The sequence below is a fragment of the Ovis canadensis genome, chromosome 25 (genome assembly GCF_042477335.2).
Source record: "Ovis canadensis isolate MfBH-ARS-UI-01 breed Bighorn chromosome 25, ARS-UI_OviCan_v2, whole genome shotgun sequence".
Classification (NCBI taxonomy): Eukaryota; Metazoa; Chordata; class Mammalia; order Artiodactyla; family Bovidae; genus Ovis; species Ovis canadensis.
In genome coordinates, this window is record NC_091269.1 from 27305998 (window position 1) to 28459430 (window position 1153433).

General features: G+C 39.5%; 2 protein-coding genes and 2 pseudogenes across 2 annotated transcripts; 1 reads left to right on the forward strand and 3 right to left on the reverse strand.

Annotated features, from left to right (window-relative positions):
• The first annotated feature begins 111510 nt into the window (after positions 1–111510).
• RYR2 (ryanodine receptor 2) lies at positions 111511–921417 on the forward strand. Its single transcript, XM_069571617.1, has 105 exons — positions 111511–111909; positions 338941–339060; positions 407098–407202; positions 441787–441807; positions 448154–448168; positions 460144–460218; positions 463025–463103; positions 465995–466107; positions 473506–473605; positions 474297–474393; positions 495358–495432; positions 501493–501649; positions 516979–517143; positions 520492–520613; positions 532429–532612; positions 535705–535840; positions 550501–550596; positions 570575–570693; positions 571024–571157; positions 572577–572818; positions 576925–577117; positions 578212–578428; positions 580110–580214; positions 586012–586115; positions 600056–600139; positions 616018–616177; positions 620123–620270; positions 637335–637543; positions 639624–639798; positions 657132–657340; positions 657981–658333; positions 659970–660084; positions 662356–662516; positions 664548–664707; positions 665230–665316; positions 668708–668934; positions 671016–671820; positions 675012–675212; positions 680897–681002; positions 682419–682562; positions 685086–685359; positions 690154–690268; positions 691925–692057; positions 692256–692359; positions 695343–695478; positions 696019–696205; positions 697948–698053; positions 701114–701234; positions 706611–706780; positions 707999–708219; positions 709428–709518; positions 711364–711504; positions 712971–713134; positions 715384–715462; positions 722341–722430; positions 723179–723316; positions 731508–731585; positions 733280–733355; positions 737815–737938; positions 738466–738581; positions 741879–741943; positions 744339–744460; positions 752579–752628; positions 763592–763652; positions 765265–765503; positions 766998–767079; positions 771556–771686; positions 775742–776062; positions 777665–777905; positions 778973–779060; positions 781144–781236; positions 789258–789428; positions 790496–790555; positions 793251–793385; positions 796929–796973; positions 797708–797820; positions 800076–800172; positions 801966–802069; positions 803716–803767; positions 813056–813109; positions 827873–827972; positions 829199–829278; positions 833444–833520; positions 834374–834447; positions 844152–844232; positions 845343–845431; positions 846816–846944; positions 854407–854511; positions 857341–857422; positions 859980–861277; positions 862085–862152; positions 865343–865490; positions 869110–869196; positions 869969–870187; positions 871670–871800; positions 873528–873570; positions 876230–876363; positions 880213–880273; positions 881850–881996; positions 884611–884745; positions 904278–904434; positions 905852–905916; positions 907973–908073; positions 910058–910109; positions 920077–921417. The coding sequence occupies exons 1-105, from the start codon at positions 111862–111864 to the stop codon at positions 920170–920172; spliced, it is 14913 nt and encodes a 4970-aa protein (XP_069427718.1). The 5' UTR covers positions 111511–111861; the 3' UTR covers positions 920173–921417.
• Positions 341150–343294, reverse strand: LOC138430445 (kinesin-like protein KIF11 pseudogene; annotated as a pseudogene).
• A 14542-nt stretch (positions 921418–935959) lies between the features above and the next one.
• On the reverse strand, positions 935960–937649 carry LOC138429968 (eukaryotic initiation factor 4A-II pseudogene; annotated as a pseudogene).
• A 70575-nt stretch (positions 937650–1008224) lies between these two features.
• On the reverse strand, positions 1008225–1015445 carry ZP4 (zona pellucida glycoprotein 4). The gene is made up of 12 exons (XM_069572520.1): positions 1015265–1015445; positions 1014866–1014987; positions 1014685–1014787; positions 1013444–1013590; positions 1012498–1012685; positions 1011912–1012009; positions 1010746–1010876; positions 1010377–1010566; positions 1010157–1010304; positions 1009774–1009849; positions 1008536–1008652; positions 1008225–1008328 (listed from the first exon to the last, which is right to left on the reverse strand). Exons 1-12 carry the CDS (start codon positions 1015443–1015445, stop codon positions 1008225–1008227), a joined length of 1605 nt encoding a protein of 534 aa, XP_069428621.1.
• Between the last annotated feature and the right edge of the window lie 137988 nt (positions 1015446–1153433).

The window sequence follows — 1153433 nt, forward strand, 5'->3', positions numbered from 1 at the left end:
GCCAGGCAGAGAAAGACAAATACTGCATGATATTGCTTACTGCTGCTGCTGCTGCCGCTGCTGCGGCTAAGTCGCTTCAGTCGTGTCCAACTGTGTGACCCCATAGACGGCAGCCCACCAGGCTCCCCTGTCCCTGGGATTCTCCGGGCAAGAACACTGGAGTAGGTTGCCATTTCCTTCTCCAATGCATGAAAGTGAAAAGTGAAAGTGAAGTCACTCAGTCTAGCGGAATGTTAAAAAAGAAAAAAAAAAAAAAAAGATCAGGCTCATAGCAACAGAGTAGAATGGTGGTACCCAGGGGCTCAGAAGTGGGGGAAATGGGGATAAATTGTAATTGTCAATTATACCTCAATAAAACTGAAGTAAATTGACTTTTGTTAATAAAATACACATTTCTCACTGTTGGAGAAAGCAGTTGCAAATATGGAAAGGAGGCATGATCATCGCCAAAGCTGGCACTCTCTGGTATCTCTTTTTAATCTGAATTTTTAAAAAAATCCCAACATTTGGAAACATTTAGGATAAATGAGAATTCATTGTAAAATTAATCAGAATCTCAATAGTTACATCTTTGGATATACTCTGATTCTTACTTAGAATTATTCTAAAACCATAACCCATGTATCTAGTAGATTTTGCTTTGCTTTAGAATTTTCAAAGAAAATGTCTTTAAAAAATTCTTTCCAGTGAAAAGGAACAGTGATTTTCAAAATGTATGCACAAAACAAGAGGAATTTTCTGTCAGAAGTAGGCAGTCCTCGGAGCAGCCAGAATTGTCTGGTGTTTCCACTTTAAGCCTCTTAGCTACATTTCTGTTTCTGTAGAGCAAGAGCAGATCCCAGAAAAGTAATTTTTCTTCCTTTGTAGAAACTTCTTTATCTGGCAGAAAATGGTAACTCATCAAACCTGCAGTAGAAGGCAACTCTTCACCTCTCAGTCAATATGATCAACATTAAGCATCCATCAAATGAAGGATTGGGAGTGATAACCTTAAAAAATCCTGCTAGGCAACTAGTTATTGATTCTCTGTTCAGCCTGATGGATGAATGTGCAAAGGCAACAAGTGATTGGAGAAAACACAAGCCTGCCTGCCTGCCTGCCTGCATTGGGCTGGTTCAGGCAGGAATTCTGGCCAGAAAGCTTCATCTCCGGTTTTACCAAAAACATAATTCCTTCATCCTGATTCATCAGAATTCAATTCTAGCAGGATATCTACTCTTCCTTGCCTTGCCTTTGGATTTTCAGAAAAGCCCAGGGAACAATTTACAATAAAACATAATTACTTTTAGCCTGGCTGTTTATATGCTTCAGACTATTTGAAGGATGAAGTTTGTGATTTATACCAAGAAAAAAAAAATTGGCATGTTTAATAGTATGAAGAGGCTTGGCAAAAGGGCTTAATTTATTTTTGAGATTAAATTCTTTTCAGGGGCTTTAGAAACATTGATTCATATGAAAATAATAAATGTGCTAATTACAGCTTGTTTCACCTCATTAAGGCAATACCACAAGACCTCTCATCTTCATGGGTGAAAATGATTATAGCTCTTGTGCAAAGACTCCTGGGGTCAATCAGCTGTCATCAGGCTGCGCTACTCTTGACCAGAATCAGAGAGTTAGCGACCTTTCTGGCAGCGTCCTTCTCCCCTCTCCACAGGTGTTCAGTGCCCTTAGGTCTTCTGCAGTAACATTTCTACAGCTCTCCTTGCCCAGTTACCTTAAGAAGGATCGTGTATTAAGTCGGGTTTTATTACAGCACTTGTAACTTTCTGTTACAATGATTTATTCAGGATTCGATTCTTACTAGACTATAACTTCTAGTCAATAAATCTTCATTGAATAAATTAATGTGTGATTGATGAAAGTTATAAATTGACCAACATCGGGACTTCCCTGGTGGTCCAGTGGTTAAGAATATGCCTTGCAATGCAGTTGACATGGGTTCAATCCCTGGTTGGGGAACTAAGATCCCACATGCTGCAACTAAGCCTGCACACCATGACTACTGAGCCCGGGTGCTCAGTAGTCCATGTGCCACAACTCAAGATGCCGCGCACTGCAAACTAAGACCCAACACAGCCAAATAAATATAACTATTTATTTTAAATGACCAGTACTGTTTCACCCATTTCAAAGTAATTAAAATGTAATGAACTAGATCGTAAGCTCCTGATGGACAAAAAATAGATCTTACTGAAGTTGGGTTCTGGAGGAAAACACAATGGCTGGCACAAAATGGTTGCCAAAAGATAATAAAGAGAAAAATGATGACAATCTCTTAACCTCAAAAGAGCAAGCTCTGATGGGAGAGTTCTGAACTTGGACAAGAACAGATTTGGATGAGAGTCTTTCCAGGTACCACCTGGAGTTACACGTCTCCCGCTGGGATCCCCCAAAGGGGAATTACCTGTGTGAATAAATCCCTTTGACTCAGATCCAGCCAAACTACAGCAAACAGCTGCCCAACAGTCCTGAACTGGCTGTCACTGGACGTGTCCAGGGAGAGTCGAGATGTGTCGAAGCCACTGGCCCAGGGTCCCTCCATTCAGAGGATTATGTGAGCGTGAAGGCTCCATGGGTCATGTTCTCATTTACTGCATTATTCACAGACTGACAACAAAGGACTCTCATTATCATCCAATGAGGGTTCAGCATTACCAAAGAAGCAATAAGAATGTTTTCCAGCTCAGAGCATGTAATTCTTATCACAGCAGAGTGGGACACCCAAGCACATTAATCAATTCCTATCTTAATTAGTCAGTGTCTGCTGAAAACCTTGAAATTGAAAAGAGACATGTAACAGAAGTTATATAACAAGCCTCCAGCTGCAGCCTGTCCCCTGCCGGCCCCTGAAAATCCTTTTAGTAACTGTATTCTGATGGTTCACCTCTCCTGTCTCCGAAACTGTGAACAGAGAGATGAAGGTAAATAGTTAACAAGAAAACATCTCAAAGCCTCTCCTCCTGCTCAAGGATGTGATTTAACTGAGTGTTGTATATTTACTTGAGTTGACTGAAAGAGAGGAAAAGACACTCATCTGGCACCAGGCAAATCAGCCGCCAGAGTATCGAGAGATGTGATCATTTTACAAAGCAGTCCGGCTGGTTTACACTGTGAGCTCAGGAAAAAAAAAAATTTTTTTTTCCTCTCCTCTTCATTTCAAAGTTTTGGAAATGGAAGTAAACTTCATGACTCACTCTTGTTCCTGTTGAATGCTGACATGGAGATGAAGGAATAAAGGGATAAATACAGAAACAGGTGATAAAGGAAAATCAGAAGACTGATGTCTTGTGGGTGAGGCAAAGGAATTAGTCCTCCTGTCTTCCCGCCTTTGTAAACTTCATGCTTTGACAGCAGGCATGAAGTCTTCCTCAAAACCTTAAGACTTAGCAACACATCGGGAAGATTTGGGGAAGGGGCTTTGTGTGCAGAGAGGAACAGTGTTCGCGTTAAGAATATTTCAAATTCTGACATTTGTACTTCATCAGCAAGAAGAAATTTGCTTATGTGATTGTGAAAATACCGTAGGAGGCACCCCATGGAGTGGGGTGTGGGAAACGCATGCCACAGGAGCAAGAGAGCAAGGAGAGTACAAGCTAATGAAGACAAACGACGAAGGAAGAGGAGTTTGTGCAGAAGGGGGAGAGGAGCGGGAACAGACACGGATGCAATTCCTTTTCTCTCTCTGCCTCTGAATGCTCAGCGACCTTCACTGGAAGCGCTATACCCACCCCCCCGAACCCCACCCATCCCTGCACCAACAGATGCCCCTCCAAGGTCAGGCCCCAATCCTGCCCCCCTTTTCTCTCACACCCACATCTCATCCATCGATCTCGTTGCTCAAAACCCTTCAGTGACTTCTCTCCTTGAGAATCAGGTCTAAACCCCGTGTGACTTGGGCCCTGGGTGCTTGTCTGTCCTCATCTCCCACTGTGCCCCCAGCCTCCTGCTTGCCCTCCTGGTCCCCCAGCCTCCTCCTGGTCCTGCTCGCCCCTGCCGAAATGTTCTCCACATAGAGTCCTATGACGCACTCCCCAGCATGATTCAGGTCCCTGTTCAAATGTCCTCGCTTAGAGAGACGTTACTGACTGTCTCATAAAAGGGCAGCTCCTCTCTCCTCCACCCCATCACCACCTAGCCTGCTAACCAGGTTTCGGCTAACACACATTGCTACCTGATATTCTAGTCCACGTAGGTTCAGTCTGTCTCCTGTACTAGAGCATCAGCTACCCAAGGGCAAGGATGCTTTGCCTGCTGTCGTGCCTTCCACACCTCCATCGTATCGGACACCCGACCAGTGTCCCACCCATGCATTTTGAGTGGATGTGTAAATGGGTCACTGCAGTGTGCACGGCTGCTTCTCTTTTCCTTGGGTTTTGTGTCTGAACATCTGCGTGCCGCTCTCTCCCCTCTCATGCCCCACACGGTGCCTCCCACTTGGGGAAGTCCAAACGCCCAGGAAGAAAAGCACCTGTTGCCTTAGGGGCTCCTTCTGTGTGTCAGCCGCTGAGAATGGCCTTTTGAACTGTTAGCAGTTGCTTAATAATTACTTGGTTAATGAACCTGTCTGCTGCTGCTCAGTCACCCAGTTGTGACTCTAGTGACCCTTCGGTCTGCAGCCCGCCAGGCTCCTCTGTCCATAGGATTTCCCAGGTAAGAACACTGGTGTGGGTTGCCATTTCCTTCTCGGGGATCTTCCTGACCAAGGGATCGAACCTTCATCCCCTGCATTGCAGGCAGATTCTTTACCACTGAGCGGTTGGGGAAGCCTGTGACCATGTCTACTGGCTGCTGGGTGAGATTGGGTGATGGGCAGCTAGTTCTTGGGGCTGCATGAAGGGAAAAGCTTCTATTAAGAGCTGTGATACCCAGGACTCCTGAAGACCCGTCACACTGTTCACTTTGGTTTCGAATCTAAAGAACCGTTTCTTTACAGTGAACATTTCATAGTTAAAGACTCGCCTCCTCAACCTAAAAAGGCTTTGGGTTGGTTGGTTTCCTCTTGCGAGGGGTTTCCTCCTCCCAGGTAGGAACAGTACCAGCTGGATGGTGTCCAGGTTCACAGGGGAGCCTCCCCATCTGGCACACCCCGGCTCAGGATTCAGTAGCCCTTCACCACTCTGCACATTTCAGTTTCAGCCCTGACAGTTTCTCGCTGACAAACCAGTCCCTTGCCTGAGACTCTAATGTGGCCGATAGACCAGGAAGGGCCTTGGTTGATTGGACAGTGGACGGTGGAGTGGCAGCCGGTCTGGGGAGCTGATATTGACTTTCATTAGCACTCCTCCAGGCTGTGAAACCCCGTGACTTGAAGCTAGTGACACCAAAATGCTTTGAGAATCTTCAAATCCATCCAATCCCTTCTTGAAAGCACAAGAGGGGCCACTGTAACCATCCCCGGTATGTGTGTTCTGAAGTTGTTTTATTGAAATGGTGACCTTGGTGCTGAACGGTCCCTCTCTATCATTCCCACAGTCCCCAAGTCCTCTGATCATGAGACATTTTGTGTACACACTGGAGAATTTATACTCACAATACAACTTGGTGGTGTGGGGGCGGGGAAAAATAATTAAACGTCCATCCCAGCTTGTTGATCATTTGCTTTTGCCCAGTGCCTCTTGACTAAAAATGCTCATACTCTCAGATATATTTTCTCCCCCCTTCTTTCTCGAAGATAATATATGGAGCAGGTGAGGGGTACATGCCTCTTGTGTGGTGGGGAGGGTTTTGGGGGTGCTTAGCAGTGCTCTCTTCTTTGAGGGGTGATGTTTCTTATCCATCTGGGAGCTGCTGTTGTCTGCGGCTGAAATTTAACTTGTGAATTGGTCTCTATCTGGTTAGAGCCCAGTCTGGACATATCCCTTCTGAAGCTTGGCTATGCTTCCCGCTGGCCTGGGCATCGAGATAACCTTTCAGAGCCTCCTCATCCCTGCTATTGGGACCTCCTCTGCTCACCCCTCTCCCTACAGATGCTGTCAGCCGTGGGGGTCTCGTATATTGAAGAAGAATAAAATATACTACCCCAAATGTGTCTCTTTGGCATAAAGATTAACTTGAGCTGGTTTTTGTTTGTTTCTTTTTTGGCCACACTGTGTGGCTTGTACTGACTAGGTTCTTAGTTTGACCACCAGGAATCGGACCCAGACCCTGGGCAGTGAGATTATAGAGTCCCAACCACCAGACCACCAGGGAATTCCTGAGCTGTTTGTTTTTAAGGAACAGCAGGCATAGGAAAATCTCTGCAAATGAAAACTTACCTTTTTGGTGGTGGTGTTCAGTCGCTAAGTTGTGTCCAAATCTTTGCGACCCTTTTAGGAAGAGATGTTTGTATTTCTAAGGGACATCTCCATTTGTAAGATTGTACCGGGAAGAGAAGAATGACCCAGTATCTGGAAACTCTCATCAGTGGAGATGACAGCGCGTAACCTGCATTAACTTCCATAGCCCAGTTTACCGTGCTCTGCTTGATAACCTCCCATAACCGGCACCCCCTGATCTGTACCCCCAGTATCTCCTTGCATCTTTAACTGGAGATGATATTTAAGCTGCTTGGTTTGGGCCATTTCAGGGAGGTATCCAGCAAACCTGTTACTAAGCTTCCATTTGTTTTGCTCCTGCTAATCTGTCTTTTTATTACGGGGACATAGCCTGGAACCTAGGAGGGTAGGTTTATTTTTCCTCCCCTACAGCATACCTCACTAGAAGCGGGGAAAGCCCAGACAACAGGTGCCCGAGGCCTGCTCACCTGACCATCCTGAGTGGCAAGTCTGCCTGACTGTGGTAGCAGACAGTCTGGTCCAGGGAGGCCTCTTGCTGGGCCTTCTTCTGGAGCCCCAGACCAGAAGAGCAGAGGAGCATCCCTTTCTTCTTCCACTGGCCCTTCACAGCGGAAAGAAGGGATCGTCTTTTTCCCTTCCTTTGTCATTGTTTCAGTTTGCTGGTTTGCCGTAACAAAGCCCCGCAAACTGAGTAGCTGAAACAACGGAACATCCATTGCCTCCCACTTCTGGGGGCTAGAATAAGTCCGAGACCAAGCTGTTGGCAGAAGCAGTTCTTTTTGAGAGCTGTGGGGGAAGGGTCTGTCCTCAGCCTGTCTCCTTGGCTTATAGATAACCATCTTCATGCTCCTATGGCCTCGTAGAGCTGTCTGCACAGCTTTCCTTCTATAAAAGGACACCAGTCATGTGAGATTGGGTGGCTTAGATGGTAAACAATCTGCCCGTTATACAGGACATCTGGGTTCAATCCCTGGGTGTGGAGGATCCCCCATAGCAGGGAATTGCTACTCACTCCTGTATTCTTGCATGGGAAATCCCAAGGACAGGGGAGCCTGGTGGGCTGCAGTCTATGGGGTTGGAAAGAGTGGGACATGACTGAGCTGCTCACACATACACGTTAGATCAGGGTTCACCCTGTTACCTCATTTTAACATGATTACCTCTGCAAAGATCTTATTTCTAAATAAGATCACATTCTGAGTTATAAACGGGTTTAAGGGCTTCAAAACCTGAATTTGGAGGGGGTACAAAATTCAACTTACAATGGTCATATTCTGCTTCTACCAGAGAGGAATGCAGGTTCTCAAGTTATTCCTACCCAGTAACTGTTATGGACGAATGGATTTGTCTTTTCTTCATTAGACGGATGACTCTATTATCCAAGTCATCCAGGCTTGATGGTTAATATGCCAGTGGATGAGAGGAAGGTATTTTTAAAATTCTTTATTAAAGCTATAGCCTAGTTGCAACACCATTGCCTTAGTAGTTAATCCTACTTTACATGTCAAAAGCTGAATATTAACTAAGTCTTTCTCTCTGCACTTTTTTCTGTGGCATTGTTCATCTTCCCCCAAACATTTCCTTCTTCCAATTTGTGCCTGGATGCTCTGGACCCGCTGGGAGAAGGCCATGCAATTAGAAAGGTAAGAGAACAACCGTTGCCAAGTTTTAAAGCATTATCTCTATTGCAAGAAACTGATGGCTGATGGCAGTCATCTTTGAAAAGAAGACAATCATTTTGCTCTTTCATTTGCCAGGCTGATTTTTATGAGTATTTACTAAAATCCATAGATCTTGGTTTGGGCTTCCCTGATGGCTCAGTGGGTAAAGGATCTTCCTACCAATGCAGGAGACACAGGAGATGCAGGTTTGATCCCTGGGTTGGGAAGATCCCCTGGAGAAAAGGTGACAACCTACTCCAGTATTCTTGCTTGGAAAATCCCATGGACAGAGGAGCTATAGTCCAAAGGGTTCCAAAGAGTTGGACACAACTGAGCAACTAAGCACACACACACACAGATCTTTGTTTACAATAATATTAATTGAAGAGAGAATCTGATATTCAGGATGGAGAGAGGTAGCTATGAAATCAGAAAAAAAAAAAGTAATTTGAGGGAGGAATCGATTGAGGGAGTTAAAGAAATAAGCTCAGCTTAAGACAAAACTTTAAAAGCAAATAGAGACCAAAGATGAGGTGGTTGGATATCTTTCCTTACCATTTTCTCCCCTGCATCCCCACTTCCTCAATTCTCTCTTCTTTCCTCCCTGCCGCTTCTCTCAGTTTGATTTTCCTTCTACAGAGCCTTTCTTCAGGCCCTAGAACCAAGGATGGAAATGATTAGTACTTAGATGAACTACCTATGAGTTAAAAGTGGTTGTTTTTTTTTTAATGCATCAATGCAGAGAGCTAACCAAAATTTGCATTGCTTTTTGTTTTCATTTTAATTTTAAAAATAAGATGGCACCATCAGAAGAAAGCTTTTGTTCATATTCCTACTACTTTAAAACACCTAATTTCATTTTTCTGCAACACCCTCCTGGCATGCCCGTCTGCAGAAAAATTGCTGTAAAATAGTCAGGTTGGGCCACATACCAGATATATTTTCCAATTCTTTCACTTAACAGAATATCACAAATATTTCCATTGTGATATCTTAATAATCACAACTGACATGCCATAACATCATAGTAAATCATAATCATTGTTTAATATTTGCATAATGTCACAACACACTGATTTCTCTTAATTAACCATTTTTCTTTGTGGCAAAATTTGACAATATCCAGTTCTGCAGTTTAACAACAACAATCATTGAACATCCTGGCTCTTTTTCTCACTGAATTGGTGGTTTTAGGGCACATTCCTTGCAGTGCTATTCTGGGGTCAATGATTAAAAACACTTGCATGCCTTTTGATATGTATTTTACATCGCGTATTTAATTGGAAAATGAATGCTGAGTTTTCCAAATTGCCACACAAATCAGCTTTCTGGTTTTAAAATATATATTGGCTATTCTGTATTATGTTCATACTATGTAAATGTATACTTCTGTGTACAGATAAGCCAAATTTATCAGTCTTCTTATAAAGAGTGTATTCTTAGCAGTGGGGAGCTATAATATTATGCATGAGGGCAGGATTCCTATTCTCCTCCATCCCCTTTCAGTTCCTGGGACACTCTCAGCCTACTGAGAACACCAGTGAACGCACCTCGCTGGGTTCTGGTTGCAGGGAAAGAGAGGTGGTGCACTAACGTCTTTTTCCGGAATATTCCTGTAGGCGGAAGGAGTAGGAAGTGTTGTCAAGGCCTGAGAACCAGGACCCAGCTGCTTCTCAGAGCTCTGTAAGAAGTGGGGAGGTTGCCTTGTGGGCTGCTGTCTCTCCTCTTTCAGGTGAAGCCACAATTTAAATATCTCTGGAGGAGCAGAGATTTGATTTCCTCACTGTAGCCTGCTGCCAACTCTCAGCAGCTGGCAGGGCTGCCAGCGAATGCGTCCAGAGATGGATTTAAAAGAGAAGGAAGACGGAAATGGCTCTTTCTTGCCGGCCTGCCTGCCTTTCTTTTTTATCTTTCTTTCCTTTCTGAAACATTAAAAAAAAAAAAAATCCGAACATTATGCTTCAGAACAAGATGTGTAGATTTATAAGGAGCAAAGATCAAGTTCCAGCTTCCAGGCCCCTCCCTGGAGCTACATATTGGCAGCCTGCTCTCTCCCAGCCTCTACCAACTAAGATTAACTTAACCTGGAAGCCGGAGTAGGAGCCAGGGAGGGATGGAGGCAGGGGCTGGCCTCACAGGATGGCATCTGTTTTCTAATCAGCTGTGGAAGGAAAATTCTGTTGTTCATCCTGAAGTGGTAGGTGGTGAGTCTGGGCTTGGCTTGAGGCTAGGCTTGGCTCTGTTAAAGAAGTGGCCATGTCTTTTTTAAACAATTCTTTTCCCTTACAGTTTATCACAGGGTATTGGTATATGGCTCCCTGCGCTATACAGTAAGACCTCATTGTTTATCCATCCTGTGTATAACAGTGTTCATCTGCTAACCCCAACCTCCTAATCTTTGCCTCCCACCTCCTGCTCCCCCTTGGCAACCACGAGTCTGTTCTCTGTGTATGTGAGTCTGTTCCGCAGATGCGTTCATTTGGGTCATGTTTTAGATTCCGCATATAGATGGTTTCATATGATGCTTGTCTTTCTCTTTCTGACTTTTTCGCTTTGGATGATAATCTCTAGGTCCCTCTGTGTTGCTACGCGGCATTATTTCACCCTTTTCATGGCTGAGTAATCGGCCATTATGTATACAGACCACATCTCCTTTGTTGATGGACCCTTAGGTGGTCTCCATGTCTTGGCTATTGTGACTAGTGTAGCTATGATCATAGGGGGACATGAAATAAAGCTATTACAAATAAAACCTTTGAAAACAAACACAATTTTTTAAAAAATAAAGGACGGTGTCATATCCCTAAAGCTGGTGATTATGAAATAAGAACATGTAGCTTTGAAAAGAGACTATTTGGATGTCTTGAACACAGAAACAATTTTGCAAAAGCAACAGATTCTTTATTGGGAACTTTGGAAGTCAGGACGCGAGGGAAGAATGCCTGAGGGAAAAAGTGTGAAGTGTACTTGGGAGTGAAGTCGCTCAGTCGTGTCCGACTTTTTGCGACCCCATGGACTGTAGCCTACCAGGCTCTTCTGTCCATGGGATTTTCCAGGCAATAGTACTGGAGTGGATTGCCATTTCCTTCTCCAGGGGATCTTCCCGACCCAGGGATCAAACCCGGGTCTCTCGCATTGTAGACAGACGCTTTACCGTCTGAGCCACCAAGTGTACTTGTATATCTAGCCAAATAATCATTTAAAAGTCAGAGCAAAATAAAGATGTTTTAAGTCACATGAAGCCTTTGAGAAGTTATCACCCATATTTTCCACTGAAAAAACTACTAGAGGTTGTGTTCCTGTTAGAAGATGGAAGAACGCAGCAACAGCAAGGGTCATGCAAGAGGTAACGGTGAGAAACAGCAAGTGAAGTGTACTCTTGCTTGAAAAACAGCCTTTTATTAGAAACATGGGCCTAAATTTGCAGATAATATTCAACGTACAGTGTCGAGATGAAGGAAGTGGGGCTTAAAAGTCTGTGTGCATGAGGGAGATAAGAAATGTGTTACAGATCCTGGTTTATGCTGGGGGAACCTGTTGGACCACATGAAATTACCAGTTTTGGTAAATTAAAAATGTCCCAATACTGGCAGTTTCACGTGGTTCAGCTGAGTCGATACTGCTTTACTCTGTAGATGAAAAGATTAGAAAAGTAATGGATGACTTTCAAATCAACAGAGGGAGAGATGAGAGGATTTCACAGAGAAGGAAACAAAGATGTCTAAGTTGCTTTCGATGGAACCCTGGCCCAGGTCCCACGTGAGACCTCCAAGTCCCACATTCCCACTGGAACTTTTGCCTTTGGTGCCAAGAAGCACCCCCTGGAGTCATATGGACCCTGATGTTTCTTGTTTGGCAACCAGAAATGTGTGAGTGGTGCGGACTGAGGAGCTGGTCATACACGCTGACCTCGGGTTCCCTCCCCTCTGCTGTCCAAGGGGCAGAAGCTCAGATCTGCAGGGGAGGCAAAATGGAATCTTTGGTTACAGACCATCCCCCTGGCCCCACAGACAAAGGGCTGGAGCTTCTTGTGGGAGGAGTTGGACTGTCAGCCCTCCATCTTGTGCTCTCAGCTGCTCTGAACAGGCAGAAACAGCCCTGGTTTGGGCAGAAGTGGCCCTCCACCCCCACCTCCCACCCGAACCAAGAAAGGCCAAATGGAGATCAGGGTGGGGCCTGGAGAAGAGAGGTCTGGGCAGGCCCCGAGGAGGCCTTTGCTGGAGACCTAAGGTGCTCCAGGGGGCTCACTCCGTGTGCACGAGCAAGGGGGTTCTGCAGAAAAACAGAACCAGTATGAGATATAGATTGGGGGTGGGGTGGGGTTGGAGAGAGAGAGAGAAGGCGACTTTAAGGAATTGGTTTACAAGCTTATGGAGGTTGTCAAGTCTGAAATCTTCAGGGTGGGCGGGGAGGCTGGAGACCCAGGGAAGACTTGCTATAGCTCGAAGACAGTCTGGAAGCAGGATTCCTTCCTATTTGGGGCCCCTCGTTCTCTTTCTTGAGGCTGTCAACTGACTGAATGGCCCACCCACATTATAAGTGGGAATCTGATTAACTCAGTGTCTACTGATTTAAATGTAAATCTCAGCTAAAAAAGATTCCTTCACGGGGCATCACAACAGATGACCGAATATCTTGGTACTGCGACTCAGCCAGGTTGATTCATAAAATTAACCATCACCTTATGGTTGGTTCCAGTTCATCAGGGGAGAGGTCACATAAACATTTCCCATGCTCCTTGTGACTCCAAGGCTGCAGAAAGCAGCAAGGTGAGAATCAAAGCTTGCAAGTCATGCTCTTGAGATCTTACATGAGAACCTGAGTACCAAGAGTGCCTGACTCTGCCTCCCACCTCCTTCCCACCCTCCCTGCCTTTTCTGATAGAACACAGCAAATGTCCTTTAACCACACAGGTTTTAGGAGGTAGCCACCAGGAGGTGGCTCAAATGGTAAAGAATCTGCCTGCAGTGCAGGAGACCCAGGTTTTATCCCTGAGTCAAGAAGATCCCCTGGAGAAGGGCACCACAACCCACTCCAGTGTTCTTGCCAGGAGAATCCCATGGACAGAGGAGCCTGGCAGGCTGTAGTCTATGAGGTTGCAAAGAGTCAGATGTGACTGAGCAACTAGCACTTTCACACTTTGCGATGCACAAAGTCCACAGGATTTGGAGACCTCGCTTTAAATTCCACGTCTTACGACCTTGAGTAAGTGACCGAATCTCTCAAAGAATCAGGTTATTAAAAATAAATGGTGAGGTTTAGTAAGATAATATGGGTGGTCCCTGGAACAAAATAGGCAATCAACAAGTGCCAGGTCTTCCACTTATCTGCAAGGAAGGCTAGGAGAGCTCTCCGGGGCCCAGTGGTGGGTCCATGAAAATTATTTGGCTGTATCAAGGAAAAAGTTAACACACAGAATTGTTAATTCAGGTGATGTAAATATTGGTCTTTGGGGATGAACAAAATTTCTTTGGAGATTTTCTTTTCGATGGTCTATCCCTGTCTCCATGGAAAAGGCGTAGCTCTGGGATGTGTATACTGGACAGCAGAAAGACTTTGAATGGAGACGCCTAGGTTTATGGGCGAACTTTGCCTTGACTGGCAGTGCGGCCTCAGCTAAGGAGTTTCACCTTTTGGGAACATCTGTGGGCCATTATCTTTAACTTCCTCTCCAGATGTAATATACCACAATGCTACAAATAACTGTTCACATACTAAAATAAACACTGAAGCATGTCATCTGATGGTTGGCATCAAGCCGTGTGTAGGTGACAGCTGTAATGCAATGTGACTCAGCAATAGGACTGCATGGTCTGCAGCTACAATATTAATTATTCCTGAGAGCAGATGCGGATTATTAATGAGTTCTGCCTCTTGCGTGCAAGTGTGCTAAATTGCTTCAGTCATGTCCAACTCTTTGCGACCCTGTGGACTGTAGCCCCCCAGGCTCCTCTGTCCATGGGATTCTCCAGGCAAGAATCCTGGATTGGATTGCCATGCCCTCCTCCAGGGGATCTTCCCCACCCAGGGATCAAACCCGCAGGTTCTTTACCACTAGTGCCACCTGGGGAGCCCCATTTGGCCTCTCAGTGCTCTTTTTTGTGTGTGTGTGTATTGGTGCTTCCTTCTTCCCGTATCTCCTTTTAGTCTGTATATAGTCTAAATCCTATTGACATAAAGTATGCATTTTGAATTTTTTTTAGAAATTTCAGCTTCTTTGGAAATCCTAAATTCTCCAACTTTTTTTTTTAATCTTTCAGAATAATCCCTGGCTCTCCCGCAACCACCCCGCACCACATAACTCACCAAGAATTCCTTTCAATAATGCCATTTTGAATTTGAAATCACCAACTCAACATTATGAAGAAGAGGATATTTTCCCTCAGGGGGATACCAAGCACCTAATCTTATTTTGTAAGAGTTTAACATTCTCGCGTATTTATTTGAGTTCCCCTCTGCTTCTGAAGTAGCCAGGACTCAGCCTGGCCTTCCTGTGGTTTGGGCAGGCTCCATCTGGCAATTCCAGGTTGAGACAGGTGGTGTGAGAGAAGGACATGCCCAGGGTTTGAAGGAGCAACTCCTCCCCTAGGCCAGTGCTGCTCATGTGCTGTGATTCAACGACACAATCCCCAGGCCACAGAGTGACAGGTAAATCCACGGGTAAGTGGGCCATCGACTCACAGCTGAATCTTTTTCTTTTTTTCCAAACTCTGGTCTCTCTAAAACACACTGAAAGTTGCAAAGGGTTGGACATGACTGAGCAACTAACACTTTCACACCTGGTGATGCACAAAGTCTGCAGGATTTGAAGAGCTGAGCACCTCCAGTTTATACCTTGATTCTGACTAACTCTGTGGCCTTGAGGATCACAGCCAACTTCTCTGGACATTCATTTTCTTGTGTGCAAGTGAGAACAATGGACTAAATCGGGGCAAGATTTGGTGCACATCACTAACTGCCCAACTCACACAAGGAGCAGACATGACTAATCAACTGTAGCACTGCCGACACTCAAGTAAGCCATTATTAATTGATTGGAGTCAGCACATAAAAGGGCATCCATTTGTTATGCCTGCACAAAATAATGTCTAAGGTTCTCAGTTTGTTTACAATAAAAAAATGTGGAATAGGTTGCCAATGGGCCAGACTTCCCTCTGCCTAGAATTAGGAAAGTCCTACTTGAACCAGGGGAATGGGTAAAATGACCTTAAAATTTCCCAACATATCTATAATCGTGTAGCAATCAAACTCAAGTAAGTCAACATTATGGTTAAAGTTTGCTATTCAGTGACACTGTAATACAAAGATAAATGACAGCCTCTGGCCTCAAGAAACTAAAAATCAACCAGAGGAAGCAGATAGAAAGGGAAGGCAGAATGAGCTGAGGGTAAATAGCAATCAAAGCAACATGTGGGAACCAAGATTCTAAAAATCATCTCTTCCCCCATTTTCAATACTTTAAGGACAAAAATCTCACTCGTATTCATTTGTACTCATTGTAATGTAATCCTCTCAACATCTCTGTGAGGAAGTGTTTCTAATTATTGCAGTTTTTCAGGATGAGGAAACTGACTCCGTGAGATTTTTTTAAATTCCTGATTTACACACCTAGTTAGTAGCAAATTAGGACTAAAACCCAAGTACTCGGGCTTCAGGAGGGAATTTCAAAGGGATTAGGGTCAATGTCACAGAGAGTAGACCCCTGGCTTGGAAAATGAGAATGATTTTAATGGGCAAAAAAGACAGAAAGGGGAACAGAGCCAGCCCTGGGCAGAGTCACGGGAGGACACCGGGGCTCTGGGACCATGACTTCACAAGCTCCTGTCCCATGACCAGCATGCCCTACCAGGTGCAGGGCCCCTGGCTTTAGCAGAGGCTCAATAAATGTTGGTTTTAAATAGGGTTGGTGGGATGAATTATAAGGTGATGGGGTTGAGGGCAAATCTGGAGACAGATTTTGCAGGACTTAGGATGCAGAGCTACTGAGTATTGACCAGGGACCCAGTCCTGTGGGGTTCTGGGAAGACCTGTCACATGGCTGACCTTATTTCTGGATGCTGACTCAGCTGTAATATGATGAAGGCAGATAGGGCAGGAGGCTCATAGAGTAGTTTGGGATCGGAGGAAAGGAGGAGACTCCAAAAAGGACACTTGGGGACCTGAGGAAAGGATGCAAGCTTGTGGTATGTGTGTGTGTGCGGGCAAACTGAAGATGACCCCAGTTTGTAATCTGGGTGATAGGGAAGATGGGGTGGGCAGGACACACACACACACACACACACACTCATGCACACATACACTCACTGATCTGACACTAAACCGTTTACCACCCTAGTGGAACACGTTTTAAGGCAATGAGATCTGATTCTGCAATAGCCTGGCTCATCAGATTCACAAACCGAAAGTGAATCTAGCCAAATACCACCCCTAGAGTTTGAGTCATTGAAGCAGATAACAGTGGGTAGGTCCATACAGAGACACAACCAGGGGTTAACGACAACTGGGCATTCCCTTCTAGAAGCTGCAGACCATTGCCTTTGATTCAATGATCTCAAGCAGCACATTTCCAAAGCAGTCAGGGAAATCTGCCTGAACACACAGCCAATGCCAGGAAGCATTGAAACAGTACAGAGATAAAGGTAATGTAATAAGCTGTCAGAATCCACCTCGGCAGCAGAGAAAGCCTGTGAGCTAAGCAGCTCCGTGTCCAGTTACCATGGCTGGGTCCAAGTGCTTGCCCTGCTGCTGCTGCTGCTAAGTCACGTCAGTCGTGTCCGACTCTGTATGACCCCATAGATGGCAGCCCACCAGGCTTCCATTCCTGGGATTCTCCAGGCAAGAATATGGAGTGGGTTGCCATTTCCTTCTCCAGTGCATGAAAGTGAAAAGTAAAAGCGAAGTTGCTCCGTCATGTCCAACTCTTCGCGACCCCATGGACTGCAGCCCACCAGGCTCCTCCGTCCATGGGATTTCCCAGGCAAGAGTACTGGAGTGGGGTGCCATTGCCCTCTCTGTGCTTGTCCTGGGAGGGTGACAATAGAGTTAGCTTCCCTGGAACTGATTCCCTCTGAATCAGAGATTCCCTCCATCTCTGTCGAGACGCTCAGACAGGTATGATTCGGGCATCAAGTGCTGGCTCCCCCCACTTACTAGCCGTGAGAGTTTAGCGAGTCCTTCAAGCTCAGAGCTTCAACTGCTTCTTTCATAACACAGAGATGTTAAGGAAAATTCCTCCTAGGTTGTTGGAGGATGATGTGATTGCACGGTTGGCACAGTGCCTGGCACCCAGTTAGGACAAAAAACCCACGAGCTGTGGTTAGATTACCAGACTGATTCGCAGTTCACATGTGGATATGTTGACCACATGCCTTAGATCTCAGACAATTTTCAGGGAGATTTTTATCCATCAGATTTTGGTTTATTTATAATAGATTCTGGCAGGAATCTTAGAGAATGAATCCAGAATATAATGCATGTGTCTCTATTTGTATTTCTTATACAAAGCAAGTCTTTGCATTGGCAGTGAATACATAGCACACATGGAAGTGCAATGGTTGAAGAGCAAGCCCCAACGAGCAGGAGGTGGGCAGTTTTCAAGCCAGCTGCTGCAGCCGCGCGGGTGGTTGTGACAAGCACAGGACACTCTGTGGGTGGACACAGGTCTTGTAAGTCAAGAGATTTTTCCTGTAGCCTTCAGGCTACAATTCATTGCCAACAAGATCCGGGGCAGGGAGGGAAAGGGAGACGGAGAAAAAGAGGGGAAGGGAGAGGAGGAGAAAGATTGATTTTACCCCGCTGGGGAGAGAAGTTTGCAGTACAAACACTGAAGATGACCATCAGTTCAGCTCAGTTCAGTCGCTCAGCCGTGTCCGACTCTTGGCGACCCCATGTATCACAGCACTCCAGGCCTCCCTGTCCATCACCAACTCCCGGAGTTCACTCAGACTCACGTCCATCGAGTCAGTGATGCCATCCAGCCATCTCATCCTCGGTCGTCCCCTTCTCCTCCTGGCCCCAATCCCTCCCAGCATCAGAGTCTTTTCCAAAGAGTCAACTCTTCACATGAGGTGGCCAAAATACTGGAGCTTCAGCTTTAGCATCATTCCTTCCCCAGGACTGATCTCCTTTAGAATGACCATGAACCTTCTTAAACTCCGCGATTTTGGTCAAAATTTGCAGCAAATAAGAGCAGATACAGCCAGAGCTACGGATGTGCTGTTGATAGAAATTCGAGATTTAGCATAAAGACATGCACCTGTTGACTGGGCTCTGTCACTGGGCTCTTCCTGGCCGCCAGCTCCACCGTAACAGGTTTGGGTTCTTCCGCACCGGCCGCCAGAGGGCGCTAGTTAACCCAGGAGGTTAGATCCTTGTCCGGCAGCCCCTAAGGGGCTCTACAGAGATCCGTCCTCTCGCTTTCTGAGTTCCCTGCTACCAGTTTTCTTCCGGTTTCTCAGCGGGAAAGGGAGTCGGCTCCTAAGCCCAGCCGGGTTGATCAGGTCCCTGAGCTCTTCCACCAGTTTCGGGCAGCTCCTGTTCCGTGGGGTCTGCACACTGCTCCCAGGAGTCCTGCAGCTGTTCTGCACCAAACTTCGTGGCTTCTCACCCTGGCCCTCCAGTGGCAGTGAGACGCTCTGCGGCTGCTGGCCGCCTCTTTCTAGACCCTCCTCTGTTGACTGTGGCCTTGAGCATGATTCCTGCTTAGCTACCCCGCTGGACGCAGTCACTGCAGCTTCGGGCCCTCCTAGAGGAGGAGGTGCCCGCGTTCAGGTCAGTGCTCCTTCCTCACCGCGGAAACCCCCTGTGCGCTTCCGAGTTACAGACCCCAAGTCTGAGAATTCTCTACAATTTATGTATCAGCTCATACACAGATAAGGCTTCCCAGGTAGTTCAGCGGTAAAGAATCCGCCTACCAACGCAGGAGACACGGAAGAGTCGTGTGCTATCCCTGAATCAGGAAGATCCCCTGGAGGGGGAAATGGCAACCCCCCAACCCCGACCCCCCGACCCCCTCCCCCCAGTATTCTTGCCGGCAGAATCCCATGGACGGAGGAGCCTGACAGACCACAGTCCATGCGGTTTGCATAGAGTCGGACACAACTGAACACGCCAACACAGAAAAACACCGGGGCCTCTCTCAGGACCAGGGATGTAACTTGTGAGGCCCAGGGCAAGGTGAAAGGGTGGGGTTCCTTGCTCAAAAATTAAAAATAATTTCAAGATAGAATAGAGTAGGAAACAAGCACTGGGCCCTTCTGAGCCAGCCCTGGCCTCCCTGAAGGAGGAGGACAAAGCCTCATCCAGGGGCTGAATCAGAACTGTATCCAAAACCACAGCACACGGCGACCGCCTGTTCTTTAGCGTTGAGTGTTGTGTGTGTGTGTCTGTGACTGTACACTTAAACGATTAGTTTATTAAAAGGTATGCTAAAGGACCTTGCCCTTAGTAACTAGCTTTGTTGCTGTGACTGGAAGCCCCGTGTTGAAGAACCTCTTCAGATTATTGTCACAGTGAAGGGCCTACATTGGGTGGCTCTGAACACAGTTGTGACTGAATTTCTGTTGCGGGCGGGCTGGCTGAGTAGCCACCCTAATTCTTGACCAACACAGGAGGAAACTGGCCAGATGGGTGGCCAGGTCACTGATGATCTTCAAGCTGTAATTTGAAGGATATTTGGAGTAAGTCCTTGAATGTGCTCTGAATTAATCCAGATCTCACTTTGGCAAGAAATAAAGCAGGGTCATATTGACTCAATCAGCAGATATTCCTCTCATCCAGGGAATATTTCTCAGGCAAGAATACTGGAGTGGGTTGCCATTCCCTTCTCCAGGAGACCTTCCTGACCCAGGGATAGATATTAGGTATTCAGTTCAGTTCAGTCGCTCAGTCATGTCTGACTCTTTGTGACCCCATGAATCGTAGCACGCCAGGCCTCCCTGTCCATCACCATCTCCCGGAGTTCACTCAGACTCACGTCCATCGAGTCAGTGATGCCATCCAGCCATCTCATCCTCTGTCGTCCCCTTCTCCTCCCGCCCCCAATCCCTCCCAGCATCAGAGTCTTTTCCAATGAGTCAACTCTTTACATGAGGTGGCCAAAGTGCTGGAGCTTCAGCTTTAGCATCATTCCTTCCAAAGAAATCCCAGGGCTGATCTCCTTCAGAATGGACTGGTTGGATCTCCTTGCAGTCCAAGGGAGTCTCAAGAGTCTTCTCCAACACCACAGTTCAAAAGCATCAATTCTTCAGCGCTCAGCTTTCATCGCAGTCCAACGCTCACATCCATACATGATCATACAAGGACTAAAATGAATGTTGCTAAACCAACTTGGGTCCTCCTACCCGTTGTGTGTGCTAAGTTGCCTCGGTCGTGTTTGACTCTTTGCTACCCCACGGACTGTAGCCCACCTGGCTCCTCTGTCTGTGGGCTTCTCCAGACAAGAATACTGGCATGAGTTGCCATGCCCTTCTCCAGGAGATCTTCCCGACCCAGGAATTGAATCCGCGTCTCTTGCATCTGCCTGCATTGGTGGGCAGATTCTTTACCACTAGCACTACCCGGGAAGCCCTCTCACCTGTGCAGTAAAGCCAATTTACTGACACTGGTTGTAGTGTAGGAAAGAGCAGCATTTACTCCAGGGCACCAAGCAAGGAGTACAGAGTAGCTAGTGCTCAAAAGGCCGGAACTCCCTGATGGACTCCAGGCGAGAGTTTTTAAAGGGAAGATGAGGGAGACTGCACAGGGAGTGCTTGTGCACAGTTCTCTGCTTGGTTGGCGAGGTCACAGGGTGCTGTCACCGAGGTTAATATCATCAATCCTAAGGCTCCAGGAGCCTGGGGGCTATGAGCTCATGGTCATCATGTAGTTAATTTCTTCCATCGGATGAGGATTTTAATATCTGTAAATCAAATCGGGAATGTGTATCAGACATTGTTATCTATGTCCTTCAGGGAAGAACTAAAGATTCTGTGATTCTGCTATATGGCTGATCGATTACTTAACTTGTTACCAGTTCTCCTGGCCCAATGCCACCTTTTGATACTATTACTACATGCTCATATTCTTCCAGTCCTCAAATCCTGAGCCAGCCTTTTGTGGCTAAGGGGAGGTCTGGGACACAAAAGCTTTTCTACAAACAAGAGGCAGGAGAAGGGGTCTGCCCTTAGAAGGACCTATAGGGTGCTGCTTGGTTACAGAAGGTATAAGACATAGCCTCGTCTCTCAGGGTGGCGCAGCTGCACCTCAGCAGGCTGCAATGCAAACCTGATGGGGTGGAGGGTGGTCTGTCTCTTTGTTCCTAGGAAAGTGCAGATCACACACCTGGGGGGTGGGTAGAGAGGGAGGGTGAGCCGTACACTGTGGGGGAGCCAGTGAGATGTACAGGGTCAGATGCAGCAAACTTGGGAAGACAAAGATGTTTGTCTTTAGCAGGACTCAATGGTATTATGTTTGCATCTAAGCTCTGGGGTGACGCTTTATCTTTCCCTCCCTCCAGTCCAAGACATCAGCCTCCCACCTGCTCAACTCCCTTATTCCTTTGGGAATCTTCTCCAGACCTTCTCTTCTGAGGAAGACCCTATTTCCCTTTTCCACTCCAAACCTCAATGAGTTGGCAAAGAGAAGAGAGTTGGATAAACTAATTTAGGGATTTAAAAAAAATGTATTTTACTGAAGTATAGTTGATTGACAATGTTGTATTAATTTCTGCTGTACAGCAAAGTGACTCAGTTATATATATGTATTCTTTTTGATATTCTTTTCCACAATGGAAAAGGATATTTAATGTAGTTCCACGTGCTGTACAGTCGAATCATGCTGTTATCCATCCTTCATGTAGCAGTTTGCATCTGCTAATCCCAAACTCTCAATCCATCCCCCTCCCCGACCACCTCTCCCCCTTGGCAACCAGAAGTCTATTCTCTATGTCTGTGAGTCTGTTTCTGTGGATAAACTAATTTACATTAAGGACTGTATTCATTTGCTAGGGCTGCCGTAATAAAATACCACAGATGGAGTGACTTAAACAGCAGAGATTTATTTTTGCATAGCTCTGGGGGCGGGAAGTCCAAGATCAAGGTGCAGATAGGGTAGGCTCCTGAGGCCTCTCTCCTAGGCTTGGGGATGGCCACCCTCTGGCAGCCTTTTCATGCTGTCTTTGTTCATGCACATCCCTGGCATCTTTCTGTATCTCCAAATGTCCTCTTCTTACAGGGACACCAGTCAGATTGGATAGCGCCCGCCCACATGGCCTCATTTAACGTTCATTACCTCCCTGAAAGCCCGTTCTTGAAACACCGTCATATCCTGAGGTTCTGGGAGTTAGAGCTTCAGCATATGCATTTGGAGGGACACAATTCAGTCCATAACAGAGTTAATGAGAAAGGATCTTCACCCCCTAAAATTCCTTGCATTTGTAAAGAGGACACAGAAGGAGGGAACCCTGTAAAGGAAAGGACAGAATGAAGGATGGTAGATTTCAGCATCTCAGGACCAGTTGGGTGCTTGGGGGGAGGGTTGGGTTTTTGGCTGGGAATCTTCCTGGCACCCTTCACAGACCAACATATAGGCAGCCACCTGCTCTGCCCACGAACACGGCTGGTGCTGGGCAGACAGACCACATTTCATTTTCTTCCCGGATTCCAAAGAAATCTACCGGTCTCACCTCCCTGCCTCTAAGGAACACCAGTATATTTTAAAATAGTTCATCGAATGGCAGCTGTTTCAGTTCTGCCTGGAGAACTGAGCCACCATCCTCACCAACTGTTGAGTGTTACAGAGAGAGACACGATGTGGCCCCGGGGAGGTAAGGGTGCCGGAGTGTTCTCCAGGGCAGGGCCCAGCCTAAAACAGCTGCTCCTCCTCAGAGTCAGAACCCCTCCTGCGCCTCAGCTGTGGCATGCTGTGGAGATAAATTGCTGCTAGGTGCATGTGGGGAAGAGAGAAAGAAAGGGGATTTTGAACTTTTATGTGGAAAGAGCAGGGTTCCTGCTGTGGGGCATTCAGAGGCTGAGTGCTGGGAGATGGGATATAGAACTGTAGGCAGAAAACAGCCAACTGAGCCCAGCAGGGACCAGTTCCCTTCGGGGGAGGAACTCCACCTGTCCCCCTTGGAGACTGGACTTCCTCAGACGCTCTCTGTGACTCATCCTCGTGCCTGGAAAGGACAGAAGCCTTTCATTATCCTCTTGTTTGTAGAAAATGGGTCTGTGTGTTTAGCAACTGTAAGCACTAGAATTCAGAGACCCACTGGAGCTTTTAAAAACACAATACTTGACAAACACAGAATCATCTTCTCTGGAAAATCAGAGAGGATTTCCTTCACTCTTGCTGATCCGAGAGGAATGCCCTTTCATATCTAGATACACATCCAGGCTGCTAATTTTGGGCATTAAAAAAAAAAAAAACAAAAATGGATGAAGCCTTTTGCTTCAGCCTCTGTCCTTGTCCACGGAACAGGATGCTCACCACACAACCAGGCCATCATAAGAAGGATTCTTTCTTCTCAGTTTTCTTCTTCTTCTTCTCTCTTTTTTTTTTTTAACAGTAGAAGAATATTTAATTACATTGAAGTAGCCATAGTATATTTTCATGTTTAAAATATTAGATTATAAAACAATTCTTATAGTATAATCCTTTTTGAAAAAAAATTACCTTGTTTTTGACATTAAAAAAATTTTTCACTGGAGTATAGTTGCGAAGAACTGACTCATTGGAAAAGACCCTGATGCTGGGAAAGATTGAAGGTGGGAGGAGGGAAGGGGATGACAGAGGATGAGATGGTTGGATGGCATCACTGACTGGATGGACATGAGTTTTAGTAAGCTCTGGGAATTGTGATGGACAGGGAAGCCTGGCATGCTGCAGTCCATGGGGTCACAAAGAATTGGACGTGACTGAGCGACTGAACTGAACTGATAGTTGCTTTATGATGTTGTGCTAGTTTGTGCAGTACAGAAAAGTGGATCAGCTATATGTATACATCTATCCCCTCTTTTTTAGATTTCTTCTTTGTTTTCATACAGTTCTCAAGCTATCGTCCAAAGCCTGTGGTTTGTTTGTTTACATTTATCACATGCCAGCAGCCTGCTAGGTGATGGCCCAGAATCCTTAACTGACTGCATGCAGCCTCTGCCAGTAGGATTCTCCGGCTGAATTCCCCACTCACACAAAACCTGGAGCAGCGCCTCTCCATCTGCCAGCAGTGGCAACCAGAACTGCTGCAGAAAGCTTGAAGTTCAGAGACGGCCGGGCTTCAGACAGCCAGAGAGATGACGAAGTTAGATTTTTCCCTAAGAAGGATTTTTAGTCATTTGCCTGAGACATTTCCATTGCTGTGTCAAGCTACAGCTATCTGTAACAAAGGAAGTAGATAAAAGGTGCATTCTTAGAAATGAAAGAGATTTCCACCTTCAGTAAAGAGGAATAGGAAATAAGAATAGAGGGACTTCCCTGGTTTGTCCAGTGGTTTAGAATTCACCTTTCAGTGCAGGGGATGCAGGTTCAATTCCTGGTCAGGGAACTAAGATCCCACATACCACAGGGTGACTCAGCTTGCATGCCTCAACTAAGACCCAGTGCAGCCAAACATATAATTTTTTTAAAAAAGGAATATGTATATAGAAAAGGTCCTGAAGGGAAAGAAAGATTCTATTGCCTAAATTAAAGAAAGAAAAGATCTCCTGATGGCTTGGGTTGAAAGAGGAAGGAAATGGTGAGGACGAGATGGAAAAGGCAGTGTTCTACAGTGCCTGGGTAGGCTGCGTTATGTCGTGGCAACAATCCCAGGGTTTCAGTGGCTTCAAACCGTACAGGTTTCCTATGTGTGTGAAGTGTTCCTCACAGATCGACACCAAGCTCTGCCTCTGTGATCACCTGGAAACAGGGCTGGTGGAGGCTCTACATTGGCACTGAGAAAAGGAAACAAGAACGTATGTTGAATTTATCCTTAAGAAAAGAGACGTTCACATGTCATTTCCAAGGCAAGGCACCTGCTCACATCTGACTTCCAAGGGACAGGGAAGTACAACCCTACCGTGCTTGGAAGGAGAGCCAGAAATTCTGGTGAAGAGCACTATTGACTCCCACAGCAAACACCCCAGACTGAGAGAAGGATAGGAGGGAGACGTGGGTGACTCTGATGACTGGGGGGTGGGGGTGGACTTTGGATGGGGGCTAAAATCCTGGGGTCAATATAGCCTTGCTCCTGTAGGCTATTGCACAGCCATAGAATTTTGTTTTGTTTTTGTTTTTTTGACTGAGCTGGCTTTCTCTAGTTGCGGCATATGGGGGCTTCTCTGTGGAGCATGGGCTTAGTAATTGCAGTTCAGTTCAGTTGCTCAGTCGTGTCCAACTCTTTGTGACCCCATGGACTGCAGCACGCCAGGCCTCCCTGTCCATCACCAACTCCTGGGGTTTACTCAAACCTATGTCCATTGAGTCGATGATGCCATCCAACCATCTCATCCTCTGTTGTCCCCTTCTCCCACCTTCAGTCTTTCCTAGCATCAAGGTCTTTTCAAATGAGTCAGTTCTTTGCATCAGGTGGCCAAAGTATTGGAGTTTCAGCTTCAGCATCAGTCCTTCCAATGAATATTCAGGACTGATCTCCTAAAGGATGGACTGTTGGATCTCCTTGCAGTCCAAGGGACTCTCAAGAGTCTTCTCCAACACCACAGTTCAGAAGCATCAATTCTTCAGCACTCAGCTTTCTTTCTAGTCCAGCTCTCACATCCATACATGACTTTAAAACCATAGCCTTGACTAGACGGACTTTTGTTGGCAAAGTAATGTCTCTGCTTTTTAATATGCTGTCTAGTGTGGTCATAACTTTTCTTCCAAGTTTGGGGCTTAATTGCCCCAAATCATGTGGGATCTTAATTCACTTACCAGGGATCAGATCCATGTCCCCTGCATTGGAAGGTGAATTCTTAACTACTGGACCATCAGGGAAGCCCCATGCCATAGAAATTCTCTCTCTCTCTCTCTCTCTCACACACACACACACACACAGAGCTATGGATTCTCATCAGCTAGGTAATATCTCTTCAAGCATTACTTTTGCAACGTTCCTTCTGTCTTTCCTATCTGGGACAAAAGCTTGACTATGTTAGAACTTTTCACCATGTCCTTTTTGTTTTTTATTTCTTGTATTCTCTTTTTGTCTGGTTTTCATTCTAAGTATACATTTTTTGGCCTGGTTTTACTTTATAAATTCTCTCTTTTTTTTTATGTTGAATCTGATGTTAAACCCATCCAATATGGTGTTAATCTCAGTCATAGTAGTTTTCCATTTTAGAATTTATATTTGGTTCATCTTTTATAGTTTTGAATCATGATTTCCACTTAATCATCAGAATTCTTAATCCTGTCTTTTACACTCTTAAATATATTTATCATGGTTACTTTAACATTTGTATCTGCTTCATTAAACGGACCTGTTGCAGGTCAGTTTCTGCTTTTCCCTTTATTGTGGGTCGTGCTATATCCTCCTACATGGTTAATTACATATATATGTGTGTGTGTATATATATATAAGATAGCTTTGATTTATTAAATTACATGTTTCACACGCACATTATATTTCTGCTTCTATACAACAGTGTACTTACCACCAAAAATTTAGTTTCCATCCATCACCATACCATCTAATTATGTTTTAATAAGTGCCAGATATTATACATGAAAATATAGAGAGCTAATTTGGGACTTTTAATGCTGTTATAGCCTTCCAGAGAGGATGTACTGCTTCTGGCAGGCATCTAAATTACAAACACTCATAATTCCAGATTGCCTTAATTGAATCACGGATTTAAATTATTTGAAGCTGACCTTCAGATCTTGTGAAGCCTGGTCTCTTGGTTCACACTTATTCCCAAAGTAACTAATAGCTCAGGATATTTCCTAGACCCCTCCTCCTCAGCAGTCTCTGAAGCCCATAGTGTTTTCCCCTTTCTTTCTTTCTTTCTTAAAAACTATTCATAAAGTAGCAGTGTATGTTTTAAGGAAGAAACATAAAAAGACTGATTTGTTGATACATCCTGCTCATCGCTGTGGGTTAAATTTTATTAAATTTTTTATTATTTTTTAATTGAATGAAGGAAGCCTATAATTTCTTTTAATTTTATTTTTTAATTAAAGTATCATTGATTTACAATGTCGTGTTAGTTTCCGGTGTACAGCAAAGTGATTCAGTTATCCGTATCTGTATCTATATCTATCCTTTTTCAGATTCTTTTTCCTTGTAGATTATTGCAAAATATTGAGTATAGTTCCTTGGGCAATAGAGTAGGTCCTTGTTGTTTATCTGTTTTATATACAGTAGTCTGTATATGCTGAGCCCAAACTCCTGATTTATCCCTCTTCCCTTTCCCCTTTGGTAACCGTAGGTTGGTTTTCTGTCTGAGTCTACCTCTGGTTTGTAAATAGGTTCTTTCATATCATTGTTTTTAAAGATTCCGCGTGTAAGTGATATCATTTGAGATTTGTCTTTCTCTGTCTAACTTCACTTAGTATGATACTCTCTAGGTCCTATCTGTGTAGCTGCAAATGGTGTTATTTCATTCTTTTTGTGGTCGACTAATATTTCATTTATATGTATGGACCACATCTTCTTTATCCATTCATCTGTTGATGGAAATTGAGGTTGTTTCCATGTCTTGGCTACTCAAATAGTGTTGCAATGAACAACGGCATGTATCTAAAAGAATAACAGTATTGTAAAGTAATTAACCTCCAATTAAAATAAATAAACTTATATTAAAAAATAAAATAGAAGGAATATTATTTTAAAAAAAGAATATACTCTTAAGTGATCTTTAGTTTCTCGGTATGTGAACTCTGCTCAGCTTGTCAGGCGCTCAGCTTCCACGTTCTGAATTCTTGTATGCCTCTGAGAAACAGTGGTCCCAGATGCCAGACTCATCTATAGCCACTTTTCCCTCTTAGACCTGCAGTTCTAAGCCTTGGTAGCTTTTTGCTGCTTCCACAGAGATGCAGTTCTATCTTTACCAGTCTTTGCAGTTGCTCTCAGGGGAAGAGCCATTTCCAGAAGTGTGAATCCAGGAAGAGACATTGGGACTGAGACCTGAGTGGGAAAGTTATCAAAATCTTAGGGAAGAATGTCCACGGTAGGGGAAATAAAATATCTTGTGGTGAGTGAACACGTGATAAGGAGCAGCCAGGCCGTGGTGGATGGCCACGAGTGGCCACGGATGAGACAGAGGGTGGCAAGGATGCAGGGCCAGAGTGGGAGCTGCTGGAGGTGTGGGAAAGAGCATGGATCTCGTCTTAGAGAAGAGTCACAGGGAAGTGGACACAGAGCACCGTATGCATTTGTTGAGCTGGTCCCTTCATGGAGCTCTCATTGTAGAGAGGGTCATGGACTGTGTTCAGGTCACAGGAGCTTGAAACAAATGATCCAGAGGGCCTGCTTGTAGATCTGAAAACTAACCAAGATTCCTAAGTTTTTGGTGTATCCATAAACCAGACAGCTTACCTGCATCAGAGCCTATTGATACTACAGAGCAGCTCAGCAAATGGAAACAAACTTAAGAATGTCGTTCATCTGCAAACGGTAGATGGCCGTCAGCTGGCTGCTTTCCCACTCTCCTCCTGTCTTCTCCGCCTTCTTCCTCTCCAGTGCCTACTGTGTTCATGCCATTGAGTGTGCCATTCAGAGTCCCCACCGTGTCCAGGCCTTCCAGGAAGCCCAAGCCAAGACTCCCTTGCCCTGAGTACTGTGAGCCCCCTTTACTTATGGACCTCTGCCTTGAAAGCTAGTAAATATACACTGAATAAATGAGTGAGTGAATATCTGTACAAAGTAATTCACAAAAAACCTACTAGACTGTATGCTCTGGAGGGAATGTCTTTACCCTAATGAATTTATCATTCCTAGGTGGCTCAGTGGTAAAGAACCCACCTGCCAATACGGGAGACTCAGGTTCAATCCTTGGGGTTGGGAAGATTCCTCGGAGAAGGCAATGGCAACCCACTCTAGTATTCTTGCCTGGGAAATCCCATGGACACAGGAGCCTGGTGGGCTATAGTCCAGGGGGTTGCAAAGAGTTGGACACAACTGAGCGACTTAGCACAAGCGCAAGATGACGTATGAAAGCTAATTTTGAGCAGGACTTCAAATTGTTTGTCTTTTTCTCAGGAATCTTTCAGGGCCTGTTCTCAGCACAAAACCATTAAGTTATTTTAACTTCTTCTGCCTCCCCCTCCCCCCACCCCCAGCACCGTTTGAAAGTGGCTCAATGCCTCCCAAAGCTCGAGAAACAAAGGTCACTACTTCTGGGGAGAGGCTTTGGTGTGGGAAGGTAGGCACTAAAACATTCAAAATTGGGAATCAGGTCTCCAGGAACACAAGGGGCTCACACATTGCATTCAGCTCATAGCAGCTTGAAATCAATGATCCGAAAGTCCTAGAGTGAAGACCTTCAAGACTCCTCAGTTTTAGGCTTATCCACAAACCAAGCAGCTTAATTGCATCCAAACATATGGATACACAGAGCAGCAGAAGCCACACCTGGCAGGCCAGACATCAAAAAACCCACCTCCTTGGCTTGCACCCCTAAGGTCCTGCTGATGTTTATCAGGTGATGTTCAGCAGGGCCGATCTTTTACATACTTGAGATCTCCCTTTCATACAGTCAGAGCAATGGGTCTAAATACAGGAACAGATATTTGCAGAATGAGAAGAAGAAAAAAAGGAAAGTATCTTTTTTTTATTAGAAGATAATTACTTTACAATATTGTGATGGTTTTTGCCTACGTCAACATGAATTGGCATTAGGTATACATATGTCCCCTCCCTCTTGAACCCCCCTCCCACCTCCATCTCCACCCCACCCCTTTAAGTTGTTATAGGGCACTGACTGGGTTCCCTGCATCATACATCGAACTCCCATTTGCTATCTGTTTTCTTATGATGGTGTATATGTTTCAGTGCTATTCTCTCATATCATCCCACCCTCTCCTTATCCCACTGTGTCCAAAATGTCTGTGTCTCCTTTTTAATTAACATTTTCTCAAATGGAGTTTTCTAACAATGCATCCTTTAGGCATATCCCACCTAAAGTGAAAAGTTTCTGCGCTTGCAAATCCAAATTCAGCAGATAATGCAACCCATCCATCTGAGGGGTCCAGTGTGCCTTGCCATGCTGAGCTGGGGGTTCCCCTTTTCATGATGACGTGCCCTCAACATGCCCACACGTGCAGCCCGCTGTTCTCTCAAAGTGCTCACTCATTCGCACACCAGTGCCCTTTGTCGAAGACTTTCCTCCTGTTTCGTTTTTCCCTGTGACATGTTAGGTGAGCTGGGCAGCATGCTGACCATGTCATTCCAGATTTACCAGGAATGTCTCAACACTGAGCCCTTTGACAAGGGAATTGAGTGGCAGAAATTTTCAAGGACAGCAGCTCTGGGCTCCAGAAACGGTGCTGCTTTTCATCCCCATGGCTCCAACTCAGGCAGTGAAGATCCCAGATGGCAGAAGAACACGAGGCCCTCCTGGGCGCATTCTTAAATCGAATTCTAGCCTCTAGAGTAAACGCAGGCGCTGCACAGGAAGCGCCTGCAGACAGACGTCTTATATCTGTGAGGCTGAGGCTCTTCAGACTGACTGCCTTTCTTCACAGGATGGAAAGGTGAGCGATGTCTCGTGGGGAACAAGTGGACAGTGAGAGGCAAACTGACTTACTCAAGATCGCTTTACACGTTAGTGCCCAATATTTCTGGAAAAACCGGACTTCCTATTCCCCAGGGTCAAGATATGCAAACCTGCTGTCAGCTAGCACTTAAGGGAGCTGATTCATCAGTTCATTCAACAGTTTGTGTGTTGGGGGAGGGGAATCAACTAGACCATCAGGGAGGAAAGTGTAATGGGAAAGGTTACATCCGCTCAGGGCTGAGCCCTGTAGCACTTAGAGTTTAAAGGACTTACCGGGGAAGAGAAAGCCACAGGGTGACTGCAAGTATACTGGATTCCTATTGCACCCTACTGCAGACATGGTGTTGACAATAATACACAGTTAGGCTCTTTCGGTTCTGGAGGTGGAAAGTCTCAAATCAGTGTCACTGGGCTTAAACCATACTGTCTGCTGGATCGCACTCCTTGGGTGGTGAGGCTCTAGGGGAAAACTGTTTCCTTGTTTTTTTTAGCTCCTAGAGCTGCACTCCTTGGCTCGTGGTCCTTTTTTCCATCTTTGAGGTTAGCGGTGTAGTGTCTTGCTGAGCTGTGACTTCACCATATTCTTCAGTAGTCATATCCCCTTTTCCTTCCCTCCCATAAGGATACTTGTGATTACATTTAGGGCTCACTTAGCTAATCCAGGAAAATCTCCTCTATCTCAAGATCCCTAACTTAATCACACCCACGAAGTCACTTTTGCCACATAAAGTGACATACTCAGAGTCTGGGGATTAGGACACAGATATATTTGGGAGGCTATTTTCAGCTTACCACTTACTGTCACCAACAAAGTAACACCCCAGGAGAACATCACAGAAGCTGAAAGAATAGTTTTTTAAGAAGCAGAAGGGGTCCTCTGAGTGTGGAGCTGCTGTGAGACTAAATAAGATGGGAGCAGAAAAGTTTTCCATTGCTCTAGCATGAAAGAGACTCTTGGTGATTTTTGGTAGCCTCCTTGACCTGGATTTTGGCAATGATATTTATGTATGGGACACCAAAGCAAAGGCAACCAAAACAAAAATAAGCAAGTGGGACTACATCAGATGAAAAAGCTTCTGTACAGCAGAGGAAACCATCAACAAAACGGAATGGCGGTCTATGGATGAGAGAGAATACTTGCAAACCACATATCCATTAAGGGGCTAATATGCAAAATATACAAGGACTCATACAACTCAATAGAAAAAAAAATCAGATTTGAAAATGGGTAGAGAAACTGAGCAGACTTTTTTTTCCAAAGAAGACATGCAAATGGCCAATAGGTCCATGAGAAAGATGCTCAACATCACTAATCATCAGGGAAATGCAAATCAAAGCCACAGTGGGATATCATCTCTCACCTCGTAGAATGGCTACCATTAAGGAAACAAGAGATGAATGTTGATGAGGATGTGAAGAAAAGGGAATCGCTGTGCACTGTTAGTGCAAGTAAATCATCCACTATGGAAAGCAGTATAAAACTAATTTTTCAAAATATTAAAAAGAGAACTACTATACGATCCAGCAATCCCAATTCTGGTGCGTATCCAAAAGAAATGAAAATAGAATATTGAAGAGATATCGTCACTCTCATGTTTATCCCAGCACTGCTCACAATAGCCAAAATACACAAATAACCCAAGTATCTATCAGTGGATGAGTGGATAAAGAAAACGTGATATGTATATGTATGAAGGGGCTTCCCTGGTGGCTCAGACAGTGAAGAATCTGCCTGCAATGCAGGAGACCTGGGTTTGATTCCTGGGTCAGGAAATCCCCTGGAGAAGGGAATAGCTAACCTCTCCAGTATTCTTGCCTGGAGAATTCCATGGACAGAGGAGCCTGTTGGGCTACAGTTCATGGGGTTGCAAAGAGTCAGACACTACTGAGTGACTAACATTGTCACTTTCACTTATATATACATACATACACATATATATATATATGCAACTAATTCATTGTTTTGAGTACTTCTTATTCATTTGCTTATTTTTCTAAGTACTTTTAGTAATCCAATCTCGTAGTCCATGGCAGTTATCTAAATCTCCTCTTAAAAGCATTTACCCACATCAGACAGTCTGTCTGTGTGTTCTCCTTGAATGAGTCCCTGCTGTAGGCATCTTTCAGTTTGGGTAGGCTGATCAGCTACATGAACCATCATTCTGAGGATCCTATTGACCTTCCTCCCCTTGGGGCTCCTCGTATCCCATGCTTGGTTTTCTCCATCCTCTTTCTTGAGCCATGCCCTTGTTTTCCATTGTATTTCTTTTGGTTGGTCTATTGCCTTTTTAAAAACGTGGCTGCCTTGGGTCTTGGCTGCAGCACGCAGCATCTTCCTTGTCGCACGCGGATCTTTTGCTGTGGTGCATGCGCTCTAGTTGTGGCCTGGGGGTCGGTAGTTGAGGCACGTAGGCTTCGTTGCTCTGAGGCATGTGGAATCTTAGTTCCCTGACCAAGGATTGAACCTGAGTCCCCTGCATTGGAAGGCAGATTCTTAATCACTGGACCACCAGGGGAATCCCTATTGCCTTGTTTTGATAGAACCTATCCTCCGAGAGGATCTGCCTGAGAAAAGATGAATGCGGGTTTATGACATTGTATGTTACATTTTGAACATATTTATTTATTTATGCGTTTGGCCTCACTGGGCCTTAGTTGCAGCACAAAGGATCTTCCGTCTTCGGTGATGCATGTGGGATCTTTAATGACAGCATGCAGACCCTTAGTTGTGTCGTGCGGGATAGAGTTCCCGGACCAGGGTTCAAACCTGGACCCCCTGCATGGGGAGCTTGGAGTCTTAGCCACTGGACCACCAGGGAAGTTCCTATGATATTATAAATTACTGTAGTGGTATAATGTCTGGATATTACAGGGCAAGCCGACCACCCCAGCCCAAACTTCCTCTTCTTCAAAGATACCGTGATCATTCCTGGCACTTCATTTTCTCATAAGTTTCCATTCTTTCATTTATTAGTCAATAAATATTTATGAAACAGCTGTTCTTCAGGGACTTCTCTAGGCTCTGGATGCAGCAAAGAAGACAGACACATTTCCTGCTTTAATGGGGGTTAAGTCAAATGGAGAAGACAGACAATGAACAAACACTGATATATAAAATTATAAGATGATGTCATTTTAAAAGTGAAGCAGCATTGAGGGATTCAGAGTGACAGGGATTAGATGGAGTGTTATTTTGCATAGGAAAGCTTCTCTGGGGGTGGGCAGTGCTAGAGCAGAAATCCAGATGAAGCAGTGGGACCAGCCTTGTGAAGATGTGAGAATGCCTGGGGGAAAGAACCTACATGCCGAGGGCTCTGAGATTCCAGGAACAGACAGAAGGCCAAGAGAGTTACTAAGACGGAAAGAACTAGGAGATGGGGTCAAAAAGAGAGGCCGGGCAGGTCGCAGAGGACCAGGTGGGGTATCTGGGGTGCAGTGTGCATCCAATGGGGCTTTAGGCCTGGAAGGACACTTTTGATTTTTAATTTAATTCTTTATTTTGAAATAACTTTAGGTTTACAGAAGAGTTGTATAGAGCAGAGAGAAGTCCTGTCTACTCTGGTGCCACTCTCCAGCCCAGCTTTGCTCCCGCATTTGGGTGATTTAGGAAGCATGCAGCGGCTACTGTGGGGTTAGGGCACAGTGACCCAGGGGATAGCTCCACGTAAGAACCTCTGCTAAACACAGGTCGGGATCTGCTGGTAGATCTCAAGCTCTCCCTGCCTCCTGCGGATTTTTCGTTTGTACAAATTCCCGACAGGAAGGGGCAGCGTCCTCTCCGGTCTGATTTGCTCTGGGAATTTATCGTCAGAACTCTCTTCCTGCAGCCCCAGGATGTCAAGATTTCAGAAAAGGGAAAGTTCCTTCTCACAGACCATCAGGAGTTTCACAGTAGTAGAGCTATGTTGTTCTACTGTGCAGTTTTTCTCTCCTGGGCCCAGTGCCTCCCTGGAATTCTGGACACTCTCCCATCCTTCTTTCCTCCCTTCCTTCTCCTCTCCCCTCCCCTCCTATCCTCCTCTCTCCCATTTTTCCTTCCTTCCCTCTTTCCCTCCCAGCTTCCCTCCCTCCCTACCTGGGATTCACATGCTCAGTGAGAAGGTAGGAGGACTCAGCGAGTTAATGGCTAGACTAGCTGGCCCACCTGGATGGTAAGCCAGGCCCATCTGTGGCCCCCTGGTGTGGAGTGTTCACAGTGATGAAAAGAGGATTTCATCATCTGGTACCCCTCCACAGCTCACAGCTCACATCTGTTGAGCTCTTTGCTTTCCTGGCTTTTGTCAGTCGGTTACACTCTTTGAGGGTTCCCTTTTCCTCATTCTGGCATAAGAGGAGGAAGCAACAAAAGCTGGGAGAAGGGAACCCTATATTCCACAAACATAGCATCATGAAGATGAAGTGATGGGAAGATAGACACACCCTGGGGCAGAGTTCCTTGTAGGGGAGGAAACATTGTTTAGCAAACCTGCCTAAACCATTTGGCCTGTGAAATGACAGCTCTCAGAGTATGACTTGAGTAGAATAAGAGAGAGAGAAAGACACTTTGAAAGTCTCTGAATAGAAGGTACACATTACTATTCAGAAAATAGATAAACAAGAAGGATCTACTATACAGGAACTTTACTCAGTATTTTGTAATGACCTATATAGGAAAGGAATCTGAAAAAGAATATGTGTGTGTGTGTGTGTGTGTGTGTGTGTGTGTGTGTGGAACTGAATCACTTTGCTGTACACCTGAAACTAACACAGCATTATAAAATTAACTGTATTTCAGTAGGAAAAAATCTAATTTCAGGAATGAAATTGTGTCATTTGCAGAGATGCGGATGAACCTAGAGACTGTCATGCAGAATAAGTCAGAAAGACAAAACAAGTATTGCACATTCATGCACATAGGTGGAATCTGGAAAAATGGAACTGATGAACCTATTTGCAAAGCGGAAATAGAGACACAGATGTAGGGAACACATATATGGACACCAAGGGGAGAAAGGAGGTGATGGGATGAACTGGGAGACTGAGATTGACATATGTACACTATTGACACTATGTATGAAATAGGTAACTAATGAGAACCTGCTGGATGGCACAGAGAGCTCTACTCCATGCTCTGTGGTGCAAAGAGGGGATATATGTATAGGTGTAGCTGAATCACTTTGCTATACAGCAGAAACTAGCACAACATTGTAAAGTAACCTAGACTCCAATTAAAACTTTTTTTCAGAGTGCTAGTGGGAGGTGTTTCAGACGGGATATAGAAGGTCTGAAGAGAAGACGGGGCCCAGAAATATGGCAGAATGCTGGACCCTGGGTAGAAAAGGCCACAAATGGTGGGAAGAGCTAAGGAGCTCTGAAGAAAGGGGTCTAAAATTCTACTCTCAATTATCTGGTGCCATGGATTACAATGCAAACCAGGTCCTAGCCCCCTGTACCTCAACCAGATCTACTGCGCACGGTTATCCTGTGCAAATGGTATCTGTTGCAAATTAAGGAAAGGAACTGCTTTTGCTGTCTGCTTCCTTTGCGAAGCTCTTCACATGGACCCTTCCTGGTTATAAGGAAGAAAGGGAAGGGTTAGGGCACACTGGTTTGCATTAAGCCCCATCCTCTCATCTCCATATTATTTTCCCCATATTCATTTCAAGAGCTTTATATTTATATGAAGGAAAGACATACCAGCTCAAGTTGCCATTATTCTTTATATCATTAGGTAGGGAAAGAATGAAAGGTCTATCAATGAGTATAAAATTAGCTTTCTGATCTCCTAGTAGGATCTGCCAAAAAGCTCCAGTGAGGAAGAAGGGCTTAGAATTTAGTAAAGATGTTCCCATCAGGGAAAAAAGCCAGTTAGATATGAGAAGTGAGGGGACAGCCACTGGGTTCCAGGGAATAAAAATGAGAAATGAATTTTGAGCTGTTTCATAAGGCTGTTAGCTTAGGCCTAGGATAACTTGGCATTTTTAGAAAAAAATACCTGAGAAGAGAATCAATGGCAGAGTAGATGTAGGTGGTACCGGCAGAGGAGCTCCCATCACTGGAGAGATCAAAGACAGACTCCAAAAGGTTAGGATGTTTGGTGATCACTGGGCAGGAAATAACAAGAAAGGATGAAACCAGGAAAACTAATTTAATTGTAAATTTTGTACAGAATGCATTAGTGCTTCAAAGATCACTGAGTAGAGATGTGGGCAGGATGTTGATAAATTAATAAATGAGGAAGGTTTTGCACAGACTTTGCATCATAGCACAAGCACCTAAACTCCTGGAGATCTTCCTTGATCATGCTGGGTTGGAGAGGGAAGAGCTGGTGGGATTAAATTCTTAGAGAATTTGGAACCAAGGTGAGATGGAGTTACCTTCCTAACATGCATGCATTCGCTGACTCAATAGAAAAGCCTTCCCCTTTGCAGGGAGGAGGAGCTATTCCTGACTTCCTGATACATGGGGTCCTCTGGGAATGAGGTATGCTACCTTAAGATCCCTGGGAAGAGACTGTTGCTTTTCTTCGCATTTCCCTGGAATTTCCTGCAGCCATGGAGGTAGGGACAATGGCAGGAGAGGAGGGGAAACCTAATGACAGCAACCTGTCTGTAAGCATCCCTAGATGCAGCAGGAAAGGGTTTGCTTCACAATAGTTAGGTCCAAGAAAAGGCACCTAGGTTTATTTTTTTTTTAATTACTTTTAGGTTTAGCTCCAAGTCCTGTTTATCAGGCTTGTGAATAATTCAATCTCAATTGTGTGTTTGGAGGGCAAGAAAGATTGTGGGGGAGTTCACCACTTTCTAAAATCATTCAGGAGTTCTTGAGGGTTAAGGCGTATGCTTCCCAGGACATTGAAAGGAAGATTGTGTAAGTTTCCTGTAGCTGCTGTTACAAATTAACACACACTTCCTGGCTTAAGAAGAAAAGCACAGTTTTCTTCACAGTTCTTGTAACTGGAAGTCCTAAAACAAAGTTGTCAGCAGGACTGTGTTTCCTCTGAAGGCTCTAAGGGAGAGTTCTTTCTTGCCTCTTCCAGCTTCTGATGGCTGTTGGCATTCCTTGACATGTAGCGTCACTCCGGTCTCTACCTCCATCTTTTTATCACCTTCTCCTCTGTATCTTCTCTTTTCTGTCTTCTCTATTTCTCTTATAAGCATTCTTGGGTTGGCATTTAGGTCTCACCATGGTGATGGAGAAGGCAATGGCATCCCACTCCAGTACTCTTGCCTGGAAAATCCATGGACGGAGGAACCTGGTAGGCTGCAGTCCATGGGGTCGCTAAGAGTCGGACACGACTGAGCGACTTCACTTTCACTTTTCACTTTCATGCATTGGAGAAGGAAATGGCAACCCACTCCAGTGTTCTTGCCTGGAGAATCCCAGAGACGGGGAATCCTGGTGGGCTGCCATCTATGGGGTCGCACAGAGTCGGACATGACTGAAGCGACTTAGCAATAGCAGCATGGTGATGGACAGGGAGGCCAGGGAGGCCTGGTGTGCTGCTATTCATGGGGTTGCAAAGAGTTGGACACGACTGAGTGACTGAACTGAACTGAACTGACGATAGTCTCAGATTATCTCCCCATCTCAAGATCCTTAACCACATTAGCAAGGATCCTCTTTCCAATTAAGGTAACATTCACAGGCTCCAAGGATTTAACCGGGATGTCTTTTGGAGAGCCATTTTTCAGCCCACCACAAGGACCTTCTGCTTTTTAGTCCTGTTTTGCACTGTTGAGATGCAACACTGTGCCAGAGGGCATGTCCTTTTCAAAGCTTGCACACAGAGCTCTCCTAAGCCTTTGTTTTAGTATCCTGTCATTCCAGATCCCTGATACTTAAGAAAACTCCACTCTCGCTCCCCTATTCAGTCTCAGAGATCTTTCTGCAGAGCCTAGTTTCTCCACTGCAAGCCCTGTCTCCATTCTCCACTGTTTATTCCTCCAAAAGAACCAGACTCCCAAACAGACTGACCCTGACCCTTTCTGGCCACAGAAAACAACTTGGAGAGCTTGTTTGGCTTACTCGGGTCAGCCAAGAACTATATGAGCTGAGAAGTGATAGAAAAAGACTGAACTATAGAAAGACTGAAAGACCCTGCCATGTGCTAGCCTATTGATCGTTGAAGGTGCTGGAAAACAAGCCAGCATGGATGACAGTTATGTAGGATGGATGAATTGGGATAATGACAGGAAGATAGTAATGATGATGACAACAATAATAGCAATAATAACAGCACCTACCAGATATTGACTATTAATTATTACTATACACTATGCTAAATATTTCTGCAAGCTTGTCCTTGGTTCATCATCAGAACTTCTCATTTTTACAGAAGAGAAAAGACTCAGAAAGACTGAGTAATTTACTCAAGGTTGCTCAATTAATAAGGCAGAACAAAGCTTGGCACTAAGATTTGTGTCTTTCCATAGACTGTACTTATTGGCTAATTATGAAGAATATTGGTTTCCTATGAAAGCCACTGTTTTGTTTAGCATGTATAGCTGACTGATCCAAATATATTCCTCACTGTCTTGATAGGTTCCAGGAACCTGGGAAGCCCTTTAATGATGTGATAATGGGTACAACTCATCCAGTATTCCCACTGAAGCTCTGAACTTACTGCTTTTTTTCATCCTGAGTGTTTAAGCTCCTCTAAGGCAAACAATAGGAAAAGAAGTACATCAAGGCTGTATCTTGTCACCCTGCTTATTTAACTTATATGCAGAGGACATCATGAGAAACGCTGGGCTGGAAGAAGCACAAGCTGGAATCAAGATTGCCGGGAGAAATATCAATAACCTCAGATATGCAGATGATACCACCCTTATGGCAGAAACTGAAGAGGAACTAAAAAGCCTCTTGATGAAAGTGAAAGAGGAGAGTGAAAAAGTTGGCTTAAAGCTCAACATTCAGAAAACTAAGATCATGGCATCCAGTCCCATCACTTCATGGGAAATAGATGGGGAAACAGTGGAAACAGTGACAGACTTTATTTTTTTGGGCTCCAAAATCACTGCAGATGGTGACTGCAGCCATGAAATTAAAAGACGCTTACTCCTTGGAAGGAAAGTTATGACCAACCTAGACAGCATATTAAAAAGCAGAGACATTACTTTGCTGACTAAGGTCCATCTAGTCAAGGCTATGGTTTTTCCAGTGGTCATGTATGGATGCGAGAGTTGGACTGTGAAGAAAGCTGAGCGCTGAAGAATTGATGCTTTGGAACTGTGGTGTTGGAGAAGACTCTTGAGAGTCCCTTGGACTGCAAGGAGATCCAACCAGTCCATTCTGAAGGAGATCAGCCCTGGGTGTTCTTTGGAAGGAATGATGCTAAAGCTGAAGCTCCAGTACTTTGGCCACCTCATGCGAAGAGTTGACTCAGTAGAAAAGACTCTGCTGCTGGGAGAGATTGAGGGCAGGAGGAGAAGGGGACAACAGAGGATGAGATGGCTGGATGGCAACCGACTCGATGGATGTGAGTCTGAGTGAACTCTGGGAGTTGGTGATGGACAGGGAGGCCTGGCGTGCTGCGATTCATGGGGTCACAAAGAGTCGGACATGATTAGCGACTGAACTGAACTGAAGGCAAACAATGAAATTCCACAAATCATTAAGGAAAGTAGAAGCCCACATCTTCAAAGCTATAAAACGCTATTGGCTCTGCAAGCATCACTTTTTCTTATCTACTGATACACTCCCTTACTAGGGAGTGTAGAGGGCTTCCCAAGTGGCACTAATGGTAAAGAACCTGACAGCCAAGGCAGGAGACACAGGAAACATGGGTTTGATCCTGGGTTGGGAAGGTGCCCTGGAGGAGGGTATGGCAGCCCACTCCAGTATTCTTGCCTGGAGAATCCCATGGACAGAGGAGCCTGGCTGTTCATAGCATCATGAAGATTTGAACATGACTGAAGGGATTTAGCATGCATGCATGCACAAGGGAGTATGAAAGTCTTCATATATAAGAATAAAATAATGCTGCTAAGACTAATACTAATAAATAACATTTATTGGGAAATGACTTACTGGCGTCCTATGGTTGAGGTCCTGGAATGTAACTTTGTCTTGTTTCCAGATCTGCCTCTGACCCACTCGAGAGCTTAGTCGCTCAGTCATGTCTGACTCTTTGTGACCCCATGGACTGTGGCCTGCCAGGCTCCTCTGTCCCTGGGGATTCTCCAGGCAAGAATGCTGGAGGGGGTTGCCATACCCTCCTCAAGGAGATCTTTCCAACCCAGGGATTGAACCCAGGTCTCCAGCATTGCAGGTGGATTCTTTACCATCTGAGCTGCCAGGGAAGCATATGACAGAGCTGAGTTCTGGGCTCTTACTAGCTTTGGTTGTCAGAAAAGCCTTCTAGTCTATGGGCATACTACCCTGAATGTGCCCAATCTCATCTGATCTCAGAAGCTAAGCACAGTTGGGCCTGGTTAGTACTTAGTACGCGGGTGGGAGAAAAGGCTTCTATTACAGCGTAAAGGAAGGAAATGAGGAACCCAAGTGGCCTCAGGCCTAAGTACTGTGAGCCTGGAAATTTTAGACTGTTAGATTTAAAGCCTCTCAGAATATGGTATCGTTTTTTTTTGTTTAATCCATTCTTAATTTCTCATTTTAAAGATAAATGCTTTTTATGTGGATTTATGATTTAGACAGAAATGGGAGAGACCAAATTTGGGTGTTTTCGTTTTTATAAATTGAAGTAAAGTTGCTTTACAGTGTTGTGTTAGTTTCTACTGTACAGCCAAGTGAATCAGCCATATGCATACATATATCCCCTCTTTTTCAGATTTCCTTCCCATTTAGATCACCAGAGAGCATGGAGTAGAGTCCCCCGTGCTGTACAGTAGGTTCTCATTACTTATCTATTTTATACACAGTATCAGTAGTGTGTATATGTCGATCCTAATCTTCCATTTCCTCCCGTCACCGCCTCTTACCACCTTGGTATCCATATGTTTGTTCTCCACGTCTGTCTCTGTTTGTGCATTGCCGATAAGTTCATCTATACCACTCTTCTAGATTCCATGTATTAGTATATGCATTAATATGCGATACTTGTTTTTCCCTTTCTGATTTACTTCACTCTGTATGACAGTCCATCCACATCTCTGCAAATGGCGCAATGTCATTATGTTTGTTTTTTATTTATTTTATTTTAGTTTTTGGCTGCGTCATCGTGCAAGGCTTGCTCTAGTTGTGGTGCGTGGCCTTCTCGTTGTGGCAGCTTCTCTTGTTGCAGAGCACAGGCCCTAGGCACTCGGGCTCAGTGGCCACGGCATGCGGGCTCTAGGCTGAGCGGGCTTCAGTAGGCGCGGCTCACAGACTCAGTGGTTGGGGTGCGCAAGGTTAGTTGCTCCACAGCACATGGAATCTTCCTGGACCAGGGATCAAACCTGTGTCTCCTGCATTGGCAGGTGGATTCTTATACACTGAGAGCCAGCAGGGAAGTCCCCCCCCACCTCTCTCTCTCTCTCTCTCTCTCTCTCTCTCTCTCTCTCTCTATATATATATATATATATATATATATATATATATATATATATATATATATATATAAAGCAAGATTCCTGTGTCTGAAAGTCATACAGTGGAAGAGTTTAAGGCCCTTTAGAGAGCCCTGGCCCCATTCTCCCATCTGATGATTGAATGCCCTCCCTTTTAGGACTAAAGTGGAGAATAATGTCAATCTGTTAGATCAGTTTCATATTTTTAAGAGATCAATGAGAGTGAATCATCTCCCAGTTCATATTTGTTTCAAAAATTATAAGGATAATTTTGGGTAGGAGACAAGTTTAAGCAAAACTGCAATGGATCAGTGACAAAATAGAGATGATGTCAGATTGCTAAAAAGAAAAAAATTGCAAAGGAGTGTGATCCTGCTCTCATTTTTTAATGTGAGAATCATTGTAAGTGTGAGTGCCTATTTGCAAAGCGTGGAGGAACCTACATTGAATGTCAACACGGCTTTACAATTGCTCAGTGGTGGAAGGATGGTTGTTTTTATTTTTCTTTCTCTGTTTTCCAAATTTTCTCAAATAAACATGTACACTTACTAAGTGCTTCTAACATGGACAGGGACAGTAAGAGACACAGAAAATAAGTAAGTGGCTCTCTCTTCTGGGGTGCTTCCCATTCCCACTCAGATGCTCTGACCTCACTCAGAAACCTATAAAGGTGGAGGTATTTTGGGAAAACCCACTTATTGGAATTAGGTGTTGACTGTTCAAGTTGCAGAGACCCCTTGGGTGATCCTGTTGGTTGTAACTGAATCTCCATCTCCCACACCTCATTAAGCCATCTGCAAATGCTTCGGTCTCTACATTAAAAAAAATCCCCAATCCCATCTCTTATCACCTATGGTAATTTAGGCATCACTTCTCTGGACTACACAGCAGTCTCCTACTCGGTCTGCCTGCGTCTGCTTTCACGCCTTCATTTTGTTGACCACAGGTGTAAAGCAGGCCAAGTGAGCCTCTGAAGATGGAAGTTAGATCACTTCTTTCTCTTGCTCAGAAACCTCCAGGGGTCCTCGCCAAGTCCTGCAAGACCCTAGTGTTCACTCTGACGCTATCTCCTCCTCATTTCCGCCTACACCCTCCTCTTCTGCCCTCCTTGTTTTCTTCAGAGCCCCTGGGATGCTCCTATCTTTGTGCTTGTCTTTTTCTACCTCAAAATATATTCCTCTAAATACCCACCTCTCAGAAAGAGAAAAATAAATATCTCATATTGTGGCGGATATGTGGAATCTAGAAAAATAGAACAGTAAACCTATTTGTTTTCTAAATAGGAAAAGAAGTACATCAAGGCTGTATATTGTCACCTTGCTTATTTAACTTCTATGCAGAGTACATCATGAGAAACACTGGGCTGGAAGAAGCACAAGCTGAAATCAAGATTTCCAGGGGAAATATCAATAACCTCAGATATGCAGATGACACCAGCCTTATGGCAGAAAGTGAAGAGGACCTAAAAAGCCTCTTGATGAAAGTGAAAGAGGAGAGTGAAAAAGTTCACTTCAAGCTCAACATTCAGAAAACGAAGATCATGGCATCTGGTCCTATCACTTCATGGGAAATAGATGGGGAAACAGTGGAAGCAGTGACAGACTTTATTTTTGGGGGCTCCAAAGTCACTGCAGATGGTAACTGCCACCATGAAATTAAAAGACGCTTACTCCTTGGAAGGAAAGTTACGGCCAACCTAGATAGAATATTAAAAAGCAGAGACATGACTTTGCCAACAAAGATCCATCTAGTCAAGGCTATAGTTTTTCCAGTGGTCATGTATGGATGTTAGAGTTGGACTATAAAGAAAGCTGAGCGCTGAAGAATTGATGATTTTGAACTGTGTTGTTGGAGAAGACTCTTGAGAGTCCCTTGGACTGCAAGGAGATCCAACCAGTCCATCCTAAAGGAGATCAGTCCTGGGTGTTCATTGGAAGGACTGATGCTGAAGCTGAAATTCCAATACTTTGGCCACCTCATGCGAAGAGTTGACTCATTGGAAAAGACCCTGATGCTGGGAGGGATTGGGGGCAGGAGGAGAAGGGGACAACAGAGGACAGGATGGCTGGATGGCATTGCTGACTCCGTGGACATGAGTTTGGGTAAACTCCGGGAGTTGGTGATGGACAGGGAGGCCTGGAGTGCCGTGATTCATGGGGTCGTAAAGAGTCGGACACAATTGAGCGACTGAACTGAACTGTACTGACACCTATTTGTAGGGGAGGAACAGAGCTGCAGATGTAGGGACTGGATGTGTGGGCACGGGGGTATAAATTGGGAGACTGGGACTGAAGCATGTGCGTTGTCATGTGTAAAGCAGACAGCTAGTGGGAAGCTGCTGTCTAGCACGCCACTTGGTGCTCTGTGATGACCTAGAAGGGTGGAATAGGGCTAGGTGGGAGGGAGGGACAAGAGGGATACTTGTGTATACTTATAGCTAAGTCACTTTGTTGTACAACATTGTAAAGCAACTATTTGTTGCTGTTTAGTTGCTGAGTCATGTCCAACTTTTTTGTGACCCCATGGACTCTAGCCTGACAGGCTTCTCTGTCCATGGGATTTTCCAGGCCAGAATACTGGAGTGGGTTGCCATTTCTTTCTCCAGGGGATCTTCCCAATCCAAGGATCATTGAACCCGCATCTCCTGCATTGGCAGGCGGTTTCTTTACCACTGAGCCACCAGGAAAGCCCCTATAAAAAAGCTAATACATTTAAATGTAAAAAAAACCCCAAAACCTACCTCTTTTATCCTTTTTACATGTCCTCCTATGTCACTTCTAAGAGAAGCTATGCCAGACCTTCCACCCTCTCTCCCTTCTTTGTTCTGTTTCTCTTCAGAACATATATTTCTTTTGCGCCTAAAACAGTGCTCAATACATCTTGATGATTAAAAAAATGAATGAATAATTAATATATAATATATGCACTATTAATGCTCAGATGCATCAAAGTTGTGCTTTATGTTTCCTCAGAGGAAAACCAATATGTACTTATTTTCCATCATAAAAAGCAGTGTGAAATAAAGTAATTACTGAGCCTTTCCATCCCAGGGACAAGTTTTACCTAGATGACCTAGAAAATTGAGATCAAACTATATTTTGACCCAAATATAACAAGAACTGCTTCAATTTTCTTCCTCATTTCATCTGTGACAGCCACGCCCTACTTTTCCAAGATAAATTAGTTTTCAGCAAAATGCAGTCATGGATCACTGGCCTAACTAATGATAAATAAACGACGTTTCCATTTTATCTCTTTTTGAGATGAAGCCTTAGATTTATTCTCATAGCTGTTCATGTACTTCAACTGAATGTATATACCCCAAATTATTTAAGCAGAGAGTTTTTTAAGTCTTGAGTAATCCTATTCATATGTTAAAATCTTTGTCTAACTATCCAAAGAGCTCCTAGTTATTTGTTTATCCATTGTATATGTGACTGAGATCTGCCTCTTCTCTATTTTGAGGGTATTTTTCTCACTTGTGTTTGAAAAGATGGAGTTTGTTCATAGAAATTTCTGTTCTAGATATTAAAAAAAAAAAACACCAATGACTTTGGATAAGAAAATAGATTAATTGAGGCATATCCACACAATGGAATGTCATACCACAGAGAAATAGCTGAACTCCAGCCACATGCCACAGCTTGAGAGACGCTTAGCTATGTGATGTTAATTAACCAGGAAAATTAAAAAGCATATTGATTATATACTTATATATATACATAAATAGGATAAAGCAAAAGAGAAGTGAAGGGTAGGAATGATAAATACAAATTCAAGGTGTTAACTGCCTGTAGAAGGCAAGCCGGAAAGTGAGATGATAACAGGTAAGCACACAGATAGGTGTGTATCACTGGTACATTTTTTTGTTTTTTTTTAATTTTTAACTCTTGGGTGAGATTGGCTTAGCAGTGTTTGTTATGTAATGTAACTAAGTAACACAAGTAGAAAGGACTAGTAAGGACCCAGGGTAATTTCATGTCATGAGCCAAGGAGTATACTTAGCACAGTTCCATGAACTTACGGTACAGCATTGTACAAAGCAGGTTACACTGAATGTTTTTATGAGCGTGGAGACAAAATATCCAGCCTCATCAAGAAAATAAGAGTTGCATTGGGGGGTAGCATCCAGTCATTCAGCAGATAGAGGGGTGTGCAGTAGCATTCCAGGTGGAGGCCTTTCTCCTCCTCAGAGTTTCCCGTCTAGCCCCAAGCTCCCCTTAACTCCCTCTTCGCCCAGCTCTGTTCTCTGTCCTTGCTCCTCAGGGCCCGTGGTGGCAGACCTCCCAGTCCGCTGCTTGTCCTCAGTGTCCACAGTTCACTCACTCCTCATATCACCGTTTTATTTCCCTGCAGCCACTTACTTCTGAGTTCCCGTATGACTTTGGTTTTGCCTCAGAGCTTTATTAATTATTGTAGTTTTCAGAGTAACCCACAATCAAGCAAAGTAGGTAAAAGCAAGAAGGCAAGGAACTAAGCTTGCTGGCCAAGACCCCCTCAGCCTGATCATGTTTCTCACCTTGTGCCTTTGGGTAAGAGAAGATCTGATTTTTTTTTTTTTCTCAACAAATTGAACATAACAAGGAATGTGGATATTGGCAGTTCCAGAGATGGTGAGTGCACTGGTTCAACCAAATCAGGACCCTGGATCAGCCCCTCTGTGTTGCTTTTGGCTCTCCCTTTCTGTGCCAGAAGATAGCTGCAGTGCCCAGCACCAGAGCCTCACTTGGCAACACCTGAGCTGGAAGGAGGAGAAGTGTGTTTCCCCCTAAAAGCTCCCTTCTTATGTCAGTGAGGAATATCCCATCAGAGAGACTGGCCACCATTCCCTGCAATGCTTCACTTCTGGTGTCATAAGTGTGACTCAGCTCACATGCTTGTCTCAAACCAGCAAAGAAGTGACAAGGTTTCCAGGACTCCTTTAAATCAGTCATGATCATTCCTGGGTACCAGACAGAAAGCCACCTGCTGCCTGAACACAACTGGGATTCAGTGAGCAAGGACGGAGCCTGGCATGGATGCTGGGAGGGCAAAAAACACCCTCTGCTGCCCGAGGGCTCTTGTGTACTTCACAGTTGGCATCATAGTGGTAACAATGCTCTGTGTCTCATAGCACTTCACAGTTTGCAAAGCATTCACATACCTGGTTTCATGCGATTCTGGCCCAACCAGGAGAGATGCAGGCGTCTCTCTGAAAGGGATGTGACAGAAAAGGAGACTGAGGGTGCTGAGTGGTGAGTGATTCCCTTGTGCTCTTACAGCTTCTCAGAGCTGGAAATCAAGCAGGTGTTTCTCACACGAATGTCCAATATCTTCCCAGCCCATTTCAGGGTAACTGGCAACTCATAGAAAGAACTGGACTGTAAGTTCTGTATGAATTTCCTCTACAGGCCAGTGGCCCGTGTGCTCCCAGCAGATATAGAGTGATGGGTGGTTTGACTGAGTGCAGGTGCAGTTGTGGTGAAGGAGTAGGTGGCAAGGCAAAGTTTTTACATAGACGCGTCTTGTGCAGAGTAAGCGATGCCCACGCAGAGGATGATAGCCCGTAACAGAGGAGCAGATGGAGGTTGCAGTTGTGTGAAGCCTGCATCCAGCCCACATGAAATCCAAGAGCTTCAAAAGGCGTCTGGGCAGTCCAACTCTCTGTCAGATTCAGCTGCTCAACAGGATCCAGCTCCTGGTTTACACTTAATGATTTAAACCCAATAAGATTTGGGTGATGGCTCTATCATGGCAAGTAGAGGGGAAGCAGTGGAAACAGTGACAGACTTTATTTTGGGGGGGCTCCAAAATCACTGCAGATGGTGACTGCAACCATGAAATTTAAAGATGCTTACTCCTTGAAAGAAAAGGTATGACCAACCTAGACAGCTTATTAAAAAAGAGAGATGTTACTTTGCCAACAAAGGTCTGTTTAGTCAAAGCTATGGTTTTTCCAGTAGTCATGTATGGATGTGAGAGTTGGACTATAAAGAAAGCTGAGCACAGAAGAATTGATGAACTGTGGTGCTGAAGACTCTTGAGAGTCCCTTGGACTGCAAGGAGATCCAACCAGTCCATCCTAAAGGAGATCAGTCCTGACTATTCATTGGAAGGACTGATGCTGAAGCTGAAACTCCAATACTTTGGCCCCCTGATACAAAGAACAGACTCATTGGAAAAGACCCTGGTGCTGGGAAAGATTGAAGGTGGGAGAAGAAGGGGATGACAGAGGATGAGATGGTTGGATGGCATCACCGACTCAATGGACATGAGTTTGACTAAACTCTGGGAGTTGGTGATGGAGAGTGAGGCCTGGTGTGCTGCAAATCATGGGATTGCAAAGAGTCAGACATGACCGAGTGACTGAATGACTGACAGATGGCTTTAAGGAAGTACTTGGGAACACATAAACCAGGAAAGCCTTAGGTGACTTTAAAACAGAGGATTGAAGGCAGTGAGAGCTCCCAGGATGTACAACCTACAAATGTCTTGTTATCACTTCCCATCTGGTCCTCAGACCTGGTCTTCACCCCTAGGAATCAGCTGGAAAACTATCTGATAATGCACCCAGGCATTGCTAGTGACAGTCTACAGTGGAAAATTCTTTTTCATGTCAAGAAGCATAAAAATCTTAAAGTCATTTCAACCATGGACCCCACTCATTAGACTTCATAGAAAGGAAATAACTCAAGTAAAAGAAAGAAGCTATAGGTCTGGTGATAGCTGCTGTTTTATTACTCATGTGGGAGTGAAGAGTTGGAAGCCCCCTGAATGTTCAGCAGCAGGAAATAGCCACATTATCTACTCAACGGGATCTAAGCATCTGTTAAAAAGTATAACCATAAAGATGATGATTCATTTAAAAATATTTATTGAATGCCTACAATATGCCAAGCACTATTTTAGACAGTGAAACAGTGAGCAAAACAGACCGAATACCTGCTTCTACACAGTTTATCCTCTAGTATGTGTGGTGAAGGGGAGCTGAAGCAACAAGAAAAAAGGTGATGATTCAGAATCAAGTGAAAAAATGCAGAAGAGAAAAATGATATGCATAATGGTATTCTTCCTACTGTATAGCACAGGAAACTCTACTCAATATTCTGTAATGGCTTATATGGGAAAAGAATCTAAAAAAGAGTGGATATATATATATATGTGTGTGTGTATATGTGTGTGTGTGTGTGTGTATAACTGATTCACAATGCTGCACCGCAGAAGCTACCACATCATTGTAAATCAACTCTACTCCAATAAAAATGTAAAAAGTATGATTCTTGCTATGCCATGCATTCAATTCTATGAACAACAATGGAAGGAGGCAAGAAATAAAGCTGACGGGATAACGCAGTTGTGAACATTTCTTTCCTTCGTTGCTGTTCCAGTGTTTTTAGTATAATATTTTTTAAAAATCAAAATGGGGACAAAAATCATCTGATACTTTTAGCATTTGCACTCCCATATTTCAAAAGAAAGGTGTCTAACTTTGTAGAGGTCAAAGAAAAAATATAACAAGAACATGTTTGAGGAAGGAAGAAAAGAGAGAGCAGGAGGGAGAGAAAAGAGAGAGGGAGCTTTTATACTTTTTTCTGGCTTTAATCAGAACGCACCTTTGCTTCACCCTTGTCCTTTGAGGCTCCCAGTCCATGACACTGAAGGGAAAGATCTGAAATATCATTCTGACTTAAATTCTGATTTGTTTGAATCAATATAAACCCTGAATATTCTTTAGAAGGTCTGAGGCTGAAGCTGCAGCTCCAGTACTTTGGCCACCTGATGCAAAGAGCTGACTCATTGGAAAAGACCCTAATGGTGGGAAGGATCGAGGGCAAGAGGAGAAGGGAGCAGCAGGGGTTGAGATGGTTAGATAGCATCGCAGACTCAGTGGACATGAGTTTGAGCAAATTCCAGGAGATAGTGGAGGACAGAGGAGCCTGGTGCAGTTCATGGGGTCAGAGTTGGACCTGACTTAGCAACTGAACAACAACCACCGTAGTGAACTCGTGAAGTCCAGTAAAAGCAAGGTTTCCAAGCAACTGTAAACTTAGCCAGCATTTTGTGATGATTTGCAACCAAATTTGGTCATGACCTTTAAGTTGCAAGTGTAACCCTAACTATGGAAGTTGTGTTTGTTTTCACGAGTTCCTCTTGTCCTAGCCTCAGCCATTCAGCCACCTTGGCACAGATGACCCTAGGTAGACTTGACCGTTGGTCTTGGATGGATGGCTGTGATGTGTGTTTCTTTAAAATAGATAATTTTTTAATTTAAAAAAATTTTATGGGAATATGGTTGATTTACAATGTTGTGTTAGTTTCTGCTGTGCAGCAATGTGAATGAATAATTTATATGTGTGTGTGTGTGTGTGTGAAAGTGAAAGTCACTCAGTCATGTCTGACTCTTTGGGACCCCATGGACAGACAACAGAGGATGAGATGGTTGGATAGCATCACCAACTAGAGGGACATGAATCTGAGCAAGCTCTGGGAGCTGGTGATGGACAGGGAAGCCTGGTGTGCTGCAGTCCATGGGCTTGCAAAGAGTCAGACATGACTGAGCGACTGAACTGGACTATACAGTCCATGGAATTCTCCAGGCCAGAATCCTGGAGTGGGTAGCCTTTCCCTTCTCCAGAGGATCTTTTCAACCCAGGGATCGAACTCAGGTCTCCTGCACTGCAGGCGGATTCTTTACCAGCTGAGCCACCAGGGAAGCCCAAGAATACTGGAATGGGTAGCCTATCCCTTCTCCAGCAGCTCTTCCCGACCCAGGAATCAAACCTGGGTCTCCTGCATTGCAGGCGGATTCTTTACCAGCTGAGCGACAGCTGGGAAGCCCCGTGTGTGTGTGTGTGTGTGTGTGTGTGTGTGTGTGTGTGTGTGTGTGTATACATATATATGCCTATATATGCAGGCTTCCCTGATAGCTCAGTTGGTAAAGAATCCCGCACCTGCAATGCGGGAGACCTGGGTTTGATCCCTGGGTTGGGAAGATCCTCTGGAGAAGGGAAAGGCTACCCACTCCAGTATTGTGGCCTGGAGAGTCTCAAAGAGTCAGACACGATTATATATATGTATATTCATACATATATATTGAGTTGGCCAAAATGTTCATTTGGATTTTTCCATTATGGATAGAATACACATATATACATATATATAATATTCTCTTTTAGACTATTTTTTATTATGTGTTATTGCAAGATATTGAGTATAGTTTCCTGTGCTATAAGTAGGTCCTTGTTGGTTATCGAACATGTTTTATATGTACTTTATATGTATGTATGTTTTATATGTACTAGTATGTATATGTTAGGGATTTGGGATTAAAATATCTTTTTGATTGTTTTCTAGATCTGGCAGTTGTCTGTTCCAGGTTTTAGGCATTTTGGGTCAGAAGAGAATCCAGAACTCTTTGGGTAAAGGTAAGACTCTGAAGTCCCTTTCCCGCTACTCAGCTTCTATCATCTGCTTCTTATATATATTTCAGCTACTTAGAATTGCACCTGCTGATTCACCTGCTAGGTCATTTGTCTTCAAGGTCCTGCCTGCACTTCTCTGTGGCATCGTCCTGGACTGCTGAACAGCTGCTATTTCCAAGCAGGCTGCATTTCTGTGAGCTGCAAGATGGTCCTTGCAGGTAGCTGGTGCAGGAATTTTCAGCTTGCCAAATGCTGAAGCTAAAAATATACATGTGCATGTGTGTGCGTGTGCGTGTGTGTGTATTTTATGATCATTCTCTGTCATTATGAGCAGGAAAAAGTGACAAGGGGATATATGCTGCTGAGAACTGCTGCACCATTATCACCATCAAATAATATTTATTAAGCAGCTTCTATGTGGCTGATGCGGAGGGCTTGCAGGTTCCCGTGAGATGAAGACTGGGCTTTTCTTTTCTTCCTCTCCTTGCATCCAGCCTCCCACATTGCTTCCCCTATACCAGATCTTGACTTAAGGACTTTGTTTTTGCTTCTGTCCTGGGAGTTGAACAGCCAGTGTTTTGAAGGGGAAAAGAAGTGCTGTGGTCACAAAGGGGTGGCTTTTCATCCTCATGAAGCTGCTCTCCTCCTCGGAAGTGACTCAGATCCAGGAGCACCTGAGACTGGGACTTGAGCCCACAATTTCTGACTTATGAGGGGCCTTGAACCTGTTGTATTTTTTTGGCTGTGCCAGGTCTTTGTTGTGGCATGCAGGATCTTTGACCTTCGTTGCTGCATTTGGTATCTAGTTTTCTGACTAGGGATCGAACCTGGGCCCCCTGCATTGGGAGCACGGAGTCAGCCACTGGATCATCAGGGAAATCCACAACCCACTGTCTCTTAATTAAAACCACTTGCTTGGTATCAGCTCTTAACTGAAGCTAAGGTTCCTTTGTCTCAATGCAGAAAGAATTCAGCATGAGGCAAAGTGGCAGGTGAAGAATGAGTTTATTAGCATAGGATGCTTGTGAGAGATACAAACAGGCAGGCAAGGTAGTGCATCCCTGAGAACAAAGAGGGCTATGTTTTTATAATCAAAGAAACACTGTGAGGGGGAGAAGGCCACCTTCTTCCTCATTTTTAGGTAGACATTAAGGCTTACATCAATAGCTCCTCCTTTAACTCCATATGGTCTTTCTGGAACTGTTAGATGCTATTTAAATCATATGTATATTAGCAAAAGGGTGATTGATGCTTTTGAACTGTGGTGTTGGAGAAGACTCTTGAGAGTCCCTTGGACTGCAAGGAGATCCTAAAAGAGATCAGGCCTGAATAGTTATTGGAAGGACTGATGCGGAAGCTGAAACTCCAATATTTTGGCCACTTGATGCAAAGAGCTGACTCATTTGAAAAGACCCTGATGCTGGAAAAGATTGAAGGCAGGAGGAGAAGGGGATGACAGAGGATGAGATGATTGGATGACATCACCGATTCAATGGACATGAGTTTGAGTAAGCTTTGGAAGTTAGTGATGGACAGGATAGCCTTGTGTGCTGTAGTCCATGGGGTTGCAAAGAGTCGTACATGACTGAGCGACTGAACTGAACTGATGACATGTACTAACATATGGTAATTCATCTCAGGTTTCAGTATACTGTCCTTTTTCACTTTCACAGTTTCTTTCGCTGTTCACCTGTATTGAAATGCTACTCTTCGAGGACCATTAACTCTCTGACTTCATGTAACAAGATTCAGATCCCAGATTTATTGTCTGTTTTTTAACTATCAGGACTTGTGGCTTGAGTGTGTCGACACTTGGATCCACCTTCAGGGTAGACTAGATTGTTGCTAGGTTACTGGATTCTTTTCTTGAGGGGTCATTAGCTTAGGACAGTCTCCCAAACTCCCTTAAAATTCCGTTACTCTCTTTAATCTCCTAGTGGGATTTCAAAACTAACTAATTATCCTACCCTACCCCTATCACTCAAGCTTTTTCAAAGAGCAGGAGAAGGTAGGTGTTAAGCCTAAGGAGGCCCCGAAGGGAATATTGTCCTTTCTCATGGGGAGGAGATTAAATACAAGGAGAGGGTTTCTGCTTTGAAAAATGTCCTGGAAACTCCTTCCAATGAAACACTGTGATAGAGCTGGAGATGCATCACCAGGACCCCACTTGAGGAAGGATTTTGGTTGTAGTCACTAGGGGTTTGTGGGCAGACAATCTGAGCCCCAAGAGAACTGCCTCGACCAGGGTCATAGCCTTCCTACGTGGCTCACCTCTAGTGAAGTTTTAGGGTACAGATAGAAAGATATGACCAGTTTGGATCCACATGGGAAAAGGACTAGGTCCCAAAGAGGCCATAAGGTCTTCCCAGCGTCTTGCAGCTCCTAGCTCCCCAGCAGGAACTTACTGATTACATGTGGCACTGTGTTCTGAGAGTGTCTGACCAAGGAGGTCTGGACATATCATTAGATAAGGTAGGCTTTGGTGACAAAAGTAGATTGAAGAGAGTTAAGGAGATGGTTACTGGAACATGAGACCATGGAAGAAAAAGAGATGGGCAAACAACAAGGATACCACTCAGTTTATACCATCAGAAGAAATCATCCCAGTAAAAAAAATCATACTCCTTGCCAGTTCCCAGACCTGACCAGATCTTGGATCTGAAACCCGTTAGCTGAAAGAGAATCTGCATCTTCAAAAGGAAGGACCCAGAACATCATGACAGAGGTACATGGCACATCCAACCCGTAGGGAGTGATCAAGGGGAAAATGCCAGACATTTCAATAAATGACTGTTGGACATGGAGCCCTACTTGGCATTTGTGATGGATTAGATGTTTGTCCCCACACCCCCACCCCTGAGTCTATATGTTGAAATCCTAAACCCGAATATGATGGTGTTGGAAGACTTTGAGAGGTAATTCAGGTTATATGAGGTCATGAGGTAGGGGACTAGTGTTCTTATAAGAAGAGACTCCAGGGTGCGTGTCCTCTCTCTGCCGTGTGAAGACATAGCCAGAAGGTGGCTGTCTGCAAGCCAGGAAGAGAGCCTTCACCAGAACCCAACCATGCTGACACCTTGATTTTGGACTTCCAGTCCCCAGAACAAAGGGAAATTTGTTTTTCTATTGGTTAAGCCACCAGTCTGTGTTACTTTGTTATGGCAGCCCCAGAAAGCTAAGACAGCACTGATACTCAAAGACCTAAGCGGTCATCATGGGCCCCCTGTTTGAGTGAGGGCATATGGGAGTTCAGTTCAGTTCAGTCGCTCAGTCGTGTCCGACTCTTTCTGGCCCCATGAATCGCAGCACGCCAGGCTTCCCTATCCATCACCATCTCCCGGAGTTCACTCAGACTCACGTCCATCGAGTCAGTGATGCCATCCAGCCATCTCATCCTCTGTCGTCCCCTTCTCCTCCTGCCCCCAATCCCTCCCAGCATCAGAGTCTTTTCCAATGAGTCAACTCTTCACATGAGGTGGCCAAAGTACTGGAGTTAGGTGATAATATTAAATTGATTTGTAAGAGGTCTCTTTTTTATTATAGATACCAGTCCTCAGATTATTATATATAACAGGGAGATTTCCCTAGTTTGTTGTTTGTCTCAGTTTAAAAAAATTTTATTTGTTTTTCCAGTTAATATTGTTTAATTTTTATATTGTCAAATTATGATTTTTCTTTTTTTCTTTTTATACCAAGATTACATCTCCATCTACATATCTGGAGATGATAAAAATATCCATCCATATTTTCTTTAATTGTTTAACTTTAGAGCTTGTTTGATGTTTTGTAGGATTTTCAGTGTGAGCTTTTTAAAAATTTATTTATTTTTATTTCAGCTTAGAGTTTTATTTTTTCCTCCAAATTTTTGCCAGTTGTCAAAACATGTATCTGAAAAATAATTTTTCTTAAAATCTATAGCTTTAAAAAAGAGATTCTCCAGCTGCTTTGGAAAAGAGTCTGGCAGTTCTTCATATGATTAAACATAGAGTTACTTTATGACCCAGCAATTCTACTCTTAGGCATATACCCAAAAGAAATTAGAACATGTCCACAGAAAAACTTGTGCACAAGTGTTCACAGCAATATTATTCATAATAGCCAAAAGGTAGAAACAACCCAAGGGCTTCTTGTTAGCTCAGCTGGTAAAGACTCTGCCTGCAATGCAGCAGACCCCGGTTTGACTCCTGGGTTAGGAAGATCCCCTGGAGAAGGGAGAGGCTACCCACTCCAATATTCTTTGGTTTCCCTGGTGGCTCAGACAGTAAAGAATCTGCCTGCAATGACTTCTTGTTAGCTCAGCTGGTAAAGACTCTGCCTGCAATGCAGCAGACCCCGGTTTGACTCCTGGGTTAGGAAGATCCCCTGGAGAAGGGAGAGGCTACCCACTCCAATATTCTTTGGTTTCCCTGGTGGCTCAGACAGTAAAGAATCTGCCTGCAATGAGAGAGACCTGGGTTTGTTGGGAAGATTCCCTGGAGAGGGCATGGCAACCCACTCCAATATGCTTGTCTGGAGAATCCCCATGGACAGAGGAACCTGGCAGGCTGCAGTCCATGGGGCTGCAAAGAATTGGACACGACTGAGCAATTAAGCACAGCACAGCACCAAAACAACCCAAATGTCTATCAGCAGACAGGAGGATAAACGAAATGTGGCTAGCCATACAATGGAATAACATTTGGTCTTAGAATAGAAATGAAGTCCTTATACAGGCTGCATCATGATCTTGGAAAAGTTGTGCTAAGTGAAATAAGCCAGCCACAGTGCACATGTTATATGATTCTATCCATGTGAAAGTCCAGAATAGGGAAATCTATAGGGACAGAAAGTAGGTTAATGGTTGCCCGAGGCTGGGGTGGGGTGGAGTAGGAGGGATAGGAAAATGGCAGCTGTAGGGTTTATTTTTGAGGTGATGGAAATGTTCTAATATTGACTGTGGTGATGGTTGTATAACTGTGAATGTACTAAAAACCATTGAATTGTATTGATACCCTTAAAATGTATGAATTGCATGGTGTATGAATTCTATCTCAGTGGAGTTATTTTAAAAAGTAAAGGCAAGAAAATTTAGATATAGACAGCTTACAGAACTAAAAAAAAAGAGAGAGAGAGAGCGAGAGAAAGAGGACTTCTGCTAAAATTGAGACATAGCTCTGATCTTGAGCGAAATAAGCAGGTATGGGACAGAGGGACTTATTCCTCCAGGTGGGCATCAAGCACTGTCTAAAGGTGATCTGATTATATTGTTGGATGAATGCTGTCATTTACTGGCATCCTGGATGACACAGGGCAGTAAGATTCACTGTGAGAGAGAAAGAAAGGAAATCTTCTGCTAGACTCACCAAATCAATGACAAAAAGGAACAAATATCTGCTTTCACAGCTGGATGACCTCTGCAAAACAGGCTGAACAGATTTCCAACAGGCCAGCCTAAGAAACAGATTTTTCTGGGCATCATGTGTCTCTACTGCTTTCCCTTCTCACTTCTTAAAGGTCACTGGAGGTTATTTTATAGAAATGAGTGGTATTTTCTTGAGAGACACAATAATAAGGAAAGCAGAGATCCTTAGTTATGAAGTTGGCTCTGCCACCAAAAAGCTTCAGATTCTTAGGAAAATTCTTAGTTAAGATTTTTGGTTTTCCTTATCTAAAAGTGGAGAGGATAGGACCATGTGGTATCCTAGCCCCTTTTGGCAATGATATTCTCTTCTGTTTTATGAAGCACCAGAGAATATTTTTGGAGAAGGCAACGGCACCCCAATCCAATACTCTTGCCTGGAAAACCCCATGGACGGAGGAGCCTGGTGGGCTGCAGTTCATGGAGTCGCAGAGTCGGACACAACTGAAGTGACTTAGTAGTAGTAGTAGAGAATATTTTTGTCTGATGTCGGCTCTCAGGCTGAAATACTTGTGCGTGGTGCCCTACCCTGTAGTCTACAGTCATATTGTAAGACTGTGTTGAGCGTTATCTGTCAAAAAGGTCCTTCCGGCTTTGTCCTCATGTAAAGCCAAGAGCAGTGAGTTGTCACATTCTGTTGTCCCAGCATTTAAACTTTGATCTTAGGACTCTGGATCCCACTCCAACGTTTCCTAAAGAGCTGTTGTCAGAATTACTGAAGTTCTCATAATTTTCAATAGCATTCTAGTAGTTATTATTGTCTTTTCAGCAACATTTTATGCCATCACACCTCAGTTCATCTTGAAGCTTTTCCATTCAGTGGCTTTATGATGCTTTTTGCCTTCTATTATCCTGCTTATTCTGGGTCACTCCTTTTCAGTCTCCATGGATCCCTCTGAATTCTTCTGTCCATAAAAGTACACATTCCTCAAATTTTGCCCTCGGCCTATATCTCTCCCTTCCCCGTTGACTCCTAAGGAGATGATTCGCTTATTGTGACTCCAGCTCTTACCTGTGTGTCTCTCTCTCCCAGAACCCATCTCTACCTGTGACCACTTTTCTGAATTTCTAGTGGCTTTCTAAGTATCTTCACCCAAATGTCTTATCAATACATTGAATTCAACATATTCAAAATGGGCATCATCAATATCCCCCAAAGCGGTTCTGTTTTCTAACCAGTGTTCTTCAGGCACTAAGTTTCAAAACTTTGAAGGCATCTATCAATTACCCTTGATAGCTCACTTCCCTTCAAGCTCCACATCCAATCTGGCCGCTACAGCATCTTGGCAAACTTCTCAACTTCTGGGCCTTCCGCAGATCCGCTCAGCTGTGTGCTTGTACTTCTCATCCCTTTTCCCCCCACATGCCCATGGGTGGGAGGCATTATTCTTGCTATATATAGTTAGTTTCTCTGGTGCTGGTCTAGATTCTGTCCCATCAGCCTTTAACAGACTTTTTCCACCACTTCCTCCATCTGAGTCCTTTCTTCGGCCGGTCTTCAGACTTTCTGTCAGTATTGTAACATCCTTCAAAGCTATGGAGAAAGAGTTGCTAACGTTATCTTCATCAACATTTTCTTCTCATTAAGTGAAAATGAAAGGAAAGTGAAGTCGCTCAGTCGTGTCCGACTCTTTGCGACCCCATGGACTGTAACCTACCAGGCTCCTCTGTCCATGGGATTTTCCAGGCAATAGCACTAGAGTGGATTGCCATTTCCTTCTCCAGTGGATCTTCCTGACCCAGGGATCGAACTCAGGTCTCCCGCATTGTAGACAGACGCTTTACCGTCTGAGCCACCAGAGAAGTCCCTTCTTCTCATTAATTTACTTTTAATTCAGATGTAATTCACATGCTATAACATTCACCTTTTAAAAGCATACAGTTTAGTGGTTTTTTACTACTTTCACAGGGTTGTGCAACAATCATCCCTATCTAATTCCAGAATATTTTCATTACCCTGAAAGAAATGTCATACCCTTCAGAGGTCACTCCCTATTCTTTTCCTTACCCAGTTCCTGGTGAGCACTAATCTACTTTCTGTCCCCATGGATTTGCCTCTTCTGGACATTTCATGTAAATATAGTGATGCACTCCATAGTCCTTTGTGACCGGCTTCAAATTCACTTAGCATAATGTTGCCAAGGTTCATCCAATGTTGTAGTGTGTATCAGGATTTCATTTCTATTTTATGGCCTACTCATATTCCATTGTTTGAATATACCATATTTTGTTTACTTATCTGTTCATTGATAGACATTTGGGTTGTTTCCATCTTTTGGATATTATGAATAATGCCGCTATAAATATTCACATAGAAGTGTTTGTCTGAAGTGTTTTTAGTTCTCTTGGGTATATACCTAATATGGAAGTGGAATTGTTGGGTTTATGTTCAACTTTTTGAGGAACTTTCTGCTGTTTTTCAAAGTGGTTGTGCCATTTTATATCCCTACAATCACTGTATGAGGGGTCCAATTTCTCTGCCTCCTTGGTAACACTTATTATTGTCTTTTTTTTATTCTGGACATCTTAATGAGTATAAAGTGGGATGTTATTGGGGTTTTGATTCACATTTCCCTAATGACTAATGATACTGAGTATGTTTTCATGTGTTTATTAGCCATTTTTATGTCTTTGGAAAAATGTCTAAGTTCTTTGTCCATTTTTATGTCTTTGGAAAAATGTTTATTTAAATTCTTTGTCCATTTTTTCTTTTTTAAAGTTTAAAATCTTAAACCTGATTTTCCTTTTTCTTTTCGTGAATTGACATATAATTTGACATTTAGCTTTATATTAGTTTCAATATAATTATTCACTATTATACAATGTGATAGAAAATGATTACCACAATAGGTCTAGTTGATATCCATCGTGATACATAGTTACATTTTTTTCTTTTGTGATGAGAACTTTTAAGGCCTACTCCCTTAGCAACTTTTAAATGTACGATACAGTATTACCAACTATGTCACAATGCAGTACATAACATCCCCAGGACTTATTTCTTTTTAGCTGGAAGTTTGTACCTTTTGACCACCCTCAGCCGTTTCACCCCTCCCTCACTCCCTACCTCTGACAACCACCAATCTATTCTCTGTATCTATGAGTTCAGGTTTTTGTTTTTTTGGATTCTACATGAAATGAGATAATACAGCATATGTCTTTCTCTGTCTGACTTATTTCATTTAGCATAATGCCCTCATTGTCCATCCATGTTGTTGCAAATGACAAGATTTGATCTTTTATGGCTGAATGAGATTCTTCTCTCTGTGTGTATCTCACATTTTCTTTATCCATTCACCCATCAGCGGCCATTCAGGTTGCTTCCATGTCTCAGCTATTGTATATAATGCCACAATGAATGTTGGAGTGCATACATCTTTTTGAGTTAGTGTTTTTATATCCTTTGGAGAGATACCCAGAAACTGGATTGCTGACTTATACGGTAGAGAAACAAAATTGCTGAATCATATAATAGTTCTATTTTTAATTTCTTCGGGAGCCTCCACGTTGCTTTTCATGGTGGCTGCACCGATTTACCTTCCCACCAACAGTGCAGAAATTTCCCCTGTTGTCAACATCCTTGCCAACCCTTGCTATTTCTTATCTTTTTGATAATAGCCATTCTAACAGGTGAGAGGGGATATCTCACTGTGGTTCTGATTTGTATTTTCCTGATGATTATTGATATTACTTTTTCATGTACCTGTTGGTCATCTGTATGCTTCCTTAGAAAAATGTCTATTCAAATCCTCTCATCATTTTTTAATCAGATTGTTTGGATTTTTGCTATTTGGCTATAAGAGTTCTTACTGTATTATGGATTTAACCTTTCATCAAATATATGGTTTGCAAATAAGAAATAAAATATCACTAATATCTTTAAAACCCTTATGACTCATTACCCTCTTCTATACACTCTACTCTTTCCCCAGGCTATTTTACTTTAAAATTTTTATGAATATTATTTTTATGTTTCTAATTTCTTAGCAGTATCACTTCAAAACTTTATTTCAGTTGTATCATATGTTTTCTTAAACAAGTTGATATTTAGTTGGTGATGGACAGGGAGGCCTGGCATGCTGCGATCCATGGGGTTGCAAAGAGTTGGACACGACTTAGCGACTGAACTGAACTGATTTTCATTTAATCTTATGCTTATAAAATTCATCCATGGTAGTATGTTTAGTTCATTTATTTTTACTGCTGTCTGTTATTTCACTATGGAAACATACCACAATACATTTATCCATTCTTCTGATTTGCCTCCTCCAAGTACCTCTCCACACTACTGCTAGAGAGTTCTTTGTAAAGCGTGAAAGTGAAATGAAAGTCGCTTAGTCACGTCCACCTCTTTGCGACCGCATGGACTGTAGTCTGCCAGGCTCCTCTGTCAATGGAATTCTCCAGGCCAGAATACTGGAGTGGGTAGCCATACCCTTCTCCAGGGGATCTTCCCAACCCAGGTATTGAATCCAGGTCTTCCACATTGCAGGCAGATTCTTTACCCTTTGAGCCACCAGGGGAGCCCAAGAATACTGGAATGGGTAGCCTATCCCTTCTCTGGGGATATTCCCGACTCAGGAATCGAACTGGGGTCTCCTGCATTGCAAGCAGATTCTTTACCAGCTGAGCTACCAGGGAAGCCCCTTGTAAGTGTAAATTCACTCAAATCATTTCTCTGTTTAAAATCCTTTAGTGTCCTCTCTTTGTCATCAGGGGAAAAAAAGGTCAAACTTTTTTATATAGGGTATAAAATTCCCTGTGATCTGCTTCCTCGTTACCTCTTCTGGCTCATCTCTTTGTCTAGCTGCTTTCAGGATTTCCCCTTATCTATCAGCAGCTCGAAATGCCCAATGTATATTTGTGTGTATGTGTATTTTATTTATACTTCCTGAGTTCTCTGAGTTTCTTGAAGTCATAGTTTGTTGTTTTTTCATTACTGGAAAACTGGCGTTCACTGTGTTTAAATTTCTCTTCCACCTCTTTCTCTGTATTCTTTTCTCCCTGAGACTCCAGTTTCTAATGTTTTAGACAATTTGATATTGTCCAACTGTTCTTGGATAGCCTCTTCTTTTCCCCCCTCAACTCTATTTTCTCTTTTTGTTTCATTTTTTAAAAATATAAATGCAAATTCATTAATTTTCTCCTTTCTTCTGTGTTTGATTTGCTAATAAATTCATCAAAGAAACTCTTCATATCTGATGTCGTGTTTTCCATTGTTAACATTTCCATTTGATTTTTAAAATATAGTTTCTATCTTTCTGCTTAAATTTCCAGTATGTTTATGCCTTGTTCCATCTTTTCTACTAGATCCTTTAACATATTAATCAGTCACTTTAAATTCCCTGTCTATGAGTTACAATATCTGGGTCATCTCTGAGTCTGATTCTACTGATTGCTTTGTCTCCTAGCAATGTTTTATTTCCTCTTTGCTTTACTGTGTGTCTTATAATCTGTTATTGAATGATAGGCTTCATGTATGAACAGGAGAAGGGCTTCCCTGGTGGCTCAGATGGTGAAGAATCTGCTTGCAGTGCGGGAGGCCTGGGTTCAGTCCCTGGGTCAGGAAGATCCCTGGAGAAGGGAATGGGAACCCACTCCAGTATTCGTGCCTGGAGAATCCCATGGACAGAGGAGCCTGGCGGGCTACAGTTCATGGGGTTGCAAAGAGTTGGACACGACTGAGTGACCAATGCACACCCTGTCCCCAAGAAGCAGACGGGTTTCTTTTTCCTCTTCCTCAGCAGAGCTAGGAGGAGAGGGGAGGTCTGTTGCTGCTTTCCCACAACTTAAGGCTTTTATTGCACAAGAGAACGTCTTGGGAAGCAGGTGGTGTTTTGTGCCTGTCCTCTAGAAGCTGCATTCACCTGCCACATCTGTGCTAAAGAGGGGAGCTCACCCAGGTCCTCTGGGTGCCTGTCAGTTCCAGTCACTTGTGAACCATGAGTGGAGTGGAGACTCATGGAAAAGTCTTGGGATGCACGCAAACTTTCTGTGTACCTGGAGCTGCTGTTGCTGCTACTGCTGCTGCTAAGTTGCTTCAGTCGTGTCTGACTCTGTGCGACCCCACAGACGGCAGTCCACCAGGCTCCCCCGTCCCTGGGATTCTCCAGGCAAGAACACTGGAGTGGGTTGCCGTTTCCTTCTCCAATGCATGAAAGTGAAAAGTGAAAGTGAAGTCGCTTGGTCGTGTCCAACTCTTAGGGACCCTATGGTCTGCAGCCTACCAGGCTCCTCCGTCCATGGGATTTTCCAGGCAAGCTACAAGTTCTAAACTGAGGGACTAGCTGCATGTGGCCTTTAGGGATTTGTTCACTTTCTAGCTACTTTCTTGTTACCCACTTCTGACTCAGTCTCTTTCCTCATGTGCTCCTTCAATGGTGAGAGTGACTGTCCCAGCTGTCCTTGGAAGGGCTTGTGACTCTTTGAGGAATTCAGTGCCTTTGTTTGCCTTGAAATCTTTTCTCTCTGCTGTGTTCAAGACAAGTTATGGTTTTGTAGACTGTCTAACCTTTTCTCATTATTAGGATAGGAGCGGCATTGTCTTGGGGCTTTCTTTGCACAATGTAAATGGAAGTGGGACTCCCATTTAGTCTTGCTGCTTACCTGCTGGATTTTTCAGGCACTGAATTTGTAAACTTTTGAAACAAAACCATGTATAGTTTTCCTGTTTGGTGACAAACTCTATTCTTGTGAGCACTATTAAATCTTGTTTGTAAATATGGTGACTTTCTCTTAATATTTGCCCTGTGTCAGAAGGACACATGCCCTTAGATTGTACTTTCATTATTAAATATGTGATCATGTCCTCTACTTTCAAATATCTGGAATGAGGTTCAGAAATGCATCCTTCACTGGTAACAGTGGATTCAGCTGAAAGCAGAAAAATCTAGGATGAGATCAAAGGGACACTGGTATTTTCTGACTTTTACAGAGCCATCTGTTTCTTTTCATTCAGAAACAAAAAAACAATTTATGTCACTTTAAGCACTTAAGTATTAAATATGAAATGGAAAAAAAGACCCTGCCTTTTGCTCTGCATCCTAAGTGCTATAACAAACAGAACATTCTATGATGCTAAGGCAATGCCAGTCCATTCCCTCTGTGGAGAATGTCCTGCCCAGCACTCTCTTGCCTTGATTTTTGTAATTTTATAAAAAAATTCTTTTTTACAACATAATTTAAAAGCAATTATTTTAAAAGACTTACTGCCAAACACAGAGGTTTCCTTTTCCTTCTTTCCTAGAGGATAATGCTTTCAACTCTTTCAGATGACTCTTTGGGTATGTGACTTCATAACATTGTTAGATGGCAACTTCTTGATTTTTCAGTTTTAGATAATATCAATTAATATTCTTTTATGGAAGATAAGGACTTATCTCTTTTTCACCCTTTCCTCCACGACAGACATCCACCTATTTGGTTCCTCTACCCCACTTCTAAAACTATCTACTTATAAACTTTGGTCAGATCAATATTTAGAGTTTACTTTAATGTGACCTTTTAAATGCGACTCCAAGCTGAGCCATGAAGTAAATGGTAATGATTTAAACTTTCCTCTAAAATAGTTTGCTTTCCTTAGAGTAAATGAAAAGTGAAGGTGAAAGTGTTAGCTGTTCAGGAGTGTGCCACTCTTTGGCACCCCATGGACTGTAGCCCCAGCATGCTCCTCTGTCCATGGAATCTTCCAGGCACAAGTGCTGGCATGAGTAACCATTCCCTTCTCCAGGGAATCTTCCTGATCCGGTGATCAAACTTGGGTCTTCTGCATTGAAGGCAGATTCTTTACCATGTGAGCCACCAGGGAAGCCCAAGAGAAGGCAGATTCTTTACCATGTGAGCCACTAGGGAAGCCCCAGAGTAAATAATCCTCTTGTTTTCTTAGTTCCTGTCTCTAGTCCAATACTAATCATTAATGTAACCCTGCTGCTGCTAAGTCGCTTCAGTCGTGTCCGACTCTGTGTGACCCCATAGATGGCAGCCCACCAGGCTCCTCCGCCCATGGGATTTTCCAGGCAAGAGTGCTGGAGTGGGGTGCCACTGCCTTCCCTAAACTGTGCCAGATATCTCAGTTCTTTTCAACATATTTAGATGCAGTATGTATTATATCAATTCCATCTTCTTTCTGATGTGCTCCGGTCTGGACTGACTGGCTCTATTCCATGCCTGGTGACTAGTTGGACTTGCTTGAATCTTGCTTCACTATCCAACAACCTGTTGAATTCCCTGTTTCCCATGTCTTTTTATTTTTTGGTTTATTTCAGTATGGTGGTGAAACACAAAATCAAATAGTGTCCTCAAATTGATGCTCTCAGGGTTTATGCCAGATAAATTTCTAAGACTTTGTTCATTGAAATATGTCTTTTTTTTACCCTGTTATCTGACTGATCACTTGACTTGATATCATGTTCTATGTGGGGAATAATATTCCTTTCACATTTTTAAGACAGTTTGACATTGTCTTTAGTTTCTGGTGCCATTTTGATTTCTGTGCCATTTTTTTTTTTTGTCCTTGGCATCCTGAAATGTTATATTTATTATCTTTGGTCAGTCAGTCAGTTCAGTTGCTCAGTTTTTGTGACTTTTTGTGACCCCATGGACTGCAGCACACCAGGCTTCCCTGTCTTTCATCAAGTCTTGGAGTTTGCTCAAACTCATGTCCACTGAGTCAGTGACACCATCCAACCATCTCATCCTCTGTCATCCCCTTCCCCTCTTGCCTTCAATCTTTCCCAGCATCAGGAGGCCAAAGTATTGGAGCTTCAGCTTCAGCATCAGTCCTTCCAATGAATATTCAGGACTGATCTCTTTTAGGATGGACTGGTTGGATCTCCTTGCAGTCCATGGGATTCTCAATAGTCTTCTCCAACACCACAGTTCAAAAGCATCAATTCTCCAGTGCTTTCTTTATGGTCCAACTTTATTATCCTTGGTACTTCCTTTCAAATGGAAATTCATATCCTTCAGTTCGGAAAAATTATATTACTTTGTTCATAATTTCTTCCTTTTCCCCTCCTCTCTCCTTCTGTGACTGCTATTTGGGTGGTAGACTTTCTAAATTGAGATTTCAGATTTCTTATCATTTCTCTCCTGTAATCCCTCTCTTTTTCTTTCTGCTTCACTTTCTGAAAGACTGCCTCAACTTTATCTCTCACTGCTTCTGCTCAGTTCCTCATTTTTGCTCTCATATTTTTAATTTCCAAGAGTTCTTTTTTATTATCTGCTTGTTCCTTTTTGAGAACATTTTGTTTTTGTTTTATGGAAGCAATTATCTTCTCTCTCTGTTGACATTAAAGAAAAATTGTTAAAGTTTATTCCCCTCATATAGTCTTTGTTTCTTTCAAGTTCTCTTCTGTTTCCTTTGAGTTCTTTTCTGCTATCTTTAGAATGTTTGGTTTCTTGCACCTATTCTAGAGGCTTTTATCAAATATCCAGTGACTCTTGGTTGTTCACATTGAAGAATGGAGTACTAAGAAGACCACTGACAGCTCTAGGTTTGTCGGTGGGGCTTGTGAAATTGTGGGATTCACCGTAGGGAATGCACCTGGCGGTTTCATTGAGAAATTCTGTTAAGCATGTCTTACAGAGATCCTCAAGGATCTTCCAGTCTTCTTCTTCCAGTATCCTGAGAACTGATTTGGGAAAGAGAGCTGGGAATCTCAGCAACTATTAATAAATGCTCACCTAAATTCCCTTGCTTTCAGTATGGTGCTCTCACACATGGCTGGACCTGGATTTGCCAGTCTAGAGACCTTCTTCAGAGAAAAGGGTTTAGTTTTTCCCTAAGGTGGGGAGTTGGGACTAGATCTCAGGCTCTTCTTGGTAAGCGATTTGGTGCCATTCTGTTTAGATCTACTTCACGCCCTATGGCCCCCTCACATCCCTGTCTTCTGGAGGTACCCAGTGACACTAGCTCCTGAGCCTTTGAGGATGCTCTGATGTTAACTGGATGCTTTTAACTTTCTTCACTACTGGTTTAAGGCCCAGCTTTCTTAGGTCTTCTGTGTAGTTACACCACCCTTCCAACAGCCTTCCAGCTACCTCTCTTCTCCCACCTTTTAATGGGAGTTTTTACCTTCAACATTCCCCTCCTATCACTGTAGAGAACAAAGGTAAATGTGTAGGTTCACACTTCACACCAGTCAGAATGGCTGCGATCCAAAAATCTACAAGCAATAAATGCCGGAGAGGGTGTGGAGAAAAGGGAACCCTCCTATACTGTTGGTGGGAATGCAAACTAGTACAGCCACTATGGAGAACAGTGTGGAGATTCCTTAAAAAATTGCAAATAGAACTACCTTATGACCCAGCAATCCCACTGCTGGGCATACACACCGAGGAAACCAGAATTGAAAGAGACACATGTACCCCAATGTTCATCGCAGCACTGTTTATAATAGCCAGGACATGGAAACAACCTAGATGTCCATCAGCAGATGAATGGATAAGAAAGCTGTGGTACATATACACAATGGAGTATTACTCAGCCGTTAAAAAGAATTCATTTGAATCAGTTCTGATGAGATGGATGAAACTGGAGCCGATTATACAGAGTGAAGTAAGCCAGAAAGAAAAACACCAATACAGTATACTAACACATATATATGGAATTTAGAAAGATGGCAATGACGACCCTGTATGCAAGACAGGAAAAAAGACACAGCTGTGTATAACGGACTTTTGGACTCAGAGGGAGAGGGAGAGGGTGGGATGATTTGGGAGAATGGCATTCTAACATGTATACTATCATGTAAGAATTGAATTGCCAGTCTATGTCTGACGCAGGATACAGCATGTTTGGGGCTGGTGCATGGGGATGACCCACAGAGATGTTATGGGGAGGGAGGTGGGAGGGGGGTTCATGTTTGGGGACACATGTAAGAATTAAAGATTTTAAAATTAAAAAAAAATAAAGTGATGAAAAAAAATAAATAAATAAAAATAAAAAGCAAAATTTAACTGAGAAAAAAAAATGTGTAGGTTCAAACTGCCATCTTTTTTTAAAAAAAGTAGATGTACAGTTGATTTACAATGTGTTCATTTCTGCCGTACAGTTATACATATGCATACATTCTTTTATCAATTGTTTTCCATTATGATTAATCACAGGGTATTGAGTAGTTTCCTGTGCTATACATAGGTTTTGTTGTTCAGTTGCTAAGTTATGTCTGCCTCTTTGCAGCCCCATGGACTGCAGCACGCCAGGCTCCTCTGTCCTCCACTATCTCCCAGAGTTTGCTAATTCACGTCCATTGAGTCAGTCCTTGTTGTTTATCTATTCTATATATAATAGTTTGCATCTGCTGATCCCAACCTCCTAATCCTTTTCTCCCACCTCCTCCTCCTTGGCAACCACAAGTCTGCTCTGGGAGTCTGTTTCTGCTCTGTAGATAAGTTCATCTGTGTCATGTTTTAGATTCCACATATAAGTGGCATCATGTTATTTGTCTTTCTCTTTCTGACTTACACTAATATAATACTTCACTTCGCATAATGTACTTAGTATAATCATCTCTAAGTCCATCCATATCGCTGCAAATGGCATTATTCATTCTTTTTAATGGCTGAGTGATATTCCAGTGTGTCTATGCACTATATCTTCTTTATCCACTCATCTGCTGATGGACATTTAGGTTGCTTCCATGCTTTGACTATTGTGAACAGTGCTGCTGTGAACACTGGGGTTCATGGATCTTTTTGAATTATACTTTTCACCAGATATATGCCCAGGAGTGGGATTGCTGGATCATATGGCAACTCTATTTTTAAATTCTTGAGTAACCTCCATACTGTTGCCCGTATTGGTTGCACCAATTTACATTCCCACCAACAGTGTAGGAGGGTTCTGTTTTCTGCACACTCTCTCCAGCAATATTATTTGTAGATTTTAAAATCAAACTACCATCTTGTCACAAAGTCTCCAGCCACCTGTCTTTGCTTGGGTGACGTCCACCAGTTCATCGCTCGAGCCTTCTCAGATTCTTCTCCATACCCCCTCTCTGCCCTTCTGGGCCGTGTGCTTCTGTAGTTTCTCCTCTGACATCACAGAGAAGTCCGAGGTAGGGACTTGTCCCTTGTGGGACAGTCCTGATGGCCTTTCTCCTGGAAGGTGAGACAGGTGTCCAGGCTGGAGCCCAGTGCATTTGGTCATCATGGAGCCTCTAGTAGGATGAAGGTCATGGTTCTCTCTTGTAGGATGAACAAGCTCCCAGAACAGACGCATAGGTGTTTCGGGGTCATCAGTCTCCTCTGGCGCTGCTCCAGATTCCTCAAGGTGCTCTGAGGAGTGAGTGTGCTGGGGACACCGGACAGATGGGGAGTCACCTATCACTCATCGTAGCTTGTGATGAGGCCGTTGTAGGCAGAGGTTTGGGGGTGGAATATTATGAAAGGCCCAGCAGTGAGAAACCGTCTGTGACCCTCAGATGTCCTTGCATCCTCCTGACTGTCTTTCTGGCCAAGTCAGCCACCCTACTCTGATGACCCCATGCCCAGCTTCCCTGAATGGAGAGGCAGAGCGGCCAGTGTCGGGAGTGCCTGGCCCCTCTTGTGGCCGTCACCTGCTCTGCGTCTTCTGTCACTCTCCCCTGCTGACAGCACTGTGCTCACAAGCTCTTACAAAGCTGACGAGGAGAGAAGAGCTTCTTCGCCCTTGGACATGGAGGCAGCACCTCTGTGGGGCGGCCTCTGTGCCTCCCTGGCTGCGACCCTTGTGATAAGTCACTGTCCTCATTTCTCCCATGGACCTCAGGATGGCTGGCATCCCGTGGCACTCGGTGACCTCATATGGCATGAGCAGGGGAACAGGGTCCATCATGCTGGGTTCTTTCTAACTTCGGCGCTGAACTTTCGCCATCAGAACACTTTGCAGAAAAAAATAATTTTCCCCAAACTCACGGGGAAGAAAACACTGCTGGTTCAATAAAAAAGCCTCAGAGTGTGTGTTAGTCACTCAGTTGTGTCCAATTCTTTGTGACCCCGTGGACTGTAGCCCACCAGGCTCCTCTGTTCATGGGATTCTCCAGGCAAGAATACTGGAGTGGGTTGTCATTCCCTTCTCCAGGGGATCTTCCCAACCCAGGGATTGAACCTGGGTCTTCTGCATTGCAGTTGGACTCTTTACTGTCTGGGCCACCAGGGAAGCCTCAGAAGTCACCTTCAATAGAGCAGCAAGACTGAACCCTAATGTAAACTCTGGATTCTGAGTGGTACTGATGGGCCAGTGTAGATCTACCCCCTGAACAAATGTCCCGCCCTTGCAGGGGGATTGTTGACAAGTAGGGGAGGGGCAGTTGTGCATGTGTGGGGGCAGGGGTCATATGGGAAAACTCTGCACCTTCTTTGCAATTTTGTTGTGAATCTGAGCGGCTGGGCTTCTTTTCTCCCCAGACCAAACCCAATCAATAAAATTGTGAAGTTTGTTGTGAAAATTGTGAAAGTTGTTGTGAATTTTGTTGTTTAAAAAAAGTAAAATCTGCATTTTCCAAAGCACGGTCAATTCCCAAAGCAGGATTTAAAAACAGTTTAATTTATAAGACTAAATAAGGCTACCTGACTCCGTGCCTAGAAAACTCAAATGGCTCAGAAGAGTTTTGTCATTATTACCTCATTGGTGAGTGAATTAGCCCAGACTGGCCATGGACGTGCCCTGCCACCCAGAGTGCCCAGAACTGCAGGCTTGGAGCAGCCCCAGGGCACCCTGGCCCGACTCCGCCTCCCGGGCTCTCCTGGTGACCACCACCGAGCAGGAATCCAGGCCTGTTGTTCTGTTTACTCCCGAGGCCCAGAGGATACCAGTGTGCCCAGGGGGCCAAGCGGAAACCAGGCAGTGGGTGAGCCTGGGATAGCTTTTTTCTATTCCCCCTTGGGGCTTTTCTTCAAACAAAAAGGAGCTGCCACGTGTCACCCACCTCCTCATGGGCTTTGTGAGGCTGGAGGGCTTCCTGATCCTGACTGGTAGGGTCAGAGCTTATCCTGAGGGGTGGGTCTCAACCAAGCTCTGCCACTCACCCCGTGGTGCCGGTGAGAACATCCCTGAAACTCAGAACACCCGTTTCCCTCTCTGCGCAGTTAGGGGGCCTTGAGGGGCCTTCTAGCTCCAAATATTCTGTAGTTCTCATGGCTCTCTGGCCATCCGGGGGTAATGCACACTCTATCTTGCCTTTTATTGGCAGGAGCCAAGACAATTTTATTGATTAGGTTTGGTCTGGGGAGAAAAGAAGCCCAGCCGCTCAGATTCTCCTCATTAATGTTTCATGTTCCCCAGGCAGCCATCCCTCCCACAAGGGAGGAGGCCGGCAGCCAACTCTCTGAGGCTTTTGAGCATCAGTTATCAGTAGAGCTCCCCTGTCTACTGGTCCCAGGGTCCCAGGGGTGTCTGGAGTGGGGACACAGGGGTCCCTCTGTGTTCTCAGAGATGGTGTGGCTGAGAGGAACTGGGGAGGGAGGTGGTGGTGGAGGAGGGACCTGGAGGTGGTGGGAGGGGGAGGGACAATGTCTGGAATAGTTGAATTGCCACTGACTTTCCTGAGATGAAGCCCCACCCACCTTCCTAGGCTCAGGGGTGATGGTCTTTTCCCAACAGAGAACTTCTGAGGCCCCAGGTGGCCCAAGGCTTCCTCTGAGTAGCAAAAGGCCTCCTTGCCCCTTGAATTCCTATTGGTTTCCTTCACTAGGCAGAGCTGCCTAGTTTTAACCTTTCCAGATCGTCACTGGAGATAGTGATGTGCGTCAGTGTTTGCTATAATCAGATTGTTTTCCCTTATTGGGAAGTTATGTGGGTCTTGTGCCCGGGGCTAGGGAGGATGCGGTTGGCAGGGGGCACACCTGTGCTGGTGCCCACCCCACACTCTTCAGGTGTTGTCAAAGCACCAGTCTCCCTGTCGTGACAATGCAGGCGTTGAATTCCCCACCCTAGGCTGTGAACTTTAAAGAGAGAAATCGGCATTATTTGGTTCCCAGGATCTCCTCCAGAGCCTGGCACACAGAAGTGGCCATTAAATAGTTGTCCAAAGGGTGGGAAATGAAGGAAGGTAAATTTGAGCCTTGCTGGTAACTTCCCTGAGGGTGCTGAGCTCCAACGTGTGGACTGAATTGTTACAGCTCATAGAAGTTGATTCTATAGGACTGTGGCATCTGAGCATAGGGAAAGGGGAACGGGGGAGCCAAATGATGGTCCTTCCACATATGAACTGCCCTGAGCTCCATTTCTGGCCTTTTGACTGTAACTGGGAAAGACCATAGTGGACTTCAAAATGATCTTCTTTTGAAGAAGATCAGCTAGTACAATTCCCTCATTTTCTCAAATAATCAGGCCCAGAGAAAATAATTTATCAAGTTCCCCACTGGTAAGGGCCCCAACTAACTGCTTTCGAGGAATCCTGCTTTGCAATCCTATTTTCCTTTTACCTTCTTACCCCGACTCCCTGTTGACTTGCTTCTTTAGAGAATAGAAATGATATGGACTTTAAAGACTAGACATTGAAAGACAAATGTAGTGAGTGGGTAGTTGGGAAAATACGTAAGGACTCGCTTCAGAATGCAAGTACTCACCTTTGTGTCTTCTACTGGATCCAGGTGGGCCTTACAGCTGAAATTTTTCTCTATAGGACAAAGGAGACATATGTCTATATTCCTGTACTCCTCATTTCTTTCTCTTATGCTTCTGAATTCCTGGAAAGTTTTTGTTTGACTGCTTTGTTAAGTTTGTTATATTCATTTTTCCCCCCGTTTTTTGAAAATTTATTTTTTATCAAAGTATAGTTGAATTACAATGTTGTGTTAATTTCTGCTGTACATGTGTACGTATTCTTTTCCATTACGGTTTATCCCAGGTGTTGAATCTCATTCTCTGTGCTATGCAGTAGGACCTTGTTGTTTATCTGTTCTGTGTGTACCAGTCTGCCCCTGCTAATCTCGAATTTCCAATCCATCCCTTCCCTAGCTCCTTCCCCTTTGGCAACCGCAAGTCTATACTCTCATGCTTTGCTTTTGGGGAAACAAAGTAAGCTAGTCCTCTCTCTCTCTTTTTTCTCCATGCTTCCCCAGACTGGGTCTCTGCTCTCCAGGGGAAGTCTGGCCCTTGAGCTACATCCTTCCCGTCTTCCTCTGATCACCAGTGAGGAGGAGAAAGATGAGGAGAGGGAAGAGAGGAGAGAGAAGAAAACCAAGCCCCATCCACTGCCACCATATGAGCAGGCCAGGCTGCCAGGCCGTGTGGCTCCTGGGAACACCGTTATTGTTGGGAAGATGTGTGGAGCCCCCGGGAGGTGTGCAGTAACAGCCTCAAGCTCTGGACTGGCCTGGGGTTAAGAACAATGGAGCAAAGGGTAGTCTTTAGCTGTAAAGTGCCACCTTCCACAGACACCCACCAAATTGCCCTCCTTTTTCTCCTTCCGTGATGGACTGGTGGAGACTTCATTATGAGCTCCATCTGGAGACAGCACTCTCAGAAATAGCAGAGCTTCTCCCTATTCAGGCATTTAGGATCTATGACAACTTGAGAGATGAGCTCTCAAGGGAGTCTGGGGATCTGACTGCCTGATGCTTAGGCCACAGGAAGGGACTGAGGCTCCTTGTGCTTTATACAGTAGTTGCCTTGTGTGGCTCTCAGCCTTTAGGTAGCGATGCTCTCAGCTGGCAAGGTCTGTGGTGCTCGCCTGGGCCTCTGTGACTCCCACTGGCATTTCCAGAGCCAAGGTGGTGGCTGGACCAGCCCTTCTTTGTGGTTCTTAGTATAATTGCAGGACGCCCCTCAGCAACCATCATGGAACTTCGAGGACCAAGATCTGTTACTCACAGGCTATGGAAGGTACACAGCATACCCAGGACCCCCATAGTGAGGTCACAGGCAGAGAGAAAGAGCATGGACCTTGGGTCTGTCTTTGTCAGGATCCAAGGGTGGATGTCCAGGGTTAAAGGAGTGCACTCTTTATTGGCGAATTTAAGGCCCAAGAGTGGGAATGAGGATGCGGGCAGGGAGAAGTGGGCCCCCTATTAAGTATCTGGGTTCCCAGGGTTTTCTGAGAGGGGGCTTCTTGGCCTAACACCCCCTCTGATGGTTTGGCTGGGAGCTGTGTTCCACAGCTGGCAGGGTGTTTATTTGAAGCGATGTCTTTGGGAAGGGGTGCCTCTACAATCAGTGTCTTAATGTCAGGCACTTAAACTATAATCAAAAAGCTTAATATCAGGCAGTTACACTACTATTCAAAGCTGCGCTGCATCGGAGATCTAACAGGAGCAGTAATGTGCTCGGTGGCTTTTTGTGATAGAGAGGACGCTTGAGAGGGCCTGCAGGGAGGGAAGAAGGGAAGTTGGGGGAGGAGAGCCAGGGCTCTATGAAAGCCTCCTATCTGCCTGTCTGGGGCTCCCCTCTTCCAAGGATAGACTGAGGCCTTATGGGGGAAGCCTCTGATGGCCTCCAAGCAGAGCCACAAAGGGGAGCATGGAGGCAGCTCTGAGAGTTTCCCACTCACCGCCCCCTTCTGGGCTGGAGGATGAATTAGCTGTGTTTTTCACCCACACAGGATGGTTGGCCTCAGTTTCTACTCTTTAATCTCTTGACAGTTCATAAATGTTCCTTTCTCTCTTGCAGCTCTGGAATGACATACCATTCTTTAAGGAATGTCAAATCACTTTACCCAAAAGAATATTTCTCATCATTTTGACACATATAAGCTCCCATGTATAATTTTTTGGCTATGCCTTCTGACCAGATATTAGTAATATTCTGAAGTGAAAGGCATGCAAGAGAGTTGTTACCACTGAGATGCTAAATATGTATAAACACTTTAGAATCCAGTGATTTTTGTCAGGCTTCTGGGAAGTCTTGCCTCTTGCTTTTGCAACATAACTGAAGGATGAATCTGAAATTATGCATGAATGCCCCAACTAGCACACTGAGTTTATTTTATCCTCATTTTTAATGCTATTAAATCCTCTTATCATGGAGACTCTAATTTATTTTACTGAACAGACTTGTTAGTCTTCTCTTTAGTTCAAATCTTTATTTCATGGCTTTTAAAATATATATTTCAGTTCAGTTCAGTTCAGTCACTCAGTCATCTCTGACTCTTTGTGACCCCATGAGCCATAGTATGCCAGGCCTCCCTGTCCATCACCAACTCCCAGAGTTCTCCCAAACCCATGTCCATCAAGTCAGTGATGCCATCCAACCATCTCATCCTCTGTGGTCCCCTTCTCCTCCTGCTCTCAATCTTTCCCAGCATCAAGGTCTTTTCCAATGAGTCAGCTCTTCGCATCAGGTGGCCAAAGTATTGGAGTTTCAGCCTCAACATCAGTCCTTCCACTGAACACCCAGGACTGATCTCCCTTAGGATGGACTGGTTGGATGTCCTTGCAGTCCAAGGGACTCTCAAGAGTCTTCTCCAACACCACAGTTCAAAAGCATCAATTCTTCTGTGCTCAGCTTTCTTTATAGTCCAACTCTCACATCCATACATGACTACTGGAAAGCCCATAGCCTTGACTAGACAGACCTTTGTTGGCAAAGTAATGTCTCTGCTTTTGAATATGCTATCTAGGTTGGTCATAACTTTCCTTCCAAGGAGTAAGTGTCTTTTAATTTCATGGCTGCAGTGATTTTGGAGCCCCTCAAAATAAAGTCTGACACTGTTTCCACTGTTTCCCCATCTATTTGCAGTGCTAAAAAATAAAATACAACACACCATATTTCACACACAGAATGCTGGTTAATTCAGCTCTGAAACAGAATAGAATGGTATCCCATGTTCAGCTCCACCCCAGGGCCTGCTGATAAAACATTCCGTGTATATTTGTTGAGTAATTAAATAAATAAACGAATAAGTTAATGTATACAATGATGGTGATATAAAACATTAGATAAGTCACTTAATTATGATATGTACTTTTAACTGTATTTTTGTGCTCTAGGGTGAGGCGGGGACTTTTGTCTGATTCATTCACAGGTTTATGCAGAGTGCCTAGAAGACACTCAGTAAACACTGCTTGAACAACTTATGAATCTGGGGCTATCACCACAGGTTACATCCACCTCATCTAAGCTAGATTATTCTTTTTAAAAAGATTCTTTTTTTTAAGATTCTTTTTTTATTGAGGTATAGTTGATTTACAATGGTGTGTTACTTACAATGGTGTGTTAGGTATACAGCAAAGTGATTTAGTTATACAGACAAATAATAGTTTGCACCTGCTAATCAGGCAGAGGAACCAGAGGTCAAATTGCCAACATCCGCTGGATCATGGAAAAAGCAAGAGAGTTCCAGAAAAACATCTATTTCTGCTTTATTGACTATGCCAAAGCCTTTGACTGTGTGGATCACAATAAACTGTGGGAAATTCTGAAAGAGATGGGAATACCAGACCACCTGACCTGCCTCTTAAGAAACCTGTATGCAGGTCAGGAAGCAACAGTTAGAACTGGACATGGAACAACAGACTGGTTCCAAATAGGGAAAGGAGTACATCAAGGCTGTATATTGTCACTCTGCTTATTTAGCTTATATGCAAGGTACATCATGAGAAACTCTGGGCTAGAGGAAGCACAAGGTGGAATCAAGATTGCTGGGAGAAATATCAATAACCTCAGATATGCAGATGACACCACCCTTATGGCAGAAAGTGAAGAACTAAAGAGCCTCTTGATGAAAGTGAAAGAACAGAGTGAAAAAGTTGGCTTAAAGCTCAACATTCAGAAAACTAAGATCATGGCATCCGCTCCCATCAGTTCATGGCAAACAGATGGGGAAACAGTGGAAACAGTGGCTGACTTTATTTTTCTGGGCTCTGAAATCACTGCAGATGGTGATTGCAGCCATGAAATTAAAAGACACTTACTCCTTGGAAGGAAAGTTATGACCAACCTAGATAGCATATTCAAAAGCAGAGACATTACTTTGCCAACAAAGGTCCGTCTAGTCAAGGGTATGGTTTTTCCAGTAGTCATGTATGGATATGAGAGTTGGACTATAAAGAAAGCTGAGCACAGAAGAATAGATGTGTTTGACCTGTGGTGTTGGAGAAGACTCTTGAGAGTCCCTTGGACTGCAAGGACATCCAACCAGTCCATCCTAAAAGAGATCAGTCCTGAGCATTCAGTGGAGGGACTGATGTTGAGGCTGAAACTCCAATACTTTGGCCACCTGATGTGGAGAGCTGACTCATTTGAAAAGACCCTGATGCTGGGAAAGATTGAGGGTAGGATGAGAAGGGGACAACAGAGGATGAGATGGTTGGATGGCATCACCAACACAATGGACATGGGTTTGGGTGGACTCCAGCAGTTGGTGATGGACAGGGAGGCCTGGTGTGCTGAGGTTCATGGTGTTGCAAAGAGTTGGACACGACTGAAGCAACCGAACTGAACTGAATCCCAAACTCCCAGTCTTTCCTACCCTGCCTCTCTTGGCAGCTACAAGTGTATTAGTCCATTTCTATTTCGTAGACAAGTTTATTTGTGTCCTGTTTTAGATTCCGCATGTAAGTGATATGATATGGTATTTCTTTTTCTCTTTCTGACTGACTTCACTTAGTATTATAATCTCTAGGTCCATCTCGGTTGCTGCAAATGGCATTATTCCATTTTTTTAAATAACTTAAAATTTTTTATTTTAAATTGTGATAAAATACACATAACATAAAGTTTAACATCTTGACCATTTTAAATTGTACAGTTCAGCATTAAGTATATTCACATTGCTGTGTAGTTTATTTATTTGCTCAACTTTTTATTTTATATTAGAGTATAGCCAATGAACAGTACTGTGGTGGTTTCAGGGCTTCCCAGGTGGAGCCAGTGGTAAAGAATTCACCTGCCAATGCTGGAGACAAAAAGAGATGTGAGTTTGATCCCTGGGTTGGAAAGACCACCTGGAGAAGAGCAGGGCAACCCACTCCATTATTTCTTGCCTGGAGAATTCCATGGACAGAGGAGCCTGGCGATCTATAGTCTACGGGGTTGCCAAGAGTCAGACAAGAATGAAGTGACTTAGCACGTGACAGTTCCAGGTGCACACACGAGTGACTCAGTCATACATATACGTGTATCCATTCTCCCCCAAACTCCCCTCCCATTCAGTCTGCCACATAACACTGAGCAGAGCTCTCTGTGCTATACAGTAGGGCCTTGTTGGTTATCCCTTTTAAATATAAGAGTGTGTTCATATTGATCTGAAACTCCCTAACTATTCCTTCCCCCCACCTTTTCCCCCTGGTAACCAGAGTTTCATAATCAAAGTCTGTGCATCTGTTTCTCTTTGGTAAACAAGTTCATTTGTATCCTGTGTCGTATGATATCTCTCATTCTCTGCCTGACTTACTTCAATCATTATGACAGTCTCTAGGTCCATTCATGTTGCTGCAAATGGCATTATTTTATTATTTTTTAGTGGCTGAGTAATATTCCATTGTGTATATGTGTGACGTCTTCCTTAAACATTCATTTGTCAATGGACATATAGGTTGCTTCCATGTCTTGGCTATTGTAAATGGTTCAGCCAGACAATTTTTAAATCTATACCTTTGGTCACAAAGGGAGTTGGGAGAAATATTTTAAATGTGTTCAAGTATGAGAACAGATTGCTCACTCTTCCTTGCTCACTTTATACAACTGTAGGCTGCCCATGGGAGCCCTTGTTGGGCATGTGTGAAAGGCAGTATGTGTGTGTGTGTGTGTGTGTGTGTGTGTGTATAGTTGTTAGGAACTCTTCTAGATCATCTGTGATTTATTTGTTTTAAAGTTTCTCACTTTGGATTTCTCACTTTTTGATTCCTCAGTCCCAAGGGACTCTCAAGAATCTTCTCAACACTACATTTCAAAAGCATCCATTCTTTGGCACTCCGCCTTCTTTATGGTCAACTCTCACATCCACACATGACTACTAGAAAAATCATAACTTTGACAAGATGGAACTTTGTTGGCAAAATAATGTCTCTGCTTTTTAATATGGTGTCTAGGTTGGTTATAGCTTTTCTTCCAAGGAGCAAGCGTCTGTTAATTTCATGGCTGCGGTCTCCATCTGCAGTGATTTTGGAGCCCCCCAAAATAAAGTCTGTCACTGTTTCCATTGTCTCCCCATCTATTTGCTATGAAGTGATGGAACTGGATGCCATGATCTTTGTTTTTTGAATATTGAGTTTTAAGCCAATTTTTTCACTCTGTTCTTTCACTTTCATCAAGAGGCTCTTTAGTTCTTCACTTTCTGCCATAAGGGTGGTGTCATCTGCATATCTGAGGTTATTGATATTTTTCCTGGCAATCTTGATTCCGGCGTGTGCTTCATCCAGGCTGGCATTTCACATAATATACTCTGCATAGAGGTGAAATAAGCAAGGTGACAATATATATCCTTGACATACTCCTTTGCCAATTTGGAACCAGTCTGTTGTTCCATGGCCAGTTCTAACTGTTGCTTCTTGACCTGCGTACAGATTCTCAGGAGGCAGGTCAGGTGGTCTGGTATCCTCATCTCTTTAAGAATTTAATCTCTTAATATCTTAAGCCAAAGGTAGAAGCAACCCAGGTGTCCATCGATGGATGCATGGTTAAATAAATGTTGTATATATACAATGGAATTAAAAGATGCTTACTCCTTGGAAGAAAAGTTATGACCAACCTAGATAGCATATTCAAAAGCAGAGACATTACTTTGCCGACTAAGGTCCATCTAGTCAAGGCTATGGTTTTTCCAGTGGTCATGCATGGGTGTGAGAGTCGGACTGTGAAGAAGGCTGAGTGCTAAAGAATTGATGCTTTTGAACTGTGGTGTTGGAGAAGACTCTTGAGAGTCCCTTGGACTACAAGGAGATCCAACCAGTCCATTCTGAAGGAGATCAGCCCTGGGTATTCTTTGGAAGGAATGATGCTAAAGCTGAAACTCCAGTACTTTGGCCACCTCATGCGAAGAGTTGACTCATTGGAAAAGACTTTGATGCTGGGAGGGATTAGGGGCAGGAGGAGAAGGGGATGACAGAGGATGAGATGGCTGGATGGCATCACTGACTCGATGAACGTGAGTCTGAGTGAACTCCGGGAGTTGGTGATGGACAGGGAGGCCTTGCGTGCTGCGATTCATGGGGTCACAAAGAGTTGGACACGACTGAGTGACTGAACTGAACTGAACTGAACTGAACTGAAAAAGGAAGGAAATTTTGACACAGGCTACATCATGGATGAACCTTGAGAACATTATGCTAAGTGAAATAAGCCAGACACAAAAGTACAAATATCGTATGATTCTGCTTTTATGAGGTACCCAGAATAGTCAAATTCATCCAGACAGAAAGCTGAATGGTGGTTTCCAGGGACTGGAGGAGGAGCTGGAATGGGGAGTTAGTGTTCAATGGATATATTCCCTAAACGTAAAGGTTTAGGAAGATGAAAAATTTCTGATGATTGGTGGTGATTGTTGCACGACACTGAATGTATGCTCTGCCAGTGAGCCATGCACTTAAAAATGGTTAAAATGGCAAATTTTGTGTTATATATATTTTAGCACAGTAAAAATCCACTCACCTCTATCCATTTTGGTTCTGTGGTTCAGCTCATGACCTTCCCCTGGTTTGGGGTCCTTTTTTGGTTAAATTCCAGGCATGAATCTCAACCTGTGATCACTCTGTCTCAGGTGTGAATGGCAATCTCAAGGAGTGCTAAGAAGTCCAGTGACCCTGAATCCATCATACTGGACAGGCTGTGTGCTGGGGGTTCAATCCAGAGTCCCAGGTGAACTTTCTCGCCACTGTCACCAAAGCACTGGACAGATGATGGAAGCCGTCTCAGATCAGGCCACCTGCCAACTGAGGACTACCAAGAGACCTTAGTCATTGCCAGGTGGAACGGGAGACTGTCTGACAGAGCCCTGCTGGAATTCCTGACCGACAAGACTGTGAAATATAAATTACATGGTGGTTGTTTAATTGAGCTACTAGGTTTGGGGTTCCTTTGCTATCTTTGTACTTGGTTTGTTCTTGTTTGTCTAGTTCTTTGAATTGTTGGAGTTTTTCTTTTTTCTTAGTATAGGCATTTATCATTATACAACTCCTTCTTGGCACTGCTTTTGCTCTATCCCATAAGTTTTGGTATGTTATGTTTCCATTATTGTTTCAAGATTCTCTTTTAATTTCATCTTTGACCCATTAGTTGTTTGGGAGAGTGTTGTTTAATCTCCAAATATGTGAAAAATTTCCAATTTTCCTTCTATGATTGATTTCCAGTTTCATACCATTGTGTTTGGTTGGAAATGATACTTGTGATTTCAGTCTTCTTAAATTTGCCAAATCTTGTCTTGTGACCTATCATATGCTCTATCCTAGAGAGTGGTCTGTGGGTACCTGGGATGGATATGTCTTCTGCCACTGTTAGATGGAGTGATCTGTATGTGTGTTAGGTTCATTTCATCTAAAGTATAGTTCAAATCCAGTGTTTTCATATTGATATCCTGTCTGTGAATGCTGGTTCTCATCCTGGGTGTTCAGCAGTGCAGGCTAGTGTCAGGAGTCAAGTTAGGAGCATGCAGGTATACAGCCTGAGGGACTGTCTGCAGGTAAGTCAAGGGACAGGACACTGGCCTGGATTTGGGCCTGTGGAAGTTGCAGGGCCCTGGCTATCATTGTGCCCTCCTCTGGCCGCACAATCTCCCCACCAGCATGTACATAGTAGTGAAGGCCAGAAATGGGCAGAGTGGGCTTGATGTGTGTAGGAGTGCAGATGGGGGAGCTAGTTATAGATGAGCCCAGTGGTGTAGGCTAATGATAGGGAAAGGGGTCAAATCCTGGCCCATACATGCTTTGTAGGCCTTGGCTCCCAGAGTACCTTTCTGTGGTAAAATCTTGGCATCAGTGCACACAGGGCCTTGGAGATTGTGCCAAGTGTCAGGTGCGCTAGTGTGCAGTGGAGGAAGTGGGACTGCAGGGGCGCTCGGCTGGCATCTTGCCCTTCCGCAGGTCCAAGCTGGCTGCTGGTGCACATGGTCTTCGTGGAGGCTGGGGTGGGCTTAGGGGTGGGCACAGAGGGACTCAGGCAGCTGACATTAGTGGGTATGAATACCTATGGCCCCAAACCAGTGAAATCTGCAGCTGGTTGCTGGTTTCCCTGGAGGCAGAAGCTGCTGGGGTCCTCTGCAGAGCAGATAACTGGGAACTCTGGTCACTTTTTCTTTGGAATTGATCCTGGTGATGCTCTTCTTCCTTGTTCCTAGCCATCTCTCTGCATCTCAGCTGGGCCAGTCTGGGTGGGGTGAACTCAAAGTGAGACGTTTGGGCTGTGCCCCTGAACGCTGGGGAAACTAGTCACTCACCCTACTCTGGGAACTCTTTGTAACTGGGAGCTCCCTCTTGGCACAAGCAATGCTGGCTTGGAGGATGAGATGATGCAGTAAAAGGTAGCTTCTTCCTTCTCTTCTTGTGTGGTTACTCTCAGGCTTTTTGTTCCTTTGTGTTGCTTGCTGAGGTTCCTTAAGTGGACTCCAGAGCTCTCTCAGAGGTGCTTGCATTTGTGGATGGCTGTCTAATTTTTGACTGGAATCTCCTACTCCACCATCTAGGAGGTGTCACCCCTGCCCCATCACCTCTTGATTTTGGAGACTTGATGGAGCTGTCTCCCTGGCATCCAAGTCAGTCTTCTTTAATGCAAGTTCCAGACTGTACCTTCCTCTCCTCTCTCTCTCTCTTTCTTTTCTGTTCAAATATTCCATATTCCAGAATCTGTCAACAGTTCTACTTCACTGATAGCTAACTCTCCCCATTTGTTGTACTGTTTTGTTTTTCTTCCATTTTTGTCACTTTCTTTTGCTCTCCAGGGAGTGGGATTTGGGAGCGAAGGACAGTAGTTTTTCCATTCCATTTGTTTTCCATCCTGAAACTAAAACCACAAATTCACTTTTGAATATTGTCTTGGTTTAACTCAAGGGCCAGCATATGAGAGCTATTTTTCTGATTTGGTTGATGTTTTCAGCATTTTATTCAGGTACCCACCTAGGAGAGGTTGCAAGATTCATAGAAGCAGAAAACAATTAGGAACATGGATTATGGTGATTGTACTATTAAGATATTGCTGCAAATAGGAAGGAATAAATATCTTATTAGAATATGTATTCAATGTACACATATAGCTTTGAGTCTATGTAAATAATTAGGTGACTTGTACATTTGCTTATGTATAGTCCTCCAGCATGTAAATATTACGAAAGCAGGGATTTTTGTCTTTTTTATTCATTATCCTATCCCCAGTGCCTATTAGAAACTAGGTGCTCAATCAACATTCATTAAGTGAACGAATGAGTAAATTTTACACACACACACACACACACACACACACACGCACACACACTCTCTACTTCTGGCTTATTGCTAAAAGGTGGTCTGTGTAGAGAAACCCAAATCTGTTAGTATACATGGCCTTGGATAGGCTTTTCATCTCCTAGCCAAGTCATAATTACATACTGTTGTAAAGGGCATTGTTGCTCCATTCTTTGGAACGTTGTCTTCATTTTTACCTGATTTATTGTTCAAGTTGATTCTCCCTTTCCATACCATGTGCTGGCTTTCAATTTTATGAAGAGGTTGGAAAATGAATTTTAAGAATGCTAGTGAATTTTTGAAATTTAGAAAAATGCACTGAATTTTTCTTTGTACAGTTCTTAATGCTTTAGGATCCTCACGGCAATTTAACAATCATTATTTAAGCTGATATAAAAAGTTATGTAGATTTTTTGGATGTATTTAAGACATATGTAATACAATAATTACTGGTGTTAGTAATACCAGTTTGTGTGCAGCACCCAATATTGGTTAAGCATGATATGATTAATTCTTTGTTAGTTCACTTTAGGTCATTCCTCTCAGGAAAACACGTGACCATGTATTGTTAATCTGCATAGCATTCTTGGGAACTAAACACTGTAGCCTGATGGTAATAAATGTCTCAGATAGTAAATGATTTGCCGTAAAAGTAGAGGGCTAAAAATTCGGGAAAATGGAAGATTATAGTGCAAATATTATGAACTGCTATGACAATCCTGGAATTTCAAGCCCATCCATTTTGTCAAGCAACTATGTTTGTCTTTTCTTTGACTTTCGTTCTTTTTTCAAGGCAAGGTTGAGCTAGACTGTTCTTTTAACCCCTCAAGGAGTGAGTCTCAGCTTCTTTGAGGCCACAGCACACACACTGGGTTTTAAACTCCACAGTGGTCTGGGACTCCTTCAACACTAAGAGAACAGAAGAAAATGTGAAAGTGACTTTAGTTTTTGAATCCCCTCCTGAACTCCACAGCACTGAAGGGGTTAGAGAAATCACCTTCTCAGGGCTTAAGCTGCTGAGCAAAAGATGAAACTTAACTGGAAATGATACAGGGAGAGAGCAAAAGCAGGATGAGCAGGAAGGTGCTAGGGGCGTGCCGCTGCTCCCCTTAGTTTCCCTAACGCCTCTTAGCATGGTACCTTTGCATTCCCTCTCTCCACTGCCTCCCTCTTTCCAATAACAAGAAAGGGAAATTGGGACAGAAGAGCTACTGAGGGTTGAGATACCAAAGTACAGGAGGCAGCAGGGAAGGCTTGGTTCTTATTTTTCTCTATTTTTTAAACTGGAGTATAATTGCTTTACAATGTTATGTTAGTTTCTGGACATATGACGAAATGAATCAGCTATGTGTATACATATATCCCCTCCCTCCTGTTGGCCCCACCCCGCATCCCACCCCTCTAGGTCGTCACAGAGCACCGAGCTGAGCTCCGTGCGCCCTACCACAGGTTCCTACTAGCTGTTTCACACGCAGCAGCGCACATGTCAGCTCTGATCTCCCAGCTCATCCCCCTTCTCCCCAACACACACAGTGTCCACGTGTCTGTTTCTTTATGTCTGCGTCTCTATTCCTGCCCTGGAACTAGGTTCATCTGTACTGTTTTTTCTCACTCCAATTATTCACTACTGTCTCTCTCTGCTGTCTTTATGTGTCTTTTTCTTTTTCCCACACTGCCAGCTTCTGCGAGTACAAGCCCAGAGGCTCTTTAACATAGCATTAACAATCTAGTCGTTGGAAGTCAGTTTGTCTATGCAAAATAGGTCTGTGAGGTAAACAGGATGCTCACTCTCTAGCTACCTGAGGACTAGTCAGGGAAGGGAGAAATGCCACAAATGGCAATCAGCATTCATTGAGTGGCTGGCTTTATCCTGCAGGTAAGTAGCAGAATTAGACTGAGCAACTTGACTTTGTCCATAGGAGGCTAGAGAAGACCTTGTTGAGATTAGGAATCCACAGGCAAAGTGATAAGGCTACAAATAGAAAGGGCTTCACACGTAGTTATTGTTGCCACTGCCCAGAGAAGAGTCTCAGCACATTAGCAGTGGGGCTGTGGCTGAAGTGTTGGCATATATTGTTCGTGTTCCCCAAAATGGTGTCTTCTAGAGTCAGAAAAAAAAATGTCTGTCTAAAATGAAGCATAGAGAAATGAAATTACAACCAAAAGGACAGCAGCCTGTTCATCAGCATACCAAATAAAACATTGTCTGATTCTATGTCGAAATGTGTTTTAACTTCCCATTATTATTTTTAAAATATTTATTTATTTGGCTGCACTGGGTCTTAGCTGTGGCACGGGGGATCTTTAGCTGTGAACGCTTAGTTGCAGCATGTGGGATCTAGTTCTGGGACCAGGGATTGAACCCTGGCCCGCTGCATTGGGAGCACAGAGTCTTAGCTGCTGGACCACCAGGGAAGTCCCTGCAATTATTTTTAAAACAATTTCTCACATCATCTGACAACAGTCCTATAAAGCAGGAGGGAAATTATTCCCACCCTCATTTGTCCAGTAGATCTCTGTGAAAGGCCCTGCCCAGGTCGCCTGACAACTATCTCCATCTTTGGGACTAAGGACCACCTGCTCACCCAGGCTCATTTAAATTTCATGCCTGCCATTTCTCCAAATCATCTATCAGTGTGGAACCTCATCACAAATGGTCTTACTGGGCGCCTCTGGACCTTTGGTTTTAATTTCGTGACACCGACTAGATGCTAAGTCACTTGAAGGAAAGGACCAACCTCCTCTTCTTCCCTTGTTTACTCTGAATTGTGCTGTGATGAAGGCTTAACACATTTTAACTGACTTGTCCAAAGCAGGAGACCAGAACTCAGGCCTCCAGTTCTCTTTCCACAAAGCCACTGTTCTAGAAGAGACAGCACGTACGTCCCCATACTGTGATATTTTCTTTGTTTAACCAGACAATGTGACAATTCTATTAGTCAAGGAGAATCATTCGACTCTCAAGGAAACTAGTTTGACTTCAGCTGTTCTTATAACCAATTTGACCACATTTGGAAAAAGAGATTATTTGCATTCAAAATCACTTCTTACATTAATACTTACAAGATATCTGAGGCTTTTTTTATTTTTTGAAAAAGAGACTGACAAATGGAAACTTTTTCTCTGGTTCCGACTGTGATTAAAAGTCATCTAAATGTTAATATTGTCTGCTTTCTAGATACAATCATCTGAAAGTTGAGGTAATCTGGTCTGGTTTCATTTATCAATCATGCTTTCGTTTTAGTCTCTGTGGAATAATTTTGAATATTTGTGGAGTCACAGAGGTCCATACTTAGCTGTTGGGTATATAAATAGAACACTATCTTGAAAATACTTTGAACTGAGTGACTAATCCAAGAGAGAGGTGAAACAGCCTCAGGCAGTGACAAGCTTCCTCATCTCGTTGCCCCCCACTTTTCTTTCGCCCAGTCTCCTACAGCTGGGCCCTGGACCATTCTCCTGAAGGCCCACCACAGCTTCTATTTCTCAACTAATCCACACCCGAGGCAGGAAGGTGTGCCTAGTTCTGTGCTTCTTGAGTCACAGCACAATTCAGAATGAAGGTGGTGAGAGGAGGTCCTGAGTGACAGCAGGGCCCCTGGGGGAAACCAGGCCGCTTCCTTCAGTAGTAACTACTCCCTGGACTCACCCCTTTCCCTCCCGATATTGGAGAATTCTCTGGAGTAGATTTTGGCTCACCCTACCCAGGCCATGTTCTCTGCCCTCTGGATGAGGTGTTTGTTATAGTTGTTGGGACCTAGTAAATCCCAGGATAATTGGTTAGAGCCAGGCATCCCATTGAATGGTTCCCAACCGATGACTGAACAAACTCATGAGGTAAGAACTTCCCTCTCCTTTTCACATTTGCAAAATCAAGGTCAGTAAGTATAGGTACTTGGCAAGGATCTATAACAAAGTAAGTAAAAGTTGAAATTCAAATCCAGGGCCACATGGAGCCAAGCCAATACTGTGAACTATTGGGTTGGCCAAAAAGTTCATTCAGGTTTTTCTATAAGATGTTATGGAAAAATTCAAATGGCCTTTATGGTCAACCCAATATTAAGATGTGTTGACTTCCTTGAGGAGTTTTGGATTTTCTTTCCTTTCTAACACTCCTTTTTTTTCTTTTAAGATTCAAGAGTTAAAATGTGTGGGTCATATAAGCATGAGTTTATTTGCCTTATTTGCATTGTATCTTGGCCAGGGTAGGGTAGAGATTTTGTTTGTTTGATTGCTTTTGTTTTTTTAATATTTCCAAAGCCTTTGGTTCAGTGCTGTGCACAGTTGGTCCACAGTAGTGGCTGACGAAATACTGATGGAGCCATGTTTCATAAACACAGAGGTAGCAGAGATAATGGAACCCAGCTCAGACTCTGCCCCAGACCCTGGTCCCATGGGCAAAATCACGTCCTTGACAGCTCATCGGTATCTGTGGACGTGGCCATGCCTGTACCTATTGCATACAAACAGTGGTTCAACCAACAACTGCCCTTCCTAGGCAGACGTTTAGCCCTATGTAAACATTTCTTTTTTAGAACTGGCTCTTAATTCCTGCATCCCTTGGTTTATCGCTAGTTTCCTGAAAAAATAGTCTGTCAAGATTTCTCTCATCACAGGATGATGACTCAGGCCAGGGATCCGGGCCATTTTCTGGGCAGTAGCTGGACTTCTGGCCCCATCCTGTTAGGACCCGAGCCAGCACGCCACAGCGAGGGGCTCCTTCTCCCTCCCCGCCAGCCATGCCAGCCCTTCTGCTCCTTTCTTCCTGCCCACTCTTGCCTCTGTGGTTGCCAGAGTAACTATGAAAATATTACTCCACATGCTCTAGGAACAAAATGTCAGGGCACTTTACTATTGTTTTAATTTAAAAACTTAAGTGTTTAATATAACTCCAGCCTGGAAGAAATTCTCTTGCTGGCAGACAGGAGAGCTATAAATGCAGTATGAAGGGCTCAGGAGTAGCAAAGGGACTCAGGCTGGTTAAGAGAGCCTAAACCTCTGTCTAGCAATGGCATTGTCTCAGCTTCTCCCTTGTTTCTCTCTCCGCTTTTATTCCTTCCTTTAAACTGATTTTGCTTATTGTATTGTTTCTCTCACTCTCCCCTCCTCCCCTACATTTTTTGCTCATTAGTTATACCTCCATCTTATTATTATTACTTTTTGTATACTGATTAATTTTTGCTCTAGGATCGAGAAGATACATCTTTAATTTATCACAGTTCAAACCTTCAAATGCCTGCCTGCTAAGTTGCTTCAGTCGTGTCTGCCTCTTTGCAACCCATGGACTGTAGCTTGCCATGCTCCTCTGTCCTTGGGATTCTCTAGCCAAGAGTACTGGAGTGGGTTGCTGTGCCCTCTTCCAGGGGATCTTCCTGACCCAGAGATTAAACACACAATCTTTCACGTCTCCTGTATTGGCAGGCAGGTTCTTTACCACTAGCACCACCTGGGAAGCCCAAACCATCAAAATAGCATCCTAGCATTTGGCACTTAGGATAAGAACCATGTAGCAGTAACTTCCATCCTTCCCTCCCCCACCCAGCCTCTAGTCATCCTTTATTTTTGTCAAACATTTTATATCACATTGTAATATATTATAAACTCCACAATAGCTTGTTCTTAGTTTTGGTTTAAATGGCCGACTATCACTTAAAGCAATTTAAAAAGGAGAAAAATAAGAAAAGATGTTTTTTATTACACAAAAAATCAGATCATGTTACTTCGTTGCTTGAGACCTTTCAACTGTTTCCTTTTGCCCTTGGAATTAAATCCAAATCCAACATGTCTCACAACTTAAATCTAATTACGGGAAGGGAACATGTTTCAGTATCTAGTTCCAGGCCCATTTCATGTGGTTCTCAAGACACGGTAGCTAGTTTCATTATTAACTTAATTTCTCTCTGTGTAATTTATATGCCCCAAAGAGGAGTAATTAACCTAAATGAGTACCTAGCAAAAAAAAAAAAAAAAAAACACAAAAAACACAAAAAAACAAAAAAACTCCCTTCCTTCTTCCCTTTTATTATTCTTTTCTGTTTTCCCACCCCGACCCCTTTTCTGTTATCTTCCAGAAAAAGACAAACAAATGAAAAAAAATCACTCTGCCACCTGTTTATGTCGGATTTTTGTTGAAAAAATATGATCTTTTGGACTTTGATGTATCTCATTTGTCTTGTGTTTTTAATAAGGTGCTTTGGAAAAGGTAGAGATTTTCTGCAAGTCATTTGCTCTTTTGTTCCCCAAGGCTGCTTTCTTCACCGTCAGTGCTGTGTTTTCTGGTGGGAGGGATTGGTTTGTTCCTGTCTTCAGAACACTGAATTTAATTGTCTTGTGATTGCTGTTGTGCAGAGCTACTCAGTACCCGTTTCTCTTACCAGTTCAGTGAACAGCCCAGTATCTTTCCTTGTGGGCTCTGAAATGATTGCTTCTTATCCCAAACCTCATCTACCCCTGCTCTAGAGGAGGCGGTCCGCCAGTCCATGTGTGGGCTATTGAAGTTCCCCATTGATACTTACTGACCTGGTTTGCCTTTCCCCAGGGTTTCTCCTGTTCAGTCTGGAGGTTGCACTCCTGGGGTTTGGTTTACCCCTCACGGTGCTCTGACTCTGCCCCTGTCCTCTGTCTGTCCAGCCTTTCCACTTACCCACTGAATTTTAAGAGCACAAACATCTTTACCCTGGATGACCTGATCCTCCTTCCAAACAGCACCCCGCCCCCGATAATACCCATTCCAGGACAGTTCTTTGTTTCCTTGATCACTCATTTGCTCCTTCTTTCAGTCAATGTCTGTTGACTTCCTCCTATGTGCCAAGTCTTGGGGGAACTGGGATCCTTCGAGTACAAAGAAGTAGATACCTCTCAATAACCTGCTGGCCTTTCAGGGGTTATCACTGGTGTTCTAACTTGATTCTGCCTCTTCTAACTATGAGAACAGGGCTAGGTCCCCACGTCTCCTGTTACTGATGATGCTATGTGGTAAGGGTCTAATCCTCAATGGTTTTGCAACTCTCACGTCAGTCTGTGTATTGGTCCTGCTTGGTCTGTTTGGACTGCTGGTTTCCCCCAATACTTTCTGCCCACTGGGACCTAGGCTACTTAATCAGCACATTTTATTAATAGCAAACACTTTGTTCTCCCAGAAACTCAGATAGAGATTACATATAGGGTAGAGAAAAGATTCCTCATGCCATTTCAGAATTTCTACTTAAAGGCTTCAATTCTGTATTATTGTTTGACAATTTGTCCCCTTTATCTCCTCTGTTCTCTCTCTCTCTCGACTCAACATTTTCTTTGTTGAAGTATAGTTGACTTATGATGCTGTGTTAATTTCTGCTGTATGGCAAAGTGATTCAGTTATACATTGCATGCGTAAGTGTTCAGTCACTCAGCACTAGCCAACTCTTTGCGACCCTATGGACTGTAGCCGGCCAGGCTCCTCTGTCCATGGGATTCTCCAGACAAGAATATTGGAACGGGTTGCCATTTTCTTCTCCAGGGGTCTTCCTAATCCAGGGATCAAACCTGTGTCTCCTGCATCTTCTGCACTGGCAGGTGGATTCCACTGAACCACGAGGGAAGCTATACATACATAAATATTATATAATATATATGTACATATATATTATGTGTATATAATATACGTGTGCATATATATTATATATATATATACATTCTTTTTTAGATTATTTTCCATTATTGTTTATCACAGGATATTGGATACAGTTCTTTGCGCTATTCAGTAGGACCTTGTTGTTTATCTCTCTCTTTGTAAAACGATTTTGAACAAGATGCCTAATCTTTGAGTCAAAGTTTTATCTTTCCTATTTTCTTTTTTAAATTTATTTTATTAATTTTATTTTTGTTGTTTTCTTTTTTATTTTTTCTTTTTAAATTTTTATTTTTAATTGAAGGATTTAATTTATTTTATTCTAATTGAAGGAGAAATATCAATAACCTCAGATATGCAGATGACACCACCCTTATGGCAGAAACTGAAGAGGAACTAAAAAGCCTCCTGATGAAAGTGAATGTAGAGAGTGAAAAAGTTGGCTTAAAGCTCAACATTCAGAAAACAAAGATCATGGCATCTGGTCCCATCACTTCATGGGAAACAGTGGAAACAATGTCAGACTTTATTTTCTTGGGCTCCAAAATCACTGCAGATGGTGACTGCAGCCATGAAATTAAAAGACACTTACTCCTTGGAAGAAAAGTATGACCAACCTAGATAGCATATTCAAAAACAGAGACATTACTTTACCAACAAAGGTCCATCTAGTCAAGGCTATGGTTTTTCCAGTGGTCATGTATGGATGTGAGAGTTGGACTGTGAAGAAAGCTGAGCACCGAAGAGTTGATGCTTTTGAACTGTGGTGTTGGAGAAGACTCTTGAGAGTCCCTTGGACTGCAAGGAGATCCAACCAGTCCATTCTGAAGGAGATCAGCCCTGGGATTTCTTTGGAAGGAATGATGCTGAAGCTGAAACTCCAGTACTTTGGCCACCTCATGCGAAGAGTTGACTCATTGGAAAAGACTCTGATGCTGGGAGGGATTGGGGGCAGGAGGAAAACGGGATGACAGAGGATGAGATGGCTGGATGGCATCACTGACTTGAATGGATGCGAGTCTGAGTGAACTCCGGGAGATGGTGATGGACAAGGAGGCCTGGTGTGCTGCAGTTCATGGGGTCACAAAGAGTTGGACACGACTGAGCGACTGAACTGAACTGAACTGAATGGAAGGATAGTTGCTTTATAATATTGTGTTGATTTCTGCCATACATCAATATGAATCAGCCATAGGTATACCTGTGCCCCCTCTCTCTTGAATTTCCCTCTCATTTCCCACCCCATCCCACTCCTTTATGTTGTCACAGAGCACCAAATTTGAGCTTTCTCCATCACAGAGCAAATTCCCACTGGCTATCTATTTTACATATGGTAATGTATGTGTTTAAGTTGTATTCTCTCAAATCATTTCACGATTTCTCTCCTATTTTCTATCTCTGTATTTGTTCTAGGAAATCTCATTTTCACTTGCAACATTTCTATTGAAATTTTAATTTATGTTAACATTTTTAATTTGTAAGAACTGGTTTTTTTTTGTTGTTGTTGTTATTCTCTTCCTTTATTCTTTTCTTTGTCAAGTGTGGATAATGATACTGGAGCTAGAATTTCTAAGAACTCTTACTTGTTTTCTTGTTATTATTATTTTTTTTTTTGCAGAAGTGCCTGTTCTTGTTTTAGGGGTGCAACATTTTTATCTCTTGTGTGATGTTTATTGTTGCTGTTATTGTCATTATTTAGCTTAATTTTGCACCCTGTATTTTCTTTCATTTTCGAAGTCTTTTTTTTTTTTGCTGTTTATTCCAGTTGTGGCTTTGCTAAAATATCTACTTATCCATAGCTTTGAATTCTTATTTAGGATTAAGAGATTGGATAATTTAGGGGCCATGCTCAAGTTTCTGTGACACAGAGGCCCCAAAACTTCAATTGCCTAAATAAAATAGAAATTGTCTGTCTCATAGGCAGACTGGAAGTGAGTGGTTCCAGCTGATTGATGGCTCTTCTCTTCTTTGGCATTAGAGTCCAGCCAAAGGTGATGGTGGCAGTTATTGCCAAGGACTGGGGGTGGTGCAGTGGAGAGAGGAGACAGAGAACGGAGAGGATCAACACATAAACAGAAGTTCTAACAGAAGAGAGAGGAGAGAACGAGTGGGGTTGGTAGCAACTGGAAGCATCGGTAGGGAGATTATCAGCACAGCCAGCCAGCTGGAGTCTCAGGCAGAGCTCCCATGCTCGAGTAGAGCCTGAAAAACGTGAGGCACAATATCAGTCTAGAAAGAGACAAGGAAGGGTCAGAATCGAATTCAGAAGCAGGCCCCAAGCTGCTGAGCCCAGAATGACCCAGAACCTTAGTGACTGGAGGTTTGCTCCAGACTGCGAAGCCATAGCTGCCAAGTGCTTCTTGTCTTAGGCTTGTGATGGACTGGATGTTTGCTTTCCTCTCCAAGTTCATGTGCTGAAATCCTAAGCCTCAATGTGATGGCATTAGGAGGAGGGTCCTTTAAGAGATGATTAAGTCATGAGGGTGGGGCCCTCTTGGATGGGATTAGTGCCCTTTAAAGAGACCCCAGAGAGCTTCCTCTTTCTTTCCACCATTTGAAAACACAGTGAGAAGGCAGCCATCTGCAAACCAGGAAGAGGGCACTTAGAGATATGGGATCTGCTGGTACCTTGGCCTTGAACTTCCAGCATCCATAACTGTGAGAAACAAGTGTTTGTTGTTTAAGCACCTCATCTATGGTGTTTTTGTGATAGCAGCCTGAACCAACTAAGACAGATTGATTTAGGGAAGCAGTGAAAGGACCAGCATCCATTTGGGGTTAAATGATTCCTACTATGAGGCTGTAGTTCCCTAAATAATAAGCTGTTTTTGCTGCTGCTGATTGTTGGAAACAAGGATTTTTTTTTCTATCTAAAGATATTTTACACTAAACAGATTAAGATTGATGAGCAAATAATTAAAATGCATTTTTAGGATATGCAAATTGGATTACTATAGACCGAAAAAGAAATAAAAATTGAAGCCATAGCAAGAAGACTGGACATTTTTGCATATGCTTTATTAAGAACAAAAGAGTAATTTCCATACTTGGAAACAGAAGAATGTAAAATGAAAACAAATTGACTAAGCAAAATACTTTCTAGTACATGGAATATAAATGAGAATCTTACAGGAATGAAAGTGAGGTGGTTTACCAGGAGAAACATGTGAAAGGAGAAAACTAAAGCAAAGTTCCTACAGGAAAATTGAAAGACTAAATATCTTAGTAATGAGATATATAAACAAAAGTATTTTTACTTATTAGGTAAATTGCATGGAATTCTCCAGGCCAGAATACTGGAGTGGGTAGTCATTTCCTTCTCTAGGGTATCTTCCCAACCCAGGTATTGAACCCAGGTCTCCCCCATTGCAGGCAGATTCTTTACCAGCTGAGCCATGAAGGAAGCCCAAGAGTACTGGAGTGGGTGGCCTATCCCTTCTCCAGCAGATCTTCCCGACCCAGGAACTGAACCAGCATCTCCTTGCAGGTGGATTCTTTACCAACTGAGCTATCAGGGAAGTCCCTTCACAATTAGTTAATTTCTATTTATTTCTTAATTTTTGGCCATGTGGCATGTGGGATCTTAGTTCCCCAACCAGGGATCAAACCCAGGAACCCTGCATCAGAAATCAGAGTCTTAACCACTGGACCATCCAGAAAGTCCCAATTTATTAGGTAAAATTATAAATGATACCTATAGGACAGAAGTATTAAAAAAGAACCCTATCACCTTATCTATCCATCTATGTTTCTGTATTGGAATAGTACTATGTGGTTTTACTTTGGAGGTATAAATTGAATCTAAAGTAAGGAAAAAATCTGAGTCATGTGTATTCACAAGTTTGGTTATTTACAGTTTAAAGTACTGAGTAAGCATTGGTTCCATGTTAAAGAATCTGCAGAGGAGAAGTTTGGACATTAACAAAAATAATGTCACATGTTTATGAAAAGAATAATCTAGATGTCTTTAGACTGATAAATATAGCCTCCCTAAATGGAAAGAGGGTGGAAGAAAATAATTGTGAAACTATTTTATAAATATTTTAATAAGAGCAATAGTAAACAGCATGGCTTTGTAAAGAACAAATCCTGTCAAACTAAAATTATCTTCTCCTATGACACAATGACAAGTCTGTTGGGTTGAGGGAGAGGGAATAGATATTAGTTATCATGACTTCAGCAAGGATTCTGATTTCTGCTTGGGAAGAAAATACATAAGATAATTTCAGGTAGTGATAACTAGCTGCAAAGGAAATAAAGGAGAAGAATGAGGAAAGATGTGATGGGGGTGATGGCGGGTACCTTAGAAATGGTAATCAAGGGGATTCTTGAAGAAGATGCTTGAGCTGAGATCTGAATAGTGGTGAGTAGCCAGTCATGTATCAATCCGGGAGAGAATGCCCCATAGGAGGGAGCAGCTAGTGGGAGACCTTGGCCTCTCTGATGGGTAGAGAAGGCTAGTGGGGTTGAAATGCACTGAATAAAGAGGAGGGTAAGTATGATGAGAGGAGACAGAAAGGACAGAGAATGCTCGACCCTGAGCATATGTGACAAAGGGTATGGATTTTCTTTATGGGTAAAGGGAAGAGGGCTGAGGGCTTTGGGGGCAGGGGAATGACAGTCCAATTTTTGTTTGTTAAAAGATTCCATGGCCGTGGTACAGGGTGGAGCAGAGTGAGCAAGAGGGGAAGCAGAGAGGCTGTTGACATAGAGGAGAGGGGGGAGACTTGGCCAAAGATGACTCCAGTGGGCATTGTTAGGAGCACCAAATCTGGAATATCTTTAGAAGTAGGACTTGGCAATGGATAAGATGTGGAGAATAAGGAAAAAGAGTTGATCCAAGGATGATGTGTGGGTCTTTGGGGACCGATCAACTGAGAACCATAAACTGAAGTGGGAGAAGTCTTAAGAAGGACAAGTTTGGGAAAGAAATTTGGGAGTTGTCTGCATGGGAGACACTGAATCTGATAGCCTGCTATCCATCCACATGGAGGGATTGAGTAGTTGTGTGTGCTTAGTTGCTCAATAGCATCTGACTCTTTGTGACCCCAAGGACTGTAGACTGCCAGGCTCCTCTGTCTATGGGATTTTCTAGGCAAGACTATTAGAGCAGGTTGCAATTTCCTATTCCAGGGGATCTTCCCAACCCAGGGATCGAACCTGCAGGCCTTTGCATCTCCTGCATTGGCAGGCAGATTCTTTACCACCGTGTCACCTAATTGATTAGGTAGTTGAATTATAATTTAAGAATTTAGGCAGAGAGGTTGGCATTGGAGAGAAACCAGTGAGAAATCACAGCACAGAGACGATATTGAGATGACTTCCTTGGAATCCTCACAATTTCTCAGAGCAGTAGTTATAAATAGAACTGTAGATAAGTGGCAGGTATGTTGTGGTCCAGGTGTGACAGGCATGTGTATAGAACCCAGAGTCCAGGATGGACAAGAGCAATGAGGAGAACAGATTACATCAATTAAGAGGGATCCCAGGGCCAATCTCTGTCTCTTTAGCATAACCTTACCAGATTTAGCAAGTAAAAATATTGCATGGGACATAAGTTATACTAACAAATTTACTCTTTGTTTATCTAAAATTCATATTTCATCAGAGGGCCTATATTTTGTCTGATAACCCTACTTCAACATCTGCAAAAAATCGAAAACCTCCATTTATCTTTCTTTTTTCTCTATTCCATATGCCCCACAATTGTGGTTCTAAATTTAGCATGTTGGGTTATAATTGTTTTAAACCCCTTTTTCCTTTTAAGCTTTGTGTGCTTCCTGAAGGCAAGGCTGTGTATCATATATCTTTGTACAACTGTTATGTTGAAAGGCCAGAGCTGACTAGAAACCCATGGAAAGCAACTTTATTCTTTTTTCTCACTCTCTTTCAAACTATTTAAAGGCTTGCTTTGGGCCTGTTTCCATGAATGAAATCTTGACCCTGTAATTTAGAGGACTCTGCTGTCCCTTTCAGTTGCAGGAGAGAGTTGGTTCAATGCTAGAATGCGTAGTCCGGTGTGACCGTCATGACTTTCAACATCGTTAAAAGTTTCCTCTCTCCAGGATCATGGAGGCAGCTGGCTGAGAAGCCTCAAGCTGATGGACCATGAGGTTAGCTTCTCATTTCTCTAATCCAGTCCTCTCCTCCACTCCCCTTCTCCCCACAGGCAGCCTCTCCCCCTCCAGGCTGGAAGGATGGAGCTGAGTTAAAGGACACTCTCTCCTCCCCTCCCCACGCTCCCCCAATCTCTGGCCTCTTTGTGCTGGGCGGGAAGCCCTGTTGGTCAGGCTCCTTTATTTTATTTTAGTTTTATTTTTTTGTTGAAGTATAGTTAATTTTGAGCTTTCCTGGTGGCTCAGATGGTAAAGAATCTGCCTGCAGTGTGGGAGACCAGAATTCGAGCCCTGGCTCAGGAAGATCCCCTGGAGAAGGGCATGGCAACCGACTCCAGTGTTCTTGCTTGGAGAATCCCCATGGACAGTGGAGCCTGGCAGGCTACAGTCCATGGGGTCGCAAAGAGTTGTGCACGGCTGACCCACGAAGCACATACATAGTTAATTTACAATTTCATGTTAGTTCAGGTGTACCGCACAGTGACTGAGTTACATGTATTACAATCTATTCTTTTTTCGGGTTCTTTTTCCTTATAGGTTATTACAAAATACTGAGTATAGTTCCCTGTTTTACATAGTAGGTCCTTATTGATTATCTAGTTTATATATGCTGCCGTTGCTGCTAAGTCACTTCAGTCGTGTCCGACTCTGTGCGACCCAGACGGCAGCTCACCAGGCTCCCCCGTCCCTGGGATTCTCCAGGCAAGAACACTGGAGTAGGTTGCCATTTCCTTCTCCAATGCGCGAAAGTGAAGTCGCTCAGTCATGTCTGACTCTTGGCCACCCCATGGGCTGCAGCCCACCAGGCTCCTCTGTCCATGGGATTTTCCAGGCAAGTGTACTGGAGTGGGTTGCCATGGCCTTTTCTGAGTTTATACATACTAGTGTGTATATGTTAATCCCAAACTCCTCATTTATTCTTTCCCTGCCTCTTCCCCTTTGTAACCATAAGTTTGTTGTTTTCTATGTCTGTGAATCTACTTCTGCTTTGTAAATAAATTCATTTGTATCCTTTAAAAAAATAGGTCCTACATATAAGTGATATAACACAATATTTCTCTGTCTGGCTTACTTCATTTTGTGTGATAATATCTAGATCTATCCATGTTGCTGAAAATGGCATAATTTCATTCTTTTTGTGGCTGAGTAATATTCCACTGTGTAAACAACAACAACTATATATGTATATTTATATGGTGGTGGTGGCTTAGTCACTAAGTTGTTTCTGACTCTTGCGACCTCATGGACTATAGCCTTCAAGGCTCCTCTGTCCATACGATTATCCAGGAAAGAATACTGGAGTGGCTTGCCATTTCCTTCTCCAGGGGATCTTCCTGCTCCAGGAATTGAACCAGGGTCTCCTGCATCACAGGCAGATTCTTTACCGACTGAGCGACAAGAGAAACCCACAGTTTCTGAGCTTAGTTGTTAAGTCGTCTCTGACTCTGCAACCCCGTGGACTGCAGCCCTCCAGGCATTTCTGTCTATTGGGATTCTCCAGGCAAGAATATTGGAGTCGGTTGCCATGCCCTCCTCCAGGGGATCTTCCTAACCCAGGGATCGAACTCTGGTCTCCCACATTGTAGGCAGATTCTTTACTGTCTGAACCACCAAGGAAGCCTATTTTCTCCAAATACATGCCCAGGAATGCAATTGCAGGATCGTATGGTAACTCTATTTTCAGTTTTTTAAGGAACCTCCGTGCAGTTTTCCATGGTGGCTGTGCCAGCTTTCATTCCCACCAGCAGAGTCGAAAGATTCCTTTTTCTCCATACCCTCCCCGGCATTTACTGTTTGTAGCCGTTTTGATGATGGCCACTGTGACTCGGGAGAGGTGATACCTCATTGTAGTGTGATTTGCATTTCTCCAGGCTCCTTTAATACAGGATGCTAAGTTGCAGGAAAACAGACCTGTGGTCTGTAGGTAGGCAGTTACCTGCTTGTGTGGCTGGGTCTCCCCCGGGGAAAGTCTCTCACTGCCTTTCTCAGGCAGGAATCAGACAGGAATCTCCAGGGATCCTATTTCACACCTTCTGAGCAGTACCTTCTAGCCTCTGGCTTGAGATGAGAGGAATGCCCTTGTCTTTCCTCCCTGCCTCTCTTCCCCCAGACTGGGTGGGTAGGTTCAGAAATAGGACAGCCCTCCAGTTTTCTCCAAAGAAACTGTCTCTTAGCTCCTTAAACCTCTGCCCTTTTATATCCTTTAGGACTAAGGGCTTCAAAATCAGTTTCCAGCACCTTCCTCTGCAATTCTTATGTAAATGTTCTAGAATTTCGCTTGAAATGTGGGAGTCTTTGCCACTTCTTTTGTTGGTTTTGGCTCTGGTGCCTTAGTGGAAGCTGAGACAAAAAAGTATCATCTTCCCATGTTTCGTTTTATTTGTGTTTTTAGCACCTAGCTCAGTGCCTGGTATATGGTAGACACTTGATAACAGGTTTTTGAGCAATTTAATTATAAACAAGAAACTACAGTAAGGTTTTTCCTATGCTCCTTAATCATGAGGATCACTGTTCTTCCTATACCTACCCCCTCTACAAACCTGGATGATACCTCTTCATTATTCAGTTTACAAGCCATTCCTTACTTATTGTCCTTGTTGGTTTGTCTCCTCAACACCCTCCATCCTAAGTACCTGACGCAGCATGGAGTAAGCTCCAGGAAGGCTGGCTCTGCCTGGTTCACTCTGTGTTCTGAGGAGAGAGCCCAGTGCCAGGCAGTAAGGAATCATGAATGAATGCATGGTGGGTGAGTGAATGACTGAGCCAGTGAATGGGTGGGTTGGCACCAGAGTACCAGCTGTAAAGGGCTTCCCTCATGGCTCAGTTGGTGAAGAATCTGCCTGCAATGCAGGAGACCAGGGTTTGATCCCTGGGTTGGGAAGATCCCCTGGAGAAGGGAAAGGCTACCCACTCCAGTATTCTGGCCTGGAGAGTTCCATGGACTGGATGGTCCACGGGGTCGCAAAGAGTCAGACACAGCTGAGCAACTTGCACTAACCATTTATAGAACCTCCTAGGTTGGGCTTCAGGGGTGGGTCTGAATGGCCTTCAGCTCTCATTAGATCACACTTATATCAAAGGGAGGTGCCTTTTCTGGCAACTTCACCCTTCATGGCTGAATTAAGCTCCTGTTAGGAACTTCCCTAGTGGTCCAGTGACTGAAACTCTGTGCTCCCAATGCAGAGTTTGATCTGTGGTTGGGAAACTAAGATCTCACGTGCCACAAGGTGTGAAAAGAAAAACAAGCTCCTTTTACTGGGTCAGTATAGCTGCTACCTGAAGTATAAATGTAGAATTGTGCCCAAGTATCACATCACAGGGGCTGGCAAATCATTTTGGTCATGATGTACCTAGCTCCTTTTCTTAAACTCACATTCTTTAGTCCATCAACTTTAGAAATTTCACTGTGTTCATGATATCCAGTGACAAAATAAAAAATATCTGCTTGTATCATAACACCGTATTTAATATGTATCCAGTTAAGCCCTGTAGAAGTCAGTATTAAAATGCTCCTGAATTTTACACTCTTCCAAAAGTATTACGATGTTGGATGTGTGTGTAACCTACTCTTTTCTCACCAACACTCCCACCCCAGACAAGCGGATCTCTTATGTTCAGATCAAATTGAAGCTAGAATATGGTATTGCTGCTGCTGCTCTTGCTAAGTCACTTCAGTCATGTCCGACTCCGTGTGACCCCACCAGGCTTCCCCGTCCCTGGGATTCTCCAGGCAAGAACACTGGAGTGGGTTGCCATTTCCTTCTCCAATGCATGAAAGTGAAAAGTGAAAGTGAAGTCACTCAGTCATGTCCAACTCTTAGAGACCGCATGGACTGCAGCCCACCAGCCTCCTCCGTCCATGGGATTTTTCAGGCAAGAGTCCTGGAGTGGGGTGCAACTTGTGGTTAAAAAAATATCCAATACATTATATGTAAAATACATTCAGTAGGTGTGACAGGAAAAATATGAATAAACTGGTGATGAAAACAGGGAAAAGTCTATTTTAGTAAATTCCAGAAGCTTTTTTAGGCTTTTGAGAATTACCTAAAGTAATTTCTATTTGAGGGATTAAGCAAATGATGACCTGATTTGATGACATAAAATGTATTTCTTTTCTTAAGGAATTGTAGACATTTTTGAGACCACTCTCTTAACCATAAAATTGTAACATTATGTACATATGTCATATGAAAAGACAATTGTATGAAAAAGTGAAAGTCACTCATTGGTGTTCAACTCTTTGTGACCACATGGACCATACAGTCCATGGAATTCTTCAGGCCAGAATACTGGAGTGGGTAGCCTTTCCCTTCTCCAGGAAATCTTCCCAATCCAGGGATCCAACCCTGGTCTCCCACATTGTGGGCAGATTCTTTATCAGCTGAGCTACAAGGGAAGCCCAAGAAGACTAGAGTGGGTAGCCTATCTATCCTTTTCTAGCAGATCTTCCTGACCTAGTAGTCGAGCCAGGGTCTCCTGCATTGCAGGAGGATTCTTTGTATGGAGGTTGAGGCCAAATCTGCTGGTGGCCTGCTCAATATTCACTTTCTTTTTTTTTTTTTTCTTACCAACAGAACCCTGATTGTCTTGAGGACTGCAATGTAACCAGCTAAAACATGTATTTCATAGCATCTCTTATAAAGAGAGGTAAGTAAATTCTGGCCAATGAGATAGAAGTCAAGATTTTTGGTGTGCATCCCAGGAAAGCTTCTAAATGGTAGACTGATTCATATGGCTTTTGGCCTATTGTACCCTCATTCCCATCTTGAACTTGGACCTGATGGCTGGTACTAAACAGCCATTTTGCAGCAATGAGGCTTTATTTTATGAACTAAGGATGATTGAGCTAAAGGATAGGAGGATGGCACATTAATAAAACTGTGGAGTTGCTGTACCAGTTTTGGACTGCCTGATTTTAGAGAGTGTTACACAAGAGAAATTCCTATGTTGTTTAAGGTCTTTCTTTTTAGGTCTTTATTACTTGTAGCTAAAAAAAAATTTAAAAGATAATGGAAAAGGGAAAGTTTGGGGAAAGTTAGTGCATTTGTGTCAGAGATGAAAACTTTCCAGAGAAACTCTTTATACTACTAATAAGACAAATTCTTATTTTCGAAGTTGTTTCACTAAGCATACCATCTGATTGATTTTTGAGAACATAGATAATTTAAGTTTTAAATTTAGCAATTCTAAATGTAAATTACATACACAGGCACTCTCAATTTAATGAGTGAGTCCATATTCTAGGTACTGTGCTCACAGTTTATATGCATTATCTCCTTTAATGTTCATAGCAATCTTATGAGGTATTGTCCTCATCTGATACATGGAGAAATAGAGGATTAGACAGTCAGGTAACTTCATAGTAAATGGTAAAGAAGGGTTTATTTAGCTTCAAAGCATACATTTATGCCCTATTTCCTGGGACAGGAACAGTGCATAGGTCTGTTTGTTTTGGCCGTTTACCAAGGGCAGTATAACAAGGAATAAATATAATCCATCCAGTTGGACTTCCTAGAAGAGCTCAGCAGATAAAGAGAATTGATACTCAGACAGAAGATTCCAATAGCCAGAAATTTGAGATGTGTAGAGGAGGGACATTCAGGGTAAATGTTAAAATGGATACTCACCTGATCTTGTTCAAAGCAGACACTAAACCCTTTTCCTGAAAAGAAGTGATGGCTCTTCCCACTTGGAATGAGGCAGGATATGTATTGTGTTCACTGCCTCCCTGACTTCCTTGCCCACCATCTTCCCGCTCCCTTCCTCTGCCCATAACACTGCCCTTCCTGCTGTTCTCTGAACATGCCATCTGACCTCACAGATCTTTCATATACCAGTCCCTCTACGTGGAATGCACTTCCTCTAGATCTCATGAGGCTCATTCCCTCGCTTGATTGAAGTCTCTACTGCCATGAGGCGAAGCTTCATCAGAGATGCTTTCCTTGACTATTATTTCTGTAAAATTCTCCCTTTCACTACTTTCGATTCCCTTACCCTGCCTTACATCTCTTCAGAGCACCAAAAGCACTTGATGTATAGATTTATTTGTATGTATCTACCTCCTCCCCCAGAATAAGCCCAGTGAGTATGGGGCCTGTGCTTTATTCATTAGGACATAGTAGGTGCTATGTAGGTGCCTGGTACATAGTAGGTGCTCAATAAATATTTGCCAATGGACTGAATGAATGAATGAAGAGTCAGTTCAAAGAACCTACTATTGTCCTGTGTTATTACATGAAAACCTAGAAGGCATTAGAAGGATGAGTTGTACTCTCGAATAGACTCTGTATTCATAGGCTTTGGGTTTACTTCTGTTTTGTGAGCAGTTAATAAATGATGTCCATGCAGACGAAGTGATAGATGGAAGAATGAACGGTGTTTTAAGATAGACTCTTCTTAAAAGGAAAGTGAAACTGGAAAGTCGTGTGGAAATGGTTGCAGTGGGACTTCCCTGGTGGCCTAGTGGTTAAGGATTCACCTTCCAGTGCAGGAGATGTGGGTTTGATTCCTTGTCGGGGAACTAAGCCCGCATGTGGCAACTACTGAGCCCCATGCTCTAGGACCTATGCCACCACTAGAGAAGCCCATGTGCTCTATCAAAGAACCCACGTGCCACAGCTAAGACCCGACACAGCCAAATAAATAAGTACTTTTAAAAATGGTAGCACTAACTAGTAGCCACTTTGCATCTAAGAAGGAATTGATTCTTAATTACTACCTAGGAAGAATGAGCATGATAAGCAGATACACTATGTCTGCCTCCAGGTGCTTGTTAGTGGATTTGGGAGGATACATAACTATAATCCTGGGCGATGCAGGATGAAGGGCTGTGTTTCACCAGAGAGAGTTACAGTCTCTAGCCAGAGTAATCCAAAGCCCAGAAGTAGGTTTTGAATTACTCCTTGGAGGATGGAACAGATATTAACAGGATTTTCTGGCCCCAGTGGCAGAAGAAACAGCATAAGAAAAAGCATGGTTGATTAATGCGCACATTTTATCTGGGAATCAGTAGTTTGGTTTGGAGCCAAAAAGAGGGAGATACTTGGAAATAAATATTGAAAAGGTTTGTAGGAGGCTGTATCTCAGTGGGTCTCAAATGCCAAACTGAGGGGTTTGAATGTAATATGGTAGGTGTCTGGGAGCCATTCTTCAGTGGCTCCAGTTCCAAGCCAGGAAGTGACAAGATGGAAACGTTGTTATAGGAGGTTATCTCCATGGGAGTCTGGACGATGACTCAGCAGTAAAAGACAAAACCCAGGAAGACTGGTTGCAAAGTTGGTGAAATAATTTGGGATATAAAGACAAGAATCAGGAAGACATCTTTTTACCCATAAGAGATGTTGGGTGGTAAATGTGAGGAAGTACCTTAGTTTGCTTGAATGGCCTTAATAAAACCCCATAGACTGCATAGTTTAAACAATAGAAAATTATTTCTCTCAGTTCTAGAGGCTGAGAAGTCCAAGATTAAGGTGTTTGAAAGTAGGTCATTCTGAGTCCTCTTCTTTTGGCTTGTAGAAGGTTGCCACCTCCCTGTGTAATTGTATGACCTTTAATTTATATATTATTTCTCCCCCTTTTCTTATAAGAGCACTGATCCCATCATGGGGGCCCCACGCTGATGACCTGTCTAAACTTAATTACTTCCCAAAGGTCCCACCTCCAAATAGCATCACTTGGGGGCTAGGCTTAAATGTATAGATTTAATGTATGGCTTAAATGTATGGACATATACACATTTAGCCCATACTAGGTGGGGGCATCAAAGAGGATGATTAGGTTTTGGATCCGAGTTATGGTACAAGACAAATAGTCAAACCAGGAGGAAGATCTGCTCTTGGGGAGTATGCAGTAGTCACAGTGACCTACTTGTGAAGCCACTGAGGTGATTTGGGTTAGGAATGTCTTTAGGGTGGCCACACCTCCTCAGGAGCACTTCTTTCAATAGAGAAGGTGATTGATTAGTAAACTTTCTGTCATGTAGGGTCAGCCTTCACTATTGTCATCCATATTCAGTTCAATCCTGACCCTGGATATCAGAATACTGATTATAGTTTGGAAGTTCATAATTTTTCGATCATAATCTTAAACTCAGTCTAGGGAGCGGATGAGATGGTGATGAATAACTTCCAAATGTTCAAAAACAGATTTCCCCTAAATATCCAAACTATGGAGAAGGTCATGAGTTGGATTTTATTTCTGAGCATATAGTAATCCTTGTCTCCTCGAGAATTTACTCGGCACTCCAAGAGCTAGCAGGACCCTTAACGTTGGCTGGAAACCAGCAATAAATCTCCTGGGACTGCCAGAGCCTTTTTCAGTTCCTGCTAGTCTAGACTCTTCTTTGTTTTCTACCCTGGGATCTGGGAGGAGTATCAAACCAAACAGTGATAAAGAGCTCGGGTTTGGCATCCTCAGACCCCTGCATTGTGATTTTGGTCAGGGTACTTAACTTTCGTAAATCTTGGCCTCCTTTTCTCTAAAATGATGTTGCTGATGAAAAGAAACGATAAAAATAAAATGCCTGGAGTGCAGTAGTCATTGATCTTTATCATCACCATCACCATCATTATCTTTGATGTCACTCCCAGCTCTGTTGCCCCCAGAGGCCAGCTTGCGATGAGTACCTGGTGTCTACTGGTGTTTATTTTCTAGTTCAGGTACACATGGGGACTATAGTATTTTAGAATACATAGAATAAAGATGTAAATAAAGGGGCCATTTTCTGAAATTTTGGTCTGTTAAACTCTGAAAGGAGATTAGAAGAAATGCTATGAGACCTTTTCTGGAAATATTGAAACTGGAAATCTGAGTTAATGCAGAAAGGGCTAAACCTTAAGGTGAGAGGCCCTCTCCAACCCTAAATTTATAACGACCTACTGAAATCCCAGAGACTTTCACTTCCACATTAAGGTCTTTAATTTTTATGATCTTAAGGAAAGAAGTTGAATTGAAATAATACTGAGTATCTTAGCTGATTTTAATAGAAACCTTGAAGAAATTAATTTTCTAATGCCTCTATACATCACCAGCGAGCTTTGTTAAATTGGAAGGCAAAATGAAAAATTTACATTTGTTTCAGTTTTTTCTCCTTTAAGGATGTTTAGAGTTCTGCCAAGTGAACAGTGAGCTGTGCTGGCTCATTCTTAATTAGGTGACTGTAGGGAAAAAAAGAACGTAATTAAAAAAATAAAAAGAAATATGGTTTTCTCCCCTTCTCTTATAGGACATAAAATGGGTCATAGAGAAAAACACTCCCTAAATTTGGACTACAAATATGGAAACATTAGCCTCTAAACTGTGTTATATTATAATTAATAAAGACCTGAAATGGAGTGTTATGGGAAACACAACATCAGTTCCAATAAAGCAATTCTAAGATAATAAATTTCAGTAGCAAAAAGCAAAATAGACTACTACATGTAATACGCATTTTTAAAAAAGAAATATTTTATAAAAATTACAAATCTCATAGACATCAAGTATTGGACACTTATGAATGTTCTACATAAACAAGATATTTTTTCTATTTTATGAACCAGAGTTCTGTGTCTGTGAAAATGTATACTAGCTAATCTCTTGTAACTTAAGTCTGTAATAAGAATTAAAGACATGGAACATAAACGTTAAGCTGTATCTGAATTATATTTATTTCCACTTACAAAACAGAGACTCAGACTTAGAAAATGAACTTATCGTTACCAGAGGGAAGGGATAGTTAGGGACTTTGGGAAAGTCATGTACACACTACTATATTTAAAATGGAAAACCAACAAAGACCTATTGTATAACACATGGAACTCTGCTCATTGTTATGTGCCAGCCTGGATGGGAGGAGGACTTGGGATACATGTGCATGTATGGCTACTTGTGTGTATGTATGTACATGTATGTAATGGATACATGTATATGTATGACTGAGTCTCTTCCTGTTCACCTGAAACTACCGTAACATTGTTAATTGTCTATACTCCAAAACAAAATGTTAAAAAAAGTTATACTTAAAATTGAGATTAGTTCTCATGCTATCATTCCATGACCTTTTCCATCAAAAAATTTTTTTCTTGCTCCAATTGATCAGAAGAAACTAGAAAATTATACACAAACGAAACCAACCAGGACAGTCAAATTTTAACAATACTGTAAGTAAAAATTTCCCATAGTTTTTAACAGCTTTAGTAGTTTTCTCCTAAAAATTATTTCTATTTTTATGATTATCAAATATATTAAAAAAAATCAGAGTATCCCAAATAATATTAAACACATATACTCACCACCACTTGGGTGCTATGTTTGCTTCAGTTTTCCTTAAAAATAAATATGGATCTCTCTCAAACATGTATTTATATACTTAATGGAGGATTAGAGGCCCATAAACCTTACAGTATTCTATTTTTGTGCTTTACAGTTCACAAAAATGTTGTTTATTTATTTATGTATTTTTTCAGTTCAGTTCAGTTGCTCATTTGTGTCCGACTCTTTGTGACCACATGGACTGCAGCATGCCAAACCTCGCTGTCCATCACCAACTCCTGGAGTTTACCCAAACTCATGTCCATTGAGTCGGTGATGCCATCCAAACATCTCATCCTCTGTCGTCCCCTTCTCCTCCTGCCCTCAATCTTTCCCAGCATCACAGTCTTTTCCAAAGAGTCAGTTCTTCACATCAGGTGGCCAAAGTATTGGAGTTTCAGCTTCAACATCAGTCCTTCCAATGAATGCCCAGCATTGATCTCCTTAAGGATGGACTGGTTGGATCTCCTTGCAGTCCAAGGGACTCTCAAGAGTCTTCTCCAACACCACAGTTCAAAAGCATCAATTCTTTGGTGCTCAGCTTTCTATATAGTCCAACTCTCACATCCATACATGACCACTGGAAAAACCATACCCTTGACTAGACGGACCTTTGTTGGCAAAGTAATGTCTCTGCTTTTTAATATGCTGTCTAGGTTGGTCATAACTTTTCTTCCAAGGAGTAAGCGTCTTTTAATTTCACGGCTGCAGTCACCATCTACAGTGATTTTGGAGCCCCCCAAAATAAAGTCTGCTACTGTTTCCACTGTTTCCCCACCTATTTCCCATGAAGTGATGGGACCAGATGCCATGATCTTCGTTTTCTGAATGTTGAGCTTTAAGCCAACTTTTTCACTCTCCTCTTTCACTTTCATCAAGAGGCTCTTTAGTTCCTCTTCACTTTCTGCCATAAGGGTGGTGTCATCTGCATATCTGAGGTTATTGATATTTTTCCCAACAATCTTGATTTCCAGGTTGTGCTTCTTCCAGCCCAGCGTTTCTCATGATGTACTCTGCATATAAGTTAAATAAGCAGGGTGACAAGATACAGCCTTGATGTACTCCTTTTCCTATTTGGAACCCGTCTGTTGTTCTATGTGCAGTTCTAACTGTTGCTTCCTGACCTCCATATAGATTTCTCAAGAGGCAGGTCTTCAGAGAGAATGAATTTTTTATTGAAGGATAATTGCTTTATAGAATTTTGCTGTTTTCTGTCAAACCTCAACATGAATCGGCCATAGGTGTACATATATCCCCTCTGTTTTGAACCTCTCTCCCATCTCCCTCCCCATCCCACCCCTCTAGGGTTGATATAGAGCCTGAACCATACAGCAAATTCCCATTGGCTATCTATTCTATTTTACATATGGTGAGTTTCCATGTCACTCTTTCCATGCATTTCACCCTCTCCCCATGTCCATAAGTCTGTTCTCTATGTCTGTTTCTCCATTGTTGTCCTGTAAATAAACTCTTCAGAACCATTTTTCTAGATTCCATATATATGCATTAGAATACGGTATTTATCTTTCTCTTTCTGATTCACTTCACTCTGTATAACAGGTTCTAGGTTCATCCACCTCACTAGAAACTGACTTAAATGTGTTCCTTTTTATGGCTGAGTAATATTTCACTGTGCGTATGCACCACAACTTCTTTTTTTTATTTTTTTAATTTAATTTTATTTTTTTACTTTACAATATTGTATTGGTTTTGCCATACATTGACATGAATCCACCCCGGTGTACCACAACTTCTTTATCCATTTATCTGTCGATGGACATCTAGGTTGTTTCCATGTTCTAGCTATTGTAAATAGTGCTGCAGTGAACAATGGGATATGTGTTTCTCTTTCAAATGTTCCGTTTTATAACCATCCTCTTCTCAATTTCTGCTGAAGACTTTATATGGTGAATGATAATCATTGGGTACTTGGGCCATTTAGCATTATATATCACTTATGTTGAGAGAAGTAGTGAAATACTAAATATAGCTCTTGTTAGCAAAGTTTACAGCCTAGTTAAAATGCCAAAATGAAAACCTGGTGAGTTAGAGTTTTTCTAGTATTTTACTGAACATATGTATAGAAGGGACATAAACTATGGATGTTTGTTTTAAGAAACTGTCTATGCATAGCTTTGCATAAAATACTTGGGAAAGGGTTATTTGATACGTCAACAATTTGGAAGATCAAACTATTCAGCATAAAGTGAAGAGCCAATTTCAGAATAAAGCCATTTGTCATGGAGAACTTTATCTTTTGTGAGATTCCCTGATTGTTTATTTAGTGGTTCCTAGGAAGGAAAGTTATGTCCAACCTAGATAGCATATTCACAAGCAGAGACATTGCTTTGCCAACAAAGGTCCATCTAGTCAAGGCTGTGGTTTTTCCAGTGGTCATGTAGGGATGTGACAGTTGGACTGTGAAGAAAGCTGAGTGCCAAAGAATTGATGCTTTTGAACTGTGGTGTTGAAGACTCTTGAGAGTCCCTTGGACTGCAAGGAGATTCAACCAGTCCATCCTAAAGGAGATCAGTCCTGGGTGTTCATTGGAAGAACTGATGTTGAAGCTGAAACTCCAATACTTTGGCCACCTCATGCGAAGAGTTGACTCATTTGAAAAGACCCTGGAGCTGGGAAAGATTGGGGGCAGGAGGAGAACGGGACGTTAGAGGATGAGATGGCTGGATGGTATCACCTACTCTCAATGGACATGAGTTTGGGTGAACTCCAGGAGTTGGTGATGGACAGGGAGGCCTGGTGTGCTGCAATTCATGGGCTAGCAAAGAGTTGGACACGACTGAGTGACTGAGTGGAACTGAACTGAGGTGTGAAAATCATGTAAATTATGTTTTAAGAATTGGTTAGTCTTTGGGACTTTCCTGACGGTCCAGTGGTTGGGACTTTGCCTTCTAATGCAGAGGTGTGTGTTCAATCCCTGGTGGGGTAGCTAGGATCTCACATGCCTCTGGGTGGAAAAACCACAACATAAACAACAGAAACAGTATTGTAACAAATTCAATGAAGACTTCAAAAATGGCCCACATTAAAAAAAATCTTAAAAAAAAAGAAAGAATTGGCTAGTCATTATGGGTCCATATACAAAAATATGTCAAGAACTTCGGTAATATGATTAGTATCATAAAATAGAGCAGAGCATTGCTAATCTCACCAAGAGATAAGCATATTTTAAGCATATTCTTTATGTTATTCATTCTACTGGAAATATGTAAAACTGGCTCAGTAAGTATAAAGTTCATGAAAGCTGAAAATAGCATATAAGGTGCATAGAATCTACTATGCAGATTTTAGTAACCAGTTATATGCTACAATGTAGGTCAACTGATGACAAACCTTCACCTGACAGCGTCTGAATCTTTGGAGGATTGACATTTGCAGTCTTTGGTTTGTATATACTTAAAGTATCGTAAATGAAGGAATCGTGCACTAGGAACAAGAGATAAGTGCTTTCCTGTCCAAATTCTCTCAGACCCTGCGTTTTCTTACAGCAATTTTGTTAAACGGCAATTTGGTGGGTAATTGCACGGAGGATTGCGGGAACTACATATTGATACTTGTGGTGAAATGCTCGACTTTCTTCAGAAGTAAATGGCTGTATAGTGAGGACAGAGAGTACCATATTCCGAATTTAGACGGCCTCAATGATTCATACTGATATCTCATAGCTTATCGCAATCCATAGTTAAGCACTTCTAATAGAGTGTAAACTCCGGTCTGTTTATTCTCCAGTATCTGGCACAGGGACTCACCATGTATTTGTTGAATGAGTTTGTTACAGTTCTATGTACCGTGCATTTTGTGTGTCTGATCTGTGAGGAGCATGGTGCGCCGACACTAGATCCTAATGAATTCTCATGATGATCGGGGAACAGAGCTAATCTAAGTTTAAAATCACCTTTACTTGGAGGTGATCCACTCCGGGCATCCGGGTGAAAGATGATTCTTGCCTGAGACCTGAAGTGCCGCGGAAAGTACTGTGGGAGTCCCTTCCGCTCCCGCAGGAGAAGCAATCGTGAGAGCTGGTTTAAGGTCAGAAGCCGCAGGTGCAGGAGCCCAGGGAAACAAGAAGGGCGCCGCGGGAAGGTTGCGCGCCCATCGGCTGCGCTCCGGCTCCGATACCCGGAGCGGCCAGTAAGCGGCGCTGGGCCTCGGATTTGGTGGCCCCGAGGAGCGGGCTGCGGATTACCTGCAGCAGAGGGGAGCCGGCGAGCTCCTCCCCGCCCGTCCGCCCCCACTCCCCGCCCCCACCGCGGCACTCACCCGGGCTCCGCCAGCTCAGCGCACTCGCTCGGAGGAGCCGGGGCCGAGCAGTCCGCCTGCGGCAGGCGGGGCGCGCGAAGCCAGCGCGGCGGGGCTGCGGGGCCGCTTGCCCGCGTCCTCCGGGCCGGGTCGCCCTCCTCCCGCACAGTGCGGCGCAGGGAGGCTCCCGCCTCCGCCGCCCCCGCCCGCCGGCCTCCTCCTCCGCTCTGCAGGCGGGGACCGCCTGGCGCTCGGCACCCAGCAGCCTCGGACCCCTCCCGCCCCCGGCTCCCGGCAGCAGAAACAGCAGCAGCAGCAGACAGAGCGAGGGACCGCCGCCGCCAGCGACGCCGGGCTCCGCGGGGTTCGGGGGCCGGCCCCTGCGAGAAGGAGCAGAGCCATGGCCGATGGGGGCGAGGGCGAAGATGAGATCCAGTTCCTGCGAACTGTAAGCGCCGCGCGTCTCGGGTTCCCCGGAGGGGGGGCGGCTAGAGGGAGCCGGGGCATCCACTGGCCGGCTCCCGGCAGTGGGACGCGCGGGCGCGTAGGGGGCTGCCTCTGGCGGTGCGGGAGGAGGCGGGCAACTCCCGGGGGGCGCAAGTGTGCGTGCCGGGGCGAGGGAAGGGAGGGTGCGTGTCTGTGCGCCCGTGTGTAAAGCCCGGAGACCGAGCGTGGCCGGAGCGCGAAGAGCGGCCGGCGGCGCACCGGCTTGGTCCCGGGGCGCTGAGATCGGGAGCCCCGGAGCAGCGGGAGTCTGGAGACTCGGGGGCTGCCGATCCGGCCTGACCGGTCGGCGAGGCTGGGACCTTCGGGGCAGCCGGGGCACAGTGCAGACGGAGTGCGCGGTGCGGAGCGGGGACCAGCGGGGACGCGGTTGTTGCCCGGAATCCCGCCGCGGCGCGGTTTCTCGGCTTTCGCGTTAGACCCGCGCGCAGTCACGCAACCCGGGGATTCGCGCAGTTGGCGTTGCCGGGGTCGGGGAGGCGGGTGCAGGACGTGCCCCGAGACTGCCCCCAAGCCGAGGTGCTGCTCAGGGGAGAGAGCGTCGTCTCCGTGGACCTCGCGGTGCCTGGGTTTGGGCCGTTGGTGGTGCTGAGACTGCTCGCAGAACGTGGAAGGGATGGGAAGTGAGTGTCTGTGCACGCGCACGCGGGGGCGGCAGGGACCTCGCGAACGCGTCGTTCTCTAAATGTTGGCTTATTGAACGCTGAGTGCAGCAAAGTGTGTGTGTGTGTGCGCGCGTGTGTGTAAGGGCAGGGAGGCTGCCTGGAATTTCCACACTGAGTGGCAGCAGGGAAAGGTTGGCTTCGCACTAATACAGTTTTTTCTCCTTAAGTACCCCTTGGCACTGCTCCTTCCTGTCGCCGATTTGTTCGAACGCTGCAGATACTTCCCTGGCTGAGGCTTTGGTCCCCTCGAAGCTGGGACTGGAGAGCCCCTTGGCAAAAGAAAATGTAACTTCTGGTTAAGAATCGCCGTGTTAGCGTTTACAGCATCCTCTCGGTCTTTCCTTTCCCTGCACTTGCCTCCTCCTCTCCGAAGGATATTCCCTTCCAGGATTCCCTCCACCTCCCATCCCCCCCGCCAAAGACTGCAGCTTCTCGTGTCTCTTCTTTCCCCAACAGTGAAAAAGCTGTCGGTGCCCACTTGCAATTACCCCACAGTCACAGACAATTAGAGCGAGACTTAGGTTTTGAAATATTAACCAGATAGCAACTTTTAGGTGCGAAAAGAGCCTAGATGATGTATTTGGGTCCCGAACGAGTGAAAACAGTACATTTGTTCAAGAGCATTCTAAGTGGCCTGTTTTTCCATTTAGCTCTTCTATTTTTTTTTTTTTTTTGCACTCAATTTTGCTTGGGGGTAGGGGCTTTAGAAAGAATAAAATCCAGGGTACACTTCAGATTGGCCAGTGATTTGATCTAATAGCTGCGAGTCATGCACCATTACATATGCTGTTGGTGGTACTACTGCTCCACCACCCAGCTCTAAAGAACCAGTTCAGGAAAACCTTGCTCATCAGGAGTATTTTAAGCCTACTAGTAAGACAGTTTACCTTTATTTATTTATTTATTTTTTAGTGAAAAACGATATCGTTTTCTAATAACTAATAAAAAGCCACATGAAAAGATGTTTCTCAGTACTGTGAAAGCTTTTGTTTGGGTGGGTAAAATATTTAGTTGCTGTGTAATCTCTCAATTCAATTTTTTTTCATACTCTATAGGGTTAAAATTAGCTAGAAAATTTTGGAAGGCTCTGTGCACTCAAGGGCTTCCTGCAGGCTTAAATGTTAGCGGAGCTCATGGAGGTGGTGTTATCAGAATACTTAATGGGGACCGAGGTAATGTGCTTGCTGATGGGCTTCTGTACATATAAAGTAATGTTAAGTCTGTGCCCCTGGACAGCTGCCTGTCAGCCCCAGCGACACCTTTGATAAGTGGGTCGTGGGTAGAGATCTGGCAGTCCTAGGCTGGGATTTTTCTTTTAATAAAACATCCGTAGGCTGTTGTGCTGATGATAAATGACCTTGAAGGAGGTAGCTTGATGGAGCAGGGGAATTTTTTTGGTGTGGTGTGGCATGAACATCTAAAAGGAAAACATGCCTTTCCCTCTAAATTTTAGTTTTAATACAGAAACTCTCAAACCCTTTATCACTCCTCTGTCTGCCCTTGCTCCTTTCTGTTTTATTCACTTAATCCGATAATGTTGTTGGTTCAGAAATGTTAATGGAATTAGGAATGGAGAGAATGTAGTTCTTACCTTTTTTTGGGAGGCGGAGCATTTTTTTCTCTGTTTTTTTGGTAGCCCAGGGAGTATTAACAACCTGCACACCTACATAAAATGGTTACAGATTATGGATAACTGTCCTGCTTTAAAAAAAAAAAGTCAAACTGTTAGTCATTAAAAGGCCATAATGGTGAATTTGACCAGACATATAGTATATTCTTGGAGAAGGCAATGGCACCCCACTCCAGTATTCTTGCCTGGACAATCCCATGGATGGAGGAGCCTGGTAGACTGTAGCCCATGGGGTCGCTAAGAGTTGGACACGACTGAGTGACTTCACTTTCACTTTTCACTTTTATGCCTTGGAGAAGGAAATGGCAACCCACTCCAGTTTTCCTGCCTGGAGAGTCCCAGGGACCGGGGAGCCTGGTGGGCTTCCGTCTATGGGGTCGCACAGAGTCGGATACGACTGAAGCAGCAGCAGCAGCAGCAGCAGCATCATCGAATATTCTGAGTAGAGCACCTTGAATATTTTCTTGGGTTTTTATTCAAGCACTGCAGTGCATTGTTGAGTCTTCGGCATCTTTGTGTCCACAGAAAGATTTTCTTCTTCCATCATCTTCTTGCAGAGGTTTATGATCACTGTAAAAGAAGCAAAAGTGAAGCCTTGAATGGATTCCGTCCCTGAGTTATGTCTGCTGCTGTTAATTAATCAGTTAATTAATTCTTCATTTGTAAAGGGGAGTTTTGTCACTGTTTAGCCCCTGTTGGTCTCTCTCCTAGCTCTTTTCCGTTATGCAGTTGTGAGTTTGCTAATATTCCTTTTAAACGCTTACACAGATGAAAGATTATCATCCATTCAGTGGCTTTCCCACCAGCTAGAAGCAAGCCTCCTCTGATGTGTTTATCTGTGAGAGAAATTAAGAATATACATGTAAATGCTGAACGTGCTGGACACTTAGAAGAATCCTATCGTGAAATACACCTTCAGCCCATAATGGATTTTATTCACTGTCATTTCCACACACAACCATGATTTGGGATGTGTTGTTTATTTTATTTTAAAAATATCCTTAGCTTACCAGAATAGCGATGATGGAATCCCTTAACTGTAAGCAAACAGTGATGTACAACACCAGAGTTGATTTTTCCCAAGTACTTCGCTTTTCTTTCATTTTGTGTAAGCACAGAGGAGTTATCTGGGGGTGTGCTGTGGCTTGTAGTTTTGCATTTATGCAAAGGTTGAGACTTCAGACTTAATCCAGGTTGCAGAAGTTCTTCTGGTAGGGATGTGTCTTCCTTTGCAGAATGAAATATTCACCATAGGTTTCTTCTCAGTGCTTCCATATCTGGCTTGCTGTTGATAGGAAGCTTCCCAGAAAGGATTCAGCAATTAATGGTGAAAGAAAGTGAAAGTCGCTCAGTCGTGTCCGACTCTGTGACTGCATGGACTGTGTAGTCCAGGGCATTCTCCAGGCCACAGTACTGGAGTGGGTAGCCTTTCCCTCCTCCAGGAGATCTTCCCAACCCAGGGATCAAACCCAGGTCTCCCGCATTGCAGGTGGATTCTTTACCAGCTGAGCCACAGGAGTGATTATAAGGTGTAATTGCCAGTGGAACACAGGGAAATAGATCAGACTGGAATGTGTAGCCCCAGTTTGTAGAGGTCCAGGCAGGTTAATTGTACAAAGTCAGCTACTCAGTGGTGTGGAACCAAGACTAAAACTCAGATCTTAGGTGGATGTCTTTTCCAGGAGAGAAAGCCTGCTTTATCAGCTGCTGAAGCGTGTTTTTGGTTTATAGCAAACAGGAGACACAGTCAGTTTTCTTGGCTATGGGAATGTCACAGAGTACAAACAAGATTCTGGGTGAGCACTTTTTGCTCCCTTGATAATGAAGGCATGAGGAGCTATCAGTAGATATGCACTGTGGTATTTTCTTTTTTTTCCCAAGGAACTGTTGGGAAGCCGACCCAGGCTTATTTTTTTCGCTTGTTTTTCTTAATCTAGAAATTGGTGTGTGCACATTGGCAGGAAGGGCAGGATCTGAAACACTTAGGGCACTAATTTACTTGACATTCCATCTTGTTTGTCCTTTGGCTTTAGATAAGTGTTTTTATCAAGGCTGAATTGCCAGAGAAAGGATTACAACTTCCGGGTGACTGTGCTTCTGTAAATAGCCCTTGGGGAAGAGGGAGTGATGACAAGGCACACATTTGTCTCCTGAAACTCTGACATTATGGAGATTTTTTTAATTGAAAAAAAATTTGTTGAACACCTTCTATGTGCATGGCATGATGCTGGGTGTTAAGGATTCAACGTAAGGAAAACAAGTGGTCTGCAATTATAATTGCAAAGCAAAGATTTAGAGGCTGGCATGGAACAATTAGATGGAAAAAGCAGATGTAGAAACGCTGAGATACTTGGGTAGGAAGAGACCGTTGGAAAACATTACCCTGTCTTCCCCTGTGTCTCTTTCCCCTGAATTATGCAGATAAAGAAAAGCTCAGAGAGGTGAAATGGTTTGGAGTGACTGTCTTGGTTCAGGCCCCTATAATAGAATACCACGGACTGGGTGGTTTAAACAACACACATTTGTTTCTTATGGGTCTGGAGTTTGGTGGAGCCAAGATTAAAGTGCCAGCAGATCTAGTCTGTGGTGAGGACTCTCTTCCTGGTTTGAGATGTCTGTCTTCTTGTTGTATCCTCATATAGCTGAGAGAAAAATCATCTCTCTTATGTTTCTTCTATTTATTTATTGTTAAACATTGGAAAAGACTCTGATGCTGGGAGGGATTGGGGGCAGGAGGAGAAGGGGACGACAGAGGATGAGATGGCTGGATGGCATCACTCACTCGATGGACATGAGTCTGAGTGAACTCCGGGAGTTGGTGATGGACAGGGAGGCCTGGCGTGCTGCGATTCATGGGGTTGCAAAGAGTCAGGGACTGAACTGAACGGAAACATTTTATATTAGAGTTTAGCAGATTCACAGTATTGTGATGGGTTCAGGTGCACACCAAAGTGACTCAGCCATACATACACATGTATCCTCTCTCCCAAACTCCTCTCACATCCAGGCTGCCATATAACATTGAGCACAGTTTCCCCGTGCTATACTGGTTGATTATCCACTTAAAATACAGCAGTGTGTACATGCTGATCCCCAACTCCCTAATTATCCTTTCCCCTCATCCTTTCCCTCCTGGTAACCATAACTTCATTCTCCAAGTCTGTGAGTCTGTTGTTTCTTATAAGGGCACTAACACCATTAACAAGGGTTCCACCCTCTCCTACTTCCTGATACTGTCCCCTTGGGAGTTAGGATTTCAACACAGGAGACTTGGGGGTATGCAAACATTCAGCCCATAACAGCAGCATTAGAGTAATGCAAAGGGTGTGAAAATCTCTGAAGAATCGCTCATAATTCTGGATTATTAGCATAGCCTTCTTTGTACAGGAGATCTAAGTCCACCTGTTCCATTTTTTACTTATCGTCACCTTCACAGGGTTCATTGTCTAAATCTGGCCTCTTGTCCTAGCTGCTGACAAGGACATTTCTTTCTTCCTTCCTAAAGTTGCAATCCCGCTTGTGTCCCAGATCTCAGTACAGTACTTGGTCGCTGGTCCACGATGCGAATCTTGCCTGCATTCCATCCTTTCTCTGCCTCCCTCTCCACGTGTTCCCTCTGGTTAATCTTGAATCAGGCTAAGTTCTTCTGTCTTAAAATTCCTTTGTTTGACCCTAGCCTCCTTTCACCGCTCAACTCCTTAAGATGTGGTCTCCACCCACTGCTTGTCTCCACCACTCCAGGTAATTGTTAGCTCACTTCTGTTAAAATCACTTGAGTAGATGATATGACGGTAACCTCCTCTGTGCCAAATCTGAATGTTCCCCCAACCCGTGTTCATGGAGACCTCACCAACTCTACTAACCTAGCTCTCCTTTGGGAAGCTCCTCTGTCTGCCTCTGGAGCTAGGATACGTTTTAAGTTATTTTTGTACATTTCCTGTCACACTTTTTTGGGTTCTTTTCACTTTGTCTACTCCAAATCGTCCCCAAAGATGCCGTCCTATTTCTAGTTCTCACTCTTCTGCCTTCGTGAGCTTATCTGTGCCTCACCGTCTGGGATCCTTGGAGGAATAGAGTTTGAAAAGCATAACGGTGGCTTCATCCAGCTCTGGGAAGCGGAGGAATGACACGAACTTTCCCAATGCTGTTTCTTTGCATAGAAGCAACCCTCCCAGATCTGCTGGCCTTTGCACTCTCGTCTCCAGCTGCCTGCAGCCTGTTTAACTCCCCTCCTGCCCTGTGCACAGCATCCTGAGTATGTGTGCATTCTCTCGCCCAGTGGCTCTCCTTCCCTGTGGCTGTGCACTGGCCAGTGGGTCTGGCTGAAACATACCGGTGTGCTCCTAATCTCCAGAAAAGCACCTGAATCCACCAGGACCTAGTTTAGGGACTCAGGAAAGTTTCTAAAAGTTTTCCTTAGAACCTAAAGGTACTAAGTGCATCAGTTCAGTTCCTTTTGTTCCTCTCATTCTTGACTTGTCTTCACCGCCTGTCACTGTCTCCCTGGCCGCCTGGCTCAGGTTTAGGTTTCTTTCACACCCCGGCACTTGTGCTAGCCCTCATCATTCCCCCTTTCCCAGCCACTGCAGCTCACCTTGAATCCTCCTGCCGTTGCGGCCCCTTAACCCCCTGTGTTCCTGCCACCACTCCTTGCTTCTGAATTCCTGGCACACACAGTCTGACTTCTCTCGTCGAATCTGAATAATCTGATTCTTGACACCTTACTTGGGTTCCCCATCATGCAAGGTCTCACCCTTGTGAGGAAATAAAGAGAGCAAAGTGACCGAGACAAGTGAACGGAGCAAGAAAGGGCATAATGGAAGGACTAAGTGAGTCTGAGTGATAGGGGCTGCCCAGGAGAGACCCTGGGCTCATTTCCCAATCTGTTCTTCAAATGACAAGCTTCTAGATGGTGAGGTGATTTCCTGGGCATCACAGGGGCATCCAGTGGAGAGATGTTACCCATTTACTTTCGTCTTTATTAATTATGGGAAGAATGTTGGGATGGGGACTTAGCCAGTAAGTGATTGGATAACCTTGGGATTGGAGAGGGTCCCATAAAAATTCTTTCGGGAACTGAAAAATGGGGAATTGTTTACCTCTGAGCGGCTCGTTGTCTTGTTAAGAGTCCTGGGGTCAGCCAGACTCGAACCATTTAGAAGAATGAGTGTAATAAAACCTTGCCCTGGGACTGGACATCACATTTTTTTTTTCACAATATCATCCATTGTCATTTATTTGTAATAAGCAGTCAAACAAATGCATTAGATTCAGAATCTGGAAGCTGAAGGATAGTTTCTTCTATATATTTTTTCCCTTATGCTTTCAACAAATATATATTTTGTACCTATGATGCGCTATATATAACAAGCACATCAGCTATTATTGTGGATTAAAAAAAATTTCATATGAGCATTGGCTGCTTAGAAGTTCATAGACAAATAAAGGGCCCTTTAGTGCAAGCAGAGAACATCATATGTTAATAATACATTCTGTGAACAAATATTGGACATGCATACTTTGGGTGATTCTGGGGGTCCCTGGGTATTTTCGCCTTTGTGGATCATAGCATCAGCAACTAAACTCGTAGTGATGTCTCGCTCTCCAGCCTCTCAGCTTTGAAGCACTTTTCTGGTTTCCCTTTTTTCTCTTGGGCTGGTGAAGAATTGACCCATATTTCTGGGGTTTCCTAAACAGTATAGATAGGTGGCCTCAAAGCCCAGATTAAAAAGCTGCTCTTCGTGCTTCCAGTGGCCCAGTAAGAGTCCTACAATGATGTTACTTCTGGAAATCGAAACTTGAAGTTTTCATGTTGCTGACTTGGGGTGTTCAGGGGACTGGCACAGAGTTGCCTCCATGCCCATTATCCAAGCAGAGTTCTGTCCACAGAGCAGGAACCACTGACACGTGTGCCCAGATGAGACCTCCACTAGGCGACGATGCCTGGTACCTCCTGTCCCCAGGCAGTGATCAGTATTTGCCAGTTTCCTGAAGAAGACCTTAACTCTCGCTGGGGAGCCAAGGCGGACACAGAGCACAGTGAGGGGAACCCTAGAAAGTACCGTCGGAGCTCAGAGAGTGATGGGCCTTGCTGGGTTTGGAGAGGGTTGAGGCAGGACTTACCTCCTAGGTGCTGTGAGCACTCCTTGTCCACAGGGATAAGCACTTCCTAGTGTGGTCGGAGAGCGGGGGACACAGGTTCAGAATCCTCATCCGCCTGGGAGGAGGAACAAACCTTTGTTGTCTATTTATTGATATTTGTTCTCCTACGGCAAGCACTTTTATTTTTCCCCTTAAAGGAGTTTGTGATCTTAAAAACTTTGTTTTTGCGCGTTGGTTCCACGTCTAATGCTATTGCAAGTTTTTTTTTTTGAAGGTTGTTTTTGTGAACTTTGTTGCTTTTTAAAATTACTTTGTATTGAAATATAGTTGCTTTACAGTGCTGTGTTAGTTCTACTGTATATCGAAGTGAATTAGCTAGACATATACATATATCCCTTCTGTTTTGGATTTCCTTCCCATTTAGGTCACCACGGAGCACTGAGTAGAGTTCTCTGAGCTGTACAGTAGGTTCTCATTAAGTATCTATTTTATGTGGTGGTGGTGGTTTAGTTGCTAAGTTGTGTCTGAATGTTTGTGACCCCATGGCTCCTCTGTTCATGGGATTTCCCAGACTAGAATACTGGAGTGGGTTGCCATTTCCTTCTTCAGGGGCTCTGCTCGACACAGCGGTTGAACTCAAGTCCTCTGCTTGGCAGGTGGGTTCTTTACCACTGAGGCACCTGGGAAGCCCAAAAGCCCAATCTATTTTATACATAGTATCAGAGTATATATATATCCTAATACATATATATCAATATGAAATGATATATATATATATAAATCCTAATATATTCATATATCCTAGTGTATATATACATAATATATATATATATCAACCCTAATCTCCCAGTTTATTTCCCCCTGGATTTAGAATCAGACTCATATAGTTTGCGTGAACTCATGAGTTTCACTCATTTTTAATACACAGCCAAAGCCACAAAGTAAAAGGTATTTTTGAGAGCACAAAGAAAAAGAGATAAGAAAAAAGACAAAAATCCAGGAAAAAAAAATCAAATCATTGATGTTGAGTAAATTGGGCCATTGTTAAATAGGTACTGAATGTCACGCTGAGCTTCTAGTCATTAAAAGTTGTGCTCACTTGTTTTCCACAGTGGATTTATGGTGATCAAGATATGACCTCTTTTAAATTTTACTAAAGTCTGTGTTTATTTTACACACACAAAGACATTTTCATGAGGAAATTTTGGTCACACACACGAAAGAAAGATAGTACTCCATATTTCTTTTTACCAAATTTTGATCATAAAGTACTTCAGGGACATGTACAATTATGATCCCCTCGGGTAGAAGACAGTCGTTTTAGAGAAGAACAGCACGTTGAAGGATGATTAGGGTACTTAAAAACGTTAGCAGGGACAGATCCTCGCCCACACTCACTGAATTGAATCCTCAGCGCTCTTTTATCTCTCTCCTTGTTATCATATAGAATATTCCCTCCATCCCCTCTGGTCCTGGACACATCTGACATGATTTGTCTTTTAAGACGGTGCCCGTTGTTGGGAGTTATGATCGGCTTACAAGTTCTGGCTTGTAGGTTCAGTGACGTGTCAGGAGAACATTTCCTCTTGAGTCACAGACGACTGAAGAGCTGGAATGAGTTGTTTCTGATTGATGGCTGTCAAAGAAGCTTAAAGCCTTCAGTTCTGCTGCTGTCTTCTCTGTGACGGTAAAGGGGACCATCATCTCCTGAAGACGGGGTATTATTACTGAGTTTAAAAGTCTCGCTGCTGCTTCAGACAAGTGCATCGCTCAGGAAAGCCTGCAAACAGCAGCCCAGCTTGAGTCCTTCTCATGCAAAAGAAGATGAATGAACTGGGAAAGGAGAAGCAGTAGCTGTGGTCCCATCCCTTTCTGCTCCAGTGTTCTGTCTTGTCTGTGGTTTTTACCCTGTGAGGCTGCTTTAGGATCCATCCCTCTGTCTGTCTATCTGTTTGAGGCACAGTTCACAAATACCATTTTATTAGTTTCAGACGTGCAACATAATGATAGTGATATCTGTATAGATTGCAAAATGGCCAGCATGTTTGGTTGAACATCTGTCACCACATGTAAAGATTTTATATTTTTTTCTGTGATAGGATCTTTCCTGTGGTAGGAACATTTTTGCACTCATTTCACATGCTAGCAAGGTAATCTCGAAATCCTTCAAGCTAGGTTTCAATAGCATGTGAACTGAGAATTTCCAGATATACAAGCTGGATTTAGAAAAGGCAGAGGAATCAGAGATCAAATTGCCAACATCCGCTGGATCATAGAAAAGGCAAGGGAATTCCAGAAAAACATCTATTTCTGCTTCATTGACTATGCTCAATCCTTTGACTGTGTGGATCACAACAAACTGGAAAATTCTTAAAGAGATGGGAATGCCAGATCATTTTACCTGCCTTCTAAGAAACCTGTCTACAGGTGAAGAAGCAACAGTTAGAACTGGGCATGGAACAAAAGACTAGTTCAGAATTTGGAAAGTAGTATGTAAAGGCTGTGTATCATTACCCTGCTTATTTAACTTATATGCAGAGTACATTATGTGAAATGTCAGGCTGTATGACTCACAAGCTGGAATCAAGATTGCTGGAGAAATATCAACAACCTCAGATATGCAGATGATACCACTCTTAATGGCAGAAAGTGAAGAGGAGCTAAAGAGCCTCTTGATGAGAATGAAAGAGGAGAGTGAAAAAGCTGGCTTAAAACTCAACATTAAAAACACTAAGATCATGGCATCCAGTCCCATCACTTAATGGCAGATAGATAGGGAAAAAGTGTAAACAGTGACAGATTTTATCTTCTTGGACTCCATTATCACTATGGACAGTGACTGCAGCCAGGAAATGAAAAGATGCTTGCTCCTGGAAAGAAAAGCTACAACAAAGCTAGATAGTGTTTAAATAGCAAAGATGTCACTTCGCCAACAAAGATCCATTTACTCAAAGCTGTTGTTTTTCCAGTAGTCATGTATGGATGTGAGAGCTGGACCATAAAGAAGGCTGCGTGCTAAAGAACTGATGCTTTTGAACTGTGGTGCTGGAGAAGACTCTTAAGGGTTCCTTGGACTGCAAGGAGGTCAAACCAGTTAATCTTGAAAGAAATGAACCCTGAATATTCATTGAAAGGACTGACGTCGAAGCTGAAGCTCCAAGACTTTGGCCACTGACTCATTGGAAAAGACCATGATGCTGGGAAAGATTGAAGGCAGGAGGAGAAGGGGGTGACTGAGGATGAGATGGTTGGATGGCATCACCAACTCAATGGACAGGTTTGAGCAAATTCCAGGAAATCGTGAAGGACAGGAAAGCCTGGTGTGCTACAGTCCATTGGGGTCGCAGACAGACATGACTGAACAACAGCAACAGGTACTTTTAAGATCTTCTGTCTTAGCAACTTCCGCACACACAATACAGTAATATCATACTGACTGTAATCACCATGCCTTACATAATATTCCTGTGTTAGTTGCTCGGTCGTGTCCAACTCTCAGCAACCCCATGGACTGTAGCCCGCCAAGGCTCCTCTGCCCGTGGAATTCTCCAGGCAAGAGTACTGGAGTGGGTTGCCATTTCCTTCTCCAGGGGATCTTCCTGACCCAGGGATTGAACCCGGGTATCCTGCATTGCAGACAGATGCTTTACCGTCTGAGCTACTAGGGAAGCCCCTAGTATTATATTCCTAGGACTTATTTATTTTATAACTAAAATCAAGGAGTTTTGTACCTTTTGACTTCCTTCATCCATTTTGCCGCCGCCCCCCCCCCCCCCCTCCCTAGCAACCACCAATTTGTTCTCTGTGAGTCTGGTGGTTTTGTTTTTAGTTTCCCATTATAAGTGAGATTGTACAGTATTGTCTTTGTCTGACTTGTTTCACTTAGCTTAATACCCTCATGGTCCACTTGTATTGTTGCAGATGGCAAGATTTCATTCTTTTTTATGGCTGAATGATACTTCCTTGTGTGTGTATTTGATTCATTCATAGAAATACTCAGAAGTGGGATTTTGGATCATACAGTAGTTCTTTCTATTTTAAGTTTTTTGAGGATTCTCAGTACTGTTTTCCATAGTGGCTGAACCAGTTTATATTCCCACCAACATCACACAAGAGTTTTCTTTTCCTTGTATCTTTACCAACACTAATTATTTCTTGTCTTTTTGAGAAAAGCCATTCTAATGGGGTTATGTGATAGTTCTTTTTTTTTTTTTTTTTGCCATTGTACATATCTTCCTTGTTGATTTAGCTCACTGTGGTTTTGAGTAATCTTTTCTTTGAGTTCATTTTGAAATATTTTTGGAGTACCTTCTGTGTACCAGGGGCCGTTCTGTGTGCTAGAACTCTAATATATCTGAGCTTGTTCCTGAGTTTCTTTTTTTAAAGATTATTGTATTAAAGTATAGTTGATTTACAGTGTTGTATTAATTTCTGCTGTATAGCAGAGCGACTCAGTTATATATACATACATTCTTTTTCATATTCTTTTCCATTGTGATTTATCACAGGATATTGAATACAGTCCCCTGCGCTATACAGTGGGGCCTCATTGTTTATCCTTCCTGTGTGTAATACTTTGCATCTGCTAATCCCCAGCTCCCAGTCCATCCCTTCTCTCCCCCTTGGCCTGAGTCTCTTACGTTTGGTGGGTTGGATGGGGAATCAGGAGAGAGGAAATGTTCTACTACAAAGTAGGCATGAGACAGAGCTGGTGTGGGAGACGATGCTGAGGAAGCAAGGGTCCACGTCTGTAATGAAGGTGGTCTAAGTCTTCATGGAGGAGACAGCATTTACAGTCACACAGTTTTCAGATTGAAAAGGAGCATTGGTCTAACTCCGTGATTTGTAGTGATGGAACATGAAAGTAATCTTTGGCTACCATTTATTTGGCTCAGGATTGCCACCATGCATCTGACTCCCAGAGCAATTCATTTAGTCCATAAAGCAGTTAATTGCTGTTGTACAGATCAAGAAACTGAGCTGTAGGTAGTGAAATGACTTACTTCAGGTCAGTTCATGAGTAAGCGATGCTGGTGGTGAGCCCAAGGTCTTTCTGATGCCAAAACCCTTTTCTTTCCTTTCCTCCTTCCTTCCTCCCTTCCAGTAGTCAGGGAACACTGTGAAAGGCTAAATTTGGCCAATAATGAAAAGAATCGTGGGTGCCCTGTTCTCCATCAGTCCCTCATTTGAGTTATCTTTACCTTTCATTCAACTTTGAGCTATTTTACAACTCTTAAGTTGTAGAAAACTGATGGTAATGGTTCCTGGATCTTGGATTCTTGTTCAGAGAAAATGCAGATTGTATTTGGTGGCATGCAGGTGTGGATACTGAGCAGTTTTGCACTCAGCAAGCAAATTCATTTCAGGTTTCCTGATGGATGCATATATTCGTATGTTCTTTGGATTTTCCTTTGAACGTGTGGTAATGTCACACTGGTGCTTTCATTTAATTATGAATTCAGTAAAATTTTAAACATATGTGTGTTTCTGTTTGAGTGCTGCTTTTCCCAGGAAAAAATTATCTTTCATGTCACTCATATACCCTTTAAAGATGGATAGGATTTTGGTGAATTAGTCTGGGCAGGTGGGCAGACAGGATCCCGGGGGAGAAGGGATGTAAGTAGAGGCAGTGGGTTGGTACTGTCTGTTTTCTCATCCTTGGTGCTTTTTTTCACTCGTCTCTGACCTGCTTTGTGTCCAGGAGGCGCTTGTTTCTGCTGAGTGCCAGGGAGCTCTCATCACTTCTGCTCATTGCTTCAGATGGAGGCCTGGTACCAGCTTCCCACTGTGGCTGGTCGCTGGGTATCTCTCCCTCTCTGTTGGGCTCCAGTACCCTCCATGCTCACTCTTTGATCTCTTCATTCAGTGCCTTTTAAAGAAGCCCTTTGAGATTGCTGTTTCTTTTCTTGGCAGGATTCTGATGGAAACAGCCGGAAATACGTGGGGCCATGTTTGGGAAAGAGATGATGTGAGAGTGTGGGCTGGGCTAATCCCTGAAGGGTGGGAACTTGAGACCACCAGGGACAGGGATTTATGCTGAATTTATAAGGTAAGAAAGGCTCTTGAAGTTATTATTATTATTTTTTCTCCTCTCTCATGAGAGAAATGGGTCAGAGCTGTCTGTTAGGAAGATTAATGTGGCAGCAATTTATAAAATAAATTGGGATATAGCAAGATCAGAGAGAGACCAGAGCTAAGAAGCCTATTAAGAACAGTCACCACGTACTCAGTGCAAGATAATTCAGCCTGAATTTGTGTGGTGGTTGTGGGAATGAAAAAGAGGGGGAAGACTTAAGAGATGCTGTCCTGGAGAAAGGGTGTACAGGGTTGAGTGGTAACGAATTCAATGTGAGGAGAAGCAAGAGATAGGGATGAGCCTGGGACTCAAACAGACATGGTCCAAGTGGACGTCTTAGGGGAAGGTGGTGGGTTGGTTTGAGACATCCTGATTTTAAGGTATGTTTTGGTTCGATTTGCATCCCTCTCCAAATGTTTCAATAGGAGTCTTAGCCCTCAGGACCGCAGAATGTGGTCTTACGTGGAGACAGGGTCTTTACAGAGGTAGGGAAGCTAAAATGAGGTCATAAGGGTGGGCTTTGGGGCTTCCCAGGTAGTGGTGAAGAATCTGCCTGCTAATGCAGGAGACACAGGAGACGCAGGTTCAATCCTTGGGTCAGGAAGATCCCCTAGAGGAAGAAATGGCAACCTGCTCCAGTATTCTTGCCTGGAGAATCCCATGGAGCCTCGTGGGCTACAGTCCATGGTTTCACGAAGAGTTGGACATGGCTGAGCATGCACAGCTGCAAGGGTAGGCTCTACTCCAGTATGACCTGGTGTCTTTATAAAAAAGGGGAAATTTGGGCTCAGACACGTGCAGAGGGAAGCTGATGTGAAGGTATACAGGGAGCAGACCGCGGGAAGACAGGTGCACTGGAGCGATGCCTCTCTGAGCTGGGGGACGCCGAGGGCCGCCAGCAGCCAGGAGGGAGGCCGGGAACGGGTGCTCCCTCACAGCCTCGCCGAGACCTAAGATTTGGATACCGCTGGTATGATAGCAAAGCCACGGAAACGGATGGGTTCTCAGACAAGGAGGGCGTGGGAAGCAGAGTTAGAAGACACAGGTAGATATCACCGATAGATGAGGAGGACGAGGAGGAGAGGTGGTAGCTTGAAGGGGAAGCAAGGTTGACAGAAAGCTACTGATTATTCCTGCCCCCTTTTTTTTCCTTACGGGAGAGCCCGTAATCTATTGATGGTATCAGTGGAGCAACAGCCTAGATACGGGTCAGGCTGGAGACTGCCCCACCCTCCACCTGCTGCCATAATTGTGCACACAAGTACATGGACACATCCTCTCTTTTAGCAGAGAATTACTTACTACTTTGCCTCGTTTGAGCGCACACACTATCTTCATTTGGTTTTAGGTTAGCTTTACAAGCTTTCCTTTTCTGCTGGGAACCTTGCAGTAAGCAATTAAACTTAGAGCTTCATTGATCCTAAGCTGGGCGTGTTTTGTTTGGATGTTGCATGGGGCTGGTGATTAAATAATCCAGCCTAGCATATCCATTAGGACGAGTGGGAGAAGTTCATCTCGCTAGCGGCTTTATTTATTTTTTTTCCATAGCTACTGATTCAAAAAGATTGCAGGGTATATGTACATTTTTACAAATAATTTTCAGCAAATGGAATATGCTAGAATGGTTTTCTGACAGCTCAGATCAGGGGAACATGTCAAAATATCTTAGAAGACAAAATGGTTCTTCTGGTAACAACTGCCCTTGGCTCTCCTACTGTGTTACATGGTTTAGCTGGCTATGTCAATTTCAGTAAGTTTTCAGAGAATTAAGCAATTTACATTTTTCTGAGATATTTTAATTCCCATAAAGCTTACATGTTAATTTAATTGGCAGCACACCACAGATACAATTTATAGCTTGCAAAGATCTGTTTTGAAAAAAAAATTTGAGCAGTAAGTATATATAGCATTTCAGTGTGCAAATCCCAGTGGGTTTCATACTTAACATCAGTGATATAAAAGTAAAAGCTTTCAACAGAGGTCTGCACTTAACAACAAAGAATTGTCTTAATCTCTTCAGGGCCTCAATCATTGCTCACAACAAGGTCTGAAAAGAAAACTCCTTTTGAGATGATGGTTGTTATAGGATCTTCTCAACTAGCCAAACTGCATGCTGACCATGTATCACACACATAATTAAGATAAAGACACATCACCTTTGCCTCTATCAAGTTAGATACAGCACATCTTACCTTTTCTAGTGGTGGTGGTAGTGGCAAAGAACCCTCCTGCCAACGCAGGAGATGTAAGAGACGTGGGTTCGATTCCTGGGTTGGGGAGATCCCCTGCAGGAGGGCGTGGCGACCCTCTCCAGTATTCTTGCCTGGAGAATACCACAGACAGAGGAACCTGGTGGGCTATGACCACAGGATCGCACAGAGCTGGACACAGCTGAAGCAGCTTAGCACACTGCAGCACACACAGGTACGTGATGTATAGTAAAATAAAAGTCAATGTCGCTCAGTCGTGCCCGACTCTGCAAACCCGTGGACTGTAGCCTACCAGGTTCCTCTGTCCATGGGATTTTCCAGGCAAGAATACTGGAATGGGTTGCCATTTCCTTCTCCAGGAGATCTTCCCAACCCAGGGATCGAACCCAGGGATCGAACCCAGGTCTCCTGCATTGTAGGCAGACGGTTTACCGTCTGAGCCGCCGGGGAAGACCCAAGTGGTGTATATGTGTCTGCCAAGTGTTAGTTAAATTCACATGGTCTGTACTTTTTTAAGAACGTTCTTCAACCAGTAATGCACTAGGTGAAGTGTTCAGTCATGCTATCTGTTTCTTGGTCTTGCCCAGCTAGGCCCAGGACTGCCAGGATTTGCTGGGCTTGGGAGATCCTCAGAGTTTAAAGGTCAAGGACTCTACCTTTCACTCTTCTCCGTGCCAGAATTAAATGTTAGAATGGGCTCTCACTCAGACTTACCCAATCACACCTGTCCAGCTCTGCCTCCTTTCCTAGAGAAGGAAACTACTCTTGTGCAAATATAAAAGAGGATTTTGGAAATTAATGGAAGGAAAAGAGGTGTTGGGCCGTATAATCTAGAGACTTCTTCCTCTCTACCTCTGGGACTCTATCGTCTTTTTTCCTGGTTCTGCTGCTTCCAGATCCTGGTCGAAAGAAGGGGAGATGAGGGTGGTAATAGTCAGGCACAAATTAGAAGATGGTGAGACAGCTTCCCAACATTTTCATTGTAGGATGATAACAGTACTGTGTCTGCTGTTAGTAGAACATCTTCCAGTTTTGGTCCTGCCAAGGACTTTTTCAACAGAACAACATTTTGAGAATTTCACTTGGTTGGCAGAACAAGAAATCGAGCATAAGATCTCACAAACGGAAGTACGGCTCTGGAGAGGCCTCCAGCAAAGCCATGAATGTTGGTAGAGAATGGTACCGACGATTCAGTACAGGACGCCGGCTTCATGCAGGCACACAGTAGGGACAGAGCAGGGCCATCCCGTGTCTGTTTCTCTATACATGTGAGCAGTCTGAAGCCCAGAGTTTTGTAAGAGGGGGTGGTGTGTATGTAGGCAAGCTGGATGACTGAGGATAAACTCAGGATACAGAAATGGATTTTCAGATCTTAGCATTAGTGATGGTTTATGCTGTTGCCTTCTGATATGAATAATGGAGCAAACTAAAGTCTGACCAAAAGAGCCTGCTAAATAAATCAAAGGGAAGGATTTGCAGATCTTTGCGTAAAAGAGAAAATGAATAATGGCACCCTCTTCCGCTTGTTCAGACCATCAGAGTCAAGAACTCTGCTTAATTTAGCGGGACAACTTCCAAAGAAGGGCCTGGTACTGTGGATAAATGGAGTCTAGTTTTAAGGTTAGATAAATTCAGCCAATTTTTATGGGTAGGGGAAAATGATTGCTCAAGTCTTTTTGATAAGATTCTTCTGTGTCATGAACTGAAATATCACAAGTGTAGCAGTTTTTCATGTGGGTGAGGAAGAGAGAAAAGTTACTGTAAATTATAGGAGACAGAGGCTATATTTTTTGAGGTAGGTGATGAATTAAGTGTTCAGGCTCTCATTTTTTATTTAACTACATTTTTATTTAATTGATTTGTGGTTTCTCCAGTTCATTATGAAGGCTATAAATATTGGATTGACCATATGTTAAACTGATGTTTTCATTGAATGGGAATATTATGAATGTATTGGATGGGCCCGCAATATGTATGCATGTTCCTGCATTTACCAACGACGGATTAATATTTACTACCTCCTGTGTGTTAAGTATTTGTGAGGGGCTAAGCTTATCTTAAACCTTTCTTCTTTTGTATTTTTTTATCTCAGTTGCCAGCAGCACTTTATTTTTTCTTTTCACCATCCTGTTCTGTAGCTTCCTTGCTCCCTTTTGCCCAGATGGGGCTTCCTAGGTGGTGCTCCTGGATTGGTGGGTGGGTTATTTACCACTAGTGCCACTGCTGAATTTTCCAAATTTGCTGATACATTTAGTGCAGCACTGCCATAGCATCCCCTTTTAGGATTGGAAAAAGCTCAGCTGGAATTCCGTCACCTCCACTAGCTTTGTTTGTAGTGATGCTTCCTAAGGCCCGCTTGACTTCACACTCCAGGATGTCTGGCTCTAGGTGAGTGACCACACCATCGTGGTTATCCTGGTCACTAAGCCCTTTTTGTATAGTTCTCCGGTGTATTCTTGCCACCTTTTCTAAATCTCTTCTGCTTCTCTTAGGTCCTTACTGTTCCTGTCCTTCATTGTGCCCATCCTTGCATGAAATGTTCCCTTGATCCCTCCAATTTTCTTGAAGAGATCTCTAGTTTTTCTGATTCTGTTGTTTTCCTCTAGTTCTTTGCATTATTCATTTAAGAAGGCCTTCTTGTGTCTCCTTGCTTTTCTCTGGAACTCTGCATTCTGTTGGGTATATCTTTCCCTTTCTCCCTTGCTTTTCACTTCTCTTCTTTCCTCAGCTATTTGTTAAGCCTCCTCAGAAAACCACTTTACTTTCTTACATTTCTTTTTCTTTGGGATGGTTTTGGTCACCACCTTCTATACAATGTTATGAACCTCTGTCCATAGTTTTTCAGGCTGTCTATCATATCTAGTCCCTTGAATGTATTCGTCACGTCCACTGTATAATCATAGTGAAGTGAAGTGAAAGTCACTCAGTGGTGTCCAACTCTTTGCAACCCCATGAACTATACAGTCCATGGAATTCTCCAGGCCAGAATACTGGTGTGGGTAGCCTTTCCCTTCTCCATGGGATCTTCCTAGCCCAGGGATCAAACCCAGGTCTCCCGCATTGTGGGCAGATTCTTTACCAGCTGAGGCACCAGGGAAGCCCAAGGATACTGGAGTGGGTAGCCTAGCCCTTCTCTAGCAGATCTTGCCAACTCAGTAATCGAACTGGGGTCTCTTGCATTGCAGGCAGACTCTTTACTGACTGAGCTATCAGGGAAGCCTGTATAATCATAAAGAGTTTGATTTAGGTCATACCTGAATGTCTGAATGATTTTCCCTACTTTCTTCAATTTAAGCCTGAATTTGCAATAAGGAGCTCATGATCTGAGCCACAGTCAGCTCCTGGTCTTGTTTTTGCTGACTGTATAGAGCTTCTCCATCTTTGGCTGTAAAGAATATAATCAATCTGATTTCAGTGTTGACCATCTGGTGATGTCCATGTGTACAGTCATCTCTTGTGTTGTGTGCTCTCTTAACAAAACTCTTCCTTAGCCTTTGCCCTGCTTCATTTTGTCCTCCAAGGCAAAACTTGCTGTTCACTCCAGGTATCTCTTCCTACTTTTGCAGCATTGAGCGATGACAATTATGAGCCAGCATCAGATGCATCTCACAGACACAGTATTAAGCCAAAGAAAACAACCACAAAAGAGCATATATGATATCATCCTACTTATATAAACTAAAAACAGGCGGAACAGATCTATTTTGCTAGAAGTCAGAATATTGGTACCTTTGGAGATGCAGGTACTTACTGTGCAGGAGTCTGAGGGAGGCTTCTAGGTCTGATCTGAGTGGTGGTAACACACGTGTGTTCACATTGCAGAAGTTCTGCAAGCTGTACTTTTCAGATATACGTACCTTACTGTACATGAATGTTTTATACTACGCTTTAATTTTAAAAGTTTTTTTTTAATGTACTTAACTTTAATAGGAAAAAAGAGTCTATGAGAGGCAAATTAAGTCTTAGGAAGAGCTACTAGCAGACAGGACTATGTGTTATATATCTGATTATGTCTGTGGAGTCAAGTAGAATGATCATGCTTCAGTGCTAAGTCCCTTCAGTCGTGTCCAACTCTTTGTGACCCCATGGACCGTAGCCCGCCAGGCACCTCTGTCCGTGGGATTCTCCAGGCAAGGATACTGGAGTGGGTTGCCATTTTCTCCTCCAGGGGAGCTTCTCTACCAGGTGATCAAACCCACATCTCTTATGTGAAATGTCAGGCTGTATAATCACAAGCTAGAATCAAGATTTCCAGGAGAAATATCCACAACCTCAGACACCCAGATGATACCACTCCAATGCAGAAAGTGCAGAGGAACTAAAGAGCCCTTTGATGAGAGTAAAGAGAGTAAAAAAGCTGGCTTAAAATTAAACATTCTAAAAACTAAGATCATGGCATCTGGTCCCATCATTTCATGGCAAGTAGCAGGGGAAAAAGTGGAAATAGTGGCAGATTTTATTTTCTTGGGCTCCAAAATCACTGCAGATGGTGACTGTAGCCATGAAATTAAAAGATGCTTGCTCCTTGAAAGGAAGCTATGACAAACCTGGACAGCATATTAAATAGCAAAGATATCACTTTGGTGACAAAGATCCATGTATGTCAAAGCTGTGGTTTTTCCAGTGGACCATAAAGAAGGCTGAGTACTGAAGAATTGATGCATTTGAATTGTGGGGCTGGAGAAGACTCTTGAGAGTCCCTTGGACTATAAGGAGATCAAACCAGTCAATCCTAAAGGAAATCAATCCAAATATTCATTGGAAGGACTGATGCTAAAACTCCAATGCTTTGGCCACCTGTTGTAAAGAGTCAGCTCACTGGAAAAGACTCTGATGCTAGGAAGGATTGAAGGCAAAAGAAGGGGGTGGCAGAGAAGGAGATGGTTAAATAGCATCACTGACTCAATAAACATGAGTTTTAGAAAACTCCAGGAGATAATGAAAGAGAGGGATACCTAGTGTGCTGCAGCCCACGGGGTTGCAAAGAGGCATGGCTTAGCTGCTCAACAGCAAGAGCAACAATAACAATGCCGCAGTTTGTGGATGGACATTGAGTTGTTTGCCGCTTTCTCTATTAGGAATAAAACTGGTATTGGTATTCTCAAATATTAAATAGTTAGATGAACCCATTAAATATAGGCATGCGTACTTTCTAGTTGGTGTACACCTGTGAGTGAAATTGCTGACTAGAGTATACATATGTTCAAGCTTTTTAAAACCATTAAAAAAAATTGAAGCAGTTAATTTACAATGTTGTATTAGCTTCAGATATTCAGAATGGTGATTCATTTATACATATATGTGTATATGTATATCTGTTCTTTTTCAGATTCTTTCCATTATAGGTTAGTACAAGATATTGAACCCTGTGCTATACAGTAGGTCCTTGTTGTTTTTCTGTTTTATATATGAAAAGTGAAAGTGAAACTCGCTCAGTCCTGTGTGACTCTTTGCGACCCCATGGACTATACAGTCCATAGAATTCTCCAGGCAGGCCAGAATGCTGGAGTGGGTAGCTGTTCCCTTCTCCAGGAGATCTTCCCAACCCAGGGATCGAACCCAGGTCTCCTGCATTGCAGGTGGGTTCTTTACCAGCTGAGCCACCAGGGAAGCCCATTTTATCTCTGTGTGTTTATTCTTTAATTCTTCTAGGTCTTTGTTGATTGATTCTTGCATTTTCTCCATTTTGTTTTCAAGGTTTTTGATCATCTTTACTATCATTATTCTGAGTTCTGTTTTAGGTAGCTTGCCTATTTCCTCTTCATTTATTTGGACTTCTGTGTTTCTAGTTTGTTCCTTCATTTGTATAGTGTTTCTCTGCCTTTTCATCATTTTTTTTTTAAACTGAATGATATGGAGTTTTGGTCTTCCTTTGGTCTTCGTTTTAGTCTCCTTTTCCCAGGCTTCAAGGTTGAATTCTTTCTTCCTTTTGGTTTCTGCCCTCCTAAGTTTGGTCCAGTGGTTTGTGTAAGCTTCATATAGGGTGAGATTTGTGCTGAGTTTTTGTTGTTTGTTTTTCCTGTGATGGCCAAGGCTGAGTTAGGGGGTGATCCTGTCTGCTGATGGTTGGGTCTGTATTTTTGTTTCATTTGTTGTTTAGGTGAGGCATCCTGTACAGGGTGCTACTGGTGGTTGGGTGATGCTGGGTCTGGTATTCAAGTGGTTTCCTTTGTGTGAGTTCTCGCTATTTGATACTCCCTAGGGTCTTGGAGTCAGTGCTCCCACTCCAAAATCTCAGGGCTTGATTTCCTGTGTCACAAGGTAAGTTAGTGGAAGAGATGAAAATGGGCACCCAGCTCTCAATTTCCAGTCCGGTGATTGTTTTCACTGCACAGGTTCCCCTTAGAAGAGCCATTGATTCTCTGTATGTGGAATTTCAAAAAGTTGTATTCTTGGAAACAGAGTAGAATGGTGGCTGCCAGGGGCTAAATCACTTTTCCGAGCCTCTAAACCTGGAGCTCTAGGGTGCGAGGTGGAGACTTGGGGGAGCCCTCCTAGCCAGGTTGCCTGTAATTCGGGAAGCCTGTTTTATGTAAAGTGGTGTGTATATGTTAATCCCAAACTCCTAATTTATATACCCTTCCCATACTATCCCCTTTGGTAACCATAAGTTTGTTACTTTTTTTTAAAAAACAGTCACTATTCATTTAGATTTACCAGTATGTTACACTGGTTTGTACCTTCCATTCCTTCCTGCATTACCATGCTTACATGTCTGAAGAACTTTCTTAAGATTTCTTTTATCCTGAGTCTACTAACGATAAATCTGCTCAGTTTTTGTTTGAAAACATCTATTTCTCCTTGTTTGAGTATAGAATTGACAGTTGCTGGTGGTTTTTCTTTCAACTCTTCTGGGTTTCATTGTTTCTATTTGAGAGATCAGCTGTAAGTCTTATTTTTAAGTCTTTTTTTTAAAATTTGTTTAATGTTTTTTAATTTTTAAAGGAGATATTTTCATTCTTTTTATTCTGTTTGGGATTTGTGGCTTGATATTGTTCATCCCTTTTGGAAAATTCTTGGCCACTATTTATTCAAACACTTGCTTCTGTCTCGTCTTCTCTCTCTTCCACTTTTGGGACTCCAGTTTGTATTTTGCTCTTTTTATCCATGTCTTTTTTTGTATTCTCTTCTGTATTTTTCTCCTTTATCTCTGTGTGCTTCAATACGGAGATTCCTTCTCACCTTTCTACCAGTTCACAAATCTCTTCCGCTTTGTCCAGTTAGCTGGTGAACCCATCTACTGAATTCTTGAATTTTTAGTGTTCATTTTTTGGTAATAAAATTTGCAGTTGATTCATTTTCTAGATGCAGATTCTCTTGTGATATTCTTCGTGTTTTCATCACTTGGCCATACTTGTATGGGACTATTTCTGGGTTCTGTAATCTGCTCCATCATCTATTTTTCTGTTCACCAATACTACAGTCCTTTTTTTTTTCCAGTTTATTTTTTGGTGGCATGCAGGATCTTCCCTGACTAGGGATCAAACTTGTGCCCACTGTCTTGGACGCATAGAGCCTTAACCACTGGACCACCAGGTAATTTTCCTGCTGTTGTGGCCATGTGTTCCGGGAAACAAACTCACTCAGAAGGACCATGCAGATAGCGGAGTGCAGTGTATTACACTGGCGGGCCCAAGGCAGAGTCTCCTCTTAGCCAAGGACCCCGACCAGCATTTGTGAAAATCTTTTATACCCCATGTGTACGTGTCTGAACCCACCACTCCAAATTCCTTGAGACTTACATAAACCAAGGAAAACACAATCCCAGTAACCCTGTCATTCACATGCTATGTGCTCATGTGCTCAAACAGTCAAATAATTAGCCAATAATCAATAAACCCGAGATTACACTCCCATAGATACAGAAAAATTTATGGCCTGTCTGGAGGAAGGGGGGATTAGTGTATGTTTTCTCTTAGGCGATGAGTAACCTAGATACGATCTTCAAGGTTCCCCTGTCTGGAGGGGGTCTTATCCTTCTGTGGTTGTTTTCATAGGCACTAAACACAGAGCTCAGAGTCCATTGGAAAGGTGGCTGAGCATGATTAGCATGAACAGGCCTAAGATGGAGTCCAGGCCCTATGAGTTCCTTTTCACTACATGGTCTTGAACACTATAGCCACTTAACAAGTACTGAAATGTTTCCTCCCACCTTACTCCTCCTTTTCAGCATTGCTTTATCATTGTAGTTCCTTTGCCTCTCCATATGCATTTTAGAATAGTCTTGTCTATATTTACCAATATAGCTCACTGGGATTTTGAAAAGAACTGCATTAAACCTGTGTACGAATTTGGGGTGAATAGGCATCTTGACTATATTGGGTCTTCCAATCCATGACCCTTATACCAGGTGTTTTTGATTTGGCTTACTGGGCCATTATGAAGGTTCTTCCCGCCTGACTGACTTCTGTTTACATTCCATGTTTTACTCAGTGCATCGTGTTTCTTTATTTCCTTTAGCTGAGTTTTTTTTTAACTTGCAAGCATGTTAATTTCACATCCTTTCTCCTTAATGATGACCATGAACCTCCGTTGCCTTGTTTCACATACAGTTTGTGGTGTAATTGTTCACATCATACAACTAAGTCACTAACAAATTCAACACTCCATGGCTTAATCATTTTGATTTTTTTGGTTAAGAAATATATATATTTATAATATAGACACTTACATATTATATATATAAAACATACATGCTTATATATTATATAAATATATGTTTGTATATATGTGTATTATATATATTTATATATATATGGGGCTGTATATGGGGCTATATATGGGGCTTTATATGTGGCTTCCCTCATAGCTCAGTTGACAAATCATCTGCCTGCAATGCAGGAAACCCGGGTTCAATTCCTGGGTCAGGAAGATCCCTTGGAGAAGGAAATGGCAACCCATGCCAGTATTCTTGCCTGGAGAATCCCATGGACAGAGGAGCCTGACAGGCTACAGTCCATGGGATCGCAAGAGTCGGACATGACTTAGTGACTAAACCACCACCATATTTATATAATACATAAACATATTATATATATTTATATATAATGGCTCAGTCCAGGTGGCTCAGCAGTAAAGAATCCACCTGTCAATGCAGAAGCCCCAGGAGATGCAGATTCAATCCCTGGGGCAGGAAGATCTCCTGGAGGAGGATATGGCAACCCACTCTAGTATTTGCTTGGAAAATTCCATTTATATATAATATATGTTCTTAATAGATATACAATATAACATATTATATATATGCTATTATTATATATAACATATTAGTTATATAACATTATAAATATATATATTTCTTAACCAAAAATTTCAAAGTTTTGGATAAAGTAAGGCATAAAATGTTGAATTGAATTTGTTATATATAACAAGTTCGAAAAAGATCTCTTCACAGTACTTGGCTTTCTTTCTGGGGCCATTTTTCTCATTTCTCAGGGAAACAAAATTTCTTCTTCTTTCTCTTTTTTATTGCTTCTTGAAAATCAGCATATACAGTATGGTGATTACAGCAAAACCACACTGACAGAGACTGGGTGACTGACTGGGTCTCACTTACCAATCAGCAAAATTTGTGTCTTGACAAAAATACTAGTTTTATACGTCGTGAACCTTTAACATGGCTTCAGAACAGTTAAATTGCTGTTGTTTCACATGTGCTGTTGAAACTTTTATTATGATGGATAAAATGTTGGCTGTCCTTCTGTCCTCTGCCAATGTAGCCAATTGCATAAACAGTTTCTCTGTTTTTGCTGTTGGTTGGATGTTCTCTACTCTTAGGGATTAAAAAAAGGCTTCCCATTTGTTAATTTGGTGTCATCTACCCTATAATCCTTGGAGAAGGCAATGGCACCCCACTCCAGTACTCTTGCCTGGAAAATCCCATGGATGGAGGAGCCTGGAAGGCTGAAGTCCATGGGGTCACTGAGGGTTGGGCATGACTGAGTGACTTCACTTTCATGCATTGTAGAAGGAAATGGCAACCCACTCCAGTGTTCTTGCCTGGAGAATCCCAGGGGTGGCGGAGCCTGGTGGGCTGCCACCTATGGGGTCGCACAGAGTCGGACACGACTGAAGCGACTTAGCAGCAGCAGCAGCAACCCTATATTCCTATCATAACTACATTTGCTCTGACTTTTGCAAAAATGGGCTTGGGTATGGGAATTTCTGTAGGCAAGTTCTTATCTGTTATGACTGAAGCCAATATTTAAATGAATTCTTATTCACCCAAATACTCTGTGCATAAGTGGCTTCTCTGATTCTGTTTTCTGGCTTTTGATGTATAGAATGAACTTCCTATTACTGTTAATAGAATCTCTTTGTGCTGTGACCTTTTACTGACATTTTCTTCTAACCTGCTCCTAGGTGAGCCAGTTGAAGAAAAAATATACACAATGGAGACACCTCTCATACCTTACCTCTTAAAATTTAGTGTTACAGGCACTTTAGGAGAATGATCTTTTTCTGAAAAGAGCTTATTAAAATAAGAAAAATGTAATGATGGATGAGAGAAAATGGCTTCTTAGGATGTATGAACTTGAGCTGTGGTTTTTTATTTTTAATGGAGTGTTGGTTAATGTATTCTTGGTTCTAGAAAAAGCCATGTAATAAATTGCAGTCTATCCCAGTTATGCATCTTTTCCTGATAATCTGGTTGTATTCTGTGATGATAAAGAGAAAGCAGGAGGAAGCATGAAGAGAACCACTCAAATATTTAGCAATGCAATTTAAAGAGAGTGATTTTAACAGGGTGATTTTAAAATGTGTATTAATATATAAATTTAACTTTTTAGCAATTTATTTACTTAAAATGATTTTTTTTGATGTGGTCCATTTTAAAGTCTTTATTAAATTTGTTACAATATTGCTCCTGTTTTATTTATTTATTTTGGCTGCAAGACATGTTAGCTCGCTGACCAAGGATCGAACCTGCACTCTCTGTGTTGGAAGGTGAAGTCTTAACCACTGGACCACCAGGGAAGTCCTTGAGGATTTAATAATTTAAAAATTTATTTGCATCTAGTGTATGTAATACATTTCAAAATAAGAGCAACAACTTGGACATTTATAGCTTGTATGATGGGTACAGAGCGCACTTTTGTACTGGACTTAATTATTAATGTCTGTCATCCAAATGGCTAAAGTAGTCCAAAGAGATCAGGAATGTTTATATAATATTTAACTTACGAGAGAAATATTTCTCAAAGAAGATCATCGATGATGCTTTTTACCAGTCAATACTTTTGACTTTCACCGTTTTGTAAAAACCTAAGTGAAGTACTGAATTATCAGGACTGAATGGTTTCCTTCAATGTTTTGGCAAGGTCCATTTTTTAAATTCTAACTAGTGTCAAGCAAGAATTTAGACTTTTAAAATGATGTTTTATTTTAAGAGTTATTTATTTCAGCTTATTTTATTAGGCCATATGTTTTCCTTTATGATTTTTCACTGGAATACTGGTTTCCCCTAACTATGCTTTTATTAGTAAGCTTTTCTTAAACATTTACATTCAACATTGAAACGAACATAGAGTATGGCATGATGTTAGTAAACATTTTCCTCTGTTCTCCTCACCCTAAATTTGTAATTGTTTTCCATTGCTTATCATATTATTATAAACTCATCACCCACAAAGAAGGAAAACGTGTTTGCATGATGAAGTCATTGTGGGATGATTTTACATACTTCTGTTTGCGTTGAACTTTTTACTTTTTCATTTTTTTGTTTTCTCCTGCACACTGTGTGGCCTGAAGCAGAATTGGCTGCACATTCTGTTCGTCCATCTGTCTGCGGGAAATCACACTAGGGGGGTGGAAGCTGTAGGAAATAGAGTCCCTGCCCTCAAGGACTCTGTGCTGTAGGGGCAGAGAGAAAACTGGCCGCCTAACAGTGGTGAGTGGGTGTAATCGATGCCAGGAGAGCTGTGCCACTTTCCGGGAATTCTCCTTCTCACCAGTCAGGGTGGGCTTCCTGGCATCTGAGATGGGAGAGGGGGTGTGAAAGAGACAGGTGAAGGGAGTCCTGGTGGGGTAGAGATAAGGAGGCATGAGGTTGTGACCAGGTAGCATCAGACATTAGTTTCCATCAGTGTGCTGACCAGCAAGAGTGGGAGTGAGTGCCGGTGGGCATGGTTAGAGATTTTCTGCAGCATCCTCTTTAAAGCTGCTTGCTATGTGCTCTGAATGTATTTGGAGAGTTGTATTTAATCTTAACAACTGATAGGGGTCTGACCTTTCCTTTCAGTATGTATCAGAGTGTTTTCCTTTATTTTTCTAAAGTCCTTAAAATTATTTATTTTGGCTGCACTGGGTCTTAGTTGTAGCATGCAAAGTCTTCGATTTTTGTTGGGTCACGGAGACTCTTAGTTGTGGCAGGTGGGATCTGGTTCCCTGACCAGGGCTTGAACCTGGCCCCCTGCCTTGAGAGGGTAGAGTCTCAGCCAGGGGACCACCAGGGAGTCCCTGTATCAGAGCATTTTAACACGAACGTATTTAAATATATTCACCATGTAGTGGAGCTGGTACTCCTGAAGACACGGAATGTTCACGTTCTACCTTCACTGAAGTTTTGGAAATGAGGGTAGAGGATTTACAAAGAAGAAGGTGGAAGAGTTAAAGGCTCAACCTGAATGTCATTTTAAGGGACCTGGGTTTCATCCTGGTGTATTTAATCAATTGGTTATTTAACATTCGTGGAATGTCTGGTTTGTGGTAAGTGTTGACAGTCCAAATATGGCTGATACTTTGGGCAAGTGAGTCAGATTGTTTTGGGTAGATTAGTCTCACTGCAACATAGAATGTGGGTGAAAGAATAGGCAAGGGCCAGCGAAGAATCTCAGAAAGAGAAGGGGCCTGTGGAGCACACGGGGCTGTATTTGAAATAATCATTATTTGGAGGGATTTGTGTCCTCCATGGTAGCCCTTCTCACCACACATGGGTTTTGAACACCTGAAACATGGCTCGTGGGAACTGAGATGTTTTGTGAGTATAAAATATATACCGGATCTCAAAGACTTAATGTGGCAGAAAGAATGTAAAATTATTTCATTAGTGGTTTTTCAATATTGATTACATGTTGAAATGATACTACTTTAAATGTCTTAGATGATATCAAATATATGGTTAAAATTAATTTCCGTTCTTCATTCCTCCCTCAGTGGACGTCTAGGCTGCTCCCATGTCCTGGCTATCGTAAATAGTGCTGCAGTGAGCTTTAGTATAAGTAAGAGTTAGTCGCTCAGTCGTGCCCGACTCTTTGTGACCCCATGGACTGCAGCCCACCAGACTCCTCTGTCCATGAGATTTTCCAGGCAAGGATGCTAGAGTGGGTTGCCATTTCCTTCTCCAGGGGATCTTCCCAACCCAGGGATCGAATCCGGGTCTGCTGCACTGCAGGCAGATTCTTTACCGACTGAGCTGGGTACGTTTATCTTTTTTTCTTAATGGAATGTTACTCAGCCATAAAAAGGAATGAAATGCCGTTTGGAGTGACATAGAGATACCTAGAGATTGTCATACTGAACAGAGTAAGCCTGATAGAGAAAGACAAATGTCATGTGATATCAGTTATATGTGGAATCTAAAAAGATGATGCAAATGAACCTGTTTACAAAACAGTCACAGATGTAGAAAATAAACTTAGAGTTACTGAGAGAGGAGAGGAAGGGATAAACGGGACATTGGGATTGACCTACGTGCACTGCTGTATATAAAATAGATAACTAATAAGAAGCTGCTCTATGGCACAGGGATCTCTCTTCAGTACTCTGCAACGACCTATACGGGAATAGCCTCTACAAAAGAGTAGATACATGTACTGATATACGTATAACTGATTCACTTTGCTGTATAGCAGAAACTAACACAACACTGTAAATCAATTATAGTTGAATAAAAATTTTAAAAATTAATTTATGTTAGAGTACTGTTGATTAACGATGTTGTATTAGTTTCAGGTATACAGCAAAGTGAATCAGCTATATATATATATCCCTCCCTTCTACCCTTCCCCCTTGGTAACCGTAAGTTCATTCTGTAAGTCTGTGAGTCTGTTTCTATTTTGTAAATAAGTTCATTTGTAACATTAAAAAAAATTTTTTTTGGATTCTGTATATATGTGATATGATATATTTTTCTTTCTCTGACTTAGTTCACTTAGTATGATAATCTCCAGATCTGGCTCCTTTTTTTCTATCTTTTAAAAAGCCTTTTTGCTTAAATATAGTTCATTGACAATGTTGTGTTAGTTTCAGGTATGCAGCAAACTGATTCAGGTATATATATATAAATTATTTTTTCAGATTCTGTTCCATTACTAAAAGCTATTGATATAGTTCCCTGTACTAGACAACAGGTCCTTGTTAGTTATCTATTTTATATATAATAGTGCATATATTTTAATCCCAAGCTCCTATTTGTCTCTTTCCCCCTTCCCCTCTTTGGTAACCATTCAGTGTGGCTACCAGACAACTTAAAATTATACACGTGACTTGTGTATAATTTATCAGACAGTGCTGCCCTAAACTGTGACAGTCGTCAGGAGGGCGAGGGAACGGTAGATGCTTAGGGAGGAAGGTGTGGTCGTGGAGGGAGACATGTCGAGGCTGCTTGACACGGAACCGACCTTGAACAGGAGTCACCATGACGTCATTTGTATTCATCCAGAGTCGCTTGCTTCTGTCTTTTTACAAAACCTGTATATGTAGTCTGCCCTTACCACAACCGCTGCCTACACAAATAGATTTATGGTGTGTGTTACAGTTGGTTTAATGAACGAGCCTTAAGTACAATGCGCATTCAAGTACCATCTCGGCTGTGACCAGTGTTAACCCGGGGCAGCCATCTTTTTGCCCTTGTAGAGTCTGACCTGTTCCTGGACATGTGAGAACAGCTTATCAGAGATGACTCAAACTGGAACTATGATTGTTATTATTGTTCCTGAGTTCAAGCTCCTTTTGCTCGCTGCACAGCAGGGCAGTAATCGGGAAATGAGGTGTTGAGGCAAGGACTAGTGGCTTGATTTGGAAAGCCAGCCCTTTGAGAGATGGCAGACTGCTGTCCTAGAGTACCGTCTTATCGGGGTCTGGATGCTAGTTTCATTTATAGAACAGATAGGGGGAGGAAGAGAGGAAGTGAAGTAAAAAAGCCATAGATTTTGCAAAATATCTCCTGATTTGGCCAGCATAGGGGAGGGGATGTGTTGATTTCTTCTTTCCTGCAGCCATTCACAACTGAACAAAGGCACTTCAGTTTCACCTTCAGGCAAAGGGGCAGGGTTCCCAGAGGCGAGCCTTTATGTGTGGTTATAATAACAAAAGCAAGGGAAAGCAAAGGTTAAAGTAAAAGAAACAGATCCAGTATGGAGTCAGATTTTATTCTTCCCTGTTGCATTATTGATAGAGGGACATCAGTGGGTGGAGGTGATTTGCAGGTCAGGATGATGTCATTGATTTTCAGGCTGATGTATGTGTAGGTAGAGATACTGATAAAGCTGGAATTGTAGGGCAGGTCTTAGCCCTGGGGTCAGAGCTGATGCTGCATTGGAGAGCCACGTTCATAGATTGGTGTTCAGTTCAGTTCAGTTCAGTCGCTCAGTCGCTCACTCTTTGCAACCCCACGAGCCGCAGCACGCCAGGCCTCCCTGGCCATCACCATCTCCCGGAGTTCACTCAGACTCACGTCCATCGAGTCCGTGATGCCATCCAGCCATCTCATCCTGGGTTGTCCCCTTCTCCTCCTGCCCCCAATCTCTCCCAGCATCAGAGTCTTTTCCAATGAGTCAGTTCTTCGCATGAGGTGTCCAAAGTATTGGAGCTTCAGCTTTAGCATCATTCCTTCCAAAGAAATCCCAGGGCTGATCTCCTTCAGAATGTATGGAAGTCTTATCATCATCATTAACCTAGAGACCTAAGAATCAACCCTGCTGATTTAGGTTTTGTGCTTGGATGGTAGTGCTGTGATTTTAAAATCTGAGGCTATATGCAAAATTTGGGAAAATGTGTTTCATAATTCTGCTTATTCACCCCTTCTGCTCCTGTATTTTTCTCTACCTTCGGAAAAGAGTCAAGTCAAGTATGAAATCCAGTTTATGGGAAAGGATGTCAGCAAAGGCCCTGAGCTATAGATGTGATGTATCGACCTTTGCTTTGGTCCAGGATGCCCACAGGTTTGTGCTCCTCAGTCCTCTTGTGTTGACACCCAAGGCCCATTCTTCAGGTTAGGACTGTAGATTATATTGTCTTCTCGTCTTTGTATTTGGAAATGTTAGCATGCGTGCATGCTAGGTCGCTTCAGTTGTGTCTGACTCTATGCGACCCTATGGACTGTAGCTCGCAAGGCTCCTCTGTCCATGGGGATTCTCCAGGCAAGAATACTGGAGTGGCTAGCCATTTCCTCCTCCAGGATATCTTCCTGACTCAGGGATCAAACCCATGTCTCTTATGTCTCCTGCATTGGCAGGTGGGTTCTTTACCACTGGTGCCACTGGGAAGCCTGGGACTGCAGATTCTAAAGGGACAATGTGGACCTGTGAGAGGTCCCTCCGTTTAAACATGCATATGTACATATACATATACATGTATACACACCCATAAAAAGGCTGAGCATTGAAGAATTGATGCTTGCTAACTGTGGTGTTGGAGAAGACTCTTGAGAGTCTCTTGGACTGCAAGGAGATCAAACCAGTTAATCCTGAAGGAAATCAACCCTGAATGTTCATTGAAAGGACTGATGCTGAAGTTGAAGCTCCAATACTTTGGCCACCTGATGTGAAGAGCCGACTCATTGGAAAAGACCCTGATGCTAGGAAAAATTGATGGTTGGATGGCATCACTGACTCAATGGACATGAGTTTGAACCATCTTTGGGAGATGGTGAAGGACAGGGAAGCCTGGTGTCCTGCAGTCCATGGGATCGAAAAGAGTTGGATATGACTGAGTGACTGAACAGCAACAAGCCATACATATATACACGCACATATGCTTGAGGTTGGTTGCTTAAACTTGGCCGCTAAATAAAATTCCTCATGACAGTGTAAAACTTTCTCAATTTATGTGCAAAATATATGTTACATGCATGTTGTACATATATAACGTATATGTCACTCACATCTTTCATTGTGAGACCCAGCCCCAATGACCCATCAGAACTGAAAGATATTTTTATTGGTTCTTATCAGGAATATTTTTATTTTCTTTTATTTGGTTGTTCCACGTAGCATGCAGTATCTTAGTTCCCCAATCAGGAATTGAACCCACCTCCCCTGAAGTGGATGCTTGGTCTTAATCACTGGACCACCTGGGAAGTCCTGTCTTAATAGGAATCTTGTACTTCCCAGAGGTTCCCATTATTTATGTTGTAGGAGATAGACATCCAAGAGCTAAAGATACAAAAGCTTTACTCATGGAAAATCACTAGCTTCTCACAGAGCAGCTTTTCCTCCCCATGGCTGCCACTGGTTAGTTCTTCCTTCTTTTAAACTCCAGCAGGTGCTATTTGGAAATACTCCCTGGAAGGCAGGAATTGTCAGGATCTTTGTTAAGGGAAGAATTAACAGCTCCAGGATCACTGTGAATTTTTAATGGAGACAAAGACGTCTTTAGAGGTGAAACTTCCAGTTCTGGTCACACACTGTTTGTATCTATGAAGTCACCATCTGGGATTTTGGTTTCATCTGATCAAGGTGCTGATAAGCATTAATCAATTGAAATAGTAGGTGACATCATTAAGACTTAGTAGGCATCAGGTCCTATTGTAAATCAGTGTTTTAGTTCTGAGTCCAAGCGTGGACTGCTCACCTCAAGACAGGCCAATAAATTGAGAGTTGTTGGGGCAAGGAATAGCCACTTTATTCAGAAAACCAGCAGATGGTAGACTTGTGTCCCAAAGAACCATCTTACCTAAGTTAGAGTTCAGACTTATTTTATACCAAAAGAGGAGGGGTGTGGTTGATTGCTCCAGACTTGGTGTGGGAATCCTTTGCTCCTGCAGCTGTTCACCTAGGTCAGGTCATGATGTTCCTGTATACTTCCAACAACACAAAGATTATTCTCTGTTCTGCAACCTAAAAATTTTTTTAAAATTTTCTATTGGGATATAGTTGATTAATTCAATCTTGTGTTAGTTCAGGTATACAGCAAAGTGTTTCAGTTATGCATATACATGAATCTATTCTTTTTAAAATTCTCCCATTTAGGTTATTACAGAATGTTGAACAGCATTCCCTGTGCTATACAATACATCCTTGTTGGTTATCTGTTTTAGATACAGTGGTGTGTACATGTCCATCCCAAACTCCCAACCTATCTTTGCAATTTTTAATCTTTATAAAGAATGAAAAAGTGTTATACTGTTAAAGGTCAGAGTCTTCAGAAATGCGCTGATGCGTATCTTTCAGGCTACAGGCAACATTCTTGTAGGCCAAGAGATGGAATACAAAGGTTAAAGTAAAAGAAACAGATCTCATATGGAGTCAGATTTGTTCTTCCCTGTTACATTTGTGTATTAAGTGATCTTCTCTTCACAGGACATGTGAAGTCTATACTGTTTTTTATCTTCATTTTGACTGAAGCACAAGGAGGCTAAATAACACTGCTCTTCATTTGGATTCAGAGCTTCAACATGTGCCAGAGCCTGTCTGCCAATAGCTACACTACTCTGCTTTAAAACAGAGATCTTTGGTAGGAGACATCAATGAACCTTCATGCTAAATATTTCTAGAGACCTGGAAATGAAATATTAGCATTTTTATTGTCAGTGCACCTCTGTTTTAATTTGGTGGTGCCACTTGCATGCACTGCCCCGTTATCTTGTGGAATTATTCTCCAAGCCAGGCTTCAGCAATATGTGAGCTGTGAACTTCCAGATGTTCAAGCTGGTTCTAGGAGAGGCAGAGGAACCAGAGATCAAATTGCCAGCATCCGCTGGATCATTGAAAAAGCAAGAGAGTTCCAGAAAAACATCTATTTCTGCTTTATTGACTATGCCAAAGCCTTTGACTGTGTGGATCACAATAAACTATGGAAAATTCTGAAAGAGATGGGAATACCAGACCACTTGATCTGCCTCTTGAGAAACCTATATGCAGGTCAGGAAGCAACACTTAGAACTGACTGTTTGGAACAACAGACTGGTTCCAAATAGGAAAAGGAGTAAGGCAAGGCTGTATCTTGTCACCCTGCTTATTTAACTTATCTGCAGAGTACATCATGAGAAACGCTGGGTAGGAAGAAGCACAAGCTGGAATCAAGATTGCTGGGAGAAATATCAATAACCTCAGATATGCAGATGATACCACCCTTATGGCAGAAAGTGAAGAGGAACTCAAAAGCCTCTTGATGAAAGTGAAAGAGGAGATTGAAAAAGTTGGCTTAAAGCTCAACATTCAGAAAACGAAGATCATGGCCTCTGGTCCCATCATTTCATGGGAAATAGATGGGGAAACAGTGGAAACAGTGTCAGACTTTATTTTTTTAGGCTCCAAAATCACTGCAGGTGGTGATTGCAGCCATGAAATTAAAAGACGCTTACTCCTTGGAAGGAAAGTTATGACCAACCTAGAGAGCATATTGAAAAGCAGAGACATTACTTTGCCAACAAAAGTTCGTCTAGTCAAGGCTATGGTTTCTCCAGTGGTCATGTATGGATGTGAGAGTTGGACTGTGAAGAAAGCTGAGCACTGAAGAATTGATGCTTTTGAACTATGGTGTTGGAGACGACTCTTGAGAGTCCCTTGGACTGCAAGGAGATCCAACCAAGTCCATTCTAAAGGAGGTCAGTCCTGGGTGTTCTTTGGAAGGACTGATGCTGAGGCTGAAACTCCTCATGCGAAGAGTTGACTCATTGGAAAAGACCCTGTTGCTGGGAGGGATTGGGGGCAGGAGGAGAAGGGGACAACAGAGGATGAGACGGCTGGATGGCATTACCGACTGGATGGACATGAGTTTGGGTGAACTCCGGGAGTTGGTGGTGGACAGGGAGGCCTGGGGTGCTGTGATTCATGAGATCACAAAGAGTCAGACATAACTGAGTGACTGAACTGAGCTGAATTAAGTGGGAAATGATGTTGGGAGAGGTAGGGATAGTTAGAGAGTTTTGGAATTGACATGTACACACTGTTGTATTTAAAATTGCTAACAAGGACCTAATGTATAGCACAGGAATGGTGCTTAATATTTTTGATTAACCTACATAGGAAAATAATTTGAAAAAGAATAGATTTACACATAGCCTTCTCTAATGGCTCACAGCAAAGTCTGCCTGCAGTGCGAGCAACCTGGGTTCAATCCCTGGGTAGGGAAGATCCCCTGGAGAAGGGAATGGCAACCCACTCCAGTATTCTTGCCTGGAAAATCCCATGGACAGAGGAGCCTGGCAGCCCCCAGTCCATGGGTCACAAAGAGTTGGACACGACTGAGCAACGTGTATAACTGATTCACTTTGCTGTACACCTGAAACTAACATAATGTTGTTATTTGAGTATGCTCCAATGTAAAATATAATAAAATTTTAGTCCTATCCCCCTCAAAAAACCCTAGTATTAAGTACTTCCAGTTAGGGGGAAAATTATATTGGTATTATACCAAAGAGATAAGTGCCATGTAAATTGCCCCTTGTGCAATCTTGTAGTGTTTCCAAGTTCGCAGTACCATAAGGTACCCCCAAGTGCTTGGGTAAACAGATGTGTGTGGGTTGTGTGCCTGTTAGTTTCTCGGTGAGTTTCTGCTATATGGAAAGACTGTCAGATTGGACTCTGCTATTGTTAAAGTTCATTATTTGAAGAATTTAATAGGGCAAGTTTGTGATACAATTGGCATGCGAAATAAATGTTTCCATCCACACTAGCAGTGTCAGATGACCTTAATTCTTGCTTCTTCTTGCAAGGGAGTTGCTGCTGCTGCTAAGTCGCTTCAGTCGTGTCCGACTCTGTGCGACCCCATAGACGGCAGCCCACCAGGCTCCCCTGTCCCTGGGATTCTCCAGGCAAGAACACTGGAGTGGGTTGCCAGGGAGAGAGGGTTACAAAAGCTTGAATAGCGTCTAGTTGTTTATGAAACGAAGGTTGGATGTTTCAACAATTTGCCAGAGGAAAATAACTACTTTGCATCTTTTCTTTATGCGTCTTTTTGGTGTGTGAATGTCCATAGTGGTGACTCAGATGGTAAAGAATCTGCCTGCCATGCAAGAGGCTGAGTTTGATCCTGGGGTCAGGAAGGTCCCCTGGAGAAAGGAATGGCTACCCACTCCAGTATTCTTGCCTGGAGAATCCCATGGACAGAAGAGCCTGGCGGGCTACAGTCCATGTGGTTGCAAACAGTCAAGCATGACTGAGCGACTAACACATAGTGACTTGTAGCCCACCCAGAATTATAGCCTGACAGTGGATGCTGCTATAGTATGGTACTATATAGCCCATTGTATTAGTTGAGTACCTACCTAGGCTAACTTTGTTGGACCTGCAAACAAATTGAAAGTTCATAACTTAAAGGTTCCTATGTAGGGGACTTACTCTCCAGTTTGCATCTGCCAATCCCAAATTCCCAGTCCATCCGCCGCCCCCCACCCTTGCCCTTGGCAACCACAAGTCTGCTCTCTCTGTCTGTGAGTGTGTGTTTTATGCTTACAGCGCATCTCAGTGTGGACCAGCCTCAAGTTCCCATAGGCACACAGGACGGGCCACACTGGATGGTGGGCTCTCAGCAGCGGTTGCCTCACTCCCCTCCCTGGCTTCCCTTGGCTTCCAGCGTTCTCCCACGGCGTGCATGTGGATACCCAAGAATCTGGTCCTCCGTCCTCCCCATCTTCCCACGCATCCTCCCGTTTGTTCACAGCCAGCCACCAGCTCACTGTGCTGAGGACTACCCGGCACCTCTTCACCAGTGCACCAGATGCCCCGTTATTTCCTCACTCCCAGCTTGTCCCCAGTCAGAGTCATCTGTAGGAAGCTGGCTTCTCTTTTTTTGTCCATGCTTCTTTAATTTTCCTGGCTTCTAATGTTGCCTTTAATTTTCTAAATCAGGAAGGGAGTCATGGTGCTGTGTAAGCCAGAAGCTGTGAATACTCAGAACCCAGGAGCTGAAAGTATGGTGAAAATTGAATGGCACTCACATGGGAAGGGCCAGGAGCTTTAACGATGCACATAATTCTTCCAGGCAGCAAGGTGACTGGGCGTATAGAGCTGTTGATGAACATGAAGGTGGTGGTTGCTTTTATTCACGGGCAGAGAAAGCCTTTCCAGGAACAAATGGAAAAGTTGGGGAGGGGGGTCCTTTAACCACCCCTAATTCCTCTTCCTGCTGCCAGGAGGGGTTGGAGCTCTGTTTTCATCCTCTCTCACCCCTCTTCTGTCCCTGGGAGCTGGTCTTGCAGTTTGGGGCGTCTTTGCTGTTCCCAGTTTTACTACTTGTGGGCTTGGCTTATAGTCAGGCAGTTCCTGAAGATATTCATCCCTTTTCAGTTCTTGGGAAATAAAATTAAATTAAGCTGATTTGGGGTCGTTATAAGGCGAAGTGAACTGCTGATTTCATCTGCTGCACCCAGGCAGAAAGTGTGAAAAGCGCCTGCCTGGAGGGGCAGGGCTGGCCGCCTCATGGCACTTCGCTTCTGTGAGCTCGGCATAGCCTGGTCACCGGAGCTGTGTCCCCAAAGGCTGAAAAAATAAAATGGTATAAAGCACAGAACTCACCTTACCTTCTTAGGGTCATTATGCTAAATTTTAAAAGTAGTTATTTCATTGGTTTATCTTTCCATAATAACCACTCAAGTGTGTTAATTGTCATTTACATTCAGTTTTAGCATGATTTGTGAAAATTGAAGTAAAATTTTAGTTCTGCAGGCTTAGGTAGTAAATAGCATCGAATTAATACCAATTTAAAATTAATCTCTAGGGCTATTAGGAGAGTGTTTACAGTGGCTCCCCGCTGTGCCCCTAACAGAACTATTTTATAAAACATTCAACCATCTTGACTGCAGGAAAGAAACTGGCTTTGTGGGGAAAATAAGGACTTTGAATTGAGAAATATCTGAGTTAAGTTTCTGGTTCCACTCTTGGAAACGTTGCTTTAGCCTCTGAGTCACTTCGCTTCTGCACAAAATGAAATCTACTTAGTAAGATTTGTTGTTGTTCAGTTGCTCAGTCATGTCTGACTCTTTGCAACTCCATGGACTGAAGCACGCCAGGCTTCCCTGTCCTTCGCCATCTCCCAGAGTTTGCTCAGACTCATGTCCATCGAGTCGGTGATGCCACCCAACTGTCTCATCCTCTGTCGCCCCCTTCTCCTCCTGCCTTCAGTCTTTCCCAGCATCAGGGTCTTTTCCAGTGAGTTGGCTTGTCGCAATTCTTAACTTGTTCAATAAATGTTAAGTATCTTCTCTTCTGTTTCTGGGAGCTGGGAAGGGGAGAAGGAAGCAAAGGAAAAGAACAGTAGCCTGAAGCCATGGGATATTCCACAGCTGTATTTTTGGAGTAGTGTCATTGTGTGTGTGCACGTTTTAAATCAGATTGCTTTCCTAATATCAGGAACCAAAAGCATTTGCAGTGAAATGCTCTGTTACTTAATTTCCGCTGCAGGACTCTATAAGGTTCCCAAGCTCTAGGGACTTGAGGAGAGAGATCACCAGGGGGAAGACCGCTGTCTGGAAATGGATAGGAAGACTCAACTTCTGATACGTTAAGATGCTTTGTTTCTTCCTGTGTTAGTTTGCTTGGGCTGCCGTAACAAAATACTACAGGTTGGATGTCTTAAACAACAGACACTTCTTTTCTCCCAGTTCTGGAGGTTAGAAGTCCAAGGTCAAGATATTGGGAGGTTTGGTTTCCCTAGAGGCCTCTCTGCTTGGCTTGTCGACGGCTGTCTGCTCACTGCCTCCTCAAGTGGTCTTTCCTCCGTGTGTGTGTCTATGTCCTACTTTTCTCTTCTTACAAGTACGTAGGTCACATTAGATGAAGGAGCCACCCTGATGACCTCATTTAACCTTAATTACTTCCTTAAGGATCTTGTCTCCAGATAATTTCACATTCTGAAGTCCAGGAGGGTTAGCACTTCAACATACGAATTTTGGAGAGGCCATTCAGTCCATAACACTTCCCACCTTAGCAACCGAGATTTTTAAACTTTTCTGTCATGGATTGTCCTTTCCTTCATTCCTGTTACCTCTGTCTTACTAAGATTTCTTGGTGGAAAAGGAAGGAGTGCTGACCTCAAGAGGGAGCTTAAGGCTGTTGGTTAGCTGATCCAAGCTAAGCCTTACTTAGGGGAATTTTATTTCCTGTCATATCACTGGTACCCTGTGCAGGGTGGTGATGATGGTGGGGTGGCATTGAGGTACTGGGGGGGCACATCACTTCATCTTGTGATGCTGGGAGTTTAGAGGCTTTGGGAGGAGAGGTCATGGGTGGTGTTATGGTTTGAGGTGTAAACATGTAGGGCCTTGATTCTGCAGCAGCAGTGAAACCAGGTTGTCTGGAAGCAGTGACAATTATGCCTTTTCGATTAAGATAGACTTGGTAATAATGCACAAGTTAATGCTGATCGTGGAAAAGTTTGACTTGCCTCTATTTTTGTGTTTATACCTAGAAAGCTCAAATTATAGTGTCTGTGGCTTGTTGTGGTATGTGAATTCTTTTCTTGTCAGGCTGCCTAGTATATTTTCATGGCCACTGGCCATGAAAACATTATTCTCAACTTGTACTTGAGAAAGATAGGAGGGCTGCTTTCACACTGCAGCTTGTATTCCCTGCAAGAAGAATGGCTTCAGGGAGAACCTTTTGCCAGATTTCTCGTCTTCCCTGACATGTTAACTTTTGCTTCCCAAATGGCGCCTGAACCAGCTGAGAAAAGAGAGCAGTGTACTGACCAGCCTTTCATCAGACTTGGTTTTTATCGAATGTATTGGCAGCAGCCTCTCTCTCACCCACTGTTCTGATAACAGCTTCAATCCCAGGTTTATGATCTGTGCTCATTTGGTTTTCCTCTGCTGCTTTGCAAGCCTGGTTACCTACCTGTGATGAATCACCTGATGTTATAGTCTAGTGACATCAGGATAAAAAAATGTAAATGTTTTTGTTTAAATGGAGAGGCACACTGTGAGAAGCGTAATGAGTAGTGATTCACTCTTCAAGTACCCTTTGTGGATGTAGATTTATTCCTAATCCCAGATGCGCCAGGATGCCTTTGTTCTTTTCAACCCCTGGAGATGTCAGTAAAGCAGAATTGGCATTCACGTATTTTGTCAGAGACCCAGCACACACAAGGGAAACTGAACTGCATCTCCCCGCATTCTCAGATTGGAGATGCTGGCAGGATTGATGTCTGTCTCCACATCGGGGTGGCCGTCTTGGGTTTCTCTTCTCATTTTCTTCCTCCCACAGTCGGCTTGGTTGTGTTTTACAAAGGAGCCTTAATGAAAGTTTGAGATTCTCATGTAGTTTATGAGGTTTTCTTAAAAATGTTTTTATTCGTGTGTAGTTGATTTAAAGTGTTCTGCTCCTTTCTGCTTGTTCTGCAAAGTGATTGAGTTATACATACACGCCTTTCTACTCTTTTAGATTCTTTTCCCCATAGGTCATTACAGAGTATTGAGTAGAGTTCCCTTTGCTATACAGTAGGTCCTTGTTGGGTATCTGTTTCATATAGAGTCGTGTGTACCTGTCAATGCCAGTCTCCCAGTTGAGCCCTCCTCACTTCCCCTCCCTCAGTAACCATTATTGTTTTCTACATCTGTGACTCTGCTTTGTAAATAAGTTCATTGTACCATTTTTTAAAGATCCCACATGTAAGTGATATCATATATTTGACCTTCTCTCTTTGATTTACTTCCTTCAGTATGACATTCTCTGGGTCCATCCATGTTCTGTTGTTATTGTTGCTTTGGTTGCTAAGTCGTGTCTTACTCTTTTCGACCCTATGGACTGTAGCCCTCCAGGCTCCTCTGCCCTTGGGATTTTCCAGAGAAGAATCCTGGAGTGGGTAGCCATTTCCTTCACCAGGGGATCTTCCCCACCTAGCGATCGAACCCACATCTCCTGTTTGACAGGCGGATTCTTTATCACTGAGCCACCTGGGAAGCCCCCATCCAGGTTTAGAGCACTTTAAAAAGACACTCTTCACCCCCTGTTTCTCTGTGCATGTTGGCTCAAGTCTTCTGTATATGTACTTGTATATGGTATATTCGGTATCTGTTGGCACCGGCTGAGAAGTATGTCCACCTTCAAGTTTAGAAATGCAGTGATGGCCATGTTTGCTCTTTCAGTTTTCCAGAGAATGCTAGAGATTGATGCAAGTAGATGGGAGACATGCTACTCACTGAGTTTATTCTTCCCAGCTGAAAGGTGCTTGGGAGGAGCCATGTCCAAAGCCTTGCCTGGCTTATGTGCCTGGCATGTGTGCAGTCCTTTGATATTTGGGCAAAATGCAGGTAGTTAGTGAGGTCCTCCTGGCCGCCATCTCACGCTTTTTGAGCATTGCTTCTAAGTCTCAATGCCTGATCAGGAGAGATAGGGAGCAGGTACCTGTCTTGTCCCTTCCTTCGTGAACTTTCCTTGCAAGAGTGGACCCTCTTCATAGGTTCCTTCAACAAATATGTCAGTAGATGTTGGATGGCTGCTGAAATAAATGCTTTTCACAACCTCTCACCCCAAACTCCTGTGCCATACAAGATAAAACCAAACTAAAACCCAAACCAGGGGCATCGTTGTTGTACCTGATTTTCTGAGGCTGTGAATCAGTGACTTATCATTCTTTCATGTTTTGGGGTTCCATTACTTGCAAAAGATGACACTAGGACCTCACAAATTAACCTGCACTGGTTTTAAGTTGTAGAAAATATTCAGGGGGTAAAGTAAGTTTTCTACGCGTCAAGTTAATTCTCTCCAGTCTTGAATCTGTGGTAGGTAATGTTTTTCTCATGGTACTTAGACATGTTTAGATTAAGCTGTCATATGATAATAAAGATAAGGCTCATATTATCTTACATTTGAAAGAGGTAACAGGACAGTGTTGTAAGACAGCTTTTCATTGAATTTCAGTTAAGTGTTTCTATTATTTATAAAGCCAGAATAACCCTTTCTTGCCTGAGTTTATACTATAACAGGAAAAGCCTTTTTTTTGCTCCTGTCTAGCCAGTAACCTCCGGAGAAGACAATGGCAACCCAGTCCAGTACTCTTGCCTAGAAAATCCCATGGACGGAGGCGCCTGGTAGGCGGCAGTCCATGGGGTCGCTAGGAGTTGGACACAACTAAAGCGACTTAGCAGAAGAAGCAGCAGCAGCAGCAGCAGCAGCCAGTAACCTCAGCTATGCAGATGACACCATCCTTATGGCAGAAAGTGAAGAGGAACTAAAAAGCCTCTTGATGAAAGTGAAAGAGGAGAATGAAAAAGTTGGCTTAAAGCACAACATTCAGAAAACGAAGATCATGGCATCTGGTCCCATCACTTCATGGGAAATAGATGCGGAAACAGTGGAAACAGTGTCAGACTTTAATTTTTGGGCTCCAGAATCACTGCAGATGGTGACTTTAGCCATTGAAATTAAAAGACGCTTACTCCTTGGAAGAAAAGTTATGACCAACCTAGATAGTATATTCAAAAGCAGAAACATTACTTTGCCAGCAAAGGTCCATCTGGTCAAGTCTATGGTTTTTCCAGTGGTCATGTATGGATGTGAGATTTGGACTGTGAAGAAAGCTGAGCACCAAAGAATTGATGCTTTGGAACTGTGTTGTTGGATAAGACTCTTGAGAGTCCCTTGGACTGCAGGGAGAATCAACCAGTCCATTCTAAAGGAGATCAGCCCTGGGTGTTCTTTGGAAGGACTGATGCTAAAGCTGAAACTCCAATACTTTGGCCACCTCATGCGAAGAGTTGACTCATTGGAAGAGACCCTGTTGCTGGGAGGGATTGGGGGCAGGAGGAGAAGGAGACAACAGAGGATGAGATGGCTCGATGGCATCACCAACTCGATGGACATGAGTTTGGGTGAACTCCAGGAGTTGGTGATGGACAGGGAGGCCTGGCGTGCTGCGATTCATGGGGTCTCAAAGAGTCGGACACAACTGAGCGAATGAACTGAACTGAACTGAACTGAGCCAACCAAACCTATGTGGATTCTATGAAGCTGAACTGCTCATCCTTGGGTTAGAGACAGCCCCACATGCCTGGAGAAGCACCCTCTTGTTTTGTGCCCTTTTTGCCAGCTGAGTCTTCCATTCCCAATCCGCACTAGTTCTTGCAAATGATAATTGCATATTGTCTTATTAAGAAATATAAAAAGGTGACTAGTCAATAGTTTAGTAAAATAATTAACATTATGCTGTATCTATTCCCATCGTATGCTCTCTGATATTCAAGTACCTAATGCAGATATGAAACTTCAGTTGGTGAGACTGTATAAAGAATTTGTAATTAATCCATAGTACTTTAGAAGGTTGTTCTTAATTAGGTAGCATATGGTAGACACAATAATGGCCTCCACCCCAAAATCCATGTCCTAATCTATGGAACCTGTGAATATTACCTTATAGACCAAGGGGATTTTGCAAATGTGATTAAGTTAAGGATTTTACAATAGGAAGATTATTGGGTTATTTGGGTGAGTCCAGTGTAATTGCCAGGTTCCTCGTAAGAGAGAAGCAGGAGGATCAGAGTTAGAGGAGGTGTGGTCATGGAGGCAGAAGCTGGGGAGAGAGATGAGAAGGTGCTGCGTTGCTGGCTTGGAAGACGGAGGAAGGGTCCGTGAGCCAGCAGATTCTCTGTTGGAGTCTTGAGAGGGAATGCAGCCCTGCCAGCCCATTTTCGACTTTCAACCTCCAGAATTGTAAGATAATAAATTTGCATTGTTTTAAGTGATGGTGTTTGTGGTGATTTGCTACAGAGACAATGAGAACCTATAGTTGGGTACAGAAGTAGGATATTGTGATAGGTATAGTCAATGCCACCTGCTTGAATGGCGGAGACTCTGTGTACCTTTGGTTAAAAAGGACTGTTTCCTCTGATCTTCAGGTGAAGTGCAGTTTGTGATCTGACTTTTAAATGTACTTTGGTTCTTGGCTAAGAGGATGGAAATATGGAGAGGGGATGGATTAAAAATGGAGATATGTTTTTGGTATATGTATTTTTTTTCCTTTTATTTTGTACTGTTTTTTTCCCTTGCCCTCTCTGGTCTTGATTTGACGTATGAATATAGCTGAAATGACAGCTGCTTGATTAAAATGTCCTGAAGCACCTTTATAATACTGATTTCCTGGGAAGGGAGTCCTATAGAAAAGATGGACCATTAAGATTTGTGTACTGGGATGTGGTCTGTCCATGTCTGAGTTGACAATGGTTTTAGTGTCATCCAGAAGCAGCATAGAGTGTTGTTAAGGTCAAATTAAGTAATATAAAAGTAAGTTGAAGTGTCTTTAGACAGAATCTAACTGGCCTTTTTGAAACCTTAAAAGCCCTGCAAATCAAAGAAGATTTTTTTCTTGAGAGAGAAGTTCTGCTGACTTCTCAGACTTTGCATTTCCTCATGTGCGTCTTTGTATATGTGATTGAAAGTGAAAGTGAAGTCTCTCAGTCGTGTCTGACTCTCTGCAACCCCATGGACTGTACCCTACCAGGCTCCTCTGTCCGTGGGATTTTCCAGGCAATAGTGCTGGAGTGGATTGCCATTTCCTTCTCCAGGGGATCTTCCCAAACCAAGGATTGAACCCTGGTCTCCCGCATTGTAGACAGACACTTTACCGTCTGAGCCACCAGGGAAGTATGCCATAGAAAATGTTACTCCATTTGAAATCACGTTCTTTAAAATATATATGTAAAAAAATTTTGTATATGCAAAGTATCATACAGACATAAAATAGTGTTATAATGATTTAAAAACCTAGTTCAAAACTCCCTTCCTTCACATTTTTGGATAAATCCCACTGTAAACAAATTGGACACTTCCCTCCATGTGGCTGTGGCAGAGTAGCAGTATATGGGTCTGTTCCAAGGTTCTGTGACTCTCTGTGCTGACTGGAATGTCCTTTATCTGAACTGTCCAGTACTGTGGCCACTAGCCTCCCGTGGTTATTAAGTCCGTAATATGTGGCAAATGCCACTGAAGACCTGCATTTTAAAATTTTATTTAACTTGAATTAATTTGAATTTAAATAGCTACATTAGGCTAGTGGCTACCACACTAGGCTGTGCTGTTCTCTAAGATAATTTGAGTAGAAATGATCCAACAGCTGAACTGGAGGCTCTTTAAGAAATTGTAGTGGTTTTGGATTAGATGTTAGTGTTAAGATGAATGCGAGTTTGCATGCCTAACCCACAGTGAGGCCAAACAATAGAGGCAGAGAAAGGTTTATTGCAGCAAGTGCATGGAGAACAGGTGGTTCATGTCCTTCCAAGCCCTGGACTCCCCAAAGGGTTTTAGCAAAGAACTTTTAAATGTAAAGTGAGGGAGAGGTGCGGTTGGTTGTTGCAAACATCTTGGTATGGCAATCCTTTGTTCTTGCAGCTATCCGTGTGGGCCTGGTCGTGATGTTCCTGTGAACCTTCAACAAGAGAAACGTTATTCTGTGTCCTGCAACTTTTAATCTCTGTGTGAATGGAAAAGTGTCATACCCTTAAAGGTCAAAGCCTTGAGAATGGGTTATCCTGTATGTTTCAAACTATAGGCAGCCTTCTTAGTGGGGATATGTGTGCATGCTCAGTGGTATCCAACTCTTTGAGACCCCATGGACTAGCCTGCCAGGCTCCTCTGTCCTTGGGATTTTCCAGGCAAGAATACTGGAGTGGATTGCTGTTTCCAGGGGATCTGCCTGACCCAGAGATCAAACCGGCATCTCCCACTTAGCAGGTGGATTCTTTGCCACTGCACCACCTGGGAAGCCCTGTAGGCAATATTCTTAACTTGTAGCAAAAGCAAGAGGATACAGAGGTTAAAGTGAAAGAAACAGGTCTAATATGGAGTCAGATTTGTTCTTTCCTGTTGCAGTCGGAGCCCATGATGCTGGTGCTCTGGGGAGGGAGCTAAGAAAAAACTGAGACTTTAAGACTTCAGAACATAAAAGGAGGGTATATGATTCATTCATGACATGGAGCTGCCTGGGCAGTCAGTCAGGAGAGAGATGAAGGATATGGGAGATCAAAAGCACTTCAGAGAGACATGATAGAGCGAGACATGATAGAGCGACCGCCCCAGGGAGCTTCTGTAGGGAGTCTGGGCTAACTCTGAGCTGGGCGTCGGTGACTGGGAAGAGAGCAGTGTCAGCCTTGAGGTCAGGGGTCATATAGAACCATCACCTTGCTTCACCAGGACCATGGACTCTGGGGGAGTGCTAAGTCTTGTACTGGAGGTGGAAGTGGAAATTAGCTTTGGGGTTTGGAGTGGGGAGTATGGGGGGCAGAGTGACTCTTAGAAATCAGAACTTCAAGACCAGCCAGAGTCTTGGCAGGCAGGGAATCCCAGTGGCCAGAGAGATGATTCAGATCTTTTGCTGGGCAACAGTGATCGTCATGACTTCCCTGAAAGTTGGATAATTTGCCTGTGATGGTTTTCTGCGATTCTCCTCCTCACCCCACTGCAGACTAGTTCAACGTGAAGTGTGTTGTACCAGGGTTGGGGCAGGGCAAGGTGTGAACATGGAAGCAGCGGGGAAAGCAGGAGTCCTGCATGTTTGCAGGGTGAGTCTGTGGACTCCAGGTAGAGATAGGGGTGAATGAGTCTTGGTCGACAGCGGGGAGGGCAGCTGGGGGAGCCTGTGTTTGGAGAGGCTGGTGGGACAGGGGAGCTGGGCAACCCCCTTCTGTGATTCTTCTGCTTCCACTTCTGTGGCTTTGCATGGAGAAGAATACAGCTGGCTTTACAGACAGGCTATTCCTGAAAGGGTGAATTGAATGACAAAAAACCAACATACAGCTGAAATGCACTTAGGAGGAAGCTTGCTACATACAGGAACCCCGTGGAAAGTTCTTTTGTTATTGCAAGTAATTGCCACCTAATACTGGTTCTGTGGGTGCTCAGCTGTACTGAGTTTGTGCTTTAACTTCTGTGTGATCTCTAAATGCTCTTGCACACTTTTTAAAGTGTATTCTGTATGTCACAGACCTACTAGGTAATAAATTCCTTATGAGCAAGGAATACAGGTAACTTTCCCTTTCTTGAGGACAGGTCGGGACAAACACAAGCCACACACAAATTATCTCACTTACAGGGACATCCTCACAATTAATTTCCCTCAACAGAAGAACTGAATCCTCTCTTTGACCACAGGGATTCCTTGCCTGTCAAGACTCTGGCTGCTCTTGAAGCTCCAGTTCCTAAGAGTCACTCTGTTGCTCCTACTGTTTCTTTTCTTTTTTTTTTAGCTTTATTTTTTTTTTAAATTTTAATTTTTACATTATTTTACTTTACAATACTGTATTGGTTCCTACTGTTTCTTGATAACACGCCTTGAATATAAAAGACTTAGTCCATCCCGGCTGCTATAACAGAACACTCCTGACTGGGTGGGTTGTAAACAACAGGAATTTGTTTCTCACAGTTTGGGAGGCTGATGAGTCCGTGATCAAGGCTCCTGCAGATTGTGGTGTCTGGTGAGGACCTGCTTCCTGATTCGTAGGTAGGGCCTTCTCACTGTGTTGTCACAGGGTGAGGGAACGTCTGAAGTCTCTTTTATAAGGGTGCTAATCCTAAGGACTGGTGCTGAAGGTGAAGCTCCAATACTTTCGCTACCTGATGCAAAAAGCCAGTTCACTGGAAAAGACTGATGCTGGGAAAGATTGAAGGCAAAAGGAGAAGGGGGTAGCAGAGGATGAGATGGTTAGATAGCATTACTGACTCAATGGACATAAATCTGAGCAAACTCTGGGAGATAGTGAGGGACAGGGAAGCCTGGCGTGCTGCAATGCATGGGGTGGCAAAGAGTCAGACATGACTTTGTGACTGTACAACAACAACAACAGCAACAACAACAACAACAACTCCCATTCATAGTGGCTCCACCCTCATGACTTGATCACCTCCACCTCCTAATACTATCACCTTTGGGGGTTAGGATTTTAAACTGAATTGAAGGGAATGCAGACATCAAACCATAGCAGTGAAGGTGCCCAGTACAGATTAATTAACAGAGTGACTTCATTCTATATCAAGCATCCTACAGTTTTAGAAATGCAGTATTTGTTTTTATCTTTCCAAACGGCAGTAGCACATAACGTCAGATGCCATGTACTGAGCTCTTCCTGGGTGCCTTGCAGTAAAACCCTATGACGTGCTGAGCATGGCATAGGGCTTAGGTTGCATGAACCTCAGACAACTTCCTGAGGTTAAATGTTATCCTAGTTTTATAGGTGAGACTTCGGAGAATCAGAGGGGTTAAGTACGTTCTTCAGATTCTAGTTGCAAATGAAAATGTTGGAAATACTGCCAACATTTCTCACTTTCCTAAATACCCTGCACCCCAAATTCTAGAGAAAGGATGGGGGAGGTGGAGTTCCCTTCAGACTTGTTTCACTCCACAGCCCTTGTTCTTCTTCCCCATCCTGTGGATTCACGGACTGGACAGGTGGTTTCAGTGGGCTGGCAGTGGAGAAAGGAAGCAGAGTGGTGGTCCAGCTTTCCTTAGTTTGAGAGCAGTCGAGTGGAGTGTGTCAGGGGCTCACTGTGGGGTGGGCAAGCTGAGGGCATTATGTAATGGGAGGTTTGGGGGGCAGGAGAGACCCCACTGTGAGGCTGGGGCTGAGAGAAGAAACAGACCCAGAAAGAGAACCATCACACATGGTCAAGATGGCAAGTGAGCTAGGGTTGCCACTGGAGCATGCCTTTAGGAGACTGCAGTGTTAGATACACCATACAGGCAGCGAGCCTCTTCTGCCAGTATGTATTTTTTAAAAATGTTTTAGAGACAATAAAGAGACAAGGGTGTATCAAGAGTATCTAAGATCTAGTTTACATATTTAATCATTTTGTCTTGTTAAGGGAAGCCAAGCCTTGGCTTCAGCTATGGAACTTGAATTATGTAAGTCAGAGTTGAACACTGCATAATTCTAGAATTTGGTCTCCCACTGAATACTGTAAATACTCTTAAGCTTGTACCACATACTTCCACAGCAGCTTCTGTGGAGCCGTGCAGCCCTCTTTCAACCTAGAAATTAAGGGTCCCTCTTTCTTCCACGCATGGAAGAGAAGTGTAACGTTTTACTAGGACCATGCCTGAAATCACTCTGTAGCCGAGATGTGTTATTGAAAATGAAAGGATTATTTATCATACTTTTAGCTGACAGCAGGACCACCGAAATCTTTCTCACTAAAAGGAAATGCCCAGTCTGCAAACTGTAGTGCAACCCGCTGGCTGGTAACTGGAGATCAAAGAGCTAACCTTTTGTGTTCTATCTGTGAACGCTTTGGGAAATTTTAACAACTCACCATGGCCCCACAGTGTTCTCAGCTGGGGAGAAGTTATATACCAAGGAGACCAATCAGAAAACAGGATGGGTATGAAATAGACATGAAACAAGCTACTCATTGCATGGTTTAGTCTGGCTCAGGCAGCAACTCAGGCAAGAGGAGTTAGCACAAGAGATAAGGGTGTCAGCTACATTTATATGGGGAAGTAGACTTGGGATTGACCTTGAACCCCGAGCATTGTGGGCAGGAGGGACAGCATGTGCCCGAGAAAACTAGGTTTCACATGAGTTGTTGTACTTAGAATAGTTTTCCTTTTTCATGCAGAGGTCTGTGTCTTCAAATAAATTATCATGAAGCATTGGACTTATAAACTGTCAACGGGAAAATGGTCAAGGTCATGGCTCCTGGAATCCTGAAAATTATTTTGTGTTTTCATAGACTTCCACAGTCTTGGATTTATGGGATGGAAGAATAAAAACCGAATTCGATAGTCTCTTCCTGCAACAGAAGGGACAGACCTTTTGGTTTATGACAGTAAGCAATGCCTGTTTCAAATACTTTCCATGAAGGAACAGTGCCCTTTGCTGTCCACTTGCCATGCTGGGAAGTCTCTCCCTGGACTTGTTTTGCTTGGGATTAAATCACATGGAACTCTTTTCTATCTCTGTCATTATACTTGAGATGCTCCTGCTTCTTCCCTGTCATTTGTTTTTTAAATTTATTTAATTGGAGGCTAATTACAATATTGTAGTGGTTTTTGCCATACATGACATGAATCAGCCATGGGTGAACATGTGTCATTTCTAAACTGTGAACCTTTTCTTCTTCTTCCTCTTTTTTTTTTTTTTAAACAGAAGTGAACACTTGGAGTTTATGGTTTCTTTCTGTGGGAATGGATTTTTTACAGCCTCTGAAACAAATATTTGAGACTACATTATTTTCAATTCTAATTCTCATTTCCCTGAGCAGCTTTGCCTTTGGCAAAGGAAGATATTTAATACGTTGGCATCTTATTTTTCTAACCATGTTTTGTAATGGTATCTGGGAGGAGTTTGACTTTTACGCTAGCTGTCTTACGATCTGTAACCTGCTTCAGAAAAAAAAAAAAAGGAAGATAGTTAACTGTAAAACAAAGGCTACTTAAGTCCCACTTAGCGACTTCCCTGGCTGTCTAGTTAGATGTCACCTTCTAGTGCAAGGGATGTGGGTTTGATCCCTGGTCAGGCAGCTCTAAGATTCCACATGCCTGGTAGCCAAAAAGCTGGAACATAAACAGCAGAAGCAATATTGTAACAGATTCAATAAAGACTTTAAAAATGTCCCACCTCAGGAAAATCCTTAAAAATAATGAAAAAAAGAGTTCACCTCTTGGCCAGGAGGTGATTGTTCCCCAGGAGCGCAGATGAGCTCTCCAGTTCGTTTGGAACTTGTCCTTTGTGACCTTGCCACTAGAGTGCAGTGTCTCATGCCCCCTTTAAATCTGCAGGCTGTGGTCCAGAAAGCCTTTCTCCTAAACTGTTGCATCAGAGGTCTTCCACCCAGAAGGAATTGGATGGAAGAGCTGTCCTGCAGTCTGCTGTGGGGTAGTGTCTCCAAGTGAAAGCTTTTCACGTGCCCTGTGACTTTATTCTATTTTAGTCCAGCCTGTTTGTTCAAAACTTTACTAAACTTGGGGCTGATGGCCTTCTTAAAATTGGATCCATTTTAGCTTGAATATATATTTTCTTTTCTTTCTCAACTTCTGGATGACTTGTATTCCAACCCGTATGATTCAAGTATTCCGGTGTATAAAGGATCCAAACTATGTCCCTTATGTAGATAAATAAATAGAGAGTGGAATTCTTTAGAGCTGCCAGATTGCCCTTTTCCATCAGTGCTAAACTCTGAAAAATGGTACAGGCCTGGAGTTGGGAAGAGGCTGAGCTTTTTGAGTTAAGGAATCTGGGAGAATCTGTCCTGTCTGGTTTCTTTGTTCTTGTGTATTAACTGTTAATAAGGAAATGAACCCCAGATGACAGGACTGACTTTCTCTTACTGGGTGACTGCTGAAATCTATTACATTATTTAAATCAGGTTAAAAAAGAAGGACTTATGTTTTGGGAGTCTGGCCTTTGGGTCTCTGGTATATTTACATAGATTTCTTCTTAATCCTTATTTCTGTTTTTCAGGGATCCTCATGACACTCTGGTATAAGAGTACAAAGGATAAGACAGAAGGAAATGTCTTTTTTTTTTTTTTTGGAAAATGTCTTTTATAATACAGTTAAAGCAACTTTAAATTCTTTTGGCAGGGAGGATATGGGTTTAAGTAAAATATTTTAGTTTACTCCTTCTGGAAATTTGCTTTTTTAAACCAACTGTGATAATATTCCATGTATGTCTAAGACCAGTGATGTTAATAGTCAGTAGTTGGGCTGCAGATGTGCAGAGGGACAAACCAAGATTTCCATTCTGTGATCTCCTGGCTGGTGGATGCCCCAGTTGTATTTGCCTTTAGATTGCATTGCTTTTTCTTTTTTTAAAAAAATTTTTTTTTTATTGTAGGATAATTGCTTTAAAGAATTTTGTTGTTTTCTCTCAAACCTCAACATGATTCAGCCATAGGTAGACACTTATCCCCTCCCTTTTGAACCTGCCTGCCATCTTCCTCCCCATCCCCACCTCCCCCCCCAGGTTGATACAGAGCCCTCTGTTTGAGTTTCCTGAGCCACACAGCAAATTCCCGTTGGCTCCCTATTTTACATATGGTAATGTAAGTTTCCATGTTACTCTTTCCATACGTCTCACCCTCTCCTTCCCTCTCCCCATGTCCATAAGTCTGTTCTCTATGTCTGTTTCTCCATTGTTGCCCTGTAAATAAGTTCTTCAGTACCATTTTACTAGATTCCATATATATGCATTAGAATACAATATTTATCTTTCTCTTTCTGACTCACTTTACTCTGTATAATAGGTTCTAGGTTCATCCACCTCATCAGAACTGACTCAAGTATGTTCCTTTTTATGGCTGAGTAGTATTCCATTGTGTATATGTACTGCAGCTTCTTTATCCATTCATCTATTGGACATCTAGGCTGCTCCCGTGTTCCAGCTATTGTAAACAGTGCTGCAGTGAACAATGGGATACATGTGTCTCTTTCAATTTTGGTTTCCTCAGGGTATATGCCTAGGAGTGGGATTGCTGGGTCATATGGTGGTTTTATTCCTAGTTTTTTAAGGAATCTCTATACCATGTTCCATAGTTGGTGTATCCATTTACATTCCCACCAACAGTGCAAGAGCTTTCCCTTTTCTCCACACCCTCTCCGGCATTTATTGTTTGTAGACTTTTTGATGATGGCCATTCTGACTGGTGTGAGGTGATACCTCATTGTAGTTTTGATTTGTATTTCTTTAATAATGAGCAATGTTGAGCTTCCTTTCATGTGTTTGTTAGCAATCTGTATGTCTTCGTTGGAGAAATGTCTGTTTAGGTCTTTTTCCCACTTTTTGATTGGGCTCTTTGTTTTTCTGGCATTGAGTTTTATGAGCTGCTTGTATATTTTAGAAATTAATCCTTTGTCAGTTGTTTCATTTGCTACTATTTCCTCCCATTCTGAGGGTTGTCTTTTCACCTTGCTTGTAGTTTCCTTTGCTGTGCAAAAACTTTTACGTTTAATCAGGGCCCACTTGTTTACTTCTGTTTTTAGTTCCATTACTCTAGGAGGTGGGTCATAGAGGATCTTGCTTTGATTTATGTCATCACGTGTTCTGCCTGTGTTTTCCTCTAAGAGTTTCATAGTTTCTGGTCTTCCATTTAGGTCTTTAATCCATTTTGAGTTTACCTTTGTGTATGGTGTTAGAAAGGGTTCTAATTTCATTCTTTTACATGTAGCTGTCCAGTTTTCCCAGCCCCATTTATTGAAGAGGCTGTCTTTGCCCCATTGTATATTCTTGCCTCCTTTGTCAAAAATAAGGTACCCATAGGTGCATGGGTTTATTTCTGGGCTTTCTATCTTGTTCCATTGGTCTTTTTTTTCTGTTTTTGTGCGAGTACCATACTGTCTTGATGACTGTAGCTTTGGAGTGTAATCTGAGGTCAGGAAGGTTGATTCCTCCAGCTCCATTCTTCTTTCTCAACACTGCTTTGGCTATTTGGGGTCTTCTGTGTTTCCATATGAATTGTGAAATTTTTGTTCTAGTTCTGTGAAAAATGCCATTGGTAATTTGGTAGAGATCCCATTGAATCTGTATAGTGCATTTGGTAGTATAGTCATTTTCAGAATATTGATTCTCCCTACCCAGGAACATGGACTGTCTCTCCATCTGTTTATGTCATTGATTTCTTTCACCAGGGTCTTATAATTCTCTGTGTACAGTTCTTCTGTTTCCTTAGGTAAGTTTATTCCTAGATATTTAATTCTTTTTGTTGCAACGGTGAATGGGACTGATTCCTTAGTTTCTCTTTCTGATTTTTCATTGTTAGCATATAGAAATGCAAGTGATTTCTGTGTATTAATTTTGTATCCTGTGACTTTGCTAAATTCACTGATTAGCTCTAGTAATTTTCTGATATTACCTTTAGGGTTTTCTATGTACAGTATCATGTCATCTACAGACAGTGGGAGTTTTACTTTTCTGATCTGGATTCATTTTGTTTCTTTTTCTTCTATGATTGCTGTAGCTAGGACTTCCAGAACTATGTTGAATACTAGTGGTGAAAGTGGACACCCTTGTCTTGTTCCTGATGTTAGGGGGAATGCTTTCAGTTTTTCACCACTGAGAATAATGTTTGCTGTAGGCTTATCATATATTGCCTTTACTATTTTGAGGGAGGTTCCTTCCATACACAGTTTTTGAAGAGATTTAATCATAAAAGGGGGCTGAATTTTGTCAAAGGCTTTTTTCTGCATCCATTGAAATGATCATATGATTTTTATCTTTCAAGTTATTAATATGGTATTTCACATTGATTGCTTTGCATATATTGAAGAATCCTTGCATTCCTGGAATAAACCCACCTTGATCATGGTGTATGAGCTTTTTGATGTATTGCTGAATTCTGTTTGCTAAAATTTTGTTGAGGATTTTTGCATCTATGTTCATCAGTGATATTGGCCTGCAGTTTTCTTTTTTTGTGTTGTCTTTGTCTGGTTTTGGTGTTAGCATGACGGTGGCCTCGTAGAATGAGTTTGGAAGTGTTCCTTCCTCTGCAATTTTATGAAAGAGTTCTAGAAGGATAGATATTAGCTCTTCTCTAAATGTTTGATGGAATTATCTTGTGAAGCCATCTAGTCCTGAGCTTTTGTTTTTTGGGAGATGTTTGATCACAGCTTCAATTTCAGTTTTTATAATTGGGTTGTTCATAATTTCTGTCTCTTCTTAGTTCAGTCTTGGAAGATTGACCTTATCTAAGAATCTGTCCATTTCTTCCAGGTTATCCACTGTATTGCCATGTAGTTGTTCATAACAGTCTCTTATCATCTTTTGTATTTCTGCACTGTCTGTTGTAACCTCTCCTTTTTCATTTCCAATTTTGTTGATTTGATTCTTCTCTCCTTTTTCTCTTGAGTCTGGCTAAATTTTGTCGAAATTGCCTGTCAATTTTATTTATCTTCTCAAAGAACCAATTCTTCCATTTCTTTTTCATTTATTTCTGCTCAGATCTTTATGATTTCTTTCCTTCTACGAATTTTGGGGGTTTTTTGTTCTTCTTTTTCCAGTTGTTTTAGGTGTAAAGTTAGGTTGTCTGTTCGATGTTTTTCTTGTTTCTTGAGGTAGGATTGTATTGCTGTAAACTTCCCTCTTAAAACTGCTTTGGCTGCATCCCATACGTTTTGAGTTGTTGTGATTTCATTGTCATTTGTTTCTAGAAACTTTTTGATTTCCCTTTTGATTTCTTCAGTAACCTGTTGGTTATTTAGAAGCATGTTGTTTAATCTCCACGTGTTTGTGTTTCTTACAGTTTTTTTTTGTAATTAATATCTAGTCTCATAGCATTGTGGTTGGAGAAGAGGCTTGATAGTATTTCAGTTTTCTTAAATTTACTGAGGTTTGATTTGTGACCCAAGATGTGGTCTATCCTGGAGAATGTTCTGTGTGCACTTGAGAAGAAGGTGTATGCTTCTGCATTTGGATGGAATGTCCTGAAGATATCGGTGAGAGCCATCTCATCTAATGTATCATTTAAGACTTGTGTTTCCTTATTAATTTTGTTTTGATGATCTGTCCATTGGTGTGAGTGGGGTGTAAAGTCTCCTACTGTTATTGTGTTACTGTCAGTTTCTCCTTTTATGTCTGTTAGTGTTTGTCTTATGTATTGAGGTGCTTCTATGTTGGGTGCATAGATATTTACAATTGCTAAGTCTTTCTCTTGGATTGATCCCTTGACCATTATGTAGTGTCCTTCCTTATCTCTTGTAATCTTCTGTATTTTAAGGTCTATTTTGTCTGATATGAGGATTGCTACTCCAGCTTTCCTTTGTTTCCCATTTGCATGGAATATATTTTTCCATCCTCTCACTTTCAGTCTATATGTATCTTTAGGTCTGAAGTGAGATTCTGATAGACAGCATATGGGTCTGGTTTTTGTATCCATTCAGCCAGCCTGTGTCTTTTGGTAGGAGCATTTAATCCATTTACATTTAAAGTAATTATTGATATGTATATGTTCCTATTACCAGTTTCTTTTTTTATTTTTTTAATTTTAAAATCTTTAATTCTTACATGCGTTCCCAAACATGAACACCCCTCCCACCTCCCTCCCCATAACATCTCTCTGGGTCATCCCCATGCACCAGCCCCAAGCATGCTGCACCCTGCGTCAGACATAGACTGGCGATTCAATTCTTACATGATAGTATACATGTTAGAATGCCATTCTCCCAAATCATCCCACCCTCTCCCTCTCCCTCTGAGTCCAAAAGTCCGTTATACACATCTGTGTCTTTTTTCCTGTCTTGCATACAGGGTCGTCATTGCCATCTTTCTAAATTCCATATATATGTGTTAGTATACTGTATTGGTGTTTTTCTTTCTGGCTTACTTGACTCTGTATAATCGGCTCCAGTTTCATCCATCTCATCAGAACTGATTCAAATGAATTCTTTTTAACGGCTGAGTAATACTCCATTGTGTATATGTACCACAGCTTTCTTATCCATTCATCATTTTCTTAATTGTTTGGGGTTGATTTGGTAGATCTTTTTTCTTCTCTTGTATTTCTTGACTATATAAATCCCATTAATATTTATTGTAAAGCTGGTTTAGTGTTACTGAATTCTGTTAACTTTTGCTTGTCTGAAAAGCTTTTTATTTCTCCATCAATTTTGAATGAGTTCCTTGCTGGATTCTATAATCTTGGTTGTAGATTTTTCCCTTTCAGTATTTTAAATATATCCTGCCAGTCCCCTCTGGCCTGCAGAGTTTCTGCTGAAAGATCAGCTGTTGAACCCTTGCATGGTACTTGTTGCTTCTCCCTTGCTGCGTTTAATATTCTTTCTTTGTGTTTAGTCTTTGTTAGTTTGATTATTATGTGTTTTGGTGTGTTTCTTCTTGGGTTTATCCTGTATGTGACTCTTGTGCCTCTTGAACTTGATTGACTGTTTCCTTTTCCATGTTGGTGAAATTTTCAACTATAATCTCTTCAAAAATTTTCTCATACTCTTTCTTTTTCTCTTCTTCTTCTGTCAGTTCAGTTCAGTCGCTCAGTCGTGTCCGACTCTTTGTGACCCCATGAATCGCAGCACGCCAGGCCTCCCTGTCCATCACCAACTCCCGGAGTTCACTCAGATTCATGTCCATCGAGTCAGTGATGCCATCCAGCCATCTCATCCTCTGTTGTCCCCTTCTCCTCCTGCCCCCAGTCCCTCCCAGCATCAGTCTTTTCCAATGAGTCAGCTCTTCGCATGAGGTGGCCAAAGTATTGGAGTTTCAGCTTTAGCATCATTCCTTCCAAAGAAATCCCAGGGCTGATCTTCAGAATGGACTGGTTGGATCTCCTTGCAGTCCAAGAGACTCTCAACAGTCTTCTCCGACACCGCAATTCAAAAGCATCAATTCTTCGGCACTCAGCCTTCTTCACAGTCCAACTCTCACATCCATACATAACCACAGGAAAAACCATAGCCTTGACTAGATGGACCTTAGTTGGCAAAGTCATGTCTCTGCTTTTGAATATGCTATCTAGGTTGGTCATAACTTTTCTTCCAAGGAGTAAGTGTCTTTTAATTTCATGGCTGCAGTCACCATCTGCAGTGATTTTGGAGCCCCCTCAAAATAAAGTCTGACACCGTTTCCACTGTTTCCCCATCTATTTCCCTGGGACCCCTATAATTCAAATGTTGGTGTGTTTGCTATTGTCCCAGAGGTCTCTGAGACTATCGTCAGTTGTTTTCATTCTTTTTACTTTATTCTGCTCTTAAGAAGTTACTTCCACCATTTAATCTTCCTGCTCACCGATTTGTTCTTCTTCAGATATTCTGCTATTGATTCCTTCTAGAGTATTTTTAATTTCAGTAACTGTGTTGTTTGTATGTTTGTTCTTTAATTCTTCTAGGTCTTTGATTCTTGCATTTTCTTCATTTTGTTTTCAAGCTTTTTAGTCATCTTTAGTATGATTATTCTGAATTGTTTTTCAGGTAGTTTGCCTATTTTCTCTTCATTTATTTGGACTTCTGTGTTTCTAGTTTGTTCCTTCACTTGTGTAGTATTTCTCTGCCTTTTCATTATTTTTTTTAACTAATGTGTCTCCTTTTGCCAGGCTTCAAGTTAATTCTTTCTTTCTTTTGGTTTCTGCCCTCCTAAGTTTAGTGGTTTAGTTTGGTTTCTGCCCTCCTGGTCTAGTGGTTTGTGTAAGCTTCATGTGGAGTGAGATTTGTGCTTTTTTTTTTGGTTTTTCTTTTGTTTGTTTGTTTCTTGTTTTTCTTCTCATGAAGTCTGAGTGAGGTAGTAATCCTGTCTGCTGATAATTGGGTTTGTATTTTTCTTTTGTTTGTTATTTAGATGGGGTGTCCTGCACAGCATGTTACTGGTGGTTGGGTAATGTTGGGTCTTGTATTCAAGTGGTTTTCTTTGTGTGAGTTCTCACTATTTGATACTCCCTAGGGTTAGTTATCAGAGAAGGCAATGGCACCCCACTCCAGTACTCTTGCCTGGAAAATCCCATGGATGGAGGAGCCTGGTAGGCTGCAGACCGTGGGGTCGCTAAGAGTCGGAAACGACTGAGCGACTTCACTTTCACTTTTCACTTTCATGCATTGGAGAAGGAAATGGCATCCCACTCCAGTGTTCTTGCCTGGAGAATCCCACGGACGGGGGAGCCTGGTGGGCTGCCATCTGTGGGGTCACACAGAGTTGGACACAACGGAAGTAACTTAGCAGCAGCAGAAGCAGCAGCAGGGTTAGTTATGGAGAAGGAAATGGCAACTTACTCCACTGTTCCTGCCTGGAGAATCCCAGGGATAGAAGATCCTGGTAGCCTACAGTCCATGGGGTCACAAAGAGTTGGACACGACTGAGCAGCTTTCTTTCACTTTCTTTCAGGGTTAGCTATCTGTAGTCTAGGGTCTTGGAGTCAGTGCTTCCACTCCAAAGCTCAGGGCTTGATCTCTTGGCATATCCCTGACAGGCTGATGGGGTCTGTCACAAGATCTGGTTGGTTGGTCATCTTTGCAGACACTGAGCTTCAAGTTCCTCATATTCCAACCATTGGCATGCGCTCTGCTTTCTCTGGTGTTGAGTATTCCTGTCTCTGCCTACAGCTCTGTTGGCAAAGTCTTTTTATGTCAAAGCTAGTCTGACTTGTCTTTTGAGAAGCTGGACTTCCTTCCTGTGATCCATCTGCAGTGCTTTTGATTGATGCACATTTGTGTGTCAGAGAAATGCCTTGGATCATGATCTGAATTTCCAGCGCACTTTGCTTTATTGTTTTCTGTCTTCAAATGTACACATTAAAATTGTACTTGAATATAAAAATCAAGATTGATTCTGATGATTTCTTTTACTTCCAGCTCATTTCCCACACAGTGGGAAGCAGTCAGCTCTTCAGGTATAAAAGGGGGATTTAAGACCTTCAAAATGTAGACAGTTTGGAAGAGAAATGCACTCGTGCTATCCGATTCTTGAACACAGAAGGGCCAGTGTGTGACTCAGTCTTGACTGAAAGAAGTTCGTGAGGCTTCGAGCAGCAGACCCTGCTAAATATTCATGCAGGACCCAAGGGAGTGTCTTCCCAAGACACGTCTTGGCCATCTCTGCTCCTGAATATCACAGTGCCCCGTTACATCTGAGGGCATAACATCTGAGGGCATAGGTCAGTATGCCCTGTTATATATGATGCCAAAGGTCAGTGTGCTCTGTTACATATGATGCCAAAATCAGTGTGCCTTGTTACATTTGATGCCAAAGGTCAATGTGCCCTGTAACATTCAATACCAAAGGTCAGCGTACCCCATACATACGATGCCAAAGGAATCCTGAGTTCCTCACCTGCTCGTACCCTGAGTCACATAGCCGCCACTCCCCCAATAAACTAATGGATTTTCAGAGTTTAAAAACATTTAAAAATAAGTTTAAAATTTACTTTGCTGTACCAGGTCTTAACTGTGGCATGCAAGATCTTTATTTATTTATTTATTTATTTGAAAAGACAATCTCTTTTATTATTTTTTTCTTTTTTATAGCTTTATTGAGATATACTTTGTATATCAGTACCATAAAATTTACCCATTTAAAGTTTATAGCTCAGTGGTTTTTAGTGTAGTCACATAGGTGTGCAACCATTGGCAGAATACAATTATATATTTTTTAATATAAATTTATTTATTTTAATTGGAGGCTAATTACTTTACAATATTGTATTGGTTTTGCCATACATCAACATGAATTCACCATGGGTGTACACGTGTTCCCCATCCTGAACCCCCCCTCCCACCTTCCTCCCTGTTCCATCCCTCTGGGTCATCCCAGTGCACCAGCCCCAAGCATCCTGTATCACACATCGAACCTGGACTGGTGATTTGTTTCTTACATGATATTATACATGTTTCAGTGCCATTCTCCCAAATCATCCCACCCTCTCCCTCTCCCACAGAGTCCAAAAGACTGTTCTATACATCTGTGTCTCTTTTGCTGTCTCGCATACAGGGTTATCGTTACCATCTTTCTAAATTCCACATATATGCATTAGTATACTGTATTAGTGTTTTTCTTTCTGGCTTACTTCACTCTGTATACTAGGTTCCAGTTTCATCCCCCTCATTAGAACTGATTCAAATGTATTCTTTTTAATGGCTGAGTAATACTCCATTGTGTATATGTACCACAGCTTTCTTATCCATTCATCTGCTGATGGACATCTAGGTTGTTTCCATGTCCTGGCTATTATAAACAGTGCTGCGATGAACATTGGGGTACACGTGTCTCTATCAATTCTGGTTTCCTTGGTGTGTATGCCCAGTAGTGGGATTGCTGGGTCATAAGGCAGTTCTATTTCCAGTTTTTTAAGGAATCGCCACACTATTCTCCATAGTGGCTGTACTAGTTTGCATTCCCACCAACAGTGTAAGAGGGTTCCCTTTTCTCCACGCCCTCTCCAGCATTTGTTGCTTGTGGACTTTTGGATCGCAGCCATTCTGACTGGCGTGAGATGGTACCTCGTTGTGGTTTTGATTTGCATTTCTCTGATCATGAGTGAGGCTGTGGTTCGATTTGCATGCGAGATCTTTAGATGTAGCACTCAAACTGTCAGTTGCAGCATGTGGGATCTGGTTCCCTGGCCAGGATTGAATCTGGACCCTCTGCATTGAGGGTACAGCGTCTTCACCACTGGACCACCAGGAAAGTCCCAGATGAATGGTCCTTAACAGTCATCTTTCACTGAGGAAATAATGTGACCATTAAGGAAAAAACCGCAGAAAATATGAGTGTAAGTATAATAGAAAACCAGAAAATACAATATCAATAAATTTACTATTTAGGTTTACTCAGGCACTCTGGTCAGCAGAATGGTTGTTTTCTTTGTGCTTCAGGTCCACAGACAGCCGGCCAGCCTCAGTGGTTTCAAGGTGAATCCAAGGACAGGGTGCAGATTTATAAGGATGAATTATTGGGCTTCCCTGGTGGCTCAGTAGGTAAAGAATTTGCCTGCAATGGAAGAGACCCGGGTTCAGTCCCTGAGTTGGGAAGATCCCCTAAAGAAGGAAGTGGCAACCCACTCCAGTATTCTTGCCCGGAAAATCTCCTGGACAGAGGAGCCTAGTGGGCTGCAGTCCATGGAGTCACAAAGAGTTGGACACAGCTGAGCACACACACATAAACTAAAAATCCTACTCTGTACTAGGAAATTGTTTAGTACCACATGCCCCAGGGTGGATCAGTGGAACCTTCTTTTGAAAAACATTTTGGTATTTATTTGGGAGGAAGACGCAAGGAAGGAAGTGGTGGATATTCAGTGCCAGTCCCTATTCTAAATACTTACCAACGTTCCCCCAAATATAAAGGAAGCACTCTTACTTTTTCCATTTTACAAATATGGAAACTGAGGCAGAGAGGAATTTTGAAACTTCCCCAGGCGAATCAGCCCATAAGAAGCAGAACTAGGGGGACTTCCCTCGTAGTCTGGTGACTAAGACTCTGCTCTTCCAGTTAAAGGGGTGAGGGTTCAGCCCTTGGTCAGGGAACATGCCGTGCGGGGAAGGCAAAAAAAAAAAGGCAGAACTGGGATGTGAACCCAAGCTCCCTGGCCTCAGAGCCATGCTTAGCCCTGGGAGACACCTGCCCCAGTTCTGCCCGCTCTCAGCCTTGGTTCTGGAGTGATAGGCACTGCCACCTTCGTACCTTCCTTCTTGCACTCTTCTGCCTGCCCTCACTCACCTCTTACATTAAAATAGGTTTGTTTCCATTCTTCTTGGGTCCCTGTTGGGACTAGTTAGAGCTTTTGAAGGAACACTTACGAAACACTAAGGGGTGAGAAGATGGTGTGCGTGTGTGCTGTCAGGTTCTTTGCGACCCCATGGACGCCTGCCACGCTCCTCTGTCCATGGGATCCTCTAGGCAAGAATACTGCAGTGGGTTGCCATGCCCTTTTCCAGGGGATCTTCCTGACCCAGGGATCGAACCCTTGTCTCTTATGTCTCCTGCATTGGCCGGTGATTTCTTTATCCCCAGTGCCGCCTGGGAAGCCTGGAAAGATGGTTTGAAAGTAGAAAAAAGAAGGTGGAAAAGCAGATAAGGAAATAGATCAAGTGAAAGAGCCTGAATTTCTTTCTTTCATCCTTAACATTACTCCTTGAGTATCTCCTACTGTGTCTGGGCGTCTGAGGAGTTTTGATTCAGAGTTGAAATGGGCAGTTGCTGAGTGAGCAGAAGCCAGGTCCAGAGAGGCTTATGTGTGCCTGCAATTCATGGGATTTTCAATTTAGCCACTGATTCTTTTTTTTTCCTTCTGTATGGGTTCCTCGAGGTCCCTCTGAGGTTATCCTGGCCCTGAAAACAGAGATCATTTCTCCTGTGGCTCTGTCAGTGCCCCCTTGCATCCTTTCTCTCCAGCCCTGAGAACTTCCTGCTTAGCCCAGGCTGATTCCATCTGCCCTGCTGGGTCTGTCCAGAAGTGATTGTTCAGATGGTTGGCCATCTCGCTTCCTAAGCTGATGTTGGGGGTCTCTCGGGGTGTGGTGTGATGGTGCTCCCTTGTGGGGTCCAAGAAGCTTTCCTTTTAGTGCTGCTAAGATTGAGATATCTCCTAAGGACCCAGTGGTCCAGCTGAGGGGCAGCTCTCCCTTTTAGCTGATGGGCAGAGCTGATGTGACTTCTGAGTCCCAGGTTCCATGAATCAGCAGTTTTGATGCTTGGCTCTGGCCGTTTTTATTTTCATAGACCATCCTTTTAATGCCTCCAGGGAAATTACCGACTAGATTCCAGCCAGGTGTTTATTTATTTATTTTTGGCTGTGCGGGGTCTTCACTGCTGCTCGAGCTTTTTGCTAGTTGTGAAGAGTGAGGACTGCTGTCTAGTTGTGCTGGGTTCTCTTGTTGCAGAGCCTGGGCTCCAGGGCAGGTGGGCCCAGCTGTGGCTTCCGGGCTCTAGAGCAGTGTGGTGGTGCACAGGTTTAGCTGTTCTGTGGCGTATAGTTTCTTTCCCGATCAGGGATCGAACCCGTGTCTCTTGCGTTGGCAGGTGGATTCTTTACCACTGAGCCACCAGGGAGGCCCCCAGCCTTTTTTTTTTTTTTTTTGGTACAGGTACAATAATATGTGGTCTTACTATTAGTAAGGGAAACTATCTCTTTAGATCAGTGATTATACAGAAAACAAATTTATCTGTAATGTATTTTTTATCCTTTTAGGTAATCAGTCAAATAATTTTTACTTTTTGAAGTTTATTTTATTGAAGTACAGTTGATTTACAATGCTATGTTAGTTTCTGCTGTACAAAGTGATTCAGTTATACATAGAGACATTCTTTCCTATTATGGTTGATCACAGGATATTGGATATAGTTCCTTGTGCTATACAGTAAGGACTTTATGTTTATCTATCCTTTATATAATTGTTTGCATCTGCTAACCCCCACAGTCAGGCAAATAACACTGAGCTCAAGAGGTCAGAGCAACCCCCATTCCCACCACACACATAGAGAGTGAGAATTCTTACTTGTATAATGTTTTCAATCTTATTTAAAATCAATGTGTGCAGAAGAGGGTAATTAATAGTATAAGGCAGTATCAAGTAAGTGCTAAATGGATCTCCAGACAGGTTTTGTAAATATTGCAAACCTTTATTTGTAGAAAAACAAAAACAGCAGGTGCCTCATTGTTAATTGAGTAATTATTGCCCCACTACCAAGGAAGCTCTTAAAGAATTAACACAATATGCACTTTTCATCTGTTTCTTTCTTTTTTTTTTTCCTGTTTTCAACTGTTTTGGTTTATCAGTCACTTAACATTTATGGAGATGTCTTCTAAGCTAAGGTGAAGAAAGACAAGGAAGACTGTTTCTACGTTTATGATTTCAATCTTGTTTAAAGTCTGTGTATTCATCAGAGGTGAGTTACTGAAATAAGGTGATATCAGACGAATCTCTCCTGACTGTGAGTGTTGTAGGAATTTTGAGGTCAAGGAGCTCTGGGCTGGCGGGGCGGGCTGGAGCTCTGGGCCTGAGATGAGGTCAAGGAGCTCTGGGCTGGAGGAGCTCTGGGCCTGAGATGAGCCTGTAAAGATGGACAGCAGGGGGAGAAGGGAGGCAGGTAGGGGGCAGGACAGGCAGGTGGGGAGAATGTCCGGAAGGAACAAGGGTTGGCAGAGGGACCAGATCACTCAGCCTGAGCGGAGGCTCTATTTAGGGGAGAGTGGTAGGTACTGCTTAGCCTGCAGAAGCACCCGGGAAGGTCAGAAGAGGTTTCTGTCCCCTGCCTCTCACCCTGCACATATGCACACATATGGTTAACCCTCTTCTTTCTGATTGGATTTATTTTTTCTGAAGTACAGTTGATTTACAATGTTAATTTCTGCTGAACAGCAAAGTGATTCAGTTATACATATACATTCTTTTTCATATTCTTTTCCATTATGGTTTATCACAGGATATTGAATACAGTTCCCTATGCTATACAGTGGGGCCTTGTTGTTTATCCATTTTCTGTATAATAGTTTGCATCTGCTAACCCCAGTCCCCAATCCATCCCTCTCCCTGCTCCTCTGGCCGCTGGCAAGCACAGATCCGTTCTCGGTTTCTGTTTCATAGATAGATTCATTTGTGCCCTGTTTTAGATTGCACATGTAAGTGATATATGATATTTGTCTTTCTCTGACTTATTTCACTTAAGATGATAATCTCTAAGTCCATCCATATTGCTGCAAATAACAGTATTTCATTTTTTATGGCTGAGTAGTATTGGAGAAGGCAATGGCAACCCACTCCAGTGTTTTGCCTGGAGCATCCCAGGGACGGGGGAGCCTGGTAGGCTGCCGTCTCTGGGGTCGCACAGAGTCGGACACGACTGAAGCGACTTAGCAGCAGCAAGTAGTATTCCACTGTGTGTGTGTATATCACATTTTTTAAAATCCATTCTGATGGACATTTACACTGTTTCTATATCTTGTCTATTGTTAATAGTAATGCTGCTCCCTAATGCAGGTACATTCAGGAGATTTACGCTTCCTGCACACATGGGAAAGTAGGTTAATATCACTGCCCATGACACGGGACCCATTTGACCACACCTGATTAGACTCTGACGGGGGCAGGAGCCGCAGATCAGAGCTAACTCAGGTGTCGGTACCAGGCTCTCCTAACTGCTGCTGTGTGGGCCTTGGCCATGAGCCGTGTTCTGGCCGATAGCTTCCTTTGGTTCCTGCCCACTTTTCAAGTCTGATTCTCCACTTCTCCCATTAAAATTCTGGGAGCGCCCATCAGCATTCCAACCCAGTGGTTTTCTGTTGTTTGTAACCATGAACTCTGACTGGCTCCCTTTGGTCTGGTTGTCTCTCTGTGGTCATCTAGGTGTTTCTTGCTTCCATCATCCTGGGCTGTGGTTCCTGAAGGTTTTTTTAATCTCCCGTGGCCATAACTGCACTCAAAAAACTATTTATTTATTTGGCTGCGTTGGGTCTTAGTTGCTCTGTGGCGTGTGGGATCTTAGTTCCCGACCAGGGATTGAACCTGCAACCCCTGCCTTGCGAGGCAGATTCTTAACCACTGAACCACCATGTCGGCCCCTCTGTGTGTTTCACCTGGACTAGGAAGGGACTCTCCTCTCTCCAGTCCATCTCCCACCCTCCTTTTTGTTATAGTAGTACCTGGAGGGACCAGCCAGTATCTGTCATCACTGGGAGGTGCCTGCTTCTGGCTCGGACCTGGGGGAGTCTGGCTGAGTCTCTCTTGCATCACTCTCAGTGATCGGTGGCTGCTTCTGAGGCCACCAGCTGTCCCTGCTCTCCGGGAACTCTGCCCCACACTCCAGACCCTTTCCTTCTTTCAGCCACCTGTGCCTTTTCTCACTTCCCAGAGCCTTTTCATCACAGCCCCTGGCAGCAAGGCCTCTTCCCTTGGGCACTGGTTACCTTAAGGGCCATTTTCCTGGAAATCTGTGCTATCCTCACTCCTGCCGCCTACCCCCTCCCACAAGACAAAGCATCTTCCCTGCCCTCCACCTCTTCACTGCCCCTTGCCTGTAATTCTCCAGCCCAGGGAGTTTAGCAGCGCCATTGTTTACACGTGCTGTGCCTTTTACAGTTTTGTGACTTTGAAAGTGCTGTTCCCTCTTCCTCCTTTCTTTGCCAGGCCGTCTCTCCTCTCTGATTCTTAACCACTGGACCACCAGCTTGGCCCCTCAGCGTGTCTCACATGGACTAGAAAGGAGCTCTCCTCTCTCCAGTCCGCCTTTCCAGGGAAGGCTGTGCACCTCTTCCCTGCAGCTTTGAGCACACGGCTGTCTCTGTACACGCTTCTGTCTCTGCCGAGAGCCCAGCATCCTTGTTGGTAGGGATGGAGTCGCCCCTTAACTGAGTTCTGAGTTTCTAAGCACAGTGCTTGGGCATGACAGGCCCTCTCTAGGTTTACTTTTGAAAGTGAAAGTGTTAGCTGCTCAGTCGTGTCCAAGTCTTTGCAACCCCATGGACTCTAGCCCACCAGGCTCCTCTGTCCATGGAATTCTCCAGGCAAGAATACTGGGTTGGGTAGCTGGTCCCTTCCCCAGGGGACCTTCCTGACCCAGGAATCGAACCTGGGTCTCCCATATTGCAGGCAGATTCAACATCTGAGCTACCAGGGAACCCCTTTCAGATGATGGATATTCGAACATACTGCTTCACGCGCAGGTGCTAATGATGTGAAGGTCTCACCATGCTCTCTCCTCCCTGCAGGCCCTCTCCTGAGGTTTGGGGATGATGCTGGCAAATTCAGGCATGCTGGCTGACTTTTGAGGTGGGGGTGGGAGGGCATTTTGATGCAGAAGCTCCTTCCGGAACCTTGCAAATAAGATCTCAAGTAATGGTGGCTGCCCTCTGCCTGCGCATCAGCCCTCCTCCCAACTGAAGAGTCTCTGTTCTGGCAAACACAGTTGGGTGAGGAGCAGGAGGCCGAGCCAGCCCAGCTGCCTTGGGCACTGTGTTCCAGGCACATTTCTAGTGTTTGTGTTGAACAGATCCTCTGCCTTCACAGAGCTCAGGTTGTGGTGAGGGCATGCGTGCTTGCTCAGTCGCTAAGTCATGTCTGACTCTTTGCGACCCCATGAGCTGTAGCCCACCAGGTTCCTCTGTCCATGGGATCTTCCAGGCAAGAACACTGGAGTGGGTTGCCATTTCCTTCTCCAGGGGATCTTCCCGACCCAGGGGTCGAACTCATGTCTCCTGTATTGGCAGGCAGATGCTTTACCACTGAGCCACCGGGGAAGCCCTGTGGTCGGGGAGACATAATAAAAAATCAACCTAGGGAGTGAATTGCATGGTATGTTAGAAGGTCCTCTGGGGAAAAAAAAGAGACGTAGAGCAGGATGAAGGGGTTGAAGAAGGGACCAGGGATGGTTTTAAAGGCAGTCGTTGGGGTGGGTCTTCTTTGGATGACGCCGTCTGAGCAGTCTTGAAGTGGGGAGGGGATCAGTGCAGGAGCCTCCAGGTGGAAGGAACAGCCTGTGTGAAGACCGGAGACAGAGCGTGCCTGGAGAGTTCCAGCAGGGTAGGACGGCGGGAGGAAGACAGAGGGGCTGGGGCAGAGGCAGCAAGAATTCGAGGGCTGTTAGAAGGACTTGCCTTCTTGCTAGCAGTGATCAGGGTGTTAGGCAGATGCAGGGTGTTAAGCAGAGGCGGTAACTTGCTCTTTTACCTTTAAAAAATGTATTTATTTATTTGGCTGCACCCGGTCTTGGTTGTGGCCCATGAGATCTTTGATCTGCATTGGGGCATGTGGGATCTAATTCCCTGACCAGGGATCAAACCCAGGCCCGCTGCATTGGGTGGGTGGAGTCTTAGCCACTGGACCTTCTGAACCCCCGGAGAAGCCCCTGTGCTTTCCCTAATCTTGCTTTATTCTTTGGGAGTCATCCTTGGAAAGCCTCTACTCCTTTGCCGGGCTGCTTAACCTTCAGATAAAATGTTCCAGTCCTGAGCTCATGGTCTCTGTAATTTCTCTGTAATTTTCTCCCATGGGTGTGATTAGAGCAAAACTTCTAGAAAGTGCTGCAAACCTCTGCAGAAATCCGCCCCCATAGACTCCAGTTTGGCGTCACAGGGAACACAATGCTAGAACATTCTTTCAGACAGTGTTTCCCTAAGTGTCCAGATAACAAGGGTCTCCTGGGCTCCTTGTGGAAGCACCGGGCTCTGATGTGGCCTCATGGAGCTGGCAAGTCGGGGCGTGAGCGGGGCGGCCATCTGCACCATTAGACACACCTGGGGCAGGTATCCCAAGAGGCCCAGGGAGCCTGGTCCTCATAGCCACCCAGGTTCTGAGCACACCAAGAAGAGAAACAGTGACTAGGGCAAAAGAGGTCAGAACGTCAGTTATTCCCTCCCAGAGGCTGGACTGTGAGGCATTCGTGGATGGAGGCTGACTTGTCTCAGAGCCTCGAGCTGACCCTTCCCTCGTGGCTGAGGCCCTGGAGCGTAGCAGAGCCTGCAGAAGCTCACCCCCAGAGGGAGCCGGGGAAGCCGGCCCCTGCCCACCCCGCCCCACGCCGCGCTGCCTGCAGTAGCTCTCCCGGTAGGTCACTTTCCCTGAGAAGCTGCATCCTTCCCCGGTAGCAGGGTGGTGAGGGGAGGACCTGGGGACACCAGGGCTGTGTATGGGGGCAGAAGCCCTCCTCCTGGTGAGCCGTCTCCCTGCAACACCTCAGGTGATAGGCATGGCCAGGAAAATCTGTGAAGCAGGTCTTAGGACTTTTGCAGTATTATCTCTTGTTGTCTGTGATTTCTTCTCTCTCTCTCTCTCTCTTTTTTTTTAAGCTGTACAGGAAAGTGAGTCAGCGATATGGACACATATATGAGTTCTTCATTGGAGTTCTTTCCTGTTTAGGTCATCACAGAGCGCTGAGGAGAGTTTCCTGTGCTCTCAGTGGATTCTCATTAGTTACCTATTTTATCCTTAGCATCAGTAGTGTATATAGGCCAGTCCCAATCTCCCAATTCACCGCCCCCCCCACCTTTCCACCTTGGTATCCGTACATTTATTCTCTACATCTATGTCTGTATTTCTCCTGTGCAGATCAGTTCATATGTACCATTTTTCTACCTGTATGTGTTAATATATGATGTTTTTCTCTTTCTGACTTACTGCTGTGTTTTGAGGGTGCTGGCTCCAGAGAGCATCTGGAGTGCGTGCCTGATGGTGATGGCAAGGATCTACTCACTGGTTTGTTTCTGTGGGGCCCACACTGGCGATTCAACTGTTGTACACAGGCCTGAGCAAGTGGCTTTAATTCTGAAATCAAACTAAAACTTTTATTCTGTGATCTCTTGCCTTTGAGGCTTACTTGCCAGAGTCTTGAACAGACCAATCTCTTGGGGTGTGTGGCCTGTGTGTGTGTTGTACAGCAAAATAACCAGTGGGAAAACCTAATTATATTATTTTGGAATAATTAGATTTTCAGGGGCTTCCCAGGGGGTAGCCCATGGGTAAAGAATCTGCCTGCCAGTGCAGGAGATATGGGTTCGATCCCTAGGTCAGGAAGATCTCCTGGGGTAGGAGATGGCAACCCACTCCAGTATTCTTGCCTAGGAAATCCCATAGACAGAGGAGCCTGGCGGGCTACAGTCTATGGGGTTGAAAAAGAGTTGGACATGACTGAGCTACTAAAAACAACAGCAAAGATTCTCAGGTTGCAAAGAAAGGTCTAGAGGAATGTCTGTGCACTTCTAATATATATATATATATATTTTAAATTGAAAACTATTTTTCTAAGCTGGCAAATTATGTGCAGTTAAATTCAGGCATAGATTTGCTTGGAGAGAAAATTGCCTTGAAACGAGTGATTTTGTTTTTGTGCCTTAATTTTTGTCTGTGATGGTAACTGTAGGTTTTAGAAAATTGAAAACCAGTAACTGATTATCTACTTTGAGACCCTAAAATCAGCCGAGACCCTGGGTCATGCAGAACGGCCTCCGTGCGGGCTTGTGGATGGGAGTGCCTGCAGCCGGCCGTGTGACGCCCTCTTTGCCTGCAGCGCCCTCTCAGCTGTAGGAGTGCCACTCGATTGATTTGGCAAAGTTAAAAAATCTGTGCTAAGGCAGGTGGGGGAAATACAGAAAGCTAGATGATTGCTGATCCAACTGCTGATATTTTCCAGGTAGGATGACCTCTGTAGGGCTTTTTGCTTTAACTGTCATCTCTGCTGTGCCGTTGTTACCGAAAGGTGTGGGATTCGGCTGTTTGTCACCCAAACGCCAATAAACAGGACAGATTGGTGGAAGGGAAAGTTTGCTTTATTTCAGATGCTGGTGACTGTGGAGGGGAGGGTGGACATCTGTTCGAAGGCTGACTCCTCCTGAGTGGCAGCCAGTGGGGCAAGAGCTTTTTTAGACAGAAGGAGGGGGCTGCATGCAGAAACAGCACAGTCAGTTCCTCCCTTCCCAGGTACGCTCTGCCCCTCAGATACCCTGTGTCATCTCAACTCCGTTCCTTTTTCTGGGGGCCTGTGTTCTGGAACCTTCTGTCATCTTCAAACTGGTCATCGGTGGTCTGACCAGCATCATCTTGATTGTTTTAGGTACAGTTAATCTTCAGTTCTAGGGTCTGATATTTCCCATTTCGGTGGGGCTAATTCATGGAATTGTGGCAGCTCATGTCCTGGGTACAGTCTGGTCATTATGTAGTTAATGTCTTCGTCCTGGTGGAGGTTTCAGTACCTATAGACAGCTCATGGGATCTGGCTCAGAATATTGCCTATAGCCCAAGCGAGAGAGAAAGAGCTAAAGGTCCTTGATTGTGCTAATGACTGCATCATTACTATTTGTCCCCTTTGACTGTTTTCCTTTGTTTCCACATTTCTCACTTCTCTGACTATACTTATTCTTTGACTAAAGTTTTCCACAGACAAAACGCAGGCTGAGAACATTGGAGGGGGGTGGGGGTGGGGGTGGGGCAAGGACCATAGGGTCCTGCTCTGTTTCACTGTGGTCACTGAGCACGTGACCTGGCTCTGAGAGCATTGCCTCCTGTAACAGGTTCCGATGTTCAGCCCCTAGACACACGTGGCCGACTGCGCCCTTTGTGCTACACTTGGAAAGTCTAATCCTCTGGCTGTGCTTTTCAACAGTAGAAATGTTGGACTGTGCTATGTCCTGTATTAATTTTCCTTCTAGAACTACAGAACCATAGAACTGCATGTTCTGTGCACTTGGCTTTCCTGGCTAATGGTTCTCAAATATAAGCCAGCCTCAGAATCCCCTGGAAGGCTTAGGAAAGCCCAGATTTCTGGGGCTGGGCCTGAGGAGTCTGGGGCTGGGCCTGAGGAGTCTCTACGAGTTCCCAGATGATGCTGATGCTGCTGGTCTGGCCATACATTGAAAACCGCTGCTCTCGGCAAAGTTAGCAAATTCAGTTCGTCTAGGTTAGCAGTTCCTAACTTCCGAGGTACACTCTGCTCCTCCATTACTCCGTGTCTCACAGCTCTGTTCCTTTTTCTGGGGGCCAGTGCTCTGGAACCTTCTGTTGGGGACTCCAGCTTTCAGCTTGATTTATTGGAACTGGGATGGCCAGTCAGCATCCACTAACACCTGCCTACTTTCTGCTGAGCCGCTGGCTGTGCTGCAGGGTCCTTCCATGTGTTATCTGCTCTTCATGCCCCCCCCCCCCCCAAGCTAGCTTGTGTAGCCTCCCTTCATGGAGACTCTGGAGTTAAATGACTTCAGCAAGGTCCAGTGTGATGATGGGTCTCAGGCGTTGGATGCAGAGCCCACTGTTTGTCCCTTTGCTGTGCAGTCCTTTACAGGAGCATTTGTGTCCTGGAGGCGGTTGCTTGGAGCCTGGGCGTGAGACGAAATAAATGCATGTCTGCTTGGTGAGGTTTCTGACACTGGTCAGGCTGCTGAGAGAGGGAAAGAAATCTGGTTAGCAGGACATTTGCAGCACTGTCCTTGTTGAATTAGTTATAGGCTGGCCCATGCCAATGGTTGTATTTTGCTTTCTTTTCTTTCTCTTGAGAGTTGCACAGGATGGAGGAGAGATCAATCTCTTTGCTTCTCAGAGGAAATGATAGTTCTATCCTCTCCTCTGCCAACTTCCCACAGAGAATTGGGTGTCCTAGGCAGTGACCCTTGCTTTGAGAATGTAGCCCAAGAGGTAGGTTTTGAGGGAACGTGGAGGTTTGAGGTCCTGGGTGTGAAGGGTGCTTCAGGGCAGGAAATGGAGCCAGAAGTGTCACATGGAGGAGACTGCCGCCCTTGGGATGCTCTCAGTGTTTTGGTCATTTTTGCCTTCTTGTTGGGAACCGTTCAGGGTAACAGAAAGCTTGTGATTTTGAGGCCAGATAAAGCTGCCTGCCTGCCTGCCTGCAGCCTGATTCTGCCATCGGAACTCTAGCATTGGCTCCTGGGAGAGCTGTCTGAGAGCCTGTAAAAACAAGATGATGAAATGTAATTTAGTCCACAGCGAGCGCCATGAAAGTGGGCACCGTGTCAGGAACCTTTGTGGCGTCCCCTTGTTGCACTGGCAGATGGACACGCAGTTGATGACTCTCTTGGAAGTGGGGTGACCCCCGGTGGATGATCAGGAGGTGATACACGGATGGAGGGGAGTCGGACCCCTGTGAGTCAATTCTTTCCAACTGTTCCCTTCTTTTTTCATTTAAGTGATTCCTTTTTAAAGTTTATTGACCTTTTCCATTAAAATTGTTTTTGCCCAGTCTGTGCCTTAGCCAGGGAGAACCCCAACTCTCCTTTTCTTTCTAAGCTACAACAACAACAACGAAATTGGCTCGTGGCTTACCCCTTCCAGGCAAACTTAGAGGATTAAATGAGTTGCTGTTTTCTTCCTTCGATGCAGGGCTCACCTTTCCAACCTCCATAGCATCCCAATTAGCTTCTCGTTGCTGGGGATCCAGGTGCCTTTATCTCTCAAGGAGGCGGCTATAAGCCTCTCAGGAGTGGGGGCTGTGATTCTTCCATGACACGCAGCTGACTTTAAAAATAACGACCGAGTTTCTGTCTCCTGTTTAGCTTATGGTTCATTGTGTAATTTGCTGTCATTCTTGGGTTTAGCAGGTGTTTTCTTAATCCCGTGTCTTGGTTGTTTGCTTTCTTATCCCTAAGTGCCCAACCTCACAAAGCCTTAGCATTATATAAATATTTATTAAATATCCTTCACAGACTCTTACCAGGGGCTGTATTCACACATCCCAGCAGAATGTGCTACCCCTTTTCTGTGTCCAAGACATAGTACTCTGCAGGAATCAAGAATAAATCCTTGATCTTTAGGTACTAATCAGTTCTGGGGTTCAGCTTTTATAAGCCTGGAAAGGGGCCTTTTCCCTTCCTCTTGCCTGTAGGGTGAACGAATGTGTCACCCAGCACCTCGCACAGTTCCTGGTCTGGAGAGGGCACTTCCTAAATGTTTGTGGAGTGACTTAAACTGCCACAGACTAGGGTAGAGAAGCTGTGTAGCACACTTGTGACAACAGAGAGAGGAACCAGAGTTTTGCAGGCAGAGGAATAGAGAGCTGGATGGTTGAATTCAGTAGACCAACAAATACCTGTTGGGTGATAAAGAGGTGAATTTCCATCGGTCAGTTTCAGCATCTCTGAGGGCATTATTTTTAAGATGGTGTAAGAGAATCCCAGGGATGGGGGAGCCTGGTGGGCTGTTGTCTCTGGGGTCGCACAGAATCGGACACGACTGAAGCGACTTAGCAGCAGCAGCAGCAGCAAGAGTGAATACTTCTTAAAGTTGTAATATTGATATGCTAGTTTGTGTGTGTGTGTGTGTGTGTGTGTGTGTGTGTGAGTCACTCAATTGTGTCCAACTCTTTGCAACCCCATGGACTGTAGCCCGCCAGGCTCCTCTGTCTATGGAATTCTCCAGGCAAGAACACTAGGGTGGGTTGCCATTTCCTTCTCCAGGGGATCTTTCTGAACCAGGGATCAGATCCACATCTTCTGAGTCTCCTGCCTTGGTGGGTGAGCCACCCGGGGAAGTCCTGATATGCTAGTTAACACTTTTATTGAAGTGAAATGAAAACTCAGCATGGGCCCTTAGCTCAGTCAGAACAGGTAGCCCTGGGCATAATGCCCGTTTGGGGTCTTTCTTACTCCAAATACACACACACAGCTTGCATCTTCCTCTCTGAGCTATTTGCCCAACTTACGCATGGTCAGCCAGGCATTTCTTTAAAAGGGATTCTTTGTTTTTTTATTTTTTTTTAAATTGAAGTATAGTTGATTTGCAGTGTTCTGTTTCTGGTGGGGAGCAGAGTGATTCCGTTATATACTTGTGTATACATGCTGGTTCTTTTTCATTAGAGGTTATCACAAGATGCTGAATATAGACAGTTCCCTGTGCTCCACGATAGGGCCTTGTTTATCTGGTTTGTGTATCGTAGTTTGTGTCTTCTAATCCCAGGCTCCTGATTTATCCCTCCTCCACCCCCTTTCCCCTTTGGTAATCATAATTTTGTCTTCTATGTCTGTAAGTCTGTTTATGTTTTACGAGTAAGTTCATTTGTCTCATTTTTTTAGATTCCACATGTAGTAGTAGTAGTGTTAGTCGCCCAGTCGTGGCCGACTCTTTGCGACCCCTGGACTTGTAGCCCGTCAGGCTCCTCTATCTGTGGGATTCTCCAGGCAGGAATACTGCTGTGGATTGTCATTCCCTCCTCCAGAGGATTTTCCCGACCCAGGGACTGCACCCAGGTCTCCTGCATTGCAGGCAGATTCTTACTGTCTGAACTGCAGGGAAGTCCTGTAAATGATACCAGGTGGTCTTTGTCTTTCTCGTCTGACTTCCTTTGCTTAGTATGATAATCTCTAGGTCCATCCATGTAGCTGCAAATGGCATTATTTTACTCTCTACTTGTTATTAACATTATTCAATTAGTTATGGTTAAATATTTAAAGGCACCTAAGTTCATTACTATTTTTGAAACTAATTCCTGTGTAAAAAGCGTGAAAATGAATTTGTTCTGACTAGTGGTAAAGAAGTTTGTTTCCAGTGTGAGTGTTACAGGCTGAGTTGTGTCTCCTCAAATTCGTATGTTGAAATGCTAACCTCAAAATTGCGTGTTTGGAGACAACGTGTCTAAAGAGGTAGTTATGCTAAAATGAGATTATGAGAGTTGGTGCCCATGTGAGAAGAGATGAAGATACAGGTGGAGGGAAGATGTGTGAAGACACAGGGTGGCGGAGGCCATGGGTAAGCCAAGGGGAGAGCCCTCCGAGGAAGCCAACTGTGACCTCCTCCAGCCTCCAGAGCTTGAGTAATTGCTGTGGTGTGAGCCAGCCAGCTGTAGGCCTTTGTTCCGGCTGCCCTGGGAAACCACGATGGCGGGTGCTTGTTGAAACACGCGTGTGCCTGCAGGGTCGTCTTGAGTCTCATCCTGATGCCCCCGGGTGGGCTAGTTGTGACAGGCCGGACCCCCTGTGTGCAGAGAGGGCCGTCCAGGGTCCAGTGAGTCCCTCTTTATCCGGACGGTCAGTGTGGGAGACCCACACACAGCTGATGAATGGAGGCGAATGCTGGATTGGGCCCTGTGGGCCTGGTGTTGTCCCTCTGTGCACGTTTCATGGGTTGAAGTCAGGGTGAGAGAAGGAATGTTCCTGAAATGAAGCCCTGCTGCCTTCTGCCACCAGGTCCCTGGATCCCTAAGGTCTGTTTCTTGGAACCGCATCTCCTCACTGGAGCTCACCTGTGATCACTTTTGCTCATATTTGGTACTTAGTTGACCTTCTATAGGTTAGTAAGTGATGTTACTTATTTATCCTAACATGTTGTAATAAAGGACAGAGCATCACCTTTTCCCCAAGAGTACAGGCAGATGCGTTAGGCCAAATATCCATATACTTGTTCTTAAAAGCAGAGGCCATGCTAGGGTAATGTTTATTTTTATGGTCTCTGAGTCCTGTCATCCCACTTTGCTTTGTGTGTGGGTGAGTTGCTTAGTCATGTCTGACTGTTTGCAACCCATGGACTGTAGCTCACCGGGCCCCTCTGTCCGTGGGATTCTCCAGGCAAGAATACTGGAGTGGGTGGCTATTCCCTTCTCCAGGAGATCTTCCCGACCTAGGGATCGAACCCAGATCTCCCATGTTGTGGGTAGATTCTTTACCGTCTGAGCCACTAGGGAATCCCTTGCTTTGTATCCTTCAACAAACTTATCGGCCTCCCTGACCTTTCGTTTCCTCATCTATAGAATGGTTTAATAAAAGTTTTTTCATCATAGCGACATTGGAAGGATTAATGAGGTCATTTCTTCATGGCCCATATCCTGTTGCCTGACATGTAGTAAGCCCTGTTCTTATATTATTTAAACACCTCATCATTAAGTACCCGAGGAATTATGGAGGTCAGGAATTGCACTTCGAATTCCAACAACACTGGATACTTAAATTGAAAATAGTAGCTGATTCATCTTTAAAATGCAAAGTTCTTATGAGTCTCACAAGAGGCAGTGCTTGTAAGGAGTTTAACACATGCATGGAATCTTGTCAGTGCTCATGAATGGTAAACATACAGCATCAAGGTGGGTCTGAGTTTGGTTTGGGTCCACCTCCTCCACTGAGTGACTCCATGACCTTAAGTAAGTCTCTGAAGCTCTTTAAGCCCCAGTTGACTCATTGGTAAAAGGTAAACAATGGCAGAACTTACCGCCTTAGGTTTGCTATGAAGCTCAGTGTGCTTTATACAGATTTGTGTTATTCCTGTTGTTGCCATTGTTGTTGTTTTCCATGATTGGTTTTCTAAAATATATAATGGCTGATGAGGGATGAGGCTTTCCAGAATGGAGTTCTGAGTGGCTGTGAGAACAGTCTGTGTGGCTCATCTGTGATCCCACTGATTGCCAGGTGACCTGGCTCTGTGTGCAGCTCTCTCTGCCCTCATGTCAGGCACACCCCTCCTGATGCTGTGGGCTGCAGCCAAGCCAGTGACCTTCCTAGACAGAAGGGCAAAGAAAAAGGAGGCGCTTCCTTCTCCTGTCGGAACACACACTATAGACTTAAACTGCTCTGTGTGTGTGTGTGTGTGTGTGTGTGTGCGCATAGTTAGGACACTGTAACACCTACAGGTGGTGTGTAGAAAGCATGGTACAGACTTGTAAATGTGGCAACAGAAAGAACGAATAGCTTAGAGAGGTGAGGCTGCTGCGGTTTGCAAAATGCAGACAAAGCCACAAGCACCATCTTTTGGGGTTTGTATTTAGGTCAAGGAGAAAAATGAAGAGCAATTATTCAGCTCCTGGTGAAACAGGAAGAAAGCAAGTGTTCTCGAGTATTAGCTTAGAGCCAAGTACTATGGCTGGCATTTTACAGAAATTCCCTCATTCAGAAATAATGCCATTTGCAACAACGTGGATGGACCTGGAGATGATCACGCTAAGTGAAGTAAGTCAGAGACAGATAAATACTGTGTATCGCATATATGTGGACTCAAAAAAAATGATACAGTTGAACTGATCTACACAACAGAAACAGACTCACAGACCTAGAGAACAGACTTATGGTTACCAGGGGGGAAATTGGAATTGACATGAACACACTGCTATGTTTAGAATAGATAGCCAAGCGAGACCTGTTGTGTAGCACACAAGGAAGTCTGCTCAATATTCTGTAATAACCTAAATGGGAAAATAATTTGGAAAAGAACAGATAAATGTATATGTATAACTAAATCACTTTGCTGCACACCTGAAACTAATACAACATTGTAAATCAATCATCAGTTCAATTCAGTCTCTCAGTCGTGTCTGACTCTTTGCGACCCTGTGAACTGCGGCACGCCAGGCCTCCCTGTCTATCACCAGCTCCCAGAGTTTGCTCAAACTCATGTCCATTGGGTCAGTGATGCCATCCAACCATCTCATGTTCTGTCGTCCGCTTCTCCTCTCACTTTCAATCTTTCCCAGCATCCGGGTCTTTTCAAATGAATCAGCTCTTCACATCCGGTGGCCAAAGTATTGAAGTTTCAGCTTCAACATCCGTCCTTCCAATGAATACCCAGGACTGATCTCCTTTAGGATGGACTGGTTGGACCTACTTGCAGTCCAAGGGACTCTCAAGAGTCTTCTCCAACACCACAGTTCAAAAGCATCAGTTCTTTGGCACTCAGCTCTCTTTATAGTGCAACTCTCACATCCATACATGACCACCGGAAAAACCATAGCCTTGACTAGATGGACCTTCGTTGGCAAAGTAATGTCTCTGCTTTTTAATATGCTGTCTAGGTTGCTCATAACTTTCCTTCCAAGGAGTAAGCATCTTTTAATTTCATGGCTGCAATCACCATCTGCAGTGATTTTGGAGCCCAAAAAAATAAAGTCAGCCACTGTTTCCACTGTTTTCCCATCTACTTGCCATGAAGTGATGGGTTTTCCGAATGTTGAGCTTTAAGCCAACTTTTTCACTCTCCTCTTTCACTTTCATCAAGGGACTCTTTAGTTCCTCTTCACTTTCTGCCGTAAGGGTGGTGTCATCTGCATATCTGAGGTTATTGATATTTCTCCTGGCGATCTTGATTCCAGCTTGTGCTTCATCCAGCCCAGCGTGTTTCATAGTGTACTCTGCATATACGGTAAATCAACTATACCCCGATATGAAGTAAAAATTAAAAAAATTCCTCCTTCAGTTTGAGTCACTGAAGGTAGAGAAAGCACATAACTCCCCTGCTGCTTCTGTTTTCTTGGTTCAGGAGAAGGCTGGAAAAGCTTACTTGTAAGAGATTTGAAGCCCAGGAAAAACAAGGTGAAAGTGAACTCCAAATGAGTCGGTTTCCTGATCTGAACAAATTAATTCCCAGGATTTTTCTAGTCTGTGTTGTGGTGATTGTTGAATCATTGTCCTTAGTCATTGAGGAGCTATAGAAAGAGGTGGCAGAGGACAGAGAACTGAGGCCCACAGACTTTAGATTTTAAACTTTAGTTTTAGTCTCAGATGAATTCTGGACTGTAAATCAGTGTTAACATAGATGTATATTCTATGAGAAGGGGAAGCGTCAATCACCAAAAGCCCATCATGAGTTCACTCCAACAAGCATGGTGGGTGAGCTTGTTGGGTTTGTAATTAGCATCATTACCTTGGGAAACTTTTGCTGAATGCTGTAGCGATGGGATGTATGGATTTGGACATGTTATACTTGACAAGGCCTTTTGGTACCCTTTTGGAAGAAAGGAGTGAGGTGTTGGAGAAAGGATGGGCTTCCCAGGTGGCTCAGGGGTAAAGAATCCACCTGCCAAGATGGAGAAGACGTGGGTTTGATCCCTGGAGAGGGAAATGGCAGCTCACTTCAGAATTCTTGTGTGGGAAATCCCATGGATAGAGGAGCCTGGTGGGCTACAGCACATAGGGTCCCAAAGAGTTGGACGAGACTTAGTGACTAAAGAATGACAACCACAGAAAGTATGTTGGACGATGGCTCGTTAACGTGGAGACAAAAGAAGTTTGTCAATGACTGTTTCCTGAAAGCAGTCACTGGCGCGTTGGTGACCCTCCAGGAGGAAGCCTGCCTTAGTCCCTTTGGGGGGTCAACATTTTCATCAGTGCCTTGAATGAGTTATTGATAAGCTGATCATTTTTATGAAAACTTCAGGATTCATTCATGTTAGCTGCCAGAAAAATGGGGTTGCAGTTGAAGGTCAGGGATGTTGATGTTGATGGTCATGATCCCAGTCAGGAGGGAAGAAATTGAGAGAAGAGTCATTTTAGCAGTGAAGTCCCTTCACATCAACTTTTTGCTGGTTTGCAACGATTGTTGGGTTTCTAAATACGGAAGGACTTAACAGGATTATGACCTTTCCTTTTCAAAAGATGAAAGCTGAAAGGGAACAAGCACACAAATGATGGCATATGTAGGGTGAGTAAAGGCTTATTCAGCAAATTCTGTGATCCTCATTAAATGGTAGGAGAAGCAGTTAGCTGACTTTTAGGCCAGCTGCCTGATACTTGATAGGGTTTGCAGAAGTAGCCATTTTTGTAACTGCAGCCAAGTTTGAGCTATTTGTGAATGTGCCATCACTATATCAAATAGTTTCTATTGCAAGTTAACAGGTTTTCTCTTTAAATGTTTTTTTTACAGTGAAAAGCTTATGTATGTAAAGGCTAAACTAAATTTTCTAGAGAGTCTGCAATCAAAAGACTTTTGTATCTTCCCAGAAGTTACTTAATGAACAAGTGTCAGTGTTGTGACAATTGTATATAATAGTGTAATTTGTGTGTGTATGTTTGTTTTCTACTAACCCATGTCTTTGATCCACTGTAGTACAGTGCTTCCAAACTTTTGGGGCTGTGACCCAAAGTGAGAGCAACATTTTGCATGGTGATTCAGTACACACACACACACACACACACACACTTTACAGAGAACTGACATGAACACTTGTGAAAAACTTTTCATATATTTTGCTGTATTTGATTCTATTGTTGTTTATAAATACTGATGGAGACCTTCTCTATTGATTTTTATCACTGTTTTTAAAGCCCTGGCCTAGCAGAGCCGCAGACCATATTTTAATGCTATAATCGTTCTTTCTTCCAAGGAGGAACTTGTATATAATCATCTCATAGTGTGTCATTATAATGATGTCAAGTGAAATACTTCTGGAGAGCAAGGATTTTACAGATGGAGAGCAGTTATGGTGAGTGTTGACTCATAGATGGGAAACAAGATGGAGTCTGGTCACTGGTTTATGGCCCATTTGTAATGAGTTGCCCTAAACCTCTCAGCCACCTTATGTCTGGAAATTCGGAGGAAATATTTACTACAGAGTCTGAGGGTTGAAGGGAGTCATAGAGGTCACCTGTTATAACTTCTCTCCCAGTTTAGGGCTCAGTTCTGTGGTATGTTCACAATAGCCCAGTCAACTTCTGCTTGATTACCTTCTGAGATGGGGAGTTCACGCCCTTAGGTTTCTATTGTAGCTGTAAGGAATGACCTCAGATTGAGGGACTTAAATTTGTTATCTTCAGTTCAGTTCAGTCGCTCAGTCGTGTCTGACTCTTTGTGACCCCATGAATCACAACACTCCAGGCCTCCTTGTCCATCACCAACTCCCGGAGTTCACTCAGACTCACGTCCATCGAGTCGGTGATGCCATCGAGCCATCTCATCCTCTGTCGTCCCCTTCTCCTCCTGCCCCCAATCCCTCCCAGCATCAGAGTCTTTTCCAATGAGTCAACTCTTCGCATGAGGTGGCCAAAGTACTGGAGTTTCAGCTTTAGCATCATTCCTTCCAAAGAAATCCCAGGGCTGATCTCCTTCAGAATGGACTGGTTGGATCTCCTTGCAGTCCAAGGGACCCTCAAGAGTCTTCTCCAACACCACAGTTCAACAGCATCAATTCTTCGGCGCTCAGCTTTCTTCACAGTCCAACTCTCACATCCATACATGACCACAGGAAAAACCATAGCCTTGACTAGACGCACCTTTGTTGGCAAAGTAATATCTCTGCTTTTGAATATGCTATCTAGGTTGGTCGTAACTTTCCTTCCAAAGAGTAAGTGTCTTTTAATTTCATGGCTGCAGTCACCATCTGCAGTGATTTTGGAGCCCAAAAAAATAAAGTCTGACACTGTTTCCACTGTTTCCCTATCTATTTGCCATGAAGTGGTGGGACCAGATACCATGATCTTCGTTTTCTGAATATTGAGCTTTAAGCCAACTTTTTCACTCTCCTCTTTCACTTTCATCAAGAGGCTTTTTAGTTCCTCTTCACTTTCTGCCATAAGGGTGGTGTCATCTGCATAGCTGAGGTTATTGATATTTCTCCCGGCAATCTTGATTCCAGCTTGTGTTTCTTCCAGCCCAGCATTTCTCATGATGTACTCTGCATAGACGTTAAATAAGCAGGGTGACAACATACAGCCTTGATGTACTCCTTTTCCCATTTGGAACCAGTCTGTTGTTCTATGTCCAGTTCTAACTGTTGCTTCCTGACCTGCATACAGGTTTCTCAAGAGGCAGGTCAGGTGGTCTGATATTCCCATCTCTCTCAGAATTTTCCATAGTTTATTGTGATCCACACAGTCAAAGGCTTTGGCATAGTCAATAAAGCAGAAACAGATGTTTTTTCTGGAACTCTCTTGTTTTTTTAAATGATCCAGTGGATGTTGGCAATTTGATCTCTGGTTCCTCTGCCTTTTCTAAAACTGGCTTGAACATCTGGAAGCTCATGGTTCATGTATTGCTAAAGTCTGGCTTGGAGAATTTTGAGCATTACTTTACTAGTGTGTGAGATGAGTGCAATTGTGTGGTAGTTTGAGCATTCTTTGGCATTGCCTTTGTTTGGGACTGAAATGAAAACTGACCTTTTCCAGTCCTGTGGCCACTGCTGAGTTTTCCAAATTTGCTGGCATATTGAGTGCAGCACTTTCACAGCATCATCTTTTAGGATTTGAAATAGCTCCACTGGAATTCCATCACCTCCACTAGCTTTGTTCGTAGTGATGCTTTCTAAGGCCCACTTGACTTCCCATTCCAGGATGTCTGGCTCTAGGTGAGTGATCACACCATCGTGATTATCTGGGTCATGAAGATCTTTTTTGTACATTTCTTCTGTTGTAATTTCATAGTTTGAACTGGGTCTCACTGAGCTAAAATCAAGGTGTTGGCAGTGCTGCCTGCCTGAATGCTATAGGAGAGAATCTGATTGAACGAATTTTAAGATCCCTTCTGGAAGTTTTTGCATTTTTCCCTTGGGCTATGGTTGACCAGCTCATCCAGGTCTGCCTGAGCCCTTCCAGGTTGCATTTATTTGTGTAGTTTTGGCTGTACCACGTGGCATGCAGGGTCTGATTTCTCTGACCAGGGATTGAGCCCAGGCCCCCTGCATTGGAAGTGCAGAGTCTGAGAGGTCCCCATGGACTGTCCACGTTTTAGCACTGAATGTCTCATGTCTAACATACCCAGTCCTGGGCAAACCAGGACAGTTATTCACCCTAGTTGTGGTATGTCTTGTGTATCTAATAAATGACATTTCTAATATTTCTCCCAAAGAATTTGGAGTAGCTATCAGTCCGAGACTCACATAAATTAACATTAATAAAATTTAAATAATGAATCAGAATCAAGCAGAGGAAGCAAATATCTAACCGCAAGCACAGATCTATTTTAGAGACACTTTGTTTTTGTTGGCTTTGAATTCTTAGAGGAATTTCTCATGGGACTTCATATAAGGACAGTGAGTAATGTAAACAATGTTCTTGGCAGTAGTTCTTCAGTAAGTGCAAAAATTTTTTCATGTGGCCCTTAAAAACCAAAGATAGGATATTCAGGTGTGCTGTAGCAGTGCTGGCTCTATGAGGTTCTTAGCTAATGAAATGCAATTAATAGTGTTGTCCTTATCAAGAATTACCCAGGGAATAAGCTCTGAGCACCAGAAGGAGTGGCTGTCTTGTCTCTTAGAAAAGTAGATCTCAGAGAACAAGAAACAGGCTCAAAGTTATAGGACAGACTATTAAAGATAGGCCCTCCTATTAAAGATAGTTAGTTAATGCCCTCAAAATGTACTTTAAATGACAGATGTAATAGCAGAATGGTGAAACACGGACAAGTGTCTGTTTTAAGTATGAATTTTTCTTTTTTTGGTTTGTATCAGTGCGTGCAAGGGGCTGTAATCATTTGAAGGACTGGTTGGAACTGGAGGATCTGCTTCTGCGTTGACTCACTCACACAGTACTAGTTGTTGAACTAGTTGAACTAGTGTGTTGAACTCACGCAGAACTAGTTGTTCTAGTGGAACTGGAAGACTGTAATTCCTCTTTACATGGGCCCCTGTATAGATTGCTTGAATAGGTCTTCATCACAAGGTGGGATGGCTTCCCCTAGAACATGGAACCATTCAGAGAGCAAGGCAGAAGCCACACTGTGGTTTCATGACATTGATAGCAACCTCATGAGAGATCTTGAGCCAGAACCACCAGCTCTGGTGTTTTAAGATTTCTGATCCACAGAGACTGTGCATTAAGTCATTTAGTTTGAGTTGATTTAATACACATCAATAGATAACTAATGCAGATGGGCATATCGGCAGACTGCACACTTCAGAGGAATCAAGAGGATTAGTAAACTTGAAGATAGGTCTGATAAAAGTCAAGCCAGAGCACAAAGAATGAAAACTATGGAGAAAGAGAAGAGAACAGCATATCTGAGATGGGTGGACACATATTTAACACATACAGGTGAACTCATAGAGGGGAAAGAGAGACAAAGATGCAAAAAAAAAAAAAAAAAAAAGCTTAAAAATAATGGGTAAGACCTTTCCAAAGGTAATGAAAGACAACAAACCACAAGTCCAAGGAGTTTAGAGAGCCTCAAGCAAAGTAAGTGCGTAGGAAAAGACACCTAGGCATGTAATAGTCAAACTGTTCAGAACCAAGGGTAAGGGGAAAGACTTCAGAGTGAACAGAAAAAGCAGAACTATTTCAACAGAGGAATAAGGGTAATAACAACATCTGCCTTCTCATAAACCAGCCAAGCCAGAAGACAGTGGAGTTATAACTTTAAAGTACTGAAAGAGCAAAAAACCACAAAGCCCCTGCCAACCCAGATGCTTTACCTAGATAGAATGTCTTTCGGAAATGAAGATGAAATTCAGACAGTTTCAGACAAAAGCTGATAAACCTCATTACCAACAGAGTGTAAGTTTAAATGAAGCTCATCAGGCAGATAGAAAATAATAACAGATGAGCATTTCAGTTTACACAGAAATCAAGAGTGCTGGAAATAGTAACTCTGTGGGTAAATAAAAACAGACATTTCCCTCTAATTTTTGCTCTCCTTGATCAATAGTTGGTTGTCTGAAGAAAAATAACAACAGTGTATTGTGGGGTTTGTAGCATGCATAGAAGTAAAATACGTGACACCGATAACACAAAGAACAGGCGGTTGCAGAGAGAAGTGTGCTGCCCCTTCTGTGAAGTGGAATGATTATAAGCATTCTCCTGTTTAAATCCATAGTATGTTTCTTTCATTTTGCTTACTGTCTCCTTCATTTATCCAATAGCCCCATGAGGCAGGATTCTTCTTTTTTTCTTTTACTGTTTTATTTTCTGCTGTGCCTTTAATGCCTTGTTGTTCATTTGCTCAGTCGTGTCCGACTCTTTGTGACCCCAAGGACTGCAGCACGCTAGACTTCCCTGTCCGTCACTGTCTGCCTGAGTTTGCTCAGACTCATGTCCATTGAGTTGGTGATGCCATCCAGCTATCTCATCCTCTGTTGCCCCCTTCTCCCCCTGCCCTCAATCTTTCCCAGCATCAGGGTATTTTCCAATGAGTCGGTTCTTCACATTAGGTGGCTGAAGTATTGGAGCTTCAGCATCAGTCCTTCCAGCAAATATCCAGGGTTGATTTCCTTTAGGATTGACTGGTTTGATCTCATTGCTGTCCAAGGGACTCGCAAGAATCTTCTCTAGCACCATAGTTCTGTGACTAGCCTGGCCTAAAATACATGCTTGAAAATATGACTGGATGAAAACGTGTGTGTGCATCTGTACTCAGTCGCTCAGTCATATCCGACTCTTTGTGACCCCATGGGCTGTAGCTCATCTGGCTCCTCTGTCCATGAGATTATCCCGGCAAGAATACTGGGGTGGGTTGTCATTTCCTCCTCCAGGGGATCTTCCTTTCCCAGGGATAAAGGGTACATCTCTTGTGTCTCCTGCATTGGCAGTCGGATTCTTTATTACTAGCACCACCTGGAAAACCAGAATGAAAACATAGATGATATTAATGAATCTGGAGATGAGAGGAGCAGCCTGGGCTGAAGATGTGCATTAGGGCATTAGGCTTGATGGAGAGCACTGAGGAAAAAAATATGAGAGGATGAACGGTGGAATCCTGGAGATGAAGAGGACCCAACAGACAGCTGGAGGAAAAGCAAGAGATTGTGGTGTGCTGAAAACCTACTGAAGAAAATCCTTCACAGAAGATGTCGCTGATGTTAGTCACATAGTTTGAGCCAGTTTTCCTATACTCTTCACATGCAATAACTAATTTCATCCTAAGAACAATTTCTGTGAGATATTATTATCACCTTCGTTTTAAGGGGGCCTTCCCTGGTGGCTCAATCAATAAAGAATCCACCTGCAGTGCAGGAGACCCGGGTTCAATCCCTGATTCGGGAAGTTCCCCTGGAGAAGGAAATGGCAGCCCACTCCAGTATTCGTGCCTGGGAAATCCCATGGATGGAGGAGCCTGGCAGACCAGACTGTAGTCCATAGGGTCACAAAGAGGTGCACTTGACTGAGCAACTACACCACCACCACCACCATGGGAATCATTTTAAGGATGAGAGATCAACTGATTTACCCAGAGTCGCCCAAGATGTAAGTGGGGGAGCCGAGATTTGAATTCAGGTGGGCTGGCTCCAGAGTCTAGACTCCTAACCACTTTGCCGTGCTATGAAGTAAAAGATGTGATTGAGAATTGGCTTTATCACTATGGAGCTTCTTCATGATCTTGACATGGGGTCATTTTCTGAACTATTTACAGTGGTACAAGAGCAGTGGAAGAAGCAGTGAGTGTGGACGACTCATAAAATTTGTCTCTAAAGGAAAGGAGAAGAATGGGTTGGTAACTGGATTGGGGAGCAGGATCGAGAGGATTTTAAGACAGAAGGAATCAAAGCGCTGCTGCTGCTAAGTCGCTTCAGTCGTGTCTGACTCTGTGCGACCCCAGAGACGGCAGCCCACCAGGCCCCCCCCCCCAACCCCGTCTCCCTGGAATTCTCCAGGCAAGAACACTGCAGTGGGCTGCCATTTCCTTCTCCAATGCATGAAAGTGAAAAGGGAAAGTGAAGTCGCTCAGTCGTGTCCGACTCGTAGCGACCCCATGGACTGCAGCCTACCGGGCTCCTCTGTCCATGGGATTTTCCAGGCAAGAGTACAGGAGTGGGGTGCCATTGCCTTCTCCAATCAAAGCACATACCTATGCTAATGTGAAGGGTCTAGAAGATAGGGAACACTTGCTGATGCAGGAGAGAGAGGAGTAATGTCATTGAATAGGACAAAGGAGGGGACAGGGCTGTGCGTTTCTAGCTGAGGGTTGATTTGCCGTAGCCAGGAGTGAGTACAAGTCATTTATATAAACTGGGGAGAAGGCAAGGGAATATGGACACAGATACAGCTAGGTGAGTGAGTGTGGTGGGAGCTTGTGTGGTTTTTCCCATTGCTTCTATTTTCTTAATGAAATAGATGGCCTTGTCTTCCATTGAGGGTAAGAGTTGGGAAGATGCTGGAGGTATAAAGAGAGAAGAAAAGGGAAATAGTCTAGGATGATGTGAGATTCAACAGGGACAAGTTCAGTGATTCCATCTGGTCCCACTTGGTGTTCCAGGTACATTTGGGCTGTTCCCAGGGATAACTTGTCAGGCAGGGAGAGGGAAGGTAGAGAGGACAGGGAAGTGAGCATATATACCAGGGAGGAGTGTGATCGTGGCTTATAGACGGAAGCTGGGTGATGAGCAGAGTGAGGATTTTGGAGGAGTGGGGATGGGCTTGAGAGACAGTGGGATGGAGGCAGGATCAGGGATTGTAGATGTCAAGGGTCACACAAGTCACAGAGTACTAGCAGGGCTGTAAGTGGGATGCTTAAAAGTGAGGTTCTGGAGGAATTATACTTAGTAAGGCCTAGGGGGTGACCCTTGGTCTGGAGGATGGAATCTAATGGAGAACAAGATCATTAGAAGGGAAGAAATTAAAAGTTTTAGAAATCAAAAGTTTTCTCAGGCATTATTCTGTGTGATTTAGACCATCGGTTTAGGATGTGTTTCCCAGTTACTTCTGTAACTTGAGATCTGATGTGCTCTGTGCTTAGTCACTCAGTCATGTCCGACTCTTTGTGAACCCATGGACTGTAGCCTACCAGGCTCCTCTGTCCCTGGGGATTCTCCAGGAAAGAAGAATACTGAGGTGGGTTACCATATCCTTTTCCAGGGCATCTTCCCGACCCAAGAATCGAACCGGGATCTCCTGCATTGCAATAACAATGCATGGACATGACTGAGTGACTTCACTTTCACTTTTCACTTTCATGCATTGGAGGAAATGGCAACCCACTCCAGTGTTCTTGCCTGGAGAATCCCAGGGACGGTGGAGCCTCGTGGGCTGCCGTCTGTGGGGTCGCACAGAGTCAGACACGACTGAAGCAACTTAGCAGCAGCAGCAACCATGCCCCTCCTTCACCTTTTCTAGAAAAGGGCTTTCTGAGAGTTTGGATATTTTAAGTTGAGCTGCCCGTCTCCCTTGCGAGGCCCTGCAGTAAACCTTTCTTTGCTCCGAACTCTGATGTTTTGGTATCAGTTGGCCTCACTGTGTGTTGGACACTTGGAGTTGAATTTCGGTGACAATATGCTAGTAAACAGTTGTAAAAAGTGCTGGGGCTTATTCTATGTACTCCACACTCATAAACTTCTTCAATCCTCAGGACATTCGGTGATAGCTTTGTTATCATCCCTCTTTCACAGATGGGGAAACTGAGTTATAGAGCTGAAAAAAGGCGAGGCCTGGGGCTCCAACCCAGGTAGTTTGGCTCTGAACACTTTGCCCTCCACTGTATTTCATCGCGGAATGACAAATGGAAATAATGAAGTCGAACTTGAAAAGTAGAGGCGGAGTTTGGAAAACAGAAAAGTTAGATCCCTTTTCCTTACCAAGTGAGCTGTTTGCAACATATTTAGTATGCACACTGTCCCTGGTAGATGACTCATGCTTTCAATGCCTTATGTAAGGTTACTCAGTTACATTTAGTGTATTTTCAGGTATCTCCAAGAAATCTTAGCAACAGCAGCCAAGGATGATGTCGCATCACTTCTCAGTTATCTTTGTGGTATAATACCACAGAGGAAAGTGAAAAAAAAAAAAACAAAACAAAAAACAGTTCCTTTAATAGAACTTCACCGGGAACCGAGGTTTCTCATTGCTCTCTGGCTGACCAATTCCAAAGGCGCTCTCTCAGCCAGGTTCGTTCTGCCGCTTGTATTTTACATTGAGTTTGGATTGACGGCTTATGGAGGATCCTCAGTTTTGATGGGTTTGTCTTTTGTACAGCTTTTGCTTTCAAAGCCTTTACCTGTATGGATACCTCTGGAGGATCTTTCGAAAAGTGAATGCAGGCTTTGGAGGTGACAGCGTGAGGCAGAGAGCGAGCAGAGCCTCTGCCCTGGAGGTGGGACCTGCAGCTGTACCAGCTTGAATGGCTTCTCCGTTTGGTCACTGGGTTCTGGGGGTGCTGGGGAAGCTTCCCTGGCAGAGGGTGGGCAGCAGGAACCCCATTCAGTTTGTGCTGCTGTGCTCCTCCTGGTTCTTGGGAAGGAGGGTTGCAAACAAACAACTTCCATAACTTGAACGTCCATGACAAACTACCCTTCTACCCCGACCCAAACCACCAGCTTTGCCAAGTGAATTTAATTAATGCTGTTTGATGCAGTGAAGTAGAAGCAATGCTCTGTGACGTGTCTAGAATGCAGTTGCCATGTAAAAAAAGTGATGTGGAGGGACTTCTCTGACGGTCTGCTGTGATGACTCTGCCCTTCTAGTGCAGAGGACATGGGTTCCATCCCCAGTCGGGGAACTAAGACCTGGCAGGGCCAAAAAAAAAAGTGATGTGGCCTGTGATGTGCTGTAACGCAGAGGTTCTTGGAAAAATATCTAGTGCAGGGCAGAGTTACATAAAGTGCTCAATACCCTTGAATTATTCCTGCTGTCATCCGTTTCCTGCCGTCACCTGGGCTGTGCGACAAGGTCCATGCTGATCAGGAGGGCCTCGGTGAGCTCCAGGGCCAGATCCAACCTTTCCCTCTTTCTAGCTCCCTTGCTTTTCCCTACCATCTGGGTTGTCAGACTCCCAAGAAGTTTGTAACGCACTCACTCTGCTTCCTCTGGCAGGTCCTGGGCAGGCCTGGCATCTTGCAGAGTGATGGTTATTTAGGATGTGTGCTCTATGCGTTGGATCTTTCTAGAGCAGGCTGTGTGTGGGAGGGAGAAATCCTGAGGGGAGGCAGAGGGTTTGCCTGTTCAAATATACTGCAGCGTGAAAGCCAAGTTACGGTTCTCAGTGCATCAGCGGTATAGTTTGGTGCCTAAAAAAGGATGCTGAGTAGAATATTCTAGACCTCTCTAGAATATTTTAGATCCCGCTGCTGCTAAGTCGCTTCAGTCGTGTTTGACTTTGTGCAACCCCATAGATGGCAGCCCACCAGGCTCCCCTGTCCCTGGGATTCTCCAGGCAAGAACACTGCAGTGGGTTGCCATTTCCTTCTCCAATGCATGCGTGCTTGCTAAGTCGCTTCAGTCGGGTCCTACTCTGTGTGACCCTATGGACAGCAGCCCACCAGGCTCCTCTGTCCACAGGATTCTCTAGGCAAGAATATTGGAGTGGGTTGCCATTTCCTTCTCCATTAGCTCCTGCCAGCCAGTGGTTTTAACCTAATGCTAACAGTCTGTACTAGGGACCTTACAAATTTTTACGTTGCTTCATAAATGACCAAGTAACAAAGTTTTGTGTGTATGTCCGGAGGGTCTTCATTATAACCTCTAGTTTCGTTTCCCCTAAAGAACAATTCTTCGCCAGTAGTAGGCATCTGACTGGGGAGTGTGGCCTCACTTCTGCCTGCCATTATTTTTAGCACCTTGTTGCCTATGTTTGTTTTGCTGGACTAACCTCTAGTTAGTTCTCAGCTCTGAAACAATTGACTAGAGAGCAGGCTCTGGGCAGCTACACGGTGTAAATAGTAAGGCTTTTAGTGGCTAATGTGAGATGTCCTTTCTGCTGCTAATGATTTCTCAAAGAAGAGAAAGAACAGGTGTGATCCTGGGGTTGTGCTCAGTTTAGAGTTGACAGATGTCAAAGAGTTTATGATCTTGCAGTTCACATCAGTTCAGTTGCTCAGTCGTGTCCGATTCTTTGTGACCCCAGGTACTGCAGCATGCCAGGCCTCCCTGTCCGTCACCAACTCCTGGAGTTCACCCAAACTCGTGTCTATCTAGTCAGTGATGCCATCCAGCCCTCTCATCCTCTGTTGTCCCCTTCTCCTCCTGCCCCCAATCCCTCCCAGCATCAGAGTCTTTTCCAGTTCACATAGTTTTCAGTAAATTGGCAACAAATAATATTTACCAGAGGGGAGTTTATTTGGAAAAATGGATTATTGTTTTAAAGCAATCTCTTTTTAGTATAAATTAAGATGTATATGTGGTCTCCAAATAAGGCTGAAGGATCAAAGGAAGATAATTTTCTCTTTTTAATTGTTAACTTTGAGTGAATTTTAAGGATTTTAAGCAGTTTCTTTTCTGAAGTAAAATCTCTAAATTACTGGGAAGTTTGCATGAGCAAAAATTTCTGTGTAAGTTTTTATTGTGAAGTATAAAGTCTGTTAGCAGTTAAATAAGTAGTGAACACTTGTTTAATCAATGCCTGAAATAGGACATTGTCGGGGCACTACAGAAACCCCTAAGTGTGCTATGCCCTTGCTGGATAACCACCTTCCTGACTTTGGTGGTGGTGGTTTAGTGGCTAAGCCATGTCTGACTCTTTGCAACCCTATGGACTGTGTCTCACCAGGCTCTTCTGTTCATGGGATTCCCAGGCAAGAATACTGGATTGAGTTGCTGTTTCCTTCTCCACTGGACTTTAGTGATAATCGTTTATTGCTTAACTTCCTAGTTTTACCACTTTTGTGTTAGGGTATGGTACAATATATCCCTGCTGCTGCTGCTAAGTCACTTCAGTCGTGTCCGACTCTGTGCAACCCCATAGACAGCAGCCCACCAGGCTCCCCCGTCCCTGGGATTCTCCAGACAAGAACACTGGAGTGGGTTGCCATTAAGTGAAAGTGAAGTCGCTCAGTCGTGTCTGACTCTTAGCGACCCCATGGACTGCAGCCCACCAGGCTCCTCCGTCCATGGGACTCTCCAGGCAAGAGTCCTGAAGTGGGGTGCGATTGCCTTCTCCAAATATATCCCTAAGGTGTTTTATTAATACTGCTGTTCTTATTCATCTAATTCTGATAGAAAGAGTAGGCAGTCTCAGAGATAAGACGTTGTTACGTCTCCATCCCAGTCTAGTTTTGCCACTTAGATATTTGTATGTAGAAATAAGCATATGAGCTTTGATTAGGTTAGTGGGCCCAGGTGGTGCAGTTGGTAAAGAATCGGCCTGCTCAGTGCAGGAGACGCAGGAGGCACGGGTTTGATCCCTGGGTCAGGAATAGCACCTGTTGGAAGAAATGGCAACCCACTCCACTACTCTTGCCTGGGAAATCCTGTGGACAGAGGAGCCTAGTGGATATGGTTCATGGTGTCACAAAGAGTCAGACATGACTGAGCATGTACACATGAATGGTTTCATAGTCCTTTTTAAAGATAAAGTTGTATATGAACCACATATAAAAATAATTTAGCATTATTTTAATAAGTTCATATTTATAAAATATACTCAGTATGAAATCAGTAAATGAGAACACATTAGCACATTGGCAATATTGGTGTGTTAAAATTTGTAATTTTGTATACGTATGGCTGATTCACGTTGAGGTTTGACAGAAAAGAACAAAATTTTTTAAAGCAATTATCCTTCAATAAAAAAACAACTTAAAAAATTGTAATTAGGAGATCCCCTATTTTGGATGTAATCTTATTTTAAAGGTGTATAAAAATTGAATATGCGGTAGCCAATAAACACATGAAAAGATACTCAGCACCCTTAATTATTAAGGAAATGCACATGAAAACCACAATGAGATACTGCTTCACACTCACTAGGTCAATCCTAGTAAAAAAGAGAAACGTGTTGATGAGGACAGGAGGAAATCAGAAGCCTTACACATGCTGGAGACAATGTAAGGTTATGAAGCTGTTGAAAACGGTTTAAACATAGACTTAACATACAACTCAGCAGTTATACTCCCAGCTGGATACACAAGAGAAATGAAAACTTACATCTACATGCAAACTTGTACACAAATGTTCAGAGCAGCACTATTCATAATAGCCAAAAAGTAGGAGCAGCCCAAGTATCCATGAGTTAATGGATGGATAAAATATGGCCTGTCCACACAGTGGAGGGTTATGTGGTTGTGAAACAGAATGAAGTGCTGAAGTGTACGACACTGTGGATGAACCTTGAGAATACATTGCTGAGTAAAAGAAGCTGGATGCGCAAGACCCTGTGTTGTTTGATTTCACATATATGAAAAGCCTACAGTAAGCACACCTGTAGAGATAGAAAGCAGATGAGTGGCTGCCAGGGCCTGAGGGTGATGGGACGTTTGAGCGGCAGCTACGGGGTACAGTATTCATTTTGGGGGGTGGTAAAAATATTCTGAAATGGAGTGTGGTGATGCTTGCCCAACTGTGAATAGACTTAAAGCCAGTCAGTTGTATACTTTAAATGTGAATTATATATGCCTAACGCTTAATGACCTTCTGTCTCACTTATCACTAGCAATTGTGTTTTCAAAATATTTCTGTTTATATTCCTTTTTTATAAATAAGAGCAAAAAGCACTAACATTTTCTAATAATTTCAACTGCTCTGATACTTCTTTGTAAGTATGGCAGCCTTGACAAGTAGAACTTGGTGGCAGGCATGCATGGCGTGGTGATGTTATAGCTCAAAACATGTGTACAGAGATGCTCCCAAGCTCACACTTGGGGAGGAAAAGGCTGTGTTTGTGTTTGAGTTAGGTTTGTTCAAAAGCTAGAGATAAGAAAAGTTACAGTGTACATTTGCTTGATTACAATATACATTTGAACGTGTATGTTTCTTTAATAAGAATTTTGATACGTTTGAAATTTACTAGGAAAAGAAATTAGAACCAAAAGTTCATAGAAGCCTGAAGCACTTTTGTAGAATGTAATTTATGAATCACTAGATTAGATCATATTTCACAACTTCCATACTTTATTATTTTAGTTTAAAGCTGCACATGAGTATTTATTTACTTTGATCCAAAAAAAATTTGATGGATTGATATGCGCCAGCTAAGTAGAATAAGAAGTTGTGCTTGACTATTTGCATAATTATACAGTGGAAGTGAGAAACATTTCAGGGACTAGATCTGATAGAGTGCCTGTTAAACTATGGACAGAGGTTCCTGACATTGTACAGGAGATAGGGATCAAGACCATCCCCAAGAAAAAGAAATGCAAAAAAGCAAAATGGTTGTCTGAGGAGGCCTTACAAATAGCTGTGAAAACAAGAAAAAGCAAAGGAGTAAAGGAAATATATACCTATTTGAGTGCAGAATTCCAAAGACTAGCAAGGAGAGATAAGAAAGCCTTCCTCAGTGATCAATGCAAAGAAATAGAGGGAAAGAACAGAATGGGAAAGACTAGAGATCTCTTTAAGAAAATTACAGATACCAAGGGAAAGATGGGCTCAGTAAAGGACAGAAATGGTATGGACCTAACAGAAGCAGAAGATATTAAGAAGAGGTGGCAAGAATAAACAGAAGAACTGTACAAAAAAGATCTTCACGACCCAGATAATCACGATGGTGTGATCACTCACCTAGAGCCAGACATCCTGGAATGTGAAGTCAAGTGGGCCTTAGAAAGCATCACTACGAACAAAACTAGTGGAGGTGATGGAATTCCAGTTGAGTTATTTCAAATCCTAAAAGATGATGCTGTGAAAGTGCTGCACTCAATATGCCAGCAAATTTGGAAAACTCAGCAGTGGCCACAGGACTGGAAAAGGTCAGTTTTCATTTCAGTCCCAAACAAAGGCAATGCCAGAGAACCCTCAGACTACCGCACAATTGCACTCATTTCACACACTGGCAAAGTAATGCTCAAAATTCTCCAAGCCAGGCTTCAGTAATACGTGAACCGTGAAAAGGCAGAGGAACCAGAGATCAAATTGCCAACATCCGCTGGATCATGGAAAAAGCAAGAGAGTTCCAGAAAAACATCTATTTCTGCTTTATTGACTATGCCAAAGCCTTTGACTGTGTGGATCACAATAAACTGTGGAAAATTCTGAAAGAGATGGGAATACCAGACCACCTGACCTGCCTCTTGAGAAACCTGTATGCAGGTCAGGAAGCAACAGTTAGAACTGGACATGGAACAGCAGACTGGTTCCAAATTGGGAAAGGAGTACGTCAAGGCTGTATATTATCATCCTGCTTATTTAACTTCTATGCAGAGTACATCATGGAAATGCTGGGCTGGAGGAAGCACAAGCTGGAATCAAGATTGCCAGAAGAAATGTTAATAACCTCAGATATGCAGATGACACCACCGTTATGGCAGAAAGTGAAGAGGAACTCAAAAGCCTCTTGATGAAAGTGAAAGATGAGAGTGAGAAAGTTGGCTTAAAGCTCAACATTTAGAAAACCAAGATTATGGTATCTGGTCCTATCACTTCATGGGAAATAGATGGGCAAACAGTGGAAACAGTAGCAGACTTTATTTTTTTCTGGGCTCCAAAATCACTGCAGATGGTGACTGCAGCCATGAAATTAAAAGATGCTTACTCCTTGGAAGGAAGGAAAGTTATGACCAACCTAGACAGCATATTGAAAAGCAGAGACATTACTTTGCCAACGAAAGTTCATCTAGTCAAGGCTATGGTTTTAAAGTCATGTATGGATGTGAATGTTGAACTATAAAGAAAGCTGAGCACTAAAGAATGGATGCTTTTGAACTGTGGTGTTGGAGAAGACTCTTGAGAGTCCCTTGGACTGCAAGGAGATCCAACCGGTCCATCCTAAAGGAGATCAGTCCTGAATGTTCATTGAAAGGACTGATGTTGAAGCTGAAACTCCAGTGCTTGAGCCACCTGATGCGGAGAACTGATTCATTTGAAAAGACCCTGATGCTGGGAAAGATTGAGGGCGGGAGGAGAAGGGTACGACAGAGGATGAGATGGTTGGATGGCATCACTGACTTGATCAATGGACATTGGTTTGAGTGGACTTCAGGAGTTGGTGATGTGTCCTCTCCTGTCGGGAGGCCTGGCGTGCTGTGGTTCATGGGGTCGCAAAGAGGTGGACATGACTGAGCGATTGACATGAACTGATATGCAAACTTTTAAAAGAAGCACATGCTGATTTATTATTAAGTCAGTTATCACAGATGAGGTTGTGATTAATTTTTTCCACAGTACTTTGTGAACCTGAACTCTCTCTCAGAAAACATACAACACTGATGTTCCATCTGAGGGTGTCTGACACACCCCAGCACAAAATCCAGTCACCCACAGGATTATTTATAGTCTTCTTATAGAGGAGCAGGCAGAGGAGGCTGTTAGAGATGGTCTTGTTCAGATTTTTTTCCCAAATAAATAGATTGAAAGTAGGCCCTCCTAGCTGGTGGAATTTCTTGTAGTATGTAGGATGATTTTAAAAATTTGAATTTAAGGTATATCTATATATCTCTCAATATGTATATTCAGTTCAGGTCAGTTGCTCAGTCGTGTCCGACTCTTTGCGACCGCATGTATATAGATATATTTAAATAGAAAGGTTTTGGAAACTGGTGTGTGCTGCTCTCCCCTGTAGAAATAGATTGCGAGATTTAAATTTCCTTCTGTTGATGGACATTTAGATTATTTTCTTTTAAAAAACTTCCTCTTACAAAACAGTTTTGCAGTGCACAATCTGGTTCATGTCTCTTTGTGCGCAGAATGAGAACATCTTGCAGACATGCTTAGTAATAAAGCATGCGCACATTTTTATTGCCTGATTATACCTTCTAGAATTTCTAGTACCATGGTGAATGACACAGTGTTGCTGAGAATCCTTGTCTTATTTTTTACTTGAAGGGGTATGAATTTCTGATCTTTCTCCATTAAGTAAGATGTTTGTTGTTGGTTTTTGATAGAATTCAGCAGGTAAAGGAAATTCTCTTATTCCTTGTTCAGTAAGATTTTTTTTTTTAGAAATTAGGAATGGTGGTAGAGTTTTGTGAAATACTTTTTAGTCAATTTTTTCTTAATCCAGTCCTCCAAGATGTTTCAGATGGAGGCATCCCCAATTCCCTACTGTCCCTAGATTTATGGGGTAGTCTGGTGACCTCTAGTGACTTAAATATACCCTTTATATCTTGCGGTCATCCTTGTGCTAAGTCTTTGAGACCCTGTGGACTGTAGCCCACCAGGCTCCTTTGTCCATGGAATTTCGCAGGCAAGAATACTGGAGTGGATTGCCATTTCCTCCTCCAGGGGATCTTACCAACCCAGGGATCGAACCCAGGTCTGCATTCTGTAGGCGGAATTCTTTACCTCTAGCACCGCCTGGAAAGCCCCCTTTATATCTTGCGGAAAGTATGAAAGTGTTAGTTGCTCCATTGTGTCTGATTCTTTGTAACCCCATGGACTGTAGCCCGCTAGGCTCCTCTGTCCGTGGGATTCTCCAGGCAAGAATACTGAAGTGGATAGCCATTCCTTCTCTAGGGGATCTTTCCGGCCCAGGGATCGAACCTGGGTCTCTCATGTTGCAGGTAGATTCTTTACTGTCTGAGCCACCAGGGAAGCCCTGAGCACTTGTGGAATTTGCCATCAGATCCTTCCTTACAGGAGGCCAATCAGATACACTCTTATCAAAGAAGCTCCTTCATGGGGATAGCTTCTTACAAGTTAGCTCCCCTAACCTCCCTGCATTGCATTGACTGATCCTCTGAGCCTTGTCCTTAGCCTATGGGCTTGTAGGATGGGCTAGCAACCTACAGGAGAGATGTGTGCCCCCGAGAGCTCCAAGCTCCCTTCTCCTTTCTGTTTCTTACCCTCTAGTGTAGTCAGACAATTATTCAGGTGTTTGTAAGAAACCAAAATGTTGGATGTGGACACACAGTGGAAGCTGTGTCTTTTGCAGTATTTCATGTCTCAATGCCATATTTTCTCCAAAAGAAAGCCACACAAGGCTGAACCATGCATTAGAAAAATGGCCTCATGCTCCATATATCTTCAGTTCAGTTCAGTTCAGTCGCTCAGTCGTGTCCGACTCTTTGCAACCCCATGAATCACAGCATGCCAGGCCTCCCTGTCCATCACCGACTCCCGGAGGAGTTCACTCAGGTGAATTTAAATAGTATTTCTGGGTGTGAACTCCAGGAAGAAAGCAATGTGGTAGGATTAAGAGTAATCCTCAGATTTCTCAGGTACTTCGTAGAGTGTGGAGGAAAGCACACTGTTGGGGATCCCACTGCCCTGTGATAACGGAGAGGAGCATGCTGATCTTTGCAGTAAAGAGGTTTCTCAACATGGGGGTCTTTGGTCTCATCTGTTCTGTTGTTACCGAGTCCAAGCTTGTGCTGCTCACCTGTCTTAACAGGCCAATAAATCGAGAGACAAGTTGCTGGGGCAAGGGATTGCAGCTTTATTCTGAAAGCCAGTAGACTGTTAAGATGAAGGACTCATGTCCCAAAGAAGGATCTTGCCTGAGTTAAAATTCAGAATCCTTTTGTACTTAAAGAGGAGGGCGTGAAGGCAAACATTTCCTGGTTCCTTTCTGCCCCTGGGGGGAATGTGTTAATTTCTTCCTCCCTGCAGTCATTCCCTGGTGGGCTTGGTCAGGAGGTTTCTTGGGAGCTCAACAAAGGTATTTTAGCTTAATGCTCATTACCTGGGAGGCCGGATTCGCAGAGATGGGCAATTATGTATAATTTAAGTTTCTAGGCTTAAATCCTGTTAGTGACTATAACTTGTAAGAGAATACAACTGAGCTCAAGGTCAGACACACAGAAGAGGCTCCCTGCTGACATTTTATCTTCTCCCTGTTTCCCTGGAAGCTGAGACTGGGGAGAGGATGTTATAGGCATTCTGCCTCTGCCACACATATGGGAACCAGTGGGACTGCTGATTTCTCTCTGCCTCTTCCTCTTACCAGCTCCTTGCGGGTGAAGACACCCACCAGCTCTAAATAGACTGAGACTGTGTTCCGGATTCTTTCTTCCTCGAAGAGGGATGGTTCCATAGCTCCTTGATGTGCTTAAATTTAACATTCACAGTTTGTCTTGGTGAATAACTCTCTAGGTCTGTGACAAGACATTTGTAAATCTGCTGAAGCACAAGAGTAACCACATTTCCCTATTGTTTTGTTGTTCTGATTTGATGGTTTGGAAATGGAAATCATTATCTAAAACATAAATCAGCTCATTAAGGTTTCCAGTGGCTTCTCACTGCATTTAGGATAAAACCCAAACTCCTTCACATGTGCTAAGGTAACCCCAGCCTCTGGGTCCTGCTTGTGTGTCTGATCTCATTTGGTTCTGCCTTGACTCACTACCTTTCTCTAAAGCTTACCTGTCTCAGCATGGGAGAGCTTTTGCTTCCTGATGTGGACTCCTGCAGCATTTCTTTGGGAGAGATTCCTTTAGTTACCATAGCTGCTTTGGCTGAAGAGCCAGTGGCTGTGAGTTTATGTCCCTGCCTGCTGCCTACACCCCCTGAAAACTATCCACTGTGTGGTCTTGAAAGACAGGACTCTGTTGAGGCAGAATGTACACTCCCAAGTTCCGCTGTGAAATCAGGGATGTTGGCTTACGTGGTCCCTTTGGTTGGCTTCCTCTACCCACCTCCCTGATCTCTGTTTTGCTGTTTACCACCTTACCAGCTTCCTGGGAGCATGTCCTTACTAATCCTCTTGCACATGACTCCTCCTTCTAGGATCTGCTCCATGGGAATTTGACCTAAGACCCAAATTCAATAACCCCTTGCCAAGCACTATCGGGGAAATAGAATTCACTCAAATCTGCTTTCAACCTAGAAATCCTTTGTACAAAGGAAACAGAGAACACAGTTTTACTATTTGAGTAAGCATTAAACCCAGGTATCTCAGTGGAGAAGAAGCCGCTTGTCCAAGGCAGGAGATGCAGGGTTTGATCTCCGGGTTGGGAACATCCTCTAGAGGAGGTGATGGCAACCCATCCAAGTTTTCTTGCCTGGAAAACTCTAAGGCCAGAGGATCTTGGCAGGCTACAGTCCATGGGGTCGCAAAGAGTTGGACATGACTTAGCAACTGAGCACGCATACAAGCATTAAACCAGAATGTGAAGAGCTTTATAGGCTATCTGCTAAGAGTTAGTAAGGACAAAGAAATCTCACCCTTTTATGTAGCCAAGTAGCCACAACCCACTGCAAACATGTGCTCAGAACAGACAGTAACTTGTCCTCAGGTGAGAAGATTTGAGGGCACCATTTATTACACATAGTTCGTCTTAAGCTCACCTGGTCGTTGGATTGACTGTCACTGTTAATTAATTGGTTTCATGCACTCAGGAAAAATCTTTTCTCTCTGTATGACAGGAGATCGTTTTGCCTCTGGGAGCAATTTTTTCTCCCTGTATGACAGGAGATCGTTTTGCATCTGGGAGCCGAGTGCAGCCCAGATAAGTGTGACTGCTACCCTCCCACAGAAACCGGGAGATGTTTCTTTTCCAAAGAGTTGGTTCTTAGGTCCTGAAGAAAGACTCCTGGCTCAGGAAGCTGGCAGAAGCCTTAGTTACCTTTAAAAGAATTTATATATGTTTCAAAGAGGCTAGAAAAACCCACAGTTACAAATTTTGCAAAGTAAATACTTGAAGAAAAAGGAAAGAGGACATCACTTCCCTTATTTTAACAGTGAAAATCAAACTTCTTATCCTTACTTATCATTTGCCTTTAAATCACGGTTCAGTCCTAGCTGCTCTAGACTCTTATCTTCATAGCTTTTGGAATGTAATATTTGATAGATACACAATAATGTATGTAACACATACCTAAGTTATAAAGTCTAGTAATAAAGTAAATATTTGTGTACCTGGTGTTCAGCTTGAGAACTAACCTTGAGTTCCCTCTATTTGACCCCCTGACTTCCTCCCAGAGGAATTTCTGTCTCTCCTGAATTTTCTGTTTATTATTTCCTTGCTTATACCGCATATGCACGTTTTCTTAACCAGTAGTTCTAAACTAAACTAATAGTTTAGCTCTGCTTAGTTTTGGACTTAAAAAAGGTGCACTATAGTCCTTTGGGACTAGCCTCTTCCAGTTTGCATTGTGTTTATTTTTCTTCTTTTGTTAAAATTTGCATCATCCTATTTATTTTTTATAGGTTTATTGAGGTATAGTTTATTTAAAATGTTGCATTAGTTTAGGTATACAGCAAAGTGAAACAGTTATATGTATATGTATACGTGTGCTGGTGGTGGTATAGTTGCTAAGTGAAGGTCCACTCTTGCGACCCCATGGAATGTAGCCCACCAGGCTCCTCGGTCCCTGGGATTTTCCAGGCAAGAATACTGGAGTTGGTTGCCATTCCCTTCTCCAGGGGATCTTCCAACCCAGAGATCGAATCCCAGTATCCTGCATTGGCAGGCAGATTCTTTATCACTGAGTCACCAGGGAAGCCTTGGACATATACACACATATATATGTCCATTCTTTATCAGATTCTTTCGCCACATATGTTGTTATAGAATATTGGGTAGCATTTCCTGTGGAATAGTGTAGGTCCTGTTCGTTATCTATTTTATGTATAGTAGTGTATATATGTTAATCCCAGTGTCCTAATTTATCAGTTTCCCCTACATTTCCCTTTGATAACCATAAGTTTGATTTTGAGATCTGTGAGTCTGTTTCTATTTTGTAAATAAATTCATTTGTATCATTTTTTCATTAGGCATTATGTTCCTAGGATTCACGTAGTGTTGCCTGCACCTGTGCACACTGATTTTTGCCAGTTGCTAATATTCCATTACATGTACTTAGAAGCATATACTTATTCACTCTCCTTCCTGTGGGTACACTGTCTTGTGATAGCCTGTGAACTTTCTTGGTCTGTCTCCTGGTGCCATATGCAGGCGTCTCTGGTGTATACCAGGAGTGGAATTGCTGGGTACCACATTTTATTTTCCTTACAGCACTCAAGCGTCTGAAAATATCTTATTTATCTGTGTGTTTCCATGCTGTCTGCCTCCTCCCCTCTTGCCGCAGTGTGAGCTCTACGAGCCCAGGCCTTTGGCTGCATCTCCCTTATATACACACTGTGTCTAGACCTGCTGTACATATGAACTCTGGTGACCCGAATCTGGCTTTTCTAAATAGACCAGAGAGCACTAGCTTTCCATTCTGGTGAAGGCAGTAAAGGAAAAAAAAAAAACAAACGAGGACACTAGGAAACGGATGGTTGCTAGTCTAAAGATAGGATTTTTAAGGAAGAAAGTATATGCCTCATCTGTATTTTTAAATGTGGGGTGTTTTGACTGTCGAGATCTATTATTAGCTAAAACTGAAGGGGTTTTCTTTTCCAGCTGCCACTGTGAGTAAACAAAAATCATGTTCAAAGCTTTGAATGTTTAGTAAACAAGGTAATGTCAGTATTGATGAGAATTTTCGAGTAAAATTTGCCAAGATCGGTATGCTGATAATAGATCATAACCGATTGAGGAGAGATTGGAGGTTAGCATCCATTTGGATAACAAATTTGATACGCAGTGTTGTCTTTGGTATAATGAAAATGCAATCAATTGTTGAATTTTTCGTAAAAAAGCCGTCTTTTTAGAATGAAGGAAAAAATATATCAGAGGGTAGAATTTGGAAATTTTAGGGAGATGTCCAAGTATGATTAAAAATCTAACGTCAAGGATTGCACTATTTTTAATCCCACATTTTAGTTTAATGTGACACCTCTAGGCTGTGTATTGTCTATTCAAAGAATACGCTGGTACTGGAAAGGGGCGCTGCTGAATTGAGTGTGTGGTTTGTGTCTTCAAGAATGTTGTTAAGTTGACATGGAGAGGAATGCATGGGAAAGTTCCAAGAATCACTGAGATGATTCTCCTGGGAACCCACTTCAACAAATATGTAGATAACATAGCATTCAGCATTCCCAGAGCCAACAATTCCCACTGTTTATAAGATGCGTTTCTTCTCATAGCAGTGTGCTGTATTGCTAGCTATTTTCATTGACAATCGAGACAGCTTAAATCCCTTTAAAAATGCTTTTTTTTTTTTTCTTTAGCTGGTTTCTGTTCACCAGTAAAAACACTTCTGAACCTTTCTGGGAGTTGGACTTGTTTGAATTGTCATTTTGCCAGTTTTTTCTTTCTCTTGGAGAATGTGTTAATCTATTTCCAGATCACATCTTAAGTAATCCCTTCATCTATTCTAGTAGTTTAATTTCTGAGTTTTAAAATACAGATATATCTTGTTAAATCTTTGAAAAAAGAGAATGATTTGGAGGCATACCTTCTCTTGGAGTTCTTTCCCCTTCAATTCTAGAATAATCACCTATTTATAATTAGTTTAGCATCAAACATAATCTTTTAAAATCTGAATTTGCCTTTCATTTTATACAAGCTTTAAAATTTGGGGGGCTGTAAATGCCCTTTTTTCTAGGATGGGGATGATTAATGCCTAAACAGAACTCATAGTAAGAAGTCTTTGGGGTCAACCAGAAACTTTAAAATGTGGATTTGCAGTTCCAGGAAAGTCTTTTTATGTAATAATATATTGTGCCAGAAAAGATGGATGACGTACTGAATTATATTTCTTTTTTGACTGAGAGATAAAAAGACTTATAGAGCATTTTAAATTTAGTGTAATAATTGAACAAACAGTGAACACCTTTTCGGTCTTGCTAATTTTGATAAATTTCTATATTCCTGTTTGAAAGGAAAGGAGTCTGCAGCTATTCTGGTAACACTAACAATACCCAACAAAGTACAGCATTACCAGGGCATGGAGACAGGGGTGGGACAGACACACAAATCACCGGTTTAGGGTGTTCTTTCTTGATTTTTTTCATTTTAAACTTTATTTCCTCATGAATCCATCTTCCTCTTGCTCAAACAATATCCATCTTACGCTTTCAACAGTTTGGATTTGTTTAGGAGCACTCATGGAATTTTGAGATTTCATTGCTGATCATGTTTTTACGTTTCAGTGTGAGTAGCTTCACTATGAGGTTTCTGCCCCTTACACAATAAATAGTGTAAAATGAGCTCCTGAATTAGGGGAGTAATTTCTTAATTTGTTGTATATCATCCTCATAGCACTCTGGTACATAGTCCTTGTGTCCTGAGTGTGTGGACATTTTGGAATCTTGGAACCTTGTGGCATCGGAGAATCAGTTTTACCCGAAGAGAGCAGGGACGTGTAGGTAGCTATTGCCAAGTCTACTTCTGTTGGGATAATGACCAAGCAAATGGCCAGTTTCAATATTTCCTTAAACACACTTCTGCCAGTTTCAATATTTCCTTAAATACACTTCTGCTCCTTTCCTTGGCCTTGACCTTGGCCTTCTTATATCACTCCTCTCTGGCTTTATTCAGGAGGACAGACTTATAGTTAGCAAGCCCTGTGGTTGGGTCACCTGAAAATTTGATGTAACAGGCTGGTTCTCTCCTGAACTTTACCATGTGCTGGGTCACACATGGATTGTAGTGGAGATGACGTGGGCATGTACATGGACTTTGGCTTAAGTGTCCAGAGTCTAATAATATTCAGTGGGACAGGTAGGTAATAAAAAATAGCTTTTCCTGTCTAAATTTCCTTTTTTTGGAAGATTGGTTTCCATTGAAATCTGTGTATGTGGTATGCTTATTGCAAGCCAGAGTTTATTGGAAAATGGATGGTCCATTTCTATCATGGAAGAGTGTATAAAAAAAAGAGCATTTTGAAGCCAACTGATTTGTGTTTGAATCCCGGTTCTGACTGTGTATTCTTGGACAGTTCACTGCGAACCTCCATTTCCTTACATAAACATGATCATTATGCCTACGTTGTAGGATTGTTACAAAGATAGAGATGGTGAATATAAAAAAGCCCAGTATGCAGTAAGTATTAAACGGTAGAAATTATTTTTATTATCATTGGAATTGCCTTATTCTGTAAGCACTAGATAAGGTTGCCTTATTTTTCAGAATTTGGAGATATCTAGTACCCTACTCAAATGTTGTACACTCTTTAAGTTTTTTAGTTTTTGTGTTTACTTCTGGCTCCAAGCTCTAGCTTCTTCCAGATCGACTTTTCCTTTAGAGTGAGCATATCAACTTGGAAGCATTGTTCAAAGCATTGGTGGTGGGTGTTCAGAGGATCAAACGTACTGTGAGATAGTACCTCCAAAATGAAGGCAATAATTGATACCACATGTGGTAGAGGACGCATTTTTTTTTTAGATCTGGGTAGTCTGTTTGAAAGATGCCACTTACGTTATTTTCTATGCTTGTCTGTATTCTTGAGATATTTGAAAATTGCAAGAAAATTTTAAAGGAACTGGTGTAGGAGCATATGAGAAGCACTTGAAATGGAGAGTTAGTTTACAAGGCTGTTTTGGCGAGATTTAGCTGTTAGGTCTCCCAAACCTACTTGCCAATGAAGTACTGTAAACAAAAAAATGACAGGCGGCTTAAGATTAATCATAGGCCGCTTTCTGAAATTGAGGGGAAGCGTGCAAGACAGAAGCAGAATAATATTGTTAGCTCTCATTACAAGGAACCTGAGGGTATTATTTGGAGAAGGCAATGGCACCCCACTCCAGCACTCTTGCCTGGAAAATCCCATGGATGGAGGAGCCTGGTAGGCTGCAATCCATGGGGTCGCAAAGAGTCCGAAATGACCGAGCGACTTCACTTTCACTTTTCACTTTCATGCATTGGAGAAGGAAAGGGCAACCCACTCCAGTGTTCTTGCCTGGAGAATCCCAGGGACTGCACAGCCTGGTGGGCTGCCGTCTGTGGGGTCGCACAGAGTCGGACACGGCTGAAGCGACTTAGCAGAGGGTATTGTTATTCTCCTGTGAGATAGAAATGAAGTGAAAGTTTTCCCCACCTCCCTTATAGAATACCACCATTTATGAACTGGTTTGACTTTTATTCTGACTTCTCCAGGAACTGAATTGGAACATCAAACTATTTCATGGCTGGCTTTAGATTATCATATTAGCTTGTTTTCATGTGAAAGGAAGCCCAGACAACCTCAGTGGTATCTTGAAATGGTGCCCTTCTGGGAACTTTTAGGTGAGAAAGCCAGATACCAGTGTCTCTAATGTAAGAGACATTGGCATTTTGATATGTACATTGGCCTGTTTTTCACTCAAGAAAGCTCATTTGTGGGACTTTGTGTTATGTAACAAATTTGAAGGCTCAGTTTACAACAAAAACTACTGTTATTCTACTCCCATGTCAAGAGTAGACCCAAGGGCGTCGCTTGGCCCTCAGGTTAGCAGTGTTAGTGATGCGCCCAGGTCATGGGCTGGAAGGGTCTTGGAAAGCCAGCCTCAGGATGGGGCTGGGACCAAGTCTTTCATGTTTGTATCCTGAGTGCTTAGCACAACATCAGCATGTGGACAGCCCCTGAGTATAGGTCAGGCAGGTAGGTATTTTCTTGTATTAGCAGTTGGAAAGTTTTTTCTTTTTTTTAAAACAACGTAGTCTAAACAGCTATCTTCTTTATTCTGTCAAAGAAAAACATTACCAGTAGAAAATGGAAATCAAATCTATGATACATTTTACAGATTTTCAATAAGAGATTTGGGGAATTTAAAAATGCAGGGATGAAACTCTTGAGTCTTTCAACTGGAGGATTCTGGAAATCCTCCTGGATTTCATGTCTGAAGGAATTAATACAAAATCCCATAGATTTTGGCTTCAAAGTGTTTAATTTTGCTTCTGATTGTCAGGGGTCTACTTAACTCCATATGCTGCTGGAAGAAGAGAATTCTAATTTTCTAACATGAGGGGCTAGGATTTAACTCAGTGGCTTTAGTTTTACACGATCTCTCTTTTAGATTAGAGGGTCATGATTTTGAAGGCAAGATTTTTGAAGCAAATAGGAATCATAGGAGAAAGTAGACTGGGTTGGTTAATTTTCATCTTGATTTTTACTTCTGATTTATTTTATTTTATTTTTTAAATTTACATTCAATTTTATTTATTTTTTTTAATTTTATTTTTACTTTATTTTACTTTACAATACTGTATTGGTTTTGCCATACATTGACATGAATCCACCACGGGTGTACATGCATTCCCAAACATGAACCCCCCCTCCCACCTCCCTCCCCATCTGATTAATTTTATATCTAGGAATATTGTGCTGTCAGGAAAATAGTTTTGGGGGCTATTGAATTTTGCATGAAGATTGTACTCTGCTTGATTTTAATTTTAAAATTGGCATACAAAAACGTTAATATTCAGATGCAATCCTGCAGTTGCCAGAACTGTCCAGGGACCAAAGCATGCTTCTTCTGAAAGGTATTATTACTTACTTAAAAACTGAGCATGTGCCTGTTCTAGTGATGGATATACCAGAGTGAAATAATTATCCTAAAAGAGGCAGCCACCCAAACTTTGGTGTTTTGACTCTCATGAAAATGACTTTCAGTAATACATACGACATCTCTCAAAATGCCCCTTGAATGATTGCTTCTACAGGTTATTTAGAAGTAACAAAGTAAATGGTGTTTCCTGTTACCACCAAGCTTTAGGCAGGATAATGGTAGGATTGTAGAGTTCAGTTAGAAAGACCTAAATTCTAGTTTTGTTACTTGAACTCTTTCTGTCTTTGCTTTCTTTTTTCATCTGCTAAGTGAAGATAGAAATTATAAAAAATTTCAAGGTGAAATTTAAAGAAATGCAGTGGGTGATATTCTGTGCAACATGCGTGATCTCTATCGCTATATTATTGTTGTGTGTAATAATAGAACGTCAAGTTGTTGATGAAGCTGGGTGGTCCTTATAATCCAAGCCCTTTAGGAAATGGAGGTGGGCTAGATGTGGAGGCAGTGATTTTTAATTACTGGGCCATGATATGGCCATTGATCCAGCACATAAGGTTTACTAAGGAATTTTATAGGACTTAAGGGCTTAAGTTTACTGAGCACTTTTATAGCGGTCACTGTGGTAGGTGTTGGATCATGTTTGCAATTCTGAAAGGTGATTTAGGGTATATGTAGAATGACTGGAATCAGAGTGAATAATTTAGGATCCTTTTGTGGAAGAAGGTCAGGACAAAAAAAAAGTAGACAGATATGAGAGATTATTTGGAGCAAGAATGGACAGAAGTTGGATGGTTAAGAATTTAATTGAAGACATGTTAGAGTGTTAGTTGCTCAGTCATATCTGACTCTTTGCAAACTCATGGAACGAAGCCCGTTAGGCTCCCCTGTTCATGGGATTCTCCAGGCAAGAATACTGGAGTGGGTTGCCATTTGCTTCTCCAGGAAGACATGGTAAGGAAGGGAAAATGAATCATGGATGAGATAAAGGTTTCTAGCACTGCTAAGTGGGTAAATGATGACTTTGTAAGTGGAGACAGGGCATATAGGTGGAAAGGAACAAGTTGGTAGGGGATTGGAAGAAAGACAGTGTTTTTCCTAAGAATTCTTTAATTGAAAACAATTGTTTTTTTTTTGTTGTTGTTGAAGCTTTGAGCCTTTGCTGCCCATCCATATTCTTACGGTTCAAATTAGGTGATCATATTTACGTGAATTAATTCTAGTGTGCCAATGCAATGCATTTGGAGTAATGAATTTACTGTTGAGTCAGTAGGCATGGAATAGTTATAGACCGACGGATGTGTATGCAGAGCGTTGCTTTATTATTTTTTTTTTTTTTGGTGATTCTGGAAAGTTATAAACCACAACTCAATAAATATCTTTTAGTTTTTCCAATAAGTTTGTAGATAATACGCAAAACCATTTTTTAGGCCATGGGTAGAAAATGAACATCATAAATATAGGTGAATCTTCTGTGAGTTGTTGCATATTTTTCATTTAAATAACCCCAAGGCTATGTTTGTGTTGGAAATAAAGAAGTAGTCTTCTACTATAGAAATACTGTTTCATCACTGGGCAAAGAGTGTTTTTGAAAAAACAGATGAAAATAATAATGCCTTTTAAAATATTCTTGTTTGAAAAATTTAAGAGACGTGATTGCTTGAAAAAATTTCTGTTCTACAGTATAGTAGATGTAATGGGTGGGTAACCTTGGGGAGATAAATACCATGTAAGAGAAGGATGAGTAGGAGTAAAAACTGCAGCCTGAGAGAGGGGCTTTCAGTGACACTGCTGTCCCAAGAGGATGTTGCTAATTTCTGATTATAGCCCTGAAAGGAAGCAGTCACAGGAAATGTGGATTACGAATTCTGCAGTGTTCTCTGCAAAAAAGATTCTGGCTTTCTCTTCAAGTTAGCTTTGTATTTCTGAACATTCCTAGCTGCGTTGTTGTTCCATTGTTACTTTACAATGATACAGGAGAGCTCACCCAGTAACAAGTGGGTGATTTTTTGCTTCTCTGAAGATCCATGAGCAAATTGTGGCTGGTGAGCAGCCTGAGATCTATTTAGACTTGCAGAGATTTGGTGATGAAGTTATCTAGCTCTTCCAGTATGATGTTATCCTCTGTGTGAGGCTGAAGATCTGTGGGCTAAGGAAAGTGAGTTGCAGCTTATTTTCAGTTTTTCCCCCAAGAGGAAAAAAATCGATGTTTCGTTATTGTGGAAGTTTTTAGAGTGTTTTAGTATACACGGCATGAGTCTACAACTGGGAAATATAGTGGATAGCTTTCTATGAAGCTGATTTTATTCTTTTTTTTATTTAGGATTTTTATTTTTTATTGATATAATTGGCATCCATTAGTTCCAGGTGTACCACAAGATTCAATATTTATATGTGTTGCAGAATCTTCACTGCTGCAAGTCGAGTTACCATCCATCATCATATATAGTTAGAGCATTTTTTTTTCTTGTGCTGAGAACTTTGAAGATTTACTATTATTAGCAACTGTCAAGTAGGAGTGCGGTATTGTTAACTACAGTCACCATGCATTACATAACATCTCCCTGCCTCTGGCAACTACCAATCTGTTGTCTGGGTCTATGAGCTTGGTTTTATTCAAATTTAAGCTTTTTTAGATTCTGCATTAAAGTTATTTACAGTTTTTGATTGGCCAGTGAGATACTTCGGAACTGCTTATCCTGTTTTCTGAAAATAATACAGTGTTTAAATGAAAGAACTTAGTAATGACCTGTGTGGATTTGAACCTTCTCCCTATCTCTAGAGAGATTTTATAGACTTCAGTACCTAATGTGCACAGTTTAAAGTATGTTATGCTTGTATGTGTTTTCCTAGACTTTGTTCTTACTGGTTTTCAGAGTAAAATCGAATACTTATCACTGTTCATGCTTTCCTGCTGCATTTTCTAAGTCTCAGGCGTCATGGTGGGAGATGGGGGAGCAGTTGGACTCCAAGTCTGAGTGGTCTTTATGCCTTTTGGGATTTACAGTCATCTCTCTTTTCTCAAACTAAATTCCCAGATTAAAAAAACTGGGGGGTGGGGGGGGGCTCAAATCAACATGTGAAAGAAATGAACAACCTTAATCAGACAGTGAAATACGAAATATATGAAACTAGAGAAAGGACATTAGGTTTGATTTTAGAATTTTATTGGAGGGGAAGAATAAATGGCTTGATGTGAAACTGAAGGTAGATATTTCTAGTTTTGTAGTGGAAGAACATTTATTAAATTGTTAATAACAATGTGTTCGTTGGGACTTCCCTGGTGGTCCACTGGCTAATAGTGTAAATGTTCTTGTAAATGTGCCTGTGGCTTATTTCTCCATGCTTTAGTGTTCCGTGCATGGCCAGCTGTTCTGTGATTTATGGAGTTCTAGATCTGGCTGTGACTTAGCAGCAGCAACAGCAGCAGCAGATCTGATCAGGCTGAATGTGAATGGTTGATACTGGGGCTACTCCTCCCCGCTGAGAGCAGAAGTTGAATTCCATGTCTCCAGGAGTTATATGAGATTACCATCACCACTGCATTGAGGAAAGGAGCACAGGCTTCATGTTTTCTTCTCCTTGGCCAGTCTCCTTGACATTTAACCAGCCATTTACTTACATGGTGTGCCTCTGTCTCTGAGGGCCTCTGAGTAATTTTCCTGGGCCGGAGGGTGAAATATCTGTTTCAAGGTGGGCCTTTACTGTCTCAGTTCAGTTCAGTTCAGTCGCTCAGTCGTGTCTGACTCTGTGCAACCCCATGAACCGCAGCACGCTAGGCCTCCCTGTCCATCACCAACTCCCGGAGTTCACTCAGACTCACGTCCATCGAGTCCGTGATGCCATCCAGCCATCTCATCCTCTGTCGCCCCCTTCTCCTCCTGCCCCCAATCCCTCCCAGCATCAGAGTCTTTTCCAATGAGTCAACTCTTCGCATGAGGTGGCTAAAGTACTGGAGTTTCAGCTTTAGCATCAGTCCCTCCAAAGAAATCCCAGGGCTGATCTCCTTCAGAATGGACTGGTTGGATCTTGCAGTCCAAGGGGCTCTCAAGAGTCTTCTCCAACACCACAGTTCAAAAGCATCGATTCTGCCTAACTCATGGGCTGCAGATGCCTGGGTAGATATTCAGGCCCTTCTGTGTTCGAGAGACCTGCCCCGGTCCTTTAGTCGTGGCTTGGGTCCTGAGTGCTCACAGCCTCCTATATATTCCCTTCCTTAGCCCTGATAGCATGTCACATAGTTCTTAAAATGTGTTCTGTGGCACCTTACATTGATAGTATTCTCCACAAAACCCATGATCAGAAAGTTCTGGAGTGGATGGTGTTGATAGTTGCATAGCATTGTGAATATACTTAAGGTCACTGAACTGTACACTGAAAAATAGTTAAAATGGTAAAATTTATGTTAATTATATTCTAACTGTAATAAATCAAAAATGTCTAGGAAGCACTCATATTCACCCCCTGATTTTACATTAAAGAATCTGAGAAATCTTAAAACCCTGTTTGACTTTCCTGACTCAGAGTTTGCAAAGCTGGGGCTTTAAAAAAGGCACAATTTCCTATTTAATGTCCAGCTAATTAATATTCTCTTGGATGTTAAATTGCAGTTGCCCACTTATTTCCACACTAAATGGTGATCTTGAAGGTGTGGAGAAGACCCCTCTGTAGTCCTAGAATAGAAGTCAGATTAAGTCTTTAGTAAAGAGGGGAAGGATTTGAAATCATATGAGTTAAAAAGGATCGACAGGATTTGAACACATAGTGTAAAGGAAAGGATGTTAATGAGAGAGAACAAGATGAATAAACATCTGGGATCAAGAGAGTATTTTACACATTTACTGTCGTTGTTCAATCACTGAGTTTTGCGTGACTCTTTACAACTCCATGAACTGCAGCACGCCAGTCTTCCCCGACCTTCATTATCTCCCAGAGTTTGCGCAAAATCATGTCTCTTGAGTCAGTGATGCTATCTAACCATCTCATCCTCAGCCATCCCCTTCTTTTGCCTTCAGACTTTCCCAGCATCAGGGTCTTTTCCAGTGAGTTGTCTCTTTGCATCAGGTGGCCAAAGTATTGGATCTTTAACGTCAGTTCTTCCAATGAATATTCAGAGTTTATTTATTTTAAGATTGACTGGTTTGATCTCTTTGCAGTCCAAGGGACTGTCAAGAGTCTTCTCTAGCACCACAATTCAAAAGCATCAGTTCTTTGGTCCTCAGCCTTCTTTATGGTCCAACTCTCACATCCATATGTGAAAAACCATAGCATTGACTCCAGGGCCCTTTGTTGACTTTATGCTTCCATGCAAGGGGCGCAGGTTCAATCCCTGGTTGAGAAACTAAGATCCCACATTCTGGGCAGCATGGCCAACAATAACAACAACAACAACAAAAGATTTAAATAATAGCCAGCTGTATGAGTAAATGGATGGATGAATGAATGAATAAGAAATAGATCTAATCCTGTGTGTCTAAGATGAGGCTGAGGAGCGCTGAAGAGTTTATATGACGTGCCTGGTGGTAGTCAGTCTTAGAAGACATGTGTTTTCCCTCAGACTTGATGTGATCTGGCAGAGAGCAGCATCCTATTTGTACATGGATAATCCAGGTTATTCATTGGTGGTAGAAAGTGTTGAGAAAAATGCAGGAAGAGAAATGAGAACTAATTCGTAGATTCTCATGTTGGGCCCAGGACAATGTGGTCTGAGGGCAGTGTACCTAGAAAGGAAAAGGTGATCCAGTGGACAGGAGAGTTGTGTTTAAAACGTGAAGATAGAGGTTCCGTATCAGTGCTTTGATGAGAACACTTACATTTTTGTGGCACTTATGATTCATTTCATTAAATACTTACTTGATTGTGTACTCAGCAAGGACTGGAAATCAGGGATGCAAAGAGCTTGTGGAGATAGATCCTTCTGGAAAATTTCAGTCTTACAGAGAAATAAAATATTGAAATCCAGGCCCATATCAATCACCATGAAATCCTCCCCTAATGAAAATAGAATCCTATGAAATTACTAATTTGCATTTGAAAACTTAACACTGATTGCTTCCTATGTGAGCATGAGTTTTATTTTCCCCTCTAGATTAAATATTTGAAGTCAGGGACCATGACTTACTAATGGAATGATAAATAAGACAGGTTAATAGAATAATGTTATAATCCCTGAAGTCTGTATCTGACAAACGCATATGATATAAACAGTGAAATCTTTGGATTACTTGTCCTGATACTGAAGAAGTAGACCTTAATACAGGTGTTGTTGTTTAGTTGCTAAGTTGTGACTGACTCTTTTGCCACTGACCCCATGCACTGTAACCTGCCAGGCTCCTCTGTCCATGGGATTTCCCAGGCAAGATACCAGAGTGGGTTTCCATTCCCTTCTCCAGGGCATCTTCCTGACCCAGGGCTCAAACCCATGTCTCTTGCATTGACAGACAGATTCTTTACTACTGAGCCACGTGGGAAGCGCTTAATACTGTCCAATTTAGAAAACAAGTATCTATTTCATTAATTTCATTAGAATCTGGAGTATACACATTAATTATATATTTTGAAAACAAAAGTTTGTCCATTTTTTGTTTTAGAGAAAATAGTTTTCAAATGTGTCAATCTAGTTCAACAAGTTTTTTATGGTCTTCCATTACATTTCTTCCTTATGTGTTTAATATTATTTCTAAATTAAGTTCTATTGGTCAATAATACCAAGTGATGCTCTTTTCTACTAGGTTACTCAGATTATGCCATCCTGGAAGACGTCAAAATTTAATGTTGTTTTTTGTTGTTGTTTGCTTCTGTCTCTGTGCTTGTTTTGGACTTGGAAGAAATGTTTGTGGATTTTTTTTTTTTAATTTTTTAATCAGAAGAGATGTTTGAGAATTTGGTTCTAATTGGATGTACATTCATTCCGCTTGTAATGGAGTTGTCCATTTTACTAATGTCTACTGACAGCTTCTCAGTGATCTTTATAGTTCTTTTCTAGGAAGGTGAAATTCTGCAGGCTCAAGGTGACGGGCTTAAACTTGAAGTCCCCCTACCCAATAGACGGTAAAGAAAGCGAAATGAGGAACTAAACATTGATTCTGAAAATTGATAAAAGAAGAAATTGCTCTTTGCAATTAAATTATAAACCATTGTAATTTGTACTTAATTATTTGTACATGTAGAACCATAGTAAGTTTCCATAAAGGGGTAATGCATTCCTAGATGTTAGACCTATGGTGGGATTTTGTTCAGTTTTACTCCCCTCTGCACTTGTTTCTTTACAGCCATTTAAAAAATCATGTAATTTAAACTTGCTTACTAGATAATTAAGTTATACATTGAATGGAGTACTGTGTTAGGCGATTCTTTTATTTATAGATTAGGAATCATTTGTTTGAACTGTGGGCTATACATGCAGATATTACTGTTAAAAAGAATCATGTAAGCATGGACTTCCCTGATAGCTCAGTTGGTAAAGAATCTGCCTGCAATGCAGGAGACCTGGATTTGATTCCCGGGTCAGAAAGATCTGCTGGAGAAGTGATAGGCTACCCACTCCAGTATTCTTGGGCTTCCCTTGTGGCTCAGCTGGTTAAAGAATCCACCCGCAATGCGGGAGACCTGGGTTCAGTCCCTGGGTTAGGAAGATAACCTGGAGAAGGGAAGGGCTACACACACCAGTATTCTGGCCTGGAGAATCCCATGGACTGGAGAAATCCATGGGGTCACAAAGAGTCGTACATGACTGAGTGACTTTCACTTTTCAAGCATCTGAAAAATCAAGTATGTCCAGAGGAAATTGTGGTTATAAAGTGTATTTGACCAGGACTTTGAAGTGAAGTGAAAGTCACTCAGTCCTTGTCCAGTTCTTTGTGCCCCCCCGCCCACCCATGGACTGTAGCCCACCAGGCTCCTCTGTCTATGGAGTTCTCCAAGCAAGAATACTGGAGTGGGATGCCATTTCTTTCTCCAGAGGATCTTTCTGACCCAGGGATGAACTTGGGTCTTCTGCATTGCAGGCAGTTTCTTTACCAGTTGAGTCACCAGGACTTTACTTTTGACTAAAAAAAACAAGATGAATTTGAGACATACTTTTCTAATGACAATCTCAAATAATTTCAATTACTTTTTAGATTTTTGTACCTTTCTCACTGTGTAAGATACTCCTATATGTGCTGTTAGCTAACAAATTTTTTGGAAAAAGAGAAGTAATCCTTGTATATAGTCTTGATAACTAGTTTAAATATAACTAAAGTAAGTATATCAGCTGGCAGTTTTTTTCAGTTTGTTGATCAATATATTATTTTTAATTAAAAAAATCCTGACTCTAATAATGTTCTCTGCTTGAATTTGAAGCAAAATATATAAATCATTAGATACCTCTTCCATGTCAATATCCACCAGAATATTTTAAATTGAGAAATTACAAATGGATATCTTCCTTTGCATACTATAGAAGTAGTTGTTTTGGATGACAGTAATACTCATTTCATATATTTATTCCTTCACTTTTTCATAGATACATATGAGTATCCTTGTTAAAGAGATTCTTTTTCTAATGTAAACATTTTGGATCTTAGGTGCTGATGATACAGTAACTAGGTTTCAAATGAAAGTCTGTTGGTTCCAAAAAGCCACATTCTTTCCACTCCAACAAAGATGGTAAATAGGTCTGTTCACTTGTGGAACGTCTATTATATGCCAAGATTTGTTTTTCTGCATTTTCCATAGGATAGTCCCCAGTGCCATATTATGTTTGGATTGTATTATGGACTGGTACAGAGTTTCCTTCTGGGGAGAGGAGGTTTGGAAGCAGGTTACCCGGCTTTTTACTCTCTTTGTGGAGCATTTGTGAGTCTAGCATTTCTAAGTGTATACTGTAAATTAATATAGAATCATCATACCGTCATGTAATTACCTAATTCACTCATCAAATCTTCACTGGACTTTTGTGTGTCGGGTTCAACTCTCCTTCCCCCGGTTGTCTCTGTCCCATGATCTTAACCTCTATCATCAAGAAGCTAAAAAAGATTGCTGCTGCTGCTGCTAAGTTGCTTCAGTCGTGTCCGACTCTGTGCGACCCCATAGACGGCAGCCCCCCAGGCTCCCCCGCCCCTGGGATTCTCCCCACATGGAGGTAAATAGAGACGTGATGACTAAAAGCCATTTTAAAGTTAACAAACATAAATAAACTCATCAAATACCTGACCAAAAGCATATTTAAACTTAGCAAGCATCAAGGCTGGCAGTTTCTGATTATTAGTTGCTATTGTTTTCTTTTAATGTTTGGATTGTATGAAAACGACTTGTTGAATGGTAGAATTTTGAGAAGAAATGAAATCACAAGTTTAGGAAAATTTGAGAATAACCATTCCCATACCCTGCAGCCATCCTCACAAATTTTGCCTTTGAAAACTCTTCCCTGAAAACCATTGGGGAGTTCAGGCTTTGAGCATGAGCTGCCTGTCCTCTCTGCTTGGCCCTTGCAATAAACCTTTCTCTTCTTCACATTCCCGTGTTTTGGTTTGTTTGATCTCACTGTGTTTTGGATACATGAACTCAGGTTTGACCACAGGGATTGGCAAACTGATCTTTCCTTTTGAAAACTTGAGACAACAGGAGGAAGCTGGAGACACCTCTTTTATTGCTCGAGGGTATGTTAGTTTACAAAGATTTGACTAGCTTTTATGAGCTCTAGAATTTGGCATATGAGATTTCCCTGGTGGCTCGGATGGTGAAGCGTCTGCCTACAATGCGGGAGACCTGGGTTCAATCCCTGGGTCGGGAAGATCTCCTGGAGAAGGAAATGGCAACCCACTCCAGTATTCTTGCCTGGAAAATCCCGTGGACGGTGGAACTTGGTAGGCTACAGTCCATGGGGTCCCAAAGAGTTGGATATGACTGAGCGACTTCACTTTCACTTTCAGGCCACTGTATATAAAACACAGACAAAATGGAGGAGGCAAGCTAAGGGGCAGAGGGACTGTCTCAGCCAATCTCCTACCCACCCAGATATTTTTTTCCCCTCTACATTGCAAGGCATGTGGGATCTTAGTTCCCTGACCAGGGATCTATCCAGCAGCTCTGGCAGAGGAAGCATGGAGTCTTAACCATTGGGCCACCAGGGAAGTCCCACCCAGGTTTTTGATGGAGGGAGGAGGAGATGAAGTCAGACTCTGTTTCTTGCCGGACCTGAAAAGTAATTTCATTCATGTTCTGGAGTGAATCAGATTCCCTGCCTCGAATTCAGAAAGCTCCCCAAAGCAAGAAGTCATACTCGAGTACTGATTTGTTAACTGATGCTGAGAAATGCTTTGTCAGCGGGGCTGGTTTTTGCAGTTGCTGGGCTGTAACCTTGGTGAGCCATGTTACTTATTTGTTCATCAAGCAGTATTTCTTGGCTCTTAGAGTACAGTATGGACAGGACACATGCTCTACGTTGTGCTGAGAGGGAGGTCGGGTGAGGGAGCATAGGCAGGCAAGAATAAGACCAGGAAAACTATAGATAATGATAGGAACAGAAGGTGACAGTGGGAAGCTGTGACAGCGAGTGGCCAGCTTGCTGGCTTACGTGGGCTGACAGGCCGAAGACTTGATAACTGTTAGCCAAAGGGCACTCGAGGAGCTTGGAATTCAGGCCCTCCTCCTCCCATGACTCTCTACCTTTTTAACATGAGCTTTTTTTGGTTAAACGTTTGTAAATGCAACCCAGTTCAGGCCAGAGCTCTCCGAGTTGATTTTGCTTGTCTTCGTTTACAATTTTGTTTCTGCTACTTGCTTTCTTTCCTTTCTTTTTGTTATTTTTTATTGAAGTGAAGTTGATTTAAAATATCATGTTTCAGGTGTATAGCACAGTGATTCATTTATACATATATATTGATGTTTTATGTCCTTATATGCCTATTTTTCAGGTTCTCTTCCCTTATAGGTTACTACAAAATACTAAGTAGAGTTCCCTATGCTATATAGTAGATCCTTGTTGGTTATCTGTTTTATGTATAGCAGTGTGTCTGTACTATACTCAGTCTCAAAAGACAGTCTTGTCCTTTTTCCAGAATCACTGGGGCCCTCTCTAGTTCCTTTCCATAGCCCATGTACCTGCTCTGATGGATTTAAAAATCCAGCCCCTTGTAGGAATGTGTTTCAGAGAAATGTTTGCAAAGTTCATGCTTTTAGATCTCATGTTATTTATTACTCATTTTGGTTTTTATGCCTGGAATGAGGGTGCTGATGGGGAAGGCAAAAGAGGCGGCAGTTCAAGTGATAGAGGGCTGAAAAATCAGTGACAGGAAAAAATGAAACAGATTTTCAAGAGACCCGCTTAAGAATTATTGACAAATTCATATGCAAATTCCTGCTGAACTCAAAAAGGATGAAATTTCTTCAAGTGAGTGAGAATCTGTTTGCTTTTGATTTGCTTCACTGAAAACACTGATTTGTGAAATACAAATTTTTGAGACTGGCAAAAATTGGGCCCTGGTTTTCCTAGCAGTGATAGTAGTAATGTTAGTTGCTCATGTCTGACTCTTTGTGACCCCACAGAGTGTAGCCTGCCAGGCTCCTCTGTCCATGGGATTCTCCAGGCAAGAATACTGGAGTGGATTGCCATTCCCTTCTCCAGAGGATCTTCCTGCCCCAGGTATCGAACCCAGTTCTCCTACATTGCAGGCAGATTCTTTACCATTTGAGCTACAGGGAAACCCGAAAGTGAAAGTGAAAGTGAAGTCACTCAGTCGTGTCCGACTCTTTGCGACCCCATGGACTGTAGCCTACCAGGCTCTTCTGTCCATGGGATTTTCCAGGCAATAGTACTGGAGTGGGTTGCCATTTCCTTCTCCAGGGGATCTTCCCGACCCAGGGATCGAACCCGGGTCACCCGCATTGTAGACAGACGCTTTACTGTCTGAGCCACCAGGGAAGTCCAGGGAAACCCTAAGGTTGGGGTAAATAATGACCTGCCTGTCCCTCCATTACACAATGTGTTGACTTCATTTTAAATGCTCTTCTTTCATTTGTTATTGGAACTTCAAAATGAAAAACTGTGATGGTGATCTTAGTGCTCTACCTACCACAGCAGGGCGAATATCTCTCTGAGTGTTATGGACGTGTGTTCCTATGGGGCTGGTTCCGTTAAGTTCAGTTGAATCTGGGAATTTTGCTTCTTGAGGACAGTTTTCTGTCATCTGACCTGAAGGTTTTGCTGGCTTCCCTCTGCTTCTCTGAAATTATTTGTGAGTAGCCTCCTGAAAATAATATTAGGCAGCACCAGCAATAAGAGAGATACTTTCTGCATGAATGTTTTTGGAGGCAGAAAGATAAGCCAATTAAACATTTTGTTTTCTGATGCATATGTAACATTTGTACACATGGATGATCTTTTTGAAATATGTGACTTGCTACTGTTTACAGTGATATTTAGACTGAAATCTCTCAGGGCTGGAGCGCAGATTTTCAAATTATTTGGAAAAACTTTTTTAGTAAGTAAAATTAGCCCTATGTTTTAAAATAAATGAATGTAACCATTCATTGTTGAAAAGCAGGTAAAATCTACAATATGTTGTGTTTTTTTTTTTAGACATGTTATGTCATTGAGTCATGGTATGAGTATTCAAGAAAACAAAATAATTCTCTGGCACACCTAAGTTTCATGTTGGCAACTGGATACAATAGAGCAATTGCAATTCTAGTTACAAATTGTACTGGCTTCCAGAAGGTCTCATTGAGCTCAGAGCACTTGCTGCCTCTCACACCAGTTTCAGTTCAGTTCAGTCTCTCAGTCAGGTCTAACTCTTTGACACCCCATGAACCACAGCACGCCAGGCCTCCCTGTCCATCACCAGCTCCTGGAGCCTACCCAAACCCATGTCCATTGAGTTGCTGATGTCATCCAACTATCTCATCTCTGTCACCCCCTTCTCCTCCTGCCCTCAGTCTTTCCCAGCATTGGGGTCTTTTCAAAGAGGTCAGCTCTCCGCATTAGGTGGCCAAGGTATTGGAGTTTCAGCTTTAGCATCAGTCCCTCCAGTGAACCCTCAGGACTGATCTCCTTTAGGATGGACTGGTTGAATCTCCTTGCAGTCAAAGGGACTCTCAAGAGTCTTCTCCAACACCACCGTTCAAAAGCGTCAATTCTTCAGTGCTCAGCTTTCTTTATAGTCCAACTCTCACATCCATACATGACCACTGGAAAAACCATAGCCTTGATTAGACGGACTTTGTTGGCAAAGTAATGTCTTTGCTTTTCAGTATGCTGTCTAGGTTGGTCATAACTTTCCTTCCAAGGAGCAAGCGTCTTTTAATTTTGTGGCTGCAATCACCATCTGCAGTGATTTTGGAGCCCAGAAAAATAAAGTCAGCCACTGTTTCCACTGTGTGCCCATCTATTTGCCATGAAGTGATGGAACTGGATGCCATGATCTTAGTTTTCTGAATGTTGAGCTTGAAGCCAACTTTTTCACTCTCCTTTCACTTTCATCAAGGGGCTCTTTAGTTCTTCACTTTGTGCCATAAGGGTGGTGTCATCTGCATATCTGAGGTTATTGATATTTCTCCTGGTGATCTTGATTCCAGCTTGTGCTTCTTCCAGCCAGCGTTTCTCATGATGTACTTTGCATAGAAGTTAAATAAGCAGAATGACAATATACAGCCTTGACGTACTCCTTTTCCTATTTGGAACCAGTCTGTTGTTTGATCCATGTCCAGTTCTAACTGTTGCTTCCTGACCTGCATATAGGTTTCTTAACAGGCAGGTTAGGTGGTCTGGTATTCCCATCTCTTTCAGAATTTTCCATAGTTTTTTGTGATCCACACAGTCAAAGGCTTTGGCATAGTCAGTAAAGCAGAAATAGATGTTTTTCTAGAACTTTCTTGCTTTTTTGATGATCCAGCAGATGTTGGCAATTTGATCTCTGGTTCCTCTGCCTTTTCTAAAACCAGCTTGAACATCAGGAAGTTCATGGTTCACATATTGCTGAAGCCTGTCTTGGAGAATTTTAAGCATTACTTTACCAGCATGTGAGATGAGTGCAATTGTGTGGTAGTTTGAGCATTCTTTGGCATTGCCTTTGTTTGGGATTGGAATGAAGACTGACCTTTTCCAGTCCTATGGCCACTGCTGAGTTTTCCAAATTTGCTGACGTGTTGAGTACCGCACTTTCACAGCATCATCTTTCAGGATTTGAAACAGCTCAACTGGAATTCCATCACCTCCACTAGCTTTGTTTGTAGTGATGCTTCCTAAGGCCCACTTGACTTCACATTCCAGGATGTCTGGCTCTAGGTGAGTGATGAAGATCTTTTTTGTACAGTTCTTCTGTATATTCTTGCCACCTCTTCTTAATATCTTCTGCTTCTGTTCAGTTCAGTCGCTCAGTCATGTCTGACTCTTTGCTATCCCATGAATGGCAGCACGCCAGGCCTCCCTGTCCATCACCATCTCCCAGAGTTCACTCAAACTCATGTCCGTCGAGTCAGTGATGCCATCCAGCCATCTCATCCTCTGTCGTCCCCTTCTCCTCCTGCCCCCAATCCCTCCCAGCATCACAGTCTTTTCCAATGAGTCAGCTCTTTGCATGAGGTGGCCAAAGTACTGGAGTTTCAGCTTTAGCATCATTCCTTCCAAAGAACACCCAGGACTGATCTCCTTTAGGATGGACTGGTTGGACCTCCTTGCAGTCCAAGGGACTCTCAAGAGTCTTCTCCAACACCGTGTTCAAAAGCATCAATTCTTCGGCACTCAGCCTTCTTCACAGTCCAACTCTCATATCCATACATGACTACTGGACAAACCATAGCCTTGACTAGATGGACCTTTGTTGGCAAAGTAATGTCTCTGCTTTTGAATATGCTATCTAGGGTGGTCATAACTTTGTTCCTACCATTTCTGTCCTTTATTGAGCCCATCTTTGCATGAAATGTTCCCTTGGTATCTCTAATTTTCTTTAAGAGATCTCTAGTCTTTCTCATTCTATTGTTTTCCTCTATTTCTATTGCCTCCACCAGTTTAGCGGCAAGGAAATAGAAGCATATGGGTGTACTTGTTAAGTTCTGGGGTTTCGGTTCAATCTCTGTACAGCACAACTTAACAAGAAAATCAGTAGTCACCAGAGAGTATGCTGCTGCTGCTGCTGCTAAGTCGCTTCAGTCGTGTCCGACTCTGTGCGACCCCATAGATGGCAGCCCACGAGGCTCCCCCTTCCCTGGGGTTCTCCAGGCACGAACACTGGAGTGGGTTGCCATTGCCTTCTCCATCCAGAGCGTATACTTGCCATTAAATTACCTTAGATGAGCGTACATGTTTTGTTTGGGTTTGAACAAAAATATGCTGAAGAATAATGAAACACCAGATATACTAACAGAACCCACCTCTTCACTGTGGCTTGGCTATTAACACTTAGCATTTAAGATCGTCTTCCAAATGTCATAACCAAAGCTCTTTGATTTCCACAGTTGTGCTTTGTTGAATATTTGATGAGGCAGACTACAGATAACTGCAGTGGCATTTTGGGTGATTCCCTGCTGGCAGCCGAGACGTCCGTCCCCTTGGCAATTTCCAGGGGTCGGCTCTCAATCTGGAGAGCAGAGAAGAGTGGCATGATAATTCCTGTCAGTGGGGAGGCACCAGAATGAGATGCGGACACTCAGAATTTCCTGCCTTCCGATAAAAATTCCATGAATGGTGGGAGTAGTGGTTCTCACATCAAACAATAAGGGTCCAGCTGTTCTTAGAAGAACAAAGACTATTCAGGAGTCTTGCCTCCAGTGAAGACTCAGCAATATTGCTGAGTAGTATTTGTGGCTGTGATGGTGGGGATTTTATTTTGTCTGTTATAATTTTTTACTTGATGGGTATGATAGCATGATCATTCTCGGTTATGTTGCAGGATTTGGAAGGGCATCATTATAGTTCTAGGACGTCATGAGCCCTTAGGGGAAAGTTGGGATTCTAGTTTAGGCAGATGTTTTCTGTTTTTAAATTAAACTTTATTGGAATATAGTTGCTTTACTAGGTTGTGTTAGTTGCTGCTGTACAGCAAAGTGAATCAGCTATTTGTGTCCATATATCCCTTCTTGTTTGGGTTTGCTTCCTGTTTAGGTCATCACGGAGCGCTGAGTGGACTTACCTGAGGTTTACACTGTATTCTCTTTAGTTGCCTATTTCATGCATAGCAGCAGTCCTATATTTGTGTCAGCCCCGCTTTCCCAATTCATCCCACCGCGCCTCCTTCCCCCTTGGTGTCCATACGTTTGTTCTCTGGGTCTGTGTCTCTCTTTCTGCTTTGCAAATAAGATCATTTTTGCTTTTCTTAAGCAGACAAACAAAAAAGCAAACAGCAATAAGAGTCCCTTCTTTTGCTGGATACCCAGTCAAAGGGAAACTGATTTATTGGGACCCTGATCTCAGGAGTCCAGTAGACCTGGTCCTTAGCACTGGCTGGAACCTATGGCTGCCACAGTGTGTCTTATAGATGGCCTTCCGTCTCACTCAGTTCACCTGTAAACACTCTATGTGGATCCCATATGGGCGTAGTAGGCCTGGCCAGCTGCCAAGCAGAGGGTGACTGCTGACCTCGCTCTGTGCCTGTAATGACCTTCTCTTCCTGGGCATTACTGGTTAGATGTTCTGTTTGGGACAAAGCTTTACGAAAAATGGGTTTGATCTGGGTGCAGAGGGAGAGACTGGTTTGAAAACGTCATAGCTGCATTTTTGGCCTCCTATTTTTTCCTGGGGGTCAATTATTTGAGGCCTATGAACTTTGGTGTTACATGTCTTCTCTTATCCTTGCCTGTTAAAAGTGGAGTCTGTTATTTCTTTAGAGACGGATTATCAACTTGATAGATTTCCAAGCCTTCTGCTCATCTGTGCCGTGTATTCTCGATCCTTTCTCTGAGAGAAACATCCGTTTCTTTGGAGAATGGAGATGAAGAACTGTGTGCGGCATAATACGTGAATTATAGTTTGGGGAAAATGTAAGGATGGGAGTAATTTTTTAGATTTCAGTGATCTGTTTTTCTTAGTTTTTTTTAACGCCACTGCACGAAACAGCAGAACTATCTGCCATTAGATATACCCAACTTTCAGATGTTAAATGCTCTACACTGGCTGTCCATTTAATTTGATGGTCAGAAGGAGTTTTGGGTTTTGATCTTTTAGGATGTTGACCTACATATACTAGGACTATTTAAGTCTGTTTTATTAAGTTCATTCCCATGGAGTGTATGGCATTGGAAACAATTTGGCTATTGATTTTTCTGTTTTTGTTTTATTCTTGGTAACCAACCCAAAAGAAAAGAATTGATTAAATGTTTCATTTGAGATATTTTATCCTATGACTTGCTTTTCTTCATCTTTGGCTTTTCCATAATAATAGGAAACTTTGACTAGCTTTGGTAGGCCATGGTGATTTCTTTTTTTTTCTTCTGATAGTGATCGAATGAGATGTCTGTGATTTCATAAAATATTAAATGGTTACTAAGTTGTAGTTACTGTGAACATGCATTCATCATTTCTAAATGTCATCTATTACTTAGAAATTGCTTTCCCCCACACACCAAGAGATCATCTTCTTTTTGTTTTGGCTTATGGTGTGAATAGGCTGGTGCACAATAATTGCTTTCTTGCCAGGTGAAATATGCTTCTAATTTCTTGCCCTGTTTTAAAAATAAATATGACGGGAATTTTACTTTCGTGTTTCTAAACATATAGCATAATTGGAATATTTTAAGCAATAAATGATAAAGCAAACAGATCTGTTTGGAGCCCTAGAAATAATTGTACCATTTGTACCTAACTAAGTTTTTGTTGTATGGATAATTCACATACTGGAGGAATGACACGTTGTTTAGTGAAACTTCTGAGAGTGGGTACTACTTAAGCTTGTATCTTTTATGAGCCCTTAGGCACCACATAAAACTTCATATCTAAAAACTCCTCTAAAATTAGCTATTCAATATTGACTTAGCTGTAGTTTGGACATGTTTTCCCTCCTCTATTCATTTCCTTGAGTGCTTATTGTGTAGAGTCATTATTCTAGGTGCTGGGGATTCAGTGGAGAACAAGATAAACATCCTTATCTCATGTACCTTGGACGATGGAGAGATACTGATAAAAGCAAGATAAGCAAGCAAGATGATTTCAGATAGGGATGTTGTTTTAAAGAAGAAAACAACCAGGCAGTAATGGGAAAGACAGCCATATGGTATTTGAGGGTCAGAGGGAGGGCATTTTAGGCAGGTTTGGTCTAAGTATTCTTTCTCTATGGATGTGCCACTTGGGTTGAGTCATGAAAGATGGAAAGGAGCCAGCTATGGACAGAACTAGGGAAGAGCCTTCCCCACAGAGAAGCAGCCAGGGCCAAGCTCTTAGGCAGGGGAGGCTTGGCAGGTTGGAGGGCATTATGGCAGGAGTGCAGCTGGTACATAAGGTGGAGGGAAGGGGGAGGCAGGGTTCATATGAGGACTCGAACCCGCATAGCACATCTCATCCGTCTCTGCCAGGTGGTCTGGGGGTGCCAATGACTCAGAAGACTGGTGGACTAATTATAAAATGAAACTGAAGAGAAATAATTTGGTCATGAAATATATATTTTGTTTCATTTCACCCTCATCACAAGCCTATGTGTTTTTTTAATGTTTAAAATAAATATTTGTTACAGTGCTTTGTAATGATACTAGAAAGAGATTAGGAACTAAAAGAGATTATTATCCTACGGATTGAGAAAGGCACATATATGACTTACGGTCACATGTTGAACTGGTGTGTTGTAGAGCTGGATGAAGATACAGCTGATGCAAAGCACAGTAGTACCTGCCTTAAAAGTCATTCTAGAAAACAGAATACTTGTAGGTATAAGTGTATGTGTAGGAGTTGCTGCTGCTGAGTCACTTCAGTCGTGTCCGACTCTGTGCGACCCCATGGACTGTAGCCTATCAGGCTCCTCTGTCCATGGGATTTTCCAGGCAAGATTGCTGGAGTGGATTACCATTTTCTTCTCCAGGGGATCTTCCCGACCCAGGACTCGAACCTGGGTCTCCCACATTGCAGGCAGACACTTTACCTTCTGAGCCACCAGGGAAGCTACGATACTAGAAAGAGATTAGGAACTAAGAGAGATTATTATGCTACAGATTGAGAAAGGCACATATATGACTTACGGTCACATGTTGAACTGCTGTGTTGTAGAGCTGGATGAAGATACAGCTGATGCAAAGCACAGTAGTACCTGCCTTAAAAGTCATTCTAGAAAACAGAATACTTGTAGGTGTAAGTGTAAGTGTAGGAGTTGCTGCTGCTAAGTCACTTCAGTCGTGTCCGACTCTGTGCGACCCCAGAGACGGCAGCCCACCAGGCTCCCCCGTCCCTGGGATTCTCCAGGCAAGAACACTGGAGTGGGTTGCCATTTCCTTCTCCAATGCATGAAAGTGAAAAGTGAAAGTGAAGTTGCTCAGTCATGTCTGACCCTCAGTGACGCCATGGACTGCAGCCTTCCAGGCTCCTCCGTCCATGGGATTTTCCAGGCAAGAGTACTGGAGTGGGGTGCCATTGCCTTCTCCGACCTGTAGGAGTAGGTGTGAGTATGTGTGTCGGTGTAGACGCAGGCTTCCCTGGTGGCTCAGAGGTTAAAGCGTCTGCCTGCAATGTAGGAGACATGGGTTTGATCCCTGGGTCTGGAAGATCCCCTGGAGAAGGAAATGGCAACCCACTCCAGTATTCTTGCCTGGAGAATCCCATGGACGGGGGAGCCTGGCGGGCTACAGTCCACGGAGTTGCAAAGAGTCGGACGCGACTGAGTGACTTCACTTCGCTTCACTTCAGACGTACTTGTAGATAAAGGTCTAGATGCAGGATGAGGAGTAGGTATAGATGTAGAAGGGAGAAAAGGTCTAGGTGAGAGTAAAAGTGTTAGTCCCTCAATGGTATCTGGCTCTTTGTGACCCCACGAACTGTAGCCTGCCAGGCTCCTCTCAATTCTCTAGGCACGAGTCCTGGAGGGGGTAGCCATTCCCTTCTCCAGGGATCTTCCCAACCCAGGGGTCGAACCTTCATTTCCTACATTGCAGGCAGATTCTTTACCGTCTGAGGCATCAACAAAGTGTAGGTATAGTTACATATGTAATTATATAGAGATGTGGGAGTAGACGGGGATATAGGATCAGGAGTAGGTACAGGTTTAGATGGAGAGGTAGACATCTAGGTTTAGAAGTAGTAGATTAGGAGCAGGTAAAGGAGTAGAAACTGGAGTAGGAGCAGTTGTTAAAATAGGAGTAGGAACTGAGGTAGGAGTATGAGTGGGTGTAGGACCTGGTGTAGGTGGAGGAGGAGTGTGCAGATGCATCACACCAGCAATTTTAATCTGTGTTCTAAGTAGTTCTAGGATTTCTGGGAGGTTTCTCGAGGGTGGTAGTTATGGTAAAGAGGAGAGAAAGGTCAAATAGGTGGACTTTCATTGAAAATAGGTCTTCCCATTAAAAAAAGAAAAGTTTTAAAATGTAATGCTTTACAATGTTAATTACAATATGAAATGTGGAATGAAGCACTTGCCAAAAAAGTGAAACCGATGATCACGTCTGTGGGTCATACAGTTTACAACCTACGAAGCCCGTACTGTGCTGACCGCCTGCAGAGAAAACATAGCGGTGATGTTAGTACCAGGATCAGGATGCCTGTGGTTTAGATTATCTCACTTGCATATACTCATTTCCTTTCTAGGCTTTAGAAAGTCATGGGTATTGATATTGTCATAGGTATTGACATAGGTATCGTATATTGATACATTGGCTAGTATTGAAATATTATCAGTTATTATCTAGGGAAGAGCAAAAGATTCCCCTGGAAGTTATTATTCAAAACTGGCTTTCATCAGAGCTTCTCTGATTATTCGGCGTAGGGGTTTAGGAAGGGTGGTTTAGATTCCTTTGCACTCGCCTTGTTTCTTCAGAAGCCTCTCTGTGCTGTCAGTGAGAAGTGTGCGTGTGCTTCCCAAACAGGTTGACTGTCGCAGAGCTCTGTGCAAACACATGTAGTTTCTTAGCTGTGGACTATCAGTGTTTTGACTCATGAGTTCTCTGCTTTGCTCCCAAGAGGTGAAAAACCTTTCATTTTTGTTTCCATCGTGTTCCCTGAACCAGACTCTGTCGGTGTTCACTTCAGTGTCTGCTAAATAGCAAGTTCTCTTGGCTGTGCCCTTGAACTTGTACTGCTTTCTTTGAGAAGAGAGTAGTAAGTTAATCAGAGTCTGGCTTAAATGCTCTCGCCACTGCTATTCGGACATAATTAAACCACTATTTTGGGCTTCCCTGTGGCTCAGATGATAAAGAATCTGTCTGCAATGCAGGAGTGAAAGTTGCTCAGTTGTGTCTGACTGCAACCCCATGGACTATACAGTCCATGGAATTTTCCAGGCCAGAGTACTGGAGTGGGTAGCCATTCCCTTCTTCAGAGGATGTTTGCAACCCAGGATTCGAACTCAGGTCTCCCACATTGTGGGCAGATTCTCTACCAATTGAGCCACCAGGGAGGCTCAAGAATACTGGAGTGGGTAGCCTATCCCTTCTCCAGTGGATCTTCCCGACCTGGGAATCAAATTGGGTCTCCTGCATTGCAGGCAGATTTTTTTACCAGCTGAGCTACCAGGGAAGCCCACAGTGCAGGAGAGTCCGGTTCAATTCCTGGGTGGGGAAGATCTTCTGGAGAAGGGAATGGCAAACCTCTCCAGTATTCTTCCTGGAGAATCCCATGGACAGAGGAGCCTGGAAGGCTACAGTCCACGGGGACACAAAGAGTCAGACATGACTGAGCGACTAACACTATACTACTGCTAAACCGCTGTTTCATTCTCCCCTTTAAGGAGCTCTTATTCCTCTTTAACCTAGTTCTTAATGTATGGTCATAATAGATGAATTTTATCAGTAGGTTCTCTCCCTAGACTTTGAATTTCATTTGCTGTTGGGTGTGTGAAGCTCCTTATGCTTCCCAGGTTTGGATTCAGACTAGCTTTTTATTCTTAACCTAATTGTCAGCAAGGGAGCAATGTGCCAACTAGTTACCACATGTGAGCGGCATTATTAAGAGGTCAGAGGTGAGATCCAGAAAATTAATGTCACCTAGTTCATAGACCTGGAGAAGGCAATGGCACCCCACTCCAGTACTCTTGCCTGGAAAATCCCATGGGTGGAGGAGCCTGGTAGGCTGCAGTCTGTGGGGTCGCTAAGAGTCAGAAATGACTGAGCGGCTTCACTTTCACTTTTCACTTTCATGCACTGGAGAAGGAAATGGCAATCCACTCCAGTGTTCTTGCCTGGAGAATCCCAGGGACGGGGGAGCCTGGTGGGCTGCCGTCTATGGGGTCGCACAGAGTCGGACACGACTGAAGCGACTTAGCAGCAGCAGCAGCAGCAGCATTTCATAGACCAGTGTGCAGAGGAAACAGAAGAGATGATAATTTACAAACTGTGTTCTTTTGTCTTCAGTACCTATTTAGTTTAAAGAGGAAAGCCAGTGCCCCAGTGAGTACCACATCCTCATAAAGCCAGTGGCAAAATATAATATTTGTATTAGGAGGTGTAAAAAGATATGTGAAAAGCAAGAAAATATTTTCAGAAATTTACCAAGTTTTCTTTTGCCCTCAGATGCTTCTGGCAAAACCAGTTTTATTTACCTATTTTCTTTAAGGAGTCTTTGTCCATAGAATGTTGGAGGAGGAAGTGCTGTCACCCTCTGGGGCGCCCATGGAAGTTCTTGAGGACCCCAGACTTTCCCCTTTCGGGAACAGTGGTTTGTATATGCCGTATCATATCCACAGAGTGGTGGGTGTTATATCCCCTGTAAGGTTGTTTGCTTATGTTCACGTGCTTGGGATATCATATGCCAGAAGGCTGAGAATATGAGCGCTTGGCTGGTATTCACCTGGTTAATCATATCAACTACTTCATCTTCACAGAAACATGTTAAGATTGTTATTACTACTAAGGTGTTATTGACCCGGCTTTTCAGATGAGGAAAGAAAGATGTGGAAAGGTTAATTGGGAACCAGGTGCGTTGCTATAGATTCAACTAATGACCCTTTGGCTAAGCAGCTCAGTGCATCCAGACAGGGTTAGATGCAACTCTGAAAATAAAAACGAAGCGCCTTAACAATTCTTGTGTGTGTTCTGCTTTGCAGCTGACTACTTCTGTCGGGCTTTGGGGCTGAAGACAATTGGTTGGAGGCCTGGCATGGTTGTTTATTAGCTCTGTGCCTTGGGAAAATTACTTAATCTGTCCAAATCTGAATTTCTTCATTTGTAAAACAAGGGCAGTCACAAAATAGAATCCGTCTCAGTGGGTTTTGGGAAGCGTTGCGGGAGATATGTGTAAAAATCATGCCAGTTCTCCCTGACTGTTAACTAGTGATATTGTGGTGGTTACTTCTTTTTAAAAAAATTTATTGAATATATTTGATTTAAAGTGTTGTTAATTTGTGCTATACAGCGAAATGATTCATACACACACACACACACACACACACACACATCCCTCTTCGTATTCTTTTCCATTATAGTTTATCATCGGGTATTGAATACAGTTCTCAGTGCTATACAGCAGGACCTTGTTGTTAATCCATTTTATATATAATAGTTTGCATCTGCTAATTGTGATGGTTACTTCTTTGAGAGGACCCACTGACCACCAGCTCAGAATTACAGGAGAGAGTAGCTAGGTCATGCAGTAGTGAGAGTGATTGGTCTCTTTTTCTGCATTTAAAATTTTCCAGATAGATAGGCTGGCTCATCCACACTGTAATACATGTCTATATAATGTGCAAAGGCAGTTTTTATGCATGATTTTTCCATTTCCTGTTTTGGCATTGAAAAATTGGCCAGAGTCATTCAAAGAGTGTTTGACCTTTGATGGTAAAAGATTAGTGTACTTAATTTTATTTAATTTAGAAGAGATAATTCCAAGGGTACTTGATTATGATATTACAAGAATTAAAAACATTTCATTTTTCTTCATTCACTCTAGTTTAATATTTAAACTAGGCATTAAATGAATTTAGAGAGTGGTGCATTTATAATAAATCTAAGTGCAGCTCAGAGTTTTCCTCAAGGATTTTTAACTTTTAATCTGTCCTCAGATTAGTGGCAATGGTAAAAAAAATTGTAGACAACCAGTATGGTCTTGTACCATCCAGCTGACTTTCCTTTTGTGAGCTAGTTTCTTGCCCAGCTCTAAGGTGCCATCTTTGGTCTCTGCCTCCCAAACTGGGCTCCCTTGGATTCTAGATGCTCCTACTCTCTCTAGATGATCTTTCCCATTGATGAACCTTGTCTCTTCCACTGCCCACCTGCCGCCCCCTACCCTTAACCTCAGCCTTCACTGACCCTATTGCCCTAGGGTTGCCCTTCCTCCCTGCAATACAGTATCTTCTGTGGTGGCACTCAAGACGGTCAGTTGCAATTATGTATTTAGTTGTTTTTTTCCCCTTGACTGAATCTGAAAATTTCCAGCCTCATCTTCTTTCTGATATACCTATTGCCTTTTCAAAGAGCAGTCTGCAGAGTGTGGGGAATACATTTAAATCATGCTAAGTATTTAGGAATACTTTCATAATGGAACTCTTTTGGACTCTGCTGTTATAAATACTCCAACAATGACCCAGGATCAGGATTCAGGATTATTTGTAAAAGATTTCAGTTACTAGTGAGGAAAGATGATCCATGTGATCAACTCCATATTTTAAAAACACTAAGTCACTGAGTTATGTAAGTTTGTGGATATCCAATGAAGGATAAAAAAGAAAAACACTTTGTTAATAAAGTTTTCTCTTTGCAGAAGTTCTTAACAGATATTTTTCTCCAGATTTTAACTGTCTTATCATGAGTCAGCCTTATGATTGCAAAGCCTCGGTCTTGTTAATAATGTATAACTTCAAATGAATCATGAGCTTATGCATAGCACTTGAGTATGCAAATTTTATAATACTCCTAATCTGAAGGCTCATATTTTTCTGTTTATTTAAAAGTGTTAGGTCTCATTTGCATTACATTTTATAGCTCTGTTATGTTCTATATAATCTCTACGTGTCACATTCAATCTAGTTTGTGTCCCCTGAGGGCACTTTAATTATATGATTTAGTTCTTGAGTTCTTTTATGTATTTTTCAGAAATAATTTCTTCTCGTTATTTTTCTTACAATGGATCTTAAAATAGCAAAAATGGTTACTCTGGAACCTGCTGTTATAGATGTCAGTTTTCTAGGAGATTTATTTTCTTTTTTGGCCTTTGTGACATTTGGTATTACTTTTAGAGTCTTATAACCTATAACCCCAGGGCTTCCCTTGTGGCTCAGCTGGTAAAGAATCCTCCTGCAATGCGGGAGACCTGGATTCGATCCTTGGGTTGGGAAGATCCCCTGGAGAAGGAAACGGCTACCTACTCCAGTATTCTGGCCTGGAGAATTCCATGGGGTTGCGAAGAGTTGGACACGACTGAGTGACTTTCACTTTCACTATAACTGCATATGTGACTTAACGTCCTTTCAGTCTGTGGCTCTCTGTACCTACATACTTACATACCCATGTGTTCATGTGTATGTGTGTGTCTGTAATCTATTTGAAAATTGATTGTGTTGTGCTTACTTTAGTGGAGGTCATTGAACTACTGATATGATTCCTTTGGTATGTTACTATGGCATATCTTATGTATGATTTTGAATGACTTTGAAACTAAACTTATCTCTGATTACCAGCAGAGTGTGCTAAGACAATCCCAGCCAGCACAGCCTCCGCTGAGTCCCAGGTTCATCCTGCATTCCTCATTTACAGACCGAAGGACCTGTAATAAGGTTCTTTCCTATACTGACTGCTATAATTTGGAAAACCCAGAGCAGGCCTTCTGCTTTCCCACCCCACAGCACTGGCATTGTCAGTCTCAAGCGCACTGTAGATGTGATGGGTTGAAAGTGAAAGTGAAGTCGCTCAGTCCTATCCAACTCTTTGCGACCCCAGGGACTGTAGCCTATCAGGCTCTTCCATCCATGGGATTTTCCAGGCAAGAGTGCTGGAGTGGATTGCCATTTCCTTCTCCAGGGGATCTTCCTGAGCCAGGAATCGAACCTGGGTCTCCCTCATTGCAGGCAGATGCCAGGGAAGCCCGACAGTTCGTTTGTAAATTATAATAATTTCCTGTTAACTCAGACAAACGGCCAGTGTTCTAGCACTCATATCCACATTGTGAAATTTTCTCAAATGGTTTTCTCTAGTTATAATTGACAATCATTCCTTCTTTACGTTAAAATGCACTATCAAATATAAACATCCGTAGTTATAAAATCACATAAAGTCATTGAAAGATTATTTTCTGGGGTTCTGTCACCTAGTTGCAGTGAGTATTGTTTCATATAAGGAAACCCTTGGTTTTGACTTGGAAATCTTGCTGATTAAAAAGGCCCAATTTTAGTATCATGGGTTTTGTTAGAACTACATGAACATTATTGTTTTCCTGAACTTGTGATTAAACTGTCAGTACTGTCTGTACCTTGTAAACTATGTGTTCTTTGAAAAGTAAACAGTCGTCAACACTGCAGGCGTTGAGCATTGCTTGGGATGGCAGTGAAAATATTGACACTTGATTTGATAGAGTTGATAGAAAATCCTTCATTTGCATGTTGGTGCTGTGTATATGGTGAATATGTTCTGTAACTTTGTATGGAAGCTTATTAGAAGGTTCAAAAGCACATAGTATTTCCAGAAAATTGTGTCCCTGAAACAAGTTGATAAGGGGCACAGGTACACGTGTCAGATGCTTACTTATGGGGGAGGAAATGATATATTGATATTTACTGAGATTATCAGTGCTTTTGCAGATAGAATGATTAGATCTTTTTGTAAATAAATAGATGGGTTGTCCTTCAAAATAGTACCTTCTTTTGAATCTCCCAGAGCATGGAAATTGGCTGTGGCTCTGACTGTATTTTTAAGCTCTCTTGCTGCCACTGTCCTTGCCTGGATCCTTCTGAATTGGTTGAAAAAGAAAAAAATGAAAGTATTAGTCGCTCAGTCATGTCTGACTTTTTGTGACCCCATGTCTGTAGCCCGTTAGTCTGCTCTGTCCATGGAATTCTCCAAGCAAGAATACTGGAGTGGGTAGCCATTCCCTTCTCCAGGGTTCTTCCTTACCCAGGGATCAAACACGGGCAGATCAGGCAGGTTCTTTACCATTTGAGCCCCCAGGAAAGCCCTTCATTATAAAGTCAGCTGTCTACTTTAGAATTGTTCTGTGATTTTAGGGTATGATACAACTTACATAGCAAATTTGATCTTAAAATTCTTTTCAAAGTTATTAAAATTCAGATACTTAGAGTCATGTTGCGGTTATGTAGATTATAAAAGCTAGGAATAAACCGAAAGTGTGTGAATACACTCCTCTGTGTAAGAAGCATTTTCAGCTTCACTAGTTCCCTGTGAGCATTTTCTTGATTGGAATTCCTAGGGTTACTGAGTGAGTCCACGTTCATTCTGCTTACTACATGACAGGCCAGTAAGTTGAGAAACAGGTCCTAAAGGCAAGGATCAGTGACTTTATTTGGAAAGCTAGAAGACTGAGAAATGATGGACTAACGTCCCAAAGAGCCATCTTCCCCAAGTTAGAATTCAGGCTTCTTTTGTACTAAAAGTAGAGGGGATATGGTTGTTCCAGACTTGTTGGTGTGGGAATCCTTTGTTCTTGCATCTGTCCACATAGGTCGAAATGTTCTGTAAACCTCCAACAAGACAAATGTTATCCTCTGTTCTCCAACTTTTTATCTCCATATAAATGGGAAACTGTTATGCCTTTAAAAGTCAGAGCCTTGAGATTGGGCTAGTCTGTATATTTCAGGCTGTAAGCAGCATTCTTAATTTGTATTAGAAGCAATAGAATACAAAGGTTAGAGTAAAAGAAACAGGTCTGATATGGAATCGGATTTGTTCTTCCCTATTACACTAGTTCTCAAGCAATAACCCTATCTTGAATTTTGAAAAGCCACATATGAGTTATTTGCTTTTTTTAATTTAAAAATGATTTCTCATGCTATAAATGTAATCTATTGAAACTTGCTATTTTCAGTTAACATTATGTTTCTGATTGATCCACATTGATGCTCATAACTATAGATTATTTATTTTCACAAGTGTATGGTATTCCATTTATAAGTATGTGAATATATATAGCAGTTTATTTATACAAACTGCTGCTGATGGAGATTGGATTTTCTTTTAAAAAAAGTAATAGTTCCTATGAACCATCTTGTATATGTCTTCTGATGTACAGGTGCAAGAATTTTTTAGGATTTATGCCTAGATGGGAAATTACTGGGTTGTAGGGTATGGACATATTCCTAAGATAATGGCAAGTTGTTTTCCAAAGTTTTCAAAGATATATATATATATATATATATATATATGTAATATTACACATATGTAATGTTTATATATTGGATGAATGTTTTCCAGGGTCACAAATGTACAATATGTTATATGACCAAGCCAAATTGTTTTCTAGTTTTACGATGTATACTCTTAGATGTAAGAATTCTACATGTCCAATATCATTGCCATATTTGATATCATCAGACATTAATTTTTGCCAATTATGGTTGTAAAATAAAATCTCACTATGGCCTTAATTAGCATTTCTCTGATTTCTGATGTGCTCAAGTATCTTTTCATATGATTATTGGCTATTTATCTTTCATCTTCTGGAAATACTTTGTGTATTCAGCTGTCATTTTCCTTATTTTCTTTATATTTTCAAGAGCCAATTCTTTGCCCATGACATGCTGGGAATATCTGTCTTCCTTCAATTATGACTTGTCTTTTCTACACTCTCTTTAGAGCACTGTGGTGAACAGGAACTCTAAATTCTTAGAGGAGGAAACTATGTCTATCATTTTTCGTTATATTTAGAACTTTTTTTTGTATTTCGTTTTAGAAATCCTTCTCTCCTCCAAGATTAAAAAAGATTATAAAAAATTTCCTTCTCAAAACTTTGAAGTTTTGCTTTCAACCTTTTAGGTTCTTGATAAGCATCAATTTTTATTGGTATGTGCTCTGGGGTTTCAGGTATATACCTCATTTTTTACTGTGTATGTACATTTGCATCCTATTTATCCAGTAGACTGTCTTTGCTCATTGCCAACGTCGTCACCGGCATGTTTCTGAGCTTTATTCTGTTAAGCGTCTCTATCCTGTTTCAACACTATCCTGCCTGAATTACAGTAGGTATTGTGATATGATATCTTCTAGGGCAGCCCATGTTCTTCTTGCTTTAAAAATATCTTGATGAGCAAATGTTATCTCTGCCCCATTGCAAGTCACAGAGGAACAGAAATAGTACTGGGATTTCTATGTCGCTTTCACTCATCCTTTGAAATATTTCCAGTAGTTAAGAGATATAAAGCTTATTGGACAAAGATTCACTTAAACTCTTCTCTGATGATGAGGTTAATCACATCGTGCATCGTGTTTAACCCAGTCTTTCTCACTGTATTTTTTTATAGGCAACTTTGAAGATTTTAGCAATACATTTAGAAGCTTGTATTAGAATCTCCTTGTAATACCTCAGAAATTCTGTAAATTTAGGAGACCAGAAATAACCTTCGGAAGCCCTGGAATTGGTCCCCCATAAGAGGGGAGGAGGGAGAAGCAGAGAGGAAGAGCCAATATTTATCAGAACTTACAGATTCTAACTTTTTAAAACTCTTTGTCATATGATTTCAGTTAAGTTCTAACATCTCAGTGATAGGATTATTCCTCTTGTCCTATAGCTGAGAAAACTGATTCAAGGAGGAAATAAATAATTTAGTGGAGGTCACATGGCTCCCAGATGTCTGATCAGGGCTCCACGCCTCGATGTCAAGAGCCCCCATAATTCCCACTCACACCAGCTGCCCCGACCACGATATGGGCTCTGAGACTGGGCATACAGACGGAGGTACTGAGAGGTAGGGCAGCTCTTCCTATTCACTGTGGGTCTCCTGATTCTCATGATCTCACAGAGCTCTGTGCTGGGACTGAATTCTGCTTGCTTGACCAAGAAGCAGCAGAAGAGAGTGAAGGGAATGTCCTTTTGTGTGCTGGAGGATAGGGCAAAGTGCCAGACTCCAGCTTTCTAACCAGGTTTCAGGTCTGGGACACTGCAGGTGATAGGGATTTGATTCTAGGCGGTCTGTTGATAGGGGATCCCGCTTACTGAGCCACATCCTTGGCATGGGTGAATGCTGCATTTCAGCCCCCTGATCTAGAAAGCAAGACTCTTACGGGGCTGAGAGGTGGGAATAGCACAGGTGTGTTTTTGGAGTGACAGTGGAAGATTCCAGACTGCCCACCCAGCCTCTTAGCCCTTGTCTGTTCCCCTCCTCTTTCAGTGGTAGACCCTGAACTCCTTTGTGTGGCCTGAGTTTTACTCTTTTTTTGTTTTAATTTTTGGACCTTGGTTTCTCTATTGATTGTCCTCTGGTAACTGACCTTTGCTATGTCATTTCTAATACAGAGCTTGACTTATGTCTTCTGGGGCTTACTTTTCCAACTCTTGATGTTTTAGTGCAACCCTTCTTTTTCTGCTTTGTCTTTCTGGTCAGATCAGATCACCACCATCATCGTCATCATCTGTCATGTCAGATGACGATAATGATGATAATAATAGTAATAATAAAAACCACCACCACATCAACAGTAATAGTAATAAGAAGTATTGCTGACCCACAGTAAGCAGATTCAGCCCTTGCTCTAAGATGCTTTTGTGACTTATTTCATCCAATCCTCACAATAGCTTGAGAGAGAGAGTCCAATGATTATTCCTGTGTTAAGTTCTTGAGTAACAAGGTCAAACTTGTTGGTGAGCAGGGGAGCCAAGATTTGAATTCAGGCTGGGAGCTCCGGAGGGCTTTTTCCCATCCAGGGAGTCCTCAAGAGACAGTCCAGGGATGTCAGAACTGCCAGGCTATGTCAGTGATTTGGTTTAGATAATGTGGCAGAACTGGGGACTGCCGGGGCTTGCGTTTGCGTAGTTGGCTCTGGTATGCCTCAACTAGGAACAGTGTGGTACAAAGGACCACCAAACCAGCCAGGCCCCCAGCCTCAGTGTTCTAGAAAAATAACCACTGCAGGATGGCTACTGAATGTAAGCATAGGTCTCATACATAGGCTGCCTGGATGCAGAGTAGATTCTATATGCAAAGCATTAAGAAACTGGATAATAAAGTTTTGAAAAAGAGAAGGGTTAGTGCAGTCCATGGGGTTGTTAAGAGTCAGACATGACTGAGCGACTTCATTTCAGTTTTCATTCAGAAGGACTAGAGTCAGGATCTTGCCAGCAAAGAGCAGTGGCTTCTTATCCCTGGAATTTGGTACACAGTAATTGTAGTTGGGTTGCTGGCATCTGTGGTCTGGCACTGCAGACTTGCCTTTTGAATTATGACACGTTTGGTACACCCAGCAGAGGTTATGTGGCTTAAACAAAAATAAAGCTCCCTGTTCTTCCCGATCCCTTCCCAAGAGTCACCTCCCTCTCCTGGAAACTGCTGCCATCTTGCTCTTAGTTTTTTTTTCATTCTCTTGCTTTCCTTTATTTTTTACTGGAAGAAGCACAAATATATTCCTAAACAATATATTTTTAGAGTTTTAAACTTCATAAAAATAGTATCATCTACTATATATATATATATATATATATATATTATTGGGTGATTTGATTATATTACATGCTGTGAACATATGTTATTATCTAACCTTTCTGGTTTCAGAGGTTGGATTCGGATGGGTATATTTGAGGGACCCACAAAGGCAGCCAGGAAGATTTGAAAAGTAGGCAGGGACCCAACATTTAGGCATTCTGGAGCAGCATAAGGAGTGTAAATTTTATTCTAAATCTAGTGACACTCCATCAAGGGGTGCTAAGTAGTGGCCCGATATGGAGGAATTTATAATGAATGACCTTAGTGTTATCTTTTATAATACGCTTATTATCTGAGGAAACAACCATGAAAACTGAGAGCTCTCTGTAGTATGATAAGTGAAAACATTAGTGGGTCAACCAGACTGCAGTTCAATTTACTGCACACAGATCCTGTTGAAGGCAAGTGGCTGTTCTTTGATGGAAAAATCCTGACTCTGGTGCTTCTGGATCAGTCCCCACATAACAAGTTGGCTGTTACAAGAATTACCGATTTGAACAATCACCACTAATTCTTCTCCTTTTCAAAAATACACCATCCTACTTTCAAAGAATCTACTTTGCATTTATCTGTCCTCTTGGTACATGAAATCCTAGACAATTCCTGTTTAAAAGTTTGGTGGAGGAAGAGAACCTGTGAACATGGTCTGGGAAAGATAAGTTAGAGGGAAAGCAACAGAACCAGGAAAGAAAAATTTAGAGGAGGGCGTATATATATACTCAGTTTATTAAGACAGCAACCAGCAGAATCGAATGAAGTCTGCTAGGTTTGGAACTATAAACAGACCTGTGGAGTTACCAGTTGGGAGGCCATAGGTGACTTTTGATGGCAGTTTTAGGAAAGACGTAGGAGTGAAAACCACCAAGTACCTAATGAAGGGACAGGTATTTAAATATTAACATGACATATTCAGATTAGGAGAAAAGAGAATTTCCAGATAGTGCAGGCAAGGGATGTACATAGAAACGTGCTGTGGAGACACTATTGGGGTTACCTTAGAAAGAAAGTAAAGTGTTACAGTTGAGATTTGGGCTGATGGAGAGACAGGGGGATGGACTTGGTGACCTTCCAGTGCTCTTCCTGAACTCGGATCCAGTATTATGTCTCATTTTTTATTCCCTTTGCTAAAATACCAGTGACATGGGGCAGGGGCGGAAGAGAAGGGGGAGAGTTTTTCTCTGTAAAAGAGGGTGGCTGGTACTAGTCAGATTTTCCCTGATCCCTTTGAGTTTGACAACTGAATATAAAGCTTCGTACTGCATACCAATTTTCTGGGGGAGTCAGTGATGAGAACTCTGAAACCCCAGATACTTAAGGAAGGAAGTTCTAGACACTGTACGATCTTGCTGCTAAATGGATCAGGGTGTGACAATCCTTTTCACATAATTTGTTGCTTTAGGAAGCAGCCTGTGTCATTTTCACCTTCTGGGAGTGCCTTGAAGAGGGTGTACTGGGAGTGGGGTGGTGGGGCATCAGGGATACTGCGGCAGACTGCCTGGCACGGTGCGTGTGGTCTCAACGGGCAACCTGCATCTCCAGAAAAAGCCTATGTTCCAGGACTCCATGGCTCTGAAGAAGGGTATTGGATGCAAAGGAGCAGGCAGGACTGGGCTGAGCAGGTGACTGATGGCTGATTCATCTTGCTGCAGTCTTGGAAGGGCATGAGGCTCCTCTTCTTTCTCCCAATTATGGGAGGGGAAGATGCCAACTCAGCTTTATCTACTCTAGATGATGCAAGTTTTCTCAAATTATGGAATACAATTTACAAGAAAAGAACAACTTTCCAGGAACCATTAATTTCAACAAGGATGCATTTTTTTTTTCTTAGAGGCTTACATAATTTATTTTTTGTTAAATTATAGGCATGGTTACAGAACAGTTAGTTTGTGACAAAAATAATACTTATGTAATCTGCTTTTATTTATAAAGTAGATAATGATTGACTTCAGCTATCTCTGAAGCGCCATTGGTGTTTGATGGTAGTCCGTAAGTGAACTTCGATGCTCACAATCTTATTTTTGTACTTTATTATTGTTTATCATTTGACACTGCCTTTGTTTCTCCAGACTTATACGTTTCTTTATGGTTTTTTTATTTTTAAATTTTGATTATTAAGTATGTAGAACCCACTTTATTCCCATTTGGAGAAGTCTTTATGCAAAGAAGTCCTGACCATCACTCTTTGACAGGTATAGTTGGCATAATATATTTAGATTTTGGCATATTTCTCCAAATTTACTTTAGTTAGGATTTGTGCCCTGTTATGGGCTGAATGTTTGCCTCCTACTCAAAATTCATGTGTCGAAACATTATCCCTAAGGGGATGGTGTTAGGAGGTGATTAGGTTATGAGGGTGGAGCCCTCATGAATGGGATTAGTGCCCTTATGAGGCCCCCTAAAGCTCCCTCTGCTCTCTGCCCTGTGAGGACACAGTGAGACGTCAGCAGTCTGTGACCTGAAGAGGGTTCTCATCAGAACTCTACTGTTACCTGACTTTGAACTTGCAGCCTGCAGACCCACTAGGAATAAATGTCTGCTGTTTACAGACCACTCAGTCTAGGGTTCTTTGTTATAGTAACTCAAATGGACCAACACATGCTCTATTTATCTAAACAGAGCTGGTTATCATACCCTAGAGCACTTCTTTACTCCACAGATCCCCCAATCACCAGCTTCTTCACCTGTGGTTCATCTTTAGGTTGGTACCCCTTGAATTCAGAAGAGGTCTCTCAGACCCTTTCTCAGTCCAAGAAGAAACAACACACCTCTGAGTCTTTACCATACATACTGAGGATCCAGCTATACCAAAGACACAGTTGCTTGCCTCCGTAACTCAGGGTCCAGCTGGGAAGGTGCATGATAGTGTATAACGTGAGTGGAATTTCACAGGCAGTGGTCAAGGTTCATCTTCCTGGGACAATTAGACTTCGGTAGATTACAAGGCTGCTGAAAGCTAAGAAGACATCAGCATTCAGCTCTTCTTTTCGCTGCTGCTTTGTACCACGGTCAGACACAGCAGAGCTTCTGATAGGTGTGTCCTGCGGTCTTCAGTTTGCCTGAAGTTTGTACAGCTTGGAAAACAGCAGTGCCTGCTCCTTTGGTGCCTGGTCAGAGGGTTTCATTGCCAGGATCGTCCTGGCAAAAATCTCTCTCTGGGTCTCAGGCTCTTGTTTTCTTAGGTTTCAGAGATCTATGTGCTGTAGCTCCAGCACCTCATGGGTTTGTAGCCTGGGAGCTGCTCCCCCCCTGGAAATTCAAAGCCCTCTTGTGGGTGAATCATGCATCTTGATTTCGCATCCTCATTTGGAGATGAGCGCTTGTCTTGCAGGTCTTGATCACTGTGAATTAGAAAAGCACTTTTTTCTATATTGCATTTCTCTGTATATAGTTTCCAGACATAATTTCTATCTGTGGCAAAGTCTTCCCATTAGCTCAGTTAGTACATTTAGAGCTATTTTAATGCAAGCATAGTCATGTTTGCCTCTTCTATAGCATACCTGGTTACATATGTAAAAACAAATGCATGGTTCTATGAGATCCTTATTATGTGATGGGAAATTTGGATCCCACTGTCAGACTGTTGCAGTGGCATCAATTTCAGTTTAGCTGAACCATGTGGAGTGTGAGGCTCTGAATATTGATGCTGTTTTGATTTTTTGACTTGTAAGGTATCTGCAATGTCCAGTGTTTGGTTAGATGCTCTGATTTATAGTTGTCTGATTTCAGCGTTATTACCGAGACTGAAGGCTATATTCCATTCCTTCTAACGTGGCAAGAGGAGCAGAGTAGGGCCCACTTGCATAATAGACCTGCATCACTGTGTTCTTTCGTTTCTGTTCCCAGAAATTGCATTGTCTTGATTTACTGATGAAAACAAAGGGGAAAGGCTTTTTTTTTTTTTTTTAAAGTAATGATTTTTCCTGTGGTTGTGTCGTCGAAACCTGCAATGAGTTTGCAGCCAAACATACTTTGTCAAATGACTGTAGAACTCCTAGGTTGTGCAGGACGCAGCCTGCTGCGAGGCCCCCAGAGAGCCCGGCTCTAATGGCCACCTTTGTGCCACTGCAGGGTTTTGAGGAGCTCTGAGGGGGACCCGGGGAAGGGAGCTCAGCTTTCCATCCACCTCCAAAAGCTAGAGCCAGAGCTCCCTGCAGCCTGCTGAAGTCTGGCTCCATGCTGAGTTCACAAAGTCAATCAGTGGGTCCTTCAGAGCCCCACCCTCTGAATTCAGATTAGAGTTGTAATAGAAATCCAGTGATAAGAACATCCTAGAGGCTTTCACTTTGACATTGCTCCCTTGGCAAGAGGCAGATGAAAAATTGCAAGTCTCCTATGGGATGAGAGATTTGGGGGATTATTTTAAGAACCCAAAGTCTTCTCCAGACTGTCTATGAAGGGTGGGATTTCTTGTGTTTGAATTTTTAGTTGTGATTTGCTTTTTAGTTGTCCTGCTCTTGAAAAATCTTAAAGCTCTTTGCTGTCTGTTGCGTTATGCATACGTCTGAAGAATCTTTTCTTTTCATACTTGAATTTAAATTCTCCCCTTTGCCAAGATCACTAAAGCTGTGTGGCTGAGACAGCAGTACTGGCTGTGTCTCATGGTCCCCAGTCCGTAAGCAGCTGATTTGAGGTGAGAAACCTGCCATCGATGGGACCCATCGACTGCTGCTCTTAATAAAGGGATGTCATGACATATGCCTGCTGTGATTTGTCTGTGCAAGGTTGCTAAGTGAGCTTGCTTCTGCTGTAAATATATTTCCCCAAAGATGGTTTTCTCCCATTTACTTAGAAATTTAGGTCAAAAAATGATACAAATGAACTTATTTACAAAACAAACAGACTCACAGATTAAGAGAGTGAATTTATGGTTATCAGAGGGGAGGGTTGTGAGGAAGGATAGATTGAGAGCTGGAAATTGACATGTAGACACTGTTATGTTTAAAATAGATAACCGATTAGGACCTACTATGTAGTACAGACAACTGTACTCAATACTGTGTAATAAGACAAAAGGGAAAAGAATTTGAAAAAGGCATCTATGTCTTTGCTGTACACTTGAAACTAATATAACATTGTTAATTGTACTCCAACATAAAAAGTTAAAAAAAAAAAAAGGGTGAGCGACTCGCACCTGGGTTAGGTATTGTAAGCTCTCTCTAATAAAAATGAGATATTCACATGGGACACTGTGCTTCAGTTTTTTAAAGCTCAGCATTGCTTTTTTGGCTGTTCATTGCTCTTTGATTTGGAAAAGATGGTATCCTTTGAGGATTTTATTCTCTAGTTTGGGTAAGTGTTCAGAGACGGTAAGGAGGTCGTGTAACATACAACACAACGCTCAGCAGTACACACTGGGAGTCACTTGGTTTTTGTCAGAGTGAGACCTCTCTAAGCCTTAGTACTTTACAGGAAATGGAGACAGTAATTCTCATCTAACTATTGGGATTATTAAATCAGAAAATACATGTAAAGCTCCTATCATAGCACATGGTATATATACTCACTAATTGTTAGCACTTATTATGTTATTTAAAATGAATTATTAGGTGATTGTTTTTTCTGGGGAGTCTAGTGTGGCAGTATTATTCTTTAGTCTCAATATCAACTGCCTTAGATTTTTTAAAGGTTTTATTTTGCATTTTGTTTTTTTCCATTTTTTTAAATTATGACAATGGAAATATAACATTAAAATTTCCATCTTCATCATTATTCAAAATATAGTTCAATAGCATTCGGTATATTCACATCGTCCTAACAGATCTCCAGGACTTTTTCATCTTACAAACCTGAAACCGCATGCCTTTTAAACGCTAATTCCTTCACCTCCTCCCACCTCCTTGGCTAACGTGTTTCGGCTTTCTGCTTTCATGGTTTTGCTGACATTCGGTATATGATGGAATCGCAGAGCATTTTGCTTTTTTGCGACTGACTTTATTTAGCGTAATGTTTTCCAGGCTTACCTAGGTTGTATCATGTGACAGGATTTACTTTTTCATGGCTGCATCATATGTATGTATGTATATATATCACATTGTATGTATATATACATTGTATGTATATATCACATTTTCTCTACTCATCCATCTTTGGGTGGATATTTGGGTTTCTTCCATCTCTCGTATTGTGAATAGTGCTGCAGTAAACATAGTGCAAATATCTCTTCAAGGTCCTGCTTTGGATTCTTTTGGGTAAATATCTAGAAGTGGGATTGCCAGATAGTATAGTAATTCTATTTTTAAATTTCTGAGGAACTTACATTTTTTTCTATAATGGCTGCACCACTTCACATTCCCACCAGCAGTGCACAAAGGTTCTAATTTCTCCATATATCCTTGCTGACACTTGTTATTTTGTTAATGACCATCTGCAGGGGTGTGATGTGGTACTTCATCTGGTTTTGATTTGTATTTGTTTTGTGGTATTGAGCATCTTTTCATCTTCTTTGGAGAACTGTTTATTTAAGTCTTTTGCCTGTTGTGAAAATTTTTATGTTGTTCGGTTGTAGAAATTCTTTATATATTCTGGATATTGTCCCCTTAACAGAGATATGATTTACAGATATTTTATCCCATTATATAGGTTGCCTTTCCATTCTATTGATTGTTTTCTTTGATGAGCAGAAGTTTTAAAATTTGATATAGTCCAGTTTATTTTTTTTCTTTGGTTGTCTGTGCTTTTGATGGCTCATTTAAGAAATCACTGCCAAATTCAGTGTCATGAAACTTTCATCTTATTTTCCTCTAGGAGGGTTTTAGTTTTAGGTCCTTGGTGTGGGTCTCTCATCCATGTTTATTGATGTATTCATAAAAACTTTTTATTGATATATAGGGGCATCCCTGGTGACTCAATGGTAAAGAATCCACCTGCAATGGAGGAGATGCAGGAGACGTGGGTTCAATTCCTGGGTTTGAAATATCCCCCGGAGGAGGAAATGGCAACCTGCTCCAGTATTCTTACCTGAAAAATCCCATGGAGAGAGGAACCTGATGGGCTGCAAAGTGGGGCGAAGAGTTGGACACAAAGGAGCAACTGAGGACACAGATGGTTCACAATATTGCCTTAGTTTCAGGTGCACAACATAGTGATTCAGTTCTTATTTTTGGCAAATTATATTCCGTTATGTTATTATAAGATGTTGGATATAATTCCCTGTGCTAAACTGAATCTTTGTTGCTTATCTCTTTCATATACAGTAGTTTGTATCTCTTAATCCCATACTCCTAATTTGTCCCTCCCTTTCTCCTTTTCTGTTTGGTAACCAGTAAGATTATTTTCTGTGTCTGTGAGTCTGTTTTGTATATTGATTCATTTGAATTACTTTTTAGCTATTTTTTAGTTAATTCTGTATATAGTATAAGGTAGAGGTCCAGCTTTGTTCTTTTGCAGGTGGTCACGTGGATATCCAGTTTTTCCAACACTGTTGTTGAAGGGACTATTTTTTTTTTCCTGTTGTGAACACTCTTATTCAAAATCATTTGACCATATACACAAAGGTTTTTTTTTTTTTTTCTAGACTTTGTTCTGTTTCATTGATCTGTATGTCTGTCTTTATTCCTGTATCATACCATCTTGATGCCCTTTGTATTGTAGTATGTTTTGAAATCACGAAATGCAAGGCCTACTCCTTTTTTGTTCTTTTTCAGAATTTTTCTCATTATTCAGGATCACTTGAGTTTCTATATGAATTTTAGGATATTCTTTTCTCTTTCTGCAAAGAATAACATTGAGATTTTGATAGGGCAAGCATTGAATCTTGACTGCCTTAGATTTTATCAGACACAACTGTTCACCAGTCTTAACAAAAAAATGAGCTCTTGGCTATAAAACATTTCTTTTGCTTCAGGGCAGCTTGTGTTGCCGTGTTTGTGTTCTGACCGAGGCCAGATTAAAGGAGCAGCACAATCAAACCCTTCAGTAAGCAAGTATTCTCCAGCTCTAACTGATGAAAAGATGATCTTAACCGCTTCTGATCTGATTTATTGGTAGACACAGGGAGCATTTAATTACACTTGCTGACAGATGTTAGCATTATGTGAGACATTCTCAGTTAACAGTTTCAAATAGCAAATGACTGATGGAAATTTCTTATAGAGGAAGAAATAGGTGATAGGATTTTTCTGTTGTTGTTGCCCTGTGGTTATTATTTGCTGAGTAATATCTGCTCTGTTTCTGAGTCAGATGCCTTAAGTGAGAATAAATGGACTTTGTGTATGCAAGTCCCTGATTAACTATGGCCATAGCTTTTGAATTTCTTCCATGGCCTTGTGCCAACACCACAGTGATAGAGATGAGGCAGGAGTTTCTGAAGAATATTCAGTTTGAAGAGACGAAACTTTGAGGAATGGGGTGAATTGTCTAAGGCCTGGTGGCTCCAGAGGGCAGAGGCAAAACTTGACTGAACAGAAACATTTAGTATATTGGTTAGTCATTCCAAATTCTGTGAACTCACTTATGTTACAGAAGCTGCACATTCAACTGCTCAGCTAATTAATTAGCCTTTGGACAGTGCTTTACATGGAAGTCTAAAGATCTTGGAAGACGCTTAAAATCTTAAAATTCAAGAAAGGGAGGAAGGCCAAGGGCAATTATTTTCAGCTAGAACAGAGCAATGAAATAAGGTAAGTAAAACTTACAAAAGCCAATTTTCTTGATTTTTTTATTTTGCTCCACTTTAGTGTGCCTTTTCAAATGAAGACTAACTGTACAAAAGAGAAACAGACTCCGAAAAGAAATTTAGGATTACCAGCAGGGGAAGGTGGCCCGGGAGTGTGTGTAGATAAATTAGGAGTTTGGGATTAACATATACCACTCCTATATAAAATAATTAACCAACAAGGACCTACTGTAGAGCACAGGAGACTCTACTCAGTACTCCATAATAACCTATATGGGAAAATAATCTGAAAGAATATATATGTATACATATATATATATATGTGTATATATATATATGACTAATCACTTTGCTGTACTCCTGAAACTAATACATTATAAATCAACTATATTCAGTATAAAATAAAAATTGAAAAGAATAGTCATTAATAGACATTAGTTATAATAGTAGTATAGATATTATATGTAATTAAATTATTTGATATTATTTAGAACCCAAACATAGTTGAAGCAGGCATTGTTCTGTATTGTCTCAAATCCGAAAATCTGTGCATAAGACAGTACCTGTTTGGAGTTTCTCCTAAAATTGCCTTTCTCTGCCTTTGAAAAGTGTCTTGCACATTTTTGAATGACTTCTTGTAACTAGTCACAGTGATAATGTTAACTGATTAAAATGATCAACCCTGAGGGAGTTCATTGCCCTCCACAGATCAGTAGCCTCATTTCCTTCAGCGCTAGGTATTGAATATTGCTTTACAGGGAAGAAGCTGTTGTAAATTGCCAGTGTATTTGGCTCTTACTTTTATGTATTTGTATTTGGTTCTTATTTTTCTAGAAATTCATAGAACTTTGAAGAAGTGAAATGTGTGTTTTCTTCTCATGTCAAAGCTGACAAATACTTTTAAAAAGCACAAAAAGCACTCTAAAACAAAATCATAGACATTAAGACTTTGATCAAAGTCAAGAAGAATGTATTTATTATCTCTCTATCACTTTTTTTCCCCCTCTCACTGTATTTCTGGCAGTTAAATGAAAAATTCTAATGAAGAGATTTTCTTTCTTTTGAGCCAAACATTATTTCATAACTGTTATGCCATCTTTAACTTCTCTTTTTTCCTCCAAACCTTTGAGCAAGCAGAATCCTTTTAATATCTCTGAGTACTTGCCATAGATTGGAGCACTCAAAAAGAAATTTTGCTTGGAAATGTCTTTCTTCCACATTCTCAAATACATTCTTTGCATAAATGCATTTAATTTCTTCTTCTCCTTCTCTTGACCTTGATGACACTGCTAGCAGCGTACAGATATGACTTGATAGTTTCTTGGCATCTGCCGCGTTCCCTTTCTTATCCCAGACACCAGCAGGGCTGGCCAAGAGGGACCTGGAATAGAGATCCAGAGAAGAAGGGTTTTGTGGCAGCGACAGTTCTTTCATGCACAAAGTCAAGATCATTAATGAGTAAACGATTCCTAATTCCTTTGAAACCCACCCACTGTGTGTCACACATGAATGAGACACAGAGCGCAAACTGCCAGTGTGCCAGTCCCTGAAATTACTGTACAGAAGAAGTCTGGAAGATGAAGTCTGTGTGGCGAATCCTGGAGAAGGGGAGGTATTTGGCAGAAACAGCAGGGTACCAGTGGGGTCTAGGGCATTAGGCAGGCAGGTGCTGAGGTTGGAGAGTTAAGGAAATGAATACCGACCATTCATGTAGACCCTACCCCTGCCCACACAGAAGCAGGACCACATTCTTCTTGTATATGGAATTAGGGAGAGTGAGCAGGACTCACAGTTGTTGGAGACAAAGATGAGAGAGCATCACTGCTACTCTCCCTCCACTTTTTTTTTTTTTATACTGTACCACAGCGTGTAAGAGATCTTGGTTCCCCAAATCAGGGATCAGACCTGTGCCCCTGCAGTGGAAGCACAGTCTTGACTCCTGGACCCCTGCTACTCCTTGAATCTGTCTAGGAGAGCCAGGAACTTGAAGCTTCTAGTTTCTAAACATCATCTTGTCCCCCTCTGATGCTTTCTTTGATATACTTGGAAGGCAGCTGAGGAGCATGGGGCTGGAATCATGTTTCCTCTGAGAATCCTCTGAACCCCAGTTTTTTCATAGCTAGAGGTCTTCTTGGTAAGCACATAATAAGATGGTGTTTGCACAAGTAAGTGCCTCATGCAGAGCTTGGTGCCTATCAAGTTATCTACATGTCTGAATTAAATCTGATTTGTGAATAAATATTTAAAAACTTCTCCCAACTCTTTGAACTCTTTTGAATGATTATTTAAGCTGCTAGGTTCATACATATAAACCTATTTTCTTGTTATTTTTCCAGTATGTTTATTTTTTACAATAAAGTTGAACGTTATACATTTTGAAAAATACAGAAGGCTGAATTTCAAACTCCAATGATTAAAATTTATTTGACTTAAAAATTAGGTCACCTAAAATTTTGGCACTTAGGAAGAACCAGTATTAGAATCTGATAGGTCTCCTTCAGTCTTTAATTAAGAAGTGGACTCTCGCCATTTATACATTTGTGTTTATGTACTGAGGCAGTGTGGAACAGTGATTAAAAATACCAGATGTGGCACTGGACAGATCTGTATTCTGGTTCCAAACTTGCTACTTGTAATTATGTAATCTTTAGTTAGCTATTTGATCTGTTTATGCTGTTTCCTCCCAGTGAAAGGGCATAATGTTGCCCGTTTCATTGTGTGAATGTGAGGAATAAATCAGGTAATACATGAGACCACAGGGCTTCATGTACTATCACAGAAGCGGTCATCAAGTGTTAACTCTGCTTCTTATTATTGAATTGTGAACATTAATGAAGAAACAGAAAGAATTCTTTGGGAGAAGTTCTCCATAATTTCAGTCTTAAGGTAGCTAGTTGTCTAGTAGTACTTCTTGTCTGGCACATTGTTTACTACGTTGGGTACCTAAAGGAATCTGTTCATTTCTTTTCCAATCTCAAGGCTACCCTTTCAAGGATATCAGAACAGTGCTTTCCTTCTTCATAATGCAAAGGTCATGATAAGCTAAGAAATGATTAATTTTAAGTGTAAAATAAATGGCAGCTTAAGGAACAACTGAGTATGTTATGATCTAAGAATACTTAGTAAAATGCAATTTCGGTAGATTTTAATGTTCTAATGTTTTTACTTGCATTTTAGCCATATTGAATACATTGACCAACACAAGGAAAAATGAAAAAAAAAATTATTTGGATAGCCTGGGTAGAATAATAACACATGGAAACATACTCATCTGACTTTATGATAATAATAATATTGCCTTATATTTTTAATTATATAGCTCATACCTTTCAAAATGTTGTCATACACATTACCTTTTAGATTTTCTACAAAATTCTACTAGTTAGCTAGATTAGAACAAGAAGACTTCATTTCTAATCCAGTAGGCTTTTAGTGAAACTATTATCTGTGATCATGCATGATAGCCTGTTTATCATTGGCTACTGGGACTTGTCTACATGGAGAAAAACTTCTGTCTTGAAAAACAAAGAAATATTTTCTGATTGTTGTTCAGTTACTCAGTCATGTCTGACTCTTTGCGACTCCATGGACTGCAGCATGCCAGGCTTCCCTGTCTTTCACTATCTTCCGGGACTTTGCTCAAACTCATGGCCACTGAGCCGATGATGCCATCCAACCAACTCATCCTCTGCTGCCCCCTTCTCCTTCTGCCCTAAATCTTTCCAAGCATCAGAGTCTTTCCAGTGGGTGGACTCTTTGCATAAGAGGCCAGAGTAATGGAATTTCAGTATCAGTCCTTCCAATGAATATTCAGGGTTGGTTTCCTGTAGGGTTGACTGTTTTGATCTCCTTGCAGTCCGAGGGACTCTTAAGAGTCTTCTCCAGCACCACAGTTCAAAAGCATCAATTCTTTGGCACTCAGCTGACTTTATCACCTGTACTTGAGTACTGGAAAAACAATAGCTTTGACTATATGGACCTTTGCAGGCAAAGTAATGTCTCTGCTTTTTAATATGTTCTCTAGGTTTGTCATAGCTTTTTTTCCAAGGAGTGAGTTTCTTTTAATTTCATGGCTTCAGTCACCGTCTGCAGTGATTTTGAAGCCAAAGAGAATAAAGTCTGTCACTGTTGCCATTTTTTTTTTCCCTATCTATTTGCCATGAAGTGATGGGAACAAAAGGTCTCCTCTTTTGCCTTCAATATACAGCCATGAAGTTCCCAATTTTGAACCAGTCTTTTGTTCCATATCTGGTTCTAACTGTTGTTTCTTGACCTGTGTACAGATTTCTCAGGAGGCAGGTCAGATGGTCTGGTATTCCCATCTCTTGAAGAATTTTCCACAGTGTGTTGTGATCCACACAGTCATGGCTCAGCTGGTAGAGAGTAGTTGCTAGTAAAGTAATGCTCAAAATTCTCCAAACCAGCCTTCAACAGTATGTGAACCGTGAACTTCCAGATGTTCAAGCTGGTTTTAGAAAAGGCAGAGGAACCAGAGATCAAATTGTCAACATTTGCTGGATCATTGAAAATGCAAGAGAGTTCCAGAAAAACATCTATTTCTGCTTTATTGACTATGCCAAAGCCTTTGATTGTGTGGATCACAATAAACTGTGGAAAATTCTGAGAGAGATGGGGATACCAGACCACCTGACTTGCCTCTTGAGAAACCTATATGCAGGTCAGGAAGCAACAGTTAGAACTGGACATGGAACAACAGACTGGTTCCAAACAGGAAAACGAGTGCGTCAAGGCTGTATATTGACACCCTGCTTATTTAACTTCTGTGCGGAGTACATCATGAGAAAAGCTGGGCTGGAAGAAGCACAAGCTGGAATCAAGATTGGCAATGAAAGTGAAAGAGGAGAGTGAAAAAGTTGGCTTAGAGCTCAACATTGAGAAAACAAAGATCATGGCATCCATTTCTATCACTTCATGGGAAATAGATGGGGAAACAGTGGAAACAGTGTCAGACTTTATTTTTTGGGGGGCTCCAAAATCACTGCAGATGGTGACTGCAGCCATGAAATTAAAAGATGCTTACTCCTTAGAAGGAAAGTTATGACCAACCTAGACAGCATATTAAAAAGCAGAGATATTACTTTGTCAACAAGGGTCCGTCTAGTCAAGGCTGTGGTTTTTCCAGTAGTCATGTATGGATGTGAGAATTGGACTGTAAAGAAAGCTGAATGCCAAAGAATTGATGCTTTTGAACTGTGGTATTGGAGAAGACTCTTGAGAGTCCCTTGGACTGCAAGTATATCCAACCAGTCCATCCTAAAGGAAATCAGTCCTGAGTATTCATTGGAAGGACTGATGTTGAAGCTGAAACTTCAGTACTTTGGCCACCTGATGTGAGGAGCTGATTCATTTGAAAAGACCCTGATGCTGTGAAGGATTGAAGGCAGGAGGAGAAGGGGCTGACAGAGGATGAGATGGTTGGATTGCATCACTGATTCAGTGGGCATGAGTTTGAATAAACTCCAGGAGTTGGTGATGGACAGGGAGGCATGGAGTGCTGCAGTCCATGGGGTTGCAGAGTTAGACACAATTGAACAACTGAACTGAATGAAGTAGATGTTTTTCTGGAATTCCCTTGCTTTTCCTATGGTCCAGTGAATGTTGGCAGTTGGATCTATGGTTCCTCTGCCTTTTCTAAATCCAGCCATTACAGCTGGAAGTTCTCGGTTCAGTTCAGTTGCTCAGTTGTGTCCGACTCTTTGTGACCCCATGGACTGCAGCACGCCAGGCTTCCCTGTCCATCATCAACTCCCAGAGCTTGCTCAAACTCATGTCCGTTGAATTGGTGATGCCATACATCCATCTCATCTTCTGACATCCCCTTCTCCTCCTGCCTTCTGTCTTTCCAAGCATCAGTGGCTTTTCCAGTGATTCAGTTCTTTCCATCAGGGGGCCAAAGTGTTGGAGTTTCAGTTTCAGCATCAGCCCTTCCAATGAATATTCAGGACTGATTTCCTTTAGGATGGACTGGTTGGGTCTCCTTGCTGTCCAAGGAACTCTCAAGAGTCTTCTCTAACACCACAGTTCAAAAGCATGAATTCTTCGGCACTCAGTTTTCTTTGTAGTCCAACTCTCACATCCATACATGACTCCTGGAAAAATGATAGCTTTGACTAGACGGACCTTTGTTGGCGAAGGAATGTCTCTGCTTTTTAATGTGCTGTCTAAGTTGCTCATAGCTTTTCTTCCAAGGAGCAAGAGTCTTAATTTATTGGCTGCAGTTGCCATCTCCAGTGATTTTGGAGCCCAAGAAAATAAAGTCTGCTGCTGTTTCCATTGTTTCCCCATCTATTTGCCATGAATTGATGGGACCAGATGCCATAATTTAGTTTTCTGAATGTTGAGTTTTAAGCCGACTTTTTCACTCTCCTCTTTCACTTTCATCAAGAGGCTGTTTAGTTCTTCTTCACTTTCTGCCTTAAGTGTGGTGTCGTCTGCATATCTGATGTTATTGATATTTCTCCCAGCAATATTAATTCCACCTTGTGCTTCATCCAGCCCAGCGTTTCACATAATGTACTCTGCATACTCTCTTGAAGCCTAGCTTGAAGGATTTTGAACATGACCTTGCTGGCATGTGAAATCAGTGCAGTTGTGCAGTAGATTGAACGTTCTTCAGCATTGCCCTTCTTTGGGATTGAAATGAAAACTGACCTCCTGTGGCTTCTGCTGAATTTTCCAATTTGCTGGCCTATTGAGTGTAGCACTTTAACAGCATCATCTTTTAGGATTTGAAAGAGCTCAGCTGTGATTCCAGCACCTCCAGTAGCTTCGTTCGTATTGATGCTTCCTAAAGTCCACTTGGCTTCACACTCTTGGATGCCTGGCTTTAGGTTAGTGATCACACCATCAGGGTTATTCGGGTTATTATTCTGCCACCTCTTCTTAATATCTTCTGCTTATGTTAGGTCCTTACTGTTTCCTAACATAATAAGATGGGTCCTTATTGTGCCCATTTTTGCATGAAATGTTCCCTTGATATCTCTAATTTTGTTGAAGAAGTCTTTAGTTTTTCCTGTTTTCTTGTTTTCCTCTTTCTCTTTGCTTTGTTTGCTTAAAAAGTCTTTCTTCCCTCTCCTTGCTCTTCTTTGGAACTCTGTCTTCAGATAGGTATATTTCTCCTTTGCCTTTTACTTCTTTTCTTTTCGCTAATAATTATTAAGTTAATAAAGTTTAATAAATGTAAACTTTACAAGTTTAATTTATTTAAATTACTAATTTGAAATTTAATTTGTTGAAAATAGTTCTTCTTGTTTACTTCTAAAAATTATTTCTCATTTTTATTTCTTTAAAATATTTCACCCATATCTAGCATGGGTTCTTTTTTTAGGAAAAGAGATTGGAGCTGCATTGAAAATATTTGGATCATGTTCTATATCACAATCACTTAAACACAGGTTGTAAGTTTTTTCTCTTTTTTGAAAGAAACTTTTATTGAGGTATAATTTACATAAAATTAAATGCCTCCATTTAAAAAAGTACACCCATGTGTTCTATCTGCAAATTTCTCTGTTTTTTAAACACTTTAAAAAATAATTTGAACATTTTTTTAGGTTTACCAAAAAACATGAAGAATGTTATAACAGTCATGTACTCACTATTCAGATTAAGAAGAAAACTTACAGATGTTGCTGACACTTCCTATGTGCTCCTCCTGGGTCTCGTTCCTTCCCTGCCTGCCCAGAGAGAATCTTTCTCCTTTGGATGTCTATCATTTTCCTGCATGCTTCCTTTCCATCCATACATAAGCAATAAATGATATTCTTCTGTATTTTTTAAAACATAAAATGATATATTTTGTTTTCTGTAACTTTGTTTCTTCAATATTGTTTTGAGATTTCTCTAGGTTGATTCAACAATTTATAGATTGTAAAATATTCCATTGTAATCATATTGCATATATATGCCACAGTTTATTAATTCATTCTCCTATCTTTATGTATTTATATTATTTTTAGGTGTTACTGTTTTTTTTTTTTTTGAGATACTGCTCTGGTTAGAATTCTTGCCCATGTCACTTTGAGCATATCTAGAGAAACTGTCTAGAGCTGTCTAGAGCATAAACTTGGTGTAGGAATTGCTAAGTCTGAGGGTTTATGTGTTTTCAGGTTTTCCAACTATGGCAAAGTACAGTTCTGAATGACTATTCCAATTAATTCTTTTGTCTGTAGTGAATGAGTTCCTGAGTCTCAATTGTTCGGATTATCAGACTTTGAGTTAAATTTTTTTTGTTTTTGCCAATCTAAAGGATACTGTGACAACATTTGAAAATTAAATTTTCTGATGATTAGGAGGCTTGACTATCTTTTTGTGTATTTATTGGACATTTGGGCTCCCTCTTCTGAGAATTACCTATATATGTTCTCCATCCCTTTATCATTGAGCTGTTTTCCTTGGTTCATTTTATACTGTGGATAGAATTTTTTTCTGTATGGTTGATGTTTCCTCCAGTCTTTCATTTGCTGTTTAATGTTATGATGTTTTGTTTTTTAAAACATTACAGGTTTATTTTTGGCTGTCAGGCCCTTCGTTGCAGTGCAGGCTTTCTTTAGTTGCAGCACGTGGGAGTCTGCTCCAGGCGTGGCGTGCAGGCTTCTCATTTTGTTGACTTCTCTTGTTGTGGAGCGTGGATCCTGGGCACCTGTGTGTTAGTTTTGGAATCTGGGCTCAGTTGCGGCTCCCAGGCTGTGGAGTGCAGGCTCAGTTGTTGTGGCACAAGGGTTTCGTTGCTCTCAGGCGTGTGGGAACTTCCTGGATGAGGGATCGAACCCATGTCTCCTGTATTGACAGGAAGATTCTTTACCACTGAGCCACCAGGGAGGCCCTATGATGTTTTCTGATACACAGGATTTTAAGATTTTCATAGAGTTGGAATTTTTAGCCTTTTCTTTTTATGGATGTTGTGCTTTTTCTTGTATTAAAGATATATATATATATATTTACTCTTGAAGTCATGTTTTTTTTTCACCTTCTTGTATTATCTTCTAAGTTTCTAAGTTTTGCTTTTCACAGTTGTGTATTTGATTCATCTGGAATTTTTCTTGCAAGTTTCTGTTTTCCATATTAATACTGATTTGTTGTTGTTCATCTTTACTGCAATTATTGTGTCAGCTTTGACATATTTCACATTTCTGATATACTTGTGGATTTCTTTTGGTCCTACCAAGGCTATCCCAGTTCTGTGCCATTATCATCAATGTCTTACCTCTGGCTTTATACTAAGTCTTGATAATAAGTCTTCTACTTTGGTCTTCATTTTAACATGTCTATAGCTTCTTTAGACACTTTGGATTTTTATGTAGATCTAAGAAGAATTAGCTCATCAAAGTCTGTGAGGTGTACTTGGTATTTTAATTGGAATGATCCTGAATTTATGAATTATTTCAGATAAGTTTATATCTTTAAAATATTGAGTCTTCCCACCTATGAATATGGTATCTCTCCCCATAAATTTTGCTTTCCATTAATATATATGTTCAAAGTTTTATAATTCTCTTCAGAAATGTGTAGATATCCTTTGTTACATGTATTTCAGTTTCAGTCAGTTTTACTCAGTCGTGTCTGACTCTTTGCGACCCCATGAACTACAGCACGCCAGGCCTCCCTGTCCATCACCAACTCCCGGAGTTTACCCAAACTCATGTCCATCGAGTCGGTGATGCCCTCCAGCTATCTCATCCTCTGTTGTTCCCTTCTCTTCCTGCCCTCAATCTTTCCCAGCTCCAGGGTCTTTTCAAATGAGTCAGCTCTTTGCATCAGGTGGCCAAAGTATTGGAGTTACAGCTTCAGCATCAGTCTTTCCAAAGAAATCCCAGGGTTGACCTCCTTCAGAATGGACTGGTTGGATCTCCTTGCAATCCAAGGGACTCTCAAGAGTCTTCTCCAACACCACAGTTCAAAAGCATCAATTCTTCGGCCCTCAGCCTTCTTCACAGTCCAACTCTCACATCCATACATGACCACTGGAAAAACCATAGCCTTGACTAGATGGACCTTTGTTGACAAAGTGATGTCTCTGCCTTTTAATAAGCTGTCTAGGTTGGTCATAATTTTCCTTCCAAGGAGTAAGCGTCTTTTAATTTCATGGCTGCAATCACCATCTGCAGTGGTTTTTGATCCCTCCAAATAAAGTCAGTTACATGTATTACCAGGTAGTTATATTTTTTCTTATTGTAGTAAATAAAACCTTTTTAGAATTTTCATGTTCTGTTTATTCTCAGTATGTGTGAAATAAATTGTTTTATATACTGATCTTATATTAGGCACTTTAGTGAACTCTCATTTAGATAAATTGACTAAAGTTTCTGTAGCCAATCATATTGTCTGTGAATATTGTCTTTTGTAATCTTCATACTTTTTTTTTTCTTTTTCTTGTCCCCTTGCAGAAGCTTAGATTTTTAGTACAGGGCTCATGAGGAGCATTGTAAATAGACATTAACAATGATGTTTGATAACATCTCAGATTAAGGAAGTTCCCATTCATCCTGACTTCGCTGTTTTTTAAATTGGTCTTGAATTTTATTAAATACACTTCTGCTTTTATTGCTCAATCATATTTTTCTTTCTCTGGATCTCTTTATATATCCCTTAATTATGTAATGAGCTAACAATACTGATGTAAAGACTCAGATGAAAAGGACTTGACTATTTTTATCTCAGTGAGGAAAGTGGGAAAACATAATATATCAAGCGAATTTCTAAAAGATGCATTTGTGTAGACCTGGACATGTGGCAACGTCTTGGAGTTGATGATGAGATGAAACGTAATGTCATCTTGTAGAAATGAGAATGACAAGGACTGAACAGAATGCTAGAATGGTCAATTTCTAGAATTGTAGCTGGGGGAACAGAAAGAGAAATAGTAATCCACTTCAGCTAAGAGGAAAATTAGATTTCTTGGAGCACTGCATAGCAGAATCTTACGACTTTTATGCAGTACTGCTCTAGAACTAGAGTTTGAGGGTAAAGTACAAGAACTGAAGTAGCTGTATTGATCTGAGGATGTGAGATGCAAGGTGGTTGCAGCAGAATGACAAGGGAAGTAGGGAATTACTGAGGGAACTGGGTTTAAAGTATAGTTGATTTGATCAATCATGGGTGAGTGGGGTTGCTGCTTAAAGAAGGAAAAGAAGTCAGGAACACTGTCTGATACATGTGGACAAATTTTTGGCAAAGAGGCAGTGGGAGAGAGAAGGAAGAAGATTGTCCAGTGGGGAAATTAGAGTATATGATTTCACAGGAGAATTGTATTGAGGTAATGACTTTCATTAGGTCATATATTAGGTCTAGGTTATGGCCATATATTTCAGAGTTTTTGATAGAATGGTTTCCAGAAAGTACTGCAGATGAGTCACTGCTCATCAAATTGCCTGCGAATGAAATGATCCACTTGTTCCTATCTGTAATAAATATATTTTTTATTACTATAAGACTATAGTTTGTGTGTTGAGTCTACAAAAGTGTTAGCATTTTTCTGTCATTATATGAATGTATTACCATCTGAACAGCATTGCATTTTCATGAAATGTGGTGTGCTTAATCCTTGCATTTTAAGGGAATCAGATTTTTGTTAATGCTTTTTTTTTTTTTTTAAGCCGTGCAGTACAGCTTGCAGGATCTTGGTTCCAGAACCAGGGATCTAACCCATACCCCTTGAGTGGAAGCACAGGGTGCTAACCACTGGGCCACCAGGAAACGTCTGGGAATTAGATTTTTAATGATATTTATTAAATATCTTTGAATATAACATTAACATTTTTTTGGGGGTGGAATCTTTTTCTTAGAATTCTCTGTTCTGTGCTGGTTTCTATCTCTGGCATTTATAAATAAGGAATAAATCTTCTGTTTTCTCAAATAGGCTCCCGCTCTGAGAAATATTGAAAAATGTGGCAAGAGCAGGTTTTTAGCTTGGAGGATTGATTGGTTCCTGTTGTTTTGGAATGGGCCAACGTCCAGAATTTATGTTGTAATCCACAATATTTAGGTCTTGGAAAACTGGAAAAAGGATTCCAAAAATTACTGTAGAAGTTATTTCTGGAAGTATATTTCCTGTTTTCTTTCTTTCTGAAGAAATGGTAGTTCATGTATGCCCTAAGAAAGTTTTCAAAAAATTGAAGGGTTATAGTCTAACCAAACAAGATTGACCAAGCTTTCTATATTTACACTAAGAATTTAATAAACTGAATTAAATGCCAGGTTTGTAAGGTAAAAAAAAAAATTGTCAGATTAATCCAATTAACTTGATGAGTGCAGACTTCATGCCTAGTAGGTTGCAAAGTTCTGCAGAGTTTATAAAAAGAAAGTCTGATGTGGTCTTTGCCTTCAAGGAAATTTTGCTTCCATAACTGAGGCAAGAAATTTTTGGCTTGAGAAATAATACAGAACAGCACAGGGTCGCACCAGTTCTAGGGTTCTCTCAACTCTGTGGATCATGAAAAAGAATTTCATGTCTACAATCATCTCTGATTCATGGAAAGGTGCAATATAAAATCCATAAAAATTCCATAATATATCAATAGCTATATCTATAATTAAATTTAAAATTATGCTAATGTGAATTTACTCCAGAAACTTTGTTAATGATCTGATTTTTGTTGACTGTCATAAATATTTCTTAAAGTCTTTTAAAATGAAATTACATGTTTTACTTTGGGGGGCTGCACCGTGTCTTCGTTGGAGCTTGAGGGCTTTCTTTTGTTGGGGTGTGGAGGGGCTGCTGTCCAGCAGTGGTGCCTGCGTTTCTCATCGTGGTAGCTTCTCTCGCTCCAGAGCACAGGCTCCAGGCACGTGGCCCTAGTTGTGGCTACAGGGCTCTGGTGTGCCGGCTCGCTGGCTGTGGGCCGCGGGCTCAGTCGCCCTGCAGCACGTGGAGCTTCCTGAAGTAGGGCTCAAACTCATGCCCTGCCTGGGCAAGTGGATTCTGAACCTCTAGGGAACAAGGGGCTTCTTCCAGGCAAGTCCTGTAATAAATATTTCTCTAGCACTTGGTCTGTACCTGTCTTAAGTGTTTTGCAACTGATAACTCCTTTATCTGGTTAGGAACCCTATGAAATAGGCCTGTGACTACAATATTTCTTTCAATGATAGGGAAACCAGAGAGGTTAAGTAATTTGCCCAGAGATACAGAGCTCATGTGTGGTAGAGTTAGGGTTTGAATCCTTGCAGTGTAGCATCACCGTGCCTCTTTATTTTCGGTTTATTCTGTTTTATTCTTTACCACCTATTCTCAGTGTTATCCTTTAATGAGTGAAGTAGAAATAGATACTCATCAGAAAATAAGATTTTGCAGATTTTTAGGGCATGACTTGTTCTGGGACATATTTTAAATATTTGTCAGTATGATATTTTGGGTTTATAACTTCTTCATCCCTCCTCTCCAAAAGAAGCTGGAAAGATACAAACTATAGAAAACAGCAGTTTTGTTATATAGTGTTAATATAATTTTGAGTTTTTCTTTCTCTGAATTTGGTTCAGAGGAACCTCACTTCTCCAATTATTGCTAAAGTTACACATTCTGTGACAACTTCTTTTAATCTTGATTCCCTGAATTGGTTGCAGTTTGGAATATGGTGATGTCAATCATTCAGGAATCTCACTCTCTGTGTGTCAACCATATAAGAGGGCTCAATGTAGGGTTCCCACCTCTGATCATTTTTCTTCCTTTTCCCCAGCCTTCCTGCTGCTAAGTCGCTTCATTTGTGCCCAACTCTGTGTGACCCCATAGACGGCAGCCTACCAGGCTCCCCCGTCCCTGGGATTCTCCAGGCAAGAACGCTGGAGTGGGTTGCCATTTCCTTCTACAGTGCATGAAGGTGAAAAGAGAAAGTGAAGTCGCTCAGTCATGCCCGGCTCTTAGCAACCCCATGGACTGCAGCCCACCAGGCTCCTCCGCCCATGGGATTTTCCAGGCAAGAGTACTGGAGTGGGGTGCCATTGCCCTCTCCACCCAGCCTTCCTACATGGAGTTTAATGATACAGGAGAGCATTTATGGAAAGATGTAATTTTAATGATAAGTAATATCAGAGTAGCATTTTCTTGAGTTGTGTGTTTCACATAAGCCTCTTTTAGCCAAGAATTCAAGTTGACTGGACCAAGACATGTGTGACCTGTGTCTGTCATTGTTCGTGTCACCAGGAACCAAAGGAAAGAAATCAGCCTGACTGGATGCCTGTTTACTTCTGTAGACTATTAGTGTCACTGTGAGGTCCTGACACTGCCCTTGCTGTTATTCAAGGTCTTGTTTCACTGGGAAAATCGGTCTTGACAGCTGTCCGTTATTTTTCCTAATAATTCTGGACAGATATGTTGATTTGTAGCTTCAGATGAGATGCACACTTGTCAGTTCAGACAAAAATAGCTTTGTGATTCTTGCTATGAAATCTCACTTGTTTTTCTGGCCGTTTAGAGGAAGATTACATGCAAACATGAGTAGGATGTCCTTTTCCTAAAAGCTGATGCATTAAAAATGAAGTAATTCTTAGTCTATAGGTTCCGTGTTTGTAATAATTTGGACCAGCCCCTTTATACACACTGAATTGGCAGCCTCCTGTCCCCCTGTCTCCAGACACCCTCACTGAGGTTTACAGGAAGGTCCAACTTGCCATGGGTAGTCCTCATTGCATGACAGACTCTGGCGGCTCTGGTGTCTAAATCCTCCCTAGGTTACATGATGACTGTGGTGCTAGGTTATGGGCAAGTGTTATAGTTGACCTGTTTGTGTTAACATTATCTACTAGGTGATGGGTGGGAAGATAGAGTATGTTCAAAGTTAGTGTGATAAACACCATTGGGTCTATCTGAATTATTTCATCATTATCTACTGATCTGTTGCATTTCCTGCTAGATGATTGACAGATCGGTTATCATAATTTGTCTGGATTTTCTAGGAGAGGGCAGCTCTGGATAAACTTGAGTGTAGGACACGGTGATAATAGAGAAGTTGGAGAGAGGAGTTGGGGCAGAAAAAAACCGTAGTGTAAGACCTAGAAGGTGGTACTGTCAACTATTATCAATTTCATCATACACAAGAAAAGTTTTTCATCCAAACATCATCTAAATCTTATATTTACTTATGAATTCTGAGTTAAATTTGTTCTCAAAGTAGACGTGTCTGATCTGATGGATCTGCTGTTTGTGTCTGATGACACTCTGCTCTCATATCTTTGTCACTCATTTCTATTTGCAACACTTTATCTCACCAGATTTTGCTTAGAAAAGACTTCAACAGATTTGATGATCACACAACCTGATAGTGCATTTCCTTTGCAAAGTATACACAGAGTGTCCTTTAAGCATAAGTATTCTTTAAAAAGTAACTTGTTAACTGGAAACTTTCACTGAATAGCACTCATTTAGAAATTTTGAAGATGGCTATCTACGCCTTTTTTTTTTAAATAGATTTTTTAAAACAGTGATATTTATTTGGCCAAGTGCGTGGCATGTTCCCTGGCTAGGGATCAAACCCGTGCCCCCTTCATTGGGAGTGCAGAGTCTTTAACCAGTGGGTCACCAGGTAGGTCCCTGACCATCTATATGTTTTGAATGTCATTCCTACTCAAAGGTTTTCTCTCAACTCTGATCTCTTAGCCCTGTGATGGGGAAATGTAGAGAAGGGAGCAGGCAGGTAGGCGAGGGGAGTAATACTGTGAGTGTGACACTTTTCTAAATGAGATTGTTACCATGGGAACAACTTTATAAAGCACCACAATGAACATTTTCTTGAAAGATAAAGTTTTCCGCAGTCCTTTGATCCTAATAGATCAGCTGTATTTTGCATGTGTGTTTAATTATAGCCCATGTAGGTGTAATAATAATAGACATTTGCATATGTTGACTTTTACAGGTAATGTTATGTCCTATTATATTTCTCATAATTTAAATATTAAGTAATATTGTTTCAAATAGATGTACCTTATTTTATGAAATTATTCCCTTCCTGTGAGTTATTTAGGTAGTGTCCATTCTTTTTCTGTTATAAATGAGGCACATTAGTTTATTCCAAAAACTCTTATTTGACCCATCAATTCACTGTTGGATGCTTTTCCTGGACATTGTATTTTCATGATAAAGCCAAATATTTGAAAGGTCAGTGTTGATGAATCCTGTAGAAATAGCTGTTAGGGTAAAAATTGTTTTTGTGAAGTAGTTTATGTTATTTCACCCAACTGAATGATTATCTTTTCAAAATTTTTCAAACATGAGCTCTCTATATATATAAATCCACCTTCTACTCTAGGATCCCAACACTCTAAAAGAGTCCCATCCTTTCCAGCTTTTGACATAATTACAGTTCTATTATAGAATATTACTTTTTTTTTCCTTATTTTTCACCTTGGATAGGCTCTTTGAACGCAGTAGAGTATTAGGTTTAGAACGATACAAAGATTCAGATTTGCTCAACGTGAGACCCATGTGGCCTTCACCAGCTTTACTGCCTGCGGTGAACTGATGTTAGGTTGACCAGTGAATACCGTGGGCAGAAGCTCATGCGTTAGGGCACCTTAGCTCTAGTGCATGCACTACTGGTGCACATGGGTGTGCATCTTTGCAATGACTGTCATCTTTTGGTATTACAGTATGTGTGACGTAGCTAATCGAGTCACAGTTCTCACTGGTAGCCCTTGAGCCAGTGACAAAACCAGGTGGCATCATTATGGAGTATGCTGACTCTACTGTTGGCTTACAGCAGTGATGATTTTGAATGTCCAAGACTATGATATCATGAGGAGCTCAGTGGTTTCCTTCTGTATGGGTGTTTGTGTGTGTTTTGCTCAGTTGAAACACAGTCTGTGTTCTATTACATAAAATGTGTTGAGATGCATATGTAATGTGATTTCTTTTGGAAAATGCTTGAATAATACAGTGGGTGGACTAGAAGTGCTGAGTAGTACTTGCTTCTTTAGATGCTACACACACACACACACACACACACGCACGCGCGCACACACACACACGCGCACACAGAGCATTTCGTTGAATGCACATGCTTTTGGAAATGCCATCATCTTAAATTTTTACTTTATATTACAAATGATCAAGTCTTTATAAATTCCATATATGTATGTGTTTACATATATTTAAGTTTTATTCTGATGCTCTAGTTTTCCTACTTATATATTTTTTTCTTTGGGAAATATGAATCGAAGTGAATTAAAAATACCAGAGAGGGGAGTGTGTTACACCTGAAACATCCTTAGGATTTCTGAAAGATTGCACTTCTTTTTTTCTTAATTTATAATGATATTTTTATTAGGAATGTGTTTAACATGGAGAAAATGTGTAGAGAAATATAAATATGTAAGGAAACAAAACCTACCTATAATTCTGCTATTCAGAGATAAACTGCTGTTAATATTTAATATATTTTATTTTTTCTCTGTTTTGTGTATATTCTTCTTTCCTTTTTAAAAATAAGTTTGGAATTATCTTACTTACATCATGCATATCCTATTCTTCTTCACTTTTTATCTCATATCACTTCTGTGCCAATAAGCTCTTTGTAAAAATGGTTTTTACCAAGACTGTGCCATATTTCAGTTAATAGTATGTTTTCCTTCTGAAATGTTGGGGATTCTCTATTGTATATCACAGAGTCTTGTTTGGGGCACTGTTTCCCCCTGTGTGCCCATCATTGAATTAAAAGAGCCCATCTTTCATCAGTAGTCTCTTTGTTTTTAAGTGATCCTAAAACTTTCCCTCGGATCTGGAGGTAAATTGGTTATGTGTAGCCTTTCCGATGTCCAGCATGAGTGGTTGACCTTGCCCTGAGTCAGCATTTCCCCCTGCTCCGCTGGTGCAGGCCTGCTCCTTGTTTTTCCCCCTGTCTTCATGATTATATTCTGTTCTGAGGTACATCAGCTTCCCCAGTCTCAGTTCCCCCTACCATTAGCATCCCTAAGTGTGACAGTTTTAGGAGAGTCTGTGCAGAGAGGTTCTGATGCCTGCTGAGGGCTGCTGGATGAAGGAAACTGCTCCACCACCTCTGAAAGCAGGCTCTGGGATCAGCAGTCCAGCCTGAGCAAGGCAGGACAAGGACTACCTGGACCAAGGTTCTGGATAATTCCTCAGAGGCTGAAAACGGTGTAGTTGATTTTCTTATCTTCCAGTGCTGTTCTCTTTGCAGCCTTTATGTGTTGTCCTAGATATTTCTGCTGGGAACTGTGGGAGAGCAAATGGAGATGGTTTTCATCCCACAGAGAAATCTACACGCTACTGAGGGAGCAGGTCTCATTCATTGCCATGTTTGAGTTTACCTGTGTACAGCTAAATCGATTTACTCTACATTGATGCTAGAGAGGCTACGAATTGGTTATGCTTTTTGAGTCATCCTTTTTAGCCAGATAATTTTGCGTTTGTACCTGTACTTTGGACATTTATTCAGCGTTAATTTTCAGGTGAGGAAATGAAACCTTTAACTTAAACTTGCCAGAGTTATCATAGCTAGTAAGTAGTACAGCTGGGATGAAAATCTGGTTTTCTCTCTACCGAGTCTGAGAGTTTTTCCGCCATTGTACCAACTCTTCTTTTTCTTTAAAAATTTATTTCTTTATTTGGCTGTGTCGAGTCTCACTGAGGTGCATGGGCTTCTCTCCAGCGGTGGTGCACACGTGGGATCTAAGTTCCCCAACCAGGGGTCAAACCCACACCCCCTGCACCGAAGGGTGGACTCCCAGCCCCTGGACCACCAGGGAAGTCACCATTGTGCCAATTTTTAAGTCAAAGGAATGAATTGTTTATTTTCCAGAAGACAGTTTCATTGCAGTGGATTTACTTTTTGCTTTATCATTTATCCATTTAACAGGCCTCTGAACCGCGGTTGCCCCACTTTTAAGAAATATCAACAACACCATGCCTAATTTACCTGAATGCCAAAGTGCTTTCCATGTGTACTGAATAATTGCATTGTGTGTTTAAAGATTATTCGTAGTGACTAACTCCCTTACTTTCACTCCATCTAGTGTGATTTATTACTCCTGAGGATGGTTGATAAGTAGGATCCACTTGAGGGAATTGTCACCTTTTATATGGAACATACTTAAGAGAAAATTGATGATGGAAACAAATGGAGTTAATTAGATGAGAGAAATCAAATAGATAAAATATTTGAAGTCAGATTTGCACAGAGCATCAAAGATATTTGCTAATGTTATGATAGTGCCATCTTAAATCTGTTTGGCAGATGACTAAGCATTTAAAAAATTGCAGACATCTGTCCTGTTATTGACTGTCTCTTGCAATGTATTTTGTTTCTTTTTTTTTTTTTTTTGAACAAAGAATGTTCTTTGGGGAAAAAAGCTCAGGAAATAGTAAAAACAATACAGGAAAAAATTAAGTTCAATTTATTTCTATAATATAGAGATGAATACCCCCATAATTCTTTTTTTATACTATAGATTTATAAAATACTTTTATAATACTAGAGGGTTACAAAAAGCAAGCTTTTGACCTGAGTGTAGCGGGTTTGTCTCCTTCCTAAAGGGAGCATATAAGAGGTGTTGGGGAAATGTAAAGTGAGCCCTAGAATCTTTCAGTACTTTTGGTCTGGGACAAACTGCCTTTGGTGTTTTTAATATCCCTTTAAATTAAAAAGCAGAAATATTACCTTGCCAACAAAGGTCCGTCTAGTTAAGGCTATGGTTTTTCCAGTGGTCATGTATGGATGTGAGAGTTGGACTGTGAAGAGAGCTGAGCGCCAAAGAATTGATGCTTTTGAACTGTGGTGTTGGAGAAGACTCTTGAGAGTCCCTTGGAATGCAGGGAGATCCAACCAGTCCATCCTAAAGGAGATCAGTCCTGGGTGTTCATTAGAAGGACTGATGCTGAAGCTGAAACTCCAATACTTTGGGCACCTCATGTGAAGAGTTGACTCATTGGAAAAGACTCTGATGCTAGGAGGGATTGGGGGCAGGAGGAGAAGGGGACGACCGAGGATGAGATGGTTGGATGGCATCACTGACTCGATGGACATGAGTTTGAGTGAACTCCGGGCGTTGGTGATGGACAGGGAGGCCTGGCGTGCTGCGATTCATGGGGTTGTAAAGAGTCGGACACGACTGAGCAACTGAACTGAAATTCCATTCTGCCAGTAAATATGATATGTCAATGAAATGTAAAAAAAAATTACTAATGAACATCTAAGAGTTCCCAATTTTTTACCATTATAAATAATATTACGGGGAAAATCCTTTTATATGCTCCTGTTTGAACATACTAAATTCTTAAGAAAAACGGCTAGAAATAACATTGCTAGACCAAAGACATGCACTTTTTAAAGTCTTTTGAAACATGTATGCCAAGGAGTTTGACATTAGAAATTTTACAAGGATTTGCAGTTTTTGAGCAGGAGAAAGAAAAGAGCCCAAGTGATGTGTTCTGCACGTTAGATGAAGTCAGCTCAGGGAAGGTGAGGGTGAAGATGGGTTAAGTTCCTTCTGTTCTGTAAACAAAACTGGTATCTTAGTGCTGGCACCCATCATACTTTCATCGGGCCCAGGAATTGAGCCAGCAATCCCAGGGTAAAGAAACCTTGAAAACAATTTTTTTTTTTTTCCTTTCCCAGAAGCATTTGAAAAACTTTCAGGAAGGAAATACGTAGCACTGGCAAGATTTGAGTGGAATACTGCTTTTTCCTTGTAAAGTGCATAGATAGCCTCTGGTTCATCAACCTTCAGTGTTCAGATCTGATTGGAATAGGCATCTATACTTCAGTGCTTAAAAAAGAACATCACTTAACGTATGACATACTAACTAATTAAAATTAAACTAACATCTCTATTATGTTACCATCTTACCAACTCTTCCCACTGGTACTTTCTTCAAGCTTACATTTTAGGCCCCTGTGTTTGTTGAGTCATTATTACTCTTATATTTATAAGACCTTTATTTTACCTCTCTGAACATATTTAATATTTTTGGTTGTATAATATTCAGAATTTGTTTCCATTTATTATGTAGAGATTTAACTGGAAGTTAAAAGTTAGATAGTGTTTCCCATTGACATTCTTTTTCCTTTAGGACTTCCATATTGTTGCCATTTAAAATCTTTTTCATGTGGAAATCAAAAGCTGATAGAGAAAATATAGTTGATTTTAAATTTGGAAAATGAAATAGCCAGGGCTCATCTTACTCTGAAACATATAGTCATTTTTGATAATTTGTAAGCTTGCAGGTTAGAAGCTTATTTGGTACAGAAAACCAATATATATATTAGAATATTTCAGAATGCTGTTTTTGTGAGTTCTAAGTCTTTAAATATGGATTAACGCTGATATGGCTCTCAAGATAGTTGAATCTCTTTCTCAGGAGCATGTATTTATTACTTATCGGTCTTTTTTTCTAAAAGTAAGGTGCTATAAATGAGGATTTCTGTTTACTGGTACTCCTGAAAACAGATGGAATACTTTTCTTCACATATTTATGTTGTCACATTTCCCCTTTGTATCAGCCAGTGTTGCATCTGCAGATTGAATAAACTTGGGTGGATCCACAGTTGTTTGAATGGGATGGATGCAGAACCCACTGATACAGAGTGTATCACACTCTGTAAGGCTGTGTAAGGGCCTTGAGCATCTGCAGATTTTGTTACCTGGGAGAGGGAGGGTTCTGGAATCCGTCTCTGTCAAGATACCAAGGGCTGACTGTATTTGCCTCCTAAGTGGGCATTTTTGATGTATAGTAATCATTGTAAACATATTAAATACTTTTATTATATTCATACACAGATGAAGACGGAAACTAGGTTTTGAAGGCTGGAAGATACGGGTTTCCTAGTTTTGTGACCCTGGGAAGTTGCTCTGTCTTCATCTTTAGAATGAGGATTATATTAGATGTACATGTAAACCATTTAGCTCAGTTCTTAGGATACTGCAGGTGCATTCCATGATAAAGAGCTTCTTTGTTAATTTATAGCAACAAACAGTTTGATGGGTTCATACTATTTCCTTGTAGTCTCATGTTGCCAAAGTGTCATATTTTAATGGAGTAACATTTTATTTTAACTTGAGGTATGATAACTTATAATGTTGTGTTAGTTAAGTGTACAATAAAGTAATTCCGTTTTACAAACATGTATATTCTTTCTCAGATTCTTTTCCCTTATAGGTTATTACAAGGTACTGAGTATAGTTCCGTGGGCTGCACAGTATGTTTTTGTTGTTTACCTATTTTATATACAGTAGTGTGTGTATGTTAATCCCAAACTCTTAATTTACCCACTCCAGCCCCACTCAGGTGTATCTCCCTTGGTAACCATAAGTTTGTTTTTTATGTCTGCGAGTCTGTTTCTGTTTCATAACTAAGCTTATGTGTTTAATTTGTAAAGATTCCACAAATATGGGATATCATATGGTATATGTCTTTGTCCAGTCTCTAGGTGTATCTGTGTTGGTGCATTATTATGGCGTTATTTCATCCTTTTTATGGCTAAGTAATATTTCACTGTGTACATGTACCATACCTTCTTTATCCATTCGCCTGTTGATGGGCATTTAGGTTGTTTCCATGTCTTGGCTATTGTAAACAGTGCTGCTGTGAACACTGAGAGGCATCTATCTTTTCACACTAGAGTTTTCTCTGGATATACGCCCAGGAGTGGGATTGCAGAATCATATAGTAATTATATTTTTAGTTTTTTAAGGAACTTCCATGCAGTTCTCCATAGTGGCTACATTGTAGAGTAACATTTTAGTAGGACTGAACTTTACAGATTGCTCCTTGAGAATCCCCTGAATATGTTCTAGTATATTCTAGTAATTATATTTTTAAGATTGTGTTAGGTCACAAACTTTAAGGAATTAAAAATTTGGACCTGTCATTGTGTCATATCATGATAGTATTATTGGCACTCCAGTTTGTGCAAGTTAATAACTAGTATTTCAAGTTAAATATAAATTAAAAGTATTTAACAAGTTATATCATCCTCAGTACAAATCCTGTAACAACACATGGGATGAACATTATTAGTCCAGTAAGATCATGCTTTAGAACATCTTGCCTTTAAATTCCCTTTTGATTTTTGAAGACTTTTTTGATTTATAGATGGAATTTAGATTCCATATGACATCTGAATTACTATGAATTCAGTCTTTTCCAAGTATACACCTGTTTCAGTAGGTACATTAAATGCAAATTTATCCTTGACTATTAGCTTTCAAAACAAAAATTTCTCTGCTTATTTCAAAAAATCAATAAAATAATAAAATATTTTAGGAATCTAAAATATAACCTAGAAAAATAAAGATTATAAACCTGGTGCTGGGGTTAAACTGATTATGTTTTAAAAACCTGTAATGAATTCAGTACATTACTCAGATACTGTAATTTGAAGCATTTACTCTAGGCTTCAGCATAGCGCACGCCCAGTGCTTGGTGGCCTAATGCCTTGTGCACAATGGGTATTTGCTTACTGTTTGTGGAAGTGGAGAACTCTGTCTTACCTCTGTCCTGCTCCTTCAGGGTACCTGAAATTCCCTACTGGATAGTACAGTATTTAGAGTTCTTACAGTGGGCTGGTGGAATAAGGCTTCTTGCACCTCTGTCCAAGGAGGCTCCTTACCCTGGGGGAGCCTTTCCCAATGGGGAACTTGATTGGCAATTCACTGAGCATCCTGAGCAGACAAGTGGCCTTAAAAAGGTCATCTTCAGTCCACACTGATGTGTCTTATATACTTGGTTTTACTTGTTTTTTTCTTTTAAAGAAATCTTTGGTGATCTTTTGCTCTCTTTCTCTGTTCTGTGTGTTGCTAGTTCCTGGTGACATTATAATAAAACTTTTTGGTAAAATTAGCACATATATATATATATATACATATGGAGAAGGCAATGGTAACCCTCTCCAGTACTCTTGCCTGGAAAATCCCATGGGCGGAGGAGCCTGGTAGGCTGCAGTCCATGGGGTCACGAAGAGTTGGACACGACTGAGCGACTTGACTTTCACTTTTCACTTTCATGCACTGGAGAAGGAAATGGTAACCCACTCCAGTGTTCTTGCCTGGAGAATCCCAGGGATGGGGGAGCCTGGTGGGCTGCCATCTATGGGGTTACACAGAGTCAGCCACAACTGAAGTGACTTGGCAGCAGTAGCAGCAGCAGCGTATATATAGGATGGATAAACAAAAGTCTGCTGTATAGCACAGGAAGCCCTATTAAGTATCCCGTGATAAAACATCATGGAAAAGAATATGAGAAAGAACACACACACACAGACATGTATCTATAACTGAATCACTTTGCTATACACCAGAAACTATCATAACATTGTAAATCAACTATACTTAAATAAAAACACAAACCTTTTCCCTTTTGGCGATTCAGGCTTCAGGTGACTTGTTGAGCTACTTGTCTTTTTGATGTTAAGAGTCAAAAAGATACATTTTTTAAGACAGTGGATGGAAAGTGAAATGTACCTTAAGTGATGGGAAGATTGAGTTTGGGATACTGACTAGTTATTACCAAGGGGGCAGTGGTTTAAAGTTGAGGTTTTGGTGTCAGTTGGCCTGGCTTTGAATCCTAGCTGCAGACTACATACTAACCATGCAACCCTGGCCTTGTTATTTCTCTGTGCCTCTGTTTTCTTCTCTGTCAAATGGGAATAATAAAAACACCGAGTTGATAGGATTGCACAGCATTGGTACTTAAGCAATGTTTGGCAACCCGCACCAGTATTCTTGCCTGGAAAATCTCATGTACAGAGGAGCCTGCTGGGCTACAATCCATAGGGTAGCAGAAAGTCAGACACAACTGAACGCCTGAGCATGCACGTATGATTAAATGGGAACAGGGACTGCTGACTGCCGTTCCCCTGTGCCCACTGGGGGAGACCTCTGTTCTCTCTGAGGCACCATGAGTACCTACTGAGGGAGAGAAGGGATTTTTACTTTGAGACTGGTAGTCTGCATACAGAGACTTAGCTGTGTTGGTTTGGCTCAGAGGGCTTGTTACTGTGGGGTTCAGAATGTGAAATAATAGTTAATGGGGGCAAGGTAATTAATGGCAGAATTTAAAATCACTTAGTGACTAATAACTTGGTCGCCTATGAAATCTGTATCTTGATATGCAGGGTGACTCTCCTATGAATATTTCTAAGCTATTTAGAAGCTGGTTGGATTTTTTTGTTACACCTTCATTTTTCATCTTTGTTCTTCCACTGAGGAAACATCAATAGGGTTTAATAATTCTCTGTCATCTCTGGAAAGATAAATAAGATTATAGATTATTAAGGGTTATTTTTCATTTTGATGGTGGATAAACAGTAAGAGGAACCCTTGCTGAATGAAGACTGTGATTTATTGATTATGATTACAGGATTAATAAGTAACCACTCAGACATTTCCCTGCTCATGGATTCTTTTCCAGCGCTACTATGGATAGATTCAGGAGGGCTGTTAACTAAGAGTATTTTTTGAGTATTGAGCACTTGCTGTCTCACATGAGCTTCTCCAAAAAGGCATTCTATGGGTGAGGAAGTGCAGGCTCGGGGAGGTTGAATAACTACCTAAGATGTTACAGATTTCACTTCCTACGTACAGTTTCTTTCTGCCATGGTTTGCAAATCAAGGCTTCTGATGCAACTGATGGCTTATTAAGAGAAATTTTTTTCTGCTTTAGTAAAATCTAGCCTTCTGCAGAAGCAATTCATGATGGTGCATTTGGTATTTGAGCCCTAGATTCAAAGGCTAGGTTATGGGGATGAAATTATATAATGTATATGAAGTATCTAGAAGGGACCAGTCACATAATGCTTTCTCTTCTCATGAACTCTGGGTGGGGTACCCACCATCCAGTGAAGTATAACCATGATGGAATAAACCAGGGCTTCAGAGAGACTTGAATCTGAATGGGGCGCTGTCTAACTTTGGGCAGGAGACCACTTGGGGTGCTTTTGGCTACAAGTAAGAGACTCTTATTTTCAAGTACCTTATACCAAAGGGAATTATTAAGTCAAATCCACAGATCAGGCCCATTGAGAGTTGGCTGATCCAAGTAGTCCATCTCTCATTTGTGATACTTGATGTTAGCCTATTGATTAACTTAGCAAGTCGACTGCAGGGTTGCTGGGCGTCATATCCGGATGTGACAATGACCAGAGGAAGAAAAAAGACCATTTCGTCTTGTGACCCTTTCCTGATAGAGCAGAACATTTTCCCAGAATCCTTTTCCCAAAGATATTTCTCTTAGATCTCTCCAACCAGAAAATGGTCCAGAGCCTGTTTCTGTAATAATTTCTGACAAGGAGAAAACAATCTCTGCACCTCAGAGTAGGGTGGCCCCTTGAGACTCTGCACAAAATGACATCTTGTAGAAAGGCAAAAGGAAGGAAGAGATGTTTATCTCCTTTCTCAGCTTTTATTTTCTCACGTATAAATAGGGGAGGACAGCACCTACCTCACATGGTTGTTAAATGAGCCAGGCACCAAAGGCCAGAATCAGAACAAGGACTCAGCGTGAGTGTGAAGAATCAGGAGACCAGGGCCATAAGTTCCAGTCGCTACTTATGCTTAGTTTCTTAAAGCTGTGCAATTTTAAACAATCTTGGAATCTCTATTTTCCATTTACTCAACAGTTACCTTTTGAGACCTGCCATGTGGAAAGCATTGTGCTGAGCAGCAGATCCAGGACATACCTGCCCCACATGTGTGTCTATGCTTATAACTGTGATTGCGTGCTGCATAGCATGTGTGACTGATTCTGTATATTGAACACCTGTTATGTCCCACACTGCACTGTTTATTCCATATGCTTTATCTTCAGTATTCATAATATCTTCTCCGAGCAGGTACTGTATAGTTGAAATGCATCTAGGAATGTCAAGTGAATATTATCAACAAGTAGTGGTTGGGGAAACCACCTCAGAGGACAAAACTATTCTCAGCATTTGAAAATAGTCCAGTGAATTAGTCTGCTTGTCTCTTTCATTCATCAACATTGGAGATATGCCTCCATGCTAACATCAATATCTTGCACATTTATATTCTTTAAACCCATTGCTTTACTGGAAAAATGTTCATTTATTATTATTTTGTTGAGTGAAAGACTTGAATGAAGGACTTGATTTGATGAAACAGTAAAACAGAAGCTCACCTTTGCTCACTTAAGATGTTTAGTTTATGAGATGTGCAAAAAGAAGGGTGATATATTTTTTTAAAGAAAATAGTAGTAGAAATAACAATGTGACTTAACTTTGCTTTGGTCATAGGCATGGCATTTCTTACACAGTATACTTTATAGGTATTAGGACGATGGGAGAAAATGTGATTGATTGATTTATTTGTAATCCAGGTTTTATTTTTAAGATAATTGTAGATTCAGAGGCAATTTTAACAAGTAATAGAGCTAGTCTGTACCAGAAAGATATGATTTAGAAAGAGAAGGGCATGGAAGATCCTGGGAAAATTCAGACCATCTCATACATTTTGCTGATAACACCTATATTGATTTAGGTATGTTACACAATCAATTGTTTAAAAAGAAAAATCTTTTACTGTACTTTTTGGAAGATACATCAGTTCAGTTCAGTTCAGTTCAGTTCAGTCGCTCAGTCGTATCTGACTCTTTGCGACTCCATGAGTTGTAGCACGCTTATGTAGAATCAGTAGCTGGTACTTTACCTGTTTCTTGATTTAAACACATATAAAGCATTTGTGTATTTAACAAGGAAAGAGATGCTTTTATGTGTTTTTCAAGTAGCTCATTGAAGTGACCTCTTCTGGGTGGTGGTCAAGTTCAGCACAGACATGGGTTTTCTTTTCCATGTCAGCGAGTCAGAACCTGCCATTTCAGCCTGGACCCTGGGGGGATGATGTGTTCCATTTTATAAATGACATTTTAATTGAGCGTTAGGCACCCTACTCATGGGTTTTTTTTTGTTTGTTATTTATTTTTTTTGGTAAGACAGATGCTTGAAATGTAAGCAACAGCTTGCTCCAGAGCAGACAGTGTGAGAGGTTTACAAATAACCATTGGTAGGAATCATAGAAAAGGGAGGCTAAGTAGCTACAGGCAAATGAGAAAAGGAAAGATATACTCATTTGAATGCAGAGTTCCAAAGAATAGCAAGGAGAGATAAGAAAGCCTCTCTCAGTGATCAGTTCAGTTCAGTCACTCAGTCATGTCCAACTCTTTGCAACCCCATGAAATGCAGCACGCCAGGCCTCCCTGTCCATAACCAACTCCCAGAGTCCACCCACCCATGTCCATTGAGTCGGTGATGCCATCCAACTATCTCATCCTCTGTCATCTCCTTGTCCTCCTGCCCCCAATCTTTCCGAGCATCAGGGTCTTTTCTAATGAGTCAGCTCTTCGCATGAGATGGCCAAAGTATTGGAGTTTCACCTTCAACATCAGTCCATCCAATGAACACCCAGGACTGATCTCCTTTAGGATGGACAGGTTGGATCTCCTTGCTGTCCAAAGGGCTCTCAAGAGTCTTCCCCAACACCACAGTTCAAAAGCATCAATTCTTTTGCACTCAGCTTTCTTTATAGTCCAACTCTCACTTCCATACATGACCACTGGAAAAACCATAGCCTTGACTAGATGGACCTTTGTTGCCAAAGTAATGTCTGTACTTTTTAATATGCTCTCTAGGTTGATCATAACTTTCCTTCCAAGGAGTAAGGGTCTTTTAATTTCATGGCTGCAATCACCATCTACAGTGATTTTGGAGCCCCCAAAAATAAAGTCAGCCATTGTTTCCACTATTTGCCATGAAGTGATGGGACTGGATGCCATGATCTTCGTTTTCTGAATGTTGAGCTTTAAGCCAACTTTTTCACTCTCCTCTTTCACTTTCATCAAGCGGCTCTTTTGTTCTTCTTCACTTTCTGCCATAAGGGTGGTGTCATTTGCATATATGAGTTTATTGATATTTCTCCCAGCAATCTTAATTACAGTTTAAGTTTCTTGCAGTCCAGCATTTCTCATGATGTAATCTTCATATAAGTTAAATAAGCAGGGTGACGAATATACAGCCTTGACGTACTCCTTTTCCTATTTGGAGCTAGTCTGTTGTTCCATGTCTGGTTCTAACTGTTGCTTCCTGACCTGCATATAGGTTTCTCAAGAGGCAGGTCAGGTGGTCTGGTATTCCCTTCTCTTTCAGAATTTTCCACAGTTTCTTGTGATCCACACAGTCAAAGGCTTTGGCATAGTCAATAAAACAGAAATAGATGTTTTTCTGGAACTTTCTTGCTTTTTCCATGATCCAGTGGATGTTGGCAATTTGATCTCTGGTCCCTCTGCCTTTTCTAAAACCAGCTTGAACATCAGGAAGTTCACGGTTCACGTATTGCTGAAGCCTGGCTTGGAGAATTTTGAGCATTCCTTTACTAGTGTGTGAGATGAGTGCAATTGTGTGGTAGTTTGAGCATTCTTTGGCATTTGATCTGTGATCAATGCAAAGAAATAGAGGAAAACAATATATTGGGAAAGACTAGAGATCTCTTCAAGAAAATTATAGATACCAAGGAAACATTCAAAGATGGGCACAATAAAGAACAGAAATGATATGGACCTTATAGAAGGAGTAGAAATGAAGAAAAGGTGGCAAGAATATACCGAAGAACTATACAAAAAAAGATCTTCATGACCCAGATAACCACGATGGTGTGATCACTCACCTAAAGCCAGACATCCTGGAATGTGAAGTCAAGTGGGCCTTAGGAAGCATCACTATGAACAAAGCTGGGGGAGGTGATGGAATTCCCGTTGAGCTATTTCAAATCCTGAAAGATGATGCTGTGAAAGTGCTGCACTCAATATGCCAGCAAATTTGGAAAACTCAGCAGTGACCACAGGACTGGAAAAGGTCAGCTTTCATTCCAATCCCGAAGAAAGACAGTGCCAAAGAGTGCTCAAACTACTGCACAATTGCACTCATCTCACATGCTAACAAATTAATGCTCAAAATTCTTGAAGCCAGGCTTCAGCAGTATGTGAATTGTGAACTTGCATATGTTCAAGTTGGATTTAGAAAAGACAGAGGAACCAAGATCAAATTGTCAACGTCCATTGGATCATTGAGAAAGCAAGAGAGTTTCAGAAAAACATCTATTTCTGCTTTATTGACTATGCCAAAGCCTTTGACTGTGTGGATCACAGCAAACTGGAAAATTCTTCAAGAGATGGGAATATGAGACCACCTTACCTGCCTCCTGAGAAATCTGCATGCAAGTCAGGAAGCAACAGTTAGAACCAGACATGGAACAACAGATTGGTTCCAAATCAGGAAAGGAGTACATCAAGGCTGTATATTGTCACCCCGATTATTTAACTTGATGTAGAGTACATTATGCGAAATGCTGCACTTGATGAAGCGCAAGCTGGAATCAAGATTACCAGGAGAAATATCAATAAACTCATATATGCAGATGACACCACCCTTATGGCAGAAAGTGAAGAGGAACAAAAGAGCCTTTTGATGAAAGTGAAGAAGGAGAGTGAAACTGTTGGCTTAAAGCTCAACATTCAGGAAACGAAGATCATGGCATCCAGTCCCATCACTTCATGGCAAATAGATAGGGAAACAGTTGAAACAGTGGCTGACTTTATTTTTTGGGCTCCAAAATCACTGCAGATAGTGAGTGCCACCATGAAGTTAAAAGATTCTTTCTCCATGGAAGAAAAGTTATGACCAAGCTAGACAGCATATTAAAAAGCAGAGATGTTACTTTGCCAACAAAGGTCCGTCTACTCAAGGCTATAGTTTTTACAGTAGTCATGTATGGATATGAGAACTGAACTATAAAGAAAGCTGAGCAGCAAAGAATTGATGCTTTTGAACTGTGGTATTGGAGAAGAATCTTGAGAGTCCCTTGGACCACAAGAAGATCCTATCAGTCTATCCTGAAGGAAATGAGTCCTGAATATTCATTGGAAGGACTGATGCTGAAACTGAAACTTCAGTACTTTGGCCACCTGATGTGGAACACTGACTCATTTGAAAACACCCTGATGCTGTGAGCGATTGAAGGTGAGAGGAGAAGGGGACGGCGGAGGATTAGATGGTTGGATGGCATCAATGACTTGATGGACATGGGTTTGAGTAAGCTCCGGGGGTTGGTGATGGACAGGGAGGCCTGACATGCTGCAGTCCATGGGTTTGCAGTGTCAGACATGACTGAGCAACTGAACTTAACTGAAGTAGCTACACGATGACCTGTGTGACTGTTTTATCCTGGGACGGTTACATTTGTGTGACATTTTGTGTCATTTTTCAGAATATATCAAAATGGAAGCTTAGGGCCAGTGGATTTGTTGGTGCAAAAATAATCCAGAGAGCTGCTGTAAATGTTACTGTTCTTGAAATATAGTCAAACTTCTTATTTTTTCTACCTGGAGTTCTTTCTTTTGGCTATATCTATCCTCTCTTTCCTCAGATATTTGGTAGTACTCTGCAAAGAAATGTTTTTCTTCTTCCTTGAGGTTTTCAGTCTATATTTAAAGTTTTAATGATACTTGTGATATATGTACTTGAAAGCAAATTATTGTTTTCAGGATAAATAAGAAGGTAGGCTTGTCTGTATTACTCTGGTCAACATTTTACTTAAGGTCTTCCTTTTTCACATATACAAGTTGGTTTATTTTTTATTTTATTTTTTTTTTTAGTTTTTTATTTTTTAAATTTTAAAATCTTTAATTCTTACATGCGTTCCCAAACATGAACCCCCCTCCCACCTCCCTCCCCATAACATCTCTCTGGGTCATCCCCATGCACCAGCCCCAAGCATGCTGCATCCTGCTTCAGACATAGACTGGCGATTCAATTCTTACATGATAGTATACATGTTAGAATGTCATTCTCCCAAATCATCCCACCCTCTCCCTCTCCCTCTGAGTCCAAAAGTCCGGACAAGTTGGTTTAAAAATGATACAGCTTTGCCATCTGAAGTTAGTTCCCTCAGATTTCCCTGCGGGCATTCAGGCCTGGTCCTAACTCTAAGCAGCTCAATTCCAGAAAAATAAATGACCCAATCAAAAAATGGGCCAAAGAACTAAACAGACTTTTCTCCAAAGAAGACATACAGATGGCTAACAAACACATGAAAAGATGCTCAACATTACTTATTATCAGAGAAATGCAAATCAAAACCACAATGAGGTACCATTTCACGCCAGTCAGAATGGCTGCTATCAAAAGTCTACAAGCAATAAATGCTGGAGAGAGTGTGGAGAAAAGGGAACCCTCTTACACTGTTGGTGGGAATGCAAACTAGTACAGCCACTATGGAGAACAGTGTGGCGATTCCTTGAAAAACTGGAAATAGAACTGCCATTCGACCCAGCAATCCCACTTGCTGGGTATACGCACCGAGGAAACCAGAATTGAAAGATACACGTGTATTCAATGTTCATCACAGCACTGTTTATAATAGCCAGGACATGGAAACAACCTAGATGTCCATCAGCAGACGAATGGATAAGAAAGCTGTGGTACATATACACAATGGAGTATTACTCAGCCATTAAAAAGAATACATTTGAATCAGTTCTAACGAGGTGGGTGAAACTGGAGCCTATTATACAGAGTGAAGTAAGCCAGAAAGAAAAACACCAATACAGTATACTAAGACATATATATGGAATTTAGAAAGATGGTGACAATAACACTGTACGTGAGACAGCAAAGAGACACAGATGTATAGAACAGTCTTTTGGACCCTGTGGGAGAGGGAGAGGGGGTGATGATTTGGGAGAATAACATTGAAAGATGTGTATTATCATATGTGAAACGAATCGCCAGTCTAGGTTTGATACATGAGTCAGGGTGCTCAGGGCTGGTGCACTGGGATGACCCAGAGGGATGGGATAGGGAGTTAGGTGGGAGGGGGGTTCAGGATGGGGAACACATGTACACCCGTGGTGGATTCATGTCAATGTATGGCCAAACCAATACGAAATTGTAAAGCAATAAGCCTCCAATTAAATAAATTTATATTAAAAAAAACCAAAATATATTTTAACCTAAAAATGATACAGGTTTGGTGAGAACTATAGTATAATAATAGATAAAAGTTAAGATAATGAAAAGATCTACAACGTTCAACATTTTGTTTATAGCACCGTTTGTCTACATTAGATGAGAATTTTAGAACCTCTGGCATGTGCCTTGTCTCATGAGGACAGAGTGGATTAACTTTTCCAAAAGTAACTCAAAACACTCTGTGCTTTTCTATAAATGGGATGTCTCTGTGCTGCCTATCTGCCTATCTTCCATCTGACCCTAGGTTTTGGGTGCTTGCTGCCAGAGCTAACTGACCCCTTACGATAACGTGTGTCCCAAAGCCCAGTGCTGGTGATTCATCTGAGCCCATTTACAGGGCTCTATGTCTCCTGCGTTCCTCAATAATGCTAAGCTAAGGCATAAAGTCCATTTTGCTTCCTAATATGATGAAAAGACTCTGAGAACCTAACTTTCTTCTCGGAGCTCATATTTTAGCTGCAGGCGTATTTGGTCAGTTAAGATGCCCTCTGGTGAGTCAAGTAACAAAATTTACTTTTCTCCTCCTATTTTCTTAAGGTACGTAGTAGAGAGAAGTAACTTGTCTCGGGTCATAAAAACCCTGAGCAAAGGATGTATGTGTGACTTTTCTTCTGTCTTCCAGAAAAGAATTGGCCACACCACAGATTTGCGCCTATCAGTCTATCATCAGGCAGATTCACCCACATCACAAATTTGGGTAGCAGCTGAGGAGCAGTTACTGACATGAAAAACAAGAGTAGACGCACAAGTAAACAAACACAGAAACGCAGGGAATTGTGTGTGTGTATCAAATGGTGTACTCTCACGGAATTTCCTCTTCTTGTTGTGGGTGTGTTTGTGTATGAAAGTCACTCAGTCATGTCTGACTCTTTGCAACCCCATGGATTGTAGCCCGCCAAGGTCCTCTGTCCATGCAATTCTCCAGGCAAGAATACTGGAGTGGGTTGCCATTTCCTCCGCCAGGGGATCTTCCTGGGTCTCCTGCATTGCAGGCAGATTCTTTACCATCTGAGCTACAAGAAAGCCTTCTTGTTGTAAGGCACAAGTGTTTTTTTAGTCGACAGCACTCACGGTAGACCAATTTGATTCTTTTTCCTACAACTTTTCCATTGGAGTTCATTTTTTTCTTGGAGTTCTACTACAAATATGAACTTGCAAAATGTGATCTATCCTATCGTGGATGAGTACTTCTTCTCAAGTCTTATCTTGTGATGAAAATAGTAATAGTGATAATGGTGAAAAAGAAATAAGAAAAATGGTAGTATCAGTAATAGCTAACATTTACTTAGCTTCTGTTCAGACATTGTTCTTTCTGTTCGCATATATTAGTAATCATAAGGATTGCTGTTGTTATCCCTATTTGACAGGTGAGGAAACTGAGGCCCAGAGAAGTTAAGAAATTTGCCCTCAGTTTAATAGTTGGCAAAGAGGGATTCAAATATGGCATTGAAGCTGTAGATATCTCACTGTTAACCACTCTGCCCGGCTTTCAGAGGTCCTAATGATTTCAGAACGTGTGCTTGTTGCATTATCAGTGAGAGCTTTGGTTTTCTTTGCACCTCCTCAGGTGGTTTCTGTGTTTGGGTCTCTGAGTACAGCCAGTCAGTAGCATCTGGTTGCTTGCCTCAGTTCCGCAGAATGTGGGAAACACAAGAGTAAAGCATATGAAAGCTTAAAATATAATATTAGTTCCTGATAGGGGACCCATCCTTGTGAGCCTTATGTTCCCAAGAAGAAGAAAAGGCAGAGCTGAGCCCAACATGCCTGCTTTTCCCCAAGTTTACCAGTCAGCGAGGTCAGGCCATCTCCTGGGGGTGGAAGGCTAGAGTGAGTGGTCAAGGAATGGTGAGAAAGGGCTGTCCTCTAATGTTAGAGATATGAGCTGATGAAGTCTGGAATCTAGCAAAAAATTAACATTACTGTTAGATCTGTGTCTCTATTTCTGCTTTGCAGATAAGATCATCTATACCTTTTTTTTTTCAGATTCTACATAGATGAATTAACATATGATATTTGTCTTCGTTTTTTGACTTACATCACTTAGTATGATAATCTCTAGGTCGTCTGTGTTGCTTCAAATAGTATTATTTCATTCTTTCTTATGGCTAAGCCTTATCATGTAAACTGAAGTGCCTCGGTGTACCTCCATGGGTTCCAAACCTAATCACCATTTCTTCATCCCACACACTGGGCAGATGAACTTGCTGGGTGTCACAGAACATTTTTCCTGGTTCCATCTCTCTTTGCTCATATATAAGAATAGTAGTCTAGCAAAATACCTTTCATTTTTATAGAGCTCTGCCTCTGCCTGGACAATGCAATCTTTAGTGTCATAATATATTTTGTTAATTTTATAGATAGACAAAATGTTGAAATGTCATATTTCTTTAAGGAAAATAACTGAAACTAGTCATAAAAAGCAACTGTCCTTTATTTATGCCAAATGAAAAACTGAATTGAATAAAATCAAACTTAAATTGTGGTTGGCATAAGCAGAGAGAAGGAAAATGTAACCTTAGTGATCAGTTCAAAACCTTTTAAAATAAATATTTCTGATATTATCCTTAATACAACTAGATTTATTTGAGAGTGTTAACTTAAACCTCTCCTCTATAAATCACAATTGTAGTTTTAGACTTATCAAATCATGTAACAGCAAATAGCTTTAGAAAAATACAATAAAAGCAGCACCCTATAGTCACTTGAAGTTAATAAAGAAGCCTCTCAGAATTAGACTTCTTTTTTCCAAATGGAGATATTTTTAAGGAATTGTCATTCAAAGTAGAGACATACTCAGCTTTTAAAAAGCAAGCTTATCTTTATACCAAATGTGGATTTAGTCCTACTCCTGATGGTTGGCTTAATATAAGTCAATTGTTTACTGAGATGTTTTTATTTTTTAAAAGCTGCTCCAAAAATTATGACTGATTTTAATTTAGGGCACACTTGGTTTTCTTTGTACACAAGTTAAACCTGTGGTAATTTTAAGATGATCTTGATTTTAGCATAATGATTGGGGATTATGAGATTTGTTTATGTGGCTGATAGAATTGATTTGTCTCTAATCAGCTTTATATTAAAAAAATCAAAGAATTGTGTATGTTGATCATTTTTAAAATCTGCTTTTCCCTGCTTATTTTTTAAGCCAGTTAAATGCCTTTCTGAACAGCAGTGGTTAAAGTGAATGGGTGCTTTTTAAAACTTCTTGAACAAATGTAATTCATGTTGATGAAATATTTGTGAGTTCATGCTGGAGAACCTGTTATTAGCACTAGGGAGTGCAAATGGTTAATTAATTAATATCATACCTTTTTGTTTTACCCATATAAATTTCCCCTGAGGCTGAGCTTTGTAGATCTCTACAGAATATAGTACGTGGTTATAAATGCAGAGAGTGGTTCTCCATGTCGCCCAGTGAAGGGTGATGTATGCGGCACTAGAAGAATGCACAGCCAAGCGGCACAGACCTAAATGTCCCACCTGAGGCTTGGGTCCATAGCATCGTAGTCATGGCCTAAGTGAGTAGTTACATGTCATTCAGGCTTTGCAGCTCCCACTAATCTTTTCTTCTTCAACTAAAAAAATATTTTCTTGGCTGTGCTGCACTACACGTGGGATCCTAGTTCTCTGACCCCTTGCGTTGGAAGCGAGGCGTCGTAACTACTGGACTGTGAAGGATATCCCCCTCCTGCCAGTCTTGTTCCCCCTGACTTCTTCAAAGGAACCACCATCAATACCTGTTTCTTTTGCCAAGGATCCAGGTGGAGTTGGACCAATTTCTTAGCATCTTTGGGATTCCTGTGGGTTAATGCTGTGATGAGGCCTGTTTACTGCAAGAGGTGCCAAACAAGATGTGGTCTAATTAATTTTAGGTAGCAACCTCTGTATTCCACATGACATCTTAGTCCATCTGGGCTGCCATAATAAAATAGCACAGACATTTATTTCTCATGATATTGGAGGCTGGAATTCTGAGATCAGTGTGCCGTGCCAGTGTAGTTGGATGAATTTCCTGGGGACACATCAGACCATACATAGTACATGAGAAAATTTGAAGAGGGGCAAAAAAGTTTTGAATGCTGGAATAATAGGAAATAATTTTTGGATGTATTTCAACACAGAAGACTTTTTTATTTATTGCATCATTCACAGTGTGTTTGGGATAAGCCATGCATCACTTTTTCTCTTATTTTCTTTACCTTTCATGGCAGGCTAGGATATTGAAGGAGAAAGAAGGAAACTTACAGAAGAGTGTGAAGATTGAAAAAAACACCACCTTGCAGCTAGGAAGGCACATGCGTTAAAAATAAATGCTCTGAGATTATTCTTATATTCCTCTGTGTGTGTGCATGTATATATGTTATTTGCTCAGTCGTGTCCAATTCTTTGCAGCCCCATGGACTGTAGCCCACCAGGCTCCTCTGTTCATTGAATTCTCCAGGCAGTACTGGAGTGGGCTGCCATTCTCTTCTCCAGGGGATCATCCCAACCCAGGGATCGAACTTTGGTCTCCTGCGTTGCAGGCAGATTCTTTACCAACTGAGCCACCAGGGAAGCCCTGTGACTATTCCTGTGAATACTGTAAATTACTGTTTGAATGTCTGGGCTCCAATTAATTTTAATACCCCAAATGTACTTAATTATGCTGTGAGAACATATTACTAGACTGGAACTTGGACTTTTTTAGAGGGTCACAGATGGCTTTATCCATCTTGAAATTCCCCCTTGTCTGAGTATAACTCTATTATCTTTTTGTACTTTTGGAGAAGTTTATGACACAAATGATTTTTGGTACAGAATGATAATTTTTTTCTTTTTTTTTCCTCTTGATCTTATTCAGTGATTTTGTATTAGTTACTGATGGAGTCTTTTTAGGTGAGTTTCTGTACTCTCCTTCCATTGGATAAATTTCTGATTAATCTTTACTTGCATTTTTATTCATGTTACATGTCTAGAACTTAGCATGTGGAAGCATTACTCAAGTGTGATGGCTGTTAGTCTTGCCGTTCCCAACTTGGTAGTTTTATATACTAAAATTTTTTTTTATAGACATTTTTCTTCATTTTTATTTTTTAAATTTATTTTTACTTTATTTTGCTTTAGGATTGGGAACTCATGTACACCTGTGGCGGATTCATGTCAGTGTATGGCAAAACCAATACAGTATTGTAAAGCAAAATATACTTAAATATTTTTTCTATACTATATATATTTTTTATTGAGTTGCAGTTAACTTATAATGTTGTGTTAGTTTCAGGTGAATAGCAAAGTTACTATGTTATACATATACTTTTGTATCTATTTTTTCTCAGATTCTTCTCCATTATAGATTATTATAAGATATTGAGCATAGTTCCCAGTGCTATATAGTAGGTCCTTGTTTTCCTACTGTTTATAGATAGTATTGCATAGATGTTAATCCCAAATTCCTAATTTATCTCTCTCACTCCATCTGCTATGGTAATTGTAAGTTTGTTTTCTGGGTTTGTTTCTATTTTGTGAATAAATTCATTTATATAATTTTTTAGATTCTGCATGTAAGTGATACTGTATGTTTATCTTCCTCTCCCTGATTTACTTACTGTGATACTCTCTAGGTCCCTCCATGCTGCTGCAAATGGCATTATTTCATTTTCTATGGCTAATATTCCATTATATATATACACACACACGCACACACACCCTGCATCTTATTTACATATATATTTTAGAGTGTACCTTGGAGTGATATGCCCTTTTAAGTGTAACCTGTTTAGAAATTTTGCAAATGCAAACTTCAGTTTAAATGTGTTAATAACTCTTTAAACCATTGACTGGTCTAACTGTAGGTAGGTGGGTTGATAAGCACATTACTGTTGTTTATTTGTTAAGTTGTGACTGACTCTCTTGCGACTCCATAGACTGTAGCCAGTCAGGCTCCTCTGTCCATGGGATTTCCCAGTCTAGAATACTGGAGTGCGTTGCCATTTCCTTCTCCAGGGGATCTTTCCGACTCAGGGATCAAACCTGTGTCTCCTGCGTTGGCAAGCAACACTAAACCACAGCAAGTTATTTCTTGAAATTGGAGTGAATATAGGGGACTCAGAGTTGAGGTAGATGTTCATCACTATCATGAAGAAGCTTAGTTTTGTGAATTTTTAAAAATGCTCAAGAATCTTGTTAATTTTTAAAGTAGCTTATGGATGCTGTGAAAAATATATCCTCTCTACTCTTAATGATAGAGGTGGTTGAAAGCACTACTTAGCCCTCCTTGAGATTCAGGGTCCACTTGGTATCTTCTTTGAAAGGTCTTGATTTAGAAGCCCATGGATACTGTCCACAATTCTGACTGATTGACAAGGATTAGATGTTACCATTAGATCTCTTTCCTCTACCCCAGTCCATATATGTTGACATTTCTCTTTGTATAGTATTTGCAAAAAGCAGAATTAATGGTTCTAGAGAGTTGTCATGTAAATACAAGGAGTTTTCCTACTTTTAGCCAAAGCCCCTGCCCGTTGTGTGGTAGTCACTATCTAGGCCTTCCTGACTCACCTTCTCCTGGTCAGTGATGGACATTTGTTCTTGATATGACATCAGACCTCCTGGGAGCAGTCCCCAAAGTGGAATTGGGAGCATCTGATAAGACCATATGGAGTCCATGCAGTTTATGATCTCGACATCAGCAGTCAGATTCTTTATCTTGCTTGGTTTTATGGCTTCTATCCGTTGTACGGCTGCTTCTCAAAGTGGTTCCTGGGTATTAACCCAGAATAACCTGAACTGGGGCACAGTTCATTCCAAGTAGAGATTGTGGAGTGAGCTACTTATGGTGTGGTTTTTTAAACAGTTGGAAAAGTTTGAGTTCAGCTACTGCAGTTGGAACATTGATGCTCCCCAAGCAGATGTGAAGATAACAAAGTTATGATTATTGATACCATCAAAGTAATAAGTGTCTAAGAGAATGAGAGACTGTTGAGCTATTTCCCCATCATCCTTTAAGGCTGGGCACCAGCTCTCTTAAGATAGTTTTTAGGGCAAAGGGTGGGGTATAGATGTGCCATTATTTACATGGGCACATGCTAACTTTTAGCGTGTCACATGTAGGTATGGTTGAGTGGGAATGTGAAATAAGCCTTGGTGTCCAACACACAGTTGCCTTTGTCCCAGTGTTATTTTGAATTCTGTGACTAGGAATTTTTCCAACCCTTCATTCATTCCAGCATGTTCTAAGGAACTACCATGAGCTCATGTGCACAAAGTTCTTCCCTCCCCTCCACAGCATCTTATCACACATCCGTTTTCAAAAATAACAACAACAATGAAACACCAAAAACCTCATTTACAAATTGGAGAGAGTTATTTCTAATGACAAAGGGATGACTATTATTACCCCTGATATGTACCTGCTGTGTTTCAGAGGTTTACTGTTTGCTGAGTTAGCTCACCTCCTGTTCTCTAGGGGTGTTATTGTGACGTAGGGGATCAGTGAATAGCATTGAAGTGTTCTCGTTTTGAACTCTTTTTACTTTATTATTATCATTTTTTTCCCTTTGGGAATTGACAAGAAGCAGCCAGGGATTTAGGAAAAATGCAAATGAGGCATGTGTTTAAGAGGTAGAACAGAGGCTGCTGCTGCTGCTGAGTCGCTTCAGTCGTGTCCGACCCTGTGTGACCCCATAGACAGCAGCCCACCAGGCTCCCCCGTCCCTGGGGTTCTCCAGGCAAGAACACTGCAGTGGGTTGCCATTTCCTTCTCCAATGCATGAAAGTGAAAAGTGAAAGTGAAGTCACACAGTCATGTCTGACTCTTAGCGACCCCACGGACTGCAGCCTACCAGGATCCTCCATCCACGGGATTTTCCAGGCAAGAGTACTGGAGTGGAGTGCCATTGCCTTCTCTGAACAGAGTCTAAGGAGCAATAATCAATCCACAGTTACATGATGAACTTTAACTTAGAGAAAGCCTTAAGAATCTGCAGATTTGTCCTGATAGTTTATTTTGTAGAGGAGGAAATTTAGATCTAGGAAAATTCAATGATCTAGCCAAGGTTGCATGCGTAGTGAATGGTAGAGAAAAGAAGTCTGAGGTTCTTTTCAGTATTAAAAGTAAGAAACAATACAATAATTAAGATAGCAGGCAGCAATTTTTTTTTATCCTTTGAGCAGTCAACAAGACAGAAAGAACTTAGATTAAGCTTAAGTAATTTAAGATCGTTTTAGTTGTAGAAAATGGAATGGAGTGCTTTGAGTTATTGTTTTGAGGAGATCTGCAGTCTAATATGTTTTTGTGTGGTCCTTTTCTAAAAGTAGGAGCCGAACGGTTGAAGGCCTGATGAGTATCCTTTTATCCTGTGGTTTTATGATGATCCTGTAGTTCAGAGAGGGAAAATACTGATATTCGAATATTGATGATTTTAATCTCTCTCTTGATCATCTGGTCTTGAACTTCTCCAGCAGGAGGAACTGTGGAACCATCGGCCAGAGGGGCTGTACCGGAGTTCTGTTATTTTGATTTGTAGCTGCCCTGGATGTGCGGGTTGATCACAGACCTGTGATTCACCAAAGATCTATAATAGATTTACAGCTGACCTTTGCAATTAACGTTCAGCTTTGTTATGAATTGGATAATGAGATATTCTCTAACTTATTGACCAGCATCTGTAAGTTGATTGGGAAAATAACAATAAAGGGATCTAAATCAATTAGGAAGGTGGGTCATCATCAACCTAATACACTTTTCCCAGTGAAGCTTCTCTTGCTTCCCCTTTCAACTAGACATATATAAATGCAAAAATTTTTAATGCAAACGATAGGGGAACTTTTACCCATACATGGAAATACATGTGTTTTTATTCTTTTGAAAAATGTTTCTGAGCATATCCAGTTGGGAGGTGCTCAGCATTCAGTGCTCATGCAGCAGTGCACTTGAACAAGGCTCTTAATTTTCTTTTCTTAGCTGGTGCTCTGCAGTGTAGTATATGTGTCATGAGAACATGTCACTTTTTCATCATGGGTGTACTCTGCATGAGTGCAAGGACTCTGAGGAATAATTCAGATTTAAATATTCCCAGCTTGGAGGGAGGGAGTTCGGATAAAAGGACATTTTTCTCTTTCTCTCTTAGGATTTTATCATTAGAGAAGATAATTTGCTTGCTCATTAAAGCTGCCATTAGTGCTTCAGCACACAAAAACGTCACAAGTTTCTGCCTCTTCCAGTCGTTGTTTTCACTTGGGGTTTAATTTTCTGGTATCATAAAAAGAATTTGAGTCCTGAATTTTTTAAGAAGCTTCGAGGTTCTGCTGCTAGTGTGAAGTCGCCATTGTCCTGTTACTGTGAAGTGTGGGCTTTCCTGGTGGCTCAGATGGTAAAGAAGCTCCCTGCAATGCTGGAGACCTGGGTTCAATCCCTGGGTTGGGAAAATCCCCTGGAGGAGGGCATGGCAACCCACTCCAGTATTCTTGCCTGGAGAATCCCATGGGCAGAGGAGTCTGGTGAACTACAGTCCATGGGGTCATGAAGAGTCAGACACGACTGAGCGACTAAACACCATAAGGGATTAAGAAGATAAATACCATGATGTCTTAAAGATGAATAGTGACCTCATGGAAATCACTTCAGCACAAGGTCCGCATGGAAATTTCCTACAGAAAATGACTTCCTTTCCTTGAAAAAGCTTTAAGTTTGAAGGGCTTCCAGTTTCACGTTCTAGTGTTGTCAGGGCGGTATTGGTTTACTCAGGTTCTGGGAGAAGCTCTTCTGGATGTATGTGCAGAAATCCCCCTCACACTGGTTCTAGTCAAAATACAGGAGGGATGTGTTGTTGACTCATGTTATTGAAAGGTTCAGGGTAGATTTAAACAAGTATAGCACTTTCCAGGGATTCAAATGATGCTGTTTTGAGGGATCGTCTTGTTTCTTGGGTCTGTTTTCTTCTTGGTTGGCTTTGTATGCAGACAGGTTTTTTCCACGAGGTGACCGCATGGTCACCAGCAGCTCCAGGCCCATATTCTACTAGCTTTGATTCTGGCAGATAGAGATGTCTCCTTCCTAAGAGTTCCATTGCTGGGATTGAATGTCACTGCACCAACTTGGGTCATGTCACTGGGAAGATGGAAGGTCCTGGTCATGTGTGTGCTCCCTGCCCCTCAGAGGGGAGAAAGGGCAGAATCAGCTGTACCCAAACCACCTGGACTGAGTGTCTGGGGCGAAGAAAGTCCCTCCGCAGACGAATATCAGCATCTCACCAGAAAAGCGGCAGTGATGACTGGGCTGTCCAAACAACAGATTGCCGCTCCCTTCTGCTAAAATGTTACCACCCGTTTACGCTCATGCATAAGGTGGTATTTAGAAAAAAATAATCTTTCCACATTTAGTGTTTCCAGTCTGATCTGACTAGTTCCAATAGAGACTCCCTTTCTCAAATCCATTTATAGCAAAGGCTTTTTAAAGTATGTCTCATAAAAACCAATAGATTCATGGTTTTATTGAAAATTAATTTTTAAAAATTTTAGTGAAGTACAATTGAGTTACAATGTGCTGATTTCTGCTGTACAGCAGAATGATTCAGCTGATATAGCTGAATATGTATATATATATGTATTCTTTTTCACATTGTTTCCATTATGGTTTGTCACAGGATATTGAATCTAGTCCCCTGTTCTATACATTAGGACCTTGTTGTTTATCCATTCTCTATATAATAGTTTGCACCTGTTAACCCCAAACTCCACATCCATCCCTTTCCTATCCCACTTTCTCTTGGCAACCACAAGTCTTTATGTGTGCGAGTCTGTTTCTTTTTCATAGATAAGTTCATTTGTATTGTATTTTAGATTCTGCATATAAGTGATATCACACAGTATTTGTCTGTATCTTTCAGACTTACTTTGCTTAGTATGATAACCTCTAGGTCCATGTTGCTGCAAACAGCATATTCTTTTGAATGGCTGAGTAGTATTCCACTGTATGTATGGACTACTTCTTCTTTATCCATTTATCTGTCCAGTGAGCATTTAGGTTGTTTCCATGTCTTGGCTTTTGTAAACAGTGCTGCTGTGAACATAGGGGTACATGCGTCTTTTTGAATAATAAACAGTGCTGCAGTGGATGTTGGGGTGCATGTATCTTACTGAATTACAGTTTTGTCTGGATATATGTCCAGGAATTAGTTTGCTGGATCATATATTCACTCAGTGTTTCCTGTTTTGTGAGCGCTTGTGAAAGATGACTTGTGTTTGTGTTATGATCAGCCGTTTGGTTCTGTTGGAATGTCTCGCTTTGGACTTCGGAGCTTGGTCAGGGCACAGCTCAGTATGAATTGAACAGCTCTAGAGACAGTTTCTACATAAGCTTGTGCAGGCAAACATGAACCTTTCACTAGAAATAGAATTCAGCTCTATTTCCTGATTTGTCAGGGTCCAAGAACAGTAAGGATGTAGGGTCAGCATGTGTAGGGGTAAGCTCATTTTCATTCAAACATCTAAATAGATGGAAATCACAGAGCTCTGAAAAATGTTTTCTACAAATTCGGGCTCAGGTTTGATGTCTGTTTTTGTTTCTTTTTTTAAGATTTTTTTTCTAATGTGGGACATTTTCAAAGTCTTTACTGAATTTGTTACAATATTGCTTCTGTTTTCTGTTTTGTGTTTTTGGCCTCCAGGCATGTGGGATCTTAGTTTCCCAAGAGGGGGATCAACCCACTGCTCTCCTGCCCTGGAAGGTGAAGTCTTAACCACTGGACCACCAGGGAAGTTGTGATTAAAGAGTCTTAAATAATGTATCAAAGTGGCAGGAGAAACTCAATAGAGATAATGTCGCAGAAGGGCAGTGCTGATTAGAGAAAATCTGCAGATGAAGTTTAATTGAGGATATCTCTGTCACTTCATAGACTCTTAAACAGGTTTATCAATCAGTACTTGTTGAACCTTTATTTGATTGCAGAAGTGTATCTAATGTGAAATGACCCTTTACCAAGAGTTTTTTTTTTAATATAACTTTATGTATTTTTGGTTGTGCTGGGTATCGGTTTATTTTATGTATTTATGAACTATGATTCATAATTTATCATAGTTCTGTAACCAGGTCTTTCCTGATTTTTCTGAGGTTGCTTTGTTGCTGAGAGGGCTTTTCTTTAGTTGAGCTAAGCAGGGGCTGCTCTCTACTTGCTCTGTGCGGGTTTCTCATTGCAGGCTTTCGGGTGTGCAGGCTTCAGTACTTGCAGCTCCTGAGCTCAGTAGTTGTGGCTCCCAGGCTCTAGAGCACAGGCTCAGCAGTGGTGGAGCATGGGCTTATTTGCTCCAAGGGATGTGGGATATCCCCAGATCAGGAATTGAACCCAAGTCTCCTTTGGCTATGACCAGTGCGTTCTCTTGGCAAAACTCTGCCCTGCTTCATTCCATATTCCAAGGCTAAATTTGCCTGTTACTCCAGGTGTTTCTTGACTTCCTACTTTTGCATTCCAGTCCCCTATAATGAAAAGAACATCTTTTTTGGGTGTTAGTTCTAAAAGGTCTTGCTTGTTCAACTTCAGCTTCTTCAGCGTTACTGGTTGGGGCATAGACTTGATGACTGTGACGTTGAATGGTTTGCCTTGGAAATGAACAGAAATCATTTTGTCGTTTTTGAGATTGCATCCAAGTACTGCATTTCAGACTCTTTTGTTGACCACGATGGCTACTCCATTTCTTCTGAGGGATTCCTGCCCACAGTAGTAGATATAATGGTCATCTGAGTTAAATTCACCCATTCCAGTCCATTTTAGTTCGCTGATTCCTAGAATGTCGACCTTCACTCTTGCCATCTCCTGTTTGACCACTTCCAATTTGCCTTGATTCATGGACCTGACATTCCAGGTTCCTATGCAGTATTGCTCTTTACAGCATCGGACCTTGCTTCTATCACCAGTCACATCCACAATGCAGACAGAGTACATCATGAGAAACTCTGTGCTGAAAGAAGCACAAGCTGGAATCAAGATTGCCGGGAGAAATATCAAGAACCTCATATATGCAGATGACACCACCTTTATGGCAGAAAGTGAAGAGGAACTCAAAAGCCTCTTGATGAAAGTGAAAGAGGAGAGTAAAAAAGTTGGCTTAAAGCTCAACATTCAGAAAACGAAGATCATGGCATCTGGTCCCATCACTTCATGGGAAATAGATGGGGAAACAGTGTCAGACTTTATTTTTGGGGCTCCAAAATCACTGCAGATGGTGACTGCAGCCATGAAATTAAAAGACACTTACTCCTTGGAAGAAAAGTTACGACCTACCTAGATAGCGTATTAAAAAGAGATATTACTTTGCCAACAAAGGTCCGTCTAGTCAAGGCTCTGGTTTTTCCAGTGGTCATATATGGATGTGAGAGTTGGACTGTGAAGAAGGCTGAGTGCCAAAGAATTGATGCTTTTGAACTATGGTGCTGGAGGAGACTCTTGAGAGTCCCTTGGACTGCAAGAAGATCCAACCAGTCCATCCTAAAGGAGACCAGTCCTGAGTGTTCATTGGAAGGACTGAGGCTGAGGCTGAAACTCCAATATTTTGGCCACCTCATGTGAAGAGTTGACTCATTGGAAAGACTCTGATGCTGGGAGGGATTGGGGGCAGGAGGAGAAGGGGATGACACAGGATGAGATGGCTGGATGGCATCACTGATTCGATGCACACAAGTCTGAGTGAACTCTGGGAGTTGGTGATGGACTTGGAGGCCTGGCGTGCTGTGATTCATGGGGTCCAAAGAGTCGGACACGACCGAGTGACTGAACTGAACTGAACTCCTTTGGCAGGCAGATTCTTGACCACTGAACCACCAGGGAATCCCTACCATAAATGTTTAGATCTGTTTTCTTTCTTTGTTTTACTGCTTTTTTTTCACTCTAGGTGACCCCCTCTATGCCAGCAGCATTATGGAATTGTCAGTCCTATTCAATTTTAGGCAGACATATTTGCTTTTTGAATACTGGCATTATTTCTGAAATCTTTGACTCCTCAAGTAATATTAATAACTTTTTACTCATTTTCAAAATACCTGAAACTTCCTCTATTTTCCTATTTTTTTGGTTTGGTCATTTGCAGCTTTTGTCTTTGTATTTGATTGGTTTTCCCTCAGAAATAGGAGTACACATGATGATTTTTACTTTTTAAGTGACATTTGCTTCTAACAGTTTGATTCTGTGATTCAGTGACCACTAGCTTAATTTATAAATTCAGCCTAGCAACTGTTATTTAGTTGCCAAGTTGTGTCTGACTCTTTGCGACCCCACGGACTGTAACTTGCCAGGCTCCTGCGTCCATGGGATTTCCCAGGCAAGAATACTGGAGTGGGTTGCCGTTTCCCTCTCCAATTTATAAATTCAACCAAGCAATGGATACTTTAAGACATTTGATAGTCAATTTTAGCGGGAGATAAATTGTTATCCTTGTTATTATTCTGGTTTTTTTTTTTGCAGGCCTGTGTGTTATTGTGCAAGTGATTATTGGTACTAGTTGAAAGATATCTTTTTGAATTTTATCTTGTCTAGGACTGGCATTTGCTTAATTGTTACGTGTATCTCCTTTTTATTTTAATTTGGAAGAAAACCACTTTCAATGATTCATAATTTTTCAGAGTTGTATAACCGTATCTTTTCTGATTTTTTCCTGAGGTTGTTTCAGAAGAAGGGAAAAGTGAAAGGCCTCAAAACTATTAAATAACTCAGGAAGAAGGAGCATTTGAGCTTCTTAAAAAAAGTTGTTTCTGTAAAATGAGCTTTTGAGCTGCAGCTCCGCTTTTCTTGTAATTCCCTTTGGCTATGGAGTTTCAAATTACACGGACTTTGATGTTCAGCTCACCACCCTCCCTCTCTGGCCCGTTCCTTGTGGATGGGCTCCTGTCGGGGATAATGTTTAATAAAAGACTTACGGTAACCACAGGGTGAAGGAAACTTTAGGAAGGAAGCCCACTCAGAGGTCATAGAAACTTTGAGATGCTGCTAGTAGTTTCTTTATGTTCAGCTGCACAAGAAACTTCTTTCCTGAGTTGCTCAGGTAAGGGGGCTCTGATGATTGCTGGATAAGCTGCCCCTAGCTGGCCATTGTAGATTAATCAGGAGTGCTCTGCACCCTGTTCAGTTCAGTTTACTTGCCCAGTCGTGTCTGACTCTTTGTGACCCCATGGGCGGCAGCATTCCAGGCTTCCCTGTCCACCACCAACTCCCGGAGCTTGCTCAAACCCATGTCCATCAAATCGGTGATGCCATCTAACCATCTCATCCTCTGTTGTCCCCTTCTCCTCCCTCCTTCAGTCTTTCTCAGCATCAGCATCTTTTCAAATGAGTCAGTTTTTTGCATCAGGTGGCCAAAGTACTGGGGCTTCGGCTTCAGCATCAGCATCAGTCCTTCCAATGAGTATTCAGGAGTGACCTCCTTTAGGATGGACAGGTTGGAGTCCAAGGGACTCTCAAGAGTCCTCCAACACCACAGTTCAAAAGCATCAGTTCTTCGGCACTCAGCTTTCTTCGCAGTCCAGCTGTCACATCCATACATGACTACTGGAAAAACCATAGCTTTGACTAGACGGACCTTTGTTGGCAAAATAATGTCTCTGCTTTTTAATATGCTGCCTAGGTTGGACATGGCTTTTCTTCCAAGGAGCAAGCATGTTTTAATTTCATGGCTACATTCACCATCTACAGTGATTTTTGGAGCCCCCCAAAATAAAGTCTGTCACTGTTTCCATTGTTTTCGCAAGTATTTGCCATGAAGTGATGGGACCAGATGCCATGATCTTAGTCTTTTGAATGTTGAATTTTAAGCCAGGGTTTTCACTCTCCTCTTTCACTTTCATCAAGAGGCTCTTTAAAGAGAAACATTCTGCAGAACAGCGACCCCTCCATGGGGTATTGTGGTAGCTGGAGAAAGGTGGATGGAACCTATGGCAGTGGAGGGGAAGGGGAGAAATGATTGTTTTGAAAGGGAAACCTGTTGCTGGTTATGTTAAAAGCAAAAATAGAAGATAGAGTCCAGGATATCTTAGATGGGTCTTTTAAACTTGAAATTTACCCTGTAATTGACATATGGAAAGAATAAGCCAAAAATTCAAATGTTTCCATGAAAGTGAAAGTGAAGTCACTCAGTCATGCCTGACTCTTAGCGATCCCATGGACTGAGCCTACCAGGCTCCTTTGTCCATGGTATTTTCTAGGCAAGAGTACTGGAGTGGGTTGCCATTGCCTTCTCCAGTTAAAATGTTTTCATAATACTTCCCAAATCTTTACTACAAATCCCAGCATTTTGGTTTTTTGTAGAATCTGATTAGAATCATGAAGGTGATACATAATTTGGAAAAATCCATTTATTCAGGTGTGTTTCAGTCAGTATTTGACTAAATCATCAATTTGCCAAGATATCTTTCACAAGAACTGGGATGATATTTTCTTTGTTTTTATTTCTCCTTATCAATAATCATCCAGAGAATCCCAGGCAGGATATTCTTTCTTTCTTTATTCTTAAAAAATGTAGTTTTTGCTTGTAATATAGTCATTACATCTTTTGCTAGAAAAGGATATTTTAATGTAACTGCATATTTGTTCTGAGAGGCATGTAAAGCAATGAAGGAATGAAGCCAGTTTTCAGGATAATAAAATTTAAGAAGATAGAGTTGTGACATTATTTTAACAGTGAGAAATTTCTAAAAAATCCAATTTGGATTTTTAAATTACATAAAAAGATGACAGTGAATATCCTCTTAGATAATTTTTTAAATCTGGAGATTTAACAAGTTGCTGAATTAAACATCCTTCATCAGATATCAGAAGCCAGTGGAATTTAAAGTGCCACTTTCTTTTTAGATGAAATTTTTGATGAGTACTTTTGGGAAGTTAATACTTTCTTTGTCCTAATCAGTGTTGTTTCTGCATTTCTTATAGTAAATACCTTTTTACATTTTCTTTTAAGTTTTGTGTTGCTTAGCACGAGTGTCTGTCAATTTTGGATGATACTGACCTAGTGCAAGGTTCTCAGGGGTGATAGATCTTGACTGGTTCGCCATGCTGCTAAAACATGTTATGACTTTTTTTGTGACTTCTGTTGCTAGTCCAAGTTACCAGATATGTGGATGTTAGTAATAGCCAACTATTATATGGTGCTTGGCAGTTTGCAAAGGACTCCATGTGTTTCATTTAATTAATCTTTATACTAATCCAATGATATAGGTAAGGGTAGTTTTTAATTTTTTTTTAATGAATGAGATACTTGAATCTCCTTGAGGTAGACTATTCCAAGGTTAAGCAGCTAGAAAACGAGGGAATTTCTCTTTTACTCTTGTTTGTTAGAGATTTTAAAAAATATTTTGTACCTTCTAATTCATCCACTCATCCATCAAACATTTGTTGAACATCTGTTATATTCTGGGTATGATTGCTGACACAAGTGTCACAAGAATGAAACATGGTCCTTGTGTCTGAGAAGTGTAGTCTAGGAAAAGAAAGATGTAAAGAGAAAGTGTGATGAATGTGAGGTCGTGGTCTCCATGAGGAATCCCATCTGTCAACGTCAAGATTTACAGAGGGCAATTTATACTTTGACCCTGTGTGCCTTTTTTTAGGTGACTGTAACAGCCTTTCCTAATGCGCCTCAAGTTGTACTGGGATGAAGCAAGCTGGGCAGAAAGCAGGGAAGAGCTCTAAAGAAATGTTGCATTAGAAGGTAGATTTAACAGACACACACTACTGTATATAATAGATAAACAACAAGGACCTCCTATAGAAAGGGTGCTATTTTCAATACCTTGGAATAGTCTACAATGGAGAAGAATCTGAAAAAGAATCTCTCTCTCTCTCTCTCTCTCTCTCTCTCTCTCCATATATATATATATATATATATATATATATATATATATATATATATAACTGAATCACTTTGCAGTACACCTGAAAAAATGTAAATCAACTATACTTCAATTTTAAAATTATGTATATAAACTATTGATTCTATGTATAAAATAGACAACTGATGAGAACATATTGTATAGCACAGGAAACTACTTAATGCACTGTTGTGCCCTAAGTGGAAGGCAAATCCAAAAGGGAGGGGCTATATGTATATACATGGGCTTACTGGGGACTCAGTGGTAAAGAATCTGCCTGCCAGACAAGAAACATGGGTTCGATCCCTGGATCGGGAAGATCCCCTGGAAAAGGAAATGTCAACCCACTCCAGTGTTCTTGCCTGGGAAATCCCATGGACAGAGGACTCCAGGCGGTCTCAAAAGAATCAGACCCAAGTTAGTAAACAACATATGTATACATGGAGCCAGTTCGTTTTGCTATGAAATAAAAGCCAACACAACATTGCAAAGCCACTATCCTGCAGTAAAAATAATCAAAAAAAAATTTTAAAGCTAGACTAAGGCATAGGAGGAGGAACAGCCTTGGCGACTCTCCCAGTATGACTTTTCCGGGTGTCTGTCTGCTTCTCTGCCGCTGGGTCTTGTTTTTACTGATGGTGCTGTACTCCACACTTACTCTAGTATCAGCTATCAATTAACTATTTGTACCCTCTTCTTAATGGACTCTGAGTGCTTTGAGGATACTTGTCCTAGCACTTTGGGAATTCTTGACCTACCATGTCCAGCTTGTGTCCACGACCATAGTGTATTTTATCCTCACTATTCAGCCAAGCATGCTGTCTTGCATTCCTCAAACTCTTGCTTTCAGCTGCTAATGACCTTATTTCCCTGAGAAAACTGAAGCCCTTGGAAGAGAACCTCTGCACCCTCCTGCCGCTGAGTCAGCCACCCTGCCAGGATCTCCACCTTCCCTCCTGCTTGAGGCCACTACCTCCTCCTGTGCTCTCGACCCCAGGTGGAGAGTCACTGACCCCACCTCTCCCTGAATTGCAAGCCTTTGTACTTTATTGGTTTTTTTCAGGATTATTCCTATCAGTATGATAATATATTTCTCAAACATATATCAAGAGCATCTTTCTTCTCATATATCTTCATGACTTGCTCTGTCACTTCATTCACACAAATGGCATTTTCCACGTGTAGCCATTTAAAATATCAATGCCCATCATTTCTTTGTCCTAGGCTGCTTTATTTTATATAATTTCCCCAACCTGTATATCTATATATTTGTGTGTTGTCTGTTTCTCCTATTATACCTCCCCAGGAGAGTTAAGAGTTTTGTCTGTGTTGATCACCAGTCTCCACAATGCTGAGAAGAATACCTGAAATATTACAGAAGCTCCCCAGTATTTCCCTTAACTCTATATTCCCCTCCAGTTACTGTATCATTTCTCTACCTCTTTTTAGCACAATTCAAGAGTTGTCTATTCCTGTTGGTCCATCTCCTCTCCTCTCATTTTCTTTTTAAAATTAAATTTTATTTTTTAATTGGAGTATAATTGGACAGAGGATGAGATGGCTGGATGGCATCACTGACTCCATGGACATGACTTTGAGCAAACTCGGGGAGATGGTGAAGGACAGGGAAGCCTGGTGTGCTGCAGTCCATGGGATCACAACGAATCGGACATGACTGGACAACAACAGTTGCTTTGCAATGTTGTGTTAGCTTCTGCTGTACAATGCAATGAACCAACCACATGTCCACATATGTCCCCTCCCTCTGGAACCTCCCACCTCCTCCCTCCTACTCATTTAGGTCATCCAGAGCATTGAGCTGAGCTCCCTGTGTGTTAGTCGCTCAGTCGTGTCCAACTCTTGGAGATTGCAGGGACTCTGTCTGGAGACTCATGGCTCCTCTGTCCATGAGATTCTCCAGGCAAGAATACTGGAGTGGGTTGCCATTTCCTTCTCCAGGGTTTTTTCTGACCTAGGGGTTGAACCCAGGTCTTGTGCATTGCAGGCGCATTCTTTACCATCTGAGCCACCAGGAGGTCCCTGTGCCATGCAGAAGATTTCCATTAGCTATCTGTTTTATACGTGATAGCGTGTGTGTGTGTGTGTGTGTGTGTGTGTGTGTCCGTCCTTCCTAGTCTCCTGATTCATCCCACTCTCCTCTCCCTCTTAGCACCGCCCCCCCCCCCCCCACCCCATACAGGCCCCGTGTCCCCTTATGCCCTGTGTCCACATGTCTGGTCTCTTTGTCTGCATCTCTTCATGCCCTGGAACTAGGTTAAATCCCCTCTATTCTGAATCTGACCCCACTGTTCCACTGCATCAACCTTTGGCAAGACCACCAATGAACACAACATTGCCAACCATTATGGTAATTCTAAGCCTTTTTCTCACTTGGCGTCTGCACAGTATTCTGCTTAGTTGACTGATTTTTCCTTTGTAACACATTTATTTCATTTGGCTCCTGATTTTCCTCCTCCCTTATAGCCCATTAACTATAATTCACTATAATTCTCCTTTATTGAGTTCTCTCATCTGAAATTCATAATATCAGTGTGCACCAGGGTCAGGATTCATCTTCAGGTTCTCTCATTATTACTTACCCATTCATTTCCCTTGACAAATATGATCATCTTTAAATACATTTTAATACTGGTGACTCCTGACTGCAGCCATGGTATCTTTCCTGAATTTGAGTTCTATCTCAGCTGCCTACTTGAGATCTCATTTAGATGAAAGTCATCAGAAACCTGATATGTCCAAACTTGCATTCACAAGCCCCTCCCCTGCTGAATATGCCTTTCCCCTAGTGTTCTGTCTTTCATGACCTGGTACCAACATTTAACCAGGTGTTCAGGCCTGAAACCTTAAAATCATTCTCTTCTCTATCTCCATGCTTAATCCTGTCAACTCTATTTTGAAGTTATATCCAGATTCTAACCACTTCCCAGCACTTACACAGGCAACACTCTTAATAGAAACCACCATCATCTTTTGTTTTGCTATAATGACAACCATTCAAATGGTATTTGTGCTGCCAACATGGCAGACAGAGTGATTCTTTTAAAGTGGAAATTAGTCATATCTCTCCTCTGCTTACAACCCTCCCTGGATACCATCTGATTGATTGATTAAGAAGTATTATTGATTTACAGTATTGTATTAGTTGCAGGTGTACAGCACAATGATTCTTTTTTGCATATTGTATTATCCCATTACTGATTGTTATAAGATATGGTGTATAATCCCCTGTACTGTGTAGTGAATCCTTGTTGCATATCCATTTGTGTATACTAGTTTTTAATCTGTGAATCCCATACTCCTAATCTGTCCTCTCTCTCTCTCTCCCTCTCTCTCTCTCTCTCTCCCTCTCTCTCTCTCTCTCTCTCTCTCTCTCTCTCTCTCTCTCTCTCTGTCTCGGTAACCATAGATTTGTTTTCTGTGTTGTATAGAGATTCATTTGTATTATTTATTTATGTTTTTAATTTTTATTTTTACGTTATTTTACTTTACAATACTGTATTGGTTTTGGCATACATTGACATGAATCCGCCACGGGTGTACATGAGCTCCCAAACATGAACCCCCCTCCCACTTCCCACCCCACATCATCCCTCTGGATCATCCCCGTGCACCAGCCCCAAGCATCCTGCATCGAACATAGACTGGCGATTCATTTCTTACATGATAGTATACATGTTTCAGTGCCATTAGATTCCACATGTAAGTTTATAGTATTTGTCCTTCTCTGTCAGACTTATTTCACTAAGCATAATTTTCTCTTGGTCCATCCATGTTGCTGCCAATGGCAGTATTTCATTCTTTTTTATGATTAATATGTTATTGTATATACGTACCACACATTCTTAAGCCAGTAGTCTATTGATGGGCATTTGGTTGTTTCCATGTCTTGGCTAATGCATAAGTGAGCAGTGGGGGTAAAGATATCTTTTTGAATTAGAGTTTTTGTTGGATATATACCCAGAAGTAGAATTGCTGGATCATATGGTAATTCTGTTTTTAATTTTTCAAGGAATCTTCATATTCTCACTTAGTTTAGTTCAGGCACTCAGTTGTGTCCGATTCTTTGCAACCCCATGAATCGCAGCACTCCAGGCCTCCCTGTCCATCACCATCTCCCGGAGTTCACTCAGACTCGCGTTCATCGAGTCAGTGATGCCATCCAGCCATCTCATCCTCTGTCGTCCCCTTCTCCTCCTGCCCCCAATCCCTCCCAGCATCAGAGTATTTTCCAATGAGTCAACTCTTCACATGAGGTGGCCAAAGTACTGGAGTTTCAGCCTCAGCATCATTCCTTCCAAAGAAATCCCAGGGTTGATCTCCTTTAGAATGGACTGGTTGGATCTCCTTGCAGTCCAAGGGACTCTCAAGAGTCTTCTCCAACACTACAGTTCAAAAGCATCAATTCTTCAGTGCTCAGCTTTCTTCACAGTCCAACTCTCACATCCATACATGACCACTGGAAAAACCATAGCCTTGACTAGATGGACCTTTGTTGGCAAAGTAATGTCTCTGCTTTTGAATATGCTATCTAGGTTGGCATAACTTTTCTTCCAAGGAGTAACCGTCTTTTAATTTCATGGCTGCGATTACCTTCTGCAGTGATTTTGGAGCCCCCCAAAATAAAGTCTGACACTGTTTCCACTGTTTCCCCATCTATTTCCCATGAAGTGATGGGATCAGATGCCATGATTTTAGTTTTCTGAATGTTGAGCTTCAAGCCAACTTTTTCACTCTCCTCTTTCCCTTTCATCAAGAGGCTTTTTAGTTCATCTTCACTTTCTGCCATAAGAGTGGTGTCATCTGCATATCTGAGGTTCTTGATATTTCTCCAATCCCAAAGAAAGGAAATGCCAAAGAATGCTCAAACTACCGCACATTTGCACTCATCTCACACGTGGCTCAGATGGTAAAGCGTCTGCCTGCAATGTGGGAGACCCGAGTTTGATTCCTGGGTTGGGAAGATCCCCTGGAGAAGGAAATGGCAATCCACTCCAGCACTCTTGCCTGGAAAATCCCATGGATGGAGGAGCCTGAAAGTCTACAGTCCATGGGGTCGCAAAGAGTCGGACCCGACTGAGCGACTTCACTCACTCACTCACACGCTAGTAAAGTAATGCTCAAAATTCTCCAAGCCAGGCTTCGGCAATACGTGAACCGTGAACTCCCTCATGTTCAAGCTGGTTTTCAAAAAGGCAGAGGAACCAGAGATCAAATTGCCAACATCCACTGGATCATGGAAAAAGCAAGAGAGTTCCAGAAAAACATCTATTTCTGCTTTATTGACTATGCCAAAGCCTTTGACTGTGTGGATCACAATAAACTGTGGACAATTCTGAAAGAGATGGAAATACCAGACCACCTGTCCTGCCTCTTGAGAAACCTATACGCAGGTCAGGAAGCAACAGTTAGAACTGGATGTGGAAGAACAGACTGTTTCCAAATAGAAAAGGAGTACGTCAAGGCTGTATGTTGTCACCCTGCTTATTTAACTTATATGCAGAGTACATCATGATAAATGCTGGGCTGGAAGAAGCACAAGCTGGAGTCAAGATTGCCGGGAGAAATATTAATAACTCTGACTTAGTAGTTGCACCAATTTCCCATTAACAGTGAATGAGGGTTTTCTTTCCTCCACATCCTCTCAAGCTTTTAATACTTGTAGAGCTTTTGACGATAGCCATTCTGGCCTATATAAGATGGTACCTCATTGCGGTTTTTTATTTCCATTTCTCTAATAATTAGCAATGTTGAGCATCTTATCATGTACTTGTTAGCTGCCTGTAAATCTTTGGAAAAATGGCTATTCAGGTCTTCTGCATATTTTCAGATTGGGTTGTTTGTTTTGTTGATGTTGAATTGTATAAATTGTTTGTATGTTTTGGTAGTAACCCCTTGTTGGTCTCATTGTTTGCAAACGTTTTCTCCCATTCCATAGGTTGTCTTTTCATTTTGTTGATGGTTTCTTTTGCTGTGCAAGAGCATTTAATTTTGATTAGGTCCCATCTGTTAATTTTTGCTTTTATTTCTTTTGCCGTGGGATACTGGTCTAAGAAAATATTGCCGTGGAATATATTAAAGAATGTTTCATTTATGTCCTCTTCTACGAGTTTTATGATGTCTTACATTTAGATCTTTAAACCAGTTTGAGTTTATTTTTGTATGTGGTACTGGGACAGTTATAGTATCATCCTTTTATATGTATCTGACCAGCAGCCTCACCACTACTTGTTGAAGACACTGTCTTTATATTGTATTCTTGTCTCCTTTGTCTTTGTAGATTGACTGTAGGTGTATGGTCTACTTCTGGGCTCTCTATTTCTGTTTCATAGTATATGTTGCTGTTTTTTCGTGTTAAAACCATGCTATTTTGATTACTGTTGCTTGCAGCATAGTCTGAAGTCAGGGAGGGTTATACCGCCAGAATTGTTCTTTATTTTCCCTCAGGATTACTGTGGTAATTCTCTTTTGTGATTCCGTATAAATTCTAGGATTATTTTCTGTGAAAAATGTTGGATAATGGTGATAAGGGTTGCATTAAATATATAGGTTGCTACTGTCATACTTGGACTAAACTCCAAAATCCTTCCCATGACCTACAAGCCCCGCTTGATCTAACTCGATTAATTTTCCGCCCTCGTTTCTTCTGTCGTCCCCACAGCCCTTTGCTCATCAGACCCTTTCCTCGTGCATGGGTTCTTCCCTCCCTGAAATATTCCACGTGTTCTTCCCCGAGTTTATTCTTTTTGGCCATGCTGCACGGCCTGGGGGGTCTTCGTTCCCAGACCAGGGATTGAACATATGCCTCCTGTAGTGGGCTTCCAGGGAAGTCTCTCCTGGGTTCATTTTGATCTCTGTTCATTGTTGTCTCACCAGAGTACGAATCTGACCAGCTTCTAATTTAATCCCCTTCGTTACTCTTGAACGTTTGACCTTGTCCTTTTGTATTGGCTTTTATCACTATCTGATATTAAATTTTATAAACCATTCTTTCACTTAGTTATGTCTTCCTGAGTGTAAGCCCCATGTGTTAAAACTGGTTCTGCTGTGTTCTGGTCATGTCGTGAATAAGCGAATTTACTGCTTAGAAAAAATAGGAATGATGAATTAATACTTACTAATCTTTTATATTCTGGCACCCTTTCTTGTGTACTTTGTAAATATTATATTCTTGATTAATTTAATCTCTTGCAGCAATCCTGTAAGGTAGGTGTTATCTCATTTTATAGATGAAGATACAGACAATCACTGTGACTTGTAAAAGGAAACCTGGAGATCAGGGATTTAAACTCTGAGTCTAGTCCAAAAGTAATACTGTCTGGGAATTCCCTCGTGGTCCAATGCTTAGGACTCGGTGCTTTCATGCCAAGGTCCTAGGGTGTTCAATTTCTGGTTAGGAAATTAAGATCCCACAAGCCACATGGCCTGGCAAAAACAAACAAACAAACAAGCCCAAAAAAGCTAAAGTAATGCTTTATACTTAATTCATATTATTTAGTATTCCAAGTGTTAAGGAATAGTTATGTATAGTGGACAAGTTAATCACATAACTTAGTTCTTATTATATAACTTATCATATTAACTTATTATTAATCATTATAAAGCTTATATAACATTATGCGACTTCCATCTAACAGATGAAAACACTGAAGACAGAATAATAAGTAAATCACCTAGGATCACAGCTAGAAGTGCTGAACATGGGCTTTAGATCCTGGGTTTCTGACTGGGCGCTAGTGGGCTCTTTTTGTACAGAGATTTCTGTAACAGGTACTTTGTGTGTCTCACTTTATTGGGGTAACTTTTATGTTTTTCATCCATTATATTTGAGCCTTTGTAAACTGGCGTTTGAGAGTTTAATACTAAGGTTTTCAAGGGATGGTCCTAATACTTGTATCAGGACTTTGCTTCATGTACAAAGTAACCTTTTGCTGATCTATGTTAATACCGGTGTCAAGCTGAGTGAAAACAACAGAAAAGCTGAAATTTGCTATTTTGCTTATGCTCACTTTCTAGAGTACAAATGTACAACCTGACTGTTATCAGAAACAGTTTAATGGTCAGTTATAATTTGTTGGTTCATTGATTCATTCCCAGGTTGGATAAAAGCCCTCAGTGGAAATACTTGCAAATTGCAAGAAAAGTTGAGGTAATTTACTGAAAGCATATAAAAATATGTATGTTTTGGTGCACTGGATGGTAATCTCCATTTGAATTAAAGAATTATAATTAGCAGGAAGAGAATTTAATAAGATTGCCAATGACAAAAGTAAATTGGAGGCTGAAACTGCAAACTCATTTCACTATGATTTTCAAAAGCAGTTCTATGAATCCATAAATACGTGTTACATCCATACATTCTAGGCTGTGAACCCTTGCACAGACATGTAAGTGGGGAGATACATATCAAAACATATTCCAGAAACAAGATTAAACAGTTTCTATGAGTAATATTTTCTCATACTCGGTATTGTTACTAAAAACTCTTTGATGTTTGTTCTTCTGTGGATGGTATAATTGTATATATATCCAGACCATTGTTAATTATTGTTTTGGTTAGTCTTAAAAATTTTTCCATGTTGCGCAGTACAGGAAAAATACACTTACTGGAGGTCATAGGCTTGCACATGTGAGAGCAAGGTAAAGTCTTTCTATATATGTAATCAAGAAAGTGTAGTGTCCTCAAGAGTCAGAAATTGCCTATCTTGAAACAGTTTTTGATGTATAGATTCAGATCTTGAAAATTGCCTCTGAAGTTACTTCTTCATGTTTTCAGCATTCTTCCTTAACAGTCTTTTCACTATCCATCCTTAAAATGTTGTGGTGATTTATATACAGTTGTTTTCTCTTCAGGACTTACCATGGTTTCTGTAATCCAAGTATGGCATGTATCTTTGAGAAGCTCTCCTGCTTTATCCCTCTGGTCTCTGCCATTCTGCTTAGAAGAGGAAGAGAAAGTGGACTTTGAATGTTCTAAAATATGCATGCAATCTCAACCAATATATTATGTATCGTATGCACATGTCCTGCTGCTGCTGCTGCTAAGTCGCTTCAGTCGTGTCCGACTCTGTGCAACCCCATAGATGGCAGCCCACCAGGCTCCCCCGTCCCTGGGATTCTCCAGGCAAGAACACTGGAGTGGGTTGCCATTGCCTTCTCCAATGCATGAAAGTGAAAAGTGAAAGGGATGTCGCTCAGTCGTGTCCGACTCTTCGCGACCTCATGGACTGCAGCCTACCAGGCTCCTCCGTCCATGGAATTTTCCAGGCAAGAGTACTGGAGTGGGGTGCCATATATTTATACTTAAGTGTGAGTCTTATCTGCTCTGTATAGCTACTGAATATTTGAAAGTAATATGAATAAGTACATTTAATTTTTCATAGAAGCATAACATCTCAGTAACACTTTGTACAATAGTTAAGACTTGCTGTGTGTTGCAGAATGACTCCTAAGGGGCCAGCGCATCTGGCGCTCCCTTTGGTCTCTTGATACTTTATGCTTGAGCATCTTCCTGGTGACAGGGAGACATTATTCAGTGCTCAGTTACTCTCCTGTCTCTCTGTGTGATGTCAATGCTCTAGGTACAAATAGGAGCACTCCTTTCTTTACTAGCTGTTTCTGTGGCTGTATTCCATGGAGGCAGGTGTGAGAAAGTCAGAATGACAGTCTCATACTCAGCACATATGTTCAGGTGAATTTTAACAAATTCAGCCTTATGTATGAGGTCATCTTCAAGTAGGACATTCAGATCAAATCTGGGCTGGGAACACAGGTGTAGATAGTATGCGTGTTATTTTTAAAGCCGAAAAAGTGGTAAGGATACCTTTCTGTTGATGTTATTGTTAGTCACGTTGCGTGTCAACCTTAATCTTTATCTCACATGAAACAATTACCAAGAGTGTCTGAAGTATGTTCAGCCTTTCAAGATATGATTTTTTTATTTGCATGTCAATTCGTATTACAAAGGTCAAATTAAATGCTTAATTTTTGTAACTGCTTCTGTTTTTGTGATTCTACCTTTATGACCTCATATGCTATCCAAATGATTTTAGACTCTTTATCATTTTAAAATTCCATTTACAAAAATATTTAGAATACTTCAGAAACTGATTTCAAGGATTTATAATGTAGGAACAAAGACATTATTTTTTACGTCATGATCTCTGGGAAACTGTTTTTCTTCTTACTTACTGTCTTATTAAAAAGTATAGTTTGCCATCTCTGTATCTTAGGTGATATTCATGAGGGCCGTTTCAGTGTTTTTTGTTTTTTTTTTCATATTTTGAAATAAAATTTCACTAGGGAATACATGGGGTCTATCATATTGTGATATTGAAGTGGCTTTTTCGCTTGGTCTTCCAGGTACATCAGTCCTGATCTACATCTGTTCTTCTGTAGTTGGAATCAGATTCTAGGATTGTGTCTGCATCCGAAATTATTTGTGCAGTATCTAGTTGTGCTGTTTAATAGACCAGCTTCTGTGCATGTGTGTGTGAGTGTGTGTGTGTGTAGATTTCCTGATGCTTCAGCAACTCTATGTGAGCTCTATGTGTGGAGGAAAGGGTGTGGTGGAAGGAGCAGTCACCCAGGTGGATAGAACTGTATCCCCTACAGTGTTTAGAATCACTTGAACACGGTGGTAGTAAAAATCCGGCCACCCCTGTGGGTGGTCTCATTACAGTTTGGAAGCTCCCTCTGCAGTGCCACCTCCTTTGCCTGCCACTGGGGCCGTGACCCGTTGCCAACTTGATGTACTGCAGCTCCTCTTTCCTAAGTTTTAAAATAACAAGGAAATGTGGGGCAGCTGTAATTGAAAAGAAAGATGCTCTGCTGAGTTCTAAGCCAACAACTTCATTTTATCAAGTATTTTAATGAGTTTCAAAGGATATGGCAGATATTAATACATTACAAGAGCCCAGAAAATAGGTATTTTTCCATCTCTAACGTGGAAGTTACCAAGGTCCCTTCCTCCTCTTTTGTGTATATTGATCTTTGTCTTCTACATTGCCTTTTTCTCCCCTTACCTGAAAACCCATTAAGTAGCACTACTTTGGATAGCCCTTTCTCAATCTAAAATTTAGTTATTGTCTAAATTTTAATAATGTACCAATGATACAGACAACCTTATTTCTCATCTCACCATTGCCGGCTGCTCCTCTTTTCAAAGAAATTTAGCTTGTTATTTTATGTAAACTTCTCGTGTGATTTTTTTTTAAATTTGGTTTTGTTTTTAACACAATTAACTCTGGATACATACAGTAACTATATTCACTATACCTATAGCCTCATTGTTAAAGCATTTGATAAAAAAGAACCAGGGAATTATACTAGGGTTAATTTCTGGGTAGGTTCCTAGCTAGACAGTTAGTGCGGTCATTTTGTATCATTGCAGGAGGATGTATAGCACAAAGGTTAGGAGTCTAACACAGAGTCAGGTGGACCCAGGTTTGAATTCTGCTCAGCCGCTTTTCTAGTAAACATGGGCAAATGATTTATTCTCACAAGGCCTGTTTTGCTCATCTGTAAAGTAGCCATAATAATGTCACCTACTCATACCAATAAACACAATATCAATCAGTTCAGTTCAGTCACTCAGTCATGTCCGACTCTTTGTGACCACATGGACTGCAGCATGCCAGGCCTCCCTGTCCATCAGCAACTCCCGGAGTTCACTCAAACTCATGTCCATCGAGTCGGTGATGCCATCCAGCCATCTCATCCTCTGTCGTCCCCTTTTCCTCCCACCATCAGTCTTTCCCAGCATCAGGGTCTTTTCAAATGAGTCTGTTCTTTGCATCAGGTGGCCAAAGTATTGGAGTTTCATCTTCAGTATTAATCCTTCCAGTGAACACCCAGGACTGATTTCCTTTAAGATGAACTGGTTGGATCTCCTTGCATTCCAAGGGACTCTCAAGAGTCTTCTTCAACACTACAGTTCAAAAGCATCAGTTCTTCAGTGCTCAGCTTTTTTCACAGTCCAACTCTCACAACCATACATGACCACTGGAAAAACCATAGCTTTGACTAAGATAGACCTTTGTTGGCAAAGTAATGTCTCTGCCTTTTAATATGCTGTCTAGGTTAGTCATAACTTTCCTTCCAAGGAGCAAGCGTCTTTTAATTTCATGGCTGTAGTCACCATCTGCAATGATTTTGAAGCCCAAGAAAATAAAGTCTGTCACTGTTTCCACTGTTTCCCCATCTATTTCCCAGGAAGTGCTGGGACCAGATGCCATGATCTTAGTTTTCTGAGTGTTGAATGTTAAGCCAACTTTTTCACTCTCTTCTGTTACTTCATCAAAAGGCTCTTTAGTTCTTCTTCGTTTTCCCCCATAAGGGTGGTGTCATCTGCATATCTGAGGTTATTAATATTTCTCCCCTAATCTTGATTCCAGCTTGTGCTTCTTCCAGTCCAGCATTTCTCCTGATGTACTCTGCATATATGTTAAATAAGCAGGGTGACAATATACAGCCTTGATGTACTCCTTTCCCTATTTGCAACCAGTCTGTAATTCCATGTCCAGTTCTAACTGTTGCTTCCTGGCCTGCATACAGATTTCTCAAGAGGCAGGTCTGATGGTCTGGTATTCCCATCTCTTTAAGTTAATCAATACTCAACTCATATATCTCTTCATATATTTATGTATTGTATTGTGACTGTATTGTGCCAGATGCTGTGCTCTGTGTTGGAAAGAAGTTAATGAACAGAACTGACATGGACCTTCCCTTAATGTGTCATTGAGAAAATGCATTGTTCTTAGAACAGAGGTGCTTAATAGCTGTTAGCTGCCCCTAGAGAGGAGGTAGTCCTAGCATATAATAAATGGCAACTCCCTTTTCTTTGAAAGACCTAGGAGTAATACATTTATTCTTTTACTCTTCAGATGTCCTTTATGAATATCTTCTATGCCTTGGGTTCTAGGGATGCGGTATGAACAAGGTAGACAGAGTCCCTTTCTTCATGGAATATATGGAAGACAGTGGGCCAGAAGACAGTTAAATAAAGAAGTTACAGAGTGTGATTCATGTTATATAGGAACGAGAAAGAGGCTGGGCAGGGTGATAAGGAGAGGAGAGGACTGTAAGTGAAGACATCTAGGATGGGAAAGAGCAGGCTTTGCCAAGGTCCTGAGGAAGAATATTTCTGGTAAAGGGAAAAACAAGCAAAAAATTTAAGATATAAAATAGCTTTCTGCATTGGAGAAACCAGAAGGTAATATATATATATCTGGATTGTGGCAAAGAAAGTGGGGGAAGTTGTGAGATACTGTAGAGATGGGAGAAAATAGGTTGTGCAGGGTCTAATGAACCATGAGAAAGGTCAGTTACATGGGGCCTGGTGTGATGGTGGGCCACGTGAAAGGAACATGGCCAGTGAGTAGAAGGAAATGATAAAAGATAGGGTATAACTGTCTGATTTCTTTTTAGTTTATTAATATTTTTGATTGAAGTTTAATTTAATGGCAATGTTGTAAAGCAAAGTGACTCACATAAACACTCTTTTCCATATTTATGGGTTATCACAGGATATTGAATATAGTCCTCTCTGGCATACAGTAGGACCTTGTTTTTATCCATTCTGTATACAGTAGTTTGCACCTGCTAATCCTGAACTCCCAATCCATCCCCCTACCCTGTCCCCCTTGGCAACCACAAATCTGTTCTGAGTCTGAGTCTGTTTCTGTTTCATAGACGTGTTCATTTGTGTCCTGTTTTACCTTCCATATATGTGATATATATTTGTCTTTCTTTTTCTGACTTCCAAAGTTGTCTGATTTTAATTACTTTGATTGGCAGTGCTACTTATGGAGATAAGGAACAATGGAAAATAGCAAAATTTTGAGGAAAAATTCACATTTTGTGCATATTAAATTCAAGCAGAATATAGACCTATTAAAATATGATCATTATTTGGGGCTCGTCATAAGAAAAAAAGGCTTATCTACATCATGTTTTATGTTTTTATTCGTTTCTATGACATTCAAGATAGGCATTTAAGACCTCTTTAGAATTTTTTCCAGCTTTTATTTTTGTTAAGTCTCAGTTGGCAGGAAGCTAAAGACTCTTGTCAGTAATAAGACTGCTACTGGCCTGTGGCAAGACCAGCAGAGTCTGACTTTGGCTTAGGTGGTTGGTAACAGTGAAACTATTAGAGAATACCAAAAGGTCTACGTAGAGATTATTGGTGACATAAATTTATCCTACCCTGATGCAGTTCTTAATTTAGGGTATTACAGGTGAAAGAGGTAAAGTTCCTTTCTGATGGAAGTGATATTTTCTACTAAACTGAGAATAGAAAGGCATTGATGAAATGTTTATTTGCTCAGAGGAAGCATTCTACCTTCTACCTGCTGTTTGGATAGATGCCTCTTGTGACTGTTGGAAATTGAGAGGTCTGATGTCTTGATCGTCTCTGATATTTGTATGTTTATCTCTGACTCCTTTCAAGACAATGTCCAGCTGACATTACCCGGACACATGGCTAATGCTGTCATCACAGGCTGTAAACTCTTATGTGACATTTTGTATATATGCTTTTGCTTAATAGTCATCAGCACAGAGCAATAGATTACTTCTGTAACTGTATTTTTTTCATGAGATAAAAAAAGATATTACTATGGTCTTACATTAAAAAAACACCTACACAACTCAAACACATACGGATACTAATGATATAGCCTCTAGTTTTCTCTCACCAGAAAATGGTGGTGGCTCACGAGACAGGCATGTACAGTAAAAGTGTGAAAGGTACATTTAATTTCTCTCTTTTAATTTGTATGGGAGAGAGATTCCCTTTTATCCTTTTGTCTTTTTCCAAAAACCATTGAATATGAAGGCTGGAAGGGACCTTGAAGGATATTCGGTTCATTTGCTAGTGAGGAACTGCAGACTGGACAGTCACATTGTAGTTCAGATGGGATCATATCATCGTAAATAAGAATATTGCTAAAAATAGATTTTTTCCTGAAGCTTCTCTAGTGTCAGTTCATGGGTCCCTTCTATGTTTCAGGAGTCTTTCATGGACCTTCTTGTTGTGCGTTACTGGGATATTACATCTTTCCTTTTGTCTTCAATGCCTTTAGTTTTATTGCAAAGCATCTCTTTTGTCTGGAAGTTTTGAACTAGTAACTTGTGGAATCTGGCATCCTTCAGTAGCATTTGATGTCATGGTTCCTATCTTTTTCGAAGACTTGTGACCGCTTCTATGAGTGTCCAGCTCTGCTTTGATCCTTGGTCACGGTGTGTGCCCCTGCATCTTGTGTTCAGTTCAGTTCAGTCGCTCAGTTGTGTCCGACTCTTTGCGACCCCATGAATCACAGCATGCCAGGCCTCCCTGTCCATCACCAAGTCCTGGAGTTCACTCACACTAACGTCCATCCAGTTGGTGATACCGTCCAGCCATTTCATCCTCTGTCGTCCCCTTCTCCTCCTGCCCCCAATCCCTCCCAGCATCAGAGTCTTTTTCAATGAGTCAGCTCTTTGCATGAGGTAGCCAAAGTATTGGAGTTTCAGCTTTAGATCAGTCCTTCCAATGAACACCCAGGACTGATCTCCTTTAGAATGGACTGGTTGGATCTCCTTGCAGTCCAAGGGACTCTCAAGAGTCTTCTCCAACACCGCATCTTGTGTTAGGCACCACAAAAGAGAGCTCTTCCAGTGCACATTGACTGTGGCCTCAGTTCTGAAATGCTTACCTCAGCTTATTCCTTGCAGATGTATCCATCTTATTGCTGACTTACTCTTCTTGCTTCTTTTGCTGAATTTAATAGTTAGCACCATTTTATTATTCATGATTTTGGTGCCATAATTAACATTCTCATACAAGCTTTCTCATATAAATAAAATTTTCTTATAGTGAATTTATCTAGGAATGGAACTTCCAGGTTAAAGGGTATTCCCATTTTCAACTTCTATGTCAAGTTGTTTTCTAAAGGTTTTTTTTTTTTTATATAAATAATTTACTTTCCTATTAGGAGGGCACAAAAGTTCCTATTTTTCCATGTTTTTGTCAACACTTAGTACTGTCAGACTTTTTTTTATTCCGCTCTGTAGAGTAGAATAGAGTAGAAAATAGATTTTATTTTGCTTTTATTCTCTATTTCTTCAATTGCTAGTACCTATATTTCTTGAACTACTAATACTCTAGTCACTTGTAACCTCTTTTCCAGTCACAGGACTGGAAAAGGTCAGTTTTTATTCCAATCCCAAAGAAAGGCAATGCCAAAGAATGCTTAAACTACTGCACAATTGCACTCATCTCACATGCTAGTAAAGTAATGCTCAAAATTCTCCAAGCCAGGCTTCAGCAATACATGAACTGTAAACTTGCAGATGTTCAAGCTGCTTTAGAAAAGGCAGAGGAACCAGAGATCAAATTGCCAACATCCGCTGGATTATGGAAAAAGCAAGAGAGTTCCAGAAAAACATCTATTTCTGCTTTATTGACTATGCCAAAGCCTTTGACTGTGTGGATCACAATAAACTGTGGAAAATTCTGAAAGAGATGGGAATACCAGACCACCTGACGTGCCTCTTGAGAAATCTGTATGCAGGTCAGGAAGCAAGAGTTAGAACTGGCCATGGAACAACAGACTGGTTCCAAATAGGAAAAGGAGTACGTCAAGGCTGTATATTGTCCCCCTGCTTATTTAACATATATGCAGAGTACATCCTGAGATACTCTGGAATGGAAGAAACACAAGCTGAAATCAAGATTGCAGGGAGAAATATCAATAACCTGAGATATGCAGATGATGCCACCCTGATGGCAGAAAGTGAAGAGGAGCTAAAAAGCCTCTTGATGAAGGTGAAAGAGGAGAATGAAAAAGTTGGCCTGAATCTCAACATTCAGAAAACAAAGATCATGGCATCTGGTCCCATCACTTCATGGGAAATAGTGGAAACAGTGTCAGACTTTATTTTTGGGGGCTCCAGAATCACTGCAGATGGTGATTGCAGCCATGAAATTAAAAGACGCTTACTCCTTGGAATGAAAGTTATGACCAACCTAGATAGCATATTCAAAAGCAGAGACATTACTTTTCTGACTAAGGTTCGTCTAGTCAGGGCTATGGTTGGATGTGAGAGTTGGACTGTGAAGAAGGCTGAGCGCCGAAGAATTGATGCTTTTGAACTGTGGTGCTGGAGAAGACTCTTGAGAGTCCCTTGGACTGCAAGGAGATCCAACCAATCCATTCTGAAGATCAGCCCTGGGATTTCTTTGGAAGGAATGATGCTAAAGCTGAAGCTCCAGTACTTTGGCCACCTCCTGCGAAGAGATGACTCATTGGAAAAGACTCTGATGCTGGGAGGGACTGGGGCCAGGAGGAGAAGGGGACGACAGAGGATGAGATGGCTGGATGGCATCACTGACTCAATGGAGGTGAGTCTGAGTGAACTCCGGGAGTTGGTGATGGACAGGGAGGCCTGGCGTGCTGCGATTCATGGGGTCACAAAGAGCTGGCCACGACTGAGTGACTGAACTGAACTGAACCTTTTTTCATGTGTTAATTCACCATTTATATTTTTTCTACTGTGAAACGCTCTTTATGCCTTTTTCCTATTATTTTATTTTCCTCAGTGATTTTAATACTTTCTTTATATATTCATTTATCTTATATATGTATTTCAAATATCTCCATAGTTTTTGGTTTTTCATTTTATTTTGTGGCTTTTATTGAACAGAAGTTCTTAATTTTAATGAAGGTGTATTTATCAGTCTTTTGTGTTGAGTCTTGCTTGAAAAATCCTTTCTAATTATAAGCTAATACCGATATTCGCTCATATTTTCTTCTAAAAGTCTTAAAATTTGCCTTTCACTATTTATAATCTTTGAACATTGGGGTTGATTTTTCATGTGTAATTTTAATTAAGAAATTACTTATTTATCTGTATTTCCATTCATTCTTGTCATATACTTACACATTTTGACATACAGTAGTTAAGGTGTATTTTTTTGTAGCCTGCATTTTTACTTGCATTCAAGGTATGCTCATTTACGTAAGTTGTGCACAAAGGTTGGTGCTTTGGCCAACACTTCTCTCATAATTGTTATATTAATGCAATTCACTCCTCTGTGTGGATTATCTGATTTCTATAAAGGTGTGTGCTCTGCCTGCAGGCTCTTTCATATTCATTGCATTTATAGGGTTTCTCTCTAGTGTGAAGGATCTGATGTTATTTAAGGACAGAATATGTATTAAAGACTTTTCCAGAGAAATGACATTCTTATATTTTTTTCACCAGTGTGAATTTGCTCATGTACTTAATAGGATGTGTGGTAACTGAAAGCTCTTCCACAGGGAACACATTCATAGAGTATCTTTTGTGAGTTTTTCAGTGTCTATAAAAGTTAAAGCTGTTTCTAAAGGCTCTTTCAAACTTACTCCATTTACAGGGTTTCTCTCCAGTGTGACAGTTGTATTTTTTCCAGTTGCACAATTGCACAATTTATTAAACAAAGCTTTCTGTTTTTTTTCTTTCATATAAGTTGTCAGCAGTTTTTTTCCAACTTCTACATTCAAAATATATTACGTTCCAATTGCTTTGTCTTTAGCAGGTTCTCAATAAACATAGGTGGCCTGCAGCTGGCATGGTTGTGATGTGTACAACTTGCCATTAACATCATTGAAGTAAATAGCACAGATACCCCAACTTAATGGCTCATTCATTTACCATGATTTATTCAGTATGAGTCATTGCATGAAGTACAGACTCCACTGCTGGCTCTTGAGTTTGTGAGTTCCTGCTAGATACCAGTTGCCTATTGTGATCCACGGCCAGTCACAGCACTTCTCTCAGAGGCTGTGGTGATCGGTCACTGCCCGTCTGTTCTTTGTTTCACACACAGACAGCAAGCGTGTTGTTGAATTCCCTCCTTGTCTGCCTGTGATCACGGCACAGGACATTTTACACAAATGGATGCATGGGGATTGCCTAACAAAGATGAAGGTCTGGTAGCGAAACAAAAGGTGGCGAAAATGAAATTCTGATTGAACATAGAGCTGCAGAGGCAACCTCTGGATGCAGGAGTGTGGCCGCTGTAGCTGCTTGAGAAAATACAGCCATCCAGCCAGAGAAGGGAGTGAAGGTGCGCTCACTGACACAGGGAGGGAAGCAGATGTGGCGAAAGGTTGAAGATGTCCCCGAGGAGGTGGCAGTGACAAGGCGTTCGCATTAGAGAGCCCTGTGATGCTTTACACGCTGAAAACGCTGGAAGATGTGGGATCGTGACCATTGGCCATGACATTTGAATAAACGTACGTTCCCGAGGGAAAGTTAGCATGAGAAGGATAAAGCAAGCACTGTTCAGACTACTCTTGATACGTGTTTTTCTGAAGAAATAAAACACTTTCCATTCTCCATGTTTCTAATGTGGTCAACTACAGCATGCTAAACCAGTATTATGCAGATGACACCACCCTTGTGGCAGAAAGTGAAGAGGAACTAAAAAGCCTCTTGATGAAAGGGAAAGAGGAGAGTGAAAAAGTTGGCTTGAAGCTCAACATTCAGAAAACGAAGATCATGGCATCTGGTCCCATCACTTCATGGGAAATAGATGAAGAAACAGTGGAAAGAGTGTCAGACTTTATTTTTCTGGGCTCCAAAATCACTGCAGATGGTGACTGCAGCCATGAAATTAAAAGACTCTTACTCCTTGGAAGGAAAGTTATGACCAACCTAGAGAGCATATTGAAAAGCAGAGACATTACTTTGCCAACAAAGGTCCGTCTAGTCAAGGCTATGATTTTTCCTGTGGTCATGTATGGATGTGAGAGTTGGACTGTGAAGAAAGCTGAGCACTGAAGAATTGATGCTTTTGAAGTGTGGTGTTGGAGAAGACTCTTGAGAGTCCCTTGGACTGCAAGGAGATCCAACCAGTCCATTCTGAAGGAGATCAGCCCTGGGATTTCTTTGGAAGGAATGATGCTAAAGCTGAAGCTCCAGTACTTTGGCCACCTCATGCGAAGAGTTGACTCATTGGAAAAGACCCCGATGCTGGGAGGGATTGGGGGCAGGAGGAGAAGGGGACGACAGAGGATGAGATGGCTGGATGGCATCACCGACTCGGTGGACGTGAGTCTGAGTGAACTCCAGGAGATGGTGATGGACAGGGAGGCCTGGCGTGCTGCAATTCATGGGGTCACAAAGAGTCGGGCACGACTGAGCGACTGAACTGAAACCAGTATTAGTTTTACTATTTTATTTTCTGTACTTTCATAACTGACACTAGGGAGAGTTTTAATGTTTGAATGAAAACTTTTAAAGATCAAGGAACAATTCATAAGTAATTCTCCCAGATATTGCTTTGCATGGTCATTTTTAGAGTCCTGTACTTATGTGCAAACTGAGGACTGCCTGCATTTTTAAAATGAATAAATGTAGACTCAGTGAGACCACAGATATGGACTGGTTTTCTTTGGATTCTTTTAGCTCATTTGTTCTGCTATCGACATATTTGCTGTAAGAAAACAAAATAGTATGGTTAACATTTTATTTGGCAGTAGGCTAGACGATGTAGACATGATGATGGAACAAAATAAATGAACTTGTGACTGCTTATCACAGCTTCTGGAACATAATACGCCCTAGATCAGTGCAAAGCATATCCAGGATTTGATCATTTGTCTCTGCCTCCACTGTTCCCACTGTGGTCTGAGTTGCCTTCATGTCTGCTGAATGGTTGCAGTGTTCTGTGAGGTCACCTTGCTTCTTCCTTGCCTCCCTGTAGGTTGCATTTAGTACATGGCACAGGCTCCCCAGTCCCTCAGAAAAAGCCAGAGGCTTTACTCTGGGCTCAGGGTTTGTATTGATCTGGACCCTCATCTCCCACCATCCTCCTGCTGGCTTACTCCAATCCATCTGCAGTGACATCACCCTGTTTTTTGGACGCGCCAGGTACACTTCTGCCCGAGAGACTTTCACAGGCCTTCCTGCTGCCTGGAATGCCCCTCCTGCAAGTACTCATCTGACTGATTCCTCTTCCCTGCTTCAAGTCTTTGCCCAAGTGAAGCCTAATAACTTTATTCACAATTTTAATCACCCTGACTGCAACGTCACTACGATCCCCTTGCTGCAGCTGCTGCTGCTAAGTCGCTTCAGTCGTGTCCGACTCTGTGCGATCCCCTTATCCTGTTCCATTTTTTCCCACAGACTTTTCACCTTTAACATAATTTGTGAACTTATTGTCTTTTTGTTTATTGTCTCTCTTCCCTGTCAGGAGGTAAGCCTAATAAGTTCAGAGTTCTTTGATTTATTTCACTAAATTTTCTCAAGGGCTTAGAACATTTCCTAGCATACATTATGTCGTCAGAAAATATTTCAGTTATGAATGTTTGAAAGAAGCTGTTGGTGGTGGTATTTGATAATTATTTTCCATCTTGTACCATTCCAGCAGACTTGGCAGCATTTGTTGTAGAAACCATGTCTTATTTACTCATTGTAAAATTGCCTGGAATGCAGTATTGTAGTGCAGGCTTCCCCCTGTAAATAATTGATCTCTACGCTTAAGAGCTGTAAGAAAGATCACAGGAAAAATACAGGAGCATTTAACATAAGGAATTCAATCCAACATATATTTATGAAGTATTTACTATGTGCAGTGGTATAAATTGAATGATGTTATGTTTCCCTCAGGTTTTAGCTAAGCTGTTTATTTTCATTGGATACCTGGTTTTCATGGCGTTTAATCTGACCTGCTTGACAGATAGCATTGGATACAATACCGATGGTGAACTTTTTGAGTTAGAGCTAACTGTGGCAAAATTATCAGGATGTAACTAAAGGAGAGGATCAGTTATGGAAGGTTTAAACCTGGATAGACATTTTGAAAGATAAGCCTAATCAGAGCCTAAGGGAAGTACTTGGTGTGATGAGGGACTTTTTAATGACCAGAGTTAGTAAGAGCATTTTTTGACTTTTCAAGAGTACAATATGCTTAGATAGCTTAGATTGTATATGGAAAGAGTTGTAGTCTAATTTTTATGGTGTTTATGTGGAAATAGGGGGGAAATGAAGGACTCAGTTGCTTTTTTTCAGTGATCCAATGTATACTTGTGATACCTTAAAATTTCTCATGAATGTGATAGGATCAGTGATTCTCCCCAATGATGCCCTATTTCCTCACACATGTAACTATGAAATCATTTAATGGGATCGTATAATGCTCACCTTAATTTGGGAAATTAAATAGTCTCTTACCTTGGCAGTTTTAGAAAGCAACTCCAGTTGTCAGCATTGCAGTTCATGTTTCTGAATAATCGTAAAGTGGATTATGATAAATAATCACTTATTGTATATATTTGCCAGGCACAGTGTTAGACACTGTATACTCTCATATTTACAGAAATGAATGCATAGTAACAATCAAGGAAACAGAAGGAAGGGAAGGCTACCCTCTGGAAGAGATGTTTGAATTGATATTTGAAAGATGATTGTCTTAGCTAGAGGGTCAAGAATGGGTTTAATGACAAGGATCATGTAGGAGCATAGGAATGAAGGTAGGTCGGTAGGAAGAAATGTTGGGCTTGCATAGACCATGCAGTGCAAAGCCTTTTAGGCTAGAGGTTGGTTTTGGTCTTTTTCCTTAGACCAGTGAGAAGCCAGTAAATGGTTGTAAGCCAGGAAACAGTATGGTTGGGCTGATGATGAGACTTCAAGGTGAAGCACTATTGTAAGGGAGTTTGCAGTGTGGAAAGCTGTTCTGAAGATTTTGAAGATGTCTAAGTAAGATCTGATTGTAGCTAAGGTGGTGAGAGAGTAATGGAGTCGAAAGATATCGATGGTGCAGATGTCATAGGACTTGGTGACTATATGCTGGATGTCTCTCTTACTTAAGCCCTGCTATTTATCTAATTGTTCATGAAGTTTCTTCTAAAAGATTTCTTTATTCACAATTCATTATTCAGAATCTTATAAAACAAGAGCAGTAATTTTGTTTCTTCATGTTTGTTTTGGGATTGGTGTAGGTTCAAGTATTTCTGGAAACAGCAAGATATTAGTATCTTCTAAGGCTAGTCATTCATGGTTGAGGAGTTAACAGACTTTGAAATTTTAAAAAGTGAAATAATAAAACAGAAGAACAATTCATTTTGTAGAATTTTTTCCTAAAATGTGATTTCTTGTGAATTGAATCAAAATCTGTTGCCCTAGGTGCTAGGAACTCAAAAAACAAAGTATACCAAAAGGTGGTGAGTATTGAAGGGCGATTTTAGTTTTTACAGGTTGAGGCACACCAGTGGCACATGCAACCAAAATAAGAACACAAGAAATGATAGTTAAGTTAGCAGTCTGGGCCCCAAGGCCTGGGTAGCAAAGACTGATTTAGAAGATGCTTTATGACCCCCAAAGTCATATTTACCCTTATTGTCTGTTACCTGAGCAGTGTTAACTGTCTGAATCCGATCAGTATCAGGCACTGTTTAATCTTTCTTTTTGGATAGATTTTGTGTGTGAGTTTGTGTACCAATATCATATGCACATATGTATGTGTCAACCACAGCCAGGTTTATTTATTGTACATTGGTTTTAATAATTAAAAATATAGCTACTTGTCAAAACTTTTCAAATGCATAGTCAGTAGGCTGTCAAACCTCAGTGGTTCTAGAGAAAAACCATGCATTGAGATGAATGATGGGTTAATTAAAGGGACTTTGAAGGTGTTTGTGAATTGGTCTTTGGTCCATCAATGCTCAGTATATTTTACTTTTTGTCAAAAAGGAACCCTTTGCTTACAGGGATTAAAATAGAAACAGCTCCCAGATAAACTGGAGAAAATCTTATTCTGTGTGTCAAGGTGGGTTCTATCCATCAGGGTGGGATTGTGGTTGAAAGTTGGAGTCACAGACTGTTTTGTTGGTGGGGTGGTGGAGCTCCCTGAATTCAATGTTATTTCATGACTAGGCACTTCATCACACAATGTTGAGGTACTAAATCGGAAGGAAACTGCAAGGTGAGCTGGTTTTACTGGTTTGATGGAGTAGTTCAGTACTTTGCTCCTTTCCCTTATATAAGCTGGTTTGTACCACATACTAATGAGCATCTCTACATGTGCTCATTTCTAGTTCTGTCCAAAATCCAAGATGTATTTTAACATTCTACTGTTACTGATTGCCTCTAAACTCCTATAAAAGGCTTATCACATCTTTTCTGGGATCAGTGTCCTTTCTGGGATCCATTCTGAATCTCCCTCACACTTCAGCACTTGTTAGAAGTGCAGAATCTACCCAAGACCCATGAGTGAGAGGAGGCATGGTAAAGATAGAGAAGTACGTCTTTAGATACCAGCAGTAGTAAAAGTCACCTGAGCCTTCAGAACTAATGTGCGGCCGAGGACTTTCAGATAAATTAGGTTTCATCACCAATTCTTGGAAATAAGTATGATCAGCCCTTTGTGAGTGACAGGTTACTTTGAGCCTCGTTTTCCTCAACTGTTTGTATGAATGATCAGTATATTGCTAGAATATTGGGAGGATTAAATTAATGCCAGGACTGGTATACGCTGTATTTTTGGTAAATGTGATGTGCCTTCTCTTCTTTTGGAGCTTACTGGGTAGCACTGTTCATTCTTACCTGCCCTGTACCTTGTTGTATTTTCTTACTCTCATTCCTAAAATGTCTTTAGTTAGTCCACTGCAGTAATTACTTACTAAGGGGTAGTTATTAAAGATTTCTGACTCCGTGGGCTCTTTGTTGAGGCTCACAGGCTTTTCTTCTTGCAGCGCCTGGGCTTCTTGAATTGTAGCACAGAGGCTTAGTTGCCTGTGACATGTGGGATCTTAGTTCTCCCACCAGGGATCAAACCTGTATCCCCTGCATTGGAAGGTGGATACTTAACCATTGGACCACCAGGGAAGACCCCTAACTGGTATTTAGATCACCTCTAGTATCCAAAGAAGTCTGTCTTACCCAAGAGTGTAGTTTCCACGTTGGAGTTCACTCCACAGAGGCAGTAAGACATGATAGCAAAGACATTGGGGATTTGGGAAGGCATTGAATGCATCAGCACAATTTAGCACTTTGTTATTAACACCATCTATTTGGCAAACACAATGTATCTTTGATCTTGCAGATTATATAAGCAACAAAGATACTTCATTATTTTTTATTACAGCTATGCTGAACATGAAGTAATCTTCAGATGTACTCATTATATGAAAACAAGGCTTTTTTTTTTAAAGCAATTGACTTTTGAAATGCAACAATTGAATGCTCACTGGAAATTAATGAGCACTGGGGGGATAGTTGGAAGGTAATTATTAAGAGATTGGACTTGGCTATGACCGATGCTATAAGCCAGCTATTAGGTACTGCTGCTACCATGCAGGAAATAAAGCAAGTACATGGCATTGATAAAGGTTTTTAAATTAGAGCTGTACTTTCCCAATGGATATAGCATTTTCCTGAGGTTAACCAAAAGTGCTTGTTTTCTGCTTTTAGATATTTGTCACATTACCTCTTCTCTGCCATTCTACCATGGGTCTTCAAGCGTGTACTCATATTCCCTTTTCACCTTGATTCTAATTAAAAGGGTTGATGAGTATCTTTGTTTGTTTTTACTTCCCTGTTAGGTATACTGTTTCTTTGAGATTGAAATATCAACGTATAAATGGTTAGACTTTTTAGGTATTTATCAGTTAGAACCTGTTAAATTGAGATATTTTGTTTAAAAATGATAATGCCATCTCCCATTTCTCGTTGATGTAGGGCCTTTTGTATGTCAGTCACTGCGTAAGTTTATCTCACTTCTCTCCTCGCTTTGTTGATGGCAGAACTGGAATAGGAACCCAGCTATTGCAAATTCTAAAGCCCATGCTTCTTGCTGTGCTCATACTGCCTGTACTGAGTCATCCTGTGGATCATCCTTCCCTTGTACAGTTTTCCCTCTGATTCTGTGAGCTTAATTGATTGGAAACCAAGTGTTGGATCTCAGAGGACTGAACTAACAAATCACCTCTCTGTACATTTTTAAGCAATCCAGGATTATTTCGCAGATGATCAAGTTGCCACAGATGAACTAAGATGATTTTTTTGGGTTGATTTGAACCTAGAAGCTCTGTTATTGACCTGTTTTCCTGAGTCAGTTTTGGAACAATGTGAGCCTGCTAGTAGGCTCTGTTCTGTTTTTGATGATACTTGATGTCCAAGGAATATGTCAGACCATTTCTTGATAATTTTGATGATTTAAAGCAGTGCGTAAGAACTCTGGCATAGAAATCCTGTATTTTACCATTTTCTATTCAGATTGCCTCTGTCGATTGCAGAAAGCTGTTAATTCTCTTCAATGGTAGTAACTTTTTCCAACTCCTGCCACCCGGTTATCTTTTTTTGGTAAATAAAAATGCTCTAGGACTTGATTGTGTGGATTTGGGAAGGACAGTTCTTAGATTCATTTTGCTCTGATTTTTAAAATGCACTAAAACAACAGTCTTCGAGATCTGATTTAGGCTGAGTCATGCTAAATTTCACTGTTTTCCTCTCTTTCTCCCTTTTGCAGGATGATGAAGTGGTCCTACAGTGTACCGCAACCATCCACAAAGAACAACAGAAACTGTGTTTGGCGGCAGAAGGATTTGGCAACAGACTTTGCTTCTTGGAGTCCACTTCGAATTCCAAGGTGAGATAAAGCCTTTCCAGGCCATTCAAACATTCAGGTTTTACTAGTAGCATTGAAGTTATTTATGGGCACACTTCTGTTTTCTGCGGAACACATCAACTAAAGGAAATTGAACAGTCTTTTCACTATCCATTAAGCCCATTTCAATTGATCCCCTAATCCATGTAAATAACTCAGATGCAGTTGTTAGCAGGAACAGACAGAGTCTTTTTGCTCCCATGCTATTTAAATCCCAGGGGATAAGTAAACATGTTAATAATTTCAGAAACAATAAGGGCTCTGAAGAAGAGCAGAGTGACAAGGTGGAGAGTGCTGAGGTAAGGATTCTCCCTTTTGCAAAGAATATGGAGGGAAGGGCATTCTGAGACAGGGACGTTTGAGCTGATTGAAGTGAGAAAGGGAGAAGTAGTAAGTTCCTGACCATTCTGGAAAGAGGGACCAGGCAATGCAAGGGCCCCTCATTAGGAATGTGCTTCCAGTCTCTTGAAGGAAGGACCAATAGGCACTGCAGCTCTGGTACCATGAATGGGGCCACTAGTTAGGGGAGGTGAAGGGCCTACCAGCCCTTGGTAGTATTGGATTGACCAAAAGGTTTGGGTTTTTATCTTCCCATCTTATGGGAAAACCCAGGCAAACTTATTGGCCAACCCCATAGTTGATACTCTTTCCTAGTAAGAAAGGAGGCCATTGGATCAGGTGAACAATGCAATTCTATGTAATATTTAAAAGATTGATTTGACTTTTTTGTGGATTCGAGCAGGGGTCACCAACTTCTGGTCTGCAGACCAGTCTGTGGCCTCTTAGGAAACTGGGCCTCACTGCAAGAGGTGAGTGGTGGGTGAGATAGCTAAGCTTCATCTCCCCCTCCCCATTGCCTGCATTACCACCTGAACCATCCCTGCCCCTTCGTTGGTGGAAAAATTGTCTTCCGTGAGACCGGTGCCTGGTGCCGAAAAGGTTGGGGACCATTGGATTAGAGAATGTGGAAAGATTAAGATTAAAAGCGTGGAGAGCAGTGGAAGGTGCCTCCAGAAGTTTGCAGGGCAACTGCTGGGTCTGCTGATAAGAAGCAATGATGGTGAGGAAACTTAGTGAGGGGTTGGGGAATATGCTTGGAGGATTTAGAGGGTGTGCTGATAGATCAGAATGTATAGAATAAAGGAAAGAGAGAAAAGGCAGATATCTCTGCAGTCAGGCAGTCAATCAGAAAACAGTTTATTAATCTTTGGGTAGCTCTTTTTAGATTACAGAGTCATTTGACATGCATGATCGCATCTGATTGTCACAATAAGGGTATGTTATGCATAGCTATTGCTGTTCTATTCACTGTACACTTGAGGGCATGGATGGCTGAGAGACGACAGGTATTAGACCAGAGGCTTCCTGTGACTTGATGCCACAGCATTGATAATGGCAAATTTTCACACTTAACACCTCAGTCTTTTGATTTGAATCTCTGATTCTTTTTTTTTTTTTAAGCACAGGCCCATGATTCTTTATTCCCTGGGTCTGCGACCCACATCTAATCAGCTTGAGTAACCGTAAACACTGCCAAAACGCCCAGAGTACTACTCCTATGGAAGCAGGCAATCACTGAGCATGAGAAGAGCCGGGTGGCGTCGCCTGCAGGGAGTTGTAGGCTGATGGTCTTGGGTGTTTGCACAACCTCCTTGAGAAGCCTGCGGGATGCTGAGCCACGTAGATTGAGCCTGCAACAGCTACTGCAGGACCGTGGTCGGAAAACGCAGATCTGCCCTTGCTTTCTTGTTTGGAATCATTTGGCGAGGACGAGTTCTCATCACTCAAAGGATAAATTCATAGTCCTAAAGTAACATTCATTGTCTTTTTCATCACGATTTAGTACCTGTGGTAGCCTTAACATTCCCTAATTATTCTTCAAGACAATTCTGGGTGCTTCCTCCGAGAAAGGGGCTTGCTTTGGACCTCTCTTTTCTGTGCTTCCACAGCACTATCTTCAGTTCAGTTCAGTCGCTCAGTCATGTCCGACTCTTTGCGACCCCATGAATCGCAGCACGCCAGGCCTCCCTGTCCATCACCAGTTCCCGGAGTTCACTCAAACTCATGTCCATCAAGTCGGTGATGCCATCCAGCCATCTGACGAAAAGGGGAAGAACATCCAGGTCGTGGCAAGACTCAGGTAGGGGGAGCTTGCAGGGTTCTGAGCCCTGGGCTTTGCTGCCGGGCTCCTTCCTGTGCAGTCCGAGGAGAGGGATTTTGTTTGCAGTTTTCTGAAGGAACCAGACCTTCCTGTTTCATAGCTTCCTGTGTTAATCACTTCCTGAAGTACAGTTTTACTTTTTGCTGCTAACGACTGTTCTTTCAATATCATGTTAGACATCTGAGAAACAAGTGTAGACACGTTTTCCGGAATCGATGTGAGAGATCCAAGTGCCGCTGCAGTAATAGTGTCTAATGCAGAGGCACTGGGCGTCAGCAGGGTACCGAACGAGGTCTCGTGAACTCCTAGCGTGGCCTTTTGTTTCATGTTGCCATCCTTAATTAATTCTTCCATATTATTAAACAGACTATTCGTTTTTGCCAAAAACGTCGTCTGCATTATGCTGATCAACTGCCTTCTTACAATCCAGTTTAGAATGGAGACCAAATACATCTTTTGTAGCTTCTTCCACTGTGTTAAGCAGCCTGTTGGCAGCATCATGATGTCTCTCCTCAGTAGTTTCCAAAGCCGCCGCCGAGGTGATACATTCTTCTTCAACAAGCTGTAATTTCATTTCCTGCAAATGTCTTTGAGTGGTTTCAAGTTCCTGTGTCTTACTTTGCAGGTCAGATTTGCGCTGGAGAAGTTCATTTTTACTATCCATAAACAATTCTGTAACCCTATTTAGCTCTTCCTCAACAGCAGCAATTTTGTCAACCAATTCTATAATTTCTTCCTCTTGAACAGTTAGTTTTCCACTCATAGCTCTAAAATTTTCTTCAGAAATGTACACTCCATTTTTTTTTTTCATGAGTTGCAGCAAGATCCTGTTTCAGACGCTGTATCTCTTCTGTGTATTCCTTAATCAGAACTTTCTTGGTGAGTTTCTGGTTACCCTCAGGCTTATTGAGTATGTTCTTTGCTCGATGAGCATATTCCAGTGGACTCCGAGTTTCCTCCAGGTTGAGAGATGCAGGAGAAACTCTTGCAATGATAGATGTTCGTGTACATCCTCCAAGAGAGTCCTGGAGGATTCTAGTCAGTTTAGATTCTCAATAAGGAGCATGAGGTGTTCTTTCCACAAGAGCAGTAATGGCCTTCCCAGAGTCAACAGGGGTGACTGATATTTCCAGCTTCCCGAGCTCTCTTGCCAACTGCTCCAGAACGGCCAATGTTCCTACTGCCTGCAAGATCAACCAAGTTCAACTTTCCAGTTTTAACAAGTGCCTCTCCATCAACTGTAGTTTCTTTCATATGTATTTTAACAGAGAAAACTGAGTGGGATCGACTAGAGTAGGCATTCATCAAAGTTGCTGCGGCTGTCCTTTTTGCTACCCCCTTCTCCAAAGTTTGATAGGCTTGATCCTTGTTGTGTACTGTAATTTCTTCTAAACCTTTGATTATCACTGCCCTCTTGTTACGGGGATCATCAAACATCTGCAGTCTGTCAGAAGCATTAGAAGACGGATTAAGGAGATCAAAGAGCTCTTCATTATAGATTTCCAATAGCGACACTTGTGCTGAAAATTCAGTACCATTATCAGTAAGTTTCTCAAAAATCTGATGAAGAGTACGTGGGATTATACCAGCCAAAGGATCCTGTTCCCAGGTATACTCTTCATTAGGGGAACTTTCACCTTCCATTGTAAAGGTTTTTCCAGGGCCGGTTTGGCCACATGCAAAAATAGTGCAATTATTGCCCATAATAAATTCATCCAGAATTGGACAAACACTACTTCAGGAAACGTCAATTTATTTAGTATTTGCTCCAAAAACCATATCAAAAGTGTATGTTTTCCTTGAGCTTTTGTCCTCCGGTCCTCCAGTTTGAACACTAACTTCCTTCCACACACGATCACATTCTACTACCGAATGGGCATTAGCTTTCTGCTCTGCGAAATTAAATGGTCTGCATCTCACCACCACCTGATGCTCCCCCCGCCCCCCCGCAGATGAACTCAGCTGAGACACCACGACCGCCCCCCAAGAAGCCAGCCACAGACCGGGGCTGCCCAGTCCCCTACCGGGCACTGGCGTGCACTCAGAAATTGCCATCGCCCAGGAACTGCACCAGCTCACGCCCCCCAAGAAGCCAGCCACAGACCGGGGTTGCCCAGTCCCCTACCGGGCACTGGCGTGCACTCAGAAATTGCCATCGCCCAGGAACTGCACCAGCTCAAGCCCCCCAGCCACAAACCTAGTCTCCGTTCCAAGCCCAGGAAACCTGAATCCCTGATTCTTAATGACATAGTACCCCTTTGGTTATTCTGTGAACAATGTCTATATATAATTTATTATAATAATTTAGTACCAAGTCATGTTTCCAATATTACAATGATGGGTGACATAACATTATGCATTTCATAGTCCTGCCTTGGTTTATTTTTAATTTGACAAATGTTTATTGAGCATTCTCTTTGTGAAAATTACTGTGCTAGATATCAGTTGTGAAAAATATTCTTCTATTCTAGAAAGCCTATCAAGAATTTAATATTTAGTACTTTCCCTGTGGTTGCTGGTATTTTGTAGTGGCTAGAACCAGGCAGGCCAGTTAGCTAGGTTTTGATTTTTCACTATACTGGCTGTCATTGCCTTGGTCTTTAAGAGCTGATTTCCAGTACTAAAAATGAATTCTTCCGATTCTCTAGCAGGTGTGTTATGTAGTAGTCAAGGCACTGAAATAGGCTAGGCATTCAGTTAATGTTGAGATCAATCAAGATGGAGTAGAAGGAGGTGGAGCTCACCTCTCCCGACAAGCACATCAAAAATACATTTACACGTGGAACATTTCTCACTGAAAACTAACTAGAAACTGGCTCAAAGGGTCCTGTACAACCAAGGATGAAAGAAGATCCACATGGAATCTTGTATGAAGGGAAGAGAAGTGATCAGGTTGAGACCTGTGCCTTTGGAAGGGGCTCAGAGGAAAAGAGAAACGATACAGGTGGAGATTTGTCCTGGGGAGTGAGCAGTTCCAGCCACATGTTGGGTGACCCAGCCCAGGGGTCTGGCACAGGGAACTTGAGCTCGTTTGCTGGTTGGAGAGCTGGTGGGACTCACTGCAGGGCTCTGGGAAGCCTGGATTTTGCTTGTGAGCTGTGGGCCTGCACTAGCTTGCTCCTAAAGCAGGGTGGAGAGGGCAGATTGAAAACTGTGGAGGTGGCTGCTTAGTTTCCCTCACCTTCTCTATTGCATGCCACAGCCTGAGCCCAGTGAACACTCCAGCCCTGCTTACTATTTGCTAATGATCAAATGTCAGAAACAGAAGACATAGAAACAATCCTCTCTAAAATTGCATCAAAACTTATAAAATACCCAGGAATAAACTAAGGAGGTAAAAGACCTTTGCAATGAAAACTATAAGAATTTGTTGAAGGAAATTGAAGGTGATACAAAGAAATATATTTCATTCATAAATTGGAAGAAATAATATTGGTAAATGTGTCTTCTACCTAAAGCAATCTACATGGCATCTGGTCCCATCACTTCATGGCAAATAGATGGGGAAACAATGGAAACAGTGACAGACTTTATTTTCTTGGGCTCCCAAATCACTGCAGATGGTGACTACAACTATGAAATTAAAAGACGCTTACTCCTTGGAAGGAAAGTTATGACCAACCTAGATATCATATTAAAAAGCAGAGACATTACTTTGCTCACAAAGGTCCATCTAGTCAAGGCTATGGTTTTTCCAGTAGTCATGTTGGACACGACTGAAGCGACTTAGCAACAGCAGCAGTAGCATGTATGGATGTGAGAGTTGGAGTATAAAGAAAGCTGAGTGCAACTCATCAAAAGTTGATGCTTTTGAACTGTGGTGTTGGAGAAGACTCTTGAGAGTCCCTTGGACTGAAAGGAGATCTAACCAGTCAATCCTAAAGGAAATCAGTCCTAAATATTCATTGGAAGGACTGATGCTGAAACTGAAACTTCAATGCTTTGGCCACGTGATGCTGGGAAAGATTGAAGGTAGGAGGAGAAGGGAATGACAGAGGATAAGATTGTTGGATGGCATCACTGTCTTAATGGACATGAATTTGACTAAACTCCAGGAGTTGGTGATAGACAGGGAGGCCTGGTGTGCTGCAGTCCATGGGAATCACAAAGAGTCGGACATGACTGAGCAACTAAATTGAATCCCTGTCACATACCCATGACATTTACCACAGAGCTAGAAAAAATAATCCTAAAATGTATATGGAAACACAAAGAGCCCTGAATTGCCAAAGCAGTTTTGAGAAAAAAGAATAAAGCTGGTGGTATTATGCTCCTGACTTCAGACTAGACTACAAAGCTTTAGTAATCAAAACAACGTGGTACTGGCATAAAAAGAAATACAGAGATCTACGGAACAGAATCAGAGAAGGCAATGGCAATCCACTCCAGTACTCTTGGCAGGCAAATCCCATGGACGGAGGAGCCTGGTAAGCTGCAGTCCATGGGGTTGCTAGCAGTCGGACATGACTGAGTGACTTCACTTTGACTTTTTACTTTCATGCATTGGAGAAGGAAATGGCAGCCCACTCCAGTGTTCTTGCCTGGAGAATCCCAGGGATGGGGGAGCCTGGTGGGCTGCTGTCTCTGGGGTCGCACAGAGTCAGACACGACCAAAGTGACTTAGCAGCAGCAATACCATCATGGAACAGAATAGAGAGCCCATAGATAAAGCCAGGCACCTACTGTCAAGCAGTCTATGACAAATGAGATAAGAATATACAATGGATTAAAAACAGTCTCTTCAATACGTGGTGCTGGGACTACTGGACAGTTACTTGTAAAAGAATGAGATTAGAATGTTTCCATACACCATATACAAACTACATTCAAAATGAATAAAAGAGCTAAATCTTAGACCTGAAGCCATAAAATCCTAGAAGTGAACATACGCAGAACATTCTATTTAATATACTCTGTTCAGTTCAGTCGCTCAGTCGTGTCCGACTCTTTGCGACCCCATGAATCGCAGCACGCCAGGCCTCCCTGTCCATCACCAACTCCTGGAGTTCACTCACAGCTATTTGTAAGGTCTCCCCAGACAGCCATTTTGCTTTCTTGCATTTGTTTTCCATGAGGATGGTTTTGATCCCTGTCTCCTGTACAATGTCACGAACCTCCGTCCATATTTCATCAGGCACTCTATCTATCAGATCTAGTCCCTTAAATCTATTTCTCACTTCCACTGTATAATCACAAGGGGTTTGATTTAGGTCATACCTGAATGGTCTAGTGGTTTTCCCTACTTTCTTCAATTTGAGTCTGAATTTGACAATAAGGAGCTCATGATCTGAGCCATAGTCAGCTCCCGGTCTTGTTTTGCTGACTGTATAGAGCTTCTCCATCTTTGGCTGCAAAGAATATAATCAATCTGATTTTGGTGTTGACTATCTGGTGATGTCCATGTGTAGAGTCTTCTCTTGTGTTGTTGGAAGAGGGTGTTTGCTATGACCAGTGCATTCTCTTTGCAAAACTCTATTAACCTTTGCCGTGCTTCATTCTGTACTCCAAGGCCAAATTTGCCTGTTACTCCAGGTGTTTCTTGACTTCCTACTTTTGCATTCCAGTCCCCTATAATGAAAAGGACATCTTTTTGGGGTGTTAGTTCCAAAAGGTCTTGTAGGCCTTCATAGAACCGTTTAACTTCAGTTTCTTCAGCGTTACTGGTTGGGGCATAGACTTGGATTACTGTGATATTGAACGGTTTGCCTTGGAAACGAACAGAGATCATTCTGTCGTTTTTGAGATTGCATCCAAGTACTGCATTTCAGACTCTTTTGTTGACCATGATGGCTACTCCATTTCCTCTAAGGGATCCCTGCCCACAGTAGTAGATGTAATGGTCATCTGAGTTAAATTCACCCATTCCAGTCCATTTTAGTTTGCTGATTCCTAGAATGTCAACGTTTACTCTTGCCATCTCTTGTTTGACCACTTCCAAATTGCCTTGATTCATGGACCTAACATTCCAGGTTCCTATGCAATATTGCTCTTTACAGCATCGGACCTTGCTTCTATCACCAGTCACATCCACAGCTGGGTATTGTTTTTGCTCTGGCTCCATCCCTTGTTTCTTTCTGGAGTTATTTCTCCACTGATCTCCAGTAGCATATTGGGCACCTACCAAGCTGGGGAGTTCCTCTTTCAGTATCCTATCATTTAGCTTTTTCATACTGTTTATGGGGTTCTCAAGGCAAGAATACTGAAGTGGTTTGCCATTCCCTTCTCCAGTGGACCACATTGTGTCAGACCTCTCCACCACGACCTGCCCATCTTGAGTGGCCCCACAGGTCATGGCTTAGTTTCATTGAGTTAGACAAGGCTGTGGTCCTAGTGTGATTAGACTGACTAGTTTTCTGTGAGTATGGTTTCAGTGTGTCTGCCCTCTGATGCCCTCTTGCAACACCTACCATCTTACTTGGGTTTCTCTTACCTTGGACGTGGGGAATCTCTTCACAGCTGCTCCAGCAAAGTGCAACCGCTGTTCCTTACCTTGGATGAGGGGTATCTCCTCACTGCCACCAAATATACTCTGTTAGTGTACCTGAAACAAGTATAATACTGTAATCACTGATACTTCAGCAAAAACTTGCACAGTTATGTACATCAAGGGCTACTTGGCTATTAGTTGTGACTGATGGCATAGTGCACTGGCCATTTCAGCCATTTTTTTGTTCTTGTTGTGCTCCCTTATTCTTTTTGGTTTATCTGAAAATTTGTGTTTAGGATGAGATACTGAAATTGTTTATCAAGCATAGACTAGCAATTGAAGTCTAGTAAACTGATCTGAACTTTTTTTTTTTTAAATATTTCTTACAGCATACATCCTCTTTTCTTTCCCCTGCTCAGGTTACTTGACAATTCCCTTCTATGTCAGTATTTTGCTTTTTTCATACTTCCATTTTACTTTGTTCTCACTAAATTGTATATCCTTGCTTTAGTTTTCCTGCTGGTGAAATACTGCTTGTCCTTCAAAGTCTATCTACAGCAGTCCCTCTTACGGACTGTTTTTCTCAAAGAATTTGTTTATGTTGCTATTATATTGTCAGTTGGGCTTAATTCTGTGTAATATCCACAGCACCTTCTCTCCCTGAAATTGTAAGTATGTATACTCCCAGCTACATGTAGCAGCTTCTGAATTCTCTGAGGACCCTGGGTATAGATCATTTATGTTCTTATTTCTTAGTACGAAGCAGAAGTAAGTGAGTTATAACATTTGATAGATTATTAAATTTGAAAGGGAACCACTAATCTTAGGACATACTTTTTATAAAATACACTTCTAATTTTCTATAATAACAGAGTCAAAGCTGTAGATTTCATTTCATGTTTAAACTATCGAACTTAGATACTGATATGTTTCATGCAGATGCATTTGAATTTGACAATCATTGGTAGAAAATGAGAGATTGCTTTTTTTTTATCCTCTCAAATTGGTTCTCCTGCATTTATTATAAAGGTTGGGAGAACAGAATTATTGTTAGCATTGAGTGGTCAGCCACTGTAAATTATGTATGTGTTCCTGGAAATGATCCCAGAAATATCTTAAGCTACAGAATCTTCTAATCAAATGCAAGACTGACTTTTTCAAAAGACTGTTTCAGTCTCCTAGGATACTTATTCAGGCTAATCTCTTCCTGAAAGAGAATGTTTCATAATTCCAGCATAGATTTCCTTGCAAAAAATGTAAATACATGTCTGATATGTTTAATTGGTTATTTGTAGTTCACAATTATGGATACTTACTGTGCACTCTTTATATGAAATACATTTTTGTTTCTGTATTTTAGTGATTTTCAGAGATACCCATCTTATTATTATTAAAAGTTTATGGAGAAAATAGAAGTTATTAAGGAGGCATAGTTGTTACTCTTTTTGAATCTCTCCATAAAAACAGACCTATGCTGATGGCAAAACATGAAACCCACAGACAATATAATATCTGAGAAAACCTAGGTGACAAGTTATCCCAAATCTGGTGTCAGTAAGTTAAGAGGAGGAAGTACAGGGAAGGCAACATGATTTCTGCCATCTTTGGAAACTGGTAACAAGTATTAACTAGAAATCATGGGGGGCTACCTGAAACTGGCAGCTAAAACTAGAAAGAAGCAAAGGAATTGTGCCATGGAGGGATGTTTCTAGAGCAATCTTGGCCTGTAGACTTGTGAAACTAACCAGTAAGGCTCTTCCAATGACTGAGTCCTCCTCTGAGGGAAAATCGTTGGGAATCCAGTTCAGATGGAGCAAGGTTGATGGCGCAAAGCATAGAGAAAGGCCAGGTTAAAGTAGTGCAGGGAGACAACCAAGAGATCTCATATCAAAAAGTCCTTGCTTTGACCAATGGGTGAAAACCGCGGAACAAGTTGCTCTAGGACCATGAAGTTACAAAAGCTGTGCTGTCCCACCCTCCTTTCCCCAGGATACAAGAAAGGTCGTTTCAATCTTTATCTGTTTATTTGTTGCCTGTAGACTTAATTCTTCTCCTTATTTGTCTCTTTGCTTTTTAACTATACATACACACACACATATATAGTTATATATATGAATATAATTATATAATCATACATAATTTGTATATAACCATGTATAATTTATAAGTAATCATGTATAATTTATATATACTATATAAGTGGAGCAATCTAATTACATTTATTTATATAATCATTTACAATTTTACTTTATGTAAATCAATGTAATTTTCTGCATCAGAGAGAGGATAAGGAACAGCATAATATCTATCCATCAGCCTTACAACTATTAAACCAGGAATTTATAAGAAATATGATTACTGTGCTAATGGTTCCAATGGATAAGGTAGATAGTCTGCAAGGACAGATGGGCAATGTAAGCAGAGAGGTGGAAATTCCAGGAAATGATGGAAAAGAAATGCTGGAGATCCAAGACATTGAAACCAAAATCAAGAATGCCTTTGATAGGCTTATGAATAAATGGGAATTTGCCGAGCAAACAATTTCTGAGCTTGAGGATACTTCAAAAGAAGCCTGCAAGACTGGTAACAAAAAGGAAAAATTACTGAAAGAAAAACCAAACAGAATAGAGTATCTAAGAACTATAGGGCAACTACAGAAGTTCTCTAGGATCATGAAGAAAGGAATAGAAGAAATATATGAAATAATAAAGACTGATGATTTAGGCAAATTAATGTCAGACAGCCACAGATACAGGAAGTTCAGAGAATAATAAGCAGAATAAATGAAAAACCCTTACATGTAGGTGTATCATTTTCAGTGTACAGAAAATTAAAAAGTCCAGAGAGATGCCAGATGTCCCTGTAGAGGAGCAAAGATAACATTACACTCAACTTCTCAAAACACCATTGGAAACAAGAAGAGACAGTAGTGAAGTATTTAGTGTTGAGGGAAAACAACAACACTCTACCAACCTAGAATTCAGTATCCTGCAAAACTACTCATCAAAAGTGAAGATTAGATAAAGAGTTTCTCAGACAAACAGAAATTCAGGGAGCTTTTTTTTGCCAGTAGACCTGCTTTGTAAGAAATGTTAAATAAGTTCTTTAGTAATCAGGAAAATATATAGGTCAGCAACTCAGATTTTTAGCAAGAAAGGAAGAGCAACAGAGAATGAATAAGTGAAAATAAAAAGTTTTATTTTTCTTGTTCTTAATTTCCCTAGCAGATCTTTGAAAATCATAAAAGCAATACTGTATCCAGATATATTTATATGCATTCATTCAATAACTTTCCAGACAGAAAGCATCGGGCCCAGTGGATTTATTCACTGGTGAATTCTATCAAACATTTAAGGAAGACATTATACTAATTCTTTATAATCTTCTTCAGTGATTGATGCAGAAGGAATATTTCCTAACTTATTTATGAGACCAACATGACACTTTCATATCAAAACATGATACAACATTAAAGAATATTGACCACATTTTAGCCCACAAAGAAAAGCTCAGTGAGTTCCAAAGAACAGCAGTAAAACAAACAGGACCTTTAAAAACAAAACTAAAAATTAAAGAAAAGCTCCCAAAGGGACTTTTATGTTCCTTCTACTTGAAAATTGCAAAGCACACTATTAAATAAATGTTAGGTCAAAGGAAAAATAAACTAAAATGGAAGAATTTCTTGAATATAGTAAAAATGAATACAGGGTATTTTAGAATGTGTAGGCATATCTAAGAGGTTACCAGGAGAAAACTTTTAGCTTCTAATGCATGTATTAATAAAAATTAAAAAGAAAATAAAATGAATTAAGCAAGCAGATAGAAACTAGAAGAGCAAAGTAAATAAGAAAAAGCAACAGGATAGGATTAATAAAGGTAAAAGTGAATTAATTTAAAATTGATTTCTTGAAAAAAATCAACAGAGAAAGTACAAACATTAAAACATTAGAGGTTATATTAAAAAATAAAAAACTAAAAAAAAACATTAGAGGTTGTATAAGGATATGAAAGGCGGAACAGTCAAAATTTTGTATAAATTTAGTAAATTAAATCCTAAAGGACCATTTGCTTAATTATATGCAACTAGATTTAGAAATCTTCATGAAATGAATCATTCTGTAGAAAAATTAAATACACTACAGAAAGCCTTAACAGACTAATTGTTATAAATAAAAGAATTTCCTGATAAAAAATACACCAGGATTAGATAAACCCCAATTTAACTATGCAGCTTAAATTATTCCAAAGATAGGGAAAGTGGGAAATTTTCAAATTTATTTTGTTAAGTAAGTATAACATGGATTCTAAAATCTTAAAAAATTATTTTGAAAAATTGTATAATAATTTTAAATATGAATATTGACACACAAATCCAAAGTAAAATGTTTTAACAGAAAACAGTGTTGCCTTAAGACATACATCATAACCAAGTGGAGTTTATTCCAGGAATTCAAGAATGGCTCAATACCAGAAACTCAATTAGTTTAGTTCTTCATATTTGTAGAGCTCAGGAGAAAAATCCTTTTGACATCTCTGAAAATAGGGAAAAATCACTTTACAAAACTTACAGTCTATTTTTCAAAAAATAATAAAATAAGAATTGTTGGATATCTCCTGAATATTTATTTTACAAACACACTCACACACTCACATATACTCACACACTTCAGTTCAAAACTCAGCACCTTATGTTTACAGGGGAGATGCTAGTGGTTTGAGGTGGATATAAGTTAAACACGCATCCCCAGTTTCAGTGTCCCTGCTATGCGTGTGTGGGCTGGAGGAACAGGCCAGTGTTATTAGGCATATAGAGTTAAGTCTGCATATTACATTTCTAGTTGCAGATGATTTGATGATATATCTGAGTCTCAAATAAATCAAGGGAAAAACTACCCAAAATGAATTTATGAGAGACATCTATAAAATAGTGGGTTATAAAAGCAGTGTATCCACAGCCTTCATATATTTAGACCAGTTATAGGGTCTAAACTTCCACATCTTCACTTCCGCTGAAGCTTCCACATCTATGGAATGATGCTTTTGTACACATGCATACACACATACAAACTTGAATTTATGTTAAGTTCCAAGGAGACCAATGATTGTCTTAGACCAGTCATTTATCAATAGTAATGAAGTGGTCCCTCAGAAAAGAAAATTTGTTAAAAAAAAACAACAGGATTCTTGTTTAATGATTTGTTGCTTCACACATTACTTTCTGGTGTTACTCGTTTTGTGGACTCAGGGCAGATACAGTAAGAGGATCTTTTAAGATTTATTTCAGCCCAGCACTCCAGTGGTTCTCTATTTCTATGACTGTTCTATATGTACTGTACCTATGAAATAACACTGTTGATTTTTCCCTACTGGTGGGTAGAACAGTATCAAGAATTCTGTCTCTTCCAATTTCTATGACATCACTATAATTAAAAGTATTTCTTCCCATAATGAAACATGATAGAGCAATGTTTTATCTTCACTGACTCTCATTTCAGAACATCATTCACAATGATAAATAATGCATTCGTGTATTAATGATGCATAATAGTTGCAATATTCCAGATGAAGTGTTCTCATGTGAGAATTTTTGAATAATAAAAATGTCAGTATATGATAAATGCTGGAGGATATGAGAAACATTCACCTTAAAAATCAAGTTTATGAAGCATAAATATCAGATACTTTTTAGTCTTTCCATAAAATGTATAGTAATAAAACATAATTATAGGAAAATAAATATTAACATTGTTGCTCTTTTATTCTGTTTTTCACTGTGATATTCACAGAATTTTGAGCAAAAGGGAGGTAAAAGACAGACCAGTTGTTTAGGATAGAGCATATAATAATAATATTATACATTTGTTTCTTAAAACCTTGTGTTTTAGTTATGTAATTATTTTTTTCCCAATACATTGGAGCAAAGCAAAATACATGGTAGGTGTGGCAGAAAGGAAATACCCTAATGATGTATGAATACCCAGTAAATAAAGAATAAGCGATTGCATAGTTAAAGTTCTCATAGAAGTTATAAGAAAATGTCTAATTTGCAGTAGACATTTGTCTACTGAATGTCTAATATTTTCAGTAGATAATTATATTGGCCAGAATGGAAGTGTTTCCTAAATTACAGTTTGTAAGCTGTGTGGAAATAATTTATTTTTTAAACGTACAATGATGCTGCTGCCAGTTAGGAAAGGGTGATGATTCACAAGGACAAGGATGACATAATTGAAATCCCCTAAGTAGGAAGCACTTTATGGACTATGTGAGTAATATAGCATCAATAAATTGTCGTAGAAACTAAAACTCATTCTTGGAATATTTTAAAGATTTTAAAGAATTCTCATTGTGGTCAGAGATGGGCTTCTGATCAGTGTTTCTTGAGATGAAATGAAACCTTCATAAAAACACTGAGATATTAGACTTAAAAACAATTGAATCAAAAATCTGGGAGAAATACCCACTAATTCTAAGACAGATGGAACCAGCTGGAGAAAAACCTACCTGGAGTTCACCTCTGACACGCACAGATTCACCGCAGAGGCTGCTCGCGGCAAGAGAGCCCAGTGTGAGCTTAATTCATTGTCAGTTTGTAAGGATGTAACTGGGTACATTTTTAAAAATTTATTTATTTTTTAATTGAAGGGTAAATGTTTTACAAAACTTTGTTGTTTTCTGTCAAACCTCAACATGAATCAGCAATAGGTATACATATATCCCCTCCCTTTTGAACTTCCCTCCCATCTCTCTCCCCATCCCACCTCTCTAGGTTGATATAGAGCCCCTGTTTCCTGAGCCATAAAGGAAATTCGTGTTGGTTATCTATTTTACATACAGTAATGTAAGTTTCCATGTAACTCTTTCCATACATCTCACCCTCTTCTCCCCATGTCTGTAAGTCTGTTCTTTATGTCTGTTTCTCCATTGCTGCCCTGTAAATAAATTCTTCAGTACTATTTTTTGTAGATTCTGTATATATGCATTAGAATACAATATTTATCTTTCTTCCTTACCTTACTCTGTATAATAGGTTCTAAGTTCATCCACCTCATCAGAACTGACTCAAATGCGTTCCCTTTTGTGGCTGGGGGCTTCTTTATCCATTCATCTGTCATGGACATCTAGGTTGCTTCCATGTTCCAGCTATTGTAAATAGTGCTGCAGTGAACAATGGGATACATGTGTCTCTTTCAATATTGGCTTCCTCAGGGTATATGCCTAGGAGTGGGATTGCTGGGTCATACGGTGGTTTTATCCCTAGTTTTTTAGGGAATTTCCATACCGTCTTCCATAATGGCTGTATCTATTTAGATTCCCACCAACAGTTCAAAGAGTTCCCTTTGCTCCACACCCTCTCCGGCATTTATTGTTTGTAGATTTTTTGATGCTAGTCGTTCTGACTGGTGTGAGGTGATAGCTCATTGTGGCTTTGATTTGCATTTCTCTGAGAATGAGCGATGTTGAGCATCTTTTCATGTGTCTGTTAGCCGTCTGTATGTCTTCTTTGGAGAAATGTCTGTGTAGATCTTTTTCCCACTTTTTGGTTGGACTTTGTTTTTTCTGGCATTGAGTTGTATGGGCTGTTTGTATATTTTGGAAATTAACCCTTTGTCAGTTGTTTCATTTGCTGTTATTTTCTCCCATTCTGAGGGTTGTCTTTTCACCTTGTTTGTAGTTTCCTTTGCTGTGCAAAACCTTAAAAGTTTAATCAGGGCCCACTTGTTTACTTTTGTTTTTATTTCCATTACTCTAGGAGGTGGGTCATGGAGGATCTTGCTTTGATTTATGTCACTGAGTGTTCTGCCTGTGTTTTCCTCTAAGTTAAGTTTCTGGTCTTCCATTTAGGTCTTTAATCCATTTTGAGTTTATCTTTGTGTATGGTGTTAGAAAATGTTCTAATTTCATTCTTTTACGTGTAGCTGTCCAGTTTTCCCAGCCCCATTTATTGAAGAGGATGTCTTTGCCCCATTGTATATTCTTGCCTCTTTTGTCAAAAATAAGGTACCCATAGGTGCATGGGTTTATTTCTGGGCTTTCTATCTTGTTCCATTGGTCTATATTTCTGTTTTTGTGCCAGTACCATACTGTCTTGATGACTGTAGCTTTGTCGTATAATCTGAAATCGGGAAGGATGATTCCTCCAGCTCCATTCTTCTTTCTCAAGACTGCTTTGGCTATTCAGGGTCTTTGGTGTTTCCATATGAATTGGAAAATTTTTTGTTCTAATTCTGTGAAAAATGCCATTTGATAGGGATTGCATGTTTGGTAGTATACTCATTTTCACAATATTGATTCTTCCTACCCAGGAACATGGAATATCTCTCATCTGTTTATGTCATCTTTCATCAGTGTTCTATAATTTTCTGTGTACAGTTATTTTGTCTTCTTGAAGTGAAGTGAAGTCGCTCAGTCGTGTCCGACTGTAGCCTACTGGGCTCCTCTGTCCATGGGATTCTCCAGGCAAGAATACTGGAGTGGGTTGCCATTTCCTTCTCCAGGGGAACTTCCCGACCCAGGGATCGAACCTGGGTCTCCCACATTGTAGGCAGACGCTTTACCATCTGAGCCGCAGGTTGTCTCCTTAGGTAAGTTTATTCCTAGATATTTAACTCTTTTTGTTGCAGTGGTGAATAGGATTGATTCCCTAATTTCTCTTTCTGATATTTCATTGTTAATATATAGAAATGCAGGTGATTTCTGTGTATTGATTTTCTCTCCTACGGTGAATTGCTAAATTCACTGATTAGCTCTAGTAACTTTCTGATACTATCTTTAGGGTTTTCTACGTACAGTTTCAGGTCATCTGCAAACAGTGAGAGCTTTACTTCCTTTCCAATCTGGATTCCTTCTATTTCCTTTTCTTCTCTGATTGCTGTAGCTAGGACTTCCAGAACTATGTTGAATACTAGTGGTGAAAGTGCACACCCTTGTCTTGTTCCTGATGTTAGGGGGAATGCTTTCTGTTTCTCACCATTGAGAATAATGTTTGCTGTAGGCTTATCATATATGGGCATTACTATGTTGAGGTAGGTTCCTTCTATGCCCCACCTTTTTTTAACTTTATCTTTTTTTTGCTGCTTCTTTTTTTTAAATATAAATTTATTTATTTTAATTGGAGGCTTATTACTTTACAATATTGTAGTGGTTCTGCCATACATTGACATGAATCCATCACAGGTGTACACGTGTTCTCCATCCTGAACCCCCCTCCCACTTACCTCCCCATCTCATCCCTCTGGATCGTCCCAGTGCACCAGCCCTGAGCACCCTGTCTCATGCATCAAACCTGGACTGGTGATTCATTTCACATATGATATTATACATGTTTCAATGTCATTCTCCCAAATCATACCACCCTCGCCCTCTCCCACAGAGTCCAAAAGACTGTTCTATACATCTGTGTCTCTTTTGCTGTCTCACAGATAGGGTTATCATTACCATCTTTCTAAATTCCATATATATTTGATAGTGTACTGTATTGGTGTTTTTCTTTCTGGCTTACTTGCTGCTTCTCCCTTGCTGCTTTAAATATTCTTTCTTTGTGTTTAGTCTTTGTTAGTTTAATTCGTATGTGTCTTGGCATATTTCTCCTAGGGGTTTATCCTGTATGGGACTCTTTGTGCCTCTTGGACTTGATTGGCTATTTTCTTTTCCATGTTGGGGGAATTTTCAACTATAATCTCTTCAAAAATTTTCTCCTACCTTTCTCTCTTCTTCTTTTGGGGCCTGTGTGATTTGAATGTTGGCATTTTTGATATTGTCCCAGAGGTCTTTGAGACTATCCTCAATTCTCTTCATTCTTTCTATTTTATTCTGCTCTTGAGAAGTTATTTATACCATTTTATCTTCCAGCTCACTGAATCATTCTTCTGCTTCAGATATTCTGCTATTGATTCCTTCTAGAGTATTTTTAATTTCAATAATTGTGTTGTTTGTCTCTGTATGTTTATTCTTTAATTCTTCTAGGTCTTTGTTAATTGATTCTTGCATTTTCTCCATTTTGTTTTCAAGGTTTTTGATTATCTTTACTATGATTATTCTGAATTCTTTTTCAGGTAGCTTGCCTATTTCCTCTTCATTTATTTGGACTTCTGTGTTCCCAGTTTGTTCTCTGATTTGTGTAGCATTTCTCTGCCTTTTCATTATTTTTTTTTAACTAATTATTTTTTAGGTCTCCTTTTCCCAGGCTTCAAGGTTGAGTTCTTTCTTCCTTTTGGTTTTTGCTCTCCTAAGTTTGATCCAGTAGTTTGTATAAGCTTCCTATAGGATGAGATTTTTGCTGAGTTTTTTGTTTGTTTGTTTGTTTGCTTGTTTTTCCCCTGATGGGCAAGGCTGAGTGAGGTGGTAATCCTGTCTGCTGATGATTGAGTTTGTATTTTTGTTTTGTTTGTTATTTAGATGAGGCGTCCTGCACAGGGTGCTACTGGTGGTTGGGTGATGCCAGGTGTTGTATTCACATGGTTTCCTTCTTGTGAGTTCTCACTATTTGATACTACCTAGAGTTAGTTATCCGGAGAAGGCAATGGCACCCCACTCCAGTACTTTTGCCTGGCAAATCCCATGGACAGAGGAACCTGTTAGGCTACAGTCCATGGGGTCGCTAAGAGTCGGACACGACTGAGCGACTTCTCTTTCACTTTTCACTTCCATGCGTTGGAGAAGGAAATGGCAACCCACTCCAGTGTTCTTGCCTGGAGAATCCCAGGGATGGGGGAGCCTGGTGGGCTGCTGTCTCTGGGGTCACACAGAGTCAGACACGACTGAAGTGACTTAGCAGCAGCAGCAGAGTTAGTTCTCTGGTAGTCTAGAGTCTTGGAGTCAGTGGTCCCACTCTAAAGGCTCAGGGCTTGATCTCTGGTCAGGAACAAAGATTCCACAAGTGTTCTGTTTTGGCATTAAATGATATTAAAACAAATTCCCGCAAACAAGAAAGCAAAGATGAACCCCAGACAAATGGCTGTTATGAAATCAGGCAAATAATAATTAAAATAATGGAATATACACATATATACCCATAAGCAAAATCAAAGCAGTCCAGCAAAAATAAGGTACAGTAGATTGACCCAGTGAACAAAGGAAATCAACATTTATATCTACCACTTAGATACAAAACTACCTAAAGCACAAACTGGAAAACAAGACTAAAGCAAGGTGCCAAGTGGGGAATAAAGCAATGAAAACAAAACTAACAAATATGTTCAGAAGAAAGGAAAGAAAGAAAAGAAAGAACAAATAGATATGTAAGGTTGAACAGATATAGTTAAAGAAGATTTATATAAATTAAAGATTAACCACAAGGGGAAAAGAACAGTAGGAAAGGCATACAAAGGCATTAATGTAGAAAAAATACAATAGGATTAAAAATTAAAAATTATAGAAAAGAGAAAAGAAGAAAATGGAAGGATGTAAAAAGGAAAAAGGAAAAAAAAAGGAAAACTCCACAGAACTGCAGAAGCCCAATGTAGAGGCAGAGTTTTATAACGACAATAAAAATTGTGACTGCATATACCCATATACGGCTTCCCTGGTGGCTCAGACAATAAAGCGTCTGCCTGCAATGCAGGAGACTCAGGTTTGATCCCTGGGTCGGGAAGATCCCCGGAGAAGGAAATGGCAACCCAGTCCAGTATCCTTGCCTGGAGAATCCCATGGACGGAGGAGCCTGGTAGGCTGCAGTCCACGGGGGTCGCAGAGTCGGACACGACTGAGCTACTTCACTTTCACACCCATATACATATACACTTATAGCAAAATTAAAACAGTCCCACAAAAATAAAGTACAATAGATTGACCCGGCATACAAAGGAAACCAAAAATTATATCTACCAGTTAAGAACAAAACTAACTGTAGCACAAACTGGAAAAGAAAACTAAAGCAAGGTGCCAAGTGGGGAATAAAGCAATAAAAACAAAACTAACATGTTTTGAGAGGAAAGGAAAGGAAGAATAGACATGCAAAGTTAGATGGAGGTACTTAAAAAAGATTTATATACATTACAGGTTAACTCCAAGGGGAAAAGAATAGTAGGAAAAGCAAACAAAGGAATAAATGTAGAAAAATAATAATAGGTTTAAAAATATGAGAATTAAAAAAAGAATGAAGAAAAAAAATGGAAGAAGAAAGAAAAAAAAGGAAACCTGCATGGAAGTGCAAAAGCCCTATGTAGAGGCAGAGGTTTATAACAGTAAAAAAGTGACTGAGAAAAAAGAAAAGCTCAAAAGCTTAATTAGATTTCATACTGCCAGTAAAATCGACAACTACAGTAGTGGTAGAGGGGGAGAAAAGAAAAAAAAAAGAAAATTTAAAAAATCCCAAAGAATCTATAGAATATTTCAAAACATAAGAATAATAAATATTTCTCTTGAGTCACTGCCGTCAGCGTCCTTCCCCTCACTGGGAGTCACGGTCCACCTCTCCTTCCTCGGATGCCCTCCAACACTGTACTAGTCTCTGGATTGGTCTCTGGACCTGCTGTGGGGGCAGCTCAGATTCTAATCTGGTTCTACTCTTGTGTGTTCTTACCTCCAGTGTCCACAGCTGTCAGAACTGGTGCGTTTTCTTTTGTGGGAGCTCTCAGTGTCCTTTTCTATATACCTTAGACACAGAGTCTGCCTAGTTGATTGTGTGGTTTTAATCTGCAGCTTGTATAGCTGGTGGGAAGGTTTTGGGTCTTCTTCCTTAGCCACACTGCCCCTGGGTTTCAATTGTGGGTTCATTTCCACCTCTGCATGTGGGTCGTCTACTAAGGTTTGCTCCTGAGGCTGCCCTGGAGGACTTGTGTTTGCCCCAGTGCGGGCCAGGTTTGGAGGTGGTGCAGCTGCTTGGGTTGCAGGGGTTCTGGCAGCACCCAGTACTCAGGGGAGTTGATAGCTAGGGCAGCATGAAATATAGTGCTTTAGAAGGGTTTGGCAATCAGTGTTGGCCAATATGCTCCATTATTCTTGCTTGGAGGACCCCACTGACACAGAAGCCTGGCAGGCCACCGTCCACAGGGTCACAAAGAGTTGGATGTGACCGAAGTGACCCTGCATGCATAGACCCAAGAGTTTTTTTTTCTTTTTTTGCCTGTGGCAGTTCTGAAGGTGGCACAGCTGCTTGGCTTGCAGGGATCCTGGCAGCACCAAGTGTGCAGGGACACAGACTGCCTCTGCCGCAGGAGTTGTGGCCCTCAGACTCTTTTTTCGAGTCTCTTGTAGCTGGTGATCAGAAGGTCTCTTTGGCCAGTCTTTCTCTATAGCTCTGCCCATTCAGGAACTTACAGGGTTCCCTTGCCTGGGATCGTTCTCTATTGTTAGGCGCGTCAGGCACATAGAGGAGCCACCTTGGCTGGGCTCCTGCTTTGTAGATCGGCACATCAGGCACTTAAAAGGGTACCCTGGGAGGTCCTGCCCTGTAGTTCAGTGCATCAGGTGTTTGATGGGCCAGCCTCCCTATTGTTCAGCTGCTGGTGCTGGCACGTCGGGAGAGAGAGGCTGTGGCGATGGCTCCACCCTCTGCGTGTGACTCAGCAGTATCACCTTGCCTCCATGGCTGCCTGGCTTTCCTCCACTGGCAGTTCCCACCACAGTCTCCTCCCTCACATCCCCGCATCCGTCTCTCTGCAGTCAATAGCAGCCCTCACCCTGGCATTGCTCCACAATCCCTAAACTCCAGCTCCCAGCTGCTTTGCCTTCTCGGGGACCTGCATACCCGTCTGGGCTATGTATGGCTGCGGCAAGGACTGTCTGATTCTTATTCCGTTTAGGCTGCCACAGATCACCTGTTTCACTCTCAGCCTTAAATGTTTCTCCTCTGACTCAGAATTGCCCCGATGTGGGGATTGGACCCCTGCTTCAGTTCCCCCACCCGCTGAGGGCAGGTCCAGTCCTACTAACACTCCTGTTTTCCCCTCTAGTCCCTTCATCCTACCGGTTTTGCGTGGGTCTATATATTCTTTTCCTCTGGTCAGGTACTCCTCTGCTCTCAGCTGGTGTTCTGCATGCACTTCTGTGTCTGAAGGTGTATTCCTGCTGGGTCCATGGGGAGAGATGTACTCCACCTCCACCTACTCCTCTGCCATCTCATTCTCTCTGTATCTGGGTATTTTAAGGGGAGGATGAGGGAATAGATAGGGGCAAATAGGGTGTCAATTGAGTAAGGAAAGTGAAGAATTGCAAAGGGTTTTTCAGTGTAAATACTGATTAGGCCTGCTGTGTCTGCTAGCTGGCAAGTACTGAAGGCAGGATTGCCTGCTTCCAGAGAGACTGGGAGACAGGGATGCCATCCTTCCTGATGATTGCATTTCGAAGGGATAGCTTCCAGGTACTTGAGAATCAATGTAGTCTTGAGCTGTTGAAGATACTAGTATATCTGAAAAGGACAGAAGAATGCTTCGTATTTGTAAGGTCTTTTAGTATATGCTTTAAGAAAGGGTGGTGGGGTCTATTGTCAGGTGTTGGCTAAAACAAGCTAAATACTTTTAGTAGCCCTGAGCTTTCTCGTGAAGGCCCTTTTAGGGGGTCTAGAGTGGCACTGAGCCGTTAGAAACTGTGTTTGAGACTTCGCTGGTAATCCAGTGGTCAGGACTCTGCATGCCCAGTGCAGGAATGTGAGTTTGGCGGGGGCAGGGATGAACAAAATCATCTTTGAGTCTTTGGTTTTTACAGGCCAAGGTTGAGGCCTAGTTGAAAAGAGGGTATAGAGGCGCCTGGGGAGAATTTGATCAAAGAGTGAGTCTTTGTCGTTTGTACGGATTTGTGTATTTAGACAGGCATAAACTTCCCTGGAGGTATCATCAGTCCAGCCCGATTGAGTTTACTAAAAGACAGCTTGCCTTTGAATATGCTCAGTTCTCTACCTGAAACATCCTTGCATAATTCTTCACCTAAAGGAAGCCTGCTCAGCCTTTAGGCAGCTCTCAAATATGTGAAGCTCTCTTGCATTTATTTGCATCCCCTCCTCTCTGAAAAGATATCTCTTTTTCTTTTCTCACTATCTTCCCTCCCTTCTTTCTCTCACTCTCCACCACCTCCTCCCCTCCCTCCCTCCCTTTCTCCTCCTCCTTTCTCTCTTATTCATGTATTCCTTCTACTGACCCTCTTGCTGCTAAATCATTTGGCCCTTTACTTTTTGAACCTGTTGATTAATAATCAGGAAAAAACCTGCAGAAGGAGGCAATATCCCATCCATCTTATATCTCAAGTTCATAATACATTTTTGCGGGAAGTAGATGGTTAATAAATGTTGGTTGATTTTTTTTTAACTGATTTTCCTTCTTTGGACTGATGACCTAATTACTACTGATGTTATCTATTTTGACAATGCACCAATTCATTTGGCTGTTTTTTTTTAATCCTATTTTACCTTCCAGTGAATGCATAGTCTTCCTGCTGCCAGAAATTAATGTTTAAGCGTATCTGAAAAGGCTCCCTACTATAGGATTTCAACTATATGACATTCTGGAAAAGGCAAAACTATGGAGACGGTGAGAGGATCAGTGGTTGCCGGGTGTTGTGGGGAGGATGGGTGAATACATGAAACAGAGAACCTGCAAGAAGAGGGAGCCCTTCAAGGGCTTTAGAGTGAGCTCTTATCTAACACTCCGGAAATGAGTTGTCTAAGGAGACACATGTGCTGACAAAGCAAGACACTTGATTGGGAAGGGACGCCCTGGCAGAGAGCAGCGGGGTAACGGACCTCAAGAACACTGCTCTGACACATAGCTTGTAGCTCTCAGTCTCAGATTTTATAGTAATGAGATGAGCTTCTGGGTTGTTTCTGGCCAGTCATCTTGCTTGGCCTAGATTTGGTCTGACTCAGGGCCTTCTTGTTGGCACGTGCATCTCTCAGCCAAGATGGATTGCAGCGTGAAGAGGTCTCGAGAGTTGGGAGGACATATTACAGGCTGACGTGTCCTCCCTCCGTTTGACCGTGCCCAAAGTTTTCGTTAATTTTTGGCAGCAGGACCATGTTTCTTACTGGGACCCCCTGTTGTGAGACAACTCCTGCACGTGGTTATCATCATGTTTGGCCAGGAAGGTGGTTTTGGTCAGTGGTTACCTTACAAAACTACTCTGTATGATGCTATAATGGTGGATACAAATCATTTGCCAAAACTCATAAAATGTACAGCACCGAGAGTGAAATCTACTGTGTGACTGTGGACTTCTAGTGATAAATTTAGCATTTCAGTATAGATTCACTGATTGTAACAAGTGTTGCCGCTCCTGTAGGGGAACCCACTACTTCTGTGTAACCTACTACTTCTTCAGTGGAACAAATAGAATAAAATCTGGGCTGGGTACCTGGTTGATTTCATCTGTATTTGTAATAATTTATCTTTTAGCTGGGTGTTGAAACATTTCTTGTTTATTGTAATACTTTTATATTATTTTGCATTTCTGAAGTTTCCATTAGAAAATAGCTTATGGAAGATTATTGTTGATTCATAGCCAGAACATTTTTAAAATGCTCAGTAAACACTCAAGTAATTAAACTGGGATTTGATGTCATGAATAATAATTTTTTGTCTTGTTAGATTTACATTTTCAAGGTTATGCCTTAGAAGCATGCAGCAGCAATTGCCTTACTGGAAATTACTGTAACTCATGGTTTAGTGTGGGAGTAAGACATTCAACTTGGTGAAGAGGAATATCAGTTCAGTCCAGTTCAGTCGCTCAGTCGCGTCCGACTCTTTGTGACCCCATGAATTGCAGCATGCCAGGCCTCCCTGTCCATCACCATCTCCCGGAGTTCACTCAGACTCACGTCCATCGAGTCGGTGATGCCATCCAGCCATCTCATCCTCTGTCATACCCTTCTCCTCCTGTCCCCAATCCATTCCAGCATCAGAGTCTTTTCCAATGAGTCAGCTCTTCACATGAGGTGGCCAAAGTACTGGAGCTTCAGCTTCAGCATCAGTCCTTCCAAAGAAATCCCAGAGCTGATCTCCTTCAGAATGGACTGGTTGGATCTCCTTGCAGTCCAAGGGACTCTCAAGAGTCTTCTCCAACACCACAGTTCAAAAGCATCAATTCTTCGATGCTCAGCCTTCTTCACAGTCCATCTCTCGCATCCATACATGACTACTGGAAAAACCATAGCCTTGACTAGATGGACCTTAATCGGCAAAGTAATGTCTCTGCTTTTGAATATGCTATCTAGGTTGGTCATGACTTTTCTTCCAAGGAGTAAGCGTCTTTTAATTTCATGGCTGCAGTCACCATCTGCAGTGATTTTGGAGCTCAGAAAAATAAAGTCTTAGGAGCAGAGGAAAAACTAAGGCTGTTTGTACTAGAGAACTATATTGCAACTATGAGAAATAACCAGCTGTGGTTTGGGCTCACTGTTTAGGCCGTTAGTAACTGAAGTACATAAGCCTCATTTTTCATAAAACATATGACCTACGTTGGATTTCAGGGTTCATCCAGTCTCCCATAATTAAGGAGATGCTGACTGTGCATTGCTTTCATTTCTAATTTTTCCAAAGTGTCTCAATATTTTTTTCAATGCCCTATTCCAGGAAGCTGCTGCCAATCAATTGCACCTGAAATGAAACTGATTTACCATCCTGGCTTAGTTAAGCTAAGTTACGCTTTTGTAAGAAAAAAATATGAACCCCCAAGCCTCAGTGGTTTAGTTCGTGTACATGTCCAACACTGGTTAGGAGTTCTACTCCAGTTGGTCACTTAGTAGCCCCAGGTAACTACCATTCCACCTCTAGAATGACTTTATTTACCATGGCAGGGAAGGAAAGAGTACAGAGGACTGACTTCCTGTTTTGAGGTTTTTTTTTTTTTAAAGAGACATACGTCAAGTCTGCTTACAGCTAATTGCTCACGGCTAATGAGCTGACCTTCCCAGGTGGCACTAGTGGTAAAGAACCCACCTGCCAATGCAGGAGACTTTAGAGACACAGACTCAGTCTCTGGGTCAGGAAGATCCCCTGGAGGAAGGCATGGCAACTCTCTCCAGTATTCTTGCCTGAAGAATCCTATAGACAGAGGAGTCTGGCGGGCTACAGTCCGTAGTTGCGAAGAGTTGGACACAACTGAAGTGACTTAGCACGCACGCATGTGGGGACAGGAAGTCAATCTTTATTTTCGCATCATAAGTGCTTTCTAGGGTCCAGTACATGATGTTTATGGATGTTTATAGGAAGGTCATCTTGCTCAGTGATTAAGAGATGCCAACGTAAACCCTGCAGGATAAGCCCACTTATTTGGAGGAAGAACCTGGAGATTAGTAGACCATGGCTATACAGAAAGCATAATTTTTAGAGGTACACAGAGGATAGTTCATCCCTAAGAAAGGAAGAAATAATACCTAAATGTGTTTGTGTTATCCTTCGGTTTGCTCTTTGGACAAACTCAGAAATGTACTAGTAGGTTCGTTTCTCATAAATATATACTTACCTACTATCTGAGATGCATTCTTAAGGTTTAAGTCTGTTTTCTAAAGGTAATTGGACACATTTGGAATGATTTTATAATGTGGTCAACTTCTGAGATATGGCTTTTTTTTTTTTTTGGTCTATTTTTTAAATATTTATTTATTTATTTTTTATTTTACTTTACAATACTGTATTGATTTTGCCATACATTGACATGAATCCACCATGGGTGTACATGAGTTCCCAATCCTGAACCCCCCTCCCACCTCTCTCCCCATATCACTGAGATATGCTTTTTAAAAAAAATATTGACATTATAAAATGTCATTTTGCATATTTAAAATGTAATATATTCCATTTCACTCAAGGAGTTGACTGCTTGCATTTAATGTCTCCTCTGCATTGAATGTCTCCTCTTTTTATTTCGGATAAAGTGAAATAGGTAATATGAATAAGCAATAAGTTAAATAGGTTAAAATCAGTAAATTAAGGTAGTGAGTTTACTAGTATTCAGTTTGATGGCTCTCCTTATGGATCTACCCATAAGAGATGATGAGCCCTATTTTCTAAAAATTTGTTTCATGAATCGCCAGTCCAGGTTCGATGCATGATACTGGATGCCTGGGGCTGGTGCACTGAGACGACCCAGAGGGATGGTACGGGGAGGGAGGAGGGAGGGAGGTTCAGGATGGGGAACACGTGTATACCTGTGGGCGGATGCATGTTGATGTATGGCAAAACCAACACAATATTGTAAAGTAATTAACCTCCAATTAAAATAAATTTATATTTTAAAAAATAAAAATTTGTTTCAAGTTTAATTTTTTTGTTCATTTTTGGTGTAGAGATATGCTCAAGTAATTTTTCCTCAGTACTGAATATATTATAGAATTGGCAGTTTTCAGACCTAGCTGAGTAAAATGATAGAGGCTTTTAGAAATAACTTTAATACATTTTCTTATTTAATATTTGATGATTAAAAAGTGAGTTGAATTAAAATATAAATATTATTTACCTTAGTTGGATGAAATTGATGGCTTATTAATGTTTAAAGCTAAAGCTTACTTTATTAAGGAGACTTCTAAGGCAGTGTTTGTTGATCTTGCTTTGGTGTGACGGCACATGGGTTGGCAGTATAGTATTTGTATTATAAATTCAACCAATGCAATAGAATATAATAAAACTTAAATATGGAGCCGCCTTTAACTTTCAAAAGAACTTTTAGGGCTTTAAGCTTATAGTAGCTTAAAGTGTCTATTATGAAGATGGAACATGACTAAACTATGAATTTGGAAGCACTATTGGATATTTAAATAAAATATTTTATTTGATTTATCAAATACATTTAAATATAGTATATGCAATTCTTATGCACGCACATATATGCATAAGCATACATGTCCAAGATGTGTAAGTTATTTAGAATCAGAAATGTTTAGCAGTTACACTTATTCCTTTTTATAATCCCTAATCCCAGGCTCACAAGTGGGCAACCATTGAATTATGTGTTGGAGATTTTAAGAAGGGTTGATTAACCTACAGCACAAAGTGTTTGTGAGAAGAGTTAGTGAAATAGTATTACAGAGTATAGGACTTTTCAGGTGGGGAGGAGGACTGGACATGGAAATGACATTAAAAAATGTTCTTCTAAAAATTGTACTTACAGTGTTTGGAATAAAAATGGAGGCCGAAAAGCCAGAAGAAGGGAGGGAGGATTACTTCTTAGAGTCATCTTGAGTATAATGCAATGAAAAGTCTTAATCTGCATTAGTACAAGAGGGTTGGGGTACAGAAAAATTGGAAAAAATAAACTATAGCAGATCTTGATGGTATCTTTCACATTGCTAGCAAAATTCACATGAAGTTGAAATTAAATTCCTTAAACTCAGAGAAACATAAAATATGATATTTTAGATAACATGAAGCAACATTGAAGTATGGGTTATTTGCATTTGAATTATTGAAAATGTCAAAATGTATTCTGTAGAATTCACACCAGGTAGAATTTGGAGGTACTATAATTTCTGGAACATTTTAAACATTGTGGTGTAATATGTTGATATTCTTTACTGCCAAGAATTTCCATGAAAATTGTCTAAAATGAATGTTTGCTTGAGATCTTTCAGTAAATGTGATAATTTTCTGTAAAAAGGAAAAATGTCAATGCCATGAAATTCATAGAATTTAATTGTGTTTAAATTCTTTAAATTCATTCCTTTGGTTAAGACTTTGTTGAGTGCCTACTTTGTGCTCAGCAATATCCGGAATCATGGTGATAGAGTGGGATTGAAATAGAGTTTCTCATCTTGTGATCTTTCATTCTGGTGGATGAAGACAAAAAATAAATAATTTAGTTAACAATCAGCAATAGCAGTGATATGTGCTATGGAAGATGACGTAGTGGTAATTGAGAGGATAGCTCTCTGAGATTGGTTTGATCATAGAAGGCCTCTCTGCTGAATAGCTAGACGAACCATGCTTTGGATGTAGGAGGAGGAGCAGTGTAGGCAGATGGATGAGATGGTTCAAGGACTCTAAGGTGAGAATGAGCATGGACTGTTCCAGGGACAGAAAGAGGCTAGTATGGTTTGAATCTAGCAGGTCAAGTGGGTAAGTGACATGAGAAAATGTCAGAGAGATAGGCAAGGACCAGATCATCATGGGCTTTGCAAGCTAGGGAATAAGATTTGGGTAAAGACAATAGGAGTCATTGGATTCAGAATCTTTATTGCATTGGGTTTGAGGTAAGGGGAAAAAAGGAATCAAAGATGTTTGTATTTGAGTATATTGTTGAGATGAGGAAGATTGGTGGAAGGCATAGAGAAAGGAAGACATTAATATTAAGAGTTTTATTTTGACTGTTGGATTTATGACATCAAGTAGAGGTGTCACATAAGCAGCTTAATGTCAGCCTGGAGTCCTAAGGAGAGATCATGTCTCATGACATATTAATAGATTTGGGAGTCATTGGGCTATATTATGATATTCAAAACCATGGGTTTGGGTGAAAATTCCCTGAGGGATTTGTGAATATAGAAGAAAGGGCTCTCATGTTGAGTAGATCAGAAAAGAATGGCTCAGCAAAGGAGATAGTTTTTCCGGTCTTCTAAGAATATAAAAATCTTTCTTGGAATCTTTTTCATCGAAACAAACTAGAATAGCTGTGAGTTTAATAGTGTACAAAGTCACAGAGGACTAAAATGTAAATACCATATACAGTTGAATTTTAGTGGTAGCTGTTTTATTGCTGGAGAAGTGAGTGATGAACATGAAAATAAAATCACACCTTTAGAAATTATTGAAGAAATGCACATATTTGGAAAAAGTAAAGAATGTGAAAGGAACAAAACAGTTGTCAAGAAATACAAATGATAAAATGAAAGATATAATTAATAGTCCTATTTCCTTTGTGGGAGAGGAAAGAGAAAGGAAACTAATAGAAAATTCTATACGGAAATAGAAATACTTGAGGGGGGAAGAACATTGATGTGCAAAGAAAAGAAGGGAAATTAATAAAAGAAGACAAACCCATGAGGCTGGTCCTTAGATTTAAAAACTGGAGGAGGGATGGAAGTAATCTTCGTGCTCTGCTCTAACAAACTGCAGGAACAGACATGGCGTAAACTTTTCAGTGTGTCTTAACACCAACTGATGACTTACATATAGGTTGAAACCACATGTTATTTTTAGAATAGCCTCCCTACAGAAAAGTAAGGTAAAGGGAGGCATTAGGTTGAAAGACGTGGGTGAACCCAGGAAAAATAAGTACTTCAAGCAATTTTAAAGCATTTTTAGGAGAATCATATCAGTTGGGAGTATATAATAATGGTTTGATTTAGAATAAGGTTAAAGCATGATAGTCACCCTTAAATATCAACAATAACTTTAATTTTGAAGTTCCTTAGTTTAAAAAAAGTATTCTGGAACTCATATTGAGAATTTCACTGTGAATTCCCAATATGAAACAAATATTTGTAATTAATTGGAAGCACTCAAATATAGGTTTAATAATTGTGTGCTAAGCTGCTTTAGTCATGTCTGACTGTTTGCAACCCTGTGGACTGCAGCCTGCCAGGCTCATCAGCACATGGGATTCTCCAGGCAAGAATACTGGAATGGGTAGCCATTTCCTCCACTAGGGGATCTTCCCAGCCCAGGGATCGAACCTGAATCTCTTTTGTCTCCTGCATTGGCAGGCATATTCTTTACTACTAGAGCCACCTGAGAAGCCCCAAGTTTAGTAATGCACACACACACACACACACACACACGTATATGTAAAACAGCGATGCTTCTGATGCCTTTGAATCATTTATCCTTCAGGAGCACGTTATCAGTTCAGTTCAGTCGCTTAGTCATGTCCGACTCTTTGCGACCCCATGAATTGCAGCACCCCAGGCCTCCCTGTCCATCACCAACTCCCGGAGTACACTCAGACACACGTCCATCGAGTCAGTGATGCCATCCAGCCATCTCATCCTCTGTCATCCTCTTTTCCTCCTGCCCCCAATCCCTCCCAGCATCAGACTCTTTTCCAATGAGTCAGCTCTTCGCATGAGGTGGCCAAAGTACTGGAGTTTCAGCTTTAGCCTCATTCCTTCCAAAGAAATCCCAGGGCTGATCTCCTTCAGAATGGACTGATTGGATCTCCTTGCAGTCCAAGGGACTCTCAAGAGTCTTCTCCAACACCACAGTTCAAAAGCATCAATTCTTCAGCGCTCAGCCTTCTTCACAGTCCAACTCTCACATCCGTACATGACCACAGGAAAAACCAAAGCCTTGACTAGATGGACCTTAGTTGGCAAAATAATGTCTCTGCTTTTCAATATACGTTATATTGAGCATGTTATGTCATTCCCTTAACCAATCAAATTCTTCTTTGTGGTCACCTGACCGTGGGCGCACACATCCATTCATCAGCTCTGCCCCCATCTGGATGCAGGCCCGGTGCTGCATACTGGTGCAGAAAGATAAAGGTGAGATTCCTGACCTCAGGAGCAGATGGTTCCCAACAGGGATTCTAATCATCCAGGGCTGACCTATGAGGACTCAAAATCTGTGGAAGTTGTAGCCACAGTTACAAATGCATACGTTTTTCATCAGGTTAATGATGAGGTCTGTGCCCAGGAAATACTAAGAGCCATTTGTTCTCGGCCTTACAGATGTAATATGTGACTGACTTGGTGACACGCTGTTATTTTAGGGTTTGTTTTTCAGTTCTTCTAATCTAAGGGAATCAGAATTCTTAGTCTTTGCTTGATTGGCTTCATTCTGTTTTCTTGAGGGCATCCATCAGCACCAATATAACAGCAACATAGCAGAGTGAATGATGATAATTTTCATATAGATAGAAGGAAAAATATTTTTCTAAGATTCACTTTTATCTTGTTTTTGTGTCATATTTGAGTGCCTCTGATAAATAATTCAGCATTTGCATAAATGCGCTCAGAGTTATACTGTTCATGGCGTTCTCAAGGCAAGAATACTGAAGTGGTTTGCCATTCCCTTCTCCAGTGGACCACATTTTGTCAGAACTCTCCACCATGACCCGTCCGTCTTGGGTGGCCCTACGTGGCATGGCTCATGGTTTCATTCAGTTGGACAAGGCAGTGGTCCGTGTGATCAGTTTGATTAGTTTTCTGTGATTGTGGTTTTCATTTCATTTCAGTGATTGGGGTTTTCATATAACCTTTACGGGTATAAATAAAACCTGAAAACCCCTTTAAAATTTGGGGGAAAAAAGATATTTCTTTTAGTCAAAATCATAAACACTTAAAGTACAGTTCTTAAAGTTTTGTTTTTTTATCATGTGCTCTTCATAGGTTTTTCTCTAAACTCTGAGTTGGTCTTAGCTTAAATTCTTAAAATATTGTCAACTTTTCTGTTTCCTCCTCTTTAGTCTGCTGGTGGAATTATAATCATTGGTTAGAATGTTTTTAACCTAATGTGGCTTTCAGAAGGTGATCTTTTGCTGAAGGAAAGAATCTGGGGATGAAACTTACCCTGAGGATGGAAGAAGAAAAGTGTAAGTTTTAAATCATGAAAGGTTAATAATAAACAGAAGGAATTCTACAAAATGAGATTATTAGTTTAGGGTGGATCTTTGAACATGTTGCTTCTTTTAGAATTCTGCGGTAGGAAATCCTCAGCATTGAAATGACATGATGTGGTGGCTTTCAGAACCAGAAAAGCTTTTCTGAGGCATCCCAGATACTTCCCCCACCTCTAATAGTTCACAGTCATAAACTAGTACTGGCTGAACCTAAGTATAGTATTCTTGAGTGGTGAGTTACCACATCTGCTAATAAAAAGTTTTATCCTTGATATGTTCTGCTAAGTTTTTATTGTGGGTTGTGAATGTTTAATGTCCTCCTAGGAGCTTTTAGGTGAATATGTTTTCACAGCACATGTGGTGCCGTTATGCAGTGAACCAGACTAATGGGTTTTAATTATGCTAAGGGCTGTGGAGCTGCTGACAAATTCATAATGTGTTTTAAATTGCTAGGATGGAAAGCACAAACCAAAGGTTTAGCCTGGAATAATGTTTGGAAAATAATTTCTTTGGCTGAGATGCCACCTCTCACATTTATTTTCTGGTCAAAGAGTACAGTTGACTTTTGGCATTCACATCTGCAAGGTTGGAGGAGAGGGTGTTGCCCTTGACTTTGGGAGACCTGGATTTTAGGTGAAGGTTTTCACTTCCTTTCTGTTTGGATTTGAGCAAGTCATCAAACAAGAAGCACTTCCTTTGCCTTGGCTATATTATGGGTAAGAGCTGTCACATAGGGGAGGCTCACTGAGGATTATTGAGAAATTATAATAAGGTGATGTATGGACAGTGAATATTTAAGCGATCTCTTCCCTATTTTGGCTTAGGAGAAGGCGTTTAACTAATAGAGAAATTGGGTTTCCTCTGCCTGATTGGCAATCTGGTTACTTCTGTTAATGTTTTTCCTGCTTGATTTTATTGTACTCTTCATTTTCTGCAAACTCTTAGTCTTTTAAACATGGCTGTCTGTGACGTTGGGGGGCATCAGTTGTACTTTCTTTTGTATCCCAGTTAACATGTACATATATGTTAATATTTGTCTGATCTCCTCTATTTCTAAAAATGAAAGTGAAAGTCACTGAGTTGCGTCTGACTCTTTGGGACCCCATGAGCTATAATGTCCATGGAATTCTCCAGGCCAGAATACTGGAGTGGGTAGCCTTTCCCTTCTCCAGGGGATCTTCCTTGCCCAGGAATCGAACCCAGGTCTCCCACATTGTAGGCAGACACTTTACCAGCTAAGCCACAAGGGAAGCCTAAGAATGCTGGAGTGGGTAACCTATCACTTCTCCAGCAGATCTTCCTGATACAGGAAACGAACTGGGGTTTCCTGCATTGCAGGCAGATTCTTTACCAACTGAGCTATCAGGGAATCCCTCTACTAAAAGTGAGTGAGGCTTAAATGCTACCCTTGTTGCTAACATATTGAGTGTAGCCCTGCTCCACTGTAATCGTTTCCATGATACTGTATGTTCACTGACTGTCATCAGTGAGTTGTTGGAAACTCACACAACATCTTCAATGTTGAGTTAGAAAAAGTGCTTCTCTCCTAATTTTTCTGATAATCCTCTTAACAGTTCATCATCAGAAAGTAGTTAGAGTGATGGGAGAGAATTAATTGATGCCAGAATTGATAAAGGACTTCCGCGGTGGCTCTGATGATAAAGAACCTGCCTGCAGTGTGGGAGACCTAGGGTCTATTCCTGGGTCAGGAAGATCCTTGGAGAACAGAATGGGAACCCGCCCTAGTATTCTTGCCTGGAGAATTCCAAAGATAGAGGAGCCTGGCAGGCTAAAGTCCACCGGGTTGAAAAGAGTCAGACATGACTGAGCGACTAACACTTTTACTTCAGAAGAGATACATGTGATTTTTCCACACTTTTGATAAAATAAACATTTATGAGCTTGCCGATGAGTTCCAGGTTTATTCTCTCAGTTCTAAAGACATCATGGAATGAGTGTTACCTGTTGAATTTTCTGCCTATCAGTCCAAGATATAACCAAGTCTTTGTAACTGTCTTATAAATAATGGAAACGAATTTAATGGAAAACTAGAGTTTCTGGCACATAGTAATTCAGTTCAGTTTAGTTGATTAATTGTGTCCAACTCTTTGCGACCCTATGGACTGCAGCGCACTAGGCTTGACTGTCCATCACCCACTCCCAGAGCTTATTCAAACTCATGTCCATCGAGTCGGTGATGCCATCCAACCATCTCCTCCTCTGTCGTCCCCTTTTGCTCCCACCTTCAGTCTTTCCCAGCATCAAGGTCTTTTCAAAGGAGTAGTCCTTCGCATCAGATGGCCAAAGTATTGGAGTGTCAGCTTCAGCATGAGTCCTTCCAATGAATATTCAGGACTGATTTCCTTTAGGATGGACTGGTTGGATCTCCTTGCAGTCCAAGGGACTCTCAAGAGTCTTCTCCGACACCACAGTTCAAAAGCATCAGTTCTTCGGTGCTCAGCTTTCTTTATAGTCCAACTCTCACATCCATACATGACTACTGGAAAAACCATAGCTTTTACTAGACGGACCTTTGAATATCAAAGTAATGTCTCTGCTTTTTAATATGCTGTCTAGGTTGGTCATAACTTTTCTTCCAAGGAGCAAGCGTCTTTTAATTTCATGGCTGCAGTCACCATCTGCAGTGATTTTGAAGTCCCCCAAAATAAAGTCTGTCACTGTTTCCATTGTTTCCCAATCTGTTTGCCATGAAGTAACTTCAATAGTGATTACTCACTAAATATTTGTGTAATTGAATTGATAAGAACTTCTGTTCCCCAAAGGAAATATGTAATGAACATTTAAATGTTATAGGAAATGAGAATGTTTCTTGTGAAACATGACTTTGATTTAAATATAAACTTTGTAGTGACCAGTCAATTACCATATGTTCTTTAAACACTGATTAAATTGAATACTTAACAGGGTTGTTTTTTGTTTTTTTCTTTTTTTTGCCACCCTGTGAGGTATGTGAACTCTTAGTTTTCCAACCAGGGGATGAACCTGTGCCCCTTGCATTGAGAGCACAGAGACTTTTTAAAAATTTTCATTCGTATTTGGCTGAATTGGGTCTTAGTTACAGCATGTGGGATCTTCATCATGTCATCCGCGATCTGTCATTGTGTCCTGAGGCATGTGAGATCTTAGCTCCCTGACCAGGTATCGAACTCTCACACCCTGCATTGGAAAGCAAAGTCATAACCACTGGACCTCTAGGGAAGTCCCAACATAACTTTTTAATATGATAGAAAATGGATCAGTGTGGCTACAGTTACAGTAAGGAATTAAAAAAAAAATACCTCCTTTAAGAGCTTCAGAAATATGGACCAAGGTGCATTTATTACACTAACAGATTCTAAGAGAGGCTTAGAATACCATTCTTAGTGTATTTACAGTGGTTAATTGTGTTTACAAGGCTCCCTTGGTTACACAGCTTGTTCCCCTGTTATAGGGTAGCCAGCTAGAGTCTCCTTCAGAATGTAGCTGCATTATATGTTGGTTGCAACAGGGTTAGGACATAACAGGAAGACTTTTAGACTAAGAGAATGGAATCTAACTTGATCAGGGGCACAGATGCTGAAGGCAGAAAGGTCTTCATTTACAATCCCAGCTCTGTCTTTTATGCGTAGTTTTCAATTATTTTTTGTTATAAACATCACTGCAGTGAATATCACATGCAACTATTAGCATCTCTGGGCAGTATTCATTTGTTTTCATGGAATAAATTCCTAGAAACAGAATTCCTAAGCTAAAGGCATACAGTTTTTTAGGGCTTTTGATAGTTAACTACCATATGACCCTCCAGGATAGTTTACAATCCTATGAGCTATGTTTCTGAGCATTCCTTTTTCCTATTCTCTCATCCCCTCCAAACATTTTTATTTAAAATATGAAGTATGCTAATCTGAAAGGCAGAAGTTCTCTGTTTTGCAAAATTGTACTTCTTTGATTACTGATCAGATAGACCATTTCTCATATTTATTGTCTTTGTGTGAATTTCCTGTTTATATCTATGGCCTTTTTTTCCTATTACAGTGTTTTTCTTTTTGGCGAATAGTTACCGTTTATACATACACTTACAGAAATACATGGGCTTCCTAGGTAGCTCAGTGGTAAAGAATCCACTTGCCAAACAGGAGACTCAGGTTTGATCCCTGGGTTGGGAAGATCCCCTGGAGAAGGAAATGTCAACCTACTCCAGTATTCCTGGCTGGACAATCCCATGGGGTTGCAAAGAGTTGGACATGACTTAGTGACTCAACGACAGGAGCATACACAAACACACACTACCATATACATATTAAAATTTTCAGTTTTCTTGCTAACATATTGCTTTGATTATAATTTTTTTTGTTATATTGAAGTTTATGACCCAGAGAGATGTTATGAGGAGGGAGGTGGGAGGGGGGTTCATGTTTGGGAACGCATGTAAGAATTAAAGATATTAAAATTAAAAAAATAAAAAACTAAAAAAAAAAGAGCATGCTAAAAACACACACACACACACACACAAATAAGTAATGGCATCTGGAAGTTTTGATGTAAGATTTAAAATCTGAGTTGATGTATTTGGTTGAATCTTTTGGTGACCCTGGATAGAATGAATGTATTTGTACATAAGATGGATGTGAATGTTTTGGTGTCAGATGCTAGGTTGTTGTAGGCACAATAATGGCCCCTGTGTATGTCCAGGTCAGTCCTCAGAACCTATGACTATTATGTAACATGGAAAAGGGGAATTAACTTAGCAAATGGAATTGATTGCTAATACATTTACATGTATTAGCTATTTCATGTTCAAGGTCAGGAGGCGGGGTGGTGAGGAGATAGCCCTTGTCCAAGGTAAGGAGCAGCAGTTGCGCTTTGCTGGAGCAGCCGTGAAGAGATACCCCACGTCCAAGGTAAGAGAAACCCAAGTAAGATGGTAGATGTTGCAAGAGGGCAGACACACTGAAACCATAATCACAGAAACTAGTAAATCTAATCACACTAGGACCACAGCCTTGTCTTAAAAAAAAAAAAAAGTATGTTTAGTAAACTATTTTTAATATTTCTGCCTTTAGGAAGGTCTTTAAGAATTCTTTCCTATCAGATAATTATAAAAATTTCTATGTGTTTTTTTTATGTTCTTAATCTTTAGGGAGTGAATTTTGGTATAAGACATGGAGATTTGAATTATGTATGTTTTCTGAATAAGTGGTATATTTACTTGGGGCACAATTCGAAAAATACAATGAGCATTTTCCTCCTACCCCTGATGAATGTGAATATCACTATATTAAATTTCCTAAGAGTTTAATTCTTATTTAATAACCATGCATTCTTTTGTTTGTAGTTGTACAAAAATGGTCGTGTGGTTATCCTTTAAAATTTGTTTTTAAAAGAAAAAACGTTTGGAGGAGTATGGATACATGTATATGTATGTCTGAGTCCCTTCACTGTTCACTTAAAATTGTCACAACATTGTTTATACATTGGTTATACCCCAATACAAAATAAAAAGTTTTTTTTTTTAAGCAGTGTGTATATGACCTGAAAACTTACTGCATTTGTGATACTACAGATACATAGGTGCCTATTCCTTACTTTTTCTTGCCTATCATATGACTTATGCTAGTCTTCACAAACACACTAAGTAGAGATTTTCCCCAGTTGACTGAAAAAAGTAAACAACCTAAAATTTGAGAAATACGTTGTATTCGGCAGATTTGCTGAGGACTTAAGCCCAGGGGGAAGCCTCTTATATAGCTCTGTGGGACTGTTATGAAGAGGTAAGGAAGGAGCCAGGATATATGGGAGTTCTTGCAACAAAAACCAAGTAGTTGGAACATCAAAAAATTACTGTTAAAGAAAAACCAGACATGTTAATGAATTTAGTGCTTTTCTATGTATAGGAAAATAAAAGAGTCTGAGCTCATTGGAATCTTTCTTTTGGTATTCACTTTAGATATTTAGGACCTATACTATCTTTTGCTTTTTTTTTTTTTTTTTTCCAATTTAAACCCCCTGTTTGTGCACCATCAGGGTTGTGTTGGTGGGTGGGGGTGACTGCAGGAGTTGATGTCTTTGTGTGTTTGTGTGGTATAGTTGCTTTACAATTGTGTTCGTTTTTGCTGAAGAGCAAATTGAATCACTTAATATGTATACACACACCCCCTCTTCCTTGGATTTCCTTACCATTTAGGTCACCACAGAGCATCAAGTAGAGTCCCCTGTGCTACACAGTAGGTTCTCACTGGGGTTATCTGTTTTATGCAGAGTATCAATTGTGTATATGTTTCATTCCCTATCTTCCAATCCCCGCTTTTTCCCCCTTGCTGTTCAAACATTTGTTCTCTATATCTTTGTCTCTATTTGTGCTTTGCAGATAAGCTTATCTGTACCAGTTTTGTAGATTCCACGTGTTGATATATTTATTTCTCTTTCTGATTTACTTTACTTCGTATGACAGTAGCTGATGTCTTGATGCAGCAACATCCTTTGTCTACTGATATGGCAGGTGACATTCTTTGTCTGCAAGTTTTAAAAACAGTTTTGGTGATTATTCAGATACATTTGGAATGCACTCTTTGTGGTTATCATCCTGCTAGGGAACATAGACTCACGAGGCCACATCTAAGTATCCTTTGTCTAAGTATATGTTCCTAGTTTTTAGAAAATAATCTCAACCACCATCAGCATGTTTTACTTTTTTTTGCATAAATTTTCTGTGATGGCTAAGAGATCTGTGTTTAGGGAAAATCTTGACTGCATAGGAAGCTAAGTTTGTGTGGCATAGGAGGGAGCAGATGACTGCTCTACTTCTCTCTCTACCCTGTCCCAGCTGTACTCTACAGCAGAATTCTTTCTGAGGACAATATAATCCTTTCATAATCAGTAAGTACAAATTGACTACTCAGATGACTCATACTTTAAAAAAATGCCATCTCCTCAGCTTTTGTTTTCTTTTTCTTTTAAAGACTGGGACTTTATTTTTTTTAATTATTTTTTTTTTCCTTTGGCCATGCCCCCCAGCATGTTGGATCTTAGTTCCCTTACCAGGGACTGAACTGCCTTAAAAGTCTCAACCACATTAGTGCCAGGGATGTCCCCATGTCCTCAGCTTTGACAGTGTTCATTCCTTACCTTGAAAAGTAGTACAGTGTTGAGAAAGGCATCCTGGACTAAAGGGCAGGAGGCCTAGACTTGCATCCAAGGTTTTCCCATTTTAGGCAAATTCCTTCACCTCCTGTATTTTTTTCAGTTCTGAAGTGGCAACAATAATTTCTTTTCCTCATCCATTTTAGTTGTTCTGAGCATCATATAAAGTATATAAAGAACACTGAAAATAGCTAACATGCTACACATATGTAAGTTACTGTTAAGAGAAAAATCTCCACTCTGATTGTCTTGAATCTCTGTGCATAAGCTCAGTGTGCAGAAGATGCGTAAAAAAAGTGCTGCCTGTTTTAAAGGCTACTTATTAATAGATGTTTCCATGGCCCCTTAAGTTTACTTGGTTATACTTTATGCCCTCTTCCATTTCTAGGTGTGGGGAACTTGGGATCAAGTTTCAAAATAAAAGTGATGAAGGTTTTCTCTTGGTTTATATTTATATATGTATATTATTCATTTATCTCTATATAGAGATATACATAGATACAGTGAAAAAGGAAAATAACATCAACCATTAAAGTGCTATGTATTTTATGGAAATGTATTTTACCAATTAAGTAAAAAGTGTAGACCATAGAAGGAAAACCCAAAAATATTATTTGGTTTGTTGCATACCAAAAGATGAAACATAGCATCTAGAAGTATCAGAATACATAGAATATTGCTGTAAATAAATATGAGAATGGCAACCAAAGAGAAAACAGATACATGTGAATAGGCATTTCACAGAAGAGGAAATACAGATGGGCCATTGTGATATAAAAACATCATCAACCCTCATTATTTGTGTATTTGTGGCTGTGCTGGGTCTTCATTGCTGTGTGACGTTTTCTGTAGTTGTGGTGACCTGGAGGCCACTCTGAGGTTGTGGCTCTTGGGCTTTTTACTGTGCTGACTCTCCTGCTGCAGAGCATGAACGCTAGGGCACGTGGGTTCAGTAGCTGCTGCGTGTGGGCTCAGTAGTTGCAGTTCCTGGGCTCCGGAACACAGGCTCAGTAGTGGTACCCACAGGCTTAGTTGCTCCGTGCGATGTGGGATCCTCCTGGACCAGCGATGGAACCTGTGTCTCCTGCATTGGCAGGCAGACTCTTTACCACCGGGTCACCATGAAAACCCTCAACCCTCATTATTAATTGGGAAAATGAAAATTAAAAGCACAATAATTGGATCATCTCACAGGGGCATATCATTGTTGGTGGGAATGTGGAGCATTAGGAATTTCCACTCACCTCTAGTAGGAATATATGCTAGAAAATTGGCTGTTAAATAAACTTGAAGATGTGTGTACACTGTAATTTAAAATATTCTTTCCTAGTGAGATTTTTTGCACACGTTCAGAAGGAAACACATACAAGAACATCTGTTGCAGTATTTTTGATAAGAAAAAAAAATGGAAAAGTTTTTATACATGGAGTACTCTACAGCAGTAAAAATGAGCTATAGTTATTTATATCAGCATAGATGATTCTCAATAATGTAATATTGTTCCACCAAGAAAAGTTACAGAAGAATATATACTTTGTTACAGATTACATAAAAGGCAAACCCTAGCAAATTTAAACAGTATATTTATAAATTTGTGATAATATTATAAACAATAGGAAGCAGATATTGAGTAGAGGGATATAGGGACCTTCAAAATTACTCATACTGTTGTGTTAATATTTTTAAGTTGCTTGATGATTCATGGGTGTTCATTTTATTTAAAACATGCATTTCTTTATATAATTTTGAGTATATGATACCTTTTTAATAAAACTGCTTGAGGCCCAGTCTGCAAACTTGGCTATAACCTAGAGAAAATGCTAGTAATAAATGAAAAGATTTCTCTTAATCTTTGCTGTATTAGTAAGCAAGAGAGCAACTATGTGGATAAGGAAATTAACAACTCAATCTGAGGAGAGAAACTTAAAATATTTGCTAAGACTGGAATATTGAATAGTCATACAGTAGCTAATGGGATTATTTTTATAATTATCTGATCATCTATTTACCATGCTAAGAATTAACCTAATGAAGTCTTGTGTCCTATCACAAAATGTAAATTTTGCTGTATCTGAATTTAAGGTAATATTTGTGCTTATTAAACATTCAGTTATATAATTTCACAGTTTTTTAATCCTCAGATTGGTCAGTGATTTAACAGTCAATTATGGTAATCTAACATTGGGCTTCTCTGATAGCTCAGTTGATAAAGAAACCGCCTGCAATGCAGGAGACCTGGGTTCGATCCCTGGGTTGGAGAAGGGAAAGACTACCCACTCCAGTATTCTGGCCTGGAGAATTCCATGGACTGTATAGTCCAAGGGGTTGCAAAGAGTTGGACACAATTGAGCGACTTTCACTATGACTAGACTATGCTGCTGCTAAGTCGCTTCAGTCGTGTCCGACTCTGTGCGACCCCATAGACGGCAGCCCACCAAGCTCCCCCGTCACTGGGATTTTCCAGGCAAGAACACTGGAGTGGGTTGCCATTGCCTTCTCCAGTGCATGAAAGTGAAAAGTGAAAGTGAAATCTCTCAGTCGTGTCTGACTCTTTGCGACCGCATGGACTGCAGCCCACCAGGCTCCTCCATCCATGGGATTTTCCAGGCAAGAGTACTGGAGTGGGGTGCCATTGCCTTCTATAACTAGATTATAATCTAGCATTGTTTTAAATATTTGTGTATGAAGAGTCTGTGAGCTCTTCCATCATTTAATCTTTTTACACTATCAAGTTCCATTTACTTGCATGTGAACCTGTTGAGGACATTTAAATGGATTTCTTTTGAAATTAATGAAAATGGAGGATAACTATTTAACATTGTTCTCTTGGTTATACTTCATTTGATTGACACCGAAAGTAATTATTTGCCCTTCTCTTTTATCTAATGCTTTGGGTTTTCTGTGTGGGTTTTTGTTTCCATGATTTAAATTGTTTCCATTGTATTAAAAACTGCAGAAACAGATCTGTTAAGGATGTGACCAAACCAAGCAAGTGGTGACTGTGACTGGCATTTAGAAAATGAACTTGAAGTCACTTTAAAATGATTTTACCCCTCTTGCTTGTTTCTTGTGAGGAACCCGAGGCATTTAGATTAAGTAACTTAATAAGAGTTGGTCCTTATATTGGTCAACTTAATACTGAAACTTTCATCATCATTTCTTTGGTATGCATTCTACAGTATTATAGGGCCTCATTACAATAAAAATATACAGTTTAATCAGTGGGAAGATAAATTTAACCCTTATGAGATGAAGAGTTACATCCCAACACTTTCAGTAACTTGTACCTAAGAAAATAGCAGTATGAGACATTCAGTTTCTTTAATATATTTTCCCTAACTTAAGATACCATTTTGTCCAGTGCAATTGAATCCAGACAGTATTTTCTTTTCTACCTTGAAAGCTTTAGAATCATAACATAATTACCATTTTTTAATATGCACATGATTATCATGATTATCCTAGATATTACACACTTTTCATCCTGAGGAGAATCTGAAGTTCGGAGAGTTTATGTGATTTATCCAGGATCACACAGTGCCTGGGGCTTCCGTTGTGGCTGAGATGGTAAAAAATCCACCTGCAGTGCCAGAGACCTGGGTTCAATCCCTGGGTTGAGAAGATCCCCTGGAGGAGGGCATGGCAATCCACTCCAGTATTCTTGTCTGGAGAATGCCCATGGACAGAGAAGCCTGGTGAGCTGCAGTCCATGGGGTTGTAAAGAGTCAGACATGACTGAAAGACTAAGCATAGCCCTGCACACACGGCTAAATAGCAAAGTCAGGATCCTACACACTTCTTTCTAACTACCATGTGATAAACTATCTTTGGCATGAACTAAGCATTTGACTGTAGTGAATTTATAGGTATTCTTAAAACACTGAAAAGCAACAGGGAATACTGGTCTTGATTTTCAAAGTATAATGGTGAAAAAGATATAGAAGGAAAACTTCTACAGTAAGTCTGAAATTACAGTCATAATACATTCATTATGATTTTATCCTCTATGTATATTTGTTGGTTTATTTGCTTATTGAACTTTTTCATGTGTCTTATTTATTAAATGCCTTTAAAATTTGTTCCTTATTTGTTAGTGTTCTATCAAATTTCATGACTCCTGATATATCCAGTGCTTTAACCAGAGTCTATTCCATTTCTGTGATATTGATACAGATCATGGAAATTATTATTCCCAGTACTAAATACACTTTATTACTATATAATATATATATATATGTAAGTTATTTTTAAGTTTTTAATAGTTACCTTAAGTATGACCTTTCAGTTTAACTGTACTGTCTACCCATTATTATTATTCTATTGTAGTCTACAAAATAACAAAATAGTAGACTCCTAATATTTCTTGTGGTAGTCTCCAATCTAAAGTGTTGGCTCTAGGGGTTAGGTATGGCAATTCAATGGAGTGTGGAAAGATAATGTAACATTTTCAATACTATTTTTAGCCAAAAACAGGAAAGAAAACAATGAAATTTCACTAATAATTATGGCACAATTTGTTCTCCTTCTGTTGGTTTCAATGCCATTTGGTTTCATATCATCATCATTTGTTGCCTAATGAATGCAAGGTATCCTGGAGATGAGTGGGCGTCCCACAGTTAAGATTTGTTTGATACATTATCTCATTATGTAACATTACTTTAGTTTATTAGATATCTATCTTATATAGCTTTATAGATGAATTGAGTTAATAAATATCAAGTGCTTAAAGAAGAGGGTAAGTATAGGCACTAGGTGAATGTTATTCTTACCATCATTATTATAAATCTTTTAGTTGTGCTTAAATTAGCTTGAAAAGTGGACAACTGGCATTAAGGTATTCTGCAGAGAGACACAAATTGAAAACTATGCTGGTAATGTTAAGTACAAATGAAAAAAAAATTAGAATAGCTGATATTTTTATTTCCATAAACTCTTTGCTAGCTGTGTTATGAGAGTGAAACAATGATAGTAATTAGCTCTGAAAAGAAAATGGCTCAAACCATTTAAATCTGTCAGGGATCTGTAGGGATTTACATTATTGTTAATTGCAAATCTTACTCTCTGGATCAGTTGTTCCTTTAATATAAGGTAATGAGAGTATGTCATCATCACAGTAAGATATTTAAGAACTAAGTATTTAGAACATGAAGTTTGAGTTTCATGACTTCAGATATCCCTGAAAAATATTTAGCAGCTTCTTATTTTGTCTTCTTTAATAATAAAAGACAAAACATCACATTTTGGGGGGAAAACACTTTGGCAAATCTTGGGTATATCAAGAATCTTGGGTAAATTCAGAGAATTAGCTCCTTACATGGGATTGATTCATACTGTCTTTCTTAGGCACACTATTGTAGCAAAGAAGTTGGAGCTACAATATAAATTCTTCACAATTCTTGAAAATGAGATGTGCACATCTCATTTATACTGTTTCTACTATACTTATACTATGGACAGTCTTCTTGTAATTTTGTTGCAGAGTATTTAATTTGAATTTACTTCATTTTAATGTTTATTTTTACAAAAATTTAACTGTTCTAGAATTGCAGTGACATAATCAGGAGCTTTTCATGACATAGTTCCCTTGGAGATATTTCCAAGGTGAAGATGACATTTTTACAATGAAAAAGTACCTGCTCTCTAAGTAATCTTACCATGGAGAGAACATTTTGAAAATGGATATTTGAATGTGTTTTTACATTGCATCAGTATGTGCCGAAAATGATCTAAATCTGTCAGGTATATAAGCTTTGACATACTGCTACTGCTAAGTCACTTCAGCATAAGCAGACTTTAAAAAATATGAATGTAAAATTTTCTAATTGTTTAAGGTAAAGTGAAATTAGAATCAGTTTGTTAAAAATATAAAAAAACATAATTAGTTTAAGAACTGGTTGACAGCAGGGAATATGGAGAGTTACTAGCTAAATTTCAACAAAAATCCTTTAATAATTGGTGGATTAGAATGAAAACCAGAAATCCTTTTTCATTTGGATCTGTGCATGTTTTTCCTGTTTTGAAAACCATTAAAACAAATTATTGGGAGAAACTGAACTTGAAAGCCAGCCTTTCATATTATTGTTTCACAGAATTTCTGTCATAAGATTTTAAAAATAAGGAAACATATTTGGTGATATTTTATTCATAACCCAAGAAAAAATTAATGTATTCTATTGCAGTTATAATAAAACAGATTTGTACTATAGAAAATGCTGTTTGTGTTATTAATTTTCATTTTTAATCTTTTATAACATGTATGAAAGATTTACACATTGCAATTAGGCATCCTTGAAAATAACGCTTTACTTAAGAAGTTGAATTTTTATACTGTCCTTTAAAAACCTGTTTCTAGCTAGAGGTTTAAAGTTATATAGGTAAAATGTGATACTAGCTTTATAGGTGATCAGACTGCTAATCTGAATTTGAGTACACTATGACAAATTAATTGCTAGTTTTATTGAATATGTGTACATGTGTTTGTGCTGAGTCACTTCTGTAGTGTCCATCTCTCTGTCACCTCATGGACTGTAGCCTGCCAGGCTCCTCTTTCCATGGGATTCTCCAGGGGAGAATACTGCCCGTCGGATTCTCCAGGCAAGAATACTGGAGTGGGTTGCATGCCCTCTTCCAGGGGATCTTTCCAACTCAGAGATTGAACCAGCAACTCCTGCAGCTCCTTCATTGCAGGGAATTCTTTAACCACTTAGCTACTGGGGAAGCCCTTTATTGAGTGTGTATCAATTCAATGTGAATTGTTTAAGTTGGTTAGTGTTACAGGTATAGCCTGTAAAAGTTTGGGCTATTCAATGCTTGAAGAAGGGAATGTTTTGCTGAACAGAGATGAAGGTTTTCCTGGAGTCCCTGGTACTTTATGTTGCTTGCTTTTCACTTATCATTATGATCTGGTGCTCTGTCATAAAGAAAGTGAAATTGGTTTCTGCAGGAAATGAGATCGGTCTAACAAAGATGCATTTCAGCAGACACCAACATTTAAGTAGGTCATTCATTCTTTAACCGCTTATGGGTATAAACATAAGCTGTGGTTAATGTGGATGAAATTAATGTAAACTGGGATTAGCTTGTAGAAAATAGATGGATGGTTATTTTGATGAGGTGATTTTATCATTAAGTCTCTTTACTGGGATTAAATCTGGCGTCAGACCTTCAAGTCTATTATGGTACTTGCCAAATAAAAGATTTAGAAGCCTGTAATTTTTATTAGTAAAGAATTTATTCCTGTAAAAGCCAATGAATCTTTCAGGTCAGTAACCTGCATGTGAGTGGATTGGGTATGTATCAATTTCACTTCATTTCCTACAATAAAGGATCCTGAAATAATGAAATTAAATTCTGTATAGATATTTTTGTTTGCTTAATATTCAATCCTATGAAGATATTTTTTCCAGTAAGCATAAATTTGAATTTTGGGGCCATCATAATATCAAAATGTTAGTTTTTGCATTATTTTAACATGTTTATCTTTGAGGAAACATACCTGTATTATTGAAAACTCATACCCTTCATTATTTAAAACTTATCAGTCAATATTTAAAAAGTAATTTAAAAATATTTCTAGGACATACATACAAATATTTTTTCACTGGTCTGTTTGCAATGAGATGGTACATGTACTATGTCACAGAATTGTTTTTCTTCAGTAGACATTTACATGAGGCACAGCCAGCACTATTTGTTGTTCAGTTGCTCCGTCTTGTCCGACTCTTTGTGATTCCATGGGCTGCAGCATGCCAGGCTTCCCTGCCCTTTACTGTCTCCTTGAGTTTGCTCAAACTCATGTCCATCGAGTCGATGATAGCATCCAACCATCTCATCCTCTGTCGCCCCCTTCTCTTCCTGCCCTCAATCTTTTCCAGCATCAGGGTCTTTTCCAGTGAGTCAGTTCTCATCAGGTGGCCAAAGTATTGGAGCTTCAGCATCAATCCTTCCAATGAATATTCAGTGTTGATTTCCTAATTTAGAATTGACTGAAAGTCCGAGGGACTTTCAGGAGTCTTCTCCAACACCACAGTTCGAAAGCATCAATTCTTCAGCACTCAGCCTTCTTTATGGTCCAACTCTCACATCCATACATGACTACTGGAAAAACCATAGCTAGATGGACCTTTGTTTGCAAAGTAATGTCTCTGTTGTTTAATACACTGTCTAGGTATGCTAGACAATATGCTTTGTCATAGCTTTCTTCCAAGGAGCAAGCATCTTTTAATTACATAGCTGCAGTCACCATCTGCATTAATTTTGGACCCCAAAGACGGTGGTCTGTCACTGTTTCCATCGTTTCCTCATCTATTTGCCATGAAGTGCTGAGACCAGATGCCATGATCTTCATTTCTTGAATGTTGAATTTTAAGCCAGCTTATTCACTCTCCTCTTTCACCTTCATCCAGAGGCTCTTTAGTTCCTTTTCGCTTGCTGCCATGAGGATGGTGTCGTTTGCTTATCCGAGGTTATTGGGATTTCTCCCAGCAATCTTGTTTCCAGCTTGTGCCTCATCCAGCCTGGCATTTTGCCTGATGTACTCTGCATATAAGTGAAATAATCAGGATGACCGCATACAGCACTGACGTACTCCTTTCTGAATTTTGAACCAGTTCGTTGTTCCATGTTTGGTTCTGACTGTTGCTTCTTCACCTGTGTATGGATTTCTCAAGAGGCAGGTAATATGGCCTGGTATTCCCATCTCTTTAAGACTATTAAGAATATTCAACAAAGCACATAAGAAGTAAGGTGTTATGGGCAGTAACAAAGTCTCATTAAGTTATGAAGTAGCATGAATGATATGTTGTATACAAATAGGTATAATACGTGGCAGTTTGGTTCGTCAGGAGATGCTTCATGGATGGGATTGTAGTTGAAGTTGGAGTTGAATTAGGAGTAGAAATTGGACAAAGGCCAAATAGGAAAATTAGATGTATTTGTGAAAAATAGAGAATTATCTAATTTAGTGTATTGTAGTAAGCATTTCAGAGAAGGCAATGGCAACCCACTCCAGTACTCTTGCCTGGAAAATCCCATGGATGGAGGAGCCTGGTAGGCTGCAGTCCATGGGGTCGCTAAGGGTCGGACATGACTGAGCAACTTCACTTTCACTTTTCACTTTCATGCACTGGAGAAGGAAATGGCAACCCACTCCAGTGTTGTTGCCTGGAGAATCCCAGGGACGGGGGAGCTTGGTGGGCTGCCGTCTATGGGGTCGCACAGAGTTGGACACGACTGAAGCGACTTAGCAGCAGCAGCAGTAAGCGTTTAGTGTAGGCTGGAAAATTAGGTTGGGTCCAAAATATGAATACCAGATAGGGAAGATAGGTCTTAATTTATTAGACAATGAGATTCCCTTCAGTTCAGTTCAGTTCAGTTCAGTCTCTCAGTCGTGTCCGACTCTTTGTGACCCCATGAATCGCAGCACTCCAGGCCTCCCTGTCCATCACCATCTCCCGGAGTTCACTCAGACTCACGTCCATCAAGTCGGTGATGCCATCCAGCCATCTCATCCTCTGTTGTCCCCTTCTCCTCCTGCCCCCAATCCCTCCTAGCATCAGAGTCTTTCTCAATGAGTCAACTCTTCGCGTGAGGTGGCCAAAGTACTGGAGTTTCAGCTTTAGCATCATTCCTTCCAAAGAAATCCCAGGGTTGATCTTCTTCAGAATGGACTGGTTGGATCTCCTTGCAGTCCAAAGGGCCCTCAAGAGTCTTCCCCAACACCACAGTTCAAAAGCATCATCAATTCTTCGGCGCTCAGCTTTCTTCACAGTCCAACTCTCACATCCATACATGACCACTGGAAAAACCATAGCCTTGAGATTCCCTTACCCCTAGCTTTATTGAGGTTGTAATTGACAAACATTGTAGATATTTGAGGTATAAAATGTGATGTTTTCATATATGTATATATATGTGAAATGTTACAACAATCAGGCTAGTTAACATATCCATCACTCACATGTTGCAATTGTTTTTTAGGTACTGAGAGCACTTAAGATTAACTGTCAGTAAATTTCAAGTATGCAATCTTATGAACTATTATATTATTAATATTATGAACTATCCTTACTATGCTGTGCATTAGATCTGCAGAATCATTCATTTTGGATAACTGCAACTTTGTACTCCTTGCCCAGCATCTCTTCTTTTCCTCTAACTCCCACCCCTTAGCAACAGCCATTCCACTTCTTTTATGACTTTGACTGTTTTTGATTCCACATATAAATGAGATTATGCAGTATTTGTCTTTCTAAGTCCAGTTTATTTCACTCAGCATAATTCCAGGTTCATTGATGTTGTTGTTTAATGTCAGTATTTCTTTTTATCTATTTTTTATTTTTTTAATATATATTTATTTTAATTGGAGGCTAATTACTTTACAATATTGTGTTGGTTTTTCCATACATCAAAGACTGAATGATTCCCATTCTATATAACACATTTTCTTTTTCTTTTTTTATTTTATTTTATTTTTTTAATTTTTATTTTTACTTTATTTTACTTTACAATACTGTATTGGTTTTGCCATACATTGACATGAATCCACCATGGATGTACATGTATTCCCAAACATGAACCCCCCTCCCACCTCCCTCCCCACAACATCCCTCTGGGTCATCCCTGTGCACCAGCCCCAAGCGTGCTGTATCCTGCATCAGACATAGACTGGCGATTCGATTCTTACATGATACTATACATGTTTCAATGCCATTCTCCCAAATCATCCCACCCTCTCCCTCTCCCCCTGAGTCCAAAAGTCCGCTATACACATCTGTGTCTTTTTGGCTGTCTTGCATGCAGGGTCATCATTGCTATCTTTCTAAATTCCATATATATGTGTTAGTATACTGTGTTGGGGTTTTTCTTTCTGGCTTACTTCACTCTGTATAATCAGCTCCAGTTTCATCCATCTCATCAGAACTGATTCAAATGTATTCTTTTTAACAGCTGAGTAATACTCCATTGTGCTTTTAAAATAAACAGGAGATGGTTGGATTCACACCTCACATTTTTTTTTTTAATATGCCTCCTTTGTTGTTCTTCTGTTTCTTAATTTTCTTTTGTTAATGGTTAGTGTGGCATTTGGAAAACTTTTTTTTTTAAGTTTATATCTTTTCAGCTGTGCTCTTAAGAGTTACTGTAGGGATTATAATATGCCTTATTTTAAATCATCATTGTAACTTCCAAGTCTACTTCAGATTAATACTAATTTAATCTCAGTAAAATATAGAAACTACTCTACATAGCTTCGTTCACTTTGTACTGTTATCATATATATGTCTATTTATTATATATGTACATATATATAAATGCATTACCTCACATAATTACTATTCTTTTTTTTATGAGAACATTTAAGATTTTCCCCTTTATCAACTTTAAGATATATAATATAGTTGTATTAACTGTGATTGCTGTGCTGTAGATTAGATCCTCAGAATTTACTCATCTTAAACTGGAAGCTTGTACTCTTTGCAAACATTTCCCCCTTTCCCCTGGTAATCACCACTCTAGTCTCTTTTCTGAGTCTCTGGCTTTTTAAAACATTCATATCATATACTACTTTTCTTTGTCTGATGTCTCATTTTGCACAACCACCTCAAACTCTATATTGCCATAAATGGCATTATTTCCTTCTTTCTCATGGCTGAATAATTCTCCATGGTTGGTGTGTGCGTGTATGCGTGTGTGTGTATAAATACACACATATATATGTATATGTGTATATATATGTGTGCATATATATTTATTTCACATCTGTCTCCATTTACCATTTATTCTTTGATAGACACTTAGATTGTTCCCTTATCTTGGCTACTTTAAAAAATGTTGCAGTAAACAGAGGACTGCAGAAATCTCTTTGAAGACTTTAGATCTATATCCAGAAGTAGAATTACTGGATTGTATGGTAGATTTATTTTTAATTTTTCTTTATACTGTGTTTCCATAGTAGTTACATCTGTTTAAGTTCCTACAAGAGTGTTAATGTGTTTCCTTTCCTCCAGCTGAGTGCTTGTTATTTCTTATCTTATTTTTTTATAATAACCATTTTAACCGGTGTGAGGTAATATCTCATTGTGGTTTTGATTTGCATTTTCCTGATAATTAGTGAGGTAGAACACTTTTTCTTATACCTGTTGGCCATTTGTTTGTGTTCTTTGGGAAAATGTCTGTTCACTTTCTCTGCCAGTTTTTAAACCAGATTGTTTGCTCTTGAGTCACATACATTCATTTTACATTTTGGGTATTTATCCCTTGCCAGAGATGTGATTTACCTTTTCATTTTGTTGGTGTTTGTATTTACTGTATAGACGCTTTTTGCTTTGATGTAGTACCACTTATTTAGTTGTTGCCTTTGCTTTTGGAGTCAAATTAAATAATATTGCCACACAAAATGTCAAGGAGCCCCCCTGCCCCCATACTCTTCTAGGAGTATTACACCTTCAGGTCTTACCTGCAAGTCTTTAAATGGTCTTGAGTTGATTTTTTAAAATTTTATTCATTTTTTCTTTTTTAAAAATTAATTAATTTATTTTTACTTTACAATATTGTATTGGCTCTGCCATACATTGACTTGAATCCGCCATGAGTGTACATGTATCCCCTATCCTGAACCCCCCTCCCACCTCCCTCCCCATCCCATCCCTCTGGGTCATCCCAGTGCACCAGCTCCAAACACCCTGTATCATGTGATTCATTTCACATATGATATTTTACATGTTTCAATGCCATTCTCCCATATCATCCCGTCCTGTCCCTCTCCCACAGAGTCCAAAAGACTGTTCAATACGTCTGTGTCTCTCTTGCTGTCTCGTATCCAGGGTTATCATTACCTTCTTTCTAAATTCCATATATATGCATTAGTATACTGTGTTGGTGTTTTTCTTTCTGGCTTACTTCACTCTGTATAATAGGCTCCAGTTTCATCCACCTCATTAGAACTGAGTTGATTTTTATGTGTGGTGTATAAGATAGTGGTGGTTCAGTTTCATTCTTTTACATGTGACCATACAATTTTCTTAGCACCACTTACTGAAGAGGTTATCCTTCCCTATTTTGTATTCTTGGCTTCAGTGCTGTAGATGAATTGACTATATGTGCATGGATTTATTTCTGGATTTCTGTAATGTTTTATTGGTCTGTGTGTCTTTTTCATGTTTTGAGTACTATAACTTTGTAATGTACTTTAAATTTAGGAAGCATGAAGCCTTCAGCTTTCTTCTTTTTCAGGATAACCTTGGCTATTTGAGATCTTCTGTGGTTATATATAAGTTTTAGGATTGTTTGTTCTATTTGTGTGAAAAATGGAATTGGAATTTTGACATTGCTTGTATTGAACCTGGAGATCACGTTAGGTAGTGTAGATATTTTTATAAGATACTTCTTCCAATCTTTGAGCCTAGAATATCTTTCTCTTTATTAGAAGAGTTTTGGTGTGCATTTTACTATTTTTGATGTATAATATTAGGTCACCTGCTTATAGAAAGAATTTTTCTTTTTCTTTTCGGCTTGAGTGCCTTTTATTTTTCTTTCCTTCTTGCTTTGGTTAGGACTTCCAGTATTATTATGAATAAAAGTGGTGAGAGTGGACATTCTTGTAAGGCAACTGTGGTAGCAATAAATTCTCCATAGTTTTTTATCTTATAATGTCTTCATTTTAATTAATGTTTGAAAAATTGTTTAGCTCTATATTTAATTTTGGGTTGACGACTTTTTTCTTTCAATTCTTTGAATAAGTCATCAACTGCCGTCTGTTCTCTCTTGATTCAAATGAGAAGTCAGCAATTAATCATATTGTGATGAGTAATTTTTTGTCTTGCTGCTTTAAATATTTCCTTTTTGTTTTTCTCTTTGACTTTCAGCAGTATGAATGTTTTTCATTAAATTTTGGCAGCTTTTGGCTTTTATTTATTCAAATATATTTTCTATTCTTTTATTTCTTTTCTATTCTGGGAGTCCCATTACATTTACATTGATATTATTCCATAGGGTTTTGAGGCTTAATTGTTTTTTCCCACTTTATACTTCCAGTTGAATAATTTTTGTTGAATGATCTTTAAGTTCACTGATGTTCACTTTTTCCTTTCATTTTATTTTTATTTAAAAAAAATTTTATTTTTACTTTATTTTACTTTACAATACTGTATTGGTTTTGCCATACATTGACATGAATCCTCCACGGGTGTACATGAGTTCCCAAACATGAATCCCCCTCTCACCTCCCACCCCATGTCATCTCTCTCGATCATCCCCGTGCACCAGCCCCAAGCATCCTGTATCCTGCATTGAACATAGACTGGCAATTCGTTTCTTACCTGATAGTATACATGTTTCAATGCCATTCTCCCAAATCATCCCACCCTCTCCCTCTCCCACAGAGTCCAAAAATCCTTTCTATACATCTGTGTCTCTTTTGCTGTCTCGCATATAGGGTTATCATTACCATCTATCTAAATTCCATATATATGTTTTAGTATACTGTACTGGTGTTTTTCTTTCTGGCTTACTTCACTCTGTATAATCGGCTCCAGTTTTATCCATCTCATTAGAACTGATTCAAATGTATTCTTTTTAATGGCTGAGTAATACTCCATTGTGTATATATACCACAGCTTTCTTATCCATTCATCTGCTGATGGACATCTAGGTTGTTTCCATGTCCTGGCTATTATAACTGTGCTCCGATGAACACTGGGGTACATGTGTCTCTTTCAATTCTGGTTTCCTCAGTGTGTATGCCCAGAAGTGGGATTGCTGGGTCATAAGGCAGTTCTATTTGCAATTTTTTAAGGAATCTCCACACTGTTCTCCATAGTGGCTGTAGTAGTTTGCATTCCCACCAACAGTGTAAGAGGGTTCCCTTTTCTCCACACCCTCTCCAGCATTTATTGCTTGCAGACTTTTGGATCACTGCCATTCTGACTGGTGTGAAGTGGTACCTCATTGTGGTCTGGATTTGCATTTCTCTAATAATGAGTGATGTTGAGCATGTTTTCATGTGTTTGTTAGCCATCTGTATGTCTTCTTTGGAGAAATGTCTATTTAGTTCTTTGGCCTATCTTTTAATTGGGTCGTTTATTTTTCTGGAATTGAGCTGCAGAAGTTGCTTGTATATTTTTGAGATTAGCTGTTTGTCGTTTGCTTCATTTGCTATTATTTTCTCCCATTCAGAAGGCTGTCTTTTCACCTTGCTTATATTTTCCTTTGTTGTGCAGAAGCTTTTAATTTTTATTAGATCCCATTTGTTTATTTTTGCTTTTATTTCCAATATTCTGGGAGGTGGGTCATAGAGGATCCTGCTGTGATTTATGTCGCAGAGTGTTTTGCCTATGTTCTCCTCTAGGAGTTTTAGAGTTTCTGGTCTTACATTTAGATCTTTAATCCATTTTGAGTTTATTTTTGAGTGGGGTGTTAGAAAGTGATCTAGTTTCATTCTTGTACAAGTGGTTGACCAGTTTTCCCAGCACCACTTGTTAAAGAGATTGTCTTTACATTGTATATTCTTGCCTCCTTTGTCAAAAATAAGGTGTCCATATGTGTGTGGATTTATCTCTAGGTTTTCTATTTTGTTCCTTTCATTTTAAATCTGATGCTGGGCCCCTCTAATATATTTATCATGTAAGTTATTATACTCAAATATAGAATTTCCATTTACTCCTATTTGTATAATTCATGTCTTTATTGAGCATTTCTATTCATTGATTCATTATTATCATACTTTATTTCTTAAAACAGTTTTTTTCCTTTCAGTTCTTTAAATATGTTACTGTTTAGTCACTAAGTTGCGTCCAACTCTTTGTGACTCCTTGGACTGTAGTCCACCAGGCAAGAATACTGGAGTGGGTTGTCATTTTCTTCTCCAGACTTTAAATATATTTATGTTTAAAGTTTTCTTTGAAGTCTTTATCTGCTAACTCCAGTATCAGGGGACACTCACTGACCATTTCTCTTGAATATTTTTTCTCTCAGTAACTATAGGTTACGCTTTCGCCTACATTTTTAAAAGAAGTTATGAGAATTTCTCCTTACAGCTGAGTGCAGATGATTTTAAAAAAATGTAGCTTATAAATCTTTTTATCCTTCCCAATTTCATCCTTGAACATAGAAAGTGTCACTAAAAAGTGTCATAAGTCAGCTTTCGTACGTCATATACACAGCTGCTCTAGTTATCATTCTTAAAGTATTATTTGTGTTACCAGTAGCCCACTTCTGGTCTAAATTATGTACTGGGGGGAATGGAATTTTTGATTACTCAAATTGTATTGGTATCCTTTTATCTTAAGCTACATGTTTGTAAATTACATGGATTAATAGGACTCTGCAGTATGTCCAGATCACCTAACATTATTTCAGGTTAGGTATCACAAGTACAGCTGAAGTATCTACTTAGTTTTTTAACTCTACTATATGCCTCTCTCATGTCAAGATTTTTCAACCAGAAAGTACTACATCACCCACTGACGTAATGCCTCATATCTTCAGACAACAAGGGAGTGACCCCTTTATCCGGATATACCCACAGGGCATCACCTAAGGAGGATAACTATTTTATTTTTTTTTAATTTTACTTTATTTTACTTTACAATAGTGTATTGGTTTTGCCATACATCAACATGAATCCACCATGGGTGTACATGAGTTCCCAATCCTGAACCCCCCTACCACCTCCCTCCCCGTACCATCTCTCTGGGTCATCCCTGTGCACCAGCTCCAAGCATCCTGTATCCTGCATCGGACCTAGACTGGTGATTTGTTTCTTACATGATATTATACATGTTTCAATGCCATTCTCCCAAATCATCCCACCCTCTCCCTCTCCCATAGAGTCCAAAAGTCTGTTCTATACATCTGTGTCTCTTTTGCTGTCTCGCATACAGGGTTATCATGACCATCTTTCTAAATTCCATATATATGTATTAATATACTATATTGGTGTTTAATTTTATGATGCTGTGTCAGTTTTAGGTGTACAGCAAAGTGATTCAGTTCCACACACACACACACACACACACACACACGTATTCTTTTTCAGTTTTGAGACTTCGAGTGATATTACTGGCTTGATTCCAGCTTAATTTGTTCAGACTGATACTGAGTAATTAAGTTAGCCCTTGCCATTTTAAATTAATTTAGATGAAATTATCCAGCACACTTTCACAGAATGAGATGCCTACAAAGAGTGAGATGGCTGTATGGTTATGCCTGAATAAATCTGCACTGTATTACATTGTTAATTAAATTTGAAGACATCATCTCATCACCTGCATTACTTGATGTGGAAGCCCTGATTATCATTTTCACTTCCCACCCTCCTCTGGCTTTTTTTAGTGCTCTAGCTAAATTAGAACCTGTTGATTTCCCTTAGCCACAAGTTAGTGTGAGTTGTTCCCTTTTCTTTAAGCAGATTATGAGATAAAGCAGTATGGATTTTGTGACAGAGGTCAAATGTCAGATGATTAGGTTGGCCAGGTTACAGTAAAAATTAATTTTTTTCCCAAAAATTTCAGAAATGAGCTAATAAATAGGTTCTACCCAAATCTCTCTCTCTTTATTTTTTATTTATTTATTTATTTTTTTGCAAATCTCTGCAGGAACATCTCTATGGATCATTGGAAATTTTCATTGGGGGAATCTGCCAAGTTTGATCATTGTCTGTGGCACACTGGGCTCTTGCAGGGAGTAAGGCTGAGATGTCACAGACTCTGATATCTGACAAATACTTAGGACATACATTATTTCTGCCATAATTATTTTTGTATACTTGCTATCATGACTCTGCCAATTATTTACTGTGTACATATGTAATATACATGTATGTATTTTGCTAATTCTTAAAAAAAAAGACTCTTGAATAGACGGAAACATTGCTCCAAAGTAATCTGTGGGTACTTCCACTGATTGATTTGTTTTTGTGGTTTCTTTCTTCATCCATTTGTTTAGCTGGTTACTCAGCTCTAAACTCTGAATTTAATGGTGAAGCTCCGTAGCTTTTTAACATCAGATTTCTCAAATTTGAGCCCAACTTCATGGAACGTCATTGACATATATGACTGGAAGTTATGTGCTTTACGTGTAAATTAGATAAGTGGGCCATTATCTAGAGTGTGGAGAGTTGCTTTATTAAGTTTTTATTGAGCTTGTGACAGATATAGGTTTGGCTTATCCGTGTTCGAAAGCAGGAGGCTGTATCCAATGAATCATTAGTAGCACATGTGAATTTTAATAGACTTTGCATATCATTTTGAGGCTTAATTCATAGCAGAAGTCTTTCCTCAGTTTCTCTTTGAATGGCTTGCTTTCAGAATGCCTTATATGTGGTTCTCACCAACAATGACTTCTACTTAAGATACGTGTGAACAGCAGTGATAAGAGAACAGACTCTGTATGATTTCAATACCCTCAGACCAACCATGAAATTTTGGCATCTTGCTTTATATCCCTGGTTATAGTTCCAGTGTTTCCTGGTTTGTAGTCTGTGGGAACTTAGAATTTATATCCTGCTGTTGTGTGAAAATTATATAAATCTTAATTGTGCTGAATAGGTTCATAGTGCTTTTCAGGTCTATATCCTTCTACTTTCTTCTCTATTCATTCTATTAATTTTTGAGAGTTTAATATTGAAACTCCAAAACCTTAATTTATCTATTTAAAAAATAATTGTAATATATAGTAAAACTATGTGTAGCTTTGTTCTGTATTTTACAAATCTCCTGTAAATGTGTTATCCTACTTCCATAATTTAAAACATTAAAAGATACATATGAACAGGATTGACCTAATACAACATTCCTGTTACAATATACATAAAGAGAGAACTCGTGCGGGGTGGAATGTCAAACTAGTATACCTTAAGATTTGCACTGTCGTATTTGAGTCAGCTGCATGTTAAAACAGTTAGAAAAATAAGATAGACTGGCATATCTGCTTAATATTATGTTTAATAAGATTATACTACAAAAGACGTATGCCATGGAGAAAATATGAACATTGAGCAAATCATATGAACCCCTATTAATTCACTAGGGATTTTCATAATTAACTGCTGAATTTGCAGGCTGTGACTCTTTCTCATGGTGATGTACTGTCAGTTAACCTGTTTTACCTGCTAATAGAACCTTTCCCGTGTGGACCTGTGTTCTTTGCAATGCTACTTGGAATGACTTGAGCTTTTCTGAAGGGATCCAAAGGCTTGAGACCTGTGGAAACCCAGACACATTAGTTTCATCTCTTATGGTCACATTTAACCTTGTCTTTGAAAAAGCTGATCTCTGAAAGAATTTATCCTGTGATTGAGACAGGGTACATATTTCCTTCTTTAAGCAAATATTCTGTTAATGTTGGGTGCAAAATGATGAAGAGAAAAAGAATATGACAAGGATGACTATCCAGAACTATGGACTCCCATGGAATGTGTGAAAGTCTGGCAATATTCACTTTCCTAGTCTGGGGAAATGTTGTGATTAGAATTTTGAAAACATAAAGTGGAAAATGTGAACTAAGATTTTCCTTATATCCAATTTGCTATTTATTTTCTACAGTATTCCATGTGTTAATAACTTAGTGGAATACAGCACCATAATTATATTAGAATTGTAGGATATGTAAACATTTTAGAGAATATTTTGCCCCATATGGAAGATGTAATTTTGCTTGGTTCTTGTCTTCAGATAGCAACTTAAACAACAGCAATGACAACTCTATTTTTTGGAGAAATTTGATATCTCCATAGTTGGTGGATGAGTTGGCCCTCAGTGGTTATTGTGTCTTGCCAAAGGCCACTCAGCAGATGGGTGGCTGAGAAAACACAAACCTGCATCAACTTCAGACCATCTGTTCCACTCCAGAGAATACTGTCTTCACATTTCTTGGTAGAAGATCAACTTTTGTCTTAATTTATATCTCTGTGTTTCTGAGTTTCCATTGTGAGATACATTTTTAATTAGGCTGAGAAAATGATTTTATTGACATTTTCTGTTTGCAGTGCATTGATTTTCTTATTTGCTTCAGAACTGTTCTTCGAAGCATAGTTGAGTATATTGCCACTTAGGGATGGGGAAGCTCAGGCTAGAATCCTTTGCCTGGTTATGCATGGAGTCAGAATCCATGTTCTTTGGTATGGTGCCCTGCCTATTTTCTTATACTATTAAACTATCAAAATTTAATACCTCATTAATTTTCAAAATGCATTTTGATATATCTCTGCATTACCAGTTATTTGGTGCATGACTTTGGTTAATTGTGTGACACAGAAAGGTAAATTTTGCTTGTTTTCATAATTAGAATCCTAAGATTATGGGGAAAAAAAAAACCAAAGTAAAGATCTGCCATTAGGGCTGTGACTACTGTGTGCCTGTCTAGACGTTTGCTTAATTTTCCAGAAAGAGGTAAAATTGTAGCTTGAGGTCAACTGAGCACTTTCTTTTGTAAGTCACTGTTTTAGGTTGGTCGTGCAGGGTGGGAGGGTGAAGGTCCAAGTTGAATAACAATGTTACATCATATTAAACTTGAACTAGTCTTTGAACCAGTCTTCAGGAGCAATATGGTTTATCTAGATTCTTTAGTGGTCATGAAGAACGAAGTAAACAGAGATCTAGTAACAGTGAAATTAAAAGACGCTTACTCCTTGGAAGAAAAGTTATGACCAACCTAGATAGCATATTCAAAAGCAGAGACATTACTTTGCTGACTAAGGTCCGTCTAGTCAAGGCTATGGTTTTTCCTGTGGTCATGTATGGATGCGAGAGTTGGATTGTGATGAAGGCTGAGCGTCGAAGAATTGGTGCTTTTGAACTGTGGTGTTGGAGAAGACTCTTGAGAGTCCCTTGGCCTGCAAGGAGATCCAACCAGTCCATTCTGAAGGAGATCAGCCCTGGGATTTCTTTGGAAGGAATGATGCTGAAGCTGAAACTCCAGTACTTTGGCCACCTCATGTGAAGAGTTGACTCATTGGAAAAGACTCTGATGCTGGGAGGGATTGGGGGCAGGAGGAGAAGGGGACAACAGAGGATGAGATGGCTGGATGGCATCATGGACTCGATGGATGTGAGTCTGAGTGAAGTCCGGGAGTTGGTGATGGACAGGGAGGCCTGGCGTGCTGTGATCCATGGGGTCGGAAAGAGTCGGACACGACTGAGCGACTGAACTGACCAGTGATCTTCAATACATATTAGTAAGTTAAAATATGTAATTGACATAAAGTGAGCCCATTAATGGATAAAGCCAATCTTTGTTGTTCAGTTGCTCAGTCATATCTTGACTGTTTGCAGCCCTGTGGACTGAAGCATGCCAGGCTTCCCTTCTGGAGTTTGCTCAAACTCATGTCCATTGATGCCATCCAACCATGTCATCCTTTCACGTCCCCTTCTCCTGCCTTCAGTCTTTCCCATCATCAAGGTATTTTCTAGAGAGTCAACTCTTCACAGCAGGTAGCCCAAGTATTGGAAATTCAGCATCAATCCTTCCAATGAATATTCAGGGTTGATTTCCTTTAGGATTGACTGGTTTGATCTCCTTGCTGCCCAAGAGAATTCTCAAGAGTCTTATATAGCACTGCAGTTCGAAAGCATCAATTTTTTGGCACTCAGCCTTCCTTATGGCCCAACTATCATATCCATACATGACTACTAGAAAAACCATAGCTTTGACCAAATGGACTTTTGTTGGCAAAGTAATATCTCTACTTTTTAATTTGCTCTCTAGATTTGTCATTACTTTTCTTAAAAGGAGCAAGCATCTTTTAATTTCATGGCTGCAGTCACCATCCACATTCATTTGGGAGCCCAATAAAATAAAGTCTGTCACTGTTTCCATTGTTTCCCCATCCATTTGCCATGAAGTGATGGGACCAAATGCCATGATCTTCATTTTTTGAATGCTGAATTTTAAGCCACCTTTTTTCAATCTCCTCTTTCATCTTCTTCATGAGACTCTTTAATTCCTCTCTGCTTTCTGCCATAAGAGTGGTGTCATCTGCCTGTCTAAAGTTATTGATATTTCTCCCTGCAATCTTGATTCCAGCTGTGCTTCATCCAGCTTGGCATTTTACCTGATGTCCTCTGCATATAAGTTAAATAAGCAGGGTGACAATGTACAGCCTTGACGTACTCTTTTCCCAACTTGGAACCAGTCCATTGTTGCATGTCCGGTTCTAACGGTTGCTTCTTTTTTTTTTTTTTTTTTTAACGGTTGCTTCTTGACCTGCATACAGGTTTCACAGGAAGCACGAAGGTGATCTGGTACTCACATCTCTTTAAGAATTTTATTTTTGTAAAAAAACCATTGTTTATTTGGCTGCATCAGTTACTAGTTTCTTAGTTACACTGTATGGGATCTTTGTTGTATTATAAGGGAGCTTTCATTGTGGTGCATGAACTCTCCTTATGGCACATGGGCTGTCTGGTTGTGGCACGTGGTCTCAGTAGTTGTGGCGCTGGTTCAGTTGCTCCGCAACATGTGGGATCTTTGATCCCCAATCAGGAATCGAACCTCCACCTCTTGTACAGCAAGGCAGATTCTCAACAACTGGGCACTGAGAAAGTCCCCCGTCTATCTACTTCTATGTGAACATACACTTGTATGTAAATGTATAGAAAACGGCTTGGAAAGATAACATCCAAAACCTCATCCAATTCCTATGTAGGAGGGAGTTTATGAACAATTAAGTTTGGAAAGAGAGAATTTAAAAAAAAAATTCCGTATTTGAATTTTCACCAAAAATGCTTTTATATTTGATTTTATTGTTTTCCATTGATGGACACCTGGACCTGGATATTTCACACTAAGGAAGAAAATCTAAGCAAAGGAATCAATGTATTTAAATGGAGTGGCTTTTTAGTATGCAATTTTTACATGGTGATAACAAGAGAGGCAGTCTACAGTGGCCTGTGCTCGTTGCTTTGGTCATGTCTGACTCTCTGAGACTCTGAACTGTATCCGGCCAGGCTCCTTTGACCGTGGGGGTCTCCAAGCAAGCATACTGGAGTGGGTTGCCATTCTCTTCTCCAGGAGATCTTCCTGACCCAGGGATAGAACTGGTGTTTCCTGTGTCTGCGGCATTGCAGGCACATTCTGTACCTGCTGAGCGACCTGGGAAGCCCCCTCCAATGGCTTATTTAGTTCCAAATTATTGGTTACGGTTAAGTCAAGGCAGTGACATGTTTCAATAGGCTTGTAATAAGTGAGTTAGGCAGATAACATCCATGGATGCCAGATGGTTTGATGTATACCTTCGTTAAAATCCTAATTGATTTTACATTCACTCACCAGTGCCAACAAAGCCAGATGCTCTGTTGTTGTTATTCTTGGAAATTGTTTTTCTCCCCTAAGAACATGTAATATTTGTCAGGTGGAGGAGAATGGGGACCAGTTTGTGTTTTAAAAAGAATAAAGGGTACACAGCTATACTGCTTGCTAGTTTGTTACTTTTGCCAAAGAACACCACTCCTGATTGAGTTGATCTTGTCTCTATGTGAAAAGCATTATGAGCCTACTGTCTGCCTACTTGGGGTTCTGGGCAGCCTAGATAGGCATTAAGAAAGGCTGAAGTGTATATTTTTCTCTGGTTTAATTTTGTATGATAAATAAGTGTAACGCTTAAGAGGCAGGGAGCTGTACAGACCGAGTGGTAGTTCTCCTTCATGGTCCCATGTGGTCTGTTTTGAAGCACCTAGAAGGTAAAGCATAAGTTGCAGAAGGGTTTATTTTATGATTTGGGAGCATACTCATTGAAAGGGCAAGTAAAGTTCTTTAAAATTGAAGTTCTAAAAATTAATTGTCTCAGTAATTAGACTTGAGTTAAAAAAAAAAAAAGACTAAGGAAAAGATGGTGACTTGCAAATGCTTGTGAATTGAAGTTCCCAGTACAGATATATTGACTGTTTTACTTTATCTCTTGTGCTGGATGTTAGGATTCATTTTGATTTGGGCCATTTAGTTGATCTTTAATTCATGGATGAGACCATTTATTTTCCTCTGACAATTTCATTTTGGGGAAGTGGTAAAAGGTCTTAATATAAATGCTCTAGTATGATTTAAAAACTTCAGGGTTATTTGAAGAAATATGCATCTAAATGAAGGAATATTTTTAGTAGTTTACTTGAAAAAGTATTCAAGTTTTGGTAATGATTCCTTTGTATTGCTCAAAATTTTCCTGTAAGGAAACACTTTTTGTTTCTACACTGCTCAGCCTTTCTGTTACAGTTGTGTGTTTTGATGGGGAGTTGTGGGGGGAGGCAGAGAGAGAGAGAGAAAGATGCTCCAACGCAAGAAAAGGCTAGAGTTTGTGAGAGAGAACTTCCTTTGCTGATTGTCTGTTCATTTATTCCTGTTAACTCTCACTATCTGTTACGAGCATGCCAGTCTAAAAATATGAATTTGGTGGGCAGGATTATTTTATTGCAAATTCATGTGATTTTCAAGTTTCTTTAAAATAAATGTAAGATATTTCAGTGATTCATACTTTAACATTTTGATTAAAGTGAAACAGGAAACAATTTAAATATACCCAAGATGTAAACTTTTCAATATGACCAGAAAGTGCCTCTTCTTGAAAATGCTGGAGCACTTTAGGTGTTATGAACAGGTGCATAGTTAATACTTTGTGTTTTCAAACACTATTTCTCTAAAGCAGAATTCACTTAAGAACCAATTTTAAGAAATGAGTGGTGCTTCATAAATGGGGAGAAATGACAGTATGCAAAACTAATGACGGTAGCTCACTTATTTTGTGTTCTTGTTGCGGTGTTGACCCTACGATAAGCTCTTTGCTTAGATTATCTCAATTATTTTTTCACAGCATCCGTATGAGGATGATAAAATTACTACCCCATTTCTCAGGGAAGGAAAGTAAAAATTATAAAAGTTAAGAGCTCTTAAGTAGTAAGGCCTAGATTTCAGCTTTGGTTGTCTGTTTATAGAATCCAGTCTTCTGACTATTATAATATACTGATTCTAAAGCAATTCATGAATATGTCTGAAATCAGTTCAGTGGTATGTTGGCAATGGCGCTTACAGATTTCTGAGAGCTGATTATTACATATTTAGCAAGTTTGTGAGCTGATTAGTAAACTTTGATACTTTGAAATCAGCCATCATTGGAGTATTTACACCACAGAAATGGGCAAATCAAGACTTTTTTTTTATGAGACATTAGTTCACCAGCACACCATTCCTTAACATAGTTCTCTATCAGTGCTATTTGTCAAAATGTAACTTCCCAACTCTGAGAGTTTAAGTGGATATGAATGGAATAAACAATCAGTTTTTTCCAGTAGCATTTGTTTTAGTGTGATAAGTTGTTATTAATATAGTTATAACTGAGAATATTAAATTTAAAAGACCTTATCCTGAATTTCAGGGTGGAAGAGGGTCTGTTTCCTAGCTTCCAAGTCTTTCATCTGAGGAATTTTGGAAAAAAAAGCCCTTGTCTAGCTGACTGCTGTCAATGGAAATAATCAGTAAACTGTCCATAATAGAAGTAGATAAGAGTTTTAGTTGAGTCACACTGAGGACTATAGCTTAGAAGCCATAGATTCAAGAAGCATCTGAACTGTCTTCTGCTAGACTACAAAGTAGGGGAGGCTTATATAGGCAAACCCCACAAAGTTACATAAGTTGTTTGTCAGTTATAATTGGATTGGCAAAACGTAAGGATGCCTGTTAAACCAGAATGGGGTAAGGGCTGAAATGGTTGAATAGTTACATGAGGAAACCATAAAGATGCAGCTGGCAGCTACTAATAGATCTTGTTTGACCATGACTGGTGACACCCTGAATCTGATACAGTTCAGAAAATTCAGGTCCTCAGTAGTACAGGAATGTGTCTGAAACCACAGCCACAGTGGCCAACTAGCCCCATTTTGACTGCCTGAACCACAGTTTTATATCTTGTCAGAACAAAAGACAAACACCAAATATGACAGGGGATACAACCCTTCCAGGTTTCTAAAGAGAATGATTAGCTCACACACAGCAAATCAGCATGAACCTTGGTGTCTGGGCCCCAAACTCATCACGGAAGGAGTACTAGCGTTAGGAATGTAGGAAGTGGGGACATTTATCTCTGTCTTCAAAATGGACATTTATCCTTATCTAAGCAATCTGGTAAATGCAATTTTTAAAAATGGTTAAAGCAGATGTACAGTGCCTGTTTAGTAGACCATAAGACAAGCCGTTCTGGTTAAAATAAAGTTCAAGCCAAATGTTGTATAAACCAGAATGACTTCCCCGTACCTCAGTGAGGAAAACTTCTCTCAGTTACTGTGGAGTATAAAAGCGGTGGCTGCACCCAGATTTGAGAGATTCTTTTGACTGAAATGAAAGGAAGTTGGGCTGGAAGGGAGGTGCGCAGAAACATGTGATAAAGGGTAGAGGCATTCAGAAAAGTTCATTCAAAAATAAAACATGGGTGCCAAGAAGGCTTGTGGGGTATGAGTAAACCTAGTGGTTATGTTTCTTTTTTCCATAAAATAGTTTAAACTCCTAGAACTGTAGTACTTAATCTTTCCTTGAAACCTTGAAGCATCATTCTCTGCTGATAAGGATATTTTTATTGGTAGTGATGCAATTTAACAAATACTTCAACAGTGTAAATTGTAATTTTGAGGCACTGAATCAGGTTATCAATTTATCCTCCTAATATTCTTTTTAGAAAGACATATTCTTGCTTGTGTTTCATGTTTAATATATTTATAATGTTCTTCTGTTAAGAAAAGGCTAGCTTGAACATCTTAATTGAACAGCTGCATTGCCGGCTGGATCCTGCTTGTCTGAAACAAAGGCCTGCATGGGTGATAACATATTTGTTCCTGATTGGGATAGTATTGTCTAACTTGGCAGTCACTTCCCACACTGTTTCGTTTGTCTCCTTGGTAGTTACTTTTTGGGAGTTTCAGATTTTATGGGGTTATTACTTGATTGAAGTGGAAGTTTATGGAAGGAAATAGAAAAAAAGAATGATTGACCAAATAAAGCAATACATACACACCAAATAAAAGTCAGACTATTGCGTACAGTGTTAGAAGCTAGATATGATATCCAACTTGAGTAAGACAGGGTAATTGTTATCTTTGTGGATAAGAAAAAGCCTATGTAAGCAAATATTTTATACCAATTCGTTTTTATATTTGCTCGTTGGAAGGACTGATGCTAAAGCTGAAACTCCAGTACTTTGGCCACCTCATGCAAAGAGTTGATCCGTTGGAAAAGACTCTGATGCTGGGAGGGATTGGGGGCAGGAGGAGAAGGGGACAACAGAGGATGAGATGGCTGGATGGCATCACGGACTCGATGGACATGAGTTTGAGTGAACTCCGGGAGTTGGTGATGGACAGGGAGGCCTGGTGTGCTGCGATTCATGGGGTCGCAAAGAGTCGGACATGACTGAGTGACTGAACTGAACTGAACTTCACTATTAAGTGAAGTGTTTTTCTGTCCTTTTAGTTTTTATCAACAAACTACTTGGTAAATTAGAAATGAATGCTTGAGAGTCAGAGAAGTCTGGCTTTTTGGTCCCAGCTTGAAAAATCTAGTAATTGTGACTTGGAAAAGTAATGTAACTTCTGTAGTTTCTTATCCACACAGTAACGTAGTGTTGTAGATGACCATGAGCATTATTGAGAAAACTTTGAGTGCAGTGCCTAATCCGAGTAGGCACTCCGTAAATGGTAGCTAGAGTTATCCACTAGTTAAAACACGGTTTAAGTGTGAGTGGTATAGAGATTATATTTCCATGATTTGGGAGCTCATGTCAGAGAACGGACAAGTATTCTTTCTTTCTGTGAAAGAAATTGAAGTATCATAAGGTAAGTTTGGGTCTGGATGACTGAAGTTGATGGCGATGGTGATGGTGACTTTCCCTCTTTCTGCACAGAATGTCCCTCCAGACCTCTCCATCTGCACCTTCGTCCTGGAGCAGTCCCTGTCTGTCCGGGCCCTGCAGGAGATGCTGGCTAACACTGTGGAAAAGTCTGAAGGGGCAAGTACTTAATTTCTGTAGGCTGGCAGTATTTTAAAGAAGTAAGCTATTATATAAATGCTTTCTTCACAGGTTTTGGAGATGTTCTTTTGACTGAAATAAGTCAATGCCTTTTAGTTCTGATTTTCTTAAGTTTGCCTTTCTGCTTTATCCAGGAGATCTGTTGATGTCTTAAATAACTTAAAAAAAAACCAAAAACACAAACCCACCCTCAGGGTAATCTGTGTCCTTGAACCTCATGCTTATTTCAGTAGTTAAAGCAGAATCTCTTTCTTTGGGCATTTCTGTGCTTTCTTACATTTTCAGAGCTGTTATTGTGACTCTTTCAATTAATTGATTTATGCATGGCTGTCATTAATCTTTATTTCATTCTCAAATGCCTCTAACCATGTGACTATGTTCTAAACTTCCTTATGGCAAGTGAAATTTCATGGCACTCATGTATTTGCAGTAACGAAATTATGGTGTTATAGCTTTAATCAGTTGTAATTTTGCAAAGAGCTAATCATTTTCTTCTGAAAATTGAGATTTTTATTCTGTTGCCAAATGCAGACATTTTTCTTTGAAAGCTTATTTGGTAATTTAAATTATGTTCCATTCTGTGTTGAGTGATTCTGGGCTACTACCCATTCTTAGCTAATTCATTAAATTTTAGAGTTAAGCAGGAGGGTGTTGGTCAAATTTTTGTTTCCTAGTTATGTGTTTGCTTGTTGCTATAATTACTGAAGTATATATTTTAATAAACTATACTATTTCCAGGAATGGAACTGAACATATTTATTTGCCATTACTGGTCCACGTGTTGCTGTTTTTGTTGTTAATCATTGCTGTGGTTTGGATAAGTAAAGAGATTAAAAAATAATAATAAACCATTTAACAGAAAATGAATGACAAATTCTGATGTGATATATTTTCATTAGCCTTGTAGTTTTTAAAATTTTAGTATCACTCAGTTTAGGACTTTAATTGCCTTGTGCATTAATTTTAAATTAATTTAAAATTTTAACACTATATCACATGTATGTATATATGGAAGAGATACTTTAGTGATTTTTATTTGATATTAGAGTAACAGCTTATTTTTTAAAAGATCCAACTATGTTATGCATATTTAATTTTTCAAGTACATTTTTGGTTACAATAGTTTGAAATTACAGTATTAAACTACATGAAATTTAAAAAGTTGTTTTTCTTTATATTAATGCAGTGCTTTTGGAGTAGGGTTGAATTAAAGCCTTTCTCAATTCAACTAGTTTTCTTTCTGCCTGGATAACCACCCCCTCTTGGATTTTAAACATCACTGAGGCATGCTGCTGCTGCTAAGTCGCTTCAGTCGTGTCCAACTCTGTGCGACCCCATAGATGGCAGCCCACCAGGCTCCCCCGTCCCTGGGATTCTCCAGGCAAGAACACTGGAGTGGGTTGCCATTTCCTTCTCCAATGCATGAAAGTGAAAAGTGAAAGTGAAGCCTCTCAGTCGTGTCTGACTCTCAGCGACCCCATGGACTGCAGCTTACCAGGCTCCTCTGATCATAGAATTTTCCAGACAAGAGTACTGGAGTGGGTTGCCATTGCCTTCTCCACTCACTGAGGCATATCTGCTTTGAAATTTCAATCTGGCTTTATGAAGGAACATTCTTTTCCTTTTGCACGAGCATCTAGAAAAGTGTGTATTGTCATTTCAGTTATCTTTGTAGATACGTGTGTATTGTCATTTCACTTATCTTTGTAGATACCAACTTATGATTAAATTACCATAAAATTTTCAGGTTGCTAAGCTGCTTTTTCTAAATTTAAACTCTTGATAAGAGGTTTTATCTCCCCAGAATCTGGGCAATGGATTAGGCAAACTCTCAAATTATCTGTGTATATAGAAAGTGTTGAAAATCCTGTTTTTGGACTTATTGAAGATACTTATTAGTTAGAATTTCTGTCCCCCAAATATATTTATTTAGCTTAATTTTGAGTTGTTCTCCTCTAGAAAGCTTCTGTCAGAGATAACATGATAATTTATGTGATATGTGGAACATCATTTATAAAGCCCAGTGTAGCTACCACTAGACATTAATTCTTAAATGATAAGTGAGAAAAAACAGCTTCAGAAAAGGAAAATATTTCATTGAGCCAAATCTCACTTTCAGACTAGGAAGAACCACTGTCCAGTGACTCAGAGGATGTTATATTTGGGGGAAAGAAAATGCTCTCTTAGACTACAGGAGAGTTTTGATTGTACCTGGGAGTGATGTTCGGGCTTCCCAGATGGCGCTAGTGGTAAAGAACCTGCCTGCCAATGCAGGAGATGCAAGAGTGATATTCAAAATATTTCATAACTAGTTTGGCACAGGCATCAATTATTCAGAGTGGAACTCAGCCAGAATGCTTGAGTCAAGGTTCTGGCAAGATTTGGGGGTTAATCTGAGCAATTTGGGGGTATTCTGGAGGAGTCATGGGCTGGACAGAATTAGGGAACAATAGGGACTTGGGGCTGAGGTTATTTACTAGGAGACCTAGTTTGCCACCTAACAACCGTCTTCATCATAATAGTGGAAACAGCAAAAGATCATATCTGATTACATGTCATCAGTGGATGCTGCTGGCACTCGTAGGAGTCAAGTCTTTGGACTCCATAGGTATCCATACCCTCTTTACTAGCCCCTCATGTGTCTTCCTTAAACTCATGAGAATCAATAGCAAATACTTTTGGCAAGCAAACTGTCATCTCTAACAATAAGTTATATGCAGTAGATTTGCTTATAAAGATCCACTTTGTCTTAGATGAAGTATGTCAGCAAGGAGATGCTAATTTTCTTGAAATCATTTCTTTTTTGTGATATGTTTATTTTTTAATTTTTTGAGCATCTGCTTTATTTTTTAATTGGAATGTGATTGCTTTCCAGTGTTGTGCAAGTTTTTGCTGTACAACAACGTGAATCAGCTCTAGGTATACATGTGTCCCCTCCTTGAGCCTTCCTCTCACTTCCCTGTGCCCACCGCACCCTCATCCTACCCCTCTAGGTCTCATGGAACCCCTTGTGCTATACAGCAGCTATCTGCTTTACACATGGTAGTGTGTATATGTCAGTGCTAGAGATCGTTTCTCTCCCTACACGTTGAAGAGTGTATCAAAAAGAATCTTGTGTATTACTTAATTCCCCCACTCTCTTATGATCAACTTTAAGAAGCCGTGTTTTTTAAAAAATAATTCTAAACTCCCTTATGTAATTCAATACTATTAATAATATTGATACTATTTATTATCCAGAAATGCACATAGCAATACAAACACACTTGATGATAATGAAAAAAAATTTCACTTAGATCATGCCTTTTCTTTTTTGTGGTTAAGCACCATTTGCCTTGTATTCTTTAGGTCGCACCAAATAGATGCATGTTTTTTATAAAGTTGCAGGGAATTTAATGGGAAATCCCCAACATCATTTGTGTCAAACAGATCATGAAGATTATTGATAGCAAAAACTGATGTGTAAGATGAAACAGGAAAAATATTACTAATTTAATGAAGTTTTGATTCCACGGAATTGATTATTGTGGCTTATTAGTAAAATAACTAGAATACAAAACGAAAGTGAAAGTTGCTCAGTCATGTCCGACTCTTTGTGACCCCAGGGATTTTATACAGTCCATGGAATTCTCTAGGCCAGAATACTGGAGTGGGTAGATGTTCCCTTCTCCAGGTGATCTTCCCAACTCGGGGTCGGAACTCAATTCCTCCCGCATTGTAGGCAGATTCTTGACTAGCTGAGCCACCAGGGAAGAGGGAGCTAGTAGTATAAGTAGCATAAGAAGCCTTCTGCAATATTTTATTAAAAGAGGTTTTCTAAAATATCTACTATTTAAAACAGTATGATTAAACTGATCCAGATCAGTTTGCTGCTGCTAAGTCACTTCAGTCATATCTGACTCTGAGCAACCCCATAGATGGCAGCCTACCAGGCTCCCCGTCCCTAGGATTTTCCAGGCAAGAACATTGGAGTGGGTTTTAATTATATGTAATTCCAGATCTCTTCAAGAAAATTAGAGATATCAAGGGAACATTTCATGCAAAGATGGGCTTGATAAAGCACAGGAATGGTATGGCCCTAACAGAAGCAGAAGATATTAACAAGAGTTGGCAAGAATACACGGAAGAACTGTGCAAAAAAGATCTTCACGACCCAGATAATCATGATGATGTGATCACTAATCTAGAGCCAGACATCTTGGAATGTGAAGTCAAGTGGGCCGTGGAAAGCATCACTATGAACAAAGCTAGTGGAGGTGATGGAATTCCAGTTGAGCTGTTTCAAATCCTGAAAGATGATGCTGTGAAAGTGCTGCACTCAATATGCCAGCACATTTGGAAAACTCAGCAGTGGCCACAGGACTGGAAAAGGTCAGTTTTCATTCCAGTTCCAAAGAAAGGCAATGCAAAAGAATGCTCAAACTACCACACAATTGCACTCATCTCACATGCTAGTAAAGTAATGCTTAAAATTCTCCAAGCCAGGTTTCAGCAATACATGAACCGTGAACTCCCTGATGTTCAAGCTGGTTTTAGAAAAGGCAGAGGAACCGGATATCAAATTGCCAACATCCTCTGGATCATGGATAAAGCAAGAGAGTTCCAGAAAAACATCTATTTCTGCTTTATTGACCATGCCAAAGCCTTTGACTGTGTGGATCACAAAAAACTATGGAAAATTCTGAGATTGGAATACCAGACCACCTGACCTGCCTCTTGAGAAACCTATATGCAGGTCAGGAAGCAACAGTTAGAACTGGACATGGAACAACAGACTGGTTCCAACTAGGAAGAGGAGTACGTCAAGGCTGTATATCGTCACCCTGGTTATTGAACTTCTATGCAGAGTACATCATGAGAAACGCTGGGCTGGAAGAAGCACAAGCTGGAATCAAGATTGCCGGGAGAAATATCAATAACCTCAGATATGCAGATGACACCACCCTTATGGCAGAAAGTGAAGAGAAGCTAAAAAGCCTCTTGATGAAAGTGAAAGAGGAGAGCAAAAAAGTTGGCTTAAAGCTCAGCATTCAGAAAACGAAGATCATGGCATCTGGTCCCATCACTTCGTGGGAAATAGATGGGGAAACAGTGGAAACAGTGTCAGACTTTATTTTTTGGGGCTCCCAAATCACTGCAGATGGTGACTGCAGCCATGAAATTAAAAGACGCTTACTCCTTGGAAGAAAAGTTATGACCAACCTAGATAGCATATTCAAAAGCAGAGACATTACTTTGCCAACTAAGGTCCGTCTAGTCAAGGCTATGATTTTTCCAGTGGAAAAGTATGGATGTGAGAGTTGGTCTGTGAAGAAGGCTGAGCACCGAAGAACTGATGCTTTTAAAGTGTGGTGCTGGAGAAGACTCTTGAGAGTCCCTTGGACTGTAAGGAGATCCAACCAGTCCATTCTGAAGGAGATCAGCCCTGGGATTTCTTTGGAAGGAATGATGCTAAAGCTGAAGCTCCAGTACTTTGGCCACCTCATGCGAAGAGTTGACTCATTGGAAAAGACTGTGATGCCTGGAGGGATTGGGGGCAGGAGGAGAAGGGGACGACTGAGGATGAGGTGGCTGGATGGCATCACGGACTCGATGGATGTGAGTCTGAGTGAACTCGGGAGATCATGATGGACAGGGAGGCCTGGCGTGCTGAGATTCATGGGGTCTCAAAGAGTCGCACACAATTGAGCGACTGAACTAACTAACTAACTATGTAATTCCATTGAACATAATTCATCTTTTTTTCTTATTTAAAGCATACCAGTAATAAACAAGCCAAGAGCTTTTTAGCTTTATCTGAATAGCTGCTCATATGGCCTTTAAAATCCTGAGAGTGGAGATGATACAAATAAAACAAGGAGAAAATGACTGCAGGATCAATGCCCATCCCTTTGGCCAAATTTTCTTGTATCCTCTGTATATGCGCTTCCTTGCTTCTGTTAATTTTTTGTTCCCTGCCCCCCAGGTTTTAGGTGGCTCTCGATCACGTCTGCTTCTGTATCCACCTCTGTCCATATCCTCTCATTCTTCAGATTTATGTTGCATATTATTGATATAGCGTGGGCTAAAAGCTAGGTTTTCTAGAATTTGAGAACTGGTTAAGAATACCAGTTGTGCCACATACTCACTCTGTGGCTTTAAGGAAGATCAGTCTTTATCATCAGGTTTATGCGTGCTGAGTCACTTCAGTTGTGTCCGACTCTGTGTGAACCCGTGGACTGTAGCCCGCCAGGCTCCTCTGTCCATGGGATTCTCCAGGCAAGAATACTGGAGTGGGCTGCCATGCCCTTCTCCAGGGGATCTTCCCCACCCAGGGATGGAACCTGCATCTCTTGCATCTCCTGCATTGGCAGGCAGGCTCTTTACCCCTAGTGCCACCTGGGAAACCCCAGTCATCAAGTTTAGTGAAAAATAGTATTTGAAAAAAAGAATTATCAATAAATTTCACAGATTGCAAAACCAAAGCCCTCTCTATTATGCCATGTCATTTCTCACTTTATATCTGTGCTTCTGTGAAATGGAGTCCTAAATTAAATTAGACATTAGAAAATAAAATTGAATGGAGAAAATGTTCATTGAAAATGCTTCTGAATTAATTCAGGTATAATGAAACCAATGGCCAAAAGCATAGGACCATCTAAATTATTAAATCTTATTAACTAGATCACACACACAAATAAGCAAAGAATATCACTGACTATATTTTAACCTATCTGTGGTATCATCAAACTGGCAGGATCACATGGCAGAACTGGCTGGCTGGGATACTGGAGGGAGATGGGGAGGGGTTCCTTAAATAGCCACAGTTGCAGAGAAGCAAATTGCCAAGGCCTGGAAAAGGCAGTCAGAGATTAGTAGCAGTTCAGTCAAAGGCATATACAGGTATGAGAAAAGGAATAAGTAAAACAATAAAAACAGCCACTGTTAAATGGATGCTAAATATTCGTTATATACTATCATTTGCTGCTGCTACTGCTGCTAAGTCTCTTCAGTCGTGTCCGACTCTGTGCGACCCCATAGACGGCAGCCCACCAGGCTCCCCCATCCCTGGGATTCTCCAGGCAAGAATACTGGAGTGGGTTGCAATCACTAAATCTGATGACTTTTTATGATTTTGAAATAATAATATGTGTCAGTGATAATATTTGCTTATTTTTGTGTGTGTTCTAATTAATAAACTTTAATAATTTAGATGATCCTATGCTTTTGGCCATTTGTTTCATTATACCTTAATTCAGAAGCATTTTCAATGAACTCTTTCTCCATTCAAGTTTATTTTTGTAATATCTAGTTTAACTTAGGATTCTGTTTCATAGAAACACAGATATGAATTGAGAAGTGAAACAGTATAGTGGAAAGGGCTTTTGTTTTGCAATCTGTGAAATTTATTGATTTTTTTTCAAATACTGTTTTTAATAGTTTCACTTGTTGACAATGCATTGCTTTTGTTTTAACATCATGAATATATGAAGTGACTTCCTTATATTAGTGTTTAGGAGGGTATATACAGAAATAACATTGACTGTCCTTTCTATCTTTTGGTTTAGCTGTTTCTAGGAGAATTGTCAGAGAAGGCACTGGCAACCCACTCCAGTACTCTTGCCTGAAGTATCCCAGGGATGAGGGGCTGCCGTCTATGGGGTCGCACAAAGTCGGACATGACTGAAGTGACTTAGCAGCAGCAGTAGCCGTATAAACATTAAAGCACCATAAATCAGTTTTTAAAAAATACATTTATCAAAAAATGAAGTACTAATTTCAGGCAAGTAGTTGCATTTAAGATCATTTTATATAAATGCAAGAGCAGAAGTTGAAGTTCAAGATGCGTGCTATATTCCGTAGTTATTAGGCATATAGATTATAGAGAAACTCTATGAGTTAAATTTCTGGTAGTCTTTGGAAAACTGCTTAAACTTTCTGTGCCTCTGTTTTCTCGTCTGTAAAAGTAGGGGTAAATAATGGTGTCCTCTCATTGTATTGTTGTGAGGATCTAATACATCATGAAGTGTATAGAACATTCATAGCACATAGGAAGCACACGACAGCTGTGTGGTTGCATGCACGAAAAGCCGCTTCAGTTATGTCCGACTCTCTGTGAGCTCATGGACTGTAGCCTGCCAGGCTCCTTTGTCCATAGCATTCTCCAGGCAAGAATACTGAAGTAAGTTGCCATGCCCTCCACCAGGGGAACTTCAAGAACCAGGTATTGAACCCGCCTCTCTTACGTCTCCTGCATGGGGAGGCTATTTCTTTACCAGTAGCGCCACCGGGGAAGCCTGGATCTTATATCTTATTGTTACTGTATTTGCTTTGGGAATGTAAATGTCCTCTCCAGACCAAATAAATATTTGGTCCAAATAATAAAAGCAAAGCAAACAGCAATTACCTGAGGGCTCCAGAGAGTTTAACAAAAGCAGGAAGATTCTGGAGAGAAGCCAGCCTTGGAAAATAGAATTGGGGCAGATTGGTTTTACATTTTTAAGGTTTTTAGCCTGAAGATTGTGGTCACTAAAACTTTGAAAGAACAAGCACAGTCTCTCCAAAGACAAAATTCAGGCCCTTTTGAAAGTCAAGGAGTAGTTCTAGAAAAGAGAAATCCAGAGAGAGGGAGACCCAAATTTTGGGCATAAACTCTGCCCAGCTTTCTGGCTGACGCTTAACCATCTGTATGGGGGACAGATGTCAATTCAGTTACCACTGCTAACGTTATTACTGCTCTGAGATCTGCACGGCCACCAAGCACTAAGCAGTTTGCAGTTTGAGTCCTACCAAGTGGATTGCTCATTAAAACAAATACATCAGTGTTCTTCAGCGGTGTATAGTAGAACCGCAACAATATAAAAGGACAGGACACAATTCACAATTGCTTAGGAAATGATCAAATGTGACCCAATCTCAAGGTAAATGACTACCAAGAACAACAGAGGGACAGACTTAGCAGATGAAGATTTAAAGCAGCTATTATGGCTATATTCAGTGAAATCAAGGAAAATATGTTTATTGTCAACAAAAGAATTAAAAAATCAACATATAAAAATGATTCAAGTAACAAAATGGAGTTTCTATAAAATGGAAAACTATGTTATGTGCAAAGTTTACTTAGTAAGTGAACTAGGATACAAGTTAGTCTCACTGGGAGTCTGAAGTCTATGCTTTTTAGCTATTTACTATGGAGTATTCATGTCATAAGAGGGGAGCAGTGGGAGAGCCTAAGGGGATATCAATACTAAACGTGGGAACAAGAGGAGGAGCACCCCATGGAAGGCTCTGGCAAGAAAGAGCCGGGACGATAATGGGAAAGCCAAGAGAAAATAGCTACAGAAGCCACATATATATTCGTTTCCCTGGTTGTTGTTAACAGATTATGCTCCAAGCCTGATGGATTAAAACACCATGAACTAATTATCTTCAGGTTCTTCAGATAAGAATTCTGAAAATTAGTCTCACTGGGCTAAATCAAGGTGTCAGCAGGACTCAATTAATTATGATAGCTCTAAGGAGGACTCTATTACACTTCATTGCCTTTTCTAGCTTCTATTCTTGGGTGGTGGCCCCTCTTTCATCTTCAAAGCCAGCAACATTACATATTCATAGCTTCTGTGTATTAGGATGCAGATGGCCTTGAGGTGCCACTATTTGCCCTTCTACATCATGGAAATAGAGTTTGAGTAAGATGTTGTTGATAAGATGAGATGAAAATCAGAGATATCTAGTTAAATAAGGGCTGAAAAGTGTGATTTCATAGGAGCCTGGCTTTCCTGCAAACCAATCAATATTAATGTCAGTCTATCCTATGTGTGTGTATATATACATGCACACACACACACACACACACACATGAATTAATAGGTTCACACACATTTTAAATTAAAGAGACTTTATTCTGTAAAGAGTTTTTAGTATTTATTTGTCATTCCAAAATTGGTGCTCAATATTTCTTTTGTATTTAAGTAGATTTTCGTACATGTTCAGTATATCTAAAAGGCTTATTTGTTCATGCTCTTGGGCATTTCGGCCAAGGATCAAAAATTAATAATACAATATTGTAAAGTAATTAACTTCCAATTAAAATAAATTTATATTTAAAGAATAATTAATGTTGTATCTATCCTGGTTGAGTTTTATTTTCATATTGATTATTTTTCAGTTTGCTTTCTCACTTATTAAAGTGAATTGGAGTAGTGTGAAGGAAAAAGGAAGCGTTGGCACATCTTGCTTGTGGTTCATATAAGATGGATGGTATTCTGAACATTATTAAAAATAAGTTACTCAGATGATTGGGCTAATGATTCACTGGATAGAAAAATGAAGTTTACTTAAACACTTGCTATTGTTCATCATTTCAAATATGTTACTGCTCTACATATTCTAAGTCTCCTTAAAACACTGACTCAAACAATTAGGATATGAAACTGTGATTATACTTTTAAATATTTTCAGGGCAGTAGAAATCTGCCTCTGAAGAGACAAAAGACTGAACAGGGCTCCTTTTTAATAAAGAAAAATAATAACCACACTCACAGTTTTTATTTTTGTGTCAGGAAGATGCCTTCTGAACTATGGTAAGGAATCAATAAATTTTATATATTGGTATTGCTCAAAGTCATTAGTCACACGTAAAGCACAAGCAGCAAAATAAAAAATAAACAAATGGGACTCCAACAAACTAAAAAGCTTCTGCACTGCAAAAGAAACAATTAACAAAATGAAAAGGCAGCCTATGGGATGGGAAACAATATTATGCAAACCATAGTATGTGATAAGGGGTTAATGTCCAAAATATATAACAAGCTCATGCAATTCCAAAATAACAAATAGCAATAGCGAAACCTCAAATAATCCAATCAAAATAGACAAAAGAACTGAATAGACATTTTCCCAAAGATGTGTGAAGGGCAAACAGGTACATGAAAAGATGCTCATCACCACTAGTCGTTAGTGAAATGCAAGTCAAACCCACACTGAGATATCATCTCATACCTTTTAAAATGGTCATCATCAAAAAGACAAAAGGTAACAAATGCTGATGAGGTTGCAGAGCAAAGGGAATCCTGTCCTCTCAGTGGGATTGTAAACTAGTAGAGCCACTATGGGAAACAGTATAGAGGATCCTCAGAAAGGAAAAATAGAACTACCACATGATCCACTGGATATGATCCAGAACCACCACATGATCCACTGGATATGATCCAGAACCACCACATGATCCACTGGATATGATCCGGAGCTATCACATGATCCACTGGATATGATCCAGAACTACCGCATGATCCACTGTATATGATCCAGGACCACTGCATGATCCACTGGATATGACCCAGAGCCACCGCATGATCTGCTGGATATGATCCAGAGCCACCACGTGATCCACTGGATATGATCCAGAGCCACCACGTGATCCACTGGATATGATCCAGAGCTATCACATGATCCACTGGATATGATCCAGAGCTACTACATGATCCACTGGATATGATCCAGAGCTACCACAGGATCCACTGGATATGATCCAGAACCACCACATGATCCGCTGGATATGATCCAGAGCTATCACATGATCCACTGGATATGATCCAGAGCTACCACATGATCCACTGGATATGATCCAGAACTACCGCATGATCCACTGGATATGATCCAGGACCACCGCATGATCCACTGGATATGACCCAGAGCCACCGCATGATCCGCTGGATATGATCCAGAGCCACCACGTGATCCACTGGATATGATCCAGAGCCACCGCGTGATCCACTGGATATGATCCAGAGCCACCGCGTGATCCACTGGATATGATCCAGAGCCACCGCGTGACCCACTGGATATGATCCAGAGCCACCGCGTGATCCACTGGATATGATCCAGAGCCACCGCGTGACCCACTGGATATGATCCAGAGCCACCGCGTGACCCACTGGATATGATCCAGAGCCACCGCGTGACCCACTGGATATGATCCAGAGCCACCGCGTGATCCACTGGATATGATCCAGAGCCACCGCGTGACCCACTGGATATGATCCAGAGCCACCGCGTGATCCACTGGATATGATCCAGAGCTACCGCGTGATCCACTGGATATGATCCAGAGCTACCGCATGATCCACTGGACATGATCCAGAGCTACCGCATGATCCACTGGATGTGATCCAGAACTACCACATGATCCAGCAATTTGGGGAATATATCCAAAGGAAATGAAAACATTAATGAGAAAAGATATCTGCAGCCCCATTTTCAGAGCAGCATTATGATAACCACAACAATCGAAACAACCATTGATGGATGAAATGGATAGAGAAATTGTGTTACCTGTGTACAGTGGAATACTGTTCAGCTATAAAAATGAGATTCTGCCATTTGAGACAACATGGATGGACCTTCAGGGTATTAGCTAAGTCCAACAGAGAAAGACAAATATGTATGATCTCATTTATTTGTGGAATCTGAAACAACAACAACAAAAAGAAACTCAGGACAAGAGATCAGCTTTGCGGTTATCAGAGGTGGAGAAGAGGGAAATTGGAGGAGGGGTCAAAATTACAAGCCTTCGATTCTAAGTAAGTACTAGGGATGTAATGTACATCATGGTGACTGTAGTTAACACTGCTATATGATATATAGGAAAAATGTTAAGAGATTAAATTGTAAGAGTTTTCATCTCAAGGAACAATGTTTTTTTTTTTCTTTTTTTTTGCATTCTCTTTTCATTTTATCTACTTAAGATGACGGATGCTATCTAAAATTATTGGGTCATCATTGTACAATATTTGTAAGTCAAATCATGCCCTACACCTTAAACTTATATCATGAGATTTATCAATTATAGCTCAATGAAACTAGGAAAAAGTGATGCCTTCCATGCATGCAATATAAAAGTACACTTAAATTTCAGCTTAAGTTTAAATTCCAGAGCCGTTTCCATCTTCTGGTTTCATAACAGTAATATAGAAGAGTGTAAACTGAAGATAGTTTCTTCATAGTCCATTTTTCCCTTGAAGATAATCACAGCTAATATTGGTTTATATCTGTCTAGAACATTATGTATAAAAAATTTTTCCATGGACTGTTGTATCATCTTTTATAATTTAATCATCTATGGTTAAAAATATCAGAGAAATGCTAATCAAAACTACAGTGAATTTCTCCTAAAACCAGTTAAAATGGTCATCAAAAAAAATCTACAAACAATAGATGTTAGAAATCGTATGGAGAAAGGGAACCCTCTTACACTGTTGGTAGGAATGTAGATTGGTATAGCCAATATGGAGAACAGTATGGAGGTTCCTTAAAAAATGAAAAATAGAGCTACCATGTATCCCATGCCTGGGCATATATCAGGAGAAAAAAAAAATCAAAAAGATACATGCACCCCAGGGTTTACTGCAGCACTATTTACAGTAGCCAAAATATGGAAGCAACCTAAATGTCCATCAACAGAAGATTGGAGAAAGAAGATGTTGTATATAAATACACAGTGGAATATTACTCAGCCATAAAACAGAATGTAATTATTCCATTTGCAGAGATGTGGATGGACCTAGAGACTGTCATACAGAGTGATGTCAGGAGAAATATCATATTGATACATTTATGTGGAATCTAGAAAAATGGTATAGATGAAAGTTGTTTGCAAAGCAGAAATAGAGACACAGACATAGAGAACACATGTATGGATGCCAAGGGTGGAAGGATGGGTGGAATTTGGAACCTGGCATTTGGAGACTGGAATTGACATATGTACAGTAATATGTATAGATTAGACAGCTAGTGAGAACCTGCTGTATGGCTCAGTGGACCTCAGCACTTTGTGGGGACCTGACTGGGAAGGAAACCCAAAAAAGAGGAAATACATGTATAAGTATAGCTGATGCACTTTGCTGTGCAGCAAAAACTAACAGAACATTGTAAAGCTATTATATTCCATTTAAAAGTATTAAGACACTAAAAAAGCAAGAGAATCCAGGCTTAACTGATGAGGGCTCTGGCACAGATTTTCGTGAGTTCTCTTGGCTCTGTTCTTTGCTTCTTAGATGAGTTTCTCTAGTTACAGCAGGGCTACAGCAATTTCAGGGATGATACCCAAATTCAGCATCATCCATAGGCACACAAAGCAGCTGACTTTCTTTGCTTTTGTTTATGAGACTAATGAGATTTTCCCAGAAGCGACTTGGTGGACTTCCCCTTATATCCATTGTCACATAGTCGTTGCCCAGATTGCTAACTAGCAAGAGGAAATGTGGCCAACACAACGGGCTTAGAGGGGAAAGAGGGAGAGAGGATACCTTTACAAAATCAGGGATTTTTTTGCAAGAAAGAGGAGGGTTATATATGTAAATGAATGTTGAGCAGACGTGGCGTTATCCTTAAGCCTTATTTCGAACGTTATTTATATTTGAGATCCTCCAGGTTCTTGAGCCAAACTAGGTGTAGCAAGTTGTCAGTAAATCCTTATCCAGAAAGAAAAGTCAAAGTCTGTGCTCAGTTGTTTCTATATCTGGGGAACGTTAAACCCTTGCTTACTTCTTCACCCAACTGATTCGTGTTGTATTTGTTCCACAAAAGTACGTTGAGATGCTATTGTGAATTCCAAGCTGGTAACGCAGGAATAAACAAGAATGCACCTTGTTCATGAGGAATTTAGTGATCTAATAGTGAAACGTAAAAGTAAATAATGATTGAACATGGGTGCAATATGCTTTGATAGTGAAGTCCAATGAGAGTCCAGAGGAGGAAAGTCTTAATTACTTACCCAGCACTACCTTCCCTGTATAAAGACACACATCCCTTCATAAATGGCTGAGGTCGTCTACAGGTTAAAAACAGTGAAAAACTTAACAGATTAGTCTGTTTATATTATAGACAAAATGATGTTACTAGCTATTTATATTGAAACTGAAATTCCCAATTAACTACTAATAACATTTTACTTTACGATGCTGTTCAGGAGCATCCCTGGTAAAATACTGCTTTGGGAATGGCTCTGTGATGCTAATAAATGAACCAACATGTTACTGACTAATGTGTTTTTTAAGCAGCATCTTGTCTAAAGCCTCTGTATATAACAATGCACCTGTTTTTCATCTGTGAAATTAGTGCAGTGATTTAGAAGGTGAACATGATTATAACTTCTTAAACGGCTTATAGCTAAAAATATTCACTGAGCAGAACTATTTGTCTATCACTTAGAAGAATGTGGACATTTGTCTATGTTTGAAATATATACCCTCTATTTGTAGACGCTTTGTTTTATTGTCTTTTTGTCTCTGAAAAGACAACTTTCTACTCAAGCAAAGCATACTACATATTTCTATGTGTTTGAATGATGTGGTTTCCAGAGATACCAGCACCAAACTCGATAAGGAGGTCAGTTTCGTCAGCATGTAATTGAATCACCATGCCAGATTTAGGCACTGTTTTAGATTATGACTCTTGAACGTATAGATTATTTTATTCTGTTAGTGTCATTCAATTTGAACATCTTCCTCAGATTTTTTGTATATAAAGTACAAATTTTTTCATGTGTAAATATTTGATATAGCAAGTGAATCAAGCAAGTATTTGTGATAGATGATTCTGAATTTACCAGTAATTTAAAGAGATTCATGACCTGTTGAACTAAATGGCTTGTAATTTTTATTCTCTTATACTTTATTTTCTTAAAAAATTGCAGTCTAATTTGACAGAATATATCCTTTTAAACTATTGTTTTATCAAATACTACTTCTCCTTACTTCCCCCATACCCTCACTAGCACCATTTCTTACCTCACTTGAGTTTTCTCCAAAGCATTTCTTTTCCTTCTGTCATATTAATATTGTGCATTTGTGGTTTTATTTTTTTGTATTTATTAATTTTCATTGGAGTATAGTTACTTTACAATGTTGTGTTAGTCTCTACAGTGCAGCTAAGTGAATACAGCTGTATGTCTATAGATTAGTTGTGACACGTGTTAACCTGACCTGGGCAGGCAAACAGGGATGCATGCTGTTTGCTTGCATATATACATGTATATAGCTGTATTCACTTAGCTGTGTGTGTATATATATACACATACCCTCTCTTTTGGTGATTATTCGGGTCATCACGAAGCACTGAGTAGAGTTCCCGGTCCTCTGCAGTAGGCTTTATCCAGTTCTCTATTAATAGTTTCTATATATAGTTTCTGTAGTGTGTATATGTCAGTCCCATCTCCCAGTTTATCCCCCCTCCATTCACCCTTGGTATTCATACATTTGTCTCTATTTCTTTTGCGATAAGATCATTTACACCATTTTTTTTTTTAGATTCCGTATTTCCGTGTTAATATACAGTATTTGTTTTTCTCTTTCTGACTTACTTCACTCTGTACAATAGTCTCTAGGTCCATCCATGTCTCTCCAGATGACTGGATTTTGTTCCCTTTCACAGTTGATAATATTCCATACGTACCACATCTTTTTCAGTCATTCGTCGATGGACATATAAGTTGTTCCCATGTCCTGCCTATTGTATATGGTGCTGCAGTGAACACTGGGGTGTGTATGTCTTTTTGATTTATGATTTTCTCTCGGTTATTTTTATTTTTAAATAAACTATCTCTGTTAGAGTGTAAATCCTATGAATGCAGAGCTTTTGATCTGTTGTGTTCACTGGTTTTAGCATGAACACCTAGGACAAAGCATGTAATGAATCAGATAGCCAGTAAATATTTGCTGACTTGAGGCACTGAAAAATAGATTTTAGAAACCTAAAAATTAAGGGGCTGAAAAGTGCCAACAATTTTGTGCCTACTGCTATGGTAGCAGTTTTGAACCTAAGTATAACATTGACTGTTAAGCACAGCTATTTTTCTCCTTGCCCTGCTCTACTCTGAGAGAAAAGAACTCTATTCAGAAGAGGAAGTGAGAGTAAACTTTGGGGGTTAGAACAGCATGCATCCGTGTTTGCCCGCCCAGGTCAGGTTAACACATGTCACAACTCAATTCCTGTTATCCCTCCTTCACTGTCCATAGTGCTCCAGTCCAGGTGAGAAATTATTTGGCCATCCCCTGTTGTGGTATCTTGATGAATCAGATAAAAATTACAAAGCTGTTCCCCAAGGGGGAAAAAAAAAAGTTAATTTCTACACATACAGAATCTTCCCTGTAATTTTGGATTTACGGACTTACGTGGAAATCAAGCAACTCTTTTGACTTGTAGCTGCATAGTGGCAGAATCTATACTTTTTTGCAACTAACCTCAGACCTGTGAGAGCAAAACAGAATCCAGGGGCTGTGTGTAACTTAGAGACCAGATGGACCATCTGGACAAGGAAAGGCCAATGTGGACAATGTGACCAGGTGTGACTTCTGAGATAACAGTGAAGCAGTTATCTCTTAAGACCCCAACAGAGCTCGGGTCGAGTTCTTTATGGGAATAGGAAACCTTGAAACTGTCCTTAGACCATTGACAGAGAACAGAGAGCAGCGTGCCAAAGGCACACAGAATGGGCTCTGCCTTGTAGGCAGCTGATGTCCGTGGTTTTGGAGGCAGTGAGCCTGGTGTGAGATAAGAAGAACCTACTGAAATCACTGCATGATCTGACATGAGAGAGAAGTGTCCCAGTGAGATCAGACAGTGCAAAGGAAGTGAGAAATCAGAGACAGATCACAGCAGAGACAATCAAAGAAGCAATTGTCAGCCACAAAATTTAATACTTCATTAGCTGGAGTTACTTGCATTTGTTTGTTCTATAGACTTATGAATAACTATGTTCCAAGTTCTGTGAACAGTAAATGGTTAGGTAGAGCCTAAAGAGCTAGGACTGTTTTTTCCAGAATAGGGCATAAGTGGAATCTGTGCCTTATAAACTATAAATGTTTGAGTGAGGAGGGTGAAGAAATAAAAATAAGATGCCAGAGAAAAGATAAAAACTGGGATTTTGTTTACACACCCATGGCCTGGAGACTGTTTTGTTTCTAATGGTATTAGTGTGTCTAACAATTATGAGTAGGAAAATGAGTGATATTATGTTGTTTATTCATGAGGTATAATCTCTATGCCTCCAGTATGGATTTGAGGTAAATGCTACATAGGTATTTAAATTCAGCAAATTTGTAGTTCGTTTCACCATAAAGAGTTTTTCGTTCCTTTGAAAATTGTTCAAGAATTGCTTAGGAAGAAACCTGTGAACAGGGGATTCAGCCAGTGATTAGATGACTCTGGTTGTGTTTTGTCAACACAACCAGATTATGGCTTCTTTTTAAGTATTTAACTTGCCTGTAACTGTTGAATGAACTGTTCCCTGAGCAGACTGTTCCTAATTTCATTAATTTAATTGTTGCCAAGTGAACACTCAGTTTTATGAGGGAATTTGAGGTTTTAGTTTCTCTCTCTGTCTAGCTTTAGTTATTGTTTTTTTCTTAAACTTTTAATTTTATATTGAAGTGTAGCAGATTAATAGTGTTGTGATAGTTTCAGGTAGCCAGCAAAGGGACTCAGCCATACGTACATGTGTATGTATCCACCCTCCCAGAAACTCCTCTCCCATCCAGGCTGCCACGTAACATTGAGCAGAGTTCCCTGTGCTGTACATTAGGCCCTTGTTGGTTATCCATTTTAAATGTAGCAATGTGTACATACAATCCCAACTGTATGTACACAAATTGTATGTATAATTTGTACAATCCCAAATTCCTTAACTATCCCTTCTCCTCATCCTTCTTCCCCTGCCCCATAACCATAAGTCTGTAAGTCTGTTCCTGTTTTGTAAATAAGTTCATTGGTATAATTTCCGTTTAGATTTTACATACAAAGGACATAAAGTGAATTTATCTTTTTCTGTATGATTTATTTCACTCAGTGTAACAATTTCTAGGTCCATCCATATTGCTGCAAATGGCATTATGTCATTCTTTTTGATAGCTAATATTCCACTGAATATATGTACCAGATCTTCTTTATCCATTAGCTAGTTTTTCATACTGTCCATTCTCTATCTAGGTTGGATTCACTCCCCTAAAAAGCTCTATTTCCCCCTGATACATTTCTCATATTCTTACCACACTTAATTCCTCAACCTGCAGTTCCGCATCTTTCAGAATTTTACCCTGTCCTTCTATGCTTATGTCCAAGAAAGTGTCTTCCTTTAATATATTCATAATCCTCCCAGCCAGAAGTAATATTTTACTCAGAGATCCATATCACTGGATTTAAAAATTTTTCTTCATTTCTCTCTCTCATAATTTGGTATACATTATATAATTTCTTTACATTAGGATATGTTTTTAATTTCTGAAAATGTTTTTATTTCACTTAATTTTTGAAAGCAATTTCAAATTTACAGAAAAGTGTTCGAAAATGTCCCATAGCCTTTTTCCTTCCCCACATCCCTTATTATTATAAAATCTTGCATTAATGTGGTACATTTGTTATAACTCACAAATATTACCACCCCAAGTTCATAGTTTACATTAGGGCCAATATTGACAAATCATTATTTAAATTTCAGTTTATATTACAGTTCACTCTTTGTACTGTACAATCTAAAAATTCTCACATGGACTTCACTGATGGTCCAGTGGTTAAGACTCTGCGCTAACAATGCACGGGATGAGATTTTGATCCCTGGTAAGGGAACTGAGATCCCACGTGCCATGCAGCATGGCCAAATTTTTTTTTAAGTTAATATATTATGCTTTGTATCCACTATTCCTTGTATGAGACAGAATAGTTTCACTAGTCTAAAAGTCCCCTGAACTTCACCTTTTCATGCCTTCCTCCCTTCTAACCACTGATCTTTTTTATTGGCTCCATAGTTTTATATTTTCCATAATGTTATATACTTAGAATCATTCAATATGCCACCTTTTCATTCTGGCTTCTTGCACATAGTGAGATGCATTTAATGTTTCTCTATGTCTTTCCTTAGCTCAAGAGCTCATTTCTTTTTATTACTGAGTTGGCATTACTGACTTAATGGACATGAGTTTGAGCAAGTTCTGGGAGATGGTGAGGAACAGGAAAGTCTAGTGTGCTGCAGTCCATTGGGTTGCAAAGATTTGGATACGACTGAGCAACTGAACAACAACAATATTCCATCACCTGGATATAGAGTAGCTTGTCTATCTATCTATTGAAGAACATTTTGATTGCTTCTGTTTTGGCAATTATGAATAAAGCTGCTATAAACTCATGTGTAGACTTTGATGTAGACATAAGCTTCCAGCTCCTTTGGGTTAATATGAAGGAAAGAGATTGCTGGATCATATGTTAAAATTGTGTTTATTTTTGTGAGACTGCCAAACTGCCTTTTCTAGAGTGTGTACCTTGTGGCATTCCAGCTAATAAGTTCCTATTGCTGCACCTCATCATCAGCATTTGGTGGTGTCAGTTTTGGATTTTGGCCATTCTCATAGTTGTGTAGTTGTAGCTTACTGTTGTTTTAATTTGAAAGCTCCTGATGACATATGTGCACCATCTTTTCATATACTTACATGCTCTCTGATATCTTTTTTGTGAAGTATCTATTGATGATACCTTTTGCCAAATTTTAAATTGGGTTATTTTCATACTGTTAAGTTTTTAAATTGAAATATAGTTGATTTACAATGTCATATTTCTACTGTGCAGCAAAGTGATTCAGTTATACATGTATGTACATGTGTGTGTGTGTGTGTGTGTGTGTGTGTGTGTGTATGGCTGTTCTGTAGTCACTGTGTCATGCCCAGCTGTTTTGTGACCCCATGAACTGTAGCCCGCCAGTTTCTTCTGTCCATGAGATTTTCCAGACAAGAATACTGAAGAGGGTTGTAGTTTCCTTCTCCAGGGGATCTTCCCAACTCAGTGATCTAACCCACATCTCCTGCTTAGCAGGCTGATTCTTTACCACTGAGCCACCAGGGATGCCTATATACCCACATGTGCATATACATGTGTTTCCTTTTCCATATTTTGTTCAATTATGGCTTATCACAGGATGTGAATGTAGTTTCCTGTGCTATAGAGTAGGACCTTGTTGTTTATCAGTTCTCTATATAATAGTTTGCATCTGCTAATCCCAAGCTTCGAATTCATCCTTCCCCATCCCCTCTTCCCCTTGGCAACCACAAGTCTGTTCTCTGTGTCTGTGAGTCTATTTTGTAGATAAGTTCATTAGTGTCATATTTTGAATTTCACATATAAGGGATATTATGTTTATCTTTCTGTTTGACTTCAGTTAGTATGATATTCTGTAGGTCCATCCATGCTGTTGCAAATGGCATTATTTCATTCTTTTTTGGGGTGAATAGTATTCTATTGTATATCATATTTTTGCATTTTAAGAGTTTTTTTTGTAGATTTTGAATACCAGAATTTTATAACATATATGTTTTGCAAAGTTTTTTTTTCCCACTTGTGAGTTGACTTTTCACTGGGCTGCCAGTGTCTTTCACAAGAAGATGATTTAATTTTAATGAAGTCCAGCTCAACAATTTTCCTTTCATGGATCATGCTTTTGTCATTATATCTATAAAAGTCATTACCAAACCCAAGGTCACCCAGATAGCCTCCCATGTTATCTTTTAGGAGTTTTATAGCTCATATATTATTTTAAGGCGGTGACCTGTTTAGAGCTCATTTTTGTGAAAGTCTTAAAATCCATATCTAGAATCTTTTTCTTTTCTTTTTTTTGTTCTTTCTTTTTTTTTGTATACAGATGTCAAGTTGTTCCAGCACTACTTGATGAAAAGACTGTCCTCTTTTCATTGAATTACCTTTGTGAAAGATGCATTGGTTCTATTTGTGTGGGTCTATTTCTATGCTGTCTGTTCTTTTCTATTGGTCCATTTGTCTGTTCTTTCATGAGTACCACACTGTCTTGACTACTGTAACTTTATAGCTAAGTCTTAACGTTGGGTAGTGTCAGTTCTCTTACTTTATTCTTCTCCTTCAATGTTGTTTTGGCTTTTCTGGGTCTTTTGTTTTCCCACAGAAGCTTTAGAGTAAGTTTCTGTCAGTATCCACAAAATAACTTGCTGATATTTTGATTGAGATTGCACTGAATTGTTTTGTTTAAATCATTGTATACCCTTTGTTGGAGAAGGCAATGGCACCCCACTCCAGTACCCTTGCCTGGAAGATCCCATGGATGGACGAGCCTGGAAGGCTGCAGTCTGTGGGGTCACTGAGGGTTGGACACGACTGAGCGACTTCAATTTTACTTTTCACTTTCATGCATTGGAGAAGGAAATGGCAACCCACTCCAGTGTTCTCGCCTGGAGAATCCCAGGGACGGGGGAGCCTGGTGGGCTGCCGTCTATGGGGTCGCACAGAGTCGAACACGACTGAAGTGACTTAGCAGCAGCATACCCTTTGTTATGCCCATCCCTTTTTAAAATAGTAAATGGATGTAGAATTTATTTAAGAGTTTATTATTATTCATAGCAGATTCATCCAGAGTTCATTTAAGATTACTGTTTAACTTGATTTTATTTCCCCCAGTGGCTAAGAAGAATGCTCATCATTTTTCATGACTGATGATTCCTTTCCTTATTTATTGTGATGTCATACATTAAGTTCATACATTCCCAGATGGGTTATTCTAAGCTGAATAATCTGTAACACATGTCTGTCTACTATTATACCAAACCAGTATTGATTTAATCACTGTATTTTAGGAACATTTTAATATTTAATAAGGTTAGTTTCTTCTCTTTTTCCCCTCACTAATTGTTCATATTCTTCTCAAATATTTATTTTCCCAGATGGATTTACTTGTGGTATTTAATCAAACTTAGTAATTCTGGTAAGAGCTTATGCAGAAGAGAATTACTGTATTTCCTTAGCACCCATCAGTTTGAATTTGTTAACATTAAACTTTATGAACACGCCCCATTTTAATATATTCTATGCTTGAAAATGGAGATATTGGTAGTTTTGAGTTAGAGAGTGTATATACTCAGAAAGCAATGTAAAGAGTATTACAGGAACTTTTCCTGTTCTAAAAGAGGAATAACTTAGGAAGCAGTAGGTCTTTGTCTTCTGTTACTCAGTTTAAATTTTAAAAGAAAAAAATTCAAACTTCCCAGTGAAAACTCTAAGTCTTTTCCTTACTAAGTTGAATATAATATTGTGGGAGATGGCCAAGTTTATTGTATAAGTCAGTTTCATTGTTTGATATTATTTGACAAAATAACATTCTGTTTAATACAAAAAGAAGAATAAAACCAAGAAATTGGGCTAAAGTATAATTCAGTGCATTATTGGACTTACTTGATGACTTCATTTGTTTAAATTTATGGTGAGTTTTTCTCCCAAATTGAAGGCAGGAAGAACTTGGTGGTCTTATGTTTAAGAATGAGATGGTATGAGTAATAAATTCTACTAAACATTTAAAGGAGAATTAATACCAATTCTTCTTAAACTCTTCAAAACAATAGAAGGTGAAGAAGAACTAAAGAACCTCTTGATGAAAATGAAAGAGGAGAGTGAAAAAGTTGGCTTAAAACTCAACATTCAGAAAATTAATATCATGGCACCTGGACCCATCACTTCATGGCAAATAGATTGGGAAATAGTGGAAACAGTAACAGACGTTATTTTCTTGGGCTCCAAAATCACTGCAGAAGGGGACTGCAGCCATGAAATTCAAAGATGCTTGCTCTTTGGAAGAAAAGTTGTGACCAACCTAGACAGCATATTAAAAAGCAGAGACATTACCTCGCCAACAAGGGTTCGTCTAGTCAAAGCTATGGTTTTTCCAGTAGTCACGTATGGATGTGAGAGTTGGGCTATGAAGAGTGCTGAGCACTGAAGAGTTGATGCTTTTGAAGTGTGGTGTTGGAGAAGCCTCTTGAGAGTCCCTTGGACAGCAAAGGGATCCAGCCAGTCCATTCTAAAGGAAATCAGTCCTCAATATTCATTGGAAGGACTGATGCTGAAGCTGAAACTCCAATACTCTGGCCACCTGATGCAAAGAACTGACTCATTTGAAAAGACCCAGATGCTGGGTAAGATTGAAGGTGGGAAGAGAAGAGGATGACAGAAGATGAGATGGTTGGATGGCATCACCGACTCAATGGACATGAGTTTGAGTAAACTCCAGGAGTTGGCAATGGACAGGGAGGCCTGCCTCACTGCAGTCCCTGGGTTCACGAAGAGTCGGACGCAACTGAACTGAAACAATAGAAGAGGAGAAATACTTCTAAACATAATCGTTGAGGCCAGCATTACCTGAAACCGAAACCAGACAAGAATACCACAAAAAAGAAAATTATAGGTCAATAATGGTCATAGCAAACACCCTCTTCCAACAACACAAGAGAAGACTCTACACATGGACATCACCAGATGGTCAACACCGAAATCAGATTGACTATATTCTATGCAGCCAAAGATGGAGAAGCTCTATACAGTCAACAAAAACAAGACCAGGAGCTGACTGTGGCTCAGATCATGAACTCCTTATTGACAAATTCAGACTTAAATTGAAGAAAGTAGGGAAAACTGCTAGACCATTCAGATATGACCCAAATCAAATCCCTTATGGTTATACAGTGGAAGTGAGAAATAGATTTAAGGGCCTAGATCTGATAGACAGGGTGCCTGATGAACTATGGAATGAGGTTCGTGACATTGTACAGGAGACAGGGATCGAGACCATCCCCATGGAAACCAAATGCAAAAAAAGCAAAATGGCTGTCTGGGGAGGACTTACAAATAGCTGTGAAAAGAAGAGAGGCGAAAGGCAAAGGAGAAAAGGAAAGATATAAGCATCTGAATGCAGAGTTCCAAAGAATAGCAAGAAGAGATAAGAAAGCCTTCTTCAGCGATAAATGCAAAGAAATAGAACAAAAAAACAGAATGGGAAAGACTAGAGATCTCTTCAAGAAAATTAGAGATGCCAAGGGAACATTTTATGCAAAGATGGGCTCAATAAAGGACAGAAATGGTCTGGACCTAACAGAAGCAGAAGATATTAAGAAGAGGTGGCAAGAATACACAGAAGAACTGTCCAAAAAAGATCTTCACGACCCAGATAATCATGATGATGCGATCACTAATCTAGAGCCAGACATCTTGGAATGTGAAGTCAAGTGGGCCTTAGAAAGCATCACTACGAACAAAGCTAGTGGAGGTGATGGAATTCCAGTTGAGCTGTTTATAATCCTGAAAGATGATGCTGTGAAAGTGCTGCACTCAATATACCAGCAAATTTGGAAAACTCAGCAGTGGCCACAGGACTGGAAAAGGTCAGTTTTCATTCCAATTCCAAAGAAAGGAAATGCAAAGGAATGCTCAAACTACCGCACAGTTGCACTCATCTCACACGCTAGTAAAGTAATGCACAAAAAATTCTCCAAGCCAGGCTTCAGCAATATGTAAACCGTGAACTCCCTGATGTTCAAGCTGGTTTTAGAAAAGACAGAGGAACCAGATATCAAATTGCCACCATCCACTGGATAATGGAAAAAGCAAGAGAGTTCCAGGAAAACATCTATTTCTGCTTTATTGACTATGCCAAAGCCTTTGACTGTGTGGATCACAAAAAACTTTGGAAAATTCTGAAAGAGATGGGAATACCAGGCCAGCTAACCTGCCTCTTGAGAAATCTGTATGCAGGTCAGGAAGCAACAGTTAGAACTGGACATGGAACAACAGACTGGGTCCAAATAGGAAAAGGACTACGTCAAGGCTGTATATTATCACCCTGCTTATTTAACTTATATGCAGAGTACATCATGAGAAACAGTGGATTGAAAGAAACACAAGCTGGAATCAAGATTGCCGGGAGAAATATCAATCACCTCAGATATGCAGATGACACCACCCTTATGGCAGAAAGTGAAGAGGAACTAAAAAGCCTCTTGATGAAAGTGAAAGAGGAGAGCAAAAAAGTTGGCTTAAAGTTCAACATTCAGAAAACGAAGATCATGGCATCCGGCCCCATCACTTCATGGGAGATAGATGGGGAAACAGTGGAAACAATGTCAGACTTAATTTTTTGGGCTCCAAAATCACTGCAGATGGTGATTGCAGCCATGAAATCAAAAGACGCTTACTCCTTGGAAGAAAAGTTATGACCAACCTAGATAGTATATTCAAAAGCAGAGACATTACTTTGCCGATTAAGGTCTGTCTATTCAAGGCTATGGTTTTTCCAGTGGTCATGTATGAATGTGAGAGTTGGACTGTGAAGAAGGCAGAGCGCCGAAGAATTCATGCTTTTGAACTGTGGTGTTGGAGAAGATTCTTGAGAGTCTCTTGGACTGCAAGGAGATTCAACCAGTCCATTCTGAAGGAGATCAACCCTGGGATTTCTTTGGAAGGAATGATGCTAGAGCTGAAACTCCAGTACTTTGGCCACCTCGTGGGAAGAGTTAACTCATTGGAAATGACTCTGATGCTGGGAGGGATTGAGGGCAGGAGGAGAAGGGGACGACCGAGGATGAGATGGCTGGATGGCATCACGGACTCAAAGGACGTGAGTCTGAGTGAACTCTGGGAGTTGGTGATGAACAGGGAGGCCTGGTGTGCTGCAATTCATGGGGTCGCAGAGAGTCGGACACGACTGAGTGACTTAACTGAACTGAACTGATCCTCTGATTAATATAGAGGAGAAAATTCTGCATAAAACTGAATTCAACAATACATTAAAAGGATCAATGCCATGACCAGCTGGGGTTTTTTCCAGTGATGTGAGGATGGTTTATCATTCACAAATTAGTCAATGTGATACACCTCATTAACAAGACAAAGGATAAAAATCATGACCGTCTTAACAGAGGCAGAAAGACCGTTTGACAAAATTCAACATCCATTTGTGACTGAAAAACTCTCCATAAAATGGGTGTAGCGGGAGCATAACTCAACTTATTAAAGGTTGTATCTCACAGGTCCACAGCTAACATTATACTCAACAGTGAAAAGCTGAAGCCTTTTTCTTTAAGATCAGGAACAAGACAAGGATACCCACTCTTCCCATGTCCATTCAACATAGTACTGAAAGTCTTAACCAGAGAAAAAGAAAGGTATGAAATTTGAAAGGAGGAATTAAAACTATCACACTTCACAGGTGATATGATGTTGTATAGAGAAATGAATTCAGTAAGCCTGCAGGTTAAAAAAAATCAATATACAAAAATTTGTTGCATTTCTCTACACTAAGAGAAACTATCAGAAAGAGAAATTAAAGAAACAGTGCCATTTACAATTGGATTAAAAAGAATAGGAATACATTTAACCACAGTGGTGAAGAGCCTTTACACTGAAAACTATGACATTGGTGAAAGAAATTGAATGAGAAACAAATAAATGGAAAGATATTCTGTGCTTATAGTAATGAAAACAGTATGGTATTAGCAAACAAAACAAAACAAAACAAAACAAAACAAAAAACACATAGATCAGTGGAACATAGCAGAGAGCCCAGAAATATACCCATACATAGATGGTCCATTGACTTATAACAAAGGTGCCAGTGTGAACAATGGGAAAAGGACAGTCTCTTCAAAATATGGTACTGAGAAAACTGGACAGAGTCTCCCAAAAGAATGAAAAGGGACTACTGTTTTATGCCATGCACAAAATCAATTGATAATGGTTAAAGACTTGAAGTTCTGTGACCTGAAACCATAAAACTTTTGCAAGAAAACACAGGCAGTAAGCTTCTTGACATCAGTGTTGGTAAAGGTTTTCTGGATTTAGTACCAAAAGCAAAGACCACAAAAGCAAAAATCAACAATTGAGACTGCATCAAACCTAAAAGCTTTCAGACCGAAAAGGAAATCATGAACAAATGAAAACGTAACCTATGGAATAGGAAATATTTGCAAATTACATCTCTGGTAAGGTGTTAATATCCAAATATATAAAGAACACATACAACTCAATAACAAAACGAAGCAATCTGATTAAACCATGGGCAGAGAATCTGAATAGATATTTTCCTAAAGACGTATAAAGGCCAAAGTGTACATAAAATGATGCTCAAGATCTCTAATCATCAGAGAAATGCAAATCAAAACTTTGGTGAAATCTAATTTTTTTACTGTTGGATGGATATAATAAAAAAAATCCAAGTGTTGACAAGTATGTGGAGAGAAGAGAATCCTTGAGCACTGTTGGTGGGAATGTAAATTCATGCATCCACTGCAGAAAACATTATGGAAGATCCTTGAAAAGCTACAATTGAACTATCGTATGATCCAGCAATTCCACTTCTGGGTATTTATCCAAAGGACGGGAAAATACTAACTTGGAAAGATATGTGTTCCCCATATTTATTACGGCATTATTTTCAGTAGCCAAGACGTGGAAACAACCTAAGTGAACACTAGTGGAGGAATTCATAAAGAAATTGTGGTATATGCACACTGTGGAATATTATACAGCCCCAAAGAAACAATATTTGACAACATGGATGGACCTTCAAGGGATTATGCTGGAACAAACGAAACAGAGAAAGATGAAAACTGTATAATTTCACTTTTGGATGGAATCAGAAAAACAAACGGAAAAACTGAACCTGTAGTTCCAGAGAACAGATTGGTGGTTGCAGGGGCAGGGTACTGGAAGAGGCAAAATGGGTGAAGGTGGTCAAAATATACAACCTTCCAGTTATAAAGTAGGTAATCCCTGGAAATATAATGTACAGCATGTTTGCTATAGTTAATGACACTGTATGCTATATTTAAAAGTTAAGATAGGAGATCCAAAAAGTTCTTTTTACAAGAAAAAAATTGTAATATGTGTGGTGATGGATATTAACTAGATTTATTATAATGATCATTTCACAATATATGCAAATATCAAATCATTCATTTAATATAAAGTTATGTCAATTATATCTCAGATTTAAAATATTAAAAAAATAAGTACTATTAAAATTCACATTATCATGAAGAAGTCCAGACCCAGATGGCTTCTCTGGTCAATTCTAAAAAATATTTGAGTGAGCAGTAATCTTAATCTTAACCTGTTTCAGAATCCTTCTCAACTAATTATAGGATGTCAACATAGCCATGGTCCTAAACCATGAGAAAGATCTTGCCAGAAAAAAGTTGTTATACGTTAATATTCATCAAAGTAATAGACTCAGAAATCCTCTGTGAAATACTAGGAAATCAAATTTATGGATATATAAAATCTATAGCATATTATAGCTAACATGGAATTCAAAAGTACTTAATGTATCCGCAAAACCGATTAATGTCTTTGACCATATTAAAAGATGAAAAGGGAAAGATTGTGTATTTTAATTGATAGCTTCAAAACATTTAAAACATAATTTGTTGCAAACTTAGTAAATTTGTAAGAAACTCTTTAACCTGATAGAAACTATAAAATGGAAAACCAGTGAAATATTGAATTATTTTAGTAGATTAAAGGAGTGATGGTAAGCACTTTTGGAATTAAAAAGTGTATTTAGCAAAGTTAGAACTCAGTATAAATTTTCAGCTGCCTTTTATATATTAGCAAAAATAACATAAAAATTTCAAAATGAGTTCACTTATCTTAGTATAATTCCACAGTATATGCCTCAGAATAATTATAATGAAAGATATGCAAACCTTTCTATAGAAAATTGAAAAACATTTTGAAGGAAACTAAAGATGACCTAAAATAAAGAGGAATATATGATGTTGGAAGGCAGTATATTATAAAGATGGCAGTTCTCTCTAAGTTTATCAGTTAACCAGTGCAATCAAAATCAAAATCCCAACAGGTTTTTTTTTTTTTTGTGTGTGTGTGTGTGTGTGTATGAAAATTTGTAAGTTTGTTCTCATGTTACAGGAAGTGAAGAGGGTCAATATTAACAAATATAATGTTGAAGAACAAAATTGGAGCCTTTGGCTACCAGATATCAAAAATTATTTTGATGGAATAGTGGTTACAACAGGAATAGAAAAATAGGCCAGAATAGAATAGAGTTCATCAGTACCTCTATAGGTTAGTAACTTAACTTATTACGGAGGTGGCAGTGCAGTGCAGTGGGCTCAAGAATTATCTTTTTGTTAAAGATAATCAGCTCAGTTGAATAGCTAAATGAAGGGAAAATGAATCTAAATTCTCTCCATAGTACCATATACTCCCCGAATCAATACCAAATAGATGGTAGGTCTCAGGTAAGAGTTAAGATAATAAATTGTCTCAAAAATAATGTAGAAGGGTCTTTTCAGGACAAAAAGGACCAGCAATGAAGGAAAAGATTCAGAAATTATGCCCAAACTAAGAATGTCTGTCCTCAGAGTTACCATTAAAAAATGGAAAAGACAGGACACAGATGTGGAGAGGATATTTGGAAAGTATCAACAGTTCTGACAAATCAGTAAGAACAAAAGCAGATCAACTAATGGCAAAAAATGGGTAAAAGACTTGAACAAATATTTTACAATGGAGATATTCCAGATTTCCAAAGCATATGAAAAAGTGCTTCATCATATGTCAGGGAAATGAGCTGAAAACTGTGATGAGATATCACATTCCCCAGAAGAGCTAAAATTGAAAAGACTAGTAATACCAAGTATTGGCAAGACGGGGAGCAAGTGAAACTAATATACTTCTGATGAGAATTAAATGCATGCCACCATTTTGGAAATCTCTTTGGCTGTATCAACTATAGCTAAACATTTATAAATCCATGATCAAGAAATTCCATTCTTGGTATATACCAATGGATATATATATATTCCTATATTCACCAAAATATATGTACGAGAATGTTCACCACAAAATTTTTTTGTAATAGCCCCAAGCAGGAAACAGCCCAAATGTTCAACTGTTCGGTGAGTCAAAGTCACTAAGTCATATCTGACTCTCTGCGACCCCATGAACTATACAGTGTATGGAATTGTCCAGGTCAGAATACTGGAGTGGGTAGCCATTCTCTTCTCCAGGGGATCTTCCCAACCCAGGAATAGTACCCAGGTCTCCTGCATTGCAGGCAGTTTCTTTAACAGCTGAGCCACAAGGGAAGCACAGTCAACTGTTGAATGGGTAAATAAATTATGACATATTCATATGGTGGCATATTATAAGCAGAGAAGATGAATTACTTACCAATACATGCAACACCATGGTGTATCTTAGAGACCTAGTGACAGCTGAAGAAGCTAGATGAGAGAACACAGGCTGTATTTCCAAATTAGAAAAATAATGAATGGTGATAGAATAGTAGTTACCTTTGGAGAGGGCGTGAAGGCAGTGTCTGGGTTGTAGGTTCTGTCCTACTATTAGATCTGGGTGATGATTACATGGGTTTGTTTATTTACTTGAAGTTTTATAAAGTTATGTATTTTGTGAAATAAAGTTTTATGAAGTTATATATTCAGGATTTATATATTTTTCTGAATTTGTTATATTTATTAAAAATGTGGGCCCTCCAAACTGTAATTTTACTTTAAAAAATTGAAATGACTTTATTGTCTTTTGAATCCTTGAACACACTACGCAAATTATTCATGTTCTTCTTCTCAATCTTAATAATAAACATGTGCAGTGGAGAATTATTTATAGGGTAGTTTTTTGTTTTACACGTGTGTCTATTTTTAAAAAGGGTAATGGATTGCAGGCATGTATTAAGTATTTCAAATACTTTTTCTTATGTTATGCCTTGATATTAAAAATGTTATATTCATGATGGATGTTTTATTGTTGTGTTGTAATTATCTAGGTGAACTTTAGGTGAAAAAGCAGACCTGCTGTTTGAATAACTGAAACTAAGTAAAATATTTGATATAATAAGAATCTCTAGGTTCATTTTATATTCTCTTATCTTGATGTTAACACATTATATTTAGGTGACACTTAACCATAAGAAATACCGGGTGAAAACTTCCAAATTAGATGGAGATTAAAAGTTTGAAGCAAAAGAGAAGCAGAAAAATGAGGTATCTTGGTACTGGCATACAGAGAAGTGCTTATGAGAATGCGACTTTGAAGTTAAAACCCCGATTTCAAGATCAAATCCAATCGTTTTTTTTCCAACAACTTTGTTGTTGTTGAGGAAAATTTGTAACACATTTGCATGTCATTTGTTTCCTCATATATAAAATGCAGGCAGTAAGATTACATGTAAAGTGTTTAGCTCAAAGTCTGGCACATAGTCATTTCTAACTATATGACCTATCGGTTTAATAATAATAACATGTTTTACCTTAAACAGTAAAATAAGTTAAGCAACTTGGAAGAAACAACCAAATTTGTTTTTGTAGATTATTGAATAGTTCGTATTTATGTACCCTAATTTATAATTTATATGTCCATTAAACATATATAAAATTATTGAAACATGCTAATTTTACCTATTGAATAAAATACGAATACAAAAATGGAGATGTCATGTGGCTGTTTCAGCTTTTGTATGATTCTATTATATTCTCATGTCCTTTTTGCTAAATCAAGCTGCTCCTTAAATGACTGTTTTAGTTTCTTTAATGGAAATTTTGTCTTTATTTGAAAATAAGATTGCTCATTTTTGGTCTTAAAATATGTAAGGCAGCTTTCTACAGATGGTAACATATTTATTTTCTCTAAATTAATGGAGTTGACACATTAAAAAAAATCCCACATACTTGGATAAAAAAATTATTGGAATATTCATTTATCTTATGTGCTTAATGGATTTGGTAATTGTTTAAACTACAAAATTGGTCCAGTTCATTGTGCGCTTTATATTTTCCTTCCTTGATGAGCTACATATAAATCATTGTTTTTCACTGTTAATAGGCATTTAATTAAATAGTTCTTATTAACATTCATAAATGTCATGAAATCTCTCTGCATCACTTATGCATAGTTACAACTTTTGCACTTTATCAGTCTTTTAACTCTGGATCATTTGTCTTGTCTTTTATGTTTAGCTGAAATTTCACCTCCAGCACATGCTGTTGCTATGCCTTTCTTTGGCTATTTGGATACTGAGTCTGTTATATTATTGCTAACTAATTCCTGCTTCTTAAGAGACTTTTTCTGTTTTATAATATAGATCTTTAAAGACCATTTATTACTAATAACTAGTAACTATGACTCTTGATTACAGGTTCTCTTTTTTCTAGAAAAATCCCACAGCACTTTATGCTGATGCAAATGTGTGTGTGTGTTTATGTTAAAACTGAGATGTGAAAATAATGATGGGATAATGCAGTGTCTTTGTTAATCACTGAAAAATATGACATATTCTATTTTCCTGGTAAACATGAAAGGGAAATCATTTCACATTTCCTTATTTTTCATGAAAGGAATAAATATAAGAATTTGTTCTTTTAAAGGTAGAAAAGTGAGTAATAATTACATTATACTTGTCATGATTAGATTGCTTTCCTGTGACTCAGGATGTAAAGAAATATATTCATTATTCTATTAGGTTTCATGCTTCAAATAAGGGCTTGAATTTTAGATAACAGCTAAATATCTTGAAAGTATATAGTGAAAACCAGGACTTTCCCTTCAGTAAAGTGTTCTTTCTTAAATGACAATGTATTCTTAAGTTCAGAGGTTGGGAGTAGGCTTAAAAGAGATTTTTCTGAAGATGAGGTAAATTACTGAAGAAGCCAGAATGCTCTGTTACAAGCAATCTGTTGAATTTATTGAATTTCACTGGGCCTTCAAAACAATCCTACCTGTATACTTAGGTTGATATTTTTATATCACTATATAACATTTAAAAATATTTAGTATGTATGCGAATATTATGCACATTTCCTTCTTGAAGCTTGTTTACTAAGGAATGGAGGTTCTTAGTTATGGCAAATATTCCTGCCTAGATAGTGTGAGCTTTTGACTCAATTAATGAATTTTCTAAGGAAAAAATTGCAAATAAACTTAAATGAATGAGGAGTTTGAAGCACACCTCAAGTTTCACTGATTACCAATCATATGTGCTAAAGAAGGGAGGTTGGTTATGAAAACTTAACCTTTAAGGTGAGAGTGTTGAGATTTTAAAATTCTGATGGATTGAGCAGGAGAAGGCAGTTTTTGTTAACATATGGCTTTGTGATTTGTTCTGTTTTACACTTTGGATATAATTATATTCACTTATTTTTTAAAGAGTCATAATGGTTATGAGACTAACATACATTCATTAATAAATATGTTTTAAGTAATATTTTGATGCAGTTTCAGAATTATTTGGCAGCGTATACCATTTGTTATATTGTAAATTTTTAATAAGAGTGGAAAGATTTGGCTAAGAGAAATTTTATTATATCAGAGATGTATAGTTAGATGCTGTGTTTCTAAATGGATCTTTTTTATTAAATAGATTCTTTTAGTTAGAGGAGAATAGTGGTTCCTGAATCAAAGGTTTGTAGGTTTGAGAATGTGATAAATGTTCACGTTTGCTTTTGAATATATTAGGTTATTTTTATTTTCATGTACCTGGTACATATTCAGCCCAATGCCTTTTGAAGTTCTGATAACTAAATTAATTGAATTTTTTTTTGTTTGTTTGAGATTAAATGCCATAAATTGAAAGTTTGAATACTGTTACCTGTCCTTCAGAATTGGAGATAGGTTTTGGTGCAGCGACTACATTTCAGTTTATTTAAGTGACACTAATTAAAACCTTGCTAGCTATTTATTTGTTTGCTTATTATTTATCTTGGCTTTTTCTTTCCACAGAAGGTTGATGTGGAAAAATGGGTATGTGTTTTCTAAGAGATTGTGATCTGAATGGCTGCATGTCTGCTGTTGCCTCTAATCTTTTTGTTTGGCTTCCTGGTGTGGCTGGTACTATTAGTATTTAAAGTAACTGCTATGTTGTAATTAATACATATTTTACCAGGCTTCAGTTGGAACTTTCTAAATTTCTAGTTTTATTTCTTCGAAAATGGGATCTATTCAAATATCCTCTATTACTAGGACATTCATTTCAGTTCAGTCACTCAGTCGTGTTTGACTCTTTTTGACCCCATGAACTGCAGCACCCCAGGTTTCCCTGTCCATCACCAACTCTACCTGAGCTTGCTCAAACTCACGTCCATCGAGTTGGTGATGCCGTCCAACCATCTCATCCTCTGTGAGTCCCTTCTCCTCCTGCCTTTAATCTTTGCGAGCATCCGGGTCTTTTCCAGTGAGTCTATTCTTCGCATCAAGTGGCTAAAGTATTGGAGTTTCAGCTTCAGCATCAGTCCTTCCAGTGAATATTCAGGACTGATCTCCTTAAGGATGGACTGGTTGGATCTCCTTGCTGTCCAAGGGACGCTCAAGAGTCTTCTCCAACACCACAGTTCAAAAGCATCAACTCTTCAGTGCTCAGCCCTCTTCATAGTCCAGCTCTTACAACCATACATGACTACTGGAAAAACCATAGCTTTGACTAGATGGACTTTTGTCTGAAAAGAAATGTCTCTTTGCTCTTTTTTCATTTATTTCAGCCCTTTATTTAAGGGACGTTTTGTTTATTAAATTTACCATTTCCTTGATGATGACACCCTTGTGTGGATTTTGGAGAACTACTAATTCAATGTTATAACTCTGGAAATAATTTTAATTCTTCATCTGTTTCTTCATAACTAGTCTTGTTATGAACTAATTTTGTTCAATCCTTTCCTTTTGAAATGTCTTCTCTTCTTTGCCTGTAGTTAAAATTCTGATCCAAATTTTTATCTTGGAAATGGAAGCCTGTTTCTTTCTAAGCACGTGTGTTTCACCTTTTTGTGCTCCTTCCCCAAGATCAGCCATCCTAAGATAAGTCCCTCTCTCATCTTTTTATCCCTTCACTTACATTCCAGTATTTCTTTGCTGTATCCAAACCAGTATTTCTTAAACCAACCACTCAAGCAACTTTAATTCCTTTGGAAATAGAGTGTGTAAATGAATAAAACCCCTTTTTACTATCATCTGGAAGTATTCCCATTTTTTCCTCTGTGTATTTGGTTGCTTTCTTTTTTTTTTTAATTTTATTTTTTATTTATTTATTTTTTTAATTTTAAAATCTTTAATTCTTACATGCGTTCCCAAACATGACCCCCCCTCCCACTTCCCTCCCCACAACATCTCTCTGGGTCATCCCCATGCACCAGCCCCAAGCATGCTGCACCCTACGTCAGACATGGACTGGCGATTCAATTCTTACATGATAGTATACATGTTAGAATTCCCATTCTCCCAAATCATCCCACCCTCTCCCTCTTGATCCTGCCTTGTTGTGTAGTTTTTCTCTCTCATTTTCATAATAATTTCTCATCTCAAAATTTATTCTTTGTATGTTTATTTGCAAACCTTTAAGTTAGTGGTTGCTTTCTAGTTCCCTGGTGAAGGAAATGGCAACCCACTCCAGTATTCTTGCCTGGAGAATCTCATGGAGGGAGGAGCCTGGGGGGCTACAGTCCCCGGGGTCACAAAGAGTCAGGCACGACTGAGCGACTGAACTTTCTAGTTACGAGAAAGTATTGGAGATAACACTGCTGACAGCCATGCCGCTTAGTTTTGCCAGTGAATCAGTTTGTAACTTACGTGTAGGTCTCAGTAAATGTCAGATTTGAGTTCTTTCTTTCTTTGAAAACCCACAGAGGTCAAATCGTATGCACTTGCTCTAGGAATTTTGAAAGTCTGCTGTCACAGGTAGAATGTGTTCCCTTTTTCTGTCACTTGAAGAATAACAGAAAACAGTTCAACCCTCTGCCTACCAGCCTGCTTCGGGGTTCCTTCTGCTGTCCGCTTGGGTTAAATTAAGAAGGGTTCCAGGGCCTTTCTCATAGATACTCCACAGCCGTTTCAAGTCAATTCTTTAGCACTCAGCTTTCTTTATAGTCCAACTCTCGCATCCATACATGACCACTGGAAAAACCATAGCCTTGACTAGATGGACCTTTGTTGGCAAAGCAAAGTCTCTGCTTTTTAATATGGTGTCTAGGTTTATCATATCTTCTTCCAAGGAGTAAGTGTCTTTCAATTTCATGGCTAAAGTCACCATCTGCAGCGATTTTGGAGCCCAAGAAACTAAAGTCTGTCACTGTTTCCCCATCTATTTGCCATGAAGTGATGGGACTGGATGCCATGGTCTTTGTTTTTTGAATGTTGAGTTTTAAGCCAACTTTTCCCTCTCCTCTTTCATCTTCATCAAGAGGCTCTTTAATTCCTCTTCACATTCTGCCATCAGGGTGGAATCATCTACATGTCTGAGGTTATTGATATTTCTCCTGGAAATCTTGATTCCAGCTTGTGCTTCATCCCGCCTGGCATTTCTATGTACTCTGCATAGAAGTTAAGGAAGCTGGGTGACAATATACAGCCTTGATGTACTCCTTTCCTAGCTTGGAACCAGTTCCATGTCCAGTTCTAACTGTTGCTTCATACAGATTTCTCTGTATGTTGCTGCATACAGATTTCTCTTGAGGCAGGTAAGGTGTTCTGGTATTCCCATCTTTTGAAGAATTTTCTGAAGTTCGTTATGATCTACACAGTTGAAGGCTTTGGTGTAGTCAATAAAGCAGAAATATATGTTTTTCTGGAACTCTCTTGCTTTTTTGGTGAGCCAACGGATATTGGCAATTTAATCGCTAGTTCCTCTGCCCTTTCTAAAACCAGCTTGAACATCTGGAAGTTCACAGTTCATGTACTGTTGAAGCCTGGCTTGGAGAATTTTGAGCATTACTTTGCTAGCGTGTGACATGAGTGCAATTGTGAGACAGTTTGAACTTTCCTTGGCATTGCCTTTCTTTGAGATTGAAATGAAAACTGACCTTTTCCAGTCCTGTGACCACCGCTGAGTTTTCCAAATTTGCTGGCATATTGAGTGCAGCACTTTCACAGCATCATCTTTCAGGATTTGAAATAGCTCAACTCAATTCCATCTTCTCCACTAGCTTTGTAATGATGCTTCCTAAGGCCCACTTAACTTCACATTCCAGGATATCTGGCTCTAGGTGAATGATTATCTGGGTCATGAAGATCTTTTTGTACAGTTCTTCTGTGTATTCTTGCCACCTCTTCTTAATATCTTCTGCTTCTGTTAGGTCCATACCATTTCTGTCCTTTATTGTACCCATCTTTGTATGAAATGTTCCCTTGGTAGCTCAAATTTTCTTGAAGAGATCTCCATACTAGTCTTTCCCATTCTGTTTATTTCCTCATTTCTTTGCACTGATCACTGAGGAATGCTTTCTTCTCTCTCCTTGCTGTTTTTTGGAACTTGGCATTCAGATGGGTGCATCTTTCCTTTTCTCCTTGCCTTTAGCTTCTCTTCTTTTCTCAGCTATTTGTAAGCCTTCCTCAGACAATCATTTGCCTTCTTGCTTTTCTTTTTCTTGGGGATGGTCTTCATCATTGCTTCCTCTACAATGTCATGAACCTCCATCCTTCAGGCACTCCTTTATCAGATTTAAGCCCTTGAATCTGTTTGTCAGTTCTGCTTTATATTCCTGTGTTAATTTTGTTGCTAATCCCTTACCTGTGTAATTTTTAAGAAGACACCTCAGTAAAGGTTCTTTTAAAACTTCTAAGAAAAGTCCTTATAGAGGTGTTAAGTTTTATAATCAGTTATCATCTCACAAAACTAAAATAAGAGTTAAAAAAATCCAGTGTTGAGGTGAAAGGCATAATTATGGTGGAAAAGCTTTGTACATCACTGTTTCTTTTTGTATCAGTAAGAGATTGAATATAATTATGCATTCTCTTGAACTCTGATAATTTGGTTGCAATTTTTAGAATAAAATATTGCTGTTTGATTTGTTTTTCTGCTTGTAATCATTGGCATATGCTAAGAAAACCCCTTAGGGCTTTTAGATCTATTAAATCAAGTTTCATAAGCTTATAGATCAAAGGCTCCTGCTTGTTTTTATCATCCATTAGACTCCCAGGGCAATATTTGTTTGAGTTAAAATGTAAGAATTGCTATTTCTTTTCCTGGTTTTTATGTTAATGTAGCATAATGGGAAGAGGGAATATGTCCCCATCTCTTGCTCACATTTGACTCTTCATATGACTTGTCCATTCTGGAGTAATTAAACTAAACCTGAGGCACTGAATTGCTGCCACTTGGAATTTTTACCCTGAAGAACTAAAATTTCCCTCTTTGTGTTTCTGTGTGAATTGATTTTCATCCTCAAATTTCTTCTAAGAGAGAAAGCACCATGCCTGGCCTCTGTCTTTACAGTTGTCCATCTCCATATGTTGTCTAATATTTTATTTCTTAAATAAGTACACTTACTGCATGCATGGAAACGATAATTCTTTTCACCTAAATCAGAGCTATTTGTTTCAGTATTATCATTCATGAGTTTTCTTTTTTTTCTCCTATCATTTTCAACTTGTAAGGAATTTTTATTTTGATTCTTTTTCTGTTGCTTTTTATCTTACTTATGCCACTGACATTGAGATTAAAATAATATATTTGTCCTTTATATTTTAATGTGTTTTACTTTCTTTCTTGCCCTGAATGATCCCTTTTGGATAGCTCATAAAGAAATAAGCCAAATGAACCAATAGATGATTTGTACAAAAAGTTAATGTCAGTAATGCCAGAAATAACCTTTCATGTTCTTATCTTTTGGAAATAATGTGTGTCTGTTACATCTGTTCTTCTTTCTCTTTGTATGATGACTATTTTAGCTTTTGCTTATTTACAGGGCTCATTTTTATTTACTCATTTATACAGATTACTCTCTTCCCTGGCTTGCTCATGCTGCCTTGACACACAGCTAAAAATTATGACGAGCAGACTTCAGAAACAATTCTGAAGTCGTTCAACCTAAATAACTGACAAAAACAAACTGAGACCATTTCTGAAAGAAATATCTCCAAAACTTAGATAAATTAAAAAACCAAAAATCTCATGAAGAAAGTATCTATTACAAACCGTGTTCTGTAACATGGTTTTGAAGTTTTTCCTTTGAATTAGGACTTAAAATGATTTTTTGTAATTCCTCAGTGATATTCTGTATCACTGGTGATCATTTGTAGGCATGTGATTAGTCAGTTTCAACATGGAAAATAAGTTCCAGGATATTATTTACCATGAATATTAACTACAAAAATGTAACTATACAGGCTGTGTTTTCTGAGATGAGAATGAAAGGGTTCTTTACAATTTTTCCTTAAAATTATAATACTGAAAATGAAAGAATCAATCATGATAGAATTGCCATTTAGTCATATACATATTACTCTGTTTGTATGTTTCAGGGAAGCAAGTGTGGTATTTAACATCTGTGTTAGAAAACTCTCCCTTGTTTTCTTTAAAACTAATGTGGATATGTGTGTGTTTTCCTCTGTAGGACTTACATGCTCCTGGCAACTAGATTTTGCCCTAAGTTGTCAAATACAATATTTTTTCTTCTTCACTCTTTATCATTTGTGTATCTCTCCCAGGAATAAGAAGTCAAAGAAACTTTATGAGTCTTAAGAAAAAGAAAGGAATATATGTACATGTTATATTTTGTAGATGAAAAAGGGCTGTTATAATATAAATCATTAGAGGTGGCTGAGTCAAGAGAAAAAGAAAAATTGCGTGACTTTATATGAATTTCACATATAATAATATGCAGTGCCTAAGGAATTGCTTTTGGTCATTTTTTGCATGAAATATGGGCATATTAATCACAGCATATTAATTGATTGTCTACTGTACCTATTTCTAATCCACTATTTTACTCAAGTTAGCTGAGTTGCTGTTTATATTACTGTATTTTTATGTAACAGATGAAAAAAAAATCTAGACCATGTTCAGAATATAATTTTAAGAGTATACCTTTTTTGAGATGCTTAGAAATGTTGTAAATTGAATCACGCATTAAAGTCAAACAGCATGTTTTCACGGAAAAAGAATGAACTAATCTAAAAACATTAAAAGAGTTTTGCTTGCTACAGCTTTTCTCTAGCATGTAGTTGATATTGAGTTTTGTTGTGATAACACAGTGGATATTTTTTGTTTATTATTCATGTTACTCCACTTACAACAATGTAGTCTTTATAAATTGACGGTTTTTAAATGTCTTTGAAATAATGTGTATTTAATATTTTCTCTTTTTTCCTTATGCCCCTACAGAAATTCATGATGAAGGTAAGACATTGGATCATCTCCTGTACGTGTATTACTTGTATGTTTAATGTTTGGTTGGTCACATTTGTTTAATTTTTAGATTTGTGGCTTTTTTCTTCACTTTTTCAAGTTTAAAAAAATTAAACCAAACTTTTGAACTTTAAATCTAAGTAAGTACATCCCACATTTAGATTTTTAAAAAATGGCATTTTATATCTTTGGGTCACATTGTGACATATTAGGTCTTACTTAGCCAATGTCAGGAATTTCTTCCATTGAAGCAGTTGTTTTTTCTACAGCTCTCCATTTAGAATTTTTACTGTGGGGGCTGTAGAGACTGTTACATGTTTATACACTATTGCATGAATGTAATAGGAAATTCATACACTGGAAAATTACAAGTGACACCAAGAAACTGCTAGTGAATTACTTACTCCAGGAGAAGTGAAGATAACTCAACCTCGTATTTATTTATTTATTTATTTATGGCTGTGCTGGGTCTTGGCTGCTACACGGGCTTTCTCTAGTTGCAGCGAGTGGGGCTACTCTCTAGCTGCAGTGCATGGACTTCTCATTGCAGTGGCTTCTGTTGTTGTAGAGCACAGGCTCTAGGGCACACGGATTTCAGTAGCTGTGGCATTGGGCTCAGTTACCGCTGGGCTCTGTAGTACAGGCTCTTGAGCACAGGCTCAGTAATTGGGGTGCATTGGCTAAGTTGCTCCGTGGCATGTGGGATCTTCACAGATCAAGGATGGACCTGATATCTCCTGGCCTGGCAGGCAGATTCTTTTCCACTGAACCACCAGGGGAGCCCCTCAGCTTCTTTTTATTCCTCTATCAAATTAGAAAAATGAAAACATTTTAAAAAGAGGCAAACTAAAATGGCAGAGTAAAATCCATGATCATGTCATTGAAGGACACATGTAGGGGAAAAAGTGGAACAGCAGAATGTTGTTGTTTGAGGCAAAATGTAGAAATGTTTTCATTTTTATATACCTACCACATTTCCCTATAACTTTAACAAAATTTATTTTTTATCCTAAAAGCTGAGGAACAATGTATAGAGAAGCTGTGTTCAGGTAATGAAGGCTTCATATATTTTGAGATGTTAAAAGAATATCACTTCAAAAGATGGAAACTCTGAAAAGTATGAAATTAAAATTCTGAACGTAGATTTAAATGGTTGCTTAGAAAAAAAGAAAACAAAGTATCCGTGTCTGTCTGTGGAGTTACATTCTTATTTAACAAAACTGTGAAGGGGGCATTCTGTTGACACATGGATCTATTCATTAGCCTTAAGATTTTAACAGTTTCAGTAGAATGACAGAGCAGAGTCTTTATTTGAAGTCCCTGTCAACAAGGACCCAAAACATATCCCAGAATTTCAAATAGTTCCGTCTATTATTTTTCAGCAAAAAATATTATTACCTTGCAAAGAGAAGAAATGAACTACTCAATGAAACATATCATGAAATGAAGGATTTGGTTGGAAAATGTCATCTATAGTGGGAAACATGAATATGTTCTCTCTTTGCAAATATTAATAAATAATAAATTTGGGTTTGATTTTTTTTTAATTAGCAGTTTTGCTCACTAAATCTGCATTTATTGTACTCATTTGATTAATACTATCTCACCCCTATCCAAATCTCTTGTCAGTTTCATATCTACGCTTCCTTGGAGGATGGTGAATGGGGTAGTTCCCTAAAGCATGTACCTCAAGTTCTTTCATGAGCAGATTCATACAAAAATCAATGCCAATAGAAAAATGATGTCCATTTATTTTAAACCAGGTGGCATACCTTAAATAATTTAGTTAGGCTGTGATTTCATTTAATTGCAAGGTCAGAAACTCAATGACTTATTTTTATACCTGCATTGAATCATCTAGAAAGGTTAGAATTTAACTGACTGAAGGCATATGCATTAACTATAGTAATTTAAGCCACTTATAAGGAAAAGGATGCTAAATTTTATTCAACTTTCAATTTTCAATCATGACTTGGCTTTGGGTTTCAGACCTGGACACACACTGTTAATAACTTCCTAAAACCAGCCAGATGCTTTCTTGAAACAGGAGCTATTTCTGCTGGTTGGCACAGAACAGTGATTAGTTAGTACTGTCCTGGTCCTGGTTCCTCTGCCTTTTCTACATCAAGCTTGAACATCTGGAAGTTCATGGTACATGTACTGTTGAAGCCTGTCTTGGAGAATTTTGAGCATTACTTTGCTAGCATGTGAGATGAGTGTAATTGTGCGGTAGTTTGAGCATTCTTCAGCATTGCCTTTGGGATTGGAATGAAAACTGACCTTTTCCAGTCCTGTGGCCACTGCCAAGTTTTCCAAATTTGCTGACATATTGAGTGCAGCACTTTCATAGCATCATCTTTTAGGATTTGAAATAGCTCAGCTTGAATTCCTTCACCTCCACTAGTTTTGTTCACAGTGATGCTTCCTAAGGCCCAGTTTGCACTCCAGGATGTCTGGCTCTAGGTGAGTGATCACACCATCATGGTTATCTGAGTGATGAAGATCTTTTTTGTATAGTTCTTCTGTGTATTCTTCCCACCTCTTCTTAATATCTTCTGCTTCTGTTAGGTCCATACCATTTCTGTCCTTTATTGTGCCCATCTTTGCATGAAATGCTCCCTTGGTGTCTCTAATTCTCTTGAAGAGATCTCTAGTGTTTCCCATTCTATTGTTTTCCTCTCTTTGCCATTAATCACTGAGGAAGGCTTTCTTATCTGTCTCCTTGCTGTTCTTTGGAACTCTGCATTCAAATGGGTATATCTTTTCTTTGCTCCTTTGCCTTTTGCTTCTCTTCATTGCATAGCATAGTTGATTGTAAGTCCTCCTCAGACAACCATTTTGGCTTTTTCATTTCTTGGGGATGGTCTTGATCACTGTCTCCTGTATAATGTTACCAACCTCTGTCCATAGTTCTTCAGGCACTCTGTCCATCAGATCTAATCCCTTGAATTTATTTGTCACTTCCAGTGTATATTCATAAGGGATTTGATTTAGGTCATACCTGAACGGTCTAGTGGTTTTCCTTGCTTTCTTCAATTTAAGTCTGAATTTGGCAATAAGGACTTCATTATCTGAGCGACAGTCAGTCCCTAGTCTTGTTTTTGCTGACTGTATAGAGCTTCTTCATCTTTGGCTGCAAATAGGAACCAGAGATTAAATTGCCAACATCTGTTGGATCATCAGAAAAGTAAGAGAGTTCCAGAAATACATCTACTTCTGCTTTATTGACTTCCCCAAAGCCTTTGACTGTGTTGATCACAACAAAACTGCGGAAAGTTTTTCAAGAGATGGGAATACAGACCATCTGATCTGCCTCCTGAGAAATCTGTATGCAGGTCAAGAAGCAACAGTTAGAACTGGACATGGAACAACAGACTAGTTTCACATTGGGAAAGTAGTACGTCAAAGCTGTCTATTGTCACCCTGCTTATTTAACTTATATGCAGACTACATCATGGGAAGTGCTGGATTGGATGAAGCTCAAACTGGAATCAAGACTGCTGGGAGAAATATCAATAACCTCAGATATGCAGATGATACCACCCTTATGGCAAAAGGCAAAGAACAACTAAAGAGCTTCTTGATGAAAGTGAAAGAGGAGAGTGAAAAAGTTGGCTTAAAACTCAACATTCAGAAAACTAAGATCATGGCATCTGGTCTCATCACTTCATGGCAAATAGACGGGGAAATGATGGAAACAGTGACAGACTTTCTTTTTTGGGAGGCTCCAAAATCACTGCAGATGCTGACTGCAGCCATAAAATTCAAAGACGCTTGCTCCTTGGAAGGAAAATTACGACCAACCTAGACAACATATTAAAAAGCAGAGACATTTCCTTGCCAACAAGGGTTCATCTAGTCTAAACTATGGGTTTTCTAGTAGTCATGTATGGATGTGAGAGTTGGACTATGAAGAGGGCTGAGTGCTGAAGAGTTGATGCTTTTGAACTGTGGTGTTGGAGAAGCCTCTTGAGAGTACCTTGGACAGCAAAGGGTTCCAACCAGTTCATCCTAAAGAAAATCAGTCCTCAATATTCATTGGAAGGACTGATATTGAAGCTGAAACTCTAATACTTTGGTCACCTGATGCGAAGAACTGACTCATTTGAAAAGACTTTGATGCTGGGAAGTGTTGAAGATCAGAGGAGAAGGGAATGATAGAGGATGAGATGGTTGTTGGATGGCATCACTGACTCAATGGAAATGAATTTGAGTAAACTCTGGGAGTTGGTGACAGACAGGGTAGCCTGGTGTGCTGCAGTCCATGCTTTGCAAAGAGTCAGACACTACTGAGCCACTGAAATGAACTGAACTGAATTGTCCTGGTCCTGGTCTCTTCCCTCTGGAGACTTTTCATTAAGTCACCATCACAAGCTGGCCATCTGCTGCTAAGTGGCTGTCTTGACAGTGGTCAACTGGCTTTGGCAGGCATATTGATTTTGCACTGAAGCCAGATTTCTCATTAATTATTATAATCATCCTGTGAATCTGTTATATGATTCATTATTGAAGATGGCAGGCATGTTTGCAAGTTTCAAGCTACAGGTAGACCAGATGCCAAGATCAGCAATTCTGTGCTGCTCCTGTCCAGTTAGTATTGTTCATGTTTGTATGAAACTTATTTTCAGGTTATGTATAGGCTTGCACATAGAGATACCTATTTTTCTCCCTGAAACCACTCTTTGCCCGACTATTATTATTTGTGTTTAAAGCCAAAACTTAAAAGTTTCTCTGCTTTAGTATCTGAGCGCTATGGAAGTGCTCTAAGGCAGATTTCTTTTTGTTGTTGTCAATTGTTTTAAACCTTGGTTGATGAAAGTGAAAGTGGAGAGTGAAAAAGTTGGCTTAAGGCTCAACATTCAGAAAACGAAGATCATGGCATCTGGTCCCATCACTTCATGGGAACTAGATTGGGAAACAGTGGAAGCAGTGTCAGACTTTATTTTTTAGATGGTGACTGCAGCCATGAAATTAAAAGATGCTTACTCCTTGGAAGAAAAGTTATGACCAACCTAGATAGCATATTCAAAAGCAGAGCCATTACTTTGCCAACTAAGGTCTGTCTATTCAAGGCTATGGTTTTTCCTGTGGTCATGTATGGATGTGAGAGTTGGACTATGAAGAAAGCTGAGTGCCGAAGAATTGATGCTTTTGCACTGTGGTGTTGGAGAAGACTCTTGAGAGGACTGCAAGGAGATCCAACCAGTCCATTCTGAAGGAGATCAACCCTGGGATTTCTTTGGAAGGAATGATGCTGAAGCTGAGACTCCAGTACTTTGGCCACCTCATGAGAAGAGTTGACTCATTGGAAAAGACTCTGATGCTGGGAGGGATTGGGGGCAGGAGGAGAAGGGGACGACAGAGGATGAGATAGCTGGATGGCAGCACTGACTCGATGGACGTGAGTCTGAGTGAACTCTGGGAGTTGGTGATGGACAGGGAGGCCTGGCGTGCTGAGATTCATGGGGTCACAAAGAGTCGGACACGACCGAGCGACTGAACTGAACTGAACTGCAGAGCTTAGTATTACCTAAGCAGTAAGCTCTTTTTAAGATCTCCTTGTGTTTCTTCTGAAATTGTGTTTTATAACAGTCAAGGGATATAGCAAAATTCTCCTGTAGAGTCTGATTTATTTTTTTTTAAAAAGACCTCTTGAATAACAAAAGCCTGAAATTGCGAGAAATGACCTAAACTGATTAGCACAGTATTTTTGTCCAGAAAATATTATTAAAATGAGGAACCTCAAAGTATACAGACGTTATATACTTAATAAGTTAAATTATTTTAAAACAGCAATTGCATTAGATGTGTTAATAAGCAACTATATGATACAAACATATTTTAATAAATATATAGTGGCTAACCTATACTTTAAGTTGGAAAAGAATCCACCTGCAATTCAGAAGACCCCGGTTTGATTCCCGAGTTGGGAAGATCCATTAGAGAAGAGACAGGCTACCCACTCCAGTATTCAAGGGCTTCCTTGGTGGCTCAGATGGTAAAGAATCTGCCTTCAATGAGGGAGACCTGGGTTTTCTCCCTGGTTTGGAAGATCTCCTGGAGGAGGGCATGGCAACCCACTCCAGTATACTTAACTAGAGAATCCCCATGAACAGAGGATCCTGACAGGCTACAGTTCCTTGGGGTCACAAAGACTTGAACATGACTGAGTTACTAAGCACAGCACAGTTGATACGTGCATATGAATATATGAAGTGCATAGCAAAGCTTTATAGAAAAAGGGGCACTCAATACTATTCTAATTAAATCTGCAGCCTTGTTCTTCATTTAGAAATACCTTGTTTTGGTCAAAAAGACAAATCAAAGTACCTTGACTGTGTAGTGTCATTAAACTTCAACTGGATCTGTAGCTCTGGAACATATGTATGATAGGAAAAGGTAAGGTCCTATCATGTAGTACAGATCAGACAAGGTAAATGACTTTTTCTTGGGCACAATAAATCAAATGTATTATAGAAAATCAAAGTACTCTCTAAACAGGTCCTCATTCTTAGTAGGAATATAATTTTGCAAAGTTGATTTTTCCCTTTCTCACTCAGGGCATGAAGTTGTTTTCATTTTATGATGAAACACTTTTTCTGATAATTTTAATGCCTTTTAATATCAGTTTTTAGATGGTTTGGAAGTGTTTTAAACATAATCTATAATTAAAGTTATTTTAAGAAATTAAATCCAGCAAATTTAGAAGGAAAAGAAAAGGAATCCAGATCAGAAAAGAAGTAAAGCTCTCACTGTTTTTAGATGACGTAATACTGTACATAGAAAACCTTAAAGATAGTGTTAGAAAATTACTAGAGCTAATCAGTGAATCTAGCAAAGTAGCAGTATACAAAAACAATATACAGAAATCACTTCCTTTTCTATATACTAACAATGGAAAAATCAGAAAAAGAAATTAAGAAATCAATCTCATTCACCATTGTAACACAAAGAATTAAATATCTAGGAATAAACTTACCTAAGGAGACAAAAGAACCATACAGAGAAAATTATATAAGACACTGATGAAAGAAATCAAAGACAACATAAACAGATGGAGAGATATTCCATGTTCCTGGGTAGGAAGAATTGGTGTTCTGAAAATGACTATACTACCAAACACAGTCTATAGATTCAATGCAATCCATATCAAATTACCAATGGCATTTTTCACAGCACTAGAACAAAAAATTCATAATTCATATGGAAACAGAAAAGACCCTGAATAGCCAAAGCAGTCTTGAGCAAGAAAAATGGAGCTGGAGGACTCAACCTTCCTGATTTCAGATTATACTATAAAGCTCTATAGTCATCAAGACAGTATGGTACTGGCATAAAAACAGAAATATAGACAAATGGGACAAGATAGAAAGCCCAGGAATAAACCCATGCACCTATGGGTACCTTATTTTTGAATAAGAAGGCAAGAATATACAATGGGGCAAAGACAGCCACTTCAATAAATGGTGCTGGGAAAACTGGACGGCTACATGTAAAAGAATGAAATGAGAACACTTCCTAACGCCATACAAAAAGATGAACTCAAAATGGTTAAAGACCTAAATGTAAGACCAGACACTATAAAACTCTTAGAGGAAAACATAGGCAGACCACTTGATGACGTAAATCAAAGGGAGATCCTCTATGACCTACCTCCTATAGTAATGGAAATAAAAACAAAAGTAAACAGGTGGGACTTGATTAAACTTAAAAGCTTTTGTATAGCAAAGGAAACTATAAGCAAGATGAAAAGACAATCCTCAGAACGGGAGAAAATAATGACAAATGAAACAACTGACAAATAATTAATTTCCAAAATATACAAGCAGTTCATACAACTCAATAGCAGGAAAGTAAACAACCCGATCAAAAAGTGGGAAAAAGACCTAAACAGACATTTCTCCAAAGAAGACATACAGAGGGCTAACAAACACATGAAAAGATGCTCAACATCACTCATTATTAGAGAAACGCAAATCAAAGCCACAATGAGATATCACCTCACACCAGTCAGAGTGGCCCTCATCAAAAAGTCTGCAAACAATAAATGCTGGAGAGGTTGTGGAGAAAAGGGAATGCTCTTGCACTGTTGGTGGAATGTAAATTGATAACATCCACTATGGAAGAGGATATGGTGGGAGATTCCATAGAAAACTAGGAATAAAACCACCCTATGACCCAGCAATCCCACTCCTAGGTATATACCCTGAGGAAACCAAAATTGAAAGAGACACATGTATCCCATTGTTCACTGCAGCACTGTTTACAATAGCTGGAACATGGGAGCAACCTAGATGTCCAGTAGAAGAATGGATAAAGAAGCTGCAGTTTATATACACAATGGAATATTACTCAGCCAGAGAAAGGAACACATTTGGGTCAGTTCTGATGAGGTGAATGAACACAGAACCTATTATACAGAGTGAAGTGAGTCTGAAAGAGAAAGATAAATATTGTATTCTAATGCACATTTATCGAATGTAGAAAAATGGTTCTGAATAATTTATTTACAGGGCAACAATGGAGAAACAGACATAGAGAATAGACTTATAGACATGGGGAGAGGGGAGGAGAGGGTGAGATGTATGGAAAGAGCAAGATGGAAACTTACATTACCATAAGTAAAAGAGATAGCCCAAGGGAATTCGCTGTATGTCTCAGGAAACTCAAATAGGAGCTCTGTATGAACCTAGAGGGGTGGGGTGGGGAGGGAGATGAGAGGGAGGTTCAAAAGGGTGGGGATATATGTATACCTATGGCTGATGAGATGAGATGGGCTGAGCTACTGAACTGATGGCTGATTCATGTTGAAGTTTGACAGAAAACAACAAAATTCTTTAAAGAAATTATCCTTCAATAAAAAAATAAATTTAAAGAAATTAATTGGAATAATAGGAAGGAGATATATTTTTAGTAAAAAAGGTGTAATGATACTGAATATTAAAGTGCTTTCTTCTGTACTTCTTGAAGTATGTTTAAGTCAGTATCTTCATCCTTAAAGATCTCTTTTCCCTATAGAAACAGGTAAAAACTCCTTAGTATAATGTTCTCTACTTCCCATGATCTTAACCTGATCTGTGACCCAGTCCTTTAATCACGTTGTCTCTTCCTTTCTTAATACCCTGTGGTTATTTTTTAAGGCACTTATCCTCACATGCCACCATGTATTGTGTTAAGAGCAGCAAGATAGCTCAGGGCAGGGAAAGCCTGTCTCTTTGGAGCACAAAGGGATTTGGGGGCAAGGTTAGAAAGGGCTGAGACAATGGAACAAAATAGAAAGCCCAGAGATAAATCCACACACATATGGACACCTTATCTTTGACAAAGGAGGCAAGAATATACAATGGAGTAAAGACAATCTCTTTAACAAGTGGTGCTGGGAAAACTGGTCAACCACTTGTAAAAGAATGAAACTAGATCACTTTCTAACACCGCACACAAAAATAAACTCAAAATGGATTAAAGATCTAAATGTAAGATCAGAAACTATAAAACTCCTAGAGGAGAACATAGGCAAAACACTCTCAGACATAAATCACAGCAGGATCCTCTATGATCCACCTCCCAGAATTCTGGAAATAAAAGCAAAAATAAACAAATGGGATCTAATTAAAATTAAAAGCTTCTGCACAACAAAGGAAAATATAAGCAAGCTGAAAAGACAGCCTTCTGAATGGGAGAAAATAATAGCAAATGAAGCAACTGACAAACAACTAATCTCAAAAATATACAAGCAAGTTATACAGCTCAATTCCAGAAAAATAAACGACCCAATCAAAAAATGGGCCAAAGAACTAAATAGACATTTCTCCAAAGAAGGCGTACGGATGGCTAACAAACACATGAAAAGATGCTCAACATCACTCATCATTAGAGAAATGCAAATCAAAACCACAATGAGGTACCACCTCACACCAGTCAGAATGGCTGCGATCCAAAAATCTGCAAGCAATAAATGCTGGAGAGGGTGTGGAGAAAAGGGAACCCTCCTACACTGTTGGTGGGAATGCAAACTAGTACAGCCACTATGGAGAACAGTGTGGAGATTCCTTAAAAAATTGCAAATAGAACTACCCTATGACCCAGCAATCCCACTGCTGGGCATACACACTGAGGAAACCAGAATTGAAAGAGACACATGTACCCCAGTGTTCATCGCAGCACTGTTTATAATAGCCAGGACATGGAAACAACCTAGATGTCCATCAGCAGATGAATGGATAAGAAAGCTGTGGTACATATACACAATGGAGTATTACTCAGCCGTAAAAAAGAATTCATTTGAATCAGTTCTGATGAGATGGATGAAACTGGAGCCGATTATACAGAGTGAAGTAAGCCAGAAAGAAAAACACCAACACATATATATGGAATTTAGGAAGATGGCAATGATGACCCTGTATGCAAGACAGGGAAAGAGACACAGATGTGTATAACGGACTTTTGGACTCAGAGGGAGAGGGAGAGGGTGGGATGATTTGGGAGAATGACATTCTAACATGTATACTATCATGTAAGAATTGAATCGCCAGTCTATGTCTGACACAGGATGCAGCATACTTGGGGCTGGTGCATGGGGATGACCCAGAGAGATGTTATGGGGAGGGAGGGGGGAGGGGGGTTCATCGCCAGTCTATGTCTGACGCAGGATGCAGCATACTTGGGGCTGGTGCATGGGGATGACCCAGAGAGATGTTATGGGGAGGGAGGGGGGAGGGGGGTTCATATTTGGGAATGCATGTAAGAATTAAAGATTTTAAAATTTAAAAAATAAAAAAATAAAAATAAAAAAATCAAAAAATCAAAAAAAAAAAAACAAACGAAAGGGCTGAGACTAAATGTCCTTGACGCTTGTGCTACTCAATGTTGTCCCCAAAACAATAGCACCTGCACCACTGGGAAATTTTTGAAATGCAGTGTCTCTGTATTTATCCCAGACCTACTGGAGCAGAATCTCAGGGACACACCAAGGGTTCTGTGTTTTCACAAGCTCTCCAGGTGATTTTTAAGCATGCTAGAATTTGAGAAGCACTCTTCTATCTCGCATGGGCTTCCCTGGTAGTTCAGATGGTGAAGAATCTGCCTGCAGTGCAGGTGACCTTGGTTTGATACCTGGGTTGGGAAGATCCCCTCGAGAAGGGAATGGCTAACTCATTCCAATATTCTTGCCTGGAGAATTACATGGACAGAGGAGCCTGGCAGGCTGCAATCGATGGGGGTCACAAAGAGTTGGACATGACTGAATGAGTGAGCACCCACTTTCTATCTCATATAAAGGAATTTGGATGTTTTTCTTAGAAACATTTGGAAGGTATGAAAGGTTTTTAAGCCTGAAGATTCATTTGATGATCTTTGTGTTTTAATCAGACTTAGTCATTGAAGAAATGCTTATTTAGTCCTTACTATGTACCAGGCATTTTGCAAGGTACCTGAAAGTACCACAGTCCCTATAAACATGGACCAGAGTATAATGGGAAATACAGATAATAAACAACTGGGAATCAGTAATTACAAATCATGATATTTTTGAACTCAGGTTCATTCTTTAAGAACTAATTAAACTGCTAGCTTCCCGCCACCCAGCTACTCCCGTGGTAGCTTTGTCCCAATTTAAGGATACTTTCCATAGCACTTTGCTCATCTGCGTGCATGCATGCTCAGTTATATCTGTCTCTTTGCAGCCTCATGGACTGTAGTCCACCAGACTCCTCTTTCCGTGGAATTTTCCAGGCAAGAATACAGGAGTGGATTGCCATTTCCTCCTCCGGGGAATCTTCCTGACCCAGAAATCAAACCCATTTCCCTTAAATCTCTCCTGCATTGGGAAGAGGATTCTCTACTACATTTGCACTAGCTCTTATTTTGTTCCCATTAAACTTTTCATGAGAATAAGAGAGCATTTTATACGCTTAGTTAAATTTACTCTTTTTTCTTTTCTTTGCGGACTCTTTCTTTGCTCTATGCAGACTGCTCAAGGTGGTGGCCACCGAACACTCCTCTACGGCCATGCAATACTGCTGCGGCATTCCTACAGTGGCATGGTGAGTGCATGCGTGGACTTCATCTCCCCTGTGGTCACGCTGATCTATTTGTGCATACAGGGCAAAGAAATATTTGGTAATCCCATTCCACTGATGGCTTTAATAAGCTTGAATTGTATGTGTTTTTTAAATATCTTTGAGCACTGTTTGTTTTCTCATTTATAATATGGTTAGCTTAGAGGACCTTTAAGGTCCTTCAGTTCTATCACTGTATGACTTCTGTCTTTGTATCTTATTTTGAAAGACTAGGTTTAGGAGGAGAGTTTCATTTTTGCCCCCATATCAGCTCCTTCTTACACCCCATTATCCATTTATCTACTGGGTTCCTCTCAGACACAGTTTACTCATTATCATTTATATATGTGTGTATATATATTCTTATAGGTATAAAGTATTATAAATTATATAAACATTCTCTTCAAAGCTTTATTAAGTTATACAAGCAATACATATTCATTCTGTAAGATTTGGAAATAACAGAAGAATGAAATCTTCATGATCACACCAATGACAGAAAATTCTTGGGAACTTTTAAAAAATTTCCATATTTTCTTAATTTTTTTGTATAATTGATATCTTGTTACATAACCAAATTTTATACAGGTTTTTTTTTTTAACGTATTGTCACAGTACAAGTACTATCTATGTTATTTAAATTTTTATCAGATTTATTTTAGTGACTACATGATAGTCTAGTACTTGGAGATATAAAATAATCACTACTTTTAAGAAGGAGATAATTCCCTAAATATGTAGACTGTTTCTGAGCAAAAGCTTAAGCATAGTCTCTATAGCTAAACCCCTCAAAACAGAAAAAGAATCATCAGTCTTCATCATCATGAATACTGATGTGAAAAATCTGGTTAATGGAATTGAGAAGTATAGGAAGAGAAGTATAGGAAAAGTATAGATATGATTTTCATGATGACTTAATAATATCATGATGGAAAAAATGTGATCATCTTAACAGGTACTGAAACAGGTTTTTAATAAAGTATCAATTCCTAATAAAAATCGATCATTTATGGTTAGTTCCTCAATGATGAGGAAAATATTTATGTTAAATCAATGGCCAACCTCATAGTTAATTGTCAAACACTAAGTCCATTCTTGACAAAACAAAAACAAACCCCAAGTATATGCTGTCTCACATTGCTCTGGAAATCTTGACTGACTTACTAAGATATGAAGTAAAATAAAGGAAAACACTTCAAGTGACTGGATATAAGACAGATGTATAAAAATAGCCTTTTTGCATATAGCATTGATACATTAAAACTTCATGGAAAGAATTTCACTTTCAGGAGCCATCAGAACACATAAAATAATAAATATGAGAGTCTGTTTTTAAATAACTACCCAACTTGTTTGGTAGATCTGGGTTCAGGCTTTCTTTCCTGTATGCTGTGCTGCTTTGGGTACCTTGCTGAACCTCTCTAAGCCTGTAAATGCATCTGAGTATTTTGCTCATTCAGTCATTAAATATTATCAGCACCGCTTGTGTGCTAGATGCTGTTCTGGGTGCTAGATAGAGTAAGAAGGACTAGTCTTTGCCATATAAAATTTAATTAACAGTTAGTTGAATAATTACAGTCTCTACCTAGCAGTTGCAGTGAACATTAAAGGAAGAGAGAATGTACATTAACAACTCCAGTGCCTGGTACTATAATATTATTTTAAAATATCACAGAACACTTTAATAGGATTCACTCTACATTTTTATCTGGGAAGTCAGTATTACAACATTGGTACTTTTTCTCAGATTAACATTGATATTTAAAAGGCCAGATCTAAAGTCTGTAAACCTCAGAGACCACAATGTCTTGAGATTAGACTACTACTCCTAACTAGCTAGGAATATGTTTGAGGACCTTTGAAGCATCTTTTCTATATCTTTGGGAGTCAGTGGTTTACAGTCAGTTAACAGATTTTCCTGATTCATTGAATTTACACCCTCATGGCACCAAATTCCACTTGACTTGTATCCCCAATCCATTTATCACCTGCCTCCTTACACTCAGACACCCGCTGAGCTGGGTGGACGCTTTTCCATTGTAGGGATTGTCTAGGCTCGCATTACTTGTCCAGTGATTCTGGGAAGTCTGGGCTGGCCTAATCCCCAGAGCTGTTCCTGAGTCCTGTTGGCAGGGTTCCTGTTCTTTCAGGTACTGCACTTGGTTGGGGTAGATGACAGTGTATCTTGAGCTCATACTAGATTCATCTCTGTGTTCTCAGTCTTGTAGCACTTAGTGCAGATTTTGAGGTTAGCGTGGGAGTAGGGGAGTTGGCCAGAAAAATGATCCTAAACTTTATGTCCAAGAATATCCAGTTAGGAAAACTTGAAGCAGGGAGAGGAGTCAGAGATGATGGTGTTGGGCAGAGTTGCATTCTTCCTGGGTAAACACACATAGGTGTACACGTGACAGTGCCTCACTGCAGTGAAGCAATATGCTATACACCGCAATCAATTCTAGATGAATTTTAAAGAGTTTAAAAATGTGAAAATAAAACTAGAAGATAGAAGTGAATAGTGTTCAAATTTCTGCTTGAAATAAAGATTTCTGACAGATCAGGTTGTTCTTTTGCTTATGATCATGAATATCACATAAAGAGAGATGTAGAGACATATCCCCAGTTACTCATCTTGTTTTGTCTACAGGACATATTTCTGCAATATTTTTCTGAGTGGGAAAAAAACCCCACATTTCCTCTAGAACATTGCTCCCAGTGAATGCTAAGTGCTCAGAATTAGACTTGGAAGGAACGGGATATGTTTAGTGACGACTACTGATTCTGTGTCTTTTAGTATCTGTGCTGCCTGTCCACCTCTCGGTCTTCAACTGATAAGCTGGCTTTTGATGTTGGCTTGCAAGAGGATACAACAGGTGAGCACCTTGGTCTGCGATGAAGCTTGTTCAGAAGAGCATGCCAGGAACTGGATTGGGAGACATCATGAGACCTGATGGAAGATATATTGGCTGAATGTTCTTAGGAACGGTTTCAGGATGAAACCAGTGACTAACTATGGAAAGGTTTTATTAGAAGGAGGAAATGTGCATTGTTTCTGTTGCTAGGTCATCCTAACAATTAGCTTGATTTGCAAACTAGACTTTAAAGTTTATTCTTTTGATGGAGTTGGGTAGGAAAACAGTCTTGCAACATGCTCTGCTGTCTGATAACCATATTAATGTGCACTGATTAGTTTGCAAAGTATTACTGCATATTTCTTTCTTTTATATTTCATCTTAAAAACATTTTTAAGTGTGCAAATACAACGTAATCAGTGTCAACATTCAACCAAAATGACAGAAAATGAAAATCTTCATTTCCTTGTCCATGGGTCATCATACTATATATATATATATTTATTTACATATATTAATATATTTGTCCTTTATGAAGACTCAAAATAGGAGAGTATAGATTTTATTGTGTTTTTCTTCTCAAGGCTTTGAAGACTTTACACTATATCCACCTCTGTATGAGATTTGATTCTTTTATTTTTCACAATGAGCATGTCTGCCTTTGGAATTAAAGATTAAGGACCAAGTAGAAAAAGAAATGGAAGGAAATAGATCAACCTGTATCAGGTTGTTGCTTTTATAGGTGACATGAAACTCACACCTGCCCTCCTTTTTGAAATACTTTCCCATACTCTATAAATGTGATGAATAACAAATGGATAAAATAAAGTTCTATTTACCAACCTAATTAAGTTTTTAATAGACAAACACATTACCTTATACAGGGAATTCTGAGAATCCCAGGCACCAAAAAGATAAATATATCCCTCTCATTTTTATTTAATTCTATATATTCTCAGCCATTCCTCTGTGTTTTAGCTAGTTTTTTTTTTCAGTTTTTTCACCATAATTTACTTCAGCACATAGTTATGTAAAAAAACTTCTTCAGTTCTCTCTCTCAAAACAAGTAAAACCATGTGCATGATCTATAACTTGTCTTCATTCACTGGTACTATTATGTAATAGTGAAACTCACCAAACAAGGCCATCTTTGTCTCTGTGCCCTAATTCCCTTATGCTACTTTATTTTCCCTGTAACTCTGTATTAATTGTGAATTACCAAACTATTTACTATATTTATTGTTTGTTGTGTGCCTGCCTCAATCAGAATGAAACTCATAAGGCAGATACATTGTTTCCCATATTTGTTAATATGTCTCCAGCTACTAAAGCAGTGGTTGACAAATAGCATGTGCTTTATCAATGTTTGAGTGAACGAATGAAAAACTTCCTACAACTCTAAAAATGTGAATTGAGTGAATGAAGATAAGGAATTCTGCAAGGTGACAGTCAAGTAAGGCTGGTTTATGTAAGAAAATATTGAGCAAATGCCTCCAAAATGCTAGTAGGAGCTGACAAAACCATAGTAAATCAAACATACAAATTCCCTGCTATTGTAGAATTTACGTTCTGGCATTTGGTAATTAGTTAAAAAAAAAAAAAGCTAAACATAAGTGTTATGGAGAAATAATAAAGTTGGAGGCACAGAGAAAGAGAGTGATAATTATTAGATGGGGCTTCCCAGGTAACACTAGTGGTAAAAAATCCCACCTCCCAGTGCAGGAGACGTAAGAGACATGGATTTGATCCCTAGCTCAGGAAGATCCCCAAGAGGAGAGCTTGGCTTACCCACACCAGTATTCTTGCCTGGAGAATCTTATGGACAGAGGAGCCTGATGGATTCCAGTTGATAGGGTCTCAAAGAGTCGGACACAACTGAAGCAACTTAGCACACAAGCACAAATGCATCACTAAAACTATTCACTTTTTGCAATAGAACGTATATTTAGGTTTGAAAGGAACCATGAACAGATTGAAGAATTGCCTGCTTACACTTAAATCCTTGATGATGGGACCGAAGAATGGACAACAGTTATATGGTTCATAAGGCTTATGCTTGACTTGTTCTAGAAGAAATTATTTAATTTGTGTTTACTCAGATAGCTTTATAATGTATCTTTTTAGAATGTATCCCAGACAATTCTGTAGGATTCTCTTTTATTTTACTTCTAAATTAATAGAAACTGCTATATTTTAAAATAAGGCACAGGGTAGTTAGTAAAACTTACGTGACAGTATTTGAACTCACTTTGAATCACTATCCACCCAAATTAGAAGCTTTTTAATTATCACAGTATAACTGTCACATAACAAAACCCCAAATCCTTTTGAAAATCAAGTGGTAAAAAACTGGATATAATTGGAAGGAGCCATGTGAGCTGCTTAGTGACATGTGATTGTCTAAGGAACGGAGTTGAATCAGTGTGGCTGGTGAATTTGGTCTTATGCTGGCATAAATAAATATCCTTTCAAAGGAGTTCTTGGTGGGCGAAAGAGACTCCATGCTTCCCCAAATGTCACAGATACTTGCTATGAGCAGACTCTTTGCATGTCACTGTGTCTCCCTCCCTTTCTTCCTTCTTCCTTTTACATTTTCACTGAAGCACAGTTGATTTGCAATGATGTGTTAGTTTCAGGTGTGGAGCACACTGAGTCATTTAAACGTATATTCACTCTTTTTTTAGATTCTAAAGCTAATTTGTCCTAATTCTTTTGATTTTTATGGTCTGTGAGGTGAATTTGCATTCTATTTCAAATTTCTAAAGTTTGTGGAAACAGGACAGTTTTATTTTCAGGAGACTAATTTTGAAGATTTATTTCATTTCTCTCTCTTATTTTGGAGTCACTGGCCAAGAACGTCAAGTTTTAAACTAAGGCACTTCTTTGTGTTTCCCTTGTCAATCATCCTGCAGGTGAAGCTTGTTGGTGGACCATCCATCCTGCCTCTAAGCAGCGCTCAGAAGGAGAAAAAGTGCGGGTTGGAGATGACCTCATCTTAGTGAGCGTGTCCTCTGAAAGGTACCTGGTAAGTGTGGAAAGTGAGATCGTGTACTTGGGAATCAGATAAGTGACAGGTCAATAAAATGATCCTTTAAAGCTGAGATTGCCAATTATCTAGGAAAATTGCTTAGAAACAAACCTGTATCTCTGTTTGGTCAGTTATAAGTAACTCCGTAAGTAAAGGGAATGATGTGACGTGTGGAAGTGAGGCTTAGCAGGATTATTTACTCAGACTTTCCTCATGCCCTGGATATGTATGTTCATGACATTGATAGAGCCTGTTCTTGGATTATTTTATCAATAGCATGTAAACACAATCCAATCAGGAATTTGAAATTCCACAAACGTTATTTTGTGCCCAAAGAGAAGGCTGTATTAATGAGGCTGTGATTACCTATTTTGATATTTATGAAAGCAAATTATTATAGGGGAAACACTTGTCATGCTAAGAAAGGAGAAATAAACAAGATGCAGTTTAATTCTCTCACTGACATTGCATTGTTCCAGAGGAAAAGGGCTGGAAATGAAAGATTAAAGAAAGAAGTTTATGTTTAATCAGAGGAGGTGTTTTTTAATTTTATTTTATTTTTGTGGTAAAGCCAATATCTATTTAATTTAACTTATTCAGTAAATTGTATTTTTGGTAAAAATAATCATATGCAGAAGTTCACAAAAGATTACACTGAGTGGAAGTATATAAGATATCCGGGCAAAATAGGTTTTATTTTAAAGTTGAGAAAGTGAACAAATATAAAATGGAGTATTACAAACTCTACATGAATATCACATAAAAAAATCCCAGACATCATAGTGGATGATGACTGAAACGAAAATCAGAAATAGAGCATTGTTGCAGTTACACTTTCTATCAGTTAGCATGAGTTTATTTCCACTTCCTTAAATCAAAATATTTGCATGCAATTTTGAATTAAGGAAGTAGTTGTTACCCCTTGGCTCTATGAGGCTCTTAATAGAGTGGGTCTTGTGGGTTAAGTTTTTGCTAACCGATACAATTAATTCCAATTTTCAAAACATTGCTAGGAGGAAGGGTGTAGGTTTACTTGATTTCGAGGGAAGAAGTAATGAGAAAGACCGGGAAGTGGTGAAACGAGGCCTCATGTAACTGACAAGAACTATTGAAGGAAGCAGCTAATAATGCAGAGCTAAAGGGAGACCTGGAGCATCGCTCTCCTTTTTTTTAACCAGTATAGGTGGAAACAGATGCCACGCACATTTCTAGGACAACGCAAGTGTGCCAGCTTGTATTGTGCCAGCTTGTATTGTGCCAGCTTGTATAAGCTTCTATTAAGCGCTTGCTGTGTGCCCGTGCTGTGTATGTGGTGGTGATGTAGTTTGATCAGGAGGCAGACATTTCGAAATGTCATTTTACTTGGAAACCAATAGCAGTAATAAAAATAATTCATGCTTGCATCTCAGTGTATAAATTCTACATCTATCTTGTTTCTATTTGTGCATAACTATGCATGTTTTTGCTGTACGACTTGTTCTTTCCACTACAGAGCAGAGTTTGAAAGGACGGCATCAGTATGCACAGAAGGAGTAGAAAATTCAGAATCTCACTGGGGCCAGGGCTTTCATGTGTCAATTCTACCACTAGTTCTTGAATCACATAGTTCCATGAATTCTGGCTTCCTCATTGCAAAATGGTGACTGACAGTTATCCCTAACATCACAGTTACTGTGATGAAGCAATGAGAGGATAATTTTGAACATTCTTGGAATTAAAGACCACCGTACAAACAATGGTAGTAATTGTAATGCATGAGGTTCCCCTCTGTTACCTTGGAAAATAAATGAGCTTCATGACTAATTACATTTACAGATCAAGCTACATTTTAGCCAGTTTATTTACATTCCTTTTCTGATAACCTTTTAAAATATATATATATATATATATATATGTTTTTGGGCCACACTGCCCTTCACATAGGATCTTAGTTCCCCAATCAGGAATTAAATCTGCACTCCTTGCATAGAAGGGTGGAGTCTCAACCACTGCACTTCCAGGATTGTTCCCCTGATAACCTTGAGAAAGATAAATATTGTTGAGCAACTGAACTGGACGGAACTGAATGCATATATACAGAATCTAGAAAGATGGTACTGAGTAATTTATTTGCAGGGGAGCAATGGAGAAACAGACATAGAAAACAGACTTATGGACTTGGGTAGAGGGGAGGAGAGGGTGAGATGTATGGAAAGAGTAACATGGAAACTTATATTACCATATGTAAAATGGATAGCCAAGTGGAATTTGCTGTATGGCTCAGGAAACTCGAACAGGAGCTCTGTATCAACCTAGAGGGGTGGGATGGGGAGGAAGATGGGAGGGAGGTTTAAGAAGGAGGGGATATAGGTATACCTATGGCTGATTCATGTTGAGGTTTGATAGAAAACAATAAAATTCTTTAAAGCAATTATCCTTCAATTAAAAAAATAGGTAAATTTAAAAAAAACACAAAACTACAGATAGTTGACCAAGCAGATTGTTAAAATTTCAGTTACTTTCATTTGGTGACGAAGTCAGTGATTTTAGTGATTATCTTTGTGGACCTCACATATAAGAATAGAAACCAGAGGAACAACCACATATTACACATGGTTTCTGCTCTTGAAAAAGTAGTGAAAAAACAGACTAAGCCCATGGAACTATAGGAGAATACCATTAAGACAGTAACTTAGTGTTCGAGTTTAGGTTACAGATGCTGAGGGATGTTTGAATGGATTTAGGCATAGTTAATTATTACCTTTCATTTCCAGGTGGGTGATTATAGTAAGAATATGAAGTCTTATGTTTATGGATTCTAGGACCACATGGTGCTTAGTTAGAAGGATCTGGAGCAAGTGAAGGGGTAAAAAGTGAGGCAACAAAAGTTGTTGGAATAAACAGTAGCGGTGGAATAATCCACATACTGAACGTGAATAACTGAAAATGGATTGCATATATTCTCACATATACACACTTGTTTGTTAGTACAGAGTCCAGTAAGCATGAGCTTGGGCCAATCACATAACCTCTTCAAACTCTGTTTCTTCATCTTCTGGATCCAGGTAATAGCTCCATTCACAGGGATATCAAGAGAATTGAATGCTTAATCCAGACATGGCTTTTAGCTCTATGACACTTCTAAAAATTGTTATCATTATTTACCTGGGAGATTTGTACCTAAAGTTAAAGGATCTTTAGATATTTAACCAGAAGAAGAGAAAGAGGGGAAGTAAGTAGTAAACAGACTCTGATGTAACAGTTGATTTTAAATAAAGATCTATTGTGTGTAAGCAAGAGTCATATGCTGAGAAGGTTCTGATATGGTTAAAAATTAGTTGAGAAATTTGACTGAAAACACAACTGGTATAACTAACTACTGAAAATAAATCTCATCTTGATTTTACACACTTTCATCAGCCCTTTTGGGGAAGGAAATGGCAACCCACTCCAGTATTCTTGCCTGGAGAATCCCATGGACAAAGGACCCTGGTGGGCTACAGTCCATGGGGTCGCAAAGAGTCAGACACATCTGAGCGACTAACACACACACTGAAAATAAACATTGCCAGTTGTGGATTTTTTTTTTTAAGTCATTGCTGTCAGTTGGCCTTTGATCTAATTTCCCTTCACTAACAGTTTTGTTAAGCTAAGGTTAAACTATCTAATTGTTTACTTGCTGCTCTAGTCAAGGTTACATCTGTTGGGATGGTAAATTGATTGAAACTGATTGAAGGACTGATTTTTCTCTCTCCTTGGATGGAAGAAGGCACTGTGCTGGACTCCTGGAGCCCCAGGCTTCTCCTGGGGTGCTCCACCTTCTGCTTGAAGGGTTGAACCTATTTACAGGATTTCCTAGGAATAAAGGATCTGATCTCCAGAAAAGATTGTAAACCCCTTATCCAAAATAATGTTTTTCCAAGCTTGCTGTTTCATATTTTAATATAAAAAATGATACCTTCATCCTCTTTTCAGGAATATCCAAGGTGGGGGTGGGGTGGGTGGGTTGGGTGGGGTGTGGAATTCTTTTTCTCCATTGGAATGATTTAATTTTTAAAAAAGAAGGCTTTAGCAAAGCAGCTTCAATTATAAGAGAATGATACAATTTAAAAGAGAGGAAACATGATCAAATAGCTATTACTGTGAATCTATTTCAAACTGAACAGAATAAAGCATGTAAAACAACTCTTACCTGTGTTAGAAAGAGATAAAATCACCCTGGTATGCACATGAATTTTCAACCCATGGATTGGATTGCTCTCATTTGAAACACTGATTTTTAAATAATTTTCTCTGTTACCTATAGCAACAGATTTTTTTTTAAATCCATGAAAATATTACCAAACAACTGTCTAAAAGTAAATTGGGAAAAGCAGAACCTCACAATCGAAAGACTGATGAAAAATGCTTAAAAGAAAGCTATTCTAAGGCTCATAAAAATTTCCTTCTCTCATACCAACCTCTTTATTTCTGATAAGAAATGCTAGGTGGTTTCTGTATAAATTACTGAGTTGTCTCAAGTTGCATAAAAATATTGATAGCTAGAAAAACAGCAATCACCTATTTTTTTTCCCCCTCTGTGGCACAGGTATTGAAAACATAGACTGTGTCTCTCATTTTTTATTTTTCTCAGAATTAAAAAAATGAAGTCTGAAGGGTGATATATCTTGTTTATTTGTGTTCCCTGTCGCTGGAGGATCATTTTTTCAGAGTGTCATGTCAGTAGGGCCCAAGTGCCTGGCCCTTAATGAGAGAGAAATAAATGAGTGAATGAAGGCCTCAGATAAAGGTTAATTTTGGATATTCTTAAAAATTTTTGTGCTTTGGACCTTTTGGGCAGTCAGATATTCCTTGTCTCATTAGCTTTTAAAATGCATACAATATATACACTGGATTACAAAGGAAACAGAAAGTATCAAAGTGGAGTCCAGACTGAGAACTCTGGGAGGGGATTTATAGTGTCTTCTCTAAGCCTGAGATTGTGTGCTTCTATCATACAAAGTCTTGTTACTCAAAGCATGCTTCTTGGATTAGTGGCCTTGGTTGCCCAACCCCCCACCTCCCCTGCACTGGTCCCACCTCATGAATTCAAATTTGTCTTTTTAATAAGATTTTTAATATGGACCATTTTAAATGTCTTTATTGATTTTGTTACAGTATTGCTTCTCTTTTGTTTTGCTTTTTTGGTCATGAGACATGTAGGATTGTAGCTCCCAGACCAGGAATCAAATCTGCAACCCCCTGCATTGGAAGGTGGAGTTTTAACCACTGAATTGCCAAGGAAATTCCCCACATCTTCCTTTTTTGGGCAAGCTCCTCAGATGATTCATGTGTCTGAGAACTCTTGAGTCACTAACATGCAAATCAGGGTGATAGAAGGGAGCAGATGACTCTCCCAAGTCCCTCCAGTGCCCTGAAGGGGGTGTACGTTGAGCAGTTACATGTTTCAGCCTAAGGCCAACTGTGCTTTCAACCTTGGACATCTGTTTTTGCTTTAAGGATAACTCATCTTGGTGTTAGTTCCTGAAACTGTTACTGCCTTGAATATTTAACATCACAGACCTGTGAATTCACAAACAGTGTGGTTCTTGTGCAGATTTACCTTTCTTGGTGAAGTGGCAAAATTAAACAGAGGCATCCAAAAGAGTTATGCCTAGAGAATATTTCTTTGAGAAGAGTGGACATTATTTAGATAACTTTAAATGGTGTAATATGATCTTAAGGACATTTTTTAAAAACTTTTTTCCAACAGGCTGAGGTTTTCCTATTTGTATGCTTATATTTATTGTGTATCTTGGGCTTCCCTAGTAGCTCAGACGGTAAGGAACATGCCTGCAATGGAGGAGACCCTAGTTCGATCCCTGGGTTGGGAAGATCCCTTGGAGAAGGGACTGTCTACCGACTCCGGTATTCTTGCCTAGAGAATTCTATGGACAGACCATTGAGTAACAAAGAGAGTCAGACAGAACTAAGCAATGAACACTTTGACTTTCAGGCTTAGAAATGATTTGAAAATTACATTGTGGTGCTCCTTCCTCTCTTGTTTTTTCATTGCAGTGGCTCCTTATTCCCAACAAGGTCCTTGATCTGGCACCTGCCCTGTCTGTAGGCACATGTCTCATTCTGTTTCTAAGTATATGCAGCTGGAATATGATTTCTTTGTGAACAGTTAAGAATTTTAACACATCAGAGAAGAAATTAATTCAGTAAAGGCATTTCAGCTGAAATGTTGCTTAAGAGTGACAGGTTCAGGTGAATAGGAGGGTGTGGGGTGAGGGGTAAGAGCATGTTATTGCTGAATCTGATGTATTCACTCTTAATCTTACTGACTGAAACAATTATTGTCTAGATAATTACATGCATGTCAAATGTCACAAATTTCCTTGGTTTTGTTTTTAAGAGAAAGGAAATGAAGTACCTACGTGTGCTGGTGACTTAGTGTATTTAATATAACTATTATATATATAATAAATATTTGTATACTTAGGCAGGAGAGACCTTTGGGTATTAAAAGGACCTGTGACATATATCAGTGTGACTTTTCATGCTGTGGCTGCTCTTTATGTAACTAGGAGAGTCAGATTTCTGAAAAAAGTTCTAGTGCAATTAAAGTCTTTCAAAGCTTAAGCTGCTGTCAAAATTGGAAAATGTTGCAGGAATATTGTAGGAATGTTGGTGATATTTACTCAGATGATTCTGAGAGAAGAGGTGGTTGTCCCAGCAGCAGCCAGGTAATGGTTAATGAAATAAGCAAGGCATTTGGTTATTCTCATAATTTTGTTTTTCTTTACTTATCATTTTGGAGTTTATCAATTATGGCTCTTAAAGATGTCAAATATGACCATCTTTTAATACATTTGATTTTAAGCAGGAACATCTGAAATTTGAAATGAATGAATTTTGAAGGACATTCACTGTCCTGATTTTTGATACCTATTAGGAAGTATTGCCATCTAAAGGCTATTATGTCAATTGTAGATAAAGTTTCCTAAAGGACCGTGTAAAACCAAGACATATCAGTCCTATAGATTTCACCTACTTCACTGTCAAAACACTGTCATGGTGTGAGATGTAAAAACTTAATTGTAGTTTTAATGATAAATGCCCTCTGTCTGTACAGTAGGCCTTTACAACAGAATAATCCATTTTCACAAATTAATTTTATTGCTTTGTATGTTTTCCAATTAGTGACTTGAGTTAGTAATGCTTAGAAGGAAGCTGAAAAATACCCAAAGTCAGATATAAACTCTTAGCTTTTATTCTACTAGTCTCTTCATTTTTCAGTGGCAGGATTGAAGCAGAGGTTCTCTGTGGACATTTCCAAATCTGCAGCGTGCAGTTAGGGTGGCCAGAAGCACTTGCCTGTTAAGATGCACCCAGAGCCTGTAGTGATGCCTCCTTTTGCCTCTACTGCAGCACTTGTCTTACGGTAACGGCAGCTTGCACGTGGATGCTGCTTTCCAGCAGACCCTCTGGAGTGTGGCGCCCATCAGCTCAGGAAGTGAAGCAGCCCAAGGTAAAGACTGCACTTCCATTAGGAGGCTGGTCCCTGATACAGAGTTGAGAGTCATCTTTGGAACTGTGATAATGAGCAAATAAATTAGAGCTGTTTGTGTCAAAATATTCTATAATGAAGATACTTGACATTTAAGAAAACTGATTTTAATTGCTACTTAAAAGTGAAGTTTGTGTTAAGATTTAGCTCTCCTTACTTTTATGCTATTGTCAACTTTAGTACTTTGAGTTGTAGCTTTCTAGGGGTTATTTTCTCTATGTTTTGGTCTCAGGGTATTGCTTGGTTAGGCTAACGTCAAGATTTCTCATCTTCCAGGGTGTGTGACTTAGTGCTGGATCACAGCAGTGCTTGGGCATTAGGGTTTTCTTGGGATGTATCAGTTTGTTCTGATTCTTCTCACTTACATAAGTTCAAATCTGAGCCTATTCAGGCTTGTATGTTTAGTGGAGGCTTTTATGAGGCTGAGGTCATGTATAGTAGTGGGAATATCACTGACTGTGGGACTTGGAAACCCAGGGCTCAGGGGTGGAAGGCAGGTGACCCCACCCATCTCTGCTATTTCAGTCCAGTACTTACTCCTTACCAGACATCTGTGTCTCTGTCTATGAAAATAGGAAATCAGATCAGATGATCTGTTCAGCTTTTGATATATGATGACAGTTCAAATGTGACTGCGTTTCGATCCTTCTAGGGTATCTGATTGGTGGTGACGTCCTCAGGTTGCTTCATGGACACTTGGATGAATGCCTCACTGTCCCCTCAGGAGAACACGGAGAAGAGCAGCGGAGGTTGGTACCTGGGCCCAGTGCTTTAAGCCTCGCATTTCCATGTTTTGATATAACTTTTATAAATTAAGGACATGTCTGTTCAGGCCATTTATGTAATAGAAAGTAGGCCACTATGGTTTGTCTGTCCACTGAGGTGATCCATTTGTTGATCTCCTCTGAAGTTTTTTCTCATATTAGGTTTTCACTGCCTGTCAGTAGAGTTGCTGAAAATTTTTGTATAATGAAAACATGGTTAGAAGCATTGAATACAAGAAATTGAGTGGGAAGAGTGAACACATTTAATTACGTAGGGCTTCATTAAATGTGCATTTTTTTTAACGAGTTTTCTTTAGTCTCAAATTCAGTTTCAAAGTCAGCATTCTCAAAGTGCCCAGAAGTTTGGGACCTTTTTATGTTACCTCCCATTGACTGATATGTGTGCTAAGTTGCTTCGGTCATGTCCTACTCTTTGCGATCTTATGGACTGTAGTCCACGAGGCTCCTCTGTCCATGGGATTCTCTAGGTAAGAATACTGGAGTGGGTTGCCATGCCCTCTTCCAGGGGATCTTCCTGACCCAGGGATCGAACCTACATCCCTTACGTCTCCTACATTGGCAGGTGGGCTGTTTACCACCAGTGCCACCTGACGTAAGTAAAAAATGTTAATCATTTCCCCTAATATTTTATGTGATTTTAACACTGCTCTTGTGTTAATATTATTTGGCACTGGGCCAAGATAGAAGTAGTCTGGATCACAGGAGAAAATGCACAAGTAATAAAAAACCATAAAAACATTTAGGGTGATTTGAATGTTTCATTTGCCTCACAAATTAATGAATGGATATGGTAGGATGCATAAGAGATGACTGTGAGAGAAGGCATGATCTGGGTGATTAATTTCATGGCTTTAAGTCTTTTGGTGGAGATTTCTAATAATATATGAATATTTAGAAATGAAAACATGTAGAAAATTAATAGCCATCATTTAAATAGCTGTTTAACTTTGGGAAAAATCCGTCTGAGACCTGGATACTGGTCTTAACCTCTCTTGCCAGACAGAGCTAGTTATGGTGAAGTGTGAAATGCAGAGCCTGGAAAAATTCCCCAAACTAAAAAGTGCTGCTTATAGTAGGCTTGGAAGAAGATGTTGATGGTGTTGATAAGGGTTTGTATGAAAATGAGAGGGACTTAAAAAAGCTGTTGTTTTGAGGGATTAATTCCAAAGAAAAATACGACCAGAAGTGTGTCCTGGAAATAGTAATTATTGTGGAGTGATGAGGGGCAGGATGGAAGGAGGATAGAAACTAGACAGGAGGTAGGAGTTGGATCAGCTTTTGAAGGCTCCTTCGTGCCATAATCATGGGCTGGCTCTTACTCTGAGTGAGTTGGGAAGGAGTGTGTGGGGATGAGCAGGGATAACATAGTCAATATCTTTGAAAAGTGTTGCTGTGATGAATAAGAGGACCTTAGACCAAAGCTAGAGAGATTGTGGTTTGGGGAAACCAATCCAATTAAATCAGAAGGCTGATATAGTCATTCATGTGAGAGAAAAGGAGAAGCTTAGCTTGGACAGTGGCCATTAGAATAGGATGGCCTGGTCCAGAGACATTTCAGGTCAGATTTAAGGATGGTTTAAGGATGAACTCAATGTGGTCGCTGAGAGAGTGTATCAGATTTAAGGATGAGCTGATGTCTCTGATTCAAAGGAAGAGAGATGATGTTAAAGATTGTAGGAGATATACAAATATGGTATGAAGGACTGAATGAGATTTTGGACACTGGTGAGTACAAAGGGTCGTGGGAAATAAAGGGACTATGGGAAATTGAAATTTTTGAATCTTTAACTTAGACAAGGCTTGAGTTGGATATGAATCACAAGTGCATGTAGGGTAGTTGAAGAAATGGAAGCCCTATATAGAGAGTAAGGAACTGTAATTAGAGGGGTATGTTGAGCAACTTGGGCATAGCTTTAAAAAGTATGCTAAGAGCAACCTAGATGTCCATCGACAGATGAATGGATAAAGAAGTTATGTTACATATATATAATGCAATTTTAGTCAGCCATAAAAAAGAATAGGGCTTCCCTGGTGGGTCAGATGGTAAAGCGTCTGCCTGCAGTGCGGGAGACCTGGGTTCGATCCCTGGGTTGGGAAGATCCCCTGGAGAAGGAAACGGCAACCCACTCCAGTACTCTTGCCTGGAAAATTCCATGGATGGAGGAGCCTGGTAGGCGACAGTCCATGGGGTCAAAAAGAGTCAGACACAACTGAGCAACTTTACTTTCTTTCTTTCTTTTCATAAAAAAGAATGAAATTACGCCATTTATAATGATGTGGATGAAGCTAGAGTCTGTCATACAGAATGAAGTAAGTCAGAAAGAGAAGACTGTTGTATGAGACTCCAGAAAAATGGTACTGATTAACCGATTTGCAGGGCAGGAATAGAGATGCAGACATAGAGAACGGACTTATGGATATAACGTGGGAGAAGGTGGGGAGAATTTAGAGAGTAGCATTAACATGTATATACTACAGTGTGTAAAAGAGATAGAGAGTGGGAAGCTGCTGTGTATATCAAAGGGAGCTCCGCCTGGTGCTCTGTGATGACCTAGAGTAGTGGAATGGGGAGGAGGGAGGGAGGCTCAAAAAGGAGGGAATATACGTATATTTATAGCTGATTCACATTGTTGTACAGCAGAAACCAACACAATATTTTAGGGCAATTATACTCCAATTAAAAAAATAAATGTTTTTGCAGTCTGCAAAACCTTGACATAGACAAACCAGGGAAGAGGCTGAGGATGGAGTCCTAGAGAAGGCTGACACTTAGAACATGGGCAGGCAAAGGAGAGTTGCTAGAAAGCCAGAATGGAAGTGGAGAACCAGGGAAGTTATGGAGTCCAAAGGAGGATTGTTGGTGTAGATGTGTTCGATGCTATGATGTAATCCTAGAAACTTAGGAGCAAAGAGACACTGCCATAGTCTTTGGAGTCTTAATTTCTGACTTGTTAAATCAAGCACTTAAGCCAAGTGATTTTTTGAGCCCTTCTACTGTTTGTACAGTCACTGTAGAGATTAGGGATGTAGAATTAGACAGACCTAGGAATGGGCCTCTCCTCTGCCCCTTAGTAGTTGTGTGACTCATGAAGATGACTAAATTTCTGTAAACATGATTTTTCTTCTCTATAAAATGCAGTTTAAATACTACCTGCTACTTCATGGGATGGTTGTGAAGATTCAACAAGAAAATGCACATAAAATCTTAATGCATATTAAGAGATCAACAAATGTATTATTGGTTTTGTTGTTACTGTTATCACTATTATTTAGAAGAACAGCATTTAGTCAGATATGGAAGCATAAAGAATGGTAGAGCATAGATTTTAGAGAAAGAGAAGCTAAACTATATCAAAGAAAATCCTCCGAACTGAATGTGGTAGGTATGTGGTGGAGAAGGACCCCTTTCTTGATCAGATTTAGAACCCAGGAATGGATGAGTGTAGTTTTTGTTTTAATTCTCATTTTCAAATGAGAATATTCAGCATCAGATACATCCTAGATTTCCTGGACTAAGCTCACTGGCAGTGACTTCAGTTTTCCACCTCTCTTGGATATTAGAGAATTTTTTTTTAAATTGCATTGCACGGTTATGTCAAACCCATGCCCCTGCAGTGAAAGCAGAGTTCTGACTCCTGGATCACCAGGAATTCCAGAGAATCTGTATGTTAAAGAGGTGTTTTATGAAACATGATACTTATAGAGCAGATTTCCTGCTAACTCATTTTTTGGGAGAAGGGAGTCCTTTATTTTTTTAATTATTATTTTATATTGGGATATAGTTGATTTACAATGTCGTGTTAGTTTTCAGGTATGGACCAAAGTGATTCAGTTGTACATATATATGTATCTATTCTTTTTCAGATTCTTTTCCCATGTAGGCTATTGCAGAGTATTGAGTAGAGTTCCCTATGCTATACAGTAGGTCCTTGTTGATTATTTTATATCGTGTGAGTGTTAATCTCAACCTTCTAATTTGTCCATCCCCCCCTCCACCTTTTCCATTTGGTAACCATAAGTTTATTTTGTGAGTCTGTTTCTGTTTTGTAAATAACTTCGATTGTATCATTTTTTTAGATTCCATATATAAGGGATGTCATATTAAATTTGTCTTTCTCTGCCTGACTTAGTTCACTTAGAATGAGAATGTCTCCTGCTAATTCTTTAGATTGTTAGTTATTAATCATTTCTGAGAGAACTTGGGGAAATGTCAAAGACATTTTGATGTTGTTCTGGGTCCAGTTTTCCATTGCATCCTTACTGAAGACTACTCCCCCACCCTGGTATTATTCTTTTTAAATTTCTTATTTAATTATAGTTGATGTACAGTGTTGTGCCAATCTTCCTGTAAGAATGTGACTTGGTTATATACATATAACTTTTTGTATACATATAAACATATTCTTTTCTATATTCTTTTCCATTATATTTTATAATAGGATATTCAATATAGTTTCCTATACAGTGTATACAGTAGGACCTTGTTGTTTATCCATTCTAAATGTACTTCCAGTATTATTCTTGATTTAATGTTGATTATTTCTGTGTCAAATTAATCTCAACATGCATTCAGATCAACATATTGCTCTCTTTAGGTAGTGATGTCAGTAAGAGCACATTTCTAATGCCCCTTGTACAGGATGTTTACATGGGTAAAATTAAATGAAAATGGATATCAAGTCATGAATTGAGGGAGAAAATAAGTCAGAAATAGGCCAGGAGCATGAAGGGTCTTGCTTAAGAAGGAGGGTTATCTAATATCTTGATTACACAGTGAAATTGAGTGATTACTTGCAAATAATGATAAAAGTAGTCCTTAAATTTTATGTTTACAGAGCGCTGTTTTTTTTCACATGTTTGTTTATAAATGTCTTTCTCTCCCTCTATCCTTACCATAAGTCAATTTCAATGTCTTACAGAATGAGGGGATGGCAAAGGAAAGCACAGCCAGGAGGCAACTGTTCTTTAATTGGTAGGACTCTGTATGAGAAACACATAGTAACAACCTAAAAAATATATTTTGATTCACTTTTTAAAAAGAAGTAAAAATTGACTTTTGACAGCAATGTGAGAGTTGGAGAAGTTCCAGGGTAATATGTAGACCTTTCTTTTAATTTATAACTCTTATAGCCAGGCTATACACAACTATATGTATGAAATATATGTATACACAGTATGAAAAGGCAAAAAGATATGACACTGAAAGATGAACTCCCCAAGTTGGTAGGTGCCTGATATGCTACTGGAGAAGAGTAGAGAAATAACTCCAGAAAGAATGAAGAGACAAAGCCAAAATGAAAACAACACCCAGTTGTGGATGTGACTGGTGATGGAAGTAAAGTCTGATGCTCTAAAGAACAATATTTCATAGGAACCTGGAATGTTAGGTCCATGAATCAAGGTAAATAGGAAGTGGTCAAACAAGAGATGGCAAGAGTAAACATCAACATTTTAGGAATTACTGAAATAAAATGGACCAGAATGGGCAAATTTAATTCAGATGACCATTATATCTACTACTATGTTCAAGAACCCCTTAGAAGAAATGGAGTAGCCCTCATAGTCAACAAAAGAGTCTGAAATGCAGTACTTGGGTGTAATCTCAAAAATGACAGAATGATCTCTGTTTGTTTCCAAGGCAAACTGTTCAATATCACAGTAGTCCAAGTCTATCCTGAAACCAGTAGGCTGAAGAAGCTGAAATTGAATGGTTCTATGAAGGCTTACAAGACCTTCTAGAACTAACACCAAAAAAAGATATCCTTTTCATCATAGGGGACTGGAATGAAAAAGGAAGTCAAGAGGTACCTGGAGTAACAGGCAAATTTGGCCTTGGAGTACAAAATGAAGCCGGTCAAAGGCTAACAGAATTTTGCCAAGAGAATGCACTGGTCATAGCAAACACCCTCTTCCAGCATCACAAGAAAAGACTCTACACATTGACATCACCAGATGGTCAATTCCGAATTCAGATTTGTTATATTCTTTGCAGCCAAAGATAAAGAAGCTTTATACAGTCAGCAAAAACAAGACTGGGAGCTGACTGTGGCTCAAATCATGAACTCCTTATTGCCAAACTCAGAATTAAATTGAAGAAAGTAGGGAAAATCACTAGACCATTCAGGTATGACCTAAATCAAACCCCTTATGATTATACAGTGGAGGTGACCAGTAGATTCAAGGGATTAGATCTGATGGACAGAGTAACTGAAGAACTATGGATGGAAGTTCGTGACATTGTATAGGAGGCAGTGATCAAGGCCATGCCCAAGAAAAATGCAAAAAAGACAAAATGGTTGTCTGAGCAGGACTTGCAAATAGCTGAGGAAAGAAAAGACACTAAAGGCGACAGAGAAAAGGAAAGATATACCCAATTGACTGCAGAGTTCCAAAGAACAGCAGGGGGAGATAAGAAAACCTTCCTCAGTGATCAATGCAAAGAAATAGAGGAAAACAACAGAATGGGAATGACTAGAGATCTCTTCAAGAAAATTAGAGATACCAAGGGAACAATTCATGCAAAGATGGGCATAATAAAGGACAGAAATGGTATGGACCTAACAGAAGCAGAAGATATTAAGAAGAAGTGGCAAGAATACACAGAAGAACTATACAAAAAAGATCATCATGACCCAGATAACTATGCTGGTGTGATCATTCACCTAGAGCCAGGCATCCTGGAATGCGAAGTCAAGTGGACCTTAGGAAGCATCACTACCAAGAAAGCTAGTGGAGGTGATGGAATTCCAGCTGAGCTGTTTCAAATCCTGAACGATGATGCTGTGAAAGTGCTGCACTCAATATGCCAGCAAATTTGGAGAACTCAGCAGTCGCCACAGGACTGGAAAAGGTAGTTTGCATTCCAGTTCCAAAGAAAGGCAATGCCAAAGAATGCTCAAATGACTGCACAATTGCACTCATCTCACACGCTAGCAAAGTAATGCTCAAAATTCTCCAAGCCAGGCTTCACCAGTACATGATTCTTGAACTTCCAGATGTTCAAGCTGGATCTAGAAAAGGCAGAGGAACCAGAGATCAAATTGGCAACATCTGCTGTATCGGACATGACTGAGCGACTTCAGTTTCACTCTTCACTTTCATGCTCTGGAGAAGGAAATGGCAACCCACTCCGGTGTTCTTGACTGGAGAATCCCAGGGACAGAGGAGCTTGGTGGGCTGCCGTCTATGGGGTTGCACAGAGTCGGACACGACTGAAGCGACTTAGCAGCAGCAGCTGTATCATCAAAAAAGCAAGAGATTTCCAGAAAAACATCTACTTCTGCTTTATTGATTACACCAAAAGCTTTCTGTGTATCACAACAGACTGTGGAAAATTCTGAAAGAGATGGGAATACCAGACCACTTTACTTGCCTTATGAGAAATGTATATGCAGGTCAAGCAGCGATAGTTAGAACCAGACATGGAACAATGGATTGGTTCCAAGTTGGGAAAGGAGTACAAGAAGGTTGTGTATTGTCATCCTGTTTATTTAACTTCTATGCAGACTACATCATAGGAAATGCTGGCCAGGATGAAACACAAGCTGGAATCAAGTCTGCTGGGAGAAATATCAATAACCTCAGATACACAAATGACACCACTGTTATGGGTGAAAGTGAAGAAGAACTAAAGAGCCTCTTGATGAAAGTGAAAGAGGAGAGTGAAAAGCTGGCTCAAAACTCAACATTCAAGAAACTAAGATCATTTTCACCCAGTCCCATCACTTCATGGCAGCTAGATGGGGAAACAATGTTAGCAGTGACAGACTTTATTGTTTTGAGCTCCAAGATCACTGCAGCTGGTTATTGCAGCCATGAAATTAAAAGACTGTTTCTCCTTGGAAAAAAGCTATGTCCAATCTAGAGAGCATGCTAAAAAGCAGTTACATTACTTTGCTGGCAAAAGTCTGTCTAGGCAAAGCTATTTTTCCAGTAGTCACGTGTGGATGTGAGAGTTGTACTATAAAGAGAGCTGAGCGGTGAAGAATTGATGCTTTTGAACTGTGGTGTTGGAGAAGACTCTTGAGAGTCCCTTGGACTGCGTGGAGATCCAACCAGTCCATCCTAAAGGAAATCAGTCCTGAATATTCATTGGAAGTACTGATGCTGAAGTTGAAACTCCAATACTTTGGCCACCTGATGTGAAGAACTGCCTCATTGGAAAAGACTCTGATGCTGGGAAAGATTGAAGTCAGGAGCAGAAGGGGCTGACAGAAGATGAGATGGTTGGATGGTATCACCAACTCAATGGACATGAGTTTGAGCAAGCTCTGGGAGTTGGTGATGGACAGTGAAGCCTGGCATGCTACGGTCCATGGGGTCACAAGAGTCGTACATGACTGAGCAATTGAACTGAACTGATACACAATTATATTCTGTTATTAAAGTTTAATAACTAAGGTCACATCTGGTTTGTTATGAGAAGTAGTTGAATTGATTAAGGAGATCACCGTAAATTACAGTTAGTTCTGAGCAATTTAAGACCATTTCTGGTTGTAAATCCTGGTTAGTAAATAAATTACTCTATCTGCTCATGCCTTGTTCCACTGACAGTTTTTGAATATACATAATACGACTCTTACTTGTAGCAATTTAAGATGCAATTCAGTGATGAGTACTGCAGTTCTAAATACTGATGCATTGATCTTTTTATTATCTTTACACTTTTTCAAGTATGTTGATTTCCATTGTTGTGTTAATTTCAGGGATACAGCACAGTGGTTCAGTTATACATATATATGTTCTTTTTCATACTCTTTTCCATTATGATTTATCGCAGCAATTTCAATATAGTTCCCTATACCAATGAATGGTATATAGTTCCCTATACCAATAGTATAGGGAACTATATTGAAATTGCTGTGATAAATCATAATGCATTAGGATCTTGTTGTTTACCCATCCTATATATAATAGTTTGCCTCTGCTAATCCCGAACTCCCAATCCTTCCATCTGTTACCCTCCCTGCCTTGGCAGTCACAAATCTGTTCTGTATCTGATGGATAAATCCTATTCACATTTAAATTTGTGTATGTATGTTGTTTACTGTGCATTCTCATGGGAGTTTTAATCAGAGTCCCAGAACGAAGAGCATATATTGTCCCATTCAATTAAGTGTAATTGAATTGGAGAATGAGGCTTAGCAAAGTTAAAATATATATATATATATAGTTTGTTTTTTTCCCCATGCTTCCTGTTCATGTTGCTTTTATGGATTGAATATTGACATGTTCGTAAAATAAAGCATCACTGTGGGTTTATTTTAAATTTCTTGAGAATTTTTCACAAAGATATATGGCTCTAAAACCACCAGTATCCAACTTGTCTGAACAACAATAAGAGTCATAAAAGTATCATCAATGAGAGTTGTGAGCAGTCAGGTAAAAGGGAGAAATGCAATGAAGATTAACTGTAGAATTGTAGTTTCTTAGTTCTTCAAACTCTTCAAATAGTAAGATAGAATAAATTAAGGATGAACAAGTTCTGGTGCTTGGCAAGAGATTTGTCAGATGCAACACAGTGTTTAATTATTGCTTTTAAAATAAGATTTCATTCTTGAGGCTTGAAAGTTGATTGCCAGTTTTTATTTCAAGCATGGAATCTTTTACATGAGGATATTTTCTATTGTAGATTCTGTCTCTGGATTTTACCTTATTTACTTCTGTCCATTTTTTATGTGAATATAAAATATCAACAAAAGCATTTCTCATTTCTTTTATGTGCACACACTTTTACTATTGGATTAAATATGCACTCTCTGAATTATGTCATACTTTTAAATGAATAAATTTTAAAAGGGATCAGTTAAGAGAATATTATTCAGAATTATTGTTTGGTATCTCTAATGTGCAAACCATTATTAGGGGAACTCTTTTTTGCAAAGTATTATTGATATGTTAAAACATGTTTTACCACATAGCTCAGAAGTAGTTTTATTCACTCAGTAAAAATTTGTGAAAAGACTGCCATGTTCTGGGTGTTGGGGTTATAATAGTACCTAAAAAGATACCAAGTCTCTTTTCTCAAGGAGTTTCCATCCTAGTGGGGATATTTGACAGTAAAAGCTTACAATGCTTGTCTATAAATGCACCCACATATACATGCATGCATAGATAAAGTACACCCAGTGATGTGTGTATGTCTTGGGGTTGAGGGGAGAGAGGGGGAGGGTCAGAGAGAGGTTGTCTTGTTTCCATCTTAGCAGGCATCACTGTTCGCGTGCAATACTTGCTCTGTCCTGTTGCTTTCAAATTCAGAACTGTTAAGTCATTGTTTCTGACAATGTCTGGAGATAAATGCTACATTTGCTTTCCAGAAGTGACTCAGCTGGCAAAAGCCTTGCTGTATGTATGCATGAGAATATTTTTACCTTCATGCCCCTTTTAATATTATGACCTAATGAGCTTTACTTGGTAAATAATTGATTAAGGCATGAGATGGGTCTGATCTAATGAATTAAATGTCTCTCTGGCTTAGCAGAAGATGCATGGTTTATATCTGAGTACACAATTGGATGACTAATATCCTACAGGGTATGTGTATGCCCTCAGTCACTACCTTGGAGCAAGCTTCCAAAGCGGCTCTGTTTTGCTCCAAAATGGTCAGGTTATCACACAAGAACTTTCCTTTCTTCTCTTCTCCTTCCTGTCCTGTGAGTACCTCTTTAGCCTCGGTCTGGAAATAAGATAGATTTGTCAAATAGTTTTACTGGAAGAGTAAGCACATGAAGAAGAGCTGTTCTTGATTCTTTGTCTCTTCTCCCTGGAAAGAACTTCAGTCTTTCAGCTAAACTTACCCTCCCTGCTGATTGCACAGAGCAACCTGATCTTGCTATGGCCTGTCATCCTTTAGGAGCCTGACTTGGTCTAGAGTGAAACTCAGTGAATGACTGAGCTAGAAGACAGTATTTACAAAAACACAGGCTTTGGTATTTCCCTGGTAGTCCAGAGGTTAAGACTTCGGCTTCGAATGCAGGGGACACGGGTTCTATCCCTTGTCAGGGGCTAAGATCCCACAGGCTGCAGGGCACCAAAAAAAATTTTTTTTTATAATTCTTTAAAATAATTAAAAATACAGACTTTGAAGGCAAAGGATTGAAAATATAAAAATTTGAGCCATTTGATTTCAGTAAAAATTAAAAAGCAGTTGAGGTGTTTTCACTGAACGTGAGTGAATTGCAAGAGACAATAGATTAAACATCAACACTGAGAAAAAAAGAGAAATCTCCCAGTTATTTTCTCAGTGAAAATTTAAGACCATTTTCACTGGCTCACATTTAGTTTTTTAACTTAATCCAAGTGTAAGCAATATCTTTCAGGAAGAAAAGACAAGCTTCCTCTTCTTGTTAGTTTCCATGACTTTGTGGTTGTATTTGATTCTGTATAGACCGAAAAGTAAAAGCGGCAGCATGTATTTTGTTATTTTCCTGCTCCAGTTGTATTTATATGATCCTTTTAATATGGAATCAGAGTGTAAGGATGTTATTGTTTTTAATCCACAGCAATTCATTTACATTTTATATAGATGTGTTATCTCAAAACATGACCTTTCTGCTTGTGAAACAACTTCAATAGAAATCTCACAAACCCCGCCCTGAGTAAATATGCAGTGCTTCTTTAAGTGCTCTATAGGCATATACTTCTTGATTTCTCTGTTAGATGAAGAGATTCTTGACAGCTTGCCTTAGCACCTGCCTGGGGCTGAGCTGATCAGGCAAACATTCTCTTAGGCGCATGCATAGTAGATGGGGTCCAAGCAGAAATTCTACTGAGGAAATATGTAATAATCTTTAAATCGTAGGTCTGTCTTTCAGTCACTTTAATTCAATTCATTTAATGTTTATTGAGGGCTTGTAGGTTCTAGGCATTTGGTGTGTGTGTGCTGACTGTAAAACAATGAGATTGTAGGAGATTGTGGAAAATATATCTTTTAAAAATTTTTTTCAGGCAAGGCTTTATTGGGGCCTCTGCTGTAGCAGGAGGGAACAAGATCAAGTATCAGTTTCCGTGTTTGCTTCATTGTGGGGGCGGGTGGGCGTCAGGCTTATTCCTTACACTGGGTGAGGGTAGAGGATATCCAGGGCTCAGGTCAAAAGAGGATAGCTTAGGTTGGAAAACATATTTTACTATTTTACCCACTGAGGAAGCTCAGGCAAGGAGGAATCTTTGTTGCCCTTGATTTTAAGGTGATACTTTTGTTAGCCTATAAGTTAATAAAACAAACTTTTCTTCCTAATAATTACTTTGAAACTGCCATTCAGATAGTGTCAGCTCTCAGGGGAAATTGTGTGTGAGTGATTTGCCTCAGTATCTAGGGTCTGGTAATACATTACTACACAGAACTTAATTTGGTTAAAGATGTGTTGGTGGTAGAATTGTCTTTAACTGCCCCAGATAAGTGCCCTGTGTCACATACTGTCCTTATTGGTGTGTGTGTTCATCTCTTCTGTTTAGTTTTCATCCAGGGTTGTATTATTCATTCTTTACCCCTTTTATATAGTTATGTATATATGGGAGTCTGCACACAAGTGCTGATGATCTTGTATTTGTGAAAGTAAAAAATGGAGAAAAAAAGGCATGCATTTCCTGTAGGTTGTTTAAGAACAGTGGGATGCCTGCATGGAGAACCACTCTGATTAACTCAGGAGGGCTTGACGCCCTCACTTGTATGATATTGGTGACTCCTAAAAGATTATTATCCACTTACAATTCCAGGAGGGGAAGAAATGCCATCATAACTTAACCAGCCTACCAACCTGAGTGAATAGAACACTATTTTGAGGACAGTGAGTCCCACATCCTTGGCTAAGAGGAAGCATCTGAACTTCACATCACTCTACAGGGAAGAATCCCTGTTCCTATAGCATGAATCTGAGGCTTAAAGGCAGTGATTAAAAAAAAATAGTGGGGTGGTTTGTGGGTGTTTTGACAATCTGATGTATCTTATAGCTGCTTCAGAGAAAATTCATATACTTGCCAACATGCAGAACTTTTGCCTGTGAGGTGATTTTTGTGATGTTATTTTATGTTTTCTCCTGGTACGTTTTCTATTATTTTTCCCCAATGAAGCAACTAGCAGTCCCAGTGCGCTTTTCTTCTCAGGGAAGATTTGAGAGTTGGCAGAAAGCTTAAGTTTTCTACAGGGTACTACCCTTCCTGACTTTTATTCCCTAAAGACTAAATCCAAAGAAGTCATTATGCTTAGTGTCTTATACACAAGGGAGAACAGGAAAAGAAGAGAAGAAGGAATTTTTCCCTAACTTAAGACACTCAGATGAAGCAAATGGATAACCATATGCCCACACCCGAAATGAACCACAGTCCAAACCTCACACTTTATATGAAATCTAATTAAAATGGATCATGGGCATAAATGTAAAATATAGGATATTTAGGAAAAAATCTTGTACATATTTTGTTAGATATATACCTAAGAAATGTACATTTTCTTTTTGGTTGATATATAAATGTCTTGTATTTTAATTTCAAATTCCTGTTGTTCATCACTGGTGTGTAAGAAGTCCAGTTTGTGCCTTAATTTTATATCCTACAGCTTTCCTATAATTGCTACTTAGTTCCAGGAGTTTTATTTTTGTTGTTGTTGATTCTCTAGAATTTTCTACGTAGACAATCATGTCACCTAATAACAAAAACAGTTTAAAATTTTCTTTTTCAATCCACATACTTTTTCTTTCCTTTTCTTCTCTTATTGCATTAGCTAGAATTTCTAGTACAGTGTTGAAAAGGAATGATAAGAAGGGAAATTCTTGCCTGATTCTTGATCTTAGGGGAAAAGCATCTAGTTTCTTACCATTAAGTAAGATGTTAATTGTAGGTAATCTTTATCAAGTTGAGGAAGTTGCCTTCTATTCCTAGTTGACAGAGTGTTCATTGTGAACGGATGTTGGATTCTCTCAAATTCCTTTTTCATTTGTTCATGTAACTGTATTGTTTTTTATTCTTTAGCCTGTGGCTGTGATGGATTGTATGAATATTTAATTATTTAAATTTATAAACTTGTGTGTAAAAAAGGGAGAAAAGCAATCATTTTTGCTACATACTTATATTAAAACAGTACATTTCTTTTGAGATAAATAAATAGTGGTAGTTCCTTGTGTCTTTTAAACTCTATTTTGTTAGCATAAAAAAATCATTTTTTAAAAGAAGTTAATTCTGTGGTCTGTCATTCATTTATTGAACATTAAGTTTGGAAAAATGAAGAATTCTGCTATTTGTTCTTACTGTCCTGCATTGTGGTAACTAAAATACAGAGATAATAACTTTTTTTGTCCCTACTAAATTCTACATAAACATATCATAAACATCTGAAATGGCAAGGCAAACTTCAGAAGTCAGTAAACTGCTTTTCTCTATTTTTAATTTGTGTAACTGATTCATTGTCAAAATTAAATGTGACTGAGTAAATTTCCTTTTATTATTTTTTTGTTCTTTTGTTGTTCAGGATTTGTTACACACTCCAGCCGCTATTAAGACAAAAATGAAACCAAAATGTGTTCAAAAATAGAACTCTAATAGCAACATTTCTTATCCCCATGCTTTAAGGTCATATGGTAAATGTTAAGAAAAAAGTTCAGTTGGAAGAAAAAAGGTGATGTCTGTGGTATTGCAGTAATAATTGACTATAAGCTGTTCAGTGTTAAAATAATGTACTAAATTTAGGGCTTCCCTGTGTTGAAGAAACAAAAGTAAATTGAAAACGACCTAACTGATGTTTTTGTAATTCAGTCAGAAGATAGTACTGTTGCTCATGCTTTACTGATCAAACAGAAATTTTTAGGGGGATACTTCAAGTGCTCTGAAACACTGTGATTTTATCCATCATTATCATGGAAAGAAGGAATCCCTTGCAATGTGGATATTAATTCCAGATTTAGAAATATAGATAGATAAATTGGATTTTCTTTCAGTTCTTGTGATGTTTAATTTTATATAGAAAATTCTGAAAGAGATAGGAATATCAGACCACCTGACCTGCCTCTTGAGAAATTTGTGTGCAGGTCAGGAAGCAACAGTTAGAACTGGACATGGAACAACAGACTGGTTCCAAATAGGAAAAGGATTATGTCAAGGCTGTATATTGTCACTGTGCTTATTTAACTTATATGCTGAGTACATCATGAGAAACGCTGAGCTAGATGAAGAACAAGCTGGAATCAAGATTGCCGGGAAAAATATCAATCACCTCAGATATGCAGATGACACCACTCTTATGGCAGAAAATATAAAAGAACTAAAGGGCCTCTTGATGAAAATGAAAGTGGAGAGTGGAAAAGTTGGCTTAAAGTTCAACATTCAGGAAACAAAGATCATGGCATCTGGTCCCATCACTTCATGGCAAATAGATGGAGAAACAGTGGAAACAATGGCAGACTTTATTTTGGGGGGCTCCAAAATCACTGCAGATGATGACTGCAGCCATGAAATTAAAAGACACTTATTCCTTGGAAGTTATGACCAACCTAGACAGCATATTAGAAAGCAAAGACATTACTTTGTTAACAAAGGTCCATCTAGTCAAGACTATGGTTTTTCCAGTGGCCATGTATGGATGTGAGAGTTGGACTATGAAGAAAGCTGAGCACTGAAGAATTGATGCTTTTGAACTGTCGTGTTGGAGAAGACTCTTGAGAGTCCCCTGGACTGCAAGAAGATCCAACTAGTCCATCCTAAAGGAAATCAATTCTGAGTGTTCATTGAAAGGACTGATGTTGAAGCTGAAACTCCAATACTTTGGCCACCTGATGTGAAGAGCTGACTCATTGGAAAAGACCCTGATGATGGTAAAGATTGAAGTCAGGAGGAGAAGAGGATGACAGAAGATGAGATGGTTTGATGGCATCACCGACTCAATGGACATGAGTTTGAATAAACTCCAGGAGTTGGTGATGGATGTGGAGGCCTGCTGTGCTGCAGTCCATGGTGTTGCAGAGTCAGACACGACTGAGCGACTGTACTGAACTGAATTTTATGTGTCAACTTAAGTGCATCATCAAGTACCTAAATATTTGATCAAACTATTTGATCAAATTATTCTGGGTGTTTCATGTGAGTGCTTTTAGATGAGTTTAACATTGAAATTTACAGAAGAGTAAAATTGCCTCCCTGGTGGCTCAGAGGTTAAAGCATCTGCCTGCAATGTGGGAGACTTGGTTCAATCCCTGGGTTGGGAAGATCCCTTGGAGAAGGAAATGGCAAACCACTCCAGTATTCTTGCCAGGGGAATCCCATGGACTGAGGAGTCTGGTGGACTACAGTCCACAGAGTCACAAAGAGTCGGACACAACTGAGCGACTTGACTCTACTTCTTCAAAATTGCCTTCCCTTATGTGGGTAGTCCTAATCTAATCAGGTAAAGACCTGAATAGAACAGAAAGGCTGACTCTTCATGAATCAGAGGGAACTCTTTCTGCTTACTGTCTTTGAGTTGAGACATTAATATTATCCTCCCTTTGAACTGAACTGAGATCTGAACCTGTGATCTTTGGACTAGGACTATGCCATTGGCTTTGCTGGTTCTCAGACATGGACTGGAACTTAAATCATCATCTCTTTGGGTCTACAGCATATCTTAAAACTTGTCAGCCTCCATAATTTCAAGAACAGTCTACTTATAGTAAACTCTTTATATAAAATTGTATGTATATATAGGTGCATATATATATATACACATACATATATGCATATGTATGTACATATGGGTGTGTGTGTGTGTGTATATGTGTGTGTATATATATATATATATATATATATATATATCGTTGTATTTCTCTGAGGAACCCTGACTAAAACAATTATGAGAACTTTAGACCTTGAATTTCATATAGGTGCCTCTCTCTGAGATTAAAATTAACAATAATACGGGTATGATCTTTTGGATTGGAGTCAGTAAACTCAACTTGTGGCTTAAATCTGGCCCACTACTTGTTTTTCTAAATAGAGTTTTATTGGGACATAGACCTGCACATAGACCTGTTCTGAAACACTGAATTTATCTATCATTATCTTGGAGAGGAAAATAGGAATCCCTTGCAATGTGGATATTAATTACAGATTGAGAAATATAGATAGATGAATTGAATTTTCTCTGAATTAGTTATAGTGATGTTTAATTTTATGTGTCAGCTTGTGTGGGTCACCAAGTACCCAAATATTTGATAAAACTATTTGATCAAATTATTCTGGGTGTTTCTAGTTTCTCTGCAGAAGGGAGGGGTCTCTTTAAGCCTTGAATCTTTTATTAACAATGTGTTTTATGATTCTGTGCTGAAGCCCGCTAATTGGAACTGTATATCCTGTAAAATTTTGGTATAAATACATGCTGATAAATGCCAAACTGTCAGGCTGTGAAATCTTTGTAAGGACATATGCTTTTATCCGTATGCTAATGCTAGATTTTTCTGGGGCTTAGACTCTGAAGATGAGCTATCCCGACTGTCAAAGTGCCTGCTTTTTGCTGAGAAATAAGTGGTTTGACATCTGAGATAGGCTTAAAGAGTATTCTATAGCTGAAAATACAAAAATATCTCAATACTTTCATTCAGTGAACAATATTATAACACTTTGAGAAGTGGAATTGATGACAGGAATAATTTGTCCTTATTAAAAGAATAACTTTAAAGGACTTCTTTGGGCAGTTTTATGTGATCAGCCTGAAATATGAGTTCGTTAATGAAGTTTGTTATATTGGAGGATAATGTTTTTTGTAGGCCATAATTTACAGCCTGAATCCTGGGATTTTTTAAAGTATTGTTGAACAAGGCACATATTGTTGGTTAACAGGTGTGCATATTTTAAGAATTCCTATTCAGTAAAATTTCAGTGACTTCTGATTTATGAAGTAGAAAACTCTTTAAAAATTTCATTACAAATAATATTGTCACATACTTTCTTTTTTCTCTGTAACTGTAACATTGTTTTGGTTCATTAGTTCAATAGAGTTAGTGAACAGAAAGCTGCACACTTGCTTTTGCATTCTCTAGTCTCTTCAGACAATTCTTTAGTTTGTTGGATTTCATTATTTCTTCAATAATTAAGGATTGTAGTGTTCAATCTCTAAAAGTTTACCTGTCCATCATAAATGTGTTATGAAGTTTTCTTTTATAAATTATGTTCTGGTTAGGGTATAATTTCTATTTCCTCTTTGACCTATAAGTAATTTAGAAGAGTTTCTTACTTTTCTGAATTGTTGTTTTCATCATGTTAGTATTTATTCCCGTTTTATTTGTTACGATCAGAAAATATGTGAGTAAAAAGCTACACTTAAAAAAATCTTATAAAATTTTCTTTATGGCCAAGTATGAGATCTTTGTTAAAAGTCTGGGAGAAACAAACACAATATTATAAAGCTATTATCCTCCAATTAGAAACAAATAAAAAAAATCTACGTTTGCGTGTATCTATCACTATGTACAATATACACTGTACACAAATGCACGTGAACATGTATGTATATTTTGTCACTCATTACTTTTCAAGTTTGTACCCAGAGATTCTAATTTAATGGTCTGAGAATTGTCTGGGGTTTTTAAAGATTTCCATGTGATTATAACATACAACCAATACTAAGAATCACTATCCGAATGAAATAATGACTTTAATCTAGTGATTCTCAGAGTGTGGACTGGCTGTACCAACATTGCCTGGGAACTTGTTAAAAATATGAATTATTGATCTTACTAAACTGGAAACTCTGTGGGCCCAGGAGTCTGTATGTTTTTATGTTTTTATTAGGTTATGATTGCTTTATACTGTTGTGTTAGTCTCTTCGGTACAGTGAAGTGAATCAGCAATCTGTATACACATAATCCCTTCCTTCTGAAGCATCCTGCCCACCTACCCCCATCCCACCCCTCTAGGTCATTACAGAGCACCAGTCTGAGCTTCTTGTGCTATACAGCAGCTTCCCACTTCCCACATCTAGTTTACACATGATAGTGTAGATAAAAAAGTGAAAGTGTTAGTTGCTTAGTCATGTCCAATTCTTTGGGACCCCGTGGATTGTAGCCCAGCAGCCTCCTCTGTCCATGGAATTCTCCCGGCAAGAATGCTAGAATGTATTGCCATTCCCTTCTCCAGGGGATCTTCCCAACCCAGGGGTCAAACCCGCTTCTCCTGCATTACAGGTGAATGCTCTGCTGTCTGAGCCACCAGGGAAGCCCATAGTGTATACATATCAGTACTAATTCTCTCCGTTTGCCCCACCCTCCTCTTCCCCTTGTATCCATGTGTCTGTTTTCTGTGTTGGTGTCAAATTCCTGCCCTGCAAATTGATTTATTGGTAACATTTTTCTAGAGTCCCGTATACCTGCCTTAATATACATATTGTTTTTCTGACTCACTTCACTCTGTGTGACAGACTCTAGGTCCCTCTACATCACTAAAAAATGACTCAATTTTGTTCCTTTATATCGCTGAGTAATATTCCTTTGTATATATGTACCACAACTTCCTTATCCATTCATTTTTTGATGGACATTTAGGTTGCTTCCCTCCAGCAATCTGTATTTTAAAAAACTTGAAAGATGATTCCAGTATTCACTAAAGATTGAGTACTACTGATATATAACAGTGTTTTGACATTACGAGTAATCTTGTCCCCAGAAGTCAGTTCATCTTATCTGGAAGCATTTTAGATTGTCACAACTTGGGTGATCTCATACAAGTTGTGACTCAAGTTGTGGGTTGCGACTTGGATGGCTTGTGTTTCTGTGTAGTTGATAGAGGCCAGGGATGTGTCAACTACCCTACAGTGCAGGCGATAGCCCCTCACAGCAGAGAATCACCCGGACCAAAATGTCAGTAGTGCTTCTGGGTAGAAACTGATGCAGATTGTAGTTTCCCAACTTTGGCTCCCTCTTACGACCAGCTGGGGATTCCAAATTTAGTTTAATTTGGCCAGTGTTAAGGGCAATATGTCAGAATTCTAAAAGCTATCCCCATGATTATATTCACAACCACAGTTGAAAATTCCTGCTGAGGACCCTGGTCATTGAGGTACCAAAAATTATTAAGTTCTAGTGGATGGGTCAGGGTGATCTTGAGTTAATTTTACTATAAAAAGTTAAAAAGTAGTCATTGTTACCTCCTGATGTGATGTAATAGGAAGGCAAACACCATTTTCTGAAGTGTTCTTGCCAAAATATCTCAATCTTAAACATGAGCAAGTTTCTAGATTTTTTAATCTGACTACCAACTTAGAGGCAGATGCTCAAAAAACATTGTGAAGGTGTCATCAGCAAAATCAGAAGGTAGAAAGTATTCCAGGACAAATGATAACTTTTTTTTCCCAACAAATAAATAGTAAGAAGGAAAAAAAAAATAGGAGAACTGTTCTTTGTTGTCATTTAGTTGCTAAGTCGTGTCTGACTCTTTGGTGACCCTGTGGACTGTAATCCACCTGGCTTCTCTGTCTGTGGGGTTTCCCAGCCATGAATAATAGAGTGGGTAGCCATTCCCTTCTCTAGGGGATCTTCCCGACACAGAGATCGAACTTGCATCTTCTGCTTGGCAGGTGGATTCTTTACCACCAAGCCACCTGGGAAGCTATAATATATTACACTCCAACAGCACTTAAACTCCGAACGGAGTACTTTTACAGACTTAAGTTTAATAGTGAAAGTATTCACTGGGAGAGAGAAAACAATGGCCAGGGTGAGGGAGAGAGGATGAATGGAATTACAGGGAGTAAATGGCAAAGAAATGTGTTTGAATCAATTGTTTATTCAGATCACTGTTATCACTGTTATTTATATTTCCAGCTATATTCTCTCCAACCAAAAAGTATAGCTTTTACTGTTTATCCAAAGCTTTCCCGTTTACTTTATTTCTTAATTGACTTGAAAAATAGAGTCTAAGAATACAACGTTAAAATCGGGCTTTTTATAGTCTTTTTTTTTTTTTTTTTAACAGAACTGTTCATTACGAAGGTGGTGCTGTATCGGTTCACGCACGTTCCCTGTGGCGACTAGAGACACTAAGAGTTGCGTAAGTAGAACTTCTGAATACCTCCCGATGGTTTGGGTACAAAAGATTGGGCTGGCCAAGATGTTCATTTCTGTAATGTCTTACGGAAACGGCCTCAATGAACTTTTTGGCCAACCCCATATATCTAGTGCTGTTGAACTTTTCTGCAAAATGGTCATGCTAACAAACAACACATAGATAAAACACTCTCATTTTTTACCTTCCCCCTGCATTTATTTACCTTTCACTAGCCTACATTCTGGAGAAGGTGATGGCATCCCACAGTAGTACTCTTGCCTGGAAAATCCCATGGATGGAGGAGCCTGATGGGCTGCAGTCCATGGGGTCGCAAAGAGTCAGACACGACTGAGCGACTTCACTTTCACTTTTCACTTTCATGCACTGGAGAAGGAAATGGCAACCCACTTCAGTGTTCTTGCCTGGAGAATCCCAGGGACGGGGGAGCCTGGTGGGCTGCCGTCTATGGGGTCGCACAGAGTTGGACACGACTGAAGTGACTTAGCAGCAGCAGCAGCAGCCTACATTCACCAGGTAGTAAGCAATGGTTTTATACCATCTGCTAATTTTTAGCCTCATTTGGTTTTGTGTTATCGATTCATCCCAGTCTGTGCCTCTCCTGGCAGGAAGAGCTCCCAGTGCAGAGTGATGTAAGGTTTGGAGTCAGGACAAATAGTTTGCAGGCCTGTCGCACATTTCAGATCCGGGCTTGATCTGAATCGCATTTCAGATTACATTTCACATTTCAGATTACAAAGGCATATGTAAAAAAGTGGAAACTTGAACCCGAATGAGGTGTGAGAGTCATCACTAGCAGTCACTATCTTTACTTAAAACTAGCTTGATAACTGAGTGAGAAATGTGAATTGAAAACAGACTCATTGTGTATTCATTATACAAATAATGATTATCTTTTTTTTTCTGATGACTTCAAAAAGCTGTCCAGAGATTGACTTTTAGTTACTCTAAGTAAATGCAATACTGATGATAAAGGTGTCATTTTGAACTATTTTAAATAGAATTTAAATATCGATCAAATTAAAAGAAAAGATTAGAAGGTCATTTTTGTCCAGAAATCAGTTTTCAATGTATTTGTTCCCTGTTATATTACACTTTAAAATTTTATTGATTTAGGGTGATAGACTTCCATGGATGTGTATGGGGAACTGTCTTATTATGGAATTGCTGTATTTTATTAACTTGATATTTTGAGGTTAATGATTAAAACAGTTCAGTGGTCTTCATGGTTTTTTTTTTTTTTTTTTTTGCTTATGTACTCTGTGTAATGATTTCAAATACTTTGTATTTCCTTGAACATTGCTAGGCTCAACATAGAATTTTTTTCATTTTCAGTTTAAATAAATGCATGGAATATAACTTACAGTGTATTGTAAGTAGTGATATTTTACAATAACATGGGTAAACTACACTCATAAAAATATCCCATTGAACTTGTGTGCTGCTGCAATTTAATACCCATCTTTATTTATTTAAAAATGCATGAACATGGTCTCTTTAACAGTGAAAAAACATGTTGTTCATCTTTCTCATTGAAATCATATTAGTTTACTCTCCCATGACAGAATTTTACCCCAAACAGATTTTTTATGATTGATTTTCTGCTCACACTCTCTACTCCTACTCAACAAAAATATGCATGTAAATTAAATTTATTTCTATATTTTCTTGCTGTAAGTATGCAACTTTTAAAAGTGCTCTATATTAACTGATAATACTGTTTCAATTAATTGATAATACTAAGTTTCTTTCTATATAAATTCACAGTTGGTCAAACCCACTGAAATATTAAAACTGATAAATCTTGAACTTAAAAGTAAAATTTTATGGACAGTGAATCTATTAATGGGATGGAAATAGAAGAGATGACTTATAAAGCAAAAGGAAGAAAGCTCGTAGCCTTTATGTGCTTCATAAATTATATAGAGAATCTAGGGAAAAGAATTCCAAATATATACATATATTTCTGTAATTTGCCTTGTGTATTATTAAAAATGACAGCTTAATTAGAGATGAAATAGCACCTTTATAAAACAGATTTCAATGTTTTTTCACATTTGTAGATCTACCTACCCTTCACAAATCATGTACTTAAATTATCGTGTTATCTTTTTTTTTTTTTTTGAGGAAGTCAGGTCCTAAATCTGTCTATCACTTATTTAAAAAAAAGGATAAGAGCTCCTGAAAGCCTGACAAAACTTCCTTTTCATTGTCAGCATGTTATTGATGAGCTCTAATTACAGAAATACTCTTGAAAATATCCCAATGGATTTCTTCATTGAAGTTTTTTTTTTTAAAGATTTGATTGCATCTTTGACCTCCTTTGGCATCACTGTAAATATATAAATTAGATTGCATTGAATTTGCATGTGTTCTTTTTATAGTGAGTGGTCACATTATTACTTTTCTTTTACTTTGAAAGTGATACTCAAATTTCTGTTCATGTGTATAACAGAACTATATTCCAAAGGTCAATGTTTATATTGTAATCTTTGGGATACCATATGGTTTTTTTCTCCAGTGAGGTGCCAAACTATATATTTGTTATAATTTATGTAGTCCAGTAATTATATATTTTATATTGCAATCTCTTACAAATAACATTAATTGTGTCAAAAGTTTTTCAGTATCATGAACTGTTTAATGAAGTAAGCTTTAATTTGGGGAGTCAGATGTAATAGAAAACACATTCCTGTATTATACCCCAATGCAAAGTTTAAGACTATTATACGTAGGATATATGTTGGCTTCTGTAATAGGAATGATCACTGCAATTATAAATACGCATTATGTATACTTACAATTCTACTTTTTTATGTTACAATGTTTTTAATAATTAATATCCTCATTCCTTTGAGGTATTTACAAGTAAATGTAGTTAATACATGGGGAACAGTTGTCTAATATGTTAACATAGGAAACTGGTTTATATAAGTACTTTATTTCAACTGTTTTCAGTTTTTGCTGAAATATTAGTTTCTTACTCTTGATTCTCCTGGCCTTGTCCTCTTTTCTTTTGGACCATGGACACATGAGATGAGCTAATTTGAGCACTTGTGAGCTAAAGAAAATGTGCTTAGACTTCACAATGACTGAGAATTGGACAAGTTCATTCCATTTCTAACAGAATTCCCTTGGTGGATTGAGAAGAGTGCTTATGTATATGAACCCTATTAGATTTGAGCCCAGATAGATTTGAACATGGGATCCAGAATACTCTCTAGAAGTTCTGGTGAAAAGTATGTATTTGGACATACTTATGGACTATTTGAAAATGAAGTTGTTTTCTCTGGTTAGAAGGAGTCATTATTTGATAAAATATTCAAATGCTCCTTGAAATAATAGAACGGTATTAAAAATAATTGCTTTTTTATAGCATCTGCAAACACTATACTTAATTTTATGAGGGGAATATACAAAGCTTTTCTATTACCAGAGTAGAAATGCTTTAACATGCTATTGTTGGTAAACAAAATTAAATTTCATTTTTAAGGCACTACTGTGTTATTATCTGGAGAAGGAAATGGCACCCCACTCCAGTGTTCTTGCCTGGAGAATCCCAGGGACGGGGGAGCCTGGTGGGCTGCTGTCTATAGGGTCGCACAGAGTTGGACACAACTGAAGCGACTTAGCAGCAGCAGTGTTATTATCAGGATTTATTGGTACACGGTTATTATTTTAGTAGGAGGACTTATCCAAAGTAATTATCTTTATAAACATTTCCATGTAAAACTTGAACTTATTACAGTATCATTCTAGTATTAATTTTCCAGGCTAATACTTCAGGTTAAGAAAAAATCCAGGTTAGGGAAACAGCATTCAGTTCAGTTCAGTCACTCAGTTGTGTCCGACTGTTTGTGACCCCATGAACCGCAGCATGCCAGGCCTCCCTGTCCATCACCAACTCCTGAAGTTTACCCAAATTCATGTCCATTGAGTCGGTGATGCCATCCAACCATCTCATCCTCTGTTGTCCCCTTCTCCTCCTGCCCTCAATCTCTCCCAGCATTAGGGTCTTTTCAGCTCTTCGCATGAGGTGGCCAAAGTATTGGAGTTTTAGCTTCAACATCAGTCTTTCCAGTTTCCTTTAGGATGGACTGGTTGGATCTCCTTGCAGTCCAAGGGACTCTCAAGAGTCTTCTCCAACACCACAGTTTAAAAACATCAATTCTTCGGTGCTCCACTTTCTTTATAGTGCAACAACAGCATAAAATTGACTTAAAGATAATTTGTTGAAACAAAATTGGCATTAATAAATCTACTGCAAATCTAAAAAAGATAAAAATAGTGTTCGTAATTTATAGAATCTTAAAGTTTTTAATGATTCTATATGAAAAGAAGTTGATTAATAAATCATATTGGAATCCTCTAGTCTTTCTTTTTATCTGTTTGATTCCTTTTGTAGTGGTAAGAGCTTCTACTGTAATTATCTTTTAAAAATTTATGCTTGTGTGTCTTGTGTTTCATTTTCTGTTTGCCTTTGGCATGTGAAGCTTCATGACATAGTGCATTCTTTTTAGAGTCTATCTTTCTCATTGTAAAGTAATCAACTGTATCCTTTCATGGGCTTCCCAGGTGGCTCAGTAGTAAAGAGCCTGCCTGCCAAGCAGGAGATGTGAGTTTGATCTCTGGCTCAGGAAGATTCCCTAGAGAAGGAAGTGACAACCCACTCCAGTAATCTTGCCTGGGAAATTCTATGGACAGAGGAGCCTGGCGGGTTACCGTCCGTGGGATCGCAAATGAGTTGGACATGACTTAATAACTCCACAATGACAATAATATCTCCTTTATACTTTTTGCCTTGAATTTTAATTTGTCTGATAGCAATTTTCCTATCATTATTTTCTCTCGGCTTTATGGGCATGGTGAATCTTTTTTATTTTTACTTTATTGGAAAAAAATGTATTTGATTTTTAGCGCATTTCTTATCATTGATAAGAGGCTGTCCTTACTTTGCACACTAGCATGATAACTGAAAGTTTCCATTATTGAAACCTTCTTTCCACTCTTTACCATAGTGAGGACAAGGTTCTCTTATGTATAGTTTTCAGTTAACACAGTTCTGTACAATGCGAGAATGGTCTGTATCTTCATTTTTCTTTTCTTCTCTATCTGAAATCCACTATTTTTAAAAGCAGATTTTGATGATCACAACTTTGCTTTCTATCTTTTTTTTATGGTGTATAATTCTTTTTTTTTAAATTTTAAAATCTTTAATTCTTACATGCGTTCCCAAACATGAACCCCCCTCCCACCTCCCTCCCCATAACATCTCTCTGGGTCATCCCCATGCACCAGCCCCAAGCATGCTGTATCCTGTGTCAGACATAGACAGGCAATTCGATTCTTTTTATCTTTTTTGTGCAGCTTTAGTTTGCATTTTCTGTGTTCTGCATGTAATTTTTCTCACGATTTTTTTCTCTTGACCCTATTCAAATTTAGTTTCTTCATTTGTTTCTTTTGTTCCTTGGTTTTTATTAACATCATTGCTCCATATTATTAAAATTTAAAGCATAGAATGGGGTTCCTTTTTTCAGATAAATATCTAATTCAGTTTGTATATATGAATTCCAGTTAACATAATTAGGCATTGACTCTAATACCACTTGCCTTCAAATCTGTTCAAATCCAAGAAAAAACCAGTCAATCCTAGTTTATGAGTGTTATAAGTCTAAGGTGTCATTTTAATCTCATAATGTCTTTATTTGTGACTGGTGATTAGAAATTAACTCAGAACACAAGTTTTAGTAATCTTAGTAGTGTTTGGTGTGGATAGTATTATATTTGATGTCAGAAGACCTTGAGATAAATTTTGCTTCTACTTATTATTATCTACATGACATTGAAGATTACCTATAACCATTGCAAATAACCATTTTGTTATTTGTGAAATAAAAATATACCACCATCATAAGGTTTTTGGAAACACTCAAGAAGACAGTATATGTAAAACCTCCTTGTTCATTGTCTGACGCATACATTTTAATTGTTGTTTCTCCTGTCATTGTGTTTGCTATTGGATCAAGTCTTAACATTTCTTGTTAGGTGGAGTGGAAGCCACATAAGGTGGGGACAACCTTTTCGACTACGCCATGTCACAACGGGAAAATACTTGAGTCTCATGGAAGACAAAAGCCTTCTACTCATGGACAAAGAAAAAGCTGATGTCAAATCAACTGCATTTACGTTCCGATCTTCCAAGGTAAGACAGAGATATAATTTTGGATTTCCCACTGCATTTCCTTTGGTGTTAGAAATACAAAGAAAAATGATACATGTTTTACACAAATTTCTAAATTCCCTTTTTCTCTTCTATTCATTCCTCTTCAGTCAAACCCATTTCCTAAACCACTGAAACCTGCCCAGGTGTTTCACTTGGTTTATCGTTCTTTGGTTATTTTCATGTAGCATATCCATCCGGCTCCTTTTAGTTTTCTTAGACATCGACAGTGCAGTAAGCACATACCTCTTGCTGCTGTTGCATAGCAGTGTGAGGGGCGCATCAGCAGAAGCTGTTCCTCACAGGCTCGCTTACACGTGCTCTTACATACAGACCTTTCTTCTTACGTCGCTGCATCCTGCGTAAGTGCGTGAGTGAAGTAGCTCGGTTGTATCCGATTCTTTGCGACCCCATGGACTGTAGCCCACCAGGCTTCTCCATCCATGGGATTGTCCAGGCAAGAGTGCTGGAGTGGGTTGCCATTTCCTTCTCCAGGCGATCTTCCCAACCCAGGGATCAAACCCGGGTCTCCTGCATTAAAACATCTAAGAATGTCCTTAGATCTTTCTTGAGAATTCCTCTGAAGTAGATGTTGAGTAGAATAGACAAAATAAGTGTACATCAAAGTCAGGTTGAAATGCTGGTGCACAGTTAGACTCTCTCAGTACCTGATATGTGTGTGTGTGTGTGAGCTGAGTCATGTCTGACTCTTTGTGGGCCTATAGACTGTAGCTGAGTCGTGTCTGACTTTTTGTGGCCTCAGAGACTGTACTCCACCAGGCTCCTTTGTCCATGGAAATCTCTAGGCAAGAATAATGGAGTGGATTGCCATTTCCTGCTTCAAGGGATCTTCTCAACCCAGGGATCAAACCTGTGTCTCTTATCTGGATCTCTTACATCTCCTGCATTGGCAGATGGGTTCTTTACCACTAGCGCCACCTAGGAAGCTGCAGTACCAGATAAGAGATTCCCAGCTCACCTGCTAACCATGCCTCAGCAAAACAGCACATGTCCTGAATAGTCAAGTGTCTCAGGAATAAGTGTCTCTGAAAATCACTTGTTCATTTGACACATGCCAAGTGTCTGTTGTGTGCCTTTTTAAGATAATTGTATATTTCTGTCCTTAATTTAATGATTATTGTGAAATTTGGGCATTGTGTCAGAAATGGTATTGAATTACTGGTTAGCTTTGTCCCAGAGATACATATGCCCAAGGTACAGATAAAGGTATGTTTGAACAAGACCAGAAGTAACTCTGAAAAGATAGTATCTGAGTTTACATCCCTAATGCCATGCTCTCAGGTCTCTTGCTTTGGAAGATAGAATGGTGGAAGATGCTTCCGATTTGATGAGTTCTCCCAAGTTTTCCAGGAACGACAGCCTGTGTAGGTCCCTATTCATTCTGGTGGAAACAGACAAGGCTGGTCAGTTCCAGTGGATAATCTGAGACAGGATCAGCATTTGTAGTTGTTATAGGGACCCATGGGGGAGCTCTGAAGCGGGGAGTACTTGGCTGGACTTCAGGTGGGCAGTTAGTTGCTCCTTGTTTCTATAGTTGGAAAGTGCAGTTGATCACATCGTAAAGAGACTTCGTGCCAGTGGGCGTCTTCCTCAAGACTTTAACCGCAGAGGTGGGAATTTACTAGTTTGTCCACTGATAATCCCTCAGTCCAGAAAGACAAAAAATTCACCTGCCAAAGACGATCAGTTATCTGATGGTGAAAGCCCATTTCAAGAAAAAAAGATGGCAGAAAATTGGAAAAGTGCAAAGAAATGCATGACATCCCAGCAAAATATAGCTTCTGAAATAAAATCTCAGAGAAGGGGAAAAATATGAACAGGCATATCACATTGAAATAACATTAGAAATTTTTTCAAGGCATGGCATTTAAAAAGGTAAATATATATCTAACAAAAACTGGAGGCGAAAGAGGAAAAGTAAAAGGTGCTCTGATTGCTTCTACTAAAACAGTGATAAGTCAAATAATATTTTCTAAAAGTTTCAAAATCAAGTAACAAAGAAGATATTTCTGAGTAAAAAGCCAAACCTTCAACTGTAATAAAATTTACTGAACTAAGGTAGTGGAAGAAAGGGAAGTCTGTAAAAGAAGGGAAATGGACATTTATTCACCCAGAATGTATGAGGGTTCACTTGATCTCAACTGGGGGTAGGGAAGATGCTGATAGTCCATGCCTTCCTAAATCTTGTTATGGGCACCGGGAAGCAGGGACCCCTTCTTCCCCTAAATCCTTCACCTTTTAAAGATGACAGTTGCTACCATTCATTGATTCTTGGTAAGTCTACAGTTTGAGCTGAGTATTTTCCGTAAGTGATCTCACTAGGAAACAGAATCCCCATTTTACAGATGGAAAAACTAAAGTCAGGAGAGATGAGTCACTTGCCTACCTTCTATGGATAATCACTTAGCTGGGTGTATAGAAGAGCTGGTAAACATGAGGTTATCTCTGCTCCAAACCACTGCCCAGGGTGGGTTTCAGTAACCAGGCCTGATCTCCAGGTCTGGAACCCTGGACTGGCTCGTCACTCATTCACCCTCAAGGCTGTCAGAGCTCCCCAGGACCTCATGTAGTGAAGCACCCTCCTACCCGCTCTACAGGCTCCCAGCCAGCTGCCTGACACTATTGTCTGATTGTGGTCTCCTCAGTTCCTGTTATTGCTGGAGAAATCTGACATTCATCTTTCTCTTTTCATTATTTCTGTAACAATCACATTCCTAAAGTCTTCAGAAATATTATTTTACTATAGAAAGCTGAATACCTCCACAATCTGTCTCTTTTCATTCTTTCTGCTATAACAGTCCTACTTCTCCAGGAGGTAAATGGATGCCTCTAGCTTTTTTAGGCTCCAGAATCACTGCAGATGGTGACTGCAGCCATGAAATTAAAAGACGCTTACTCCTTGGCAGGAAAGTTATGACCAACCTAGACCGCATATTAAAAAGCAGAGGCATTACTTTGTCAACAAAGGTCCGTCTAGAAGTCAAAGCTATGGTTTTTCCAGTGGTCATGTATGGATGTGAGATTTGAACTATGAAGAAAGCTGAGCACTGAAGAACTGATGCTTTTGAGCTGTGGTGTTGGAGAAGACTCTTGAGAGTCCCTTAGACTGCATGGAGATCCAACCAGTCCATCCTAAAGGAAATCAGTCCTGGGTGTTCATTGGAAGGAATGATGTTGAAGCTGCAACTCCAATACTTTGGCCACCTCATGCGAAGAGCTGACTCATTTGAAAGACCCTGATGCTTGGAAAGATTGAAGGTGGGAGAAGAAGGGGACAACAGAGGATAAGATGGTTGGATGGCATCACCAACTCAATGGACATGAGTTTGGGTAAACTCCAGGAGTTGGTGATGGACATGGAGACCTGGTGGGCTGCAGTCCATGGGGTTGCAAAGAGTTGGATGTGACTGAGGGACTGAACTGAACTGAACTGAGCAAAACAGGGGCTGGGTTATTCCAATGGAAATGCAAATACAAAACAGACACGTATATTTACATTTCAAAATGTCTTGCATACATGCCTCCATTGATCTAGCAACGTTCTATATAAGTGCATTTTAAATGAGAGGGGTTTTCTTAGAGAAATAAAACTGTGCATATTACCTTTATCATTCCTTGCCATGGCAAAAAAAAAATGTAGTAAAGACTCAAATGTCTAACAGATATTAATAGAGTTGGTAACTTAGTCACATTAACTATGAGAATATATTGACTTGGAAAGATATCCATCATAATAATGTTGAGTAAAAAAAAGCAAATTATAAAGCAATTTTAAAATCTTACTTTTTTTTTGTAACTGAAGAAAAAGACCTGAGTGTGTGTGTTTGTATATGATTATATGTTAGATGTGAAAAATCTGCACTAATCTTTTAATTTGGCTGCTTTAGAAAGATCAAAATGGAGTAGGCAGGAGAGAGAAGAAAGGATTGGGAGGTTGAGATTAGCAAATGTAAACTATTATGTAGAGAATGGATAAACAAGGTCTTATTGTACAACAGGGAACTATACTTAATATCTTGTGATAAACCATAATGGAAAAGAATTTGAGAAAAAGGTGCATATATATGCAACTGAATCATTTTGCTATACAGTGGGAATTAACACAACATTGTAAATCAACTATACTTTAATAAAATATAAAAAATAAACCTAAAAAACAGATCAAAATGGAAGATATATGAGAATATGAGTGCAAGGGGAACATTTTTATTTAGCTTTCAAGAAAATCTCTGTTTTGCCTGTTATGATAGCCATTTTTCCTTTGTAACAAAAAAATAAGTTAAAAAATTTTACCATTGCGCTGACATACTTGGACATATGCTTTGTGCACATTTTAAATTTCTTTCTTCATGGGGTGACCTCGAAGCAGAAATACTGACTCAAAAGCTATGAATATTTTTAAAATCTCGAAACAGTTCTCGCACAAGGCAATAGCTTTTGAAACATTTCCCCAGAAATATCTCTGCTTTTGTGCTCTCAGTGTTATAGTTTACATATGAAGAAGTTTTACTGACCAGATTCTTCCGTGGTCTCTGCTCAGAGGTTCTGTTTCTGGCTTTTGGTGATTTTATACTGTAATAGCTGACATTGAAAGCACAGAAAACTGGAATTTCAGTATTGCCTTTTAATGAACCGTTTGCATGCATATGTGCACGCTAAGTTGCTTCAGTCATGTTTGACTCTCTGCAGCCCTAGAACTGTAGCCTGTGAGGCTCCTCTGTCCATAGGATTCTCCAGGCAAGAATACTGGAGTTAGTTTCCAAGCCCTCCTCCAGGGGATCTTCCCAAGCCAGGGATCACACTGAGGTCTCTTAAGTATCCTGCACTGGCATGTGGGTTCTTTACCCCTAGAACCACATGGGAAACCCAATGAACTGTTTGATTTCTCTAAAACTGGTCTCCTATATGGAGCTCACATTCATTGAACCACTCTAATACACAGGTTGCTAATAATACACTATTAATTTGTGTATAACATGGTTGAGAGTCATGAAAACAGAGGTGAAATCAAGGAAAACATTTTAATTTATTTTATTGAAGTATAGTTGACTTAGTGTTATGTTGTTTTATGCTGTATGGGAAAATGATTCAGTTGTACATGTCATATACATTATTTTTCATATTCTTTTCCATTATGATTTATAGAATACAGTTCCTTGTGCTACACAGTAGGACTTTATTGTTTGTCCATCCTATGTATAATAGTTTGCACTTGCTAATCCCAAACTACCAATTCATCCCTCCCCTATCCCCTCCCCCTTGGCAACCACAAGTTTGTCTCTATGTCTATGAGTCTGTTTCTGTCCCATAAATAAGTTCATTTGTATCATATTTTAGATTCCACATGTAAGTAATATCATATGGCATTTTACTTTCTCTTTCTGACTTACTTCTATTAGTCTGATAATCTCTAGGGCCATCCATGTTGTTTCAAATGGCATTCATTGTTTTTATGGCTGAGTAGTATTCCATTGTGTATGTGTGTGTGTGTGTACATCTTTTTTATCTATTCAACTATTGAGGGACATTTGGGTTGTTCCCATATCTTGGCTATTGTGAACTCAATAGCACAATTTTCATAGTGCTGCTATGAAAATAAGAGTCCCTGTATCTTTTTGAATTAGAGTTTTTCTGGATAAATACGCAGAAGTGGGATTGCTGGATGGTATGGTGACTCTGGAGGCTTCTCTGGTGGCTCAGCAGTAAAGAATCCATCTGCAATGCAGGAGAGGCAGGTTTGATTCCTGGGTTGGGAAGATCCCTTAGAGGAGGGCACAGCAACCCACTCCAGTATTCCTGCCCGGAGAATCCCATGGACAGAGTAGCCTGGCAGGCTATAGTCCATAGGGTCTCAAAGAATCAGTTATATCTGAAGCAGTTGAGCACATGGAAACTCTATTTTTAATTTTTTGGGGAAATCTTATTTTTAAAATCACAGAATTTTTATTTTAAAATCATTGACATATAAGGTAATAAAGTGTTTTCTATGAAGTAAAGACAGTAACTCTATTATTTCTAAAATTACTTTGTTCTATTATATATAATGTGTAATCATTATAGAAGATTTTAAAAAGAAATAATGCAAAAATATGGGAGGGGTAAATTAAAATTGTGTACTATCCTTCACTCAGAAACAGCTATTGAGTGTATGTATTTCAGTCGTTAACAACTATATACATATCTTTCTACTAATAGGGCTAATTCTTAAAATTAAAAATTATTCATGATGAAAGGTGCAATTACATAATAAAAAAGCATTGAACTTAGAACTAACTAAAATAGAGTAAAAATACAGTTCATAATTATAGATGACATGTTTTTAAAATAAAATACTGTTTTTATACTGTTAACATTTTAGAGAAGATGATACAGGTAAACAATTTCTTTCATCCTTTTGTTAAGCATCATACTTGGTCATGGTCCCTGGCCTTTGAATAAATCGTCATGTTTTCTTAAAGATGTATCTCATTCTTGTTTTCCCTTAATGCCACTGACAAGCTGAAAATGCTTGCTATATTTTTACATATGTTTGCTATACTATATCCAGTGAAAATAATGAGTACTTATATTTCTGGAAGGCAAAGATATGTGTGTAAGATATTTCTTTGGTTCTTGGTGTACTTTGAGTATACAATTCATAAATGACTATTGGTTGACATAATTACTGTGTTGTAAGCCAAATTTTTATTCCTGGTGAAAAATTAGACCTTTTTTAGAACAGTTGAAAATGCCAACTTTTATCTTAGAATCAAGGGTATGGTTTTAGAAATTCTGAAGTGAAAATCACCCCTTAAGGACCCTTATTTTACATTAGCATTCCCTTACCTATGATTGTGTGAAACTGCTTTGAAAGTATATTCTTAAAACATATATATGTATGTTTTAAAATATATATATTTAAATATAGAAAATAAATATATATTTAAAATATATAAAAACATTTATATTTATATATAACATATATATATTTCTTAAAATACATATATTTTAAGAAAACATTAAGATCATTCTGGGTTTCCCTCATAGCTCAGTTGGTAAATAATCCACCTGTGATGCAGGAGACCCCAGTTCAATTCCTGGGTCAGGAACATCTCCTGGAGAAGGGGTAGGCTACCCACTCCAGTATTCTTGGACTTGTAAAAGAATCCACTTGTAATGTGGGAGACCTGGGTTCGATCCCTAGGTTGGGAACATCTCCTGGAGAAGGGAAGGGCTACCCACTCCACTATACTGGCCTGGAGAATTCCATGGACTGTATCATTTGTGGGGTCCCAAAGAGTTGGACATGACTGAGCGACTTTCACTTCACTTCACTTCAAGATCATTCTTACTTAAAATTTTGAGAACAGCTTTAAAAACCTGTTCTACCAGTTAATATAAGGAGCGATTTTTTAAACTGTCATTGGGATATCTTTGTACTAATGAGAATACTCACTAGCCATTCTCATAGCCAGGATTTGCAGAATAATCAACAATTGTTGATGATTGGATGTATTCAGAATAAACACAATAAAGCGAAAGACAATTTATAACATCACCGATTTTGTTCCCTTTTCCCCCTCAGCTTTAGGTCACCGATGTTGTCCTCTTTTCCCCTCAGCTTTAGGGAGATATAACTGACATTTACTAATGTGTGAAAATAAGATTTACAATGTGATGTTTTGATGCACAAATATATTGTGAAATCCTTGGTCTTTTTTTTAAAAGAAAGCATTTTATATCATGAAAAATTCCATTTGATTAATGCAGGTTTTCATAGACCTTTTCTTCACTTTCTCTCCTCCTAGAATTTTAAACCATTACATTAGGGTATTGAAATGTCAGTTTTAATCATAAGGTAGGTTGACAATTACCCATGTATTACACTACCCCCAAGATGTAATTTTTTTTTTTTAAGCTTAAAATGCCACTAAAATGTTCCTCTGTGGGTGATTTTATCCAGTCTTTTTCCTCTCATGAACCATGAATAGAAACCTTTGGCTATTGAAATGATGGAATACCAACCTCAAATAAGACTTCCAATGAGATTACAGGATTATGGAGCAAATTGTAAAAATAGAACAAAATATTTTTAGGACATAGTTTTAGCATGTTTTTATTTGACATTTTTATTCTTGGCTCAAAAAAATGTTTAATATGTTTTTAAATGTATAGACCCACACAATAAAAATAAGAGTCAAGCTAACAGTTTACAATGTGCCAAGTAATGTGCTAAGTCCTTTTATGTGTTTTCTTATTTAATTCTGCTGCTGCTGGTGCTGCTAAGTTGCTTCAGTCATGTCTGACTCTGTGCGACCCCATAGATAGCAGCCCACTGGGCTCCTCTGTCCTGGGATTCTCTAGGCAAGAACACTGGAGTGGGTTGCCATTTCCTTCTCCAGTGCATGAAAGTGAAAGTGAAGTTGCTCAGTCGTGCCCAACTCTTAGCAACCCCATGGACTGCAGCCCACCAGGCTCCTCCGTCCATGGAATTCTCCAGGCAAGAGTACTGGAGTGGGTGGCCATTGACTTCTCCATATTTAATCCTAGTTCAATGAAGCTTAGATACTGTTTTTAATCTTCATTATGTAGATGACTATATTTAGGCTTAGGTTAGTTAAGTGGCAGATCTAGACTCTGAACCTAAGTATTATTAATAGTAAATCTAAAGCCCCCTTTAATGATAAAACTTGTGATTTAATAGTAATGAATAGCAGATAAAAAGAAATGTTGCTCTTCTGTGATCACCTGCATATTATGGTTGCTTAGTGATTGATTAAATATCTAAAAATTAAAATCAAAATGGATAACTTGGGCTTTTTTGTTATCAAAATAGTTATATGATGTTTATCAATGCAGATGGATTTTTGCTTTTAATCAGGATTAAATTCAGAATAAACTCTTGCATTCAAGTGGTGTTTCTCAAAGGGTTTTGATAGTATAGTAGAAAGTAATGCCCACTATGGTTTTACAGAAGATAAGAGAAATTCTGTTTTAGTTTTTATGGTAACTTTAAATAGCATTAAGCCTGACAGTGAGCTTGGTGAAACCATCTGTGGTTAAGATGAGGTGTTTCACTAATTTGAAAGGATATATGCATTTTTGTGTTCATTGCAACATTGTTTACATTAACTAAGATTGGTTAGTGCCCATTGATAGGTGAATGGATAAAGAAGATATGGTATACATACAAATATATATGATGAAATGTTACTCATCCGAAAAAAGAAATCTCGCCATTTACAACAGTATGGATGGACACAGAGGGTATGCTGCTGAGTCAGAGAAAGACAAACACTGCATAATTTCACATATATATATATATATATATATATATATGTATGCAGAATTTAAAACACAAACCAATGAACAAGCATAACAAAACAGACACATAGATACAGAGAAGAAACACTATTGGTTGCCAGAAGGGAGAGAGACTAAAAGGTACAAACTTCCAGTTAGAAATCAATAAGTCATAGGAATGAAATGTTCAGCTTGGGGAATATAATTAATAATATTGTACTTTCTTAGATGACACATGGTAATTAGACATCATAGTAATGATTCTGTAATGTATAGCATTATGATTGAATCACTGTGTTGTATACCTGGAGCTAACATCATGTAGGCCAATTATACTTCAAGTTTAAAAATGGAGATGCTGGAAAGAAATGCAACAAGATGTTAATGATGGTTATGTCTGGAAGAGATGAGGACTATAGGTGATCTTTGATTTTTGATACCTTTAGGTATTTGTAGGTGTCTGCAATGAACAGATTTTGCTTGTAAAATTAGAAAGAAAACAATGCCCTTAAAAATGAAGTGAGAAAAGACAACAACAACAACAAAAATGAAAAAAAAAGATGAGGTATATCAGTCAGAGTTTAACCAGAGAGATAGTGCCAGAATGAGAGACATATATATGAAGGGATGTTTTATATGAACTTGCTTTCTGAGATTGGAAAGCTGGCCGAGGGGTCTATTAGTGCAAATGTCCTGAAGAGGAAGATTGTAAGCAGAATGGAATCGATGGGACTCACTGTAGTCTCTGTGCTTAAGGAAAGCCTAAATCCTCTTTTAAAGACTGCACCGCAGCACTGTTTATAATAGCCAGGACATGGAAACAACCTAGATGTCCATCAGCAGATGAATGGATAAGAAAGCTGTGGTACATATACACAATGGAGTATTACTCAGCCATTAAAAGGAATTTATTTGAATCAGTTCTGATGAGATGGATGAAACTGGAGCCGATTATACAGAGTGAAGTAAGCCAGAAAGAAAAACACCAATACAGTATACTAACACATATATATGGGATTTAGAAAGATGGCAATGATGACCCTGTATGCAGGACAGCAAAAGAGACACAGATGTGTAGAGCGGACTCTTGGACTCAGAGGAAGGAGAAGGTGGGATGATTTGGGAGAATGGCATTGAAACATGTACACTATCATGTAAGAAACAAATCGCCAGTCTATGTCTGATGCAGGAGACAGCATGCTTGGGGCTGGTGCACGGGGATGACCCAGAGAGATGTTATGGGGAGGGAGGTGGGAGGGGGGTTCATGTTTGGGAACGCATGTACACCCGTGGTAGATTCATGTCAATGTATGGCAAAACCAATACAGTATTGTAAAATAAAGTAAAAATTAAAATTAAAAAAAAAAATACCACACCAGATTAAGTATGACTCACCCTGGGAAGCCTCCCATTTTATTTGCTCCAGGTCACCTAAATAGAGACCCTGACTACATCTGCTGGGTCTTTTCCCCTTCGTGGTGTAACACAATCTAACCGCAGAAGTGATACCCCATCATGTTCATTGGTTCTGCCCACACTCCAGGGGAGGGAAAATATAGTACAAGATTTTAGAGGGCTTCTCCTAAGGCTGTGTCCTTGTTTCACTGTCCCCATGGAAGCTCCTCAAAGACCCTCTGTTATTGAATCAGGTGTGCTGCTCTTTGCTCACAAAATCAATAGCCACAAACATTGATAGAAAGGAAGGTTGTCTTGAATCAGAATAACTAGCCGTCTAGGGTTATGGTGGACTCAGCAACCCCCAAAATCACCTCTGAAGATTCTGCATGGCAGTGAAAGCTTTTAAAGGGAGACCAGGAAGTAATCTAGTGAATCATTGAGATAGGGAGTCAGAGTCTTGGCCATCCCCAACAGTGTGCAGGCTCATCGGCTTCTCGTGATCTTTCTTTAGATACTGGCTTGTTGACACAGTTTATTTGTGAGATTCCTGGAGAAGGAAATGGCACCCCACTCCAGTATTCTTGCCTGGAAAATCCCATGGATGGAAGAGCCTGGTAGGCTATAGTCCATGGGGTTGCAAAGAGTTGGACATGACTGAGCGCCTTCACTTTCTTTTTCTTGTTCACACAATTTATTTGTGAGATTTCCAAAGGGGAAGTTAGGGAAGTGATCTGGTCATCTGTTAATTACTTATTCATTTCTGCTTCTTTGATTTAGGGAAAGAACCAATAAGTTGCAAACTATTGTGTGATGAAAAGATTTGAAAGGTGAGCTAGGGCCAAAAATGAGTAGAGCATGGGGGTACCTGGTTTAAGGTTAGTGAAGACAATAGAGGGGCCTTCTACAAGCTGCTTACATCTCCCAATACAGGAAAAGTTTTAAGCCCTTCTCTCTACAAACCCACCTGCTGGAATTTTTCCTCATGAAGCTTCTGAACATCAGGACTAAGGTCAGCTGTGTGTTTTTTTTGCATTTGTGCCCTGGATGGGCTAAGCTTGACCTGGCCTGTCCATCTCAGCAATTTCTCTTAACCTGTAGTATTATTAGACTCATATTTCACAGTGACCAGCTATTCTTTGCCAAAATGTGCCCCTATATAGAAGCAAATAAATTAAGTTTTGACCTTTTAACTCTCATAACTTTAGCCACTATTTGTCTTAAGGAGAACTGGCTTGTACCAAAATACTCCATCATCTAAGGATGTAGGCCTTGTCTTCTTTCTCTCAGCCACTTGACAGAATAATTTGGGGACATTTAAGGAAAATTTCAGTTAATGCTAGAAGAATCTCTTTGAGAATGGCATACTAACATGTATACTATCATGTAAGAATTGAATCGCCAGTCTATGTCTGACACAGGGTGCAGCATGCTTGGGGCTGGTGCATGGGGATGACCCAGAGAGATGTTGTGGGGAGGGAAGTGGGAGGGGGGTTCATGATTGGGAACGCATGTAAGAATTAAAGATTTTAAAATTTAAAAAATAAAAAACTAAAAAAAAAATAACAGATTAAAAAAAAAAAAAGAATCTCTTTGACTACCTGGTCCATATAATTAAAACATAATGCTATTAGGACTAGCTTAAATCTCCTAATGAGTCTAATTTCCAATATTATGTCCAGTATATATAATTTAAGGAGAACAGTTGTTCAGACATAGTTGTGACTTGGTCATGAGTGAGATTGACATACCCAATGCCAAAACATCACTTTTTATTTTTCAGGCTGATCTTTTAAACTTCTGGAACCATATGAATATTCATTTGGAAATTAGATTTTCCAAGCATTCATGAGTAGGATTATTTGAATGCTGGGATTGGGGTTATTTTATTTTATTTTTCTGAAGAGTTTTTAGGCAGTGAATCTTGCTGAACTGAAGCTCCAGTTTCTTCTTTTTTTGGCAGTGGGCTGTTGCTCGTACAGTTTGTGCTCAGTTATTTTGGAGTCTAGCTGCTGCTATTTACTAGGCCTCCCCTGGGTGTGCATAGTATAATGGTTAACAAGAATTGGCAGATTGCATAAACAGATTTTGTGGCTACTTTTCTCATCCAGGATTTAGCTCGTCTAATTTTTTTGTCTGCTTGTGAGCCCAAAATTGTGTCCTTTGATACCTTAAGTATCAAATAAGGCAGCAGCTTTTCTTCTGCTTGAGCTCCAAGCAGATTGGACAGGGCAAGCCCCTAGGCAAAGGCTACATCTTACAGATCACTTGTCTTTATAGAGAAGTCTGCTGTTCACTTTCTGCTTTTGGTCTCTCTGAAATGCCTAACAACAGATTCTAAAAAATATTTTTTTTTCCAATTTTCTAACTGTTGTCTATGGGGTGATTAGCCTAACTAAACCACAATCATTTCCCAAAGCCAGAATAACTAAAAACAAAACTAAATATAGATGATTTATGTAATATATCAAAGTAACGCTAAAACTAAAGATCACTAATTTAGATATAGGTTAGCTAATACAGGGTTTTGGGAATCTGACTTCTCACCTAACTTGGACACTTTATTTCTGGTAAGACAGACTAGTTTTCTATTAGATGCTTTTATCAGCTGTCATGTTCTTAACATGGTGATGGGTCAGATCATCCAGATTATTTTTACCTGAATGTCTCCTAAACTTGAACTACAGAAAATGATAGGAAGTAAAAGAAGGAAAGGACATGACTGGCTTTTGTTCTTTTAAACAGCAAATAATCAGGTGTGTGGTTTTTTTTTTCCCCCCTCTAATGTCACTTTAGCAGTTCTTACTTGACTTGGGAATCAGAATAATTACAAAAACATGGTCATCATGAAGTTCTGAAATTAAAAGTTCTAATCCAGAGAGTGATGTGAAGCACTTCAGTAAAAAGCAAGCACAGCATACCTTTGCACTTAGTAGCTGCAGTTTTTCAAAGCCCAATCCGCAAGCCTATAAATAGACTAGAAGCCAATTTCCTGGGATAAAGGAAAAACAAAAAGCATGTTAGAAGCTCCTTGTTTTATTTTGAGGAGATAATTGCATTGTTAAATATTTTCCCTAGAATTTAAGTTTTCTATTTAGAGGATTGGTTTAAGTAGACTTGTAGTTTATCTGGTTTGATAGAATGAAATTGGAGTGGTTTATTATCTGTTTTATTGCATATTCTTAGCATAGTGTTTCAGGTTATTTGCATAATGGTTAAATCAACTTAACTTAAAATTGCATTCACTTTCTTATATGACCTTGAGCCTTTTTGCATTAAGAATCTAAACTCATTTAAGTTTTAATTTTCAATTGTTGACAGAGTGTCCATAATTATTTTGGAGTTGTTAATTATTAGTGTGGTGTAATAAACCCCCTCCAGTGTTCTTGCCTGGAGAATCCCAGGGACGGGGGAGCCTGGTGGGCTGCCGTATATGGGGTCACACAGAGTCGGACATGACTGAAGCAACTTAGCAGCAGCAGCAGCAGCAGCAGCAATAATGCCGTAAGAAATCAAAATTTCTGTTTCACTTGAATTGTTCCTTTTGGTGGTTTAACAGACATAAAATTGATTCCAACCTAATTTTCAGAAACATTTATATAACTAGTACTGATTTCAAACAATGCTCAGACAGCCAAAGAGATAGACAAAACTTAAATTTAACAAGAAAATTAGAACAAGAACAATAAGAAACCAGAAAAAAGATATTGTAACCGAAAGAATATTAGATTTTTTTCCTGTTATTTTAAGAATCATACAGAACTTCAAGATATAATGAGTTTTCGAAGACCAGAATGAAACATGGAAGGGAAAATTGAAGGAAGAAGCATTAGAACAAATAAGGATTGAAAGGAAATATTTAGTTGGTATCATAGGATTGATTGTTTCTTCCTAGCATAGGGAGCTCTGTAGTCCAAAAACTATATTAAAACTGAATTATATCCTTGATTAGTGTTTAAAAGAAATCATCATTATTCCTGACACCTTCATTAAAACAAAATTTATCATTACCATTATAAATAACAGATTCATGGTCAAAATCATAAAAGTTTATTAAAGTGTTTATTTTATCCCAGATACTGTGCTGAAAGTGTTGCATTCATTATCTCGTTTTTTCTGATACTATGGGGGAGGTTCTCTTGTTAACTTTATTTACAGATGAGAAAACAGAGGCTTAAAAGGTTTAATTAACTTATCCTAAGGCCTCAGAGGTACTAAGTGGCAGAGATTAGGCTCAAGATTGGATTTTCTGTCCGTCCAACCTATACTCTTTGTCATCAATCATAAAAATAATAATCTGGAAAGAATATGAAACCTAAATTATTGATTTTAAGGTCCCTAGTTTGGAGTTCGCCATGAAGCAATATAAAATTTTGTGTTATGGCTGAAATAATTTTCTACGCGTATGAATAATTCAGGAGTATGTTATTCATCTTTGCAATCTCCTACTCAGCTTCCAGTAGAGGTTGAACTGCTACAGTAGAACATTTGACCATTATTATTTCAGAGGGCTATATTTTTCAGGGAACGTGATTTACAACAAGGCAAAGTTCTTTTGATATTAAACCAGTATTTTTTAAAGCCTTTGCTTATCTCTTTTTTCCCTCTCTTAGGAAAAATTGGATGTAGGAGTGAGAAAAGAAGTTGATGGCATGGGAACCTCTGAAATAAAATATGGAGACTCGGTCTGTTATATACAGCATATCAGTACAGGCTTGTGGCTCACTTACCAGTCTGTGGATGTGAAATCGGTGAGAATGGGATCCATACAACGTAAGGTAAGAATGTACAAAAACACTGTGTATGGCAGTCATTCTTTTTTATTTATTTATTTATTTATTTATTTATTTTTTAGTTTTTTATTTTTTAAATTTTAAAATCTTTAATTCTTACATGCATTCCCAAACATGAACCCCCCTCCCACCTCCCTCCCCATAACATCTTTCTGGGTCATCCCCATGCACCAGCCCCAAGCATGCTGCATCCTGCGTCAGACATAGACTGGCGATTCAATTCACATGATAGTATACATGTTAGAATGTCATTCTCCCAAATCATCCCACCCTCTCCCTCTCCCTCTGAGTCCAAAAGTCCATTATACACATCTGTGTCTTTTTTGCTGTCTTGCATACAGGGTCGTCATTGCCATCTTCCTAAATTCCATATATATGTGTTAGTATACTGTATTGGTGTTTTTCTTTCTGGCTTACTTCACTCTGTATAATCGGCTCCAGTTTCATCCATCTCATCAGAACTGATTCAAATGAATTCTTTTTAACGGCTGAGTAATACTCCATTGTGTATGTGTACCACAGCTTTCTTATCCATTCATCTGCTGATGGACATCTAGGTTGTTTCCATGTCCTGGCTATTATAAACAGTGCTGCGATGAACATTGGGGTACATGTGTCTCTTTCAATTCTGGTTTCCTCGATGGCAGTCATTCTTAATGAGTAAAAAACACGAATCCAAGGCCAAAACAAGTAGCTACTCTCTCAGCCACTTGCTATGTTATTTGCATGCTAGAGGTCCAGTCCCACCCTGATAAACTCTCCTTTTTTTGTATGGTGAGCAGTTTTAGATGTTGCTTTGTTGTTGTTTAGTTGCTCAGTCCTGTTTGACTTTTTTCGACCCCATGAACTGTATGGCCTGCCAGGCTCCTCTGGACAGAATACTGAAGTGGGTTACCATTTCCTCCTCCAGTAGACCATGTTTTGGCAGAACTCTCCACTTCGATCCATCACTTTTGGGTGTCCCTGCACGGGGTGTGGCTCATAGCTTCATTGAGTTACATAGCCCCTTCGCCACAACAAGGCTGTGAACCATGAAAGGGTTGACATTTTAGTGTTTTTGTGTTTTTGGTTATCACACCCAAGTCACGTTTATCTCAACTTGCTGTCATTTCATATATTCTGGTTGTTCATCTCAGTATGACTTCTGATTGTGAATTTTCACTCCTCTTTCACTGAAGTTATGCCTTCTTGCATCCTGTAGACAATTAAACTAGTTTATATACTTAAATAATATTCTGCTATTTCATTTTTCTGACTTTAATAAAATTGGATATGATTGCTAAATTTTATCAGTTGAACGGAGATAAAAATCATGTTTTAGTGTTTTTTACTTTGTTGATAGATAAGTTAATAGACATCACAATATTTAAGAATCCTTATATTCATAGATTAAACCCAGTTTGGCCAAGTTTATTATTATTCTTAAATCTTATTGGTTTCTACTTTTATTTTATTTTAGAACTTACCTAGAATTGCCACATATATTCACTTGATAAATTTATGCATTAATTTTTCTTTGTTTATGGATATTGAAATTTGAAATTCATACAATTTTCAAAGTTTATAAAGTATTCTTTCCTTTGTCTTTTTTCAACCATTGGAAAATATAGACCATTCATAGGTGACAGACTGTGTAAAGACAGGCAGCAATCATTGTTCACTTACTAGTCTACTGTTAAAAGAGTATGTTATCTTTGAAGGTCCATCAGAGCTCACTTGTGAAATTGTCTAGTCCTATGATCTTTTAAATATTGGATCTTAAATTTCCTTTCCAATCTCTGTTAAATAAGTTGATATCATCAAATTTTCTACATTAAAGAGATTTCTTTTGATGATTTTTAAAATTTTCTAGAAAGTTATCCATGTCCTCTGGGCTAGTCAGTTATGTTCTTAAAAAAAAAAAATCGGAGGGGGGCATTAAGTCTCATACGGCATTGATTTATTATATTTTATACTTTTAATGTCTTTTGTATCTTATATCTTATTTCCTGTATTTATTTCTTTCTTTCAATTTTATCTTTGGCCTGCTTTGTGAGAGGTTAATCTCTTTCATTTATCTTCTCAAAAAATAAACATTTGGGGTTTATTCATCCTTACCTACTATATCATTTTCTTTCTGGTTCATTGAATTCTCTTTTTATCTTAATTAATTCCTCTTTTCAATTTTGTTTTTGTTTTTTTAGAGTCTTAAAATGAGTAATATATTGCTTCATTTGGTCATTTTTTTCTTTGTCAGTAAATGCATTTAAGGTTTGTGATTGACTTCGGGACTTCCCTGATGGTCCAGTGGTTAAGACTCACAGTTTTCACTGTAGGGGGCAAAGATACAATCTCTGGTAGAAGACATCACAATACTTAAGAATCCTTATATTCATAGACTAAACCCAGTTTGGTTTAGTCTAAGATCCTAGGTGTTCTGTGGAGTGGCAAAAAGAAAAAAACACTTTGAATAGAAAAAAAAAGACTTTGTATCTCTGTCTCATTGATTTTGGTATAGGGAAAATCCTCTCTATATTGCTTTTTAGATAGTTTGTGATATTAGTTCTAGTTGCTAATTTTTGTTCAGTTTATCTGGTTAAATGTTCTGAAGACATCTTGCTGTTGGTGTTGACTGAAGGGAGTTAGGCACAAATGGTTCTGTTTACATACAGTACACAAGACATCTTTGCTGTTGAAAGTCCTGAAGATGGGAAATACCTTGAAGAACAGGGACAGGAAGTGAGCACTAGGGGCGGTTTTAAGGTGCCATAACATTCTCTTTCTTGATTGGGTGTTACAGAGTTGTTGCACTTTTTAAAATTCATTCAGCTGTTCAATTATCTCTTTATGTTGTATATTCAGAAATATAAAGCCTAATAAAAGAAATAATACAATAAAATACATTTTTAAAAAGAACTGAGATACCTTAGAAGCATTGTTCAGTGCTTATAAATTAACCCTGCTATGTTCAGAATTACTGTATAACTGGTATCCCATGTAATGTTTCCCTTTGCTTCTTTGTTCAGAGTTTGTTTAGACTGTGGATGAATTATTGAATATAGATATGTGAAAGCACTCTAATATTTGGTTTTCAAATCAATACATTTATTGATTTGTGCTTTAAACAACAACTGATTCATGTTGAAAGCAACAGCTGAATAAATATATTGAAGGATGAATTTGTACAGGAACCTGTGCGTATCACTTTACCTGACCATGACTGCGTACAGCCTGTTTCACCTGTCTTTAGACTCTGTGTATTGTCATGGCTCACCTTTTTGAGTGCATACCTTATTAACACCCAGTTGAAAAAAGGATGTTGGGAGTAATGGAGCTATTTTTGTTTTCGTGCAGGCTATTATGCATCATGAAGGACACATGGATGATGGCCTAAATTTATCCAGATCTCAGCATGAAGAATCACGGACAGCACGTGTCATCCGGAGCACAGTCTTCCTTTTTAATAGATTTATTAGGTACATTTTCCTTCTTTGTTGTGGTTGCTTGATATTTTATTTCAATTTCAGATTACAAATAAACAATTCTAAAACATATTATGTTGGTAAATCTCATACAGTTTGGCAGTTCTGCCGAACACATTAGGAAATGCTAGTTAAATGATTTTGTGTTTTTCTTTTTTAAATTGGAATATAGTTGATTTGCAATGTGTTAGTGTCAGGTATATAGCCAAGTGACTTAGTTATACATATTCATATATCTGTGCTTTTTCGAATTCTGTTCCCTTATAGATTCTTATAGAGTGTTGAGTATATTTCCTTTAAATGATTTTTTAAGAAATGACTGTGGTTTTAGGAATTTTATAGGTAACTTATAATTGTTAGCTGTATGTGAGAATTATTCTATAACATACCCTTGTGCTAGCATTTTCACACTGAGGGTGGTACTGCCTAGATACTTTGTGAATTTTGAACTTATTTTTTTAAGTGATTCTTGTAATAAGTAAGTTTTCCCATGTAATAATGGAAACAATTGCATATCTACAAAACTAAGTCTAATTTGTGTCCAGAGTGTTTTCTGGGAACCTTATACCACTAAATACTCTGATTGGTGATAGGTATTATATCTCTTTTTACACTTGCCAATTTAAAGATGGGCAAAACTGATATATATGTGTATATGCTCTTCCCAAGTGGCACAGGTGGTAAAGAACCCGCCTGCTGATGCAGGAAACATAAGAGATACAGGTTCGTTCCCTGGATCAGAAGGATCCCTGGTGGAGGAAACGGCAAGTCATTCCAGTTTTTCCGTGGAGAATCCCCATGAACAGATGAGCCTGGAGGGCTATAGTCCATAGGATCGCACAGTCAGACATGACTGAAGCAACTGAACAGGCATGCATGCCTGTATATATTTATAGTATATACATATTTATTTGTTTAGTCACTCAGTCATGTCCAACTCTTGAAGACCCCATGGACTGCAGCCCACCAGGCTCCTCTGCCCATGGGATTTCCCAGGCAAGAATACTGGAGTGGGTTGCCGTTTCCTTCTCCACATATTTATTTATAATGATATTTAGTGTTTTAACAATTTGCACTAAAAAACCAATGAGTATATCTCATAATTTTTGGCCAAGTTTCTTCATTTATGTTTTCTTTGTGATTTGCCCTATTATTTGATAATATTTATATTATATTAGGCCATTATGAGCTTTTTCTATGTTAGAGATATTAATTTCCTATATACATTTTAAATATTTCCCCATTTTTTTGGTTTGGAAAAGATCTTAAAGTGCTTTTTCCATCATGGTTTGCTCAATAAATCATGTCTTGGTTTTACAGCATATAAAAGACCTTTACCACCTAAGATTATATGAATGTTAATTATTCTCTGCTTCTTTTATAAACCATTGCACTGTGTGTGCATTTCTGTGCATACTTTCATGAAATCAAAGCATGTGCACGGCTTTCAGCTTCATCATATCCCTAGTATTTATCTCAGTTCTCTGTCTCACATAAATCTTAACCCTTTTCAGATGGAGTAATGCTTGCTGAAGTAGGCATCATCAGATTCTTATTTTTTATAACAGCATTTTAACTGTGAAATTGTAACTTATTTAGGATCAATTCAACTTAGACGTTTTCCATCTTGTCCTTTCCATAGTTCTTCTTTAATACTGCCCAATCAGTTCTATTGAGGAAAATAACCATAAATCTTTAAAATAGCCTATTTTCTTTGTAGTCTGTCCATCAGTACTGATTTCTTCAACTATAGAAGTTTTTATTACAGTGTGACTTGTGTGGTGTTTTCAGAGGCACTGTTGAGATTGCATTTGGCAAGAAAGAGCTAGCTTAATAACAGAAAAAAATTATTTGTTTTAAAGTATATTTGGTCAGAAAGATACTGTATCAGTGTTTAGACTCAGTGTTGTGATGCTATGCCTTAAGTGATGTTTTCTATGTTGATCAAGATACGAAAATTCATCTTGGATGTGATTGACTTTCACACATTCGCTCTTTGCTCAAGAGTACTCATATTTTTTTTTTTAAAGAACCTGTGATTTGGAAGATTAATTTTAGAATCTTAATTCTTGCTTAATTGATTAGGGAACCAAACGTGTGAAATTTGGTTTCTGTGGTAAAAGTACTTACTAGGTATTTGCTGCTGCATAATAAAATTCAATTTTTATTTGGGTTATTTGAATGAAATTCATTCGTTAGACTTCTCTTGATAAAATAGGTTAGTTATATAACCCATATTTAACTTGAGATAGTTCTCTATATCCAAGGATTTTGCATCTATAGATTCAACCAACCATGGACCAAAAATATTAGGAAAAAATTCCAGAGTGTTTCAAAAAAGCAAAACTTGAATTTGAAGCATGGTGGCAACTATTTGCATAATATTATATTGTATTTATAACTATTTACATAGTATTATGTAGGTAATCTAGAAATGATTTAAAGTATACAGAAGAATATTAGTAGGTTGTATGAAAGTGAAATTTCACTTGTATGTGGGATCTTTTTTTTTTAAGATACAAGTATACTTAATATCCAAACAGAAATAGATCCATAGACATAGAAACAAACTCACGACTACCAAAAGTGAAAGAGGAGAGGAGCAATTAATTAGGAGTTTGGGATTAACAAAAACACACTACTGTATTTAAAATAAACAAGTCGGACCTACTGGAGAGTTGAGGGGACTATACTCAATATTTTTTAGTTATAATTATATGTGTGTGCACGCATGAGCACACATGCTCAGTTGCTTAGTCATACCCAACTCTTTGTGACCCCATGGACTGTAGCCCACTAGACTCCTCTGTCCATTGGAATCTCCAGTCAAGAATACTGAAGCGGGTAGCCATTTCCTTCTCTAGGGGAAGGAATGCAGGGATTGAACCTGGGCCTTCCCAATGCAGGTGGATTCTTATCTTCTGAGCCACCAGGAAACCCATACTATACCATTATTATATAAGTGACTTGAGCATAAATTTTGATATCTGAGGGAGATCCTGGAACTGGGGGAGGGATAATCAGTTAAAAAGATTATCTGATTCCCAGTCTGATCTGTAATCTTTCTTTTTTCTGCTTCCCTTCGGTTTAATGTCTCTTCTTTTTTTGCTTTCAGAAGATGAAGGCTGATATCATTAATTTGAGACCTTTCCTATGTCCTTTAGTGCTAAAATATCTGTCCTTAGTGTCCCCTGTCACTTTTTGTTGTGCTGTGTTTTCTTTTAATTGCTTCTTTGACCAATAGGTTGTTTAGTATTCAAATATTTGTGTTGTGCTTAGTTGCTCAGTCATGTCCAACTCTTTGCGACCCCATGGACTGTAGCCTGCCAGCCTCCTCTTTCCATGGGGATTCTCCAGGCAAGAATACTGAAGTGGGTTGCCATGCCCTCCTCTTCCACATATTTGGGATTTTCCAAAGATCCTTCTGTTACTGATTTCTAATTTAATATCTTTGAGGTCAGAAAACATGCTTAAAAGACTGAGTGCTTTTAAATTTATCCAGATGTGACTTATGGCCCAGGAAGTTCCAAAAAGCAAAACTTGAATTTGCTGCATGCTGGGAGCTATTTACATAGTATTTACATTGTAGTGTCTATCCTAAGTAATCTAGTGATGGTTTAGGTACAGTGGAGGGTGTGCATAGGTTGATGCAGAGGCAGGCATGACTACTCCAGTTCAACCTGAAAAAATTATATCCCTCACTGTCACTGAACCAGGAAGAGTGTTATAACTCAGTCTAAGAATGGATCCCTCTTTTGTTAGCTTTATAACCAAGATCATACAAATCAACTCAGTCACAAGTCCTTTCAGACATTTTCATAATGTTTGTTGTTAGTTGCTTTCTGAGGAAATGTTCAGTCTTGCTAAGTATTCTGTGTGTACTGGGAAATAAATGTTCCATGTGCCCATTTTCCTTTGATTGCGTAGAGTACTAACAAGGTCCATTTGATCTAGTTGGCTGATAATGTTGTTAAGATTGTCTGTTTCCCTACTGATTTTTAGTCTATGTTCTATTCATTATTGAGAGAAGGGTATTGAAATTTTGGACTATAACTGGATCTTTCTACTTCTTCCTAGAAGTTCTTTTTCTTCATGTATTTTGAAGCTCTGTTGTTAGATTCATAAAAATTTAGAATATAATAAACTGGCACCTTTATTATGAAATTACCTTTTTAAAATCCCTGATATTTGCTATGACATCAAATTCGTATGATGTTAATATGGAACTCCTGCTTTCTTGCTTTTCTTGGTGTTAGCGTATATTTTTTAAAGAACTTTTAACTAATTTGCATCTTTAAAGGGCATTTCTTTTATGCAGTATGTAGTTAGGTCTTGAATTATTATCCACTTTGACAATCACTTCCTTTTACCTGTAAAATTTAGTCCATTTATATTTATATGATTATTGATACATAGTTTTGCCTGCCATCTTATTATTCCTTTTGTATTTGTCCTATGTGGTCTTTGTCCCTTTTCCTTCTTTTCCTGCCTTCTTTTGTGTTGTTTGAATATTTTCTGCAATTCTATCTTAATCTTGTTTTTGTTGGCTTGTTAGTTATAATTTTTTGTCATTTTCATGGTTGCTTAAGATTTTTAGCATATGTCATTAACTTGTAATTTCAAGTTATTTCATCTCTATGAATAATGTAAGAACATTTCAATAGAGTACTTCTCTCCCAGTCTTTGTTATGTTTTTGTCATACATTTGGCTTTGATTGATATTATAAACCCCAAAATACATTTTTATAATTTTCATTTAAGGTTATATTTTTTAAAGAGATTTAAATACACAAAAAACACTAAACATTTTGTGCCCAGAGTTACCATTTCAGTTGTTTTTGTCTTCATTATTTTATTGAGGATTTGCATTTCCTTTCGGTAGTTTATCTTTAGTCTCAAAGTTCTTCTTTTTACATTTCTTATGGTGCAGGTCAGTTGGAGATGAGCACTTTTGGCCACTGTACTTATTTCTGAAATGTTCTTATTTTACCTTCATTTTAAGTGATTTTTTTCCCCCCTGGGTATAATATTGTCAGCTGAGTTTTTTTGGTTTGTTGATTTTTCTTTTTACTTATGATTATCTTTTATGCTTCATATATCTGGTCATTTTTGTTTAGTTGTCAGACATTGTAAATTTGTTGGATACTGTATATTTTTGTCTTCCTGTCAATGTTTTTGAGATTTTTCTGGGAGCCAGTTAAGTTACTCAGTCAACTTTGATTCTTCTGGAATGTGCTTTTTGAGTTTTGGGGGTGGGAGCAGAGCAGGGTTGAATCTAGGGCTAGTTAGTCTCTGCTACTGAAGCAAGCCTATCTGTATCCTCAACTTGGTGCCCCATGAGTTATGAGGACTTCTAGTCTGGCTGATGGAAGGAGGTTGACTTCAGAACCTGTGTAAGGGTTGACTACTGTCCCCTCTAATCATTTCGGGGGGGTCTGTTCCCTGCTGAAGGCAGTTTTCTCATGTGTACATGTTGATCAGTAGTCTGCTGAGTGTTTGAAAGGGATCCTCTTTAGTCCTCTAGAGTCCACTCTTGTAAAGCTATCTCCTCTCTGTGTCCTGCAAACTCTAGCACCCTAGGTATTCCCGACTCTCAGCAATGTCTCCTCAACTCAGTGAGTCTTCTGTGCCTCACTTGGGTTCCCTTACCTACCTACATCATAGCTTAGAAATTCTTCTAAGGCAAACTGGAACAATTGTACAGCTCACCTTGGTTGTTACCCTATCTATCCTTTGTATCTTGATGTTCAGTGTCTTGAAATGTGTTCTTCCCCAAATATTTTGTCTGGTATTTTTTGGGGGGTGGAGGGAGGGAGGAATTGTTTCAGAAGAGAGTAAATGCTGTCCCTGTTCACTTTATCTTGTCCAAAAGTAATTCACAAGTTGACACATGTAATTCTTACTTCAGGATGAGATTCCATGTTTCCTCTGGCAAATGTAGTCTAATCTTTTCTACTTCTGTATTTATATTTATTCTCTTCTTGATTTCTCACCTCAAGCCTATCACTAAGCTACTGTCTTTTCCTGAGTTACCCAGCATCTCCTTTGAAATCTCTCTCTCTACTGTGATCATGTAACGGGTGCCATGGATGAACATAATGAGTCTGTTTCCCTTTTTTTTACACTTCAGTTCAGTTCAGTAAAGTTGCTCAGTTGTGTCCGACTTTTTGCGACCCCCATAAATCGCAGCACGCCAGGCCTCCCTGTCCATCACCAACTCCCGGAGTTCACTCAGACTCGCGTCCATTGAATCAGTGATGCCATCCAGCCATCTCATCCTGGGTCGTCCCCTTTTCCTTCTGCCCCCAATCCCTCCCAGCATCAGAGTCTTTTCCAATGAGTCAACTCTTCGCACGAGGTGGCCAAAGTACTGGAGTTTCAGCTTTAGCATCATTCCTTCCAAAGAAATCCCAGGGCTGATCTCCTTCAGAATGGACCGGTTGGATCTCCTTGCAGTCCAAGGGACTCTCAGGAGTCTTCTCCAACACCACAGTTCAAAAGCATCAATTCTTCGGTGCTCAGCCTTCTTCACAGTCCAGCTCTCACATCCATACATGACCTAACCTTAGTTGTGTATTCATTTTTTTAAAAAAATTAAAATTTAATTTAGGTTTTTTCCCTCTTCTTTCTGGAATACTTACCTGCTGGTTATATTGTTCATCATGTCTATATATGTATATCTATATATAGAGATTTATTTATGTGCTTGTTAATATTACTGAATTATTTGAATTCCTGAATTTATATAGCTTTAATGTAGCCTGATATAATTTAATATGGCTTCTTTAATATCCCTTAGAAACTGAAAAATTTTACATGATTATAGAAATTGTAAAGGGTATGTTAAGTAACATAATTTGATCCTTCTATCACATTTATAAAATCACTAAAAATCCTCAATATCTGTACAATATTCAGATATTTTTCAAGGTAATTTTTTAGATATTCATTTTATTAATATAGATTCATATACTATTAAAAGCCTTATTTAAAATATGTAAACTCAGACCTTTTTTATTTCATAGAGTGAAAGTCAAATCTATTTTGTGTTTATACATTTGTGTTTTTCTAATGTAGTTTATTTTCTGTGATCATTCTGGTCTCTGTCACCAAGGTTAAGGTAGTGGTCGTGGAGTGTGTGTGAGGGTGGGTGTTTGCATTTGTTTCTATGAGAAGAAGGGGATGACAGAGGATGAGATGGCTGGATGGCATCACGGACTCAATGGACACGAATCTGAGTGAACTCCTGGAGTCGGTGATGGACAGGAAGGCCTGGCGTGCTGCGATTCATGGGGTTGCAAAGAGTCGGACACGACTGAGCGACTGAACTGAACTGATAGGGGAATGTATTTTATTCTTCTGGACTATTTTTTTTTAAGTGTATTAATTCCCCGTAGGTATATATTAGTAAATGTATTCTTGAAGTAAATGGGACAAGGGATAAATCTGTTTGTAATATGGTTTAATCTTCAAGTTATGAAATGTAGGGACAGAATTCATAAACTTTGATTTTTGTTTTGACATAATGTGATTCTACCACCTTTGGTTTCCCCTAGTTGTTGTTGTTGTTGTTGTTTTTTCATTCCTTTGTCCTTGATAAATTAAGATGAAAAACGTCCTTATATTGGATAGAAGTTCCAAAACTATGCATGATAAACAATTTTAAGAGTCTTGGACAGCATTTTCTGACAAGTTTCTCCTAGAAAGCAATTAAATGATTACATTTTTTGTAGCAGATATATTCAACCTAATAATCTAAAAACTGACATTTACTATTATTTCCCTTTAAGTTTGAAAATGTAGATATTATATTTGAGTTATTTTTGAATTTTATTTACATTTGTAGATGAGATTTAAATTTGACTTTGTTATATTTATCATTCAGCTAGAATTGGTGGGTTAAAATGTTTAAAACAGCAATATTTCATTGTATATAAGTGTTCATTTTAAAAAGGAAGAAAAAATTTTCTCCTGCCAAGTCATTTCTGTTGCTTTTTTTAGTGTAGAAAGAACTTACAGAGATAACAAGACAAGGTAATAGATGAATTTCATTGATGTATCTGATTTGGAAGTTCAGATAGAAACTTTAGGATAGTCATGCAGTTTAACTATTTCATCTGTTTACAAGGTTTAAGTCAAATATTCCAAAATTATTAGTAATATTTAGAGTAAATAACGATATATTTAAAATTATGTTTTTGAGCATCATAAGTTCAAATTTTTAATTTGAAACATTTTTTTCTTTTCTTTTTTCTTTTTTTAAGCTCATGATCTGAATCATAGTCAGTTCCAGATCTTGTTTTTACTGACTGTATAGAGCTTCTCCATCTTTGGTTACAAAGATGCTCCTTATTACAAAATTCAGGGTTAAATTGAAGAAAAGTAGGGAAAACTACTGGGCCATTCAGGTATGACCTAAATCAAATCCCTCATGATTATACAGTGGAGGTGATGGACAGACTCAAGGGATTAGATCTGGTAGACAGAGTGTCTGAAGAACTGTGAACAGGGGTTCTTAACCTTGTACAGGAGGCAGTGACCAAAATCATCTCAAGGAAAAAGAAACCCAAGAAGGCAAAGTGGTTGTCTGAGGAGGCTTCACAAATAGCTGAGCAATGAAGAGAAGCAAAAGAGAAGTAAGAAAAGGAAAGATATACCCATTTTAATGCAGAGTTCCAGAGGATAGCAAGAAGAGATAAGAAGTCCTTCTTAAGTGAACAGAACAAAGAAACAGGAAAACAATACAATGGGAAAGACTATCAAGGGAATATTTCATGCAAGGATGGGCACAATAAAGGACAATAATGGTAAGGAGCTAACAGAAGCAGAAGAGGTTAAGAAGAATTGGAAAAAATATACAGAAGAACTATACAAAGATCTTAATGACCCAGAAAACCACGCTGGTGTGGTCACTCAATTAGAGCCAGACATCCTGGATTGTGAAGTCAAGTGGGCCTTAGGAAGCATTGCTACTACCAAAGCTAGTGCAGGTGATGAAATTCTAGATGAGCTATTTAAAATCCTAAAGGATGATGCTATTAAAGTGCTGCATTCAACATGTCAGCAAATTTGGAAAACAGCAGTGGCCACAGGATTGGAAAAGGTCACTTTTAATTCCATTCCCAAAGAAAAGTAATGCCAAATGTTCAAACTACCATACGATTGCATTCATTTCACATGTTAGCTAGATTATACTCAAAATCCTTCAAGCAAGTCTTTAGCAGTACGTGAACTGAGAACTTCCAGATGTACAAACTGAGTTTCAAATAGGCAGAGGAACCAGAGATCAAATTGCCAACATTTGTTGTATCACTGAGAAAGCAAGGGAATTCCAGAAAAACATCTACTTCGGCTTCATTGACGTCGTTAAAGCCTTTGACTGTGTAAATCACAAAAAACTGGAAAATTCTTAAAGATATGAGTATCAGACCCCACCTTTCCTGTCTTCTGAGAAACCTATATATGGGTCAAGATACAACAGTTAGAAGTGGACATGAACTACTGACTGGTTCAAAACTGAGAAAACAGTACAACAAAGCTGTATGTTGTTACCTTGCTTATTTAATTTATATGCAGAGTACATCATGCGAAATGCTGGACTGGATGAATCACAAGCAGGACTCAAGACTGATGGGAGAAATAGCAACAACCTCAGATATGCAGATGATACCACTTTAATGGCAGAAAGTGAAGAGGGACAAAGAGCCCCTTGATGAGGGTGAAAGAGGAGAGTGAAAAAGCTGGCTTGAAACTCAGCATTCAAAAAACTTAAGATCAGACATCTGGTCCCATGACTTCATGGAAAATAGAAGGGGAAAAAGTTACAGTGGTGACATATTTTATTTTGGGGGGCTCCAAAATCACAGTGGACGGTGACTGTAGCTGTGACATTTGCTTCTTGGAAGGAAAGCAATGATAAACTTGGACAGAGGCATCACTTTGCCCACAAATGTCCATATAGTCATAGCTATGGTTTTTGCAGTAGTCATGTAAGGATGTGAGAGTTGGATTGTGAAGGATGAGTGCCAAAGAATTGATGCTTTCAAACTGTGATGCTGGAGAAGACTCTTGAGAGTCCCTTTTACTCCTAGGAGATCAAACCAGTCATTGCAAAAAGAAATCAACCCTAAATATTTATTGGAAGTATTGAAGGTAAAGCTGAAGCTTTAATACTTAGGCTGCCTAATGTGAAGAGCTGAATCATTGGCAAAGACCCTAATGATTGAAAAATTGAAGGCAAAAAGGAAAAAGGGGAGGCAGAGGATAAGATGGTTATATACCATCACTGACTAAATGGACATGAATTTGAGCAAACCATGGAAGATAGTGGTAATTCTGGGTGGCTTAGAGGGTCAAGAATCTGCCTGCCAATGTAGGAGACCCAGGTCGAAATCCTGGGTCAGAAGATCCCATGGAGACGGAAATGGCTACCCACCACAGTATATTCTTGCCTATAGCCTCCTATGGTCAGAGGAGCCTTGTAGGCTATAGTCCATGGGATTGCAAACAACTGGACATGACTTAGTGACTAACACTTTCACTTTGGGAGATAGTGGAGGACAGAGGAGCCAGGCGTACTATAGTCTGTGAGGTCACTAGGAGTCAGACATGACTTAGTGACCAACCAACAATTTTTTTTTTAAATATAAATTGCAGTACAGTCAGATAACTCAAAAGACATATTTCCTTGAAATAAAATATTGTCTTACAGTTTTGCTAATGCAGAGGGCAGGGAAGGAAGTGTAATATTTTTAGGTATCAAGTTTTGTCATGACCAATACGAATATTGCTATATCAACTATAGTATAGACACTCTCCCATTCTTTATGCTACCTGTTGGGTATTGTTTTACTAAGCATTTTATTTTGAAATACTCTTTATTTACAAACACTATTGTTTAAAATTCTTTTAAGATACACAGCTATGAGTTTTAAATTCAGCGTCTCAAAGCACAGCAAATTATCACATTTAAATTGCAGTCATATTTTTTTCAAAGTCTAGAAAATACAACTTGATGCTGTTTCTTATCCTACTTTTAAAATACATCTCTTTCAGACAATGGAAAAGCATGTTAATATTTTGTTTTCTGATTGAGTGACTTTTCTAATTTTTTATTGTGGGGATAAATTTTAAATTGGCAGAAATTAGGCAGGATGACAGTGAGTATTAGTGATGGGATAACAGTAAATAGTACCTATGCCAAAAATAAGTAAATTTCAGAATTAGAAACCTGGGAAATTGCATCTCAATACTTAAAGTATGTTGTGCTTTAAAATGAAAATCGACTGGTTTCTGATTATTTAGACTATGGTTTTGTAGGTCTCAGTTCTCCAGATCCTTTAGATTTTCTTCTGGATGAGTTTTTCTTGATACTGGTGCCTTTAACATAGCATTGTATATACTTGATAGAATATAACATTTCTAATTTAAAAATATTCATTATTTTTGTTTGAGAAAAACTAGGGCCTTTCTAGGGCTTTCCTGGTAGCTCAGATGGTAAAGAATCCACCTGCAATGTGGGAGACCTGGGTTTGATTCCTGGGTTGGAAAGATACCATGGAGGTGGACATGACAACCCATTCCAGTATTCTTGGTGAAGAATTCCATGGACAGAGGAGCCTGGCAGGCTACAGTCCATGGGGTCTCAAAAGAATCAGACATGACAGTAACTAAGCAGAGTACAAGGCCTTTCTTACTGTTCCTTTTACAGGCATATAGGGAGAGAAAGTAAAGCTTCAATCATCTACAGATTAAAAAGTAATAAAATTGTGGTTCACTGATATGGAGAAATATTTGTTATTTATTTTAGGGGCCTTGATGCTCTCAGCAAAAAGGTGAAGGCTTCCACAGTGGACTTACCTATAGAGTCTGTAAGTCTGAGTCTGCAGGACCTTATTGGCTACTTCCACCCACCAGATGAGCATTTAGAGCATGAAGATAAGCAGAACAGATTACGAGCTCTGAAGAATAGGCAGAATCTCTTCCAGGAAGAGGTGAGTTTCTACCAACACACATTTCTGCCGTCGTCTTGGGGAAACAATTCTTGGTGGGGACCTTCTCTATCTGTTTGACGATCTGCATATTGAGGTACATATGAACAGATGTGCTACTGTACAAGGGAAGAAGAGGATCAGGCCTTGGAGGAATGCTGCAATGGCTTTTATTTCTCTCTCAATAAGTATTAATTTTAAAAGATGCCCCTCTTCGCTCCTCTGGCAAAAGGCATTTTAATTTCACTGCCTGCTCAGCCTTCACTCTGGTCATTGTTGTGCTATAGTTTGCTTTATGGTCATCATATGAAAAGAGACTCTCAACGTGTCTAAATGAACACAGACTTTGGAAAGCATGGGGGTTTTCACACTGTTCAGCATGTTCATTGGGGCTCCTCGGAAATGCCTCAGGACTCACTGGAGCTTTGTACTGGGGATGGAAGCTGTCTGGGAGAGGGCCACCTGGGGAGGCCAGCTCTATGCTCCCTGCTCAGACAGAGCAATCCCTCTTTTTCTTTTTTGTATGTGTTCAGATGCTATATATGATTATATTTTATGGAAGTTCCACTGCTAAGCCATAATTTATAGGCAAGGAACAAAAGGACCATGTGATGTATCTAATGGTCCTAATGCTAATGTTAGAACTAGTATTTAAGGATTTCAGTGGGAGGGTGTCAGAGTTGAGCTGGCAGATCAGGCCAGATCAGCCTCTGTTCCCTGTCTTCTCAGTTTTCCCTGTACTAATGGACTATGTGGATTAGTGCATTTTTCTGAGTAAAAGTAACTAAGAAAAAAAAAAAAGATTAGTGGACATTACTGAGTTCCCATAGTCCCTAGGTCTATATTCTTCTAGTTTTAAAACTGTTTCCTAATTTTCCGTCAAAAGCCATTGAAACTGATCACTAATTTTTGAGAATTTTTTTCACTGTGTACAAAAGAAATAAACCACTTAGAGACCATAATGGCAAGAAAGCACAGGAAATGTCAAATAAACATATAATAGCAACATGGAATAGTTGCCTGGGATTATTTATTTTTGTACATGCCAAACTGCTGGGCATACCACACTTATTTTATATCTAGAAGAACTAGAATGAAATACTGAGATGTGAAAATTTAAAATATTGATTTGGATTAGTGGTTTTTTTTTTTTTCAGTTTCTCATATAACACACTCTGGATGGGAACCTAGAAGTGTTCTTAGGGCCATATTGCCTCTTAAATTCTTTGTGTGAAGTAAGTTAGTTTGCCAACTCCTTATAGCTTTTCCATTCATGTGCTTTGCCTCATTTTGACAATCTTGATCTAGAAATAATAATAAAAGTATAATTTGAAATGTAGATAACTTCTTACAAAGTTTCTAGAATGAATTTTTGATTTGCCTTAAATATCTTTCCATGAGCTTTCCTGTATTTAGTACATCTTCAATAGTTTACTATAAAAAAGTGATGATGGTGGTGGTGGTGGTGGTTGTGATTATTTCTCTCCTAAGAGTAAGGATCTCCTCTTATGCTTATAGAGGGGAGGAAAAAAATCATTTTCTTCTGTTCAACTTCATTGGTTGGGGCCCTGCAGGTTGTACCAACAAAAGATAGATGTACAAGTGAAGAACAAATAGAAAATTACTAATGTATGCACTGTGTGTGTACATGGAAGTACTTAGTAATGCTGCTGCTGCTGCTAAGTCGCTTCAGTCGTGTCCAACTCTGTGCGATCCCATAGACCGCAGCCCACCAGGCTCCCCCGTCCCTGGGATTCTCCAGGCAAGAACGCTGGAGTGGGTTGCCATTTCCTTCTCCAATGCATGAAAGTGAAAAGTGAAAGTCAAGTCGCTTAGTCGTATCCGACTCTTCGCGACCCCATGGACTGCAGCCTACCAGGCTCCTCAGCACTTAGTGATGAGTAACTCCAAATATCACCAACCAGAGTTCTTGGCCTTCCCATCAGTAGAAACTGATCAGAGGCCAAACGAGGAATTCAGGCAAGGCTTTATTGGGGTCCCTTCTGTGGCACAGGGAAAGGGAGAACAAGCAGCAGATCCCTTTGCTTGCTCACGCCATCAAGGAGGGGGACAACCTGATTCCTTACATGGGGCGAGGTAGCGTTGTGTCCAGGAGTCAGGTGGGAGGGTTGGCTTAGATGGTTTGCCCACCTCTTAAGGGATATTGCATGTCGGGAAGATGTGCAGCACCTTGATTTTGCTTCAGGCTCTTCAAAAGTGGCAGTTGAGTTTTTTGGTCTCTTCATATCTTTTGTCCAGAATTTGTCCTGTCTGTGCATGTAGGCAGTTATTTTTAGTCCCATACAGTTTCCTTGTATTTTGTTGTCTAGAAGAGGTGTGTCCAGGTGTAAGCAAGCATTGCGGCAAAGGGTCCCAGGTCCCAGCCTGTCTCACAAGAAGTGGTTAGAACTCAGGTTTATGTAGCATGCTAATTAAAAAAAAAAACAACACAACAATTAATTTGTAGAGAAGTGATAAGATGAAGGAAAGGAATTTTGAGCTTCTGGGAGCAGCAAATTGTCAGAAGGTAAATATAAGGTGGAAACTAATGGATAAATAATGATTAGTTTGATGTGTAGATTATTCTGTACAGGCTTTGGACTGATAGTAGACTGGCATTGTCTCAGACATCCTCCTGTCTTTCCTCGTGAAGTGGAGAAGGGTAGGAATTATTCATGTCTGATTTTTCTCAATGGCCTTCAGCCGCAATATTCCTTATGCTGAAGTGGCTTATTTTGGGGTGGCACTCTCTGAACCTCTTCACTCAGAGTAGAATGCTTTTTTGATGTGGTTAATCAACCTACTATTAAACCTTGCAATTTATTACAATAAGAAATACACATTTTATATTGTTCTGTTTCTATTTGAGAATAGCACTCAGAATTTAACAACCACTTGAATTATTTCAAGAACATTTTATTTCACATGCAAGTGTGTTTCTTCCTGTTCTTTGAATAAATGATCTCAATGTTCTTTATGATTAACAGACTTACTTTAAGCCATACTTAAAAAAAAATCAACTTAGCAATTTCTTTCTTTTCTTTTTTTGGCCTGTGAGCAGAATCATTCTGATGGTTATCTTTCTGCCTTTCCAGGGAATGATCAACCTTGTGCTCGAGTGTATAGACAGGCTGCATGTGTATAGCAGTGCTGCACACTTCGCTGATGTTGCTGGGAGAGAAGCAGGGGAATCTTGGAAATCGATTCTGAATTCTCTGTATGAGTTGCTGGGTAAGAAGTACGATTGGCTTTTCAAGGCAACTGAGTTTGTCTATTCAACGTGATCATGTAACAGTTACAGCAGCTTTATAACTTACTTCTTAATTGAGGCTTTTCATGTTTTATTATTGCACTAAAGTAAATGATGTTTAGTATTAATATTTAAATCTATTTCTGAGCATGAAAGATGGCCATAGCTGTAGATTTACCTTTGATTAAAAGAGGAGAGTCATCTAGGGTATAGTTTTTGAGTGAGGGGACTCTATAGGGATGCATATTAAATACTTCCTTTTTGATTCTGAAGTTAGTCCCACATGAGCCCATTTTCTCACCATTCCATCTTGTCAGGGATCTCCTTTAAGCTTGTGAAGATCTGTATTTGTACCTCCTAGGTGCTCTTGGCATACATTCAGCAAAAATTGCAGTAGTTTATGCTGTGTTCCTCTTGGCTCTTTACAGACATAATGTGGTTGGATGGCTTTAACATGGTGATTTATGTCACAGGCTTAGCATAACATATTATTCTTATCATATACTCTCACTTATTTTGGATACTATTGTTGTCATCTTCTCTCTCATAGTAATACTCTCTTCTTCCACTTCTTTATTTATGTTGTTTTTGCTTTTAAATGTGTCTAAGAAAATAAACTTTACTTGTAACTGTTGAGTATAGCAAGAAAGTTCCAGATCAGCTGATAGAAGGTCATAGCATCATGATTATTGCAGATACACCTTCCTTTTGGTTTCTTTATCAAAGATGGAGGAAACAAAGTTTTCTTTGTAGTTCCCTCTAGGTTGAAATGCTATATTCTATTATTTCACTCATTCTCTGAACACAGCATCACGCATCTCATACACTGGTAGCCTACACGTCTGGTGCATCGCTGGTGTTCAGTAGATATTTGAGATGTAAACCTCAAGATCATGTTGAGAACCTGGTATTGTAGGTTTCTGGTTAATTCCTAAGTTCCTCCTCTTCTCTCCACTGATATTTATTTCAGACTCCAGGAAGCCCTCACATAGTCAGCATTTTCATTGACTCTCTGATACTTGAAATACAACTTCTTATTCTAGAATAAGAAGAATATTTGAACATTCTTGAAATCCTCAAGCCCCATGGCTGGTCTGTCCCTTCCTGTTCCCCTGTGACCTCAGTCATTTTATCTCTAGTCTCTCAGTCCTACCTAGATCTTTATCTTTAATCCAGCACTGTCCTTTCAGACTGTTTAGAATTTTTTTATATCAGAGATTTGATATTCAGTAAATGTATACTTATTTGTAATATATGTTATACATTACATGTGCATATATATAGTATGTATTTCTTAAATATGTGCATTTATTTCCTTAATTCTTTGCATCCTTTTTGATTAAGGGAGGATTTAAGGGAGCTACATTGAATCCATTTAAGGGACTTAAAACTGACATAACTAGAACCCCCTAAAACTCACATCATAATGGAAAATAATAGCATGATAACAACATATGTAACTAAGATAGCGTACAATGATTTCAGGCAATGCATGCTTTGTGGCTTTCAAATTGATTTTTTCATGCAACAAGAGACATAAATTCTCAATATACTTTCTATTTGTACACACACAGACACACACACACTCACTCTTAACTGTAACATTTTCACACTGCTATTCCTGAGAGGGTTTTTGTTAATCTGCTACTCCTGTGTGTGGATATGTGTGTCGATCTGTGTGTATAATTAAGGAAGCTTTTCTGAAGCTATATATGCGTGCATGTATATGCTGCTGCTAAATCACTTCAGTCGTGTCCGACTCTGTGCGACCCCATAGACGGCAGCCCACTAGGCTCCTCTGTCCCTGGGATTCTCCAGGCAAGAATACTGGAGTGGGTTGCCATTTCCTTCTCCAATGCAAGAAAGTGAAAAGTGAAAGTGAAGATGCTCAGTCGTGTCCAACTCTTAGCGACCCCGTGGACTGCAGCCCACCAGGCTCCTCCATCCATGGGATTTTCCAGGCAAGAGTACTGGAGTGGGGTGCCATTGCCTTCTCCTATGCATGTGTGTATATATATAAATATAAATATAAATATAAATATAAATATATATAATTAAGAAGGATCTTCTGAATATATACATACACACACACACACACACACACATATGTATATATTCCTTTTCCCTTTTGCATATTTTCCCAAGTGTCTTGCCTCTTAATTCCTTATACAGTATCCTGAGGGGTCATCCTTGGTAACAGAGACTGTGTCCTGTTGGGGGAACGTGGAATACAGTGGGTGTGGGTTTCAGTAGAAGCTTCATTCATTCATCAGAGATTAATTGGATGCCTGCTATGGGAAACATTCTCATCTGGGAAGTGAGGTACAGTTGTGAGCAGCGTATATTCTCTGCTGTCATGAATCTTATGGTTGAGTAAGAGAGAGACAGATGGTGTAAATAGAAAGCTAGCCACAGTGCCGTGTAGTCACTGCATTTAATGCCTTGACCATCTCTACACGTTACTGTTAATCTTTGTTAGTGATTAGTAAGAGACTGATAAATTTGACTACATAAGAATGAAAACTTATAGGATAAATCATATCATTAAAAATAAACAGGTGGGAATTTTATAAAATATGCAGTCTATATGAAAGACAAAGGCTTAGTTTCTGTAATATAATTTTCATAAATCTATAAGAAAATATCATGTAACAGAAAAACAGACAACTAATATCAATGGATAGTTTATAGAACAATGAATAAAATAATAACAGATTTTCAACATGACAAATAAGGAAATGGAAATTAAAATAAGCAGAGATCATATTTTATTTATTAGATTGGCATAGACAAAATGGTACTACCCATCACTGGGGAAAATGTTGAGTAGGATCTGCTTGGTGGGAGTATAAATTGATGAAAATTTAAAAAACCAAGCAAGCCTCAGTCAGCAGTATATACAAAACTTTAAACGTGTATATCCTTTTACTCTCAGAATTTCCACTTTAAGAAATACAGTCTAGAGACATATTTCTACAAGTGTGGAAAGGATATCTATTGAAAAATTGTTTATAAATAGCATAAAATTGAAAACAATTTTTCTATCAACAGGGACTTGGTTATATAAGTAATAATATACCTATAGAGTATAAAACTGTGTTATCATTGAAAATTGAGATAAGTATACCATTTGAAAAATTGTGGGAAACAGGCTAGACTGCTGATCTTTTTAGTATGGCAAAGTAGGATATGATATTAAGTGAAAAAAAAGCAAGCTGCTTCCTGTATGTATAGTTGATTCCAATTACATACAATTAAAAATAGGTAGAGTAAGATACATTCATTTGTATACAGTGGATATTTCTGAAAGGATGCCCAGAAAACTGTTCGGTAGCTGCTCCTTGGGAGAGAGATCTTTTACTTGTCTCTGTGTAATAATAAACATGTTATTAATCTGTCCACATGTGTTATTCATTTGTTTTTGGCTGTGCTGGTTCTCCACTGCTGCGTGAACTTTAAATGATGGCAGCAAATGGGAGCTACTCTCTGGTTGGCTGTGAGAGGCCTTCTCATTGTGGCGACCTCTCCCACTGTGGGACACAGGCTTTGGGGCACAGGCTCAATAGTTGTGATGCACGGGCTCAGTTGCTCCATGTCATGTGGGATCCTTCTGGATCAGAAATTGATCCCATGTCTCCTGCACTGGCAGGCAGACTCTTTATCACTCAGGGAAGTGCTATATGTATTACTTTTATTGTTGAAAAAAATAGATTAACAGAAATGTACAATGCTAGATAATTGATAATGAAAGGAAAGTTACTTTATTCTTTCTAGTTGAGTTAAAAGAGAATATTTATGTCAGTGCATATAAATAGAATATTTCTCAGTGTACACATGGTTTAGTAATGGTTGTTTCAGGTGAATAGAATTATGAGATTTGTCACTTTGTTCAACTACTTTTTGTTCCCTTGACTACTCTTCATTTTCTGTTTTTATTATAGTGAACACTGGTTTCATGATCAGGAAAAAAATAGTGAATAAAATCTTATTTGACATAAGAACGATTTGATACCAAAAGTTTTTACTGAAGTTGATATAATCATATAATAGGTAGACATGTATATGTAAGTGTTTATTTTACATTGGCTGGAGAAGTCTCAGATTGTCAGCAGTACTTTGAGTTCAACAATATATTTATGTCGTTGTCCCTCTTTACCCTACTATCAGAAAGTTTGGTTCAACCATCAGCAACTTCAGCTTAATGAAGCCTCCTCCTCATTCTTGCAGAAAGGTAGACAGTAGAGTCTGTCATGTAGTTATATGTAAAATACACCTTTTCCTTCTTTTACTTCAGCAGTTTTATTTAGCATGGAGAGAAAAGGGAGATGGAGGGAATGATAATCTATAATGATTTAAAAAATTTGATGTGAATATATTTAATATGTGTTTTAGGTACAGAATAACAAAAGTAAATTTATGAGCTTGCCATCTGGTAAGACCTGGGGATCTTATAGACACCGATATTCATAGTTTGAAAAGCATCACTGGGACATGATTTCATACATCTTTTCTCGCATCCACACAGTTAATCTGCAGGAGGCTTGCAGGCCAGGAAAATTTTCTAAAGATGTCTTAAAAATGCTCTTTGGCAAACTCTCTGTGAATACTCATTTTATGAAAATTCAAAGTATAAAACAAACAGGGTAGACATCTTCTCTTCTAGGAAGGTGTAAGTTTCCAGTTTCTGAATCTTTAAAGACTGAGAAAGGATAGAGCAAGGTAAGATTTTTGCAAATCCAGATTATTTTCCCATTATCTTAGGGACACAGATTTTCCTAAATTCCCTAAAACACTGTGGGAAGGCAGTTAAGGGTAGTAAAGAAGGGCATTGGCTTTAGACACGCTCATACCAGATATTACCCTGACAATCGTATTTACAGTTTTTTCTCATCTTGTTCTCCAGGAAACCCTAAAAAGGCATTTCATTACCAAGACATATTCCTTTTTTTCCAACTTGGTAAAGATCTCATGGCTATGAAATGAAAGTCATTAATTTTGATGGGAATTCATTATCTAATCAAGCTTGTGAGATAGCTGTTTTCTTAATTTGCTTATATACTACCATGACCCTGCCCTTCTAAACTATCTAGACAGAATTTCAGCAAGAAAAGATTGTGGGGTTGGGGGCTGCATAGCTCAGGACCTGAGCATAGACTCAGGCATCAAAATTGTCTGGCTTTAAGTCTTGGCTCCACCGTGAGCTGTGTGTGTGTGAAGAGCTTTTCCTTCTCCTTTACAGGAAAGCTGGGGACTTCCCTGGTGGTCTGGTGATTAAGACTCCATGTTTCCAATGCAGGAGGTCTATCCCTGGTCAGGGACGTAATCCTACATCCTGCAACTAAAGATCTCACATGCCGCAGTGAAGACTGAAGATCCCATGTGCTGCAACAAAGATCTGGCACAGCCAATTAATTAATTAGTAGTATTAATTATTAATTAATTAGTTGATTTAAAATTAATTAATATTAAAATTATATAAGAAAGTTGCTGTTCTCACCCCTCAGGGTAGAGAGAGGGGAGAAGATAGCAAATTCCCCATCTCCAGCAATAAGGGTGCCCTTCTACCTCCACATGCAGGGAATGGAGGTGAATTTTTCTTGTGAGAGATTTATTTCCTGCTTTTAGGAAGACAGATGGGAGAATCAGAGTGTCCGTCTTGCTTTGGCCATTTCTTAAATAACTTTAATTCAAAATACTCAGTCTGCCGTGGAGGCACGTTTTGGCGCAGCCTGCTCTGGGCCCTCACAGACTACTCTCTTAAATTCTCCAACAACATTCTGATGGGTTTTTTGTTTGTTTGTTTATGGTTGACAAGACTTAAGAGCACCTGAACATTTTAAATATCCTTGTGGATTCTAGTTCTATTTCCTCCCCATTTGTCGATGCTGTTTAAGGCCTGTTCTCATAGAATTTCTAGGTTTTGAATGTAAATTCCAAGAAGGAATATAGTTTGGTTTTTTGTTGTGTCTCCAGCACCTAGAATAGTCCTTGATACAAAGCAGATAGTATTTATTGAATAATTTTTAAAAATTTATTATATTTTATTGAAGGATAATTGCCTTACAGAATTTTGTTGTTTAAAGTGAGCATTTCCTTGGAACTCTATAAATCTTAATCCATCTGTAATTTTCTGATTCTGTATTTTGAGAAATTATGAATTAGAGTTTAAAATACAAAAGCATGAGGACATGGGGGAGGATACTAACAAGCAATGCAGAATATTGTTAATCATGGTCTTTCAATACCTGCAAGTGTCACTTGTATTTCATATTCTGATTGAATAACAGTTTAAAGATTTGATGATTTTTGCTGTTCAGTCATGTCCAACTTTTTGTGGCCCCGTGGACTGCAACACATCAGGCTTCCCTGTTCTTCACCATCTCCCAGAGCTTGCTCAAACTCGTGTCCGTTGAGTCGGTGATGTCATCCAACCATCTCCTCCTATGTCATTCCCTTCTCCTCCTGCCTTTAATCTTTTCCAGCATCAAGGTCTTTTCTAATGAGTTGGCTCCTTATATCAGGTGGCCAAAGTATTGGAACTTCAGCTTCAGCATCAGTCCTTCCAATAAATATTCAGGACTGATTTCCTTTACCATTTATTGGTTTGATCTCCTTGTAGTCCATGGGACTCTCAAGAGTCTTCTCCAACACCACAGTTCGAAAGCATCAATTCTTCGGTGCTCAGCCTTCTTTATGATCCAACTCTCACATCCATACATAACTACTGGAAAAACCATAGCTTTAACTAGACTGACCTTTTTTGGCAAAGTAATGCCTCTGCCTTTGAATATGCTATCCAGGCTGGTCATAAGTTTTCTTTCAAGGAACAAGTGTCTTTTAATTTTGTGGCTGCGGTCACCATCTGCAGTGATTTTGGAGCCCCCCAAAATCTGTCACTGTTTCCGTTGTTTCTCTGTAAACTTCTTATTGATTTAGTCAACATCAGAAAAAATTCACTGAACATGCATGTCCTTTATGAAACTTAGTTCAAAGTGTGCTTATAGTATTTAAATTTTACTGTACTTAACCAGTGATCTTATTCCATAAGAGACTAAATACTATTTATTCCTTAAGAGACAACATACATTGTAAGTTTCAGAGAATACTTAAGGTTATAATAAGACAGAATGTCTAATCTAAAGGAGCTTAAAATGTGCTCAAAGAAAACCTGCAGACAATTGTATTATATTCACACTTTATTTAAACTTATATTTGCAGTGCCAACCATAGCACCTGATGCACTTATGTTAATATTTCTTAAATAAATGAGGAAGAGTAGTCTGATGGGTGAAAGGTTTTAACTTTCCTTCAGGCCAGTTAGCCAACAATGGCAGAGTATTTTAAGGTATAGCATGCATGTCTTGCTTTGAAGAAACAACATTTGTCTTGAGTTTGCTTGTTTCTGCACTTAGAAGCACCTTGTAAAGTTGCCATTGTTCTTTGCCCTTGAGAGTGGTTCTTTGGGCTTCCCTTGTGGCTCAGCTGGTAAAGAATCCTCCTGCAGTGCGGGAGACCTGGGTTTGATCTCTGGGTTGGGTAGATCCCCTGGGGAAGGGAAAGGCTACCCACTCTACTCCAGTATTCTGGCCTGGAGAATTCCCTGGGGTCGCAAAGAGTCAGACATGACTGAGCAACTTTCACTTTCACTATAGCATTAAACACATGTAAACCACTTTACACATCCACGTGCACACATAAACAATAGCAAATCCCTGCTATTGGACTTCAGCTGTGGCCTGATCCCTGAGGTTTAGTTGGCTTGATCCAAGTTCCAGCTTCATGAGCTGAGATGGGTTTAAGACTTGCCTTTGATATCTGTACATTTTGTGGGGGTTATTTGGTTACACTGTCTCCCACTTTCATGCTTCTTCCTTATTATCTAATGTTTCTCTGAGGTTACATAGTATCTTAGTGGCAGACTATCACATCCTCACTCATATAAACTTCCATTCTATTGAACAATTGTGAATCATTTATTTATATATTTATTTACAGAATTTATTGTGCCTTCAGAAAGTCCCTGTGCAGGATCATATCACAGGGCATGCCATTTTCCTCCTAACTTCATTCATCTCCCCTCCCCCATTTTATTTCTTATTTTTTGGCCACACATGGGGCACATGGGATCTTGGTTCTTCAACCAGGGATTGAAACCCTGCTCTCTGAAGTGGAAGTGCAGAGTCTTAACCACTGGACCACCAGGTCTATCCTTTCCCCCCTGTTTTAGAATAAGAAAATTTCCCCCTTTGACCCAGGGAGTCCCACACTTATCAATCAAGGTCTGTATCTATCCCAGGCACCTACCAGAATCTTTTTCTCAAAAAATCAGCTCTTACCGTCTAAGGAATATTCTAAAAAATAATATTCCTTAATTCTGTGTATATACTTACACCAAAATGGGCTCATATTCTCCATATCCTTATATAGCATTTGTTTCCACTGACTTCTATATTGTGGGCATCTTTTCTTGGCAGTAACTATAGCTGTCATCAGGCTTTAGTGGATGTATTCTACCCTACTGATGGGATGTGTCATCATTTATTTAGCCCACATTCAAGCTGTTTGCAAAGCTTTGCTATTATAAACAGTGTTACAATGAGTGTTCTTGCATTTCTCTGTATACTTTTTCATTACTTTAGAAACTCCCTTAACTGATTTCTTCAAGACTAACGTGCTGAATTATAGTAGATCACACTTTATCTGTAAAACATACTCTGCACATGCACACACATGTACACTTGCTTGGATAATGTGCCAGAGGCATTCTATTAGAGTTAAGTTTTTTTTTTTTTTTAATTAGAAGTACATCCATTTTCTGGGTCTATGGTGATCATCATATGTTTCACCTTTGACTTATTCTAGCATATTTCTCTCTCATTGGAGTAATGAACCCACAACAAACTGTGGGAAATTCTTAAAAAGATAGGAATACCAGACCACCTGACCTGCCTCCTGAGAAATCTGTATGCAGGTCAGGAAGCAACAGTTAGAACTGGACATGGAACAACAGACTGGTTCCAAATAGGAAAAGAAGTACATCAAGGCTGTATATTGCCACCCTGCTTATTTAACTTATATGCAGAGTACATCAAGAGACACACTGGGCTGGATGAAGCATAAGCTGGAATCAAGATTGCCGGGAGGAATCTCAATAACCTCAGAAATGCAGATGACACCACCCTTATAGCAGAAAGTGAAGAAGAACAGAAGAGCCTCTTGATGAAATTAAAGAGGAGAGTGAAAAAGTTGGGTTAAAACTCAACATTCAGAAAAACTAACATCATGGCATCTGGTCCCTTTACTTCATGGCAAATAGATGGGGAAACAGTGGAGACAGTGACAGACTTTATTTTTGGGGGCTTCAAAATCAGTGAAGATGGTGACTGCAATCATGAAATTCAAAGATGCTTGCTCCTTGGAAGAAAACTTATGACCAACCTAAACAGCATATTCGAAAGCAGAGACATTACTTTGCCAACAAAGGGCCATCTAGTCAAAGCTGTGGTTTTTCCAATAGATGTGAGTGTTGAACTATAAAGAAAGCTGAGCACTGAAGAATTGGTGCTTTTAAACTGTGGTGTTGGAGAAGACTCCTGAAAGTCCCTTGGACTGCAAGGAGATCAAACCTATCGTTGGTAAAGGAAATCAATCCTGAATCCTTCAATAACTGAAGCTGAAGTTCCAATACTTTGGCCACCTGATGCAAAGATCTGACTCATTTGAAGACCCTGATGCTGCTAAAGATTGAGGGTAGGAGGAGAAAGGGACGACAGAGGATGAGATGATTAAATGGCATCGCTGTCTTGATGGACATGACGTTGAGTAAACTCTGGGAATTGGTGATGGACAGGGAAGCCTGGCGTGCTGCAGTCCATGGGGTCGCAAAGAGCGACTGAAGTGAACTGAATGCATTGCTGATAGTGATTTATAAATTGCCTCCTTGTATAAGATTTGGGGATCTGTATTCATAACCAAGAGTTTCCTTTAGTTTTCTGATATGCATGCTCTCTTTATTAGGTGTAGATAGCAAAGTTATACTGTCTTGATAAAATGTATTAGAAGAGTTTTCTTAGTTTCTTTACTTTGGAACAGTTTAACATAGCAATGACTTGTTTCCTGAATTTAGAATAAATGTTTTTGACTTTAACATACTTTTCAATATTACTCATTTTTTGTTAATTCTATTTAGATTTTCTTGTTTGGTTCAGTTTTCATGAAAAAAATATTTAGAAGTCATCCTTTTTCCTAAATGTTTAAAAATTTCAGTACAGCAATAAGTGGCTGTGTATGATTCCTGTTCTTCTTAATTATGTCCTTTTTTTTTTTCTTGATTAAAGTTGTTGGCATTTAGCTTATATTTAAAGGGAGGGATCCTTAACAGTGTTGATCAGTCCTGTTTTTTCAGTTTATTACATAGATCTCTTCTACTATTTCTAATTTATTAATGTCTACTTTTATTGCTCTATTTCTTTTCTTTTTTCTGTTCTACTTATTTTTTATATTCTCTTTGAATATTTTGGAAGGAATGTTTAGTTAACATTTTTCACTCTGTTAATAGCAACTCTGCTCAGTCACTCAGTCACGTCAGAATCTTTGTGACCTCACGGACTGCAGCACGCCAGACCTCCCTGTCCACCATCAGCTCCTGGAGCTTACTCAAACTCATGTCCATCGAGTTGGTGATAGCATCTAATCCTCTGTCATCCCCTTCTCCTGCATTCAGTCTTTTCCAGCGTCAGGGTCTTTTCAAATGAGTCAGCTCTTCGCATCAGGTGGCCTAAAAGTATTGGAACTTCAGCTTCAGCATCAGTCCTTCCAATGAATATTCAGGACTGATTTCCTTTACTGTTGACTGGTTTGATCTCCTTGCAGTCCAAGGGACTCTCAAGAGTCTTCTCCAGCACCACAGTTCAAAAGCATCAATTCTTCAGTGCTCAGCTTTCTTTATAGTCCAACACTCACATCCATACATGACTACTGGAAAAACCATAGCTTTGACTAGATGGACTTTTGTTGGCAAAGTAGTGTCTCTGCTTTTTAATATACTGTCTAGATTGTTCATAAGTTTTCTTCCAAGGAGCAAGCGTCTTTGAATTTCATGACTACAGTCCCCATCTGCAGTGATTGTAGAGCCCCCCAAAATAAAGTTTGCCACTGTTTCCATTGTTTCCTCATCTATTTGTCATGAAGCTATGGGACCAGATGCCATGATCTTAGTTTTTTGAATGTTGAATTTTAAGCCAACTTTTTTAGTCTCCTGTTTCAATTTCATCAAGAGGCTCTTTAGTTCTTCGCTTTCTGTCATAAAGATGGTGTCATCTGCATATCTGAGGTTATTGATATTTCTCCCAGAAATCTTGATTCCAGCTTGTGCTCCATCCAGCCTGGCATTTCTCATGATGTACTCTGCATATAAGTTAAATTAGCAGGGTGACAATATACAAACTTGACATACTCCTTTCCTGATTTGGAACCAGTCTGTTGTTCCTATTCAGTTCTAAGTGTTGCTTCTTGACCTGCATACAGGTTTCTCAAGAGGCAGGTCAAGTGGTCTGGTATTCCCATCTCTTGAAGAATTTTCCACAGTTTGTTGTGATCCACACAGTCAAAGGCTTTGGCGTAGTCAGTGATGCAGAAGCAGATGTTTTTCTGGAACTCTCTTGCTTTTTTAATGATCCAGCCTATATTGGCAATTTGCTCTCTGGTTCCTCTGCCTTTTCTAAATCCAGCTTGAACATCTGGAGATTCACAGTTTGTGTACTGTTGAAGCCTGCCACGGAGAATTTTGAGCATTTCTTTGCTAGTGTTTGAGATGAGTGCAATTGTGCGGTAGTTTGAACATTCTTTTGAATTGCCTTTCTTTGGGATTGGAATGAAAACTGACTTTTTCCAGTCCTGCGGCCACTGCTGAGTTTTCCAAATTTGCTGGCATATTGAATGCATCACTTTCACAGCATCATCTTTTAGGATCTGAAATAGCTCCACTGGAATTCCATCACCTTCACTAGCTTTGTTCGTAGTGATGTTTCCTATGGCCCACATGACTTCACATTCAGGATGTCTGGCTTTAGGTGAGTGATCACACCAGCATGGTTATCTGGGTCAGGAAGATCTTTTTGATACAGTTCTTCTGTGTATTCTTGCCACCTCTTCTTAATATCTTCTGCTTCTGTGAGTCTGTACCATTTCTGTGCTTTATTGTGTCCCTCTTTGCATAAAAGGTTCCCTTGGTATCTCTAATTTTTTTGAAGAGATCTCTAGTGTTTCCCATTCAGTTGTTTTCCTCTATTTGTTTGCATTGATCACCGAGGAACTTTCTTATCTCTCCTTGCTATTCTTTGGAACTCTGCATTCAGATAGGTATATCTTTCCTTGTCTCCTTTGTCTTTAGCTTCTCTTCTTTTCTCAGCTATTTGTAAGGCCTCCTCAGACAATCATTCACTTTTTTGCATTTCTTTTTCTTACAATTAGAATGTTTATAAAAAATAAAAGAAAAACTTGAGTACAGTTTTGACCATCTACTTTTGGTTATGTAAGGCAGTGCCTATTTTTGATATTTGCTAGATTCTAAAATTATGGTATTGATTCCCTCATTGATTAAAAGTATTATTTTGGAAAAATTTTAAGCTTTTATGTAGGTTTTATTTTTGTTCCTGCTTTTCTTACTAATTTCAAGTTTTATGTTTGTTTTTTATTTCTGATTTTGGGCGGATCATTTTTGTTTCTGCTTTTCTACTAATTTCATTAACGTTGTTGTCTGATAGCATAGTTCATATACCATCTTCATTTGTAGTAACTTTAATGACATTTTTCTCAGTGGCTTACCGTATGATTTTCTTAAATATTCCATGGGTTATTAAGAGGGCTTATTTGTGCATTATTCGCTTTTTTTGTTGTTTTTTCTTTGCTGCAACATGTGGGGTCTTCCCTGTCCAGGGGTTGAACCCATGCCCCTTGTGTTGGGAGCACGGAGTTTCACCACTGGACCACTAGAGAAGTCCTAGTTTCTTCAAGAATTACCTTATCTCTCACTTTTGACCTCTAGAAAATTGTTGATATCTTTAATTTTAACAGCCTGAGACAGAATTAAAGGAGGGGTTAAATATTAAGCAAATGACACTTTATAAAGATTCAAACTCTTCACCATATACTTTCTGTCAGTTGCTATTGTTCTTGGTTAGGAAAAGATATTCTTACAGGCTAAAAGTGGAAGTCCCACTGAGCATGTCAGACTCCTTTACCACACCTCATCCTCAACACTCTTGTCCCTGGCACTTATCATTTTATGTGTATGCGTGTGTGTGTGTACCTGGTTACTGGCTCTTATTGGTTCCAGAGCTGGAGGAAAGCCTAAGTAATTGAATGCATTACCTTATAATATTTGTACAAATGTTATGTGGGCTCCATTCACAAAAGAGCTTTTCTTATGTAGTTGAACAAACCTAAGCCTTCTTGTCTTTTGTGTCATTATTGCTTTTCTTCCTCTCAGTCCAGGTAACAGCTTTTGGGAGGAAGAAAGAGGAAATATGAAGGTAGTGTTTTAGTTTCATTGAGCCCTGTTGCTCTTAACAAGGAGATGAACAGGTGGCATTCTCAAACTTCAGTTCTTTAAACTACCTCCTGGCACTACCAGATTTTAAAATTGTGATTTTTTTCCTTAAAGGAACATATTTTTCACATTAAATATATTATATAAAAATGTCATTTGCCATTTTTAAGCAGTTATACAGTTTCTGAACAATCTTATGGGCATAAGAGTAGAATTTACATAAAATATTTACCATATTTGCTTTGAAATAACTGAATGATTTAGAAACGTGAGTTTTAAATTGAGTATATCAGTTAGGTTGAAAGATATCATAAAGGTAACATAGGCATTTCAGATAAAATGGGTTCTTTGGTTCAAGAGGTGTTGAAAACACTACTAGGTTTAAAAAAAAAAAGGTTGAAATAGGTAACTTTACTGCAGAGATTAGTTTCTAGAATCTTTCATATGCATTGTGAATCTGTAAATGGAAAGAAGAGATACTGGGGCGGCGGGGAAGGTTTTCAAACTCATTAGCCATCTGCCCTCACACCCTGTTTTTTCCTATAACAATTTGCTGATGCATCTTTGTATGTTTGTTACACTTACCTGTTGTATCTCCTAGTATCTTGTGCTACATTTTCAGAAAAACTGATGTTCTCTTAATGTCTCTATTATACAGGTGAGAAAATTGAACTCTAGGGAAATTAAATGATATAGTCTCACAGCTAATTAAAAGCAATAAGCATTAGAACCCAAGTGAGGAAAATTCATGGGGTCGGACACGACTGAGCAAATGAACTGAACTGAACTGAACTGAGGAAAATCCCAGGACACTAGCTTTTCCGTTTCCCTTCATTATTACTTGAAATATGAAATGTTACTTTCTCAAAAATGTATTTCTCCTAATAAGCAGTGTTTTTGCAGTCCCCATTAATAAATATCAGTTCAATTTTATGTGTATATGATATATATGTGTGTGTGTGTATTTGTATGTGTTTTTGGTATAAAATTAATGTATTGTGTTTTTGATCCAATATTTGTGCCTACTATGGGCTTAATTTGGTTTCAAATTAGAAAATCACACAACTGTAAAATCTGCTTTTTCTTTTGCAGCGGCATTAATTAGAGGAAATCGTAAAAACTGTGCTCAATTTTCTGGCTCCCTTGACTGGTTAATCAGCCGACTGGAAAGACTGGAAGCTTCTTCTGGTATGTTTTCCAGTATCTCCTTTGTATGATATAATATTCCTTTGTTTCTATTTTATGTCCTTTAAGACATAAAAACAGATTCAATGCAATTTAAACGTTATCCTGTTACTAGGTTAAAATTTTTACTGATGGCTGAAATCATTGGTATTTTCATTAATTATTTCTGAAAAGCAATGTAAGAGTATCTTCTTCATTTACATTTATAAAAGAATGAAGTTCAGAAAGCCACTGAAGTGCCAGAATCCCCATTATTTTTCAAACCAGTTCTTCCTAATATACTATTGCATTGGTGGTTGAGTCATTAAGTGGTGTCCAACTCTTGTGACCCTGTGGACTCTAGCCTGCCAGGCTCCTCTGTCCATGTAATTCTCCAGGCAAGAATATTGGAGTGGGTTCCCATTTCCTTTTCCAACGTAGCACCTTACAATACTCTACAGATAAAAAGATCTGTTTGGGTGGAGTGTTTTTGTTTCTTAGTTTAAGTGAATTTAATTTGAAAAAATACATTGGTTTGGAATTCTCATTTTTAGTTTTTCTTTAAGTAATTATGTGGACAGATTTAGGGGAAAATGGTTTTCCAAATCCTATAGGAAAATAGTTTATTTTTTAATTTTTTAAATAATAGTATTTTTATTCAGAGTCAAATCATAAGATGTGATTATTGTTACTAAGTTGGAAGATACAAAAGCACAGAAATGTTGTTTCAAAGGTTAATCATGTTCCTATCAACCAGATATATTTACTGTTAGCATTTTAACCTGTGCTATTCCAAGTCTTCATTCCCTTTACTTTTTATTGAAATTTCTATAGAAAAGTTTGTAAGTATAAGTATGCAGATCAGTTCATTTTCACATATAGGATATATTTGTGTAACAACCTGTTACCAAACAGAATATTATCACCTATCAGAAACATACCCTGGAGCCTTCTTCCACTCATCCACTCCTCTGCTCCAGCACCTAAGTATTACTGTCATAGATTTATTCTGCCAATTTTTGAATGCTATGTAACTGAAATCATGCAGAGTAAATTTTTGTGTCTTGTTTTTTTCATTCAGTGTATTTGTGAGATTCAGTCACAGTAATTTATTTTAAAGGGATTTAGTAAATACAAATAAAAGTCTGCATCATTGTAAAATAGTTAAAGACCATAAAATCAGATATGTCTGTATCTAACAAGAATGCTACTTTTGTATTGATGTTGTGGAGATGTACCCATGCATTCTGTGGCACAGCAGTTTGTCTCAAGGACATGCCAAGCTGAGTCTATTGCTCCTACATCAGTTCACATAGTATTCCCTTAGTTGCTCTTCTCTAGTACTAATGCCTATTTCTGTTACTTATTTTTCCTCTCCATTGCCTATACTAGTGGTGAACTCCTTCAAGTCAGGGGCTCAGTTTTATTCATCTTTGTGTTCTTTGCATCCACCGTACTGTCTGGCACCTAGTAGGTACTTTATAGCATTTGTTGAATGAGTGATAAATGTTTAAATTCACTGAAGAAAATACTTATCAATACAGAAATAATGCCATGACTGTGCATGATAGAGACCCATTCAGGGACATGTTTGTTGGAATTGAATGACTATCGAGAGAGAAGTGCAGATGGTTGTGATCAAAGCAGTTTGGTTTTAAGTCAGAGAACAGAATTTCAGAGTTTAAGACTGAATAACTTAGAAATCTAATGTAAGAGAAATTTGAGTAACACTTGAGTTCTAAGGCATTGCTGGATCATTGGGTGACAAAAATAAAAAGGCAGATTGTTGAGAGTACAAAAAAGGTGTAATAATTATGAGACAAAGATTTTCAGGGTACCGCAGTGTGAGTGAGATGACTATGAATCAATATAGAATATATTCATTATGGAAAAACTGAATAGCTACTATGGGGAAGTGATCAGATAGTAGTAAGATGATGGCAGGGATTGCAAAAATGGATAAATTCTTGATTCAAAGCATCTAGAGTTGTAGGCAAGTTCCCGTGTATACAAAAAAGAGTATGCTGGTCTCTTTCACTGGCCCAGGGAGTATCTAGAAAGAGAAAGGAACAGAGCAACCTTCCGGATGAAGTATGGGTTCTATACGTTGCTTCACTTTTTTAAAATATGCACAGCAAAAAGAAAAAAAGCAAAAAAAAACTCAAAGGGAAAGAGCAGAAAGAGAAGGAAAAAACAAAGCAGAGCATCCTTTGACCTTGTTAACAAACAAAGCTTGGGTCCACTTGTCCTCCCACAGTAAAGCCAGTCTACTGACACTGGGTTGTGTTGAAGGAAAGTGCAGCATTTATTGCAGGATGCCAGGCTGGTGGAATGGGCAGCTCACACTCCAAAGCATGAGTGTGATGGCTTTCAGCGAAGCCATCAAAAAAAGTGGGGGTCGGAGCTGCAGGGTGCATGATCAGCTCGTGCACAGCTGTCAGATTGGTTGGCATCAAGGGGAAGTTTCCAGCATCATCAACCTTCTAGTTTAAAACAGGGTAGAGTCTGTGTGCTTGTGGTCTGCAGTTTTCATCTGGTTGGTGTCTGCTTCCTGTACAAACAACTTAAGAATGCATGTCAGGTCTTTATCTATATCTTTTGGGACCTGGGAGTTTGGTGATTCAGCCATGTGAAGGGTTTGTAGTCTAAAGTGTTACCAGTTTCCCAATTCAGTGCTATTCTTTTTTTAATTTTTACATCTTCACATTTCAGAATCATTAACTCTTTTATTAATGTTATTTTTTACTATGATAAAAGTCACATAATATACAGTTTTAACCATATTTTACTGTACAATTCAGTGGCATTAAGTTCATACAAATGGTGAAACTCTCACCATTATTCATCTCCCAAATTTTTCACCTTCCTAAGCTGAAATTCTGCCGCATTAAACACTTAGCTCCCCATCTCCCCTCTCCACCCCACCCCTAGCCTCTGGCTCCTGACATTTACCAATGTGCTTTTATGAATTTGACTCTTGCTGGTGAATCTATTACTGCAAAGCAGAAGTAGAGACACAGATGTAGAGAACAAATGTATGGACACCAAGCAGCTGTGCGGGGGATGGAGTGGAGATTGGGATTGACCTGTACACTTCATGTATGAAGTGGATGGCTGGTGAGGGTCTGCTGAATAGCAGAGGTGGAAAAAATACAATCTCTTTTTAGGACATATATTAAGTTAACCTTAAAAATGCATTCAAGTATACATTAGTTACAGACAAATACTACTTGATTCGTAATCATTAACTCTTTTAAGACTTAATGGATGCCTGAGAGACTAAAGCAAAGGCCTTTTTACTTCAGAGAACAGCGACACCGAGGCTGGTATATGGTTTCAAGCTCAGCCACACAGAGTCCACTGTTTAGTATTCAGTTCAGTCAGTTAAAGGCACAGATCTATTGGCTGCACATCCCTACCTGATATGATCATTTCCCAATCCAGCTGCTAGTAGCAGATATTTCCGCTTCAAATAGAAGCCTTGTGCTCAGAGAAGGCAGATTGAAAGTCAGGAGTAGGAAGGGTCCTTAGAGAATGCTTCCCCTCACATTCTCACTTTGGAGGAAGAAAATTGAGGCACAAAACCTTGAAATGACTGCTTTGAAATTCTAGAATTAACTTTATAGCCAAGATGAAAACCAGCTCCCTCATATCAGGCTTGAAATATTAATATGTTCACTATGCCTGATAGCCTCCTATTTTTTACGTATCTAAAATAATTTTCACAAAACAAGTTTCCCTACTGTAGAGAGTACAGTACAAGTTTCAGTAAATGCTTCCCTGCCCCCCCCCCCCCAGAGGAAGCAGAACGTTGCTCAGTTTTTAAAATAGACAGTAACAATAAGTCTCAGCATATATATGTGTGTGCTCACACAGAAATAATATAAATATATTTCAGTCATGCCGTATTGTTTACTGAGTGCTTCCACAAGCATCAGATTTTCTCTATCTGGGATTGCTGAACACACATGCTCTGCTGCTTGTCAGTCTCCCAACTGTGTTAGTAGCTTCTGTATCAGAGTATGAGCAGCAGAGCAGAGCTGGGGGTCTGACAGCTCTCAGTTGCCTTCAGGACAGGGCAGTGGACAAAACTCAAAATAAACTTGTGTGCAATTAAGTAGAAAGCTGTGAAGTCTTGAGAAGAGTCAGTAAGAGGATGTGTTAATGAAAAAAGCTTACCTTAGTTTATGTTCCACCAGAAGTAGACCTTGAGACAAGGATTGAAAGGCAAGTTTATTTGCAATTTGAGTGGACGTGAGACAGGTAGAGAGGGTATGTTGATAAAGCAAGTTACACCCATGGGTACTTGAAGCTTTTATTTTTCTGGTGTGAGGAGGAATTCTGCAAACACCTACATTAAAATTATCCCACCTGAGAGGCGAGGGAATTGGAGTATTTGTAACCAGTTTGTCTTCTGTAGTTGAGTGGTGCTCTCTCCTGAGGACGTTAACTGTAGGGCTGCTCTAGCTGCTGCTGGAGTCAGAGCAAACCTTAAAACAAAGAAATGCAGACTCTGGCAGTTGGAAGTCGGGCAGCGTTCACCAAATGGAGAAGGTGAGAGTCTGACCAGGGCAGCATCCACTACCCAGGCAACTGCTATTTCATTGTATGATAGAAATAGGCAGCTTTTTTCTTCTTTTTTTTTAATGTTCTGCATTATCTAAAGTTGACCAATGTCACCACTGCATAAAGCCTTATTAGACTGTCTAATCAGTTTATAAGAATATCCACTATGAATTTTTTTGGTGGGGTGTGGGGGAATAAATTAGACAATGTCACAAACTTCATGTGTGATTCTGTGCCTGGGCCAAATTTAATTGAAAAGACAAAAGATTTGTATAAAAAATACTGTTGATTGAGTTGATGTAATCCACTCAGGCTGGGTGTTCCTTTAGACTGTAGAATTTTTTTCAGTCCTTAAGATGCTTTTTCAGAAGGTGGTTAAGAACAATCAGCTGGTCAGGAGGCTGACTGTTTTTTTCTTATTTTTGATATAGTCACTTCCCCCAGATAGTTTTGCAGGGATCAAAGTGGGCTTCTTCTGGATTCCTGCTAATTCCTCCTATACTTAGCAAGTGCCGTGAATGGTGTTGCTTCTGGGTTTAAGCAGAATAAGGGGCTGAGAGTGGTCCTGAATTTCCAGAGCTTTGCACTAACATACAGTGCAGTTTTTGTTACCTGGAAACAGGACAATTTAAAGCGTCCAAAGATTTCACAGCTATTTCTTACAGAGCATAAACCAGTCATTTTTCAAAGGAAAAGCTTTGTAGCTACTGGAATAATTTGTCACAGAAGATTGTGTTTAGGAAAGTCCTCTACCTTAATATCTACTTAGGTATAATCAGTTGAGTTAGAAAGAATATGGGCTCACAGGATATTGTATGAGATCCAGTATTAGGGACATAGATATAACTAACCTTCTAAAGTGATACTAGCAATCCAAGCAGCACCAGTGATACCAGAGAAAGAGACCATCTTCTAGGAGATAGCCATAGAAAAGGTGTCTTTAGCTCTTGATTGAAAGCTTTTGATTTTGCAGAAAGTCACATATGTTAAACCCAGGAGATCATGTACCTGAACCATATAAGAAACACTGAATCAGAATCACGGTGATATTGGAGACCTTTTAAAGAAAATCTTCTATGATAGTTATTGGGGTCAATACATGTTTGACTCTGTAACACCACACGGTAATCATCTATTTGCATCCAGAGATTTCACCTAGAGCACATTACAGTGATTGATGTTTTTAATAATGATCTTGGGGTCATCAAGATATGTAAATGATGTTTAATGCTGATGGGTCACTAAATATAGGGGAACAAAAACTATATTTTTCAAAGATAGTCACTGTAAATGTTTGAAATCATGTTTTAGAAGTTAAAGATTACTAATTTGATAGTTAGCTAAGACTCTTGTCAAAAATTAGTAATTTTTGAATGACACTAAAATAATCAGTATACAGCCTACAGTATGTAGTAAAGCATTAAGTTGTAACTGGAAAGGAAAAAGAGGGAAGAGAATGGGGAGTCTGGATTTGGAGGGCTCCCTGTATTTTGAATGTGATAAATCCAAAAAGAATTCTCCCAAAGTCAAGTCCAAATGAACAAGAACATTATTTTCTGAATGCAAACATGATTCAAGTTGCTGGGTTATCCACAATCTTTATCCTATTTCAGAATGCCTTTCTACAAGCCCATGTATGGGACTGATGGCAAACTACTTTTCTAGAAAATAGTTCTTGAAACATAAATCTTCAACTGTCTCATATTTGAGAAAAATTACCACTTTGCCACTTAGAATTTATTTTATAATCATTTTCATACTTAACTGTTTAACCGCATAGCTTATTTCTAACAGTAGGCATTAAAGTGTGAAGGAAAACTGAAAGTGACTAGGCTGAGAGCATGCCTGGCTTTTAAAAAAAATTTTATTTATTTAATTGGGGTTTAATTAATTTACAATATTGTAGTGGTTTTTGCCATACATTGACATGAATCAGCCATGGGTGTACATGTTTCCCCACCCTGAACCCCTTTCCCACCTCCCTCCTCATCCCATCCCTCAGGGTTGTCCCAGTGCACAGTGTTTGAGTGCCCTGTTTCATGCATCGATCTTGGACTGGTCATCGATTTCACATATGGTAATATACATGTTTCAATGCTGTTTTCTCAAATCATCCTACTCTTGCCTTCTCCCACAGAGTCTAAAAGTCTGTTCTTTATATCTGTGTCTCTTTTGCTGCCTCACATATAGGGTCATTGTTATCATCTTTCTAAATTGCATATATATGCATTAATATACTATATTGGTGTTTTTCTTTCTGACTTACTTCACTCTGTATAATAGGCTCTAGTTTCATCCACCTCATTACAACTGATTCAAATGCATTCTTTCTAATAGCTGAGTAATATTCCATTCTGTATGTGAACCACAGCTTTCTTATCCATTTGTCTGCCAATGGACATCTGCTGTTGCTGTTGCTAAATCACTTTAGTGGTGTTCAACTCTGTGTGACCCCATAGACGGCAGCCCACCAGGCTCCACCGTCGCTGGGATTCTCCAGGCAAGAACATTGGAGTGGGTTGCCATTTCCTCCTTCTCCAATGCGTGAAAGTGAAAAGGGAAAGTGAAGTCGCTCAGTCGTGTCCGACTCTTAGCGACCCCATGGACTGCAGCCTACCAGGTTCCTCCGTCCATGGGATTTTCCAAGCAAGAGTACTGGAGTGGGTTGCTATTGCCTTCTCCGAATGGACATCTAGGTCACTTCCATGTCCTAGCTATTGTAAACAGTGCTGCGATGAACATTGGGGTACACGTGTCTCTTTCACTTCTGGTTTCCTCAGTGTGTATGCCCAGCAGTGGGATTGTTGGGTCATCATTGGAAGGATTGATGCTGAAGCTGAAACTCTTCTGGCCACCTCATGCAAAGAGTTGACTCATTGGAAAAGACCCTGATGCTGGGAGGGATTGGGGGCAGGAGGAGAAGGGGACGACAGAGGATGAGATGGCTGGATGGCATCACTGACTCGATGGACGTGAGTTTGAGTGAACTCTTGGAGTTGGTGATGGACAGGGAGGCCTGGTGTGCTGTGATTCATAAGGTCGCAAAGAGTCGGATACGACTTAGAAACTGAACTGAACTGAACTGAAGGGAGTTTTATTTCCAGTTTTTTAAGGAATCTCCACACTCTACTCCATAGTGGCTGTACTAGTTTGCATTCCCACCAACAGTGTTAGAGGGTTCCCATTTCTCCACACCCTCTCCAGCATTTTTTGTTTGTTGACTTTTAGATAGCAGCCATTCTGACTGGTATGAGATAGTACCTCATTGTGGTTTTGATTTGCATTTCTCTGACGGTGAGTGATGTTGAGCATCTTTTCATGTGTTTGTTAGCCATCTGTATGTCTTCTTTGGAGAAATGTCTGTTTAGTTCTTTGGCCCATTTTTTATTGGGTTGCTTATTTTTCTGGAATTGAGCTGCAGGAGTTGCTTGTATATTTTTGAGATTAATTCTTTGTCAGTTGCTTCATTTGCTATTATTTTCTCCCATTCTGAAGGCTGTCCTTTCACCTTGCTTATAGTTTCCTTCATTGTGCAAAAGCTTTTAAGTTTAATTAGGTCCCATTTGTTTATTTTCGCTTTTATTTCCATTACTCTGGGAGGTGGGTCATAGTGGATCCTGCTGTGATTTATGTCAGAGAGTGTTTTGCCTGTGTTTTCACCTAGGAGTTTTACAGTTTCTGGTTTTACATTTAGATCTTTAATCCATTTTGAGTTTATTTTTGTGTAAGATGTTAGAAAGTGTTCTAGTTTTACTCTTTTACAGATCACTGTTTGACCAGTTTTTCCAGCACCACTTTTTAAAGAGATTGTCTTTTCTCCATTGTATATTCTTGCCTCCTGTGTCAAAGATAAGGTGTCCATAGGTGTGTAGATTTATCTCTGGGCTTTCTATTTTGTTCCATTGAGCTATATTTCTGTCTTTGTGCCAATATCATACTGTCTTGATGACTGTAGCTTTGTAGTATATTCTGAAGTCAGGCAGGTCGATTCCTCCAGTTCCATTCTGCTTTCTCAGGATTGCTTCCTCTATTCGAGGCTTTTTGTATTTCCATACAGATTGTGGAATTATTTGTTCTAATTCTGTGAAAAATACCATTGGTGGCTTGATAGGGATTGCATTGAATCTATAGATTGTTTTGGGTACTTTACTCATTTTTACTATATTGAGTCTTTCGATTCATGGACATGGTATATTTCTCCATCTATTTGTGTCATCTTTGATTTCTTTCATCAGTGTGTTATAGTTTTCTATATATAGGTCTTTTGTTTCTTTAGGTAGATTTATTCCTAATTATTTTATTCTTTTTGTTGCAGTGGTGAATGGAATTGTTTCCTTAATTTCTCTTTCTGTTTTCTCATTGTTAGTTTATAGGAATGCAAGGGATTTCTGTGTGTTAATTTTATATCCTGCAACTTTACTATATTTATTGATTAGCTCTAGTAGTTTTATGGTGGAGTCTTTAGGGTTTTCTATGTAGAGGATCATGTGAGATCCTCTGTGTGAGGAATCTATGTGAGGATCCTCTATGTGAGATCTATGTGAGGAACAGTGAGAGTTTTACTTCTTTTTCAATCTGGATTCCTTTTAGTTATTTTTCTTCTCTGATTGCTGTGGCTAAAACTTCCAAAACTATGTTGAATAGTATTGTTGAGAATGGGCACCCTTGTCTTGTTCCTGACTTTAGGAGCTTTTATAGAAAGAAGGCTTTTGTATGCCAGGTCTTTACAGCTCAGAAAGGAGCATATGTACAGAAGTGGTCTCCCTAGCCTCTAACTAACCAGCCACCTAAAACTTTAGATGAGGAGCATGTGAAAGGGCAAATTCCCAAGGGCGGGTGGTCAGTTGGCACCTGTTATGGTCACTTCCCTGTCCTTGGAGGATTCTAGTACTCTCCTAAAATTATACTGGCTCCAGCCACCTGGGCTGCTGCTACCCATTTTTCAGCCAAGGGCAAGCAGTTGTCTTACAGCAGCCTTATATTAATACTTGTCCCACCTGTCCTCGGTGGCTGGTCTCCATCTAGGCTGCAGCTGCTATCTCCACCAAATCAAGAGAGCCTTTGTCTCCCAGGAGTTTTTTGGGAAGTTCCTAGAATTCAGGTTTCCATCCTGCCTCCTTAGAGTCTCCATAGTTGGTATGAAGATGGGAGTGTTCACTCCTTTTGCTGATTTTGTTTCTCCCTGCATGTAGTCTTTTAGGGTGGCATTCCACAAAATCCGGGCTTCCCAGGTGGCACAGTGGTAAAGAATCTGCCTGCCAATGCAGGAGACATAGGAGACATGGGTTCAGTCCCTGGATCTGGAAGTCCCCTTGGAGGAGGAAATGGCGGTATTCTTGCCTGGAGAATCCCATGGATGGAGGAGCCTGGTGGGCTACAGTCCAGGGGACCACAAAGAGTTGGACACAGCTGAACGACTGAGCACTCATCTACTCTACAGAATCCTGGTTAACTAGAGAAATGAAAGAGGAAATCTTTTCCTGGAATAGCTGGATAATCCAGGAAGGACTTACTTAATAAAAATTGCTTATTAAAAACAAAATCACAGTGATCTCTACATTTTACAGGATTGGTTTCTAGTTCTCTTGGATACTGAACTTCTGTCCCATTGCCATGGACAAAAATGAAGTTTCACCTTTTATTTTTAATTTTATTGAAGTATAGTTGATTTATACATGAGCTTTTCTGTGTTGCTGCTGATCAATGGGTTTTTATTTTTTCCTGAAATTTTCTTCTAATCAGAGTTGTACATTCAGCATTTCTCTACCTTTTCCTATTTTTTAAATTTTTATCCTCTGTTTAAAGTGAAACATAGTTTATAATGTTTCCTTACTGGTCCTTTTTATTTCACTTTATTTGTCTTTTATGTTATTTTGTTACAACCATAAAATATAACAATACTTGGATCCAAGCCCTGTTCTAAAAACTTGGCATGTATTATTTCTCACAACTGATCCCAAGGGCCTTCTGTGTTGATGTGGCTACCAGTCTGATTCTTTTCACTCCTCTCTGAAATAGACTGGTGAAAGTTCACCAGTGGCCTTGTGCCTGCTTGGCACAAGGTAAAATCTCCTGATTAGATTCCTCCTGGTAGGTAAAGTTAGACCAAATACAAGACTTCTACTCTGTGGCTTATTTCCAGTTTTTCCATGCAGACCCTCAACAAATTTGGTTCAATCCTGGAAAGCCCTCGGCATGAGCCATGATCAGAAAGTAGGACAGTTAAGTTTGATCCCAGATGGAGCTCTCATAGTTTTAGAAGCCAAGTAAGAAGCATGTAAGTCTCATGATAAAAAGCAAACTGTGAGGAGCATGTTCCCCCATCCCAGCACGTGGACGCTTCCAATATCATTAAGTTCTTTCCAGACACTTCGTTACATCCTCAAAGATTTTTCTTGCTCATGAGGATATAAACAATTCAGGAAGTTACAGCCATAAACATTTTAAGGCAAATGGTTCTGGGAGTAGGGTTTATAGCAAGATCGGGTAAAAGCCTTTCACACCTGATTCAAGGCTGGTTTTTGTGTGTGTGCGTTTGCCTGATATATAGGATTCACTCAGTTTTTTAGTTCCTTTAAAATGAAACTGTTCCGTATATACGTGTGGATGTAGTGTGTTCTTGGGAGGAGGTGAGTTCAGGATCTTCCAATGTCACTTTCAGTCTTTCAGTTCAGTCGCTCAGTCATGTCCGACTCTTTGCGACCCCATGGACTGCAGCACACCAGGCACGCCAACGTCACTACCTTGAACCAGAACCTTGAAATATTTTCTCCTTTAAAAGTTTTGTGTGCTCCTTTCATTGAGTGGACAAGATTTTGGAAGAGAAAAACAGTTGACCCTTGAACATCATGGGGCTCCCGGTTGCCGACTATCTGTGCTATTGAAAATCCACGTGCAACTTTACAATTGGCTCTGTATGTGCAGTTCCACATCCACAGATTACATCAGCCTTGGATCATGTACCACTGTAGTGCATATTTAGTGAACAAAATCCACATAGAAGTGGACTTGCCAGTTCAAACTGAGTTGTACATACTCCAGCAATAACTCGCACTAACATCCTGATGGGATAACTTCTGATATTTTTTGAAATATATGTATTATTATACCAATAAATATACTTTACATAGTTGTAATCCTAATATATATCCAGTTTTGTATCTACTCTTGAAAGTTTATATTATACATTTCTGTGTCATTATTAGAAACTTCACAAGTCATTTCTATAAAAGTCATTATGTTGCAGAAACCAGTACTCAAGAAACCAAGCACCACACTCAGAGAGTTGGAGAACTCAGGCAGACCCAGAGGAGTAACACTCCAAGCTCTGAGCCCTGAACAAAGGGGTTACAGAGTTTTTATAGACAGACTGTAGTGGGCAGCACTAGCTATTACTAGGCTGGTTTAAACTAAGGGGTCTTGTGTGCGCAGGAACAGTGGTCACGATGGGCAGGGGAATGCCTGACCTGGACAGGCATGATTAAGCAGGTTTGCAGGGGCTGGGCGGTTGCAAAGAGCAGGGCAAGGGTGAGTGAGATAAACTCCAGTTCCTAGGATTGCAAATCCTGACTTTGAGACTACATGACCTACGTGATCCAGACTTGGCAAGGGGCAAGGTGAGTTACAGAGGCAAAAGGAGGTAAAATTTTAACTATCCTTCTTCATTCCCTGCTCTTGATGCTTCTGTCACTTGTTGTATAAAGCATCATCTCATGTTTTGGTAGGATATTCAGAGCTCCCCTTCGTTTAGGGGGCTGTATTGAGCTATTACCATTTGTAACTTTATGGATTCAATCCGAGAGGTTGTGAACTGGGTAACTGCATTGAGAATACAGGGCCAAACAAGACTGCCACAAAGAACATGAAGAGAGGACTGGCTAAAGGGAGAAGTCACAGTGTTCAGCTCCAGATATTGTTCCAGTTACCCCAGGAGTTTGCTAGTTCCTGTCTCCTTTTTATGATCCATTGATATTTTGATAGCCGGATCCTCAAGCTTCCACCATGTGCTGACCAGCCAGCTGCTGGAGTGTGGCTGGAGCAAGGCTGTAGAATCCTTAAGCTTCTGTGGTGCATTGACTAGTCAGCTCCCAGAGCGACTAGAGCAGGGCTCAGCATCCTTCATGGGTGAGGGTCATTGTTTTTGGAACCAGCCCTTGAGGAGGTTTTGGGGGTCCTGAACTGCTTTCCAGGTGTCCTCATCACAGGAAGTCGCTGCCTTCTTGACTCTGGTGTGGTGGATCTGAGGGATGACATCTGTAACTTTATCAGCAGTAGGGGTTGTCAGGATGACTGTGTGAGGGCCTGTCCAATCTGGCTGAAGTATTTCCTTTTTCCCGTCTTTAACCATACCTCATCTCCTGGTTGATAGGGGGTGAACCCAGTTGCCCAGTGGAATGGGCAATATGGTGGAAGGCTTCTCCCAATGCCTGGAGGTGTTAGAACATCTCCAGGTCAGCTAGTTGTTGGTGGTCTCCCTTGAGCATTTTTAATCACTGGGGGTGGTCTCCCATATAAGATCTCAAAGGGAGAATAGCCTGAGGACCTTGGGGTTCATTTACGGAGGGCAGTGAGAGCCCACAGAATAAGACAGCTTGTTCTAGCACTGTCTAGGTGTTGGCTGGGGGATATTCTTGTCATACTAGTACTTGGAGAAACAAACTTATCAAGAAAGTTAAAGATATATTGCCCAAAGATTAATAGACCTAGGAAAGCTGCTGAGGTGCTAGCTAGGAGAACCAGTCCAGACATTGGTTTGCGATATTAGTGTTTCTCTAGGTATGAGAAGATGCAAGAATTTGGACTCATACAAATCTTTACCTGAAAACATCTGACTATCTGAGGGCCTGTTTTTCTGGATTTTCCCAGAGCACACAGTGCCTTATTTCTTGTCTCCACCCTGAACTCCTTTCAAGGGGGTGTTGAAGGTCAGCATCTTGTAGTGGTCATGACTTAATCTTTGTAGAGGTAGCTGGCAAGGGCTAACTTCCAGTCAGCAGGGCCCCTTTATAGCCACATATTTGACCATGTTTGGGGGCATTTCATGGTCATTGTGTCCTCTGGTGCTGGAAAGGCTCTTTCCCAGGTCTAACAAAGATTCCATTGACAGGCCACTCAATGTGTTGTCAGTAGACCAGGCCTTGTAAGTAGCAAAAGTCTCTGGATCGTACCTGTCTTACTAACCTCTTGGTCCAGGAAAATATTTCCTCTTGTTGCTTCTTCCCATATCTAGAGTTACATTATTATAATTATTGATCTCATATGGAATTGCATATCAGCATTTTATCAAAGGCTCAGTCACACATTTGGTAACATAAGATATAATCTCCTGAAACAAGCTACATAGAAAATAATATAGCTAGCAGTCATAAGTAAGTTCACAAGTAAGAATTTAAGTTAAGAACTTTTATTGAGTATAGCCCGGTATATCCCAGGTCATCTGTCTCCATTAAATGATTATAGCCAAGTGTTAATTTCCTGGTTGTACATCATGGAGCATCTGACCTTTATCCAAAGACTGAGATAAGCTTTAGAAACAATCTTAAGAGTGTTCTTTTTAATAACGTAATTAAACCTTTTAGCAATATAACATAACAAGAAACTATCTCACAAGTGAGTCTTAGTAAGCACAGACCTTAATTAACAAAACTAGAACTTAATATTTAGTGAAACATTTTTTTTTCTTTTTTTGAAGAACTCACTGTTGAGGGTATTAACAGTGTAGCCAGTTAAGGCTTTAACCCATCAACTAAAAATGAGGTCTGTCAGGGAGCTGGGAAAAGCCAAGCGGCTGTCTTGGATTTCCCATAGCCCTGGCTCTTTGATTTTCAGCTGTTGTTTATCCATTTTTAATTTCCTGATTTAAGAGCACACTATCGCCATGTTTTAAGGACATCAAGATAGCAAAAGTCTAACCATGTGGGGTTATTTTTTGTAGAAGCAGAATGAGCTTTGTCTACATGTACCATAATCTTAAATAATGTTTATTACTTTACCAAAGAAACAAAAAGACTTTAAAAACATATATATCACTTAAAGGCAAAGAAATTCATAATCTGTTATCGAAAGCTGTATTTTAAGAAAACTTTGTTCTCTAAACAGAAAGAAGACCAAATTCTAGTCTGGTACGAGCTTACAGTTAATAACAAAATTTGTTTATCTGTTTAATCTTAGAACGTCTTTTCCACAAATCTTGAAGAACTAGTAGTATTCTTCTAAAGGCATGAGAGTAAAACCATAGAAGGCATGTTTAGAATCTGATTCTATTGCAATTGACAAAGAAACCTGGTCATAACACTTTAATATGATAACTAGAATTATAAGTGACTATATTTTATCAGGGCACATCAGATCTATGAATTTCACATAATTTTAGAATATCTATATTAGTAACATCAACCGTACAGCATAACCTGAAAAGATTTTTCACCCCTTTAACAGTACTTCCCATGTAATTTAACATGTTCAGTGAACCCAGATAGCTTAATAGCTCTTTGGGATGTTCAGGGGCCCTCTAAAGCATCCCAAAGTTAGCTAGAAGTCAAGTTATTTAGGACGTTTTGTCGGTAAATACCAAAAGGGTTTATAACAGTCACGTAGGATCATATAAGTTACTGTGAAATAATAGTTATTTACTTAGCCAAAGTTAACAAAAGATTTCAAAGGTAAATATAGAACAGAGCAATTAAGAGGTAAAAAGACTTAAATCTATTATTAAAAGCATTCAACATCTGAAGAAAGTATGTCCTTTTAACAGAGAGAAAGGCCGAATTTAGGTTTTTGCACCAGCTTACTTTAAACTCATTTAGGTAAGCTTAATTAAATTTATTTTAAACTTGGTCAGTCCTAACCATGTACAAAACTTTTTCAGGGTTCACCTTCCACAAACCTTTTAATCATTTTCTGTAACAACCACCTGTAAGTCAGACCTACTTTCTTTTCCCTTAATAAAATGTAATTTTATTTTTTATATCTTCTTTATTAAAAACATACATCCTACTTTCTTATTAGATCAGCAAACAAACATTAATACTAATATTTAATATTGACTATTTCCCAATTCACTTGAATTTGAAATTTATTTAGGTTAATTTTTCTTGTATTTAGAATTGTTTGATTTGTAAGTGCTTACTTTTCTTTAGGCCAAGTAAATTAGAACTCATTTACAACTTCAACAATATTATCAGAAAAAAGACATATACCAAGACATACATAAACCCAGACAGACAGACAGAGATCTTACAGTTTTCTGTTTGAGATTTAAAATATCTCTTTGACACCCCCCCTCCTCCCCCCCGCCCCCCGCCACTTTATGTTCTAATTTGCCCAAGGGTGAGGTCTCAGGCAAAGCTGGCTGTGTATTTCAAGGACATGGAAAGGGTTAACTTCAAGCTTTTCCCTGGGCAGCTCTTTTTACAAGCTAGTTGTTTTTAACTGCATATGCAAGAAGAATTGGTTTTGCAGTTTCCAAAAAGAAAAAATTCTCTCACTCCATTCAGTTAGCAATCAGGCACTCACAATCATTCAGAGGTTATCACAATGCCTCCCTTCTCCTGAGTCCCCAGGTTTCCTTAACTGTTGCACCCTTCCTGGGAGCCCCAAGGAGGTTATCAGTCATGATGCCTCCCTTCCTCCTGAGTCCCCAGGTCTCCCTATCTGATGCTCCCTTCCTGTGAGCTCCAAGGAGGTGATCAGTCGTTGGGGTAGGTTCCTGCTTGGGAACTCACCTTATCCTGCTTGGACCCCAGGGCCTCACCTTATCCTGTGGCCATTCCTGGTGAGTTGGTCTGTCCCTCCACTGAGTCCAGTTGGGGCACAGCTGTTGGGAAAGACAGAACACTGGTCCAAAACAGACCCTGAATACCATCAGGCGGGGCGCCTCCTTGTTTGTCTCAGGGTTCCTTCACTCCAGCCAGGCCGAGCCACCAGTCGGGATGCTCAAGGGGCCAACGTGGTTGGAATCTCACTGGGGCCTCCAGAAATGTTGCAGAAACCAGTACTGGAGAAGCTAAGCACCACACTCGGAGAGTTGGAGAATTCAGGTTTATTACGCCGGCAGGCCCAGAGGAGTTTACAAGCTCTGAGCCTTGAACAAAGGGATTACGGAGTTTTTATAGACAGACTGTAGTGGGCAACACTAGTTGTTTTAAACTAACGGGTTTAAACTAAGGCTGGTTTAAGCTAAGTGGTTTTCGCACGTGCGGGAACAGTGGTCAAGATGGGGAGGGTGATGCCTGGCCTGGACAGGCATGATTAAGCAGGTTTGCAGGGGCTGGGCGATTGCAAAGAGCAGGACAAGGGTGAGTGAGAGAAACTCCAGTTCCTCCTATTGCAAGTCCCACTTTCTGAGACTACATGACCTACGTGATCCAGACTTTGCAAGGGGCAAGGTGAGTTACAGAGGCAAAAGGAGGTAAAATTTTAACTTTTCCTCTTCAATTAAATTTACAAAATAAAATCTTTGTCTTATTTGGGTGTTTTTTTTAAACACTGTGTAGCATGCTCATAATTCTTTCATTCAGATAATTCTGTTATAATCTACCAAGATTTCAAGTTTTTCTTTGAGAAGCTTACCATAAATTTTATGTGGTATTGCCATTCCTGGGTTTTATTCAGTGAATTTAAAATTTAAATGTTAAATCATCTTTAGTCAACTATTGCCATTATAATGTTAAGCATTGTTTCTCTTGTTTTTTACACAGGCTTTTGAGGCATATATCAGCATGGTTTATATAGACGCATAATGCTGTCAGTCTTGCTAGTGTTGGCTTTTTGAAAATTATTCTTTTGGTGTTTCTAATTTGTTTTCCTTTAGGAATTTCTTATTATATATATATATATATATATAAACAACAGTGTACCTGCATTTTATTCCAACAGTTGAAATTAAAAACTGTTTTCTTCCACTTTTTAAGAATCAGAGGTTTTGTCTTAAAAAATAATGACAACCTAGAAGTTGAGTTATGTTTTATTTTGTGGGAATTTGTAGGGCTTCAGGCCTGGGAGTAACTCTGAGAGAAGTGCTCCTAGGAAGCAAGGGGAGGAGCCAGGTTATATAAAAGTTTTACAATAAAGGGCAGGCAGTCTGAACATTAAAAGATTATTGTTAATTAAAGAAAACCAGATATACCAACTTAAGGAATTTACTGCTTTTCTATATATGGGAAGGTGCCAGAGTTTGGGCTAATGAAATCATTCCTTTGATATGTAACCTCACCTCTCTGGGTTTTTCACATCCTGAGCTCCTTTGGGGCTTACCTTAGGGAGTGGCTGCAGCCTGATGGCTGTTGTATCACAGATATTCTTCTCCTTCCTGAGTGCCCTTAGGGCTCACCAGCTCATCTTGGAGGGCTGGAATTGCTGATGACTGTGACATCCTTATTTATTGGTATGGCAGGAAAAATTTCATTTCTCAGTGGCAGTTAGTTCTTTTCCACTGTTTGCTTATTTGTTGGATCTGATATGGCTCCATTGGAAAAAAAAATTTTGATAAAAACTCAAAACTCTGAAAACCTATTAAAATAGGCTGAACATGAGAAAAATCAGAGATTTCTTTTCACATTGCTATTCTTGCATTTTTGATATGTGGTGTTCTTTCCAAAAATTTAGTCTTTAATCTTTTCTAATATACTTCTATATGTAAATGCTGTTGGCTTTCATGAATTTTTATTTACAGAAATAATTGATTTTTTAAAAAATCTTCCACCTGTTTTTTCTTAATAATTACGTTTGATATCAGAGATTGGCAAACTTTTTATGTAAAAGGCCAGATAGTAAATATTTTAGGCTTTGGGATCACAAGGCTTTGTTGCTGTAGCCACTCAACTCTGCCTTTTTAGTGCAAAGGCACCCTTTGTATTATTTGATATTTCTCATGCTTTGGAGACTATGAAACATTTTCCACTATAAACATCCAGGAGAGTGATTCAGCTCCATTGGTTAGGATGCACTGCTGTGGAGTCATACTTTTAGTGCCAAGAAGATTTGTCAATGAATGGCCGTGTATACACAGTACAACCTTATTTATAAATATAGGCAGCTGTGTGCTCTATAGTAATATGAAATAGGAAGAAAACAAAAAAAATCAGAATGACATATGACATCAGGATGACTAATCTATTAAAAATGCTTTTCCCTTTCTGTTATTTTAGTTTCTTTGTGCTTGGAATAAAGAAGTTTATTTTATTGCTTACTTTTTTAATAGCAGAGATAACTTCCATAACTTTATATAAAAATCTTCTTTAATTTATCCATTAGTCTATTGCACAATTATTTTCTAGTCTCTTTGATTTTCAACTGGCATGGATTTTTGGGATACAACAACAGATATTGAACCACACCATAAATTAATTTAACCTTTTGGGGTATTTTTTTTTTCACTGAATTTACATCTGTATATTTTGAAGAATTAAGTCATTGGTGAAGAAATTAGCATTAACAGCCCTTGTAATGGATTGGGGTTCAGATCAAGTGTCATTTGTGACAATTATAGTGAATTACTTCTATACAATTTGTACACCTGAGTACTTTACATTTCTGTTCTGAGAAAGTTATCTCCATTTGAAACGAATAAACCTTTCTACAAGGTTCCTTTGAGATCCTTCTTAGTACTAGGTAGCTCTCAGACAGTGATCACATGTTCTAAATGTTATGTTTAATTGCTGCAAATGAACTACATTTCACTGTTGACAAGGCAACCTTGCTTTGAAAGTATAAATACACATGGACACATTTAACTTTGCAATTTCACACTAAAATTTCTGATAATGAGATTTATTTCTTATTTCTGTTTTAAACCATAAGAAAATATATATTCTATTTTGTCCTCTCTGATGACTAATGCCCCAAAATATCACCATTCTTATTCAGGTTTTATATACAGTATTTTTCTTTTTGTGTAATCTTGTATAGTTCTCTTGTTCTGTAAACCAAGAAACAATCTCCAGAAGAATGTAATGATCTCCCTGGGTTAGATGCATTGGTGCAGAATTATGCTTTTAGCGTCTGAAATCTTCCTAAACTGGCCATAATCTACCCCTTCCATCTCCTACTGGCTTTGTACCTCAGGTACATCAGCTCTGCCCAGCATACAAGACTTCAGTCAGCCCATGTTTCCTATCTGGAAAATGGTCATGTATGAGTTCTCTGTGGCCCCGCTTAAATGTTACTTTCTTTCATTTCTCTATAGGCAGAGTTACCTGCTTACTTAGCTGAACACTGTATATTTGCCTTGTTCTCATTTGTTATCATATTTGGTTATCAGCCCTGCCTCCCAGACACCAGCTGTCCCTTATCACAGATATTCGGAGACAAACATATTGAGCACATAATTATACTACATTCAGTCAACACCTCAATAAACACATAGAGAAGAGGAAAGTCACTGATCATTGTACACTAGTTAATCATATTTTCCCCCTTTTCTTTATTTTCTGTTTAGGTATTCTTGAAGTTTTACACTGTGTGTTAGTAGAAAGTCCAGAAGCTCTAAATATTATTAAAGAAGGCCATATAAAATCCATTATCTCACTTTTAGACAAGCATGGAAGAAATCACAAGGTGAGTGAACCGTTTTATTGCCTGAAATGAATTCTGGAATAATTTCAAACATACTCTTTAAAAAGATAATTTTTGAAAGGTGTGTCATTTTCCATGCTTTTCACTTTTTAATTTCAATCAGATAATACTGTGTAGAGCTTATGCATAGCACCAGTGGGAGAATGGAGCAGTTCTCAGTTTGTGGACAATAAGTGGACACATTGTTGTCATGTTTAAAGTGACTGGGTCAGCGGCACCTGGAGAGAATGTGTTTCTGTTTGTGGAAATTACTGCTGATGCTTGAATCTGAAAAGGGAATGAGAGCCAGCTGAAAGGGATTTCACTTTTCAGGTTCTGGATGTCCTATGCTCTCTCTGTGTTTGCCATGGAGTAGCAGTCCGTTCTAACCAGCATCTCATCTGTGACAATCTTCTGCCAGGAAGAGACCTGTTATTGCAGACACGCCTTGTGAACCATGTGAGCAGGTAGGTTCAGATAGACCGTGTCACCAAATTGGTTGTATAACAAGAATTCAGATATCCAAAATACAATAAATTCCACAAATCAGTGAAACTACATTTCCAGTTAGATCTACTTTCCAAGGGGTCAGACATTTTTGGGGTACTCTGTGCCAGCCACAATGTCAGATTCTTTATAAGCATTCTACACTGTTTGTGTGTGCATGAAGTATTACTATTATCCATGTTTTATAAATTAAAATTTTTGAACTGAAAATGAGACTTGAGTCTAATTCCAAAGATTGAGCTCTTAACCACCATGTTATAATGCCTTCCATATGTAATAATGATAATATTGAATATAATTAAGAAGACATTATGTGTGATAGCAATGACTTTGATACACTTAGCATAGTGTTTAGCAGCTATCCAGGAAACACTTGCTACTTCACCATGTTTCAAACAAAAATGTGGGGTTTAGTATGTATTTCTCCTCTGTGTTTTTTTTTTAAACACAAATATATTGTGTGTGTATGTGTTTTTTTTTTAAGATTGATTTGAGACTTCCTTTATTGTTCCTTCTACACTAGACCTGTTGTTAATGAGTGGTGTTCCTGAGACTTTCTCTAATCCATAATGTTAATTTAGGGTTAGGATCCCTTCATAAAATGCAATTAAAATACAACTAACTAGAGACTCTTCACAGTGAAACATAGAGAATAACAAAGATGATTCCTCACTTTGGTTCCTTCACTCAAGGCTATGACTTGCATCAGCCTCAAACCCTCTATGACAAAAAAGCTTAGCTTAGGAAAATGTCTCTATGTCCTGCTGCTAAGGCGCGTCAGTCGTGTCCGACTCTGTGCGACCCCATAGACGGCAGCCCACCAGGCTCCCCCGTCCCTGGGATGCTCCAGGCAAGAACACTGGAGTGGGTTGCCATTTCCTTCTCCAATGCATAAAAGTGAAAAGTGAAAGTGAAGTTGCTCGTTAGTGCCGAACTCTTAGCACTCTATGTCCTGGATTAATAATAACTCTATTAATTCTGGGGCCTGATGCTACCCTGAGTGTCTCCCCTTAAATATGGTTTATGATGTAAAAATAGGTTGAAGAACAGTTAAGAAAAAATGTAGTAGACTGTTGAGTGATGTAACCAAATTTTCCCAAAAGCAAACATAAGTCACTGAACATTAACTGTAAGATTGGGTTGTTAGAGTAGACTTCAGTGATTGTTTCAATAATTTGTTGCACTTAAGGAAACATTGGGTTGCCCAAAAAAGTCAATAAGGTTTTTCGGTACAATGTTTTGGAAACCCAAACAAACTTCTTGGTCTATGGAATGCATGTTTGAGAAGCAGGACTAATTCAGGATAGCATGAGGTAATAAATTGAGACAATGAAAGGTTTATGTGGATTTTCTCACATGCTGTTCCCATCTCTTCAAAGCATGAGACCCAATATTTTTCTGGGTGTCAGTGAAGGATCTGCACAGTATAAGAAGTGGTATTATGAGTTGATGGTGGACCACACTGAGCCATTCGTGACTGCTGAAGCCACTCACCTGCGAGTGGGCTGGGCTTCCACAGAGGGGTACTCACCCTACCCTGGAGGGGGTGAAGAGTGGGGTGGAAATGGTGTCGGAGATGACCTCTTCTCCTACGGATTTGATGGCCTTCACCTCTGGTCAGGTGAGTACCGTCCATTTTCCTTCACAGTATTCTCGAAGGAAATTTTTTGCCCTTACTGTATATTTCCATAACCTATTTGTGTGGCTCATGTCAGATACATTGATTTCAAAAATGCAACACTACAGTGATGAAAGAGGTAAGTCAAAAGCAAAATTTCACTAGAGGAAAAAGAAGACTCTTACAATTATAGTACATCTCCAAAAGACTTCATTGTGTATGAATGATATATATCAGAAGTGGCATTCTGATTCACAAATTGAATGCAAAAACTTAAATGTTTCCTACTTGCTTTAGTTGGAATGCTTTAGTGCAACACTTCAGTTTCCACTATAAACAGGAACCAAAAAAAAAAAAAATCCTGGAAAATAATCATAATAAAAAGACTAAGTTTCATCTCTTGGTTGATAGTTTCATGTCTGGAATGGGTAAGTTATTAACTGTACTATGAGGAAACAGTCCAAAATCAAATGATGTGTTGTTTCAGAAGTGTGGAGCTGTTAAAAAATAAATGTATAGCTCATTTCACTAGCTAACAACCCTAACTCTTTAATGATTGAACATATATTAAAAATTAGTAATATATAAAAATATACTCTTTTTTGATTTATTAAAAAGATTTGATTGGCTCTGTTTAAAAGTTTAGCTTTTAGTTATATAGATACTAGATTTCATCTGGATTCTGCAGACTTATGCTTATATTCATAAAGCTGCATTTAGAATGAATCCAAACTGGTTTTATAACACATTTAACCTATAGAAGGGGGCTCCTGGGTGGCGCTAGTGGTAAAGACTGTTGCCAACACAGGAGACTTGAGAGACGCACATTCGATCCCTTGGTTGGGAAGGTCACCTGGGTAGGAAATGGCAACCTGCTCTAGTATTCTTGCCTGGAAAACTCTGTGGACAGAGGAGCTGGTTGGTGGACTACAGTCCATGGGATCACAGAGTTGGATGTGACTGAGAACACACACCTTCAGAAAATATGCAGAGGTTTCTTACATTACAAGAAGTTAAACTTTACCTCTTACGGGCAAATCAAATGATATTCATTTATTAATGCTGTATAAATCATAAATTATGAAAAGATATTTTAATTTAAATTTAATTAAAGCCTATAATCTGTGGTAAGGGGGTTTATAAATGAAAGCACTCTATATTTGTGTTGAACAGTAATGTTTACTAAATCTTCCCTTTATTCAGTGCCAACAGCTCAGCAGCCTGGAAGAGATGAGCTGTATTTCGGATATTTTGTCTAACTTGTGGGGCACTGGTTGGGGCCCAGGCTACATCTTATACACTGTCCACTGTGCTGGTCAGAAAGAGTCACAATGGTCTTTCCAAAATTTTTCTACTGACCAAAAAGGCAAAGAGCTCTAATTCAGAAGACCTGACAAGCGTGAAATAGAACTAAAGTCTGTTTAATAATACATTTCAACTGTTATCCTTTAGAGGTCATCCTCTTTCTGTACCTTCACACATCACTGCACACAAAATGGGTCTTCAGGTGGATGAATGAGACAGGTTCACTTGTTTTCTCATTACATAGAATTTAGGGGAAAACAAAACACGACTCTTTTTTTTTTTTCTTTTAATGCTGCCTTGCTTCTAATTTCAGCCATATAATGTCACTTCACTAAATGGCGAAGTTTGTATTTAGTTTGAAGCTTTTTCTATCAATACAAGGAAGAACCCAGAGCTTCTGGAATTGGACTGTGTCCAGTATGCCTTTTATGACTAAGTATCTGTTAAATAGAATGATAAGAGCAAACAAAAATACTCTGAGTCTATCACAGAAAGGAGGATAGGTTGTGGAATTTCAGGAGAAAGTCATCTTGAAACTTTAATTTATATCAAGAGAACATACTTGACTGTTTTTCCAAATGGCAAGAGAATATGTGCTCTACCATGCCTGTAGTTGATCGCTGTGTTCTCTTAAGCCACTGGGATTGCTTGTTAATTTTAGATTCATGATCAATAAAGGCAGATCTAAATGAATTGGCTTCTGACTGAGTTACCATGGTTAAATTCATTTTAAGTTGCATAATCTTCTCAGGTTCACTCTCCTTTTCCTTTTCTTTCTAATAGTTGAGGTAGAATTTAAAGTATTAAGGATCTGTGATTTCTGGGGCAGTGGGGGACACTTAGCTTTTTGTGATTGGAGAGTAGAGTTGTTCCTTGGTACCAGAGTTTGGTTCGTCAGCAAAAGTTTTGATCTCTGTTTTCGTTTCTTCTTCCCACCTTAAACTTTGCACGGCATTGCTGTGTTCCTCTTCACGGAATGATTCTGTTTCTAGCATCCGCATCTTCTGTATATTAGGGTCAATAGTGTGAAAAAAATCTCGGTGCTTTTGAAGAATTTAGGTATAACAGAATGAAGGAATGTCAGAGAATAGTATAGGGAAGAAAGGTAAGGATTCTCTCATAGGACCTGTGAAAAGCCCACTGCTATCTTCCTTTCTGGCTAATGTAGAAAATAGGGATGTAGTTCTCATGTTGATTTGATGCATCCATTAAGTCATAAATGCAGCTGGGAATGCTTCCTAGCAGATTGAGCAGTGTCAGTGCCACTGAAACCATGGGCTTAGGTTGGTTGCTAGTGATCTTTCCTCTCTAACCTAATTGTTTCAGGCATTACAAAACAGTTTACCATGGGGACTTTTAGCTAGTCTTTAGCATACTCATTCCTCAGACTGAACAATATGCTTGGATTATAGTAAATATCTGTTGACTGCTTCCCAGGTGGCTCAGTGGTAAGGAGTCTACCAGGTAATCTTGGAAAGATTACCTGGAGAGGAAAGGTCTACCCACTCTAATATTCTTGCCTGGGAAATCCCATGGACAGAGGAGCTTGGTGACTATAGTTCGTGGGCTTGCAAATGAGTCGGACATGACTTAATGACTAAACAGCAACAAATATCTGTATAACCGCATTATCAGCTACAGATCTTGATACAGACAGGAATACAGACCTTTGTCTGTGAGTTCTGTTGCTTTTTGCATGGTTTTCTTAAACAATTCCCTTTATTGTATCTAGGAAATTCTAGAGGGACCCCTTCATAATGAATTTACTACTTGCAAATTTGAATATTGGTAAGATTAAAAATCTACATATTTTATCATGTAGATCTGCCCTACTATTGGCATTTCAACATATTGTTGGTGAAAATCTGAACATGCTAGAAATTTTAAATAGGTGTTATAAAAAATTCAAAGCTGGCATCATCAAATCTATTTTTGTTTCTGCTCAAATTGAAAAATACTGTATGTTTACATTTGTGAGCATGTGTGTTTGGGAGAATCTTATCTTCTTGTTTTCTAGTTTGCCCATAGGACTCATAGGCCAAGAAGTTCTGACACAGTCAAGTGTAGATCATAGGTTGGCCAGGGCAAGAAATGACATTTATCCAGTATCATTTTCATGGCTCAACTTGTATCCTGCTGTTTCCTACTTAAGAAGCCAACCAAGGTCTTGTAGGAAATAAATTATAGAACAGAAACAAACCAATTGATGTGTATTGTCTCTCAACCATCAATGCACACATGATCATATTTTCTGTTTTCTTCAGTATCCTTTTATGTGTTTATTTTATAAAATAAAGGGAATTTAATCTTTGAGATGGGGGGCTGAAGTGAATACCTTCCATGTCTGAGACTCTGTTCTTGTATAACATTAATTTAATCATCATAACAACTCTGCAAGGCAATGGCATTTGGTTTACAAGAAATCAAGGCTTATAGAGGTTAAGTAATTTGCTGATGGTAAAGTAGATATCTGACTTCAAGTCTTTCCCTAGAGGTTTTCCCCTGACATCATTATGTTATCAACTCTAGGGTGATATCTGTATCAAATACCGTCCATCTGCATGCAAAGTTTTCTGCATATCAGAAGGTCCATTTTACGATAAAAGTAGCATTGTTCCTAGAAAAAGCAACAGTTTTTTTTTTTTTATTAAAGATCTGACATATAACGTGAATATGTATTCAAGATTTATTCTAGGCCAGTACTATTCATTGTCACTGCCTATTCAAATCTCTGACTTGATCTCTGACGATGATTTTCTCTGAGATAAAAAGACATCGTCCTCCTTAAATGTGTTTCCCCACAGGTTGTATTGCCCGGACTGTCAGCTCACCAAACCAGCATCTCTTGAGAACTGATGATGTCATCAGTTGCTGTTTAGATCTAAGTGCCCCAAGCATCTCCTTCCGAATTAATGGACAACCTGTTCAAGGCATGTTTGAGAATTTCAACATTGATGGCCTCTTCTTTCCAGTTGTCAGTTTCTCTGCAGGAATCAAGTTAGTATCGCTGTTTTTTGGTCTGTTTGCTTTCTCATTTCCCATTCTTTCACAGAAGACTCTGCACTGCCGTCACGCTTGCCCCACTAACCTGCTCTCCTGGGCATCCGTCTACAGGGCATTTTTGTCCTGTAGCAAAATGTTCCTTGAAGCAACAAGCAACCTGTTCCTTGAAGGTTGGAGATAAGATTAATTCGAGAGGGGAATCTCAGGAGGCTGAGTGCTTTGTCCATATATCCAGCCATTTAAATAACTCAGTCTAATATCTCTTACTCTATCCAGCATCCAGAAATATTTCCAGTCCACTCAAGTTCACTTTTTTCTTTACTAAGGGTAAATACACAATGTTGGATTAAAAATGTCACTAATTTTTTCATATTTATTTTCATTTTTCTTTTCATTATATTCTGGACTCTACTCCAAATCCCCTCATTTCTACAGAAATGACACATTTTTGGGTGATCAGGACAAGATGACTCCTTTACTTGTCACTTTCTACTTGTAATACTTGTAAATAATCTGCTTATGATTAGCTGGGTCAAGGTGGTTTTTTCTAACCCTTTGCTTTTTTGCTACTACCAGAAGGAAAGAGTAATTGAAATGATAATTCAGTATCAAGAAGTGTCATTTAAGTTCCCCTAAGAAATTTCACAGGGAAATTGAATGCTACAAAGTGACTGTTTTTTCTTTTTATCAGATCTCATCCAGCCCTGTAATTTTAAGTATTGATATATAGGTATTTAGATCAAGTCTATCTTCCTCTGTTGGTTATTTGGGCACCTTGAGGTATTAAATGACCAAATCCTACAGACAGGTATTTCTTTCACGTAGGAATATGGTGTATGTGCTTTTATTATTTCTCCAGAGAATGATAAGTTTTTGCTGAGCAATTAACATAATTTAATCAGGTTTTACTTTTATGATTAGAGGCTCTTAAACTCTCAGTTACTGACTTTATGATGGTTCTTAGGGGAAAAGATGTGACTTCTGACGAAGTTAATTTCATACTAAGAATATATTCCTTGAATTTTGTTGATTATGAGACTTTTCTGTATGCCAGCGCTATTACTTACCCTGACATGCATCCTTTTTAGAGTACGCTTTCTGCTTGGGGGGAGACATGGAGAATTTAAATTCCTTCCTCCACCTGGGTATGCTCCTTGTTATGAAGCTGTTCTGCCAAAAGAGAAGTTGAAAGTGGAGCACAGCCGAGAGTACAAGCAAGAAAGGACTTACACGCGGGACCTCCTGGGCCCCACGGTTTCCCTGACACAAGCTGCCTTCACACCAATCCCAGTGGACACCAGCCAGGTACCGGCTCATCAGCTGTGAATGCAGCGTTTGAATCACAGCCAGTCTACATGCAGTGGGTTTCAGACTCCTTGGACTGCACCCTATAGGAATGCATTTCACAGTCATACAGTTTATATGTATAAGTGAAGCAAGTTTCATAACATAATGCTTACCTTCACTGTCTCCACTTACTCACTCTGAGTCTGTTCTGTTTTTTCAGTGTTTTTAAGTCACTAAATTGATTTGATAATGTACAATTGGACCACAACCTAAGTCAATGCTTACTAATTTTAGAGTGTTTTTTACCTAAGGTAGTAGTGGAATTTTAAATTTCTTCTCCTTGCCTATATACAGTTGCCACTTTAAAAGTGATTTAACTGACTTTTATCTCAGGTAGAGATTGAGATCATAAACTCTAGAGTCAAAATGTCTTGGATCCAGTGCATGCTCTGAGACTTGAAAAAATTGCTCATCTCATTGATTGGAATGCTAAGATTCCAATGTATTATTATTATATATTATTATTATATATTGGATATATTATTCATGCTCTTCTCTTTCATAGATGTGAAATTATCCTGACACTGACACTGAATTAAATATTGTTTTATTTTGATGGTGAAGTAATTTCAGTCCAGTTGGTTAGATATTCATAATTTGTTCATTAGCTTTCAAAGATCAGAGGCATTGCTCCCGAAGCCTGATACAGAATTAAGAGCAGGCCTCAGACGCCTCTGTGGTTTAGTGCCTTGAAACGTATTTCCTCTCTCTCCCTGCCAGCTTTTTATATGATGCATAACATAAGCATGCTTTGTGCACGGCTCACATTCCGTGTGTGTTGCCGTTGCTGGAACAAGGCAGGGTGTATATGGTGCTTTCAGAGTTGAGCAGTAAGCATGATTAGAGGATGGAAACGGACTGGAACAGACAGTGGGATTCCATGGTGTCACTAGCATTTAGGATTTCCTGAGACCTGGATAATCTCTTGTTTCAAAGGGAAGGAGGCAATGCTGGCTTGCTCCCCATGGAAACTCCACCCCATCCATGGACTTTGTAGGCCGTTGCCTGCTCTCTGTGATGAGGGACTGATTGTGGGGCAATGTCTGTGCATCATCAGACATGCACAGCCAACCCCTCACCTTGAAAGTCATTTTGTGTTCTTTATGAAGAGGCCATTAAACTTCCCCTTTTTAATGGAAACATGTTCAGATTTTCCCCCCTGAGGCTTATATTTAGAAACCACTGAAAGTAACAGAGTTAAGCGATGATAAATCATTGCCATCAGATATTTCTAAACTCAGCAGATTATATTTTGGACACTGAATTGCCTTCCTCCTGGCCTGTGAATGCTGGCCAGGTTGGTTTAAGAACTCTGGAGTGATTTCTCTTTTTGAATAATGCGTATTCCAGTGATTATCTTACATCCATTAAGACTTTTAATGATAGCTGTCCTCAGTACTCCTCTGTTTTCTTTCTTTCTAAATTTTGTTCCTAAATTCCCCAAATTGACCTAATAATTATGTAGATACTTAGTTTTATAAATTTAGAATGGATTATCTGGAACCTAGTTGTATGATTACATTTTAATGGTTGAGGAGACGATTTTATTTAGTTCAATTCACAGTCACAACAGTTAACATTGTATTTTCTTGCATTTGTTTCTGATGTGTGTTTTCTTTTTCTCTTTTTTAAATTTTAGATTGTGTTGCCTCCCCACCTGGAGAGGATACGAGAAAAACTGGCAGAGAATATCCATGAGCTCTGGGTGATGAATAAAATTGAACTTGGCTGGCAGTATGGTCCGGTACATAATTTTGAAATTTATTCTCAGATTCTGTTAATATATCTTTCTGAAAATATTACTTCTTCTCACTCATCCTGCTGTATGGCGACATGAATTGATCTGATTGAGTTTTTTCACCCTAAGCTTTACTTTGTGTGCAGTTTTTCTTTATGAGAGAGAATGATGTTAGTGGTGGGGTCATTGAAGGATGGCTTAGTTGCCTAGACAATTGAAAAGTTATTAATATTCAGGTTGAAAGTTACATTTTTAAAATCAAAGTTAACATATACAGACAATAGGCATTGATTTCTAGGGACCTTAGGAAGAAATTTCATAAGAAACTGAAAGTGCAAACTGAAACTGGAAAGAAAGAAGGTAACTTACTCTCCTAACTGATGTTTCTTTTAGTCCCAGTTGTATTTAGTAGTATAAGTCCTCAGGGCAGAGATTCATAGTTGGTTTCATAAGTGGAAGACAGGCTGAGAAAGAATCATTGCATATATTTCCAAATGATTATTGTTTAGAGAACTTATAGTTTATCAATAAAATTTAGGTAAAACCAGAACAACTTCTGTGTAATACCGGTGTATTATATACCATTTTTTAGCAGGACTGTGGCAGAGCTTTCACTTTTATGATATTAATAGTCCGACTATCCCAAAGTTTATAACACTTATATTTGACTGAATATAGAAATGAATGTGTTCAGCCCAGTCATAATTTATTGCATTAAGCTTTGAATACTGACATTTAGTATTAGTGTTAGTAGTAATACCATGCTCGTTGTTGATTAGTTGCTAAGTCACATCTGACTCTTTACGACCCCATGGACTTGTACCCAGCCAGGCTCCTTTGTCCATAGGATTTCCCAGGCAAGAATACTGGAGTGGGATGCTATTTCCTTCTCCAGGGGATCTTCCTGACCCAGGGATCGAACTCGTGTTTCCTGCGTTGAAGGCAAATTTTTTACCACTGAGCCACCAGGGAATGCTATGCTACTTTATACTGATTCGTATGTTTATTTATTTAGAGCTTTGTCTTTTCACTTACAGGTAGTGGGGTAACCTTCCTAATAGCACCCTGGGCTGCGTGTTATTATTTCACATTTACCAGTGATGCCACTGCCGATTATTCAGATGCCTTGACAGCTGGTTACTGTGCTGCAACTGGGATCCAAATTCTCTAGCTTCTAGTCTAGAACTGTTTTTCACTATAAGACTTGCTGATGCATGATCAGAAATGGGATCCTTTCATTAATTCAGTGATAGTTAGACAGTTGTCAAATCAGCAAGCACTTAAAGTACCTTATTAAATATGTGGTTTTATGCAGTATTCTTTGACTTTTAAAAATTGAGGAAGTGAATGAGTGTGAAATAAGATATTTATCATTAATTAAAGTCAGTAAGAGGTGGGATATTGTGAAAGTATTCTTAGTCAATTGACAGAGGAAATACAGACAAAATTTACCATAAGATTCGAGATAGGGAAAGATTTGAATTATACACAAAATTCAGAGAAAGATAATTACAGGCTAGGATTTAAAAGATCTCATACAAACAAATAACTCCCCCCCCCCCATCAAAAAAAAGCATAGTAACAGGAATTGTTTAATAGTTTTACACTCAAAAAAGATGATTTCTATTGCAAGCTTCTATAGGTTGCCTAAATGATTGCATTCTACAATGAACTTCGTTATGTTTCTTCTTCTAAAAAAGGAGGAAATATAAGGTCTCATTATTATCTATTCTTGCAGTGAAATTCAGTTCATTTACACACTGTAGCTTTATTGCTACTAGTTTGCAGATGCTGAAAGGGAGCACAGTGCTTCTGAGCCAAACTGTGGCCAGTTACGCTTTACCTGGTCTGAGACTGATGACAGCAACATGGGGTTTTATGTGCCTCCAGTGGGGAGATTAAGCACTTAGTGTGTTGCTGTGGTGCTGGCACCTGGCACCTTTTCTGGGACAGAGAATAGACCAAATACTTGCTGAAAGAACGAAGTGGTTTTTTTCTTAGGTCTTACTCTGGACAAGCACAACCACAAGTATCCTATCATTATCAGTAATTTGGGAGAGTCTCAGACTGACACGTGAAGAGGTTTCACATGGTCCTTCCATCTCATACTTGACCTTGTGTCTTCTTTGATTTGGGCTCTCCTGAAACTCTCTTCCGATCAGTGTCTTTGATCCCTGACTTTATCAACTCTGTTATTCTAGACTTAGGTACACCTCTTACTGAGACCAATTCCATAAATTCTTTAACATTTTAAATGGTGTGTTCCAGTTTTTCTCTGAGTTAATATTTTAGAAGCTTTATTGAGATATAGTTCACATGCTGCACAATTCATCCGTTTAAGGAGTGCAGGCCCATGTCTGTTGTTACTGTTTTTCCCTGTCAGTTACCTTTTATTTTTTAATTTACTAATTTTAAATTGAAGGATAATTGATTTACAATATTATATTGCTTTCTGCCATACAGCAACATGAATCAGCCATAGGTATACATGTCCCCTTCCTCTTGACCCTCCTTCCTACCCCATCCCACCCCTCTAGGTTGTGACAAAGCACTGCTTTGAGCTCCCTGAATCATACAGTGAGTTCCCATTGCTGTTTTGCATGTGGGAGTGTGTATGTTTCCATGCTGCCCTCTCCATTCATCCCGTGCTCTCATACCCCCCTGCCCCGTGTCCACAAGTCTGTTCTCTATGTCTGCATCTCCATTGCTGCCCTGCAAATCGGTTTATCAGTACTGTCTTTCTTGATGCCGTATATATGCATTAATATACAATATTTGTCTTTCTGACTTCACTCTGTATAATAGGCTGTAGATTCATCCACCTCATTATAACTGACTCAAATGGGTTCCTTTTTATGGCTGAGTAATATTCCATTGTATAGCAACTGTGTTTTTCTTTGGAGTAGTTTGAACTCTTGAATAAATTGTGGATTTTTGTTTTTATTTTTTGCAAAGAAATTAGTTTCTTTGAATGTCTTTAGGGTATATTTCACTGGAGCATCATGCGAGAGCTCTATTTTTTTTAATTATTTTTTTATTGACGGATAATTGCTTTACAGAATTTTGTTGTTTTCTGTAAAACCTCAAAATGAATCAGCCATGGATATACGTATATCCCCTCCCTGTTGAACCTCCCTCCCCATCCCACACCTCTAGGTTGATATTGGGCCCTGTTTGAGTTTCCTGAGCCGTACAGCAAATTCCCATTGGCCATCTATTTTACATATGGTAATGTAAGTTTCCATGATACTCTTTCCATACATCTCACCCTCTCCTCCCCTCCCCCTGTCCATAATTCTGTTCTCTATGTCTGTTTCTCCATTGCTTCCCTGTAAATAAATTCTTCAGAACTATTTTTCTAGATTCCGTATATGTGTGTTAGAATACAATATTTCTCTTTCTCTTTCTCACTTACCTCACTCTGTATAATAGGTCCTAGGTTCATCCACCTCATCAGAACTGACTCAAGTCTGCTCCTTCTTATGGCTGAGTAATATCCCGTTGTGTATATGTACTGCAGCTTCTTTATCCATCCATCTGTCATGGACATCTAGGCTGCTCCCATGTTCCAGCTATTGTAAATAGCACTGCAGTGAACACTGGGATGAATGTGTCTCTTTCAGTTTTGGTTTCCTCAGGGTAGATGCCTAGGAGTGGGATTGCTGGGTCATAGGTGCTTTTATTCCTAGTTTTTAAAAGGAATCTCCATACTGTCCTCCATAGTGGCTGTATCAATTTACATTCCCACCAACAGTGCAAGAGCGTTCCCTTTTTTCTACACCCTCTCCAGCACTTATTGTTTGTAGACTTTATTGATGATGGCCATTCTGACCGGTATGAGGTAATATCTCATTGTAGTTTTGATTTGTATTTCCTCTAATAATGAGCGATGTTGAGCTTCTTTTCATGTGTTTGTTAGCCATCTGTATATCTTCCTTGGAGAAGTGTCTGTTCAGGTCTTTTTCCCGCTTTTTGATTGGGAGCTCTATTTTACTGAAAAACATCAGGCAGATCCATTCAAGCCTTCATCTGTCCCCTTTGCATTCTATTTGCCTAACCTTGTATTTGGTGCTGTGGTCCTCAAATTGAAAAGACCTTGTTTCAGTGAGTTTGCCTTTTTAAAGAGCTCCTGGTTTAGCTGAGTAATAGACAAACAAACAATTACAAACTAAGAACTATGATGGATATGCTAACTGTAAGCGAGGGAAATTTCCAGCTCTCCTGGTGAAATCAGGGCAGGCTTCCAGAGGGTGGTAAATATTTGGTCTGAGCTCTGCTGTTCCTGTGGAAGAGCAGTGAACCTGGAGGCAGGAAGAAGGTCAGGGAGAGGACTCGGGTGAGAGGTGGTGAGGTTCCCAGCTGTGTACTGGCAGGAGGAATGGAGAGATATGACCGCAGACGCTTTGAAGAAGTTCAAGTGTGGGAAGTGTTTAAGAGAAGGAAGGAAATCTGTATAGATTTCTTGTTTTAACTTGGACACCCAAGGGGATGATGGGGACAGTTACTCTGTGGTGTAGAGAGTAAGTGGAAATTATATAGATAGAGAGTAAATTGTCTTTGAACTTGGGCACATTCATTTTTATCTTTATATTTAGCATTTATTGTTTGGTTTTGTAACTCACGGCTTCATTTCCTCACTTACACCCTTAAGTAAATAAGCTATGTGCTCTTCGGTAAGTCCTGTTCATTTGCAATGATCAAGAAAGAAAAGAATAACTATCTTGTTTTTAACTTGTCAGCTCCTGAATACTTTAAAAAAATTCTTGCTCGTGTTTGCCTACTTTTTTATGTGACATTTATAAAACCTGGTAATTATTCCCAGGGAGTAATTTGTTCCCTGAGAGCATATGGCTGTGATTGAGGTGTCACCACGGCAGTAATGCTTGTGTAATTTAGGCCTCTAAGAAGACAAAAATCTAATTACTAATGCAAGGATATAGAACATCTTTCTCATTAATTCAGTCCTAAAATCTTGAATTTAGTTTATTCTGATTGCTAGCACTTTCAAGGATTAATATGAAAAGTATCTGTGGAATATTACCTGGCTTTGGTAAGGCACTGGAGTGACTTGTGAGAGCAGAAGTAACTTACATGGGATGAAATGAACAGCTGGAAGGAACTACCACCAAGAGTTTGTATCAATCAGTCATGATGTTAATTGATGTCTCTAATCTGTGTCTAAACATGTAACAATAACAACTGAGTTATTACTATACCTTCTTACCTAGAGTTTGTTTCAGTTTACAGAGCATTTGTTGCATGCCTGCCATGTGCCAAGCATATTCTTGGTGCTGAGAATACATTAAAAAAGAACAAAAGAGGCCAGTCCCTATTGCTTTGGTCTTACGTTCTTGTAGTTGCAGGAAGACAGACAACCCCATAAATAAGACCCTCCTCTGTTAGCCAGTGGTAACTGTTATGGAAAAAAAAAAATAGGTGAGTAGCAGATTGGCAGATTAGGAAGGTGGGCAGGACAAGACACATTGAGAAAGTAAGGTTGAAGCAAAGGCTGTAAGTTGCTGTGAGAGTGGGCATGGAGGTTTTAGGGCAGAGCAGATGTGAAAGCTGGCACTGACTGGGAATGGTGGCAAGGAGAAAATGTAAGGTAGCCCAGACAATGCCAGGTTTACCACTGACCCTGAGCATTAGCCATGCCTGAGGGATGACAGAGGCAGCCGTGCTGGGATGAAGGTCTCGGTTTCCCTTCTTGCTTCCCACTTCACTTTCCTCCATGCAGTTGGATAACCATCCCTAGTATATGATCTTAGAAACTGTTACATGCTGATTTCCTGTTCTGTTTCAGGTTAGAGACGACAATAAGAGACAACACCCGTGTCTGGTGGAGTTCTCCAAGCTGCCTGAACAGGAACGCAATTACAATTTACAGATGTCACTCGAGACCCTGAAGTGAGTTTCTTAAATTTCTCATTTTCCTCTCTGTATTCCCTGAAGGAAACAAGGTGTTGATATTACCATTTAATTTATTTTAGCTCCAGTTAGATTTTTTTCATAATGCATTGGTGGATTGAATCAGTATTTGTTTGGACTAGGCATTGAGCATGTTACTTTATGACTTCGTGTTCTATGTGTTTCCTAAAGGGTACTCTATGAATGTTTATGGGTATTTGGGAATATAAGGATTTTGCCATTGTATTCAGTACTTCTGAGATTGTCAGTCATAAATTATTACTGGCGTGTGACAAGATAAGTGAAGATACGAAAACAACTGTTTCAGAATTTTTATGCTAGTTAAGGTATTGCATTGAGCTTTGCATAAGGACACGCATTACTAGTGTTAGTAGTAATACCGTGTGCTACTTTATGCTAATTATTATATTTATTTATTTAGAGCTTTTTCTTTTCACTTACAGATATTGGGTTAATCTTCCTAATAGCACCCTGGGCTGTGTGTTATTATTTCAGATTTACCAGTGATGTCACAGCTGAGGATTCTCATGGAGTTGTCAAATGCCTTGACAGTTAGTTAGTAGCTGTACTAGAACAGGGATCCAGTTTCTCGAGCTTCTCATCTAGAACTGTTTTTTACTATAAGACTTGCTGATACGTGATCAGAAAACAGGATCCTTTCACTAACTGAGTAATGGTTAAACAGTTGTCAAATAGAGTGTATAGTTTTGTGCTTTTCCATCCTTGCTGAACTTGAAGAACTGGATTTGTTCCAGTAGATCACTTATCCTAATACCTGCTTATGTTAGGAATGAAACAATACTTTTTTTCCTATTTTTGTTTTGTTTCAGTTTTGTTAAGTATAAAGAGCTATTTCTACTGAAATTATTTTGCCAAAGATCTAGAACATAAATATTGTTTCAAGTTCTACGACTTCAGCCCAGGTATATACCTGCAAAATGATGCAGTGATTTTCATTATGAAAATAAATAAGTAAATAGGGCCTTGAGTTCAGGCTCTGCTGCTGCTGCTGCTAATAAGTTTCAGTCATGTCCGACTCTGTGCGACCCCACAGACGGCAGCCCACCAGGCTCCCCCGTCCCTGGAATTCTCCAGGCAAGAACACTGGAGTGGGTTGCCATTTCCTTCTCCAGTGCATGAAAGTGAAAAGTGAAAGGGAAGTCGCTCAGTCATGTCCGACTCTTCGCAGCCTCATGGACTGCAGCCCACCAAGCTCCTCCGTCCATGGAATTTTCCAGGCAAGAGTACTGAAGCGGGGTGCCATTTCCTTCTCTGGAGTTTAGGCTCTACTAGTAACTTAGAAGGGAAAGGAATGTATGAATACAAATCGAGTAAGTGGAGAAAGCACTGCAGGTAACTAATGACAAAGCTTTTCTGGAATAAGGACCGTGGAACACGTCACTGTGACCCTTGTGCCTCCTTTTCGCATCTCCTGTCTTCCTCTGTGGTCTTGATGTGAAGCTTGCACATTTAGCTTGGTAATTCATGACAGCCCGTTATTTATCCATCTCTTGAAACAAAATGCTTTTATTGAAAGTTCATGGCCTAAGATAATTTCATTAAATTTGTGGTACCTTCCCTGTAATTTTAACAATTGACAGCTAAGCCAGCTAGGCAAATCCTCGGTAGCTTGTCTGCATATTCACATTTGGCATGTTGGACCTTTGACTGCTACACGTAATCTAGAGTCATTCCTTTCAGTTCCTGGCGGCTGGTTTGATTAATCATGAGATTGCACATACCATGTTGCTGTTGCCAATGGTGAACGCTAATCAACTTTTTCAAGAACTCGCTCTTAATATTTACATGGTGTTATGATGAACTCATTTGACTTGTTTCTTTAAAATTTAAAATAGAGCTCCTATTCTCCAAAATTCAAACTATGCCCAATTTCAGTAATTTAAAGAAAGTTTAGTACTTTCTGTGTTTCTTTTATTCACTTGGTTAGTTACAGGCACTAGATAGACTGGGTAAGAACCAAGGAATCTAGATGATTGGATGGTTAGGATTTAAGGACTTGCTTCTCCAGAGGGAATCTTAGTATCTCTGAACCTTAGACTTTCTATTAATAGCATCAGTTTAAAATGAGGATCATAGTATATCTACTTCATGAAATTGTAGTAAAGATTTAATGACATACAACTGATAAAGCCTCTAGCACTATCATGTCTAACAGAAGAAGCACTCTATACAGTTTACATGTTTTTTCTTTTTTGTATATACTATGGGGGAGATTAGCAACTTGACTCATTAAATCCTGAGGAGTGCCAACTAACAAATAAGCAAACGATTATTCCAGAATATTCCTTATTTTGGATTTTTGGCGATTTCATGTGAATATGATTTTTTCCGGTTGTACTTTATGCGATTTTATCTTGTAAATTGTTGACAAAGACAGCTAACTTCCAGATTTGAATGGTCATCTGTATGTTGTACAGCACTGCAGAAATTCTGACATCCTCTTTCAAAGCAGCATTGTACCACCCTAGCCTAAGCTGCCTTTTTTTTAAAATTGAGGTATAATTGATGTACAATGTTGTATTAGTTTCAGGAGTACAGCACAGTGATTCAGTTATCTACACACACACACACACACACACACACACACAGTCTTTTTCAGATTTTTTTCCTTTATAGGTTACTATAAAATATTAAGTATAGTTCCCTGTGCTATAAGTAGGTCCTTATTGGTTATCTATTTTGTATGTATTAGTGTGATACATGAATCCCAACCTCCTAATTTATCCCTCCCCTGCTTTCCCCTTTGCTAACCGTAAGTTTGTTTTCCATGTCTGTGGGGCTGTTTCTCTGTGTCATATTTTATTTATTTATTTTTTTAATTTACTTAATATTTTACTTCTTTTTTTAAATTGTTTATTTTAAAACCTTTAATTCTTACATGCATTCCCAAACATGAACTCCCCTCCCACCTCCCTCCCCATAACATCTCTCTGGGTTATCCCCATGCACCAGCCCCAAGCATGCTGTCTCCTGCATCAGACATAGACTGGCGATTCAATTCTTACATGATAGTATACATGTTAGAATGCCATTCTCCCAAATCATCCCACCCTTTCCGTCTCCCTCTGAGTCCAAAAGTCCGTTATACACATCTGTGTCTTTTTTGCTGTCTTGCATACAGGGTCGTCATTGCCATCTTTCTAAATTCCATATATATGTGTTAGTATACTGTATTGGTGTTTTTCTTTCTGGCTTACTTCACTCTGTATAATCGGCTCCAGTTTCATCCATCTCATCAGAACTGATTCAAATGAATTCTTTTTAACGGCTGAGTAATACTCCATTGTGTATATGTACCACAGCTTTCTTATCCATTCATCTGCTGATGGACATCTAGGTTGTTTCCATGTCCTGGCTATTATAAACAGTGCTGCAAAATCTGCAAGCAATAAATGCTGGAGAGGGTGTGGAGAAAAGGGAACCCTCCTACACTGTTGGTAGGAATGCAAACTAGTACAGCCACTATGGAGAACAGTGTGGAGATTCCTTAAAAAATTGCAAATAGATCTGTGTCATATTTTAGATTCCACATATAAGTGATACCATAAGGTAGTTGTCTTTCTGACTTCTGTCACTTAGTGTGATAATCTCTAGGTCCGTCTGTGATGCTGCAAATAGCTTATTTCATCCTTCTTTTATTGCTGAGTAATTCTTCCATTGTGTAAGAGTGTGTGTGTGTGTGTGTGTGTGTGTGTGAGAGAGAGTATGTGTGTGTGTGTGTTTATCACATCTTCTCCATCCATTCATCTGTTGATGGACATTTAGGTTGCTTCCATGTCTTTAGCCTAAGCTACTGCTATGCCCCACCTGAAACTATAAAACTATCGTGACAGATACAGTTAAAATATTAACCTAGCTCTTCTCTTACCCATTCTGCCCTCTGTAGCCTGCTGAACTTTTTCCAAATATTTAGTTTATACCATTTTCCCTATTTGAATTCTTTTTTTTTTTTAGGTGCACATTGCTTTATTTAAAATGGATAACCAACAAAAACCTGTTGTATAGCACATAACTGTTCAATGTTATTTTTTTATTTGTTTTGATAGCTTTTTTTTTTAATTGTACTTTATGAATTCCTTCTTATTGCTCCTGAGATAAAGACAATACCCTAATTTGCTTAGTGGTCCTTCAAGGTCCTTCCCTTCCAGCCAGCATCATCTTATAGGAGGCTGCTTTTATTTTCCCTTGCTTGATATCACACTAGCCTTTGTTTTGCCTCTCTGCACGTTCCTTTCCCCTTTGTGTCCACTTTCTGTAATACTCTCCTCCAGGCCCTATTCTTATCCTTTAGATCTCACGTTACTTCAGGCAGCATTTGCTGAGCTTCTTGACTCAATAAAGCCCCCTTTGATGGGCACTCAGCCCTTTTGTATCTCTCAGCAGAGAATCTTTCTTTGTATAATCACAGGATGGCTGCTGTACTCCACCAGACCTATTATGTAAGTTTCTTTGTTTCTTAATTTTTTCTATTCATTCATTTACTTATTTGGCTGAGTCGGGTCTTAGTAGTTGCAGCATGCGCAATCTGTTGCAGCATGCAGATCTTTCATTGTGGTGTGAGGGCTCTGTAGTTACAGCATAAGGGCTTACTTGCTCTGAGGCATGTGGAATCTGAGTTCCCTGATCAGGACTCAAACTCCTGTCCCCTTGCATTGCAAGGCAGGTTTTTAACCACTGGATCGTCAGGGAAGTCCCAGACCTAAGTTTCTTGAGGGCAGGCATCTCCCTTGCATTTAGTCACCATCATTTGGACTTTACACAGAGCTCAGTAATATTTGTCAAATGAATGAAGCAACAAATAAGCAATAAAGCTCAGTCTCTAGGCAGGCTTTTACACAGCAGATGCTTATCATAGAAGCGGGGTGCCTTCTGTTCTCTCTGTGGCTTTGTGCCAGTCTGTCTCCTCTTGTCGGTGGCCTTATACTTGAAGTAATAAAATGCCACATGAACCTATTATTGCCACTTAATCTTATAGTCAAGATGTACTGAATGCATATGTAAGTTACTGTGGGAGACAGAGGAATCAGATGGTGAGCTGACCCCTAGCACGTCCTTTTCCACTTCCCCTACTCTGTTCCTGTCTATTAACCTCTGCACAAGCTTCACGGCTCACACTGCTCTCTCCCAATCTTCTGCAGACCTTAAAACCATTTAAAATGGGTAAAATGAACAGTATTAAGTCAAATAAAATTGTCTTAATAAAGATTACATAAAGACCATTACTTCGGGGCTTCTCTGGTGGCCTAGTGGCTGAAACTCCATGCTCCAGTGCAGGGGGCAAGGGTTTGATCCCTGGTCAGGGAACTAGATCCCACATGCCACAACTAAGACACGGCACGATGAAATTAATAATTGAAAAAAAAAAAAAGACCACCACTTCATGGGAAATAGATGGGGAAACAGTGGAAACAGTGTCAGACTTTATTTTGAGGGGCTCCAAAATCACTGCAGATGGTGACTGCAGCCATGAAATTAAAAGACGCTTACTCCTTGGAAGGAAAGTTATGACCAACCTAGACAGCGTATTCAAAAGCAGAGACATTACTTTGCCAACAAAGGTCTGTGTAGTCAAGGCTCTGGTTTTTCCAGTGGTCATGTATGGATGTGAGAGTTGGACTGTGAAGAAGGCTGAGCACCGAAGAATTGTGGTGTTGGAGAAGACTCTTGAGAGTCCCTTGGGCTGCAAGGAGATCTAACCAGTCCATTTTAAAGGAGATCACTCCTGGGTGTTCTTTGGAAGGACTGATGCTAAAGCCGAAGCTCCAGTACTTTGGACACCTCATGCGAAGAGTTGATTCACTGGAAAAGACTCTGGTGCTGGGAGGGATTGGGGGCAGGAGGAGCAGGGGACGACAGAGGATGAGATGGCTGGATGGCATCACTGACTCGATGGACGTGAGTCTGAGTGAACTCCTGGAGTTGGTGATGAACAGGGAGGCCTGATGTGCTGCAATTCATGGGGTTGCAAAGAGTCAGACACAACTGAGCGACTGAGCTGAACTGAACTGAAAGACCATCTATACGTTTTCCTTGGAGAAATGTCTATTTAGGTCTTCCACCCATTATTTGATTGGGCTGTTTGTTTCTTTGATATTGAACTTCATGAGCTGTTCATGCATTTTAAAGATTGATCCCTTTTTAGTTGCTTCATTTGCAAATATTTGCTCCCATTCTGAGGGTTGTCTTTTCAATTCATTTATGATTTTCTTTGCTGTGCAAAAGCTTTTAAGTTTAATGCTCTCTGGTGACCCAGATGGATCAAATGAATGGGGGTTATGTGGGCGGGAGATCGAAGAGGGAGGGGAAATATGTATACATATAGCTGATTCAGTTTGTTGTACAGCAGAAATTAACACAAGATTGTAAAGCAACTATACCCCCAATTTTTAAAAAAGATCATATAAAGACAAAAGAGTTCTTACTCAAAGAACTTGATGTGCTTAATAGTATTAAATAGATTTCTTAAAAGATTCATTGTTCTCATTCAAAAGTCTCCTTGAATTAGACATAAAGTGCTTAGATATAGTATCAAAAATATATGTAAAAGACAACAAAATCAATACTTTAGATCTCATTGAAAGTAGAATCTTTTGTACTACAAAAGAAACCATGTAGAAAATAAAGACATAGCGCACAGAGTGGGAGAAAATAGTTATAAATCATGTAAGTTTACGTTTGTTGAATTTGTGGTAAATCATACATATGCCAATAAAGAACTTGTACACAGAATATATAGGTAACTCTTACAACTACATAATAAGAATACATACAGCCCAGTTAAAAATGGGCAAAACATTTGAGAACATATTTTAATAAAGATATGTAAATGCCTAATACACACATGAAAAGATGCTCAACATCATTAGTCATTATGAAAATGCAAATTAAATCATAATGAGATACAACCACACATATTAGAATGCTGCTAAGTCACTTCAGTCGTGTCCGACTCGTGACCCCACAGACGGCAGCCCACCAGGCTCCCCCGGCCCTGGGATTCTCCAGGCGAGAACACTGGAGTGGGTTGCCATTTCCTTCTCCAGTGCATAAAAGTGAAAAGTGAAAGTGAAGTCACTCAGTCGTGTCTGACTCTTCGCGACCCCATGGACTGCAGCCTACCAGGCTCCTCTGTCCATGGGATTTTCCAGGCAAGAGTACTGGAGTGGGGTGCCATCTCCTTCTCTGACACATATTAGAATGGCCATATTCAAAGTGACAGATACACTCAGTATTGTTGTAAATGTAGAAAAACACTGAAATCTACATGTATTACAGGTGGGTATGTAAAATGGCCCTGCCACTCAGTGGTTTCTTAAAGGTTAAACATAAATTTATGATACAGCCTAGTGGGAGAAATATCAATAACTTCAGAAACGCAGATGACACCACCCTTATGGCAGAAAGTGAAGAGGAACTAAAGAGCCTCTTGATGAGGGTGAAAGAGGAGAGTGAAAAAGCTGGCTTAAAACTGAACATTCAGAAATCTAAGATTGTAGCATCTGGTCCCATCAGTTCATGGCAAATAGATGGGGAATCAGTGACAGACTAGGGGACAACAGAAGACAAGATGACGGGATGGCCTCACTGACTCAATGGACATGAGTTTGAGCAAGCCTTGGGAGATGGTGAAGGACAGGGAAGTCTGGTGTGCTGCAGTCCATGGGGTCACAAAGACTCGGGCATGACTGAGTGACTGAACAACTACAAAGCAATTCCCCTCCTACATACCGACACAAGAGAAATAAAACCCTATGTTGACACAAAGACTTGTACATGAACGTTCATCAAAGTGTGTGCATAGAATCATCATATATAACAGCCCCAAACTGGAAACTGCAAATTTCAATAAACTGAGGAATGGATAAACGAAATGTGATACAGTCATACAATGTAATACTGTTGAGTAATAAAAGGAAATATGCTACTAATATACACTACAACATGGATAAACCTGAAAGACGTTATGCTAAGTCAAAAGAGCCTGGCATGAAAGATTTAATATTATTCTATCTATATGAAATATTCAGAAAAGGAAATTCTGTAGAGACAGAAAACAGATTAATGATTGCTTGGAGTGGGAATGATGAATGACTGCAAACAGGCTTGGAGAATCTGATGGAGTCATGGTACTATTCTAAAACTGGATTGTAGTGATGGTCATTCAATGATAGTCATTACCCTTACTTAATGTATTAGGTAGGGCTCTCTATGTTCTAATCAGATTTCTTGGTAGGCATGCACTTGGAAGTTTAGTAACCTGGATTTGAGATAAATCTCAATATTATTGTCATCCTTGAGTTCCCTAAGAGCTGGTTTGGTATCCTGCTTGACCCTTTCATAGCCCTATATATTTGTCACCACAAGCAAGACACTGCCTTATAATTAACTTTTGTCTTAGTCCTCACTGGCCTATTAGTTCACCCCAGAACTTAGCATGAGACCTGGTACACAGTGGAATTCAAAAATACCTACCGAATAGATAAATGAATGGAAGATGATGGCAGAAAGCTTTCTGTTCCTTGGGCAGTGTTTGAACAAGCATAACCTGTGTTCTGAGTCACCCTTCTATTTTTCTCTTGCTAATCTATCTCATTTTAATTTGCACATTGTTTTTTTTAAATAATTTCATTTATTTATTTTTGGCTGTGCAGGGTCTTCGTTGTTGCATGGGCTTTCTCTAATTATGCTGTGTGGTCTTCTCATTGAGGTGGCTTCTCTTGTTGTGGAGCACAAACTCTAGGCACACAGGCTACAGTAGTCACGGTTCCTGGGCTCTAGAGCACAGGATTAATAGTTGTGGTCCACAGGCTTAGTTGCCCTGCAGCATGTGGGATCTCCCTGGATCAGGGATCAAACCCGTGCCTCCTGCATTAGCAGGCAGATTCTTTACCACTGAGCCACCAGGGAAGCCGCCTATTTGGCACATGTTTTAACTAAGTGTACAGCTTCAGTTAGTTCCTGCTCTTGCAGTTTTTAACAGTCAATCTCACTTTTGCCGTGTATAATCTAAAATTTAACTTAATAACAGGATATTTAAGTGTGTGTATCTATATCTATCTCCAGATTGTCACTTTTTTAAATGTTAAGGAGGGTAAGTATAAATGGATTTTAGATACTTGACCTTTCCTTTTGGAACTGACCAGATGTTAGAAATTGTCATCCAAAAAGTTTCTGCCATTGCATCTTATTCTATTGAAGTAGGTAGAACCACTCATTATCAGGAATACTAATGATTGTGGTTCTGCCTAAGTCTGGGGACTTTTAAGGGTGAACTCTAAACGTGAATGATGATGGTCTTTCTTGGGAAAATCAACAAAAGGTCATTCATTAAAGGGAGTAAAAAAACAATACGGAGTGTCTAAACAATGGAAAAATTGTTATTGGCAAGTTGGAATCCCAGTGTATTATGCAAAAAGGAGATTTTTCTGGACTGGAAAGTCCAGAAAAGGATTTAAAAGTATAAGGGGACTTAAGTATATCAGAAAAGTAGCATTTCAAATCAGTGGCAAACATGCATTGTTCATCTGTACCGTTTTTCTGGATTCCATATATGTGCATTAATATATGATATTTTTTTTTCTCTTTCTGACTTATGTCACTCTGTATGACAGTCTCTTGGTCCATCCACGTCTCTGCAAATGGCACAATCTCATTCCTTTTTTATGGCTGAGTAATTTCCCTGTGTATATATCACATCTTCTTTATCCATTCCTCTGTTGATGGACTTTTAGATTCCTCTTATGTCCTGGCTATTGTAAATAGCGCTGCAATGAACTTCGGGACGCATGTATCTTTTGGAATTAAGGTTTTCTCTGGGTATATGCCCAGGAGTGGGTTTGCTGGGTCATATGGAAGTTCTATTTTACTTTTTTAAGGAAACTTCCATACTGTTCTCCATAGTGGCCAAAATGAGAAGGAAATCCAATAAAGAGGGGTTATGCACATACATAGAGCTGATTCATTTTGCTGTATGGCAGGAGCTAACACGTAAAGCAACTATACTCCAATAAATTTTTTAAATGGATTATTCAGTAAATATATTATGGATAACTGAGTATCCATCTGGGAAATAAAGTTAAAGGCTTAATCTTAATACATATGGCCTCTCTGACCCTTGTTGTTTAAAAAGCACGGATATTTCCTTGAAACAATTTAACAAATGGGAGATCTCTTTCTGGTGGTGGTTCAGTAGCTCAGTCATGTTGGACTCTTTGTGACCCCATGAACTGTATGTAGCCTGCCAGGTTTCTCTGTCCATGAGATTTCCCAGGCAAGAATACTGGAGTGGGTTGCCATTTCCTTCTCCAGGAGATATTTTTGACCCAGGAATCGAACCCAGGTCTCCTGCATTGCAGGCAGATTCTTGCATTGCAGGTGGTTTCTTTACTAACTGAGCTACCAGGGAAGCCCAGTCTCCAAGTATTATATAATATTTGTAACTTATATCTTGTATATTTGAAGAGATTATAAACTGCAACAATAAAGCCCAAATCTAACAGAAAAGTGAACAAGGAATATTTTCATAGAAGAAAGGAAGTACAGATATCGGTGAAGCAGAGGAAAAAGGTGCTCAAATGCAATTGTATTAAGAAAATGCAAATTAAAACTATAAATGAAATCTCATTAGCATATTAATAGACAACTCTGCTGGAACAGGCATGGGAAATAGGCAGTGTCATCCTTTGCTAATGGGAATATAAATGATCACCAGATTTAAAGACATTTGGCAATATTTGTCAAACTCGGAAATGTATATCCCCTGTGACCCAGTAATTGCGTGTCTAGGAATTTATCCTACAGATGAAGGTTACATTTCAGTTTAGTTCAGTCGCTCAGTCATGTCCGACTCTTTGTGACCCCATGGACTGCAGCACGCCAGGTCTCCCTGTCCATCACCAACTCCCGGAGTCCACCCAAACCCGTGTCCATCGAGTTGGTGATGCCAGCCAACCATCTCATCTTCTGTCATCCCCTTCTCCTGCCCTCAATCTGTCCCAGCATCAGGGTCTTTTCAAATGAGTCAGTTCTTCGCATAAAGTTGCTAAAGTATTGGAGTTTCAGCTTCAGCATCAGTCCTTCCAATGAATATTCAGGACTGATTTCTTTTAAGATGGACTGGTTGGATCTCCTTGCAGTCCAAGGGACTCTTAAGAGTTTTCTTCAACACCGCAGTTCAAAAGCATCAGTTCTTTGGCGCTCATTTTTCTTTATTGAATCGGTGATGCCATCTGGCCATCTCGTCCTCAGTTGTCCCCTAATCTGTCACTGTTTCCACTGTTTCCCCATCTATTTGCCATGAAGTGATGAGACCAGATGCTATGATCTTAGTTTTTTGAATGTTGAGTTTTAAGCCAGCTTTTTCACTCTCATCTTTCACCCTCATCAAGAGGTTCTTTAGTTCCTCTTCACTTTCTGCCATAAGGGTGGTGTCATCTGCATATCTGAGATTATTGATATTTCTCCCGGCAATCTTGATTCCAGCTTGTGCTTCCTCCAGCCCAGCATTTCTCATGATGTACTCTGCATATAAATTGAATAAGCAGGGTGACAATATACAGCCTTGATGTACTCCTTTCCTGATTTGGAACCAGGCTGTTGGTCCATATCCAGTTCTAATTTGCTTCCTGACCTCCATACAGATTTCTCAAGAGGCAGGTCAGGTGGTCTGGTATTTCCATCTCTTGAAGAATTTTCCACAGTTTGTTTGTGATTGACACAGTCAAAGGCTTTGGCATAGTCAGTGATGCAGAAGTAGATGTTTTTCTGGAACTCTCTTGCTTTTACGATGATCAAATGGTTGTTGGCAATTTCATCTCTGATTCCTCTGCCTTTCCTAAATCCATCTTGAACATCTGGAAGTTCACAGTTTATTTACTGTTGAAGCCTGGCTTGGAGTATTTTGACCATTACTTTACTAGTGTGTGAAATGAGTGCAGTTGTCCAGTAGCTTCAGCATTCTTTGGCATTGCCTTTCTTTGGGATTGGAATGAAAACTGGCCTTTTCCAGTCCTGTGGCCACTGCTGAGTCTTCCAAATTTGCTGGCTTATTGAGTGCAGCACTTTTACAGCATCATCTTTTAGGATTTGAAATCGCTCAACTGGAATTCCATCACCTCCACTATCTTTGTTTGTAGTGATGCGTCCTAAGGCCCACTTCGCATTCCAGGATGGCTGGCTCTAGGTGAGTGATCACACCATTGTGATTATCTGGGTCATGAAGATCTTTTCTGTACAGTTCTTCTGTGTATTCTTGCCACCTCTTAATATCTTCTGCTTCTGTTAGGTTCCTACCATTTCTGTCCTTTATTGTGCCCATCTTTGCATGAAATGTTCCCTTCATATCTCTACTTTTCTTGAAGAGATCTCTAGTCTTTCCCATTCTATTGTGTTCCTCTATTTCTTTGCATTGATCACTGAGGAAGACTTTCTTCCTTGCTCTTCCTCCTTGCTCTTCTTTGGAGATCTGCATTTCACATGGGTATGTCTTTCCTCTTTTCCTTTGCCTTTTGCTTCTCTCTTTTCACAGCTATTTGTAAGGCCTCCTCAGACAACCATTTTCCTTTTTTGCATTTCTTTTTCTTGGGGATGTTGCTGATCCCTCCCTCCCATACAATGTGCACGAACCTCCTTCCATAGTTCTTCAGGTACTCTATCAGATCTAATCCCTTGAATCTATTTCTCACTTCCACTGTATAGTTGTAAGGGACTTGATTTAGGTCACACCTGAATGGTCTAGTGGTTTTCCTTACTTTCTTCAATTTAAGTCTGAGTTTGCCAATAAGAAGTTTATGATTCGAGCCACAGTCAGCTGTCATTCTTATTTTTGCTGACTGTATAGAGCTTCTCCATCTTTGGCTGCAAAGAATATAATCAATCTGATTTTGGTATTGACCATCTGGTGATGTCCATGTGTAGAGTCTTCTCTTGTGTTGTTGGAAGAGGTGTTTGCTATGAACAGTGCATTCTCTTGGCAAAACTCTATTATCCTTTGCCCTGCTTCGTTCTGTGCTACATTCTTGTAGGTTACAGTGTATATGTTCAATGTATGAGGTTATTCATTGCAGCATTGTTTGTAATAACAAAAATTGTGAACAGAAAATTGGGTTAAACACTGTGACATATCCAATAATGGAACACTTCAGAACTGTTGAAAAATAAACCAGCTGTATATGAAGGATAGTGATCAAAGTCATATTCTGTATCCAAGTTACATTGTGAAATCAAGATGGAAAATTGTGGAAAATTGTCTCTTACAGCTAACCATTGAGTAGAAGGAAGGCAAGAAAATGCACACACACACACACACACACACACACACACAAATCTGCTTTAGAATATGCATAGATTCTAGCAGGACAGCCAATAATTAGTAGCAACCAGTTCCTTTAGGGAAAGGAACAGAAGTTGCAGAGACAGGATTGGAGAAAGATTTTTCAATATTTTCCTTTTTTGTTTGTGAAACATTCACTTTTCAAATGTCCTACACATTACTGCATAGTAAGTAATTTACAACCACTCTAGTACTCTTGCCTGGAAAATCCTATGGATAGAGGAGCCTGGTAGGCTGCAGTCCATGGGGTCACTGAGAGTTGGACACGACTCAATGACTTCACTTTCATGCATTGGAGAAGGAAATGGCAACCCACTCCAGTGTTCTTGCCTGGAGAATCCCAGGGGCAGCGGAGCCTGGTGGGCTGCCATCTGTGGGGTCACACAGAGTCGGACACGACTGAAGCAACTTAGCAGCAGCAGCAGCAAGCTTTCCTTTTGCTTGAAAGCAAAAGACCTCTCTGCATTTAAGGTGGGCTGTTGTACCTCATTCCCAGCTGCTATTATATTGGTTTATTGTGGACATAGGGAAGGGAATATTGCAACTTATGTTTGGTTTTGTTTTCCAGGACGTTGTTGGCTTTAGGATGTCATGTGGGTATATCAGATGAACACGCTGAAGAAAAGGTGAAGAAAATGAAGCTGCCGAAGAAGTAAGTTGAATGTCTAAGCAATGTTAGATGGTCCATGCATTACTTTAGTGTTACTGCACCTGCATAACTCTCAATGGAATCCTAGATTCCTTGCTTACACATAAGCTATAAAATTCAGATTCAGAATGGAAACATGCTGCATTAATGTAGGGGCTTCATCGAATTTGTGGTGGTGGGGTGAGCTTCCATCACAGTGCCCAAAGGGGAAACAAAATATTTGGTAGTATGTTATGAGTAGGTTATTTTCCTTGTGTGTGTGTGAGCACATGTGTCCACATCCTTCTTGTGTGTGGTTTCCCACTTTTCATCAGAAAATGTATTGTTTTATTTATTTTCACAAAGAAAGTCGATTTTAGGAGGAGTTATGAAGTCAGTGTTACCACTGCCACTTTAAGATGAGAAAACTGAGCCATGAGGTGCTCTGGGAGCTATTTCGCCTACTGTACTGCAACCTCTGTGACCTTGTTTTAACTAAAACTTGAGCTTTCTTACCCCTTCCTAGGTATGATAAGGGAAGTTTTAGGGACTAAATAAGTTAAGTGCTTAATGAATTATAGCTGTTTCATTTTGTTACTTTTTTGTTAAATGTTCAAACCACTCTTTGGGGGCCTGTATGTTGTAAATAGCATGCCTGGAAGTTTGCCAAGTACTGTCATGGAGATGAAAACAAAGTACAGATGAGTGAATGAGTGCAAGTCGCTCAGTCGTGTCTGACTCTTTGCAACCCCATAGACTATACAGTCCATGGACTTCTCCAGGCCAGAATACTGAAGTGGGTAGCCTTTCCCTTCTCCAGGGGATATTCCCAACCCAGGAATCAAACCCAGGTCCCCCACAATGCAGGCGGGTTCTTTTCCAGCTGAGCCACAAGGGAAAACCAAGGTACACATAGCTATTCCATAATTTTCTTCCATCACCCCAGATAAACATAAAGTACAAATAGTGTGCTTGCTACGCAAATGCAAATTCTAGCAGATCCTTTAGGCCCACAAACATTTTTACTCAGGTCCTCCATTTTAAAAAAGGTATTAAAAACACATTGCACTAAGTTGTATAAAGTGTAGGACTAATTTTTGAGACCACAACCATATACAGTAAGTCCCGCATATATAAACCTTCAAGTTGCAAACTTTCAAAGGTGCAGATGTGCATCCAGTTCCAGCAAGGAACCAGAACCTGTGCCATCAAATGTCAGGCATTAGTGAAACTGCAGCATGCCCTCCCCCTTGTCTTCTGTTGCTGACAATTCAGCTCTGCTGTCTCCTGGCCCCTCTCCCTCCTCCAGTCAGTAATTCTTCTTGCCTGTTCACTCGATGCCAGCCCCTCTATGCCCACCATTGTACTGCTGTACTTTTCAAGGTACTGTGCATGCTTGATTGCTAAGTCGCTTCAGTCGTGTCCAACTCTTTATGACTCTATGAACCATGGCCTGCCGGGCTCCTCTGTCTATGGGATTCTCCAGGCAACAATACTGGAGTGGGTTACCATGCACTTCTCTGGGGGATCTTCCTGATCCAGGGATCAAACCTGTGTCTCGTGTCTCCTCTATTGGTACGCAGGTTCATTACCACTAGCACCACCTGGGAAGCCCTCAAGGTATGATACTGTAAGATTAAAAACCTTTTCTTTATTTTTGTGTTTGCTTTTCATGTATTATTTGTGTGAAAATATTATTACAGTACAGTACCATATAGTGATTGTGTTAATTAGATACCTGGGCTAAATTTTTTGGACTTACAAACTCACTCCTAATAGAACTCATTTGTATGTAGAGGGCAGATTGTATAAAAGGAAACAAACAGAAACACTGTAATTAAAGTATTCAGTGAATCAAGTGATGAATATAACAGATAGCATCTGTAGCAGAGCAGACCAAGTAGAAGAAAGAGTAAATGACCTGGAGGATAAGAATAAAGAAATAATGCAGTTACTAAAGGAGGGGACACTTAAGATTAAAAGAGTGATGAAGGCCTATAAAAACTATCATATTCTATCAGAAACACAAATATCTGAATAATTGGGTTTCAGGATAGGAGAGGGAGAAGGAGACAGGGAATTCATTTGAAGAAACTATATTTGAAAGCATCTCAGGCTTGGGGAAAGACTTGGACATACAAGTCCATAAAACTAGGATAATGCCCTATTCAGTTCAGTTCAGTCACTCAGTCATGTCTGACTCTTTGCGACCTCATGAATCGCAGCACGCCAGGCCTCCCTGTCTATCACCAATTCCCGGAGTTCACTCAGACTCACATCCATCGAGTCAGTGATGCCATCCAGCCATCTCATCCTTTGTCCTCCCCTTCTCTTCCTGCCCCCAATCCCTCCCAGCATCAGAGTCTTTTCCAATGAGTCATCTCTTTGCATGAGGTCGCCAAAGTACTGGAGTTTCAGCTGTAGCATCATTCCTTCCAAAGAAATCCCAAGTCTGATCTCCTTCAGAATGGATTGGTTGGATCTCCTTGCAGTCCAAGGGACTCTCAAGAGTTTTCTCCAACACCACAGTTCAAAAGCATCCATTCTTCGGCGCTCAGCTTTCTTCACAGTCCAACTCTCACATCCATACATGACCACAGGAAAAACCATAGCCTTGACTAGATGGACCTTAGTCGGCAAAGTAATGTCTCTGCTTTTGAATATGCTATCTAGGTTGGTCATAACTTTCTTCCAAGGAGTAAGTGTCTTTTAATATCAGGGCTGCAATCTTATCTCAATGTAAAAAGACCTTCTCCAAGATGCATTACAGTGAAACTGTCAAAAATCAATGTGAAAGAAATCATCCTACATAAAACTAGGGAGAAAGAAAGTAACCTACAAAGGGATCCCATTAAGCTATTAGTTAATTTCTCAACAGAAACTCTATGGGGCAAGAGAGGATGGAATGACATATTCAAAGTGTTGAGAAATAAAAATTGCCAGCCAAGAATACTTTATGCAACAAAGTTGCCTTACAGATATCAAGGAGACATAAAGCCTTTCCCAGGCAAAAGCTGAGGGAGTTCACCACCATTAGACGATGGCAACCCACTCCAGTACTCTTGCCTGGAAAATCCTACAGACGGAGGAGCCTGGTAGGCAGTCCATGGGGTTGCTAGGAGTTGGACACGACTGAGCAACTTCACTTTCACTTTTCACTTTCATGCATTGGAGAAGGAAATGGCAACCCACTCCAGTGTTCTTGCCTGGAGAATCCCAGGGATGGGGAAGCCTGGTGGGATGCCATCTATGGGCTCACGCAGAGTCGGACATGACTGAAGCAACTTAGCAGCAGCAGCAGCAGACCTGCCTTGCAGGAAATGTTGAAAGGAATTCTTCAAGCTGAAATGAAAAGATGCTGATCAGCAATAAGACAACATACAAAAATACACACTACACTGGTGTTAGACAAACAAAGACAGTCTGATGCAGAGAAATACTATGGTGGTGTATCAATCACTTCCCTGTAGTACAAAAGTTAAGAAAACAGTAAAAGAATTACGTGTGCTTAGTCTCTCAGTCTTGTCCGACTCTTGCAACCCCACAGACTGTAGTCTGCCAGGCTTCTCTGTCCATGGGATTCTCCAGGCCAGAATACTGGAGTGGGTTGCCATTTCCTGCTCCAGGGGATCTTCCTGACCCAGGGATCAAACCCAGGTCTCCTGCATTGCAGTCAGACTCTTTACCGACTGAGCTATAAGGGAAGCCTGTAAAAAGAATTATAGATACTATAAATATGAATCATTAATGAATGCAGGACATAAAAAGGAATAAATTGTATCATCAGTAATATAAAAGAGAGAAGAAAAAGTTGGATCCTTTATAGGTTTGCAAAGATGAGTTGCTATTAGCCTGAAAAGGACTATTTTATCTGCATGATATTTTATGTAATTTGCAAGGTTACCACAAGAGAAAAACCTAGAATGGATTCACAAAGACCAAGAAAGAGAAAACAAAGCATACCAGTACATGGAAAATAATTTATGAATGTTGACATAGACAGAAGGAAAAAGAAACAGTGGAAATATAAAGTAACCAGAGAGCAATTAATAAGATGGCATTAATATGCCTTTGCATGTCAATAATTACTCTAAATGTAAATGGCTTAATTTCACCATTCAAAAAGGATAGAGCAGTTGGATGGGTTTAAAAAAAGACCTAACTATACATTGCCTTCAAGAGATCCATTTCAGGTTTAAGAACACATGTAGATTCAAACTGTAGTTAGAATGATGTGCTTTATTCCCTTTTTGAAAATAGGCAATCTGAGTGTTAGTTTTCTTCCCTGATAATACAGATCATCTCTCTAAAAATCTGTGAGGACTTTTATAGAATATGTGATTCATTGTAGTTCTGTTTTCCTTCCTCTCCCTCTTTTTCCTCACCCTCCTCTCTGAACAAACCAGCAGGCAACTGAATATTACAGCATATGATTGTCTATTCCTAATTTTGTAAATCTTGTCACATTTGTTATAAAATGAAACTCTTGACCCACTGCAGAGTTTGATGAGCAGGGTTCAATTGCTGAAGGAATAAAGTAAAACACAACTGAAAAGGAACACATTCCCAAATATTGTGGTTGACAATGTCTACATCCCTGAGTAATTGAGAATTTTTTTAAATCTAAAAGTTTAAATGAAAATGCAGTTCTTATCTGAGTACCAATGCCTGTTATTCACACTTTTTGTTAGCACTTATCTGCTGTTAAGTCAACCCCAAATGTAGTAGGTCAGAACCTGGTTGCTTTATATATCACTGGGAAGTAAGAGATAGTGCTGAGTTATGGAAAAGTATATTAGAATTATTTGAGAAGTATTTAAGACTAGTGCTGAATTCCCTCCCTCCTGCACCACAGTCTTACCCTGATGCTGTAAAACCACTATAGTGATGTGAAGTTGAGGTGTAACTGGTATCTCTCAGGCATATTGGGGCAGATACAAGGTTAAAAATGATATTCTCAGTGTTCATATATGTGTATAAATTTTAAATGACTTTCAGAAATGAATGCTTAGATGGATCCAGAATATGCAGACCCATATTTATACAGTGCATATAGACACAAGCCCACACACAAAATTCACTGTCTATAAATATTTACCTAAATGAAAAATAGTGTTACAAATGCAGCTGGATTTTCTTTCCATAAGTATGAGGCACTGTGATTGGGAAGAAAGAAATATTTATATACTCTTTTTATTTGTAGTGAGTAGATTTCACAGACCGCAAATTTTAAAATGTGCCAACATGTAATGTTCTTCATTTGTTTTCATTGGACTTAATTTCCTATTTAAACCCAATGGGCCTTGCAGCCAGATTGCAGCTTGTTAGTGAAAACCTAGTCCTAGTCTGTTCAGTGCAAACTCAATTGAAATCACTGTTTTCTCTGTTTATTCTCACCTTAATGTTTTGATTTCAAAGGTCATCTTCTGAAAACAGTCTTTCTCTGCCTCCTTAAAATTGCAGCCTATTTAAAATTGTGCTTTCTCTCCTGTCCCCTTTTCTACTTGAATTTTTTCTGATAGTATTTAAAGATCGTCCAACATACTATTATATTATGTTTATTTTGCTTACTGCCTTAGTCCTCATCTAAACATAATTATCTATAAAAATAGATTGTTTATCCATATTATTCAATGTTGTATCATTAGTTCCCAGAACAGGACCTGACACATTCGAGTACAGGATAAGTATTTGTTGTTATGTTCGAATTCAAAGTTTACCCCCTTCTTACTCCCAGGGCTGTGTATCCTTGGGACATTCACCTGATGGGGAGGAAACACTGGGTCCTTGGGCATTCTCTTTTGAGTTTGCTGTCAGGAACTGAATTACATCAAAGAAAACCAGAGCCAGACAGAAGTTAAAGGCATAAAGACAAATTTTATTCCAGAACTATTACAATAGGGAAAGAGAAACCTCAGTAGTCATACACTGGGTTGGCCAAAAAATTCGGGTTTTTCCCTGAGATATTATGGAAAAACTCAAGTGAATTTTTGGCAAACCCAGTACAACAAAGACAAGTCGGAATTTGTAGACAGGAGCAGAGTTAGGGGTCAGTGGATGGAAAATTACTAAGAGGAAACATCGAGGAAAAGGGGGATTCTGGTAAAACAAAATTTGTAGGATTGTTGCTAATGGCAGATCAGAGGGATAGGATGTCAAAGGTGGGGGATGAGGAATGTGATCAGATATCATGAGTGGGGGATTTCCACCAGGCTGACCTAAGCAGGGGTCTTGCTAAGACTGGACTAAGCAAACAAGGTCAAATCCTACGATCAGAAAGAGGATTCAGAGGAGCTTGAGTCAGGTTTGGTTAAAGGAGATTCTTTATTTTTTGTCTGCATTTACCTCTTCTGACCTCTTACTGATTTTGGATGGCCTTTGCCTGCAGCGGCTTGAAGCAGTATTGTGGTTTCCCAGCCAGAGATTAAAGTCAGGTCTCAGTGGTGAGAGCACTGAATTCTAGCCACCAGACCGGTGACCAGTGTGACAGGTCCCTGACCCATCGGCTTTGTTGAAATGAATCCCCACAAACAGAAAGTAGTGAAACAAAGTGTTTATTAGGAGAAAAAAGGTACATGTGAATATACTCACGGGACAGATTCAGAGAGAGAGCTGTGCCCTCTGGGTAGTTTGAATCACTTTTATGGAACATTTCTTCTGGGTTTCCTCTAGACAGTCTTCTTGCTTTGCCTGGCTCTCGGTCTGTCTGTAGTATTTCTCAGGATCCTCCCGTGTGTGTGTGTGTGTGTGTACTCATCTCTTTGCCAGGATGGATTCTAGTGTGTGTGTGTGTGTGTGTGTGTGTGTGTGTGTGTACTCATCTCTTTGCCAGGATGGATTCTAGTGGGCAGGGTAACATCACTGACTATAGAGTGATAGCCCTTCCTTTTTGATCTCCAAGGAGCCCTTCTGTACATATATAGTCGGGAAGGTCTCCTTGACTTTGAGATTGAGGCAACTGTAGTCTCTTTATCTTTTATCTGGACAGGGCTCAACACCTCTAAATATCCTCCTGCTCTTGTCTTCATCTTGAAGTATCTGTCCACAGGGGACGAACTCCAGCTACTCAGCTTGGGGTCCATCTATCTCCTGCCTCATTTTGGGATGCATGTTTTCCCTACTGATCTTTGGACCACACACCGGATCTTTCCTCCTCATCTCTTTTGAGTCCTCCAGGTCCTTGCTGTGCTTTCACTGCTACTCAGGCCTCTTTCGGAGGTTGGAAACCTAGGAACACTGTCTTCGGCAACTTGAGGACTTCAGTCTCTTGGCAGAGGGAGGAGGGAAAGTTGCCTGGCAGCCTAGTCTTGGTTTGGTGCCAAATCTGTTCTCCTGAATCTGTGCTGCACAGGGGTGTGGGTGTGGGAGATTCTGGAAACTGGCCATTCTCCTGGGTCTAATCTGGTAGCTAAGCCAGAAGCTCCCTTGACTGTGGGATCTATCTGGTCTCCATCTGGGTAAGCGGGTGGAGAACGCTGAATTCCTTTAGTTCTCTCCTCCTCTAGGCTCTGAAACCTTCATCCAGCACATCAGGTCCTTTCTCTTTTAATATTCAAAAGTAGAGCTATTCATATCAGAAGGCCTTTCTCTGAATACTGTTGTCTCTGCTATGACTTTTCAAAGCCTAGTCTAAAAACCCAAAAGCCAAGCATGGCTTTTTTGGTCTTTCTTGAAATGATTGTCTCTTGGTTTGTTTCAAAGGGGATGTGGAATACAAGAAGAACTTGGAGTGAAGAAGGGGTTAAAGATGGTGGAGGCACAGGGCGTGTCATATTACGTGTTTATTTAAAAGCAAAATGGAGATTTCCCTGGTGGCCCAAGGGCTAAGCTCCGAGCTCCCAATTCAGGGAGCCTGGGTTCAATCCCTGGTCAGGGAAATAGATCCCACAGCAACTGAGACCCAGTGCAGCCAAATCAGTTCAGTTCAGTTGCTCAGTCGTGTCTGACTCTTTGCAACCCCACAGACTGCAGCACACCAGACTTCCCTGTCCATTACCACTCCCAGAGCTTGCTCAAACTCCGGTCCATAGAGTTGGTGATGTCATCCAACCGTCTCATCCTCTGTCCTCCCCTTCTTCTCCTGTCTTCAGTTGTTCCCAGCATCAGGGTCTTTTCCAATGAGTCAGTTCTTTGCATCATGTGGCCAAGGTATTGGAGCTTTGTTTCAGCATTAGTCCTTCCAATGAATATTCAGGGTTGATTTCCTTAAGGATTGACTAGCTTGATCTCCTTGCAGTCCAAGGGACTCTCAAGTCTTCTCCAACACCACAGTTCAAAAGAATCAATTCTTCAGCACACAGCCTTCTTTATGGTCCAGCTCTCACATCCATACATGACTACTGGAAAAACCATAGCTTTGACTAGATGGACCTTTGTAATGTCAAATGAAATGTCTAGTCAAAGCTATGGTTTTTAATATGCTTTTTAGTATGCTATCTAGGTTTGTCATAGCTTTTCTTCAAAGAATCAAGCTTCTTTTAATTTCATGGCTGCAGTCACCATCTGTATTGATTTTGGAGCCCAAGAAAATAAAGTCTGTCACTGTTTCCATTTAGTGGCAACCAAATAAATATGTAAATAAATTATTTTTTAGAATAGATGTAAAGAGAAGTGAAGTAGTAGAAGAAACAGATCGCTCCTAATTTCTCAACTGAGATTATTCTTCTGTATTTGTTTTCTGGAGAAGGTTTTTTTTTGTTTTTGTTTTTTTAAAAAATATTCTCAGTCTCCTTTCTTTGAGAATGTCAGCCCAGCACCATTTTTAGTAGCTGTACTTCTAGCAAAACTTGTTCTGAGTATCTGTGGTGTGCAGTCATCTGAGATTTTCCTATTTGTTCCAAGGTACTTGGAGGACTGATTTGGTTTTGAAATTTACAGCTAACATCCCCTGAACTTGGACATCATCTTTTCATGTTTACTGTGCATCTTTCACAACGTAATGACTTCCAAGCTTCATTTACTCTGATTCATACTGAACAAGTAAGCTTGAGAGGTGGGAGAGGCTGGAAAAAGAGAAAAGGCTTATCCTTAGTGTTTTTGTTATTCTGCCACGTATTTGTTGCACTACTTTAATTGGCCCTTGAGTGATATTATACTGAACACTTTAAAGGAAAAAAACTCATTTAGAATTCCTGCTTGGGGAAAAAGTGTGGATCAGGTGGGAATGAAGCACAGAACTGAATTGCTGCTTCATATGACCATTCACCCCTGGGGCCAAGTATTATCAGTTGTTTGTTTACATCTTTGATAATTCCATGCAGATGAAACTGGCAGTTTGTCAGTCTTCCCCCACCCCCCACCCTGGTCCCACTCACCAGGCAAAGAAGTTTTTAAAAAGAAATTTTGCTGTAAGGAAACTGATGCTCAGAGAGTTTATGTAACCTGTTAATCTCACTTAAAAAAAAATGTTTATTATATATTACATCCAATAAAACTAACAGCTAGTAACTACAAAAGAACTTTGATACTTTGAAAATGACCATATTGAATGTGTTTGTTTACTACCATATATATTCCTCATAACCTAATTTTGTAAAATGATTGATGGTACTGCGTCTTAGAGGATGAAAGTAAAGGAAGTTAAAAACTACAGCTACTAGACAAATACATGACAGAAGAAAGAGATCTATTGACTGATTCTGGCAGATTTGCCCTGAAAGCTTGAAAAGGTAGGATATATTACATAGATGTCTTTAATATGAGCTAAGTATGTTTTCAGTTCAGTTCAGTCACTCAGTCGTGTCCGACTCTTCGTGAACCCATGAATCGCAGCACACCAGGCCTCCCTGTCCATCACCAACTCCCGGAGTTTACTCAAACTCATGTCCATCGAGTCGGTGATGCCATCCAGCCATCTCATCCTCTGTCGCCCTGTTCTCCTGCCCCCAATTCCTCCCAGCATCAGGGTCTTTTCCAATGAGTCAACTCTTCACATGAGATAGCCAAAGTATTGGAGTTTCAGCTTTAGCAGCAGTCCTTCCAGTGAACATCCAGGACTGATCTCCTTTAGAAGGAGTGGTTGGACTCCTTGCAGTCCAAGGGACTCTCAAGAGTCTTCTATAACACCACAGTTCAAAAGCATCAATTCTTCAATGCTCAGCTTTCTTCACAGTCCAACTCTCACATCCATACATGACCACTGCAAAAACCATAGCCTTGACTAGACGGACCTTTGTTGGCAAAGTAATGTCTCTGCTTTTGAATATGCTATCTAGGTTAGTCATAACTTTCCTTCCAAGGAGTAAGCGTCTTTTAATTTCATGGCTGCAATCACCATCTGCAGTGATTTTGGAGCCCCCCAAAATAAAATCTGACACTGTTTCCACTGTTTCCTCATCTATTTCCCATGAACTGATGGGACCGGATGCCATGATCTTCGTTTTCTGAATGTTGAGCTTTAAGCCAACTTTTTCACTCCTCTTTCACTTTCATCAAGAGGCTTTTAGTTCCTCTTCACTTTCTGCCATAAGGGTGGTGTCATCTGCATATCTGAGGTTATTGATATTTCTCCCGGAAATCTTGATTCCAGCTTGTGCTTCTTCCAGCCCACCATTTATCATGATATACTCTGCATATAAGTTAAATAAGCAGGGTGACAATATGCAGCCTTGATGTACTCCTTTTCCTATTTGGAACCAGTCTGTTGTTCCATGTCCAGTTCTAACTGTTGCTTCTTGACCTACATATAGGTTTCTTGAGAGGCAGGTCAGGTGGTCTGGTATTTCCATCTCTTTCAGAATTTTCCACAGTTTATTGTGATCTACACAGTCAAAGGCTTTGGCATAGTCAATAAAGCAGAAATAGATGTTTTTCTGGAACTCTCTTGCTTTTTCAGTGATCCAGCGGATGTTGGCAATTTGATCTCTGGTTCCTCTGCCTTTTCTAAAACCAGCTTGAACATCTGGAAGTTCATGGTTCACGTATTGCTAAAGCCTGGCTTGGAGAATTTTGAGCATTACTTTACTAGCGCGTGAGATGAGTGCAATTGTGTGGTAGTTGGAGCATTCTTTGGCATTGCCTTTGTTTGGGATTGGAATGAAAACTGACCTTTTCCAGTCCTGTGGCCACTGCTGAGTTTTCCAAATGTGCTGGCATATTGAGTGCAGCACTTTCACAGCATCATCTTTCAGGATTTGAAATAGCTCAACTGGTATTCCATCACCTCCACTAGCTTTGCTCATAGTGATGCTTTCTAAGGCCCACTTGACTTCACATTCCAAGATGTCTGGCTCTAGGTGAGAGATCACACCATCAATTGATTATCTTGGTCATGAAGATCTTTTTTGTACAGTTCTTCTGTATATTCTTGCCAACTCTTGTTAATATCTTCTGCTTCTGTTAGGTCCATACCATTTCTGTCCTTCATCGAGGCCATCTTTGCATGAAATGTTCCCTTGGTATCTCTAATTTTCTTGAAGGGATCTCTAGTCTTTTACATTCTGTTCTTTTCCTCTATATCTTTGCCTTGATAGCTTATCTCTCCTTGCTATTCTTTGGAACTCTGCATTCAGATGCTTTTAGCTTTCCTTTTTTCCTTTGCTTTTCACTTCTCTTCTTTTCACAGCTATTTGTAAGGCCTCCTTAGACAGCCATTTTGCTTTTTTGCATTTCTTTTTCTTGGGGGTGGTCTTGATCCCTGTCTGCCGTACAGTGTCATGAAGCTCCATCCATAGTTCATCAGGCACTCTATCAGATCTAGGCCCTTAAATCTATTTCTCACTTCTACTATATAATCATAAGGGATTTGATTTAGGTCATACCAGAATGGTCTAGTGCTTTTCCCTACTTTCTTCAATTTCAGTCTGAATTTGGCAATAAGGAGTTCATGATCTGAGCCACAGTCAGCTCCCGGTCTTGTTTTTGCTGACTGTATAGAGCTTCTCTATCTTTGGCTGCAGAGAATATAATCAATCTGATTTTGGTGTTGACCATCTGGTGATGTCCATGTGTAGAGTCTTCTCTTGTGTTGCTGGAAGAGGGTGTTTGCTATGACCAGTGTGTTCTCTTGACAAAACTCTATTAGCCTTTGCCCTGCTTTATTCCGTACTCCAAGGCCAAATTTGCCTGTTACTGCAGGTGTTTCTTGACTTCCTACTTTTGCATTCCAGTCCCCTGTAATGAAAAGGACATCTTTTTAGGGTGTTAGTTCTAAAAGGTCTTGTAGGTCTTCATAGAACCATTCAACTTCAGCTTCTTCAGCATTACTGGTTGGGGCATAGGCTTGGCTTACTGTGAGATTGAATGGTTTGCCTTGGACAAACAGATCATTATTAGTGTAATTATTAATGACATGCCTTTTTCCTAGTATTTGGGCTACAAAATTCCATTTCCCAAGAATTGTAGCAATCTTTCCTTTATTTCTTTTAGGTTTCTGGAAATCAATCTGAAACTCTACTTGAAATCATTTAGCTTCCAAGATTGACTTCGATTGCATTTTATTCAAAAGCTTCATTCTTTGTCCTTTTCCAATCACAAAAGGAAAATAGTTTCTATTAGTAGTTGGGTGATCTCTATGTACCTAATTAGATTGTATTAATAAGATGAAATGGGCATGATTTGCTAATGTACACTTATGTACTTTTAAAAATCTCACTTTGGTATAGTGATTTTGATTCTTACTTTGTCATGTCCTGTGAATGATTTTGTAAATCATTATTGATGCTACTAATAAAAGCATTCATGATGTTACCATTTTTAACATACTGAGTTTAAAGTCTTAATTTCAAAGATATTTGTATTTATTTTTCACTGTAAAAATGAAGTACAGCAGTGTGGAAATAAGGTTCAGGTGAAGTGGGAATTAATAACTTTAATTTGAATGGGATTATTTGCCATTTTAAAGAACTACTTGAAACTTAAATTCATTCTTACACAAGACTATGAAGGGAAGCTGGCAGAATGAATTGTAGTCTGCTTCTGAAAATGAATGTGAACTAATTATTGGGTCATTTCAAATCAGTAGATGCAAATGAATCTCCATAGGCTTTCTTTGTGATTGCAAACTAAAGCAACTGTAATAGATATCCTATATAGTGAGAGAAAATTTAGAAAGTAAAGAGAAATGCTTATCTGGAATTATGGCATGTACATATAGTATATGTCATACTGCTCTACAGATGTACAGTAGAGTGTGTAGTTGAGTAGACTATGGTCTAGTAGAGCGTATCTGCGAGTTTTTATAGAAAATACCCTTCAAAAATTCCTCTCCCGTTGACATTGCTGACAAGTCTACTATTAGAATTTATCACAAAAGAAGTATCTTTCCTCTTTATAGAAAACACATATCACTCACTCAGGTGGCATAGGCTGTAATCAGTTCTTCACAGAGTACCTTCAAAGCTCGACCATGTCTGTTATAGCTAGGAGGGATCAGGACGATGGGAAAATTAGAGAAGAAAGAGAATTATGTGCTGGGTGATACTGGGGAAATTCAGGAGAGAGGGGTGAGCAACAGAAGTGGGAAGGGGCTGAGTACAAAAGACCAAGTTCTTTATCATTGCCCCCAACTCTTCTTCCAGCAAATAATGTTAAACTTGGAGATTAGATGATGCTGGGCTAGATCACCTCTTGGTACATTTGAAATATACTGAGTGCTTTCTTAAAATATTTTCCAAGTAAGAACTTGAATATAGACTGTGCTTACAGTTTACAGATTTGTCCTTTTAAACGTACAGATTCTATAAAAGGCAGTAATTTGTATGAGTGATTAAAAAGTCCCATGTGGCTTCTTTATAGAAAAATAAAATGTATTGTTAATTACCCAAACATGCAGAGTTCTGATCTAAAACAGAACAAAATTTCATGCCGATAAATTCAACTGTGAATGTAAATGAAGTGACATAAGGTAGTAATTAGCCACAACTTTTGCAATTGCCAGACCAATCTAATCTACTTAAACAAAACAAAATGTTCTTCAAGAGTTCTGCCTATAGATAAATCTTTTATACAATGCAAGATGTCTTATAATGAAGTAGAAGTTATTTAAGGTAAAGTCAACTTTATTCAACCTTGAACTGTTTATTTCTGTCATACACAGATTAAATCAGCAGATTTTTATTGAATATCTACCACATATCAGGCACTGTCTTAGGTTTTCTCCCTGATATTAAGGAGCTTCCCTTTTAATTTGGCTAACCATAAGCCAGAATGATTAGAAGAATAAAAATTATTTATAGTTTATGTTAGACCATTTTCTCATGTTGTGGACATTTTTTTTTAACTTAGTGTAATCATCTGGCAAATTTTCTTTACTTTGTTTGCACCAAAGGAGAATTTTTGAGATGAAGATGTGTATCTCTTTATATTCATTTTGTACATAAAGTGAGTCCTTGTGAAAACTCTAGATTGAAAGGCTGTTCTCTGCCAGGCACTCTTCTAAGCATAATGATAATTAGAAAAATTGATCAGAAGCAGATCCTGACCCGAAGGCATAGTTGATGGTAGGGGACAGAACAGTGACAGAGAATGAAACAGAACCAGCTGTACAGTAGGCTTTGTGCCAGTCTCTCTAATAGATGAGACAGATCTGTGTGTGTGTGTGTGTGTGTGTGTGTGTGTAGTGTAGCAGTCATATTGCCCTAATATATGTGTGTGTAAAATTTTATATTTTCTTTCTTTTTAAAATTTTATTTGTTTATTTATTTAGTTTTGGCTGCTTGGGCTGAAGGGCACATGGGCCTCAGTAGCTGGGGCTCGCAGGCTCTAAAGCATAGGCTCAGTAGCTGTGGCAAACGGGCTTAGTTGCCCTGCGATGTGTATGGTCCTCCCAGAACAGGGATGGAACCTGTATCTTGCATTGGCAGGCAGATTCTTAACCACTGGATCATGAGGGAAGTCTGAAAAATTTTATATTTTCAATTTTCTGTTTCTCCCCCCAAATTAAAAACTATGCTTGTCTTAATACCTTTCTTCTCTAGCTCAAAGTGTGGAAATAGCCTCTGGTAAGCATTCCCTAAAATCCAGGCCTTCGTCATATTTTAGATGATTACATGCCTGGTATTTTCTAGTCTCTATCTTATCTAGAGGCTTCCTAAAATTATGTAACTTGGAATGGCAATAGAAAAATAATGTATGAATGTGTTAGAAATCCCCTGTAGAATAATGGACAGCTTGTGTCTGAGAGGATACACAGATTTCTGAAATAAATATTGCATGAATATAAGATATAAATGTTGAAACCTGAGAACTTAACAGTAAGAGAAATTCATTAAATATTTTAATTACTGATACTTTGATTTATGCTATACCAAAGCATCAACTGTTTGGGACACAAATAATGATAAATACTTCCCAAATTTGAGAGACAGTTGTTGTTTCATTCCTGTTTTGGTGATGTAAAAATGAAAACATAAAGATCACATGGCTTTTCCACCTGATGAGTTTTTAGTTTAAGTGAAAGGGGTCCATGCTTGCTGACCGGGCACATCACCACGGGTCACCACTGTGGGCTGTGCGGTGCTTAGTCACTCAGTCATATCCGACTCTTTGCAACCCCATGGACTGTAGCCCTCCAGGTTCCACTGTTCATGGGGATTCTCCAGGCAAGAATACTGGAGTGGGTTGCCATGCCGTCCTCCAGGGAATCATGCCAACACAGGGATCGAACCCATGTCTCCCACATTGCAGGTGGATTCTTTACCATCTGAGCCACCAGGGAAGCCCAAGAACACTGGAGTGGGTAGCCTTTCCCTTCTGCAGGAGATCTTCCCAACCCAGGAATTGAACCGGCGTCTCCTGCATTGCAGGTGGATTCTTTACCAGCTGAGCTACCAGGGAAGCCCACTGTGGTCTATGGAACAATAAAAATTAGAAACAGTTGGAGTTAAAAGATTAATAGAGGAATTTATTAACCTTGATTTTTTTTGGACAGGCCTATTGTATATGTCTTTGGCTTTGCTTTGTAGTTACCAACTGACAAGTGGATACAAGCCTGCCCCAATGGACCTGAGCTTTATCAAACTCACCCCATCTCAGGAGGCTATGGTGGACAAGTTGGCGGAAAACGCTCATAACGTGTGGGCTCGGGATCGAATTCGACAGGGCTGGACCTACGGCATCCAACAGGTATGTGGGACCTTTGCTCTACAGCACATGCTCTGAGATTGACTTAAAGTGGGGACTATTATGATTTGTAACAGAAGAGATTAAATAATGACTATATTGAAACTTACATCATATAGATATCTTTAATGTACATATGCATTGAAACACTTGTTTATTGCTGGACTCAAGAAGTCAGACCTCCTCAAGTCTGGTTTTTATCATGAGGCACCCAGTGAATGTTTCCAGACCAATGATTTATAATGTGGTTTTATGACATTTCTCTGAGATTGTTTTTTGGACAAGTATGTAAAATATGATAATATCAAGATAAATTAATAATAAAAGAGGTCCGTAATTTCACATTTAATGCCTCAGATGAATTTCATAATCCAGATTTTTTGAATGGTGGTAAAATGAGGTTGTTCCATAGTGCCCTCAGCAGAGCAGCGGACTATGTATAAACTATTTTTTGTTCAGCAATGTAGACTCTTTAGCAGTGTAGCAGTGTAGCTTAGTTTCGGATAGGCAATGGCACCCCACTCCAGTACTCTTGCCTGGAAAATCCTATGGATGGAGGAGCCTGGAAGGCTGCAGTCCATGGGGTTGCTAAAAATTGCATATGACTGAGCGACTTCACTTTCACTTTTCACTTTCATGCATTGGAGAAGGGAATGGCAACCCACTCTAGTGTTCTTACCTGCAGAATCCCAGGGACAGCGGAGCCTGGTGGGCTGCCATTTATGGGGTCACACGACTGAAGTGATTTAACAGCAGTGTAGCTTAGTTTTTAAAAAAAAAATTCTTTTTCTAGATTTCAGAATCATGGATCTCTATTTTTTAAATTTTTTTAAAAATTTTATTTGTGGCTGCTCTGGGACTTTGCCGCCGTGCCTGGGCTTTCCATGCTTATGATGAGCGGGTGCTGTCCTCCAGTTTCAGTGTGCAAGCTTCTCACTGCAGTGACTTCTTTTGTTGTGGACTACTCTGCTCTAGAGGCGCAGACTCCAGCGGTTGTGATGTGCAGGCTTAGTTATCTTGTGGCATGTGGGATCTTCCCAGACCAGGGATCAAACCCATGTTCCCTGCACTGGCATGCACATTCTTATCCGCCGGCCCACCAGGCAAGTCCATGGATCTCTATTAATGGCCACACTCGTGAGAATAACTAACAGTCCCTGGGTCTGTATGGGGATAGCAAAACAGAGCAAACTTTAGCCTGTCTCTTAGTGACTGTGTGACCTTGGAGTGGCTACTTAAATTCTCTGTGCCACTGTTTCCTCACTAAATTATTGAATTTCAGGCAAGAACATTGGAGTGGGTTGCCATTTCCTTCTCCAGTGCATGAAAGTGAAAAGTGAAGTCACTCAGTCATGTCCGACCCTTCGCGACCCCCTGGACTGCAGCTTACCAGGCTCCTCCGCCCATGGGATTTTCCAGGCAAGAGTACTGGAGTGGGGTGCCATTGCCTTCTCTGGAGAAAGGCTTAGCACCTAACAAATAGTACAGAAAACTATTATTATTAAATGGCAGTCACTATGTCTAGAGTTTTATGTGTGTTTTCTTACAATGATTCCGTGAAGGATGAAAAATTTTTATTCGCCATTCACACATGTTACACAGGGAACTTGAAAGCAGTTTGTCCAGTGCTGCTCAGGTGGCAGAACCAGGCTGGGAATCAGTCCTTTTGCGTCCGGAGCTCAAATTCTCCTCCTCTTGTCACCGTGCTTCTTGGCAGCTCATGGTGGGCAGTACCTCTACTTAAAGCTTTTCAGGACTAAACTGGATTGTTACTTAACAGCAGGATAAAGACTAAATGTTGGTTTGATATTTCCAAAATTCTTCTTAGCCCACAACTTTTGTCATTTCACAGGCTAAAGAAAACTGCATAGCCTTGATTTACTTCATAAAATAAGCTATTCTTGTATTGAATTCAAGTTGGGGTGTGTGCGTGTGTGTGTGTGTGTGTCTGTGTCTGTGTGTGCGTGTGTTTGTGTGTGTGTGTGTGTGTGTGTGTGTGTGAGAACCTCAGCCATATGCCACAGGGGGATTGGGGGGTCCTCACTGTTTTTTTGCCAAAGGAGTACTCCCTTGCCTTGCAGACCACATGAGTCTGTGGGACAAACCAGGACCCCTCTGTTCTCCATCTCTTCCTTGTGCAGGTGGATCTTCCTTCTAAAAGCACTGAGTTCTGTCTGAGTTGGCCAAAGCTCTCTTTGGATCTTTCTCCACCCTTTCTCCCAGCTTCCACCCCATTCCCCACTGACAGAACACAGTTTTGTTGGGTTATCTGAATGAGCATTGTCTTTAATTTTTCATCACCCTCTGTTTAAAATAATCTGGTTCAGCATGGGATTGTAAACTCCTTGAGAGCAGGCGTTCGCTTGAATTTCTTCTGTGTTTGCAGCACACTAGATTTCAAGCACTCATGTGCATGGAAACCCCTGGAGCAGCTTCTTTGTATAATCAGATCCCCAGAACACCATGTCCAGAAAGTGTGATTCATCAGAGGCCTGTTAATTTTTCTCTAGGAAAAGCTGGGGGGCAGCAACCATTTTGAAAGGGAGGGGTGCTGGGTAATGTGGTGTAAAGCTGTTTATGGTGCTTATTTTTTGGGGGGTGGCTTTAGAGTGGCATTACCCAATAAGCAACCCAGATGACTTGAACCCTGGTCTAAATGGTCAGGTCTTCAGTATAAGGTATTTACTGCAGATTTTCTAGAGAAGGGGAAGAAGAAATTGAGAAATAGTTTTCCTTGTTTCTCCCCAGCCAGAACAAATGCTGTCCACCAAATAGCTTATATTTTTTGGAGAATGTTTGGGAATATATACAGCCTCCAAATTGCTCTTCATGCTAAGATAAATTGAGATTGAATATGCCTCCTGGTGGAGATGGCAATGGCACCCCACTCCAGTACTCTTGTCTGGAAAATCCCATGGATGGTGAAGCCTGGTGGGCTGCAGTCCATGGGGTCGCTAAAACTCGGACATGACTGAGCGACTTGACTTTCGCTTTTCACTTTCATGCATTGGAGAAGGAAATGGCAACCCACTCCAGTGTTCTTGCCTGGAGAATCCCAGGGACGGGGGAGCCTGGTAGGCTGCCGTCTATGGGGTTACACAGAATCGGACACGACTGAAGCGACTTAGCAGCAGCATGCCTCCTGGAATATGGAAAGTTTGATAAAATATGAAGCAGTGAATGAATGCAAAGAAGTAATTTCTTAAGTGTTAGAAAGACTTGCAGTCTTGGGGCATCTCCACTGCCCAGATTTTGTATTTACTCTTAAATTATGTATCCTTTTGTTAAGATGGTAAGATAGCCTGTCTTATTGCTTGGTCCCTGCCGTTTTAATCATGCTTTAAACTTGGAGCCTTTTATAAAAGACAAATTGTGAGGTTTACATTTCTTTTCATACTCCCGCTACTACCAGGTTCATCAGTTGATGGAGTCAGAATAATATTTTTTTAAGCTATTTATGGTCATGAGGTGGCCATCCACACACTGACTTTTCTCTGAGGAAGGGACAGCAGCCTTGTGTTGTACATTGACTTAAAAGTCAGAGAGATGATGGTTACTAATTAGGCTCTTTTTGTAACAAAGACCTGTCGGTCAACTTGGCAAGGAAATGGTAGGTTCTCTTAATTTAGCCCATTGCCTTTTGATCTTGACAGGTGGATGATGGTTATTGAGATCATTAAAGTTGGCTTCTGTTATTGCTGTTATTTTTACATTTTCTTTTCATGGAGAGAGCCTAATTTGCATTGATCAGTGACTCACTTGATAGATTCTTCATACTGGGAGTATTTCACTAACTCCTCCAACCTGGAAAGACAAAGGGAAAGTAGAAGGCACAGTATCTACCTTCAGACACTTTGTATTTTGATGTATTTGGTGGCTGTGCCATTTCCAAATACTGTTGCTTGTCCTTTGATGATCACATACCTTATTTTTTTTTCCTTCCTATAGGATGTAAAGAACAGAAGAAACCCTCGGCTTGTTCCCTATGCCCTTCTAGATGACCGAACTAAGAAATCCAATAAGGATAGCCTCCGTGAGGCTGTACGCACACTGCTGGGATATGGCTACAACCTGGAGGCACCTGATCAAGATCATGGTATTTCCATTTCACTTTCTTCTCCTCTCATTGCAAAACCACATTGTAAATTCTTTAAAGCCAAATGCATGAATAAAAGGGAGTGTGAGATGAGAGTCCTTTATTTGAAGTATGTGACTGAGGCCAGGAGTTTAGGGAACTTTTGTCCTGAAGGACACTTAAAGGACTAGGTCATCTCTCAGCAGAGGGACTCAAGACCTTGGTGATTCTGCAGAGGGGGAGAAATGAGTTTACCTTCTCGAAGAGTCTGAGGATACCGTTAATTCTGTGATTCTGATATTGTCCCTCAATCCCACTCACCTCACCAGCTCTCTTTCAGAAGAGCTGATTTTAGTTGTTGATGGGAGAACAGTAAGTCCTCTGCATGTGAATCCTTAAGTTGCGAACTTTCAAAGTTGCGAATGTGGGTTCACATGTCCAATCATGTCAGGCCCGAGTGACGCTGCAGCTTGCCCCCCGTCTCCTATTACTGACGATCCTTCGGCTCCAGCATTTCTACCTCCTCTCCCTCCCTGAGCAGTGACTTTTGTTGCCTGTTCGCTTGATGCCAACCCCTATATCCAGCCGTTGTACTGCACTATTGTAATTTTCAAAGTTCTGTAACGTAAGGGTAAAAATCTTTTCTTTATTTTTTGTGTTTATTTTTATGTATTATTTGTGTGAAAAGTATTCTAAACCTATTACAATACTATATAGCTGACTGTGTTACTTAAGCGCCTAGGCTAATTTTGTGGAACTTACGAACAAATTAAACTTGTCAAGATGTTTTCAGAATGGAGCTCATTCATATGTGGGGAACTTACTGTAAATCTAGGATGACGAGCTAGTGTTTTCTAAATCTTCATTATTTAGACTCTCGCATTTAGGCCATAGTAATTAATTAGTGCAATATTTTGCTTTAAGGAAAACACTCTAGAACAGACACTCAATAAATGTGTTGAATATATGGATTTTTAAAGGGTTTATGAAGAACACATTTCCTTTGAATAATACCTTTTAAGAATATGGCTTAAGATAGTCAACCCCTTAATCATTTGCCCCTGTGGTTTGAGTTGTGTTAATATCCATATTTTAAAATTGCCAAAAATGACATGAGTTGTATGTTTCATTGCAGTGCCTATATTTCTTGGTAGAAAAGTCTTAAGATCTAGGCCAAATATTCTCTAATGACTAATATTTTTAGTGTATTATCTCTGCATAGAAATTCAACCTTAAATAGTAATGATTGCTAATATTTATATAATGTTACTATGTGTAACAAGGGAATATTTATATATGGTTATCATGTGTCGTTGTTCAGTTGCCCAGGCATGTCCGACTCTCTGACTGCATGGACTGCCGCACACCAGGCCTCCCTGTCACTCACCCTCTCCCAGAGTTTGTCCAAGTTCAGTGGTGATGCCATCCAGCCATCTCATCCTCTGATGGCTCTTCTCCTTCTGCCCTCAATCTTTCCCAGTATCAGGGACTTTTCCAGAGAGTCAGCTGTTTGCATCAGGTGGCCAAAATACTGGAGCATCAGCTTCAGCATCAGTCTTTCCAATGAGTATTCAGGGTTGATTTCCCTTACAATTGACTGGTTTCATCTCCTTGTTGTCCAATGGATTCTCAGGAGTCTTCTCCAGCACCATATTTTGAAGGTGTCGATTCTTTGGCACTCTGCCTTTTTCATACTCCAGCTCTCAGAACTGTATGTGAACACTGGGAAGACCATAGCCTTGATTCTGTGGACTTTTGTTGGCAGGGTAATGTCTCTGCTTTACAACACACTGTCTACGTCTGTCATAGCTTTTCTGCCGAGAAGCAATCGTCTTCTGATTTCATGGCTGCAGTCCCATCCACAGTGGTTTTAGAGCCCAAGAAGAGGAAATCTGTCACTACTTCCACCTTTCCCCCTTTCCCCTCTATTTGCCATGAAGTGATGGGTCTGGATACCATCTTCTTAGTTTTCTTAATATTTAGTTTTAAGCCATCTCTTTCACTCTCCTCCTTCACCCTCATCTAGAGGCTCTTTAGTTCCTCTTCTCTTTCTACCATTAAAAGTATCATCTGCATATCTGAGGTTGTTGACATTTCTCCTAGCAATCTTGATTCCAGCTTGTTATTCATCCAGCTTGGTGTTTCACATGATGTACTCTGCATATAAGTTAAATAAGCAGGGTGATGATATATAGCCTTGATGTACTCCTTTTGCAATTTGGAACCAATCTGTTGTTCTATGTCCAGTTCTAACTGTTGCTTCTTGTCTTATGTACAGGCTTCTTAAGAGATAGGTAAGGTGGTCTGGTATTCCCGTTCTTTTAAGAATTTTCCAGTTTGCTATGATCCACCCAAAGGCTTTATTGTAGTTAATGAAGCAGAAGTAGAATTTTTTTGGAATTCCCTTGGTTATTTTATGGTTCAGCGGATGTTGGCAATTTGATCTCTGGTTCCTCTGCCTTTTCTCAATCCAGCTTATACATCTGGAAGTTCTCAGTTCATGAGCTTCTGAAACCTAGCCTGAAGGATTTTGAGCATGACCTTGTTAGCATGTGAAATAAGTTCAATTGTGTGGTAGTTTGAACATCCTTTGGCATTGCCTTTCTTTGCGATTGGAATGAAAACTGACCTTTTCCAGTCCCGTGGCCACTACTGAGTTTTCCAAATTTGCTGGCGTATTGAATGCAGCACTTTAACTGCACTGTCTTTTAGGATTTGAAATAGCTCAGCTGGAACTCCATCCTCCACTAGCTTTACTTGTAGTAATGCTTCTCTTAAGGCCCACTTGACCACACACTCCGAGATGTCTGGCTCTAGGTGAGTGACCACACCATTGTGGTTATCTAGATCATTACGACACTTTTTTTTTTACAGTTCTTCTGTGTATTCTTGCCACCTCTTCTTAATTTCTTCTGCTTCTGTTAGGTCCTTGCCGTTTCTGCCCTTTATTGTGGCCATCTTTGCATGAAATGTTCCCTTGGTATCTCCAGTTTTCTTGGAGAGATCTCTAGTCTTTCCCATTGTATTGTTTTTTCTCTATTTCTTTGCATTGTTCATTTAAGAAGGCTTTCTTATCTCTCCTTGCTATTCTCTGGAACTCTACATTCAGTTGGATCTTTCCCTTTTCCCTCTGCCTTTTTCTTCTCTTCTTTTCTCAACTATTTGTAAGGCCTCCTCAGACAACCGCTTTACCTTATTGCACTTCTTTTTCTTGGGGGTGGTTTTGGTCACCGTCTCCTGTACAGTGTTGCAATCTTCCATCCATAGTTCTTCAGGCACTCCATAACCCTTTGAATCTGTTTATCACCCCCATTGTATAATCATAAGGGATTTGATTTAGGTCATACCTGAATGGCCTAGTGCTTTCCCCTACTTTCTTCAATTTAAGTCTTAATTTTGCAATAAGGAGCTGATAATCTGAGCCAGTCAGCTCCGGTATAGAGCTGTTTTGACTAACTATAGACAGAACTTCCTCATTTTCAGTTGCAAAGAATGTAGTTAATCTGAGCAGTATTGACCATCTGGTGATGTCCATGTGTAGAGTTCTCTCTTTAGTTGTTGGAAGAGGATATTTGCTATGACCAGCATGTTTTTTTGGCAAAAAGATAAATTATTGTCATTTGTTGGTTATACTCTCAGACATTTATGTATATTCCCAATAGATTCAAGGAATTCTATTCAAGGGAATCCCAATCTATTCCCAATAATCGATTCAAGGGATTACAGAGTGCCTGAAGAACTATGGATGGGAGTGTGTAACACTGTACAGGAGGTGGTAACCAAAATCATCCTCAAGAAAAAGGAATGCAGTAAGGCAAAGTGGTTGTCTGAGGAAGACTTACAAATACCCACTCATGAATTATTATGAGTAAACTCTCATAATTGCAAGTGTCTTTGTCTTACATCTTTTTAGTGACTGTGGTATCCTATGGAGAACTTAAGTCATTAGTAATAGTGTTAAGAGCTTCTACTTTCAAAAATCTACAAACCTTTGTTTTTAATAGAAATTTATTTATTTTAATTGGAGGTTCATTACTTTACAATATAGTATTGTTTTTGCTATACATCAACATGAATCTGCCGCTGGTATACACGTGTTCCCCATCCTGAACCCCCCTCCTTCCTCCCTCCCCATACCATCCCTCTGGGTCGTCTCAGTGCACCAGCCCCAAGCATCCAGTATCATGCGTCGAACCTGGACTGGCAATTCATTTCTTACATGATAGTATACATGTTTCAATGCCATTCTCCCAAATCATCCCACCCTCACCCTCTCCCACAGAGTCTTAAAGTCTGTTCTATACATCTGTGTCTCTTTTGCTGTCTCGCATACAGGGTTATCATTACCATCTTTCTGAATTCCATATATATGTGTTAGTATACTGTATTGGTGTTTTTCTTTCTGGCTTACTTCACTCTGTATAATAGGTTCCAGTTTCATCCACCTCATTAGAACTGCTTCAAATGTATTCTTTCCAATGGCTGAGTAATACTCCATTGTGTATGTGTACCACAGCTTTCTTATCCATTCATCTGCTGATGGACATCTAGGTTGCTTCCATGTCCTGGCTATTATAAACAGTGCTGCAACGAACATTGGGGTACATGTGTCTCTTTAAATTCTGGTTTCCGCGGTGTGTATGCCCAGCAGTGGGACGACCTATTAAATTCACTCTTTAATGAACAGTTGGATATATTAAGGACACACATATTCATTAAGAATGCCTGTGATAGTATACCATTTTCCAGTATTTTCTATACTTTAAAAATATTTGATTCAACTACTCTATTAAGTATAAACCTAATATGCATACAACAGGTATCTGGCAAGTGTACAATAGTCATAGATGTTTTTGAGCCTCTTTCTAACTGTGTATTTTCTTACCTTTGTGTCTCCCTAGATAGTATTAGATAGGAGAGATGACAATCTATATCTTTTCTGCTGGAAAAATTTTATAATGATGATAGTAAAGGTCCAGTGAAAAAAAAATCATCCATGGTTTTAAAGCCTGACACAGCAACCACTTGATATCCTCCAATTTTATTTTTATTCCTTTCTACATGAATATTTATATTTTGGCTATCTAGACGCTTAGTAGTGTGTTCTCCACTTTCTTCCCCAACTCTGCTTTATTTTAAACATTTTTGGAATTTATTTACCCTACATTTGTATGTATTTCCTATACCATTACTTTTCTGATATTCATTGAAAATTATATAGAGCACTGCCAATGTTAAGCTGACTCAGTTCTTAAGTTACACATGACAGCCAGCTAATTAAAGAGAAAACAGTAAAGAAACAAACCCACTACAGCTCAGAGAAATGATTAATCGTGGCTGTAACAATAACTTTGAGTTTTCAAGGAATTAGTTAATTGCAGGCAGTATTCAGGGAGGAGAGTACATTTTACCCTATATAAGGAAACATGCAGTATATGCTAGAGAAAAATAATGATGATTATATTTATAGACATTAATAATTATGGGCATAAATTATGTCAGATACATCTGATACATTCATGTGTAGTGAGAACTATATTAAGGAGGATGCTGGATAAGATGTTGTTCTGATAACATACATATTTACATACATATTATTTACAAGTGTAATATAATCTTGCTTAACACATCAGTGAAGCAGTGTGTTAGTAAGTTATGCTTCCCTTTCTTGTGACTTATACGAATTTCAAGAAGGAAGAAAAGCAGCTTCAGTTCAGTTCAGTTCAGTCGGTCAGTCGTGTCTGACTCTGTGACCCCATGGACTGCAGCACGCCAGGCTTCCCTGTCCATCACCAGCTCCCAGAGCTTGCTCAGTCTCTTGTCCATCAAATCAGTGATGCCATCTTTGGGTTTCATCTTACTTTCATATTCCAGATCATCCTCATTTCCATTTGATTTTAATATGTAGTTATTGAACATCTACTATGCTTATATTCAACAATGAATGAAAAAGTTTTGCCCACAGGTAGATTTCATTATAGGCAGGGAAGGTAGACTAAATTTTTCACACTTTTGTGTGATGTAAGCATTAATCCCCAAGTATCCCAGCAGTGGTTTAACTGAGCTGTCAGAAAAATCTTAAAGAGATGTATTGGTTATCTACTGCTGTGTAACAAATCCCTCCCTAAAATTTAATGGCTTAAACCAACAAACATTTGTTGATCTCAAAGTTTCTATCTTTTAGGGATTTGTGAATGGATTCATTTGGCTTCCCAGATGACGCTAGTGGTAAAGAACTCACTTGCCAATGCAGGAGACACAAGAGGCATGGGTTTGATACCTGGGTTAGGAAGATCCCCTGGAGGTGGGCATGCAACCCACTCCAGTATTCTTGCCTGGAGAGTCCCATGGACAGGATCCTGGAAGGCTATAGTCCATAGGGTCACAAAGAGTCAGACGTGACTGAAGCGACTTAGCCCGCACACACAAGTGGATTAGTCAGGTGATTCTGGATCATGGTGGCTCAGATGGTAAAGCATCTGCCTACAATGCGGGAGACCCAGGTTCAATCCCTGGGTTGGGAAGATCCCCTGGAGGTGGGCATGGCAACCCACTCCAGTACTCTTGCCTGGAAAATCCCATGGACACAGGAGCATGGTAGGCTACAGTCCACGGGGTCACAAAGAGTCGGACACGACTGAGCGACTTCATTTCTGGATCATGGCCTCTCTTGAGGTTTGTGTCAAGTCCACCAGGGCTGCGGTCATCTGAAGACTTCAGTGGGGCTGAGGGGTTTGCTGCTAAGACAGTTCAATTGCATAATTGTTGATTAAAGGACTCAGATTTTCTCTGTGTATTGGCAAGAGATCCAAGTTCCTTGTCATGAAGACCTCCTCACAGAGATACTTCCTTCACGTAGCAGCTGGCTTCCCCCAGAGTGAGTAATCTAAGAGATAGTGCAAGAAAGAAGCCTCACTGCTCATTGCACTGACTTCTACCATATTCTGTTTGTTGGAAGTGAGTCACTCAATGCATCTCACACTTAAGCCCACAGTTTTTTAGAGAAGTGTGACAAAATATTTGGAGATGTGTTCTCAAACCATCTACTTAGAAGAATCAGTAGGAATCAGTCAGGTTCATTTGTTCAGACAGAGGAATAGTGTGTGAAGGCTTGGCAGTCCAGGAAAGACTGCACCTGGGAACTTTCAGTTGGTTTTGCATGGCTGAGTATCAAGTAGAGTTTGAGAAGTAGAAGGAAATGAAGGAGAGAAGGCAGAGACTGAAACAGAAGGTTTTTCTGCTTAAAGAATCACTCCATTTCTCTTTGGAGAATGGGCTGAATGTGGACAAACTGAAAGGTAGGGACAGCAGTGTGGTGTTGGTGAGGAGTGTTTTGACACTCCCGAACTTTTTCTGGCCTGAACTTAACCAGTACTGTGCATAGAAAGAATAGGACAGACTCATTTGACATTTGGAAATAGAATCAGTAGAAAGATGAAGGAGGTGTCTGGAATGGTTTTGGAACAGTCAGAGATGGGAAATTGGAGAGATTCTGAGTTTGGAATTTCATTTTGAGTTGTGTTTGAGACAACTATACACAGCAACCAAGACTCAGTTTACACACACACACACATACACGTTTGTGTGTGTGTGTGTGTGTGTGTGCAGCTGAGACTATTGCTAGAGAGAAAGAGAGGATTACATTTTTCCTTTTTTTAAATAGGAGAAATTTAGACATTTTTAAGAAGCGCTTTCTGGTTCTAAGAAAAAGAACCAGTGGAAAGGAGAGGTTGAAAATAAAGGAGAGGAACTTGATGAAGCATGATATGAAGATGATTAGGGGTGGGGAAATGAAATTTACAACACAGATAAAAGATTTGGCCTTACATAAGAAGAACACATGCACCGCTAAGCTTGATGGCGGAGCAGTCAGGATTTAAAAAATGCAGTAAACTATGTTACGGAAAATCAGGAAGAAGCTGGGGAAATTGTTACTGTTCATTGTTAGACTTTTCTGTTGAAATATTAAGTGAGGCTGTTTGCTAAGAGAGAAAAGTGAGAGAGTGACGCTGTGTGTTCAAGCCTTGGAGAGACCAATAAAGAGTTTCTGAATATAGAATTCTGGTTGAGTTTCCCTTCAGCACTGTGTATATTCATCCCGTTGCCTTCTGGTCGCCATGTTTTCAGATGAGACAGCAGCTGTTACTCGTATGAAGGGCCTTTGTATGTGATGTGCTGCTGCTTTCTTGGTGCTTCCAAGATCCTCTCTTTGTCTTTCAGTAGTTTGACTATGATGTGCATTGTGTGTTTCTTTGAGTTTATCTTGCTTGGATTTTGTTGAGCTTCTTGTATCTGTAAATTAATTTTATTCACCAAAGTTGGAACATGTTTTGTCAGTATTTAAGTATTCTTTCTGCCTCTTTCTCTCCTCTCCTGAGATTTTCATTATGTGTACATTGTTAGGCTTGCTGCATCTGGCAGGTCTGTAAGACTCTGCTTATTTTTCTTCTTCTTTTTTTTTCCCCCTGCTTTACATACTTAATAATCTCAGTGGATCTTTATTCAGATTCATTGATTCTTTCTTCTTCAAGCTCAAACCTGTTGTTTTGCCCCTCTAGAGAATTTTTAATTTCAGTCATTATAATTTTTAACTCCAGAGTCTATTTTTAAAGTAATTTCAGTCTCTATTTATAATCTCTATTTGGTAAGACATTTTTCTCATACTTGCCTTTAGTTCTTTAGACAAGGTTTCTTTTAATTTTTTGGATATATTTGAAATAGCTAGTTTAACATTTTTGTCTAAAAGTCCAGTATCTGGGATTCCTCAGTGACAGTTTCTATTGACTCTTCCCCTCCGTATATATAAAACATACTCTGCTATTTGCATGTCTCACTATTTTTGTTGAAAGTTGAACATTTTGAACAATAAAACGAGGCAGCTCTGGATTCTCCCTTCCTCCAGGATTTGTTACCATGTTTGTTGTAATTGTTGTCACAGTTGTTGTTACTTATTTGTTTAATGAATGTTCTTAACTTGTTCTGTAGAGTTTATTCTGTTTATCATGTGTGGCCACTGAAACCCATGGAACATACATAAGAAAGACTCATTTTCCATGTCTGAGTTCGTGTGTCTGAGTTCGCTGTTAGAGATCAAAATACTAAGTAGGGATTGGTGGTAGAAAGAGCATTCTTGCCAGAGGGGGAAGTGTACCTGATGTAATTGAATACAGAAAGAGATGAGGGAAAATTGATTATCAAGTTAGGCTAAGATACAGAGTGTAAGTGGGGAGAGAACAGCAATAGTTGGAAATAGAAGGATTAGGCTATAAAATATGGAATATTTTGAAAGCCCCAGCTAAGAAGTATGGTAAATTTGTATGAGAAATTCTAGCCTCAGAAAGTTTTAAAGCGAAAGTTTGATTTGTGGTTAGAGTGTTCAGTAGCAGTACTATGACGACAGTGGAAAGGAACAGATTGGAGGGGGAGAGTGCTTGGATAGAGAGACCAGTTGCGAGGCTTTTGGAAACATGTGATCTTCAGAAGGATGGTGAAAAATGGAAATGAAAAGATAGATGTGAGATGGTTTGTGGAATGAAGCAAAATGTCTGGTGATCACGAAGATAAGATTTAAAACTTCAGTTTGTAATTGGCTATACTGTTTCGCTGACATCAGAAAAATTAACAGCATTTTTTTTTAACTTTAAACTTTTTATTTTGTACTGGGTTATAGCCAGTTAACAATGTTGTGGTAGTTTCTGATGAACAGCAAAGAGACTCAACCATACATTTTCATGTATCCATTCTTCAAACTCCCCTCCCATGCAGGCTGCCACATAACATTGAGTAGAGTTCCATGTGCTATACAGTAGGTCCTTGTTGGTTATGCATTTTGAATATAGAGTATGTAGCTTACCTTAGGGCCTGATATTTTTGTTAAAATTGGATCTGTTGTTGTTAAGTCATGCAGCCGTGTTCATCTCTTTGCGACCCCAGGGACTGCAGCACACCAGGTCTCCCTGTCCCTCACCATCTCCCAAAGCTTGCCCAAGTTTATTACATCAGTGATGCCGTCCACTAATCTCATTCTCTGGCACCCTCTTCTCCTTCTGCCCTCAGTCTTTCTCAGCACCAGGGACTTGTTCAATGAGTTGGCTGTTTGCATCAGATGACCAGAATATTGGACCTTATGTAATTCATCAGGGTTATAATTTATTTTCTGTTAGTCAGTAGAATGCTGATTTATGTATTCCAGGATGAATATGAACTCAGTGTTGAAATTGTGCTATCTTTGGAGAATTGTCCTAAATAATATTTTAAGATATTTGGAAAAGTCATCTATGCTTATTCATTAAAAGGTTTTATAATTGCTTACTTATCAGTTCAGTTCAGTCGTTCAGTCGTGTCCGACTCTTTGTGACCCCATGAATTGCAGTGCGCCAGGCCTCCCTGTCCATCACCAGCTCCTGGAGTTCACTCAAATATCACTTTAGATCTAAAGGATTCTAGATAAGTGTAAAATTTTCAAGAGACTAGCCTGCCTTCCCGGAGAAGGCAATGGCATCCCACTCCAGTACTCTTGCCTGGAATATCCCATGGACAGAGGAGCCTGGTAGGCTGCAGTCCATGGGGTCATGAAGAGTCAGACATGACTGAGTGACTTCACTTTCCCTTTTCACTTTCAGGCGTTGGAGAAGGAAATGGCAACCCACTCCAGTGTTCTTGCCTGGAGAATCCCAGGGAAGGGGGAGCCTGGTGGGCTGCCGTCTCTGGGGTTGCACAGAGTCAGACACGACTGAATCGACTTAGCAGCAGCCTGCCTTCCAGCTTATTATAAATAACGGATACTTTTAATCTATAGTTAGATCTTGACTGCCCTCTAGTGGTAAGCGTCTCTTGGTGTATGGCTTAGATGCAGTGAGTGTAGCTATTGTAGGTCCTATTTGAATGGTCGTTGGTGTTTGCCTTCTTGATGGTAGGATCTCTGGGGTACAAGGAACACAGTATATTATCAGACCTTGCCCTTAATCTTAAAGTGGTTTTTAAAGGCCTAAATCCTGAATTTTTTCTTTGAGTAGCCCTGATAGAGTGCGATGGGAATTTATCCGCTGTTCAGTTTTTAAAATGTCAATTACTATTGCACTTATTATAACTGTATAAAAATCATTTATGTAACATACTTACATGAGCTAGACATATACAAATATAGAGTGTTTAAATTCAAGCAAAGAATAACAATTGCATGTTTGGAGAAAAGTTCTGTATTTTAACAGTGATGCTGCTGGTTACCTATTTGGCAGCGTTCCTGTGTCCAGGGCTCAAGAGAGTCTTTGTTCTTAGATTCAATTCAGCAGGTACTTATAGGGCCTACTTTTGTGTTCAGCTGCTTAATGTTTTAGGATATGCAACAGAAATTTGTTGCAGATTGCCTGGGTATTTTTTTTTTTTTAATGTCTGTGGATTCAGATTTCCACTTAGTGACTTTATCAAGAAACAGAATCCTGATCTGTTTCTTCTTTAAACCGTGATTGCAAGCTACTCTATAGTAATGTAAGAAAATTAGAATATAAACTGAGCCTCGTGGACATTTGGAGGAAAATCCGTGAAGCGCGCAAGTCCTTTGCATGATATCTATGAACAGCATGTTCACTTCAAGTTCAGTTGAATGCCATCAATGAGTGTAAGAATAGTGCACCAATTATGACCCAGAAATTCCACTCCTGATGTATATATCTGAAAGAATAAAAATAATAACTCAAAAAGATACAAGCACCCCAATGTTCCTAACAGCATTATTTACAGTAGCCCAGATGTGGAAGCAACTTAGGGGCTTCCCTTGTGGGTCAGCTGGTGAAGAATCTGCCTGCAGTGTGGAAGCAACTTAAGTGTCCCTGTTGACTCAGACGGTAAAGAATCTGCCTGCAGTGCAGGAGACCCAGGTTCAATCCCTGGGTTGGGAAGATCCCCTGGAGAAGGGATTGGCTACCCACTCCAGTATTCTTGGTAGAGAATTCCATGGACAGAAGGGCCTGGTGGGCTACAGTCCATGGGAGCACAAAGAGTCTGACAAGGCTGAGCAACTAAGTGTCCATCAACACATGAGTGGATAAAGAAGGTATGGTATAGACATGCAATGGTATATTACTCATAAAAAGAAGAAAATTTTAACATTTACAGCAACATGGATGCATTTGAAGGGCATTATACTAAGGGAAATGAGTCAGAAAGACATGCACTGTATGGTATCACATATGTGTGGATCGTAGTGAATTCTGGAGAACTCTTAAAGAAATGTGAGTAACAGAGTGCCTTACCTGTCTCCTGAGAAACCTCTCTGTGGGTCAAGAAGCAACAGTGAGAACTGGACATGGAACAACAGACTGGTTCCACACTGGGGAGGGAGTACAACAAGGGTGTAAGTTGTCACCCTGCTTATTTACCTTCTATGCAGAGTACATCATGCAAAATGCCAGGCTGGATGAATCACAAGCTGGAATCAAGACTGCAAGGAGAAATATCAATAACCTCAGATATGCAGATGACACCACCCTTACAGCAGAAAGTGAAGAAGAACTAAAGAGCCTCTTGATGAGGGTAGAATAGGAGAGTGAAAAAACTGACTTAAAACTCAGCATTCAAAAAACTAAAATCATGGCATCTGGTCCCATCACTTTATGGCAAGTAGAAAAGTGGAAGCAGTGACAGATTTTATTTTGTTGGGCTGCGGAATCTCTGTGGACAGTGACTACAGCCATGAAATCAAAAGACATTTGCTTCTTGGATGTCTGTGACAAACCTGGACAACATATTAAAAAGCAGAAATGTCACTTTGACAACAGAAGTTCAGAAAGTCAAAGCTATGATTTTTCCAGTTTAGTTCAGTTCAGTCACTCAGTCGTGTCCGACTCTTTGCGACCTCATGAATCGCAGCACGCCAGGCCTCCCTGTCTATCACCAGCTCCTGGAGTTCACTCAGACTCGCGTCCATCGAGTCAGTGATGCCATCCAGCCATCTCATCCTCTGTCGTCCCCTTGTCCTCCTGTCCCCAATCCCTCCCAGCATCAGAGTCTTTTCCAATGAGTCATCTCTTCTCATGAGGTGGCCAAAGTACTGGAGCTTCAGCTTTAGCATCATTCCTTCCAAAGAAATCCCAGGGCTGATCTCCTTCAGAATGGACTGGTTGGATCTCCTTGCCAGTCCAAGGGACTCTCAAGAGCCTTCTCCAACACCACAGTTCAAAAGCATCAATTCTTTGGCGCTCTGCCTTCTTCACAGTCCAACTCTCATATCCATACATGACTACTGGAAAAACCATAGCCTTGACTAGAAGGACCTTAGTCGGCAAAGTAATGTCTCTGCTTGATTTTTCCAATAGTCATGTGTTAATGTGAGAGTTGGACCATAAAGAAAGATGAGTGCCAAAGAATTGATGTTTTTGAACTGTGTTGCTGGAGATCCAACCAGTCCATCCTAAAGGAAATCAGCCCTAGCTGTTCATTAGAAGGACTGTTGCTAAAGCTGAAGTTCCGATACTTTGGCCACCTGATGCAAACAGTTGGGTCACCAGAAAAGACTCTGATGCTGGGAGAGATTGAAGGCAGAAGGACAAAGGGACAGCAGAGGATGAAATGCTTAGATGATGTTGTGTCACAAATTCAATAGACATGATTCTGAGCAAACTCCGGAGATATGGAGGACAGAGGAGCCTGGCGTACCATACACAGTCCATGGGGTCACAGAGTCGAACATAATTTAGCAACTGAACAACAGCAAATGTCTGGAATCTGAAAAAATAAAACAAAGTAGTGAATATATTTAAGAAAAAGAAATATGCTCACAGAAGTAGAGAGGAAAGTAGTAGTTACTAGTGGAAAGAGAGAAGGCGGGAGGAGCAAGGTGTAGGGGTAGGTGATTAAGAGGTACAGACTACTATGTATCAAATAAGGTACAATGATATTTTGCACAACACAGGTAATAGAGCCCATTTTTTATAATTATAAATGGGGTAAAACCTTTAAAATTGTGAATCACTGTCGTGCATATGTACAGTGTTGTACATCAACTATACTTCAATAAGAAAAAGAACAGTACAGCAGCTTGAGGTCAAGGAGAAAAATGCCAGGATGAACAAAGTCTTCATCATTGCCTCTTACTGACCCGGATCTTCTTTATAGTCCCTCTATTTTTATTACCGTTATTAGTAGGGAAGATTAATGATGAATCCTAATATCCAGAGAAATTTGCAGTAGGATTTTAAGGAAATTATGTAGTGGTTATATTTCTGTATCAGATTTCCCAATGTATTTGTACTTAAACTAATGTTAAAATTTATTTGGCTCTTTGAGCACATTTTGCATTTTGTGGAGTCTGATATCCTGGAAACTTAAAATAGGAAAAAGGACCCATGAATTTTTCAGTAATTTAGATTTCTAAAAAATGGAATATTCCATACTTAGGAAATTGGGAATTTAATCTGTTAGTCCACATGAGAATGTAATAAGTATGATTGTATTTACAAATGTCAGCATCACTAAAAATAAGGATAAATATGTTGAGGGCATTTTATTTTCCTGACACGTAATCTCCCAAGGTTCGTGTAGTTCCTTGATCGTATTCTGTACCTCTGTGACGCATTTCAGGAAGATTACAAGCATGACTTAAAGAAACAATGGATTGGTGTTCTGTTTTGGGGGAGACACTGACTGGAAATATGTCGTTTCCTATTTTTTTTTTTTTAGTACCATGACATTTAGAATTATCTCTGAATAGTAAATTTTCTTGTCCTTGAAAAGTTGTTTACTATTCAATCTTTCAAAAATCATTCAGTTTTTAAATAATAGATGTGAGAAATTTTTACCCTTTACCAACAAGGTAAAGGTGAAGGTTTTTCTCATTCAAGTCCCTTTCCACTCCTAACTTGAATGTATCAAAAGCAAACCTTTTCTTTTCAGAGAAGGTTGTACATGCTGTCTGCTCTATAGAGTAGTATAAATGCCTCATTTTTAAACTCAAAGCTATGGTTTTTCCAGTAATCATATATGGATGTGAAAGTTGGACTATAAAAAAAGCTGAGTGCAGAATTGATGCTTTTGAACTGTGGTGTTGGAGAAGACTCTTGAGAGTCCCTTGGACTGCAAAGAGATCCAGCTAGTCCTTTTCAAAGGACTGAATATTCATTGGAAGGACTGATGTTGAAGCTGAAACTCCAATCCTTTCGCCACCTGATGCAAAGAGCTGACTCATTTGAAAAGACTCTGATGCTGGGAAAGATTGAGGGCAGGAGGAGAAGGGGATGACAGAGGATGAGATGGCTGGATGGCATCACTGACTCAATGGACGTGAGTTTGGGTAAACTCCAGGATTTGGTGATGGACAGGGAGGTCTGATGTGCTGCAGTCCATGGGGTCTCAAAGAGTTGGACATGACTGAGCGACTGACCTGAATGCATCTATTTTTTCAGGAAGATATTTGAGTGTCTTGCATGATACGAGTGTGTGACTTTTGAGGCTTCACTGTTGGATACAGGAGATTTGCCTGGAGCAGACTAGGCTGTTAGGTGTGAGCACGTGTGTGTATGTACTTGAGGTGAAAAAACAAAATATTGTTTATTCAGAAATTTAACACAGCTTTTAAAAGGTTTATCAGATATAGTTCCTCTGTATCCCCTATAATCACATAATCAGCAAAAAGCAATAACTGATCCTTTCATTAAACCAGCCCCTATTATGGGCTAGAACCTCTTTAGTCCATTTTTCTTTTCTTCAATATAAGCTTAAATTGTTAAAGATGATCTAACTGTGTGTTAATTGGCAACCTTTAGAGCTTATCTTGAGTGTTTTTGTTTATTTAGCCATATCAATAGTTAAGTTCTTATTAAACTTTTATTAGTTATAAGGTCTTTCCTAACTTGAGAACAGGTGAGAACTAATATGTAGCTGGTATCTGCTAATTCCGTGTCAGCTGCTGGAGGAAGAGTGGAAAGAACACAGTTTGTGGCATTTGGCAGCTCCCAGATTCTGCTGTTTGTTAGTTGTGAGATGTAGGTCAAGTCACGTAAATTCCCTCCTCTGTATTTAACCCTGGTCTTCACAGAGCTGACCATACCCTTTGATATCTGTTCAGGGGACCGGTGTCCGCATGCATGTGAATTCCTAGAGGGTGACGATCTTAAAGCTATCCTGGCTCCAGGTTCCCTGGTCTGAAGTTTTTACTGGCACATCCATGTCATGTACATCTCATTTCCTACAGATGTTTTTTTTTTTCCCTTCACACAGCGCTAATCCTGATGTTGGACTTGACCCTTTGGTTGTTTCCTCAAATCTCTTAAACACAGCTTTGGTATGTGTAGCACATTACAGTGAGGGTGTAGATTAGGGGAAGACTTAATGCACTTAGCCATCCTGTCTGTGAAATTTATCAATGGTTACTGTTCTCTGTGAATGTTGATCTCTTTCTTCTTGTTTTCTCTTTCCTCCTCACTTCCTGGCTGATTCTTCCCTCTTTTCTCCAACCCATCTCTCTCTCTCTCTTTCTTTCTTTCTTTTTTAATCGAAGTATAATTGCTTTTCAATGTTGTGTTAGTTATGCTGAACAGTGAAGCCAGTAAGCTATATGTTTACATATGACACCCCCATCCCACCCCCTAGGTCATCACAGAGCATCGTGCTGACCTCCTTGTGCGATACAGCAGCTTCCCACTAGCTGCCAGTTTTATCCATAGTAGTGTGTATATATGGCAGTGTTACTCTCCTCATTCCTTCCAGCCTCCTCTTCTCCCACCATGCCCACCTCTTTTATTGTCTTCTGCCCATTCATGCCCTTACGTGCATCTCATTTGCCACTACCATTTTGCTTTCCATTACCAAATCACCAAGTGTTTGGTAAACTTTTTTCCAAAGGAAAAAAAAAATCTTAACATCATCTGCTCTTACAGAATTAGTGACATTTAACCACCAGTGCCTCCAAATGCAGGCCTTTTGTATACTTTGCACTTGACCCAGCTAGTTCCATCTGATATGAAAACACTTTGTTACATGTGAATCAAGATGAGAAGGTGTCATTAGCGTTGTTCCTGTAAGTTACGTGGTATCTGTCCTCCTCTTTCAATTTCCCATTCAGTGATCACCAGAACCCCTTTACATTCACAGCTGCCAGAGCTGAAGTGTGCAGCGGCACAGGAGAGAGGTTCCGCATCTTCCGTGCTGAGAAAACGTATGCTGTGAAGGCTGGAAGGTGGTATTTTGAATTTGAGGCGATCACTTCTGGAGACATGCGAGTTGGCTGGAGCAGGCCAGGGTGTCAACCTGATCAGGAGCTTGGCTCAGATGAACGTGCCTTTGCTTTTGATGGCTTCAAGGTGAGTGCGCTTTGCTGGGCGCCAGACACAGGAGTTTGTAGGTTCCTGCCTTTGTAGGCTACTGTGCACTAAAGCATCCGCGTGCTGTGAGCCCCACACTGCCTCCCCGCATCTCCACTCGTTTTCCTTTTGATGGTCCAGCTTCCCAGGTGGCTCTGGGGTAAAGAATCTGCCTGCCAATGAGAAGATGTGGGTTCAATCCCTGGGTTGGGAAGATCCCCTGGAGGAGAAAATGGGGACCCTTTCCTGTATCATTGGCTGGGCAACCCCATGTACAGAGGAGCCTGGCAGACTACAGTACTTGGGGTCACAAAGTGTCGAACACCAACTGAATACACACACACGTAATATTAATATTGTGCTTTCCTGAACCCAAACTCAGAATATAGTTTCTAGGAGAACTTCTGTCTGTAGTCTCAAAACGTTTTGAGACATTTTGAGACCTCTCACCCTGTGAAAATTCAAGACTATTCAAAGTTTAAGAAGTAAAATATTGTCTATCATATAAAAAGGGTGAATCATCCTCATCTATCAAAAGCATTAAAACTCTATATGCTAATGCAAAATATATCCATTTGACATAGCAAGTCCATTATCCTCAAGCAATAATTAATGATAGATATAAACATTTAATAGCCACAGTCATGCTGTTTGTTGTTTATAATCACCAAAAGTTTCCATTTTCAGTGTTATGAGTAATTTTAATTTTTTCAGTTTGATGAAAGCTGGTAAGTTTCTTCTTTTTTGGTACATTGTTTATTTGTACATTATATAAACATTGAATGTTTACTTTTTCTGTATAAAATATTTTAAAATTAAAAATATTTATATATGAACATAACCACACTAGAATAGTAATAGTCAGTTTTGGTTGATAAAATTATTGATATTTTATTCTTTTATCTTATTTTAATTTGCTAATTTTTTTTCAGTAAATTTATATTCCTTTGGAGGGAGCTTTTTTCCTAATTAAAGAAAAAAATTAAAATAAATCAGCAATTGTGAAGATATTTGACATTTGGGTAGCCAGGTGTGTGTCTAGGAAAGCCTTTTTGTACTAGAAATCAGTATTGTGTCTTCTAGGGCAACTGACCCACTTTGTTCTGAAATGTTACATTTCTTGAGTCCTATTTTCTATATCAGATAGATAGAAAAATTTAACACCTTTTGGTACCTAATTTGGTTAAATAAATTTTTAAAAAGTACAGTGTGTTATACTTCAGGAAAATCATTGTTTTGCATTGGTGAATATATTCTGTTATATATCAGTTTACAATGAAGATGATACATTAGGGAAAAACAAAAAGATTTATCTGATAAAATACTATAATTTTGTATCTGCAAATCATTGTAATATACTTACAGATTCAAAGGTCACATTTATCAAGACCATGTTTCAAATGTATTTATGAGATTTTGCCTGTGTTATAGATAAAGCAGTGTTGACATATATGTACATGATTTTTGGCTTATTATTTCAGTAAATATCTAAAGAATGTATTTAAGTTTGATTCAAACCCTTTCTATACTAAAATGCTTCAGTTTTCTATTTTGCTAAAATGTGAGTGCCACTGGTTCCAAGAAATGGAATTTTATTTTGAAAGAGTTGAAAATTAGAATGTCATTTTCAGTGATCAGTTCCCAGCTGATTCTCTGTTCATAATTCTCTGTATTTGGGGGAGTGGAGAAAAACAACTCATATCCTGGGAAGTGTTGGGGGAGTGGAGAAAAACAACTCATATCCTGGGAAGTGTTCATTGTAGTGAGAAAAATAAATTTCTAAAGACACAGTTTTTCCTTTAACAGAAAGGATATAGGGTTCGATTTTTTTAAAATAATAGACTCAAATCATGAAGTAGCACTTGAGTTTTTCTCAACATTCAACGACATATGATGTTAATGTCAAGGATTCAGAATCCCTGGGTACCTCCACATCACTTAGCGAGTTGCTGTAGACAGATGGGCTGACTGCATTTCTTCCCCCCACTACGTTAACACAAGGGCTGCTGTGAATCATGCCAGTCGCGGTGGGTGGGTACCGGTCTGGCTTTTTCTGTGACAGTGGCTCTTCTGTCTCCAGGCCCAGCGGTGGCACCAGGGCAATGAGCACTATGGGCGCTCCTGGCAAGCTGGCGATGTTGTGGGGTGTATGGTTGACATGACAGAACACACCATGATGTTCACACTGAATGGCGAAATCCTTCTTGATGATTCAGGTTCAGAACTGGCTTTCAAGGACTTTGATGTTGGTGATGGTAAGTGTACTGCGTCTTGTGTTGTGTTCACGTTGGGATACAGGGAAGCTCTTTGTTCTGATGCCTCTTTACCAAACATCTCAGTTTGAGGGTGAGCAAGCAAATGAGTTGCAGCTGTAAACCACAGTGGTGCCCATAAGGCTTATTAGATCCAAAAGCCTTGAAATAACTTAAGCAGAAACTCTCTCTGTACTTCGGAGCTAGGATTTTGCTAAGGCATAAATGGTTTTTATGAATGCGAGTAAGAAAATACAATGGCGGGCAAAGGATAGTTTTCCACACATATTAAATGTTCATTTAGAACTTCTCGGTTCAATCAGCTGCTTATAGCTTCTTTTCTTTCATTCATTTCAAAAAATATATCGAAAGCCTACTGCATATCAGGCCCTCTCTGGATTCTGAGATGACAGGAATGAAGCATTGTCTTACTGTTATGCAGACAATAGTTTAGCAGGGCAAGTTTGCACCTGCACAATTTCTATTCCGTGGATAAGTTCTAAAATAAAGAAATGCAGAAAATTCCATGGAAGCACAGTGCAGGGTAAAGATACCTCTGCCTGTGGGACTCTGAGATGACCTTGAAAAGCGTTGTAAGAGAAAGACAAAGCTGTTTGTGAAAGAAATGAGACGGTAGGTATTTTATAGGACAGTACTTCCAATGGGTGGCCACTGTCATAAAATGAGGTTCTTTGAATTTATATTAATTTAAATGAAATAAATTTAAAACTTGAGTTTCTTAATGGCGCTTGCTTCATTTCAAATGCTCAACAGGAGCCTATGGTTAGTGGTGCCCAATTGAGCAGGAGAGATACAGAACATTTAAATCATCAACAAGAATTCTATTGAATTGTGTTAATCTAGAGCATATAAACAAAATAACCTAACACTTTTTTTTTTTCAAAATGACTGAATATATCTTATTGGGGCTTTTCAGGTGATACTGGTTGTAAAGAACTTACCTGCCAATGCAGGAGATGTTAGAGATACAGATTTGATCCCTGGGTCTGGAAGGTCCCCTGGAGGAGGGCATGGCAACCTACTCCAGTGTTCTTGCCTGGAGAATCCCATGGACAGAGAAGCCTGGAGGGCTACAGTCCATGCAATCAAGAAGAGTTGGATATAACTGAGTAATTGTTACTTGACTATATTAATATATGTATATATAGTCTTGGATTTTAAGATGTACCTCAATCAATACTTTAAAAAGTCTATAAATTTCTCACCAACCCTAAAAGAACCTTAACCAGTTCATTATTTGCATGAAGTTCTATAGTTATTCATTAACTGAGCTTTTGAGCAGGTGTGCTGAGTCATGTCAGACTCTTTGTGACCCCAAGGATTGCAGCCTACCAGGCTCCTCTGTCCATGGGATTTCCCAGGCAAGAATAATGGAGCTTATTGCCATTCCCTCCTCAAGGGAATGTTCTTGGCCCAGGAATTGAATAGGTAAGCCCATATTTTTCAAGCAGGCATGACCCAGGGATTTGAGTAGGTGTGACCATAGATTTCAAACATAGATTTGTGAAAATAGTAGGAATTTTGCCTTTTTACAACTTGTTTTGAATACCTGTATCTCTGGATAGTGGATGAAACTGATGTTGAAAGTTTGGCCTCTGTACTGGTGCCAAATTGAACCTCAGAGACAGAGTTTGGGGTGAAGTAGAAAATAGCATTATTGCTTTGCAGGCAGAGGGGGGCCAGTGGGTTCCTGCCATCAGAAGGATTTGGTGAGGAGTTTAATAGTGATTGGTTCAAGGGTGGGGTTACTGAGATCAGGGTGTGTGTGCATAGGACAGCATTTCTTCAGTCTGATCTCAGGTAATCTGATGAGTATTTCTGGTTCCTTAATTCTGGAATGCAGAATGCTGGCATCCTCCGTTTGTGGGGGGTTTTGGTTCTCTGAAGAGTTTAAAGATATTTTTATGTGTATCTTTTGAGGTAGAACCTGGACCCTGTCCCAAGGCTGCACTATTGTTTCTTGGCTGTTCCTCTCTTGTTTCTATCCCTCCCTTTCCTAATTAGCGACTGTTCGAATCTGCCCTGTGGAACTTGGGGTAGTTCAAGGAGGCCACAGTCTATTTCCTACAAATAAGAAATAGGGGAGAAGGGAAGGATTCCGGCTCAGGAGCCCTACAGGGTGCTCCCATCCTTCCCTTTAACCTTCCATCACCTATCTCCCCTCCGCTGGTTTTGTTTCTGGGATATGAGTGTCAGCATATCACAGGGAAGGTGAGAGAGGGTGTGTTTTTCTGTGTAATGTCCATACTGCCCAGTACTGTAGTACTATATAGTACTATATAACCTGAGGTTTTATTTCTATAATTGTTGTTTTAAAATGCTTGCATATTATGCTTTTATTATTTTGAAGTTAAATTTTAAAAATGACTTTGTAAGTTTTGCATGTTTAATTTATACCACATAGATTCATAGAATGATGTTAGGATTATAAAGAGCTTTCTGATGAATTATCTTAAAATTCTGTGGTCCATTCATTGGATTATTATTGGATGTGTTAGAAAGTATCCTTTTGGTCTCCAAAGCAGGTGATAAGTTTTATTTAGCCATGACCGTTAACTGTTAACTTTATAAGGGCTAGTCATAATTTTAAACTTTCTGGATGCTTGGGGCTGGTGCACTGAGATGACCCAGAGGGATGGTATGGGGAGGGAGGAGAGAGGGGGGTTCAGGATGGGGAACACATGTATACCTGTGGCAGATTCATGTTGATGTATGGCAAAACCAATCCAATATTGTAAAGTAACTAACCTCCAATTAAAATAAATAAATTTAAAAAAATAAATAAACTTTCTGCCATTAAAAGGACTACAAAGCTTATCCATGCCTGTGACTTTCAAATCCTTTTTTTGGAAGTGGAATTTTCCCTTTCTCTTCCAGTTTACTTTACATAGGTGCTTCTTTTTTAAAAAATTGTCATTGGAGTATAGTTGATTTACAGTGTTGTGTTAGTTCCTGGTGTACAGCAAAATGAATCATACACCCACCCTTTTAAAAAATTCTTTTCCCATATGGGCCTTTACAAAGTGCACTCTACTCAATACATAGCTTCTGAAAAAACTACAATGGAACTGCTCTGGGTAAAAGTATAATATGAGGCCCTGAGTTGAGCTCTCTAACTTACCCATCACCATTGAGAGTGAGCCCTTGGGATGTCTACAGCTCAAAGGAGTATATTAAAAACACTTTTAATTTAGGTCAACCGGAATATGCTGTGGTTACTAAAGTATTAAAAAGGTTCATAAGTGCTCTTTTTCAGATTGTTATTATACCTAGCTTGTCTTTGTGTCTGTCCCGTGCTCGATTTGATGTTTTTAAAGATCCCATAATTCCTTTTTGTTTCTGCAGAAATAGCTTAGGCATATGTAAAGCAATCAAAAGGACTATGTAATAAAATGGACAGGAAGTTTTCTCTCTATAAAACATATACATATATGTACACAGACACATGCGTATGTACACTCTGCACATCCCTATCTGATCAGCTCAGTAGACAACACGGCTAAATATATTTTGATGTCTCTGCCTTTTGTATAGTTTACATAACTGAAATGATGTCTTGACCAGTATAAACTGTTTCTAGATAACATCAAAAGGAAAATTACAAAAATCTTTGAAAGACTGATGGGGTTATCCAGTTCAATCCAGGTGGAGATATAGCCATTCAGTTAGTTCGAGGTGAGGATCTGGTTATTTCATAAAGATGCAATTGAGGCTTCTCTAAAAGGCTACAGATCTCTTTCCCAAAGAGGAAATGCACTATCCCTCGGTGACCACAGACTTGACCTTAAAGCTTATATGTGATTTGAACAAAGAACTAATTGCTGAGATATACTGGCCTCTGGTAGAAGAACAAAATCTGTTAGTCTTTTAACTCCCCTCAAAGGACCAGGACTTACATGGTCAAGAGCAAGAGTGTTACAGAGCTGTAGTCCTGGAGTGGAGTTTTCAGACTTTAAAAGCTATTTCATCTATGTGGCAGATCCTCTTTTAGGATTCTTCCTTCTATTTGGATTGAAAAAAAACATCACTTCAGAGCATCTGTAGATAAAACGAAGAGATTAATTGAATCTTCATTTTTCAAAGAGTCCTCTGGCTTTAATGTCAACTAAGGAACAGCGCTGGCAAGTGCAATTGCTGTCCCTGGTAAGGTTTTCTGTGAGTTCTTCCTGGTCTCTTCTCACTGTTAGACTGACAAACATTCAGGATCCAGATTGGGAAGAGACCAGGGAAAGAGGTAGCAATACCCTCTATTGCAGACAGAATTCTAAGAGGGCCTCTTAGAGTCCTGCTCCCTGGTAGACATGCCTTGTATAATCCTCTCTTCTTGAGTGTGGGCAAAATCTGAATGTGATGAGGTATAGCTTTGTGATTAGGTTAGTAATCAGTTGACTTTAAGCTAACCAAGCAGAGATTAACCATATGAGCTCGACCTAATCAAGTCAGCCCTTAAAAGAGATTGGGTGCTTCTTGAAGTTGGAGAGATTCAAAGTATGAGATAAAATCTCCCAGACTTGAAGGAACAAACTGCTCTGATATGAGAGGGCCACATGGTAAAAATCTGAGAACAGCCCATGATTGCTAACTCACAAGAAAAAGGCGATCTTGATCGTACAACTACAGAGAATTGAATTACTTTAACAACCAAGGAGCTTGGAAGAGGACTCTGAGCTTCATATGAGAACACAGTCCAGTCAGTATCTTGATTACCTTCTTATGTCACTGACCAGAGAACCCCAATTATGCCATACCTAGACTTGCTGACCTATGGAACTGTGCTAAAAATCACTCAGTTGTGTCCAACTCTTTGCGACCCTATGGGCTGTAGCCCACCAGGCTCCTCTGTCCATAGGGATTCTCCAGGCAAGAATACTGGAGTGGGTTGCCATGCCCTCCTCCAGGGGATCTTCCCCACCCATGGATCGTGCCAGGTCTCCTACATTGCAAGTAGACTCTTTACCATCTGAGCCACCAGGAAGACCTATAGAACTAGGAAATGATAAATGGACATTATTTTAAACTGCTATTGGTTGTGATTTGTTTCACAGCAATGGAAAACAAATTAATTGACCAATACAGTTTTAGTTTCAGCTGAACCTATCAGAAGGCATCCTTGTCTGTTCAGAATAGAACAGGAATTTATGCTTGCTCACTGCTCCACCTCAAGCATGTCTCTTCATCAGGAATCTTTAGATATATTCCCCCTATCCATATGCAGTTAACTAATCAGGAGTTATTTTTATCACAAATTGTCTTTCTCATAACATAGAAGACGTTCTAACTTTTAGTCACGGAGGCCTGGTGGCCAATCAAACTAAGATGCATGCTATATAGCAGGGACCTGAAAGGAGTTCTGCTGACTCATCCAGAGTCTGTTTCATCTTACCAAAGCCAGAGTTTATTCCATATCAAACTTGGGACTAAAGTTTTTTTGTTTGTTTGTTGTTTAAGTGATAATTTTTATATGGAGCATTTCTTAATACACTTCCTCCAGAGACCAGTGGAAGTAATTCTTACCATAACAGACAAGAACAGGGCTAGTGGACAATAAATATATTGTTATATATCTTAACAACATTGTTCTTTTGATGCTTTACTAGCCAATATATTAATGTCTGAGCTGACATTCTCTATAGCAATAAGAAGTAGTTATGAAAATGGAAAGAAATCCCAAGTCAAGTATGGCACAGATATAAAGACAGGTAGATGTAAGAAAAATTTAAATATAGAATGTTTATAAACTCTTTTAGTACTTTAGTATATTCTTGTGCTAAAAAGTGTCTATTCCTGAACTGATTTTCAAACTTTTAATATGACAAGGAAAAGAAATTGGCAATGTTAAGAACTGGAATGAGAGGAACAGCAACCTGTATTTGCAGATAAAGTAATCGTTTGCAGGGAAAACCCTAAAGCAGGGGTCCCCAGCCCCTAGGCCGTGACTGTACCTGCCCACCACCTGGTAGGAACCAGGCCACACAGCAGGAACTGAGTGGCGGGGCGACCAAGCAAAGCTGCATCTGTCGTTCCCCGTGGTTCTCATCACTGCCTGAACCACCCTCTCCCTTTTCCACAATTTTTTGTGGAAAAATTGTTGTCCACAAAACTCGTCCCTGGTGGCAAAAAGGTTGGGGACCACTGCCCTAAAAAGAAGCTACAGATATTACTAGGAATAATTGGAATATTTAGCAAGCTATCATTTCTATACTAACAGAAAACCTGTGAAACTAAATAGAAAACTCCATTTACAGTAATATTAGGAGTTTTCAGGAGTCACTAGTCATCACTCTAATAAGGTGCACAGAACTTTAAAGAGAAGATCATTAAACTTTATTGAGAGATAAAATTTATTGTGAGATTAATCATATCTAATCAGCTGATCTTTGATAAGGATACCAAAAACACAGAGTCAGAAAAGATGTATCTTTTCTATAACCGGTGTTGGGATAATAGGATATTCATATGCAAAGAATGAAATTGGACCCTTATGTAATTCTGAACCATACGGAAAATGTTTCTGTGGTTGTGCACAACATGATTTTGAGCTATACACAGAAATCAACCCAAAATGGATTAAAGACTTCACCATAAGACTTGAAACTTTAACACTCTTAAGAGGAAAACATAAAGGAGATGCTTTTTGATAGTGGCTTGGCAATGATTTTTTTCAACAGGAACAGTCAACAAAAGGAAAAATAAAGAAGTGGAATTAAACTAAAAACTTTCTGTACAACAAAGGAAACTATTAACACAATGAAAAAGCAGCCTTTGGAATGGGAGAAAATATTTGCAAGTCACATATATGATAAAGGGTAATCCAAAATAAAGAATTCCTGCAGCTCATTAATAAAACCTCAAACCAACAAAAACCAAATAACCCATTTTAAGAATAAGCAAAGAAACTGACTAAATAGGAAGAGGTACTCTATGTTACTAATCACCAGGGAAGTACAAATCAAACCACAATGAGCTATCACCTTACATCTGCAAAAATATGTTAAAAAAAACCCTAAAGATAACAAATGTTGGTGAGAGTATGGGAAAAAGGAGTCCCTGGTACACTATTCGTGGGAATGAAAATTGGTGCAGCCGCTATGGAAAAGAGTATGGAGGTCCCTCAAAAAATTTAAAATATAATACCATGTGATCTAGCAATCCCACTTTGGGATATAGACCTGAAGGAATAGAAATTAGGATCTCAAAGAGATCCCTGCACTCCCACGTTATTATTATTCACAATAGCCGCATTATGCAATAGCCACAATAGCAGGATTATTCACAATAGCCACATTATGCAAACAGCCTAAATGCCTGTGGATAGATGAATGAGTAAAGAAAATGTCTGTGGTATTTTGCTATGGCAATTCTAGGAAACAAATACATGACCTCCCTCTATACTTACATCCCTAGTATCATTCTTAATTTACACTCAATGTGCAAGAGCTTCATGTTACCAGTAGTTTGAAGAGCTAATCATATCCTTAATTTAAAGCAAGGAAGAGAACTATTTAACATCTTGCCAGATGGTGAAAGAATAGTTATCTTGTTTAGAGATTACCTGCATTTTACAAAGTCGGCTATGAGTACGTATCGGTGTGAGTGTCTCATTACACTGCAGCTTTTTCAAGTTTGTCAGCTCTTCTGTTACTCACCGCTGGGCCCTCAGGTTTTATGCCTGTAATGATTATAATCAAATCCATAAAGGCTGCTTTTGATTCTGTATCTAACTCTTGAAAGGACAGTGAGCAAAACTCAATTCCTGGTGCTGATGGAATTCCTTTCCTTGGGAGAAAACAGAAAGAATAGTTTTAATAATTAAACTAGCTGCGTAGCTTTAGGCAGAAAGGACCGCTAAAGGAAAAGGGAGGAATAGCTTTCCATTATTGATTTTATTATGCTGCCTTAAAAAAAGAAAGAAAAAGAGTATAGAAAGTTAGCTATCTTACAATATTACTTTACCCTCATTTGAAGTACATACTGTTTGGTGGATATGTGTGACTCATCCAGTGTAGCTATCAACATGGTGTGAATTAAGGTTGAGTCTGTACTTTCCCAAATACCTACTGACTTTCTGGCTCCATCATAACATCTGTCCTTTCTGTAGCTAGTACCACCCTGTATAACCTCTTCTTGATGCGGAACTGGGACCCAGGTTCGCAACAGACCCGGGAAAGTAACATTTTGGGGAATCTCCCCACTTAAAAATAGGGCTTCCCTTGTAGCTCACCACTAAAGAACCCACCTGCAGTGCAAGAGATCCTGGTTTAATTCCTGGGTTGCAAAGATCCCCTAGAGAAAGGAAGGGCTACCCACTCCAGTATTCTTGGGCTTCCCTGGTGGCTCAGCTGGTAAAGAATCTGCCTGCAGTGTGGGAGACCTGCGTTCAACCCCTGGGTTGGGAAGATCCCCTGGAGAAGGGAATGGCTACCCACTCTAGTATTCTGGCCTGGAGAATTCCATGGACTGTATATCCATGAGGCCACAAAGAGTGGGATATGACTGAGCAACTTTCACTTCTTTTTTCACTTTCCACTTAAAAATAAGTACTTGTTGAAAGAAGGAAGAAGTTAGGACTATGAATCACTGCAGTTGGGCAATCCAAACAGCTAAGATAATGGAATGGGATACTAGATATTGTGAGTGTAGACATTTAGTTATAAAGTGGTAGACAAACTCTAAAGAATATGAAGATGTTGGAAACCAGAATAAACAGTCTCAGAAAGGGACACTATCCTAGAAACTCCCGGAATTTTTCCAGGAATAACTCTTAAAATATGTTGTACATCCATGGAATACTTTAAGAACTGAGGAGATTCTGGGACTTCCCTCGTGGTCCAGTGGTTAAGACTTTGCACTTCCAACACAGGGGACATGAGTTCAATCCCTGGTCAGAGAAGATCCCGTATGCCTTGTGGCCAAAAAATAAAATTTTTTAAATGTAAGATTTCTAATCTTTATAGCTACTTTTCATGTTATTATTTAATATGTATTTTGAGCCTGTGTGTATGTAATCTAAACATCATGTCATTTGGGGAAATTCATTGTGAAATGATTGATTAATTCAGTGAAAATCAAACTTAAACCTAAGCTGACCAGTTAATTGACAGTTAAATTTTATGTATTGATAAACAGAGGAAATCTCTACCTTACAGAGCATTTTGAGAATGAATAAAGTTGGTGGTATAAAATAACTTGTATACATACTAACCTCTGTGAAAATTGGCAGTTTTGCATATTGTGAATATAACTTGGAGGTACTGGAAGGAATTATATAGAAGTACAACACCAGAAGCTTATTATATGTAAATACAGTAGAACCAAACAGCAAGATCTAGGGTTTAAATTATACAGAAAAGGTCAAGGAGTCAGGATAAATGATGTCAAACCTTGTGTATATTAAACATTCTTTTTTTCTGGATTTGAACTGGTGGAGAGAATGGGAGGGTTTTATTTATTTTTTTAAGTTCATTCCATTTTTTCTGTAAGATGGTACCAAAAAACCCTGAACTTTTTTGTATATAATTTTACTATTTATTTATTTTTGGCTCTGCTGGGTCTTTGTTCCTGTGCAGGCCTTTCTCCAGTGGCAGCAAGTAGGGGCTACTCTCTAGTTGCAGTGTGCGGGCTTCTCATTGCGGTGGCTTCTTCTGCAGCAGAGCAGAGGCTAGGGTGCACGGGCTTGAGTAGTTAGGGCATGAGGGCTCAGTCGTTGTGACTCCCAGGCTCTACAGCTCAGGCGCATTAGTTGCAGCACACAGACTAAGTATTTCTGCGCCATGTGGGATCTCCCCAGATCAGGGATCAAACCGGTGTCTCTTGCATTGGCAGGTGGGTTTGTTACCACTGAGCCACCAGGGAAGCCCTGTGATGGCTTTCAAGGTCAAAAATAAAAATCCTGCTGAATCAAGAGCCAGGAAGAAGGTATGGGAATGCCCCTGTTGTGCCAGTATTGGTGTTACAATGTCCTGCACTAAAGATGCATTTGCTGGCATTGAAACATGTATACTGTCGTGTAAGAAACGAATCACCAGTCTATGTTCAATGCAGGATACAGGATGCTCGGGGCTGGTGCACGGGGATTATCCAGAGAGATGATATGGGGTGGGAGGTGGGATGGGGGGTTCATGTTTGGGAACTCATGTACACTCATGGCGGATTCATTTCAATGTATGGCAAAACCAATATAGTGTTGTAAAATAAAGTAAAAATAAAAATTAAAACAAAAAAAAAAGATGCATTTGCATCACAGGAAATTCCCTAAGACCTCACATAGCATGATTTCTTGATTCATTTTCAAAGCCAAAATGGAATAGAAGCAACAAATATCATGTCTGAAGTCCTGGCTTCTGGATCCAGTTCTGAAAAATAATACTTGCTATATGGTCTCGGCCGTATAGCCCTCTGTTTTCGTTTCCTTAAAAAAAAAAAAAAAAAGAAATGCTAATTGGAAATGGTCTTTTCATACCTCTTTCAAAGTTCTAAAGATCTCAGAAATCTAAGGCAAATAATTTTTGTTTTACATTCCCTATCAGCATTCTTGATTCATATTTTAGCATTCCATTTAAGTAACTATAGGACCTTAGACAGAATAATTTAACATCTTAGTTGTTTCCTCACCTTGAAAAATGGGGTTAATATTTAATAATAGATGGAAAGGTGCCTTATATAATCGGGCACATAGTAGACCATTAGTAAATGTTGCCCTTCCTTCTGATCAAATAATTCAGATTTAGGCATTAGTATAATATTAGCCATTTTTATCTGCTTTTGTCTGTTTAGTTTAGGTTATAAATGTGGATTTCTACCTGAATTTCAGAAATTCCAAAATCTGAAATTGTGTATTCTTAGGAAAAGCTGGTAGGCTTGATCTACTTTATATTCTTTTTTATTCTGGCTCCCACCACAGATTTTATACCCACGGCCCGCCCCCACACCCTTGTGACTGCCAATTTCTTTGCTGGACTTGCACGCTCCCAACATACCCCTCTGCTCAGGAGTGAGGTGGCTCTTCGAGGGAGAAAGTTAAAATTTGCTGAAGCCATCTGTCTTTCGTTGGAGGAAGCAATTTAGCCATAAGTTGTAGCTACTGTTTTAACAGATTTACCAATAGTTAGGGCGGGTCTGGCACAGGCCCAAGTAACCAACTGGACTGGTGTGTACTAATTTAAGACCCACTGCCAGGAAGAAAACTTCCTTTAGATACATCAGACTTTGTTATTTGCAGGATGTCAGTTAAGGTAACTGGAATAGAAGAGGGAGGGCACAGAGGAGAGGAAGGTAGGACTGATATTTTACCTGTTCTGAGGGAGGTGTGTGTGTGAATTTGTGGAAATCGGTTTCATTGGGTTGGAATATTTTTGAGTTCAGCTCACCTCAGTTATTAAAGAAATGAACTTCAACCGTCATGTTTTACTGTGGACAGTTATTAAGAGTGAGGTCATTTATCAACTTCTATAATTTATGGTAAAACATCCGTCTTGATAACTTTTATGACTTCCTGGCGTTATGTATATTGATAACTCTTTATTTACTTACTATCTGCCTTCTCCACATAAAGGTAAGATTTGGTAAGGCAGGGGCTCCTTTTTGTCCTGTTCACAACTATATCTCCAGTGCATAGAACAGTGGTTGGCATGTGGTCAGTATATATTACATATCTGCCAAATGGAGGGACTGGATACAGGGTTTGAATGTTGAAAACTCAGAGCAGGAGCTGGCAGACAGGCCTGAGGGCCACGTCCACCTGCCTCTAGTTTTTGCGAGTAAAGTTTTATTTAAACACACCCATGCCCCTTTGTTCACAGGCTATTTGCAGTTGCACTTTGCAACTCAGGCTTGTAATTTTGGCAGAGACTGTATGATCCGTGAAACCTAAAATCTCTACTCTTTGCGAATTTATAGGCCTGACTTAAAGTGTGGACTCTGAGATCTGGCACACCTGGGGTTCTTTTCTGACCACTTAGCTGTGATTTAAACTGAGATTGGAATCCAGTCACTGGGAAAAGATAATAATGATTCTTGTCTCAATGAATGATTGTTAATGGTCACTGAGATGAAGCGTTAGATAAACACTCAGAATTAGCTGCTGTTAGGGAGCCCTGTGCGGTAAGCATTTGTTTGCAGGACACTGGCCAAATGGAAGTGACCAAGGCCTGGCAATTGAAAAGTACCTGGAGTTTTTCTCCACTCTCTGTTTGCTCTGATACGATTGTCATCTAGTCATTCCTGCTGTAAGATGCTCATTTTAAAAACATAGTTTTTAGAAATAGCCACAACAGGAACGCTGTGCTATGTAGTGGCTAAGTCGTGTCTGACTCTCTGCGACCCCATGGACTGTAGCCGCCAGGCTCCTTCGTCTGTGGGATTTCCCAGGCATGAATACTGGGGTGGGTTGTCATTTCCTTCTCCAGGGCATCTTCATAGTTGCTACTGAAACTGCAGAGGTCAGAATACAATTTAATTTTTATTAGGTTCTACTTCATTTAAATTAAAAAGAGAAAGAAGTAGCATAATTTCTACTTGTGGATGTACTTTCACAAATATATTCCTCTAAAGGAGACCAAAATACTAAAGCAAAAAAAGAAAAAAATAAAACAACCTACTGCTATAAGCTGATGAAAAATTATTTTCATTTATCTTTCATAAGATTAATACATTTTTCAACATTTGTGAAACATAAAGGATTATAATAAAAATGGTTAAAAATTATGTTTCCACTACCCAGAGAGAAATTTGATTTTTAATGTGTTTTCTCCCACTTAAAAGTTGGAGGTGTAAAAATAATTTTCTTTTGCCACCTTAATTTGATAAATATTGTCCTAAGGCATAAAAACATTTTAAGCATAACTTTTGATATTTTTACTAATTTTGTATTTTAAGAAATGTCAGCCTTTTCGAGAAGTGCAAAAATATGTATATGCTTCACCCGAAATAACCCATTTTAAGTGTTGCCAGGTTAGTTTTATTTATCCCTACAGTTTTATTTTTGTGAGTCCTAAACATGATTTTTAGTGACTGTACCTATTTAATCTTGTGTGTGTGTCATAACTAGTCATTCTCTTATTATGGCTATTTAGTTTCTTTTACCTTTTTTTTTCCATTTAAAATTAGTTTAATGAACATACATGTCAAGTACTAATCATACAGGATATTGTTTTTAAAACCATAACCGTATTGCCTAGGTATTACAGAGGCAAAGATTAGAGCTTGGAGGATTTAAGTGACTTGCCAAGAAGCAGTCGAGCTGCAACTGGAATCCAGGTCTGTTGGATTCCAAACTCTGCTTTTAGTCCTTTCCTAGTACTGCCTGTCTGCCCTCTGCTAGATGGTAGGTCTTCTGCAAAACCTTCCTGACTTCATCTCTCTACTCTTCCTGTCTCTTGCCACTCCCTCTTTTTCAATGGGTCAGTAGGCTAGCTTGGCTTCACTTCTTCACTTGTCTCCCCATCATATTAGACTTTGATGGGTCTCATATTAGCTGGGTCTGTGTTAGTCACTTAACATTTCTGGTTTCTGGCACACAATAGCTGCTCAAAAAACTTGGATAAAGAAATGAATAGTTGAAAGTGTTTTTTTTTTTTTTTTGAAAAGTTACTGGAGTATAGTTGATTTACACATTGTGATAGTTTCAGGTATACAGCAAGATGATTCAGTTATACATATATTCACTCTTTTTCAGATTCTTCTCCCATATAGGTTATTAGAGAATACTGGGTACAGTTAGTAATGTATTACTAAATCACTCTTGATCACTCTTGTACTAGTATAATTTTGTTAGCAGGATTTCTGGTACTGAGCTCAGTGCAAACTCACTAGCATTGAGAATTTGAACTTCAATAACTTGAAGAGCATGTATTTGAACCACCTTATATCCCCATCATTCTGCCACATTTCTGTATCCCATTTTCTTAAATGAATATTTTTACATATACTATCACTTCTTTTCATAATAAAATATGTATTCATTTAAAAATTGTGTAACTGAGAGACATAAAAAGAGAAAAAAGTATTAAAACTTCCAAAATTCTGAAACTTTTTTGATTAAAAAAACCTTATTGTGTTTTTGCATCTTTAAAAGTAAGCCATGTGTTACCTCTTTCTTTATTGAAGTAATATTTACCATGACTATTTCCTAAATATTGATGAACCTTTGTAAAACAGATTTTCAAAAGTTAAGTAGTATACCATCTTAAGGAAAAGAAAAAAAAACATACTTATTGTCCAAACTATTCTAGGATTCTAAATATAGTGAACAGTCTAGGACATAAATCTTTGGACACAGCAATAAGTACTTGATTTTTTAGATGAAAACATCAGGCATACAAATGTTTACATACATATCAGACATACAGAAAAGCTCAGATATTAATAAATACCCAATATCTATACAGATATTTTTAGGTATTCAGTAACTTCACTTTTAGGGTAGTAACTCCATCTACACATAAAGTGATTAGAAAGAAAGAAATGTTAAGCATCAGAGCAGATATTTCTATCTTGATATCCCCTAGTTAGGTTTGCCAGTTTGTGCCCATGTAGTTTAACCTCTCTCAGATCTATTGTATTTATTCAGTTCTTTTTTGTTTTTTTTTTTTACTCCTCTGGGGACGCTTATTTCCTTGACTACATCATCAAGAACTGGCACAGCTACAGACACAGCTGTGTCTTTTTTAGTTTTAACTAGAAACTCATCATTCACACTTCCTTGAACCCAGCTGGATGTGTTCATGCTTCCTGGTTGGTAGCACTGTGATACAACCATTTATTTAAGTATATACTGATGATACACACTGGGTGAAATCCTTATGAATTATCAGATGTTATTTCTGTTGTCTTGTGCTGTTTGGAGAGTTATACATTGCTTTTGTGCTTGCTCAGTCATGTCCAACTCTTTGTGACCCTTTGGACTGTAGCCTGCCAGGCTCCTCTGTCCATGGGATTCTCCAGACAAGAATACTGGAGTGGGTTGCCATTTCCTCCTCCAGGGGATCTTTCTGACCCAGGGATCAAACTTGCATCTCCTGCGTTGGCAGGAAGATTCTTTACTACTAAGCAACCTGGGAAGCCCAATACAGTGCTTTCACTGACACTAATTTCAACAAGGAAAGGAGTGGACATCTTAATGGTAGGAATTTGGTATTTTGTTCATAGGATCCTCTGCTGCTTTGATCTACAAGTTAGAGTGTCTCATTTGTAGTCTACATCCCAATACTGACCTTGTTTATTGTGCTGGCTGTTTGAAATTTCATGTAAAGTATAGCAGAAAGAAATTCAGTTCAGTTTAGTCTCTGAGTCATGTCTAAATCTTTGTGACCCCATGGACTGCAGTACGCCAGGCCTCCCTGTGCATCACCAACTCTCAGAGTCCATCCAAACCTATGTCCATTGAGTCGGTGATGCCATCCAACCTTCTCATTCTCTGTTGTCCCCTTCTTCTCCTGCCCTCAATCTTCCCCAGGGTCTTTTCCAATGAGTCAAGTCTTCGCATCAGGTGGCCAAAGTATTGGAGTTTCAGCTTCAACATCAGTCCTTCCAATGAACACCCAGGACTGATCTCCTTTAGGATGGACTGTTTGAATCTCCTTGCAGTCCAAGGGACTCTCAAGAGTCTTCTCCAACACCACAGTTCAAAAGCATCAATTCTTCAGTGCTTAGCTTTCTTTATGTCCAACTCTCACATCCATACATGACTACTGGAAAAACTATAGCCTTGTTTACATACATATAGCCTTGACTAGATGGACCTTTGTTGGCAAAGTAATGTCTCTGCTTTTAAATATGCTGTCTAGGTTGGTCATAACTTTCCTTCCAAGGAGTAAAAATCTTTCAATTTCATGGCTGCAGTCACCATCTGCAGTGATTTTGGAGCCCCCCAAAATAAAGTCAGCCACTGTTTCCCCATCTATTTGCCATGAACTGATGGGACCGGATGCCATGATCTTCGTTTTCTGAATGTTGATCTTTAAGCCAACTTCTTCACTCTCCTCTTTCATTTTCATGAAGGGGCTCTTTAGTTCTTCGCCTTCTGCCATAAGGGTGGTGTCATCTGCATATATGAGGTTTTTAAAAGTACATAAATGCTGCATCTGCTGAAATACATCATCTCATCCCCTTACCAGGCAGTTAATTCTAAAGAATTTTAAAAATTAACATAATTAATGTGGTTTCCTTTCTTTCTTTAATAGTCAAAAGACTAACCCTGCCACACATTAAAATGTTTGTTTCTTCATTTCTCATTGCTGTTGCTTTTGATTTAGTTTCTTGTTAACTTTTAACTTTTTGATATCATATCTTATTTATGTTAATTGTGCATTACCCTTCTTAAGCTATACTGACAGTGATATTGAAGGGAATGGGACAGATGAACGAGTTTCAGCGGGATTTTAGCAACTGCTTCAAAATTTTTATTTATATGTATATTTTCGATGCTTAGATCTAGGAAACTCCAGGAAGGAAAACAGACAAAATTCTCTTCAAAGATCAAAAGCAGCTATCAGTGAATGAAAACCTTTAAAAATGTTGTCTCCAACCTTTTTTTTTTCTTTGCATTACATGTAAAGAAATCTATTAGTTGTGTTTTGTGTTTACACATTTCAGACTGTAGCAGCACAATTTGGCTCTTCTTTCTCACATTCCCTGTGCAAAAGAGTCCCCTGCACCTCAGAACTAGGAGACTGTGGGGTGGGGCCTTTGCTCACTACGATCCCTGGAGGACTTGGGGGATGCTTAGCCATTATCTCATTTTACAGAAGTTTAAGGTGAAAGAAGGCACTTACCTAGAGCCCACATTTACTGAATTACAATGCCAAGGGCAAATACTGGTCTTCTGATCATCACATTTAAGACCCTATGTGCGAGACAGCAAAAGAGACACAGATGTAAAGAACAGACTTTTAGACTCTGTGGGAGAAGGTGAGGATGGGATGGTTTGAGAGAATAGCATTGAAACATATATTTTATCATGTGTGAAATAGATCGCCAGTCCAGGTTTGATGCATGAGACAGGGCGCTCAGGACTGGTTCACTGGGATGACCCTGAGGGATGGGATGGGGAGGGAGGTGGGAGGAGAGTCAGGATAGGTAACACATGTACACCCATGGCTGATTCATGTGAAATGTATGGCAAAAACCACCACAATATTATAAAGTAATTAACCTCCAATTGAAAGAAAAAAAAAAGACTTAGTGTCCGTGGTTTCTTTACTCCGCTGTTGTTTTTGCCTTGGGGTAAGAGTTCTGGAGTGATACTTTTGGCAATTCCATACTGAAAGGATTTTATATGAATGATCCTAAAATTTTTGATATGTATTTTTTCCTCCTAGGATTCATACCTGTGTGTAGCCTGGGAGTGGCTCAAGTGGGCAGGCTGAACTTTGGAAAGGATGTCAGCACCTTGAAATATTTCACCATCTGTGGCTTACAAGAGGGCTATGAGCCATTTGCCGTTAACACAAATAGGGATATTACCATGTGGCTGAGCAAGAGGCTTCCTCAATTTCTCCAAGTTCCATCAAACCATGAACATATTGAGGTTTGCTTTTTCTTTAAAACTTGGGCCATTGGCCAAAACCAGGAGGGGAAGTTCCTACTTAGACAATTACTGTCACTTACTTAAAATGATGGTTCTAATGTGTTCCATTATAGGGGAATCTAAGGATAGAATTACCCTCTGGTTTTAGGTACTGTGTGAGAGGCTGATTAGACTGATTAACTATGGTTGAGCCTGGAACAACTTTGTGGTTAATTTGCATATAATTTATAGTTGTCCCTCTGCTTCTACGGATTCAACCAACCATGGATTATGTAATACCCATTGTAGTGTTTCCCCTTGAAAATATCCACATCTTAGTAGATCCAAGCAGTTCAGACCTTCATTGTTCAGGGTCAACTGTATGTAATTCTTTTTTTTTAATATATATATATATCGGCAGTGGCAGGCTCAATCTGAGTATATACAGTTGTAACGTGAATTTCCCAGATTGTCTTCTGAGTTAGAAGCAGAACTGTGAGCATATCCTTACACAGCCATCCCTATGTTTAATGATCTCATTTATAAAATTAAGCCACAAGTGGGCCATGTCTGGGGTTTTAAAAGTGTGATGCACCTTTAGGTTTTGGAATCAGAAGTCAACAGTGCTGAGCATTTGAATGATTGCTTCTTCATTTGCTAGGTGACCAGAATAGATGGCACCATAGACAGTTCCCCATGTTTAAAAGTCACTCAGAAGTCCTTTGGCTCTCAGAACAGCAGCACGGATATCATGTTTTATCGTCTGAGCATGCCCATCGAGTGTGCAGAGGTCTTCTCCAAGACTGCAGCTGGAGGGATCCCTGGCACCGGCCTCTTTGGGCCCAAGAATGATCTGGAGGATTATGATGTGGATTCAGACTTTGAGGTTCTCATGAAGACAGCTCACGGCCATCTGGTGCCAGATCGAGGAGACAAAGACAAAGAAGCTACAAAACCAGAATTTAATAACCACAAAGATTATGCTCAGGAAAAACCCTCTCGTCTGAAACAGAGGTCATTGATATATGCAAAATGATTTTTAAAGTTTTTGTAATTTTAATTTTTTAAATGATTTTAAATATATAGTTATTATGTGGGGTCACAGGAGAGGGCGGGAGAGGGTAAGGGATATCCAAAATCAATTTGTTCTAATTCTTCTTCCTTCTTTATGTACCAAGGATTCCACAGAAGAATAAAGCAGCCTGTTTGCCCTCTGATTTGTTAGCACTAACCATCTATCTCAAGAGTTACGTTTCCTATGACTTTTTTTTATTGTGGCAAAACTAAAATTTGCCATCATAACCATTTTTTAGTGTATAGTTCAGTAGTGCTAAGTGTATTCACATTGTTGTGAAACAGATCTCTGGAACATTTTTAGTTTGCAAAACTGAAACTCTACACCCATGTAACAGCATTCCCTTTCCAACCTATGCCAACCCCTGCTCATCTCCACTTTTTGTTTCTATGAATTTGGCTGCTTTAGATACCTCATGTAAATGAAGTCATACAGCATCTGTCTTTCTGTGACTGACTTATGTAGCATATTGTCCTCCAGGGTCATATGTGTTGCAGCATTTGTCAGAATTCACTTCCTTTTTAAGGCGGAACAATATTCCAGTGTGTGTATACGCACCACATTTTGTTTATGCATTCATCCACTGATGGCCATTTAGAGTGATTCCATCTCTTGGCTCTTGTGATTTATGCTGTTATGAACATGGATGTGCAAATAGCTTTTCATGACCCTACTTTCAGTTCCTTTGGATATGTACTCAAAAGTGGGATGCCTAGTGGTTCTGTATTTAAATTCTTGAGGAAAAAAAATTATCGTACTCCATAGTAGTCGTACCATTTTACAATTCCATCACCACTGCACAAGGGTCTCAGTTTCTCCATATCCTTGTCAACCATTGTTACTTTCTGGGTTTTTTGCTAGTAGCCATCCTAAAAGGTGTGAAGTGATATCTCATTGTGGATTTCATTTCCATGTCCCTGATGATTAGTGATGTGGAACACCTTTTTATATGCTTATTGGTCATTTGTATATCATGTTTAGAGAAATGTCTATTCAACTTCTTGGCCATTTTTTCTTTTTCTTTGATTGGGTGATTTGCTTTTTTGTTACTGATTTGTAGGAGTTCTTTATATATTCTAGATACTAAGCTATCTTCAGATATATGATTTGTAAGTACTTTCTCCCAAGAGTTAATTTTTAAGATGTTTCCACTTACAGCATTGGTTGAAGTATTCTATCTTTATATTCTAAATAGCATTTTTAGTATTTTATTTTAAATAGTATTTTTTAATGGAGAAGAAGGCAAATGGTTTTAGCATCCTTTCTTAACAATAAATGCGAATTTCTCTACCTCAGCACTATTGCCAGTGCTCTGGGTCATATAATTTTTTTTGGTAAGAGTCTGCCTGGTGCATTGATGAGTGGTTAGCAGTATCCCTGGCCTCCACCACTAGATGCAAGTGGCACACTCCCCCAGTTGTTACAACCCCAAATATCTCCAGATATTGTCTGATGCCCTCTTGGTGGTTAATCATACTGTTTGACACCCAGTCTACTAAGTTAGTTATATGTTTATGTTTGAGATAGGCAGCCCATTTTAAAGTTGCTTATTCCTAATCCTCTAATATATTTCAGGTTTTTGCTTCGAAGAACAAAGCCAGATTATAGCACCAGCCATTCTGCAAGACTCACTGAAGATGTCCTTGCAGATGAGAGGGATGACTATGATTACTTGATGCAAACGTCCACGGTATGAGGTTCCCACTTTCGTCATTTGTTTCTGTTTCCCAGTGATCACGCTTTGCATTTCAAACAGTTAACTTTGATTCAGATCGAACTCTGGTCTCCTGCATCATAGGCTGATTCTTTACCATCTGAGCCACCAGGGTAGCCCACTATTTTGCAAGTGTATTTTTAGAATAATTATTCACTTATATTTTAGGGACCAAAAAGTTGAAAGACATGTATTTTCTGAAGTGATTGTTGTTGTTTAGTCACTAAGTTCTGTCCGACTCTTTGTGACCCCATGGACTGCAGCACACCAGGTTTCCCCGTCCTTCACTATCTCCCTGAGTTTGCCCAGACTCATCTCCATTGTGTTGGGGATACTTTCTAACCATCTCATCCACCCTCTTCTCCTTTTACCTTCAATCTCTCCCAGCATCATGGTCTTATCCACTGAGGCGGCTCTTCACATCAGGTGGCCAAAGTATTGGAGCTTCAGCTTCACCACCAGTCCTTCCAATGAATATTCAGAGCTGATTACCTTTATGATTGACTGGTTTGATCTCCTTGCAGTCCAAGGGACTCTCAGAGTCTTCTCCCACATCGCAATCAAAGGCATCAGTTCTCTGATGCGCCACCAAAGTTCAGTCATAATTGAACTTATGGTCCGGCTCTCACATCTGTACATGACTACTGGAAAAACCATAACCTTGACTATATGGAACTCTGTTAGCAAAGTGATGTCTCTGCTTTTTAATATGCTGTCTAAGTTGGTCAAAGCTTTCCTTCCAAGGAGCAAGCATCTTTTAATTTCATGGCTGCAGTCCCCGTCTGCAGTGATTTTGGAGCCCAAGAAAATACAATCTTCCACCGTTTCCACCTTTTCCCTTTCTGTTTGCCTGAATGATGGGACTGGATGCCCTATATTATGCAAGCTGCTTGAGGAAAAATAGCACCTAAGGGCACCCTCAGTCCTGGTTTTGCTATCTTCTTTCTTGGCAACATTTTAATTTGCCACCTAAGTTTTCCAAGCACTTTGTGTAGTTTCCTTCATCTCAGTGATGTATCTATAAGACCATTTATCATACTTCGTTAGACATCAAGTTGTGCTGTCTGCCATTTAAAAATTTTAAAACACTCCTCATAAAACTCCAAATGGAAAAAAAATATATAGCTGTGTCCCTTGTAAAGTTCCCCGTGTTTGAACTTGACTTTCACATATTAGATCTGAACTATTTCAAAGTGATTTTAAAGGATGATTTTAAGCATCTTATGTTAGTGATAGCTAAGGGAAAGCATATTTAGGGTATAAAACAATATGAAACAAGTCTAAAACAGGTATGAAAACTCTAGAATAGATTAATGTTCTTGAATAAACTTGAAGAATTCAAAGCTTACCTGCCTAATGGACTGATGATTTTATTATGTAAACATTATATATAGATAGATATAGATATATAGATACACACACATACATACATATATGTATATACACATACATATATATCACCATACATTCATACTTGAAAGTATTTTTAATAAAAAGGTCCAGATCATCTTTGCTCAAGATAGTCTTTTCTCTTTTTCCCATTATTTCTGAAATAATTTCGGATCTCTGTTTCAAGACTTCTTATTTTGCCACATCAGTCCTTTGTGCCTATATTGTTTTTTTTCTTTTTATTGCTTTTTCTTTTTACCAAGTTATTTTTCCTTTTACTGCTTTAAGCTTTGAGTTTTGTTGCTGTTGTTATAGCCTAATTGAATATACTATTATTTTATTTTTTGTTGAAATATAGTTGATTTATAATGTATTAATTTCAGGTGTACAGCAAAGTGATCCAGTTGTACATATATATATTGTATTTTTCAGATTCCTTTCCATTACAGGTTATTGTAAGATAATATAATTTCCTGTGCTATACCGTAGGACCTTGTTTTTTTATGCATTCCGTGTATTAAAGCTTCTGTCTGTTAACCTCAACCTCCCAGCCCATCCCTCTCCCAACCCCTTCCCCATGGTAAGCCCCAGTCTGTTCTCTATGCCTGAGTTTCTGTTTTTGTTTCATGGGTAGGCTCATTTGTGTCATATTTTAGATTCCACATATAAGTGACATCATATTTTTCTTTTTCTGATTTATTTCACTTAGTATGATAATCTTTAGTCGCTTTGATGTTGCTGTAAATAGGTCAAATGATTTTAAATAAAGACATATCTTCTTAGGCAAGTTAAAGGCGTTGAAAGTCAAAGTTTTGTTTCTTTTTGCTTTGCCAATACTTGGTGTTGCTATCTCGACAGTACTATTACTCAGTGAGAATCTTTCCTGGACAAGAACCTGCCAATGTCTGGGTGGGCTGGATCACATCTGATTTCCATCAGTATGATACAGGCTTTGACTTGGACAGAGTTCGTACAGTGACCGTGACTCTGGGAGATGAAAAAGGAAAGGTGCACGAAAGGTTGGTTTTTCCTCCATTTTTTGTTACATAAATGATATCTGATAAAAATGTTGATAAACCTAGGCATCGTTTTTGCTTGAATTTTTATACCTAAAATAATATTCTATTTATAGGAACAGCATAACCAAACCATTAATGTCAGTATCCTTTTTGTTATTCAAACAAGCCAGTAAGGAATCTGAGTATTTTACAAGTGCAAAATCATATGAAGGAAGAGCATTGCATCTTTTGGGGGCACTAATCATATGTTCCTTCTGGCGGCACTGCACGTGACTAATGACTTGGGTTGCCGTTACTTAGCCTTCATTCCAGGAATTAAGAGACAGGTGAATGTGAGGCATTTAGCCTGTAGTCTGGTCTGTATCTTGGGAACTGGTTAGGTGGTGGGGAGAAAAAAGTGAAGACAGTGTGGGCTAGCGGATTAGACCAGATGGACGCATTTGAACTCCAACTGAGGAGCAGTGGATTCTTTCCTCAGCTTTGCCCTTGACTTGCTGTGTGGCTTTGGGTAAGTCAGTTACACTTTCTGTGCCATCCTTTCTCATTTGTAAAACAAACGAAACTCAAACCAAACCTTCAAAAAAGTGAAGAAGGCTATCTTCCTTGCAGAATAAGACAAGAGAAGACCTGGCCGGTTGCGTCTGCCCTTTGTGCCCATGCCTCCTCTCTGATCTGCTGTGATGGCTCTCATAGAAAGAGCCTCTCTTCCCCTAGAATATGACTTCTCTTTTCTACCTGTGTCATTATTTTTGGTGACCGGAAGCTCCCTCTCCTGCCTTCAGGTTGTAACACTTGAACTGCAGTGAACTTAGCACTGGAGACAGAGGACTTAGCAAAACATCCTCCAATGAAGAGTACTGTACATCAGTAGGGGGGCCCAAACTACCTTTTTCCAGGCATATTCTGATGGATATATATTGATTTTCATAGATGGGCACAATGAAAGGAGATAACTCAGAATAGGGATGTGATAACATCAGCACTCCCCAGACCTTTTTGGCACTTAAGGACCAGTTTCATGGAAGATAATTTTACCACGGGCCAGGGGTAGGGCATGGTTTGGGAATGATTCAAACACATAATGTTTACTTGTGCGTTTTATTTCTATTATTATTGCATCAGATCCACCTCAGATCACCAGGCCTTAGATCCCAGCGGTTGGGGACCCTTGTTATCTGATTGATGATTTTGGTGTAGGAAATACAGGCTAAGGAAGGTTGTTGAAACTTATGTAAAAAGGGCATAGAAACACAGCCAACTTTCGATTATTCAGAAGCTGACTTTATCTCGGCCTGTTTACTCTTTTCTTACTCCTTGTCTGTATTTGGCCTTTCTTCTAGCCTCATTCACACATGCACTGTGTAGTGGCAGAGAAAGAAAACAAAGTAAAACTCAAAGAATTTAAGTTTGCTACCAGCTCTGATAAAGGTTTTGGTGAGCTTGAAACTCAGGTGGGGTTTATTGTTAACATCATGGATCTGGTGCACATCCCAGTTTAAGTCTCTCTCTCATAACAGATCACCAGGAATTATCCAAGGGCTTAATTTTAGCCAAAGTTTACATCTGTTGAGTCATTGACGGCTCACGTAGAATTGGCCTAGGACTCTATAGTGTCTGGAAATGGATGCTTCTTATCTCAGAACAAGTGGTTTAAAATAAAAACTATGAGAAAGAAAATTACCAATTTGGATGATTATTACATACTTAAACTTTTTTGAACCTCAGAAAAAGGTCCAGTTTGGTTTGAGTTTTTGGAGGGAAGGTGCAGGTCAGTTCTTAACCTTGGTTCTTACCAGTTGACCTGTCTTCGTTAGGTGTGAAATTGAGAGACTGGAAGACCTGACTCAGAATGTCCACTGAAGTCGGTGGAATCGTGCTCAGAATCACAGAATCAGGCCCATTGTGCACCTGTCCCATTTCAGCATGAGCTTGTTGCTTGCACAGCATAACTTAGGTTTAGTCTGCCAGACTTCCATGCTTTCCACACTGTCTTTGCTTGTTCAAAGATAAATATGTCTTTTTGCAATTCAGCATCAAACGCAGCAATTGCTACATGGTGTGTGCGGGTGAGAGCCTGAGCCCGGGGCAAGGACGCAACAACAATGGCCTGGAGATTGGCTGCGTGGTGGATGCTGCCAGTGGGCTGCTCACCTTCACGGCCAACGGCAAGGAACTGAGCACCTATTATCAGGTGTGTGGTCAGGGATGACCTTGTGCCTCCAGAGACGAAACCTTTATCCTTGTTAGAGACGAAAACACAGTTTGCAATACCAGAATGTAAATTAGAAGTTGTGGGGTCTTCATGGTGGTCCAGTGATTGAGACTCCATGCTGCCAACACAGGGGCACAGGATTGATCTCTGGTTGGGAAACGAGGTTCCCACATGGCATGTGGTATGGCCAAAAAGATTTTTTAAAAAAGCAAATTAGAAATTAGAAAGACATGAGGACACAAATGACTTGATTCTATATTTTTACTTCTCTTTGAATAATAACCGTGCCACAAGTCCTTCAGAGTAAGCAGTATATTTCTCCAAAAATGTTCACACAGTCCTGAAATTAAATATTCCAAACAATTATTGAAAGAGAATATCCATATGAGAGGAAGGAGAAGTCTTTTTCTGTAAAAGTGTCCTCTAAGTGTTATGAAGAAAGTATATTTTCTTTGTGTTTCTTCCTTTATTAATATTATGAAATTTATTTGCTTATTTAAGGTGGAACCAAGCACAAAATTATTTCCTGCAGTTTTTGCACAAGCTACAAGTCCCAATGTTTTTCAGTTTGAGTTGGGAAGAATAAAGGTAAGAAAGACCCATTCCTGTTATTATATTTGGGTTATTTTCCATTAGGAAATAGCATTTACTTCTCCTTAAATGAATTCACCTCTTTATTAGTACTGATATTAATCATATAAATCACTCTCTAAGAAAAATGTTGCCATGTTTGAAAATTCTGGTCCCTAGGGCAACATCATTAATTAGAAAGGGTTTTCTTTGGTCATCATAAATAAATTATTCAATAAAACTAGGCTTACACAGAACAAATATGGCACATTATATACAAGTTAGTAATCACTGAACTCACAGGTGAGTTAGTGAAGGGGATTGAAAGGCTGGAAATGTGCTACATACTGGTAAGTGCTAGAAGAGTGGCAGGTATTGAGTACTCTGGAAATATAACTGAGAAAACAGCTAAGCAGGATGGTGTGGATCAGGTGCAGCTGAAAGAGAAGGTGACATTTAGGTTGATTTTTAACAGCTGAACAGCAGATCTTAAGGTGTGTTTCCTTGGAGAAGACATTCTATACAGAAGGTGAAAGAATAAAAAATTGAAGGCATGAAAAATGCTGCAGGTTAAGGAATTCAGTGTTTCTGTATCAAAGGATGCTTCTGGGATGTGGCCAGAGATTAATATGGATGGAAGATAGACCAAGTTCAAGTTGAAACAGCTTTAACTGCCACACTAAGAAGTTGGCATGTATTTCATAGACAGTGGCGATTCACTGGAAGTTTGAAAGAAGGGACTGAGTAAATCAAACCTGTTTTGGAAAAACATGTTGGTAGTAATATGGAAAACATCTGCTCTTATAAAAATGAGAGCAGGCAGTAATAATTAGATATCACAATTTGATTCTATCCATGTGGGAGAAGAATGATAAGATTAATGAAAGTCATAGAGAATGATACATGAGAAGATGTTTTAGGGGAGAAATTAATTGAGTTTGTCAATAAATTGGATTAATAGAGTTTGTTGATGAACTGGATTCAGCACTCAAGGAGAAATGGAGAAGTTTTTATTTATTTTTTTGTGGAGGGGGAGATGTTTCTTTTTTTAAAATTAAAGTATAGTTGATTTACAATGTTATGTTTCAAGTGTATAACGTATGACAGTGATTCCGTTATACATGTACATATTCTTTTTTGAGATTCTCTTTCTTTATAGGTTATCACAAAATATTGGGTACAGTTCCCTTGCTATGCAGTACATCATTATTAGTTATCTATTTTACATATAGTATTGGGTATATGTTAATCCCCAAAGGATTAATTTAAATAATTTTAGTTGGGCCAGATAATGGATACTAATACAACAAGCAGAAGAGCCTGTTGAAATTTGGAAAAAGGAATTTAGTTGAAATTTGCAGTTGCACACATTGAGATGCTGGGCACACCCCACAGTGAAATTGATAGACAACTTTACCGTGCGGGCTTGGTTACCTTGGACGTGTTCCTTAAACTGTGTGAACTCAGCTTCTGCTTTTGTAAAACGAGATTCCAGCTGCCATAGAAAAGCCAATATAATATGGACTAAAGGCATCTGTGACTTTGGTTAAGTAGGAGGGCTTTAGTGACCTTTCAAAAAATTTCAATAAAATGATGGAAGAAGCTATGTTATTTGGTTCAAGATTATTCAATTCATAGTATTCAAGTTTGAACATGAGGGAAAGGCAGCAAGTTTGGACAATTGAAAGAAAGTTAAAATTTGACAGAAAAATGGTAGTTTCTCAGAACCCAGACTCTAATATTGGTTTATTTGGCATTTTCCGTTTTTCGCTATAGATATCACATACTGGATGGATATGTCCAAAACGAGACTGTTGACCATCACTACCCGCCTCCTCCTGACCTGCCTAAGTCCTCCTGTCAGTTAATAACTCAGACCCCAAACCTTAGAGTCATCTTTGGCTTCCCTCCTTTGCATTCTGCATCCCAGTTCTATCCGCCAGCAAATCCTCCACTGCTGACCACCATGACCACCAGTCACCACACTTTTTCCATCAGCATCATTTCCCATCTGGATTTCTTCAGTAGCCTCTAATTCATCATCACCCATCTGTTTATCATAGAACAACCTGAGTGACTGTCATTATTTTAAAATGAAAATCAGATCATGTCACTTCACTGCTCAAAAATTCAGAGGTCTCATGAAGGTTCACAAGCTCTAAACCACCTGACATCCTATTGCCCTCTGACTTCATTTTCTCCTAATCTTTCCTCTTTCACTTCACTGCAGCCACACTGTCCTTTGACTCTTTCTCAGACTTGCCAGGCAGATTCCCTCCTTGGGTCCTTTGCATTCACAGATTCCTTTGCACAGAAGTTTCTTTCTCTACATATCTACATGATTCTTCTTTGGATTTTTCTTTAAATGTCTTCTCAGTGACACCTATTCTGATAATTCTGCGTATTATTGCTGTCCTGCATTATGACTCTCTCATCCTCATTCTTTTTTCCGCTCCATGACTTTTTTCCTAATAAACTATTTAATTGCTTATTTTGTTTGTTTTATAGCTCTAATAAAAAATAGAAGCTGTATGAGGGTAGGAAGTTTGTTTTGCTCACTGATACGTTCTCAGTGTCTGATACAAGTGCCTCGTTTCTCTTCTCCATTAGCAGAAGAGAACAGGAAAGTAGCTTGAGGATGAGGAAGTGTAAATAATGCAGTAGAGAAGGTTCTAGAGAAGAGGGAGAGACCAAAGGTAATGCAGAAAGATGAGTCCATTGTTTTGTTGGTCCGGAAGAGGCAGGCAGGGTGGTATCATGGTCAAAAATGAATCATTAAGCTTTGGCAAAGTAGAGACTTTTCTTTCCCTGAGACCAAAGTGCAGGAATTGGGATGGCTGAAGGTATGTATTGGAGGTGGAGGAAGGTGGAGAAAGAAGCTGTGTTGATTCATACCTGGTTAATTCTCTTTTCTTAGTTAGTAGCTATGTTTATCTGTTGAGCTGTCTCTGATATTTTGTTGGGTACTCAAACCTGGCAAACCTGATGATGAGTGAGGTGGTAAGTAGTTTAAGGATGAATGAGGCGGGTAACAAAGGACAGACAAGGAGAGAGGAAGAAAGCCAAGTGAACGCGACCCATCTTTCAGGACCTTTGGATGAAAGCAGCTAAAGCCTTGCCAGGTGTCCTGGGAACCTGGCTTTGTAAAGATGTAGAGCAGATACATGGTTATACTTGCTGCTCTTACATTCTCAGTGTATCACTTAGTATGGGGGAGAAAAGATCCTCAATTTTCTCTGCTGGTCCTTTCAGGAACAACTCAACCCAATTTGTTAGTTTTTGTATTGACTCTGCTCAACACACAGCGTATCTTTCATTCTCTCTTTCCTGCGCAGAACTCTAGTCATCACTTTTTTGACCCCAAGGAGTGTGTTATCCATTCATTCTTTTCTGCTTTCCCATTTCCTAGAATGTGATGCCTCTCTCAGCGGGATTATTCAAGAGTGAGCACAAAAATCCTGTACCACAGTGCCCCCCACGCCTCCATGTGCAGTTTCTCTCACATGTCCTGTGGAGCAGAATGCCCAACCAGTTCCTGAAGGTAGATGTCTCTCGAATAAGTGAACGCCAGGGCTGGCTGGTGCAGTGCGTGGAGCCTCTGCAGTTCATGTCTCTCCATATCCCAGAGGAGAACAGGTCAGGCCCAAACATCCCTTACTGTCTAATGGGGACCTATCAAATTAGACCCTGGCCCAGGAGCCAGGGGTGCTGCTGGGGAAACAAAATGGGCTTTATAAAATGCTAATACCATGTGGCAAGGCAGACATTATTTTGCACATTCCAATTTTCAGTCTATATCTCAACTCTTTGCTTACTGAAAGAAAATGATTCTATTACAGCTAAAGGTTTAATAGTCTGTGATTTAATAGTCTGTGATTTCTTTCCTCATTCTTGTTTTGCTGATGAGAAAACAGCAAGTAAAAATTCAGACAGGTACAGCCACCATCTGAGTTAAGGCAGCAGGGTGAGAGTATCACAGAATTGTAAGATAATAGAGAGGGAACCAGAGAAATCATTTCTAAGTGATTTCAGTAAGAACCTAGAGTGTAGATACTCTGTGTTGCTACAATGAATGGATTTATATATTTTATTCCTCAGCTAGGCTGAGGGGTGAGGTAACAGTCTTCTTGGGAGACTGAAGAGCCTAGCTAAGATGTGGGAATCCTCTACTACACTTTGAGGGAAGACATACTCAATCATACTCCATCATTTCCAAGAGCGAGGTGCTAGTAGCTGGGCTCAGCAGATACGTGGTTTCCTGGAAGCCTAGGTGGTACACGGGTAGGTGATTACTCTGTGAGTTAGAATGTGGGGTCTGGAATAAATCAGCAGCATCACATCATAGTGGCTTTTGACAGAATGCCTAGGACCTGAAAAGGACACGTACAGTGGATAAGTATGGACAGGATGACAGGGCATCTGAAGATAGTGACAAAGCCTAATGATAAAGAATCACAGATAATTGCTCATTATCTACTGTGTGCTAGGCTGGGTGCTGGGTGAATACTAATAAGCAAAGTATATAACAGCCCCTGTCCTGATGAGATTATATTACAGTCACACCAAGGGCACCTTTGGAGATGAATGAGTAGTTCCTTGATTGTGAATGTATCAAATTTCTACCTTTAATGCTATAGTGTTGTCCATGAACAATCTATGTAATTTAAATAGTTTTGAAAACTTAGTACCTCTAAAGAAATTATGTGCTTTTAAAATAGACTCTCTTCTAAAAGGAATGACTTGACTTTAGGCATATTCTGGCCATATGTTAAAAGTGTAATTGCCCTGAAAGGTCATGAGGCATGGCAGGAGCAAAATGATCTGATGTAAACTCAAGATTCCCAATAGAAACTTTCCTAAGTGAAAATGTAGTGTTTGTTTGATGAGCAGCACATACCTGGTGGAAATAGGGTGCCACTGGGATATGTTTGGGTCTGTGAGGGACACATAAGTAGGCAATTATGTCAAAAGAATTATCTCTCTGTCTCACCTACTGACTGGTGAAATTGACTGACTTGTGACTATTATTAGGCTAATAGCTGATCCTAAAGTCAGAGACAAGTCAGCCTAAGGCAGTCTTCTGGCTTCTTGAAGCTGGTTAGCCAAACTGGAAAAGGAGATTCCACATATTCCAAAGAGTGTTTAAATTCTGAGAGGAGGGGAGTCCCCAGGCTCAACTTGAGACCCAGATATCTATTAATAAAAGTGATACCCAGAATCTTGGGGTGACGGGACATGAAGAAAGCTCCAAGCACTATTTTCTACATAAAATTATATCTGGAAGAAAAATTTTTTAATATCTAGAATTGATTAAAAAAAAAACTGCGCTGTCATCAAACATACCATAAAAAACTAATTTTAAAAAATTCACTGTAGAGACTTCTTCAGTGATCCAGTGAAGTGAAGGGGCCACTTCATGGGGGGGCCAGTGAAGGGGTCACAGGTTATCTATCCATCCCTGGTCCGGGAGCTAAGATCCTGCCTGCCAGATGGTGCAGCCTAAAAAATAAATAAAAATAAAACAACAACCACACACACAAAAAAAAGCCATAAAAAGGAAGGGGATGCAGAAAATACAGGTAGATGTTTAAATAAACAGTTACACATGCTTATTTAAGTGTCTGTTTCTGTAACTTGTAAAACCTAGGAGATAGGCAGTCTTCTCCTCTGATGGAGAACCGTTTTCAGTGTCCATGCTTGACTTTTCCCGTCTCCAGATCTGTGGACATACTGGAACTGACAGAGCAGGAGGAACTGCTGAAATTCCACTACCACACTCTCCGGCTCTACTCGGCTGTCTGCGCGCTCGGGAACCACCGGGTGGCCCACGCCTTGTGCAGCCACGTGGACGAGCCGCAGCTGCTCTACGCCATCGAGAACAAGTACATGCCCGGCTTGCTGCGCGCCGGCTACTACGACCTGCTGATTGACATCCACCTCAGCTCCTACGCCACCGCCAGGCTCATGATGAACAACGAGTTCATCGTCCCCATGACCGAGGAGACGAAGAGCATCACCCTCTTCCCGGATGAGAAGAAAAAGCACGGGCTCCCGGGCATCGGCCTCAGCACCTCCCTCAGGCCGCGGATGCAGTTTTCCTCCCCGAGTTTTGTCAGCATTAATACCGAAGGTTATCAGTATAGCCCGGAGTTCCCACTGGACATCCTGAAGGCCAAGACCATACAGATGCTGACAGAAGCCGTGAAAGAGGGCAGCCTTCACGCCCGAGACCCCGTTGGGGGCACCACTGAGTTCCTCTTTGTGCCTCTCATCAAGCTGTTCTATACCCTGCTCATCATGGGTGTCTTCCACAACGAGGACTTGAAACACGTCTTGCAGTTGATTGAGCCTAGTGTGTTCAAGGAAGCCGCCAGCCCCGAGGAGGAGAGCGAGGTGGTGGAGAAGGAACCCTTTGTGGAAGACTCCAAGCTGGAAGGAGCCGCTGAAGAAGAAAACAAAGGGGGTAAGAGGCCCAAGGAGGGCCTGCTCCAAATGAAACTGCCAGAGCCAGTAAAATTGCAGGTAAACTGAGAAAAAAGATGGCAGTGAATTCACAACCTGTTAACAATGACCTTGGTCTCTTTCTCTGTGTGTATTTGTGTTTCTGGGTAATATTATATTTCTTCATAAACTTAACCAGCTTCTTGTTGTACTTGGGAACATGCCCATCTGATTTTCTGGCATTTGGAATGAAATCCATTAATTTTCTAATCAGGTCAATTGACCATAGTTAGTAAAAGATACATTTCAAGTTTTTATCAGGGCAAAATGTTCTTGGTCCAGTACAGGTCTGCCTGTCACACACATATGTGATGTGGCATGTCACTGTTTCTCTGAATGTGTGTATGTATATTGGTGTGTGTGTGTGCATGTGTGTGTCTGTCTCAAAGGAGCACAGGAGATGGGCTTTTGTCCTGCCAGTGTTACAGAGCCCCAGCTCATCTTCTTCCTGTATGACATTCCAGTAAATTGGGAGTTGAGGTGTTGGAATGAGGAATAGTGACTGTATTCAGAAAGTTCACAGGCAGAGAAGATGGTGCACTTGTGTTCCAAAGAACCATCTTGCCCAGGTTGGGATGTTAAGTTTCTTTTTTAGAACGAATAGGGAGAGATGTGGAGGTTAAGTAAAAAAGGTGTTAAGTTATAGCAAGTATTTCCTGTTTCTGGCCACATTAGGGAGACATGTGGGTGTGTTAGTCACTCAGTGATGTCCAACTCTTTGCGACCCCATGGACTGTGGCCCGACAAGCTCCTCGGTCCATGGGATTTTCCAGACAAGAAAACTGGAGTGGGTTGCCTTTCCCTTCTTCAGGGGATCTTCCTGACCCAGGGGTAGAACCTGCATCTCCTGCCTCGCAGACAGATTCTCTACTGTCTGAACCACCAGGGAAGCCCCATATTTGGCAGGGGATATGTTAATTTCTTCTTTCCTGCAGCCCTTCACAGATGGGCCTGGTCGGGATGTTTCCGGTGAGCAGAAACAAAGATATTTTAGCTTAATGTTCAGGCATGGGAGGCAAGGACCCTGAAGATGGGCTATTATGTACACTGTAAGCCTGGTATCCCTAACCCCCTGTGAGAAACTCAGTCACACAGCTGGAGGTGAGAGGCCAGCAAGCAAGCATAGCTTCATCTGTATTTGCAGCTGCTCTGAATCACTCACTTGCATTACTGCCTGAGCTTTGCCTCTTGCTGGATCAGTGGCGACATTAGATTCTCATATGAGTGCTTGAATCATCCCCAAACCACCATCCCTACCCCTATCCATGGGGAAACTGTCTTCCGCAAAGCTGGTCCCTGGTGCCAAAAGGGTTGGCACCTTTTACAATTAAGTTGTAGCAAGAACAACGGAGTGTAGAGGTTAAAGAAATGGATCCAATATGGAGTCAGATTTGTCTTTCCCTGTGGCACGTCTTCTTGTTCATTAGCAGCTTCCTTGTGTTTCTCCTTGTTTCTGCAGCTTCACTGGCGTTCTGTGTCACTGTTACACTGACATTCTGTTGGAATGCCTGAAACACAAGGCTTTCGTACCCCTTTCTGCCCAACCTCCACCCTTCCAACCTTAGGATACTCGTTCACCTGTAGGTGTGTCTATTCTCAAATGGCAAGATTTGACTTCCTATCTCTGTTTCTAAGGAAACAAAGACCGTACCTGCCTTTCTGCTCATCCAGGCGTCCGAAAGACTTGTTCCTAATGCTGCTTTGGTTCACTTCAGATGCTTCCATTAATATCAGTTTGATGCTTACATCCTTGACTCCCTTTTCTGCTCTTCCTTCTTCAGTCAGCATTGATTGACATCTTCCTCTGATCCAGGCACTGGGTGCTGGCTCAAGGAAGATCACTGTCCCTGGGAAAAATACATACTTATTTATGTATTTCTGTTAGAATATCTTATAATTAATCACATTAAATGCTTGGAAGGAAAAGAATGGATTTCTAGAAGAATGAAAATTTCAACTGGAATACTGTGAGAAAGGTGAGAGAACGCCTTTCTGAGGCCTTTTAAGCTGAGGTCAGGTTGATGAGCAGAAGTTCAGCACTTGCGAGGAAGGAGGGGAAGAGTGCTTTAGAAGCTTGTCATACAGGCTCTGAGGTGAGAAGAGACCAGTGTGGCTGCAGCTTGATGAGCTGAGGAGGGAGGGTGAGATAGGCAGAGGGCAGTTGATACAGAGTCTAGCTCTTTGCTAAAGCCAGCCATATGGTAAATTTTGAATTTTATTCTAAGTTCAATTAAAACCATTGAAGAATTTTAGCAGAATAAGTCTATTCTAAAAAATCTCAACATAGCTGCTGTGAGGAAGATTGATAAGGGAGTAACAGAGGGTGGTCCAGAGCCTACCTAGTCGAGAGGCTGACATGCAGGGTCAAGGCTGAAAAGACAGTGTTTCCACTGGAGTAGGACAAAGCAGGTGGAGAGAGGGGCTTAGGCCCTAGGGCTAGCTTAGAGGTAGCATTGACAGAAATGGCTATATTTAGGATGGTGGAATATGAGGATTTAAAGTCCTCCAACACTGCTGTGCATTTATATCACAGTTGGTATAAAGTATATTTAAATATTTCCCGAAAGTTGGGCTGGACATTCTCTGGAAGGCATGTTTCTATGATGCACTGTATCAGTTAAAAATCCTTTTGGCTTCTGGTAAGAAAATACCCAACTGACTATTTAATGAATAAGCAATGAACCACTTAGTTAACGTACATTCAGAGTCTGGAGGTAGACAGTTCTAGAATGAATGTAGTAGTTTAATGGTGTCATCAGGAACCTAGACCGTAATATCCTTCTGTGATCCGCAGTTTATGGTTTTTATCCTAAAGTGTGTTACCTCCTTCTTCCATCAGGGATAGTGCCATTAGCCAGTTTTTGAAAATAGGATATTCTAGTCTTTTGTTAACGGTGAAAGTGCTTTCCCAGAAGACCCCTTGCAAACTTTTCCTCATCTACCTCATTTGCTTTAGCCCCTCTAGCTGCAGAGGAGGATGGCCAGAAAGTGTTCATCGAAGGAACGTCAAAGGGTATTTGCCATTTGAGCTTAGACAAATTGCATTTCATCCCCTGGACTGAGCACACTGCTGTCTACATAAAATCAGGATTCTGTTAATAAAGGAGAAGAGTTGACAACTAAGTGTGTCTGTCACAAATTTTGATTTGATATATATTAACTATTCAAAATTTCAGAAATTAAACTTGGTGTCTTTTTAATCATCTCTTTAGATGTGCCTGCTACTTCAATACCTCTGTGACTGCCAGGTCCGGCACCGGATAGAAGCCATTGTGGCCTTTTCAGATGACTTTGTAGCCAAGCTTCAAGACAATCAACGATTCCGATATAATGAAGTTATGCAAGCCTTAAACATGTCAGCTGCACTCACAGCCAGGAAAACAAAGGAATTCAGATCCCCGCCTCAAGAACAGGTATAAGAATGAACGGGAAAGTCTTCCTTCCTTACTTTGGGTTTTAGTTCATTCGTATTTGACACGTTGCAGAATTTTACCAGAAGTTGCAAGTGTATTTTTTTTTTCTCCTGTTTTTCTTTACACTGGCTAAGTTCATTGTGTCAGTATTCATAGGTCTCACCAATAGAATCTACTTGGTTAGTTTAAACAAGTGAGAGACTTATTAAAAGGTATTAAGCATATTATGGACCCTTGCAGGAAGCCAGTGTGCCAGATTCTGAAGCTCTTCAAGTAGGAAAAGTATCCAAGCACAGGGCGGGGTCTTCGTTGGCTGGCACAGCACCACCCCAGCTAATAGGAACCCTTGACAGGTTCTAAGACTTAATACTCTTCATTTTCTGTCTCCTAGAAGAACCCCATGTCCCTGCCACCAGTCTTGCAGGAATATTGATCACCTCTTTGTGGGTCTTCCTCTGATTGCTCACCTCCAAACCCAGGTCTCCCTAAGGTGCAGCCAAGTCAGAAGCCTATGCCTAAATCCAAGAAAGAGCTATTCTAGGGCTGTGAGCTTTCTGGCATCTGCCTCAGGATGGGTCTTTGACTGTAACAAATTACCAAAATGTATTGTGTTGGTCAAAATGTTTACTTGGGTTTTTCCATAGGATGATACAGAAAAACCCAAATGAACTTTATGCTCAGCCAGTAGCTATGATGGTCAAAAGGGATAACTTATACAGATCTCGTCTTCAATATCTTACCTTGCTCTTTCCGTCTGTATCCAAGATAGCTCTGAATGGAGGTACTTAGGGAGTAATTGTAGAATTTATCTTTTTCTCATCAGAATGTAAAATCTTTGAGGGAAGGGACATGAAATTGTGTTTATTGCTGTAAATAACATTTATTGAGCAGAGAACAAATACAGCTTCTCCCAGAGTAACTCCATTTGTGAAAATACTATTGGGAAACTTCTGCTTTTGGAAAGATGGAATACCTCTGCCTATTCTTCCTTCTAAGTACAACTATACCCCTGGACATTACACAAAAGGAAACATAAGAAGACTATGAAAGACAGAGGAAAGACTGGCTCTGGAACTTGGGAGCTGAGGAATGACATGGTGGTGAGTGCCCTGGGGTTTTTTTTTTTGCCTCATCTATGACAAACTTGGAGCTAAAGAAGCCAACAACTCAGAAACACCAAGAAAAGCCTCAACAAATACCTTCTCTGTCTAGCCAAAGAACCAGAAAAACTGTTTTTCTGGCAAGAAAGAAAACTTTTAGGTAATGGCCATGCTACTCCAGCCGAAAACCACAGTAAACCTTGTGCCACACCCCCCACCCAAACCAGCAGACACTGAGTGGAGAGCTTGGACTTCTGCTTTCACCAGGTTGTACACAGGTGCTCCAGCTGGGGCCCTGAGGAGCTGAGACTTTATCCTGGTTGAGTGGTAATGAGGCATATGCCTTCCAAAGGGTCAATAAGGCCACAGAGGGAGGCGTATCAAGGCACTCTTCCCCTTCCAGCCAGGGTTGTGTAAGTTCAGGTTCACTGTTCCCAGCCTCACCCAGCAGAAATGAGGTCTCCTCTCTCCTTCAGGGAGGTCAAGTGGTGAAATGGACTTGTACTCCACCTAGCAGTAATGATATCAGAAGAAGTCAGAAGTTTACATAAGAAACAAAGTCTCCTGGTTTAGTTGCTAAGTCGTGTCCAACTCTTGTGATCCCATGGACTGTAGCCTGCTAGGCTCCTCTGTCCATGGGATTCTCCAGGCAAGAATACTGGAGTGGGTTTCCATTTCCCTCTCCAGAGTCTCATAGTGTACTACCAAAAATGTTCAGATTTCAGTTAAAAACCACTCATCACACCAAGATCCAGCAAACACTTGAAAGAAAAATGGCGATCAATAGAGACCAACTCTATGATGACAAAAATAAAAAAGTTTCAGCAAAAACAATAGAAGCTACAAAGAAGAACCAAATGGAAGTTCTGCAACTGAAAAATACAATGTCCGAATTAAAAATCATCAATAGATGGATTAAAAGGCACAATGGAGGGGAAAAAGAAAAAAAAATATTGAACTGAAGAGAGAATAGATGTTATTTAGCCCCCAAAATAGAAAATAACAGTGAAAAAATAGAGCCTGGGGTACCAGTGCCAATATAGCGAAAGGTCTAACATTTATGGCATTAGATTTCCAGAGGGATAGGAGAGAGTGAAATGAAAACATTCTTGAAAAAATAATGGTTGACAAGATTTCAAATTTGGCAAAAGGTATAGAGATTCAAGAAACTGAGTAAACTCCAAATGGGATACACCCCAAATCTAAGTCAAAGCATATTGTAGTCAAACTTGTGAACATGAAAGAGAAAAATCTTGGTAACACCAAGAAACAAATGAAACTTGGAAGGGAAAAACAAGTCAAGTGACAATGAGTTTCTCATCAGAAAATACAGAGGACAGAGGAAGTGGCACAGCGTTTTTCATGTGCTGAGAGAAAAGACCTGTCACCATAATTCTATATGCAATGAAAATATCCTTCAGAATTGAGGGGAAATCAAGATTTTCTCAAATGAAGGAAAACTACCAGAATTGGATTATCCTGAAAGAATACCTAAAGGGAGGTCCTTTAAACAGAAAGGAAATGACGAAAGAAGAAAATTTGAAAAATCAGGAAAGAAGAAAAAACAACAGACAGTGAAGGAAAGTTACAAGACTCAAAATAGCCTGGAGTTAAAACTCCCCTCCGGGTCCTCTCCACCGTCATGCAAAACAAAAACTCTCTCACCAGAAGGAAAAAATGGACATTAGGGTTGATTAAGCCTTGCTCTCCGCCGGTCCCAGCTGCTGGCTGATCTCCAGAATTCCTTGCCCCCGCCGTTTAAGAGAAAACTACTCTGAACAACCTTGGAGAAGAATGGGCCCCCTTAAGACAGTAGATTTCCACATATATGCCTATGTATACTTACCCTTTTCTTGGGTTAGTGCAGCAGCTCCCCAATCTGACTGCTGCCCCTTCTCGCCTCATTAAAGGTGATCTGTTCCTGTAAAGTGCTGGTCTTGTTCTTTTTCTGAACCTTGCCTTCTCTAACTCCCTTACCCTACAGAAAGTGTTAAAATAAGGGTAAATACAATTTTTTTCTCCTCTTGAGCCTTCTAAATTATGCTTGATGGGCAAAGCAAAAATGGTAACTCTGATATATTCTAAATGTATGCTTACTAAATATTTAAGGCAATTGTATTTTCAGTGGTGGTGAATAAGGGACATAAAGGAAGATAAAGTCTCTGTATTTCATTTAAACTGATAGAGTGTTAATACCAGTAGACTGAGATAAATTATGTATATATTAATATAATATCCTGTGTAACCACCAAAATAGCTATGCAAAGAGATACACTAAAAAATACCATGGACAGTTCAAAATAGGATCCTAAAAATAGTTCAGGGAACCCAAAGCACTTTGGAAAAATAAATGAAAGAAAACAAACAGAAAACAAGTAAAATGACAGACATATCAATAAATTCATGAGTATAAATAATTTAAATACACAAAGTAAGAGAGATTGACAGTGAATTTTAAAAGCTTGGCTTAACTATATGCTCTCTTTGAGAAATTCACTTAAAATGTAATGATATGTTGAAAGTAAAAAGGATGAAAAATATATGTTATAAAAAATTAAAAGAAAGTAAGATGACTGTATCAGAGCAAAGAAATTCATCACAGATAGAAACATTATATAAGAATAAGAGATCAATCCATCAAGAAGACAAATGTGTATGCACTAGGCAGCAGAGCTGCGAAATACGTGAAGTCAACATAGAATTGGAAGGAGAAATAGACAAATACAGGGTTGAGGTTGGAGGCTTTAACGCCTCTTTCTAAATATTTGAAAGACAAGATAGACAGAAGATCAGCAAGAATGCTAGTGTTATCACTATATAAATTTATATCTATATATTTATGGGACATTCCACCCAATAATAGAATACAGTTTATTTTGAAATGTCTGAAACATTTGCAAAGATAGATTATAGCCTGAGCCTTGAAACAACCTCAACAAATGGAGAAGAATTGATTTTTTTTATACAGAATGGTTTTTGACCATAAATCAAATTAGAATTAGTAACAGAAATATAACAGGCAAATCTCTGAACACTTGGAAACTAAACAGCACACTTAGTTCAAGGAACAAGTCTCAAGAAAAAAATAAAAAATACATTGAACTGAAAGAAAGTGATAATATGACATATCAAACTTTGTGGAAACAGCCAAAACTGTGTGAGAGGGAAATTTATTGCATTAAATACTTATATATAAAAGAGCAAAAGACTCAAAGTAATAATCTAAACTGCCATCACAAGAGTTTAGAAAAAGAACAACATAAGCCCAAAATAAGCGAAAAGAAGGCAGTGATATAGAACAGAGGAGAAATGAATGAAACTGCAAAGAGGACAATTAAAAACTCAATGAATCCAAAAGCTAGTTATTTTAAAAAATTAGTGAAACCAATAAAATTCTAAAGGAATTAGCAAGTAAAAAAGAAGACACAAATTACCAAATCAGAAATGAAGTGAGATATTGCTACAGACTACCGATGGCAAAAGGATAGTATGGGAATACATGTATGTATTATATATGTATGTAGTATGTATGCATACTGTATGATTCTGTTTGTATAATGTTCTTGAAATGCCAATAATAGAAATGGAGAACAGATTAGTGGTTGATAGGAATTAGGGATGAAGAGCAAGCAAGAGTGAAGAGGGTGTGGTTATAAAAGGGTTAACAGGAGGGCTCCTGAAGTGATGGACTTGTTCTCTCTTTTGACTGTATCAGAGCCAGTATCCTGGTTGTGATTCTGCACTACTGTTTTGCAAGATGTCACTATAGTGGGGTAACAGAGTAAAGAGTACATAGGATCTCTTTGTGTTATTTCTTATAATAGCATATGAATCTATAATTTTCTCAAAATAGTGTAACAAAAATTTTACATACATAAAACTCTAAAAGGAAAACTTACAATTGTTTCATAAAAGAAAATTATGGAACAGACTTTTCTTCCTTCATGAATTTAATACTATTATATCTAAAACAGAATAAATGGAAGAAAGTTTCTTACAGTTTGTTCAGTTAAACCATTAATATTAGAAAAGGCATAATGATCCATTATATAGCTCTTCAGTTATGTTTGGTTTTCCTTCTTTTTTTTTTAATTTTTATTTTTACTTTATTTTACTTTACAATACTGTATTGGTTTTGCCATACATTGACATGAATCCACCACGGGTGTACATGCGTTCCCTTTTCTGTATCTTTCTAACAAATAGTTCTTTAAAATAGTCAATAATGCATGGAAATTAGCTAGAAAAAAAATCTAGAAGGATAACAAAAATTTAAAAAGTAAATTTAGGTCATAATTGGTTTAAGAACACTAAATATACACAGGTCTAACATTTTGTGAAATTGAGAAAGAAGACTCAAAATAATATGACTATTTTAGCATGCTAAGCTTTGAATTATTTGATTGTGTTATTTGTTGGATTGAGTAATAGACAGTGATTTTTCATCTGTTGGGTACGAGTCCATGAATACTCAAAAGCAGAGTTTGAACACTTTTGATTTTTATAATTTTCTTTATTATGCTATTCCTAGATTCACTTTTCTTTTACTCTAGTTCTTCCTCTTGTTTTTTTCTAAACTTTCAGATCAATATGCTTCTCAATTTTAAGGATGACAAAAGTGAATGTCCATGTCCTGAAGAAATCCGAGACCAACTCTTGGATTTTCACGAAGATTTGATGACACACTGTGGTAGGGTCTTCCTGACCTATAACTCTTCCTGAATATATATTTTAGTACACATATATTGATACAAAAGTTCTGATGTGGAAAGTCTTGAGGGGTATAGAGATCAGAAAGGCATTAAGGCCAAGCAGAACATGACCAACATTCTTTTCTTGTTCTGTCTTCTTCCGTTAGTGACCCAGGGAATGGGGGCATGTAACCAGGTACTTTTGTCAAAGAGGGAAGTTTTAAGTTGATTTAGTCTTAAGAAGTTTGTTCATAGACTGTTATATTTCAACTGGTTAAGGGGTCCCTTTTAAGGATTGACACAGGAAATCTGGCAGGTTTGAAATTAATTAATGCCTAAAGAACTCCTTCGATAAGTTGTAGGTCAGTATCCCAAATCTATTAAGGCAATTATTTCCTCTTTTGGGGGCTTCTCAGATGACTCAGTGGTAAAGAATCTGCCTGCAATGTGAGAGACACAGATTTAGTCCCTGGGTCGGGAAGATCCCCTAGAGGAGGAAATGGCAACCCTCTCCAGTATTCTTGCCAGGATAATCTCATGGACAGAGGAGCCTGGCGGGCTATACAGTCCATGGGGTTACAAAGAGTGGGACCTGACTGAGCACATATGCCCCTCTTTTGATTCTAAGAACTTTAAAAATGGAATTGATTGGATGTTCTGAATCCAGTCAGTTGGTTTTTTCCTCTCTTTATGGGGTGATATGAATAAGTCTGTGTCTCGATGAAAGAAAACAAATTAGTCATATCTTAAATGGTATTTTATTTTAATGAAGACAGTAAAAGTATATTAATTCAGCTTATGAATGAGAACCACTAAATTACTGCCAGAAGGTTATACTATAAATAAATACACACACATATGCTATAAATAAAGGGATACTCTAAAATGGTAGAATTATTGCATCAGACATAAAATATTCCTTGGTTTTAGATATCTAACTAGATATGCACTCTCTGTCTCTCAAATTATTAAAATATCATTGATATTTTGGAAGGCAAGTAAGGAGGATAAAAAGCCAGCACGGTGTTTAGCGAGGGCAGAACCATAGGTCTAGACAGTGCCCAAGGTCAAGAGATGTCTAAGGTTAGCTTAAGTAGTAGAATGGATTTTAACTCCTAAAAGAGTATTTTTGCTCTCTGCTTGGCTTTATATTTTGTGCTAGCTGCTGATAGTTCCAGTCTCACAAAAACAGGGGGAAAGAGAAAGCAGAAAAAGAGAGCAATGAATGACTCTTACCTGTGAATGCTAGTGGAAAAGATCACTCAACTTGATTTCCTCAGATGTTTTAGGCATGGTAGCATTGCTTTAAGCTATGAGTGGAAAAAAATTGCAAAACCTGAGAATTCTTTCCCCTCAATGTATTTTTTAAACATTATTTGTTCTTTTCTTATTTCTCTTTGTCTTCTTCCTACTAGGAATTGAGCTGGATGAAGATAGGTCTCTGGACGGAAACAACGATTTAACTATTAGAGGACGCCTGCTGTCCTTGGTAGAAAAGGTGACATATCTGAAGAAGAAGCAAGCTGAAAAGCCAGTTGAGAGTGACTCCAAGAAGTCATGTAAGCTATGAAAGGGCACTGCCAAAATGACTCCACCACGACATTTATTCATTGTTTGAACAAATATCATACTAGATGAACCAGTGAGAAAATTGAATGTGCAACTTGCAAGAATCAGATTGTTAAGTAGATCCCCATAGCCACCAGAAGTAGCTAGCAGCATCAGACTATATTTGCAGGAACAGATTGAGAGATGGCAGTTTTGTAAGGATGGATGGGCTGTCCCTAGAGAAGGAAAGATTTAGGGGAACAGATGTATACCCATGGCTGATTCATGTCAATGTATGACAAAAACCACTACAATACTATAAAGTAATTAGCCTCCAATTAAAATAAATAAATTAAAAAAGGAATTGGATCAGAGTCTATCAAGAGAAATTATAAAATGAGTAATTTAGCCTTCATATCTAAATATTTGCTTCAAATATTCTTACATCAAGTTAAATAAACCTTTTTTTAAAGTTTAAATAGATATTGTCTGTAACTATATTTTGGTTTGGAAATATTTTCTAGAGCCTTATGCATTTCTGATTCATCCTGTGAAACCAAATAAAGCACATTGAGGCAACGGGTCTCTCAGACCTGCACACTCATCCAGAAAGGGTTCATGAAGTAGGTCTGTGAGATCAGCTGATTTACTGTCTCACTTCTGAGACTCCATTCATTTAAGAGGCGGTGTCAGTTTATTAACAGCTTTTATGGAAAAAAAAAAAAAACCATGTAAATTTTGTCTTTTTTCCCACTAACTTACAATGGAAACCTTTTATCCATATAATTATTTCCAAATTTATTTTTCAGTATCACAACCACATTTGAGTCAGGCCTTCAAAATCAGAGTTCAAAGTTTCTTATGAAGCATTTTCTGTTATTATCAGGTTTATGATTTTGACCTATTAACAATGGCTACATGGTTTTGAGATATGTAGAAGTATATTGGCATTTTATCTAAATTTTATATTTGGTTAAAATTGGTGAAAAGTAAAGTGTGTCTGACTCTTTGCAACCCTGTTTGGACTGTAGCCTGCCAGGCTTCTCTGTCCATGAAATTCTCCAGGCAAGAATGCTAGAGCAGGTAGCCATTTCCTTCTCCAGAGGATCTTCCTGACCTAGGGATCAAACCCGGGTCTCAGATGGTAATCTGAGCTCTGTGTGTGTGTGTGTGTATGTGTTTTCTTTAATAAGGCCTAGATTAAAACAGATTAGCAGCTTCTTTTGGAAATCAGCCAGTGTATTGATGATAAGAATTTAGTACCTATGTATGAATTAAGACTCTTGAGAGTCCCTTGGACAGTAAGGAGATCAAACCAGTCAATCTTGAAGGAAATCAACCCTGAATATTCATTGGAAGGTCTGATGCTGAATCTGAAGCTTCAATAATCTGGCCACCTGATGTGAACAGATGACTCATTGGAAAAGACCCTAATCTGGGAAAAATTAAAGGCAGAAAGAGAAAAGGGCAACAGAGGATGAGATGGCTGGATGGCATCACCATTTCACTGGACATGATCTTGGGCAAACTCCTGGGATGGTGAGGGACAGAGACACCTGGAATGCTGCAGCCTGTGAGGTTACGAAGAGTCGGACACATCTTGGTGACTGAACAACAACAACAGCATGAGTCAGTCACACCAACCCTACTTAGCTTTGATAATTTTACTATATATTTTAAGAGGTTTGAAATTCTGTTGCTTTTAAATGTGTTATTGCTGATCACACTGCAAGTAATCATCTATGTATGGAATAACTTTTCAACTTAATACAGCTTCACAGTCAAATCCTTTGAAGACACTTTAAGTGACAATTAGGGATACAAATTGAAGTAGAAATGTAATTGCATGAGGTCACTACTACTAAGTACTTCAATGAGGAGACAGTTGGATTAAAAAAGAAGCTCCTTGAATGACCATGACTGACCTTTATAAGGATATATGATGTCAGATCTTTTGGGAGGAAATGAATGAAACAAAGAAAATGAAAGTGATAAGACAGCCCATTGATTGCCCTATGGATTGCCAATAGTAGTTCTGGAAAAGCTGCTATGATTTTGGAATAGCTTAAATGCCTTAGTTATAAGAATAGTTTTTAAAGAAGATTTGTGTATTTTTATCCTTGCATGCCTGTTAACTCATCTTTATTGACATACTATCACTGATAATTGTTTAAAGAATATATTTTTTCAAAAATTATTCCTTTTCGATTCTTGTACAATTATAGATGCCAGTTTGGGTTATATCCTGGTGGCTCAGATGGTAGTGTCTGCCTACAATGTGGGAGACCTGGGTTTGATCCCTGGGTCGGGAAGATCCCCTGGAGAAGGAAATGGCAACCCACTCCAGTATTCTTGCCTGGAAAATCCCATGGACAGAGAAACGTGGTAGGCTACAGTTCATGGGGTTGTAAAGAGTCAGACATGACTGAGCGACTTCACTTTCACTTTTGGGTTATCTGAAATATGTTTGAAATGCCCATCTAATCTGCCTTATTATTTTCCTTTCTTAAGAAGTATCCATGATTACTTTGCAGCCACTCTTCAGCAGTTGATTTCTGAGACCATGGTCCGATGGGCTCAAGAGTCTGTAATTGAAGACCCTGAGTTGGTGAGGGCCATGTTTGTATTGCTCCATCGACAGTATGATGGCATTGGGGGTCTGGTACGGGCTCTGCCAAAGACCTACACTATAAATGGTGTTTCTGTGGAGGATACCATCAATCTGCTGGCATCTCTTGGTCAGATTCGTTCTCTGCTAAGTGTGAGAATGGGCAAAGAGGAAGAGAAACTTATGATTCGTGGATTAGGGTAAGTTGTTTAACTGTTGATATTATAACCTTTGACTTATACATGTCTTCTTTCTAATTGGTTATCCCAGTAGTAATACAGTGGGCACTTTAGCATAAATACACCATTTAGATTTTATGATCATGAGATTCTAGAGATTATGTTTTAAAGCTAAATAGGAAAACTGCTCGATAATAAAGCATGACTAATTTTACAGCTAGATGCCAAGGTGGCTGTGGTACATAACAAATGTCTTAGATTTGTTTTTTTTTATTAGTTTCTCAGTGATATCAAATCACATATAAACATACAGATTAATAAAAACGTATTAAAATCCATAGGGGTACAAATATTACCAGCAGGAGATAATAAAGAAGTTTCTCCATGTCTCCTGAGAAAATAATGGGGGATAAAACAACTATTCTGAAAATTCAACATCATAGGTTGTACTTTATGTAAGTTTCAGGGTTAACATTTTCTTTATTGAATTATAGTTGATTTACAAAGTTGTCTCAATTTCTGATATACAACAGTGATTCATATATATATATATATACACATATATATATATTCAGATATATCTATATATCTTCTATATATAGATATGTTTTTGTTATCTTTTTCATGTTTTTTTTCCTTTATGGTTTATCACAAAATATTGAATATAGTTCCCTGTGCTATACAATTGGACCTTTTTGTTTATCCATCCTATATGTAGCAGTTGACATCTGCTTGCCTTAGACAGGGATAGCATTTATGCCTCATGCATAGTCTAAGCATCGACTAGCTGAAAAAATACAAAACATAAAATTTGCCCTGAAGCTATGCTTTCTCAACTCAGTTCATGTGAACAGGAAAAGCCTCCATGCTACCAAAGATTAGCCCCCGGTCAGAAAGTGCAGAGCACCTAAGGAAACAGTCCACCATAGGCAGGTCTGCAGATACAGTGAAGAGTAGAGTTAGAACACCTCCCCCAAGAACTTCAAACCATAGAAAGCCAGAAAGAGAACACAAAGGTACTATATCTAAAATGTTTAAAAATGCCAAGAACCAAATGAAATCCTCAAAATGAGACACACAAAAAGTCCTTGAAAAATTGAAAAATATCCACAGAGAAGTTCTAGAAGTGAAAAATATAATAGTTGGCATTAAGAGCAGTGATTAATAAAAGTACCAAAAGTGTAGATAAATAAAACTGAAGAGAATTAATAAATAGAATCATAGATCTGAGGAGGTTAGTAATGCAGCACTGATGGAGAAGTTAAGAAACCTGGGGAATAGTATAAGATCCTTAATATGCCGAGTAGGATTTATGGAAAAGACAGAATAGATGACCTATAGCAGGAGAACTTGGAAGAGCTGTTGGCTTGAGTTTTTCAGAACTGATGACAAACATGAACTTACCTATTCCTAGAGCACAAAGTCGGACACGACTGAGTGACGTCACTTTCACTTTTCTGCATTGGAGAAGGAAATGGCAACCCACTCCAGTGTTCTTGCCTGGAGAATCCCAGGGACAGGGGAGCCTGGTGGGCTGCCGTCTATGGGGTCTCACAGAGTCGGACACGACTGAAGCAGCTTAGCAGCAGCAGCAGCAGAGTACAAATAGTTCCACATCCACAGCTGGATAGATTGTAGTGAAACTCCATAAAGCCAGTGATAAATGGAATATTTTGAAACCAAATTGAAAAGCCGAGACACTTGAAAAGAAACAATGTTTAGAATTCTCAACTGCAAAACTAGTGATCATAATTCAACAAAAGGTCACAAAGTTCTAACAGACCACAAAATAATAGATCTTTATTTAGAATGTGTTACTCAACTACAATTTTATCATCATAAGCTTGTGCTTCATGTGGATTTGAGTATTGGAGTTTATATTCCATATTCAAGAGTAAGGGCAAAACACAGAAATTTCAAAATGTTTATTTATAGTCCCTCATTGAAAGGCCTTCTAAAGGCTGTATGTATATATGAAAAAGAAAATGGAATTCAGAAGAGTGGGAGGTAATCTGTTTCAGGGAGTTTGTTACTGGCACATATATGCATATATGTAAGCAATCATTAACAAGCTTGCATGGTTTGGGAATCAGAAAATATGAGAGAGGGACTTCCCTGTGGTCCAGTGATTAAGACTTCACCTTCTAGTGCAGAGAGTGTGGATTCAATCCCTGCTTGGGGAGCTAATCCCACATGCCTCATGGCCAAAATCTAAAACATAAAACAGAAGTAATATTGTAATAAATTCAACAAAGACTTAAAAATGGTCCACATCAAAAAAAAAATCTTTAAAAAAGAAAATATAAGAGAATTAAAATAACCATAGAAAAATAAAAGCTTAAATTAAGCTATATGATATTCATAAGAAAGAAGTACCTAAATGTAAAGATGTAAAAATCTGGAATGTAGAATGCTGAAAAGTGATGCAAAAGACAAATACTTAGGCCCCTCACTACCAAAAAAGCTAATTTGGTTCTATGAATAACAGATAAAGAGATAATGATATCTAGTGACATAGGTAAAATAAAATACTACTAATGTGTGTGTGTGTTAGTCGCTCAGTCGTGTTGTGTGACACTGGACTGCAGCCTGCCAGGCTCCTCTGTCCATGGAATGCCCCAGGTAAGGATACTGGGAGTGGCTAGGCATTCCCTTCTCCAGGAATCTCCTGCACTGAAGGCAGATTCTTTACCATCCACAAGTAATCAATAAATAGGATTAAAAAACCTTGGAGCTGGCTCTTTGAAAAACAACTAAGGAAACAGAATAACCGATGTTTTCTCTGGCTAAAAAATTTATTCTGAGGGGGGAAGAAAAAAATATGGAAAGACACAAATTATGTGATATTTATGTACATTTTAAATTCAAAACATTATACTATATATTTCCTGTGGGAGTATTAAATATTTGAAATCATAAACTGGAGAGGTTATATTCCAGAAATCCTTATAATGATTGCATACTGAAAATCAGTGTACTTTTGGGACAAAGAGGCTGAAACAACATAAGCTAATTTTATGTTCTTTATTTATTACTGTCTGTGCATAAGCCTTTTTTGGGAATATTAGTGCTTAAATCTAACCTAAGGGAGCGTCTGGTGAGAAGTCTTCTTAATTAAATGAGAAAGAAAGCCTTCCAGGAAATGGAGAGCACTTTCTTCCTAAATGACCCTGTAACAGTAAGAGGTGCTATTAACATATACATCACTCAATAGGGATAAAACTCAAGATGATTATGAAACAAGATAAAATACTTTTTTTGTGGGAATAGAAAGATCCCAAAGTGACACATTTGATGAGTGACAGCCTGCCTGCTGGTGCTAGAATTAAAGATCCATTTAATTTACCTGGAACTAAAAGCAAACGAGATTTTTAAATTAGATACCTTCCAAAGTTAGGTCACGTAAAAGGATTTGAATTAACAGGAGGAGAAATCTCATGATTACATCTGTGGTTTGAGAGCTGACGTTCTCTTGGCAAATATGCTGCTATCATTTGTGAAGGGAAGGATGCCTTTACCTCGTTTGTCCTTGCATGAAATAGATCAGACCTATATCCCTGGGTTGCTTTCCAGGTGACACAGTGGTAAAGAATCTGCCTACCAGTGCAGGAGACACAGAGATGCTGGTTCAATCCCTGGGTCAGGAAGATCTGGAGTAGGAAACTGCAACCCACTCTAGTATCCCTGGCTGGAAAATTCCATGTACAGAGGAGCCTGGAGGGCTACAGTCTGTGGGGCTGCAGAGTCGGACACGACTGCGCAGCTGAACACACACACAATTAGCCCTGGGCCCCCAAGTCATTTTTCTGAATAGTGCTACCTAAAAGCTGTCTTTATAAGCACAACCTGAACAAAGTGACTAATACATTAAATGTGAAGAACTAAAACTAAAAGAAATTAATCATACTATTCCACTTTCTTGATATAGCCAGAATATGACTAAATGAATAGATGAATAACTCAGTTCAGGTAATCAGATTCAAAAGGAAAGCTTCAAGTTTCCTATCAGTTGTATGTAGTTTTCTTGCTTTGATTGTGACAGAAACATGTTTTATGAAAAAGACTCTTGCATGATTTGATATATGTAAAAATTAACTGAGCTCTCTTTTGCAATGATTGTTAAACATTAAGATCTTTAAAAATGCCTTTATATGCATATTATAATATATAATGCAATAATAATAAAACATTTTAGGTATCATTTCCTGCCATTTTTTAAAATTAAATGTCTCTTTTAATAAGTAGGATTACTTGTACCTGGACTTCAGTTTAGTTTGGTATCTCTTACAGAATACATCACCTTTAAAAGAATTTCACCAGAATAATAACATAAATGTAGCAGGAAATAACACCACTGTCCTTAAACATACAAATCATTAATATAGTTCTAAAAACAGTGTATATGAAAAGGAGAGATACTTATACAGCAATTATTTATATAGGAACTTTCATAAGAATGTAGGAATAACACTGCTTCATATTTCTGTACAAAATAAGGTTGAATTTGGATATCCATGGAATTAGGAATGATAAGTGTCCCAAACTCTGTCATATAAATGAATATTTACTTAATTAGTACATTTCTTGCAATTAAAAAGAATAAACAATTTATATAATATCTTTGGAAAACTTTCTGTATTTTTGAGGAAAGCCCAATTAGCCTTATTTACTTTTAAGGTTTGGTGATCATTTCTCTTACTTGTCCATTCGTCCCAATAATTATTTCCAAAATACTTATCATAATCTCAGATAAATTTTTTGTTTAAATTTTGCTATAACTCTTTGCTTCGCTTATCCTTGTGTTGTCCTTTCTAGGGATATCATGAACAATAAAGTGTTTTACCAGCATCCTAATCTCATGAGGGCGCTTGGGATGCACGAGACAGTGATGGAGGTCATGGTGAATGTCCTTGGAGGCGGAGAGTCCAAGGTAAAGGAAACCCTTTAATTCTTGGAATGCCATTTGCTACAACCTCCTAGAGTACATTCATTGTGTATTCTTGATGTGGATTTTGTAAACCCTCTTAGGACTGTTTTTTAAACAATCCCTTACAGATTGAGAGGTGGCTGTGCTTCTACCCCTGTGGGGGGTCACCCTGACAGGATCCACAGGTGATTGGTTCCAGGACCTTAGCGCAGATACCAAAATCCACAGATTCTCTGGTCCCTTAGGTTAAATGCTTAGTATTTGTGTAAAACCTATGTGCATTCTCTCATATACTCTGAATCATGTCTAGATCACTTATAATACCTAATATAAATGCTATCTAAATAGTTACTGGCACATAGCAAACTCAGGTTTTGCTTTTGAGAACATTCTATAATTTTTGCTTTTTGGTTGAATCTGCAGATGTGTAACCTGCAGATAAAGAGGTCTGACTGAAGTTTTTTCTTTGATATTGATAATTTGCTTGAAAAAGTGAACATGTTAGTCACTTAGTTGTATCTGACTCTTTGTGATCCCATGGGCTATAGCCCACCAGGCTTCTCTGTCCATGGAATTCTCCAGGCAAGAATACTGAGTGGTTGCCATTCCCTTTCCCAGGGGATCTCCTGACTCAGGGTTCAGACCCAGGGATCGAACCCAGGTCTCCTGCATTGCAGGCAGATTCTTCACCATCTGAGTCACCAGGGAAACCTGATAATTTGTCTAATGCCTTGTAACTTGCTATTTTCTATATTATTCTAATTTAGAAGATATTTAGAAACTATAACAGTTAATTGTATGCTAATTTTTATAATAAATACATTTCCATCACATTCAAAGTCCATAACAAAAACATGCTCTCCAGACCCAACCGTTTCCTTGATTCAGACAACAGTTGGTTCCACTGAATTCCTGAGTCCATATTTTTCATGTTCAGACTCTTGGTTAGACACACTTATAAAGATATTTGTAAAATATTCTGTTTAATAAGAACTTGGAGTCTTTGAGGATTATCCATGGTATACTAGAATAAGATCTAGATGTCAAGGGAGATATATTTGCTGGGGCCCAGCAGGCAGACCTTCCAGGAAGGGTGTTCATCACAGGAGACAAGTCATGTGTCTGTCAGGGAAGATCTGAACTCCTGGAATCTTAATACAACAACAACGCTGATGATAAGAACATCCTATTATGTGGTTCCAAATATTAAACTGGGTATTTTTTACAAAATGCCTCATGGAACTGTCCTTCCTTTGCCTAAAGTAAATATTATTATCCATGTTATTCCAATTTTGCAGAACAGAATCAGTGAGATTGTTTAATTTTCCAAGGAAGCGCAGCTAATAGTGGGCATCAAGAATCACAGTTGAGCCTGCCTGAACCCTAAAGTAGGCTCATGCTACCTTTACGTATAGGGCTGTAGATTAATTCCATATCAAACCACTGACAATAGTTAGGTTTCCTGTTAGTGCCAGGCTCGATTTTTGGTAGCTCTAGGACTAGGTGAGCCCTCATCTGGACATTCAGAGGTCTTCAGTACCTGAGGCTTGGTAGACATGGGCACACATGGATGCTCAATCTGATTGAGACCTCAACTTCAGAATTCACTATTAACAAAGATTCTTTACTTTCCCAGCTAACTAAACGCTCTTTATGTAGGAAATCACTTTTCCGAAGATGGTGGCCAACTGTTGCCGTTTTCTCTGTTACTTCTGTCGTATAAGTAGGCAGAATCAGAAAGCTATGTTTGATCATCTCAGTTATTTACTGGAAAACAGCAGTGTTGGTCTTGGTAAGTAAATGTATGACTTTCATTGAATCTTTAAGATAAAAGGGTTATGCAAACTGGATTTTAAAACTAAACTTTAAATTATTTTGGATAGGCACAATGTGCATTGTATTTAGAAATGAAATTCTATGGAAACCTTTATATGGGACTCAGAGTTCGAGTACAATTCAGGTTTTGTTCCATCTTTGCTTTAATTAACAGCCTCACCAGCTATGAGAGGTTCAACACCACTGGATGTGGCAGCAGCCTCGGTGATGGATAATAATGAACTAGCTTTAGCTTTGCGGGAGCCAGATCTGGAAAAGGTAGGCACAATCTCTGCCTGCTGTGCTTGTGTGAATTACAGTTGTTTATAGTTGTTTCTCAAGATATTTAGCTATAAATAGTTATAATTATATGTTGTTATAACTATAATATACTATGTATTATAAATATGTTACACTTATATGTAATAGACTTCCCTGGTGGCTCAGACAGTAAAGAATCTATCTGTGCTGCAGGAGACACGGGTTTGATTCCTGGGTTGGGAAGATTCCCTAGAAAAGGGAATAGCTCCCCACTCCAGTATTCTTGCCTGGAGAATTCTATGGACAGAGTAACCTGGTGGGCTAGAGTCCCTGGAGTTGCAAAGAGTCAGACACGATTGAATGACTAATATACTATGTTATTATATATAATACATACTATTATATGTAATATAATTTTAAGTTATAAAGAACAAGAAATTTAAGATACTTTTTCCAACACATGCATTTTTCTTTGGAAAGAGTATCAACTTTATATTCTTGGATGTTTATGTCCTTTCACAATAATTTGCTGTCACTTTTACTTTATGCATTTTTACTTTCTTAAAAGGTTGTTTTAACATCTCATGTATATAATTTATATCACACAAGTTTGCATATTACAGTGCAAGGTATTACTAGTATACTAAAGGCTATGTACTCTAATCATAGTAAGCCATATGTATGTTTACCAAAATATGGATAGATTTCCCCTATATTTTAATTGTAGTTACTTTCTAAATAAGTCTACCTGAGCCTCCCCTGCAGCCAGAGTGAGTCTCTTGAACGTTGCATGTTAATCTTCTGCCCAGAACCGTCTAGACTTTCTTTCTCACTTTGAGCAACAGTAAAAGGCATTTGAATAGCTCCTACCCTATCTGAATATCACGTATTGTCCGTCTTCATTTCTTGCCACTCTCCAGTTACCGTTGCTCCAGCCACACTGGTCCCCTTGCTGTGACTGGAACTTGCCGGCTCTGCACCTGCCCTAGGGCCTTGGTACTTGCTGTTCCCTCCATCTGTAGCACTCTTTCACCAGATGTCCTCGTGGCTCTTTTCCAGACATCCTTCCAGTCATTACTCCAAAGTCACCTTTCTACTCTTCCATGTCTGTGCTATAGTTTAAATATTTATGGCTTAAAGTTATATTTAAAATCTATATGTATTTTTCAAAATCGACTTCTTTGTATAACGTAAGGCCAGTGAGCACAGGGCTTTTTTTTTTTTTCTCTGTCACTCTCCACTTTTTTCCAGTCAGTGCATAGCTGTTGAAGGCATTAAAAAGTGGATTCTTCCTCAAATCCTTCTGATGTGCTAGTCAAGCATCATGTAGCTTTGCATCTCTGAATAACCTCTGGAACATTTTTTCCCATATATAATCTGAAATATTTCTATCTACACACTGATAAAATGGCTAGTATTTTTTTTTTTGAAGTAGACAGTGCTGAATGCTGAGTAGGCTTTGGAGCAACTGGAACGCTCATCTAGTGCTATTGGGATGAAAAATGGTTAGTCAGTTGGAAAGCAGTTTGGCATTATTTTTAATAAATTAAATATTCACTTATCATAAATATATGTGTAGCCTTTCCAGTACTAGGTATTTACTCAATAGAAATATAAACGTATGTCTCTACAAAGATGTGTACATGAATACTGATAATGATTTTACTCACCTGAGCCCAAAACTGGAGACAACTCAAATGTCCATCAGCTGGGAAAAAAACAAAACAAAACAAAACAAAACTGGGGTATTTCCATAAGTAGCAAAATGCCATGATTAGGCTCTAAAAAGGAGTGGATTGCTGACATGTACTCTAACAGAATGAATCTCAATCATTATTCTGAATGAAAGAAGCCAGACTCAGAAAGACCCACGTGTGTGACTGCATGTATCAGTGTCCTAGAACATGCAAACTAGTCTGTAGTGGCAGAAAACAGGTGATCAAGACCTAGACTTGTAGGGAGGGATGAACTGCAAAAAGCATGGGATCTGAGAAGTAATGGAAACACTCTGCATCTTGACTGTGGGTGTTCCTACAGATGGATAAATCTCTTAAAGCTCATTGAATTTATACTTTAAATAGATGAGTTTATTGTACATAAATTAAACCTCAATAAGGACGATTTAAAATATTTTTAGCTGTATTATGTGTTTATTTTTAAGACTGACTTCACTTGTGACTGAGCTGGATGTAGGTTTTTTGGTTTTTTTTGATAAGTTGCTTCTCTTACCATCTGCTTTAGGGATTTCTTTTTAAAACTGATTCTGTGATAAAATCTTGTAGAGGATCAATATTCACATAAGATGGAATATTTTAAAAGACCAAGCTAACCAGAAATTTTAATGTGTTACATTTAACAAAACAGAAAGATAGGGGGTGTTACCCCAAACTTTATAGATAGCAAACCCATGGCTCAGGACACTGGGCCATGATACATGGCTCATGATAGACCAAGTGCTAATGCAGGTCAGATTTGAACCTAAGGATATTTGACTCTAAGCTTCTCTAAGCTTTAGGTTTCTCTACCTCTCTAGGGTGTCCTCTCACACACACCCATCCCCCATTAAACTGATACTTTAGTTTGGGAGTAATTAACTTCTTTAAAACATCATTATATCTCAGGTAGAACTTTCAATATCTCAGATGATTCAGGTTTTATATTGGGCCAGAGATTATTAGGCATTTTTAAAGTTTATCAATATTACAACTCTTGTGGGTAAAAGTCTCTGATGATATGAAATTTAGGGATATTTTTCTTTCATGAAGTTGCTTTGTAAACATTTTTACTGTGACAGTACCTTGTTATGATTTGTCAGTATTTCTTGATTTCTATGGTTTTATTACAGAGAGTTCATGTAGATGGTCATGAGATTAAAATGAATGTGTTTCTGCAAGTGATTTTTAAACCATCCTTTGAGGATATGATTTACCATGTCCAGTGCAAGCATCTATATGAGTTCTCACCCCATGGGTGATGCTTATGCTTATCTTCTCTGTTCTAGGTGGTTCGATATTTGGCTGGTTGTGGACTGCAGAGTTGCCAGATGCTAGTGTCAAAGGGTTATCCAGACATTGGGTGGAATCCAGTTGAAGGAGAGAGATATCTTGACTTTCTCAGATTTGCTGTCTTCTGTAATGGTAGGATGAATCTCGCAGGGTCTTTTAAAAACATTATTTTAAAACTTAAAAAATAAAAAGGTATAAAATAATGAGGTATCCCAGCATTTTCATGAAGGAAGTAAATAGTAGTAAAGATACTGACTATTTTGTAATCATTAAGTTTTTTCACAGTAATCATTTATTTTAAAATATTTATTTTGATACATGCTAGGCTTTCATTATTAAATTAAAAAGTTTAGGCACTTAGATTTTTGCTGTTTATATCATTAGATTCTAATAATAGCTAGGATCTTCACTCCATGTAACAAATTAACAAAAATGAATAGTTTCTGTCTCCATCATGCTTTTCTTTACTTTGAAAATGTTAAATGAAAGAAAAGAGCTTTCCTGTGTTTTATGTACAGAACCGTAGTCATTTGGATTGGACTTTGGCTCTGCTCCTGCCTTATTTGATTTTAGTTATTTTTCTTCAAATGTAAATGAATTAGTATAACATTGTTTCCTCCGAACTTCCACGTAGTCAATGCTTCTTTTCTCCTGTTTCCCATTTGATCCCAGGGGAAAGCGTGGAGGAGAACGCAAATGTCGTGGTGAGATTGCTCATCCGGAGGCCTGAGTGTTTCGGTCCCGCCCTGAGGGGGGAAGGTGGGAATGGCCTGCTCTCAGCCATGGAAGAAGCCATAAAAATAGCTGAGGATCCCTCTAGAGATGGTCCCTCACCAACTACCGGATCCAGCAGGACCCCGTAGGTCAAATATACACTCTCTTAAAGTTCACCGATACTACCTGATCTTTAGTTTTACAAAATAAATTTTTGTTCTCTTAATTGTAGTATAATACTCCAGTACTCAGGATTTCTCCCCCTGAAAATCAAATGTGTTTTGGGAGAAGGGATGGAATTTGCTGCTGGAATAGGGTGAATGAACAAAGAGACATCAGGAATATTGTGTGGATTTAGTAAATAAGAAATTGAGATTGTGGAAGGAGATGTATTTTGTGAATTTTCTTAAGGCTCTATGGCTTAGTGAATTATTACAAAAGATGACAGATGAGCCTTTAAAGTTAGAGTTTACTGGGAGGATACCTGGAAAGAGTTTTCCTGATATTCGTAAGTGAGAAAGAGGCCTTTAGCAAGAGAATGGGGACTTAATTAAACTGGTGTATTGGCAAAGTAAAGAAAAGGGGATGTTGTCATTTTGAGGAATAAAGTGCTTTGTTTAGGTCTTGGTGATGATAATGGGAGGCAGTGACTAACTTACATTTCTCCATAGTATATGTTGTTAACTCACTTCCAGCAATAAGTTCACCCAGGCATGTTGCCCCTCCCCACCCCACCTTTTTTTTGCCACATCACATGACATTTGGGATCTTAGTTCCTCACCTGAAATCTAGAACCTGTCTCCCTGCAGGTGAGTGTGGAGTCTTCATGACTGGACCGCCAGGGAATTTCAGCTTCCTATTATTTTAATCTGTGGAGTTGAGTGTCCTGCTTGGGGGACATGTATCCATACTGCTAGCATGGTTGGTAGAGATATAACAGATAGGCTTAGTGGAGGAAAATTTCCAAGCAGAGAAGTTGTCTTGCAAATCCTGGTTTTCCCACTTAAAGTTCTGGGATAAGTGTTCCATTCACTCTAAGGCAAGTGTTCCAGGATGGGAGCACTCCAAAATCATGTTATGTATTTATCGGTTAGTTGTTGACCAACTAGGGATCCCTTAGTTTTTCTAGTAGTAGAATGTACATCAAGAGCTTGCTGGTCAAGTATCATGTGAGTGGGTGTGCACTTGAGAGCTTTGAAGACAGCCTTGGCAGGCCAGGAACAATATTGTCAACAAGTCTTCCTGTTACTCTGCAGATAGTTAAGTCCAGCTGAGGCAGCTGTCTGCCAGGCCTCCAAAGGGAAGAATGAGATGATCTTCCAGGGCCATCCAGATTTATCTCTCATCAATGAGATAATGAAATATTTATGTTTTTCATGTCATATTACTTGGGAGTGGGTGGTTGGGCAGAGTAGACAGAAAGGTAAGTAAATGAGATCACGTTTATGAAGTACTCTGGGAAAATCACTGTTCTGGGAGTCTTATAGGACAGATCTTTATCACCCTTTCTCTAGTTGTGTGTTGTATAGAAAATCAAATTTACCATTTCCATCCATCAGTTATTTTCTTTGTTAATATCCTGTTTGCCAGTGGAAGTAAGCAGAAACCATCAAATTAACAAGTCTACTTTTTCCTTTCAAAGGATGTTTAATATTAAAGCTCCCACACATGTGTTCTTGGTGATAGAATCTCAAATTGTATCTTTAACCCATTTTTTTCTTTTAGAAATGATAAGCTGTTTATTAAACATATATGTGAAAAGTGTCAGAGGAGGCAGAACTAATTACCATGCTGGTCCCTTTTGTTTGAAAAGTATGTAATAAGTCTGAAATGTTACTTTATTATCCTGTTTGCTTTTCTTTGTTTCTTTTGAAAAATCCATGAAAGTGATACAGAAGAGGAAGAGGATGATACCATCCACATGGGAAATGCCATCATGACCTTTTATGCAGCTTTGATTGACCTGTTAGGACGCTGTGCTCCTGAAATGCATGTAAGTGTCTTGGAGTCCAGGAACGAAAATCCTGGCTTATCTCTCTCTGTTAAAAGATCCGTCACTGACAAAGAATATAAAACATCCAAAACCAGTAATCGTCATGCTCCATTAAAAATAATAGCTGCAACATAATTGCTGAACAAGTGTTTATTTAGTTGGAAGTACCTTGGTTATAAAAATTAGTAATGAGATTTCAATATGATTCATTAATAGAATTGTCAGTTTCTAATGTATCTTTAAAACTCATATAAGACTTCCCACACTCTAAGAAGGAAAGAGCATATTTTTTCCTATATGATGTCCTTTCCTGTTTTAGTATATGCATAAAACACCGCTCCTCTCAAGAATTATTTCCTTGCTATATAGTATTTAGTCCTTTTGAAGGAGCTGCTATGAGCTGACCACTTTTTTAAGGGAAAGTGGGAATAGGAGCAGGTTAGGGGAAAGGAAAGAGCTATTGATGAGTGTTTTCATAAACTTTCTGACCAAAATGTAATTGAAGTTTGTGGAATGATTCTCTGTGGTACACTCTGATATTTCATACTTTTTTCTGTTTTTCCCCATTGTATTAATTTCAAAAATGCTAGCCAGGGTCCATGAAATTAGCTTCATGATCTGTTGATGGGTGGGAAACAACCAGAGTTTGTAGCAGATGGACCAGTGCTATGGAGGAAGGCAGATATACTTCTGACTGCTCTGAGCATGAAGCCAGAGTGCCTGTTAAAACACCTTTCTCCCTACCCTTCAAATGTTTGGTCTCAGGCGAGCTTTGTTTGTTTCTGTCTTTTTTCTCTCACACCCATAAGTTAAAACGTTCTTGCTTTCTGGATGTAATCTTTTGTTGTGAATAGAGAGGAATCTCAGGGTGAAGAAATATTAGAATGTTGGAAAACCTGGAGTCTGAATTTTTGTACGAACTTGCCGCCAGTGAGTTTTTCATTATAGTAAATGGGACTTGATTGTTAAAAAATTGTGTGTTGGGAGTGATTTCAGACAAAAACCTTTATGCTGACAATATGTGTTCTTTCCCTATTAAAGTAGATGATCAAAGGAATCACAAGAGAAATAATGCTAGTAAAGAGAAGATTCTTATTCTGCTATATTAAAGGGAAGAAAGACTAAATGACTTAATAAGGGGCTACTCTTGGCATTTCTGAAAGCTATTCATCTTCAGCAACCATTAATTGAGGGTTCTCCTAGGTGTTAGAAATTGTCTGTGTTTCACACCCTACAGTGAAGGAACAAATGACTCCCTGGCTCTGGAAGCATCCAGTCTGTTTCAGAGACTGGTTGAGACCTGTAACCATGACAGATCCACATTCTTCATAGGTATTTTATTAGCCAGTGGAGGTCTAACACAGTGGTCCCCAACCTTTTTGACACCAGGGATGGGTTTCGTGGAAGACAGTTTCTCCATGGATTGGGGAGAGAGGGATGGCTTGGAAATGATTCAGGTTCATTGCATTTATAGTACACTTTATTTCTATTATTATTACATTGTGATATATAAGGAAATAATTATACAACTCACCATAATGCAGAATCAGTGGGAGCCTTGATCTTGTTCTCCTGCAGCTAGACGGTCCCATCCTGGGGTCATGGGAGATGGTGACACCTAAAGTGAGTAATGAGGAGCAAGTGTAAATACAGGTGAAACTTCACTGGCTTGCCCCTCCTCTCACCTCCTGCCATGCAGCTCCGTTCCTAAAGGACCAGTAGAAGACTGGGGACCCCAGGTCTAACAGACCAGCTAGCATCCATGTTCATCGTCTTCCCCCATTAAAACCCATTCCTGGGAGAAATCAGTGTGGACCATAGGTACAGATACAGTTACATTTTCATCACAAAACAAGGAAGAGACTAAAGAAGTCATAAATATTCATATTTGTTCAGAGCCTAGAGATAATAATTTTTCCCTTTGTATGATTGCTCATTTCATGGATAGATATGTATATGTAATTTTGTGGGGTAAGCATTCATAGACTTATCAGGCTTAAAATACTGGGTTGGCCAAAAGGTTCATTTGGGTTTTTCTGTAAGATGGTATGGAAAAATCCATGAACTTTTTGGCTAATCCAGTGTTTTATACCCCAAAGAGGATAAAAGCTACTGTTCTGATGGATGTACCTGTTGGCCTAGACTGCAGTATATGACTCGTGTGTGTTGAAGTCAATGAAACTGGTGTGGGCAAGTAAATATCTGTCTGTAAGCCTGAAGTGGCAATTTCTGAGAGAGGTTCAACTTCATTATTTATTTTTAATTAAATTTTAAAAGTTAAAGTACAATTATTATATTAGTTTCACATGTGAAACATAGTAATTCAAGATTGTTACAGGTTACACTCTAAAGTTATAAAATACTGGCTATATTATCTTTGCTATATAATATATCCTTGTATCTTATTTATTTTATATATAACAATTTTATCTCTTAATTCCCTCATGCTCTCTTGCCCCTCCACCCTTCTCTCTTCCCATTGGTATCTGCTGTGGATACCAATCCACAATGATAGAGATCGCTATACAATCCACAGGTATAGACGCCTCTATAACTGTGGTCTCTTTCTGTTTTTGTTGTTTGTTCATTTGTGTTTTTCTTTTTTTTGGATTCCACATACAATGATAACATATAGTATTTGTATTTTTCTGTCTGACTCATTTCACTAAGGATAATATGGTCTAGAGTATCCAGGGTATATATAATATATAATAATACAATAATATATCTTATATATATATTATATATACACTACAGCTTTATCCATTCATCTGTGGATGGACACTTAGGTTGCTTCTATATCTATACCCTTATAAATAATGTTTCTGTAAACATTTGGGTACATATATCTCTTCAAATTGGTGTTTTTTGCTTTGGATATATACCCAGGAGTGAAATGGCTGGATCATAGAGTGGTTCTGTTATGGAAGAGATCTAATTTTGTGTGTAACTAACAAAAAATTATTTCAGACTTAGACTCCCATTCTTTCACTTTTTCAGATACAGTTAGAACATTGATTTCACACAATATTCCTCATTCCTTTGTTTTTCTGCCTGTAGTTGATTCATGCTGCCAAAGGAGAAGCCATCAGAATCAGGTCTATTTTGAGATCTCTGATTCCATTGGGAGATTTGGTGGGAGTAATCAGCATTGCTTTTCAGATGCCCACAATAGCCAAAGGTAAGGCAGTCTTCCATTATTTGTAATTCTGTAGGATATTGGATGGTGTGATGGGGGCTCAGATGGTAAAGAATCTGTCTGTAGTGCACGATACCTGGGTCCAGTCCCTGGGTTGGGAAGATCCCTGGAGGAGAGCATGGCAACCCACTCCCATATTCTTGCCTGGAGAATCCCCATGGACAGAGGAGCCTGGCGGGCTGCAGTCCACGACAGAGCACAGGACATTGGATGATGTGTTGTTTTCAATAACGTCATTAGTACTCATAATTTCTTTCCTTGCAGCGTAGTACAATTACATGTTTCTTTTAAAACATGAACCACAAAGTACATTATTCTATAAAATATTTTCTGTAGTCCTTGTTTTTAAACAGCTATGTTTCCAATGGGATTTTATTCTTTTTCATGTGACATTGCAGTTTCCAGAGAAGAGGAAATGGACACCTCACCTGTCTGTCTAAAATTTCTCCTGGAGTTCTTTGGTCCTCCATTCTTTACTGTCTTTCTTGACAGAAATACTTTAATTCACTCTTTTTGGTAGTTTTCATGGACACTTTCTTTCTGTTTTTTTAAAGATTTTTTTTTTTTTGATGTGGACCATTTTTCAAGTCTTTATTAAACTTCTTACAATATTGCTTCTGTTGTTTCTGTTTTGGGTTTTGGGCCATGAGACATACGGTATCTTAGCTCTCTGACCAGGGATCGAACCTGTACCCTCTGCATTGGAAGGTGAAGTCTTAACCACTGGACCACCAGGAAAGTCCTATTCATGGTCACTTTCTCATAATGCTTTTTTTTTTTTCCCCCTAAAACAATGGTCATAGCTTTTGACTTAGGGATTTAAAAATCCCCAGTGTGTTCAAAGAAGTAGTCTTTTTAAGACTAAGGAGAACATATTTTAAAAAGATTTCATTTTCCCTATTTTGACCCAACATTTATTATTTTTTTTTTACAACATGCCATTTTTGGTTTAGAAGCTGCTTAGGCAATGGCACCCTACTTCAGTATCCTTGCCTGGAAAATCCCATGGGCAGAGGAGCCTAGCAGGCTGCCGTCTGGGGTTGCTAAGAATCGGGCAAGACTGAGCGACTTCACTTTCACTTTTCACTTTCATGCATTAGAGAAGGAAATGGCAACCCACTCCAGTGTTCTTGCCTGGAGAATCCCAGGGACGGGGGAGCCTGGTGGGCTGCCATCTATGGGGTCGTACAGAGTCGGACACGACTGAAGCAGCTTCGCAGCAGCAGCAGCAGCAGCATGATTAGTTTACAACATTAATTCAAAAGCATACAAAATAAAATCAACAGACTCTGAATATAAATACCGAGAAACTATGGCTCCTCATGCCCCTGCCCGGGTCTAAGGAGAGGATGGGAGGGGGCAGCCCAGGAGGGATGGAGTGAGGGGATGGTAATAAGGGCCCAGTCCTCCCTCACACTGAGCCTCTGTCATGCCCCAGACCACAGCACAAATGGCACATGGTCTGGGCCAAAGGCCTAATTCCCTGTTGATATTATAATTCACTCTGCCTAATATAAGAAGATATAAGCAGTTACTGAAGGCACCTAAAAGATATGTTAGATCCAAATTATACTTTATTTTCCCTTATTCCAATTGAAGTTTTGTTCAGTTTTAAAGACTTTATCAGTTATCGTTACATATGTCATTTAAAAAAAGTGTTTATTTGTTTATTTGCCTGGGTCAGGTCTCAGTTGCAGGGTGCCTGGTCGCTGTTGCGTCGTGTGGGATCTTTCATTGCGATGCAGGGACTGTCTAGTTGTGACACATGGGCTCAATAGTTGTGATGTGCAGGCTTAGTTGCTCCACTGCATGTGCGATCCTAGTTCCTGGACCAGGAATTGAACCCACGTCCACTGTGTTGCAAGGCAGATTCATAACTACTAGACCACCAGAGAAGTCCATTTATATATTGCTTTTATAGCCAACCAGTCCATCCTAAAGGAAATCAGTCCTAGATACTCACTGGAAGGACTGATGTTGAAGATGAAACTCCAATACTTTGGCCACCTGTTGGGAGGAACAGACTCACTGGGAAAGACCCTGATGCTGGGAAAGATTGAAGGCAGGAGAAGAAGGGGATGACAGAGGATGAGATGGCTGGATGGTATCACCGACTCAATGGACACGGGTTTGAGTAAACTCTGGGAGTTGGTGATGGACAGGGATGCCTGGCATGCTGCGATTCATGGGGTCGCAAAGAGTTGGATATGACTAAGTGACTGAACTGAACAGAACTGATGAATTTTAGACTGAAAATTGGATTAGATGGACTATGGACTAAGGTTCATGACATTGTACAGGAGACAGGGATCAAGACCATCCCCATGGAAAAGAAATGCAAAAAAGCAAAATGGCTGTCTGGGGAGGCCTTACAAATAGCTGTGAAAAGAAGAAAAGTGAAACGCAAAGGAGAAAAGGAAAGATATAAGCATCTGAATGCAGAGTTCCAAAGAATAACAAGAAGAGATAGGAAAGCCTTCCTCAGTGATCAATGCAAAGAAATAGAGGAAAACAACAGAATGGAGAAGACTAGAGATCTCTTCAAGAAAACTAGAGATACCAAGGGAACATTTCATGCAAAGATGGGCTCGATAAAGGACAGAAATGGTATGGACCTAATAGAAGCAGAAGATATTAAGAAGAGGTGGCAAGAATACACAGAAGAACTGTGCAAAAAAGATCTTCATGACCCAGATAATCATGATGGTGTGATCACTCACCTAGAGCCAGACATCCTGGAATGTGAAGTCAAGTGGGCCTTAGAAAGCATCACTATGAGCAAAGCTGGTGTAGGTGATAGAATTCCAGTTGAGCTATTTCAAATCCTCAAAGATGATGCTGTGAAAGTGCAGCACTCAATATGCCAGCACATTTGGAAAGCTCAGCAGTGGCCACAGGACTGGAAAAGGTCAGTTTTCATTCCAATCCCAAAGAAAGGCAATGCCAAAGAGTGCTCAAACTACCGCACAATTGCACTCATCTCACACACTAGTAAAGTAATGCTCAAAATTCTCCAAGCCAGGCTTCAGCAATACGTGAACCGTGAACTTCCAGATGTTCAAGCTGGTTTTAGAAAAGGCAGAGGAACCAGAGATCAAATTGCCAACATGTGCTGGATCATCAAAAAAGCAAGAGAGTTCTAGAAAAACATCTATTTTTGCTTTATTGACCATGCCAAAGCCTTTGACTGTGTGGATCACAATAAACTGTGGAAAATTCTGAAAGAGATGGGAATACCAGACAACCTGACCTGCTTCTTGAAAAACCTATATGCAGGTCAGGAAGCAACAGTTAGAACTGGACATGGAACAACAGACTGGTTCCAAATAGGAAAAGGAGTATGTCAAGGCTGTATATTGTCCCCCTGCTTATTTAACTTATATGCAGAGTACATCATGAGAAACGCTGTGCTGGAAGAAGCACAAGCTGGAATCAAGATTGCCAGGAGAAATATCAATCACCTCAGATATGCAGATGACACCACCTTTATGGCAGAAAGTGAAGAGGAACTAAAAAGCCTCTTAATGAAATTGAAAGTGGAGAGTGAAAAAGTTGGCTTAAAGCTCAACATTCAGAAAACGAAGATCATGGCATCCGGTCCCATCAGTTCATGGGAAATAGATGGGGAAACAGTGTCAGACTTTATTTTGGGGGGCTCCAAAGTCACTGCAGATGGTGACTGCAGCCATCAATTAAAAGACGCTTACTCCTTGGAAGAAAAGTTATGACCAATCTAGATAGCATATTCAAAAGCAGAGACATTACTTTGCTGACTAAGGTCTGTCTAGTCAAGGCTATGGTTTTTCCAGTGGTCATGTATGGATGTGAGAGTTGGACTGTGTAGAAGGCTGAGTGCCGAAGAATTGATGCTTTTGAACTGTGGTGTTGGAGAAGAATCTTGAGAGTCCCTTGGACTGCAAGGAGATCCAACCAGTCCATTCTGAAGGAGATCAGCCCTGGGATTTCTTTGGAAGGAATGATGCTAAAGCTGAAACTCCAGTACTTTGGCCACCTCATACGAAGAGTTGACTGATTGGAAAAGGCTGTGATGCTGGGAGGGATTGGGGGCAGGAGGAGAAGGGGACAACAGAGGATGAGATGGCTGGATGGCATCACTGACTCTATGGACCTGAGTCTGAGTGAACTCCGGGAGTTGGTGATGGACAGGGAGGCCTGGAGTGCTGCGATTCATGGGGTCGCAAAGAGTCGGACACGACTGATCAACTGAACTGAACTAAACTGAAAGGAAGATAATAATACCGCCTTCATACTGCTCTTGTGAACATTTTATGAGATTGGGTCTGGAACATTCCTAACAGTAATTGACAACACCACAAATGTCAAGAGTTGTTATTACTGTATTAACAATTATAGGAAGGAAGGTATTGTTGTAAGGGCTGGAAATAATTTGGTATTAGCCTTCAATCCAAGTTTCTTTAAAACACCTTTTGTTCATTTTTATGATCAGATTCAGTCACTGAGTATGAATGAAAACAAATGTGACTTTGTTATTTCAGGTTGGTATGGTCATGTGTTATCTTTCTCAGGGGCCTGCTTTTTTTCAACATTTGCATCAGTGTTACAAATTCTGTGATAGAATTTGTGGACTCTTACAGTGTATTTCAGCAGCAATTTGACATATTTATCCCATCGTCAAACAGAAAACAAGTTTGTTCTCCAGTGTTTTAAATTGGCACATAATTCCCTAATTCTTCATTTCAGTGATCCCATCTATGAATCTATGGAGTTATACTAAGGAATTCACTCCACTATATAGGCATCACGTGTTGACTGTTGATAGAGAAAATAGTATGGCTCTCAAATATGTTTTAGATGTTATTAAATGCTATTATTATGAAACGTATTTCATTGGAAAGCCAAACTGGTTCATAGAGCTTTGTTCATTGTTTTATAATTCTTTAAGCCATATATATGTAAATGATGTAAATGTACCATGATTATCACATAGAGTACCTGAGTCTTACCAATGTTTTAAAGAGGCTCTTGCTTTGAAAAGACTGCAAACCTTCCTTTACATATTAGCTTTTAGGATGTTTACCCCGAGTTTTATAATTTGGATTATGGATGCCATTTGTTTCCTTCTCAGAATCTGGCATCATACTCTGTCCTAATCACATATACAATTAACAAATGGATGCTAAAATAGCATTTAAATGACCTTGGGTTTACAGTGCACTGCCATATCTGCTACTCTTGCTTGAATAAATTAGAAGAACAGAAAACCATTCAACTGATAGGTTTATTTACAACATGAACAGGCTGGAAAGTAGCCATTTGTAATCAATTTTCACGGATGGCGTGGCCATTAACAACAGTGTATCACCTTCTCTCTTTCAGATGGGAATGTGGTGGAGCCTGACATGTCTGCAGGGTTTTGCCCAGATCACAAGGCAGCCATGGTTTTGTTCCTTGACAGGGTCTATGGAATTGAGGTTCAGGATTTCCTCCTCCATCTTCTCGAGGTTGGCTTTCTGCCAGATCTCCGGGCTGCTGCTTCTTTAGACACGGTAATGATTTGAACAATGGCTTCTGCAACTTTAACCCTGCAGTCTCTGCTGTCTGATATTCTTTCACAGATATGGTCATTCATTCCTTCATTGCCCCCACATGGTTATCGAGTGCCAACTTTTTAGGGTAGCAGAGAGTAAATAGAAAATAAAATAAACTACATCCTCAAGGAATTTACTGAATAGTGGAGAAAAATGGACAACCTGAAGAGTACAGTAAGAATTCTGATCCCTGCAATGGAAGACAGTAAGAAGTTTATATAACCCTAATTAGGGAGGTCACCGTGGTTCCTGTTCAACTTCTAAGTCGACATAAATAGTTGTGCATCTCAGTAAAAGCCATTAAAGCATTAGAAAGGTCTAGTGAGCATTGTTAAGTCTTTCCAACTACAGTATCACCCTGGTGTATTCATTTTTTAATGTACATATAGATTAAAATCTATTTTGTGAGATCAGTAGCCCATGTCAGGAACCTGCCACCATCAGTGTAAATGTTCTACTATTTGAAACATCTTAAAAATAAGCTGGAATGCTAAATGTTAGTCTAGTAGTTGTAATAATACCTTGTTTTATTCTCAATTATATTTCTTGTTGATATCAGAGGAAATCAGATCCTGAGTTGGCAATAGCTCCCACGTGAAAACCGTGAGAGGAGAATCAGAAAAACGAAACTGAATTCTTTTTTCTTTTTTGCTTGTGTTCATGTGAATTTCTGAACCCAAGTATTATAGATGATAACATGGTAAGACAATCAACCTTTGATTGTTGATTCTGATCGACATGTGTATAAATACGATGAGTATAAATACGACATGAGTATAAAGTGTTTGAAATTTACTGTGAGAATAAACTCCTTTCTTTTGCCTCTCCTAGTACAGGGGGACTCTCCCACTCTTTGATATCATTAGCATCATCCTCTTTCACCCATCCTACCCTTGATATTTTATTATGGAACATGAACTTCTGTGGCTTTTTGAAGAGATAGATTATTATTTCATTCATTTTTATCTATTGATGAGCAATTGAAAATCTGTTGTTTTTAGTGGTAAATAAAAAGCATATGAACCACAGTTAAAGCTGTAACAGAGGAATCCATTTCCATATTACATACTTTTGTCAATTTCTGGATCATGAAATAACGTGTCAACATGTATGATCCCTTTGAAAGTTGTCTCCTGACCAACGCAAATGACAGTCTCCTCTCCAATTCCCTTCCAGGCTGCTTTGAGTGCTACAGACATGGCCCTGGCCCTCAATCGCTACCTGTGCACAGCCGTGTTACCCTTGTTAACAAGGTGTGCTCCTCTTTTTGCTGGCACTGAGCACCATGCTTCTCTCATTGACTCATTACTTCACACTGTGTACAGGCTTTCTAAGGGCTGCTCGCTTACCAAAGCTCAACGGGATTCCATAGAAGTGTGTTTACTCTCTATTTGTGGGTAAGTGGACCGTGAAATCGATTTCATGTTTCTTTAAATGAGAGAATTTACTCTTTGGTCCTTGACAAATTGTTATGAATGTTAGCAACAATTTTGGACCAAAAAATTAATTCATGTTAGTCATTGTCATGTACCGAGTTATGAATCTTACCAGAGCACTCTTGCTCCTGATCAAATTCAGGAGTGTTCCTCCAAGACTCTATAGGTATCTAGCCATTGAATATGGTGTTGGACCGATGATGCTGTTCTGGATGTTGGCGGGTGAGGTTGTTGTGTGGGGAATCCCTTTCTGTGTTAGTGTAGGATTAACCTTTCAACTGTGTGTAATGGTTTTAACTCCTCTTCTAGAATAGAAAAGAAAAAAAAAGAGACTTATTAAAGGTAAAAAAAAAAATCTAGTGATATAGTAATAATAGGAAAGTATGACCTATGTTTGACAGTGATGAAAATCAAGGGTCTTACTATGAAAACCAGAAACATGTGTCTTCTTTTGAAGTTCTGACAAGTGCAAGTGACAGTTTCTTAGACCCCTAACTAGGTTAATGGTTTCTTTCTAATAGACAGGAGCTCTTGGAGGTGAAAGCTTGCAGTCTATCCAGAACATTGGTGAAGGAAGGGTTTTCACTCACAATGGAATGAGTGTATGGGTGTAGGAGCCAGATGGGACTGAGAGAGGTTACAGATTAGTTCATAATCTTAGTTCCCCGACCCTACAATTCTGTGAAATGGAATCAAAACCTGTCTCACTGATTTTTTCAAAATATTAAATGAGGTGAAGCACTCGGGATTACCAGAATAATAAATGGTAACAGGGTGTTAGTTTTCTTTCCCTTCCTCCTCTGGCAAAATTTCTTAGTCTTTTTCTCTCCCTCTTGCTCCTCCACTCCCTCCTCTTTCTGCTTCTGATCTACTCACTGAGACCGTTCCCACTCATTGAAAAGAGAATAGAAGGGGCTGAAGAGGACATCTGCTGTAGCAAATGAAGGTTGATTTTCAGATCAGGGAGCTAGAGATGAGTTTGAAATATAACCTTTTATGAAATTACGTAACTCTCAGTTAATCTTTGAATTAGGAACACCTAAAATTAACATCATTTGAAGAGAAGTGTAGGTATAGGTTCTTGGGGTGTATAATCTGGTTTAATGAATTATCTACTTAGTTTAAACATTATTAGATATTCATGATTAAAATTAGCTTTGTTCCACCAGCCAATTGAGACCTTCTATGATGCAACACTTACTCAGAAGATTAGTATTTGATGTCCCATTATTAAATGAACATGCAAAGATGCCTCTTAAGGTAAGTACAGGAAATGTTTGTAGTTATTTGATTACTGGGTACTCTGACTTTGTTTCCTATTACAATATGTACATTTCTTAAATTCATCATGTTTAATATTGGATGCTGGAAAATTTCTTCCAGTTATTGAAATGGACATATAAGTTGTATTTGTGTGTACATCAACCTAAATAAACAAGTAATAAAAGGCCAGAGAAATCCTAAGATTGGTTTACTGTATGTCAGTGGAAATAGAAATCAGTGGAAAGAAAACAGGCCATAAGAAAAAGATGAGCCAATATATTCTTAAGCCAATATATTCTTATATACCATGGAAACATGGTAATAGGCCTGGCCTAAAGTATTAACAACCTCGAGGCGTTAAGAATAGACTTTAAAAACAACATTTTCTAAGTCTGTAATCAAATGAGTTTCCAAATATCATCTCATAAGGTTCAAAATAATCCTTATGTATATGCAGTTCTGGTTTACCACAGAGTATAGAAAATTCCTTGACATATTTGCTCCCCAGCTTGGTTATTCTGAACAGGAAATGATCAAGTCTCATTCTGTCTTATTGACTTGGAATATTTTCTTGTCGTTGAATATCCCAATCCAGACTGAGGATTAAGATGTTAGGTGTAGACTAATAAATGGTCTAGTGGCATGGTCTGTGCATGGAGGTCATTGTCCTGTAATGGACTTTTTATAGGTGACCACTCTGCTTTGCCACCTGGTAAGCATTATATTTTTTTCTCATGACCACACAGTAAAAGTGCTATACAAAGAGGTTTGAGATAAAAATGAGCCTCTATTTTTTGAGCTGCCATTTCACTAAACACACCTAGGTATTTAACAAAAACACTCTTTCTCTATGAAAATTAATTTTGGTTTAATAAACCTAGGGAAATTAATGAATTTTGTAAAGTAAGTTCTGCCTTGCTGAAAATCCCAGTTTTACCTGGGATAGTGCATGTCACATAGAATTTTCTTGATACGAATGAGCTAGAAGATACCTGAAAAAAGATACAGGATGACTTTATGTGATAAAACTCTTTTGTATTATAGATAGTTCTATGTTATTCCAAGCAAATTAGATCTCAATATTTCATCATTTGAGATTCCTAAATTGTGTGTTTGTGTGTCTTGTAACTGAGAAGGATACTAAGCGAGAAAAAATATGTCTACAGTAAGATATGCAGTTAGTTTTAATAAGAGTAACTCTTATCAGTTTAATTTCCTTGTTAGATATAGGTAAGAGTCCAAAATGTATAGTTGCTTTATAAAGATTATTTTATTAATTTGGCAATTAGTTGTGATTATTTCCTAGTATATTAATCACAAATACATTATCCAAAGAGTTACTAAATAATGGAATCATAAAGTGTAATGATTAAGGATAGGCAGAGAAGAAGCAAAAATATCCAGAGTTATTGTCCCCTGAGAATGCACATTTTAGGTGCTGTATCCTCTGGGTCACCCTGACATCAATCACTTTGTTAAATGCATGGATTCCAGGAGATAACAAGTCATAAAATTACAAGAAAATGATAGCAACTAAAGTAGATCTCAGTACACAGATAGCCCATAACCTCCTAAAGAATTCTTTTCGAGATAATTTGTGAAATTGGGTGTTTGGTCTTTATCGTGTAATCAGTGTTAAATCTTAAAGAAATATCCTATATAAGGTAATAGTATTTTCCAAACGAATTCATATGGAATTGAGTAGTTTCCTTTCACTTGGCCTTGTTACATGGCATTAGAATGCCATTGGGAGGAAATGGAAAAAACAAAACAAAAAAAAAAAAAAAAACAAACATTGAAGTATCTTTAGTTCAGTGCTCTTATAATTGTTTTCCTACCTAGCTGCTGACAAATCATTATGAAAGATGCTGGAAATATTACTGTCTGCCTGGAGGGTGGGGCAACTTTGGAGCTGCCTCAGAAGAAGAACTTCATTTATCAAGAAAGCTGTTCTGGGGCATCTTTGATGCCCTGTCTCAAAAGGTAATTTACCCTGTCTCAAAAGGTAATTTAATCTTTTGTGGATTTCTTTGTATCATAAAATAATTGAAAAACCATAGATTCTTGGTAAGAAAGTGTTCCTAGAAGAATAGTGAAATGCTGCCTTTACTTATCAAGACTTGACATAGTTTTGTTTTTTTCTCTTTATAACAAATGTTGAGAATGCAATTTATATTGACTTTTCATAATCATGATGGTAACATGCTTCTTGTAATTACAACACTGTTTGACTTGAAAATGGCTAAGCATTGTAGCAAATGATTCATATGGATTGATTAGTTTCTGGTATTTTTGGACTTATTTGGACTCAAACCCTCCCTCATCAGTCACCTCCCCAATCTTATAAAGCCTGAAGAAATCTTGTCAAATGTAAAAATGTTAAATATTAAAGCTCATAAAGTTATAATATTCCAGTAGCCTATTGACTTTTCACACTTTGCTGCTGTGGTGATTTAAGTGTCTGCATTCGCTCTCGCTTTATGTGCATGACATCCTCTAATACTTGCCATATTTGCAGTGAATGGTTTTGTACACTCTTCAGGAAACTGAAGCATAGTATTCAGTGAAAATCAGAACATGCTTGCTCTGCTCATGCTTAAATCGTTGATCAAAATCAGTTTGAATTCCCAGACAGACATTATCAGATGACTGGAATAGTATAACAGAAGTTTGCTACATAATAAAGGAAGTTTATCTGTGATAACATGTGGTAGCTACATCTGAATGCTTTTTCTTGTTGAATTGTGTTTGGGAAACTGAGTCCTTTTAAAACAATATGTAGAACGTATTTTTAGAAGAATTTGCAACTTTAAAAGTTAGACTTTGAGATAACTTTAAAATAATTATTATTTTTGATTTTTTAAAAAATCTGTAAATACAGTTTAACTATGTAACTAATATACTTTCCCTGGAGGTTTTGGTTATGCATTTTTCCTGTAAAAGTTCTTTCTCTGTTCAGAATTTTTTTTATACTTTGAAATACAAGGTATAAAATTAAAATTTCTTACTCTCTGGGTGTTATCCTTTGGGTGTTTTTTTATATATAATCTTTATAGTGTGGTACAACAATAATCTATAACTAGCTGTAATAAACTATAATTAATATAGTCCTCGACTGAAATCATTTTTATGTTGTGAAAGCATATTGTACACTTTGAATATTCAAGTTCACCTCACTTCACATATTGGAAAACAAACTTTTAGAGAAACAAATATTTTATTCGTTTTATGATACAACTTCAGTAAAAAGCTTTAGTTTCTCTTATGTTTGGTGGGATTTAAGGCCTTATTTTCCATTTTCTAGAAAAAGAATCTTTGGGGGGACTGAGTTAGCTGAAGGTAATTCAGATTTTCTCCTACAACATCCTATCAGTTACAGTGCTCATGTTGATCGCTTTTGCTACGTTGTAATGGGATATTTATTTCTTTGGTCCTCCATTTCTTCCCAGAAATATGAACAAGAACTTTTCAAACTGGCACTGCCTTGCCTGAGTGCAGTTGCGGGAGCTTTGCCTCCAGACTACATGGAGTCAAATTATGTCAGTATGATGGAAAAACAGTCATCAATGGATTCTGAAGGGAACTTTAATCCACAACCTGTTGATACCTCAAAGTATGGACTCTTTCTATTGCAGCAGATTTTTATTGTAAATGATGTGTGAAGTCTGAAATTGAATAAGGTACTAAAGTGAACTTTCTCTCATCCATGCCCCCTTTGAATTGGTATCCTTTTAATAGGGGTCCCTTTACGTGATGAAATGATAGTAGTAATAATAATGGTTACATGAATACCAGAAATAGATAAGATGTACCTTCTACGAGATATACTCTTAACATCACCAGGATTCTCTGTATGTAACCACATGGTTATATCTATAATCATGAGAATCAAGAAAGGATATCAGTTATCTTTTTAGTTGAAGTTCTACCCTAAATGTTAAATCAGTAATTGCAGTCAACCTCTGTGTAGGGTCTTTGACTGGGATGCTTCCAGCATGCAGGCAAGGCTATTTCTACAAGCAGTGGGGCATCACTCCATCATCACTACATCTCAGCCAGGCCTGGGGTTAGCAGTCAGTGTTCAGCCTCATAAAGTACAGCATGAGAGTGAAGGGAATATCAAATGAGAATAGCTCTGCAAAATTTAGCATGCAGTGAGGGTGCAGAGTGACAGTCTCAACTACAGATACAATGTTACCTAACATGAAAGTTCTTCCATGGACCTGGTTGCATAAATTGTTCTGCAGATCAGGTATTTGAGTATGTTAGGTGTTTGAGGTCTCAGCACTTTTGTTTTTGTTACCATCTTTAAATAGAATCATGGTTTTCCACTTGCAAAGAGGCTGCTCTTCATGCCACATTGTCTTATCCATTCTGTAGTCACTCAGCAAGATCAGTATTAGCAAGGTAGTCACTTGGTAGTTATCATCCACAGCATCTGAATTTGCTTGGGTGTTCAACTTTCAGGCCTCTTGTGTCCCCCCAGCTGGTTTAGCTTCCATAACCAGATCAAAATTTTGACCCAAGTGGTATGCCGTTAGTTTGATAATGCCTTAAATTTGCATGTTTGGTATTTGATGACAGTCCTGTGAGAAAAGACTCTACCCCCCAGTATTTGGCTTATGTGATTGATTGATCCTTTGTATCTCTTCTAAAGTAAGTAGACCAAAATGTCACATGTTCACATTCCTACATGGGTAAGTTTGTGGTTTGCTAATGTACAATGTAATCCAGAATTTTCAAATAACATCAGAACTGTGTCATGGCTTTGATGTTGATTAACTGAGTCCAATTAATGAGTAAATGCTGAGCATGTATATTAATTTACCTCAGTTTACCCCTTTGGGGGTAACAGATTAGGTTTGCATAGTGATATCAATAGTGTCTACATCTCTATGATTTTTACATACTGTTTTTTAAATATGTGTGTGTCATAAAGTTCCAATTACTAACTAATAACATACGAGAAAAGAACCATAAACCTCATTATATCAGGTTTTACTTATAATTCTATTCTCAAAGTTAACTGCATTAATAAGTTATTTTCATCAGTGAATGGAATTATGTACATACTTAGTTTTTCATTAATAGATATATGTGGTAGTACCAAGTCTTTCATTTACCATCAGACTTGGTTACCAACTGCATGGACTTCATGTCTGTTTGAGAGATTAAATATTTATTTAAACATGAATGAACTCAAGAAGAAATGTTATCAAAATCATAAAGCATGAATTGATTAAATACTTTTCCCTGGACACGACTGAGCGACTGAACTGAACTGAAGATAGTTCATATTTTAGAATTTATATATCGATCATTATTATTTAAACTCATTAACACATCACTGGTTGTATTCAATTAACTTAAAATTAATTTTAGTACATTTAAAAAATGTAACAGATCAGATTTCAGCAGACTTTTACCCATTTATAGTTGTTGCAGAAGAGATTAAAATCAAAAAAGAATAACTTCAAAGAACCAATGTGAGAGTAAAGTATGTCTTTAAGCTCGTTATCTAACTATATCTTTATTCAAATTAAAAAAAAATTGGTGCAATCTATTGTCCTTTTCTTGCATACATTTAAATTATTTTTCTCATACTATGTAAAATTTTTATTGTGTATAACTTATATTAAGATATAAAGTATGAATAAATATAAGATGAACAGATAGAACCTTATTCGCTTGACTTTTCTCATACTATTTCTACCATACGGAAAAGTAATACCTTGTTAAACCAATTTTTTAACAGTTTTGCATTGAATGAAATATGAACAGTCATAAGCTGTGGAATAAATTATGAATGATTCCCTGAAAATCCTATGAAAATCAGACCTCTTTTCTTTGTTTTTCTCATAGCATTACAATTCCTGAGAAGTTGGAATACTTCATTAACAAATATGCAGAACATGCACATGACAAGTGGTCAATGGATAAGGTAACAGTCAGAACATCACATTCTAAATCATTAATGAATGTGCCTAAGGACTGATTCTGGCTCACATATTTCTGACTATGCCAATTTTCTGCTTTCAAGTAAGAGCATTAGATTAGGAAAGAACATTTACTTATGACTTGTTAATATAATATTTAGCTCTACCACTGATGTACGTAGGATACACCTATGAATAAGAATATTTGTGTTCATAAAAAGCACAGTGTTAGGGAGAAAAGATGATGAAGGAGTAGGTGGATGTGGAGTACGTCTCTCCACGGATACATCAGGAATACACCTTCAAACACAGAAGCGCATAAAGAACACCAGCTGAGAGCAGACAGGAGTACTTGACCAGAGGAAAAGAATATATAGACCCACACAAACTCGAGATCAAGCCCTGAGCCTTTGGAGTGGGAGCACTGACTCCAGGACTCTCGACTGCCAGAGAAGTAGCACTGCTGCTGCTGCTGCTGCTAAGTCACTTCAGTCGTGTCCGACTCTGTGCGACCCCATAGACGGCAGCCCACTGGGCTCCCCCATCACTGGGATTCTCCAGGCAAGAACACTGGAGTGGGTTGCCATTTCCTTCTCCAGTGCATGAAAGTGAAAAGTGAAAGTGAAGTCGCTCAGTCATGCCCGACTCATAGTGACCCCATGGACTACAGCCTACCAGGCTCCTCTGCCCGTGGGATTTTCCAGGCAAGAGTACTGGAGTGGGTTTCCACTGCCTTCTCCGGAGAAGTAGCCCTGCTGCTGCTAAGTCACTTCAGTCGTGTCTGACTCTGTGCAACCCCACAGACGGCAGCCTACCAGGCTCTGCCATCCCTGGAATTCTCCAGGCAAGAACACTGGAGTGGGTTGCCATTTCCTTCTCCAGTGCATGAAAGTGAAAAGTGAAAGTGAAGTCGCTCAGTCGTGTCTGACTCAGCGACCCCATGGACTGCAGCCCACCAGGCTTCTCCATCCATGGCATTTTCCAGGCAAGAGTACCGGAGTGGGGTGCCATCGCCTTCTCCAGAAGTAGCCCTAGGGAGTATCAAATAGGGAAAACTCACACAAAGGAAACCCGCTTGAATACAAGACCTGGCATCACCCAACCACTATTAGCACCCTGTGTAGGACCCCTCATCTAAACAACAAACAAAACGTAAACCCAGTCATCAGCAGACAGGATTACCCCCTCACTCAGCCTTGCCCATCAGAGGAAAAACAAACAAACAAAAAATCAGCACAAATCTCACCCTAAGTGGCTTACACAAACCCTTGGAGCCACATTAGAAGGGCAGAAACAAAAAGGAAGAAAGAATTCAACCTTGAAGCCTGGGAAAAGGAGACCTCAAACACAATAAGTTAAAAGAAATAATGAAAAGTCAGAGAAATATTATACAAATGAAGGAACAAACTAGAAACACTGAAGTCGAAATAAATGAAGAGGAAATAGGCAAACTACCTGAAAAAGAATTCAGAATAATGATAGTAAAAATGATTTTAAAAAACCCTCAAAAACAAAATGGAGAAAATGCAAAAATCAATTAACAAAGACCCGGAAGAATTAAAAAATAAACATAGAGACAAACAACACAATTACTGAAATTAAAAATACTCTGGAAGGAATCAGTAGCAGAATATCTGAGGCAGAAGAACAAATCAGTGAGCTGGAAGATCAAATGGTGAAAATAGCTTCTGAATAGCAAAATAAAGTAGAAAGAATGAAAAGAACTGAGGACAGTCTCAGAAACCTCTGGGACAATATCAAACAATATCAAACACACCAATTATAGGGGTCACAAAAGATGAAGAGAAAAAGAAAGGGTATGAGAAAATTTTTGAAGAGATTATAGTTGAAAATATCCCCAACATGGAAAAGCAAACAGTCAAATCAAGTCCAAGAGGCACAAAGAGTCCCATACAGGATAAACACAAGGAGAAACATGCCAAGAGACATACAATCTAATCAAACTAACAGACTAAATGCAAAGAAAGAATATTAAAAGCAGCAAGGGAGAAGCAACAAGTAACATACAAGGGAAACCCCATACTCTTAACAACTGATCTTTCAGCAGAAACTCTGTAGGCCAGTAGGGAATGGCAGGAAGTATTAAAAGTATGGAAAGGGAAAAATCTACAGCCAAGATTACTGTACCTGGCAAGGATCTCATTCAGAATTGATGCAGGAATAAAAAGCTTTTCAGACAAGCAAAAGCTAAGAGAATTCAGTACCAGCAAACCAGCTTTACAACAAATGTTAGAGGGACTTATATAGTCAAGAAATACAAGAGAAGAAAAAAAGATCTACAAAATCACCCAAACAATTAAGAAAATGCCAATAGGGACATGTATATCAATAATTACTTTAAATGTAAATGGACTAAATGCTCCAACCAAAAGACACAGGCTAGCTGAATGGATACAAAATCAAGACCCATATAAATATATGCTGTCTACAAGAAACCCACTTCAGACCTAAAGACACATGTAGGCTGAAAGTGAGAGGATGGAAAAATATATTTCCTGCAAATGGGAAGCAAAAGAAAGCTGGAGTAGCAATCCTCATATCAGACAAAATAGACCTTAAAATAAAGACGATTACAAGAGATAAGGAAGGACACTACATAATGATCAAGGGATCAATCCAAGAGGAAGACATAATAATTGTAAATATTTATGAACCCAACATAGGAGCACCTCAATACATAAGGCAAATACTAACAGATGTAAAAGGAGAAATTGAGATTAACACAATAACAGTAGGAGACATTAACACCCCACTCACACCAATGGATAGAGCATCAAAACAGAAAATTAACAAGGAAACACAAGTCTTAAGTGATACATTAGATGAGATGGATCTCAGTGATATCTTCAGGACATTCCATCCAAATGCAGAAGAATACACCTTCTTCTCAAGTGCACATAGAACATTCTCCAGGATTAACCACATCTTGGGCCAGAAATCAAACCTCAGTAAATTTAAGAAGATTGAAGTTGTATCAAGCATCATCTCCAACCAAAACACTGTGAGACTAGTTACAAATTATAAGAAAAAAACTTGTAAGAGACACAAACAGCATGTTTCTAAATAACCAACAGGTTACTGAGGAAATCAAAGGGGAAATAAAAAAATTTCTAGAAACAAATGACAATGAAAACACAACTCAAAACCTATGGGATTCTGCAAAAGCAGTTCTAAGAGGGAGGTTTATAGCAGTACAATCCTACCTCAAGAAATAAGAAAAGCTTCAAATAGACAACCTAACTTTACGCCTAAAACAACTGGGAAAATAAGAACAAAAAAGCCCCCAAAATTAGTAGAAGGAAAGAAATCATAAAGATCAGGGCAGAAATAAATGGAAAAGAAATTAAAGTATACTGAAGATTAATAAAACTAAAAGCTGGTTCTTTGAGAAGAACCAAAGAAGAAGCCTTATCCAGACTCAACAAGAAAAGAAGAGAGAAGAAATAAGATCAACAAAATTAGAAATGAAAAAGGAGAGGTTATAACAGACAGTGTAGAAATATAAAGGATTTTAAGAGACTATTATGAACAACTATATGGCAATAAAATGGGTAACCTGGAAGAAATGGATAGATTCTTAGGAATGGTCAGTCTTCCAGGACTGAACCAAGAAGAAATCGAAATTATGAACAACCCAATTATAAGCACTGAAATGGAAGCTGTGATCAACAATCTCCCAAAGAGCAAAAGCCCGGGACCGGATGGCTTCACAGGATAATTCTATCAAACATGTAGAGAATAATAAGCTAATTCTATAAGCTAATGCTTATTCTTCTAAAACTCTTTCAAAAAATTATAGGGGAAGGAACACTTCCAAACTCATTCTACAAGGCCACCATCACTCTGATAACCAAAGCCAGACAAAGACAACACAAAAAAAGAAAACTATCAGTATCACTGATGAACATAGATGCAAAAATCCTCAACAAAATTTTTGCAAACAGAATTCAGCAACACATCAAAAAGCTCATACACCACGATCAAGTTGGGTTTATTCCAGGGATGCAGAGATTCTTCAATATATGCAAATCGGTCAGTGTGATACACCATATTGACAAATTGAAGATAAAAACCATATGATAATCTCAATAGATGCAGAAAAAAAGCCTTTGACAAAATTCAGCACCCATGTATAATGAAAACTTCAAAAAATGGGCATAGAAGGAACCTACCTCAACATAGTAAAGGCCATGTATGATAAGCCTACGGCAAACATTATTCTCAATGGTGAAAAACTGAAAGCATTTCCCCTAAGATCAAGGGTGTCCACTTTCACCACTATTATGCAAAATAGGTCTGGAAGTCAAGAAAAATGAAAGGAATCTAGATCAGAAAAGAAGTAAAGCTCTCACTGTTTGCAGATGACATGATTCTGTACATAGAAAACTCTAAAGAAAGTGAAGTAGCTCAGTCATGTCTGACTTTTTGCAACCCCATGGACTATAGCCTACCACACTCCTCCATCCATGGGATTCTCCAGGCAAGAGTACTAGAGTGGGTTGCCATTTCCTTTTCCAGAGGATCTTCTCAAGCCAGGGATCGAACCCAGGTCTCCCGCATTGTAGACAGACACTTTACCATCTGAGCCACCAGGGAAGCCAAGAGAAGAAGAAAATTCTAAAGATAGTATCAAAAAATTACTAGAGCTAATCAGTGAATTTAGCAAAGTTGCAGAATGAATACACAGAAATGACTTGCATTTCTATATACTAACAGTGAAAAATCAGAAGGAAAAATTAAGGAGTAAATCCCATTCACCATTGCAACAAAAAGAATTAAATATCTAGGAATAAACTTATGTAAGGAGACAAAAGAACTGTACACAGAAAAGTATAATAAAAGAAATCAAAGATGACATAAACAGATGGAGAGATATTCCATGTTCCTGGATAGGAAGAATAAATGCTGTGAAAATGACTATACTACCAAATGCACTCTACAGAGTCAATGCAATCCCTGTCAAATTACCAATGGTATTTTTCACAGAACTAGAACAAAAAATTTCAGAATTCATATGGAAACACAAAATACCCCAATAGCCAAAGCAGTGTTGAGAAAGAAGAATGGAGCTAGAAAAATCAACCTTCCTGATTTCCGATTATACTACAAAGCTACAGTCATCAAGACAATATGGTACTGGCACAAAACCAGAAATATAAACCAGTGGAACAAGATAGAAAGCCCAGAAGTCCATGCAGCTATGGGTACCTTATTTTTGGCAATAGAGGCAAGAATACAGTGGGGCAAAGACAGCCTTTTCAATAAATGGTGCTGGGAAAACTGGACAGCTACATGTAAACGAATAATATTAGAACACTCCTAACATCATACACCAAAATAAACTCGGGAAGACAAATTCAGTAAGACATAGTGACTCTGCATCCAGAAATCTTTTAAGAAAACTTTACGTTTTATGTGTAATTTTACATTACAAAAAGATCTTGAAAATTTTTAATCAGAATTTAGTAATTATTTGCATCTTCTAGTCTTCAGTTGCATCTCTTATCACTAAGTAGATCTTCAGTTCCCTTACAGGGCAAGATGGCATGTTTTATTTGTGTTGTTGATAAACAAGGAGCAACTCGAATGAGTTAACTAAGTAGTCCAATGTGTGACATAAGTCCTACGTACTTTTATGATATTTTTTTGGGAGGAAATATCATGCACAGTTGTCACATTTCAGTTGAGCCTAGTAAAACTTGAGAGAAGATGGTTAAAATAGGTTTGTCAGAGAAATTAAGTTGAGATGATGCAGGAATCTAAAATGAGGATATACTGCTTTGCTGAAGGGAAAATCAAACAGCAGTGGTTCCAAAAGATGCTTGTGTTATGTGGCAATTCAGTATTACCCAGTTTCAATCCTTGCCCTGGCCAACCAGTCCCTTCCTTCCTCTAAGAAACCCCATTTTTGTTTTTCTGTTTTTTGTTTTTTTTTAATTTTTATTTTTACTTTATTTTACTTTACAATACTGTATTGGTTTTGCCATACATTGACATGAATCCGCCATGTGGTGTACATGAGTTCCATGATTGGGAATTCATGTGCAGAAACCCCATTTTTGTTTTGTTAAGCATGTGACTTATCTTTGTTCAGTAATTTAACCATGGTAGTAGGTAAGTCAGTAAGAGTAAAGTATCTGCCCTATTTAAAGGTACTAAGCTGTTGGGGGGTGGTGATGGAGAGGAAGTTTACAGGAAAGCAGTCCTGAGCTGTTTCAGCTTAGTTACTCAGATTCCATAGACATACAGGGAAACAGTGAAGTGTGCCAAATTATATGGGCAAAAGCATGTGGGACAAATGTGTTGATAGGTCATTGAACATAGGAATAGCAAAACAAATAGCACTATTTAGGGAGGCTTCCAAATTAAACAGCTACTTCAGATTAAACTGAGTGTCTCACATACACATGTCACAGGTTAGGTCCTTAGTTAAACAGGATGAGCTAAAATGAATATCACATTGGCTGTGCAGCCTGTAGCTTCCTCCTAGGGGAGGGCGATTGATATAATTACAGATCTGTCTAAGGAAGGCTGGATGCTATTCATCTCTGTATAAAAAAAATGTGTTCCAGGAAATTCCCTGGTGGTGCAGTTGTTATGACTCACCACTTTCCCTGTAGAGGCTGCGGGAAAACAAACAAACAAAATTGGTCTGAGAAACAAACAAACAAAAAATTGTTCCGGGTGATTACTCAGAATAATATTGACTAGGATGAAAATCTTTATATTGACTTATACTGGATAAAAGTTCAAACCTTAATGCTTATCTTGGTTGATTTTAGATTTATCGAGTACATACTTAAACACATGCACACCTACACTCTGAAATTAATGCATGTAAAACCATTTTGATTTTTTTTAGTTGGCAAATGGATGGATTTATGGAGAAATATATTCAGACTCATCTAAAGTTCAACCATTAATGAAGCCATATAAACTATTATCTGAAAAGGTGACTTTTTTTTAAGTTTATGTAGCTTTAATTTTGGGGTGGAAGTTTTTGCTATGTAAATTTCTTATTAAAATGTTGTCTTTATGCATGCTATTTTTACCCTTTCTCAAAGGTCTCCTTTTTACATTTTTTTGTCGTCTTCTTCATAATCCCATTTTCTGTTAGTATTTAACTGGTTATTCTCCTTTCTATTTAATATTTTTCTGTATTTTAAAAAAATTTTATGCCTCATATTTTTAAGAACTTTAGAAAATATTCTTATCAATCTAAAGAGTCTTTTGTTGTTATAATGAAGTAATATATTTTAATATTTTTATTATTTATGTTTTCATGTGCTTTACTTCTTTTGGGGGAAAAGCAGTATCTTGACAAATGAACTGTAAAGGATTTTCTGGCTCTCTGCTTATAGAATAAGTCACTTCTCTGTTTATTCAGATTGTAGAAAAGCCATCAAGCACATGTCATATAATCTGGAACTTTTTCCTGATAGTGTTGCTGCTTTCTAGGGAAACTAAAGAAAATTAACCTCATGCTATAGTAAGCCAGGATCCCTCTTAGCAGCATTAGTCAAACTAGATTTCAACTCACACTCTGCTCTTCAGAATTTTTACTTTCCTTTTTAATTTTTAAATAAACAGTGCTAATCAAAAATGTTTAGGTGAAGATAGAATATTTCAGAACAAAGCATTCAATATTTTAAACTTTTATTTAGGTTCGTAATATGCTATCCTTTTTTTTTTTTTTCTAGGAAAAAGAAATTTATCGCTGGCCAATCAAAGAATCTTTAAAAACTATGCTGGCTTGGGGATGGAGAATTGAAAGGACCCGAGAGGGAGACAGCATGGCCCTTTATAACCGTACTCGTCGTATTTCTCAGACAAGTCAGGTAAATATCACGGTGATGTTTGTGTCACTTTAAAATAATTTGGGTATTTCATTTAATTATTGTGTTTTTCACAACAACTAATTTGAAAATTCTGAAGACTAATATAAAGTTCAGAAAGTCTACTTTTTCTTTAAGTATGCTTAGGCCTTGGAGTTTATCTGTCAGGTTGGACTTCTCCTGATGGTATATAAAGGAGTACCTGATGATAAAGTCTTGAAGGTATATTAATAAATGTATTCCTTACCTACAATTAGGTTGTCTATAGAGATTTTGTCTCCTTGCCAATAAGAATTGCAGGTTGGTTCTTAGGGGCTAGTGGAGTGGTCAGACAGTAGTGGTATGGATCTAAAACGTCCATGGATGTACTTGCAAAGGGAAGATACACAACTGGACAGGCAGAGCAGGCATGAAAGAGCACACTGTTAGTGGGCCAAGTCAAGGAAGTCAGTCAACTGAGCAGAGCATGGCTGTGGGGCTTCTGTGCTCAAGAGGGCACAGTAAGGACAGCCTTGACCTTGAGAACCTTTGTTGTTGTTCAGTTGCTAGGTTGTGTCCGACTCTTTGCAATCCCATGGACTGCACCATACCAGGCTTCCTTGTCCTTCACTATATTCCAGAGTTTGCTCAAAGTCATGTCCGTTGAGTCAGTGATGCCATCCAACCATCTTACCCTGTGTCTCCCACTTCTCCTCCTGCCCTCAATCTTTCTCAGCATCAGGGTCTTTCCCAGTGAGTCAGCTCTTTGCCTCAGGTGGCCAGAGTATTGGAGCTTCAGCTTCAGCATCAGTCCTTCCAGTGAATCTTCTGGGTTGATTTCCTTGCTATCCAGGGGACTTTCAAGAGTCTTCTCCAGCACCACATTGTGAGAGCATCAGTTCTTCGGTGCTCAACCTTCTTTATGGTCCAGCTGTCACATCCATACATGACTACTGGAAAAACCATAGCTTTGATTATATGGACCTTTGTTGGCAAAGTACCAAACACTTTGCCTTCTTGAATTTCTTTTTCTTTGGAATTTGGTCTGGGTTTTGGTCACTGCCTCCTGTAAAGTGTTATGAACCTCCCTCCATAGTTCTTTAGGCGCTCTGTCTATCAGATCTAATCCTTTGAATCTGTTTGTCACTTCTACTATATAATCATAAGGGATTTGATTTAGATGATACCTGAATGGCCTGAGTGATTTTCCCTACTTTCTTCAATTTAAGTCTGAATTTTTAAATAAGGTCTCATGATATGAGCCACAGTCAGCTCCAGGTCTTGTTTTTGTTGACTGTATAGAGCTTCTCCATCTTCTGCAAAGAATTTAATCAATCTTATTTTGGTATTGACCATCTGGTGATGTCCATGTGTAGAGCTGTCTCTTTGTTGTTGGAAGAGAACCTAGCCTTGACTAGATACCAGCTGGCTCTTTGATTTCTCCTAGGAGCTAAACCTGACCTTGTCCCTTTCAAACTGCTAGGGTCACTATATTTGGTTTAGCCAAAATATTGTGTTTTTTGTTGCCATTTATATGGATAACATTTTTGAAAAAAGGAAATGAAGACACTCAAAGCATGTGTTTCGCATGCTGCACATTTGCAATATACTGTTAAATAGATTTAAGTTCTGATTTGGGCCTACTCTGCTCAGTCACTCAGTCGTGTTCGACTGTTTCTGGCCCTGTGGAATGTAGCCCAGCAGACTCCTCTGCCCGTGCAATTTTCCAGGCAAGAATGCTGGAGTGGGGTGCCATTTCCAGCTCTAGGGGATCTTCCTGACCCAGGGATCGAACCTGGGTCTCTTTGTCTCCTGCATTGGCAGGCAGATTCTCCACAACTAGCACCATCTGGAAGCCAGGTGCATATTTTACATCAAATTATCTTAAGTGTCATGAACATAGAAGTTTGTAAAAGCATACTCTTCCTGTTACCGTGATTGCACATATTTCTAACTAAATTCCATTTTGTTTTAATCTGTTTAAGCAAATATTGAGCACAGACTGAGTCCTGGGCCATAGGAATATAAAGATATTAAAATCTGATTCTGTTCCAAAAGACTCACAAGCGTTAGAGACAGTCAGGTTAAACCTACTCCAATGATAAGATTTAGGCTAGTGATACATACAAGGTACTCAGAATGCAGAGAATGGAATTATCTGGGTTTTTCTTTTTTTTCCCTCTAAATTGTATAGGAAATAAGGAAATTATTACATAATGGAAGTGACGTGAAGCTTTGCCAGGAAACATAGATTCTTCCCCACTCTTGATAGCAAAAATTATGGGCTCTAAAAACTGGAGAAGGCAATGGCAACCCACTCCAGTACTCTTGCATGGAAAACCCCGTGGACGGAGGAGCCTGGTAGGCTGCAGTCCATGGGGTCGCTAAGAGTTGGGCACGACTTGAGCGACTTCCCTTTCACTTTTCACTTTCATGCATTGGAGAAGGAAATGGCAACCCACTCCAGTGTTCTTGCCTGGAGGATCCCTGGGACAGGGGAGCCTGGTGGGCTGCCGTCTATGGGGTCGCACAGAGTTGGACACGACTGAAGCGACTTAGCAGCAGCAGCAGCAATTTAAAACTGCATGTGTTGAAGGAGAGCATGCCCTTTGAAATAATAATGGTCCCAGTTCTGTGAGCCACTACTAAAGAGTAGAAATGGTAGAAGGGAGATAAGGAAAAAGACCTTCTCTTGGCCAGAAAAAACTGGGCCTCTATAGCATGCTGGAGCACAGCCCAGAGAAGGCAGGGGAGGGGCTGCAGCAGAATGAGGGGCACTCCATTCCCTTGTTGCTGCCTTTGCCAGATGCTTTCTCACCACTGCTGGCAGAGTGGGTAGGGCCGACTGCTAAGTAGCCTTTCCCTGTCCTATCTCTAGAATATTTCTCGAATACCAGCAAAGGAAGAGGAGCAAAGGGCCATTCTATGGTGTTAGCCATGCTCACCTGAAGATTAAAATAACTGATGGGTTGCATACTTTTGCAAACACCCCTGAAAAAGTAAAAAAAAAAAAAAAAAGGTAACTGATGATGAAACATAACAAGCTCCAAAATGGTTCTTGATCATGTTAGATATAAAATCTTACCCCAGATTTAAGAAACTTATTCTAAAACATTGAAAGTCATTACAGACTCTGTAAATTACAAGGTGTAAACTATAACCAATCCATTGTCAGAAAAGGATTACCTTTTTCTTTAACCCCAGGAAAATTCATTGTTTTGCTGAATTAAACTTTTCTCGAGAGTGCTAAAAAATGTTGTGTTTATTTTCTTTTCTCCTTACTTCCCCTTTAGCTCATAATGTAGTTTTCAGTGCCCATTAAGCCCTCAATAAATATGACTTTATATGATACTCATATAACCATCACTCAAGTCTTACTGATTTTCAGTGACATGTGTGATATATGACATGTATTATTAAACCCCCTGTGTCATTCTTAAATATTAGGAGGTGCCTATGATGGATGTATCAATTAAGAGGGACAGCCCTAGGGACATCCCAATCCTGGGACCTCCACTCTGTAGAAATAAACTGCTGGGTACATTACTTAGTCTATTTACCTCAGTAGATGGTAACGCATGATTACCATTATTATTTACATATTTTTAATGCCAAGAAGCATTTTTTCAAAGGTAAATAAAAGAGCTTGTTTGTGTTTGTGGTACTTTGACTTTTAGTAAAGAAAGAATATTTCTATCAGTGTCAGAAACAGAAAGCAGCAAATGCTGCAAATATATTTATAATCCTTGTCATTATTTTCACCCTAACATTATTGAAACATAATCCAATATAATTTGAAATGTTAAAATGGATTATCATTTCTTGATTACTAACCTTACAGTATTATCATCTTTTTCAGTTATCATCTTGCCAAACTTCTTAATGTCGTTCTTCTCTCCAGTGTTGATTTCCCTTGTGATTATATATTTTCTATTATGTGATAGGTACACTCTTGAATAAATTAAGGAACACTTTTGATGGTATCACTTTATATTAAGGACTATATTCTTGGATGAATTGAGATCACTTGTTGACATGATTCTGAGCCGGTACTCTTCATTTCCTTCTCCTGGGATTCAGCACTCTCTCTGCAAGGCAGAAGTGGCCTGTATTTAACTCGGCAAGATCTGGGTTTGAAATCCTGGCCTCGCCGTGGAGTAGATAGCTTTTTTATGAGCTTGGGCACACTGCTTAACCTTTCTATGCTGCAGTTTTCTCCTTTTAAAAATAAAACAGCAACGAGCGTCTAATTTACAAGGTTATTGTGAGGATTGCATCGTAATGCTTACAAATCACTTAAGAGTGTGGTGAGCATATATTGCAGTCAACAGTGGACCTTATTATGATCATTGTAAGCATGATTTCAGGAAATTTACTACTCAATTACAGTTTTATAATTTGCATATTAAGATAATTTGCATATTAAGGTAATATATGGGCATAGACAAAGCCAATAAACTTGATAGAATATTGAATACAGTGTATGCCTAAATGGAGAATCTATCAATAAAATATGACACAAATCAACTTATCTATTAAACAGAAACAGCTGTGCAAACATAGAGAATAGATTTGTGGTTGCCAAGGGGAAGGAGTGGGAAAGGGAAGGACTGCGAGTTTGCACTAACAGATGCAAGCTATTATACATAGAGGGGATGGATAAATAGCACAGTCCTACTGTACAGCACGGGGAACTGTACTCAGTATCCTGGGATAAGCTATAATGGAAAAGAATGTGAACAAAGAATATATATAAATGTGTGTGTGTAACTGAATCACTGCTGAACAGCAAAAATTAGTGCAACATTGTAAATCAACTCTAATAAAATAGAAAAGAATGAGTGTAACAATGCTGACAGAGTTAGAAGTGGGGAGATCTGATTTGAGGTGCTAAACTGGTGAAATTTGACGTAATAGTCACGTCAGCAGAGAAAGAGGACATTTTTGGCAATTTAAGGTGTATCCCACAGGTTCTTAATAGTTACTTTTTTACCCCCAATTTTATTTTCTTGTATCTAGTTTTTATCATGCATGTAGAATATACATTATTTAAACAAATTTTTAAAATATGCTTCTAACCTAAGAAGGAGAAGAAGATGGGTGAAATTTGTTACCTCAGTTCAGTTCAGTCACTCAGTCGTATCCGACTCTTTGTGACCCCATGGATTGCAGCATGCCAGGCCTCCCTGTCCATCAGCAACCCCTGGAGTTTACTCAAACTCGTGTCCATTGAATCGGTGATGCCATCCAATCATCTCATCCTCTGTCATCCCCTTCTCCTGCCTTCAATCTTTCCCAGCATCAGGGTCTTTTCAAGTGAGTCAGTTCTTCACATCAGGTGGTCAAGGTATTAGAGTTTCAGCTTCAGCACCCATCAGTCCTTCCAATGAATATTCAGGACTGATCTCCTTTAGGATGGACTGGTTGGATCTCCTTGCAGTCCAAGGGACTCTCAAGAGTCTTCTCCAGCACCACAGTTCAAAAGCATCAAATCTTCAGTGCTCAGCTTTCTTTAGAGTCCAGCTCTCACATCCATACATGACTATTGGAAAAACCATTGCTTTGACTAGACAGACCTTTGTTGGCAAAGTAATGTCTCTGCTTTTTAATATGCTATCTAGGTTGGTCATAACTTTTCTTCCAAGGAGCAAGTGTCTTTGAATTTCATGGCTGCAGTCACCATCTGCAGTGAGTTTGGAGCCCCTGAAAATAAAGTCTGTCACTGTTTCCGTTGTTTACCCATCTATTTGCCATGAAATGATGGGATTGGATGCCGTGATCTTAGTTTTCTGAATGTTGAGTTTTAAGCAAACGTTTCACTCTCCTCTTTCACTTTCATGAAGAGGCTCTTTAGTTCTTCGCTTTCTGCCATAAGTGTGGTGTCATCTGCATATCTGAGGTTATTGATATTTCTCCCGGCAGTCTTGATTCCAGCTTGTGCTTTGTTACCTATTTTGAACTAAAGTATAGGCTAAGATAGAGGAATGATTCATTCATTCTTTCAGTAGATATTTCCTGAGCACCTTCTATGTTCCATGCACTCGCCTAAGCTTTTCAGATAGTTCCCTGAACAAAATAGACAAACACCTCTGCTCTCATGGAGTTTCCTGCTTATGGGGAAAGTAAACAATAGATTTAAGTAAATTACATGTTATATCACAATATGATCAATATTATGGAAAGAGAAACCAGCGTGGAAAGGCAGATTGTGAGTGTAGAGGAGGGAGCTGAATAACCTGTGGGGATCAGTTGCAATTTTATATGGTGTTATCAGAATAGATTTCATGGAGAAGACAAATTGAATAGAGCTGGGAGAGTTAGACATATCCAGGGGAAGAATGTGACGAGTTATGCGCATGCTTTGAGGTGTGGGAGTGGCCTGACGTTTGTGAGAAACTACAAGGGATGCAATAAAGTTGGAGCTAGGGCCTAACAACAAGATGGGAGGAGAGGTCTCAGGAGCCAAATCAGGCAGGACACTGGGGGCCGTTGTAAGGTATTTGAGAAGTGCTTTGGAATCAGATATAATTAATTTAAAACCTTGATTCTTCTGTTTACTATTCACATGATGGTCATTAAAATTATTTAATTATTTTGAATCACTTTCTCATTTTAAAATGGCAAATAGCAATATCTCCTTTTCAAAGTTGTTCTAAAACTTCAATGAGGTAATCTATATGCTTTACATATAGCCATTCACATGGTGATTGTTATTTGTTGTTATTATTATTGCTAAGAAGACTAGAGTTAATTAAATTCTGAAAGGGTACGTATTCCAGGTAACTTGAGATTATAGAAGAGATTGGCCAGTCTTCTGATTTCTGCATATATAAAGAGGAGAAACAGGTGATGAAAACTTTTCAAAGAATCTCTCTCTGAATAAAGAGATGTCTACTTGCATTCTTTCAATCAGTCTCAATAATTCAATGTAAAACCAAGAGGATATACATTTCAGTTATATAAGCAACATGGTCTAAGAGGATATTAAATACTGAGAATTTTATTTTAGGAACAACTAACGTTATCGACATCAGCTGTATTTTATTCATTTATTCAACAAAAGTTTCAGAGAGTCTAATACTTTTTTATTAGTTGTAAGACATGTGATTGCTATATCTCAATATCTGTGAGATTGGCAATCATTTTATAATCCTAATTTTATGAAAGATGGCCTGTGCCAGACTCTGGGAATACTAAGACAAATATGACTTAGTCCAGGCCCGCAGATTTTTACTGTGCTGTGGAAAGGCTTAATAACACAGTAAATATTTTGGAAGTATATTTTTGACAACAGAGTAGAGAAGGAGTCAGAGAAGGGGGAGATAGAAGGCTGAAAGGAACTCCTTAGAAGAGGTTGTATACATCCCACAAAACAAAACAAAAACATTAAATATCTAAGTTAGAGCAAAGACAATGGATATGGAGGGAAGCGGTTGTATAGCAGAGATGTTTTTGTGGTAGAGGGAGAGAATTTTGTGGCTGATCCATAATAGCAGTTGAGGAGGAATAATCAGAGGTGGTTGCCATGGGTCTGGGCTGGGCTACCAGGTTGGATATGGATGCAAAATGAGGTTAGTACTGGGCGGGGTGGTAGCTACTACTACTACTAAGTCACTTCAGTCGTGTCCGACTCTGTGCGACCCCATAGATGGCAGCCCACCAGGCTCCTCCGTCCCTGGGATTCTCCAGCAAGGAGCAGATAATGCTTTTGATTTTAGATTTTGTGTTAGGCACAATTTTGGTTTCCAAAGATGATCCCCAGTCACCGTCCTCTTTGGAATGGTTGCTTTCCTGCGTCTTTGCTATTTGGCCTATAAAGACATTTATAAATACTGACCTATGATTAGCTAGTATTTGTGTGAGGAGAAGTAAATTTCACTACAACTGATAAGAATTTGTAAGAAACTCAAGAAATCAATTATCCTTTGACTTGGGTAATATTTCAGAATCGTGCATATCCTGAGCATTAACTCTCTGGAGTGGCAGACCCTAAGATGATGGGATGTATTATTCAACCAGAAATAATTCTCAGACACCCAAATATAATTTAATCTGCTAGATAACATTTGCAAAATCAGCTTGTTTAGCTACTAGCCCATTTTATCTGAGGAGATGGTACATTTGAGAATTTACTTACCTTACATTTTCAAAGTAACTCTTAAATCTCTCTCCACTGGGTTTTCTCATGAGATGTTATTTTTTGTAAATTATCTAGGTTTCTGTAGATGCCGCCCATGGGTACAGCCCACGAGCCATTGACATGAGCAATGTCACACTATCCAGAGATCTGCACGTAAGTACTCTTGAAAATACTCTGCAAATTTCATTTTTAAAAAGTATACATGCGTTTCCTGCATGTATTTTACAGCATGAATTATTCAATGTACTGATCATAGAGAAGGTCCATGGAATTTATTGATTATTTACTCTAAGCTTTTAATGCTGTGAAAGTTGATAGAACTTTTTCAGGGTGTTTTCTCCAAATAATATATTTTCTTTAAAGATCATATCTTTTTTTTAAAGCCCTAATATAATTATGTAATTATATAGAAGAAGAAGAAACTAAATCAGTAATTTATAATGCTCTACTCAAAGATCACTTTAATTACTCATGAAAAAATATGTGTTATAAGTCAGGGGTCTCCATCCTGTGGGATCTGATGCCTGATGATCAGAGGTGGAGCTGATATAATAATCATAGAAATAAAGTGCACAGTAAATGTATTGAGCTTAAATCATCCTGAACCCCCAGAGTCTATGGAAAAATTTCTTCCACGAAACCAGTCCCCGGTGCCAAAAAGGTTGGAGACTGCTGTTCAGTTCAGTTCAGTCGCTCAGTCGTGTCTGACTCTTTGGGACCCCATGAACTGCAGCACGCTAGGCCTCCCTGTCCATCACCAACTCCCGGAGTCCACCCAAACCCATGTCCATTGAATCAGTGATGCCGTCCTCATCCTCTGTCATCCCCTTCTCCTCCTGCCCTCAATCTTTCCCAGCATCAGGGTCTTTTCCAATGAGTCAGCTTTTCGCATCAGGTGGCCAAAGTATTGGAGTTTCAGCTTCAACATCAGTCCTTCCAATGAACACCCAGGACTGATCTCCTTTAGGATGGACTGGTTGGATCTCCTTGCAGTCCAAGGGACTCTCAAGAGTCTTCTCCATAAGTTGTTTATTTAACCGAACTGACAACATTTTGCTTGCTCCTGCCATGGTTCTCTTTTGTCAATAAGGAGCCTACTGTGAAATGCCTGATTTGAGTGAAAAGATAAAATTTGTTACCACGGGGCATAAGTTGACAGGTCAATATAATGATCACGCAATGATATTGGCATTGTTAGTATCATTCCAAGAGAAGTAAGTATATAAAGATAAAAATCTAAGATTATTAAATCTTGGGCTTCCCTTTTGTCATTTTCTGGTATGAATGTGTTAAAATGACATAGTAAACTTGTCTTAAGTGAAAGGAATCTTAGAGGTAATCTTCTCAAAGTCCAAAGGCCACAGAAAAAGTTAATGAGCCCCCGAGGTCTCTCACCTAGTTTGGGACAGACATTTATTCAGTCTGTTCATTGGATGTTCCCTGTGTTCACTGTTTATTCAGTAAGGTTTAATCATCTTGTAAAGCTTTAGAAATTGAAATAAGAACTTGTAAACAGACATATTTTTAAAGTCCATAGCTAGTTTGAGGTTTCATTATTAAATTAATAAAACACGTGTCTTTAAACATTTCAAAGAACAATAACCTTTCCCATCGATTCATCTCTGGCTATTTACTACTTTATAATTTCACAGATCATTAGAAACCTTTGAAATTTCAGGTTATAAATAAGAAATTATAAATAATTTTCTTTTAGATATATTTTAGCACTAACACTATAATTTATTCATTTAAAGCATGTTTGATATTACATATTGGAAACCAAAATTATCTTTTTCTAGTATCCTTTTAAAGTGTAACTTAGTTGCAAAATATTTTGTTTGTTTAAGGCTATGGCAGAAATGATGGCTGAAAACTACCATAATATATGGGCAAAGAAAAAGAAACTGGAACTAGAGGCCAAAGGTAATATTTTTAAAAATCCTTATTAAAAAATGACCAGAGGTTGAGTCCATGAACACACGATAAGGATAAAGTAGTCTTTTTGACACAAGAGCTCATTATATCTTTAGTTTATTAGAATGGTTCAAATATAGTTATAATAGTTTCAAGGTAGAAATGCTATTCCCTGATTTCCTTATTGCTAGTATATAGTTCCTCATGTCCCAGAATTTTGATGGCCCATCAAATGGTCTCTCTTGCTCATCTTAGCCCGTAGAAATCTTTATTTCTCATCCTTTTAATTAATTAGACCTCCTTGAATGACTTCCACCCTTGGCCTAAATGTTTCTCTTATTTCATTGTGTCTCCTGTCCTCAGCCTCGTTGTTTACTTCAGTCCAGTTGTATACTGTCTCTTACATGCTTTTGCTTGCCCTTTCCTGCTGTTTTTGTTGAATACTAAAATGACCTAATATTCCCTTAGTCATTTCTAAAATCTTTTCTTAATTTATTAAGAAAATTATATTTCTGAAAATAAGTATGTAATATTTGCATAAATCTTTTGTTCAGTTACATGCATCTTGTACTGATCATCTCTTTCATTGTTATTTATTCAGCATTAGATTATACACATGTTGTTTATATTTGTGTGTGTTCTCTTATTATCTTCTATGTGCATTTCTTTTCCCCAATGAAAATATAATTCAAGCTCAGGGCTGTAACTTTTATGATTTTTGTCATCCTTATTGTATAGTTCTGGATACCAGGAAGCTCTAGGAAAAAGTATGGAGGAAGATCATTTTGAAGAGTGAGAATATTTCATAAAGAAAGGAATAGATTTCATTGGAGGATAGTACCGGGTACTAAGCACTGGGAAACAGAATCACACAAATTAGAATTGGTCATAGGAATGAACAGAGAGAATTTCATATACCAAAATTGCCTCTTCCAGAATTTGGCTTAGGGCTAGGCCTATTTTTCTAGAAACATCTTATAAATGTTTGTAAAAATGAATGATCAGCTCTTTGGTTGACTGATGTATGAATAGATAGAAGGATGGATGGAGAGCAGAGTCACAGAGTCACAGTATTTTCACTTAGTAAAGTTCTTGTAGGGGCATTGTCCACATAACTAGTTAACAAAGTTAGTATTTGTTCCATGAGCAAATTACAGGATAAATTTATTCTATTCTAAGTATGTTTCCATCACTATGGTTTGATTATGATTAAAAGTAATTAATCAGACCATATGTAAAATAGATAGCTGGGCTTCCCTTGTGGCTCAGCTGGTAAAGAATCTGCCCTCAGATTCTTTGTGGAAGACCTGGGTTCAGTCCCTGCGTTGGGAAGATTCCCTGGAGAAGGGAAAGGCTACCCACTCCAGTATTCTGTCCTGGAGAATTCCATGGACTATATAGTCCATGAGGTCTCTAAAGTGGATTCTCCAGATTTCTTTAAAGTGAGTGTGTGTGTGTGTGTATGTGTGTATATGATTGAGAGAGAGATAATAAGGAAACAACTTGAAATACCCCTTTAGTCTTTCAGACACCGGGGCAATTAGGAAAATCAGTGTTGAAGCCGTCTACTTTTCTTTCGGCCCCATCCAGGGCCCTTTTTATCATCCCTACATCTATGCACAGAAGACGAATCCACTTTAGAGAAATCTGGAGAAAGTTTCCTCTTCCACTCTCCCAGGTTGTCTGTTCCTTAGTGCTTTCCCAACCTCCTTGAAGAATCTAGCAGAGTTTGGGGAAATCAGGCAGTTTAAGGAGTATATCATGAACAGAATAAAGGAGTGAAAGTCCAAGAAATTTTATCTATGCTCCCCAATTAGTGAAAAATGGAAACAGCTGGCATTCCTTTTTATTCTTTGTTTCCTACTAACACGTATTTTGGGCTCTGATGATCTGTCATGAAGTCAAGAAAATCAGAGGTATCAAGCAGTTTTGACCCTTTAGCATGAATGAATGCACTCGGCCGGTGCTGTATGTTTGAGGCAGAGTCCTAGAAATTACTAAACATCTATTCACCTCTCAAGTGTAGCTAGTTTCTTTACTTCCCTTCCATACAGTATCTGTTATAAATGGGCCAGATCAAGATAGTCCACTCCCTTTAGCTGAGTGGCACAGCAAAGGACATAATTTCAAGTCTGCTGGCTGACTTTAAAGTATCTGCCATATCTAAGGCCAAAGGTTCTTTGTGTCCTTGGTGGTGGTTTAGTTGCTAAGTTGTGTCCGACTCTTGCGACCCCATGGACTGCAGCCCACCAGGCTCCTCTTTCCATGGGATTCTCCAGGCAAGAATACTAGAGTGGGTTGCCATTTCCCTCTCCCGGGGATCTTTCTGACCCAGGGATTGAACCCCAGACTCCTGCATTGTAGGCAGATTCTTTACCAATTGAGCTGCAATGGAATCCCTTTGTGTCCTTAGAATTTTTAAAATTTAAGTTTTTTCTCTTTTTCCCTGTCTCTGTCTCTCTCTTTCTCTTTCTCCCTTCCCCCTACCTTTCCCAAAATGATCTGTTACTGTCTGATCCCTAAATCATCGGGGATTACAAATTAAGTTGTCAGTTTCCCTAGGAATAAAGAACTAGATTCAAAAATAGGTCATAACTGCAGGGTGATTAAATTAAATATTTGCTTTATAATTTTTTTCATAAAATATGCTAAAAGTCAGATTTGTTCTCAGCGGGCTTACTAATTTATTCCATATCCTTCTTGCTGGTCCCAAAATGTTTATTAGTGTTATCATATGACAGTTGTAGTCTATTGACAGTTATAATTGTATCAGACTGTAAAATAACTGATGGCTTCTTAATATGCTTAATATGCTTCATATCAGCACCTGACTGCCCCTTGCATTTGCGATCACATAGTGTCACCTAATGGTCAGAAGGTTCATTGTGTGATTACATTTCTCTAGATGGCACTCTCAGTCCAAGCAAGCTCTAGGAGAGCATGGCATATTTTCCTTTGTCCTTTTGTTTGCTTATTTCTTTTTTGAGGGCCAATTCAACATTTTTGATTGTTCTGGAACTCCTGACTTAACCCCATTGGACTCTTCATAGGCTTTATGTTTCATTGTAATTCAAACAAAATAGTCATTTCAGTTATTTTTATTCTGGAGTTTCCTTAGCAGTGATATTTCAAGGAATTTCAGCATCCCACATGAAATATATTCCTTTATGTGTTTGGTAAACTTTTAATCTGGGGCATACCAAGCTATTCTTTTTGCTGCTACTTTAATAGTGCTCCTTGTACCGGATCTTTACATCTGGATATGATCTTTTGAAATTTTTATAATTTTTGCAAATGTTTTTACAAAATTTATAATTTTATAAATGGTTTTCTCTTGGTCAGGATTTTTAAAATTTAAATGCTTCCCAGAATTTTTAAATCTAAAAGAATAATTTTAGTATTTATCTGAAGAGGTATGCTAGAAACTTAGATTCTTGCCAGAATTCTAAGTGAATCAATTACATGTGCTACTTCTATTAGATAATTAACAGCAATGAACTTGTACCTTAACAATCTGAGTTTTGTGTGTTTAGAAATATGACTGCAAAGTAGGCTCCGTGTGGCTCAGTGGCAGACTCTGCCTGCAATGAAGAAGACCCAGGTTTGATCCCTGGACCAGGAAGATCCCCTGAAGAAGGAAATGGCAACCCACTCCAGTATTCTTGCCTGGAGAATTCCATAGACAGTGGAGCCTGGAGGGCTGTAGTCCATGGGGCACAAAAGAGTCAGACTTTGTGACTAAACAACAACAAAGACAATAAAGTACTTTCTGATCTGGGAGGCATAGTGAAAATTACGTATTTAAGACAATTGTTTCTCTTTTCTCTGTGCATGAGAAAATGAAGCATTTTGCTTGAAACCTGCCTTGTAATTTTACTGGATCCAGCTGTGCAAATTTTAGTGCGTAGTACACTCTGCATCCAGAGTTCATTTGAGTAGGAAGGAAAGCACGGCCTCTTTTTCTTCCTTGTGTGACTGTAGATGTCTTTGGCACTTGATACTACAGTTGTCTTTATGTTCGTTTTAATTGCATCTTAGAAGGCATATGCATAGTCTTTCTTGAACAGGTTTCCTAAATTAATTGGAGCATTAAAGGCACTAAAGAGGAAAGATTCTTGGATGAGTCCTATGTATCCTATGTATAATTAGAGGATACCAGGAATTCTATAGTGAAAGTGAAAATTCTGTTGTGAAAGTAGTGAAAGTGTTAGTCGCTCAGTTATGTCTGACTCTTTGCAACCCTGTGGACTGTAGCCTGCCAGGCTCCTCTTGTCCTTTTTCAGCCAAGAGAACTGGAGTGGGTAGCCATTCCCTTCTCTAGGGGATTCTTCCCAGCCTAGGGATTGAACCTGGGTCTCCTGAATTGCAGGCAGATTCTTTACATCTCAACTACTAGGGAAGCCCAAATTCACCCATGTCTCATTTCAGATTATTTTCTAAATACTATGCTGTATTCTCGACATCTTAGGAGGTGGAAACCATCCCCTGCTGGTACCTTATGATACGCTGACGGCCAAAGAGAAAGCCAAGGATAGGGAAAAAGCACAGGACATCCTCAAGTTCCTGCAGATCAATGGCTATGCTGTGTCCAGGTAAAAGCACACCTACTCCAGTTACACATTCTTGTTATAAGACTGAAGATTCAAACAGCCCTGTCAGATTTAATGCTGAAAATGAGCTCTGTGGCCTCTTTAAATGTCAGAGCTACTATTTAGTGTGTTCAAAATATACATGTTGGAAACGTTAATGCCCTTAGCTGCCATATAATTGAGTTCCCTACACTTTTTATGTTAAGTCCCCATTCATCATTTAGGCAAAATCTCTAGGCAGAAATGACACTCTGTATTTTTAATTGCAAGATTTTATTGTGTAGTAATATTTATTAAGTACAGCTTCTTATCAGATGCAAAGTATTTTTTATAATTTATTTTTAGCTATAAAATACTAACTAACCTTGCAAATGTGTCTATATCTGTGTATAAATGTATATATTGCTATATGTAAAATGTTAAGATACCTCTCTGTATGTAGATATTTAACAAAATATATTTTGTTTTTACCTTGCCTTCTAATAGTCTTTTTAGATGTTGGTTTCCATTTTTTGTTTTTGCCATCCTAGAGGGTTCAAAGACCTGGAACTGGACACACCTTCTATTGAGAAACGATTTGCCTATAGTTTCCTTCAGCAACTCATTCGCTATGTAGACGAGGCCCATCAGTATATCCTGGAGTTTGGTAGGTACCATGGTCCTGTTACTAACAGCCCAGTTTTTGTTATGTTTGTTATTTACAACATCAGTATATAGAACAGCATAGACCACTGGGATGCTTATGGTCTGTTCCCTGATGGTGTGAACATTTTTATATCCATCCTAATACTAACTTGAGTCTAAAAGTCAATAGGAAAACTCATTTTTTTAAGGATGGGTAAATTTTGAGAACTTTAAAAAAATTCTAACATGCAATTCTTTTCTCCTTAAAATGTATATTGGCATTGATTTTTCATTTTGAAAGATACATTGGATGGACATCAAATTTTAAGGTACAGTTAAATCCTTCCTTATGAAATTAACTGCTCTGCTCTTTTAAAAAAAGGAACTAAAACTCTATGGATTCTCCAAATTTCTAGACAATGGAAAGCCCTCAAGTTTAGCCTTTGCAGGAACACACATTTATACTAGAGTATCAGCAATGCGGAATACTTTAGTATCCCCTTAGGGTGAAAGGAAAGACCTCTTCCCCATCTGGCTCAGTGACATTTAAATATAAAAAGAACTCCTTAATCTAAATCGTAGATTTGGATCAAATCATCAAGACAGCCTCCTCTCACTTCTCTTACGTGTGTTTGTCCTCAGCATTGCTGAATTAAAATTCAAGTTGTTAATGACTTACCCTGGTGTCAGATCCCCTACCAGCCACTGGTTGGTATTAGGTATTAAGAGTAGAGTTTTGTCCTTTTTGAAAAACTGTGTGCTCTGCTGGTGGTCATCTTATTTTCTTTTCCACTTTTCCACTTTTAAGGTTGTATTTCTGTTTTTATTTATTTTATTTTTTTAACCCACATTCTTTCGGTTTTCATCCCCTTTCCTTGGGGTCCATAGTCCTAGGTCTCATAGCAATACATCAGCAAAAGATCCCTCCTAACCAGGGGCTCTTTTTGCTGCTGTTATCTTAGGGTTTATGCTTAGTTTTCAGCACAGCATCAGATTAAAGTTTACAGAAATTTGACCCCTGATATTTTCTTGTTCCTGGGTCCACGGATCCCACATGTGATTAGAGATATTCAGTTTGAGCATCAGTCTCTTAGAGAACCTTCCTGTCTTTCAACCTGCCTCCTTATCTACGGTACAAATGCTATATTTTTGACCTCTTAACCAACTTTTTCATAAAGACCAATTATATAAACTAATCCATAATGTGCAGTCTCTTTGTATGTCATCCATCAGTATTTTTTAAAAATATGGTAGTCATCCTGACTAACAGCCAAATTACTCTCAATGATACTTCACCAAAGAACAAGTATGAGGCCATGGTGAATTTTTGAAGCTTTTATGCACAAACTTAAATGTTGACATTTCTAATCCACATTTAAGAGTATATGAATGAACAGCAATTCTGGCATCCAGCCTTCTTTTTGATCAGAGAAAGGGGAAGAGGGGAAAAAAGAGGGATCTTTTGGAGAAGGGAAAAAGAAAAGCAAACTTTTGTTTTGCCTCCCTATGGATAAAAGAAACAGAACTTTGAAGGATGAAATTTGTTTAGACTTTAATCATGCTATATTCAAGTTTCTGATGAAACATCCTAGGATAGTGTTTCTGTATAAGCAGTGGTGAGAAGCTTACTACAAGGCAAGTTCACCTACTTCACACATTTCTTTTTTTCTATTGGAGAAGGTCTTATAAACAGAATTCTGGGGAGAAACAAGGTCAGATTAGTATAGAGCCCAACAAAATTAGTTGTTTGTTTGTTTGTTTGTTTATAATTGCTGATGTTAGTCATTCGTTTTTCAGGTAACTGCAAAGCAAGTTATGTATAAGAACGCTGTTAGAGGATCAGACAGAGCTGAGATTATCTGTACAGTCATTTATTTTCCTTTTCCACCATTACTAAAAATCCCAAATTTTTATACCTCCTTTGATTTTTCACTTTATCGCCTTTGCAACACATCATTAATAAAGCCATTCTTAAACATAGACTCATGGTGCCGATAAGAATATGCGTGTGCCTTTTCTAATTTTTGTGTCATAGATCGTACTCCCTCCAAATCTTTTCACAGTTTCTGCGTAGGCATTTTTATTAAAATGTATAATTAATGGAAAACTATTTCCTATTTAATGCTTTGAAATATGGTAAGATTTAGATAGGTACAACATTCTGTCTGAATAACATTTATTTGAGAAGCCCCTTAGGCAGATCCAACCATTCTGCAAATGTTTGAGAGAGATTTAGTGCCAAGTTGATTTAAAAAATGAAATTCTTAAATGTTAAAAATACATAATTTTCTTTTACCTATTCACGGGAAGATCGTTGTCTCATTTTACAAAATATTACCTAGGTTATCTAAAACTTACGCCAAATATGTATCTTTAACAATTTAAAAGCCTATTTCCAATTGTTTTTATGTCTGTTTGCGAAAGAACTTTTTCAAGGAAAAGTCAGTTTGATTCTTATAAAATATGGAAGCTCTGCTTACAAATTTTAGTAAATCCCTATATCCAGTTCTGAAATTCTTAGCTCTCCAATCTGTTCTGCATATCATCATGATTATTATAGTTTATTAATACCTCTTCAGTACGCATGAAATCTCTTCTGTATGCATGAGGGAATGAGGAAAGGCCACCTTTTAAGCTAAATGCATTAGGTTAATCAGTTCTTAACCTTGAACTCATTTTCTATACCATGGGGAAACTTTGGGGACTTTTGCTTTGCTTACGGAGGTTATCTTTTGACCTTGGTGAACTTCTTTGTTCTTTAGCAGAATGTTAATTTTCCAACCTAGTATTATAACTGTAGTCCTCCCCCTCATCACAGGCACTGGCTTCCTGCAATTTTTCCATTGGTATATTAATATTAATAGCTTTAGCTTTGTCACACCAAGAAGTAACTATCTTTATTGGAGACTAGTGTTAAAATCTAAAGGGTTTTGTTCACTTACTTTCTACTCACTTTTCTTACCCCTGTGAGCTTCTTTCTCACTGAAAGAAAATGTGGGATTTTACTGCTAAAATGTGGACTTTTTACTTTATTCCAGTTTTCTCAGTACATGTTAATAAGATCTCAGAGTTATATCAGAAGTTTGTGATTGTAACCACATGTGTGGGCTGTCTCAAAAGCCTTTTTATTTTGACTTGGGTACATTTTTCATCTTTTTTTTTTTCCATTAATGACACTGCTGAGGTTAACCTTTCTCTCTTTGTGTTCAGTTTAGGAGGGTAACACATTTAGCAGTGTGTTCTAAACTTTGCGTTTTGGGTGAATATTTTGCAGTGTTTGAAGTGCAACATGTACCTAAAAAACTCTTCGTGTCTACAGATGGTGGCAGCAGAAGCAAAGGAGAACATTTCCCTTATGAACAAGAAATCAAGTTCTTTGCTAAAGTACAGTATACAATCTGTCTTGTTTTTCCTTCAATATGTTTGTTTACCAAATATATTCTTTAGATAGTCGCCTCTTTGCAGAATGCACTTGTCTACAAATATGAATTCTCTTCTAAGTAAATATTCTGTGGCACGAAAATAACTGCATGAATCATGTGGGATAAATTTGCTCCCAGCATCCTTGGTCATACTTAAAATAACTTGTTCTGCTCTCCATACGGTATTCCTCAAATGACTTTGTTCTCTATGAAGTTGGACTCAAGGTTCTCTTTTTCTGGCTTCATCATATGACGTAAAAGAGAAATAGCTACTTCCTAACATTTGAATATTGATCTGACTTTAAAATGTTAGATGCATATTTCTTCATTAAAGAGGAAAAGCCTGAGTTAATTTTTAATGATTATGTTATAACTTATAGAATCTTTATTGTAAAGCCCGAGTCCTACTCAGAAAAGGAAAACTGAAGCTCAGACAGGATCAGTTGTTCAGAGTTAGAGTATAGCCTATCATTTTTATTTATTCCACTTACTATGAATTCAGCAAAACTTTGCTTTGTGTCTGAAACATTCCTGACTCCCTTTCAGCCAGTACAGGAAAGAGATGAAGAGTTGCAGAGTCTCCACGTTGGGTCCATTCACTTACTCAGTGTTTACTGTGTGTCTGGTCTGTGTCATGCATTAGCCTACAAGGATGTAGATTCAGTGTCACAAAGACAGAGTTCCCTTGGGAAGCTTTCCTGTTTACAACATGTTTTAGTTAACCTGAAGACCTGATTATTTCTGTCAGGTTCCTTTCAAAGTACTTGTATGTGGTCATTTGTAAAATGGCATGTTATTTTGATTGATTAATATTTGGCTTCTATTATGTTTTCAGAATTGTATTCTTTATTATAAGGGAAATTTCTCTTGTCTGTTCTTTCCATTCAGTATAGCACCCAAAGTCTGTATCAGTCATCTGAAGTTTGTCTTAGGCTGCACATTGCTAGGTATCTATTCTCCTAGGGTGTAATCCTCCTTGATAACCAGTGATCAAGAAATGATGTATTCATGACCTCTAATGATGCATTTAGAATACATTCTTGTATACCATTGCCAGCGTGCTCAGCACTCCTAGTGATTTTGTTTGCGGATGCCTAAAGAGGCTTAATTTCTACTTACTCTGTGATTCATTCATTCACATATTTACTCAGCACCTACTATATGTCAGTCACTAAGTTCAGGCAAAGTCACAACTTTTTAGGCAGATCACTGGAAACTTGTGTATTCCTATTATTAAAAAATAATGAATATATTATTTAAAATATACCATGTAGGAAAAAACTAGATTTAGACTAGAGGCTAAATACTGATAATGCCTATTATTATCATCACCTTTTTCATTTATTTATTCAGTGACTATATATCTAGTGCTTGCTGCAGGCTTGCAGCAAAGTCCTAGGCACAAGTAAATCAGTGATAAATGAAACAGAGCAAGCAGGAGTCATAGAGGTCAAGAGAGGGGTTTAAACAATTCCCGAAATGTTTTTATCTCTCATGCACCTTATAGACTCTTAGGGAGACAGACTAATCCAAAATCATGCAAATAAAATATAAAATTGCAAATGATGTTAGAGGACCAGAGGATGTGGGGAGTTTGTGTTGTTGATAGGCCAGCAAAGGCTTACCTGGTGCAGTGCTACTGCGCTGAGGCCTGCGGGAGGGGTGGAGTGACTCCGGGTGTGGGAAGGTCATTTCAGACAGAGGGCGTGGCATGTATACAGCCTGTGAATGGGGGAGGAGGGGATTGGACAAAGGCCAGCAGGATTAGAGTGCAGAATTGAGAGGTAGGCTTTGATCAAGGCCAGGCATGAAGAACTTTGTAAATCGGTAAGTGGCGGTGTGGCTGAGTAAATCATTCACTGTCTTCATCTCAATTTATCTTCATCTCCATCTTCAACCTCAAAAACAGAGTTGATAACACCTACCATACAAAGTGGTCACTGGGACACATGAAATTATAGCATGTCAGATACAGTCCTCAGACATAGTAGAGATCCCATAGAAGGTCATCCTTGATTGCCTTTGAATCTTTTGGGCACAGAACTGCAGTGTGTGAAAATATTAAGACTATTTCATTTAGAGAAAGTATTGAGACTAATTTCAAACACTGAAAATTCAGTGTGTTTTTCAAAATGACACCCCACCCCGCCCTACCCCTGCGTCCCCCCTCCACACACACACATGCACGGACTGGAGAGAGCAGAGAGGGATAATCTGAATGGTGCTGACTGGCATGGCTGTGAATGTTGGGGACTCATTGCATGTGAACAGAGCTCTGGCTGCACCAAAGACTCAGCATGCATTGGTCCCCCAAAAGATTCCACTGTGTAGATCTGTTTTCTTTTCCTTTCTTTCAGGTCGTTCTTCCTTTAATTGATCAGTATTTCAAAAACCACCGTTTATACTTCTTATCTGCAGCAAGCAGACCTCTCTGTTCTGGAGGACATGCATCAAACAAAGAGAAAGAAATGGTGACTAGGTAAACAGCTATAAAAATAAAGACTATTGTTTAAGTGTATTTGCATTTGAGAAAGAGTATCTCAGGATCTTGAAGTAGGAGCATGCAGAGTGTTCACCCATCTTCCTTGGCCCTTGGGAATCAAATACTACAAAGATGATGGTTTAGGCAAGTTAATACATGTGTTCTAGGTATTGAATTTTCTTATATTTTACTGCTAAATATAATACTGAGTTGAGGGAATAAAATACACAGTTCAGAATCCACAAGTAGAGGCTAGAAATACATCAGTATATTAGTATTTTTGATAAATGATGCTCTTAACATTAGTTTCATTAAATTTTTTTCAAATCTAATATTTTTGCCAGCCTGTATTTTTCAGGAGGGCAAGATCTCATTTACAGTAATTATAATTTTAAATGAAAAAAATTGTGACCAATCCTGGAATAAAATGATGTAATCATATATACTTTCTGAGGTTTTCCATTCACACTACTCAAGCCACATCCTAGCAGTGCTTTCTCATTTATGTTTAAACCTAAGTATTCTTTAGATTTGTGATCTGCTGGCAATTTCAAGTCTGAGTCCTCAAAATTCTGCCAGAAGTTAGGATGCATGAGAATCAATTCCTGAGAAAGTCTGCCTCTGTGTTACATTGCTCAGGAGTCTCTACCAAGCTTTTAGATTGTACTGAATATAAATTTCTGTGAAAATGAGTACCCTGTATAAAGCAGAATACAGGGTTTCCTTGGACTTCACTTTCTTTTTATCTATCTATTGCTGTTTAGCAAAATTATCACAGGTTTAATGTTTTACAAGAATATGTGTTTATCTCACAGTGTCTGTGTATCTGTAAACAGTACCTTGCTTGGAAAACAAGCCTTTTTTTTTTTTTTTTTTAAGACATTTTAGAGCAGTTTTAGAGTCATAGCATGGACTTGACTTTAATAATGTGCCGAATGGCAGTGCAGTATCAGCCTATTGAATAGAATGAGATGAGATTGACTATAGCCTGCCACCAGAGGGTAAAGAATAAATAAGATTCCTTTGTTACATAACGCTGGGGGTGGAATTTTAAGCTCATCTCTTGAGTTTGTTTATTGTCTGTTTTACCAACCAGTAAGTAGCCAGTTATGTGATGTAGGATTGCAGCAACATTAAAAATGTTTCCAAACTTCTTCAAATAATAAGATTCTTGTAAAGTTGATAAAGATAACAGAGAATCCCACCCTGGTGGCTTACTTTGTTTCCACCAACTCTGTTACGGGAAGAAAAGAGAAGAAGAACTATCTTCCAGGATGCAGATTTCATCCCTTGCCCACTTGGGCCTGGCCTTCTTTCGGTCTTCTCTGGGAGAGAGAGGGACCCTTCCCGCCTCTTTTCATACGTGCACTTGTCCACGTCGCTGGCCCTACGTCCCCCTGTGGACACTTGAGTGCACACAGTAGCTGGAGAAATGCCAGTGCACCAAGTTCCCCTTAAACGCTGAAACCAAGGCAACCGTGCAGTCACCAAGCTCCTCTGGCCAGTGAGCCTTTTGTAACAGAAGCTTTGTTCTTACAGGTGGTGTTAATTTAATAACATTCATTACATAAGTCAACACAATATAATTAGAGAATATAGGGGGAAAAATGTGTGAATTCTGCTCTTTCCCCTCCCTTTTTGTGTTTTGTTATCACCATTTCAGTTTTAGTCTTACTCTGAGAATAATTCACTAGCTATAGAAGTAACTGATTTTCCTTTACCAAATATATCCCTCATATAATAAATCAGAAGAACAGCATGAATCTGTGCTAGCCTCCATTGATGTAGTTTGGGGTCCTTATAGTAATACTTCCCCAGTTTTTAATGATTTCATCTTCAAATTTTTCTTCACCTCTTGGAAAGAGGGTTGATAAGTTTTACTTCTCCAATGAGCACGTCCAAAAGGAGTATATGCCATTAAAATTCAAACACACAGAAATGAGAGACATAATAGGAAAAGTAACTGATTTCTTCACAGTACTCTTGTGCCAAACATAGGTTAAACTTAAGCTCAGAGAGAAAAAAAATCAGAGTGGAAAAATGAATAAGGTGATGATAAGCAAATTATGATACATGTTGTCCAGTCATTAAAATGATGGATATAAATATGTGACAACTTAGGGAAATTATTTAAAAAATAAAATACATGTTCAAATAGTATTGATCTGGATTTTTTTTTTAAACTAAATTTTTAGGTATAGAAAAGTAGTGGTAAGGGATAAATTTAATGTTAATGGTAGTTTTCTTTATGTAGTACATGTAGATTTTGTATTACTATTTTTATGTGTTTTCTAAGTTTTTAAAATGAAAAAAATCTTACCTTAATAATCATAAAACTATGTTTTAAAATAACCAACATCACTACCACATTAATGAAAACAAACAATTTGTTTGGCATGTTGAAGTGGAATCAGTGAAATTTATAAATCTGATTTTGTACCACTTCAGCTAAGTATTACCTTAGTGACTAAAATAAGTAAAAAAAAAAAAAGAAGAAGAAACTAGATAAAAAAAAACTGACCCTGCTACTGTGAACATACGAGCATAGCTTTATACATACAGTAAGCACTGTCATGATTTAATAGCTGTATGTAGCTGTAGTTGAGTGGGTCTAAGTTAACTTTTACACAATTAAAACCAAGTTGTTCCCATTAGTTGTTTGGATACCTTCTGGCACTAGAAATTATACATTGAGCATTTCTTGCTCTGCTATCCACAAAGATGTATTAGACGACAGTCTCTGTACCCCAGGAGTGTATATGGCAGTGGCTAAGGGTATGGGAATACAGACAGTTCCAATAGCAGAAAGCCAAGCAGTGCTATGGGATTCCAAATAAAGTAAGACTCCTTTGGATGGGTATGGATGGGCTTAGAGATGTATGGAAGTCATGACAGTCAAAGATGATCTTAGAAACATGCAGAGATTAAGAAAGGGGGATATTTTCTAGAAAACAACATAAAGAGTAGAAGCTGGGTCAGTTAGGGGAAATGGAGGTTATATAGATTCCTTGTGGAACACTGTTGGAGAAGGAAATGGCAACCCACTCTGGTATTCTTGCCTAGAGAATCCCGTAGACAGAGGACCCTGATGGGTTGCTGTCCATAGGGTCGCACAGAGTCGGACACGACTGAAGCAACTTAGCATGCGTGCATGCATTGGGGAAGGAAATGGCAACCCACTCCAGTATTCTTTTCTGGAGAATCCCAGGGACAGAGGAGCCTGGTGGGCTGCTGTCCATGGGGTCACACAGAGTCGGACATGACTGAGCAACTTCACTTTCACTTTTCACTTTCATGCATTGGAGAAGGAAATGGCAACCCACTCCAGTGTTCTTGCCTGGAGAATCCCAGGGATGGGGAGCCTGGTGGGCTGCTGTCTATGGGGTTGCACAGAGTTGGACTCAACTAAAGTGACTTAGCAGCAGCATGGAACACTGTAATTGATAGTAACTGCCAGAATAAAATTTGATTTTGCTTAAAAAAATTTTTTTAAAAAAATAATTCATGAGCACTAAGAAGACATTAATGCTTTTTAAATAGAAGAATTGAGAACAGCCTGGCAGCAAAGTGGCACTGATAAAGAATAACATGGCTAGGAGACCACAGCAGCCATTCAGAGCTATGACAAGGATGCAGGCTGTTGTAACAGAAGTGATGCCTCCAGTAGGTGGTGCTCCCCTTGGGTTTGTTCAGCAAGTGTTCTGAATGCCCACTGGGTACCAGATGCTATCCTAGGCCTGAGGACAAACACACAGGTACGAGGGCACAGTTCCTAGCTTTAATGGACTTAGAAGTACAGCTGAGTAGACACATATACATAGAGATGGTCCATATACTACGTTGTGATGAGTATCAGTGGAGCCAAATATAAAGTGCTGGGAATGCAGAGGAGACATTAATACAGAAAGAGGCTGGGTGTGAGAAACACAGGAGGAGGAAACCTGTGTGCCTCAGTAATGAGTCTTGTGGCAGGGAAACAAGAGAAGGCCCACGTGGGGCTGCAGTTTCTGTACTGAGTGGTTGGAACAATGCTGGTGTCACTAATGAAAGCAAGATACTTCAGAAGAACTAGTTTTGAGGAAACAATGGAAACAGTGACATTTTATTTGGGGGGGGAGCTTCAAACTCACTGCAGATGGTGACTGCAGCCATGAAATTCAAAGACACTTGTTCCTTGGAAGAAAAGCTATGACCAACCTAGACAGGATATTAAAAAGCAGAGACATTACTTTGCCAACAAAGGTCCATCTAGTCAAGGCTCTGGTTTTTCCAGTGGTCATGTATGGATGTGAGAGTTGGACTATAAGAAAGCTGAGTGCTGAAGAATTGATGCTTTTGAACTGTGGTGTTAGAGAAGACTCTTGAGAGTCTCTTGGATTGCAAGGAGATCCAGCCAGTCCATCGTAAAGGAAATCAGTGCTGAATATTCATTGGAAGGACTGATGCTGAAACTAAAACTCCGATACTTTGGCCACCTGATGCAAAAAGCTGACTCATTTGAAAAGACCCTGCTGCTGGGAAAAATTGACGGCAGGAGAAGAAGGGGATGATAGAGGATGAGATAGTTGGATGGCACCGACTCTATGGACATGAGTTTGGGTAAACTCCAGGAGTTGGTGATGGACAGGGAAGCCTGGCATGCTGCAGTCCATGGGGTCGCAGAGTCAGACATGACTAAGTGACTGAACTGAGGTGGCGCTAGCGGTAAGGAACCCGCCTGCCAAAGAAGGAGGTGTAAGAGGGATGGGTTCAGTCCCTAGATGGGGAAGATCCCCTGGAGGAGGAAATGGCACCCACTCCAGTGTTCTTGCCTGGAGAATCTCATGGACTGAGGAGCCTGGTGGGCTTCTGTCGATGGGGTTGCAAAGAGTCAGACATGAATGAAGCAACTTAGCACAGCACAACACAGTTTTGAGAAGAGGTTGAGTTTGGTTAAACCGGTGCTTCTGGAAGAAGTAGTAAGTGCTAACAGGTCATTTTAGCTGGAAGTGTACAGCAGGAAGTGAGAAACAGGTGTTTGGTATTGGAGAGATCAGGGCAAGAAATGACATGTTTGGGGACAATCTAGACCCATCTAATGCTTGAAGCTTAGAAAGCAAGAGGGAACCAAGGGAGAAGCACAGAGAAGCTGAAAAGGCTGAACACCAAAACGTGGAGAAGTGTTACACTTGGGGGGTTTTCAGAAGTGAATATTTGAAGAACAGAGAGAACAATTCATTAGCAAAGAAGTGGGAAATAATACTATAAAACAGAGACCAGAGTTTCACAGAGGTGAGTAATTAATGATGCCAAGTACTGTGGAGAGCTCTGCAGGATGAAGGCTGAAAAAGAGGTTATTAGATGAACTATTTGGAGGGTGTTGAGAACTTCAAGGAGAAGCCATGAGGGGTGGAAAGGACACTCACAAGGCAGAGAGTCAGGGAGGAAGCTGCAGATCATTTTGATTTCTTAAGTATGTTAGTAGTGAAAGGTGCAGGGAAAGGGAGTAACAGAATTATGGAAAGTGCTTTAAAGAAACTACTGGTTAGCACTGATAATAGACCTAGAGTTTGCACGGGAACTACACCCTGAAATGGGATAGCACAGAAGGGGAGAGAGATGATTTGTCTTTTTTGAGGACCTAGCTTTCCATTGGGTTTACCAAAGAGTTCATTCAGGTTTTCCCATCTATATGATGTGTCCTGGAAAACAAATGAACTTTTTGGCCAATGCAACATATATCTGTATGTCTCTCTGGTGACACATCTGTTACTAATTAGGAATAACTAGGGTTAACTAGGTTACTAGGAATGGAGGAGGGCATGGCAACCCACTCCAGTGTTCTTGCCTGGAGAATCCCCATGGACAGAGGAGCCTGGCAGACTTCAGTCCACAGGGTTGCAAAGAATTGGGCATGAGTGAGCAACTAACGACAGGGTTAGGAAACAGCTGATATCGTAAGAAGTCATTTTTCTGTGACAGATTCTCAGACATAAATGTGATCTGATGGGATGGGATACAGAGCAATTCTGTTTTCCATCATCACAAAACATCCCAGGTTTAGATTAATCAGGTTACAACATGATCCATGTATTACAAATTCAACATCATCTCAGAATGCTTCACCCTAATACTAGAGAGGGTGAGTAACAGGTAAAAGATACCGCTTAAAATAGAGTAGTTTCCAGTAATCCAAAGTGTATGCAATTCTAAGCTGTAAACACTCTCTTCAGATGGAGACATATCTTTGTGGGTTTGTTTTTGTTTTTTTTTTTTGCCGTGTGACTTGGCATATGGAGCCTTAGTTCCCCAACTAGGGATCAGACCCATGCCTCCTACAGTGGAAGCTTGGAGTCTTAACCACTGGACCGCAAGGGAAGTCCCAGAGACAGATCCTTATTGACTTAACACAGAGAAAGCTCAGTGAATGAGGATACCTGGAGAAAGGTGCTTTTGTTTTATTGTCTTTGTTCGTTTCAGTTAGAGCCTAAAGACAGATAATGCAGCTCAGTGGACTAAGGTTGAATCTTGTGTCTAATGTCTACTTGGCAAGATCATTGTTTAAAAAAAAAAAAAAAAGAGCACTGGTAAGAGATTTCCTAAGACTTCAAAGTCATTTAAGCACTTGTGGATGAATATTTTCTTGGAAAAGCCACCCTATTCCCTATATAATGACTTTTCACCAATAAACTATATCACATTGTTACTAAAGTGAGAAATAATGGGCAAAACTTACTGTGAAAGTGGTCAACATCAAAAAGGTGATTCTGTCTCCGTTTTCCCATTCTGCCATGAGCAGTTGCCAGCACTGGATTCCATGGCGTAGTCTATATCCCCAGTACTGAGCATGTATATCTGTACCCTAGTAGTGATGGCAAAGATGGCAAGAGAGGACAGGGCTGTCAGAACATACCATGCCTGGAAAAATCAGGCTGAGTGTAGGTGCTGCTATACAAGTGGATTTTCAAAATTAGAGCTTTGGCAAGTTCTAGCTATGGAACAGCTGTGTGTCTGAGAGTTCAGAAGAGTGTGGATAGATGTGAAAATGGCAGGTATAAGATGGGAGGTTAAGTGTCATGACAGATATTTGCAGATGGCCCCTGGTTGGGAGGGGACTTCTGTGAGCTTGGGTTGGGAGTGCTAAAGGAGCACCAGGTGTTAGAAAAGGCTTCTTGGAGTAAACATGTCCGGAGCTGAATCCTGAGGGATGTTTAAAGGGGTTGTAACATGGAAGTGAGATGTTCTTAAAAATAGGACCCAACAAGAAAGTCACCAGACTGCCTGGTGACAGACAAGACAGGACAAGACCAGGTGCTGCCCAGATTCTGGGTTCTGATGTGAGCATTAGTGCTCAACAATGCCATCATGCTGAGTGCTGGGCACCCTTATTTGGAGTCTTCTGTTGGTGAGCGCCAGGAAGCACACAAAGACCTGGGAACTCACTGTAGAGGAGATGTATTTTTGACTCATGCATTAGCATTCAAAGTCCTTTAAGTTATAGCAGTTCTAATGTTTTTCTTTGAGTGATTATAAATGGTTTAAATTCTCTTTCTAGTTCATTGTGTGAAATTCACTGGATGCTTTGGTATATGTGTATGGGGTAATGGTCAAGGTCTAGAAGAAGGAAAGTTCAAATGAGAAAACATACTAAAAGTAGCATTTTGTGTACAAAGCACCATACTTCCATTGTTAAATAAAGTCCACAACAACAACAACAACATTCTAGAATTTCAGTAGTACTTTGGTACAGATAAAATTACATTTTTTCCTTATGGTTTTCTGTAGTTATATTTTTGTGGGGTTTGTATAGATTGCTTTTATATTAATTAGCTTTGCTTTCGATTTTTTTTGGTTCCTTTACTTATAATATGTGCTTTTTTAACCGTGTTTGTTAAAGATATGCACTCAAAGACTCTTTATTTAATACCTTTACTCCACATTCTGCTCAGAGAATTGATTCTTTCTGCGTGACATCATGTTGCTTTTTTCCGGCTCATATATCAGCTGTTTATTTTTCTTTTTTTCTTCTTCTTTTTTTTTTTTTGGTTTTATTTCATTTGAATTTAATTTCTCCCTGTTTTTTCTACCTTCCCTTCCCCCTTTCCCTTTTCTCTTTTGTTTTTCTTTTGTCTTCAGCCTATTCTGCAAACTTGGAGTTCTTGTCAGGCATAGGATTTCACTATTTGGTAAGGAGACCCTTAAACAAATACTAGCATGGCCGTCACTTGGTTTTCTTTGCCACTTTGCACTGTGTTGTGAGCTGCTATGTTGCATGAATGCATGTTTGCATGGCTGCATGCATGGTCGTCATAGGCGAAGGTAAGGTCCTCAAGGTTGTTTATGAGTAGCATTACCGATAGTAAAATTGAAGACCGTGACTTTGTATACCAGTCCAAAGCACACTTGAAAGTCACAAACTTATATTATTAAAGATCAAATGAATGAAAACGGCAGTTCCTACCTTATTTTATTTCAGAGGGGTGAAGCGAAACTGGGCCTCTGAGTTTGTGTTTGGTTATCTCTGATAGATTAAATACCCATCCAAAGTTTTTAATTGCACTTACTTTTTCAGTGCTCTTGACTACAAATTTGCATGTTGACTGTATTCCAGACATTGGAACTTCGTAATAGAGACAGGCCTGGATTTGCCAAAAGCAACTTCTCTGGTACCTCCAAACCCCACAGTAGTCAGTTTTTGTTCATTTCTGAGAATTCATGTAGCTGAAGTTCATGTTCCCAAACACTGCTTCCCAATAGCCGTGCAGGGCAGTCACTCACTTTTCACAGACTCTCCTTGCAGTGGGGCTTTAAGACTCTATAGCAGTTGGCAGAGTTTATTTTTTACGCTTTCCTGCATCTGCTTTCATAAACTGCCAAGGCAGATTTTAGCCCAGGGCTCTCTAGATTTTGAGACAGTGTTGTGGTGACTTCAGTAAGAAAACATTGAGTGTGTTTAGAGATTTATAAGTCCTAGTCCATTCACCAAAAAAACCTAAGGATTATGTTACCTCTATAAAAGCCACAAAGGGTAAACTGAGAAATAGGTACACATACATATGTATATGTGTGTGTGTGTGTGTATATATATATATATATGCAAGTAATTTTTACATTCTTTACATTTTTTTGAGAAATGGTAGCTTCTGGATATGACTACTTAATGCTACATTTGGTTTCCAATATTATTATATCTAACGTTTGGGTACTCTTAAGATATGGTTCCCATAAATTGCTGAGGTTTTTGCATTAATGTTTCAGTTATCCAGAATTAATGGGGAAATTGCCTTCAGAATGATCTCCAGTTGACTGCCTTTTGTTTTGACTTCTCTTCAACTTAGAAAAACTTCCATGTAAATCATTCAGACAGAACTTTCATGTACTCTTTAACCTTCTCATAATAATTATGTATTCAAAAATTCTCCACCTGTCTTCAGAGAATACTGTCTAATTATATCTACCGCTGGTGGGGACCCCATAATACTTTCTATTGTTTATCTCTAGCTTCTTACATATTTTAACCTCTTGGTTTCCAATGTTACATTTTTCTATAACTTCACATTTTAAAGTTTTTGAGGTATTCCATATATACAGTGAAGTACACAAATCTTAAGAGCAGCATGATGACATAGCTTGATGGAATTTTACATGTATTTGCCCATTTTCTCAGTTCAAGGCATAGAACATTTTCAGCATTCCAGAAGCCTACCTCGTGCCATTTTGCAATTTATAACCCTCTGCAAAGGAACTATATTTAAACTAATCTAGTGGTCTACTAATGTAGACTTTCATTACCATGTATTAATTTTGCCTGTTGTTTAATCTTCTGTTTTCCCTTTGAATATATTAAGGGCTCAGTAATGGAAGATAAATACATACTGTAGCTTGTTGTAATAATCAGAGGAGAAGAACTGGATTTTAACATTCATTTCATCTGTGATTCTAATATTTCATCTAGGCATTGTATATTATATCTCTTTGCCTTTAAATATAACTATTTTTATTTTTAACAGGAATTTATTGGAGAACTACTGTGTGTCTTTATCTGGAAAGCATATTTTAATGTGCATTTTATTAATGTCGCATTATTTTTTCAAATTTGCTTTGGCATTTGCTTGTAAAACAATACAAAGGTTAAGAAGTCTTTATTATTCAACAATAATATAGTCTGTCAACATTTTAGCATGTTAGTTCTTAGACTTGTAAACTTTACGTATTATAGCTATAGCTTGGTTTTAGACATTAACATGATGTCCTGAAGAAAATAATGGACTTTGATCAGAAAACCTGTATGTAAGTCCCCTCTTTGTAACTGAACCAGTTGAATGATCTGGACAAGGGACTTAACTTCTCTTGAGCATTTTTTTTTTCATTTTGAAACTAGATGAAAATAACTACTAACTTTAGAGATCCATTGTATATATAAAATCTCATATGAGATGATGAATGTTAAAGTGCTTTGTAAACTGTAATCGTACCACTTTCAAGTCTAAGGTATTCTTAGTCTTATTTGAACAGCTATGAATCAAATTACATGCAGACTAAACTAGGGCAGTTAGCTATTTAAAGACCATGAAGTCTTTAAAATCTAGGCATATTCACATCAAAGCAGAAGTGGTATAATTCAAGTATTTACTTGAAAAAAATTAACTTTTGTTATCTTTTGGCCATATCATGGGGCATGCAGGATCTTTGTTACCCAACCAGGGATCAACCTGTGCCCCCTGCAGTGATAGCATGGAGTCTTAACCACTGAACTATCTGGGAAGTCCCAAGTATGGACCATTTGATGTATCAATTATACCATTGTGGATTTTCCTAAAGAAAAAGAGACCTAACAGCATATATACAGTGGTCTTTTGTATATGGACATGTTAATCTCTTACTTTTTTCTTTCACCCTATCTTTACATTATTTTTTTCTGTGTTCTGGGAGACACCAACTGATGATCAAAATGTTTTCCCTGTACTTAGTTCAAAAAATTGTTCATGGCCTAACTTAAGAATAAAGTGAGACAGAAGTTGAGTTTAACAAAGAAATACTTGGGCTTGTGTCAAGTAGCAAAAAATATAGAAAGAAATACATTAACCCGAAACATGTCAGGAAGGTGGGATTAGCATTAAAAAACACCAGGAGGCAAAACTCTTGTCATGAAGGTGGTAATTGCGGGGAGCTAAGTTTGATCAGCAATGGAATATTTATTCCAAGGTGGCTGCCAGATTATGATGATATCTCTAAAACTTCGTCTCTAGTTCAGGAATTTTTATGATGTATAAAGTAAGGATTCCCCAAATTTAAACTTCTATATTTGCTTTATCTTTTACCCACTTTAAAATATTTTCTATACATTGAAGCACACTAAGAATTAAAGAGATGAGTCATGTTTTTATGCCTCATATATGCTTTTGAAGGTGTTTAAACCACTTCATTTTATCTTAGAAAAAGGTAGGATTTTTAAAAAGGGGAACAAGCCATATTCCCAGCATAACAGTAGTTCTGGTATACCTGTAAAATACTTTATGGAAAAAATAGTAAGTACAATGGCATCTGTTTTATATACAGGGCTTCCCTGGTGGCTCAGTGGTAAAGAATCCCCCTGCCAAGGCAGGAGATGTGGGTTCAATACCTGGGTAGGGAAGATCCCTGGAGAAGAGAATGGCAGTCCACTCCTGTATTCTTTTCTGGGAAGTCCCATGGACAGAGGAGCCTGGCGGGCTGCAGTCCATAGGATCGCAAAGAGTTGCACACAATTTAGTGACTAAACAGCAATAGTTTTATATGTAGTCTTCCCTTTTGACTTCTGAAATGCTTGCTAGTAATTATAAGTTGGTGTATTTTGGAACAAATAAATTCTTGTACTTTGGAAAATCAGTTAGAACTGGCTAAGACCCAGGCAGGTTGACAAGGTATAAGGACCCCATGTGCCATTTTCAGGGACATATTGTTGACTAACGAAATACTGTTTTTAATGCCTCCATCTTCCCTCACTTATGCTAAGTGGAAATTCTGAATGTCTAACTGCCTAATTTTAAGGCAATTAGAGAGCAACTTCACTTTCACTTTTCACTTTCATGCATTGGAGAAGGAAATGGCAACCCACTCCAGTGTTCTTGCCTGAAGAATCCCAGGGACGGGGGAGCCTGGTGGGCCACCATCTATGGGGTCGCAGAGTTGGACACGACTGAAGCGACTTAGCAGCAGCAGCAGCAGCAGAGAATACTCAACTTCTCTATTATAGCCTATTTAAGGCTCTCAGTTATTTTTAGAGGAAGTGGAATCTGGTAACCATAACTCCAACAGGAATAGCAATGGTGATGCAGGACTTCTTAACGGCTTTCTTTTTCCATGTGGAAATAAATCAGATGCCTTAATGACATTTATTTTATGCATTCACAGTAAATATTTTCTGTGTGTGAGGCCTTCTCTCAGGCTCTGAGGATAGAAAAATGAAGATTTCTTTACCTCTTTACTACTCCCAACCTGAGCCAATCTACAGGTATCTTTCACCTGTACGCCTCTAAGAACATACTAACCCTGCTCTCTGAACTCCCTCCTGCCTTTCTAAACTGTGTTCCAGAACCATATCTCTTGCTTCCCCTCCAAAAAACAGGACAAAGCAAAAAATGATCTCAAAACTGAATATACTCTTGTGTAGCCAGTGGCTTCCCATTTCTCTAGAATTAAGATCAGAATTCTTAATCTGGCCATTTAATCTGGTCAGTGTTTCATACTCTGCCCCTTGTGTAGCCCTCCATCCCTGTTTCCCAGAGAATTCTTGCTTCTTCACGATGCCTCAGCTTAAGTGGTCTTCCCTCTGCTTCTTGAAAGTGTCATTTTCATATCTGCTCAGGCCATTTGCACCATCTGTGATTACTGTCTGTAATGGGATCCTATATATGCCCCTCTCCAGTCCCTCACACCTATAATGGGATGAACTACCCACCTTTCAGATTTCAACGTAAGTAGTATTCTCTCTGGAAATTCATAGCTGACCTCTTTGATTATACTATCTCTACTATTATAAATTCTCTTAGCTCTATGTACTTTTCCTTCATCTCACTGGTGAGTTACTAGATTAACTTCTCTCTCTGGTGCAAAACTCAGCTCTTTGAAGGCTTATTTTTGTATTCTCAGAGCCCAGGAGAAAGTCTGGGACATAGTGGCTCTTTTATAAATATCTTATGATGGAATGAATCAACCAACCAGGTCTTACCTTTAAGAAGACTACAGTCTAAAGAGTAGATAAGTAAGCAGATGCTTTTAGCAATGAGATAAGTGCTATCAGTTTGGAATTTTCTTACATTCACAAAGAGCCCAAACTTTAGATTTTTTTTCCCCTTGAGAATAAGAAAAATATAGTATCCACTTATCTCACAATGGGTGAGAATCACATTTTTAAAAAATTCTTAAAGCTTCCGCTTAGAGCACTTACATTGGAAAGGAAGTAACACTATAACTAATGACTCTTGAAACAACAAGATCATTAAACTCTACTAACAATGATCTATTCAGTTCAAGTAAGTATTCCAGAAGGTGGCACAAAATAGTTACCATTTAGAGGCTTTGTCTACTTTGCTGTTTTCTGCTGAGTTTTTAACACTTTAGCAAGATAGTGAATTAGCAAGACAGTTAGTCTAGAGAGTCCTAGGATTTATTGGAGAATTTCCAGCTTTGATGACAAACAGGTTTCTAGGAATACCTGGAGTAGAGCAAGCATTTTGCAGCATGATCAACATATTTCTTATCAGCAATATTTCTTCTGGTTGACCTCAATAACCCTAGAACTCAACATTTTCACATCCTTAATACAGCTCCAATATTAGCTTCAGGAATATTGGACAAGTATTATCACATGTTTAAATGAAACAACAGGTTTTGTTAAAATACTTGTTTTCTCCCTCTAGGTGAGTATGACTGATTTAAACTGGTGCCAAAATCTTAATATTGTTTTTAAAAGAGTTTTAATAGTAAATAGAGTAATACTGTGAATTCTATCCATTGGTATCTCTCTCTGATTAAAAAATTAGTGGGTTAAGTTTATGTTGATTCCCCTGTGACCCCCCTCACCCCAAACCCTGCTCATGTATTTAAATAAAGAGTTTTCTTGTATCAGGAGATATTAGGAAATGTTACAGTCATCCTTCCATATCCGCAGGCTCTGCATCTATGGTTTCAACCAATCAGGGATCAAAAATACTAAAAAAAAAAAATTCCAGAAGGTTCCCCAAAGTAGCACTTGAATTCACCATACCTCAACAAATTTGTGCATAACTTTTACATTATATTCTGTATTATTAATAATCTAGAGATGATTTAATGTATAAAGGAGGATGTGTATGCTATATGCAAATACTGTGCTATTTTATGCAAGGGACTCAAGCATCCTTGAATTTTGGTGTTGGGGGAGGGTCTTGGACCAGTCCCCTGCGGATACTGAGGAATGACTATTAATGTTTGTATTGTCCCTAAAAAGGCTCAGATTGTGTATGTGTTTGTTTAATAGGATTCTTTACCAGCTGAGCCACCGTACCTCTTTTTTTCACTTTTTATGAAAGGAACTGACCAGGGACAGATTGAAGTGCTCTGAAGCCTGGGGCACCTTGTTTCTAAAAAAAGTTTAAGGGAACATGTTTGGACCCCATATAATGAAATGAAAGTCGTTTGAAGCACTAAGAATCCCTGAGGATAGTGGCTCTGGGAGAACTGAGTATGTCATTATGCTAAGAATTTAATGGTTTAAATTAAAATTTAAAAGTAGCACAATCTGCTACTTTTTAAAAAGTTCTGTTTTCTATTGGAGTATAATTGGTTAACGATGTTGTACTGGTTTGATGTCTACAGCAAAGTAGATACAGATTCAGTCATATACGTGCATCTGTTCTTTTTAAAGTTATTTTCTCATTTAGGTTGTTAGAGAATATTAAGCAGAGTTCCCTGTGCTATAGAGTAGGTCCTTGTTGGTTATCTATTTTGAATACAGAGCAAGTTTCCTTTATACATTAGGAGACTCTTGCTTTTCTCATACATACTGTCCTAAAACTACAGAATCTTTCAGTCACATTAAGACCTTAAGGATCCTCTTGATGAAGAATGGTGGTTTAGTCACTAAGAGGGTAAATATCAGACTCAGACATTTCAATGAACATAATATCAGAAGATAGATAGATACTTCTTTCATTTCAAAATGCCACTCTGAGAGGATTTCCTGACTTTGAGCAAAAGAATAGCATGCATAATATGTGTTCTCAGTTGAACTGAAACTTTTCACCAAGTTAGAGACTCAGTAATTTTAATCTTTTCAATATCACAGACTTCAGAAGTAATGGAATCTTCAGCATGCTTCAGTTTCTACCTACTCATAATTTGGAGAGAAATTTTTACCTTTTAGCATAATTTTATATCATCTTATTAATTAAGATTTTTCTAAGGTTAATCATCTCTTCAGAGAAGATAGTATAATGAGATATTGTATCAGGAGCCATGTTAGGAAAGTAAAGAAGAATAAAAATTAGAATTAACTGTTGACTGTTTTCCTAAGAGAAAGTCGACATTCTGAGAATTCTCAGTATATCAATTTATAAAACAGCAGCAGTTACATGTATCAAATTTTGGATACCATTGAAAATTCCTGAACTATAGAAACTTTATATTTAAAACCACAAAACAGTTTGAGATTAAAATGCAAAAATGATATTTTGACTCTAACAGCTTTAGCTTTGTTATTATTATTATTTAGGGAGTTGTTTTATTTTATGAGCTGCTAACAATGTTTTCAAAAACCCTATGCTTGCTGTATGTTGTCATTAGATTCTATGAGCTGTAATTTTAATTTTGTACCTTTGTATCTTTGATGTTAACACACACACACATGCAAACACACGATCTTAAAGATAATAGGTAATCCGTAAGTATTGTCCTAAGTGTTTAGAAGTATGAGAGTTATGTTTGAAGACAGAGGAAGTAGCTTGAACTTTGAAAAAACACGAGTTCAAAGTATCAAACTTTTGGTTTTTATACTACTTAGAGCAGTTAAGAAATTGCATACAGTTAAGTACATGAAAATACAGCCATCACCCTAAAATTTTAACATCTCACTATGTTCTGAACTAGCCCTTCTGGTTCTTACTAATAGTGTAATTGACATTCCTGATGATGGTGATCTAGATCCCTTTCAGAAGGACAATATCCAGGTTGCTATTTTATTTAAAAGTCTTACTACATACTTTATCTCTTCACAATTAACCATTAGTTTAGGCATCTATACATGCCAGTGAAATTGATTCTTTTGGTTGGTCCATAACACTAAAGTTCAGTTAGTACTTTCTTTCATTCCTTAGGATCTTTTCCCCACCATTTTTTACAGAGGGCTGTTTCCATTTAAAGTTGTACTCTCTCTGATCTGGAGTGTGCGAAAATGTGTATTCTGCCTGAGCTTATAGTTTTGTGACTTTGATAATCACAGAAATCTCACATTCACCATACAAATGTTCACTTGACCCACAGAACTTGTCTAGCATCCCTTTGTCATCCCGCAGATACTAATTGAGCTCCTGCTATGTGTCAGGCACTAGTCTAGGTGCTGGGCTACATCAGGGCACAAAGCAAACGAACATCACACCTCACAAGCTTATACAAATAGAAGTTTAAAATGCCCTGAGCCTCGTTTTGTAAAAAGGCATTGCCAGGCTCAGTACAAAGTACAGATACTGATCATCTGTATAAAGGGTCAGTATAACTGTGAGTTTTAGGAAGAGTTAGAGGCCAGCCTCTCTGAATTGGTGCTGACTTTGGTTGCATGAGATTCATAGGCATCGCTTTGTATCCCCTCTCCCTCCCGGGCCTTCCCTCTGTCATTTTCTGTGCTCCATCCTCCTATTGTTTTTACCTCCAAACATTAGAGGTATTGGACCTTCCTGCTTCTGTATTTATGTTCATGCTAACATTTCGTTCAGCCCCGTGATTCAAATAAATGTCAATATACTTAGGAGACCCCGAATTACAGCTCCAACTTAGATCTCATTTCTGCACTCCGGGTTTTTGTATCAGTTGCCTATTCCATATCTCAAGCTGAGACTAATAGACCCATTGCACTTCACCTGTTGAAAGCAGAATACCCAACTCCCACCCCTCCCCTCCCCTTGCATTCTCTGACCCCCACCTTGTGCTCTCTGTACATCATTGAATCCTACCACCATTCACCCAACTGCTCAGACAATTGCTCACTGAAACAGTTGCAGAGTTATCCTTGTCTCCTTTCCCTCTCACCAACATGCAACACTTAAGCAAAAACTGAACATACATTCTTGATTGCGTCACCAATAATATCCTAGGCCAAATTTGCCATCTTCAATCTACTGGTTCTAGACTACTGCAAGGGCTTCCTAACTCACTTTTACTCTTGCCCTCCCAGAATTCGGCACACTGGAATTAATCTAGTGTTCAGAATGTCTTCCTATTGCACTTAAAAAAAGTCCAAAGTGCTTGCTCTGGTTGTGATACTCTGGAACCTGGTTCCCTTGTCTCCACCATATGTTCTCCTCCTTTCTCCTGAATTTGTCCACAGCAGCCATCTTGACTTACTTGCCAGGATCACTAGGTTCATTTTCTGCCCCAGAGCCATTGCACATCTGTTTGTACCACCTGGGCTCTTCTCCCATATATATGCGTGTTTTGTCCTTTCACTTCATTTAAATCTCTGCTCAAATGCCATCTTCTTGGGGAGGACCCAATGACCATTCCCCCTGTTACTCTATCCAGTTGCTCTAATCCCCATTCCCTGCTATATATACTTTTACCTTGGCTATATATTATGTAACATATTGATTTTTTTGGCTTAATAGTTCATTATGTGTCCCCCATTAAAATGCAAGTACCATAACTCTAGCTTATTACTAGAAGTTTAAGAGTACCTGGTATTTATCGTGTATTTATTGGGTGAATGAATAACTAAATGGTCCTACTTCTAAGGTCCATAGCAGAAGCCCTAGCACTGCCCCCAGTCAATAGACAGGGGCATGACAAATTCTGCCTTTCTGCTGATTTTGTCCTCATTATTATTGGAAGTTCTGAGAGTCAAAGCATGAGATTAATAGAACATTTACTGAAAGAACTCAAGAGTCTCAGCAATGAATACCTAATTTATTTTTTCGTATTTGTGTTATAGCACTAAACTGGAATGCCCACATACTAAGGAAAGTATTAATTTCCATGTATGTTTAATTCATTCATTTTAGGGTACCTTTGTGTATAAAGAATATAGTATACTCAAATGTTTTAAAACCTCACATTCAGATAAGAGTTGGTAACCTAAGGACCAGGAAATTATTGTATATATTACATGTAGGAAAGCATGAAATGAAGAAGTGATGAGTGTCAGACTATATTGTGAGTGGCCACTGTGTTACTTTGGATTCATATTGTCTTTATTGTATCCTTGTCATAAAATAAAATATATGTATTATATGATTCATATTTCTGTACTTACTGATGTACATTCCTATCAGAGTGGCTGAGTTTCATCTGATTTTTCAAGAGGAGTTGCCCCATTTTAGATATCTCATAAGTAATGTCTAACTTCTTCGGCCTCTGATACTTTCTTACATGATGGTTTGGTACTTCTTTTCCACCAAAGACCAACTACATTCAGGCATGTTCATGCGAATGCAGTTAAATTCAGGCAAAATAACTCATCTTAATGCAGTTGAATGCAAGAAGAAAGCAGACATACTTGGGGTAATTAAAAGGGAATTAAATTTATTAGACTTTAATTCACCTCATTTCACAGAGGATATCAGCTGACTTTAAAAGTTGACATACAGTATGATTTAAAAATAATGTGAACTGGTATTGGGAGGGGGATATGTTTGAAGAATCCAGTTAAAATTCTTTGGATGGTGCAGTGCTTTGAATGCTTCTTGAGTATGTCAGCTATTTGATGAAACATGCTTTATTGCTTTTCTACTTACATTTGCATAACCACTTTTAAGCAGAAAAACTGCATGATTTTAAACTTAATTATCAAAAAGTCCCTTGAATTGAGTTATCCTGATTGAGTTGTGCCTTGACTAATGTTTTGGAACACAAGCGTTAATAGAAAGAGGAACATTGAGAATTTCTCAGAGCAGTTTATACAGCTATTTGTTTCCTCTTTAGGGAATGATGCAACATCAATTGTCAACTGTCTTCATATTTTGGGTCAGACTTTGGATGCAAGGTAAATGGATATGTTTTTTATCTCAGTCAATGAGTGTAAAAATGATATATAGGAATCTGAAGAAAAAGCTAGTGTCTTCGCTGGAATTGTAATGAAGACTTCAGGTGAAAAAGAAAATATTTTATAAATTAATCATACAAGTAAGTAAGTGTTAGTCGCTCAGTCATGCCCAGCTCTTTGTGACCCCATGGACTGCAGCCCACCAGGCTCCTCTGTCCATGAGACTTTCCAGGCAACGATACTGGAGTGGGTCGCCATTTTCTTCTCCAAAGGATCTTTCTAACCCAGAGATCGAACCCAGGTCTCCTGCACTGCAGGCAGATTCTTTACCAACTGAGCTACAAGGGAAGCCCAATAATACAAGAGCATTATATTATTTTTATATATAATCAGATATAGATTGTTATTTAAATTTCAAGTAATTTCTGTAGTGGCTAGGTATATAATTGAGAGTTGCATTGGGACTGTATCTTGTGACATAAAAATAACGAGCTACAACTCTAGACAGCTTATTAACTTCAAAGCATGGTAGTGTACTCCATTTTGTTATAATATTTAGTTTTATAGGAAACAAGAGGGTTTTATTCTCATTTTACGGTTGAGTAAAGTGAAGTTCAAAATTCCATAATAAGTGTGGAAGTAGACCAATTTCCAAGTACATACACTTTCTACCCTGCCCTAATATCACCATGACCAGAAATCCAAATACAAAACCAATTTGGTTAGCTTGATTCAGCCTTTAAGCCATTCATTTAATTCATTAATTATCCAGGATATATCTAAATAAAAGTTCCTAGAAGTCTTCCACAGACAATATTCAGTGATACCTTGAATTATTCATTTTAACGTTTAAAATTTTATTTGAGATGTTTTGTATAATAAATGAAGAAAGAAGATACAGTTATGCACCTTGATTTTCTATGTGAAATAGTGGCTTTTAGCATGTCACTTTCATACAGAGTTCAATCTTCAGAGACTTATTTATAAAAAAACTGATTTTCTACTGTTAAAAGTAAAAAAAAAAGTCTGTATCAGTTGGTAACTTGGTTTAACTGCTATTAAATGTTTCTTTCACACCCATTGCCTCACAAAACAGTCTAGTTTTGTTGGATTTGAGATGAACTAAACTGGCTCAGGACCTAAGTTTTGTTAGTCATGAAATAAGTATTCTCAAAATTTGAGACGACAGTTGAAAAGCATAAATCATTCGAACTTTGGGAGCCATTTGGGATTTCCCTAAAAGTCCAGTGGTTGACTCAGAGCTCCCAACATAGAGGGCAGGTTTGGGGTTTGATCCCCGGTTGGGGGATTAAGGTTCCTCATTTGTACGGCCACAGGGAGGGTCGGGAGAGTAGGGAGGATGTTAAAAAAAAAAAAACAACCTACATTTTGCTTCAAGATCCTAATTAAGTTGACTTTAAAGGCATTTAGGAGATGTTATGCATCTATGGAGTGATATTACTATAACTTCAAGTATATAAGAAAAAAAATTATTTGAAAGTGGATTAAAAAAATTAAGTTGACTGAATATCGTCATGAACAAATAAACATGATGTAAAAGCATCACGTGCTCCTACCACAAGGTGTAAGTTGTCCCTTCTTTCCTCCCTAGGACTGTGATGAAGACTGGCCTGGAGAGTGTTAAAAGTGCGCTCAGAGCCTTCCTGGACAATGCCGCAGAGGATCTGGAGAAGACGATGGAGAATCTTAAGCAGGGCCAGTTCACCCACACCCGAAACCAACCCAAAGGTGTTACTCAGATTATCAATTATACCACGGTGGCACTGTTGCCAATGCTGTCATCATTATTTGAGCATATTGGCCAGCATCAATTTGGAGAAGATCTAATATGTATGTAAATCTATTATAGTTTCATTATCTAAATAGTACAATCAGAAATTGTAACAGCCACATCATAGAGATTACTCAAACACTGCTTACATTAATTTTTTTTTTTTTGGCAGAACACTTTAGGTTGACATTTGAGTTACAAAACCATTATTATAGAGATAGATCGTGAATTCACAGGAGGGACCAGTAAGGTAGTGGTTATAGATAGTCACTCCCACACTGTTGACATCCAAGTTCCAAATTTTACTCTTTCTATTGTCTTTTTCCATGGAAATTTTCTAATGCAGTTTCACCATAGGAAAGCATTAAGTGTGTTCAAATTATTTCTGAGTTGATGCAAATTGTTTCTGCAAGCTCTCCTACCGAAATGTGAAGACTGCTGAGACAAAGTCTGTGTCTAAATAATTGATCTACCAGGGTGGCTCAAATGTCTTTGGTTTATAGATTTCAGTCTGTTTTCATAGGGGATTTCATCTGCTGTTTTTCTCTGGAATTCTGTAGTTATTAAAGATATCCACAGAATGCCCAAGCTTGAGTGGAAAGAGAGCCACATGACCTAAGTTCCTTCCCCTTCTGCCTATATGAACATGAAGGAAGCTAAAAGCCCGAATCTAGCAGTCAAGTGGGTCTTGCCCACTGACCCACGCACTCAGACTCTCAAATGGTGTAGGTCTCCCAGGTAAAGTTCTGTAAAAACCATTGTGGCAATCAGAGAATGACACAAAGACTAGTTTCAAAATATTGACACCACTTGAACCAGTGGGACCATTACTTCCCATCCCATATTGACATAGAAACAAGTATGGGAGAGGATAATGATTTCTCCATTCATGATATGGTGTGGCCTCCAGAAAGTGGCAACAGAGTTGGCATTAGAAATCCAAGGTTCTTATATTTCTTTGCCTGTTGAACATGTTTATTGAATCAGAGATCATCTTAGAAGTTTTATTTTCTAGCTTTAGAAACTACAAGAGTAACTTTCTTATGCTTTGAATTGCAGGTTGTTTTAGAAATAAATGATACACCCCGTTCTCCAGCATTCACATTCTTGTTCATTTGAGAGTTAAAATAAAAGATACTGTCTTTATATACCTTTGAAACCTGAGTCAAAATGGACCTGTCCTCCGAGATATTCTTGTGCTTAGTTTTATTCTTGAAGAAATCCTTATTCTTATGCCTAAAGAAAAATGATTAATTGTTCCTGATAATATTCTGTCTGTATACTCAGAGCATGAGTCTTTAGAATGCTTTTAGCTCCTTCAAGAAAAGACTTTTATTTGAGAAAAAAGTTTTAAATGTAATTTAAATATAATTTTAAAATTTTGTATTTTAAAATATAATCATGAATTTAAACATAGTTTTATATGTTCTTATATTTTGTCAAATATTAAAATATTAGTATGTCTTTGATATAGAGTTTTGTTTTTAGCCTAAACTTTCTCAGGACAGTGTATTGATAACAAATGTTTTAAATGAAATTCTCTTTTTCCTTAGTGGAAGATGTACAGGTGTCATGTTATAGAATTCTGACTAGCTTGTATGCTTTGGGAACCAGCAAGAGTATTTATGTGGAAAGGTAAGATTTTAAGAGTTTTAACATCTTACTAATAGTTTTATTAGATGTTATAATTATTCATTTCAAGGGTTTCACTTTATAACTTTTTCCTTAGTTATAAACTAAACAACCAAATTGATGTGTTGAATTCCTTGGGAGAAATTAGCCAGTCTTTAAGCTAAATGCTAAATTTGATTGATATGATATTTATTGATATAATAAATGTCAATTTATGAATGAAAAATGTAAAGCAATAATGGTAAAGACCATATTTAATATAAAGTTTAAACTTAACAGCATTAATGAATCTTTTAAAGGACTGAATATGGGTAGTTATTAAACCAGTTTAATTTTTTCTTAAGTTCTCAAGTTCAAGAGGGGAAGATTTGCAGGGTCAGAGGATGTGGACAGATCAAGTAAGATAAGGTGTCCCCTGCTGCTGCTGCTGCTAAGTCACTTCAGTCGTGTCCCCACTGAATTAAAAAAAAGGGATCACTGGTAACTTTAGTTAAAAATTTATATGGAAGAGAGAAGAAAAAGAAGACTTTTTTTTACCAGTTAAAATAAATAAAAAGATATGCTGATAAAAGACCAATAAATGAAGTAAATAAAGGTATTCTGAGAGAGGAATATTGAGTAGATGTAAATTCTCTTCAAATTATCTCAATTATAATACAATTTCAAGTAGATATTTGCTTTTTTACTGAACTTGAAAAAATAATTCAGAAGTTCATTAGGAAGAATAAATGCATGAGACTAGCACATACAATTTTGAGAGACAAAAATAAAATAATAAATTGGTATGCACCAAAATAATAATTTGGTGACCTACCAAATATTAAAACTTTTTAAAAATGGTAAAGTTGCAATTACCAATATATAGGAAAGTAGATCAATGGAGAAAAATAATTGCTTTTTTTCTAAATATTTTTGAAGTTTTATCTGCATTTTAAGTTAATCTTTTTTAACTAATTTTTTGTGGCTATAAAATATATTTTATCCTAAGGAAGTAACATAATATATTGAGATGTTCCTTCATTTTTGACATATAGCCTCTTTTCTCTTTTCACTATCATAAATAATGCTAAATCTATGTTCACAGTTTTCTGTGTGTATTTATTTTCTTTCCTTTATCAGAATTTGGAGATCTGGGTTAAAAAGTATGCATATATTAAAGGTTTATGATACACATTTTACTATCTTTATAAGAACTGATTCACTTTATACTACAAAGTTTGCAAGAGGATTCTTACTTCCTCACATGTTTCTTATTTCTGATTATTCCTTTTCACTATTTATAAATTTAATAGTTAAAATGGGATATCATTTTTATTTTCAGATATATTTCTCTGATTACTTGATATGGGCTACTTTGTTATGTTTACTTTGCCATTTTTATTTATTTGATAAATTACCTTTTCTCATTTTTTGTCCATTTTTCTATTAGTTTATTGTCTTACTCATCAGTTTACCTTTCTTTTTATTAGTAATTAACCTCTTGTCTGTTATTTCTCCTGTTTTTATGATTTTTCACATTTTTATACCTTTATAGTGCTTATATATAAGATATAACGTACAGATAGTTTTTATGTCATGAGAGTTTTGAACTTTTATATAATCAAACCTACCAATTACATCATGTGTGTCTTCCTCTTATTTTCATGATTTAAAAAAGTTTGTACTATACCTTAACAACTAGAAATTAAAATATTTGCTCTCCTAGGTTTTTCATATTTTCATTTGTCTAGATTTACTTTTTAATTCTTTTGTTCATTCAGTAAATATTTATTAAATGTCAGATTCTGGGATGCAACAGTGAACAGATAGATCCCTGCTCTCAAAGAGCTTATGTCAAGTGGAAGAAACAGAACAGAACAAGTAAGCTGGTCAATGTTATAGTGGCAAGTTATTGTGTGTGAGGAGCACACAATACAGGGAATTACATGGGGTCATCAGGAATGTATTTTTTAAAACAAGGTTCTTTGGACTCAAAACTTTCTTTACTCAATAGGAAACAAATAGAAGGTAAGTCTAGGTTTGTGTCTAATAACTTTTGTTGTCTCAGTGAAGTATGATTGGAGTCTTTAGCCAAATCATGGTGGAAAACACACGCGTGAAAAGCTTGAGGAAGGCAATGTCCGAAATCATTTGTTGTTCTTCAGTTGCTAAGTTGTGTCTCTCTGCGACCCCATGGACTGCAGCACACCAGGCTTCTCTGTCCTTCACTACCTCGCGGAGTTTGCTCAAATTCATGTCCATTGAGTTGGTGATGGTGTCTAACCATCTAATCCTCTGTTGCCCTCTTTTGAAATGAGTATCTTAGGGCTAAGAAGAGAATTTACTAGAAATGCATCTGAATTTCATGTTTCTGTTTGGCGTTTGTTATGTAGAATTTAAATTCAATTTTTAAATCATCCATCATGTCTAACATAATGATTTATTAAATGTTTCTTTGATTCACTGATTTGAAATAAACTCAGCCATACACTAAATATGATAGGTTATATTTCTAGAATGTGTTCTAGAATATATATTTCTAGAATTCTGTTCTATTATTTGATTTTTTGAATGATAAGAGCAGTACCGTTTAGCCTAAATTATCAATATTTTGTAATCTATTTTAATATCTGGTAGTCAAAATTATCTTATACCTCAGCAGTTACTGTTATTATTTTTTGCTGTTCTTGCCTGGATATTTTTCTTGATAAAATTTGGATCATTCTCTTAGAGTCTAAAAAAAAAGTATATGTGCATTTTATTCAGTTAACTTCACAATCGTAAAGTGATTCTGGGAGAATATAAAAATAAAAATTTGAAGGTGAATAAAAGGTATTTTGAAAAAATGATGGTATACTAAAAAATGTAGTTGTTTTTATACAAATCATTTAAAGAAATGTTACTATTTCCAGAAAACAATACAAATGATCAAAATTAATCTGAGAATTATTATTTGAATTGGTATTTTGAAGTGAATCATTAAATAATTCAGAGGAATTATTAATGAAATAAAAGGACTAGCTCAATATCCCAGTGGCTCAGATGGTAAAAATTCTGCCAGCAATGCGGGAGACCAGTGTTCAATCCCTGGGTTGGGAAGATCCCTGGAGAAGGGAATGGCAACCCACTCCAGTATTCTTGCCTGGAGAATCCATGGACAGAGGAGCCTGGTGGACTACAGTCCATGGATGGGATTGCAAAGAGTCAGACACAACTGAACAACTACCGGTTTCACGCTTTGAATCAGATGTCAGGAAATAGAATACCTACCTTAGGGTCATACATGAAACATTTTAGGCTATTAACTTCTTAAAGTATGTCTCATTATTTTAAAACATTTATTGAACCCATATCGTATACCAGATATTTTGCAATTCTGTCCTCGTTTTTAGGTAAGGAAAGAAAAACTTGGAAACTATAAGTAGTTTTCTTGCAGTGAGTGACACAGCATTAGGAGTAAGATCAGGTCTTGGATCTGTATGAATAAAAGCCTGTGCTCTTTGTAACTTCTTGATGTCTTATTTTTAGTAATGCAATGTTATTAAATGTTTAAACTGAAGTTTACCTTATTCAGTTTCTTTCTGTGAAGGGATATTTTCTCCTAGCAGAGTACGTATCTAGTCGTTTTAATTAAAATATTAAATAATCAAGCATTATTTATTATTTCTTAGTAAGAAATTTAAAACTACCCAAGAGAATTATGTTATCTTGTTTTAACTCAATCCATTTTATTGACTTTTAAATTAAATATATATACAAAGTCGTTTAAAGAGTTCATAATTTGCTGAACTCTCATATTATTCTATATTTAATAAACATTTAAGGTGCCAGTAAAGCCTTGGATTAACTAGAAAACTTGGGGAGAGAGAGAATTTAAATATATCAGTGGCAGGAGAATTCTTAAATTGATCACAGTTTGATTCCCAAGGCACCTCCTTCTCTTGAAAATGATAAATCAGTTTTAAGTGTTATCAGTAGTCTTTAGCATCTAGTGTATCTTACTATTTCATAACTGAGTAATAACCTGAAGTTACTTATATAACCCTGAAATTAATTATATATGGCAAATTTTCAGAAAGTTATATGTGTGTTAGTATTAGTACTTTATTTTTTTAAATTTTTTTTATCAAAAGCCATTTATTCATATGGCAAGAATTGTTCCTTAGAGCACTGTGTTAACAAAGAAAGAAAAGGAAACCAAATGAAATGTCCAAACTGGTGGAGGCATTTACAAGTGTGTTTGTTGTTGTGGCTGTTATTTTTGGCTGTATTGTTTTTAACTTCTCTGTAGCTGACAGGTAATTTAGCTTTTAAAAAAATGGTAGGGAACTTGCTATGGAAAGCATATGATATTTTACAATATAGAGGTTGGATCCGAGGGGTAGTTTTTATCAGTAGCTCTATGATTGTCCTTCTTTTAGGTTGACTTTGCCAATTTTAATATAACTTCTTCAGTTATTCACTTAGAAGACTTTATAAATGTAAAGTTTCCATTTACAGGCAACGTTCTGCATTGGGAGAATGTCTGGCTGCTTTTGCTGGTGCCTTTCCTGTAGCATTTTTGGAAACTCACCTGGACAAGCACAATATTTACTCCATCTACAATACAAAGTCTTCGAGAGAGAGAGCAGGTAGCAAAGAAGCATGTTTGGTACTTGATATTTGAAGCTAAAAATGAGTGACATTTGTAGTATTTTACAACCATGATTTTTTAATGGGCTATTTTAATTTATTACCTCCAATGCTATTTGTTCTTAAGTCTTATTTGGAAGTTTTTGGAGTGTTGTATACTATCTCCATTGTTTTTCTGAAAGAAAATTAGTTTCTTTTAAATTAATGAACCACAGACAAGTTAACCCTCTTAATAATAAGACAGAATAATCAGCAGTATGGAAAAAATAGGTCACTCTAATTCAGTTATCTCTTATAGGCAGTCAGCACATGTACAAGATTCTTATTTGTTATGATTATGGATTCATTGGAGAAGGAAATGGCAGCCCACTTCAGTATTCTTGCCTGGAGAATCCTGTGGACAGAGGAGCCTGGGGGGCTGCTGTCCATGGGGTCGTACAGCGTCAGACACGACTGAAGTGGCTTGGCACGCATGGATGCATTGGAGAAGGAAATGGCAACCCACTCCAGTGTTCTTGCCTGGAGAATCCCTGGGATGGAGGAGCCAGGTGGGCTGTCATCTATGCGGTCACACAGAGTTGGACATGACTGAGGTGACGCAGCAGCAGCAGCAGCAGCAGCAGCATGGATTCATACTTTGCTTTTTTCTCAGTTCACTTGATAGATCCATCTTATTGGGACAGTTTTATTCCGTGTGATTTTTTCTAATAGTATTGTCCTCTAAGTCTGATAAACTATATTGTATATTAGTTGTTTTCCAAAAGCCTTGCAATCAGTCACTTCAGTCATTCAGTCATGTCCGACTCGTTGCGACCCCATGGACTACAGCACGCCAGGCCTCCCTGTCCATCACCAACTTCCAGAGCTTACTCAAACTCATGTCCACAGTTGGTGATGCCATCCGACCATCTCATCCTGTGTCATCCTCTTATCTTCCCACCTTCTATCTTTCCCAGCACCAGGGTCTTTTCCAGTGAGTCAGTTCTTCACATCAGGTGGCCAAAGTATTGGAGTTTCAGCTTCAGCATCAGTCCTTCCAATGAATATTCAGGACTGATCTCCTTTAGGATGGACTGGTTGGATCTCCTTGCAGTCCAAGGGACTCTCAAGAGTCTTCTTCAATACCATGGTTCAAAAGCATCAATTCTTTGTTACTTAGCTTGCTTTATAGTCCACCTCTCACATACATACGTGACTACTGGAAAAACCATAGCTATGAGTAGACAGACCTTTGTTGGTAATGTCTCTGCTTTTTAATAATGCTGTCTAGGTTAGTCATAACTTTTCTTCCAAGGAACAAGCGTCTTTTAATTCCATGGCTGCAGTCACCATCTGTAGTGATTTTGGAGCCCCCCCAAAAATAAAGTCAGTCACTGTTTCCACTGTTTCCCCATCTATTTGCCACGAAGTGATGGGACCAGATGCCATGATCTTAGTTTTCTCAATGCTGAGTTTTAAGCCAACTTTTTCCCTCTCCTCTTTCACTTTCATGAAGAGGCTTTTTAGTTCTTCTTCACTTTCTGCCATAAGGGTAGTGTCATCTGCAGATCTGAGGTTATTGATATTTCTCCCAGCAGTCTTGATTCCAGCTTGAGCCTCGTCCAGCCCAAAGTTTCTTATGACGTACTCTGCATAGAAGTTAAATAAGCAGGGTGACAGTATACAGCCTCGACGTATTCCTTTCCCTATTTTGAACCAGTCTGTTGTTCTATGTCCAGTTCCAACTTTGCTTCCTGATCTGCATACAGATTTCTCAAGAGGCAGGTCATGTGGTCTGGTATTCCCATCTTTCAGAATTTTCCAGTTTGTTGTGATCCACACAGTCAAAGGCTTTGGCATAGTCAATTAAACAGAAGTAGATGTTGAGCTCCCCAAACTTGGACAAGAATATTTGCTGTTCACAAATGCATACATCTCTGTTAATGAGATGTATGCATTTAATTAATGAGATCATTTAGTTAATGAGATCATTTTGTGTAATTCATGTTTGTATGGGAGTTACTGGTTATACTAATTTTATAGTGAATTTTTCAAGTAAGAATGCTTTTTAAAAGTTGAATAATTATAATTTACTTTACCTAGCTTGTAATTCTAATTTCATATCACAGAGAGGAAGTGAAAGGAAAATATGTTAACTATAACTTAGCAATATTTTTCTAGATAGTTGCACAATATATTTGTAAACAGTAAAACACAGTTAAATTTGTATTATTTTCTGTGTAAGCATGTCTTGTTAAGTTGTCTTATTAAGGATTTTTGATCCTTTAATATTTTTGCAATGAATCAAGAATGAAGCACATTGCTATTTCATTACAGATAAGCAAATACATAAAGCCAATAATTTACCTGCTTATTTTTATACTACATCATTTTCATAACAAAGCAAAGAAACTGCATTTAATGATTCTCCTTCATTCACTTTTTACTCAAGCCATTCAACATATGATTGTTGGTAGGTGGAGGAGACAGAATACAAAGATGAATATGACTTGGTTCCTTTCCTCTGGGAGGTTCTAGATGCATCAAGGGAGAGAAACTGATGAATATATGTGATAGAATTCACAATAAAGAACACTGGGGGTGTGAAAAAGCAGTTTGAGCTAAGAGCACCTGGGAAGACTTAGCAAAGTTGGTACAATATGAGCCTTGAAATTAGGGACACTGCAATGGTGGTACTTAGGGGAAACTTTTTAAGTACTTTGAGGTGGCGATAGCTTTCAAGGAAGAAAGAGAAAAGATGAGGTAAGTATTGGAAAAGCAAGAAGAGGTGAGGTAGGCTTTCCAGGTCAGGTAAGGAACGGGGACTGTACCAGTGCAACAGGACCCTTTCACTGGTTTTGAAAAGCGGAGTGACATGAGTAGGTTTGTATTGTGGAAGTCCATCATGACAGAAGTAAGAGAGGTGAAGCAGTGCGTGTCACCAAATAGAAAATGACTGTGGTAATTCAGAAGAGATCTGATTGGATAAGTCCCCTTGGATGAAGTTTGCAGTGCAGAGGTTATGAGAAATCCTTGAGATAGAAGCATCTCCTATAGGAGATGAAGGAGCCTCCCAGCCTAGAATTTCTCCCAGGTTTCTAGCCTGGGTGACTCACCAGACAACGTTGTCCTCACTGAGATACTACTAGTACAGGCTGAAGAGGTAGATTGGAGAGGAAAGGTGAAGTTTAAATTTAGACCTATTTACAGTTGGCTTTTTGACACATTCCTTATGAAGCACACACTCACACAAAACTTTAGGAAACGTGGGATTTAGAGTCAATTTGCCTGAATAGAATCTCATAGGAATGGCCAGAATTGCCTAGGCAAACATACAAGCTAAGAGAAGTGAGGTCAACACAAATCTCTAAAGAAAACCCACACATAAAAGTTCAGCAAGGTGAAAAGATTTAGTAAAAAGAGACTGGCAAAATTTAGAAAAGAGTCCAGAAAGACTGAATGCATTGAAGTTAAGGAAAGGGGGATTTTAGGAAAAGGGATTTTTGGTCAGTGATGTGAAGTTTTACTTTAGATAAGGATTTAAAAAATAAAATTGTTTAGTGGTAGAAAGCAGAGCATTCACATCTGTGGCTAGGAGTGCACCTGAAGAGTGAACAGTCTGGGAGAGACCTAAACATATCTACACGCTGCTAAGGAGAAGACAGTGGAGAAGGAGCTGAAAATGCAATCCTGAGCAAGGCATCTGCTGGAGTGTAGGCTTGACATTAGGTCACAGGTGGAACAGTGAACCTCAGAACTCCTTCCTCTGAAAAGGGGAATAGAGGTGAATGTGAAACCAGATGCATAAATCCTGGCTACATGAGAGCAGGCAGTTGGAGGGAGAGACATCTGATACTCATGTTTGCTCTGAAGTACAAGGGATGGTCATTTGCTGATCTTCAGGTGGTGGAATCGGGACTTGGGGGCAAAGAAAGTTTGAAATAGCTACCATGAAAAGAGGGAGTGGGTTTGAAGCTCAGCATGAAATGGTTGCTCATGTCTGTTATTAACAGTGGCCACGTGGCTTGCAGGTCACTTCTTTGACCGAACACGTGTCATTTGTATGTTTCTCTAGCTCTTAATTTGCCTACTAATGTGGAAGATGTTTGTCCAAATATACCGTCTTTGGAGAAGCTCATGGAAGAAATTGTGGACTTGGCTGAGTCCGGTATTCGCTACACACAGATGCCGCACGTGATGGAAGTTATCCTGCCCATGCTTTGTAGCTACATGTCTCGTTGGTGGGAGCATGGACCTGAGAATAATCCGGGAAGGGCTGAGATGTGCTGTACTGCTCTGAACTCAGAGCACATGAACACACTGCTGGGCAATATCCTGAAAATCATATATAATAACTTGGGTATTGATGAGGGAGCCTGGATGAAGAGGTTAGCAGGTAAGACTGAGAAGGAATGTGCCATTTACGTTTTGTTTTCAGAAAGGTTCGAAGTGCAGAAGACTAGAATCTTCCTCTCTCAGTCTTGATTAATATTTGCTTCTGTACTCAAAAATATTCTTATTTCTTTCATGCTGTTTGCTGTTCTCAAAAAAAAAAAAAACTAGGTTTAATCAGACATTGTTTAACTTTCCATATAGTTAGTACATTTAAGTTAGTAAACATTTTCTTAATTTGACCAATCTTGTGAAGATTAATCTTGCTAAGATTAATTATAACACAGCAATCAAGATTAATGATTCTGTAGACAGAGACAAAAATTTTGAACTCACTGGATTTCGAACTCACCCACTTTTAGTAATCTATCTTTGCAGGAGTCAGGGAGGATTGCACTATTTATATTTAGTAATTGGAAGCAATCTGAGTGACCAGGAACTAGAGAATGGTTAAATAGGTTTTGTATATCCATATTCCAGAATATTATGCTTTCTTTAAATGTTAAGATTTCAATATTTCATGACTTACAGAATATTTAGAATATCATGGAGGATTAAAAGAAGAGTTTTAAAAACTTGAATTAGGAAGTATAAAGTTGTTTATTGACAGAATTCCGCCCCCCCCCAAATATACCAATGTCTTATTAATTTGGATAGGGTGATTTTGGTTCATTTTTATTTCTCTTTTATACATTCCCCCAATGCATCTATATTACACTTACAGGAAAAAAAATTCATTTTAAAAAAGGCTTAAAAAACAAACTTATGATTACCAAATGGGAAAGGTTGCTGGGGTTCGGGGCGGGGTGGGGGGGATAGGAATAAATCAGGAGTTTGGGATTAACTTGTGCATACTACTATATATAAAATAGACACTCAATAAGTACCTACTATATAGCAGAGGGAACTCTACAGTATTCTGTAATAACCTATATAGGAAAGGAGTCTGATAAAGAATGGATATATGTATATGTATAGCTGAATCACTTTGCTGTATACCTGAAACTAATACAACATTGTAAATCAACTATACTCCAATAGAAGATAAAAATTAGATTTAAAAAATGGCCTAATCAAGCTTATAACTGTTGTTAACAGCTTCAACTATTATTATATAAAAAGGCAATATTATATGTAATCTAACTCTTCCTTTGGAACAAAGATGAGGATAGTTAAAGTGTAATGGCATAGTGGTTATGTAGTAGTAGGCATGTGGTCTCATAGGATTATTCAGTATCTCTTCTTTAAAAAAAAAAAAAAAAAGAGGGGCCCAGAGGACTTTTTCCATTGGGGGACTTTTCTTCTTTGTGGGAAAGTAATTGATTTCCAAAGTGAATGAATGTCTCTTTTTAATTCTCAGTTAGCTACCAATTTCTTTTTTGAAAACAAGGAAGCACATCAAATTCAATTCAGTAATCATTTTTGAGCAGCAGCTATGTAATTAGGTTTGGGACTAGAAAAGGGGCTGAGGCATGGGCTGAATTCTGAAGGAAGCCATGTGCTGGAGGAGAGGGAGGCTTAATCATGCTACAATTAAAATGACCATCTAATCCTCATTTAATGAATGTTTATGCAGAACAGCATATTAATGTCTTTCTTCAAACAGTGTTTTCCCAGCCTATTATAAATAAAGTGAAACCTCAGCTTTTGAAAACTCATTTCTTGCCATTAATGGAGAAGCTCAAGAAAAAGGCAGCGATGGTGGTATCAGAAGAGGACCATCTGAAATCTGAGGCCAGGGGAGATATGTCTGAAGCCGAACTTCTCATCCTAGATGAGTTCACCACCCTGGCCAGAGATCTCTATGCCTTCTATCCACTCCTGATTAGATTTGTGGACTATAACAGGTAGACCAGCAGTCCCCACCTTTTTGACACCAGGGACTGGTTTCATAGGAAATAATTTTTCCATGGACCGGGTTTGGGTTGAGGGTGATGGTTTTGGGATGATTCAAGCACATTACGTTTATTGTGTACTTTATTTCTATTACTGTTGCTTTGTGATATATAATGAAATAATTATGAAACTCACCATGATGCACAATCACTGGGAGCCTTGAGTTTGTTTTTCTGCAAATAAGGGGTACTTCCCATGGTGAAGAATCTGCCTGTTAATGCAGGAGACATGGATTTGATCCACGAGTTGGGAAGATCCCCTAGAAAAGGAAATGGCGAGTCACTCTGGTATTCTTGCCTGGGAAATCCCATGGACAGAGGATCCTGGTGGGCTACAGTCCATGGGGTCGCAAAAGAGTCAGACACAACTGAGTGACTAAACAACAACAACATGAAAGGAGAACACAACACAGATCTCTCGTATGTGCAGTTTACAGTCGAGTTCTAATGCCACTCATGCTGTGACAGGAGGCAGAGCTCAGGCGATAAAGAGAGTGATGCGGAACAGCTGTAAATACAGACGAATCTTTGCTCGCTTGCCTGCAGCTCACCTCCTCCTTTGCAGCCTGGTTCCTAACAGGCCATGGACTGGTAACAGTCCATGGATTGGGGACCCCTGAGGTAGAATGTTCAAAAGTGATTTAATGTCTGTAATTCAGTCATAACTTTACTGGGTTCATATGTCCCAGTGGAATTGCTTCATTCACTACTTAGCAATGAGATTTTGCATGAGGATTACATTACCAGATATTTGTAGATAAGTGAATTTCACCAAGCGAAAATTACAGTTGGAGATTCCATTCTGGAGCAGTCCATGTCTCACACCTGAAAGCTGGCAGTTTGTCAGTTACAGTGTTTAAATTATTTTAAAGGTTACAACTGTACACTGAACAATTTATGAGCTCTGTGAGCAAGCACAATTGCCCTCAGTTTACTTGGTTTCAAACGTTGAGAGGTGATTTTTTTTTTTTTAGTTAACTTTAAGAGTAACTGAGGCACCACTTTATTATATGATCCAGGGCAAAGTGGCTGAAAGAGCCTAACCAAGAAGCAGAAGATCTTTTCCGCATGGTTGCTGAGGTGTTTATCTACTGGTCAAAATCCCATGTAAGTAGAAAAAATACTGACAATGCTTACTGTTTCATATATGTTAAGGACTTAACAAAATTTAATCAATTTTCCAATCCCCTTAGTTAATACCTATTACAGTTTCTTAAGCTTATCTCATAAGTATCATTAAACTGGTGAGGAGAGAGACAAGGTTTCCCTGGGGAGTTTGAGGCAGTATAAGCCTTCTGTTGACTTTTTTAACTTATCCTCAGTCACAGAGATTTTTTTTTTTTTGGTTCCTACTAGGGTGTGATTTTTTTTTTTTCCAAATGAATTTTATTTTATTTTTATTTTTTTTTTAAATTTTAAAATCTTTAATTCTTACATGCGTTCCCAAACATGAACCCCCTTCCCACCTCCCTCCCCATAACATCTCTCTGGGTCATCCCCATGCACCAGCCCCAAGCATGCTGTATCCTGCATCAAACATAGACTGGCGATTCAATTCTTACATGATAGTATACATGTTAGAATGCCATTCTCCCAAATCATCCCATCCTCTCCCTCTCCCTCTGAGTCCAAAAGTCCGTTATACACATCTGTCACAGAGATTTTTAATTGCCCTGAGTTATCATACTGATTTATCATAATCAGTAGGTTTTTAGATGAATGCCCAATGATACTTTGAAGAATAAGAAAAAATCTGAATATGTGCTTTTGAATTTCATGAATATATTTAAAACACGAAACTGTTCAGTTGCTCAGTCGTGTCTGACTGTGACCCCATGGACTGCAGCACACCAGGCTTCCCTGTCCATCACCAACTCCCAGAGCTTACTCAAACTCATGTCCATAGAGTCAGTGATGCCATCCAACCATGTCATCCTCTGTTGTCCCCTTCTCCTCCTGCCTTCAATCTTTCCCAGCATCAGGGTCTTTTCCAATGAGTCAGTTCTTCACATCAGTTGGCCAAAGTATTGGAGTTTCAGCTTTGGCATTAGTCCTTCCAATGAATATTCAGGACTGATTTCCTTTAGGATGGACTGGTTGGATCTCCTTGTAGTCCAAGGGACTCTCAAGAGTCTTCTCCAACACCACAGTTCAAAAGCATCAATTCTTCGGCACTCGGCTTTTTTTTATAGTCCAACTCTCACATCCATACATGACTACTGGAAAACCATAGCTTGGACTAGATGGACCTTTGTTTGCAAAGTAATATCTCTGCTTTTTAATATGCTGTCTAAATTGGTCAAAGTTTGTTGTTTTTTTTTCCCCGAGGTACAAGCATCTTTTAATTTCATGGCTGCAGTCAACCTGCAGTGATTTTGGAGCCCCCCAAAATAACGTCTCATTATTTGTTTCCCCATATATATTCTAACCCAGATTTTTAAAAGTGAAACTATATAGGTATCCATAAGATTAATAGTAAAATTAGAATATTAATATGAGCTGTATGAAAATTGAGGCTTAGTCTATTCTCTGTCCTCAATAGAAATCTTTAATTACTTATCAATTATTAATATATGTAGATGCTTACTATGAAGTTGTTTTGTTCAGGTTATGCTTCTTTAAAAAAGAAGGACATACAGTTATATTGTTAGCCTCTCTTTTAAAACTCTGTGGTTTCTGCTTTTATTCTGTATTTGCTTTAACTACTACCAGTGCTTAATCACTTCACTTTGCTAGTGTTTTTGTGTCCCTAAATTGAAATTGAATAAAATAATGTTAGGGTACATGAAAAAGCAGTTAAAATATCTGACAGAAAGTTGTGTTATAGTTGTGCATGCCCTTAGTAAATCTGTGTTTATTCCAAAAGCAGCACATATGCTTTTCATCAGGTAGTTGGAGTTCGAGTATTCATTTTATCCCCTGGTAGCTGTGTGACTTGATTACTTAAATTTCCTAAATCTTAGTTTTCCCATCTTTAAAGCATTCATATTTCTATCTTAGTTCCCAAAATTGTTGTTCGCAGCCAGGCATCCTCACTGGATATTCAACAACTATTTGTTTCCTTTCTTTATGTCTTATATATTAAATTACTACTTATCTTGGTAGAAACTTTGGGGTCCTTTGTAATCTCTAATTATTTGAACTTTTTATCTCTGTGGTTTTAATTGAAACTTCCTTTGGAACTTCTCAGAATTTCAAAAGGGAGGAACAGAACTTCGTGGTGCAGAATGAAATCAATAATATGTCTTTCCTTATTATGGACACCAAATCAAAGATGTCAAAGGTATGACTATAATCCGTTTTATGTTCTAGAAAATGTTTGACTATAATGTTCATTAATTGAATAGGTTGATACTTTTTAGATCTTTTGAAGGTTTATACCTGGAATTTGATAGATTTGATAATATTGTTTGCTGACTAAACACACATCCACACAGATTTAAGGATACCTAGGACTTGTAAGAAGGCAATGGCAACCCACTCCAGTACTCTTGCCTGGGAAATCCCATGGATGGAGGAGCCTGGTAGGCTACAGTCCATGGGGTCGCGAAGAGTCGGACATGACTGAGCAACTTCACTTTCACTTTTCACTTTCTTGCACTGGAGAAGGAAATGGCAACCCACTCCAGTGTTCTTACCTGGAGAATCCCAGGGATGGGAGAGGCTGGTGGGCTGCCATCTGTGGGGTCACACAGAGTTGGACACGACTGACGTGACTTAGCAGCAGCAGCAGGACTTGTAATCAGGTGTGGTAAGATATATAAACATGGAAATGACTATCACGAAGGAAGAAGATTTTATTCACTGTTCCCTGGAAGCAGAAGGGTAAGTCATGAGGCAGAGGGAGGAAGGGGAAAATGTGAACAGGAACCTTTATTATGGTTTCTGTGGGAAGGAGCAGGCAACGTAGGGTAAGAAGGTTTAGAATTGGATGATTTGAATAATTTCAGCAGGCTCTGGGGTGTAGGGACTGTTCATAGTTGTCTGGTGCCTGGTCCTTGGTGATGAGTGCAGGTGGCCTGAGGTTCAGGTAAAGGAGGTGACTGGAGGACAAGGATTTTGGATTGACTGGTTTGTCTGTGAAAGATGTGCTTACAGGCAAGTAATTTTGTATCTCTAGGAATTGACTAGCTCTGAGAGGAGCAATCAAAGATAAGCAAGGCCCAAGATGTCAAAGCATCAGAATAATAAGGCATGCTTAATAGACATACACATTCATAAAATTGCCAGTCAGTATGATGTACATATAATTAGTCAATGATATATATTCATCAAGAATAAATATATGTACATATATACACCTCAAAATAATTAGCTGCATTGTTTAAGAAAGAACCACATGGAGAAATTCCAAATTCTCACACATGAAATGGAAATTTTTGCTTTCTCTATCACTCAAGTTGAGGACTGGCATGTGCACATAGTTGCTCAGTCATGTCCAGCTCTGCAGAGGACCTTTCAAAACACTGAAAAATATGTGCTTTTATTATTTGTATTACCACTAAATAAGAAGATGAATATATTACATGGGATAGCACACAAGGTATGCTAGTGAATGGTCAAATATGCAAAATAGTATGGCACTCTAGCCAAGGATATCAATCTCTACCAACTCAACAAATTACTGAAGAGAGATGCCTTGGTAGAAGGGAGATGGAACCCCACTGAACCCCACGAGTGCATCTAACTTGTTTCGCTGATGATCACTGGGAAAATAAAACAGCATCACCCAATACTCCAGTCCTGTTTAGAGTTGTAAATGCCATGTATTTGACACTACTAGACATGAACTTAAAACTAATGCTAGCTGAAGCTTTGTATCCCTTGTTGTCTGACTGCTATGGCCTATTATTTTGTGTGTCTATGTTATTGAAACTCTCAAAAACGATGATAAATTTTATTTTCTCTGGGAAGACAATAAGCCTGAAGAGTGAGGAGTTGCTCCTTTGGAAGATGGTGTACTAAGAGTATACATTTCACAGGGTATTTTGGACTGAAAACTGTTAGTGAATCACTTTGCTTTGTCATTATGTTGTCAGTTTAGACCAGTGTTAACAGAGGCATAGAGAGAGGCCATTAGAGGTCAGGGATTCTTCAGTATTTGCAAATCAATCAATGTGATACACCACATTAACAAATTGAAACATAAAAACATGATTATCTCAATAGAGGCAGAGAAATCCTTTGACAAAACTCAACATCCATTTATGATAAAAACCCTCCAGAAAGCAGGCCTAGAAGGAACATACCTCAGCATAATAAAAGCCATATCTGATAAACTCACAGCAAACATTATCCTCAATGGTGAAAAATTGAAAGCATTTCCCCCAAAGTCAGGAACAAGACAATGATGCCCACTCTCACCACTGCTATTCAAAATAGTTTTGGAAGTTTTAGCCACAGCAATCAAAGAAGAAAAAGAGATAAAAGGAATCCAGATTGGAAAAGAAGAAGTAAAACTCTTCCTGTTTGCAGATGACATGATCCTCTACATAGAAAACCCTAAACGCCCCACCAGAAAATTACTAGAGCTAATCAATGAGTGTAGTCAAGTTGCAGGATATAAAATTAACACACAGAAATCCCTTGCATTCCTATACACTAATGAGAAAAAAGAAAGAGAAATTAAGGAAACAATTTCATTCACCATTGCAATGAAAAGAATACAATACTTAGGAATAAAGTGAAGTTGCTCAGTTGTGTCTGACTCTTTGTAGCCCCATGGACTGTAGCCTACCAGGTTACACCATCCATCGGATTTTCCAGGCAAGAATACTGGAGTGGGTTGCCATTTCCTTCTCCAGGAGATCTTCCCTCCCCAGGGATTGAAGCTGATCTCCTGCATTGTAGGCAGACGCTTTACCATCTGAGCCACCAGGGGAGTCTCTATACTTAGGAATAAATCTACTAAAGAAACAGAAGACCTATACATAGAAAACTATAAAACACTGATGAAAGAAATCAAAGATGACACAGATAGATGGAGAAATGTACCATGTTCAAGGATTGGAAGAATCAATATAATGAAAATGAGGATACTACCCAAAGCAATCTATAGATTCAATGCAATCCCTATCCAGCTACTGACGGTATTTTTCAGAGAACTAGAACAAAGAATTTCACAATTTGTATGGAAATACAAAAAATCTCAAATAGCCAAAGCAATCTTGAGAAAGAAGAATGGAACTGGATCAACCTGCTTGGCTTCAGGCTATAATACAAAGCAACAGTCATGAAGACAGTATGGTACTGCTACAAAGAAAGAAACATAGATCAATGGAACAAAATAGAAAGCTCAGAGATAAATCCATGCACCTATAGACACCCTTATCTTTGATGAAGGAGGCAAGAATATACAATGAAGAAAAGTCAATCTCTTTAAAAAGTGGTGCTGGGAAAACTGGTCAACCACTTGTAAAAGAATCAAACTAGAACACTTTCTAACACCATACACAAAAATAAACTCAAATTGGATTAAAAATCTAAATGTAAGACCAGAAACTATAAAACTCGTAGAGGAAAACATATGCAAAACACTCTGACGTAAATCATAGCAGGATCTTCTATGACCCACCTCCCAGAGTAATGGAAAAAAAAGCAAAAATAAACAAATGGGACCTAATTAAACTTAAAAGCTTTTGCACAACGAAGGAAACTACAAGCAAGGTGAAAAGACAGCCTTCAGAATGGGAGAAATAATAGCAAATGAAGCAACTGACAAAGAATTAATCTAAAAATATACAAGCAATTCCTGCAGTTCAATTCCAGAAAAGTAAGTGACCCAATCAAAAAATGGGCCAAAGAACTAAACGGACATTTCTCCAAAGAAGACATACAGATGGCTAACAAACATATGAAAAGATGCTCAACATCACTCATTATCAGAGAAATGCAAATCAAAACCACAATGAAGTACCATCTCACGCTGGTCAGAATGGCTGCTATCAAAAAGTCTACAAACAATAAATGCTAGAGAGGGTATGGAAAAAAAGGAACCCTCTAACACTGTTGATGGGGACGCAAAACTAGTACAGCCACTATGGAGAACAGAGTGGAGATTCCTTAAAAACTGGAAATAGAACTGCCTTATGACCCAGCAATCCCACTGCTGGGCATACACACCGAGGAAACCAGAATTGAAAGAGACACATGTACCCCAATGTTTATTGCAGCACTGTTTACAATAGCCAGGACATGGAAGCAACCTAGATGTCCATTGGTAGACAAATGGATAAGAAAGAGGTGGTACATATACTCAATGGAGTATTACTCAGCCATTAAAAAGAATGCATTTGAATCAGTTCTAATGAGGTGGATGAAACTGGAGCCGATTATACAGAGTGAAGTAAGTCAGAAAGAAAAACACCAATACAGTATATTAATGCATATATATGGAATTTAGAAAGATGGTAACGATGACCTTATATGCAAGACAGCAAAAGAGATACAGAGATAAAGAACAGACTTTTGGACTCTGGGGGAGAAGGTGAAGGGGGGATGATTTGAGAGAATAGCATTGAAACATGTATATTATCATATGTGAAATAGATTGTCAGGAACTCCTTCTGAACAGAGATGGAGACCAATACAAACACCAACCAAGAGACAAATTGTCACATATCAAGTCTTCAGCTAGTCCCTCAAGCAGGGATAATCACTATGTATATGGAGTATCATTTCTAAAATTAGAAGTCTGTAAGTTGGCCAGCAGACCAATGTGGAGTAAGGTAATCTGGGATAGGGAAGCTTAGTTTGACCTAAAGCAAAATATCTGTAGCCTAGAGGGAGGCCAGTGTATAGAAAATTGGCCATAATACTTGGGTAGTTCTAGTTTTCTTATTTTTTGAGGAACCTCCATGCACTTCCACAGTGGTTGAACCAATTTGCATTCCCATTAATAGTGCACAAGGGTTCCCTTTCTTCCACTTTGTCACCAAAACTTGTATCTTTTGTCTTTTTGACGTATAATGTCACTTTTATACTTTGTATATCTAAAACTGTTTAAATCATCTATGATTTTATTTGTGTCTACTTTGGGAGAGTTGTAGGCCATTTCATTGGGGGAATATTAGAAAATTCTTCCCTTTTTCTTGGTCCTCTATTAAATTTTAGATCACTTTAGGTGAATTTGTTGGATCTATATTTGTGGTGGGTCTGAGAGAAAGATAGAAATACACACACACACAGATTTTTTTAAGATAGAGTTTGTTTATCCTAGTTTCCTCCTTAACTATGCTGTCGACAGAATAATCAATAAACAGTCTACTAATAGGAATAAACAAGAGTTTTATCAGAGCCAAACAGAACTGTAACCTGGGAGACACAGATTCAAGAAGCTCTTGTCAGAGGTATGTTCTGCCATACTGCAAAATGCAGGAGACTAATAAAGGCAAACACCAGAAAACTACTTAAGTTGTTTGTCAAAAATTATGATTGGAACTGGCAAGAAGTAAGTGTGCTTGTTAAGTAAGGATTGATTGGAATCTGAAATAGTTGCATAGTTACTAGAGGAGATCTTGAGACTATAAGGTTATAGCTGGAAGCTGCTAGCAGATCTTGTTTTGAGGGTGGCTGGTGGTGTCCTTGAGTCTGGTAGAGTTCAGAAAATTCAGGTTCTCAGTAATGCAGGATCATGCCTCCAACCACATTCACAGTGGCCACTGAGCTCCATTTTGGATGCTTGAATGATTGTTACTCTATTTTAATTTTTTAAATGTATTATTTTCTTTAGTGGTTAAAGCAGATGTGCAATGAGTGTTTGGTGGGTCACAAAACAGGCTGTTCTGGTTAGCGTAAAATTTCAGTTAAATAATGTATGACCCAAGAATGACTTCCCCAGATCTCAATATCTGAAATTTTCTTCCATCAGTACCTACATATTGACCATGTTATTGTGTATTCATGTCTGATTCAAATGTTAGGTAATGGATTGAAAATAAAATATGCACATTCATTAACTATAGCAGTTCTGTTCAAATTATTGAACAGCTCCTATGAGTCAGGCACAGTGCTTAGTTCTATATACAGAAAGGAACAAAATAGGTTTGACCAGTTCCCTAATGGAGCTCCAAAGTCTGGAGAGGAAACAGGCATTGAACAAGCAAAACCAACACATACAGATGTCCATGAGGATATTTGGTTTTGCATATATTTAATTTCTTCATACCAATAGTGGGCTATTATCAGCCATAGATGTCCAAAGATATATTAACTATTCTTTTCAGTTTACAGATTTTCTGTGGTATAGAAAACAAGATTACATAATAGTTGTGCATAGGTGGAATTAATTTTTCTGATATTTCTCAAAATTGAACAATGTAGAGTTGCCTTTAGGGTTGATTTAAATTATTTTTATTATAAGGTCACCTAAATATTTATAAATATCAAACCAAGTTTAAGTTCCATTTACTTATGCAACCATAAAGCTGAAAGAGCTTTAGAAGTTAAAATCAAAGAAAATTTCAACACCAATACAATGTAGGTTTTAATGTATTAATATTTAGTAATATTGTTTTTCTAAGACCGAATTACCAGTGTTGGGTTGAAATATGTTTGCATAATTCGTTTGCTTTTTAGGATGGTGGTTCCTCATATGGGTTGATTATTTTAATCACTGTGGCTATGTTTCCTTTTAGCAAAGAGCTAATTCAAAACCACTAATTCATTATTTTTCTAGATTAATAAATTTAAGAGTACAAATAACTATTCATGGTACTTTTTAAATGAAACTTAATGAGAATAATCTCTTACAAATTGGTACAGATGAAGGTGGGATCTGTGCAATAAGTGGGCTTCCCAAGTGGCGTTAGTGATAAAGAATCTGCCTGCCAATGCAAAAGATGTAAGAGACACAGGTTTGATCCCTGGACCAGAAAGATCCCTGGAGCAGGAAATGGCAACCCACTCCAGTATTCTTGCCTGGAGAATCCCCATGGACAGAGGAGCCTGGCGGGTTATAGTCTGCAGGGTCACAAAGAGTTGGACATGACTGAAGCTATAAGTACATCTCTTTGGAAAGGGAATGTGATTCTTATTACTATGGTTCAGATTTTATAGATTTGATATATATATATATATATATCAATATATGCTATATATGTAATGATATAATACATTATAATATATATGATATTATTAACATATCAACTACTGTCACTACATGATTTCAGTTGTTTCAAAACTTTCACTATGCAAAAAACTTCTTTCAGTATCATGTTGTGATATATTTTGCCTTCTTTTGGGGAAGACAAATCATTTGTATATTAAATTCTCTTCTGTTTTTTCTCAGCTCAAAACTAATACACCATATCATTATCATAAAAGTATCTTCAATGTTTGATTTGTTGCTACAAAGAAATTTAACATATACGAACAAAGGTATATGGGACAGTTTTAATTTTAGTCTTTGAATGTGCCCTCTAAATAGAAAAAAGGATCCTCACTACCCAGTGAAAATTAGACTCTGTAATTTGAGGTAACCCTAGCACAGACATGGTTTTCAACAGAATTACAAGGGAACTTAAGTATCATGGCTGGGCTCAGCTGTAAGCAAGTCATCCAGAGATAATCCTAAATATTTAAGTAACACTGATTAGTATATTATTAATATATCTCTTTCTGTTAGATGGGGATTAAGGCCTTGGGGAGACAAGTGTTCAGCCTATGTAAAAGGCAAATAAATGTTTGAGAGTTGTATATGTGCTGTGTGTGTGTGTGAGAGAGAGACAAAGCAAGCATTTGTCAAAGCAAAAACCATTTATTCTTACATTTTTTTCCTCTTAAGCATTGATAATTGTATACCACACAGTATCTGAAATTACCATGAAGTTTTCATACATCCATATGCCTCTCTAAAATCACAATGTGCAATTTCCTTCTGAAATTTTATAGACGAATTCCCTGTTGGTCCAGTGGTTAGGACTCCACGCTTCCACTGGCAGGGGCTTAGGTTCAGTCTCTGGCCAGGGAACTAATATTCTTCAAGCCATATGGTGTGGCCAGACTAAAAACAAAAACAAACCAACAAAATAATAACCCTTTTTTTTTTCTTAAAAAATATAGAAATGCCTACGAGGGAATTATAGTGACTTGGGAATCTGAGAAGTAGGACTTAAAATCAGCAAGAGATGCTGAAAAGAAAGAGAAGAGGTATTCTTAGTAGGATTTTTCAAAAACAGGGACCAGCAGAAAATGAGGAAGATGAACAGTCAGTTCATCTGTTAGATGAAACAGTCAGTTAGAAAAGGCTCATGAATCCTGAGACAAGAAATTGTTGCAGATTCCAATGTTTATCTTTGTTTCTAGGCAGCTGTTTCTGATCAGGAAAGGAAGAAAATGAAGCGCAAAGGGGACCGATATTCCATGCAGACATCTCTTATTGTGGCTGCTCTGAAGCGGTTACTGCCCATTGGGTTGAACATCTGTGCCCCTGGGGACCAGGAGCTCATTGCTCTGGCCAAAAATCGCTTTAGTCTGGTAAGGCTCCTGTTCCTCCCATTGGGAAAGATCATTTGACCTCCAGCTCCTCAGGCGTTTGGAATCCTTTGTCTCACTGTTCTGTGTCAGTGTTTCTTTTCATTGAAGGCTTTATTAACCAGTTTTTGTATACAGGCCCTAAGACTTAGACACAGAGATGGCCTAATATTTTTTTTGGAGGCTGTTTTTATTTCTAAATTATGTTAATCACCTCAAGGGTATATTCACACACCAAATGGAAAGATGGCAACAAGTCACTAGTAGTGGGGAGAAAAAATGGATTTCATATGAACTCCTATATCAAATTTGTGATGAGAGGTATCTGCAGATTTATGATGGGTATTTTTTCATAAATGCATAATGTGTTATGCTGATTGTGGGTGGATAAGATGTTGACTTTTAAATCAGTTTTTCTCCTTTGTGAGCATCAATATTGAAGTTCTCAAGATTTCTTGATGGCCTTCAACTTTCCTCTGTGGCTATACAGAGAGAATGCAGTTTTTTGAAAATAGGCATGCTATGTTATATACATGTAAAATAAAAGGTATATTCTCCCTCCCACACTGAGGAACCTCTCTATATATCCACAGTTTGAGGCCCTACTGTGAGCAAGTTGAGGGGAGGTTGGGGCCAAGGGGGCTACAGGGATGCAGGCCCACTGGGTGTTGCTTAATATTTGCTTCTCAGGGTATGCTCCTCATGATTACTGGACATTTGTAGATGTTATTGGCTAAAATGACTTCATGGAGATTTTAGAGAAAGCTGGAGACCTCCTTCTGTTTGAACCTAAAGGACTTTGCCTCTGTTCTGCTTCTAGTGACCTGGAAATTCAGTTGCATTAAATCTAGTGAACTTTCAGTGAAGTCCAGTTAGGTGATGGACTTGTTTCAGGTCCCAGCAATATCAAAGCACTACCTGAGCGATAATCCCCCAGATTTATGGCATGTATTGAATCCTATAAAGATGTTTGTTCAGACAATTTCAAAAGAAGTTGGAATTATTTCTATTCACTTGTGACTGTGGATGCACTGTAAGACTTCTTTTAGCTAACATTTATTTCTTGACAGAAAGACACTGAGGATGAAGTTCGAGATATAATCCGCAGTAATATTCACTTACAAGGCAAGGTAAGCCCAATATTCAAAAGGATACTTAGCACCTATAAACTATATAGTTAATCTCTCTTTAGAAGAAATATTACATATAATGTTACTTTAACAAGGTAGTAAAAATATATCATTTTAATAATTCATTATTCTGCTTGCAAATCCTTATGAATTAATGACTCTCAAGATAACAAATGATAAATTTCTAAAGTAGATCACCAAAGACTGTCAAACTTTGTAAAAAAAAACAAAAAAGATGGCACCAGTTGAAATAAAGGTTGGGAATTTCCTTCATACAGCTGAATTTGAGGACTTTTGTGACATGGAGACAGTTGTCTTTGAAAATTTGATATTTGACACCTAGTTCTCAGAAATGAAATAAGTTTAAGGGTCATTAGCACATAGGAGATAGTAAGAATTACTGTAGTAGGAAAGCCAGTGTACATTTAGAAGAGAAACATGAATGAATACCATTATAACATCTATTTTTTAACTGTGGGTTAAATGTTTGCTGTAAGTAGTTTTTGTAGTCAAGTATTTACCATTATTTGGAAATGCTTTCATAGTAGTGGATAAAGTATTCATTTGTTTGCTGCTGCTGCTGCTAAGCTGCTTCAGTCGTGTCCAACTCTGTGTGACCCCAGAGATGGCAGCCCACCAGGCTCCCCGATCCCTGGGATTCTCTAGGCAAGAACACTGGAGTGGGTTGCCATTTCCTTCTCCAATGCAAGTCGCTCATTGTTTACTGGACCAGTTATTTAATATGAAAAGTCTTGCAGTTAATTACTTTGATTCAACTATTTGCTTCTATTCAGATGTCCTTCCTGAGGATTTTTTAAATTATGAAAATGTCCAGATGTCAAAAAGGATTGATTATAGTATAGTGTGTCCCTTTCTGGGTATTAAAATGTTTATTTCCAAAGATCCAAACCATATTCATTTTTTTAACACTTCAGAATATAATGTGATAAAGGTGTGACGTGCTTTTACCATATTTGCAATGCACAGAAATTATTTAGGACAGATTTCATGTGCACATGTTTATGAAGTCCATCATTCATTTAATTTTAACTTTAACAGAGTAGGAGGTTAATTCCCATACAAGCATGATGTCTTTGCAGAAAAAATAAAAAAGATTTTGAACATTATTCAAAATATTCATAAAGCCTCCAGCTTAACCTCAAGTTTATACATGGGTGTTTGAGGAGATCATACGTCTCTGCAAGGATCTCAAGATTTCTAGGAAATTTGGGCCCATGCTTTGAGAACCATGGTCCCAAATAGAGACAGGAAATATTCAGTACCTCTTATATAGGTATTTATACCACTCTCAGGAAACAGCAAATAAAAAGTTATGTCTTGAATAAGCAGGAGGAAATCCTTCCATTATATTCTAGCGGTTACTTATAGGAATACTTTGGACAATGTATGCTGTATATTGTGGTATCAGGAAGAAAGAAGAGCTGAGAAGGATGAACATGTATAATTAGCATTTCATCTTGCAATGAATGAAGCCTGAAAGTAAAGACATAATGAATACTTATTCGTTGTGACATTTCATTATATACTTTTTATACTAAGGGTTGGGCCCCCATATATATGGACTTATAAGCAATGAGTTCTTTTGTTCTCAGCTCCTTCTTGAACACATTGTCTTAAAATTGTAGGACTGGTAATCCTAGGACAACAGGGGGTAATTTTATATTAAAAGAATAAAATCTGTAAGTCCAATAGTCTGCAAATGAAAGGAGTATATGAAGAAAAAGCATTTTGTTTTATCAAAGAACAAGTAGGTGTTGACAAGTCATTCAGTGTACGAAATTCTGTCTCCAACTAGATAAAAGTTTATTTTTTTGAAACATTCAGGCTCTGCTTTCTCTGGCTAGGAGTTGTAAAGCTTTGGATGTTGTTGATCTAATTCTGCTTCATTATTCTCCATCTCCCATGTTGAAAGGAAATATTTGATGGGAGAAGAAACATAAAAGTATTGCTTTGCTTGTTTTTAATGACATAGTTATTCTAAATTATTTCTTTGAAGTGATCTATCCCCGGAAAGATGCTTGTATTTGTCCATTTCTATGGTTTAAAATAATCTTTCTTAAAAAACCTTCAGAATTTGGTTATATCTTTAACTCAAGAAATTTGACAGTATTGAAAAGTAGAGTCCGTAGATTACTTTATCAGAATATGATTCGATATGCCTTCATTGATTTATATTCATTGGTATCTTAATTTCAGTGAGTCTAGGCTCTGTTGTTGAGTCCTTTTATTTATAGGACTCATATTTATAGGATCACATTTAATGTGATCCTATATCATTGCCTCTAAAGTAGATCTTTCACTGATTTGAGTGAAAGGAAAAGAAAAAAATAGCTTTTGCCTGTTTTCTTTCCCTGATGATCTTCAGTTCATCCTTAAATCCTAGTTGAAACTTCACTTGTTTAGAGAAATCTTCCCAACCACAACAGATTAGGTTAAGTCCCCAGAGTACCTTATATTTCTTCCTAGCAGCCCTGTACCATTGTAAACATTTATTTGATGTCTGTCTGTCTCACCAGATGACAGGTTTCATGAGTACAAGATACTTCTGTCTTGATCTCTGCATCACGTTTTCACCCCGTGCCTGTGCTTTATACGTAGCTATAGATTGACTCTTCAGAAGTGGGTGTTCCTCTCTTTCCTCTGTATTTTTTGAACGGTTTTCTTTTTCCTACAGTTGGAGGATCCTGCTATTAGATGGCAAATGGCTCTTTACAAAGACTTACCCAATAGGACAGAAGACACTTCAGATCCTGAGAAGACAGTGGAACGGGTCTTGGATATAGCAAATGTACTTTTTCATCTTGAACAGGTTAGCTTTTGTGTTGATTCAGTCACAGTTGCATTAACCTTGTAAGAATGTTTTTTTAAAGGACGTGTGCTAACTTGTGAGCCAAAAAGCATACGTGTTCAGCATGTTTGTTAAAAATAATCTGTGACTCGGGAGTGCTTAGGATATAATCAACACTATTTCCAAGCTTATAATTTTTGTAACCATCGATAGATAATGTATTGAGGGAGATCAAGACCTCTGTTTTATTGTCTTTTCCAAAATATTTCTAAAATTAAACAGATAATTAGGATTATATACTTAATTTTAAACCATTCTAACAAAAATTTCAGGAGTTACTCCTGACTTCAAACGTTTTTTACCTGTATTACTGCTCAAAGCAACATATTTGAGATACTGTCTTTCCCTGGTCTCATATTTGAATTTAAGGTCACTTGTTTAACCCTTCATTTTAATATTTTTGAGCTGATTTTTCTCAGGATCAGCAATACGTTACATTTAGAGAAGAGCAAAAAGGGAAATCCCATGGACAGAGGAGCCTGGTAGGCTGCAGACCATGGGGTTGCTAAGAGTCGGACACGACTGAGTGACTTCACTTTCACTTTTCACTTTCATACACTGGAGAAGGAAATGGCAACCCACTCCAGTGTTCTTGCCTGGAGAATCCCAGGGACGGTGGAGCCTGGTGGGCTGCCGAATCTGGGGTCGCACAGAGTTGGACATGACTGAAGCGATGCAGCAGCAGCAGCAGCAGCAGCAATGCGTTGATATTAAAACCATGTGAGAGTAATGTTTTAAGTCATTTTTCAGTTGTTTTCTATTTTAAACTACAAAGCTTACTGTGTGTCTTATTTTCTTATTTATTACCTTTGCTCAAGAATTCCCAAACCAATAATATCTGAAGTGTTATCAGTTGGTGGATTGTGTTTTTGTATAAGGAATCTTCTAGCTTACGTACAATATCTGTAACACAGACTTTCTCTGTTTCTCATGAGACCCATTCAACCAACCAACACCAGACTGAAGGTGTTTAGTGCAAACTCAAAAGTATACTGTCACTGGGTCTCCATGACAGTACCTGCCTGACATGGAGGGGCAGTTATTTTACATTAAACATAAAATAATAAAATGCCCTGTATCATCTCAGGATATTGTTATCTGAATGTTTTGTAGAACACATGGCTGCGGCTGCTGCTGCTGCTGCTGCTGCTGCTAAGTCGCTTCAGTTGTGTCCGACTCTGTGTGACCCCATAGATGGCAGCCCACCAGGCTCCCCCAGTTCCTGCAATAATAAATATATTTCTTTGGTTCCTATTTTATCTCATGATCTCCTATCTCTGCCCTAGCCAGTTAAATAACTAAAGATATCATCTAATGCAGTATCTGTTAATTTCCTTCTTGTTTACTGAAATCAAATAACTTCTCAAAAGCCATGCAATTTATCACTATACCTGATGAAATTAAGCTAGGATACTCTTATGCCATATGACTGTTAATATGTATTCACACTGTGTAACACTGTAATATTAATAACATAATATGATAATAGAATATTATTTAGGCAACTTTATTTCTTTATTAATATTAAATATTCAGTTCAGTTCAAGACTTATTTAATATTATTTAGACAATGTTTCCCTAAATATTGTCATGAAATATTAAATATAAATAATCATATATCAGCAGATGACAAGATCTGAAGTAATGAAATGTTAAGTGATATATAGGGTCATAGAGGATTCCCTGGTGGTCCAGTGGTTGAGACACTGTACTTCATTTGAAGGGGCACAGGTTCTGTTCCTGGTTGGGGAACCAGGATCCCACATGCCACGCAGCTTGACCAAAAATTTTTAGAAGTCGAAAAGCTAAAAGAAAGTCCTAGAATTGTATATCTGAAATGATAGGCGTATTAAAGAAGATTGTGCTACATATGCCTGTGCATGCTAAGTCGCTTCAGTTGTGTCTGACTCTTTGTGACCCTTTGGACTGTAGCCGGCCAGGCTTCTCTGTCCTTGGGATTCTCCAGGCAAGAATACTGGAGTGGGTAGCCATTCCCTTCTCCAGGGGATCTTCCTGACCCAGGGATCGAACCTGCATCTCTTGTCTCTCCTGCATTGGCAGGCGGGTTCTTTACCACTAGCATCACCAATTAAATGGCATTACTCTCTCATGAGTTTTTAATTCTTCCTGGTTTTCCTGCACATATCTAAGTTTGCTTGAATGACTTTTAGATACATTAAATGAAATTTATTGAACTCTAACTATGTTTTATTATAGTCTTATGTTATATATCATAAACACATGTGAAATAATGAATGATATTTGCACAGTAATGAGATTCACTTTACTGAGCAACTATCTACCCCATGAATATTGTGTGCACTACAGTGTGACAGCATTGTACTCTGCAGGTCCTGGGGCTTGACTTCTGTCGCTCAACTCAAGTGGCTGGTGCTCTAGGAGCAGATACAGACACATAGATAACTAAGTAATGGTTTAGATATGCTAGGATACAGAATTACTGAAGAGAGACTAAAAGGAACCCTGACTTTCTCTAGCTGTGATGAGGGTGATCCCTGTGTAAATCTTTAAGATGTGTGAATATCTAGGAAAAGGTAAGCAGGTCAGATTTTAATGGCCAAGTATTCTTCAAAGTGTCAAGAATATGAATAAAAGAACTCATGAATTATCAAAAAACAGAAAAGAGTGGGAAATATCTCTGTGCAGAATCCATTCCTTTCATCTCTCTATTCTTATGTTAATTTGTGAATCATAGAATAGTTTGCTAAGAATATTTTCACTTGCTAAACAATATTTTCACTTGCAAAAGCAGTGGGTGCACAGGAAAGACTTAATTTATCTCAAATGCCAGTGACCTATGCAAGTGACTTTTTGTGCTTTACGTCTGGTCATCTTTCTCAGAAGAGTGAGCTGTCTCTTTGGGATTTTCTAATGCTCAGACACGAGACAAGCTAACACATCAGCACAGCCAGACATTCAAACAGTTGCAAGACACAACTTGATGTTCACTTTTGGATCACAGATCTTACCAACATCTATTTGCTTCATTTATAGGAAAATTGACTGTTTAAGGTCTTTCCTTTGGGTATTAAAATGCTCTGCCAAATGGCAGCCTTCATGACAGTGGAGACCTTTTCTAGCACGTTCATCAGTGCTTAGGTACTTAATTATGTTTGTTGAGTGTTTCCCATGTTGATCACAATGCCTTATTCTCGGTGAATAGCATTATCCTTGATTCTGTTTTCACCTACACTGTCTTAACAATGTTTTGTTTTGCTTAACATAACCAAGAAGAAAACTGAACTAACTGGATAGTTATCAGAAAGTGTTTCTTGATCTTATAGAGGAAAGAGGATCACAGAAATAAGTGCTTTAAAATTACACAAATTGCTTTGTTAAAATTTCCAAACCACTGTTATCCAAACATTCTAAATGTTTTCTTCAGGCATTAGTATTACATTCATATTTTGACTCTTTACTGCAAAGGATAATGCCTTTAGTTTTACTTTTTTTTAGCTAACATAACATTTTTATTTCTTCCAGAAATCTACATGTATGCGCCGGAGATATTACAATCTGGGAAGTACAGTGTTCAATTGCCTAGAAATTACTAATGAATGTAGAATTCCATGTTGGGATTTTTTTCTCTCTAATACTTATGATTAATCTCTTCCTTGAAATTCCAAATGCCATTAGCTAAACACATAGCTTGCTTGCACCATTTACTGCAACTTATAAAGTCTTATTTGTCCCTATCTAACAAAATAATTATATAGTTTAACATTTTTGTAAAATTAAACTCTTTTACTCACTTCTACTAATGTGTTCACGAAGACTTGTCATCTTCTCTCCATCTTATTAAATATATTAAGAAACAGTAGACTGCGTTAGAATTTTCTTTAACTGCATCTATTTATATTTACTGTTGTAGCTCTTAGGATAAAATTAGTGAAAATGCATAAGCCAGGATAGGTTAATTTTTCTTTACTTATGTTTTGGCACCAAAACTGAATTTTAAAAAGGATGCAAAATTATTTCATATAGGATCGCTTCATATTTCTTTGGTTTTTAAAAAATGATATAGCTTCGAAAGTACACATTGTTGGGAAAATATGATGTTTTTTCTAAGGAAAATACATAACATCTGAAACTATTTCAAATGTAGCATTGGGTAACTTGAAGATATTGTCATAATAATTGTAAGATACTTTTGGAAAATTGAAAATCTAAAAGTTTTTAGCTAAAAGGTACAGCTGTTTAGTACTATGTTCCTGAAGATGTTTGGGGGGTTAAATACGTATATCTTTGTCTTTCTACCTCAGGTTGAGCATCCTCAGAGATCGAAAAAGGCCGTGTGGCACAAACTGCTCTCTAAGCAGAGGAAACGTGCCGTGGTTGCCTGCTTCCGGATGGCTCCTTTATATAATCTGCCGAGGTCAGAATTTCTTTAATGTTGGTAATAGATTAAAATTACTCTTCCTCTAAGATGTGATAGGAGGCTAACATATACCTTGACATGGTTATAGTAGTCCAAGGAAGGATGAAGGAGATTCATTGCCTCTTCTGTGTAACGCTTAACTTCATTTTTCCTTGTTGGTTATTCTCATTGGCCTGTAATGTCATTATTGAATAGAGTTTACTTTTTTATTGAAGTATAGTTGTGCTTTAGATGTACAGTAAAATGATTTATACATTTATCTTTTCTTTTTCAGATTTTTTTCCTATATAGGTTATGAAAGTATTGAGTAGATAGATGCTGTGCTATACAGTAGGTCCTTGCTGGTTATCTGTTTTCTATATAATAGCATATATATGTTGATTTCAGACTCCTAACTTATCCCTCCCCAGCCTTTCCCCTTTGGTAACTATAAGTTTGTTATCTGTTACTTTTACATAATTAGGAGGATCTGCTCACATATTTGAGGCAGGGCAGAGAAATCAGCTTCCCTAATAGCTCAGCTGGTAAAGAAGCTGCCTGCAATGCAGGAGACCCTGGTTCGATTCCTGGGTTGGGAAGTTCCTCTGGAGAAGGGATAGGCTATCCACTCCAGTATTCTTGGGCTTCCCTTGTGGCTCAGCTGGTAAAGAATCCACCTGCAATGCAGGAGACCTGGGTTCCATCCCGGGGTTGAGAAGATCCCCTGAAGAAGAGAAAGGCTACCCACTCCAGTATTCTGGCCTGGAGAATTCCATGGACTGTCTAGTCCATGGGGTTGCAAAGAATTGGACACAACTAAGCAACTTGCACTTTCAGAGTAAAAGGAACCAGTCTTTGGGGTCAGACTGCCTTGATTTGAATCCTGACCTCACAGCTTCTGAGTGCATGATTTTGGTCAAGGTTCTTTCCTGACTTTGTCGTAGTTTTCTCAACTGTACCATAAGGTTTGGCTCATAGAGTTGTTTAGATTATTTAATGGGTCGAGGTAGACAGAATGCTTAGAACTGAACATAACATAATGTTAATCATTGTTTGTTACTTTTGTGATTATTTCATCTTTGGGGAAAAGAATTGATAGGGAACTAACTTACGGGAATAATGCAGATGCATTACCCTCATGGTACCTCTTCAACTCACTTTATTGACTCAATGACATCCAGTTCCATCAACTAGCAAATCACAAGTTAGTTTCTACAATACAACAGAGTCTGCTATTCCACTTTCTCTGATATAACCCTATTCAAAATTGTATTCCTTATTCCAGTGGTTCTCAGACCTGGTACTTTAAGGAAATACACTCAGATTCATTTGAGGAATATCCAAGCCTCAACCTGTTGAATCAGAATATCAGGGCTTGGCATATGTACTGTGTAAAAGCTCCCCAGGGGATTCTGATGTACCAGTAGAGTTGAGCTTCTCTCTTGTACAAGAATTGATGGTGAGTTCTGGCCATTCCAGGTGCCTGGTCAGTTCTTCTCCCTGGATTTCAAGGCCCTTCATAAACAGAAGTTTATGTCTCTTGACTCCTTAGTCTTCCTTTCATACTGTTAATGTTGTAGCATTCCACTCTACAGTGGCACCATCTCATTTTAACACGTCTGGTATGCTCTTATGTTCCCTTATTGATGTGACTTTCTTAGAGTGGAACCTTAGCCATATATCGCATCAATTTCAAGATGAGTTTACTTATTCTTTTAGTCTTTACTGGTCTTCTTTATTTCATAGGCAACTATTTTCATCAGTATTCTAGGATTTAATCTTTGGATATATACGCCCATAAAGTTCCCTTAATACGTTTAGTTTTGTAATCCTCAGAGGCTGTATCTGATGTTAACAGGGAGACTGAATAATTCCTCTCTTGATGCTCACAACTGTTTATCCAGAGCCACTTTATGTCATAAGAGCTACCATGTAATGAGCATCTATTCAACATGTTTTATCTTCTTTATCTCAGTTTGAGTCTCATAAAACTGAAGCATAGATAGGGTTATCCTAGTTTTATAAATGAGAGAAGCTGACAAAGTTGGATATCTTGACCAATGTTACAAAACTTAGAAATAACTGAATCCAGGTCAGTGTGTGATCTGAGAAAGCTTTCTCTATCTACTGCAATGTCTTGCCTCTCCAGTCGAGATTGGAAAGTTTATTTCTATTTATTCTTTTAGTGTACAGATAATCCAGTGATTAAGTGCTACTGAGTGCCTTTTCAATTTATTTTTTAAAAAGCTCTTGAAATTATGCTTACCTTTTAGGCATCGGGCTGTCAATCTCTTTCTTCAGGGATATGAAAAGTCTTGGATTGAAACAGAAGAACATTACTTTGAAGATAAATTGATAGAAGACTTAGCGGTATGTTTTTACTGGGTTAAAAGATGAAAGTAGGTCTGGGCTTGGTGGAATAACATTGGTGTGAGCCATTTATCTTATAACATTAAAGAGGAAACATTATTGCAGCCTGTGGGGCTTAGGAAACTTTATTCCGAATTGTTACTGCCTGCAATGTTTAGGGAAAATTCGCTCTTCTTATTTCAGAGATCTCATCAACAGCTAGTAATTCAGAATTTAAGTAAAATTTGACTCTATTGTTCTTTTAAATTATTCCTCAAAGGAACTTCAAACACCACAGAACCAGGATAGAACTATCAAAGCTGAACCATAAAGAATGATTCACCAAAAATAAGTTGAGGCTTAACAAAAGCCAATGAAAAGTGGCTGGTTGTTAAACATATGCAGGGATTGGATGCAGGAAGAGCAGAAAGTCAAAGCAGATATAGAATAAACGGAGAAGTAGAATTTTTCATCCAACCATGCTGATAAGGAGGCTTGTGCTACTGAGAAAGCTTCACTCATGGGAGCCATTGTCTCAATTTATTTATAAGCTGTGGATCTATTTAAAAATTTGATCAAGAACCACCTTCTCAGGAAAATTTACAAGCATGTAGTTCCACTGCATTTTGTAGACTGAGAGGCTCCATAATCCCAAAGTTAAAACTTGGGCCTAAAGTTTTTTTTGAAAAAACACACAAACAATCAGGGAATGTAATGGACAAACTAATCTAATTCATAAAACCTTAACCCTGATTATTCCCATATATTTTATTTAGTTATTATTGTGATTGGAGTGTAGTTGATTTACACTGTTGTGTTAGTTTTTGCTGCACAATGATCCTATTTATTTTAAGTGAGTTTCATTTTTCTTTAGAATCAAACCGTTAGAATATTAGAATGTTTTAACCTTGCAGATTTACCATACTAGCTGCAACATTAAGCCTTAAATCCAAGAAAGAACATCACTTACATAGAAAGAATATCAGTTTGAATGTGTAAGTCTAATAGAGATACAAAATTCATTAGTCATTCAACAAACAGGATTAATTCATTCTCGAGTCAGTAAAAAATGCTTAATAATTTTCTTTATGGTAAATGTGCAATAAATGAAATTACTTTTTTTAAGTTTTAAAAGTGAAAATGAGAATAACATGTAAGTGGTTCAAATACTAACTCATTCAGCGTTCTTTACCTAGCTCTCTCTACATAGGCAACAGAAATATTTCATTTGATAAAACAGTTTGCCTTGCTAGGTGCACTAAATTTTTATACATGGAGTGACAGCATTTTATTGCAGTTTTTTTGTGTTTGAGATTTCCCTAGAGCTGCTGAAATCCATGGAGCAGTTCACTTTTCAGTTAGTTATGATGCTGCTTATGAGAATAGTATTCAGCATTTTTAAATGGTATAAATCATCCTTGCCCTTAGTGTTTTTTGTCCCATTATTCAACAACTTTTTAAATTAAAAATTTTTTTTTTGTTGTTTTTGTTTTATTTGGCTGTGCTGTGTGGCATGTGAGATCTTAGTTCCCTAACCGGGGATCAAACTCATGTCCCCTGTATTGGGAGTGCAGAGCCTTAACCACTGGACTACCATAGAAGTCCCAACTTTCTTCTTTAAAACTGTATACTTTTGCACTGATAATATAATACACATGTCCAGGTACAATGCATAAACATAGACACAGACATGCACCACAATAGGAAGAAAAAGGCTTTCTTTTTATTTGCTATTCCAAGCCTTCATAGAGCTCTTGGGTTTGAGTGAACATTTCACCTTAATGTGAAATTTTATGAATTTGACTTTTTTGTAGAAACCTGGAGCAGAACCTCCAGAAGAAGATGAAGGAACTAAGAGGGTTGATCCTCTTCATCAGCTGATCCTTCTGTTTAGTCGAACAGCTTTAACGGAGAAATGGTATGGTTGGGGAGTTCACAGGAGACCTAGGAGGAACAAACAGAAACCCATGTCTGAGTGTTATGTTCGTCACATGTTCATGTTTCAATTTCATCTTCTTCTTGAGAGGAGAGAAAATTGTTCAAAGTTGGTTGGGAAGATCCCCTGGAGAAGGAAACGGCTACCTATTCCAGTATTCTGGCCTGCAGAATTCCATGGACTACAGTCCATGGGGTTGCAAAGAGTTGGACATGACTGAACGAGTTTCATTTCACTTACTTCACAGGACCAGTCTGGTATACATGTATGAACCAACACTCGTTCAACTTCAGACTTTAATATTTACCTATCAAATATTAATATTTACCTAGCTCTAATTCTTTTAATAATATTGTAATTAGCTGGTTGAGTTGATTCTGAATCTTCTTATAATCTTCTCTTTATCACAAATGTCCTTTAGAAATTAAAACAAAAGAGCCCAAAGTAAATTTCAATACCAAATGTGTTGGAGACCACTGGTAACCCCAAATTTCCTGGATTGATTATCTCCAGTGTGCAGTGAGTGTTAGGAAACTTGAGGAGATGGCTAAGCCATCCCCTCGATGCAGAGTTTCTTTGAGATCTGTTTTAAAGGCCTTCTCCATTTTTCTTGGTTCTTGTTCTTTTGAATTCATTGAAACCACAGAGGGCAAAACCTCTATGGAATTAAATAAGAAATGCATTCATAGGCTTGATAATTAAAGTGTGCCAGCATGTGCCCATTATAGGGGCACGGCGTAGATTCATTCCGTAGATAAGACCTTGAAGAGGTTTCAGAACCCTCATCAGCTTCCCTGTCTTGGGAAAGAAAGCCAGCTTTGCCCTAGGCAAAGCAGGAAAAGAATTTAATTAAAAATCCCTGTTCACATGAGTCTTGATGAGTTCATCTGACCTCTGTGCATGTCATAATAATGTACATTTCTCCCTGTTAGCTAATGTGATCCATCTTTCTCTCACTATTTCTCTCTCTCTCTCTCTCTTATTATTTCCTAACTAACAAAACCATCTCATCCCTAAGCATAGAGCAGCTCCCTGTCTGGCATTGTCAGGTAATGAGGTATTTCTCATAAGTGGACTTTTCTGATGGCTGTAAGTTTAAAACTGCTAAGATAATTTTGCAAACATCAGGAATTTTTTGATGGAAGTCTTTCTTCAGTGAATTAGTGATTTTCATGCTTTTTCAAAAGAAGATAATAAATAGATTTTAACCTGTCTTAACTTTTAAGAATCTTTATGACCATAATATTTTTTCACTATGTAGTCATGTAATAATTTGGGGAGTCTTTCCAAAAAATGTCAGATATCACTTCTGCTGTCAAGATACCTGACATCATGTAAATTTTCTTGTTTCAATGTTTGTATTTTTAAGAAAATATTAATGTTACTACATTTGTGTGTAAATCAGTAAATTATTTATACACAAACATTTATTATATTATACTGTAAGGTAAGATGGGGCCAACTCTTGAGGAAGTCTAATATCTTTGCTTTCTGATTCTATGATGTTTTTGAATGATTGCTCTAAGTTTTGTGTTTGTTTCATTTAGAAAAAGACACACTTGTTGAAAGAAGGTTATTATATATAGTAACCTACTTAAAAACTGTTGTTTTTTTCTTATTTTTCATAGCAAACTGGAGGAAGATTTTTTATATATGGCTTATGCAGATATTATGGCAAAGGTAAATAAATGTCTTGATTTTAATGGTAAAATTTAAAAAATCTACATATTTCTCAATTAAAATAAAATATTGTTAAATTTTAGAAAACTTAAGGACATTAATCTCAACTTTTCACTTGTTGCTTGAATATCTGTTCTAACTTTTTTGACAGATAATCATTGTTTCTTCATTTAACATTTTATTTATGGGCATCTCACTAATTTTCCAAACATTCATTCATTCAACAAATATTAACTGGGCATGAAGATACTGGAGATAACATGGTGAATCAGAGAGAAATACACACATCCTGTCTTCTTAGAGTTCATCATCTGATGGAAAGGGCAAACTCTGAACAAATGATTACCCAAAAGATGCTGACAAGTTTAATGGTAGAGGAGCAATTAGGAGTATATGGAGCAGGCTGCATAGCACTGAGTTTTAAGGAAGTCCTTGACTGTTGAATGATGAGTTGACCATGCAAAAATAGTAATAGCTAAGTATTTACTGGGTGCTTATTTCATTTAATCTTAGAACAAGGAGATGAATGAGGCGATGAGTATAAAAAAGGAGTCAGGTTTCTCTGAGGCTTCTGACTTGGGCATCTGAGTTGACAGCAGTACCATATGCTAAGGTGGGGAGCACCAGAATCAGTGCAGGCCTAGAGTGAAGAGGCAAGATGGCAAATTAAATTTTCTACATGTTCATTAAAGAAGCCTGTGAGACATTTAAGCGGAAATGTCCAGTGTGTGGTAAGATAGTCATTTCTGACATTCTGGATCTCATGGAAGGCTTATAAATATAGCTTTGTTATTTGTCAGCATTAGAAGGAAACTGAAGCCACAGTAGTACATAATCTTGCTTAGGCAGAAAAGGAAGCATGAGAAGATCAGTCAGCATAGGACCAAGCCTTTAAAGACATGAATGCTTAAGAGATGGCTAGAACAAAAGGACTTCTCCCCGGAAAAATAGGAGAGAATCTTAAGTGTGAGCATACATAGGAACTGTTGAAATGTGTGGTCAACAAGGTCTTACTCTGCTGAGGGACTGAACATAAGGATTGAAGATTCCGCAGGATTTATTCCATGGACATCATGTGAGAATAATTGCAGAGAATTTTGAGGGAACATTGATGGTCCAAGTGTGTATTGTAGCGAAGTAGAGATTTCCATGTGAGTAGATGTGGCGTAAGTCTCTTTATTGAGAAGACTGAGAACGGGGTGAAAGATATAAGGTGATAAACATCTAGATGGAATTATAAGATAGAATTAGAGATTTCTGACTAAGTAAGTCAGAAAGAGAAAGGCAAATACTGTATGATATTGCTTATATATGGAATCTAAAATATGACACAGAGAACTTATCTATAAAACAGAAACAGATTCACAGACATAGTAAACAGACTTGTGGTTTTCAGGAAAGTGGAAGGGTGGATTGGGAGTTTGGGATAGTTGTATTAAGTCACTTGAGTCATGTCCAGCTCTTTGCGACCCTGTGGACTGTAGCCCGCCAAGCTCCTCTGTCCATGGGATGCTCCAGGCAAGAATACTGGAGTGGGCTGCCATGCCCTTCTCTAGGGGATCTTCCCTACCCAGGGATCGAATCCTTGTCTCTTACGTCTGCTGCACTGGCAGGCAAGTTCTTTACCACTAGCACCACCTGGGGAGCCATGTGTGTATAACTGAATCACTTTGCTATACACCAGAAACTAACACAACGTTGTAAGTCAACTATCCTTCAATAAGATAATTTTTTTAGAAACACTTGATTAAAAGATGAAAGAGGAAAGACATTTCCTTCTATGGAAGTTGGTACTGAGTATTGACTAGAAACTAAAATGGAACCCCCAGACAGTGTGCAAGGCCTCATTGATGTCGGCTTTTATGAATTTGGGCAGTACCAGTCTTCCTGGTTGTGTGGCTTTTCCCTAGCAGTTCCCAGAACCAAATGCAGAGTCAGAGAAGGCAAGAAGTTAGATTCGTCAAGGATGGCAATTTTTACCAGACTGTTGCTGAAGGACAGAGGATCATAGGGGTTTTTTCTGTCATTATGAGAGTGGCTGAGGCGTTCGATCTTGGATTCTGAATAAGACAAATAAGGAAATGAGACAAGAGGGAACTGATAAGTAAGGGGATTGTAAAGTAGTCCATGGATTGTTTTCCTTTCAGCTGAAGAAGCAATGAGCAAGAGGTCTGGAAAGGGAAAGGCTCCTGTTTTGAGAGTAGAAGATTCCTGATAACTTCAAATTCTTCCTTGTGATGGGAGAAGAGTCAGCCCCCACACTTGTCCTGGTTGCATCCTACAGTTAAATCTTATCTCTTTTGAGAAATGATGAAATATTTGTTGACGCTCACTTTTCTTCAAGATTTTCCCATCAAAATTAATCTCTTTCCATTTATTGTTTGATGTATCCCAGGAATGCCAGCTTTAATCACTTCATTCTTCTCTCAATCAGTTATCAAGATGTGTGCCCCTAGAAATTATTTGAACACACTGTGCAGGCCATGAGTTTACCTGTGGAGAGCACAGTGGGACTTTATTCTGGCTTATTCTGCCCTGGGATTCTATACAGTTACAAGAAATTATAAGAACTCACTAGTGTTTTGACAGCCAGGTTGCATTTTTTCTCTCATTGTGAGCTTGCCTTTTCACCTCAATTCCAGGTCATTTATGAATTTCTTCTGAGGTTCATCATACATATCTCTATTATGGCAGTTGTTGTAGGCTTTAGTTAAGTCATCTGTTCTCTTAATTGGAGCTGAACCACTGTGCAAGGCCAAAATAGTTTTAAAGTTCAGTTCTTTCATCCAGTGTTAAGTATCTCTTTACATTTATGTTACCCACAGACTTGGTAAGTGTGCTATCCCAGTGTCTCCCTAAGTTGCTAGTTTTGGTGATTCACACTAAACTATTGAGTTAGTAGTTTCAGGAGGCTGCCTTTCTTCACTTTGATAGCCAGCATCCCAGGAGGCTGAAAATTTCTCTTGGACATCATGGTTTCTCAGAATTTACTAGTGGTCCTTTTACATTCATGTATGATGATTTTTGACTTGAATTTGACACTTGAACTCTATTCAAAAGACTTATGTCATCCTGTCTTTCTTCAGTATTGTAGGACTTTATGACGGCAGCATTCACATCTTAATTGGTTTTTCTAAAATTTCAGTTTTCTTTTTTTTTTTTTAATTGAAGCCCAGAATTGGGTTAACTAGAACTCTGGATCCATGATACACTCCCATTATTGACTCCTTTTTTTTTTTAAATCCCTCTCTACCCCTCAGCACTGCATGGTATGTGAGATCTTAGTTCCCTGAATAGGGGTTGAACCCACGCCCCCTGCATTGGAAACACTAGAATACCAGGGAAGTTCCCATTATTGGTAGTTACTTAGCAATTTCTAATAATGTAGTAAATACCCATAAACTCCCTACTCACAAGAAAAGCTAAGACCTTGATAATTACCTACCTTAATTAAAATGGTTCTCTCTTTAACCCATACCCTGCCTCCCCATATGAGGAAATCAACATCTTATATCCCTTGTTCAAGATAACCTTGCTTTCCTTTGGGGGCTTCCATGGAGACTCAGACAGTAAAAAATTTACCTTCAATGTGGGAGATTCAGGTTTGACCCTTGGGTTGGGAAGATTCCCTGGAAAGGAAATGACTACCCATTCCAGTATTCTTGCCTGGAGAATTCCATGGACAGAGGAGCTTTACATAGTTTTCATTAGTTATATGGAGTTATTACTATATATATGATATATGTGTGCATTGTCAGTTACTCAGTTGTGTCTGACTCTTTGAGACCCTATGGACTGAAGCCCACCAGGCTGCTCTGTCCATGGGATTCTCCAGGCAAGAATACTGGAGTGAGTAGACATTTCCTCCTCCAAAGGATCTTCCCAACCCAGGGGCTGAACCCACATCTCCTGAGTCTCTGGCACTGGCAAGTAGATTCTTTATCCTTGAGCCACCTGAGAAAGCCCTATTACATGTAAACATGCATTATATATATATGTGTGCATATAAATATATATATATAATTATGTATTTTTAAAGATTTTAGTTGTTTTAACTTTTGAAAGGGCATGATGTGTACCACAGCTTTCTTATCCATTCATCTGCTGATGGAAGCAATCTACTAGGTTGCTTCCATGTTGATGTGTGGCAAAACCAATATAACATTGTAAAGTAAAATAATAATAATAATAATAAATTAAAAAAAGAAAACAAAAGGGCATGATGCTATGTATAAAGTTTGGGTACTTAATAGTTTTATAGTTTTACTGTTGTTTTCCAAGATACATCTATACTCTTATGTGTACTGGAGATCATTCGATTTGACTTATATTCCCTTGTGCAACTACACCATAGCTTATCCATTTACCTTTTTGTTTGTAACCTTTTCTGTTGAATCTCTTTTTTTTTTTGCTGATGTGAAAATGGGCTTGAAATGGCTATTCTTATTCACGTCCAAAAGCCATGGGTCATAGGCTGTATGAAGGTTAAATTTGAGATGCCCAACCATTTTCCAAAGTTACTGCCCCAAATTACATTCCTCCTTGCTACATGTAAGAGAGATTCTGGTGATACATATCTTCTCCAATATTTGATATTTTATGCTTTACTAATTTTTGTCAACCAGGTGGATGTGGCATGACATTTCATTGGGGTCTTAGTTTTCCTTTTTCTTGGGTAGGTCATTTTCACATTTAAAAATCACTTCTCTTTGGGGGTTAAGTCTGAAGCAATGAGTTAATGAGCAGTGAGGGTTAAGCTGATGAGGAGTTCTGCACTTTCTCTTACTATTACTACAGTTTCTGCACTAAGTCACAACTTAGTATTCCTTGTTCTCCTTCCTTTGGCTGCATGTTTAAAATTCATTTTAAATCTTTGTATTCTTCAAGCCACACTTTATTTTAAACCTTGGGGTAATGTGTGTGGTTTTTTTGAATCTTCCCAACACCCTCCTTCTATCATATATATCTCTTCTTGTGAACATTTTAGAACATTTCCAGTTCATCCGTGTTGGTTTGCTGTTACCCTTTCGTTTTCTCCTCATTGTGATCACTCATGCTTGATTCTCAGAATGTCTCTTTATATCCCATCATTCCTTCTAAACTGTCAAGCCGTTCTGTCCAAATGGAATGGTTTTACCAGTTTAAATAAGATAACCATGTAGAAGTATCTAGAATAATACCATCATAAAGTAAACACTCTTTTGAGTTTCTGGCTAACAAAAACTTTTTCTCTTCTTGCTCTTACTAATTTATTGAAAGGTACACATTAAGTTATACCCAGTGTTTCATTCTTCATTGGTTAAAATGATAAAATGCAATGGTTACTTCGTTATGAAATTTCTCTCTTCTGCCTCATCCAAATCCATCCAAAATGGATTTCAGTTTGAAATTCAACCTGAAAATTTCTTTTTGCATCCTCTGTCTTCTGAGGGGTGACATAATCAGCAAGGCAAGTGAAAAAGATATGCAATGTACTTGTTTTGCAGAATGAAATTTCCAGCAGATGGTGGTGGTGAGAAGTATCCCATGTAAACTTTATGCTTATGAATCCTCATTGCTAGTTTTGAGTTTTGCTCTAGATATCTGCATGGTCTGAAGAAGTATCCTCTACTTTGGTTCTAATTTTTTTCTTCAAATTCTCTGTGTCATGCTTCTGCCCCATTATGTATGGATTTTATTCACTTTTTTTCCTTTCTGGCATACAGTATCACTCTTCCTTGACTAGAAATGATCAGTTTGATCCAGAAAATTGAGTCCTGTATTTTAGGACCATCTAATACAACCTACTGTTTATCTAGCATTATCATATTACATGGATGTAATTTGCTGTTGAAAAACTTATCTCCTATACCTATAAATCTTTCAGTTTCTCTTAAGTACATTAAAAAGGGCTAGACATCTGCTATAGTTTTCTTGTGGCCCCAGCATTTCCCATGCCAATCAGTACAAGTTTAGCTAATGGATTTGTTGAATTCTATAGTTCAAGCTTAATAGATTTTTTTTAATTACAAGTTTTAACCTTTTTAGAAGCAAATCTCACTATATTTTCTTAAGAAAAAAAAAAAAAAGGATTGTTTTGAAATACCTGTCAGATAAGAGTCCCAAATTCCTGTATATAAGAGCAAACACATCTTTTACTGAATGCCAACTTCTCTAAATGTATTCTTCAACTCAAACCTAGTTCATACCCATTGTTTCTGAAGGTAACAAAATACATACAGGAGATGACGTGTTTGAGAAAAGGTACAACTTTATATCCTAAGAGACATTTTGTATTCATATTCTCATTTGCATAAATAGTATTCATGTTTGTTCAGTTCAGTTCAGTTGCTCAGTTGTGTCTAACTTTGTGACCCCATGGACTGCAGCATGCCAGGCCTCCCTGTCCATCACCAACTCCCGGAGTTTACTCAAACTCATGTCCATTGAGTCGGTGATGGCCATCCAACCATCTCACCCTCTGTCGTCCCCTTCTCCTCCCACCTTCTATCTTTCCCAGCATCAGGGTCTTTTCCAATGAGTAAGTTCTTCACATCTGGTGTTCAGAACTTCACATCAAAGTATTGGAGTTTCAGCCTCAGCATCAGTCCTTCCAATGAACATCCAGGACTGGTCTCCTTTAGGATGAACTGGTTGGATCTCCTTGCAGTCCAAGGGACTCTCAAGAGTCTTCTCCAACACCACAGTTCAAAAGCATCAATTCTTCGGTGCTCAGCTTTCTTTATAGTCCAGCTCTCACATCCACACATGACTACTGGAAAAACCATCGCTTTGAGTAGACAGACCTTTGTTGGTGAAGTAATGTCTCTGCTTTTTAATATGCTGTCTAGGTTGGTCATAGCTTTTCTTCCAAGGAGCAGGTGTTTTCTGATTTCATGGCTGCAGTCACTATCTGCAGTGATTTTGGAGCCCAGAAAAATAAAGTCTGTCACTGTTTCCGCTGTTTTCCCATCTATTTGCCATGAAGTAATGGGACCAGATGTCATGATCTTAGTTTTCTGAATGTTGAGTTTTAAGCCAACTTCTTCACTCTCCTCTTTCACTTTCATCAAGAGGCTCTTTAGTTCTTCTTTGCTTTCTGCCATAAGGGTGGTGTCATCTGCATATCTGAGGTTACTGATATTTCTCCCGGCACTCTTGATTCCAGCTTGTGCTTCATCCAGTCCAGCGTTTCTCATGATGTACTCTGCATATAGGTTAAATAAGCAGGGTGACAATATTCAGCCTTGACATACTCCTTTTCCTATTTGGAACCAGTCTGTTGTTCCATGTCCAGTTCTAACTGTTGCTTCCTGACCTGCATACAGATTTCTCAGGAGGCAGATTAAGTGGTCTGGTATTCCTATCTCTTGAAGAATTTTCCACAGTTTGCTGTGATCCACACAGTCAAAGACTTTGGCATAGTTAATAAAGCAGAGGTAAATGTTTTTCTGGAACTCTTTTGCTTTTTTGATGATCCAACAGATGTTGGCAATTTGATCTCTGATTCCTGTGCCTTTTCTAAATCCAGAGTGAACATCTGGAAGTTCACCGTTCAGGTACTGTTTGAAGCCTGGCTTGGAGAATTTTGAGCATTACTTTGCTAGCATGTGAGATGAGTGTAGTTGTGTAGTTTGAGCCTTCTTTGGCATTGCCTTTCTTTGGGATTAGAGTGAAAACTGACCTTTTCCAGTCCTGTGGCCGCTGCTGAGTTTTCCAAATTTGCTGGCATATTAGGTATAGCACTTTCACAGCATCATCTTTTAGGATTTGAAATAGTTCAACTGGAATTCCATCACCTCCACTAGCTTTGTTCATAGTGATGCTTCCTAAGGCTCATTTGTCTTCGTCGCATTCCAGGATGTCTGGCTCTAGGTGAGTGATCACACCATCATGATTATCTAGGTCGTGAAGATCTTTTTCATATAGTTCTTCTGTGTATTCTTGTAACATCTTCTTAATAGCTTCTGCTTCTGTTAGGTGCATACCATTTCTGTCCTTTATTGTGCCCATCTTTGGGCTTCCCTGGTGGCTCAGAGGTTAAAGTGTCTGCCCGCAATGCAGGAGACCTGGGTTCGATCCCTGGGTCAGGAAGATCCCCTGGAGAAGGAAATGGCAACCCACTCCAGTATTCTTGCCTGGAGAATCCCATGGACGGAGGAGCCTGGTGGGCTACAGTCCACGGGTAGGCAAAGAGTCAGACAGGACTGAGCGACTTCACTTTCACTTTGCATGAAAAGTTCCCAAATATCTCTAATTATCTTAAAGAGATCTCTAGTCCTTCCCATTCTATTGTTTTCCTCTATTTCTTTGCACTGATCACTGAGGAAAGCTTTCTTATCTCTCCTTGCTTTTCTTTGGAACTCTGCATTCAAATGCATATATCTGTCCTTTTTTCCTTTGCCTTTAGCTTCTCTTCTTTTCATAGCTATTTGTAAGTCCTTCTCAGACAACTGTTTTCCTTATTTGCATTTCTTTTTCTTGGGGGTGGTCTTGATCACTGCCTCCTGTACAGGGTTATGTTAAATCATGTGATCCTGTTAGGAATCTTGTTACTGTTTTTATTATTTCCACTTTAAATGTGAGAAAACAGAGACTCAGAAAGGTTAAGGAATTTGCCCTAGACTTTTGAATTGGGCACTCTGCATCCTCAGGGCATGTTCCTAACCACCTCACAGCTCTTCTTCCTTAGTAACCAGAACTCTCAGCTGTGGGAATGAATTAAGAATATATGCACAGCTCCTTTATTATTTCTGGAAAAATAAAATAATTCAATGGTCAGTTTTATAATTTTTCTGTAAAAGAAGGATATTGCTAGCAGTTGGAATTTTACTTCCTCCTATAGACCAAATATAACAAAACATGAATTTATCAAAAAAGAATAGATTGGAAGATTCACTTTAATTAATAGACACTGCTTTCTGTTAATTTTAATTCATAGCTATTAAATGTTTGTATTAACACATTGTAATGGAAGCATAAAAGAGGAGAAAACAGTGATCTTTTCTAAGGTTTGTAACTTGATTTCAACAAGGAAAATGCATGAATAAGTAGTATGTACAGTATGATACAGACCTCATAAATATCTCTATGATATATATAAAATTGGTAATTTAGTATTTGTGCAGTATAGTTTTCTTTTAGTTCACAAATTCATTGATCATGTCATGTAAGCTTATTACATATAATGAATATATTCAAATAATATTTGTGATTTATTATTCTGTGCTAATTCATTTATATTTTCTGTCTCAGCATATTCTTATCCTGTTGACCTTTTCTCAATTTTTTTTTTTTTACATGTATCAGAGTTGTCATGATGAGGAAGATGATGATGGGGAAGAGGAAGTGAAGAGTTTTGAAGTAAGATGGATCTTTCACTATTTGTCTTTTATCTATGTTGAAACATTGTTTCATAGCTTATAACTGACATTTATGTTTCTTGCTTCATGGCTTATTGCAGCTTATTGTGTCAAGGAACTGCATGTCAGAAGCTGGATGGACAAATTTGAGTCCTAACATTTGCTGAAGTTAAGGCCAAGGAACATAGACTAGTTAAAGAATTAAATAAAGCCCATATGTTCAGGATGAGTGTTCCTGAGAGCCCATGGAGATGAGGTTGCTTCACATTGTTCTCATCTCGGTGAAGGATGGGGTCTGAAATTTCCAGCAGACATGGGAGAAAAATATTTATGGAAGAGCAACCCAACATCAAGTTTCTAATTAAAGCCTTGGTTTGAATTTTTTTCTGAATCAATGAAGTCCGAAAGATTTGGCCTCTTTCGACTTCTGCCCAATTAGGTCACTCATTCCCTGTACATATGTAAATGGTGGCATACCGTTTGCTTGCATGAGGCAGGATTGCATATTCCTAGAATTATGTTCTATTATATGATTATTCCCTCAAACCTTCTCAGCTTTTAAATTTCCTTATAATTTGAAATATTGCTAAATATTCTTTAGCCAAAAGAAAGCAAATATTATTTCCCCTCTTGGCTTAGGCTGCACTTTTTTTTAATATATATATCTAAGAAAGACTAGCTGTTGCTAACTACCTCTATCCTTATTTATTGTTTTTTTTTTTAATTTTCAGAAAGAAATTAAATGAAATAGATTAGACTCTTTTTTTTTCTTTCCTGCTTTTAATTTACATGTCTGCTTTGAGCTGAAAGTTTGGAAATACATTAGTAGCCAGCTGTAAGTCTTTAATTAAAGTGGACCCACAAAAAACGTGTAGGTGAAGAGTAGATACTGAATAGGACCCCTTTCTGGAACAACTTAAAGAGAGCGTCCCTGTGGCATTGTGTCCCTGAAGTCATTGTGTAAAAAAAAAAAAAAGCCGGAACAGGCTAATTTGAGAATAACCCATGACTATTGCTGGCTGATAAAAAAAATCCCTTAAGATTCATTTCCTGGATAACACTATAATCTTTTCTAATGTATGTGTGTTCTAGTCTCCATAAGATAAGAAAGTGAGCTAAGTTAGAATGAGCTGTGAGCGGCAAGTCATACTATTTTTCTGAAGTGCACACCATATATACTCTATCGGTTGTCTTCCGAGCAATTGTTTATTGCGATTTTGCTTCTTGTCCTCATCCTTCCTTAAGGTCACAGGATCCCAACGCAGCAAGGTAAAACTATATATATGTGTGTATTTGTCTGGGTCTGAGTTTCAGTTTCTTGTGACATTTACCTTTGTTAGACCCAACATCTTGGATTCTTTTGTTTAAAAAAAAAAAGATCTTACAATCTTTGTACCAAGTTTGTAGCTCCAGTGCAATTGGTCTCTTCAGTATCCCTTCCTTGACATAAGTTTATTCTTCTTGCAATTTAAATGACTCATAATTTGACATTTTATCCTCCATGTTGCATTTGAACTGAGTACTGTGCTGAGATGAAAAAGTCTACCCTTTAGGTGATTAAATTTTAGCTGGTGACTTTTCATTGTTAACATTTCATGCCTTATCCCTCTTGAGAGTTTTTATACTGGTCTCATTTCTAGAAAAGAGATATGATATATGGTACAGCTGGTGGAATTAGAAATAATCTTCCTTTGTGCTAGAAATACCTTCAACTGGTAATTAGAGAGGATATTCCATGATTTCAGTGTTGATTTAGTATTTCTTATAGGGAAGAGCTAGATGACCTTTTCTATCTCTGAATATTCTGAAGAGCTAAGTGTGTGGAAAGTTTGCTAAGAGAAAATACTTTAGAATCACACAAATTTGCCTTTCATTTGAACCCTGTTAAGCTTACATTTTATTTTCGTAAGACTGTTTAGTCAGAAAATTGGTCATGCTGCTGCTGCTGCTGCTAAGTCGCATCAGTCGTGTCTAACTCTGTGCAACCCCATAGACGGCAGCCCAACAGGCTCCTCTGTGCCTGGGATTCTCCAGGCAAGAATACTGGAGTGGGTTGCCATTTCCTTCTCCAATGCATGAAAGTGAAAAGTGAAAATAAAGCCACTCAGTCTTGTCCCGACTCTTAGCGACCCCATGGACTGTAGCCTACCAGGCACCTCTGTCCTTGGGATTCTCCAGGCAAGAGTACTGGAGTGGGTTGCCATTGCCTTCTCCAAAAATCAGTCATAAACATCCCCAAAATAAAATGCCTATAATGACTTTAGTTAAAGAAAAGAAAAAAAAAAAACTTTTCTGAGTGTAGAGTATCCTTTTTTGCCTTCTATTTTATAAAGTAAACTATTGCTGTTAAAGTGAATTTAAAATGTCATAAAGAATCTACTTTTAAGAAACAAGTTATAATGTTTTTTACTCACATATTTGGAGAAATATATTTTTCTTATATCTTTTTAAAATTTGACTTCATGCAGATGCTACTAGATTTAGCTCCAATCAGATGGATATAATTTAATGGCATATAATATGCATAAAATTTATAAATTATAATTATCAGTAGGTATAATGAATATAATCCTGATTTGGTGGATTTTTATAGTTTTATCACTGATGAGCTCAGATAGAATTCCTGTGGCTTGTTGAGGGTTGGAAAATATGAAGGGACCTCCTAACATTCTCCAACGATTTGACTTCATTAGACACCATTGCAGTTCATGCCACAGAGTATATATTGACATCCATGGAATGGGGGTGGATAAGGAAGGTTGCGATAAGAAAGTGTTGCTGGTTAAGAAAACCATTTTACTCTGAAGAGGAATGTAGTTTCAGGAAGAACTAAAGGCAAATACAATTTGGTAAATAGGATCAAATTTGCTGACATTAGAAAGGTTCCCTATTCAGAAAAAAAAAAAGTATGGAAATAACTAGTAGTGGAATCTTAGCATTTAGAGTGTAGGATTCAGGTCATACTGAGAACAGGAAATCAGGAGACTGTGGAGCCCCACCTGGGAGAATGGGCTGCAGGCCATGGATTTAGGATGTTGGGAGAGAAGCTCACATGGTGGTGAAACCTGGTAATTAATCCCCCCAGAGGGGCTAGAGGCCACCAGATATGACTGTCTGAGCAGGAGAGGAGTTTAAAGTTACTAATGGTTGCCCTTTATTCATATACATAACACAATAGACAAGATTTGGAAACTTTCACTTCTTAACCAGTGCTTTACTCATTCTTCATGTAATTTTGTACTGTAACTAATCATTTATGCCTAATAGGTGTAACAATCTATTTGTAAAATATATACTATGTAAGTAAACAACCTGAACTCTTCCCAAGTTGAAAAAAGAGAACCATGGTTTTCAGAGAGTTGACAGAGTCAGCAACCTATGAAGATAATTTTGTCTGAAATTGACTCTCTGATACCAATAACACAACTGAAAAAATTTGGCCAGACAACTGAATTACTACTTTCTCTTTATAAATTTAGTAACGTACTAGACTTTGAGATGTCTGGTTGGCTAACATCATTTAGCTATAGTCTGATAGTGGAATTTTTCATCTAAGTTTTAATGAATTTGAAAGGTCATTTGGTAGTTTCAGTAATTCTTTAAACAAATTATATTAAATAAATTTGGGAATAACATAGTGTGTGTGATTATTGAATTTTATCCCAATAACTGGCTGATTATTAATATTTGCTGTACTTTCTACTTAAATTCTCTGTCTATAAAGATACTGAGAAGAAGAAAGAAGTAGATTAAAAAGGTAGCATTATAAGGAAAATTTCCATGAGGAATAAAGTAAACTAAATAAAGCTCAAGAAATATAGAAAACAAGGAGTAGAGGCTAAAGTGCCTGGTATTAGCCAGCCCTTTTCTTCTGTCACATGTGTGTTTTACTGATGAGATTCTGTTAAAACTTGCCTGATTTAAGTTGATAATTTAATTCCCAGCTTAATCTGTAATATATGTATATTTACTTACAACTACTTATTGAAAATTATATTGCATAATTAGTAGTTATATATTTATTTGACTTCAGGCTACTTTAATATTAAAACTATAAAAAGGATAGTTAAATCTTATAAAGAAGCCAGTATTAACTGAAAGGAAAGAAATGTTTTAGCAGTGACCCAGAGTGTAAATTACTACAGTCCAGTGCTTTTCTGGCCTTTGCATTTTTCATAAGCAAAACACATAATAATAAGAAATAAATCATAATGTTTCAAGTTAAGTAACTTTTCTGAGCATGACAGGTTTTTCTCACCCAGAACAACAAAAGCAGACCACATTTTTAAATTAAGATTTTTCAAAACATACAGAAACATTGTTCCAATGCTTACTTCTCCTAGTACCATTCTTTCAAATCTGAGGGTGCAGTGTTCAGTGATAATTCAATGAAAGCATTTCTGTGGAATGTTAAGTGCTGTAATATAGATTTATTACTTATGGAAAACCCTAAATTAATGACAGTGAAGCTTAAGTAATCTAGAGGAATGGACCATTAACTCGCTTTCTAGACCATCTTTCTCAAGTACAATATTAAGCAAGTTTCATCATGCTTTGGCAAATGCCCAATTTCTACTTCACAGATGAATTCTCTGGTGCGTCCCCGAGGTCCTATTATTCTGTACTATTGATTAAGGAGAATTCCTTCTGTCTTCAGCGCCAAATATGGCTGTGGCAGAGTTGATATTCTGTAATAAAAATTTAGATTAATCTGTGTTTCTCCCTGATGGGCCTCAGACATAACTAAAGTGACATCATACCCGCCCAATACTTAGAGCAATACCCAGCTCACATTCCAAAGAATGTTTGATTACATGTGGAGGGATCAATTTAAGTCTAAAATGTCTTAAGGACTGATGTTTCATAGCTAAACACCATGATAAAAACATTTTTTTTTTGGTAATGAATTGACTATAAGATGTTCCCTTTCCAATAGCTACTCATAATTTGATCTCTGAAGGGCTTATTTACTTCTGTTTATAAGAGCACAGTAATTTAAATTATAATAACTTCATGAATCTTAACCAAAGAGAAGCACTAAATATTTAAAAACTGAGATACATCTATGGTTATAAAACATGGAAATAATTATCTCTTTTATTAAGAAAATGTATACTTCTTTAGTTTCTTCCTCAGAAGCTCTGTGGGATCAACGTACGGACTCTAGCATGTTGAGTTGCTGTCATCCTGTTGAATGACTGAAGGGGAAGGGGGAGGGACTTTTCATGGCCAGTGTTCTCTAATGCTCATGCTTATTGTTGCAATCTGCCAACTCCATTTTTATATACTGAAATTGTTGATCTCAAGTAGCACCCTCCCATCTTAGCCCAGGCTCTGTAGAGAACAGAGCAGAGAGGTTATTTGCTAGCACTTTGTTGGAGTTGTTACTGTCTTAGGGAAGCAAGAGTGAGGAAAGAGAGGACTGATGCTTGGAGGCAGAGAGAGCACAGTAATGCATTCGTGAGCTGACTGGCTAACCACAGCAAACCAGCAGTGTAGCTGTTTGCCTGGTTGTGTTAGATGGCCCCGAAGAAGCCATATGCCTCATGGAATGGTACTGCCTGGGGAAAGGGGGGCACTTCTGGTCACCGGGTGTTAATTTGTTCATATATCTGCTGATATTAATCAGCTCTTCCAGAAGGCAGACCCCTGGGGAAACCAGAACCAACTTGGCTTCAGCCTCTTGAATGTCCAGGCACTGCTGTCTCTCCATTTCCATCAGTATGGGGTCTCCTTAGACAGTGGTCATGGTGCTAAGAGTTAGCTTTCATAACCAAATAACTGGTACAAACCGTCTCTAGGGCCACTGTACTTTAGAAGCAAGACATGTTGCTAAGACTTAGAGAGAAGGGGGTTTAGGGTAGGCTAGAGTACTGGTCCTGATACAAGGAAGATTCCCCCAAAGTACAGTCCTCCATATTGTATATAGTAATTTATACACACAAATGTGTGGCCCTAAATAGCATATGATATGTAGACAACACATATTCAAACATTAATTGTGCATCTGATTGTGCATTTGATATGCACAATAATTTGACTTCATGTGCTATTGTTTTTAAAAATAATCCCAGTTGAGACTGACATGTGTACACCGCTATATTTAAAATAGATAACCAACGAGGACCTACTATACAGCACAGGGAACTCTGCTCAATATTCTGTAATAACCTAAATGAAAAAAAGAATTTTAAAAAGAATAGGTAATGTATAACTGAATCACTTTGCTGTATACCTGAAACTAACACAACGTCATTAATCAACTATGCTCTAATATCAAATAAAAATAAAATAATAATAATAGTAATCTCAGTTGAAGCTTATGCTTGACCACATTATGTACAGGAAATGAGATACAGCAGAATCATTAAGAACATAGACACTTGAATGGACCGCCTGTGTTTGAATCCCAGTTCCACCTTATGGATATGTAATCTTAAGTCTCAATTTGCCTATCTGTAAAATGGAGCTAATTAGGTCTCTACTTCATAGGATTGTGACGAGGGTTAAATTAATTTATATACATATATGTATGTATCAGTTCAGTTCAGTTCAGTCACTCAGTCGTGTCCAACTCTTTGCAACCCCATGAATCGCAGCACGCCAGGCTTCCCTGTCCATCACCAACTCCCAGAGTTCACTCAGATTCACGTCCATCAAGTCAGTGATGCCATCCAGCCATCTCATCCTCTGTCGTCCCCTTCTCCTCCTGCCCCCAATTCCTCCCAGCATCAGAGTCATATATATTCCACTCAGAACATTGCATATCACATAGCAAGCTCTAAGTATTTGCTATTATCATTATATTTAATCAATTTCCCTTCTTTACTAAAATCAAGTCAGAGAAGTCCACAGAGGAAATTTTTCAGCATAGTAAGCACAGAACCTCACAAGGTAGGAAATCTGGGTTCTCACCTGGGTGCTAACCAGATGACCTTCAGCAGGTCATATTTGATTGCCCTGTACCTCAGCATTTTCATCTTTGGACTGAAAGCTTTGAGCTGTTTTCTCAGGAGTAATATCCACCTTTAAAACTGTCTGATTTGCTGGTTTTGCAGTTCTTTTCATTTTTCAGGACAATTTCAAAACTCTTATAGATTTCTAGGTGCATAAATAACAATTAGAAGCATGCAAATTTTAATTATTTTTCTTCTGATCTTTTTCTGAAGGAATGAAAAAGAAAAACTCCATTTTTTTTAGTGTAGGGATTTCACAATAAAAATGATTTATAGAAAATGTCTAGCTTCTGTACATGTATATGTATCTCTATCACTTCCTCGCTTGTTATTTAAAATACCACACAATTATACATAATACAGTTAGATAAAGGAAAAAAAATGTATTGGGAGATGGAAAGCATTTAGGGGTCTTCCAAGAATGTGAGTAATCCAGAAGTTCATGCCACAGTGTTGCTAATTTGCTGCAGGTTGTTAGTACTACTGATTCCAGGGTTTCTAGGAGTCAACATAAAACCATATAAATGTAAAAATTTGCTATATCAATAAAATACAGAGACAATCTTCTTGTTTCAGGAAAAAAAAGAATACCTGAAGCATTTTTCTTCCTGAGGATCTTTGTGGGAATAACAATGTGTGATATAATGAAAAAGGTCCTTGGTAATTCAGTAAATGTAATTATTTGAGAATTGATACAATAAAGTCCAGGTGTATAGATGCCATCATGATAGAGTTTTAGGTAGAATAAGCACCAGGTGTCTTGAAGAATGGAAGGTCTGTGAATCCTCAAGACAGTCTCAAGCTAAACAGGGAACACCTGGAAGGGAATTTGAGACTGTGTCAAGTACTTAAAGTGCAGCTAAGAGTTAGTCTGGGGTGGGATTAATAACCATTTGTGAAAACTTAGAATTGTAAATATTAGTACTTGAACTACTAGAATCAGGAGAGCTCAAAATCCAAATAATGAGTTGTTGTGATCATTCTATGATACAATTTCTTCTAACTGCTTCTTCTCTCTAATTATTCCAACCTCTGGCACCTTCTCATCTAACCATTCCTTCCCGTGATTGGAGGTCATATTGTTGTTCAGTTGCCAAGTTGTGTCCAACTCTTTGCGACCCCGTGGACTGCAGCATGCTAGGCTTCCCTGTCCTTCACCACCTCCCCAGATTTGCCCAAGTTCATGTCCATTGAATCAGTGATGCCATCCAACTATCTCATCCTCTGTCACCCTCTTCTCCTGCCTTCAGTCTTTCTCAACATCAGGGTCTTTTCCAATGAGTCAGCTGTTTGCATTTATGGGAAATCATAAATCACCTTATTGTCCTTATTCTCTCCTTTGTCAGACTATCTTAGTAGACTGCATAGGCACTTATTCTCTATAGTCAAGGCAGTATCCAGTGCTTTTAAGGCTTAAACAAACAAATAGGTAGATAAAGCCTGTTTTAAGTCAACATTGTACTCAGGACAAACTACATGCCCTCTAATGATAAATCAGCATAACATTGCTAATTTGATAACCTCTGATTTTAGAGTTACTCATTCTTTCCTTTCGTTTTGTACTTGGTTACTGGAGCTTTTTGTTGCATATTATAAATTTGTCAATAGGATCTTGATTTTAACTCAGCTGGGTTTATTGCTTTAGCATAGTAGTAAAAGTCACTCAGTCATGTCCAACTCTTTGTGACCCGATGGACTAGACAGTCCATGGAATTCTCCAGGCCAGAATACTGGAGTGGGTAGCCTTTCCCTTCTCCAGGATATCTTCCCAACCCAGGGATGAAATACAGGCCTTCTGCATTGTAGGCAGATTCTTTACCAGCTGAGCCACCAGGGAAGCCCAAGAATACTGGAGTGGGTAGCCTATCCCTTCTCCAGCCTTATCTTCCCAACCCAGGAATCCAACCGAGGTCTTCTGCATTGCAGGCAGATTCTTTACCAACTGAGCCCAGCATAGTATTCAGTTCAGTCGCTCAGTCGTGTCTGACTCTTAGTGACCCCATAGACTGCAGCACGCCAGGCTTCCCTGTCCATAACTAGCTCTCGGAGTTTACTCAAACTCATGTCCATTGAGTTGGTGATGCCATCCAACCATCTCATCCTCTGTCGTCCCCTTCTCTCGCCTTCAGTCTTTCCCAGCATCAGGGTCTTTTCAAATGAATCAGCTCTTCACATCAGGTGGCCAAAGTACTGGAGTTTCAGCTTCAACATCAGTCCTTCCAGTGAACATTCGGGACTGATTTCCTTTAGGATGGACTGGTTGGATCTCCTTGCAGTCCAAGGGACTCTCAAGAGTCTTCTCCAACACCACAGTTCAAAAGCATCAATTCTTCAGCACTCAGCTTTTTTTTATAGTCCAACTCTCACATCCATACATGACTACTGGAAAAACCATTGCTTTGAGTAGACAGACCTTTGTTGGTGAAGTAATGTCTCTGCTTTTTAACATGCTGTCTAGGTTGGTCATAACTTTTCTTCCAAGAAGCAAGTGTCTTTTTATTCCATGGCTGCAGCCACCATCTGTAGTGATTGTGGAGCCCAAAAAGATAAAGTCTGCCACTGTTTCCCCTGTTTCTCTATTTGCCATGAACTGATGGGACCAGGTGCCATGATCTTCGTTTTCTGAATGTTGAGTTTTAAGCCAACTTCTGCACTCTCCTCTTTCCCTTTCATCAAGAGACTCTTTCGTTCTTCACTTTCTGCCATAAGGGTGGTGTCATCTGCATATCTGAGGTTATTGATATTTCTCCTGGCAATCTTGATACCAGCTGTGCTTCATCCAGTCCAGCATTTCTCATGATGTACTCTGCATATAAGTTAAATAAGCAAGGTGACAATATACAGCCTTGACATACTCCTTTTCCTATTTGGAACCAGTCTGTTGTTCCATATCCAGTTCTAACTGTTGCTTCCTAACCTGCGTACAGATTTCTCAAGAGGCAGGTCCAGTGGTCTGATATTCCCATCTCTTTCAGAATTTTCTACAGTTTATTGCGATTCACACAGCCAGAGATTTTGGCATAGTCAATAAAGCAGCAGTAGTTGTTTTTCTGGAACTCTCTTGCTTTTTTAATGATCTAGCAGGTGTTGGCAATTTGATCTCTGGTTCCTCTGCCTTTTCTAAAGCCAGCTTGAACATCTGGAAGTTCACGGTAGTATTAATTAGTTCTAAATATGCCAAATCTAATGAAAATGATACTCTAACAAATGCAAGTATATCTGATACAGGAAGAAGTAAAACATAAAGTCTGACTTTCAGAGCTTCTAGCACATTATCTGAACTAAATTTTTCTGGTTTAGTGATTTTGTTGTCGCTGATCATATATTAGTAAATTTTTGGCATTTAAACAAAGTTTATTTTGGGTAAAGACACTTGTTTTAATTAAAGAGAACATTACAAACTTTTACCATCCTATTGAGAACAACTCTGGAAGATTATTGTACCATTTGATAGTTCAGCAACAAAGAGGATGTGTAGTACAGGGAAAAAATTAAGCTGCTAAATGAATTAAAAGCTGCAATTTGAGAATTATTCTTTTTGTGTGTGTGTATCATTCAACTTCATAGACCATGTGCTAAAAGGAAACTAAACTTTTCACATGTTACTAACTTAGTAGCTCTTCAGATGAAAGGAAATGTTTGTTAAGTTTCAGATTAATTTTGCATACTAAATGATATCACATTATTCAGTTCCATCATTCATTTATGCATTCTTGAACATCTTTAATGTGCAGGGAGCTACTGGCTATACAGTGTATGTGTACTGGTTCGTGTTGAATATAAAGAAGCAAGCAGTGATCCTTTTCCTCATGAAGCTTTACTTCTAGAAACCTCCATGTACATTTGGTTTTTTAAAAAGTTAAAATTTAAAAATTTGGGGAACCATCCATTGTTGAGTAAAATTATAATCTTATAAGTGTTTCCCTAGCACTGGCAGTCATCCATATATGAATATGGCTAATCCATAGTTTTGGAAGCTAGAATACAGAACAGAATTAGATGAATCTCTGGAAATGTGACTGTTATCTATCACTTTTGTTTTTTCATTAGTCTGAGTTGGCCTATTTATGTTGTAAACCAAACTGTTAGTACTATTTCACTGCCTTTCAATTTTGTCCTCTTAGTTATTTAATTAAATCTTCTGTATTTTGATGTTTTCTTCTTGAAATACTAAGTCTCAACATCACCTTGTAGATTGTGACTACATTTAAGATGCCAAATAAGATGATTTAGTATTGACTTGTACCAGTACTACATTATGGCTTTTTTAGAGAGGGTTCATCTCCTGGAAATTTCTCTTCACTTGTAATCAGCTTTCACATTCAGTTTAAGAGGAAAACATATGAAAACCTTTTCACCAGTTGCTGAAGACTTGAATATGCAACAAAATGCAAGCCAGTAGCATGCGTAGGCTATAGAATTGTTGTCCTCAAACTGTGATGTTCCAAATGTCCATGATATCAGGAGGGTCCTTCAGAAACAGTGTGAATTTCTTTGCTGTCATCATATTTTCATCTCTATTTTGGGGATAAACTGTTTTCTCCATCAAGAAACAAGGGACAGTATTATTTATTCTTATCTCAATATTTTTTCTCATATAAGGCAAATTTCTGAAGAATCAAATGGCTTTTTTTTTCTTCAGATCTTTCTCCTTACTTCCTTCCTCCCTCCCTCCCCTCCATCAAGTGCTAAAGACTTGAGCCACTCTTAGACAAAGTGGAGGATTATTAGCAATTTTATTACAGACTTCAGTTATATTAGAAGCAAATCATGATGTTGAATGCTTCCATTCAATGACTGTGATTTTATCATAGGTCTGAGATATGATCACCCTTGACCTTGAAAGACTCATATCAATCTTATTTAGGAAACAGATGATAATACTTGGTTGCTTTTGGTGATCAGCACTTTTCGCCTAAGGGAAACTTCAAATCGTAGAGCTGTTCCTGTTAATTTTTTTTTCCCCTTAACCTTTCTTTGTGACCTTGGAATAATTTAAAGACTGAAACTACAGGTTGAAGGTATAGTGCATGTATAACACCCTTAGGCAGTTCAAATGGAATTTGAAGTGGAAAGGGACAAGGAACCCTACTTTTTAAGGGTTCCTTGGAGATAGACCTTTTAAAAGTATCTTACTTGGGGAAATGCTATAGTAAATACTTGCTGTTTTCCCCAAGTAAGACACTTTTAAAAGATCTGTCTCCAGTATGCTTAGAAAAGCCAATCTGAAGTACATATAAAATGGAAGATTTTTTCCACATAGTCCATTATTTTATTGCATGAAAACTTTCTATTTTCCCTTTTAAAGTTTTTTTTTTTAATGTCGTGATCAAATTTCTAATGAGGAGATTAAATTATACATCCAGAGTTCAGTTCAGTTCAGTTGCTCAGTCATGTCCAACTCTTTGCGACCCCATGAGTGCAGCACTCCAGGCTTCCCTGTCCATCACCAACTCCTGGAGCTTTATATACCCAGAAGCAACCCTCAAAGGACAACAAAGTACAAAAATAAATAATATTAAAGACATTCTGAAGAGAGAGCTTCCAATTCAATCTAACAGTTCAGTTCAGTTCAGTCGCTTAGTCGTGTCCGACTCTTTGCGACCCCATGAATCGCAGCACACCTTCAAATGGTGGTCGATCCCTCTTTATGAAATAGTTTTCCCACTTCTAGGTCAGCATATCTTTTTTGCTCAACATTTTTTTTTCAAATGAGTCTCATCATCTCCCCCAAAGTATTATTATTGGATTTTATATATTATGTGAGAAAAATGAGTAATCTTTGCTCAGGGAGTTAAGTTTGTAAAGAAGGCCATTTGATACCTTGTCTTTCTTGGTGCTTGTGAGGTCTGTCCATCATGAGTGATTTCAGTTACTGAAGAGGATGTTGTGACTTTAGAATCTATTGTGCAAGTGGCCCTGGCAGATCTTTGAGTTGGTCTAGCTACTTTTGGAGCACCAATGGCCTGTTTTTTTTGTTACTGTGTTTGCTCAAGAATATACAGCATGCTGGCATCTGCCATCTTCTTGGATGTCTTGATGACTATCTATCTTTGTATGTTCTACTGAGTCGATAGAAGAATCACTCTTTCTAGCTCCCTTGCTTCTTTAGTTGATAAAAATTGTAGTGCAGTTCCTTAAGCCAATAATTTCTTATCATTGTTTTACGGGCAAAGTCTTTCACAAAGGGAAAACTGGGAAGTAAAAGTTCCATAAATAGCTCTGGCAATGGGAGGAAAGTCAAAGATTGTTGGGTCTAAAAGGAAGAATCAAATGTTGCTCACTAATTTTATAAAACACCTGAAGAGCAGACAAAAGGGTCTTCTTTCAGTTTTTCTCAAACTGTGTTGTAATGACAGTATGATTTTGTGTGTCTGTGTGGTTTTGTTTTCGTTTTGTTTTTGACTTCACAGGAAGAGGTTTAAACATGAAGGCAAACCTTTTAGATGTTAGCATGGCTACATATAAAGCAAAGCTGCCTTTTTTTTTTCTTTTCTCTGCTTCCATTTAGGCCTATCACATAATTTAAGAAAAAATAAAATTTAATCACAGGAGCTCTTATATAGTGTGAAAAAAACCCTGATCAATTTTGTTTTCGCAGCACGATATTATCAAAGATTTAAGAGACAAATTTGCCAGCCTCGGCGAGAACTCTCTGGTAACAGCATAAATGTCTGTGTTGGTTGCTTTTGATTTAAAGGTTTCTTTTTTTCATTTGTTTGAGCCCATTTCTTCCCCCCCTCCTTTTAGTTTACTTTCTTTTTCATATTCTGTAACTAGCAAGCCTTCATTTTTTAAACCTCTTCCATCTTCCAGTGTCTATTTTCCGTACTTTGGATGGAAAGTTTACGGCAGCAAAGCTGTCACTCTGGCTACTTCTGCTGCAGCTCTTCCTGCTCTTAGGTCATATATGTTTTGGCCGTTGTGTTTATGGACATGATACTAATTGACTGTTTCATGTCCCATTGACTAAGCTTCTCTACCACGCCATTTGATGGACGCGCTGTCATAGGGCTCTATGCAACTTTCATTCTGCAACTTATACTGCTTGGTTCCGTCTCAATTCTCCAGCGAACTGAATAGCTCAAGTGAATGATCCTACCAGTCTTGAACTTGCTGTGCCTTTATATTTTATTTTGATTTCCTTCTGTATATTTTCAGTGGTAGTTTGAGTAGAAAAGAATAATCTCCAGCCATTGCTCTAGCAGTACCATGCAGCATCGTTTGTTACCACCTGAGAATACAAAATATAAAGGCACATTGCTTCTTTTATTCTTTGGGGGGAACTGGGGAGATCTGTTATCATAAGTTCACTACTTAGTTGAAGCCTACCTTTTTATCCATATCAGCTTTCAATTTTGCTTAAACTCTAACATGTCCTCAGTTGATGTTTTTCTGTCACTCAGTGATAACTTGCAACTCAAGCCATTTGCTGAGCAGTATCAAGTTATGGCCATGACTTGGGAGATGATTAAAAACTGATGCACAAATGTATCATTCAGAAAGTGCAAGTGTAACGATGAAGTATAGTACTTCAAAAGTATGATACAGGCTTTGGACTAATCCAGTCATTAAAATTAAGAAAATTCATCCTGATAAACAAGTACCAAAAGTCTATCACAAGAAATATAAAGGGAAAAAATCAAGAGCTGACTATGTTAACATCTGTTGAATAACATTGTTGGTGTTGAAATGGTCCATAATGTTGTCATAGAGCCCATACATGAAGAGATGATGAAAATATGATTTATAGAAAACTACTCTGCTTAATGATAGTTGCAACATAAATGGTTGGGATTTGTGTTCAGGAAAAAGAAATGGAAAAGCAAAAGCTTCTATACCAACAAGCCAGGCTGCACGACCGCGGTGCTGCTGAGATGGTGCTGCAGACCATCAGTGCCAGCAAAGGTGAGGCTCATCACCTACCTTGGAAGGGTTGATTCTTCAGACTTTCCTGGGAGCTCCCTTATTTGTATTATACTGATTTATTTAGTCCCTGAATTTCATGTTTATGATGAAGTCGCTAACTCTCTTTGCCAGATCCAATGTTAATTATTTTCAATCAGAGTCTTACTGAAAGGTCTATTTTTTCTCCGTTCATTACATTTGGGAAATTATTTTGGGACACAATGCTAACAAACTGATCAGGTAAATCAGGGGTGGGCAAACACTTTCTGTGAGAGGCCAGGTAGTAAATATTTTCCGTTTTTCAAGCCATTGGGGTCTCAGGGGGAACTCTTCAACTCTGCCATACTGTCTGCCATCTAGAGACAATACATAAACAGTGTGGCCTTGTTTCAATAAAGTTTTATTTACAAAAATAGGTGCCAAGCAGGATGTGGCCCCAGGACCCTTGATATAAATGTTTAGATTTTCAAAGTGAGTCATTTTTAGCAGTTCAAGTGCTATTACATTTTTCAATAGCCGGCCAATTCAAGCTGCTTTTTCTTCCATTAGTAACATCTTCTTTATGAAAACTTTTTATTCTAATTTGAATGGAATGGAAAAGTAATAGTGGATATTAAACACTCCTCTCCAAATATAAGGATTGTTTCATTTCTAAGATAAGTGGAGGTGAATTACATTAAAAATAAAGCATAGTATGCTAAATTATAGACAACAAGTTGGATTTTAAATTTTGTCATTATTGCTTGAATAACTTAAAATTATGACTAGTCATCTTAATAAAGCAATACTACAAATACATGAAGATAAAAGTGATGAAATGGAAATCATAAAAGTTGTTCAAACATACTTGAGGGAGGAAGGAGAAAATTTTAAGTGGCTTATGTTCATTTCAATATTATTTTATTACACATGAATAGTTTTAAATGTTAATAATTTTAAGTATCAGTACTTCAAAATCATTTGTTTCTACCTGTTCTTTTTTTCTGTTTTCTCATGTAATTTCGGTTCGTGGACATATTACACAGAATTTAGTAAAAACATTGATGGCAAAATATGCACTATGACTCTTTAATTTTGTTTTGGTATATGAGTCAGTCTGTCCTTCTCCACCATGACACACATTTGTAGGAAGCTGATAAGGACTTTAAAAGTGCACACTTTGAGATATAACTGGTTAATGTAGCAATTGAAGAGATACAAGGAGCGCTATATTTTGTATTTTTAAGGTGAAACTGGACCCATGGTGGCTGCTACTTTGAAACTTGGAATTGCTATCTTAAATGGAGGAAACTCTACAGTACAGCAGGTATGTCATGAAGCCTTTCACATGATGTGCTTTTCAAGTAGATGGACCATATAGTCATCCTGTTGAACAATCATCCTAAAAGAACAATTGGTTGTACATTTGTTTCACTTTCTATGTAAAATATGTCTTTATTTTATGGTCTTCTCCTAGTATCCAGATATCTTCTAGTTAGCGCAATAAACACAGATTCTAGGTGCAACAATAGATAATATTTCTCTTTAGAAGTCTGAAGTCATGTCATATGGTGTTATTTGCAATGCTGCATTTCATGTGACTAAGTCAGCATAACGCAGCTGTTTGGTTTTAATAGTGAAATATAAATATCCTTACCTAGGCAGCCTAGTTTGGGAACACATCTTATAGTGTTATACCTCCTATAAATTGACTCTTGAGATTTTGTTAGTATGAAGCTGGCTCCTGGGTTAACATGTAAATAGGATGCACTGTTCAGAATTTTTTCTAGTTATAAATCTTTCCATTCCCCTAAAATAAGGTAAAATCACTTCCCAACCAAGTTTTATAACTATATTCAGTTTGAAAGTTAGACGTTATCAGGACTGGGGATTTGATAATGCAATGTCTCTATACAACTGAATGCAAAGATCTGTAAGTTTGTTAGAATAAGAGTATCTGAGTGACTTACTATAAATAATAAATGTGAGAGAGTGTGTGGAGAGAAAGGAACCCTCCTACACTGTTGGTAGGAAGGTAAATTGGTACAACCACTACGAAAAGTGTGTACAGTATGGAGGTTCTTCAGAGAACTAAAAATAGGATTAAGATAAAATCCAGCAATCCTACTCCTGGACATATATTCAGAACAAACTGTAATTGAAAAAGAAACATGTATTACTATGTTCATAGCAGCACAATTTACAATAGCTAAAACATGGAAACAACTTAAATGCCCCTTGGCATATGAATGGATAAATAAGAAGTGGTACGTATACACAGTGGAGTAATACTCAGCCATTAAAAAGAATGAAATATTGCCATGACACTCACATCAGCATGGATACAACTAGAGGTTTCCATAAGAAGTGGAGCACCTCAGAAAGAGAAAGACAAACACCATATTTCACTTATATATGAAATCTAAAATATTCCACAAACAGAGTGAAAACAGACTCACAGATGTAGAGACTTGTGGTTACCAAGGGGGAGGAGAGTAGGGGAGGAAATAGAAATTGGGATTAGAAGATGCAGTCTGCCGTATACAGAGTGGATAACCAACAACATCCTACTCTATAGCACAGGGAACTGTATTCACTATCCTGCAATAAACTGTAATGGAAAAGAATATAAAACAAAGGTATGTATATGTATAACTGGGTCTCTTTCCTATATAGCAAAAATTAATATAACACTGTAAATCAAGTTTACTTCACTAAAATATATATATATGTGTGTGTGTATATATATATATATATTTTTTTTTTAGTGACTTAGGGAAAAAAAACCAGGAACAGACTGACAAGCATGTACTGCATGACTCTGGGGGCACACCTGATGGTGTGGCTCTGAGCACAGAAAAGATTCTTATGCTCATTGAACACCAAAAATATAATATAAACTTCAGATTGTGTTATTCTAAAACTAAGACCTCTTATTTTTATATCTTGGCTTCTATATGAGAAAGAACAGTTGATGAACAGGGAACTAATAACTATTCTTTCTTGGCTAAGTATTAGTGAGGCAGGTTAAAGGGCTTCTCTCATTGAAGGAAAGGAAGGCTAGTGAGAACCTTAGAATGTTTGACTTCAAGTTGTTGTGAACCCCAGAATCACTAGGGTGGGAATCACTACAGTGGGGCAAAGCCATGAATATGCTCCAAGAAGACCTTGGAGTCTAAGAAAAGAAAAACAGAAGATTTTGATGGCCTCTTTTGGATTGGCTAAGTTTTGAACTAGGTGAAGTATTGAGGTGGCCAAAAAGTTCATTTGGGATTTTCTGTAATTTCTTATAGGAAAATATGAACAATACTTTTGGCCAAACTAGTAGTAGAAGAACTGAAAAATTCATCTTTACCTTGTTCTCAAATTGTGTGCTTTTTTACTGTAAATATAATCATACCATGTTATAATTGGACTGAAATCTCTGGCCTCTTCTTGGTGTAATGTTTATAAGTGCACGAAGTAAAATTACACAGGTTGACAAAAGAAATAAAGTATTTTGAAATGTGGTTATCAAAATGTTATGTAACAGGGGTTTTTTTAAGTTGTGTATTTCCTTATGAATTCATTAAGCAAAAGATCTAGTGCTTAGTCTAATAATTATTGAGAAGAAAAGATTACATACTTTTAAGTAGCTATAACAACTGTAATGTAATAGGAAAATATCCAAAATCTTTATAACAAAATCATAGCCATTATTAATCCTACTTGTGTTTGTTGCTTAGATTACGTGTTGAAAGGAATGCTAAATTTCAGTTAGAATTTAATAAAAATAAAAGTGAATTTTTTTCCTATCCAATTTACAGATTTTCTTTTTTGATTTCCATGGTAAAAGACTATATGACTTTTTTAAAATCTAAGGACAAATAAAGAAAACTTACCTAATCTCTCCACAATACTGATCAAGAAATAGTTTCCCTTAGCTTATGTATTACTTCAAAAGATCTTAATTATATATATATATATCTCCAGAATCCTTTGAGTCAAAAGGCGAGATGATGTGATAAATATCATGTAATAATTATAATTATTTATAAATAATTTATAATTTATAAATAATTATAAATATTTATAATTATATTATTACATGATAATTACATGATTAATAATTAAATGATATAATGATATCATGTAATAAATATACTCACTGTATGTATAGATCTTTTCATTTTCTCTCTAAACCTTCAGATATACCTTCCTTTGTCATATAAGCCATGTTCATTTTGTTTTAAAAGACCAATGATTAATAACTGCTTCATGTTAATTATACCAGTAAGTTATCACACACACACATACACCCCCAAAACAGCTATGTTGTTATGTGTCTGTATTTGTATGTATCTACGCATGTTTAGGTGTATCCATATGTGTGCAAACACACACACACACACACTACTCTTTGTGCGTGTGTATGCAGCCTTCACATATTTAGTTTTATATTACCTTTAACTCAATTTCTGGAAAAAGATTACTTACCACCATTTTAACTGCTTAGCTGAGCCCTGTCTAAATAGCAGTGATAGTAGGAATTGTTCCCCGCTATTTAAGATTCAGAGAAGAGCAGTGACTTTATTTTCTTAGTGTTTCTCTTATCATCTTGAATATACTTCTTATTTGAAACCTCCAGCACATCCTATTCACATTCGAAGTAGCTGTTTCCCTGTGGCATGTAACAATATACTCACAGCAATGCATTGCGTTAGTATCTTTTAATTTATATTTAGCCAATATGTTGACTACAGAATCTGAACATCATTCTGAGAACAGAGGAGAAAAATTAATAGTCAAATGATTCCCACCATTCCTTGAGTTTAGAGACCATGGTAATGGAAACTGAATTTCTGTCTTAGCAGCATACGGTAGTTAGAGCTCTTGGATGACTGCTTTTTAAGGAGCTCACTTTTTTTTTTTTATTAATCTGTTTATTTTAATTGGAGGCTAATTACTTTACAATATTGTGATTTTTGCCATACATCAACATGAATCAGTCATGGGTATACATGTGTCCCCCCATCCAGAACCCCCCTCCCACCGCCCTCCCCACCCCATCCCTCTGGGTTGTCCCAGAGCACCAGCTTTGAGTGCCCTGCGTCATGCATCAAACTTGCACTGGAGCTCACTTTTGTAGTGAAATCTGTGAGTAGCATTCAGATGGGCCTTCTTCCCAGTAAACTTGAACTGTCTGAATCTCCAAATACTTACAGAGTGACTTGAAGAGAACTAAGGGTACTGTTTTCCCCGATATTTATGCTGCTCCTGGTGTTTTGTAAGGCAGCTCCCTTGTTCTAAGCCATGGGTGTGTCCTGCTGCACAGGCACAGAAACGTGCAAGCCTCTTGATGTGACATGCGTGTCACTATTTCATGGTCATGTTTGTATGGACTGATATTTTGTTATCTTTATTTTAGCATAGAAAGAATGTTTTGTTGTTTCTTATTTAACAAAAAATAAGATTTATGTTCAGTGACCATGTGGTTTATCTATTTTCTGCAGAAAATGCTTGACTACCTCAAGGAGAAAAAGGACGTGGGCTTCTTTCAGAGCCTGGCTGGCCTGATGCAGTCATGCAGGTAAGCACCTGCTCTCCTTGCTTTAGTTCCACTCAGTGGTTGTATCTTCAAAAGTACTTGTTTTACATTACTGACAGTACTTATACACAGAAAATTTTTTTATTGAAATAACTTTTTAAATTTAATTTTTATTGGAGTATATAGTTGTTTTAGAATGTTGTGTTCACAGAAGATTTTTTAATGGTCAAGCACACTTTCAAGTGGGGCAAAAATGTGCAAGTGTCTTATATTCTATCTTGCTGTTAAATGTTAGTAATGTCTTCATTACTAACTTGTTCCATGTTAATAATGTTTTAAAATAGTCTTCCTTGTGCTTAAATAGGGACCTTGGAGAATTAATGTATATTCTCCATATTTGAAAATGAATACTATATGATTTTTGAAAACCATAAAATTCCATTTCATTTTATCTGTGAGCCTTGAGATCACGTCTCATCTTCCCTACAATGATCCTTAACCAACGAATTTATGATCATTTTGTAGTTTTTATAGTATTTAAAATCATTCAGATAGCATTTGACTAAAGAACCTGACACATACTTAATGTGAGAAGCTATTCCAACTGGAAAAACATGATTATGATAATTATATTTCAGTATGCCTGCTGACTCTGTAATGTTCTACCAAGTTGAAAGCCATTTATGCCATATACTTGACTTTCACATGGATCATTTCAGTGTGGTCCCTGGAGAGGTAGTCTGCTACAAAAAAAACACTATTGGTAGACATTGAGTCAGGGTGTGTTTTCAATGCATAATAACATTTGGTTCACACTTCATGATATACCTTTGCCCTTCTGAAGAAAGGAAAGGTTCTGTTAGTCCTCTAAATGTTTTTCTCCCTGTTACTGCAGCGTCCTCGACCTAAATGCATTTGAGCGGCAAAACAAAGCTGAAGGACTTGGGATGGTGACTGAGGAAGGATCAGGTACTGCTCACTTAAATTAAAAAGATCACCTGTCCCCACTTCTTCCCTGAAATTACCTTTCCAGTACAGAGAGACGTGAGGTTATCTAAATGGACACCGTGCTTATGTGACTCATTTAAAAGTTCATAGTTAGACACCCACGTAAGTCACATCCAAGACCCCAGACCTAACCTTCCATGTTGGTAATTGACTCCTTTTTATTCCAGACCCACTGTCTGTGACTTTTCCCCTAGCTGGGTAGTAGATAAAGAACCCTTATCAGAGAATTATATCTGAAATTATGAAGTGCATGGATGAGCCAAATTAGAAAATGTTTGACTTCCTTTGGCCATTTTAGCAAACTGTTAGGTTTCTAGATTCTGTCTCCTTAGGATAGTAATGCTTTCAGAGCCTTCAGGCCATCAGTATTCTTACTTCACTATCCCTTTTAGCTCAGTTGTTCTTCTATTTGATAAATCCGTATGTCTTTGCAAGTACAAATTGTTTAAGAAAATAAATTAAAAAGTAATTTTTGTGTTTAAATAATCTGATCATTTAATGTACATGTGCATAAAAATAACCCACATAATAGAGTTTTTCTATCTTTAAATAGATGTATAAACTAGAAAATTTAGCACACTGTGCATTTAAAGCAGAAATAATTGTTCCTTCACATTCATTTTGGTATCTATTAAGAAAAAAGTATCTTCTCTATTTTTGGTTTTGATTTGTTTTTATTATTTTGTGTTTGATTTTTAAATTATTTTAGTTTGAGTAAGGCCCCGTGTGTTTATCTGTTTTTGTTTGTTTTGTCTGGTTTGGAGTTGTCATCTTATCAATGTATTATTAGTTTTAGAACATTGGGTCTTCTAAAAAACTACGCTTACTGCAAAAAAAATAAATTTTCTCCCCTCTGCCGTTGGTAGTCTGCTTGCCTTTCTGAAATATTTTAGAATTAACAAATCTTTCTAATTATCTCTGTATATTTTTGTTCTCACAATAGGAAAAATAATTTAGTTGCATTTTTCTTCCTGTATTTTAAAGATGATCATTTATACATATTCTAATGCTGCTGCTTCTATATCACCTGTGTAATTTTATTTTCTGCTTGACATTTGAATGTAGAAGTTCAGACATCAAGTTAATACTTGATTATTATTGGTTATTTAATTGGGTTAGCTACCTTCAGGAAAAGTCACCAGCAGAATTCTGAACTTACTTAGATATTCTGAAAAGGAACATCAAGCTAAATATCTTCATTACTAACATTTGTGTCACCAGTTACCACTCCTGGCCTATTGGACCTGTCTGGAGAATTCAGAGCCACTACAAAGCCCACATCCCATTAACTGCATTGCCTTTAAGGTCTCACAGAAGTCCTAGGGTTTTTCCAGCTATAAAGTGCCTAAAAATGAGTCAGTTCTCTATGTAAAGTCTGACTTCCTTGTTTTGGAATTAGAAATCAATTTTATTTTCCCCTGCAGTTTTACCTAATGTACCAGAGGTTCTGAACATAATTCCATTCATCGTTCTGTCTCACTCTTTATATCAGCTCCCACAAAGAAATAGTGACCACACAGGTTCATTTTCCTGGCCTCCTAGACTTTTGTCTAACCAGATATGGATTGGAATAACACCTGTGAGTCCCAATTCAGAAATACCTTGATAAGAGCAGCCACCCTGATATAAGAATTAGTTCTATCTCTCAATATGAGATTGGTTTGGTTAGTTTATTCTTTTTAAAGATGCACACAAAAGTTATTGCCCAAATAGATTAACACGTTTATATTTTATTTCCTTACAAACAGCAAAACAAAAACAATGTCTCAACTTCTTTTCTTTTTCCCCATTTCCTTTCCTTTCAACAACTGTCCATGTATATTCTCCCTTCCTCAGTCATCACTCATGAGCGTGGTAATTATTAAAAATCAACTGCCTTTTCTTTATTTGCTCCTTTATTTGTTGTTAGCTTGATGTATAGTCTTGATAGTGACAGTTTTTGTGTGTTTTTCCTTTTCCAGATCATTTTAGCAAGTAGATTCTTTACTTTTCATCATTATGCATCCTTTTACTTTTAAAACTTATGTATCAAGCTTTCCTTTTTTTTTTTCTTTCCTATGAGGATGTGTAGTTATTAACATAGTAGACATAAAGGGGCAACAAGCATTTAAATGATGGTTTTGGATTTGTTCGGTTCTGTTCTTTCATTTAAAAGAAGTTCTGGTGGACCCAGTGTTTGCAACTATTGTGTAAATGATTGAATGTGTGCAATAGTTTCCCTGTGGCGTTTCTGTTTTGGACATACTGTGGCTTTATGGCTGCACCAAGTGGTGCATGGGAAAATCAAAGCTGATCCAGGGTGGGTGGTGAATGGTAGAGTCTCCTTTTAGCTATTGGACTCTTCCAGTACACTTCCAACTATTAAGAGATTTACAGTTTTTCTCTATGCCTTTGAAAATATCATATATTAAAAACCCTCTAACATGAAATGAACTTCCATTCTTGAGATCAAATTTAAAGAACACTAGTCACAGTAGCAAGTATTTACTCTTTAGGCTAGCATAATAACAAAGATGGCATTGATACTGTAAGGTAGTCTCTAAAAGGCATGACATATCATGGTGATAAAGAAGGGATGAGATTTTCTTGAACAGTATTTTGTGTGTCAGCACGGCTTCAGAGATTAGGTTGTGCTTTCTCAATACACACTGCTGCCTGCATCAAGAGGCCTGTTAGGAGAGAGTGCAATGACAACTCATTGGCTCTAATGATTACGATACTATTTCCCAGATTGAGAACACCTATACTGACTCTATCTTTGGCATACTTTAAAAATTTTGTTACGTGGCCATTCTTTTAAAGATTCTGCAACTGTTAAGAAAAGTATGTTCCCTTATAGGAGAAAGAACCTAGGTCATCCCTCTTGGAAAATGTAGAAAAGACTGAAAAATCTGAATCCCTTAGTGATCTCATTGCTTCAGAGCTTGAGGCTTACGCAGTATAAGCTCAGGACTGAGAAAATAATCTGATAGAGCCAAATCGCCATCCTAACCAATTGTCTTTATTAAGCTAAATCTGTTCCTGATGATGAAATGACCATAAATTATATCACTATGGAAAATGTGTTACTTAAATACATGAACTTTTTCATACCTATGACTTTCCCATGGTGTTTTCCCTGTTTTATAAATAGAGTGAGGCAAAGTGCGATTCTATGGCTTGTCCAGAGTCACACAGCAATGTGGCAGGATCAAGGCTAAAATGCAGGCATTCTTTCTCTCTTTAATTTGCCAATTCCACAAGCCAATCCCCTTTCCTTCCCATCTCTAGTAGTCTGGGGGACTTATTTTGTGTCCAATACATTGGCTTAGGTTAAAATTATTGGCTCCCTAATGTCTCCCTTCAAAGGAGCCCTTCTGTTGCCAACTTTTGAATCCACTGTTAAGTTTAAATACCACTTTTATGCTTTTTATGATTACACATGATATTCCCCATCTGAGTTGAGATAACATTAGGAAATACATGCTCCTTCAAGGTTTGTATATAGCTGTCCCTCGATATCCGTGAGAGATTGGTTCCAGGACCCTCTTCCTGCCCACAGATGCTCAAGTCCCTTATATAAAACGGCATAGCATGGTCATACCTCTGTTCCACAAATACAGGACAGCTGTGTAAGACTATCGGACTAATTGTTGATATTCCTTTTTCTATACTGTCATTGTCATGTAAGTTTGCCATGTATCCTTATCCCACCTTATTAAATTACCCTCATTTCTCTTGGGTTGGCAAAAAGTCCTACCTGGTTTTTCCATAAAATCTCACAGAAAAACCTGAAGGAACTTTTTGGCCCACTCAATACAAAAGTCTGGACTTGCCGCTTGTTAAAAAAAAAAAAATCTTCAGATGTGTTTAGATTTTGTGATGTGCTCAGTGTTGTCTTCTCTGTATATTTTTTAGTCCTATGTGTTTTATTTTACTATATGAATGAAGTTCAAAACCAAAAACTTCTATGAATTTTTGAAATTTCATTCCATCCTTGGATTTTTGATTTGTTTCTCCTCAGTAACATTTATCCTCATTACAAATTCATGATGAGCTTGAAAGTGCAATTTTTCTTCTTTCAAACATTTTCTTGGAATATAGTTGAAGACACTGCATTATATTTTTAATCATTTTGCAGGGATCCTTGACTTCATAAACAAGTTAAAATTTGGAAGCTGATCTGATTCCTCAGAAATTGTTTGATTTTCTAAAATGTTATATAAAACATTATTACATTTCCACCTGTATTTGGTAATGTGTTGCGTGGAGGTTCTTGCCTATATATTTATAGTGACCTCATGAAGTCTATGTGAAGTTGAGTGAAAAGGTTTCCTTTTAATTAATTAATCAAAAGGATAATTGTAGCAATATTTAAATATTGACCACCCTAATTTTTTTTAGTGTTTTTTGTGCTTAATTATTTATTGGCTATCTTCCACCCTAGATTGTCCCAAGGGTACTTCCCCACATGGAATCCAGTAGATCCTGGTATCCATCTGGATCCTAACTATATTACTGTCCCATTCCTGTGTAAATATTCTCTTCAAGGAAAGCCTATGGTTCATGGCACTAAATAGATTTTTTTTAAACATCCTTGCGTAGTTTTTAAACTTTGAAGCACTCATTTAAATTTGAGTGGCTATTACGTGCTAGGTACTGTCCTAGACATGGGATTTATATAGGAAATCCAGAGTATTGTGTAGAGAGACTTGTAAATAAGCAACTTCAGAGCAATGCCCTCTGTTTAAAAGAAAACTGAGCTGATACTTAGCTGCCAGAGCTGGGGGAAGTATATCATCATAGGTGTAACACACAGCCTGAAGTAGAAGTTTATCTGGTAGATAAGAAGGCAAAGAAAAGCATCCCAGTGAAAGAGATCCCCAGATGCCAAGTTTAAGGTACAAAGCATATGGGAGAACAGTAACCTGGTGTCATTGAAAAGAAATGAACTCACTAGAGGTTGGAAAGGTAGTTTGTGGGAGACCCTAAAGGACCTTCTTTACCCTGACAGGGAACTTGCGCTTTCTTTCTGAGACCTTGGAGAGCCATTATATAAGTAACACTTCTGTGATACTATGTTTGTGTGTTGATTCACTTGGAATCTAAATTCCCACATTCACTCTTCAAAATGCTTCCAGTAGAATCTACTAACTAAAATTCACAGATTCCTCGTTCTCAGTAGTGCTAGCATACCAAATAGACTATATATATATATATATATATATATATATATATATATATATTTCAGCTAAAAAAAAGGAAAAAAATGAAGAGAGAAGGCTATAAGAAAAACAATCTGAACTCATGTTTGAAAGCAAAAAATTTTTTTCTCCACTGCTAGCTTTTAATTTTATTATCCATATTATCTATTATCTAATTTATTTCATACAGTGGTCATTTTTATTATCTAGGAATGCATTTTATACATGGTATTAGGTTGTTACCTTAGTTTAAATAAATGCATTTAATCAAATTATAACTGATTATATTCACAACCCACTGGAATTACTTCAAGCCATTAAAACTTCACATTGATTCCTATTGTGCTTTGCATATTTCAAAGCAGTTGAACTTGTTTGAACCAATTTGATTCTCACAGCAGCCCTATGAATTATGGAAGTCAGGAGATTGTTAAGTCCCATATCAAAATAATGAAAAAAGAGTCAGAAAGGTGAATTGATTTTTCCAAAGCCACATGTCTAAAATATGGTTTTCCCTGGGTTCTAAAATTGAAAACAAGTTAGGAGTCCACAATTTAAGATAAACAATAGGCAAAATGATTGTCAGTCAAAGATTGATTACTGCTGTGAACTTTACGAAGTGGAGGAACTATGACACCCTGCATTTAGAGAGACCATACAGTATAGAAATTACCTGTTTGTTGCCTGACTGTGACCTTCTTGAGGTTAGGAATTGTGTCCATTAGTCTTTTTTATCCCCAGCATCTCACAAAGTGCCTAGCACACAGGGGTCATGTAATGAGTGTTTCTTGAAGTTTACTGAATTCAAGTCTTTTACTTGTTAATAGCTCTACGATAGTAGTCAAGTTACTTAATTTCTCAGTTGTTTCCCAAACCACAAAATGGGGTCATATCACCTCATTTTAGGATTATTGCAAACATGAAATGAAATGATGAGAAAATATGTCTAGCACAATGCCTAGCACACTATAGTCACTAACTAAATGCTAGCTATAAATCCAGTTTCAAGTTTTTTATTCTTGGGGAATTCCCTGGCGACCCAGTAGTTAGGACTCTGTGCTCCCACTACAGGGGGCAGGAGTTTGATCCCTGATCGGGGAATTAAGATCCCCAAAGCCACAAAACATGACCAAATGAATAAATCATAAATTTTTTATTCTTTACTATTTGAGTTGTAATATTATTTAAGCAACTATTTTTAGATCATTTAAGCAATGATACTAAACCTACACACATGGAATTAAATACCTAACTTTGCACTATTTAAAAGTATTTTTAGCCTTTATCCTTCAGTTTTTCCATATACAAAGTAAATACTTAAGTTCTCTAAAGATCTGTGATCAGAATGATTTCTCCCATGACAATGGGGCCTCTTGAGATCCACTTAACAGTAGATTTTAGGGAATTGTTCAATGCAGCCAGTCCCATGTTTCATACTACTCACTTTTTAATCTCCACATTATAGAGATATTGACATAGCAAGACCCTACAACACTGGAGATCTTAGTCTTCTGGAGTCTATTGATGCTTATGCAATTGTTTATATATTTAATAGTCTTTTTATTTATTTCACTAATTTTGGTAACAGTTATTGATAATTATTAACAATTAAATCTTTTCTCAAGCTAGGTCTGCAAATGTTGAGCTATATCTATGGACAGTCTAAGTAAAAACAACTTTGTTCTAATTGAACTTAAGCAAAACTTTGTGTACTTTTTTATTAATTGATAAACCATTTGGGAGTAGAAAAGCCTTTTAAAGTATTTTAATTTTATTAAATCTCTAAAAGAGGAATAACTTTTATTGGTAGCTTGAATAAATAAAGTCTACCTAATATTATTTTCAGATGAAAATTTATATTTTTTATAATATTTGGTCCGTTAAAATTAAGGCAACTTTTTGAAAATATAAACATTCTTAACACCTAAGTTCACGTAACTGTATTTATCACATGGGGATGTTGTTCCCATCTTTATTTAGTGTCATTGCCACTGTTCCTAATAATATTAACCTTTCTACAATTGATTAAAAAAAAAAAGGGTCAGATAGATTACGTAGAGCCAGTGAGGTATACAGTATACATTTTCCATTCATTTTATAGATGAGAAACCTAAAGTACAAGGAACAAACTCATCATCACAACAGTATTGAAATAACTTTCCCCTTTATTACAGAGTTAGACATGATAAGCCCTTTATAATTGAAAACAAAACCAAAGGAGTGCCCTTCACAATAGCTGCATTTGGCCATCATGCAGCTATTGCAAATAAGATATTGAAAATGTAAGAGCACTTTCAACTACATTTTACTCCATTTCGTTATTTCTTATTAACCTTAGTTTCCATCTTACAATGGAATTTCTTTTGCGCACATCCCGAAATAGACTGGTGCTCCTGTACCTTCTGCAGACATAAAGCCATCCTCCATCTTTGTTCCTGCACCACCTACAGGCAGCATGGGCAATGGCAGCATTTTAATCAGATAGGAATGTATTCATTAACCAGCAGTACCCTAGTCAATAACCTGGTACCGCCTGATGGCAAATGAAGGCTTGACCTGCCCCCTTTCCCCTCCCTTCTCTCTCTTGTTCTGCTGTGTGCAGCGTGTCCACCGTAAGTGAAGTCACTTGTGTGTGTTTTGGTGTACAGTCTAAAAGATACTGTGCATGCCAACAAAAAATAAAATGTTACGTTATAAATTACTGTGCATTGTACAGAGCATTTCTAGGTACACTGGTAGACTACACGTTAATTTATTTCAGCCTTAACTTTTCTGAATACTTTCTACCAGGGGTTACTTATTCCACATTGAAGTTATGAAGATTGATAGTATGTCCTTGGTTTTATTGATTCAATTTTCTGAAAATCGAAAAACAAAACATTTTAGATGGGTTCAACAAGGAAAAAGTCAATAAGTCTGTGTAACTAACTCATAATATTTTGATTTAAATATCATTTTAAAGTATCTTTATGAAATGATACAAAGTGTCATCAGTGAAGAGTTTCGTTTGTTTATTAGTCTAGACTGTTCCTTTTTTCCTATCCTGTCATGAATGTAAACACTGAGAAATGGGCTTATCAGCCATGTATTGAGATTCAAAACAACACACATTTAAACATTTAGATTTGCCATGTCACATTTATAGACATGGTGATCTTAGTTTGGTCACCAAATATCATATCTTGCAGGCTCATAGGGAAACCAGTACAGTGATTTTATGTACTTTTTTTAATGTTTATATTAGTTTTCAAAATGGTTTTGCTTCCTAACCCTCCCATTATATGAAGCCTCTCACTTTGAAAGTCACAGACTGCAGACTGGTAAGTCCATCACTTCTCTATCATTATGGTCATTCATAATTTCAGTTTTAGTAAACACATGATCATTGCATAGTTTTCTTTCCTAGCCCAAAGTATTTCCAGTCTGAAAAGTTGTTATTATTATTTTTTAAATACATGAGTATATTCATTCACTTGCCAAACAACATTTGTATGTTTTTTGTCATTTTGCTTTCCAAACAAATTGAGATTCCAGAGCATACACTCATAATGTTGACAGTGCTTTTTTCATGGACACTCTATGCTTTTAAACTCAGCTTTCATTTGTGTGGTGCTGGTTTTTTGTTTGTTTCCTTCTCTGTGTTTTTGCTTTCAGAGTAACTTGTGATCAAGGTACATTTATATTGAAATAGAGCTGAAATATCTGAGCCCTTTCCTAAGGCTTCATCCTGGCCCCCCACACATGTAGGTAGTGTTGAATGATGCAGAACACCTCCAATGGCTGAGATGTCCTCCTTTGCACGCTGCTCTGTTAGGGTTAGCTCTCTTAGCCAGAGTCAGCAAAGTCTTTCTTTTGGTTTGATATGTGGAGTTAGGTCCGCTTACCAGTTCTTCCTCCTCTGGAAGGAATGCTGCAACCAATGAGTGCTCTATTTGGACAAGCTCATGAGAGAATTCTTTGAAATGAGTTAAGAAACATTTTCTAGTCATTTGGAATTTTCACAGAAATCCCTTAATTAATATGTGAATACAAGAAACTTATAGCCCTGTTTTATGTATATACCGAACACATTTGTATTGAAACATTTGGTCAGACTCTAGGAACAAAGCAGATTTAACTTCCACATTTGTAAGAGATGCAGAGATCCTACACAAAAAGAAAGATAGAAAGGGGGGAAAAGTTCAAATCTCTATAAACCTCTTCAGGTTGTTTCTAAAATGTTGCCAAACCCATGCTGCTACTTTTAACAGAGAGAGATCTGAGTTTTTAAGAGTCAAATGTTCTTTTCTTACCAAGAAAAAGTGCATCTATCTGTCAAGCGCATGATCTTAAGAGCTTCAGATAGAAAAGTGGCTATGATTTGTGACTGTTTTTGGTTCAGACGATGCTAGATGAACATGCAAGTTTGATGGAGGTGGGGATACAAAGGGAGGTTGAGGCTAAAGTGGTTGATAACATTGGGTCCCTCTGGACTTCCTGCAGGAGAAAAGGTTCTGCAGGATGACGAATTCACCTGTGACCTCTTCCGCTTCTTGCAACTGCTTTGTGAGGGACACAACTCAGGTTTGTGAGACCCCAAACCATTCATGGTACCCAGCAATAAGCATTTTGAAGCCAGTAATTACAGGAGCCTCTGCTTTGCTAGTGATTTCACTTAATTCTTTTTTTCCCCCTCTAAATAAATCCTTTTAAGGTGTTGATATTCTAAAGAGAGATTTTTTTAGTGATAAAACTACGGTAATGCTGAATTTTCTAAAGGAATAATTAATACACTATTGCTTGAATGGCATTGCAGGCAGATTCTTTACCATCTGAGTCACCAGGGAGCCCATTTGAATAGCATATGGGTACAATCAATAATTTGAAAAGCAAAGCTCTAGAATAGCATTGGTTTGTACATTTTACACATATATGCTATTTTTTAATTAAAATTGACTTGCCTGAAGACAATTTTTAGGTTTTAAAAATGTAGTATGCATATTTGATATAAAGAAAATCTCAGGAAATTTTGTTTACAATGTAGACTTTCAAAACATGAATTTCATAATTCTTATTAGTTGTGCTCATGCTGGAGAAGACAGCTGATAGAAAGATTCAGATTGTGAAGAAAGATGTAGATTAAATACAATAAATAGCTGTGGAGACATATGTAGTTTTATTTCTTTTTTACCTCTTCTCTTTAACTGGGGGAAGCTACTTCACTATGTAACTTGCCATGGTGTATTTCCATTCGTTGTTTATGTATCGTATGTATTGAGCTTTCCATCAGACTTGTGCATCTGTGAAGGCAGCAGCTTTATTTTGATTTTTTTTTCTTTCCCCAACATTTAACACGGTATTGAAGAACAAGAGATTATGGAATAAATCATTTAATTACTCCACCCTACAGGATGGAAGTCCTTTTCAGTCATTCACATGCCCAGAGCTCTAGAGCAAGGAATCAGGAAACAGGTGAATTCTTAGGTGAAATTTAAATATTGATATTCTGTGAAGCACCTGGGTTTGTTTTTGACATGCTTACTTTTTATGGAATATATAAATAATTCAAACTATCAGATATAATACTACAGAAGCTGCAGTGATTTTGGTGTAGACATCATTTGCTCTTAGAATTATTCAAAGAATTCATTTTAAATTTTTGAATACACTTTAATAACATCTTTTTATCTGTAGATTTTCAAAATTATCTGAGAACTCAGACTGGCAATAATACAACTGTCAACATAATCATCTCTACTGTAGACTACCTTCTGAGAGTTCAGGTATGTTGCTTTATATTAGTAGCAATTAAAACGTTGGCTAGTTGGCATGATATGGCAGTTGTGAAACTGACATGGTATAATGTGTTTTGACTTATGAGGTCAAAACTTATTGAGGTATTTTGTCTTTGGTCGCAGTCTTTCCTCAGATATTAGACTGAAACTGCCACTGTTGTCTTTGCCTCTGATTCTGGCTCTTACTTTATTTTCTTTCTATAAGTGGGAATATTTTTTCCCTGCAGTTTTTAGCTGGATGACATTTTTAATTCCTTTTCAATTTGTAAAGCATGAACATGCTCTTTTCTTTCCTCTGTGGCTGATAAATAAATGGGAGAAGAATATTTGAAACATTACTGAAAATGGGAAAGAAAGGCTTTCAAACTACCTAACACACACTTAAATATAAGAGCCTAAGGTCAATTCTTTTCAGCTCTCCAAATGTCTGATGAAAAAATGCAGCCTAACACTCCATCACTTAAAAATATCTTCAATACTGTAGTAATGTTCTCCATGTTACTAGAACTGAATCTGAAGGTGTAGGTCTCTTAATAAAATTTTATACTTTTAATTTTCATTTCATTTAGAAGGAAATCAGGTGTAGTACTTTTAAAATCACAAGCTCTCTGTTTCTTGCTTAATCTTTGAATATGGAAAAGCACAACACTCTTACCTAAAACTAATGGAGAAAAGGCTAGTTCTGAAGCAAATATATCAAGAAGCTTTGCTGAAAATGTATCTGTAACTTTCAAAATAATATCTCAAGACCTGAATGTGATTTACACAGTAGCCCAAATTATATTATTCATTTAGGCAACTAAAATTCCTTTAAAATGTGAGCTATTGTTGAAAACCTCCTGTTTGGACAGATCGATCATATTTAGATGTTTATTTACAGTTGTTGTCAGTATTTATAAGGAATCTAACCAGTTTCTTCCAGGGCCTTAATACAAGTCAAGAACATTCTGAAATTCTCATTAAAGAAATGTTACTGGCTTTACTGGAGAAAAGGTAGACTAGACGTCTATATTCTATGATTTATCTAATTTCTGTGTTCACATAGTAATATTTAACTGCTCTATGGATAAATATGCATTAGTGTTATGAATCCTTATGTTTACGAATTTCAAAGTCATCAGAGACAAAAAGTCATTTTTAAAGCTAAGTTTTCTGCTTGTTTTCTCTCCAGATGTTATTTGTATCTAGGGAGGATTTGCTGTATTTTATGCTTAGGAAAACCATTGAGAATAGTATTTATTTCACAGATATTTTTGTTTGCTTCCAATCTGTTATTTAAAATGATTTCCTTTAAAGAGTCCAAAACTGGACAGGTCTTTGATAGTTTCTGAATGTGCCTTAATCCTAAATCCTATCATCTCATTTTTTTCAGGAATCAATTAGTGATTTCTATTGGTATTACTCTGGGAAAGATGTCATTGATGAGCAAGGACAAAGGAATTTCTCTAAAGCTATTCAAGTGGCAAAACAAGTCTTTAACACTCTTACAGAGTACATTCAGGTAAACTTCTAAACATTTCTGTTATTTGAAAAAGAACGAGAAAAAAGAGTCAACTGGTTAGCATTAAATTCCTTGGAAAAATGCAGCATGGCTATTTTCCTGCTCTCATCCACGTTTCCTAACGACCCCTTCTGTAGAATCTTAGCCAATGGGTCATTTAAAATGAGATGTAAAGTTATATGGAATGAACTTGCTTTACCACCGGCAGGATTGAGATATCTATCATAAGATACCAAGGCATGAACCATAAGGTTGAATGCATCATATCTCCAATACCTAGTGTATATAATAAGCACTCAGTAAATATTAACGAAGAAGGAGAGAGAAGTGAAGGAGAAAGGGCAGAACTTTAAACCACTTTTTATAGTATTCTTGTGAAAATGAGGAGGGAGTTTTTTAGAAACCTTATAAAAAGGGAAAGAGCATTTAAAAACTTCACTTTAATGTGTGTGTGTGTTGTCAACTGAAAAAAAAATATTGCACAATCTAAAAGTTGGAAGTTGTGTTTTATTTGGTGGACTTACTTAGGACTTAAACCCAGGAGCAGCCTCTCAGTTCTGGGCAACTGTTCTAAAAGGTAAGGGAGGAGCCAGGATATGTAGTTTTTTGCAATAAATAAATAAACTAGTCAGAACATCAAAAGATTACAATTAAAGAAAACCATTAAAATCTGAAGTTAGTGAATTTTGTGCTTTTCTATGTATGGGAAGATGCATGAGTCTGGTCTCCCTGAAATCATTCCTTTGATACGCACCTTAACTCTCAGGGCCTGGATCCTGCTTTTCTCCATCCTGAATCCCCTCAGGTACACCATTTGGGTGGCTGCAATGGTTGCTGGCTTGATGGCGACAGCATCCTTTGTTTAATTAAATGGCAGGCTGCATTCTCTGTCCATGCATTATGTGTGTGTATACATATATGTGTGTATATATGAATATATTATATAGTAATACAATGTGATAATTATAGGTAAAATTTTCAAGTCCCATGAATAATATACATTTTTTACATTGATTTGCTTTATATTCTTCTTGGGGTAGACTTCTAGTTTTGACCTGCAGATTCTTAAAAGAGTTTATAAAATGCTTCTTTCTTCAGCAAGCAAGACTTTGCCATTTTCTAGAAGACTTGTGTCCATGGCTAATATTGCTCTGACTCCATCACTGTGATTGAAGTGTCATGTACAAAAGTAAAATAGGAGGAAGAAACTTAGTTTGTTTTGTCAGACAAGACATAGTCTTAAGGGGGAAAGGGTTAAGTAAAAATAACAGACTGTGTCTCCAAAGCCTGGCATACTTGCAGGTATCTGTAGAATGAAAGAGAGAACTCTTCATGGCCAAGTGAAGCCACCAGGGCTGAGTGGTGCAGAGGAAAGATGGAAGCATGCTACTCCTTACCTCCCGTAGGTTCACTCTCTCCTCTGTATTCATACCTTGGAAGGATCTCACTTTTTCTCTTTTCTCCTTGGGCAGGGAAGAGGATTCTTATTTTAGCATTTCAAAATGGGAAAGCCACACTTGATAATTCTTATAACTTTTCTTTATTCAAACACAAGTGAAGTTTTAAATCCAGTCCAGACCATTCGGGTTCCTATTTCCTTATCTTCTTGGCTTCCATTATTGCCTTAATATTCTCATCAGTGTCTAGAAAGAGAGCAATATCACATTTGGTGTGAACTGTCCTGATTAAATAATAAGATTGATTGATCTTATTGATTGACATTCACAAGCAAGTGAATTTTATAGAAACAGCAAATGGCTTCTTAAAAGAACTAAAACATAAATGCCTTTTGAGCACCATAGCCTTGACTAGACGGACCTTTGTTGGCAAAGTAATGTCTCTGCTTTTGAATATGCTATCTAGGTTGGTCATAATTTTCCTTTCAAGGAGTAAGCATCTTTTAATTTCATGGCTGCAATCACCATCTGCAGTGATTTTGGAGCCCCAAAAAAATAAAGTCTGACACTTTTTTCACTGTTTCCCCATCTATTTCCCATGAAGTGATGGGACCAGATGCCATGATCTTCGTTTTCTGAATGTTGAGCTTTAAGCCAACTTTTTCACTCTCCACTTTCACTTTCATCAGGAGGCTTTTTAGTTCCTCTTCCCTTTCTGCCATAAGGGTGGTGTCATCTGCATATCTGAGGTTATTGATATTTCTCCCAGCAATCTTGATTCCAGCTTGTTGTTCCTCCAGCTCAGCGTTTCTCATGATGTACTCTGCATATAAGTTAAATAAGCAGGGTGACATACTCCTTTCCCAATTTGGAACAAGTCTGTTGTTCCATGTCCAGTTCTAACTGTTGCTTTCTGACCTGCGTACAGGTTTTTCAAGAGGCAGGTCAGGTGGTCTGGTATTCCCATCTCTTTCAGAATTTCCCACAGTTTTTTGTGATCCACACAGTCAAAGGCTTTGACATAGTCAATAAAGCAGAAATAGATGTTTTTCTGGAACTCTTTTGCTTTTTTGATGATCCAACAGATATTGACGATTTGATCTTTGGTTCCTCTGCCTTTTCGGAATCCAGCGTGAGCATCTGGAAATTCACAGTTTACATACTGTTGAAGCCTGGCTGCTTTGCTAGCGTGTGAGATGAGTGCAATTGAACATTCTTTGGCATTGCCTTTCTTTGGGATTCAAATGAAAACTGGCCTTTTCCAGTCCTGCAGTCACTGCTGAGTTTTCCAAATTTGCTGGCATATTGAGTGCAGCACTTTCACAGCATCATTTTTTAGGATTTAGCTCAGCTGGAATTCCATTACCTCCACTAGCTCTGTTCGCAGTGATGCTTCCTAAGGCCCACTTGACTTTGCATTCCAGGATGTCTGGCTCTAGGCGAGTGATCACGCCATCATGATAATCTGGGTCATGAAGATCTTTTTTGTATAGCTCTGTGTATTCTTGCCCCCTATTCTTAATATTTTCTGCTTCTGTTATGTCCATACCATTTCTGTCATTTATTGTGCCCATCTTTGCATGAAATATTCCCTTGGTATGTCTAATTTTCTTGAAAAGATCTCTAGTCTTCCCATTCTATTTTTTTCCTCTATTTCTTTGCACTGATCACTGAGGAAGGCTTTCTTATCTCTCCTTGCTATTCTTTGGAACTTGGAATTCAAATGGGTATGTCTTTCTTTTTTTCCTTTGCCTTTAGTTTCTCTTCTTTTCTAGCTGTTTGTAAGGCCTTGTCAACAACCATTTTGCCTTTTTGCATTTCTTTTTCTTGGGTATGGTTTTGATCACTGCCTCCTGGTACAATGTCACGAAACTCTATCCATAATTTTTCAGGCACTCTGTCTATCAGATCTAATCCCTTGAATCTATTTGTCACGTCCAATGTATAATCATAAGGGATTTGATTTAAGTCATACCTGAATGGTCTAGTGGTTTTCCCTACTTTCTTCGATTTAAGTCTGAATTCGGCAATAAGGAGATCATGACCTGAGCCACAATCAGCTCCCAGTCTGGTTTTTGCTGACTGTATAGAGCTTCTCCATCTTTGGCTGTGAAGAATAAGATCAGTCTGACTTTGGTATTGACCATCTGTTGATGTCCATGTGTAGAGTCTTCTCTTGTGTTGTTAGAAGAGGGTGTTTGCTATGACCAGTGCGTTCTCTTGGCAAAACTCTGTTATGTTTTGCCCTACTTCATTCTGTACTCCAAGGCCAAATTTGCCTGTTACTCCAGGTATTTATTGAGTTCCTACTTTTTCATTCCAGTCTCCTATAATGAAAAGGGTGTTAGTTCTAGAAGCTTTTGTAGGTCTTCATAGAACCATTCAACTTCAACTTCAGCTTCTTCAGCATTTTATATATATATACACATATGTGTATATATGTGCATGTGTATACATGTACACATGTACATATGCATACATGTACACGTGTGCATGTGTATATACCTGTTTATGCATATGTGTGCATGCATATAGACACATATATGTATGTATATATATACTCTTTCATATTCTTTTCCATTATGATTTAACACAGTATATTGAATATGGTGCCCTGTGCTATATATAGTAGGACCTTGTTGTTGATCCATTCTCTATATAATAGTAGCAAGGATTTTATGTTACGGGCACTGAATAAATGAGGGGGTCTGGTTTTCCATTGGTATGTCATTTTCATAGATACTGGGCATATAGCTCAAAGTCCACAGTCCGGCCCAAGATGGAGCCCTGCTTTCAAGATACAGCCTGTTCTGTTTCCTCCTTCAGGAAAGCCAGCTGACTGAGAAGATGTCAGACTAATTTCTCAAAGTAACCATCTTATTGTGGTCAGGTGACAGGTTCTTTTATAGAATCAGAGAGAGAGAAAGAAGCAATGAGGAACTGAAGTCAAAGGGCAGAACAGAGAGGGAGAGGCAGTGAGGAAGTAAAGAAAAAGGGTCTTCAGTCTTGGGCAACAACTCCAGGAAGGTTCAGCCTTTGAAAGGGATGTGCTGATCTCTTCCATTCAACTCTTTTCGAGTTGAACAAAGGCATTTTACTTTACTGTCAGGCAGAGGGTCAGGATCCTTTTCGGCAGGCTATTATGCATGATAGTAATAACAAAAGCAACAAAAAGCAAGTCAAAGAAACAGTTCCAGCATGGAGTCGGAATTGGCTTCCTCTCTACAGCAAGCGCACAGGGCACATGGCCGACAATGGACCGCAGTGAAATCCTGAGACACTGTAAAATCAGTTTGGCCAGGTACACTGAACGTGTTAACCTCTAAGTTAAGTGATTCCTTCTCCCCACCGTCTCTTCAGACTTGCTCCGTAGCCCATTTCTTTATCCCTCTTTGAATGGATCTTGTGCACCAGCCACTCTCAGATAAATACAATTCCTTCAGTCACTTTGTCACAAGAATTGTCTCACTTCAGTCATTGTACGGTGACACCATCCACTAAACTCTTACCCAATTTAAAACTCCCCGTCAGAGAAACACTTCCCCTCATGCCTGATTTTATGCTGGAAAGGCCTTGTGGGCTGAGCGTGGAGGGCAAGAAGTAGGCTCTGGGCTTCTCTGCCTTCTCTCCAAGGGGCATCTGTTCTTCCTCCTCCCGCTGCGAGCCAGCCTAGGCCTTCTCAGGGTTGGAACTGTGAAGAGGAAGAGTAAGGGGAGGGAGGTTTTCCTCCAGGCACGTGGAATTCAGGATTGCACTGTGGCCCGGCCACCCGGGTGGCATATTATATTCTTCCTCTGATGAGGGGGCTTGACTCTCCTACTGCTTCCAGTGCCTGGAAAGGTGTCTTTTCCCTTCCAGTTTCAAATTATTCCACAATCTCTGTTCATCTGGTGGCCCCCATCCACCTCTGAAAATCACATTACCCTTTCAGACAGTTTGCTTGGCAATATTTCAAAGTCCTTTTGGACAGAATAGCTCCCACTTAAGAAATCAATTTTTTGTTACTTTCCATCTTTTACACTTTCTAATAGCAAGCTGTTACCCAAAAACTAGGTTCTTCTCTTGATGGATGTTGAGCCAATAGATACAACCAAAGATTGGGGGAAGGAAGGATTTATTATTACTTGCAGCAAGTAAGGAGAACACTAGGGTTCTTTCCCAAAGCAGTGTCTCTCCAAACAGCAAAATTGGGAAAGTTTTAAGCTTAAGGGTACATGCACATTCATGAAGAGGCTTCAGCAGTGAAGAATTCAGAGGTTGACAGAGTTGACTGAAGTCAGGAGGGATGTCCTCATTCTGTCCCCCACCTGGGTGAAGGCCTTAGCTCTCACCAGCAAAACTCAAGGACTGTATCAGATTATGTACCTCCTTTGAGGAGGAACTGAAACTCTATTTTCACTGCACTATCATTTGACTGCCCTTTCTCTATTCCTGTGTTCCTTTGTTTCCCTAAGATCATTGATTACTGAGATCTCTCCAAGGGTAAGCATTGTGACCAGGCTGAGATCACAAAAATGGCTCAGGCCAAAATGGCGTCTCTTATATCAAAAAAGATATTCCTGGTTCTCTTTCTCTGGGGACCCCCTAACCTATGTGATTACAAAATGATATTGCTGCCCTACTTCAGAAGACAGAAGTCAAGCACTCCTGATGGCTCTCTTGAGGCCTCCTCTCTCTCTTGGTGTAAAGGAAGGCAAGGGTAGCCCTGTCCTCACCCACTGCTGTAGGCGTGGAGGTTGAAGAGCACTTTGCAAAGTCTGTCCCTTTTCAACTTCAAAATCTTTATGTCTTAAGGCTAGAAAGATCTATTTAGTTTCCTTTCGCAGGTACTGAATCTAGCGCCTTACTTGTGGAATATGAAGATATTTGGCACTTCCTGTCTTTGTTACTGAACCAAATTAGGGTCTGGTTGTCTGTGTGCAATAAAGCCAATCAGCTGACACCTGGTGCTGGTGAAGGAGAGTGCAGCATTTATTGCAGGCACCAAATAAGGAGTCTATGACAGCCAGAACTTAAAAGGCCTGAAGTCCCTGAAGGCTTTCTGGTAAAGGTTTAGAAAGATAGGATGAGGGAGGGGTCTTTTGGGGTGTGTGATCAGCTCATGGACAGGTTGAGAGAGGGGACTTGTGGGCTGTGTGATCAGCTTGTGGGCAGGTTGAGAGAGGGGCTTGAGGGGTGTGTGATCAACTCATGGACAGGTTGTGAGAGGGGGCTTGTGGGGTGTGTGATCAGCTGATGGATGTTCTTCTGATTGGCTAGTGGTGAGGTCATTGGGAGTCAACATTATCAACCTGTCTGGGTCCGCATGTTGGTGGGCAGTATACAGTTAACTTCACCCACCTGGTAGGAGTTTCAGTCTCTGCCAAACAGCTGAGAGGACATGGCTCAGAGTATTATCTGTTGTCCTTGAGAAGGAACTAAAGGTCTTTGACTTTGTTTAATGGCTGAAGTATTATTATTTTGTCTTGCCTGTTTTCCTTTCTGCATTTTTCCCCTTCTTTGATTAAATTTATTCTTTGACTAAAGTTTCCCTACAGACAAAAGGAAGGCCAAGGAAGGTGGAGATCTGTTTTGGGAGGGCCTCATAGGGTTCTTGGAGAAGGCAATGGCAGCCCACTCCAGTACTCTTGCCTGGAAAATCCCAGAGGAGCCTGGAAGGCTGTAGTCCATGGGGTCGCTAAGAGTCGGACACAACTGAGTGACTTCACTTTCACTTTTCACTTTCATGGCTTGGAGAAGGAAATGGCAACCCACTCCAGTGTTCTTGCCTGGAGAATCCCAGGGATGGGGGAGCCTGGTGGGCTGCCATCTATGGAGCTGCACAGAGTCGAACTTGACTGAAGCGACTTAGCAGCAGCAGCAGCAGCAGAGGGTCCTGCTCAGTTATATCTTTTATCCCCACCTCTAGGTCCTTAAGTGAAGCTTCCATTTTGACATCTTGTCAGTATCTTCAGTGCAGTCCTCTCTTCCAGTCACTTGTTGCTGAAGTAAAATCTATTATTGTAAAGTTTAATTTGGCAGTTAATTTATCAGGAATGACTGTTATTTGTCTGTTTCTGGCCCAGGGTCCTTGCACTGGAAACCAGCAGAGTTTGGCTCACAGCAGGCTCTGGGATGCTGTGGTGGGTTTTCTTCATGTATTTGCCCACATGCAGATGAAGCTGTCTCAGGTAAAGTCACTGTCCTCTGTCAGCCTAGGTGAGACACTGTACACTGTGATCATTGGCAAATTAAACACACTTTCCCATGTCAGAATATTATTTTTCTTAGATGACTTCTTTATACATCTTTTACATGACATTTTTTTAAAAATCCTTTTTTTAATAAAAGAATTTTATGCAAACTGACAATAGGTGGGAGCCATTATTCAAATTGGATAATAAAAGGTAAAGGAATTGACTATAGTGGAGAAATAAAACAGTATAGTTGCCAAACACTGTACATTTTACAGTCCTTCATAGACCCACATCTCAATGATTACTTGCTGGAATTTTTCTCATCCAGACATATAATTGGAAGAGGATTCGTAATATGCTCCAAATCCCTCGTTAAGGAGAGAGAGTTTTCTTATAGGGTCATAAACAAGCAGTTGTTCTCAAAAGATGACATTCACCAATTAACCGGACATTTAACTTCATGAAAGTCAAAGAGAAAAAAATAGCAGTACAGTTAGGCAAACGGTGAAGAAACAGATTTTTCACCATGCTTAATGTTAATCTGGGAGCACATCTTGGAAACATGAGCATGCTGTTTTCTCACCCCTGTATTGCATGTGGAGTCAGAGATACATGAATAGAAGAACTCTAAATATAAATCTTGAATAAATGTGTCCCTTTGATGTAGGGAATTTTACTGGGATGTCCTGAGACCTGACATACCTGTGGAGTGTGGATATCTGTCAGGTGTCAAGAGAGGAGAAAATGCTAGATTAAAAGTCAAAGGACCACCACTCCAGCCCCTACAATTTCATTCATGTGTCCATCTCCTCCTTGAGTCTCCTTGCCTGCAGCAAAGTGAGGAAACTCACACCTCCACCCTGCCCTCCAAGCTGGAAAATACTGTCAGATAGAACCAGGTGCAGGTTAAAGTGGCACGAACAGATTTAATCAGTGATAACTGTCACTGTAGGGAGAAAAATCTAGTGTGAGCTCAACTCAACTTGAACTTGTACAGAGATGATGGGAGGAGGAGGGGCGGATGATCAGGGCTCAGGGAAGAGAAAAACTATAAAAGGTTGGTCAGTGTAAACATGATGGGCCAGCTGTGTCTGCTAGTTGGCAAGTATTGACATTAGGATTCTACCTCCTGCAGAGCCTGGGAGACAGATTCTAGCATCCTCAGGTGTTGGCTGGAACAAATAATAAATTTTTTTGGCAGCCTTGAGTTTTCTCAGGCAAGCACCCTGAGAGGGCTTGGGGTCTTCCTAGTGAAGTAGCTTTGAGCTGTTAGAAACCATGGTTGTGTTTTGTTCTAGTCTTTTTTTCTTTTTTTTTTTTTAACTGAAGTATAGTTGATTTGCTGATGAGACAGTTAGATAGCATCACTGACTCAGTGGACTTGAATTTGAACAAACTCCTGGAGATAGTGAAGAATAAGGGAATCTGGCAGGCTACAGTCCATGGGGTCACAAAGAGTTGGACACAATTGAACAATAACAAATAGTTGATTTTCAGTGTTGTATCAATCTCTGCTATACAGTAGAATGGCTCAGTTATATACATATGGACATTCTTTCTTAATATTCTTTTTCATTATGCTTTATCACAAAATATTGAATATAGTTCCCTGTGCTACACAGTAGAATCTTGTTTATCCATCCTATAGTTTGCATCTGCTAATCCCATCTCCCAGTTGTTCAAGGCTTTATAAACCAAGATTAAAACCTACTTGGGAAGAGGGCCCAGAGGATTGGTCAAGGAGAGAATCTTTGTCAGTATCTAGTTATTGGTAACTTCTACCAAATAAGGAAATACAGTGATTGCTTTCATCTAATTGCTAGTGACATTTTAGTAAGTAAAGAAAATCAACATGAACCAGATTTATCACAAGAGAGTTCTTATTTGGATGTATTGCCATCATTTTGTCAACATCCAGTGCTACCTAGCAGTTGTTCATAGTTTGTAGACCTAGTTGAGGTACCAACTATTTAGAAAGAAATAAATCTCATCCTTCATACAGTGTTGAAATTTGGCTTCCTGTGTAGAAAAATTCATGTGAATAAAACATTACCTTGTGGGTGTGTATATATATATATATATATATATATATATATATGTACTTTTTTTGAAAAAAGTATAGTTGTAAAATAAAAAACTCTGATGATGCATGGGGTTATAATGTAGATATCAGTATTCCATGTTTTCAGGCACTGAATCTAAGCATAGTGATGTTTGTACACAACATATTTATATAAACTTTTTTTTTTCATGGTGATAAGTCAAAGACAAAAAAACCAGAAAATTTTAAACAGAGAAATATCCAAGAGCTTAAGTTGGTAAATAAGATACTGTGTGTACATTTTTTGGCCAGATTTATGTAGGGTAAGTTTATCTCACATCACTGTTATGCCTGTGTTTTCCAGAATAAGTTAATTTTTACAACGTGTATAGCATCTCAGTGTAGTAAGTTAGAAAGTAGAAAAGACAAGTCTAGTGTTTTCAAGGAGAAGAAAGACGCCCAGTGTTCAAAAGTACCTGAGTCTTGCCTACCTGACCCGAGGGTCTCCACCATTGCTTTAGCTCTTCCATACTCTTGTCAGATTTATTCATTGTCCTTACGAATACTTTAAAAAATATGAGTTGGAATCAATAGTAAGTACTCTTTCATTCTGAAGTGTGTATTTTTAATAAGCTGCAGATTTTTATTTGGCTTCTTTTTAGCTGTATAATGCTATAAAGTCTGCTATTGGTAAAAAGGTATTCTTTTGTGAGAATAAGTATGACATTCTTGCTGCTTAATTTTCTCATGTTATCTCAAATGCACTGTGTTAATACTTTCAGGACTCCAGTCAAATTGAGCTACTAAAAGAATTGATGGATCTTCAGAAGGACATGGTGGTCATGTTGCTGTCCATGTTGGAAGGTAGTTTTGATTTATATCTTCGAATCCCCTTTATTCTTTGAAGGATTCCGTATATGCTTGTTCTGGGAGTCAGCCTGCTGCAAAGGATAAAATATCAGTGCTGAAATGGGACAGATACCTCAGGCTTATTGCTGGCTTGATGACTCTTTTCTTTTTTTTTTTATTTTTATTTTTACTTTATTTTACTTTACAATACTGTATTGGTTTTGCCAAGTTAGTTTTTTGTTGTTGTTGTTTTGTTTTTTAATTAAAAAAAAAAGAAATCCTGCCAATCTTAGGTCACAAAGCTATGGAGCGAAACCAGTAGTACCTCATTTTATAGTGGTATTTTTCATTTCACAGTGATATCTTAAAGGGTATGCTCTTCAGAGAGTACCTTAACAAGGGTTTTGTTTGTTGTCATTTTGTTTGTAAGCAGTAAGGATTACAGATGTTTGGGGACACTCCAAATGCGTAAATTGCTGCTTTGAGCTGACTGCCTTATAGCTCCTGTGGGTCCTTACATTTCTGCAGGTGGAGAAGGCAGTAGAGAGCACCCCACCCACCACGGCTGGTGGCAGCCTAACTTCTACCCGCTACATGTCTCTTTCTTGGGTTTTCATTCTCTCTCTTTCCACCTCATTTTCCTTTGCTACTGTGTTTTCTTTCTATCTCAGGCAGTAAATATGGTGGGTAAGAGATTGGGTTCTGAGATCCGCCACCAGCACCCACCTATCCCTTTCTGACCCAGGCAGCGTGACCCTCCGTAACGTCTCCGTTTCTCACTTCCCTCCTCTGTGAGACGGAGCTCAGAACAGCTTCTGCGAGCATTCTGTGAAATCATGTGAATGCGACTAGAGCCACCATGTTTGCTATCTTGTTCCCTATCCTTTTTTTCTCAAGTCCTTCCTAATTCCTCTCTCTCACTTAGTCTGCCCTGCGTTAACTAACTAAGGTAGTAGACACGCCTTGCCCTAGGACTTTAAAGATGCAATGTTTGCTTGAAACCCTTAGTTGGCAGCCACTCTATATCCTCCAAGCACAGATCCTTTTCCCAGGACCTCAATTCAAGTTTTAGTCTAAACAGTAACAACACAGACATAATAACTGAAGGAATAACGAGTTAAAATTAACCTCGTTTAAGTACTTTTTCATCTGAATACCAGGTTTGTGAACTGGATAGTATCGTTATCACTCTTTTGCAAATAGTGCAGAGAGGCTAAGAAATCTGCCCAGGTTGCTGTGCCAGCAGATGGTGGGATCTGGATTCAAACCCCAACAGCATGGCGCCTGAGCCAATGCCTTTTTTGTTTGTTTGTTTGTTTGGCTGTGCTAGGTCTTCATTGCTGTGTATGAGCTTTCTCTAATTGGGGTGAGTGGGGGCAACTCTCGAGTTGAAGTGCTCAGGCTTCTCATTGTGGGGGCTTCTCTCTTTGCCGAGCATGGGCTCTAGGTGTACCACTTCGGTAGTTGTGGTCTATGGGCTTAGCTGCCCCGAGGCAGGTGGGATCTTCCTGGGCCAGGGATCAAACCCGTGTTCCCTTCATTAGCAGGCAGAATCTTAACCACTGGACTGCCAGGAAAGCCCTTGGGCCCATGCTCTTAACTCTGGTGTTTACTGCCTCACAGATGAACTCCAGAAACCCATCATCATGTATCTTTCTTCTGATGCCTGTGTTACATATCACATTCTGTTCAAGGATTGATGACTCTGTAATTTAGGGTAATATCTCATTTTCTCAGGCTTATTCATAATATGCCATTTTCTAGCTATAAACATTCTGAACCATGAAGAAATGTAAGGAGGTCTTTTACATTTTACATCAGAAAGAGCATCTAATTTGCCCTCAGTGGTTCTGTTTGAAGTCCTGGCCCTAGCTCTCAATAATCATGTTACAGCATGCACTTTAATTTAACTTTGCTAAACACAGTTTCCTCAATAGTAAAATCATAAATTAATAATAAAAAGTACCCATCTCACTGGTATTTTCAGGTCTGAACATGAAATTAGGTGTAATGTCTGTGAGCAGTGATTTTTCATCCCCAAAGGGCTATGCATACACTCATTTTTATTATTGATATGAGACTGGATTTCTGTTTCAGGCTTTAGGATAATATAAATATCTGCCTTTTTTCTTTTTTAAAAAAATCCTAAAGCATGTTGCTTCTAGGATCAATTAAAGGGAAAAAATGTCAGCCTTTCATCACATATTTTTTTACATGCATTAGTCCAGTTACTTTGTAAATATGCCTTTATATGTGTTCATGTAATCACTTTCTAAAATTAGAGTTTACAAGTAATTATCCATCTTTTCCTTCACACATTGGAAGAGAAAAGAGCTATCTTTGATTCAGATGTCATATAAGATTTATATTGTTATTTTCTCTATAGACACTTTTTTTAAAGACATTTTAAGATGTTTACTATTTACTTGCACAAGTTAGCAGCAACTTACACAGTTGGACCAGGGTACAACAACTATGCACACACACTCAACGTACATTGGTTTCTATCTGCCATAGACACTGGTTTCATTGGGAATGTTCATTTTGAGCCAATGCAATTCTTTATCCCCAGGCAATGTTGTTAATGGCACCATTGGCAAACAGATGGTGGATATGCTCGTGGAATCTTCCAACAACGTGGAGATGATTCTCAAGTTTTTTGACATGTTCTTAAAGCTCAAGGACTTGACGTCTTCTGATACTTTCAAAGAGTATGACCCCGATGGTAAGGGAGTTATTTCCAAGAGGGACTTTCACAAAGCCATGGAGAGCCATAAACACTACACCCAGTCCGAGACTGAGTTTCTCCTGTCCTGTGCAGAGACAGATGAAAATGAAACCCTGGACTATGAAGAATTTGTCAAACGGTTCCACGAGCCTGCCAAGGACATTGGCTTCAATGTGGCAGTGCTTCTGACAAACCTCTCTGAACACATGCCCAATGACACCCGGCTGCAGACTTTTCTGGAATTGGCCGAGAGTGTGCTCAATTACTTCCAGCCCTTCCTGGGCCGCATCGAGATCATGGGCAGTGCCAAGCGCATCGAGAGGGTTTATTTTGAAATCAGTGAGTCCAGCCGAACCCAGTGGGAGAAGCCCCAGGTCAAGGAATCCAAAAGGCAATTTATATTTGACGTGGTCAATGAAGGGGGAGAGAAAGAGAAGATGGAGCTCTTCGTGAACTTCTGCGAGGATACCATCTTTGAGATGCAGCTGGCGGCTCAGATATCAGAGTCAGATCTGAATGAGAGGTCAGCGAACAAAGAGGAGAGTGAGAAGGAGAAGCCGGAGGAGCAGGGTCCGAGGATGGGTTTCTTTTCCATCATGACGGTCAAGTCCGCCCTGTTTGCCCTCAGGTACAATATCTTGACCCTTATGCGGATGCTCAGCCTGAAAAGCTTGAAGAAGCAGGTGAAGAAGGTGAAGAAGATGACAGTGAAGGACATGATCACAGCCTTCTTTACATCCTACTGGAGTATTTTGATGAGCCTCCTGCACTTTGTAGCCAGCGTTTTCAGAGGCTTCTCTCGCATCATCGGCAGCCTCCTGCTGGGAGGAAGCCTGGTCGAAGGTGCAAAGAAGATCAAAGTGGCGGAGCTCTTGGCCAACATGCCAGACCCCACGCAAGATGAGGTTCGAGGAGACGGGGAGGAGGGGGAGAGGAAAACCCTGGAAGGGGCCCTGCCCTCTGAAGATCTGACGGACTTGAAGGAACTGACAGAGGAGAGTGACCTGCTTTCCGATATCTTTGGCTTGGACCTGAAGCGAGAAGGGGGGCAGTACAAACTGATTCCTCACAATCCCAATGCTGGCCTGAGTGACCTCATGAGCAACCCCGTCCCTATCCCAGAGGTGCAAGAAAAGTTCCAGGTAACTTACCTCCAGTCACAGCAGCTCTCTGGACTTCAGGTGGGCATGATAGGTGAACTTGACATCAGCTGTTTTGCTTGTGCCAGAGTGGTGTTCAGTAGATGACTTGACTTTCCAAAGAGTAATGGTTTTTTAGAAGGCAGAGCCAGCCAGCCTTTTGAAGGTCCTTTACAAATTATTTCATTGAACTGTGAAGGTACAAACTCTGGTACTCACTCTCAAGACATTAGGCAGTTGATCAATAATCATTCCATCCACAAGTATTTTATAAGGATTGGCCATGTGTCTAGTCCCCCTGGGTATCATACAGAATTAAAAGAAATGTAATATGTAATCATTGCTCTCAAGTTGCCTTAAAGAGTTTATTAGAAAGATAAACCGCTCATGAAAAAAATTAGAAAATCATTAAGTGGTAAGTAGCATAGGCCGCAGGCTGTTGATTATGTGAGAAAATGGAAAGCTCAGTATGGCTTGGAGTAGCTGGTTGAGACTGAAGAAGTGGGACTTACGTTGGTTTGGAGGATGAGTAAAATTTGAGTAGGTGAATGAGAGAAAGAAGATGGTTGTGAAATAAGTGGGAAGGAGCTTAGAAAGTTGGTGCTCCCTGCTGGCCTGGAAGGTGAGTGTGGGGAAGGGGCAATGCACGAACCAGCAGAAGGAAGGGCTCACGTGGCAGTTTTATCCCCTCGATTGAGGCAGGAGGGTATCATTTATAGGTTACAATTTGACACAGGGTCACAGAGCTTCCTGAACTCATTCAAAGGTGACGTGTTTTCTCGCTTCTCTTTTCCCATGGACTCATCCAAGGAACAGAAGGCAAACGAAGAAGAAAAGGAAGAAAAAGAAGAAAGCAAATCTGAACCCGAGAAAGCTGAGTATGTGTCATTTCTGTGCCCTTTCCTTTGTTTCACTGTTTTTCACTCATCCTCTCCCTCCGGGGACACTGTGGGGAGAATCTCAGGTTGCAAGGTGACACCTGTCATCTCAATGGAAGGCCCCATCCTCAGTGGGTGGGGATCAGTGTAAACACCTACCTGGGGGGATGTGGGTGGTATTCCTATCTCTTTCTGGTTCCATGAGGATTTTGTTTGTGTGTTTCTCAGCAGAAACAACTTTATAATTCCATGTGATGTTCTCTGCAAGATGACTGTTGTATTTTTTTTTTTAATTGAGCATCTATTCTGTCCTTGTAAAGAAGGGAGGGGACAGGCATTCTGAATGCCATTGCATAGACTCTTAGGGAGTGGTGGTCCTCAACGTACTGTCCCAGGGCCACCTGCTGAAAAACCACCTGACTGCTGCTCCTGCTGCTGCTGCTAAGTCGCTTCAGTCGTGTCCGACTCTGTGTGACCCCAGAGACGGCAGCCCACCAGGCTCCCCATCCCTGGGATTCTCCAGGCAAGAACACTGGAATGGGTTGCCATTTCCTTCTCCAGTGCATGAAAGTGAAAAGTGAAAGTGAAGTCGCTCAGTCAGGTCTGACTCTTAGCTACCCCATGGACTGCAGCCTACCAGGCTCCTCCGTCCATGGGATTTTCCAGGCAAGAGTACTGGAGTGGGTTGCCATTGCCTTCTCCAACATCAACCACCTGGAAAGTCTGTTAAAGACACAGTTTCCTGGGCCCCTGCACAGATACTGAGTCAGCAGGGCTGGTGTGGGGCCCGGGAAGCTTCATTTTCACCAACAGTCTTGGTGCTATCGAGAGCACAGTTATAAATGCATTACTAAGACATAAAGAGCTGGATATGAAACAATGAAAATGTGTAATTTCCCATAAAACTGGCTTCCTGTTAACAATGGAAACCTACATCATTCCCCCAGTTTGCACAGTTTTATATGCATATTTTTAAAAATTGGGGAAAGCGAATTTTTAACTGTATATAGTGCCACTATTCTCACATGGCACTTTATTTTTCTCCTCTGTTCTGTTATTTTCTTTGGCCTGTTTTCATTGTCTGTTTTTTCCCCCCTAGAGTAGACAAATGTTGGTTTAGAATTGTGTTAATAAAATTAAAATAATATTAAAGTGAATAATTCAGAAAGAATTCTTATTTCTAATATTTTCATGGGGAAACAGTTTTATTCAACTTTCTCACATGCATGCTTGACATTGCTAGAGTTAACCTCTTGAGTAATTTAACACTTTTGCAGGGAAAATCAAATTTTTAAATTTCCAAGATATTTGAGAAAATTTAGAAGCGTTTTAAGCCCTAACAGCTAGTCATTGTTAAGGACTGAACATTAAAATCAGAATTTAAAAACAAGGTATGTTGAAAAGTCACAGCCAAAAAAAGTCATCATCATTATTCTCTTTTCAGTTAAATATTTTATCATACATGTTGAAAGGAATATGCAATATATAGACACAAAGATACTTGAAGCCTGTAAAATTTTCTAACATATACAAAAGAGAGAAGGTTATAATGTACACCCATAAACCCATCACCTAGTTTTAATAGGGGCTTCCCTGGTAACTCAGCTGGTAAATACTCTGCCTGCAATGTAAGAGACGCTGGTTCAATTGCTGGGTTGCGAAGCTCCTCTGGAAAAGAGAATGGCTACCCACTCCAGTATTTTGGCCTGGAGAATTCCATGGACTATATAATTCCATGGCATCACAAAGTGTCGGACACAGCTGAGTGACTTTCACTTTCACTTTAGTTCTAATAATTATTATCATTTTGCTAACCTTGTTTCATGTAGGTTTTCTTCTGCCAACCATCCCTACAACACACACACACACACACATATACACACACACACACACACACTTTGGGGCCTTCTGTGGGACAAGTTGTTTTAAAGAGAATACTAGTCACCATGTCATTTCACCCGTAAGTACCTTGTATACATTACTAATTGCTAAAGACTGTTTAAAGAACCATATTTATCATTCTACTATTTACACTAAACAAAATTTGCAATTCTTTAAATACTGTCTGCTGCTGCTGCTGCTGCTGCTGCTAAGTCGCTTCAGTCGTGTCCAACTCTGTGCGACCCCATAGATGGCAGCCCACCAGGCTCCCCTGTCCCTGGGATTCTCCAGGCAAGAACACTGAAGTGGGTTGCCATTTCCTTCTCCAGTGGGTGAAAGTGAAAAGTGAAAGTGAAGTCGCTCAGTCGTGTCCTACTCTTAGCTACCCCATGGACTGCAGCCCACCAGGCTCTTCCATCCATGGGATTCTCCCGGCAAGAGGACTAGAGTAATAGCTGCTAAATATTTAAGCTTCAAGCTTCCTTCATTGTCTCAAAGGTGTATTTTTACCATTCGTTCGTTTGAATTAGGCCTCATATGAGGGTCACCGGTGTCTGTTCTTCACGGTCAGAGCCATTCATTATCACAGCTCTTGCACTGTTGGATCAGTTGTAAAAATGGCCACGTAAAGGACTATAACAATGAAACACAGACAAACGTAACAGAGCTTGACAGTCATTTCAGTGGCAACTCTTAAATGTTAAAAATAATGTTGGAAAAGCCTCATATGAGTTAAGTATGAGTCATATTATGTGGTTTACATGTATATGATTACATATGTACATAAATACATCTCGGTGAAGGCTTGGTATTTTGTACCTGGAGAGGTTTAGGTATCAAATTTCAGTGCTCCCAATTCCATTCTTGTCTGCAGAATTAACATATTGACATTCTCAACAACCAAATGCATATGCCTCTGATTTTAAATCCTAATAGCTAGTCAGTGTTAGAGACTGAACGTTAGAATTGAAAAATAAGGTATGTTGAAAGTCACAACCAAAAGAAAGTCTCCATTATTCCTTTTTCAGTTAACTGTTTCATTGTACACTTGGAAAGGAATATGCTGGGCAGAGATTCAAAGAAAATTAAAGCCTGTAAGATGTCCTATAGAGCTGAACTTCACAGAATTATCCATATATAGGAGGCTATGATAAGCCAGAAATTCTACCTCTAATTCTAAAATTAGAGGTTTCAGTTATTAAAACTGATACTGTGATTTAAATACTTGTATGTTTATATATTTTGGCATAAAACTTGTTCAGTTCTTTGGTGTCTGGATGGTTTATATTTCCCTCATTTGCGTTCATAGAGGAGAAGACGGAGAAAAAGAAGAAAAAGCCAAAGAAGACAAGGGTAAACAAAAACTGAGGCAGCTCCACACACACAGATACGGAGAGCCAGAAGTTCCTGAGTCAGCATTCTGGAAGAAAATCATAGCCTATCAACAGAAACTTCTAGTAAGATGTTTTAAAATGCATATTGTTTTTGATATATTGTAAGACCATAATCATTCGGGTGCAGTAAATATCCACTGACCTTCCCTCGGGTGGTAATCAGGGAACCAAGTCAGCCCTGAACGTATATTGTATTTGCCCATCTTAGTATTTATATGTTAAAATCAATGTCTTGGTCCATGGCTCCCTATTGTCAAACCCATAATCTCTGCACACATTCCCGTGACCTGAGACCATGTGATTTAGTGACTGCCAGCATCTTCCCAAAAGGACATTTTAAGGGTAAGTTAATTAACATACCCCAAGGCTCCCTCTTTGCAGGATGCTATGTAAGGCTCTGCAATACATGATAGCAAAACAAACCTTCTAGGGGACAAGCAGTTCATCTTGATGTTTCAGAGTGGGGGTAGTCAGTCTTTCTTGAATTGCCCTTTTATTAAGAATCCAGTTATAAAAATATTAATGCAGTGAGCCAACTCTCCAATGATAAGAAGATCTATTCAAAATTTTTCTTAAAATGGAAATAAGTAAAAAAGTGAAAGATGAGGGAGAAGATAGTTCTTTATGTAGTATCCTAAACATTTTTCAGAAATGTTCCTTTAGTTAATAAAATATCTGCTTAAATGTGGAAAACAAGGAAGATGTAGTTCTCTATTCCTATTCATACAGGATGGAATTGTTAAAAATTTTGTCTGAAAGACCCTTTATATGAGTATGTATGTATATGTGTATAAATATTATATATTTGTATCATAAATAGGAAAAGATTAGGAGATGAATGTCTCAAATAAACCTATATGAGGTACTGACCAAAAATGTCAGACCTAGAAATTAAGAACAGTACTCCATAATAAAGCCATTTGAAAGGCAAAATCATATTTAACCTTTGAGGAAAAAAAAGACCAAAAACTCATATAGTATAGAACTTCACCTATAAGGAAAATGGATTGTTCTCAGTCATGATATATTCTAACTGCTTGTACATAAATGGATATATATGACATATTTTAAATTTACAGATATACATTTTATTAATAGTTAGAACTATGTTTTCTTAAACTACAGTGCATGTTTCCTGCATTATTTAATACAGAGTAGACAGAATGCAAATGTTTCTGAGGCAACTCTGGATAATCCACGGTTTGGTTTGCTGTCACCGTAGCTATGGTGGCAGGTGTGGTCTGGCTAGGGTGTGAGGTTGTACAGGTGCTGTGATAAGCTGTAGCAGCCCCAGTGGGTTCCTGAAGACTTGGTGTAACTACAGTTGAACAAAGCAAGTAGTAGAGGTTTTTTCCCCCATCCTTCTGTCCCAGAGGTGCCTTCTTCCCTGTTTCTCTTTGCACCGTCACTTTCTTTGCTCACCTGTTTGCATGCACAAGCCTAATCATGGCCGCATCAGGTGCCACAGTGCCTCTCATGACGCCAGTCTTTGTGACCTCCCAGCTCAGATAACCAAAATTGCTAACCCAGCCCCTGTAACCCAGTCCCACCTTCTAAGGAGAACCAGTGTGACTGACCCAGTTTGGATGTGGTCCTATAAATGGTGGCAGAACAGTCAGGATCATATGTGGGGAGATGACACCATCCAAGTCGGGTGTGCCATGGAGAGGGATAACTAATGAAAGTGTCATTCTGATTTGGCCTTAGAATCCTAAAGCCCCTGATATATACAGATAGATGCTTTCTGGTCATCTCCCGGAGAAGGCGATGGTGCCCCACTCCAGTACTCTTGCCTGGAAAGTCCCATGGACAGAGGAGCCTGGTAGGCTGCAGTCCATGGGGTCGCTAGGAGTCAGACTCGACTGAGCGACTTCCCTTTCACTTTTCACTTTCACCCATTGGAGTAGGAAATGGCAACCCATTTCAGTGTTCTTGCCTGGAGAATCCCAGGGACAGGGGAGCCTGGTGGGCTGCCTTCTATGGGGTCGCACAGAGTCGGACATGACTGAAGTGACTTAGCAGCAGCAGCAGTCATCTCGCACTTAATATTAAAACAAATTCTTGGTATGTCCCAAAATCTTTTCACTTAAACCCACTTCTGCTCCAATAAGTGTTTTGTACTTTTCCCCCATAGCTCAATAAATGACACCAAGCATTTACTTACTCGCTCAGACCCCAGAATCCAGAAGTTTCCATCTCTTGAGTCCTTTCCTCTTTCCTACCTCAGATAAATCCAAGAATAATTCTCAGCTCTCTCTCTTTCAAATATATCCAGAATCTTCCCAGTTCCTACCATTTCCACAGTCACCGCTGGTTCAAACCACCACCATCAACATCCTCTTTCTGCATCCTGCAGTAACTTTCTAACTGGTCCCCTGCCTTCCATGCCTCCAGTCTACTCTGTACACAGTAGCTGGGATCATCTTTCCAAATCATTATCTGATTGCATCAAGCCCTCTTCAGCTCCTTCAAGAGCTTGCCATCTCATTTACAGTAAAGTAGTAATTCCAGTTATAATCATAAGATTAATGATTACCTTCCCCTATAGTAACTTATCTAATCCTCATAACAAACTTATGAGACAGATTTTGTTGTTATCCCCACTTTGGTGGTGGTGGTGGTGAAGTCGCTCAGTCGTGTCCGACTCTTTGCAACCCCGTGGACTGTAGCCTACCAGGCTCCTCCATCGATGGGATTTTCCAGGCAAGAATACTGGAGTGGGTTGCCATTTCCTTCTCCAGGGGATCTTCCCGACCCAGGGATTGAACCCAGGTCTCCCGCATTGGAGGCAGATGCTTTAAACTCTGAGCCACCAGGGATCCCCACTTTACAAGTAGGAAAAGTGATGCTTACAAGAGTGATTAAGTCTCTTGTCCACATCCTGCAGTGAGGAAGTGGTGGGGTCAGGCTTCATACCCAGGCAGTATGGTCCCAGCAATCAGATACTGAACCACTGCACTCTAAGGGGCAACACTTTTTCTTTTTCTAACATTTCTTTTGTGTTTATGGAGATACACCTTACAAGCAACAGTTAAGTCTACAGACTTCAATTGTACAGCTCAGCTGGATAAATGTTTACACACATAACATCTGTGTAGTGACCATTATCCACAGCACAAAGCACAGACTTTTTATCAAAGGCCTACAGAACGGTGTCCCCCTCTCACCTCTCTGACCTCATTCCTTCTCACTCTCTCTTCCTCTCACTATGGTACCTCCTCACTATCCATCAAACACACCAGCATCACTCAGAATTCAGGACCTTTGCCCTCCAAGCTCTTTCTATGACGTTCCCTTCCCGCACTGTTCACTTGATTATTGTCCTGTGGCATCTAGGCCTCAGCTCAAATAGTCACCTCCTAAGAGCCTTCCCTGACCACCCATCCAGATAGTACCCCCTTCTCTAAGTCCTTAGTCTGATGGATTTTTCTTCATAGCGTTTACCATTCCCGGAAATTAGGCTATTTTTTGTCTGTGAGTGTGCTTCTTTATATCTGTCTACTCTGTGATGGTTTAAGTTTTCTTATTCACTATTATGTTGACAGCACCAATCATGGGACTTAATAAATGGGAGGCCCTCAAGAAACAGTTTTTGGTAAATGTATGAATGCTTTATTTCTATCGCCTGCAAATTTCAAATCTCTTGATTCAATGACCTTTTGATAATTTTTTTCACCTTCAGAACTATTTTGCTCGCAACTTCTACAATATGAGAATGTTAGCCTTATTTGTCGCATTTGCGATCAATTTCATCTTGCTCTTTTATAAGGTACGTATGTCTTAGTCTTTTAATAACCAATATGAAACTACAAGTTGACTGAGTTGAATGTAATGATTTGACGGATCCACTAGTAAGCACATGAACACCTTTTCTGAAATGTATTTTGATGAAAGAGAAAACCTGAATCTCAGGCACATCGCTGACTGTCTAGGACAGCAAGACTAGATTAGCTCCTTCGCACTGAGAAATGCCCCCACTGAAGAATATGGGATTTTAGAGTGTTTGCCCCCAGTGCTTATAGCCTGATTTGGCTGGATATATCACATGTATGAACATGTCACATGTATCTTGGTATGGCGTACTTGTATTCCATTAAATGCTTTTGATCATTGAGAAGACAGCTTAGCCATCTAATTTTCCCCTACATGCATTTTAACCCTGGTAACTGGTTAGACTAGAGGGAATTTTTAAAATACGGTCATTGTTTGCCTTTTTTTTTTTTTCTATTGAATTTTAGTTGATTTATAATGTTGTCTAAGTTTCAGTTGTATGGCAAAGTGATTCATTTATGTGTGTGTGCCTACACATATATTTTCTTTCTTAGATTCTTTTTCATTATAGGTTATTATAAGATATTGAATACAGTTCCCTGTGCTGGGTTTTTGAAAAGCTATCCTTTCAGCCTATGCTTTTATTCTTTTCATCATGCAGTGGCTTCGCATCCAGCTCTTTGTTGATAAGGCAGAGTTTCCATTGTTTCTTGTTTACCCTCATCTCTTAGAGAAAATGAACTGACTGTTCTCTAAATGGTTTGAATCAGGTCTCCACTTCTTCTGTGGTTGAAGGAAAGGAACTACCCACTCGCAGTTCAAGTGAAAATGCCAGAGTTAGCAGCTTGGACAGCAGCTCGCCTAGAATCATTGCAGTGCACTATGTGCTGGAGGAGAGCAGTGGCTACATGGAGCCCACACTGCGGATATTAGCCATTCTGCACACCGTCATCTCTTTCTTCTGCATCATTGGATACTACTGCTTGAAAGTAAGATAGTAAGCCACTAAGGAACTTGTGCATGTTGTTCTGGGGCAGCAGATTCTGAGATGAAAACTGCAGACACATAGTTTATTAGGGACTGTTCCATCAATACCTGAGGGGCAAAGGGAAGAAGCAGCATGGGGAAGAGAGAACAGTGGGGCTACAGTACAGACCCAACAGGGCATGTCACAGCCTCTGTTCTGAGGTTGAGACACCCCTTCAGGGTGGTGCTGGGCTGGGGGCATTGGAGCCTGGCCTTTAGAGCTCTGTGTTGACCAGTCACTGGCTACAGGCTGCCCTGGGAAGGGGATGTGGCTGTCACATTGTAGTTTTTTGTTTTATTTTGTTTTCCCCACAGTAATTATCCACATATGGAAAATTTCACCTATATCTTGATAGCACAGCAGTGACCAACCCACTATGTACTAGCAATGTTCAATGTAGTAAAATTTCTAGAAATATATCATATTCAATCTCTAAGTTGTTTCAGTTATTCTGCTATTAGGCACATATTTCTCACCATCCTTGGCAGAAATGCTTCACAGTTTGTCGCACATCACCCAGGAAACAGTGTAGCTTCATTCCTAGACCCTTGTTGAAGAGAGTAGTGTAGCTTGGTGAACAGGACTCAAGGTTGTCTCTCCAAGTGCTCAGAGCTTCACAGTAACTTTGCAAACCTCTTTTATCTTTTCCTGACATGGCACTGTTATGCTGCAGGGCTTTTGCTTCACTGTTCCCTGCTTCTAATTGGGAAGCTTATACAAGACTTTTGAAAAGACTTTTGAAAAACTAGGGTCCAGAGTAAATTATTAGAATGTAACGTTTTCTTCAGAAACACCTCTACCTCCCTTTCCTTCCCTTGTTTTATGAGAGGGAAGGGGGATGTTCTTAGATACTTCCACAGTGTTTGCATCTTTTTTGCATCTGTGTCATGTGTTAACTCTGTGCATATGAAAAGAGTGTCAGTAAATTCTGGAGACATTTTGGCAAATTGACAAACATTTTTGCTGATGTTGAAATTAAAATTTATTTCAAAATAACATATAAGCATGCTGAGCATGCAGTTATTAAAGAGATTTTTCAAAGCTCTAAAATTTTTTTAAAGTATGCATTTTGGAACATTATAAGTGCTATCTTTTACTGCATCCATATATATATATATGTGTGTATATTATATGCAAAAGAAAAGAAATTTTGTATACTCTTTTTCTCAATATTTAAAATTTATTTCATTAATGCAAATTATCTATGAACCTCTCTATATTTAAAAGCATATGCATACATATACCTACACTATCTTCTGTTTTTCTGAAACCTCTAGATGCTTCTTTCTGCCTAAATATAGCTGGTTCATTTTCACTCATTTTTTACTTTCCTGGAAGTAACATGGGAAATATTTCTTTCCAAAAGCTGTTTTGTATAGATAGTGACCACAAGAGATCCCAGTTAATGTAAACTAATTTTAACATGTTTATTTTTCAAATGTAGGTCCCACTGGTTATTTTTAAGCGAGAAAAGGAAGTAGCTCGAAAATTGGAATTTGATGGGCTTTATATTACAGAACAGCCTTCAGAAGATGATATTAAAGGCCAGTGGGATAGACTCGTAATCAACACACAGTGAGTAAAGAATTAGATGAGACATTTCTGTGCTCAGAAAATTTCAGGACGTAAAATACGTTGCCAGAGTTCCTGCAGATTTGTCAAAAGTTTAGCAGAAGTGAATAATAGTTATATATTCAGCCAAGAAAACCAAATGACTGAGCTCCATCATCCTGTTAATGGATGCCATCAATTTTTGCCCTGTGTGTTCTGATTTCCTCCATCAAAAATGGCTTTAAGTCCATTTCCACAGCAGTAATGGAACTTAACGTCCATTACTCAGTGTTCAGGGAAGTGTGTACCCAACCTGCAGTGCAAGGTTATCTCACAGAAAAGCATAGAGGAAGCCAAAAGTATTCATTAAGGACAGGGTTGTAGCATTAAAGGCAAAAATATTGAATTTCACATGTTTAATCTGAGTTGGAAATTTTTAATTGGTATCATCCAGCAGTCTGGTATATACCTAGCTAAGCATTATGACATGTAAAATATGACAGTAAAAACAAGTGCTTGTTCTGTGTGCTAATTATTTAGCCTTACAAGATCAAAATGCAAATGACTAGCTGTTGCTTCAGATATAAATCCATCATTGAAGTCTAATATACACTATTAGAGGTATTAATGATACAATATTTTTTAGTAGTTTGTACTGCTTTAGTGAAATAAATTCTTTTTAATCGTAATTTTTTTTTTATTCTTAAAGAGTTATGATTTCTAGTAAGTTCAAATGGGGATGATTTATATGTGTGTTATTAACATTTGAAGGGCAGCCCTGTAGCTCAGACGGTAAAGAATCTGTCTGCAATACAGGAGACCCAGGTTCGATCCCTTGGTTGGGAATATCCTCTGGAGGAGGGAATGGCAACCCACTCCAGTATTCTTGCCTGGAGAATCCCATGGACAGAGGAGCCTGATGAGCCACAGTCCACGGGGTCGCAAAGAGTCAGACACGACTGAGCGACCAGCCATAGCACATAGCCATATAAACAGTTACTCTAAATGCTCAGTATTTTGTTTGAAAGTGAAGTCACTCAGTTGTGTCTGACTCTTTGCAACCCCGTGGACTGTAGCCACCAGGCTCCTCAGTCCATGGGATTCTCCAGGCAAGAATACTGGAGTGGGTTGCCATTTCCTTCTCCAGGGGATCTTCCCAACCCAGGGATTGAACCTGGGTCTCCCACATTGCAGGCAGACGCTTTAACCTCTGAGCTACCAGGGAAGCCCAATATTTTGTTTAGCAACTCTATTTACTAATACTAAATCCAATCAAGTATGTCCCCTTAGGTGAATTCTTAAGATGCCAGCATCATGTGATGATAATATGCTCAGTTTCCTTGAGTTTTCTCAAGGTGGGAATGAGTTTTTTTTTAAACTTCATAAAAGAAACAAGGACAGATTTTTAGATACTTTAATGTTTTAGGGACAATTGACAAAGAAATGTATATATTGACATATTGTACACAAATAAAAATATAACTCCTTATTAATAAACATGTTCATATTTTTATCCATAACAATATTAGTCCATATGTTTTGTGATTTACATGGATATATTAACATTTAAAATAATATTTAATATTCTTATAGAAAATTATGGAATAAGATGGGAAAAATACATTGTAATTTCTGTGGAAAAAACGTTTACATATTATTTTTAGTATTTTGTTTATTCCAAACAATATATTGTTATTTATCATTTTTTTAAATGATACTATGTTTTACTTCTGTGCTTTTGTATCTTTTAGGTCATTTCCCAACAACTACTGGGACAAATTTGTTAAAAGAAAGGTAATACTAATTAGAGCACTTTAAATTTTCTATTTTTTCCTAAAATGCAATTCAGATTTTAATTTGCTGTGGCTCATATGTAGAATGAGATATTGAGGTATGCTTTATCTGTCAATGTCATTTCAAAATGGAAATAGGATTGAATATGAGTTTCAAAAATTTCACAAGAAATCCATACTCTGCAGCTAAAAATTAAATAAGCATTGCTCATCCACCCATCCTCTGACTCAGATGATTAAACGTGCTCAGCCTGTACATTAAAAAGAACTAGTAAGAATTTTCTCTGAGATTGGGTGACTGACTGAAGGTTCTTTTCTGATAAGACAGCTAAGTTACCAGGGCTGGGATCTTCTCTTACAATAAAGAAGTAAAGTTGTATAACAACAGATGACTAAATTTTATTTACTTTATATAAACTTCAAAGACCTTTTTATTTTGATAGTTTTTTTTCTTCTGATGCACACTGCATCATAGGATGGTAAAAAGAAGACAGTTAAGACTGTCAGCTCTGATTTTGAGAGTCAAGCATTATCTATGCTCTTCCTACCACATATTATCAAATGTAGATCACTTTTTAAAGAAAATATAATAATGCATACACAGTACTTGTATATTGTAAAATACAGTCAACATTATTTTGCAGCTCCTCCTTATTCCTTGAATCCTCCAGTTGCCAAGCTGAATCAACTCATGCCATGTACCATAATGAGTTGTAGCTCTCATGTATATATATGGTCTGAGGTAGAATGGCCACAAATATCTGCTGAATGAAGTGATCTTTTCCCCCTTTGATTCCACCAGTTTAGGGGGACTCAGAGGGTGTTTGGTGATTAGCAGCTGCAAATTTTTTGTTACCAGTCTGAGGGGAGAAAGAGAGTTTGCCAAGAATTTAAATCAAGTACATCATTTCAAATGAAGTGCATTAAAGAAAACAGAACAACACAAAAAACCCTCAAGACTTTCTAGTTGGAAGGAGCAGAATGTGTGCTGATTTTTGTTTCGGTGCAAGTTTTTTGTCTCCTTGTGACCACAAAGCAGTAGCATTGCACTAATGAGTCATCCAAATTAGGCCAGAGCTTTGAAAGAATAATTTTTAAGTAATTTAAAATAGATGATTTGAATATTTTATTCATATTAATTATTTAACAGTATAAAGAAGCAACTTTAAGTTGTCTCCAAAGGAAATGATATATCTAGAGTCAAATAAGTAGACAAATTGTAATTGTGGCTAAGACTCTTCATGGTGTTCCTGCTCTGGGGTCCAATTTGTCCTCCTGGGTGAGAATATAACCCCTAAAGAACTCCCACTCAGATCAGTCCAGCCCCTTTTCAGTACTGGGAGAATAATGCCAAACAAATTGTTCTAATGAACCTGAATAGTATACATTCCTAGGATTTTAAACTACCATTGCTCTTTTATGTTTTATTTCACTTTACCTGTTTGTACACATTCCAAAAATGCTTCTTTTAATTTCCACTAATCCTTTCTTTCTTTCTATTTAGATATTTTTCCATCACCTACTCTAATCTTTTATTTAACATTCCCCCTCCTTTCTCTCTGGCTCCCAGTGCCTTTGTTTCTCCTGCATCCCTTTTCCTTGCTTTCTTACCCCTCTTTTGCTGCCAGTTCTGCTTCTGAACTTCTTTCATTACTTTTGCTGTTGTGCATTTCACTGATGTGAAGGATCCATTTTCACTGATGTGCAGGATCCTCATGGTATATAATCCCTAGGCCAAGCGTTGCTATATAAGAGACAGAAGTACTGAGCTCACAGGTGAGCTGTGAGCCCACGTCTAGGCATTGATTTAAAAATCCAGTACTTGGGCAAAGCTAGGCCAACGTGACAGGACTGAGGGGCAAGGAAATCAAGGGGGGTTGCTAAGAAGTGATTCTAGTGATGGATAAAACATCTATACTAGAATTAACTGAAGACCTGAGGATGGTGACGAGGTTTCAGGTCCAGGTGGAGACCACAGAGGGAATACCAGCATGTCGTGACCGTCCCAGTGGCGTGCTATGCTCTATGCAGGAGACCTTCGCTGAGTCAGCCTTGCCTGGATGCTTCCTCATCTGCTCTTTTGCCAGGCCTACCAACCCTGGGCATGTTACATTCTCTAAGATACAGTTTCTTTGTCTGCAGAGCAGGATGCTAATAAGAGCCCCATAATGGAAAACAAGTCAAAATTCTTAGCATAATTCCTGGCATAAAGTATGAATTTGGTAGAAGTTACCTTATTCCATTACCTCCCACCACCCGTTTACCCATTTCCTTCAGCCCATCTTCTATTTGCATGCCTTCCTCTTGCCTTGGAAATCATGTTCTTCAGCTAGGTATTATTTAAAATGCTTTAAGTAGACTTGCCTGGCAGTCCAGTGCTTAGACCCCACATTTCCAATGCAGGGGGTGCAAGTTCGATCCATGGTCGAGGAACTAAGATCCCACATGCGGTGCAGCATGCCCTCAATAAATAAATGCTGCTAAATTCACTTAGACCTTAATAGTATGATCATAGAACATGAGCTGTAAGTTAGATTTTTAAGTGGACTTGAAAGTAATACATATATTATGTATTAAAATCCTCTGATGTTTGTATGTGCGTACAGAGATGAGACTACTTAATGGTGGAGGTCTGTAAAATGCTTTTATTCTTGCCCCAGGTTATGGATAAATATGGAGAGTTCTATGGCCGAGACAGAATCAGCGAGTTACTTGGCATGGACAAAGCTGCCTTGGACTTCAGTGATGCCCGGGAAAAGAAGAAGCCAAAGAAAGACAGCTCCCTGTCAGCTGTGTGAGTGTTAATTCTGCTCTATTCAAGATGTAGGTAGAAAGGAGGAAAAATGAATACACTTCTAAATTTGTTCGTGCATTGATTTCCTTTCCTTCAATGTCAGAAGAACAGAGAGATGAGCGAAACAGTATATGCACAAAATCTGCTTTTGTACTTCTGACTCTGGAATCATTAGATTTAATCTATAACTTTTGAACATGTCTTTTTTTGTTATTTATATAAAGCAAGAAAAAAAAGATTTATGTTCTTAATTTGATTTGCCTTTTTACCCCTAAATGCCACTGAAGTCGAAGTCAGAGGTACAAAAATATAATATTTGACTATGTTTTCTTAAAGCTTCCTACTTGAAAAGAAGTTAATTTTCTTATTTTGGAAAAGGGAGTCATGTAAGCCTTTTATTAGAAATGTTCAAAGTTCGTATCCTTTTATTATAATTGTTATATTTTATTTAAATAGCAAAGACTTGGTACCATGTTATCATACTATTGCTTAGAAAGTTTACATTAAAATGAGGCACCCTTATATAGGATTTGCATGGAATGTTATGATATAACTAGGAGAATGTAAACTGGTTGACCTCACCAGAAACTGACTTTCACACACACGTGTAGTGTGAGTATATGTATATATACATCTATTTCTATTTTACAAATTTAATCAACTATAATCTGAAAATAAATGTAAAGCCCACATGCTTTTAAAAAGTAATTTCTTATTGTAGTCACAACAATTTTAGAAAAAAGCAGTGGTTACCGTCCCTTATTTAGGTGCATTTAAAGTGTCAGTCAACTCGGTATGTGATGATTTCTTTGAAAACATAAATATTTAAGGTTCTGTAGAGCAGTGTTAGATTGTCTTAGATAAATATTTTAGTTAGCATTAAAAAAGACACTTTGGCTGACCTATCTTTTTGGTCATTTTTTTTTTTTCCTCTCTGAAGCCTTGGTTAGAACTAGTTGAGTCTAAAAATAATGTGAACCCAGTTGAAAAGTAGTTCAATAAGCAAATATGTAACAGAAATTATGAACTTAAGTTTAAAGTATTATCTGGTACTTTAAGAAAACAAATACGTTTCCTAAAGACCAAATCACTATATATAAGAAGAAACACAGTTGATAACCTTTAGGCATTAAGACCTTTATGTTAGAATATCATGTGAAACAAGGACAGTGGTGAAAAGTATGCTGAGTTTCCCACCAACATTTTCAGATCCCTGATAAGCAAGGTAGGATTAAATAGTTTTACTGAATTATGCATTTTACATGGGCTTCCCTTGTGGCTCAGCTGGTAAAGAATGTGCCTGCAATGCAGGAGACCTGGGTTTGATCCCTGGGTTGGGAAGATCCCCTGGAGAAGGGAAAGGCTACCCACTCCAGTATTCTGGCCTAGAGAATTCCATGAACTATACAGTCCTTGGGGTCGCAGAGTCCGACATGACTGAGCAACTTTCACTTTCACTGAATTATGCATTTTACATGGTCATATTTGTGACTGGAAAATAAGTCTGAAAACAGAAAAGTTTAGACTACGTTTTACTATGAACAGTTATAAATTAGTGGAATTTTCCACTGTTTTACATAGTAAATATTTGCAGGTTTGACTGCTAGAAAAGTACCAAGAAACTAATGTGGATTTTATTAATACCATTAAATAGGGATAATAAAATTACGGTTTGCTAGTGAATAACACACATCACTAGGAAAAAATTTACATGTAGTGTTCCTTTATTAAAGTGTTTAAAAAGATGGAGCTTCAAAAGATGATCTGGTTTCTATATGAATATTATCTTAATGTGAACATTTGCATACAGGATGATTCATGTATCTGTGTGTGCATGTATTTATCAATCAAATATAGAGGGCTTGGTATGTGCACATTTGGGATTCCCTGGTGGCTCAGTGGTAAAGAATCCACCTGCTAATGCAGGAGACCTGGGTCCAATCCCTGGGTCAGGAAGATCCCCTGAAGAAGGAAGTGGCAACCTGCTCCAGAATTCTTGCCTGGGAAATTCCATGGACGGAGGAGCCTGGCGGGCTAGTCCGAGAGGTAGCAAAAGAGTTGGAAATGACTTAGCGACTAAACAACAGCATGCGCATTTAAATAGGTGGCCACCTGCCCTCCTGGGGTAGAATGGCCTCCAACAGCCAGACAGCCTGCATGCTTCTTCACTATGTCTTCATGGAGTGAGAGGGGCGCTTATGTCTCAGAGCGCTTGGGCTTCTAGTTTACCTCGGATCCAAGCCCTGTGGCTGGGGAGACCGTGACTGGTCTAGATCAGCTGTGCTCCATCCCTGAGGGTGGAGTCAGCTCTGCCCAAAGAGCATTCCTGCCACCATTAGTGAGAAGAGAGTACTGTGTACTACAAAATGCTTTTCATGCAGTTGGTAGGACTTGCTACCCTAAATAATGATAGGGATGGAAAAGAACTAATCATAAGAATAAATTTTTAAATCACGAAACTACCATGGGAAATTCAGACATCCTGATAAAACCATTATTTTATTTTGTATTGCTTTCATGGAATACAATTATACTCTCATGCAAACTGTCCCAGTGTGTTTGTTTGTTTATCTTTTCAAGAAAAAGTATTGATATATTGAAACCTGTTGTAAATATTCATGAAACTTTAAAAATGATTATTTAAAATAACAAAACTACAACTCAAAGACAGTTTTATTTCCTTAAAAGTAAAAGATTCTAGGCTAAAGTAAATTAAACCTTAACTCCAAGGGGAAAAACCTCCTATGAAATCAACTTAAAAAAAAAAAAAGAAATCAACTTTAGATGATAAACTATTTATCACTGCACTTATAACTTAAGATTGGCCTAATTAAAGAAATCATTAAAAAAGTAATTACAGACTAAAACAAACAGAAAAGACTAAAACATCATCTCTAGAGAAGCCCTTTTGAAAATAGCACTAAAAATTACATCTTATTATTATATCAATTCCTAGAATTATGAGAAGGCTAACAAAATTATAATTTCTAGCCCTATAAACCAATGCAAGTTCTGAAAAAAGAAAGCTGAAAAGTATATTTTAATACATGTCTATTTTATTCTGCGAAGATGAAAAATATTTATGTTGCCATTCATTCATTCAACATTATTCAATATTATATGATACACTGCCTGTATCATATAATGTGCTTGGTGATGGGGATTTTAGAGACTAGAGAGGTGTAAATACATGTACATGCACACACACCTACAGCTGCAAAACTGGGAAATGATTATGAAGGGAGGTGACTACGAAGTGCTGTGGGAACCAAGGCGGGGAAGGGTTAAATTCCTTTTTGGATAGAGAAGGATGTGAGAAGGGGCATTTCTGAAATCAAAAGGAAACAAAAACAGAACCAGTAAGCCCTTTCACTGGCAAAATCAGTACAGTTATAAAGTAAATGTGGATATTTATGCAGGTTTTTATTAATTAAACTAAAAATAATTCTGTTGGTATGCAATTACAAATGTTTAGCTAAAAGTTAGGGAGGAAAGTCTTGATATACCTATGTTGATTAATTTGTACAATTTTCAGGAATAGACATAAAGTGTTTATCTTACATTTAATGTAGAGAAAATAAAAGGTCAAAGAAAACTATTTTTAAATAATAGAAGATATAATGATGCTTTGTTTTGTTCTCTAAGATTCCTCTAAAAAAATCACAAAACTCTGGAATACATTGTCCAACGGAGCTCTCAACCTCTTCCCTGGGCGCCTGAACTAGAACTAATCTTCTGAGATGGTTGCCAGCCCTACCCCATCCCATGGGGAGTGAATGCCAGCAGGCTCTTGCAAGCCTGTGAGCTTTTGCTTCATGTACATATCTACAAATTCTTTTGTTTTTCCAGACTGAACTCTATTGATGTGAAGTATCAGATGTGGAAACTAGGAGTCGTTTTCACTGACAACGTAAGCTACCTTCAATACCACAAAGTAAAACGCACTCTGATTAGATGAGTTTGCTGGGCTTCAGCAGGTGGAAAGATGGCTGCTTAAGAAGGTTACTCAAATATCGGTTCATTTAATACTGACCATATCTGAGAAAAACCCAGAGAAATACATGATTCATCAGCCCATCTTTCATCCCATTTATTTCAATAGCTGAAAGATTAAAATGAAAATATATTTATACAAGAAAATGAAACATGAAAATTCATGTGTCTTTTCATTCAGGTTTTAGTTGAACAATGGCATTCTTCAAAATTTTTACAGATGTTAGAAACTTCTAAATAAGTTGTTTAAAGTTTTTCTTAACATTGATTGCAATCCATTTGTTTCTGCCAAGTTAAGTACATTATTGTGTTCTTTTTGTTGATGGATCTTCCTTTTATCAAAGAGCCTATGAGTTAAACTATAGGACCCACATATATATACAAATATTATGAAAAATATCACCCATGACTAAAAGCCACCAGCTGTCAAGGCAGACAATCACATTATAGTACCTCATTGGTTCAATAGCTTGACATTTTTGAATCTTAGAATTTTCAGTTTAAATAACTGTTACTGTCGATTGTTTTTAATGCTACTATTTGCTGCTGGGGAGTTGTGAGAGAGAATCTTGAAACATGTCTGAACACATTAAGTACAATTTTTTCTGTAGATCTCAGCTCATCCCCTCATTCTTGCTTCTTAATTTTTTTTGCCATCTTCTCACATCCACTCAGAAAGGAATGTAAGAATATCCCCTAAGGCCTTCTGCTGTTCTCTCTTCTGTGCTTTCTTCCTTGGACATCTCATTTAGTCTCAAAAAATCTCACTCCAGTCTTAGCACTGACTTTTAGAGTGAACCTTACTTCCATTCTCCTAAAGACCTGTGATACCCCTCTCCCGCGTACTCTTAACCTCTGTCTCCACCCCTGCCTCATCCAGTCATGGCCCAGAATCCTGGGTATCTTAGGGAACCCTCCAAAGAGCTCAAACTCATCCTGCAATATCTTTTGCCAACTGCTAGTACGGTGTCTTTCAGCTAACTTCTCATCTAACAGTGGAAGCAGCTTCCCTGAAAAAAAGAAGGTCACTCAGCTCAGCCACACATGGCAACATATAAGGATATTTTGGGTTGTCATGACTGGGAAAAGGGAATGCCGGTGGCAGCTGGGGAGTAGAGACCAGGAATGCTGCTTGCAAACCATCCTACAATGCACACGATGGCACCCGTGACAAAGAGTTAACTGGCCCAAACTATCAGTAGCGCTGAGGCTGATATAAGCTGCTCCTGAATAGTGAGTCAATTCATTTTTCTCTGTGGGAGGATAAATAAAAACAACCACTCTGGTATAAAGGAGAGAATGGGTGGCATTGAACTCTGCAGAATGAACTAAATAAAAATAAAATACACAAACTCATATAACTAATTGGAATTATATGAATATATAATCAAAAGATAAAGTCAATGGAGCATTTAGAATGAGATCAGAGTAGCTTTTGACAATAATATATATTCTATTTTCTGACATTCTTTTCTCTGATTTCATCTTAATAGTCCTTCCTCTACCTTGCCTGGTATATGACCATGTCCATTCTTGGACACTACAACAACTTTTTCTTTGCTGCTCATCTTCTGGACATTGCTATGGGATTCAAGACGTTAAGAACCATCTTGTCATCAGTAACTCACAATGGCAAACAGGTAAACGTTTATCTTTTCTTTCCCCTGCACAAACTGAAAAAGTTAACAAATATTCCAACAGAAGTAAAACCGAACCTCAAATGACAGTGTACAGTTTTAAAGCTTTTGTGGATAGAGGAGCTGTACTTTTTCTTCTGGAAACCATAAGGATTTGTAGTTTGAGAGTCCCCTAGACCTACGTTCAAGTCTTGGTTTGACTGATTTAGCTTTGTGACCCTGGATAAATTATTTACCATTCCTAAATCTCAACTCCCTCATTTTGAATGAAAACGACAAAAGTACCTACCATACCAGGGTTTTGTGAGAATTTAAAATAAAAACATAAATATGGAGGTCTTAGCACAGGCCCTGGCACAGTAAACTCTCAGGAAAAATAGTTATTGTTTTATTCCTAATATTTGCTTTTTTTGATACTGTGGGGAAACCAAAGTAAGCTGCAACATCCTAACACACTGGTTGCATTAGTAACAAAACAGATGCTGTATCTGTAATTTAATAGAGTATTTTAAACCGGATATTCTTGGGCTCTCTTCTCCACTTTTATATTAGGCAAAAAGAGTAATAATTTTCACACTTGACAAGGTCATGCTTGCTTAGAGGAAAGTTGGCTTAATTTCAGATAATCAGCTTATGTTCTAATGTTCACTTGTAACGTTAAAACTTTCATTATTAATAAACATCAATCATTCTCTATTTATCAAATGTCCACTGAGAGGTAACACATTCTATGTTATTTACTTGGAGTAAATGAGTTCTTCTTTTTCCAGAATTTTATAATCCAGCATATTTTAAAGTTGGTACCCTTCCTAAAACCTTGAACTATGTCCGTCCACAGTTAAATTCACATTATCATGACCTTCAGTTTTCTAAGTTTCAGCATACTGTTCTTATATATGTCACTCTAGTTTCTGAATATGAGTATGGTATGCACGGCACGGCATAAATCCAGTGACAAAAACTATACTGTGCTTATTCGTTGATCAGTTAGTAGATTACTTTTGAGCTCCAAGCATATTCAAAGAATTGGAGATGGTAAATCTGTGGAGTATTTTCACACAAAAAATCTAGCACTATTCTTAATTGCTAAACTTTTGCTTGTTTCTAAATTCCATTCCCTCTCTTCTTGAGGTATCACATTTCCATTTGCAGAGATATAGAGAGCTTAATCTTATAGTAAACATGTACAATTTACAGTAGCTTTGTACTTACTTGGTAGGAGTGAATTAAGCCCTCTATTAAGACATGTTTTTTTCCAGATAATTATAAAATGAATTTTAAAAGACTTAATATATGCCACCACAACATAAGGGGTATGTTGTAATCAGAGGAAGTTGACATAAAAAAAATAATGTATTTTAGTGTGTTTAGAATTTCTGTGATAGAACCAGAAAAGTATTTTCACCAGCTTGGTGGAAAGCACATTTAAAAAGTATACATGAAAGTGAAAGTGTTAGTTGCTCAGTCATGTCCGACTCTTTGCAACCCCACCAGGCTCCTCTCTCTGGAATTCTCCAGGCAAGAATACTGGAGTGAGTAGCCTTTCCCTTCTCCAGGGCATCTTCCCAAACCAGGGATTGAACCCGGGTCTCCCGCAGTACAGGCAGATTCTTTACCATCTGAGCCCCCAGGGTAGCCCCCAAAATATTCATATACAAATTATGTGTATATTCATATGTATACACATTCTGTAAAATGTGTTTATATATACATGCATATATATATATATAGTGTATAGTGTGGAATTAAAAATTACATACAGCTGAAAGAAGACCTTTCAAACTGTGAATTTTATTTATACAATGAGAAAATTAGCCTTTAATACCAAATAACTAACACTATTTTGAAGTGTGTTTCCCAGTACTTCCTTGGCAGTCCAGTGATTAAGACTCTGATCTTCCAATGCAGGGGCGTGGGTTCAATCCCTGTGGAAACTAAGATCCTACTATGTGGCACAGCCAAAAAAGTAAATATGTTATTAAAGGAGTCTTTCCCTTTGATCACTGCTTTATAGTAACAAAGCCAGACTTCTTCGTTTTATTTTTTTTATATTACATACTACTAACAGTTATGCATTTCCAGGTGTTAGAAGAAATTCCTGTTTTAATTTAGGATGTTATTGAAGGAAAATATGATTTACAACCCCTCTTACTATCATAACAAAAATGAGATAGTTTTTATTAGGCATGTAAATTATTTAAAGGGAATAGACCTTATGAAAAGAAAGTATTTAGTATAGTATCTACCACCAAATATTTAGATAATAGAAAAATGAATTAAGCTGGTTAATATTAATTATTAAATTAATCATTTTGAATAATTAAATTTTATTTAAATAAATATTAATTAATAATTATCCAAATTGAATTTGGATAGGAAACTAAATCAGCAATTACTCGTATTCCAGCGATAGTATGCATTTATTAGTCAATCAAGCAGTTAAGTTTTACATAAAGTAATCTGACAACTTGATAAAATAAACAGACCATGAAAATAGATTTCCCCACTGAGAGTATCAGTAAAGGATGATTATAAGGAGTGGATTCCGTTAGCTGTTAGTCAGTAAATCCACTGACTTGTATTTCTAATATATGTTCAATGTCACATTGCTTTCCAGCTCGTATTAACTGTTGGCTTATTGGCTGTTGTTGTATACCTATATACTGTCGTGGCATTCAATTTTTTCCGAAAATTCTACAATAAAAGTGAAGATGGCGATACACCAGACATGAAGTGTGATGACATGCTAACAGTGAGTTCACACTTTGATCTCATATGAATGAAAAAAGTTCTCCTGCTTATTCAATTCAAAGAATTGTGTGCTTATTCTTTAAGAGTGCATAATATAAAGTAGTGTACACAGCAAACAGCTGTGTGGCTTTTTAAAGGTTCTCATGTTTTGTGGAACATGAAGCATTTCTGCCAGCTTTGCACATCTGCATCAGCCTGATAATTAATAGAATATCAAGTAAAGTCCTTAGAACTGAAAGAATTAATGTAAACCCTTTCACCTGTGGTTCATATATTCTAGGACAGCAGGTAAAGTTATTTCCTTGTAGAACATGTTGAAAGCTTAGGTATTTGTTCACCTTAATGATGTTAGCTGAAATTACTGATGTCCAAAAATACTTTTTATATTGAGTATCCTGGCTTAAATTACTCCTACTCTTGATTTTAAAATCAACAGATGTTAAAGCTTTTGTATTGTTTTATCACTCTTTTGTAACCTGCATCTCAGATACTGGCAAATCAGAAATTACTGTACATGGGACCCTAGACTAGGAAGTATAAATTAGACAAAATATTAACCTTTACCTGGAAATAGATGAATCCTTAAATGAGCTCCACGTTGAGACACCTATACCACTGAGGTTGGTATCAGTTAAAGAGATAGATATAATGATGCTAAAATTACTCTAGGAAAAAACAAACATCTCAAGGGAATAATGAGAAAGAACTACTAACATTATAAAAGACTAGTTCAGTTCAGTAGCTCAGTCATGTCCGACTCTTTACAACCCATGAACCGCAGCATGCCAGGCCTCCCTGTCCATCACCAACTCCCAGAGTCCACCCAAATCCATGTCCATCGAGTCGGTGATGCCATCCAACCATCTCATCCTCTGTCTTCCCCTTCTCCTCCCACCTTCAATCTTTCCCAGCATCAGGGTCTTTTCAAATGAGTCAGCTCTTCGCATCAGGTGGCCAAAGTATTGGAGTTTCAGCTTCAGCATCAATCCTTCCGATGAACACCCAGGACTGATCTCCTTTAGGATGGACTGGTTGGATGTCCTTGCAGTCCAAGGGACTCTCAGGAGTCTTCCCCAACACCACAATTCAAAAGCATCAATTCTTTGGCACTCAGCTTTCTTCACAGTCCAACTCTCACATCCATACATGACCACTAGAAAAACCAAAGCCTTGACTAGATGGACCTTTGTTGGCAAAGTAATGTCTCTGCTTTTGAATATGTTATCTAGGTTGGTCTTAACTTTCCTTCCAAGGAGTAAGCATCTTTTAATTTCATGGCTGCAGTCACCATCTGCAGTGATTCTGGAGCCCTCTCAAAAAAAAGTCAGCCATTGTGTCCACTGTTTCCCCATCTATTTGCCATGAAGTGATGGGACTAGATGCCATGATCTTAGTTTTCTGAGTGTTGAGCTTTAAGCCAACTTTTTCACTCTCCTCTTTCACTTTCATCAAGAGGTTCTTTAGTTCTTCTTCACTTTCTGCCATAAGGGTGGTGTCATCTGCATATCTGAGGTTATTGATATTTCTCCCGGCAATCTTGATTCCAGCTTGTGCTTCTTCCAGTCCAGCGTTTCTCATGATGTACTCTGCATAGAAGTTAAATAAGCAGGGTGACAATATACAGCCTTGATGTACTCCTTTTCCTATTTGGAACCAGTCTGTTGTTCCATGTCCAGTTCTAACTGTTGCTTCCTGACCTGCATACAGGTTTCTCAAGAGGCAGGTCAGGTGCTCTGGTATTCCCATCTCTTGAAGAATGTTCCACAGTTTATTGTGATCCACACAATCAAAGGCTTTGGCATAGTCACAAAAGCAGAAATAGATGTTTCTCTGGAACTCTCTTGCTTTTTCGATGATCCAGCGGATGTTAGCAATTTAATCCAGTTCCTCTGCCTTTTCTAAAACCAGCTTGAACATCTGTAAGTTCACAGTTCACATATTGCTAAAGCCTGGCTTGGAGAATTTTAAGCATTACTTTACTAGTATGAAGACAATTTTCTTACTAGAGAATGACAGAACAATGGAATAGTCTAGAAATAGATTTAGATACACATGGAAATTAAAAGAATGATAAAAGGGGCTTTAGAAATTATAAAATGAAAAATAATTCAATAAATGGTAGAAGTAAGTACCATGGATATGCTTTTGGGGAAAAATTGATAAAAATGAATGCCAGCCAAATTCTTTACATCAAAATAAATCCCAAATGATATATCAGTAAATAAACTTCAATGCAAAAGAAAGAAAAAATGAATGAAAGTTAAAGCAGAATTTGACTTTTGAAATAATAACAATTTTTAAATGGGGAAAGGGGTTTGTATGACATAAAACCTAGGCCTCATGCAAGCATAGAAAATTACTTTAAGATTTTCCTTATAGTTGTTTCTTTCCAAAGGCAGATGACAAGCTAAGAAAAACACAACACTGTAACAAAGAGCCAGTTTCCTTCATTTATAAGGTCTTAATCACATCCAGAAGAAGAAAAACAAGCAAATTATATGACTAGATAATTCACTGTAAAATAAATTGGGGTTGTAAATATGGAAAGATGCTCAGCTCTATGAAAAGATTAAGAATGCAAATCAAAACAGTCAGTTGCCACCTGAAGACTGTTAATACCTAGAGTTATTGAACTGATTGAAAAACTGGCATCTTCATGAACACTGCTGCTGCTGCTAAGTCGCTTCAGTCGTGTCTGACTCTATGCGACCCCATAGACGGCAGCCCACCAGGCTCTGCCGTCCCTGGGATTCTCCAGGCAAGAACACTGGAGTGGGTTGCCATTTCCTTCTCCAATGCATGAAAGTGAAAAGTGAAAGTGAAGTCACTCAGTCGTGACCCCATGGATTGCAGCCCACCAGGCTCATCTGTCCATGGAATTTTCCAGACAAGAGTACTGGAGTGGGTTGCCATTGCCTTCTCCTAGTAGGAAGTTAAATTAACAATTTTAGAGAAATTTTATAATGACTATCAGATTTTCAAGTGTATTAATCTTTGACTTATACTTATGTCCCACTGGTATTAACTGATCTAATTTCATTCATAAATATGTCTCTGTATATCCAAGGATATTAGTTGCTGTCACAAATTGAAAATAATATAAATTATCATCTATAGGGTCCTAATTAAATATATTATGGTCGATCCATATAATGGAAAAGTATGTAGCTTTTTCAAATAATAGATAAGTTTGAATATGCTAATATGCAAAGACATACAAATTATACTTAAGTGGGGAAAAAAAGCAAGATCCTGAATGGTATTGTGATAGAATCCTAACATACAACATCACCCACTCACACAAATGTATATATTAGATATGTTGGACTATGTATATGATTTTTCTGGAAGGACACATAAGAATGTGTTAACAAGGGTTCTTACAGGAATTAGGGACACAGATAAAGGAGAGAGAAAACTTAGGTGCCTCAGTTCAGTTCAGTTGCTCAGTCGTGTCCAACTCTTTGTGACCCCATGAATCGCAGCATGCCAGGCCTCCCTGTCCATCACCAACTCCCGGAGTTCACTCAAACTCATGTCCCCAATCCCTCCCAGCATCAGAGTCTTTTCCAATCAGTCAACTCTTCGCATGAGGTGGCCAAAGTACTGGCTAGTCACTAGTAATAACCTTCACCAGAGTCACTAATACCTCCTTCCTGCTTCTTCACATCCCTACCCTGCCATTCCAAGCCCAGGGAGGAAAGTTCTTTAAAGATCCTACAACTCCTCTTCTGTGTGCTGCCTTTAAAACTACATTGTTGTCTGTATCCCATGACCCTGAAGACTCAGGGTAGTGGCTGACCAGAGGCAGGCAGGGAAGAGGAGGACTGATGAAGGCAACAAGACACAGAGGATAAGTATCAAGGGCAGGCATTTGTGCCTACACTGACCCAGGGGAGATTCATTAATATTCCAAGAGAAACACCACAGTGGTTCTAAATCTCAAAATTCACAAGCCTCGGGTCATAAAGTTTTTCTGGAGTCATTCAGTCCCAGCGGGTGTGATGCTCGGTGAACCCCTCAAGATTGATGGAAAGGAGGAATGGTTTCAGACGGGGATATGCAGTGGCCAGTGTCACAGAGTGGGAACAATATGTGACTTAGATTCCCCTCTCCCGCCACAGCAAGACCACCTCCCACCCCTGCTGCCAAATATCCTGGACTCTCCTTGTCACATCATGAGTCATATCTGACCCTATTCAAGTTGTGCTAATGGTGTCCTTGAAGTGAAGTCGCTCAGTCGTGTCCGACTCTTTGTAACCCCATGGGCTGTAGCCTACCAAGCTCCTCTGTCCATGGGATTTTCCAGGCAGTAGTACTGGAGTGGATCACCGTTTCCTTCTCCGGGGATCTTCCCGACCCAGGGATCGAACCCGGGTCTCTCACATTGTAGACAGAGACTTTACCGTCTGAGCCACCAGGGAAGTCAATGGTATCCTTAGATGACCACATTTTGAATTTTGCTCTCGGAATGAATTTCCACTGCTTTTGTAAATTTTGCCAATGGACTCATTATGAGAAGAATCCATGCATTATTTGAACAAGAGTTGGGTTAGGAAGACCACTGCCTTTATTTGACTGATTTTACCCAATGACATGACATAGGTATAAAGAAGGTAGAGGGGTTTGCCTCACCTGCAGATGAGGAAATAGGCTTGTTGATCTTTTCAACTATGGGCTTGGAACTGAGCTACAGCCAGGATTTTGTTCATTTTGAAGAATTTCTGTCCATATAGACTACCCCTGACCAACTCTGTTGTAGGTATTTCTGTCTCTACACATAACAGTAAACGTACCTTGCCTTTGACTGAGGCGAGGTTGGAGGCATCATAGTTTTCATCTTAGGTGTTTCTTTCTTACAGAAGAAAACTCAGTTCCAAGATACAAACCATACCTCAGTTCCTACCTGTCTTATAACTACATACTGCTTTCAATCAGTTGAACCAGACCAGAGTCTGAGTAGTTTTGCACACGTTCAAATCCAGCTGACTGGTCTTAATAACTATTGTGTCCGAGGCCACATTATCTAGAGTAGCCTTTCAGTTTTAGATCTGAAAAGTGAAAGTCGCTCAGTTGTGTCTGACTCTTTGCAACCCCATGGGCTGTAACCTGCCAGGCTCAGCTGTCCATGGGCTTCTCCAGGCAAGAATACTGCAGTGAGTAGCTGTTCCCTTCTCCAGGGACATTCCATTTTCCAGGGCCGTTGCCTTCTCTAGGGGATCTTCCCAACGCAGGAATCACACCAGGGGCTCCTGCATTACAGGTGAATTCTTTACCAGCTGAGCTAAGAGGGGAACTGTTTAGATCTGAAAACCCCTTTTAATTTGCCTCTTACAAATACCTGTGCAGGTATATTTTGAAGAAGCCAACAGCCGTAGAGTTTATTAAAAGTGGAGGCTTAGTAAAACCAAATACCTACAGAGTAGAAAGTAGTTGGATTTAATTATTGTAATTCCTCTAGAGAATCCTTTCTTTAGGCCTGTCTCCTTCGCATTTCTTTTTCAACGGGTAGAATCTAGCATTCTCATCTGAGATAGGTTTTCCTCACTCACATCCTGCTTTATTGCTGTCACCCTGAGTTTTCATCTCCTTTGTTGTTTCAGGTCCCTTCTTTGGGTCTCAAGGAACACTGCAGGTTTTCCCAAGGATTTAATTCACCCGTCAGTGTTTCATAACTTACAGCAGGTGGCACTGTGGCTGCAATTTTGCAGAGTTTAGTGACGATTCATACTTAAATTTTTTTCCTTCTTTCTTCCCTTCTTTATTTATTTATTTAGGATCATGGTGTTTTGATCCAGGGAATCTAATTAAACCAGGAGTAACCTGATAGAATTTGAACCTCTTTGCCATGAATGCAGGAGGAGAAAGTGAAAAGTAATCTAAAGTTTTAAATTCAGAGCAAAAAGCAGATTGTAGCTAGGGAGACTGACATGTCATATGTGAGGGCATTCATCACAAAAGAAGTGGTTTTCAGCCTCAAATGCCTAGAGGAATCACCAGGAAAAATCTTTGTAACTCCACAGATCTTCAAGACCAACCCCAGATCCCTTGAGTCAGAAACTGCAGGGAAGATATAAAGACCCATGTATTTTAGAAAAAGCTTTCAAGGTGGTTGAGATAAAAAGTATACTCCTAGGGAAGTAACCTGCTTAGATAATTGTTCTAAGTTACTTATTTTACCTTATCTTCTCAAGGAATAATTTGTTTTTCTCTAGAGTCAGTCTCTCATTTTCTCTCCTTATGTCTATTACTCATCCCTAGCCCTGCTTTTTTTTCTTTTTCCAAAATAAAGATCTTATAAGGATCTTTCTTGCATGTGTGTGTGTGTGGACGTGCTTAGTTGCTTGCTTCAGTGATGTCTGAGTCTGCAACCCTATGGACTGTAGCCTGCCAGGCTCCTCTCTCCTTGGGATCCTCTAGGCAAGAATACTGGAGTGGGTTGCCATGCCCTCCTCCAGGGCATCTTCCCCATCCAGGGATCAAGCCGCCAGTTCACTAGAAACTGCTACTCTTTCAGTGTTCCCTAAAGGCAACATAAACAATGATTAACCCCAGAATGTATCAGTTTAGGAGGTAGATCAAGGGGGAAAGTCACTGAACGTTAAATCTTGAGAATTAGCAACTGCGCCGGCCTGGTTTGTGTAGCACCAGACATCTTCCTTCCTCATTACTCAGATTTTCTGAAGTAGTAAATCTTTTTGCTGCCCAGCATTGCCCCTCCAGCTCCTATTATCAGGTTGAAGCTGATTCTCTGAGCAGGAAGGTAAATGAAAGAATTTCCCTTTTCAGGAGCAGAATGATAATCTGATAGCTGAAAGCCTGTCACCCCATATGAGTGGGTGATCACATTTCCTTCTATTCTACCACAGCAGCCATCTCTCTGATATTTCTGCTGATAACTTCTGATAATGAAGGAGAATGCTGGGAATATCTGTATCAAAATCCCATTGCTGAATTGTGCATTTTACTTGTTTTCCTATGAAGAACTTTGGTATCTTATTGAGTCTAACTGATCACATCCACAAAACTCTACCTGTCTTTTCACAAAATGGCCATATTTCATTTTAATGAAATATGGTAGAATTCCCTCCTTAAAATTCTTAGTGCGATTATAGAATGAAGGTGAGCAGTGAGATAAGGATACTGCTGGAGAGGCTGAAGAGTAATCTAAAAAGAAGAAGTTATTTACCTCAGTAATTTAGCCTCATCCCATGGTCTTGTTTTCAACTTCAATATCTAGAAAGTAAAAGTGGATCATTCGCCTGAAGACAGACTCACATTAACCAGACTTGTGAGTCAGACATATGAGTCAGGGTACTCACATTCCACTCATTAAGAGTTCAGATAACAAGCTGATAGTCTTTTTCCCATAGAAAAACTCTATTTGGGGAGCCAAATTGTAATCCAAAATCTTCATCAGCAGGAATTAGCTGATCTTGAAAGGTTGTTGTTGAACGAAAAGACGCCCCAGGATTCTTGGCCTCCGGAGGAGAATTCAATCTGGGGCCAGAGACGAGGCTTGATTGCTTAGAGCTTTTGTATAATAAAGTTTTATTAAACTATAAAGGAGATAGAGAAAGCTTCTGACATAGGCATCAGAAGGGGGCACAAAGAGTACCCCCCTGCTAGTCTTCAGCTGGATGTTATATAGTCACTAGCAGTCTGTTAATGAAAGAAAGGAATGTCTTAAAATTCAGAATGGCACCATGCCCCTCACCCATAAGATGTATTTTGGGATAATCTTGGCACCAGATGATTCATCCTGGGCCATAAAATGATTAACTTGAATCTTGTAGAAGGACAGATTACCATACAAATAGTTTTGTTTACATACATTAGGGAAACAATATCTGAGTATAACATACTGGTTTGTCAAGTAGGTTCTGAGCGATTGACTTGAAGACAGAGTTTGGCGTAAATGCATCGCACATTAGCATAACTTAAGACAAACATTTCCATAAGAAAAATGCATTGGTTATCTCAAGGTTTGAGAATAGTTAACTTCAGGTGAAACCAGGTGTCATTATGGCAACACGGTATTTTAATAGAAACCTCCTTTTAAATTTGTATAGAGGAGGAAAAAATATCGCTAGTTTCCTCCTGCCGCTTAAGAGAGAGAAAAATGTCTGACACTTGCAGGCTATTTCCTCCATTTGGAGACCCCTGGCCTTCCTGCCTGTTACCCTCTCAGTCTTAGTCACATACATGTCCAACAGGCAGGGCTTGGAGAGCTGGGACTCTAGGACCTGACTGGGGAACTGCAGTTGATCCACTGTTGACTCACAATAGGTATTAGTGTGAGAAGTTAAAGGGCCAGAATTGGACACAGAGAAGTGCCAGATGATAGGCAGGTAGATTGTCCAAACTGAGTCCCCAGCCCAAGGGGGAGGGATGCATTACAAACAAACCCAAGGATGGAAAAGCCAGAAATGGAGGACTGTACTAGTTCATTAAGTAAATAGTGAGCAGCTGCAATAATAATTGTGTTTCATGTGGCCACAGTTGAGCACATGTGAAGACAGACTTGGAGAAAAACATATAGCCCCCAGTTTTTCTCAATAAAGGCAAGAAATTCATATGGTAAAAATAATTCCGATAGTATGTAAGAGTATATAAGAGAAAATAAAACTTTCTCTTCCCACATATCCACTGTTAACAGTTTCAAGCACTGTTTTAGACAAATAGTTATAAGAAATTAATGTAGTATCCAAAGGTTTTTTAAAATTAATTTTTATTGAAGGATAATTGCTTTACAGAATTTTGCTGTTTTCCGTCAAACCTCAAGATGATTCAGCCGTAGGTATACATATATCTCCTCCCGTTTCAACCTTCCTCCCATCTCCCTCCCCACCTCACCCCTCTAGGTTGATACAGACCTCTGTCTGAGTTTCATGAGCCATACAGCAAATTCCTGTTGGCTATCTATTTTACATATGGTAATGTAAGTTTCCATGTTACTCTTTCCATACATCTCCTTCCCTCTCCCCATGTCCATAAGTCTGTTCTCGATGTCTGTTTCTCCATTGTTGCCCTGTAAATAAGTTCTTCAGTACCATTTTACTAGATTCCGTATATACACATTATAACACAATATTTATCTTTTTCTTTCTGACTTACTTCACTCTGTATAGTAGGTTCTAGGTTCATCCACTTCATTAGAACTGACGCAAATGCATTCCTTTTTATGGCTGAGTAATGTTCCATTGTGTATATGTACCACAACTTCTTTATCTGTTCATTGGTTGATGGACATCTAGGTTGTTTCCATGTTCCAGCTATTGTAAATAGTGCTGCAATGAACAATGGGATACATGTGTCTCTTTCAATTTTGGTTTCCTCAGGGTATATGCCTAGGATTGGGATTGCTGGGTCATATGGTGGTTTTATCCCTAGTTTTTTAAGGAATCTCCATACCATCTTCCATAGGGGCTGTATCAGTTTACATTCCCACCAACAGTGCAAGAGTGTTTCCTCTTCTCCACACTCTCTCCAGCATTTATTGTTTGTAGACTTTTTGATGATGGTCATTCTGACTGGTGTAAGGTAATATCTCATTGTAATTTGGATTTGCATTTCTCTAATAATGAGCAATGTTGAGCATCTTTTCATCTGTTTGTTAACCATCTGTATATCTTCTTTGGAGAAATGTCTTTTTAGGTCTTTTTCCCACTTTTTGATTGGGTTGTTTGCTTTTCTGGTATTGAGTTGTATGAGCTGCATGTATATTTTGGAAATTAATCCTTTGTCAGTTGTTTCATTTGCTATTATTTTCTCCCATTCTGAGGGTTGTCTTTTCACCTTGCTTAGAGTTTCCTTTGCTGTGAAAAAGCTTTTAAATTTAATCATCTCCCACTTGTTTACTTTTGTTTTTATTTCCATTAGTCTAGGAGGTGGGTCACAGAGGAGGTTGCTTTGATTTATGTCCTCGAGTGTTCTACCTATGTTTTCCTCCAAGAGTTTTATAGTTTCTGGTCTTCCATTTAGGTCTTTAATCCATTTTGAGTTTATCTTTGTGTATGGTGTTAGGAAGTGTTCTAATTTCATTCTTTTAGATGTAGCTGTCCAGTTTGCCCAGCACCATTTATTGAAGAGGCTGTCTTTGCCCCATTGTATATTCTTGCCTCCTTTGTCAAAAATAAGGTACCCATAGGTGCATGGGTTTATTTATGGGCTTTCTGTCTTGTTCCATTGGTCTATATTTCTGTTTTTGTGCCAATACCATACTGTCTTGATGACTGTAGCTTTGTAGTATAATCTGAAGTCAAGAAGGTCGATTCCTCCAGCTCCATTCTTCTTTCTCAGGGCTGCTTTGGCTGTTCAGGGTCTTTTGTGTTTCTATATGAATTGTGAAATATTTTGTTCTAGTTCGGTGAAAAATACCATTGGTAATTTGAAAGGGATTGCATTGAATCTGTAGATTTGGTTTGGTAGTATAGTCATTTTCATAATATTGATTCTTCCTACCCAGGAATATGGAATATCTTTCCATCTGTTTATGTCATCTTTGATGTGTACAGTTCTTTGGTGTCCTTGGGTAAATTTATTTGTAAATATTTAATTCTTTTAGTTGCAGTGGTGAATGGGATTGATTCCTTCATTTTTCCTTATGATTTTTCATTGTTAGTATATAGAAATATAAGTGATTCCTGTGTATTGATTTTGTATCCTGCAACTTTGCTAAATTCACTGATTAGTTCTAGTAATTTTCTGATACTATCTTTAGGGTTTTCTATGTACAGTATTATGTCATCTGCAAATAGTGAGAGCTTTACTTCTTTTCTGATCTGGAGTACTTTTATTTCTTTATCTTCTGATTACTGTAGCTAGGATTTCCAGAAATATGTTGAATAATAGTGGATTATTCAATAAAAGTGGATACCCTTGTCTCATTCCTAATCTTAGGAGGGATGCTTTCAGTTTTTCACCATTGAGAATAATGTTTGCTGTAGGCTCATCATATATGGCCATTACTATGTTGAGGTAGGTTCCTTCTATGCCCATTTTTTGAAGAGTTTTAGTCATAAATGGGTGCTGAATTTTGTCAAAGGCTTTTTTTGGCATCTGTTGAGATTATCATATGGTTTTTATCCTTCAATTTGTTAATATGCTTTATCACGTTGATTGATTTGTCTATATTGAAGAATCCTTGCATCCCTGGAATAAACCAGACTTGAACATGGTATATGAGCTTTTTGATGTGTTGCTGAATTCTGTTTGCTAAAATTTTGTTGAGGGTTTTTGCATCTGCGTTCATCAGTGATGCTGGCCTGTAGTTTTCTTTTTTTTTGTGTTGTCTTTGTCTGGTTTTGTTATCAGGGTGATGGTGGCCTCGTAGAATGAGTTTGGAAGTGTTCCTTCTTCTTCAATTTTTGAAAGAGTTTTAGAAGGATAGGCATTAGCTCTTCTCTGAATGTTTGATAGAATTCTCCTGAGAAGCTATCTGATCCTGGGCTTTTGTTTTTTGGGAGATTTTTTATCACACCTTCAATTTCAGTGCTTATAATTGGGTGTTCATAATTTCTATTTCTTCCTGGTTCAGTCTTAGAAATTGAACTTTTCTAAGAATCTGTCCATTTCTTCCAGGTTATACATTTTATTGTCATATAGTTGTTCATAATAGTTTCTTATAATCCTTTGTATTTCTGCATTGTCTGTTATAACCTCTCCTTTTTCATTTCTAACTGTTAATTTGATTCTTTTTTTCTTGATGAGTCTGGCTAAAGGTTTGTCAATTTTCTTTATCTTCTCAAAAAATAAGCTTTTAGTTTTATTAGTCTTTACTATTGTTTCTTTCATTTCTTTTTCATTTATGGCTGCTCAGACCTTTATGATTTCTTTCCTTCTACTAACTTTTGGGTTTTTCTTCTTCTTCCAGTTGTTTTAGGTGTAAAGTTAGGTTGTCTCTGATGTTTTTCTTGTTTCTTGAGGTAGGATTGTATTGCTATAAACTTTCCTCTTAAAACTACTTTTGCTGCATCCCATAGGTTTTGAGTTGTCATGTTTTCATTGTCATTTGTTTCTAGAAACTTTCTGATTTTCCTTTTGATTTCTTCAGTAACCTCTTGGTTATTTAGAAATGCATTGCTTAATCTCCATGTGTTTGTGTTTCTTACAGTTTTTTCTTGTAATTGATATCTAGTCTCATAGCGTTGTAGTCAGAGAAAATGCTTGATAGTATTTCAGTTTTCTTAAATTTACTGAGGTTTGATTTGTGACCCAAGATGTGGTCTATCCTGGAGAATGTTCTATGTGCACTTGAGAAGAAGGTGTATGCTTCTGCATTTGGATGGAATGTCCTGAAGATATCACTGAGATCCATCTCATCTAATGTATCATTCAAGACTTGTGTTTCCATATTAATTTTGTTTTGATGATCTGTCCATTGGTGTGAGTGGGGTGTTAATGTCTCCTACTGTTATTGTGTTACTGTCAGTTCTCCTTTTATGTCTGTTAATGTTTGTCTTATGTATTGAGGTGCTTCTATTATGTATTGAGGTGCATAGATATTTACAATTGTTATGTCTTCCTCTTGGATTGATCGCTTGATCATTATGTAGTGTCCTTCCTTATCTCTTATAATCTTCTTTATTTTAAGGTCTGTTTTGTCTGATATGAGGATTGATGCTCCAGCTTTCTTTTGCTTCCCATTTGCAGGGAATATGTTTTTCCATCCTCTTTCACTCTATATGTGTGTTTAGGTCTGAAGTGGGCTTCTTGTAAGCAGCATTTATGTGGGCCCTGATTTTCTATCTATCCAGCCAGTCTGTGTATTTTGGTTGGAGCATTTAGTCCACTTACATTTAAAGTAATTATTGATATACTTGTTCCTATTGCCATTTTCTTAATTGTTTGGGGTTGATTTTGTAGATCTTTTTTTCTTCTCTTGTATTTCTTGACTATATAAGTCCCTTTAACATTTGTTGTAAAGCTGGTTTTGTGGTACTGAATTCTCTTAACTTTTGCTTGTCTGAAAAGCTTTTTATTTCTGCATCAATTTTGAATGAGATCCTTGCCAGGGACAGTAATCTTGGCTGTAGATTTTTCCCTTTCAATACTTTAAATACATCCTGCCATTCCCTTCTGGCTTGCAGAGTTTCTGCTGAAAGATTAGCTGTTAAGCATATGGGGTTTCCCTTGTATGTTACTTGTTGCTTCTCCCTTGCCACTTTTAATATTCTTTCTTTGTGTTTAGTATTTGTTAGTTTGATTTGTATGTGTCTTGGTGTGTTTCTCCTTGGGTTTATCCTGTATGGGACTCTTTGTGCCTCTTGGACTTGATTGACTATTTCCTTTTCCATGTTGGGGAAAGTTTCAACTATAATCTCTTCAAAAATTTTCTCATACCCTTTCTTTTTCTCTTCTTCTTCTGCTGCTGCTGCTAAGTCGCTTCAGTCATGTCCGACTCTGTGCGACCCCATTGACGGCAGCCCACCAGGCTCCCCCGTCCCTGAGATTCTCCAGGCAAGAACACTGGAGTGAGTTGCCATTTCCTTCTCCAATGCATGATAGTGAAAAGTGCAAGTGAAGTCGCTCAGTCGTGTCCAAGTCCTAGCCACCCCATAGACTGCAGTCTACCAGGCTCCTTTGTACATGGGATTTTCCAGGCAAGAGTACTGGAGTGGGTTGCCATTGCTTTTCTTCTGGGACCCCTATAATTCGAATGTTGGTACATTTGATATGGTCCCAGAGGTCTCTGGTAGAAGGCAATGGCAACCCACTCCAGTACTCTTGCCTGGAAAATCCCATGGACAGAGGAGCCTGGTAGGCTACAGTCCATGGGGTCGCAAAGAGTTGGACACGACTGAGCGACTTCACTTTCACTTTTCAGTTTCTTGCATTGGAGAAGGAAATGGCAACCCACTCCAGTGTTCTTGCCTGAAGAATCTCAGGGACGGGTGAGCCTAGTGGGCTGCCATCTATGGGGTCGCACAGAGTTGGACATGACTGAAGCGACTTAGCAGCAGCAACAGCAGAGGTCTCTGAGACTGTCCTCAGTTCTTTTATTTTTACTTTATTCTGCTCTTCAAAAGTTATTTCCTCCATAAGTTATTTCCTCCATGTTATCTTCTAGCTAACTGATTCATTCTTCTGTTTCAGATATTCTGCTATTTATTCTTTCTAGAATATTTTTAATTTCAGTAATTGTGTTGTTTTTCTCTTTATGTTTATTCTTTAATTCTTCTAGATCTTTGTTGATTAAGTCTTGCATTTCTCCATTTTGTTTTCAAGGTTTTTGATCATCTTTACTATCATTATTCTGAATTCTTTTTCAGGTAGTTTGCCTATTTCCTCGTCATTTATTTGGACTTATGTGTTTCTAGTTTGTTACTTCATTTGTGTAGTATTTCTCTGCCTTTTCATTTTTTTTTTTAACTAATTTTGTTTGAGGTCTACTTTTCCAGACTTCAAGGAAAGTTGAATTGTTTCCTTGAAGAAGGTTGAATTCTTTCTTCCTTTTGGTTTCTGCCCTCCTAAGGTTGATCCAGTGGTTTGTGTAAGCTTCATATAGGGTGAGATTTTTGGTGATTTTTTGTTTATTTGTTTGTTTTTCCTCTGATGGGAAAGGCCGAGTGAGGTGGTAATCCTGTCTGCTGATGATTGAGTTTGTATTTTTGTTTGTTGTTTACATGAGGCATCCTGCACAGGGTGCTACTGGTGGTTGGGTGATGCCAGGTCCTGTATTCACGTGGTTTCCTTTGTGTGAGTTCTCACTATCTGATGCTCCCTGGGGTTAGTTCTCTGGCAGTCTAGGGTGTTGGAGTCAGTACTCCCACTGCAAATGCTCAAGGCTTGATCTCCGGTCAGGAACAAGATTCCACAAGTGGTTTGTTATGGCATTTAGTGAGATTAAAACAAATATCCAATTTGAGAAACCAAAGGTGAACCCCAGACAAATGGCAGTTACAAAATCAGGCAAATAATATTTAAAATAATGGAATATATACATATGCACCCATGAGCAAAGTCAAAATAGTACAACAAAAATAAAGTACAGTAGATTGACCCAGCAAACAATGGATATAAAAAATTATATTTACCAGTTAAGAACTAAAGCACAAACTGGAAAACTAAAGCATGGTGCTAAATGGGAAATAAAGCAATAAAAAGAGAACTAACAAATATGTTAAGAGGATAGGCAAGAAAGGAAAGAAAGAATAGAAATGCAAAGTTAAATAGAGGTAGAAAAAGAAGATTTATATATGTTAAAGATGAACCGCAGGGGGAAAAGAATAGTAGGAAAAGCAAACAAGGAATAAATGTAGAGAAAAATAATAGGTTTAAAAACTTAAAAAAAAAAAACAGGAAAACTCCACAGAACTGCAGAAGCCCAACATAGAGGCAGAGGTTTATAACAACAATAAAAAAGTGACTGAGAAAATAAAAGCTCAAAAAGCTTAATTGGATTTCTTAGTGCCAATAAAATCGACAACTACAACATATGGGGGACAAAAGGAAAATAAGAAATGAAAAAAAAAATCCAAAAGAATCCACAGAACAAATAAAAAACTTAGAATAATAAATGTTTTACTTGAGTCACTGTTGTCAGAGACCTTGACCTCACTGGGAGTCACAGTCCACCTCACCTCCCTAGGATGCCATCCCATACTGTGCTGATCTCTGCACCTGCTGTGGGGGCAGCTCAGATTCTTATCTGGTCCTACTCTTGTGTATTCTTGCCTCCAATGTCCACAGCTATCAGAACTAGTGTGTTTTCTTCTGTGGGAGCTCTCAATGGCCTTTTATATATTCCATGGACACAGAGTCTGCCTAGTTGATCTTGCGGATTTAATCTGCAGCTTGTGCAGCTGATGGGAAGGTTTTGGGTCTTCTTCCTTAGCCACACTGCCCCTGGGTTTCAATTGTGGTTTTATTTTTAACTCTACATGTGAGTCATCCACTGGGCTTTGCTCCTGAGGCTGCCCTGGAGGACATGGGTTTAGCCCTGTGAGGGCCAGGTGTGGAGGTGGTACAGCTGCTTGAGTTGCAGGGGTTCTGGCAGCACCAGGTACTCAGGAGGATTGGAAGCTAGGGCAGCAGGAAATATAGTGCTCTAGAAGGGTATGGCAACCAGAATTGGCCAATACGCTCCAGTAGTCTTGCCTGGAGAAGCCCCCTCCCTGACAGAGAAGCCTGGCAGGCCACAGTCTACAGGGTTGCAGAGTCAGACATGACCAAAGTGACCCTTCAAGCTTAGAGGCAAGACTTTTTTTGCCTGTGGCAGCTCTGCCCCAGTGAGAGTTGAGCGTGGAGGTGGTGCAGTTGCTTGGCTTGTGGGGACCCTGGGGGCACCAAGTGTGCAGGGACATGGACTGCCTCCCCTGCAGGAGTTATGATCCAATCAGTCTTTTTTGAGCCTCCTGTAGCTGGCAATCAGAAGGCCTCTTTGGCCAGTATCTCTGTAGCTCTGCCCATTCAGGTGCTTAGCGGGCTCCCTTGCCTGGGGTCCTTCTCTGTTGTTCGGCACATCAGCATATAGAGGGAGGCCCCCCGGCTGGGGTCCTGCTCTCTAGAATGGAGCATCAGGCACTTAAAGGGGCACCCTGGGTGGGGTCCTGCTCTGTAGTTCAGTGCATCAGGCAACGGATGGGCCAGCCTCTCTATTGTTCAGCTGCTGGTGCTGGCCTGTGGGGAGAGAGAGGCTATGGTGACAGTTCCACCCCTATGCATGACTCAGCAGTATCCCCTTGCTTCCATGGCTGCCTGGCTTTCCTCCACCGGCATTTCCTACCACAGTCTCCTCCTTCACATCCCCTCCATCCATCTCTCTGCAGTCAACAGCAGCCCTAACACTGGGGTTGCTCCAGAATCTCTAAACTCCACCTCCCAGCCTCCGCACCTTCCAGGGGACCAGTGTTCCTGTCCAGGGTATGTATGGCTGCAGCAAGGACTGTGTGAGTCTCATTCCATTTAGGCTGCCACAGATTAGTTGTTTCACTCTCAGCCTTAAATGTTTCTCCTCTGACTCAGACAGTTGCCCTGATATGGGGATTGGACCCCTGCTTCAGTTCCCCCACCCGCTGAGGGCAGGTCCAATCCTACTAACACTCCTGTTTTCCCCCCTAGTTCCTTCATCCTACTGAGTTTTGCATGGCTCTATATATTCTTTTCCACTGGTCAGATACTCCTCCTCTGCTCTCAGCTGGTGTTCTGCATGCACTTCTGTGTCTGAAGGTGTATTCCTGGTATCCGTGGAGATAGATGTACTCCACATCCACCTACTCCTCTGCCGTCTTGCTCTGTCTCCCCCACTTAATTACAGTTCCTTGTCTTGACAACCATATCAGTGCTCTTGTACTAACTGACCAGGGGTCCGTTATTTTGTGTTCTAAAACCTACAGTCCAATGAGGACTTTCTTTAATAACATCCCTGTTGGTGGATTTGGCCAGGCAAGCAACTTGACTGTGGAAAATACTGCCTTATTCCAAAAAGGCATTGAACATCCTTTTTAAAGAAGGTTAAAATTTGTCATGTAGATTTCAAAAATCATTGAAGAAGCTTCCTTCTTCTCTCTCTGGGTGATCCAGATTTTCAGTTATCTATTCATTATATACAGGACCACTACCATCAAGAATGCAAATTGTGTGTGTTCTTACATCAATATAGACTTGAGTTCTGAGTTTGAGCAAGCTCTAGGAGTTGAACAACAGGGAAGCCTGGTGTGCTGCAGTCCATGGGGTCACAAAGAGTCAGACACAGCTGAGCTACTGAACAACAGGAGAGCTCTTGACAGTTTAACCAAAATGAACAACGGACAGGACACTCGGAATCTGGAGAACGGTTGTTTTTGCAGGCCTTTCCTTTGCTGCACCAAAAAACAGTTCTTTCTTTTTATGCATGATTGACAATTATTCAGTGCAGTACATTTCTTTGAGGTACTTGATAGTTCCAAAACAACTTTGTTCAGCTTAGAAGAAATACATGTACATCTGAACACACAGCCAAGATGGCCTGGGCCTGTTTCTCACATCCAGGGCACATTCACCCACACTGAGGAGCCTCTTGGAGCATCTCCCCAAAGGCTTTTTTAAAGTGTCTTCAAATCTTACTTCCAGAGACTAATTCAGTAGGTGATACTAGGAATTCAGAATGTTTAAGCCTCTGGGAGATGTGGATGTGGAATTAAGTTTAGACACCACTGGTCTCACAGGCTGTCTGTATGAGCATTTTGGTGTTATCTTGTAATCTTTGCTTGAATTTGGTGCTCTGTAAAACTACTTGAGAATTTGAGGTATATCTGAGCTGTTCTCCAGGAAACAACTGACTAGTCATAGTTTTTCACTCTTCAGTCATCCCAAGTGAGTTTTAAGGGCCTATCACATGCTGAACATTGTTTAGGCACTGATGATAGAGGAATCTGCCTGCCAGTGCAGGAAATGCAAGAAACGTGGGTTTGATCCCTGGCTCAGGAAGATCCCCTGGAGAAGGAAATGGCAACCCACTCCAGTACTCTTGCCTGAGAAATCCCATGGTAGTGGAGCCTGGTGGGCTACAGTCCCCAGGGCCACAAAGAGTTGGGTACAACTGAGGGCTCATGCAAGATGACAAAGAAGCAACCCAAGAAATTCTTCTTATAATGGGACTAATTATAATAAAATGAGGTCATAAAACAGCAAATGAAAAATAAGTTGGAGATACGAGTCTGGGATTCAGGAAAGAGACCTGGGGTGTAAACAGAAAGATTTTATAATTACCACAGATGATGCTTAAGTATGAAACTAGAAAAGTTTCCTAAGGGAATGTCCTAAAAGAAAAAAAAAAGTCAGAGAACCCAATCCTGGGGATTAGTTTATGAAGAGATAGGGAGATGAAGAAGAAGTGGCCGACTGGTCTGAGAAGGAATGACCAGAAATATGAGGGGGGAGCCCCACAACCAAGAATTATCTGGTCTGAAATGTTAATAGTGATGAGGCTGAGAAACCCCACCCCAAAGCATTTTACTGCACCCTTTTTTCGGCAGTGGACATTTGCAGCAGTACATATTATTGGTTACTTTAAAATTTCAGCATGTTAATGATGAGCTGCTATTTCTTGCCTGCCTCTCTCATTTTTCCTTATTCTAGAAATTAAAGTTAAAAACCTTTTTGCATTATATTCCACATATGAGAGATGAGGGGATGATAAGTGTTAAGTCTGATTTTTTTCCTTGCTTTATTTCCAACATTCTATCCAGTTATACATTGGACTTTTACTTCCCCATTCCTTTGTCTGTTATGCTCAAAAAAAAAATTGAACAATGCAATTAAATATAGTTCTGTGCCCCCTAGTATGATCTTAATGCCAGATGCATTTCCTGCCAAGTGTGTCAGCAGGTGCTAAGCAGAGAATGCAGTACAGAGTTTTGTTTGAAAGACAGCAGAGTCAAGTGTTTGCATGACAATTACAAGTATTGACACAAAAAGAGATGATGTAGAAAGCAAAGATTCTCATCATTTCCAGAGTGAAGATTAGGAGCTAGAGAGAACCTTAGGTGTGTTGAGTATAAAAATGGGCAATGATCCTCCAGGAGGTGATACCATTCCTTTCTTTTCCAGTGCTATATGTTCCACATGTATGTTGGAGTACGTGCCGGAGGGGGTATCGGTGATGAAATTGAAGATCCGGCAGGTGATGAGTATGAGATATATCGAATCATCTTTGACATCACCTTCTTCTTTTTTGTGATTGTCATTCTCTTGGCCATAATACAAGGTAAGCCCACTGAAGGTCAAGAAGATCCAGGATCTGACTTACTTGTTGTTGAAGCTGACATTACAGATGGGGTCAGACTGTCAAGTGTTTCCTGGAAAAGCCAAATAGAACTTTTCCTTTCAGTGTTTCTTCACTGGAAATCTGTAGAAGGAAAAACAAAGAGTAGTGGACCTTGGTCTAGGGGTGGGGGAAGAGATGAATACAGGTTTCTTTGAACTCCTTTCAAATAACATAATGGAAAGAGCACTTTCCCGGGTCTGAGTTCCAGCCCTGCCACTGACATCCTTTACAACTAACGGTGGGCGAGCCATTTAACATCTTTGGGTCTATCACATGGAAATTACATAAAGCTCTAAGCCATGGATTATAGAAAATATTTCTTTAAAAATGATGTCTGTTCCATGTGCCCTATGAACAGAGTATTGTTCTTCACCTTTGAAGAAACTGAGCCATAGTAAGTCAAGTAATTCAGCTGAAGTGCACAGCTGCAAAGTGTCAGGGCTGGAATCCAAACCCACAGGGCTGGAAACCAACCCCTCACATGGCACCACAGCACCATGTTGGCCCACTCATTTCTTCTTTCACCCCAAGGTAACTTGGAGTGGGTGGTTTTTCTCCCCTCCTTTTATTCCAAGGTAACTTTTTTTCCCCCTTAGATAAATCACTTATGTTGTCTTTTTCTGCTTACATATTTCCTACCTTGAAGTAAATGTCTATAAATGACACATTATCCTGTAAATTCCACAGGCAAAAATGGTACCTTTTTTTTTTTTTTTCAGTAAAGCACAGGAACACATTTAAAGGATTCATGACCTTCCCCTTTATGTCTTTCTTGAGTGCAACAACAATGTGTTTTATAAGAAGGGAAAGTCATAAAACACTTGGAAGACAGTGTACAGTCAGGCAAGTCACAGGAGAAAAGGGGACAGAGCAGAAAGAAGCCGTTAGTTGGCTGATTGCCGCAGTTAATAACATTACGGGAAGTTTATTGATAAGGAATTTGTGGGGGAAAAAAAAAGATTTGGGGCAAATTCCTCACAATGAATATAAGCATGTTTGATTTGCACATTAGCACTTGAAAACTTATTGGTGGCATTTTCTGTACTTTACAACCATAAATCTCAATTGCTCTTTCTTAGCATGAACATTTATTGATGCCAAGGTAACCAGTTTTCCCTGCTCTGTTGCTTCATTTTTAAACCCCTTTTTGGATAGTGTGTGGCCTGGTAACTGCGTGTGTTTCTACCCCCTACCCCAAGGAGATATCGCTACTGCCTTCATAGGAGTATCCAGTGTATACATTTCCCAGTGTAGCTGTACATGGTCCCATCCCTTAGGAGGATTAGCCAAAGGGCTGTGAATTTCATTATCATTTTCTGGTTGCTAAAGATTAAATCCTGTCTTTATTTAACACTAGGTTTAATCATCGATGCTTTTGGGGAACTAAGAGACCAACAGGAACAGGTCAAAGAAGACATGGAGGTAAGTCTGTTTCTCCCTCTACGTTTTTGTTGTGGACACTCTGTCTTCACAGCTTTCATCAAAGAATTATGGCAGTGGGAGGAAGGGGGAAGAACATGAACAATGTGTAACTTCATTGGCCTGCTTTTGGTTCAGGCAATAAGTATAGTTGAGCAAGGTGGTGGGCTCCAGGTACATACAGACAGTAATATGGCACCATCCACCCCTCCAGGAGTGGGAAGACCATCCATTCTAAATGACGGATTCACTGACAGATTAGTAACCAGGCAATCACAGAGCAGTGCGGTGAGCACTTACAGGAGGAAACCCTGAGTACTGGGGTCCTTGAGGCTTGTGTCTCATTTCATCTTGGATGATCAGGGAAGTTCTTAAAAGAAGAGATGCACAAACTGAGGCCTGAAGATTGCAGAGGTGTGGATGTGAGAGAGAGAACGCACAGGATAGTTTAGGGAACCTTCTCACCCCCACTATGCCCATTGGATTCTGTGAGAATGTCACTGCCTGAGGTTCTATATACCAAGACTCTGGTTTTCAGGAATTTGATATGCAGATTTTTCCCTTGGAAGCATAATTGGTGCAGGATGAAGTATTACATTCTAATAATAGGACTGGAAAGGAAGGCCAACTAATTAAGAGCCTAAAAATGCATTTGAGAAATTTACAGTATAACTTACAAGCTAGGAAACAAGAAAAGGGTTTTAAGCAGGGCAGTGACATGATCAGATTTACAATTTAAAAAAATATATCAATTAAAATGGGTATGAAGGCATGACCAGGAACAGGGAAGCAGCTGTTAGCATTTTCTAGGTAGGAGATGATGAGGCTCTTGCTAAAGAAGTGCCGCTGAGGAGGCCGGAACCAGATGGACTCAAGGAGTACTTTGGAGCTGGCATGGAAAGAACTTGGTGATTGGCCATATGCAGAGGATGAAGTTTGAAGCAAGCAGAAATGATACCAAGGTTCCGGCATGAGCCTCTAGAAAGAAGCATGTTGGCTCAGTTGAACATAGAGTGACCAAGGGAGGTAACAAAGGGCAGGTTCCTGGAGAAATCTGTTAAGCGTGAACCTATTTATATAAGAAACATTGAATTGTGTCCAAGACTGGACCGCTTAATGGAGCCTTTCTGTCATCAGCAGCTGTTGATCAGTAAGGCAAAGAGAATTATAAAATATCTTAATAATCTTGATTCTAGGCTCTAGCATCCAGGGCATCATAAACATGCCTCTAGTGGTACAAAATAGCTTCTAATTTGCAGGGATGATGGGCATCTGGAGCTGCATGAGGACAATAGTTATTGAACTCATTTGAGTTGATACATAGGCAGTGCTAATGGTAAAATGGAAAGCCTGCTTCTCCCTGGGTTTTGGGCCTGCAGATGGCAGACCTAGCAAGTGAAGAGAGGGATGGGACAGGAGCGAAGCAGGGAGAGAAGGCATATCCTATTTCTAGAGTAGATTGTCACCCCAACACATGGCCACTGGTTAATTGTGTACCTGGCACGTGGTCGACCTTCTCTGAATTGTTGATTCTTTTTTTATTATTATTATTTTACTTTACAATACTGTATTGGTTTTGCCATACAGCATGAATCTGCCACTATACCTCATAGTTGGGTGGGCGGGGGGCACCAAACCAAACTTGGTCATCAGACATGGCTAGGATAGGTACCAAGTTTGTGGTTTCCACTGAGGACACAGTTAGTCATGCCTAGCTAGAGCCAGTGACATAAACTTGAGCCAGTGTCATAAACAAGAGTGATCACCAAGCCTGGGTGTGCTCGCTCAGCCTGGAGAAAAAAAGACGACATTGCTTTTCAGCCATCATCACCCTGTACCCTTTCTGCCTCTGTTGCTTCTTGCTGCTGGTTCCTTTGTCACCGAAACTCCACAATAAGATATAGTTGTGGCAGCGGTTAAACTGGTATTCAAATACTTGGTGCAGCCTTCTGGGATGATCTTTTATGTAGACTGAGTAAATCAAGTAATTGCCCCCAAGTGGTGAGTTATGTTTTCCTTTCTCAACTCTGACCTTTGAATATTTGCCTTTGTCTTCTAGACCAAGTGCTTCATCTGTGGGATAGGCAATGATTACTTTGACACCGTGCCACATGGCTTTGAAACCCACACTTTACAGGAACACAACTTGGCCAATTATCTGTGAGTATTCCTGACTCATTCCCTTGCCTCTCCCGATACCCAGGCATCCCTCAACTCAGCATGCTGGAGAAACTGGAGAGAGAACCCCTCTCATTATCACCGGCCTCAGGTTTCTTATAAGCCGCCCTGAGGGAAACACCCACAGCTAGTGGTTCTTTTTCCTCAAGAGTAGGTTAACTTAGGAAATGAAGTTGCAATGCTCCATATGAATGATACCTTCTAGATCATGAAATGAAAAGATGTAAAGGATGAGCAGAGTGTGTACCAAGCCTCTCAGAGAGCTTTGTCTGTGTTTCCTATTTCGAACAGGAATGTTCCATCTGCTCCCTAGAGATATGTGAATCTTCATTTTTCTTTCCTGAGAAAATACAGAGTGCTTTAGGCACTATTGGAAAACACAGATAAAAGTGACATTTTTTAAATAAATAGAAATCTAGCTATTACTCAAGACTAGCCAGAAACTGTACTTTGGTACAATATTAATTCTTAATCTGTTTCTAACCTGATTTTAATATCTAAAAGAAGAGATACAGAATAGCATTGAAGTGGGCTTTGGGATTCAAAAGTATGTGATATTAGAAGTTATTTAACCTTTTTAATTCTTGATTTTCCAAATGAGGATTGCAGTTCCTGCCCCATAAGTGAATAAATAGGATATAGTTGCAGGCAGGGTCTGGCACTAAACCTGGCATAAAGCAGCTCCCAAGAAGTATAACTTGACCGGTGCATACATTTTAGCTCTTTTGAAAAAATATTTTAAAAGGAGGTAAGCTCTTGGTCCCCACAGCATTTCTTTTCTTTTCTTTTTTTTTAGTTTTTTTATTTTTTTAATTTTAAAATCTTTAATTCTTACATGCGTTCCCAAACATGAACCCCCCTCCTACCTCCCTCCCCATAACATCTCTGTGGGTCATCCCCATGCACCAGCCCCAAGCATGCTGTATCCTGCGTCAGACATAGACTGGTGATTCAATTCTTACATGATAGTATACATGTTAGAATGCCATTCTCCCAAATCATCCCATCCTCTCCCTCTGAGTCTAAAAGTCCGTTATACACATCTGTGTCTTTTTTCCTGTCTTGCATACAGGGTCGTCATTACCATCTTTCTAAATTCCATATATATGTGTTAGTATACTGTATTGGTGTTTTTCTTTCTGGCTTACTTCACTCTGTATAATCGGCTCCAGTTTCATCCATCTCATCAGAACTGATTCAAATGAATTCTTTTTAACGGCTGAGTAATACTCCATTGTGTATATGTACCACAGCTTTCTTATCCGTTCATCTGCTGATGGACATCTAGGTTGTTTCCATGTCCTGGCTATTATAAACAGTGCTGCGATGAACATTGGGGTACATGTGTCTCTTTCAGTTCTGGTTTCCTCGGTGTGTATGCCCAGCAGTGGGATTGCTGGGTCATAAGGTAGTTCTATTTGCAATTTTTAAAGGAATCTCCACACTGTTCTCCATAGTGGCTGTAGTAGTTTGCATTCCCACCAACAGTGTAGGAGGGTTCCCTTTTCTCCACACCCTCTCCGGCATTTATTGCTTGCAGATTTTTGGATTGCAGACACTCTGACTGGTGTGAAGTGGTACCTCATTGTAGTTTTGATTTGCATTTCTCTGATAATGAGTGATGTTGAGCATCTTTTCATGTGTTTGTTAGCCATCTGTATGTCTTCTTTGGAGAAATGTCTATTTAGTTCTTTGGCCCATTTTTTGATTGGGTCGTTTATTTTTCTGGAATTGAGCTGCGTAAGTTGCTTGTATATTTTTGAGATTAGTTGTTTGTCAGTTGCTTCATTTGCTATTATTTTCTCCCATTCAGAAGGCTGTCTTTTCACCTTGCTTTCTTGTTTCTATTTTGCCCTGCATGTTTGACACATTTCTATGCTCTGCCATAGCCCATAGCAAGATCAGAGGTATCTGTTTATGCTATTTCCATACAATCCATTTCTGATTACTCTCTCTGTATCTGTAGGTTTTTTCTGATGTATCTCATAAACAAAGATGAAACGGAGCACACAGGACAGGTACGTAAACACTGACCTACATCATCTGAAAACATTGATAAAAGAATCTTCTTGCTGGAATAAACGTGTACATTAAACATTAATATCAGAATTACTCTCAGATATTGGTCATGGTATCTTAGTATAAAAATTCCTTTTGTTCTGGATGAGTATACAAAGATTGCCATAGTAGAAAAAAGTAAAATTAGAATTGAATATTTATTAGCTGAAAATGCAGAGCTTGAGTTTTGATAATTATAATGTACTTGATTGCTTAATAAGATAGCAGATTATTTCAAATGAACTTCATCCAACAGTATTACTGTCATTTGAAAATAATTGCATATCCTGGGACAAGATGGCAGAGAAGAAGGACCCTGAGCTCACATCCTCTCAGGAGCACACCAAAATCACAACTAACTGCTAAACAACCACTGATGAAACAGCCAGGACCCTACCAAAAAAGATATTCTATATCCAAAGACAAAGAAGAAACCACAGTGAGATAGGATAAAGGGGGCACTTGCAATATAATTAAATACCGTAACCCCTAGGTGAGCAACCCACAAACTGGAGAACAATTATATCACCGAAGTTCTCCCACAGGAGTGAGACTTCTGAGCTGATGTCAGGTTTCCCAGCCTGAGGGTCTAGCATCAGAAAGAAGAGGCCCCAGAGCATTTGACTTTGAAGGCCAGCAGGGATTGAGTGCAGGAGATCCAAAGAACTGGAAGAAACAAGGACACCATTGCTGGTGGGTGCACACAAGGTCTCATGTGCATCAGACCCAAGGCAAAAGCAGTGACTTCATAGGAGCCGGGGCCAGACCTACCTGCTGGTTTTGGAGGGTCTCCTCAGGAGGCGGGTAAATATTAAAAGCAACAATGGGAAACCAAGACATTATATAAAAGGGGTTCTATATAATAGTACTAACAAACAGCTGATTTCTCAGCAGAAACACTGCAGGCCAGAAGGGAGTGGTGCGATATATTTTAAGTGATGCAAAGTTAAACCCTACAATCAAGAATACCCAGAAAGGCTCTCATTCAGATTTGATGGAGAAACCAAAGCTTTACCGACAAGCAAAAGCTAAAAGAATTCAGCATCACCAAACCAGCTTTACAATAGATGCTAAAGGAACTTTTCTAGGTGGAAAAGAAAAGGCCAAAACTAGGAACAAAATTACAAAATGGGAAAGCTCACAAATAAGGCAAACATATAATAAAGGTAGGAAATACTTCTCACACATATATGATACCTAAGTCAGTAATTGTGGGAGGAGGAGAGTACAAATGCAGGATATTTGAAATTAAGAGATCACCAGTTTAATCAAGTATACACACAGACTGCTATATCAAAATACCATGCCAACCTCAAATCAAATCTATAATTGATACACACACACACAGAAAATGGAATCCAAACACAACACCAAAGATGATCATCAAATCAAAGAGAACAGAAGAGGAAAGGAAGAAAAGATGTATAAAAATAAAGTCAAAACAATTAACAAAATGGTAATAAGAATACCATATTAATGGGGCTTCCCAGGTGGCACTACTGGTAAAGAACCTGCCTGCCAATGCAGGAGACGTAAGAGACTTGGTTTCAATCCCTGGGATGGGAAGATCCCTTAGAGAAGATAATGGCAACCCACTCCAGTATTCTTGCCAGGAGGATCCCACAAAGAGAGGAGCCTGGCAGGCTACAATCCATAGGGTTGCAAAGAGTCTGACATGACTATAAATGGGTTAAATGCTCCAGCCAAGACAGACTAGCTGAATGGATACAAAAACAAGATGCCTATATAGGTTGTCTACAAGAGACACACTTGAGAAATTGGGACACATATAGACTGAAAATGAGGGGATGGAAAATTCCATGCAAATGAAAATCAAAAGAAAGCTGGAGTAGCAATACTTATATCAGACAAAAAAGACTTTAAAATAGAGACTATTACAAGAGACCAAGAATGACAGTACCTATGATCAATTATAAATATTTAGGCACCCAACATGGGAGTACCTCGCTATAGAAGATAAATGTTAACAGACAGAAATTGACAGTAACACAATAATTATGATATAAACCCCACTTGCATCAATTGATAGATCATCCAGACAGAATATCAATAAGAAAACATAGGCCTTAAATGACACATTAGACCAGATGTAGTTCATTGATAATATGAGTATTTCATCCAAAAGCAGCAGAACACACATTCTTTTTAGGTGCACATGCAGTATTCTCCAGGACAGATCACATTCTGTGCCACAAAGAAAGCCTTGGTAAATTTAAAAAAATTGAAATCATGTCAAGCATCTTTTCTGACAACAAGGTTATGAGATTAAAAATAAATTATATGAATATAACTGTAAAAGACAAAAACACCTGAAAAGTAAACAATACCTTACTAAACAACCAATGGATCAATGAGGAAATAAAAACATACTAGAGACAAATGAAAACAGACAATCCAAAACCTATGGGAAGGAGCAGAAACAATTCTAAGAGGGAGGTTTATGGCAATAAGATTTTACCTCAGGAAATAAAAATTTGAAATAAAGAACCTGACATTACACCGAAAGTAACCCCAGAAAGAAGAACAAACAAACCTAAAGTTAGAGGAAGGAAAGAAGGCATAATGCCTAGAGCAGAATTTATTGAAAAAGAGATGATGAAAACAATAGCAAAAATCAATGAAACTAAAAGCTGCTTCTTTCAGAAAATAAAACTGATAAACCTTTAGGGAGATTCATAAAAGAAGGGATAGAACTCAAATCAACAAAATTAGAAATGAAAAAAGGAGAACTTATAACTGATACCATAGAAATACAAAGGATCACAAGAGACTACAAACAGCTTTACACCAATAAAATGGAAAAGTTAGAAGAAATGGACAAATTCTTAGAAAAGTACAGCCTTCCAACCTGGACTAGGAAGACATAGAAAATATGAACAGACAAATCACAAGTACTGAAATTAAAACTGTGATTAAAAAACTTCTAATAAACAAAAGTCCAAGGCAAGATGGCTTCAGAGGCAAATTCTATCTAACATTTACAGAAGAGTTAACACCTATTCTTCTTAAACTATTCAAAAAAAAAAAAAAAAACTACATAGGAAGGAACAGTCCCAAGCACCTTCTATAAGGACACAATCACCCTGATACCAAAACCATTCAAAGATAGAATAAAAAAGGAAATTACAGGCCAGTATCACTGATGAACATAGATGCAAAAATTCTCAGCAAAACACTAGCAAACTGAATCCAACAATACATTAAAAGGATCATACACCATGATCAAAAGGGATTTATCCCAGTGATGCCAGTGGTTTTTCAGTATCCACAAAGCAGTCACTGTGATACACTACATTAACAGATTTAAGAACAGAAACCATGTAATCATCTCAATAGACGTAGAAAAATCTTTTGACAAAATTCAACACTCATTTATGATAAAAAAAAAAACCTCCCCAGAAAGTGGGCACAGGGGAAAGGTACCTCAACATAATAAAGGCCATATACAACAAACACAGCAAACATCTTTCTCTATGGTGAAAAACTAAGTATTTCCTCTAACATCATGAAGAAGGTAAGGATGTCCACTCTCCCCACTTTCATTCAACATAGATTTGGAAATCTTAGCCATGACAGTCAGTGAAGAAAAAAAATAAATGAATCCAAATTGGAAAAGACATAAAACTGTCACTGTTTGCAGATGACATGATACTATGCATAGAAAATTCCAAAGTTGCTACCAGAAAACTACTAGAGCTCATCAATGAATTTGGTAAACTTGCAGGATGCCAAATTAGCACACAGAAATCTCTTGCAGTCTTATACACTAACAAAGAAAGGTGAGAAATAGAAATTAAGGAAACAATCACATTTACCATTGCATCAGAAAGAATAAATAAATACCTAGGAATAAACCTACTTAAGAAGGCAAAAGAGCTGCATGCAGAAAACTGTAAGATATTGATAAAAGACATTAAAGATGACACAAAGAGAGATATACCTTTTTCTTGGATTGGAAGAAGCAATATTGTGCAATTGACTATACTACCCAAAGCAATCTTCAGATTCAATGCAATCTCTATCAAAATACCAATAGCATTTTTCACAGAACTAGAAAAAAAATGTTACAATTTGTATGGAAACAAGACCCCAAATAGCCAAAGAAATCTTAAAAAAGAAAAATGGAACTGGAAGAATCAGGCTCCCTGACTTCAGATTGTGCTACAAAGCTACAATAAACAGTGTGCTGCCGGTACAAAGGGCTTCCCTGGTGGCTTAGTGGTAAAGAATCTGCTTGTAATGCCGAAGACATGGGTTCAATCCCTGGGTCAGGAAGATCCCCTGGAGAAGGAAATGGCAACCCACACCAGTATTCTTACCTGGGAAATTTCATGGACAGGGGAGCCTGGTAGGCGTTCATGCGGTAGCAGAAGAGTCAGATGCTACTGAGTACGCAGAGCATATATAAAACTGACTCACTTTGCTTACAGCAGAATCTAACACAATATTGTAAATCAGCTCTAATAAAGAATGTAAGACCAGAAACTATAAAACTCTTAGAGGAAAACATAAACAGAACACTCTTTGACATAAATTGCAGCAGATCCTTTCTGACCCACCTCCTAGAGTAAGAAAATAAAAACAAAAATAAACAAATGAGACGTAATTAAACACAAAACCTTTTGCACAGCAAAGGAAACTATAAACAAGTTGGAAAGATAACTCTCAGAATGGGAGAAAACATTTGGAAACAAAGCAACTGACAAAGGATTAAACTCTAAAATATACAAGCAGCTTATGCAGCTCAATATATATATTTTTTAAAACACCCAATCAAAAAATTGACATAAGGCCTAAACAGACATTTCTCAAAGACATACAGATGGCCAACAGACACGAGAAAGGATGCTGAACATCACGAATTATTAGCGAAATGCAAATCAAAACTACGATGAGGCATAACCTCACACCAGTTGGCATGGGCATCATTGAAAAATCTATAAACAATAAATGCTGGAGAAGGTATGGAAAAAAGAGAACCCTCTTGCGCTGTTGGTGGGAATATAAACTGATACAGCCACTATGAAGAACAGTATGGAGGTTCCTTAAAAACTAAAAGGAAAACTGCCATGTTAACCAGTAATCTCATTACTGGGCATATACACAAAAAGCCATAATTCGAAAAGATACATGTCCCCAAATGTTCACTGCAGCACCATTTATAATAGACAGGATACTAAATGTCCATCAGCAGAAGAATGGATAAAGAAGATGTGGTATGTATATACAATGGAATATTACTCAGCCATAGAAAGGAATGAAACTGGGTCATTTGTAGAGACATGGATGGACCTAGAGACTGTCATGCAGAGTAAGGTAAGTCAGAAAGAGAAGAACAAATACTCTATATTAATGCATATATACGGAATCTGAAAAAAATGGTATCAATGATCTTATTTACAAAGCAGAAATAGAGACACAGATATAGAGAATAAATGTATGGATACCAAAGGTGAAAGGGGGAGTAGGATGAATTGGGAGCTTGGGATTGACATATATACTCCACTGATACTGAGTATAAAATTAGTTATATCTAATGAGACCCTACTGTTTAGCAGAGGGAACTCCACTCTGTGCTCTGAGGTGAATTAAATGGGAGGGAAATCCAAAAAGAGCTATATATAGCTGATTCACTTTGCTGTACAGTAGAAACTAACACAACATTGTAAAGCAGCTATATTCCAATGGAAAAAAACAAAACAGCGTGCACCTGTGGTCACGTAATCTATGACAAAGGAGGCAAAAATCTACAGTGGAGAAAAGACAGTCTCTTCAATACGTGGTGCTGGGAAGACTGAACTGCTGCAAAAGAATGAGATTAAAACATTCTCTAACACCACACTTAAAAATAAACTCAAAGTGGGTTAAAAATCTACATGTAAGGCCAGATACTGTAAAACCCTTAGAGGGAAGCACAGGAACAACACTTGCTGACAGAAATCACAGGAAGTATTTTTTGGTCCTCCTGCTAGAGTAACAATCAGGACCTGCTGCTGCTGCTAAGTCGCTTCAGTCGTGTTCGACTCTGTGTGACCCCATAGACGGCAGCCCGCCAGGCTCCCCCGTCCCTGGGATTCTCTAGGCAGGAATACTGGAGTGGGTTGCCATTTCCTTCTCCAATGCATGAAAGTGAAAAGTGAAAGTGAAGTCGCTCAATCGTGTCTGACTCTTAGCGACCCCATGGACTGCAGCCCACCAGGCTCCTCCGTCCATGGGATTTTCCAGGCAAGAGTACTGGAGTAGGGTGCCATTGCCTTATTAATCTTAAAAGCTTTTGCACAGCAAAGGAAACCATAGTAAAAATGAAAAGGTAACCCACAAAATGGGAGCAACTATTTGCAAATGAAGCAACTGACAAGGGAGTAATCTCCTAAATACACAAACAGCTCATGCTGCTGCTGCTGCTAAGTCGCTTCAGTCATATCCGACTCTGTGCGACCCCATAGACAGCAGCCCGCCAGGCTCCCCCATCCTGGGATTCAGCTCATGAGGTTCAATCTAAAGGGAAAAAAAGCCCAATCAAAAAATGGGTGGCAGATCTAAATAGATGTTTCTCCAAAGACGACATAAGATGCCCAAGAGGTTCTTGAAAACATGATCAACATCACTAATTAATAGAGAAATGCAAATCAAAACTACAACAAGGTATTAACTCACACCATTTGGAACATCCATCAAAAAATCTTCAAATAACAAATGCGGGAGAGGGTGTGCAGAAATAGAACCCTCCTACACTGATGGGAATGTAAATTAGTGTAGCTGTTGTACAGAACACTATGGATGTTTCTTTAAAAAACTAAAAATACATCTACCATATGATCCAGCAATCCATTGCCTGGACTTATATGCAGAGAAAACAACTCAAAAGCATTCATGTACCCCAGTGTTCATTGCAGTACTGTCTCAATCGTCAGGACATGGAAGTAACCTAAATGTCCATCTACAGAGAAATGGATAAAGGAGACGGGGTACATACATACAATGGAATATGACTCAGCTATTTAAAAAAATAATGAAATAATGACATTTGCAGCAACATGGATGGATCTAAAGATTGTCATCCTGAGTGAAGTATGCCAGAGAAAGACAAATATATGATATCACTTATATATGGAACCTAAAGAATGGTACAAATGAAAGTATTTACAAAATAGAAATACTGTCACAAATGTAGAGAACAATCTCCCTACCAAGTAGGGAGAAGGGGGGTGGGATAAATTGGGAGATTGGGGTTGACATATATACATTACTATAAATAAAATAGATAATCAACAAATACCTACTGTATAGCACAGGGAAGTCTACCTGAAACTCTCTAATATATGGGAAAAGAATCTAAAAAGAATGAATATATGTGTATATAAAATGAGGGCTTCCCCAGTGGCTCAGTGGTAAAGAATCTGACTGCCAATGCAGGAGATAGAAGAGATGAAGCTTCAATCCCTGGATCGGGAAGATCCCCTAGAGGAGGAAATGGCAACCCACTCCAATATTCTTGCTGGGATAATCCCATGGACAGAGGAGCCTGGCAGGCATTCACAGGGTAGCAAGAGAGTCAGAAGCTACTGAGCATACAGAACATATATAAAACTGACTCACTTTGCTGTACAGCAGAACCTAACACAATACTGTAAATCAGCTCTAATAAAGAAAAATAAAAATTTCATAAAGACAAAAAATAAAAGGAAACAACTCCACTTACCACTGCATCAAAAAGAATAAAAGTAGCTAGGAATAAACCTACCTAAGGAGGCAAAGACCTTTATTCTAAAAACTATGAGATGCTGATGAAAGAAATCGAAGATGACACAAACAGATGGAAAGATGTATCATGTTCTTAGATTGAAAGAATCAGTATTGTCAAAATGACTACACCACCCAAGGCAATCTACAGATTCAATGTAATCCCTATGAAATTATCAGTGGCATTTTTCAAAGAACTACAACAATAAAAATTTTAATTTGTGTGAAAACACAAAAGACCCCGCATAGTCAAAGCAATCTGGAGACAAAAAGATGGAATTAGAGGAATCAGACTCCCTGACTTCAGATCATACTGCAAAGCTACAATAAAACAGAGTGCTATTGGTGCGAGAATAGAAATACAGATGGAAAAAGATAGAAAACACAGATAAACCCACATACCTATGGTCAGTTAATCTACAGAAAGGCACAATACATGATGGAGAAAGACATTCTCTTCAGTAAGTGGTGCTGGGAAAATTGGAGAGCTCCATGTCAAAGAATGAAATCAGAACATTAACACTGCACACAAAAATAAACCTAAAATGGATTCAAGACCTAAATGTAAGACCTGATACTGTAAATCTCTAGGGGAGGAAATGGGCCGAACACTCTTTGATATAAATTGCAGCAGTGTCTTTCTGGATCAGCTTCCTAGTGTAATGGAAGTAAAAACAAAAATAAATAAGTTGAACCTTATTAAATTTTTGGACAGCAGAGGATCCATAAACAAAATGAATAAATGACCTGTGGACTGGGAGAAAATATTTGCAAATGATGCAACCAGCAAGGGGTTAATTTCCAAAAAACTCAACAGCTCATATACCTCAATATTATAAAAACAAACAACCCAACCAAAGAATGGGCAGAAGACCCAAATAGACATTTCTCCAGAGAGGACATACAGATAGCCCAAAAGCACATGAAAAATGCCCAACATTGATAAGTATTAGAGAAATGCGAATCAATGATACCTCATTGGAGGTATCACTTCATACTGGTCAGAATGACTATCAGAAAGTCTACAAATAAATGCTAGGAGGGTGTGGAGACCAAGGAACCCTCCTTCACTGTTGTTGGGATTGTCAATGGGTCCAGCCACGATGGAGAACAGTATGGGGGTTTCTTAAAATACTAAAACTATAGCTACTCTGTGATCCAGCAGTTCTATTCCTGGGCATTATCTGGAGAGAACCATTAATTTTAAAAAATACATGCACCCCAGTGTTCATTACAGCACTATTTACAACAGCCAAGAATGAAAACAACCTTTGTATGTATATCACACACATACAAACACAATGGAATATTACTCAGCCATAAAAAAATGAAATAATGCCATCTGCAGCAACATGGATGAACCTAGAGATGATCATACTAAGTGAAGTCAGAAAGAGAAGAACAAATATCATATGATATCTCCTATATGAGGAATCTATAAAAATGATATAAATTTATATATAAAACAGAAATTGACCCACATACATAGAAAACATATCTATAGTTACCCAAGGGGAGAGGGGTGAAGGATACATTAGGATTTGGGGATTAATATATACACACTACCATATGTAAAACAATCAAAAAGGACCTATTGTACAACACAGGGAACTCTACTCAATATTTTCTAATAACCTATAAGGAAATGAATCTGGAAACAATACACAGACATATATACACACACATATGTGTCTGTGTAACTGAATCACTTTGCTATTCACCTGAAACTATCTCAACACTATAGTCAACTATATTTCAAGTAAAAAAAAGAAAAAGAAATAATTGCATATGAAATGTTTAAGGTTCTGATCAAGCTACTTGAAATTCTCCCTCCTCAAATATTCACCTCCTGTTGTTAATAGTTTGAATGGTGAAATTAATACTACTAATTTTAAGGAATTCTCAAAATCGTATATCACAAATAGTTTTTTATCATTATTATGGTCAGAATGAAGATCCATTATTGGTAGAAACAACCTGGAGTATTTAGGCGCCATCTAAATGAATCTGAAACTCTCTAGTTAAATAACTATATATAATACACCATGATACTTTGTTATATATCTAATAACAAATTTGAGTTTCTTTCTATCTTGTATTTTGTGGTAAGACACAGATCCTAAGGAAAAATAAGTTGTTAACACATTGCCTTTACTTTTACAGGAATCTTATGTTTGGAAGATGTATCAAGAAAGGTGCTGGGAATTTTTCCCAGCCGGAGACTGTTTCCGGAAACAGTATGAAGACCAGCTAAATTAATCTCAGTCCCAGATCACCTCCAAAAACCAACACACACACATGCACACACACACACTCTCTTTGTCTCTGTCCTTCTGTTTCTAGACTGTCTTTCTCTGTTCTCTTGGAAACATCTTGCTGATGTTGTGAACTGCCAGCGTTGGGAGCTGTGTTTCTGAAGACCTGACTCTGCTTTTCCCCCCACCTAGGGTATTTTCTTTAAGAATAATGACTGAAGAATAATCTAAATTCATACACAGAAAAAAATGGGAATTTTGAAAAGAAAAACATTTTGGAGATTCTCAATCATTATTATACAGACAGATTTCCTTCTGAGACTCCTGGAAATCTGCTTGCACTCTGGACATTCACAGGGAAGCGTGGCAGCCACACTCATTCAGCTTCTTTATTTCACCATCCGGAAAGGAACTCTCTAATGGTCACAGAGCACTGTAGCACTTACCAGATTGCTGTGGACACCACTTACGAAGGGAAATAGTGCCTTACTATATGTGGGTTGAGCTATGCAGAAGATATGTGCATGAAAAAAAAAAATCTTTATTTTCTTTATGTCGACTTTTTTTCTTAGTTAGAGTGACTTTTGTGAGTTTTTTTTTTTTTCTTTCATGCTTTTCTTCGGTGGGGGAGGGTAAGAAAAGCAGTTTGTGTGCACCTTTTGAAAAAGACGGGTGGCCTGTCTCAGGACGAGAGGAGGTTCTTCTCATTCATCCAAATTCCCACTTCCCCTCCCCCTGTGCTCCTGCTCTTATTTTGGTAATGCTCTGATGCAATATTGCAACTTTATGAAATCTTTGTATGAAAACAAAAAGACTGCAAAAAATACACTTTCAAAAGAAATAATTTATTGCATGTTTATTATGCAAGTTTAAACAAACCAAGAAAACTTTCAGAAGCAAATTGATCCACATGAGAGAATTTTCATGATAATTATATTCATAGTAATAAAGTGTTGTGGGCTTAATTGTGTATTTGGATCCAGTGTCATCCACTAACAATATGATACTTTATGAACTTGACAGTAGTTTTGGGTTTTTCTCTTTCTTTCAGCCACCTGTGATCAGTTGTGAATTAAGGACTTCTTTTCAGGCCATTTTTTTAATATCAAAGCTGAAGCAATATCCATTCAGGGATTTCACCAGTTGCATCAAAAAACATGGATGATAATATCAATCACTCCATTTTGAGTCCTTTTAAATGTGATGTGAATCTTTACAAATAAAAAGATTCAGAATGGAAGCAAGGTCATTTTGCAAATATTGGCGCTCTTTTATTACAAGTCTGCTTATTAATTTTAGAGTTGTAAAACTGTTCTGATTAAACTATTTAACTAACTTTCTCACCTTCTTTTTCCACTTCACTTATAAACTGGGATTCATCCTAAAAGCCTTGAACTTTCAGTTGAGTGTGTGTAGGTCAATCTAAACACTGCCTTAAAGCCCATCATACTTGCCTGTAACTAAGCAGGTTTTCATCACATACGATTATGGAACCTCAGAGCTATCTAGCATTTTGAATCACCTATCCCCATCTCTATCGTTTCTTTATTTTGGGGTCATCCAGATTTCTTAGAAACCACCAATGACAGAAAAATCAGTTCAGTTCAGTTGCGTTCAATTCTTTGTGACCCCATGAACCACAGCACGCCAGGCCTCCCTGTCCATCACCAACTCCTGGAGTCTACCCAAACCCATGTCCATTGAGTCAGTGATGCCATCCAACCATCTTATCCTCTGTCGTCCCCTTCTCCTCCTGCCCTCAATCTTTCCCAACATCAGGGTCCTTTCAAATGAGTCAGCTCTTCGCATCAGGTGGCCAAAGTACTGGAGTTTCAGTTTCAACATCTGTCCTTCCAATGAAAACCGAGGACTGGTCTGCTATAGGATGGACTGGTTGGATCTCCTTGCAGTCCAAGGGACTCTCAAGAGTCTTCTCCAACACCACAGTTCAAAACCATCAATTCTTCGGCGCTCAGCTTTCTTCACAGTCCAAGTCTCACATCCATACATGACCACTGGAAAAACCATAACCTTGACTAGATAGACATTTGTTGACAAAGTAATGTCTCTGCTTTCCAATATGCTGTCTAGGTTGGTCATAACTTTCCTTCCAAGGAGTAAGCGTCTTTTAATTTCATGGCTGCAATCACCATCTGCAGTGATTTTGGAGCCCAGAAAAATAAAGTCTGACCCTGTTTCCACTGTTTCCCCATCTATTTCCCGTGAAGTGATGGGACTGGATGCCATCGTCTCCCAAATCATTTTAATTGTTATCCAACTTTCTTTCATTTTAGAAAGCTCTTCCTGTTCAGGGCAAATTTGTTTCCACATTGTAACCAGGGACTCATTTTCTGTCTTAATCTGAAAGAGGATTGGCCCACAAGTTAGTGATCTATTCAACATTCAGTTGTTGATTGAACATTTGCCATGTGGGAAGCATGGTGCTGGGTATCAGCTGTCATTTTTCAGCTCATTGGAGCTCTCATAGCATCAGAGTTGTAGTACTTAGATTTTGCATTTCTTTTCTGATATTGTAAGGGAGGAAAACTTTGCCCTTCTTCCTTTCTAGGTTCTTTGGCTGTTAAATTGACATAAGACAGATTCACAGGAGAAAAAACAAACTGTGTATGTATATGAGCCCCACAAAAGACATGAAAGGCAATTGAGGCTTATATACCTTCCTGAGCTTAGAAGGGGTGTGGAGGGGTCTGGACCCTCAAAGGGAAAGAAAATAATTCACAGGAAAGTGGGAAGAGCAAATATTTGGTGCATAAATATTTGGTAAACTTATGGATTGTCACACTAGGTATAGACAATGGGACACAAAGGGGAGTGAACAAACGGGTCCTGCCGAGCTACCCCCAGCTTCCCACACCAGCCCACTCTTTATAGTTATGCCTGGTGTGAGTTCCCTTTCTAGACCAGGTCTTCAGTCTGAATTCTTTTAGACTCTTAAGGGGAAGGTAAAAAGCTCTTCCTGTGTATTTTGAGGCGTGGTTGACTTTAGCTCAAAGTAATTCACACATCATAGTGACACATTCTGGAGAAGCTCAAACTAAACCTCTCAGTAACATTTTCATTAAAGAGAGGGAGTCAATTTGTACTGTCTGCATCCCCAATCCTGCTTAGGGAGGTGACCCCATGTATTGAGGAATTTGGATAAAACAAATGACATCAGCTCTGCAAAACATCCAAGACCACGTTTCCTTTGCCACAAAACACTTCAGAGGAAGTAAGTACACAGTGGAGAGGAATAAATGTTTTTCTGGGATATAAAATCTGATTGATAGATTCAGATCTTTTGTTTATAATGTCAAAGCATTTACACGAAACAACAGTACAGGTGAGAGGTGAGTGAACAAATTCCTAGCTGTTACCTGGATTCTGCAGATTCTTATAGATTCCCCTTGTTGACTGCTCCTGGCTTTAGATCCCTAGCAGGTGACAGACAAGTACTCAGGGAGAAACAGAAAAAGGTTAAATTCAGGAAACAAAGCTTCCTCCCACTAGTGGACTCTTGGCATCAGTGTTGGAAGAAGAGGAGAGTAGTTGAATCGTTCACTTTAGAAACTCTCTCTGGTGGTGTCAGTAGCCTACCTTTAGAGGAGGGCATCTCTCTACTCCCTTCTCAAGGCCTCAAAGGGAGGGAGGGTGGCTTTTCTTCCTTAGCATTATTAATTCTCCCAGGAAATGTTGCATGAATTGCAAACACACTGAGACTCTCTTATTTCTCTGATTAAACTCAGGGCTGCCTGACTCAAACTCAAGAAATGTAATCCCTTTAGAAATTTTTCAAATATTCAAAAAAATCGCCAAGAGTGCTGTAATATCATATCTTCACATCACTTCCACTCTCAACATTTTTCTCCCTTTCCTATCTACTCCCACCACTCTTTCTTTGGGAAACATCTCTTGATCCTACTCCATAAAATAAACAGTCATAGTGCTAAAGCAAGCACTTAGCTAGCTATGAGCAGAGAATAGGGGACCATGGGCCAAATGGCAGGAAACCACACGTTTTGTAAACAAGTATCCTTAGGTAGATGAAAAGCAGGAACTTCCAGAATGACAGGAAACCATACATTTTGGGGTGTGTGGCCTGTCCTGAGTGTCCTGAAGGCAGACAAAGAAAGGTAAGAAAAGGCAGGAATTTCTGGTGGCCAAATACAACCTTTTGTTCACTATGCCCTTATTATAATAAAATTAGCCTTGCAGATAAAAAGTTCCCATCATGCACCAATGCCATGACACTTCAGATCAAGGTCAAATAAAACAAAAATCCTTCCTCCCCTCAGGCAGGTGGAGCTGGGATGAAAATCAGTAAAAACAAACCCCAAAACCCTCCCTCCTGAATGAATAGTCCACTTCTTCATTTCTATGCCCCACATAACCAGTTTGCCAGAGAAACATGGCAGCCACTCAGCTGAGCCAGCCTGCTATCCCCTTGAGAGATGAGCGCGCACGCTCAGTCACGTCTGACTCTCTGCGACTCTATGGACCGCAGCCTGCCAGGCTCCTCTGTCCATGGGATTCTCTAGGCAAGAATACTAGAGCGGGTTGCCGTTTCCTCCTCTAGGGGAAATTCCTGACCCAGGGATTGAACTCGCATCTCCTGTGGCTCCTGCATTGGCCACTGACCCACCTGGGAAGCCCCTTGAGGGCATACTATCACGTAAATTAATCCTCACTTTACTTTCTTGACCTGCCTGCTTTGTCTCTGAATTTTTTCTTCGAGACAAGAAACTAGCCTCTTGCCTTCCTTGCACTTGACAGGGGCTGTCTTACTTCCTGCCATTCATTCATTTCTCCTCCCTACCTCCCACCACCCCACTCCTCTCCCTGCCCCTCACTTTCTAATTTCCCATTTTCAGACCTGTTGCTGCAAATATGCAGACGTGAGTCAAGCATTTAAAACCATCAGGGCACTCATCAATGGAACACTGTGATCCAGATGACTGGGTCATGGGACGGACTAGAGAGACGACGTCTGTCCACCCATCCCAAGGCAATTTCCACGCAATGGTTTTAGGCACACAGTAAAAAGCATAACACTGCCTCCTCCTTGCAGCTTATTCCTGGTTCCCTATGCCTGAACATCCTTGTCTTCTCTCTGTGTCTCTATCTCACTCTTACTTTCCACTCTTATTTCATGCCTTACTGCACTGGAAATGGGGAAAAATCTACCAGGCATTTCCTAACCTTGCCACTCGGTCTTATACCTCTCATTGTGCGCAAGGCATGTCAGGAAAGGTTCCAACCATTCTCACAGGCAGTGAAGGACCTAAACCATAGGAGCCTGGGGAAAGACTAGAGATCTCTTCAGGAAGATTGGAGATATCAAGGGAACATTTCTCCGAAAGATGGACACAATAAAGGACAGCAACAGTAGCAAACTATTAGACACTGAAGAGATCAAAAAACATGGAAAGGATACATGGAAGAACTGTATAATAGAGATCCAAATGAACCAATCGCTACAATGGTGAGGTCAGCCACCAGAGCCAGGTATTCTGGAGAGTGAAGTCAAGTAGGCCTTAGGAAGCGCTGCTGTTAATAAAGCTAGTGGATGCGATGGACTTCCATGTAGAACTATTCAAGCGCTAAAGGATGACGCCATCAACGTGTTGCATTCAATATGTCAGCAAGTATGGAAGACCCAGCAGTGGCCACAGGACTGGAAAAGGCCAGTTCCCAAGAAGGGTAGTACTAAAGAATGTAAAGAATGTGCTAACTATTGGACAATTGCACTCATCTCCCATGCTAGGAAGGTCATGCATAAAATCTTACATGCTGGACTTTAGCATTACGTGAGCCAAGAATTTTCAGATGTCCAAGCTGGGTTTCAAAAAGGAAAAGGAACCAGAGATCAAATTGCCAACATTCCTGGATCATAGAGAAAGCTAGGGAATTCCAGAAAAACATCTACCTTTGTTTCATTGACTATGCTGAAGCCTTTGGCTGTGTGGATCATGACAAATTGTGAAAAGCTCTTAAAGAGATGGGAATGCCAGACCATCTTATCTGTCTCCTGAGAAACTGGTATGCAGGTCAAGAAGCAACAGTTAGAACCCAATATATAACAACTGATTGGTTCAGGATCGAGAAAGAAGCAGGACAGGGATGTCTGCTGTTACCCTGTTTGTTTAACCAATATACTGAGCACATCATGAGAAATGCTGGGCTGGATGAACTCCTATCTTGAGCTGGAATCAAGATAGGAAGGAGAAACATCAACCACCTCAGATATGTGGATGATATCACTCTAATGGCAGAAAGCAAAGAGAAACTAAAGAGCCTCTTGATAAAGGTGAAGGAGGAGGGTGAAAGAGCTGGCTTAAAACTAAATATTAAAAAAACCAAGATCATGGCATCCGGCTCCATGACTTCATGGCAAATAGAAGGGTAAAAGGTGGAAATAGTGACAGATTTCCTCTTCTTGGGCTCTAAAGTCACTGTGGACAGTGACTGCAGCCATGAAATCAGAAGATGACTGCTTCTTGGCAGGAAAGCTATGACAAACCTAGGCAGGGTGTTGAAAAGCAGAGACATTACTCTGCCGACAAAGGTACATATAGTCAAGGCTATGGTCTTCCCAGTGATCACATATGGTTGTGAAAGCTGGACCATTAAGAAGTCAGAACACCAAACAATTGATGTCTTCAAACTGTGGTGCTGGAGAAAATTCCTGAAAGTCCCTTGGACAGCAAGGAGATCAAACCAGTCAATCTTAAAGGAAATCAACCCTGACTACTCGTTGGAAGGACTGATGCTAAAGCTAAAGCTCAAATATTTTGGTCATCTTTTTGAATAGCCGACTCACTGGAAAAGTCCCTGATGCTGGGAAAGATTGAGGACAGAAGGAGAAGAGGGCGTCAGAGGATGAGATGGCTGGATGGCGTCACCAGTGCAATGGAAGTGAACTTGGGCAAACTTCAGGAGATAGTGAAGGACAAGGAAGCCTGGTGTGCAGCAGTCTATAGGGTTGCAAAGAGTTGGACATGACTGGGCAATGGAACAGCAACAGCAATTCTAGAAGAACATCCCCCAGAACACAGAGGTTAATAAATGGCCATAGGATCCAATATAGAGAAGTCTTCAAGGAGGTCCCTCATCTTGGATGCTGAAGGTGCCAGGGTAGGACAGAGACCCCAGGATGCTAGGGCGAGTAGGATGACCACATAGGGGAGAAGCTAACCCCCGGTCTGGCCAGTGTCAACAGGACTAAGTGGATGGGAAATCTGGAGCCAATCCTGTCTTCAGAAATGCCCTCTGGATCTCCTAACGTTAGTGCTCCTCTCTGTTATGGGAGCACCTTCTCCCTGAAGGAATGATGGGAAACACTTCCTCCATCCCCAAGGACTCACCCCTCAGGTGGTTCTGAGTCCCTGGGACAAGTTTTATCTAGATTCTTTAAAATAAGAAAAGCTCACTTTCTTTTGTAACATAGCTTGGCTGAATATAATCTTGAAGATAATGAAGCCTGGCCAGAAAATGAAAGCCTCAATTACAATATCACCCTACAGTTAGACATCTATTGTAAAAGGCAGGGGAAATGGACAGAACTTTCCATATTCAGGCTTTTATAGCCCTAAGAGAGAACCCAGAGCTCTGCAAGTCCTATGTTAGACAGCCCACCTGCCAGCTGGGACCCATGCATGCTACAAAAAAAGCCCTCTCTAGTGGCATCTCCAGAGGAACACGAGCCCCAGAGAGAAGACCCATGCCCCAACACTCTTCCTCCAATTTCATATCCTCCCTGCTCTATAAGCCTCTTCACTCTTTGGAACCAAAAGTGCAGCCAGAGCTTCCCTGCCCCCTTCAGGAAGTAGCAGCTGGGCCTCAGGGAATTCCCAAGGATGACACCCCTTTTTCTCTGTCCAACTAGTGAAGCAATCTTTTAGGCTGATTCTCAGAGGACCCCAGTTGGCTCACTGGCAAATTCCGGGAACTAACTCTATCCTTTGAGTTTACCTGGAGGACCTAGATATTGTCCCTTCCCTCTGCTGTGCCAGAGGAAAGACCTATATTTGGGCACAGGCTTAAATATATGCTTATGGATGACATGTCACCCAACCTCACCAATGCCCTGTGGGCATGACAGCAGTGCCTCTGATGGATCCCAATAGGACTATCAGCCAGGCCAGCCTGGAATCAAGAGAAGGGACCACATGATCCTTCCATGATCCTTCATGGAAGGGAAGAAACGATGCATAACTAAACCTGTTAACCATGCTAAGGTTAAAGAGATCACCCAAGATCAAGACGAAAATCCAGCCCTATTTCAGGCCTCACTGGGAGATGCCATCAGAAACTATACAGATGTAGACGCAGATCTTTGGAAGGATTCCCTTTATTTGCAACTCACTTCATTAGCAAATCAGACCCTAACATTAGTAGGGAGCTTCAAAAGTTTGCTATGGGGCCCCAAATGCCTTGTGACCTTCTTACTGATACAGCTTTCACTGTCTTTAACAACAGAGACCAGGATGAGGAGGAAAGGAAGGTACAGTGTGACTTATGAAAGGAAGGACTGCAGCCGTCATAACAAAACCTCACCCATCTCTCTGGAAACCCTAAAAGTATTTCCAGAAGACTGTTGCCAGGAAAGGAAGCCTTTTTAAGCTGTGGGAGCCCTAACCCTAGAGCCCAGGAAACAGGTCACAGCATACACCCAGACATCATCCACACTGTAAGAAGGTGGGCCACTGGAGGAGGAAATGCCCCCAGCTCTGAAGGAAGGAAATTCCCCCAAGCTAGTCATGGTTGTTGATAGGACCCAGGACCTCCCAATGCTCCTGAGAAGACAGTCATTCTCACACAGGAACAATTACAGGATACCACTGAAATGGCTATTTAAAATCCTAAAAGATGATGCTGTTAAAGTGCTGCACTCAGTATGCCAGCAAATTTGGAAAACTCAGCAGTGGCCACAGTACTGGGGAAGGTCAGTTTTCAGTCCCAAAGGACAATATCAAAAAATGTTCAAACTACTGTACAATTGTACTCATTTCACATGCTACCTCAAAATCCCTCAAGCTAGGCTTAAGCAGCACATGAACTGAGAACTTCCAGATGTACAAGCTAGGTTTAAAAATGGCAGAGGAACCAGAGATCAAATTACCAACATTTGAGAAGGCAAGGGAATTCTAGGAAAACATCTGCTGCTGCTTCGGTGACTACGAGAAAGCCTTTGGCTATGTGGATAACAACAAACTGTGGAAAATTATTTAAGAGATGGGAATACCAGATCACTTTACCCATCTCCTGAGAAACCTGTATGCAAGTCAAGAGGCAACAGTCAGAATCAAACATGGAACAACAGGCTGGTTCAAAATAAGAAGAGGAGTACAACAAGGGTGTATATTTTCACCTTGCTTATTTATTTAACTTATATACAGAATACATCATGAGAAATGCTGGGACTGATGAATCACAAACTGGAATTTATATTGCTGAGAGAACTATCAACAACCTCAGATATGCAGATAATACCATTCTAATGGAAGAAAGGGAAGAGGAACTGAAGAATGCGACGAAGGTGAAAGAGAAGAGTGAAAATGCTGGCTTAAAACTCAACATTCAAAAAACTAAGATCATGGCATCCAACTCCATCACTTCATGGCAAATAGATGCGGAAAAATATGAAACAGTGACATTTTCTTAGGCTCCAAAATCAGTGCAGATAGTGACTGCAGCCATGAAATTAAAAGACACTTGCTCCTTGGAAGGAAAGTTACGACAAACTTAGACAGCATATTAAAAAGCAGAGATATCATTTTGCTGACAAAGGTCCAGCTAGTCAAAGCTATGGTTTTTCCAGTAGTCGTGTATGGATGTGAGAGTTCGACCATAAAGAAGGCAGAGCACCAAAAAATGGATGTTTTCAAACTGTAGTGCTAGAGAGGACTCTTGAGAGTCCCCTGGACTGCAAGGATATCAAACAAGTCAACCCTAAAGGAAATAACCTTGAATATTCATTGGAAGGACTGATGCTGAAGCTCCAATACTTTGACCATCTGATGCAGAGTGAAATCACTAGAAAAGACCCTGATGTTGGGCAAGACTGAGGGCAGGAGGAGAAGGGAACAACAGAGGATGAGATGGTTGGATGGTATCATCAACTCACTGCACATGAATTTGAGCAATCTCCAGGAGATAGTTAAGGACAGGGAAGCATGGCATGCTGTAGTCCATGGGGGTTACAAAGAACTGGACACAACTTAGCGAATGAACAACAATGAAATGGCAGGTAAGTCTATCCAGTTTCCAGGGGACAAAGGAGCCACTTACTCTGTCCTGACTTCTCACACTGGACCCCTTGCTCCCAAAACTTGTTCTGTTGTTGGGATAGGAGGAAGATAAAAGCTAAAACACTTCATTACCCCTCTATCTTGCACCTGGTCAAAGACCCTTATAACTCACAAGTTCTTGTCACACCTGACTGTCCCAGCCCACTATTAGGAAGGGACTTTCTCTCAGCCTGAGGGTGACTCTTATTATCCATGAAGACCAAAAGCAAGAAATGTTTTCCTCTGTGCTATGTATTATATAAGACATGGACAGTCCACCCCAAAATATTCCCCCAAGAAATTGAAAAACTGGGATCAGAGAATCCCAGGGATGTTTAAGTTCGTCATCCCTATAAAAATCACCTTGAAAAAATCTAGTAACTTCTCCTCCAGGCACCGATATTCCATAGAACCAGAGGCTCAACAAGGCCTTCAACCCCTGATCTCAAAACTGATTCAGTATAGGCTTTTGGTGCCATGTCAATCTCCCTGCAATACTTCAATTCTACCTGTCTTCAAACCTAGTGGGGAATAAAGAATGGTTCAAGGTCTCTGAATGTTGAGTGAGGCGGTAACCTCTCCATCCAGTTGTTCCCAATCCATAGACAACCCTTCTCAGATACCCAAGGATACATCCTGGTTTACAGTCCTTGATCGTAAAGATGCATTCTGCAAACCAGCTCACCCTGATTCTCAATACTCTTTTTCTTTTTTGGCCACACCTTGCAACACTTGAGATGTTAGTCCTTGATCAGGGATCAAACTCTTGCCCCTTGCATTTGAAGTGCAGAGTCTTAATTTCTGAACCATCAGGAAAGTCCAAATGCCATTTTAAAAATTCTTACTTATTTTTGGCTGTGCTGGGTCTTTGTTATAGTACACGGGCTCTTGCTGCTTGCGGGCTTTCACTAGTTGCAGCAGGGGAAGGGATACTCTCGAGTTGTGCTGAGCAGGCCTCTCAGTGTGGTGGCTTCTCTTGTTGTAGAGCTCGGGCTCTAGAGCACACAGGCTCAGTACTTGTGGCAATCAGTAGTTGCGGCACATGGGCTTGGTTGCCCCTTGGAGTGTGGGATCTTAGTTTCTGGACCAGGATCTGGGATCAAACCTATGTCCCCTGCATTGGAAGGCAGATTCTCAACCACAAGACTACCAGGAAAGGACCCCCTTTTTTCTTTTGAATGGACTGACAGAGACACTGAGGAAACCCAACAATATACCTATAATGTCCTTCCTCATGGATTCCAGGATAGTCCACACCTGCCTAGCAAGGTCTTGGAATTAAGGGAACTAAAGTTAGATCAGTTCAGTTCAGTTGCTCAGTCATGTCTGACGCTTTGCGGCCCCATGAATCTCAGCATGCCAGGCCTCCCTGTCCATCACCAACTCCCGGAGTTCACTCAGACTCACGTCCATCAAGTCAGCGATGCCATCCAGCCATCTCATCCTCTGTCGTCCCCTTCTCCTCCTGCCCCCAATCCCTCCCAGCATCAGAGTCTTTTCCATTACAGGGCCATTATCACCATATGTAGATAGTGTCCTTATCTGTATCCTTTCAAAGAAAGCTTCAGACTAAAACACTGTGTAAAGTGAAGTCACTTAGTCGTGTCTTGGAATTAAGGGAACTAAAGTTAGATCAGTTCAGTTCAGTTGCTCAGTCATGTCCGACTCTTTGTGATGCCATGGACTGTAGCCTACCAGGCTCCTCCACCCATGGGATTCTCCAGGCAAGAATACTGGAGTGGGCTGCCATTTCCTTCTCCAGGGGATCTTCCTGACCCAGGGATTGAACCCAGGTCTCCTGCATTGCAGGCAGACACTTTACCCTCTAAGCCAAAACACTGTATTCTGTATCCTCAATTTTCTGGGCTCCAAGGGGTATAAGTATCCCCAATAAAAGCCCAAACTTCCCCCTACACAGTCACCTCATTGGGACATGATCTAAGCCCAGGGAAGTGCACCCTTACAACCCAGCATAAGGAAGCAACCATCCATTTACAATCACCACAAAAAAAGAAACAGCTTAGACCCTTCTTAGGAATGGCTGGGTTTTAAGAGATTTGAATCCCTGGATTTGGTCTCAAGGAAAAACCATTGTATGAGGGTATTTTCCTGGTGGTCCAGTGGACAACACTCTTCACTCCCAATGCAGAGGACCTGAGTTCAATCCCTGGTCAGGGAAGTAAGATCCCACGTACTGCTGTGCTCTGCAACTAGAGAAGCCTGCATCCCAAAATGAAGACCCAGTGCAGTCAAAAAAATAAAAACAAAATCCACAATAAGGCCTTAAAGGGACAAGACATAGAACCTCTAGATTAGACAAGGAATTTATAAAAGAACATGTGATTATATTAAGACATCCCTGACTAGTGCCCCAGCCCTAGGGATCCCAGATCTTAACAAGCTCTCTATTGACCTCAAAGCAGAATAACACTGAGAATTCTCACCCGAAAAGTAGGGCCAATTCTGTGGCCAGGAGCATCTCTCCAGGGAATTGGACCCAGTGGCCCCTGGATGGCCAGGCTGTCTGAGTCATAGCAGCCACAGCTGTGCTAGTTGAAGAGGCCACAAGAGGGTCAAGCCCTGAGGTTTCCACCCCACACAGGTACAGGGAATATTAGAAATTGAAGGACAACAAGAGCTGACTGGAGGCTGCCTCACAAAATATCAAGCCCTCCTTCTTGACTCTTGTGAGGTGACCCTTACAGTATGACATGCCTTAAATCCAGCTATATTTATGCAAGTAGAAAGCCCAAGGGAGCTGTCTCATTCTTGTACTGAGACTATCGAACAATATTCCAGCAGACCTGATCTTAGGGACCAGCCCCTGGAGGACCCTGATGCTGTCTGGTTTATTGATGGAAGTTAGCTACATACATGATGGCATCCAGAAATCCAGGTATGCCAGAGTAGATTTCTACAAGCTCACAGAGACTGATGCCCTGCCAACTCAAACCTTGGCACAAACACACACACACAAAAACAACCCAAGCTTATAGTTCTAGTTCTAGCTCAAAACCTAGGAAAAGACAAGAGGATCAACATTAGTTAGCTCAGTCGCTCAGTCGTGTCCGACTCTTTGCGACCCCATGGACTGCAGCACACCAGGCCTCCTGGTCCATCACCAAATCCCGGAGTTCACTCAGACTCATGTCCATCAAGTCAGTGATGCCACCCAGCCATCTCATCCTCTGTCGTCCCCTTCTCTTCCTGCCCCCAATCCCTCCCAGCATCAGAGTCTTTTCCAATGAGTTAACTCTTCACATGAGGTGGCCAAAGTACTGGAGTTTCAGCTTCAGCATCATTCCCTCCAAAGAAATCCCAGGGCTGATCTCCTTTAGAATGGACTGGTTGGATCTCCTTGCAGTCCAAGGGACTCTCAAGAGTCTTCTCCAACACCACAGTTCAAAAGCATCAATTCTTTGGCATTCAGCCTTCTTTTCAGTCCAACTCTCACATCCATACATGACTGCTGGAAAAACCACAGCCTTGACTAGACGGACCTTTGTTGGCAAAGTAATGTCTCTACTTTTGAATATGCTATCTAGGTTGGTCATAACTTTCCTCCCAAGGAGTAAGCGTCTTTTAATTTCATGGCTGCAATCACCGTCTGCTGTGATCAACATTAGACAAATTCCAAGTCTGCAGTTTTTGTGTTACATGCTCATGCTGCCATCTGAAAACATAGAGGACTCTGACTGCATGGGGCTCTCCCCTCCGGCACTGCCAGGAGTTCTCTTAGAACTCCTAGAGGCAGAACAAGACCCTAAGAAAGTGTTGGTTATCCACTGTAAGAGACACCAGAAGGGAAATTTACAATATCAGGAAATAACCTGGCTGACAAGACAGTAGAGTGCAGCTCTTAAAATCCCTTCAACTTGGACCACCTTACTCTTTCATGTACTAACCTGCTTTCACCATCCCAGCATACAAACGAGGAAATAAAGTAGGCCAGAACTGGGGGATATCAAAATAGCTCCAGTGAATGGTGGACTGAGGAACAAACAATAATGCTACCCAGAGCATTACATGGACAATTTTAAAGGCACTCTATGACTCCTCTCATCTGGGGAGGGACAATTTGACTAACCTGGTAGAAATTTTTCCAGCATAGGCTTTCTCAGACTGTCTCAGAAATCACAAAGGCCTGTAATATATACTACCATAACAACCCAGGGGAAAACTTAGGTCTCCACCCCTCCTCCAGTCCTTCCAAAGAAGAGGAATTTATCTGATAGAAAACTGACAAGCAGACTTTTCACAGATGCCATCCTCAGAGATATAAATACTTCCTGGTTGTTAAAGTGTTGATAGGTTGGTGAAGCCTTTCCAACATGGACCCAGCAAGCTCAGGAAGTAATAATGGCATTATGAAAGAAAATAATTCCTCAGTTCAGACCCTACAGTTTTTACAAAGTGATAATTGCCCCTCTTTTGTGGCTAAGGTCATATAACAAATCTCTAGTGCCCTAGGCATTTGCTACCACCTCCATGCTAGCTGGAGGCCTTAATCAGTGGGAAAAGGAGAAAGGACAAATCTATTTTAAAAATAATTCTGTCTAAGTTTTCCTCTAGGAGTTTTGTAGTGTCTGGTCTTATATTTACATCTTCAATCCACTTTGGGTTTATTTTTGTGTGTGGTGATTGAGAATGTTTTAATTTCATTATTTTACATGTAGCTGTCCAGTTTTCCAAGCACTACTTATTAAAGAGACTCTTTTCTCCACTGTATATTCTTGCCTCCTTGGTTGTAGATTTATTGATCATAGATATGTGGGTTTATTTGTGGTTTTCTATCCTATTCCACTGATCTATATTTCTGTTTTTTTTTTTTTTTTTTTTTAATGCCAGGTTGGTAATGTTTTGATTAATGTAGCTTTGTAGCATAGTCTGAATTTAGGGATCCTGATTCTTCCAGCTCCATTTTTCTTTCTCATGATTGCTTTGGCTATTTGGGGTCTTTCTGTGTTTCTATACATTTTTTTTTTCTTCATTCTGTGAGAAATGGCATTGATGATTTGATAGAGATTGCATCAAATCTGTAGATTGCCATGGGCACTTTAGTCATTTTGACAATATAGATTCTTCCAACATAAGAACACTATATATTTCCATATATTTGTGTCATCTTTTCAATTTCTTTCAAAAAATAAATAGGACCTAATTAAATTTATAAGTTTTGCACAGCAAAGGCAGCCATAAACAAAACAAAAAGACAACATATGCAATGGAATAAAATATTTGCAAATGATGTGACTGACATGGGATTAATCTCCAAAATATACAGTTATTCAGATCAATTTTATTTTATTTTATTTTTTTTAAAGTGAATATACAATTTATTTAACATTCAAACTTCATTAAGACATGTGCAATATGGCAATTTTACTGGGGGTTTCACCCTACCTAGGATGATTGCTTGCTGGGGTTTAGCAACAGGGTCCAGTTCACACTTAACACTAATTAAATACTTTATTTAATAAATATAATACCAAACAAAATGCATTCAAATGCTAAAAAAAATCAATTTTAAAGGCCTTTCTATTCAGGCTAATGACAAACACAATAAAGGCAGATATGCTAGTTTAACATAATTGGCTGATTTTATACAGCACTTATATCTTTTAGTCCACAAGTGTATTATTAAATGATAGAGAACATCTAATACAACCATTTCTACAGAACTAGGAAATAAATTTCTAAGAAAGATTTTACAGACCCCATCTTTTATACCCACCCCAACAGTCTAACTCTAAAGAGGATAAAGCCAATGACTTTCCTCACAAGAGCTCACGACTAATGTCACTTTGCTATCAAAATCTGTATTTCTGATCCGTTATGAGCATTGAGACAAGATTCAAATATTCCCAAAGAAAGAAGCACAATGCACGTTGTGATCGCCTATTCAGCAACAGCGAGCACTGCATTCAAAACTATCTCATCCCAGGAATTAAATAAGGTCGGCCACATTCATTGGCATTTCCTCCACTGTAGTATTGTAGAAAGTCTCAATGTCACGAAGAATCCTCTTGTCGTCTTCAGTAACAAAGTTTATAGCCACACCTTTCCTCCCAAATCGACCCCCTCTGCCAATTCTGTGAATGTAATTTTCACGATTGGTAGGTAGATCATAGTTTATAACCAATGACACTTGTTGCACATCAATTCCATGAGCCAACAAGTCAGTAGTGATCAGAACACGGCTTGACCCTGATCGAAATTCCCTCATGATAACATCTCTTTCTTTCTGGTCCATGTCACCATGCAGGGCAGAAACTGTGAAGTCCCTGGCATGCATTTTCTCTGTGAGCCAGTCCACCTTGCGCCTTGTATTGAGGAAAATAACAGCCTGTGTAATTGTCAGTGTTTCGTACAAGTCACAAAGTGTATCCAACTTCCATTCCTCTCTTTCAACATTAATATAAAACTGCTTGATTCCTTCAAGGGTCAATTCTTCCTTCTTCACCAAAATTCGAATTGGATCTCTCATGAATTTTTTGGTCACTTCCAACACATCTGTTGGCATTGTGGCAGAAAGCAACACCACCTGAATACTAGTATTTAATTTTTGGAAAATCTCATAGATTTGATCCTTAAACCCTCAGCTCAGCATTTCATCTGCTTCATCCAAAACGAACATTTTGATCCATTTTGGAGAGAGAGAGATCTTCTGTTTAACATATCAAACACTCTCCCTGGTGTTCCAACAACAATATGTGGTGCTTCAGCCTGCAGTTTTTGCATTTCATTTCTAACATTTGTTCCACCAATGCAGGCATGACAAGTTGCTCCCATATAATCTCCAAGTGCCAGAATTACCTTTTGGATCTGTTGAGCCAGTTCTCTGGTGGGGGCCAATACTAGTGCTTGGGTCTCCTTGAACTCAATCTCCAACTGTTGCAGGATGGGAATAGCAAATGTGGCTGTCTTGCCAGTACCTGACTGAGCTTGAGTAATCACATCATTCCCTTTAATACATGGAATAATAGCTCTCTGCTGAATAGCTGATGGCTTCTCAAAACCATAAGCATAGATGCCCCGAAGAAGAGACTCCTTTAAGTTCATATCATCAAAGTTATCAACAATCTCATTCCAGTTGCTCTCGATGACACCATCGGGGTCCATTCCCTCTGGGCCGCCATGTTCTCTGTTATAATCCACGGAGCCACCAGACATGATCCAAAGAACCACTCAGTGCCGGACTGAAAAGCCAGATCAATTTTAAAAAATCCAACGAAAAAATGGGCAGAAGACCTAAATAGACATTGCTCCAAAGAAGACATAAAGATAGTGAAAAGGCACATGAAAAGATGCTCAACATTGCTAATTATTAGAGCAATGCAAATCAAACCTCCAATGAGGTATCACCTTACATTGGTCAGAATGGCCATTATAGAAAGGCTACAAATAACAAATATTAGAGAGGGTGTGGAGAAAAATGAACCCACCTACAATCTTTGTAGGAATGCAAATTGGTACAGCAATTGGAGAACACAATGGAGGTTCCTTGATAAACTAAAAATGCAACTACCATATGATCCTGCAATCCCACTCCTGGACGTATACCTGGAGAAAACCATACAAAAAGATACATACTCCAGTGTTTATTGCAGCACTATTTACATTAGCCAAGACATGAAAACAACCTAAAAAGTCTCCATCAACAGGTGAATAAAGACGTGGCACATATATACAAGGGAACATTACTCAGCAATAAAAAAAGAATGAAATAATGCCATTTGCAGCAACATGGATGGGCCTAGAAATTACTATACCAAGTAAGCCAGAGAGAAAGACAGGTATTATAGGTTATCACTTATATGTGGAACCTTTTATTTTTCTAAGATACAAATGTACTTAATATCCAAAGAGGAATAGATCCATAGACATAGAAAACATACTTATAACTACCAAAAGGGAAAGAGGGCAGGAGCAATAATTTGGGATTAACAAAAGTTTGGGATTAACATAAACACACTACTATATTTAAAATAGATAACCAAGTAGGACCTACTGGATAGTTCAGAGAATTATGATCAATACTTTTTAATAAGAATTATATGTGTATGTGTGTGCACACTCAGTTGCTTAGTTGTGTCCATCTCTTTGCGACCTCATGGACTGTAGCCCGCATGTAGCATCTGTCCATGGGATTTTCCAGGCAAGAATACTGGAGCAGGTGGCCATTCCCTTCTCCAGGGGATCTTCCCAACCCAGGGACCAAACCCAGGTTTGTTGCCTTGCTAGCAATTCTTTATCATCTGAGCCAAGGAGGAACATGCTGAGATACAAATTAATCAAACTAATAAAAAATAGATTGAAACCAACAAGAGAACTTTCCTGGTGGTACACTGAATAAGAATCTGCCTGCAATGCAGGGGATATGGGTTCAGGGGGCATGGATTTGATCCCCAGTCCAGAAAGATTCCACATGCTGTGGGGCAACTAAACCCAAGTACCACAACTGAGCCCAGGCTCTAGAGCCCACAAGCTGCAACAACTGAGCCTTTGCACCATGACTGAAGCCCTCGAACTCTAGGGCCCACAAGACATGACTACTGAGCCCCCATACTGCAACTACTAAAGTTCATGTGCATAGAGTCTGTGTTCCACTACAAGAGAAGCCACCTCAATGACAAGCCTGTGCACGGCAACACAGAGTAGCCTCTACTCACCACAACTAGAGAAAGCCTGCATGCAGCAACAGACACCCAGCACAACCAAAAATAAGTACATTTTTTAAAAGCAACAAATAACATACAAGGGAATCTCTATAATGTTATCAGCTGATTTTTCAGCAGAAATTCTGCAGACAGAAGGAAGTGGCATGATATCTTTAAAGTGATGAAACAGAAAAATCTACAACCAAGAATACTCTACCCAGCAAGGCTTTCATTCAGCTTCAATGGAGAAATCAAAAGTTTTACAGAAAACCCAAACCTAAGAGAATTCAGCACCATCAAACCAGCTTTACAGGAAATGTTAAAAAACTTCTCTAGGAATGGCGGAAAAAGAGGCCATAACTAGAAACAAAAAAATAACAAATGGGAAAGCTCACTGTTACAGCAAAAGCAGGAAATCATCCATGCATAAGAAATCATCCATGCATAAATATGGTATCAAAACCAGCCACCGTGAGGAGAGTACAAATGCAGGGAATGAGAACTGCAATTGAAATTAATAGACCAGCAACTTGAAACAATCTTGCATATGTATAGACTGCTTTACCAAAACCTCATGGGAAATGCAAACCAAAAACTACAAGAGACACAAGCACACAAAAGAAAAAGCAACCCAAACATAACACTAAAGATGGTCATCAAAATATAAGAGAACAAAAGGAGAAAACCACCCCAAACACTGAAAACAATGCAATAGGAACATACATATTGATAGCTACCTTAAATGTAAATGAATTAAATGCTCCACCAAAAGATAGTGACTAGCTGAATCGACACAAAAAACCTGTATATATGCTCTTTCTAATAGGAGATCTACTTGAAACCTGGAGACACATACTGACTGAAAGCAATGGGATGGAAAAACATATTCCATACAAATGGAAATCAAGATAAAGCTTGAGTAGCAATGCTCATATCAAACAAAATAGACTTTAAAGATTTTAATAAGAGACAAGAAAGGACATTACCTAATGACCAAGGGATCAATCCAAGAAGGAGACATAGTAATTATAAATATATATGCACTCAACATAGAAGCTCCTCAACATATAAGGCAAATGCTAAGAGCCATAAAAGGGGAGAAAAGTGGGGGACTTAAACAACCACTTACACCAATGGACAGATATCCAAACAGAAAGTCAGTAAGGAAATGAAAGCTGTAAAAGACACATTAGACCAGACAGACTTAATTAATATTTTTATTATTAATTGGAGGATAATTACTTAACAGTGTTGTGTTCTTAATTGATATTTATAGGACAATCCATCCAAAAGTGACAAAGTACACTTTTCTACTCAAGAGCATATGGAACATTCTTCAGGTTAGATCACATCTTGAATGAAAATTCAAGTCTCAGTAAATTTAGGAAAACTGAAGTAATATCAAGTATCTTTTCCAACCACAATTCTATGACATTAGAAATCAATTATAGGGAAAAAATGGTAAAAATCACAAACCCATGAAGTATAAGCAATGTTACTAAACAACCAATGGATCACTGAAGAACTCAAAGAGGAAATAAAAAATACCTTGAGACAAATGAACAAAAACACAAGAATCTAAAACCTATGGGACACAGCAAAAATAGTTCTGAGGGGGAAGTTTATAGCAATACAATCTTACCTCAAGAAACCAGAAGAATATCAAGTAAATACCTTATGCCTAAAGTGATTAGAGAAAGAAAAACAAACACAATCCAAAATTAGTAAAAGGAAAGAAATCATAAAGATCAGAGCAGAAATAAATGAAATAGAGATGAAGAAAACAACAGAAAAGATCAGCGAAACTAAAAGCTGCTTCTCTGAGAAGATAAACAAAATTGATAAATGTTTATCCAGACTCATTAAGAAAAAAATTGAGAGAACTTAAATCAATAAAATTAGAAATGGAAAAGGAGAAAATACAACTGACTTCACAGAAATATAAAGGATCACAAGAGACTACAACGAGCAATTATATGCCAATAAAATGGACAAACAAAAAGAAATAGACAAATTCTTAGAAAGGTACAACCTTTCAAGACTAAACCAGGAAGAAATAGAACATATGAACAGATCAATCACAAGACTAAAATTAAAACTGTGATTTAAAAAACTTCCAACAGACAAGTCCAGGACCAGATGGCTTCATAGGCAAATTCTATTATACTAAACCATCTAGTCAAGGCTATGGTTTTTCCAGTGGTCATGTATGGATGTGAGAGTTGGACTGTGAAGAAAGCTGAGGGCCGAAGAATTGATGCTTTTGAAGTGTGGTGTTGGAGAAGACTCTTGAGAGTCCCTTGGACTGCAAGGAGATCCAACCAGTCCATTCTGAAGGAGATCAGCCCTGGGATTTCTTTGGAGGGAATGATGCTAAAGCTGAAATTCCAGTACTTTGGCCACATCATGGAAAGAGTTGACTCATTGGAAAACACTCTGATGCTGGGAGGGATTGGGGGCAGGAGGAGAAGGGGACAATGGAGGACGAGATGGCTGGATGGCATCACCGACTCGATGGACGTGAGTCTGAGTGAACTCCGGGAGATGGTGATGGACAGGGAGGCCTGGCATGCTGCGATTCATGGGGTCACAAAGAGTCGGACACGACTTAGCAACAGAACTGAACTGAACTGAAACAGTTAGAGGAGAGCTAACTCCTACTCCTCTCAAACTATTTCAAAAACCTGCAGAGGAAGGAACACCCCTAAGCTCATTCTATGAAGCCACAAACAACCTGACACCAAAACCAAAGATATCTCACACACACACACACACACAAACTGCAGGCCAATATCACTGATGAGCACAGATGCAAAAATCTGAAACAAAATACTAGCAAACCAAATCCAAAAATACATTAAAAGTATCATACACCATGATCTAAAGTGATTTAGCCCAGCTATGACAGGGCTTTTCAATATCCCCAAATCAATAGATGATACACCACATTAATAAATTAAAGACTAGAAATCATATGATCATCTCAAAAAATGCATAAAAAGATTTTTTACAAAATTCAATGCCCATGTATGATAAAAATTCTCCAGAAAGTGGGCATAGAGGGAAACTATATCAACATAATGGAGGCCATATATGACAAATCCATTCTCAGTGGTGAAAAACTAAAAACATTTCCTCTAAGATCAGAAAGAAGACAAGGATGTCCACTCTCCACTTTTTTCCAATATAGTTTTATAGGTCCAACAATAGAAATCAGAGTTAACCGCAAGGTAACCACCATAAGGCTATCAGTTGGTTTCTCTACAGAAACATTGCATGCCAGAAAGGAATGGCAAGATATATTCAAAATCCTGAAAGGGAAAAATGTGCAACCTAGAATACTCTACGCAGCAAGCTTATCATTTACAACAGAAGGAGAAAGAATTTCTCTGACAAGCAAAAAATAAAAGACTACAGAGATACTAAAAATATCTTAAAAGAAATGAAAAAAATAGAAAATAAGAATGTTTAAGAAATAGGATGAAAAAGTAAATCACTTAAATAAGACAGCACACAGATTAAAAAATTAAAATAAAAAATTGTAAAAGTGATGATAACTGAAATGAACAGCAAAAAGAAAAGCATGAAGATGCAAAGAAGGACATCAAAAGTATAAAATATTGGGGAGGAGAGTAAGAAATGTAGACTTTTTTCTTATGTGTTTGAACCTATATGACTATCAGCTTAAAGCAAGTAAATACAGCAATGGGTTAACATACTTGAAAAATAGGATAATCACTAATCAACAACATATAACAGATTCACAAAAGAACAAAAGGAGAGAATGCAAGCATAGTATGAAAGAAAAGAAAACCATAAAAGGAAAAACAAAAAGGAAGGAACGAAGAAGAAATACAAAGTCAATGGGGGAAAAAAAAGAGATTTAAGTGTCAATAAATACAAATCTATCAATAACTACCTTAAATGTCAGTGGACAATGCTCCAATTAAAAGACAGAGTGACAGATTGGTTAACAACAACAACAGAAAGCCTACAATATGCTGTGTAGAAGAGGCCCACTTAGGACAAAGGACACACATAGAATGAAGGTGAGGGTTAAAAAAAGATATTTCATGTAAATGGAAATGACAAGAAAGTAGGGGGTCACAATACTGAGACAAAATAGACTTTAGAACATAGGCCATATAGAAACATAAGACAAGATACTATATAATGTTAACACATTATTGACTGGGGGATTTTTGCAGAAACTAATGTCTGTGGCCAGCCATTTGTTAGGTAAGTGAATATTTAAATCTTCCAGTCAATAGCATTTGGATAGCAAAAGACATATTAATGTGTCTCTGGTCAATAATGTGTTAAAAGGATCAATACAAGAAGAGGATATTACACTTGTCAACATATATGTACCCAATATAGGAACATCCATATATATAAAACAAATACTAACAGACATAAAAGAAGAAATCGATGGGAATACAAAATAGTAGGATATTTTAACACTGCACTTACATCAATGGACAGATTTTTCAAGACAGTGAATCAATAAGGCAATGGAGATCCTAAAATATACAATAGGACAGTTAGACTTAATTGGTACTTTCAGGGTCTTACATCCTCCCCTCCAAAACTAGAATAAACATTCTTTTCAAGTGCACATGGAACATTCTCTAGGAATGACCATATATAAGGGCACAGAAACAAGACTCAACAAAGTTAAGAGTATAGAAATTATTTCAAGCATCTTTTCTGACCACAATGGCATAAAACTAGAAATCAGCCACAGAAAAAGAAATGAGAAAAACATGACCACAAGGACAACAAGCAACATGCTATGAAAAAATTAATAGGTCAACAGTGAAATCAAAGAGGAAATTTAAAAGTATTTTGATACAAGTGACAATAAAAACACAACCATACAAAAATCTATGGGATGCAAAAAAAGCAGTTCGTAGAAGAAAGTTCATAGCAATACAGACTTTCTTCAAGATCAAAACTCTTAAATAAACAACCTAATATACCACCTAAGAGAATTTAAAAAGGTCAGAAGTCAGCAGAAGGAAGAAAATAATAAAGATCAGAGAAGAAATAAATAAAAGATTAAAAAATAGAAAAAAAAAGGTAAAACTAAGAGGTGGTTCTATGAAAGGATAAACAAAATTGACAAGCCTCTGGCCAGACTCATCAAGAAGAAAAGAGAGGGCCCCAATAAACAAAATAAGAAATGAAAAAGGAAACATAGCAACCAATATTACAGCAATACAAAACACCATAAGAGAATGTTATCAATAATTATATACTAATTGGACAAGCTAGAAGAAATGGACAAGTTTCTAGAAACACAACCCACCAACACTGAATCAAGAAGGATGGGCAGGAAGGTGAGAGATTCTGTTTTCCAGAGTGATGAATGTGAAGGAAGTGCTGAGTGCTAATAAAATGTCCTAGAAATGGTTGCCTTTGTTTAAAAAAAAAAAAAAGAAGAAATAGATAATTTGAATAGACTGGTCACTAGCAGTGAAATAGAATCTGTTAAAAAAAAAAAAAAAAACAACTCCCTACAGACAAAAATCCAAGGCCAGATAGCTTCACATACAATGTTTGGTACACAGATTACACCAAGCATACAATGAAGAACCCATACCCATCCTTCTCAAACTCTTCCAAAAGACTTTAGAGGAAGGAACACTCCCAGAGACATTCTATGAAGCCACCATCTCCCTGATACCAAAATCAGACAAAGAAACTATCAAAAAAGAAAATTTTATACTGAAAATAAAATATCAAAAAGGGAATGTAAACAATCCCTTTAAAAATTTCATCAAAAAAATACTTAGGAATATACCTCACCAAGGAGGTGAAAGACATATGCTTAGAAGTATAAACCATTAATACATAAAACTAAAGTTGATTCAAAAAAATAGAAAGTACATTACTATTATTAAAATGGCAACACTACACAAAGCAATCTACAGATTTAATGCAAGCCTTATTAAATTACCCCATGACATTTTTCCAAGAACTAGAACAAATATCAAGAATTGCCAAAGTAATCCTGAGGGGTAGAGGCGAACCAGACAGAAGGAATAACTTTCCTAGACTTGACAATACTACAAATCTACAGTAACCAAAACAGTTCAATATGAGAAAAAGAGTCTGTTCTGCAAGTGGTGCTGGGAAAGTTGGACAGCTGCATGTAAATCGATGAAGCTAGAAAACACCCTTACACCCTGTACAAGAATAAATGCAAAATGGCTTAAAGACTTAAACATAAAATATTATAACATAAAACTGCTAGAAAACATCATAGGCAAAATATTCTCTGACAATCGTACCAATATTTTCTGAGGTCATTCTACCAAATCAATAAAAATTAAAGCAAAAATAAACAAATGAGAAACAATCAAACTTAAAAGCTTTTGCATAGCAAAGGAAACCATAAACAAAATGAAAAGACAACCTACAGAATGGGGGAAAATATTTGCAAATGATGCAACCAATAAGGGCTTAATTTTCAAAATAAATAAACAGCTCATATGACACAACAGAAAAACAAACAACCCAATTGAAAAATGGGCAGAAGACTGAAATAGACATTTCTCCAAAAAAAACATATACATGGCCAACAGGCATATGAAAAGATGCTCAACATCACTAGTTATTAGAGAAACGAAAATCAAACCTAAAATGAGGTACCATTTCACACTGGTCAAAATGGCCATCATTTAAAAGTGTGCAAATAACAAATGCTGGAGAGGGTGTGGAGAAAAAGGGATCCTCCTACACTGTTGGTGGGAATGTAAATTGGTGCCCCTACTGTGGAAAACAGCAAGGAGATTCCTCAAAAAACTAAATATAGAGGTGCCATCTAGAATCTAGCAATCCCACTTCTGGGCATATATCCAGAGAAAACCATAATTCACAAAGATACATGTACCCCAGTGTTCACTGCAGCACAATTTATAATAGCCAAGACTTGGAAGCAACATAAATGTCCATTTGAATGGATAAAGAAGATGAAGATGTGGTGCATATATACAATGGAATATTACTCAGCCACAAAAAGGATAAAATAATGCCATTTGCAGCAACATGGATGGACCTAGAGATTAATGTGCTAAGTAAGTTAGAAAGACAAATGTCATATGATGTCATTCACAGGTAGAATTTAAAACATAGCACAAATAAACTTACCTGTGAAACAGAAACAGATTCACAGAGAACAGACATGTGATTGGAGGAGGATGGGTAGGGCAGGGATGGATTTGGTGTTTGGGATTGTTGTTGTTGCTGGTCAGTTGCCCAATCCTGTCCAACTCTTTGCAATCCAATGGACTGCAGCACGCTAGGCCTCCCTATCCCTCTATTCTCATAGCTTCATTGAATTATGCAAGCCTCTTTTGCCACAAGGCAGTGATCCTTGAAGTGGGTAGTTTGGGATTAGCAGGTGAAAAATATTATATATTGAATCAATAACAAAGTTTTACTGTATAGCACAGGAGACCATATACTATATCCTTTGATAAACCATAATGGAAAAGAATATGAGAAAAAGAATGCATATATTTATGTAACTGAATCATTTGCTGTACAGCAGAAATTAACACATTGTAAATCAACTATACTTCAATAAAATTTAAAAAGATGAATTGAGCAGGTTTGGCAAGATGTAAATTAATAAAAATGTATAGATTGACAGCTTATTCATCTTTTATTATATACAGAAGAAACACAATTATTCAAGAAGTTTTCTCACCAGAGAGGTAATTGGTAGAAACTCTATCATTTTGCTTAAAAAGTATAAATCATGAAATGACTGTCTGCGTATGAAATTGTCATGAAAGTTCAACTTAAATGAGCAGAGGCAAAATGCTATACACACTGTCATTCATTAAGGTACAATATTATGAAAGGAACTATTTCCTGTTTATCTTGGCTTGCACCAACATGGTATTGTCTTAGAATGTAGCTTGAGACAGGATATTAAGTGATTATGCTTTCTTGTGGCAGTCAAGCAGTAAGAGTGAGTCAAGGAAGGCTGCGCAGCAATGGAAATCAATCCATGTATGCGCTGGCTCCACTCTGCCATGAGTCACACAGAGCGAGAGAGCAGCTGGGCAGGTGCTGTGTAGTTGGCCCACCAGGACTTCACAAGACATTCTGTAAAGGAAATTGTGTCTTGTAATAGTTGATGAGAGAAGATAGAGCAGGCAGTGAATCTGTTACTTTTCTTCTATCCCCTGTCCTCCTTGGTCAGAGTTCACCCTGGGACATATCAACTGCTCCTAACACCTGCTCCACTGAATCACCAGGGTTTCTCTAAGAGGACACTCTGGGTAACAGATCCATACTCTCAATGGGTGGGTGGTCCAAGTCTGTAAGTAGGAAAAGGAGCCAATGTTCTCTGGGTGCTACAGCCCCAGGCAGTAGAACCACAAGGACGTGAACAAAATTGTCTGGTGGGGGAGGCTGAGGGATAGCCAGTGCCTGGAGGCCAGGAAGTAGGTGGCATGGAAGAGGTCCAAGGAAGCAAATGAGATCTGGGTCTGATACAAGTGTCCATCCTGTAACTTTTTTGTTGGAATGTTATACATTTGACATATATAATAATCAAAAATGAATGAGAAAAAATAGCTTCAAATCTTAGGGAAATGTGGCATAATGCTAGCAGGTCCAGAAAGAGAGCAAAATTTTCTTAACATTTAATTTACTTCCATTTTCTCCTACAAGGAGAATGGTATGATTGATTGCTTAAATGAAAGTACAGAGGGTCTGGTTACTGAATTTGAAAATTTTAAGTTCCAGGGGAAAAAAAAAAAAAGAGAAATCTACTCTGTTTTGTTTCAGGAAGCTAGAACCAACTGTTAGAAGTAATAAAAACAGGGATTTTGTTCATCTTTTCAATGGCTTTTTAATGCTTTTCCCCAACAGTGGGCTGTGATAATTTCAGAAGTAAAGTGCTTCCTGTGAAAATTAAAAAAATTTTTAGTTTTGCCTGTGCTGGGTCTGCATTGCTGCAGAGACTTTTCTCTACTTGTGGTGACTGGGGACTACTCTCTTGCTGCAGACCATGGACTTTAGGGCATGTGGGCTCAGTAGTTGGCTCCCGGGGTCTAGAGCACAGGCTCAACAGTTGTGGTGCAGAGGCATGTGGGATCTTTCTGGATCAGGGATCGAACCTGTATCTTCTGCACTGGCAGGTGGATTCTTTACCACTGAGCCACCAGGGAAGCGCCTATCATAAGATTTTAAGTAGCGACTATAATTTTTCAGCATTCCTAGAAAAGTATGCTCAATATAGATATATAACAATCATCTGAGAATCTGTAAGTTTACAAATCTATCAAATTCCTCAGCCATACCCCAAAGTATTCTGATTTGGAAGGTCTGATAAGGTCAGGGAATCTGCTTTTAAAATCAGCACCCAATCTCTGCCAATGCACAGTGTTTTGATACATTGGTTCACAGATTATAATTTAAGGGAGTTTACATGATTTTGAGGCCCCTGAGAGCCTAAGATTATTTGATGATGTTATGATGTTGTGATGTACTGGTCTTCAAGCATAGTGTATACTAGCCTAGGAGTTAGGAAACCTGGATTCCAGCCACAGCTCTAGCACTTACTAGTGATACACATTTAATCTGCATTGATGATGTCATTTAAACTGGCTAAGACTAGATTACTTTACTTGATGCTTAATGACAGAATTCTAAAACTCAAAGTAAATGCTAAGAACTGAAAAATACAATTCAAAGAAAGGGATTTTATATTATAAACTTTCCTGAAATAATGAAATGAGATTTCACAGGAGATAATCAGCACTCCCAAATCTAAAGATTTTCCAAGGTCAAGGAAAAAATTTTTAATCAATTCAGTGTATTAATAATTGTAAAATTCAGTGCTTTAAACTTTTGAATAATTAGGCAAATCTAAAATAGTCTATTTTTTTCTGTAATTCTGATTGTTTCTACTTCATTTTCTGTGGTTGTAATAGAGAATATTTAGATTGTATATTTACTATTTCATGTAAATTTCATGCTTGGTTTTTCTAGGGTTCCTATTGCTCTTCTGCCTGGAGAAAGAAATGGCAACCCACTCCAGTATTCTTGCCTGGAGAATCCCATGGACAGAAGGGTCTGGCAGACTACAGAGACCACAAACACAGAGTCAGTCATGATTGAGGCAACAGCATGCACACACATTGCTCTTCCAAGGGAGAACCAGAAGGGGTAAGGATGACTGAATCCATTCAGGTTTAAGATTCAGATGGAAGTCAATCAGTGATCACTTGCTTTGAAAGTTATCTTTGGCTGTAGCACTGGGTAAGGAACCATCATGAAAAAAGGAAACAGCAAGGTCTTGGTTAAAGGTCTAAGTTGGGAGGAAGATGAGATGGGATTGATGACCCCTTTCTTCCCAAGCCTAATGTAAAAATCAAAGACTAAAAGCCAGTTATAACTAGTGACCAGGGACCAAAATTATTAACATAAGGACATCACCACTTTCTCTTTTTTGTTGTTAGTGCTGCTCCCTCTTTTTTAGTCCTGCTCCCCTTTTAATAGCTGAAATTAAAACTTTTAAGAGGAAAAAAGAAATTACAGAGTATTTCAAGAAAAGATGATAATTAAAGTTAAACAAAGTTTATGGGATGTAGCTAAATGTTTAGCTTAAAATTCTTTTATTAATAAAAAGGAAAGGTTTAAAATCAATTGTGCAGGTTTCTATATTTGAAACTAGCATTTAAAAAAGAGAACTAAATCCAAAGTAAATGAAATAAGATAAGAGCTAAAATCAACAAAATGAAAACAGAAAAATAGAAAAGATTAATGAAGTCAAAATTGGTTCTTGAAAAGAAATGGACAAATAGAAAAGATTAATGAAGTCAAAATTGGTTCTTGAAAAGAAGTTGACAAATAGAAAAGATTAATGAAGTCAAGATTGGTTCTTGAAAAGAAGTTGACGACTTAAAAAAGTTGACAAATCTATAGTATTATTACTTGAGCATGAAATAAAAGCACAACTTATTAATTTCAGGAATAAAAGAAGATATCATTAAAGATTTTACAGATATTGAACACATAATGAACATTAACAACTGTAGAGCAATAAATTTGATAATTTAGCCTTTTTCTAAAATGAAATGGACAGATTCCTGAAAAACACTATACCACATTGAAAAGATGAATTGAAAATGTCAGTAAGCCCTTAATTTACCAAAGTAATTGAATTTGTTATTAAAAACATTCCTTTAAAGGTGATTTCACTAGTGAATTCTAACAAATTTTGTTTCTTCCCTATTATTTTCAAGTGTCCTTTTGTTCTGATTCTAATTCTCATTGCCTAAGTCCCCTTGGACTGCAAGGAGATCCAACCAGTCCATTCTAAAGGAGATCAGCCCTGGGTGATCTCTGGAAAGAATGATGCTAAAGCTGAAACTCCAGTACTTTGGCCACCTCATATGAAGAGTTGACTCATTGGAAAAGACTCTGATGCTGGGAGGGATTGGGGGCAGGAGGAGAAGGGGACGACAGAGGATGAGATGGCTTGATGGCATCACTGACTCGATGGACATGAGTTTGAGTGAACTCCGGGATTTGGTGATGGACAGGGAGGCCTGGCGTGATGCGATTCATGGGGTCGCAAAGAGTCGGGCATGACTGAGTGACTGAACTGAACTGAACTGAAGAACTTTTTCATATGGTTCAAAGACAGTCAGCAATGAAGTAATTATATCACTGACCTTGTGATTGTTACAGGGTAGGTGGTTAAAGGCAGTAATCTTGGGACTTTCTTTTCTGATAGTTATATATATGTATCAATCTATCTATCCTGTTGGATTTGAATGACAAGCATTAAGCTTTAGCAGGTCAGATATTCATTTTACTGCTGTAGAGAAGACAGTCTGAAAATAAAGTTGACAGAAGGAGAAAGGCAGAAGAAAGAATAACAGGGAAACAGAGCTGTAATCCTGGATGTCATCGTGAGCTTCCAAATTAAACCATCACAGGAAGCCTGCCATACATCTTTTCATTTATATTAAACAATGACATTACTGTTTAAACTAATTTGAAGTAGCTTTCTGTTACTGGCAATAATAAGTATTTGAACAAATTCTACCTTAGCACTGTACTTAACTTTAAAGTATGTTTTAATAATAATAAAGTCAGCCCTCTATCATAACTTATTTTTCCTCTCTAACCTCCCTGTTCAAGCTGGTTTTAGACAGGCAGAGGAACCAGAGATCAAATTGCCAACATCCGCTGGATGATGGAAAAAGCAAGAGAGTTCCAGAAAATCATCTATTTCTGCTTTATTGACTATGCCAAAGCCTTTGACTGTGTGGATCACAATAAACTGTGGAAGATTCTGAAAGAGATGGGAATACCAGACCACCTAACCTGCCTCTTGAGAAATCTGTATGATTTCAGCAACAGTTAGAACTGGACATGGAACAACAGACTGGTTCCAAATAGGAAAAGGAGTACATCAAGGCTGTATATTGTCACCCTGCTTATTTAACTTCTATGCAGAGTACATCAGGAGAAACGCTGGACTGGAAGAAACACAAGCTAGAATCAAGATTGCTGGGAGAAATATCAATAACCTCAGATATGCAGATGACACCACCCTTATGGCAGAAAGTGAAGAGGAACTAAAAAGCCTCTTGATGAAAGTGAAAGAGGAGAGTGAAAAAGTTGGCTTAAAGCTCAACATTCAGAAAATGAAGATCATGGCATCTGGTCCCATCACTTCATGGGAAATAGATAGGGAAACAGTGGAAACAGTGTCAGACTTTATTTTCTTGGGCTCCCAAATCACTGCAGATGGTGACTGCAGCCATGAAATTAAAAGGTGCTTACTCCTTGGAAGAAAAGTTATGACCAACCTAGACAGCATATTCAAAAGCAGAGACATTACTTTGCTATCTAAGGTCTGCCTCAGTGAGAGTTGGACTGTGAAAAAGGCTGAATGCCAAAGAATTGATGCTTTTGAACTGTGGTGTTGGAGAAAGACTCTTGAAGGTCCCTTGGGCACAAGGAGATCCAACCAGTCCATTCTGAAGGAGATCAGCCCTGGGATTTCTTTGGAAGGAATGATGCTAAAGCTGAAGCTCCAGTACTTTGGCCACCTCATGTGAAGAGTTGACTCATTGGAAAAGACTCTGATGCTGGGAGAGATTGGGGGCAGGAGGAGAAGGGGATAAGATGGCTGGATGGCATCACCGACTCAATGGACATGAGTCTGAGTGAACTCTGGGAGATGGTGATGGACAGGGAGGCCTGGCGTGCTGCGATTCATGGGGTCGCAAAGAGTCGGACACGACTGAGTGACTGAACTGAACTGAACCTCACTGTATTTCTAATGCTTTAATTATTTTCAGATACCACTTTAAATCATCCCTGGTGGCTCAGACTGTAAAGTGTCTGCCTGCAATGTGGGAGACCCTGGTTCGATTCCTGGGTCGGGAAGATCCTCTGGAGAAGGAAATGGCAATGCACTCCAGCACTCTTGCCTGGAAAATCCCATAGATGGTGGAGCCTGATAGGGTACAGTCCACGGGGTCGCAAAGAGTAGGACACGACTGAGCGACTTCACTTCAAGTTCCAAAAAATATCCTTTGAGGTTTTGGTTATAATTTTGTTAAATTATCGATTAATTTGTAGAAAATGGACATATTTATAGTTTGTTGATTTAGAAACTTGTTGAATGCCTTGTGGGTTAGTCACTAAGTCATGTCCAACTCTTGTGACCTCATGGACTGTAGCCTGCAAGTCTCCTCTGGCATGGGATTCTCCAGGCAAGAATCCCGGAGTGGGTTGTCATTTCCTTCTCCAGGGAATCTTCCTAACCCAGGAATCGAACCAGGGTTCTCCTGCATTGTAGGAAGATTCTTCACTGACTGAGCTATGAGTGAAGCCCAGTTGAATGCCTATTTATTCATATTATGTTCTGTTACAAACCACCACAAATTGAGTGGCTTAAGGAAATCTATTGTCTTAGTCTTAGAGGATGCTGTAAGGGAGATCTGTCCTATGCCTTTCTCCTCGACTCTGATGTTTTCTGGCAACCTTTGGAGATCCTTCACTGAGGCAAAGTAACTCTAACCTTTATGTGGCATTCTCCCTGGGTGTGTATCTTTGGCTATATTTCTCATTTTTATAAAGCAATCAGTCATATTGGATTATGGCCCACCCCAATGACCTCAGTTTAACTTTATTACCACTGTAAAGACTCTCTTCAATTAAGACCACATTCTCAGGTTAGAGATGGGGAGCTAGAGATACAACTCAATCCATAACTGTCCTGAGGTGATGACTTTGAATTTGTTCCTAGAGATCAGTATTTCTTAAACTAATGTTCAAGGGTATAATCTTTAGTATCAAGGAATTATCTAGAAGAATTTAAAATTTTAGACAAGAGACAAGATGGTGAAGTAGAAGGACTTGAGCTCACCTCCTCTCAGGAGCACATCAAAATTCACAACTGCTGAGCAATCGTCAACAAAAACGACTTGAACCTACCAGATAAGATATTGTGCACTCAAACAAGAAGTCATGCCATGAAAAGATAGTAGGAGGGAAGCATTCAGGATACAGTCAAGTCCCATGTCTGGTGGGTTGGCAACCCACAGACTGGAAAATAATTCTATCACACAGGTTCTCCCACAGGAGTGACAGTTCTGAGCCTGATGTCAGGCTCACCTGCGTGGGGTTCTGGCATCAGGAGGAGGAACCCCCAGAGTATTTGGCTTTGAATGTCAACAGGGATTGAGAGCAGGAGATCCACAGGATAGAGGGAAACAGAGACTCCACACTTGGAGGGCACATGCAAGGTTTCATGTGCAATGGGACACAGGGTAAAGCAATGGCTCCATAAGGGCCTGGATCAGAACTACCTGCAGATCTTTCAGGGTCTCCTGGGTAGGCAGGGGTCTTCTACAGTTCACTGCGGGTGCAAGGACACTGCTGGTGGACACCCCAGGGGAAACTCACTGGCATCAGCTCTCCTGGAGATGGTCATTTTGACACAGAGAACTGGCCCCACCCAACAGCCTACAGGCTCAAGTACCTCAGGCCAGTCAATCAATAGAGCAGGAACACAGTCCCACCCATCAGTGGACACAATGCCTAAAGTCATCCTGAGCCCATAGCTGCCTACAGACACACCCTTTGACACAGCTCTGTCCACCAGTAGGAAAAGACCCAGCTCCACCCACTAGTGGGCAGGCGCCCGTCCATCATAACAGAAAGCCTGCACAAGCCCCTGGACCAGCCTAAGTCATCAGGAAGCAGACACCAGAACCAGGAAGAATTACAATCCTGCAGCCTGAGGAGCAGAGACCATAAACACAGAAAGTTAGACAAAAGGAGGTGGCAGAAACTTGTTACAGAAGAAGGAACAAGATAAAACCCTGTAAGAACAACTAAGTGAAGTGGATATAGGCAATCTACCTGAAAAAGAATTCAGGGTAAAGACAATAGAAAAAGTGATCCAAGATCTCAGAAAAAGAATGGAGGTACAGACTGAGAAGATACAAGAAATGCTGAACAGAGACAAGCTTTAAAGAGCAGAGATGAACAATGTAATAACTGAAAAGTACTCTGGAAGGAATCAATAGCAGAATAAATGAGGTAGAAGAATGAATAAGCGAGATAAAAGACAAGAGTAGTGGAAAACACTGCCTTGGGACAGAAGAAAGAAACAAGAATGAAAAAAAACGAAGATGGTCTAAGAGACCTCTGGAACAATATTACATGCACCAACATTCACATTATTGGAGTCCTAGAAGGAGGGGAGAGAGAGAAAGGGCCGGAGAGAATATTTAAAGAGATAAGAGCCAAACGATTCCCTAACATGGCAAAGGAAACACTCAACTAAATTACAGGAAGCACAGAGTGCCAGTAAGGATAAACACCAGGAGGAACACACTAAAGCATATACTACTCAAATAGACAAAAATTAAAGACAGAAAAAATATTAAAACCAACAAAGAAAAAGCAACAACTAACATACAAGGGATTCCCCATAAGACTATCAGCTATGTCTGTAAGCAAAAAGGGAGTGGCAAGATATATATAAAGTAATAAAAGGGAAAAGTCTATAACCAAGAATAATCTACTCAGCAAGGCTCTTGTTCAGATTTGATAGAGAAAACAAAAGCCTTACAGACAGGCAAAAGCTAAGAGAATTTAGTACCATGTCAGCTTTACAACAGATGCTAAAGGAAATTCTCTTGGCAAAAAAGAAAAGGCCACAACTAGAAACTAGAAAATTATGAAATGGAAAAGCTCACCAGTAAAGGCATATCATACATAATGGTAGAAAATCCTCCATACACAAATACGACACCTTAACCAGAAATCATGAGAACAGAGTAAAAATGTAGGATACTGAAATTGTATTTGAAACTAAAGACCAGAAATTTAGAACAATCTTGTAGATATATAGACTGTTATATCAAAACCTCATGTACTTGCAGATCAAAAATCTACAATAGATACACATAAAGAAAATAAAAAGCATCTAAATACAACATTAAAGATACCACCAAATCACAGGAGAATAACAGAGGAAGGGAAGTAAAAAGACTTACAAAAATGAATGTAAAACAAGTAACAAGATAAAAGTAAGAACATACATGTTGATAATTACCTTGAACAGAAATGAATTAAATGCTCCAACCAAATGACACAGACCAACTGAATGGATACAAAAACATGACCTGAATATAGGCTCTCTACGAGAGATCCACTTCAGATCTAGGAACACATATAAACTGAAAGTGATGGGATGAAAAAAGGTTTTCCATGTAAATACAAATCAAAAGAAAGCTGAGGCAGAAACACTCATTACAGACAAAATAGACTTTAAAATAAAGACTGTTACAGGGGACAGAGAAGAACATTACATAATAATCAAGAGATCAATACAAGAAAAAGATATATCAATTATAAATATATACACCCTACATAGGAGGAACTCAATATATAAGGCACGGCTAATCACCATAAAAGGGGAAATGGACAGTAACACAATAATAATGGGGACTTTAACACCCCACTTACATCAATGGACAGATCATCCAGACAGGAAATCGGGACTTAAATGACACATTAGACCAATGAACTTAATTGATATTTATAGAACATTCCATCTGAAAGCAGCAGAATGCACATTCAAGTGCACATGGAATATTCTCCAAGACAGATCACTTGTGGTTTGCTGGGCCACAAAGCAAGGTTTGGTAAATTTAAGAATATTGAAATAAAATCAAGCATCTTCTTACACCACACTATGAAATCAGAAACCAACTACCAGAAAAACTGCAAAAAGGGACAAACATGCAGGTGAAACAATATGTTATTAAACAATCAAGAAATCATAGAGGAAATGAAAAAATACTGAAAGATAAGTGAACAAACTACAACAATCTATAACCTATGGGACACAGCAAAAGCAGTTATAATAGGGATGTTAATAGCGAAACAATCTTACCTTAGGAAAAAAGAAAAACCATAAATACCCTAAACTTACACTTAAAACCAACTAGAGAGAAGAACAAAAACCCCTAAATGGAGAGGAAGGAAAGAAATCATGAAAATCAAAGCAGAAATAAGTGAAACAGGGATGAAGAAAACAATAGAAAAGATCAATGAAACTAAAAGCTGATTCACTGAAAAGATACACACAGTTGATAAACCTTTACACAGATTCATCAAGAAAAAAGGGAGAGAACTCAAATCGATAAACTAGAAATAAAAAGAAGTTATAATTGGAATCACAGAAATACAAGGGATCATAAGAGATTACTACAAGCAACTATACATCAATAAAATGTACAACCTATTAGAAAGGTACAATCTCCCAAGACTAAACCAGGAAGAAATAGGAAATATGAACAGACCAATGTCATGCACTGAAAATGAATCTGTGATTTTAAAATTCCTAAACAAAATCCAGGACCAGATGGCTTCACAGGTGAATTCTACCAAATATTTAGAGAAGTGTTCACACCTGTCCTTCTGAAACTATTCTAAAAAATTGAAGAAGGAACACTACTTCCAAACACATTCTATTAGCCCACCATCAATCACCCTGATACCAAAATCACCATCACCTTGATACCAAAGTCTGGTATTTGTATTGGTACCAAAATAATACCACACACACACACAAAGAAAATTACAGCCCAACATCACTGATGAATACAGACACAAAAGTCCTCAACAAAATATGAGTGAACTGAATCCAATAATACATTAAAAGGATCATACCCCATGATCAAGTAGATCAGTCAGTATGATACACCAAATCAATAAACTGAAGAACAAAAGCTATATGATCATCTCAATAGATGCAGAAAAGCTTTTAACAAATTGAATGAAAACTATATGATAATCTCAATAGATGCAGAAAAAGTGTTTTTTAAATAAATTTATTTTTAATCAGAGGATAATTGCTTTACAATATTGTGTTAGTTTCTGCCATACATCAACATGAATCAGCCATAAATATACATCAACACCATTTGTTAAATATCCTCAGAAAGTGTGTATAGAGAGAATCTACCTCAACATAATAAAGGCAACATATGACAGATCCACAGCTAACATCATATTTGATGGTGAAAGCTGAAAGCATTTCCTCTATGATCAGGAAAAAGAAAAGGATGTCTACTCTTGGTACTTTCAACATAGTTTTGTATGTCCGAGCCACAGCCACACAGAGAGGAAAAAGAAATTAAAAAATCAAAATTAGAAAACAAGAAGCAAAACTGTCACTATTTGTAGATGATGTGATACTATACATAGAAGATTCTAAAGATGCTACCGGAAACTGTTAGAGACCATCAGTGAATTCAGCTAGGTTGCAGGATACAAAATTAATATACAGAAATCTATTACATTTCTATACATTCACAAGAAAAGATCAGAAAGATAAATTAAGGAAACAGTCCCATTTATCATCACATTGGAAAGTATCAAATACTTAGGCATAAAAGTACCTAGGGAGACAAAAACTTGTATTCTGAAAACTGTAAGATGCTGATGAGAAAAATCAAAGATGACACAAACAGATGGAAAAATATACCACACTCCTGGACTACAAAAATTTATATTGTCAAAATGATTTTACTACCCAAGGCAATCTACAGATTCAGTGCAACTCCTATCAAATCACCAATGGTGTTTTTCACAGGACTAGAACAAAAAGTTTTAAAAATTTATATGGAAACACAAAAACCCCAAATAGCCAAAGCAACCCAGGGAAAGAAAAAAGGAGCTGGAGGATCAGGCTCCCTGAATTCAGACTCTACTGCAAAGCAATATGACACTAGCACAAGAATAGACATAGAGAGTAACAGGGTATGAAGAGGATAGAAACTCGAGATAAGCCCATGCACCTTTGGTCACCCAATCCACAATAAAGGAGGCAAGAATACACAATGGAAAAAAGACAGTCTCTTCAACAAGTGGTGCTGGGAAAAGTGGAAGGCTTCATGTAGAAGAATGAAATCAGAACATTCTCCAACACCATACCCCAAAATAAATTCAAAAGGGATTAAAGACCTAAGATCAGATACTACAAAACCTTTAGAGAAACATAAGTCACAGTAATATCTTTTTGGATCCATTTTCTAGAATAATGAAAACAAAAGCAAAAATAACCAAACATGACCTCATTAAACTTGCAAGCTTTTGCATAGCAAAAGCATAAACAAAATGAAGTGACAACCCACAGAATGGGAGAAAATATTTGTAAAGCATGTGACTGATAAGGGATTAATCACCAAAATATGTAAACAACTCAAGTAGCTCAATATATATATATATATATATATATATATATATATATATAATCAATACAAATAGACATTTGTCAAAAGAAGACATCCAGATGGTTAAATAGCACATGAAAAGATGTTCAACATCACTATTAGAGAAAAGGAAATGAAAACTACAATGAGGTACTATTACCTCATACCAGTCATAAGGGCCATTATCAAAATGCCCACAAACATAAATGCTGAAGAAGGTGTGGAGAAAAAAGAATCCTCCTACACTGTTGGTGGAAATGTAAATTGGTACAACTTTTATGGAGAACAGTATGGAGGTTCCTTAAGAAAATTAAAATAGAACTACCATATGATCCCACTCCTGGGCATATTACCTGCAGAAAGCCATAATTCAAAAAGATACATTTATCTCAATATTCACTGCTGCACTACTTAAAATATCCAAGACATGGAAGCAGTTTAAATTCAACAGAGGAATGGATAAATAAGATATATTACATATATACAATGAAATATTACTCAGCCATAGAAAAAATGAAATAATTCCATTGCAGCAACATGGTTGGACCTAGAGTTTAATCATACTAAGTGTAGTAAGTCAGAGAAAGACAAATATATTTATCACTTACATGTGGAATCTAAAAAAATGATACAATAGAACTTATCTACAAAACAAACAGAAACAAACATGACATGAAAAGGAGAAAGGTAGGGAGAGGGAAAATCAAGAGTTTAGGATTAGCATGTACACATAACTATATAAAAAATAGATAATCAACAGGGACCTACTGTATAGCACAGGAAACTACTCAATAATCTGTAATCACCTATATGGGAAAAGAATCTGAAAAAATAATAGATGGACATATGTATAACAATCTCTTTGCTGTATACCTGAAATTAAAACAATAGTATAAATATACTATATAATAATATAAAATAAAAATAAAATTTAAAATTGGGCAGACAGCTATCTTACGGGTAGCAAAAGGAAACAAACAGAGTTGTGAAACAGGCATATTAAAAGATACTAAAACTGTTCTATAACTTGATTAAGGTTGTGGTTATATAGGCATATACATATGTAAAAATTCATCAACTTATATTTTTAGGATTTGTCAATTTATTATATGTATATTATACCTCAATTTAAAAATTGTGTGATAAAAATTTAAGTTTTTTTGTATTTCCTTTCAAAGTAAATATCAATCCACTATTTAAGGTAATGCTGGTTAATTTTTCTTACTTGAAACAACCACCACCACACCTTATCCAAGTTAACAAGACATTGCTAGGACTCTGGGGAGGCCAAAGTTGGTTGGTATTCTGTGGAAGGAGAAGCAGAAAAAAAGAAATATACACAAAGAGAGGGAGAAATGGAGAGCTCTACAAGTGTGAGAAAGGTACCCTTCTCAAATTCAGCTGAGTATAGATCAACACAAGCAGGTGAGGAAACTCTGAAGCTACAGAAGGAAGTACCTGAAAAAAAATTTCTCAGGCTGAAGGCAAAAAAGACATGAGTCAGAATGCAATGTTAGAGAGATTGAAAGTGTGATAGGAACTTGAACCACTGTTGCTAGCTTTAAATATGGAGGAAAGGAGACAGGGGACAGGGGATGTGGGTGGCCTCTAGAAGCCGAGAATCACTCAAGTGAGGGAACAGGAAGTTCTGATCTACAGCAGCACAGAACTTCCTGTCAATGACCTGAATGAGCCTGGACATGTGTTCATCCCCAGAGCCTCCAGGAAGGAAACTGCCTTGCTGCCACCTTGAGTTCAACCTTATACAACACAAAGCATAGAATTAACCAAGCCACATGGAACACAGACTTCTGACCTACAGAACTGTGATGTAATAAGCAACTGTTTGTTCTAGATGCCACATTTGTGGTAATTTGTTTTGACAGTAATAGATAACAAATACCAGTAGAGACAAAACAATACAACAGCACATACCTGAGATGACAGGTATGTGAGATGGGATTAACTTCAACAGAAGTTTCGAATGCATGAGAAAAGTGAACTTGAAGAAACAGCAAAAAAAACCAAACCAAAACAAAACCAAAAAACCTACCCAAAATAAAACAAAGAAAAAAGACTGAAAATAGAGTTAATTTTTTAACTGATTAATGCACAAAGTATACATGATCATCTCAATAGAGGCAAAAAAAAAACATACTTAACAAAACCCAATACCTTTTCATGATAAAGACTTTCAATGGACAAGAAAGAGAGAAATTTCCTCAACCTGATAATAGCATCTACCAAAAAAAAAAAAAAATCCATCTAATATCATAATTATTGGTGAAAGTTTTCCCCTCTAACATTAGGAACAACAACAAAACTCTGCTCTCACCATTTCTATTCAACTTTATTTAAGAGGTCTTGGCTAAGAAAACTAGGCAAGAAAAAGTAAAAGGCACCCAGAGAGACAAACAAGATATAAAATTATCCCTAGTCACAGTGCACTGAGCTGGGGAATATATGTTTCCATATATACACACTTACATCTATATATATTTTATATCTATTTCTATGTATTGAGACCATACATACTGATATCTCCAAGTCCATTTCAACACCATAGAGTTCATTCTAGTTTCTCCTCTTCCATATTTGTAACTCCTTTCTCCAATAGTTAGAAACCTGGATCCCTTTATCTTAAGCAAGTTTACTCATTGGACCATTACTCCATCTATGTAACTAAACTGCCTTTTCCACATCATTCTGCATCTGGTCCCTTCTCCGTATCTCACTTAGCCTTTGATATCTTCATTGGGCTGCTCCTACTGTGCAGCCACTTACACCCAGTCCCTTTTGTCACCAGCTCGTCACTTCCTTCCAATCTGGACACCCTTCTCATCCCTCAGCAGCCCTCTCCTGGCTTCCCTTCCAGGTTCACTCTCACTCTCCCATGAAGCTGTGCTCCTCACTCCTCTGAGATTCCTACTCCACAGACCAGATTGTTACCATTGCCATTTCCTGTCAGATGCCCCACCTACTGGTTTTTAGGCTGAATTATTAAGGAAGGGAAGGAGGGGGACAGAAAGATGGGAAAGAGGAAACTTTGTCCCTTGCCTATTCTTTACGTTCTTGCTAATTCATAAAGGGTGTTTAATAAGATAATTTTCTGTGTAGTGATATCTACTAAAGGTAATCAGATACATACTATGTGAGCCAGAAATCCCACTGCTTGGTATTCATCCAATTGTGACATGTGTACACCAAAAAGTAAGTACAATAATTTTCATAGAAAAAATTTCCATAATAGCTAAGCACCGTGGGTATTGGTCTGAACTACTTATGACTAAGGACTAAGCCCTGTGCATCCCCAGCTTCAAAACCAAACAAAGAGTCTGTAGTCAGCAAGAGAAATGTCAACAGTTTAATGGATGGGGAGTTTTACGTGTCTCAAGTAAGGCCCTGGAACAATGCCCCTTCATGTGTGGCACATGATGGGCAGAGTATGGAGGTAGTCTTTGCTCCTGGTGCAGGGTAGATTGCCATTTATGCAGGGAATTGATGTCAGGTTGGCTCATCAGTTACCAAGGAGATTAGCTGAGGGGCACACCCCTCACTGCTCCTTTCATAAGGGCAATCTTTAGCTGGGGCTGAGGGCAAGTACACAGGAAGTTCATTCATGTGAGTAGGGTGTAGGTGAAGCAGGCACTGGTTGGGCAGAGCCATCCCCATGGGGAGGAGAAGGCTCTGGTTCCAAAAGAAACATTCTGGTGGCCTAGGCACAAGTTAGCAGTCACAATCCAGGTCTGCCACCCCGAGTTATGTTGCATGCCATTAGGGGTGGACTGATTAGGTCTTTCTAAACAACAACAACAAAAACAGTTAATCCCACTAGTTGGACTGGTGTGTCCAGAAGTCAGTCTAGTCCATTCCACACAGCATAGCCCATAGGCGCTATGTGTAGTCAGCTGTAGACAAACACCTACCAGTGGGAGTCTTTCTGATGTATTGGCATGTGGGACAGGAAGATGGTGGAGGTCTTTTCTCCCCATGGTCAGCTGCCTCACATAGTCATTAGCCAGGTCAACTTTTCATGGAAGTCCAGAGGATTTCAGCATCTCGCTGTAGACCCAGCAATTAGACTCACTGTGGTGAGAACAGTGTTGCTACTCAGTCCCCAAATAGATTTCCTCCCTCCTGCCAGAGACGAAATGTAAGACATCCAACAGGCACAACACATGGGAGATCATGACAATTAAGTAAAATACAAGCAGTAGTCACATTCCGAGATAGTATCACAGCTCCTTGTGATTTTGAGGAGGTCTGCAATATAGTATGCTGCTGCTGCTGCTAAGTCGCTTGTCGTGTCCAACTCTGTGCGACCCTGTAGACAGCAGCCCACCAGGCTCCCCTATCCCTGGGATTCCCCAATTTTTCATTTATACAAGACAATGTGTCTAAAAAATTCACATCTACTAGACTGCAGACATGATGGCAAAGTAAAAGGACTTTGAGTTCACCTCCTCCCAGGAATACATCAAAAAATTACAATGAATTGCTGAACAATACTGATTTAAAAAAGACTGGAACCAACAATACCACATCCAAATACTAAGAAGAAACCTCAATGAGATGGCAGGAGGGGTGCACTCACAATACAGTCAAATCCCACACCACCCTTCACCAAGTGGGTGATCTACAAATTGGAGAACAATTATATTGCATGAGTTCTCTCACAGGAGTGAGAGTTCTAAACCCCATGTCAGGGCCTCCAGCTTTGGGGTCAGGCATTGGAAGGAGGAGCCCTCAGAGCATTTGGTTTTGAAAGCCATCAGGGCTTGAATGCAAGAGCTTCACTGAACTGAAAAGAATAGAGACTCCACACTTGGAGGGCATACACCAGATCTCAAGTGTGACAAGACTCAAGTCTAAAGTAGTGACTTCCTAGGAGCCTGTGTCAAATCTGTCTGCTTGATGGTCTCCTGGGGAGGTGAGGAGTGACTATGGCTCTCTCTGGGGTCATCAAAGCTAGTGGCAGAAATATCAGGATGTGCTCACCTACTTTAACTTTTATTGGAGGTAGATTTCTTGCTTGGGTAACTAGTATCAAGTCTAGCTTCCCTGGTGGCTCAGATGGTAAAGTGTCTGCCTACAATGTGGGAGACCTGGGTTCGATCCCTGCATCAGGAAGATCCTCTGGAGAAGGAAACGGCAACCCATTCCAGTACTCTTGCCTGGAGAATCCCATGGATGGAGGAGTGTGGTAGGCTATAGTCCCTGGGGTCGCAAAGAGTTGGACACAACTGAGCTACTTCACTTTCAACTTTCCAACTAAAGAGCTTCTTGATGAGGGTGAAAGAGGAAATTGAAAAAGTTGGCTTAAAACTCAACATTCAAAAAACTAAGATTATGTCTTCTGGTCCCATCACTTTATGGGAAATAGATGGAGAAACAATAGAAACAGTGACAGACTTTATTTTCTTGGGCTTCAAAATTACTGCAGATGGTGACTGCAGCCATGAAATTAAATGATGCTTGCTCCTTGGAAGAAAAGCTATGACCTACCTAGACAGCATATTAAAAAGCAGAGACATTAGTTTGCCAACAAAGGTCCATCTAGTCAAAGCTATGGTTTTTCCAGTAGTCATGTATGGATGTGAGAGTTGGACTGAAAAGAAGGCTGAATGCCAAAGAATTGATGCTTTTGAACTGTGGTGTTGGAGAAGGCTCTTGAGAGTCCCTTGGACTGCAAGGAGATCAAATCAGTCAATCCTAAAGGAAATCAATCCTGAATATTCATCAGAAGGACTGATGCTAAAGCTGAAGCTCCAATACTTTGGCTACCTGATGTGAAGAAAAGACTGTGCCTCATTGGAAAAGACCCTGATGCTGGGAAAGACTGATGGCAGGAGGTGAAGGGGACAACAGAGGATTAGACGGTTGGATGGTATCACCACCCATGAATTAGTCAGTGTGATATACCACTTCAACAAACTGAGTTAAAAAAAAAAAATTGATCATCTCAACAGATGCAAGAAAATCTTTTGATGGAATTCAACACCTATTTATGATAAAAACTCTTCAGAAAGTGGGCAAAGAGGGAACCTACTTCAACAGAATAAAGGCAACATATGGCAAATCCACAGGGAACAGCATACTCAGTGGTGAAAAGCTGAAAGCATTTCCTCTAAGATCAGGAGCAAGACAGGGATGCCTGCTCTCACCACTTCCAGCAAACATAGTTTTGTTTGTCTGAGCCACAGCAATAAGAGAAGAAATAAAAGAATCCAAAGATTCTAGAGTTTTGGATGAATTCCAAAGCTTATGAATTCAATAAGTTTGCAGGATACAGAATTAATATGCAGAAATCTGTTGCATTTCTATACACTCATGATAAAAAGAATAGAAAGAGGAACTAAGGAAATACTCCTGTTTACCATCACATCAAAAAGAATACAATACCTAGGCAAAAACCTACCTAAGCAGGCAAAACTGTGCTCTGAAAACTGTAAGACACTGATGAAAGAAATCAGAGATGACACAAACAGATGGAAAAATATACTATGTTCTTGGATTGGGAAAATTAATGTTATCAAAATGACCATACTACCCAAGGCAATCTACAGATTCAGTGCAATTCCTATTAAATCCCCAATGGCATTTTTCACAGAACTAGAAAAAAATGTTTTTTACTTTGTATGGAAATACAAAAGGTTCCAAATAGACAAAGCAATCTTTAAAGCAATCTTGAAAAAGAAAAATGAAGCAGGAGGAATCAGGCTTCCTTTCTTCAAACCATACTATAAAACTACACTAATCAAAACAGAATGGTACTTGTACTAGAACAGAAATATACACCAATGGTACAGGATAGAAAGCCCAGAGATAAACTCACACACCTATGGTCACAATCTATGTGTGACAAAGGAAGCAAGATTATAAAATAGAAAAAAGACAGCCTCTTCAGTAGGTGGTGCTGGGAAATCTGGATAGCTATATGTAAAAGAATGAAACTAGAATACTACATAACACCATACACAAAAATAAACTCAAAATGGATTAAAGACCTAAATATAAGACCAAAAGGTATAAAACTCTTAGAGGAAAACATAGGAAAAACACTCTCTGACATAAGTCATAGCAAGATCTTTTGTAATTCATCTACTAAAATAATGAAAACAAAACCAAAAATAAATAATTAAGACCTAATTAAACTTACAAGCTTTTGCCCAGCAAAAGAAACCATAAACAAGACAAAAAGACAACCCTCAGAATGGGAGAAAATATTTGCAAATGAAGCAACAGACAAAGGATTAATCTACAAAATATACAAACAGCTCATGGAGCTCAATATCAAAACAACAAACAACCCAATCAAAAAATGGATGGAAGACCTAAATAGATATCTCTCCAAAGAAGACAAACAAATGGCCAAGAGGCACATGCTAAAAGATGCTCAACATCACTAATTATTAGAGAAATGCAAATCAGAACTGCAATGAGGTATCACCTCACATCAGCCAGAATGGCCATCAATTATCAAAAAATCTACAAACAACACATATTGGATATGGAGTGGAGAAAAGGGAATCACATTACACTGCTCATCAGAATGTACTTTGTACAGCCACTGTGAAGAACAGTGTGGGTGTTCCTTAAAAAACTAGCAATGACCCAGCAATCCCACTACTAGGCATAGATCCTGAGAAAACCATAACTCAAAAAGACACATGTATCCCAATGTTCACTGTAGCAAAACTTACAATAGCCAGGACATGGAATCAACCTAGATGTCCACTGACAGATAAAATGGGTAAAAAAGTTGTGGTGCACATATACAATGGAATATTACTCAGCCATAAAAAGGAATGAAATTGAGTCAAAGTGATGTGAATGAATCTAGAGCCCATCATATTGAGTGAAGTCAGAAAGTGAAAAATATCATATAAAATAAATGTTGTATATTAATACACACACATAGAATCTAGAAAAATGGTACTGAACCTTTTACAGTGCAGGAATAGAGGCAGAGATGTAGAAAATGGATTTGTGGACACAGAGGGGAAGGGGGCAATGAATCGAGAGGGTATACACTGCTGCTGCTAAGTCGCTTCAGCGGTGTCCGACTCCATGTGACCCCATAGATGGCAGAGCACCAGGCTCCCCCGTCCCTGGGATTCTCCAGGCAAGAGTACTGGAGTGGGGTGCCGTTGCCTTCTCCGGAGTATATACTACCTCGTGTAAAACAGCTCGCGGGGAAGCTGCTGTATATAGCACAGGGAACTTAGCTTGTTGCTCTGTGATGACCTAGACAGGTGGAATGAAAGAGTGGGAGGGAGGCTTAAGAGGGAGAGGCTATATGTATACATATGGCTAATTCATGATGTTGTACAACAGAAACAAACACAATACTGTAAACTACTTATATCCCAATAAAAAGATACATGCACCCCAGTGTTCACTGCTGCAAGATTTACAACAGCCAAGATGTAGAAGGAACCTAAATGTTCATCGACAGAGGAACGGAAAAAGGAGATGTACATATGTAAACAATAGAGTATTACTCAGCCATAAGAAAGAATGAAGTATTGTCATTTTCAGCAACATGAATAGACCTAGAGATTAGTGTACTAAGCCAGAAAGAGAAAAGTTGATATCACATGAAAACACTTTTTTGTGGAATCTTAAAAAAAAAAAAAGATACTAATTAACTTAATATACAAAACAGAAAAAGACCCACAGACACAGAAAGCAAATGTATGGTTACCAAATGAGAAAGCGAGGAGGGATAAATTAAGAGTTTATGATTAACATATACACACTACCATATATAAAACAGATTACCAACAAGGACTTACTGTGTAGCACAGGGAACTATAATGACCTATAAGGGAAAAAAATCTGCAAAAGGTTATTTATATGATTGAGCCACTGTGCAGTAGACTTGAAACTAGCACACCATCGTCAATCAATTGTACTTTGATTAAAAAATAAAGACAGTGAATCAAGTCAAAAACAAATGAACCAAAAATCACAAATGCAACGTCCATCTTGTTTGACCATGGATGTCTGAAACCAGAGATATTCAGTTTTGACTTTCAAATGCGTTCCCTTCCTTAGTGGACAAAGCCTATACACAGTGCATGTCTAAATAGGCTGCTCTGATCACTAAAATTTACCTTAAACAATGCACAAACCTTCTGACTTCCCCATACCTCCATATATGCAGATTTCCCCCATCATTTCCCCTTTTGATTCCAAATATTTAATAGAAAGCACTGATGATCAAAATATTTGTCCCTAGAAGCTGGGGTGGTTCAGCTGCCTGCCCTGGGTATAGCTCATGTCCCTCAGTACTAGGCCTCCTTTATATTTACCTACTCATCCACACTGGGGAAAACTAATCAGATATGGTGATCATGCATCTTATCATCTATAGCCAGTTGTCACACAAGCATTGTACATGTGCTTTTAACAGCAGACAAAAAGCAAGCTGTGTCACACTTCATGCGTAGTTATACTCTGACAACTTCACTAGATAATTACTTTTCCCCTCCTGATCATCAGGGTAAAAGTACGGTTAATGCAGAAATTTTCATAAATAAACATCTCAATTAGCAAAACCAGAATTTAATATCCACTGAAATAATACTTTCCTCTCTAAAGCTACCTTACTCTCTACCAAACCCAGCAAATCAAGACTAATTTGTCTTAAAACATGTCTGGTCAATTGGCTCCAAACTGGCCGTGGAGGAATTCTTCAGAAGGAGTCTCAGACTGAATTCCGCAAAGGGCTCTGGAGGCCAGGAAAGCCGTGCCAAAGGCCTGCCATCAGGTCCACCTCTGGAGTTCTCCAAAATATCAAGATTTCTGTACGTGTCAGGAAACATGCTTTCCTACTTACCTGCTAAGGCTGCTCAGAAAACGAGAGTCTCAAATCTATGTAGGGACCAGGCAGAGAGAGAGAGAGAGAGAGAGAGAGAGAGAGAGAGAGAGAGAGAGAGAGAGAGAGAGAGAGGGAGAGAGAGAGAGAGAGAGAGGGAGGGAGGGAGGGAGGGAGGGAGAGAGGGAGGGAGGGAGAGAGAGAGAGAGAGATCACATTTGATTAAAGTTTCTGAGAGCCCAGGTGGATCATTTACATCTCAAAAGCACAAGAAAAGAAAGACCCATTTCCCCTAGAATCTAGCTTAACTAAATATAAAAAGGCTCACTTTGATTCAACAGCAGAGACATTAGGGGAATGCTGCTCTTTAAATCTCTTGGCAGCGCCCATTTATCAAGGACAGCCACCACAGGGCCCCCATACTAATGGACAGCCACGGGGTTACCCCAGCAACTTTTGGGATCACCTCTGGAACTTTTGGGCTTCCCTTGTGGCTCAGCTGGTAAAGAATGTGCCTGCAATGTGGGAGACCTGGGTACAATCCCTGGGTTGGGAAGATCTCGTGGAGAAGGGAAAGGCTACCCACGCCAGTATTCTGGCCTGGGGGTTACAAAGAGTCAGACACGACTAAGCGACTTTCACTTTCACATCACTTTCACTGGAACATTTTGGCACCATGTTAGTGGACGGCCACACTGCAGTTACTCCTGTGATTTTGGGGGTCCCACATATTAGTGGACAGTCACTCTGGGCTAATCCCTGCAAACTTTCAGGCCCCAAATGTTAGTGGAGACCCCTGTAACTTTTCATTCCCGTCCTTACTTCTTGACCTCTTGGCGCTCACGGGAGTTTCCTCCGTCTCCTGGCTGGTCCACCAGCTGTTGGGCTTCAACGGGAGGACTGCAGGTCCTGTGCTCAACCAACTTCAAGGCTGAAGAAAGAACCCAGAGTCAGTGACAGAGATGTCACTGCTTTAATGAGGAGGCGGAGCTCGACAGTCTGAAGCAGGGTCTTCGAGCAACACCCCACTGTGTGTGTGGCAGGCCACAGGCAGGACACTACAGCAATCTCTGCTCGAGTGGGAAGGGGCGATTGCCAATTACAAGTGGTATTGATATCAAGCTGGGCCATCAGTTACCAGGGAAACCAGAAGAGGCGCTCACCCTTCAACACCCCTTTGACAAGAACAATCAACAGCTGGGATAAGTAAGTAGGTAGGCGTTTACTGATTAGGAAGGTCAGTCAGGTGAGTAGGTATAGGTGAAGCAGGCATTGGTCTGCCAGGGATGTGCAGAGATCAAGAGAACAGCCACCTTGAGTGGCCTGACCATAGAGTAGGAAAATACCCCTCAATAATTCAGTGAACAAACTCTATACTGATATGCCATATTTATGCAATGACCTACTATACACCAATGAAAATGAATGAGCTACCACACAAGCAACAATATGGATGAATCTCACAGTTGAATGAAAGAAGTCAGATCCAAAAGCAAAAAATATGGCATGATAACAAATATACAAAAGTAACCTATGTCCACTTAAAAGTCCTAAAGTCCACTTGAGGGAAGAACATGCGGTCTGTGGCTAAGTAAGGGCACAGGCTGGCTTTTGAAATGTACACAGGATTACATTTGTTGATCTGGGAGGTTACTGTGTTACTCTGTGCTTATTCAACTATGTGGTTATTAGCACATTTTTCTCTAAGCATGTTGTGCTTTAATAAAAAAAATTTTTAAACCAAAGTCAGCTTTTGTATCTCATTTAGTGTTTTTATTTGTTTTCCAGTGGAGAGGAGGATCATGATAGCCCACAAGAAACAAAGTCTCTTCTCACTGTAATTTGTATGGATTTTTAAATATCACTTTACTGAAATGCTTTTTTAAAAAGCAAATCTCTGTTGTTTTATTAGATGGTGAACTCTTGACGGTCAGCTTTGCTGCCTTACTCTGCTTGTATTCACCAGTGCCTAGAATAATTTTCCGTAAGTTACAGCTTTTCAGTAAATGTTTGTTACATGAATGTTTGCCTCTTGAGTTGGTGCTGTGAGAGGAATTTTATGCTCCACCTTTACAAAAATACTTTTTGACTGATTTAAGTCTTCCGACATTTTTGCATAGCACCCAACTGAATGGGCCTTGGTTTAATCTCACCGAGGCTTTGGATCTGGGGGGCTTTTCACTGTCAGACCCAACTTTTTATGCTGGATCAAGATTCTGGTGGAACTGTCCATCATACTGAAATTGTTTCAGCCGTGGCAGTGTAACTTTGCAACCTAATGAATACCACCAGAGAAGGCAAGGTATAATCAGAGCTGGGAAAAAGCAATTGAATCGAGCTAAATACACTCAGCTTTTATATTAGCACCAAGTTTCAGGCTGGATGTCTCCCTGGGGATCACTAACAGAGGAGAAAAGTGAGGAGCATCAGCAAAACACTCTTGCTAGGTGTGTTTGATGCCACCGCTAGTTTGAATCAGCACAGCGTGTTCTGCTCCTAATATAATTATTGTACAATCATGTTGCATCAGGCTGAGACAACTCGACTACTGAACTGAAGGAGATTCACAAGTAGATGTGGGACAAGGTTTCTCTTTGCTGCGGTGAACATGACATGGATCACCTACGTTGCCCAAATTTGATTTTGTTTCTTCTCAGTGTTTTGAAACTTCTCTGAAAGGTCTTCACTGTTGTCTCCTGTAAGCATGATTTCTCTTTTTCTCTCTCTTTCCTTCCTTCCCTCTTTCCCTCCAACTCTCCCTCTCTCTTTTTAGGCTCTTAAAAGATCACTGTGGTATCTACCTGATTATTGAATACTTTGGAATTTACTTGTAAGCATAGGTGTTTTTTGGCAGCTACTTCACTTTTTTGTTAATGTATATTTTATTTTTTTGGAATTTTTTTTAGCCTACCCTGAAATTAGCGATAAATTTTTGGTTTGGAAAATGAGTAAAGGGCTAAATTGCAACTTTTGTCTACCCTCTCCAGGGGTGTTTAAATTGTTTTGGTAGATATCCCATCAGATTAGCCATCAAAATGCCAAAGAAAGGATGTGATTTACTTGTCTTGGTGGTTGCTGAAGGTTATTAATATTATCAAACGAATTTCAAACTGTATTTCACAGTCATATTAGTAATAAACAATAGAGCAGAACTCTTAAAGATTTGGCCTTAGGCAGCTCAGGATATGAGTTTAGGCATCACCAATTCATTTTTTCATCCATTCACTCATCACTCATAGTTACTAAATGCCTCTCTTTATTTGCCAGTCACTAGGCTAGGAGGTACTATGAATACAGGGTTGAACAAAACCAAATATGGCACATTTTCTAACCCTTTTAAATCTCAGTTTTTCCCCTTGTAGAATGAGGATAACAGTTTCATACCTCATTGCACTGTCAGGAGAATCAAATGAGATAAGGCACCCAACATTACTATGTGTCTGAACAATGCTCACCAAATATTATTAGTCTTTATCATATTTGTTAATATTCTGCATCCATGCTTAAGGGGTGTGGTAAATCAAATACATTGAATTCTCTTTAGTGTTTTCAATTACTTCAGTAGTTTAGAATACTGCAGAATATAATTGTGGCAAAGATTTCTGCATTATAGCAATCTTCACAATGGGATTGTAATAAATTGGATAAGCCTCAAGATGACACTTTCCTTTGGCATTTAAGAGAAAGATTATGATCTTTTCTGTTCATTTACCATTTCATTTGCTTACTGGAAGCTGATCACATCTAAACGTTTCTCTTGTGTTCTTTAACTGGAATTTGGCTCCTATCTGATTTGCATTTGCCTTCCACCTAATTTTCCCAAGCCAATTATAAAGTATCTTATGTTAAAAATGTTTTAATCTGGCTTGATGAGAATTTAGAGAAGGAAGTTGATCACATTTATAAACACATTGGCAGGCTGCTTTCATGTGGATGCCTTCCAGAGCATTGCTCTTTCTCTTCCTCTCTCTCCTTCCCCCATCTCTTTGTGTTATTGTCAAGCTCAGCCTTGAACTTTTGCTGTGTCTTCAATTCCAGAACTGCAAAGGTTAAACTTTTCAGTCATTATTGGAACAGAAGAGTCAAATCATGGCTTTCTTTTCTTATCCTTAATAATTTTTATTGAGTTGCAGCCAAATATATCCATAGCTTGCAGCTAAATCCCTCACTCATACCAATGTGCCTTTAACATAACCTTTTCAATATATTGCTTCAGCCTCTAAAATCAACTTCATAAATTGCCATTGTTTCTTAATGCCTTGACCTTGTCTGTCCCTCTCAAAATACTTTGTCTTCACTTCCCACACAGTCTAAAGATAACTAGGCTTATAAACAGTCCTTCCTAGTTTCTGTCCTGTCTCCAACATTATCTTTAACCCACACCAACTTACTTCACTGGAACATTCTCTCATTAGATCTCCTTTCCCCCTTTCTCTTTCTCATGCCTCCACTGATACTCCACAGTGATGTCTGGGATAGTGTCTTTGCCCAAATTCCCATTGCTCTGAATTAGAAATAGCATAGACAAATACCATAAGCCCTGTTCTCCAAAAATTGTAACACATTTGAAATATATGTATTTTTTAAGGCTTTAGACCCACTCTTTAGGCAAATATCCTGCCATGTTGTCCCAATGTCATGCTTTCTTCCTGAAAACATCCTCAGAATGAGAAATTACAGTCAAAGACTACAGTCATGTGAACCAAGTAGCTAACCTTGGTTAGCTAACACCAGCTAGAGGGCTGGTGTTGCTCCTCAAGGTAATGCATAGTGCTCTTTCCTTAACTTAAATAGTGAGGGACATGGCTTCCCTACTTAAATGGTGAAGGAGATGGCTTCCCTACAGGTCTGAGTAGAAACCTCCTGCTGTCAGTTACCATGGGTGTGATTTTGAACCAGACTCAAGTAATTGATTTCTGAGGACGCCCTGGCCTTTACATCCTGCCTGTCTTAGCATAATTTCCCCATGCCCTTCAAATATGTGATTAGTCACAATGTGATAAGTATATAAATCAACTCCCTGCCCTCTAGGACTTTGCACATTCAAATTTAGACTCTAATTTACTTTTGTTACACGGAAAAGATATAAAGATGCTCCATTTGAATCACATTTGAGACACTTTAGGATCAGACAATGGTTTCCTCTATTACTGGAGGAAATTATTTTGCTGAATACATCCTGAATCATCACCGCCTACACCTTTGAGGACTTGAAGTCACTCAGCTCCAGTGTCAAGAAGAGTGTTGCCCTTAAAGCTCTTCTAAAGTTTTATGAGCAGGGACATCTCACCACGGCTTGACTTAACAATATGCAGCCCTTCCCACCTCAGTACTCCTCTGAAATATATTCTATGGTATGTTAATATGCAGATTTGAATTATTTTGGAGAGTTTTACAATGTGCTTCAAAATAATTAACAGCACCCAGAGTATCATTGAACTATGCTGGGAATCACCTTTAATTTGCCTTCTAACCTTCAGTTGGAAATGAGTAACATCAGATACAGGATTTGAGAGAGCATTGTGCCATTTGTGAAATGAGATTGAGAGTAGAAAATTGAAAGGACTAGTGGGTCCCTGTACTTCCATGTAGGCCTTTGGCCAGCTCTGGACTGCTGCCCCAACAGTGCTGGGTCTGGCTGGTGCTGTGCATCCCTTGTCTCCATCCTCGGTTTCTCTGGGGCTGCAGTGGGCCATGCCTGAGGTTTCCTATCACCTTTGAGGTTACTCATGCATGTGCTGCCCAAAAGTACAACTCAAGGAGTTTTGTCCTAAGGGACCTCACCTTGACTGATAGGGAAATCAGAGCCAATGGATAAATAATGTCCTTTTCTTACACCCCAGGGGAAAGCTTGGAGTCACATGTCAGAAAGCTCCTCAGATAATTCCAGGACATGGAGCCCATCTGTTGGAATAGTTGCTAACATGGCACCACCCTCTTGCATCACCTCTTGCTCTTTCTGTTTCTCTCCTCTTGGTCCCTTGCTCCTCTTCCTAGGTTTCCATGCCCTGCCAACAAGCAAAATACCTGCCCAGAGGATGTTGTCTCAGTCTTTGCTTTCAGGAGAACTCAGGCCAAGGCATAAATCGCTTATGAAGTTCCAAAATCCTCATTGAGACCAACTATAGTTGTGACCCCTCTTCTACCTGCTTGCTCAAGTGCACTCCCTCCAAATGTCCATTCTCAGAGCAGCCTGCTGATCCCTGAGAACCAACATGAAGAGAACAGTTGAGGGGACGAGTCTCAAGTGCTCACAGTTACTTCCTACAAAAGAACAAAGCATGATCTGAGCTACAGATTGGCAAACCTGGTGTTCCCCTTCATCTCCCCTATCTAGGTGCAGCCAACATTGCTGCATGGCACAAACCTCCTTACTGATAAGACTGCTGGTTGACATTGGGCCCAATCCATGAAGGCTGAGAAGAGGTGGCAGGTATTTGCAATTCATCCCTTTGGAGGGAAAGAGGAAAAAAACAACTGACATCCAGACACAAAATTCCCAGAGCCCTCCAGCTACTTAGACATGTTAGCAGAACAAAAAATTCACAAACAAATCATAGTCTAATGAAAGAAAGCAAGTCGGTAATTAGGATAAAATCTCCAGGGAGAGTGGGGGTATAAGGGAATGACTTTAGCAAATGCATATTTAATAACTTTGCAAGATCAGATAGTTAGACATCATCTACTGAACTGTGGGAGGGAAGGACGATGGAGAGACTGTCACTACTGAGGAATCAAAACTCATTTATAAACTAAGTTTCAATTGCTATTCTGGCTCAAAGGAATTTAATCTTTCTAAAATTTTAATCTTTGACTCAAGTTTTGAGAATTGGTTATATCTAAGCCTTAAGGTACGGAGAAGGCAATGGCACCCCACTCCAGTACTCTTGCCTGGAAAATCCCATGGATAGAGGAGCCTGATGGGCTGCAGTCCATGGGGTCGCTGAGGGTTGGACACAACTGAGAGACTTCACTTTCACTTTTCACTTTCATGCATTGGAGAAGGAAATGGCAACCCACTCCAGTGTTCTTGCCTGGAGAATCTCAGGGACGGGGAAGCCTTGTAGGCTGCTGTCTATGGGGTCGCACAGAGTCAGACATGACTGAAGTGACCTAGCAGCAGCAAGCTTTAAGGCAAGTCAGCTGTGAATGAGGCAGAGGTATACTTGGAAACCCAGCTGGACTGGTGAGTGGGTTCTTAGAAGCAAGAGCTGTATTTGCATCCTCAGAATCTTCCTGTCCTGGCAAATCAGGTGGACAAGGAAAAGAAAGGGAACTTGTGGCCAGTTCTCTGCCTGGTGCTTCCTCCTATAACTCCACAACAACCCTTAGAAATAGCTATCCCTTAAAAAACTGAAAACAGAGTTACTATATCCAGCAATCCCACTCCTGGGCATATATCCAGAAAAAACCTCTAGTTCAAAAAGATACATGCTCCCCAGTGTTCACAGCAGCACTATTAATAGAAGCCAACGTACATAACAACTTAAATGTCCATCATAAAAAAGACGTGGTAAAAAAGATGAATGGATTAAAAAAAAGATGTGGTACCTATATACAATGGAATACTACTCAGCCATCAAAAGAATGAAACAATGCCATTTGCAATCACATAGATGGACCTAAAGATTATTATACTAAGTGAAGTAAGTCAGACATAGAAATAAATATCATATGGTATCACTTATATGCTGCTGCTGCTGCTGCTAAGTCGCTTCAGTCCTGTCTGACTCTGTGCGACCCTGTAGATGGCAGCCCACCAGGCTCCCCTGTCCCTGGGATTCTCCAGGCAAGAACACTGGAGCGGGCTGCCATTTCCTTCTCCAATGCATGAAAGTGAAAAGTGAAGTGAAGTCGCTCAGTCGTGTCTGACCCTTAGCGACGCCATGGACTGCAGCCTACCAGGCTCCTCCGTCCATGGGATTTTCCAGGCAAGAGTACTGGAGTAGGTTGCCATTTCCTTCTCAGCACTTACATGCAGGATCCAAAAAATAAAGAGATACAAATGAACTTATTTACAAAACAGAAATAGAAGCACAGACATAGAAAACAAGATTATGGTTACCAAAGGGGAAAGCAGGGGGGCATAAACTAGGAGGTTGGGATTAACACTGTCAACTACAAATTTCCACTTGCCTGTCGACTACAAATTGGTACTGGCCAAGAGCATTTGCCAGTGACTGAACAATAACGAACCACCAGACCATTCAGGTATAACCTAAGTCAAATCCCTTATGATTATACAGTGGAAGTGACAAATAGATTCAAGGGATTCGATCTGATAGAGTGCTTGAAGAACTATGCACAGAGGTTCATGACACTGTACAGGAGGCAGTGATCAAGACCATCCCCAATAAAAGAACTGCAAAAAGGCAAAATGATTGTCTGAGGAGGCCTTACAAATAGCTGTGAAAGAAGAGGAGTAAAAGGCAAAGGAGAAAAGGAATGATATACCCATTTGAATGCAGAGTTCCAAAGAATAGCAGGGAGAGATAAGAAAGCTTTCCTCCGTGATCAGTGCAAAGAAATAGAGGAAAACAATAGAATGGCAAAGACTAGAGATCTCTTCAAGAAAATTACAGATACCAAGGGAACATTTCATGCAAAGATGGGCACAATAAAGGACAGAAATGGTATGGACCTAACAGAAGCAGAAGATATTAAGAAGAGGTGGCAAGAATACACAGAAGAACAGTACAAAAAAGATCTTCATGACCCAGATAATCACAATGGTATGATCACTCACCTGGAGCCAGACATCCTGGAATGTGAAGTCATGTGGGTCTTAGGAATCATCACTACGAACAAAGGTAGTGGAGGTGATGAAATTCCAGTTGAGCTATTTCAAGTCCTAAAAGATGATGCTGTGAAAGTGCTGCACTTCATATGCTAGCAAATTTGGAAACTCAGCAATGGCCATAGGGCTGGAAAAGGTCAGTTTTCATTCCAATCCCAAAGAAAGGCAATACCAAAGAATGTTCAGACTACTGCACAATTGCACTCATCTCACACACTAGCAAAGTAATGGTCAAAATTCTCCAAGCCAGGCTTCAGCAGTTTGTGAACTGTGAACTTTAGATGTTCAAGCTGGATTTAGAAAAGGCAGAGGAATGAGAGATCAAATTGTCAACATCTGTTGGATCATCAAAAAAGCAAGAGAGTTCCAGAAAAACACCTACTTCTGCTTTTTGGACTACCCCAAAGCCTTTGACTGTGTGGATCACAAGAAACTGTGGAAAATTTTTAAAGAGATGGGAATACCAGACCACCATGCCTGCCTCCTGAGAAATCTGTAGCAGGTCAAGAGGTAACAGTTAGAAAGAGACATGGAACAATGGATTGGTTCCAAATTGGGAAAGGAGTAGGTCAAGGCTGTATGTTGTCACCCTGCTTATGTAACTCATATGCAGAGTACATCATGTGAAATGCCAGGCTGGATGAAGACCAAACTGGAATCAAAATTGCCAGGAGAAATATCAGTAACCTCAGATATTCAGATGACACCACCCTTATAGCAGAAAGTGACGAGGAACTAAAGAGCCTCTTGATGAAAGTGAAAGAGGAGCACAAAAGCTGTTAGAAAACTCAACATTCAAAAAACTAAGATCATTATTTCATGGCAAATTGATGGGGAAACAATGGAATCAGTGAGAGACTTTATTTTCTTGGACTCCAAAATCACTGCAGATGGTGACTACAGCCACAAAATTAAAAGACACTTGCTTCTTGGAAGAAAAGTTATGACCAACCTAGATAGCATATTAAGAAGCAGAGACATTACATTGCTGAGAAAGGTCTAGTCAAAACTATGGTTTTTCCAGTAGTCATGTATTCATGTGAGATGTGGACTATAAAGAAAGCTGAGCACCAAATAATTGATGCTTTGAACTGTGTTGTTGGAGAGTTCAGGATCCCTTGGAGATCAAACCAGTCAGTCCTAAAGGAAATCAGTCCTGAATGTTCATTGGAAGGACTGATGCTAAAGCTGAAGCTCCAATATTCTAGCCACCTGATGTGAAGGAAATAGCCTGACTCATTGGAAAAGACCCTGATGCTGAGAAAAATTGAAGGCAGGAGGAGAAGGGGACAACAGAGGATGAGATGGTTGGATGGCATGACCAACTCGATGGACATGTGTTTGAGCATGCTCTGGGAGTTGGTGATGGACAGGGAGACTTGGTGTGCTGCAGTCCATGGGGTACCAAAGTGTCAGACATGACTGAGTGACTGAAGTGAACAGATATGGCTGCTCTGCTGCTGCTGCTAAGTCCTGTCAGTCGTGTCCGACTCTGTGGGACCCCATAGACAGCAGCCTACAGGCTCCCCTCTCCCTGGGATTCTCCAGGCAAGAACACTGGCGTGGGTTGCCATTTCCTTCTCCAATGCAAGAAAGTGAAAAGTGAAAGTGCAGTCGCTCAGTTGTGTCTTGACTCAGTGACCCCATGGACTGCAGCCTACCAGGCTCCTCTGTCCATGGGACTTTCCAGGCAAGAGGACTGGAGTGGGGTGCCATTGCCTTCTCTGATGATTGCTCTAGTAGCAGTTAAAATTTATATACTGTAGGGACTTTCCTGTGATCCAGTGGTTAAGATTCTGCGCTTCCACTGCAGTGGACACAGTCTCGACTCCAGGCATGGAATCAAGATCCTGCATGCCCCAAATGTAGTAAAAAAACAAATGAAATAAAATTTATATAGTGTACGTAGTCGTGTTAGTCACTCAGTAGTGTCCGACTCTTTGTGATCCCATGGACTATAGCCTGCCAGACTCCTCTGTCTATGGGATTCTCCAGGCAAGAATACTGGAGTGGGTTGTCATGCTGTTCTCCAGAGGATCTTCCCAACCCAAGGATCAAACTGGGGTCTGATAAAACCCAGCAGATTCTTTGCAGATTCTTTACCATTAGAGCTATAGGGAAGAACTATATAGTGTACACTGTGCGTCAGATATTATTCTAAATATATATTCAAAATGTATAAATACATATCATGTATATATTGTATCTATGTATTTAATTCTGACAATTTTTATTTTACAGACAAGGAAACTGAAGTAAAGATTAAGTAATTCAGTAGAGAGTAAGACATCACAAAAGAGATCACTTGATAAAGAGTAGAGAGACAAAGAAACTATCCAATAATATGATAATAGAGTTATTATAGAAGCATGTAAGAAATGTTATAGGTAGAGTATTTGCTGTGATTTATATCATCCAGGGGAGTTGGAAATTTTCGTCAAGCAGCTGACATCTGAGTTGCTCTTGAAATAAGAGAAGCGGCTTTCAAAATAAAACAGGCAGCCATAACAGAAAGAGGTCCTATATCTACATCAGCTGTACAAGATGTTCTTTAGTGCTGGATGGATAAAGAAACTGTGGTACATTCAGACAATAGAATACTATTCTGTGATTAAAACAGGCACTAACAAGCCACAAGAAGACATGGGGAAACTTTAATGAATATTACTCAGTGAATGAAACCAACGTGAAAACTCTTTGTAATTCATGACTTCAACCACATGACATCCTGGAGAAGCAAAACTATGGAGACAGTAAAAAGATCACTGGTTACCAGGGATCTGAGTGAAGAAAGGGATAAATAAGTGAAGCAAGGGATTTTTAGGGCAGTGAAATTAATTCTGTGTGATATTGTAATGGTGGATACACAATACCATGCATTTCTCAAAATCCTTAGGGTGTAGAACAATAAGAGTGACCCATAATAAAAATTATGCTTGTGTGCTTAGTTGCCCAGTCATGTCTGATTCTTTGTGACCCCATGAACCTCCTCCAGAGGATCCTCCCCACCCAGGGATCAAACCTGAGTCTTGTGTGTCCTGAGTTGGCAGGTGGATTCTTTACCACTGTGCCACCTGGGAAGCCCTAATGTAAATTGTCATTGTTATTGTTCAGTTGCTAAGTCATTTCCGACTCTTTCCAACCCCATGGACTGCAGCATGCCAGGCTTCCCTGTCGTTCATCATCTCCCTGAGTTTGCTTGAACTAACATTCATTGAGTCAGTGCTGCCATCCAACCATCTCATCCTCTGTAACCCGCTTCTCCTCTTGCCCTCAATCTTTCCCAGCATCAGGGTCTTTTCCAATGAGGTGGCTTTTCACATTAGGTGGCCAAAGTATTGGAGCTTCAGCTTCAGCACCAATTGTTTCAATGAATATACAGGGTTGTTTTCCTTTATGATTGACCGATTTGAGCTCCTTGCTGTCCAAGGGACTTTCAGTTTTCTTCCAGCACCACAGTTTGAAGGCATCAGTTCTTCAGTGCTCAGCCTTCTTTTCGGTCCAACTCTCATATCCATACACAACTACTGGAAAAACCATAGCTTTGACTAGATGTAACTTTTTTTTTTTTTTTCTTTTTTTTTTTTTTAATAGATGTAACTTTTGTTAGCAGAGTAATGTCTTTGCTTTTTAATACAGTGTATGTTTGTCATAACTTTCTTCCAAGGAGCAAGTGTCCTTCAAATTTGTGGCTGCAGTCAATGTCCACAGTGATTTTGGAGCCTGAGAAAATGAAATCTGACACTGTTTTCACTTTTTCCCCATCTATTTGTCAAGAAGTTAATAATAATGTATCAATATGTGTTCATCAATTGTCATAAATGCCCCACACTAATACAAGATGTTAATAAGTGGGGAAATTGTTGGGGAGGGAGGGAGTATAGGGGTATTCTGGATACTTTCTCCTCAATTTTTCTATAAACCTAATCTTTTCTAAAAAACTAATTCCTAATAAAAAAAAGAGTATGAAGAAAAGAAAGAAGAAGCAGGTAACATAGAGTACTGTGGAGAGAGGGCATCAGTCCTTCAGGATCCTTTCAAAATCTGATGTTTTTGCCAGCAGATGGAAAACTGAGCCATGAGTGGCTTACAACTTAGTATAAACTACATTATCAGCTAATTTTCTTCCCTGTACTTAGTTGGCTTCAGGATGTGGAGAAAATGAATTTCAGCCAAGTCCTTTGGCTGAAAATGAAATAAACTAACTTAGACTCCTTCCAGCAAAGTAGATGCATACTGACTTTTTATGAGGCTGGCACTTCATGTACAGGTGAGCCCAGAAGTACAAACAAAAATCACCTTAAAGCTTCTTCTCACTTCCTCCTTCTCTTCTGCCTCCTCCCTGTCCCTTTCTCTGCTGTTTTGAGATTTGACACAGTTCTTGGTCACGTTCTCTCCACTTGGTTGTAGTGACGGCCTGTAGCAGATTTAGGCTAATATGATTCTCAGAGCTTCTGCTCTCCGAAGACAAAACAGCTCTCTGTGTGCACCTAGATCAATCATGGAAAAGTGACCCTTCCTGAGTCAAACAATGACCCCAAATCTGCCCCTGTCCAGAACAATGAGATCATTTCTTTTAGCTTAGGCTATATACCCAGCCCGATGGTGAGGAGGGAGGTGTGCTTTGTGCACTGGAAAGGTAGCAAGAGTAAATGAGAAACTGTATTTTTAATTTTATTTCAATAAATTGGCAGTTAAACTCTCCTCACGGCTGGTGGAAGAGACAGCCCAGGCTCACACAATTTCTTCATGCTTCGGTACCTGTGTGTGGCCATAGTCAATGCCCTTTCTTGTCTCTATCTTTGTATCACAGCTAATATGTTTTTGTTCTTTAGACACTGAGTTCTGATCCTTAGTATCTCCCTCGCACAGAGCCCAGCACAGTGTGTTTAAGAAAATATAGGTGAACAATGAATTTTACTTTTGCTTTCACAAGTGAGTTTGTCTCTCATTCAGATGGATGAGAAACCAAAACGACCTTTGTCAACCTCCCATGATAAATTAAAAAGAGACCTTTGTGTAGATAAGTAAGAGTTTTTCTCTTTTGTAGGATATAGCATACTAGAAATAGCAAGTTTTGCTGTTTTTGTCTGTGTCTATATATTTAACAACTGTGATATCACAAATTACATCAATATGTAGAAAAGAGTTATGAGAACTAAATATGATGATATATTTAATGAGCTTAGCACAGTGCGCACAAAATGGTAGATATTCTCTATATTAACATTATTATTACTATTACCATGTGCTCGGTTGCTCAGTAGTGTCCGACTCTTTGTGACCTCTAGATTGTAGCCGGCCAGGCCCCTCTGTGCGTGCAATTTTCCAGGCAAGAATACTGGAGTGGATTGCCATTTCCTCCTCCAGGGGATCTTCCCAACTCAGGGGTCAAACCCCAATCTCTTGCTTCTCCTGCATTGGCAGGCAGAATCTTTGCCAGTAGTGACACCTTGGAAGCCCCATTATTACCATGGTCATCGTCATTTATTAAACATACACTTCTTTGGCATTGTAAGCATTAAATAATCCATAGAAATCACTCACACAGTGTCTGGAATGTTATATATGCTAAAAATGTTGATTATTTTATGCTTTCTAAATACTTATTTCAGAGGTTAAAATGCACAAATTAATCTTTTCCTTTCCACACCATCTGTTTCATAGAATAACCTTTCACTTAGCTAAGTTCACCAGGGTAGACACATGATTAATTCTGCATCTCATTTTGTTTTTTATTTTACCCAATGCATCATTAGCATGAAATAAATATTTATTATAATCATAATATTTAAATACCACTGCTTTTATGCTCTTTCCACTTTTGCATTAATATATTCTAGTAAATTTTTTAAATCCTATCTGAGCTGGGGAAGTATTTTCATTGTGCTACACTATTTCAATTGTTTCCATATTTTGGCCAAAAGACAGCATAGGGAATCTTATAATGTAGACTATGGGGTGAAATGAGGGAAAGTTCATTCCCAGGAAACACAGAACATTAAGTTGATTGTTCCAAACCAAGGGCATCGAGTCATCCCGGAGGTGTCTAAGGGTTTCTGTGTCATTTTACGGAGGCTACTTCAATAGATTATATTAAGCTTTTCTGCATGGTAATTGCAAAAAGGGTTGACTCATCGAATTTAAATGTGACTTTGACAGAAAGCTTCTTCCCTAGCCATCATTATGAATAAACTTAATACTTTCCCATCACCTGTCCCTGTAGCTTCCTGGGCAACAGCAAATGCCAGAAACAGCATGCTTGCAGGAAAATCCATTTGAAGGAGATACGGTTGAGAGCCGGCCGGCGTTATCAAGAGCATGGAGCCTGATCTAATCGCCTAGTGCAGAGTACAATGCAGGCACATAAGAGGCTCAGCTCTGGGCTCAGCTGGGCTCAGCTTCCCTGGCCTCAGCTTCCCCATCCCTTGGGCTTTACTTTGGGAAACTCAGAAAAAAAAAAGAAAGCCAACACATACACTAGGGTCTTCTTCCTGCCATAGTCAAATAAAAAGCCAGCTTGTAAAAATGTTTTTTCTTACATACAGAGTACTTTGGTAAGCCCATGGGAAGACACAAAGGGAAAAGGCACCGCTCTGCCCTCCAGGACTCCTGAAGGCTGGCTGGTTATCTTGAGCCGACATGTCCTTATTCTTTGGAGACTACAGGCCTTCTGGACAAGAGACGGATAACATATATGTATAGCAAGAAATGACAGTGATACCATATACAGGTATATAACTGTATAGCTAGTGGAGGTGATGGAATTCCACATGAGCTATTTCAAATCCTAGAAGATGATGCTGTGAAAGTGTGGTATTCAATATGCCAGAAAATTTGGAAAACTCAGCAGTAGCCATGGGACTGGAAAAGGTCAGTTTTCACTCAAATCCCAAAGAAGAGCAATGCCAAAGACTGGTCAAACTACCACACGATTTCCCTGATTTCACATGCTAGCAAAGTAATGCTCAAAATTCTCTAAGCTAACCTTCATCAGTATGTGAACCAAGAACTTAAAGATGTTCAAGTTAGATGTAGAAAAGGCAGAGGAACCAGAGATCAAATTGCCAACATTTGTTGGATCATAGAAAAAGCAGAATTCCAGAAAAACATACACTTTAGCTTCACTGACTGTGCTTAAGCCTTTTACTCTGAGAATCACAACAAACTGTAGAAAATCTTAAAGAGTTAAGAATCCCAGACCACCTCATCTGCCTTCTGTGAAACATGCATACAGGTCAAAAAGCAAGTTAGAACCAGACAAGGAGCAGTGGACAGATTCAAAATGGGGAAATAATATATCAAGTCTGTATGTCACCCTGCTTATTTAACATAAATGCAGAGTACATCTTGTGAAATGCCAGGCTGAAATCAAGATTGTGTAGAAAAATATCAATAACCTCAGTTATGCAGATGACACAAACTTTATGGCAGAAAGTGAAGAACTAATGAGCTTCTTGATGAAGGTAAAAGGGAAGAGTGAAAAATCTTGCTTAAAACTCAACATTCAAAAAACAAAGACCATGGCATCCGGTCCCATCACTTCATGGCAAATAGACGGGGAAACAGTCAAAACAGTGACAGACTTATTTTCATGAGCTCCAAAATCACTGCATATGGTGACTGCAACCATGAAATTAAAAGACACTTGCTCCTTGGAACAAGAGCTATGACCAACCTGCTGCTGCTGCTAAGTGGCGTCAGTCATGTCCGACTCTGTGCGACCCCAGAGACAGCAGCCCACCAGGCTCCTCTGTCCCTGGGATTCTCCAGGCAAGAACACAGGAGTGGGTTGCCATTTCCTTCTCCAATGCATGAAAGTGAAAAGTGAAAGTGAAGTCGTTCAGTCGTGTCTGACTCTTCATGAACCCATGGACTGGAGCCCACCAGGCTCCTCCATCCATGGGATTTTCCAGGCAAGAGCATTGGAGTGGGGTGCCATTGCCTTCTCCAATGACAAACCTAGACAGTGTATTAAAAAGCACAGACATCAGGGAGGGAAAGATGGCGGAGGAATAGGACGGGAAGATCACTTTCTCCTTCACAAGTTCCTCGGGGGAACATTTCAACGCTGAGCAAACTTCACAGGACAGGTTCTGTGGGCTGGCAGAGGGCATCGGGCAACCAGAAAAGCAGACCTTTGTCTTCAAAAACAGGTAGGATAAAATATAAAAGACGAAAAAGGAGACAAAGGAGGTGGGGAGGGAGCTCCGTCCTGGGAAGGGAAGCCCGTCCCGGGAAGGGAATTTTAGGAAGAGAGGTTTCCAAGCACCAGGAAGCACTCTCCCTGCCGAGTTTGTGGCGAGCCTTGGAAACACAGAGGGCAACATAACAGGAAGGAAAAATAGATAAATAATTAAAACCAACAGATTACAAGCCCAACAGTAACTCCCCCAGCGGAAAAGCAGCACAGACGCCTGCATCCGCCATTGGGAACTGGGGGCAGGGCAGGGACGCGCGGGAGGCGCGGGCTGCAGAGCTTTGTAAGAATCGGGCAGGAACGCCCCACGCGCAACCAGAACGACCTAACTTGGGCTAGCAAGCCAGACTGTGGGATGGCTACCACGCGAAAAGCTCGAACATGGGACCCCGCCAGGACCGAGCACAGAACAAAGGACGGAACGGAAAAAGCCGGCTGCGGACCATCCCCTGCCGGGGACAGGCAGCCAAAGCCGTAAGGTCTGGAAAGGATCCGGAGAGACTTTGCTTACCTAACTGCAAGCAGGCTCCTTTGCTGGGACTTCTGGGGGTGTTGGACAGTCACGGACTGCCTCGCAGGGTGCGCCAGCGGTCCACCCAGAGAGCTGAGCAGCAGCAGCAGAAAAGGTGACAAGCCGCGGCGACAGCGCTCGCCAAACTCCTGAGCTACTCGGACCTGGGAAGGGCACAAAGTGCAGTTCCAGCCGAATCTGTGCCTCTGAGGGCTGCCTGAGCGCCAAACCTGGGCGGCTTGGACTGGGGAAGTGCACGCAGCCTAGGGCCGGCCCCAGACGGTTCCCGGCTGAGCATCGTAGAACCGGAGCGGTTTGTGCGCCGCGAGAAAGGACAGGTCAAGCGGAGCAGAGATACTGTATGCACACGACAGTGCTATTTGTTTGCAGCATCCCCCCTCCCCACAGCGCGACTGAACTAGTGATCCTAAAAAACCAGCAAACAGAAGAAGTTAATCAGAGGGAACCACCTTGGAAGTGATCCCACACGGCCCATAACACCAGAAAGGGCCAGATAAATATTCTTTTTTAATATTTTTAAAAGCATTCCCTTTTTTTTTTTTTTGCTTTTTTTTTTCTAACTTTTTTTTTAATTCTTAAGTCTTCTATTTCTCTGCTAATTTTTATTTCTATAACCTATTATTACTATTTTTTTAAGACTTTTTTTTTTTTTTTTTTTAGGCAAACACCATATATAGTCTTTGGATGGTTGTTGATGGTTTTTTTTTTTTTGATTGTTTGTCTGTTTATTTGTTTTTTAATAATTCTTTTTCTTTCCCTTTTTTTTTCTTTCTTCCTTTTTCCTTCTGCTTCTCTTTAATATTGTATCTTTGAAAATCCAACCTCTACTCTAGATTTTTAATCTTTGCTCTTAGGTGTTTATTGCCAATTTTGTACATTTAAAAACCCAAACTTCACTACCCCAGTTTACCTGAGAGCGAGATTACTGGCTTGACCACTCTCTCCTCCTCTGGACTCTCCTTTTTCTCCACCAGGTGGCCTCTGTCTCTTTTCTACCCCATCTCTCCTCTATCCAACTCTGTGAATCTCTGTGTGTTCCAGACGGTGGGGAACACCTAAGGAACAGGTTACTGGCAGGATTTGTCTCTCTCCTACACATTCCTCTCTCTGATCCTCCTGGTCACCTCTGTCCACTTCCTCCCTCTCCTCTTCCCCGTATAACTCTGTAAATACCCCTGAGCGGTCCAGACTATAGAGCGCACATAAGGAAGTGACTACTGGCTAGTTTGCTCTCTTCTCTTTTGATCTCACCGCATCTCATTCCAGTTACCTCTAACTACCTCCTCCATCTTCTCTTCTCCTTATAACACAGTGAACCTCTCTGAGTGTCCCTCAATGTGGAGAAACTTTTCATCTTTAACCTAGATGTTTTATCATCGGTGCTGTATAGATGGAGAAGTCTAGAGGCTACTGTAAAAATAAAACTGAAAACCAGAAGCAGGAGGCTTAAATCCAAAGCCTGAAAACATTAGAGAACTCTTGAATTCAGGGAACATTAAGCAATAGGAGCCCATCTAATGCCTTCATACCTACACCGAAACCAAGCTCCACCCAAGGGCCAACAAGCTCCAAAACAAGACATACCACGCAAATTCTCCAGCAACACAGAAACAATCCCCTGAGCTTCAATATACAGGCAGCTCAAAATTATCCCAAAACCTTTGATGTCTCGTAACCCATTACGGGTCACTCCACTGCACTCCAGAGAGAAGAAACCCAGCTCCACCCACCAAAACTCCAACACAAGCCTCCCTAACCAGGAAACCTTGACAAGCCACTGATAGAACCCCACCCAAAGTGAGGAAGCTCCATAATAAAGAGAACTCCACAAATTACCAGAATATAAAAAGGCCACCCCAAACGCAGCAATATAACCAAGATGGAGAGACAGAGGAATACACAGCAGGTAAAGGAACAGGAGAGCTCCCCACCAAACCAAACAAAAGAGGAAGAAGTAGGGAATCTACCGGAGAAGGAATTCCGAATATTGATAGTGAAAATGATCCAAAATCTTGAAATCAAAATGGAATCACAGATAAATAGGCTAGAGACAAAGATTGAGAAGATGCAAGAAAGGTTTAACAAGGACCTAGAAGAAATAAAAAAGAGTCAAAATATAATGAATCACGCAATAAATGAGATCAGAAACACTCTGGAGGCAACAATTAGTAGAATAACGGAGGCAGAAGATAGGATTAGTGAAATAGAAGATAGAATGGTAGAAATAAATGAATCAGAGAGGAAACAAGAAAAACGAATTAAAAGAAATGAAGACAATCTCAGAGACCTCCAGGACAATATGAAACGCTCCAACATTCGAATTATAGGAGTCCCAGAAGAAGAAGACAGAAAGAAAGATCATGAGAAAATCCTTGAGGAGATAATAGTTGAAAACTTCCCTAAAATGGGGAAGGAAATAATCACCCAAGTCCAAGAAACACAGAGAGTTCCAAATAGGATTAACCCAAGGCGAAACACCCCAAGACACATATTAATCAAATTAACAAAGATCAAACACAAAGAACAAATATTAAAAGCAGCAAGGGAAAAACAACAAATAACACACAAGGGGATTCCCATAAGGATAACAGCTGATCTTTCAATAGAAACTCTTCAGGCCAGGAGAGAATGGCAAGACATACTTAAAGTGATGAAAGACAATAACCTACAGCCCAGATTACTGTACCCAGCAAGGATCTCGTTCAAATACGAAGGAGAAATCAAAAGCTTTACAGACAAGCAAAAGCTGAGAGAATTCAGCACCACCAAACCAGCTCTCCAACAAATTCTAAAGGATATTCTCTAGAAAGGAAACATGAAAAGGGTGTATAAACCCGAACCCAAAACAACAAAGTAAATGGTAACGGGATCATACTTATCAATAATCACCTTAAATGTAAATGGGTTGAACGTCCCAACCAAAAGACAAAGACTGACCGAATGGATACAAAAACAAGACCCCTCTATATGCTGCTTACAAGAGACCCACCTCAAAACAAGGGACACATACAGACTGAAAGTGAAGGGCTGGAAAAAGATATACCACGCAAATAGAGACCAAAAGAAAGCAGGAGTGGCAATACTCATATCCGATAAAATAGACTTTAAAACAAAGGCTGTGAAAAGAGACAAAGAAGGCCACTACATAATGATCAAAGGAACAATCCAAGAAGAAGATATAACAATTATAAATATATATGCACCCAATATAGGAGCACCGCAATATGTAAGACAAATGCTAACAAGTATGAAAGGGGAAATCAACAATAACACAATAATAGTGGGAGACTTTAATACCCCACTCACACCTATGGACAGATCAACTAAACAGAAAATTAACAAAGAAACACAAACTTTAAACGATACATTAGATCAGTTAGATCTAATTGATATCTACAGGACATTTCACCCCAAAACAATGAATTTCACCTTTTTTTCAAGTGCTCATGGAACCTTCTCCAGGATAGATCACATCCTGGGCCATAAATCTAAACTTGATAAATTCAAAAAAATCGAAATCATTCCAAGCATCTTTTCTGACCATAATGCATTAAGATTAGATCTCAATTACAGGAGAAAAACTATTAAAAATTCCAACATATGGAGGTTGAACAACACACTTCTGAATAACCAACAAATCACAGAAGAAATCAAATTATGCATAGAAACTAATGAAAATGAAAACACAACAACCCCAAACCTGTGGGACACTATAAAAGCAGTGCTAAGAGGAAAGTTCATAGCAATACAGGCATACCTCAAGAAACAAGAAAAAAGTCAAATAAATAACCTAACTCTACACCTAAAGCAACTAGAAAAGGAAGAGTTGGAGAACCCCAGAGTGAGTAGAAGGAAAGAAATCTTAAAAATTAGGGCGGAAATAAATGCAAAAGAAACAAAAGAGACCATAGCAAAAATCAACAAAGCCAAAAGCTGGTTCTTTGAAAGGATAAATAAAATTGACAAACCATTAGCCAGACTCATCAAGAAGCAAAGAGAGAAAAATCAAATCAATAAAATTAGAAATGAAAATGGAGAGATCACAACAGACAACACAGAAATACAAAGGATCATAAGAGACTACTATCAGCAGTTGTATGCCAATAAAATGGACAACGTGGAAGAAATGGACAAATTCTTAGAAAAGTACAATTTTCCAAAACTGAACCAGGAAGAAATAGAAAATCTTAACAGACCCATCACAAGCATGGAAATTGAAACGGTAATCAGAAATCTTCCAGCAAACAAAAGCCCAGGTCCAGACGGCTTCACAGCTGAATTCTACCAAAAATTTCGAGAAGAGCTAACACCTATCCTCCTCAAACTCTTCCAGAAAATTGCAGAGGAAGGTAAACTTCCAAACTCATTCTATGAGGCCACCATCACCCTAATACCAAAACCTGACAAAGATGTCACAAAAAAAGAAAACTACAGGCCAATATCACTGATGAACATAGATGCAAAAATCCTTAACAAAATTCTAGCAATCAGAATCCAACAACAGATTAAAAAGATCATACACCATGACCAAGTGGGCTTTATCCCAGGGATGCAAGGATTCTTCAATATCCGCAAATCAATCAATGTAATTCACCACATTAACAAATTGAAAAATAAAAACCATATGATTATCTCAATAGATGCAGAGAAGGCCTTTGACAAAATTCAACACCCATTTATGATAAAAACTCTCCAGAAAGCAGGAATAGAAGGAACATACCTCAACATAATAAAAGCTATCTATGACAAACCCACAGCAAACATTATCCTCAATGGTGAAAAATTGAAAGCATTTCCCCTAAAGTCAGGAACAAGACAAGGGTGTCCACTTTCACCGCTACTATTCAACATAGTTCTGGAAGTTTTGGCCACAGCAATCAGAGCAGAAAAAGAAATAAAAGGAATCCAAATTGGAAAAGAAGAAGTAAAACTCTCACTGTTTGCAGATGACATGATCCTCTACATGGAAAACCCTAAAGACTCCACCAGAAAATTACTAGAGCTAACCAATGAATATAGTAAAGTTGCAGGATATAAAATCAACACACAGAAATCCCTTGCATTCCTATACACGAATAATGAGAAAGTAGAAAAAGAAATTAAGGAAACAATTCCATTCACCATTGCAATGAAAAGAATAAAATACTTAGGAATATATCTACCTAAAGAAACTAAAGACCTATATATAGAAAACTATAAAACACTGATGAAAGAAATCAAAGAGGACACTAATAGATGGAGAAATATACCATGTTCATGGATCGGAAGAATCAATATAGTGAAAATGAATATACTACCCAAAGCAATTTACAAATTCAATGCAATCCCTGTCAAGCTACCAGCCACATTTTTCACAGAACTAGAACAAATAATTTCAAGATTTGTATGGAAATACAAAAAACCTCGAATAGCCAAAGCAATCTTGAGAAAGAAGAATGGAATGGGAGGAATCAACTTGCCTGACTTCAGGCTCTACTACAAAGCCACAGTCATCAAGACAGTATGGTACTGGCACAAAGACAGACATATAGATCAATGGAACAAAATAGAAAGCCCAGAAATAAATCCACACACATATGGACACCTTATCTTCGACAAAGGAGGCAAGAATATACAATGGAGTAAAGACAATCTCTTTAACAAGTGGTGCTGGGAAAACTGGTCAACCACTTGTAAAAGAATGAAACGAGATCACTTTCTAACACCGTACACAAAAATAAACTCAAAATGGATTAAAGATCTAAATGTAAGATCAGAAACTATAAAACTCCTAGAGGAGAATATAGGCAAAACACTCTCAGAAATAAATCACAGCAGGATCCTCTATGATCCACCTCCCAGAATACTGGAAATAAAAGCAAAAATAAACAAATGGGATCTAATTAAAATTAAAAGCTTCTGCACAACAAAGGAAACTATAAGCAAGGTGAAAAGACAGCCTTCTGAATGGGAGAAAATAATAGCAAATGAAGCAACTGACAAACAACTAATCTCAAAAATATACAAGCAACTTATGCAGCTCAATTCCAGAAAAATAAACGACCCAATCAAAAAATGGGCCAAAGAACTAAATAGACATTTCTCCAAAGAAGACATATGGATGGCTAACAAACACATGAAAAGATGCTCAACATCACTCATTATTAGAGAAATGCAAATCAAAACCACAATGAGGTACCACTTCACACCAGTCAGAATGGCTGCGATCCAAAAATCTGCAAGCAATAAATGCTGGAGAGGGTGTGGAGAGAAGGGAACCCTCCTACACTGTTGGTGGGAATGCAAACTAGTACAGCCACTATGGAGAACAGTGTGGAGATTCCTTAAAAAATTGCAAATAGAACTACCTTATGACCCAGCAATCCCACTTCTGGGCATACACACCGAGGAAACCAGAATTGAAAGAGACACATGTACCCCAATGTTCATCGCAGCACTGTTTATAATAGCCAGGACATGGAAACAACCTAGATGTCCATCAGCAGATGAATGGATAAGAAAGCTGTGGTACATATACACAATGGAGTATTACTCAGCCGTTAAAAAGAATTCATTTGAATCAGTTCTGATGAGATGGATGAAACTGGAGCCAATTATACAGAGTGAAGTAAGCCAGAAAGAAAAACACCAATACAGTATACTAACATATATATATGGAATTTAGGAAGATGGCAATGACGACCCTGTATGCAAGACAGGAAAAAAGACACAGATGTGTATAACGGACTTTTGGACTCAGAGGGAGAGGGAGAGGGTGGGATGATTTGGGAGAATGGGAATTCTAACATGTATACTATCACCTAAGAATTGAATCGCCAGTCTATGTCTGACGCAGGATGCAGCATGCTTGGGGCTGGTGCATGGGGATGACCCAGAGAGATGTTGTGGGGAGGGAGGTGGGAGGGGGGGTCATGTTTGGGAACGCATGTAAGAATTAAAGATTTTAAAATTAAAAAAATAAATAAATTAAAAAAAAAAAAGCACAGACATTACTTTGCCCAGAAAGATTCATAGGGTGGAGAGTTCTGACAAAATGTGGCCCACTAGAGAAGGGAATGGCAACCCACTTAAGTATTCTTGCATTGAGAACCCCATGAATAGTATAAAAGGCAAAAATATAGGACACTGAAAGATGAACTCCCCAGGTTAGTAGGTGCCCAATATGCTGCTGGAGAAGAGTGGAGAAATAACTCCAGAAAGAATGAAGACACAGAGCCAAAGCAAAAACAATGCCCAGCTGTGGATGAGACTGGTGATGGAAGTAAAGTCTGAGGCTGTAAAGAACAATATTGCATAGGAACCCAGAATGTTAGGTCCATGAATCAAGGTAAATAGGAAGTGGTCAAACAGGAGAGAGTAAGAGTGAACATTGACATTTTAGTAATCAGTGAACTAAAATGGACTGGTATGGGCGAATTTAACTCAGATGACCATTATATCTACTACTGTGGGTAAGAATCCTTTAGAAGAATTGGGAGTAGCCCTCATAGTCAACAAAAGTCTGAAATGCAGTTCTTGGGTGCAATCTCAAAAATGACAGAATGATCTCTGTTTCTAAGGCAAACCATTCAATATCACAGAAATCCAATCTATGCCCCAACCAGTAATGCTGAAGAAGCTAAAGTTGAATGGTTCTATGAAGACTTACAAAACCATCTAGAACCAACACCCCCCCAAAATGTTCTTTTCATTATAGGGGACTGAAATTCAAAAATAGAAAGTCAAGATATACCTGGAGTAACAGGCAAGTTTGGCCTTGGAGTACAGTATGAAGCAGGCAAAGGTTAATAGAGTTTTGCCAAGAGAACACATTGGTCATAGCAAACACTCTCTTCCAACAACATAAGAAAAGACTCTACACATGGACATCACCAGATGGCCAACACCAAATTCAGATTGATTACATTCTTTGCAGCCAAAGATGGAGAAGCTCTATACAGTCAGTAAAAACAAGACTGGGAACTGACTGCGGCCCTGATAACCAACTCCTTATTGCCAAATTCAGACTTAAATTGAAGAAAGTAGGGAAAACCACTATATCATTCAGGTATGAACTAAATCAAATTCCTTATGATTATACAGTGGAAGTGACAAATAGATTCAAGGGATTCGATCTGATAGACAGAGTGCCTGAAGAACTATGGATGGAGGTTTGTGACATTGTATAGGAGGCAGGGATCAAGATCATCCCCAAGAAAAAGAAATGCAAAAAGGCAAAATGATTGTCTGAGGAGGCCTTACAAATAGCTGAGAAAAGAAGAGAAGCTAAAGGCAAAGGAGAAAAGGAATGATATACCCATTTGAGTGCAGGGTTCTAAAGAATAATGCAGAGAGATAAGAAAGCCTTCCTTAGTGATCAATGCAAAGAAATAGAGGAAAACAATAGAATGGGAAAGACTAGATATCTCTTCAAGAAAATTAGAGATACCAAGGGAATATTTCATGTAAAGATGGGCACAATAAAGGACAGAAGTGGTATGGACCTAACAGAAGCAGAAGATATTAAGAAGAGGTGGCAAGAATACATAGAAGAAATGTACAAAAAAGATCTTTATGATGCATAAAACCACGATGGTGTAATCACTGACCTAGAGCCTGACATCCTGGAATGTGAAATCAAGTGAGTCTTCAGAAGCATCACTATGAACAAAGCTAGTGAGGTGATGGAATTCCAGTTGAGCTATTTCAAATCCTAAAAGATGATGCTGTGAAAGTGCTGCCCTCCATATGCCAACAAATTTGGAAAACTCAGAAGTGGCCACAGGACTGGAAAAGGTCAGTTTTCATTCCAATTCCAAAGAAAGGCAATGCCAGAGAATGTTCAAACTACTGCACAATTGCAATCATGTCACAAGCTTGCAAAGTAATGCTCAAAATTCTCCAAGCAAGGTTCTACAGTACATGAACTGTGAAATTCCAGATATTCAAGCTGGATTTCAAAAAGGCAGAGGCATCAGAGATCAAATTGCCAACATCCATTGGATCCTTGAAAAAGCAAGAGAGTTCCAGAAAACACTCAGTTGTGTCTGACTCTTTGTGACCCTATGGACTGTAGCCCACCATGCTCCTCCGTCCATGGGATTTTCCAGTCAAGAGTACTGGAGTGGGTTCCATTTCCTTCTTCAGGGGATCTTCCCGACCCATGGATCGAACCTGCATCTCCTGCATTGTAGGCAGATGCTTTACCATCTGAGCCACCAGGAAAGTCCTAGTTGACTGTGTCCATTACAACAAACAGTGGAAAATTCTTAAAGAGATGGGAATACCAGACCACCTTACCTACCTCCTGATAAAACTGTATGCAGGTCAAGAAACAACAGTTAGAACTGGACATGGAACAACAGACTGGTTCCAAATTGTGAAAGGAATACGTCAAGGCTGTTTATTGTCACCCTGCTTATTTAACTTATATGCAGAGTACATCATGTGAAATGCCATATGGATGAAGCACACACTGGAATCAAGATTGCTAGGAGAAATATCAATAACTTCAAATATGCAGAAGGCACGCCCCTTATGGCAGAAAGCGAAGAAGAACTAAAGAGCCTCTTGATGAAAGTGAAACAGGAGGGTGAAAAAGTTGGCTTAAATCTCAGCATTCAGTAAACTAAGATCAGTAAACTAAGATCATGGCATCCAGTCCCATCACTTTATGGCAAATAGATGGGGAAACAGTGGAAACAGAGAGACTTTATTTTGAGGGGCTCCAAAACCACTGCATATGGTGACTGCAGCCTTGAAATTCAAAGATGCTTCCTCCTTGGAAGAAAAGCCAGATAGCGTATTAAAAAGCAGAGACATTACTTTGCCAACAAAGGTCCATCTAGTCAAAGCTATGGTTTTTGCAGTAGTCATGTATGGATTTGAGACTTCGACCATAAAGAAAGCTGAGCACCGGAGAATTGATGCTTTTGAAGTGTTGTGTTAGAGAAGACTATTGAGAGTCCCTTGGACTGCAAGGAGATCAAACCAGTCAATCCCAAAGGAAATCATTCCTGAATATTCATTTGAAGTACTGATGCTAAAGCTGAAGTTCCAATACTTTCGCCACCTGATGCAAAGAGTCCACTCATTAGAAAAGACCCTGACGCTGGGAAACATTGAAGGCAGGAGAAGAAGCGGCTGACATCACCAACTCAATGGACATGAGTTTGAGCAAGCTCCGGGAGATGGTGCAGGACAGGGAGCCCTGGTGTGTTCCACTATATGGGGTTTCAAAGAGTCAGGCATTACTAAGTGCCTGAACAACACCAACAAAATCAAACTGATACCAAATAAAAGGTATACCATGTACACACAAGGCTTGTTTCTTCTGGCTTGACATACTCACTTACAGGAAGAGTGACTGGGAATGGAAATGGGAGTACCTTTTATTTGTGCTTTTCTACACACTGAAGTTTTTCTAATTTGGTCATACATATTAATATTTTTACTGGTAGAACTATGGGTGCCTTTATTTCCCCCTTTTTCATGTTTAAAAATCATTTTCATCTTACTTCACAATATGAGACAAAAAGGCAAATAGTAAGTGTTGGTGAAGATGCGGAGAAATTGGGACACTTATACGTTGTGGGCGGGAATGTAAAACGGTGGAACAATTTAAAAAGTGGTTCCGAAGTTTCTCAAAATTTTAAACATAAAGTTACTGCATGATCCAGAAATTCTACTCCTGGGTCTATAACCTAGAGAGAAACATATTTTCATACAACGACTTGTATACAACTTTATAGCAGCATTATTCTTAATAGTCAAAGGTAGAAACAACCCAAATGCCCATGATAAATGGACACACAAAAAGTAACAATGGGACATTCAGTTCAGTTCAGTCACTCAGTCGTGTCCAATTCTTTGCAACCCCATGAAACACAGCACTCCAGTCCTCCCTGTCCGTCACCAACTGCTGGAGTTCACCCAAACCCATGTCCATCAAGTCAGTGATGCCAACCAACCATCTCATCCTCTGTTGGTTCCCTTCTCCTCCTGCCCTCAATCTTTCCCAGCACCAGGGTCTTTTCCAACGAGTCAGCTCTTCGCATCAGGTAGACAAAGTATCGGAGTTTCAGCTTCAGCATCAGTCCTTACATTGAATACCCAGGACTGATCTCCTTTAGGATGGACTGGTTGGATCTCCTTGAAGTCCAAGGGACTCTCAAGAGTCTTCTCCAACACCACAGTTCAAAAGCGTCAATTCTTCAGTACTCAGCTTTCTTTATAGTCCAACTCTCACATGCATACATGACCACTGGAAAAACCATAGCCTTGACTAGACGGACCTTTGTTGGCAAAGCAATGTCTCTGCTTTTAAATGTGCTGTCTAGGTTGGTCATAACTTTCCTTCCAAGGAGTAAGTGTCTTTTAATTTCATGGATGCAGTCACCATCTGCAGTGATTTTGGAGCTCGCCCAAAATAAAGTCTGCCACTGTTTCCACTGTTTCCCCATCTATTTCCCATGAAGTGATGGGATCGGATGCCATGATCTTCGTTTTCTGAATGTTGAGCTTTAAGCCAACTTTTTCACTCTCCTCTTTCACTTTCATCAAGAGGCTTTTTAGTTTTCTTCACTTTCTGCCATAAGGGTGGTGTCATCAGCACATCTGAGGTTATTGATATTTCTCCCGGCAGTCTTGATACCAGCTTGTGCTTTCTCCGTCCCAGTGTTTCTCCTGATGTAGTCTGCATAGAAGTTAAATAAGCAGGGTGACAATATACAGCCTTGACCTACTCCTTTTCCTATTTGGAACCAGTCTGTTGTTCCATGTCCAGTTCTAACTGTTGCTTCCTGACCTGCATATAGGTTTCTCAAGAGGCAGGTCAGGCGGTCTGGTATTCCCATCTCTTTCAGAATTTTCTACAGTTTATTGTGATCCACTTAGTCAAAGGCTTTGGCACAGTCAATAAAGCAGAAATAGATGTTTTTCTGAAAACCTCTTGTTTTTTTGATGATCCAGTGGATGCTGGCAATTTGATCTTTGGTTCTTCTGCCTTTCCTAAAACCAGCTTGAACATCTGGAAGCTCATGGTTCATGTATTGCTGAAGCCTTGCTTGGAGAATTTTGAGCATTACTTTACTAGCGTGTGAGATGAATGCAGTTGTGTGGTAGTTTGAGCATTCTTTGACATTGCCTTTCTTTGAGATTGCAATGAAAACTGACCTTTTCCAGTTCTGTGGCCACTGCTGAGTTTTCCAAATTTGCTGGCATATTGAGTGCAGCACTTTCAAATAGCTCAATTGGTATTCCATCACCTCCACTAGCTTTGTTCATAGTGATGCTTCCTAAGGCCCACTTGACTTCACATTCCAGGATGTCTGGCTCTAGGTGAGTGATTACACCATCGTGATTATACAACTCTAAAAAAGACTGAAGTACAGACACACCTCACAGCATAAATGAATCTTGAAAATATCATGCAATGAAATAAGTCATTCACAAAAGCCCACATATTATATGCTTTCTTTTATGTGAGATGCTCCAAATCAGGCAGATCTACAGAGATAGATAGTGGATATCAGGGACTGGGGAGAGATGGGAATTGGCAGTGACTTCTAATAGGGTTTCTTTGAGGATGGTGAAGAAAATGTCCTAAAATTGAGTGTAGTGATAGTTGCATAACTCTGACTATCCAGAAAAAAAACCACTGAATAATTATACAATTTAAATGGGTGAATTTAATGTGAGTTATATGTCACTAAAGCTAGTGGAGGTGATGGAATTCCAGTTGAGCTATTTCAAATCCTGAAAAATGATGCTAAGATCGTGGCATCTGGTCCCACTACTTCATGGAAAATAGATGGGGAAACAGTGGAAACAGGGTCAGACTTTATTTTGGGGGGCTCCAAAATCACTGCAGATGTTTATTGCCACCATGAAATTAAAAGACACTTACTCCTTGGAAGGAAAGTTATGACCAACCTAGATAGCATATTCAAAAGCAGAGACATTACTTTGCCAACAAAGGTCCATCTAATCAAGGCTATGGTTTTTCCAGTGGTCATGTATGCATGTGAGAGTTGGACTATAAAGAAAGCTGAGTACTGAAGAATTGATGCTTTTGAACTGTGGTGCTGGAGAGTCCCTTGGACTGCAAGGAGATCCAACCAGTCCATCCTAAAGGAGATCAGTCCTGGGTATTCATTGTAAGGACTGATGCTGAGCTGAAATTCCAATACTTTGGAATGTGAAGCGTTGACTCATTGGAAAAGACTCTGATGCTGGGAGGGATTGGGGGCAGGAAGAAAAGGGGACGGCAGAGGATGAGATAGCTGGATGGTATCACCGACTTGATGGGCATGGGTTTGGGTGAACTCCAGGAGTTGGTGATGGACAGGGAGGCCTAGCATGCTGTGATTCTTAGGGTCGCAAAGAGTTGGACACGACTGAGCGACTGAACTGAACTGAAAGCTGTTAAACTATGAGAAATGAAGGCTAGGATTCTGAAGAGAAAAGCATGATACAGTTTTCACTGGATTTGTGTTTTTGTTTTGTTGTGGCAGTTTTATCTCTTGCTTAAGTACTTTGCCTCAAGGGGAGAAAAGAGTTGTGAGTGTTTTAATGAGAAATCTGGTCTATGGCTTTCCTAATTATTATAAAATAAAGACATTTAAGTATGTGCAAAGGGACAGTCCTTAGTTATCATGAAGCTTTTGACATTTCTGTGAACCACCAGGGGCTGCTGAAGAGGCAGACAGTCTGCATGCCCTAAAAGGCCTGCCAGGTCAGGATTTTTGTGCTGGGAGATCAGTGTGTTCTCGTTAATATCTGGCCACCCAATTTCTGGGAATTTTCAAGACTCCTTTAAATCTGGTTAAATTATGACATAGTTTGGTGTGATTCATTCAGTTCCTGGTCTGTGCCAGGGCTTTTGTCCTGGACAAGGACAAGGGAATTTTTTGGATGAAAGTCTGAATTTGATGAAGTTCAGGTAGCACAACCAGCCCTGAAGGCCACTGGCAACAGGAACCAGTCCTCCCAACAACCAGCTCCTCAGTCTCAGGACTGCTTCTCATGTACACCTTCACCATGGTGAGGAATCAGTGTCTGGTGGACACATGGGTCTCTCTCCCTAGGTTGGCACCTCTCTCATTTTCCTCCATCCACTCCTTGTCCCCTAATCTTTACCATTACCCCACAGAGGACAATAAGGCCAAGGGTAAAAAGCAGATGCCTTATTTGAAACTAACCTCATAGGCTTTTCTGACACATGTAAAACAAATTCAGCCTTCTGAGACAGCAGCAATTCTATGCTATGAGGGGACAAGTTAACTGACCAGGTACATAATAAGAACACTTGGTACGCTTGAAGAAGCAGCAGCTGCTGCTAAGTAGCTTCAGTCGTGTCCGACTCTGTGTGACCCCACAGATGGCAGCCCACCAGGCTCCCCCATCCCTGGGATTTTCCAGGTAAGAACACTGGCGTGGGTTGCCATTCCCTTCTCCAATGCATGAAAGTGAAAAGCGAAAGTGAAGTCACTCAGTCCTGTCTGACTCTTAGTGACCCCATGGACTGCAGCCTACCAGGCTCCTCCATCCATGGGATTTTCCAGGCAAGAGTACTGGAGTGGGGTGCCATTGCCTTCTCCAGAAGAAGCAGCTATTATGATCCAACTCTTTACTGAGATGAAAAGACAAAATTCTGTACATATAATATTTTTTATCCAGTTTCATTGAAACCTATTTATTTTGCAGCCATAAATCTTCATATAGGCAGTCCTTTCTTCTCTGCCCCCTCCCTTCCTAACCACTTTGCTTAAAATGAGAGCCTTCACTTGATTTGGCCACTTTTCAACACCTGAACTGGGATACTGGGGTGTGCTTGAAGGTGATTTATTTTTCTGTGGCAATGTCCTCAGTCTCATACTAGCAAGGGTGAAAAAGCAATACTTCTTGGAAAAAGTGAGAAGTTGATAAGTGGCAGAACTACTTAATTTCTGCTTCCTCTGGCCGATGGCTATTGCAGTAAGGCATGTAGAGACTTTTATTAATATTAAATAAAAGCTAAATTTTAGCTTTCTGAAGACAGAAGTATGCTATGGTCTAAAACACAAAAGCACATCACCAGCTCACAGCATGAAAATTCTGAGCAAGGAATCAGGAAAGTAGAATTTCCAAGGAAGAGCTAGGAATAAGGACTGACCGAAAATTACTGGAGATTAAGAATATTCTAAGAATGAAGAATTTAAAGGTAGAAAGAAATAATTTAGTCCTTATTTCAGAAGTGAGATGGTTGAATCTTAGAGATTAAATGTCTGGCAAACAGTCATGCCGTATCTGTTCTAAATATTCCAGGTGAAGATGGAAGTAGCAGAAGGCTGAGATTCTCTGTTAAAAATCATAGGATTCCACCTGAATAGCTACTGTGATATCAAACTTCTGGTTTCCTATTGCTTCTCCCGTTCCCAGGCCACATCCATAAGTTTCCTGTTTGCTAAAATAGAGTCCTCTACTGTCAATTCCTAGTACGAAAGGGAGCTTATTTCACTGAATATTGAGAACATGAATGTTGAGGTCCTTTAATGGACCAGAACCTGGTGGTCCAGAGTCGATGATAAGAAAGTAAAAGAGAGAAAGAGGCTGATATTCTTCGGTTTAAGCAGAAAACCAATAAAGCTCTTGACACAGAGCTTGTGTTGCTCATGAAGGCACTGAGCACCCTCTTGAGGGGGTGAAGGCATAGTGTGCCTTCTTGAGAGGGTCTTAGAAGCCCGGGCAGGAAGTAGGCACGATGGGTTTCTACTCTCCAGATAATTAGCTGGGGAGAGAGAGAGAGAGAAAGAAAGAAAGAAAGACACAGGCACCCAAGCTCTGATGGAACAAGGGTGTTTTATTCAACATAGTGTGGGTATATATACTGTCTTACAAGGTAGCTATTTTCAGCAAAGATAAAGATCAAAAGTCCAGACTTACAAATTATCAAGGAAACATAAGGCAATCCATATCAAAAACAGAGGGTTGTAAATAATCACTTTTACCATATGGTTCATACAAAGGAAGAGGGTCGTAAATAGTTACTTATCACTGTATGGAAAAACTAACAAAGGAAATGCATGCATTTCTCAGCCCTAGGAATGGTTTACCACCCCTGAATATTCAGGAATTAATAAGGAACAGAGGATTCATGATAGGTCCAAAACAGCACACAGGAAGCCTCCTGTTAAATGCTTCTTGATACAGGAACATAAAATCATGTTTCAATTTATGGGACTGATGTCAAGATATTGTTTTTAGCCTGCTGCCAGCTGCTTTGGGTTTTCTTCGACTCACCCTAAGAAAACTGTCCCCCTGGAAAATGAAGGAAACTTGATACTTCTTTAGTCTCTAAACGATTGATGACTAGATTTTTATCCGTATGACTGAACATATTAATTTTGTCTCTCAGCCGTGTAATTTTTGTGAATTCTAGTATATCTCATTGGCTTAAAAGCTCCCTTGCTTGCTGGCCATTTAGACACAAGCAGTAACCCCCCACCCTTCAGCTTGCAAACGCTGAAGAGGAGGAAACAGTCTTAACAAAATATGCAGTTAAATTTGCAGTGTTAGAAACTAGAGCGATGACGGAGGGGAAGTGAGACAGCTCTGGGCCCCCATAGGTTGAAGTAGGTAAAAGCTAAGGAGGAGCCAATACCTGACTCTAGCAAGTTTTTCCTCCCAACAAGAAGTTGAGAGGGAATCTTAAGCCTATCCTTAAGGGATTTAGAATTACGAGAACTCTTTACAAACCTAGTAAGAATGTAAAGACATTAGAAATACTTTGGAAAATGGTTTGGCAGTTGCTTATATGAAGTTAACATGCTTTGAGCACTTCTACTCCTTGGTATTCAAGAGATGACATGACATCTAAGAAGTTTAAAGACTTTGTCTTCAGTTCAGTCACTCAGTCGTGTCCGACTCTTTGCAACCCCATGAATTGCAGCACACCAGGCCTCCCTGTTCATCACCATATCCCGGAGTTCACTCAGACTCACGTCCATTGAGTCAGTGATGCCATCCAGCCATCTCATCCTCGGTCATCCCCTTCTCCTCCTGCCCCCAATCTCTCCCAGCATCAGAGTCTTTTCCAATGAGTCAACTCTTCGCATGAGGTGGCCAAAGTACTGGAGCTTCAGCTTTAGCATCATTCCTTCCAAAGAAATCCCAGGGTTGATCTCCTTCAGAATGGACTAGTTGGATCTCCTTGCAGTCCAAGGGACCTTCAAGAGTCTTCTCCAACACCACAGTTCAAAAGCATCAATTCTTCGGTGCTCAGCCTTCTTCACAGTCCAACTCTCACATCCATACATGACCACAGGAAAAACCATAGCCTTGACTAGATGGACATCTAAGAAGTTTAAAGACTTGGTCTTAGTTATCTTAAAATCCCAAACTGTGATGGCATAACAACATTCATCTTTCGTCAGCTGTGGTGGACCAGGTATTCAGAAATGGTTCAGCTGGGTGGTTCTGGTGCAGTCTTTCCTAAGGTTTTGATTAGATGTGGACTACCACTGGAGATTCACATGGCTGTTGACATGGCTGTTAACCAGGGAGCCTCAGACCCTCTCCACAGGGCAGCTTCTGTATCCTTACTGTGGCATAACAGCTAGCTTGTCCAGAGCAAGTGATCCAAGGCAGAAGCTGTGACATCTCTTATAATCCAGTGCCAGCAATACCATCATGCTTACCATGGTAATTGTAATTCAAGGCCATTCTGATTGCAAGCAGGATATGGCACAAGGTTGTTGTACACAAGAAGGAGGCTGGCTACCAATGTTCATCAGTTCAGTTCAGTTGCTGAGTCATGTCCGACTCTTTGTAACCCCATGGGCTGCAGCACACCAGGCCTCCCTGTCCATCACCAACTCCCAGAGTTTACTGAAACTCATGCTCAACCAGTCGGTGATGTTATCCAACCATCTCATCCTCTGTCATCCACTTCTCCTCCCATCTTCAATCTTTCCCAGCATCAGGGTCTTTTCAAATGAGTCAGCTCTTCACATCAGGTGGCCAAAGTATTGGAGTTTCAGCCTCAACAGTCCTTACAATGAACACCCAGGAATGGTCTCCTTTAGGATGGACTGGTTGGATCTCCTTGCAGTCCAAGGGACTCTCAAGAGTCTTCTCTAACACCACAGTTCAAAAGCATCAGTTCTTCAGCATTAAGCTTTCTTTATTACTTATTTCTCACATCCATACATGACCACAGGAAAAACCATAGCCTTGACGAGACAGACCTTTGTTGGGAAAGTAATATCTCTGCTTTTTAATATGCTGTCTATGTTGGTCACAGCTTTTCTTCCAAGGAGCAACTCTCTTTTAATTTCATGGCTGCAGTCACCATCTGCAGTGATTTTGGAGCCCCCAAAAATAAAGTCTGACATTGTTTCCACTGTTTCTCCATCTATTTGTCATGAAGTGATGGGACCAGATGCCATGATCTTCGTTTTCTGAATGTTGAGCTTTAAGCCAACTTTTTCACTCTCCTCTTTCACTTTCATCAAGAGGCTCTTTAGTTCTTCACTTTCTGCCATAAGGGTGGTATCATCTGCTTATCTGAGGTTATTGATATTTCTCCTGGCAGTCATGATTCCAGCTTGTGCTTCTTCCCGCCCAGCATTTCTCATGATGTACTCTGCATATAAGTTAAATAAGCAGAGTGACAATATACAGCCTTGACCTACTCCTTTCCCAATTTGGAACCAGTCTGTTGTTCCATGTCCAGTTCTAACTGTTGCTTCCTGACCCTCATACAGGTTTCTTAAGAGGTAGGTCAGGTGGTCTGGTATTCCCAGCTCTTTCAGAATTTTCTACAGTTTATTGTGATCCACACAGTCAAAGGCTTTGACATAATCAATAAAGCAAAAATAGATGTTTTTCTGGAACTCTCTTGCTTTTTTGATAATCCAGTGGATGTTGGCAATTTGATCTCTGGTTCCTCTGCTTTTTCTAGAACCAGCTTGAACATCAGGAAGTTCATGGTCATGTATTGTTGAAGCCTGGCTTGGAGAATTTTGAGCATCACTTTACTAGCATGTGAGATGATTGCAATTGTGCAGTAGTTTGAACATTCTTTGGCACTGGCTTTCTTTGGTGTTGGAGATTACAAGTGAAATGACAGAACAAGACACACGAGACAGACCACACACACACACACTCTGGCTGGAGGAACGGAACAGAACTGCCCAAACTATTTGGGCTTTATTATTATAAAGCCCCCCTAGGCAGAATTCCAGACTGCATGAATAAGCCTTTTCAGTACAGCGCAGGTGCATACACGTTATCGTCCAGCAAAGGGGAGTGAAATTCCGGCCTTCTGCAGAATCTGTCCAGAGCCCTTATCACAAGAAGGGAATGTTCCCTTATTTGCAAGGGACCATCAGTCTCAAGGCTGTGTCCGTCTCCTTGGCAGAACATCTTGTTTGCAAGCAGCACATCTCCACTTTCTCTATTGTGGCCGCATTAACCCTTCATTTGGGATTGGAAAGAAAACTAACGTTTTCCAGTCTTGTGGCTACTGCTGAGTTTTCCAAATTTGCTGGCATATTGAGTGCAGCACTTTCACAGCATCATCTTTTAGGATTTGAAATAGCCCAACTGGAATTCCATTACCTCCACTAGCTTTGTTTGTAGTGATGCTTCCTGAGGCTCATTTGACTTCACATTCCAGGATGTCTGGCTCTAGGTGAGTGATCACACCATGATTATCTGGATCATCAAGATCTTTTTGTATAGTTCTTCTGTGTATTCTTGCCACCTCTTCTGATGAAAGGTGTCCACTGGAGAAGCGAATGGCAAAGCACTTCAGTATTCTTGCCTTGAGAACCCCATGAACAGAATGAAAAGGCAAAAAGATAGCACACTGAAAGATGAACTCCCCAATGTTCATAGAAGCTTTATTACCAACCACCCCAGGCTAGAAACAACTCCAATGCTCATCAACAACATATTTCAAAAAGACCTGGAAGTTGCTCCAGGAAGATAAATGGTGGCATCTTATTTAATGGAGGCATACTTTCAGAGCCTCCTTCTGGGAAGAGAGGAGATACACAGACTTTGGCCAGCAGTGTTAGTTATAGCAGGGATCCTCAACCTCTAGGATCTAATACCTGGTGATGTGAGCTGGAACTGATGTAACAGAAATAAAGTGCACAATAAACATAATGCACTTGAATCATCTCAAAACAATCCTCTGATGCCAGTCTGTGGAAAAATTGTCTTTCATTGAAATGGTCTCTGGTACCAAAAAGGTTAAAGATATAGAGCTTGTGTGGGCTTCAAAATCACTGCAGATGGTGACTGAAGCCATGAAATTAAAAGATGCTTGCTCCTTGGAAGAAAAGTTATGACCAACCTAGACAGCATATTAAAAAGCAGAGACATTACTTTGCCAACAAAGGTCCATCTAGTCAAAGCCATGGTTTTTTCAGTAGTCATGTATGGATGTGATAGTTGGACTATAAAGAAAGCTGAGCACCAGTGAATTGATGCTTTTGAACTGTGGTGTTGGAGAAGACTCTTGAGAGTCCCTTGGATTTCAGGAAGATCAAGCCAGTCAACTCTAAAGAAAATCAACCCTGAATATTCACTGGAAGGATTGATGCTGAAGCTGGAGCTCCAGTACTTTGACTACCTTATGTGAAGAGCTGACTCATTGGAAAAGACCCTGATGCTGGGAAAGACTGAAGGAAAGAAGGGGATGACAGAGGATGAGATGGTTGGATGGTATCACTGACTTGATGGGCATACGTTTGAGTAAGCCCTGGGAGTTGGTAATGGAGAGGGAAGCCTGGTATGCTGCAATCCATGGGGGTCACAAAGAATCAGACACAACTGGGTTACTGAACTAAACAGAGTGAAGTCAAAAAGAAAGTATTGTATTTTTATATATAGAATCTGGAAAAATGGTACTGATGAATCTGTTTGCAGGGCAGCAACAGACAAAATGGAAACTTGGGGACACAATGGAGTAAGGACAAGGTGGGAGAGAATGAGTAGCATTGGAACATACACTGCCACGTGTAAGATAGATAGCCAGAGGGGATGTGCTATATGACACAGGGAGCACACACCAGTGCTCTGTGACAACCGAGAGGGGCGGGATGGGTGGGGGCTGGGAGGGGACAGATGTACACCTACGGCTAATTCATGTTGATGTATGGCAGAGGCCAACACAACATTGTAAAGCAATTATCCTCCAATTGAAAACAAAGTTTGGGGACTGCTGAGTTGTTGGAGTCCTTTGGGTAGGATGTTTACATAAAGAACTCACAATAATTCATTCTCCCCCTGTCTTGTTCTATTAGTCTTAGGAACTAAACTGGGAAATTACTTGTTGGTTCTAGCTCACACCAAGCCTCTTCTGAGCAAGTTACTTCCAATTGATCAATCCATGATCAGATGCCGCTTTTTAGGCATTGTCCTAGACAGTTTTTGAAGTGTGGTGCTTGAATAGAACGTTAAGTATCACCTGAGGAATGGTTACAAATGCCGTTTCATAAGCCTCAGCCCAGACCAATTTAATGATTAATGTTAGGCCACTGCAGTTTAGGGAGATTTTAAGGCACAACAGGTAAGACAAATAGTCTTTAAACTTCTTTGAAGATGTCAGTCTGGGAGTGGGGATGGTAATCTGATTATACCTGCTCTCCTTTGACCCTGATGCACACTAAAGTTGGAATACCAATGGTCTAGGAGATTCATGACTAGCTCTAAACTAGTTCTTCCTTAGTTTAATTTTCTGGAAGAGCTCTGTTTTACACCTCATGAGCTTGTAAATATGTCTGCTAAGCCTGAGATTTTTGTAGGTTCTGCTTGAGTTGTTAACCAACTTGGAAATTCTACTGAAATGTTCTATTCAGAAGATGGAAGAGCTGAAGATTACAAGTTGGAAGGAGGGGAGGCCAATAGGAGATGAACTAGTCTAAAGAAATTACTTGTCAAATGAGGAGTTGAGGAGACTAGTAGTGCAATCTGGTTTTATTAATACATTTGGTCTGAGCAACTCATCTCCATTTCCTAATGGCCAGGTAGGACATGAACAAGGCTCCAACGATTAAGACTCCAGATAGACCAGCCACCCAGAAAGCTTGAGAGTCTACAGGAGACCCTGCAGGATGGAAACGTAGGTTAGTATGCTGAAGCCGAGTGATATTACATCCTAATAAAGACTGCTAGTCTTGAGCTATAGGGGGAAAATAGCTAGGTAATTCCTTTTGAGGTTCATATTGACTAAACCAGTAAGAATTAAGAAGTAGGGATGCACAAGTAGTTTTGGTTTGACCAGTGGTTCAGATATCATTCTCCTTCCACTCACTTGAGTATTTGTGGAGCTTTTCTGAAGAGTCTTGAATGGCTTGGAGTAGAATCAAGGGACCCTTGCTAGAAATGCTAGCAGTGTTGTTCTGAAAATGGATGTCAGAGCTTCTTCTTCCTGTTGGAGAGATGAGTTAAGGATTTGTTTTGTACATGTGAGTGGTTGTGGAGTACTAAAACAGGGCTAGGTCCCTTGTCAGATAGCTCTGCTCCATTAAGTTTTTCTCCAAGAAAAACCTTAATGCATTAGACACAAAGTCTCAGACTTGCTCATTTGTATTAACGCTAGTGGTTTGAGAAATGATGATTTTACACTATCCCCAAACTGTCACCCTTCCTAAATACAGGTACTTGAATAGTAATGTCTTAATACTGAGACCCTATGATATAAAGGTACCTGGTAATAGTAACAGCAAAGCTCTGTTTGAATCCTATTTCTATTGCTAACTGTAGGGTCTCTATACTTCTCAAAATTATATATATAAATAATCATTGCAGTTAGATGTTGAGTATTTAGTTTACTAAATGATAGTTTTGAAAAGTAGTATGAGGTCTTTTCTACCAGAACAGGCTTAAACCTTCAGGGGTCACGCTGGGCTGTGCTTAGTCGCTCAGTCGTGTCCAGTTCATTGTGACCCCCATGGACTGTAGTCCACCAGGCTCCTGTGTCCATGTGGATTCTCCAGGCTAGAATACTGGAGTGGTTTGCTAAGACCTCCTCCAGGGGATCTTCCCAACCCAGGGATCATTAAGAGTCATGGCTCCCAATTAATTCAGGAGCCAGGTAAGTGTTGTGGGATCAGGTGGAATATGACTGTATGAGCACAGGGCCTGACCAATTAACACATACAAAGTCTGCAATCCTATGCCATCTATAAGTCTTGAGGCCATGTTGCCAGACCTGCCATCTAAGTATAAAAGTCTACATTTATATCTGATACCACAGAAGTGTTTTATTAGATTATAGGCTGTGAACACACTTGACTCCCTGCTAAGTAAAAATTTATAAGGGGAAAAACTAAGCTGAAAATATAAGCTATTAATCCTGAAATATTTAGAAGGCCTGGAATTCTAGAAGACTAGTTGTATTTCTATTCTATTGCATCATGAAAGTACTTAAAGAAGCCTCGTTAATTAGATGAATCTTCAGTTTGATTCATGTGCCACAGACAAAGGTTAGCACTGGATTCCAAATAACACTTCAATTTGGCCTCTGGCATAGATAGGTTGGATACTCACGTCTGGCAGGACAGGGTGTCACACAGGATGGTGTCCCGGCAGGCTGGCAGATCGATGCACTGCAGTGCAGATAAACCTGGGAGCCAAAAGAATTGGGATCATGGTCTAGCCCATCCTAAGTCTTCAAACCTGCTTTATCTACCCCAGGAAGAAGTCAAAGAATTATCAGAAAATTCATAAACCAAACTGACATCACAGAAACACTAAGATACCAGACTCTGGCTGACTCATGTCACACATGCCACAGGCATCCCTTGATGGCTCTGAGGCAATACCAAAGGCCAGTGTTACAGGGCCACTTCAGCTGAAAAGTGGCACCGTGTGGAAACACTGAGCTGGGGGGTTTAGAGCCCAGCTGAAGAGCACAGGAGGCAGCACCATACCGGTCCCTTGAGGGCCTGCTTTGCCACTGAGTCCACAAAACTGAAGGTAGAAATGCTGAAGCGCTGGTAGTGAGAAGGAAACAGCAGGTCTGAGGCTTCCCAGACAGGGATCAGTTTTGTCTGATAGTTGTCTCCTGTGTAGGGGCACCTAAGCAAGGATATCCAGCAGTCAAGATGGGCTTCTTGGAGGGACTAACACAGGTGAAAGAAAGACACTCACCCATTCACCAGCAAGGGCCACTGGGGCTGGAGCAGGGCATCTGTGCTGGGTGTCGCCCAACACTGGTCCAGGCGCAGCTCGAGACTGGGGTCTGTTCTCTGATGGATGGAGACTTCCACATAGATGGGATCCCGAAGCAGCTTCACCACTGGGTAGTCACTAGCCATGTAGTAGGAGCGATAGCGTTTATCTGCAACAGGCCAAAACAAGTTGAAGCAGTAAAGAGCTTGGAACCTCTAGGTGGCTTGGATTAAACGATCACCCACATAAACAGCCTTTGAAAGGAATAATATCTTGTTACCAAGTTAGGGTCTTTCTTCCCAGAAGACTTAAACTAGAGGCCAGATAGTCTACCCAAGAGGGTCTTACCTTTGGCAATCTTAAGTTCCAGAGTGAGGTTTCCAGGCTGGGTCTCAGGAAGGGGTGGTGGGAGAGTAAGAACCTGGACATTAACTGGGAGAGCACTGCTACTTGCAGAGTAGCTACAACGGACTTGGAGCCTGCAGAAAATAAAGATTTTAGCTACTGTCTTCAGTGGGTAGACCATGTCTTCTCTTTAAGGTCTGGAGGAATCATTTAAGTATCAGGTGTTAGAACAAGTTTATAAAAAAGTGGAGTTTGGTTCTGGCCTTGTAAAAGCTATCATTGGGGAGACCAACAGGTAAACAAGATCCATGTTAGAGAGTTTGATATAACACTGAGCCACCAGGGAAGCACAGACTATTATATACTGAATTGATAAAGACCTACTGTATAGGACAGGAGTCTATTCAATATCCTGTCATAAACCATAATGGCAATATGAAAAAGATGTGTAACTGAAGTCACTTTGTACAGCAGAAATTAACACATTATAAATCAACTATACTTCAGTAGATTTTAAGAGATAGATATGGTTCTATGACAAAACAGGTGTGTTCTCTGGAGGCGGTAGTCAGGGAAGATGTTGCAGGTAATTTGATAAGGGAAAATGAAAAGCAGTAACTGAGAGGTAGAGGAGAGAAGGGTAATGCATGGAAGCAAGAAGTCTGAGGTCCATTAAATACTCTATGGAAGCAATCTGGGGTTAGGGAACATTTAGGGAAGGATTGAGAACATTGGGAAAGTTTTGGCTCAAGAAGTAGCAGCGGTTTCATGGAGGACCCTGCAAGTTATGTTCATAATAAAGTTTAAACTCTGGAAGACAGAAGATAAAACTTTAAGTATACTAGCTAAGGTTTTTAAAAAAGATTCATTTTACTACAGCTTAGATATTGAAGGTAGAAGGAAGAGACTAGAGTGAGAAAGACCCAGTGAAACAAAATTGAAGTCAGGTCGTGTCTGAGGCTTCGATCAAGTTGGTGGTAATAATGCAGGGCTACTAGATCCAATAGTGGTCTGTGAGATTGGAGAGTCAAGGCAAAAGAGATTCTGCCATCATGCGAAAGAAGATGGCTGTTTATGGTCATTTATGACCGTTTTCTCTAGAACTCCTGTTTATGGAAGGAAATTCAGGCATTCTGGTCAAGCAAGGTCAGGTTGACTAAGACCTTTACCTGAAGATACTGTCTCGGGTAATAGAACCACGGCTCCAAGTTCTCACATCCCGAGCTGCGACCAGCTCATTTTCATAAACTGCCTGCTTCCCAGTCATCTGTAAGGGCAGGTGAAGAATTCCTGTCACTCCTGCAAGCCACATGCTGCTTCACGCAATTTCACTTTCATCCAGCAATCAGAAAGGATGCCCATTGACCAGCAGGGAAATTATCACTTCACCTTACTTTCAGGGCAAAGGAACAGGAAGGGGCTTTGAGTAACGAGGAAACCAGAAATACCACTTATCTCAGCTGATTTTCCTGGTCCTTTCCCAGGGCAGTGTGGTGGGAGGAACCTGTAATTTGCTCTTCTACACCTTGGTAATGGGGACTAGCTCCTCACTAGTGGGCAGGTGGGATGACAGCCAAGTATCCAGCAGAGGTTTCTGCTTTCTCACTAGTGAAGGCCCCTCTGTCTTAGAGACCATCCTACATGACAAGCAGTAAGTCAGGTATATTTTTCACAGCTAAGGTAGTCCAGTTCTCCCCCAATCACTAGGGCATTCCTGACCAACTTAAGCAAGAGCCCAAGGTCAGCTCTTCTCACCTGTTTTGTAGTACCACAGGTAGTAAATGGAAACCGGAACAGAACAAAAGTGTGTGTTGCCATCACAGGTTTACATTCACTGTCATTCCTGAAGGCCAAGTGTAGAGAATTCAAGAGCAGTGGGGGCGAGGTCACGTTCCGGGACACGGCAATAGAGAAGTGGCCATCTTGGGTACAGTGTGAGGTCACTGAAACACCAGAGCAACTGTGCTGAAGGCAGGTCACCTCAAGCGATTGATGCAGCCAGACAAGAGTCTAAAAATTATGGTTTCATTAAATTCCCCACCATCCTCTTCTCCCGCTAGAAAAGCTGGCATTCCAGCTAATGACCTTGAGGCAGGTTCAGCCATCCGGAGTTTAACTGGGGCTTTGGATGGGCACTTGGGTTTGAATCTTGCCTCCACTACTTACTGCGTATTTAACCTCCTTGTATCAGCTTCACCTGTAGAATGAAGATAGCCATACCTGCTGTTTTCACTCATCAGCTAGGATTACGAGCTTAGAATTATGTAGCATCTTGTTTCATGAAGGTCATTTTTACATGAGAAAGACTTGGAGCATGATTTGGGACAGTGTTCTTTTGAAATAAGGCTCATCTTCTGCAGTAAAGCTCTTTATACACACAGTCAGCCGCCAGATTGGCTATTTCTTGAAACTGGTTAAGTTTCTATCAATTAGCATCCTGCACATAGACTTAGCTTCCCGAGTTCATTGAATGTTATTTGCTTTCTGTTGGGTTCTAGGAGAATACGCAATGGAAGACTATAGTAAGCTGTGTCACTGAAGGTCAAGTGTCCTAAGGAGGTATTATCTTATACATTAACCTTTGGTCATCTTTCAGTATTTGCCTTCTGGATGGGGGGTGAAGGAGAAAACCCTCCTTTAGGGTTTAGTTAATGGTAATGGCAGGTACTCTTCAGCTGATTTCAAAAATATGGCGACTCACCTGTGTTTCCGTAGTAACAGGAAATGACCTCTTCAGAGTTGTAGCAGCAGCCTAGCCGTTCGCAGTCTCCTTGAGTGGTGGGTGAAGGAGCACACGGCAGTCTGTCCCACACTGGGACAGAGTCACAAAAGCCAGCATTTGGGACATCTAGGATAGGTATTGAAGAGTAACTTGAACTAGGTAACAAAGTCTAGTCTTTAAGAGATATTTTCATTAAGAAACGTTAGGTTCCTATAGATAGCCATGAGATTGGAAGAGACATTTACATACTAGAAATTAAGTCTGGATTATAAAGTTCACTATTTGGTTACCTTCTAAGAGTGCCCTGAAATGAGTACTCTTGGGAAGAGGAAATACGAACCAGATTGGTAGAAGCAGTGAGACTTTATTGAAGAATTCTTCCTTCTGTTCTTTCAAAAGTACTTAAATCTTAGTGTACTCTAAATTACCATCATTTTGGAATGCAGTTCAGTAAGCGGGGAGCGGGGCCTATGATTATGTATTTTATCAGTATTGCTCCACTGGGCTAACACATAACAATGCAGATGTGAAGAATTGTAGGTTCAAGTCTTGGGACCTCTCTGGAGTCCAGTGGTTAAGACTGTGTGCTTCCACTGCAGGGGTTTTGGGTTTGATCTCTGGTTGGGACCTAAGATCTCACATGCTGCACAGTATGGTTAAAAGTTTAAGAACAGAAGTTTGACTCTTTATGACTGAGGTAGGGCTCTTGAGGGGCAAGGCAAGACTCACTGGAGTTGAGCTGGCATTGTACCTTCCTGTTAATCACCCAGTTAAATACCAAGCTAAGCAGTCGAGTAGCCCCAGCTGAAGGGACTGAGCCCTATTCTCAATGCAGTCTGCTTCTTGAAGGTGTTTGCTGAGTCTCATTGATAACTTCAGCTTCCTTCTGGACCCTTCAAGAGGGAGATCTCTGGTCCTGGGATAACTCTTGGTTGAATCTCAGCTCTGCCACCTACCAGTCAGGGGTGCTTGGAAAGCTCCCTGCTGGGGCTAGCAGTAGCGCTGGGCTGGGATTACACGTAACATGTGAAGTACCCCTCACAGTTCTTGAGCCCCGAGTAGTCGCTCAGGTGGTGTTGATCCTAGGGTCGCCTGTGAAGAGCTGGAACACAGTTCTCGATGGGTGCCTGGTATCACTGCACAGAACGGGTAAAAAATACCCAAGGACACACTTCAGGCAGCTCCACACCACCCAGAACCCAGAAGTATCCAGCCCTTACCTGGGAGATTCACAGGACACTTGAATAGCTTTGTCTCCATAACCGTTCCAGGTCCACTCACACCTGCTCTTTCAATTCCAACAGTCATGAGGTAGTAGGAGTCCTGGAGAGACAGGCCCAAGGAGTCAGCCTGGATGGCGGCACAGGCATCTCGGCCTTCCTAAGGACAGGTCATACTTACCCACTCAGTGACATAGCAGCCACTGTAGGAGGCTTCCACCACCAGGGAGCTGCCAGGGCCCTCACTGACCCAGGTGCCACAGTCAGAGTCATTCTGCAGGCTGTGTGGCAGCCCATGGTTATCTAGGAGTGGGGATGGGGGAGAAAACACATATGGTCAGTCATGCAAGTCACCAGTGCTGGGAAGGGACAGCCAGCTTTGCCTTAGACTCAAGAGCAGCTGCCAAGAAAGGAGAAACAACAGGGAAATCAGGTTTAGAGGTGAAGTTATGCTTCAGAGTACTTCTATAGAGAAGGAGCAGAGTTTAGCAAAGGTGGGGAGGCATTCGGACAGAAAGCAGAGGCCAATTTTACACAGTAGAGGAGACATGCCATTGCCTAGCTCAGCCTTCAAACTTACCCCATGCTACTAGTGCAGGAGGAGTCTCCATCTCCTGACTGAGAAGGTTTATGGTGAATTGAAAGCTCCTTAGCCCACAGCGTAGTTCGTCAGGATGCTCAGGGACCTCGGACTCATACTGGCTATTCAGACCAAGAGACAAGAGAAAACAGAGCCAGACAAATTGCAGCAGCAGCCACATGGTGCTGCGAGGAGTCTTACTGACTACTCTTCTGGTCCTACACTTCCTTTCCCAAGAGCCTGGGCTCCCTATGCCCCTTAAATACAGAGAGAAAGCTGGTTTCAGGTGCACGTCTGTGTAGTATGCAGGTGGGACTCCTTTGGAAAGGGTGAGTCCTCCAGCATCACTCACTTTAGGCCACAGTCTTCAGCTGCACCACTTTAATATTGAAATCAGGCAGTCTTCAGAGCCCAGGAACAATGTGGTGCTTTTTAGCTAAAATAGGTTTCCTCACAGTTGCTCACCGTAGCACTTATCTTACTAGTTTAATGACCTTCCTTTAGAATCTTGCATATTTGGGTATAGCTCTGCCACTTACAAGTTGTATGAACTGGTGAATCACTACCTCTCAGAAACTCAGTCTTCTCATCTGTAAACTGGGAATATCTCCCAGCAGGAGAGGGCATCACAGGTATTGCAGTGATAAAGGATTTGCCTACCAATGCAGGAGACACAGGAAATGCAGGTTAGATCCCTGGGTCGGGAAGATCCCCTGGAATAGGAAATAGCAACCCACTCCAGTGTTTTGGCCTGGAAAACTCCACAGACAAGGGAGGCTGGCGGGCTACAGTCCATGGGGTCATAAAGAACCAGACACAACTGACTGAGTGCTCCCACACCTGGCAGGAACGTTTGTCTGATTGTATTCAGCCTAATATTTATCATGTGAACAATTTTCCCAAGTTGACTAAGAATCTTAATCAAAGCATCGAGGACTTATAACCAGGTATCTCTAATTCTCTTCAACTCATCAGAAAAGACCCTGATACTAGGAAAGATTGAAGGCAGGAGAAGGGGACGGCAGAAGATGAGATGGTTGGATGGCATCACCAACTCTGAGTTTGAGCAAATTCTGGGAGATGGTGAAGGACAAGGAAGCCTGGTGTGCTGCAGTCCATGGGTTACAAAGAGCTGGACACAACTGAGCAACTTAACAACAACAGCAATAAAAGAGAACAAATAAGCACGTGTCTTCCCAGTGAAACTGCATGACTCATTTAACCACAGGGTGACAAACAACACTGAGGGAATGCTGGCCTCTGCCCTCAGGGATGGGACCTGACTTTCCAACATCTGGATTGGGTTTGGCCACTAGTCCATCACATCCCATTTACTTGCTCACAGGACTTACCACATTGGATTTTAATGGCCTCTTATTGACTCAGTGTCCCTATTAGAAGCACTTGAGGGCAGGGACTGTGTTTTATTTTTCACTGCATCCTGAACGCATTAGACTGTGTGTGCTCAGTGTTCCCTGAGGAAAGAATGGATCAATGAACACACTTTCATTAGTAGCCATGTCCTAAGGCTAGCTCCCTTGAAAATGTGGTTTCCCAACCTCATTGGTATAGATTCACTTTGTGATGGTCTCAAACTCATAACAATCTTTAGGTGTTCTTTCTTCAGGTCATTATACATGTGATTCTAAGTATAAGAATAAAGAGGAATACAACAAACTAGTGAATAAAACAAAAAAAGAAGCAGACTCACAGATATAGAGAACAAGCTAGTGGTTACCAGTGGGGAGAGGAAGGAGAGGGACAATATACGGGTAGGGGGAAAAGGGTTATTATGAAAATATATGAAATCATTGGTATGAAACTTTTGAAAATTGTAAATCATCTACTCTGATGATGAACAGTGAATCCTAAGATACACCAGCAGGGCTGAGATGAGGTGATTTCACACTTACTTCTGTGCTAAATCCTCTAAGGACATCTTTATTCAATGACATGATTCGGTTTCCTGAGAGAAAATGCACTAATAGTGTGTGATCCACTTCAAGAAGTCCCTATCACTTCCAAAGTAACTCTCTGCCCTTGGGATCTGGAAGGGCAAATGCTGTTCTTAGTCTTTTCTTTTGCTAGAATCATCCAATCGCTTGAAAATAATTTCAGTAGGACTACAGGTAGAATGGTCTTCCCGGATGGCACAAGTGGTGAAGAAGCTGTCTGCCAATGCAGGAGATGTAAGAGACTTGGGTTCAATCCCTGGGGCGGGAAGATCCCTGGAGAGGGTCATGGCAACCCACTCCAGTATTCTTACCTGGAGAATCCCATGGGCAGAGGAGCCTGGCAGGCTACAGTCCAGAGGGTCGCACAGAGTCAGACACAACTGAAGTGACTTGGCACTTACATATAAGTAGAATATAAATTACCATAAATTGCAGACTTATGGAAAGCCCCATCATCACTTTGCATGTTCTAGGTACACTCATCTAGATCCACTTTGTGTCACCTACCAGAGGACTGGATTATACCCCTGACTATCCAGGGTCTTTAGCTTGTAGACAGCAGTTCATGGGATTTCTCAGTCTCCATAAACATGTGAGCAAATTCTTCGTAATAAATACATATCTCTATCCCCTACTTGTTCTGTTTCTCTGGAGAACCCTAACACAAACACTGCTCATTCCTCATTCACTGGTCTTGCCCCTGAGAGTTCCCAAGAGATGGGAGGATAAGAACAGCCTGTGATACCAAGCAGGGCCCTGTGGGACTCCTGGGCACAAAGCCTTCCTGTGTCCCCCATTTTATGATTACGGGAAACAGCCTTCGTTCAGCTTTCATGAGCTTCCCTGGGGCCCCGTGGGCAGATTCAAACAGTTGTTAATTAGGGAAAGGAGAGGATGTGAGACCCGGGAGAAACAAATGGTCAAGAGAAATAGTGCAACCTTGGGACAAGGTCCTAGTTCCACATCAATGGATACACATAACAATATCTTTGAATGTTTCACAGATATTGAAAATGCCTCCAGGTGGGAGAAGTTTACGATTAATGATGGCATGCTACTTATAAGCACGAAGACCACCCTAGACCAATAGGAACCTGAAGATTGATGATGCTGACTCCTACTTACCTCACCACCACCCAAACAGAACAATGTCCACAAGCTGATAACCCTCTTCAAACCATTACTATAAAACTTCTCACTATCCTCTTCAAGTGGAGACACAGGACAAGTTTTTCAAGGCAGGGGCCCACTGTGCCCCCCATTCCCCAGTAAAGTAATAAAGCTACTCATTTCTACTTTTCCAAAGCACTGTCTCCACATTTTACTTGGCTCTGGTGAACAGAAGCCAGGTTTTTAGGCTCACCTTCACCACTATGGAAAAGCAACCTCCGATTTCCAAAAATCTTGGTCAGAATGATACCATGCAGGGACCTCTGGGGTTCCTGGGCACAGAGACTTTCTGTGTCCCCCATTTCTTTAACTTTAGGAAACAGCCTTCATTCGGCCTCCATGACCTTCTCTGAGTTTCAATGGGCAGATTCAAGAAGCTGTTAATTAGGGGAGAGAGGGGATGTGAGACTAAGAGAAACAGGCAAGAGTAGGCTTCAGACAAGGTCCTGTTTCCCATCAAGGGATACACACAACAATATCTTTGAGTTATTCTGCAGATACTGAAGCCCACTTCAGATGGGGAAGTTAGTGACTAAGGATGGTAGGCTGCCCACAATCATGTAGACCAGACCAGTTGGATCTGAAGGTTGATGATGCTGACTCTCACTTACCTCACTATCAACCCATCAGAAGAATGTCCATGAGCTGATCATGTCTTCTTTGAACAATTACTATAAAACCTCTCAATATTTTCCCCAACTGGGGACACACGGTTTTGAGGGCAAGAGCCTGCTATATCCCTCTCCCTTTTCCCAGCAAAACAACAAAGCTATCCTTTTCTAGTTCACCCAAAACTCTGTCTCTGAGAATTGACCCAGCACCAGTGCATAGAGAACTGAGCTTTCGGCATCAAGTCTGGGCTTATCTTTTTTGAGTTACATATGAATGTCTCAATTTAAACTAAAGAACAAGCTGTGCCAAGCTAACTATTATGTTCCTGATCGAAAATGGGCACACACAATGATTTCTTTTCAGATTGGCTTCAGACAGCGGTTTCCTTGCTGTGACTGGAGTGTGCCCTCCTGGCTGGAGGGTGGGGTATCATATAAGCAAAGCCCCAGAAAGCCCTTGCCAAGTGTGGAAAGGCAATAATCAAAATTACCCCTCAAATATGGAGGGCCAATTCGGCCACTCTGTGTGCCAATGAGTAGGGGGCACCAGCTGTACTTGGTGTGTGGTGGGAATTAGGACACTTTGCTTCTGAAGGAGGACATTAGACAATGTACTGTAAGTACTGCATGGTTTTCCTTCTCAGCAAGCAGGAATAAATTTTGAGCCTGAGTGAGTTGAGAGGTGACGAGTCTCAACCCCAGGTCTTCTTCTGACTCCCTCTCTCCCTCCCTTCCTGGTCAGCAAACCCTCTGCCCTGACTGCCCAGCCCCAACTCTGCTCTGATTTTGTCTTGCCTCTCCTGTTCCACCCCTTCCTCTGTCACCAAGACCATTGCCAGTAGGGGAAATTATCCTTCCTTTCCTCATAGGTAGGAGGGTGCCCAGCTGAACTGCCTTTTGGACTTTGAGAAGAATGGCAATGTACTGGCTACCTCTCTCTCAAAGTCAAAGAGTAGTTAAGAAAGTCATTAAGTAATTAAGAAAGAGATAGCAGAGTAAGTTGCTAAAGGAAAAAAAGAACTAAAATTAAGGACTTTGGGGTGGGAATATCAGGTAAAGTTGGTGTGAGTTTTCTGGCCTGCTGCTGCTGCTGCTAAGTCGCTTCAGTTGTGTCCGATTCTGTGAGACCCCATAGACGGCAGCCCACCAGGCTCCCCCGTCCCTGGGATTCTCCAGGCCAGAACACTGGAGTGCGTTGCCATTTCCTTCTCCAATGCATGAAAGTGAAAAGTGAAAGTGAAGTCACTCAGTCGTGTCCAACTCTTCATGACCCCATGGACTGCAGCCTACCAGGCTCCTCCACCCATGAGATTTTCCAGGCAAGAGTACTGGAGTGGGGTGCCATTTCCTTCTCCATTTCTGACCTATACAGTATCTATTATAATACCTGTTCCCCTCCTTAATTATGCTCAACTGGACACCAGCCATATTTGATAAGGGTCCACACGAATCCCATTTTAACTTGATTACCTCCATAAACACCTAATTTCCAAATAATGTCACATTTTTGTATGACAGCAGATAGGTTAGGGAGTCCCCAGAGAAAGAGAACTGGAAATGGCCTTCTTGACATAAGAAAAGTCATTTTGGCCTAAGCCACTTTGTGATCTAAGATGGGCATGATGCTTGCCCTTGAACACATCTCAGTAATCAATGATCTTAAGGGAGCAAAGGAAGGCAGGAACAGAGAAAAGGCAAACAAGAGTGCAGTGACTGAAGCAGAGGCCTAACTCATCCTCAAGGGATGTATGTAACAATCTGATACTTGTCTCTGAGTTCTGCAGGAACTAAGACCGCCCCCCTCCAGCTCCCCCCACCCCGCCCCCCGCCAAACAGGTGGAGGACTAATGGTGATGCCGACTCTCCTGACTTCAATCAACTAAAGATTGGACTCTGTCAACCTCTGTCTCAGTTTCATGCTAAATTCTCCTCTGCTCAAGCCCCTTCCTGGAGAAGGAAATGGCAACCCACTCCAGTATTCTTGCTAAGAAAATCCCATGGACAGAGGGGCCTGGCGGGATACAGTCCATGGGGTTGCAAAGAGTTGGACATGACTGGGCATGCACACAAGCCCTTTAGGGAAAGGCATGTTAAAACTTAGCTTAAAACTTCTCCAGTTTTGCTGTTCAGGGGACACTGTTTTGGGAAAGATCCATGGTGTTTTTACTTGCTTCAAGTAGTAATAAGTCCTTCCTTCTCTCAATCTTTGGCTTGGTTGTGTCTTTTGGTTCAACATTCACCAAGAGGTGATTTCAATGTATATTTAAGCACAATTCAGCTCAAAACACCTTGCAAACCATTGTACAAGTTAGTTTTTGCTTGGGGCCCTTTATTTTTTTAATGACATGAGAACTTTATGTATACAGAGAATACTTCTGTTTCTTTTTCTTTTTTTCCTTTGAGTACTTTCATTTTTTCTTTTTATAATCTTTCTTTCCTTGTGAAAACTCTTTTAAACATTCCCAACTTCAGCTAACTAAAGGGATTTTTAAGTTCCATTCTGTTTAGATGAAAAAGGTCAGTAATGCATACAATGGCTGAGTTGACTGGTACCAATCAATGGCTGTTTCAGTTCAGAGAGGAGGGCAGACCAGTGAGCTAGGACAGCTGCAGGGTAAACAGTTTAGGAGGAAATGCTCACACTGGCCATACCTTATGCTGGATAACTACTCTAGCATGACTGCTCTCAGCTAACTGGAGTTGACTGGGTAATTAATTTACGAAGTTTATTGTGTCTGATAATACCTTATATACTTATAAGGATTATATTTTACTTCAACTTGGCTGTAATCAGGATATAGCCTTGCTTTTCTAGCCATATGCCTTACATGCATGGTTTCCTCTTCATGAGATACCTAAAGCTTCATTTCTATTTGACCAGTCCTGTCACAATTGAGTGAAGGTTCTCCAAAGCCTTGCCCTTGGACCAGCAGCATCAGCATCACCTGGAGACTTATGAGGGCTGCAAGTTTGGGGCCTCCCTCCAGATCCAGTGATTAGAAAGTCTGGGTGGGGCCCAGTGGTCTGTGGTCAAGTCTTCCAGGTAATTCTGACACACACTTAGGCTTGAGAACCACTGCCTTAGGGTAGAACACCCAAGTCACCTTCATGAAACATTTCCTGATCACCCAGCTGGAGGGGATTCCTACCTAGTCTGAAAAAACCAACACTCATTATCTGTATTCCTCCTGGGATAGTAACAGTTCAGGACTCTCCCTTTCTGGACTATAATGTCTTTGAAGCACATGTCTTACTCATCTTTATGTTCTCCACATTACTCACCATATTTTTGAGATGAGTGAACTCTGGTCCACTGGTCCAGTGGTTTGCATCCATGAGGGGTCCCCAATCTCCAGTATCTAATGCCTGACGATCTGAGGTGGAGGAGATGTAATAAGAATAGAAGTAAAGTGCACAATAAATGTAATGTGTTCAAACCATTTTGAAATCATCCAAATCCCCACCCCTCAACCTGTTCTGTAGAAAAACTGTCTTCCATAAAACCAGTCCGTGGTGCCAATAAGGCTGGGGACTGCTGCTTGGAGGAAGCTGGTTTTGCAAGGCCTGCTTTCTACTTGCCACCAGTCTGTGTTTCTGTGCCAACTGAGTATGTGAATGACACTTCCTGTTTTCTCCAGGGGAAGACCCAGGCTCCTTAGCATGGCCACCCCTCCCTAAGCATGTCTCTGACCCTGTTTCTAGGGTGGCCCCCTTCTTCCCAGTGGCTGCTCTGACCTCTCCCCTCTGTTCTGTGGTCCATGCTCTTTTCACCTCTGGGATGCCCTGTGGACTGTGACATATCAACCCACAAAGGATGTTGTGGACCTCAGGCCACTGCAGCTGCCCCTGCCTGCATGCCCTGAGGGGATTCAGGTGCACAAAACAGGATACTGGCCTAGAAAGTTAAGGTGCACATTGAAGAAATGGTTTCAGTGAGCCCAGACTTGGAACCTTCCCCATACATGGAAAAGCACTAAATTCATTAACTCAAGATGTGGGTTTTCTTTAATACACAGCAATCTTTTGATGTTCTGACTACCTGCTTCTTGATTTGTTTGTTTGCAAAAGCCTCTCCTACATCCTGGCTCTTCCCTTACCTGTTCAGAGCAGTCCCTCAGAGCTATGAGAGGTTGCATTCTGAGCTTAAATTCTCAGCAAATCTACAGAACAAAACATTTTTTAGGTTGTACTTTCCTTTTTTTTTCTTTTCCTTTTCCCCCAGTCAACAACCCTCTCCTGCTTTGTCTGCTTGTTTGCTCCTGTTGGCTTACTTTTGTTTCACTGCATCTTATTCTTTATTTTTTTTAACTTTTTGCTTTGTATTGGAGTATAATTGAGTAACAAGGTTGTGATAGTTTCAGGCGAAGAGCAAAGGGGCTCAGCCATACATACACGTGTATCCCTACATCTTATTCTTTAAAAACCTGGTTGAGGCATCACCTCCCCTGGAAACCCTCCTCTGGTCACAGGCCACCTGGCTGGGTTGGGGGCTGTGCCCTGAGCAGTTTAGTGCTTTCTGCTCTCGTAACCCTTCCCAGTGCATCTCCTCTGTATGGGTCCTTTACAGCCACGGGGTCTTTGAGTGCAGGGTCTGTCCCTTCTACCTCAATGTCTTCAAAGTAGCAAAGCCTTAGTAAATAATCTTGGAATTTAGCTTAGACAAAATTTAAAAATCCCACAAAGGCCCCACCTTCCCCCTTGCATCCTTCTTTCCTGCGTTTCATATAAAACTAGCAGTTCTTTTTGCTCCCAGTTAAACAGTTTTCTTTATCTTCTTTACAACCTTCCCCAGAAGAGGTCTAGTTAAATGATTTTGCCAAAATATACTCATGTATATTGTGGCCTTCCTAGTGGCTCAGATAGTAAAGACATTGCTGGCAATGCAGGAGACTCAGGTCCGATCCCTGGGTTGGGAAGATCCCTTGGAGAAAAAAATGGCAATCCACTCCAGTATTCTTGCCTGGGAAATCCCATGGACAGAGGAGCCTGGCAGGTTACAGTCCACGGGGTCACAAACAATCAGACATGACTGAGTGACTAACACTTAATTCGTGTATATACAAAAGCATACTATGAAGAAGAGTAGCTGCCTACTGTGTTCACTTCCCTCTAAGCAAATATCAATAGAAGCATAAAGTGTTTGCATTAAGATCTTTTTATACAGCCTGAACACAAATAACTAGAATCATACAGTGTAGTCAATGTTTTGGGAACTCCACCATATGTATAAATAGGACTGGAAAAGGTAAGTTTTCATGCCAATTCCAAAGAAAGGCAATGCAAAAGAATGCTCAAACTAGCGCACAATTGCACTCATCTCACATGCTAGTAAAGTAATGCTCAAAATTCTCCAAGCCAGGCTTCAGCAATACGTGAACCGTGAACTCCCTGATGTTCAAGCTGGTCTTAGAAAAGGCAGAGGAACCAGAGATCAAATTGCCAACCTCCACTGGATCATGGAAAAAGCAAGAGAGTTCCAGAAAAACATCTATTTCTGCTTTATTGACTATGCCAAAGCCTTTGACTGTGTGGTTCACAACAAACTGTGGAAAATTCTGAAAGAGATGGGAATACCAGACCACCTGGCCTGCCTCTTGAGAAATCTGTATGCAGGTCAGGAAGCAACAGTTAGAACTGGACATGGAACAACAGACTGGTTCCAAATAGGAAAAGGAGTAGGTCAAGGCTGTATACTGTCACCCTGCCTATTTAACTTCTATGCAGAGTACATCAGGAGAAACGCTGGACTGGAAGAAACACAAGCTGGGATCAAGATTGCCGGGAGAAATATTAATAACCTCAGATATGCAGATGACACCACCCTTATGGCAGAAAGTGAAGAGGAGCTTAAAAGCCTCTTGATGAAAGTGAAAGAGGACAGTGAAGAAGTTGGCTTAAAGCTCAACAATCAGAAAACGAAGATCATGGCATCCGGTCCCACCACTTCATGGGAAATAGATGCGGAAACAGTGGAAACAGTGTCACACTTTATTTTTTGGGGCTCCAAAATCACTGCAGATGGTGACTGCAGCCATGAAATTAAAAGATGCTTACTCCTTGGAAGAAAAGTTATGACCAACCTAGATAGTATATTCAAAAGCAGGGACATTACTTTGCTGACTAAGGTCTGTCTAGTCAAGGCTATGGTTTTTCCTGTGGTCATGTATGGATGTGAGAGTTGGACTGTGAAGAAGGCTGAGCGCCAAAGAATTGATGCTTTTGAACTGTGATGTTGGAGAAGATTCTTGGGAGTCCCTTGGACTGCAAGGAGATCCAACCAGTCCATTCTGAAGGAGATCAGCCCTGGGATTTCTTTGGAAGGAATGATGCTAAAGCTGAAACTCCAGTACTTTGGCCACCTCATGCAGAGTTGACTCATTGGAAAAGATTCTGATGCTGGGAGGGATTGGGGGCAGGAGGAAAAGGGGATGACCGAGGATGAGATGGCTGGATGGCATCATGGACTCAATGGACGTGAGTCTGAGTGAACTCCGGGAGATGGTGAAGGACAGGGAGGCCTGGCATGCTGCGATTCATGGGGTTGAAAAGAGTCGGACACGACTGAGCGACTGAACTGAACTGAACTGAACATTCACTGAGCATCTACTCCAGACAGGATATTTTCCAAAATCCTGGGGATGAAACTCAGTTCTCTCCTGCCTCATTTTCTGGTTCTCTTTCTCTTTGCATCTTAATCTCTCTCTCACGGGGTGTATTTTCTGCCACATACTATTCCAGGCTCAGAGATAAATGTTAAAAAAAAAAAGAGAGAGACCTGGTCTCACAGAACTCACAGGTGATATAATTATAATTTGCTGAACAATAATTAATCACACATGTATCCCTCAGACCTAGCCCAATGTCTGACAGAGGATGTTTGTTAATGAATGAATGAATAAATAAAAGTATAAAATCATGAGTAAACTCTTTTCAAATATTTCTATACACTTTACTTCAAAGCACCCAGCAGCTCTGAAGTGTTTTACTGGGGCATGTGATTTAGGGGCTGTCCTTTCTGACTAGGTGCTGAGTGTTCCAGAGAATCCCTTCAATATTCTTATTTATTTTCCACTATTTTCCTTTTCCTTTTTTCCTTAGCATGGCACGTAAGTGACAGGTTAGAATCAGAAGTAAAGAGCCTAATCAAGGTTGCTTTTTTTTCCCTCTCAAACTTCAAAGCTCTAGTTTTTTAGAACCATCTGATTTACTTGATGCTGACAATATTTGAAGTCAGTTTCCTCCAAATTCAGCAGGAGCCTGACAACAACTAGCTTTGAGGCTGGTGCCTATGATTGAGGGAGTCACAGATTCAAAAGCTAAGCAGAGCTGCCCCTGTGAGTGTCCCCTGGAAGCTGACTGTGAACTCATCTGATTTCCTCTGATGGAGAACACAAATCCCTCCTCATTCCTTTACCTCCACTCCTATGATACTTGCAAAGTTTTACTACATAAAATTCTCTAGAACTGATGGAAATGGTTGCAAGGACAAATTGAGGTAACAGCTGGAGAAAGACTGCTTGTGAATTGGAGACACAAATTGGCCACAGCATTGGGTAATGAGTGCTCCAATATATGTAAGAGACTGGGGTCATGCTTATTACAGCCCCACATGTCGACACTAGTGAGACTGAGACCATTGGCTGGGATTTATCACACAGTATATTAAAAATGTCATTAATGAAAAATTATTATAAAACAGTTTAGAAGAGCCGGAGCAATCATCTCAGTTTAATAACAGAGGACAGTTCTCATAAATACCCTTTACTTTTTCTTCAAGCAGAAAATGAGGAACAGGCTAGGATTATCAGATTTCACTCTCTCCTAAATTGCAAAAAGAAACTGTTGATCGTTTCATTTCTTTCTCCTTAAATTGGGTCATGTTGTCAGCTTGTCGTGTGACAGGCTGTGCCTTTCCCTTTATTTAAAAAGACCGAAGACTCCTGGGCCCTGGAGGTAAAGGAATTGCTGCTCATTGGTTCAAAATTATAAGTTTGAAGTTGGATTTATAGGAAAGCTTTTGTTCCAACACTGAGCTGTGTTTCCACATCCTGTCCCATGCTTTGAAGGAGAAAAACACTTCTGATACTCACAGCATAATAGGAAAGGCCTTAGGAATTGAGGGACACTTTCAAAGAAACCTCGATTTAGCCCTTGGAATTCCTGCACTTGCACAGAATAGCCTGGGACATGATCTCACTGTCCTTGCTTAAACATCCTCCTTGATTAAGCATCTATTACATACCAGGATGGTGCTAGGACATCAAAGGAGTAATACAAATAACACCCAAAAGAAAAATCTGAAATGTTAAACTAAATAAAATCTCAGACTTACAGATTAGTAGAGCTGAAAGCAAATTTAAGGATCTCTTATTTTGTATATAAGAGGTCGGAGAGGGGTTCGGGATTGGGAACACGTGTACACCCGTGGCGGATTCATGTTGGTGTGTGGCAAAACCAATACAATATTGTAAAGTAAAATAATAATAATAATAAATTAAAAAAAAAGTGGAAGATCATTGGTTTTGCTCAGAGTCGCATGGAGTAGTTGAGACTAGACAAGAAACTAGGACTTTTAATCATTTAGAGAAAGGGGTTTGAAATTTAGCCGGGAGTCAGCGCAAATATCATGAAGCCATTAATAAATAAAGCAAAATAATCTGACACAGTGATATGAGACAAGTGAAAATTATGCGATACAAGTAGAAAACAGCTGGGATTTCTGAGCAGGACAAGATTGATGGCACTAAAACTGAAGAGCTACACTGAAGTGAAATTGGAGTTTCAGCTGAGGATAGTTGGGATGGGATAAGACAGATGCTGAGGAAGGAGGCTGTTCTAGATTTGATGAATGAAGGACTAACGAAAATCAAATGACCAAAGGCATGAATAAGCACTTGGAATAGGAATCAACGGGATAAAGGTGGGAAACAAGGATCATGCCCAGCGGAGAAGGGAATCTCTGGTGGGAGAGAAATTTGATAGATGATGTAGCTTTTGCTTCTCTCCTGTGCCAGGCCCTGGGAGAGAAACATATGGTGGTGAGTATTTTAGTTCCTGAGCTATTAATATTTGAATATCAGATGTGGAACCAGAACCCAGCTCTCCTAAATCCCTAAGAACTCTTCTACAGAAGCAAATAGCTTCTCACAGCTGTTCTCTTTGATGGTGTGCGTGTGTGGATTTTCCTCTGTGTAGCTTAAAAACATAGATTCATACTTGCTGAGATAGATAAGGGATGTCTTAGCATCGAAAACCATCAATTGTAATATATATATATATTAAAAAAGGGAAACACCAAGATGGCAGTGATAGTCCCGAGGGTCTAGATAGCTCAAGGGGAGAGAATCAGAAGTTAACATAATTGAAATAAAAACAGAACATTTGGAAAGTGGAGGCAGTTCCTCAGGTCTCCCATTTTATCTGGATGCTAAAGCCCTTCCCTAAAATCACAAGGAATTCACTCTGGTCAGAAGTTTCAAGCCTTTTCCCAAGTAAGCAGGCTCAGTGCCCCTGCTTCCCTTCTCCTATCTACAGCTTTCTTCTCTGCTATTAAATGATATAATAAACATTTCTGCAATAATATAGGAAAGGAAAGAAACTTTTTCATTTTTGATTTATGTGTGGAATCTTTATGCTCTGTGGCAGTGGCTTGAAATGAAGAAGAATTTAAAGTCATGAGGGGATTTGATTTTACCACTAGATTCAAAGCGGCATGTGTGACTTCGGAAACAACTAATTTCCCAAATGTTTATTTTCAAACAGAGGTTATTAGCCTAGTTGGTGTATAAGTGAGTCCTTGATGGTAAGTGAAGCTCTTAGAGTGTGGGATGTTGGGTAGCCAACCAGGTATTAAATGGTCTTCCACTTCAAAGGGAGCAGAGGTCATTCTAACAGCCTACCTTCAGTGGAAGGAAACAACTTTGTGCTTGAAGTGAGGAGTCCTGAGTCCTAATTCCAGTGGAGTTTTCCATGTATGATTCATCCTTGAACTTCCCACCATATGGCTGGCATATAAGATGTGTCAACTAATGTGCGACTGAGTGGGTAACAAGCTACTCGTGGACTTTGTGCATATGTGTCTCTGGGTCTCAGTTTCTCCTGCTGGAAAATCAAAGTATGCTTATTGGTCACTTTTACTGCACTAAAATTCTATGATTTAAGCATTGTGAATTAAAAAAAATCATATATAAAAGATAATCATAACATAATGTCACTTTTTTGTGGAATCTAAAAAAAATGAGACAAATGAACTTATTTTCAAAATAGAAATAGACTCAGAGACATAAAAAGGAAACTTGTGGTTACCAAAGGAGATAGCTGGGGGTGGTGGTGGGGGGTGGTGGTGGTGGATAGAGAGATAAATTAGGATGTTGGGATTGACATATACACACTACTATATATAAACTAGGTAAACAACAAAGACTTACTGTATAGCATGGGGGACTATACTCAATCTTATAATAGCTCATAAAAAGTCTGAAAAAGAATATATATAACAGTCACTTTGCTGCACACTTGAAACTAACACTGTAAATTAAACTTCAATTAAAAACTAATATATAGATAGTTATGAAATATTTAGGCATTAGAGTCCATACCAATACCAATGATATAACATATTATTTTTAAAAAGGAATAGTTTTCAGTTAAATGAGTCAAGACACATTAACTTGGTTCTTCAGCTTTATTTGTATTTTTAAGAATTAGTCCAAATGGGTGATTTTTGCTATTAAGAGTTGCCCAGTAAAATAAAGGGAACGAGAGAATGGCTTTGCCTGACATAAGGACTTAAGAAGCTGAATCAGCTCTGCTGGTTAATGGTGAGATATGGGCTCAGTATCATTTGTTTTATTTTGCTTTTATGTATCCTCTACAGATGCTGTGGGAGCCCTTCCACGGATTACATTTGTACCTTTTTTTTTTTTTTCTATTATAAAAGAGCCAGAAAAGTGCTTTGGAACATGGGAAGGGAACCACCCATTGCTCAAGAAGACATGTTGGTTCTCCTGGAATCCCTAACCAGGCTCCCCTCAGAAGGGTAAGAGCTTTGGGGATCACTGAAGAACTTTCTTTTAGATGGGTAGAGCTGAGCAATGAGCTCTGCTCATGTAGAAAAAAGGAGTATATTCAGATTCTTTGTGTTGTGAATTTACAAGGAAAAGCTGGGGATCTTTAAAGCATAGATTCCTGTCGGGGGTGGGGTGGGGTGGGGCGTGGCAGTGGTAGGGGAGGAGACCAAGGTGGTCTCGTGAGTGGTGAGGTGGGTGGACACATCAGAACCAGGCTTGAGTCTGCACGAGAAAGCCAGCTGGTCTCCCAGGAAATGACTGGGTGTGGCAGTGGAAAGATCTAAACCCTAAATTCTGCAGACTCTGGGCACACTGGATTGTTTTAACATTACAAGAGTGGATGGATGGACCCTGGAGTGGACACTCTGTAGGCCTGGGTAGATGGCCTTTCATGTAGAGGCTCAGATCCCTTTTGGAGTGGGCAGAGGCTGGCCATCCACAGGGATGGAGACTTCATGAGGCAGAAACAGTGCTTGGGTGAAGAGATTTCCATCCCATCCTCTCCTCTCCTCCCAGATACTACTAGAGTATCTGGACAATTCTGGGGATAAAAGTCATCCCAGAAGTAGATAATGGACTTCCTGCTAATGAAGGAGATCAGGGCTTAAATCATTAGTTGAAAAACAATTAAAAAATGATTGTATGGAAACTTTAGAGTATGGAACAATTCATACCATCATTGTCAAGTAGTACTTAAGCCTTAGAGCTCTCATGCAAAGTACAGTGAATATAGACAAAATATTGTATTATAATCACCATACTTTCCAAGAGACTAAAATTAAAATTTTCTAATCACTGAAAAGAAAGGGTGATTATGTAACATGATGAAAGTGCTAATTATTGCCACAATGGTAAGCACATCAATATATAAATGTATCAAATTAATTACATACACCTTAAACTTACACAGTGCTAGAGAAGGAAATGACAACCTACTCCAGTATTCTTGCCTGGGAAATCCCATGGACAGAGGAGCCTGGTGAGCTACAGCCCATTCAGTCGCAAACAGTCAGACAGAACTAAGCACTCATGTCATACCATATATATGTCAAATATATTTCAATAAAAAATAAGTAATATATCCTCATTTAGAAAATGAAAAAAGGAAAAAAAATATTGAACTCCCAAACTTAATGACAAGGAATTGAAAGTATTTGAAGGGCAACTACCTGCATATCTTATGACTGAGGGCAGCCTGCGCACAGTAATGGGTTGGGACCACCCTCAGGCAGGCAGCTGGCCAGACAGTAATGGGTTGGGAACATCCTCAGGCAGGCAGCTGGCCAGACTCCACCTGCACCTGGGTTTGTTCTTTATGATGGACTGAAAGTTCAAATAGGTGAAGAATGAACAAGTGGACTTTATTAGAGCTATCAGATTTAGCAATAAATATACAGTATGCTTAATAAATATGAATTTTCAATAAACAATGAATTATTTTATAGTATGTCTAAACACTGCAAAGATATACGTATATCGAAAACTGTTATTTATCTGAAATTCAAGTTTAACTGGGAGTCCTGTATTTTATCTGGCATTGCTTTTATGAGGTTCAATATTCTTGCTGTATTTTTATCTTCCTTGCTATTGGGATGTTTAAGTTACCCTTTCCAGGAGAAGGAAGGTGTTTGACATGTGACTTTCAGAACACACAGGAGGTTTGTCATAGCCACTTCACCCAAGTGGGTCCTTTAGCTGCACTCCTACCACCTATCAGAGAGTGAAGCCTTTGCACCTGGAAGATGTGTATGACACCTGTGCTGCCAATTTCTGAGGGAATGATGCCTTGGAAACCTAAGGAGAGAATTCAGTGACAATTGCTCATTAGTGAAAACAAGTTGGTACTTATTTCATCTTAGGCTATAAAGCAAGTCTCTACTCCACAAGGAAAGGATAACAGCATATCCATGAGAAACTTCATATTTAGTTCTGTTAACAGATCAGAAGAAACAAGTTAAACTGGAGAAAAAGTAACCAATGTTAAGGAGTTACTTTTTCAGAGCTACTTAAAATAGTCCATATTGGTTTAATTTTCTACAATTGGGACTACCCCACACAATCTTCCTCAAGTCCCCTGAATGGACTCTCTTGGGCTTATTTCTTTGATCTACTTGCCTTCCCATTTTAACAGAGCTCATCCACTCCCATGCTTTTAACTGATAAATCACAAATCTGGTATCTCCAATTCAGACAGTCAGCTAATAAATGTGAGGAGAACCTACTATGTGTGAGCAAAATGCTTGAGATAAACTATTGAGCAAAGTATACATGATTTGGGCCCTGATTTTGACAACAGTCTTTTGGAGGAAACAGGTAATCAAGTGCTCAAAAAATGATAGATAAAAATTACAATAAGAGCAGTGAATAAAAACTAAAGAGGGCTATGAGATTGGCCAAAAATAACTAAAAGAAGGGTAGTGTGGCTGGAGTGGGGAGAGAGAAGAGAAAGATGCTGCAAACATGAGTCTGGGCCAGATCACATGGAGCCTCCTACAACAAATACATCAAAGTATTTTGTTTCTCATCAGAAGAGCAATGAAACCCATTACAAGGTTTTACTAGAGAATGAAATATACAAATTTGCCTTTTGAAGAGCTTACTTTGGTTGTAGTATGAAGAATAGATTAAAGATCAATATTAGACATAGCAGGGTCAGTTAGAAACTTTAGCAGTAGCCCACGTAGGATGATATGATAGTTTGGTTTAGGATGGTAGTGGTCAAGACAAGAGAAGTAACAATATGAAATTAGGTGAGAAGTAAGTGGCAAGATTGGTGATGTGAAGGGGGTGGGGTTGATGGTGTCAGGATTGGCTCTTAGATTTCTGGTGTCCACAGTCTGATGGTGTGGATGCCATTCACTGAGATAGGGAAGACCAGAGGAAACCCAGGTTTAAGGGTGTGAGGGGAGATCCTGAGTTTGGTTTGGGACAGGCTCTATTTAATGTGCTTTCAGAGCTTCATGTCCTGATGCTGTCTTGATGCTCAATAGGCAGTTGGATGTACTGGGACTGGAACTAAAAGCAAAGCTCTGGGTTACATATTTAGATTGGAACATCTGGATGATGTTTGATGCCATGAGTTGTCTGAACAAAGAGAACAGTAAAACAAGAGGGAAGCACCTATAGTTTAATTTCTGAGGAGTCAAGCCTCCTTATTTAAAATGGTAGGTGGAGAAGGATGAATTAACCAAGGAGACTGGAGAGTGGACACAGGAAACCAATGGTGTGTGGTGCAGGAGAGCCAATAGAAGAGAACATTTTAAGGTCAGCAGAGTTTTTTGAAAGATTAAAGTGAGATGGAGTCTGAAAAATTCCCATTGGATTCTTTATCATCACAGACACTGACAATCTCTGTAGAACTGATTTGATAGAGAAAGTGATGAAAGCCAGATTAAAGAGAGTTGAGATTGGGGAGATGAGAACATAAAGATTATGAGCTGAGACAATACAATTATTTTGCCATTTTTGTCTCAACAGAGGACAAAGAGCAGTAGCTTGGAGAATAAATAGTAAAGGCAGAAGGAAATTTATTTTAGGATGAAGGAGACTTCAGACTGTCTAAAAACTGATGGAGTAAAATCATTAACTAGACAGAGAAGAAGAAATCAGGAAAAGAAGAGGTCATTGGTAGTGTAAGAATCCTGCAAAGGCAGGAGAAAACAGGCTCATTACATAAGTTGAGGGACTGATCTTAAATAAAAGAAGGAACATTTCCTCCATGGTAACAGGAAGAAACAGACATGTTTTCCCTCCAAAGAGCTTGTAGCTTTGATATCACAAAGTTGAGATCTGCTGAACTCCATTCTTGGGAGATAGGTGGGGAGGCTATGTACCTACTTGAGAGGAAGAGGAATTGGATAGTACTGTTTTCTAAGTGAATTGATCAGGCAGTGCTGGTTCCCAAGTGAATGCCACTGTGTTTACCATATGCATCTAATCAGAATGGTAAATCAGAGCCCTCTCTGAATTAGAGCTCTTTTATTGGATGATTAGGAGAGAGACAGTACAAAATGCTTCTTTTGAAAATCTTTCTGACCCTAATAGACACCATTAGCATTTTATCGCTCCCAATATTTTTTAGCCTATAATAATTTATTTCTGTAAGCAAGTCATCTAATACAAAGCCAGAATTCCTTTCAAGGAAATAATTAATTTTATCACAGAGCTAAAACATTAGATTTGAAGTTATTTCCAATATGCAATGTTATGATAGTCTGAAAAAAGACTTACTTGCTTCATTTTATGCTTAAAGATGATTAATACTTATTATCAACAATAAAAACTCTTTTCTGAAACCACTGAATTGGAATTAACTCTACAATGACATATGTGATGTTAAGAATATGGATGATCAATGTTTAATGAACAAAAGATAACTCATTTTGAGTTTTTTGTTAAAATTGTTTTTCTTTTAAAAGTACAAGAAAAAGTAATCACAAATACCAATGATTAAGAGAAAAGTAAAAGTTCTTCACTGAATAAGAAAAAACTATCTCAGCAATGTTAGCTTTTCTTAAGCTCTGAATTCAAGCAGGAATTATATCAGCATTTTTTTCATCCTCATTTAACAATTTGCCATTCATGCAGAATATGTGTATATATATATATATATATATATATATACACATATATATATATAAAATATATGTATAATGTCTATATGATGGTGCTGGAGAAGACTCTTGAGAGTCCCTTGAACAACAAAGAGATCAGCCCAGTCAGTCCTAAAGAAACCAACCCTAAATATTCACTGGAAGGACTGGTGCTGAGGCTGAAGCTTCAGCTGCCTGATGTGAAGAGCTGACTCATTGGAAAATACTGTGATGCTGGGAAAAACTGAGGGCAGGAGGAGGGGGAGGCAATAGAGGGTGAGATGCTTGGATACCATCACCAACTTAATGGACATCAGTTTGAACAAACTCCAGGAAACAGTGAAGGACAGGGAAGCCAGATGTGCTACAGTTTATGGGGTCGCAGAGAGTCAGACACATTAGCTACTGAACAACATTCAAACTGTTATACTCACATTCAGAACAGAGCTCAGAATATTAAAAATGACCTACCACTTGGTACTGTGTACTAGTTTTTAGACCATGTGCTAAGTGATTTTTATATTTGATCTCATTTAATTATTCTGATAACATGATGAAGGAATTATCTCCACTTCACAGATGATAGATAATAAAGTATTTACTATAAAATACTTCACAGGCTTATTTTATTTTGCAGAGCAAATGATTATTTACCTGTGTCTATATGGTTCTGAAGCTACAATACTTCGTATTGGTCACCTGATGCAAAGAGCTCGCTCATTAGAAAAGACCCTGATGCTGGGAAAGATTGAAGGCAGGAGGAGAAGGGGATGACAAAGGATGAGATGGTTGGATGGCATCACTAACTAGATGGACATAAACTTGAGCACACTCTGGGAGTTGGTGATGGATAGGGAAGCCTGGAATGCTGCTGTCCATGAGGTCACAGAGTCGGACACGAATGAATGAATGAACTGAACTGATAACGGTTTTGAAAATGCAGATACTAATTATTAATTCACTGGGGAAAATTTGACATCTCACATTAACTTTTTTGGGTTTAAGAGTTAAAAACTGACTTCCAAAAGGTTAACTTATGAAAATCTCAGCCTATATACACTTGCTCAGTTAGCCTTTGTAAGGTTCTGTCAGATGGCACTAGGTCCCCTGGCCATCAGTGGAGGTAGGCGTGGAAGAAAACAGTTTTGGACCTTGAATGTAGGGACCCAGAGGGATCCAAGCATGTATCTGTAGACTTTCAGAGAAGTGGACCAAAGCATCTGTTTCACTACCCTGTCTTAGCCCTGGAGGTAGACGGCCCTCACCCAGATTCTCAGTGCTTCTGTTTCCTTCCACGCTTCCCTGTTTATTTAATTTCACTGGCTTTTAGTCAGAAATTGACTGTGTAAAATATTTGGAATAGAAAGTAAAGTGAAACACTGAAAATCCAAGGCAACAGGATATAAACAGTGAACACAATATCCTTGGCTAGTGACTTCCTGTTTCCTCTGTTTCCGTAGCAGTGCTGTGGATTCTCAGCACACTCTGAGAGACCTGAGCGAGCCTTGCTTGTAGTCTGTGAACCTTATAGGACTCACAGTCCTCTATTTGCAGGATCCTTGTTACCAAGGAAATGGAAACTGGGCCAAAAATAGAAATGATGCCCATTTGCAAAATCCTAAATGAAACAGAGAAACTGGCAACAATGGACAAGCGACTCTCATGGGTTCTTTTTTCTCAGATAAACACGCCTTAATTTAAGAATCATCCTTGTTATAATATTAATTCCTTTTATTCAATTTTCAAATTTACATAAACAATACTTAAAACTGATTAGGCAAGGCTTAGAAGAAACGATTATTTTCCATTTAATTAAACAGCTAAAAGGCCAGGCTAATTATTAAACAAATTAATGGAAATGTCAGAGGATTTATATTGCAAATTTAATCCATTTGAATATCTCCTCTTTAAGAGCTCATTGCTGGGATGATTTTGTACAAACTATCCATAAAATGTTTTCCTTTGGAGAAATGCTGTCCTTTCCTATCTGAGGAATCTGTCGTTTCAAATCTGGTGGGAAGGTCCCAGGGAAGCAAGAGTTACAGAGAGACTGCCCATTTTCTTATTTTCCAGCTTGCTGGGGAATGTTGGCAAGTGATCTTGTTAACAGAGGATAAATCCAAGCCATTTTGAGCAGGCAAACAAAGAAGAAAACTGGGATTAAAAAGAGAAAGAATGCAAAAAGGAACAAGGCACTTCACATGGGCATGTGAAGTGCTGTGTTTTTTACTGATGTCAACAGCTTACAATTCTCCCTCACTGCTGGAAAGTGAATTTCCAGTGACTACTTTGAAATGACCCAGAAATTGTTTTTCACCACCAAAAAGTCTAGTTTTTATTATGTCAGTAACATAAGAAAAGATAAGACTATACTATCCATAACACACCAACACACAAATAACTACTTCTTCGATTGTGGAGCACATATTTAAATCTAAAATGCATACTGAATCCATGAAGCCACTTGAGAACATCAGGGAGACTGCGTGCCAGGCTAACCATACCCCCAAGCAATGGTTACTCAGTTCTTCAACCTGGAATTGATCCGCTCATTATGCTGCTAGCAATTTTGTGGCAATGTCAAGGCTAGCAATAGAAAAGCAAACACTCACACGTACAAAGAAAGCAAAATAGTATTTGTGTTAACAAATAAGTAATGGTTATTTACATAAAAGGTAGTTGGTTGGGGCTGAGGAGTGTTGTGGGACTTCTCAGACCTTGAGGAAATTTCAGGGAGCAGAGAGTGCATTTGTTGGGAACTGCTATCTGTCCCTATACAGGCAAATCCTGTTCCAATGGCAGAACTGGTGGGAGATGTGGTGAGATGCATGTGTGCCCAAGTTCTATGGTGAGACAGTTAGGGTTGGGTTCCCATACAAACTCTGTGACCTTGGACAGCTCCTTAACCTGAGTCTCAGTTTTCTTGTCTTTAAAATGGAGATAACAGCACACACTTAATAAGTTGTATGTATGAAAGGATGTATGCCTAAACACCCAGAACACTGTTATTGATAATGATATGATATGAATTGTTATATTATAATCATTTCATCTTTTCATCTGATGATTGGCTAGAGCCACTTTTCATGTGAGTACCAAAGAACAAGAGTGCGTAATATTAATAAGGCAGCTCATTCCAGATAATGAGTGTGTGAATAGCAAATCACGGTAGTCTAGTATTTTTGCTGCAAGTGTCTAGACAAATATCAGGAAGCACTACCATAAAGCTGATTGTAATTTCCATAGGAATACTATTATAATTTAACTCCATGCATATGAATTGAGTACTATTACATCACAGGCATTGTGCCAAAGGCTGGCTAGGTATAAGGAGGAATAAGATGTTGATTTTCTACCCCAGTTCACACCCCTGCTCCTCGGTTCACTATCCAGTGAAAAGTGCAGGCTCAGAAAACAGTAAATTATTTTATATAAGTAGGATTCTTGTCACTGGGATCAAAAGCCCATGGATGGTTCTAGAGTCAGTCTGCCTGAGTTTGGATACCAGCTCTGTTTCTTAAGATATGCATCTTGATATCCTCAGTAGAGTTGGGATTAATAAAACCTTCATCATGAAGGATACTGGAAGGATTAAAAGAAGTGATAGATCACTGTAGTGTTTAGCATTAGGGCTTGTCACATAGCAAACTCCCACCATATTAAACTTAACCATTTCAATTCAGTTGGAGCACAGAGAAGACACTATCATGATGGAAGGGAGAGGAAGGTTTTAAAATATGGATATGGTAAGATTTTCTTTTTTATTCTTATTTTATTGAAAGATAATTGCTTTATAGAATTTTGTTGTTTTCTGTCAAACCTCAATATGAATCAGCCATAGGTATACAGATATCCCCTCCTGTTTGAACCTCCCTCCCATCTCCTGCCCCATCACATCCCTCTAGATTGATACAGAGACCCTGTTTGAGTTTCCTGAGCCATACAGCAAATTCCTGTTGGCTCTCTATTTTACATATAGTAATATAAGTTTCCATGTTACTCTCTCCATACAGCTTACTCTCTCCTCCCCTCTCCAATGTCCATAAGTCTATTCTCTATGTATTTTCTCCATTGGTGCCCTGTAAATAAATTCTTCAGTACCATTTTTCTAGATTCTGTATATTATGCATTAGAATATGATATTTATCTTTCTCTTTCTGACTCACTTCACTCTGTAAAATAGGTTCTAGGTTCATCCACCTCATCAGAAATGACTCAAACATGTTCCTTTTAGTGGCTTAGTAATATTCCATTGTGTACCTGTACCAAAACTTCTTTATCCATTCACCTGTCGATGGACATCTAGTTAGCTTCCATGTTCTAGCTATTGCAAATAGTGCTGCAATGAACAATGGGATACATGTGTTTTTTTTAATTTTGGTTTCCTCAGAGTATATGCCTAGGAGTGGGATTGCTGGATCATATGGTTGTTTTATTCCTAGGTTTTTAAGGAATGTCCATACCATCTTCCATAGAGGCTGTATCAGTTTACATTCCCACCAAACAGTGCAAGAGCCTCCACACCCTCTTCAGCATTTATTGCTTGTAGACTTTTTGATGAGGGCCATTCTGATCAGTGTGAGGTAATATCTTATTGTGGTTTTGATTTGAATCTCTCTAATAAACAGAAATGTTGAGCATCTTTTCATGTGTTTGTTAGTCATCTATATGTCTTTGGAGAAATGTCAGTTTAAGTCTTTTCCCCACTTTTTGATCAAGTTGTTTGTTTTTCTGGCATTGAGTTCTTTGAGTTACTTGTGTATTTTGGAAATTAATCCTTGGTCAGTTGTTTCATTTGGTATTATTTTCTTCCATTCTGAGGGTCATCTTTTCATCTTGCTTAGAGCTTCCTTTGCTGTGCAAAAGCTTTTAAGTTTAATCAGGTCCCACTTAATTTACTTTGTTTTTATTTCCATTACTCTAGGAGGTAGGTCATAGAGGATCTTGCTTTGATTTGTGTCATTGCATGATCTGTCTATGTTTTCCTCTAAGAGTTTTATAGATTCTGGTCTTCCATTTAGGTCTTTAATCCATTTTGAGTTTATATTTGTGTGTGGTGTTAGGAAGTGTTCTAATTTCATTCTTTTACGTGTAGCTGTCCAGTTTGCCCAGCACCATTTATTGAAGAGGCTGTCTTTGCCCCATTGTATACTTTTGCCTTCTTTGTCAAAAATAAGGTATCAACAGGTGTATGGGTTTATTTCTGGGCTTTCTATCTTGTTCCATTGGTCTATATTTCTGTTTTTGTGCCAGTACCATACTGTCTTGATGAATGTAGCTTTGTGGTATAATCTAAAGTCAGGAAGGTTGGTTCCTCCAGCTCCATTCTTCTTTTTCAAGACTGCTTTGGCTATTGGGGTCTTTTGTGTTTCCATATGAATTGCGAAATTTTTGTTTTAGTTCTATGAAAACTGCCATTGATAATTTGATAGGGATCACATTGAATCTGTAGATTGCATTTTGTAGTAAAGTCATTTTCAAAATAGGTGGTTCAGACGGTAAAGTGTCTGCCTACAATGCGGGAGACCTGGGTTTGATCCCTGGGTTGGGAATATCCCCTGGAGAAGGAAATGACAACCCACTCCAGTACTCTTACCTGGAAAATCCCATGGTTAGAGGAGCCTTGTAGGCTACAGTCCATGGGGTCGCAAAGAGTTGGACACGACTGAGCGACTTCACTTCACTTCACTTCACCCAGGAACATGGACTATCTCTCCATCTATTTATGTAATCTTTGATTTATTTCACCAGTATCTTATAATTTTCTGTGTACAGTTCTTTTGTCTTCTTAGGTAAGTTAATTCCCAGATATTTAATTCTTTTTGCTGCAGTGGTAAATGGGATTGATCCCTTAATTTCTCTTTCTGATTTTTCACTGTTAGCGTATAGAAATGCAAGTGATTTCTGTGTATTGATTTCATATCCTGAAACTTTGCTAAATTCACTGATTAGCTCTAGTAATTTTCTGATACTACCTTTAGGGTTTTCTATGTACAGTATCATGTCATCTGCAAACAGTGAGAGCTTTACTTCTTCTTTTCTGATCTGGATTTCTTTTCTATCTTTTTCTTCTCTGATTGCTATAGCTAGGACTTCCAGGACTATGTTGAATAATAGTGGTGAAAGCGGACATCCTTGTCTTGTTCCTGATCTTAGGGGGAATCCTTTCAGTTTTTCACCTATTCATAATTTTCATTGAGAATTATGTTTGCTATAGGCTTATCATACATGGTCTTTACTATGTTGAGGTAGGTTTCACCTATACCCATTTTTTGAAGAGTTTCCATCATAAATGGTTGCAGAATTTTGTCAAAGGCTTTTTCTATATCTAGTGAGATGATCATATGGTTTTTATCTTTCAATTTGTATCACATTGATTGATTTGCATATATTGAAGAATCCTTGCTTTCCTGGAATAAACCCAACTTGATCATGGTGTATGAGCTTTTTGATGTGTTGCTGAATTCTGTTTGCTAAAATTTGGTTGAGGATTTTTACACCTATGTTCTTCAGTGATATCGGCCTATAGTTTTTTTTTTCTTTGTGTTGTCTTTGTCTGGTTTTGGTATCAGAGTGATGGTGGCCTCATAGAATAAGTTTGGAAGTGTTCCTTCCTCTGCAATTTTTTGAAAGAGTTTCATACGGATAGGCATTAGCTCTTCACTAAATGTTTGACAGAATTCTCCTGTGAAGCCATCTGGTCCTAGGCTTTTTTTTTTTTTTTTTTGGAGATTTTTGATCCCAGCTTCAATTACAGTGCTTTTAATTTGGTTGTTCATAATTTCTATTTCTTCCTGTTTTTTTTTTTTTTGGCAGATTAAACTTTCCTAAGAATCTGTGCATTTCTTCCAGGTTATCCATTTTATTGCCATATAGTCGTTCATAATAATTGATTATAATCTTTTGTATTTTTGTAACCTCTCCTTTTTCATTTCTAATTTTGTTGATTTGATTCACCTCTCTTTTCTTGATGAGTCTGGCTAAAAGCAATTTTGTTTATCTTCTCAAAGGACCAGGTTTTAGTTTTATTAATCATTACTACTGTTTCTTTCATTTCTTTTTCATTTATTCCTGCTCATTTCTTTATGATTTCTTTCTTTCCACTAATTTTTGGATTTTTTTGTTCTTCTTTCTCTAGTTGTTTTAGGTGTAAAGTTAGGTTGTCTCTTCAATGTTCTTCCTGTTTCTTGAGGTAGGATTGTATTGTTATAAACTTCCCTCTTAGGACTGCTTTGGCTGCATCCCATAGGTTTTGAGTTGCCTTGTTTTCATTGACATTTGTTTCTAGAAATTTTTTTGTTTATCTTTTGATTTCTTCAGTAACCTCTTGGTTATTTAGAAATGTGTCATTTAATCTCCACGTGTTTGTGTTTCTTACAGTTTTTTCTTGTAATTGATATGGTCTTGTAATTGATTGCTGTGGTCAGAGAAGATGCTTGATATGGTTTCAATTTTCTTAAATTTACTGAGATTTGATTTGTGACCCAAGATGTGGTCTATCCTGGAGAATGTTCCATGTGCACTTGAGAAGAAGGTGTATGCTTCTGCATTTGGATGGAATGTCCTGAAGATATCACTGAGAGCCATCTCATCTAATGTATAATTTAAGACTTGTGTTTCCTTATTAATTTTGTTTTGATGATCTGTCCATTGGTGTGAGTGGGGTGTTAATGTCTCCTACTGTTATTGTGTTACTGTCAGTTTCTCCTTTTATGTCTGTTAATGTTTGTCTTATGTATTGAGGTGCTTCTATTACGTATTGAGGTGCATAGATATTTACAATTGTTATGTCTTCCTCTTGGATTGATCCCTTGATCATTATGTAGTGTCCTTCCTTATCTCTTGTAATCTTCTTTATTTTAAGGTCTATTTTGTCTGATATGAGGATTGATACTCCAGCTTTATTTTGCTTCCCATTTGCAGGGAATATGTTTTTCCATCCTCTATCTTTCAGTCTATATGTGTATTTAGGTCTGAAGTGGGCTTTTTTTAAACAGCATTTATGTGGGCCTTGTTTTTGTATCCATTCAGCCAGTCTGTGTCTTTTGGTTGGAGCATTTAGTCCATTTACATTTAAAGTAATTATTGATATACTTGTTCCTATTGCCATTTTCTTAATTGTTTTGGGTTGATTTTGTAGATCTTTTTTCTTCTCTTGTGTTTCTTGACTACATAAGTCCCTTTAACATTTGTTGTAAAGCTGGTTTGGTGGTACTGAATTCTCTTAACTTTTGCTTGTCTGAAAAGCTTTTTATTTCTGCATCACTTTTGAATGAGATCCTTGCCAGGGACAGTAATCTTGGGTGCAGATTTTTCCCTTTCTATACTTTAAATATATCTTGTCATTCCCTTCTGGCCTGCAGAGTTTCTGCTGAAAGATCAGCTGTTAAGCATATGGAGTTTTCCTTGTATGTTACTTGTTGTTTCTCCTTTGCTGCTTTTAATATTCTTTCTTTGTGTTTATTCTTTGTTAGTTGATTAGTATGTGTCTTGGCATATTTCTCCTTGGGTTTATCCTGTATGGGACTCTTTGTGCCTCTTGGACTTGATTGACTGTTTCCTTTTCCATGTTGGGGAAATTTTCAACTATAATCTCTTCAAAAATTTTCTGATACCCTTTCTTTTTCTCTTCTTTTTCCTGAATGGCTATATTTCAAATGTTGGTGCATTTGATATTGTCCCAGAGGTCTCTGCAGAGACAGCAATAGCAACCCATTCCAGTACTCTTGCCTGGAAAATCCCATGGATGGGGGAGCCTCGTGGGCTGCAGTCCATGGGGTCATGGAGTCAGACACGACTGAGCAACTTCCCTTTCACTTTTCACTTCCATGCGTTGGAGAAGGAAATGGCAACCCACTACAGTGTTCTTGCCTGGAGAATCTCAGGGACGGATGAGCCTGGTGGGCTGCCATCTATGGGGTCACATAGAGTCAGACACGACTGAAGTGACTTAGCAGAGGAAGCAGCAGAGGTCTCTGAGACTATCCTCAGTTCTTTCCATTCTTTTTACTTTATTCTGCTCTTCAAAACTTATTTCCACCATGTTATCTTCCAGCTCATTTGTTTGTTCTTCTGCTTCAGATATTCTGCTATTGATTCCTTCTATTGTTAATTTCAGTAATTGTGTTGTTTTTCTCTGTATGTTTATTCTTTAATTCTTCTAGGTCTTTGTTGATTGATTCTTGCATTTTCTCCATTTTAAGGTATTTGATCATCTTTACTATCATTATTCTGAATTCTTTTTCAGGTAGTTTGCCTATTTCCTGTTCATTTATTTGGACTTTTGTGTTTCTAGTTCATTCCTTCATTTGTGTAGTATTTCTCTGCCTTTTCATTATTTTTTGTTTTTAGCTTATTGTGTTTGATTTCTCCTTTTCCCAGGTTTCAAGGTTGAATTCCTTCTTCCTTTTGGTTTTTGCCCTCCTTAGGTAGGTCCAGTGGTTTGTGTGAACTGTGTATAGGGTGAGATATGTAGTGAGTTTTTGTTTGTTTATTTGTTTTTCTTCTGATGGGCAAGTCTGATTGAGGCGGTAATCCTGTGTGCTGATGATTGGGTTTGTATTTTTGTTTTGTTTGTTGTTTAGATGAGGGGTCCTGCGCAGGATGCAACTGGTGGTTGGGTGATACTGGGTATTATATTCAAGTGGTTTCCTTTGTGTGAGTGTTCACTGTTTGATACTCCCTAGGGTCAGTTCTCTGGTAGCCTAGGGTCTTAGAGTCAGTGCTCCTACTCCCATGGCTCAGGGCTTGATCTCTGATTTATTTGAAGCATGTTAAAACAATATTGACCAAAGTGCTATATCCCTCACTGGCTCCAAAACCTTCTTGCCAGGGATGCTTTAGAGATGACTCCAACATTGGCAAACACTGCAGTGAACAGACCCCACTCAGCTGCTGCTGCCGTCTGCTTCCACCTCTCGGGTTCCTCACCCCCGCCCCACCTGCCAGCCTTTGGGGTGCTCCTGCCCTGCCCTCCCTGCCCACAGGGATTTTGATATGTAGAGGAAGAGACACCAAAGGAGTGAGAGAAAGTGAGAGACAGAGAAAAGAGATGAGAACGAAAGGGAATCCCAGAGAGAGGGACCTTCCCAGAATGGAGAGTGTCCTGCCTAGTAAGGGAACAGAAAATGTGTGGGGAAGATGGATTCGATGGGAGGAACAGGAGGTAGTTTGGGTCAGAAAACACAGATGTCCTTCAGAGTACACACTAAGGCTGCTTTTCTGTCCAACTTTAAGAAAGGAGATCTTTGTGCTAGACAAAGGAAAAATAACACAACTATAAACCTATAAAAAATTTATAATGTTAAAATACTGTGCCAAGTAAATATTTATACCCATGTTATCTAAAACTACACAATTAATTATATAAAAAGATGTAAAATATTATGATACACTGAATAGGTAAAGTAACACCATCAATGAATAGAACTAATCCTAATGCTAATATTAATAAGGGTTTAGTGAGAGTTTGCCTCTGTATAATTTAAAATGACTTTGCCAGGTATGATCTGCATATACATGTAAAAGTGACCTGTGACATTTTAATGGTACAATTTGTCATTTTCCCTTTGATTTGAAATGATTTATCAAAGATGGACTCTTGAATCATTTGCTTCAAAGTAGCCAGTACAGAGTAAGATTGTTGGGTATACGATATTTCTATGTTTTAGGTAACTGTCTAATTCCTAAAGGGGCTGTACCATTTTACAACCCCACCAGCCATGTCTGAGGGTTTTACTTTCCCTGCATCTTCAACCACATTAGTAGTTGCCTATCTTTTTGATTATAGCTATCCTTTAAAGTGGTATCTCATTGTGGTTTTAATTTGTATTTCCCTTATAGCCAGTGATGTTAAGCATCTCTTCATGTGCTTATTGGTTATTTGCATATTTCCTTTGGAGAAATGTCTATTCAAATTTGCCCATTTAAAAAGTGGGCCATTTATCTTTTTAGAGTTGTATTGCAAAGTTTTTTTTTTTTTTAATACATTGTGGAAGCCCCTTATCTGGTATATGATTTCAAAACATCTCCAATTCTATCGGTTCTTTTCACTTTCTTAGTGGTTTCACTGAAAATACAATAAAAAAAGAAAATGTTGATGATATCAATTTATCTGTTTGGTCCCTTGTGCTTTTGATGTCATATCTAGAAAATCATTGCCTAACACAGAGTCATAAAGATATACGTTTATGCTTTTTTCCCTAAGAGTTTTATACTTCTAGCTCTTACAGTTAGGTCTACACATTTTGAGTTGATTTTTATATAAGATATAAAGCAGGAGTCCAGTTTCTTTTGCATGTGAATATCTGGTTGTCCCAATACCACTTGTTGAGAAAACTTTTCTTGGTACCCTTGTCAAAAGTCAATTGACCATAAATGAATGGGAGGTTTTATTTCTGGTTTCTTTATTCTTTCACACAGACACACATACATACACCCCTCATGCCAATACCATGTGGTCTTGATTATTGATCTTTGTGGTAAGGCTTGAGCTCAGGAAATGTGAGTCCTCACATTTTGTTCTTTTGACTGTTTTAGCTACTTGAGTTTCTTGCATTACCACATGAAGTTTAGGATCAGAATGGCAATTTAAGAAAAAAGAAGTTGAAATTTTGAAACACTATACTGAATCTGTAGATCAATCTGGAGAGTATTGCCATTTTGACAATATGATATCTTCTCACCTGTGAATATTGGATGCCTTTCCATTTATTTAGATCTACTTTAAACTAGCAATGATATTTTGTAGTTTTTATTACACAAATTTTGTATTTCTTTTGTTAAATCTATTTATAAGTATTTTATTCTTTTGAATTCTATTGTATTTGGAAATTGTCCTCTTAATTTCTTTTTTGGATCATTCAACACTATTATATAAATAGAATATATGTTTGTAAATTAATCTTAATTCTGCAATTATGCTAAACTAGTTTATTAGTGCTAATGATTTTTTTTAATGGGATTCCTTAGAATTGTCTATATTCAAGATCATGTCACCTGCATATAGAGATAGTTTTACTTCTTCTTTAGCAATTTGGATATCTTCTGTTTCTTCTTCTTGGCTAATCTTCATGGCAAGAACCAATCAGATATAATTTTGATAAGATTCATCTTTGTCTCTAATAATACTTATTCACATTCATCTTCAATATTTTGTTTTTCTAGACTTTATCTTAACTGATGGCCTCAGGAACCATAAATATGTGCTAATCAAGCTGCAGAAAGGTAGTCTTGTGAGAGATTTTGATGCAGCATCAGATTGGGACAAATGGAGCAACAATCTGTTTTCTTTCCCCTCTTTCTTTTTCTACTTTGAAGACCAGTTAGGAAAACAAATAAAGGACAGCTGATGTTTACTAAATGCAAGGCACTAAGTTAAGAGTTATAGACTGATGATCTTATCTAAGTCTCAATATAAAACAATGAGGTAGATATGATTAATCCCTCATTTAATAAAGAAAACTAAGGTTAGAATTCAACCAATTTGTATCAACTCATATGGCTTGGAAATTGTGGCTTCATGAATGGACAAACTGATGGACAAAGGTGTTTCTATGCTTTATCAAGTTGAAGAAGCCCACCTTGATTTCTAGTTTTCTGAGTCTTTAATATACATTGATATTGGATTTTGTCAAATGCTTGTTTTGCTTCTACTAATAGAAATTCTCTTCTTTATCTTGTTGATGTTATGGGTTAATTGATACCATTTGGTCACAGTGTGTAATTCTTTTGAGCACTGTTGGATTCAATGTGCTATTATCTTATGGAGGAGTTCAATAAAATCTGTTCATGATAAAGAAATGTTCATAAAATGTTCATGTTCATAAAATCTGAATATGACATGTTCATGACATATGTTGGTCTGTAGCCTTCCTTTCATGTAATATCTTTATCTAGTTTTGGTATTAGGGTAATGCTGGCCTCATAGGATGAATAAGGAAGTGTTCCTTCTGCTTCTGTTTTCTGGGAGAGATTGTCAAGAATTGTTTCTATTTCTTCCTAAAATATTTGGTAGCATTTACCAAGGAAATTATCTGGGCCTAGTTCTTTCTGTTTTGGAAATTGTCAATTATTGACTCAATTTATTTAATAGCCATAGGTCAATTCACGTTATTTATTTCTCCCTGGGTGAGCTCTGGTAGATTGTCTCTCTCAAGGAATTGATCCATTTCATCTAAGTTATCAAACTTATGGGCATGGAATGGTCCATAATATTTCTTGGTCACCCTTTTAATGTCCACAGGATCAGTAGTGATGGTCCTTCTCATATTTTATAATAAAAGGATATGAAAAGCATGAATTTTAGAGTAACAAGGTCTTCCATATGAAGTAATAAAGTATTAGTCCTCCAATCAACAATATTTATTGAGTCCTCATTATATTAATGAGACACTGTTTTAGGCACAGCAGCAAACAAAAAAGATGTCCCTGTACTCACTAAGCCTCCTTTATTCTACTAGAAGTGAGAGACAGTGAAGGATACCTATATACTGAATAAATAAAGTCCAGCATATTGAGATCTTTACCATATATCACACACTTTGCTAAACACTTCTCAAACACCTCATTTCAGGCCTAGGACAATCTTGTGAAATATACCAAGATTTCTGGGAGAAATATCAATAACCTCAGATATACAGATGACACCACCCTTATGGCAGAAAGTGAGGAGGAACTAAAAAGCCTCTTGATGAAAGTGAAAGTGGAGAGTGAAAAAGTGGGATTAAAGCTCAACATTCAGAAAACGAAGATCATGGCATCTGGTCCCATCACTTCATGGGAAATAGATGGGAAACCAGTGGAAACCATGTCAGACTTTATTTTTTGGGGCTCCAAAATCACTGCAGATAGTGACTGCAGCCTTGAAGTTAAAAGACGCTTTCTCCTTGGAAGAAAAGTTATGACCAACCTAGATAACATATTGAAAAGCAGAGACATTAGTTTGCCAACAAAGGTCCATCTAGTCAAGTGGTCATGTATGGATGTGAGAGTTGGACTATGAAGAAAGCTGAGCGCTGAAGAATTGATGTTTTTGAACTGTGGTGTTGTAGAAGACTCTTGAGAGTCCCTTGGACTGCAAGGAGGTCCAACCAGTCCACTCTGAAGATCAGCCCTGGGATTTCTTTGGAAGGAATGATGTTAAAGCTGAAACTCCAGTACTTTGGCCACCTCATGCGAAGAGTTGACTCATTGGAAAAGACTCTGATGCTGGGAGGGATTGGGGGCAGGAGGAGAAGGCGACGACAGAGGATGAGATGGCTGGATGGCATCACCGACTCGATGGACATGAGTTTGAGTGAACTCTGGGAGTTGGTGATGGACAGGGAGGCCTGGCGTGCTGCGATTCATGGGTTCGAAAAGAGTTGGACACGACTGAGTGACTGAACTGAACTGAAGATCATTGAACAGATGAAATATTAAACTTAGAGAAAATGAGTAATGCACTAAGCTCACAGTCACTAATCAGAAAAGTCAAAAATTTAACCAAGTCTGAGTTCAAAGCCTTGACCCTGAAAGTTCTGATTTTCACATTGGTTTCCAATGTTAACATTGGGTCTTTTAAATAACAGAATGTTTTCCTAAGGCCTCTTAAACTTATGAATTAAAAACTCTAAAATAAGGTTGTTCATGTAGAAAATACTTTGAACTTTTCCAAGGGCTTTAATTTTGCCTAATAAGATATGAACCAATTAGATCTATTATTTAGAATGATTAGAGCTCTGCAAGTACTCTCAGCAAATCCTTTGAAACTGATAAAAATCTGTGCTCTAATCTGACAGGGATCATCAATTTGTTACTTTATTCCAAACTTCCCTGTTATGTTCTGTGACATTTCCCAAGTCATCTAGGGAATTCAAGCTGTTAGAACAGCTTCTTTTATCAGTCATCTCCAGAGGCTCATCAAACTGAGACTTTTATAATTTTTTTGTAATCCATGTGGTACTTGCCAATGATGGATCCTTTGGAACACGATATGTTGATGTGTAGCCTCTGGTTAAGATCAACACTTGCTGGGTGTTTTTAATATTAATAAAAAGAGCTAGCTCAATGCTAAATCTTTGTTCTTTAAAGGACCAATGAGGATTTTCATAGAGAAGCAGAGTAACCACACTTGGTATTTTTTAAAAATGTGAAAATTCAGTGTTAACTCTACTTTGGAAATTAAGTTTATTCTTCATAGTCCGTCACCCAGATCCGTATTTTGTCATTATATGCTTGTAATGCCCTGTGCTTTCACTGTGACTTGGGTATCTTTACAAACATCCAATAGACACTATTTAAAAAAAATCATCAATATTTTATATTTAAACATTGCCTTTATGTCTACAAATAAATAATATTGCCTCAGAAGACTACTTCATTATGGCATCTGTTGTTGTCCTTTGTGAGATGAATAAAGAAATACATCAGCACTGTTAAAGAATACCCAGTGAAATGTAGATAACAACTCTCTGAAAACCCCCACCAGCCCTGACAGACTACAGCTTGACTAACTTACATGTACATTACTGCCAGTTCCTAGACCTCATGTTATACTGGTTGGACCAGAAGTATTGGTTTCTAGAGATTTACAGTTTATAAAGTGTTATACAGCAGGTTGTTAGACTGTTTACAAGTTGTTTGTAAAAACTGGGAAACTGTAATTACTTGTCTTCCAAATTCCTACTACATTTACCTTTTAATTTTCCTGTAGGTGAAAGGAGATACCAAGCCTGATGTGTTTCTAAGAGTTCCAATGAAGGTCAAGTTGATACCTGACACCTGAGGTGAACTGTGTTGCTGACATCTGCAGAATCACTTCCTTACCTCATTACACAATAGCAGCATGGTTCCCAGCATGAAGTCTGATGCCAGACAGCCAAGCCCAGTCCCAGCTGTGCCCCTACTAGTCATGTAATTGCAAGCAAGTCATTTAACCTTTCTGCTCCTTGGTTTGCTCACCTGTAGATGGAGATGACAGTATTATCCATATCTGACACCTAGGAAATATTCAATAAAGATTAACCAACATACATATTCTCAATACATCAGTCAGACTTACTTTATATTCTTGCTCCAGTTGATGGAAAAATTGGTTTCTCCAGGGTCACACAGTAAGGTGGGATCATGACTGTGACAGTAATATTAATATTTATAAAGCCAATACATTGAAATGCTTTAGCATTTACTTATTTAAAGGAAGTAATGAAGAATCTGGTATTTAGAAAATCAGTTTCATAGTGCACTTGATTCAGGAAAATGTTTTCAGAGTCATGCAATGGTAAATTAAAAAAGACACTCAATACTGGGCTTTTTGAAAACCAAGACCATATCTCTGAAACACTTGACAATTTTTTCTCCACTCACTCAGGAAAAAAATGTGCCAAGCTCAATTATTTTTAGACAGGTAATTTAAGCTAAGGGAATGTGATTTCTCCAAAGGAATTGTGGTCAAAACAAATAATATGTACTTGTACAAAAAGTGCCAGAGGATTCATTTTGGATATTATAGCTCGAGAGCTGAGTGAAGTGAGTTTAGGGGAGTACACAGTGTGGATCTGAATTGCCTGGTCTAACATCAAACCCTCTAAGAGGCTGCATAAGCACAAACTAGAAAAGCATTATTATCCATTCAAGTGACTATTTAACCATAGATGCATCCAAGTTAAACTTCTCTCTAGTTCCCCTTGCTCTGATTTATTCAGTTGGTATTTCCAAAAGCATCAGTTTGAAATCTCTCTTCCACAGAAGTATCTTATAGAGCTCCTGACTTTAAATGTAATTTCCTCTCTTTTTGCTTCATGAGTCATTTCTGGACAAAACATTACAATGGAGGTTTATTTTAAATGGCACCAGAAGATTCAGGAAAACAATTTGATGATTATTCTAGCTATAAAAAATTATGTGGTTCATTTGAGACTTTATTTTCTGCTTTGACATGAGAAATACTGAAAAAATATAGGGATAGATGTTAACAGGTGCTTTACATTTTGGGGAGAACAGAATAACGCCTTAAATAAAGGTTAAGGTCATACATAATAAGACACAGTAAACAGGCAAGAAACACGTCTGGTCTAGGTTTATGTGAGCCTACAGTTCATTAAAGAAAGCTGAGCGCCGAAGGATTGATGCTTTTGAGATGTGGTGTTGGAGAAGACTCTTGAGAGTCCCTTGGACTACAAGGAGATCCAACCAGTCCATCCTAAAGGAGATCAGTCCTGAGTGTTCATTGGAAGGACTGATGTTGAAGCTGAAACTCCAATATTTTGGCCACCTCATGCAAAGAGCTGACTCATTTGAAAAGACCCTGATGCTGGGAAAGATGAGGGCAGGAGGAGAAGGGGATAACAGAGGATGAGGTGGTTGGATAGCATCTCTGACTCAATGGACATGGGTTTGGGTAAACTCCGGGAGTTGGTGATGGACAGGGAGGCCTGGTGTGCTGCTGTTCATGGGGTCACAGAGTCGGACATGACTGAGTGACTGAACTGAATCAAACTGACAGTTCATTACAGCTGCTTGAGGGATTTCTGGAAATTCTTTCAGGAAGTGTTTCTCAGCACTTCAGGTCTGCTATGACACTATAAACTGTTCAACATTGGTAGGTTTTTAATGTAATGACCTGATATCTTGGTTGTGACAAATTACCAAATTGGAAGTGGGAGAAAACAATCCATGAGCAGGTAACCAGGCAACAGCTGAATGATTGATGGAGGCTTCCCCAAGAGGAATGCAGTATTGCCTTCAGATGCTTGTTGACTGATCGGCAAGACTCCCTGGGCATTTTGTGTTTTCCTGCTATGACCAAATATGTACAGCTGGTTTCTCATACACATTGAAAATGCTGCTTCTGGATATGGGAGGCTTTCCCTTGGCAAACTGGGAAATGAGATACAGCATATGAACACAGAAGCAAACTGTTTCCAGAATGATTTCAACTTTGTTCTTTGCTTTCTATAAGCCAGTGGTGGCTCAGATGGTAAAGCATCTGCCTGCAATGCGGGACACCAGGGTTCGATTCCTGGGTCGGGAAGGTCCCCTGGAGAAGGAAATGGCAATCCACTTCAGCACTCTTGCCTGGAAAATCCCATGGACGGAGGAGCCTGATAGGCTACAGTCCATGGGGTCACAAAGAGTTGGACATGACTGAGTGACTTCACTTTCACTTTTCTATAAACCAATCAACAAAAACAATGTTTTTAACCTCGAAACAGATAAAATTTTAAATGTTTTATGGTTTGTGCTGTGCTTAAAAAGTAAGCTGGCTGCCAAAAAGCTGCAGTTTTAAAGTTATCACCCCACTCTCCTCACCCACTTGGGATAAGAGATGGGGAGGAGTTTGTGCAAACATTTCGAGGCTCTGCCACCAGGACCCACACTGTGAAATATATTGAAATGAAAATTGGAATTAAGATGTTTCCTTGTTCACACATTGCAAAAAATAGATGATTATTCTGTCAGAAGTAGACATTTCAAATTCTTTTATGTATAATAAATGCTTGTCATGAAGCGTGAAGAACTACAGGGAATGTAAATAAGTCAGATGAATATTAATGCTGGGTACAATCCTTGTTTACATGTTTAGTCCAAGTGTGAGATTCTCGACTTGCTATTAGCTTAACTTATATGAAAAGTGATTAGCGGTTCTTTCTCTCTATTTAAATAAATGGTTTTTGGCTTAATATGGCTGTTGATAGAGGCAGGCAGGGGCCACAGTGATAAAACAGCACTATTTGGGGCTGATTTAGACTTTGTTGCATGCTGCTCCCTTTCTGTGCGTTAGCACATTATTCTGCCTTCGAAAGATTTTGCGAATTTCCTATATGTCAACAGTCAAAACAAATTTGGCTGGAGCTAGAAAAAAGAGTGTGAGGAGAGGCAGCCACCTCGCAGACCGTGGACACAGAGGAAGGAGTGGGCTTCAGATATCTAGACACTTCACAGAACTAATAAAAGTCTAGGTTATAAAGTGAGTGGGCAGATTTATTTTCAAATTTGGTTTTCTTCTCACTTTTGGTACATTTGAGGAAAAGTATGATCCATTTGGTACCTGATTAAACATAAAACTGCTATCTTCTTAGACTGCCTATTATCAAGGGTAGGTATTAAGCCAGCTGCTTAAATTCTATTCAAGTTGTTTAAGCACTGTAGTTTAGTGAATATTCATGGTTGTTAAAATTGGAAGACATAAAAGGTTCATTCTTGTGGAGACTGGAACAGGACTGGGATAAGGGAACTATTAGTTATTCACAGACAGATTTTTTTTTAAGTGACTAACTATACATATGTATCTATCTGGGAAAAAAAAAAAAAAAGGGCTTCACTGCTGGCTCAGATGGTAAAGAATCTGCCTGCAATGTGGGAGATCTGGGTTTGATCCTTGGGTTGAGAACATCTCCTGACAAACGGAATGGCTACCCACTCTAGTACCCATGCCTGGGGAATGCCATGGACAGACAAGGCTGGTGGGCTACAGTCCCTAGGGTCACAAAGGGTAGAACACGACTGAGTGATTAACTTTCACTTTTCTTCTGAAAACAAACAAACAAACAAAACCAAAAACCTTTTACATTAAAAATCAAATTTTAATAGTTAAGTTATATATTCAAAAACATACTGAATATAGGCATACTTCCTTTTACTGCACTTAGCTTTATGGTGCTTTGCAGATATTTCCTTTTACAGATTTAAAGTTTGTTGACTTTGAAATCTGAAAGTTTGTCAACCCTGAGCTGAGCAAGTCTGTCGGTACCATTTTTCCAACAGCATTTGCTCACTACATGTCTCTGTGCCACATTTTTGTAATTCTCACAATACATCAAACTTTTTCATTATCATTATATTTGCTATGATGATCTGTGGTCAGTGATCATTGATGTTACTACAGCTTACTGAAAGCTGAAGTGATTAGCATTTTTAGCACTTTACATTTAATAGCCTACAGTGTAAACGTAACTTTTGCATGCACTGAGAAATAACTCATGAGGGATGCATTATTTCCAAGGGATGCTTGTATTAGTTTTACTTTCGGTTCTTAGTTTCTGTGTCCTCATTTGGGGAATTTTGGTCATAACCTACATATTTATGATTCTCTGCCAAACAGTGTAAAACACATTCATGAAAACTGTTGCAAAATACAGTGAGATGCACTGAGAAAGAAGGGTTTCTACAGTTTGCAAAGTTTGGGAAAGTTTGTGTTTTGTGGTCTGTCTTTGAAATTTACAAAGTAAACTCTCAGAGAGGTCTTTTAATAAAGATATTTAACTGGATTTCCCAAGCATGAACCCTTTTCTAAATTGTATATATTAACATCTCACAGAACACTTTGGGAAATGATGGTGGAAAATGTGGTAATTTGATCCATCGTGCTGAAGCATCTTATAGAAGTGAAACTGCCAGCCAAGCCATCTTGGTGGTGAATCCATTTTGACGTTGGAATTCAAATGTTCCAGGAGCTAGATTCCTGCATTTGGTTGATTTTTGTTTGTTGTTGTTTTCCAGTGTTTTAGGTCCTACAGACTAGGTCACTATGTGCTGCTCCGTAATGAAAGTCCTGACCAATACCCTAGTTTTCTTGATAATGTAATTATTTCTCTGGAACCTGTGTGTCCTTGGGACCAGGTTTCTGGGGCAGGGGGAGGGGCAGGTCACTTGGCATGCTAACAGATTGCTTGCCCACACACATCTGCTCATAATTGCTATTTGAGTTGAGTTCAGTTGCTCAGTCGTGTCAGACTCTTTGTGACCCCATGGACTGCAGCATGCCAGGCCTCCCTGTCCATGGCATCAAACCTTTGCACCAAATCCTGGATTCTGATGTTATTCATTAAACAAATGTTTATTGAGTGCCTAGTCTATGCTACATATTCTTCGAGATGCTAGGTACAACAGGGAACATATCATACAACTTCTTCATTCTAATTGAGCTAATATGGGGGACACCAGGCAACAAAGAAGCACATAGATGAATAAATAATGATATGTGCTACAAATAGAAATAAAGCAGGGAAAGAGGGTTGAAAGGCTGAAGGGACAGAATCCATGGCTATTTTAGATGGTGTGGGTTAACCAAATCTGCTTCACGAGAACCTGAGCTTCAGTTCAACTGTCTAGATCTATTTCTCTGGTGATCTATTTTGAGTAAAAGTACCAACCATGTAATTAAGCAAACTTGCTTATGATAAAAATGATGCCATACTGGTAGATTGCACCTGAAATAGGAGGTACAGCAAATAATCTCTTAAGCATCTGATGGAGGCCTGAGCTTTCTGGGCTTCTCTGAGTCCATGAGTCTCATAACTGGTGTTTTGGTTTTGGGGACTCTGGAAGATATGTCCATGAATGGATTGCAAGACTTATTGGCTCTTGTGGGGCAGGAGACTTTTTAAGCCTGGGCAGCTCCTGATGAGGGTCTTTACTTCTTGCCCTGGTGTGGATGGTCACACCTGGGTTACTGCAAGGTCACCCACTGCTGAGGAGGAACACCCGAGGCCATGATTTAGAAGGCTCAATTTCATTCTTGTGGAGAGCCTTTCTCAGGACACCAGTGACACATGTGGCGCAAGGTGATTTTCTGAGACTACATATTTTGTTTAACCTCAGGAGGTCTCTTGGTGGGCATAGAAGGGCTGGTGCTGGTGAGTAGAAGAGAAACGAGGCAGTGAGCCAAAGGAAAAGGGTTTCAGGCAGGGAGAAAAGGAAGTGTGGAAGTTCTGAAGCAGGAACCAGTATAACATGACTGAGGGAAAACAATAAGGTTAGTGTCACCCTGGCAAAGGTTTTGGAGGATTTTTATATCCACACTTTCATTTGTGGGACTAAACTTCTGGAGAAGTTGGCGTGGTCATGAGTGTGCCTTCCAAAGGCAATGTTCTCAGAGTCACTTTCTCTTTCCTTCTCAAAAATGTTCATTCACGATTTTAAACATTGTATTTATATACTGTTTTGAAGAAAGTAGACTGTGATTTATATTTTACAATATACATAGGTGTTTTCGTGTGCTTTTCTGGTCAAGATCATATTACCTATACTACACATTTCCCCCCAATCTGGGATTTGGGGGAGAGTCTCCCATCCCTCTTCCCTGAACGTCTTATATTACGGACACAATGCTCAGGTAAGAAAAGCATTATTCTCTATAGTTTTTAGATGCAAAAAGTAAATGATAAACAACTGGAAGTGTAATTGGGGGGCAGGGCTGAGACATAAATTCAGATCTTTTAACATTTTTTCTATGCCTCCCTGGTGGTTGGATCTTTGATTTATGAGATTTTCTCTTTATCTTTACTCTACAAGTGAATTTCTCTGCTTTGAATCTTCCCATCATTCCCCTTCTGCCTTACAAAGAAACAGTTCCTGTTCTTAATCTCATGTTTAGTCCCTAACAGCCATCTGACTTGCTCTGGACATTTTCAGCTGTGGTCTCAGCTATTCTACTTCTTTTATCACTGCCCCTGCTACTCCACAGACCATTTTAAAAAATTTTTTATAGCAGTCTCCCAGTTGTGTCCGACTCTTTGCGGCCCCATAAACTGTAGCCTACCGGGCTCCTCCGTCCATGGGATTTTCCAGGCAAGAATACTGGAGTGGGTTGCTATTTCCTTCTCCAGGGGATCTTCCCAACCCAGGGATCGAACCTGGGTCTCCCGCATTGTAGGCAGATGCTTTACCGTCTGAGCCACCACAGACCATTAGAAAGTTATTGTCAGCGTGGATCACCTACTTCACTTGCTTAATCAATCAGCCACTGGCGGACTACTGTATGATGGCTGAATGCCCTGCAAAAGAAGGTGTACTCCAAGTCAAAGGGGGAAGAGCTTGACTATCTTCTCACTTCCCCATTTAAAATCTGATCTTTTGCCATGTATCTGAAAGAACTCACAGGAAACTAAGAGTGTTGGAATCGATGAGGTCTGGCTAGAACTGAAATCTAGCTCAGAGTTCAGACATTTCCTGGCAACAGCAGTGGGCTGCAGAGAGCTATAGCTTAGGGAGGCTATTGTGGACTGAGGAAAGATGGAAGAACTCATCACATGAAAGCCAGACACAAGGCTGCAGCCAAGAGCCAACAGCTAAGGAAGATGAAGGACCATCTATCCTTGAATGGAACAGGAAGCCACAGAGAAGCAAGGAAAACAGAAGAATCAAAGATGGAAGATGAAAGCCTTTATGACAGTGCTATCCAACAAAAACATAATGCAAGCCTTAAATATGAGCCACGTTTCTTTGCATTTTCTAGTTACCATATTATAAGAAAGTAAAAGGGAGCAGATGAAATTAACTCAACACTATATGTTCTCTAACTCAATTATATTCTAATATTATTATAATGTCAACGTGTGATCAACATAAAAATTATTAATGAGATACTTAACGATCTCATTTTCATACCAGTCTTCTTCAAAATCTAGAGTATTTTATTCTGATGGCATATTTCAGTTCGAACTAGCTACCTTTTCATGTGTTCAAAAACCATATGTGGATAGAACTACCACGGCAGGGCAGATCGAAGTTAATGCCAGAAAAGAGACAGGGAAGCAGAGATGGTTGGGGAAAGGTAAGTCAGAGAGAAGGTACACAGGTGGTCCAGAATAGCAGTTGAACTCTTGACAAGATGACAGTTTTAACTTTCACTCACCTAAGATTTTGCCTTTAAAATTTATTACGATGAATTTTATAATAAAAACTATTTTATTCATTTAAAGTTTTTATTGTAAAAATGTATGATTATAATAAAACTCTTTAAAGGATGTAGGTAGGAGGTATAGGGTAGCAGAGTTGGAAAGTTTCTTGGAGACTATATGTCTGATTTCAAATTTGCAATTTGTTTTCAACTCCGAATGAGCTATGATCAATTGACAGAAGCTGCCCAGAACACTGTATTGAGTCAGATTCTGAGGTTATCTATTGGCTCAGTAGGAAAGACTGCTTGCCAGGGAAGTGGTGCGTGTTTGCCATCCTTGCTGTAGCAAGAAGATCTCCAGGTTCTGGAGACCTAGGGGGAACTGTGAATTGTTAAACATTACTGAGTTCAGTTTCTTCATTTGTAGGATACGGATAACTGTCCATGCTATTCAGGACAACCTGGGGCTCATAATGACATAATGCACATCAAGGGCTTGGTACATCATTATTCAATAAATGCTGATTTCCTTCTTGTTTTCTGCTTTACTGGGTAATCAATATTTGTTGAGGGACTGGTTTGTGCTCAGTAATGTCCTAGAAAATCTGAGAATTATGATATGAAAATACTCCTTACCCGTGAGAAGCTAGGTTTAAAAAATCAAATATTATATAGTGAACAGTCTAGTGTAAAACATATTTGCATGTCACCTTATGATTCAGAATATGTGTTATTATTGTTACAAAGGAAAGACAAGGGAATTAGGGAAGGTTTGAAAGGTTGTAGATCTTGAGTTAAACAGATACGCAAAATTATTCATGCTTTTCACAAGAAATAGACCACTTTAAAGGACAGAGATTTAGAACTCTCAAATTAATTCCCAAAGTGAACTCTTCAGCTGATCAATTCAACCCCAATCGATGGCCACATTTTTGAGTTGTGGCTTATGTTAATGAGTTAATGGGAGTATTATGACATTTACAATTGGCTATGGATATCACTATGTTTAGCTTCATAGTCATTGACTGTTAAAAGTAAAAACTGAAACTTTTTACCATGTTTTAAAATTTACAGACATATACAAGGGCTAATGGTTTTAATACAAATTGTCTCCTCTGATAATCTACTCCTGTTGAAATTCCACTGAAGGTGAGAGACAAGGACCAGGGCAGTAGTTTAAGCCATTTCAACATTTCACCTGCTTTAGTTCTTTCATCTTTAATTCTGAATCATTTAATTTCTTTCCTGCAGCCAAAACGAGTCTTTGAACTTGGCAGTCTTTAATCAGAAGATTCATTATTCTAGAAACATGCCTAGTTTTATGATTAAAATAAGTCAGGCTGCACACATTTTATTTTTTCCTGTAAGGCTCAGAAGCCGGAGTAACAAAATGTCAAAAGTTTGCTTCTTTTAATAAATATGGAGGCCAGCTACTGTGAGCCCTGAAGCTGTCAGAGGAATTCCAGACTTAATGAATTTATGCATTACATTTTTTTTCTTGTTTTTTAGGTATAGAGAGATTCTAGGGGAACTCTGGAATTCTGCTGTTCTAAAGGCTTCTCTAGCTAGATTCATTATTGTTTTCAAGTTTTAAAATTTGTGTTCATTTTACTTTGTGACCCAAGCAAACACACACGCATAAAGCCAAAGTTCGGAATCTAATATCCGCATTTTCTTCCTGTGATGCATATACTCACTATTTCTCTACTCCTTTCTCTTCTAGTAGGTTTTCTAAAGAATGGAATTGAGTTCACAATATGTTGAACAGTGATGGCCTAGAATCTGAAGATGCTGCTCGAGATGAGCCCTCAGGTCCCATCAATGTAATGGTTTTCGAAAGATATAAAAGTTATTGTACATAGATAGCAGAGTGTGTGTGTCAGTTGTCAGTCATGTCTGACTATTTGTGACCCCCTGGACTGTAGCCCACCAGGCTCCTCTGTCCATGGAATTCTCCAGGCAAGCATACTGGAGTGGGTAGCCATTCTCTTTTCCAGGGGATCTTCCCGACCCAGGGATCAAACCCAGGTCTCCTGCATTGCAGGCAGATTCTTTACCATCTAAGTCACCAGAGAAGCCCTTAGATAGCAGAAATCTAGATTAAAAGTGGAAACTTACATTATTTGGCAGTGAAGGAGCATCATGGCTTCCCACCGTTAGAGGAAGGGGTTTGGACATGGCATAGGAGGGAGTTAAGATAGGGATGTTGCCTGATCCAAAGTCTCAGATCTATAGTCTCAGTCTACAGATTCTAGGTTTCCAAAGGTCAAGAGGAACTTGCATTGAAGATAATTGTTTCCAATCATTTTGTACTATATACTATTAAGCAGATTAAGAAAATTCTCTCTCTTAAATTAGCTGATTTCTCTGACATATCACTAAGGGAAAAAAGCAATTACATAATGAAATAGTATGTGCACTATGACCCTGTTTGTGGAAAATGGACATATATATGCATAGAAAAAAAGATTTGTATTTTTGTGTATGTACATATATATGCATGTGTCTGAGATTTTATTCTTGGCTTACTTTTTTTCCTGAGAAAAAGTATTATTATTAATAAAAGATATTTACATATGTTCTAACAGCACAATCTAGTCCCAAGCTCCTGGCATCCTGTGACATTCTCTGAGGAATACAAAAGAGGCCTAACTTGTCTAAATGGTACTACTGTTCTGTCAGAAGCACCATGTGGGCAACTGTTCATCTCCGTCAATGGAGATGGCAGCAAGGCATAGTGAAAAGAATTAAGTTGTAATCCTATTTTTAAATGTGACCAGTTGTGAATTCTATAAAACGTGGGCCTCACCCCGCTCCCAATCTTGCTTATTGGTAGTGAAAGACTGGCCCTTTCCTATCTGGTCCCCTGATGCCCACCAGCAAAAAAGCTGTCCAGGACTTGGGGATTTTCTCTATAGTCATGGACTTGGGTAAAACTAAGTGATTCTTGTGGGGTCAAATCTAGGCCCTTACCTCATTAGCATCTTGTGCTACTGATTTATGAATTAGTAGTAATAGCTCTGTGAGCAAACTAGCACAGATAACTAATCTTTATTCTTGCTTATTTAGTGTTAGAATCTGGGAAGGTTGTACAGTGGGATAATTTCAATTCAAAATACCAAGGGTTTTGACAAGGTTATTATAATCCACAAACTAGGTGTAGTTGAATTTTAACAAACCTAATCTATTTTCCTTCTAGTTTTTCTATGCAACATCTTGTAACATTAGCTTTGGATGACTGACATGGCAAGCAGCTGCTAATATATTCTTGTCATGTTCTATCTGTTTAGAGAGGCTTTAACATACAGCTGTTTGACACAAAACAAGTAAATGCCTCTACTGAAACTGTTACACTGTGACTTAACAGAATCTCACCAGGGACTCTTTCATGCTATGCTCTTGATGTAATGTGCCATATTAGTTCCTTGGGTGTAGTTAGAGTTTATTATGTCAATTGGTATATACGAATCACAAAACATACTGGCTCAAATGAACACAGTAAAAAGAGGTATTGATGATTCCCAGGGACTTTACTGAGAGTGAGTGCTTGAACAGGATGCGTTGTAGCAAAGTGGCAGTGTGTGAAACTGAAATGACCTTTTTCTCTCCCCCAGCTGCCTTATGACAACAAGGTGCCTGCATCTTGCAGCTCTGTTACTGAGGTGCTATACATCTCCACTTAGTATAGCTACTGCATATCGTTGTTCTCGTGTTTATACTAAGATGGCAGCTGCTTCCTCAAGAGCAATGACCTTGGTGTCTTTAAGGCAGTGCCTGGTAGCATGCCTTGCATAAACTTGAACTTCCATTAAGAAGCTGTTGGAATTTCTTCTCGTCCTCTGTGTGAGGCTTTCCCCTGGGGAGAAATTCTGAGCTCTGAGTTGATTCCTCTTGCCAGCCCGCATTGGCAGGCTCCCTTTCAACCACTGGCAGTGTTATTAGTGCTTTGACTTAAACACATACTGATTTATGTGCTTAAATTCCCATGTTTGGAATTTACAGCAAAAATGATAAAATATAAATGAGACTATAAATTATCATCAGAGAAATAAGATAAAGTAGAAATTTTAAACTATGAGGAACATTTTCATGGTTTTATCCAATCATAAACTATAAATGAGAATATAGATTATCAGCAGGAAAATAAGACAAAGTAGAAATTTAAAACTATAAACTGTATTTTCTTTCTCCCAAATCTTTACCCTTTTCGGTTTTCTTTAACCACTTTTAGAATCTAATATAGCTATAAAACTTCTTGCAAAAAAAAAAAAAAAAAGGAACACACAGAACAATTGTTCTCTACAATTTTAGATTATCTTAGATTCTCTGAAATCCAAGTTCAGACCAATAAAAGTGCACTGGACCCACTACCCTTGCTCACTCAAAACTGCAATGAAGTACCACCTGACACCAGTCAAAATGGCCATGATTAAAATGTCTACAGATAATAAATGCTGGAGAGTATATAGAGAAAAGTGAACTTCCTACATCATTCATGGAAATATAGATTTGTGCAGCTACTATGGAAAACAGTACAGAAGTACCTCTAAGAAACTAAAAACAAAGTTGATATATGATCCAGCAATCCCACTTCTGGATATATATACAGGTAAAACCATAATTCAAAAAGATATGTCTATATCTAAGTTCATAGCAGCACTATTCACAAAAGTCAATACGTGGAAACAATCTAAATTTCAATTGAGAGATGAATGAATAAAGAAGATTTGATACACAGATACAGTGGAATACAACTCAGCGATAAAAAGAAAGAAAGAATGCCATTCACAGCAACATGAGTACGTGAAGTCGCTCAGTTGTGTCTGACTCTTTGCGACCCCATGGACTGTAGCCTACCAGGCTTCTCAGTCCATGGGGTTTTCCAGGCAAGAGTATTGGAGTGGGTTGCCATTTCCTTCTCCAGGGGATCTTCCCAACCCAGGTGCAACTAAAAATGATCAAACAAAGTGATATGTCAGAAAGAGAAACACAAATAGCATATCATGTCATTTATATGTAGAATCTACTATATGATACAAATGCACTTATCTACAAAGTAGAAACAGACTCACAGACTGTAAGGATCATATTTATGGCTACCAAGAGGGGGAGGGGATAGGGGAGGGGAAGACTGGGAGCCTGGGGTTACCAGATGTGAACTAGTACATATAGGATGGGTACATAACAAGGTCCTACTATATAGCACAGAGAACTGTATTTAATATCTTGTGATAAATTATAATGGAAAATAATATGAAAATAATCACTGGGCTGTACAGCAGAAAGTAACACAACATTGTAAATCAGCCATACTTCAATGCTTCAAAAAAGGCCCTTAAGATTTTTTTTTTTATATTTTTTTGCAGGATATTAGCTGAGATAAGCAGATGCTGCAGAAAGTATATGTCCTGCAGGAACATCTCTCAGAACATGGGGTTATTGGTGCTAAAGAGGACTGAAGTTACATTTTAAGAAACACATGCAGTGACTCAGATCCTTATCCAAGGTGAATATATGCTATTTCCTGATTTGGGTCAAACAGCTATTGGCCTTGGTGATTCATTTGCTGAATTGAGGCAGGGGTGCTTCACTGATGAACCACACAATACGGGTGATGGCAGTTGGCTGTAAACAATTGAAAACTTATAGAATATTGAAACTTTTCTCCCCTTGTCCCTTAACACACAGTAGGTCCAGTCTTTTCTTTCTCCATGATTGCTGGTTTCCCTAAATCAGTGTTGTTTTTCAGTTACTAAGTCGTGTTTGACTCTTCGTGACCCCATAGACTGCAGATCGCCAGGCTTCCTTGTCCTTCACTATTTCCTGGAGTTTACTCAAGTGCATATCCTTTGTGTTGACAATGGCATCCAACCATCTCGTCCTCTACCTCCCTCTTCTCCTGCCCTCAATCCTTCCTAGCATCAGGGTCTTTTCCAGTGAGTTGGCACTTCACATCAGGTGGCCAAAGCATTGGAGCATCAACTTCAGCATCAGTCCTTGAAATGACTATTCAGGGTTGATTTCCTTTAGAATTGACTAGTTTGATCTTGCTGTCCAAGGGACTCTCAAGAGTCTTCTCTACAACCACCATTTCAAAAGCATCAGTTCTTCAGTCCTTAGCCTACTTTATGGTCCAACTCTCACATCCATACATGACTACTGGAAAAGCCACAGCTCTGTCTATACAGACCTTTGTCTTCAAAGTGATGTCTCTGCTTTTAAATACACTGTCTAGGTTTGTCTTTCCTTTCCTTCCAAGAAGCAGTCACCATCCACAGTGAGTGTGGAGCCCAAGAAAATAAAGCCTGTCATTACTTCTTTTCCCCCTTCTATTTGCCATGAAGGGATGGAAATGGATGCCATGATCTTAGACTTTCTGAATGTTGAGTTTTAAACCAGCTTTTTCACTCTCCTCTTTCATCCTCATCAAGAGGCTCTTTAGTTTCTCTTCATTTTCTGTCATTAGAGTGATATTATCTGCATATCTGAGGTTGTTGATATTTCTCCTGGCAATCTTTATTCCAGCTTGTAATTTATCCAGCCCACCATTTCTCCTGATGTACTCTGGACATAAGTTAACTAAGCAGAGTGACAATATACAGCCTTGACAAACTCTTTTCTCAATTTCAAATCAATTCATTGTTCCATGTCCAGTTCTAAATCAGTGTTAAAGATGCTTTAATTTCACGTCCTCCAAAATGCAACCTCTCAAATTTAGGATGAGAGAAGAACCCTGTTAGGTGGTGAAAAAAGAAACTTTCACTTCCTACTCTCTCTTAATCCCCACATATTGGAAAACAGGATATAGAATAAGAACTATTTGGATAGTAACAAAATCACAGGCTTTAATGCCAGAGTTAGTTTTAAATCCCAATCTCACCATGTACTAGTTGTGTGACTTTGGTCAATGTCATGGAACATGTCTGAACCTTATGAAATAATATAGGTGAATGACTATATATATGACAATATATGATTGCTTTCCAGTTTTCCCATGGGCTTCCCAGGTGACTCAGTGGTAAAGAATTTGCCTGCCAGTGCAGGAGATGCAAGAGACAATGGTTCAACTCCTGGGTCAGGAAGATCTCCTGGAGGAAGAATGGCAACCCACGCCAGTATTCTTGCCTGGGAAATTCCACAGAGGAGCCTGGCAGGCTACAGTCCATGGGGTTACAAAGATTTGGACATGACTTAGAGACTAAGCAAGAACAGCTTTCCTATTCTTTCTTATCCCATCCCCTTTGAAGGTTTAGGGTAATTCACTGTCAAGGGAAAATAACTGACTGATTCATTTAGTCATCTATTAATTCATTCATTTATTTAATTCTGTAAATAGGCTTTGAATATTTGCATGCATTCAGTGCTAAACAGAAGTAAATAAGTCATAGTTTCTGTTCTCAAAGGAATTAACTGTATCTTAAGGATATAATTATACAGGCTTCCCTAGTAGCTCAATGGTAAAGAATCCATGTGCCAATGCAGGAGACATGAGTTCGATCCCTGGGTCAGGAAGATCCTGTGGAGAAGGGAATAGCAACCCACTTCAGTATTCTGGCCTGGGAAATGCCATGGACAGAGGAGCCTGACATGACTTAGCAATTAAATAACAAACATGGTTACACATAACTAACCCTAGTTAGAATGTGATAGTTTCCTTAGTTGGATTTACTATGCTCTTTACCTTGTGGGAGGTCCTTCCTACATTTTGTAGCTAGGGTTTAAGAAAAAAAGCAAGAAGGGAACTTTCAAATTGTCTCTCGGTCCAACCACGTGGAAAAGGAAAAGGCATTGACAAATCCGGCCACAAATCCAGCGACTGGATTGTAAGGCTTGTGGTGAGAAGATGTGTATCAGGCCAAAACATTTGACCAATAAAACCACTAGGTAATAAATAAAAAGTCAAAAGACTAGTTTAGCTTAATCACTTATGGATCTAAATAATGGCTGAGTGGACTTTGTGTTCAGTGTTAAAGACAATATCATAATATCATAAAAATGCAAACATATGGTGAGAAATACTAAAGTAGTAACCATTAATGACTTTGGTTCTCAAAAATTCTTTCAGTTTAAGAAGACACTCCCTAGAGGTCCAGTTAAGACTCCACGCTTCTACTCGTGGGAGCACAGGTTCAATCCCTGGTTCCGGAACAGATTCTCCATGCCGTGTGGCCAAGAAAAGATACTCTTTTTTTGTTCAGTGGCTCCCTGGTAAGTATTTAGATACAAGTGAAGAATATTAATTTAGACCTTAGGGTTTCCTTTTAGTGTATGTTAATTTCTTTAGGCGTCTAACTTAAAAGAAGTTACATGTGTTATATATGTTCCAGGGAGAACAGAGTACATTACTTTCAAAGACTTTAGTTGCCAGTACACACACACACACACATACACACACACACACACACACACACACACACACACACATATAAAGACTCATGAGTAACATTTTTATATTTTCAAATGTTAAACTCAATTCATATAGCTTGCATTTTAAATGAGAAAATTATAAAAACCCTCAAGACTTGCTCCAGAGAACATGGAGTTTAAAATGTCAATGGAAATTAATCGAGATGGTTTGATTTTTAACTGTGGTAAAGCAAAAGCATTTGGTATCTGCCCTCCCTCACCTAAAAAACATTAAAAAGAAAAAGCCCTCTAGATCTTGGAGTTCAGAAACTATGAATGTTGAAAATAGTTTTGCTAATTCCATTGAAACTTTCTGAAATAGAGTACAAGAATCTTTTTTTTTCTAAAATGCTCTACTCTTGAAGAAGCTTCTAACATCAACACTACCTGTGCCTGTAGAGCATACCATGGCTGTAACCCATCATCAGTTATTTTTGTCATTAAATGTAACAGGGAGGCAATAAGGGAGAAAATTAGATGTCTAAGAATTTCTGACCATTTCTGAGCTCTAGAATAATAAGAAAAAGAAATGTTTACCAGTTCTTAGTTTCTAGTTTAGTACTTTTTACCACTGGAATATGCTGTTTCTTCAGTGGTGTTTTTTTTCAGGGTGAAGCCTCAAATCTCAATTATGGCCATTCTCTCAGTAACCCAAGAAGGAGTTCTCATTCTGCTCCTTTCCAGGACATCCTTTCCCCTTCAGATAATAGAATGCTTTTCAATCTAGGAAAATATAACTTTTTTTGGGTGGGGGGGATAAAAGGACAGAACTTCTAGACTTGGCAAGAGAAGACAACTTAAAATTCCAAGATAATTTTTTCCAATGAAGCCAGTTTGAAGGGAGGGTATTTATACTAAATGCAAACAGTTGTCATTGGAGTAAACATAACAGATATCTTCTGCTGTGATTACTACCACTGCTCTATGAATGAAAGTTATTTTGGCCATGATCCACCTTCCCTGGTTAGCAAAAAAGACCCAATACCAATGCAGTAAAGTTTGAAGGGCCACACTAGAGACAGCAATTTTGTGTTAAGGAATTTTGGCCCTATGGGACAGCTTACTTATTCATAGTAACTCCAACTGAAAGTGCACTATGAGGCTAAAAGATTTTCATAAATGTATGTAATATTTCAACACAAATATCTAATGCAGCAAAGTATGTGTCTTCTTGTCAACTTCCAACAGCCAATTAAAACTATTTATCTTGAGAACCTGTCATAACTACTTTCTGTCTGTTCAGTTTCAGCACATTCTTTTACTTTTTCACTATTCCCAGTGTTCTACCCAAATTGGAGAACTACTACCAAAAAAAAAAAATGATGCAAGGTTTTTCTGTTTCTCTTCATATCATCTCGACAACATTTTGTCAGTTCTTTAAGGACTAATTTGTGTAATATGTTATAAGAGACAATTAGGGTGTCCCCAGATTTAATACACTTTCTCTTTTCTAGAAGGACAGGGAGGTCACTGGCATGTTGGTGCTATGAGACTCTTCTATTTGTCCATAGACAACTAAAGTGGGCACTGATTCCAATCAGATTCTTTGAATGAGGTACTGAAGCATGAACAGAAAGACCCAGAAGCCTTTGATCGAGAGCTCTGACACGTTCTTTACTATGTATATACATGGTCCTTCCTGAGCTGAGTACCTAAATCAATGAAGTTATGGTCCCTGGATGATCTCTACTGACTGTTTTTTAAAAACCATGAAAAATTTCTTACTTCTGGTTTCTCCCACCAGCTCACCTTCTGTCGCTTTCCTATGCTCTCTTCCCTCAGCTGACATTTTCTCTTTATAAATTAAAGCCCATTGTCCTTATTTCCTTTGGAAATGTCAGATCTTAAAACTCACATCTGTTGAAAAAGTCATTGAGCCATTTACAGAATGTTCTTATTGGTGCAGCATGATTTTATCGAGAGGAAATATTCCAAGCTTAAGAATCAAAAGTTCTCCATTATATCCTGTCCACTTTGAACATGAACCAACCCTAGGATTTTGGGCAAGTCACACAGCCTCAGTCCTCCTTTATAACTTGAAGCCAATAATTACTCCTTCACAAAATCTTGTGAGGAGCAAATAAGACAAAGGTTGCAAAAGGTGTTTGGAAATTATAAAGTACTTTGTAAACCAAAATGTTTGTACAAATGTTAATGGATTTATTTCTCTTTTAAAGCTTAATAATATTTTATTGTATACATATGTATTACATTTTCTTTGTCCACTTATCTGTGCATGAACATTTGTTTCAATATCATGGCTATTATGAAAAAAGCTGCAATAAACATGAGAGTATATATAACTGTTAAAGATTCTAATTTCAGTTTTGTTCAGTATATAACCTGAAATGGGATTGCTGGATAATATTGTAGGTCTATTTCTAATTTTTTGAGGAAATTTTATGTGGCTGCACCAATTTACATTCTTTTCTTTTTTTCATTTGGCAATCTACACATTTCTATTGATCAGACTGTGTCAGATACATTGAGTTTAGCAAGGTAAGTATAGGAAGAGATATATATGTCAGTGGTCAATTCTCAATCCTGATGTTGCTTTGGTATATAATTATTATTATTGATTTTTTTCCCCTGATGGTCAAGCTGGTTTTATTTATTTATTTATTTTTAAATTTTTATTTTTACTTTATTTTGCTTTACAATACTGTATTGGTTTTGCCATAAATTGACATGAATCAGCCACGGGTGGACATGAGTTCCCAATCCTGAACCCCCCTCCCACCTCCCACCCCATATCATCTCTCTGGATCATCCCCGTGCACCAGCCCCAAGCATCCTGTATCCTGTATTGAACATAGACTGGCGATTCATTTCTTACCTGATAGTATACATGTTTCAATGCCATTCTCCCAAATCATCCCACCCTCTCCCACTCTCACAGAGTCTAAAAGTCCGTTCTATACATCTGTGTCTCTTTTGCTGTCTCACATAGAGGGTTATCATTACCATCTTTCTAAATTCCATATATATGTGTTAGTATACTGTATTGGTGTTTTTCTTTCTGACTTACTTCACTCTGTATAATAGGCTCCAGTTTCATCCACCTCATTAGAACTGATTCAAATGTATTCTTTTTAATGGCTGAGTAATACTCCATTGTGCATATGTACCACAGCTTTCTTATCCATTCATCTGCTGATGGACATCTAGGTTGTTTCCATGTCCTGGCTATTCTAAACAGTCCTGTGGTGAACATTGGGGTACACGTGTCTCTTTCAATTCCGGTTTCCTTGGTGTTATGCCCAGCAGTGGGATCAATTTACACTCTTACCAACAATGTACAAAGGCTTTAATTTCTCCACAATCTTTCCAATACTTATCTTTAAAAAAATCATAGTCATGCTAACAGATCTGAGGTGATATCTCATTGTAGCTCTGATTTGCAACTCCCTGACAATTCTGCCATTTTTGACAACAAGGATGATCCTAGAAGACCTTATGCTAAGTGAAATCAGTCACAGAAGGATAAACACTGGATGATTCCACTGACCTGAGGTATGTGAAATGGTCAAACTATTAGAAACAGAGAATATTACAGTGTTGTCATGGGTTGAGTGGAAATACGAAGTTAGTTATTATTCAAATAAGTATAAAGTTATAGTTGTGCTAGATGATTTGTTCCAGAGATTTGCCCTACAATACAATGTCTGTAGTTAACAATACAGTTGTTGTTTAGTCACTAAGTCGTGTCTGTCTCTTTTGCAACCCTGTGGACTATAGCCCGCCAGGATCCTCTGTCCATGAGATTTCCCAGGAAAGAATATTGGAGTGGGTTGCCATTTCCTTATCCAGGAGATCTTCCCAACCCAGAGATCGAATCCTAGTATCCTACACTGGCAGGTGGACTCTTTAACAGGGAGTCACGAGGGAGGCCCAACAACACACTGAAGTGTACACTTAAAATTTTGTTAGGAGGGCAGATCTCAGGTTAGGTGTTCTTATCACAAAGCAAACAAATACAAAAGAACACAAGGAAACTTTGGGAGGTGATGAGATACATCTATTGCCTGATTGTGGTGATGGGATCATGGGTACTTGCATATATCCAAATTCATCAAACTGTACAGATTAAGTATGTGCAGTTATTTATGTATAGTTATACCTCAATAAGAGCTTTCTTGGTGACTCGGATGGTGAAGAATCTGCCTGAAAAGCAGGAGACCTGGATTCAATCCCTAGGTTGGGAAGATTCTCTGGAGAAGAAAATGGCAATCCAGTATTCTTGCCTGGAGAATCCCATGGACAGAGGAGTCTGGTGTGCTATAGACCATCAGTTCAGTTCAGTTCAGTCGCTCAGTCGTGTCCAACTCTTTGTGACCCCATGAATCGCAGCACACCAGGCCTCCCTGTCCATCACCAGCTCCCAGAGTTCACTCAGACTCACGTCCATCGAGTCGGTGATGCCATCCAGCCATCTCATCCTCTGTTGTCCCCTTCTCCTCCAGCCCCCAATCCCTCCCAGCATCAGAGTCTTTTCCAATGAGTCAACTCTTCACATGAGGTGGCCAAAGTACTGGAGTTTCAGCTTTAGCATCATTCCTTCCAAAGAAATCCCAGGGCTGATCTCCTTCAGAATGGACTGGTTGGATCTCCTTGCAGTCCAAGGGACTCTCACTGGGGCTTCCCTGGTGGCTCAGTGGTAAAGAATCTGCCTGCAGTGCAGGAGATGAGGGTTTGATCCCTGGATGGGGAAGATCCCTTGGAAAAGGAAATGGCTATAGATCATAGGGTTGCAAAAAGTCAGACACAACTGAGCAACTAACACTTTCACCATATCTCAATAAAGCTGTTATCAATGTTAATTGAGTAGGAGAAATACTAGTATTACTACTAATGGCAGCAGCAGTAGTAAAGAAGAGAAAATTTAGAATATAATTGGAATTTCAACACAGTCCAAAGATGAAGGAAATACACACACACATATATATATATGTGTATATATATATATATATATATATATATATATATATATATATATAGTTCAATAGGGTGAAGAAAAAGATTACACCACTATATATTTCAGTGAAGGAAGTATATATATTTGTAAAATCTCCTTGTTGATTACTTGGTGTAAAAGAAGAGACATCTAGGAGTGTGTAGAGCATATAGTAATGAGACAGCTCCTCAGATGCTTCAGGAGGGAAGGATGTGTGATAACAGAGAAAGAGAAAGTTGGTGGACGTGGAGCCACAGTGATGGCCAGTTTCCTGCCTTCCTGTGAAACCCACATCATCAGTCCATCTAAAGCATTTCTTTCGGAGCTGATGAAGGCAAGCACAAACATCCAACTCTGTGGCACAGGAGGGGCAGGGAAGAGACAGTTGTATGCAACTGAGCCAGAGGAACTAATGGAGATAGTGGGGGAGGCTGTGGAAGGTCACTGGCCATGGATTTGAATTAAGGTCTACTCTCATCAGTTTTTTAAGAGCGACTAAGATCTGGCTTATACTGCAAACCAAATTTGGTTCAAAGTACTGCATAATTGCACTCATTTCACATGTTAGCAAAGTAATGCTCAAAATCCTCCAAGCTATGCTTCAATAGTATTTGAACAGAGAGCTTCCAGACGTTCAACCTGGATTTAGAAAAGGCAGAGGAACCAGAGATCAAATTGCCAACATCCCTTGGATCATAGAAAAAGCAAGAGAGTTCCAGAAAAACATCTACTTTTGCTTCACTGACTGTGCTAAAGCCTTTGACTGTTTGGATCACAACAAGCTGTGAGGGAATACCAGGCCACCTTGCCTGCCTCCTGAGAAGCCAGTATGCAGGTCAAGAAGCAACAGTTAGATCTGGAGATGGAACAATGGACAGGTTCAAAATTGGAAAAGGAGTACATCAAGGTTATATATTGTCACCCTGCTTATTCACCACATTAACAAATTGAAAAATAAAAACCATATGATTATCTCAATAGATGCAGAGAAGGCCTTTGACAAAATTCAACATCCATTTATGATAAAAACTCTCCAGAAAGCAGGAATAGAAGGAACGTACCTCAACATAATAAAAGCTATCTATGACAAACCCACAGCAAACATTATCCTCAATGGTGAAAAATTGAAAGCATTTCCCCTAAAGTCAGGAACAAGACAAGGGTGTCCACTTTCACCGCTACTATTCAACATAGTTCTGGAAGTTTTGGCCACAGCAATCAGAGCAGAAAAAGAAATAAAAGGAATCCACATTGGAAAAGAAGAAGTAAAACTCTCACTGTTTGCAGATGACATGATCCTCTACATGGAAAACCCTAAAGACTCCACCAGAAAATTACTAGAGCTCATCAATGAATATAGTAAAGTTGCAGGATATAAAATCAACACACAGAAATCCCTTGCATTCCTATACACTAATAATGAGAAAGTAGAAAAAGAAATTAAGGAAACAATTCCATTCACCATTGCAACAAAAAGAATAAAATACTTAGGAATATATCTACCTAAAGAAACTAAAGACCTATATATAGAAAACTATAAAACACTGATGAAAGAAATCAAAGAGGACACTAATAGATGGAGAAATATACCATGTTCATGGATTGGAAGAATCAATATAGTGAAAATGAGTATACTACCCAAAGCAATTTACAAATTCAACGCAATCCCTATCAAGCTACCAGCCACATTTTTCACAGAACTAGAACAAATAATTTCAAGATTTGTATGGAAATACAAAAAACCTCGAATAGCCAAAGCAATCTTGAGAAAGAAGAATGGAACTGGAGGAATCAACTTGCCTGACTTCAGGCTCTACTACAAAGCCACAGTCATCAAGACAGTATGGTACTGGCACAAAGACAGACATATAGATCAATGGAACAAAATAGAAAGCCCAGAGATAAATCCACACACATATGGACACCTTATCTTTGACAAAGGAGGCAAGAATATACAATGGAGTAAAGACAATCTCTTTAACAAGTGGTGCTGGGAAAACTGGTCAACCACTTGTAAAAGAATGAAACTAGATCACTTTCTAACACCGCACACAAAAATAAACTCAAAATGGATTAAAGATCTAAATGTAAGATCAGAAACTATAAAACTCCTAGAGGAGAACATAGGCAAAACACTCTCAGACATAAATCACAGCAGGATCCTCTATGATCCACCTCCCAGAATGCTGGAAATAAAAGCAAAAATAAACAAATGGGATCTAATTAAAATTAAAAGCTTCTGCACAACAAAGGAAAATATAAGCAAGGTGAAAAGACAGCCTTCTGAATGGGAGAAAATAATAGCTAATGAAGCAACTGACAAACAACTAATCTCAAAAATATACAAGCAACTTCTGCAGCTCAACTCCAGAAAAATAAACGACCCTATCAAAAAATGGGCCAAAGAACTAAATAGACATTTCTCCAAAGAAGACATACGGATGGCTAACAAACACATGAAAAGATGCTCAACATCACTCATTATTAGAGAAATGCAAATCAAAACCACAATGAGGTACCACTTCACACCAGTCAGAATGGCTGCGATCCAAAAATCTGCAAGCAATAAATGCTGGAGAGGGTGTGGAGAAAAGGGAACCCTCCTACACTGTTGGTGGGAATGCAAACTAGTACAGCCACTATGGAGAACAGTGTGGAGATTCCTTAAAAAATTGCAAATAGAACTACCTTATGACCCAGCAATCCCACTTCTGGGCATACACACCGAGGAAACCAGAATTGAAAGAGACACATGTACCCCAATGTTCATCGCAGCACTGTTTATAATAGCCAGGACATGGAAACAACCTAGATGTCCATCAGCAGATGAATGGATAAGAAAGCTGTGGTACATATACACAATGGAGTATTACTCAGCTGTAAAAAAGAATTCATTTGAATCAGTTCTGATGAGATGGATGAACCTGGAGCCGATTATACAGAGTGAAGTAAGCCAGAAAGAAAAACACCAATACAGTATACTAACACATATATATGGAATTTAGGAAGATGGCAATGACGACCCTGTATGCAAGACAGGGAAAGAGACACAGATGTGTATAACGGACTTTTGGACTCAGAGGGAGAGGGAGAGGGTGGGATGATTTGGGAGAATGACATTCTAACATGTATACTATCATGTGAATTGAATCGCCAGTCTATGTCTGACGCAGGATGCAGCATGCTTGGGGCTGGTGCATGGGGATGACCCAGAAAGATGTTATGGGGAGGGAGGTGGGAGGGGGGTTCATGTTTGGGAATGCATGTAAGAATTAAAGATTTTAAAATGTAAAAAATAAAAAACTAAAAATAAAAAATAAATAAATTTAAAAAAAAAAATAAATTTTATGCAGAGTACATCATGCAAAATACCAGGCTGGATGAAGCACAAGCTGGAATCCAGATTGCTGGGAGAAATTCCAATAACTTCAGATATGCAGATGACACCACCCTTATGGCAGAAAGCGAAGAGGAACTAAAGAGACTCTTTTTTTTTTTTTTAGTTTTTTATTTTTTAAATTTTAAAATCTTTAATTCTTACATGCATTCCCAAACATGAACCCCCCTCCCACCTCCCTCCCCATAACATCTTTCTGGGTCATCCCCATGCACCAGCCCCAAGCATGCTGCATCCTGCGTCAGACATAGACTGGCGATTCAATTCACATGATAGTATACATGTTAGAATGTCATTCTCCCAAATCATCCCACCCTCTCCCTCTCCCTCTGAGTCCAAAAGTCCGTTATACACATCTGTGTCTCTTTCCCTGTCTTGCATACAGGGTCGTCATTGCCATCTTCCTAAATTCCATATATATGTGTTAGTATACTGTATTGGTGTTTTTCTTTCTGGCTTACTTCACTCTGTATAATCGGCTCCAGGTTCATCCATCTCATCAGAACTGATTCAAATGAATTCTTTTTTACAGCTGAGTAATACTCCATTGTGTATATGTACCACAGCTTTCTTATCCATTCATCTGCTGATGGACATCTAGGTTGTTTCCAGAAAGAGGAGAGTGAAAACCTGGCTTAAACTCAACTTTCAAAAAAATTAAGATCATGGCATCCAGTCCTATCACTTCATGGCAAATAGATGGGGAAACAATGGAAATAGTGACAGACTTTATTTTCTTGGGCTCCAGAATCACTATGGATGGTGACTGCAGCCATCAAATTAAAAGACACTTGCTCCTTGGAAAGACTGATGTTGAAGTGGCCAATACTTTGGCCACCTGATGTGAAGAGCTGACTCATTAGAAAAGACCCTGATGCTGGGAAAGATTGAGAGCAGGAGGAGAAGGGGACGACAGAGGATGAGATAGTTGGACGGCATCACCGACTCGATGGACATGAGCTTGAGCAAGCTCTGGGAGATGGTGAAGGATAAGGAAAGCCTGGCGTGCTGCAGTCCATGGGGTTGAAAAGAGTCGGATCCGACTGAGAAACTGAACAACAGAAACAAAATTTGCCATCTTCCCAGCAATACCGGCTCCTATTTCTACCAGTAGCACTACAGTATTTTTTTTCCCTCTTGTGCCTCATATCTAGCTAGTGCCCAAGCCCTGGCAAATATTTTATTCATCTATCCACAGAAGTTATGCATGATATGCACCGATCACTTCCAATCCTGACATTATTTTCCTTGCAAGTTCAAATTGGTTTCAAGGGAGCCTGGGCTACATTTAACATTTACAGTTATTAAGTGCAGTCCCATAATGATCTTACTAGCACCTCAGTTGTTTAGAAAGTATCGGTCATTTCCTGTGGAATTATAGATACTCTGTCCACTATTTGTGTAGGACAAACAGTTTCATGTTAATGGGTAGCCATTAGTCTTGCCTTCAGGGAAGATTTTACTTTATTTATATAGGCTACTAGGAGAAAAATGAGGTTACGCAGGGTGAGGATAATTGATGGTGGAGTTTCCAGGGCACAGTGATCCCCAGCTGAACAGTCCAAGTTCTGCAGGGGGTTTCAGTGTCCCAGTTTTCATCAGTTGTTGGATCTTTTTATTTTTGTTGGTTGCTTGCCCCAGTAGGAGACACTCAGCTAGTTGCCTGGGCTTTGTTACCTGCCTTTGTCTTAATCAGGCTGCCCAGAGGAGGGGAAGGATGAGGCCTGAGATTCTGAGGCAGTGAGTTAACAACTCATTCCAGAGTTTCACCACAAGGGTGAAAGGTAGCAGGAACATGGAACCCAGTTCTAGACTCTCCCCACCTACTAGTTATTCTTTAAAATATTTCCAAAGGAATGTGTCATTGAAAGTTGATGACTCTCCTGCATCAAACTTCTTGTTATTAAGAATCTTTTAAAATGTTCTCTTCTCAATTAAAATTATTTGTTCTCTTATAAGTAACAGCCTAAAGAGTGATTTTGACCAATATAGGCTGATTCAGTTATTCTTTTCTGATTAATGTTGGGTTTAAAATTTCTAGTTTGGACATTTACAATAATTATATTCATTATGAGATAGGTAAGACACATTATTCCAGTATTCTTGCCTGGAGTATCCCATAGACAGAGGAGCTTGGCAGACTACAGTCCATGGGGTCACAAAGAGTTGGACACGACTGAGCATGCAAGCAGATACAGAGGGTGTTTAATGGTTTCCCAGGTGGTTCAGTGGTAAAGAATCCACCTGCCAATTTGGGAGACATAGGTTCAATCCCTGGGTCAGGAAGATCATCCAGAAGAAGAAATGGCAACCCACTTCAGTATTCTTGCTGGAAAAATGCCATGGTCAGAGGAGCCTGGTGGGCTGCAGTCCAGGGGGTTGCAAAGAATCACACAACTAAGCGACTGAGCATGCACTCACACATGCAAAGGTGATTAAAGCAAGGAAAGCAATGGGATAGAGTACAGAAAATAGCAAGAAGATGGTAACTAGTCAAGATCACTGAATAGGTTAGTGGTGGAAAGTCCACAGCCCATACTGACGAGTAACACCAAGAGAAGACATAATAGGACAGGACCCAGTTGTCAGTGAACGGTGTCATCAGATACCCAGGTAGACATAAGAGTTGGGTCATACCACAGAGCAGGGGCAGGGATGGGGTCGGGGGTGGTTGACAGGAATGTGAATCCAGAGGTAGGTCTGAGATAAACAAAAACACATTAAGGAGGGGAGTAGATGTGCTAATTACCTTAGCCAAAGGACCTCGGGCCTCTATATAAGCAGGGACAAGCGGGCAGTTTGTGACTCTAACCATGCAAGAGCAAGGAGGCTCAAGCAGGCAGATCAGCAACTTGAATAAGTCAAACTGTAGATTCACCAAAATAGTAGAGCTTTGTTTGCTGAGATGCTGGGCAGTCTCAGGCAACCAGGCAAATATGTGTTAGTAAAGAACTGAGCTTTCAGTTAGATACTGCCTTCTACTAGATGATACTTTCTTGTTTACTTCACTCTGCTGACACTGCTCCTTCTCAAGAGCAAGGCCGTGTCCTAATCCCCTTTGTGCCTCTACCTCTCGGGCACAGTTCTTAGCATAGGTAGGTATTTAGGAAATTAAACTGATTCAATCAAGGATCAGTTTCAGGGTGCAAACTAGGAGCTTGAAGAAGCAAAGGTCCTGAATGAGGGGAAGACCAGTGTTAAGTCTGAATCAATGCTGGCCATTTGTGTAACTATTCTAGGGCTTATGCTATCATTTAGGCTCAAAACTGGGCCTACAGCCTTCGGTAAGCTCTACTTACAGATGTGCTGGGAAGAAATTCTTCATGTGGAGTTTGAAGAGTGATGGAAGTGGGAAACTGATCATTACTTTTAATGTTTTTTTTTTTTAATGATTATATCAGAGAGGATAAAAAACAGAAAAGATGATTATCTTCTGATGCATTACAATCCATCCCAAAACTTGAAAGTGAAAGTTGCTCAGTTGTGTCTGACTCTGCAACCCCATGGACTATATGGTCCATGGAATTCTCCAGGCCAGAATACTAGAGTAGGTAACCCTTTCCCTTCTCCAGGGGATCTTCTCAACCCAGGGATTGAACCCAGGTCTTCTGCATTGCAGGTGGATTCTTTACCAGTTGAGCCACAAGGGAAGTCTGAGAATACTGGAGTGGGTAGCCTATCCCTTCTCCAGGGGATCTTCCTGACCAAGGAGGTGAACCGGGGTCTCCCGCATTGTAGGTGGATTCTCTACCAACTGAACTATGAGGGAAGACCTCCCAAAACTTAGTGACTTAAAATAATATTTATTAATGAAGTTACCCTAAACTTGGCCAAAAGTACTATAGAGAAAGGAAAGAAACTAATGTTCATTGTTTGCTTAAGATGCCAGGCATTTTATCCCAGTTGTTCCATTTAGCTTTTGCAATAATTCTGTGAATTATTGATCACTATAACACATATGAGGAAACTAAATCTCAATTAGAGAAATGTACCAAGTTCACACAGCTGATAAGTGGAGGGGGTTGGTGTCAGAACTTCAGTTTCTCAGGCTCTGTAGCCCTATGTAGTATCTGGGTGTTTCCATCCTGAAGGAAATATTAATGGGTAAAAGCAAATAAATTTACAAGGTGACCTTCTTGGTTTGCAAACTGGCTTCCGTGCATAGAGGGCAAGGAGAGAGGCAGACAACTCTAGGCTGGTAGGTGGAAGGTATAACAAGCAAGGGAAGTTACACGTATGATGTTTGTCTTAGTTCAGTTCAGTACAGTTGCTCAGTCGTGTCTGACTCTTTGTGACCCCACGAATCGTAGCACGCCAGGCCTCCCTGTTCATTACCATCTCCAGGAGTTCACTCAGACTCACGTCCACTGAGTCCATGATGCCATCCAGCCATCTCATCCTCTGTCATCCCCTTCTCCTCCTACCCCCAATCCCTCCCAGCATCAGAGTCTTTTCCAATGAGTCAACTCTTCGCATGAGGTGACCAAAGTACTGGAGTTTCAGCTTTAGCATCATTCCTTCCAAAGAAATCCCAGGGCTGATCTCCTTCAGAATGGATTGGTTGGATCTCCTTGCAGTCCAAGGAACTCTCAAGAGTCTTCTCCAACACCACAGTTCAAAAGCATCAATTCTTCAGCACTCAGCCTTCTTCAAGTCCAACTCTCACATCCATACATGACCACAGGAAAAACCATAGCCTTGACTAGACAGACCTTAGTCGGCAAAGTAATGTCTCTGCTTTTGAATATACTATCTAGGTTGGTCATAACTTTTCTTCCAAGGAGTAAGCGTCTTTTAATTTCATGGCTGCAGTCACCATCTGCAGTGATTTTGGAGCCCAAAAAATAAAGTCTGACAGTGTTTCCACTGTTTCCCCATCTATTTCCCATGAAAAGCCAACTTTTTCACTCTCCTCTTTCACTTTCATCAAGAGGCTTTTTAGCTCCTCTTCACTTTCTGCCATAAGGGTGGTGTCATCTGCATATCTGAGGTTATTGATATTTCTCCTGGCAATCTTGATTCCAGCTTGTGTTTCTTCCAGTCCAGCATTTCTCCTGATGTACTCTGCATAGAAGTTAAATAAGCAGGGGGACAATATACAGCCTTGACGTACTCCTTTTCCTATTTGGAGCCAGTCTGTTGTTCCATGTCCAGTTCTTACTGTTGCTTCCTGACCTGCATACAGATTTCTCAAGAGGCACGTCAGGTGGTCTGGTATTCCCATCTCTTTCAGAATTTTCCACAGTGTATTGTGATCCACACAGGCAAAGGCTTTGGCATAGTCAATAAAGCAGAAATAGATGTTTTTCTAGAACTCTCTTGCTTTTTCCATGATCCAGCAGATGTTGGCAATTTGATCTCTGGTTCTCTGCCTTTTCTAAAACCACCTTGAACATCAGGGAGTTCACAATTCACGTATTGCTGAAGCCTGGCTTGGAGAACTTTGAGCCTTACTTTACTAGCACGTAAGATGAGTGCAATTGTGCAGTAGTTTGAGCATTCTTTGGCATTGCCTTTCTTTGGGATTGGAATGAAAACAGATCTTTTCCAGTCCTGTGGCCACTGCTGAGTTTTCCAAATTTGCTGGCCTATTGAGTATAGCACTTTCACAGCATCATCTTTCAGGATTTGAAATAGCTCAACTGGAATTACATCACTTCCACTAGCTTTGTTCGTAGTGATGCTTTCTAAGGCCCACTTGACTTCACTTTCCAAGATGTCTGGCTCTAGATTAGTGATCACATCATCATGATTATCTGGGTCTTGAAGATCTCTTTGTACAGTTCTTCCTTGTATTCTTGCCACCTCTTCTTAATATCTTCTGCTTCTGTTAGGTCCATACCATTTACCATTTAGGTCCATACCATTTAGGTCCATACCATCTGTCCTTTATCGAGCCCATCTTTGCATGAGATGTTCCCTTGGTATCTCTGATTTTCTTGAAGAGATCTCTAGTCTTTCCCGTTCTGTTGTTTTCCTCTATTTCTTTGCATTGATTGCTGAAGAAGGCTTTCTTATCTCTTCTTGCTATTCTTTGGAACTCTGCATTCAGATGCCTATATCTTTCCTTTTCTCCTTTGCTTTTCGCCTCTCTTCTTTTCACAGCTATTTGTAAGGCCTCCCCAGACAGCCATTTTGCTTTTTTGCATTTCATTTCCATGGGGATGGTCTTGATCCCTCTCTCCTGTACAATGTCACGAACCTCATTCCATAGTTCATCAGGCACTCTATCTATCAGATCTAGGCCCTTAAATCTATTTCTCACTTCCACTATATAATTATAAGGGATTTGATTTAGGTCATACCTAAATGGTCTAGTGGTTTTCCCTACTTTCTTCAATTTAAGTCTGAATTTGGTAATAAGGAGTTCATGATCTGAGCCACAGTCAGCTCCTGGTCTTGTTTTTGTTGACTGTATAGAGCTTCTCCATCTTTGGCTGCAAAGAATATAATCAAATTTCAGTGTTGACCATCTGGTGATGTCCATGTGTAGAGTCTTCTCTGTGTTGTTGGAAGAGGGTGTTTGCTATCACAAGTGCATTTTCTTGGCAAAACTCTATTAGTCTTTGCCCTGCTTCATTCCACATTCCAAGGCCAAATTTGCCTGTTACTCCAGGTGTTTCTTGACTTCCTACTTTTGCATTCCAGTCCCAGATCTCTATACTTTCCCACCAGAATCTTAAACGTTTATAGACACAGGACTGGAAAAGGTCAGTTTTCATTCCAATTCCAAAGAAAGGCAATGCCAAAGAATGCTCAAACTACCACACAATTGCAATCATCTCACATGCTAGTAAAGTAATGCTCAAAGTTCTCCAAGCCAGACTTCAGCAATATGTGAACTGTGAACCTCCTGATGTTCAAGGTGCTTTTAGAAAAGGCAGAGAACCAGAGATCAAATTGCCAGCATCTGCTGGATCATGGAAAATGCAAGAGAGTCTAGAAAAACATCTATTTCTGCTTTATTGACTATGCCAAAGCCTTTGCCTGTGTGGATCACAATACACTGTGGAAAATTCTGAAAGAGATGGGAATACCAGACTACCTGACCTGCCTCTTGAGAAATCTGTATGCAGGTCAGGAAGCAACAGTAAGAGTTGACTCACTGGACATGGAACAACAGACTGGCTCCAAATAGGAAAAGGTCAAGGCTGTATATTGTCCCCCTGCTTATTTAACTTCTATGCAGAGTACATCAGGAGAAACGCTGGACTGGAAGAAACACAAGCTGGAATCAAGATTGCCAGGAGAAATATCAATAACCTCAGATATGCAGATGACACCACCCTTATGGCAGAAAGTGAAGAGGAGCTAAAAAGCCTCTTGATGAAAGTGAAAGAGGAGAGCGAAAAAGTTGGCTTAAAGCTCAACATTCAGAAAACAAAGATCATGGCATCCGGTCTCATTTCATGGGAAATAGATGGGGAAACAGTGGAAACAGTGTCAGACTTTATTTTTTTGGGGCTCCAAAATCACTGCAGATGGTGACTGCAGCCATGAAATTAAAAGACGCTTACTCCTTGGAAGAAAAGTTATGACCAACCTAGATAGTATATTCAAAAGTAGAGACATTACTTTGCTGACTAAGGTCCGTCTAGTCAAAGCTATGGTTTTTCCTGTGGTCATGTATGGATATGAGAGTTGGACTGTGAAGAAGGCTGAGAGCCAAAGAATTGATGCTTTTGAATTGTGGTGTTGGAGAAGACTCTTGAGAGTTCCTTGGACTGCAAGGAGATCCAACCAATCCATTCTGAAGGAGATCAGCCCTGGGATTTCTTTGGAAGGAATGATGCTAAAGCTGAAACTCCAGTACTTTGGTCACCTCATGCGAAGAGTTGACTCATTGGAAAATACTTTGATGTTGGGAGGGATTTGGGGCAGGAGGAGAAGGGGATGACAGAGGATGAGATGGCTGGATGGCATCACTGACTCGATGGACATGAATCTGAGTGAACTCTGGGAGATGGTGATGGACAGGGAGGCGTGGCGTGCTGCGATTCATGGGGTTGCAAAGAGTCAGACACGACTGAGCCACTGAACTGAACTAATTGGGTTCAATCATGTATTCAGTCCAGAAGGTGTCAACACACATTACTCTATCAAGGTTACATCCTTGAAACAGCTCAAGCCAGGAGTATCATGGGCAGAACATACATTTCAAGCACAGGTCAGGGGATGAAGAGCCTCTGATTGCTGGCATCCAGCCTGTGGGTCAGCTGGTAGTTACATCTTCTCAATACTTCCAATAGATGTGAATTCTGTTAGGCTACTACAAATGCATAACCCAAGAAATCAGAAGCAAACCAGAGCATTTTGGAGGTCATCCTTCTCTAAGATAACCAAGCAGTTGGCTCTAGATGGAGTCCCAGTGTTCAGAACATGACATAAAGCACAGTGACCTCTCTCTCATTGGCAAGAGAGAGTAAGCCAGCAATTCCTCACAAGTTAAAAAAAAAACAGAGAAGGCCACAGATAATGGACTGCAACCTCCAAACAGCGAACTCTATCAAATTTGTTAAAACTTTCCAAACTAATCCTATGTCTGTTAGGGTTCTCCACAGAAAAGAACCCATAGGATATGTATATCTATATTGATTATTGTGGTTTTTCAGTCGCTCAGTCGGATCCTACTCTTTTTGCGACCCCATGGACCATGACATACCAGGCTTTCCTATCCTTCATCATCTCCCAGATCCTGCTCAAACTCATGTCCATTGAGTTGGTGATGCCATCCAACCATCTCTTCCTCTGTTGTCCCCTTCTCCTGCTTTCAATCTTTCCCAACATCGAGGTCTTTTCTAATGAGTCAGCTCTTCGCATCAGGTGGCCAAAGTATTTGGACTTCAGTTGTAGCATCAGTCCTTCCAATGAATATTCAGAGTTGATTTCCTTTAGTGTACTGGTTTGATTTCCTTGCAGTCCAAGAGACTCTCAAGAGTCTTCTCCAACCAAAGATGCTCCAACCAAAGAACATAAATTGGCTGAATGGATACAAAAGCAAGACCTGTATATATGCCATCTATAAGAGAGCCACTTCATACCTAGGGACACATATAGATTGAAAGTGAAGGAAGAGAAAAAGGTACTCCATGCCAATGGAAATCAAAAGAAAACAATTATGAGAGACAGGAAGGATACCACGTAATGATCAAGGGATTTATATATATTTCTTATGATTTAATAAGGAATTAGCTCATGTAATTATGAAAGCTAACAAGTCACAAGAGCTACAGAGCAAGATAGCAAGCTGGAGACCCAGGAGAGTTGATGGTATACAATCTACTCCAAGCCCAAAAGCTTGAGGACTGGGAGTCAGTAGGGTAATTTAAGACCAAAGGCTGGCAAAGAGACCAGGAATAGCTGAAGTTTCAGTTGAGTTCAGTTGAGGGAAAAAAACAATGACCAAGCTCAAAAACAATAATAAAACAACAATAGGAGGAATCTCCCCTTGTCTGGGAGATGTATTCACATCTTGACATAGACTATAGCCCACTAGGTCCCTTTGTCTGTGGGATTTGCCTGGCAAGAATACTGGAGTGGATGGGCCTGCCCACCTAAAGGTGAGCAATTTACTTTAGTCATTTAAATACTAAATCCATCACAAAACACCCTCAAAGATACACTTAAGACAATGTCTGACCAATTATCTGAGTACCCCAAATCCCGATTAAATCAATACATGAAATTAAAGATCACACCATGCATTTAAATTTGGGTTGAGAATTATGTTACTGTCAGTTTCTCTTTTTATGGCTGGTAGCATTTGCCTTATATATTGAGATGTTCCTATGTTGGGCGCATATCTATTTACAACTGTTATATCTCATTGGATTAATCCTTTGATCATTATGTGGTATCCTTCCTGACTCTTGTAATTGTTTTCTTTTGATTTCTTGGCATGGAGTATCTTTTTCTCTTCCTTCACTTTCAGTCTATATGTGTCCCTAGATATGAAGTGGGTCTCTTGTAGATGGTATATATACAGGTCTTGCTTTTGTATCCATTCAGCCAATTTATGTCCTTTGGTCAGAGCATTTAACCTATTTACATTGAAAATATTTACAAACGAAGTGACTGACAAGGAATTAATCTCCAAAATATGTAAATGACTCTTCAGCTCAATGACAAAAAAGGAAACAACATGATAAAAAATAGAGGCAGATCTAAGTAGACATCTATCCAAAGGAGACATACAGATGGCCCAAAAGCATGTGAAAAGATGCTCAATACCACTAATTATTAGAGAAATTCAAACCCAAACTACAAATGAGGTACCACTTCACACTGGTCAGAAGGGCCATCATCAAAAAATCAACAAACAATAAGTGCTGGACGGATATGCAGGGTTTGTGGCAATGCAAATTGGTACAGCTACTATGGAGAACAGTATGGAGGTTCCTTGCTGCTGCTGCTGCTAAGTCACTTCAAAGGCTAAAAATAGAGCTACTATATGATTCAGCTATCCCAGTCCTGGGTGTATATCTGGAGAAAAACATAATTCAGAAGTATAGATTCATCCCCATGTTCACTGAAGTACTATTTACAACAGCCAGGACATAGAAGCAACCTAAATGTCCCTCCACAGAAGAATGGATAAAGATGTAGTACATACATACAATGAAATATTACTCAGCCATGAAAAATAACAAAATAATGACATCTGCAGCAATATGGATGGACCTAGCAATTGTCTTGTTGTACTGAGTGAAGTAAGCCAGACAGAGAAAGACGAATATCATATGATATCACTTATATGTGGAACCTATTTACAAAACAGACACAGGTTCCAGGTGTAGAAACAAACTTATGGTTTCTGGGGGTGAATGGGAGTGGAGAGGGATAAATTGGGAGACTGGGGTTGACATATACACACTACTATATGTAAAATAGACAGCCAATAAGGACCTACTGTGTAGCATAAGGAACTCTTCCCAATACTGTATAATAATCTACATAGGAAAAGAATCTAAAAATGAGTGGATATATGACATAAATCCACTTTGCTGTACACCTGAAACTAACACAATATTATAAATCAACTATATTCCAATAAAATTTTTTAAAAACATATATAAATTTAGGTTGAGGAGAAGCAATATTAGACAGGGCACACGAAGGTCACATTTTAAGTTTCTTTCCACTGGTTACCAGTCATGGATTTTGGCCAATATATTTTCTAATGGGGCTCAGTGGTAAAGAATCCACCCGTCAATGCAGGAGACACAGATCCAATCCCTGAGTCAGGAAGATCCCTTGGAGAAGGAAATGGCAACCCACCCCAGTATGTTTGCCTGGGAAACCCCATGGACAAAGGAGCCTGGTGGGCTACAGTCCATGGGATCACACACACACACACACACACACACACACACACAAATATGACAGTGACTAAACAAGAACAATTTTCTAACGAGGACATTACAGCATGAGTTTAAAATGTAATTATGTAGAGAAGTGATTTACTAAGCTATAAAACAATAAACAAAAAAGAAAGATTCTGGCATTTTAATCAGGATGGTAGTAGTTTGGAAGCATGAACTTTTGAGACTGGACAGTTAGTAATTTGTAACCCTGGTTATGGTAGCAGCCTCACTATGGATGCTGCAGAAGCCCTTGTCTTGCAGAGGACATTAAATCACTTTCAGGGTCTCCCCTCAGGGCATCCCATGAGCATCACTGGAAGGAGAACAGCAGAGAAGAATAACTGCTTTGCATCTGTCAAGCCTTCCACTTCTTCTTGAGTGATGAGCAGAGGTGGCACAGAAGCTGGGAATGAGAAGGCATCATTACTCTGAGACTCAGGCAGAGCAGTTGTTTTATACTGTCTCATAGGAAATTTCCTGGCCTCAAGATCATTTTAAGAGGCAGAGGAAATAGAAATTCTGTTCGCAAGAGGCATCATGTGGCACTATTGGATTTTGGAAATGAGCGGTCCAGCCGATAGTGGCTTTGCTGGCCAGAGAATTTTTCTTGTAGTTCTTGCATGTATCAAATAAGCTGAAGTTAAATGTGAACATAATTGCTTTTTGGTTGTTGTCAGGATGGATGTATTTTGATATGTACTGATTTTTTTTTAGGTCTAATCTGAAATCAGATCTAATTTCAGCAGACATTCTCCCTTTGAAGGAAGAAGTTGAGGATGCTTATATCTAGCTTAAAAAAATCACTCAGGCTATTAAAATACATGTTTTCAGAGTCAAGATAAGAGGTGGATGTTAGTTGTTAAGTATAAATATATCTCACCAACTGTAAAAACTTGGGAATTCTTTTAGACACATCCAACATTCAACTTCAGTTTTATACTGAGGCCCCTGTGGAGAAGGCTGACTGTAATCTCAGTAGATTTGGAGGGCTTGTGTTTGTCAGGGATAGGGTAGTTTTGGAGGTGGTGAAGAGGTGGGGTGAGGGGAGGAGGTGGATTTGGTCCTTCATACACCTGGCCAATCAAATATCTGCTGGGATGATTATCTTCTAGTCTAAGATCTATGTCTCTTTCCATTGAGAATCTTCCTCTTCCTCTTCTCAAACACTCCCAGGCACACAGAATGTATACTGAGTCTGTTTTCAAGAGAGATCACAGATATCTCCCAAATTAGCTACTTGTTCTTCCCTAGAAAGTCCATATGGCCATTTAATTTTACAATCTTGCCTGCTCCTGAATTCTAGCAGGGAAATGGACATAATTTGCCTTCTTCTTTGATCTGACAAATCTATTTCAAAGATATTTTAAAAATCTTTTACCTGGAAATAATTTAAAATTTCCAGAAAAAAAATCAAGAACAGTACACAGTATCCTGTATATTCTTTATCCAATTTAGCTAATTTTTAATACATTGCTGCACATCTTTATACATACATATTTAAAATGAAAAATTCTGATGAATTGATGAAGGTGAAAAAACTGGCTTAAAACTCAACATTCAGAAAACTAAGACCATGGAATCCAGTCCCATCACTTCATGGCAAATAGATGGAGAGACAGTAGAAACAGTGACAGACTTTATTTTCTTGGACTCCAAAATCACTGCAGATGGTGACAGCAGCCATGAAATTAGAAGACTTTTGCTCCTTGGAAGCAAAGCTATGACAAACCTAGACAGCATATTAAAAAGCAGAGATAATACTTTGCTGACAAAGGTCTGTATAGTCAAAGCTATGGTTTTTCCACTAGTCATGTATGGAGGTGAGAGTTGGATGATAAAGAAGGTTGCACACCAAAGAATTGATGCTTTTGATCTGTTGTGTTGGAGAGGAGAGGACTTCTTGAGGGTCTCTTGGCCTGCAAGGAAATCAAATCAATCCATTCTAAAGGAAATCAACCTTGAATTAGAAGGACTGATGCTGAAGCTCTAATACTTAGGTCACCTGATGCAAAGAGCTGACTCATTAGAAAAGACCCTAATACTGGGAAAGATTGTATGCAGCAGGAGAAGGGGACGACAGAGGATGAGATGGTTGGATGGCATCACTGACTCAACGGGCATGAGTTTGAGCAGGCTCCAGGAGATGGTGAAGGACAGGCAGGCTTCGCATGCTGCAGTCCATGGGGTCATAAAGAGTCAAACACGACTGAGCGACTGAACAACAAACACTTCTTTATCATTCTCCCTCTTAATACACATTTTAATTCTCAACTCTTTGAGGTAAGTTGCATGAATCATTCCATTTTACCCCATAATATTTCAGTGTGTATTTCCTCAGAACAAGTAGTCTCCTACATAGCCATAGTTCAGCTAGTAAACTCAGGAAATTTAACCCTGGTACAATATTTTAATGCCATCTACAGTCCATATTTCAACTTGTCAGTGTTTCACTTCCATCAATTGTTCCAATTATGTCCTTTCTGTAGCCATTTTCCTGTCTAGTTATAATGCATTTGGGTGTCATTTTTTGTTGAATATAATTTAATGTAGAACAATTCATCAGTTTTTCTTTTTCTCTCATATTATGGGTATTTGTGAAGAACTCCATAAAATAATATCTCTCCATTTAAGATTCTTCAAAGTTTCCTCAAGATCTGTGTTTCATTAGAACACAGCACGAGTGACATTTTGTCCTCCTCGGATTGCATCGGTTTCTGTGTGGCCCTTACTGGAGATGGTAACTTTGAGCATTTGGTTCAAGCTTTGTCCCATTTCTCTGCTACATAAATTTTCTGTCAATAATAAGTATGTTGTAAGGAAATGCTTTGAAATTATATGATATTCTGTTTCTTATCAAAACTGCCCCCCCTCAACTATTGATGATGCCTGCTTAAATTAGTTTTTATCATGATAGGATAAATAGCAATTTTATGATCCATCATTCTTTTATAAATTGATACATGAGGATAAAAAAGAGCTTTCTTTCCCTTTACATCTACCTATTACCTACCTATCTACCTACCTACCTATCTACATATCTACCTACCCATCAATCATTTATTTATATATCATCTACCTAATCTATCATCCCTATTAGCAGTATAAACTCGTGGATCTTTACTTTATAATAAATTATAAGCTCTTAATATCCTTATTTATTTTGATGATAAAATTGCCATGCATTTGTCCAACAAGACTCCCAGGCTTGCCCCTGTGTCTTTCTGACATGTTCCTTTTCCATTGGGGAGCACCTTAGCTGTGACACCAGATGTTCTATGCTTATCTTACCATTTGTGGCACCAGCCCCACAATCATTCATTTTTCCAAGGATGCTAATTCTTTTTCATCAGGAATGATATTTAGAAACCAACTTCTGGGCCCTAGATGCACTCTTTGCTTCTGTGCTCTTTCAAAGGACAGAGTTAGAAACACACATGGAACTGTGAATCCCATAGTGTTTCTGCCTATCTCATTCCATAATTGTAGCTCCTTTTCTTCCACAGTGAGACCTTGACTGCCAACCACATCCATATATTTATTTACTCAATCTTACAATACATACAAAATAGTTTCAGAATAGTCATTCCTATATTAACTCCACAATATAAACAAACAGATCAAGACTGGTTTGCAGCTCTTTATCTTTCTCTGAATGAGGGCAGATACAACCAGAATAAAATATGCAATTTTACTTGGATTGGATTTATTGTTTTCTCCTCAGTGGACTTACTCATTTGAAATAATGCATCAGTTCTAGGGTTCCACTGATTCTTGTTGATTTAGTGTTATTTTTTAATATGTTGAACATTAATATGAAAAAAGCAAAACTATACAAAAAATAGATTCAGACAATGGTCCTTCCCTTTTCCATACTTCATAATTCTTTCACTCTATTTTCAAATCCCTTATAATTAGCCAGTTTAAATTACTTTCTGGTGGATTCCACCTGTATTTATTTTTGAAAAATTAAAAAGAACATGTATACCTTCTTGTTTCCCCTCTGATTTTAATATATATGTTGCAGAAAGGGGGACCCCTTCCAGGGCCTGAAACTGGGCTCTTGTCTAACACTTGGAAATGAATTGTCCAAGGAGACACATGTGCTGACAAAGCAAGAGATTTTATTGGGAAAGAGCACCTGGGTGGAGAGCAGTAAGGTAAGGGAACCCAGGAGAACAGCTCTGCCACATCACTTGCAGCCTCAGGTTTTATGGTGGTGGGATTAGTCTTTAGCCAATCTTTCTGACCCAGAGTACTTTCTGGTGGTGCACACCTTGTTCAGCCAAGATGGATGCCAGAGAGAAGGATTCTGGGAGGTGGTAGGACATGTGGTGTCTCCTTTTGACCTTTCCTGAACTCTTCCTGTTGGTAGTGGCTTATTAGTTCTGCCTTACCAGGACCTCCTGTTGTAAAATAAGTCATGCAAATGGTTACTATCATGCCTGGCCAGGGTGGGTGGTTTCAGTCAGTGTGCTTCCCCTAACATATATATTAAAATTTTCAGGCTGTGAGTCATACTCACTAAGAATCCCTAGCAAAAAGCACTTTGCTCTTGTCACTTCAATCATATCCTGGAAATCACTCATCATTTCATAGAGATATTTTTATTCCTTTTTACAGATGCAGTTTTCTAACATTTCTCTTATGCTTGGCCATTTAGATAGCTTCCAGTATTTTATAATTATAAATAATGCTGCAAGAAATGACCTTCTATGGAGGTATTTTTGTATTGTTGGAGGTATAATCTCAGAGCAAATTCTTAGAGGAAGAGCCAGATCTCCTTGGGAAAATGCCTGACTCTGGGCTTGGAACAGGGAAGGTGTGAAATAATTTGAATATCTTCTGACAGAAAGTAAGATAGTGCTCTAAAAGTGATGGAAGCAAATCAAAAAGACCCAAGGGTAAGTTTGAATGAGTTCTCGACAAATCTGGTACAACTTGAGCATCAAGATAAGTGAGTGTTCTAAGGTAAATGTCAATGTAGGTTTTGGGACAAATTGTTGACAAATTCCCCTCTATAGAGGTCATGTTTTTTGGTAGTCCCCTTCAGCAGTACATGGAATGCCTCATTCTTCATTCTAATAACAGAGAGGAATGGTCAAGACCTTGAATTTTTGTCAATCTGATGATGAGAAATGATATATCATATGGTTTTAATTTGTATTCTCTTACTATGAATGAGATGGAACATCTTTTGATATGTTTGTGTTATTTTTGCATTGTTGTTTAATCAGTAAGTCATGTCCAACTCTTTACAACCCCATGGACTGCTGCCCACCAGACTCCTCTGTCTGTGGGATTTCCCAGGCAAGAATATTGAAGTGGGTTGCACTCCCTTCTCCAAGGGATCTTCCTGACCGAGGGATCAAACCCATGTCTCTTGCACTGGCAGGCAGATTCTTTCTCTGTTCCAGTCTGTTTCCTATGTTTTCTCTAGAATTTGTGGGTTTTATTTTCTTAATTTTTAAACGCTCTTATTTGTGTAGTATTAGGCAGTCATACATGTTGCAAATATTTGCTTCCAATTTGTCTTTTTACTTTATGTTGTTTTTCAACTCAAAATATTTAGAAACTTTTTGTATAGTCAATTTCTCAACCTTTTCTCTATGTGTGTGTGTGTGTGTGTGTGTGTGTGTATGCATGAGTATGAACCTTCTTTTTGTTATAATTAGAAAACCTTCCCTTACTCTGAGGTTACAGTGAAATTCACCTATGTTTTCTTCTAACACTTAAGTAATTGTATTTATCACATTTAGATTGCTGAATCACTGGGACTTGGACTTCTTTTTTCTCTATTGTGTTTCACTGGTTTGATTTACATTTCCCTCCCATTTTGCTTCCTAACATTTTGCATTCTTGGTGAATGTAAGATGTTAGTCTTCATCTCCCTTTTACCCTGGCATGCTTTTAGTTTCTATTTTGTGCTGAGTATGGGCCTGGTTTAGAGAAAGAGCTTTAAACAATCCTTATCATTTTGCTGTTTAGGATCTAGAACACTGCAGTTGGAAGAAACCAACAGAAATACAAATGTAAGTCATACATGGATTTTTACATTTTTTTACTAGCCATATTAAAAAAGTCAATATAACAGGAGAAATTAATTTTAACAATATATTTAAGTTATACATCAAAAAATAACCATTTCAGCAAGTAATTAATATAAAATATTTTATAAAATTTTCCCTATTAAATCTTCAAAATCTGTTGTGTATTTTACACTCAAAACCACCTAATTAGAACTAGCCATATTCAAGTGCCCAAGAGCCACATGTAGCCAACTGCTACCATATTGCATTAAAAAGAGCTAGATAATTCTGCTTATTCTCATGGAGAGTACTCTGGCTCAGATCAGTATGTCTAGCATCAAAAAATTGGGAGACCTGATCCAGAAGGAGGATTTTAAATGGTTTTGTGAACTGTTAGAAATCCCTGGATGAAAATTCTGATGATACAATCCTCCAAACAGGGGACAAGGATCCCTGTTTGTAGGTTCCCTTTTCTGGCTTTTTCACATGTGTTCTTCAGAGTATGAACAGGCTGTGGGGAGCATGCACAACAAGATACCTTTGCTGGCAGGCTGCATTACAAACATGATGGTACAAAGCTTTCTTTCTTTCTTTTTTTTTTTGTCCTGACCTATGGCAACTTCATTGGTAAAGTATCAAGACTCAATAAACCTGATTGGATTTTGTTACTTTGATGACTTCAGGGACGTTATGGCCATTAGATAGGCATTCTAATGTTAGGGAAAGGTAGAGTTATGTTTAAAGCAATCCCTATGAATTTAGAGAGGTGACTGGGGACCGTTTTCTGTAGGTCGATATTGGATCATCTATTTCTTAAGAAATGGTGACCAATCATTCTGAAATGGAATAACAAGTTCTAAACGGAAGATTATTTGGCTGGCACTGAGCAATGTTTATTGTATGATCACTCTATTTCCAAGACACATTTGAAAAATGGATCGTGGGTTATAAAACTGCTGCAGTACAGGATATCACAAATCAGAGGGAAGAAAAACTGTAAAGACTTGACAAAAATCTAAAAAATAAAATGTTCTAGGGCTAGCAGAGTATTCTTAATTCTCTATTCAAAATCTTTTGAGAATTGAAAAAGCAGGGGACCTTGAAAAACTTACACATACATACAGTATTTGCTTGCAATTTCAGGGCTGACTGAAGATTTAGTGTTCATAGACCTAAGAATGGGAGGTTGAGTTGGGGCAGGGGAGCTGATCTAAAGCTCATTCTTACTCAGAGCAAAATGTAGCTATTTTGCAATGTATTGGTATAAGAGTTAGAGACAGAAATAAACAGGGGTCTTTATTTGTGGTTTTAAGAAACTCAAGATCAGAATCTTTGGTCAATGAGTCATTCCTACTTATTTAGAGCCCCTAGTGCCTCTAACGCTATGAGGAGAAGCCTATAAAAGAAGAGTCATAAATAAATACTTTTTTATACTCAGGAAGAAAATACAGAATATGACCACATACTGAGAAGTGACATTCTATAATGTAGATTTACAAATACAGATTACAAAATACTAAGAAAAAATATATTATACAGAATATATTGATAGGACTTACTTGGTCTTTACTTTTGATTTTCCATAAATATAATTCATGATCAGGGATCAGAAATTCACTATGACATTTTGCTAAAGGGACCACAGTTTAAGCTTACTGGCCTAGTTCCTTCTTGCTTTTGCAGAAAAGTTGCTTTATAGTCAAGAAGGAGCAGCTGCTGGCAAGCAGTCAAGCAGACAAGTTTCTGAGGCTGTCTCTAAAAGGATGTTATGTCTTTGGGCTAAGATATTCTGGGAATAAAAAGCCTATTGACTTTGGCTGAACCCTGTGAAACAATATCACTGCTGACTGCAGCATCTACTCCTCAGAACATCTAAAGCAAGTACTTGCACTGCACAGAAAGGCATTTTGTTTGGTTTTCTGACAGCTATGGATCCTAGAGAGTTGGTCTCCTGGGTCATTCATGCTGCATACAAAGTGAAAGTATTTTCTATTTCCTCCAAACTTTAAATAAAAATATGAACAGTGTTTGTATTTGGGACCCTGCCACAGAGTTACAAACCATACTCCCAGAAAAGCCAAACCTCCAGTGGAAGTAACCTGGCTTTGTGTTTTCTAACAATGGCCATGTCCCAGTTGGGACCTGAAACACACACACCTTTTATCAGGATACATATTCGAAAAAAAAAAAACTCTCTCTGAAGAGAAGGTGTTTGGTAACATGAGGAAGCAGACAGAACAAACAGTCAATAGACAGAACTGAATCCAACTGGCTGTGAGGCTGTGGACCTGTCTTTCATTCTCAAAAGCACAGGTTTAGTGTAAAGGTGAATGAGTAAATGGACATAAAGGAGTTCTGAAAACTAACTCAAAGTAAATATTATCTGAACTAGACTATTTATGGGAATTCCTTTTTATTTTATTGAATGATTAGAAAAATCTCAATACAGACACAAGACAATGTAATAGGATTGTGGTTGTTTAGAGCTCCCCGGGAATGATATGATAGATGCAGACCAGTGAGGGTTTTTCCACTCTTTACTTCCCAGGCTTCCTAGGCTTGTCCTCCCAGAGGACTGCATTTGCCAGGTAGTAGCTATCAATAACCTCAGATATGAAGATGACACCACCCTTATGGCAGAAAGGGAAGAAGAATTAAAGAGACCTTGATGAAAGTGAAAGAGGAGACTGAAAAAGTTGGCTTAAAGCTCAACATTCAGAAAACAAAGGTCATGGCATCTGGTCCCATCACTTCATGGCAAACAGATGGGGAAACAGTGGAAACAGTGGCTGACTTTAGTTTTGGGGCTCCAAAATCACTGCAGATGGTGACTGCAGCCATGAAATTAAAAGATGCTTACTCCTTGGAAAGAAAGATATAACCAACCTAGACAGCATATTAAAAAGCAGAGACATTACTTTGCCAACAAAGGTCCGTCTAGTCAAGGCTATCGTTTTTCCAGTAGTCATGTATGGCTGTGAGAGTTGGACGGTAAAGAAAGCTGAGTGCCAGAGAATTCATGCTTTTGAATTGTGGTGTTGGAGAAGACTCTTGAGAGTCCCTTGGACTGCAAGGAGAACCAACCAGTCCATCTTAAAGGAGATCAGTCCTGGGTGTTCACTGGAAGGACTAATGTTGAAGTGGACAATACTTTGGCCACCTGATGTGAAGAACTGACTCATTTGAAAAGACCCTGATGCTGGGAAAGATTGAGGGCAGGAGGAGAAGGGGACTACAGAGGATGAGATGGTTGGATGGCATCACGGAATCAATGGACATGGGTTTGGGTAGACTCCGGCAGTTGGTGATGGACAGGAAGGCCTGGTGTGCTGTGGGTTGCAAAGAGTCGGACACGACTTAGCGACTGAACTTAACTGAACTGAACTCTGCATATAAATCAAATAAGCAGGGTGACAATCTACAGTCTTGAGGAACTCTATTCTCAATTATGAACCAGTCTGTTGTTTCATCTCTTGTTCTAACTGTTGCTTCTTGACCTGCATACAAATTTCTCGGGAGGCAGGTAAGGTGGTCTGGTATTCTCAAATCTTTAAGAATTTTTCACAGTTTGTTGTGGTACATACAGTCAAAGGATTTAATGCAATCAATGAAGGAGAAGGAGAAGTTTTTCTGGAACTCTCTTGATTTTTCTATGATCCAACAAATGTTGCCCCTGGTTCCTCTGTCTTTTCTAAATCCAGCCATCTGGAAATTCTCGGTTCATATATTGTTGAAGCCTGGCTTGAAGGATTTTGAGCATTATCTTACTAGCATGTGAAATGAGTGCAATTGTATAGTAGTTTGAACATTCTCTGGCATTGCCAGCCTTTGGAACTGGAATGACCTTTTCTAGTCCTGTGGCCACTGCTGAATTTTCCAAATTTTCTGGCATATTGAGTGCAACACTTTATCAGCAACATCTTTTTGGATTTGAAAATAGCTCAGCTGGAATTCCATCACCTCCACTAGCTTTCTTCATAGTAATGCTTCTTAAGGCCCACTTGACTTCACATTCCCAGATGTGTGGCTCTAGTTGGGTGACCACACCATCATGGTTATTCAGGTAAAGATCTTTTTTGTATAGTTCTTCTGTGTATTCTTGCCATCTCTTCTTAATCTCTTGTGCTTCTGTTAGGTCCTTACCGCTTCTCTCCTTCACTGTACCTATCCTTGCATGATATCTTCCCTTGATATATCCAATTTTCTCAAAGAGATCTTTAGTCTTTCCTATTCTATTGCTTTATTTCTCTGCACTGTTCACTTAAGAAGGCCTTCTTATTTCTCCTTGCTATTCTCTGGAATTCTGCACTCAGTTGGGTATCTCTTTCCCTTCCTCCCTTGCCCTTCACTTCTCTTCTTTCTGCAGCTGTTTGTAAAGCCTCCTCAGACAACCACTTTGCCTTCTTGCCTTTCTTTTTCTTTGGGATGATTTTGGTCACTACATCTTGTACAATGTTATGAACCTCTGTCCATAGTTCTTCACGTACTTTGTCTATCAGATCTAAACCTCTGAATCTTTTCATCACCTCCAAAAGGGATTTCATTTAGGTCACACCTGAATGCCCTAGTGGTTTTCCCTATTGTCTTCACCTGAAGCCTGAATTTTGCAATATAGAGCTCATGATCTGAGCCACAGTAAACTCCAGGTCTTGTTTTTGCTGACATTAAGTTTGTCATTTACTGCATGGAGAACGCCTACTGTTGTTATACGGTATTATCCTGGAGATTTCTACAGATTAAAAATGATGGATTAAGTGTGACACAGTGCATGAGAGGCAGAGCTGGGATGTGAAACCTTAGCTCCCTGTATGGCTCCACATTCTAATCTATTTCATTGCATCCAGTGGTTTCCTATGGCCTCCCACATCAGCAAAACAACTGTAGCGAAACTGTTTTCAAGCTAATTAGCTAAGACCCTGACTAGTAGCAGGTAGCAGATTTCAGTAACTACCTTGCTTCCCCATCTCTTTTAATCTCATTCCCTGAATGTACCACACATCCTTGCTTCTCATCTGTTTGCTGCTCCACTTATTGCATCTTGTATATAAATTCTGGCCATGCTTTTTTCCATTTCTAGGCTTTGGGGTTTCTTTTAGGTTCTCTTTCCAGGACTCTGGGAGGAAGCAGAGGCTCGCATATTATAAGTCATCAACAAACTATAGCTGCCATCATCATTAATACTGTAGAGCTCTGGCTTTACTCCAGTTTTTTTTTTTTTTTTAAGCAGCAATTTCCTAGTTCCAACCACCTCAATTCATTGCAAACACATAACAAAGGCTAGACCTGCACGTGAACTTTTTCAGGATAAGGTGACTGTTAAGCTGAAATTCAACTTTCAGCATTAAACGTACAAATCATTTGGATCCTAACACTGAGGAAGGTTTTAAAAAATGTGCATGAACTTTCCACCTTATGTCAGGAAAGTTATAAAATTTAATTTTCTTCTATTATGTGGGTTTATATGTATGTTTTCAAAAGTCTATCATCTCAGTTTATAAAGAATATTTTAAAAAATCTTCAAATATTCTAGGCTAGAATACAGCTCAAGTTAGAATTTTTAAGAAAAAGGAGAAAAAACATAGAAAGTGGACTATGCTGATTTAAAGTAACATCTGTTCTGCTCTTTGAATATTTTTTTGAATATAGCTTATGTTTTACACAAAAATAAAACTCAAGGAAAAAATGTTCAGATGTGATTCTTAGGATAGGTACTTTATACATGGAGATAGACAGATGTCCTTTAAGACAGAACCCTATAGTAACATCCTGAGTGTATTAGATGCTAGTCTATTCAATTTATTATTATTACATTTGACTCTATGATGGTTATTTACTTATTTTTCCTGACTTTAAACACTCTTCCCTATCCTTTTTACTATAGGAAATACATAATTAATGAAAATCAGTTCAGTTCAGTTCAGTCGCTCAGTCATGTCCGACTCTTTGCAACCCCATGAATCGCAGCATGCCAGGCCTCCCTGTCCATCACCATCTCCCGGAGTTCACTCAGACTCACATCCATCGAGTCCGTGATTCCATCCAGCCATCTCATCCTCTGTCGTCCCCTTCTCCTCCTGCCCCCAATCCCTCCCAGCATCAGAGTCTTTTCCAATGAGTCAACTCTTCACATGAGGTGGCCAAAGTACTGGAGTTTCAGCTTCAGCATCATTCCTTCCAAAGAAATCCCAGGGTTGATCTCCTTCAGGATGGACTGGTTGGATCTCCTTGCAGTCCAAGGGACCCTCAAGAGTCTTCTCCAACACCACAGTTCAAATGCATCAATTCTTCGGCACTCAGCCTTCTTCACAGTCCAATTCTCACATCCATACATGACCACTGGAAAAACCATAGCTTTGACTAGACGGACCTTAGTCGGCAAAGTAAAATACTCTATTTTTACTGCTATCACAACACTAATCTAATACCTGTGTATATAAATTCTCAGCTATTTTTTAAAATGGAAATATTAATACCCACATATTTCTGCTTTGCAGAGTTAGCTAGTAATTGATCATATATAAACACTTCATAAATGGAATCACTTGGACAACTTTGTAGTTTATCTTCTAGAATCAGTCTTTGTTATCATTTCTCTTCCTTTCTATCCCAGCCATGTTACACTTTTCCTGCCCCAGGGCTTCATTTACGGTTTCCCTTTTTCTGGAAGGCCTTTCAATATACTGTTCATTTATCCAAATCTCTTCTTTCAAGACTCAGTTCAGATCTTGGCTCTACAGTAATGCCATTATCTCTCCAACTCAAAAATCCTATAGCAAGAGATCAAATCACGATGGTGGAATAGAAGGACATGAGTGCAATCATCTCCTCCTATGAGAGTACCAAAATCGCAATGAGCTGTTGAACAATCATCAATAGGAGAACACAGGAACCCACCAAAAAAAGACACCCCAAATCCAAAGACAAAGGAGAAGCTGCAACAAGTTGGTAGGAGGGGCACAATCACAGTAAAATCAAATCCCATACCCGTTGGGTGGGCAACCCACAAACTGGAGGTAAGAAGTTCTCCCACTGTGGTGAGGGTTCTGAACCCTATGTCAGGCTTCACAGCCTGGGGGATCCAGCAAAAGGATTAAGAACCCCCAGGGAATCTGACTTTGAAGGTCAAAAGTATTTGATTCTAGGACTTCCACAGGACTGGGGTTAACAGAAACTACACTTTTGGCAGGCATAAACAAAATCTTGCATGCACCAGGACCCTACAGGAGACTGGACCAGATCTACCTGCTAGTGTTAAAGGGTCTCCTGTGGAGGTGTGAGTCAGCAGTGGCTCACTGTGGGGAAAGAGGCACTGGCAGCAGTGATCCTGGAAGGTGACCCTTGCAGAGCAAGTGAGTCCTCTTGGAGGCTGCCATTAACCCTACCATAGAGCCTGTAGGCTCCAAGGCTGGGTTGCCTCAGCCCAAACAACTAACAAGAAGAGAGTGCAGCCCCACCCATCAACAGATAATCGGATTAAAGCTTTACTGAGCACAACCCTGCTCACCGGAACAAGACCCTGTTTTTCTCACTGCCAGTCCTCATCAGCCTCATCCACCAGAGGGCAGATAGAAGAATCAAGAACTATAATCTCACAGCCTCCGGAATGAAAACCACAACCATAGAAAGTTAATCAAAATGAAAAGCAGAAGATTATCTCCCAAATGGAAGAACAAGATAAAACCCCAGAAAAACAACTAAATGGAAGTGGAGATAACAACTTTCTAGAAAAAGAATTAAAAATAATGAATAGTGCAGATGATCCAGGATCTTGGAAAAAGAAGGGGCAAGATGAAAGAAATGTCTACCAAAGACCTAGAAGAAGTAAAGAACAAACAAAGATAAATGATAATTGGAAGAAATTAATAGCAGAATAATTGAGGCAGAAGAATGGATAAGTGACCTGGAAGACAAAATGGTGGAAAGCACTGCTGTAAAACAGAATATAGAAAGAAAGATTAAAAAAAATGAAGACAGCCTAAGAATCCTCTGGGACAACATAAAACAGACCAACATTTGCATTATAGGGGTCCCAGCAGAAGAGAGAAAAAAAAGAACTCAAGAAAATATTTGAGGAGATGATAGCTGAAAACTTCTCTAACATGGGAAAAGAAACAGTCAACCAAGTCCAAGAAGCACACAGTCCCAGGCAGGATAAACCCAAGGAGAAACACACCAAGACAGATTAGATAGTAATCAAACTGACCAAAATTAAAGACAAAGATAAAATAATAAAAGCAACAAGGGAAAAAAGACAAATAACATACAAGGGAACGCCTATAAAGTTATAAGCTGATTTCTCAACAGAAACTTGACAAGCCAGAAGGGAATGGCATGAAGTATTTCAAGTGATGAAAGGGAAGAAACTCTAACCAAGAACACTCTACCCAGCAAGACACTCATTCGGATTTGATGGAGAAATGAAAAGCTTTCCAGACAAGAGTCAAACAAAAGTTAAGAGAATTTAGCATCACCAAACCAGCTTTACAACAAATGATAAAGGAACTTCGCTAGTCATGGAACACAAGAGAAGGAAGAGACCAACAAAGAATAAACCCCAAACAATTAAGAAAATGGTAACAGGATTATACATATCAATAATCACCTTAACTGCAAATGGAGTAAAAGCGCCAACTAAAAGACATAGACTGGCTGGGTGGAAGAAAACGTGCTTGTTTGCACTCCCATTTACCACATCACTCTCCTTAACCCCCTAAATTGTATGTAATTATTTTGTCCTCCATCCACCCAATGCTCAGTCATGTCCAACTCTTCGTGACCCTCTGGACTGTAGACCACTTGGTTCCTCTGTCCATGGGATTTTCCAGGGAAGAATACAGGAGTGGGTTGCCATTTCCTTTTCTAGGGGATCTTCCCAACCCAGGGGTTGAACCTGCATCTCCTCCATTTCAGGCAGATTCTTGACTGCTTGAGCCATTATAACTGTTTGGTTAGTCATGTTTCCACTATGGCTTGCAATTGTAATTATCTTTTATTTTTTTGTCTGGCTATTGATTGTGAAAACTGATAAACATCTCTTACTATTGTGATTATGTAACTATTATTCATTATAATACCACTGTATCATGATTGGTCAACAGAAAATAACAGAATTCTGTATCACTGAAACTACAATTTAACAGAAAAACCTGTAATCACTTTTTAAAACTCAGATACACATTACTATTCTCTTGGAATTTTTTGAAAAATACAAATGCCCAGGTATTTTTCTTTACTCAAAAACTCCAGATATGATTCTAATGAGTAGTCATTTTTTAAAAAATGGACTATATGATGATCTTTTACTTTTATCTAGCTTGTTTCATTTTTTCTATTTCATATTCAGGGCTTCCATTTCATTTATGTTTTTCAGTTTCTCCATCTCTTCTTTTTTAGGCTCTTTCTCAAGCCTTTATCAAGTGTAGTAAGAAAGCTTTTGTATGTGTGTGTATATATACATATATATATTAAGTATAATATATGTATTTTAGAAAACATGAATTTTTCCTCAGCTAAAAAACTTATAACATTTTGGTTTCATTTGTTTGACTAAATATGAATAGAATACTAGATTTCTATTTATTCAAAACTTTGATATAGTTCCATTTATTCTGGTATCTAGTATTATTGCTAAAAGTCTAGAAATATTATTTTAGTGATTTAAAAAAAAGTTTTTGAATGAGGCTTGAAATTCCAATCCAATTCTGAAAATATAAAGAAATATCATGCTGCAAAAAACATCAGGAAAGTAGCATGTGATACAGTATTAACTAAAGCACAAATTTTGTTCAAATTTACAAAATTTTATGTTAGTGTCCATTATTTGTTTTCATACCTTACTCAAGATTCCACACTGTATTTAGTTGCATTGAACAGCTTCAGTGCATGCAACAGAATCTGGTAAATTCTCTTTTCATTTTTATTCTGTTACAAATATTTTCTAATCTTCCTTGTTATGGCTTCTCAGACACACTAATCATTTAAAAGTGGACATTTAATTTCCAAATACATGGGGTTTTTAAAGTATTCTTGATATTAATTTCTCATCTAAATGCTTTCTTCTCTGCAATCACCCTCTGTGATTTTCACACCGAATCACCCTCTGTGTCCTTTGAACTTTCCTGAGGGTTTCAGTGGCTAAGTCAAAGATCTCTTTTGGCAAATGTCACATTGCATTTGAAAACATGTGGGTTCTTTTCAAATATCTTTTGATAATGATTTCTAATGTAATTCCGCAGTGATAAGAGAACAGGCTCTGTATGATTTCAATACCTTTAGACCATGAAATTTTTGCACGTTGTTTTATGTCCCTGGATATGTTCCAGTGTCTCCTGGCTTATAGTATATGGAACTTGAATAGAATTTGTACCCTGCTGTTGTGTGGAAATTGTGTAAATCTTAATTATGTTGAATTGGTTCACTATGCTTTTCAGGTCTACTATATCTTTCTACTTTTCTCTCTATCCTTTCTATTAATTTTTGAGAATTGATATTGAAACTCCAACTAAATATCTTATCTACTTAAAAATAATTATATTACATAGTGGAATTATATGCAACTTTGTTCTATATTTTTCAAGTCTCCTGTAAATGATTTATCATATTTTCATAATTTAGAAAAAAATCCTTTAGCATGTAATACCTGAACCATTTACTTCATTTTTTTTCAGGAGTCCATGCTCAGCATTTGAGAGCAAATGCTTTCTTAGTTACCCTATATTAGGCATTATGCATCCCAATGATGAGTATACAGCGAAGCTGCAATGATTATTTTTTACATGTATGAGAACAATATTTAATTGGTCCAACTAGATTATCATCTACTCAAGAGCAGCAACACTGTCTTGTATCCTGATGGCAGTGCATATTCTGGCTCCTTCAACTACTTTTGTTTGACATACTGGTAGACGTCACGACTTTAGGTGGGTTATTTTCACCCAAGTTAATCAAGTGTAACATGGGTTCAACTTACAGTCTGTTCACTGAGTTGCCATTTACGGTTATTTATGGTTCACTTGTTTCTGCTGACAATCCAGTCTCTCAGAAACACGTAAAAATAGCTAGTGCACCTTTGATGGAATGGCTATGATACATTATATGGCTGTGTCTTAACTGGAATCAGACTGACAGGATTGATTCTTCCTCTAAACTTCCTAGCTCTGCAACCATGGGTGAATAGCATAACCTTCCCTAGTCTCATGTCATTAGTTAAAACATGGGGATTTTAATTGTATCAACTTCAGAAAGTTGACTGTGATCCTTAAACGAGGGTTATTATGAAGAATAAATGAGGTAGCATGTGAGACACACCAACAATAAGAGATTCCTGTTGTGCTAGGCATGATATAATTTCATGCTGTACATATATCAGCTCATGAGAGAAGTTCAGTTCAGTTCAGTTTAGTTCAGTTGCTCAGTCATGTCCGACTCTTTGCGACCCCATGGACTGCAGCACGCCAGGCTTCCCTGTCCATCACCAACTCTGGGAGCTTACTAAAAATCATATTCATCGAGTCAGTGATGCCATCCAACATCTCATCCTCTGTCATCCCCTTCTCCTCCCACCTTCAATCTTCCCCAGGATCAGGGTCTTTTCCAGTGAGTCAGTTCATGGCATCAGGTCGCAAAAGTAATGCAGTTTCAGTATCAGCATCAGTCCTTCTAATGAATACTCAAGACTGATTTCCTTTAGGATGGACTGGTTGGATTTCCTTGTGGTCCAAGGGACGCTCAAGAGTCTTCTCCAATACCACAGTTCAAAAGCATCAATTCTTCAGCGCTCAGCTTTATATTCCAACTCTCACATCCATACACGACTACTGGAAAAACCAAAGCTGTGTCTAGATGGACCTTTGTTGGCAAAGTAATGTCTCTGCTTTTTAATACGCTGTCTAGATTGGTCATAACATTCCTTCCAAGGAGCAAGTGTCCTTTAATTTCACGGCTGCAATCACCATCTGCACTGATTTTGGAGCCCCACAAAATAAAGTCTCTCACTGTTTCCATTGCTTCTCCATCTCTTTGCCATAAAGTGATGGGACCGGATGCCATGATCTTAGTTTTCTGAATGTTGAGCTTTAAGTCAACTTTTTCACTCTCTTCTTTCGGCTACTGCTGCTGCTAAGTTGCTTCAGTGGTGTCCGACTCTGTGTGACCCCAGAGATGACAGCCCACCAGGCTCCCCCATCCCTGGGATTCTCCAGGCAAGAACACTGGAGTGGGTTGCCATTTCCTGCTCCTTAGTTCTTCTTCGCTTTCTGCCATAAGGGTGGTGTCATCTGCATATCTGAAGTTATTGATATTTCTCCAAGCAATCTTGATTTCAGCTTGTGCTTCACCCAGCCAACATTTCTCATGATGTACTCTGCATATAAATTAAATAAGTAGGGTGACAATATACAGCTTTGACATACTCCTTTCTTGATTTGGAAACAGGCTGTAGTTCCATGTCTAGTTCTAACTGTTGCTTCTCAACCTGCATACAGATTTCTCAAGAGGCAGGTCAGGTGGTCTGGTATTCCTATCTTGAAGAATTTTCCAGTTTGTGGTGATCCACACAGTTAAAGGCTTTGGCATAGTCAATAAAGCAGAAGTAAATGTTTTTCTGGAACTCTCTTGCAATACAACTGATTTTGGCAACTTGATCTCTGCTTCATCTGCCTTTTCTAAATCCAGTTTGAACATCTGGAAGTTAACAGGTCATGTACTGTTGAAGCCTGGCTTGGAGAATTTTGAGCATTACTTTGCTAGCATGTGAGATGAGTGTAATTGTGTGGTAGTTTGAGCATTCTTTGGCATTGTCTTTCTTTGGGATTGGAATGAAAACTGACCTTTTCCAGTACTGTGGCCACTGCTGAGTTTTCCAAATTTGCTGGCATATTGAGTGCAGACTTTCACAGCATCTTCTTTTAGGATTTGAAATAGCTCAATTGGAATTCCATCACCTCCACTAGCTTTGTTCATAGTGATGCTTCCTAAGGCTCATTTGTCTTCTTTGCATTTCAGGATGTCTGCCTCTAGGTGAGTGATCACACCATTGTGATTATCTGGGTCATGAAGATCTTTTTTGTACAGTTCTTCTGTGTATTCTTGCCACATTTTCTTAATATCTACTGCTTCTGTTAGGTCCATACCATTTCTGCTATTTACTGTGCCTATCTTTGCATGAAATGTTCCCTTGGTATCTATAATTTTCTTGAAGACATCTGATCTTTCCCATTCTATTGTTTTCATCTATTTCTTTGCATTGATCACTGAGGAAGGCTTTCTTATCTCTCCTTGCTATTCTTTGGAACTCTGCATTCAAATGGGTATATCTCTCCTTTTCTCCTTTGCATTTCCCTTCTCTTCTCAGCTATTTGTAAGGCCTCTTCAGACAACCACTTTGCCTTTTTGCATTTCTTTTTCTTGGGGATGGTCTTGATCCCTGCCTCTTGTACAATGTCACAAAACTCTGTCCATGTTCTTCAAGCACTCTGTCTATCAGATCTAGCCCCTTAAGTCTATTTCTCAGTTTCACTGTATAATCGTAAGGGATTTGATTTAGGTCATACCTGAATGATATAGTGGTTTTCCCTACTTTCTTCCATTTAACTCTGAATTTTGCAATAAGGAGTCCATGATCTGGGCCATGGTCGGCTCTCAGTCTTGTTTTTGCTGACTGTATAGAGCTTCTCCATCTTTGGCTGCAAAGAATATAATCAATCTGATTTTGGTATTGACCATGGCGATGTCCATGTGTAGAGTCTTCTCTTGTCTTGTTGGAAGAGGGTGTTTGCTATGACCAGTGCGTTCTCTTGGCTAGACTCTGTTAGCCTTTCCCCTGCTTCATTTTCTACTCCAAGGCCAAACTTGCCTGTTACTCAAGGTATATCGTGACTTCCTACTTTTTCATTCCAGTCCTCTATAAAGGACACCATTTTGGGGTTTTAGTTCTAGAAGATCTTGTACGTTTTCATAGAACCATTCAACTTGGGCTTCAGCTTTACTGGTTGGGGCACAGACTTGGATTACTGTGGTACTGAATTATTTGCCTTGGAATTGAACAGAAAGCATACTGTCATTTTTGAGATTGCATCCAAGTACTGCATTTCAGACTCTTTTGTTGACTATGATGGCTAGTCCATTTCTTCTAAGGGATTCTTGCCCACAGTAGTAGATATACTTGTCATCTGAGTTCAGTTCAGTTCAGTTGCTCAGTTGTGTCCGACTCTTTGTGACCCCGTGAACTGCAGCATGCCAGGCCTCCCTGTCCATCACCAACTCCTGGAGCCCACCCAAACTCAGGTCCACCGAGTTGGTGATGCCATCCAACCATCTTATCCTCTGTCCTCCCCTTCTCCTGTGCTCAATCTTTCCCAGCATCAGGGTCTTTTCAAATGAGTCAGCTCTTCACATCAGGTAGCCAAAGTATTGAAGTTTCAGCTTCAACATCATTCCTTCCAATGAACACCCAGGACTGATCTCCTTTAGGATGGACTGGTTGGATCTTCTTGCAATCCAAGAAACTCTCAAGAGTCTTCTCCAACACCACAGTTCAAAAGCATAAATTCTTCAGTGCTCAGCTTTCTTCACAGCCCAACTCTCACATCCATACATGACCACTGGAAAATCCACAGCCTTGACTAGATGGACCTTTGTTGGCAAAGTAATGTCTCTGCTTTTTAATAAGCTATCTAGGTTGGTCATAACTTTCCTTCCAAGGACTAAGCGTCTTTTAATTTCATGGCTGCAATCACCACGTGCAGTGATTTTGGAGCCCAGAAAAATAAAGTCTGACACTGTTTCCACTGTTTCCCCATCTATTTGCCATGAAGTGATGGGACCAGATGCCATGATCTTAGGTTTCTGAATGTTGATCTTTAATCAACTTTTTCACTCTCCTCTTTGACTTTCATCAGGAGATTCTTTAGTTCTTCACTTTCTGCCATAAGGGTGGTGTCATCTGCATATCTGAGGTTATTGATATTTCTCATCTGAGTTAAATTCACCCATTCCAGTCTATTTTAGTTCACTGATTCCTAAAATGTTGATGTTAGCAGAGGTTACTATAATGGAGGTTCATGTAAAGAGTCTTAACAACCTGGAGGTGGCAGAGCAGGGACTTGAATATCCACATCTGACTCTAGAACCTGGGCTTTGAATCACTGTGCTCTCGATATAACTGTGATTCAAACCTTGAGGGCATTAGAGATGTTACTTTTTACTCTCTGATGCAGAAAATAGAATGAGGTTGGTAACGAATCTGTCTGCAATGCAGGATATCCCAGTTTCATTCCTGGGTCGGGTTGATCCGCTGGAGAAGGATAGACTAACCACTCTAGTATTCTTGGGCTTTCCTTGTGGCTCAGCTGGTAAAGAATCTGCCTGCAATGCGGGAGACCTGCGTTCAATCCCTGGGTTGGGAAGATCCCCTGGAGAAAGGAAAGGCTATGCACTCCAGTATTGTAGCCTGGAGAATTCCATGGACTCTATAGTCCATGGGGTTACAAAGAGTCAGACACAGCTGAGCTACTTTCACTTTCCAAACAAGACAAAACACAAATATTTACATCACAACATTGATACTGAAGGAGGACACAAGACCTTTCTTTACTCATTTTAAGTAATAGTAAAGATAGAAAACATTTTAGGAAGGGAAGATCATGGGGGCACCATGGGAGACCCTCCCTTGCTCTTGCCTGTTAGTAACACAGGCTCACATTGGCTAAAGTGGTTCTTGTTGTCTATTGTTGCTGTTTAGTTGCTAAGTAATTTCTTTTTTGTGACCCTAAGGACTGTAGCACTTCAGGCTCCTCTGTCCTTGGGGTTTCCCAGGCAAGGATACTGTAGTAGGTTGCCATCTTCTCTTTCAGCGGATCTTTCCCACCCTGGGATTGATCCCTGTCTCCTGCATTGGCACGCAGATTCTTCACCACTGAGCCAACAAGGAAGCCCACAAAGTGGTTCTATTTACCCTAAAAGTAATAACAACTTTGCAAGGCAAGTAAACTGAACTCCAGTGCTCTCTGAGGCCAGGCCACAGTTGAAAAGCTAATTCTGCTTCTGTCAGTAACAGCCCTGTTCTCATCACTTTAAAAGTGTGATATCCCCAGGGTTTGATTACAAATGTTCAAAGTTATATGCCAGATGTTGGGTCAAGTCTAAAACCCATGTATCCTCATTTAGTATGTTGTATGTGTGCTCACTAAAGATGCCTTTCTGCTTGGGAATTGGCCAATGTACAAATGTTGAATCATTAATATAACTTGTTAAGTAAACTTTGCTTTTGCAAATTCCTTAATAATTTTGAGGGAAAAAGTGCTGACAAAATAAAAAATGCAGCTTATGAGAGACAGATATCCATTGCTTACTCTATGTCAAATGACGATCAGGTCCTCTGGGGAAGACAAGAATGAACTCTCAGCAGCATCCATTCACAGTTCCAGGCAGTGGTGCAGCCATCACAGAACCTGGAGTTACTTGGACTTTATTATTACAGAATTGCCCTCAAACAAATATTTAAAATACATACCCTAGGTGTGTCTATCTCCAATTCTTTCCTTTTTTATTTTATTTTTCTTCTTGGCTTACTCAATCTTTTTTCTTGTGATACTTAGTGTGCACTTTGTCAGTTAAGGAGTGTCCACTGGGTTTCACGCTCCATACCCTGGTCCCACCTATCTTGCTCTCTCTTTCTTCCCCAGCAACAGCACCTTCTGCTAATAAATCTGACAAGACAATAAGGATCTGAGGTTAGTAAGTGACAACACCTAGGGGCTCTCTCCTCCCAATGAACATACTTAAGTACTAATGTGGCTTTTATGGTCTTATCTACAAGTGATTAGTACTGGAATTTCTGAAAACTTATCAAGGGACAGAGAGGTGACAGGGAAATTTTGGGGGCAGGATGTATAGATAAAGTCTCCCTTTAAAGTAATTTCACAAAGTTCAAAGTTTTAGCAGAGATATCTTTCCTAAGGATAATCTTTTGAGTGAAAACAAAGCTCTAAAGAAGTTCAAATTTATCCCCAGAACCAGGGTTTTTTCATTATAATTCCTCCTTCTATCACACTTAGCTCCAGGGTTACACTGCTCATTCTAAACCCTTCTCCTGGTCCTATTTTTATCATAATCCTCATAAGCTTACATTTCCAAAACAGATCTTTAGTAAATAATAAGGGCAAACAAGCAAAAACTATAGAAAACATAAATAGAATTCAAATGATGATTTTTCAAAATATAGAATTCTTACACTAAGGTTGTTACCCTGCTTATTTAACTTATATGGAGATACATCATGTGAAATGCCGGGTGGGATGAAGCACAAGCTGAAATCAAGATTGCCAGGAGAAATATCAATAACCTCAGATATGCAGATGATACCACCCTTATGGCAAAAAGTGAAGAAGAACTAAAAAGCCTCTTAATGAAAGTCAAAGAGTAGAGTGAAGAAGTTGGCTTAAAGCTGAACATTCAGAAAACTAAGATCATGGCATCTGGTCCCATCACATCATGGCAAATAGATGGGGAAACAATGGAAATAGTGAGAGACATTTTTTTTTTCCCCTTGGGCTCCAGAATCAGTGCAGATGGTAAATGTAGCCATGAAATTAAAAGACACTCGCTCCTTGGAAGAAAAACTATGACCAATCTAGACAGCATATTCAAAAGCAGAGACATTACTTTGCCAACAAATGTCCATCTAGTAAAAGCTATGGTTTTTCAGTAGTCATGTATGGATGTGAGAGTTGGACTATAAAGAAAGTTGAGTGCTGAAGTATTGATGCTTTTGAACTGTGGTGTTGGAGAAGACTCTTGAGAGTTTCTTGGACTGCAAGGAGATCCAACCAGTCAATCCTTAAGGAAATCAGTCATGAGTATACATTAGAAGGACTGATGCTGAAGCTGAAACTCCAATACTTTGGCCACCTGATGCAAAGAACTGACTCATTGGAAAAGACCCTGATGCTGGGAAAGATTGAAGGCAGAAGGAGAAGGGGATGACAGAGGATGAGATGGTTGGATGGCATCACCAATTCGATGGACATGTGAAGGGTTAATAGGGTAGCAATGTGCCTGCAAATGGGTCTCTCTGCTCAGGCTGAGCGTCCTTGCATATGAGGCGTTCTGCCAAAGAGTCTGGATACAGCCTTGAGTTTAATGGTCCCTTGCAAACGAGGGAGCATTCCCTTCTTGAGATAAGAGGGAGATGAGGGCTTTGTGCAGACTCTGCAGTAGACAGAGATTTCACTCCCCTTTGCTGTACGATAACATGTATGCACCTGCACTGTACTGAAAAGGCTTATTCTTACAGTCTGGAATTCTGCCTAGGGGGCTTTATAATAATAAACGGCAATTAGTTTGCCCAGTTGTTCCTCTGGCCAGAGCGGTGTCCTGTCTGTCTCTTGTGTGTCTTGTATGTTCTGTGTCATTTCACTCGTAGTAACCAACAGACATGAGTTTGAGCAAGCTCTGGGAGTTGGTGATGGACAAGGAAGCCTGACGTACTGCAGTCCATGGAGTCACAAAGAATGAGACTGAACTGACTGAGTAAAAATCATTATATTCTATTACCAAAGAACTGATGTAATTTGGCTCCTCTTACATGGAATTTTCCCAGCAAGAATATTGGAGTAGGCTGCCATTTCCTCTTCAGGGGATCTTCCCAAGTCAGGGATCAAACCCACATCTCCTGCATTCTTATATGCAGAGTACACCATGTGAATTGCCGGGCGGGATGAAGCACAAGCTGAAATCAAGATTGCCAGGAGAAATATCAACACTCACAGGTGGATTCTTTACCCCTGTCCCGCCTGGGAATTATGACTTAAATAGTGCCATGACAGTCCTGGTTAGATCACATACAGTCAAAGGAGGAACTACTGCTGTAAGCCTTGACGTCTGGCCAAGAATGAGCAAGAAGGTGGTGTTCTTCCTCTTCCCACTTTTCTTTTCCTTATAAAAATAAAGTCCTCCCAGTTCTCAGGGCAGAGCCTTCCTGCCTGCCCACCTGTACCTCTCATAAGCATTCTATGCTAATAAACTCACTCTTCACCTCCCACTTTGTCTCTTGCTGTGTTCTTCCTGCATTGAGACAAAAGAACCTGAACTTTGAAAGTCCCGACACCAGGTGAGTAGTTTCAATTAAAAGACAGTGGGAGGAGAATATAGGCAAAACACTCTCCGACATAAATCACAGCCGGATCCTCTATGATCCACCTCCCAGAATTCTGGAAATAAAAGCAAAAATAAATAAATGGGACCTAATTAAAATTAAAACCTTCTGCACAACAAAGGAAACTATAAGCAAGGTGAAAAGACAGCCTTCAGAATGGGAGAAAATAATAGCAAATGAAGCAACTGACAAACAACTAATCTCAAAAATATACAAGCAACTCCTGTAGCTCAACTCCAGAAAAATAAACGACCCAATCAAAAAATGGGCCAAAGAACTAAATAGGCATTTCTCCAAAGAAGACATATGGATGGCTAACAAACACATGAAAAGATGCTCAACATCACTCATTATCAGAGAAATGCAAATCAAAACCACAATGAGGTACCATTTCACGCCAGTCAGAATGGCTGCGATCCAAAAGTCTACAAGCAATAAATGCTGGAGAGGATGTGGAGAAAAGGGAACCCTCTTACACTGTTGGTGGGAATGCAAACTAGTACAGCCACTATGGAGAACAGTGTGGAGATTCCTTAAAAAACTGGAAATAGAACTGCCTTATGACCCAGCAATCCCACTGCTGGGCATACACACTGAGGAAACCAGAATTGAAAGAGACACATGTACCCCAATGTTCATCACAGGACTGTTTAGAATAGCCAGGACATGGAAGCAACCTAGAGGTCCATCAGCAGATGAATGGATTAGAAAGCTGTGGTACATATACACAATGGAGTATTACTCAGCCATTAAAAAGAATACATTTGAATCATTTCTAATGAGGTGGATAAAACTGGAGCTGTACAGAGTGAAGTACGCCAGAAAGAAAAACACCAATAGAGTGTACTGATGCATATATATGGAATTTAGAAAGATGATAACGATAACCCTGTATGCGAGACAGCAAAAGAGACACAGATGTATAGAACAGTCTTTTGGACTCTGTGGGAGAGGGAGAGGGTGGGATAATTTGGGAGAATGGCATTGAAACATGTATAATATCATATAAGAAATGAATTGCCAGTCTAGGTTTGATGCAGGATACAGGATGCTTGGGGCTGGTGCACTGGGATGACCCATAGAGATGGTATGGGGAGGGAGGTGGGAGGGGGGTTCAGGATTGGGAACACGTGTACACCTGTGGCAGATTCATGTTAATGTATGGCAAAACCAATACAGTATTGTAAAGTAAAATAAAGTTAAAAAAAAAGTTGGTTCATGTCCCAATCTCCATTTTAGCTGATTTTGAGTCCTATCTGAGAAGTGTGGTTTCATACACACAAGAAATGGGGGGCACAGAAAGGACTTGTATCAGGGAGGGCCCCATAGGGTCCTGCTCTGTTTCACAAGGTTCAAAGCATTCAATGACAACCTAATAGCGTGATAACCGTGACATGATACCGCACAGTTACTACACCATACTTGTGCTGTGAAGAGGCCATGGTCTCACAGTGGGTTTTGTGGCAGCCACCACACCACACCAAAAAGGCAGTAACTTCCCTACTTCCTGTATCAGTGGTCTATTTCATATACAGATTGCAGCTTCCTGATGTGATTAATGAAATCTAGGCTCTCCACTGCCTCACACAGGATTTTCCATCAAGCAAAGGAAAGAGAAGAGAGAAGAAACTTATTTACCAATGGCTAACCACTTGCCAGGCGTTCTGTTATGTACTTATATATATATATATATTTTCTTATTTTTACTCTTACAATTCCATGAGGGAAGTACTCATCTACCTACTAATTTAGTTCTATAGACTAGGAACTGTGCTCAAAGAAGTTGAGCAAATTATCCAAGGCCAAAAACTTATTAGTGGCTGAGTTGACATTGATATCCATTGTTTTGGCTCTTGGGCCAGTTTTATTTCCGCCATATCATGTTAACTTTTAAATGTACTTATCTCATAAGACCCATTTTCTAATATTTTCCCTTTAGTGTAACAGAGAGAGAAAAGTCTTTTATTTATTAGCAATGTGGTTCAAAGTTTTGTTTTCCCATCCAAGTACCTCAGGAGGCATTCATTACCCTGGAATAGGGCCTTTGGGACTGAAATAATTTAGTAAATTATATAAAAAATATGCTTATATTAGAGTAGGCTCAAGTTTCAATTTGATTATTTCAGCTAAAACATTGAAGTACTGTGGAGATGTCACTATAAAGTACACTCTTTCCCACTTTAATGCTGTTCCTCGCCTCTCACTATCTCATTTTGACAGGAGTAAGTCTATTTTGAAGCAACCAACCTAAACTTTTAACAAAGCCACAGTGTTCTAAGAGAAATTGTTAATTTGAAAACTGAAGTTTATCTTAAAAAACTCTGAAAGATACTTAATAATAATTCCTCCTGAAACAAAAATTGGAAGCCTTATAAGGGAACTGTGAATGAATTTCCTTCTGCAACAGAGTGCTACATGGTATCAAAGATTATGTTACACTGCACTCCTGATCCTAGAGAAATCATATCACCTTTGGTCATAATAAGAATGTGGTGACTTGTGAGCATGTTAATTAAATTCATTTGTATATCTTTTGAAATTCAGAAAGGCTATAATAAAGGCAACACATTATCTAAGAGAGTTGTTCCAACTTAAAAATCATCTAAGGATGATTGTTTCCCTGGGTTATGAGGATCCTAGAGGGAGAATGAAGGTAAGGAGATGAACCAGAAGCCACATTTTCATAAAAATGGTGTATCTGACTCCAAGATGGTAGGGGTCTGTATCTGATTTTCTTACCACCTTCTATTCTTGGCACACATCAGTGATTCAATACACAGTTGTTGAATGAAAGAGGAAAGGAAAGCAGTTCTTTTGAGTAAATATAGGAATATGTCTGAAACAGATTCAATGCAGAGATAGAAATGTGACCTTTTCAAACCAAGAGAAGCATTTTCACACTCAATAAATGATAAAACAAGAGTTTCAAATGCTTTATCACCTGGGTTAGCTGTTTGGGGACCTGAAGTGAATGAGGGCACCAAACCATCTAGTTCAGTTTCCTGCTCAAGGGCATGTGGTAAATGTGAGGATAACAAAGGAAAAAATTGGGAAACTGAAAATGGAGACAGAGAGGAATTTCCAAGTCCTGAAGGCAAACAGGGCAAAAGACCTGAAGAGAACATGAACCACATAACCTCACCTTTTACTCCATAACCAAAATGTGCTTTAGCAGAGATATTAATCTATTAAAATTATATCTAAAGATTTTATAAAATAAAGTATAATCTATTGAGTATTAAAGACTTTAAACAATGCCTTTTTACATGTAAAAATCAAGTTATTTCTGGTCCAGCTGAACATCTCTTAAGATTTTCTAAAATCACTTATCAAAATAAAATAGGATGTAGGAGTGAAAAAGTGCTTCCCAAGTGGCTCAGTGATAAAGAATCCACCTGCCAAGCAGGAGATGCAGATTCAATCCCTGGGTTGGGAAGACCCCCTGGAGAAGGAAATGGCAACCCACTCCAGTATTCTTGCCCGGATAATTCCATGGACAGAAGAGCCTGGAGGGCTACAGTCCATGGAGTCGTAAAGAGTTTTATACATCCTAGCAACTAAACTGCAGCAGCAGCAGGAGGGATGAAAAAATGTTCCCCCTTCCTTTCTAGGATCTTTGACTGGTTTGATAGTTATACTGACATAAGACAGATTAACAGGAGAAAAACAAATTTAATTTTGTATGTATGTTCATTGTTCAGTCACCAAGTTATGTCCAACTCTTCACAACCCCATGAACTGCAGCACACCAGGCTTCCCTGTCCTTCATCCATCTCCTGGAGTTTGCCCAAGTTCATATCCATTACATTGGTGATGCCATCTAACCACTGATGATGCCAACCACTGTACACACGTAAAAGTGAAAGTCGCTCAGTCCTGTCCGACTCTTTGCTATCCCATGGGCTATACAGTCCATGGAATTCTCTAGGCCAGAATACTGGAGTGGGTAGCCTTTCCCTTCCCAACTCAGGGATCAAACCCAGGTCTCCAGCATTGCAGGCAGATTCTTTACCAGCTGAGCCACAAAGGAAGCCCTGTACATATGGGAGCCCATAAAAATATGAGAGTCCAGGGCAAAATATTTTAGACAGTCTAGATTTTAGACAAGGAAACAATAAATTTGTGAAAAACTAGCAATACAAAGGAGTTTGGGCATGGGTTAATAAATTAGTAAGAAGTAACAAGATTTGTTTGTGTACCCTTCTTGACCCTAAATTCCCTGTCTCTGATTATAAGGCTGCCTTCCACTCCCGTAGTGCAGGGATATTTTAAACAAATATTTATAATCAAAAAGTTTAAATATTTAAATAAATATTTTATTTTAAATAAATTTCATAGGTTATTTACTTTCCACTTTCCGAACATAGCAAGGAGGGTAAACTGCCTTGTTGAGCTGGCTGTTTCTCATGTAACTTCAGTTCAAAAGAATTAGTATGCCAAAGAGGCATATTTGGGGGTGGTATTATTCTGCTCCCCTTCAGAAAATAATTCTAAATTGATACTTAACCAACTCTTATTTGTTCTTCCCTTCTACAAAGATCCAGGCATGAATAAAGAATAATAGAAATGATCTCATCAAGCATTTCAAATTATTCTTCTGAACAATATCATTTTTTCTAATTTTGATTGTCCCCTCCTAAAGACTAGGTGTTAGCAGTTGCCATCTCACTGTTTTAATGTTCTAATTTCATTTTCCTTCATGACTTTAAAAACACTGGGAGGTATTATTTAAAAATCTATGACTATTTGTCTACTCTCTTAACTGTTGACAATCACACACTAGGCATGTACTGAATCACCGTTCCAACTGATGTTGCAGATAAACATTAAGATCTGCTCTTGTTTGGAGGAGGTGATGGAGAGGACATGAGCACCAGCTGACCCATGAGCTGGACCCAGGTGATCAGAGGTTCCTCATTTCCTCCCCATCCTTTGAATAAATGTTATTACCACTGTACTTATACCCAGAGCTGTTTCAAGGACGCAACTTTCAGAGAGTGAGGTGTTATGGCCATGTGGATGGTATGTGCAATTCAGTTCAGTTACGAACAGTTATAAAACTTTTAAATAAACTTTAAAAATTCTGGTAGATGGGGTGAAGCCATTTACCCATCTGTGGTCATACATGACAAGCCACACATGTAAGCTCCCTTGCTTATTAAACCTTCCACCTACCCATCTGGAGTGCTCCGCCTCTTTCTTCCCTCTTTACCCTCCATGTGTGGGACCAACTTGCAAACCAGCAGCCTTATGGACAACAATAAAGAAGCTTGTTTTTGATGCTGATGCGCTATCTACAATAGTTTTCCATTTCGCTTTTGAAAAACGTTTTGAGGTCCCTGCCTTCCTAAGACCAGTTTTCCTGGCTTCCACTTCTATACATCTTATTTTTTTCCTAGAAAATAACAATTCTAGAAGAGTTATTAAATAGAATTAGTAGAACTAGTTTGCACAAATGGAAAAATTTAATTTAGCAAGGTTCTTTCAAAACCAAGGCAAAATAAATGAATGGTGTTATTTCAAGGACTTTATAAACTGCTCTCTTTTCCATACTCTTTAAAATCCTGTCACCATATGAACAAAACCCCTATGCTATGGGCTTCTTTTAACAGAAGGAAAAAATGAACAAGCATTGTTTTTATTAAAAAATAAGTTACCTGATGGTCAAGTATAGAGTTGAGGGAGTTATTTCTGGGCAGGAAGGCTAACCCAGAACTTCTCAGGTAGTAGTTTGGCAAAGAAATCCATAAAGATGAATATGAAAGCAAGTGAATAAATCTATACTTTGATTTTAAAGTTCACTTAACATACTAGTGACAAAAGATGACAGATTTGGGTCCTGGAAGAAAATTTATCGACAGTATCAACTTGTCCTCATTTAACCAACATGGCACACTGTTGGTATGCTCTTAGAAGGGAAAATAGAGGAACTGATGATTCTCTGAAGCCAAAAAATTTAAATTAATGTGTTTTAGGAAAAGAAATACCAATTTCTGGCCAAGGATTGACCCTCTGATAAATGCAATGAGGTATCAGGACTTTCACTGCATTAGTCCAGAGTGACTTTCTGAAACACGAGCACCAATTACTTTGCCAACAAAGGTCCGTCTAGTCAAGGTTATGGTTTTTCCAGTGGTCATGTATGGATGTGAGAGTTGGACTGTGAAGAAAGCTGAGCACCAAAGAACTGATGCTTTTGAACTGTGGTGTTAGAGAAGACTCTTGACAGTCCCTTGGACTGCAAGGAGATCCAACCAGTCCATCCTAAAGGAGATCAATCCTGGGTGTTCACTGGAAGGACTGATGTTGAAGATGAAACTCCAATACTCTGGCCACCTGATGTGAAGAGCTGACTCATTGGAGAAGACCCTGATGCTGGGAAAGATTGAGGGCAGGAGGAGAAGGCGATGACAGGATGAGATGGCTGGATGGCATCACCAACTTGATGGACATGAGTCTGAGTGAACTCCGGTAGTTCGTGATGGACAGGGAGGCCTGACGTGCTGAGATTTGTGGAGTTGCAAAGAGTCGGACACGACTCAGTGACTGAACTGAACTGAACTGAACATCAATTATTTTCCATTATTCCCTCAAATATTACTCAGGAGGGTGTTTTACTTCTTCATATGGACAGGAAGGCCTGGCGTGCTGTGATTCATGGGGTTGCAAAGAGTCGCACATGACTGAGCAACTGAACTGAACTGATGTGGTCTCTAGATAGACTCAACTTTGGCTGGTATTTAGAGATCTGCTCTTTTATTTATTTTTCCAGTGCCAATTTCCCTTCATTGCTGTACAGTCACACAGTGGTGTCCAACTCTTTGTGACACCATGCAGCATGCCAGGCTTACCTTGTCCTTCAATCTCCCTGAGTTTGCTCAAATTTATGTCCATTGAGTTGGTGATGCCATCCAAGCACCTCATCCTCTGTCATCCCCTTCTCCTCCTCCTTCCCAGCATCAGGGTCTTTTCTAACGAGCTGGCTCTTCTCATCAGGTGACCAAAGTATTGAAGCTTCAGCTTTAGCATCAGTCCTTCCAATATATATTCAGGATTGATTTCCTTTAGGATTGACTGGTTTGATCTCCTTGTTGTCCAAGGGACTCTACAGAGTCTTCTCCAGCATCACAGTTTGAAAGCATCTGTTCTTTGGTGCTCAGCCTTCTTCATGGTCCAGCTCTCACATTCGTTCATGACTACTAGAAAAACCATAGCTTTGTATATGGACCTTTGCCAGCAAAGTAATGTCTCTGCTTTTTAATACACTGTCTAGGTTTGTCATATCTTTTCTTCCAAGGAGCAAGCGTCTTTTAATTTCATGCCTGCAGTCACTGCAGTGATTCTGGAGCTCAAGAAAACAGTCTGTCACTGTTTCCAATGTTTGCCCATATATTTGCCATGAAGTGATGGAGCCAGATGCCATGATCTTAGTTTTCTGGATGTTTCTGGTTCTAACTTGTGAGTCATACAGCCCACTGTTTCGCATGATGTACGCTGCATATAAGTTAAATACGACAATATATGTACTCTGCATAAAAGTTAAATAAGACAATATACCGCCTGGATGTACTCCTTTTCCAGTTTTGAACCAGTCTGTCGTTCCATGTCTGGTTCTGGCTGTTGCTTCTTGACCTGCAAACACACTTCTCAGGAGGCAGGTTCCCATTTCTCTAAGAATTTTCCAAAGTTTGCTGTGATCCACACAACCAAAGGCTTTACTATAATCAATGAAGCAGAAGTAGATGTTGTTCTTCTGGAATTCTCTTGCTTTTTCTATAATCCAGTAGATGTTTCCAATTTGAAGTTTGGAAATTTCCCACAGCCGAACCTTAAAACACTGCCATGAGGAATTCCGGAAAGCCATCTTCCTTTCCTGGACTTGAGACAAAGTATTCCTATATGGGGAGATGTTAATCAAATAGTACAAACTTTCAGTTAGATGAATAAGTTCTAGAGAATCTAATGTACACCTTGGTGGTTATAGTTAATAATACTGATACATATACTTGAAAGTTGTGAAGAGAAATCTTAAATGTTCTCACCACAAAAACGAAATAGTAATTATGTGAAGTGATAGAGGTATTAAATAACTCTATGGAATTAATCATTTTGCAAAATAATGTAACAAATCCACACCTTGTATACGTTAAACTTACACAACCCTATATGTCAATTATATCTCAGTAAAACTATAAGTGTTCCTAAAAGATTTTCTTAGCTGGTTACATTTATATTTCTCAATCATGTGCTATAGTTCATAAACATTAAGGCAGATATTTTTACATTTTAAAATTTAAAAAATTTTAACAAACAATATTATCTGAAGTTTAAAGCATACGATGTATTGTCTTATTTACGAAATACTACTTATGTTTATTTCTAGGTTTACAATGTTAATCTTAAACTCTTAACTTCAAGTTTGTGAACGTTGAATTCTATCAGTGTTTCAGTTCCTAAATCTGACTGCATATTTACTGTCTCCTATTAACAAAGATGAAATGTGTTAATTTAAAAAAATAACCTACTTTTCACCTGTGGCAGATTCATGCTAATGTATGGCAAAACCAATACAATATTGTAAAGTAATTAACCTCCAATTAAAATAAATAAATTTATATTTAAAAAAAGACCCCCCCCCCAAATAAACTACTTAAAAATTACCTCCACTTTATTGTTCTGTATGTTTTCACATCCATGAACGAAGTAAATTTGGTGCTTTTCAGTCTCAGTCACATTCCTACTGTCTCAATTTTCAAATATAGAAATCCCTTGATTAAATGTGCAATTAAAGTTAAAGATAGATGTGCAGAACTGAACAAAATCTAGGTATTGGTGTCACCTACATATGTACTTCATAGCATGGGATATATGCACAAAATTAAGATAATCCTATATATACAAGAACTGGCCATTAATAAGGGTTTCCCTTGTGGCTCAGCTGGTTTAAGATTAACATTTTAAAGAATCCACCTGTAATAAGGGAGACCTGGGTTCAATCCCTGGGTTGGGAAGATCCACTGGAGAAGGGAAAGGCTACCCACTCCAGTATTCTGGCTTATTAATAAATATCAGTATACATATTGGGCTTTCCTGGTAGCTCAAATGGTAAAGAATCCACCTGCAATGTGGGAGACCTGGGTTTGATCCCTGGGTTGGGAAGATCCCCTGGAGGAGGAAATGGTAATTCACTCTAGTATTCTTGCCTGGAGAATCCCCATGAACTGAGGAGCCTGTTGGGCTACGGTCTATGGGGTCACCAAGAGTCGGACATGACTGAGTGACCAAGAACAGCACAGACATATATTATAATAAATATAAGTATTTGTATATTCAAAACTATGTTTTTTTTTTTTTCAGTAGTCATGTATAGATGTGAGAATTGGAATATAAAGAAGGCTGAGCACTGAAGAATTGAAACTTTCAAACTGTGGTGTGGAGAAGTCCCTTGAGAATCCCTGGACTGAAAGGAGATTAAATCAGCCAATCCTAAAGGAAATCAATCCTGAGTGTTTACTGGAACAACTAATGCTGAAGCTCCAATATTTTGGCCACCTGATACAAAGAGCCGAATCATTGGAAAAGACCCCAATAATGGGAAAGATTGAAGGTAGGAGGAGAAAGGACTGACAGAGGACAAGATGATTGGGATGGTATCACTGACTCAACAGACATGAGTTTGAGCAAGCTCCAAGAGTTGGTGAAGGACAGGGAAGCCTGGCGAGCTGGAGTCCATGGGGTCCCAAGAAGTCAGACCCGACTGAGAGACAGAACAACAACAATAATATATATAGATATATCAAAGTATATCTATGATCTCCTGATTAATGGGTGCATCCTAGTTAATACTTTTAGCAAAATATTTAACATACTATATGGATACATGCTTCAGTTTAGTCACTCAGTCGTGTAACCCCATGGACTGCAGCATGCCAGTCTTCCCTGTCCATCACCAACTCCTGGAGCTTACTCAACTCATTTCCATCAAGTCTGTGATGTCATCCAACCATCTCATCCTCTGTCGTCCCCTTCTCCTCCTGCCTTCAGTCTCTCCCAGCATCAGGGTCTTTTCAAATGAGTCAGTTCCTCCCAACAGGTGGCCAAAGTACTGGAGTTTCAGCTTCAGCAACAGTCCTTCCAATGAATATTCAGGACTGATTTCCTGTACCATTGACTGGTTGATATCCTTGCAGTCCAAGGGACTCTCTAGAGTCTTTTCCAACATCACAGTTCAAAACCATCATTTCTTCAGCACTCAGCCTTCTGAGCTGACCATATATAGCCTTGACAGACTTCTTTCCTCATTTGGAACCAGTCTGTAGTTCCATGTCCAGTTCTAACTGTTGCTTCTTGACCTGCATACAGATGTCTTGGCAGTCAGGTCAGGTGGTCTGGTATTCCCATCTCTTGAAGAATTTTCCACAGTTTGTTGTATTCACACAGTCAAAGGCTTTGTCATAGTCAATAAAGGAGAAGTAGATGTTTTTCTGGAATGCTCTTGCTTTTTCAATGATCCAACAGATGTTTGTAATTTGATCTCAGGTTCCTCTGCCTTTTCTAAATCCAGCTTGTAAATCTGGAATTTTACAGCTCACATACTGTTGAAGCCTGGCTTGGAGAATTTTGAGTATTACTTTGCAAGAGTGTGAGATGAGTGCAGTTGTGTGGTAGTTTGAGCATTCTTTGGCATTTGTTTCTTTGGGACTGGAATGAAGACTGACCTTTTCCAGTCCTGCGGCCACCTCTGAGTTTTCCAAATTTGCTGGCATATTGACTGCAGCACTTTCACAGCATCATCTTTTAGGCTTTGAAATAACACAACTGGAATTCCATCACCTCCACTAATTTTGTTCGTAGTGATGCTTCCTAAGGCCCACTTGACTTCAAATTCCAGGATGCCTGACTCTAGGTGAGTGATCACACCATCGTGATTATCTGTGTCATAAGACCTTTTTTGTACAGTTCTTCTGTGTATTCTTGCCACCTCTTCTTAATATTTTATGCTTCTGTTAGCTCCATACCATTTCTGTCATTTTCTGTGTCAATCTTTGCATGACACTTTCCCTTTGTATCTCTAATTTTCTTGAAGAGGTATCTAATCTTTCCCATTCTATTGTTTTCATCTATTTCTTTGCATTGATCGCTGAAGAAGGCTTTATCTCTCCTTGCTATTCTTTGGAACTCTGCATTCAAATGGGTATATCTCTCCTTTTCTCCTTTGCCTTTCACTTCTCTTCTTTTCACAGCTGTTTGTAAGGCCTCCTCAGACAACCACTTTGTGTTTTTGCATTTCTTTTTCTTGGGGATGGTCTTGATCCCTGCCTCCTATACAGTGTTACAAAACTCTGTCCATGTTCTTCAGGCACTCTGTCTATCAGATCTAGACCCTTAAATCTATTTCTCACTTCCACTGTATAATCATAAGGGATTTGATTTCATACCTGAATGGTCTAGTGGTTTTCCCTACTTTCTTCAATTTAAATCTGAATTTTGCAATAAAGACTTCATGATTTGAGCCACAGTCAGCTCCTGGTCTTGTTTTTGCTGACTGTTTAGAGCTTCTCCATCTTTGGCTGCAAAGAATATAATCAATCTGATTTTGGTATTGACCATGGTGATGTCCATGTGTAGAGTCTTCTCTTGTGTTGGTGGATGAGTGTGTTTGCTATGATCAGTGAGTTCTCTTGGCAAAAGTCTATTAGCTTTTGCCCTGCTTCATTCTGTACTCCCAGGCCAAATTTGCCTGTTCCTCTAGGTGTTTCTTGACTTCCTACTTTTGCATTCCAGTCCCCTATAATGAAAAGGACATCTTTTTTGTGTGTTAGTTCTAGAAGGTCTTCATAGAGCCATTCAGCTTCAGCTTCTTCAGCATTACTGGTCAGGGCATAGACTTGGATTACTGTGATATTGAATGGTTTGCCTTGGAAACGAACAGAGATCATTCTGTTGTTTTTGAGATTGCATCCAAGTACTGCATTTTGGACTCTTTTGGATGCATGCTTAAAGCAAGGAAATATCAAGCTGCATTGAAAAGTTTCTTTACAAAAAAGACAAATACAATACGATATCACCTATATGCAAAATCTATGAAACAGAAACAGAATCACAGACATAGAATACAGACTGGTGGTTTGCCAAGGAAGAGGGGTTGCTGGAGGGATGGAGTGAGAGGTTGGTGTTAGCAGATGTCAGCTTTATATACAGAATTGATAAACAATAAGATCCTACTGTATAGTACAGATTTACATTAAAGATCCTACAATAAACCACAATGAAAAAGAATGTATGAAAATGCATACATGCATAACTGAATCACTTTTTTTGTAGAGCAGAAATTACTATTGTAAATACATACTACAATAAATATACTGATTTTAAAAAGCTTCGCTTTTTTTTAGGAAGAAAGTGGTTTATGCTTCCCAAAGTGCTCCCACACTCAGCTCATTTTACTCTTAGCCATTACATTGAGAGGCATGACCCACGTGATGGAAGACTTCCTAGAGGTCACACTGCTCATTTGCTCTAGATATGGGTTGTGTCAGACAAGGCTCTCAGAGCCTATTAATACCAAAGTGACCAAAGAGGTCATATCAAACATAGACACTTTTCCTTTTTAAAAACAGTGACATTAATTTAGCTAGTTAGTACCTTGAAAGCCAATGGATGGTGCTGAACTATTTCAGACCACACAGTGTACAGATAGGAAGCCTGTATTCAGTTTGAAAGGAAACACATTTACTTGAGTCTAGTTTAGACCTCCTATCACTGTGTAGGGCCCCTCTGTTTCTCCTTCAAACTGAAAAATCAACTGAGTTGAATTTTTAAAAACTGAATAAGTGCCCCCAAGTGTGTTTCTCACCATTCCTGTTGGGTGCCATCATAACAGCCGATAGCTGGGCTGTGTAAAAGGAGGAAATAGAAAGGGACTATCATGCAGTTGTGATTTCCTTGCTCCTTGAACAGTTGAGGATTATGACAAATGCAAACAGTGCTGGGTTTGCTTGTGAAAAGAAAAAAAGATAAAGCAAACTAATATTTATCACAGTAGATTTCTTTTATTTGGAGAATTCAACAGTTATAACATCGATTTGAGTGAAATGAGGCAAAGAAAACTTGTGCTATTTATCTTATTTACTTATTGATATTGAAGTAGTATGACCAACTATGGTATTCATGAAGGTGACTGCTTATTGATAACACTCACTTTTTACTAGTAAAATGGTCCTTTTAACAATTACAGCATGTTTAATAAAAACTTTTTCCATACATACGGAATGTGTTCAGCTTAGCAACAGCCAATGAAAAACAGGGGCTAAGTACAGTCAATAGGAGCAGATTCCTCACCCCCTCACTCCCTCCCTGGGAGTCCCACAGCTGGTCTGGGAGTGCCTCGTCATGCTCCTGGGTGCTCTGCTCCTGTCATCAAGCGGATATGCCTTGGGAAGGGAACTCTTATTTTTTGAGACAGCATGTGAATTTGAGAAATGTGAACTCAGACTGCTAATCAAATCACAGGATATGGAAGCATTTCAGCCCTAAAATCAAGGGTGAACGAATAAAATAAACCATAGGTCTTAAAATTTCTGACTCTTAATATTAGTGACTAAATTTGTCTCTAGATTCTCTGCCTTTAAACATATTTTATCCTTCTTAACATTACCTGTACTTGTTTAAAAAATATAGTATTAAAAAAATCACATTCTTTACACTCCCTAGTTCTGGGTTGCAAACAGGTATTGTGATTTTATGCTGTATATAGAATACCCAGATCTCAATGGAATCCCAAAGGATTTTGACACAAAACAATTTTAAATATCAACACATTAATCTAGCAAAAAAATTACTAATTCACCCTTTTTTTTCTTTTCATAATTTGTTAATGTGGACTTTTCTTATACCACCCAGTAAAATCAGATGTTTGTCAAAGCATCATTGATACCTACTAGGGTAAAAATAACTAAAGAGAGTAAGGCAAAGATAAAAGAAACCACATAATAATTGATTTTAAGAACTATGACTTTATATGGAAGATTTTAACCAAACACAAATATTTAAACTGGAAAATTGGGGTTCTCAGCCTTTTTATTTCTACACAGTAATAAAAGACTTGCCAATGATAAAATTATGTGTACAATGAGCATGAATAACTTCCGTTAGTTATCAAAGCCTTATATCTACCCTCAATTAACATGTGTAATTCCCTCAGGAAGTAATGTTCAATTTTTGGACCCAGATAATCCGGTCAGTTCTGTGAATGAATATCTAAGGACAACATTGAGACCTTCAGTTCAGTTTAGTTCAGTCGCCCAGTCGTGTCTGACTCTGCAACCCCATGAATCACAACACGCCAGGCCTCCCTGTCCATCACCAACTCTCAGAGTTCACCCAAATTTATGTGCATCGAGTCGGTGATGCCATCCAGCCATCTTATCCTTTGTCGTCCCCTTCTCCTCCTGCCCTCAATCCTTCCCAGCATCAGGGTCTTTTCCAATGAGTCAATTCTTCGCATGAGGTGGCCAAAGTATTGGAGTTTCAGCCTCAGCATCAGTCCTTCCAGTGAACAGCCAGGACTGGTATCCTTTAGGATGGACTGGTTGGATCTCCTTGCAGTCCAAGGGACTCTCAAAAGTCTTCTCCAGCACCATAGTTCAAAAGCATCAATTTTTTGGCACTCAGCTTTCTTCTCAATTTCAACTCTAACATCCATACATGACTACTGGAAAAACCATAGCCTTGACTAGATGTACCTTTGTTGGCAAAGCAATATCTCTGCTTTTCACTATGCTATCTAGGTTGGTCATAACTTTCCTTCCAAGGAGTAAGCGTCTTTTAATTTCATGGCTGCAATCACCATCTGCAGTGATTCTAGAGCCCCTAAAAATAAAGTCTGACATTGTTTCCCCATCTATGTGCCATGAAGTGATGGGACCAGATGCCATGATCTTAGTTTTCTGAATGTTGAGCTTTAAGCCAACTTTTTCACTCTCTTCTTTCACTTTCATCAAGAGCCCGTATTTAAATGTTAATTGCAAAGATACATGATGAAAAAAATGATAAAATAGTTCTAAGAATGGTGTTAAAAAATAAAAAGCTTCAGCTTTTGCTAAAATAATTTTTACTGTAGAGCTACTGAATTAATTACATTTACAGGATTATATGCTAACATATCAACTTGAAATGCTAAGATGTAAACTCATGAAGATAGAATAATTACCTTCACTGAATCCTCCCTAAAGCACCATTACCAAAATATCACAGCATTGTCAATATCTTGAAAAGATATTGTCGCAGTGTAGTGATTAGGAAGTGGCACTGGAATGAGGCCAGGTGCAAGGTGTAAATTTAAATATGGAATCAACCTCAATTGCTTATGTGGATGTGAAACCTTCTCGAAGATGTATTTGTACTTGAAAAAATATATATAGATGATTGGTATTGAAAAATTCTACGTCTCTTTTAAATATGCCTTAGTTTAAAACAGTCTTTGAATATCTGAGTTTTCTGGTATAAATTATTCAAGGTAAAATAATAATTCATCATGGCTATAAATATTAGTCATTCTAAATTAAGAAAGATATTATTTTGCCAGAATATTGCTTCAATTTGAAGGCCTAAAACTGACACTTAATCAGTGACATTCTATGTTAGAACATCCACATGAAAATTCAGTTTTCTGATTGCTTTGTCTACAAGCAACACCAACAACAAATAATAAACCATTAGGTAATGACTGATAAGTAAATTCTCATCTTGGCATTATTTGTCATTAAGCAGATACTTTTATTAGCTAAGTTTATATTCATTCCATATGTGCACCATTTTCATCAACAGATATTAACTCTAATATCTGCTTATTTTAATTTTCTCTTTCTATAATAATAGTCAGATCTTTTCCTGAAATAGGAGTTTTTCTTTTATCTTTTCTGCTAAAAGTTTCTTGAAATTGAACTTTCAGAAAAATTTTTTCTGAATGTTTAAATGTGTATTATTTTATTTTATTATTATTTTTTTGGTTTATTTGTGTGTTTTTTTGTTTTTTGCTTTAATTTTTATTTTTACTTTATTTTACTTTACAATACTGTATTGGTTCTGCCATACATTGACATGAATCCACCACGGGTGTACATGCATTCCCAAACATGAACCCCCCTCCCACCTTCCTCCCCATAACATCTCTCTGGGTCATCCCCGTGCACCATTTTAAAATAAATATAAACAACAATGCAGATAACATTTTGGTACTATTTTTACATAACAACGTATCTTTTTTTAGTGTAAAGTGATCAGGTATTTGCAAAAACCAAAAGGAAAAAACCATCCAATAGGTCTGAGGTAGGAAACAGAATATTAATCAGAAGGCTTAAATCAGGGATAAATCATATCATTAAATGATATATACATCTGTGATTAGCAAAAGGCTGCTATTGAGGTGGCTCTTTCTTATTTCCATCCCATAAATCTAATCTTCTGGGGATGAGAAGCAACCCAGGATGGTCTATCTGTCATGGTCTAATCCAGTCATTAGACATAGTGTCCTGGGAGAACTTTTGTTCAGTTCCTATTTATGATCTTAGTATTTTTCACACAATTAATTCCTCCCACCTCCTTTTTGTAGGCAGAAAACAAACAACATTGGTAAATTGTTAACTGCTCTCTACTGCTCTTAAATAATTCACACTAAGATCAGTTTTGTAGCTTTTACAGAAAAATAAGTATCTTTATTAGAACAAAGGGAATAGAAAATGCTTGCTTGTTGCTCAAAATTCTGAACACTGACTAATTTCTATCTCAGTGCAAGTGTCCTAAGTGCAGTGGTTCAGTTTTGGTCCTGACAGGGGTCAATCCATCTAGTGGCACAGCATGAAAGAACTATAAAAGATTTATTTTATATTTATTCTGAGTAATTTTAAAACTACTGCAAAGGTTGGAAGGTAACAACACAATTCAGAAAAGTAAAAATTTCTCATAATTCCATATATACATTAAAATTTTTTTGCATGTTTTCTTTGTATGGATTTACTTGCATAGTTACACAGTTTAAATATAAGTTAAGTTGCAATTTATAGGCAAATATTAAATGACATTTTAATGTTTCCCCTGCTGTTTCAAGAAACTATTTTCCTGTATTTGCTGACACATATGAAACATTAATGATGAGTAACTGCTGACTGAAAACTTTAAAAACTTTGGGGAAATGACTAACTTAGTTACTGTTCTGGAACTTACTTGCATTCAGGCCAATCTTCCATTACGAATATGATTTATACTCAAGACTTCTGACTTCACCATCCATTTAAACTTGCAGATCCTCTTGATAGCTAAATCTTACTCTTTTAGAAATTTTATCTTAAATGGCACTCTGGAACTAGCTGTCTCTCTTTTTTAATGGATTAGGCTTTCAAATTCACTGATAGTCATCTTTCATCATAGTGCACCCTTTTGGTCTTCAAACTTTTATTGAGTATCCGCTCTGTGCCAAGCACTCTACCAGTTGATTATTGGCCTAAATTTTATAATACCACAACGTGCCTTTCATCTCTCTCAGCCTCCCTTTATAATCATGGCTATGTGTAAAGCATCTGTCTGTGATGACCTGTCAGCCTCACTTGTAACTGCTTTGTCTGACCTGTCAAACTGACTGTTAGTAGAGTGAGGAAACTTTCCTGAATCTAGGAAAGATTTCTTGAAAACACACAAGAACAGATAAAGCAGGACAGAGATGTAAACGTAGAACTGGGAGGCATTCTTCACAGTGCATCTTATTTAATGATTACAGACAGAGAGAATGAAAAAGTTGGCTTAAAACTCAACATTAAAAAAACTAAGATCATGGCATCTGGTCCCATCACTTCATAGCAAATAGATGAGGAAACAATGGAAACAGTGACAGGCTTTATTTTCTTGGGCTCCAAAATCACTGTGGATGGTGACTGCAGCCATCCACAAAGACCCTTGCTCCTTGGAAGAAAAGCCATGATAAATTTAGACAGTATATCACTTTGCTGATGAAGGTCTACATAGTCAAAGCTTTGGCTTTTCTGGTAGTTATGTATGGGTGTGAGAATTGGACCATAAAGAAGGCTGAGTGTTGAAGAATTGATGCCTTCAATTGTGCCGGAGAAGATTCTTCAGAGCTCCTTGGACTGAAAGGAAATCAAATCAGTCAATCCTAAAGGAAATCAACCCTGAATATTTACTGGAAGGACTGATGCTGAAGCTGAAGCTCCTATACCTTGGCCACTTGATAGAAAGAGCTGACGCACTAGAAAAGATCCTGGTGCTGGGAGGGACTGAAGACAAAAGGAGAAGGGGGAAGCAGAGGATGAGATGGTTAGATAGCATCACTGACTCAATGGACATGAATCTGAGCAAACTCTGGGAGATAGTGAAGGATAGGGAAGCCTGCCATGTTGCAGCCCATGGGGTCACAAAGAGTCAGACATGGCTTAGCAACTGAACAACAACAAACATGGAGAAGCAAATAAGTGACCTGTAAGAGGCACTGTAGCTTACTGGTTAAGTATGAATCCTGGCTCAACTATGTACTATTACTAGCAGTAATGAGCAAGTTACTGAACTTCTCTATTTAAAAATTTCCAGTCACAGTATGGGGCTAATAAGGGGCATGCATTTTCAGATGCATGAAGACTAAATGAGTTACTATCTGTGAAGTATTAAGATCAGTACCTGCCACACAGTAAGTACCTCATGTGTTTTTTAATTAGGTCAACTTAGTGACTGGGGCTTCCCTGATAGCTCAGTTGGTAAAGAATCCATCTGCAATGCAGGAGGCCCCGGTTTGATTCCTGAGTATGGAAGATCTGCTGGAGAAGGGATAAGGCCACCCACTCCAGTATTCTTGGGCTTCCCTTGTGGCTCAGCTGGTAAAGAGTCCATCTGCAATGTGGGAGACCTGGATTTGCCCTGTGTTGGGAAGATCCTCTGGAGAAGGAAAAGGCTACCACTCCAGTATTCTGGCCTGGAGAATTCCACAGACTGTACAGTCCATGGAGTTGCAAAGAGTTGGACTCAACTGAGAAACTTTCACTTTCACTTTGGTTAGTGACTGAGTCAAGAACCGCAGCCTCAGAAAGCTTCTAGACTGTCTTCTCCTTATCATGACAACTTCTGAATGAAATGGAAATCAGAGAAGCAACACAAATCAATCACTCAGTAATCCCAAATGGTGAGCAGAGACTGGTGGAGGGAGGCAGCTGCTGTCAGCATGGTGGTAGTTTAGTTGCTAAGTCATGTCCGACTCTTGCGACCCCATGGACTGTAGCCTGCCAGGCTCCTCTGTCCATGGGATTCTCCAGGCAAGAATACTGCAGTGGACTGCTATTGCCTTCTCCAGGGGATCTTCCTGACCTAGGAATCAAACCTAGGTCCTCTGCATTGGAGGCACATTCTTAACCAACCGAGCTATGAGGGAAGCCCTGCATAGATAAGAACTAATGGAGGGACAAGTAAGCTGTTCCAGAAGCTACAGAGGCCGGCCAAACCCCCTACCTGTCCTCTGGACTCAGTGCTACCTGTAGCAGTTGGGTCATCTTCCACTCTGTATCAGCAGCTGAGCTTCCTACCATTAAAACATCCTGGGAGGCAATCATATGACCACTCACATCACCAGGCCTTGCATTAGCTGAAAAGAGCTAAAGAAAAGTGAAGCTGTCATCAACAAGGTCAGCATTTAGCATGTGAGGGAGAGGACCCAATGTGTAATCTTGCTGAAAGTTTAAGATATACTGAAGTAAAGCAGAACAGGAGGCTTATTTCAAGAACTTCTCAGAGCTCTTGATGTACTAATGTACATTCCAATCCTTAAGAGATGGATATAGTAAATAATGTTTTGCATACATATTTGACCACAAAATCCTTTTCAAATGGTATATTTTGTGGTATAGGAAACATATTTTGGATATGCCACCAAAATCCATACATATTTTATAAATAAAATGGTTTATGTTCAAATCTATAAAATTAAGACGACTTGAATAAAGTATGAATTAGATTGCTATGATTAATTGATAAAAGTTAATGTAAAACAATTTATTTTAAGGAGAGGCTCCATCATTAAAACAAGAGTCACACTGTGGAAGATTTTTCTCTTATCTACTACATTTTAACAGACTTTATGTACCTCTCACGCCAAGCCACAATTATAACACTAAATAAATACCAACTTTCTTCATAAAGCTGTACATTGTTTTATTTATTTGTGCCAGCCTATAAACCTATTATGTTCTAAAGAATACAGCTTTTATCAGTAAAATTCTCAGGGCCTGACTGATGTTGTAATGGTACACTTGGCAAACTTAAACCATGTGAATGATTTTGCTTTCAATTGTGATTCATTGAAAACAAGTCTATCTGACATAATCCTGAAGGAGGACTGATGTTACTCATAGGAAAGTGAATTACACAGGTGTAAATTACTGTTCCAATGATGCAAATCACTCTAAAATTGTATTTTTTCATATAGTTTTTCTCTTCAGTTTAACTTAACTCTGCTATCCTATAAAGAATCAGCTCAAGGCACGGCACAGTAGCCAAGATGGCAGAGTAGGAAGGCCCTGAGCTGAACCTCCTCCCATGGGCACACAAAATTACAGCTATGTATAAAGTGTCCATGAGAACAACCTAAGGAGTAGAAATGATTTTTCACAACTAAACATATAAAGAAGGAACCACAATGAGACAAGTAGTAGGGACAGAGACATGGTATAGTCAAGACTCAACCCACAAATGGGAGGTAATCACAATTATAAAGGTTTTCCCTAAGGAGCAAGGAATCTGAGCCCACATCAGGCTCCTGCACTGTGAAGACAAGCAGTCAAAACGTCTGGCTTTGAAGGCCAATAGAACTTGTATATGGAAGAGCCAGAGGAGTGTAGGAAAGACAGACTATGCCTTTAAAGAACTCATGCAAAATTTCACACACCTTAGACCCAACATGGAGGCAGGAATTTGCAGGAAGCCTGGGTCAGACCCACTTGCTGATCTTGGAGAGCCCCCTGGAGAGGCAGGAGGCAACCATGACAAGCCCCTGCAAATATTAACCCTGGCAGCAGCCATTTTTGAAAGTTAATCTTACCATCAGGTTGGCAAGCACAATTTTGGAGCGCTCTTTCAAGGGGGTTAGGGCCAGAGGCTTACATTCCCATCAGTTGGTCTGTACAGCTCCTGAGACAGTCCAGCCTGAACAACCAGCTGCTAAGCGACCCAGCCCTGTCCACCAATGAGCCTAGCAGCTTCTGTATGGGGCAGGACCTGGCAGTCAAGAAAACTTCAAATATCTTTTTTTTTTTTTTTAAGTACAGTTGATTTACAATGTAAATACTTCTATTTGAAGTATAAAAGCATCTCTGACACAAAGCCATATCTCCAAGATTGGGAGATGTAGCTTACTTATCTAAAAGATTGAAAGAAACACAGAGAATTAGGCAAAAATGAGAGAACAGAGGAATATGCTCCAAATGAATGAATAAGATAAACTCCAGAGAAAGAACTAAGCTAAGTGATGATAAGCTATCTGTCTAATAAAGAGTTCAAATAATGATCATAAAGATGTGCAGTAAACTCAGGAGAAGAGTTGAGCACAGCAAGAAATTAAAAAAGAAAGAATTCCTGTTATTCATTTCTAACTTAGTTCTGTTGTCACTGGAAAACATATTTCATAAGATTTTAATTTTTTGAAATTTATTGAAACTTGTTTTCTAGCTTAGCATATGGTCTATTCTAGAGAATGTTCTGTATGCACTTAAAAATAATTTTTATTGTGCAAATGTTGAATTAAATATTCTATATATGTCAGTTATATGAACAGTATGAAAAGACAAAAAGATATGACACCAGAAAATGAATCACCAGAGCAGAAGGAGAGTGGAGAGCAATTACAAATAGTCCCAGAAAGAATGAAGCAGCCAGGCCAAAGCAGAAACAATGCCCAGTTGTGGATGTGTCTGGTGGTGAAAGAAAATCAGATGCTGTAAAGAACAATATTGCATAGGCACCTGGAATGTTAGGTCCATGAATCAAGAAAAATCAGATGTGGTTAAGTAAAGACCACAAAGCAAAGACCACATCTTTGTGAATGGCAAAGAGTAAAGATCAACATCATAGGAATCAGTGAATTAAAATGGACAACAATGGGTAAATTTAATTCAGATGACCATTAGTAATGTGGGCATGAGTCCCTTAGAAGAAATGGAGTAGTCCTCACAGTTGACAAAAGACTCCAAAATGCAGTACTTGGGTGCAATTTCAAAAATGACAAAATGATCTAGGTTTGTTTCCAAGGCAAACCATTCAACATCATAGTAATATGTCTATGCCCCAAGCACTGATGCAGAAGAAGCTAAAGTTGACCGGTTCTGTGAAGACCTACAAGACCGTCTAGAATCAACACCAAAAAAAGATGTCCTTTTCATCATAGGGGATTGGTAAGCAAAAGTAGGAAGTCAGAGATACCTGCAGTAACAGGCAAGTTTGGCTTTAGGGTACAGAATGAAGCAGGGCAAAGGCTAACGGAGTTTTGTCAAGAGAACACACTGGTCATACCAAAGACCCTTTTTCAATAACACAAGAGTCAACTCTACATATGGACATCACCAGATGGTCAAGAATGAAATGCAGCTGAAAATGGAGAAGCTCTACACAATCAGCAAAAACAAGACCTGGGGCCGACTGTGGCGCAAATCATAAGCTCCTTAATGCAAAGTTCAGAATTAAATTGAAGAAAGTAGGGAAAACCACTAGGCAATTCAGACATGACCTAAATAAATTCCCTCATGATTATTCAGTTGAGGTGAGAAACAGATTCATGGGATTGGATCTGACAGACAAAATGCTTGAAGAACTGTGGATGGAGGTTTATAACTGTACAGCAAGCAGTGATCAAAACCATCCCAAAGAAAGACAAATGCAAGAAGACATTGTCTGAGCAGGTTTTACTAATAACTAAGAAAAGAAGAGAAATGAAAGGCAAAGCAGAAAGGAAAAGATATACCCAAGTAAATGCAAAGATCCAAAGGATAGCAAGGATAGATAAGAAGCCCTTCTTAAATGAACACTGCAAAGAAATAAAGGAAAAAACACACAAAAACCAAAAAACAGAATGGGAAAGACTAGGGATCTCTTCAAGAAAATGGAGATATCAAGGGACCATTACATGCAAGGATGGGCACTTTAAAGACAGAAACAGTAACATCTAACAAAAGCAGAAGAGATTAAGAAGAGGTGACACAGAAAAACTACACAAAAAGGGTCTTAATGACCTGAATAATCACAAAGGTGTGGTCACTCGCCTAGAGCCACACATCTTGGATTATTAAGTCACATGGGCCTTAGGAAGCATTGCAAGGAATAAAGGTGGTAAAGGTGATGGAATTCCAGCTGAACTACTTTAAATCCTAAGATTATGTTGTTATAGTGCTGCACTTAATACATTAGCCAATTTGGAAAAATCAACAGGGGCCACAGGACTGGAAAAGGTCAGTTTTCATTCCAATCACAAAGAAGGGCAATGCCAAAAATGTTCAAACTACTGTACAATTGTACTCATTTCACATCCTAGTAAAGTTATACTCAAAATCCTTTAAGCTAGACTTCAGCAGTATGTGAATTCAGAACCTCCAGATGTACAAGCTGTTTTTAGAAAAGGCAGAGGAACCAGAGATCAAATTGCCAACATTCACTGGATCACAGAGAAAGCAAGAGAATTCCAGAAAAACATCCACTTCTGCTTCATTGACTATGCTAAAGCCTTTGACTGTGTTCAGTTCAGTTCAGTCACTCAAGTCGTGTCCGACTCTTTGCGCAGCACGCCAGGCCTCCCTGTCCATCACCATCTCCCAGAGTTCACTCAGACTCACGTCTATCAAGTCAGTGATGCCATCCAGCTATCTCATCCTCTGTCGTACCCTTCTCCTCCTGTCCCCAATCCCTCCCAGCAGAGTCTTTTCCAATGAGTCAACTCTTCGCATGAGGTGGCCAAAGTACTGGAGTTTCAGCTTTAGCATCATTCCTTCCAAAGAAATCCCAGGGCTGATCTTCTTCAGAATGGATTGGTTGGATCTCCTTGCAGTCCAAGGAACTCTCAAGAGTCTTCTCCAACACCACAGTTCAAAACCATCAATTCTTCGGTGCTCAGCCTTCTTCACAGCCCAACTCTCACATCCATACATGACCATAGGAAAAACCACAGCCTTGACTAGATGGACCTTAGTCGGCAAAGTAATGTCTCTGCTTTTCAATCTGCTATCTAGGTTGGTCATAACTTTTCTTCCAAGGACTAAGCGTCTTTTAATTTCATGGCTGCAGTCACCATCTGCAGTGACTTTGGAGCCCCCAAAAATAAAGTCTGACACTGTTTCCACTTTTTCCCCATCTATTTCCCATGAAGTGATGGGACCAGATGCCATGATCTTCGTTTTCTGAATGTTGAGCTTTAATCCCACTTTTTCACTCTCTACTTTCAGTTTCATCAAGAGGCTTTTTAGTTCCTCTTCACTTTCTACCATAAGGGTGGTGTCATCTGCATATTTGAGTGGATCACAACAAACTGTGGAAAATTCTTAAAAAGATGGAATACCAGACTATGTTACTTGTCTCCTGAGAAATCTGTATGCAGGTCAAAAAGCAACAGTAATAACTGTACGTGGAACAATGGACTGGTTCAAAATTGGGAAAGGAGTATGACAAGGCTGTATATTGTCAGTCTGCTTATTTAACTTATATGGAGAGTACATCATGTGAAATGTCAGGCTGGAGGAATCACAAGCTGGAATCAAGATTGCCAGGAGAAATATCAGCAACTTCAGATAGGCAGATGATACGACTCTAATGGCAGAAAGTAAAAAGGAACTAAAGGGTGAAAGAGGAGAGTGCAAAAGCTGGCTTAAAAAACTGAACATTCAAAACACCAAGATTATGTCATCTGGTCCCATCACTTCACGGCATATAGAAGGGGAAGAAATGGAATAACAGATTTTCTTTTCTTGGGCTCCAAAACCACTGCAGACAGTGATTGCAACCACGAAATTAAAAGATGCCTGCTCCTTAGAAGAAAAGCTATGACAAACCTAGGCAGCATATTAAAAAGCAGAGACATCGCTTTGCTAACAAAGGTCTATATAGTCAAAGCTGTGGTTTTTCCAGTAGTCATGTATTGATGTGAGAGTTGGACCATAAAGAACGCTGAGCACTGAAGAACTGATGCCTTCCAATTGTGGTGCTAGAGAAGACTCTTCGGAGTCCTTAGACTACAAGGAGATCAAACCAGTCAATCCTAAAGGAAATCAACACTGACTTTTCATTGGAAGTACTGTTCATAAAGCTTAAGCTCCAATAGTTTGGCCACTTGATGCAAAGGGCTGACTCATTGGAAAAGACCCTAAAGCTGGGATAGATTGAAGGCAAAAGTAGAAGGTGGTAGTAGAGCATGAGATGGTTTGATAGCATGACTGACTCAACAGACACTAATCTGAGCAAATTTGGGTAGATCTGAAGGACAGAGAAGCCTGGTGTGCTGCACTCCCTGTGGTAGAAATGGACAGCACTTAGTGACTGAACAACAGCAACATATGTCAGTTATATTGCTTATGTTGTCCATATCTTTTGCTGATTTTCTGTCAAGTTCTTCTTATTTTTAAGCCTGACTCCTTAGCGGTTGCCCCAGTGCCTGCAAAGTTGGACGTCAGTCAATAGTTTCACAGATGTTGTGCTCAAAGATCTTAAGCCAGTAAATCTTCTTACTTACTAACCAATAGATCTATGTATGGGCAACGGAGCACCTTCAAACTTCAGTCTGTTTTCAAGCATGCCCAGCTTTTACTTTCCCTTAGGCTCTTAGGGTAAGCAGCCATCTGTAGACAACTTGGTCCTTCTGTGGTCTCCGCTGTTAGGCATTTTTATCCAGGAAAAGGTTTGCCCCAACTATATCCAAAGACATCAGGGTAACAGAGCCATTAACCCTTTTTGCTTACTCACTGTCAAGATTATCACTTTTACTGACAGTAGCAATGCGCATAGGCATCTTCTACCACTGTCAACGGAGTGACCTGTTTTCGACCACAACAGCAAAAATGCTGGTCTCATGGCCTACTGTGCTTAGCAGAACCTCCACACTGACTGAGCCACAGGGGAGAGGAGGTGGACAGTACAAGCCCTATCCACAGGCTCCTAGTCTCACCTGAAGATCAGTAACTCCTCAAGCATAAGCTCTTTTCAGATTGCTGTATGTTTTTGGTCAATTTATATAACACTGAAATGGTTAATTTCACTAATTTTTCTCAGCTGTGGCATTGCTCTTTGGGCAGAGGATTAGACAACCTCCTTTTTTAACTACAGTCAGAAGTCAAAAGAGTGTTCTCTCATTTGGAAGATAAAACCTAAATAGGAAAAGGTTGGATTTTTTTTCCCTCTAATTTCTTAAGGCAGTGGCAGGGGGTGGTGGGTGTACGGCAAAAATAGTGTTTACCAGAAATTAGGGTGAGTACAGAGGGAAGATTCAGAGTGATCAATTCAAGATTACACAACTAACAGAAGTATAAGTGCATGAAGGGTACAAAGAGATTCAACTGATGTATAATTCATTGACCTCTGTGTGAATAGATATGCAAAAGACTGTAAAAGAGAGGGAAGGGATACTTGCAAATAGCAGTGTTTCTAAGCTGTCACTTGCATGACTAGTTCTTGTCAATTGGGGAAAAGAAAACATTCCAAATGCTTGACTCTGAAAGGTTTTATATTCCAGGCACAGAAGCTTGTGACCTTGGACTCTCCGTTACACCTTCTGTCTGACTTTCTATACCTTTCCAATAGAGATATAATAATATTAATAGAGTCAGGCTGAGTGAAGCTAATGATAGTAAAACATTTTTAAGACCCTGGAAAAATAGGTATCAGGGTATATACTTCAGAGGATGTGCTGTTTAAACGGGCATTTTTAGATGCATCTCAGCTTTTAATAACGTAGATTTCTTCCAATATCTAGAATACATGTCTCAAATGCTCACCACTACTTTTGTCAGAAAAAAAAGAAATGCTATCTAGTAGACTTAAAATGTAATGTTACATTTATGCTTAGAGTAAAAATAAAACATTTGTATTTGCTTATCACTTACAAGCATGTTTAGAAACTGAAACATAAGGAGAGGACCCAAAATAAATGGGGCAGCCTCTGTGAGTGAGGCTCAGGGAATGGGAGTGATGAAGGTAAAGTAAGGCTCTAAGCTGTGCTTACTGCATCCCTTCCAGCCCTCTGAAAAAGGAATCAGGTCTTTTCATGATCTTTCATGAGCTCAAAGTGTTCCTCAGAAGTGCAACAAACTTTAAGTCTTCTCTCTAAGGTTACTCTCTTCCCAGATGAGATGAAAAATATAATTACTTACAGGTAGATTTCTCTTGAGGGTGTGGCTTTGGTTGAAGGAAAAATGAGAAGAGCAGGTTCCCTTCCAGGAAAGAAGGCATTAAAAACTGTATGTATATATATATGTGTGTATATATATATATATATATATATATATATATATATATATATATATGTATATATATATATGCAAGGAATTGGCTTATGTGATTATGGAGGCTGAAAATGTCAACACGGGCAGTTGTTAAACACTCAGGAGAGACAACAGAGTTAGCTCTAGTCCAAGTCTGAAATCGAAATCAGCAGAAGATTGATGTTCTAGTTCAAAGACAGTCAAGTAGAAAGAATTCTGCCTGACTCAGTCTTTTATTCTATTCAATTATTCAGTGGATTGAATGAGATTTATCCACATTGCAAAGGACAATCTGTTTTACTTAGTCTAATGATTCAAATATGAACCTCATTCAGAAATATCTTCACAGGCACAACCCAGAAATAATATTTAACCAAATATGTGGGCACCCTGTGACTCAGCCAAACTGACACACAAAATTATCACCACACTATTTCCTAAGTGTTAAAAGATTCCCTTCCCAGAGACAAGCAAGGCAAGACAATTGTCTGACCACTTCCAGTTTAGAATCACTCATAGATTCCAAACTGTGGACACCCACTTTCCATAAGGGTTCTATTATTTATTGCTGTGTAACAAATTATCAAAAACTTAAGAGGCTAAAAGCAACATACATTTATTATTTCATAGTTTCTCTGGGCCAGAAGTCTAGGCCTGACTTCACTGCGTTCTCTGCTTCTGGTTTCTTACCAGGCCACAATCAAGATGTCATACCTTGGGTCTCAACTGAAGAGTCTATTAAGGAAAGATCTGCTTCAAAAATCACTTGGTTGTTGGCTAGATTAGTTTGCAGGTTGTTGCCCCGAGGGCCTCAGTTTCTTGTTGCTTGTTGGCAACAGGTCACCAATTATCTCTTGGTCACACAGCCTCTCCAATGTGACCACCTGCTTTATTAAACCATGAAAACCGAGAAGCCAATAGAAACCAGGGTCTGGCAGTAAGGAAGAAAATATAAACTTATGTAACCTAATCATGCAAGTGACATCCATTAAGTCCTTTGCCATATTGCATTGGTTAGAAGAAAATCACAAGTCCCACCCAAAATCAAGGACAGAAAATAAAGCAAGGCATGAATACCAGGAGGTGGCGCCACTGGGGAACATCTTAGTGTCTGACCCTGTGATACTGTGATTTCCTAAATGATGAGACATAAAGGTGTCTTTTGCTACTCATAAGAAATCCTTTCCATTCACCACTGTATTATGTTAATGAGATGACTTTTAGAAACCCCCTAAAGATGGGGGCTGGTTGCCAGGGGAACCAGCCAAGTGCTTAGATAAACTTTTAGTCCCAAACTCCAGGGAGGGAAGAGGAGTTGGATATTGAGTCCAATCATCAAGAGCCACTGATTTAACAAATCATGCCTATGTAATAACACCTTTATAAAACTCCCTGAAGTATAGGATTCAGAGCTTCTAAGCTGGTGAACTGGGAGGTGTTGGGAGAGTGGCACAGCCAGAAAGGGCATGGCAGCTTTGCGCCCCTTCTCCACATTGTGTCTTATGCATCTCTTCCATATGGCTATTCCTGAGTTATAACCTTTGTAATTAATTGGCAATAGTAAGTAAGCTGAGTTTTGTGAGCTGTTCCAGAAAAAGACTGAAACTGAGACAGGACTGTGGGAACCTCAGATTTACAGCAAGTCTGTTAGAAGAACAGGTGACAACTTGGCCTTGTAATTAGTGTCTGAAAGTGGGCAGTCTTATGGGACTGAGCACTTTAACCCATGGGTTTTGTGCTAACTAAAGTAGGCAGTGTTAAAATTAAGTTAAATTCGTTGGACATCTAGTCTGTGTCAGCTGAACAGTGGGAGAATTTCTCGGTGTGGAAAATCCTTACACAATTGGTAACCAGAAGTGTAGCATGCTGTAGTAGACTCAAAGAGAAACACAGGGGAGTTTTTACCTTTCAGAACTCTGCCCCACAGCAGGGCAGGAAGGACTAAGAATGAGCATCAATTCGGTTTCTAACTTGTTCCTCTGCAGCTTGTTTAAATGTGCTCCTGGAGTTTTCCGGCATCTCCTTCGACTTGCCACAGGCTCAAAAGCTTCACACCCCGGCTCCTCTTGACCTCTTTGTCTTGCTCTACTGCTCCCTTACACTTCTGTCATTCAGCACATTCCCTCATCACAAATCAACGCCCTGCTCAGATTTTAACTGATTTTTCAGTTTCGCACAAGGTGGCAAATGAACTTTGATTTCAAGAGCTTCAATGTTCTGAGCTCACAGGTAGGGTGATGCGGCTGTGCCTGTTCCACTCAGGGCTCTGTCCTCTAAGATATGGGGAGAAAGCTTAAGTGGCAGCATTTCTCCTCGCACCTTCTCAGGATACCACCTGGAAAAGGGAGCTGAGATTTCTTTCACAGGTGCACATGAATAACTCTAGTCTCCTGCATTCCTGCATGTGCTGCTTGGAGAACTTCATCATCCTAACTACACTTCTCAGTCTCCTCTTGGAAGCATCTGTCTTGTTGCAGAGCATCTGGATGTTATCCAAATCATTCATCTTTTGTGTTCGTGGGTACTTTATTTGACAAGAGGTTCCTGTGGCCCTGACTTTCAGAAGTATCCCCATTCCCAGCCATGGGCTTCCCAGATAATTCTGTTAACCGTCTCCTGTCAATAGGGCCTGACTACTCCAATCTCTAGCATCTTTCCAACATATTTATGCATATATTACACATACAGTGAAACTCTGAGGACTTTTAAACCACTGAGTTGAAGAAATTAATACTTGTTCCCAGTGCTTTAGACAAAAAACATGGCACTAATAATTAGATTCTCTCTTGGGACTCTTGGGACTCTAGGACACACTTTCATATGCATTGATTTGTTTACTGAGGATGCTGCTACTAAGTCGCTTCAGTCGTGTCCGACTCTGTGTGACCCCATAGACGGCAGCCCACCAGGCTCCCCTGTCCCTGGGATTCTCCAGGCAAGAACACTGGAGTGGGTTGCCATTTCCTTTTCCAATGCGTGAAAGTGAAAAGTGAGAGTGAAGTCGCTCAGTCATGTCCAACTCTTAGCAACCCCATGGACTGCAGCCTACCAGGCTCCTCCATCCATGGGATCTTCCAGGCAAGAGTACTGGAGTGGGGTGCCATTGCCTTCTCCGTTTACTGAGTATACTTTGCTTCAATTTATACAATCTTTGCACTGGAAGAGGAAACAGGTAAGTATTTTCTTAAATATTTATAGCAATTCTCAAGAACTCCATTCAATACCTTTATTTTTTTCAAAACAAGTACAGATGATTCACTAAATCGAAACCACCGTGTTAACTGATGGGGGCAACACAAAGAGACTGTAGCTTTGGCCTTGTTCTTTAAGAAAGTACAAGTACTTGTATGGCGAAAACCTACACTCATATTTAAAAAGTTCACCCGATAGTTAAGTTTGGCTGGCTCAGTCCTCCACACCTCCTGTGCCAACCTGTTATCCCCATTAGGCTCTAAGCTCCTTGAAGACATGGATTGCATGTGTTCTCTCTTTATCCTTCAAGTGGAGTTCAGTAGATTCCTTTCAGAAAACAGAATATTTCTGTGTAAATTGCTAGACTGAAAATATTAGCAGAGGAAAAAATAAAGACCAAGGTTATGGAGAGGGGCTAATCTGCCGTTCTGTCTCCAACATTCTCTCCTAGCCAAAAAATACTACAGCAGTCTGTTCTGGAATTCTTTGATGTGGTGATTTGGTGGACATTGCCACATTCTACCCTTTGCAACAGGAAACTGAATTACAATCTCCATTCACAAAAATCACACATAGGATGCATATTACTGAAAATTCAAAATAGGACTCAGATAAATGACAGTCTCACAACTCGTGCTTACAGATCAGCTAGGTCAGTCTTCCTAAACAGGCAATGCTCTTCATTAGAAGCTCTCCGGGGTGTCTCCATTCCCAGTACATCCCATCCCCCTGTGCCAAATACAGCTTGAAGTTGTCTCAGGGTCAATTTAAGATTCTTTGGAGAAGCTGAATCATTTCTCCATCAGTTCTGTAGCTATTTATCCCTGTCTTATGAAGTTTGCTGATACCTGTAAATTCACAGCCAACAGCAGCCTTGGGAAGATGTCCAGAAGCCCAGATAGTGTGTGTGCAAATGTGTCACAGCAAGACATTATCTAGACATTGCACCCTCTAACCTTTGGAGAAGCCATGTAATGATTTCTTGAGCTGCAAAGGGAGAACAGGAAGGGAGAAAGGGAGAACAGGACATGAAACGCTGTAAAATAACGGAGTCAAATGCTTTTTGGTGTATCCTTATAAGAGGAAGAAATATTCGGAAGGGTAAAGAGATTAAAGAAGGAACACAGCAACATTTAATGGAGAAACACTTTTTTAGGTATAATTTTATGTGGGTTTTCATATCTCTAGCAGTCTCTTTAGATACTGGAGTTCCCTGGTGAGGGATTATATCCCTTTTGGGGGACCAGGAATCGGACATCTCAAAAGAAAAATCAAATGGCTTTTCATCTCCCAGTTGAAAGTCCTTTATTAGAAACCAAGAACTTTAAATGTGCCTTTCTCTGAATTAATTTTCATTTTCCAAAAACAAGTGCAGGAATCTGAATCAGACAGAGTGAAAGCAGGTGTAGGGAAAAATAATTACCTGGCACCTATACCACTTAATCTCATCTCAGAAGGATATCTGCAAAGCCATTTGATTAAATTATTTCCCAGGTCCAAAATGAAAAGGTTATGAGAGGTGAAAATCCATGATTTGATTTTTGTGGTCTTCTCTCTCTTCTTTTTTCTTCAACAAGTTATCAAAGGCTTGCAATTCTGAAAAGACAACTGCTTTGTAAAAGCCAAACTTTGGCAAATAAGCATCAAAATGCAAAGTATCAACTGCCACGTGCCAGAGGGAATAAATATTGTAATTGCTTTCTTCAGAAGGCTCACTTGTTAGAATATCAGCCTGGATAACCCCTGAGGTGGGTAAGATTAGAGATAATCAATTTAATGCATATGTTTTAAAGTCTGTTTGTTCAATAAGGGCAAAAAAAGAAAGACCTGCCCTTAATATTTGGGATACAATGCTACATGATAAACTGAAGGCAGTTAGTTAACTTAGGATACCAATATTAAGAAGAAACGATGTGATTAGCAAAGCCTTACTACTATAGGGCTTAATTTTCGATTTTATATATTCTCACCAGGCACACTTCCAGTAACATGTTTCTTTCTATTTTTTAGTGGCTTGATACATCCTTGTGTTGATTAAACATAGATCAAAAGATTCTTTTTTTTTTTCTGGACACACTGCACAACATATGGGATCTTAGTTTTTCATCCAGGGACTGAACTTGCAGCTCTTGCATTTGAAGCACACAGTCTTAACCGCTGGACTGCCAGGGAAGTCCAAAGATCATAAGATTCTTGATCATGGAATCAGTGTTCCTATCTGGTTTTGCTTTAAGAAGATTAGTAATTGTACTGATATTGACCTTCCTCTCTGTGAGTTATTTCTTCCTATTAGTGAAGCACTTAATTATGAGTGAATTGCATGGATAGTGTAAGAATTTGCAGAACAGTTAACAGGTTTATTGCAGATGAGCTAAGCATTCTAATTTGGTAATGAAATCTTAAAAAAAAAAATGGGGCACTGTTCAAACTCCTAAGCTCCCAGCTTCATCCCTGGTGCCATAACAAATATTCGACACCAAAGTACAATGGTTCTTCATGCACCAGATTGAATTCACTTCTTGGGCACTTGTTGGTGTTGTTCCCCTTTGCTCAGGATATATATTTTAAGCAGTATATATATATTCTCTAAGATTAATCATTTAAGACTTAGAATTTGTATTACCTTTTTCAAAAAGCAGCCTCTGTTTTTTCACACCTGGACTTCATGCTTCTTTCCTGTCCCTCAGCATCTTGTAATTATAAAATCACAACTCTAAAGCAGTTATCTGTTTCACTCTATTTCGTCAACTATAAACTTTTTGTTTTGAAGTACAGTAAACATGCTTTTCGGACACAACTGAAGTGACTTAGCAGAAGCAGCAGCAGCAGGAGCAAACATACTTTACCCTTCATGGATCACTGTCTTGAGATGGTGCAGGAGCTTGCCTAACTCAATGAAGCCATGAGCGATGCAAGGCCACCCAAGATGGACGGGTCATACCAGGGGGTTCTGACAAAATGTGATCCACTGGAGGAGGGAATGGCAAATGACCCCAGTACACTTGCCATGAGAACCTCACGAACTGTATAAAAGGACAAAAAGATCTGATACCAAAAGATGAATACCCTAGGTCTGACGGTATCTAATATGCTACTAGGGATGAGTGGAGGAGAATCACCAATAGTCCCAGAATCAATGAAATGGCTGAGCCAAAGAGGATATGATGATCAGTTGTAGATGTGTCTGGTGACGAAAGTAAAATCCGATGCTGCAAAGTACAAAATTGTATAGGAACCTGGAGTGCTAGGTCCATGAATCAAGGAAAATTGGATGTGGTCAAGCAGGAGACAGTAAAAATAAACATTGACATCCTAGGAATCAGTGAACTAAAATGGACAGGAATGGGCAGATTTAATTTAATTTAATAGATACAAGATGACCATTGTATCTACTACTGGGGCAAGAATTCCACGGAAAAAATGGAGTAGCCCTCATAAACAACAAAAGAGTCCAAAATACAGTACTTGAGTGCAACCTCAAAAATGACAGGAAAATCTGTTCACTTCCAAGGCAAGCCATTCAACATCACAGTAATCCAAGTCTATGTCTCTGATGCCAAAGAAGCTGAAGTTGATCAGTTCTATGAAGACCCAGAAGACCTCCTAGAAATAACACCTGAAAAAGATATTCTATTCAAGATCAGGGTTTGGAATGAAAACGTAGGAAGTCAAGATATACCTGGAATACCAGGCAAGTTTGGCCTTGGAGAACAAATAAAGCAGGGCAAAGGCTAACTGAATTATGCCAAGAGACTGTACTAGTCATAGCAAATACTCTTTTTCAACAACTTAAGAGATGACTTTACACATGGACATCACTGAACTAGAGGAACTAGAGGAACTAGAGATCAAGTTGCCAATATTTCCTGGATTATAGAGAAAGCAAGGGAATTTCAGAAAAACATCTATCTCTGTTTCATTGACTACGCTAAAGCCTTTAACAGTGTAGATCATAACAAACTGTGGATAGCTCTTGGAGAGATGGGAATACCAGACCATCTTACCTGTCTCCTGAGAAACCTGTACGTGGGTCAAGAAGCAACAGTTAGAACCCTATATGGAACAACTGATTGGTTCAAGATGGAGAAAGGAGTACAACAGGGCTGGCTGCTGTCACCCTGTTTGTTTAACCTATACGCTGAGTACATCATGAGAAATGCCAGGCTGGATGAGTCAAAGCTGAAACATCAACAACCTCAGAAATGCAGATGATACCACTCTAATGGCAGAAAGTGAGGAGGAACTAAAGAGCCTTTTGATGAAGGTAAAGAAGGAGAGTGAAAGAACAGGCTTAAGACTAAGTATTAAAAAAAAAACAAAAACAAAAAACTAAGAGTATGGCATCTGGCCCCATTACTTCATGGCAAATACAAGGTGAAAGGGTGGTAGTAGTGACAGATTTCCTCTTCTTGGGCTCCAAAATCACTGCAGACGGTGACTGCAGGCATGAAATCATGTTCTGCTTCTTGGCAGAACAGCGATGACAAACCTAGACAGGGTGTTGAAAAGCAGAGACAGTACTTTGCGGACAAAGGTCTGTATAGTCAAGGCTATGGTCTTTGCAGTGGTCATGTTTGGTTGTGAGAAATGGAACATAAAGAAGGCAGAATGCCAAAGAATTGATGCCTTCAAAATGTGGTGCTGGGGGAGACTCTTGAAAGTCTCTTGGACAACAAGGAGATCAAAGCAGTCAATCTTAAAGGAGATTATCCCTGAATATTCACTGGAAGTGATGCTGAAGGTGAAACTCCAGTATTTTGGTCATCTGATGTGAACAGACAACTCACTGGAAAAGTCCCTGATGCTGGGAAAGATCAAGGGTGGAAGAAGGTGTCAGAGGATGAGATGGCTGGATGGCATCACCAAAGCAGCACACCAGGCCTCCCTGTCTCTCATTATCTCCCAAAGTTGCCTGAGTTCATATTCATTGCATCAGTTGCAAAGAGTCAGACACAACTGAGTGGCTGAACAACAACAATAACAAAACATGCCTTACTCATTTTTTAAAATTATGATCTAGCACCTAACGCATTATAAGTATTCCATAAATATTTGTTAGAAGGCAAACTAAAGATTTTATGGTATGCTGCCGGTCTAGTAAATTCCTTTAATATATACAGATACAGAAATATTTTCATAGCAAGTAGTATGTATTAGCTGTTTTCCTTGCAACAAATAGCTACTATAGTTAGATGACAATTGTGTGTATGCATGTGTATCTGTGTTTCCAGCTTAATGTCTTCTGGCTTTAACTTTTGTTGCCTGGAATAAAAATTATGAACTCTGAAAAAAAACAAGAAGACTGAATGACTTACTGAATGGATGAATGAAGCTTTGAGCTCCTGAAAATTCAGTGGTGGTAGGGAAAATATCAGTTATGTTTCCTTGGTTGAAATAAAAGCTGCCTCTGAGAAGCCTGAGCAGGAAGAGAGGCTATCTGGAAAGCTACTAAGATAACTCAAGAATAGAAAAACGTAATGAACAATCCAGCTTTGTGATGACAGTATTCAGCCTCAGCACAGTTCTGAGTATTCAACCAAGGCAACTTCATAAAAATTCTACGGTGCTGTCACAAGGAGGGAAGTTCCAACTACCTCCTGTCCCTGTGTATTCAATGCCAGGAGAGAGAGGCTGACTGGCCTTGAGACTCTCAAGTGCTCACCATTTATGATCAGAGGATTAGGATCTATTATAAGGGTTTGTGCTGGGAATAGTGTCTCTGCAGACATTAGTATTAACTGCCAGAAGACCTATTCCTCAAAGCCTACTATACAGAAGGGCTGGAGAGAGAGGCTGAACGTAGACAACCTTTCCATTATATTTCAAGATCTATGCATTTTTGAAAAGTGAGTGTAGGGGATGGCTTTCACAAGTTTCAATACTGTCATGGCTTTCTGAACAACTGCTTCCTCTAGTCTTCCTTCTGTTTCCTTACAATGCTTCATCCATTTTGGTGTGAGCAAAATTATCATGAGGGTTTGGAATAAAATCTATATTCACATTTATTTTAGCTAAAACTTTCTAATGCCTGTATTTTTGCATACTTTGTTAGATTTATAATGTATTACATATGTGTATAGCATATGAATACTTACACATTAAAGAGGCATTTAATTAATTTTTAACATCAAAGCTATGTGATCAAAAAATTTGAGAAAATTGTTCTGAAAGACTTAAAGTCTATTAAATTTGAAAGCTATTAAAAAGCTATCACTGAAAAGCTATTAACATAGATATTCATAACAATAAAAAACTTTGTAACATGGCAAACTATTTATTGAAAAATAATATGACATTAAACAATATTTTATATTTTAATATATAAACAACTATGTTAATATTTTTTATTATAAAATAGTTCATTTTTCTGTCTTAAGGACCCAATGAAGTTTCACTGTGATAGCATTCTATTAAGGTACATGTTGCTGCTGTTGTTTAGTTGCTAAATCATGTCTGACTCTTTTGCGATCCCATGAGCCCTGGCAGGCTACTCTGTCCATGGGATTTCCCAGGCAAGAATACTGCAGTGGATATATGCTGCTTAATTTCTATTTAATCTAGCATTTTTCTCTTACACCCAGGACTAATCTCCTTCAGAATGGACTGGTTGGATCTCCTTGCAGTTCAAGGGACTCTCAAGAGTCTTCTCCAACACCACAGTTCAAAAGCATCAATTCTTCTGCGCTCAGCTTTCTTCACAGTCCAACTCACATCCATACATGACTACTGGAAAAACCACAGCCTTGACTAGATGGACCTTTGTTGGCAAAGTAATGTCTCTGCTTTTGAATATGCTATCTAAGTTGGTCATAACTTTTCTTCCAAGGAGTAAGCGTCTTTTAATTTCATGGCTGCAATCACCATCTGTAGTGATTTTGCAGCCCCCCCAAAATAAAGTCTGACCCTTTTCCACTGTTTCCCCATGTATGTGCCATGAAGTGATGGGACCAGATGCCATGATCTTAGTTTCCTGAATGTTGAGCTTTAAGCCAAATTTTTCACTCTCCTCTTTCACTTTCAACAAGAGGCTTTTTAGTTCCTCTTCACTTTCTGCCACAAGAGTGGTGTCATCTGCATATTTGAGGTTATTGATATTTATTCCCAGCAGTCTTGATTCCAGCTTGTGCTTCTTCTAGCCCTGCCTTCCAGCCCTTCATGATGTACTCTGCATAGAAGTTAAATAAGCAGGGTGACAATATACAGCCTTTACATACTCCTTTTCCTATTTGGAACCAGTCTGCTGTTCCATGTCCAGTTCTAACTGTTGCTTCCTGACCTCCATATAGGTTTCTCAAGAGGCAGGTCAGGTGGTCTGGTATTCCCATCCCTTTCAGAATTCTCCACAGTTTACTGTGATCCACACAGTCAAAGGCTTTGGCATAGTCAATAAAGCAGAAATAGATGTTTTTCTGGAACTCTCTTGCTTTTTTGATGATCCAGTGGATGTTGGCAATTTGATCTCTGGTTCCCCTGCCTTTTCTAAAACAGCTTCAACATCTGGAAGTTCACGGTTCACGTATTGTTGAAGCCTGGCTTGGAGAATTTTGAGCATTACTTACTAGCATGACAAACATTTATTAAGGAGCTGCTATGGGGCAGACTATCATTACTGTTGTCAGTGAAAGACAATGGTCAGTTGTTAGACAAATTCATGGCTTTATGAAGTGTATATTTTAGTGGGCTATACAGGCAATAAACAAATCAATATATTAATATAAAAAGACTGTATTATCAGGTAGATTTAAATGATATGAACAATTAAGTGAACAGAGTAACAGGAGAGAGTATAATGGAGAAGGGTGGTCAGGGAAGGCCTCTGTGAGGAAACCATAATAAAACAGATGCCAGACTGAAGTAAGAACATGAGGCATATAAATATTTGGAGGGGATGTCTCAGACAGAGGGCATTGCATGTGTAAAGAGAGTAATGAGTGTGAAAACAACATATGCAGAGTTTACTTCTTACAGCCTAAAATTTTTTCAACCGTGGTGTATTTGTTTGATTCTGTGAAAGGAGTGAAAGAGCTTGAAAGCAAAATCATAGCATGAGAAGCAGGAGGTGAAACTGTAAAGGGACAACTGGGTACCCATTCAGAAAAGAGTGTATCAGATCATCAAAGAAAAAAAGGGTTATTAATAGACATGTTTATTTGTAATCATGGTAAAGAATATCTTTTAATTGGAGTGGAATTGTGATTGAGTTGTTGTATACGATCGGAAAAAGGCAAAACGGTTATCTGAGGAGGCCCTACAAATAGTTGAGAAAGGAAGAGAAACTAAAGCAAAGGAGAAAAGAAAGATATACCCATCTGAATGCAGAGTTCCAAAGAATAGCAAGGAGAGATAAGAAAGCCTTCCTAGGTGATTAATGCAAAGAAATAGAGGAAAACAATAGAATGGGAAAGACTAGAGATCTCTTCAAGAAAATGAGAGATACCAAGGGAAAATTTCATGCAAAGATGGGCTCAATAAAGGACATAAATGATACAGACCTAACAAAAGTAGAAGATATTAAGAAGAGAGGGCAAAAATACACAGAAGAACTATATAAAAAAGATCTTCATGAACCAGATAACCACAATTGTGTGATCACTCACCAAGAGCCAGACATCCTGGAATGCTATGTCAAGTGGGCCTTAGGAAGCATCACTACGAACAAAGCTAGTGGAGGTGATGGAATTTCAGTTGTGCTACTTCAAATCTTAAAAGATGATGCTGTGAAAGTGCTGCACTCAATATGCCAGCAAATTTGGAAAACACAGCAGTGGCCACAGGACGGGAAAAGGTCAGTTTTCGCTCCAATCTCAAAGAAATGCAATGCCAAAGATTGTTCAAACTACTGCACAGTTGCACTCATCTCACACACTAGTAAAGTAATGCTCAAAATTCTCCAAGCAAGGCTTCAACAGTATGACCAAGAAATTCCAGATGTTCAAGCTGGATTTAGAAAAGGCAGAGAAAGCAGAGATCAAATTGCCAACATCTGCTGGATCACAGAGAAAGCAAGAGAGTTCCAGAAAAACATCTACTTCTTTATGGACGATGCCAAAGCCTTTGACTTTGTGGATCACAATAAAACATGGAAAATTCTGAAAGAGATGGGAATACCAGACCACCTTACATGACTCCTGAGAAGTCTGTATGCATGTCAAGAAGCAACAGTTAGAACCGGGCATGGAACAATGGACTGGTTCAAGATTGGGAAAGGAGTTCATCATGGCTATATATTGTCACCCGGTTTATTTAACTTTTATGCAGAGTACATCATGAGAAATGCCAGGCTAGATAAAGCACAGCTGGAATCAAGACTGCCGGGAGAAATATCCATAACCTCAGATATGCAGATGACACCACCCTTATGGCAGAAAGCGAAGAGGAACTAAAGAACCTCTTGATGAACGTGAAAGAGCTGAGTGAACAAGCTGGCTTAAAACTCAACATTCAAAAAATTAAGATCGTGGCATCCATTTCCATCACTTCATGGCACATAGATGGAGAAACAGTGGAAATAGTGACAGACTTTATTTTCTTGAGCTCCAAAATCAGTGCAGATGGTGACTGCAGACATGAAATTAAAAGACACTTACTCCTTGGAAGAAAAGTTATGACCAACCTAGATAGCATATTAAAAAGCAGAGCTATTGCTTTGCTGACAAAGGCCCATCTAGTCAAAGCTATGGTTTTTCCAGTAGTTATGTATGGATGTGAGAGTTGGAGCATAAAGAAAGCTGAGCGCTGAAGAATTGATGCTTTTGAACTGTGGTGTTGGAGAAGACTCTTGAGAGTGCCCTGGACTGCAAGGTGATCAAATCCACCAATCCTGAAGGAAATTGGTCCATCACTGGAAGGACTGATTTTGAAGCTGAATCTCCAATACTTTGGCCATCTGATGCAAAGAACTGACAAACTGGAAAAGACCCTGATGCTGAGAAAGATTGAAGCCAGGAAGAGAAGGGGACGACTGAGAATGAGATGGCTGGATGGTATCACTGACTTAATGGACTTGAGTTTGAGCAAGTTCTGGAAGTTGGTAATAGACAGGGAATTCTGGTGTGCTGCAGTCCATGGGATTGCAAAGAGTCAGACAGGACTGAGCGACTGAATTAAACTGATATGATTGGATAAAGACTGCCTATTGATTAGAATTCAACCCTATGAACAGATTTCTTTGGACTATCATTGGCCATTCTATAGACCAATGTTTTTCTTACCTAGTACTTTCACCTCAGATAAATTCTCTATATTAATCAACAAACTCATTACTAGTAAGTTAATAAAATATTTCATGAACAATCCTACTTTGTTTACACTAAAAAGATGATACCTAAATGGACTAATCTCATCTTGATCTGGTACATTGGATTGAGTGGATGTCCCCCCAAAATCCATGTTCGATAAGAGCCTGCAAATATGATCTCATTGAAAACAAGGTCTTTGCAGATGTAATCAACTTTAGGTGAAATCCTACTGGTGTAAAGTGGGCTCTAAATCAATGGCACAGACTGTCCTTCAGAACTTCCAGAGGGAGCATGGCCTATTAAAACCCTGACTTTGAACTCTGAGCATCCAGAATTGTGAGAAATAAATCTGTGTTGCTTTAAGCCACCAGATTTTTGATAATGTGTTACAGTCTCCCTAGGAAAGTAATATACGTAGAAAAAGATCACAAGGGTACTCATTCTTATGGCTGAGAGTGACCACACTTGGTTGATGATATGATAAAATAAAACAAAAAGAACATGATAAAATACATTCAAAATTAATTATTTTGATATATAAACAGCTCACATAGTTCAGTAGGGAAAAAACCAAAGAACCCAATTGAAAACTGGGCAGAAGACCTAAATAGACATTTCTCCAAGAAGACATACAGATGGCCAATGGGCACATGAAAAGATGCTCATCATCACTAATTATTATCAATTATAATTATTATAATTATAATAAATCAGATAAATGCAAATCAAAACTACAATGAACTATTGCCTCACACTGGTCAGAATGGTCATTATTAATAAGTCTACAAGTAATGTATGCTGGAGAGGGTGTGAAGAAAAGGGAACCCTCCTATACTGTAGGTGGGAATGAAAATTGGTACAGTCACTATGGAAAACAGTATAGACGTTCCTCAAAAACTAAAAATAGAGTTGCCTTATGATCCTACAGTCCCAGTCCTGGG

Coding starts and splice junctions, on each gene's coding strand:
- RYR2 (XM_069571617.1), top strand. CDS start 111,862: ATGGCCGATGGGGGCGAGGGCGAAGATGAGATCCAGTTCCTGCGAACT. Junction 696,206..697,947: donor ACCGGATCCAGCAGGACCCC/GTAGGTCAAATA, acceptor AATCCATGAAAG/TGATACAGAAGAGGAAGAGG. Junction 771,687..775,741: donor GTCTTCGAGAGAGAGAGCAG/GTAGCAAAGAAG, acceptor ATGTTTCTCTAG/CTCTTAATTTGCCTACTAAT.
- ZP4 (XM_069572520.1), bottom strand. CDS start 1,015,445: ATGTGGCTGCTGCTGCAATTTGTCTGGCTCTGTTTTCTCTTGTCTCTT. Junction 1,010,877..1,011,911: donor ACCCGAGACAGTATCTTCAG/GTAAAGGTCTTA, acceptor TATTTTCTGCAG/GCTCCAAGTCCGTTGTAGCT. Junction 1,008,329..1,008,535: donor AAAGCTCCACAAATACTCAA/GTGAGTGGAAGG, acceptor TCCATCCTGCAG/GGTCTCCTGTAGACTCTCAA.